The sequence below is a fragment of the Pectinophora gossypiella genome, chromosome 9, assembly GCF_024362695.1.
Source record: "Pectinophora gossypiella chromosome 9, ilPecGoss1.1, whole genome shotgun sequence".
NCBI lineage: Eukaryota > Metazoa > Arthropoda > Insecta > Lepidoptera > Gelechiidae > Pectinophora > Pectinophora gossypiella.
Window position 1 is genome coordinate 8,995,212 of NC_065412.1, and position 1,153,433 is coordinate 10,148,644.

At 36.6% G+C, this 1,153,433-nt stretch overlaps 23 protein-coding genes, 6 long non-coding RNA genes and 1 other non-coding gene across 47 annotated transcripts; 16 read left to right on the top strand and 14 right to left on the bottom strand.

The window, feature by feature from the left end:
* The first annotated feature begins 678 nt into the window (after positions 1 to 678).
* On the top strand, positions 679 to 37,958 carry LOC126369464 (V-type proton ATPase 116 kDa subunit a 1-like). The gene is made up of 15 exons (XM_050013873.1): positions 679 to 834; positions 5,628 to 5,757; positions 22,741 to 22,908; positions 25,199 to 25,357; positions 26,172 to 26,333; positions 28,383 to 28,559; positions 28,980 to 29,192; positions 29,739 to 29,889; positions 30,284 to 30,657; positions 30,750 to 30,859; positions 30,953 to 31,080; positions 31,728 to 31,945; positions 33,036 to 33,210; positions 33,496 to 33,664; positions 36,194 to 37,958. Exons 2-15 carry the CDS (start codon positions 5,641 to 5,643, stop codon positions 36,318 to 36,320), a joined length of 2,448 nt encoding a protein of 815 aa, XP_049869830.1. The 5' UTR covers positions 679 to 834; positions 5,628 to 5,640; the 3' UTR covers positions 36,321 to 37,958.
* Positions 37,491 to 51,366, bottom strand: LOC126369468 (katanin p60 ATPase-containing subunit A1-like). Its single transcript, XM_050013881.1, has 8 exons — positions 50,909 to 51,366; positions 41,981 to 42,207; positions 41,137 to 41,618; positions 40,538 to 40,717; positions 40,133 to 40,275; positions 39,328 to 39,437; positions 38,855 to 38,981; positions 37,491 to 38,606 (listed from the first exon to the last, which is right to left on the bottom strand). Exons 1-8 carry the CDS (start codon positions 51,064 to 51,066, stop codon positions 38,408 to 38,410), a joined length of 1,626 nt encoding a protein of 541 aa, XP_049869838.1. The 5' UTR covers positions 51,067 to 51,366; the 3' UTR covers positions 37,491 to 38,407.
* Positions 51,367 to 51,815: 449 nt separating this feature from the next.
* LOC126369803 (uncharacterized) lies at positions 51,816 to 60,988 on the bottom strand. Its single transcript, XM_050014367.1, has 11 exons — positions 60,869 to 60,988; positions 60,260 to 60,412; positions 59,598 to 59,694; positions 59,049 to 59,178; positions 54,968 to 55,061; positions 54,416 to 54,578; positions 53,705 to 54,148; positions 53,488 to 53,652; positions 53,229 to 53,417; positions 52,808 to 52,890; positions 51,816 to 52,136 (listed from the first exon to the last, which is right to left on the bottom strand). The coding sequence occupies exons 1-11, from the start codon at positions 60,986 to 60,988 to the stop codon at positions 51,852 to 51,854; spliced, it is 1,923 nt and encodes a 640-aa protein (XP_049870324.1). The 3' UTR covers positions 51,816 to 51,851.
* Positions 60,989 to 63,045: 2,057 nt separating this feature from the next.
* Positions 63,046 to 76,647, bottom strand: LOC126369467 (sphingosine-1-phosphate lyase). 4 transcript variants are annotated; one of them, XM_050013879.1, is made up of 11 exons: positions 76,411 to 76,647; positions 74,838 to 74,975; positions 74,091 to 74,306; positions 73,072 to 73,280; positions 69,674 to 69,907; positions 68,810 to 69,019; positions 66,650 to 66,770; positions 65,918 to 66,035; positions 64,947 to 65,093; positions 63,744 to 63,864; positions 63,046 to 63,404 (listed from the first exon to the last, which is right to left on the bottom strand). In XM_050013879.1, the coding sequence occupies exons 2-11, from the start codon at positions 74,971 to 74,973 to the stop codon at positions 63,291 to 63,293; spliced, it is 1,626 nt and encodes a 541-aa protein (XP_049869836.1). In that variant the 5' UTR covers positions 74,974 to 74,975; positions 76,411 to 76,647; the 3' UTR covers positions 63,046 to 63,290. The 4 variants fall into 4 exon arrangements, with proteins under 4 accessions (XP_049869836.1, XP_049869835.1, XP_049869837.1 ...); XM_050013878.1 differs by having other exon boundaries at positions 76,176 to 76,647; XM_050013880.1 differs by lacking the exon at positions 76,411 to 76,647 and adding an exon at positions 76,062 to 76,127.
* A 952-nt stretch (positions 76,648 to 77,599) lies between these two features.
* LOC126369482 (uncharacterized) lies at positions 77,600 to 88,756 on the bottom strand. Of its 2 annotated transcripts, none has more exons than XR_007566718.1 (3): positions 88,639 to 88,756; positions 78,977 to 79,016; positions 77,600 to 78,808 (listed from the first exon to the last, which is right to left on the bottom strand). It is a non-coding gene; the product is annotated as an uncharacterized LOC126369482 (long non-coding RNA). The 2 variants fall into 2 exon arrangements; XR_007566717.1 differs by lacking the exon at positions 78,977 to 79,016 and adding an exon at positions 83,526 to 83,565.
* A 364-nt stretch (positions 88,757 to 89,120) lies between these two features.
* Positions 89,121 to 118,219, top strand: LOC126369466 (pre-mRNA-processing factor 17). Its single transcript, XM_050013875.1, has 13 exons — positions 89,121 to 89,129; positions 89,554 to 89,602; positions 89,687 to 89,845; positions 90,128 to 90,398; positions 91,008 to 91,167; positions 91,687 to 91,802; positions 92,089 to 92,192; positions 92,714 to 92,821; positions 93,301 to 93,409; positions 94,182 to 94,336; positions 94,971 to 95,104; positions 96,241 to 96,462; positions 118,023 to 118,219. The coding sequence occupies exons 2-13, from the start codon at positions 89,576 to 89,578 to the stop codon at positions 118,198 to 118,200; spliced, it is 1,743 nt and encodes a 580-aa protein (XP_049869832.1). The 5' UTR covers positions 89,121 to 89,129; positions 89,554 to 89,575; the 3' UTR covers positions 118,201 to 118,219.
* Positions 118,215 to 120,080, bottom strand: LOC126369473 (5-aminolevulinate synthase, erythroid-specific, mitochondrial). Its single transcript, XM_050013888.1, has one exon. The coding sequence runs from the start codon at positions 119,894 to 119,896 to the stop codon at positions 118,376 to 118,378; it is 1,521 nt and encodes a 506-aa protein (XP_049869845.1). The 5' UTR covers positions 119,897 to 120,080; the 3' UTR covers positions 118,215 to 118,375.
* Positions 120,081 to 120,975: 895 nt separating this feature from the next.
* On the top strand, positions 120,976 to 122,250 carry LOC126369480 (phosphatidylinositol-glycan biosynthesis class F protein). The gene has a single exon (XM_050013902.1). The coding sequence runs from the start codon at positions 121,443 to 121,445 to the stop codon at positions 122,154 to 122,156; it is 714 nt and encodes a 237-aa protein (XP_049869859.1). The 5' UTR covers positions 120,976 to 121,442; the 3' UTR covers positions 122,157 to 122,250.
* A 4,559-nt stretch (positions 122,251 to 126,809) lies between these two features.
* Positions 126,810 to 219,816, bottom strand: LOC126369477 (protein GDAP2 homolog). Of its 2 annotated transcripts, none has more exons than XM_050013899.1 (12): positions 219,672 to 219,816; positions 182,782 to 182,956; positions 181,339 to 181,481; positions 178,697 to 178,829; positions 177,954 to 178,063; positions 177,066 to 177,272; positions 168,176 to 168,323; positions 138,011 to 138,164; positions 136,641 to 136,780; positions 131,902 to 131,956; positions 130,862 to 131,005; positions 126,810 to 130,294 (listed from the first exon to the last, which is right to left on the bottom strand). In XM_050013899.1, the coding sequence occupies exons 2-12, from the start codon at positions 182,943 to 182,945 to the stop codon at positions 130,250 to 130,252; spliced, it is 1,443 nt and encodes a 480-aa protein (XP_049869856.1). In that variant the 5' UTR covers positions 182,946 to 182,956; positions 219,672 to 219,816; the 3' UTR covers positions 126,810 to 130,249. The 2 variants fall into 2 exon arrangements, with proteins under 2 accessions (XP_049869856.1, XP_049869854.1); XM_050013897.1 differs by lacking the exon at positions 219,672 to 219,816 and adding an exon at positions 212,761 to 212,933.
* On the top strand, positions 182,844 to 227,487 carry LOC126369481 (uncharacterized). 5 transcript variants are annotated; one of them, XR_007566715.1, is made up of 5 exons: positions 185,448 to 185,559; positions 222,023 to 222,166; positions 222,677 to 224,602; positions 224,684 to 226,785; positions 227,179 to 227,487. It is a non-coding gene; the product is annotated as an uncharacterized LOC126369481 (long non-coding RNA). The 5 variants fall into 5 exon arrangements; XR_007566716.1 differs by having other exon boundaries at positions 224,684 to 225,754; positions 226,614 to 227,487; XR_007566713.1 differs by having other exon boundaries at positions 222,677 to 222,786; positions 224,314 to 224,602; positions 224,684 to 227,476.
* Positions 227,488 to 228,350: 863 nt separating this feature from the next.
* Positions 228,351 to 230,595, top strand: LOC126369479 (uncharacterized). Its single transcript, XM_050013901.1, has 3 exons — positions 228,351 to 228,504; positions 229,204 to 229,375; positions 229,756 to 230,595. Exons 2-3 carry the CDS (start codon positions 229,246 to 229,248, stop codon positions 230,532 to 230,534), a joined length of 909 nt encoding a protein of 302 aa, XP_049869858.1. The 5' UTR covers positions 228,351 to 228,504; positions 229,204 to 229,245; the 3' UTR covers positions 230,535 to 230,595.
* A 10,989-nt stretch (positions 230,596 to 241,584) lies between these two features.
* Positions 241,585 to 518,842, bottom strand: LOC126369469 (terminal nucleotidyltransferase 5C). 3 transcript variants are annotated; one of them, XM_050013883.1, is made up of 4 exons: positions 518,752 to 518,842; positions 483,025 to 483,456; positions 246,761 to 247,704; positions 241,585 to 246,537 (listed from the first exon to the last, which is right to left on the bottom strand). In XM_050013883.1, exons 2-4 carry the CDS (start codon positions 483,385 to 483,387, stop codon positions 246,246 to 246,248), a joined length of 1,599 nt encoding a protein of 532 aa, XP_049869840.1. In that variant the 5' UTR covers positions 483,388 to 483,456; positions 518,752 to 518,842; the 3' UTR covers positions 241,585 to 246,245. The 3 variants fall into 3 exon arrangements, with proteins under 3 accessions (XP_049869840.1, XP_049869839.1, XP_049869841.1); XM_050013882.1 differs by having other exon boundaries at positions 518,641 to 518,836; XM_050013884.1 differs by lacking the exons at positions 483,025 to 483,456; positions 518,752 to 518,842 and adding an exon at positions 268,690 to 268,965.
* Positions 518,843 to 536,311: 17,469 nt separating this feature from the next.
* LOC126369478 (2-oxoisovalerate dehydrogenase subunit beta, mitochondrial) lies at positions 536,312 to 541,003 on the top strand. Its single transcript, XM_050013900.1, has 8 exons — positions 536,312 to 536,616; positions 537,054 to 537,190; positions 537,476 to 537,619; positions 537,978 to 538,133; positions 538,741 to 538,912; positions 539,310 to 539,455; positions 539,870 to 539,956; positions 540,352 to 541,003. The coding sequence occupies exons 1-8, from the start codon at positions 536,493 to 536,495 to the stop codon at positions 540,490 to 540,492; spliced, it is 1,107 nt and encodes a 368-aa protein (XP_049869857.1). The 5' UTR covers positions 536,312 to 536,492; the 3' UTR covers positions 540,493 to 541,003.
* A 322-nt stretch (positions 541,004 to 541,325) lies between these two features.
* On the bottom strand, positions 541,326 to 544,871 carry LOC126369465 (inner nuclear membrane protein Man1-like). The gene is made up of 2 exons (XM_050013874.1): positions 544,739 to 544,871; positions 541,326 to 544,660 (listed from the first exon to the last, which is right to left on the bottom strand). Exon 2 carries the CDS (start codon positions 544,650 to 544,652, stop codon positions 542,334 to 542,336), a length of 2,319 nt encoding a protein of 772 aa, XP_049869831.1. The 5' UTR covers positions 544,653 to 544,660; positions 544,739 to 544,871; the 3' UTR covers positions 541,326 to 542,333.
* A 963-nt stretch (positions 544,872 to 545,834) lies between these two features.
* On the bottom strand, positions 545,835 to 576,904 carry LOC126369470 (fatty-acid amide hydrolase 2-B-like). Of its 2 annotated transcripts, XM_050013885.1 has the most exons (12): positions 576,631 to 576,904; positions 576,463 to 576,513; positions 564,728 to 564,896; positions 560,861 to 561,086; positions 553,092 to 553,309; positions 549,674 to 549,785; positions 548,787 to 548,965; positions 547,754 to 547,876; positions 547,576 to 547,677; positions 547,202 to 547,369; positions 546,768 to 546,947; positions 545,835 to 546,596 (listed from the first exon to the last, which is right to left on the bottom strand). In XM_050013885.1, the coding sequence occupies exons 3-12, from the start codon at positions 564,893 to 564,895 to the stop codon at positions 546,507 to 546,509; spliced, it is 1,566 nt and encodes a 521-aa protein (XP_049869842.1). In that variant the 5' UTR covers position 564,896; positions 576,463 to 576,513; positions 576,631 to 576,904; the 3' UTR covers positions 545,835 to 546,506. The 2 variants fall into 2 exon arrangements, with proteins under 2 accessions (XP_049869842.1, XP_049869843.1); XM_050013886.1 differs by lacking the exons at positions 576,463 to 576,513; positions 576,631 to 576,904 and adding an exon at positions 574,101 to 574,209.
* An 810-nt stretch (positions 576,905 to 577,714) lies between these two features.
* LOC126369476 (myc box-dependent-interacting protein 1) lies at positions 577,715 to 620,948 on the bottom strand. Of its 4 annotated transcripts, none has more exons than XM_050013894.1 (10): positions 620,722 to 620,948; positions 586,461 to 586,596; positions 585,911 to 586,101; positions 585,111 to 585,215; positions 584,404 to 584,574; positions 583,739 to 583,889; positions 582,696 to 582,875; positions 581,616 to 581,834; positions 580,114 to 580,256; positions 577,715 to 579,882 (listed from the first exon to the last, which is right to left on the bottom strand). In XM_050013894.1, exons 1-10 carry the CDS (start codon positions 620,788 to 620,790, stop codon positions 579,802 to 579,804), a joined length of 1,446 nt encoding a protein of 481 aa, XP_049869851.1. In that variant the 5' UTR covers positions 620,791 to 620,948; the 3' UTR covers positions 577,715 to 579,801. The 4 variants fall into 4 exon arrangements, with proteins under 4 accessions (XP_049869851.1, XP_049869850.1, XP_049869852.1 ...); XM_050013893.1 differs by having other exon boundaries at positions 581,616 to 581,864; XM_050013895.1 differs by lacking the exon at positions 582,696 to 582,875.
* Positions 620,949 to 621,343: 395 nt separating this feature from the next.
* On the top strand, positions 621,344 to 627,095 carry LOC126369475 (meiosis-specific nuclear structural protein 1-like). The gene is made up of 9 exons (XM_050013892.1): positions 621,344 to 621,606; positions 621,696 to 621,872; positions 622,173 to 622,403; positions 622,695 to 622,924; positions 623,431 to 623,595; positions 624,465 to 624,543; positions 624,904 to 625,107; positions 625,805 to 625,989; positions 626,315 to 627,095. The coding sequence occupies exons 1-9, from the start codon at positions 621,604 to 621,606 to the stop codon at positions 626,544 to 626,546; spliced, it is 1,506 nt and encodes a 501-aa protein (XP_049869849.1). The 5' UTR covers positions 621,344 to 621,603; the 3' UTR covers positions 626,547 to 627,095.
* Positions 627,096 to 630,265: 3,170 nt separating this feature from the next.
* Positions 630,266 to 642,623, bottom strand: LOC126369805 (IQ and AAA domain-containing protein 1-like). Its single transcript, XM_050014368.1, has 19 exons — positions 642,540 to 642,623; positions 641,453 to 641,619; positions 640,892 to 641,091; positions 640,240 to 640,441; positions 639,755 to 639,889; positions 639,281 to 639,392; positions 638,754 to 638,905; positions 638,304 to 638,463; positions 637,963 to 638,130; positions 637,577 to 637,725; positions 637,225 to 637,378; positions 637,045 to 637,148; positions 633,694 to 633,839; positions 632,935 to 633,089; positions 632,681 to 632,783; positions 632,328 to 632,448; positions 631,314 to 631,433; positions 630,625 to 630,697; positions 630,266 to 630,463 (listed from the first exon to the last, which is right to left on the bottom strand). Exons 1-19 carry the CDS (start codon positions 642,621 to 642,623, stop codon positions 630,266 to 630,268), a joined length of 2,703 nt encoding a protein of 900 aa, XP_049870325.1.
* Positions 642,624 to 690,482: 47,859 nt separating this feature from the next.
* On the top strand, positions 690,483 to 692,758 carry LOC126369474 (solute carrier family 22 member 16-like). Of its 2 annotated transcripts, XM_050013890.1 has the most exons (4): positions 690,483 to 691,087; positions 691,315 to 691,722; positions 691,797 to 692,043; positions 692,269 to 692,758. In XM_050013890.1, the coding sequence occupies exons 1-4, from the start codon at positions 690,648 to 690,650 to the stop codon at positions 692,680 to 692,682; spliced, it is 1,509 nt and encodes a 502-aa protein (XP_049869847.1). In that variant the 5' UTR covers positions 690,483 to 690,647; the 3' UTR covers positions 692,683 to 692,758. The 2 variants fall into 2 exon arrangements, with proteins under 2 accessions (XP_049869847.1, XP_049869848.1); XM_050013891.1 differs by lacking the exon at positions 691,315 to 691,722.
* A 28,826-nt stretch (positions 692,759 to 721,584) lies between these two features.
* LOC126369806 (uncharacterized) lies at positions 721,585 to 727,458 on the bottom strand. Its single transcript, XM_050014369.1, has 3 exons — positions 726,398 to 727,458; positions 725,761 to 725,884; positions 721,585 to 721,623 (listed from the first exon to the last, which is right to left on the bottom strand). Exons 1-3 carry the CDS (start codon positions 727,456 to 727,458, stop codon positions 721,585 to 721,587), a joined length of 1,224 nt encoding a protein of 407 aa, XP_049870326.1.
* A 12,429-nt stretch (positions 727,459 to 739,887) lies between these two features.
* On the top strand, positions 739,888 to 752,501 carry LOC126369472 (cytochrome P450 4c21-like). The gene is made up of 10 exons (XM_050013887.1): positions 739,888 to 740,178; positions 740,580 to 740,669; positions 748,491 to 748,601; positions 749,336 to 749,518; positions 750,128 to 750,324; positions 750,572 to 750,638; positions 750,902 to 751,094; positions 751,393 to 751,544; positions 751,739 to 751,918; positions 752,267 to 752,501. The coding sequence occupies exons 1-10, from the start codon at positions 740,019 to 740,021 to the stop codon at positions 752,464 to 752,466; spliced, it is 1,533 nt and encodes a 510-aa protein (XP_049869844.1). The 5' UTR covers positions 739,888 to 740,018; the 3' UTR covers positions 752,467 to 752,501.
* A 35,685-nt stretch (positions 752,502 to 788,186) lies between these two features.
* Positions 788,187 to 789,418, top strand: LOC126369751 (uncharacterized). The gene is made up of 2 exons (XR_007566764.1): positions 788,187 to 788,532; positions 789,116 to 789,418. It is a non-coding gene; the product is annotated as an uncharacterized LOC126369751 (long non-coding RNA).
* A 672-nt stretch (positions 789,419 to 790,090) lies between these two features.
* LOC126369760 (uncharacterized) lies at positions 790,091 to 792,089 on the top strand. Its single transcript, XR_007566772.1, has 2 exons — positions 790,091 to 791,203; positions 791,787 to 792,089. It is a non-coding gene; the product is annotated as an uncharacterized LOC126369760 (long non-coding RNA).
* Positions 792,090 to 792,435: 346 nt separating this feature from the next.
* On the bottom strand, positions 792,436 to 796,490 carry LOC126369666 (zinc finger protein Elbow). Its single transcript, XM_050014225.1, has 2 exons — positions 796,229 to 796,490; positions 792,436 to 794,184 (listed from the first exon to the last, which is right to left on the bottom strand). Exons 1-2 carry the CDS (start codon positions 796,286 to 796,288, stop codon positions 792,997 to 792,999), a joined length of 1,248 nt encoding a protein of 415 aa, XP_049870182.1. The 5' UTR covers positions 796,289 to 796,490; the 3' UTR covers positions 792,436 to 792,996.
* Positions 796,491 to 815,477: 18,987 nt separating this feature from the next.
* LOC126369757 (uncharacterized) lies at positions 815,478 to 816,648 on the top strand. The gene is made up of 2 exons (XR_007566770.1): positions 815,478 to 815,599; positions 816,475 to 816,648. It is a non-coding gene; the product is annotated as an uncharacterized LOC126369757 (long non-coding RNA).
* A 37,641-nt stretch (positions 816,649 to 854,289) lies between these two features.
* Positions 854,290 to 867,611, top strand: LOC126369636 (pickpocket protein 28-like). Of its 2 annotated transcripts, none has more exons than XM_050014163.1 (14): positions 854,290 to 854,414; positions 860,263 to 860,436; positions 860,725 to 860,854; positions 861,280 to 861,383; positions 861,875 to 862,010; positions 863,896 to 864,038; positions 864,308 to 864,416; positions 864,722 to 864,814; positions 865,106 to 865,245; positions 865,754 to 865,884; positions 866,034 to 866,096; positions 866,336 to 866,516; positions 866,615 to 866,788; positions 867,446 to 867,611. In XM_050014163.1, the coding sequence occupies exons 3-14, from the start codon at positions 860,762 to 860,764 to the stop codon at positions 867,513 to 867,515; spliced, it is 1,437 nt and encodes a 478-aa protein (XP_049870120.1). In that variant the 5' UTR covers positions 854,290 to 854,414; positions 860,263 to 860,436; positions 860,725 to 860,761; the 3' UTR covers positions 867,516 to 867,611. The 2 variants fall into 2 exon arrangements, with proteins under 2 accessions (XP_049870120.1, XP_049870119.1); XM_050014162.1 differs by lacking the exon at positions 854,290 to 854,414 and adding an exon at positions 859,279 to 859,332.
* An 84,393-nt stretch (positions 867,612 to 952,004) lies between these two features.
* On the top strand, positions 952,005 to 1,038,381 carry LOC126369756 (uncharacterized). The gene is made up of 3 exons (XR_007566769.1): positions 952,005 to 952,172; positions 1,007,778 to 1,007,873; positions 1,038,143 to 1,038,381. It is a non-coding gene; the product is annotated as an uncharacterized LOC126369756 (long non-coding RNA).
* Trnae-cuc (transfer RNA glutamic acid (anticodon CUC)) lies at positions 1,011,845 to 1,011,916 on the bottom strand. The gene has a single exon. It is a non-coding gene; the product is annotated as a tRNA-Glu (tRNA).
* On the top strand, positions 1,026,016 to 1,028,163 carry LOC126369659 (zinc finger protein Noc). The gene is made up of 2 exons (XM_050014212.1): positions 1,026,016 to 1,026,486; positions 1,026,608 to 1,028,163. Exons 1-2 carry the CDS (start codon positions 1,026,400 to 1,026,402, stop codon positions 1,027,856 to 1,027,858), a joined length of 1,338 nt encoding a protein of 445 aa, XP_049870169.1. The 5' UTR covers positions 1,026,016 to 1,026,399; the 3' UTR covers positions 1,027,859 to 1,028,163.
* A 93,426-nt stretch (positions 1,038,382 to 1,131,807) lies between the features above and the next one.
* Positions 1,131,808 to 1,146,055, top strand: LOC126369673 (uncharacterized). Its single transcript, XM_050014233.1, has 7 exons — positions 1,131,808 to 1,131,920; positions 1,132,614 to 1,132,825; positions 1,137,521 to 1,137,717; positions 1,141,591 to 1,141,839; positions 1,143,055 to 1,143,238; positions 1,145,101 to 1,145,273; positions 1,145,494 to 1,146,055. The coding sequence occupies exons 2-7, from the start codon at positions 1,132,615 to 1,132,617 to the stop codon at positions 1,145,668 to 1,145,670; spliced, it is 1,191 nt and encodes a 396-aa protein (XP_049870190.1). The 5' UTR covers positions 1,131,808 to 1,131,920; position 1,132,614; the 3' UTR covers positions 1,145,671 to 1,146,055.
* Positions 1,146,056 to 1,153,433: the final 7,378 nt, after the last annotated feature.

The following is a 1,153,433-nucleotide window of genomic DNA, read 5'->3' on the forward strand; positions in this document are numbered from 1 at the left end:
AGATGTAGGTGTACCTATATCATAGCAAATATAAATCCTCCCTACTTGTTAAGGAAGCAGGCGAAATGCTATTATGTCTTCGAAAAAATATCTGAAATTCGTCTGAAAACAAACTTGTGGCCACATAAAAATGCATATAACTTATAATAGAGTCATAGAACCACGTCGCAGCTTAGTTGACGTTTGAAGATAAATACAATTCATGAATTCTCTACATCTTTCTAAAAGTTGTAAGTATTTGTTTAAAATTATTCACAATCAATTCGGTACAAAAGTACTCATAGTAAATAACTAAGAGGGGTCAAAAATTCACAATTTAAATGCGATTTATGACGTCCCCATTCGCCTATATTAGTTGGTTACTGATAATACTTAAGTTATCAACATAAAGCTTATCTACTGAGACTGTAACCTCTGTGTCTTACGTACAGATAAAACATTTACTAAATTTATTTCGCTACCAACAGATTTATAGTTTGTATGGCATCTTTATTAAACCTATATGACAGATTTTCGGAAACCATTTCATAGACGGAACAGACCGCATTTCCGAATTCGCTGATAAGGTCAGAACTTTTTGAATTTCTTTCGATATCGAGATGCCTACAGAAAAGCGACTGGCCTATTCTAATAATTTATTGACAGCAGACAGACAGTCATTTCTTAATATTAGTACAAATTAAAAGCACGCGAGTGTAAATGCGGCAGTTGCTGAGAAACCCGCGCGCGAGTCGCACGCACGTCGTCCGCGCCGCCTAGTGATGCGCGACAAAACACCCAAACTAGACTCTCTCCCATCACAATAGTGTTTATTTCATAACCCCACCGCTCTAAGTAAGTATTTTGATTTTATTTTAAATGTTTAGTGATATAAAACTTTGTTTGGCCGGCCCGACACATTGTTATCGGCGGTTACGGTGCCGCTCTAATCAAAACACCACGTAAGTAAATTTTCAATATAAGAAATAATGAACACAAATAAGAAAACTAAAGATAACGACCTAATGTGTTTAAAAAAAAATAATTTCATGCATTGAATTATAATGAGTGGAGCATAACCGACAATCGAGAAGCCAGATGTTTACTCACAGAATGGGCCCAAAAATAAATATGAGAAAATAGTATCACAGTGTATTGGGATTGCGACATAGTTAACTGGAACTAGTTCATCAATGGATCGACTAATATTTTTGATAAACCACTAAGAGTACTATTTGGATGCGGTCCAGGTACAAAAATACAATGCCTAGCGTCGTCTCGTTGCAACTCTGCCCGGGCCGGGCTAATTCACGCATCCGGAGGCGTTGATAAGAGTAAAAATAAGATTATATTACAATAGATGTTAACTGGATTATCTTCCTATGGCTGAGATGCCTTCGACGATGAGACCCAGGGGAACCCAGCAGCTACGAGTAAATATAGAGCAGCGTCCCACTAAACGACAACAATACAGATGTTTTGGCAGACTGATAAAGATAAAACGAGAACGCGTTAATGTCAAGAATGTCTAACGGAAAATGACCAATATTTTAAAGCAAAGTCCATTATTTCAGTTTTTTATTATTATTATTATTTATTTAATTTTAAGATAACATAGATCCAATTGGTTAGTAACATGGAATAAAACTTAAAAGATAATGTTAGTAACATAGGTGGTAGAAAAAAAAAACATCATAAAATTTCGTTTCTTTTTACAACTATGTAATCTATATAATTATTTAATCGAGACACTTTTTGCTTAACCATTATATTTAGTAAATAATAGCACCAAATGAAAATACAAAAAAATTTTTTACTTTCTATTACAATTTTACATATACTTACAAATACAAATATACTTTATTGCACCAAATTAAAAATAAATAATTACAAAAGACTCTTAACTAGGTACATGACAAATAGCTGCCTTATCGCTTAAAGCGATTTCTTTCAGACAACCATAAGGTGAGAAAAAATGTAAAAATTGAAATTGAAAGATTGCGGGTACAAATTATAAGTACAACTTACCAATTAATACTTGCAAATAAATATATAACATAAATACAAATATATAGTACACACAAAACTCATCTCTTCCTTGAATGTTATTAGTATTAGTACCTAGTAAAAGAAAAATAGACTTAAATATTGACCATATGAAATATAACATAGTCCACGCCTGTATCCCCGAAGCAGCAGATGAAATATACAAAAAAATATTGTAAGTATTCCAAATTTATTACCGCGTGTTCAAAACGGCATTTGTATTTAAATTGTTTGTTGACTGGTTGACAAAAAGAAGCTATGGCGATGGCACAAAATATTCGATGAGGTCATTGATCTCACAACCCACAGAAGAAATAGAATTGTTTTTCGTGCTATACTTCTTCGTCTTCTTCGGCAAGATGATTGGACACTTAATAAGATACGAGGAATTTATTAAAAACATCATAGAAGGGAAGCTATAAGGAAAGAGACGAAGGGGAAGACTAAGAAGAGCTTACGTAGAACAGATTAAAGAGAAGGCGAACGTCGTGTCTTATAAGGAAGTGAAGGAATTGGTCTTTGATAGACAAGAATAGAGAATGCCACACCGGCAAGAGCGTGGCTCTTCAATTAGGGATGACTTCTTCTTCTATCGTGTGGATTGTGAGGTGGATTAACCATCAACTCTGGTGCCAGAGTTATTACTGAGCCGCCATAAGCCCCTGACATGACTCATGTAACGACTACGTACTTACATTAGTAAGTAACAACCGGGACCAACGGCTTAACGTGCCTTCCGAAGCACGGATCATCTTACTTTTGTCAATCAGGTGATCAGCCTGTAATGTCCTAATCAAACTAGGGATCACAAAGTGATTTTTGTGATTTGTCCCCACCGGGATTCGAATCCGGGACCTCGGACGATCTCGGACGATTGTGAGCACAACGCTCAACCACTAGACCACGGAGGCCGTTCCGTGCTATACTTAAAATGTATTTTTTTAAAACGAAAGTAGGAACTAACGAAATTACTGGGTTGACGTGTAATCATGTTATTAAGTGTACATTTATATTATACTTAACATGCAATAGGCGACACCCCCCTCGGTCTAAATATTGCTGTCAACAGCTCGTGTCAACAGTGAACAGTGTGCATGAGGACTTTATTTTGAGGGTATTTGGGTGTCCTATAGTATGCTTCGATCTAAGCGGCGAAAAGTATGATCATCTGTTGATAGATACGTAAAATACCTACCAGGACAACAGTATTCGTCAAGTCGCAAGTGTTGAATGACTAATTGATCCTTAAAACAGACCTGTTTCTTCATCGAAAACAACGCTCTTGTGTTGAAAAGGATCAAACTACACACAGACATCTATACATATGAATAAACTACAGTACTTTCTTCTTCAAAAACGGAAATTCCCTGTTACCATAGTACCTAATACTGAACATTTAAGTTTAACCTTTCTATGGCCTTTAGAAAAGAGAAAAACCTACAAAAAAATATGAAAATGTTGAGAGTTTTTATTTGATAGATGACTGATTAGGTAGGTACCCTTAATTAAGTTTAAGTGACCTTTACATTAACCTCAGGCTTTTATCACAGGTCACGACTTTTTTGTAGAGAGCGTAAAATTATAAATCATGCGGTATTTCTCCATTGAAATTCAATAAAAAAGCCTGTAAGTAATTGTATATAAAACCTATCATTCTATACTAGAACATACGTAAGCATATTTTCATATAATCTATAAATACTCTTCTTCTATCGTACGTGTGAATTGTGAGGTGGATTACCAACCCCATCAACCTAAAAAAACAATATAAAAAGAAAAATATGTAAAACCAATATAATAATCTATTCTATTTGCTTATATATTTTTATTTATACTATCAATTATGATTTATTTAACCCCTTGGCATACTACTGATTTTCATTTAGTACTTTGTTAACCTTACCTTTGTTTTTTGTTTTGTTGTTATATATTTTTTTCCGTTTAAACAATTCACGGCACGGTTTTTTGTTGGCACGTTCAATTCATTTATTACTAATTATAAGCGTAATATGGGTACTGGCAGAATATCAGTGTTGGTGAGAGTGGGCATTCGTACCATACTCTTAGCAACAATATGCTGAGTCAGTCCCATTTCCCTGGGCAGTGTTAGCTACTAGTCATACATTGTTAAACTTAATTTATGTAAATGCTTTTGTAACCCTCACTGTTTTGGGAATAAAGTTATTCTATTCTATTCTATTATATTCTATTCTTAAAAAAGAAATAAAAAAAACAATAAGTATAGTGTAAAAGTGTGTATATAAGTGTAGTGTAGTGTAGTAGTGTCTAATAAATTTTATTTATAAAAAAGAATAAGTTTAAAACTAAAATTCGACTACGGAAAAGTGTTGGGTCTTCGTTTTTAAACATATTTTTATTTATATTATTTTGAGGTTTTATTTATTAAGAAAACATCCCCAACATGAGTGACGAAGTGACTAAGATGTTTTCTTTGATGAGTCAATGTGATATTTATCACAGAGAGTACCTACAACTCATCATTTTATTAAGTAAGTACCTACTCTAAAGTGTTTGACTTTATAACACTTTTGATAACTGCACATACCTCTGAACGTCATCACCATTTGTTTTTTATTACATAATATATAATTTTCCGTCACTGAATAGTTATGACAAGAATTACTTGTGATATTTAAAATTGAAAAAAATAATAAAAGAAATAGTAATAAATAAATAATAGTGGTATAGTTTTTATATTGATTTATTTTATCTAAGTATTGCATAGTAGTAAAGTGGGCAAAGACTAAGAAATTCCATTGTCTAGGTACAATTTTGACACACTTCATTCCTCTCAGACGACGCCCTGAGCCGAGGTTCGCGCCCAACTGGGCACCCTCAGGCCTGTTGTTTAAACGTTGTACCGGGTGAGAGCCTTTAGCGCTCCCCATTTGTCCGGCCAAGTAGTTAATGCCATCTGCGGCAAATCTACAATAAGTCACGTCAAAAAAAATGACACACTTCATCCACTTTCTTACTTTGCGTTTGAATCTTCCGTGACACTGCGTTGATGGAACAAAGTTATAGAACGTTTGACGGCCTTTGTGGTCTAGTCGTTACGCATTAGGCTCATGATCTGGAGGTCCCGAGTTCGAATCCCGGTGGAGAAATGTCACAAAAAATACTTTATGACCCCTAGTCCGGGAGGGAACATATCACAAAAATCACTTTGTGATCCCTAGTTTGGTTAGGACATTCCAGGCTGATCACTTGATTGTCCGAAAGTAAGATGATCTCGCTCTAGCTTAAGCCTCGTCAATGCCTTCGGGCAAGTCTGGGGCCAAGAGCAAACCCATCAAAGATAAAAAATAAGGAACATTCAATGGAAGTATATTTGATTTGATTTAATTTGATTTGAAGACGGAATGGAGAATCACATAAGCTCACAATTATATCCCAATCACATAGGGGGTAGTCAGCGGTACATACGTCACAAGATTAACTAAACTACCCTTACCGACTTCTCTATTGGACAAACGTGGTAGATGGCGAACCGTATCTCCACCTATAATGGTCAAGCCAACTGTTACTGAAAACTTCAATGCAAAGGATCGACTGCTACAAATGGTATACTTTTTGAACAGGAAAGCAGCCAAGATGGGGACTATGTTTCGGAGTGAGGAGATGGTGCTGTGCCAGCTGTTTGTGCAACCTGAAGCAGCATACATTTCCATGTACGAGCTGGGAGAGGCCGGTGTAGCGCAGTTCCGAGATGTAAGTATACCCAGTAGCTTTATTTTTGTCAGTTTAACTATGGAGTGAGTAGTCGTTACATGAGCCATGTCAGGGGCCTTTGGCGACTCAATAATAACCCTATAGATTTATAAGGTAGCGATATGGCTTTCTTTTGTCTTGTTCTTCTCATTTTGTGTCTTATTTTATTACAATATGGAATTATATCACCAAAAGTGAACTTCGTTTTTAGCTTCTAACCTGACCAGGCGGGTTAAAATGACGCATTTCATCTAAGAAAGCAATATTGCTATTTGACATTTGTTTGCATTTCATTACTTTTATATGCGCAAATGTCAAATTGCAATATTGCTTTCTTAGATGAATTACTTCGACGTGGGCATTTTAACCCCCCAGCGCACGTTTCCGCTGAACTCTACAACTCTTCGAGGGGATCACTTCCTGAACAACTCGTACCCAGTTCTTGATTACTTGTATCACTAACGCTGGGCATGAGCTGATTTGATTAGCTCTCCCCTTAGACCAACAGCCGCTCTCATTTAACATGGCCCTGATGCTTTGCTTATCCTTATAAGGATGTGGCAGCGTGATTGTAATTTAAAGCTAGAATTCTACCAATATTTTATATAAACAGATACGAGTAGAGCCCAGCTGGTAGAGCGCTTGCCACTCATTTTATGGTCGCAGGTTCGAAGCACACGCCTAAACCAATGATTGTCGAATTTGTTTTAGAATTCATGTTTGGATCATAAATGATTATCACATGCTGAGCGGTGAAGGAAAACATCGTAAGGCACGTTCCCCAGAAATGCATTTTCGGAGGTATGTGACCTAACCTGTATTGGGCTGGTTTTTCCTTCGCGGGCTGGAAGGATAGACAGGCAGTCGCTTCTGTAAAAACCGGACCTGGGAAATCTTCAGGTTAGGTAAGCGGACCCTGTGAAAAAGGGGATAATGCTAGGAAAATGATGAGAAATACGACTAGAGCCATGTCATTTCCATTATGATAGTCTTATACGTAATACCAAGTTTTATTGTTATTTTATTATATTTTGTTAACGTTTCATATTATCTTTTTTATTATGTTTGAATGTCCAGCAAAACAATAGATGCTTGTGTTTAAGTTTCTATAAAGACAACTTAAATGATCAAGTACGTACTTGACTTTCAACGTCGCATTAAGCTACCACAATCGTTTTTAAAACAAATTAACAAATATAAACTAAGTATAATAAGTTACAAGTAGTTAGTGTTAGCAGAACGTAGTGGGTAGCTCACTGGGACGGGCTAACTTATAAAATGCTACTTAGGTTCTATGACGATCTTGTGACGTAGCGAGTAGGCGCCGCTACTTCAAAAGCGCACCCCTGATGCCGGGCAGCAGCGGTATCAGTACTGGTTGGAGGCTGAGGAAATGGATTCTGGTAGGGCTCTAGTTGGAACATCACCGATTGAGAAATTGGTCGGTGTACTGAGGAACGGAAGGCGATTGGGGCAACCACCGTTCTACACGCCCTATCTATGGAGTAATACCGATTACTCCACCGACAAGAGCGCAGCTCTTAAATAAAGAGAGATAATAAGTTATCATAATAAATAACTATGTGCCTTTAAGCAGAAAGCAGACCAGCAAGGCTAGCATGCGCAACGCGATAAAATTATCGATCGATTAAATAAATTTTGTCGAAATCGATAAGCTTGTCCTTTTCCCTAACATGCGTGGTACGTGATTTTGTTCGTATTTTGACAGGATGACATGATTTATTGGGGTTTGTTGGGGTACACCAGTCGACAAAACGACATAATTATATCGTCAGAATCGATAAAATGACCGTGACAAAATTTTATCACGTTGCGCATGTTAGCCCTATTAGAGCAGGATTCTTCTGCATTGTACGCGCTGTGTGGGTTTCCTCACGATTTTTTCCTTCACCACTGAGCACTTCTCTTCTCTTATCATGTGGGTTATGAAGTGGAATACCAGCCTCATCAACTCTGGTGTCAGAGTTATGATTAAGCCGCCAAAGACCCCTGATATGGCTCATCTAACGATTACTCACTTACAAAATAGTAACCGGGACCAACGGCTTAACATGCCCTCCGAAGCACGGATCATCTTACTTCCGGACAATCAGGTGATCAGCCTGTAATGTCCTAACCAAACTAGGGATCACAAAGTGATTTTTGTGATATGTCCCCTCCCGGATTCGAACCCGCGGCCTCCGGATTGTGAGTCCAACGCTCAACCACTGGACCACAGAGGCCGTTTAGAGGCTGAGTACGTGATAATCATTTAATGACAACTAATGTCCGTATATGGTATTAGGACCAATGTTTACTTTCTTCACTGCTGTTTCCTTTTTGACTTGACTTATTATAGAATTATTTTCCTTTACAGGCGTTCGCTATTTGCCTACAGAGCTTGCATCGTGTTAATTATCAGTATAAAATTGTACTAAGTGACGGATAAAGTGCCCGTCAGAATCGCCGGTCACTCGTTAAGATTGTTAGTCATTGCAAACATAAATATGTGTTTATTTGCCTTCACCTTCCTATCGCTCTGTAAAATGCTTACTTTAGATAAAAATGTATAAAAATACTTAATACTTTAGCTTACCGTCGGCGATAAACTTTAGTTGATATCTATAATTCTACTCCTGGAGGGTTAAGATGGCCACAACGAAACAATTCATCTAAGAAAGCAATATTGTTATTTGACATTTGTTTGCATTGTGCACTTACTTTTATATGCGCAAATGTCAAATTGCAACATTGCTTTCTTAGATGAATTGCTTCGATGTGGCCATTTTAACCCCCGTGTTCATTGTTCAACTTATTTTCATCCTAGAAAAAAATGTCATCTCCTAGCATTATCCCATGTTCATATCAGAGTCCACTTACCTAACCTAATGATTTCACAAGTCCTGTTTTTTACAGAAGCAACTGTCTGACAGACCTTCCAACTCGCAAAATGACAATCAGCCCGTTACAGGTTTTGGCACATACCTCCGAAACGCATTTCTCACGACTCTTTATGTCCCAAACGAATGTATTAGGTATTAAATTATAAACCCTCCCCGCCTTTGGCCGCTCAATAGTAACCCTGACACCAGAGTTGATGAGGTTGGTATTCCACCTCACAACCCACACGATAGAAGGAGAATTATATAATAACATAAGTCATATGATTTTTGATCCTGGTGTTCTTTTTTTTTGGTTTCTGTCCTGTGTTGAATGTAATGTACCTGTCTGTCTGTGTCTGTGGGGTCCGGGAGTAATAAATCTTTCTTTCTTGCTAATATTTATATGTACCTAATATGTGTTTGTGGTCTAATAGCAGATATTCTAGTAGCCCAATCGTTCTGGTTTGACTTAAACATCCGTTGTAATCTGATTTTATACAATTCAAAATAGTGCCTACTGTTTTAGAAGTTGATATTTATATTACATAGTAATACGATCTTGTAGCCAGACATCGCAAACTTGAATTTTAAATAACCCTAAGTCCGTGACGTAGTTTTGCGTGTAACTATTATTCACTAAGCTTATTTAGCATAGCGACCTTGCCGCAACGGGAATGAAAAAAACAATCGTCGATCGAACTTTCTGTGTGAGTTCGTAAACAACATTATTATTTAACGGTTCTTCCGATTCAATCGATTCAACCCAATATTGGAGCCTGTACTAACAAAGCTTAAGAAACAAGTGCACATCGCCATAAACGTTCCATCATTGTGTATGAATGTGTTTTATCTTTTTAATTACTCTGTCATCATCTCCCTAGCATTATCCCGTTTTTCACGGGGTCCGCTTACCTAATCTTAAGGTTTGACAGGTCCGGTTTTTCACAGAAGCGACTGCCTGTCTGACCTTCTAACCCGCGAAGGGAAAACCAGCCCAATACAGGTTAGGTTACATATATCCGAAAATGCATTTCTCGAGAATGTGGGTTTCCTCAGATGTTTTCCTTCTTCAGATCTGAATAATTACCCGATCTAATTTTCAAATAGGACTAATAGGCAAAGAGACGCTCAAAAGAGTTATTTCCTCATTTATAATAGGTATTCTTCTTCTATCGTGTGGGTTGTGAGGTGGATTATAATATTAGTATGAATTTACACAACGACTATAAATGTCTTAGTCATATTGCTACCTAAATAATTTGAGAGCAACCCTGCGTTTCCTTAGCGATGTAATAGAAAAAGTAACAGATCACGTGATTACCACGAGTCACGAGGAACGAGACAAGTGCCTTACACAGGACGATTGAGATAAAACGGTGAACAATTGCAATAGCGGACATAGTTCGTCTACACCGCGCAGTGTTACCAACTAATCTGAATTATACTACAGTATAATGTTGGCAACTAACACAGACACGGTAACATTACGCGATATAGACGAACAATGTCGTGAAGACGTATGTGCAGTGTTACATCACTCTCAAACAAATATTACCCGTTTTTGTACATATTATTTATTTTTATTTATTAAATCTTAATACTAAAAATACAATTTATCTAAAATCACGACAAATACAATTTACAAAAAACTAAAGTATTAATTTTATCAAAAGCGCAAAGTGAGACAATTGGGTACTTGACTGGGTCAAAGATAATTTATAAAATGCTAATCTGCAAGTAGAAGCCAGTCTAAGATGATCATAAATCAATCTCATTTTATTTTTCGACTTATTTTTGAATTTTATTCATGAATTAAATAATAATGAGTACGACGTTTGACCGCTTTTATTGATGACGTCACAGTACAGTATTTCCATACAAACTCCAAACAAAATTTTCGTTTTGACATTTCGTAAGAAGTATCTCATTTGACCAGGGGCCTATTTAATAAAACTTACAACTGTAAATTACAACGACAATTTAGTGTTCATTACGTAGCTAATATGAAACTGCAAAATATGTGTGATCACAAACTCCGCAATGTACGTCAAATTGTCATTGTAATTTACAATTGTAAGTTTTATTAAACAGGCCCTAGGTCGTCAAGTAGCCAATTACAATGATAAGACGTTCTTATTTTCTACTTTATATCTGCCATCTATTGACCCAAAAAGAAGTAAACATAATAGAGAGAAGTAATTGTAATCGACAAATAAAAATCGCAGATGAATTAAAAAGCGCAAACTTCAAGCGTAAAAAAATATCAAATCTTTCAATTGCATAAATCAAAAAAAATTGCTCTGCTAAAATCAAAAATTCTAAAGAAAGCAATATGTAATGTTCAATTTACCTTCACTGTACGTTCCCAGCCACTTCGCTACTTTTATGCAACACTGCATCCATCTTGTACTACGTCTACTTAGACCTGTTAATGATACATTTTCTCCATAGCTGATATTTCATAGCCTCACCTTTACCTTGCCAACTATTTGCCCCATGTGCTAGCGTCTGTTGTTTAGATGAATGAGTAAGTACTTACTATGCTCATGCGTAATTCCAGGTGTTGCAACAAATCCGTAGTCTTAAACTAGATCCACATACATACATACATAAACTCACGCCTATTTCCCACCGGGGTAAGCAGAGACTAAGGAATTCCATTTGCTTCGTTCCTGACACACTTCTCTTGCTTCCTCTACATTCGTCACTCGTTTCATACACGCACGCCGGTACAGAGTAGAGATCGTACTATTTAAAGGACTTCTAAGAACATCTCCAATTTCCAAACACGCTCACAAGTCGAAAAAAAAGAAGTAAGTAAGTAAATCTAAAGTAGGTATGGATTTAGGTCAACAGAAATTAATTTATTTGTTTTATCAGTTCCAGAGAATTTACAACTTTCTACAAAGCCGCTATCAAATCTCTCTCCCCTCTCCTTTCTTCCTCATTCCTTCCATCCCTATCTTACTCGCCAAACACGCAAGGATCGTCCCAAATTCATCTATAGCTACACTTTTAACTCGGATGGACAGCTATTCTGCCTCCAATGTGACCGGGTTTTCAGAACAAAGTTTGGCTTTACCAGTCACATTCGAGCGCACGAGAAGAGACTGAGGTCGCCGTTGTCGGATACAACAAGGAGGACTATACATATATATATATATATATACTTCTCTCAATCTACTTAACTTAATTTGTGTTCTGTACTCTAATAACTCTGAACTACTCACGACCCTCGTCTACTTTTCACACAATCAACTCACTTATTACTCACTCAATCACATGCAAACTAATGTAAACATACTTCATGAGCTTACACAAACATACGTCTCCAGATTCCTATAATCCGAAAACATTCCCGATTAATAAATACCACGAATAGTTAAGTTATAGTATCGTATATACTACAGCACCCGACAGATAGGACGGCCTATTAGTTTGTTTAAGTTATCGGTCAAACATTAAATTATCTACGCGGCTATTTGTTCAATATTATACAAATCGTAAGTTAGCATTTCCAAATGCATGTGCATTCTCAATCGACTACGTTTTCAATAACTTTACTGTAAGCGTATTTTGTTATATTTACTATTCTCCACCAACCGCATTGGAGCAGCGTGGTGGAGTATGCTCCATACCCCCTCCGGTTGATTGAGTGGAGGCCTGTGACGTTTATAGGCTGTTTACGTATGTGTATGTACTATTGATAAACAAAATAAATATCCTGTACCTGTAGATAATAATACCTACATATATGTACTATATTATGTACCACAACCGGTGAGCATTTTGTTTTTTGTCGTGACTAATTTATTGTTGCCCCGTGGATGCCATCTTGATCGAGGCCTGGACGAGATTTTCCTTATTACGTACTTCTGTATCTTCACCTTATAATGAAGATCAAATAAGCGCTTTTTCCATGAAAAATCACACTCTTATGTGAATATCTTCAGCAAAACCTCAATTACTTTTAATTAATTTCATTCCGGGTAAAAAATAGATCAGAATTTACTACTAAAAGCTTACTTGCTTATATGTTGCTTGTCTATTTATATTTCAGGTCAAATAGGTAAATCTATCTAGTCCCTAAGGAGTGAGCAGGTGATAAAAATAGGCTTGATAAATAGAGCATTTCAATAACCAGTGGACCCAAACGCTTCAAGTGGCAGCTCATTTGTTAACTAATAAATGGTTTAGAAGTTAGGAGGGAAAAGACAGGTATATACAGGTAAAGGTATAGGTATATATAGCGACCTTACTCATCATCTTGAAAATCTCCCCCTGATGTGTTTAACCATGTATAAATACAATTACCCATCCATATAGGAGGCCATTCCAATCGATATGTACAGATGTATTCAATACGGACTCTACTAACACTTATTATACACATATGAGCAACATTAAGTTACGAACAATAGAACATTACAGTAATTCTATTTATAAAGCGTTGTTTTACTAGTATTATTATTATTATTATACCTGTCAGTCACCATATGGTTCATCATAATAAAATTATCCATCTTCAGACTTCGTGTCAATAATTGCAAGTTCAAGTTGTCTTCTGATTAAAGTAATAGACTAGTTTCCATCTAGTCAAATCAGTTACTTTTTACTAAAGGTCAACACACGAAATTACTATGGAATTTTGTATGAAAAAGCACACTTTGACGTCATAGAAAAACATAATATCGTACTTATTATTACGTTTTCTTGATGAAAATTCATAAATAAGTTAAATAGAAAAAAGGTTATGTATTTCGTTTTGTTTTCACATTGCAAATATACCTAGCGTTTTGTATTTGGAATTGCGATGATTAAAAGAAAATAGAATTAGGTCGTGTAATAGGTTCAAGATAAATTATGAAATTCTGATTATTAAATAAACACAGATCTAAAACTAAGTTTACAGTTTAAGTTTATTTACAATGTGAAAACAAAATCGAAATTCGTTGAAAAATGGAACAATTATAGCCATCCGATATCAAGGAGCTAGAAAATGACAATAGGAACGAGTGACGTCACAGGTTCCTAGTGCCACTAGTAATGGCGATATCAGGGATCGCTGCAAGTTATCTTGTTCTATCTGCGACTTTTTGTATGTATGTACGTGGTATTTTATTATGCCCCGTCTGGCCGCGAGTTAAATACAATAATTGCCTGACATGTATGCCGTCTGATGTCATACATATATTCCAGTATCCTGTCCCATTAATATGACCGTCGACTACACTACGATTCGTATCCAAATGCTGGTCTAGTTTTTATATTTTCGTATTATAAGGCGAGTGTGTCAATGTATATTAGGCGAAAAAATTGGGTTTGACAGCTCAATAGTAAACCTGACACCAGGTTTGGTGAGGTCAGTCATTGATACACAGCCCGCACATAGATACACATAGCATGGTTATTGTATAGTCTACTTTGTAGTACTTACTGAGGGTTTTGTGCGATTTTCTTCGGGACTTATGTAGGTAGGTAGTTATCTACTGGGTGTCTTTTTAACACTCTACAAATTATTATGAATCCGTTTTTTGTCATTGAAGATTGCAGGTTGAATAATACCGGACCTTTTTCCTTTATTTCTTTTGTAAAATAAATAGAAAAATACGTGAATAAGCATTTGCTACGTAAGCGTTATCCACCCTAGACCACAGCGTCACTTACCATCAGGTGAGATTGTAGTCAAACGCAAGCTTATTTTATTTAAAAATAAAACATCTTTTTATAACTTCACCACTAAAGTCCGCCCAAATTGTACGATATTCATGTGTTATGTCTGATTGGGAAATTTAGTTCTGTGCAATAAAATATGTTTGATTTGATTTGATTTTGATTCGAAAGTCACCAGGAAACACGAGAAAATAATATTCTACATTACTTATTACCTACTGCATAGCATCATTTAACGTGACGTGTGTGTTACTAGGGTAAGGAACCAGACAATCAATCGACTAAAATTAAATTAAAATTGCTTTATTTCAGATTACAATGATCCATAATTTACATAATAAAATCAAATCAAATAACACTAAAGCATATCATACATTTCAAAAACTTAAATACAAATTCCTTCTTCGCGATGTTTTCATGTGGTACCAACATAAAGGCGTGCTGTATCGACCCGAAGGTAAAATATTCCTGTTGGCCTGGATAACTATAACTCCATGTGCATGTTGGGTTCACAAATAGCCTATTATTTATACGAGGGCGGCTTCCCCTGATTTCGCGTGCCTCCATAATGCAGGGAGTGTCGGTTTCGTGACTTAACTGTCCTATCGAAGGTATACCTCCGCCGTGCCTCAGTTTCAACTGAAATTAAAACGCCTAAACGAGACAAACACAGGATTTTTTTGACGAATAATTTACTTGGATATCTTTTAAAGCTCTACCAATATCATGACTCCGATATTTTTGTTGTCAGTACCTACTTGTTTTAGCTTGTATGGCCAAAACGCTTTTTAAAATCCAAAACCAGCTGTTGAACTAATTGTGTCTGGAAATCCGAGGCCTTACGAGTTTAACTGATTTTTGGTGCACTGCATGATATTATCCTGTGGCATGTCATAAATCATGAACCACTAACGGAAACAAAAACTGAAGCACAAACGATCAATTCATTCATAAAAATATAAAACATAAACGGCCTAAGTATATACGTCCCACTGCTGGGCACAGGCGTCCTCTCTATCAACCGGAGGCGGTCTGGAGCATCTCCACCACGCTGCTCCATTGCGGGTTGGTGGAGGCATTTGGGCTAGTAGCCCGGGAATAACGGCTTAACGTGCCTTCCGAAACACGGAATCATTTTACTTTTTCGGACAACCAGGTGATTCAGCCTGCAATGTCCTTGCCAAACAAAAACCAGTCTCACAAAAAAATCAAGATAATTAATTCATATTACCTATTATTTATTCTTTCAATTGTTACCCCAGTATATCATGCGACTAACACAATGACGCCTGCGCATAGTAAATGTTTCGAGCGATAGAATTAGGCCGGGTCGTATTTAATTCAGAGATCAGCGAGGCGAGGCTCACACCAATAAATTGATCGTTACGACCAAGGTGGAGCACGATTTCTATTCTTTATTCACCCTCAAAGACAGACTGTATTATAAGTATTACTAGGTGACTAGAATAGAGTAGTTTCCAACTAGTCAAATCAGTTACTTTTTACTAAACCGAAATTACTATGGTTTTGTATGAAAAATCAAAGAAAAACGTGACGAATTGTCGCACTTTTTATTACATTTTTCTTTATTAAAATTCATAAATAAGTTCAATAGAAGAAAGAAAACATTATTTGACACCTTTAGATCTATTTTTATTTAGTAATCAGATTTTCATAATTTATCTTTGACCTTGGATACTACCCAGTTCTATAATAATAACTATAAGCTACGCTGTCAATCAATTGTGGGTAACCATCATAAACGAACTCAAAACCAACCAGTGTATAGACACACAGATACGTACAGCTGTGAGCAAAAAAAAATATTTTTTAAGTATACTAATCTTATATATATTATGATCAACGGGGCAAGCAACTTACCAGCCTACTGCTGGTGTGGTACTGTAAAGGTTAAAAAACCACATCGAAGCAATTCATTTAAAAAATCAATATTGCAATTTTGACATTTGCGCATAACAGTAAGTGCGCAATGCAAATAAATGTCAAATAGCAATATTTCTTTTTTAAATGAATTGCTTCAATGTGGCCTTTTTAACCCCCCTGGTGTAGATTCTAAGTACAATATAATGTCATTATTAAAAGCGAAACTTTGTGTTCGTCTATTTCCATGATATAGCCTTAGCTAAGTTGTAAACGGTTACGAAAACTGGCCAAGTACCTTATTGATATCGAATATTTTGTGAATATTAAAAGTACCTTACGGAGTCTTAGTAATAGGGTCCTGTTTTATTACCCTTTGATTGGATTGGATGCCACCTTATGTATTACACTCTGGTTTTTCGTAAATGTTGACTAAGGTCCCAGAATAATATTTCATAAGCGTCATAAAACATTTGAAATAACCAAGCGTAGTAAAACTAGTAAGTTTCACAGAGTACAAGTTGTATGTGAAAAATATTTACTTTATTCCTATAAGTAGCCAGTATAGTTAGATAAACATTATATTTTTACTTGCGTGCCCTTTAGGCGTGCCGTTCGACCTTACCTTACCTATCCAATATTATAAAAGCATGAATGTCGTGTCAACATATATAAACCCCTTTTTTACTAGATTACATTGTTTATTGAAATTGTCACTTTATTATATTAAACTTCCAAATAACAAAGACAGTTAATAAACTTGAAAATCCAGTAAATTACTCGACGCCTCGAAAAAATCTTTATATTTAAACATTTATTACGCTTCAAGGTTTAAACCAAAAACTGTGCATTACGGCTCTATCTGACTAGGACACCGTGGTGGCGCCACCGCAGTCGCGCCATCAACAAAATGTACGCATTTTTTTTTTATTAATTCATTTCCCTACTCAATCGTCTAAATGTCAGTGAACCAAGGCGAATTATGAATTATACCAATCCATCCAAATGTCAAAATTGACCTGACTTAGGGCAACAGTAACTGTTAGTAGTATTCAGAGGCAGAGGACAGGAGTCCTAGTACGGCTTTGAAATAGACTACTCTGGGCGCCATCCCACTCACGTCAGACAGAGTACTGCGGAGCGGTTAAGGCAAGAGGGAAACCACAGCCCTATTTTTCCCTAAAAAAGGAAACACCGACAAGAGCATGGCTCTTAAATTAGTGAGGAAGAATATAAAAATTGCTGAAAAGTTTTGATGGGTGTACCATTCTCCATTCTTGTCTAACTAAGGCTAATTCTTTGACTTTTCTATACGATATTCGCCTTCTCTTTAATTTGTTCCATGTAAGCTCTTTTTGGTCTTCCCCTTCCTCTCTAACTTTCTATCTTCTATTCCATGATGTTTTTAATAAATCCTAAATAGTAACCGAAAACAAAAAACTTTTCTTATCTTGCATTAGCCTATCTATAGCAACATTAGTCAATTGTCAAAAAATACTATATTCCTCTTAAAAAAGAGATGGCAACCCTAGACGAAACTATAATATAGTATCCCAGTGAAATAGAGCCCTTCAAGCTACACCACAATTCATGATAGTTAGCTGGCATATCATAACTGATTCATTTGATGTTTCGAGGTAGGTGTAGTTGGCCCAATGTTCTTATAAATTAGTACCAAATTGGCATAATGCTATAATATATGAATAAAGGAATTTCAACGCTCTGTCTTCTATATTTTCGGGATAATCCCGAACTATTGAGCGATTTTTACTGTTGAGATTTTCATGTCACCTAAAAGCCTATACCACACCCCGGACACTTCATACAAACAACCTCATTTTACACAACACTACACATTTACATTATAGTACACGCGCATCTGTGTGTGTGACATCAGACACCATACGATTCAAGTCTAAACTATGTCCGAAGGCGGGTGAGGTAAACCTAGCTCAGACGCTGGTGGGGAGCGAAGAGTTGCCGTTCTATACGTAGTATTATTCCTTATTCTATGACTATAGGGAAAAAATGTAATGTAAATTGTATTTTTGTTATAAATATTCCAGTGCCTAGTACTTAATAAATAAAATCAAAGAAGAGTAACCTGCAATGGTAAATTCTTTTTAGATTTTTATTGGTACCTAGCTATATACGTATATGATCATAAAATCATGAAATGCATGTCTTCTATCATTGTTGTGTTATGGGGCAGATTACCAACCTATCAACCCTGATCTCGGTTATTATTGGACTCTAACATGCTTATGTAACAACTACGTACTTACATCGGCTTAACGTGCTTTCCAATGCACGGATCTATCTATCCTAACGAAACCGGGGTTCACAAAGTGATTTTTGTGAAATCTCCCCACAGGGATTCGAACCCGGTACCTCCGGATCACGAGCGCAATTCTCAACCACTGGACCACGGAGGCCATTATGCGTCAGTTTAAAATGTTAATGCACGATATCACTCGGTAGCAGAGCTGGCCCACCGTCTATTGAGGCCACCTTGACCTGCAGAGCTCTCATATATCATACAGTTGTTCTGACGGCTAGTCGAGAGACCACGCCCACTATAAAACGGAATCAGACACAATTTTTCCCGCTTGCATATAGTTGAACATTGTCGTTGTCGCAGAGATGATTAATTTCTACATTTCGACCAAGGATTTTTCGTTCTTTTACCACACTCCTTTTTTGTTTTTATTTGAAGATTTTCTTTTTATCTGGCACATTGGTAACAGAAATTCGATTGGGATTTTGTTTAATGCCGATCTCTTTGTATTCCATCAATAATAAAAATACAAAATCGAAGTATGTTACGATGGATACCATATTTTAAAAATGTAGAAGAAATACGCCCTAAAAAGTATCCCTAAAAATCGCTTAATCAAAAAAGTTTTTATATTTGTATTATGCACAAGTGTTACTGCAATCGGAGCCCTGACATGACTCTTATTATCATGTAGCGACGTACTTACACCAGTAAGTAGTAACCGGAACCTACTTATCCAAATATAGTGATAAGATATCTACATATAATGTCCATAACATTAGACGGAAAAAATGTTTCTTACAGCGTCGGGTTGCCTTATAGAGAAAGCATCTTTTTGTAAAATACTTAACATTCTGATGTAATTTTTGTCAACGAAAACTCGTAAGATAGTTGCAATGCAGATAAAATTTGTAGTGTCACTTTTTTCGTTTTCGTTTCAGATTTTTTTTTTTGAAGAAAATTCCATCAGAATGTGTATTAAAGGCGCTTATGTGTCACTACCTATAAAGCAACTGCTAATAATAAATAATGTTCTGAGGAAGACAAGTACCTGAAATGATCATGGAAATATTTTACATTTAGGATTAAAAACACCACACTTAAATTGTATCTAATCATCGTCATCGACCTAGAAAAATTAGTCCGGCTCCATTGCGTTTGTTAAACATTATTTGTTTTAATTGAAGCGACAATGACACATCTTGAAGTGCAGTCGTTTAATTTTTATCACGCGACAGAGAGCGTGTATGAAAAACTTTAGTTATTTTAATAACAAATATCTCCTCAGACAAAAATATTTTCAATTATACAATTTGCCTTTATACTGTGACGTGACGCAAGCGCTGGTCATAAATTAAGTAAGAATAAGTACTCACATATTTTTTCTTTCATCGTAACATTTCGTTACATATTTTTACAATGATGTCCTTGAACATTAAAATAAATAACTCTGACAACAAGTCTATCTTTCTGAAACTTTTGTACGCCTAACATTAAAAAAACAACGTGGTACTTTCCAGAAAAGTACTTAGAACTGATTTTTCAATAAACTTATTTTGGCAAAGCAAAATTTTATATGTAAAAAAAATATACGGTCGAATTGAGAACCTCCTCCTTTTTTGAAGTCGGTAAAAAGGAAATTTGGAAGACTTAATTCTACGAATGGACACTAATTGACTATTGAGAAATCGGCCCTTTAAAATAAATACTAAACGAGATGAGTCCACACGGGAATATAAGCTAGTTTTAAATAATGTGTCCTTAAACGTCGATATTTCACTACATAAATAAAAAAAAATGTTGGCTCACGTCAGAAACGCAGATAATATCTGATATGTGATCTAGAAGATATAAAAAACAAGAGTCTATAAAACAGAAGGAGCTTGTTACAATTATAGCGATCATCAGTTATTTCGGGAGAAGGAGCGCCGCCATGAAAATGAAATAAACCGGTTTTTATTGCCGCCAGTGCTTATCAATTTCGATATACGATACATTCTGCCTCTGCATCCAAGCGCACGATGTCTACGTAGACGCGACAAAGTAACGCGGACTTGGACCAATAGCGCATTATAATTGTTGAAAACTTTTTTTCTACTATATAAGCCATGCATGCATAACTTTCATGTTTTAAAATTAATACCTAGTAATTTTTCAAGCACTTCCTGTGCGTAATTCCTGCAAATACCTACTAGGTACTTCTGGAAAATTGGTGACACAGTCATCTTATGGCACAATTGAGTTAGTAATAGTGTAGTTTAGTTGTATGATGGAGAGTGAAGGTAGAGACATATCACAGTAGGTAGACAATAGTACGGAATTATATACTTTGATGGTATCTATGGTCTGATAAGTCAAGGGAACTCTTTAAGGAAACTTCATCGAGTTTTAATATTTACTTAAGTGTTTTATTACTTTTAATAGATAATTTGCACGCCCTATTAGATGCGACCTCAATATAACTGGTGACAAGTGGGTGTATAATGTATATGTCGTGGCCATATCGTAAAATTGATCATTTCATGATGTGTTGTGGCCAACTTAAGTTGACCATATCGTTGAAACGTCAACGTTTTATGATATATATCAATCAACGTTTGGCCATATCGTTAATGTAGGCGGTGTCCATGTTATGTGGTGTAATAAAATTGCGAATAGTCGGTTAATTTCTTAGGATCAAAATTATGTACATATTAGATATGGAAAATTTAACAATTACATTGATTCATCGATTATAATATCAATCAAGTTTTAAATATAATCGACACCAGCGCCACTACCGGTGGATAATGTTACTAATTTTACGATATGATTGCCAACGTTTGGCCATATCATGAAGTTATCAGCCATTTAGTTGATCATTATCGTTAAACGTTTTGTGTTCATTGATCTGGCCAAACTACATCATGATGTGGCCAACGAATGATATTCTATTTCATGAAATATGACCATTTCATTACATGATCGAGCACATCATGAAATGATCATTTCTATGATCTGGCCACGACATATATATAACTATATAATATATCTACCCCTTCTATAATACAGGCGTAATGTTATGTTATGTATTAATACACAAATACGCTACGTTAATTGCTCGAAATTATTTGTCGTGTCTACGCAGATAGCGAGCGCCATGACGCGGGTGCTGTCAGTAGGAAGTAAAGGGTCGTCCCCACTAGGAGACATTTGCCGAGCGACATATGTCATCTTGATAATATAGTTGGTGAGTTAGTCGTTGAAAGAATTATGGCGACGTCGTCTGATATCGCCCGATATGTCCGGGATCATAATGTCGCTCGACAAATGTCCTCTAGTGGGAACGAGCCATAACCTTGACTGTGTCAATTGAACCTATTTCCCACAGGCCTTTCCTAGTGAGTATAAATTAATGACGTTCGATTAAATTCGCAGTCGCTAAATGCGAATTCTAGAAAGAACTACACTTGTATGGGACTCAGCAAAAACGAAAAATTGTATTATTTTGAGCAGCGTTGTTGTACAAATGTATCGGAATTGGGATACTCGTACTCGTACGTATGGTTTAGTTTTCCAAAACATATTATCACACACGTAAAATTACAGTAAAAGTCGGCTCGGCTATTATAAGGCGATACATCTCACCCACCACATCACGTTGGCCTAACAAAAAGCTTGGTGACTTATAGGTACTTTGTTCATCTTGCAATTGGGATACATTAGTGAGCTTATGTTATGTTATAAGTTGACCGTCTTCTGTCGGGGTTGTGTGGTCGATTAACGACGTTACTTATAATTATAAGTGATGGGTGGATCTTCTTCTTCTTCTGTCGTGTGGGTTGTGAGGTGGAGTGCCAACGTCATCAACCCTGGTGCCAGGGTTACAGTTGAGCCGCCAAAGGCCTCTGACATGGCTCATGTAACGACTACTTACTTACGTCAGTAAGTAATAACCGGGACCAACGGCTTAACGTGCCTTCCGAAGCACGGATCTTTTTACTTTTTAGACAATCAGGTGATCAGCCTGTAATGTCCTAACCAAACTAGGGATCACAAAGGGATTTTTGTGATATGTCCACCACCGGGATTCGAACCCGGGACCTCCGGATCGTGAGCCCAACGCTCAACCACTGGGCCACGGAGGCCGGTGGATCACTTCTCGACATTCATTAATTTTATATAATTTTAGGACTTCGTATCAAGAGTGGGTGCAAGTTATCTAGTGGCTCTGTTTACCTACGTATGTATCATAAAATAATGTATTAAAGTTGCTCTTCGTTCTTCCAGTTGAACCCTCACGTGAACGACTTCCAGCGTCGCTACGTGAGCGAGGTCCGACGATGCAGCGAGATGGAACGCAAGCTGCGCTGGGTGGGGGGCGAGCTGCCGGACCCCCTACCGCCCCCCAAACCCTCTCCCCATAGTCTCAGCCCCAGAGAGATCAACATACTAGAGGTATGTAAATAATAGTGGTATATCGTTGAGGTCTTTCTTATTAATAATTTACCTCAAAAAAAAATCTAAATTGTATTATTTTGAGCAGCGTTGTTGTACAATACTGCTGTGAATAGTTTTGGCGAAAGCGGATCTTCTTGTCTAGTACCTTTCTGTATTATTAATATATTTAGACCGGGATGGTTTTGGTATAAGAATAAACGGGAGGAACTTGAATTGACCTTAGATTTGTCGATGCTCTTATGTTGTTTGTAGCAGACCCAATAACACTTCAGACTAAGTTGCAACGACTGTAACATACGAAAGCAAAGAAGCTGGGTTATCAATGAATTCAACGAAGATCAAAGTGATAACAAATATGTCCAAGGAAAACAGTTGCAGAAAATGTAATCGAGTATGTTGAAGAATATATATAATATTTGGGTCACGTAATTACAGTGAAAGACCAAAGATTACAGTGAATAATCAAAAGAAATAGAAGAATTACGAATAGCTGGAAACGTTTATAGTCGCTCAATGAATCTATGCAAAGCAAAAACAAATTATACAACACATGTTGTGTTCTCTCTTGTCTCACGTACGGGTGTCAAACTTGGGCCCAAATCCTACCCTCCTCTCTCTTAGCCCTAAGGATCTTCTTAATTATGCTGATCTCAGCATACCAGAGGTTTTGCATCGTCTGCTTACCCTCGTACCAGGAGAATCGACTATCAGTATTTTGGTTAGATTAGGTTAGGTTCGCTGTTTATGCGGCGATATGGAACGCAGTCTAACTCGCTGTCTATCCTCAAAACTTTCCCACAGACTCAGAAGTAGAGAGATCAACATACTATGTAGATTAGTATGTAAGCAATAGTGGAAGTAGTACCTCGATTTGATACTGGCCAGACCCATAATCATCATATCCTTAGCGTTATCCTGTTTCAGGGTCCGCTTACCTAACCTAAAGATTTGACAGGTCCGGTTATACTAGTCAGACTATTAAGAATAAAATATATGCTCCACTTTGCTGGCTTCTGAGGCAGATAAATCCGGAACTAGCAGGAATAACCATACAAATGCTTAGCTACTTACACCAGCTCTGGCCTTAATTGATGGTACACTTTAATGAGTCTTCAGCTACGCGCACGTTTTAAGTTACAGAGGGTGTAAGTGACATCGTCTCGAATACTGAGATGGATAATTCAGCTCATTATTCTGAGTTAATATCAAGTGGAATTTTCCATCGCAAAAGTATAGAATTGAAAATAATAAAAAACAAAAAAGGAACATGAATTTTGCCATGGATAATTCCACTTGATATCAACTCAGAATCACGGTCTAATCTTCCTCCTCAGTATTCGTTTCGATATCACTAACACCGTGTATACCTACTTACATACCTATCTATAGCGTCTACAATTTTCTCCTTTATCATATATAACTAAGTATATTTATTCGTAAATAAACATAATTGAATATTCATAACTAGACTTGTGTGTCTACGGAATTGTTATTACAGAAACACTATAACCGATGAGTTATTTAATAGGGTGAGGAATCAATATCAATATAGATTATTATATAATAACCTACAATGATACTAACGACATTTGAATCTTTTCCACGCACAGAGTCGCCTAGGCGTTACCACGGAGATTCTAACCATGGAGCGGAAAGTCGTACGACATAATTTTCTCGACTGTGAAAGTCCCCCTCTGTTTGTATGTAGCTTAAGACTTGAACTCGGTACCTCTACTTTGATGAAACTACAACAGAACTCAATTATTTACGTTTTACTATTGTGCGTACTTTTTATGAACAAAATTGGTGAAGATTGGAACGATTTAATGTGTTTGATTTTAAATAACATCAAATCCAACTTGGCCTTGGCAAACAAGTTGGCAAATAAGAAGTCTTCTTCTTCTATCGTGTGGGTTGTGAGGCGGATTACCAACCTCATCAACCCTGGTGTCAGGGTAATTATTGAGCCGCCAAATGTGCCTGTCATGACTCATGTAATGTACCATGTAATAATCTGAATGAATCATATAATATACTTACATCAGTAAGTAATAACCGGACCCAACGGCTTAACGTGCCTTCCGAAGCACGGATCATCTTACTTAACAAGAAGTGAAACGCTTCGTTGACAGTGATTGACACCACAAATGATAACAGGATAGAAATATATAGTACAGCTAAGTGCTTACCGAGATATTATAGAGATATTATATGCCCCATACTGTAATGATTATGGAGCGAATGTTTGATAAGTCAATGTTTAATACCATCTCTCTTGTTGTTCCAGGAACGTATAGATTACATAGAGTCTGAAATTCAAGAGATCACCCGAAATGCTCGCAACCTGAAGGCAGACTACCTCTCACTGAAAGAACTGAAGCTGCTCATAGAAAAGACACAGACCTTCTTTCAGGACCACAGCGCTCAAAGGAAGATTTCAGCTTCGGTATATTGTAATAACAATTCTGTTTAACTCACCATAGAGAGCTTTCTTCAATACGTAGATAATGTGTTAATACCATAATAATTGTTATCGTAATTTTTTTTTGTCCACTCCATGATAAAAAATTTCTACTTTACCATTTTGTAGCGACGGTTTGCTCTTCTGTTGATCATGACACATGTTTTTACAAAAGAATCATTCAATTATTAAGATCCTTTGAAATCTTTCGTCATGTTACTCCATAACTCATGACGCCCGTAATCCCTAATGTAACCAGAAGGCAACTTGCAGCCACTGTCAATACTAAACCCTAAGACAGATAATGTTATGTCATAGAATAAAGAATAATACTTCGTACAGAACGGTAACCCTCCGCCCCGCACTTTAGTCTTAAATGTATGTGGGATAGGGCATGAAGGAAATGATTATTATTTATTTAACTTTACTTATTTAAAAACGTTTATAGTCTTCTACGTTTTCTCTTATTTAAACAACCGTCCGCCATTTCCCTGTCATTCTGCAATCCTCTCCTCTCTTTCGCTCACTCGTCGCTCTCTCTTTCACACACCTTTGCGTTACGTTTCATTCGGCCTACCATTCCTACATGTAAGCCGCTAAGGAGTGAGGGGGAAAGTGCGCGGACGGTGTCTCGGTCACACTTGCGCTTTTGTATAGTATGGTTATGATTAACAGTAGTGACAGCATATCATCCCATGGCCCATAATTATGTTCCATCATGTTGGAAATGATACATTCGCTCCGGTAAAAGACCAATCTTTTAAGCTGTCTGTCTCATAGTGAAATGTCCGTTTGCCAGGTATACAACAACGAAGCGGTGATAGCCCATCTAGGGTTCATTGCGGGTGTCGTGGCCACGGCTCGAGTAGCCTCCTTCGAGAAGATGCTTTGGCGCATATCTCATGGGAACATTTTCTTCAAACAATCGCAGATCAATGTGCCCCTGACGGATCCTGTTACGGTAAATATTATAATCGCATACAATTACTTCATTGTACTTAAAATTAGGTAGCTACATGTGTCGCTATCTTATGTTATTTCTATTGACTGTACTTACGACACGACTATATCCGAATTGGGGTAGTAGAGGTACATCCATCGCAACATGAACTAATTACCCACACCTCACCGAGATTTCTGTACTTATATCGAAACTAATCTCCCTTTCAATTGCACGAATTCATTTCTTAATCTTTTTAAAAAGAAAACATGATTCTTTTGAAAAAAGAATAGCATTATCCCGTTTTTCACAGAGTCCAAAAGCGACTGCCTGTCTGACCTTTCAACCCGCGAAGGGAATACCAACCCAATACAGGTTAGGTCACATACCTCCGAAAATACACTTCTACGATGTTTTCCTTCACCGCTGAGCACGTGATAATCATTTATGATCCAAACATGAATTCTAAAACAAATTTGACAATAATTGGTTTAGGGCTGTGTTGAATGTAAAACTGTAAAAATAAAATAATTCGAACCTGCGACCTCAAAGAGGCAAAAGCTATACCAACTGCCCAGTTGCGCTATACCACGGCTCCCAACGAAAATACCATCATAACGATAGTGTGATACCACGTGAAAGAGCAGTGAAATATAAAAGTCTTGTCATTATTTGTCGATTCCCGCTAAAAGCGACGTTGTAACACGAAGAGTGATCATTATTATTAAAATCAAATCAGAGCTGAAAACGAGTAGGAATATGTAATTACACTTACGACACAAAAAATACAGGACGTCTACCACTTTGACATTGAATTCATACTTACACCTAATTTAGTTTTTCAATGTTTCGTGCTAACTCGAAATTCTGGAAATAGTCTTAAAATCCATGTAGGCGATTTACACTGTACTCAGTTGCAATTAAAAGCTGAAAACGTGCGGAATTTTCATTGTAATATAATTTTATGTTATCGCTAACATGCGCGTGGGAAATACTTCCGAAAGTAGACGGTATTTACACTTTACTTAGTTTTTTCTGTAAGCAAACGTAACTTCGTTTGAATACTAGTTAAAGCCATGTTTATGGGTTAACTTAAGTTAGATTATGAAAGTTAGGTTTTTTATAAAAAGTAGGTATAAAAACTGATACATTTTTTCGTACTTCACTCGGTAATCTGCAGTTTAGATAGGTACCTACCTACTTAATATTCTGCTGGCTTTCGCACGTAAGCGGTAACAATGCCTACATAATAAAAATGCTGACAATAATAAGTTACACCCAATTTTATAAACATACAAAGATCGAGCATTAGACTAAATATAATACGCATAGCCGCTGAAGCTAACAACGACATTTAAACGTAAGGTCTTTCGTGTCCCTTATCGTTCGATCTACGATGACCGTGTCATGTGAATGACTCCGTTGCGGCCCTGTGTCACAGGTACAAAAATAATTTCCACCCCTCGCTGAATTATTATGAGAAACAAGCAAGTGTGGACGGTCATCAACCCCATTATATCGATTTTCTACTTGTTAACCGCAGTGGCGCGGTTTAGTTTTGCGTATACCTGCTATTAGATTTAAAGGTTAAACACGCGTTCCGCAATGGGTTCAAGACGGCCCAAATACGATTGACACAAAAGAAGTGAGTCAATTTTCAAAGGTCATCGGTAATGTGTTTGTATAAACTGACTAGAGGTGACAGAACATTACTGCAGTGGCAGGTAAATCAGGGACGGATCAATTGATATGAGAAACTACGCCGAGGTGTAGCCAAGATTGAACTCCGGACCAAGAGATGAATTCCGACAAATAGTTCCGACATTATAGTAATAAAATACCTGGATAGATATAGCTTTATATAATAAATAACATTGCCGCATAAGCGGTTCCTTTAAAGTATCTCAAAACAAAGTAACATTATATTTCTAATATTCTTTTGTTCCAACCATAACCAACTGAAACCGCAAATCAAATTATAATACGCCTCTATACATCGACTTATTTACCTACATTCTTTACTTAAAAGTAATAAGCTCTGAACAAAATTCGTAAATTTTGTACTTTCAGGGTCACGAGCTCCAGAAGACAGTGTTCATAGTGTTCTTCCATGGGGAACAAATCAAGATGCGTGTGAAGAAGGTCTGTCACGGATTCAAGGCAACCCTCTACCCCTGCCCCGCCACCTACAAGGAACAACAAGAAATGCTGGCTGGAGTCGTCACCAGGATAAAGGATCTGGAAATGGTGAGACAAATATCAAACGTAATATAGAAAACCTACCGACTAGGGGGGTTAAAAAACCCACATCGAAAGAAATATTGCAATTGACATTTGCGCATATTAAAAGTAAGTGCGGAATGATGAGCTGTCCCTACCCCTGCGGAATTAATTACGCATCGCGCTACGCGACCAATATTACGTATATGTTACTACGGAAACGGGTAGGGCGGAAGGCAAGAGGGAAACCACTGCCCTATTTTTCCCTAAAAAAGTGGCATGGAGAATGCTACACCGACAAGAGCGTGGCTCTTAAATTAATGATAACTACGAGAACATGTGTCGTTTTGCAACCCGCTGCAAATGGGGATTATGCAAAACTAAATGCAGTGAAATACACATTTTCTTACGTACAATAAAGATTAATTATCAATTTCCTCTTTTCAGGTCCTGGAACAAACAGAACAGCACAGACGGTTGGTCCTCGCTAACATTGCAAAGGACTTTAACACTTGGATGGTAGCAGTGAGGAAAGAGAAAGCCATCTACCACACCCTGAATATGTTCAGCATGGACATTGTGAAGAAATGCCTCATAGCAGAGTGCTGGGTGCCCAAGACAGACTTGCACATCGTTTCTAAAGCATTGGATAATGGGGTGGTAAGTTCAGTAATTACTAATTCTTTAAAAAATACTATGTTTACGAAGTATACAACGTTATTTCATTCATTTCAAAAACAAAAACAAAAGAAAGGACAGATTTTTTTTTGACGTGACTTATTGTAGATTTGCCGCAGATGGCATTAACTACCTGGCCGGACAAATGGGGAGCGCTGAAGGTGCTCACCCGGTAGAAAGAACAGAAAATATATTGATCTAATAAAATAATCGCCTGTAACTAGATTTGTGTCTAATCTAAGGCAAAACGTTTTTCATAAAATCAATTTATGGATATCTAAAAATATAATTATATTTTTTCAATAAAATAATAACTATCCATATTTTGGTTCAATATTTTCGCAAACTAAGAAACATGAGTGATTGTGGTGTAGTAGTGAATCACTTCGCGACAGTGACACAAATCGTCTGAAACAAACGTTTGAGGCGTATGATAATAATGATCATGGTGATATGACAATAGCACCCTCAACTACTGTCCTATCACCAGCAAAGAACTTGTTACTAAATCAAATAATGCATTTCCAGAAAGCTAGCGGCAGCCCGATCCCGTCGTTCCTTCACTACGTGCCTACGCGAGAGACACCACCGACCTTCAACAGAACCAACAAGTTCACCAGGGGCTTCCAGAACCTCATTGATTCCTATGGAATCGCCAGCTATAGAGAAGTTAATCCAGGTATCAAATTTTTAAAACAGCTATTTTCTCTTAGTGATTATTTTTATTTGTAAACGTGTGTTTGGGTTTGTTTAGTTAGTCGTTTAATCTTAAAAAATATTTTTAAAGAGTCAATTGCTGAATTATTAGCTGATTATTTATGCGGGCAGCGCAGGACCGATCGTCGTGGAGATCCTTGGGGGAGGCCTATGCCCAGCAGTGGGCGTCGTATGGCTGATGATATTTATATAATTTATATCCTGCTTAATTTTTATTTTTGGTCATTATATTATATTTGATTAACATTTGAACAGTAATAGAGATATAAAAATTAAATTGTTTCACTCAGCACCGCTAATACTGTAATTTATCTAGGAATCGTTCATTATTTTATACCCTTTTATTTTGTTTTCAGCTTTATATACGATCATTACATTCCCATTCTTGTTTGCGGTGATGTTCGGCGACGTGGGCCACGGCCTTATCATGACTATATTCGCTGCCATCATCGTGATCTTCGAAAAGAAACTCTCCAAACAAAGGAGTGACAACGAAATATGGAACATCTTCTTCGGAGGCCGCTACATCATACTTCTCATGGGAATATTTTCAATCTACACTGGTCTAATATACAACGATATGTTCTCAAAATCTCTGAACATATTCGGAAGTAGATGGAAAAACGTATATGATAATAAGACGTTGGCCGGTAAAAAGTTTTTTGATTTGGATCCCGCTGCTGCATACACTCAAGAACCTTATCCTTTTGGATTAGACCCGGCATGGCAGGTAAAGAATTATTGAACAACTTCTACGAATAGAACATCTTCTTTGAAAAATCGAAATTAGCATAATACTTAAATATTTTATTCGACTTTCAGTTCGCAGCCAACAACATAATATTCCTCAATTCATTCAAGATGAAAATGTCGATTATATTTGGAGTGATACACATGGCCTTCGGTGTGACAATGAGTGTGGTAAACTTCAAGTAATTACTAAATTCATAGAATTAGACTACGTAGTACCGATATTTATTTTATGTGTGCTGAGACTTCAGTCTAATGTTTTGTGTCATTTGCAGCTACCTCAAGAAGCGAGAGATGATTTATCTTCAATACATCCCACAAATATTGTTCCTGCTGTTGCTGTTTTGGTACCTTTGCATTCTTATGTTTATGAAGTGGATCTCATATTCAGCTCTGTCTCAAGGTAAGACAATTCTAGATAATTATTTTAAAAATGTTATGTGTCTATCTTCTATCGTGTTGTGAGATCATAGATCAACCTTAGCAATCCTTGGATTATGAAAAAAATATTGAATTACTGAATTAATTGTTAGAAAAATTATAAGAATTATTGCCTATTTTCTCTTTCCTTTCATTCTGTATATAGTTATTATTCCTCTTGACTCGAGTAATATTCCTGGTACTGTTTAACCAACGAAAAAGTTTCTCAATTTTACTTTTTGTTATTATTAGTTTTTACTACGCGAATATAATTATTTTACTACCTATTTTAGGGGTTGGAGGAGCTCGGTGGCGCAGCAGTAAATGCGCTCGGTCTTCGATTGTTGCAGTTAAGCAACTTTCGCAAAGGCCGGTCATAGGATGAGTGACCACAAAAAAAAAAAACTTTTCATCTCGAGCTCCTCCGTGCTTCGGAAGGCACGTTAAGCCGTTGGTCCCGGCTGCATTAGCAGTCGTTAATAACCATCAATCCGCACTGGGCCCGCGTGATGGTTTAAGGCCCGATCTCCCTATCCATCCATAGGGAAGGCCCGTGCCCCAGCAGTGGGGACGTAATGGGCTGATGATGATGATGACCTATTTTAAATTCATGACAATATTTGTCAACAGACCCTGCATATGGCACCTCATGCGCCCCGTCGGTGTTGATAATCTTCATCAACATGATGCTGATGAAGGCGACTGAGGCCAAAGAGCCGTGCTTGTCGTTCATGTACCCCGGTCAAGAAGCCCTGCAGAAGACATTCCTGGCCTTCGCCTTCCTATGTATACCCGTCATGCTCTTCGGGAAGCCAGTCTATAAGATGTTAGCAGATAGAAAACGAAAGGTGAAATTAAAAAAAAAAGTTCTCTTTGTCAGTAAAGATTCATTTTAAAAAACGCAGTGCAGTTCAGGGGCAGTCGGGTAAAAAGGAGGATTATAAGATTCGTACAGATTTTGAAAGTAGTTTTAAACAGAATGGACCAGATTACCCATTAAAACTTTGCCTAAAGGGATAAGGGATCTGCCATTGTAACTTCTTCACCACGCTACAACGCTCCAATGCGAGCTTGTGATGCAGTCCCATATTTTTCAAAAACTTTTTCACGCACTTGATTATATGGATATATTGTTCGGTGTAATCCATTAGGATGGATCCATTGAGATTCGACCCTGGGTCAAGGACTGTAGATACCCATTAATGTGTATGCGGTCAATAACCCACGTAACTGGACAGTCATTTGATTGTATTAGACACAATGAGTGTTAATTGGTTTAATTAACTCCACAGTGTACACTGGCTAAAATTGATAGATTAATATCATCCGTTAGATAAAGTTAGATCATCATTGTTTTAAAGAATTTTTGTTTTATAACACTCACTCGTCCTTAGTTAGGAAGGATCAACCTCTCTGTCGAACTTTACGACAGGTAATAATAATAAGTTGCGAGTGGCGAGTCACCGCCAGTTCATTGTATCCATGTTTACCAACATTGTTTGAGTAGGCGCCATAGTGCCCCATAGCCCCAGTATCCCGATCCACTAACCCTCAACCCAATAGCCCAGTTTCCTTTGTTTCCCTAATCTGCAATAGTCCTACACGAACCGGAGATTGTCTTTGGGTGCACTCCCATAGGGCATACATGGATAATCGCCGGTTGGTGTCACACCACATTTAGATTAAATTGTCATAAAGGGCCTCTACGTGTTGGCTTCGGCCCCACGCATGCCTTCCAAAAGTCCGGATCTCCATAGACCCCAGATATGGAAATGACATAGATACAAATATTAATAATACGTATTGTCTAAAGTGCCAAGCACGCCTTCTAAAAGTCCGTACCCGGTAATAGACGTTGTTTATTTGATCCCAGACAAGCACTCCAGCACAGAAGCAATAGCAGTCACAAAGATAAGTAACGAGAGTTTTCATTTACAGAAGTACCAGCAAGGAGTAGAGAGTGGAGACACAACAGAAGTAGCCGAACACGAGGGTGAAGGTATGGGTGAGATGATGATCACCCAGGCTATTCACACCATAGAATACGTCCTGGGCACTGTATCGCATACCGCGTCCTACTTGCGACTTTGGGCTTTGTCCCTTGCTCATGCTCGTAAGTATTATAATTATCTACAAGGATATTATAATGTTTTATCCCCTTTTTGTTCTGTGATCAATATAAATGATCAAGAAGCTTATAATTCTGATCAACATTGTTTGAGAAATCATGAAATTATATTATTTCAATGAAGGGCGTTTATAAGTTTTTAAATTTTTGCATGTTTTGTTTTATGAATATACATTTTTATTATTTACTCAGCAATATTTACTTCAACAACGTTAAAATCTGCCTCTTCAGTGTAGAATATAAACTAAAAAACATAATGTCCTTTTACAGAATTGTCTGCAGTGTTGTGGCAACGAGTACTAAAGATTGGATTCGGAATGGGCCTTCATAACTCCGTGAAGCTCTATATTATCTTCGCTATCTGGGCGTTCTTCACACTGGCCATTCTCGTCCTGATGGAGGGATTGTCTGCCTTCCTGCACACGCTCAGATTGCATTGGTACTGTGCCTAATTCTTTAGATGATTTTATTCGGTCATAACAGTAAATGCAATAAGCACTCTATTTATATACTTTCGCCTCCCTAACTTTATCACTTCTAGCAAACACGACATTATTTTCTGACCTTCCAACCCGCGAAGGGAAAACCAGCCCAATACAGGTTAGGTCACATACCTCCGAAAATGCATTTCTCGGGAATGTGGGTTTCCTCACGATGATTTCCTTCGCCGCTGGGCACGTGATAATCATTTATGATTCAAACATAAATTCGAAAACAAATTCTACAATCTTTGGTTTAGGCCTGTGCTGGGTTCGAACCTATGGACTCAAATATATTTTATTGCACCAAAATAAAAGAAAATAATATAATATATAATTAAGGGGTCCGTTAGTGCCTAATGTAAGGACGTCACTATTTTTCGCTTTCAAAGCACTTCCAAACGTAATGCAAAAAAAATGTCTGCCAGAAATTGCAGCATAGCAATAAGGCGGCGTACTTCTGCTCTCATTTTGTAATTGTCCTTTATGTTGTGTGCAATAAAACATGACGTGATGACTTCATGTGTAAACGACATTGCCATACCAGATGTTTTATAATAAATGGGACAGGATGTCGAGGTCGAGTAGTGGACGCGTCGCCGGCGTCTAGTATATTGAACAATTGCCTCTACAGGATGCTATGAGTTGCCTGTGTCCACGACAACGGATATATATACTGCACAAGATCTTGCCTATCACTGCAAGGATGAAGTCGAATATTTCCCAACCGACCCATAGTCACACCTAGTTACCACACCGATGTGACTATGGACCAATAAAATGATCCTCAATCACACCATAAGGATATTTTATCCAACTAAGCGGCGTTATACTGTGTGAGTTTTATATTGTTATAGTGAGAACTGAAAAAAAAATGAAGGGAGAAACTTATATTTTACCGATGGAAAAAATAATATTCAGACAAACGTAGAAATGCAAAATTATTTATTTATAACGCCGCCTATTCCATGACTCAACTAACTCGGTAACTCGGTGTGACTATGGGTCGGTTGGGGAATATTTCAGTGGTATTTTGTTATGTGTGGCGTTAGATATAACTCTTAATGTAAGTACGTAGTCGTTACATGAGCCACGTCAGGGGCCTATGCCGGCTCAATAATAACCCTGACACCAGAGTTTCTGGGTTGGTCACAATAGATTTCGCTCAGTCGCAGTGGCCATTCGGGCTGCATCAGTTCGAGTCCTCTCAAACTCAAATAATAATAACCAAACCAGAGTTTCTGATGGTTATCGGCCTCACAACCCACATGAGAGGACAAGATTAAAATATCATCAAACATTTTAAACTTCATATCTCGATCTCTATAAACACCAATGTGCATTGTTTCAGAGTACCTACCACACGACATGATCTTTGCACTTTGTGTATTCTACCGTTGTCAGGAAGATAGTTATCACAAGACAAATTAAACTGTAGTATCTATTATTGTTTCACATTATACGGTTCATTATTATGTGTTATACTATAAATATAGAGATGTCCCAATCGTCAACTGATAACAAGCGACATCGACGCATTCCTGTGCGTAATGTGGACGTATTTAGCTCGGCAATTGTATCTTGAACTATTTCTGTTCAAATTGACGCCCAGCTGCTATAAATAACTGAAAATGCCGTCAAGTGTCCATTCAGGTTTATACGACTTAGTTTATTGAATGTCAGGGCCAATTCTCTGCGAAATAATCGTTCGGGACAATAACCCCATATACCATACCGGAAATACCTATCTTGAACCAACATGAGCCTACGTGACTACAAACGTTGTACCGGGTGAGAGCCTTCAGCGCTCCCCATTTGTCCGGCCAAGTAGTTAATGCCATCGGGTTGGACTCGCGTGGGCGCACGTCGCTGCGGCTCGCTGTGGCTCCCGTGAGCTCGTGTGATTGAAGGTATTTTGATGTGTTTTTGCTGTTTCCTGGCGAATTCTATTACACGGTATTTGTATATCATTGTCCGACTGTCGCCCGGTTTTCGTAACTCATTGTAATCACTACTTTACAAATGTAATGGTACATCTGTTCCCACCTACATAATGTCGCAAATCCTGATGTTAATTTGACTAGCATACAGGCTAAATCCTTCCATTTCCACTAATAAATATGATCCCGGCTAAAAGTTTTTGAAGAGTGTACGTACTCATTAAACGATGTTAACTTTCTTTGTATAGTACTACTAGGACCTTAATTTTATTTACACTGGTATTGTACTATGTATATTAATTATGCCAATAAAGATATTTTGAAATTGAAATTGAATTGAGTTAATGCCATCTGCGGCAAATCTACAATAAGTCACGTCAAAAAAAAATACTACGTGATTACACACTAACCCTCAGATGCAGGCATTATTTTAAATTTTGACACTGTCTACTGGTGATGTCCAACTGTCATACTGTTAAAATGAAAGGATAATGACCCCAGCTTAGTATCTTTGAAAGTGTTAAGGAAAGTATGCATTTTTTCTTCCAGGGTGGAATTCATGAGCAAATTCTACGACGGTCAGGGATACGCATTTGTGCCGTTCTCCTTTGCCGCCATCTTGGAAAATGATGACGAGGATGTCAAGCCGCAGACGAACGGCTCACCCCCCGAGTGACATTGGGACCCCACGGAGCCTACGGAGCCGGGGGGGTCCGGGAGGGGCCTCGGACCCGAAGGCTCGCGTGATGACACCTCTGTGTACAGGGTGTGGACTATAACCAAGTGAAAGTTCAAATTAAACCTACCACTTTGTAGTCGGTAGTTCTACACAAAGTAGAGAGGAGACATTTACAAACAAATTAATTATTATTAAAAAAATATATCTTGCTCAGAAGCAATTTTATTGTAATGCTCTTAGTAAAATTTTAAACTGTAGTAAAACGATAACTTCTAATAGCATATTTTATCTTGTTAGTATGATGAGTGAATTGATAATGTAACAAAATTAAGATTAATGTAATTTTTGTTTAGTCATGTTGTAAGTATGAGAAATGTTTTATAGTATTAAAACTGTAAAATGTGATATTATTTTTTCACGATGTTCAGGTAATTCACGTTTACTGTTATGTTTAATTTGAAGAGATTCTCTATTACGTAATATTTAATCAAAATGGATTATTCCTTATCTTTAACATTGTATCCCTGTAGAATTTGGCTTATACTTTGTAAGATTTAAATGTTCCTTTGAAGCATTCTATACATAGAATGCTAAGTAAAAAAATTAAAAGATCGCAAAAGGTGTAAAAAGTTGCCCAAAACTGAAATTAAAAATCACCCGGTCCTGGTCTCCATTAATGTAAATATCTGATATTTAATAATGCAAAAATAACAGCTCTAAATTCCATGAATAAGAATTTGTTTTGTCTTGAAAAGTTTCTTGTAGCCGTTCATATCGATAACTGTTTTTTTTTTTGCATAAGTACTTGCAACCGACCAGGGTCTATTTTGGGCCAACTCCTCATTATTGTAATTCGTTATTAGTTTAGTGAGTTCAAAATTAAGAAAGACATTAAGAAAAAATATTTCTCTTGGAGTATAGTTAAAGATCATTTCGTAATTATGGACTTCGTTAAAATTATATCAGCGTGTTAAAATAAAGCACGATAGTGTTATTTATAAATAATTTAAGGACCAAACTGTGGCCTTATAAAACTTGTATAAGACATAAAACATATCCTTTGAAAAATAAGTCTTTTGTACTAAATCCTAAACCTTTATTAAACTTTTTTATCTACATAGTCCAACAGCACATTCACTAACACTGAAATATTTCATTTGAGACCAAAACAATAATGATTACAAAACACTTACATATTTTACACTGTTCCTCAATAAACAAATCTTACCCGAATATGAGTGCTATTTTTGAATAACACTCGAGTCAAAATAACCTAACCCTAACTTACTAAACATATTCGATAACTCACAATTTTCTTTGACGTAGAAAATAGTCGTCCTAAAGTATACCGGAAATATCGTGATTAACTCTGAAATGATTACAAAACAAATAATTTCTAAGCCAAAGAACAAAAGTCCAAAAGCTTGATTACAACCATTATTACTAGGTACATGCCTAAAAGCCAATTAGGACATAATTTGTGATAAAACGTATCAAATATATAGGTAACTATTTACAAAATATGTGCAATAAATTGTGCATTAGCTCACCTATCTAGTGCAGTTCTCATCGATGTTTACAATTTTTTTAAGTTTAAAATATCAGTTAATAAAAACCTATAAAAAATTGTGTCTAGTCTATAAGTTTCACTTCGCACTAAATGTCCTCCACTCTGTTAACATTTCCTAGTCAAAAAATACGTTCTTATAAAATTCAGAGGGTTCTTTCCAATAAAGAACAAATCACACTTGCATGTACCCGACCAGATGATCAAAGATATGGCTCTACAAAGATCGACGTCGCGGATACGTTTATCTAAACTGCGTTTACATTAAAAACGTTGCGAATAATACAGATCGTGTATTTGTTGTCTAGCTTTTAAATTACATTGTTTTGATCAGTTCATTTCACAATTTAAGTTCTTTCAAGTCCACCTACACCAGCACTGCTGACGATCACATTTTAGTTCTTGACTTCACAGAATGTTGCATGTAGTTGAACCTTCCGACCGTATCGATCGGTGCGTACGCGCCTCAGGAATCGCGCATACGCTGGAGGAGCGCCTGGAGCGCCGTGGCGCGCCGCTAGGAACACCCATGGCGTTGCATCCAGCTAGAGTACTTGGCGACATCGGCTGGTGTCACCGTGCGTCTGGTCTTCTCAACGGCCGCGTCCAGGTCGTCTTTGCTGATCGGAGCCTCGAGCTCTGATCGTTTTATCTGTCGGATTTGCTCAGGATTCTTTCCAGCTATCTTCCGTCGCATCGTCATCATTGCTGCGTCTCTGTGAGAAAGACATGTAGTTTAGTCCCGTTCCTTGATTATTCTATATTAATCATAATAGATTACGGTTTTGAAATTTTCTAATCATTTTCATACATATATTATTTATTAGAAACACAAACCTGTGACCCGTGGTGAGCAGAACTACAACCAATATAGACCATTCCAGTCACTTTGATATTATTATCTTATTTTCATTAATTATAAACAATGACATCTTTGTAAAGTAATTAAATTAACAATAGTTACCTGCAAAGGTTGCAGATGTCGGAGCCACTGTAACCTTCTAGACGTTCCGCTAGCTGTGCAAGGTCAACGTTTTCAGCCATCACTACATCACGAAGACATAGCTTTAGAAGTCGCACCCGCGTGGACTCTGTCAAATAAAGAAAATATTCAAATCAAAGATTTGACTTTGCATAAAGACATGTTGCTACACCGACAAGAATGAAGAAAAATATTACGTTGAGTAGGTACTTTTTTTGAGGAAATTATTTTACTAATAGTAGTCATCGCAAACCACATGACAATGTTCTGTTTGAAGCGTAAGTTCGCCAATATGAAAGAAGGAAAACATATAAAAAGGTAAGATTAGGTAAAATGCTTCTAAGTAATTACTACTTACACCGGCAACAGGCTTCACTAGAAAGTACAATCTACTTAAAAATATAGTAACGCATGAAGCAGAATTTAAAATTTTAAGAAAATTTCAAATAGAGTACCATCTGGAAGACCAATGTAGATTCTCTTCTCAAATCTTCTTCTGAAAGCTTCATCTATATCCCACGGATGATTTGTAGCTGCCAGCACCATAATAATTTTGTCCTTATTACTGAAAATTCAATAACGTAGCGTTACAAACATGTCCTTCTCAGTAGCTCACGTTTTAAACATAAATATTTCAAGAAGTCTTAGTAACTTTTATGGGCCAAATTGATGATCGTGAATAAATGGACTATGGCAAGCTAAATGCCAACCTTTATGTTAAAATGTGTGTGGATTGATTATTTCACCACTCGCAGACTGTATTAAAGGAAACGCTGATTGTTTTGCCACTTCGCATATAATTCGGTTTTATTAGTTAATTACAAAGGTTACAAACACGTCCGACAATAAGAGAAGTTCGATGAATACAAAATTAATTTAAAAATAGTAAAGAATTAATATTTTTTTTAACCTTTTTTTAAAAGGTATTTTTATGTTGCAATTGTCAACATGCTACTTGAAAAGACATCCGGAAAAGAAGACTTGCAGCAGGCTTAGGACGCTAGCTAGGATATATTTTGACTTTTAAACATACATATATTATTTCGCGCATAGTACCCACCGGAGTAAGCAAAGAGAATTCGATTTTCGTCGATCTTGACATACTTCTCTTGCTTGACTCACATTGATTTATCTCTTCATACACGCGCGCCTATTCAGATTAGACCATCATCTTTTTAAGATTTCCCCAGTTTGATCAATGTATATCTTTTTAAGTCTCTGGCAGCACTTCCAAATATAATGGTAAAGTAAAAAACTTACAAGGCAGCAGCTAGACCATCCATTTGTATGAGCAGCTCGGCCTTGAAACGACGCGACGCCTCGTGCTCAGAGTCCGCACCACGGACTGCGCAGAGGGAGTCTACCTCGTCGAGGAATATCGTACTTGGTGCATAAAACGCCGCCTAAAAAAAGAAAGATTTGTATAACACGGCATCCTGATAATTTCTACTTATGCTACTCCCTCTCTAGCCTATGACTAACTTAAAAGTTAATCTCATTTTTTTTTTTTGAAACCAAGAAACTAAGTATTTTCTCTTAATTTTCTTTTTGGTGTTAACTGTCTAATAGTAAGTATACTATAAATTAACTCTAATATTTTATTCACGCCTAAAAACTGATTTTATGTGATCTGAAATTCTGAGAGAGGTGTTTCAAACGACTTACCATGTCGAATAGCAATCTGACGAGCTTTTCGGAATCGCCTCGGTACTTAGACGTGAGCGTTGCTGAGGATACATTGAAGAAAGTAGTCCGGCACTCCGTGGCCACTGCTCTGGCCAACAAAGTCTTGCCTGTGCCTGGTGGACCAGTCAACAAAACGCCCTTCCATGGCCTTCTAATACCCTACATACAAAAACATATGTAAAGTATAGGTGTTATTAATTACAGAATTTAAAAAATATAAATTCTTGTCTCGATGTTAGCTAAGTCACGCAACCCACGAAAATACGGAATTCGTATCAATTTCCGCATTTTATACCTACTTATGTTACCGCAAAACTAAATGTGTTGGATAAAATTCTTCAATTAAGTAAATAGTGTACGTTGACCCAATTTCTTTATTTAGCAAACAAAGAAACACTATACCTAATGCAATCACAAAAATTACAGTCGATTTTGAATGACCAAAGGCTAAGCAACAGGGCGATAAAATCTCTCACGCAAATCGCCAATTTAAAGTAGGTAGGTAGGGTAAGTCGACTTTGGCCTGGCGTTCAAGTAATTATTACGCTAGTAGGGAACTATTATAATCAAACAATCACCTTAAAATAATCAGGCATGACAAGCGGTAATACAACGGCTTCCTGTAAAACTGATTTTGCGTCGTCTAAACCCACGACATCCTTCCAACGAACGTCTGGATTCTTCTGGACTATATCTCTCTCTAAAGTCTCAACTAAATGCAACTCATATCCAGTTGCATCGAACACTTTTTCATCTTTTTCTAAAAGTCTGACATCATTTCCTTCTGAGGGAACATCTTTTCTGACTGTGGGCTTGATTGGTGCCAGTTGTCGTGTTTTAGGCTTCACGGCTCTATCGATTGATCTAGCTTTCCTACCACTGCCAACAGAACACGTTGATGAAGATGTTTTCCTCGGGACGATTGAAGGCAACGTCGGGTGGATGTCAGAGTTTCGTTTTCTTAATGTTGTCGCCCATTTCTCTGTTGTTGGGTCAGTCGCTTGCTTCCCCTGGTCTGCTGGCTGACCTTGGAATCCAACATTTGGTGTTGGGCGAACAACTGAAACACAATTATGAATATTTATAAGCAACTTCTAGAAACTATTTAATGTTTTTATGTTAATTTGGCTCCTACAATAAACTGGCGGGAGAGAGAAAATTATTATGCTCCGCATCTCGTAACATATGAGAATTTTAATATGAAGCTGACAATAAATACATATTTATCTACTTATATATATTACAAATAAATAGGTACCTAGTCGTCCAAAAATAAATTTTCTCTTTCTAGTGCCTACAAAACAAACAATAATTATTAAGAAAGGTATGTAACAATTGGTCCACCTAAGTAAATTAAGCTTTTAATTATAATTATCTTTAATTCTTCTCACATAACATCAACAATTAAATTAACAAAGAAACCTTGAGTCTGTGGATGTCTAGTTCCGTTGGCAGCATGAGTGTCGTTCTTGGCTCGTTGTCTCCGAGCATCGCTCCTTTCCGTGCGGAGTCCGTCTCTCGGCGGTTCCTTGGAAGACTCGTTACCAGTGTGTCGTTTGGTCATCCTCGCAAAACTGCAGAACGGCTGGAGGCTCTCGGTCATCATGCGGTCCATCATCCTTGCCATGTGGTGGAAGCCTGTCGATGGGCTGTAACAAAAATATAGTAGGATGTAGGACATGAAGGGATGTGCGAGTATTTCACCTGTCAAAGTGAAATCTACTGACAGTTTTACTTTGATAATGTCCGTGTGTATTACAAAGTATATCTACATTCTATTCTATGGAAGTTATAGAGCTCGTGGTGAATGGTACGTAGACAGTCGAGAGTCGCTTTCAAAAGCTTTTGAATCGTAATATTAAGAATCATCATCATCGTCAGCCGTACGACGCCCACTGCTGGGCATAGGCCTCCCCCAATATTAAGAATCCACTGCTGGACATAGAGATGACAAACCTTGTTATTTACCTCTTCCAATGCGATCTACTCGTTGTAGTTGCTACAAAGTGCTGTCATCAATATATTCTATACGAAATGGTAAGGATGTGATATGAACGTATATATAAGACACAATGGTGCTAATTCCTGTAAATACCATCTAATTTTATTTTAAGTTATATCTGTCATTTTCTTATCCGCCGAAAAGGAAAGGGACGGGTAATCGACAAGCATTAAATTTATGGAACACACGTCAATTTTAAGCACAAATCTAAACTAACCGTCTAAAAATTTTACACCCGTCAATAACCCGACACTGTTAAGTAGACAGAACGTCAAACGGATTGCATACCAGCGACGTACCTTTTGATTCGCCCGGGTTATTCATTCATTTACTCATTCTTCCTAAAATTAAGAGCTGTGAATCATCCGTCCCTTTCCTTTTCAACGGATATGAAAATGACGGATATAACTTAAAATAAAATTAGGCGGTGTCTGCAGGAATCGGGGCCAATGTCTATCTATCGACACGATAAGAAGACAGCTACACTACGAAGATAACGTAGTCTTGCCACTATATTGCAGAACAATCTAGAGGCTTAGATAATCTTAATTACGCAAGAGACACGAATGTTGTAGTAGAACTGCCTTGAACCTGAAAATCATGAATATTTAGGGCGTGTTTCGTTACTTGTTGGTAAACTGTCTGCCAGACATAGTAATGTCTGATAGACAACTGATACTAGTACCTAACTATCAGTTGATAAACTTCTGCACAGACAACCAAACTTCTATCAGCAAGTAATAAACAGCCCCTTACGATTTTCAACTCGAATGTAACACAAATGTTACGTACCGAGAAAACTGATCATTCTCGAAAAATGGTCGTAACCCCGAAATGTTAGGGTACAGAAAGTCTCCAATTCCGAAATCCATCTTTCTCCTCAAAGCTCTGGGTATACTTGATAAGAACATAAGTGTTTTCTTCAAAGTAACATTTAAATGGAGGCCACTGTGCGTCACGAAAACATAATTTCTCAGCTATAGAAGTATGGAAACTGTGTCATTACTTTTGTTGGACGGGTTTGAAAAAATACGTGTGCTATTTGACAGGATTGTTTGGGTACGGTTGTCATGGTTACGTTTGCGGAAACTGACCACAGATTGACTGCGGTCGCCTTACAACCTTTTTGGCGTTTCATGAAATGATAATCAGTGGATTTGACACTTTACTGCTATATGGTTAGGCTGATAGAGAATGTTCAAAAAGTTATAATTGTTACGAATGTGTTATTTCACGTTGAAGTCTGTCATTATTACTGTCGAAATTAAACTTTCGTACGCAAATGAGCAAACGTGTTTTAATAATAATTAATGATGTTGTAGGGGTCCTTGACTGTTCTAGTTTCCGTCGAACCCTAATCTATCACTTTTGATCCACATAAGGCGGATAACAATAGTTTTCCAAACTTTATGACCGTATCCATCCATGAACCGTAATCTGAATCATTACGATTATTATCACTTTATGAATCATAATAACATGGGGTCAAATGTAAAAACTATACCTTTTGGAACGTGAAAAAATCTAGAAGCTGAAATGTAATGTGGGAGAAATAGGCAGATTTTGTTTTCATTGCTACCTAAAGAATTATTTTGACTAATTATTTTGAACCTAAGGTGACTGGATCAACTACAACCTTTCCCATCTTTATTGGATAAATAATTTATTGGTAAGGTATAATAACAAATTACCGGTTGAATTACATGGAACTCTTCGAATATCAGTAGGAGAATAATTGTTTCTACTTTTGTAAAATAAATTATCAGTTCTGATTCTGAACATTTAAGTAATAAAATATTTGACTAACAATTGCAGTAGCGAATTTAAATAAAATGATGCGAGAATTTTGAATTTAAGTACTCACCCTATTTCATGTATCTTCATTAAATACCTGGGGTGTTAGCCAAGTTGCAAGCGATTTAGAAAACCGACAGTGACAGTGATAATGTCCATACAAGTCACCTTGTTACCTATGTATACGTGCCACATAAGTAAGGACATCTCTATTTCATATACTAAAGTCCCTGATAAAAAAGAAAACAAGTAAACTCGAACGACTTTTAACACTTTACTTAATCGTCAAATAGAGAACAGATAAGCGTTCTAGGTCAATAAACCGATTTGTACATGATTGATTGTCAAGAACCGAAGTTAAAGGATTCTTTAACCTCTGACCTACATCTGGCTGTAAAAGGTTCGAAAGTTCAAAAAGCTCAATCGACACTTTGATTGAATGTAAACAAGTTAAACATAGCGTGCTGCGCATCTTTCCTTACATTAACTGCGTTTTAGCTGTCTGGAAGCAATATTTGCTGTAACAGGGTTGGTTTATTTTATTCACAGCTCTTCTCCCCACCAGAAGGCCCTAATTTATAGCCCTTACACGTATGAGACAAAAAAATAAACAAGTACTTACCTACTTCTTCTCTTCTTATCGTGTGGGTTGTGAGGTGGAATACCAACCTCATCAACCCTGGTGTCAGGGTTATACTGAACCTCCAAAGGCCCATGGGTCATCTACTTACATCAGTAAGTAGTAACCAGGACCAACTGCTTAACGTACCTTCCAAAGCACGGATCATCTTACTTTTCGACAATCAGATGATCAGCGTGTAATGTCTTAACCAAACTAGGGATCGCTAAGTGATTTTTGTAATATATCCCCACCGGGATTCGAACCCGGGGCCTCCGGATCGTGAGCCCAACGCTCAACCACTGGACCACGGAGGCCTTAACTACCATAGAGCTTTCTCTAGATAAGGATTTGGCTGAGAGGAGTATCAATGTATTGGTCATCAGAAAGTGTTTTTTTATATCAACATTTTGAACTTTAAGGAAAAACTAATTACCTATTTGTATATATTTTTTGCCATTTTTTTCCTCCGCCAACCCGCAGTGGAGCAGCATGGTGGAGTATGCTCCATACCCCCTCCGGTTGATTGAGGGGAGGCCTGTGCCCAGCAGTGGGACGTATATAGGCTGTTTATGTATGTATATTTTTTGCCATGTAAAAAACTTTTCCAATAATCGCCTCGCCTTGCAACGTTGCAAGGGGTAATCGAACGCGATGTTTACCCGGAAAGAGGGTAAACTTGACGGCCATTGTGACTATGTATGCCGGTCATTGACCGTATGCCTGGCGGGTCGATGACTTCGCCGGTATTCCATTCATTCTTAATACAATCGATGACGATACCATACTGATCTGTCGCATAGGTAAGGTTGAAGGAATACATAGATACATGACACACACAACCTCACTGCCTACATCCGCAGGTACGTAACACGTACTTTTTTGAGTGTTTCAGCATTAAAATCGCTACCAATGTCCAAAAAAGTAAATTAAAACAATTTCTAATTCACCATTCCTTTTACTCTGATGAATGAATATGTGAATTGAAGCTCACGATTCAATTGTTTTTATAACTTGTTGGTACTTATAGGATTTATGTTGTTGATTTTATGTTAGATTTTATTAGTGTTTTATTTTATTAGTTATTTTGATTTAGTTATTTTATTACACTACATGGTTGAGTGAAGGACTTTTATTGTGCAATGCATTATAATATTTTCATTAGATCTGTATATATACGAATAAATTCATTCATAATTTCATTTCATTTGTAGACCGTGCTTTTTTGACATGACTTATTGAAGATTTGCTAGGAGTGCTGAGGGCTCTCATCCGGTACAGGCTTGTGTCTTATTTTGTGTTTTATTAGTATTTGCAAGAATTAATCGACACTGGTGGGCTCTGGCCCACCACGGTCAGCGAAGGTCCGTGTTGCTCTATGGGCCCACCCAATAACGTCAATGTTTATGTATGATTTTTTCGCTTTGCTCGAAATTGTAAGGCTGATTGTATTGTTGTTTGACAGACAGTCACTTCTGTAGAAAACCGGACCTGTCAAATCTTCAGGTTAGATAAGCGGACCCTGTAAAAACGAAATAATGCTAGGGAGACGCGCGAGATTGTACGCACTCAACGTTTTATTTTTCTTTTTTAAACTTCACGTCACAATACAATACTTATATTTATTTTATAATATTGCTTATGTAGACCATCGATCAGTTAAATAAGGTTACTGTAAACATCATGTTACAATCGATACATACGTCACCTGTGTGATATGAATCATCACGGCAATTCAGTGAAGAAATTGAAACATTAATTATGAAATTAGTTCAGCCTACTTCTCGGAAGTATGATGAATTGATTGAACGATAAAACTGACCTCAATAATGACACAAAGACCTGACCGTTCAGGATTTGAAAGTTTTCATTTTGTCTTATAATCCATTTTAATAAACAAGCTTAAATTGCTTTAAATAAAAAAATCCACCTCTGGCTTTGAGTTTACATTCATGTTTGGATCGTAGATACCTGATATGACTTGGTTTCCAGGATTTGTGCCCTGTTAATAGCAATAGGCTCGGACATTACATGGGTTTTAAACATTGCTGGCGAGGAGTGGATGTATATATACTATACATCTCTGCCTCCTACCCCTGGATACAGGCATGTTATGTTAGTAAAAAATCGCTACTTCTCGATATTAGATTGCAGGACACATAAATTCACGCCCGTAGTTTCTATTGGATTAGATGAAGCCACAAACCCAAGCTATAGCCAATATTAGTACTGGTATTCATAAACGGTGAATTAAGCAATGAGAAATTAGAACATATAAGTATCTCAATAATTAAAACACATAATAACGGGTTCTTACCGAGTCTCATATCCCCATTTAAACGCGGTAAGAACCCGTTATTATGTGTTTTAATTATGATAATAACCGCGTAAACTTAAAACAATGTATATAAGTATCTCAACATAGTATTATCAACATACAAACAAACTTTTATGTAGTGTTAAATAATGTAGGTAAGTACTGTACTAACTCAATCAATTTGTGTCAATGACTGTCTTGTAGATTTCAAGTGGATAATGAGGTGTCTACATGGGCAAACGTCTGTAACGTAATTAGGGCTGTCAAGAATAAATTGGGAATATAAATACATAGCTGTACATAAATACTGTTTTGGCTATAATCCGGTGAAATAAAGAGGCAACAAAGCAGTCAGAATTATAAGTGAGTCAGTAATTAGTTCCTAAGATCGAAATGATGAAAATGACAGATGATTTGCCCATAGTCCAATAATGTTACATAATGTTCGATTAGAGACGTCTACTAAGGGTGACGACCCTTAGTAGACTTTCATGACAATCCCGAGATGATAAAACAACAAGAAACCAATCTTCTAAAATAATGTCTCTAAACCTTAAAATCTTATTACTTATTTTTAGAAGGAATATTAAATCCATTTTTTCTATAGCAATCACCCGTACTTAGAGAAACTCACAAAGAGAACATTAAATCGAAAAAGCCAACCTCGGATTGGACTCTTACAGACTTTCCATTTATTTTCTATTTTATTTCTAAAGGTTTTTTTCTATAAACCATTGATATATTCATTGCTAAAAACAATATCACCCTTATATCGTTGCTGATATCGCTAACTGACGTATCTGCAATTATTGGCAAAACTGATTTGCACCTCTTACAATTGTTAATAAGTCATAAATCACTTTCACAAAAAAATACAGATAGGTACCTGTATTTGTTTTTTTTTGTATTTTTTTTTTTGCTAACGCAAAGTCAGTCACGATACGAGTCCTATTCATAGTCTTTTTTTCGAGTTCATTTTATCTATATTATGAATATAAACGTTTAGATATGCCGAATCATCTTGTAAATCAGCACTTCCGAACCCTACACCTACAACCAAGTTTGCTAAATTGAAATCACTGTGTAGGCGAAATCCTTGCCACAGTCACATCTGAATAATATTGACAAAGGAAATGACCACGAAGGCCAGGTTAATACTGCAATGACTTTACGACCATTTGTCAACGTCGTTTGTAATCTAAATGGCAATAAAATTTAATAGCCATTTTGTGCTTTAATCAGATTTCAAGATGAGTTTATTTTTAGGTTTCAAATGTTAGGTTCTACATAAATAAACTCCCGCGTATTTCCCACTGAAATAAGGGTGGTTATCCCACTATCATCCTAAAATTTCATTCAAGTCAATCGTTTATACATTATATTACACACATACATTAAGGTTTTAAGTCAAATATTGTTTAGTTTCCTGTTATCTAAAACATATTTTTAACTTAACACTTCTATAATACGTACCTACGTATTATAGAAGTGTTAAGACAGTACGTACCTAATCTCAGGGCTAATCTCACGCCTACAACCTCTTTGGTGGCTTTTTTTACAAGACTCTGAGAGAATGAAGGACCTACGAGTTCAGTGCCTTTCCTGGCTTTACGTTTATATTTTGTTCTTGCATTATGATCTGTTTTTTACAGAATGGCTGCTTGTCTGATCTTTCAACCTGTAAAGGGAAAACCAGACCAATACAGATTATGTAGGTATCTCTAAAACACATTTCTCCAAAATAAAGTGGGTATCCTCATGTTTTCTGTCACCGATGAGCGAGTGATACCCGTAACCAACCATTTAAGTTCTAAAAATTAAAAAAATAGAAGTCCTACACAAACTATACACTCGACTACTATGGGGAACATCCCACTCGCGTCAGAGTACTGCGGGGCGGAAGGCAAGAGGGAAACCACTATTTTTCCCTAAAAAGTAGCAAGAAGAATGCTACACCGACAACAGCGTGGCTCTTAAATTAGTGATGACAAATCCTAAACATAAATCGGCACTATTGTGTAGTTGCAGCTTAGATATATATTGATTAGTACCTACGGATGACTGGACAGTCCGTCTAGACTTTGTTTCCAATATAATACATATGTAGCACCTTCCATTACTCATGGGGGAACGAAACACGCAACAACATTTCCTCTTATCTGATATGAATTTTATGTTCATTTCCACTATTTAGCAGTATTATATTACCTTGGCCCTTGCACATTGTATAGTGCCGCCACTTGAAAAGGTCAAGAAAAAATATTTGTTACGTAACACTGAGAATAAAAACAGCCTATTTCTACCATCAGGTGTCGCTACTGTTGAGTGTTCTTAAGTTTTGACACTTTCCCATACTAATGTGAGTAAACAAACATATAGCTTTGGTTATACTTTTACACTCTACTTCTACAACCTTTTGCGCAGCGTTTGACTGCAAAATCATAGTGTTATATTTTTTCCCTAAAGATCGGAAAGACGAAAAGTTAGAAAAACTTATTTTCAATCGGAACTGCCTTTTTCAAACTGATGGCTACTTGTCGGTTTCATAACTCATCCTTCACACGGGATACACTCTACGTTGCTCCACATTTTATAGCAATTTATCACGAGTTTTAGATGGACAGTATGGAGAAATGTCAAAATCTAGGAACACTCAACAGTGCTGCCGCCTACATTTGAGCTTCTAGTTTTTATCCTCATTTCACTCAGCGTCGGTTTAGAAATAGTGTTCTTAGTTTACTATCTGCGTCAGAAATTTGATAAATATAAACTACAAAACATAGGTAAGTATTTTTTTTCTAGGCCCCAGAACAAGAAAGTATTGTAACTTCTTTTAAAAGCAGCACAGGATCAACTAGTAAGTAATAACAGGTTATCAGCAGTCTACATCAACGGGGCTTGACGTGCGAATCGGGTCACGAAGTCTTATGTGGGGTTCTAAATTATACCCTTTGAGTACCCGATGCAAATTACTCGAAAATAAATATTCATTCTTTGCTTGCAATTTAGCCGTGGTAGCCTAGTTGGCAAAACGCTTGACTCTCAATTTGAAGTCGCAGGTTCTAATCCCAGCACAGGCAATGATATTCGAATTTGTTTTTAGATTCCTGCCTGGATCATAAATGATTATCACGTGAAGAAAAACATCGTGAGAAAACCCACATTCCCGAGAAATGTATTTCGAAGGTACCTATGTGATGTGACCTAACCTATATTAGGTTGGAAGGTTAGACTGGCGCTTCTATAAAAAACTGACCCTGTCAGATTTTTAGGTTAGGTAAGCCTGTGAAAAACGGGATAACGCTAGGGAGACGATGTTCATGATGCTAGCAATTACTTAGGACGATGATTGGATGTTCGGTATTCGGGTTTTCCTATTAAGTACATAATTATTACCTATTATATAGTATATTATTAGGACACGTTTTACGCTGGAGAAGTAAAACTATAAAATACAATCTTGTGAACAAACTGCTGTCGTTCTTCATCTTTACCTTGACTATCCCAGTAGTTTCGGTCATCACGCTCGCCGGCTTGTTGGGTCTTCCTAGGTCGTCCGTTTATCTTACGTGAAGTCCGGTCGATTACTGAACCGCTTTTTTATATATGAATACTTACTACCCAATATCCCAGGCGGAGTGGAAGGCTGGATGAGCAGACATAGATCCGAGAGGCACCCCAAATCCGAACTCTATCTTGACGTCATCAGACCGTCGCGGCCAGGACCCGCGCGGCTCCCGTGCTTCTGCACCACCACCCTTCGAATCGTTCGTCATCTCAACCGCTAACCGCTTTTCCCTTGGAGTATAATCTTATTCCGATATATTTTTGAGAGAACACTTTAATTTGAATATTTCAACTAATTTGAAAGTTTTAGGTGCAGATTTAATATCGTTATTGCTAATTGAGTCATTAAAAAACTGATTTATTGTTCTAAAATATAAATAATAATAAAAGTCGGCCAATAACTGCTGCGTGATTTTTTGTGCTAATTGCTACGCTTCCGTAGCTGGTCTACGACGTTCGTAGCACAGCGGCTACGCGACTGACCACGCGGGCTACTCGAATCGTACTAACTAGCGGCGTCGGCGACGCGTCGCGGCCGATGACCGACAGTTACTCATTACCATTTCAGCGTGCCCCCGAAAACACTGGCCTTAACTAGCTAACAGGGCCACACACTCAACCTCGAATCGAAAAGTACGTGAAGTATATTCGTTCTTTATAATGCCATCATAAAAGAACACCTATATAATAATAAAGTCCATTTTCCACTGCGATCAATTAAACGAATCGACTAGTTAAGCAGAATGTAAGTTGTTTTAAGTTTACAACACACGGATGACTCACAGTCATCCCGTGATCATGGCACTTGCAACAGTGTCGAAATATCGGGAGTCTCATATCCCTGCTTTAAACGCGTAAGAACCCGTTATTATGTGTTTTAATGTACGGGTGTAACTTTCGTATAAACGTAAAAAACGAACAAAAACGTAATCATAAAGTTTATTACACACCGAAAATTATTAAAACAAAACTGTAATACAACATAAACGTAAACCTAATACAAAACATTAATTATAAAGGATGTTAATATTAACATAAAATTATAGACCGCTGTTGTTAATTTTTGTGATCTGTTCACTGCACTATTCATGAAGCCTTGTTTGTAGTTCTTCAAATAGGGCATATATTTCATAACCATGTTGAGCATGGGGTTTCGTTCCATGGATCTGTTCCTTTCTTCTTCTGCCAACAAGTCTGACAACTGCTGAAGTTGACTATTGTTCCGGAAATCTTGAAAATTTTCCAATCCTGGCGGGAGATCTCTTAAATCACGCCGCACCTATTGGAAATTTTGCATAACATAAGCTCGCGATTATATTCTGAATTGCGCGGTCTGATGTACCTACATCCACCGCAACATGAACTGAGTATCCACGCTTCACCCGAGCTTTATGTTAGACCAACGTGCCAGGTGGTGAGCCGCATCGCTGCCGTCTATATATCGCACATCTAGTTCTTAAAAGTCATAAATGTCAAAAAATCGGAAACTGATTTAACTTAGTAATTAACGTAGGTATGGCAAAACAAAAATCGTTAAAGCGCTCTACTGTAAAATTTTAAAAATTACATTTTTTTTTTATTTATTCGGGTTGCTCATTAAAAGAAAGCTGGTGACACTAACGAACATCATGACTTGAAAAAATATATTGTTGATACATAAACGTCCTATATACGTTCCACTGCTGGGCACAGGCCTCTCCTCAATCTACCGGAGGGGGTATGGAGCATACTCCACCACGATGCTCCAATGCGGGTTGATGGAGGTGTTTTTATGGCTAATAGCCGGGACCAACGGCTAAAAAATGCGGCTTGCGGGTTGTTGATAATAAATTAATAATAAAAGAGTATAGTTGATAATAAAAGAGCTATAGGTATATTACCTTCCACTGCTTGACCGATTGGAATTTTTAAGGCAAATCTTGCTAAAGAAACTAAAAAAGGTCTATTTACCTTATCAGACCGCGTAGTCATTGTAGATGAAACCGCTTTCTCCATTCGATCCAACTCTTCTTGAAGTTGTCGCACTGTTTCCGCTGTAGATACAAATAATATGTTTTATCAACAAATCCTACCAATTAACTCTTGTGTGTTAGTGTTACATAAAAAGAAAAGCATTGCCACAATCTTAATGTTTCTTGAAACGTACTTTCGTTTTAAATTTTTCTTCACCACAATAAATATAGGAACACAATTACATGGAAATAGACAACACAAAGAGGAAAAAGTATATCTTATGATTGGTGCGATATTTAGGTAATAATTTATTATAAACTTGTGCAAATGTAATCTGGGAATAAGTGTATGATTAGTGCTACGGTCTTTAAGTATCCATCTGAAATTCTTCCTAAAGGGGTTTTCAACCATCACTTACGATCGGAAAGGTACTCGTCTAGGACGGCATCGGTGTCATTTGACCTTGCGTAATAATGGTTAAATTCCTCATCTGGGTCTAAAGGCTTTTGAGTTGCCCCTGGAGTATAAGAGTCGATATTTTCCTTTCTTGTAGTATCTTCATCATCTTCTTTTAAATCCTTATACTCTTTTGTTGACGAAATATGTTCTGTAACGTTTACATTATTTTAATAAGTCACTTCCACGCTTTCAATTTTGTTGTAAATGTTAGTACACACCGTATTCAGAAGTAGAGACCATAGCTCTTGTGGGGTCTTCGTTGGTGGATGACACAACTTCGTCAGAATGTTCAACAAATTCGTAATCGACATCAAAATGTTTGTCTCTGTTCGGAAGATCCTGCATTTGCAAGTTAGAATCTGCAACATAGGCGATAGAAACATCTTAGTTCATTATTTCTTCTAACTAGTTTATTCATTCATATTCAACACTTACTCTCATTTCTTGTGTCCTTTTCATCCTCTGTTAAATCTTGCATGTTATACGACTTCGGTCTACCAATTAAATTGACTTTTCCTTTTTTCGGTCGGATGAAATATTTTTTAGCTTTACCAATAGGCGAATAAAAATTGTTAGTCTTTATTTCTGACATTGAGGTTGAAAATTCCATGATGTCATCCATACCATCCAAAATATTGAGTGTTGACGATGACATATTAAAATCATTATTGATGTCGCGTTTTTGCATAGAACTTTCATCGGTGGAAATTATATCTGGAGATATGGTGGCAATAGCAATCTTTGTCAGAAAAATTTCATCGATGCTTCCCACGTAATTTAGCGACTCGTTTTTTTCAATTTCAAATAATGTGTCCAAAAGGACATGTTCTTCAAGTGACCACAAATTATCCTGGTCATCTGATTCGTCCAATTCGCGCTCTGCAATTAGTTTATTCATTTTTCTTTTGTGTTTCGTATTTTTGGACAATATTACTACAGCTTTTGTTAGGAACGAACATAAGATTCATAAGTGACTCCTAATATCCAATGAATCTTTTTTTAAATTGAATGAACCAGGAATGTACTGTAGTTGTTCAGTGGGTAAAGTTACGATTATTCAGCCATGCAATTATAATTATATTCAGCATTTTAATTGTGATCGTGACGACGAGGTTACTCAATAAAATTAAAAAGTCGATAACTAACGGATAGCACAGAGAGAAGGTAAGGAGTAATCCGCGATGGACCGTGGAGGGCAGGCAGTGGCAGGAGGGGCCATGGTCCACAGAGGGCGCCCTGCATTTGGGCCGCGCGGCGCGAAGTTGCAGACCAGGCGCTCGACGCTGCGCACGCGACCGCGCATTGTAGTCTGGAACACACATACTACATAAACCCGCGCCCATCGTCTCTAATGCAAAGCGACCAGTAATCAAAAGACACTTTACAGTCCAAAGATTTACATTCTTATGACGAACCGTATAGTGATAGGAATGGATAATGGTTCAAGAAGTTAGGAACCACTCTCTCGTGGCGGTCTTTATGTCATGCCCGGGGAGATAAGAAGTGATGTTTGTAAACACTGTTATAATATATCTAGGGATCGTCACTGTTCGCTTGGACTACTCATTATACCTACCTACCCATTGGAACACACCTTTTAGGTACAACAAACACAAGATGATAAGCAGCTGAAGAAATTACACATGTTTTTTTGTTTACTTCCAATACAATATTAGATCTTCTAAACTCCAGACGTACCATAAACCTGCTTCGTCCACATCCCACTAGATACGACTTAGCATAGATCAACTGCGCGAAATCGGCGTAGTTGCCAGAAGACGATTCCGTTGGACTGAAATTATTAAATGAAACACGTTAAACATTAAAACACGTTAAGCAGTCATCGTTTCAGGCTACTAATTAATTAATTATGTACATAAGGTAAACGCTCCTATTAACGCCACCCAAAAATCGACATCGTTTACCGCCACCTTTTTTAAATTGCGGATATTTTGAATTGTGTCCGAGATAGAAAATTGATTCAAATGTCAAAAGATACATGTATTAATTGACTATGAAACGAACATACCCCTGAGCGTGGGCAACAACAGTCTAATTTGTGATTGGTCTGTAAGTGTGCAGTGTCCGCGCAAGCAACGCGCTCCATACAAGCCACTACTGAAATGCATAAGCATACAACATTTTTTTCTTAAGGTTTTGTGTCCGATGAAACATAATTTTTCTTCATTTTAGTAATTATAACTACTTGTTAATACGTTTAAGAACTGAGAAAGCATGCTATATTTGATATTTGTGTTAGTTTTAAATGATTAATTTGAGTTTTAAAATGTGGCGGTGATAGAAGCATACATTTGCAGTTTGGTTACTATTACCGCCACCTATGGCGGCGATCGATATTTGTATGATATTTGTATTTTTTAATTATTTAAGGTAACATGCCCAATCATTCATAATGTTATCATCTTATTTTATAGTATGGTTCATGAACTATATTAAAATCTATTAACGCCACACATTTGGTGGAATTCAAGTATCCTGTGCTGCATATAAGTTAATGTATTTTTTTAAGAAATGTATGAACAAGTATTTGAAGTAATTATGAATTTCTAATTTAAATACTTTAGATATTTATTAAAATATGCTTTGAAACTGGTAATTACATACGTAGCTCTCATTTTGAATATTTATTTGTTTTCTTAAGGCTAATTTTTATGTGGCGGAAATTGAAACACAGAAATTACATACATGTTTCTATTACCGCCACCATAGATTCCCTCTTATGATTTATAGACAGGGTGATGCATTATTCTTCGGACTGACAGAGACGGACGGACAGACCGAAACGGACGGTCAGATAGAGACAGACGGACGGACAGACCGAAACGAACGGACAGATAGAGACAGAAGAACAGACAGAGACAGAAGGACAGGCAGAGACAGACGGACGGACAGAGACAGACGGATAGACAGAGACAGAAGGACAGACAGAGACAGGCGGACGGACAGAGACAGACGGACGGACAGAGACAGACGGACGGACAGAGATAGACGGATGGACAGACGGACGGACAGAGACAGACGGATAGACAGAGACAGACGGACCGGCAGAGACAGACGGATGGACAGACGGACGGACAGAGACAGACGGATGGACAGAGACAGACGTCAATTATGTATATAAATCTATGAAACCAAAAGATTTTTCTGTAGTTTATGTCATAATTCATTTAATAAAAAAATAACAATAATAATAAAGTTTATTGAAAACTCCTCATACAGAATCATTTCGTCGACTCCCGAAATCCTGAGGGAGATTGGGAGTTTCTATAGACAGCTATATTCCACGAAAACATCAGGCGAAAGCATGGCTCGAGACCCTCAAGCCAAGCTTACCCGACACTACACTGAAGATATCCCGGACGTCAGCCTGTACGAGATTAGGATGGCCCTCAAACAGCTCAAAAACAGCAAAGCGGCAGGAGATGACAGAATCACAGCAGAACTTCTGAGAGCGGGCGGAACGCCAATACTCAAAGCCCTCCAGAGGCTCTTCAATTCCGTCATATTTCAGGGCAAAACGCAGAGGGCATAGAGCGGAAGCGAGGTGGTCCTGTTCTTCAAGAAAGGTGATACAGCCCTACTGAAGAACTACAGACCTATCTCGCTTCTGAGCCATGTCTACAAGTTGTTTTCGAGGGTCATTACGAATCGTCTCGCTTGCAGATTTGACGACTTCCCGAACAAGCCGGTTTCCGAAAAGGCTTTATCACCATAGACCACATCCATACGCTGCGGCAGGTTATACAGAAGACCGAAGAGTATAATCTGCCACTTTGCTTGGCGTTTGTGGACTATGAGAAAGCCTTTGATTTGATCGAGACCTGAGCGGTGTTGCAGTCTCTTCAGAGGTGCCAAGTGGACCATAGGTATATCGAAAAGCTAAGGGACCTCTACCAAAATGCCACTATGTCAGTTCGAGTACAGAACCAGAGCTCTAATCCGATCCAACTGCAGCGAGGAGTGAGACAGGGAGATGTCATCTCTCCGAAACTGTTCACTGCTGCATTGGAGGATATTTTTAAGCTTCTGGACTGGAAAGGATTTGGCAACAACATCAACGGTGAGTTCCCGACGAATCCCGACGCACCTTCGATTTGCCGATGATATAGTCCTAATGGCTGAGACCCTGGAAGAACTGAACACCATGCTCGAGCATCTCAGTAACGCATCCCAACGAGTGGGTCTTAGCATGAACATGGCAAAAACAAAAATTATGTCCAACGACCATGTCGCACCCACTCCAGTTCAGGTTGGGAACGTTACACTCGAGGTTGTAGACCAGTACATTTACCTAGGACAAATAATCCAGTTAGGTAAGTCCAACTTCGAGAAAGAGATCTTTCGTCGGATCCAACTCGGATGGGCAGCGTTCGGGAAGCTGCGGAACATCTTCTCGTCCAAAATACCAGTGTCTCAAGACGAAAGTCTTTGACCAGCGCGTGTTGCCAGTGATGATCTACGGCAGTGAGACGTGGCCGCATACTATGGGTCTCGTGAGGAGGCTCGGTGTCGCTCAGTGGGCAATGGAGAGAGTTATGCTCGGTATTTCCCTGCTTGATCGAATCAGAAATGAGGAGATCCGCAGGAGAACTAAAGTCACCGACATAGCTCGGAGAATTGCAAAACTCAAGTGGCACTGGGCAGGACACATAGCGAGGAGAACCGATGGCCGCTGGGGCGGAAAGGTTCTGGAGTGGCGACCACGTGTCGGACGACGCTCAGTGGGTAGGCCCGCTACAAGGTGGACCGACGATCTGGTGAAGGTGGCGGGAAGCCGCTGGATGCGGGCAGCGCAGGACCGATCGTTGTGGAGATCCTTGGGGGAGGCCTATGCCCAGCAGTGGGCGTCATACGGCTGTTGATGATGATGATTATTGAAAACAATTCGTTTACAGTTTTTGTTGGAACGCTGTCTTTCAAACTAGGTGAACCTGTATTTTAAGAGACAGTGCCTTCCCAATTTATGTATCTATTAACTACATTAACAGTGGTAAAAACAACTTTTTTTTTAAATAAAGTATTTTATTGTACCTGAATAGTTGGTTAGATATCTCGTTGGCGGTATTCGATGCAGCAAAGGCGGTAATAGAAAAAACCGCAATTTATGTGGCGGTAATAGAGGAAAGTGAGTTTTCGGACATAAAAATATTTTTTATCCAAAATATTCACTCAAAATTAAAAATTCTTGATGTATTTAGCAGAAGACAGTCATAACAATACAAATAAAATAAATAAGCTGCACTAGCAAATACAGAAGTACTTAATTTCTGAGCGGTAATCAGAGCATAGCTTAACCTGGCGGTAATAGGAGCGTTTACCTTATTTGTTACATGACCCATGTTAGGGTGTCTGGCGGTTCAAAAATAACTGACCATTGATAAGGTCGGTCATCGGCCCACAACCCACTTGAGGGAAGAAGAAAAGAGTACATTATATCGTTACCCTAATCCTAATTGAGACTCTCTTAAATATAGGGTGTAAGTGTATCATCATCAAGTAATATAAGTGTAGCAACATAGTAACAAATACTGAGGGGGATGATTCAGATGGTCTGAGTCATCCCTCAAAGTTTTCTTTACGATGTCACTAACACCCTGTATAACTAAAAGAAATACTTATGCAGGTTTGTCTTGAAACGGCTATGATATTACGGATAATTAATTGTAAGAAATATTTCTTGAGATGGAAGTACACGGCTAACCATAGCACAATCTCAGTCTATGGGGCTAACGCCTAACGCTAACATAAAATATCTTACGATTCATAGGAGGTGATGTTGCCCTTATAGTGCATGCTCTGCATGTACCAGAGGTCGACCATGGACTCTGGCCGCAGTCCGGGTGCCTCGCCCACCACCGACGCCACGCACTGACCGACTGACACCGAATCTGAACATGGTACATTACATTGGCGCTCATTCTGACGAATAAGTTCGGCTGTGTAAATAATTTTACGTCTTTCTGAAGAAGAATGACCAATGATGTGTAACCTGTTACCTGGTACGATCTTTTTCTTATCGTGTAGATGGCAAACTAAATAGTAGCGCCCAAAACTTAGCAACAAGTGTGGCGCTATCTACAACGCTCATCAGATCCTCCTGCATGCAGGTGTTCGGGCACTCTGGACACGATGTAAGATGTTCGATCGTTTGGGGAACAGTGACGCACTTGCACTTTAAGTCTGAGCCATCCGAGAAACCCCACCTGAACAAATTGTCTTTATTTCGGCCCACCTGAGTCCAAAGTCTAAGCCTGATAATGACAGGCGGAAATGATGATGATTATAAAAAAAATGCTTTAGTCCTTACACAGATCGCGGCAGGCGTCATTCGCCTCAGGGTTACGAGGCGGCTCACACTGATCTGCCCATACTTGTGCCTCCCGCGCCAGTTCGTCTATCCACATCTGAAATAATGTATCAAGATGTAGAGTCCGGGTCGCCATATCTTAGGACTGCATTACCAGCCGCAGCACTCACTCGGGACTCACACTGTCTAACCCAAATAAACGACATGACATGTAGTTGTGAATCCCATAGGCACATTTTCTGTACATAATTATGTAACTTCGTTTTTGTTCGGCTAAGCGTTTCGATAAAGCGCTAGTGGCTAAGCCGTTGCAATTTGGCTAGGCCCAACATTACGCAGCAGCAGGTGTAGCTGTAAACTGGGCATTACAGGATTTTACATCAATTATTAAATTTGGTCCACCGAACAGCAATTAACAGCCTCCGTGGTCGAGTGGTTAGAGCGTTGGGCTCACGACTCCACCAACCCACAGGGGAGCTCCCTCCAGTGTTCAGAGCAGTGCAAGTTTTGTAGTAGGTATTAATCAGTTTGAGCATGTTCTCAGCAACAGCGGGGAACTCTTGCGACGACCACTCGCATCTTCTCCTCGCCGGGTAGGGGTGCCTCTATGCAGCCTATGTAAGTATAATCAATTATGTACTTATAGAACTATAAAATGTCACCAGTTTAAGCATGTTCCCAGCAGCGGGGAACCCTCGCAGGCGACCGCTGGCAGCTGCGGCACGTCGCAAGTTCAGACGCGCTACCACTCGCATCTTCTCCTCGCTGGATAGAGGCGCCTCCATGTAGCCTATGCACTGAGGGCCGGGAGTCACCTGCGACGAAACACTATCATGCATTGTCTATGAAATGATTGATTGTCTATTTGTGTCAGGAATTGATAACCAGTCGCAAAGTGATTTAGGTATATCCACCTCAGAACGAATTGGTATCCTGAAATACCTACCCGTACCACGGCACTCGCCGTATCGTTATTTTGCTCGCAACGAGATAATTAAACCGCTTCGTTTTTTCTACGATATACGATATCGTAGATATATATCGCGTGATCTACAATATACTTACTTACATTTTTTATTGATGACCTGTAGATCAAAAGTAGGTCAGTGCGCGGGATTTTGTTTACCTACATTTGACAATTTCATACAAAATACACGCTCCGCCCTAGGACCCTCTTTTCCCGCCTTTCCAATTTTGTGTACAGCAAGCAAGTATATATTATACCAATTATACATCAATGCAATATACTGATTGAAGGGAAATTCACTCACTGTAAATTGACAGAAGGTATGGGCATTTGTGTGGCTGCACATTTTCGAACCACAATAGTTCACTTTGCCCGAAGCTAACATGGACAAATTACATAAAAATACTACTATAACGAACCGCATTTTACTGACATAACTAACACGAAACCTAATTTTGTTGACCATATTTTAATTATTTTACTTTCTCCTGAAATTTTGACGCAGTTGTCATTATGAAAATTCTGGCAGAAGTAAAGAGGAATGTTACTTATTAGGAGAGATCCACAGCTCTCTAGGTCCGTGTTGCTTTATGGAAGAGATAGAAAATTCCCTCCTTCGTTAATGGTCCTATGAATCGTAAGGAACCAAGAAAAATCAAAACCTCTTTTTTTCTTCCAAGACCCTTCATGCCGTGACTCGGTATTGTAACGTTCAAGAGACTGCAAAGGTGCGTGTTGCTCTATGATCGACAGATAAATAAAATGATGTACAGCATATTTTTACGTGTGCGACAGATCACCAAATAAGTACGTCACCAAGGAATCTGAAAACTTTACTTAGGACTCGTACACCTGTGCTTCATTAGAAAGCAAATCACGGTTCTTAGAGGAAAAATCAAAATGTTTGTGATAAATGAAAAACGCAGATATTAAACAACAATTTAATAAAAACTTCATCACCAAAAATATAACATACAACGGATGATCTACAAATATAATTGTGGTACATAATTACAATTTATACAAAGTAATATTTAATTATTTTCTACTTTAAAAAGTTCTGGAGTATCATCATGACATAAATTGTGTACTTACAACTAAATATGTGACTTTTTGCATAGGAAAGTATGACCATTTTACAACATTTTCGTTGTACATTCGGGTAAAAAAGCTCTCACTACTAAAGTATTAAAACTGGAAAACTTGTACTAGGAAATGCTGCCAAAATTTGCAACAATAAAATATAAAAATGAAAAATACATCTCATCAAAAAAATCGAAACAACTCGCAAATTGTTTCATAACGATTATCAGAAAAACAATTAATAAATACGAGTAATAAGAACAAAAATAAATAATAGCTTTTAGTTCATTGAGAATTCAATGCTCCAAATTCAAATTTAAAATTCGTGTTTTATGGAATATAAATTCGGAATTTAATCGATTTTTTGATGAGAAATTATTATACCGTTAACTTCTGGTAATACTACGGTCTGCTAGGTATATCAATGAATCGGTCGAAAGATACATTTCGTTACATTACATGATAACTAACACTTTTATTTCCTCGAAAATAATAAGGTAAAAGTAATTAAATATTAAATTAGTGATCTGATTTCCCGTTTCATTAAATCGATTACCATTATGATAATTTTGACACTGGCTCTAAATTGGCCACAGACAACAGTTACATATCGAAATCCCGATAATTCATTTTAGCATTTATAATTATAAGTATATATATTTACTAGCTAAATCTACCGAAAGTCATGACTTATAGCCAAAGACATTCATAGCAAAATTGTAACTATGCATCTACAAGAACTTTCTGGGGCGTGGATGACATTGGCAAGAGGGCGCTGGTGTCTCCATATATTATCCATGTATAAAAACTATTGATAAAATTTATGTTAAGATCCTAGCGTTATCCCGTTTTCACCGGGTCCACTTACCTAACCTGAAGACTTGACTGGTCCGGTTTTTTACAGAAGCAACTGCCTCACCTTGAATCCGCGAAGGGAAAACCAGTCCTAATACAGGTTAGGTCCCAAATACCTCTGAAAAGCATTTCGCAGGAATGTTAAACCTGTCAAAAATTACGTTTTGTTAGTATTCGTTCGCCACGCGCCAAAACTTTCTTGTCGATCTTTATAATATAAATAGTGACGTTATGACGTAGCGTATCTGGCGATTATAATCAAATCATTTATGATTACGGCACACCCGGACAGTCCTTACAAACATCGCATTTTTCCCGTGTGCCGACTAACGTATAAGTTCGAGCGAGACAGATATCATACGCGCGCGCTCCCTCTTACTCCTTAGACGGCCATAGACTAAGACCGAGACTGTAAGACCCATGGGAGTGAGGTAAATCTAACTACAAATTGGTGCGGGGCGAAGAGTTACCGTTCTATACGTAGTATTATTCTTTATTCTATGATTACGATTAAACCAGATTTTTAAAACCAGAATTTAAATTGACTCGGGTTGAGTTTCTTCATCGACACGCAGTTGGGCAGTGATGGATCAACGATGTCTATACCCAGTAATAGAATCTTCTAGGCTTTTATAGAGCGTTTGTGTTTTATATATGTAATGTCATATCTAAAAATATGTATATACTTCAAAACCATGTCGCATTTACTCTTTGACAAAATGAAACAAAGAAAGATCTACATATTTTTAGACATACCATATAATTATAAGTACTTATATGAAGACAGTTTATTCCTTATCATCGGGTTTAGGTAAGTAGTACATGGAGTCGATGAAATGCTTGGTAATGTCAGAGACTAGACTGCGGTCAGATATCTCTTGCGCTACGCCGTATATCGCCATCTGAAAGGATAAGTTTCATTTATTTTTGTACACAGAACATAAAAACAAATTGATCACAAACAATTCATCTCATTTCTAGACGAAACTCTGTCAACATACTGGGTAATAGACACATTTAAACTAGAAACTAGAGGGTAGATATACCTTATTGCTCCTCAGCAATATTTTCCAAGTAATCAGCCCCCCTATATCTCTTCGCCCATTGTTCCCCTACCTCCGCCTCTCTCTCTCTCTTTCTTTCTCTCTCTCTCTCTCTCTCTCTCTCTCTCTCAGGACGTGACTTTTAGATAAGTAGTATAGTAACGCATTCAAAACTTTTAATAAAAAAAAGATACTAACCTTTCCCTGTACAGGGGCAGCGCCTCCCTTCAAGCATTCTGCAGCTACTGCGCGCACGTCGGCCACGAAGCGCTCCGCCACGCCTGGCTGCGTGTGCGCGTGCGTCACACACATGTGCACGCTGCGGACATAAGGAAAGGGTACATTAGGCCAGTTAAACCAGACGTTGACATTGCGAGTGAGACAGACAGTCCAGAAGAAGGTTGAGTGTACTTTCGTTTTACTCTTAATATTTGCGAATAAGTTTGAGATTCCACGGAAGCAGAGCGGAGCTAATGTGTAGCCTGTCACAGCGTGGGAGAGTGAGAGGGGGAATTAGTAGACTCCTGCCACATCCCCGCTTGTTTCTGCTTCAATCAAAACCCACCCGTAGTCCCATACTCTTTTTAATAAATATGTTAATAGAGTAACATGGTCAGAGTACAGTCTGGGAGGGTTAAAAAGAGCCACATTGACTCAACTCATCTACAAAAGCAATATTGCTATTTGACATTCGTAGACTTTGCATAGACTTTGCTTTGGGGGAGGCCTATGCCCAGCAGTGGGCGTCGTACGGCTGATGATGATGAGACTTTGCACTTTTATATGCGCAAATCTCAAATTGCAGTATTGCTTTTTAGGTGAATTGCAAAGGCTTGGCCTTTTTAGACCCCCAGATTACCATACTCGGCAAAATAAGATAATAATATATAAAATTGCTATATATACAGGGTGTCAGTGACATCGTAACGAAAACTTTGAGGGGTGATTCAGGCCATGATTCTGAGTTGATATCAAGTGGAATTTTCTGTCGCAAAAGTATGAAATGGGAAATAATTTAAAAAAACACAAAAATTTTCATGAATTTTCCGACAGGAAATTCCACTTAATATCAACTCAGAATCATGGTCTGAATCATCTCCCTCAGTATTCGTTACGGTGTCACTAACACTCTACCTACTTGTATGGCTACCATGTACTGGTACGGGGTGTAAGTTACATCGTAACGAATACTGAGGGGACTGATTTAGCTCATTATTCTGAGTTAATATCAAGTGGAATTTTCGATCGCAAAAGTATAGAATTGAAAATAATAAAAAAATCATGAATTTTGCGACGGAAAATTCCACTTGATTTTAACTCAGAATCATGGTCTGAATCATCCCCCTCAGTATTCGTTACGATGTCACTAACACCCAGTATGTATATATACAAAAACGTTACCCAGAAGGATACTGCAACGCGTTCAAGGACCAGCCCTTCTTATGCAGCAGTTCGGCCATCTTGAATATGTCGAAGTGATTCGAGCCCCACGCGATCACCGTAGTCGCTGGCTTACCGAATACGAAGATACCCTCAATACTTCGCATTCTGGCAAGGAAGAGATTATGGATTAGGATAAAAGGTAGATTAAAGACTGTCACCGCTGGCTGATAAGAGCCTGATAGCTTGTCTAGAACCTATCTGGTAGATAGTAGTTGCTATCGACAGCTTATCAACAACAGTGTCACAGTGGTAACACACGGTCAGCTCCCTAATATAAGTAGCATTAAATTATACCTGTCATTTTTTTAATCACCGAAAAGGAAAAGGAGTCTGTAATTGTGTATATTTATCGTATAGAGAGTATTGACTGTCCTATTTTCAGGTAGAATAAGTACTCTTTCTATTTATCTTTTGTTTTGTGCATGTAATGTGCAATAACGTATTTGTTGTGTTTGTTATGGTACGAAGGGCATAGAAGAGTCCCAGGTAGTTTTCTTCTTAGATTTTTATCAGATTTCTTCTTCTATCGTGTGTTCGTATTTTCTTCTAAAAATCTACGACGTGATAGGATTAACAGCCTCTGTGGTCTAGTGGTTAGAGCGTTAGGTTCACAATCTGGCGGTCCGGGCTCGATTCCCGATGGAGACATTGTCGAAATCACTTTGTGAGACTGTCCTTTGTTTGGTAAGGACTTTTCAGGCTTGAATCACCTGATTGTCCGAAAAATTAAGATGATTCCGTGCTTCGGAGGGGACGTTAAGCCGTTGGTCCCGGCTATTAGCCGTAAAAACACCTCCACCAACCCGCATTGGAGCAGCGTGGTGGAGTATGCTCCATACCCCCTCCGGTTGAATGAGGCGAGGCCTGTGCCCAGCAGTGGGACGTATATAGGCTGTTTATGTATGTTATGTGATAGGATCAATACATACTCGCCCTCGATGTATCTGGTGATTGTGAGTATCTCCTCGGCCATCTTGACGTAACGGTCCTTGCCCACAAACATCATGGTGGCCCAGGTGGCAGCTATCAAACCACCCGCACGGCTGCCTGCACAATTACAACATTCACTTTATTTCGACGGATATATATATTTTTTTTAATTTAACCTCCCGTTCCATAAACATTCCGTAATCGTGGTAGTTCCAGTTGAAATAATAATCATCAGCCAACACGCGTGGCTCAATTTATATCGAGGGCTTTGACAAATAGCCGTTCGACATGTATCTGCGTAGATAACATTCGCTGCCTATTTTTATTTTATTTTTTTTATTAGGGTCAACAAACAGTGTTCACAATAAAAACTTAAGTAAAAGAGTTGATTAACAGGAGATAATAATTGTGTCACCAGCACCGTTAACCTTTTTTTTTCTTTTTTTTTTTTTGACGTGACTTATTGTAGATTTGCCGCAGATGGCATTAACTACTTGGCCGGAAACCGTTAACCACAAATTAGTAAAGGATACACTATTGAATAGAATGGTGGTGTACAGTTAAAGTGAGGGATTTGACATGCTTAAATATGAATAAGTGGATAAAACAGAAGAGAAAAGAGTACAAAAAAGGTAGAAAGAAACTAGAAACTATTAGTAAAATATATTATATATAAGATATTAATATGTGTCAGTGGGTATCCTATTGTAATTGTACGTATGTTTACGTACCATTAACAGTGGGAGAGCCGTAGACTCCGCCGGGCCATTCTGTGGTGACGGTGTACTGGCAATGTCTGTACTCCGGACGTCTGTACATAATCACCGATGTACCCTTAGGCGCGTACCCGTACTGAAAAACATATAACATAAGCTCAAGGCTATATCCCAATTGGGTCGTGTACTAGGTTAAAGATAAATTACGAAATTCTTATTACTAAATAAAGACAGATACAAAAATTAACGAAAAAAAAATATTTTTTCTATTTAACTTATTAATGATTTTTTATCAATAAAAAAGTAATAATAAGTCCGACATTTTATCACTTTTTTCTATGACGTCACAGTGGCTTTTTCATACAAATTCCATAGTAATTTCGTGTTTTGACGTTTAGTAAAAAATAACTATTTTGACTAGTTAGAAACTGGCCCATTGGGATAGTCAGAGGTACATCCATCGCAAGATAAACTAAGTACCAACACTTCACCGAGCTTTCTGTTACATCAACGTGATAGGTGGTGGCTGAGTCATCATCAATTTAAGAGCCACGCTCTTGTCGGTGTAGCATTTTCCATTCCTGGTGGCTGAGTAGGGGGTTTAAAAGACCACATCGAAGAAATTCATCTAACAAAGCAATATTGCAATTTAACATTTGCGCATATAAAATTAAGTGCGCAATACAAACAATATTGCGATCTTAGATAAATTGCTTCGATGTGGCCATTTTAACCCCCAGTACTGAAAAATACCTATACAATTCTTAATACGTTTGTGGCAAATTGTTCTGTCGTATGGCTTGTGAGGTGGATGTTGAGTAACACCAATTCACGGTGTTAATAGTAATACGGTAGATAACTGGGTCGTTCAAAAATTATAAAATGCTAATTTGAAAGTAGAAGCTAGTCCAAGATGATCTAAAATCAACCTTGTTTGACTTAGTTACGATATTTTATAATGACTTAGTAACGGTAGGCATACCGCGGTTGGGCTCACAGACACTAAGCGAAGGATATATATTTTTTTTTTCACGTGACTTATTGTAGATGGCGTTTATCTACCTATTCAATATAAAAGGGCTAGACAAAAAATAAAAGGCTCACTCCACTCACGTTTTGCCCCGGGAGCGAGGCACTTCAATCCAGGGTATTATTGTCACAATTAACACAAGAACAGTAATTTTCTTCAATTAATCAGCGGGAGCGCGAACCGCGGCCGGCGATAGTTTTTTCCAAGCTGACGGTGGCGACGCGTTGCGGCGGATTTGAGAACCGCGCGGCTCCCGCGTCAGGTGCGCGAAATTTGAATGGTAATTTCACGCGTTGAAGGAGGGAGGAGCTTGTAGTTAGATTATTAGCCCAAAACCCAACAGTAGATTTGCCGCAGATGGCATTAACTACTTGGCCGGACAAATGGGGAGCGCTGAAGGCTCTCACCCGGTACAACGTTTAAGACAACAGGCCTGAGGGTGCCCAGTTGGGCGCGAACCTCGGCTCAGGGCGTCGTCTGAGAGGATAAATATTTGAAAGAATTAATCCACCCTAGTGGGTCGATAGCGATAAGCGCTGACTGAGGGAAATCGTCGACCACGCCGGCGGGGTCGGTCTCGGGGTCCTAAAGGATATAATACTTGAACCTTTTTTTGTATCGAAAAAAAGTATCTTATGTGACTTGATTGTCATTTATCAGAACAATGTTGTTAAGCCGCATAAGGACCCGGATATGCGTTATAAATGTAAAAAAAAAGGATTAATGCTTTTTGTAATGTTTGGCAAGAGCTGCAGATTCGAATATCGTCAGTCAGTAAAAATCAATCTAATATTATTTTTGTAAGTTTGCCCTATTGATGAGTTTGAGGAGCTCGGTGGCGCAGCGGTAAACGCGCTCGGTCTGCGATTGTTCAAGTTAAGCAACTTTCGCAAAGGCCGGTCATAGGATGGGTGACCACAAAAAAAAAACATCTCGAACTCCTCCGTGTTTCGGAAGGCACGTTAAGCCGTTGGTCCCGGCTGCATTAGTAGTCGTTAATAACCACCAATCCGCACTGGGCCCGCGTGGTGGTTTAAGGCCCGATCTCCCTATCCATCCATAGGAAAGGCCCGTGCCCCAGCAGTGGGGACGTTAATGGGCTGGTGATGATGAAGTTTGGCCTAGTACTACATAAAGTTACACACCTTATGAGTATCAGCAGATATACTAGAAACGCCTGGCAGTCGGAAGTCGAACACCGGCACGGGGAACCCTGCCGCCGGCATGAAAGCAGCAATGAAGCCCCCGAGACAGGCGTCTACGTGTAACGGAACGTCATACTCAAGGGCTATGTCGGACAACGCGTTGATGTCGTCCATGGTTCCGTACGGGAAGTTCGGGGCTGAACCTACTATCTGTAATTAAGATCGGAGGAATATTATTTTACAGGGTGTTAGTGACATCGTAACGAATATTCAGGGGATGATTCAAACCAGGATTCTGAGTTGATATCAAGTGGATTTTTCTTTTCCGTCCCATACTTTTGCGATGGAAAATTCCACTTGATATCAACTCAGAATCATGGCCTGAATCATCCCTCAAAGTTTTTGTAACGATGTCATTAAGACCCTGTATATAAAAATAGATTCAGAGTAAAGTCAATGTTTGTAATGATTATTTTATTGCAGATTTGAATGAGAGCTTCGTCGTTTCGTGCGGATTGTTGGAATAGCCACAAGGAATGTGTGAAATGTCTGCCGACGACGTTTGCTCTGCTCTTTTTCTTTCATGTGGGTTGTCAGGGACCGACGTTATCCACTCTGGTATCAGGGTTTCCATTGAGCCGCCAAGAACCCCATGTAACGATTACTTACCGACTGCAAAACATACCCTCGGAACGCGGATCAACTTGCTTCCGGACACTCGGGTGATCAGCCTGCAATGTCCTAACCAAACAAGGGGTCACAACTTTGTGATAATCACTTGATTATTGTTTGTCCGGGACCTCAGGAACGCTCAACTACTGGACCACGGAGGTTTGGTCTACTAAAAAGAACTTAAAAGCTTACCAAGCACGTTCGTCTGCCAATAGCCTTCTTAACAGCTTCGACATCCACTGTCATCGTGTCTGGGTTCACCGGGATAGTCTTCACAGACAAGCCCAGGTATTGCGCGGCTTTGTCGAAGGCCGAATGCACGGTGGAAGGAACTACTATCTGAGGATTGGTTATGCCCTTGTTGTAAGCCAAATCTCGGAAGGCCTTGCACGCCATTATGATTGATTCTGTGCCTCCTGTTGTAACCTGCAATTATGTACTTTTTTAAATTCGTCGACCATTACAGACGCCGATACGGCTCACCACCTACCGCTATCAGAAAGCACGGTGAGGTGTGGGTACTTAGTTCACCTTGCGATGGATGTACCTCTGACTACTGCATTGGGATATAGCTGAGAGCTTATGTTATTTAAAAGAGTCCTGGGTTTAGGCTTTTCGAAGAAGATTTATATACAATGCGGATGTAAGTGGTAGAATTGCAAGAGGATGTTTTAAAGAAACGGTAGTTCAAGAGTTCTTTAACACTTTCACGGACTCAACGTCTACAGGCGATGTCCCGTTCCCAAATATCTACTATTATGAATTAAAGATAATTGACCGGTGTTCAGTGTTCGTGAAAGTGTTAAACTGGCGAGCATGTATGAATACTTAGAAAGTAACATATTAAGTGATTGTTTATGTACATTTTACAACAAATTAGGTACAACATAATACTAGTAATAGTATTTGAAAGAAGTCCCTAAATTTAAAAATCCTCCTCTAAACCGATCCGTTCTATGAGATCCAGCACCATTGGGAAAAAGCTCCATAATCTCCTGGGGGTGCATTTTACGACTCCCAGTGTTCAGCTTCTACTATGTATAAAGACATCTGCACGACAGGTGTAATGGCGTCTGAATGAAGAATCTGCATAAAAAGGTCTCGGTCAGCTCCATTCTATGCAGGTGCTTGTTGAGTCTGCAATGCCCTTATTATTATGCCCTATTATTCTATGTTCATAAGCAACTCAACATAAGCAAACAACACGTGTAAATAAAGATACCTACTAAAGATTATGTATATTTGCTCTAAGTAATAGAACAACAGAGCTATTCTTAATAATACCTAAGTATTATTGTAATGAAGATAAGCAAACCTAAAAGAATGATAAGTCACGTATTGTGCATTGCTCTCGCAACAATTGGCTACTTGACAGTTTTCAAATAAGTATTTTAAAAATTATAATTGCATATTTTATACCTCTTAAAATATTTAATTTTCTTGAAGAAAATTTGTTTGGGCGTGAGTTTAGCGAGTATGTTTAGCAGTTGGTAGCAATTTGTACGAGTGTTAGGACCAAACTGTTATCAGTTAATAAACCTTGAGTGGCAATTAACATTTATTTCTACATGCACTGTACAATGTTCATACATGCATGTTGGCCGTGTATAGTATGTAAACAAACACGACAACCAGTATGGACGGATAGCTAAGCAAATTGAGACGAATGTTATCTGAGTGACATGAATATTATCTCAACTGATAGGTTATCATGATTAAAATGCTACATAAAATAAATGCTTATAATTACGATACAAAAGTTATGCAGAATGTCGTAATCCCACAGACGTACCGACGCTTCACTTCTTTTAAATCATTATCATCATCAGCCCATTGCAGTCCACTGCTGGACATAGGCGACTCCCAAGGCGCCCCACTAAGCCCTATCTGACGATGTAATTACCTACGTCGTTTTGTCGATTGGTGCTAATATGTGAACACTAATAAATCATGTCGTTCTGTCAAAATACGAACAAAATCACGTGACACGCATGTTAGGGGAAAAGGCAAACTTATCGACTTCGACAAAATGTATTTAATCGATCGATAATTATATTAGCCCAGCAGAACACGCTTGCGCCAGCGGTTGTCGGTTCTCCGACAAATGTGGCCAGCCCACTGCCACTTCAGTTTGCTAACTTTCAGAGCTATGTCGGTAACTTTGGTTTTCTGTCGGATCACTTCATTTCGGAATCTATCTGAGAGAAACTCAAAGCATAGCTCTTTCAATAGCACGCTGAGCGACTTTTAACTGGCGGATTAGCCCCACTGTTAGTGTCCATGTGGGAAAAACAATACTTTTAAGACGTACTAAATACTTCACCAAATCTCGTAAAACTAATTAAGTTCGGACGTCATGTTATAGTATTCAACATCGAGGTCCGTCGATAATGGTTAATTAGCTACATTTACTAGCACAAATCAATTTGAACATACCTACCGACACAGATTTCCCCTTTGTTCTCTAAAGTGGAACGAGTCAGACGCAACAACAGAGTTAGAATTTATTTATTAACGTAATCTACATAATATTGCTAATATTATAAATGTGAAAATTAGGAGAATGTGCAAGATAGCACATCTTTTTATAGAGTTTTACCTCTTTTATATAGTTTATTCTTTTATTGTCTTTGCATAAAATATTGTTTCAAAATCAGCCAAGACCGGACCACACTGGCCCTGGATCTACAGGGTAGTAACTAGATTGGGCACACTTGCCCTGTGAACTAGACCTCTTAGCGGCCACATAAAACTCGTAGTATTTATTGTATTATGTACTGTATTATGTGGGGCGCCACTATGAGAGCTCCACCACCTAAATATTTTGCTAGGGCCGCCTCTGTTGCCACGGAAAAGAAAAAATCCCTAACGCACATTTTGTATGAGAGCCGCTATGGCCAGTTCATCTCCACTCTCTTTTACTACAACTTGTATGGCACGCGTTTTGCGCTCACTTAGCCCTTCTCTTTCATCTATTCTGTTCGTTGTCTTAAATGACTTGCGTTCTGGCCCTACCTACCCCAATATGGGTATAGGTTGGATTTTATGTATTTGTCTATCAAATTCAGAGGGCACTTCAAGAGTCCCTCAGTTTTCTAAACGGCATATCGAAGAAGCGAAAGTGGTGTGAGTATCAGGATCCCTTGGTGTCTACCCGTGTCGTGATATTATGTATGTATGTTATGTATTGTATGTACAGGGTGACTTTTTGATCGCTGCACAAAATGTAACATGTGACTCTTAGACGAAAATTATATGTAGATTGGTTGGGGTTTTTTTGTCAGAAGTGGAATCATGCTCTCTCTCTTTATTTAAGAGCTGCGCTCTTGTCGGTGGAGTAATCGCCATTGCTCCATAGATAGGGCGTGTAAAACGGTGGTTGCCCCAATCGCCTTCCGTTCCGCAGTACACTGACCAATTTCTCAATCGGTGATGTTTCCAGCTAGAGCCCTTCTAGAATCCATTTCTTCGGTCTCCAACCAGTACTGATACCGCTGCTGCCCGGCATCAGGGGAGCACTTTTGAAATAGCGGCGGAATCATGCAGTGGTAAAAAAAATCACAAGGTACGTAAGCATGGAAGAAACTCACCGTCCCACAGCACTCGTCATCCCCATGGAATAGATTGATGGCACATCTGACGACTTCGGCTTCCATTTTGTTGATACCAGGGAAAACGTCGGCGTGCAAAGGATTCGTATACGCTGTGAGCGAGTACGCGTCACACGCGACCTGCGTTATATCCTCATTCACGTGATATACAGCTCCGGAAAGACTGCCGCTTTTCCAGTCGTATACACCTGACAAAACAATGGAGACGTGAGCTTTATATTTTGATGAAATATATTAGATCTAATAATATTAGGTCTAATAAGAAGATGATTGAATATGCTTAACTCTAGACACAGTGTTGGCGCGGGGGGACTTTCCAGGCGCTGAACAAACTTGCCTTCGTTAAACCTTCTAATTTCATGGATAACAGACATGCATCTTTTATCTTTGTTGTTGGATATAAATGATGACCTTTTTTATTACACCCAGGCACAATTACATCTTTCAGTTATCATACAATCATCTGATCAAAATAAAGAGAAGCAATATAGGTAGCAACACAATTCCGTACATAATGTGACCCAAATATCAAGGAAACGATTATTTTTATAATATATGCCTCTTCCATTGCATTACATTTCTGAATAATTATGTACCCGAGCAATGAGAAAATAGGTAATTATCACGTTAAATCTGTACAGCGCCATCTACATTTTTTTTGGGAACGTAGCCTGGAAAGACGCATCGAATGCTATCTACGTAGATAGACGTTGTACGGTTATTGGCCAAAGCCCTCGATATAATTAGCGCCCCGCGCGGCGCGGTTGTCGTGCCGCGAGCGCATGAATTAGCATGAGCATGAGCGATTTTATTTTCGCGAAATGGGTAACGGACTCTGTGAGAAATCATGAAGGACTTAACAGTTCTTAACAATATCACACCGAGAAACTCTTCGGTTTACCTAAGAACTAAGTGACGATAGGATTTCAAGGAATTAAAACCTCGAGTTTTGACTTAAATCGCGTATATGTAACAAATACAAATAAATTAATCCTCACCCAAATTAAGATGATCCCTGACTTCTTCGGCTATCTGTTCAGCAGTGAGACCCGACTCTGGCAACCGATGGCGCACAGTAACGCCCGCAAGTCTCTTGGAGACATCCTTCCGGAAATCAGAAGTAATTTCTGTCATTTTTTCCTCAATCTTCCTCCGCACCATAGGTACCGAACGAAGCCATCGGAAGAACTCTTTGCGCAGGCGGCTTGATACAGCTAGATTTAAAAATAAAATCTTCAATGTGCAAATTCTCAATTGAAGAAATAATACTTTAATTGTTCTTCTGTCATGTAGGTTTTGAGGTTGATAACCGCCCTTATCAAAGGTCAGGCTTAATATTTAATAAATACAAGCTCTTACGTTTTGCACAATAATTTAGCATAAATAATGCACAAACCATATCTTGTCTTGAACAGAAAAACAATGAGTATGAATATTTAAAATTATAAACACAAAGAACTCAAACATTTGCATATCATTTAAATAAACAATCAACATTATCTGTGTTATGTGTGCAATGATGTGTTATTATTATTAACATTATAGGTATACCCAAGAAACTATACCAACTTTTTGGAGACAAACACACAAGTCACAAGGGTTTCAGACAACTTAATTAACTTATACATTTGGGTTTATTGACCTTTATAACAAAAAGACACTAAAATCTAGGATAAAATTAACCCTTTTTACTTATAATTCCGTCTTTTTCTTTTTGCACTAGCATATTATTAAACATTACTCACTCTCTTTGTGATTGTAAAGACTGTGTGCCCATACTATTGCCAGCACAGAGGAGGCAGTCATTGTGACGATCTGCCATGGCTCCTTGCCTTCGAACAGACGGTTGATGGCTTTCAACGGTTGCGGTCTCTCACTCATGGCTAAAATAGTACACATACTATAGTTATTGCACATTAGTAAGTTAGGCTATGGCAGTGAAGCATAATTTAATGAACAATGCAGCAAGAAAAACTGACACAAATTTCCTTAATAAGGAGGAAGGAATAAAGAATGTTACATAATGATTATATTGTTGAAAAGTGACAGGTAATCAACAGGCATAAAATTTATGGAACACATGTCCAGTTTAGTCAGAAATTTAAAAAACCCTCCCATGATTTATTTTTTATATTGGCCAATAACGCAACAGAATTAAATTGAGAGCACATGTCAAATAGGTTGCATACAGCAAGATGCTTGTTTTGGCCAGCAGGGTTATTCATTCATTTATTTTAAAATTAACAGTTATCAATCATCTGTCCCTTACCTTTTCAGTGGATAAGAAAATGACAGGTTAACTTAAAATAAAATTAGGTGTCTGTGGGAATCGAGGCCATTATTTGTCTAAAATTTGTATGAAGTACATAAAATCCTCTTAAAATTCAAATTCCTTTTGTTTAACTATTGTGGGCACTGAGAATAATGAGTATTTTGCCACAAAATTGAAAATACGGTTAGTGTATAATTCATCTAGCAAGATTAAACTATCAAAGAAAATAGCTCACAACCCCAAGAAAAAATATTTCAAGCACTGTCTTATTTACACAAACTATTGAAATGATACTCAAACACCAATTAAATTATTGAAGGCCAATAATCAATAGAGAATAGACATTATATTGATAGATGATGGAGTATAGGCTATGCCAAATGTTACCAGATCTCAGGAATACCACGAAAACACTCCAATGCATTATGAAAATGAGAGCTATTGCACTTTTGCCTATCCATTTGTAGGTCTCTATACTACTAAATGAGTAGAAATTCTTCATGATAATGATCTTCAAGTATTTCCAGCAATAATGGAAGTTTAAAACAGTGTGTACTTGTTTCCCTGCCTGTGTCTTCACTGACCAACTGAACTGGACTACACTACATGTTTCCAGTTACAAACTTGAAAGGTCCATTGTCTACTAGACACTAATGTTCCAAGGCATCAAACCAATTCCTGGTATTAGAAACATTACCTTACAAACACGATATCCCTCACCAAACGATCAATAAGCCGGTAACCACGCTAAGTATTACGACATTGCCATGGTAAGTAAAGTTGAGTATCAAGTTAATATAAAAGTACTCACCTAACAATCAAAGTCGTGGAATTCAACAAGAGCCTTATCAAAAAAATCCTCAGTTCTCAATCTTTGTTGTCAACAAGCACATAATCATGAATAGATAACTCGCTCACAGATAAAATTAATTCGACACTACCTAATCGTGAGATCGGGCAATGAGATTATAGTGCGTAAAATGAAGCAAAAGGCTAACGACCACAAAACATAATAATTAATGAAAAAACATCGAACGAATATGTACCTATGATTATGAGATGAATATTCGAATTTATACTTGTACTATCAGTACTTTATCAGTACTGTGTATATATTATTAACAACGGCTGTACAGCTATATTATTGAGTTCGGTAGGTAACTTTTCTATTATTTCTTCTTATTAGAATAATATTTTAAAGCAGATTTATGTCAGAAACTCGGATATATCTCGTAAAAAAGCAATAATACAACTACAACCACCAAATGTTTTTCTGACAGCTGTCAAAATTTATCTTTATAATTTTAAAGACCATTCTTCCACGCCTTTTTATATGACTAAAAAAAGAATGAATGTAAAGTGAGTCAAAAAATATTGATGCGTGTATCCGAATATAAATTAGAATGGGTTGCCAGTATGAAGGGAATTCTGGAAAATGCACAGAAGCAGGGAATGAAGGACTTTCCAGGCTACGTTTCCCAAAAATAATTATATATAGATGGCACCGTTCAGATTTAACGTGATAATTTACCTACTTTGTCATTACTCGGATACATAATTATTCAAAACAACTTTCGCAAAGGCCGGTCATAGGATGGGTGACCACAAAAATCTTCCGTGCTTCGGAAGGCACGTTAAGCCGTTGGTCCCGGCTGCATTAGCAGTCGTTGATAACCATTAATCCGCACTGGGTCCGCGTGGTGGTTTAAGGCCCGATCTCCCTATCTATCCATAGGGAAGGACCGTGCCCCAGCAGTGGGGACGTTAATGAGCTGATGATGATGATCCTTTATCATAAAATTATAAGGTTAAGCTAAGGCAAATTTTTCATACGTCATCTGACTGACTATTTTTCATAAATTTTATTAAAAAATAAAATAACTAAATTTGACATGGTTAAATTACTTATTTATTTATTATTTAAATCATAGCGCAGCTTGCATTGCATGGTTAGAGCGTTGGGCTCACAATCTGGTGGACATGATACCATGCTTCGGAAGGCACATTAAGCAGTTGTTGGTCCCAGTTATCTTGCCTCAGAACATCTTCACCAATCTTAACTAGATTAATGATTGGTGAAACTTGTTAAGAATTTTAAGGACAATTTGCGTGGAATCTATAGATTATTATTGGAATTTTTACATAGATTATTGGGGATTTTGACAAGTTGCCATTGGCAACCCTGAAATGTCAGTCCATGTGTCAGTCAAATTGTCGGTCAAGCCTCAGAACCTCAGAACAATAACTAAAGCATAGAAGGAAGGCTAAAATAGCAACAGAACTCTATAATTCTGCTCTACTTTATCTTACGGAACCGGCGTAATGTTAGACAAAGACGCATATACAAAAATTGTTTCGTAATTTCGTAGGTTGTCACAAGTTTTTCATTGCCTAGTGTTGGGTTTCACTTTAGTAATATGTCGATAAAATTAAATTTACTTACAATTAATGTCGATAATTTTTTTTTACAAGATTTCTTTTTGTAGGATGCAATTATCTTCTTCTTGATGAAAGGAGACTCTGTCTCTGATAGGTAAGTATCTAACCATTTTTGGATTATATTGTCTGGTTTATATTAGTTTGGAGCTGCAGCTCACATTCAGGAAGGAAAAAAAATAGCCAACTGTTATCGTTTCATCGGTAAGTATTTTGTAATATTCGAATTTATTTATGATGTCATCCGCCGTGCACTGGTGTCGATCGACGTGCCGTGCAAATTGGAACCGCCGCCGCCGCCGCGCCGGGTCTAAGCCGCACAGACGGTAAGAGGCCCGATGGGGTCACGCCATAGACATAGAAAAGAGTATGGACTGGAAATACCTACAGAAAAAACGTGCCACTCTGTAAACATAAAATGGCGGTCTTTACTAGGGCTACAAGCTGTTTCAATACTAGGATTACCATACTCGCACCTACTAGATATAGCATTATACTTAAAAAAATACGGCATACAAGTATTCATAAGAGAACAGAAAGGGAAAGTAAAAGGTAGGTAGGTGGTGTACTGTATCTTTCGTGTAAAACTTGTAAGTATTGTATGTTGTGTGCAATAAAGTATATTTGTATTTGTAAAGGAAGGTTTAGTCAAGATTTATCTAAGTCGCTTACACAAATCTATAACATTCATTACATTCTTTATTGGGCGCAGTTCGTATCAACCTGGAGTGTTGGAGTAGGAGTAAATAAGAACAGGAGGTAAAATGAAATATAAATTAGATCGTAAATCTGTTCATTAGCAAGTATTTATTTCACACGTTATTAATTATGTACATTATATTTACAATAAATACAAATTTATTAATTTCTAAACAGTGTCAATTTGCTTAGAAACTGTCTTTGTGACACCCTGTCACATTGTTTTTTTTTTTCATTAAGTCGTTTGATCTTGGGGCGGGACTTGTTCAGCTTTTCTTTTAAATTTTTCATCTCGTCTTCTTGAACTGACTGAAATAAAGTTTAATAATAATGTTAAAATAGTATATGTACAAAATAATCTATAAAAATAAAAGTAAAATATATCTGATTTAAGTGCATTGTGCAGCTGGTTGAATTATACACTCTATATATGTATATCATGTTAAAAATATAAAAAAAGAAAATTATTTGATATACCTTTTCATGTAAATCCAGTCGACACTTTTGGATTTAATATCTGAAATCAAAGATAATAATAATTTACTTATATAAAACGTGTACAACTCATAATTGTTTAGACATAAAACAACTACAGACTTAGTATATACTAAGTTTATTAAGTACATAATAATATGTAGTTGAATGATAGATAGTATAAACGTGTTGTGATAACATGATACAAATATCTTATCTATCTATCCAGCAGTGAGATGATGCAGGCTAGGCTGAAATTTAAATTTAAACACCATTTCATCTGTCTGATCTATAATGTTCAATGTAGGAATAGCATCGTCTCGAAGACGCCTCCACTTTGAATTAGGAACACACATAAATGAATCCGCAGTAAAATGTTTCGAGCAAATACGGCTGTACTTATTTGGAATCCAATTTCGTCTATTAATGCGAATTATCCATTCTTTCTCTTTGTTATCGTCTACAGGAAATCTAAAAATTAAAAGTATCGATAATTTTAGTACATCACTATGGACAATCAACATAACCTCAAATCAATTCCGTATTCATCGATGAAACGTATAATATAATGGATATCTCAAATATTTTATGCTACAAATCTATTCAGCAAAACATATTACTTTCCTAAAATTGTTCAGCAGTTCACATTTCACTAGAAAATTACAAAAAACTTACCGATGAAACGACCGAAGTTGTTGGCTATTTTCTTTTCTTCCTGAATGTGAGCTGCAGCCCCATACCACACAAGACATAATGTCACACAGTCGAGACACTCAATTATTTGATATAAATAAAAGTTTCTTTCCATTTATTTGGAAAAATATTGTTAAATTATCACTTAAAACAATCTGAACACAAGACACTCGTAAACACAGTTGACGCGACCGTGTCAAATAGTTCGGTAAATATAAGTAAAATCTTCTTATGTATGTTACTATGTATTTGGCCGAGTTAAAATGAGTCCAATAGGTCCAAATGACATTTCATGTTGTGACAACCTCGGAAAAAATGAAGCAAAGAGCGAATCATTTGTCCTTTTCTCACTCATAGTTTGTGTCGTAAGCTAGAAGAGAGCCGGTTTATAGTTTCTGAATTCTTATTTTAGCCTTCCTTCTATGCTTTAGTTATTGTTCTGAGCTCAGAACCAAAGACCTTGTATAGAATAGACGGAGCATATTTAAGACGAAAGAAAAACATAGGTTTTGTCTTTCGCACTCATGTGAGCCGTCATAAGTTAAAAAGAGATAAATATACTATCGTCGTAACGTCTTTTGTACTCGTGTAGCGGGTTTGTTATAGAAACGTACCTATAGTATATGTTTTTGTATCAGAACCACTAGTGCCGTTCCATGTCTTTATCGACATTATTATTGGCTAAATATTTCATGTTAGTCCAAGATCTAAAAAAATATACATTACAAATTGAATGATTAATTAAATACAGAAATAACGACCTAGTATCCATACCTGGGTGGGTAGAACCGCAAGTAAATTAGTTAAAACGATACCTATTTGTACCCTGATAGAAAGATACCTAAGAAGAACCGTACGTTGCGGTGACAGATTCAGAACCACTTATTCAACGTAATTATCATGGACAAACTTGTTAAAGGTCAATTTATCATTTTTGAATCTATGTCATTTCGCAAGGTGTTATGGCCGAGGAGGTCGAGGACGGTCCATCTAGTCCACATATACTATAGTATCATTTTAATACGACATTGCGGCCACCCTTTGGTTGCTATAAATCACATACCTACCCTTTTATAAAAATTAAATACACGTTTTTCATTGACTTGACCGGAAATCGAATCGGCTCTCGATACAAGAAGTAGACGACCTTCTAGTATATTTCGGGGATTATCTCAATGCCATTAAAGAATAAAAGCAAATACTTCTTTATAAGATTTTTATTCAATATAGTTAGAATACAATGACTACGAAGCACTGAACAATTCCGACTTTTGGTGATAAAAAAAATATTTCCTCTTGTTCACTTTCTTTAGAAGTGTATAGTGTCGGCTCTGGTCGTTATAACTTTACCTGCAAGAATGGCACATATTAACGTGGAGCACACAAATACACAAGCATTGCATGTTTACACATTGCACATAGAAGGAATAATCACAGGTAATTACCAAAATAGTTATTCATACTAATTATTTTGTGCAATAGAGAATATTTGTATTGTATTGAAATATTTTTTCCATGCTAATGTAGAATACAAAAACGAAATAGCTGCAAATTTATCTATAAACTTATAACTAAACTTAAACTCACCTTATGTGAGATATGTGAGTGAATATTGTTGGTACTGCATCTCTATGTAATATTTTTGTTTGGTATACTGCTCGATAGAAAGCAAGATACATCGAAATGTAATTAGCACAGGCTTAATTAAGGAGAAGGCGTCCTTCAGAAGAGAGAATTATCTCGTTTCATGGTCTGAATCTAATTGTTTCTTAATTTCTTGTTTCGTAAATTAGGATATTTAGGAAATCTGGAAAATACAATATCTTTATGTAATCTTCATCCAAATCGGAAACAGGTCCAAAAATAAATTAAACGTGAATAGAATAACGCAACATGTAGATGTTACATTCAAACATAATATTATGTTATCGATATCAAAGGACAACACTACTTATAATACTTTGGGTACATGATCTGTCAAAGCTGATTAACGTAAAATGTGAAATCAATTATTTGTACAAATGTGACGGCTTTGCTGATAATATGCGTCTGCATCGTGTTTAGGGCGCAATAAACTTTACAAAAACCAGACCAGGTAATGTATTTCTTGCACACAAACATGTATTATGTGGTCGATAACTTACCCATGCTGAGACATTGTTTGATCGTTCTCCATTATAACACCCATTCTACTCTCACAACCAATAGCTACGCAAGCCATGGTTCATAATGAATAACTATTTCACAGATTGTTTATATAAAAAGTTAAAATAATGTCCCAAAGCACCAAAAAACTAACGGCAGGTTTGGTATCCAGCTGACTACCACAACATCTCAAAACGGTAAACACTGACGTTCTAGACAGCGGTGTTTGTCTATGTTTGTTTCTTTTTTCCACAGAGATTGTTGCCATAGGGAAGAAAGAGAGCTGTGATAGTTTGATCGTCACTCTAAAATATTATCCGTCTATTCTATACAAGGTCTTTGCTCAGAACAATAACTAAAGCATAGAAGGAAGGCTAAAATAGCAACAGAACTCTATAATTCTGCTCTACTTTATCTTACGGAACCGGCGTAATGTTAGACAAAGACGCATATACAAAAATTGTTTCGTAATTTCGTAGGTTGTCACAAGTTTTTCATTGCCTAGTGTTGGGTTTCACTTTAGTAATATGTCGATAAAATTAAATTTACTTACAATTAATGTCGATAATTTTTTTTTACAAGATTTCTTTTTGTAGGATGCAATTATCTTCTTCTTGATGAAAGGAGACTCTGTCTCTGATAGGTAAGTATCTAACCATTTTTGGATTATATTGTCTGGTTTATATTAGTTTGGAGCTGCAGCTCACATTCAGGAAGGAAAGAAAATAGCCAACTGTTATAGTTTCATCGGTAAGTATTTTGTAATATTCGAATTTATTTATGATGTCATCCGCCGTGCACTGGTGTCGATCGACGTGCCGTGCAAATTGGAACCGCCGCCGCCGGGTCTAAGCCGCACAGACGGTAAGAGGCCCGATGGGGTCACGCCATAGACATAGAAAAGAGTATGGACTGGAAATACCTACAGAAAAAACGTGCCACTCTGTAAACATAAAATGGCGGTCTTTACTAGGGCTACAAGCTGTTTCAATACTAGGATTACCATACTCGCACGTACTAGATATAGCATTATACTTAAAAAAATACGGCATACAAGTATTCATAAGAGAACAGAAAGGGAAAGTAAAAGGTAGGTAGGTGGTGTACTGTATCTTTCGTGCAAAACTTGTAAGTATTGTGTGTTGCGTGCAATAAAGTATATTTGTATTTGTAAAGGAAGGTTTAGTCAAGATTTATCTAAGTCGCTTACACAAATCTATAACATTCATTACATTCTTTATTGGGCGCAGTTCGTATCAACCTGGAGTGTTGGAGTAGGAGTAAATAAGAAAAGGAGGTAAAATGAAATATAAATTAGATCGTAAATCTGTTCATTAGCAAGTATTTATTTCACACGTTATTAATTATGTACATTATATTTACAATAAATACAAATTTATTAATTTCTAAACAGTGTCAATTTGCTTAGAAACTGTCTTTGTGACACCCTGTCACATTGTTTTTTTTTTTCATTAAGTCGTTTGATCTTGAGGCGGGACTTGTTCAGCTTTTCTTTTAAATTTTTTATCTCGTCTTCTTGAACTGACTGAAATAAAGTTTAATAATAATGTTAAAATAGTATATGTACAAAATAATCTATAAAAATAAAAGTAAAATATATCTGATTTAAGTGCATTGTGCAGCTGGTTGAATTATACACTCTATATATGTATATCATGTTAAAAATATAAAAAAAGAAAATTATTTGATATACCTTTTCATGTAAATCCAGTCGACACTTTTGGATTTAATATCTGAAATCAAAGATAATAATAATTTACTTATATAAAACGTGTACAACTCATAATTGTTTAGACATAAAACAACTACAGACTTAGTATATATACTAAGTTTATTAAGTACATAATAATATGTAGTTGAATGATAGATAGTATAAACGTGTTGTGATCAGTGTTCCTCCGGTTAGGGTTAATAACAGAAATAATTCGGTTATTAACCGAAATAAATATGTGTTAACAGTACAGGCGTATACCGAAACATTTCGGTATTCTTTATCAAGGGGGTTAATGCGAACACTGTTAACAGAAATTAAAGGTTAACAGGAATGATAGGTTAACCGCTTTACAAACGGTTATTTTGCATGTTGCCATTCCGTCGTGCGAAACGAATGCTGGCAACGCTGCGCCAAGCAACCTGCAGGCACTTGTCGGCGTCGTTTAATCGTTCCACGCGCTTTGTTTTTTACTATTTCGACGTTTACTTTTTAACCAGCGACGCTACGCGGAAATTTCGTAACGTAGTTGCAGAACGCATGATCCGATTTGGTTACGTTTTTTTTTGTTTGATAGGTGATAATTACGAGAAGATTTGTAGACATGACGGAAGGATCCAGGGTCTGATGATGACCAGGTTATATTATTATATATACTCGACAAAAAAATTACACAAGATCGCCGAGATCGTTGAGTTTGTTTGACTTGTCTTGATGGACACTCTGACCCTAGGTGGTTGTTGGTGGTTAATACTCAGGGTGTGATGATAACCAGGTGGTTATAAGGATAGGAGCTCGATATTAAAATAACGCTAGACCTCCCGAGTTTGGGCTTGTTTGATTTGTCTTGATGAGCCTTCTAGCTATACTTGGCTTTGGTGGTTGGTATTCAGTGTCTGATGATGACCAGGTGGTCATAAGTTAGGAAAAGGATATTAAAATAACGCGTAACCTTCGAGTTTGGGCTTGTTTGAATTGTCTTGATGAGAACTTTATTGGTGGTTGGCATTTAGGATTGGATGATAACCAAAAGGTAGGAACTCGAAATTTAAATGACGCAAGACCTCCAAGTTTGGGTTTGTTTGATTTGTCTTGATGAGAACTCTGACTCTAGGTGGTTGTTGCTGGTTGATACTCAGGGTGTGATGATGACCAGGTGGTAATTTGTATTGTCAACTTAGAAACTCGATGTTAAAATAATTTGCTTTGACGAGCATTCTAGCTCTGGTTAGTATTCAAGATCTGATGGTAACCAGGTGGTTATAGGAACTCCATTTTAAAATGACGCAAGATGTGGTTACTAGTATGAAGTCGGAAGGTAGTCGTCATGGAATCTAGACAATATAATAACGCTCTCTAACTCACTTGTTTGAGTGATCTTGAATATTACTCTGATCTGAGATGGAATTGGGATGCATCTTAATATGTAGCCATAGGATGAAGTCCGTATCGCATGGTTTAGGCGTATGGTACGTTACGGTTTTGTATGATGCGTATATTAATTTAAAGACTTGAATCGAGTCTATTTTTTAGTCGAGGAATCGACTGGATTCGACTAGAATCGATTAAAATGGACTGGATTTGACAAGCACCTAGAATCGTCACAAAGCTTGAATGGACTTAACTGACACAAATAACTTGAATCCACTCCACTAGACTGGATTCCACAAAATCGCCTGGAAACGACTAAAATCGACAGTTTTTTATTAATAATATAGGCTCACGTTTGACCGCGTTTGAAAACCGCGTCAGTCTCACCTGGTGGTATGGGACGATGTGGTCTAGGGTGAATCACGCTTACCTAGTAAATGCCTATTCACCCTAGCCTTGAAGAATGCCAAATTATAACGAGTTGGAAATGCAGACGACAGTTCCAGTCCTTTGCTATTCGCATCAAAAAGGAAGAGGCAAAACGTTTAGTGCGGATATCTACAACATGAAATGTCTGCCGACGACTAGTTGTTCGAAGATGGAATAGTGTGGGTGGAATTAACTCATGAAGTTCTTGCACACACTGAACCGCACACCGAAGTGTATCCTATAAAAAACCGCTACCCTTCGTCTGTGTTTTAGACTTTGGAGTCGAGTCTTCACTAACGACTCATTGTCTACGAGCTTTAATGCTCAACGCTTCACCAAGTCGAGAGCGGCCAACCGAGAGCTGGCAGAGCCTTGCCAAAGGTGACAGCAGTACTCCATACAACAACGAACCTGTGCTGTGTATAGATCGAGCAACGGCTCTGAGGGGAAGTATCATCTGACTTTAGAAAGGATGTCTGATTTTTGGCTGCAATTTTGTTATCGACTCGGTGTGGCAGCCGAAGTTTAGGTTGGCAATTAGGTCCATACCATAGAGCTCGAGATAGTTGGTAATTGACGTGGATATTAGTGATGGTGTAACGAATGTAAATTTTTATACATTCGCGAATGCGTATACGAATATCTGCATAAAATATTCGCGAATGCTAATATTCGTTACATCACTAATGGGTACACTCCGGAACATTGGAGCCAGATTCGTTTCGCGGTGAACAGACATGCCTGGGTTTTGGAAGGGTTGAATTCGACCAAGTTGTTGTTACCCCGTTCTGAGACGGACTTAAGGGTCAAATTCACACGATTCATAAGATTCTGATAACAAGTTCTGATAACGCTGACATCCCTGGTGCTTGTTCTCCGTCACTGTGCTATCGTCTGCATACCCATAGGACATAAATCAGCAGATAATTGATCTGGAGCAGGAAGATAGTGGGAGAGAGAACAGATCCCTGAGGGACTCCGGCACTAATATCATGTAAATCAGACGAGCACCCATCGACGACTTCTCGAATCCGTCTATTCCTCCGGAAGTCAGATATCCAATTACAGAGGCTAGAAGGGATCCCATATGCCGGAAGCTTTCCAATAAGCCTATGGCTATATTTCCAATAAGACTCTCCCAAACTCTATCAAAAACCTTTGTGATATCAAAGGACACGGCAAGAGCCTCGCAAGTGTGTAGCGTACACAAGAGGATCGCCAGTTGACCTATTAGGGCGGAAACCAAATTGGCGGTCACTAAAAAGATCGTTGGTGAAGGTACGCTAGAAAGGAATTGTTCAAGTTCGCTGAGATGGGGCGGTAGTTAGCAGGGTCGGCACGGCACGACTACCTTTTTTGGACACAGGCTCCACATAGGCAAGCTTACATGGGTTCGGGACTAGTCCTGAACCCACAGAGAGCCGGTAGAGCCGTGTCAGTACTGGAGACGACTCAAGTGCACAGTTCTGCTGTACGATTGCTGGAATACCATCTGGACCACGGAACTCATTCACGTCTAGAATGTGAAGCATTTTTAGGACCTCATGTTGCCGGATACAGATCTCTGCCATTCTTCTTCTTCTTGTGGTTTCGATGGCATTTAAATTTTTTTCAGCCCAGTATTGCCATTGCCAGATCACAAGGAGGTACACTAGGTGGAATATTGTTCTCAGCATCTAGATGAGAGTCGCAGGTGAGGAGATAAATAAATTTGCCTTCTCGTGCGCGGTATAGGTCAGCGATCCATCAGGTTTTAGAAATTAGCTAGATAAATACCAGTTGGGTACTAAGCCAGTTTCGCACCGATTTGGCCTACTTATATGGTCGAAACGAGCTCCGCGTATTGTCCTCTTGCAAGACTTGGCGGCGTTATTCGGAGTTTTCTTCAGAGTTAGGAGCTTTGCAGGTATATTCTTCAGCCCACACCCGGTATGCGGGTCTGCGCAGCTCGTCGGGTCTTCTGAAGAAAAGCATACCTCACTCCAAGGATACCGCGAAGAAGTGCCGCATCTCATCCCAGTCTGCTAACTTGTATCGTCATATTTGCCTGGATTCTCTGCGGTTAAGATCAGATGGGGGATAGACAGATAGAGATCTCACCAAACAATGGCCGGAAGTTCCTAAAGGAAAGTCACTGATACTTGATATCGGTCCGGATCAGTTGTCGGCAGAAGGTCCAAGCAGTTGGCGGTATGGTTGGCAACGTCAGGTACCCTTGCAGCGCAATTTACCAGCTGTGAGAAACTTAGTGACAAGGCAAAAGCCTGCACCTCTTTGTCAGCCTTTGTCAGCATGGTCGGTCTTCTGGAACGGGTACAAACACTTTTGATGGTAGGCGTTGAAGTCTCCCAGAAGAAAAAGTTGCGTTGAGGGATACTATACTCCGCATTACCAACTCCACTTTGCCAACTCCGATGTGTCATTAAGGTAGGTGAATAACCTGGAATCCAGTCGAGTGAAGTGGAATCTAGCCATCCTTATCGATTCCAATCAATTTTGTAAATTTTACTCGAACCCAGACGATTTTAGCCGATTTTTAACGATTCCCTTCAATTTTGTCGAATATAGCCGATCCTTCAAAAACGCTTGTTTCCCGTTTATACCCATCTTTCTCTTTCCAGCTGAGTTTGTTTTAATATTTTACTCTTCGTTAGTAATAACCTATAAAAAACCGAGGTTAACCCTTGATATGTGTTAACAGGTTTCAATAGGTTAACAGATTAACGTGTTACCGTAATAAAAGGATACCGATTGAATCTGTTAACCTTTTATATCGGTTAACTTTTTAAATGGGTTTTCCGAACACTGGTTGTGATAACATGATACAAATATCTTATCTATCTATCCAGCAGTGAGATGATGCAGGCTAGGCTGAAATTTAAATTTAAACACCATTTCATCTGTCTGATCTATAATGTTCAATGTAGGAATAGCATCGTCTCGAAGACGCCTCCACTTTGAATTAGGAACACACATAAATGAATCCGCAGTAAAATGTTTCGAGCAAATACGGCTGTACTTATTTGGAATCCAATTTCGTCTATTAATGCCAATTATCCATTCTTTCTCTTTGTTATCGTCTACAGGAAATCTAAAAATTAAAAGTATCGATAATTTTAGTACATCACTATGGACAATCAACATAACCTCAAATCAATTCCGTATTCATCGATGAAACGTATAATATAATGGATATCTCAAATATTTTATGCTACAAATCTATTCAGCAAAACATATTACTTTCCTAAAATTGTTCAGCAGTTCACATTTCACTAGAAAATTACAAAAAACTTACCGATGAAACGACAGAAGTTGTTGGCTATTTTCTTTTCTTCCTGAATGTGAGCTGCAGCCCCATACCACACAAGACATAATGTCACACAGTCGAGACACTCAATTATTTGATATAAATAAAAGTTTCTTTCCATTTCTTTGGAAAAATATTGTTAAATTATCACTTAAAACAATCTGAACACAAGACACTCGTAAACACAGTTGACGCGACCGTGTCAAATAGTTCGGTAAATATAAGTAAAATCTTCTTATGTATGTTACTATGTATTTGGCCGAGTTAAAATGAGTCCAATAGGTCCAAATGACATTTCATGTTGTGACAACCTCGGAAAAAATGAAGCAAAGAGCGAATCATTTGTCCTTTTCTCACTCATAGTTTGTGTCGTAAGCTAGAAGAGAGCCGGTTTATAGTTTCTGAATTCTTATTTTAGCCTTCCTTCTATGCTTTAATTGCTTTAGTTATTGTTCTGAGGGTCAAGCACAGCACACAGAGGCTTTTCGGCGGGAAACGGGAACGGGACAGTTGCTTTCTTCATTGAGTAATCTAAATAATTAATACGAAGTGGTGTTTTGTGGTTAATGATCGCATTAAGTTAGTCAGAAGACATTCGCGAGTGTTATTATATTGGAGTATTCAATAAACAAAGTGTATCTGCCTATTTTCGCTTCGTGTCGGGAAGCCGCTTCATAACTCAAAAGTTTATGCGGACTTTTGAGTTAATTCGTTTGGGGTTCGGAGTAGGAGTCTACTCCGAGGGTGGGGGCTTAGGTTTCATCATCATCATTCATCACCTTTCATCATTTCATTAATCATCAAGAAAAAAAAATACGTAAGACATGGCTGTATGGGCATAGTTCCCTTTGCCTTACCCTTCAGGGTAAACCAAAACAAAAAAAAAAAAAAAACAGCACACAGCAGACACTACAAGTTGTTTGTTATGAAATATGATTTAGAATATTTATTTGTGAGTGCAGATAGTTTAAGATAGAACAACAAATTACTTAAATAAACTTATATTAAGTAGTTATTAATCATGCTAAATATACAGAATTACGGCAGTAGTTCAGAAGACGAAGGGGACAATGATTCAGAGGCGACGAAACAACACAGCAATGAGGCATTATTAACTCATTTAAAACCTGTTGATCCTAGTTTATCCTTGGTTAAAAAGATGGAAATATGCGCTGCACCCGTCGTAATGCCTACGGTAAGTTGACTTTTGTTTATTTATTGGTGGGTAACCTCAAAATTCTGGTAATTTTAAGACATACAAAAAAATGTGATATTTGACTATTTAAGTATATTACATTAAGCTACTATTTACATAATGTAATGTAATCATAAAACTAGATTTCTTAAAACGAAGTGGGAAGTACAGAAAGCTTACATACTTTTTGTATGTTTTGTACAATGTTAAATTCAATTGGTTGTAATGTGTATATCCAAGTTAATATAATGAGATATTAAACCCCATTCTCTATTGTTTCAGAACAACGATGATACAAGAGTTTTAATACCAAACAATCAAGAGCTAACACATAACCCAAAATATGAAGAACTTTTTGCCCCAACTTACGGACCAGAAAATCCTTTTCAAACACAGCAGATGAAAGCAAGTAGAAATATGCTGTCTGGATATGTAGAAAAGGCTCATATTAGTGATTTCCAGTTTGAAAATCAGAGACGGACATTTACAAGTTACGGTTATGCCATGGATCCTTCAGTAAATACTGAAGAGGGAACAAGTGATACTATTGTAGGCAAGTATTTGAAATCAAATCAGATCAAATATACTAGGTCTTAGTAACATTGTACCGAATAATGAGGGGGATGATTCAGATCATAATTCTGAGTGCTATAATCACAGGTGGAATTTCCTTTTGGAAAAATCATGTCAATTTAGTATTTTTTTAAATTTATTTTCAGTTCCATACTTTGGCAACAGACAATTCCACTTGATATCAACTCAGAATTATCATCTGAATCACCCATAGAACATCAAAAGTGTAGTTACATGAAGATTTGATTCAAATAATAGTTTTTCAGTACTGAATTAAATTCTCATAACGTAATAGTAGTCGATGGCTTATACTTTTATTGATCTGTTACTTGCATTTAAATTTCTGGACTCATCATATTTCTGCTCTAAGGAATACCGACTCTATGAAAAATATTTCTGTATATATGGTATCTGCATACTTCATTTGGAAATGAGTGTGATTTTCAGTTTGTTTTTATGTATTTCAGTACCTATATTCGGAATGAAAATATCAGTCCCTTTTAAGTTATCTTTTCAAGTTTATTAAGTTAGTTTTAGCAGTACATATTATGTATATTTAAAAATATATTTATGTTTAAAATATCCCCAGTGTCAGCAATGATAGCGCCATTAGAGGAAGCTGAAGGCAAGACAGTGTTTGAAAACATAAAAAAACGGCCGCTAGACAAGAAGAAACGGAACAAAAACGACAACCCGGAAGATATTACTGGATTCCTGGGGCCTTGGGGAGGTTATGAGGGAGAGAAAAGGTATATTATATTAATTGTTAGGTTACAATTACTGAGTGTCTCATATAAATACATTAATCATCACACTGATGGACTTCTTCATTAGCTGATTAGGTAATATACAATTGGGTAGTTTCCTAGGTCAAAGAAAAATTATGAAATTCTGATTATATTTAGTAATCAGGTGTCTTTATTTAAAAGACAGACCTAAAGGTGACAATAAATGTTTTCTTTTTCTTATAAAAAAAAAAAAATTCTTTTTTTAAAAAATTCACGTCATGATGTTTCTGTAATAGTTTCGTGTTTTAACATTTAGTAAAAAGTAACTGATTTGATTAGTTGGAAATTAGCTTATTCATGAAGACTTTTTGATAGTCTTCTTTTTGATGGCAATGTATCTTAAATTAATTTTATTGTTGTCACTATATTCGGACTGTTTGATGCTATTGGGTATTTTGACAATTAATAAATTTATTTTCCATCAATGGCAAAATAAAATATACTGTCTAATAAACCATATTATTATGTTGCGTATTTCAGAGTAATGAGGCCAGAAGGTGATGTGGCGAAGGAATTGGAAGAGATAGTTGCCAAGAGACAAAAGAAGGGCAAGGTGGATGATGACAAACCACTTGAAGAGAAATCTGTATTCCATAGTAAGTATTCAAATCTGAGTAATGACTCCACAGTGACTAGTTTTGTGCAAAAATGTATTATTAAAGCACAAACTCTGATCATCATCACAAATTTAAAAGCCACGCTCGTCAGTGTAGCATTTTCCATGCTACTTTTTAGGGAAAAATAGGGCAGTGGGTTGCTCTTGCCTTCTTGAAAAGTAAGTATTTATAGACGCCACAAATAAATGTTGGCCATCAATGAGATTATAAATCTAAAACAATATAAAAGTGTATAATTTCTCATTAATTTATGTGTTGTTTGCAGTTGACCAAGAAACGGACTACCAAGGCAGGTCGTGGCTGGAAGTGCCGCGATCAGAAACACAGTTGCGGTCAGAGACACCACCTGACAAATGTTTCTTGCCCAAGGTAATACATGACGCTGTTAACTAAACAAAGGGCGAGAAAGCGAGACGGAAGACGTTCTATCTCTTTCTAGCTTGCTGAGTTTCGTTGATTCCAGCATGTCTCTCATCTCCAGTTGTCTCCATTTCTGTCGGACGGAACACATTCTCAGGACGCTAATTTTAAGGCTTTATTACATTATTACGAAACATATTCTATTCTATTATGTGATTTATCGCGCACGATGCGTCGCCATTTTTCTTTGTTTTTAGACGTAGATTGTAGATTTGCCGCATATGGCATTAACTACTTTGCCGGACCAATGGGGAGTGCTGAGGGCTCTCACCCGGTACAAAATTTAAGACAACAGCCTTTTTGGGCGCGAACCCTGGAACAGAGCGTCGTTTAGAGGATTGTATTTGATAGGAGTAACCGACTCTCGTGGGACTGTGCGCCATGTATATTAAGTGTATGGCGAAGTCTTGATTCCGACGCATCGTGTAATTTAATAGGGCCTTTTCTTTAAATCTTTATTCTATCTACAGGCACACATCCACACATGGAAGGGCCATACAAAGGGCATCGCTGCGGCGCGATGGTTCCCAAAGACTGCGCATCTGGTGCTATCTGCTGGCATGGACTGTAGAGTTAAGGTACCGTCATTTATTTTTTGGTTTATGGTTCATTGCTTCTTAACTGAGATGTTAAACCGCCACATCGAAGCAATTCATCTAAAGAGCAATGTTGCTTTTTGACATTTGCGCATATAAAAATAAGTGCGCAATGTCAACAAATTCAATGTCAAATAGCAACATTGCTTTTTTAGATAAATTGCTTCGATGTGGCCTTTTTAACCCGCCTGGTCTGTAGTTGCTGCTACAGACCAGGCGGCATGTTCTGACATGCCTTTGGCGGTTAAAAAGTAACCCGTCACCAAGGTTAATTTGACCTGACAATACAACCCACATGAGAAAAGACGAATAGTTGTCTCTGGGAGTAAAGAAAACGTGTTAAAATGCGTTTAGCTGTCGTTAGTCTTTTTTCCTGTCATTTTCTAATTCGCCTAAAAGGAAAGCGACTGCTATTGTTGTGTGAACCTGGCTTTGAGACATTTATTATGTGTGTGTTTCAGATCTGGGAGGTGTATGGCGAGCGTCGCTGCGTGCGCACATACTTTGGCCACCGGCAGGCGGTGAGGGATGTCAACTTCAACAACAGCGGGAAACAGTTCTTGTCTGCTGGTCAGTTACAACATAACATTAAAAAATCATACTTTCTGTGAGGAACATATAATTTGTTCAACTACTTATTCAAAGCATGTCGTAAAAATCGCCGAGTGGATTATGTAGTCTTGAGTCGCGCGACAGTTAATATTATTGAAAAATATCATCCATCTCCCTATACCTGGGAATCCGTTTACCTACCCTGAGGATATCCACAGTTCTTGTTATTTACAGAAGTGTATTCTTGTGGGTGTTTCCCGTACGTACGATTGGTCGGTCGGTGAATCGGCCGAACGGGATTTCTATTATTATGGTTTATTTCTTTTATTTATTATGGACTAGTATGGTAAACAAGAAAAACTCAATCTCACTGGATCCATCGGTCGGGCGAACGGGAAACAAACTTTCCCATTTACTAGATTATTATAGTGAAAAGAGTAAAGTCTCACTAGATCGATTGACCAATCAGACCAATGGAAAACACCCTTTCTCATTTGTTAGATGGTCTCATTGGATAGATTGACCACGATCGGGCGAACGGGAAACATCCCTGCTTATAACTCTGACATACCTCTGAAACTTAGACGTGATCAATTCATCCGAGCTACGAAAATACATTTTCTCGGGCTTATGGATTTTTCTCGATTTTTGACTATAATAAGGTAGTTATATAGCCCCCCCCCCCTTTGATTGAGGGGAGGCCTGTGCCCAGCAGTGGGACGTATATAGGTTGTGTGTGTGTGTGTGTGTGTCTAATTAGTATAGAATTTTTGTGTTTTATTTATTTCAGCGTACGACCGCTACATCAAGCTGTGGGACACGGAGACGGGTGCGTGCGTGTCCAGGTTTACGTCTCGGAAGGTCCCGTACTGCACCAAGTTCCACCCTGATGAGGACAAGCAGCATCTCTTCGTGGCCGGCACTAGCGATAAGAAGATTATTTGCGTAAGTTCTGCTTTGTTCTTGTTATGGGTTTACGTGTTTTAGTCGTATGTGACGTCATCGACCGCCCTTTAAAAGAAAACAAATTGGAGAGCGTGATAGCGCCTTCTCTCTCGCTCGCTTCCACTATGTCATCCGCTGCTCTCTGTAGGTAGAGATGATTAGGCAGTCGTGAGCAATATCATATACCGACGTTAGAACCCTGTCGCATTAACATATTTGTCAGTTAATGAGACTTACAGTTCAATTTGTCAAAAGTAATGTGACATGGTACTAAAGTGTATACATATACATTATATGTTTGTTTTAAGTCTAGGGCTTCTTGCACTTACTTTTCCTCGGCTATACAGGTTGTGAGAAGCTGCATTAGTTTTAGACGGATGAGACTTCGACATAAAATATTATATTTATGTAAAAAATTATGATTCAAAGTGTGACCGTGTTACCCAATGAATAGAGATATTTTTGAGTTTGAATGCTCGTGACTTGGCTTAACGACCATTATTAACACGACCGACGATGCTACGAAATTAAAGCTACTAAAAACTCTCAAAAGGTCAATGACTCGATATTGCCTAACATTATCGCTTAGTATCCTCAATCATTCTCTTCTGAAGCCCCTTTGTTTCTCCACTAGTGGGACTCCCGCAGCGGCGAGGTCGTGCAGGAGTACGACCGGCACCTGGGCGCCGTCAACTCCATCACCTTCGTCGACGACAACCGCCGCTTCGTCACCACTTCTGACGACAAGAGTCTACGCGTTTGGGAGTGGTATGTCATTTATCTAGTTATTAAAGTCAATTTGGATGTTGTCAACGGGTTGTAAATCTATTAAGCTATACTGAGGGGTTAAAAAATAATTCTCCAAATCGGTCCAGGCGTCTTCGAGTACTCGGGGAACATACATAAAAAAATGATCCTGAAGAATTGAGAACCTCCTCCTTTTTTGAAATCGGTTAAAAAAGGCTCCATCGACCCAATCTAAAAAGCAATATTACTATTTGGCATTTATTGATGTTGCGCACTTATTTTTTATCTGTGCAAATGTTATATGTTTAGCCCCTCTGTATTTCGTATTGCTAGAAAGTTTAGAAAAACCTCAATAGTTGGTTTGGAATAGAATTGGCTACACAAATATTCAAGAGTACCAATCACATAGCAAAACATATAAAACATAAGTTCACGAATAATCCTAAATTGGTGTACAGTCATGAGCAATGTCATGTACGCACTTTAGGACCCTGTCGCACTATCATATTTGACATTTAATGAGACTTACGGTTTAATTTGTCAAAAAAGTTAATGTGACATGGTTTCAAAGTGTATACATATTAGTACTCGTAACCGTAGTCAGAGGTACATCAACATTGGACTGGTCAGAGTACCAATCATCCGTTATTTTTGTATGAATTAACATGCGTGAGTCTCCATTCTTGTACGTTATTATCAGACTGTTTTATCAACGCTCTTCAGTAACATGGTTGCTAAGACCTACGTCATTTTATATATCATTGTAGTGAAAACAACGCGTCATGGTTGTTAATAGTTAGTTTAGCAGTCGTTAGATGGCGTTACTTGTTACTATCTTTCATATTGTTCAACAGAAAATGTAATTAGATTTTCCTTGTTCTGTTTTTTGTGTATATTAAATCAAATCAAATATAGTTTAACATTTTTAAAACATGTAGCTACAGTAAAAATGGGCTGCCCTATTGCTCTGCAGCAATTTCTTCCAGGCAACCACTACCAGGAATTAATAAAGTGTTTATTATATTAATAAAAATAGATACGTCCCATTGCTATGCACGAGCCAGCCCTTGTAGACGGTAGCATACTACGCTACGCTGCTCCGATGCGGGTTGTAAAAATAGACGATGTAATGAACACCTTATCTGCCTTCTTCCCAGGGACATACCAGTCGACATGAAGTACATAGCGGACCCGTCGATGCACTCTCTACCGTCGGTCACCCTATCACCCAATGGCAAGTGGTTGGCGTGCCAATCCATGGACAACAAGGTGGTTGTCTTCTCTGCCCTCAACCGGTTCAAGATGAACCGCCGGAAGACCTTCACTGGACATATGGTTGCTGGTTACGCGTGTTCGCTGGACTACTCGCCTGATATGAGGTAAGAGGGGCTTTTTATGGTACAATATACTTTATATGACCCCCCCAACACTTCACCCATAAATCTCTTTCCTACCATGTGCTACCTAACATGTAAGTGCGAGGGAGTCAGGCAATCGGCGCACGCTTCCCACTCCTTTTGTAGCTTACTGCCAATTACACTAAATTGAGACCCAGCGGGGGTGAGGTAAATCCAGCTCGGCACCAATACGAATTAGTGCGGGGCGGAGAGTGTCCGTCCTATACGCAGTATGGTTCTTTTTCTATGCTGTAGGTATAACAGATTTTCATTGCCTTCAATAAATTTAAAGTAGGGGTTTAAAATTCATACTGTATATTTTTACATTATAAATTCGGCGGACGGAAAAAAACAGATCTGATCATACATGTTTTATTTATAATCATAGCTTATTTTGCATTTTATTATACTTTAACCCAAGATAATATCAATCCTGGTTGTACAGTTATGAGCAATATCATGTACCCACTTTAGAACCCTGTGGCACTATCATATTTGACACTTAATCAGAGTCACGGTTTCATTTGTCAAAAAAGTTAATGTGACATGGTTTCAAAGTGTATACATATTAGTACTCGTGACCGTACAAGTAAAAGTCAAATATTACCATGGGACGCATGATAACGACCCGGATGAGAGTCCTCAGCGTTCCCCATTTGTCCAGTCAGGTTGTTAACGTCATCTGAAACAAATCTATAATAAGTAAAAATACACTGAAAAGACTATGAGTTTGAACCAATTTATGTTACGTAGATTTGCGCACGGTTAATACGAATAGGCTCGCCCCCTTATTATTTCAGTCTGTCCACCCTATTGTATATAATATTGGATATACCATGCCTTCTTGTTAGTTTAAAATTCAAGCTTCTAGCTTTATCCAGAATGAAATTACACGGGGTTGAAAATACCGTGAATGGCTTCAAGAAAAGGATGGTATGACGTGCTGTTATTTTTGCTCGATTTCGGGGACACTGCCGTGTCAATATTCAATATTCTTTATTTGCATACTATGATGGTGTACAAGTTACAACGTTACATACGAGTTTCACATCACACGACCCTTTCGGGCACAAGAAAATTTAAGTCCGTCAGATAGTACAGTTATGAGCAATATAATGTACCCACTTTAGGACTCTGTCGCACTGATATATTTGACATTTAGTGAGACTTACAGTTCAATTTGTCAAGAAAGTTAATGTGACATGGTACCAAAGTGTATACATATTAATGCTCGTGACCGTACTATGCGTAGTTATCACGCAAGTAACGCAAGTAAGTACTGCACTTCGGAGAGTGTGCCCGCGATATACACGAGCTCATTCCACCATTCCCCTTTTATCTTCGGACTTCCAGACCCATCCAGGCAGGATTCCATCCCTATTTGGTGGATATCCCAACTATTCGCACAAAGCGCTACGCATCATCCTTCATTACGCGCACTGCTAGGGAGTGGAATTCTTTGCCGTCTTCAGTATTTCCGAATGCATATAACTCCGGTGAATAGGCACCTTTTGGGCGAGTTCGCTCCATCTTAGGCCTCGTCAATGCCTTCGGGCAAGTCTGGGGCCAAGAGCAAAGGTAAAAAAAAGTAACAGTGTATCGTCACACAGTCAAGATTTGCGCAATTCTTTTAATTTGTTCAAGTGGTTTTGACCGTATGACACTTATTTGAATTATTGCATTACCACGGTATAATCACTACCTAATCATTACCATATAGAAAGTTTCCTATCTGTACGTGTTGTTATTGCTGAAATGAGTAGTAAAAAGTGTAAAATAAAATAAAAAAGAATATAGATGGCGTTGATTTAACGCAATAATTACCTATTTTCTCATTACTCGGGTACATAATTATGAGGGAAATATTTAATATGTTGCTTTGTATTTGGATCAAATATGTATAGAATTGTGCCTACCCATAAATAATTACTTCGTTTATTTTGATCAGAATATGGGTGGAATATATATTGTGCCTGGGTGTAATAACAAGGGTCATCATTTATACCCAAAAACAAAGATAAAATATGCATATTATTATCTCAGTTATCTATGAAATTAAAAGGTTAAGCCAAAGCAAGTCTGTACAGCATCATCTTTTTTTTGGTGGTGAGGTGGAATGCCAACCTCAGCAACCCTGGTATCAGGGTTATTATTGAGCCGCCAAAGGCCCCTGACATGGCTCATGTAACGATTACTTACTTACATCAGTAAGTAGTAACGGGACCGCTTAACGTGCCTTCCGGAGCACGGATCATCTTACTTTCGGTCAATCAGGTGATCAGTCTGTAATGTCCTAACCAAACTAGGGATCACAAAGTGATTTTTGTGGTGTGCCCCCACCGGGATTCGATCCCGAGACTTCAGGATCGCGAGCCCAGCGCTCAACCACTGGACCACAGAAGCCGTTGCTCGTTATTACATGTGACTTAAACAGATCTGGCAAAAAATAGATGGGTGTATTACTTAACAGCTCTGCTACCTTGGGGAATATAAACGTGATGCTTATGTTGTTATATTTAACTACTTTCGCGACAACAGAACTTGCGCGTGTAATTAATTATTGCAATTCAGTATTGTCCATACCATGATATCGTGATCGCTGTTTCACGGGTCGTGACATTGATGTTTATGTATTTACAGATTTATTATTTGCAGTTCAAAACATTATCCATATTTTTTCTTATTTTTCTTTATATTCCTCAAACAATGAGTGATACCTTATGTGCGGTCCTTTCCATACATTTTCTTTTACAATCTTCTTTGTGATATTTTATTAGTAAATAAACGCCCAAATATTCAAATTCAAATATATCAGTAGGTAACAATAGTTACACTTTGAATCGTCAATTTTTACATAGGTAAGGAACGTCTCATCCGCCTAGAAACTACTGCAGCTTCTCACAACCTGTATAGCCGGGGAAAAGAAGCTGCAAGAAAAATCTCGGCACAGGTTCTTGGTCCATCACATCGCTCATTATAAGATAATCCATTATATTGGAGACGCGAAATAAAAATGGTTACCGCACTTAATAAATCAATAATAAAATGAATATCATTTTGCTTCATTTTGTTTGTAAATGTGGCGTCCAATATGGAAATAGATATTTTCTTTCTTTCTTTCTTTCTTTCTTTCTTTCTTTCTTTCTTTATTTCTCTCTTTCTTTCTTACTTTCTTGCTTTCTTTCTTTATTTCGTTCTTTCTTTCTTTCTTCCTAAACGGGGAGCGCGGTTCGAACCCCGGTACCGGACTTGCGCCGATGAGTTATTAATTTGTCTTAAGTGCAGTTTTCACTAACACAGTTGGCTCGACCATTATAGACCGTGATACTGATCACCGCTTATCACGTTGGTCTATCAGAAAGCTCGGTGAGGTGAAGTACTAATATGTAGTGTATACATATTAGTACTCGGTCACGCACGAGTACTAATATGTATACACTTTAAACCATGTCACATTAACCTTTTTGACAAATTAAACCGTAAGTCTTATTAAATGTCAAATATGATAGTGCGACAGGGTTCTTTAGAACCCTAGCCAATTTAGTAAGTATTATGTTGTTATCATTAAGTGAATGATAGTAATTATAATTTCATTCATTATCATTGCTCGTTGACTTGTATAATCTGTGATCTTTAGTCATTTAGTAAATCCGGGTAAATAGCACTATAATCTTATCGCACGTGCCAGCAACATACAACATTGTCTATGCTCCATGTGTCTATAAATCACAAAATCGACACTAAAACATCAATATTCCGTCATCATGTAATATTTTATCGCGATATGACAAATGGAATGATAAGCGAATGTTAAGTAGTTTAGGAATTGTTCTACTTTACTTGCATGTCTAAAGTCACACTACGGACACTTCATACAAGAAATAGTTCTTACTGTGTTTTGACCCAGTATTAGCACTTTGAAGGTATCAACTTCCGTTCTCTAAGCTACAGTTGTCTGAAAATCTCTCTCTCTCTTTATTTAAGAGCTGCGCTCTTGTCGGTGGAGTAATCGCCTTCAATACTCCTTAGATAGCGCGTGTAGAACGGTGGTTGCCCCAATCGCCTTCCGTTCCGCAGTACACCGACCAATTTCTTAATCGGTGATATTCTAGCTAGAGCCCTACCAGAATCCATTTCCTCGGCCTCCAACCAGTACTGATACCGCTGCTGCCTGGCATCAGGGGTGCGCTTTTGAAGTAGCGGTAGTAACAAAAATCTTACTTAAAGAAATTCTTACTTTATAATAATAGAATTCGCATTGTATTGTACATGAGATATTTAGTACCAAATGTGTATCCAGTATATCTCTTCCTGACACAGTCTAAGATAATAGACACCTAATATTGTAACTGCGATCAGCATTCTTCTTCTATCGTGTGGGTTGTGAGGTGGATGACTAACCGCATCAACCCTGGTGTCAGGGTTATAATTGAGCCGCCACATACACACATAAAATCAGTAAGTAGTAACCGGGATTAACGACTTAACGTGCGTTCCGAAGCATGGATCATCTTACTGTCGGACAATCGGGTGATCAGCATGTCCAGTCCTAACCAAAATAGCGATCAAAAGTGTTTTTAGTGATATTTCCCCACCGTGATTCGAACCCGGGACTTCCATATCGTGAGCCCAACGCTCAACCACTGAACCACAGAGATTGTATGCATGCCAATAATAACAGATGATAAGCAGATTTACGAGTCATTGTAAGATGTGTTAGATTGTAACCGATTGATTACTGGTTATAACCAGTGTTATCTATAACAACATTGTTTACTTGCTTCTGTGTGGCATGACATGTGTATTCGTATAATGAACTATGATACTTTGTTAGTTAAGTAGAAATTAAGTAATTGGCTGGCATTAAAACCATCACGGTTCGGCACTAGAAAAAAGAATAAAGAAGAATAAAGAAGCACTAGATAAAGAACGGCAACTCTTCGCCCCGCACCTATTTAATTTCGTATCGGGCGCCGACTTCTCTGGGTCAAGGGGTGGTATTTAATAAACTAATCTCAGTTTCGAGTCTGCCCTCCAGATTGTGTCAATGAGACATTCTTTATAAAAACAGGGACTTGAGCATGATCTTGAGGGCAGTCTCAGCTGAGATTAGTTTATTAATACCACCCTAAGTCACTTTTTTCTTAAATGGCCGTCAGCCACTAAGGAGTAAAAGGGAACGCGCAGACTATCTGTCTCGCTTGCACGTACGCGTAAGTACACACAACAAGAATAAGATTTTTGTATATTAGTCGAAAGGGTTTAATTTTTCGGGTTAAGATAAATAAATACATATACCTACTTGATTGAGCACAAAAGACACCAGGCGGCCTTATTGCTCATGCAGCAATTTCTTTCAGACTACCTTTAGGTCCATCGAAATAGCATACAAAAATTAAAAAATATAGCTTAATACTTAACATTTTCCTGTACCCAAAGGTCGTCTGGAATAAATTGTTGCATGAGCAATAAGGCCGCTTGTTGTACCTTTCTGTATCTGTTGTCTTTATTTATGTATCTTGTGTCGATTGTGCTAAATAAGGTATTTTATCTATCTATCTATTATTTATAAAATGATTTTTTTGGTTCCGTATCATTATGGCAAAAAGTGACTAAATGCTATCGACTTGTGGAATAGTTTTACGTAGGTACGAATTGGCTGTTTGCGTCAATCGTTGGAAGTTTCCAAGAGAAATCAATTAGGATTTAATTCATGTCCGGTATTCGAAAATAGAATACCAAAACTAATAATTATCGGTATCGCAGCATCGGTGACTCGGGCCTGTCCCATGTAGCTTGTTATTATGTTGTCCTCTTTCAAACCTTTTTACTAATACTGAGATTTTTACTTTTACTAAGGTTTATGTTACTAACATAATATGGACTAGTTTCCGAAATAATTATTTTTGAATTAATAAATAAGTAGAGCCGAGAATTGCGGTAGCCCAGTTGGTAGAACGTTTACCTCTCACTTTGAGGTCGCAGGTTCGAATCTAGTGATTGTCGAATTTGTTTTCGAATTCATGGTTGGATTATAAATTATTATCACGTGCTCAGCGGTGAAGGAAAACATCGTGAGGGATCCCACATTCCCGAGAAATGCATTTTCGGAGGTATGTGACCTAACTTAACCTGTATTGGGCTGGTTTTCCCTTCGCGGGTTGGAAGTTCAGATAGGCAGTCGCTTCTGTAAGAAACCGGACCTGTCAAACCTTCAGGTTAGGTAAGCGGACCCTGGGGAAAACGGGATAATGCTAAGGGGGTGATGAAAAAGTAACAAATAGATCGCAAGTGTACTGATGCCAGGAACCTCGTATGTTTTTACTGACACAGACAGAGACGAGACAATCACGATGATTGTTTTAAGTTTACGCGGTTATTATCATAATTAAAGCACATAATAACGGGTTCTTACCGCGTTTAAATGGCCCTATCTGCCCGTAGAAAATTATGGATCTACCTACTCCACTCCAATCTCATCAGTCATCCCGTGATCATGGCACTTGCAACAGTGTCGAAATATCGGGAGTCTCATATCCCCATTTAAACGCGGTAAGAACCCGTTATTATGTGCTTTAATTAATCACGATGATTGTGACAGAATCGTTTAAAGGAGGTTGTTTTTAATAAAACATGTCCGTAATTTCGTACAGTAGCCTACAAAACATATCTGCTTCAACGGATCAAAGGTCATTATTTAGCAATACTTGTGTTTGTATTTATAAAAGTTGAATAACCTTGAAGTTTGGCCTCAAACAGGACAGATTGCAAAGAGGAAATGTAACGAGTACTTGCTTACTAGTGACGTACTGTGACGTAATAGCTCATCATGTGATCACATCATTGATTATGAGGCGCCGATGACGCTGTGATGGGCGGAGCGGGTAGCGGGTTTAGTATACCAGTTTGATTTTAGTAATATGAGTGAGAATTATGGTTTTAATTTTAATCAATGCACAGATTCAATTTTAGTATGATATTCTTACGTTTTAAATGTTAATTTATTTTGCCGCTTATATCCTCGTAGTTAGTATACTGACTACTGGCAAGTTGCATCGATAACAACTGTCTTATTTTTTTTTTACGAAATAAGTACCAAAAATCATCATCATGAATTAACTTCAATAACTATGAGTCATTTATATAAATAATAAAGATCGCGGTTGACGTAGATAAGAATATGGCTCTACGTACTTGAAGTTTTGTTTTATTACTATTGTTTTATATATTATTGATGGGGGATCATCGTCGTAGCCTATGGCCATTTGCTATACCAGAACTGTTGCCATATGTTGCCAGTCTAACGCGAATGAAATACTTCTACTACATAACGAGGACACATTCCTTATTCTTAATAACCGCTCTCTTGTACACTGTGTTCACTCACAGTCTTACCTCACATACAAAATAACTTTCTCTCACGGAGCCACAGTCATTACGATAATGATGTACTTAAATATGTTTGAATACTCTACTAGTAATATATATGTAAAGCGGCCTATTAACTTACGACGCGTTCAGCCAATGGTTACTTAACGGATCAAATAAACCAAATGTATCAAAATTGTACCAAAACATCACAAGTCCACGACGTTTTTAAAACAGTAATAATTGTTATCTATAAGTATGACATCTGTGTACCCGAACACCTGCACGCAGGAGGATCTGATGAGCGCTGCAGATAGCGCCATACTTGTTGCCAAGTTTTGGTCCGATACTATTTAGTTTGCTATCGACACGATAAGAAGAAGAGTATGACATCATCAAGACACAGCTTTTTCCCAGTAAGTGATTCCAATCAAAATAGGCTTTAATAACGAGTGTATAGGTTTTTACTTTTTGACCAAAGTCATATTTAATATTAAATATATTTATTTTTTAAACATTACAATATATCCCGCTATCCGCGACCGCGTCTACTAAGCTCTTACCGGCCCACCTCGTGATTACCCACACAATGCGTCCCCGTATTGAAGCAACTTTCTCTTACAGTTCGCGGCCTCACTCAATGAGATTGATGTTTACATCTGACTTGGCTCGGCCTAACTTAGCTGGTTATTGTATTACATCACTCACATCATGCTGTATAAGGCATCTAAAGAGCTAAGAATTACGGAGTTCAATACTTAGAGTGAATATAGTCTAATACCCTAGTAAAATGTTTGCTAAATATTCAGATATCTAAGTACATTTGAAAATACGTCATTATTTTTACCTAATAATTAATCATTTTGACCCTCCAAAACTGCATTGTCTTTGATTAAAAGGGTTCTGTAGGTACATAATTTAGTTTCATATGTATATATTACATTTCACATACCCAATTTACTACACCTCTGATGGTTGAACTAAATTCATTACATTGTTCACACATGCTTTGTAATTTAAGCAATTTTAAAGTGTGTAGGTTGTTTTGTCGAAGATAAACTTTAAAATAAGATTCTATCTAAGAATAGTTCAATGTTGCCTGAACTTATCAAAGTTCAATCTACGTGCCGTAGAAATAGGTTATAGATTTAGATTATTTGTAGACTTGCATTAAAAACATTTCTTACGACATGACCTTATTATTACAGCGTAACTGTATAATATCAAGTAATACCAATTATATACGACCTTGATGGTTTCCTGCACTTGTAATAAGTATTTTATCTACTTCCAGGTGTAAAACAACCGTCAATTTTACATTACTTAATTATAATAGTATTATCGGTGCAATGATTTACTTAATTTTACACCCAGACGCAGCCCGGACACTTCATTTAAAAATCTTGTTATTACCGTCTCGTTTTACCCCATGCATGGGAACGAGACAGGCAAACTGCGCGCACTCCCTTACTTTTAAATAGACTATAGTGGCCATCCGAGGAGGTGGGGTAAATCAAACTCACTCCAAACTCATATTGGTACGGAGCGGAGAGTGTCCCTTCTATTATTGTTTATTCTATGACCTAGATATAGTTCTAATACAAGATTGGTTGATATCATAAATGAACATCGAATTTACTGAATATGTAAGTAATTAATTAAACCAGCCAAACCCTTATCAGACTCGTAAATGATAGGGTTTGTTAGTTGAACTAGGTTGGAAATAAATAAAATTATAAAGGTTTAAATATTTCGAAACTAAACCGTTCAACGTGAATATGTCACAATCTTTTATTTTGAAACACATACTCAACGATAAACCTAGCCAATTAAGCATTAATCAGAAATAATTTAATTAAAAAATATTTTTTTATGAAAAAATAATTATAATATTTTTATTATGGCCTTTTTTTAACACGCGAGTATAAAATCAGAGACATACAGACATTTAATTATGAAGAAATTACTTAAGGTAGGTTGGCTGGTTGGCTACAGAACCCTGAAAATAATACATAGTTGAGGTTTTGTGTTCCAAGATAACATGTGAACAGCTCAAACCAGATAAAGGTCAATCGAATTAAACGCTGAACTCGGTATGCTTGATTAAAATTACACAATGTTAAATAGGTAACTAAACCACAGTATGTTATGATAATTAAGTAAAACTTCGTATCAGAAGTGGCAAGGCTCTGCCCACCTCTTTAGGGATTACGGGCGCACTACAGTTTGCAGATCTAATGAGATAGATTCAATGCAATATCTATATTAATCTCTATTATTTATGTAACATTATTTTCTTAGCATATTTTTATTTATTCTTAATCTTTGCCCCGTTTATATTTTTTTCTAAAACAAAGCAAAACAAAGTTATAAAACTTTGGTTTTTAACAGACTTCTTTCAAATTCAAAAATATCTTTATTCAGTAGGTAACATAGTTACACTTTGAATCGTCGTTTTCAACATAACGAACGTCTCCGCCTAAAACTGCTGCTGCTTCTCACAACCTGTACAGCCGGGGAAAAGAAGCTGCAAGAAAAACCCCGGGACAGAGCCCTAACGTTCTTTAGAAAAAATACTGTTATACAATTTAGTAATTTGGCTGTCTTATATTAGTTCCCAGACAGTTATTCATGCATTCATGTCTTCTTCTAATCACTAATCTTAAAATAACCTTTTTTACAAAGTTTCTGTTACTGTTTTAAAAATGTTCAAAGGCAAATTCTGAAGGTCAATGGGAATATTATTGTAAAAAGTTTAAATTGCCCCTTAAAAAATAGTGATTGTATGCAGTCGACTGACATGTAAGGCAAGTTTATGCTTATTCAATCAATCAAACCAATGAAATATACTTTATTGCACACAAGATATAAAAACACAAATGGACGAAAGATACAGCACAATCTGGCGGACTTATTGCTAAGCAGCAATTTCTTCCAGGCAACCAGTGTAAAGGAAACATTTATTACAAAAAAAAACAAACAAACTACAAACTTATTCTGGACATTAACAATGTGTCGATCACTATATTTTTCAAACTATATACGTATATGTTTTTTTAAGTATTTCGTTCTCGTTACATGTTTACAACGTCAGTTGTGGCCACGTGATTCTAACCTGCTCTTGACACTTATCGTCTGACGCTTGCGTAAAAATTTACATTCTGAAACGCTTTGTCACTTTGTTTTTGTAGTCTACAATACGTACACATAGTCCGCCCGCATCCCTATCGGGGTGGATAGCAAGTCACCTCATCAATAAGATAACCTGCAGCCTACTCCTGATATTCGTCGGAGACATCTCAAGATTTTATTGAACCATATAGGTTATCAGCCTATCACTAAAATAAATACCGCATCACCCAAACATTGCAGTTTCTCTACCAACTTGAAGATACACACATACATAAACTCAGCGCCCCGATCTCTAGAGGGATAGACAGAGCCACAAGTAGCCAGAAGACAAATAGCACATACACTTTTGACATAGAATAAAGAATAATACTACGTACAGAACGGACACTCCTCGCCCGCATCAATTCGTAGTACTTAGTTAGATTTCCCCTCACTTGTCTTCCTCATGATACTCGTATTGGTACTGAGCAAAATTTCTCCCGTCTCTTTTATTATGAATTAACCTTACCCTTATTTTAATAGTAAGACATCTTTGTCGCGCTTAGGACTAAACGAAGTGTGATACCATTTTAGAAACCCCATAAAATGTACAAGTTTTTAATGCAATGCAACAGTCTACAATCGATATTTTTTTGTCGTAGGAAAGTTTAAAGTTCAGCTATTTCACGAGAAAAAACTGAATTATATATTCGAGCTGGTGCTGTGAAGATAAATTAAAACTTTAGCAGCAAACAATTTACTGTATCGGATACTTACATTATTCTAGAATAATTCTCAAAAAAACTGATGAAAATAATATCATCAATTGTAGTTACAGCATCTATAGAAAGGTCTAAAAAAATCTTAAAAATGAAAATGTGTAAAAAAGCTTGGCCCGCTTGTAGATTTTTTTAATTCTTATCATATTAGGTGAGCTATCTTCCACTACCGTTTGAGCCGTTATTTACGGAACATCCCGTAGGTACTCGTATGTAATATAATTGTTAATAGGCAATATTCTTTTGTCACGCCATTTTCACGTTTAACGTTGGTAGATGACATGCTATAACATTATCATAAATTGCATATAGATCTGCATTATGTTGGCTCGTGTTTACATACACGTGCTCTTCAATTTCGAACCAAAGTACATTTTTTTTTAAATATTTATGTTCTATACCTATATCTTTATAGTTATACCCACGGAATAGAACAAGGAGGTAGGAATGGCCCTCTCTCGTCGCCGCTGTCTCGGTTCAACCCCACTCTTTTTTACTACTACTCCTGCTAACAGATAACTACTATACTACTACTACTACTTCTCAAATTCCACAGCTACTTTACCGACGATGTAAATTTTATGTGATAGACTGCAATTTTATCATTGCTTTTCGTAAGATACTGCATACAAGTGTTATTTTGATAAAAAGCCGATCATACTTTCCTTTGATAAGGAGGGATATCCTTACATGATAGTCGTTATTTGACTTATTGCACTGCAGGTTGTTATTACACAAGACAACCTTTTAATATATTCTATAATTTGCGGACGGAGTGCAAAGTTGAAGTATGAACTATTTGCTCATACCATTATTTCGCGCCTCGCGCACACTTGGTCCTTCCAATCTCTTTCATCTTCATAAATAGCCTATATACGTCCCACTGCTGGGCACAGGCCTCCCCTCAATCAACCGCAGGTGGTATGGAGCATACTCCACCACGCTGCTCCACTGCGGGTTGGTGGAGGTATTTTTACGGCTAATAGCCGGGACCAACGGCTTAACGTGCCTTCCGAAGCACGTAATCTATTTTTTAGACCATCAGGTGATTCACGCCCTTACCAAACAAAGGACAGTCTCACAAAGTGATTTCGACAATGTCCCCATCGGGAATCGAACCCGGACCTTCAGATCGTGAGCCTAACGCTCTAACCACTAGACAACTGAGGCTCTTTCTTCTATTCCGTGGGTATACCCAATACGACATTGGAACATAGATGCGATTAATTTTACTTAAGTAAGTAGTGTAGTCGTTTTATGTGCCGTGCCAGGTTCCTTTAACGGCTCAATAGTAACCCTGACACCAGACTACACGACAGAAGATCTGTAGTATTACTAATAACAACAGTCATAGTTCCATTAACTATTACTGCATGGATATAATTATAATTAATTAGACTCATGTCATGATTCTGTTTTACCTTTTTCCGTATTGTAGAAGGATCCTTGTTTTTATAATATTTTTGCCATACTTACACCAACAACATAAACAGCTTCTGCCTAGATCTAATTACTTCATGATCCTACTACTTTGGTTAGATTACATTACAGGCTGATCACCCGATCGTCCGAAAGTAAGGTTATCTGTTTGTGTAAAGCAAGTGGGTCCGGCTACTATTTACCTAAGCATGTAGTCGTTACATAAGCCATGTTAGAGGCCTTTGGCGGTTCAATAGTAATCCTGACAGCAAGGTTGATGAAGTCGGTGACTCAACCCACACAAGAGAAGAAGACGGGTGTACCTATGTTTATTTCGGCGCCTTATCGTGAAAACCACGTAATTGTCTTTTTGAAGAATCACATTCGGTAAAAATTGAGACCACAAATTTACCCGGAAGAACTCAAGATTTTGTTGCAGAAAATCACATCAGAATTATTTTTTTCAAAGATGCGCTTACGTGGTTTTATTAGCTATAACGATAACGATGTACAGTCATGAGCAATATAATGTACCCACTTTAGGACTCTGTCGCACTAACATATTTGACATTTAGTGAGACTTACAGTTCAATTTGTCAAAAAAGTTAATGTGACATGGTACCAAAGTGTATACATATTAATGCTCGTGACCGTAGATGTGTTAGGAGAGTAAGAGATTGTTTCTCGACAGACTGTAGACCGAAGCCCGTACAATAACTTCGTGACGTATACAAAGTTGATCAAACATTAGCCGGCAATAGCTAGTCAGATAGACTAAACTAACCTCACTCAACATGACAAGACAATAGGCTAGATTCCAACTAGTCAAATCAATTACTTTTTACTAAACGTCATAACAAGAAATGACTATGGAAATTATATGAAAAAGCACACTGTGACGTCATAGAAAATGTGATAAAATATCGGACTTATTATTTCGTTTTGCTCATTTTTCTTGATTAAAATTCATAAATAAGTTAAATGGAAAAAAGAAAATGTTTTTCGTCTGTTTTACGTCTGTATTTATTTTTTAATCAGAATTTCATAATTTATCTTTGCGCTAGGATACTACCCAATTGGGTCGTGTACTAGGTTCACGTAATAATAAGTCCGACATTTATCACGTTTTTCTATGACGTCACAGTGTGCTTTTTCATACAAATACCATAGTCATTGCGTGTTTTGAAATTTAGTAAAAAGTAAGTGATTTGACTGGTTGGAAGCCTATTGTATGTATTATTTATGATGATTTTTGTCTAAAGTATCAAAAGAAGTTAGCTTGAGCTGAATAGCTAGGTAACTAATGAGGCAGTCGTTGTTTTGGTTTAAAATTTGGAGTGTCAACACGTATTGAAAGTGATTTTCACGTGACTGTACGTGTGCTACTTCCATGTATAAATTGAGAACAGAGAACTGTCAGGGCGACGGGTTTCGCAGTTAAAGTGATATAGTATTTGTGTAGAGTTCTTATTTCCGCATCCGTTCAAAAATGAGGGGAGACCAATGTCAAATACATAAACATTGCACTCGTAAAGGTGTTCAGGTATTACCGGGTGAGAGCCCTCAAATGAGGAGCGCATTTGTCCGGCCTAGTATTTAATGCCATATGCGGCAAATCTAAAATAAATCAGATTCTTTTTGTTTTGTTTAGGGGTAGTTATAAAATTACAAGTGCATTTGCCCGTCGTATAGCAAGGTTGCCATAGGGCTTTAAAAAGGCCACATTGAAACAATTTGACTAAAAAGCAATATTGCAATTTGACATTTGCGCATATAAAAGTAAATGCGCAATCTCAACAAATCTCAAATAGCGATATTGCTTCCTTGGGTGAATCGTTTTAATGTGGCGTTTTTAAACCCCCCGAGTAAGAAAAGAATCACGTCTTAAACTCTTCGAAAACTGACACATGTTGGGTAACTTGTATTCGTGACAAAAGTAGGGACAATAATTAGCGTCTCACACGGTACGTAAAAGAAACCTTAAAACATTCTTGCGAAGGAATGTCGCGAACTTTAAGAACAGTTTTAAGACTTGATATTTTTAATTTTTCTACTTACCATTTCAGCCTAAAATATGGGAAATCCATGATTTTATAACTATGGTTGTTTAGATTTGCGTTTTTCCCAATGTGCAAAACCATGAATGGAGTTCTACGTCTGTTTAGAATTTCAGGCAGGATATTGACATTTTGTCGTTAGGGTTATTCAATGTGTACGCTAAGTAACTACTGAATAACAGACATAGGGAAAATTACCTACAAAAACCTAATACCTATACATAAACAACCTCACTCCCGTGATGTATGATTATGGTAGGAACGTCACAAATCACTGTACCTCTAACTTGATTAATCGTTACAGCCAGTGTAGACTGGTCTTCATTCGACCATTCTTTACAATTTTTCTTTTATTCCACAAAATCACCAGGGTGGCTGTCGCCAAATCTTTGTCGTTAGACGTGCTGCTCGCACGAAAATATTGATCAGACTGCTTTGTCAATATTATTGAACGTTAGCAATCTTACACGATAAAAAGATTGTGCAATATTATTATGAGATTAAACGAACTTACAGACCTGTAAGTGAAGTTCTATCTCAATTATACGAAGCTCCTTGTTCTATACGATGCTAGAGCATAAGACGTAGACTACATTGTTTTAACCTCTCGAACAAGGAGCGAGTATAATTGTAGGTGTACGGGGCGCCATAGAGCAACAAGCACATCCGCGCACTGCCGGAGTCCCGTGTTGCTCTATGGTTACAGCAGATAAGTTCATACTAATGTGTATTATCTATGCAATCGTGTCCGTGACATGGCTTATCCGAATAGAGCAAATCCTTGAAAATCTTGTCTGTTTATTGTAAGATGTGTTGCATAATTCGCACAAAACACAAGATTAAATCGGAAAATATTGCTTTCAATATTCCAATCTCAATATGTCTTTATTCCGACTGTTCCGTACTTCGAAAAGCACTTTAAGATGGTTCTGGCTACAAGTATGCTACTTAGGTACTTAAACTGAAGTTGGTTTTCGGGTTGGAAAGTTAGATTGACAGTCGCTTCTGTACGTAATCGACTTTTCCGTAACCAAATGCGGTAACTGGTTTCTAGAATAAAACGGGATTCATGCTAGCGGGATGATAAACATGACTGAGATATTTTCGACCGCTGGAGTCTTGTTTATTGGCATATTTTATTTTATTAATTTGACGCGTGTTTTGACAAAAGTTCGTAACGTGTTTATAAAATAATCATTGTGTGTGTCAAAATTTGTGAATGCATTAACTGCTTTCTTTCGCTGACAAAATTAAATGTTTGATTTTTCCATGTTGAAAATATATAAGATATATTTTATCATTTCTGATAAGTCAATGAGTCGAACAATTTTCCTTTTTTTGAGTGGGATAGAGGTTTGGGAACATCCAATCGTTTCATGTATGATCTACAAAAAAGAATACCTACCTTTGTTCAAATTTAGTCTGCTTCTCTTCGTGTCGATGGCAGACGTAAATAGTACCATTCCAGTGTTTGGCTATAGATATGGCATTGTCAGTAGCCTGCTTAGTAATGGAATAGAATACTTAAGGAATAATACTTACTACGTATAAAATGACAACACTCCGCTCCCCACCAGCGTCTGAGCTAGGTTTACCTCACTCCCCTCGAACATAGTTTAGACTTGAATCGTATAGCGTCAAACGTCACACACAGTTGCATGTTGATAACGTCAATGTGTGGTGTCTGTGTAAAACGAGGATGTTTGTATTAAGTGTCCGGGGTGTGGTAAGGGCTATTCCGGCCAAGTAGTTAATGCCATCTGCGCCAAATCTACAATAAGTCACGTCAAAAAAAAAGGTAAGGGCTAGATCTTCGAACACCAGTGGTCATTCTCGTTACGGTTAACGCAATAATATTTATTTATTTTTGGTTAGAACTTAAGTTTTAACTGGATATTTGCAACACGACGAAAGATTCTAGGACATTTTTGCGTTCACGCTTATGATATTGACTTCCGGTGTTTTAAGAAGTACCCTAATAGTAATTATTACTATAGATACTTAACTATATAATTGTCCAAATTGCATGGCGTGGTCGGATGTTATGAGTTGGTGTTTGTGCGTGTGTCCTCGACCTAAGTTAATTCCATATAGTTCTAGGTCTAGGTTTGCATAACGTTGATCGTGCATTCGATCTGTTTGAAGTCCTCGGTATTGTTGGTACTGACCTATCTATCTGCTTATTACACAACGTGTTAATCTAATGCGACCTACTTATCGAACATTAGGTACAATCTGTGTACGGTCACGAGCATTAATTACACTTTGGTACCATGTCACACTAACTTTTTTGACAAATTGAACTGTAAGTCTCACTAAATGTCAAATATGTTAGTGCGACAGAGTCCTAAAGTGGGTACATTATATTGCTCATGACTGTACTTACTTACAAAAAAATATACCACAAATTAGGCCACTTTTAGGGAATATGACTTTTGTTAGAGAAAGAAATTATTATTTATTATAGATAAATCACAGATAGCTGTTCATTTTTATTTATTTTTGTGAATTTGTACAGTTATTTGTAAGTGTTGTTTATATTTATTTATCTTTGTTTCTAAGTATAGAAAAAAAACTGATATATTATTACTTAGGATGTGTTTTTATACAATGGCTACAAGTATGTTGTTTTGTATAGCTATGTACGTGCGACTGACGTATATTATCATGATGCTACGCATAGGTTACGTAGTCAAGTATGCCGTTCACTCATTAGGGCATACAGACACTTGTTGTAATACAAATGTTAATACTTTATTGAGTACAAGGACTAACATAGGATAAAAAGGTTGTGTAACATAAAAATTGTATGAATTAACCTTTTTGCCTATGAAGATACCTTCATACTAAGGGTCTGTTGTTTGAAAGTGACCACTGGATTGATAAGGTCAGTCATTGATCTCAGAACTCACACGAGAGAAGAATCAACGATTAAGATGATACATATGTCTCATACGAAGAGTAACATTTGTTATTCTTTTTCTCCTGTCATAGTGTCCACAGAGTCCGCTTACCCAACTTGAAGATTTGACAGGTCCGGTTTTTGTACAGAAGCGATTGCCTGTCTGATCTTCCAATCTGTGAAGGGAAACCTACCATATTAGGTCATATACCGCCGAAAATACATTTCTCGGGAATGTGGGTTTCCTCTCGATGTTTTCCTTCACCGTGGAGCATGTGATAATCATTTTATGATCCAAACATGAATTCGAAAACAAATTCGATAATCGTTGGTGTAGGTCTGTGCTGGATTCGAATCTGGGACCTCAGAGTGAGAGGCAAGCGTTTTAGCAACTGGGCTACCAAGGCTTCGGTTTGGGTTTAGGGTTTCGGATTCTTTTCCTGTGTCAGGGTTATTATTGGGCTGCCAGAGGCCTCTGATGTATGTCATGACAATTAAGGAGTATAACTTCACTAAAATGTGTGCTAGACTCTATTTTAGCAAAAAATGTTAGTAATACAAGACAAAAAGAAAAGAAAATATGTATAAAGAGACGGTGGGGCCCTGTAAGTACTGGAGGATTTTTCTTGCTAGATATTTCCCCAAAAAATGTGGGTGACCACAAAAAAAAGTTTTCATCTCGAGCTCCTCCGTGCTTCGGAAGGCACGTTAAGTCGTTGGTCCCGGCTGCATTAGCAGTCGTTAATAACCATCAATCCGCACCGGGCCTGCGTGATGGTTTAAGGCCCGATCTCCCTATCCATCCATAGGGAAGGCCCGTGCCCTAGCAGTGGGGACCTTAATGGGCTGGGATGATGATATTTCCCCGGCCATTCAGGTTCCAAAGTGCCAAACTACCACTTCGGAATAGCCGTGACAGCCTAATCAAAAGAGATACTTTTTACGAAACGTGAAAACGAAAGTTTTCTTTGGATTTTGTATGCAAATACTGTCCTGTGACGTCATCAATACAATCAGTCAAACGTCATACTCATCGTCACTTAATTCATAAATAAAATTCGAAAAAAACGATAGATTTTTATCTTCTACTATTTCTTAATTAGCATTTTATAATTTATCTTTGACCCCACTCAAGTACTTTAAGAATTTGACGTTCAAAAAGTGTTAACTCTGTAAGCCAATTTTAATATAATTATTTTAACAAACGATGATTTTACAACTCACTGAGTGTCATATCATGAAGTACCTAGGTACCTAAATTGAGCACGTTTTTATTACGTGCTCGTTTTAGAATTCCCACTTGAATGTAACAGCTGTAGTATTCCAAAGTAGTCGTAATACATAGATTACAAATATAATACGGATGTTGCTTATTTGATATTTTATTAGTAGGTCATAAACAGCTTATATACTTCCCACTGCTGGGCACAGGCCTCCCCTCAATCAACCGGAGGAGGTATGGAGCATACTTCACCACGTTGCTCCACTGCGGGTTGAGGAGGTGATTTTACGGCTAATAGCCGGGACCAACGGCTTAACGTGCCCTCCGAAGCACGGAATCATCTTATTATCAGACAATAAGGTGATTCAAGCCTGAATATCCTTACCATACAAAAGACGGTCTCACAAAGTGATATCGACAATGTCCCCGTCGGGAATCGAACCCAGACCTCCAGATCGTGAGGTTAACGCTCTAACCACTAGACCACTGAGGCTGTTATTAGTAGGTTATTAGTAGGCTGTTATTGTAGAGCTCTTTAAGGCAAATTATGTAATAAATAACAATGTTTTTTTTTCGCAGTAATTAACTACCCACCTAACTAGGTACGTCGCCGTCGATAGTTGGCATGGCTAAGTTTTTTTTTTTTGCTTTTATTTTAAAATAATTTAAAAATACACTCGACCACTGGTTTGGTTATTTTCCTCGACTCGAACAAAACAAGTTGATTATTTTTATATGAGAGTCGAATGAACGTGATAAGTTCTGTAAAATTGTTGCTATCGTCACTTCAGTAGGGATTATGGCTCGAATATAGGTATGTACTTAGTTGCAATGACCTATAATAATAGTTGCAAGGGTAACCGAGCCCCTAGGAACAAGCCAATTGTACCATTTGGTTGTTGTATCAACTAACACTTCCCGTATCCGGCATAAAGTCATACAGATACCTACATATTAATTATATCTGGTAGGTAGGTATCCACAGATTTTGTTATCATTTTTTACTGAAAGAGGATTACTTATAACAGTAATTAAATATCTCTTTGTTTCGATTAGTGAAAAGTTTGTCTTGACAAATGACAGCTAACGTATTCTTAGTACATATTTAGGTATTAGTAGTGTAGGCATAGAATAAATATTATGTATAGAACGGTAACTCACCGCTCCCAACCCACCAGCGTCTGAGCTAGGTTTACCTCACACCCATCGGTCTTACTTTAGTCTTCAATCGTATAGCGTCAGACGTCACACACACAGATGCGCGTGTACGATAACGTCAATGAGTACCTAGTGTATGTGTAAAACGAGGTGTTTTATATGAAGTGTCCACGGTGTGGTGTAGGTGTTGTGCGGGTACCTGGTACTTACCCACTCAAAGGAGTTCAAACTCATGTATTATAGCCGAAATTAGTAAAAGCCAATGTTTTGTCCGGCCAATTAGGTAAGTAAGGTAGTCAATACCATCTGAGGCAAACTTACAAAAAACAAAGATCAATTAACTGGATATTATTGTTTGTATCATTTTTATGCATTGATATGAGAGTCCGTTCTAAACATCGTGAGGACACCACACCCACATTCCCGAGAAATGCATTTTCGGAGGTATGTGACCTTCGCGGGTTGGAAGGTCAGACAGGCAGTCGCTTCTGTAAAAAACCGGACCTGTCAAATCTTCAGGTTATAACCTATAGGGTATAGGGTAACAGGCGGATCCTGTGAGAAGGGGATGATCTGAGAGTCCGTTCTTTTACCGTGTAGGTACAACACCCGAAAAGATAAATTTCTTATCCCAATCACTATCCGCTCTACCTTCCCTGTAGTACCTATAGACTCATCAAAATCCATGAGGGTCCCAAACTATTTGCAAACTTTGTACTCTACCTATAGATATAGAAAACTACATGTGAACATACTAATATATCGTTACTGAAATCCGCCTTTACGTAATCTTTGTCTGTAGATTAAATAAAGTAAGAGATAGATGACTATTCGAATATTATACCTATTTTTAGCTTTATGTAAGCATAGAATTTACCATTATACGGTGATTTTTGTTTTTATAGCACTCACCTATGCTTAAGGAAAATCTGAATTGTTTCGATTTTATTTTTCCTTTGCTTTTATACGGTAATAGATCTATATTAATCTTAAATGAAATCTGAAAACAATACGCTTTCTATTACAGTATAAGATGCTTGCGATAAGATGTGTGACCTTTATCAGTGTATCGTCTGGTAAGCTATTTTTATCCAATGTCTGCCCAACTCCGCGAGGCCAATACTACTACACTGTAGATGTCATTAATGAATTTACTATGATGTAACATTTGAAGAAGCTGTCGTCATGTGAGATTTCGTCCCGAGAAGATTAGGTGTTTAGGGTATCGAAGTTCTACTTTGTGACCTTAGTCGGATCAAACATGTTTATAAATAGAATATCTATCTACCTAAAATTACAGCATTCTGCCATATTGAAGGTCAAACGGGGAGTTAAAGGTTAACCACAAGTAGGTTTCGCATAAAACATTTTGAGATAGGTAAATACTACATGCTACGTAAGAAGCTACTTTATAGATACTATGACAGTGTTCAAGACTCGACATTTCGCCTTCCTAATTAACAGTGACCTCAATGCCATTATGTAGGTCGTTCATTCGGTTCATTAACCTCATGTCGTGTTTTCAGGTATCTGGTATCCGGAGACGCGGACGGCAAGTGCTACATTTGGGACTGGAAGACGACCAAGTTGTACAAGAAGTGGAAAGCACACGACGGTGTCTGCATCGCCGCGCTGTGGCACCCGCACGAGCCGAGCAAGGTGCTCACCGCCGGCTGGGACGGACTCCTCAAGTACTGGGACTAATAAAACCACACAAATCTCATACCACGTCTTTAATTTCCCCTAACCATCAACCATAAATAATAAAATAATCCAAATAAACTATACGACATCGCTTAACATTTTTTTGTCATTTTCATTGCATTCATAAAAACAGTTAACTAGGATCGAGGCAGTGGTCGGTTCGGAAAGAAGGCGACTACGCGACGCGCATGGGATGTTTCATGAGCTCCTCGAACGGAGACTCCATCTTGTACTCCATGCTGCATTCGCGGCAGGTGCCGTTCTTCATGAACTGGTTGAACTCGATGTCGTTTTCGTGGAAAGCGTCCGTGAGCGCCGCCACCAGATCATCGATCATCTGCGGCGTGTGGAAGGGCCCTGGGGCGAACCGTAGGCGCTCCGTGCCGCGCGCCACCGTAGGGTAGTTGATGGCTTGCACGTAGTGGCCGCGCTGCATGAGGCTGTCGGCCACCGCCGCCACGCGGTCCGCGCCACGCACCGGCACTGGCACAATGTGGCTGACGGACGGCAGCTGCGGCAGCCCCGCCACCAACAGCGACAGCTTGAGATAGCGCACCATAGCCTGGTGACGCGCGCGTAGCGTCTGGCCTTCCTCACTGGCCAGCAGTCGGATGGAAGCCAGCGACCCCGCGAGCACGGGCGGTGGCAGCGCCGTCGTGAAGATGAACCCGGGCGCCAGTGACCGCACCGTGTCCACCAGCAGCGCGGACCCGGCTATATAGCCCCCAACATTCCCGTACGCCTTCCCGAGTGTCCCAGATACTATATCTATCTTGTCCTGTAGACCTCTCTCCTCCCCGATACCTGCACCATGTTTCCCATACAACCCTACAGCATGAACCTCGTCCACGAAAGTTAAAGCTCCATACTCATGTGCTATATTGCACATCTCTTCTAAGGGAGCAATTGCTCCACTCATGGAATGAACAGTCTCAAATATGACTAGCTTCGGTGTGCCAACAGGCGATTCGGAGAGTAGTTTCCGCAAGTGCGACGGATCATTGTGCCTGAATATATGTTTCGGTGCTCGACTATTCCGTATCCCTTGAATCATTGAGGCATGATTACCAGCATCCGAGTAAACAACACAGCCCGGTAGAATTCTCGCTAAAGTAGAGAGAGTAGCATCATTTGCTACAAAGCAGGAACTGAACACTAGTGCTGCTGGTTTGTTATGGAGTTTGGCTATCTCGGCCTCCAGTTGCTCAGTCATCTGTGAGTTCCCTGCGATGTTCCTGGTTCCACCAGCGCCGGTGCCATAAGCCTGTATGGCGGAAATGGCGGCGCTCTGCACGACGGGGTGGCGAGAGGTGCCGAGGTAATCATTGGCGCACCACACTGTGACCCGTCGGTTATCCGCGCCCTCCAACGCAGAGGGGTAGGCGCCCTCAGCCGCCAGGCGCGATACTTTTCTGAACACACGGTACGAGTAATCCCTCTTCTTCGCGCTAATCTGATCGTGGAAGAAGTTGTCGTACTGGTACGGCGAACGGTCCACGATGTCCTCGCTCATCTCCTTGGGCGCTTCGGATACGATGGAGTTTTCCTGGATGAAGGGGCATTTTGTCTCGTCATTGCCGAGAGAACGGAATCCGCGAGACATTATCGGGCAGTAGCTCCCATACTGCTTCAGTAGAGTCGCTCCGTAGTTCCTTACGAAGGCTTGGCTGAGTGACCCCACGAACGGACAGGGCATTTTTATATAATCACTGACACTACTTGCGCGAAACTAACTGTTTACTACAAATACTCGATGTTTTATTGAGGTCAACGTTGGCCCACACTGAAGCCGAACGTTTCACAAATGCGAAGTTCAACTGGTGGTTCGGACAACGGCACCTTTCATTTATAAAGCTGGTGTCGTCATATCGATTACGTTGAGCACGGACAGCACGATACAATTTATATTTTGATTTCACGAAACTGATGTTGTCAGAACAAAATAATAAGTTTGCCATATATTTTACAAATACTTCCTATTTTTAGTAGACACTTTACTGTTTTGAAAAAGAACATTTTTTTATGTTATACAATGTATATACGCAATTGTAAGCAAACAAAATTTACAAAGAATTACAAGGTTCCATTTTATAATTAAAAGATAGATAGGCACACGCACGGACTGTACAGTTTTACCGTAGAAGTTTTTGCTAGATTAAAATCGCAACACTAGAACAGTTATTTGACAGTAATTGGGTATGTTCGTTTTTCAATTATTCTTTTTTCAGTTTATTTAAAATTTCATGGACTAGCTTGAGGGTGGGAGTTTAAGCACTACTCAGTAGGATTATTATTATTATTATTTATTATAAATATAACAAGGAAAAATTCCGTGTAAATGCAGTGTAAAAGATGGTATAATTATGTAGGGTTTCCATTTCGGTCTTATTTAAGAATCTTACAAAGAATGTTGTTTTTGACAAGAAAAGCCTTTATTTATTTATTGTAAACAGAGACAAAGACATAAAGACAAGTTTATTACATATAAACGTTTCGGATATTGAGTAAAGCAGACAACAAACAAAATGTATTGTACGTAGGTATCTCTAATAATCATCAAGAAAACGTTACTGTATTCCGTCCCTATTTTTGATTTTTGAATTTCAGTCCTTTCAGTCCATCTATTCGACTTTCGCGCAAGAAAAGTCGAAATCGGTACGGAAATCTTGTCTGATGAAACCAAGCAAACCAAGAAACGAATAGAGAATTGGACTGTCACTTCGACATTGACATTTTGATGACAATCTGACTTTCTCAGTCCGTAAATTTTCAAGTCGAATTTGATAAGTTCTCGGCTTTTCGGCGGGAAACGGGAACGGGACAGTTGCTTTCTTCATTGAGTAATCTAAATAATTAATACGAAGTGGTGTTTTGTGGTTAATGATCGCATTAAGTTAGTCAGAAGACATTCGCGAGTGTTATTATATTGGAGTATTCAATAAACAAAGTGTATCTGCCTATTTTCGCTTCGTGCCGGGAAGCCGCTTCATAACTCAAAAGTTTATGCGGACTTTTGAGTTAATTCGTTTGGGGTTCGGAGTAGGAGTCTACTCCGAGGGTGGGGGCTTAGGTTTCATCATTATCACCTTTCATCATTTCATTAATCATCAAGAAAAAAAATACGTAAGACATGGCTGTATGGGCATAGTTCCCTTTGCCTTACCCTTCGGGGAAAAACAAAACAAAAAAAAAAAAAAAATTGATAAGTTCTCGATAATTTCCAAAAAAGGACACATTTTACGATGTTTTCGCTAAATAATCAATTGGAACTGCGACAAGTGACTGTTTCTAGTTTATTAACATGTATTTATTTGCCCAGTATAGTTACTGTTGTGTCATACAAAGGTTTACTTTATTCTGTCGGAAAAGGGTCTTCCTTATACATTTTAGTCCTGATATTTCTCGCTGAGCTATTAAAATCTTTCTACTTGAGTTCGTCTAATGACATCCAAGGGAAGAAATCAAAGGCGAGCAAGAACAGAGCGAGGGACATAGCAAAGTCTGTCATGGTGCTTTTGTGTGTAATGTTCTGCTTTTTCGTCGGAATAATACTTTTCGGAGCTCCATTTCTGGATTGTCATGAAGAGACATTGATGTTGTCGGCTTTGCTGACGCTTTTAACCGTGTTTCCAATGATTGCCCATGCAGGCGTTGAACCATCGATGCAATTGGTCTTTGGTCTGAAGGGTTATGGAAAGGACACAATTGTGGAGATGTTGGTGAATAATGCCATGCTGACAGTGTGCGGAGCGTGGCTGGGCGCAGTTGTTATCCCTCTAGATTGGAACACTCCATGGCAGCAATGGCCTATCCCTTGCTACCTCGGTGCTATTGGGGGATACCTTCTTTCAAATGTACTGACTGTCTTAAAGGTATCACTGATGACCGCCGCATACAAATATCCAAGTCTAAATTTCCTAGTCAATATGCTAAATAAAATTCGTGTTTCAAAATAACTAGTGTAATAATAATAAGTTATTACTAAGGTATCAGTATTGTTGCATTTTAATGTATTTATTTTACCAAATATTAAAGAATTGTGGGCAGATATAGAGCTTTTTATTTTATAATATCTACCACACACAAATACACATTCATTTCAAGATGTTTCACAGCACCTACTACACCTTACCATACTATATCGAGGGTTGAAAGGCAAATGGGTTTAAGCGACATTTTGTGAACTTTACAGGAGAGCCATTTAAAGTTTTATTTTTTCGAAAAAAATTCATATAAAAAAAACTACTGAATCAAAAGTGTTCAAAATGCTAAGAATTATTTTAAATTAAACGTTGCACAATTCTGTATTTATTTCGTTCGAAAAACACATCAGTTATAGATTTTAGAAGTCGCTTAATACAAAATGCCTCAATTGAACTAAATTACAGTTGAAGGAAAAACGGTTGATATCCACTAGAGCCAAATATTGGCTAAAAGCAAAATGCTTTAAGAGACCTCTCACTTATTAGTTTGACTAAAGCTAAATGAGTTAAACGACTTCTTAAAAAAAGAAGACTAGATGCAAATCAGCTTAACCTCCATAAAAGGTTATATGACAGGGAAGGAAAATATCTTAAGTGACCATCCGCTACTAATTTCAATTGTATGAAATCCAAATATTAGTAAGATCGGAAATAAAGTCGGTCCTTAAGCCGTTTTTCCTGGGAGAGATTTTAGTCGGGCAAGGCATTTACAGATATTTGTACCTTACAATATTAGGAAAAATCACGGCGGATATAATGAGTAAATCGATTTCATTAAGAAACAGGATCTAGAATATAACCATAAAGATTGTTACACATGCTTAATTCGACTTTTAAGTATATGGTAAACCGCGTATGATGGCGGATGACAGATGACTGTCACCAACTGAATGCGGGCAATAAAAGAAACAAATAGCTTTGAAAAAGTCTTAATATGCTTATACTCTGTGCTGAGTTTAATCTCACTATCACAACCTGTTTCCGATTTACTGAAAAATTTAAGACCACGTGGCTGGATGCAAGTTCCAAGCACTGGCTCCTACTAGATGGTACGCGGTACTAGGACAGACTGCAGTGAAGTACTGATTGCTCTCATATTAAGAGGCGGCCAGGGGTGGATAGATCAGCGACTTGTTTGATCAAAATTTCTGTTACATTTGCGCCTAAGACCTCCACTTCGAGCTGGCCATAAGATACCGTCGAAGTTGACAAACAATAACAGAACTCGATCATGCTTTTAAAGCCGAGATACGTCGGACATCGCAGCAGACACATCTGTCGATGAGCTAATATAGATGATAATAATGATAAATTACACCATCACCATCTGGTGTTCCTTTACCGAGCATTTTTATAGCTGTGCTCTGCTCTACCGAAGTTATTGGTTGGTAAACCAGACCGCAAAACTAAGATTGGTGCGATGGTTCTAACGTGAAAATCAGCTCGTGGGGAACTACAGGCGGGCTTTTCTGTCACCATATGTCTCAAAAACAAATGCCAGGTGGAATAAGCTTGTGAAATTCAGCTCTATGCTGATTCCTATCAATCCAGTTCCGGTAGATTTTCGACAGCCTCAAGACTGTTTTCGGCCACAAACTTTGAAGAGAGTTTCAATCTACAACAAGGAAAAGACCCAACGCCTCACTGATCAGAAAGACTTATTAGCAGCGCTTTGGACACATTTTAACGATGTCTTAAATCCCAATAGTAATACCAGTGACTTGTTTGTTACAACATATCGGCCGAGTTTGTTACAACAAGGTCGGGGGTTTCGCTTAAGATCTAGCGGCACCTCCAACCTTTGAAGAACTTCTTACCGCGCTAAGAAGGATGACGAATACCAACACATTAAAAATACCATCTGAACTGTATAATATGCCTAGACATTAATAACTGGTGATACAAACTCATCCTGACGATATGTGAGTCAGCTGCTGGAATGATTTTAGCCTTCTTCCTCTTTGCGAGTCGATGGCGATCGATATTAAATTTTAGCCTTAACGTTATTCTATCCCGTGATGCAGAAAAGGTACTTCCGGAAACCCAATGATGATTTTGTCCGGACAGAGATATGGGGGTACGGTTTTGTTATTAAACAGATTCAGGCCAAAAGGCCTTTGTTATGTGCTGCGTGAGGCTTCACGCGGTTTGTGAATTGCTCTAAAGAAAACAGATTGTCCTGAAAAGTTATGACTTATCCTGATACGACAATACTCGTATCATGACGACATGATGACGACAGTTTGATTTAGAAGTAACTTTTCAGAGCTATTCGTCGTTACCTACGGCGCGAAACAAGGCTATGTCATAACACATGGAGCCATGGTTCCTAGTCTATTTTCTTTATATATCGCTTCTGTATCACGCATAAGTGGGATACTCTGTGGAATTGTTATTTATAGCTTAATTGAAATTAAGGATAAAATGAATAAGATCATTTTTGATCTCTCACGTCTCACATCTATGCGTCAGTTAACCAAACTTGCCGAGGAATGTCCGATTCAATTAAGTCACACACCAGAATATTTATAGTTTTGTGCAAAACCCTTTTAAAATAACCATCCAGAGGATGCTCCGGGAATGTAGCTTCTTCCAATGTTGCTTTAAAGGGCGCTGAGCTGGAGGAAGTTTCAAAATTAAAATATTTGGGTTCTCAAATATGAAATGACTCCAAAGTCATCGGAGTTGCCAGCCCGGATAACAGGTGCGGTGGCAGCCTTTGGAAAACTTAAAATATTAGTGTACAAAGTCTCAGCGGCGTACTTGATACGTAACACTTTAAATGTCTAAGGTCCATCTTTCGCATAAAGCGGCAAGATGGTTTTCCAATAACAGAAGTATTACGTCGTTCTGGCATATTCGGAATAGAAGCTCTCATCATAAAACATCACCTACGATGGTGCGGACAGAAAGGTTTTCTATTTCGAGGTGTCTAGAAGGAACTGTAAACAAGATGGATAATACCTGCGGTACAAAGATGTACTCAAGCGCAACCATGTGGCTTTCAACATGCCAACTGATAGTTGGGATGAGTGTGTCTGAACCTGGAATAGCGCGTGATATAGTCCTCGAAAATCTTAGTCCAAGACGCCAAATACGGAAAACTCAAAGGAAACCTTCCTACAATTACACGGTAAACTCGTCTGGCCAGATTGATTGTATGCCGTGTGACCAGATCTTCAATTCGAAGTTCGGTTCCGCTAGCCACGTCAAAGTCTACCTCAACAACGACTTGGGATAGACACAAATAGAAGTCACCATCAACGGATACGGCTTGGGTGACATGATGACACGCACACTCCCGGTCTTCCCAATCGTAATTTTTAGCTGTGTGAACCGCCCAACCAGGACCTGCCCATACTTATTTTGATATGTTGAAGTGATGCGGGCACAAGGTTTCATACAAAATTGCGATGACTGAAATGTTAACATTATTTCTTTTTTGTTTTGGAAAAACGTTTTAAGTCCTTTCAAAAGAAAATGATAGTTGTTTTATACGACAAAAAAATTAAAAAAATGTAGCATAAATAGCTGAAGTCAAATTCTATGAATATTTTCGGTAAAGGCAAAACAGTTCAAGTGCCAAATTTACTTTTAAACTGTCGAAGGCAAAACGGTTGAAGCGACAATATTTATAAAATCTGGGTTAAAGCAAAAAGATTTAAGCGCCAAATCTAGTTTCGTTTCGTCTAAGGACAAATGATTTAACCGACTTATCTATAACAAAACACTGTCAGGGAAAACGCTTTAACAGACTTCGAATCATGAAAATGAAAAGACATAACAGCTTATGTGACCGACTCATATTCCGGAATACGACTGATATGCCACCCGCCCACAATTTTGTGCATTTTTTTGTCGGTTAAAACACGGGTTTTTAAAAATGTACCCGAAGTGCTAATTGGTTGAAGCGCCAAAAAGTAGCTTCGATTGATCTGAAACCAAGATCAGTCGACGCGGAAAAAATCGCTGATTCCGAATATATATATAAGTCAATTTCGCCCAAAATGTCGCTTAAACCCATTTGCCTTTCAACCCTCGATATGTATGTTTAATTTGTATTTATTGAAGATATACTAAAGGCAACTAAACCTTTTTTCTGCCTTGCTTAACTTACTTATACTTTGTGTTGTCATACTGTCTGCCTATTCTATCACTACAAATAAAATCTTTATTGCCCCAAAAATAAATTACAGAGGTTAAGAGAGGTTTATTAAAAGTTGTTGACTTTGACCACTATCATTGATAGGTACCTAGATCTTGTAGATCAATGCTTCTTATACATCTCTTCGGCCAAGTAGTTAATGCCCTTTACTATAATAAATCATGTCAAAATATATTATACATTTAAATTAAATTTAAATATATATGCTACATTCCTCCTGCTTTTGTGTATAGCTTGGAAATATGGCTCTATATACCTATTAAGCCTCTGCACAAGTTACTTATATTTTTAAACCCACACTTCATTGTCATTATTGGTGTCTTAGACAAAAAATATTATCAGTAGATAAAACTTTTGTTGAGCAAAGTAAACAATAAAAAATACTACCTATTAAATAATCAAGATAATATACCTACCTACTTACTACCTGAAAAAAATGGGTATGACAACAAAAAAACAGGTTTAGTAAATTAATAAGTTTATTTTTTATTTGTTAAATATTTACATGCTTATTTAATAGTCTATTTTATATCAATAAAATATGAAACCTACCCAACATTTGCTTGATCACAATTTTCACATAGTCTCTAATATTTACTTATAATAGTGTTATGACTCCATTGCTCGTCTATACTTCAACAGCGATAAACTTTGCAACGCAAATACGAAAGTAACAATAATAAACGTATAATTGTATTAAGGCCTTGCTATATTCTTCTCCCTCGATTATCAACATCATACCTAATTTTCGGGACTACTTTTAATGCATTTTAAATACACTTCAAAAAAGGAGGTTGGCAACACTGCACAAGATTTTTTATTGAACGCGACATTTTTGTTATATCCACATGTAATAGCATTTCTATCTTTATTAATACATGTTAAAGTAAGTATTCAGATATTAATCTGAAAGAACAAGTTTAAGTACTTTACGTACATTATACATATATGATTCAATTATAAGTAAGTATATTTCTAAAGCTGTTGGTATTCAACCTCTACAAAATTGATAAAATTAGCACGCAATTTCCACAGAAAACAAAAAAAAATACATCTTAAAATTCTGGGGTTTAATAAACACTATATTAACAACACTTCAATACAACTGCTTAAATTGTATAATTTTCAAGATTATTTTCACCATAGCAACCTTACAATAACGTAACTGTTTAAAAATTACAACTTTTATTTACAAGAATATGCCGCGATTTGCATTTATTACATCTATAACAAATCTATAGTTCACACATATTGCAATGTTCTACTTACTACTGAAAATATTAAAAGGTGGCACATTTGATGTAGAAAAAAATAACATTTTCTTTGCACACTAGGGTACTATTACTATATTGACAGTTCATACGATTTACAATCTCAGGTGCACAAGATTTAACATTGACGACTGTACATAATGTTGCAACACTATTGAACAATATAAAAATATGGGGATATTCTTTACTGGTGTTATTTAAATAATTGTTCTGTATTTCATTAAATCTATTAATCAAGCGATATACGCACCATTTGTTATAAAGGACTACTGTTCTCACAATGGCACACGGATCTACGGCCCGCATTCGATGCATAGATCAGATGTGAATTCATGTCTATTTCTCTTCTTTTATATTATAGTGGGTAAATTATAGACAATTCATTTACAACATTCTTCTTGTATCCACCGAACACCGCGATAATAAATGTTTTAATATCTATGCATCGAGTTAGTTGTGGCAGTGTTTTTATTTCTCACTTGGCAATACTTAAACACTCTACGACCCGCAATATGTTAGGCTCAACTTCAATCGATATGTGCTGATGGCCTCATCCACCGAGACCGGTCACAATGCGACACGTGACACCCAGTCTTCACAGAACTGATATTGCTTCGTTTCTAGAAAAGCCACGCTGGCTATTCCTACTTCTACTTGCTTTAGCCGATATCATGTTCACATATTAGGGTCCCATAATAAACACTACAAATCGCAGTGCTACTCTAGTAATGGGTGTAAAATATTGCAAAATCTCAACAGCGTATTTACAATGTCAACTTCAAGCTTACCCTAATGTTACAAAATTAAAGTAGCATTCACCCGTCGAAGCACCTTCGTAAAACATACTTTGTAAATATATTTATCTAAGTACAGAAGGGCGACGCTCCGCAACCCCTACAACTATGTATATTTCAAAACAATTTATTCAAACAAAGCGTCTATACGCGCTAAATAAATACCCTGTCGCAGGATCAACTTTCAGGAAACTTGAAGCTAATAAGTGGAAATAATTAGCACTAATGGGAAACCATCTAACTGAAATAATTTAATTAGCACAGAGCAAATTCGCGCCATAATAAAGGATGTAAGAAATCTACCGAAATAGCGACACCTAAAGACATAAACTAAACCTTGTTCACATTCAAACATAGTTGTCACCATTTTGTAGGTGCGAGAGCGAAAATACAGACTTATGATAAAGAACATCGAAAGACTGGTAATATTATCATTAAATATAAAAAAATGCACCACTAATACTAGTTACTTGATATACTTTCAACAATAGCATTTTTAATGGGATTTTTCCCAGCCCTATCTTTTTTCTGAATAACCATTTGAAACTTAACCAATCATAAATATCCGATTTTTAGGAATGTGGATCGCATTGATGATCTGTATTTCAATTTCAAATTGTAATGAGTTTGAGAAAACATTTGGCTGTATAAGTATTTAAATAATTAGAATTTAGATCATTCATTTGGAGGAAAGTAGTTGAATAAAAATCCCATTAAATCTAAGTATAAATAACAGCGGCCTTACGCTTTCGAAGGCAATTTACAAATTCATACAATGACAATGCGTTTTAGCTTGATTGTTATTGGTTAAAATTTATAAAGAGCCGTTACATATCGAATTTAACTGTCGACCATGACTCTGTAGCTAACACTCATGTGATAATGGAATATAACTGCCGCGTGTGTCGCGTGACATACTTACAGGCTGTTAAGTGACATCGTAACGAAAATTTTGAGGGATGATACATACCATGATTCTGAATTGATATCAAGAGGAATTTTCCGTCGCAAAAGCATGGAAATGAAAATAATTAAAAAAAAACTCTAGAATTGTCATGAATTGTCGGCAGAAAATTTCCCTTGATATCAACTCAGAATCATAATCTGAACCAATCCCCTCAGTATTTGTTACGGTGTCACTAAAACCCCTACGTACTCGTATGGCTACCTGTACGTACTTGTACGGGTATAAGTAACATTGTAACGCTTACTAAGGGAGATGATTCAGCTCATTATTCTGAGTTAATACCAAAATAATTTTTCCATCGCCAATGTATAGAATTGAAGTTAATTAAAAAAAAAGTCATGAATATAGCGACGGAAAATTCCGCTTGATATTAACTCGGCATCATGAGCTGAATCATCCCCCTCAGTTTTCGTTACGATGACATTAACAGCCTGTATTATATTTGTAACTTGTATACTGTATATTTAGTGCAAATTGTCTTGTTACCAACTGTAGTTTCACCGGTAGTGTCTGTTTATGCACATACCTACTACTTATTTGTAGCCACATTTTACTAAACCGCGTTTTACGGCTGAGATAGGTGTACTCGTATGTACCTTACGAATAGCATTCACTTAAAAAAATGGTTTATCGGTTCATTGGCGGTTCTTCTTTACATAAGTTTGTTCGAGGTTTTTTTTTTACTTATTAGGTATATTTTCGAAATTGTGAAGGAACTTAATAGGTGTATGCGATGGTAATACGAACATTATTATTTACTTATTTATAGGTAACGATTACAAATATTTTGTTCTGTATAATTGTAGATACAAAGTCACGAAGACAGTTGGCCGATTGAACATCAACAACTAACAGGGGACGATGTCCGCTTACGTGTTGTTCGTGTCAGGCTGGAAGTAATGCAGACCGTTTATCTGAAAAAAAATAAATAATAATACAGCCAGTGATAATGCAGCGTAGGTACTATGTAGCCTAGAAAAATTGTGGCTCTAGGCACCTCACGATGGGGCCGCGTTTAGGGTTAATGGGCCCCTCTGCTACACATATGGCGGGGCCATCTACGTAGTATCTTAGTCTGTGGGCGGGGGCCCCATTTTCACGTATTTGTTTTCAGTACTAAGTATATGGCTGTCCCGAGCCGATTGGCTGCTTCTGTGGCTAGAGTAAACAGGTCGTCAGGGTTTTATGCTACATTTTACACGTTTTGTACTTTTAAACCGCATTTTTTTGGTAGTCGGGTTTTAATTTTGAAACTTATAGAATAAGGAATAATACTGTGTATAGAACGACAACTCTCCGCTCCCCACCAGCGGCCGAGCTAGATTTATCTCAACCCCTCGGTCTTACTTAAGTCTTCAATGGAATGGGCGTCAGACGTCACACACAGATGCGCGTGTACGATAAAGTCAATGTGTAGTGTTTTGTATGAAGTGTACGGGGTGTAGTTTTGAATAATACAGGTTAGAGGAAGTGCAACGTACCGTCATGTCGTACTCGGTGACGAAGGCGGGTACCTCGAGCTGGTCGCGCGCCATCACGGAATAGAGGAACTCGACGCCGGGCAGCGTGTGCACCTTCGCCTTGATCGCTGGCGCCATGAATGTCGTGAACCACCACGTCATCATCTGCAAACAGGTCACGGTACATTAATAACACTTCAATCAGCCAGCTCGAACCCCTGTGCCGGATTTGCACCAATGAGTTATTAATTTACCTTAAGCGCAGTTTTTCACTAACACAATTGGCTCGACAATTATAGACGGCGAGACCAGTCATGTTGGTCTAACAGAAAGCTCGGTAAGGTGTGGGTTTAGTTCATCTTGTGATGGATGTACCTCTGACTACCCCATTTGGGATATAATTATATTATGCATTCAGTTATTCCGTGCTTAAATTCTACTTCGGATTTGAAATCGCAGCTCTAACCAAGCCGAGACGAACGATTTAGGGCAGCGCAGATCGAGAGCAGTGACAAGGCGAGAACTTTTTATTTATACAAATAACTTATTTTGCCATTCACCAAGTATTTCTCGACAAAGACAAGCTGCTCACGTGGTCTGCGAACTGTTAATTGGGTAGTTTCCTAGGTCAAAGATAAATTATGAAATTCAGATTACTTACTAACTAAAATTACTTTTTTCTATTTAACTTATTTATGAATTTTAACAAAGGAAAATGTAATAATACCTAAGCGCGACATTTTGTCACGTTTTTCTATGACATCATAGATTGCTTTTTCATACACATTCCTTAGTTATATTTGTGTTTTGACGTTTAGTAAAGAGTAACTCATATAATTGGTAGAGAGATTTTTGGTCTTATGGGAATGGTATTCTTCTATTCTATTCTACTCCGGATTTCATGATAAATATGTCATAAATACTTACCGCAACTATGTATTGCCGCAAACCATTACCGTATTACCGCAAATAAGTTGTTTCTGTGTTTGAAAATTAACAGACTGGAAATACAAAATACCTATCTAAGAGTTTGTTTATGTTTAAATTTAATGTATACTCACTTTTGTCCAAAACGTGGGGTGAACGATGTAAAACGCTTTTAGGTTCTTCTTATATCTGAAAAAAAAAATAGTAGTCACGTTAAGAAAATCATCACGAGACGGATAAAAGAAGTGTAGATGTGGCAGAAATGCGAAGGCGGCCAATCAGCTCGCGACAACAAACACTTCAGGACCCCGATACCGAGTCCGCCGGCGTGGTCGACGATTTCCCTCATTCAGCGCTTATCGCTATCGATCCAATAGGGACGATTAATTCTTTCAAATATTTTCCTCTCAGATGACGCCCTGAGTCGAGGTTCGCGCCAAACTAGGCACCCACAGGCCTGTTGTCTAAAATTTTGTACCGGGTGAGATTTCTCAGCGCTCCCCATTTGTCTGGGTAAGTAGTTAACGCCATTTGCGGGAAATCTCATCACGTCAAACAAAAAACAGAAATGCGAATGTTTAGATGTGGTGCTGTTGTGTGTGACTAGAATGGACAAGATTAGGAACTAATGTAAACTATCGTCAGTCACTAAAAAATTGAGGAGCAAGAGGTTACAACAGGGCATGCAAAGAGGAGGGTGGAAAAGCATAAAACGAGAAAAGTGATGAAAATTAATGTGGATGGATATAGCTGTAGGCGTGTGGCTGAGTGAGTGACAGGTGAGTTGAGATGATTGTGTGAGAAGTAGACGAGTAACATGAGTAGTACAGAAGGTATAGAGTATAGAAGGGATGCATAGAGAAATGATAGATTGAGTGAAGGAGTGTGAATGAGTGAGAGTGATGGAAGGAGGGAGAAGGGAAGGCTAGATAGCGGATGGCGGACGAAAACGATGGTGGTGTAATTACGCGGAGGTTAAAAATAAAAATAAGTGTTTGAACCGTACTTGACTGTTTAATTGAGCAAACCCAAAATCCCACATTTTGGGGGCTCGTCCGGGATGGGTGCTCATTAATTGGACAGGATACGGTGGGACAACGACGTTCGCAGACGGCGAAAATTTTCACGACGGACACGAGGCGCAGACGGCACCGAGTGGCTAGTTAGACGACGACGAAGACGCGAAATTATCGATCAGACGGCTCGATTAATTTCGATTATCATGACGACGGAAAATATGAAGGGCGGAAGACGTGGACAACCAGATCCAGAATCGGTACCGGTTGTACCAAATTACTCGATGATGTACGACGGCATCATACCTAAATTCTCGGGAAATGACAAGATGTATACTGTGTCACGATGGGTGGAAGAAATTGAAGATAATGGCGAGATCTTCAACTGGACGCCTATACAAAAGCTTATTATAGCGAGGCGATCATTGTGTTCGACGGCGGAGCTATGGCTGAAGTCGGAGCGTGTTTTCAAGACGTTTGAGGATTTGAAAACCGCGATTATGAAGGAATTTTCTGATACAATTAACCAAAAAGAATTACACGAAATCCTAAGTACGAAGAAGAAGACGAATAACGAAACATGCTACGAGTACATGTTAGCTATGAAGGAGCTCGGCAGAAGAGGAAAATTACCTGATTACATTACTATACAGTATATTGTAGACGGTATACAAGATTATGAAAACAACAAGATTATGTTGTATGGCGTATCGACGTTTGGAGACCTGAAAGAGAAGCTTAAAATCTATGAACATGTGTGTAAAAGTGTGAAGCAACGACATAATGCGACGAGAGAACAGGATAATAATACAGCAAGACGAAGACAGGAAGATAGACGTGTGAAGTGTTATAATTGCGGCGAAGAAAATCATGTTTCATCACAGTGCCCACATCGTGGAAAAGGATTAAGATGTTTCCAGTGCGGATTGTTCGGCCATATTGCATTGCATTGCCCGAAAAATCCAATGGTGATAGCAGCGACAGCGACATCTGGCGGTTCGGCGAAACCCCTGTCGCAATGCGACATGTCGGCAAAGCAAGTGAGTGAACGAAGACCGGTCCAGTCGGCGAAACAATGGTGCATTAAAGTGTCAGAAAATGGTAGGAATTTAGATACGAATACTGGCAACACTGAGATGAACGAGAATGACGTGAAGAATGGAGTTGAGTTTGACAGATCACATACCGGTGCATATTCGCAAGTTATGATGATAAACGAAGAAGTTAATGGAAGAAATCGGCCGTTAAAATCTGTACAAGTTAATGGAAAAACGGTCTGCGCGCTTATTGATACGGGAAGTGAAGCGAACTTAATGTCTGCGACGTGTTATGAGAAGTTAAACATCGATAAACCAGAGAAGTGTGACGTGATATTATCGGGATTCGGCGCAAGCGACGTGCGATCGTGTGATTGTTTTGTTACTGTTGTGACAATAGACGGTAAATATTTTACGGACGTAAAGTTTAATATTGTGCCAATTCATGTAATGCCGTACGATATGATTATTGGTCAACAATTACTGCAGAAAACTGTCATGTTACTGGATCACAACAAAGTCACCTTTTTGCCTTCTTTTGACGATTCGTGGTCAACAAAAATCAAACATTTTCCTGCTGAGGTTGACTTTTTAGGTTGTGAAGTGAAGAGCAATTCCATACAATACAAAGTTGAGTCCTTGGACACTTCCTATACCCCGACGAAGACGAGAGTATCTCCTACAGAAATGCCTGTTCCCCGGCGACTTAGACGTTTGACAGTCATGGAGCAAGAAGAGGTTGAGTTAGAAAGACTGGAGTGGCTTGGAGAAGAAGGTGTTAAAGTCAGTACCTCCAATGATGCTAACCCGTTAGTGCTACTCAGGAGGAAAAGCAGCACCAATTTATGGTTATTAAGAGAAGAAAACCAAAATTACATGTACAATAGAGAAAAATTGAAACGAAAAGTCAAGAAGTTGAAAAGAAAAGAAGAAAATAAGAAGAATTATGATAGGATTAGAAAGGAAAGTACACAGGAAAGAGAGAGAGCAGCTAAAAGGACTCAGTTTAGGAGCAGTATGAAATTAATGCCAAAATTATTAGAACCCTGTAAGTCTATTAAAGTCAGATGGAGAGATTGTGGTGACGTTGAGAAGATGAAGAAGTCCGATGCTAGTGCAGACTTCATGCAGGTGTACCCTTATGGCATTGGCTAGAGAGGCTTGAAGAGGTTTATTTTTACTATTTCATTATTTCACATCACTTTTAATTAGTATTTTCTTTAAAATTATACTGAGGTTCAGACCCAGTAACCATGCTTTGTTTTTGCTTGAGTTGTTATGTAAAAGTTAGGGTGTAAATTTTTACATGTCATAAGTAAGATAATGAATATTAAGACTGTTTATTGAAATAATTAAGACTGTTGGTTAAGAAATTCATTTATTGTGTTTACAGTTTCCCTGATAAGACTTACTTGTACTGAATTTTATAGTTAGTTTGTTATTACAACATATGAGAACTTTATCTAGTTTTGTTTGATATTTAGATGTTTAGATTGTTGTCGAAGTACACAAGCTGTATTGTTTAAATAAAATTGAAGGAAATAGTTTTGTTTTAGATGTTCTTTTATAAAAAATATATTTGAAGGTGTTTCAGTTTAAACATAAGTTGTAGTAGGTATGTCTTGTTTCTTAGACGAGTTTTAGTGTGGAATGGAACTTTTTTTGCATTAAAATATTTTGAGAATATCTAGGGTGGATAAGACTTAGTATTGTGTAACAGTGTTTAATACCTATTGACTTGCTTATAGAGTTTTTGTATTTTTTTTAAGATTTATAATTGTAACAAGAATTTTAGGAGGTGTGATAGTGTATGAATGAGTTGTTATACGAGAATGTTTTGTTTATGTAATAGAGTCATTGTCATAGAGTCATTGTCATAGAGTCATTGTCATAGAGTCATTGTCATAGAGTCAATGTAGTAGAGTCATTGTAATAGAGTCATTGTAATAGAGTCATTGTAATAGAGTCATTGTAATAGAGTCATTGATGTTTTGGTGTAGAGCCATTTGTAAAGCTTGAGGGCAAGCTTTATGTCAGGACAGCCGAGTGTAGGCGTGTGGCTGAGTGAGTGACAGGTGAGTTGAGATGATTGTGTGAGAAGTAGACGAGTAACATGAGTAGTACAGAAGGTATAGAGTATAGAAGGGATGCATAGAGAAATGATAGATTGAGTGAAGGAGTGTGAATGAGTGAGAGTGATGGAAGGAGGGAGAAGGGAAGGCTAGATAGCGGATGGCGGACGAAAACGATGGTGGTGTAATTACGCGGAGGTTAAAAATAAAAATAAGTGTTTGAACCGTACTTGACTGTTTAATTGAGCAAACCCAAAATCCCACATAGCGATAGGGAGTGAGCCAAGGAAGTGTGTATGGATGGAGTGTATGAAGAATGTCATGATTTTAAACAAATCAAACATATTTTGTAACACTTGTCACATTATCAGTTATTAATCTATGCTTTAACAATGGTATTTAGTTATTTATTATTCTGCGGTATTTAGTCTATGATTAACAGTGGCGCCATCTGTAGGGATATTAACTGCGGAGGTAGCATGCGATTAGTGAGTAACATTCCCGCGCAAATATAAGAACGTAAAATGTGACGGAGGCGGGAAGAAAATACTCCCTCCAGGATTTGGGAAATTGAGACATCCATTCTGATGGTAGACACGAGCAAGGCAAGACACAACAAGAAGGAATCATTATAAGAAGGATATGTGTTTGAAAGGTTTTCGTATGGAAAAGATTGACAGAGATGAATGGAAGAGGAATCCATGTTAGAGTGGGATAACGGTAGGAGGATGATGAGTGATAAACGTACTTGTAAGGCAGCACGGTGTAGACCTCCTTGAGCCAGGAGAAGGGCGGGTGGTTGGCTGAGGAGGCGAGTGTGTGGAAGTATGCGATCACGTAGTCGCCGCGCACTATCGGGTCCAGCAGCTTTATCAGGTACAATAACGCCTGGAAGAGGAAGATATTGAGCTGGTGTATTTATTTATTTATATTATGGACAACTTACAAGCTACACTCTGCACATGCAAAGTTACAGACAATAAAAAAAAGATTAAGACCTAGCTCAATTACAAGTAGTCACAGTATGCACAATCAAGTGAACAAGAAAAACAAGATATAAACTTTATTAAAAAAAAATAACAAAAAGTGTATTAGACAATTGGGTAGTTACCTAGGTCGAAGATAAATTATAAAATTCTGATTAAGTACTAAATAAAATAAAGACAAAGCATAAGATGACAAAAACGTTTTCTTTTTTCTATTTAACTTATTTATATGAATTTTAACAAAGGAAATGTTAATAAGTGCTACATTTTGTCTCGTTTTTCTATGACGTCACAACTTGCTTTTTCATACAAATTCTATGGTAACTTAGTGTTTTGAACCGGGTGAGAGCCTTGAGCGCTCCCCATTTGTCCGTCCAAGTAGTTAATGCCAAAATAAATCTACAATAAGTCACGTCAAAAAAATAACGCGTAAAAAGTAACTGATTTGACTAGTTGGAAACTACCCTATTCAAACAAGATAGGTGTCTTCTAACGTGATGGAAAAGAATAATATATATTGCGTTGTACAGATTTAATGTGAAAATTACATATTTTCTCATTTCTCGGGTACATCATTATTCAAAAACATAAAATAACGGCAGAAGCATATATAAACATATTGCTTGATATTTGGATCAGAATAATAATGGCTGGAAGAAGTATTGTGCCTGGATGCAATAACAAGGGTCATCATTTATACTCAAAAACAAAGATAAATAAGAAGGCTAAACGTAGGCAACTTAGCTCTCGAGAATTTTATCTGCTATCTACGGTATAATTAATAATACCTATATATACCTATATTGTTATGTATATATAGAACGATAAGTCACCGCCCCGCACCAATTCGTATCGGGCACCAACTTCACCCCTTCTGGGTTTTACTTTAGTCTTAAGTGACCGTAAGCCGCTAAAGAGTATCTAAAGGGTAGAGCGAGAGGACTGGTTCTCGCTCGCACTTAAGCGTTATGCGGTAAGAATGAGATTTTTATATGGATTGTCCGGTCTGTGATACTACACTCCACTACCTACACGTGTATAAGTAGCTTTGATACTATAATGCAGGTCTATCCGTTCGGGTCCTTTGTAGAAAATAAAGATTATGTACTTAAAATATACAATTCAAACGTACCTTATCCAAATCGATATCTCCAATAGGGAACCATTTGCCAATGAACACGACGACGGGCCGGCCGAGCCTGTCCACCCCGCTCTGGTACAGGCACCCGATGCCGGAGATCTCGCTAAGATCCTCGCTGCGCGCGCGCCGCAGTAGACGCTCGTACCTGCAGACAAGCAGAAAAACAGTGTTAAGTGATTTGTTTATTAGATTTATTTATTTATTTATTTATTTATATATAGACATTTGCAACATTACAGTATAAACCATTGCGTTACAAACAAGATTCTTATGGGCCTAAAACATATAGATAGATAGATAGAATCTTTATTTAGGTTTAAGACGTTACATAAATTTCTTAATATTAAAATTTGAACATACTTATATGAAATGTAATACTTAAAACTAAAAAGGGTACTAGCTCTGCGGCTAATGTCGTATCGACCCACGTGAGGGGCAATACGACGCCGATTTTCAGCCAGACCCCTAAAATATTACAAGAAATGCCTATACTATACAGATAGAAACATTTTTAGGTAAACGGACCCCGGAATAAAAACGCGATGATCGTTAGGGGGATGATGATGATGTTGATGATACAGAAAAAAACATTCTTCCACTATTGTGGTTGCGGAACTTATTGATATTGGCTACTAGACAGTTATCGGAAAAGTATTTTTTTTACAATTATAAAAAGAAATACTTACTCGAAAAAGATTTATATAATAGAGTAAACATATTTTTTCAATTATTTTAAATTTCGCGCGAAAGCGGTTGGTCACATGACATTTTGCCCAGTGACGTCACTGTTCAACAAACAAAGAAACTGTCAAACAGTAGCACTTGAAACCTGACAGGTAGTTTTTGTTTATTTTGTGAAATGTGACGTCACACGAAGCTCAATCATGGCCGCCCGTGTTTCGGGTTTTGTAATACACAGATAAAAAACGCGTTCTTATTTTGTAAAAACAAAATATTAAAACATGATGTTAATAAAATAATGAATAGTTAGCGTTAAATGATAAACTGTCATATCCAACATGACAAATTCAAGTTTAATTTGATATCAATTTGACAGATCTAAGACCTAGATGCTTCACATGTGTGACTAGCACCCAGCTAATGCTGTCACTATATTTTAATTTACCTTCTAGGTAGTTAGTTTTTAAACAATTAATTTAGGTTGTCACGATATTTTTTATCCGACTGCGACAAAGCAAAAAGAAGGGTTATTTGCAGGTCATAGCGTAGATCTCGTCATCTGAGCGTTCAGTTTCGCAGTGCCCACTTGTTTGTGGGATTCAAATACACATACACAGTACACCTAATTATCTACAACTTCTTATAATTCAATCACAACTGTTATAAATCTTACAAGAACGCAATCGAGAAAGTTACATTACATTAAAAGATACTTTCAGAAATTGATCTCGAAGTTATTGCTTTATTATGGTTCGTAAACTTGGACAGTAGGTAATTCATTTACGTCATTGTCTAGTCTCGGGATTACGTTTTAATGGCGCCTTGACCCATTTGTCGCCTAGGGTTGTCCCCTATTTTTAAAAGGAAGTATACTTAGTATTTTTTGACAGCCTTAATTTTCGAAATTGCAGGAAAATAAAAAGTACTCCCTACTTATTTTCTTTAGATTATACCTATTTGACATTAGAATGTATTGTGTTCAAAACACATAACATTCATTCCATAAAGGCGTTGATCTACATTCAGGCGATTCAGTGGAAAAAATTAATCAGCGATAAAATTATAGTACTTTTGCGCACCTATTGTTTTTGTAAAATATATAAGATAACTTATTCAAATACAGTACGGTACTGTAATAGTACTAGTGGCAACCCTATTGTTGCCTCGCCCCGCGCCGACATACGTCCAGACTTGAAAGTGCACTCTTGACCTAAATACTGACGATGACGACTAGACCTATAACGCGTATAATGACGTCATAACGATTCAGACGAGAGCATAACCTGCTTGCGTGACTATAATTGGAACTAGGAAGAAAGAATGTGTATTTACTTTTGTTTGTTTATTAAATTGCTTCGAAGAATAATTTAACATCTGGATTATGTTAGGGTGTTCCGGCATAAACGGTTCTTATTTACAAATTGACGCATTGATATTTGTACATGGTTTAGTTTATTTAAGTATAGAACGGCGGAGGTGGAACATGTGGAAGTTTCATTCTAATGCGTTGTCGGAATACGTAGTATGGTGAACGTTCAGAGAATGTCGTCAGTCCGTAGGCGCAACGCAAATAATACTATCTGTACAACCCTGAGTACACGATTTTATTTAGTCAGCCAACGTTGCAATTGTCACCTCCCCGGTGGCATAGAATAAACAATACCTAACTCGTAGTGCACCCCGGACACTTCATACAAACAACCTCGATACAGACACTACATATTGACATTATCGTACACGCGTACCTGCGTGTGTGACGTCTGACACCATACGATTTAAGTCTAAACTATGTTCGAGGGGGGGGGGGGGGGGAGGTAAACCTAGCTCGGACTCTGGTGGGGAGCGGAGAGTTGCCGTTCTATACGTAGTATTATTCCTTATTCTATGCTCGTAGGTAACTCTGGTAAGCAAACTCTTAGGACAGAATACTTTATGCATAATTTCGAATAGTAGAAGTCACGCCCTCTTAGCAAGCCAAATGGTTTCCCTTCCCCATTTAGAATCTCTTCGCTCGAAAGTATCCGATGACGCACGTCAGTGAACAACCTGTGACGGCGTGACCTTCCGATATTTTGGGCAGTGGAACCGGAACGGAACTGCTTTATATATGAACGCGCGGAAATAACTCAAACACCAGAAACACGTGTTTTTTCTAACTGACAAATGAACCAGATGAGACGCGAAGTCACGAATATTTCATAATTTGATATTGGCCCCGATTCCTGCAGCCACCTCCTAATTTTATTTTAAGTTATAACCGTCATTTTCTTATCCGCTGAAAAGGAAAGGGACGAATGATTGACAACTGTTAATTTTAAAATGAATGAATAAACCGGGCGAATAAAATAGGCATCTCGCTGGTATGCAACCCGTTCGACGTGTGCTGTCGACTTAATTCTGTCGGGTTGTTGGCCATTATATAAATTTGGGAGGGTTTTTAAAATTCCTGCTTAAAATTGACGTGTGTTCCATAGATGTTATGCCTGTCGATTATCCGTCCCCTTCCTTTTCGGCGGATAAGAAAAAGACAGGTTTAACTTAAAATTAGACGGCGTGTACTGGAATCACACCATTATTATGTTTCCCAAATAAAAAAACTGTAACAAAAACCTAACAACATTTCGCAAAATGAGGATGAATGGGAGGTTGTGGATAGAGGTATTAATTACACCATAGGCTTCAATACATTACGCGATTTATCGGACTCGATGCGTCGAGTGTAAACATAAAATGTATGGCGAAATCGTAGTCTACTTATTATTACACTGCCTGATCCTGACGCTACGGGCCCGATGGGCCAGTAATAAGTTGTTAGAAAAACGTAGAGTTACATACCTAATATACGTTTAACAATTAATTGTTGATAGAGTTTATTTCAATTAGTAAACTTGAACTTAGTAAAACTGCTTAGTGCTAAAATACTGCTAGATAGTATAAGTGCACTAAACGCGAGATACCTACATTCTAGTAGGACTAGTATTAAACAAAATAATTATAAATATTAATTTGAGTTGGAGCAGTTTTTAAATACAAAAAAGAGTGATTGAATTCGCTGAACTGAACGGACCTCGCAAGCGATAAGTGATTGTGGGCAGTACCACTTCCACTAAACCCTCTTATCGACCCATTCACTGTAACTGCTCCTTATGCACTTACTGCCGTGTGGTCTGGCTCAATTGTTCATTTTGTATATTGTAATCATTAGTAACAGATGTATTCACACAGAAGCGGAGCGGTGTACAGAGAGAAAGCACTCTATCACCTGCCTATCGTATCTAGAGGACGTACTTTTATAAAAGTCTAAGCTTCTATCATGTGGGTTGTTAGGTGGAGTACCAACCTCATCAACCCTGGTGTCAGGGTTATTATTGAGCCGCCAAAGGCCCCTGACATGGCTCATGTAACGACTACCTACTTACATCTACTGAGTAAAAAGTCTAATCTCAAAATTTCTTTCAGAGGTATGTAGGTAAGTCCGGTTACCGTTTCAACTATCTATGTTAATATAATAAAGGCTAGATTTTTATAAAGGAGATTTTCCACTGTCCTACAAATCGGGAACATACCTCCTACTAACGACAATGTGAAACTTTGATGATCTCCAACTAAGGTGTTATATGGCTTGTTAATGAACTTAAATAGGCTAGTTAATTAGTGGATAAAAAGCTGCACTTTCTTTGAGGCGAACCTAAATGAAACGCTAATGAACTCCGTGGAAACAGAGCACTGGCATAGATGTCTACTTTGCCATCGCACTTTTACCATAGAATAAATAATACCATAGAATGGTAACTCTTCGCCCCGATGTTAAGAAGATCCGTCGGGAGGCATGTTAAGCCGTTGGTCCCGGTTACTACTTACTGATGTAAGTAGTCGTTATTTGGCGGCTCAATAGTAACCCTGACAAGGGAACGCGTATACTATCGTCTCGCTCGCTCTTATGCGTTAGGCGGCTGATGGCAAAATTAAGATTTTTGTATGGAGTGTCGCTTTTACATGGTATATAAGTAGATACATAAGATCACACTCGTTTCCCTTAGCTGTAATAAGGATATCCGCTTGCATCACACCTCTATCATCTAAGCGATATCCAAAAACAGTGACCTTTGATTTCATCACCATTAAATACCAAGATCTTGAAAATTTTCTTCAAGATTTTTATAAAAAGAGGTAAGTTTTATAATTTTGTTCGTAGAAGGTAGTTTCAGAAACTACTGAACCGATTTTGAAAATTCTTTCACCAGTAGAAAGCTACGTTAGTCCCGAGCTCTATTTGATAACCGAAGTCCACGCGGACGGAGCCGCGGGTGGAAGCTAGTCGCAGATAACGCTGAAGCAATTTCTGTATCTAATATTCGAAATAAAATGATGGTAATAACGAAATAAAATTGTAACGTAGCAACGAATAAAGATATTTGCTTGTCACCGCCAGACGTGCACTAGGCGTCCCACTGAGTGGGGGATAGGAATGTTTTTATCTAAGTATGGGGTTAAGTATTTAAGTTATAAATGTCGGAATATAGGTAGGTACGAAAATTATATATATAATAAAAACAGGGATAGTATATAGCCTAAGAGTATTATAGCAAAAGGCAGATAGATAAAAGAGAAAAAGTATCTATAATAATTGAATACTGTAGGCGTTTATGTCTGATGGATTGGCACATGGAAACCTGACAGATTTAGGTGCTATAAACCACTCAGCCGCAATCAGTCTAGTACGATAGTGATACAGAATTCCATAAATTCCAATTAAAATGTCCAACATATTACTCTTCTAACTTTCTTTCTTATCATAAATAAGTTCTCCGAAAATAGCAGGAAATTAGACGTTTAGTAATTCAGACAGGTCAGTCTCGTACTAAAAATAGCACTCGTACAGTCGTTTGTCTGTAAATAGCCTTTGAATTATATCCTATTCCTGAATAAGTAAACCAGTGATCCGTAGTAAACCTTGCGGCCTTGATCCAAAAACTTATTTACCATCGAAATATCCTCGATCCATCAATGACGTCTTTCTTACGGGGTCTGAGTCCAAGGCGACTAGAATGTCACGTAAGGGTTGGAACACACTTGCCCGCACAGTACCGCACCGTACCCATAGTGAAATCATGTAGCCTGTGCGACCGAATGAAAATGTTACCGGGCTTTACTAAAGAATCAAGATTTATACAAATCTAAACGATGGGTACTTATTTATTATTTTAATCGGGTGCAGAACCGTGTGTACCCGCGCCGCACGACGGTTGCGATATTCAGATTTTTAGCCGACTGCGGCGAAGCAAAAAGAAGGGTCTGTTGCTTATACTTACAAATAGCATGAAACAAGAGAATAGGTGTGTCTCTGAAATTCTTCCGAATAGTGATGTTTCAAGGGCATACGACCATAACTATCTACTAAACATCACGGAAGAATTTCAGAGAAACATATCTATTTTCTTGTTTCATACTTTTTAGAGCGTGATTTTTCCGTAGTCGGGTTTTTAGTATTAGTGGCGGGCCTGAGCGGTGGTACGCCGTAATCTCTATCGCGATGTAAGTGGGGACCAACCCTAATGTGTATAGTCACATGAGCTCAAGCAAACAGACTATTTCAAGCTTCAATATCAATCATTTGCGATGTCCTTGTGGCTGTTAATTGTGAGTAATGTATGGTGATGGAAAATTATACGCTGTTTCCTATTACTGCGGACAACTTTACTTCATTGGATATTTTCAAGTGTATTAAATATGAATGTCGAAATGTCATGTCAATATAATATTTACTCAAATCTGTCCTTGTGCAGGCCATAACTGACTTTTAATGGCGCGTGATGTTATTACTGCTCAATTGCAGTAATGCCGTACCTAAAACTTTATATTGCAATGTGGATTCTAGCGTGCTAGTATTAAGGATATATTTGGCCTGTGTAATAAGATACCACGGAGCCTGGTTTTGGAAATTAAACATAATAAAAATGTGGCATAACAAATAGTTGTTAAGCGCCGAGATTCATCATGTAAATATTTAAAAAGTTTTATTTGTTTTACGTTCTGTATCATGCGTACGTTCTGTTATCGCAATGTGGTATGAGCGTTTTTTAGATTTACTACTTTTAATTGTTGTTTGTTTCCTTTGTTCTGTTAACAGAACTGGGTAATGGGATTTTTGTCCCATTTTTTGCTTTTAGAAGAAAGAAGCCAGACGGCGCCAACGGCTCGGATAATATCAGACGCATAGTCATAAACAAGTAATCTAAAGTTTGTGTTCGTTAGTTTTGCTAACTACCACGGACCAAAGATATACCTACTTTCATACTGCCTTAAAACTTCTTGCTTCTAAATAAAACTAAAAACTGCTTAACCCATTGATTGACAATATGAATGACAATACTATACAGATTAGGTTATCTTCTTCTATCGTGTAGATTGTGAGGTGGATTGCCAACCCCATCAACTCTGGTGTCAGGGTTATTACTGAGCCGCCATAGGCCCCTGACATTAGTAAGTAATAGCCGGGACCAACGGCTTAATGTGCCTTCCGAAGTACGGATCTTCTTACTTTTGGACAATCAGGTGATCAGCCTATAATGTCCTAACCAAACTAGAGATCACAAAGTGATTTTTGTGATTTGTCCCCACCGGGATTCGAACCCGGGACCTCCGGATCGTGAGCACAGCTCTCAACTATTGGACCACGGAGGCCGATTAGTTGATAGTTTCTACGTAATCACAACTACAGATGGAGAAAATCTACTCAATCGGGCGCGCCGCCACGTCATACAAAAGAACAATAAAGCTTCACTCATGGTACTCCAGCCTACATATACACGTCCCACTAGGCACAGGTCTCTCACTAAAGAGAAAGAGTAATAATTATGCGTTTTAATTACCATTCGACGCGGTTCATTCAACCGTCGTTGTTGCACAATGGAGCGCAGTAATTGGCAGTGCACGGGTTACATAAGTGCATAACGCATATAGGAATAAGCGCATACCTACTGCCCTCACGTTTCTTGGCACATTCGTCGATGTCGCATGCTAGGTCAGGGGTATTACTATATTATTTCTATGTTTACATTGTTTATTATTATTGTAATAGGTAGGTAATGTCGTGACCGCCTAGCGCTTCGTTTTAACCCTTGTTTGCTGTCGCCAAAGAGAATTACGAGATGGGATTAGAATTAAGTACCTATAGTATTTACACCTACTAAACGTCCTCCGAAGTCCAGACTCACGATTCGGAGGTACCTGATATATCATAAGAAACACATCACAGGGTGATCGCCTGATTGTCCGAAAGTAAGATGATCCGCGATTCGGAAGCCACGTTAAGTAGTTACTACTTACTGGTGTAAGTATTTAGTTGTTATATGATCCATAGGCCCCTGAGGTCAATAATAACCCTGACACCAGGGTTGATAAGGCAGCACTTTACAACACCCACATCCCACACAAGAGGAGACCGACTAAAAATTCAGCTCTAAAACCATCATCAGTATAATCATAATAGTTCAAAGTATTATAATGATTTCTCAAGACAATTGTCTTGTTAAGTGGGTAAGCCCTGGTCGAGTGGAAATCTCCACCACGCCTAGAAGTGACGTCACCAGCAATGGGCGGGGGTGGTCAGACAGACAATATATTATACTTACATATACATTTGCAACACGTAAGAGAAACCAATCAGTTTACCACTTTAGATGGCATTTTTATGCGAATGTTTTCAAATGAAACATAAGATTTAGTACGAATGAAATCTTATTAAGATTTAGTCTTCTTCTGTAGTGTGGGTTGTAAGATCAATGACCGACCTTATCAACTCTGGTCAGGTCTGGGCTCTGGTCAGGGTTACCTACTATTGAGCCGTGGCAACGGCCCACATGTGGCTAATGATAAGATTTAATAGTAAGTACTTTTATACAAGGCAAGACATAAAGGACATACTCATCAGCTCTAGCGTTAATCCCGTCTTCACGGGGTCTGCCTACCTGACCTGAAAGTAGACAGGTCCGGTTTTTACCGTTTGTGCCGTACGACGCCAATACAGATCTCAAATAGTTTTATATGGCTTCATATCGAATATTTTTTTAGTAAATTATAGTAAATAGTCGTTTTTATTTGAACCAGCAAATCCATAGAACAGTTCGTGCGGTATTACAGTCCCGTACACACTTCCTCGTTTTTACTCGTCCACCACATGCAGATTTCACACCAGAACGGGGAGCCGACGGTTAATAAGAAACAGCGCCGCTATTGCGTAGACATGCCTAGATTTTTATGTCTAGGTACTTTGCATCTCGAACATTAATAAAAAGTCTTTACAAAACACAATGTAACCATAATAAAATACGTGCAAAATATAAAAAGCAGTTCAAAACAATGTTTTAATAATATCTGTACGGAAAACAGGAGTGGATTCACCACGCTGGATGTGTGGTGAATGTCATTGTTTGACACAATGCTGATACGGCCGCGATTTGTCACGGTACATCTGCGCATGTCACATTTGTTTTTTTTGTATAAAACATTAAGCTTAACTTGTATTTTATTATAAGCACTAGAAATAATAAGTGTAACATTTTGGTTCTATTTGAAAATAAACTAAGACTAAAATCACGTACTGAACTAAAGGAAAATTGAAGAAAGAACGTTTAAATTCACCGCTATGCTCGATTTTAAAAAAAAGGCAAAGAGGAACAAGTAATAATCTGCAGCGCAGAAACCGCTCGGATGAAAATGGAACCAACATTTTGTCATCCAACTTGGCATCATTCAAGATGCAGCGTTTTAGCATTTACAATTGAATCAGGTTTGTACCCATGCGGTGTAGTGTTGTCTAGATGGCTATATAGTCCAGGACAAAAGGATTATGCTTACGGTCATCGCATACTATATCAACTCGACCTTTGAGTGAGCCTGAATAATAATCCTGGATGAGGTTGGTGATTGGCTTAACGACCCACCTAAAGTAATGAATTCTGTGCTTTGACAGCTGTGTTGTTTTCTAGCGGCTAGTGACTCGGTCCACTCTAAGCACACTCTATACAAATAAATAACTCGTACCTTTTGCCGCCTAAAGCGTAAGTATGAGCAAGACAGGACAGTCCGCGCGCGCTCCCTTACTTCTTAACGGCTGACGGCCATTTAGAGCATAGGAATAATACTACATATAGAACGGCAACTCTCCGCTCCAGCGTCATACCGACCCCGCCGGCGTGGTCGACGATTTCCCTCAATCAGCGCTTATCACTATCGACCCACTAGGGTCGATTAATTCTTTCAAATATTTTTCCTCTCAGACCACGCCCTGCCGAGGTTCGTGCCCGACTGGGTACCCTCAGGCCTGTTGTCTTAAACGTTGTACCGGGTGACAGCCTTCAACGCTCCCTATTTGTCCGGCCAAGTAGTTACTGCCATCTGCGGCAAATCTACAATAAGTCACGTCAAAAAAAAGCGTTCCAGCCTCTATGCTAGGTTTACCTCACCCCCCCTCGAACATAGTTTAGATTTGAATCGTATGGTGTCAGACGTCACACACACAGATGCGCGTGTACGATAATATCAATGTGTAGTGTCTGTGTAAAACGAGGTTATTTGTATGAAGTGTCCGGGGTGTGATTTAGAGTAAAGTGAGACCCAAAGGGGTGAGGTAAATCGGTAGGTAAAAAAGGGCGGAGTGTCCGTTCTATACGTAGTATTATTCTTTAGTCTATGCATATAGGGATGACGAGCGTCAGTTTATGTATGTTATGTACGTTTATATAACAGGAGCAAAAGGTTGTAATTTGGTATATATGGATCTAGAAGCTCCTATTGTGTATTGAGCCTTATGCGTTACGACTCTACAAAGCTTAGTGGCAATAAAATAGTGACTTGCTGATAATACGTCAAAGTTACGTAACTCCCCTCGAACTCTATAACATTTCGAAGCCAATGAAAAATAAATAAATAAGTACCTATAATTTGAATTCAGAAGATTAATGACTTTTTTTTCTGACTTCCGCAGTTAGCGATGCGCCAATGACAAAGCTTCAGAGTGATCTTGGCTGTTTAGCAAGAACTCAAGATTCTGCCATTTTTAAATTATTGTTCTGCAATAATCAGTTTTTGTTTCGTATTGCAATCGAAACAAAACATCGTATTTCTTCTGACGTTACCAGTATGTACAGTCATTATAAGTACCTTTGAATTCTAATTGAAGAGCAAAAACTAAATAATTAGTAAACGAGTTCCCACGCCCGAGCAAGCAGCGCGACTCATTGAAACATGTCCTTAACTTAATTACGTGTAGTAAGGTCCTTACGAGCTGTCAGTTAGCATTGACCTACAGCCACCAGCCAGCGACTGGAACTAAATGGAAGTGATCTATAAACCACGCGTGTAGGGTGGCCAGACACCAAATATCACAACAAAAGGAAAAAAAAAACGACAAATAATAGTATTCCTTTTTAAAAATGTAACGACAAATAAACAAAGGTTTTTGGTTTATTTTTAGCTGGGCAACATTTTACATTACCTTCTGTGTTTTATCAGTGATCACTGAGTATTTATTATGTGTGAATCATACATCCGTTAAAGTGTAACATTAATTCACTGATAAAAATAAGTTTCATACGTGTTCGGAAGGCCGGTCCTGTGCCTATTAAAATTTTACAAAAAATGGGCAAATAAAAATACGTAGAAAAAGCGATCGTGTGGCAACCCTACGAGAGTGACACTTTTCATGATTAACAATCGTTTAATATTGGACACTATAATGAAATAGAGGGCTAAACGCGCCTTTAGCATGTCATGTTTCACAGTTTTATTCGTTTTGTTTGTGAGTTATAATGATGATTACAAACATACACACACACACATATATATATATATCACCCCCCCCCCACGCCCCTTCACGCCTGTAATCCCTAATGGGCTGGGCAGAGCTGCAAGTAATTAAGAACAACTTGCAGCCACTGCTGCTACTGAGCCCTAAGGTGGATATTTATGAATTGATAGATTACTAATATAGGTATAGGTACTCGAAGGAAAAAAAAGGATAAATTGATTTGATTGATTGATTGATTGAAGGACCAGTAAGCGTTAGGTTAGTCGGAAACGACACGCGTAAAATTTTAATGGTATTATTTCTATTACTAGCCCACATCTCACCACTGCTCCCTTTCCTTCAGTCGTCCCGATATTGGACTCTCTCTTTCCAAGACTTAAACATAAAGACTTCGACTTGAAGAATGAAATATAAAAGTACTTACTGGTATCTTTTTGAAATGTTATACTAATCACCTGAGCAAATATTATAAGAGCGAATAATAAAATCTACTAAAACCGATCAAAACTAAGTTAATATTATAACAAATAGAATATTGTTATAAATAGAGCCAATTTTTCCATGATTCACGAAAACAGAAATAGCCAGGACCTAATATAAAAGGTTTATAAAAACAATGTTATAATTCAAAAGATATATACAAATTAATTCTGTCGTAATTACAAATACCAAAGTCATTCAGTTATCCTTGAAATGCAAACATATTTACGTTTTAGTTTACTAAATGCTAAATTACATTAATGATTAAAGTGGAAGGGAAAAAATAGGTGGCCGCTGTAAGTTAATTTTTTCATCGTTTTAAGAGATTGTAATGAAATAGACATTAGTTATTATTGTTACCGATAAAACACAGACTAAGCAGAAACCTACTTTTACTAGAATAAGTGATGTTTTTTAAATAACCTAAAACATTTTACCTTATTTAATACCTTTAGTGACCTTTTTCTTAGACTGGATAATATTATAACCTAATAATTAAAGGGAACCTATGAAATCACTTGCGATTCAACCATTTAATATTCAAACAACATTTTTTTTCCTTTAATAATATTATCAATCAAAGGTATGCAAATTGTAGGCGGTGGCGTAAGCAAAAACTAGTTTAAAAAAAAGGTTAGGAATGTGTACCAAGTTTTTAATTAGTGGTCGTTTAAGAAGCAAAATAAGTTTTCGTATATTCCGGGGTTCTGAAAATAGATGAGATAGCAGGATTCCAATTAGTATGGAACTTCCTATTTCCTATCCTGGTGGAAAGAAGACAATGTGTTTATCAGACTTGCAATGAATAATTTCTAAGTCTCTTGCATAAGCCTAAAGCATAGAATAAGGAATAATACTACGTATAGAACGGTAACTCCGTTCCCCACTAGTGTCTGAGCTGGGTTTACCTCAACCGGACATAGTTTAGACTTGAATCGTATGGCGTCAGACGTCACACACACAGATGAGCGTGTACAATAACGACAATGTGTGGTGTCTGTGTAAAACAAGGTTGTTTGTATGAAGTGTCCGGGGTGTGCCTAAAGTCTGGACTCGACTAATGCAATGATGTGATGGGTAAGTGTATACGTAATGACGTGCCAAATACACTTGGTCATTTGAATCACAATACCATGTCCTCTCCTCATAACGAATCTCAGCATTGGTGGAGTCCGAGCCTAAAGGGTAAGTACATAATGAAATTCAAATAATGCATGCGCCAGTTCGTGTTCAGTCAGTAATTAGTATACTGACATAGGAATGTAACTATTTTGCAATAATCACCACGTACGGTGGAGTTTTTTAGTTTTTTATTGTGTGATTGATCCAAAACGTATCCGATAGAAAGTAGTAAAAGAAAGAAAGAAAGATTTCTAGGATAAGATAGAAGACCACACAAACAGTACCATACAGGCACACAAAATCAACAGAAAACTATATAGTGCAGCTGTTAAGACAAGTATCTAGTAGATCGGCTATCAGAAAGTGTATCAGTACCAAAGTACATGTGCTTTGTCTTATCTCTTGCTAATTCATAAACATAATAACAGTCCCATTCTGCCACGGAAAAGTTCAAGCTGTAAATATCTAGCACTAAACAGTTGCCTAGGGATAAATCAACTAATTTATGGATGACAAAACTACTAACACTTAAATAAGTACCTTTTCAAACAAGCAAACCTGTAGATAATTTGAAACTTTATGTGGCATGTACTACTGTACAATTTTGTTTAATCGTCGTCGTAAAACTACACGTGTGTACGTAATATTTACTACTAGCGACCCGTATTAGAATTCCTGAATTCGTTTGGTTCCACTGAGAATACCTATGAGAGTATAATATATACGAATGCATGACATTTATTTATAGGCTGTGATTTATTAATTGTAATTTTAACGCCACCAACTATTTTGATCGCCCAAAGATTTACGCAGAGTATACTTGGCCGAGAGCAGCGAATCAGATAGTTGACGGGTAGGTATATAAAGATGGATGGTCATGACCTAAATATCGTAGTTTCTAGCGAATATTACATTTCAATAATTAGATGGTGCAAAGACAAAGCAGAGCGCACGAACGGCATGCCACGCGATGACAACTTGAATCGTGATTCAAGGCAAAAAGGGATTTCACAATTTACTTTCAGATTTGTATCTCTCTGTTCTAGGTAAAATTCGCAAAACAACGATCCTGCTTCTAAATAATCCAACATGGACTCTTTATCTGTGGTGATCAAAATGATTGAATGGAAAGGAATTCGCCAGAGAGCAGTGCTACATTTTGTATAAAAGCAAAGTTGTTATCAGCTATTGCTTTAATAGAATATAGTTTTTAAAGTTAACAGAATAGCCGCTGATGCACGATATTTACTTTTTTTCTCAGAACAGTATGTTCGATCATTAATAACACGAGAATAATCTGGAAGTACCGAGAATCTTTTGCGTCTGAAAGGATCCTCCGCGATTATACTAAATTGTTTATAACATAAATCACTGGTACCTGATCATATCTAACCAAATCCATGTAATGTGTAATTATATAATTTATGTTACTTACTTTTCTTCTGGCGTCTCCTCCATAGGTACAGGCGGTGCTAGAGTATTCAAGTCTGGCAGCTCAACTGACATAGTATCCATAGCCATTTTGCACTGTCTTTATTCCACTAAGTTCCTAAACACATCTAATATTGTCACTGACAAAGTGTTCTTATTAGGATTCTGAGGATTTTATAATTTGTTTTCACTAGTTAAGCCTGTGTAGATAAAATTACAAGCATCAATAAGGAGAGCTGATTTATTCAAAGAGCTTCGTGGTTTATAAGGAAATTTAAACAATCTAATGGTTTGTAAGATATAAATTTAGACTTGTGGAGGAACACTAAGCACGTTCAGCCGGGATAGGAGCAAACAAATATGTGGGAAGCGGAAATAAAATAACGCGTAGTTTCGAACTCTTAAAGAATATTTTGATCAAAACATGTTGTGAAGTTTACTCTTGATTGATGCCGGTGCGTGCTATATTACGTCCATATTTACTTTATAAAACGAAGGCTAAGCCCTAACCAGGAATACTTTTCTCTCAACAGTTGAACACGAATGAAGCCACAAAGAATGTAGATTCGTACAAAACTTTAGTGTTGGTAAACAATTCGGCGTTTTCATTTTTGGTGGGAGTGTTTGCACAAACAGCGTTTTGGCAGGAATCCAGGTGAACGTGTACGCTTGATCGCAATCCATACGTCTTGCCCTCACACGCGTGGAAACCGTAAAAGATTAGAAACGTGACTTCGAAGCGTATTATGTAGCCGCCATGCTTGTGTTGCTTCGTGAATTACTCAACAAAGATGTTTGAAAACTAAAAACGATTAAATTCTCCCGCGTGAACGTAGAACGGTTTGAAGAAGGTTAGGTCGAAAAGACTGGTATTTACTGGCGTGAGAATGAAAAGGGTAAGGAACTTGCTAAGAATAAATGTGGCGTCGTAAATGAAAATACGGTTGTGATTTTTCTTTGAATGTCGTTTTAGAAACTAAAGAATACGCTCATATATCCACAGGATACTTCACATCACATTTTTTATTATTATGCTTTAGGGTTCTATAAAATAATTCATTAAATATTTTAGTTGAATTCTTAATAGATGTGTGTCAAATACGTGAGTAAGTTTCATAAGAACGATAATCCTTTGGAGCAACGTTGCATGAATCGTCAAACTTAATAAAGACATTACTACTTGCATAATTGCTACAAGCCGACAATTTTTTATCGTCGGTTATATTACTACAGGTGGATTAACAAAAAACGAAATGATTGCAACATTCATCTAGAAGTATAATAACAACTTCATTCCACGCGTAGTACGGTCACGAGTACTGTATACACTTTGAAACCATGTCACATTAACTTTTTTGACAAATAAAACCGTAAGTCTCATTAAATGTCAAATAAGATAGTACGACAGGGTTCTAAAGTGGGTACATGATATTGCTCATGACTGTACCTATTTTGTTTTCCAGAATCTAGATAATATCTAGTTATAATTTGTCATACAAACTCAGATGTAACCCTATTGCCCGTAAAAGCCATCCATCAAGTAAGACACTATGAAAATCGTTAGTCGATGGCTGCGACATGCCCGGGATAAAATAACTTTTTTAAGCCTTTTCTTTGGACTGACACGTAGTTTCCAGAATGTTTCGAAAAAAACAAAGTTTTTCTTTTGCACTTTGCAGGAAAAATCGGTTTTAACATTGAATTACTTCTTTAGTCTAAAACATTTTCTTTCAAGAATAGGCCTAACATAAATGTGTCCCAAGGTTGTATTCTAGGACCAACAATTTTACTAGTACGATTCAAGAGTATACTAGGTTGTTAATTCTGCCACAATGTTATCAGCTCATCTTCACATGATTACATCTGTTTGCCGGTAGCTGAAGTGTAATATAACAATGTTTGTTTACGTAAGACAGGAAGAGATCTGTCTTGAATTCTTGATGGAATATTTACAACGATTGCGGCTGTTAAGGATATCTAACTTTACTACTTTAGAACAAAATATATACCTCGGAAATTCACCTCACCCACCAACCACCAACTCTGCACATATATAAATATTTGAGTGATACTATTATCAATGTTAATCTGTTATTTTATGTTCCGCATTTTATTTGCACTTACTCTTATATTGGCATTTCAAACATTTTGCGTCACGTATAGAAAATATTTCAACATTTCCGGATTCAGTTGTGATATTTAGTAATCATTCTTGTGTCTATTATTACTAATAGAGTGAGTAATATTGTCGCTGGTATTACGCAGTGCAAAACGTAATAACATACTCAAGTACCAATATGTTAAATGTGTATGAGCTCTGCATGAATCAGCTTTCATATTGCTATCGATTGTATTGTACTAATCTACTTTAAAACTGTTAAAGACGAACTACCTACCACAAATTATTTTTTCTATTGTTTATCTTGGCAGCATCTGATAAACTTTGCGGTTTATATTACTGAATCACTCAGTAAAATGCATAATATAACTGTTAAGCAAAGTATACGAATGGAAATAACGATAAAAATGTTGTACCTATACTTGAGCTAATGTTACTATGTTACAAAAATTTGAGTCATAATATAAAATTCATTTGAACTTATAACGTCTAGAGTGTAGTCAAATTTTGATAAAACTTTTTTGACTGATAGAAAGCTTAAATAGATAAAATGGAATTTTGTAGCGCACCTAACTGATATTTGTGGTGCAGTGATCATTTTAACATCTCGTGAGAAAAGATAAATGTGGATTTATCATATTGTAGATAAAGACAGATATTACAGATGAGAATTATACAATTGATAAATCATAACATGACGTAGTGAAAACCCTAGATTGATTTTATATGAAAAATGTAAATTTGAAGATTTTTTAGACTCGATATCAGGTGTGAAAACTTATTTCGTTGAATAATATATCATACTCTATACTCTACTCATACTCATACTCTACTCCTACACTAGATTGAACTTCCGCAGATCGAAAACATGGTTATAGAACTGATATTGATTGCTAGCCCTTGAACCTTAGTAACACGAGACATACCATTATACTTACCTACATTTTTATTACTATCTGTAGGTACTAACACCGTAGCTAGTTAGAAAGAAAAGATCAATGCGTAATGTTAAATCAAAATACGAAAACTGTGAGCCCTTTTTAATTTTTTACATATACGTTTCGAAGGTAAGCCTTAAGTTTACAATTCCGTCGGGGAAATTTCAATACCAAACTAGCACATCTAGATATGTTATAAAATTGAGAGAGAAAATACAAAAAGCGTCAATTAGTACCTACTTGCTGTAACGAGGCTCATTATGTGTGCCTACGGTTTTCATTACAAGTAAACTTATAGCCAGTTGTAAACTTAGACCTAAGAAAATATACCTGATATTTACTTAAGGTATTGCGAACACCAGAGAATACGAACACTTTTTAATGCACATTCCCTGCACTAAACGTAATAAGCGTTCAATAACATCACTTTGACGTAATCAAAGGACACTTGCAATATTTAGACAGCTGTTCATCCGAATAGCGTCAATACCATATCTAATTGTACATCTCTCAGTGAGACTTACAACTCGGACATTATTATAAGTCGATCATTACACATAAGTTCGTAAATACAATATTTTTATATAAGGTGCAAAATTGACTGCAGGATTTTTATGAATCATTATTGACGGTAAATTTTTTAACCTTAAAATGTAATATTTACCTTCAACCTGCAAAGGCATTCATTTTAACATTTTGTTTTTGTTGACTTTGGAATTGGAATGTTTGACTTTAACTTTAAATACAAAAAATATATTAAAATCAAGAAAAATAATATATATATATAAATAATATATAAAAATAAAATAGTTCATTAATCGGGTTATTTAGACCATCACAAGAAATTCTAACCGTCAAAAATGCACCTAACCTATTCCTTAATACCAGGCGTGTTTGGTTAGTGTTTGAACTTTATCATGAGTAGATTCAATCATTCAAGCTTCTCAGTTACACCATTTCATATTTTTAATTTGGCCTTTTACTTGTTTTGCTGAATTCATTTGCATATTATTCCTCGTTCCTCCAGTATTATTGTCGGCAAAGAAAAGAATGTTAAAAGACGGATGATTAATTCTTGTGACATAAATGCCGGAACATTTTCCGAAAAGTTAATTTATGGCTTTGCTATATGAAATATATCCCAAATAAGTTTATTACTTACGGTAGCAAAATCTATAAAATTTTCGTCAAATCACTCGTTTGATATGACGATCAAAACAAGCGACAATTTTTATAACGGATTTCATGTTACGTTTGGTGAGCTATGAAATTATTGTAAAAAACGCACCGGTATCAATCATAGAGTTAATTTTAATTAATTAGAACGTTGTGTACACTATCACTGATTAATCACTGGTATTTTAGTTGAAATAGGGGGTTTGAGACCGACAGGCGCGAGGCGTGTGGCGTACGCAGCGGCTACAGAGCGACTGAAGCGGCTCGCGTCGACTGACATGCGCATTTCACTTGCCGTTACCCTATTATTGGGGTATTTTTCACGCGTCGTGAAAAAGAATTTCTACTATGTTCGGCGTGATTTTTGTTGCGAGATGATAGACTGTTTTCGATTTAAGACAGGTCTTTCTCGTTTAAAGTGGGTCAAGAAGTACGCATTTATAGCGAAATTACAGTTTAAAAAAATGTACGATTGCCATTTTCCTATTGAACTTATTGGGCAACGAAACTAAAAGTGTGTGTGTAAAAATATCTATACTCATAAATTTTTAACTTTTCCACTAATAATAGGGTTGAACTCCTTTCATACTGTTTGCATATATGTTTACAGAATTAGTACCTGCTAACAAAAGCTTCGATCGGATAAAAATCATTCAATCATAATAACTTTCTAAATGTTTCAAATACTTTACTACTACTTCAGGTTACGTAGGTAAGCGGTCCCCGTGAAAATGGGATAACACTAGGAAGAAACCGATATAAAAGTATGGCAACCCCCAAGAACTAGGAGCGATGCTTACGTCTTCGTGGCGGGGAACCGGCGGCAACCCGTCGCCCACGCGACCCGGATCGATCCGGTGACCGGTCTACACTCTATCGTCTGCCGGATAACTCGACTACTACAAGTGGATGCCCTGATCTTGCTACGTCAGGTCCCGGCTGTTGTGCATGAACGTTTGGATTTGTGTTCATGTTGTTTTGTTTATGGTTAAAAAGCAGAAAATGTTAATTGTCTGCGCACTGACATGTTTTGATTGCTCGCTTGAAAGGCAAAGGACATTATTTTTAGAAATAGACAAATTAGACAAAAAACACTTGTGATAATTTTAAATCAACAGGTTTGTTTGTCTTTTGTCAACTTTTTTAAAATCAATTGGACTTTTCTCCCCAAATTATGCTAACTAGAGATTTTGCATCTAAAATTTTCACGATAAAGTTTCATACCGACTCATCTAACTTACTCAAGATGATCAATTTATTCGTGTCGAGTTACACGGATAAGCTGGGGAGAGTCGATGTCAGGTAATTATAACAACAACTCTCACAGTTCTCCGCTGTTATTGTTGTTATGTTAAATGTACCTAATTGGCGTAATTGCCTAACAAATGTTACATGAATTTTCTGTGTGGTTCGAGCAATTCAGTTAGTTGTAGTTTGGGTCACCTCGAATAGGTGCAGTAACGGCTTCTGTGGTCTAGTAAGCACGTTTGCCTCACGATCTGGAGGTCCCAAGTTCGATTCCCGGGGAACATATTACAAAAATCACTTTTGGATTCCTTTTCAGCGGAGAAGGAAAATATCGTGACGAAACCCACATTTCTGAGAAACGCATTTTTGGAGGTATATGATCTAACGTGTATTGGGCTGGTTTTCTCTTCGCCGGTTGGAAGGTCAGTCAGGCAGTCGCTTTTGTAAAAAACCGGACTCACCGGAAAAACACCTAATCCTCAGGTTAGGTAACCGGACTCTGTGAAAAACGGGACAATGCTATGGAGATGATTCCTTTTTGGGTAGGACCTTTTATTTATTAAGTATACACAACAGGTTACAGACTTAAGATTAGGTAATGCGGTTTAGGCTCAGATTATAACATCATCATCATCATCATCAGCGGTAGGACGCCCACTGCTGGGCATAGGCCTCCCCCAAGGATCTCCACGACGATCGGTCCTGCGCTGCCCGCATCCAGCGGCTTCCCGCGACCTTCACCAGATCGTCGGTCCACCTTGTAGCGGGCCTACCCACTGAGCGTCGTCCGACACGTGGTCGCCATTCCAAAACCTTTCCGCCCCATCGGCCATCGGTTCTCCGCTATGTGCAGATTATAACCCAACAAATGTATTCCACACGAAAGAAGTCCAAAGTCATTATAACAATGAGTTTAAAAAAAAAAGTTGAAACTTTCTTAAATAAAGTACCATGTGCCACCTACCTATCACAACTTAAGAACACAACAGGCGAAGTTAAACAATAACGATTCAAACTCTTCAAACCCTGGAAGACATGACATGAAAGCATTTGTCCCTGTCAAGCCTTATACGTCTACCCGACGTATGCCCTACTTCGGAGCTCGCTTTCAGGGAACCCATTGTCCATTACGAACGTTCTAGAACGTAGAGATGTGAGTGACACATTTAGGGGTGAAGCCAATGTGATGTGCTGTAGCGGAAGGTATTTTAAGTTGGCTACTTGACAATTTTCGGATAAATATTTAAAAAATTACAAACACTTATTGTATCTCTTAAAATATTTTATCACTTCGAAAAAGCTTTATATAATAGAAAAAGAAATATGTTCCATAATTAAATTCAAATTTCGCGCGAAAACGGTCGTTCACGTGACATTTTGCTCAGTGACGTCACATTTCAATAAGCAAAGAAATTGTCAAACAATATAACTTGAAACCTGACAGATAGATTTTGTTTATTTTGTGAAATGTGACGTCACACGAAGCTCAATCATGGACGCCCGTGTTTCGGGTCTGGTAATACACAGATAAAATATCGCATTTTTATTTTGTAAAAATAAAATATTTAATCTTTTTTGATTTTAATAAAAAAAACAGCTATTGGATAATTATCGTTAAATGATAAAGTACCATATTCTACACATTTCATATTTTATTGTTACAACTGTCAAGTAGCCAATATTGTATAATGTTACTTGATAATTTGCGAGTATTCTTTAAAACTACACTATTGCTAAGATAAATTAATAACTCTTTGGTGCAAGTCCGGTACTGGTGATGGGCCTGGCGCTCCTCGTTCGAGAAGCAAGCAGAAAAAAGAAGAAGCGATGTCACACAGGACCACAGTGACTTTATAACAGAATAGTAATTACGGAAATTCGCGCTGTTTTCCCCGTAAGCCCCGGTTCACGTTTGAGTAATGTATAAATAAGTCATGCATTACAGTGACAGCAATACCTATGGATGGAAGTTGTGGTGTGACTGGTTCATTTCCCGTTGATTTCCCGCTCTCGCCAGTGTTGCCAACAAACACTTCTGTCTGTGTTGCCATTGCTAGCAAACAAACGAGCGGCTGTCTTCAGATCGGAGGAGAACTAATTAAAACTGTCGGCACAACCACTCGGTTTTTAATTAACCAACCCCATTGTGTGAAAAATAGGTCGGGTGGGCGCATATCGGTAGGTATATAAAAAACAAGTAAATAAAAAGATAATAATAGGTTATTTGTGGAAATGCATCGTCACCATCAAGAGTGTTCAACTGCTATCCTATTTCAAATACTTAGTAACATAACATAAGCACATGACTATATACCAACTACCTAGTCAGAGGTACATCCATCGCAAGATGTATCCCAACTACCCAGTAAGTCGTATATCCATCGCAAGATGAACTAAGTACCCACACCTCACTGAGCTTTATGTTACTGTTGTCTGTGTTGTGTTACTTAAAAATGCTTTTGATTTAGGCTTTGTCACTTAAAGCGAGCGCGAGAAGAATATCATTAAAAAGAATTACAATGAAAAAGACGAACAAATAGAAAATTATATTACCGCCTTACGGAAGGTCGGAGAGGCTATTTCTGTTGTCTGGATGGTAACCCTAAGTCTACTTAGCTATTATCATAACTACCACACACAAACTCACACACACAAACACACATACACACGCACGCGCGCGCGCACACGCACACAGTATTTTTTATTTTATTTTTGTCATATTGTTTCCGTTTTTTTATTATTTACTTTCTTTGTAATACTCTCTAATTCTCTATAGACTGATAATGTTATAAATGACCGTAATCCTGGAGTTGGAGGCCTGGAGATCTATAACACAGGGTATCCTAGTTTAGGCTCCAGCCTCTACAAATATTAATAATTGTTATAAATCATTATGAATAAGAATAACATTAATGTTATTTGTAGAGTAAATAAATAATTAAAATAGGTAAATAAGTAACCTATTTTTTAATACAGCAAGTCACGTAACGGCTTCAGAATGTTTATGTAAAAATAATATGTCTTCTGAGATTGATGGATATTACCGAAAAAATCATACATAACCTGTGTTAAACTAAACATGGGCTAAATGAGCTTAAGTTAGCTTATCCAGATAATCTTATGTCAATGTAGTTATATTCATAGTGCCTCTAATTTTTAACCTTTGGCATTATTAAGGTTTAAGTCATTGCCCTTTTTTGTGTGAAATGCTATTGGAGATTAAGAAGAAACTAGGAAGGGTCCGCAATGCGAAAGGAGTTCAGGAATCGTGAACTCAATTAGTATCCGTGAAAACTAGATTAGTTTATAATGTAATAATAGTCAATATCAGTTTAATAAAATATCAAATGCTATCAGGTAAAAGTGATTATTTCTTCGTTGCGTTTCTTTTTTGATAGTAAGAAAACGTTAAGTATTAAGATTATTTTTCATTTTTTTTAATCTGCTCTGACAACTTGACTCTTATGTAAATATCGCAGTGAGATATAAGAATGACAATTTAAATAAACAAATGTGAAATGAATGACGAAATAAGGTCGAAAATGATATTGAAATATAAATTAAGAATAGAATAGAATAATAATTTATGACACACAAGTGGTGGACAATGTTATATAATGTTTATGTGAACATTTAATGTAGGTACAGTTGATGATAAGACGCCAAAAAATTGGTACTTAGTTATGTTTTAATAAAATAATTTAATCAAATACCTATGGCATAGATTCGGGCAACTTTACCAACTTGCCCAAACGTCCTTAATTGCAATTTTGCTATTTAAGATAAATTGCTTCAATGTAGCCATTTTAGACACTCTGATCACTAACAACTTCGCGTAGTGGTCGCAAATTGTCTTCTGATAACATGTGACTCTGCCAACCAATTACGGATTGGTTGTGGTGAAACGTGGTAAATGTATAAGAATTAACGCACATTGCTGTTATAGCGGCAACAGTGTATCTACTAATATATTATGATCAGAGACTTGGGGATTCAAAAGACGGACGACAAACATATTATGCTCACGACTATACCCTAATTGGGGTAGCCAGAGGTACGTCCTTCACAAGCTGAACTACTCGTAAGTAAGTACCCTCACCTCAGTTAGATTCTTACTCATTAGTCCAACGTGATAGGTGGACACTACATACACACATACATAAACTCACGCCTAATTTCTACCGGGGTAAGCAGAGGCTATGGAATTCCATTTGCTTCGATCCTGACACACTTCTCATGCTTCCTCCACATTCATCAATCGCTTCATACACGCACGCCGGTTCAGAGTAGATTGTGCTAAACGTTTCCTAAAACATCTCCAATCTCAAGTGCGCCAACGCCAAGTCATAATAGTATTTATGATATTTAAGTAAATAGGGAGGTATGGTATAATATTTTATACGCACTGATTTCTCTGCGACAGCCCTAACATCTCGTGACGTCTAGACAAAGACATGATGATAACATTATTTGTTCGTCACTCTCACTGACATGTTTGAACAAGAACACGCAAACAAACGAAACAAAGTGAGCACTGACACTTAGAAAACAAAGAATTGAGACGAGGGGTACTGCCGTGATACTTAACTCTATATGAATATATGAAACATGTGGGCACTATATAATTATGTTTATAGATCAACTCGGGATCCGAGAACCTGGACGTTATTCAATTTCGAATATTCTGGGAATAAGTTTCGACAATTCCGGGATTTGAATGCATATTTTGTTGCAATATTGCAAACTAAATTATATATTTAATTAATAATTTGATCTTTGAAAGTGAAACTTGTTAAGTTTACAATAATAGTTTACCTGAAATCTAAAAGTCCCGGAATTTTCAATATGAAATCAGAAAAAAGTCTCGGGATTGAAATCTCTAATTATGTTGTACTTTGTTTCCACTCTGCTATTGTTAGTACTTAAGTAAATATTTTTCCAGACTATTAATACAATAATTTATAATAATTATTAATCATGTTTGTTTGGCAGACGTAGAATGCATTTGCTCAAAAGATATTTACTTCGTGGTTATACTATTAGATACCTTCCTATCAGTGCGGTGTGGTAAAAAAGGGGTTGGACGAATGTGATGGCTGTTGTTGTAGTCATCTCCGCTACGCCGTAGCTGCTACGTAGCAAGAGTTATACTGAATGGTTACCTGTGATACTTCTCAGTAGTCTAAAAAAAAGGTTCTTTTTGTACAAGTTACGTTTGAGTTTTCAACGGATTTTAGATTTATATTTGATTTAAGGTACTTCGCTAATGTTATTAAGATGGGATCTAAGTTTCTCTGTAACCGACTCAATACGGACTTATGTCTGAAATAAAAATCTATTACTATTATCTTTATTATTATTTTTATATTTTTTCAAAGGGATGCGATAATTGTTAATAGAGAGGTAAAACCATTAGTTTAGGTCCATGTTGGACTTGAACCTGCAGGTTACAGTAAGAGTCAAGCGTTCTTCTAACTACGCTACCACGGCTCAACAAATATAAAGTTGAAATATACGCAGATTCTAAGAAAACTATAAATTTTTCGCCGACATAATGATCAAAGTTGAACGCAATTTTCGCTGAAGAGTGAAAACCTTTTACAACAATTTTCGTTTATTTCGAAAAGGAACTTTAAACTCAGCTAACTGTTAGATCAAAATACTTTACGGCGTTGTTCTTTTCACGACTTTACAAATGATTTCATAACGTTCTCATGTAATATTCCATTATGATATTGATACACATTGCACTAAAATGCAAATATGTTTTTGTTTGAAGACTATTTTTACTGGCATTATTTCGATACGGTACGGTACGAAACGTCATCGATAGCAATATTTGTGTTATTTCAGCTTTTGCAATTAGCAATACATATACCCTACACCAAACATCAATGTTATATACAGGCAAAACTGGTTAATTAAATGTAATGAGGTACTTTCCAGGCTACGTTCCCCAAAAGCAATATAGATGGCGTTATGCAGATTTAACATGATAATTACCTATATTTTCATTGCTCGTGTACAGTCCTGAGCAATATCATATACCCACTTTAGAACCCTGTCTCACTATCATATTTGACAATTAATGACACTTACGGTTTAATTTGATAAAAAAGTTAATGTGACATGGTTTCGAAGTGTATACATATTAGTACTTGTGACCGTACATAAATATTCAAAAATATAATGTAACGGCAGAGGCATAATAAAAAATAATTGTTGCTTGATATTGGGATCAGATACTTATAGAACTATGTTGCTATCTATATTGCTTCTCTTTATTTTGATCAGAATAATATTGGGTGGTAGATGTGTTCTGCTTGTGCCTGCGTGTAATAACAAGGGTCATCATTTATACCAACATAACAAAGATAAAAGATGCATATGTCGGTTAAACGAAGGCAAATCTGTACACTGCTATATGTATTTTTTTTAGGGAACTTCGCCTGGATAGTCTCCCATTGGGTTAAAGACGCAGATCAATTTGATTATATTTATTTATCAGGAAATATTATAGGGGTATTACAATCCAATAAAACATCAAGATATTTTTTTATGAAATAGAATGAAACCTTTTTAAACTGCCATGTCAGATTTGCCGAATCCTTCCGTCATATTCCAAAATATTCTCACCCGTTTATTTATATGTAGGTAAGAGTATATAAATTCACACTGTAACATATACCAAGGTTATTTTATATTAATTCAGCAATGTACTTGTACAAAAAGAAAAACTTGTTCATACTTATTCACTGTGTCTGAGACTTCTGTGTAGGTTACACTAACAACGTGTGCAGTTGCAATGTCCCTTTGTTTCATACAAATATGTTTACTGCTCATAATTCGTGGAAGTGCATCTTTTCTCTTGCTACCAAGTATTCATCCAGAGCAGAAGAACTTGTTTGAAGATGCTCGGCTCAATTTCACCGGTCTGTCAATCAAGTATGGACATCCCGCGGAACAACACCAAATAACCACTGAAGATGGCTATCTGCTTACTGTCTACCATATACGGGACGGCTGCCCTGTTCTCCTGGTTCACGGTGTTATAGACTCTTCTGACACATTCATCATAAGTGGAAATGACTCTATGGCTATTACTTTAGCCAACGCAGGCTACGATGTCTGGCTTGCCAACATGAGAGGTAATAAACATTCTCGACGCCACATCCGTCTTAATCCTGATACTGATAAGGAATTTTGGAATTTTGGTGTCCATGAATTAGGCTACTACGATTTGCCGTCGACTATAGACTTTGTATTGAAGAAAACGGGGCGAAAGCAGCTTATGGCCATTGGACATTCGCAAGGTACTGCTGTATTCTACGTAATGGGATCTTCGAGGCCTAAATATAACGATAAGGTCAAAGTTTTGATATCTTTAGCACCAATATGCTTCTTGAACCACATAAGACCACCGGTGAATACTGTGGCTAGGTTTGGACCTGTAATTAATGATCTACTTCTGCTTGCGGGGGTAGAAGAACTATTGAACGACCATGCGGCAATAAAAACTCTATTGAAAATAATTTGTCCTGTCATACCGATTAATCGGGAACTTTGTGCCGCAGGTTATCAATTAGTGTCAGGGTGGGATCCTAAGGAATTTGATTCTGATTTCATAGACGTGATAATCACGCACCACCCTACCAGCGTTTCTAGGAAGAATGCCCTTCATCTTTCTCAAATATATATAGCCAAAAAGTTCCAGCAATTCGACTACGGCGTCATGGGTAATCTTAAAGAATACAAGTCTAAAACCCCTCCAGAATACGACTTGAGCAAAGTTACTATGCATGTGGAGTTGTTTACTGGTAATAACGACAAGTTGTCAACGGTAGAAGACGTACAACTACTGAGGGAGAAATTACCTAATAATAACTATCGGTTGATTGATAATAAAAAGATGAATCACATGGATTTCGTTTGGGGTAGAAACATGAAGGAATACTTGTATCCTCTAGTTTTTGAAGTGCTCGAAACAAATTGCAAGGTACTTGATTAATTGTGCATTTTACACATGTTACATACAAAAAGTTCCGTGCTTCGGAGGGCACGTTAAGCCGTTGGTCCCGGCTATTAGCCGTAAAAACACCTCCACCAACCCGCAGTGGAGCAGCGTGGTGGAGTATGCTCCATACCCCCTCCGGTTGATTGAGGGGAGGCCTGTGCCCAGCAGTGGGACGTATATAGGCAGTTTATGTTACATACAAAAAGATTAGAGATATCTAAGTGTTTTTATGCTAGCTGTTTAATTATTGTTAATTAACATTGAAATTTACAACATTAAATATAGTGTTAGATTTTTAACCCTCATATTTTTTTTGTCACGTAAATAAAGAAAATAAACTTTTTATTTATTTATTTATTTATAAAAAAGGTACACCAACAGCTTATATAATAAAACATTAAATAAAATAAAAGAACTATATAACTTTATAACTTTTGAATTATTTTGTATTTTTTGTTCGCTTCACATTTTTTCCACATCTCCAAATTAAGAAAACCTTCAAATCACGATTATTATTTTTCGTTTTTGTATGCTGTAATCGAGTAAAAAAATATGTACCTAAACATGAGCTCAATTTACTTACTTTGTTTGATTATGGATCTAAAGCTACGAATAAATAATAGATCTAAAGTTTATAAAAAAACTAACGGCTTATACTACGGAATTTATCTACTGCATGACCATTGATAAAGGCAATTATGGTATCCATCTTTTATCAACTTTATTTCTCTGATTAACACTAATACTACAAGTGTCTCTACACAAAGGCCACGATGACGTGTCAAGTAATCTATCACTCACCAACAATTAACACTTTTACATACGTAAATTTGCACTATTACCATAGAATAAGGAATAATACTACGTATAGAACGGCAACTCTCCGTTCCCCACCGCAAGCGGCTGAGTTAAGTTTACCTCACCCCTCCTCGGTCTTACTTTAGTCTTCAATCGCATGGGTGATAGATATGTGTACGATAACGTCAATGTGTAGTGTATGTGTAAAACGAGGTTTTTCGTATGAAGTGTTCGGGGTGTGCTATTATTACCCTCAATAAAGGTACCTTCCCTCGTAGAGTAAATAGGTAAGTATATAGAGCTCAGGTAGGTTAATCATTTTTTTTTGTTTTTTTTTACTTGCTGTAATCATTACAGTTAAAAGTTATAATTTTTAGTGACAACGCGTCATCAGTATACTAACCTATCCAAACTTTTATATCGTTTTAACTAAAAAAATGTACTAGTTAAAATAAAATTTTATCAAAAACTACTTTTATACGGAAAATGCGTATCAACCAAAAACGTTTTCGGTAACTTTATTTTTGTTTGTAATACTTGTAAAGTGTGACCTTCAAACACAGGTGTATTTAAAATTATAAGTGTAACAATATTTAAAATTAGTATATCTATTTGTAGATAAAGTAAATTCGTACCTCAATATGTTTCGTTTACTTTTCATTTAACTGACACCAACGTGAATAATTTAGACGTATTACTATGCATATATGCAAGGTAATTTTAATGATTAAAGTACTTACTTATCGGTGCGGCAAAGTCGTCGTCTAGCGAAGAAATGAAGTCATTTTTTAGATCTGGATCCAGGATTCAATCGCGCGTTCTCATAAATATATATCTATACTTTCTAACTGGTAATGAAGCTAAATGTTAGCAATAAAATAAGGATTCCCTACCTGCGGGACGTGACGAGCATTTCCAGGTATATAACCAGTTAATAACAAATCATACTTGCTGTTCTCACTAATTGTAAGTATGTAATACTTTTGTTACTTACTAGATTTGATTAAAGATGAACCAAGTTTCATTGGTAGAAATATAAAGACGCCTCTTTTCTTTGAATAAATATTTCTATCGTTTATTTACATTTTTGTCGCTGTCGGTCGGGACAGGGGGGGGGGGGGAGGGAGCTGAGTAAGTCGTAATTATCGACGTCATCAACCCTGGTATCTCTCTCTTCGTTGCGTCTTTATTATCTACTTCGCTATCAGACGTGTCGTATGCGGCCTCAACAACCTTGGTGTCAGGGTTATTTATTGAGGCGCCGAAGGCCCGCATGGATAGGGTAAATGTTGGAAATATGGCTCTGCCACCTTTGCAATGGAATGGTGAAGGTACTCACTGGTCGGTGTCGACGATGGTGCGGCGGCGCGGCTCGTGCGGCGCGCTGTGCGGCAGCAGGCGCTGCGTGTCGGGGGCAGCGGCCCGTGCGAACAACGCCGCCGCCTCCACCGCCGCCTCCTCGTCGCATAGAGACGTGTCGTCTTCCGCTGAGGACGAAATTGTTGCCTTCAATAACATGTGAGTGTAGTCTAAGTACAGTAGAAGGGAGTATTGTACTGTATAAAAGGAACATCTCAAATATCACGAAATCAGTCTTCTTCTATCGTGTGGGTTGTGAGATGAATTACCAACCTCATCAACCCTGGTGTCAGGATTATTATTGAGCCGCCAAAGGCCCCTGACATGACTCATATATATCATATCAGTAAGTAGTAACCGGGACCAACGGCTTAACGTTCCTTCCGAAACACGGATCGTCTTACTTTCGGACAATTAGGTGATCAGCCTGTAATGTCCTAACCAAACTAGGGACCACAAAGTAATTTTTGTGATATGTCCCCACCGGGAATCGAACCCAGAAATCAGTTAGGTATATATCTTAGAATTCAATGAGTGCATTAATTCTCTCCAGCCCCTCTACATTGCATGCGAACGTTAGAGCCTGTCCAGATGAGGCGTTTTACGCGCGTTGTCAAACTACAGAGTACTTAATTTCGTAACGATACAGACGCACATCTCCAAGCATGCAGGAATCTATAAAGTAATCAAATTACTCTGTGGTATGAAAACGCGAGTAAATAGCGCCTTCTGAACAAGGTCTTTCACTATTATCAAGGACAGGGGCTCGCGGAGGTAATATATGCCTGTAAGTTTGTATCCGCCACAAATCTCATCATACGTTCTGTATGATAAGGTTAGTGGACCCATGGGAAGTTTGTGGGTATTTGTAATATTTTCTCAGTACTACAGACGCGAACATTAGTCATACATTTCGTCGTCATTTACACAATAAATTGTTATCTATTCTAAGATAAACTATCATTTTTACAACAATAACCATTGTCTTATTATTATTTACTTATATTTAATTCAAAAAGTAACATAATATTTAGTCAGTGTGTGCGCAGTTCCGCGTTAATTTCATCTCGTGACATTCGCAATGCGCAACGTTTCATATCACTTTTTAGATAACACTTATCTACGTTTGAGGGAGTTACTCTAATTAGGTATCTAAATTTAACAGATTATTATCTAATGAAGCGGCTTCCATCTACAGCCTCCGTGGTGCAGTGGTTGAGCGTTAGGCTCACGATTCGGAGGACCCGGGTTCGAATCCCGGTGGGGAAATATCACAAAAATTACTTTGTGATTCATAGCTATTTTGGTCTCTTCTTTTATCGTGTGGGTTCCGAGTTCCTCCTCAGAATGAGAAAGTTGCAATATATTACAACCTCATCAAACCTGATGATGCCAATGGCCCCTGACATTATGGCTCATGTAACGACTCCTAAATAAATAGTAGTATTTATTTACCATTAATACTACTAACAAAACCACCAAACCAAGCCAAGGCGAGCAAAGCGAAGCGCAAGGGCAGGGCACTACCTCCCTGTTCTCGAAACGTTTCGTCGATTTTTTGGACTGTCATAATTCTGGTTTTAATTATACCAAATAAACCAAATTGTAATATAGGGCAAGCCCCATATTTTACTTAACGTGTAGAGTTTGGGAACTTAGCGTTTTGGCAAAATACTACATACTACATGTAACGGAAGAAACATGCGGAATCAGCATCATCGTTTAACAGAATTACCTTTACAAGAATGTACAAACACATCCTTTAATAATCTGACGCCATCTATTATCGTATAAGAGAACTAATGTTGAGTTCCGTTAGACAAAAATTATAAACGATTGTTTAGGTACATATATCGACATTAATTTAAATAGTGTGTCTCCTCCACACACTATTGTGAAGGTTCGGTTGTTTGACCGGACGGATTTACTCTCACCATAAAGGTATCTCTTTATCATTTTGGTATGGAACCCGGCACTCTGAAAATGTTACAATGCTGATTTTGATTTCACCCGAGCCCTAAACACAACATAGCATATGCTCACGACTACATCCCAATTGGGGTAAGTAGTCATACAACTATCGCAAGATGAACTTGTATCCACGGCTTTTTGTTTGACCACCGTGATAGGTGGTGAGCCGTATCGACGTCTATAATGGTAGAGTCCGTTAGTGCTAGTCCGGTACCGGGGTTCGAACCGACGCTCCCCGTTTAAGAAGCCGGTGCCACATAGGACCACAACTAGTCCTAATAACAAAATATACCAATCTTATTTAAAATAGCGGAACATAAATACAAATTGAAAAAAGCGAGTAACAAAATTATTTGATGCATATCATAATAGTATCAAAGTCGTTTCTTGAAGATAGACAACTATGATTGTAGGTATTCTCGTGTATACAGTGATGGGTATCATAAATTCTATTTAAAACAAATAACTTACGATCAAACACAAACGCCGGATTCAGCATGTCTATCAGTTGGACAGTTCGTAAGTTTCCCCAAACATGTCACGTTTAAAACACGTTTACACGTCCAGAACATATCTAACATGTAACTGAAAGCTTTTGAAGCATTTCTGTAGAAAATATTTTAACTAACGCAGTAGATACAGCTGAGTTTATATAAGTTTTTTTACTTAGCACTTTACTGATACAATTGAGGTTTTCTCGCAAGGTAATTGTTTAAAATCATTAATATAATATCATAACCATAAGATTGAAATTATGAATATGAATATTTATGTTTTCTGTATAGTGTTTTTGCAATCTGAATATCAACCTATTCACACTGTTTCACGCCAAATAATAATCATAAGTTTGGAAAACGAATAAGACTTTCTGTCATGTATATTTATTTCACTAAACATCGTCTTTTCTTTTACGTTATAAAATTAGCACATAAACACATCACTATCACTGAGCTACGTTGCTAACACAATTGTCACTATTATTATGTTTTTTTTTACGTTTCATAGCACAAGATTTTACATCACAGCATTATTTTGAAGTAGGTATACAATGTCGGTGAAAAAGAGCGGGAATCTGTTATGAAAATTGATGTCAACGGACTCAGCTGTGCTCGTGGAATGATTGTTCTTAAGAGGAGTGTAGACGCGCGCAGGACTCTACTACAATACATAGTGGTTTAAGAGGCGAGTTTTGAATTCGTTCTTGAGTTTTAAATATCTTAACTAAGAATATATCCACGAGGTCATTGTATGGTGGGAAAAGTCTTGAAAAATTGGTGAAACCTAATCAAAACTAACGGTACAAGATGGCACAGTAAAGTTATGGCATTTTGACTCACAATCAAAACGCAAAAAAATTAAGACGGGAGGAAGTAAATTACAAATTGCGTGCGCTGTATGTTTGTGAATACTTTTCGGTGATTTACTATAAGTATTATGTTTAATTCGTCGATTCAAACTATGAAAAACGGCACTTATAATATCTAAAATTACTTGCCTATCAGAAAATATACACAAAACAGTGATACGTATACGAATAACTGGGAGGTTACTGTTCAGTTAAATAAAGTATGATAATACTTTTCAAGAAATTACGCAAGGCAAATTCTCGTTAGTTAGCTCTTGGCCTATCAGGCACTAAAGAGTGGCTCACGGTAGTTATATTAAATTAGCATTATCTGACGTAACACTATCGAGGAATCTCATTGACCTACTAGTCACTCTTAAATAAGTACCTGGTCTCATGATTGTTTTACTAATACCGTGATTCTAAGAAAATGTTTTAGAATATTGTTACAGCTGAATAAATTATGATATCTATAAAGAACTTGTAAGAAATAATAATTTTCTTCTCTGGCTTAGGTGAAAGGTAGGTAAATCTCACGTCAAAAATGTATTTTTTTCTCAAGTCACGAGACGTTCTTTTGACCCTGTTCATATCTGATAAGGAAGGCCTGTATCAGCCGTATCTAGGAGTTTTGAAAGAACTAATAATCCAAGCTCGAAATGCATTTGCCAAATGTTTTAGCTAGGTAAAAAATACTTGATGTAATTTTTGGGAGTTTCTGTTCTTTGAATCCATCATAGTATAAGAAAACCAGGTATGTTCAAAACTGACAGCTAACATTTCAAGGTTATCCCAGCTGACGTCATCCCGCCCTGCATTGCCATTTCGTAATAAATAAATTACCCACGACCAATGTTAATACAATTTAGGTCCTTGGAACGTTGTAGTTACCAATTTAATGGTAAACATTTACGTCATCAATGGGCTAGCAATGGCGTCTTGTCACCTATGACAAGAATCCAATCCTAATTGAGCATATCTGGTCTTCTTATACCATGAAAGTTCATTATAATATTGTATATAACATGTGCACTACGCTTTAAATGAATGTGCTTAATGTTAGTTCTAGATAAGAGAGATTATATTACTTAAATGAAAAAGATAGCGAGTTAAAGCCAGTGGAGTAGAGTATAAAAGGGAATATAATAATAATAATAAGTTTTATTCCGGACATAATCCATAAAAGTTAGTGACAATGGTTTTAAACCTAATGTGTGTGTGTCTAGAGTGTGGCATGTGTGAACATATCAGTTTGACTACTAAGTTTAACGGGAAGAAATACTTTACTTATTTTATTTGTTGTGCCGTCTTGTGTTGGGGCCTTTGGCGGCTCAATAATAACCCTGACACCAGGGTTGCTGAAGTTGGTAATCCACCTCACAACCCACTCGAGAGAAGAAGATTATACTTGTATACTTATCTACATTAACGCATGCGTTCCTGAAGTATACAAAGCCACAAGTCAGAAGACATACTTGATATTTACAGGCACTTTGTAAAACATATTCTGGCATGGGAAATCCTTCAAACAAGAAAATATATCTGTGAAATTCTTCCGAATAATAATGTTAAAGGAGATAGCCGTGGTCGAATGCCAATCTGTCTTATAAGTTTGCATACTACGGTATATAATATATATGGGTGGTATTAATAAATTAATCTCAGCTTTGAGACTGCGCTCAAGATCATGTCAATGTGACAGTTCTTATATAAAAACAGAGACTTGAGCATGATCTTGAGGGCAGCCTCAGCTGAGATTCGTTTATTAATATCACCCTTAGTCTCACTTTACGAAAGAATTTCAGAGATATAATACAATACAATACAAAAACTCTTTATTGCACTTAAATCACATAAAAAATAGTATATTACCCTGTTTCATTTAGGAATTTAGACTCTAAGGTGCATTATGCGTGCTGTTGTTAACTACCTAAGCGCAGTTTCTTTAAGGACTTTTATCCGTTCCTCGCGCTGCCGTGTCCACAGAAATAGGGACTGACCTCTCGCTGCCGGCCATGGTTAGGGCCATGAGCGGCAGCGAGCAGGCCTGGAGAGCGGTCGCCACCTTCGCGGACATAGTCATGTCCGCGAAGGAAGCGGCGGAGAGGGAGCGGGAAGACTCTGTCGACTCGCTCCCGATTCGCCGCAGGCGACCGGGAAGGCCGCGACGGGCGTACTTGGTCGCAATCGACCAAGCGTCGCCTTGACGGGGACCTGTGGACGGTAGTCGGGGGACCGCCGTCCACAACATAGGTCCCGTGCTGTAGGGCTCCCCAAGTGTTCCGGGCAGCCCTCGGCGGTGGGGGAGTCGCTTGACGCGCTCCCATGGGCGCTGGGCCCCAAAGGGCATCCGCCGGCGGGGACGCGGTTGTGTGCAATTGCGTTCCCGTATCCCCGCCATAGGGCGGCAAGGAGGAACACCGTTGGGTTTTAGTGGGTATACCGGGTGGCGACACCCGGGGAGTCCCACATAACCACGTCGCCCCCCCTCGGGCGACTTTTATCCGTCATCAATAACACATACAATTCAATAATACATACTACAGGCATGAGCAATATCATATACCCATTTTAGAACCCTGTCGCACTATCGTATTTGACATTTAATGAGACTTACGGTTTAATTTGTAAAAAAAGTTAATGTGACATGGTTTCAAAGTGTATAAGTACATATAAGTACTCGTGACCGTGTGTAAGAATAAACAATAATGGACACTACGTAGTATATAGAAGGGATACTCTCCAGCCCCGCATCAATACAAGCTTGGAGCGAAATTTACCTTAAACCCTCCTACATTACAACATTATTGCGATGTGTTTTCAAGCAATTGCATTAATCGTATTAACGATCAATAGATAAGAGGCTACTGTCTCTTATACAGCGATATCACTTCATATAAAGTAGATATTATAAAAAGGAAAATAAAGTACTTACATTATTGCGTAGCAATTGAGAACACAAAGACATAACATTGTTTTGGTGTAAGTTTATTTAACGTATTTATGTACTTACAAGGATAAATAGGCATGAATGATTCACATTTATAAATTACATTTTCTCATAAAAGCTCTCTAGACATGGAATGGTGTATTTTTCTTGCATTATTTTACATATATTAAATATACGTAACTCTACTTCCCGCGATAGCGTAACCGTGCAAATCCCACTAGTGCCTAACCTATCCCATATTGGACACAAGCCTCCCCTTAACTATTGGATTGGAAGTGGAGTATGCTCCATAGAGTATGCTCCATAGAGCATACTCCACCACACTGCTCTCATTATGTTGGTGATGGAACACGTTGGCTAGAGTCAATTTACAAAAGTTCATTTCCTAAATTGTCCCGAGCAGCAATCGAACCCGGGATTTTGGATTTGATAATTGTGAAAAGGATGTAAAAACGAGGAATGTTAAGGACATAGTGCTATTCCTATTTTTAAGCCCGCCATACCACACACATGGTGTCATTGATCGATCAAGATTTTCCTCTGTCTTTACTTTACTTCCTGTTTAATAGAACAAGTGATTCACAACACAATACCATTTATGCCTTTTTATAGAAATATTTTTATTTAAATTGACAGGACTTCCTACACCATCAAGAGCATACAGTCCTTGGAACAAGCACTGAATGCCGATGCCGGGCCAGTGAAGACTTAGAAATTAAATGAATACGTATATAATATATAATAATAGTATGATATTATATTCTACATAGGCAAACTGAGAAATATAAACAGATATACCTACCAGTGGGTCTGGGTTTCAGTTCTATATCGATAATTGCACTTGCCACTTCCATTATGTTGCACAGACAATAAACACTTCACACCAAAAAAAAACTATTACAAAGACTTTGTCCGTTTAGGTACTCAGTTCCACAGAAATATGTATTATTTTCTGTATTTCACTGCATGCAACACGTCTAAAACTTCCCTATGCTCAGTTCGGAATACCACAGACGATATGTAGATAGATTTTCCTTAATAAGTCAGGTTTATTTAATACACAAGTGTGTCAAACGTTGTAGTTGGTATGAGTAAGTGTTATTTACTTGTAAGGTATAGGTAGTAGGGCCGATATCAGCAATGCGTCAATACGCGATAACCTGCTAACGCGCCATCCGAGAGATAAGCTGAATTCTATAGACGCGTTATACGGGTTCGCTGCATATTTATGTTTTTTTAATGAGTTTTCATTTAAAATAATAATATTATAAAAAGGTAAAGTTTGTAAGTTTTTTTTTAATGTAATATCAGAAACTACTGAACCGATTTTGAAATTCTTTTACTGTTAGAAAGCTGCATATGTGGGACAGCTTCGCGGGCGGTAAGCTAGTTCAAAATCATAATAATGCGCCGTAGACTATCCTGTCACCAGAAAATATTATGTTCATGTCATATTCATCTTAGGAATTCGTATCAAAAAATCTACAATAAGTTCCGTCAAAAATAGTACTAAAAGATATAGAGAGAAGAGAAGACTATATATACCTACAATATGTATATATATTTATATATTAAATCTTGTATAATGTTAAGAGTTTTCATCGTAGAAGTAGATTACGACAGTAAATCTTCTCTCCAAAATGATGGATATGGGATTGAGTTGCGTAGTTGTGTCCATCTGTCTGATACGTTTAGAGAGACCATATAAACTGCCAGATATACAATGTATATTTCCCGTTCGTCCGATTAGTGCACTGGTCAATCGGTCCGATGGGGTTTCTTTGTCGCTTTTAACTGACAGGTGTTATATTAGTATAGCGAACGATAAAAAAAGTCTCAATCGACCGACTGATCGGTCGAACGGGAAACATCCGATACAATGAGCCGGAAGCCCGTGTTGCATAATAGGTACCTACATAAAACTACTGTGTACTTGTAACTATTTATGATAGACAAACAAGCCAATATATACACGATATAATTATTCATAACAATCTGATTCGACTGTGTAGCATAGTATAGTAGGACGATCAATAAGTAGATAAGAGAACTTTATCGATACATTATTTATAAATCCGGCACAATTATGAACAAGAATTAGATAAAAGGTCCTTGTATTATTGCCCATCCTATTCTATTATATGCTGGAATTCGCAATGCTATGTCCACGTTATATTAGATATCCTGATTAGATTTATATTTTGCCGTGTTTGTGACCCATTTTGTTAGGACGTAGCAAAAACCCAGAGTAGGTAGATGCATGTCTTATTCTCAGTCTATCATTTTATTTAAAAAATATATACTTACTTCGTGCATAACAAAGTTCTAAAGATGTTGAAATGATCGCACTTTAATGAAACTTGTTATAAAAAATGGTCGATTATCCAATCGGCCAATGGTGCCAATTCGGGAGAGACACACACTCAACCTAATTTTAGTTTGAGAGCTCTTAAATTATTGCCATTCTTCACTTACAATACGTGCAAAATAGAGATGCAGCTATTTTTAGTTCTATCAAATTAAGTTAAAATTAAGTTGTTTGTTGTCCGAATCACCATTGCCCAATTAGTACTGACACTTTTTATTTTTTATAAAGTAACTCACCGCTATCCGAGTTATGCGAGTGCGGGTTGTGTATGATGCGTATCCTGCGCTCGTTGTGTGCGGGCTCGTGCGCGGGCGGCGCATGCGCGCTGCGCGGGAAGTAGAGCGGCGCCAGCGCCGTGTACAGCGCCGCATCGCCCGCGGTCGACGCCGCTATTACCACCACCTGCGGCCGGCTCGACTGCTCTAGGTAGCGGCGGATCGTGCCTGAAATATCATTTGTATTTTATGTTAACCTCCTAAGGCTGAGATTTAAACACAATGAGTGTCTGTAGGATGTCTCCTGACATATCGATCTTCCCTGACTTCACTTACGGGCATGTGTTTACGTGTTTACATTATGTACGAACTGAATACAATAACTGTTTACGCACTATGTATCACGTTGGTATAAGAGAAAGCTCGGTGAGTTGTGGGTACTTAGGTCATCTTGCAATGGGTACCTCTGTCTACCCCAACTGGGATATAATCGTGAGCTTATGTTATGAATATAATTCTTATAAGTACTATATAATTATTATACTATATAAGTTAGTGATTATCTAGAAGATATGAATGCATGGGATTAACTGTCTGAGAACTGATATTAGGCAGCTAAATTACTCAATTGTAGAAAAATATTTTATATTTTTTTTAAAGAACGTCTAGGGCCCTGTGCCGAGGTTTTTCTTGCAGCTTCTTTTGCCCGGCTATACTGGTTGTGAGAAGCTGCAGTAGTTTTAGGTTTTGATGAGACGTTCGTTATGTTAAAAATTGACGATTCAAAGTGTAACTATGTTACCTACTGAATAAAGATATTTTTGAATTTGAATTTATATAGCTACAAACCCATGTACTGACTGACTGGCTGACTCACTGACTAGTTCTTTATCTAAATGCACAACTCACGCAGTGCGATGTGCGCGGCGACGTCGGGCGGGAAATTCCGTCGCGGGGTGTTGATGACACACAACGCCAGCGAGCGAGCGCCCACCGACGCCGCCGTATGCAGCACATTCCTGAAAACATACAACATTTTTTTTAATTTTAGATCGAGTAAGGTGGTGGTGACCCACCACCCACCTCGACCACCAGGTCGAGGTGGGTGGTGGGTAATATGATTCCGTGATTAGGAGAGCACGTTAAGCCGTTGGTCCTGGCTATTAGCCGTAAAATCACCTCTACCAAACCGGAGTGGAACAGCGTGAAAATAAACAAAGCTGATAAAAAATAAAAACAACGGTCCGCGCGCAGCCTTCACGATTCAAGACCGTATGACTGCGGGGGGTGACTGGTAAGGTAAACCTAGCTCAGACGCTGGTGGAGAACGGAGAGTTGCCGTTCTATGCGTAGTATTATTTCTTATTCTATGGTTATATTCTGGTTTCATTATGATATTCTTTATTACAATGATATTACGCTACGTTTTATTCAGTATGTGAATGTATTTATTTACTTTTAAGTAAATTTTACTTTTTTGTAAAATAACGTGTAAAATGTGATTTTTATCAATATGCCCAGCAGTGGGATGTACGTATATAGACTGCTAGTATATTATGTTATTGTAAATTATGTTTGTCAGCTTTCACGTCAAACGTCATCGCCTTTGAGAACAGCAGCCCTTATCTTCTTGTTTATGAGAGTCGACTTACTTGTAGCAATTGTGGAGGGCAGTCTCGGCGGCTGTGTGGTACTTGGGCACGTATTTAGGGCAGACCGTGTGTATGATGTGTCGACAGCGGAGCGCGAATCCTGACGTCGCTGTCGCCTCGCCTGTTCGACATTCTGAAATCACGAGGGTTTTGTATATTAGTAACATAACATAGCACCACGCCTGTATCCCCAGAGAAGTAGGCAGAAATCAGAAATCAGAATCATTTATTCAACGTAATTATCATGGATAAACTTGTTGAAGGTCAATGTAACATTTTTGAATTTACGTCATTTCGCAAGGTGTTATGGCTGAGGAGAAGAAATGACAAGAAACTGCAACAGTAACACATCTTTTAAAAACCAATGAGGATATACATTACAAGTTATTTAATAACTAGAGGAACACATTCAATACCAGACATTTTTATCATTTAGGTAGTCATTAATCTTATAATAAGCTTTTTTACATAAAGTAAGCTTCACGTGAGCTTTAAATTTATTTTCTGACAAATTTAAAATATTATCTGGTATTTTATTGTAAAAACGTATACATAACCCCAAAAAAGATGAATTTAATTTACTTAATCTAGAATTTTGAATAGCAATTTTATGTTTATTTCTTGTATTGTAAGTATGCCTTTCACAGTTTCTCGGAAGGAGAGATAAGTTTTTACGTACATACATAATGTTTTCATATATATATTGACTTGCGACCGTCAGTATATTTATTTCTTTAAACAGCTCCCTCAAAGAGTCCCGACAACGCAGCTTATAAATAGCGCGAACTGCTCTTTTTTGAATGATGAAAATAGTTTTTACATCAGCGGCTCGACCCCACAGCAAAATACCGTAAGACATTATGCCGTGGAAGTAGCTGAAGTAGACAAGTCTAGCAGTGGGTACATCTGTGAGTTGTCGGATCCTTTTGACGGCATATGCTGCTGAACTTAGCTTGCCCGCTAGTGATACAATATGTGGGCCCCATTGAAGTTTTGAATCTACAGTAATTCCTAAATGTTGGGTTTTGGGCTAATAATCTAACTACAAGCTCCTCCCTCCTTCAACGCGTGAAATTACCATTCAAATTTCGCGCACCTGACGCGGGAGCCGCGCGGTTCTCAAATCTGCCGCAACGCGTCGCCACCGTCAGCTTGGAAAAAACTATCGCCGGCCGCGGTTCGCGCTCCCGCTGATTAATTGAAGAAAATTACTGTTCTCGTGTTAATTGTGACAATAATACCCTGGATTGAAGTGCCTCGCTCCCGGGACAAAACGTGAGTGGAGTGAGCATTTTATTTTTTGTCTAGCCCTTTTATATTGAATAGGCAGATAAACGCCACTAAGAAAACTGTGTGTTCAACAAAATCTAGTTTCTCGTCGTTAATTTTAATGTTATTATTTACTTTCTTTACGTTTGGTAGAACAAATTTAATACACTTCGTTTTCTTAGCATTTAGAACTAGGTTATTTACTGTAAACCAACTTAGAACCTGAGACACAGCGCTGTTTGCTTCGTCAAATTCCTCTAACTTTCTGTCGATTTTAAATATAAGAGAAGTGTCATCCGCGAACAGCACAATGTCAGCTTGGTTCTGTACTACATAAGGTAAATCATTTATGTACACTAAAAAAAGAAACGGACCCAAAATGGATCCTTGAGGAACTCCCATTTGAACATGAGAGCCCGAAGAAGTTGTACTATTGATTTGGCATGGCAGAGGTACTAAACCCTCGCCAGCTTTGTTTAAGTCCCATCTAATGGGGGTGGCTTCTTGTTTATTAACCGGGCACACGTCCTGGAAACTACGTGATACCAATTATGACCCAAACATGAATTCAAACCCATAAAGTCTAATTCCGTGGTTTAGAGCCCGTGCCGGGATTCGAACTGGCATCGGGATTCGGGATTTGTATGTTAGCATTTTCATATATTATAATCTGTATAGTGTATATACTTATATGTAATACCAAGAGAAGTCTTTGAAACGAGCGAAACATCCTTGGCATAAAAAGGACTGATCACATCAGAAATACCGAAATTCATTTTAAGAACTGGGGTTAAATCTCATAGCTGTAAGTTGATTATATATTAGTAACTGATATTATTAAACGAACTCCACTCCCACAGTCAAATTGAGTAAATTTAACTTGAGTGAAAATCTTTAAAAAAACAGACTTCTATTCAAAAAGTCAGTTTGTTAATAATTTGCAGAACGTACTCGGACAGGAGGGACAACGCGTTGAAGAAATGGATACTTAAAGATAGACGTCGCAGCAGAGGCAGTTGCCTCTAAAGGAAAGGAGAGACGATCTGCATGCCTTGAAGGGGATTGGCAAAACTGGATAAGAAACAGTTGTGTTAAGGAAGAAGATAAGGGAGCCCTTGCTCTCCAGCTTAGAATAACAATAAGAATAATAGAACAGCAATTCTCTGCTCTCCACCAGCGGCTGAGCTAGGTTTGCCGCACCTCCACCCCGGATCTTACTTTAGTTGTACATCCTATAGGCGTCACACACACAGATGCGCGTCTTCGATAAAACGAGGTATTTTTGTATGAAGTGTCCGGGGTGTGGTCCAGAGTGTCTCCTGTGAGAAGACACAATAGGCTAGAGAAAAAAATATAAAAGAATACTCTCTTACCAAGAGCGCGTGTAATGATCTCCTCCTTGAGCTCAGGGCCAGCTCCCTGCAGTATCCGTTCGCTGACTGTGTCGCACTCCATCAGGGTCTCATCTGTGGTGTTCGTTATAGCATCCACCTCCAGGGTTGTAATGTCGCCTTGCCTGGAAATACACAACACGGATTCTTAGATTTATTTTTATTGAACTTCCATTTATCGTCAAAGATGCCTTGAGAACATCTCATACTGCTAACAACTCTAAGTGTATCGTAGAATTCGATTTTTTTTTCTCCAACGGATATCAGTTGCAGGCAAAGTGGAGGCGCATCACTTATTATGAAGCCGTTAGACTGCTCTTAGACATTAGCCGCAGAAAATAATTAAGTGTATACTTACATTAAGACATTGGATTACACATTGTTTTAAGTTTACGCGGTTATTATCATAATTAAAACACATAATAACGGGTTCTTGCCACATTTAAAAACGCGGTAAGAACCCGTTAGACATTGGATTTATCTCGACTCTCGAAGGTCAAATAAATATAAAACGGAAACAACTTATTTAGCGACATCAGTTATAGGCCTTTGAATATTCGCTCACAACTCACTGGAAATTATATTGTTCCTGTTACTAGATTCCTGTTATTGTTCCTGGTATACTGGCGGTCGCAAGTACATAAACCTTACGGTTCATCATCGGGTTTCAATTGTACTACGTTACGCTGCTTCATCGTAGTGAACTTACGACCAACCCTTAGGTTGGTGATGATTTTTTTAACTTTTCGGGCATGCGGGTTTCATCACGAGTTCGACTTGTTATAATAAAATTCTTACATGAATTTGAAAATCCACACAAAAATAGAACATGAAGTCTTCAGATGCAGAATTCGTGTTCTATTGGCTCTTGAAGCTAACGAGTGATTATTTAGCATAATTACATTTTGCCATAATAAGTGTAGGTTTCCTTTGACTAGTTGGTTTTGCATCAAAGATCAAAGGGATCACGAAACTATATAACCTATTTTGCTGTGTATTAGGTCAGTTAAAGCTGCGCATCCACTTGAATGGAATTGGAGCGGACAGATCGTATGTCGGCCATTTCTAATTGCTATGAATTTTCATAGGTCCGGCGAGGATATGACGTTCTCGCAATTGTATATAAATCAATTCAAACCCTTTACTGCACAGGTAAATCTGATCCAAAATAATGGTAGTTGTGATATTCTGGTACACTCTAAATTTTGTTATGAATCTCTTTAAGTCTTCTGATAACTTCAGCAACCTAATAAGACTACGGACTACAATTCTAATTGAATATTTGAAAAAAATATGGATAGAAAGCTCGGTGAAGTGTAGGAACTTAGTTCATCTTGCGTTGGACGTACCTCAGACTACCCCAATTGGGATATACTCGTGAGGTTATGAGGAATAGCTAATGCTAAGAATAGCATATCCACCTACCATATAGCGAACCGCTGGTTAATTGCAGGCATGTAGAGAAACGGCGCGGGCGCATGCGGTGCGGCCACGTCCGCTTCGCCGCCTGCGCCCCACGCCGCCACGCCCGTCACGCCCGCCACGCCCGCTACGCTCGCCGCGGCCGGGTGAGCCGCCGGCGCGCGCATCACGCACGCCTCTGCAACAATAATGGCAATTGACCATTGGTTACTCTAAATATGATACATACTTATGTATGTGTATTACGGCTCATCATATTCATTTTACACATATTATACATACATAAACTCACGTCTATTTCCCACCGGGGTAAGCAGAGACTATGGAATTCCATTCATTTAACAAATAATGAAGAAATTCATTGTAGGACTACGTATCGTGTAAAGTGCGTGAAAGTTGTCTTTTGATGAGGTTCAAGGTTCTGCACATCCCATTGAGGGCTACGATTGTGAGTATAAACTCAATTGTGTAATTAATTTTACCTCCAGATACATAGGACGAATTTTCATTTTTTGAAGAATCTATGTAATTTAGCCTGACATGACGTATTCGTTCATATATGCGAAAGACATTGGGATTTCGCAGACCAAGTTAAAAACTAAGAGTTAGAAGCTGTAAAAATTTTCAAAATTTCTACCAAATTACTTAGGTATCGTAATCGTAAACTGATGCGAATGAAATATAAATAAGTACATCCAATTAGTTACATTCTTGACAAACCGCGCAGCTGTGCACACACGAATATTGAATATTGTTATGAGAAGACACATTAATGAACGGGACAGGTCAACGATTAGTTATTTAAAGAAAATCAATCGATACGCCACTTTCAATATCAGCGAAACAACATCTTGGAGATTTTAGCTTGAAATCAGTAAAAGTGTATAAATCAGCAAATTATTGCTAAACCTTTAACCTACGGCAGTTTTATTGAAGCTAACCCCCCTACAAAATAATTCCGCCACAATGGAGGCTATTATTATGGAGGCTAGTAGGCATATTATATTAATTACCCTAAGGTCTTAGTAGTGAACAATGGAAGGGCCTTGCACATAATTTACGGGTATGGAGTAGTGCTCTTCCGTGCGCAAACGGGTCGCCCAATTTCACTAAACTATCATCATCTCCCTACCGTTATCCCGTTTTTCACAGGGTCCCCTTATTTAGCCTGAATATTTGACCAGTCTGGTTTTAAACAGAAGCCTGTCTGACCCGCGAAGAGAAAACCCAGCCTAATGCAGGTTAAGACATATGTATATCTACAAAACTCTCGGGAATGTGGGTTTCCACACGAATACACGTTAGGTTACATACTTTCGGAACGAATTTCTCTGAATCTGTCTTGTCCCTACATTTAATACTTAAGATCACGACAATATCCCAATTGGGGTAGTCAGAGGCACATTCATCACAAGAAGACATAAGTACCCACACCTCACCGAGCTTTAGCCGTTTCGCCGTCTAGGTCGAGCCAACTGTGTTAGTGAAAACTGCACTCAAGAAAAATGAATCTCATTGGTGCAAGTCTGGTACGGGGGCCAGGGTTCGAACCGCAGGCTCACAATGACTACGCTTACATACCATAATATATATTTTATATAGAAACTTTATCAGTGGTTAGTGGTATCAGTGGCAAACTTATTGACGGTAAGGTCAAACGTAGCAGAATTTCCTAGCGTGCGCGCATGATGAGGTTTGACGACATTAGATATAATGCGATAAAATTGTGCACCGCTCGCGACGACTGGTGATCGGTAGGCACTTGGCAAACCTCTCTTTTTCCAAGCGGCATCGAATAAAGATATAAATATTCATTCTTTATAACCCGGTCTTACTAGGTTAAATAAAGCAAATTATAGATAGAATAAACGCATAAAGGCTTTAGAATGAGGCCTCCTAAAACATACACACATGTTCTTGCTGGACTCATATACTACACTTTATATACTAGACGCGTTGAAAACAAAACCAGAGACCCCGCGTTCGCTTTCGGCTCGGTTCAATTGAAGCGTATAAATTTATCAAAAAACGCTAGAATACCTATACCAAAAGCACTGCTATTACGTAGACGCGTATACCAAGTTATTAAGGTATCTATTTACCTACAGTTCTTGCGTAACGCAACCCTTACATACAATAAACCTTGAGCAGTTTGAGCCCTCTCTGTGCGTTACAGAACAAAAAGTCAGTTGGTAGTGGATCTAGCTATTTATTACTTATATTGTCAACTGCATTACAAAATTACATGTTTATGCCCTGACACCATCGTGGACCTAGTCCCCGAGATTATCCCGTTTTTTCACAGGTCCGCTTACCTAACCTGAAGATTTGACAGGTCCGGTTTTTTACAAAAGCAATGCCTGTCTGACGCTTCAACCCGCTAAGGGAAAACCAGCCCAATACAGGACAGGTCACATAATTAGATGTTTTCCTTCACCGTTGAGCACGTGATCCAAACATGAATTCGAAAACAAATTCGACAATCATTGGTTTAGGCCTGTGCTGGATTCGAACCTGCGAACTCAAAGTGAGAGGTAAGCGTTCTATCAATTGGGCTACCACAGCTTGGCATTTATAATACAATAGCGTTTATATCATATTTGTATTGAACACTCTGTACGCTAAAGTAATTTAAACTACATATTATATATAGTGAATATTTTACCTTTTCAGCATTATTAGTATTAATAGATTCATAAATATTGCCAGCATTGAGAGCCAACGTGCGTTTGCCGCAATACGAGTACCACTCCAATTCGGGATTAGCGACGACCCCGGAAGGTAGGTATTACAATGTTATAAATATTCACCAATATTACGGTATGCTAAATTATACCAACAGTGTTACCTGTTATACAGACTTGGAATATATTTAAACAGGAACCATTATTGAATTTCTGGTTGCCCTGTAATGGATGGATACCTAATTAATGTAGGTCAAAATCTATTTCGGGGAAGGTCTCAGAAGTTAGTATTTAGGAGAAGTTGCTGGAATATTCTTTCGTCTTACTCTCAATTAATCTACCTACTCTCTACTAGTTCGTCAACCCTTCTGTGCAAAAAAAAAAAACAATGCAAGAAACTCGAAATGAAATGAAATGAAATTTATTCGCTCTAGAGTGGTACAAAAGATCTTAAATATAAATTATATCAATAAAAGTCCATCACTCAACCATACAGCGTGCGAATATTAATATTAAATTATTTATAATTAAAGGAACATTTAATAAATCTGTCTTAAAAAAAATTAATTAACAATAGATATTTTAAATACACAAAAAACAATTAATTTTAATTTAAATAAACGGCTGTGACTTTAAATTTAAATATACTTTCACTGAATAAAAGGTATGGTGTATAAGAAATTTTTTTAATTTACTTTTAAATATTGGAAATGGTAACTCCTTTATAGTAAATGGTAAGGCATTATAAATTTTAATTCACATACAATATACATTATTATTGGTTAGAGTTAAATTAGTTCTTGGCATATACAATAAGTTCTCATACCTTTTACTGAAACAGTCCATGTCTTTCCTAGTTTTAAATAAGTGTGGATTCTTTTTTACAAATAAACAAATCTCTTCTATGTATATACATGGCACTGGCAGTATGCTGAACTTTTTATACAAAGGCTTGCACGAATCTCTGAATTTAGCTTTATTTAAGGTTCTTAAACATTTCTTTTGAGTTAGCAGAACTCTTTCAGCGTCTACTGAATTACCCCATAATATAATTCCATACCGGATTATAGATCCTACATAACCATGGTACACATGTAACGCTGCTTCAACAGAAACAATATCTCTAATGCGTTTAATTGCAAACAGAAATTTATTTATCCTATTACACACTTGTTCAACATGATTTTTCCAACTGCAATTTTTATCTACTATTATTCCAAGAAACTTTGTAAATGCTACTTCTTCTATGCTCTCTCCCATGTATGATACATCAAGATCTATTTGTCGTGAGTTAAAAGTCTGAAATCTTATCGATACAAATGGATTTTAACTATAATATAAACTTCAAGAGATATGAAAACATTTTCAACGATAATACTTAATATTGAAAGAAATAGGTCACGACATTAAATTACAGCAACAATTTCTTTAAGTTAATAGGTACCTTTCAAGAGACAAGCTTATACAAAATTCATGCTTCCACCGATGTGCATCGTGAACTAAATGTCAACATATTTGCTTGCCTGTAATTTACTTTATCGATCACAGCACCAATCAGCACTTACAATATTATGATTATGATCCATGCAATTATGTTGCCCCACAATGTCTCCAATTTGTCAGATTGTATAGCAAGCATGTCACTTTATTACTGAATCAGTAAACATTTCACGCGCGCCATGGTGAAAACAACAATAAAATATTAACTCCGATCGACATAACCAATCTGCAACTAGAACTTACTCTACTTACGTATTTCCTAAACTCAACATGCGATCATGACTGATGAAGAACGCAAGGCAAGAAAATAAATCAAATAATAATTTCCCTTTGTATACCTGGCTTCTCTTGCCGTTCAGCCTCAAGGTCATTTACATATTTGCCTTACGTAATATAATATCGGAAGACACCAAAAGCGTTAAATAACTACGTGCACAAGCTAACGTAAATTCTTACCTATGATAGTCATTCCCGGCAGAAGGAGCGGTTATCACAATTAGAAATCAAAAATTTTGGTTATTTTCGGTAGTATGCACGTTCGCGTCAGTCGGGGTTCGAGAAGCATGTGATGTGAGTGCGGCGCGGCTCGGCAGCGGCACAGCACACACACCCCGGGTGGTGACGCGCCGGGGGTGGGGACGTGACGTCACGCGGTCAGCGACCTCGGAAACTGGGTCACGAGACCGGCCTGCCCGATCCGCCACCAGGAATAAAGCCTTTTGTTTAATGCTGCCATAATTCTCTTATCTAATTCTTGAGACAATACGCGGGACTCTAGAGGAAGACGTTAATGATCTGAATTTTCTCGAGTTCCCACCTTGAATAGATTATTCAATGTGGGAAAGGAGAACTCGATGAAACTGAAAATTATGCATAAATATGAATCTTCTTCTTCTATCGTGTGGGTTGTGAGGCGAATTACCAACCTCATCAACCCTGGTGTCAGGGTTACTATTGAGCCACCAAAGGCCCCTGACATGACTCATTTATAACGAATACGTACTTACACAGTAAGTAGTAAATATGAATAACTAAGTATGTCGCCAATTACGAGTTTGGCAACACAAATATTACAGGAAGGAACCAAAGAGAGAATAAACTAAGTCACAAACATGAATATCTCACAGGGTCCAACTAGTTCGAATTCTAAGGAAATAGACGTACCTATTCAAGAAGCAACGTCCAAGGTTGCATAAACTACTTACTATCGTGTTCGAACTTGAATATTTCATTTCAAGTCCAACCGACAATAGTGAATCAGTCGGGCAGAAAAGATGGTCCAACAGCTACCAACTTGTATTGTCGTTTCCAGGGACTTCACAATACGGATCAACTTACTTTTCCTATTTAACTTCTCGATTTCTCTCCAAGTTTTACGAAGCTGTGCTGCAAGTTAGCGCTTGCATTCAAGACTCGCTATTGTTGTTTCTAACAAATGTAAGCTGTTATATGATGTCACTTGGATTTGAATATGATGTCATAAACGCGCATTTTTAGAATAATCACAACATCGGAATTGTCTTTAGAACTGTATATGGGTATATGTTACGCTGTTTAGTTGAATTGTCAAGTTATTTAAAATATTAGCAGCAATCACTAAACGTGTCAAAATGTGTTTAAAAATGTCAAGTGCCCATGAAAACATTACAATAAGTACTTATATAAGAATAATTGGAAACGTTTTGGTTAGTCAATAGCGATTACACAATAGATCCTGCGTTTAAATGCTGTTGTCATATAAAGTTCGTGTAAAATCGGACGGAAAACTAAATGACGATTTATGTGTCTATGCCAACACATAAAACGGTGAAGAGGAATCAGAATATCGTAGTTGAAATTAATAGAAATCAATACAAAACGTACCTACGTATTACACTTTTAATATTTTTTAATTCTCACCAGATAGTCATAGACGACTACAGGACGCAGACCTGAACTTGGTGATTACCAAGAACAAACCAAGATAAAAGATATGACAACATTAAATAAACACTAATATCATCTTGTCTGACTCAAACATGATCAAAAAACCATCATAAACGTAATTATTAGCAGTTACTCGATAAAAAAATGGCTATCAACCGAGAAACGGGCAAAAACGTGTTGGACGACCGTTCATTACAGAAAATTTTGATGTGAAGCTGAACGAAGAAATGTGCTCAATTTTCGTTTTTAGAAAATATTGTGCAAGAGAGGAAAAAAGGAAAATAAGGTATTTTAAGTTAGATAGTTTTTAGTATGTACTTAGCTTTTGCACAATTTATAAGACAACAGTTTCGAAAAGTAACATGTACTTCGGTAACGCACTGTAACCACATGGCAACCATTTTACATAGTACCTAACAATTTGTTATACATTTTTTCAAATTAGTTATTGTTATTCTTCTATTTCTACATATTTTAGCGCCTCATAAGCGTGGGTTTTGTTTCTCTACGAGACAGTCGTTGGAGACCTATCTCTGGACAGTGGGTAAACCTTAAGGAAAATATTTTTTCCTCATTACTCCCCACGGTACTATGTGAATGCCGGACCACCGTTGTTTCGATAACATCAGGGATGCGTGGCGGGAAATCATCTGATAACTCCGACTTTTTCCAGGACTGGGGTTTAGTTCAGAGGATTGGGAATTATTTATACCCCAAAATGGCAGTGGAAGCAATAAGATCATAATTTTTTTTTTGTTTTGACGTGACTTATTGTAGATTTGCCGCAGATGGCATTAACTACTTGGCCGGATAAATGGGGAGCGCTGAAGGCTCTCACCCGGTACAACGTTTAAGACAGGCCTGAGGGTGCCCAGTTGGGCGCGAACCTCGGCTCAGGGCGTCGTCTGAGAGGAAAAATATTTGAAAGAATTAATCGACCCTAGTGGGTCGATAGCGATAAGCGCTGAATGAGGGAAATCGTCGACCACGCCGGCGGGGTCGGTATCGGGGTCCTGAAGTAAGATCATCATAATTCAATGTGAAAAATAGCTTCACAGAATATATGATTTGATCTGAAGTGAATAAAATTTTAGCAGTCTAGCATCGACGACACGTATGAGACGAAAGACGTATGAGATCTTACGATAATGATGATTCTAAGATTTTTTAGCAGGGGAAGTCACAAATCCAAGACTAAATGCACAAGAGTAATTTATACGAACAGACATCAAAATGTAAATAGAGTGCTAATGGTAGGAATCCGCAGTAAATCCTGGTGTCCGCAAAATAACTAGCCTTATCGCTAGTAAATTAGGACAAGTCCGGGAAAACCCGAACACCAGGTGTAATAAAGATGTATTAGAGCAAATTTATTGTAATAGTCCTTTGAGATATCAGCCATTGCAATTCTGGCGTATCTTCGCGACCTCGTTTGCTTCATTACCTCAGATGCAAACAGACAATAAAACTTATTGGTGTAAGCGGATAACAAAGGATAAGCAAGATTAACTGTGTGGCAACGTTCCATTGTTCACGAGATAAAATGTCGTAAATATATTTGCTGAATTTACAACGCCTCGTTGAAAATAGGATACCTAACGCTAATGACTTCATAGCAGCGTTAGCAGCAACGTAAGCATGTGATATTCGCACAGCATGGCAAAGACTAGTCAGATCACTCGTACGTTTCATGTAATATAAAATATAAAGCGAATTACGTTTGATTTTCTGTCGGAAACTCACATTATAAATACTATAGTTTTACTACAGTAGACTAGGCAATCTCCTCAGTCACTGCTTAAATCGTCTTCATGATGAGATTAGACATTATGAATCTTAGCGTGGATGGCTGAGCTCCTAAAGTTATTCATATTCTGCGTAAAGCGCAGTCAATTTTGTCTACCTCGTTACCTTTATCTTGAATTTTAAAATCCTGACAGCAGATAAAGCCTACTTTACATATTTAAGCTTCATAGGTATGTAAAACCGATACTAGCGTAGGAAAAAGGTATGCATATTTATGCAATGGCTCGTGTTTATTCATGATGTTTACGACTAGTTAGTGCAACGTTGGGTAGCAAAAGCAATCATGGTGTGAGAATAAGCCATTACGAACATGATCGATGATGACTGTTGATCACTGATCAGGCTTCAATCATGCTTGATTGGCCGTTGAGACACACTTATAGCGGGCTTGCTGCACATCGATAATAATAATAAAAATACAGTACTTACATTCGATATTTTCCGGGGCTAATATTTTTATAAATAAATAATAAGTCTGTTTGTTTTCTTTATATTACACGTCTAGTTTTATAATTTATTAGAATATTTAAATTGAACTTCATATTTTAGACGACTAGCTCAGTCTTGTGCCTATAGTTTTAGAAAGGGTACTTTAGATGTGTGTGTTACCTGTAATACTAGTATCTTCTGCTGTCTTACCTACTTTGTAAAAATAATAAGCAAATTCGGTTATTATGTAATATTTGGCAAGTGCTTTGGTCCTAGATTCGGGATATAGAGAAGTTTTATCGATTGCACTAGATTCTAGCCTAACAACTGAATAACTTAGACAGGGAAATAAATAACTTCAAGAAGATGCCAAATGGTAATGGCTCTTTCCTTAAATTCATTGTTGAGTGAGTCATGGACATGAGTGTGATCTTAATACTTGCTTCAATAAACAGACAGGTTTATAGCAAACAAACAGATTAAAATCATACTGAAAAAATAAAGAGATTAAGTTATCCTGTTTACACTTGAAAGGTGAATAACAAAAAGTGATGACAAATATATCCTGTTTTGAAACATGAAGAATATATTATTCATGAATGTAGAAATTAAATAAAGGTCGTCAAAATGCTTATTTGAATAGGTATACCAAACAGCACCACAACTTGATCTAAAATCGAATGTGAAAGTATAACAATTGGTTAGAAACATTAGACGAAGAAATAACAAAAACACAAAGAAATAACAGAAAACCGCTGCAATATTCTTCGAAATCTACTCAAACTACCACAATAACTACTTTTAGTGAGCTTAGACTAATGTAACCTTGTAAGGCTTAAAAAATAATCTCATTAGGTATATTGTTGTACCCAACATATTCACATACAAGTGCTTTAGTGCATAACTAAAGAGGCCATGTGGGTTAATTGTAATGCTCGAGTTAGTTATACATACACGCATATTGTAATGAAAACAAAGCATTATGCAAATGAAGGTTTTGAGCAAAACAAATGCTTTTTACGAGGGGATAATGCGCAAGAGTGAGTTTAGCTGCGGGTCCACTGAGTGTTCCTACCTAGCGCAAAGGTTCCTGGCCCTGGCTTTACATTGATTCCTATAGAACTACGTTCGGTAGAAGTATAGAATGGCAATCCGCGCCGGACGTCTTAATTAACAATTCGTAAATGCCAATGTTTAAATAAAAAGTATATTAGTAGTTTGCAGAAATATTTGTATATTAATGAATATAAAATGTATTTATAGAATGTAAATAAATCTTAACGAATCTTACTTATCAAAAGCTGATTTTTGAGATTAAAATCTTTCCGTATTAGATGAGTAGATATGCTTAAAAATAACTCGCCATCATTATCACCTTTTTCCGAAGACCGAACAATGCATTAGTAATCATGGTTATACACATCTGAAACATTTGAAATTGGGCTAACTGTCCCCTAAAAGACAATGACAATATTGTACAGCTATTGTCTGAAGCCACTATTGTGTTGACGACAATAATCGAATACATTATCAATTTTTGTATTCAGCCGTTTGACCCAATCATTAGAATATCGGAAAAGCTGCGTAATACAATAAATAATGTAAAAATATACAACAAAAACATTGAGAAATCGAAATCCCTGGAATTTTTCCATTCTTGTAGAAACAGGCACGGAAGTTGTTGCAACTCTCAACCTTCTTGTTTCTGTTTGTTTCTTTAAATGTCCAACTTTTTTTCTTTCATAATTCAACAATTGCCGAAATAATGAAACCTTACCGTGTAAAAGTTTTATTTACTTACAAAAATTGCAGACATAAAGGAGACAAAGGCTGAAGCAGTAAAATTCCAAGAGTTTGTTTGTTAGAACTGGAAATATCTGAGAATTAATTCTCTTATCTGCTTTATTTAAACTTGCTCACAGTATAAATGTTATGTCTGGATCTGCGTGCAAGTGGTTTGCTGACTGCGGTTCGTTGCCCGTTGCTTGGAGGTTACAGTTACTGGCATGACCCTGTTCATAACTGCATATCGACGATTAAGTAAAATACGACACGCAAACACATTCGCTTTTCGGAGAAAGTTCGACTTTTCGGCATCCAATTGCAAAGCCAAAATACAAACACAATTCGTAAATTCCGACACTCTGTTTAAATATGAAGTAGCTAAATTTTTTTACAAAGCAAATATAGCATTTATTTACAAATAAGATATAGGGGAATCTCCGTGATGATACCAACAAACTTCGTGTTAACTTTTCCTTTTGTTTTCTCAAGGTCAAAACTTTTTATTGGATAGTGTTTAGGTAACTAGATTTGGGTAGAGATGGGGGGGGGGGGGTAAAAATGCCACTTATAAGCAGTTCATCTAAAAAGCAATATTGCAAGTTGTGAGTAGTTAAGAAATGTCAAATAGCAATATTGCTTTCTTCGATGAATTGCTTCGATGTGGCATTTTTAACCTCCAGCAGAAATCAGAAATAAACTTGTTGAAGGTCAATGTAACATTTTTGAATTTACGTCATTTGGCAAGGTGGCTGGCTAGGAGGCTGAGGAGAAGAAATGACAAGAAACTACACATGTTTTAAATCAATGAGTTATTTAATAACTAGAGGAACACATTTAATACCACACATTTTTGTCATTTAGGTAATCATTTATTTATTTAATTATTTATTATGGACAACTTACAAGCTACACTCTGCACATGCAAAGTTACAGAATCATGAATCTATCTATAATAAGCTTTTTTACATAAAGTAAGCTTCACATGAGCTTTAAATTTATTTTCTAACAGATTCAAAATATTATCTGGTATTTTATTGGAAAAACGTATACATAACCCCAAAAAAGATGAAACTACGGCATTTGCTCCAACGGTGGGATAACACGGTACTGTTTCTTATATGATTTACCATTTCTTGACGTCGATAACCATATCTTTGGTATCAAACAGGCTCCCTTCGAATAGCGTGAGGGTAAACACTTTGGGTATTGGAAAACCACAAGGCCAAACTTTTACAAAGGCTCGGATTCATAAATCTAAAGTCACTGCTGCATAAAACAAAACATTGGTACACGCAAATGCGCAATAGAATATACCCAAAATCTATTCAGACAAAAACCCTTTGACGACTCTATTTTCACATCGAAGCAAACCATATATTATTTTCTTTGTTTTTCTCCTGCAGAGGAAATGAGAACACTGCATTGCATATGTTAAAGGCGATATTGCTAGCCTTGGTCCCAAAGATATTGCCAATTTTGCTCAAGAGAATTCTTGAGACAAACAGAACCCTCCTATTTCGATGAAAAATAAGCTAACCACAATGCAATTCTAAACTATCTTATTTATTGTGCATAAACTGAAAAATAAAAATATACATATTCTGTACTTGTTTATACAATAATGTGTCCGCTCTATAGGAAACCAATTTTGAATAGGAATGCAGATTTCTCAACCATAAACAGGTTTTGACGTCCAGCAGTAACCGAGCCTTAATACTTATGTATTTACCTGTTTATTAAACAAGTTCTAATAATAGTAGGTATATGAGCGAATGAACAATTTTTCACTTAGTTTGTTGTTGTCCAAGGGAATTAAGTGTGTATGATACCGACAGAAAACGAGACATTAATGAACAGGACTTACTTGAGTACCTACATATTACCGAAATCTGTTTGTATTTAAATTTCTTGTTTCTTATCAAAGTATGAAAAGAAAAGCCATTTAAAGCAAGCGTTTCATTAACCAGAAGCAATAAGCGAGAATAATCATTTAGTAGCTGACAATAATAATTTTATTGTAGACACAGGAGACTGCGTCCATAAATATGCAACAAGACTTGGCCAACCTTGAGCATTATGATAAAAGCCTATTTATATAAAACAAGAATCCATTAAACAACATAGAACAGGTAAATTGCTAAAGTAATGATCTCTTTGAAGGAAAATTAAGTAAATATATGGAACCAAAGAACAGAGGAACTAACAGCAATGACAGTGAAATCTTGCAAGTATTAGGTATTGAGAATATATTAGTAAAGACGATCGAATCGGTACTTTTACTTTGTATAAGACATTATTGTATTATGTCGTGGGCTGATCGTTAAATTGAGCCGATCGAGCAAATATAACCGGGCTAGTCGTCAAACGTTATGCTTTAGACGATATGGCGGGTATTAGACGGGCAAATCACAAAATGCCGGTAGATCATTATTTGCCCAAGCAGATCTCGATCGATCCAGCCTGCCATTGATTCACTAATTTACTATTAAATACGGTTGTACTAAAACTGGTGCCTGGTACGATACTAAATGAATCGTTAATATTGTTTATACTAAAACAACTTTCATCATCCATCGTCTTCAGACATAGCCTAGTTTGTTTTTTGTGGTTATTTGGTCAACGCCTGCGCTTATAAAGAATGCATTGCGTACGTAGGCGGCAGGCAATTGAGGTTAATTTACTAATGTTAGTACTTCAGTTGGACTCAATCAAGAAATTAGAAACAATTAAAATCAGTGGAACAACCAAAGACATTGCATAATTATAATACTCGTAACATGCATTATAGATTGTCTTGAAGGATTTGTGTAAAACTGCATATACACAACATAAATAAACAAAAAAATTGCGAAATAAACATTTATCTCTCTCTCTGTTTCTAAACAGAGTGGAATGAACAGGTACGAGTAGGTAAGGTCATTGGTGTATAATGCCAGCAGCATTTCCTAATTTTATTTTAAGTTATACCTGTCATTTTCTTATCCGCCGAAAGGAAGGAGACGGACGATTGACAGCTGTTAATTTTTAAATGAATGAGTGTATGAATGAATAAACCCGGCGAATCAAATACACATCTCGCTAGTATGCAACCCGTTAGACGTGTGCTGTGAACTTAATTCAGTCGGGTTATTGGCCAATGTAAAATTTCTGCTCAAAATTGTTTCGTAAATTTTACGTTTGTCGATTACCCGTCCCTTATCTTTAAGGCGGATAAGAAAATGACAGGTATAACTTAAAATACAATTAGATGGTGTTTTGGGCATGGTACTCAATACAACTTTCATTCGCTTTTATTCGCTTAGTGCAAGTAACACACAGGCTACTTCTCTTTCCTTATCAAAATAATAAATCGATTATTTAAACTTTATTAAGCAAGCTCACGCTTTATATGCATTCCTTTCGGTACATACGCACGATGTATTTTAGAGTACTTAGGTATTCTCAAAGCTATCGTTTCATGTAGGTTTTTCGAAAGTATGGAAAAATATTTATCATTATTCAGACTTTTAGATAGATCTTCGTCTATCGTGTAGGTTATGAGGCGGATTACCAACCACAGCAACTCTGGAAAAAAACTAAATATATAGTAAGTAGCTTCATAAATCCATCCGATCCATTTTTATGCAACGGATTCAGCTGTACTATCTTTAGCCAAGAGTTCCGAAATAAAAGCATTAGTGTATTGGGTTATTTGCTCAATGTTGACTGACCTTGTCGGTTTGTACTTAGGACAATGACATCACACCTAGCAAGTAGCTTAAGGTAGCTTTTAAACGCAATTCTTTTGAAGTATTTTTTGTTGTGTGACTCAGTGGTCAATTATTGTGCTGTTCAACTTTAAATGTGGTTTTATAAAACTAGCAACATTTTTATTAGTTTCAATAAGATTTGTTTTGGAAAGTCTCATCATTCTACGTATAGTTTTTATATCATTTATAATACGGGGCCCTCTTCTTCTCTTCTCTCCTCTTCTCTTCTTCTTATTTTTTTTTACAGATGCGACTGCCATTGTGACCTTCCATCTCAAAGGTATACGTATACAGATATGCATTACTTACATATCTCACATACAGGTTAGCTACAATGAATTCCTGATTGCTGTAATTTTGACCTAGTTGTCAAAATTGTATGTCGTTTCGTCCCGTTAAATTATTAATTTCGTACTTGCGCGATGTAAATCTAGAGGAAGAATTATAATGCCACTAACTAGACACCTAAAACTATTATAATCACTAATAAATTCAATGAATTTTTAAACAAATACAAAAGGAAAATAAACAAATGCGATTCCATAGTCTCTGATTGCCTCAGTGGGAATAAGGGGTTTATGTATGTATGTATTTTCTAAACAATAGACTTTTTAAACATGATAAACACAATGTTTGTTATGCTGTCACTGACGTTTGTATTCTCTTTTGCTACAATAGATGAGAATGACGTGTGTGGATCTGTGTGCATTTAATAAATTACTACGAAAAATACACACATACATCATCATCATTCATCATAATAATATTATACACTAACTTACATAGCCATATTAGCAGTCTTACTACTGGACACAGTCAATCAACTGGGAGCAACTAATCTTCGTCTCATCTCCTTACTATTATTGTCAACGGCCTCTGTGGTCCAGTGACCAGTGGTTGTGCGTTGGACTCACGATCTGGAGGCCCCGGGTTCGAATGCCGGTGGGGACACATCGCAAAAATCACTTTGTTATCCCTAGTTTGGTTAGGATATTACAGGCTGATCACCTGATTGTCCGAAAGGAAAATGTCAGGGGCCTTTGGCGGCTCAATCATAACCCTGACACCAGGGTTAATGAGGCTGGTATTCCACCTCGCAACCCACACGATAGAAGAACTATTATTTTTCATCTGCAAGTAAATATAAAGAACGATTGTCTACTCACGTCAAACATTACGTTATTATCACAAATAACAATATCAGTCACAGAGATCGTGACTTGAAATACCTGTTAAATAATATAATTCACACGTCTATGACCAATACGAAGGCAAATAATAAACATACACAAGAAAATTATTTACGGTAACTGTAAGACTTTGCAGACGAGACGGTACAAATAATCTGTTATCTATGCTAAGCGTTGCATCAATAGAGATATTTTATTGAATTTGAGAATAATACGCAAACATGAACCGGTAATGCCTAAATTAACTTGGATCTGAATATTTCTCCTTCCACCCAGTGTACCTATCAAAGCTAGGCCTAGGCTCAGCAACGAGCAGTGGTTTTTGATAACTTGTTTCTGTTTATACAGGGTGTTACTGTTAGTGACATAGTAACGAAAATTTTGAGGGATGATTCAGATCATTCTGAGTTGACATCAACTGGAATTGTCCATCGCAAAAGTATAGAATTGAAAATAATTTTAATAACTAAAAAAAATTCATGAATTTCGCGACGAAAAATTCCACTTTTATTAATTAAGAATCATGGTCAGAATCATCCCCTTCAGTATTCGTTACAATGTCACTAACACCCTGCATAACATAACTTAGCTCTCGACTATAATCCCAATTGGGATAGTCAGAGGTACATTAATTTATCGCACGCTTCACCGAGCTTTCTTTTACACTAACGTGATAGGTGATGAGACATAAGAAGGGTATCGCCCGTCTATAATGGTCGAGGCAACTATGTTAGTGAAAATTGCACTTACGATAAGTTCATAACTTATTGGTTCAAGCTTGGTATCGGGGATCGAACCTTCGCTCCCTGTTTAAGAAGCAACACATAGGACCATAATGAACACATCATCTTTCAACAGAATGTTCAAGTAAACATATTGAACTCGAACGCTTCAGCTGAGGTAGCTATTAGTGTAGGTATGTTTATCAAGACGTTTTGTGTGAAATGCAAAAGACTAAGCTATCTAAATACCTAAACAGATAACAATCTCATTGTGACTCAAGTCACACACAAATGTTTCCACGTTTTAAGTTTAAATAATTAGCAATGTTATGAGAAAATATATCTGTGCGACTACTGAGTTCCACAACGCGTCGAAGTAAGAAGTTGTGGTAAGTAATAAAACCACAGGATAGCATCTTGTTGATCGTACCAGATACGATTGCAATGAACACCGATGTCATTAAATTCATTGGTTAAGTATATTGAAACGCATCAAATTCTGGTCTTGGTAACCTTGAAATAGTAGATAAATCCTCATCTAACTCTTAGATAAACGTTTTTATATTAGCTAAAGGAACCCCTTTTACCAACTAGTCAAATCAGTTATTTTTTACTATACATTAAAACTCGAAATTACTATGGAATTTGTATGAAAACACAACCTGGGATGGCATAGAAAAACGTGACAAAATGTTGCACTTATTACATTTTGCTTTATTAAAATTCATAAATAAGTTAGATAGAAAAAAGAAATCGTTTTTGTCACCTTTAGATTTGTCTTTATTTAGTAAACAGAATTTCGTAATTTATCTTTGACCTCATCAATCATCATCAATTTAAGAGCCACGATCTTGTCGGTGCAGCGTTTCCCATCTTCTTCTATCGTGTGGGTTGTGAGGTGGAGTGCCAACCTCATCAACCCTGGTGTCAGGGTTACTATTGAGCCGCCAAAGGCCTCTGACATGGCTCGTTACATGAGCATTTCCCATGCTTTTGACCTACTACTACACTACCACTACTTCCCCCCCCCCTGTCTCTTACTACTTTTGCTACTTTTACCTTTGACCTAGGATACCCACCTGACCACATATTTTATTCGTAGTTTAAGTTGAGTGAGTACTATAGTATTGATTCATGCTAGCCAAGGTTTGCGTACGCAAGACTTACATTGTGTTGTTACCGATTCCATTTCCGGTTCGAGCTTTAAACCACTGAATTCGACTTTGTGAGTTTGAATTCATGTTTGGATCACAAATAATTGATATCATGGGGTTTTCCCGTATTCGTGCCCGGTTCATAATAATAAAAAAATATAATAAAAATAATAATAATAATATAATAAAATAATAATAAAAAGAAGTTTATTCAACCACAATATTTACTGACTTTTTCTTAAATTAATTTACTTGTCTTATTTATTTATTTATTGACTTTATAAGTTTGAATTATCATGTTTGGATCATGGATAATTGATATCACGTGGTTTCCAGGATTGGTGTTCGGTTAATGGTAATAGGCTCGCTTCTATGGGACTTAAAAATAGCTAGCGAGGAGTGGGTGTACCTATATAGTAAACACTTCTGCCTGCCTCTTTTGGGATACAGGCGCGAGGCAATGTGTTACAGTAAGTACTGAAACTGTCAGCAATATCGGATCATGTCGCTGTGGCGCGAGGCAAACAGTAATCTCATTAATACGATATCGTGGTTAGTGGTCGCCGCACTTAGCCGGCTTCTCACGAAACCTCACTCAAGTCCACCACTATCCTATTTCTACTACAAGAGGTAAGGTAAATGTAAGTGGATATGATGCTATAAATAGTAAGCGTATTAATAGATAGAAAGTTATGACGCATCCGGAACTGAGGTGAGGTCGAGTATCGATGAAGATAACATGATATAGCATCACGCCTGTACCCCCAAAGGGGTAGGCAGAGGGGTGATAGTATGACACACCCGCTCCTCTCAAACTATGCTTAAGTATTTTTGGAGGATACCTAATTACTCCAGAGGTGCTAAAACATCTCACCCCTTTCCGCCTTTCTTTTACTTTCTTATCCGCCTAAAAGGAGAGGGATGGATGATTGACAACTGTTAATTTTAAAATTAATGAATAACCCGGGCGAATAAAATAGGCATCTCGCTCATATGCAACCCGTTTGACGTGTGCTGACAACTAAATTCTGTCGGGTTATTGGCAAATGTAAAATTTTAGTAGGGTTTTTTTAAATTTCTGCCTAAAATTGTCGTGTGTTCCATTTTTTTTGCCTGTCGAGTACCCGTCTCTTTCTTTTTCAGCGGATAACAGCGGACAGGTATAACTCGAATCATAGATGATAGGGTTGGGTTTAGAGGTCAACTGTAGCACAAGGCGGCGATCACAATCTTACAGGTCGCTGTGATACAGGGCATGAAATAAAGCCTGCATAGCCCCCAGTTTTTAAAAAAAAGGATGCTAAGTGGATATGTAGAAATGGCTTTGATTTTTCGACTGGCTCCCATTGTTATACGGCCAAAAAATTGTGAAAATAGCCCGTCAGCCAGTCACGAATGGAGTAACAAATACGTTTCGTTCTAGTCAGACTTTACTGACGGGTCATTCAATGTTTCACGTAACGGAACTATGCAGTTCACGGGCCAGTGACTGCGCACAACTGCACTAATTCCACTCCATTGTCGATGCACAACGTGGGAAACGGCGAATATTAAATAGGTATATACCTATAGGTCGCCTTATAGCGAAAACCACGTAAGCGCCTTTTAAAAAAGTCACATTCGGACCTGATTTCCTTTAATAGAACTTCATCATCTCCCTAGCATTATCTCGTTTTCTACAGGGTCCGCTTACCTAAACTAAAAATTGACAGGTCCGGTTATTTATACAGAAGCGACTGCCTGTCTGACTTTCCAACCCGCGAAGGGAAAACCAGCCCAATACAGTTTAGGTCACATACCTCCGGAAATACATTTCTTCGGAGCGCTGGTTTTCTCACGATATTTTCCTTCACCGCTGAGCATGTGATAATCATTCATGATCCAAACGTGAATTCGAAAACAAATTCGACACTCATTGGTTTAGGCCTCAAAATGAGAGGCAAGCGTTCTACTAACTGGGCTATCACGGCTTTTATAATAGCACCTCGATTTCTTTCAGTTAATTTCAATCCGGGTAATAATTTATACTACATTTTTTTGTCTAGACTGAAACTAGCTTGTCTATTATTAACAAAACTCACATCCCAAATGTGCTTTTTAAATGAGGCGTAAACATGGTTTTTATTATAATGCGACTCTATGTAAGTATGTAATTTTCGCAGTTTTTGCCTTTTAGTTTACTGTAAGTTGTCAAATATACAGTACCAAACCATTATCTATAACATTTATCACTACACGCAACGAATACAATCATCATTTATCTCTTGAGTATCATATTTAACTTAGTGAATGACATTTGCATTGGTACTGCGTATTTTGTGATAGACATCACGTTTTAGGAATGACAAAATATGACGGAAATTTCTTGGTGTGCGCTGAGTAACTTATTTAAACACTGTTATAGATAAAATAAACATCACATTAATAATTCTCGCTGAATTACATTTGCTAAATAAACATTTTGTCCTATATTTTACAGTGCCTACGTATGATAAATCAAACCTAGAATTATGCCCTTAAAGCCTTCCGTTATGGAAATGACACAGGTGTAAAGCAGAACGTAAATTAATAATTTTATATGAACACTGGCTGGTAATAATAGTTATACAATATAGGTAACCTACAATTCAAGGACATTTGACTCGTGACAACGCAGTATAGAGTATAAATTTAATTATATTTGGGTTCATAAAGTTTTCTGTGGTTGTTTTTCTAGCAGCACGAAGGTCTGGGTTTAAATCAGATAACATTTGTGATTTCAGACGTTTTATTAGTTACGAATATTAAGTTTTCGCAAGGCATCGATTACCCTTACGGTTTAAGAAATTTATTTCTCCTAAAGAATACAATTCACTTAACTAGAGAAATACAATTAAAATTATGTTAGTGAGTAACGGATGGACGCGTAAATACTATTAGTGGTAAATAATTATTAAGTTTACAATAACTCAGAAAATCACTATGAGAAAAACGAAATGTGCTAAAATAAACAACATTCTAGTATTTTATAATAAAGTTAACAATTTCTAATGTCGGTAGTTCCTAAACTAGGCGGTTACTATAAATTATCTACTGGCTGGGCTGCATAGCAACAAGAATTAAGTATTGACTTTGACGATAGCAAACGATAGTAATCCCCTTAACTATTACAACTACGAACTCTATCCATTATTCCATCAAACCGTATAGTTGCTAACAACTAAACTAGCAGATCTAAAACTGCTTTTTCTTATAATCACGTTGAGAAACCCGTTAGTAATATATAGGCAAAGAATCTTTATTTTATCACATAAAAGTGAACGGAGCACTCTCAGTGGTACAGCGTGGTGAAGTATGCTCCACAATATCTCCTCCGGGTGGGGAGGCCTGTGCCCAGCATTGGTACGTTATAGGCTGTTTTGTAAAAGTGAAGGGATCGCGTCGCGGAGATACCATGTTGGGTATATAATTATATAGATACCAATATACTTTATCGATACTACACATCAGAACCAAATAGATGTCTTTTGGTTCGTTCTAAACTAAATAGGGCTAATCCACACTAATACAGTGAAACTTGGTTAAGTGGGACCTGGATAAGTGAGAAACCTCCATAACTGGAACTCATGCTGAGGTCCCAACACTTTGGCACTGAATTACCTCTGTTAGTGGGACGAGGTAAGCCTCTATATCTGGGATTCGTTCTTTCGATTTATCATCATAGTTACCTCTATAACTGAGACAGCGAGTAAATTTTTTATTCATAAACCTTTGTAACTGAGATAACATTGTTTGTTTACTCATTCTTATTCTACCCACAAATTCAACACGTAATTCCAAGTACGTAAGTACAAATTTTGAGCTTCAATTACCTTCATTTTTAGTTTCGCTTTACTATCATACAGATGTTTATTTGAAAAATGCCAAAACGAAAGCTACAATCGTTATCTGGGTAAGTGGAATCGAGACACTGGGTAAGTGGAATATCTCTATAAGTGAAACGACATTGCAGGTCCCTTGATGTCTCACTTAACCAGGTTTCACTGTATTACAAATGCGAAAGTAATTCTGTCTGTCACCTTTTCTCGCTTGAACCACTGAAACCACCTGGAAGATAACAGGCAACTAAACCCAGAGAGGCATTTGCAAGTGCTTTAGCACGTGATATGTAAGTAATAAGGTGTAGACAGACGTACTGCCATCAGATCAGATTATAAAGAAAGGCCAGGTCAAGAGTAATCTTAACCGACGAGCATGCATGAAGTCTTTGATGTGAGTGGAAGAAGCGAAAGTGGTGTGGCAGGATCGTAGTAAATAGGAATGTTCTTATGTATGTGCATGTAAGATAGAGAGTTTTTTCTATAGTGTGGCGTGTGAGGTGGATGACCAACTTCAGCAACCTAAATGTAGAGCTGCTAACCGCGATATAAACAAAAGACACGAAGATGTGGGCGACAGCTATAGCGTATTTTTTATAATATAATATGTCATCTTCTTTCGGACCTCTAGTAGTATATTTATGTGTCATCTAGAGGCTCTAAACTAGTAGGTAACTGCTACCGGCGAGCATGCTTGAAGTATTTGATGTGAGAAGAGGAAGAAGAGAAAGTTATGTGTCAGGATCGTAGTAAATAGGCATGTTCATAAGAACATGTAATATAGAGTGTTTTTTCTATATTGTGGCGTGTAAGGTGGATGACCAACCTCAGCAACCTAAATGTAGAGCTGCTAACCGCGATATAAACAAAAGACACGCGGACAAAAATGTAGGTGACAGCTATAGGATATTTTTTACATGTCATCTTCTTTTGAGCCTCTAGTAGTATATTTATGTGTCATCTAGAGGCTCTAAACTAGTAGGTAACTTAAAGCAGTGAATATAGAGTTGCTGTACATATTTGTTTAGTGGTTGTTCATACCTTGACCTAGTTGCTCACAGGTTGACAGTCGACGGATCGAAGCGCACTCAACAATGTCATTCTAACAAATGGAAACAATAGAAATCTTTCTGACTGAGGTATATTTAATTCATTAATAGAATACAGGTATGATAGGAGAGTAATTAACCTAGGTCTCCCAACCAGTGGCTTAAATTACCTTCAATGCGTTCGGCACCACCCAGATCCTGTGGGATTGGGGCTTCCGAATACACCCCGCTTAGGGACGGTACTGAAAAGTATCGGCGTCCGAAGGATGTAATATATGATCCCGACAACTCGATTACTCTAGTCATAGAGGCGGCCAAAGCTCACCACAACTAAAGCCTAGGTTACACAGTGCGAGCTAACATGCGAGCTGACCGAGTCAATTATTGAGGTGCAGCTACTACGCACGTGTGACCGCATCATACGAGTTACTGTCATGTGCGAGTGAGACAGCTGCTCGCGTTCGAGTTACTTCAACATTTTTTGTTTTTACTCGCTACTTGCCTTCCCCCACCACACAACTCGCACGCCGCTCGGTCGTCAACTCGCATGATTTTGCGAAATGACGGCGTTTCTTGTTTGGGCATAGTGTGACCGTGCGAGGCGAGTCGAGCTACTGTCATACGAGTACACAGGCACAGTAGCTGTCTATTGTCACATCAGCTGCTCGCACTGTGTAACCTAACCTTTACATTCAGGACCCCGATACCGACCCCGCCGACGTGGTCGACGATTTCCCTCTTTCAGCGCTTATCGCTTAATTCTTTATTGTTTCAAATATTATCTTCTCAGACGACACTCTGAGCCGAGGTTCGCGCCCAACTGGGCACCCTCAGACCTGTTGTCTTAAATTTTGTACCGGGTGAGAGCCCTCAGCGCTCTCCATTTGCCCAGCCAAGCAGTTAAATCTACCATAAGTCAGTTAAAAAAAAATATAGGAGAGTAATAGTTTCAGCGTCGAAGCCACTTAACTTTTCGGTAGTAAGTAAAGTTTAGATACGTAAAGTGAAAAACCAACCCGTGAAGTGAAAAGTGTTAATAAATAAAAATGCAACAAATATTAACAGAAAAAAAAAAACACATGAGTAACACAGTCATAGATAAGGTTGTGTAACGAAACATACAATGGTGAATTCAACCCCACTCCTTTATCCTAAACATATAACATAACAAAGCTTACGACTATATCCCAATTGGGTTAGTCAGAGGTACATCCATCGCAAGATGAACTAAGTATCCACACCTTACCGAGCTTTCTGTTAGGCTATGGTCGATGGTTGATTCTAAATATACTGGGCAAAAAAATGAAATACATAATATAATATCAATAATATTTATCAATTTGTGGCCTACTGATACAGGTGTTTTCTCACTTAATAGAGGGTCACAACAACTACATATTGCAACAATGTACCAACTTTGTTAATGAATAATATTTTTTATTTTCATTTTCAAAAAATTGTGTATTGTTTGAAAATTTTAATCAAACACAGGTTCGATCTCTATTATGATCCTGCGGTGAATTTCAAATAAATACTTCTGGACTTGCAAGCTTGGAAGGCGAGCATGGCTAAGAGCTGAACAACGTATCTACAAGCCTCAGCTCAGCTTCAAGAGCCCTTCAGGTGACCTTACCTCTAAACGAGGCTTCAAATCCTCGGCTTTATATCGAGAGGACGAGTTTGACGTATTGCGGATTAGTAAGTGTTGGATTGTAAGATTTGTGAAGCACATTTCTAAGGCCTACCTTACCTATACATCATGTTAACTATTTTCCATATTAACATTTGATTAAGAGTAAACGTAAATAAATAATTTATTATATTTTTTATCGGTGTTCGGAAGAATTTCAGAGAATTTAAGAGAATATTTTCTTGTTTCATATTTTTTAGAGCGTGATTTTTCCGTAGTCGGGTTTTAGTTTTTAAACTTATATTTTTATTGATATCATTTTGGGGTCTTATTTATAAAGGTAACGTGCTTCGATCAAGTATTTATGTTGGATTTGGAGATAAAACCAATCCGTAACATGTCTATAGAGTGGTTTCACTAACACAGTTGGCTCGACCATTATAGACGGCGATACAGCTCGCCACCTATCACGTTGATCTAACAGAAAGCTCGGTGAGATGGGGTTAGTTTATCTTGCGATAGATGTATCGACTACTGCCCCAATTGGTAGGTATATAATCGCGAGCTTATGTATTGATGATGAAATGTAATTATCAAGTAAATACGACCAAACATATTTGTAAATGTACATATTTATATTTTTGTAGATGTACATATTTGTAATGTATAAATTTAACACTTTCATTTGATACCCAACACAATACAATCGAAAGATACAATTTTTTTTTCGTCCCCAGTCTCGTCCTCCTTGTCACCACGCGTCCTCTTGTCAGAGGGTGCCATATTAAATTTAGTGTGACGTCACATAGCCCATAACCACCGGATAATTAAGACGCTTCCAGTGACGTCTCATTTGTAAAATTCAGATAAGTGGTTTAGAAGTTAGGTAGTGACAGATGTGCATTCACGCATACGTACATAGCGGTCAAACATAACCCTACTTTTTGTTTCACCTCAGTTGGATAAAAAACTAAATTTAATGTGTCATTTAGCTATAGTTCCACACTCTATACGACAGATAGCATGCTTCTCTAAATGCGAGTTTCCGGTTTGGCACTGTTGTAGCGTTTATCGGTTTCCACTCACCTATGCTACTCGTATTATCGTCGTTATTAAAATAGGCATACCCAAACATAGAATCCTAGCCTTAATATTTGATTGCGACCGCAATACTCGTAGTCGTATCAACACGCGAAGATTGTTATATATTGTTATACTTTTGTACTTTATGTAACACTTTGATAATCACTCAGTGGGACGTAATGTAGAGTATATGATGTTAAAATGGCACTTATTATTATGTATGTTATTTCCATGTCTCGGGCCTATGGTGTCCCGGACTTTTGGAAGGCGTGCGTGGGGCCGAAGCCTTATTATTATTATTAAAAATAAGTACAGTACTTAATACAGTTTTTACAGATGACGGTGCAACAAAAACCAACGTTGGTTTGTCCGTACACCGCATTCACCATCACCATTTATGAATTTACAAACACCCCCTTCTTTCACGTGCTCAAACTGGGTAGTCAAAGTAATTTGTCCAAAAGGAATAATTTCTCCCGATGGTCAAACTTTTTCGGACAATGAAAAATACAGTCCAGCACAAAATTAATTTATATTATAAAACAGAACAAACGCCTCATACAATTATTAATACAACGCAGCGCTGCCATCATGAGTACATACATCAGCTCAGGATTACATCCCAATTGGGTAGGAGATACATCCATCGCAAGATGAACTAACCCCACCTCACCGAGCTTTGCCGAGGTGAGCCGTATCGCCGTCTATAATGGTCGAGCCACGTGTTAGTGAAACCTGCAGTTATGATAAATTAATAAATCATTGGCGCAAGTCCGACACTGGGGATCCATCCTGCGCTCCGATTGAGAAGCAAGTCGGTGTACCACAGACCACAGTAACTACTTACATTTACTCGTAATCATTGGGTATATTGTTGCTTATATGTTGGACTGGAAGCAAATAAAAAAACAGAGCGCGTTCAGCTACTTATCTTCCACGCTGTTCCCGGACATGGCTACACATTGGTGCAAGTCCGGGACCAGGGCTTTCATCGTCTACCTCATATTTGGTGCTCTCTCTATTATGCTACTCCACATGGGCTCGTGGAGTATTAAGAAAAAACTATAGAAGCTCCAAAATAAAAATGCTTATCTTCCAAGATGGCTTCCAGATTACAGTCTACGACACTAAGTACATAACAAACTCTGCTAATTCTCTATTACCGCGAAAAAAACCTCTTAGCTACATACTTTTGTAAGCAAGTCATGCGCATTCGCCGACCTATATACGTAGAGTGCAAGAAAGAAACCGCAGGCAGATGGGATGGGTAATGTCATCAATATTCACGCTATGATCTAATAGTCGCCTATTAACTCTGACCACGTCTCTGATTGGCTCCGGACGGCCCAGCGAGTTCACTGACTACTAACCACGTTGCCAGTACTAAATACCTTGCGGTGAATACCAATACCACCATACAGTATAGGCCATCGACCATCACCGACGGATCGCTATCCGTGTAGTAGCACTAGCTGGATGTGATATGTAATAACTTAGTAGGTAATGGAAGTGACGAACGCAGCAACAAATACCGTCATTGTAGTAATATAAGTATCAAATGTAAATGTGTAGTATGTATGTGTGTTAGTGTGAAAAATATGTTGTTTTAAGTTTACGCGGTTATTATCCGGTATATATATACCGATAGTGTCGAAATATCGGGAGTCTCATATCCCTGCTTTAAACGCGGTAAGAACCCATTATTATGTGTTTTATTTGTGTAAAATATGTGTTACAAATAAATAAAAAAGGAGTAACATCAAACCGATCAAACCGCTCAATTGGGTTGTTTCCTAGGTCAAAGATGAATTATGACATTAATATTATTAAATATTATTAAATAAATAAAGACAGATCTAAAGGTGACATAAAACGTTTTCTTGTTTCTATTTAACTTATTTGTGAATTAAAAAAAAGAAAAATGTAATAATACGTGCGACATTTTTTCATGTTTTTCTATGACGTCACATGTTGCTTTTTCATACAAATTCCATAGCAATTTCGTGTTTTGACGTTTAGTAAAATGTAACTGATTTGACTAGTTGTAAACTACGCCATTAAACCCATTTTTAAAGAACGTATACTATAAGTTGTTTATGTGGATTTTACCAGTACTAGAATACCGATTTGACTCTACATCGAAACTTATTTTTTTTTGACGTATTTATTTTGTTTGTTTGATAATGAATATCCATAGTTTTTTTTTTAATAAAAAAGCATGTTAAGTTTTTTCCTTAGTGCACCATAAGCTCTTTTTAGAGCTTAAAGTTCACAAAAGGTAAGCATAAGGTTTATTTATTTATTTGTACACAATAGAACAGACAAAAGAAACATACAAAGAAAACAGACAGTACAGGTATATCTCTAAGAAAGAGATTTCTTCCAGCTGATCTACACGTGACAAGAAGACATACAGTGTATACTAAAGATAGACATACCTACAAATTTTATGAAATTATATGAACAAATATAACTACTAATATAAAACTAAGACAAAATCATGAATAAAATATAAACTATAAATTAAAATATACTGTAATATAATATATACTTACATATGTTTATAATAATACATACAACTAGTGCAACTCAGATCAAAACTTAAATAATTAATGGTTCTTTAAACTTTTAAGCGTAAGTTTTTATTCCTTAATAGGTACCTTATTAATTTGTTAGTTCCGTAAAGTTTCAAAAAGAACATTTTAATCGAATCATAATCAATCATGAAAAAGTAAAGTTCGGTAAAGTTGTACTCAAATAAACCAACACTCAACTAAACATTAAATATACGTAGAGTATGAAGTATCTACTTTTGCATTTAATTTTGCACGTAGGCACTGAAGCGTAGTTTTCAGGCGATTTTATGTGTGCAATTTTATTGACAAGCAAGAAACTATTACCCGACTAATGTTGTATAGATCCACAAGGGTGAGTCATAGAACAAATTGCAAGGCAATTTTAGCGATTGTCTAAGTGTTTGTTGTCGTTATACATAATGGCGGGTTTCTAGTTAGGGCGATTTAAATAACGGATTATAATATTCTTTTATGTTAGATTCATACCTATCAAAGATCTATCCTATAATAGCTGAATATGTATTACGATATCTAAAAACTTTATATCCAGTAATTTAGCTAGGAATCTATTATTATTTAGTAATTCTTTTTTATACACATTATTGCACTTAACAACTAGGACGTTTACAAGGAAGGACTTATGTCTAAGAGATCTCTTCCAGCCAACCCAGAGGTAGTATAAGAATAGCTGCGGGAGAATAAAATGAGGTGCAATATACGAAATACATTATCATAATTATATCTACACGACATAATAATAACTACGGATATAAATAAACCGTGCTTCGGAAGGCACGTTAAGCCGTTGGTCCCGGCTGCATTAGCAGTCGTTAATAACCATCAATCCGCACTGGGCCCGCGTGATGGTTTAAGGCCCGATCTCCGTATCCATCCATAGGGAAGGCCCGTGCCCCAGCAGTGGGGACGTTAATGGGCTGATGATGATATAAATAAACAGACTATGGGAACAAAAATACATGCCTAAGTCTCTATAAATATATACAAATATAAATATAATATAGTTTACCTATGTACATACATGCCTATTATTTATATAACTATATACTTTGGTGTCGAAATTGTTGAACTATCACAAACATTTGTGAAACATAAACGATTAACTATTCAATTACTTAGGTACGTATCTGGGAACGACGACCTTTGGGCCACTCTTTACTAACTTTTGTCTTTTGACATTTTGTATTTTTAAATTAGGTTTCCTTCCAATGTTAAAAAGTAAAAAAAAGTGGAAACAATGCATGTTCATACACTTTTTCTTGGCGCATTTAGCGGGTATAAAAATGTATACACCTTTTCTTTCCGCTTATTTGTATGACAGTAATATCGGACATTCCACCCCCTTTTCAAAAAAGGAAGAAGGCAATTGTCGGGTAGGTAGGTGTAGTGTTGGTGGTGTGTACGGTCACGAGCATTAATATGTATACTCTTTGGTACCATGTCACATTAACTTTTTGACAAATTGAACTGTAAGTCTCACTAAATGTCAAATATGTTAGTGCGACAGAGTCCTAAAGTGGGTACATTATATTGCTCATGACTGTACGTATATATTACATTCAAAGTCCAGCAAAGAATCATGTGCTAGTTTACAACTAACTGGTAATATGCATCAGCTGCCAGGAATTTGGCTTGTAAGTTTGGTTTGTTGTTTATGTTACTTGATGCCTATCCATCTACCGTTGTTTCTGTTGGTAACCGCTCAACCTGAACAAGCCACGAGTAACGACATCATACCATTCTTTATTCATCCAACAATTTGATTAACGACCCTGTTGTTAGCTTTTCCCATTTAAAAATTTCTTTATTTACCATATTCCACTGATGTCTCAACAAAGAAACATTTTGAGACGACTCGTGCACGTGTGGGATGATTGAATTTTTTATTGCAACTAAAACTGAACTTTATAAGACTATAGTAATCTAATGAAATGTGTTGTTAGAAAAAGAACAGAAGCTCACGATTATATCCACTATACAAGTTGGGTTAGGTTAGGTTAGGTCAGAAGTACATCCATCGTAAGATAAACTAAGTGTCCATACTTCACCGAGCTTTATGTCAGACCCATCTATAATGGTCGAGAAAAACTGCACTAAAAATAAATTAATAACTCATTAGTGCAAGTCCAAACCACCAACGTCCGAACCCGCGTTCCCCGTTTGAGAAGCAAGCCGGTGACCCACAGGACTACAGTAACTATTTAACGGAAACGTAAAAAGAAAGAATACATTTATTTAGAACGTGATATATCAAAACTTTTTTCTTTCCCATTCAAGGAATTTCTAAAGTTCGTGTGGTACAATGAGGAAAAGTAATAAGCAGTTTAGAAACTTCACTCTGAGGACTGCGATGCCTTTTACGGAACGAACCGTCATCAAAATGCGCCGTCCGTGGTACGATGTACCGGAACCAGATTGCCCACTGAATACTAATGAACTTAATCTCATTCATTACTTTGATTCCAAATTCCAACTACTTCTACACTCGGCAGACATTTACGAATTTACGAGTCATACTTATATACAGAGAAAACTATTCAACTAAGTAGGTAGGTATATACCTAACTATATTTTACAAACTTTTATACCTACAACACTATTATTAAATAAGTACTGTAATACAAACACTAAAGAAATGTTATAAAGAATAGTTGAATTAATTATAATTATATTAGAATTTATAAACAAATAATAAATGTATATAAGCAATATTACGGAAATATCAAAACACAAGACATCAGTAACTATTGTTGAGAAAAATATATATCACGCCGTACCTATAAACTAATGAGTCAAAGTAAAACTAGATAAGGAAATGGCATACCATCGAATTGGAAATCCAGTGTGGAAGATTACAAGGAACTTGGTAGAGAAACACTGCTTCACTGCACAATACACAAAGCAACAAAGAGCAAGAACACTTTTAAAAGTTTATCGACACGGAATAGGTACTTTGAGTGGATGTACAGACACGTCCGTCCCCTACGTAGCCTCATCGAGTACTGATGACGAATTGACGATCATGAACTCTGATGTACAGTGCAGCCTCCAGGTGGAACCGAAGCCAGTTTTATTGTAAACGAATAGCGTCCACGTTAGTGTGACTTCAACTCGCGTGGGTCTTTGTACCGGTTTCGAAATACCCGTGCCTTGCCCACGGCTTACCTTATCCGCGTTTAAGTTTGCGAGTTTCTATTTATTTTTACTACTGAACTGCAAGTCAGTTGGAACTTGGAAGTCGCTAAACTCGTTTTGCTACAAACAAAGTGAGTTCAGTCATTCTTTTGTTAAATATAAAAATACATAATATAATTATAGTAATATAATATAAGCTTGAACATCCTAAGCTGGGTCATATGTTCAGCATAATAGGGTCAGAGTTAGTCGATGTAGCCTATTCACCGGTTACATTATAATTCAGATTACGGTCTAACGTCGGCAGGTTAACTACCCTCGATTACGACCGATTATTCCTGGCAGACAGGGAAATGAACGTTACATCAAGTTAATTCGAGCTATAATCTCGATCGTTAGGAGTGAAGGATATTAGAAAATGATACTTCCTTTCCTGATAATAGAGCGTGTTGACAGCAACCATTGCTCCATAGTTTTAGCTGCCTCAATATGTGTCCAAACCAAAAACTAGATTCGTCCGTGTAAGTTTTCCATTCCCATCAACTACTTCGATAAAATTGGAATGTTATTTTTGAAAAAGTATTTATTATCGACGAAAATGTATGTATCGTCAATATAAATACATTGAATAAAACACTAAAACCATGTCATCTTTGCGAAACAGAGATTTCAAAGTTTTCAGATATATTTATGAAGTATTTTATCTATGTTAGTTCAGCATTTACCTACAATCGTAGGATTTTCAAGCTAACAACCACCACTCATCTTCAGAATGAGGAATAATATATTTATTTCGTTTTTGGACTAACTGGCAGAACCAGTTGCTAAACATACGATCATCACTAATTTAAGAGCCACGCGCTTGTCGGTGTAGCATTCTCCATACTACTTTTTTACGGTAAATTAGGGCAGTGGTTTCCCTCTTGCCTTCCGCCCCGCAGTACTCTGTCTGACTCGTGTGGGATGGCGCCCAGAGTAGTCTATTTCAAAGCCGTACTAAGACTCCTGTCTTCCGCCTCTGAATAGTACTGACAGTTACCTCTATCAAGCTGCTGGTTACACACCCTGTGACTTGCCCCTTCCGTCCTGCATTGCCGAAACATAAGATCCTCAACTTAAATTATCAATATCAGATAAATTGTATAAACAATATTTAACATGAAGAGCTATATATCTCTAGTTTTTATCCACCCAGACGCTGCTTACGTCACCTTAACTTATTAACGGGTCTGGTTTTATAGAAACAATTCTAATAATTAATTAATTAACAATTGCAATTTAACAAATGAGGCAATTCGAAAACTCGTTAATAATAAGGCTTTGTACACATAAATTATTGTAATATTTAATATAAGCTGTTGATTACAAAATACATATAAACTAATAAAAATAATAAAAAAGAGAGTTTTGTCAAAGAGTAAGTTTGGCAATTCAGACAGGCAATGCTGCCAGCTTGTTGGGCACCTGCCTGGATGTGACGTATTGGAGATGTTTTAAGTTTTGTGTTTGTATTGTTTTTAATTATTGTATGACATAAGTCTTTATTAGGAAGTATAAAGATTTTCCTAAATGTTTCAAAATAAAGCTTACTGTGAAGAGAACCATGAACAATTTTTGAAGTAATTTCTGGAACAGGTAACTCATTTGTCTAAGCTTAAGCTAAGTTTAAACCTGTTTGGTTATCGTGCGTTTCAAAACATAGAATCTCCTTACTTTTCCATCCAGGTGATTTACAGACTGCAATTCTTTAAACAAACATGGGACTGTATCAGAAAGTGATTTGGGCAATGTTCTCATCGGGAATCAAACAAGAAAGGCACCTTCAAACCAAAATACTTAAATAAAACGAATGACAAACCGAAAATCCTATTCAAAACCAAGGTGACAAAGCGCGTATCCTTGAACTGTTCGATGACGTAATTTATCTCAATTCCACAGATGTGCAAAGACAAATAACATACCAAAGGCACGATTTGATAAACAGAAGGGCAAGCAAAGGTTTTAAACACCCCTTTTGCGGCAAAAATAGCAATTCATGCATTCGCTTCAATGAATGAAGTAGTGATCTAAAAATAGGCCTCTGCTTGCAGGGATTAAAGCTGAATGGGAACCCCCTGCCCCCCCCCCCCTGCCCTGGTAAATAGGGCACTGTGTCAGCCGTGACGTCACGAGCTACGTCACAGCGCATCCAGGTGAATCCAGGGAATGAGGTCACAGGAGCATTTGGTTTTTCTGAAGGCAAATTGCGTTTGCGATGATGGGTTTCGACGAGGCTAAGTCGATTTCTTTTGGGAATATCGTCTTATTACGTTTATCATGTTTATTTTTGGGTCGCGACACTCCAATGGGATGTTTTAAAAACAAACAATTTCGTTGCCTTGCAGTTAGTTTTTATGGGGATTCATTATTTCGCTAGTAATAAAGGGATGATTAAAGTTCAGTTAAATAAAATACCTAATACTTAGTGTGTCCCAGATATTATCAAAAAGATCTTTGTGTGGCGGAAATTGTACGTACTTACCCAATCTGAATATTAATTTACGCTTAGCTCCATTATCCGTAAAGATTTTATACTTAAATACAAAGACGAACTTCAATGTTTCATACTGCGGTGATTCCGATTCCTACTGACGACTTAATTGCGGAAAATTACTGTTTTTATACAGTTATTATATTAATAAGTAAATTGCAGTTTTTATACAGTTTTCTTCCCCCTTCAAATTTTCGATATAGCGATGATTCTAAACAACACTAAGATTACTACTTAGCAATAAGACTTATTGTACTATTTCTATTTTGTATTGTATTTTTGTGTATTTCCTGTGTGTGCAATAAAGTACTTACTTATTTGTTATGTTACGTTCTGTTATAGGTGTACCAGAATCTGATGGCAAATGGGGAAATAAAATTTCTATAGTAAGCAACACTCGGGTAATTGGATGAAAACGTCTTGATACTTTTTATTTTTTACCTATTGACGGACAATATGGACATTATATAAAGTACTTATTGTATGCAATACAGTATTGCTTTCGTTCTATTTTTTGCCCTGTCGTGTCCAGTATTGTCCGCCCGGTCGTCTTGTGAACGCTAACGCCTGAATGTGAGTTTGTCTGTTTATCCACTCATCACGTCAAAACTAAGCAACGGATCGACTTGAGATTTTGTATGGAGATAAATGGAATGGAACATACGCTATTTTTTATCCCGGGAAAATAATTGCGGGATTTCTGAAAAACCTCTAGATTCCAACAGTTGCTTGAAGCGATAGATGTCGCTAGCGAAGCTGCGGGCAAAATCTAGCTAGTGTAGGTAGGTATATATAAAAAAAAACAAAATATTTATGAAAAGATCACTTATATTATGCTATTTCCAAATCAAAACTCTCCTGGTTATTTGTTTTCTTTCCACCTCTCTTCTTTTTACCGGGTGCACTAAATACACTTCCATTCGGTCTACCTTCAGCAATTATTCGTCGTATGGTAGTGCTAGGAACTCCTATAAACAGGTCACAGGTTAGTAACTAATAATATAGGAAAAATATATTCAAGTATTAAGACTAGTTAGTCCTACTTACCGGTCAACTTTGGACGCGATTTAAAATCGAAGATTGCGGTTGATCTCCAACTGCTTCTTCACTAATTTTACAATAAACAATGTAAACAATCTTTCTTGCTTGTGATCGAAGTGGTTTTTTTCGACATTCTTATGAAATTCAGAATAGTTTCAAGGAATCTTTGGAAAATCTCAGTATTGTTGACAAAACATGTACTTCGACATGACAGGAGACAGTTTAATATTACCATAGGAAAATCAATATTTTTTTTACTTTTTTTATGCCATCAGATGCTGGTAGACCTATAAGAGACCACAACTCTGTACCTTTAGTGAAAAAGAAATACAACTCAACTTGTATCATTATTGTGTTTTTAATCCACATCCACAAAAACCCCCTTTCTTTGTATCTAATTATTCTCGTAACTGTTGCAATTATAAATAAGGATATAATTTTTATGATTATCAAAAAGGCCACATCGAAGCAATTCATCTAAATAAACACAATATTGCAATTTGACATTTGCGCATATAAAAGTAAGTGCGCAATGCAAACAAATGCCAAAAGAATATTGCTTTCTTAGACGATTTGCAAGAATGTGACCGTTTTAGACCTCCAGTATGTGAATGAATTTCCGCTGACAAGACTCGTGTAACATTATTCATCGACCTGTGCAAACGGCTTCTTGAGCAATATTTATAAATAAAAAATAGTCCTGCATGTTTGAATTACAATGTTTAAATTACGACGTAAAATTTAACAGCACATGAAAACTACTTCAGCTTTATACACATTCATGGTACGATGAAGAATTGAGGAGTCATTTCTCACGCTCCAAATAAAAAACCGTCGGAAACTAAAAGTGGAGCACGTATGAAAAGTCGGAGTAAAAAATGGATGAGCAAGGTAAGAGGGTTGCAAAAGGGTGGTTTCAAGTCGGTGTTTGCATTCAGAGATGAGCACGCCGGGATGAGCTACGGAAAGACAAAGACACTAAACACTGCGGAAAGATTAAGTAGAGTTTACAAGAGATGACTTTCCTATAGTTTATATCTTGTGTCTTATCGCCTGCGAAATCTACTGGTTAGATTTGGGCGTTCGGTCCGCTATCTGGAAGCCCGGCATTCTATTTTTTAACCCCCGACGCAAAAACGACGGGGTGTTATAAGTTTGACGTGTCTGTGTAAATGTGTATGTGTCTGTCTGTGGCATCGTAGCTCCCAAACGGATGATCCGATTTTATTGCGTTTTTTTTTGTTTGAAAGGTATATCAGTCGAGAGCTATGTTTCGTGGAAATCGGTTCAGGTCTCTTGTTAAGTGTGATAGGAATGTTACAAGCTCAGTTTGCTTGCAAGCATAATTATGTGAGATAAGTTAATTTTTGCTTTTTATATGGTTTAGCATTTTTAACCTTTTGTCATAATAATTGAGTACTGTTTTTTTGGTCGGGGGTTTTTAAATTTTTAATTTAATTTTTACCTCATCAAAAATGGTCAATACCTTAGCCAGCGCCACGGGGTCCGCATCGCGCGCGGATTGTACCTACTATATTGAGGTTTTCGACCAATAGCTATACGACGTTTATCCATGTAGATAGTATTCGCTGCGTCTATTGGTCGCGGCATGGATCCCGAACCGCCCGCGAGAAGTTCATGGATTTTGTCCTCCATAAAATTTAAATTATTGAGATTAATTTTAGAGTAGACAAACTTTATAAGAAAAAAGTAAGAAAGGAAGAGAGGCGTCTGCCCTGCAGTGGGATGGTGTAGGTTAGTCATAATAAAAACTTATATAGGTAGAGATAGGCAGAGTTACAAGTTATCGGGAGACATCTTGAAACCACACTTGGTATTTCAAGTCCCCAAATAAAAATAGTCAATCATGTTATGTTAGAGAAGGATTTACCTAATCTAATTTGTTGTTTAATAATGTGCTGTAATCTCATAATGATTTCTTATACAACCCCTTTTAATCTCTTTTGATCAAAACTAATAAACGTTTTTTAAATGTCTAAGGGTCTCAACCAATGTGTATTCAGCTTAAGTCTAGAACTGGAACCACAAAATGTCTCGTGGAGAGTTACATAAGTATGAATCTCACATGAGATTCCATTCAACCTTGACCTATTTACAAGTTTTTCATATTATTTATATAGGTACCTTCTTGTTTTTTTGATACTGAAAAATCATAGTTTTTTAATAGTATACACAGTTGCAAGCTTTATCAATTAGAGTTCTTAGGTTTTTGTTTTATTAATTAAAATTTAAAATTGTGTTGCAAGTCAGTTATCACATTGCCTTTGCCCCTTTAAATTAAGGCAATAATTCTTTATGCTTCAAAACTAGGTACCTAAGCAATTATCTTTTCATTGTAAGTACCAATCTAGGGAGCTATAGGTAGGTACATTTATTGAGGAAAATAACTAAGCATATAATATTCAGTTTTAATAGCATGCGGCAGAACCAACCAATAAAAAATGATTGAATTATTTGCATTAATAGCAGTTCAAGTTGATTACCTATGCCAGTTAATTACTACGACTTTAGTAATTACTGATTGGTAAAAAATATAGCTACACCCAAGCAACTGCTTACCAACAAATATTCATTGCGTGAACTGATTAAAAAGTTATAGTGCGTAGGTAACCTCTAAGAAGTTCTTCTGAAAAAATAAGTTTTGTATTTATCTATCTTTTTTTTTAATTCTCAGTAAATAAGCTCTAATCGATCGTAGTAAGAGCAACATATTACTTGTGCAGATATAAGCCCATTTTAATTAAAAACAGCATTTGATAAATACTTTTTAAGCCATTCTACACCGCATCAATTAGGTTCGGTCACACGTTGAATTGTCGAATCTTATCACTAATTATTTGCATACTAGTGCACATGTGCACACAGCCTCCTCTAGCCTACCTAGATTCTGGCTAGACCTATATACCTCTCGAATACGTTCCCTTTTCACGGTGACATTGGCCTTCCTCGCGTAGAATCAATACAAAATGTAAAGCACGATTTATAAGGAAAACAAAGCGAATACTCACGATATGTGACAGGAAAGTTGAAGAAACAGACACAAGCACTAATAAACTACGTGGCGAATCAAAAACACGGGTGTATTACACTAAATTATTAGGAAAAACACTACAGTAACAGATCGTACAATTTCCCTATCGGCCGCCCATTTTGTTTCTGTCAGTTTTCTAGTTGCCAGAGTGAAAAATTTGGGAAATTCTGCGTGGTTTCTACCAAAATGGATTCCGGGACCTGAAGAAAATACATTCTTACCGTTTATTTTCTTAAATGTAAGAGATTTTACTACATTTTTTTTATTCAAACGATTTTTCACTTTGTTGGCATAAAAACTATGAAAGCTAGAGAGCTGTATTTGCAGTATTGTAGACATTGTAGAGCCTTTGTAGAGCAAGTTACAAAAAATAAAGATAGTAGCTCTATCTAGTGTCAATTTTGAAAACCAAAGAAAAACGCTTTTCCAAACATTTCTATTGTGATACATTTTGCGCTGAAGCCTTCTTGGTTTACGTTCTTTTACACAGATGGCGCGTTGCTACCTTTCCTATAAAGTTCTCAACTTTTCTAATAGATGGCCTGGATTTGGCGCCAATAAGAAGTTGCTGAGACTGCCGTCAAGTCCTGTTTTTTATAATAAGAAATGTCGCATTCTTGTCGCACCCTGCTCAAGTCCCTGTTTTTATATAAGAACTGTCGCACTGACATGATCTTGAGGGCAGTCTCGATGCTGAGATTATTTATACCAGACTACATTGATTCGTAGATATCAGGCTATGTTAAAGTAATTGGGTCACGTAAGTAGGTATCTTGCGTTACCAAAACGAAGCAGTGGCCAGGAGCACTTAAATAAAACTATATATATGTATACATACCCACAACCCACTTTTATTTCATTCTCCATAACCTTTTCGTTGCCATCATTACCTAATTCTATCAATATCCACATCGATCTTAATTTGAGATGTCGATAATCTTTATAGAACTTAAAATTATATGGCAAATTGTGAAGTAGTTAGTGTTAAGTAGTAGTTTAGAATTATTTTTACTACACAGAAAATAAACTGTTAGGTCATATAAACAAAAATTAAAATCGGAAAATAAATTGTAACTACTTAATATTGAACAAGTTAGTCAAATAGAACAAAAACAATATAATATTGCTCCCTATTTGTCCGGCCAAGTAGTTAATGCCATCTGCGGCAAATTCACAATAAGTCACGTCAAAAGAATAAAAAAGAATAAATGTATCGCTACAGAGGTAGGCAAAGGTTTATAATATAAACTTACACACACTCCTTGCCAGTTATTAGTTACTACGTAGTTTTAATAATTGCATGTTATGGGAGCCTATTGTCATTAACCGGGCACGAATCCTGCAAACTAGTAGTCAAATAAACATTGCAAAAAGTGATATTCAGAACACACCATCTAAGTTTATTTTAAGTTATACCTGACATTTTCTTACCCACCATCGACAGGCAATCGACAGGTATAACATTTATGGAACACACGTCAATTTTAGACAGAAATAGACTTCCAAAATTGCATATTGGCCAATAACCGGACAGAATTAAGACAGCACACGTTAAACGGATTGCATATGAGCGAGATGCCTATTTTATTCGCCCGGGTTATTCTTGCCAATTATCCGACCCTGTGTCTGCAGGAATCGGGGCCATAGTCTTTTTTGTTTATTACTTAACGATTTACCTAGTGTTACAAATTCGATAATTAATTCAATTAAACAAACATGCAATATACTCCATCTTTGGCAAGAGTGGTTACCAATTAGCGGTAAGAAGGCCTACCCCAGAAATACGTAAACTCGCTTGACAAAGCGTCAATCTCTCGGTTAGACGACATGGTGGTATTAATAAACGAATCTCAACTTCGAGACTGCTCTCAAGGCCATGTTAATGTGACAGTTCTTACTCATACAAAACAGGGACTTGAGCATTATCTTGAGGGAAGTCTCAGTTGAGATTAGCTTATTAATACTACCCTGAGACTTCTATAATTTCTGTTGCAAGGGGTACTAATGCGAGTTTGAAAATTGGATACACAGGGAAAACGAATTGGGAACAATTTTTCGACGTCTAATGTGAAGCTGATGGCTTAGTATCCCACGGAGCTTGAATCTTCATGGTGATATTGGCATCAGGAAATATATAGAGCTTGGTGAAATCGTAGTTGCGATTGCAGAATGCATCGTATCGGTCGAAGGCGAGTCTCGTGGCGACGAAAGCGGAGACGAACACAAAGACAAGAAGTAACGCACACATGGCTGGACCGAGTATAGCGTTAATCTTGTACGAACCGTTGCGTTCTGAGCCCCCTTCTGATTCTACATCTTTATTTTCAGATCCCTTAGTCATTACTGCAAGAGAAAACAGTGATTTTAAGATATACGAAAGATACAATAAAACAGCGCAAAACGCTTATGCATTAGTAAACTTGTGGATTAAAAATGACACAGATTGATCGAAACTCAGAAAAGATACATAAGGTAAGTACAGTTTATTAAGTAAGAACTGTCATGTTGGATCATGATGTATAGAACAAATAATAAACAGGTGGAAGCACTTTATCGAGCTTCTTCACTTTGTTATTAATACATAAATAAAATCACGGTTGAAACGGAAATACGTATGAAATGCAGGGTGTTAGTGACATCGTAACGAATACTGCGGGGGATAATTTAGACCATCATTCTGACTTAACATCAAGCTGAATTTTTCGTCGCAAAACTTATGTTTTTTGGTGTTATTATTACCGTAATAAATACGTTACGATGTCACTTATACCCCGTTTAAGTACTTACACCTATAAGTACTTAAACGGTGGGGTATTGGTTGGCTACCTAGCCATGGGTGTTAGTGACAACATAGCGAATACTGAGGGGGATGATTCAGTTTATTTCAGATCATGATTCTGGGTTGATATAAAGTAGAATTTCCTTGTCGGAAAATCCATGTAAATGTTATGTTTTTTTAATTATTTTCAATTTCATTTTCAGTCACAGATGATGTAACACAGATGATGTCATCACAGTACCTACTTTCCAAGGATTTAGATAAATTCACAGGAAACCCACTTACCCCGCTAAGGGAAGTTCAACGGAAACAGGTAATACCTACTTACGTATACTTACTCTCATACCAAACCTCACACCCTTATATTAAATACCTTGCAGCCACTTTGGTTGTTATGTCTAAAGGTTCTGTAGTAATTTACGATTGCATTGTTTTTTTTTTATTTATTATTGTTCACTTGAGGAAGAGTCTGTTAAGACTTCCAGAATATTATTATGTCCGGGAAAATACAAACAGATTCCAAACCAGACAAAAGTAGGTGTTGTAAATATAGGTACTTACTATAAAGAACAGCATAATATCAAAAACTTACCGGACTATTTACTAACAAAAAATCAATAAAAACAATATATTTAGGTAATTCAAATTCGTGTAAAAGTAAAAGTAATATAAAATTGTAACCTTAAACTTGTTTACATGTTATTTTAGTTGACGTTTTGTCACAAGAGAGCATTTAGTTATCTGTGCTCAAAGCTCAAAGAAAGTCTAAAGAGGTATTTTCGTTTACTTACTGAAAAAAATGCGACTAAACTGACGCCAACCCATACCTCGCCCTCACATCCCTAATTTAAGAGCCACGCTATTAGCCACGCTCTAGTCGACGTAGTATTATCCATGCTATTTTTTTAGGGAAAATAGGGCAGTGGTCTCCCTCTTGCCTTCCGCCCCGTAGTACTCTGTCTGACTTCGCCCTACTAACTTGAATCAATACAAGTAGGCAGTAGACGAACCTTTCCATTATTTTCACTATTCATTAGTAAAGCAAAAGCAAAGCAGAAAAGCAGACTACGGTCTGCTTTTATGGAAGAAGCAGATAGAAAATAAAGGCTGTCTAGCTTCGACCCTCTTGTCTTGTAAATTCTCGTTTAAAATACAACAGCAAAAAGAATATAATTCACTACGTACAACAGCAGAATGTCAATCACTTGTCAATTGTATGCAAAATTAACACGAAAATATAAATAAAAAAAAATAGTTATGATATTATCCTAATGGAAAATGTTTACTTTAGGTCCACATAAACTAAACAAATTCATGTATGAAGTCAAAGTATGGGCGAAAGTGCTAGGATTTCACGTCGTTCATTCTTTAAATTAAGACTAGTTGTGGCATCAGTTTCAATTTGCTTAATTGCGCTGTTTTGTTTAATGTTTTATCTTTTATGGAACATAAATGTAGACCGCAAGGTAAATGCCACACTTGTGGCAGTTTCGATGTCGTTAGAGAATAATGGTTCAATGAAAAACTACGAAAAACGTCTACCTAAGGAAATTGTTAAGACCCATTTGGTAAGGACTTGTTAAGACTATTTTCTTATTTTAACTACGAAAACCTGTAACCTACCTCCGCAGGGAATTCATAAACAAAAATCGATAAATGATTCCAAAGCGAATTTAGAGGTGTGAACACATCGGACACCATAATTGATACTGCGTTATAGATCTCGTTAAACATTTTCGATGATGTAGGTACTTCCTTTTCATCTATTATGACTCCAAGCTATTTGCAAGTAAACGAATAGCCGCTGCTGTTCACAAAAAATCTCTCGTTTTGATTACAGATGCGGCTACGCAACAAATTATTTGATAAAGTGAAAAAATCAACGACGCAAGAAGTTTTAGAAACGGAAGAATTCTTAGAAAACTCTACAATAAGTACTATGTTCACCGATCCATATACCCAAATATTTACCGCACATACTGCAAATTCATCTAAAGTAATGAAAACAATTACGAATGAAATATTGCAATCAACTGTATTGCTCGACACTACTGCGTCAGTAATAACTAGGCACCCACATGAGATCAAAGGGAACCTCAATAAGATGCAAGCTCCTGTTTATCGTAAAGGTAACGGAAAATAAGAACTAATATGGTTGGAAATTTTGAATAGGTATACCTACCTACTCATAATGGATATTTTCTTTGCAGTTGGCTTCAAAAGATCTGTTGATATTAAAGACAAACTGAAAGAAGTGGAAAGCAGTGACGCAGGCGACACTGATGATGACGATGATACTGGTAGAAGAAAAAGAGATGTAGATACTTGAATAATATAATGCAAGAATAACATAAAGAAGGAATTTACACTTGAAGAACCTGAAGACTTTGCTACTCTTCAGTTCAATTAACCGCTTTGTTGCAGTTGTAACATAAATGAATATTTGTATAAAAGTAATGATTTTGTGACGTACCTAGCGCAAAAAATGTGGACCTAACTATATAAAAATCAGTATGTTGACAAAATTATTCAAAATATTGAAACGTGAAAGATATTTATTGTGTAAATTGTTGTTGTCTTAGAAATATATTTAAGTAGGTACTTTGCCGAAATGAGTTTTCCTTCCATCGCGAATACTACGCATCGAACCAAATGAGATGTGGTTTTTTAAGTTTGATATCTCTAGGAACGACACGCTGGTATTTCTCAAGTAATACAGATTAATGACAGCCTGAGGAGCCTGAGGAGGCTATTGAAATATGAGAAAAGTGGAGAGACTATGCACCAGTGGAAAAGTATATTTCTTGCACCAGTGGAACAATGTTGACTGACAATAGTACCTATGTAGTTATTATAGTGATATACTATTGGTGGTATCAATGCTTAAATCGCTTGCACTGGAACTTTACGAACTACTAGGATCTTTTCTATTATTTCAGTTCATTATTTCAGTTCAACCATAGAACAACACAAGAGGGAGTAGCTATACGTAGATGTTCCCCTGTGTGAACCTATATTTCCCCTAGGACAGGTAGTTCAGGTCCATGTTGCTCTACGAGTTCAACCGATTTCAACGAATGCAACACGTAACTTCGTTCTATCAAGTTTTTATTATTGCGTATGACAGACAAAAATAAAATATCCTGCGTGGATCATATATCCAGCTGAAGCACCCCTAACCAAGTCTCTGCCGAATCCATCACACAGTGCAGCTCAGCTATGCCACCTGGGAACCGGTGCAGAGGGCACTCGTTCACTATGTGAGATATGGTTTAATCCAGGTATGGCGACTCCTTTAAGCCCCATTTATGTTCTATCAGGTGTTAAAAGTTTTTATCTACCATAGAGAAGTTCTGTCATTGTACCAATCTGAGGTACCAATAAATAAATTGAAAATTGTCGGCGGTCCTAGGTATTGTCTAGGAAACAGCATTGTTGTTTATTTATGTTTTCTTACATCTGTCATCTTGGTCAAGTGTGCGTTGATTGTTATGTATTATCTTGAAGATTTTATTCTGGACTTTTTTCCCCTTTCCTTGTACGTATTGTTCTTTTGCTATCATCTTTATTTGTGTGCTTATGCATTATGTATGTGTGTATTTCTGAATGATATGAAAATATGTAGATTTTTGCGAATGAAGTGTTTTACTTACTGTAGTGACAAACTGGAGGTGAATGACCGCGTGAGTTACCGAGCAAGGCATTCTCTGCCTTTGGCGCACACTTACCACGTTGTTGATTTTTTTACTTATTTAAGATTGACATTCACTACATGACCGAACAAAGGGGTAGACTAAGTAGATAAGGTCCCTTAATACGAGAATGAAGAACGAAAAGTTGCATGGTATGTCTTGCGGACTAAATATGAAATTATCGTTAGTGTTCAAGTAAAATGCAGTTGCAACTATTTTATAGAAGCAAACCAACCTTGGATAACGCCTGATATATTCATGTGAACACAAGTCAAATGTGTGATTGCTAACTCAAATTCATCAGGCAAAAGTAAAATATAAGTTATATCTATTACTTCATTGTACGAAATCTCAGTAATCAGCACCGCGGTTTCGTACGATTTGCCGTTCCCCCTCGTACCGCATCTGTGTTCAATGAGCTTAATATTAATTATAAAAGCTTTTCCAGGTTCGAATATCACGATATGAGGCTAGCGGTGTATCTGACGGCATTTTCCATCGCTGCCTGCGTATTGTTTATGGTGTTTACGTATATGCTGACATTGGCTGATAAGGGACTGGGGGTATTGTGGAAGCTCACCCACAATAAGACACCAGACCCTGACGATAGCACTTTACTTGTAAGAAGATTATTTTAGCAAGTTACTAAGTTGTTCAGTTCAGATGAGTATAGGATCCTAAATTGAATTGTGTTAAAAATTCACAACCCGATTTGAATGAACGTCAGCTCGCGATTTAGAATATTGACTTTATGTCATGTTTGATTGAATCCTAAAGTAAATCGCAATAGAGTTCATATAGTAAGACTTATGGAACACTGAATATTGTACAATCGCGATCCTCCAGTTTTTTAACTCCTCTAAGCAGTTTAATTACCAATTTAGGTCAATGTGAATAAAAACTAGAAGCTTCAATGTAGGCGGCAGCACTGTTGAGTGTTCCTATTTTGATTTTGAGTCATGAGCAAGCTTATGTTATGTTGTATGTAACTAGTTATACATATTTTATTTCAGCCACCTGAAGACTATATAGATTTCAAAGCTTACTTAGCGAACAAGTCATCCGATTATAATATGAACCTTGTATGAAACCAGCGGATACCTATAAATAATTAAGATCTGTACAAATAAAAGAACCATGTATTAGTCTACTGTTATTCTATACTTAGTAAATATAATTAATTGTAATTTAAAAATTTGTTTATCTTGACGTATGTACAGGATGTTAGTAACAACGTAACGTAAACTATGTGAGATGAATCAGACCATAATTCTGAGTTGATATCAAGTGGAATTTTCTGTCGCTAAAGTATGGTACTAAACATAATTAAAAAAAAAACACAAAAAATTCTCAGACAGGAAATTGCAGTTGATATCAACTCAAAATCATAGTCTGAATCATGCCCCAAAGTTTTTGTTACGGTGTCACTAACACCCATACCTACCCGTATGGCTATTTACACATAGGTATATAATTGAAAATAATTAAAAAAGAAACCTAAGAAAAAGTATTGAATTTGCGACGGTAAATTCCAATTGATATTAACTCAGAATCAAAAAAAAAGAAACCTAAGAAAAAGTATTGAATTTGCGACGGTAAATTCCAATTGATATTAACTCAGAATCGTGAGCTGTACCCTCAGTAGGTATTGGGTACGACGTTACGAGTACTAACACACTGTATACAGTACAGTCAGTGTTCTAGCATAAGCGCTACTTGTACAAAAGGTAAGTACAAATAAATTATGCTAAGTGTACCCGTAGAGCGACTCGGACCTCCGGCGGACCTAAGACTGTACCAAGTCACGCCAACATAAGTCACAGGCCTACCGGACCGAAGGGCCGAAATACAAGTCGCAGGTATACATTCATTTAAGAGAGATTTAAAAGTTTCTTCTCAGCCATAATACATTGCGAAATTACATTAGATTCAAAAATGTCTTTTTAACATTTTTCAATAATGTAAATGTCCACAAAAATTTTGTACCTACATAAAGCCGAGGGTTTAGGTACTATAAAGTTTGTGAAGCCCTGTCACGTTGGTGCAAAAAGAAAGAAAACAGTTTTAAGTGTCACTTGGCTGAAGCCGAATTTTTGAATTGGCAATTTTATTCCTAATATATACAACTTTGTCAATTATCATAAATGGGCAAAGCAATTATATTCATTGTTGTATATTCCTTGTTTCTAATCGGTTTGTTTTTTATATTTTTATATTTATTGAGCACTGTGAATCCTCGCAATGTTTCTCAAAATGGAACGGAGGTTTTAGATGAGGATGAATTATTTGGTCCTACTACGATCACTTCCGAAGAAACTGGGGAAATTATTGTCGGAGAGGTAAGTACCTATTCAAATGAGGGATTTTCCAGGGTACGTTCCTCAAAATCAATATAGATGGCGCTGTACAGTTTTTTATTCGTTTAACCTTCGACATTCATCGATAACAGACATATGCATCTTTCATCTTTGTTTTTGGGTATAAATGCTGACCCTTTTTATTACACCCAGTCACAATTACATCTGCCACCCATTATTATTCTGATCAAAATAAGGAGAAGCAATATAGGTATCAAGATAATTCAATACATAATGTGATCCAAATATCAAGCAACAATTATTTTTATATTATGTATTTATATTGTATTTTGGAATAATTATGTACTAGAGTAATGAAAAAAAAGGTAATTATCACGTTAAAACTGAACAGCGCCATCTGTATGGATTTAGATAAACGTACCCTGGAAAGTACCTCATTATCAGTTCCATTTAGAATAAAGACTCTTTTTCAGTCAAACCCTCTCAATGTAGAGTAACCTTCTGTCCTATCTACTCAGTCTTAAGCCCTGCCTACAAGTTCTTTTTACAATAGACATATTTCTTTTTTCTTCTTTGATTTTTACAATATTTCCTCACCGAAAATCAAATCCTGGACCTTCACATCTAGAACGATCTAACCATTAGACCACAGAGGCCATGCATTGCGTTAGAAAAATCACAATCAAATTTTTGTTACTTTAGTTTAAATTTTATTTCCAGGCAGGAAATGTTGGTATTATAACTAATACAATTACTACTGTAATGAAGACCGCGGTGGTATTAAAGCCAACTTACATCACACAAAGTAGTACAGAGAGCACATCCAGAATTTACAGAGAAATAGAACCAAGGAACGATATTAAAAGATTGCTTTCTGACCCTCATTTTGAAGGTAAGCAAATCCACTAATTAAATTTTAAATTACAGATAAAAACGAGAAGCATGGAATAAATAGGTACACTTTTAAGTGTGACTCTTTTATTTTTTTCTTTTTCCTGTTGCACAAATCTATAATTTTGTCGCCCTGAGTTGGGTTAACGTTTATATTATATTAATAAAGTTTCTTTCATGGGGTAAAGTAACTACCTAAAGTGACTACTCCACTACAAGTTTGCCTTCTGTCTACTTCTGGTTCTAACTATTTTTATACGGATTATACCTAAGCAAGAGAGGAGGGCAAAATTAGTTTTTTTTTTATCATTTTCTATTTTATTATGTTTATAATTTAATGAAAATATTTTAGGAGAAGATTCTAACTAGTTATTTTAAAAGGTTTCAGAAAATCGGGCTCCGATGTGCAGCTTCAACCGAGCGGCAATCAAAGTATAATATTTAAAATTTTAGACAACGATGGATCATCCAGGGTTGAAATAAAAATCAACAACAAGAAGAAACGAAAGAAAACGAGGAATCTAAGAGACAATAGTAGACAAAGATTTCCCCGAAACGATACAAATGTTCGAGAATTAAGTAATTTAACAAAAGATACTGTACTTATATTGCTACCCAACAATACGTTGGTATATGAGGTGAAAGAACCTGATACTCTTATTAAAATTGAAGCAGAAAGTGACGTTACAATGATTAAAGAGTACTTAAGAGAAAATCCACTATTACTTACTAAGGGTTTAGAGGTACCAAATTCTTCTAAATTAGTTGAAGAAATAACTATAAGTGACTCCTTATATGTCACGTTAGAGACGCGGACTGAAAACGCTACTACGTTGGTAGAAGATGTCACAGAAGTAATAGAGCCTATTATGGCAGCGCAAGATCCCGTGATTCTAGCAGAAGCATTGCCAGCAGAAGATCCCGTAATGTCAGCAGAAGATAACATGATGCCTATAGAAGACGCAACACTACAGGCTGAACGTACTCAGACGCTAGTAAAAGACATCAAAACCCTTAATAAACTAGACTTAGAAAGAGCAAATGAAATATTACTTGACAATTCATTGGGTAAAGCAGAGCTAGAGCGTTATTTAGGATCAATACCAACTTTAACTTCTAAAACAACCCACGATTCATATCAAATGTCACACGAAGAATGACAGTTCTTAAATAAAATAAGCAATGTAAGGTCAGTTAGTTGTTAGAAGAAATTCAAAAGCATTGTAGGCATTTTCTATTACTTAGTCCTGACTAGACTTGATTAGGTACTCGGAATTCAAGCCTTAAAGTATAGTTATTGAATAGTTCAAAGTTTCAAATATTAATTTACTCTGTTTACGTAATAAATATACATATCTACTGTTTAATTATTGTGTTTTTATTGTTTTGTAATTATCATTCCTAGCTATTTACAACAGGAAAAAATACCTATCTAGCAGCCCTTTTACTTTCCGGTTTCGTAAATATTATTTTCGTAAAAAATAATTATCAACTAAAATAAAGTCTAAACCCTTTTACGGAAATGACTTCTAAAATGCTCATCACAAACTTTGTAACAAATTCTAAATGTGTGGTAAAATAAAATTACATTTTAAAAATGCTTCCGAGCAAAGAAACGTGGTTGGTTCTGTTATTTTCCACTGCATTTTTTACTTATAACTTATACTACAATCGCTAAAATACGGTGCATGCAAAATTGTAAAGTCGATTGCATAAACTACGCAGAACTTCAATGTGAGACTGGGAGCAGTAGACAAAAAATCATTATCCTCTCGGGCATAGCATAAAAATCAAAATGTGATTCATTTTAATCCATCTTTAGATTCACATACTGTGTGTGAATATAAATTGTGAAATGCATCACTAATATTTTCTACTATTATTTCTTTAACATTTAAATCAGGAGTCGGCAGCCACCATTCCCAGATCGTTAGTCTGAAAATGACCTTAAACTTCCCAGAATATTTCGACTAATAAGTAATGACTAAAAAAAATTAACTACGACAGCCAAAACCTCCAGCGAACAAAGACAAAACCGCACAAAACCTGCACGTTAATAGAACGTAGGTGCAACAACAACAATGTAAACCGAGCGACCGGCAAGGCCGTTCAAGGCAGGCCGGCGCGGGCGCACGTGGGAACGCCACTCTCTCGCCGATTTCAGCATTTAGCAACTGCCCCCCTCCATATCCTGGAGCCTCGGGCTATAATACCGGTAGACTAGTTGCGGACTAACTGATTCGGTTGGTCTGTTGTTCTCTCTGATTACAAGGACAAAGGAATTCTTAGAGAATGATAATATTGACCATTGTTTTTTTTTTTGTAAAATGTATACTGTAAGTAATTAATGTGCTTTACTTAGGTAGGTATTTATTTTATAATTATTATAATGTTGAGCGATAATCTTAGGAAACTTTAGGAAGAATTCTAGATTATATTTGCCAGAAATTTGTCAACTAAAGCGTTGAAAACAGATAGTCATTTTATTAGGTAACCTGTTTTTACGAACAAAGAACTCCGCTCCTAAACAAATATATCAGAGGTAGGTATTTACTAGAAAGTTCTTAATTCAGAAAAGGATATTTAAAAATGTGGGTTTAGTTATATTAAAATTACTTTCTTCCCAAATCTAAAGCTAAGCGATGACTCTTGGGGAATACCCGTTTTTGCTCAAAGTAATAGTCCAGAAAAGGTTTAGTACGATCTACTCTGAACCGGCACGTGTTTATGAATCGATTGATAAAATGAGGAAGCAAAAGACACTTCTCTTGCTTGTGTCAGGATCGCAGCAAATGGAATTCCATAGTCTCTGCTTACCCAGGTGGGAGATGTGAGTTTATGTATGTATGTTTGTGGTACGATTGACTGCAGATAATACTAAAAGATTTCCGTTTTATTTGACAATTTTATCAGTGCTAGTGTATATACCTACCCACTACTCTTCTTTAAGAATTCAACGAGTTCCCCTCTAAGAGAGCAATATGAACGTTACTGGTAGAGCAATGCACAATGCTCTGTTTTGTTGACATGTTGGTAGTGTCAAATCAAAGGAATTGAAACGCTGTTGCCGATGCCGCTTCAACCCAGCTCTCTTGGACAAAAAACTTTTAAAAGTGAACGTAATAAGTATTCACTATGTGATTCTAAAACTACTTCTTGTAATTGAAATTTTATCCTTGAATTATGTTACTTATTTTAAATTGCTTATAGGTACCTATTCAAAATTCCAATGACTCAATCTGAAGTCAAATTTCGTTCTAATAGGAAATAAGTTAGTAAATTGAATAAAATTGAATAATCAACGAGGGACTTACCAGGCTGCGTTCCTTAAAAACAATATAGATGGCGATGTAAAGATATTTCTTCGTTTAACCTTCAAATTTTCATGGATGACAGAAATGCATCTTTTATCTTTGTTTATAGATATAAATGATGACCCTTTTTATTACACCCAGGCACAATTTCATCTTCCACCCATTATTATTCTAATCAAATTAAAAAGAAGCAATATAGGTAGCAACATAATTCTACTCATAATATGATCCAAATATCAAGCAGCAATTATATCGAAATATGCTTATGCCATTACATTGTATTTTTTGAATAATTATTAATTGGAGATGTCCTTAGAAAAGGTTTAATACGATCTACTCTGAACCGGCGTGCGTGTACGAAACGATTAATGAATGTGGAGGAAGCAAGAGAAGTATTTCAGGATCGAAGCAAATGGAATTCTATAGTCTCCGCTTACCCCGGTGGGGAATAGGCGTGAGTTTATGTATGTATGTTGGATAATTATGTACCAGAATAATTAAAAAAAAGTAATTACAAAAAATAAAATTAACACTTTAAATCTGGGCAGCGCCATCTATAACATTTTTGGGGAACGTAGCCTGGATAATCCCTCATTCAACTTCAGTTTGAAATAAATAGTGTTAATCATTCGCGTCGACCTTCGTTGGACAACTTTGTGTGGTAGCCGTCAGAAATCGTTGCACGCTTATTTCTACCGGCTATGTCATTTCTATAGGTTTTCTTATTCTTAAGTTATTTTACATACATACAAACATAAAGTCACGCCTATTTCCCACCGGGGTAAGCAGAGACTATAGAATATATGCTTAAGTTATTTTCATTTTGAAATCGATTGTATGCGATTCATTTTCCAAATTTTAGATATTTATAAACGCTTTGCTGCCTGCGCTGGCTGAATCAACACTATCCTCTTCTTCGGCTTGTCTCTATCGACGCACTTTGGGCAGGTATACAGGATGTTAGTGACATCGTAACGAATATTGAGGGAGGTGTTTCAGACCATAATTCTGGGTTAATATCAAGTGCAATTTTACGTCGCATAATTTATTCATGTTTCATTTTTAGTTTTTTTTTTAATTATTTTCAATTCTATACTTTTGCAATAGGAAATACCACTTGATATCAACTCAGAATCATGGACTAAATCATCCCCCTCAGTATTCGTTACGGTATCACTAACACCCATATTTACTTGTATGGCTACTTCATAGATAACAGACATAATAATGCATTTTTTATCTTTGTTTTTCGGTATAAATGATGACCCTTTTCATTACACCCAGGAACAATTACCTCTTCCATCCATTATTATTCTGATCAAAATAAAGACAACAATACAGGTAGCAACATATTTCTATACACAATGTGATCCAAATATCAAACAACAATTACTTATTTTTATATAAATTGTAGGGGCCCTATTTTTCCCTAAAAAAAGTAGCACGGAGAGAAAATGCTACACCGACAAGAGCGTGGCTCTTAAATTGATGATGATGATGAAATTGTAGGGAGCGCTGGTAATTTTAATAAAACCCCACACAAACAATTGAATGAACTGTATTACTTAGGATATTAATTTAATTACTTACTTACTGATGTAAGTAAGTAGTCGTTACATGAGTCATGTCAGGGGCCTTTGGCAGCCCAATAGTAACCCTGACACCAGGGTTGATGAGGTTGGTACGTCACCTCACAACCCACACGATAAGAAGAAGAAGATTACAAGATCCAAACATTGAGGAGCGTTGGCTTGCTCGCGCTAGAGATGTGACTGACCATAAATGGTAGACTATTAGGTATGTCCCATACAAAATTGCCATTACATTGTATTTTAAAATAATTATGTACCCGAATAATGAAAAAAATAGGTAATTATCACGTACAACGCCATCTATATTGATTTTGAGGAACGTAAACTGGAAAGTTCCTCATTTTCGATTGTAACTTGGTCTAAAATATAAAACGTTATATGTAAGTACTATTTCATTTCTTTGTACAAACATTTAATTTAAACAGTTGGTGATTTCTTGGTATTTTTGGGTATATTAAATTTGTGCGTTAACCTCCGCCTACCTAGGGAATTCATGAAATAAATTTTCGCTTAGTTTATTTTAATAAATCTCATCTGAATATGGAATATTATTTTTTAATACAATGGAACCTTAGTGAAAAATTGGCTGGTATTAAAAAACAAACACGCTAGCTATATTTAGCTGAAAGTATTTTTGTGTTTGTTTTTTTAATACCAGTCAATTTTTCACTTCCATCGTTGTCGACAAAGAGGACAGAATACATCATTAGATATTTATGACGATGGTCGAACGAATATCATGGTCCAATGGTTGTGCGTTTGGCTCACAATCTAAAGGCCCTGGGTTCGAATCCCGATGGGGACATAACAAAAATCACTTCCATCACATTGTCCGAAAGTAACTAAAACGGTTTGTGCTTCGGAGGGCACGTTAAGCAGTCGGTTCCGGATACCATATTAGTGCGTAGGGCTCACGATCCAAAGATCCCAATCCCGAATCCCGATGGGGACATCACAAAAATCATTTCTATCACCTGATTGTCAGAAAGTAAGTAAAACGATCCGTGTTGGCACGTAGAACAGTCGGTCCCGGTTACTATATTTATTACCTAAGTTGTAAGTACGTTATCGTTACGAGGCATGTCAGGAGCCTATGTCAGTTCAATAGCAACCCTGGCGCCAGGGTTAATGAGGTCGGACATTGACCTCACAACACGAGAGAAGAAGACTGACTCACCTTTGCCCTGTCTTACCTTTATCATCCGACCTGTCGGTATAAAGCGAAGGAAGGGTTATTGAAAACCGCCAAGTACTAGTAGGTATGAATTATACAGCGGTGGACTCCAGCTGCTAACTTTTTCAATTTCCCGTAGGACCAGTCTGGGGACTATTACCTATGGCACAGCTGCAAAACAAACCACACATTTTCGATATATGTATTTGTACCATTATTTCTCTATTTCTGTACTGTAAAGTAACTTTTGTACCATTTTCACTAATAGTCACTTTAAAAGATTCACGTAGTTACTTTTTTATGTATGATGATTCCGTGCTTCGTTAAGCCGTTGGTCCCGGCTCTTAGTCGGACAAAACACCTCTACCAACCCGCAGGGAAGTAGCGTGGTGCAGTATGCTCCATATCATACCCCTCCTGTTGATTGAGAGGAGGCCTGTGCCTGTGGCACGTATAAAGGCTGTTTATACTTTATTGGCCTTACAAATGGCCTTACTGAGGAGCTCGGTGGCGCAGCGGTTAACGCGCTCGGTCTGCGATTGTTGAAGTAAAGCAACTTTCGCAAAGGCCGGTCATTAGATGGGTGACCACAAAAAAAGTTTTCATCTCGAGCTCCTCCGTGCTTCGGAAGGCACGTTAAGCCGTTGGTCCCGGCTGCATTAGCAGTCGTTAATAACCACCAATTCGCACTGGGCCCGCGTGATGGTTTAAGGCCCGATCTCCCTACCCATCCATAGGGAAGGCTCGTGCCCCAGCAGTGGGGACGTTAATGGGCTGATGATGATGGCCTTACAAATAAAAAATCCTTCCTTATTCAAGATTATACTAGGAATAGTTAAACCTGGTATAGATAATTTAAAAAATCCGAGAAGAAACCAACAAAAATCACATTTACAGATTATTCTGAACTTAAACTAGGGTGAGGGTTAGTTTAGCGAGAGTATTAGACGTTACATCAAGGTATAAGTTATTTAGAGTTTATGTGTAGATTGTGTTAATTATTAGGTTATGATCGGTATGAAAAGTTACACCAGGTTTATTTGTAAGGCAGTATAATAATATACTTTATTTACACAAAAAAGTGATAAAAACATCTAATAAGATAAAACGCAATTACCTTACTTATTCTTTTATTTCTCGTGATGTCGTCCGTCGTGTTGCTTACTGTGGATACAGGATGACTGGCGAGTAGTGTTGCTCTTTAATCGACTGTATAATCGATCAATAGTCGATTATTTTCCAAGACCCTAAATAATCTAAATATCTATACGTCTATCGATAGTATCGATTAAATCGGTGCTATCGATTTAAAAATTATATCGATTATAATCTAATTTGTAAGATATAATCATTATATCGAGATATTGGTTAAGATAGTATTATTCACCTAAATTATGTAACAATACTATCTTAACCAATACACTTAACGATATAATCGATAGTATCGATATCGATATAAACCTAATATTTTTTTTTTTTTAGATTATATCGATTAAACGATTAAATCGAAAAACAAAGGAAATTTTAATATAGAAGTAAAAAATTCAATAACGGTAGTATCGAAGGCATATTGATATTTAGATTATTTAAGGGGTCCATAATCGATTAATCGGTAATCCGACAACACTACTGGCGAGGCGAGTGATTATTACTATGAAGGTGTCACTACCCTCACTTTACTATTGTTATTATTACATGAGAAATGTTAAGCCGTTGCTCCCGGCTATTACTTACTGATGTACTTAAGTAAATAGTCGTTACATGAGCCATGTCAGAGGCCTTTGGCAGCTCAGTAATAATCTTCAGTTTGGGTTGATGAGGTAATCCTCCACACAACCTAGACGTTAGAAATGGGCATTCGACCGTGGTCACCATAACGGAACAAAACGTCGGAAAAAAATATTGTTTTTTTTTTACAAATTTAATAGAGTAAACTATTTGATAGCTCAATAAGTTCAATTTGTAATGAAGTATCCTGATATTCTAGACAAATGCATAATTTATTTTATAGATAATTAGCTCGCATTTTCGGCTGCAAATCTCACACACTTACAAGCAAATCAGTCTAGCCTTAAAATCCCCAGGTATATAAGTAATGACAAATAAAAGCAGCATGATTCCTTGCTTTTGATTTCCATAGAAAAATAAAATATTATTTGAAACGTCTTAGTTTGAGAATAGCTCCCGGCTTCAAGTAATTTCATGCAACGCCTTCTGAACTTCAGCGTATCAGCGATAAACTTGTAATATTTATCGGTTCGGCCTGTCTTCGTGCTTGAGGAAAATATATAATACACACGCATACATAAACTCACGCCTATTTCCCAGTGGGGTAAGCAGATACTATATAGACCCTTTTGGTTAGATCCTGGCACACCTCTCATCCTTCCATTCATCAATCGATTCAAATACGCACGCTGGTTCAGAGTAAATCGTGCTAAGTTTATTTTAAGGACATCCCAAAATAGGAAAATACTTACCTACGTCTTTTTAGGTCTTCATCTGCCAACTACAACAATTGACTTCCGATTTATTTAAAACTATTCCAATATTTGAGTAATAACGTTTTTTTACTCTGTAAGTAGATGGTATTTGTAGAAAGGGTATGGGGTCACTACGGCCCATTCTCATAAACACAGACAAAAAATATAAAAATAACTTACATGTAAGTTAAAAACTTTATATTTTATATAAGTTTTTATTTTTCCCCCTACAAGGACGTCGATGTCGCAGCCCATGAGGACGATGAAGGGACGAGATAGACGCTAGAAGAAGGGGAAAGAAGCGGGAGGTCTTTGCCCAGAAGTACGATATAAATTAGGCTACAGAAAAAATAGCTTTTGTTATCTATATAATACATAAACTCACTGAAGTAAGCAGAGACTCTGAACGAAGCAGAAGTTTGTTATTAGGCTTTTATTGCATGTTTTTTTTAAAATTAGGTATTAACACCATGCATACACCATGTATAACGTTTCGGCCTTCGTGATCCAGTGGTTTGAGCGTTGGGCTCAAGATCCGGAAGTCTCTGGTTCAAAACCCGGTAGAGACATAATAATATCACAAAAATAATTTTCTGATCGCTAGTTTGGATGTCCTAACCAACTACCCTACTGGCTGATCACCTGGTCCGAAAGTAAGATGATTCGTGCGTCGGAAGGCACATTAAGCCGTTGGTCCCGGTTACAACTTACTGATGTAAGTTGTCAGGTGCCTTTGGCGGCTCAATAGGAACCCTGAGACCAGGGTTGATGAGGTTGGTAATCTACCTCACAACCCACACGATACAAGAGAAGAACACCATGCATGACAACACGTAGTATATCATCAACATGTACGTATAAATCCGGGGTCAGTTGTTATGACGTCAAAGAATAGAATATACAACAGAACAGCGGGACTTCGGCCTAGATACAAATATCAGTTTGCATCTGTTATCTACGCGTGTAAGCTTAATCGTGACGGCTGCGACTATTAAAACGCAATATTCAATTTTACCTTATACCTCAAATACCCACCCGTACAGTAGTATAGCCCTCTATAGATGTAAAACTTGGACACTGACACAGAAAGACAGAGGCCTTTGAAATATAGTGTTGGAGGAGGATGCAAAGAATAAGTTGGACTAAAAAGGTTACTAAAGAGGAAGTGCTAGTAGGAGTAAGGGAAAAGAGGCAAATATTGAAAGTTATTGCAGACAGATGAGGCAAGATAATTGGACACTTAATAAGACTTGACGAATTTATCGAACACATCGAAGGAAAGCTACAAGGAAAGAGAGGAAGGGGACGACCAGAAAAAGCTTACATGGAACAGATTAAAGAGTAGGTGAACGTCGTGTGGTGAACAAATCATTTGTTTAGGTCCGTGCTGGGATGTGAACCTGCGACCTTATAATGAGAGTCAAGCGTTCTTCCAACTGGGCTACGACGACTCACTATTATATTACGTATTCTTAAGTATCCCAGATACACAAATCAGTTTATTTTCATGGAGAACATTGAACCTGATCCAGAAATCACGCGCCACATAAAAGTAGCATTTTATATAAAGGTTCAGTATATTTTTAAGAAATATTAATTTTGACCGCTTTATGTACTTATGGTTTTGTATAACAAGTTATGTAGATAGTGATGTGTGTAATTTTGGTTGTAAGGTTTTATCGTGTACGGTCATGAGTACTAATATGCATACACTTTGAAACCATGTCACATTAACTTTTTTGACAAATTAAACCGTAAGTCTGATTAAATGTCAAATATGATAATGCGACAGGGTTCTAAAGTGGGTACATACTAAAAATTAAAATTAGTACTTATCTAAAAATTTACTACGTTATAATTAGGACCTGCTCAGATGAAATAAGAGTCCGTATTATATTGCAATCTACATTGTTTTAAGTTTACGCGGTTATTATCATAATTAAAACATATAATAACGGGTTCTTACCGCGTTTAAAATGGGGATATGAGACTTTAAAACGCGGCAAGAACATTGAACCTTAAATATAAGAACAAGGGAACAAACTTTTCGCACCTGACGCACCTCAGAAGACAAATCAATAGCCCGAATAGGGTACATGTGTGTTAGATAGGAACTTATACTTATTAATTGTCATCCTTGGGTTATCCCGTTATTTAAAAAAAAAGGTCCAGTTCGTTACAGAAGCCACAACCAATCCGACATTCCAGCCTGAAAGAGAATGTCTACCTACTTATATTTATACATATAACATAATATATGCTCACGAGTAAATTTCCAATTAGGCTAGTCAGAGATATATCCATCGCAAGATGAACTAAGTACCCACGCTTCACCGATCTTTCTGTTAGACCAAAGTTATAGATGAGCCGTATCGCCGTTTTGGGCCAACTATGTTAGTGAAAACTGCAGTAATGATAAATTTATAAATCATTGGTGCAAGTCCGGCAATGGAGATCCATCCTGCGCTCCTATTGAGAAGCAAGTCGGTGTACCACAGACCACAGGGACTACTTACATTTACTCGTATTCATTAAATATATACCTCCACCAACCGGCAGTGGAGTGGAGTATGCTCCATACCCCCTCCGGTAGATTGAGGGGAGGCCTGTGCCCACCAGTGGGACGTATATAGGCTGTTTGTTTATGTATGTATGTATTAAGTATATTGTTGCTTATATGTTCGACTGGTAGCGAATAAACAACAGAGCGCGTTCAGCTACTTATGTTGCCAGACATGGCTACAAAAATCTCGTAAAGTATGAAAACTTGAGGTAGTAGTAACGATCTGGTTTTCCCTACAGTAGACATCATTTTTAGACGGATCTCTAAAATGAGCTCATAGATTTATGGCATAAATATTCTCATTCAGAAATGGTGACAACCTCTCGAACATGTACCTCCTGTTGATTTTATTTATAAAACAACATTCACTTAGGCTTTTTTCAGTTGAGTATACGTACTACATAAAATGAGGAGCTCGGTGGCGCAGCGATAAACGCGCTCGGTCTGCGATTTTTGAAGTTAAGCAACTTTCGCAAAGGCCGGTCATAGGATGGGTGACCACAAAAAAAAAGTTTTCATCTCGAGCTCCTCCGTGCTTCGGAAGGCACGTTAAACCTATGGTCCCGGCTGCATTAGCAGTCGTTAATAACCATCAATCCGCACTGGGCCCGCGTGATGATTTAAGACCCGATCTCTCTATTCATCCATAGGGAAGGCCCGTACCCCAGCAGTGGGGAAGTTAATGGGCTGGTAATGATGATGACTACATAAATCATATAGATATTTTAAAGTGTTCATTTGCAAAATGGTTGTTATCTGCTCTTAATCATAGATTACAATTGCTATATTTATTTCCATCATCCAGGTGTTGAAGTCTCAGTATATATTCAGTTCTGGTATTTATTCCCGACACATACCTACGAAGATCAGGCCTATTGATGAAGAAAACGTCAACTTAGGTACTTCGTGATGGTAAAAATGTTCGCCTAGGCTTTCCTCTTCTGACTCTACTTACTTCTTACATCCGCTCTTTATGTTGTGCACTTAGCTCTGTCTTTTGGGAATTATTGTTGTGGGTTTCATCTATACCAAGTTTATATATTAAACACTGGTCTACATGGGGATAAAAAATAAAAGACGCAGATTCACTGTTTATATCACTTTTTTATAATTTATTTTTCACAACATTTTTATTTAATTTTCTGTAAAATTTACAATAGCTTAAAACTCCTCACAAATTTATAGTTAATTTCTCGTAACACCAGCGCTCTAGCGCTCCGTCCACGAAACAGGCAACTCGGAAGAGGAAATAAAAACTATGATGTAAATATATTTGATAAAACCTAACAATATGCTTATACAAAGTAAGGCTTTATGAGCTAGCAACCCCTAAACTAGAGAGTCTGTATGCCACGCGCTCGCTTGGAACATATGAGCGTGCGCGCGACAGGGCGCCGCCGGCTGCGGGCGCGGACGCGGCGGCTGGGTGGCGGGCCCGCAACAGCCACTCCGCGGGCCCGCCACGCCGCCTCGCTGCGGCCCGGCCTTGCCTCAAGCTTCACAAAGCAGCGCTCAACATATCGACGCTTGCGTGCTTCACACTTCTCTACAAATTAAATACTATTATGACTTCACGGCAAAGCTACTCCCCCGCGCAGGGTACACTTTAAGTAAACCGGCTGGCAAGACAAATTGCTACATTTAAATTTATCTTACGACTAGCGGCCGTCCCCCGAGAAGAAGTAACTTTACAACTTACGGATAAATTGTGTTGATCTTTTAAAATTTCCATAACCATTTCGTAGTAGATAAGTAAATGCTTTGAATATCCGTAAATTTCATTTCACACTGCTTCACACTACTTGCAATGCATAAAACGTTTCGCTTATGCATTCAACTTGCATTTCGTTACTTATGCAATACGCCTTGATACTACGAGTATGTCATCTACATAAATAAACACACAGCGTACTAACATTGCTTAAATACAGTTCCAGTACAAACTTAAATTAATACATTTTGAGTTTCACTTGTAACTTTTAAATTATACACTCACAAAACGTGACAAATAACGAAACTTTAAAAAAAATACAACTTTCTTTTTTATAAGACATAAACCCCACAGATAACAAAACATTGTACGTGACAGTAGCGCCACTTGTATGTATAAAATAGGCGGACAAATTATCAAACTTTCGACAGTTCCTAGTGGCGTAATTTATACATTATTAGTGGCACTACGAACAAATGCAGTATATTTTACCATCAGTCGGTTTTATGTTTTAACATTGAGACGTTAGAATTCATTTACTAATAACAAGACATACCATCTATCTAAATTGAAATACTGTAGAAATTTAATAATTGGAAGAAACATAACAAAAGGCAATTTAAGATAACATTTGACTAGGCATGTGTGTTCAGTTGACGAGTAAGTAGTATCAAAACTTATAGAATAACAGAAACATATTGTAACTTGATGGGTGCATGACATGCAGCTGTCGGTAATTCCCTGGTTAGTTTCGCCCATTGCTGGAAAAAAAAACCAGTGCGATGACGTCAAACCATTTTGTAGTTTATAAGGGAACAATTTACGATGTGATTCGTCACGTCTGACACGAGTTACAACACCTTCGTGACACAGTTGCATAAGTTTCATTATGTTTGCTTCGAGCTATCCCTTAAAATGTAATGGAAAACATTGAACTTTCTCACTCAAGTAAACTTAAATCCTTTTAGTTATTAAGATAACTTTCCAATTTACACTTTTCTAATAAATTCTTCGACACCAAAACACTTTCTGATGTCCGATTGATACTTTTGAAAAGGTATCTTAACGTTAGAAAACATAACGTTCATCTGCTACTCCTACAATATATACATATAGAATACAAACAAACAACCACAGCACACAAGCGCCTTGACCAGTGCACAAATATAGTAAATTAATTATAATATAAAATAAGGCTAGCTGAAAACTGATGGTAACTATAGAAAAAATAAAACCTAAGCTACATTGCAATGTCTCTCTGTTTCGTTTCCAAACATTTTGTATCGATTTTATTATATTTAGACCGTAATTGGAAGCAACAGTTTATAAAATTAGAATGGAGTTTCATTCAAGCGCGGGGCGCGTCATGTTTTGCAAGATTACAAGCCAGTAGGCGGCAAGCGATGACACGGCCCGACAACAGAGGTTAAGTAGACAAGCCCTAACTCCTTAAAGCCCCCACTTCAATACCAACACGAACAATATGCTTACACATTTGTCTACTCTCAGTCTATGTAAGTTCCCATCGAAGAGATAAATCACAAAATAGGTAAATAGCTACACATTTGTAATAGCGAACTCTTGTTGACGCGAGGAGGTAGAAGTTAACTGATTTTGCCGATAGCTGATCTATAGTTTAACAATCACAGTTTATTAATAGTCAAGATAAAGAGGTGACATTAAAATACCTGTCGAAAACACTACAATCACAACGTAGATGCCTGTGTCAATAGTAAGTATACCTCTAGTGATAATTTACTTACACTCATATACAATGGAATATAGTTAAGATCAGTTAGCTACATTATGTACTTCTTTATTTCTAAGTACAGACGATTGCGAAATATAATTTTATGTCTAATTACGTCTAATCTTTCTGCGGTTTACGCCTCGTTCCGTTTATAATGGCCACTAAGTGATTTAATAAAAGATCGAGTGAAAACGGAATTCGCGGAGACAATCGAGATTTCTTTAACTGATTTACGTAGGTACCTAATTTTGCGATTTTAAACATTTTGATATTCGATTCGGATGTGAAACCTATTATAAACAGAACGAAGCATTAACAAATGAACTACGCAACCGGTACATAAGTCGCTAAGGACTTGGAAAATTTCGTATCAGTAACAAGAGTAAGCAACAGTCCACACTGAGAGGTGTCAAGCGAACATCTCGACACGACTACAGGATAATGTTATTTAACTGTAGAAAATTGGAGCTCCAATTCCATATTAGCTTTGAAGCTTATCAGAAAAAGGTATCCTATCGGAATAAGAATTGGGGCGCTAATTTTATAAAGTTAATTATCAATATTGTGCACCGCCTAGTGAGACTGTCTCTAAACCTGCTTAGACGAAACCTTTCGAGGGAATTAGTAAAAAAATGAGATCTCAAATTTTGGTTCGACAGTGAGCAAGTTGGTAATTCGTTCATTTAAAATCGTTCATCGTTCCGAAGTATAAGAATTACGCTAGAAGCGGATTGTACTTGATCATCCCGGACGTCTCTACTCCAAAATATACATTTAATATATAACAAACACTGCTTAGTTAAAGCCCTACTAAGAATTCCATGCAATACGTTTGTATACATATATTTATTCGAATATGCATTGGCAATTATCTATAACATGCACATTTTGGCCGGAGACTTTTACACCGTCGTTCATATAACTATATCTCGTTAAAATACAACAGTATTAATATATTTCTCTAACAGATGTAATCTACATAATAATGTTATGTAAGTATATAATATTCTTCGACAACAGGTTAATTCTACAACAATTAAATCACATTTTTTCATACGATCTACTGCTTTAATACAAACTGTAATTGATGCGACGTTAAAAGTAAAAAAAAAGTTCATAAGTACTCTGTTACTAAATGACTCTGCTACATGTAAATGTTCTTAAAATATTTATATATGGTTTTATCATTAAGAGTGGACTTTAATATTGTACACACCTTAGTTATAATATTTTTTTTTGGTTTTTTGTATTTTTTGTTTAATATTTAATCTTAGTTTGTTACTCGTACGCCAAGCCGTATACAATACTAGAGCAATCACGAAAGGGGAAGATTGTATACATACATTTTACTTTATAATTTGATAAAATACATAGGTAGTAAAATATTTTTTTATACGTACGCAGCGAGGATATTCGCGGCGCGAGCGCAACCGTAATAAAAACTATAAAAGAACGGAATTTCTCGCGTAAAGGCCATCGGACAAGGCCGGAGTTGGTTCATCTACTTTCTAAAGTTTCCTGCACGCTGCAACATCACTCCAATTGCAGTCGCCGCTGATCCTAGCCTGAGAGACATGCTTATTTATGGAGACAATTTTATACATAAAAGCTTACACGTAACTAACTAGTCTTTTTTATAGGCAGACCATCGACTCGGACTTACTTCCTAACCTTTTCTATACGTGATCATAATTTTCGTACTGCTAACATATTAAGTGATCAACACGCAAGGAGTACGATTAGAAATTACCCCACGCACGGCTCGCGGCGTCGGCGTCGCTTGCGTCGCGTTCCTTATAGCTCTAGTTAACATTATTTAACATATAAGTAATTGTCAAAAAATCCAGAGGCTTTTTGAAAATTCAGGTTACCGTAGCGCCCCAGCATGGGTGACGCGTCGACGTCCGGTACGTCGTGTGCTCGCGGCCTTGGAAGGTGCCGCTGTGCCGCGTGACAATTGACGTGCGAAATTGATCTGTCTGTAGTGAGCAACTCGAATTGACACAGGAAATTGTCTCCACATCGTGTGCGGCGGCAAAACACAGTCGCCTAATAGTCTACCGACCTGACGTTTTCGACGATTCCCATTTTATCTTTTTTTTTTGTCGATTAAAAATATATATATCAAGATCCAGCCAAGAATACGAAGCATATCACGAATTATATACAATCACGCTTAGGATAGCGATTCATACATATACATATATTTTTTATCCGTATTATATACATTTGGCACTAAATTCATCGATCGATAAAAGAGGGTCTCTGGGGCGGGAGGGTCGCGTCACGCGGCGCAGTGGTGGTGCGGCGGCGGCAGCGGCGGCGGTGCACGGCAGCAGTCACAGCAGGCTGCACAGGCTACACAGGCGGCGCAAGCGGCGCACGCGGGGCACACGCACACGTAGTACTGCGGCGCGGCCGGCAGCGGTGCCTGCATCGGTGCCAGCAGCAGCGGCGCGCGCGCACACAGCTCGCGGCACGCCAGCGCCTCGATCAGCGCCAGCGTCTGCCGCCGCTCGTGCCCCATCAGGCACACCGTTGACTCGCGCACCACGCCGTGCAGGAGCGTCAGATACCTGATAAGCAACATTTATATTAACTTTCTGTACGTAGTTGTAAACTTTACACCCGAGATGATGGCTTAGTGCTTTCATTTGAGATCATTTTTCTGTTAAAAGTTCCGATTTTAATTTAGCTTTTGCAGTTGGTCAACTAACAAAAATTTTGACATCAAACGGTTAAATATCTCAAGCGAGGGGTGAGCTTTGAAAGGAAAAATGTTTGCGTCATACATCTTACCTATGCTTGAGCGCCTCCTCTTCATGACCGACGAAGTGGTTGCGCAGGTAGGCCTCGAGCTTGGCGCGCTGTTGGCCAAGCTCGGGGAAGTCGATGAAGAAGCGCGAGCACATGTAGCGCTCGAGAGTCTTGATCTTGTCGGGGCGCGCTGGCCGGTATGCCTTGGCCAGCAGGGCACAATACTTGAGGAGCCCACCCCCACGGATCTCCTCCGGCTGCCGCGTCGCGATCAGCTTCTCAGAAAGGTGTAGCAGCGCTTCATGGAAGTCGCCGTAGACCGACTCTCCAACGACAGTCGGATAGAAGTTCTCGCCGATCGGCAGCTGAGCGCACTCGTGGAAAGCAAGCAGGGAATCCAGCGCGATCTGGAATGAGTCAACCGAGAACTCGAACTGGCGGCGCATCGTGTCGACGAACTTCAGTTCGACCGTCTTGTGGCCGCGGGAGTTGCCGAGAGAGATCAGGGACCAGCGGTCGCCGTCGGAGTTGACGCGGACCATCTTGGAGACGTAGGCTTCCTTGATGCCGGCAGGCGTGGCGCGGCGGCGCGGTGTAGCCGGCGGCAGCAGCGTAGCCAGGTGGCTGAGTACGGCAGTCTTGATGCGGTCGCAGTGGCGCGCCGTGGGCAGATCGGCCGTGAAGATGAGGTCGATGTCGGAGTAGGGCTGCGGACGGTCGGCAAGCACGTGGCTGGCGGCGCCGCCGTTGAGGCGCACGTCACGCACGTTGATACCGGCGCCGCCTGCGCTCACGCAGGTCTCGAGGCGCGCGCGCACGCCCGCCACCAGCTCGCGCAGGCGCACGTGTAGCGTGGGGAAGTTGCCGCGCCCATTGATTGCCACCACCTCATCCATCACGTCGTTGAGCCGCCGCACTTGCTCATAGCTCAGTACAGCGTGACGTTCGCCGCATCCATCTTCCGACGGGCTGTAGCTCGACTCGCTCTGTAACAAATTAACGTTGACTGTTAGATGGAGCTGTCAATGAAAAATTACATTGAGTTTTCTGTGGTTTACAGCGCCTTTCTTCATAAATACAAACAACCAATAAGTACATTTGTATATTGGACACTGAGCGCCACTGAATCAACGAGCGGGGGGGTATCGAGCATAATCAACCACGCTATTCCAATACGGATATGTCGAGGTAGGTATTTGGGCCAGCCAGTTTGCCAGCCTTCCTAATTATTTTACTTCTGTTTATTCCAGTGAAATAAATCAGACTATAAGTGACTTATACCCGAAGAAAATAGTTTGAAAAAATATGTCGCGAAGTCGCGACGCTCGAAGCGTTAAGTGGGTTCGTCATTCGGATTTCCACAGCGTAACATGAAAACAATAGTCAGTGACCAGACAGATCGACACTGCATTGTTATGGCATAAAAAATGAAGTTTAAAGTTAAAGATTTATTTAACAAAGACCATCTATTGTAGAGTTCCACGAACCTGCCCACCTCCCCACCAACCTGCTCCACTCCAATCTCATCAGTCATCCCATGATCATGGCACTTGCAACAGTGTCGAAATATCGGGAGTCTCATATCCCCATTTAAACGCGGTAAGAACGGGTTCTTTACTCATAATTAAAACACATAATAACGGGTTATTATGTGTTTTAATTATGAGTTCCACGAAGTGATGATGTTTAAACACGTTTGTTTGAGTATGTGAAGTCATACGATTCAAACTGAAGTCCATCGTATAATCGAGGTAATGCATTATTATTTTTAAGCTTTAAGCTATTTGTTTAGCAAATTCTCCAGCCTAACCTTGGTAACAGTCATAACTTTGATAAATAGGACAGAAAATGAAATATCAGAGTTCAATGGTCGATGTTACAACAATCTAATGGCAGCAAATTGATTCACAATGAACAAATCGTCGCGCTGATGAATCTAATGTAATAAATTTCATTTAGCTTGTCGCCTCATGTCACTGTGATAATGATAAGTGAAGGCAATAAAACGGGCGACTAGGCTAAAAGCTTGTACACTACCCGATCGATCAGGCCCGACCTGATTCATCGGGTGTACGTAGGTAGATGGAAAAAATACCGATGTTCTATAGGCCGATTCAGTCGCATCGATGGATTGTGCGATGGGCCTTATGATCAAAATCAATAAAAATGTTTCCATTAAATCATTATAATATAGTCATATAAATTAAATATATGGTAATAATAAAAGAATAAGTAAGACACAAATTAATTTACAACCTATAAATCTACGAAACTACATCAAAGGTCACTTCAAACTAGATGTTTTTGTTATAATAATAAGAGAAACTAAAGAATTCATTGACAGACTGCGCTATTCGACTTCAAGTGTTCTCTACTTGAAACTATTTCTTACAATTTTATCCAATCAGACGTTTCTAACGCTCATGACGTGATCGTAATTAGTCAATTCGAACTCTATCTATGTCATAACCATTAAAGAGTCAGGAGCAACGATTTAACGCATGTTGACAAAATTATCGCCAAGTAGGACACCAGGACACATTTGACCTTGTCAAACAAAGACTTACTATTTAACCGGACCGGACTTGCTAAGTACTCGTTTAATACTGGCTCCTGTATCTACAACTTGTTGACCTTTTATCGAGGCTGTTTATATAGTGCACCAGTGCTTGTGTAGTTCTCATAAAATAACACGATAAGTGTCAATTTTTTCATTGCCAGTGATACGCCCACGAATTCTACTTTTTTTTCTTTAAAATCCGGTTTTGTCATATGATAAATTCAACTCACAAGTAGGTGATCACAAATCCCTATACGAACTCCTAAGATGATTTTGAGTGAATGTTTTGTATATATACTTAGGCTAGATGTATTTGGTATATTATCTATAGTAGTAACGGTAACCTTACCACACTATAAGCAGCTTTCTATTAATGTCATATCCTCATTTACCCTACCTAAGAAAAGCATTTTGAAAATGTGTCTCTTCCTTAGGTCAGGGAAATGATATCAGTATAGGCTAGTTTCCAACTAGTCAAATCAGTTACTTTTTACTAAACGTCAAAACACGAAATTACTATGGAATTTGTATGAAAAAGCACTCTGTGACGTCATAGAAAAACGTGACAAAATGTCGGACTTATTATTACGTTTTTCTTGATTAAAATTCATAAATAAGTTTAATAGAAAAAAGAAAATGTTTGTCTGTCTTTATTTAGTAATCAGAATTTCATAATTTATTTTGAACCTAGTACACGACCCAATTAGATGCTATTAATCAATTTGTCATTTTGACACAAACAAGCTACAAAACAACCTTACAGGACGCATGGAGTTTTTCAACTGAAAGGGCTATTAACTATATTATTAAAAAAAGTTGGGAAGTCACTGTAGTTCTGTGTGTCACTGGCTTGCTTTTCGAACGGGGAGCGCCTATCCAATCGTCGGTACCGTACTTGCACCAATGAGTTATAAACTAACGCAGTTGGCAAGAAGCATCCTATTACGTTGGTGTAATTAAGAGCTCGGTGCAGCGTGGACACTCAGTTCATCTTGCGATATATGTAGTATGTACCTCTGACTAGCCTAACTGGAATATAGTCGTCAGCTTATATTATGTAAAAGTTGGGTTGGGCCGAACTACAAGTCCAACAACAGCAAGCACCAACAGCAGCCTATGTATTTGAAGATCTAAGATGGATAATCTGAAGCGTAGTACTTGTGAAACCTTTCACCTATAGGTATAAAAACTACATCGTGTTAAAGAGGACATAACTTTGCCATAACAGTTAAATAAAGCAACATGTTCTTTAACCAACTTTATACGCTTATTCCCCAGTCTAGCAGAGAAGTATGATGCTACTACAAACTTTTTTGAATGTTAAGATTTTAAGCCTTATTTTTTTCCTTGAAAAACTCCTGTAAATATATGTGCAATACAGTATTTATTAGTTCACTCTTCTTAACCCTTAAAATATACTGTTAAAAATAAATTTAAAAAGCAGTGTCATTGTCACGGCACCGGCGCTCGGCTGAGCGATGTGACCTCGTCGCGGCGCGCGTTTAACCAAAACTATTGTTTTTCCTCGACGATTCGAAATCACCCGGTCACTCTTTGAGGTCGATCGTGCAATCGCAGCCGAGTGCCTCACTAAGGAATTCTCAAGCCGCCGCTACAAAGACACTTCACTTCTTCAGATGTAGAAATCAGCTGATCAGAAGGTCATGACTACATCTTGTTATGCGGAAAATAATTCAACAGAGTAGCCGACTATTTTGGAAGTAGTAATGATCCATTTCAGTTTAGAGTTCTTGAAATAGAATGTCGTAATTAAGGTGATTCGTTTTCCATACAAAAGTTGATGCAGTGCTACAGGAAAACGGATAGAGGAATATTGTTATAAAACCGATAAATAGTAATATTTTGGTGTATTATTTTCGCAAACTAACAAAAATTTAGGGTCCGAATACGAGAAGTACCATATTTCAGACCCTCAATTTTGATCAATTCTACATTTGTAGTGGTGCAGATTACAGTGTATTTGCTGAGCGTGTAGTGGTGTCAATGTTAGTTTGTGTGCGTGATAGTTTTTTTTTTCTCTAAAGGCTTTGACTACTTGACAAGTGTAATAGAATGTCAGTGACAATTTATAAAGAGATTTTGTATGAATAAATAAAAAACTAAAAATACTACAATCTGAGAAAAGGAATATTGGAAAAATATTTTTGTTTTAACGCATATTATTTAAACATTTTTAAATAATGGGTAAGTACCGTGTTTTAAAAGAGGACATATATTATAATAAAAAATCAATACATAAAATGAAATGGCTGTATGGGCATAGTTCCCTTTGCCTTACCCTTCGGGGAAAACCAAATCAAAAAAAAAGTTGTTGCATTTGCCGGCCTAAATAGTAGTCATTTATAATGAATTGTTTTTCCATCCAACATACAGACTTATTTATATTCTCTTTGCCGCGGAATTTTTGGTGGGACCGGGAACGGGAAGGTTGCTTTCTTCATTGAATAATCTAAATAATCAATACGAAGTGGTGGTTTGCGGTTAATGATCACATTAAGTTAGTCGGAAAACATTCCCGATAGTATTAGATATTAAATCGGAATATTCAATAAACAAAGTGTACCTATCTATTTTCGCTTTGCGCCAACAAGCCGCTTACTTCGTTTGGGGTTCGGAGTAGGAGTCTGCTCCGATGGTGGGGGCTTAGGTTTCATCATTTTATTAATCATCACCAAGAAAAAAAAACACAAGACATGGCTGTATGGGCATAGTTCCCTTTGCCTTGCCCTTTGGGAAAAAAAAATAAGATAAATTTTGAAATTCTTATGTATAATAAACAAACATCACAGACATCATGACAGATCTAAAACTAACGAAAATCTTTTTTCTTTTTTCTATTTGACTTATTTATGAATTTTAATCAAGAAAACGTGATAATAAGTTCGACAGCAACCAGTTCAGGTCCCCGAAACAGCCCGTTTCAGGCCGCGTATATATGGAAATACTACTTCAATACGTCTCAGCCTCGTCTTTTTTTAACGTCCTCGTTAAAAAAAGACGTCCTAACCTGAACTAACTAACCTAACAATAAACACCACGCGTAAATATAAGTCCAGAAATGCAATGCAAGTCGTCTGGACTGGGCGCGAAAACAACATAGAATTCGATTAGCTGCTAAGTGTCCCGCATGCTATCACCAGCTGTCACTGACATACGTATGAAGTCCCGCGGATTTTATTGGAACTAAATGACAAGTCATAATAATTATATGCGGATACTGCGACATCAGCGCCGTGCTTGCGGGACGTCCTGAAGCGCTATTACATCTTTCAAACGCGATGCGTCAAAGTTTGAACCGACGCAATTTAGGAAAAATCTACCTTATTATTACTGTACTGTGATCGTTATTTGTAAAATCATACAATACATATACACAATTCTTTATACACAATATAACTATTATGACATATTGTGGACTTTTCGGTAGACCTACAAAAAAGGAACAATTCAACCATACGTTGTTTTGTTATATCTCAATGGGCTCAGGCAGCGTTTTCGCCGAAAGCTCCAAGTCGGCTATATTTGTAACGATAATTATGTTTGACATTTTATACAAAAAAAAAATACTTGTATAAATTATATACCCTAAAGCACGCCCATGAATCACTCTACTCATTGGTGAAAACCGTATGAAAATCCGTTCAGTAGTTTTTTAGTTAGCCGCATGTTCACTGATGCGATTAATGCCTGTTAGAATTTTACAAAATAAAAAATACGAAAATTACGGAAGGTACTTTAGTGCAAAGTACATTATTGTATAATTATAATATTATTGGTAAAAGTGAAACTTTTTGAAAATTCCGTAACAAATAGACGGGTTCGCCAAATTCAATTGTAAAAAAAAAATACAAAAAGAAAAAACAATTAAAACATGCACTTGGGTTTGAACCGTGAAACTTAAGAATGGCGGCGACTGCTTTACCAAATGCGCCATTTAGAAGTTAGAAGCAGACTTCAAATTATGCATCTCTTTTAATAGCTAACCTAGTTCGCATGTGTGTGTGACAGCTTCGTGTTTGTACACAAATTGAAATGACACCAACTTTTGATGCAATGTTTTAATATGATATCTGCAGTAAATACTTCAAAATTGTAGCTTAACTTAAAGATAATGTATGTAAGATTTCGCCACCTAACATTTCACTGGGTCAGAACTCAACACTAAACGAATAAATGGAAAAAAATACGAAAACTGCAGAAGTAACGCCATCTGCTGACGCAGCGTTACCTAGCTGAGTGAAACGTATCACCTTAACGACGTTGTTTTATTTGTAATAAAAACGCTATAAACATTAGTGTGCTATATTTAGATTGCAATAAAGATTATTAGATTAGAAAAGTACTTAACGAAAATATTCAATGTTGTTAATGATTCAGCGTGTACTGAGTAAACCGTGTCGTGTTCGGAAAACTGGTTTTCAGTTTTCTCTCTGGAACTTAAGTAACATCCATATTAAAATACAAATTAATCTTAATAATTCATAATTAACATCTATAAATAGGTTTTTATTTAGGGTTTGGTTAGAATAGAATAGAATCTTTATTTGCTTGAGTGAGAGAGTGAGTTGACAACAATATCATTACCTACCTATACAATCGGTCATCATCAATATTTTCGTTTTGTTTTAAAATAACGCGTCGCGAGTGCGCACTTACTCTTATTTTATTTTGTTTAGTTATACTTTATTCTATGATACCCTGTCAATAATTTGCGAAAAACATGAAAAAACTTTATCGAACGTATTTTTAAACTAAGTACCATGTCGCGATTGTGATTGAACGATGGCAACTAGAAGTCAGCTGGGCAAATAGGTACATCGGATCATTTAAATAACAATTTGTTGTAGAAATGCGTCACATCACTTTACAGTCTTGTAAACAGTGCGCACGTTGCTACTTAAACTTGTAAATCACTATGAAATTGACAAAAACCATACATTATGGATGACTACTCAAATTATATGCTTGTGAGTTGTTACTTCATCACAACAAAATATTGGAAAGATTACCTACGCATTTTGAGTTTATAACAAGGTCATTTTAGAGTGAATTACGATAGGTAGGTAGCTACTGTTTACGTGTAGAAATAAAACAAATAGTGGAGAACTTGACATGGCACTTATTCTCTACAGCTGTATAAACCCGAAAAGGTAGCAAAGAAGAAGGATTATTAACGTAGCTAAAATAAAACCATTTACGTTCAATAATTAAAAAAGTTTGTTTGAATTATGGGAACAAAACGAACAAGACAATCATTGCAGATGTGGCAATGAGCCAAAAAAACGTATTTCAGATAACACGCGGTCGTCCGTTAGATAATAATAGTGTTAACATCAAATAACTAATAACTGTAAAATTATATTACAATTCTCACAAACGTATTGTTATCTGCCATGTAGGTATGTCAAGCACACGGTTTTATTATCAATGTAACGACAATAAAAACAGGAATGCGTTACTTTATTTATATGTTTAATATATTTTGAAGGAAAAGGATGTTTAGAAACATTCAACCGCCGGAAAGCCGATGGATATGCTACAATTGCATATGTGCTATTAAGGAATTTCCCTCTCAACGAGTGCTGCCATTATCTACATCGTTATCTTGGTAAACAGCTGTTTTATCAGCGGAAATGTAGGCGAAGGAGGTTTATAAAAACGCAGGGGAAGCGTTACAGTTTGACGTCAGAGTCTAACATGACAATGACTAACGTCACGACATATTGTTGGATATTCTTGAGCTAGACTCGCGGTTGCGATGAACACAAACAGAGGACCAACAATGGCCACCGCTATCTGCCGTCACGCTTTTCGCTTTTCTCGGTCATTATCATCTCGTCTAAACACGTACTTATTTCATATTATGACGTTAATACCATACGAGTACATTGTGTCGAGTGCAAAATACACTTATTTAACATGCGAAAGAAAATTGAACTGTATAAAGTGACTATCAAAAGGCGTTTTGACATGCATGAATGAAAGCCATAACATTCAAGAGTAGACTCATTTGAAACAAACTATCTCTATTTTACAATGGATATGCAAACGATAGAATTTATTAATGAATATTCATGTTAAATCGAGCGATCGCGTCACGCTCCACGAATCGTATGGGCACTAATTCGAAACGATCGACATTCCTCAGGAATTGCCAAAATGGCGTCTCCTCCGCAGCGACCTTGCGCGACCGATGGCGCGAACGTGATCACGCGATTAAAACTAAACAAACGATAAAAAATAAACCTTATGCAATAAACTTAACTCGGAAATCCGCAATTAGGTATCTAAATGTTCGTTTATGTTTCGCGCTGTAGTAATATACGGACTACATTGTACGATGTTTTCGATTTCAACATTGATTAAGAACATTAGCATTCGATCCATGATTGCCTGCTGTCTGGAATATCGATGAGAAAGGTCAGTTTCTTATTCATCAATATTTTTCGAAGCCCAATAGTTACAATAATTAAATAATAATCTATTCTACGTCTATTTGTCAATAGCACAAGTGACATTTAAAACTTGCAACATTTTTTTCCAGACTTAATAAAAAGCGAGCAAAAGAATGCGCTGACTGATTTCTAAATAGGATGCGGAGTTGCGTTCCTTTGTGCGATCGCAACCCACATCTAGACGATCGCGAGCGAATTACTTTCGATTTCGTGAGGCTAGTAATTAGCATGGCCTCGGCGTACGTGCGCTGCGTAACACGGAACGGAACCAAGCGCGTTCCACTAGCGACTACGAGGATCGTCGCCGGGCGATTTCTGAACGCGCCATAGCGACGCGGGAAGGAAGCCATTTTCACTTTCTTTTAAATTATTTGAGCTTCGTTCTAAATTCGAATCGGCTGATTAATATTACGGACAGTACCGTTCTTGCGTCAATAGAGAGACTATAGAAAACGAATTAGACAGAATCGATCGTAGTTTGCATGCCATTAGAACATAAGTGGAATAAGGTAGGGTTAATTAAGTAATCAGTTTAGTTTTTATAAAAGGTTAATATAGTGCGTTAATCGTGTTTCCGCTTCGGCGATCATTAAGGATGCATTGAGTTTACATCATGATTTTAGAACTTAACAAAGGTTAATTACTTAGTTATTCCTTAACTCAAGCAAGAGTAGCAAGTGCCTATCCTGTAATAGATGATGATTGTGTTATTATGTTTTAAAATTGTAATTTTTTTGCCAGTAACTACTTTCTTGGCTTTTAAAAACATGGCTCCAATTTGCTCGGTTGCTGAGCAACCAAGATTTTTAAACTGGTGACAAAACGGCTTTACACGGTACCTATTAAAAACATGTCTCACATTTTTTTATATCTTTGTTTATTAATACACGTTCTTAGTGAAATAAAAACATTTTAAATACACCGGTTAGCCTTATGAGATATGTCATTATGTACTATGTGATTGCATTTAATTGGAGTATTCAATAACTTATCGATAAGTAGATTGATTTAACTCAATTAAATTGTCACCTATAACTACTTACACATTTTTGTGTCTCCTTTTTTGTAATAAACTTAATGGTTGAGGAGGTATTTAACTTTTGAATTTTTTTTTTTGTAATTGGAACGTAGATATTATGAAATATACATTCTAACATTGAATTTCCACGCAGGAAACGTGTTACGACGCTTATCTTTCATTATAAATTCATTTTGAGTTCAAAAATACTGTTTGATTCACGTGTCAATGTCAGTAACCCGCCTTCGTGCGTGCAATTTGCATTTAAATTGATAATCCTGTGTTAGCCACAATGACGATGGCGACCGATCGCTATCGTTCAGATTTGACCGATAGTTACGTAATGACACAGACGTTATTCCAGGAAATTGCTTTTGACGGCAATGTTTTAAATGAATTGTTATATTTATATTTTTCTTTTTTGGTTTTTATTGTTTCGGATTTTTAAAGGACGTCATTAAGTCAAATTAGGTATTGTTACGTGTGCGGTAGGTACGTTTTACTATAACCATCATTCCGCCCATGATTTCCTCCGTGTAGACTTCGGTTATCATGACAACTACACTTTTTCTTTATTCCGGGAAGTACTCTTACATTAGTGCTGATTCCGGTACACATCATCTGCGTTTATCGAAAAGGAAAGCGACGGGTAAACAACAGGCATAAAACTTATGAAACACACGTCAATTTAAGGCAGATATAAAAAATCCCTTCAATTTTATACTGGCCAATAACCGGACAGCATTAAGTTGACAGCACACGTCAAACTGATTGCATATGAGCGAGATGCCTATTTTATTCGCCCGAGTTATTCTTTCATTCTAAAATTAACAGTTGTCAATCATCCGTCCCTTTACTTTTCAGCGAATAAGTAAATGACGGGTATAAAATAAAATTAGGAGGTGTCTGCAGGAATCGGGGCCATTGTCTAGTTTATCTGTAAAATTATGCTGGGACATGACTACTTCGTCCATGTTGGTGCAGCTATTAAATTGGAAAATATCACATACATACATACGTAAATATTGCCCGTAATCCCTAATGGGGAAGGCAGAACAAGTAATCTGAAGACAACTTGCAACCACCGTTGATACGAAATCCTAAGATGGATATTATGAACCTTATGATGATAAGGGATCAGCCTATCGCCCGTAACAATTGTTCATTATGTCTCACCCCGGACACTTCATACAAACAACCTCGTTTTACACAGACACTATACATTGACGTTATCGTACACGCGCATCTGTGTGTGTGACGGCTGACGCCATACTATTCAAGTCTAAACTATGTCCGAGGGGGGAGGTAAACCTAGCTCAGACGCTGGTGGGGAGTGGCGAGGTGCCGTTCTATACGTAGTATTATTCTTTATTCTATGATTATGTTAAGACTTAAGACACAGCCCTATGGTGGATTTTTATAACAGATTGTCTAATGACAAAAGGTAACCAGCTCATCGTCTGTTTAATTAGTCAATCACGTAAGAATTATCTCTATATGTTTTTTAATTAGATAAACCTATCAGGCGCAATTAACATAAAAGATAAAACAGAAAGATAAAAAACTAATAAAATAAATACGTAACATTATCGGTCCATTTCATTTTATCTTTATTTTTCAGTCCTATTAACAAGTACAAAGAGTACTTTTGTATTTTTCACGTGTAAGTTAAAATGTTAGAATACAATCATGATAAATATTTCTTATAGATAGATATCACTATATATAATCTTGATCTACATACATACATATATAATACGCCTTTTTCCCACCGGGTACGGTAAGCAGAGACAATAGAATTCCATTTGTTTCGATCCTGACACACTTCTCTTGCAACCTCCACATTCATCAATCGCTTCACACACCTATATCTTGATCTAATATTTAACCAATACAATAATAACTCCCAATAACTGATATTATTGGTAATTTTTGTCTAATATTTTTCGTATATATTAATACTCTTATCTCACAAAGAAAAAGGTAAGCGTGATCCACCCTAGACCACATCGTCATTTACCATCAGGTGAGATTAGGGACAAACGTGAGCTAACTATTTTTTTTTTAAAGAAAATTAAATCGAAAGAAGTTCTGACTCGTACGGGTCTTGAACCCGCAGCTCTTGTCAAGACGGAATGAATATGTTAACCATTGCATCACAGGGTCGTACACCTGTCCATAATATGAATTTCTTCGGCCTATGTATCACGGCTCAACACGGGTGAGTGCTATAAAACAAAAATACTCATAAGTATAGTATACTCATACTTATAAATACTACTATCTTTTATTATACGTATTATCAAGTGTCCTATCTGATATTTAAGAATACTACTTATTATTATATTTTGCTTTCTTCTGTCAATGTTAGCCTTTATTTATCGATTTTTATTTACTTATGTAGGGAAGAAAGATAGGTGTAGTGTAGTGTCCGGTTCGAATTTTGTCCAAGTCATGAATTCGATTTTTTTTTCTTTGGTTATATCCTAATTACCCTACTGCGGCGAAGCAAAACGAGGGTTATGTATTTGACGGCTATTTATGTATGCCGAATACCAATCTGTTCTAAGAGTTTGCTTAATATGTCAAACGACTACGGCTATTTCCTAAACATCACTATCCGGGAGAATTTAAGAGAAATATTTAATTGTTTTTTAATTTTTTTGAGCGTGATTTTCCGTAATCGGGTTTTATTTTTAAACTCATATTAATTCTTCTTGATTAGTATAATTTCCAGTATTGTTCTTGAAATGTCGGTAAAACCGAGATCCAACTGCCAAGTTGCACAAGGGGGTGGTCTAGGACGCCGTTAGTATGCGCGGGCGCACGTCATCCTTGCGCGTGTAGATCAATGTGGTCGATAGTTTTCCTCACGAAGCGGCCCTTGATCTACAATCGAAGCATTGGGAATTGTACGTCGGCATTTTAGTTAATGACAGAAGAGTTCATAATGTGTGAGAAATTATAAGGTCAAAAGATACAGGGAAAAGTGTACCACTACCTATTTATATTGCAATCATAGAACATCAAATCATCTACAATGCAACATTGCAGCTTCACGTTTGCGCATATATTCAACAGTAGGAAAATGCGTAATGTTGACAAAATGTAAAATAGCAAAGTGCTTTTTTTTAGATGAAGCCAGCCAAAATTTAGATAAGGCCAGGCGCGCACTACGAGATTTTCGCCGCGCGGCAGAAAAAAGCAGCGGTTTCATGTCGCATTGTAATTCTGTACCAAACAGTTTTAAATTATTTTAGTATTGCGCGCACTTGACGGCAGAGCCACCACAGCGACGCAGTATTACAGTGCGACATTATGCCGCTGCTTTTTTCTGCCGCGCAGTGAAAAACTCGTAGTGCGCGCCTGGCCTAAGACACGCAGTAGTATTGCGCATAGAATTCAATGTTTATTTAAATCTGTTTAAAGTTTCGTTGATAAGGCAACAATAAATACGCACGCACACATACAAAACTGAATTATGAAAAGTTATTATCATCGGGCTATAACAAAGACATAAAACTAGCAAGGAATAAATAATTATAGGTACATAATTGTAAGTCGAAAATCGCTTGCAAGCCATCAGAAAACACTACAGCCACTTTTATTCTTCTTATCACAGGCCTTTTTTTAATGATAGGTTCCCAGCACTTCGCCTATAATTAAATAAACATCAATCACGTAAGATGAAAAGGGAAATAAAAGAAATTAAAGTTAATTAATAGTTACACAAACAAAAAACAAGTTTACACCTAGTAATTTGTTTAAAAAGTTGAAATACGATCTTAAAGCCTGGAAAAGTACCTAGGGTAAGCACAAAAGATGGCCGAACTGGTTTTAACCAGAGCAGGTTAGTACACTTAAGTATTTCGTTGCTTTATTTTATTGAAAACTTGTATCTTTATGTGCCTATATATAACAAGGTCTGCCAAGGTATATGCACAATGGATAAAAGATTTGAAAGGGGAAGCTGGTTAAAGAAAAGCATGATGAGGTTAGACTCGTCTACTCGCCTCGGCCTAAAGCCATTGCACTACTTCTATTTAGCGTGATCTTGTGTTATGTTTACCAGTAAAAAAAATATATTTTTTTCTCCAGTATTTTACATTATCAAAATTGTGGACCTCCCAGTAAGCAATTTAATATGCTCGTATCGGGAGTGACCACGCTGCTTCCGAGGGTTACAATATATATAAAACTTTCTTTTTCTTTTTTTTTAATAAACTAAAAAGAAAAACAAAAACTGAAATGAAAACCAACATTTGGATGCATTATCAGCTATTTCAAACGTGTGAATTATAACATGAATGTGTGTATTATGCTCGAAGAAACACCTTTCCAAAGCTCACTTGTAGACTCGTGATTTATTAATCCACGAATGACATGCAATTTTATGAATGAACTCCCGCTGATAACGACTCATAATATTGCAACACAGATTTGTTTTACAGACTGCACATGGTTCACTCTTTATGTGGATATTCGACGTTCATATCGTGATCGACTTTTACGATTTCTTTTTATAAGTTTTCCTAACTACGGGTGCTATAAATACAAAAAATAAATAGCTTTATCGAATCTAGAATCCTTCAGTATGTGGTCATGAAACACTTTGTTTTTGCGTTAAGAATTAACTTACTAAGTATCTTTGCAAGATAGATGGATCCGCTACATTTAGGTAGTCGATATATAGACCTTGATTTAGGGAACAACTGCTCAAGCGAAAATAAGGTTGCTATCCATTTTGGTTCTGCAGCCATAAAACTTCAGTGTCGTGCAAAGAGCACGTTCTAATTAGCTGCTTCCTGAATTAAAAGATGGCTAGAAGAGATCTCTTTCAGCCAATATTGCACTGATAAGAAGTCTTTGGCCTACTTCAGCTCTTAAAATTTTGTGAGAAATAAAGTGTTAAACTATTTATCACCTTTCCCAAAGCAAGAACGTATTTCAAACCAATAACTAAGTCTCTAGAGCCACAATACAATGATAGTGTTATGGTCAAATCCACACCGCAGTTGCACATGTGCACTTATCGAATGTAACGCGATAACAAATGTTCACCAAATTTATGTATTGTTGTCGTAGCGCTCGGTGACAGTCACAAATAAAATAAGTACACACACACACACACACACACACACACACACACACACACACACACACACACACACAGACACACACACTCACCAACCCACACACGCACATACACACATACAACAACACAACACATATATAAATTATACACTATTGTGTAATATTGCCACATTTGCGAATGTCTAAATGTGATAACGTTTATAAAGTTATCTTACTACTAAATAAAATAAATAAGTATGTATATTTCCTTTAAAAAGATTTAACTACTGAGCACATTGATTTATAATACGTTACTAAATATTATAACATGGGTCACATAATGAATCAAATCAAGCCTCTCAAACAACACGAAAAGAGGATGAACCAATGCTACTTTGTATATTTCATTTTAATTTGGCACTAATGATTAATTTGTCAAAAATATCTGTGATTACCAAAGCAATCGACGACAGAATACCTACGTTAGAATTATCAAATACAACAAACAGTATTTTAATGCTAAAAGATATTAAGAGGCTTTTATACTCGATAAATATTTACGTGGTTGATAGATAAGTCCTGTAAGTAAGTAAGTATTTTCACCAAAAAAACCCAATGAAGTGTCGTATCATTTGGAATTAGTGACAAACCCATCAATATGAAGCTGGGTTTTCCCCGCAATTTTTTATGAATTTCCCCATTGAGCCTCTTTTCCAAAAGCTGACCAAAAGCTGGGTAAAGGTCAGTGCCACTAGTTGTCCTAAAGGTGTTGATTTATGACCTGGTATATTGTGTCCATCTTATCTTATCCATCTTTAAACCGTGATACGCGTACTTACCTTCAATATTGTTTATCTCAAATGTTTTTAATATTTTTTTTCTTTGTTCAGGTCACGGTAGGGCGAGTCAGTTCAAACAAGTCAAAATATTCGAGAGATACTTGGCAAACTGCAAAATATTGACTAAAGTATAAAAGTATTATAAAGTCATTTACTCAGAAATTACTTTAAAGTAGCTTTATCGCTCTTTGATTCGGTATAAGAAAAACTTATCATGATTATCGCACATGTACAACCTTGAGTAAACATATGTTTGAGTTGAAGTGATTGAAGTAATTTTGTTTAAACTAGGCCGATAGACAGAGCGACATTGAGGTGGTTTCCAAACACAGTTCTTTGCGTCTGCGCATACTACAGAATTAGAAAACGGTACACTTGTTAATATCAAGGATAAAAGTCTCACGATTCGGGTGACGTGGTGTACAGCAGGTAGACTTGACGTTTTGTTGAAGGATTATCACGTTGTTGTTGATAGCTTAGAGATAAGACTGCATTTGGCACTGCCATGTGATCTTCGAATCTATTCGGATTGCGTAATGATTTTGAAACTACATACAAGTATTTATCTAATAATCGTACAAGATGACTAAGGTCGATCGATAAGTTCGAATAATTGATCTGGGTTTGCGATTACGCCATTTTCAGAACGCTTATTATTTTATATGAAATCTCCAATTGACTGAAGTTTTGACTTTGTACCAATACTCAACTATTTATTGCATTCCATATACTTAGTACAATAATGGTGTTGCATAGGCATAAGCACTAAATCATGGACGAAGAGAGAGAGCGTGTATTAAAACTTATCATTTAAAAAATCTTCTACAGTGTAATAGCTCTTTTTAATCAACGTTGTTTTTAGATTTTTTTTATAAATAAATTAGTTTTAGTTTCATCTTTTCGGTACTTTTGAAGCTTAAATTATATATTTTATTGGACATTGCTAGTGGGCTCATAAACTTTGATATAACGATCAATATCAACCGGTAGCAGAGATTTTTAAGCGATGACGGACACTGCATTAATAGAAACTAAACATTAGCAATCCTAATTATAATAGTAAAGACACTTAGAAAATTAACACCGTAGGGGTCACGCACATATACACCGCGCAAAGCCTTGAGTCAATTAGAAAAGTAATCGAGATAAAAAATATAATATAATATAGCACACAAATGAACGGAGAACAAAGGCCTTAATTGTCTATAACACAATGGAATTAAAAACAAATAACAGTTGAAATGTTTGATGGCTATCTAAAACAAGAATTTCAATGCCAAGCTTCCTAATTCACAAAATAAGACATCGTGAACTTGTTATAAATAATGCATGCGTTTCCGGATCGTATTCAGGTTATACGAATTGGGAATTGAGAAAACAATCAAAGATAAATTGGAACTGCTTGATGATCGTGACATAGAAGTAAAACAAACAATATTGTAGATCCGCTATTAGTTCCTAGTTCATACTGCATTTTAGGAGCACATCTACGTAAATCATTGTCATTGGTAACAAAATTAAGTTTAGAAAAGAAACTAATTTGATTGTTATTTTTATTTATGTATGATTGTTACAATTTAATAATTTATGGATGACTAAATTAATGAGGGACTTTTCAGGCTACGCTCCTCAAAAATAATACAGATGGTGCTGTACATATTTTTTCTTCGTTTAACCTTCTAATTTCATGGATAACAGACATATGCATCTTTTATCTTTGTTTTTGGGTTTAAATGTTGAGCCTTTTTATTACACCCAGCCACGATCATCATACATTTTCCACCCATTATTATTCTGATCGAAGTAAAGGTATTATTATAAATGCTTCTGCCATTAAATTATATTTTGGAATAATTTATATACCCGAGTAATGAGAAAATAGATAATTATCACGTTAAAATTTGTTGATTACTTAATATTTTAATAACTCAATAAGTAATACGTATATTCTCAAGAAAATGGGAATTGAATTGAACACATCCAATTTTCCATTCACATTTTAATAGTCTTTACCAGTAGGTACTGGAGTAAGTATGCAGAATAATTTCGGTCACGATACGATGCTTCTGTCTGTCGTAACATGACAAGGCCAATTCGAAACAGTTTGCTCTTCCTATCTTTATTTAATCAATGCCGTAGGTATCTGATATAACAAAGCTCTTATTTTGTGCTGGAGCATATTAAGTAAGATAAAAACCTTTTATTCTATTTAATTGAATAGGTATTCCAGAACAGGGACATTTTGTTTCCTTTAAAGGGAACAATGTAAACAGGTCTCTATCCATAATACGAATATTCGGGAAATTTTGCTACACTATAATACGTCATGTTTACATTGTTAGTCATCTGATTGTTACGCGCCTTGTACTCTGTGGGTTGTGACAGTGTAGGTACATACTCTATTTCTGCTGTTCGTACAACTAGATCAGTGTGTATACTGCGCAGATGCGCAGCGACCCACGTGAGATTATAAAACAGCGTGGTCACGTGTATTCTATTGGTAATTTGGGAATGGACTAGTACTTAAAATGATTGCTCCATTCACAGAGTGGAACGAGCCGAAAAATTTGGAATGTCACATGACGTTTATCAAGTCGTTTTTATAAGTTCTAACCTAACATAACCAAACCAAACCAATGGATTATGGTTTTGATACAAATCCTGTCTTTTATTAAACTAATGAATCTATGCCAACAAAGACTGATAGAACTAATCTGTCACTCAGACAGCTAGATTCAGGATCAAATATAAATTTAACGAAAGAGACTTGTCTCTTGCAGTAGGATAAGCTGTCGAAAATGATGATGAAAGCGTGCATCAATTTATGACACCAAATGTAAAACACGACGGAATTGATAGTGTTTAGATCAAAGCGCATCTTGACACTGACATTTAAACAGCACACGACTTATCAGGGCCAACGAGCTATTACACGTTGCTTATCAGTGACATTGCGTTCAATTCACAAATTACAATGTGTTAGCGTTACATTCTTAGCTTTAAGTTGCATTCAAGCTGTTTACCGAAATTATTTAAAACTTAGGTCAGTCTTTCACTCATCAGGTATAGAATTCAATTATCATTGCATTTGGCCGTATTACTTAGCTTACTGACTTGTTTGATTGAATAAATGCAAGGATTGTTATCATCAATCAAATTACCTACTTTGTAACAAACTGCAAATACATTTAAAAATGGCGCGTCTAGCTTTCCTTGTATTAAAAACGTTACAATAACATAATATATGCCGTTGTATCAACATTAAATTACGCCGAGGATTCCTTCTTTGGCGCATGCGCGTTGAACGTGTGGCTCGGCGAAAAGGTTGCGTGCGCACTGGCGGCGCTGGCATTTATTTATTCGCCGCGAATCGTTCACTGGGCACGGCAATCTGCTGGCAATGTTGGCACCACGCACCGTTCGCTTCCACTAACGTGCAAACCGTTCCACTAGCCGGCTTCAAAGTCACGACGAAATTGTTCATGTAACTTTAAGATCTAAGTGCAAGTCATAACGACCTTGCATACAGAAACCTGTCTCTGGGACCACTGAAGATACTAATTGTTATTATTAATAAGTATGACGTTATACAGGTATAGGTCAGTACAGATGTTGTGGGTATTTGTGTTTTGTAATCAAAAATATTGTCAATATTTTGGTATATTTGTCGCGGTCGGATTGCACAATACGCGCGTCTAGCCGTTTTCAAAACAGGGCGATTTTGTTTTGAGGCGGGTCAACAATTAGCCGGATTGTAGTTGCAATACGTTCTACAATATAGCGGACTACGTTAAGTTACATTTATAATATCATCATAGAATAAAGAAAAACGTTAGTTTCAATCACAATAAAAATCACTAAGATTTTGCTTGGTTGAAAATGACAACTCCTGTCATTTATTGAAGTTTCAGCACGTCAGAGGACAGGTTCTATTTGCCAACGTGAGTGTGAGTTATACGTACATCCCCAAGGTCCTCCACAAAATAAATCGACAAGTTATCTAACCACCTACACGCCTCTTGGATCAGTCTTGTGTGCTCAAAGAAAGATTCTGATGTTAATACTTTATTATATACATGCGAAGGGCCTTATACATCTATATTTAAACACGAAGTTCATTACCATCGATCGACTATGGAAGTAGGACAATTCTCAACCGTAAAAACCCCCGTTACAATTTTGATTCTGGTGATTTCTTTGTGTGCAGGGTTAATGACCAAAAATGTATCGAGCCGAAACCAAATCACTTGAACGTATTCCAAACAGGCGTGTGCATTATAAAGTTTATCTGTCAAGGACGTTACTAGTCTCCACATGCGTTGCTCCCTTTCATATTTGTAACTTTGGCACCTTTATTCTCAGATGCTTCAAGGTAAGTAGCAATAGGCATTTTGAGACGCATCTTTATCATCACTAATCTTAATTTACCTCTTCCTTATCCACAAATTCAGCATACGTGTCAAATGACACGAATTTGTTTGACAATATTCACTTTAGTAGCACATTTGGCACTTCTGCATTTAAAAAGTGGGCCGGTGTGTTGGTACAACACAGTACTCAGTATTTCGAACGATTTAGAACTTATAAATGCAATACTTTGGCTATAAAACGCTACATACCTTAATTAAAACATCTACTGAAATAATCAGCTGAATCTATGAATAATAATATTTTATCCTTTGTTTTTGCTATTGCTGTGTGATTTAAAAACAAAGTACAGGTACTATCGGAAAGGCAAAAAGATTTGAATACATAGTTGGCACACGATTTTGTACAATGAAAGCGTGGACAAACATGTGAGTTATAATCTTGACCAGATATGGCATAGGTATTAGTAAGTAATTATCATCTGAAGTTTGATTGGAGATATCCTGCTGAAACATTTTTTCAGAATCAATCTACCAAACCAAAACACTGCACGAGTCTTACGATCACGAGATTGATTTTATCGCTCGAACATGATATCGTCAGAGCTGGTGTGAGTACGTTTTTACTGAATCATAACAAATTTACGATGTTGCGTCACAGAAGCGTCTTATGTGAGGCACAAGATTCAGCGTCGCACAACAAGATGTAATATCTTGAATGCTATGAGTCACTCCTAAACGTGAGAATCGTCTGCAATAAACGCTCCATATATATCTTATTTTCGGATTATCTATCAATTATCGTTGGACATCAGCTATCAGTCCTATCGCTCACATTTGAAGTCTAGCCTTCTGATAACTGCATTACTATCGTGGTATATTGGTGTGAACGCTCTCACGTCACGCACGCGTTCTTGGCGTTGCAATCGTGTCACAAACAACTGATAAGGACACCGCTTCCGTTGACCGGACTGCGGTGGTTTTCACCAGGGACCAATTTGGCTGTCCAACAATGGTGTTTTGTAGTTTAATTGAACCGTAATCTAATTCCTACAGCTTCTGTTACTCAGAGTTGAGAATAAGTGGTAGTAGAGTTTTGATGATCTCTTCAGAGAAGAGAACTGATAGGTAATTCAGACAAGTTGCAATTCAAGGTTATAAAAGTGAAAGTTTTAAAGGTTACCCAAGTGGGTCAGGTCCAAGATCATACTGTGGGGTATGATTATAAAAACCAAGAATAAAATATATTACAATATTAAATATTATAAAATATACGATTTAAAAGATTCAAACTTCGAGCTGAAGCAATACCAGTATGTTAATTTCGGGTGACACTCGCGAATATTTCATTAGAAATTATGTTGAATATTTTGCGAGAAAGTCTAATAGCAAAACCCAGTTAGTGAGTCCCTGGTTTTCACTGGCGAGAAGCATGCGGACATGCGGCGCCGGCGCAATTGAATGCCACCGCGGAAAAGCGCATAGCGTTAAAGAACCGCGAAATCCGCGCGCGAACGCAAGAATAGACAACCGCCCACGCGAACCCAACGTCGAACTTTTTCACTAATACGGAACTGAAATACTACTATCCGTTTGGATCGTCGCCATCGCCTCACATGACTTCCATCTGTGGCTTACCTTCATGTCGTCGAGTACATCGCAAGCCGAGATGAGTTCAGCAGTGTCTGCCACTCTAATGACGCCCATGGTGAACTTTGTGGGTCTCGACCCTTGAACGGTGGAAGGATCGAGGTTATCGGAACGAGCACACGAAGGACCGAGTGGACCGTTTGCGTGTGTCAAAGTTCCTGAGGAAAGTTGTTGCGGCGCGAGAGTCGCGAGTTCGTTTGAGAGCGTAGCGCGCGGTACGTGCGCACGCCTTGGTCGAGCCGCGCGGACTGCTGCCACTCACACTCGCCGCGCTCAGTGAAAGGCTGCTGACGTCACGTACGATAGCGCCCCCCTCCTCTGCGCTCGCAGCTACTTGTTGCTACATATACCGTCCTTCTCCCACCTGCGACCTCGCCTATCACCGTCCCGCTCTCTAATGACATGACACCGGCTTGAACGTATTCGTGCCCCCCGAATACGCGCGTTTCGCGTTATCGTTTTGCACACAACTCAACACGATTTCAATTTTTATTCTGCTTCTGCACAAAGACACGGCCTAGAAATACCTGCATAGTGCACTTCGTGGGTTGGTAGGGTAGAGCTAATCACGTTGCGCGCTGCAAGCGCAACGACCAGCTTTGAGAGGGTTAACAGATAAGTGTTACAATAACAATTCATACCTACACGTACAGTTCTATCTAGTTATTCTTTTCATATATGCTGGAATAACTTTCAAAATAGATTTTTTATCTTATCTTCTGCTAGTTATTATACTTAAATGCTCTTTACGGGGCGTTATTAACCAATTATACGTAAGTAGGTGCATTTTTAAAAACAGCTTTTAAAGAACTATTTCGATTTGTTACACGTGTGTTTATTTTGTTCGAATAATAACGTAAAACGAACAAACCCTCATTTTCTGGCATTTATCGTGCGATATCTATGTAACAGATTTTAGACAGACACTTAATAACTTATTCAAAATTAAAGAAGAATGATTTTTTTACTTCAAAGCCAAAATACATTTACTTTACAGCGAAATAACAGACTATATTGGACCTAAATAGTGGGCGTTAGAGTAACAAAGATAATGTTCGTCGTTTGCGATGGGCTAGAGACGCAAGGAGGAGGCGTTTCGTAGAGGGGGTGTTACGAATGACGTAGTAGCGTCCCTACGGGCGCGTTACGTGCGTAGCCGGTACGTAGCGCGTTGCTACGCAACGGGGAGCGCAAAAGGCATCTTCAACTAGAAGATAAACAAATCCCTAAGTTAAATTATTATGGAAATTGAAACACCTTTGAAGAATATTATTAGAAAAAAAATAATATTTATAACGGAGAGGAAGAGGATACGATTTTAAACACAAAAGGTTTTAGTCAAGTTTCTTCTTTAAAACAGTAAATCTTTTTTCCGTGTATGTATAATAATGTTGTCCATTTGCTAAAACAGTCAATCAGTCAGTAAAGTAAGAATATTTCGTGTTTCGGAAGGCACGTTAAACCGTTGGTGCTGTTTACTATTTACTGGTAAGTACGTAGTCGTACATGAGCCATGTCAGGGGCCTTTGGCGACTCGATAATAACCCTGATACAAGGGTTGCTGAGGTTGGTAATCCACCTCTTACACACACGATAGAAGAAGTGATTTAGTAGAATTGCGTAAGTACTTCAAGAAAGATTTAGGTTGCAGAGTTACCTTCTCCCGTGTGGGTCGTGGGATCAATGACCAACGTCATCAACCCTGGTGTTGGGTTACTTTTCAGCCGCCAATGGCTCATGTAACGATTATATACTTACTTAAGTAAATAGTAGCCGCGACTGTCGTGCATTACGAAGCACGGATGATCTACTTTCGAACAATGGGGTGATCAGTATGTAATGCTCTAACCAAACTAGGGCTCACAAAGTTTTTTTTTTTTAATTAGAACCCGGGACCTCTGGTTCGTGAGTTCAACGCTCAACCACTGGAGACGGGGCTGTTATGAGCTGATAACCTGGCACCAAATCGGTACATCGTGTTCTTAGGACTTCAATGCCATGTGGCTGAAATTGTCCCATGATGACTGGCTCTGCCACCCCTATAGGGATTACAGGATGAAGTTGAGTCTGTCTGCCCGCGGTCCGCTCATCCGACCTTCACCTCTCAGAGGTCACACGGGTCCGCGAGTCCGCGTCGCGATCCATACCCATTTAAATTTTTCACTTGCGTAACGTAGAGATGGCAACAGCGGTACTATTTGTAACAACAACAAATATTACAACACAATATACCTAATACAAGTATATTTTACCACCGATACAAGGAAAAAGTTACAATTAAACTTATCTGTAGGAACATGACTATTGGCGGTTTTAATATTCTTTAGTAGGGAAACACAAAACAGAACCATAGTAACAAAAACAAATAAAGCAAAGAAGCATAGCAACTTATAACTTCGAAGCAACTTATACGAGTAGATTGAATAAGAATCATTACAAAACTTTTAAACTTTGTCAACCTTAGCAATTAAGTATTTTATGTTGATATTTTTTTTATTTTATTTTTTGTAACGTGACTTATTGTAGGTTTGCCTCAAATAGAATTAACCACTCACTCGGTATAAAAGTTTAAGGCAACAGTCTTCTGGGGTGCCTAGTTGGGCGCAAGCGGTCAGAATTGGGGTAAGTACTGAAGTATTTGTCGCCGCGTCAACGTTACAGTAATCGGGTCGCCAGGATCGTATAATCGTACAACGTGACTGCATTCATAATGTTAAATGTGTTTTAATTTAGACCGTAGTTCAAGAAACAGTATAAAGCACTCACAAAGTAACACATTTAATCCCAAAGGATTCTTTCTACTCTGTAGTTTATCAAATTAACTAAATAATACTTTATGCTACTGCAGTATTCTATTTTTTGGTAAGATAAATATTTTCATAATGAATATATTATGATGTGAATAGTATTCAATTTAAAGGTATGGATGGAATGCGACTCAAATTAGGTTAAGTGGTTGCTGAAGAGTGAAAATGGATTTATCATCATTTTTTAGTTTTAATGTAAGTACTAGTTACTTTAACTTGTTACTATGACAACGGGACAGCACTAAGCCATTTTATTTTCGTCTTGGTGACAGGTCATCTTCAAGAATGATTGATGGTGGAATTTCAACAGTTATCCCCGAAATGGCAGGTGTTTACACAACGCGGCAGAATTGATTATTTTTCTTTTGTCAACACAAACATTTTACTTATGCATTGAAAGAAAATGAGTTTTGCTCTGATGTCAAGGATGAATTGGTTAATTTTAGGGCTAATTGGCATAAACAATTAATGATGCATATTGTATATTCCTAAGCTGTCATTCACTTCTTAGGTACTTACAGAAGTCTTTATCAAATATCCTTCTTCTCCACCATCATCCTCCACATCAGTCCTTCGGCATTCATCGCACCGAATAAAAACTCATTAACCGTTTGTTTGTAAAGTTTGTTTTCGGAAATACGATAATTGGGTAGTTTCCTAGGTCAAAGATAAATTATGAAATTCTTATTACTAAATAAAGGCAGATCTAACAAAACCCGTTTTCTTTTTTCTATTTAACTTATTAGTGAATTTTATTCTTAAAGAAAAATGTAATAATAAGTGCGACATTTTGTCACGTTTTTCTATCACGTCACAGGTTACTTATTCATACCAATTCCATAGTCATTTCGTGAAAGTGATTTGACTAGTTGGGAACTACCCTATTACCGAGACACGTTAGGAAAATAGCATTGATGTATAATAAATTAATGTTACTAAATCTTATTGTAAAATAGAAGCATTGTAACTCTACTATGTTAAAACAGACACGTGACCCGCCAGATTTCGGTCTAGAAAAAAAAAACAAAGGATAAAAGTCTAAAAGTGGAGAATAGGTGGACTTGTCTAGACAGGTCCGACTATAGGAACCGGATCTCATACACAAGGTCGCCAAACAGGAATACTATATGAGATAAAATATTTCCTAGAGTTTTGAGAAGTAGATGAATTTCATGTTTGTAACCTGTTTGTTGCATGTACCTAACCCTATAATTTAGAAAAAAAAGTAGATAACGTTATTTTGTTATCATACTCAGCATCACTCGATGATTTGGACACTACAAAGACAAGTCCATTACCACCACATATATAACATTAAGTAGGTTCCTATAATACCTACCTACCTATAATATTGTATAAGTATCTATTGCGTAGTTTGGACTATACTAATATAATGATATATACTGTTTGTGTATATAATTTAAAATTGTCGATAAATACCAGATAATTATCAACGAGTAGTCAGAAATCGATTCTTATCGATACTTATTTGACATAGCATTAAATTGTGGCGATGTTTGAACTTGAATATTTTGTAAAAGGAATATACATATGTACCTATTTGATGTCTTTGTATTCGTATTTGAGCATATAAATTATCGACCAGTATTTTTCTGGATCATTTCATTATTATACCAAATTCCTATGAGTAAAAATCGTCAAATAATGATATAGACTGGTGTTATAATTGACCTTAAATATATCCTTTTCTTTATAAATACAATAATTATTCAAATTAATTATCGAATGTGTAAATAATTATAAATTCGTCGATATTTTAAGATACGCCATTGTAACCTGTCGATTTGAGCGCGTAAAATCGAAAGTAAAAATGGTGGATTATGAGAAGTAGGCCATTGTCAAGTCGAGGTAAGGCGTTATTCTGACGTTTAATGCCGCTCACCCAATGCGGTACACAAATACGCTATGCACGTCTAAATGCGCTTCTGCGTATGAAAATGTAAGAGTGATCACTTACTGTGACACACGATCACACAGACGGTCTTTTTTACGTGTCTTATAGTATTTTGGCTCAGATGGCACACATTGCTTGTTCGGAGAAACGGGAAATGGTCCTCACCATTTCTGTCCCGCTTAAAAATTACAAGATATCCACGCGAGCAACCTTTTGGGAGGATCTGAATAATGTACATTAAGTATATACGTAATGCATAACATAATTGAGGAACTCGGTGGCGCAGCGGTAAACGCGCTCGGTCTGCGATTGTTGAAGTTAAGCAACTTTCGCAAAGGCCGGTCATAGGATGGGTGACCACAAAAAAAAAGTTTTCATCTCGAGCTCCTCCGTGCTTCGGAAGACACGTTAAGCCGTTGGTCCCAGCTGCATTAGCAGTCGTTAATAACCATCAATCCGCACTGGGCCCGCGTGATGGTTTAAGGCCCGATCTCCCTATCCATCCATAGGGAAGGCCCGTGATACGTAATGCCTTGATCGGAGGCGGGTGACAGCCCTCATTGTTTTTACCTGGGCGTGTCTCCGACATAAAGCCTTGAGCAGACATTCATAGAGTCTATAGCGATAAGCGCTTAAAGAGGAAAAACGTTAACCATGCTGGCGGAGTCGGTATCGAGAATCGGAGCGCTGCCGGTTGTTATGATAATGTATGGTTTGCCTCTTCCTTTTTCATACGAACAGCGAAGGATTGGAACTGTCTGTTTTCCCAGCTCGTTATAATCTGAGAGTCTTCAAGGCTATAGTGAATAATATGCATTTGGTAGGTGAGCGTAATCCACTCATAGACCAAATCGTCACTTACCATCAGGTGAGATTGTGGTCAAACGCGAAACTATGTTATTTAAAAAAAAAGATATATACGCTTCTTCTGTCGTGTGGGTTATGCGATGGAATTTCTACCTGATTAATAATGTAACTACTACGTACTTACATCAGTAACTAGCAACCGAGACCAACGACTCACGCCTTTCGAAGCACGGATTATCTTCCTTTCGGACAATGGGGTGATTAACCTGCATTGCCCTAACCAAACGAGGGCCTCACAAAGTGATTTTTGTGACATTGGGGACATATCAGGATTTGATCCCGGGACGTTGTAAGCTCAACGCTCAACCACTGGACCACGGAGGCCGTATGATAAGTCAACTTCTGTGCATGCGCAACGGGTGAGCGAGCAGCCTTACGCAAAGTTTACGAGTATATCGTGCTTGAGCGTATACGTTGTGGTATTATGGGCCAAACGTGATCATTCCTGCATTAAAGACCTTTAGAGATGCGTTTGCGAAGGTTACGTCTATAATGCTTTCACACGATTAGGAAGCTGGTTCATCGATTGCTGTCTTTGATTGAAATGGCCTTTCGTACTTATGTTGTAATTATTTCAAACGTATTTTATAAAATCTTAATGTAAGTATAAGTCAAAGCAGAATATTAGAGCATCTGAAATGTTTATTCTTGAATAGTAGATGTGAAACTTTAATTAATGAAGATCTCTATGTCTGCAAAGAAGAATAGGCTTCCGTGGTCCAGTGGTTAAGCGTTGGACTTACGATCCGGAGGTCCAGGTTTGAATCCCAGTGGGGACATATCACAAAAGTCACTTTGTGAGACCCTGGTTTGGTTAGGACATTGTAGACTGATCACCTAATAGTCCGAAAGTAAGATGATCCGTGCTTCGGAAGGCACGTTAAACCGTTGCCCCGGTTACTACTTACTTACGTATGAACGTCATCAAACCTGACACCACAACTCACGATAGAAGAAGTAAATTAGTAGAATTACGTAGGTCCTTTCAGACATCAAATGGGATCTAAAATTGAAGCTTCTTAGATTAATGTACCTACTCCTTCATCATCGCCCTAGCATTACCCCTTTTTCACAGGGTCCGCTTAGCTAACCTGAAGATTTGACAGGTCCGGTTTATTATAGAAGCGACTGCCTATCTGACCTTCCAACCCGCGTAGGGAAAACCATGTCAGATTAATGTACCTACTCCTTATTATTACAATATACCGACACCACAGTACGTAATTTACGTACTGCAATTTGCATAAGATGGGAAATCGAGTGCTATCGACACGAAAAAAGTAGCAGAAACAAACAATCGTTAGCCATATGATTGAAATTGACGGATTTGTTTATCAGAATAATCAGTGGGGAATTTCGTTGAAATAAATCAACGTACGGACGTAAATGAATCAGCCATTGTCTTTCATAATAAACGTGGATGGAATTTTACGGAAGAATTGTGAAAATAATATAACAAATGTAAGCGTGGAAAAATAGGAGTTGCGTTTCTCCACAACCTCTTCCACAGCGCTGTAGAGCAAATTATGCTCCATAATTGTTCGAACGATATCTGTTTTTCAGCTCGTTATAATCTGGGAGTCTTCAAGGCTAGAGTGAATAGGTATTTCCTAGGTAAGCGTGATCCACCCTAGACCACATCGTCACTTACCATCAGGTGAGATTGTGGTCAAAAGCGAGCCTATATTATTATACAAAAACAAAACAAAATAAGAATGCTTGCTGTGTCTATCACTTGGATAGGCTATGTATATATCCTCGTAACGCCCGGATTTCCAGACACAATAGGTAAACAATGGGATTTGGATTTTAAAAGGCAATTGGGCCTTACGACCATATACAATTTATACATACATAAATTAGCCTACCTATATATAACTACGAACAGCTCCCTCCGTCGGATGCGGTATGAAGCATATTGTTTTATTTAAAACGAGTTGGCGGAGGTGTTTGGCCTACTAGCCAACCCTTTCGGATGCTTTGTAGGTTGCGGAAAATCGACTTCGACGGTTGCTGTAAAATATATTAGGTAAGTACCTTAATAATATAATTATTATTGCTCTACAAGAGTGGTGACGAAAATGCCTTGTCTATAAAAAGAAATTACGAAATGTTGTAAGTAAACCTGATAGAACATGTATATATTACTATTAAAAAGTATAGCAATAAGAAGGACGGTCGCATTCCACAACCTTAATTGGGCAAGGCAACGTATGTACATACATACATTCTACAATTACTGTCCAAGGAAATCTATGCCGCGTTTTGTTATGCAAAATTGTTCAAAAACTGCTTATTTACTTACGTATAATTTGAATTGTACCGAGATGTAGGATTTGGAACAAGGTAAGAATTACTTTGTTATTCAATCCTATACCATAGCATTGCGTGATCAAAGGTTAAAAACAGTTACCGTCGCATCTACAGCATTTATAATGCGACTAAATTGAACTGTTAATTTCAGTTCAGAAAGAACCGTTTTTCATTACCTATTTATCTTAGGTCTTCTAAAAGTGGCTTGAATTTGTTACCGGAATACAATTTTCAGCCTGATTTAGTATAGAAGTTTCAAGATGGACAAATTAGAAAACCGTGTGGTAATAGGTTACAATTACAGGCCTGTTGTAGTTGAATTTTATCACACAATTAGATACTCGAGATGATAAGACCTGAAACCAAACAAAATTAACCGTAACTCCACCCGAATTCTACACTGAATACTACTATTGTAATAGGTTAATTCTGCAATTCTGCATTCTGTTGGGGCGGCGCCTCAGGAATAGTGGTCCCCGCTCAGAATCGTACCTGGTGCAACGCATGTTGCTGGCTATTTAACGCGGAAACGCAGCCAGCATTATGGGCACATTTCCGCCAGGTACGATTGGAGGTGGGGTTTTTGTACGGTTTAGTTTAAAGGTTAATTGTGTATAATTTGATTTATTTTGAGTTTATGGTGTAAATAAAGTGTAAGATTCTGCAATATCTATTTCTATTCTATTTTATATAATATATTTATGTATATACCTAATAATGTATCTAACTGAATTGAAAGTGGTGGCCCCGCGACAGAGCAATACACATGATACCGCTTTCCTCTGCCTCAGTGGGAACGCACCTTAATTCAGAAGGAAAGGATAATGGACAGCACACAAATAACATACCAATAAATTATATAAGTAAGTACATCAATATATTTAACGTTAAGTGGAGCCCTTCACGGATGTGGCGTGCCCTTGTAATGGGCTTGCCCTGCGCCGCGCGGCTATTTCGGTTCAAGCTCGCGGATATGGGGCACAAAAACTAGTTTTTGAGTATCGGACCGTAAAAAAAACAAAGATTTATTTGGTATGACAGATGACAATGTCGATCGAATGCCAAGCATCAATTAATATCGTTTGCTAGTGTTAGATTCGTCATACATTAAAACTAGGTTATACGCCGCGCTATAACTTGGTAACATAACATGAGAAAAACCAGCATAAAATTATATTTCCCGTTCCTTTTACCACCGTATTGTTCTAAGATTTTCAGTATTCGTTATCCCTTTTGAACCTTAAGTATTAAGATCTGGAGAAAGATATACGTATAATTGAAGAATCTAATATAACGAATAAATCTTTATAGCATAATATAGCGTAATGCCTGCATACTGTAGTTTATACACTCTTCCCCAGCTTATTTAAGTCCCGTGTAATACGAATAGGTGACGAGCCTATTGCTATTAAGTGCGAGGACAAATCCTGAGAACCAAGTAAATCAATATTTGGGTAATAACAATATTATTAGGTAATCTATAAACCACTTCCATCAAAATCATTACGATTATATTAAATAAATTAGATCGTTTTTTTTATTCGAGTGGTACAAGAAAAATAAACATTTTGTTCCGTATGCCCTTAACATAACCGTACGCTAAGTAATACAAAAACCGCCATTGTGATGGCAAGGTCGTCCCGATTAAACAATAACAAACAAACATGCGTACGCGCTTGTAGTGTCAGCAACAGTAGGTGGTAAACATTGGCTCTATGTTCTGTGTTGCAGGTCTGTTTCTGTCGTGCTGTAGGTCTGATTATTCAATAAGGATTTTTGAAATTACATTATATTTATTTATTTAGATAGGTATACCAACAGTACACATATTGTAAAGTTATAAAATACAAGTCTTAAATTAGTTTTTGTATATGTGCTCCAATTACAGGTACACACAACATTCGTAATTACAACAACAAACTTATATATCTAAGTGTATATATATTTATATATAATTAAATATATATAAAACTTAAACAGAAATTAACTTCTAAATTAAAACAGCCATAAATCTTCTTAGAAAACATAAGAGTTAAAACTATAACATATACATAGGTATACAACAAAATTAAGTATTGTTGGAAACAAATGAATTAAAATTAAAAATACAAATGGGAAAATGTACGTTATGAATTTATGATGATACAGAGTTTGTAACATGCCTCAGTATCTTATTTATTATAATATGTATTATAACATAGGCACATAATTTTTATAGCAAGAGATTTTTTTTTAAAATCAGCAGTCGTTGTCGTTGATAGTCGCTGCTACCAGTACCAATTCTGATCATGGTTGCCTCAAAAATAACATGTGTTGTAATTGTTACTACAATCATTACCTATCTATAATATTAATAAAATGAATAGGTTCATCAACAGCCTATATACGTCCCACTGCTGGGCACAGGCCTCCCCTCAATCAACCGGAGGGGGTATGGAGCATACTCCACCACGCTGCTCCATTGCGGGTTGGTGGAGATGTTTTTACGGCTAATAGCCGGGACCAACCGCTTAACGTGCCCTCCGAAGCACGGAATCATCTTACTTTTTCGGACAATCAGGTGATTCAAGCCTGAAAAGTCCTTACCAAACAAAGGACAGTCTCACAAAGTGATTTCGACAATGTCCCCATCGGGAATCGAACCCGGACCTCCAGATCGTGAGCCTAACGCTCTAACCACTAGACCACGGAGGCTGTTCATTCTTCCTTTATCGTATGGGTGCAGTGAGGCCAATGACCGAGTTTACCAACCCTGACGTCAGGGTTATTATTGAGCAGCCAAAGGCCTTTGACATGGCTCATGCAATGACTGCGTACTTAATTAAGTAACTTGGTTCAACAGCTAACATGCCTTCTGAAGCACTGATCGTCTTACTTAGAGGAATATTGCTAGATAACGACGTTTATGATATTTTTACTACGAGTATGTATTACAAATACAAATATACTTTATTGCACCAAAATAAAAATAAATTGTTACAAAATACTCTTGACTAGGTACAGACAACCATAATCGAGGAAAAATGTAAAAATTGAACTTGAAAGATTGCGGGTACAAACTATAAGTACAACTTACCAATAAATAAATGCACAACATATTATATACAAAAATAAATAATTCAATAATACAAATCATTACTAGTAAAATAACTTATTTCCAGAAATTACCACCTACCTTATTATTACCTTAATTATGTGAGTAAGTACTTATAATGCTTAAATCATACGGGAGGTAAAGTTGTATACTTTAGTGTTGCTAGTGTATTATTATGAAATGTAATTTTATGTATAAATTCAAAGAATGCAATCAGCACGTCATGATATATGCAGTATAATGTGGGGCAGTTATCTCAAACATTGTTCCATAGTTCCATACTCGTATGTGTTTCCCTATAATTATAGTTTTGACATCCCCACCATGTGGGCTTTGTCCTTGACACTATTATGTCATCATTAGTATGCGATAAGGCTGCTTTGAAATTACCTAATAATTACAAGCCATTGCAAAACACATAATTAATTACAATTTTTAATTCAAAATGCAGATTTCTGATGAAAGTGTTTGTTTCACTATTCGTGTTTGATTGCACACGAGTTGATACTTTACTGTATTTTTTTTTGGACGTGACTTTTCCGCTTTGACTACTTGGCCGGAAGTGGAACATGCAAAAATTTGTTAAAACTTATAACGAATTGTTAATTGATTTCAGAGCTCAGAAAACAATAAACAAATTGACTGAAACCCTAGGAAACGACGACACAAAAACGAAGTAGTCAATGCCAAGTGAAGTCATAGAATAAAGAATTATATAGAAAGGTAACTTTCCGTCCCGCACCAATTCGTATCGGGCGATCCCTCTGGGTCTTACTTTAGTGTAAATAGTCGTGAGCCACAAATCATTTCGGGGATTTTAAGGTACCTATTGTTATTGAATTTTAATTCTTAGTGACTTATTTTAGTACCTTTTTGGACCTATAATTTTCATTTTGCTTCTCCCTAGGAAACCATGGTACGCGGGCGCCACCGAAATGTATACAGTTGTATAAAGAGTATTTCACCTGGAGTCAGCTTGGTTGCGCAATGAAGGCGCCGATAACCGAATCACCATTTGGTGGCGCACCCATGGTGTCCTAGTAAAATAGAACCCTTAAAAGAGGTTTTAGAAAATCTTTTCCCTAGCGTTCTTGCGCACATGAAGTCGCGAACAACAGGTAGACACATACATACATACATAAACTCACACATATATCCCACCGGGGTAAGCAGAGACTATGGAATTCTCCTAACATACCTCTCTTGCTTCCCCCGCATTCATCAATCGTTTCATACACGCAAGCCGGTTCAGAGTAGATTGCACTGTATTTTTTCTAAGAACAGCTCCAATTTGGTCAATGTACGTCCTTCTGGGTCTTCTTCTGCAAGCCCTGCCATCAACCTTTGCTTTATACACTGCTTTCGTAATCTTATTATCCTTCATCTGCTCTATGTGTTCAACAGGCAGAAAATATATATTTTTTCACTTTCATAAATAACAATCAGGACTTGTTATCGCTCCCAGTGGGATCCAAGTTATCAGAGTAACGCGGTTTTTTTATCATCGCCTTATCGACATGTGCTAAAGTCATGGCCGCTACCACACACCGCCTTTTGTTGAAATTTTTAATACGAACAATGTTATTATATATATATATAATATGATAACAATCATTTATTGGGAGGGCTTCCTTGTTCTTTGCTTTCCAAAAATCAATGACTTCTGCGGGCACGTTAACAATCGGTCCCCGGCTACTACTTACTTAAGTATGTAGTCGTTATGAGTTATGTAAGGTGCATTTGGCGGCTCTATAGTAATTCTGGAACCAGGGTTAATGGGGTTGGTAATCCACCTCACAACCCACACGGTAGAAGAAGAACTTTTAATATATCTGACGTTGAGAGGAGATATTGAAAAATGGATTTCAGGTCTGTCTTCATCAAGAACACGGCAGCAGATTAATGAAATAAAAAATAAAAATAAATAACTACTCGAGTCATGTAAGGTGCATTTGGCGGCTCAATAGTAACACTGGCACCAGGGTTGATGTGGTCGATTGCATTTGTCTCACAATCCACACGAGAGAAGAACCTCACTTTATGAATAGGGATACCCTTAACTTTAATTGTCAGCGTGATTCAAGAAATTCAGGTTAGAATCATGTAGTAGCCCATTTAATTTTCCATCGTCGCAAAAGGCTATAATTGAATAGGTATAAAGTGTAAACATACGTGCACTTACTTTATCTTTTGATTCGATTTATTTGTATATTTAGTGTGATGACTATCAGTACTTAATTATGATAACATTGTTTATGGACAAAAGTCATTATGAGGCAAGTCAAAGTTTCAAAGAATACAATACTTACATACTATCAACACACGAACTTTAGGTGAGTTTATTGGGTAATTATTTATTTATATTTTTTATTCCATTAATTTGCTGAAGTGGTCTTGATGAAGACAGACCTGTTATCCATTTTGCAATTCCTCCTCTAAACGCTAGATATAATCAAAGTTCTTCTACCGTGTGAGTTGTGAGTTGGATTACCAACCCCATCAAACCTGGTGTCAGGGTTATTATTGAGCCCCCAAAGGCCCCTGACATGGCTCCTAACTTACTGTAAGTTGTAAGCGGGACCAACGGCTTAATGTGCCTACCAAAGCACGGATCATCTTACTTTCAGACAAAGTAGTATTAAAAGTTCTATGACAGTGGGTGCTACGTTCCGTTTTAGCTCAATATATAAGGGTATATGTATAGTATATATGTAACTATTCATTGTTTTAAGGCTCGTTAAGCTGTTGGTCCCGGTCACTACTTACTGATCTAAGTATGTAGTCGATACATGAGCCATGTCAGGGGTCTTTAGCGGCTCAATAATAACCCTCACACCAGGGTTGATGAGGTTTTGGTAATCCACCTCAGAACCCACACGATGAGAAGAAGATTGTTTTACAGATATAAACTCACTATTTCTTGAGCATTAATACAACTTTGAAAATTACCTACTGCACAGAGTGGCTCTTGAAATTTTATGTCATCCAATCTCGGTGCGGTACCTATATCATGTAATATCGAATAACAGTGTCAGCTTATTTGTCTATGATAACGGAAGAACCTCTAGAAAAGTAGTTTGTATACAAGCGATATATCAACTTTTAACATTTTTTTCCGTTAAAATGCATTGTGGTACTTACTCCAAGCTCTAGTTGACTTACAAATTACGACTAAGGGGGGCTTTAAATTTGTCGCGATGCTGCAGTGTTACATCTGCCGTGACTATCGCACTGCAAGATAAATCCATACAAATTGTGCCGTGGTGTATGGTATTGTCTTCTTATTTCTTCTAATCCTATTATTATCGTTTTCCCCTGCTGGGATGTAGAGCTCGAACAACACGTTTCCACTCCTCGCGATCTATTGCAGCCTCCGTAGCTTGCTCCCATAGCACGCCGATAGATTTTCTCGGTATTATAGCCAAACAAATATCTGTCATCATCATCTCCCTAGCATTATCCCGTTTTTCACAGGGTCCGCTTACCTAACCTGAAGATATGACAGGTCCGGTTTTTTACAGAAGCGACTGCCTGTCTGATCTTCCAACCGGCGCAGGAAAAACCAGCCCAATACAGTTTAGGTCATATATATCCGAAAATGTATTTCTCGGGATTATGGGTTTCCTCGCGATGTTTTCCTTCACCGCTGAGCACGTGAAAATTATTTATAATCCAGACATGAATTCGAAAATATTCGACAATCATTGGTTTCGGCCTGAGCTGGATTCGAACCTGCGACCTCAAATTGAGAGGCAAGCGTTTTGCCAACTGGGCTACAACGGCTCTTGCAAACAAATATCTGACAAAATGTGAATATTTTATCCAATGATATGGAACTACAGCAAAAACATATTTTATACCATTGCGTATGGGTGGCCAGTTATCGTAATTATCTGGCACTTGAATGTAAGTAAGTAGTTCAATGTTGTTTGTTGTGCTGCACCAAACATACTCCAGTAATGTTGTTGTTATCGATAAACTGAGTTCAATGTCACGCAGTCTACAGGTGGTAGATAGATTGAAGTGATACGAGTGATATAGAGCTTATTCGTTTGATATCTATCTGCCCGCGACGTCGGGTATCACGGTATCTATCTATGTAGGTAGGTGGAGTTAAAATTAAAATGACTTGTAATATATAAAGTTTTTTTTTTTTCAAAACTAATATTAATACAGAGCCCATCCTCGCTTCTAATAATCTAACCGCCGCCATCTTCCTTCTTCTTCCTCTCTCTCCCTCTCACACCCCCTCAGGGCACGTTCATAAACTGCACCTCATACACTTCACGTTCATAATAATCTGTCCTACATCTATGTAGCGTCCATTCATCTAAGTCTTTAGATTAGCTGGCAAGAAGCGGGTATATATCCTCTTAAGACCGAGATTTCCAGACACAATAGTTAAACAATGGGGTTTGGATTTATAAAGAACATTCGGCCTTAGGAGGATATACTAAACGCATCCGCCTACACCTTTGGGGATATAGGTGTGATGTTATGTTATGTTATCAATCGATTCAGAATCACTGTTTAAAACTGTCCTGTAATAAAGATAACACTGCAGGTGAACAAAACCGAATACCTTTTTTTGGCGTGATTTAGGTATTGTAAATATGCCTCAGATGGGAGTGGCTACATGGCCGGCCAAATGGGAAGCGCTGAAAGCTCTCACCCGGTATAAAATTTTTGAAAACCTAGTTTCTCATCTCCAACCGCGAAAAGATAGATTGTGACGTCTTGTTTACGATTTGTCTCACACACTAAAGGCAATACTAAGGTCACATCGACAAACGACAACTCTTCGAGATATATTGAATGACAAATTGGTCCGTAATCGTTGTTTTTCGCACTATCATACACTGACTGCTAGGTTAATTGATGTAGGTACTTAATAGGTATTGTTTTTTGATAAAATGTCAGTAGTTTTATCTAGTTGCTAAGTGCAATATGCCCTAGTAGTGAAAGCCGTTTGAGGTTTTATTTATAACAAGTTACGTTATATAATACAAACTAGACTTAAAAAAGAAACGAAAACATGAAACAGTAGGAGTAAGGCCCTGTGTTGGGAGGTTTTCTGGCCACGTCTTTCCCTCAGCGATACAGCTTTCAATGTGCTAGTAGTTTTACAGCTAGTTATATAATATGTAATTTAATGTTTGACCTTCAAAAAGCGCTATGTAAGCCAATTTTGAAGAATAAATATTTTATTTACGTCAAAAAAAAATACAAAATCCCACTGCAATATGTTGGACTATATCTCTATACACATATATAACGCTGATCCCTTGTCACCATAAGGTTCACCATATCCATCTTAGGACTCCATACCAGTGGCCGCAACTTGTCTCGTGGCTCTGCCCACTCTATTAGGGATTATAACGACCTCAGTGGTCCAGTGGTTGAGCGTTGGGCTCACGATCCGGAGGTCCCGGGTTCGATTCCCGGTGGGGACATATCACAAAAATTACTTTGTGGTCCCTAGTTTGGTTAGGACATTACTGGCTGATCACCAGATTGTCCGAAAGTAAGATGATCCGTGCTTCGGAAGGCACGTTAAGCCGTTGGCCCCGGTTACTACTTACTGATGTAAATAAGTAGTCGTTACCATGAGCCATGTCAGGGGCCTTTGGCGGCTCAATAGTAACCCTGACACTAGGGGTGATGAGGTTGGTACTCCACCTCACAACCCACACGATAGAAGAAGATTAGGGATTATGGACGTGAGTTGATATAATAGGCGTCGGGTTAATTGATTGTATTTTTTTGTTATCTATACAGCAACAATCTTCCCAATTCCGAGTGAACCATTGGTCTACTCAATGCTGACATTATCATCGTTGTAATGTATTTTCATTTCTCATCAAAAGTATGGCAAAAGTAAGCTATCCGATCATGTAATGATGTATGTTAATAGCACATCTTTATCTAATCTACACGTGGGGTGGTAAAGACAAGACAAACATCAGGTTAATGCACCCTTACTTGCAGTTATTTAGGGGTGCCAACTTCGATTTATATATATATATATATATATTTATTCAAAGTAATAATAAACATTTTACAATCAAAAACGGTGTCTCATAAACATATCAAAAAATAACTTAAAAAAAAACTTTATTAAAAAATAGCAATTTTTATATATTTTTTTATAATTAAAAATAACTTTATTATAACAGTTTTCTGTTTTCTCTAAACTGGCGTGCGTTTATGAAACTCCCTAAGGTTGCCTGGCAGAAATTGCTGTTTAGCAATAAGGCCGCCTATTGTGCTTATTTTTATTCGTAAGTTAATGTCCTTTGTATATGTCGTTGTGCAATAAACTATTGATTGATTGAAACGATTGAAGAATGTGGAGGAAGCTTAGCAACAAATCCAAAACAAAACAAAAACAAATGTCTATTTACAAATATTACAAAACAATTATGATAATTAACAGTACATAGTTATGTGGTCATACTGTTTTTAAAAATAAAAAACTTCTTCTGAATACTCTTTTCAGTAAGTTTTTAATCATATTCTAATGACGCGTGGATTGACCCTAGTAACTGAAGCATTTATTTTTACTTGTTATTATATCTCGTCTCGTATAAGACCGAAAGTGGCCACCCTAATATGACCCTGATAGCTGTACTATAGTATAGTAATCCCAGTACGTTTTTCGTCTGACAACCCTATACAATGTATTATTGGGTAACATTGATGTTAACACCCGATCGATGATAATTATGGCACGTTTCAAGTAAATATACATTTGCTGTCTATTTGTTAGACTTTGACCTCATGCACATTCGTAGGCTTATGATTATGACAAACGTCGTATTTCCTTATTAAAGATAGTAATTTATTGGTTAATAAGCTTAGTGTAATAGTTATTTATAGATATTGGGTAAGATAGGCGGAGAGAGCAAAATTGCAAGATATGCTAAAACTATCTAAGTACCTACAACCTTTTTTGTTATTGTATCTGTACATAACAGAGGGATTGCGTCCTTTCAAATAGACCCGCACCCATGTTACTCTTTACTAAACGTCAAAACACGAAATTACTATGGAATTGGTGACGTCATAGAAAAACGTGACAAAATGTCGCACTTACTATCACAACATTTATTTATTCAAATTCATAAATTATAAGTTAATTAGAAAAAAGAAAAGGTTGTCCATTGCCCAGAGAAGTGCAGGGAAACAATTGCTAAATTGAGCCGACTAGCAGTCAAACCCAAGACATCTAGTTCAGTGGTAGGTCTACACTAGTCATTACACCACTTCTAAAAGAAAGACACCCGTAATACCATGAATGATGGATGTATACCATGTGGCAGTAGTTTATATAAATAAACAAACACAAAAAATACTTGTATATTTTGTAGATTAATATGTTACAATTCCCTTATTTACGAAAATAAATCCACATACCCATAAGTATAAGTAGCCGCGAAAGTATAGGCAGTATAATGTGTTGACCTTGGTCAATGTTGCCATGTGAAAGTTGACGCCAGGCCTTGACTCCGTGGTAACGGGAAAAGGACAATGGTAAGTCGATACTTTGGGAGAGGCCCTTCTGGGCCCGGATTGAAACAAAACTAAAAGGACCTCAGGGCCAACAGAGTAAAAGTCGTTTAATCTACCTAGGGTTACAACGCGTGGTATTGCAACATCGAAATATTCCACCAACTTAATTTTAAATTTATTTGACAGAACAAAATCTAGCACCATCTATATATATATATATATATATATATATATATATTGTAAATGAAGGACAGCATTAGTTCAAGAACTGTAAAACTAAAATTAGGTTAAGTTTGTGTCCGCCCGAATTGGCAGCGATGTTTCTTTTCTTCATATTTCAATCACTATTGAACCTACAAGTTGTGTTTGTTTCGACATTCCATGGACTCTTCACCTGTAACCATACGGTTCATCTCCTCCAATTGGGTATGTATGGTATATTTGAAGGTTTTTTGTACATTTTTAAATGAAACGTTATGCTAAGTATTATTAAGAAAATAGTTTAAATATTTTTACTTTTCATACAGTTGTTATTTTTTTACAATTTAAAAAATATATATATTTTTCTTATACCTTTGCCTTTGGTTAGTCTGTATTAAAATTTTAGTATTGTCATTTTGTTAGGGTAATGTGTAGAAATCTATGAGCGGTCCCTAAGATTACAGAGATTTTTTTTGTCAATTTTTCATTTTTTTTAATTAAGTTTGAATACCTTGTTTATGATGATCTACAAACTACCAACATTTAGAACTTATGTCGTTTTGATTCCCGCACGAACAAAATTGCAATTCAGTAAGTAATAGTTGTGAATTCCAATTCTGATATACGATAAATCTAATAATTGATGAACATGGAAATTAGCATTCGTTTGTATTCGGAAATGCGATGATTGCCAAGAACTAAAAAAAAATACTAAAAATTAGAAGCACTTTATATAGGTAAGTTAAATAAACACGATCGTGATGTAAGCAAGCCTAAAATATTATTTATTTACTCGGCTAAGAGACACTTATCAGCTGTTGATAACAGTTATAAATGTTTTTATTACTGTGCCAGTCCAATTAAAGGGGGATCTAAACAAGACATTAAATCAGCTGTAATAACATGTATGAAGATAATGAATGTGAAAATAAAAAGAAGAATGAAGGGAATCATTATATTTAAAGCCACCTAGAAAATATTGGTGCTGATTCCTGTACACAACCATTTAATTTTATTTTAAGTTATATCTGTCATTTTGTTATCTAGCCAGGCATGAAATTTCGTCACACATACGTCAATTTTAGGCAGAAATTTAAAATACCATTCAAAACTTTTATATTGACCAATACCCGACAGAATTAAGTTGACGGGTTGCATATGAGGGAGATGCCCATTTTATTCGCCTGGGTTATTCATTCATTTTAAAATTAACAGTTGTCAATCGTCTGTCCCTTTTCTTTTCGGCGGATAAGAAAATGACAGGTATAACTTAAAATAAAATTAGGATGTGTCTGCAGGAATCGGGGCCATAGTAGAAGTAAAAAGTTGGCTGAAATTTATTAAAATAAAACTTAAAAGTCGCTGCCGGGACATAAGAATTTTAAATAAAGAAAAATAGCGAGAAGACGGGAAATCTATTATGCATTTATTTATGATCACACATTGCCTTTTCCTAGAAGAACCGGGTTTCTTGGGCTTTAGTATACCACCAACCTTTGAAAGTATAATGAACTTGGTTTTTTAATTAACACTGACTTTTCAGAAGAGGAAACATTGAGAGAAATTCTTAAATAATATGCAAAGAAGCGCTTGAATTACGGCGATTGTCGGGTAGTCAAGTTATCTATACATACATAACATAAACTGCACATATAGGTACCGCCTACTGCTGGGCACAGGCATCCCCTCAATTAACCGGAGGAGGTATGGAGCATACTCCACCACGCTGCTGCACTGCTGGTTGGTTTATTATTATATGGCTAATAGTCGGCAACAACAACTCAATGTGCCCTCCGAAGTACGGAATCATCTCACCTTTTCGCACAATCAGGTGATTCAAGCCTGTAATGTCCTTATAAAACAAATGACAGTCTCACAAAGTGAAATATTCTATTTCAGATCTACATCAATATTTCAGATCCGACTTTATTCCAATCGGTACCCCAATCAGTAAATCCATCGTAAGATGAGCTAAGTGTCTACTCCTCTCCGAGTTTTCTTTTAGACCAACGTGGTAGGTGGTGAGCTGTATCGCCGTCTATAATGGTCGAGGCAAGTGTGTAAATCGTTTATCATAGGTTAATAACGTGAGAATGAATGCTATCAATGTTATCATGGTGCAGAGCATGCAAACTTGACCGTAGCGATGTCATTGGCAACTTTCAGGCACTGGACATTGACCTCAGTCAGATAAACAACATCTTTATGACGTGACCACTACTTATTAAGCAATTCTCGTCACCTTTTTGAGCACGTGTTCGAAGACAACACATGTAAATACTTTGTAATTTTACATTGTAATTTTCAAGAATTAAATAGGTACCTATACTTCCCCACAAAAAAATAAATACATTTTAAATTTGAATTTGGAACAACACAAAATAAGTGCAATAACATTCTTGAAATATAGTATGATAAATTATATTTTATCACTGACTAATTATTAAGTAGGTATGTTGTCCTCTATCAATTGTAGTGCCCTTACTGGGCCCATTTTGATACCATAATACTTAAGTACTTCTGTATTTTTATAACACCATATTTTGTAACGAACACATGGTCACAATAAAATATTTCTATAAGTACAAATGAAAACTTAAAAACTTCAAAATAACTTTGAAAAGATTTTTTGTTTCTAATAGGTATTTTTTTTATATTTTTCTGATAATCCTTACGAAACATAAAAATGCGAGGTCTTTGATTTATTTGTTCAGAAGTGTATTACTTGGTGCGAAATACTACTGATATTCGTCTTATAGATTGATAATAATATAATGAACCGCACGGTTACAGCTTATCAGTCTATATCTTATCGCCCAAAGACAGAGTACATTTTGGATGGACATTACAGTGCATCATAATTTGTAATGACCAAGAGGTCCGCGTTTCTCTATGGTGAAGACGTACTTTGAGTTGAGTATATTGTTTTATTTTTACATATTATGTATTTATTTACTGTAGTTTTCGTAATAATGGGTATTTACGTGTCTGTATTTGTCATTTATGAAACAAATAAAAGAAAAGGTGCAGGTCGTGTCGTATCAGGAGGTAAAGGATTTGGCGGGAAGAAGAGAGGAATGGCGATTACTCCACCGACAAGAGAGCAGCTCTTAAATAAAGAGAGAGATTTGTGTAAAACATAATTAGTCATGTAATTTTATCACTGATGATGATTTGTCACTTTTTTATTCATAAAAGCAAATGATTACTGCGCCACCAATGAATTGCTCGCTCTACTTGCATTGTTTCCATAACTACTTATTGTTTTTTTTTTTCTAGAAATTATATTTGATACAATGACAGAATTTCCCTATAAAAACAGAACAATAATGGCGATGCAGGTTAAGGTTGTATTGAAATTAATGGATCAACAATATAATCGTGGAATTAGGTGGTATCGTGACCACCATGGGATTATGGAAATATTAACCCAAGGTTCTGTTTAGCTGTGAGGCTTGGTAACCTGCGGCTTTGAAAGTGGAGGTAGTGGAATTCTTAGCCGTCTTCTGTATTTCCAAATGCATATAACCCGAGTGCTTTCAAGGTCATGGTGAACAGGCACCTTCTGGGCGAGCTCGCTCCACCTTAGGCCTCGTCAATGCCTTCGGGCAAGTCTGGGGCCAAGAGCAAACCCATCAAAGGTAAAAAAATAAGTTTTAGATTCGACTGCCATGAGTAGGTACAGATATTATGTGTATACCCTCATTTAACAGCAAGATTAAAGCGACATATCTCTCGTCTCTTTCGCACTAGTCGATGTACTATAATATCTCTATCCTGTTGTCATTCTAATCATACTTTAAATAAGATAACATAAACAGATGATAACGTAAACCTCCGTTATACCACCCTTTGCTATGGGTTCTGCGGTACTACGGGTTCGTGGAAGAACCATATCTATTATCACCTAGCGTTATCCCGTTTTTCATGGGGTTCGCTTATCTAACCTGAAGATTTGACAGGTCCGGTTTTTTACAGAAGCGACTGCCTGTTTGACCTTCCAACTCACGAGGGGAACACCGAGCCAATACAGGTTAGGACTATTTCCCAATTGGGGTAATCAGAAGTACATCCAATGCAAAATGAACTAACTAACCACACCTCATCGAGCTTCCTGTTAGACCAGCGTGATAAGTGGAGAGTCGTATCGTCGGTTAGGTCACATACCTTCGAAATGCAATTCTTGGGAATGTATAATGTTAATGTTTCTTCACAATGTTTTCCTTCGCCGCTGTGCAAAACATCCACAGGCGACTAAAGGAAGCTTCCAGGGGGCAAGAGGGAAACCACTGCCCTATTTTTCTCTAAAAAGTAGCATGGAGAATGCTACACTGTTAGGATGTTGTATTAGTGATGATGATGATGTATATTTAGATTTATTTATTAGGCACTATAAATAGGTTTCAATTAGGGACCAAGGGCGTAAGTTTACGTAAGTATTATGTAATTACCGTAATTAATTAAAAGCTACCTTTAATCTTAAAATGTATCGTAAATCCGTTTAGTAGACGTAGTCGTTTATCTTCAAACTTACTTTTGCTCCTAATTGTATTAGCTTGCTGGATACCTTACCTGTAAAGAAAAAGAAAAATTGGTAAGTAAAAATATTTCATAGTAAGTATAGACGGAGCTCGGTAGCGCAGCGGTAAACGCGCTCGGTCTGCGATTGTTGAAGTTAAGCAACTTTTGCAAAGGCCGGTCATAGGATGGGTGACCACAAAAAAAAAGTTTTCATCTCAAGCTCCTCCGTGCTTCGGAAGGCACGTTAAGCCATTGGTCCCGGCTGCATTAGCAGTCGTTTATAACCCGCCCGGGCCCGCGTGATGGTTTAAGGCCCGATCTCCCTATCCATCCATAGGGAAGGCCCTACGATGATGAAGTATAGCCGACAACATATAATAATTGCCACCTAAGTTAAGATCGCTTGTACTGCTTTTCTGTAATATATAATGTCTGTTATCCATGAAATTAGAAGGTTAAACGAAGACAAAACTTTACAGCGCCATTTACAGTGTTTTTGGGGAACATAGCATAGAAAGTTCCTCATTATATGTAAGCAAATATCAATATACTCGCGAATGTCCGAAAGGCCGCAGGTTGCCGTAACATAATTTCTAAGTTGAACCCTGATAATGTGATTACCATTGCAAATTAAATAAAGCATTTGGCCCTACCCTGGGCAAAATAATTTACCTAACGAAATTCGGATGAAGGTTAACTAATATAAGGTCCTATAATAATCTCGTCCAAGTAAGAAAATACTACCCAATTTGTATGTTTTCTCCCAAACTTGGAAGAACTCAGCCAAATTAAATTTTACAAGGAAAAAGCGCGTAGATAATAAAACTTATCCGCGTCTTTCATTTTATTAGGTTAGTTGTAAAAACTCTGCTCAGGTTTCGTCTAACTAAATAAATTGCTGCTACTCAATTAGTAGGTTAAGGGGCTTAGAAAATTTGGAGTAACAAGTTTTACTAATAAATACTTGCCTAAATCCAAGCGATTCAGAGAAAACGGTTAGATAATTTACACTAAGGCACAACCTATCCCATACGAGGTATGCCAGAAGGCAGTCTACGAAAAACGCGAAAAATTAAAAAAATATGTAAGTCAGTGGTCGACACCATGGTGCTTGGTTTTCGATATTTATCCAATACCCAAGGCCTGACTGACTGGAAGTTATGGCTACTTAATAACAAATCTTACTAAGTAAAAATCTGTCTTTATTTCTGCATCATTGTTTTTCTGTGTAAGCAAACACTCACACAAAGTATTTTTGTATTGGTCTGTAAATATTCGAGTTAATGATTTTACGTTTTGTAAAAGATTTTGAGTAAGTAAGAAGGTGAAAACGCATGGGCAATTGTGAATTTTTAATTCTTTATGAATGAATTCCTTTCAACGTTGTTTTAATTTCCGTACGAATAATACTTTTTAAGTAAGTAACTCTTAATCCAAGCTAGGATGTTGATTTTTAAAGTAAATACATGTTAATCACAAAGAGCTGATAAAAACACAAACACATTCACACACAAACACAAAACACATTCAAACACACACACATTTAAACACATTCTGAATATGTTCAGTGGAGTAGCAAGTAATTTGTCTATATTCTCAATATCTTCTTTCTACACTAGGTAATGAGATCCTGAGGTATACTAGTTCATAACCTGTAATAAACCACTTAAAAGGAATGGACATACCCCCTAGCCCTTAGTCGACTTTAAAGACTTGCCCGGAATGATACCCAATCAATCAATCCCGCAATCTTTGTATTTTTACATATTTCCTCGCCTTATGGTTGTCTGGAAGAAATCGCTTTAAACGATAAGGCCGCCACTTGCAAAGTACCTAGGTACTTTACTAGTTAAGTCTCTTTTGTAAATATTTTCTTTTATTTTGACGCAATAAAGAATATTTTGTGTTGTATGATTCTCGTAAGCAGCAAAACGCCACCAAAAAAGTAACACACTATTTGATTGGATAGACGGTGCTGGCGTCGGCATAAGGACGAAATAGGGAGAAAAATTCGCTTGGACAGGATGAAAACCCGGTGGTTAACACAGCTGTGGCCACATGGTTCGATGTTTTGTCCTACCAATCGAATACCCACACGCTAATCCGGGCTTGAAAAGTTCAAAATCCCATAAACTAATCAAAAACTGTTACTAAAATGAGAGCTTTTATTTATCAATTTGATTTATTAATTACTAACCAACGACACGACAGCCACTTTTAATTAAGGAAAAATCCCAAGCGATAATAACAGAATAATGCTTAAAAGATCAAAACAGATTTCTGAGAAATCTCACTTCTGAAGTGATCACGATTCAAAACCTTACTGAAGTAAACAACCCATTCATTAAATTAAAATATAAAAATAAACCGCCGGCTGTAATTAAAACATCATAATTGAGGAGCAATTTCGTCATTGAATGAAATACCTTAGCAACTTGACGAAATGAAAGAAAAGAGAAACGGCAAAGAAAAGTATAATTGCGGGTATTACGACACTTTTCCTAATATCCCGAAGGTGCACTTCGACTTAAGTAATACTTCTAACTTAGTACAGTTTACTCCTAACATATCTCACCCAGATTGAAAATGTTTGCACCACGATAGAAAGTAATAAATAAATAATGTAGTAATTAGTATCAACAGGATAAAGAAGTTTGTTTATTTTTTATTCAATTCAATACAATTCTACACAAATACTCCTTTGAAAATTCAAAACTAAATTTTCTGCTAAAACTTGAATCTCCTTCGTGTAAATTGTAGTTAAAATCTGAATACCTCTAATTCCCTTCACAACTGTGCTTAAAGCATTAAGTTTACAGCAATTAACATGCCAAATAACGTCATCAATACCTACATACATACAAAACCATTACAGTCTTACTGACTTTGAAATAGAGTCTATATTTCAAGCTGTTGTTTAATTGTGAATGTTTGACAGTTCTATATTCAAAACGGGTGGGTAATGGGGGTGGGGTTGCCACCCCTACTCGTACTATGAAATCGCGGTGTGTTAAATAATATCGTATCGTATTTGATGCTAAATATAAAACAATTTTCTAAAAATAAACCTAACAATGATGGCAAATATGACTTATTTTGATTAGAATAAATACGTACATTAATAGATATAGCAATTTATGCTAAGACGAGTAAGGAAAAATTTAAAACACAATCTAATGTATGTATGGGAGTAAGATTTTGCTGTTAATTTTATTATTGCATAATTTTCTCTTTTGTAACAAAAAAGCAAGAAGCTTATTTTAAAAAAGGTTTAATACGATCCACAAAAACATAATAGTCACGAAAGTATTTTTACTATCAACAAAACAATATATAAAACAATAACCAAACAAACAATTTACTTTTCTAAATCACTGAACCCTAACCAACTCAACAACAAATCAACTACGTAATGCGCGCAACTGAACAGTTTGTGAACTTATCGTGTGTTAAAAGTGAAAGTGACGTCACAGGGTACAGGGCCCATTCGACCTTTGGTATTTTGGGCCGCGTGGGCGCGCACGGTCGAGGTCAAAGGTCAAGGTCGCTGCAAGCGCAGTGTTGTTCTTCCGTGCACAGGTATTGATTTCCGCAAGCGTCGTAGTAGGTATGTGGGCGTTCTCAGAAACTCTACGTTGGCTAACTTTTTGTGCAACAGGGAGCTGTTTTTGGCACTCTTTTCTAAGTGTGTTTTTGACATTAATGATGAACTGACATTAATGAGAAAGAGATGACAACGTATGGTAATAAGCTATTTAATTATGTGTGGATTATATGGTGCGATTCAAATCACATACCTACTTATAGCAAGCAAACACTGTCGAGTAAAAATGAGCATACATAATGTATGGAATTATTCTTGAGTTTCTTTCAGGTGCCAGATTCTGCTGGTTAAAAAGATTTTTCTAAAGGGATTCAATTTTTTAAACATAAACGTCTATACCTACCCCTTCGGGTATGCAGGCGTGATGCTATGATATGATGATGTTTGGTTATGTATTTAAACTTTTTAAAGATATATTTTCTTGGTACAGGTCTTTTTAACTTCAACATCCAATCGTCAAATTGTTGTTTACTTTTTGACAATACCTATATACTTTACATGCCATGCCAGGTAAGGGGTGAGGGGAGGATTTGACTTAAAAATAACCTTCACACCAGTGTTGATGAGATTGGTAATCCACGTCACAACTCACACGATAGAAGAAGGAGAAACTTTACAAAACGTACCTATTACTAATGGTTTTCAAATAATATTTGTATTGATATTGTGAACCGCAAGTGACAACGATAATGATGGTAATTTGTGTAGTCAAGTAATGTCGTATTTACAATACATACTTTTTATCTATTCATAGCCTCTTTTATATTAGTCTTCCTTTTCATAAATTCATGTAGACGAATAAGACTACGTCTGACCTTTACTAAGCTGAGCATTAACCTGAAAGCAGATCATTTTTTTTCCGCAACGTGCTCGCTGGCAGAATTTTCTGTTTTATATTGTTCACCCGATAAAGTCAATTTTTTATGTTAATTTGGGAAATTCTGATGACGTTATCAGAAGAATAAAAACAAAGAAGAAGAGTAGTGGAATTAGGCGTGTACTGTCATTGGACGGCATTAGAATTTTTCAAATTATCAAAACAATTGATGATGCGTGCTTCGGAAAACACGGTAAGCCGTTGGGCCCGGTTACTACTTACTGATGTAAGTTAGTAGTCGTTACATGAGCCATGTCAGGGGCTTTGAAAAGCTGAATAGCAACTCTGACACCAGGATTGATGTGGTTGATAATCCACACGATAAAAGAAGATTTCATACAAAACATTCTTTCATAAAATAATTCTGACAGTTCATACGGTTTGGAGAACCCTGATGCGCTTTCAGCTTTAATCCCCTATTATAGTTACCTTATTATAGTTACGCTCGTATTCGCATCCTCGAATCTGCGTGTTAGAAGTAAGTAAGTAAGTAAAATATTTATTTCCCCTACAAATAACATTGTTCTTATACTAATTTACAATCATTTTATAACATGAACATTAATAATATTTGGCTAAAGCTGGAGCCTAAATTAGGATACCCTGTGTTATAGGTCTCCAGGCCTCCACTCAATCATGTCATTTCTATAAGTCAAACTAAAACAAAGGACAAATCTGAATTAGAATCTAACTAATTGAATTTACGCAATGGAATCGAAAACAATTAATTTATAGCATAGTATCAAAGGCACAGGTGCTAAGTCGTATAGGCTACCCAAATTAGGATCTAACGAGTTTAAACTGGATTAAACCGGTTTTGGATGTAAATGAGACAATTGCGAACATTTACATAATGACGCATCCTGTAATTTATTCTGGCTGTTTCGTCTAATTCCCTCTAAATATGTAAATTATTTAATTAATTTTCAGGGCGCTGTGGCGTCATGAAAAATGATCCCGTTTTGACCTTTGAAATTCTGACGTTAGGATGAAATATGGAATTCGTAACTTAAACGAAAGAGATGGCATATTGATAAATCATTGGCGCGGCCAACGAGATTTGTTTCGTGGCTAAATGAAGGGACTGCGGTGGAATCAATTATGCTTTCTTACTATAAACCTTTGGATATCGTGTGGATATCCTTCTCAGTTTACCATGAGCGAAAATTTACTGAATAGGTATACTTTCCCTTTTCATACCACAAAAATAAAATAAATGAATAAGTAACTATTCAATTTCATGGATAAAAATTGTATACTTTAACCAAACCAGCCGATCGGATTAACTTGGACGGACACCAATTCCATTTATCAAATCCGTACGGCAATGTTTAACCAAATATATCTTACCAAAATCATTTGTTATGAAAAGCATATTTGGCATAACAATATATAATCTTTTTTTTAATCGTAATCCATAACTGTGAAATTAATCGTAAATCCGCGGTGATAAATAATTGCAGTAGTCGATTATACTGGGGACATCCCTATCGGTACAGTCGTTTCTGAATGGGGACGAGCGTGGGCGTCAATGGTTGCGTGGGCGAGGAGCCGGGGAGGTATAAACATACTACGTACTAGGGTTGGTGAATGTTGGCCTACGTTGGCCGGCGGATATTGGCCAAACATTGGACATTGGTGGAGGCTCTTTGTTTTCAAACTGAAATATGTAAACAGACTTGACTTTCTTTTGTTTTCGTTGCATATGAATGAGGAAATGGCATATGAATGTACTGAACAATCCGACGGATTTAAAGAGCGTGGGGCTTATCTACGTCGTTTCAGTTACGCCATGTATTTACTTACGCTATCGTCAATCGTCCTCATTTCACCCTATTACAGGCCTTCGACGTCACAATTAATCTTACTTACTAAAAATAAAAAAATATCCCCAACTCCTCTTTTATAAATTGTACCACGAATATGAACACTAATGGCGAGTACCATTATTATTTTAAACGGGAACGGAAATTAGCGGGAAAATCCTTTTGTATGAAAAATCTAAACCGCTTAAGTTAGACGCTTGAAATTTGGCATGCAGGTACCTTAGTTAACTTAAAGCTTAGTTGCAACAGGTTATTGCAAAATTCCCACGGAAACGGGAGTTAGCGGGAAAAAAACATTTGTATGAAAAAATCGAAACCGCGTAAGATAGATGTTTTCAATTCAATTAAATTATTTATTGCATTCCATGTAGTACAATGGGGTGTTACATAGGCATAGGAACTAAAACATGGACCCTGTAGGGCACAGCATAGTTGAAGGGAAGAGAGGAAGTGTGTATTAAAATTAAAACTCAATGAACAATCAATTAAAAAAAAAATCAATTCAATCAATTAATTCAATCTAGCATGCATGCATACCTTAGTAAATATAAAGTTTATTTTTGGCTGTAATATTTTGAAAAATGGGAGTTATTAGGAAAAAAATTGTATGAAAAAATCTAAACTGCATAAGTATGCACTCCCACACACACAAAGATCTCTCTCTTATATAACACGCCACGCGGACGAAGTCGCGGGCAAAAGCTAGTACTTAATAAGTCTTTAAACGGGAGAGGATTTCAGAACAAAAGCTTGACGCTGCCATTTCAATATACAATTGCAGCCCACTAGAGTAAACACAAACTATGGAATTCCATTTTGATTCGACCCTAACATACATATGTTGGTTCCTCCACATTCATCAGTGGTTTCATAAATATTTGCGCCTGTTCAGAGTAGATTGAAATAAAAAAGAAATGTGTGATAAATATTCATTCAATAAATAATCTTGATTTGAATGAAAGAATTAATATTGGTCAATTCTGATAATGAATTAGAGTAATTATTTATGAAATGTATTCATAGCTCAAACTCAAACACCGACGTAGCTAGTTTAACAATACCCGTTAAAAAGGCAAACAAATTCACCATTGACATTAGCTGGGTAGGCTATGTTTGGCGATGTTGGGCCAACTTGTGGGAGTCGCAACAGGGTGGCTATGGAGGTATTGGGCGGACGCCTACACTTTTCACTCAATGGGTGACGCAGGAGACTGTTGCTTCGTCTTTCGTTTACATCGCGTTTTTCACTACACAGCCGGGAGATTTGTTTAGAATTGAATTTCCACGATTAAAAAGCTATTTCATGCCAAATAACTCATGTCTATTATCAGCCAGAAAGGACTTTATCGTAAACCGCCTGTATTTTCTTTGAATAGAAATGTCTTCATAAATGAAGTTTTCTAAACATAGAACATTGATGAGCAGCGAAACGAGTGCTTTTAGCTGCAACTTCTTAAGGGATTTTAGATTTCATTTGGTAAGTACTTTGAAAGATTAGATACTGTACCTACTATAGTTGTAGGTATAAAATGACTGCTAATATAATTCTCAAGGAAAAGTAACAAAATAAAATAAAACCGTTTTAAGCTGTCAACTACAATTTCATATTCATGGAATTGTTTTATAAATTGGCGGTAATACTAAATACCATTTGCGATTTGTACTGAATCTGGCATTTAAGTGACCTTTCCAAATAGGGGCGAACTGCGCCCAAACCAAGAGGAACGGCGGATTTGAACCTTTTTCTGAAACTTTACGTTAAGCCATTTTTTTGTTAACAAAGCCGTAGTATAAAGGGTGTAAACTCTTTTGTACACAACTTTATAACTTAGTAGCAATTTTTGTATTAATGAAAGCTCATTATTTTTTATTCTTCATTCATTTAAGTACGTGTTCGGAAGTGGGAAAAGTTTGCGGTGAAGGTTACGCGAGGAGAATGCACGCAATACAGTATAATTTAAATTAATCAAACAGTATATTTAACACCGGTTGTGTTTACAAATTAGAATACGGTTTCTGATCCCATTATGTCGCACAACAACAGTACACTAAAGAAATCAATGCGTAATGGCCAGTCAGTCTAGTGCGCCACACTTTGACCACAACAGTCCTGTAATCTTCACAAAATGCGTCACCAAAGTCCTAAACAGTCGCTCTCGGTTAGCTGTTTGATATTTCAGACCCTTTGTTGGTAGCTGGACTACTACTGGACTAGTATTAACTAGTTCGGTGATTTCATTGACGTCCGATTTCCTCTTTAAAAGTTTTTGGGAATAAGTTATTTATAGCACCCACGCTGGTACCTACTCGGGCGGACACAGTTTTCGTTTGACAATTATTAAACTAACCGTCCTTCACTTACAAAAAATGTAAGAAAGAAATAGAGCTAGTTTTAGACCTGTCAAATTAAAACTATATTTTTGTAACTAAAGGAATATAACAGAGAACGAGAACTCTAGCGATAGGTTACTAGCCCGTCGCCTATAATAAGACCATCACGAATCCCATTGTTTCTTTGTCCACGTATTGCCCTCTATAGGTAGACCGTCTAAATCAGACTTCACCTGCGCGGTGCAGGGGCGCGGGGGTATGGCGACAGCGGGGACCGAGAGAGGTGCGGGCGGCAGGCGCATTTTTGTTTCTTCTTTCTTTCTGGTTTTTCTTTCTTTATTTAGTTTTTCTTGGAGAATTAAAGTACTAGTAGTCGTTGATCTGTCACTTATAAGTAACACATTTCTGATATAAGTAAATTGCTCAGGTTGATACGTGATAAATTGATAAAATACTTTATCAAGTTTCCTCTGTATAATGTTTCTATGTGTATTTTTAAGAGTGACCATGTCTGATGATGATATTTTTTTACTGCCTACAAAACTTTTTTTTTAAGTATATAGGCACACGTTTGACCACAGTCTCACCTGATAGTAAGTGACGATGTGGTCCAGTGTGGATCACGCTTACCTAGCAAATGACTATTCACTCTAACCTTGAAAACTCCCGGATTATAACGAGTTGTAAAAACAGACGACGGCAGATAGTCCCAGTCCTATGCTATTCGTATCAAAAAGGAAGACACATACTAACATATTTATTTTTTAGTCCCTGACTATCTTCGTACCGATTAAATTGTTTGACAATTTGCTATTTCATTTCCTCAGGCACAAACAATATAGTACGACTATCACTTAAGTATTATTATAAGTATATTCTATATTTGTATGAGCGTATTTACGGGTGGTATGAGTATTATCAGTAAACATCTGTGTTCGACATTAATATCGTGTTTACGATCGATAGTCGCAAGGATTCTGTAGTATTGGGACGTAAATACTTTTGGAAATACAATGCTCATTTTTAAAACTTTAAAAAGAGAATAAAGTAATATGAGTTGTAATTAAAGGGATATTACAAAGTGAGAGAAAACCTAAAACTACGTATACTTACATCAGACATTTTATAAATAAACGTAAGTCAAAGTAAGAAACTCTCCTGATTTTTTTTTTATAATGTACAGTCATGAGCAATATCATGTACCCACTTTAGGACTCTGTCGCACTAACATATTTGACATTTAGTAAAACTTACAGTTCAATTTGTCAAAAAGTTAATGTGACATGGTACCAAAGTGTATAAATATTAATGCTCGTGACCGTAAACGCTTATTTCGGGTTATTTTTATTATCAGTAATCTAAAATAAATTACAGTGATGCAGCCGGTGGCGGATTTTTGTTGACAAAACCTTGCAATAGACAATCTAGTTTCAATCCAGTTAGAAAATGAGAAATTAATTAATTAAAATTGTGTTGAAGGAAATCTTGTTTGCTTGTTGCTTTCCACCATAAGCCGACGAAATGGTATTATAATCTCAGTGTTCTGTATTGTCCTTACGTCACAAGGAAAAAAAGTAAACCATTATTATAATTATTATGTGCCCTTATTATATAGGATTAAGTACTTTGTTCTCCGTCTGTTTGTCTATCGAGGTTCTTTTCCCCAGCTACCAAACGGGAACAGGTATCAAATTTAACAATCAAAAAACAGTAGTTATTTAAAAATATTGAGCAAAGAAAAAGCAACAGCGCAATTTTACTTTTTTAATCAAAACTCAAAAACTGATAATCCAGCCAGTATTTTAAAACTTGCCACTCTTATCCTATGGAACGAGTTATTTATGGACTTAAATTTGGTTTTAAAATTTTCCAATTTTGAAGCGTTAATTAAGCTGGGAACAAGGAAATAAGGTCCTGCGCAAACACGCAAACAACCTGAACGATAAAACGTGCCTTAACTCCGTTCATTAACGAATTCGCTGGAAGCTTTGTAGGAACAATTAATCTTTTTATCTGTAATAGGTTGCCCGCGCTGTCTACGCATATGTTTGTAAAATCTAATACTTCAGACCTGTTTGAGCCGTCAGTGCGTTGCATTTAGGATACTTACTTTTATTATTATTTTGGTTTGTTTTTCTTGGATTTTTTGGATTTTTTTTCTGTGTATTGATTTCCGTGTGGTTTCTGTCCTGTGTTGAATGTAATGTACCTGTCTGTCTGTGTCTGGTGTCCGAAAGTAATAAATGTTTCTTTCTTTCTTTCTTTCTTTCTTGAGATTGTGTTTTTTTAAGGAATTTACACACACACACGCAAAAATCACGCCTGTGTTATATAATGCAGTAGACAGTGTCAGATATAAATCGAAAGACTTCAACTTCAACTTTATGTTTGTATGTATAGTGGAATATGCTCCGTATTCCTTCCAATCGGTCAGGGGAGGAAGCTGCTCAGCAGTGGAATGTTGGCACCTACTATAAGTTTATTTCCGGCCAAGTAGTTAATGCGGCAAATCTACAATAAGTCACGTCAAAAAAAAAAGTTGATTATAGTATATTTTAAAACAAAAATTAAATAGCAACAAAAGGAATCTTTGACAACAGTTAAATTTTACGTCATTTTACAATTCAACTTAGATATTTACGAGTTTGGCATTGAAATAGGTAATTTGTTCCCAAAGTCGGAATTATTACCATAATGTTTATGTAAATGCGCTGAAAATACTGAAATTATTCGGAAGCTCAATTTTCCTTCTTTTCCTCGTTATTTCAAAGGCAAACAATAAGCCATTTCGGAAATGCAATGTTTTCTCTTTGCGCTTGGGGAACATTCTAGAAAAGAACAATGTAGGTATTTTTTACTCCATACCCCTTCGGTTGATTGAGGGGAGGCCTGTGCCCAGCAGTGGGCCGTATATAGGCTGTTTATGGTGTATTATGTTAGGTATATATTAAATGAAATCTCTTCTCAAAGGTAAGTAAAGCAACAAGTATATTTCCTTACCTAGTCAGAAGACATCATGCAGAAACACTTATATTGGCATAATAATTAAAACACAAAATACCGGGTTCTTACCGCATTATTATCAGGGATACGAGACTCCCGATATTTCAACCCTGTTGCAAGTACCATGATCACGGGACGACTAATGAAATTGGAGTAGAGGAGAAAGACCCATAATTTACTAAGGGCAAACATGTCTGTCTACTCTCTTCTACCCGAACCCGGACCCGGAGAACCCGTAACCCGGTGTTATGTGTTTTAATAGTGATAATAACCGCGTAAACTTTAAACAACTTATATCGGCGTCTGAAGATAGTAACGAAGTGACAGCTGCTTCTTCTTCTATCGTGTGGGGTGAGACGGTGGATTACCAACCTCATCAACCCTGGTGTCAGGGTTACTATTGAGCCGCCAAAGGCCCCTGACATGGCCACTTACATCAGTAAGTAGTAACCGGGACCAACGGCTTAACGTGTCTTCCGAAGCACGGATCATCTTTCTTTCGGACAATCAGGTGATCAGCCCGTATTGTCAAAACAAACTAGGGATCACAAAGTGATTTTCGTGGTGCGTCCCCACCGGGTTTTGAATCCGCGACCTCCGGATCGTGAGCCCAACGCTCGAACCACTGGACCACCGAGGCCGTTAGCTGCTTATACTGAAGTAAGGATAAACCCATCATGATACCCTGACATGATAGACATGATGCCTTATCCTCGATGTACATGCAAACCCGAAAAATCGGGACTAGCTAGCCGGAGCGTTGGAGGATTCGTGTATGTGTGTGTGTTATAAAGAATATTTGATTAGATTTTGTTTGTTGGTTGACTATGCTCATGCATGACTATACTTCCTATAATAATTTGTAAACCATTGTTAAACCAGTCAGTTTTTTTTATTTTTATAGTTACATCATGGCTATGTCCCATTGGGGTAGGCAGAGACCACGGAATTCCACTTAGATACTACGATCCTGCCACAGCTCTTTTGCTTCGTCCCCTCTCATGCATGCTCGCCGGTTGAGAATACACTTGACCTTAACCTCTTACTTTCTATATTTCTGTGTAAATCTTAAGCAGTTGACGATAGCAGTTGATCATAAATCTTAAGGCGAAAAATAAACTCCAAAGTCTTGTATTTAAGTCGGTAATCCTTCGATGAATGAGTGGATTATGCTCAACTTTTAGCTGTATAATTAATACAGTAAGTATAAGGAGACAAGATTCTCTCGAAATATCATAATATACCTCGTATTCATAGTAATATTTTTTGTTAAAGTTATTATCGCTTTTAAAAGAACATTTATTATGTAATTATCTTCAACTTATTTTAGAGCTGTTAACAAAATTGTAACTTAGTAGTTTTTTTATGATGAATTAAAGTGTTCTGAAAAGATACGGCTGGCCACATTCTTGAAGAAACAAATTATAAATAAATACGTTTGTTGTACCGTTTTCAAATACTATATAACTATCGTACTTATTGAATATTGACGTGACCAGACGACGAAAGACAGCAATACAACAATAGTTTTATTTTGCAATCCATCCATCCATATATCCATTTTTACTATCCAGAGAACTCCATTCAGTAGCGACGTGTTTGTTCAAATTACCAACGCAAAGTGGTATTTAAAACCACTAATATATTGACCGATTTAGAGGAATTCTTGGCACAAATTCAAAGTAAATTGCAGGAGTTAGTTACAACGAATAGTATTTTTATCTAGAACAAGGAGTACGTTGACATTATTACCGCATAGTGATTCATTTTTCTAAATATAGTGGTGTAATATGCTGGCGTTATCACCACTATCGCGGTTTTGTTTCAATATGCAATTGGGTCAAGTATTTTTTGTATGTTATTTCCTCATTTTTTATTGCTTTTACGTTTGCTTTGATATATCATTTTTTAAATAAGCTGTTTACACATTTGTTACGCACCCTTAACGTATGCACATCGCTGTATAAGCATCGTCCTCAATTTCAATATGCACAAGTAAACTGCTGACGCGTGGGAACGTGTCCCGTCAACGTGCCACATGACGACAGCAATCGCCACATCGAATTTCATTCCTCGTGTTCTGACATTCTTGTACCTAATATCGGACAATTATCACGTCTATTGTATTGTAATTCTTTTATAATTAAATTTATTAAATAAAGTTTGCTTTTTTTTGAATCCTCCGTTGTGACCACGCATAATTGGCGCAGTCGGTAGGATATTCGGGATCGGTTCGCGCTTCTTAGAAGATTTCCGAACATCGAAACCTGTGCTGCGTGCGACCGTTCCTGTGGCTATCAAGTCGCCGAAGCGAATATCCTGAATCTACGCGTGGCTCCAGCTGAGGTGAATCCAGACATCGATTCGTCAGAAGAAAGAAACTTGAAGAATGCTGTAAGTGTCTTGAATCTTTCAATTCCTTGCTTTCCTTAGTCCTATATAATTTTTATTTAGTTTTATTCTAATTCTTCTTTCTTATATTTTATACTGTGTGTGTTTTACATTCTCTGTATTATAGATATATATTTATGTGTAACCGATATAATAATTAATCGTAAAAATTTTTCATCCGAGAGAATCACGTAACGTTAGGGTAGGGGATAATAATAGATTATCCAGTAGGAATAATTGTATGGACGAACAAAGAGGTTTAGAAAGCACGATGGCTCACGACGACGTTGATGTCATTTACAAGTCACTCAGAATGTTGCCCGAGTTTGACGGCAACCCCCACATTTTAACCCGCTTCATTAACTTGTGTGATCAAATTGTTCTGGCTCATTTTAGGGTAGGACCGGGGCATGAATTAGCTAATCAAGCTCTTATAAATGGCATACTAAATAAAGTCACAGGGCACGCGGCTAGGTTGATCAATTCTAATGGGCTACCAGAGAACTGGAACGGGATACGGAGCGCGTTAATCAATAACTTCGCCGATCATCGCGACGAGACCGCTTTATATAATGATTTGTCTCTACAGACTCAAGGATCAAATACCCCGCAAGAGTTTTACGAGCGTTGTCGATCTTTGCTTAGCACTATAATGACGTATATTAGTCTTCATGAAACTGTCACTACCACCGTTGAGGCAAAACGCACTCTATACCAAAAGCTAACTCTGCAAGCGTACTTACGCGGTTTGAAAGATCCCCTTGGGTCTAAAATTCGTTGTATGCGTCCCTCCACGCTGGAACAGGCGCTAGTGTACGTTCAAGATGAGCTGAATACCCTGTATATGCAACAGCGTAACGAAGGGGTTAGTAGGAACGGGTGGAAGGAACAAACTTTCAATGCTAATACCAACCTACCCCTAAATAACTTCGCGCAAAAATTACCTGCTTTCGGTACGCCTGGTCCATCAAGGCAGCCGATATTTAACTTACCTGGCCCCTCGCGACAACCGCCTATACAATTGCAACCTTTTCAAGCCTGGAAACCTAATATACCACCCCAATTGCAACTACCACGCGGTCCTTCTCGCACACAAATGATGTTCCGCGCCCCTCCGCCGAATTACAACCCCCAAAACAACACGTTCAGGATGCCGCCTAGGCCACAACCGCAGCAATTCTCTAACTTTAATGCTGCGCGCCCGATGAGCGGTGTTAGTCATTACACCCCTAAGGTTTTACCCCCTACGGGTGCTGGCGGACATGACTGGAGGAAATTCGGTAACCCGCCTCCGAGCAATTATTTCAAGACGCGTGAGATGAATTTTAACGAGATGTGTGATTATGGCTATGAAGCTCATTACGACTACGACTACAACTATGACTATCCTGAGTACTACCAACAAGATTATTCGAACCATGAACAGTACCCAGTTTATTACTACGACAATGAACAGTATCCTCATGCAGACACCCAAGTAGTTGAGAGTGTAGCTCCAAATTCCTCCTGCAAGGATGAAAATTTTCAGGAGAGTGCCAAATCAGAAAAGCCAAAATAGAGGTCAACTTTCATATTCAGAGGCAACTCGGCTACATACAAATTAGCAATCCCCCTTTAAAATTTCTAATCGATACAGGAGCTAATCAGTCATTCATTAGTCCACAAGCCGTTGAAAAATATTTTAATCACATACCCCTAAATTACGACCCTTTCGAAGTGACAAATGTACACGCAACAAGTAAGAATGACTACTCTATAACTCTACCATGCTTTCCTGAGTTTAAGGAACAGGGTGACATCACCCTATTCGTATATAATTTCCATAACTATTTTGACGGCCTTCTAGGATTTGATTTACTTGACATATGGGACTCTAATATAGATCTTAAAAGCAAAATGTTAACAACCCGCAACTCTAAAATCCCAATACAAATGTACGATTCCCGAAACACTAATTTATATGAAGAAATAATTCCTGCTCAATCATCTAAATTAGCTAGACTGCCTATAAATAGTCAAAACGGGGATGTATTAATTACCAGCCAAACAATATGCAACTGCCTCATCTCAGAGTGCCTAACTGAAGTAAAAAATAATCGTGGTTGGGTAGAGGTTACAAATACCTCATCTAATGACGTCATATTTTCTATGGATCGTCCGGTTTCAGCTGAAATATTCAACACAGAATGTGAAACTACTGAAATCTGCTCAGATCGCGTTGAAAAAGTATTGTCACGACTTCGTACTGAACATCTTAACGCGGAAGAAGTCGCTAACCTACGTAACCTTTGTGCACAGTACGCTGATGTGTTTTATCTTGATGGCGAACATTTAACATTCACCAATAAGATAAAACATAAAATAAAAACGACAGATGAAATTCCAGTGCACACGAAAACCTACAGATATCCCTATATCCATAGACAGGAAGTCAGAGATCAGATAGGGAAAATGCTTGATCAGAACATTATAAGACCTTCAGATTCTGCCTGGAGCTCTCCTATTTGGATAGTACCCAAAAAGGCTGACGCTTCCGGTAAAGTGAAATGGCGCCTTGTTGTGGATTTTAGGAAGGTTAACGAGAAAACTATCGACGATAAATATCCGATACCCAATATCTCAGACGTACTAGACAAACTCGGCAAGTGTCAATACTTCACCACCCTTGACCTAGCAAGTGGCTTTTACCAGGTGGAGATGGACCCCAACGACATCCACAAAACCGGATTCAATGTCGAAAATGGGCATTATGAGTTTCTCAGAATGCCCATGGGCCTAAAAAACTCACCATCAACCTTTCAAAGGGTAATGGACAATGTTTTAAAAGATCTCCAAAACGAAGTATGCCTAGTATATCTCGACGATATAATCGTTTTCAGTACCTCCCTTCAGGAGCATATAATAAACTTGGAAAAGGTGTTTAAGAAATTACGAGAATCTAACTTCAAAATCCAGATGGATAAGTCTGAATTTTTGAAGTTGGAAACCGAATTCTTAGGTCATGTCATCTGTGGAGATGGTGTTAAACCAAATCCTAACAAAATTACAGCCATTAAAAACTACCCCCTTCCCAAGACACCAACCGAAATAAAACGTTTCCTTGGATTACTGGGATATTATAGGAAATTCATCCCTGATTTTGCACGCCTCACAAAACCACTTACTCAGTGCCTAAAGAAAGGATCTAAAATAACTCTAGATCAACCCTATATCAACTGTTTCGAACACTGTAAGACATTGCTTACCAATGATTCCGTACTGCAATACCCGGATTTCACAAAGGAATTTCTATTAACAACGGACGCGTCTAATGTGGCCATAGGAGCAGTATTGTCACAGGGTGCAATAGGGTCCGACAAACCAATTGCATATGCCTCCAGGACTCTTAATTCCAGCGAATCAAATTACAGTACCATCGAGAAGGAGCTCTTAGCCATTGTATGGGCTACCAAATACTTTAGACCGTATTTGTTTGGTCGTAAGTTTAAGATCATTACAGACCACAAGCCACTACAATGGATAATGAACCTTAAAGAGCCCAACTCACGGCTTACTAGGTGGCGCCTAAAGCTTAGCGAATACGACTACACTGTAGTATATAAGCAAGGCAAATGCAATACTAATGCAGACGCCTTGTCTCGTATTGAGATTAATAACGATGAGCTAAGTTCTATCATAGTTAATCCATCGGAAAAACCACCTTCTTTAAATGACTCTAGAACTCTAACCGCTCCAAATTCTGCGGGTGAATCCAGGACTATGACTGTTCATACCGACAATGAAAACCCCATATTAGAGGTTCCGATTACGGATGAACCCCTAAATAAATTTACTAAACAAATCATACTTACCGTAGTAGGCGACATTAAAGGGAGAACCACTGTAACGAAACCATTCGAGACTCATACGCGGACGTCTATTCAATTGTCACAATCTAACCTCGAGGATGACGTCATTAGTGCGATTAAAGAGTACGTTCACCCAAAAATTAAGACAGGTCTAATAATTAATCCACCCGAAGAAATGTATAAAATAATTCCCATAATACAGGGCGCATTCAAAAACTCGGCGATGAATTTATGGTTAACCAAAAATGAACTAGAAAATGTTAGGGAATACTTAAGACAGCAAGAGATCATTAACAAATACCACGACGGTAAAACCAACCATCGTGGTATCACCGAATGCTACCTGGCTTTGTCTCACAAGTACTATTGGCCGAAAATGCGCGAGCATATCACAAAATTTATAAATGAATGTACAATCTGTGGTCAGGCGAAGTATGATCGGAACCCTATAAAACAAAAATTTCAATTAGTTCCACCCGCTAGCAAACCTTTTGAATTAGTCCACTTAGATCTTCTTACCATACAGTGTGAAAAATATTTAACGATTGTAGACGCTTTTTCAAAGTATGCTCAAGCTTATTATTTAAGGGACGGAACAGCAATCAGCGTAGTTCAGGCACTACTTAAGTTTTGTACACATCATGGTATACCTATAACTATAGTGACTGATAACGGTCCTGAATTTAGTAACCAACTCTTTGCAGAATTTACAAGGCTCCACAAGATACAGCACCATAGAGTAGCACCCCATACACCCAATGAAAATGGCATTGTTGAGAGGTTCCACTCAACAATACTGGAACACCTTAGAATTCTAAAACTCGAACAAAAAAATAATTCCGTAGTCAATTTAATGTCTTATGCAATACTAGCCTATAACAATACCATACATAGTTTTACGAAGTGTAAACCGATTGAAGTAGTTACAGGACATTTCGACCCTCGTGACCCCTTCGACATAGATCTCTCCACGCACCTGTTACAGCAGTACATGACAGACCACAAGCTTAGAATGATTAAAGCTTACGATTTAATTCAGGATTCATGCACGACCCTACGTAAAGACTTGACAGATTCCCGAAATAAGAATAGACAGACCGAAGTGGAGTATTCACCCGAGCAACAGATTTTCATACGTAATCCAGTCGCTACCCGACAAAAAATAGCCCCAAGGACATAGTAATGGCGGATCTCCCGATTCACATATATACAAGGAAAAAGAAAGGCCCAATAGCGAAATCCCGTCTAAAAAGAGTTCCTAAAAGTACCCAATTGTTGCAGGACTCTCCTGGTACTTCATCTACTTCTGCAGCCGGCGTTAATGCAGGAAATAATCCTTGAAAACCTTAGCAATGGTCCAGGTGTATTACCCTTCAATTTAGGCCCCACTAGAATCATTTCCCACTATCACTCTTTTGTGCAACATATAAACTTACAGGACCTTCAAAGTAAAATTTATGAAATAATTAACCAAATAGATAATTTCAGCCCCGAGCTTAATAATAGAACTTCATCCCTATTCGAACCCCACATAGCCTACCTAGAACTTAAACTCCATAAAGTACTTGAGCATTTACAAACTTTTGAATCGAATCGTATAAAAAGAGGTCTCGTGGATGGTCTAGGCTCGGTAATAAAGAGTATAACCGGCAATCTTGATTACGCGGATGCCTTACATTATGATAGAGCTATAAAATCGTTACAAAATAAAGAAAATGAGTTAATAACTGAATTCAACAGCCATGTTAGTTTAACTAAAAATTGGACGTCTCAGTATTCAAAAATAATCGATAGTGTTGTAGCCAATCAGAATCAAATTCAAACATTAATGAACAAAATTAGTCAAAGTATAGCAACCAAAGAAAATGATCTGGTAAAATACGCACATCTTGCACAAGCACTCGTTATTTTAGGTGATAACGTAGATTCTATATCATCAGAAATAACAAAATTACAAAACATATTAGCTTTTATTAAAACTTCAACCACTCACCATTCCGTTATAGGTATAAAAGAAATAAAGTCTATGATTAACAAGCTACATAACTTATACGGCAAACAAAGTATAATCGATCTAGATATCAGAGAGTATTACGATATTATGAAATTAGGCTCTTATTACTCAAAGGATGAGATTGTTATAATATATAAATTCCCGATTATTCTATCTCAAGTATATAATCTTTATAAATTATCTATCGTACCCAATAAAGACCATGAAATCCTTATACCCCGCTCTCCATTCCTTGCAATATACCTGAAAGATTTCAAGTACCTACAAGCGGAATGCCCGAGGACAAGCAAGGGATACCTGTGTGAAGAGGATAGGAAACTGCAACGCCGCACACCTCAGGACTGTATTCACCAACTCATCACTATCCAGCAAATAACTGTAACATGCATACCGACCACAGTCTCACTAGAAAATTCAGCATTCGAGAAACTTGACGACAAACATTATACTGCCAACTTCCCTACCTCAACAAATGTGCACCTATCCTGCGGACAAGATTTACACAAGACACTTCAGGGCAGCTATCTCATCATCATCCCTCATCGATGTTACGTCGAGACAACAGAATTTGTGATTTCAAATACCAAGGATCGTCTGAAAGGTCAAGCAATGCAAATTATGGACCTGCCTAAAGAAACCACGGGGACGCAACAAACCCCATCATTCAAGTTAAAATCAATCAACCTGGACCAATTACATAAAGTCAACTCCAAAATAACTCAGCAACCACTTGTGAAACCCTACAGGGACAACGGTTACAGCCTTTATCACACTACTTTACCAATGTACGTTGTGATAATAAGTGCATGCGCACTCATTAGCTGCTTAACATATCGCAAGTACCATCTGAAACAAGACAAAAGCAAGCAAGAAAACTTTGAAGAAATCGAACTGCAGCCGCAACCAATTTACGCCATCCCAAGGGTTGGCTCGGATCATCCCCCAGCTCAATTTACGACGAAAGTCTTCAATACTCGCTGTTCTACGGGGGGAGGTGTTACGCACCCTTAACGTATGCACATCGCTGTATAAGCATCGTCCTCAATTTCAATATGCACAAGTAAACTGCTGACGCGTGGGAACGTGTCCCGTCAACGTGCCACATGACGACAGCAATCGCCACATCGAATTTCATTCCTCGTGTTCTGACATTCTTGTACCTAATATCGGACAATTATCACGTCTATTGTATTGTAATTCTTTTATAATTAAATTTATTAAATAAAGTTTGCTTTTTTTTGAATCCTCCGTTGTGACCACGCATAATTCATTCAAATGTGTTGTTTATCAACAATATAGACACCGATCATGTTGTTACCTGGAAGGAATTCAGTTCAATTTAACAAAGCGTAAAGCCGCCCAGTAATCTTTATTTATTTTTATTTTAATAATATTGTTCCCAAGATAACACAGAAACACAATACAACACGAAAAGAGACAAAAGGCACAACTTATTTCTAACAGAAATTTCTTCCAGTTGGCCTGTAAGAGTGAAAGATTAACAAGGAGAGGGCAAATAGCGTATACAAGCATATTATATTTTTATACTACACTAATAAAAAATAAATATACACTAATTACAATACTTAATAAGTATAATAGACTTACGTACCTACCTACGACGTCCATCCACCAAGTTCAGCACGATCTACTCGGAACTGAAACGATTGATGAATGTGGAGGAAGCAAGAGAAGTGTGTCAGGATCGAACCAAATGGAATTCCATAGTCTCTGCTTATCCCGGTGGGAAATAGGCTCACGCCTTTATGCATATAATACATAATATATATAGTAGATTTATTTATACTTACTTTATTCATTTTTGTATAAGTTTTTGTATGAACATATTATGTGTAATAACGTTACCTCAATGTGACCACATTGACCAGGGCCCGGGAGTTAGCTACGTAGCTTAATCTCCAATAAGTAAGTCACGTACGAAAGCAACAATGCATATGATTAGAGGTGGTTACATTTTATTCAGTTATACTTACCTAATAAAAGTAATTATCATATCTCTAGTGTTATCCCTGAAGACGTGACAGGTCTGTTTTTTTACAGAGGTAGGTGCTTGTCACATAAATATAATATAAATAATGTACCTACTTATAGATTTGTTTCCTATCCGTAATCTGTGAAAATCCTGTAAACCTAACTAAACTAAGTTTGCGAGTTAGGTCATAATACTCCCATAGAGCTTAAGACTTGCGCCTTACTTTGTCAACTTTTGCGCCTGTTTCGTCTGTAAATACTTTTAAAGTTATAAATGCCATCCGAGAATCAAAACCAACTTAGTTCAAATATAAAATGATTACAAAAGTTATCAAATAAATTCAGCATTTACCCCAACCACAATACAGAATAAATTCCCTTACTTAAACAAGGGCTATTTATCAACCCTTTGTAGCAGCTGTTAATTAAAACAAACGACGATCCGACTCGGCAAGAATCCATCAGGATAAAAGCTTACCCTTTTCACACAGATAGCAATTGACAGTACTTATTATTAAGGTTTATCACATTCTATCAAATTGAAAGGAGGGATAAGAAAGAGTTCGGGAATAATGTGGATCACAACTCACAACACCCACTGCCTACTACTTGTCACTTTATTGCACTAAGAAAAAACAAATGAAATTACCAATGTTTGTAGCTATCTAACATGCAATTGGCCTTCTGATGGAATAGTGTAGTGACTGAAAGCACGGAATTTGTATGGTTTAGACATATAGAACAAATGAAATAAATTGTTTAAACATCAAAGGTAAGTGATATAATTGACTAATTAAATGCGGTTCTATTATACATATTTTATTTATAGTTATTTATATTATTTTATTTATTTATAGTTATTTATATTATTTTATTTATTTTATTTATAGTTATAGTTATTAATAGTGAGATTTTAGCTGTTAAGAAGTTAGTCTCAACAGAATAGATGTTGTTTTCTTTTTATGGTGAATGTTGTGTTCACTTGTAATATGCTTACACATAAGTACTGTTTTACTTTGTTTAATTATGTTCTAACTAAATGTTATAATGTGCATAGCTGTAAGTGATCCATAAATAAATAAATAAATAAACAGATCCATACATACATGAACTCACGCCTATTTCCCACCGAAGTAAGCAGAGACTATGGAATTCCATTTGCTTCGATCCTGACACACTTCTCTTGCTTCTTTCACATTCATCAATGAAATAATAAAAAAATGGTAATTATATTTCAATTATAGCTACGAAAGAAATTAGGAAACCATTTAAAAGTTAAAATATATTTCTGAGAATTTCGCAGAAAACTTTTGCACAAATAACAACTTAACAACAGAGAAGAATCGTTTTTCTGGTTGTTTGTTCCTTTTCTACTACTTTTTACTAGGTATCATTAACGAATCGCAGAGAACTTGCAGCGTACAGGGTGTAAATCGAACAACGCGAATTCGCAAAACTACGACTATTCGCGTTTTAAGTGTTTTGATTGTCAATTATTAAGTGTGACTGTGGGAGCATGATGTCTTATTGAAAAAGGACCCTTACACGTGGAATTAAAAGAAATCGGAACATCAGTCGACGCTAGTCCATAATATACGGTCGATATTTTCCGTTTCTAATACAATTGGATATCAGACACGTGGACTGAAGACAAAGATCCTCCGTGCGATAACCTAGAATTGATGGCAACGTGTTCTAGAAACAAGTAACGTTTCACAGCGGCACATACTGAACTCTGTTAGTATATAAATACGTAATATACATATTACCTACTCACGCCGTAATAGAACGGGAAATCTAAAAATAAAAAAAACTTATTAGAAATAATCCCGACACCATACACGAAAAATAAAGATAGTCTGTCTACCTTTGCAGGCTGATCACCCGATGGTAAGTAAGATGATCCGTGCTTCGAAGGGTAAGTTAAGTAGTCGGTCTCGGTCACAATTGTATAATATAGTCCTTGTGTAAGTCATGTCAGGGGCCTTTGGCAACTCAATAATAACCCTGAAACCGGGGTTAATGAGAGCGGACACACCCACACGAGAGAAAAACCCCCAAAACACGCTTTCATTTCACGTTACAACTTAAAGTTAATAGTCTTCACTTATTTATTTACATTCATTCATTTCTTTTTCATTTATACGTAAAACCATGCGACGTTTCTTTAATATACAGAGAGTCCTTGTATGATGAGAAATAACCTTTGATATGTATTTGAAAAGTTATCTTTTCTTTTTAGAAAAATGAAATGAACATTTTATTCATGTGGAGCTCTTCAACCTGTCCAAGAAAATATAAATCGTATCTCTTGTCGGTTCTGTATAAATAAGTTTTTTGGCGCTGCCAAAGGATATTTTCGGGGTACAGAACTTTAGTACCCCGCTAGCCACAAGTTGGTAGTGTGATTAGGGATCGACGAATCCAACGAACGAACTTCACTTACGAAGTTCGTTTGATCATTTATTTTGAGAATCAGTCCAGTCACGAATCACTTGCCATTTTGAGAATAGGGCCTTTTGTGATTAAACCGAATGACAAATAAATGGTTTAATATTTTTTTTATAAAGAACCCCGTTGTCAACGGATCACTAAAGCAAGCAACAATAAACTTGGATCCGTAGCTTATTATTTTTGATGTTCATTCCGTTCTAGCCCGGTGAGTTCGTCTTTATTGAGACGAACTTTAGTGACTCCGCGCGGTTTGTTTTCAGAGTTCTTTAAGCTTTGCTGAAATATTAGCTTTGTGAATAAAGAATTTTGTTAACCTACCAGGTTTAGGAACGGTGCTCTGAGAAAGAATGTGTGATGCTCTGTCGCGGGGCCACCACCTCCAATTCAGTTGAAAACGATATAGATTACTGTACGTACCATGTACATAGTGTACGTGAAAAGATTTTATGTGTACGTGCTATAATTAGAAAGAAAACAACAAATTAAAGTGGCTTCGCTGGAGAGCATACTCCCCAGCGGAGCCACTCAGTTTGCATACTTCGAGATGTTTTCTTCCTGTAAATTGAAGTATAGTTTGATGTACGTACTACGTACATAGTGTACGTGAAAAGATTTTATGTGTACGTGCTATAATTAGAAAGAAAACAACAAATTAAAGTGGCTTCGCTGGAGAGCATACTCCCCAGCGGAGCCACTCAGTTTGCATACTTCGAGATGTTTTCTTCCTGTAAATTGTAGTATAGTTTGATGTACGTACTACGTACATAGTGTACGTGAAAAGATTTTATGTGTACGTGCTATAATTAGAAAGAAAACAACAAATTAAAGTGTATATGACGGCATGAACAAAACGTGAAGCGCTGAAGATTTTAAGAAACAATCTCTTTGCGAGAACTTTTTATCTATGCACAAACTACTAAGAGAACCTATTTCAGACGAACGTCTCTCATACAAAACAAAGAGCCTCAGAATTTAGAGTATGACACTTGATTTGACATATAAAATTATATTGCCACACGCAAAAATAATTGTGGGGTTGCCATAGTAATGATATGGCACGGCGTGGCAGTAGTGATAGCTTTAAATTATTTAGATTACTTTAAATTTTGATGACAAGGTTTATAAAAAAAAAGACTGCAGTTGTATAACATTTTATTTTTTAATTTTGTTTTATATTTTATGGATTTTTTTTCTGAAATAGAGCTTTCTTATTATTATTTTAAATATGCCTTTTTGCATTAATGGCAAACTTTCCTCTAAACTCTCTAATCTAGAGACATCTGTACCCTTTAATGTTTTGTTTATAATAACACTGCTAATCTTGAGAGACCCGGATAGTTTTTAATAAAAATGTCTTTGTGCAATCCGCATGGCAAACACAATTGTTCCCAGTAGTCCTAAGCCTTCGCAAATTGTCATCACACAAACACTGTAACTTCTGCACTTCTAGAGTTCTTCCTAGCTCACTTTTAGGAAACTGGTGAAATATAGCGTCTTTTCGTCTTTTCGCTTACTTATCTTACACTCATACTGTAGATATCACAGTTTTCTAGTTGAGAGGCTAACTACGGAATTTATTCAACGCAAATTTCACTCGATCACTTACATTTATAAAACTACAATGAAACAATGATTGATTTTGGATTTTGTTTGGTTAGGACGCCGGGCGGGCAGCGCTTGCCCTTGTGTCTATGTTTATATCCTAACCTAAGATTGTCCCAAGATGGCGGAAGATCGCAGAGGGGTGAAATGAAGTAGGAGAGGGGTGAAGTAGCTGTCATTTTCTAAACTCGATACATTTGCGCTATGGTACAATTTTTTTGTATGAACGTTTCCGGCCAAGTATCTATGACAGATTTGACATAAATTGTCAGTGCCGTACCGATCCGTCACTAAACCTTGTCATCAAAATTTAAAGTAATCTAAATAATTTAAAGCTATCACTACTGCCACGCCGTGCCATATCATTACTATGGCAACCCCACAATTATTTTTGCGTGTCGCAATATCATTTTATATGTCAAATCAAGTGTCATACTCTAAATTCTGAGGCTCTTTGTTTTGTATGAGAGACGTTCGTCTGAAATAGGTTCTCTTAGTAGTTTGTGCATAGATAAAAAGTTCTCGCAAGGAGATTGTTTCTTAAAATCTTCAGCGCTTCACGTTTTGTTCATGCCGTCATATACACTTTAATTTGTTGATTTCTTTCTAATTATAGCACGTACACATAAAATCTTTTCACGTACACTATGTACGTAGTACGTACATCAAACTATACTACAATTTACAGGAAGAAAACATCTCGAAGTATGCAAACTGAGTGGCTCCGCTGGGGAGTATGCTCTCCAGCGAAGCCACTTTAATTTGTTGTTTTCTTTCTAATTATAGCACGTACACATAAAATCTTTTCACGTACACTATGTACGTAGTACGTACATCAAACTATACTTCAATTTACAGGAAGAAAACATCTCGAAGTATGCAAACTGAGTGGCTCCGCTGGGGAGTATGCTCTCCAGCGAAGCCACTTTAATTTGTTGTTTTCTTTCTAATTATAGCACGTACACATAAAATCTTTTCACGTACACTATGTACGTAGTACGTACATCAAACTATACTTCAATTTACAGGAAGAAAACATCTCGAAGTATGCAAACTGAGTGGCTCCGCTGGGGAGTATGCTCTCCAGCGAAGCCACTTTAATTTGTTGTTTTCTTTCTAATTATAGCACGTACACATAAAATCTTTTCACGTACACTATGTACATGGTACGTACAGTAATCTATATCGTTTTCAACTGAATTGGAGGTGGTGGCTCCGCGACAGAGCATCACACGAAAGAATACATTTTTGCTACAATTATTATGTTTTAGCGACATCGAAACACCAATACATAACTAAATACTTATATTTTATTAAGAAACTTGCTAAAAAACTTTGATAACTACTAGGTCGTCTGATGCTTTTGGACGTACAATAAAGACTTTTCCACAAAAGAAAATTTCGACATACAAAACTACAACTGAAATTGTCTACAATCACTACACTAAAAAGAACAATACAAGAAACAAAGCAAAACAATCACAACAATTTTCAGTCCATGAAAACTTAAGTTATTACACATCGACAAGTTCTCACGGACGATTACACGTCCTCCCCTCCCCAGTAGGAGGGTGAGGTTCTATTTTTGGCCCTCTCGATGGCCTACGCCGTATTCTTTGACCCTCTCTCCCTGAAACTGGGCTATTCAAGTCCCTCCGAGACAAACGTAATGCTTTGTACAAGCTTTTGTGGAACAGATTGTAAATAAATCTGTTGAGCGGGGTTCTGGGTTGTGCCGCGGTTTTTTTATGGCACTGAGATTTTTTTACTTTAAGAAATCTGTTTTTTCTTCAAGGATTTGAACGACCTCAATATTCAGGTAAACACAAAAATGAAGAAAAAAGAAGAATGAAAACGCACGCATAAGCAGCATAACAAAATTCATGTTTTACATTCAGTCCAAAAGATTACAAACGCCATTTTAAATAATATTATATAAAACAAAGCAATATTGCTTTAGCCATTGCTCACTTACTTTTCTAGGCGCGAATATCACGATGCAATGTTGCTTTTTTAGACGAATTGCTACAACTCGACCTTTTTAGACCTTCAATTTTATCATTTATATTTATTTCTTCTAAAACAGTCATACAAACGAGTATCATAATATAAACGTATGACCTTCTCTTCAAATAAAAATAAAACACTTTTCGAGAATGGTGGGAATAAAAGAAATAATATTATATGCTCATGAACAGCTAAGAAAAGCTTATTTTTACTTCGCGTGGAATATATATTTTATCTCTTATTTTCACATAATATTGTTACTTTCATCTGTATTTTCAATATCTACTTCAGAATTTAAATTAAAAATGTTGGAAGCGAATTCAATAGGCGCTTTTTGTTCAAAATTTTCGAATTTTCTGTACTATTATATTTTCGAAAAAATAAATATAAATGTTATTTAAACAGCCATAATACAAGATATATTTTTTAAATCTTCAAAATGGCGCTTCTTAAAGTAGGAATAATAACATCATAATTAAGAGAGCGGGCATTTGCCCTTGGATAAATGTTCTATTTTTAACATCCGATACTCCAAAATGTCACTTCATCGTTGGTAAAAATACTACAAAATAAACATTGTTCTTTTGCTTACACATGTTCTTGTATTTTGTTTGAAATTTACTCACAGGTAATGAGAGTCCCATACAAATCCCTATACTTATATAAGAACAAGAATTATTTATTGAAGCACGTCTTACACTAGCAACAGTAAATGACGTCGAGAAAAAATAACACTTACGCAAAATTACACAATTATAAAAGATAATAATCATGGTGGTGGTAGATGTCTCGAATAAAAGGACCTCACTCACCATAAGCCGCGGGATGACCCACGACCATCGATATACGACGTAAAAGAACAGAACTGTAACAAAAGGCTTACACTTTTTCTTATCGGCCGCGTAAATTATAAGTTCAGCGGAGCAATCTTAGGATTTATGATAACACGAAATCTTTCTGCACGGAAAATGCGTCTTTACATTCTAGCGTCTGGCGTCACGGGGGGGAGGTCTATTCTGGGCACGCGTGGGCGAATCTACCACCCACACCCCCGCTCAGAGGGGTTAGCCCACGGCCTTAGATGGGCGATTCGTATGTATGCATGGCAATCGGTAGAGTTTCCAGGGAGCTGTTAAGCATCAGTTTTCTGTTCAAATTTCACTTAGCGGCTCCAAATCGTGTTATAATTAAAGCCAATACGTTGTAGGAGGATGTTATCCGTGTGGGTAGAGGTAGGTCGTCAATAGATAACTAATTATGGTAACGATAACGTTAGAGTACTCGTTGCCATACTTGGCGTTGGAGTCTTATGAAGCAGAAGCGTGTGGCGGGAAATAGCATTCAACCGCCTTTTTGAAACAAATACGCCTTACGTAGATGAACTAAAATGTAAGTGAATCTAGCAGGGAACATTACCCTACTTTAAATGTAGTCAGAATGTGTTGTTTAATATGAGCACAGTTCTCAAGAAAACAACTCGCGAACAAATTTTTATTAAAACAAAATACAATTTAATGCAGTGAATCTGCAAGTCTCGTGCTCAGAACATTTGCAGTTCTTGTTCAAAGTTTAAAAGTTAGTGCTCTCATCGCTATTTTATGCTGAAAACTTCTTTCAAACGAGCATAAATATCAGTTAGAGACTAAATACTTATACTGTCGAATGGCAGAGATAAGCTAAGAGGATTGTACCATCTTTATAATATATAATGCTGAGTATTTCTTGGCGTTTTTTCACATACAATTTTAATTTTCTGTTACGTATTCTATCCTTCCGCGGGAAGCCTCTTACATGTGACAAAACCTAACATAATCCTTTCCAACAGTGAATATCGAAAAATAGGTGCTTTCGGTGTAATCACCGGAAAAATCCTTTTCTCTTTAAATATGAGTTCAGGTTTCAGTATATAAAACGGAATATCAACATTCAACATTATTAATTCAACTTAATTTGGCGGTTGAACAAAGCTGCGTCAGCGGTGCGGCACGTTCAAAATTAAAAGTTGCGAATTTCCTGGAATGCTTAATTTAATCAACTTTCCCGTAATAAAGTACCTGTTTCAAATAGGTACAAATTACTTTCCTTTCACGTCTCCTGGGAATGATAAACAACGTAGAATATACAAAACTTTTGTTGCACATGGGATAGAACATAGAAAAAAATATGCTTATTTCTGGGGTGTTAAAAAGGCCGCATTATAGCAGTTCATCTAAAAAAGCAATATTGCTATTCGATATTTGTTGACATAGCACATTTACTTTTATATGCGCAAATGTAAAATTGCTGTAATATGGCCTTTTTAATCCCCTCCCCCCTGTACTACTACGTGTCCTGTGTGTTCAATAAACTATATTTATTAAGTACCTACCTAACTCTTTCCAAGATTTTTTTCGACTCTAACCATTGGTACAAGTGAAAAACGTCCTTACATTTTAAAGCTATCCAAAACTAACCTACTAAGTACAAGACTTACATAATCAAATATGTACTTACATGTCACAATATAAGAAGAGACAATAATGAAGTTTAATTATTTATGTCCTCGAGAATGTACAAATGATCTCAAATCTAGTCAAACTTGAGATTTGAAATTTATTGTTTTTATAATATCAAGGTCACATAGTTCAAATGAATACATAAGTTTTTTTTTTGTTTTGAGCTTTAGTAGGTTGTTAGTAAATGTATCAAAACAATTGAATCCAGAACTAATCCGACAGATAGTAGTACAAGCAGAAAGGATATTAGATAGTTTTTCAGTAAGTGAGGAAACACGACTTGGGATTGTAGTGAAAATTAATTATTACATCACAACAACATAACCTAACATCACGCATGTATCCCCAAAAGGGTAGGCAGAGATGTATAATTGTATACACTCGCTCCTCCCCAGTTACCCTAAGTCCTATGTTATAGGGGGCGAGCCTATTGCCTATTGTAATCGATTATTAAATTAAGTGTTTTTATTACATTCTGTCCAGACGATGGACTGTTAACATTAGCTAGCCTAGTAAGGTTATTTATTTTTTTATACACAATAGACGCAAGGAACAAAGAAAGAAAACAGTACAGGTAAGCTTATTACCGCCTAATATCACATAGCATAACATGACACGGAATGACGCTTATTTAAGTCCCATATCGTTCATCATAATGCATTTTATGACGGTTGGTACGTCTGCAAGGTTCTGGTCTGACGACTTGTGGCGCTGCTTTCCCCGATAGCGACAATGGGCGTGACTGTGCCTGTCTGTTTGTTTTTTTTTTACGTTTGGTCAAGGCCATCAGTCACACGGAAGCAAATAAACAAAGGCACGTTATTAATTCTGGTTAGGCTCACCATGGGGCGCTGAGCGAAGCCATTACTCTTTCTCCCCTTATTAGCCTCCGAGTTCATACAGGCAAGTATTTGTTAAAGGCTTTTCAGATTGAGATATATTGGCTTAGATTACTGTGTGTAAACCACGGAATAGAAAAAAAAGAGCTTGGAAGGGCCAAGTGAGCGCGAAACGCGCGCCATATAAATATGAGCAAATAGTTCATATTTCAACTTTGCACTCCAATCGTCCTCAAACTTTGCAACGCATCTACGATAGCATGTAAAAAGGTCGTCATTAGCATTATAACCTGCAGGACAAAAAAAAACAAATGTCGACTATCATGTAAGGAGATCCCTCCTTATCACAGGAAGGCTAAAAACTTTACTTATTTATTAAAAACTTACTTTTGTATGCAGTATCTTACGAAAACTAATGATAAAATTGCAGCCCAGCGCACAAAATATAATATTGCCGGTAAAGTGTCTATGGAATTGGAGAAGCAGTAGAGCTATCGTAGTTACTTGTTTGCACTAGTTGAAAAGAGTGGGGTAAATAAGTGGGCGTTAGGGCCTTTCCAACCTCTTTCTTCTGTTCCGTAGAGTAAACACAGAATGCGTTTAGCCGCTTATGAACCCGGGAATGTTTTAAATACCGAATCCTGCTCCATAGACGTGTATTAAACAGTAATACCTACACTACCTACGTATAGAAGGAACACTCTTCGCCCCGCGCACTGATACGAGCTTGGTTTACCTCACCCCTCAGCAGGAAAGGTGCGTTACGACAGAAACTTGTCACTTTAAATACAATCAAGACTTCAACACCAAGCTTTTTGAGGGGACAGGAGATTGCTACTTAAGCAATAAGGTCGTCTATATTCGTACTCTTTCTGTTTTTCTTATTTATTGTGACTTTATTTCCTCTGTGTGTAGGTATTTGTTATGTTATGGTTGCTTCATGACATTAATTACTTGGCTGGACCAGCGTAGCGCTAATTACCTATGTATCGTCTGGTAACTCATCATTCCATTCACCCGACCTTATATTACAATTACATCTACATCTAACGAATCTTGGAAGAAGCTTGCTAATCAGAGATCGGACTGGCGATCTGCTGTCAAATCGAGATTAAAAAACTTAGAACGAGTCCGTCTTGAAGATTTTGACGCCAAACGCCAGATCCGAAAAACTCGACCCAAGACCACTACATTTATAACTCAAGTGGGACTCTCTACTGTGCTTCTTGCAATAGGACTTACAAAACCAAATTAGGTTTTAGTAGTCACGCTCGCGCCCATGCAAGAGCCCAAGCTATCACGGTGTCGCCGTCGACGGATGCGTCTGTGAGGACATCATATTATAAGTAAAAACTTACATTTAAAGCCTGCCATCGTTATACAGCATTTCAGTACATACCTGAAACAACAATAAAATATTAATAATTTTGTAACGAGATGACAATGGATGGTATGTGATATCGAGGCAGACCACGAGGCCGGTGGTCGGATGACATTGTGAGGTACGTCGGAAAGCAATGGATGAGACTTGCACAGGACCGGAAAGGATGGCATGAAAGAGAGGAGGCCTATACCCAGCAGTGGGCCGATACAGGTTGAGTAGATAGATAGATAGCACGAGATGACCTGTGTGATACGTTATGGATACACATTGACCCGGGTTCAGTTCTCGGTCGGGACAATTTGACGAACTTCTCCAAATTGTTACAGGCTCCGTAGCATGCTGCATGCATATCGCTTGGCTATGCATGCTACGCTTGGCGATAAATAAAGCAATTCTGTTGGTTCAACTGGCGGACGGTACTACGGCGGGATTATTTTAAAACTATAATTATTCAAATTGAATTAGATTTATAACTCGTCTCTTATAAATTTACATATACCTATATAAAATTATTTAAAATTAAATATCGAACGACAGACAGCTTAATGATATTACTTATTGAACTGACAGAGTATCTGTTATTAAAGAAATAACAAAGGTAAGGTTAGGTTTGGTAAGGTAAAAGATAGTTGAAATATATTGACGTATGAGTATGCCTTAATAAGGTAGGGAGGTCCAGAAGTCACAACGGCTACTTTTAAATATAAACACCTGCGTCCTTACACTGCAGTTACGCATCGCATACACTTCAATGGGGTGCACCTAAACGATCAATCAAATGTACTCGTACTTAGGTAAGCTGAAACTTTATTTTGTTAATCCTTTCGTGTTTAATCCCGTAATTAGTACGAGAGTCACTTTGAAGACGGTAAATACCAGAACAGCTCTCCCATAAGCCAGTTTAAGTACATAATCTTTTCGCAGCTCCAACTCTATTGAGAAGAAGTGAACTGAACATAATTCCCTTCTGATTAAGCCGAAAGTATTTCGTAAATGGCGTGTACAACAAAAAGGCGTCGTGACTGAGAACCATGGACTTCAGTAACAACTTCAGACATAATCGAATAAGCTTGAGCCGACCGGGTGGTGTTACACACCCAAATCTTTGAATAAAACTAATTATACAACGCTTATAAAATGTTCTTTTATCGTCTTTTATTGAGAAATAGGTATACACATTCAAGACAATATTCGAGATGGGGGTTGCCGCTCCATACCGTTATGATTCAGACTGTCAAATTTTGAATGCCACGACGTCGTTACGGAGCGCTAAAGCATCGTGCGGCAAATCGTTGTAGTTTAAATGTTTACCCAGAAGGCGTACGTATCGCGGATTCAGTATAAAACGTATATAAATTAGTCTTTTTATCATTTATAATTATTTCTGAGACTTCATTAAATTATTGATTATATATACATTCCCATAGAAATGTATTTACTAAGTTTCTGCATTTTGTGTTACAAATAAACGTAAAATAATCCTTTACAAAACTTTTTTTATATTTTATGTAGTTTCTAATAATAAGTAATAAGCAGAACATTTAAATAGGAGGTTGTTAATATCTTCAGATCCAGAGTAAACCTGAAGAAAATAGGAAGGGTTTATAATATTTTTTATTTTTTGTACATTCTTTAGATCTTCAAGTAGTGGCAAAAAGTTGTAGAGCTCATTTAGCTTAGTTTACCTACGAAAAATATTTCGATTACGGAATAGTGTGGCTACACTTCTGCCATCTATTGTCGCCGAAAATTATGTAGCGAGGGTCCGAATACCCTTAATAGATAAGAAATAACAAAACATCGCAAGGAATTTGCAGCTATTTCTATAATAACATAGCTAGTATTTAGTCAAGCGCTGGTTGTAATAAAGGGAACGCTTTAAAGAAATAAACACTGCAGTGGGAAAATCCGTAAAATAAACAACACAAGAAACAAATGTACAACGAGGATTAAGACTTAAGGTGCAATGTATTTGTGTAAGTATTCTAACCTTTGTTCTTAAGGTAGAATCTTTAAGGAAAAAGTAGACAATCTACAGGTTTATTATTAGGAGAGGCTTTTAGCTAATTGTGAAGACTGGTAACCAGGAATGGGAAGTTAAGTCCATTTTTTTCTTAGCTTTTTCTTTTATGATCATAAACCGACGTAGTTTTTCCATTTGGCTCAGACTTTAGCACTCTTTTATGCAAACTAGAAAAGATATATTTTTTTTTGTTCTCAACTAGAACTTAATTAAACTCCAAAGGCACTTTGGCATCGTAAAATATAAAAAAAATGTTTTCGCGTCATTCCTACTCTTTTTCGGCGAGTGAGTTTGATTCTAGTTGCTTATTGTATGATGATTTTGATTGCATAAACCTGTTCATTTAGAGCTTGCCTTTTCAGCGGATTTATATTTTTTATCCATGGCAACACTTTCTCTTCCTTCAAACCTTAATTGTAACAGTGTGCTTCTCTAAATAAAAATTCAATTAAAAATACAAATCCGTTTAATTTAAAACAAACACAGTGACAAAATTAGTGTCATTAACATTGGTGCCGAAACGTTCAGTTATTTCTCCCGAAGATTGAGTATATTTTGTGCAAAAGTGAATTAAATATAGTTGTAGTCGGCTTTGGATCGTCGCCATTTTTTCTTCTTTTACATGACAGCGCGTGCAGCATGTTCTCGTTGCGCGCTGCAAGTTGGGGGTGCAAACGAGTGTTGAATACACCACCACCTTCGATTATCGATTAATAAATTACAACGATGTGCATCGAAAACACACTCATCTATTGTCAAGTTTGACTTTGACAGTTCGAAGAAAAATAAACAATAAGCCGCCTATCGTGTTTATTAGAAATTTTCATGAACAATTCCAACATTTACGCTTTGTTTTATAGTGAATCCGATTCCGAATATAGCACAGACTCGGAGCGAGACTACTGCGAAATGTCTGAAGAAAAACGTAAAAGATACAATGCCCTAAAGGGACAATGCAAGTCATCTTTTACTCGTTTAGAGAAGTTTTTAGCCAATGGTCAACCATCGGTATATACATTAGAAACGCTTGAAGTGCGTAAGCAAAACTTAACAGAAACCTACAAGAAATACACAGAGATAGTTCTCGAGTTGCAATTGTTAGGCGAGCCTGAGGAGACTGCTGATGAGGAAGCGTCAGTAGAAGAGCGCTATTTGCAATTGCTAGCCTCCATCGAACGCCTCATCAAATTATGCGGACCCCAGAATCGTTCAAGGGATACTTCAAACGTTGTCAAGCTGCCAGCATTAGATATACCGACATTCGATGGAAAGGATGTATCATCATACAAGCCTTTTATAGAACTGTTCAACGCAGTAGTTGACAGCGATCAAGGTATTACAGATATACAACGTCTTTGTTTCCTCAAGAAGTACCTGAAGGGAGAGCCATTACAAATTATTGATAACTTACCCATCGCCGGTAAGTCCTACAAGTCTGCGCTGGATCTGCTAAAAAAGAGGTATGACAATGCTGCTCTTATTATAAATAGCCATGTTACAAGTTTACTCGACTTACCATTGCTACATCGTACAAGTGCTCATCAGCTTCGTGACTTTGTGGCCACTGTCAGGCAACATATGAGTGCATTAGAAAATTTAGACCAACCGGTTTCTCAATGGGACGCGTTGCTTTCGTGTGTGTTAATGCGTAAAGTCGATCCGTTAACAGTGCGGTTATTTCATTCGGAGCGGAGTGCCACACAGGCCACACAGGTTGTAACTGTTACTGATTTATTAAGTTTTCTGGACAAACGTGCAGTGTCACTAGAGGCTAGTCCCTCAACAAATGAAAAACCACCTAGCAAACAAAAATCTTATGTAAATTTCACTAAGGTTACTGAAACTAGTCAATGTAATATGTGTGCCCAAGGTCATAAATTATTCAAATGTCCAGCCTTTATTGCTTTAACACCACAACAGCGAGCTGAATTTGTTACAAAAAATAAATTGTGCAAAATTTGCCTTGCCTATCATTCACAAAAATGTCGATACAAGTTCAAATGCTTTGAGTGTCATTCAGGCACACATAATACATTAATACATACTGCAGAAAACCGACCTGAGGCAAAGCCAGACACAGACAAGCCTAATCCACAAGTTAATTTGCATTCTTTCCAGCCTGTAACTGAAGGTGTCTTATTACCAACAGCCAAAATTTTAGCCAGGGGAGCCAACAATAAAAAGTTTATTGTAAGAGCACTCCTTGACTGTAGTAGCCAAACTTCATTTTGCACCACAGCTTTAGCTAAACAATTGGGGTTACCATTGATCAATTTACAGAAAAATATTGGCACTTTGGGTGACAATTGCAACAATTATACAAACAAGGCTGTTGATTTAAGCATAGAGTCATTAGTGAAGGATTTTAAATTGGATGTAACTTGCTCAGTCATTGATAAGATTACATCAAAGCTTCCACAAAGTCCAATCAATTTAAATTCATTCCAGTTTCCAAAGCATGTTTCACTGGCTGATAATGAGTTCAATATTCCTGGCGAAATATCACTTTTGCTTGCCAGTGATGTTTTCTTCAAAATTATTTTAGATGGCAAAATTGAAGGTGGTCACAATGATCCCATATTATTGAACACTCAGCTGGGATACATAGTGTCTTATGCAGGTTGTATAAATTCATATAATACAGTAGCTATGCATACAGTTCTTAATCCTGATCTTGAGCACTGCGTTAATCGATTTTGGGAGGCAGAAAAGGTACCAGATTTATATCATGAGTCTCTGTCTGAGAACGAGTATAGCGAAAAGGTTTTCCAAGAATCTGTATCTTTACAAGATAATACATTTCAAGTCAAATATCCGCTCAAAGTTGAATTGCAGGAAATTGACCCTTCCAATTCATATGCAATCGCATTACAAAGATTGTACAATTTAGAAAAGCGATTTCTAAAAGATGCTAATTACAAAGATTTATATGCAGGTTTTATAAACGAGTACATTGAACTAGGACACGCCAAAATAATTGCTACAAAAAATTGTGATCCAAAAGATGAACCGTTATTTTACCTTCCTCATCATGGGGTAGTTCGAAATGATAAACCTACAAATAAACTCAGAGTTGTTTTTGATGGGAGCGCAAAAACCAAAGGTGGTCTAAGCCTAAACGATCTTATGTGTAACGGTGCAGTTGTACAGCGTTCTCTTTTTGATATACTATTGTTATTTCGAATATTTAAATATACAATACAATGTGATATTCGTCACATGTATCGAATGATAGAAGTGCACCCTGACCATAGATGTTTGCAAAACATCTTGTGGAGAGAAAATGGAATTATACAGACTTTACAGTTACAAACAATTACATATGGACTGACTAGTTCCGCTTTCTTGGCCACAAGGTGTCTTGTGGAGCTAGCCAACATATATAAAGAAAAGTACCCATTAGCAAGTGCAGCAATTTTGAACAATTCATATGTTGATGATATCCAGACAGGTGCAAACACTCTTCAAGAAGCCTTTCAAGTAAAAGATGAGCTCATTTCGATAATGAAGCATGCCAATTTTTCTTTACACAAATGGGTTTCTAATAGTACAGAGCTGCTTAAAGACATGACAAACTTAGGTTCAGGTTACAAAGAGCTGGATCAGGACAAGTCTATTACTAAAATATTAGGCATATCGTATGATGCAGGACAAGATGTATTCCGGTTGAGTGGTCGGGTCATAACCCCCACTGCTAAGGCAACTAAAAGATCTGTGCTCAGTTCAGTGAGTAGGTTATATGATCCCATGGGATTTGCTGGGCCGGTAACTATGAAAGCCAAACTGTTTTTACAACAACTGTGGCAGTGCAATCTAGATTGGGATTCACCTTTGCCTATTGAGTTAGACAAAGGCTGGAATGAATTTTATAAGAGCCTTACGGAAATGCCGGATATTATTATTCCACGTTATGTACAAAGCTCTGGTGCAAGTGATGTTGAGCTTTTAGGTTTTTGTGACGCTTCATCAACTGGTTATGGCTGTTGTATTTACATAAAGACAAAAATTGATGGCAAGGTTTACTGTCACTTGCTTTGCTCCAGGTCAAGGTTGAATGGTATTAATTCAAAATTAACAATACCTAAATTAGAGCTCAATGGCTCCCTACTGTTAGCCAAATTGATTTTTCATGTGTCGTCGCTTTTAAAAATAACAAATATTCATTTATTTTGTGACTCTAAAATTGTCCTTGGGTGGCTAGACACATTACCTATCAAGGTTCCTGCTTACATAGGTAACCGCATAAAAGAAATCCAAAAACTTACCAAAGATGCCTCCTGGCATTTTACGCCTGGTTTATTAAATCCAGCCGATATTTTATCTAGAGGATCAGATCCTAAGGACATATGTGAGAATACACTCTGGAAGCATGGGCCTGACTATTTAAGGGACTGTCAAAATTACTCATTTTATTTGTCTCATATAGAGAAACCATTCCATATAGAGTCTTATAATTCCAGTGACAATTTATGTAATCTAAATTTAGATAATAACACTATACATCCTTTCTTTGAGAGATTTTCAAGTTTGTATAAATCAGTACGAGTTATGGCGTACACCTTGAAGTTTATTAACAAATGCAAACGCAAAATTGTCAGTTGCAGAGGAATTACTGTAGGAGAGTTCAGAGAAGCTTTAAAAACCATAATTAAAGGAGTGCAGAGGCACTACTTTGCCGAAGAGTTCAAATGTATGTCTGAAAACAAGGAAATAAAAACTTCTCTGAAGTCTCTACATCCTTTCTTGGACGATGATGGCATTTGTAGAGTCGGTGGTAGGCTGCACAATGCCAACATTAATTTTTCCAAAAAGTTTCCAATAATTTTACCAAAACATTGTCACATTACTAAACTGATAATTAGACAAGAGCATTTGTCATTAATGCATGGAGGTTTAAAGCTGGTATTGAGCAACTTATCACAAAAATATTACATTATTAACGCTGTAAGAGAAATCAAAGGCATAATACACAAATGTGTTGTATGCTGTAGATATAGAGCTGATACATGTAAACAGCTTATGGGCTCTTTACCCAAGGATCGTGTTAATCCTTCACGAGTATTTGAAAAGGTAGGCACAGATTATTGTGGGCCTTTTGAAATTAAACAGTCTTCAAAGCGAAATAGTATTGTTAGTAAAGGTTATGTTGTCTTGTTTGTGTGCTTTGCTTCCAAGGCCATTCACATTGAGGTTGTTTCGGACATGTCAACAGACGCATTTTTAGCAGCTTTCAAGAGATTCATTTCCCGCCGGGGAATTCCATCAGACGTCTCTAGTGACAATGCCACTACCTATAAAGGTGCAAATAATCAGCTTCAGGACTTATACAAATTACACAGTACTAAAGAGTTTCAAGAAGCTGTTTGTAGTTATGCTCTACAGAAAGAAATTAAATTTCATTTTATTCCAAAATACAGTCCGAATCATGGCGGTCTCTGGGAAGCGGCTGTCAAATCATTAAAATTTAATTTAAAGCGAATTTCATCTTTTCGTCTATTTACCTATGAACAATTTAGTACCATTATGGCTGAAATAGAATGCATTTTAAATTCACGACCACTGCTATCTAATACTTATCAGGATCATTCAGATTTCTCATGTCTGACCCCCGGACATTTTATAGTGGGTGGTCCACTGACAGCTATTCCCCAGCCGGATTTAACAAATATTCCTTCCAATCGACTACGCTTCTGGAGGCATTGTGAACAGATAAGGCAGCATTTTTGGAAGGCCTGGTCCAAGGACTATTTGGCGTCTCTCAATCAAAGAACTAAATGGAGAAAAGACTTTCCTAATACTAAGGTAGGTGATGTTGTTTTGTTGTTAAACTCTAATGTCCCACCTCTCCATTGGCCCTTAGGCAAAATCACTAAGGTGTTTTATGGAAATGATAATAAGGTTAGAGTAGTTGAAGTTCAAACCGCTAATCATAAGTTACACACTCGAGCTGTATCAAAAATTGTAATTCTTCCAATAGAATAACATGTTTTGATATTAATTTGTGTAATAATATTTTTCTTTAGTTAAAATTGAGTTCACCTTACTTTATAATTTGCCTAGCATTTAAACATAATGTTTAGTATTTAACTAAAATTAGTTCATAATTAAGTATTAAGTATTACCAAGCAAATTTTTCTTTGACCAAGAAGCTTCTTTACTAAGTGGTCACTTTCAAAACTTAAAAAATATATAAAAATAGAAATTATTTTAAATTTAGGTTCCACTGTAAAATTTTCCTACTTTCAGTGTAACTTGTAGTGTGCGTCTCTTAATCAACTCTACATTTAAAAATTAAAGAAACTTCTTGGCCATTATTCATATTCTTGCATATTGTATTTGTTGCCCCCCCTAGATATGTTTAAGACATAAATAGACCTATATTTTTTATCCATGGCAACACTTTCTCTTCCTTCAAACCTTAATTGTAACAGTGTGCTTCTCTAAATAAAAATTCAATTAAAAATACAAATCCGTTTAATTTAAAACAAACACAGTGACAAAATTAGTGTCATTAACAATGTTGGTGAAGTAAAACCGTCAGTGAGATTGTATCCTTACTAACATAATGAACCGTATTATAGACAATGTGCTGATTGACTGATTGACTCATAATATCGATCTTATAAAACTTCGTACAAAAAGCTGCAAGATGCCGCTAAATGTGAGAGTTTAAGTAGATAATTATGGAGATACTTATACGGCGGAAAATTCCATTTGATATCAGCTCAGAATCATGGTCTGAATCCTCAAAGTTTTCGTTACAATGATAGTAACACCCTGTATCGTGTGTATGTCGTCAAGGCGCAGCCTTCATAACAGGAAAGATCGGAAGAAGGCTTTACATAACTTTAAGCAGTAAAGTTTTCTGTTTACAGTCTACAACTTGAGATTACTATACAGTGGTGGTGACTTTCGGGAAACTGTCATTTTAAAGGCGCAGTAAAGTGTTTTGTGTTTGTAAACTTACGGAACAGTTACTTCGCTTCGTGACCTTTCAGAGTGAAAGTGTTCCAACCACCAAACACTGGCTGATGTTGTTCTTTATTTTAGTTTAAAGGGTATGTTTGAACAATAACTCTTTTGGCTCTCTGGGCTCTTTTTCATTCTTACTTGAAACTAAAAAATCAATCTACTGATTAAGACCTTAACTCACTAGGACACCATGGTTGCATAACCACTGTCGAGCCACCAAAATGTTCCATCCCTATTTGGTGGATATCCCAACTATTCGCACAAAACGCTTCGCATCGTCCTTCATTATGCGCACTGCTAGGGAGTGGAATTCTTTGCCGTCTTCTGTATTTCCGAATGGATATAACCCGGGTGCTTTCAAGGCCAGAGTGAAAAGGCACCTTCTGGGCGAGCTCGATCCATCTTAGGCCTCGTTAATGCCTTCGGCCAAATAAAAATGTATGCAGTTGTATAAACGTTACCTCGCCTCAACTGGATTATGTTGTGTCCTACTGAGATATGTCCCTTATTCTGAACAACATTAAGTACCTAATAAAATCTTAATTACTTGAAGAATATTATAACAGGACACCACAAACAATAACAACACAAAAACACCAGACATAAAAAACATAAAAAAGAACAAAAACAATGACACTGGTCGCAATGAATTTCCGTGCTTTTTTTTAAGAATTATGCCGATTTGAAAATTCAATTTGCTGACAAAAAATCATAACAGAATATTGTACGAGTGAGAAAGGCTGTCACAAGATAGTAGGTCTAAAACAAAACATAAAAAATATGCCCTGGTTCTTAGAAAGAGGAAACGTCATAGCCAACACAGCGAACTTCGTTACTTCATTGTTACCAGTTTCCGGGAAAATAAAAAAAAACCTCCTTAGGTTAGGTTCAATATTGGCGCCACCTTTGTGGAGAGAGAAAGACTGTTTTCCCACTTTTGCGAGTAAACTAGCGTGTAAAAAAGCTGTTATCACGAAGTTCTTATTACTTAGAGAGATGCCGCGGGAGCATAACTGGTGAAACCGATATATGCTCAAAACATAATGTTTTACTGAGGCTACGATCGTATTCGTGTTCGTTTTGAGAAGTGTGTCCGGATCGAAGCAAAAGGAATTCTATAGTCTCTGCTTACCCCGGTATGTATATAATGTATATGTACGATCGTATTATAAAAGTTATCACGTCATTTATCGCTTCCCTGGTATCGCGCAACCACAACTAGTGCTTGTGTCACTAATTTCTATTCTTTGTTTTTCTATTCTATTCATTCAGAATTTGCCTTTAAACTGTTTTAAGACAGTAGTTAAACAAAAACTTCACAAAAAAGGTTATAAAGTTAGTGATTATTTAGAAGATATGAATGCATTGGATTAACTGTCAGAGAACTGATATTAGGCAGCTAAATTACTCAATTGTATACCAATATTTTATGTTTATTTTTTATTTTTTTTAAAGAACGTCTAGGGCCCTGTGCCGAGGTTTCTCTTGCAGCTTCTTTTCCCCGGCTATACAGGTTTTGAGAAGCTGCAGTAGTTTTAGGCGGATGAGACGTTCGTTATGTAAAATTGACGATTCAAAGTGTAACTATGTTACTTACTGAATAAAGATATTTTTGAATTTAAATTTGAATAATGAATTGCGGGTAAATAGATGTTGCGGTCCAACCAGATATGTCTTAATGCCTTCACACGCCGACGTAAGTTAACAGGCGACATGCGGACTGGTGTAATTCAGTGCTGAGGACATATCTATTATTTCATCATCCTTACTTCTCGGATCTATGCCTGTTTCTCTACTTAACCAGGGTCATGTTATTTATAAATTATGTTCCTAGACTCAACACGGACGACGAAACACATGGACAACTCGGCAGTTCCAAATGATAATAATCCTTATCAAGAATTTTCAATCTTATATTATCTAGCCTAAAGTGTCCCACTGCTGGGCAAAGGCCTCCCTATTTTCAAAGTACGAATAAATTGGTATTTATTGGAAGGCACGTTAAGTCGTTGGTCCCGGTTATTACTTACTGATGTAAGTACGTAGTCGTTACATGAGTCATGTCAGGGGTATATGGCGGCTCAGTAATAACCCTGACACCAGGGTTGATCGGGTTGGTAATTCACCTCACAATCCACTCGATAGAAGAAGAATTGGTATTTATAAGGTAAGCGTGTCCCATGTTAAGTTGCATCGTCACTTAGGATGGTATTAATAAACGAATCTCAGCTGAGACTGCCCTCAAGATCATGCTCAAGTCTCTTTTTGTATATGAGATCTGTCAAATTGACATACTAAGACTAAGAGGTGATACTATGGTCAAACGCGATAACAATAACGTCGCGGACAGCAGCTATAACAGGTAGTTATAGCTGCCGTTATATGACGCTAAAAGCTCAACATAATAATTCGAATGTTATATATTAATTAATACCGAACTGAATTTTCTTGTATACCTACCTACTGATATATAGATAAAGAGCATCGTACCGATACATCACACATACGACAATCGACCGTGTAAATATACTTTAGTGAGGTAAGTAAAAAAAATAAATATATACGGTCGAATTGAGAACCTAGCCTTTTTTGAAGTCGGTAAAAACCAGTCGACTTATACATGCCTACATTTCGTTCATGAATGGTTTCTTAAACTTGACAACTGATACTATCAGTGTTATTACAGAACGAAAACTAAAAGATAAATCAGGTTTAAAATAAAGTGTAACAAGGGCGCTAACGAAAGAAATCCCGCGGCCTCAGCGCTACTGTCGCAGATTCTGGATAGAATTAGTAATATGACCTCTCAATTAGTTCCATTAAAATCCGTAGACTTCTTTCGTGACGTGGATTATTATTTTAAAGCTAGTTTATCTTTTGTTTCCTTTGTAATACGGCGGTAAGAATGCACAGACGCTAGACAACGATGGGCCGGACAATTTGTCAGCGATAATCGAGCACCAGAATAGCAAACTTTTTGTCTGGGGAAGTTTGTTTTAGTTAACTTGTGCATTTTATAAAATATTTGAATAGATTTAAAAAAATAATAATGTAGCAGGCATCTAGCCTATTTTGAAGTGAGTTATTCGGTATAAAGCCGTGCTAAAAACCTGTTCTGTGCAGGGTGCTCCTATGATCACCAGCCACCGATAACTAAGTGTCTTTCCGTTTGCAAGGTATAAAAATCGAACCAGGTCAAGTTTGGATTGATAGATAGATAGACAGATAAAATACTGCTGTTTGGATTGTTCTATCTAAAAACACTTTTTGTATTAGTGAGAAGCTAAAAAGTAGCATGAAGAATGCTACACTGACAAGAGCGTGGCTCTTAAATTAGTCATAGCTATTAGCTAAGCTGCTAGGAAGCGGTGGAAAAACGAGCGATGGTTTGAGACAAAGTGATGAGAGATCGCTCAGGTCATCAGGGACAATTGGAAGCTCTAAAAAGCAGAATCAAAGCAGGCTAGGAAAAATTAAGCTACCGCACTGCATGAAGACATCTATTCTATCCATTATGCCGGCGCGCTCATCGTAAATGTCATAATGTTGCATTCACAATCCGGATACGTCGCACCTGCTGTTTTTACAGCATTATAAACCTTAAATCTTTATTATATACGATGTAATATATTGTCATTATTCCGACGAGACGTTAAGACGTTTTTGTATTGAGTGTCTTAAGGTATCTGAATGAATGTCAAGGATAATAAATACTGTCTTAGATTGTTGTCGCTATAGATAGACTAGTTAAGATGGATGGACGGTGAATTATGGATGCGCGTAAGTTAATTATATTACTTTTTAAATATGATGATGACAAAACAGTTTTTAGATTCTAATTTAAAACATGATTTATATTGTAATACAAGGAGTATTACATTGGTTTATTGTGGTTTTAACTTAAAAGTTTTTCAGAAATTAAAGATGAAGATTCCATAGTTAATATTGGCTTTGAAGATATTTAGAAGAAATGTAAACTCGTCATGCTTTACTTCACAATAGTCTTATATGTTCGTGTGGCATAGGTTTTAATGCTCACGAACGAAAGCTCCCTGTGAATGCGCCTTTAATAGTGGTAAGTATATTAATAGTACTATACATCACAGCCAGTTTGCCTATACAATTATATACCAGTCAATCAAACTGTACAATTTGTCGGCGTTCACCACAGTTTATTATAACAGTTACATTAACCCTATTAAATCCAGGGCCATTGATTTAGGTCCCGATATAAATTTAATGTTCATACCTAAAAGGGCTAAATAATGATTGTTATTTGTATGGAATAGAATGGCCAGCTTAGACGTTTCTTTGTGAGGTAGATATGTTTCAGTGTATTGAACATGTTGGCCTATTTCTTTTGTTGGACTTATTTTGACTACTAATGCCCGTATACTAAGTAAGAGTTCTTTTTGTATTAAGTTACTTATGGGCTGATGACATTTGAAAGATGAACACTAAAATGGAGCTCTGTACGGCGTCTTGGCGGAGGTCTGCCCAACAATTGTACAGATATTAAATTATGATGATAAGAAGGCATAGGGTTGGCAATATGAGAAATCAGCTAATAAAGCCAGAGCTTCCTAACTAACTTGCCGAACCAAAAAAAATACCATTATCTTGTATTAACTGTATAATAATACACATAAGCGTCAGTCTTGGATCAGAAATTAAAAAAGTTCAAAAATAGATAGGGATCTTGAATTTGTTTTTGCACGGGTATAATTATAGTAAGTGGGTATTGTACGAGAAGTCGTGTGGTATCTTACGAAGTTGTGATTGGCTCAGCCAAGCAGATTTCCCTCGGGACCTCGCCTAATTGCCAGTGTCTTGTGGATGACCCCTAATTGCTTTCTCATTGTTTGGAATTTCTTTTCAATTTACTTAACAAATGTTTGTGTACGAGCCCTGAGGCTTTTCTTGGGTAAAATAATAAGTATTTGATGAAGTTTGGTTCTTCGATTTCTTTGTTTATTACCGGTCAAGTTGTCCAACTTTAAATCTCCCGATATATTATAAAAAATAACCCTAGAAGTTTACGTATAATTTAACAAATTCTGTTAAAACAAACAAGCACATACACTTTGTCCTTTTACTAGAGCGAATCCCGATGGGGTAATCATAAAAAAAAAACCATAGTTTGATTACGACATTGCGACTCAATAGTGACCCTAAAACCAGGATTGATGAAGGTTAAAAAACCATCATTATGTCTTGTCTCACAGAACACTTTACAGACAGAGAGAAGCCTTCCTCACTGGTGGAGTGATAAGCTCGCAAATGCGTTTTCCTCGTATTCGTATGACGCATCTCCAGGTGCAATTCAGTTCATTAACCCTGGGTGAACGAGTATTATGGTCAGTTGCATATAACGTAAGTGCGACAGGTTTCTCGACTTATTTAAATTACGTCATCTCTGTATGTCTTTTTGCCTGGAGATGATTCAAATTGAAATGCGACTCTCAGCATGTGGCGAGTTCGAAATGAACTCGCGTGTTACTTTTTTGCTGTTTTGTGTTATTTTCATTGTTTACGAACTTCTCCACATTAGTTCACGTTTTTCCTACCGGGTGAGAGCCTTCAGCGCTCCCCATTTGTCCGGCCAAGTAGTTAATGCCATCTGCGGCAAATCTACAATAAGTCACGTCAAAAAAAAAAAATCACGTTTTTCCTTGTAATGTTGACAGTAGATACAGATTCTTCCGAATACCGCAGACAAAATTACATCAGTTTTATTTCAAAATAAAGTTCGATCTTATCTGTTCTGTAATAACTGAAAATTCTGACAGTGCGTACAATTTCGAAGAATCTGTATTTGCTTTCTGCATTACAAGGAAAAAACTTGTAGTAATGTGAAGAAGTTTGTAGACCCATTAAAACACCACAAAACAGCAAAGAACAATTAAAGTTATGTCTTGACAGCGCGTACGATTCTGAAGAATCCTGATGTGCTTTCAGTTTATACATATAACACGTAAATGTGTGCACAAAGTGTTAAATCATTCATTCATAAATAAAAAGCATAGTATGTGTTCAACTACTGCTCATGACGAGCATGCGTAAAAGGCGCCTAGGGTATTATGCCCTCTCTAACAAGATAGCCAGCTTTGGGTAATATACTGATACTTAGTAGGTACCAATACAAGATAATATAGAATAAACTTTTTATGTAGGTATGCGATGCGCACGCACGTACACGCACGTATACACACACACACACAGAGAGAGAGAGAGAGAGAGAAAGAGAAGGAGGGAGACGGCGATACGGCTCACCACCTATCATCATCATCATCAGCCCATTAACGTCCCCACTGCTGGGGCACGGGCCTTCCCTATGGATGGATAGAGAGATCGGGCCTTAAACCATCACGCGGGCCCAGTGCGGACAGATGGTTATTAACGACTGCTAATGCAGCCGGGACCAACGGCTTAACGTGCCTTCCGAAGCACGGAGGAGCTCGAGATGAAAACTTTTTTTTTTGTGGTCACCCATCCTATGACCGGCCTTTGCGAAAGTTGCTTAACTTCAACAATCGCAGACCGAGCGCGTTTACCGCTGCGCCACCGAGCTCCTCGGTGGTTGTATATTTTGTATGCTAATATGTGAACCCAAATAAATCATGTTCGATGGTCTAATAGAAAGCTCGGTGATTAGTGGGTAATTATTAATTCTGACTGCCCCAATTGGAATATAGTCGTGAGTTTATTTCATCATCGACCAATTGGTAATTTTCCCTCAGTAAAAATGGCGGTAAAACGCGAATAAAGTCCGAATTAAATTAATTAAACATGTTTGCACCATTTATAAATAAACCAAAATAATGGTCGATCAAGACCGGTTGCTCATTTTGTGTCATTTGTACCTAATAAGTCGTTAAGTGCCCAACCAAATACAAAAGGCCTTATTAACCCAAATATGCGACTGTATTGGAAAAACCTACTTTCGACTATCAGGGTCGCCTGGCGATTTGACCAACAGCTCAGTATCTACTAGTGATGGAGCATTTTATAAGAACTTATGATAAAATACCATAATTGAAAGTACCATGTAATTCACAGTTGGTGTTTAAGGTCCTAACACGAGTAGGTATTATTAAACAGAACGGCCAGTTCAATACAATTATTGATTATATTTTAATATAGATAACATTTTAGAATCATCTCAATGCGCGGCAATAATTAGATCTGTCAAAAGTCTGTCAGCTAATGTTGTGACGTTCATTAGCACAGTGATGTATCTAAAGCAGTCGAATGATTCTTTTCTATCTAACATTATATACCTATTTTTTTTATGTTTAATCATATTGGTTTTCATGGTTTTATCATTGGTTTTGCTGGAGAGAATAAGATAGATAAATTGGTATATGAATGTTCAGGGTTGAAGAGGTTGACATCCACCTTACAGCGCACACGTTAGAAATTAGAAGAGCGCACTTAAGTTCGTCTCTAGAAAGTATATTTCTATTTTAGTTACTGACTTTCCAATATGTAACAAAATACTGAAAATGTCTGTATCTGTAGTATCTGTGTCTGATATTTTCGATATGGTTTGTTGTATTAGTATTTCCCAACACTAGTACGTACGTACGCGTTATCAGTGCCGCAGGTCGTTTATCAGTCGCCACTAATACTTCGGTTCTTGTGCTTGCTCAACCGGCACAGTGGAAAAGCTTTTAGCGGTCTGTGGTTCGAGTACCCGCTTAGGATTACATTTTTTAAGGTAATAAAACGAATACAACTAAAACGTGTAACGAAAGGTGAGCTTATAGTTAGGTGTCTCTAAAGATATATAATTATGAAAGCACATGTTTTATAAATACCTTTTTAAGCGGTTGTTATTTTCCGCAAAATACGGCCTTAATCTGTATAGAGATGAATAGAAAACAACTTGCTACTACGCTTCATATTAAAGTTCTGCAATAGTGCCAACCATTGCCCAATGGCTCACATAACTTTCAAAACGTTATTTCGATTCTGCTTCGCATCACCCAAATCCGCTGGTAGTTGCGTCTTCCTAATACATCCCGTTTAAGAACGGTACAGAAAAGTATGGGCATCCAAAGGACGTTATAACGATCCTGACGACCCGATCACTCTAGCTATATAGGACCCCGATACCGACCCCGACGGCGTGGTCGACGATTTCCCTCATTTGGCGCTTACCGCTATCGACCGACCCACTAGGGTCGATTAGTTCTTTCAATAGTACTCTCAAACTACGCCCTGAACCGAGGTTCGCGCCCAACTGGGCACCCTCAGGCCTCTTGTCTTAAAATTTTGTACCGAGTGAAAGCCCTCAGCAGTCCCTATTTGTCCGGCCAAGTAGTTAATGTCATCTGCGGCAAATCTACAATAAGTCACGTCATTAAAAAAGCTCCACAATAGACAGATTAGAGGATAGATTCATCGTGTATCATTTTGACGAATAAATCAATTGGGAAATTAATTTTCGAATCATTGGTTGCGAAGTGAAAAACTGCCTTAATTTTTCGCCGAAAACATAGAGAATGAAGTCTAACGTTTACCACTCTCATATTTATAACTTAAGTCGTTAATATTAGCATAAACGTTATTGTCAGCAAACTGCATTCAATAAATCATAAGTAATTCTAATTTAATCTCTATTGTATTGAAATATGTGCGGTTATAACAAAATAAATCTTGTAACACGCTGATGGAAAGTGTAAATTTGCAAAGTGAATACGAGTTATGACAGGTTTTAGATATAAAGTTATTTTAATATTGAAAGCAGAAAATGTTAAATAGAGGTTATTAATTTATTTTAAGGGTAATTTTCACGGACACAGTTGGCTCGACCATTTTAAATGGCGATATGCCTCCTCTTCACGATGGTCTAACAGAAAGCTCGGTGAAGCGTCGGTAAGCAGTTAATGTTGCGGTAGATGTACTTACGTGTTACTATTTCAATTGAAAAAAAAAAATAGTCCTGTAGGGCTATGTTAGCCCAACGGTATCAAATTTTGTCACGGTCATTATATTATTATGTGACATGACAATATAATTATGTCGTTTTGTATGCTAATCATCATCATCACCAGCCCATTAACGTCCCCACTGCTGGGACACGGGCCTTCCCTATGAATGGATAGGGAGATCGGGCCTTAAACCACCACGCGAGCCCAGTGCGGATTGGTGGTTATTAACGACTGCTAATGCAACCGGGACCAACGGCTTAACATGCCTTCCGAAGCGCGGAAGAGCTCGAGATGAAAACTTTTTTTTGTGGTCACCCATCCTATGACCGCCCTTTGCGAAAGTTGCTTAATTTCAACAATCGCAGACCGAGCGCGTTTACCGCTGCGCCACCGAGCTCCTCGGTGGTTGTATGTTTTGTATGCTAATATGTGAACCCAAATAACTCATGTTCTGTCGAAATCACGTGCCACGCATGTTAGGGGGAAAAAAACATCGATTTTGAAAAAAATATTGAATTATACATTGTTTTAAGTTTACGCGGTTATTATCATAATTAAAACACATAATAACGGGTTCTTACCGCGTTTAAATGGGGATATGAGACTCCCGATATTTCGACACTCATCCCGTGATCATGGCACTTGCAACAGTGTCGAAATATCGGGAGTCTCATATCCCCATTTGAACGCGGTAAGAACCCGTTATTATGTGTTTTAATTAAAATGTTGAATTGGTCGATTATTTCATCACGTTACACATGTTAGCCATGCTGAGTTTATGTTAGTGTAAAGCAGAAAGTAATAAAAAATAAAGGAAGCAACATATTACATTTTCTTATATCTAAGTAATTTTAATTTGGCTTTTTTCGATCACTGTGTGCGAGGTCCTTTATTATCTTGCCGATATTTTTATGCGTATAATAAATTGGCAGCTAAGAGAAAATATTGTAAAGATCGCATAAATTTATTATTTATCGTCACTCAGCTTTAATGTATGATATACGTACTTTGGTTTACGAGCCAACTTTTGATCAGAGGTGGACTAAGGTCTTTTTAAATAAACACATTTCTTAAAATGTTATTGTAACAGTAAACAAACTTTGTTCCTCATTTTCAAAATCGTTTGTTCTTTATCGTCGATTTAATTTTTCGAACATTAATTGTTGTCGACCTATGTATTATACCGTTACGTTGGGCAATATGTCATCATCACTAATTCAAGAGCCACGCTCTTGTCGGTGCAGCATTCTCCATTCTTGTCTATCAAAGGCCGATTCTTTCAGTTCCTTATAAGACACGACGTTCACCTTCTCTTTAATCTGTTCCATGTAAGCTCTTCTAAGCCCTTCCTCCCTTTCCTTGTAGCTTTCTATGATGTTTTTAATAAATTCATCGTATCTTTTAAGTGTCCAATCATCTTACCTCTTCTGTTCTTAACTTAACTCTCAATATTGGCGACATCTAACAGACACTTAATTACTTGTAGGTATTGTTTAACCAGAAGAGACTTTACCTACTGCAATTCCATTCTTCCGTATTTTATACCTATTTGAGTAAATGGACCATGTTTTCCAATTGCATCTCTGGGCTACTACATCAATAAGCTTTTATTAAACTGTGCACTTTATTGTTGTTGGTAATAAAAATAACGTTGAAATGTATAAAAATCTTACTGTAACTAATTACACGTTCTCATTTTTTTTAATTTACAACTTATAATAGGGTGAATTTCAACAAGTCTCATTTTTTTATCATTTCGGTGAGATTTTTTATTTTAATACTTTTCTTCACATATTTGACGACAAATAAAACTTTAACCTATTTTGAATTATGTGCGTGAGTGGGCATCAAATACGATCGAAACTTACTGAGATATTTAAAATTGAATTTTTATGAGTCCACTGAAATGATAAGTACCCACTGAAATGATATAAATGTACACCGAAATGATAATGAGTCCACTGAAATGAAATTAACCCACGGAAATGATACAGTCAAGAAAAATTGTGCTGCTTAGCTAGGGTTCCGTACAAAGTGAAGTTCGATTTATACATAAATAGCCTATATACGTCCCACTGCTGGGCACAGGCCTACTCTCAATTAACCGGGGGGGCGGGGGGGGGGAGGGTATGGAGCATACTCCATCACGCTGCTCCACTGCGGGTTGGTGGAGATCGATTTATACATTCTTAGATAAATAGTTCAATACTTACTAAATAAAAAATAGTTTAATACTATTTACTAATAGTAATAGATTGTTGTTCGTTTCTTTCATCGAGCAATAAAAAATGCATTTAGTTGTTGTCAATATGTAGAGCCGTGGTAGCCTAGTTGGTAGAACGCTTGCCTCTCACTTTGAGGGCGCAGGTTCGAATCTAGCACAGGCCTAAACCATGCTCAGCGGTGAAGAAAAACATCGTGAGGAAACCCACATTCCCGAAAATTCCATTTTCGGAGGTATGTGACCTAATGTGTATTGGGCTGGTTTCCCTTTCGTTGGTTGGAAGGTGAGACAGGCAGTCGCTTCTGTAAAATACTGGACCTGTCAAATCTTCAAGTTAGGTAAGCGGACCCTGTGAAAAATCGGGATAATGCTAGGGGGATGATGCTTATTGTCAATATGTCTTTTTTGTGGCTATTGTCATTGTTACTTACCTACATTTTTTTTAAATAATATAGGTTCACGTAGGACCACAATCTCACCTGATGGTAAATGACGATGTGGTCTAGGGTGGATCACACTTACCTAGCAAATGCCTATTCACCCTAGTCTTGAAGTCTCCTAGATTATAACGAGTTGGAAGTTACATCCATACCCAAGAGCTCGAGATGGTTGGTAATTCACTCCGGAAAGTCCCAGTCAGGAGGAAAGGACTCCGTTTTCCGGTGAACAGATACGCCTGGGTCATGGAAGCGTTGAGTCTAACCTACTTGTTGTCACCCCAGTCTGAGACGGACTTAAGGGGCAGTTTCACACGATTCACAAGATCCTCTCTGAGGGCACTATCATCTCTGGTGCTTACGCGTGCATTGGACATGTATCTCTCCGTCACTGTGCTATCGTCTGCATGCCTAAAGATACCGGGCATAATCAGAAGATCATTGATAGAAAAAACGTGACGGAGAGAACAGATCCCTGAGGGAGTCCGGCATTAATAGCATGTAGATCAGACAAGCACCCATAAACTACTACCCGAATCAATCTATCCCTATCTATCCAATTACATAGGCTAGAAGGGATCCTGATATATATATCAAGGGACACAACAAGATCCTCGCCTTGATTCTAGATTGCCTCACTCCATAAGCGTGTAGCATACACAAGAAGAACATCAGTTGATCTATCTCTGAGTAAATTGTTGGCTTCAAGGTACGCCAGGAGGCGGTTGTTCAGGATTAGCGGCGGTTGTACCGAGATGGGGCGGTAGTTAGCAGGGTTGGTACGAGTGCCTTTTTTGGGCATACACTGCACATTGGCAAGGTTCCATGGTTTCGGGAATTGTCCTGAACCCAGAGAGAGCAGGTAGAGGCGTGTCAGTAGGAGACTATTCAGGTGCACAGTTCCGCAGTACTATTGCTGGGATATCATCAGGACTACTTACCTTATTCACGTCTAGCTCTCACGAAGCATTTTTATACGGCAGAAGTTTGCTTCGACCGATTTGACTAGCGGCTAAAAGGTTTTACTACCAGCTCAGTCAGTTTGGCATCATTTTGGCCAATATTGTCGAAACGTGCCCTGCGCATTGTCTTCTTGCAAGACTTTGCAGCGGTATTCAGGGATTTTTTTCAGAGCCCGCATGTTAGCACTAGCATACTCCGCGATGTACCATGAGCGAGCCTTATCGTCAGATGATATGTCAGAAAATGGGATAGAGTATTCCATTGCCTGACAACTAATATGGCATCTCCGCAGCTCGTCGAGTCTTCTGAAGAAAAGCAAATCTCACGCCAAGGATAGGATGCGAAGAAGTGCCGCATCTCATCCCAATCTGCTAGCGTGTGTCACCATATTTGCCTCGATCCTCTGGGGCTAGAATCAGATGGGGAATAGACAGACACATATCTCACCAGACAATGGTCGGATGTTCCCAAGGAGGAAGTCACTGATAGAGATTGATATTGGTCCGGATCAGTTATCAGCAAAAGGTCCAAGCAGTTGGCGCTATAGTTAGCAACGTCATGTATCTTTGTAACGCAATTCACCAGATGTGAGAGATTTTGCCACACATGGCAAAAGCTTGCGCCCCTTTGCCAGCATGGTTGGTCTTCTGGAATGGGAACAACCACTCTTGCTGGTGGGCGTTGGAGTCCCGGAGAAGATCAAGTTGCGCTGAGAGATACCTCCGCTGTGCCAACTCCACTTTCCTACTGAGGTAGGTGAATAACCTGCTTGTCTCAGAGTTACCGCTGTGCGATCGGTAGACACTGGTGTAAACTATTTTATCCAGGCCAGTGTCCACCAGGATCTAAAGAATGGATAAGTCTGGGTATTCAAGGTTACCGAAAAAAGCAGAAAGAGGAGTTTGATAGAAGGTTATATGACGTTTTCCAATCACCCAAAATGGTTTTGGAAAACCATGAGATCATCTCGAGGAAAAATAAAATAGCTCCACAGAACTGTTAAAAAGGCCCTTAAAACAATACCTAATTCGAAACTAAAATTTAACACACGGATCTCTAAAACTTAACGGTTTTATCATTTCAGTGTTACTTATCATTCCCATGGACTGTTATTGGCATTTCAGTCCACCGAATCCACCGGAATGATTACACCGAGATGATAAAAAACAGGTTATTTTTGTATAAACTGTGAATTTAAATAACTATCGAAAAATCGACACTTCTCAAACAAAACAGTACTTGCAGCCGATTTAACACATCAATATGAAATAAATTGAACTAATCTAACACGAGTTATAATGGCTACCGAAATGATTTTTTACTGATTTTTTTTTGTCCCCCTATCACCGAAATGATAAATTTCTTTTTTTGGCGGGAAACCATTACACGCTGTGACGGGTATATTCACGTCTAGCGGTCGAGCCGAACCAATGCGAGGTGTTGGCAGGTAAGGAGGTGTCATAGACGCAATGTTGACGGAGTTATTCTACCAAAACTTACTGTCCTCTGAAATGATAACTTTTTTTCGGACAAAATTTAACTGCCTGTCAAATGTATGAGAAGGAAGGTAAACAGACAGAAATAGTTTTTGTTGTTAGATTATTTATTAATTTAACGAAATTCTATCAATTTAAATCCCAATAATAGAAAATAATTGTAGAGCAAGACATTTTATAAGCGATAATGTGTTACGGACAAGCTACCGAAATGATAAAATGACACTTTAAAAAATTTTTTCAGCGTGTTACAGTTGCTGAAACTGAATGATTTTTTTTGCCAAGGTAGAGGACTACTTACTTTACCCAGAAAAAATATTCAAAATCATTTAGCAGAACTTTGCACTACCGTTCTCAGCCAAGACAAGTTTTTTTTTCGCTTTTGCAATTCACCCAAATAACGGATAAACAATAACGTACAAAAGATACAAATGAAACAAAACTAAAGGGCTTTGTTTGACACAAAGGCAATATTTTTATGGCCATGATTGCTGAATCAAGCTTGCAACGTCCTAATCAAACCTGAGATTGTTTTTTTTTGTCAGACTTATAGAATCGAACACAGACCCTACGTGTCGTGAGCCACTGGACCACGGAGGCCGTTAACCACTACTAATACCTTACTATAGCCTTACAAGGTCAGATAGCAAAATCAAGAATCGACATCAGAATATCTGGAGCAAGTAAATTCGGCTGGCCGATTCCGCCCACTTCCATGTACCTATATTTGTTGCGTACTGTTGCGTACAAAATTATTTATACATCACTAAGTCGCCAAGTCGTCGCCTACTAGCTCCTATACCATCTCACAATTGAACAGACAAAACACACAATTTAAAAATGTCATAATCATAAGCCGTACGACGCCCAATGCTGGGCATAAGCCTCCCCCAAGGATCCCCACGACTATCGGTCCTGCGCTGCCCGCATCCAGCGTCTTCCCGCGACCTTCACCAGGTCGTCGTGACTATTTAAAAATGTAATAAGCCTAAATGCATTCACACGCAAAACAAGTCCTTGACTACGGCGAAATAAATAATAGCACCTTTAAAGTTGCGGAACTCCAATCATTCTACCATGCCAAACTGAAACTACTACAAAAAAGCACAACGTAACAGAAACTCAAGACTATATCCTGATTGGGATAGTCAGAGCTACACCCATTGCAAGATGAACTAAGCACCCACACCTCACTGAGCTTTCTGTTAGACCAACGTGGTGAGCCGTATCGCCGGCGTAATATACGGCGATACGGCTATATCTATACGGCGTATATAATGTTCGAGCCAACTGTGTAAGTGAAAACTGCACTTAAGATAAATAAATAACTCTTTGGTGCAACTCGGGTACCGAGGTATGAATCAGCGCTACCTGATTGAGAAGCAAATCGGCGTATAACTATTAATATAATTATACAGGGTGTTAGTGACATTGTAACTTATTATTATTATTAAATTCTTTATTCAAGTTACTAGGACTCATAATTTATACTCATAGGTTGTATTTTTGTAACGAAAACTTTGAGGGATGATTCAGGCCATGATTCTGAGTTGATATCAAGTGGAATTTTCCATCGCAAAAGTATGAAACGAAAAATAATTTAAAAAAACATAAAAACATTCATGCATCTCAACTCAGAATCATGGTCTGAATCATCCCCTTCAGTATTCGTTACGATGTCACTACACACCTGGTTGCAGGATTAAGGATACATGCACTGTTTTACTCAGAACCTTTTTGCAAATAAATGATTGATTATGATTATTGTGATTACCATAGAACCACATTGGTGCTAATTCCTGTAAATACCATCTAATTTTATTTTAAGTTATATCTGTCATTTTCTTATCCGCCGAAAAGGAAAGGGACGGGTAATCGACAAGCATAAAATTTATGGAACACACGTCAATTTTAAGCACAAATCTAAAACAACCGTCTAAAAATTTTACATCAGTCAATAACCCGACACAGTTAAGTAGACAGCACGTCAAACGGATTGCATACCAGCGACATACCTTTTTGATTCGCCCAGGTTATTCATTCATTTACTCAGTCTTCCTAAAATTAAGAGCTGTGAATCATCCGTCCCTTTCCGTTTCGACGGATATGAAAATGACGGATATAACTTAAAATAAAATTAGACGGTGTCTGCAGGAATCGGGGCCAGTAACTACATAAAAAAAGCAATTGATGAAAAATATTTTTGTTTTACTTTAAATCTTTAAAATATTGATAGCTTTTTTCGGTATTTTTATATCAGGTCCAACGAACGATTAGTTTAATAATGATAGACTACCAGACATGGCGTCGTTCCTTCGTTCTTTTATAATTTTTCAGGATGATAAATTACTAGGAACATTAAATGTTTTTTCGTCATCAGCCATAATAATGCACGGAACGTTATAAACTATAATAATAGATGTAAAAGATAATCGTATATCGAAATAGTTTATAATAAAAGCTAATTAGTTTTCGATATCGGCAGTCCAGTTTATATCTCGACAAATAAGGTATGTGTACCAACGGACCAAGGCCGAATGCGAATGCTAATCGTTGTTTAGTCGGCAAATAGAAAAAATAAACAGTGGTCCGAATTAGAGTCCTTTATTGAAAAGAGCATTATATTGCTATCCTTTTTTAAGCGTATGGAATAAAATGAGTAAAGAAACAATTCATAAGTCGTACGATAAAACTAACCTCCATGTTGTGCTTAAACTTTGTTTCATGTCACTTTGCAGGAATCATTGGAATTTTTATCTCATTTTATGTATACCAACATAAAATAAGATAAAAATCGCGATAAAGAAAATAATATAAATGCCATCAGTTGTGTTCGTAAGTATTTAAGTGAAAAGGGATTTGCTAAATAAATATTTCTCTCTATCTCTCTCTCTCTCAAAATAATTAAAATTAAAAAATATCAACGAGAACAAATTGTGGTAAAACGCGATTAAAAACTGTTTCTAAGACCATTTTAATAAGTACTTTATGCTTAATTTTTAACTCAATAATGTTTATACTTAGTTCAGTGTTAAATATCTGTTCTTGACGTCACATCATCAATAAGAAGTTATTTAATCAAAAACAAACAAGTTCGAAAGATATCAACAACAAATTATCTTATTTTCAAGTTAAATTGCAATTTCAAATTTGAAGGTTTGAAGGAAACCGGGAGTGGGAGTAGGAACTTAAAATCCGCCCAAATAGACGCTTAATATCTTCTTTTTTGGACTTTACAAGAATAATTGTGACTGCAATAAACGTTCCATGCATGCCTGGATCAAAATAAAAAGAAAAAAGAAGAGGTTTAATTTTCTGGGCTTAACAGTATTATCACATATCTTAATAAAATCCCTATCCATCCATAGGGAAGGCGCGTGCCCCAGCAGTGGGGACGTTAATGGGCTGATGATGATAATGATGAATAAAATGTATGTAGAAAAATTGTACGAATTTTGTGCTGAAATTTACTAAGACTATGAACATTTGTACTTAAAAGCTTTGAGTGCTAAATGGTATGTCCGTCCGTCCGGCAGAAGTGTTCAAGGAAGATCAGCAGGCAGACAACAGCCCGGGCCCAGATGACATCATTGTGACGGCGGGAAAGCTAAAGATGGGAGTCTCATATGCCTATTTTAAACGCGGTTAGAACCCGTTATTATGTGTTTTAATTAAGCTATAGATGAGGTTAGCGAAGTAACGGAAAGGATACCAGACAGTATTTTAATTTTTTCAGAAAAGAAATTTAAGTTAATGGTCTATACCTTACTCTATAGTAAGTATTGAGATGACGACTGGCAGAATTAATAAAAGAAGAATACATATAGTGCCAACCCTACTTAGAGTGAGATAAGGGTAGGAGGATTGTGATAATAATGAGGAATTCTTAAAAGTGTCTCCAAGATGTCTATGATTACTTTTGATTTTAAGTACCTATGTATACAAGTTGTGTGTTTCTTCATAAAGTGCCGTATGTTGATCTAACTTCTCTGTTACTTGATGTAACTTAAATGCAATCTTCTTCCGAGGCAAGTCAGAAAATTGCATCAAGCTAACTTGTTATATGTAACTTACTTGATTACTGAGTTCTGTACCACTAGACTTGAAATCAAGGAAATAGGAAAGTTTCCAACTAGGCAAATCAGTAAATTTTAGTAAACTTCAAAACACGAAATTACTATGGAATTTGTATGAAAAAGCAACTTGTGCAGTCATAGAAAAACGTGACAAAATGTCGCACTTATTATTACATTTTTCGTTATTAAAATTCATAAATGAAACAAACCGAAAAAAGAAACCGTTTTTGTACACATTTAGGTTTTTTTTTAATCAGAATTTCATAATTTGTCTTTGACATAGGAAACTCTTTTGTCTTTGACATACACATACATAAGATCACGCCTATTTCCTGGTGGGGTAGGCAGAGACAACGGAATTCCACTGACTACAATACTGAGTCACCATTTCCATTCTCATCACAGACTTCGTGAATTTTTAGGGTACTCTTGACCTGGCATTTCTTAAAAGAATTAGATTTTATTGCATAAAAAGAGACAAAGTAATCCCCCCTCTCTCTTCCATCGTGTGGGTTGTGAGGTGAATTACCAACCCAGGGTTGATGAACCCTGGTGTGAGGGTTACTATTAAGCCGCCAAAGGCTTCAGACATGGCTTATGTAACGACTACTTATTTACATCAGTAAGTAGTAAACGGAACCAACGGCTTAACGGGTGTGGCAAAGTGATAAAAATGTAAGAATCATAACGCTTCCAGATATCTCATTAACTCTGACGAGATTTAGAAGTTAGGTGGCAACAGACGCACATACACAACACATATACAATATATACGTATACATGCATAGCGGTCAAACACACAACCATTTTTTTTTGCTTCGCCGTTGTCGGCTTAACAAAATGTGGACATCAAAAGTACCAGTGCGTACTGAGGTGATTCAGGTAAACCTAGTCAATTCATATCTGTTCACTCTAGCTAACAGCTTTTTGACACAATATAATGAAAAAGTAGGGTAACCATTCCAAATTAAAGTTCCTGACTAAAAAACATATATATTTCAATAAAAGCTCGGATACGTTAGTCGCAAAATATAATAATAAAATGCACGAACAAGCAAACATGCACGAATTAACATTATAAATAAAATATACCTATAACGTTTAGGAGTATTTAGTAGACAATATAATTAAAGTTCGAGTAGGTACACTCACGAGTACTAATGTGTATACTCTTTGAAACCATGTCACATTAACTTTTTTGACAAATTAAACCGTAAGTCTCATTAAATGTCAAATATGATAGTGCGACAGGGTTCTAAAGTAGGTACATGATGTTGCTCATGACCGTACATCATACGAAATGTCACCAACTTATATCTTTTTTTATATGGCATTACGTGACTATATAAATAAATAATCACAAAAACTACTACGATAATGGGTCGAATGAACAATCCTTTTAATTTATCATTTACCAGCGTAGGATCGGCAACAAAACTCAAAACAAATGTGTCTGAATGACGATATATAGATGGAAAGAATTTTGTATGGATGTGGTAGTGTTATGGTTAACATGCTCGTCCCGGCTAGAGAAGGGTTTAAGTTCCGTCCGAGTCCGAAATTTTTTTGATTTAAATTTTGTCTTCGTGAAAATTCTGCGATATTTATTAATACACTTATCGTTAATTGTAGAACCACGCTCTTGTCGGTGTAGCATTCTCCATGCTACTTTTATAACGCTACTACACTACACTATTTTTTTTACTTTAGCAATATACCTATAACATTAATAATTATAAATGTTATATAATGTGTCTTTATTTGGTATTATCCCTGCTCTACCCCTGCTGTGTTTTAGTAAAACATATTATTTTATGTGTCTTCAAATAGCGATAGACCTGTGATAGTACTCACAATTAAATATTTTTAGTTTAATACCTATTCTATGGTTCTGTTGTTCTTGCTGACCATCTTGTAAGCTACACTAACACCTACTATGCATATGACGCGTGATATAAATCACATTGTATGCAAATGTTCTGATCAATTGGGTTTTCCTAAATGCTTAGGTTTTCACCATTGAGACATTCATAAAAACTTTTTGTATTAGGAAGCAGGATTTGATGAGCAGATATGATTGTTGAGTTGAGCTGAGGAGCAGAGCCGAAAAAGCGTATAGTAGCTCCAAATGGCTACTGAACGCTTTTTTGGCTCAGCTTTGGGTCAGCTCAGCTGGATTCTTCAATAGTAGGGTGATGTTAGGTCAGTGTGGAGGTTTTCATTGCGAAGAACCAAGGGGCTCCCGCTTTCTTACATGAATCAATTTTATATGACCCTTTAGGTGATAGAGGTAAACCCGCGTCGCTGGGAAGTCGAAGATGACCCTTTTCTAATGCTAAAAGCTTCGCATCATCCAGTATGTGGTGTTTGATAATAAGCACAGAATTTTGCAAAAAAAGTCGATCTTATCTATCGTGTCATAATAATTATAATTCCATACAAATATTACTATCACACAGAGAAGGTCGATGTTATTTTGTTAATTTGAAAAAATCTTATACCACTGGACGTTATGCGTCGATTTCTTCGGCACCAGATTTTTCAAAAAATCGACTTTTATGTTCTGTAATAGTGATTAAGTATAATAAGTTTACATAAAACTGAAAATTTTACAGCGTGTTCCATGCGGAACAATAAAGGGTTACTTTCATCATAAGTCGCTATTTGGACTGTATTTTGACTCTTATGCCATAGAAGTAGTTCACATGTTTCATCTGTAACTTTCCAATGTACAGTCATGAGCAATATAATGTACTTACCCACTTCAGTACTCTGTCGCACTAACATATTTGACATTTAGTGAGACTTACAGTTCAATTTGTCAAAAAAGTTAATGTGACATGGTACCAAAGTGTATACATATTAATGCTCGTGACCGTACTGGCTTCTGCTCAACTATGAAAACATTAGGTTGTAATATCTTTGGAGTGGTAGACTGGTAAACAAAACAAGCGTACAGCGGGCACTCTCACTGCCCACGTGCATATACCGATATACTGCCATAATCGCCGGCCCGTAATACATAAAACATAACACATTGTATAGGGTCACCATGAATATGATAAATTATGAGACACATTATGTGTCTACCTACCTACTCCAGAGCGTAGGTTTAGTGATAATCAGAGCCAGATGTAGAACACTGATCTTGACTGTATGTTTTGTTCTCAAAAGAGGTCGTCACGTAATAAAATTCGAGTATACCACATCGCAAACTCGTAATAGTAAACTCACCTACAATCAGCTAAAGTATTGGGTGAAATAACCACTAATAATCTGAAAAGCTGGCAACTCACCCACTGGGTCAGTTTACAGTGGGTGATTTACCACCTAAGCCATATTATTAATTCGTCAATTAGGACACCAATACCAATAGTGATAGGTTACTATCCTCTCAAAGCTAGCCCTCAGGGTTGTCACCCGCAGCAAGCCTAAGGGTGCCCAGCAGGGCGCGAACCGCCTAGCGCCTGAGAGGATTATATTTGAAAAAAAAAAAAACAATCGAATTGGAAAAAGACGAGCCACCATCAGTATTCGGGTCCTGAAGAATATGTTGTTGCGATCTGAGTGGCCGCCTCTATGGCTGTTACTTACCACCGCAACCTTCACTGTACTCCTCTTAGGAGTTAATTACTGCTCACTGCGAGTTATGTTTGTATGTCTGTTTGTCTTAAGTTCAAAGCACTATTATTGTAGTATTGCGAACGTTCCAGGTAATTGTTATGTTCAAGTTTGTATGCCCTCGTTTCCACAGATTTTCCGACATCGTTGTCACTCTACCGAGTCTGAGTGGTAGTAGAGCGGCCGGCGCGGGCGGCGGTCAGCGGTCGGCCTTGCCACGCCCTGCTCTTGCGCAACCACTACGTACACTCAATGCATTTTATCTCCACTAGACGGGTAAGGTCATAATGTGAAATAATTTCAAACTATTTGATAGCAGTTTTTCTTATTTATTTATTTAAGTGTAATCTTGTTTATAATGACAGTCATTTGGTAATGTTCTAAGAAGTGTTGAGGGCCGATTAAGATATTAAGCTATAGTGATTGTGAAGTTTGCAATGTATTAAAGAATCAAATTAATATAAATTCTCAATTTTTCTTTGTATTTTCTGCGTATCTAGTGAAAATCTTGAGTCTCGGAACGAACTAATGAACACTTCAACATTACTTATTGGTGGAAAATCTGTAGTATGCCCACAGGATTCTTATTATAACACAGTAAAACATCCTGTAGTCTGCCTGCCTCGAAGAAAATAAAATTAAATAAAAAATCCTTATTTCCCGGCTCATTGTCTTCCCTAGCCGTCTAAAGCATGTCTTTTATTATGAAAAGGAGGACGCGCGCAGTACTTATACTTAAGTGAAATACGCGTTTTATATTTTAAAATTCATAAGACGTCACACGTCCTGGAGATGTCCTTAGAAAAGGTTTAGTACGATGTGCTCTGAACCGGCATGCGTGTATGAAACGATTGATAAATGTAGAGGAATCTCTTACTTAAGTTGCTTGCTTGCTTGAAGTGTGTCAGGATCGAAGCAAATGGAATTCCATAGTCTCTGCTTACCCCGGTGGGAAGTAGGCGTGAGTTTATGTATGTACTTACGTCACACGTTTATCCTACTACAGACTACACCGACCCCAACCGAGACTTCTTCTTCTATCGTGGGGGTTCTGAGACTTACCGACCTCATCAACCCTAGTGTCAGGGTTATCAATTGAGCTGCCAAAGGCAAGACATGGCTCATATAACGACTACTTACTTATCAGTAAGTAGTAACCGGGACCTACGGCTTAACGTGCCTTCCGAAGCACGGATCATCTTACTTTTTGGACAATCAGGTGATCAGCTTGTAATGTTCTATCCAAACTAGGGATCACAAAGTGATTTTTGTGATATGTACCCACCGGGATTCGAACGCCCAACTACTGGACCACCGAGGCCGTTTACGCAACCGAGACGAGTATGATCAACGGGTCGGTAAGGTCCCCCCTCCACACCTTCATCACCCGTCCTTGAACTCCTCTCAAAAACTTAGTATCAAAAGTGGCTGCAAGTTTTATTCCAATTACTTGTGGCTTTGCGGAGTACAGACGTGAGTATTTATATTAAGAAATAAAAAATAATATAATACAGAACGGTAATTCCCCGCCCCGCACCAATTCGTATCGGGCGCCGACCTCACCCCATCTGCAACTTACATTACTCTTAAATGGCCGTAAGCTGCTAAAGAGTAACGGAGATAGCGAGCGCACTGTGTCTTGCTCGATCTTAAGTGTTCGGAGGTTTAGCGACTCAAGGTGACAGTGAGATTTTTCAATGAAGTGTCCAAGGCGGGGAAATAGTAAAACTAGTACAAAATAGCCCAACCGCCAAAAATAGCTGCATAGCTAACATAGCTAGGATGATTGTGTATACCTACTATTCACCTCTGCCTACCCTTTCGCGGATATGTTATATATTACGTTGTTAGACGAACTACCATCAAACGTAACTGTATAGTAAAAGGCACAATAGAGCAAACTTACAACGCTTTATAAACTCTACAAATACTGTACGTTTCATCTCTGTCGCATTCGGAGTGAACTAAATTGGACACACGAGAACCCTGGTACATGTTTCGCTTACATTAACTCTGTAATACAGGTTAGTAAAGTCTGTTCAAGAATGATCTTCATAAAAGGTAAACAAACCTGTTACTACAAAGAATGTTCGAATTTCACCTAAACTACGCAAAGTGTCCTTCTAATAACATCCGTAGTACTCAATAGATGTATGATTTTTAGCTCAGTGCGAAATTCACGTAAAATAATTATTAAAAACACATTTTTTCTAATTTTTAAATACAAAAATCAAACATAACCTCACAAAAAAGTTGACATCATAAATTATTGTTAATCTGTGGCTTGCTGTCAATTTGACGTATTAGTTATGGGACATTTCATTCAGGTCAGGAAAACGAGTCAGTTCCGTAAATAACTTAAGTGAGTGTACTGTACTTAATAAGCCGACTTGCGCAGAAAAAATGACTTTCAAGTGAGATAGTGTAACCACAAACAAACATACAATATATCTTTTAATATTATTATACATAAGATTCAAACAACCCAAGAGAGTCAGTTCATTTTGATACAATAATTTGAGTTAAAATCTGAATTGATTTTAGCTCATTGCACTTCACTAGTGTGCAGTTTGACACAGATAAAAAATATCGGCAGCCATATTTGTTTACCTTTTATGAAGATCATTCTTGAACGCACTTTAAATAGTAGGTATATTAAAATACGAAACAATACAATAGGTAGTATCAAAGATAATGACCAGTTCAGTACAATTAATTAATATATTTCAATAAAATAACGTTTTACAATCGTCTCAATGCGCGGTATCTAAGTATAAGATCTGTCAAATTACGTTATGCTAGTGTTGTGACGTTTATGAGCATAGTGATATATATCAGTCGATATTAGGGCGATCGATTCTTTTCTGTCTAACAGTAGATAGTCACAAAGTACGTAATAGTATTAATTACTTGTCTACGAGACTAGAAGGGTTTCAGCTACATATTATTATTTATTTTTTCCTTGGCAGTCTAGTGGTTTGGGCTGATTTTCCCTTTGGGTTGGAAGGTCAGGCAGGCAGTCTTGCTTCAGGCTTGTGTAAAAAACCGGACCTACCGAATCATCAGGTTAGGTATACGGACCCTGTGGAAACGGGATAACGCTAGGAAGATGATGGTCTAGTGGTTAGCGCGATTGTCTCTCGATCTCTCGACCCGGGTTCGATTTCCGTGGGGACATAATCACAAAAATCTCTTTGTTGTTGATCACCTGTTTGTCTTCGGAGGGCACAACAAGCAGTTGGATATTTTTTTTTTTTTGTAAGAAATGGAGGAATTCCAAAATACGTGTCTGGCAAGTCTGAATGGATGCAAAAAGTTCTGCCCGCCCTGGTAGGGATTCCGGCCTTAGGTTATGTAGTAAATAGGTACAGTTAATAAGTAAGTATTCATACAGTATAGCAGCGTGTATTATTTCATAGTCTCTGCTTACCGGTGGGGAATAAGCGTGAGTTTAAGCACGTATATACCTATGTGTATGATATTCATAGAACTCCATGGAAAGTGTAAAAACGAATAGTTTGATAAGTGGAGTGGACAATGTTAGCATTTTCAAAGTAAAACGTTTATCTCCCCGGTCGTCGCTCAGTGCTTACATATTATATCACATGACATGATATTACTATGTAATGTATGTATGAATGTGTGGTATTATTACATTTCACACATTGCGTGACAGTTGTAGCGTATGACACGCCCTACATTTGTGCAAAATGCAATTTGTGGACACTTGCCGACAGAATGATGTGTGTTTTTACGGCTAATAGAACGGAATCGGTTTTTCGGACAATCGGCTGAAGCCCGCATTGTCCTTACCAAATAAAGGACAGTCTCACAAAGTGCCTTCGGCAATGTCCCCATCGGGTATCGTACCCGGACCTCCAGATCGTGAGCCTAACGCTCCATACCCCCTCCGGTTGATTGAGGGGAGGCCTGTGCCCAGCAGTGGGTCGTATACAGGTGTTAGTGACATCGTATATATTATAATTCTGATGTAAATCACAGTTACGGGGTACATAACTTACATAGGAAAATATCTTAAGTTTCTGGTTTGGGTTTCTGCCTGTACATGTTACATAATTTTGATTTTTTTTTGTAGGTATATATTTATATAATTATTCCTAGTGGGCTCTGAGATATTCCTCTTGGCGTGATAAGGTAAAAATTCGAATTATAACTGCTGCTAATCACCTATCCATACAGTTAAAAACTACCCGTATAACCCGCTTACAAGTATATTTCTATTTTACATGCTGACTGTACCGCCCACAGGGTATTCCCAGATTGGAGCATGCAAATTGTAGGCTACTGCGTACACTCAGCGGTAATTACTGATAAGCCAGGCCGAGTGTATGTTATGAAAGGTAATATTATAATACCTGTTTATCTGTACTCGAATGCAACAAGGTTGTACGTACCTGTAAAACAAAATGACATTGAGTTACACACTTTTGTATGGAATTGTTTTTTTTTCTGTACACCGATTAACTTGTCTGTTTGACTGCCTGAATAAAATAGAAAGATGTATTTAGTTTATGGCATGTGTGTGCTTTATTCTGAGTACGATTGCAAGTTGTCTCGTATTGGCTTATGGCTGTGCCTACCCCTATACATATAGGATATGAATAGATTACTTATCATGCTGTATGACGTCATCAATAAAAGCGGTCAAACGTAAGACACACTGTTACTTAATACGTAATCTAAATTCGAAAATAAATCAAAAAGAAAATTAAGATAAATTTTTGATCATGTTATACTGGTTTCTACTTCTAGATTGGCATTTTATAATTTATCTTCGATTCAGCCAAATGCCCAATTGTGAAACAGCTAAACGAATTATTTATTATTTGATTACTTGCCCAGTCCAGCAGTTGCTTGGGAAGAAAATGATATTATCTTCAAATATTATTATTATTAATAAATATTACCTTTAGTAAGTAATGTTTAAATCACCACAAAAATGGGGAAATACGTAAAAGCTGCGTACAAAAAAGTAAACACTTCAGTGGCTCAATAGTGTCAAATGGATTATAAAAATCCAATATAGCCCATTCTTCTTCGGTATCAAGCGTTGCACACGCGTAAAAATGGGAAACTGGGGTAAACAAGATGCTTCCCATTTTGTTACAGGGTTACCAGATTAAAAAAAAAACATGATAGAAAAAGAACATCGTACAAATATTTTTGAGAAGTTAATTGAAGTTAATGAAGGACGTTGTTTGTAGTTTGATATGGGTAACTGTGGAAAAATACAGTGAAAATAATCTAGTATAGTTATTTTTCTGTGATGTGAGTGGATTGGAGTCAAAGGTCTGACATGTCTGCTCTGAAATGTAACATCTGCGTATTTAGGTACTTCAGTAAGTAGCCGGGGACAACGGCGCATGTAATTCTCTTATTTTTCGGACAATCGGATAATTTAATAATTTAGGAAAGTACCCTATTTTCTAGACAATTCTGGTTTCTAGGCAACCCTAGATTATAATCTGCTACGTTGTTCTATTTTCTGATTTCGATTAACGAAACCTCGAGCTTTTGGTTTTCAATGTTCATTTGTTATTATAGGCGCTTTGTCGGCCTTGTTTGTTATTGGTCTATTGTTTTATTTTTCTTTTACTTTATATTTAATGGTAACAACATTATATTGGTGGATGTATGAATAATGAACAAAAGGATGAAGAAGTTAATGGTGGCGGTTGCCTTCGGTCAAGTCTGGGACCGGGTGAGAGCCTTCAGCGCTCCCCATTTGTCAGGCCAAGTAGTTAATGCAATCTGCGGCAAATCTACAATAAGTCACGTCAAAAAAACGTCAAGTCTGGGGCCAAGAGCAAACCCATCAAAGGTAAAAAAAAAAAAAAAATGGTTACTGAAGGATCTATTCTAGATTTACAATCATAGTTCATAAAATGGTAGAGAATGGCCGAGGATGCTCAGCACCTGATGTAGGGAAGCCGATGCGGGTGGAGGTTACTCTCTTCAAGGCCTACAAGATTTAGATCTTTCAAGCTTCGTGTCTCCACCACACTCGCTGCCGCTCTGCTTCAGGCGCACTTCTGGCCAGAGGGAATGGTGTTACAATAAATTACCAAAATACTTTATTATAATTATAACATTATAATAATATTATGTATTCTTAGGTTAAGGTATATATTGTATGAGCCTTAGTTGCCTGAATCAAATAAATAAAATATCCCATTGTCGATTTTTACGCTATGCCCAGGATGAATGCAGATGAGCGAATTCTATTATCTTTTTCACTTATCTATTCCCGGTCTAGGACACAGTACGAAACGTAAATAGACATCACTAAAATACGTAAATAAAATAAAAATAAATAAACTTTAATTTTCTTGTAAACAGTGATTTTATAAAAAACACTCCGCGAAGTCTGTTGGCAGAATCAAACCTTGCTTGGTATACGTATTACTTTGTCCTTTAGTACTGAGATGACGATTGACAGAGATGAATAGAAGAGGAATACATGTTGTGCCGACCCCGACTTATTCAGTCTAGCAGAAAAGTAACGTAGCTACAATATATACCTACACACATTGCGCAAATCGTTCAAAAACAGCAACTACGCATAACATATTTTTTCAATTTGCGATATCATTTCTGAACGTGTATAAAATACACTTTGGGAGGGAAAATTGGCTGTTCTGGAAACCAATTGGTTGGAACGAAACTCCCCTGGGAGATACACAACACCAACGCGAAAATACTAGATTTACGACTTTCTGTTAATGATACCCGTGCGTGGGCGAGATTTATTGAAACAGTATTTGATTTCACATATGAAAATGTAGGTTACACGTTTATGCATACATTTAATACATCCATACAAATATAAACGCGAAATTAGTAACAGTCTTGAAATGATGTTTAATAGAAATATCTATCAATATACAGGGTGGTATCGTAACGAAAACTTTGAGGGATAATTCAGACCATGATTCTGAGTTGATATCAAGTGGAATTTTCCGACACAAAAGTATGGAACTGCAAATAATTTAAAAAAAACATGAATTTTGAGACGGAAAATTCTACTTGATATTAACTCAGAATCGTGGTCTGAATCATCCCCTTCATTATTCGGTATGATGTCACTAATACCCTGTATAGTAGTGTATAAGTCAGTACCTATATCGTTTGCAATATGTATAGGTACTTACCTATACTGGGTGTTAGTGACATCGTAACGAATACTGAGAGGGATGATTCAGACCATGATTCTGAGTTAATATCTAGTGGAATTTTCCGTCGCAAAATTCATGAAATTTTGAGTTTTGTTTTTAATTATTTTCAATTCCATATTGTGCTTTTAGCTGCATAGAACCCAAATTTCAATAAAAAAAACAATAATGACAAATTATCGAAAATTTTCGATGTAATGGAGACAACAGCTGCTCGAACGGGTCAACGGCCACACGCACCGCGCGCCGCGCGCCCCGCTCCGCACGCCCCGCTCCGCGCGCCCCGCGCCGCACGCCGGCGGCGGCGCGGCGGCGGCGCGGCCTACAAAGTAGGCACTACGAACCGATCCTATTTCTTTCTCTGTCTATCGTAAATTATAAATTTATTTTATTCTTATTCTTAAATGGACGGATAATCAACAGGCATAAAATTTATGGAATACACGTCAATTTTAAGCAGAAATCTAAAACAACCGACAGAATTAAGTTGACAGCACACGTCAAACGGTTTGCATACCAGCGAGATACCTTTTTGATTCGACCGGGTTATTCATTCATTTACTCATAGGAATCGGGGCCATTATCTACCTAAAACAGTTGAAACAGTAAATAATTGTATTCTTTGTTGTCATTAGAATAACTAACAACCAACTAACACAACCACCACAGATTAGATAATTAGTTACCTACTATGTCAACCATCCACCAACTTAGTATGTAAGTACCTACGCAAAACCTCGCTACACAAAAATCGAGCGAGATCGCGTCTAGAATTGGGCGGACACTCCGCCAGAGTGTTGCCTATCGATATTCTATCGATACCTAGTTAAAAAAAAACCAATAGTAGGTACCTATCGATAGATCTTTTAGATCAATACCCATTATTGTTACAAAGCAAGACCTATCGGTACTATCGCTAGTATCGATCTAAATGTACTATCACTACTTTCGATAGTTTAGACAATTTTCAAGTTCAACAATTGATAATCTACCTATCGATAGTTCGGCAACTCCGCCGCGTAGGCAATGTCGGCATGTTCAAAGAAAAAAATTGTCCGAGAGAAGTGATCTTATTTTTCTTGTTACATGTTGGTACCGAGGTACTAAGTACATACTAAGTTATTCGTGTTTTAAATCTCATTGTTAAATCATCAGTAAAGAACTAATTAAACCTATCCTGTTCTGTGTACAATATTCATGTAACGGCTACGTGCTTACATAAGTACCTAGTAGACGGGAGCAACGACTTAACGTACCTTCCGAAGCACGGGTCATTTTACTTTCGGACAATCAGGTGATCAGCCTGTAACGTCCCAACCAAAGGCCTTATAAACAGATTTTTGTGATATGTCCCCACCGGAATACGAACCCGGACCCTCCGCATCCCATCGCTCAACCACTGGACCACATAGGCCAAGAAGGTTCTAAGACATAATTAAAGGATCCTGGGACGCAAGACCTCCGGGTTAGGGCTTGTTTGATCTGTCTTGATGGATACTCGGACGTGAATAGCCTCACGGATCAAGGGCAACGCGCGCCAATAAAGTAGGCATTACGAACAGATACTACTTAGGTATTTCTTTGAGTTGATAGGTATCAAGTGAAGTTTCCTGTCGCAAAATTCATAAAAAAATTAGATTTTTTTCAGTCCCATATTGTGTTTTAAGCTGCATAGAACGCACATTTAAAATAAACAAATAAAAATTACTAATTATTAAATTTTATCAATGTCATCAATAATAATAATAACGTATCTACAACTTCAGCTATGCGCAGGTGAATAGCCGGCGCACGGGTCAAGGGCAACGCTCGCCAATAAAGTAGGCATACGAACAGATACTATTTCTTTCTCTGTCACTTGCACCATAAACATACTTCTCACTCTCTGTCTAGTCGTCGGCTCGACTCGGCCGCGGCCGGCGCGTCGTCGGCGCGCCTTTGATGCTTTGCGCTAACGCCGCCGCGCGCTTCCGCTCAGTCGAATACTGAGCTTGGCCCGAATCGCGTGATGTTTTTCGAGGATATTTTTTTCGTGTTTGTGAGTGTTATGTGTTTGTTTTATTCTGTAAATGAGTAGTGTCGACTATGATGATAGATCATAGACCATCTACTGCGCAAAAGTATGGAAGATTGTTGATGTTTATTAAAGAGCAAGGTGTTGTGTTTGTGAGTGCGTGTGATACCTACCTACCGCGGAGGAAACGCGATGTTGCACCTACGTGACGTGACATGTTCTAGGGTAACCTACCTAGGTACTTCATCCGAAGGAATAACAATTAAGGTAAGGCAAGAGTAGAGTTTTTATTGTTAATAAGTTAGGAACGTTTTATTAACTGGTAGGTAGGTACCGTGCGTGAAAAATCGTGGCTAGGTGTTCTACTTCAACAAACTCAACATTTTAAAACGTTGAACCACTAAGCATCTAAATACAAGAGAATGAAATCTTCTACCTAGATATCAACATCGTAGGTATCACGCACGCGTAACGTAGCCGCGCGGGCGCGTAGGTTTAGCGTCTGTGTGGCGCGTTGTTCGACTTACATTGCGGCACAGTAAAAATTCAAAATCTTAATTAAACATTTGCGACAAGAAAAACACCCACCATCGTTTTTAGTACAATCAAATAGGCGTTCCATTTTTTTTTTCGTTACGATGTCCCTAACACCCTGTATATATCTCGTCAGGCAATAAAAAGGGGTGACTCATAATGGATATTAGTGAATTTTTTATTATTTGGTCGCCGTAGCTTTACTGGCTGGGTTTTGTCATACCTATTATCTTTTTCATAAATTCAATTAAAATTGGCGCCCTTGTCATCGGGAAAAAGGCGTGACTTAATGTGTATGTATTCATGAAATTGCGTAGTACAGATTATTATCCACCTTATTACTATCGCCAAAAAACTGTAAACACTCCTAATAGTTTTTAATATAATTATACACTTAAGGATAACCACTCATCTTGGGTCCGGTGTGCTCAATAAAGTATTTATTTATCTATCCATTTTATCTTGCGAACATCTTGTCAAGTTAAGTCGTTAAATAAAAATGTTGAGGTAAACAAGATTCTGCAGAATGTCGGGTTCAAAGGGATGCTAATCACAAGAGGTGTAAAGGGCACGACTTGAATACCAATCATTTCGTTACCTGCTCACATAAGGCTGTATACAGGTAGCCGAGCAACCAAGCCTTGAGTCGGTAAAAAGGTTTTGCTTCCTCCTTCCAGGTTCCTGATACGAACGAGTAAGGTATCAAATTCCCTGCCCGCAAATCTGTTTCCCGAAAAATCATAACTTGAGTCTCTTCAAAGCAAGAATGAATAAGCACTGGCCCCGATTCGTACAGATACCTCCTAATTTTATTATAAGTTTTACCCTTAATTTTCTAATCCGCCGAAAAGAAAAGTGACGGATGATTAACATCTGTTAATTTTAAAAGAAAGCTCATATGCAATCCGTTTGACGTGTGCTGTGAACTTAATTCTGTCGGGTCGGTCAATATTACATTTTGGAAGGGTTGTTTGAACTTCTGCCTAAAATTGACATAAATTTTATGCCTGTGATTACCCGTCCCCTTCCTTTTTTGGCGGATTAGAAAAAGACAGGTATGACTTAAAATAAAATTAGATTGTGTGTACTGGAATCAGCACCAATATCTAGGTAATCGTCTTTTTGATGTGATTTTCTTCAACAAAACTTCGATCGTTCAATTACATGGCTTTCAGGTTTTATTTACAAAGTACTCGGATGTATATGTGATTATTTAAAAAAGCGTTTGCGTGGTTTTCACTATAAGACACATCGATATCACATCGTCGACTAAATCGTCACTTACCATCATAGCAGGATTGTGGTCAAATACGTATTTTCAAAAGCGTGTTATTTTATTTTATTTTATTCGGGTAGCTTACAGCCTCTTTTACAAAGTAGATATTTATTTTTGTGTTATTGACCTTCAACATTGGCATTACGTTGAGTAAATGATTCTGATTTTGAAAAGCATGCTAAAAGATAGTTTAAAATAAGTCAAGTCATAAGAGCAATTAACGTAGAAATTACTTTATGAATATTTATAACTTCTTAGTTCTGTCCGTTTGACCTGTTGCGTTACTATGTAAATCGTTTCTTTGAAATTGATGACAATGGATGGTAATGAGATATTCTTCAATAATTGAAATTACAAGCAGTTATTGTATGCACCTACTACAATCTTCTTCTTCTATTGTGTGGGTTGTGAGGTGATTACCAACCCAATCAACCCTGATGTCAGGGTTATTATTGAGCCGCCATAGGCCCCTGACATGACTCATGTAACGACTATGTACATACATCAGTAAGTAAGTAGTAACCGGGACCAACGGCTTAACGTACCATCCGAAGCACGGGTCATCTTACTTTTGGACAATCACGTGATCAGCCTGTAATGTACTAACCAAACTAGGGATCACAAAGTGATTTTCGTAATTTGTCTCTACCGGGAATAGAACCCGGGACCTCCGGATCGTGAGCACATCGCTCAACCACTGGACCACAGAGGCCGTCCGACCTTGTACAAAAAAAGAAGTTGAAATGATAAAAAAACCGCAGTGCGGTCCACCTTTGGCCATTCTTCACTATCGATTGAGATGACAGCGATACGGCTCATCATTTACCACGTTAGTCTAAGAGAAAGCTCAGGTGAAGTGTGGGTACTCAATTCATCTAAGAAAGCAATATTGCAATTTGACATTTGCGCATATAAAAGTAAGTGCGCAATGCAAACATGTCCATGTGTGGCCATTTTAACCCCCCAGTTCATCTTGCGATAGATGTACGGTTATGAGCACTAATATGTATACACTTTGAAACCATGTCACATTAACTTTTTTGACAAATAAAACCGTAAGTCTCATTAAATGTCAAATATGATAGTGCGACAGGGTTCTAAAGTGGGTACATGATATTGCTCATGACTGTACCTCTCACATAGTCGTAAGCTTACGTTATGTGGTCAAATACGAAGCAATTCGCAGGAAAAAAGAACCGGATGTAATCGCATACAGAATCCATAATCATTAATGAGAATCGCAAACATTGTAAACAAACATGAGGCACGAACGATAATTATAACACCATATATAATCACACGTGAATTATAGAGGGTCAGTAAATATTATGTACTTATCCATCATGAGCGAATTCAAACTAAATACATACTAAAAAGGGAAAAAACCGTGTACTTATCTACTTACATTGTATCGTGGATGACTAGAAAAAATAATACCAACAGTAACAGTGAATAAGCATTTACTAGGTAAGTGAATCCTTAACCATATCGTTACGAACTATATAATTACATTATAGTACCTAGTTCACTTAGTACAGCTCCCAAGTTTAGTTTTAGGTCCAGCCTACATACCAAAAAAAAAAGAAAAAGAAAAGTGACTTATAGGGAAGTTAAGGAATTGGTCTTTGATAGACTTGAATGGAAAATGCTACACCGACAGGAGCGTGGTCTTAAATTGATGATGAGCCTACATACCTAAACTATGGTCGATTAATCTGCTCTTTTTCTGTCGTGTGGGTTGTGAGGTGGATTACCAACCCCTTTAACCCTGGTGTCGGGGTTACTATTGAGCTGCCAAAGGCCCTTGAAATGGCTCATGTGTGTAAGAAAGTGAGAATACTATGGAAGGATAATGAATGGGAATTTGATTGTTTATGGTATGAAAGGAGAATGGTTAATGAATGGGACGTAAGGCAGTCTTTTTTAAAAGTAAGAGAGGCGAGTCGATGGCGCAATGATTTGTGTAAAATATAAGGAGTAAAGACATTTAAAATATACCGTGTTATTTCTATATCCCACATGTAACGACTACTAACTTACCTAAATCAGTAAGTAGCAACCGGGACCAACGGCTTAACGCGCCTTCCCAAGCACGGATCATCTTACTTTCGGACAATCAGGTGGTCGACTAATAGTATGCAGGAAACAAATAATTTCCATTAAACATGTTAATATAATTGAATTTTCTATGACTACCAACAACGCTTCACACCGCACCCTAGATGTCGCTACACCGACCTACAGAGTTCATCGCCCCTGCGCTCTGGCAATAGTAATTAGTACATTAACACCAAAACGATTTGATCACTTAATTTGTGCGCAACATCAAAATTAGCATGCCTAATCAAAATGCAACATAATCACGTTTACGCACCAGCGGGTAAGGCAGCAACGATGACCCAACTGCAAGTTAATAGGCCCAATGTGTAACGGTTTGCAACACTACTGTTGCTAAGCTATAATGTTGCTGTTGGTCATATAATTTAATTACTTAGTCCGTAATTTAATTAGCGATTTACTTAATAATGGACATAGGTCAGGGAAGTTTGCGGTTAAAGGAATTTTATCATCGTCCGCTTATCGGTGCAGACTGTTGTTTGTTTTTTGGCGAATAGACTACTCAACTAGACTGTTGACACAGTAAGTAGCAACGGTTTAACGCGCCTTCCCAAGCACGGATCATCTTACTTTCGGACAATCAGGTGATAAGTCTGTAATGTCCTTACCAATCTAGAGACCACAAAGTATTTTCGTGATATGTCCCCACCGGAAATCGAACCCACTCAAGCACTGGACCACGCGAAATAGGCGTTATCTTATGTATGTATGTGTGTGAATACATCTAATGACACCTAGTACAGAAGGGTGAACTACACAGTTCAGGTAACCAATCAGATACGATTCAGTAATGTCAATCAAATTCTAATTATCATCCCACACGCTCGAGTTACAAGGGACGATTGCAACGCAATCTATTATCTAATATAATCGCTTTAGTCAATCGATTTAATTTGGTCCCTTAATCCACATTAATTATTGTATTACTTTGGTCAATAGGATCTCTATTGTCGTACAAATGGGCATCTACGTGATTCCCGCTTCTGTAATGAGCAGCAAATTATGTAGACAGGTCATATTTGATTAGGTTAACCTGATTTTCTACCTACGTGCTTTGGCACGTAGTTGCACCCGCCGAGAGTTGCAACGCCGCAATTAATTTGAGAGGTAATTTAGTTCAATCAAAAATCTCAATAGATTATAATATCTGAGGTATAATTACGTTAATTTACATTCGTATAATCGATTGATTAAAGGTCTTTATTAAGATACGGTTGAAATAAATAATCTAAAGTAATTTATTCAACAAACGAAAATTATTTATATGCAGATTTCTGCTAAAATGACTAATATCCTATAGGTGCAAAATGTTGTGTTCGGAAACAAACACTTAATTAAAAAATTGAATGCGTTTTAAAATGATTAGTAAATTACGTCATTACAATTGCTAATTGCGCTCGAATTTTGCATTTTACGACATGAATACACAATAAGTTTTCGGCGTTATGCAGATGTACTTTGTACTGATGGACGTGTGTGTTTGTAGGCAGAAAAACCGGAAATTAGATGGTTTGACGAGTCTATTTCGTTGCGTAATCTGATGCATCCCGTAAACTGGCTAGTTCTTAATTATCCGCAAACACAATTGGTAATTGGTGTATTATGCGATTGACGGATCGAGGCCGGATGGGAAAGCGAAGGTCGCTTACTAATGCAGCAGTCTACTCAGATACTACTAGGTAGTCTTATATGGACGATGTACGATACAAACATGTCCGGTACGGCACGGGTTCTTTTTTCTTTAATGAACTTAGATGGTTGATGTTCCACCAGAATGATCCTTTGGAGTTTGGCAAAAGATAGACAAGTATTTTAGAAAATTTGTGAGTGTTTACATTGACCAAATTGGAGATATCCTTAGAAAAGGTTTAATATGACCTACTCTGAAGCGTGTATGAAGCGATAGATGAATGTGGAGGAAGCAAGAGTGTCAGGATCGAAGCAAATGGAATTCTATGGTCTCTGCTTACCCCGGTGGGAAATAGGCGTGAATTTATGTATGTATGTTGTGAGTGCCCTGATTATAGGAGGAGGGGACAATACATGAGACCCCCAGAGAAGTAAACCCGAGTGAGCTCTACCGGTATCACCGCAGGAGCCACTACCACCACCACCATCTGGCACCACTTCCATCTGGCATCAGTTGGCGCTGCCCATGGCGTGTTCCACAGACGGGCCTTACAGCCCAGCCAGCTAGGTCGCGGAGGCATGCTTCGGCAATAACCTATAACATCTTGCTTTTATAGCTGGTAGGAGTCCGGGTTCACCTCGTCGATCCCCAGCCCAGATATCCATGAGGAATTCCTCAAGTAGAAAAAAAAAGAAAAAGAAAATTATTGAGTTTTGAGACTTCTAACTTAACACTCTGTAATGGTCTTCCATATCCATCTTAGGACTTCTAGAATACCAAGCGTAGCTGTAAAAACTGCTGCGTGTGCAATAAGGTCATCCGTTGTGCCTTTCTGCATAAGTATTTGTTTGTACTTATTTCTGCATCTTATACAGGGTCATCATAACCAAAACTTTGAGGGATGATTATACCATGATTCTGAGTTGATATCAAGTGGAATTTTTCGTCACAATAGTATGGAACTGAAAATAATTTAAAAAGAAAGTCCTGAATTTTCCGACCTAAAATTCCACTTGATATCAACTCAGAATCATAGTCTGAACCATCCCCCTCAGTATTCGTTACGGTGTCACCTACACCCATATCTACTTGTATGACTACCTGTCTGTACTTACTTAATATTAAGTCAGAATAATGAGCTGAATCATCCCTCTCAGTATTCTTTACGATGTCACTAACACCTGTATATTATGTCATTTGTGCTCAATAAAGTATTATCTTATCTTTGGTAAACATGAGTTAAGTTCTAGTAAGTTTTCGGGCATACGGCTGGCTCTTAGCGCCATAACTAACATGGTAATAACATAGGCCCGTGTCATATGAATAATGCATAAGCTCAGCGCCTGATGAATATTTATAGCAACATTTAATGTACGGTGTATTAATGATAGTTTTAATAGCAGCTTACTTCTGTGACACTAATTAAAATGTCTCAGTTGCAATAAGGTCTTAAAGTGCGTTTAGTAATTAGTAGCTATTTCCATGCATAGTCTAGGACTTAAAATGTAAAATGTTGCATTAGTTGCATAGGAATATGTTTAAAATATCACTGATGATTCGTCTATACACCATTCCAGGATGTCATGCAACTTCTCCTCGGCTCTAACACGCTCTGAAGCAAGTTCTGGTTGTAAATTATAACATAACATTAGCTCTCAACTGCATTCCCAATAGGGATAGTCAGAGGTAAGTACATCCATCGCAAGATGAGCGATGAGTGAGGCACATCATATTTGATTCAATGTTGCTTGACAAATGTCGAGTAGTGGAAATGAGGCTTTTTGATCAGTGTCCCAAAATAGGAAGTATCTACATTGTTCAAGTTTTATGCGTTTATTGTTACCGGGTTCTTACCGCGTTATTATCAGGGATATGGTCTATCTCCTCCACTCCAATTTCGTCAGTCGTCCCGTGATCATGGCACTTGCAACAGTGTTAAGAACCCGGTATTATGTGTTTTAATTAGGAATGTTCCTGTTGTAAAAACTCGGTAAGGAGATTGCTTTCTTACTTCTCAAATTTCTCTTTCTTGTACTCTGATCCTATCTGCCTAAAGACTACGTAATAAAAACTGTAATAAAGATATTTTCACATAACTTTTGCCCCTATTTAAAATATTTTCCCAAAGCGAGACTGATCTCGGAAACGGCACATAATTGTTTATGATGGGTTGTCGCTTAAAACATGGCAAATGTAATGGAAAAATTCCTTTCACTATCGTGGAGACCTCGGGTCTTACACGTACTACTCGTTCCACTTTCAACGCACCTGACATTTCATACGATGTGAAGTAACACGTAAAATACACAAATAGGTATCCTTGCGCAACCGAAGACGAAATCGTTACTTTTGATTTATTACTCGGACTAAAGTTCAATCTTGTTACCGACATCTCTAATTTGTGACATAGTAGTACTTAAAACAATTTTTGTTATTGATTAGATTGACTATTCAATTTTTCGTTACCTATTCCGCGTGTTGCGGAGTGATTGTGTTCAATCAAATATGGACATTCGCCTAATACACCAATTACATGGACATAAATACGAGCGATAACCTGGTCACCTCTCACCGTACGCTTTATAAAAAACGATTTTAGAGATTCGCAACAAAAAGGGGTGGTGTTTTGATTCGCTCGTATGAATAGTGGTGTCGCATGGGACTCAAGTCACAGTCAATGTCCAATTCCTTTTGAATCATTTGCCATCAGTGTTGAAATTATTTTTCCTTTCAAGTGTGTAATCCATGGTCGACCTTTCGAGGGTGTAAAGTTGATCATGGATCACACCAACCTGAAGTTATCTCATGGAATATAATTGTACAGAAATCCTAAATGATTCGATTTTTGTAAATAAATACAACATCTGTCTCATATCTCCGCAATGTAGTAAATGTTCAATAGGATATTGTTTCCAGTTTATTTCTCAAATGGATGGCAAGCACGAACTTCATCTGCAACACTCCAACGAATCCAACGAAATAGTCCAACAATTCTTATTACGAAACTAGAAATGTACTATCCTAAAAGTAGAAAACTCCAACAATAAGTGTATCTTAGTAAGTAATATAGTAACTAGAGATGGATGATGATGAATGAAAAATAAATTAAACTATTTCGAATTTTTGTTTAACAAAACACGAATTTAATTTTAAATTTGGAACATTAACATTCAGAATTCAAAACCTTAAAATACTTACGTACAATGACTTTAAATTATTTTTTTATTCTTAATACTCGTTAATATTTAATAATTTCTGACGCACTTATCTTATTCTTATGAAACATAAACTTGCAAGGTGTTTAGATTTTTTTTGATGAGAAGTTTTCGTTTCTGGTCTTTTACGTCTTATGGTAACCTGTCACCATACAGTTCATCACATTTGTCTTGGAACTGTAATAAGAAGTGCGGCTGATAAGTGTCTGATGAGCTGTCGAGTTCATTGTATTTAGGACCATGTGTGTTTTTGTCTATAAGTTTGTAAATAAATATGCTAGTTGAGGTATGAGTATGACAGGTTATATTATGATTTTCATATAAGTATGTGGAAATTTTAGCATTTAGTTTCATAGAGTGTTATACATTTGTGCTATTTTGCTGTTAATCTCCCTAAAAATAAATAAATAAGTAAATTTCTCGAAGAACTGATAGGCATGATTGAGTAGTTAAGTGTGATGTCATAGGGGAATTGATAGCATATTCGGTCAGTGTATCTTGCGAGACGGCCGCAAGCAAGCATCAAATACCTCACATAACTCAAGACACAATTAGTGTGGCATATGTATGGCTAGACGCTAGGATTTGCATAGCTTTCCCATATTGTTAGCTCTAACCATAAGTTCCCGATTGTAGTTAATAAAGTAAAAAAATACTTTTCTATAAGTATTGTCAATAGTGAAGTGCAGACAGTCATATTTATCGACACTTTTCAATCAGTAGTCACTTACTACTTACTTCAACTACTAGCTCTAAATCCAAAAACTTATAGATGCTAATCGCATTTGGTTACATTAAAATAAATCGTCACTTTACGGCACTTGTATTTTCTGCGAAACAAAAAACAAAATTGACGATTATAATATGCCTTCAAACATTTTGGAGTATCTACATAGTGACAGCCGATACTTCATCATATCCAAATTAGTCTTGATCTTCATGTCCAAAGTGGCTTCTGATTACTTGTAGCTCTGCTTACCCCATTACGGACGTGAGTGTAAATGCATATGTTAAAAGAAAAGACTTTACTTAGCCTTCTAGAAACCTTCGACATCTCACAGTACGGGACATTTGCAAATCGCGTAAATGTTGAATATGTAATGAGATTATGAAGATAGGTACGAACATTAGGCTCGGTGTACATTGCGAAGCCAATCACCAATATCGACTTTGTTCCTTTGTCACGAGAACCATCCAAAAGACCGATAATATTGAAGCATATTCAAATTCAAATTTAAATTCAAAAATATCTTTATTCAGTAGGTAGTTACACTTTGAATGGTCAATTTTTACATAACGAACGTCTCATCCGCCTAAAACTACTGCAGTTTCTCACAACCTGTATAGCCGGGGAAAAGAAGCTGCATATATAGATTAATAAAATTATGTATGTATATTTATATAATATGTATTAAATGTGATGTGTTCGCTATAAGACGGTGGAATGTACAGAGTATTTGACATGTTGCAAGAAGACTTACTGATGGTTAACTGTTTTTTTTTGTAAAAGTACATTACTTCATAGCGCTTCAGGTTACTCTGTATTTTGTATGTTCCTTTGTATAAAATAAATAAATGTATAAGTAGGTATATAAGTTTGGACGAAATTGCGCCGTAACAGGCTTTGGTTTAGCTGTCTATTGACATCTGAAATTGACGATAAATTGAGTTCACAGGAACTTCACCAACTTCTGTAATTTCACACTGTATTGGATGGTGTGCTCATAAATCTGCTGGCTTCGGTAAAGTTAGCTGTATTTTAGGCATTCTATCATGGACTAATAAGTATTAGGTAAATATGAGCGATAGACTCGTAACCTGTCGATACAAAGTTCCATCTCCTAACTGTAGCGAGTGTAATACCATAGAAGATGCTTATCGTGTAATAATGGAGTGCGTTCGGAATGAGGCTAAAAGATACAATTTTTTTATGTTAATCGATTACAACTGCGAGGTTGGTATATGTAATAGTGTCTTGGCCTCTCCTACTTCGGACGACGCTAAGGCACTTTATAAGTTATTTAAGGTGGCAGAGAAACGTAGGTTAAACCTATAATATTGTAAGAACTATGAGGGTGGCATATTCTGTATAGAAAAAACCCTCTATAAAATAAAAGAAAAAAAAACCTGTCGATACCTAAATCATGCCTTAGGGTAAATTATGACAATCGTAACAGGGGTAAAAATATATGGCAATAACAGAAGGATTGACATCACGTTTGGATGTCCGAAAGTGTAGACAGAGGTAGGTAGATCTATGTTGTAAGAGATGGCTTGTCACCTTGCGTCAATCCCATAAATTATTACCACTGTAAGTATCTGTCCGTTGTCATAATCGTTGGCAAGTAGGTTAACCCCCCAATAGAACATGTGGCGAATTACGCTCACGATTTATTTAGGTTTTTATCTTTCGTAATAATTTTAATTATTATTAAGTTCTTTTTAATGACATAATGGCCCCGATTCCTGCAGACACCGCCTAATTTTATTTTAAGTTATATCCGTCATTTTCATATCCGTCGAAAAGGAAAGGGACGGATGATTCACAGCTCTTAATTTTAGGAAGAATGAGTAAATGAATGAATAACCCGGGCGAATCAAAAAGGTATGTCGCTGGTATGCAATCCGTTTGACGTGCTGTCTACTTACCTGTGTCGGGTTATTGACTGAAGTAAAATTTTTAGACGGTTGTTTTAGATATGTCCTTAAAATTGACGTGTGTTCCATAAATTTTATGCTTGTCGATTACCCGTCCTTTTCCTTTTCGGCAGATAAGAAAATGACAGATATAACTTAAAATAAAATTAGATGGTATTTACAGGAATTAGCACCAATAATAATATTATTTAGTTCTTTTCTGAACGTTCCCCGTTTGACATTAAATTTAGAGATTTGTGAACGCGCACGCAACGTGTTGAAACTTGTCCGCTGTACCATGTCTTTTGTTTTTATTTAACAATTTATAAGAAAATATAATTACTTTACACCAAGCCGTTTGCTGTTTGAATCTGGGCCAGAATCATCACTCAATGCCTTTGAGAACACCATCCAGAACATCAAGAATGCGATTCCCAATACATGAAAAACATAAAACTCAAATTGCGTTTCTAAAAGACTTAGAGTGAATTAATAAAATAAAACAGACATAATACTTACTTCTCACAAAGTAAATTTGTTCTACAACAGCAAAGGATGTTCGATCGCGCAAAAATGTCCGCTTGCGCAAACGCAAGTCAAATCGCTCACGGCTACGGCGCGGCAACTCAGGCGCATTGTTCCGCGCTGATTTATTGACATTTGGCACTCGCGCGGCGCAGTCTAGACGCGCCAATTATGCGCACGATTCGTACTGAGGATTACGAATTCAATGAACTGCTGGGTATAGCAAGCTAGATTTACAACATTGAAGGGATAAGTGAAAGTAGTGATCGGCAGTTAGGTATAGGAATGCGAGTTTTTAGCTTATAACGCCGAAGATATTGTAGGAAATGCCTATCTGTTATAACCAGCCCGTCTGCTATCGACGTGCAAAGAATCCATACTTCTTATATAAGTAGTATAGGTTGTGGGTTAGATGACCAACCTCGGCAACCCTGGTCAGAGTTATTATTGAGCCACCAAAGGCCCTGACACCTCATGTAACTACGTACATAGGTACATCAATGAGTAAGTAATCAGGACCAACGGCTTACCGTGCCTTCCAAAACACGAGCTCATCTTATTTTTCGATTAATCAATCAATCAATCAATAATCAATTTTTTTTTATTGCATAAATCATACACTTAGAACATTTACAAACGAATAAAATTAGCCCAATACGCGGCCTTATTGCTAAGCAGCAATTAATAAGGCGATTTTAGTCTGAAGTGTCTTTGTAAAACTAGGAACTGTCTCACAAAGTGATATATGTTTGTTATATCGGGAATCGAACACGGGATCTCCAAGTTATGAGCCCGACGCTCAGCCACTAGAGCCGTTGGTATGATACTAAAATTATTAATGCAAAGCTTTGTCAATCTCGAATTGACTCTTAAACCGCTGGACTGATTTAGATTAAAATTGGCACATATTATTTAGACAAGTCAAAACCTACGGGTAGCTATCGGGTACTTTCCAGATATCGGATACACTTAGTCATCACCATCTCCCTAGTAATTATCCCGTTTCTAACAGGGTCCGCTTACCTAACCTGAAGATTTGACAGGTCCGATTTTTAACAGAAGCGACTGCCTCGACCTTCCAACCCGCGAAGGGAAAACCAGTCCAATACAGGTTAGGTCACATCACATAAAATTGCATTTCTCGGGTATGAGGGTTTTTTCACAATGTTTGTTTGACGGACGCACTTACTATACTAGTATTTTTTTTATTTTCTTCAGTACTCATATCATGTTAATTCATCTTAGGTGTAAGTTTCTTGTACCCTTCTCTAGGTATAATCATAACACGTTTCGGAAACAGTAGGTATCATAGAATAAACAATACTACTTCCTTCGAAGAGACCCTCCCCGCCCTACACGTATAATCTACTTTTTCAAAGTGATTAAATAAATCAAATTAAATATACTTTATTGCACATACAATAACATAACATACAAACATTTAGAAACAATACAAATAGGTGGCCATAATGCTTATAAATGTGTAGGTCGGTATTGAAAATTTGAAACGCTAGTTTCAGTAAAACTTAAATGTTATTTTCAACAGCGCTTGCTGGTGAACAGCTAATTTCACGCAGACAGTTTTGGACATGTCCCAAATACCGTGAATCAGCAACAAAAGCAGTTGTCACAATCTTGCCTTCGCTTTTTGTCTCACTTCCGATTTCTATTCTTGAAAATGTATTACTTAATTAGTTTTACACTCCGCCGTGGCTTAGAGAGTCACCAGTAAAAAAACGTTCAAGTGTGACTAAGTTTTGTACATTGAAGGTTCCGTGCCGCCGCATAGTATATTTGTATTGACTTGGTAAAGCCTTAGTCAAGTTGTAAGCGATTATGAAAATCTTCAGTCGTATTAATAAAAATGTATGGGATTTACTTGCCGTGAGATTTCTTCGATACTTTTGAGCTTCCTGTATTACCTAACTCCTGACTTAGTTGATAAAATCTTCATAAAATTTACGTTTTTTTTTCAGATTACGGCATTAAATAAACCAAGAGAACCTTAAAATAATGTCAAGTTTTATTTATAAAATGTTAAGCGTTGGAAAAATAGGCTGATGGGATTATAGGCGTCTCCAAGAGAGGGACAAGGGGTCGACAACAAGAAAACATCATTATGGATTCAACTCACACCTACGCTGTCAATTCTGCACAATGATTTTTATTGACGACGGGTGACCGAGGGAGAAAGATTTATAAACAACAAATTGCTCTAACTTTAGGCCGTTTTTTGATTAAACGTATATCGTTTATTTATTTTTACTCATTAGGAAAAGTTGTGGCCAAAGGCGGCATTTATTTTAATATTTAATTTAGAGTTTATTTCGGGATCTAAAGAGGCCTGTGTACTAGTAAACAGACTACTACGGACAAGCTTTTTCCAATATATATTTTTTTATTTTTAATCTATGTTATTTTTATAACACGTACTTAAATAACATATACATTCAATAACACCTTCATATATGTGTAAATAGGTACCTACTACATTCTTCTCTTCTTCTATCATGTGGGTTGTGAGGTGGATTACCAACCCCATCAACCCTGGTGTCAGGGTTACTATTGAGCCGCCAAAGGTCCCTGAATATGGCTCATGTAACGACTACTAACTACCTACACACCTACCCACTACATTTAGAAAGAGTTAGAGATCTTTAAGAATATTAAAAACCGGATATCGATTGCGTATGTGTATGTGACCCATCTTAACAAAGCAAGAAGAAAGGCGATCCTTCTTCGCTCGGCGAGGTCGCTTGCATCCACTTGGTATTTGCATTAACCTTGTATGCGATTTTAGAGCGCAACCAAACCTTCACATTCCGTCGCGCTGCAGCCGCGCGGCTCACTGCATATAGATTTATCAAAACGCACGATTGTCGCGCGGCACCCGCGCTGCAGCAACGCGACTAATTTGAAGACGCCCTTACTCCCGACTCCATAAGAAAAGTTCGTATTCGTAGAGTTGAATATAACTTAAGCTCACGACTATATTCTAATTGGGGTAATCAGAGGTACATCCATCGCAAGATGAACTGAGTACCCACACCTCTCCGTGCCTTCTGTTAGACCAATGTGATAGGTAGTGAACCGTATCGCTGTCTATAATGATTGAAAACTGTTCTTGAGATAAATTGTGTTTTTTTTTGACGTGACTTATTGTTGATTTGCCGCAGATTGCATTAACTACTTGACCGGACAAATAGGGAGCGCTGAGGACTCTCACCCGGTACAAAATTTAAGACAACAGGCCTGAAGGTGCCCAGTTGGGCGCGAACCTCGGCTCAGGGCGTCGTCTGAGAGGAAGAATATTTGAAAAAATTTATTGACCCTAGTGGGTCGATAGCGATAAGCGCTGAATGAGGGAAATCGTCAGCCACGCCAGCGGGGCCGGTATCGAGGTTCTGAAGTGTTTGGTGTAACGAGTTGATGGACCGCCTCTATGGCTAGAGTAATCGGATCGTCGGGAATAAATTGTGTTAATACCTAAATCAGTGGTGCAAGTTCGGTATCGGGGTTCATACCGGCGCTTTAGAAAAAACCTTCCTCTGCAAAACCTTCGTTTAAGGCACATAACACGTAATAATACAATATTATAGAATTCTACTATAGTTTATTTGTATGAGGTCCTGCGGGAAATCAGTGTTCGAACGTGCCCTGCGCGGTCGAGCATACAGAATGTTCTGATAAATTGTAACTAGTTTGGTTTAATACGTGCTGAAGGAAACTTATTGGATCCCCCGTCTTCTAGCCACTTGTACCCATTCTTGGAAGTCATAATTTCCTTAACAGTCTCCGTGGTGTAGTGGTATGGGCGTTAGGCTCACGATCTAAGTTGGTTTTTGTTGTACCGTCAATTGTAAACAAATGTATTAAGTACTGTACTTATTTTTAATAAAAATAAATAAATAATAATAATCTGGAGGTCCAGGTTCGATTTTCAATGGGGACATTGTCGAAACCACTTAGTTGAGTTGACCCTTCATCATAGCATGACCAAATGTCATGCTCTGACAGTTAGCCGTGCTGCTCTATGTTACCAACCGTTAACTGTCTTACCTGTAACAAAAGAAAACTCATTATTAGATGCAGTCGCGTACATCAACAAAAAAAAAATATTGTTCTAAGTAAGTGTTGGCGTTAATGGAATAATGATAGGTAAACTATCACAGATCAATTTTTGACCATCCTCATACATTTTTTGTTATTCAAAGCATCAATAAACATTTGACAATAAAAAAATATGGCGTCTCATAAACCTATCGACAAGTTTTTCTGTACACCATAACTCATCGTCTATCCCTACATTTTGTACACATTTATATCTTGTACAGTCATAAGCAATATAATGTACCCACTATAGGACTCTGTCGCACTAACATATTTGACATTTAGTGAGACTTACAGTTCAATTTGTCAAAAAAGTTAATGTGACATGGTACCAAAGTTTATGCATATTAATGCTCGTGACCGTACATATACAAAATAATATAAAATATATATATACTTCAAGGAATATATTCTTCAAGGACCATTGTGCCAATCTTTGTAAACAACAGATTGAAAGGTTACTTTTATATGAAAGACCGATGTTCTTTTCTTAAAAAGACCGGTTTTTTTCTTAAATTGTTTTTTTTTTAATAGTCAATTAGTCACTGTGGTCTCGTAGTACACCGGCTTGCTTCTCTCCGGGGAGCACCCGTTCGAACCCGGGTTCCGGATGCAAGTTGGTGCAAACCAAAGAGATATTAATTTATTTTAAGTGCAGTTTTCACTAACACAGTAGACGGCGATACGGCTCACCATCAGAATCACGTCACGTTGGAGTAACAAACGTCGGTGAGGTGTGGGTACTTAGTTCACCTTGCGATAGATGTACGTCTGACTATCCCAATCGGGATATAGCCGTGAGCTTATATTATATCGCCTTTGGAAAGGCACAATTACATAAGCGTCAAAAAATCCTAAAATAGCTCCATGTTATAACATAATATGTATTGCTAGATATAGAAAATGAAAAACAATGTAAACTTACGTTGAAGTCATCTTAATTGGATAAATAGGTAAAAAAAGTTATCATAAAATCAGAAAAAAAAAATTTTTTTTTCTTGAAATTGATTTTGGCGCTTACGTAATTTTGCCTTTTCAGTGACGATGTTATGTTTCTTATTTAGGAAAATGTTTATCAGAAACATTGACACAAGGAACCGTGCTACTATGGCTTATAAAATATACTGTAGGTATACGTGAAAAAGGCTTACAGAATTAAAATATCATTGAATACCGTAATATTTTCTGTAGCGTAATTCACTGCGGAAAATAAACGAAGGATTGAATGACCCGGCCAAACAATTTCGCGGTTGAGAAAGCACGTGTTAAGGGTTAAACGATTATACGTACATACATACCAGGGCACGTGCCGACTGTATTGCTCAAAAAATATATTATTATTATAATAATAACAATATTTTTATTATTTAAAGACAACAATGGTCCAGCAAATGTGTTAGCACAATGAGTCTTAAAATTATGTTAGCAAATTAATATAAATAAGTTTAATTGAAATTATAGTATTTATTATTCAAAAAATAAAAATTAAAAATTATTATTGTTATTAAGTATATAACTTTAATTAAGAATATTGTAAATGAATAAGATTAATCTATTTAGTTGGAAGGCAGGAAGGATATATAAAAGTTCAGTACCTACATCCCGGAAGGGGTAAGCAAAGGTGTATAGTACCTATTTACACCCACTCCTCGCCAGCTAGCTATGTTTAAGTAAGGGTCGAACATAATGTGTGGGGGAATGGAACCGGGGGAGTCGGAGTAAATGTTTAAAATTGAATATATAACAAATAAAACATGTGTAACAAATGTTTAATTTATATATCACCTAGCGTCCACTCTATTAAGAAAAAAATATAAATAAAGATATACCGGGTGTTAGTGACATCGTAACGAATACTGAAAGGGATGATTCAGACCATGATTCTGAGTTAATATCTAGTGGAATTTTCCGTCGCAAAATTCATGAAATTTTGAGTTTTGTTTTTAATTATTTTCAATTCCATATTGTGCTTTTAGCTGCATAGAACCCAAATTTCAATAAAAAAAACAATAATGACAAATTATCGAAAATTTTCGATGTAATGGAGACAACAGCTGCTCGAACGGGTCAACGGCCACACGCACCGCGCCGCGCGCCCCGCTCCGCACGCCCCGCTCCGCGCGCCCCGCTCCGCGCGCCCCGCGCCGCACGCCGGCGGCGCGGCGGCGCAGCCTACAAAGTAGGCACTATGAACCGATCCTATTTCTTTCTCTGTCTATCGTAAATTATAAATTTATTTTATTCTTATTCTTAAATGGACGGATAATCAACAGGCATAAAATTTATGGAATACACGTCAATTTTAAGCAGAAATCTAAAACAACCGACAGAATTAAGTTACCAGCGAGATACCTTTTTGATTCGACCGGGTTATTCATTCATTTACTCATAGGAATCAGGGCCATTGGTGCTAATTCCTGTAAACACCATCTAATTTTATTTTAAGTTATATCTGTCACTTTCTTATCCGCCGAAAAGGAAAGGGACGGGTAATCGACAAGCATAAAATTTATGGAACACACGTCAATTTTAAGCACAAATCTAAAACAACCGTCTAAAAATTCGCCCGGGTTATTCATTTATTTACTCATTCTTCCTAAAATTAAGAGCTGTCAATCATCCGTCCCTTTCCTTTTCGGCGGATAAGAAAATGACAGGTATAACTTAAAGTAAAATTAAGAGATGTCTGCAGGAATCGGGGCCATTATCTACCTAAAACAGTTGAAACAGTAAATAATTGTATTCTTTGTTGTCATTAGAATAACTAACAACCAACTAACACAACCACCACAGATTAGGTAATTAGTTACCTACTATGTCAACCATCCACCAACTTAGTATGTAAGTACCTACGCAAAACCTCGCTACACAAAAATCGAAAATAAATAAATAAATAAATCTTTTAGATCAATACCCATTATTGTTACAAAGCAAGACCTATCGGTACTATCGCTAGTATCGATCTAAATGTACTATCACTATTTTCGATAGTTTAGACAATTTTCAAGTTCAACAATTGATAATCTACCTATCGATAGTTCGGCAACTCCGCCGCGTAGGCAATGTCGGCATGTTCAAAGAAAAAAATTGTCCGAGTGGAGTGATCTTATTTTTCTTGTTACATGTTGGTACCGTACCGAGGTATTAAGTACTAAGTTATTCGTAGTTTTAAATCTCATTGTTAAATCATCAGTAAAGAACTAATTAAACCTATCCTGTTCTGTGTACAATATTCATGTAACGGCTACGTGCTTACATAAGTACCTAGTAGACGGGAGCAACGACTTAACGTACCTTCCGAAGCACGGATCATTTTACTTTCGGACAATCAGGTGATCAGCCTGTAACGTCCCAACCAAAGGCCTTATAAACAGATTTTTGTGATATGTCCCCACCGGAATACGAACCCGGACCCTCCGCATCCCATCGCTCAACCACTGGACCACATAGGCCAAGAAGGTTCTAAGACATAATTAAAGGATCCTGGGACGCAAGACCTCCGAGTTAGGGCTTGTTTGATCTGTCTTGATGGATACTCGGACGTGAATAGCCTCACGGATCAAGGGCAACGCGCGCCAATAAAGTAGGCATTACGAACAGATACTAGGTATTTCTTTGAGTTGATAGGTATCAAGTGAAGTTTCCTGTCGCCAAATTCATAAAAAAATAGATTTTTTTCAGTCCCATATTGTGTTTTAAGCTGCATAGAACGCACATTTAAAACAAACAAATAAAAATTACTAATTATTAAATTTTATCAATGTCATCAATAATAATAATAACGTATCTACAACTTCAGCTATGCGCAGGTGAATAGCCGGCGCACGGGTCAAGGGCAACGCTCGCCAATAAAGTAGGCATACGAACAGATACTATTTCTTTCTCTGTCACTTGCACCATAAACATACTCTCTCTCTCTCTCTAGTCGTCGGCTCGACTCGGCCGCGGCCGGTGCGTCGTCGGCGCCCTTAGTCGGCGCCTTTGATGCTTTGCGCTAACGCCGCCGCCGCGCGCTTCCGCTCAGTCGAATACCAAGCTTGACCCGAATCGCGTGATGTTTTTCGAGGATATTTTTTTCGTGTTTGTGAGTGTTTGTTTCATTCTGTAAATGAGTAGTGTCGACTATGATGAGATCATAGACCATTTACTGCGCAAAAGTATGGAAGATTGTTGATGTTTATTAAAGAGCAAGGTGTTGTGTTTGTGAGTGCGTGTGATACCTACCTACCGCGGAGGAAACGCGATGTTGCATACCTACGTGACGTGACATGTTCTAGGGTACCTACCTAGGTACTTCATCCGAAGGAATAACAATTAAGGTAAGGCAAGAGTAGAGTTTTTATTGTTAATAAGTTAGGAACGTTTTAATAACTGGTAGGTAGGTACCGTGCGTGAAAAATCGTGGCAGTAGGTGTTCTACTTCAACAAACAACATTTTTAAACGTTGAACCACTACTAAGCATCTAAATACAAGAGAATGAAAACTCCTACCTAGATATCAACATCGTATCTCACACGCGTAACGTAGCCGCGCGTAAGTTTAGCGTCTGTGTGGCGCGTTGTTCGACTTACATTGCGGCACAGTAAAAATTGAAAATCTTAATTAAACATTTGCGACAAGAAAAACACCCACCATCGTTTTTAGTACAATAAAATAGGCGTTCCATTTTTTTTTTCGTTACGATGTCACTAACACCCTGTATACACGTAAAAAATGTTCCACTTTTGAATCAAATTTTCCGGGCACATCATAATTTTACTTAAGTAAATAATCACATGCCTAAACCAAGGTTTTCGTACTTGTTTTCGTATTCATGTTTGCATCATAAATGATTTATCACATACTCAACGATAAAGGAAAACATTGTGAGGATACCCAAATTCCCGAAAGTGCGTTTTAGAGGTAAGTGGTCCAACCTGTATTAGGCTGATTTTCCTTTCGGATTGGAAGGTGAGACAGGCAGTCGCTTTTGTAAAAAACCGGACCTGTCAAATTTTCAGGTTGGGTATGCGGAGCCTGTTGAGATAACACTAGGGAGATGATGATAAGCAAACAAGAAACCTACATAAATAGTTTACTGGAACACTGTAATAAACGTTCATATACCCCTGTGGGTGGTCTGTAGTGGAAAACAACAAGTTATTAACGGATGATTGAATTGTTTTATACTCACGATGTTATATTAACTTGGGCTGTAAAGTACTTATGTGTTTTATACATAATGTTAGTGATAACGAAAACTGAGGGCGATGATTCAAACCATGATTCTGAGTTGATATCAAGTGGATTTTCCTGTCGGAAAATTCATGGAAATTTTAGTGTCTGTTTAAATTATTTTCCGTTCCTTACTTTTGCGACGAAAAATTCCACTTGATATCAACTCAGAATCATGGACTCAATCATCCCTCAAAGTTTTCGTTACGATATCACTAACAACCTGTATATTTACACCATCATCACCTTAGCGTTTTCCCGTTTTCACAGGATCCGCTTACCTAACCTGAATATATGACTGATCTAGTCTTTTAGAGAAGCGACTGCCTGTGTGACCTTCCATCCCGCGAAGGGAAAACCTTCCACACAATGTTTTCCTTCACGGCTGAGCACTTGATAATCATTTATGTTCCAAACATGAATTTTAAAACATTTAAAAATAACTGCTTCTGCTGCTGCTTCTATGCTGTTCTGGGAGCAAATAAAAAACATAGAAAACGTTCAGCTGCTTGTCTTCCCGGGCATGTCGTAAAAACCGACAGAGGGATTGTGTCATCTAACATGATGGACTAATGTTATGGGCGATAGGCTGATCCCTTATCACCATAAGGTTCATCACATCCAGCTTACGACATCGTATCAACAGTGGCTGCAAGTTGTCTTTGATTACTTGTGGCTCTGCCCACCCCATTAGGGATTACGGGCGTGAGTTTATGTATGTATGTATGTTAAAAATAACTGGTTTAAGGCTGTTCTAGGATTCGACCCGAAGCACTGCGATGTAAGCCGCGCGTAATTCAAGTTAGAAGAAATTCTAATTTTCAATAGAGCTAAGCTTAGAATACCTTAAATTGTTTGTTTTATCCCAGCTTTGTTTGCAGGCTTTATTTATAAAACAACACGGTGGAATCTAATTTGTTTCAGTACGAACAAACACGCGCTGTATTATTTTTATAAATATCATTTATAAATACTCGTAGGTTATCTTCACCTTATACTTAAAACCGCATAATCGCCTTATTGATGACTTTTGTGTCTATGTTGGCTTCTAAAAAGAAATTGGAAGAAAGATTATATCCTTTTAGACATGATGAACTATTTTCGAGGGGCTGATAAATTATGTCACCATGTGTTTCATATTATCCAGGTCTGGAATTCGTCTTGAAAGTTGTCTTCTGATTACTTATGTTACCCCATTAGAAATAACAGATGCGAGTATTGTATATATGTTGTGGCCAGATCTTGATCACTTCATGATGTGTTGGATTATTTCATGAAATGGTCATATTTCCACATCAACGTCGTATTTCCGTCAACGTTTAATGATATTTCAATCATCGTTTGGCCATATCGTTAATGTAGGCGGTGTGCATGCTATGAGGTGTAATAAATACCTATGCGAATAGTCGATTAATTTCTTAGTTTCAAAATTATTTACCGATATTTATCGATATTGAAAATTGTACAATTTCATTGATTCATCGATTAAAATATCAATCGTGTTTTAAATATAATCGTCACCAGCGCCACTTCCGGTGGATAAAATTACTAATTTATGATATATGATACCCGTACCCCGTTTATGATATGATTGCCAACGTTTGACCACATCATGAAGTAATCATGCATTTAGTTGCTCATATCGTTAAACGTTTTGTGTTCATTGATTTGGCCAAACTACATCATGATGTGGCCAACGCGTGATATTCTATTTCATGAAATTATCGAGCACATAATGAAATGAAATTGAAATTGAAATTCTGAGATCTGACCACGACATAATATATTTGTATATTCTTGCTTAAGTGGCATCTAAAGATAGCAATAGGAATAGAAATTCAATATTCTCTACACGCACGACACATCAGAACGTGTTACCCCGATGCAATAAAGTGAACTTATGCGGGTGTCTTTATATCGTCCCGTTGGACTCGTAAAATAGATTTTATCTTTATTTTACAATTTATTTATGTAAAAATTCTGGTATGTGATAATGATAAGACTATTCTATACATATACCACTCACCACTCTTCCAACATACCAGGTACTGTATTGGGTGTACACCCAACACAATACCTAAATGGAACACTCAGACATTAATGGCGCACCGCCCAAATCGGTGCGACTACAACCTTACAGCTTTATAAACAACCTAGAAAATACCTAAAACGAAAACTCAGACATTAATGGCGCACCTCCCAAACCGGTGCAACTAGAAACTTACAACTTTATAACCAACCAAAATAATACCTAAAAAGAAAACTCAGGCATTAATGGCGCACCGCCCAAATCGGTGCGACTTAGACACTTATAACTTTACGCAACTTTGCGTAAACATTCTTTTCATAGCATATGCTTCCACTAGGAATGTTTTTTTAGGGTTAAAGAGATTCTACACTATGGGGCCGCAATTTACTTGTGAGAGAAACAACACATACACACAACACAACGAAAGGGTAGGCAGTATAGTAGTACACCGACTCCTCGCCAGCTATGTTTAAGTCCCATGTAAGAGAGGGCTGGTTAAGAGTAGATCGTACTGAACATTTTAAGAACATCCCCAAAGTCAATGTACGTTCTTCTAGATCTTCCTCTGCGAGTTATACCAACAACCTTCACCTTATATACCACTTTCGTAATCCTATTGATTGATTGTCCGAAAGTAAAATGATCCGTGCTTCGGAAGGTATGTTAAGCCGTTGGTTCCAGTTACTACTTACTCGTTATAAGTACGTAGTCGTTACATGAGCCATGTCAGGGGCCTTTGGCGGCTCAATAATAACCCTGAAACCAGGGTTGATGAGGTTGGTAATCCACCTCACAATTCACACGATAGAAGAAGAATCCTATTAACCTTCATCTGCTCCACGTGACCAAACCATCTTGACCACGACTCGTTAGTGAAGACTTGACTCCAAAGACTAGAACACAGACGAAACCCTTCCTTGTCTGTCGATCTTTTATAGGATACACTTTGGTCAGTGTGCGCAGAAACTTCACGAGTTAATTCCACCCGCTCCATGCATTCCTCTTCCATTCATCTCTTTCAGTCCTATTCTCCGTACTCACACGTTTCACACACATATTCTTCTTCATACAATCCATCCGCACTTTCTTAACAACTAAACTAAGTATCTTGTTTTTAACCAAACCATCTTAAATCCTCAAATATCTAATGACGCAATCAGCCTCACAGACAGCGGCAGCGGCGGTTCGGATTACGTGAAGTTTCTCAGTCCAGCCACGTTTCAAGCCACCAGGCGTTCAAACTGTCGATACCACGTGTCTGCATCCCTGTTGCGAGCTACCGGCTTGACAGGCGCAAGAGGACTTTCATTCTACAGCTACTTATACTGTTTGGACTTGTTACATAACGTTAGTTTCATGAAGAGCAACTAAATGGAAACGTGGACTGCATTTGAACTTATTGTTATTCCCTTGTCTCATCCCTAGCTAACACCTAACGACCAGGTGGTGCAGTGATTGAGCGTTGGGGTCGTGATCTAAATGTCCTGGGTATGATTCCCCGTGGAGACACGTCTTATCGAAAATTCTATTTATTTATAATTATAAGTACCGTTTACGATGATGTATGGCGAATTTATCGCCAAATTGGGAGACAGTTTTTAGGCGAAGTCATCGATTTATATATACTTATAATTAATTTTACTCAAGTAGTAGTTACGTAATAAACCTTCAAACCTAAACACAGCAAAAACATGAGAAGACATCTTAAAAATCTCTCCCACAATCACTTTAAAAGACGTACTTGTCAAGCACACTTGTATTGTGACAACCCACGCCGGTTATGTGGCTGACAGTCTGTTAAATTTCTTAACAGGAAAATACATCATAATAAATACGTAATATACTGTGAAACCTTCATAGTGCTGTGATATTTAGGATGAATTGTTTATTAACAACAACTTACCAGAAACTCGAGCCCAAGCCTACAATCACTACGTAACGTTAGACTCGACGTAATTACGTCACTTGACTTATACGAAAGCAGCTTTTTTGAGATGGCATTAACTACTTCACCGAAGAAATGGGTAGTTTCAAGGGCTCTCACTAGGTTCAAAATTAATAAAAATATAAGTTTAAAAACTAATACCCTTCGGAAAAATCACGCTCTAAAAAGTATGAAACAAGAAAATAGGTGTACATATTCCTTGGAAATTTCTCCGAATAGTGATGTTTAGTAGACAGCCGTGGTCTTATGCCATGGTAAGCAAACTCTCAGATTGGCATTCGACTATGACAATCTGCTAAAGCGTAATAGCTATTCGGAAGTACACCTATATTCAGTTTCATACTTTTTAGAGCGTGATTTTTCCGAAGTCGGGTTTTAGTTTTTAAACTTATTTTTTTATAAAAAGAATAGGCAGGTCCAGTATTGTATATAAATACAGTATAAAGGAACAGTATGTCCATTTCATTATCAAGTTTTTAGTTTCGATGACGCAGCATTTTTTTAAACCAGTTATTTTCAGGAAGACTTGTTACATGGCCACAAATGTCATTTGCCAGACGAAATGGGACGCGCCGGGGTAATCCGGTAATATATATTTAGGACACTGTGCCTGAGGGTGCTCCAAAGCTCCTGTCAGAATATGCTTCGTCCAAAGGCTTTGCATCGTTTTATAACAGGATATTGCTTCGCAAACGGAGAGCGCCAGTTCGAACCCCCGGTACCGAAATGGCACTAATGAGTTATTAATTTATCTTAAGTGCAGTTTTCACTAACACGTTTGTCTCGACGATTGCAGACATTGCGATACCATGAAATGGAAGAAAGAGTTTGGAAGGGCCGAGTGAGCGCGAAACGCGCGGCATACCAGTAATGAGCACATAGTTCATACTTCAACTTTGCACTCCACTCGTCCGCATATAAAAACGACGTACGGAGCTCCGCGATAGTATTTATATTAAAAGGTCGTCTTGTACATAATAACCTGCAGGGCAAAAAATCAAATATCGGCTATCAAGCAAGGAGATCCCTCTTTATCACAGAAAAGCTAAAAACCTTAGTAGGATCGGCTATTTATCAAAAAAATAGATTTTTATGTCTTACGAAAAGTAATTATAAAATTGCAGCCTATCACATAAAGAATATATTGCAGGTATAGTGGCTATGGAATTTGAGAAACAGCAGAGCTATCGTAGTTATCTGTTTGCAAGAGTAATAGTAAAAGAGAGTGTGGTTGAACCAGCGACAGCGGTTCTCATACAAAATACGCGTTAGGGCCTTTCCATCATCTTTCTTCTATTCCGTGGTGCGATACGTATCACCACTTTTCACGTTCCATAATACTACCTTGGTCTAACAGAAGACTCGGTCTCTAGCCATAGAAGCAGCCAATCAGCTCGCGAGACCAAACACTTCAGGACCCCGATACCGACCCCGCTGGCGTGGTCGACGATTTCCTTCAATCAGCGCTTATCGCTATCGACCCACTAGGTTCGACTAACTCTTTCAAATATTTTTTCCTCTCAGACGACGCCCTGAGCCGAGGTTCGCGCCCAACTGGGCACCCTCAGGCCTGTTATCTTAAACGTTGTACCGGGTGAGAGCCTACAGCGCTCCCCATTTGTCCGGCCAAGTAGTTAATGCCATCTGCGGGAAATCTACAATAAGTCACGTCAAAAAAAGAAAACTCGGTGAGGTGTGGGTAATTAGTTCTTATCTTTTGTTTTTTAGTTTCTGCGTGTTTTTCTAATGCGCTTTTTGTGTTTGTTTTGTAGTTAATGTCTTTTTTTTTAAAGCGTTTTTTTGATTTAATTACAATATCGAATTTACTTAAATTATATTTTTTGAATTATGTTATTAGGGTATTTTACGAAAGATATAATGAAGCGTAAGTAGTACTTAAATATAAAAATACTAGAATTAGTAAGATTAAACTTGGCTCTTCGTGAGATATCCTATAACATTAGAAGAGCGCAGGAATTGATATAAGTAACTTTAATTTGTGGTATTAAACTATTAATAATTTGCCTTAATATGAAGCTGAACGGAGTGAACTTAGTAATACAGTCACGAGCATTAATATGTATACACTTTGGTACCATGTCACATTAACTTTTTTGACAAATTGAACTGTAAGTCTCACTAAATGGCAAATATGTTAGTGCGACAGAGTCCTAAAGTGGGTACATTATATTGCTCAGGACTGTACATAGTAGGTGTTAGTAACCCGGGGTCAGTGACCGGATATACAGGCCGTGTTAGCCTCCCGCAGCGCAGTAGTGATGGGACACCGCAACCATCGAGGTATACTTGTCTTAGGTAGTTATCGATAACATTATTAATGTACAGAGTAGCATATAAAAAAATCCCCATATAAAACATTTCAACAACAACACTTTACTGCACTAATGTGACAGTAACATGTCACAACATAAAGGAAAATTACAAAAGGGCAGCAGAAGGAATTGGCGGCCTTATTTTCTAAACAACAATTTCGTCCAGACAACTTTAGGGTGTAAGGATAAGATATGACTGAAATACGGGACAGAGATTTCCACTATGAAAAATAGTTTCATAATTGGCATGTTATTTGTCCTGCTTTGTTTGTTTGTTATTTTGAATGTGGAAGAAGCAAGAGAAGTGTGTAAGAATCGAAGCGAATTCTATAGTCTCTGCTTACCCCTTTGGAAAATACCTACCTTTTAAAGTATATAAGAAGGCCTTTTATATGTATAGATTAATAGTTAATTCAGACTGGCATTTGATATTTCCCAATTTAATAAATTGAACGTGAATAAGAGCTATTAATGTCAACTTTATAATCTCTAAAGGCCTTAACCACATCACACAGCTCAAAATAACATCAATTCGAAATTCGTCTTTGCCACTCAGATATTTCTCATTCACTGTTATCGATATTTATCTCGTATCTCACGAGAGACGATCAGAAAATGTAGCTAAATTACGTTTGGTGGCGTCACCATGGAAAATTGCTTCAATTCCATAACCTGTTACCCTACTTCGTTAATTGATATGAAAATGATTACTTCCTATGTTGGAGACTTGCGGAAGTGTGAGAAAAGGCGATCACGCCTTATCGAGAAACTGAAGTGGCGACGAAAATTGTTCCGGTATGCATTTATGGATCATTCGTGCTATGTTAACTTGGATTATTGACATAATATAAAAGGATGTGGAGAAAGCAAAAGAAATGTGTCAGGATCGAAGCAAATGGAATTCTATAGTCTCTGCTTACGTGATTTATGTATTGTATGTATAAAAGGACGAAAACTAATAATAATAATAATAAATAGTTTATTGTCAACAGTTACAGTAAACTAAATGACATTTAACCGCAAAACAAATAAATAATTCACAAAGAGAAAATGTATTTATTTATTTGTACACAACAAAACAGATACAAGGAATACAGATAGTAGAGGTAAGCAGGAAAATTTAGCCCACAGTTTTTTTGTTATTTCATTTATTTTAAGTACGGGAAAGTGCTATACAGAAGTCATTTAATAAATAATTTTAAAAAAATAAACCAACTTCAAAGATAACAAATTAAAAGTAAGAAATAACAATTTGTTTATTTTTTATTTAAATACAATGTTAGACTAAATTGTGAAGAGTGTCGTAATACACTAGGTAGTTTCTGCTGATCGGCATTTGCCAAGAAGACAACAAGGTACACAAACGAAGCGGATTCGAACCGTTACGTATATAAGTTATAGTAATCTAAGAACTGTGGCGTTGAAAGGATATAAATTATGGTGATATTAAGCGTAAACTTTTATGCTCTGGACATTTTTTCTATTAACGTAAACCGCCATGTCTCTGTCATGAAAAAACAATAATGGTTTTATAATTGCAGAATTATCCGCTATTATGAACTCGTCGCTTTAATTACCCTCTTAATATGACAAGGACAATCGATTTATTAAAACGTGATTAAAAGGAGATAAACAATGGTGCCGATTATGGAAAACACAAACTTACTTATAATTTAGTTTAGACTTTCCTTCTTTCTTTCTAGAAGTTCATGTTGTAGATATGAATGTTAAGAGGGGTATGTGATGTGACCAGAACGGACAAGGCTATGAACGAATATATAAGAGAAAGTCTGAAAGTAGCGAGAAGAGCAACAGGGTAGTGGGGTATGGTGGTGTTATGTGATGAGGAGGGATGAAAGGCATATTACGAGAAAAGTGTGGAGTATGAATGTGGAAGGTTATAGAGGTAAGAGACGCCAAACGAAAGCGTGGATACATTTTGTGAAGGTGGATATGTGTGCCAAAGATGTGAGTATAGTGACAACGACCAATAAATAGAGGCTGTTAGTGACATCGTAACGAATACTAAGGGGGATGATTTAGACCATGATTCTGAGTTAATATCAAAATTCATGTTTTTTTAGTATTTTTCTATTCTATACCTTTGCGATAGAAAGTTCCACTTGATATTATCTCAGAATAATGAGCTGAGGTTTTCCTCTCAGTGTGCGTTACGATGTCACTTACACCCGTACAAGTACATACATGTAGCCATACAAATAGGTATGGGTGTTAGTGACACCATAACGAATACTGAAAGGGTTGATTCAGACCACGGTTCTGAGTGATTCAGTTACATACTTGCGACGGAAAATTCCACTTGATTGTGTGTACTACCTAACTGATTATAATTGTTTATTTTTAGTGGAATAAAGATTTTTTTGTATTGTATAAAAATAACATATTGCGTAATGCGTAATAATAATAGTTGCCCTAGATACAAATGTTTTCATTAATAGTTACCTATTAAGTAACACTTTGGAATGCATTCTGTAATTTTCCCGTCGTTTCTACGCGGCTAATGCGACGATTAATCTATCAATGTAATAACCAGACACTTGCACGTGCCTATCGTTGTCATGATCCAGTTATCTTAAGTATAATCAGCAATTTACACCTAACTAGAGTGATAAATAGACCACAGATAGACAGACATTCTCTCAGCAGAGTTTCCTGGAAATATAGTTAAAATATACTGAGCGTTCCGTCCTCACATAGCTAATAAATATGCCGGTAAATGTGACTATACCATACGGCTTCATTATTCTCCTGCCGTCGGCACAACGCGTATTTCTCTTCCATTCATACAGAGTCTTAGTAACACAGTAACGAAAACTTTGTAGGATGATTCAGACCATGATTTTGAGTTGATATCAAGTGAAATTTTCCATCGCAAAAGTATAGAATTGAAAATAATTTTAAAAAATCCTGAATTTTGCGACGGAAAATTCCACTTGATATTAACTCAGAATCATGGTCTGAATCATCCCCCGCAGTATTCGTTACGATGTCACTAACACCCTGTATATATAGCGAGCGAGTTTATATTTTAAGTTTTTTTCGTTTTATTCTTGGGATAAGTAATTAATGTTGTTATAATGTTTAAGTAAATTTATATGTGTTTTGTGGTTTGTCCGAAAAATAATCATTTTTATTATTATTATGTATATAATATCTGACAGGCGCAGGACCGATCGTCGTGGAGATCCTTGGGGGAGGCCTATGCCCAGCAGTGGGCGTCATACGGCTGATGATGATGATATAATATCTCGGGCCTGTGGAGCCCCGGACACGTAGAGGCCCCAAGATTATTTAATCTAAATGTGGTGTATGCACTATGAAAGTGCACCCAAAGACAATCCCTGGTTCGTGTAGGACTATAGCTGATTATGGGAATAAAGGGAATTGGGCTATTGGATGGAGGTTATTGGTCCGGGATACTGGGGCTAAAGGGGACTATGGCGCCTGCTCGACCAATGCTAATAACAAAGATACAATGAGCAGGCGGACTCGCCACTTACTGGATAAGCCACCTATGTAGACGACGCGGCTGGACGGCAAGGCACTAACATGGTTATTATTATTATGTCGTTTCCATATCTCGGGCCTATGGAGCCCCGGAGTTTTGGAAGGCGTGGGTGGGGCCGAAGCCAACACTATTATTAATAGGTGTCGTCTGAACAAAGGTGGTTGTCGTACGCTTCTGCCACTGTCAAAATGTAGCAGCAGCGCGCGACAGCCACCAGTGGCTGTGGCTTGTTTTCTTATAAAAACAATGTTACAAACACTGGAATACAGACATCGGTAAAACCCATTTGCGCCGCGCCTTATGGTCTTTCTATATGAATAGATAAGATTCGAAATATTGCATGTACCTGGTATTTGCCAATAGCTGATCAAATTGACAGTCAAGCTGAGAAATTAGGACTGCGGTATTAATACATAATCTAACGACATATTATATCGAGCGTAAATTGGCGTGTATCAAACCTAAATATAATGCTATAATTCGTATTTCAAATACCAATCCTTCCCGTCCTTTAACCTAAATAAATATCTCGGGTTTCCCAACTACGTATTTACTCCGAAGAGGATTAATTGTCCGTGGAGCAGAATAAGCTGATTACGAGTTATTGATGTTCATACAAACATCAATGATATTGACAAAAATAGCAGCTGAATACTCATACGTTAGTATCCTATACAAAGGGAGGAAAATATTTCCGTACTTATTTATTTATTTTCATCCTTACTTTTGCGTTCGACTCATGCCTTATTGAGGTCCCTAAGGATACCTACTTATATAATGTCACAGTAAGCCATTTAAGTATTAGTCACGGCCTTCGTGGTCCAGTGGTTGAGCGTTGGGCTCACGATGCGGAGGTCCCTGGTACGATTCCCGGTGGGGACAATGGGGACATATCACAAAAATATACTTTGTGATCCCTAGTTTGGTGAGGACATTACAGACTGATCACCTGATTGTCCGAAAGTAAGATGATCCGTGCTTCGGAAGGCACGTTAAGCCGTTGGTCCCGGTTACTACTTACTGATGTAAGTAAGTAATCGTTACATGAGCCATGTCAGGGCCCTTTGACGGCTCAATAATAACCCTGCTAGCAGGGTTGATGAGGTTGGTACTCCACCTCACAACCTACACGATAGAAGAAGAAGATTTAAGTATTAGCATAGAATAAGGAATAATACTACGTATAGAACGGCAACTCTTCACTCCCCACCAGCGTCTGAGGTAGGTTTACCTCACCTCCCCCCCCCCCCCCTCGAACCAAGTTTAGACTTGAATTGTATGGTGTCAGACACATAGATGTTTCTGATGGCTGTGTAAAACGAGGTTGTTTGTATGAAGTGTCCGGAGTGTGGTATTAGTAGACAATGAAGTAGCAGTAAGTTATGATATTTAGTGTTCAATCAAAATTAATACTAGTACGAGTACGTCCATCCATAAATAACTTTTTATATCACCTGTAAAAAATATGCACCTAGATAGATTTTGATGAATACTGTGGCATAAATAAATATCTAGTTTGAATTTAAGTGAAGTTAAAGTACTTTCGAGCGATATCTGAAGGGCACGTGGATCATGTGCAGTTTTGTATAAAATCCCAAGTTATACTAGTGTCACGAGCTCTACAACAATTCTCTTACCTTTTTTTGAAAGGAATGACATAATTGTAATTGGTAACCTGATAGTGACACTGCATAAAGTTTCCAAAAGTACGGAATTCGTTATTTGGCGAAATTTCTTTGATAACTTTCTTGTTTGTTAAGTAATTATCGTATCATTTGGAATAACGGAAAACAAGTTTGGTATTACCAATTGTTTTATACGTTTTCTTGCCTAAATTGAAGTAAAACGATATTGTTATTAAGCTAGGCCGTATTGACAATAATAATTATGGGCCCTGCAGACATCTCCTAATTTTATTTTAAGTTATACCCGTCATTTTCTTATCCACCGCTAAGGAAAGGGACGGGAGATTGACAACTGTTAGTTTTAAAATGAATGAATAACCCGGGCGAATTATATAAGCATCTCGCTTATATGCAACCCGTTTCACGTGTGCTGTCAATTTAATTCTGTTGATTTATTGGCCAATAAAAAAAATTGTGAGGTTTTTTTTTAAATTTCTGGCTAAAATTGTCGTGTTTCATAATTTTTATGTCTATCGATTACCCGTCTCTTTCCTTTTCTGCGGATAAGAAAATTACAGGTACTTATAACTTAAAATAAAATTAGATGACGTCAGCACCATTAGCAGCCGCGTTTTTTGACTTTATTGTGTTATAAATAGACTCGATTGTTTATTCTTTCCTCTCGCTAAGATTTACTACGTACCTAAATACACAATATTATGTTAACAAATCCGAAGACCCACTGAGAAGTCATATTAAAAGTACAAACAAGGAACACTGGGTATAAATATAAATCCGAACTTCCACAATGAAAGATGAAATCCCCATAATACGAACTATATTTTATCATTATCAAAGTATTCTGCGTAATATGTTCCATTTTGCCCTACATCCTAGTACCTCCGGGATTAAGCTTCCATTTGCCGTCAGTCAACGTACTTATTTGTTTTATATGATTATGTAATGTTTGTTTTTTAGATATCAATGAATGTTTTATTGCTATATGTAAGTAGGTTTATTATTAAATATTCTAAAACTTAACAATTTCTTACAAATAATTAAAACTAAGAATAAGGTACATAACTACAGGCTCTATTGAAAATGCTCCCTTTTACCACCTCTCGACCGAATGTGCCCATCACGCTCGCAGCGTTACCCCGTTGGATGGCGAGGTCAATATGCTGCGCGAGGTAATGCCCGGACCGGGAGTCGCCGCCTTACTTCTTCTATCGTGTATTGTTAGATGGATTACCAACTTCATCAACCCTGGTGTCAAGGTTATTATTAAGCCGCCAAAGGCCCCTGTCATGGCTCATTTAACGACTACTTACTTACATCAGTAAGTAGTAAACAGGACCAACGGCTTAACGTGCCTTCCGAAGCATGGATCATCTTACTATTTGGACAATCAGGTGATCAGCCTGTAATGTCCTAACCAAACTAGGGATCACAAAGTAATTTTCGTGATTAATCCCCACCGGGATTCGAACCCGGAACCTCTGGATCGTGAGCACAACACTCAACTACTGGACCACGGAGGCCGCCACCTTGCTCTCTTACCTCGCTGATAAAGCGCTTCGCTTCAGAGTCCCAAGACCCCACCGTTTCGACGGCTTTAAAATCAAATCAAATCAAATATACTTTATTGCACAGAACTACATTTAAACAATCGGACATAACACATGAATACAGTACAATTTGGGCGGCCAATTTTGGGGCAATTTGGTTTTGGTTGGCTTTATGTAACATTTACATTTAGAATATGACTATGAGGTGGGCAGAACCACAAATTGTCAGAAGATGATAAGGCATCTTGGTATGGCTGAAAGCAGCCAATTGCGAAATTTCGTTATCTCTCACCGTAAACTAATTAAAACACAAGAGGTTAAAAACCCAATAAAACGAACTGCATGTCGCGCTAGGTAATACGAAATACCTACTCTTTATCTAAATTACGACTGTCTACACAAAACTGTGTGATGATAACGCTTCTTTACGATCTGCCGAGTAAACGAATTTGGAGTTTTGTGTATTTTTCTGTAGAAACTGGTCTTGTTGTTGATAATTAAAAAGAAAATTGATATTATTTTTTAATGTACTTAAGTATTTCTCACTAAATGTCAATGAGTGTCACTCGGAAACAGCCATCGAATATACCTATAGCATAGAGGTAGAATAAGGGATAATACTACGTATAGAACGTCAACTCTCCGCTCCCCACCAGCGTCTGAGCTAGGTTTACCTCACCCGCCCTCGATCATAGTTTAGACTTGAATCGTATGCTGTAAGACGTCACACACACAGATGCGCATGTGCGATAATGTCGATACTCTAGCCATAGAGGCAGCCAATCATCTCGCGATACCAAACACTTCAGGACCCCGATACCGACCCCGCAGGCGTGGTCGACGATTTCCCTCATTCAGCGCTTATCGCTATCGACCCACTAGGGTCGATTAATACTTTCAAATATTTTTCCTCTCAGACGACGCCCTGAGCCGAGGTTCGCGCCCAACTGGGCACCCTCAGGCCTGTTGTCTTAAACGTTGTACCGGGTGAGAGCCTTCAGCGCTCCCCATTTGTCCGGCCAAGTAGTTCATGCCATCTGCGGCAAATCTACAATAAGTCACGTCAAAAAAAAAGTTAATGTCGATGTGTAGTGTCTGTGTAAAACGAGGTTGTTTGTATGAAGTGTCATGTAGGTAAACAAAGGGCAGGTGTAACACTCCACTGTGCCTGCTCCACTACTGGTTGGCGGACACTTAAAATACTCATTGACATTTAAACAACCTTCGACATCCGCGGTCATCAGTAATTAGTTAGTATTACATAGGATATAACAATGTGCTATAAATCACAAGTATTCCCTGTACATTCACTGTTGCCCAATTCATTGAAACTGGATACTGGCTACTTATACGTTCATTGTTATTAAAATACAAGCTATCAGTCCGCGACATCGACCGAATGAATTTCGGCTCATCATCATCAGCCCATTAACGTCCCCACTGCTGGGGCACGGGCCTTCTCTATGGATGGATAGGGAGATCGGGCCTTAAACCATCACGCGGCCCCAGTGCGGATTGATGCCTTGCCTTGAGAAGCACGGAGGAGCTCGAGGTGGCAACTTTTTTTTTGTGGTCACCCATCCTATGACCGGCATTTGCTAAAGTTGCTTTACTTCAACAATCGCAGACCGAGCGCGTTTACCGCTGCGCCACCGAGCTCCCGTATTGGCTTTCGGCTCTTGCAATTAAATTTACGAATACAGGAAAGTTAAATGTTAATGTTCACTAATCAACGCTCTTGTCAGCCATTCTTGTCTATCAAAGGCCAATCTTTCAAAAATCTTTCACTTCCTTATAAAACACGACGTTCTGTTTAATCTGTTCGAGGTCAGTTCTTCTTCCCCTTCCTCTCTTTCCTTGTAGCTTCCCCTCGATGATTATTTTTAATAAATTCGTCGTGTCTTATTAAGTGTCTTATCACCATGCCTCTTCTGTCCTCAATAACTCTCAATATTTACCTGTTTTCCCTTACACTTACTAGTGTATAAATTCCTACCTACATGTTCTTTATTTATTGTACTATTTGTTCGAACATGATATTATATTGCAAATTGGAAGCGACGATGGTGAATGTCGGTGTACGGACAAACCAAAGTTGGTTTTGTTGCACCGTCAATTGTAAAAAAAATGTATTAAGTAAGTACTGTACTTATTTTTAATAAATAAAATAAATAAAAACAATAATATTTGACTTTAAAATAAATTAGATCAATGAGCACTTCCTCATTAGTAGTAATGTGTGCATGACCGCATTAAAGTCACGCTCGCTTCCCCTATAGGGGTAGGTAGAGCCTCACACAATCAATAAGGCAACCCTCCACCCCTCATGTTCGTTCCGAGAAATCCATATCTATATAAATGGATATGCTGAACCTACGTATATAGGTTATGCAAAAATATAGGTCATGTGTACACATTCGCGCGTCACAGGGACTGTAACCTGGAACCTGACAGAGGGCAGCAGTAACTGTCAGTACTATTCAGAGGCGGAGGACAGGAGTCCTCGTACGGCTTTAAGACAGACTACTTTGGGCGCCATCCTACTCACGTCAGACAGACTACTGCGAGGCGGAAGGCAAGAGGGAAACCACAGCCCTATTTTTCCCTAATAAGTAGCATGGAGAATGCTACACCGACAAGAGCGTGGCTCTTAAATTAGTAATGATGAGGTACTAATGAGCAATGTCATTATTAGTGGAATCTATTGTTGTTAGATGAAACAGTCATATTCTGGGGTTTTGGGTGTCCATAAGTTATTTCACTAACTTTTGATGAGAATGGAATACAACAACAACAGGATGAGGATGTCTACAATAGTAGAACAGCAACTTCACAGCCTTAAATGTGTGTATACTAACATAGTTTTTAAGTTCAGATTCTTACTAACATATATTATATTTTGTGGGTAGGTATGTACCTACTTACTAGATATAACTGGCTAGAAAAGCATTGGACATACGTAATTATGAACCGGGTAATTTAGCATAACACGAACATATTTCAACTGATTATTATGATTGCAATACTGGGCTTACGTGTGTAAGCTGATAGGAATCTTATTATTGTAAATAAAAATGATTTTTTTTAATAACATAAGCTCACGATTATATCCTAATGTTACGGGGTAGTCAGGGATACATCGCAAGATGAATTGAGTAAGTACCCACGATTCACCGAGCTTTTTATTAGACCAACGTGATAGGTGAGCCATATCGCCGTCTATAATGGTCGAGTCAACTGTGTTTTGTGATAACTGTAAAACTCATTGGTACAAATTCGGTACCGGGGTTCTAACTGGCGCTCCAAGTTTAAAAAGCAAGCCCTTGAACTCAGGACCACAGTGACCAATTTGACCAATTCAGTCTTTATTATTTTTGAAATAACGACTAAAATAATGATCTCGTTCCCATGCATCCAGTCAAAAATGGAAAATTCTTTATTATTTCAAAAACCATAGTGAGAATTGAGCGTATTTAGTAAGCTGTTCATTATAAAGATAATTTCCATGCCAACGCTGGTACAATATATTTATCTATATAAGTAGGTATCTATGTAAATTATTCTACAACATTACATAAAGTTACACTTAGATCTATATTGTAGGTCATAGGAAAAATTAAGTCGCCAGCTTCAACTAGTTAATCAATTTGCCCTCTACCTACAATCTAGCGCCGGTAGCCCGACCGAGGTTAACGGCTAACCGTAGTTAATTACACTTTACATATGTCTGTTTTTATGTCAACTAAATTGCTGGGTTTATGACAAGCGTGCTTGATTTATAAGACGTGATTCCACTGCTTATTTGCAAAGGACGAAATAAATATTGCGTTTTATTACCAGAAAGTGACATCAATGAAATTACTAATCATCATAAATTTATTTCGAAGCGCAAACAAAAGTACCTAAGTTAGGTTTAAGAATATTAAGTTAAGAAATTAAACATGATACGAGTACGCGCTATACACGTTAGCTATACTTAGTGAAGGGTTAGAACTTCTGTACTATTTTCTCATAATTATGATTTCAATCATAGAATAAGGAATAATAATACGTATAGAACGGCAACTCTCTGCTCCCCACCAGCGGCTGAGCTAGGTTTACCTCACTCCCCCTCGCTTTTACTTTAGTTTTAAATCGTATGGGCATTAGACGTTACACACACATATGCGCGTGTATGATAACGTCAATGTGTAGAGTCTGTGTAAATCGAGGGGTTTTAAATGTCCGGGGTGTACCTCAACTGAAGTCACGATTCCGATACAAAAGACGACGCTGTTTCATGACAGCACCGACGTGGTTAGGACCTTAAGGTGCTGGAGTCATCATCTCCCTAGCGCTATCCCCTTTTCACAGGGTTCACTTACCTAACCTAAAGATTTGACAGTTCCGGTTTTTTACAGAAGCGACTGCCTGTCTGACATTCCAATCTGCGAAGGGAAAACCAGCCTAATACAGGTTAGGTCACATACCTCCGAAAAGCATTTCTTGGATATGTGGGTTTTCTCACGATGTTTTCATGCACCACTGACCATCTGATAATCATTTATGATCCAAACATGAATTCTAAATCATTGGTTTAGGCCTGTGCTGGATTCGAACCTGCGACCTCTAAGTGAGAGGCAAGCGTTCTACCAACTGGGCTACCACGGATGCTGGAGTAAGAACGGTTATTATTTGTCGAAAGGTGCAAATTTGTGCAAAAGATAATTGAATTAAATACGATTGCTTCACTGTCGATTTTGTCTTTTGATATTAAGTTAATATGAAATACGTTTCTCTTGCGCAAAGAAATAATTATATCCCCTAAATAAAACTTTTAAACATCAGTACTACACTGTAGTAAAGATTGGCAACTAACCGGGTCACTTACTAAAACCACACATGACATTTGATTCCGTTATAAAATATATTTTCGCGTTCTATGTAATAGTTCATTACATACATAAACTGCCTATATACGTCCCACTGCTGGGCACAGGCCTCCCCTCAATCAACCGGAGGGGGTATGGAGCATACTCCACCACGCTGCTCCACTGCGGGTTGGTTATAGTTCATTATTCGAATTAAATTTATGAATGGAAGAATCTGCCGCTCCAGAATTGGCTTACACAGTCATGAAAAAAGTACACCACTTTAAGACAATGATGTCATATATTCATACGTTTGAGGCCTATGATGATAAATTTGCGTAAAATTAAAATTACAAGGGTACAAATCCATAATTAATCTATGTAATGGGTCGTCCAAACAAACTGGCAGCAATTAAACGCCACACGACTTACTCCATTACCCAGCGTCGAACGTTAATAAATATTAAATGGTTTGACGCCAACAGCGACAGGCTAACGTGAAAGTGGGAGGCCGGATTTACGTCGCATGCATACATAAACTCACGCCTATTTCCCACCGGGGTAATCAGAGACAATGGAATTCCATGTGCTTCGAACCTGCCACATATTGATCAATCGTCGCATATTATATTAAAAACCATAACCTCATGACTATATCCTAACTGGGCCAGTCAGAAATCCATTGCAAGATAAGCTTTTTATTAGACCTACAAGATAGGTTAGCCGCATCGCCGTCTATAACGGTCGGATCCAAGTGTTTCGGTCTTCTTCTTCTATCATGTGGGTTGTGAGGTGAATTACTAACCTCATCAACCCTGGTGTCAGGGTTATTATTGAGCCTCCAAAGGCCCCTGACATGGCTCATGTAACGACTACTTACTTACATCAGTAAGTAGTAACCGAGACCAACGGCTAAACGTGGCTTCCGAAGCACGGATCATCTTACTTTTTGGACAAACAGGTGATAAGCCTGTAATGTCCTAACCAATCTAGGGCTCACAAACTGATTTTTATAACATGAGCCCGGGACCTCCGGAATGTGATCTCGTGAAAAATTCGTGTCGGTATAAAACTTAGGACTTCCATATCGAAAGCTGAAAACTATAACAGCTACTGAGGTCGGGAGTGTTGTGTTTGTATGACAAATGTACGTGTCGCCAATTAACATGAACTATAATGCTGTAACATAATCTACCATAAATTACACTCTCTTACGCTCTGCTACGAAGTCCTACGTCCGTAGCAAGTCGTAGCAGGTCTACAACATTCGTGCTACAATCGTGAATAATTTTGAAGATTACGAAACATATTTTTTTTTACAAATCCAGCCGGTCGTAGACTAAATTAGATAAAATTATATTTGTTTTCTTTTTTATGTTAAAATATAGATAATTACTATTATGATGATGAAATAAAGATATATTATTTTTATACTCATATAGAGCTCGTTAACAAAATTTCGCTGCTCCATTTAATAATAATAAAATTTGAATAATAATTTTAAAGGGTCTAACGCCTACCAAAAAGGTTATTTAAAATTGTTTAACGAAATACTAGTGGGATTATTTAAACTTGCAAAACGGGTTTCGATTCGCAAAGCGTGCCCATAACTAGGAATTTTCTTGGCTAAAGGTATTAACTATTTAAAGTCCTTTTGTAATACGAATATTTGAAAACCTCTTGACATTCTCCAATAAGAATATTTTAGATATTCCAATTTATATATAAGACTATTTCTCTGTTAGACTGAAAGTAAGGAGGTTATATCTCTTTCGTCATTCAAAACGGGGTTTAAAATGCCACGTCGAAGCAATTCATCTAAAACAGCAATATTGCTTTTTGACATTTTTATTGGCATTGCGCACTTATTTTTATTTGTGCAAATGTCAAACTGCAATATTGCATGAGTTGCTTCAATGTGGCCTTATTAACCCCTGTAGAGTAGTGAACTGTGGCTGTAGTGATAATAAATCCTTAACATTGTTACAATAAACGATCTCTGTTTACAATTTATCAGGAAAGGACATTATTCATGTTCGATATGATAGATAATTATTGACATAAAAGTGTCTCCAGTAAGGCAATGTAATTTACTTACGTATATTCGCCATCATCTTCTATAGATACGTACGCGACGTAGATAATGTTACTGTAAATACTCGAAAGACGGTAAATCTTAGTAAATCCTAAGATTTTAATTTTAAACCCGTAATAAACGATTATTGAAGAACTATTCGGGCTTTTAGAATCATCAGCTTTAAGAATCAACTGGTAATTTATAACTCATTCGATTGACAAGCATAGGTTTTGGTCTAGTATTTGGTGGAGTATATACATATAGATGTAATTTGTGATGACTATGTATATATGAAATAAATAAATAAATAAATAATTCAGGTACGAACGAAGGCAGTCTCACACTCTTATATTATTGGGTTACGCACATGTATTTTTTTTGTGGTTGAACGCGAGCATATTTTATTGAAAAAAAAAATTAAGCCGATAAAGAGTATGTAGTCTGTTTCGCTCGCACGCACATGGTATAAGATTAATAGAACAAGATTTTCATATGAGGTGTCCGCGCTGTAGTCGTATCTTAAAATAACATTACTAGTGTACCTTTATTCAATATCTGTGTGGGTTTTACAGTTTTACACGCGCCGAAGGGTGGATCCATGATCAGTGTATTTTAACTTCTAGTCAATTATTAAACGTTTGGACTCGGCACGTGTGTTCCCGGTCTAATAACTTTAGCTGAAACGTATCGTTGTACTTTACAAACAGTAATTTAGACTAATTATAGAAAAAAACTGAACATTAAATTGTCATGATGATGCAGACAGTTCGAATTTCAAGTGATTGTGCAAAGGTCGCCAGATCCGATTGTCCATTTCCGGAACATGGTGCAAAAACCTAACGAGTATCACGGGTTTTTATTTCGTGCATCGATGTTTTAGAGGACGATAGCTGACGCGATTGTAAAAAATGTGTAGTTTGTAACGCGCAAAGCTTTAATTGGAACGGACTAAGTTTAATTGGAATGGAATAAAACAAAGGGATTGTGTCCTTTTCTAACGTGCTAGACCATTAATTACGGCCTCCGTGGTCCAGTGGTTGAGCATCGGGCTCACGATCCGGAGGTCCCGGGTTCGAAACCGGTGGGGACATATCACAAAAATCACTTTGTAATCCCTAGTTTGGTTAGGACATTACAGGCTGATCACATGATTGTCCAAAAAGTAAAAAGATCCCTGATTCCAAAGGCACGTTAAGCCGTTGGTCCCGGTTACTACTTACTGATGTAAACGTTACTACGTTACATGAGTCATGTCAGGGCCCTTTGGCGGCTCAATAATAACCCTGACACCAGGGTTGACGAGGTTGGTAATTCAACTCACAACCCACACGATAGAAGAAGATTAATTATATATAAAAACTTTTAGTTACTGGGTGAGTTTATGTCCCTTAACAAACATAACATAAATAACAGCCTATATACGTCCCAGTGTTGGGCAAAAACCTCCCCTCAGTCAAACGGAGCGACTATAGAGCAAACTCTTTTAAAGTTAAATTAGATTTTTATTTTACACACTGCATGTACAAAATTAGAAACAATAACAGAAAAATTAAGAGCTAGTTCAGTCACAATCAGATGAACAACAAAAAAAACTACGTATAATACATATTAATACAAATATTTTAACAAATAACCACCAGTTCTATATTTTGATATAAATTTATGGGCATAATAATATCAGGGACATGATATCTGCACTGGAGCAGCGAGGTGGAGTATGCTCCATACCGTATATTGATTGGGGGGAGGGTTGTGTCCAACAGTGGGACGTATATAGGTTATGTTATGATATCTGGCCAACACATTATTAAGTTCACAAAGGCCGGAAATAGCAGATGCTGGTGTATGCTGGTGTGGTGTGTGTGGTGTAATATCTGGATGTTTCCACAGTTTAGGCAATCTAGGTTGTATTCCAGTTGCTAGGCCGAGACGAGCGTGTAGCAGCGGGGAGCGTCGTCACATTAATTGGTGTCGCAGCCTGTAATCAAACGAGCGCCGCGCCGGCGCCGCCGCCAGCCCGAACCGCCTACATTCTCACACCGCCTTTATTCGGCAGCTTTTGTTAAAATACCGTCTGATCTGAATATATAAATAGGCAAACAGATCGCTGTTTAGCTACACGTGGAAAGAAAGCCAAATTCCTAGAAGGAACATTTAAAACAGAAACAAAATTCGAACTCAGTGCTTACATGTTTCAAATATAATAATCATAAAACACTTTAATGCACACAAATTTACAAGACATTTACAGGAGAAACTTATTCTAAGGTGAGCAAACGGCCTTATCGCTAAGAGCGAGCTCTTCCAGACAACCTTCACCAGAGAATATAGCACACTTGTACAGCTGCAGTGTAGGGCGTAAAAATGTAAAATAAAATAAAAAGTAAAAATAAAAAAGACAAATAAATATTTCAGAGGAACTCAAACTCTATCTATACTCTAATCCTAATAGGGGTGGGTAAAAGCCATAATTTGTCAGAAGACAGCATGAAGATAAACTTGATACTAAAATCTTAAGATGGATATGAATAATAAACCATGCGGTAGCAGTGGCAGTTTACCAGACCTTGGGCCTTAGCCAAATTGCAAACGATTACGAATAACGACAGTGTAATCGAATAAAAGGTATGAGAATGATATGTCACCTTACGCCGAGGAGCTCGGTGGCGCAGCGGTAAACGTGCTCGGTCTGCGATTGTTGAAGTTAAGCAACTTTCGCAAAGGCCGGTCATAGGATGGGTGACCACAAAAAAAATGTTTTCATCTCGAGCTCCTCCGTGCTTCGGAAGGCACGTTAGAGCGTTGGCTGCATTAGCAGTCGTTAATAACCATCAATCCGCACTGGGCCCGCGTGATGGTTTAAGGCCCGATCTCCCCATCCATCCATAGGGAAGGCCCGTGCCCCAGCAGTGGGGACGTTAATGGGCTGGTGATGATGATGACACTGTCGTTTTCTAACATAGCTAAGGCCCCTTTTGCCAAGGTCTACCTATCTCTCCGAATTACTGTTATATTTTTTGTCTACGGCCCTACGCAGACCTAATTAATTCAAATTCACATGACGATGTCTGCTCCAGTTACCCTGTTGTCGATTTACGCAAATGCGTACAATGTACGCGCCATTTACCTTTTATCGGGCGACTTCTATGTGGAAGTAAATGGCGTTTTTATGGCCTTGCTTATAGTGTGGGGTTTAATCTATAGTTTAGATCTAATAGGTGCGTTAAATAAAATAAAAGTAACGGAAATGGCAAGTAAAACTGCACACGTCTAAGCGTAGTGCATGGGACAAGTTCTCGATAAATCATACGAACACATACCGTGCATTATTTACTAGTCATTTTTGACTTCTCTTAACCGAACCATAATTTCATTTTATTGAAATTTCAATGATATTTCTAACCAAAACATCGAGTATTTTATATTTATTTTTTTAAAGAACGTCTAGGGCCTTGTGCCGAGGTTTTTCTTGCAGCTTCTTTTCCCCGGCTATACAGGTTGTGAGAAGCTGCAGTAGTTTTAGGCGGATGAGACGTTCATTATATAAAAATTGACGATACAAAGTGTAACTATGTTACCTACTGAATAAAAATATTTTTGAATTTGAATTTGAATTTGAGTGAACGTAGTTTCCTTCTTGCTGTGCGTAAGGATTATGGAAAGCAGAATTCGGTAATCCCTGTCTATCCAAACAAACAGACGTGAGTTTACATGTATAATATAACATAGCTCAGGACTATATCCCAATTGGGGTAATCAGAGGTAAATCCAAGGCAAGATGAACTAAGTACCTACACCTGACCGAGTTATTTAACCAACGTGGTGAGCCGTTTGGCCGTCTATAATGATCGAGCCAACTGTGTCAGTGAAAACTACACTTAAGATACATTAATAACTCATTGGTGCAAGTCCAGTACCGGGATTCGAACTGGCACTCCCCTTTTGGGAAGCAAGCTGGTGAACTACAGGACTACAGTGCCTCTCAGTGATGTATATGAGTATGAAATTAAATATCACCTCCTAATTCTGAAGTATGTCATATAAAGTACAGTATAAAAAACCGTCGCACGTGAGAGGAAGGCCGGTACATTTGTCTGACGTAACGCAGACATATGGCGCGAAGATTAGTTGCCGCACTCCACTGAAATGATGCTGTTTACTCTACTCTTATTCTAGATTATGATGAGACGTATGTACGGAAATATATTACTATGATATTCCTTATGGAGTGCTAAGGATAATAAGTTGGTAGTGGTTTGGAGGGAGTGGTAAAATGTATTTATGCTTTTCTCCGCCTCCGTGGCTAGAGCGTTGTGCTCACGATCTATAAGTGCAGGTCAGATTCCCGATGAAGACACTATCGAAATCACCTTTCGCTAGGACTTTACTGGCTGAATCACCTGATCATTCTGTGCTACAGGTATGCTGAACAATATTACGCATGAGACTCAATTGTGGTTTTTATTTTCTTTTGTGAACTTTGTGACCTCACCACCCCGATGTCAGGGTTACTATTGAGCCGCCAAAGGCCCCTGACACGGCTCATGTAACAACTACATCCTTACTTAAATAAATAATAGCGCGACCGACTGCTTAACGTGCGCCCCAAATATGGTTACAACTTTTTTTTTATGAAAAATAAAGTTATTTATCAAGTGTTTATCATTTCACATTTCCCGTGATATCAGTGAGCCAATGAGGAGTGGGTGTGTGACGTCACTATCAGGTCAAGTGTTGCTGACGTCATCACAGCGTGAAGCCTGAGTGTTGATGGAACAATCAATTGGCCGCCCACGATTGGCGATATGCTTATTGTGTCATGGCATGTTTATTAGTGTGTTGGGTGGTTTCAAGTGGGTGTTTTTTTTATTTTTTTAAAATCACTCATATAGTAAGCCCTCATATAATAAGCCCTGGATTGGAATAGCCACGAGTCACAAGGTAATAGCTACAAATCAACTTGCAGCATAACGAACTCCGTGGTTCAGTGGTTGAGCGCGGGGCCCACAATCTGTAGTCCCTGGGTTCTTTTCCCGGTGGGTTTTCCTTTACACTTATAACAGAGAATCACTTTGTAAGACTATCTAGTTTAGTCGGGACATTACAGGCTGTAATCATCTTATTGTCCAGAAGAATAAGATGATTACGTACTTCAGAGGTGTAGGCAACATCAATATTTTAGTTCTTTTAATAATTATTTAAGTATGGCAAAACTGTAAGAATACCTTTTCTATTTTGGTGAACAATACACGCGTTTCCTAATACTCCGGGCTTTTATCTTATTTAACCAGCAGCACCCTATCGAAAGTTAAAGAGGGCACGTTAAACTGTCGGTCCTGGCTACTTCTTACTTAAGTAAGTATGTAGTCGTTACATGTCAGGGGCCATTGATGAGGTCGGTCATTCATCTCACAACCCACACGACAGAAGAAGAACATCAATTGAGTCCCATGCGCAATACTTTTATGAAGTCATTCGTTTGATTTTCGAGGTTATTCGATTTAGGTATTTGATTATTATAATAAACATAAGTAGATAAACAAACGGTCACAATTGATTTTATATATTCGCATAAACCCAGAAGAAATATCGAAAAGTCACCTTGGATTTACAATATGCTAAAGTGCGCAATCGCTAACAAATATTTATGTTTATTCAAGTGGGGATATCGTGCATAAACTGATTAACGCTAAAATAACAAACCTACTAATATAATGTGCATAATATAGTATGTTTTGTAGTAACATTGTCTTTCTATAGTTATCATCATCTATGTTGGAATCTTCAACACCACCTTGGGCCATATCTTCATTCCATAAATAGCGGCCTCCCTAATCCAGTGGTTCAGAGTTGGGCTCACTACCCGAGGTAGAGAGTTTGAATCCCGGTGGGAACTTATCACAAAAATCACTTTGTTACCTAAGTAAGTATCTAGACGTGATTTGAGCCGTGTCAGAGGTCTCTGGCGGCTCAATAGTAACCCTGATTCCGAGGTTGATGGGGGTCTTTGATATCACGACTCACAAGAAAGAAGGAATAAAAATTGAATTCAATTAGGTACAATATAGTAATACCTAGTTTTTCTTCTCTACTTACTATTTCTCATCTTATACCTAACTACATCGCAATAAGTTTAATTTATTAATTATTCGGTTTTCTGGTGGACTGAAAGTAATTGAAAACAAAGCGTTTATCTAATTGTCGTTCTGAGCATTGCATATAAAATCCCTAAAACCCCTCCTGGAATCGAACCCGGGACCTCCGGATAGTGAGCCCAACGCTCTACCACTGGACCACGGAGGTCGTTAAAAAAGCATTAAAAAATGTAGGTACGAAGGAAAAGCCGTGTCGTTGTCACCCGCTCTATGATCTAGATAGAATACAGGACAGTCCTGACACACCTGACACCCAGACAGATATCTCATTTCTCTTGTGGACAGCAACACTGATAAGATTTCATATCTTCAGAATAATTTTAACTAAACACTAAGTAATTATTTCATTCTTCTAATCATATTAGGAACATTTGTCCGCTCAATAATAACGGCGCAGCTGAGGCTGGTTATCCACCTCACAGCCCACACGTTAGTGGGTTCTTCTAATCTTTTGCCTTTGACTTGGCTTATTGTAGATTTTCCGCATATGGCATTTACTACATAGCCAGATAAAAAGGAAGCGCAGACGGATCTCACCCGGTACAAAATTTAAGACAACAGGCCTAAGGGTGCTCAGTTCTATCCAGTAGCATTGAATTATAAAAACTATTGTAGATAAGCATAGAAAGGATAATGACGACTTAGATATAGTGTATTAGGGTTATTATTGAGCCGCCACAGGCCCCTGACTTGACTCATGTAACGACTATGTACTTACATCAGTAATAAGTAATAACCGGGACTAACGACTTAACGTGTCTTCCGAAGCACGGATCATTTTACTTTTGGACAATCAGGTGATTAGCCTATAATGTCCTAACCAAACTAGGGATCACAATGTGTTTTTTGTGATTGTCCCTACCGGAATTCGAGCCCAAGACCTCCACAATGCTCAATCACTGGACCACGTAGACCGTCAAAGGGTTGCTAAAAGCCACCCTTACCTTAAATAAGCAAAGATCAACTTGAATCTAAGTAAAATCAATCGAAAGAACTTGTTCTACCCTACCGACCTACACACGCCTACGTCACTGCCTACACTGGAGGACCCTAGAGGGGTTTATCAAACACTAGACAAGACCAGAATCTTCGCCCTTGTCCTCTGAGCTTCTGACTACAGATCGGACGGAATGGAATATAAACATTTGCCATTGTACTTCGGAAATGTAAAGTCCATCCTTTACTTTGAACGCTTATTTACTTTTCGCGTTAAGAGCGAATAGTCAATTTGAATAAATGTAAGCACCCAATGTAAGGTTTTATCCCCGGCCAAGCAGTTAATGCAATCAGAGACAAAACACGTCAAAAAATATCATATAACTTTGGGACACGTAATTGGCAACGACAATATTGCGTTAGTCTAGTATAACCTATGTCACGTCAATATCGTCTCCTTATTGAGAAAAACCTCGCAAGCGTTTTTTTTTTTAAAAATACATCGTCTTGGCGGGGGCACTCCCGTGCCCCCAGATTATGATGTGATTTTTGTTAACAAAACCTCGCAATAGACAGGCTAGTTTCAATCCAGGTAAGAATTTGTAGTCTTAGTTTTTACCTGGAACGTACCTAGTGTTAGTTTCGAGATTTTGTTAAAGAAATACGTCAAAATGTACCTATTTCGTCATCATTGTTTTATATTATAATTGATTTTATTTGTTTTATCTGATTTTATTTTATTTTATTTATAATTTTAATTTATTTGAATGTTTTATTATGTAAATTATGGATCATTGTATTTTTTTTAATGTGAATTTTCACTAAAGCGAATCCTTTGCGTACTTTTTATTTTTACCGTTTATTCTATAATACAAACGAGTGTCGTGAAGCGTCTACAGGTCCTTCCATTTCCTTCAATACTTTAGTTATGTTGACTTTTTCTGGTTGACAGCCTTACGACAAAACAAAGATGAGAAAGACATAGTCTGTGTTGGCAACATCCAACAAATTATTATTTTTTACTTTTTAATACATAAAAATGTCAATACTTTTTTCTTCTGCTATCAACAAACTGTAAAATAACGTATAATTGTGTGTGAATTATTTAATAATATAACGTGGTCATCTCAAAGTCGCTGTATTTTTTACCATCCTCTTCCCACCAGGCAGAGCATAACAACATCTGTGTGCGACAGTCTGTGTGGCTGTTTTCTCTATCATCCGAATTAATCTACACAAGCCAACCCCCGAGCAATATCCTCAAGTGTATTTTGAACATTTAAACCTATTTTATAAAGAAATACCTCCGTAATATTCCACTTGTAGAACTTAAAATACTTTAAAACAGCACATGGAATGGTATTCCCTAAGGCTGTGACAGGGTTGTTAAAAGCATTATGTCCACATAATTTTTCCTTAGTAATATTCATTTAAAATGTAGCGGTAACTGAATATCCACAAGCCTGGACACTCTATACTAATATCTATTTTTTACCGTGTGTCACCTAACGCGTAAGTGCGAGTGAGACAGAGAGACCGTGTTCTCTCCCTTACTCCTTAGCAGCTTACAATCATTTAAGACTAAAGTGAGACCCAAAGGGTGACGTAAATCCAGCTGGCATTGATAAATTCATGGTATAGGAAGACCAGGTATGCTCAATCCTATGACAAGCCGCCATTACTAGCCCATTGATGACGTAAGTGTTACCATTAAATTGGTATCTCCAACATTCCAATTATTGAAAATTAAGCGAATTACTGAATAATGTATTTAATTATTATTACTTGTCACATATACGAGTATAAAAAAAAACATTAAAAGTGTAAGTAAATTTATTACTAGAAGTTCAAAATTTCCTTGCAAAGTAAATATAAAACATTGGTCGTGGGTAATTTATTTATTACGAAATGGCAATACAGGGCGGGATGACGTCAGCTGGGCTAACCTTGAAATGTTAGCTGTCAGTTTTGAGCATACCTGGTTTTCTTATACCATAGATAAATTGTTTATTAAAACACGCTATTTATGAATTAGACATACAAAAACGTTTCTGTAAACAGTAAAAGTTTTAAGATCTTATCTACGTATGAAGATTGGATCTCATGTAACACGAAATATAACGAATGAATGAAAACGCCAATCTGGTATTTTAATAACACATTATATGCACGGTAGCATAATTATATTCTTAGTGATGTGTCAGAATCGTAGTAAACGAAGTGGTCTTTGCCTACCCTAACGGAAAATAGGCGTAGTTTTAGTACTATACAGGATGTTAGTGACATCGTAACGACAACTTTGAGGGATGATTCAGACCATGATTCTGAGTTGATATCAAGTGGAATTTTCCATCTCAAAAGTATACAACTGCAAATAATGATAAAAACTAAAATTTTCATGATTTTTCCCACAGGAAATTCCATTTGATATCAACTCAGAATCATGGTCTGAATCATCCCTCAAAGTTTTCGTTACGGTGTCACTAACACCCGTACGTACAGGGTATAAGTGACACCGTAACATATACTGAGGGGATGATTCAACTCATTATTCTGAGTTAATATCAAACATGGTCTGAAACATCCCCTGCAGTATTCGTTATGATGTCACTAACACCCTGTATGTAGGTGATAGAGTTGAAAACGAGCCCCGAACGTCGATCCCGCTACGGTGAGTCTCTTTGACGTGGGTTGACGTCGCATTTCTCTACGATGCGTTTGCTTTATATAATGTGGCTTTTTATTCGCTCTAAATACCATAAAAAGTTTACATTGTACTTAATATTTGTTTAAGTGCCTATTCTACGCGAATGAAAGGTAACCCAGTACCTATGTCAAAATCGTTTTTAAGTCAAAATCTTAGCTAAGGTCCCAGAGCCGTTTAAAAAACTACCTTATAGTGAATCGATCAATCAATACAGGTCGTCCAAAATAAATCGATCAATGTACGTTACAATTGTTATTTACGGAAAGAAAACAACCACAAACGTTTACTAGACTAAACATCGGACAGTAAAATGTAACATTCAACTGAGACCTCAATTTATTTTCATTTGCACATGCCTTGAATTAAGGGAAACCTTCCGTCAATCCGGAATAAATGAAAAAACGGATGACGAAGTGCGATTGTAACTCGAGCACCGAAGGTTCCGTTCCATCGGTACAAATAATTTTTGACGTTGACAGCGCGCTCCCGATCGTCGGATCGAATGAATTTGTGTATACCTGGCTCGGGCGCCAAACCGCTGATTTCGACATCTATGGATTTTATTTCATGTTTTGTTTGTTTGTGTTGTTGTTTTGTGTGTATATTGTCGAGCCGTGTCGTGTGTAGTTATTTTTTTTATCGTTCTATTACTAACACTAGATTAAGTTGTTTATTGCTTGTTACTAACCTCTATGGAACATGTCTGAAATAAACTCTTTTTATTTTATTTATTTATTTATTTAGATTGTATATAATTGACATCACGTGGTTTCCAGGATTTGAGGCCGATTAATGGCAATAAGCCGATATCAGCAATAAGCAACGTAAGAACGTTGGACTTCATACGCCCGGCCGATTGGAACAGCTTTTTTTATTTATTATTGTTGTTTTACTTTAGAGATGGCACCACAATCAGATTAAGTTTCTTTATTTTATTTATTTATTACAGTCTGTGTTAACAACATGTAGAGCAAAATTCAAAATAAAGATTTCTACCTTTGATTACAGAACCCTAAAAAGGAATGACTCTCTTATGGGTCCTTAAAGAAATAAAATTTGTTCATGGTTGGAAACGTAAATATTCATAAATTCACATTCTTAATCCATATTGGGGTGGGTAGAGCTATAAGTCGTTTGATGTGTAAGTACTTTTTTTGAACAGTCGATGAATAGGCTAAGCTAATTTGGAACATAATTTGAATAGGGTGTTAAAGTCTAGGTTTCAATTTTCATTACACGGAAACTACGAGTCTCCCATGGTAAATTGTATGAGTAGATTTTGTATCTACTCACTCAAGTGAGTACTGCAGAAGGACTCGCCGGAATTATGACCTGCACGGATCAAACAATAGAATTCGTGTAAATTTCGAACCTATTGTAAAGGTGGTCACGCAGACATTTGACAGGGAGACAGAACGTTAGAACTTCGACATTATTTCATCCCATTAAACTCCATTTCAACTTGTGTTAAATAGCCGTTTAGTTTAGTAAACTTTCGTCCAATTCATAGCATATTTAGAAGCGATGGCGATGACTTTGTACTTGAACTTTTATCCCGTCCACTTCTTGTAGAATGTAGAATCTCAGGGGACATGGCGCTTCATTTATTCAGGGCCTGCCAAGTTAGGAGTTTACAAGTTAAATTGCTTTGACGAAGCGACGTCGGGACAACCCTTTCTTGGTATTTTAAAGCTATTTGATAGTAAGTAATTATTCATTTATCGTTATTACCTAGAGTGTCGCTTCCAAATTCAAAATTACAGCTATATTTAAATCCTACTTATATTCTGTTACTACTCTAGCAACTAACGCGTCTAAGGTACACGTAGTGCGGATGCAAGATGGCGGAACGACTTTTTTTGTAGATTTGCCGCAGATGGCATTAACTACTTGGCCGGACAAATGGGGAGCGCTGAAGGCTCTCACCCGACGACTTGCAGAAGGTGGTTGGAAGTGACTGGATTGGTAAAGCTGAGCATAGAGCTTTGTGGCGCGCTCTCCGTAGGCGCGCCACATAGGCCTCTGCCTATGTTCAGCGCTTACATATAACTAATAACAAAAGTATAACAAAGACACAATTCGATAGAACGACTAGATCAGTACAATTAGTGATTATATTTCAATATAGACTATGACTATGGACTATGTATCAAAAGTGGCTGCAAATAGTTTCTTGATTATTTGTAATTCTGCCCACCCCTTCGGGGAATACGGGCGTGAGTTTATGTATGTATGTATTTCAATATAGATAACATTTTACAATAGCTTTAATGCGCGGTACGAGAAAGATCTATCTCGTGATAGATCTGTCAAAGTACAGAAGCCAGTGTTGTGACGTTCATTAGCATAGTGATGTATCAGTAGAAATGAGGCCGATCGATTGTTTTCTATTTTCTTCTGGGGTAAGCATATGGAATTCCAATTGCTTCCATTCTGAAATATTTCTCTTACTTCCTCCACAATCATCAATCGTTTCATACAAAGTATAAATTCTAATTTATGAACGGAAAGTAATAAGATTAAATTTTAAACTTCTACCATCAATCATTATTTCCTCGACTAAACAATGCGTCGGTATTTTCCTGTCAACTTGTTTAAAGGGACGTGGAAAACTTTCCCCGAAATATAGCGCGCACATCCCTGACTTCATATTATATAACAATTCATCGATGAAACCTTTAAAAGTCTAAGGAAATTAATTCTTGTTAGAAAAAGACATTTCTATCAATTGAGTATATAGAAGCAGGTAGACAAAATCTTTGACAAACTATGTAGGTACATTATTATTTTTCATTTAAAAAAGTTTCATGTTTGACTACAATATCGCGGAGTGACGGTGAATGTAGATAAAATTTATTAGATTAATATGTCACCTTATGTCACTGTTGAGTCCGAGTAGGGACCCAGACCTACGGGGTATAACGTAGAACCGTTGCCCGGGGATACAGGTGAAGACCCCAACGGCTGCAGAGGCGGAGAGCCATCTGTAACTGTAACCTGGAACCTGACAGAGGGCAGCAGTAACTGTCAGTACTATTCAGAGGCGAAGGACAGGAGTCCTAGTACGGCATTGAAATAGACTATTCTGGGCGCCATCACACTAGCGTCAGACAGAGTTCTGCGGAGCGGAAGGTAAGAAGGAAACTTCTGCCCTATTTGTCCCTAAAAAGTAGCATTAAGAATGCTACACCGACAAGAGCGTGGCTCATAAATTAGTGATGCTGATGATATCACTGTCGATTGTCATAGGTATTCATTTGCAACTTGGCTAAGGCCCCTTGTAACGTTTGTTTTGTAAAGACTTTAATAACTTTAATGCAAATCACGCTAATGATATCTACTTATTGTTTTAACTAAGAAATAAAAAATATTTTTTGAGTAGGATTGTTAGTACTCTTGTTCTTTTGTCCTATTGCACTTTTTCTATTTCTCTTTTGTTTTGTATTCTGTATTTCCTGTTTGTGCAATAAAGTATTTATTATGTTATGTTATGTATTATTTCTAAACGATTAACTGATAAATGGGAGACTAAAGTGATGACTATGCTGGCTTTTTCTTCAATCAAGAAACGCCAACGCAAGCCTATTTCTTGCCCCGAGTAAAAGCCAAAACTATTTATCATAGAGAGGATAAATTTAGCGAGATAGGCGGAAAAACCATTACCACATTATCCATTGACGCGACAGTAACGAGGTTACAGTGTCGGTAGTAGAACGGACAGCAATGAATAGGAACATCGAGCGTGGGCGCACTGAAAAGCGCCTACTTATAATATTAAGCCTTTTCACGGCTGGAAAATTAGTTTTTTATTCCTATCTCCTTTACAAGCTATTTATAAAATAGGCCGTTATAATTATGTTATAGGTAAATTAATAACTTATCTTTCAGCTTATTCATTTTAGCTTTACAATTATTAAGTCTAATTATTATCTTTCTTTCTTTGTTTCCAAGATTCTGTGAATAGATAAGTTAGTAGTTACTTAACATTAACAATACCTGTAGTATTTTTACGCCTGGAATTGAGATGGGTAGAGCCAAAAAATTTAAAACATAACTACTTACTGCAACTCGCTAGTCAATTTACAAAAGTTAAAACCTAACAATCAAGTTTATTTCCTCAAATGTTCAGGAGGATTCAAACACAGGACTTCTGGTTTAGGAATCGTAGCAGCAGCGTAAAAACAAGATGACCGATTGATTGACTGATTTTATTACTTTTTATTGTTAGGCTGATCCCTTGTCACCATAAGGTTCTTCATTGATTACTGTGGCTCTGCCCACTCCGCTAGTTGTTAGGGTCATGGAGGTATGTACGTTATACAGTTGTATATCGTACATACATACAATAAATATGTTACATACATGATATTAGTATTAGTATAACTGTACTCGAGTAAGTATAAAGTATTTTCGAGAAGTAAGTGTTTTTCGAGTGTGTTACTCGAAAATAAAACATTATAGAAGGAAAAATTAAAGGGAAGAGAGGAAGGGGTAGACCTAGGATAACATTTATGAAACAAATAAAAGAGAAGGTGCAGGTCGTGTCGTATCGGGAGGTGAAGGTTTTGGCGGGAAGAAGAGAGGAATGGCGGTTACTCCACCGACAAGAGCGCAGCTCTTAAATAGAGAGAGAGACTCGAAAATAACGAGTTGTCCTTTTCTAAGCTAGCCTAGAAAGAGACAGCGATGTGTATTGTGGTGTTGAGTTCAACCATTAATTACGAACATCGTCATTCCAAACACGCCTCTGACAAATGACCATAAGGAGCCTGGCTGAAATGTAATTATTTGGCAATAACATTGTGGCCAGGACATCAGCGTTGCTACAATCCCTAATCGCAATAAGGGCGGACAGACTTAGAAATACTCAGAAGACAATTTGCATGTATAATGATGATTCTTTGTGATAATAGGGTAGAAACTCGCCTATAGATAGATAATGAAAATTATATTTTAGTTTCTTAGCCAACTCATGTTACATAAATCTGACTCCTTAATATCTTTATCAAATGATTTGAAAGGCGTTTTTGAAGACGCGTTTGGAAAGAATGAGTATATTATTTTATTTATAGAATAAAGCCAGGTTCTGTCACTTAACATAAGCTCACAAATATATTCCAATCGGGGTTGTCAGAGCTACATACATCACCTCCCCAACGCGATAGCCGTATTGCCACCTATAAATGGTCGAGACAACAGTGTTAGTGAAAATGCAATTAAGATAAATTAATAACTCATTGGTGCAAGACCGCGGTGCCGGGGTTTGGACCGGCGTTCCTCGATTGCAAACCGCAAACAAACCGGTGTACTAGAGGACCAGAGTGACTCTTATTCTTATCGTGTGGGTTGAGAGGTGGATGACCAACCTCATCAACCCTGGTGTCAGGATTATTATTGCGCCGCCAAAGGCCCCTGACGTGACTCAAATAACGACTACGTACTTACATCAGTAAGTAGAAACCGGGACCAACGGCTTAACGGAGCCCGGAGGCCGAAGCACGGATCATCTTACTTCCGGACAATCAGGTGATCAGCCTGCAATGTCCTAACCAAACGGCCTCCGTGGTCTAGTGGTTGAGCGTTGTGCTCACGATCCGGAAGTCCCGGGTTCGAATCCCGGTGGGACAAAATCACAAAAATCTCTTTGTGATACCTAGTTTGGGTGACCACCGTAACTAAAGTAAAGAAGTGTTTTGAGGTAAGCTTGTGCTACATCAGCTTCCGTGTTCCGTCCGTTTCGTGGCCCGACCCTCTAGGGATGTCGCTTGACGCTCTTGTTACGTCCTGTCATCTTTTTGTCCACGAAATCCGCGGAGATGACACATGGGACGCGGTGACTGACGTGATTCCACATCAAGGTGAAATACTTCGTAAATAATAAAAAGAAACTTGTAACCTTTGTTATGACAGAGAGTTTCTGGCCAAAAAGCGTGGTGTGCGCCGATACATCGCGTTTAAAGTTATATTAAGTACATACTACTATTACTATACATACATAAACTGCCTATATACGTCCCACTGCTGGGCACAGGCCTCCCCTCAATCAACCGGAGGGGGTATGGAGCATACTCCACCACGCTGCTCCACTGCGGGTTGGTGGAGGTGTTTTTACGGCTAATAGCCGGGACCAACGGCTTAACGTGCCCTCCGAAGCACGGAATTACTATTACTATACACACACATATTATATTACTATTATTATTTATCTCAAATGCAGTTTTCGCTAACACAGTTGGCTCGACCATTATAGACGGCGATGCGGCTCACCAACTATCCCGTTGGTCTAACAGAAAGCTTGGTAAGATGTGGGTAAGTACTTAGTTCATCTTGCGAAGGTTGTACCTCCGACTACCTCAATTGGGATATAATCGTGAAGTTATGTTATTAAGTACATTAGGTAAAAGACCTTTTAAATCAGGTTCCTCGCTAAAAATAATAAAACCTATAACAAAACAAAGTAAAATTTGCATTCAGGAAAATTACTAGACGAAGGTATACCATACCTATAAACAATTCGGACCATTGTTACCATTATAACTTCTTGTTGCTAGTTGAAACAGATGGTGCATACCTGAAACAAAACAAATATATTTTAGTACATTATACTATTAAAATGATTAACATGTTCATTTTATTGTACAGCAAGACAATTAGAATTGAAAGAAATCATCATCAGCATTAATTTAAGAGCGACGCTCTTGTCGGTGTAGCATTCTCCATGTTACTTTTTTTAGGGAAAAATAGGGCAGTGGGTTCCCTCTCGCCTTCCGCCCATAGAAGAATAATTTACTATTATTTTTCTACTCCTCTACTTTAATCTGGCATTTAAATAACCAAAAAGTCTAATATAAGTACATACATAATTAAACTCTTTGAAAAAGTGTACGCTCCATAGAGCGTACACTTAATAGGCCATAGCCTATTAAAGCATTGTTTACAAAGTGTAACTGTACTATAATGTCGCCAAAAAAGCATTGTTGTTGTTTTTTTTTTTGACCTGGAAACTGGCACCTTTACTTTGTTTGGTGCCATAGATATACTATAAAAAAAAAGTATACATTTGCCGCCATTTTCCCGCGCGTTGGAAAATAAATTGGAAAATTTTTGTGTTTCGTTTAAAATTACGTCGTCGTAGAAAAAGTATTGTATGCAACGTTGTATAACTAGGTCAAAAAATGCTCGTGGCGTCTCTTATTGCGATGTTCGCCAAGGCTCACATCGCAACTCACGCCACTCGCATTTTTTTACCCTTCTTATACAACTGTTGCATAAAATACTATTTTTAATTTGTAACTGACATGGATATAAAATGTTCGAAATAAAATAGGTATAAGCTCATGACTTTATCCCAACTGTTAGGCAGAGGCACATCCATCGCGAGACGAATAAGTATGTATGTAATAAGTACATCACCGATCTTTCTGTTATACCAACATGATAGGCGGTTAATGATCGAGCCAACTGTGTACTAGAAAACTGCACTTTTCGAACCGGCACCGGGGCTCCCAGTTTGAGAAGCAAGCCTGTGTCCAGTGTTTGCGCGTTGGGGTCACGATCCGGAGGTCCCTGGTTCGAATCCCGGTGGGGACATATCACAAAAATCACTTTGTGATCCGTAGTTTGGTTAGGACATTACAGGCTGATCACCTGATTGACCGAAAGTAAGACGATCCGTGTTTCGGAAGGCACGTTAAGCCGTTGGTCCCGGTTACTACTTACTGATGTAAGTAAGTAGTCGTTACATAAGTCATGTCAGGAGCCTTTGGCGGCTTAATAGCAACTCTGACACCAGGGTTGATGAGGTTGGTACTCCACCTCATAACCCACATGATAGACGAGAAGAAGTGACTCTAACCTATCTAGTGGGATTTATAAAATCAAAGATCGGTTACTTACCTATGTATCACTATTAATACAAAGTAAAGCCCAATCAGTGCACGGTTTGTAAATTAATATGTCATGATAAATATTTCATCGAGAGGTGTTGGGTTGTGCGACCGCAAACCGCATGTTGACAGTTCACTTGGTAACCGTAATATCGCGCGGTTATGGAAATTGGTCCCTCGCTTGTTGTCGCGCGACAGGTGATAATGATTTTATACCATCTATCATACATAGATAAACTCACGCGTATTTCCGTAAGCAAAGACTATGGAATTCCATTTGCTTCGATCCTGACACACTTCTCTTGCTTCCTCCATATTCATCAATCGTTTCGTACACGAACGCCGGTTCGTAGTAGGTCGTACTGAACCTTTTCTAAGGACATCTCCAATTTAGTCAATGTACGCCCTTCTAGATCTTCATCTGCCACCCCACCACCAACTTTCGCTTTATACTCGTATACTGCTTTCGTAATCCTACTATCCTTTATCCGTTCTACGTGACCAAACTAACTACAATCTTCAACCAACCTTCTATCAACTGTAACATAAACAGCCTATATACATCCCACTGCTGGGCACGGGCCTCTCCTTTATCAACCGGAGAGGGTACGGACAAAGTCAAAATAATGGATCACAAATAAAAACAGTAAAAAAAATACATTGTTCGTTAGTGACTCTATTTTAGTTCCAAATTCAAATGTGAGGATTCGATTTAATCATCATATGAGCCAACAATAAAATCCTGACTTGTTAGTGAAAAGTGCCTAGGAAAAAGTAACACATTTTTTTTTTACTCACAATCCAGTAAAGAAATATAAAATCACAGACAACCAGACAACTTTATTTGCAAACGAATGTCAACGGTATGACGTAACCTATTATTATTTATACATAAAAAACAGCATATATGTAGTTCACTTTTTATTTTTGATTTACTCACTTGTAATATCTGACCCCTAAATCTAGCACAAAAACAAAAGTTGGAAACAAACTAGTTTCAGAAACAAGATGCATTAGTTTGACACAGTTCTAAATTACGAGGAACTGAAGTGAATGGACTTTATTTCGAGGAACTAAGAGTCAATAGCATGCACTAAAAAGCTTGTAAACAATATGGAACCTGTTCTTAGAGATGTGATGTTTTAATAAATACTACGGTACGCTATATTTGGTAATAGGTATACTTAGTAAGTACTTGACAATTACAAATATTTTTACGTTGATTTATTCAAAGTTTTAGGAAACTATATGTAGATATCCATATACCTACACTTAAATACTTATTAAATACTTTTTGCGGAATCTCACCAGTACAGTACCTGTTAATAGTCATACAGCAGTTGTGCTTAAACATAAAACTATAGTAGCTCTTGCGCGGCTTGTTCTCCTTACACGATTTATTTTCCACAGCAGAAATAAAATGTATGTCAGTACTTATAAGAAAATAATTTATGATAAATATATATTTTTTTTTATCTCAAAGTATTTTTGTCACAGTTTTTCAAATACCTACCCTTAATTACTAAGGCCGTGAAAGATGCCACGCGGACTAACTCGCTCAATCAACAAGTTAAAAGCAATTTGTCACTTATAAATTAAAATTACGATTAATTAAAACATTTTAAATTATTACACCAACACTGCAGGTCAGTCTATAATACCGCCCCTCTCGTACCTGGTTCAAGTAAAAAGTAACAGGTAGAAAGTAACATCAACATTAGCAAAGTACATCACTAGAGAAAATTAATAATAACGAGATTGCGTAAGCGCAAAGTAAGGCAGGAGGACACAAGTTTTCGATAACGGATGCGCTAATACTAATGCCGAGTGAAAAAATAATATATACCTCGCTCATCTCCATATGAATGGTCGAGTTAGCATAACCGGTTGGTCGTGCCATCCGAGAGACTCGAATTAGTAGGTAACGGACAGAGCTTTTTAAAAGCTTTAGTTATTTTTACACCTATACACATATACAAGATCGAGCCTATTTCCCGTTGGGGTACCTACCCCAACGAGTCGAATTGAACAACGATTGGAATTCCGTGGTTTCTACCTAGAAACCACCTACCCAGAAACCACGGAATTCCAATTACTACGATCCTGACACACCTCTTTCGCTTCTTCCACTTTCTTCAAAGTTTACATGCATGCTCATCGGCTTAGAATTAGTTATTTTTTTCTCTTGCTAAAATCGAGCAAGAATGTTTTCAAAATTAGAACGTCTACCTAGTCAAAAGCATTGGACAATTCCATTCTTACAAATCGTAACAAAAGACATAAGTATCAACTTATCAATGCACTGCCAAGATTACAGGACACACCTCGTCACAATCGCATTAAATCTAGAACTTTCAACGTACGTTGTAGACTGGTGTTGCCTGCAGCGAATTATTGTAACAAAAGACAGGGGAATAAAATTGACTAGAAATAAACTGAAAAGAAATTGACAATTATTATTAATTTAAATAGAAAGAAGCAATCATCGAAGCCATTCATCTAAAATACAATATTGCAATTTGACATTTGCGCATATAATTTGACATAAAAGTAAGTGCACAATGCCAACAAATATAAAAAAAAAATGTTTTTAGTTGAAAAACTTTGATGTGGCTTTTTCTAACCCTCCTAGATCACGAGTACTTTAAACTGTGTCAATAAAGACTAAATTTGAAAATTTGCATCGCGATGCTATTTAAAAAGTTATACATACGTAAACTCATGCCTATTTCCCATACATTCATCAATCATTTCATTGTACTAAACTTTTCTAACATCCCCAATTAAAAAATATACCTTACGTATATTATGACTAATGGGGACATTCAAGAGAGCCATAGGGGTGGCGGAGGTGGCTCTTAGCAACCCTGAAAATGAGGGCAGCTGACAACACTACAGCTTACAAAAAGACTGAACAAAGTTTTGCTTTGCAAAGGTCGGGGCTTGCGGCATTTTGTGGTATTATCTGCTTGTGCGGCGTACGACATACAACATATAACAGAAAATTCTATTTTAGGAGTTCATTGTGCAAACGTTTTATAAGATGCAGCTTTCTACGAGTATAAACTCTTTGAAACAAATGCCAGGAGTTGTAATATATTCCGCGTTCTTATCGGTGAAGATATTGGAGTAGATGAAAGACAGATGCCAGCCAGAAAGCAGGTTTAGGTCTATGCTGGATTCGAACCCGCGACCTCAAAGTGAGAGGCAAGCGAGCTACCATGGCTAAATCGTCACATTAAACATAGAGAAGAAATATGAGACATGAATTACGTAAATTTTTAGACGTAATTATAAGTTCAAATATAATAATAATATGATTACCGTATGCTTATAGTGCAAATTAACGGCAAGACAGGTAGGTACTTATAAACAACCATGGGTCGAATAGAGACATAACCGTATCTACACCGGATTTTGAGTCAGCGCCGTTTCTTCGATTTGCATACGTATGATCTATCAAAAGGCTTAATTCGTAAGCCTGTTGTGTTGATTATAGGCTGCTGGTAATGTTATCTGTTTCTCTTTGTCAAGCAGTATCCAATTTCACATTATTAAATTAAGAATTCTTAATTTGACGTCATCATTTTTAATTTTACGTACACAAATAGGAAAGAAACACAACTCATCAATTGAATATACTTAACATCTTGCAGCTAATATAAACAGCGAGTCACAGAGTCGAGATATGAATATGATGATTGTATATATACCGTATTACGAAAGGGTGTTAACATGTTTTTATAATGGCATTTGTTTGTAAAAAGTATGAATATTTTGTAAAAGAAAGCCTCCTACCTAAACACAATAAAATATTAGAGAGGACACAAACCATCTAGCCTCTGTGGTCCAATGGTTGAGCGTTTTGCTCACGGAGGTCCCGGGTTCGAATCCCGGTGGGGACAAAATCACAAAAATCATTTTGTGATCCTAGTTTGATTGTCCGAGAGTAAGACGATCCGTGCTTCAGAAGGCATGTTAAACCGTTGGTCCCGGTTACTACTTCCTGATGTAAGTAATCGTTTCATGAGCCATATCAGGGGCCTTTGGCGGCTCAATAGTAATCCTGACACCTGGGTTGATGAGATTGGTAATCCACCTCACTACCCACACGATAGAAGAATCTGGCGGTTTTTACTTCATGTCCAATAAGCAACTGAAGCTGTGTTTTTATTGTGTCCCAGTCTAGTACAAAAGCTAATATATAACTATCAATACTATGTCTGTTGTATACAATATCTTTAGAGTAAAGAGTGGTATATAATATGCAATAAACTCGACCCATCTGTCTCTCGCCTCGGCCCGAGATTGGCGACAAATTCAAACGGAACCTTCACGGATGTTTGCCAATGTAATTGCCACCAACTTCCTTGGCTCAGAGGAGCATAATAGAAACTTAGATAATAGTGGTTCAAGTTTGCATAAACCTAATGTACTTGAATATTTCAGTGCTATTGAATTTGAACATTTTGAACTTTACAAACAAGCACGTGAATATTAATTACGTCTGTATAAAATTCTCAGGAATTTAGAACGTCATTCAGGTCAAGCTTGTATTTCAACGAGATATAATAACTTATATAAAACTAAAATAAACATAATTGAACTATAATGGAATCTTTTTGTTCGAACTACTATTTGTTTATACTATACTAACCTTTATTAATAGTAAACTTTTTTATATCTTCGTAGGTAGAGGTAAAACCAATGATAATCGTAAAAACAATAGCTTCTGTGAAATAAATTACACCGTACCTACCTGTTTACGCCACAAGGTCATTATTAAATACAGAATTTCTCGGTAAACTGTATAGGCATGATAATTTAAATTATTCTTAGAATCCTTCATTTCGTGATTTAAAAACCCCGATGTTTTCCTTTACTGAAAAAAAAAACAGAAGCGCAGTAAACAACAATGGACGTAACTAATCGCTTCCCATTTACGTTACAGCGTACACGTTCAAATAGCGGATGTGAATCACGCTACCAATGGCAGTTAAAAACGCACAATCAAATAAATAACATCACCCGAGTTGCGCCTTAATTTTTAAACTGTACCGAGCATAAACTCACGAGTAATATAACTAATATAATAATATGATCGTGATTACCCCATTACCTTAGCCAGCCATTATCTCGAGACAGCAAATTCAGGGCATATCTTTCTTTCTTGTCGTTGCCTCACTGCTGATCAGTGTGATTATATGTGATCTTCCTCCACTGGGTTCAGTCCTGTGCCACATGTATAGGGCCCCCTGCCACCCGCTTGACCTGCCACCTAATCCGTGCTCTTCCTCCAGCACGCTTACCCTCAATCTGGCCCAGAATAATGTGGGATCGCATTATATGCCCAAAGAAACTCAGCGCATTTAGCTACACTGAACAAAAATATTTACCAAAACTTTCACAATTATTCACAAAACAGTAACTAAATAACATTTTATTTCTAAGTAAGAAAATGTTTTCAACTTATATTATAATTTATTATACTAGCCGTTAATATTATTTTACGTAAATAAACCCTATTTCTGAAAAATAAATAAAATTGTATTTGTAATACATTTACGGTGTTGAAAAATGGATGTTTTATTACGTTTGACAGTGTGATCTCCTTTGCGTAATAAGAGGTAATAAATATTTCCTTCCCACAACAGAGCAAGGCTTCTAAGAGTATTTACGAAGAAAAATAAAGAAGTTATTATTAGGCTTCATATACCTTTGAACTTACCAACCTGATGTTATTGGAAAATTCATTGGTAAACTACTTAGTGTTCAACAGAACAACTTAAAATAGAAATATTGGAGGCGAAAATACGTCAAAATGCGTGTATTTTAGCGTTTGTATTTTGACCAGGTAAGACCTTTGTCATAATAGAAAGAATTTCAAAGTGTTATTCTAGTTATTTGATAAAATACAACGATCGACTTTCCAAATACCACTAATAGATGGTAAAAATTCTTATTATAATGATTCTGAACGTCCTCCGTAGTCCAGAGATTGAGCGATCCGAAAGTCCCTGGTTCGAATACTGCTGAGGATATCTCACAAAAACCACTTTGTGATCCCTAGTTTGGCTAAGACGTTACTGACTGATCACCCGATTTTATTTTTATTTTAAGTATTTATTTATTTCTCTCTCTACAAAGGATCACTTAATAACTAATGGGTACATTTAATGTTTTGACAGAATACCTTTGAGAGAGCTGGAGTCTGTACTGGGCTCGAAACCCGTATTACAGTTCACCAGGCTCCCCCCCTCTGAACTATGAACATTGGTATAGACCAATTAATTAGGTGCATTATAGTACGTAGTATGTTACACATGATACATAACAACTCAAAAGAAAGGATAGATTGTCCGAAGCCACGTGAGGTCCAGGCTACTACATACTGATGTAGGTACGTAGTCGGTACATGAGCCAGGGCAGAGGGTTTTTGTGGGTTCAATAATAACTCTGACACCATAGAAGAAACATAATCTGAATACATCCAATTATAAGGCGTTCCAGAAGAAAGGTGCCCTTCTGCACAACATTACCTAAGAAACTACAATAAAAAATTATATTTATTATTGTTTTTAACTTTTTTATGACTCGTTTGCTCTTATTATATATATCTCATGCGGAACCCTGCAGAATACCACTTACTAATAATTCCTACTGGCACGCGCCAATACCTGTTTTGAAATGCCACTCAAGACAAAGTATGCAATATAAAGAAAAATAATTAAATTAAAAATGTTTAAAGGATGTCACGGCATTTTAAGGCGTAAAGAAACGATAATATATTTTTACTTAGTTTTGTACGTCAGGCTATAAGTTCACGGAGAAATATGATGGCAGGCATAAAACATTAATTTATACATTTTGCCATAACTTACCTTGGCAAAATAACGATATTTACGAATCTGAAAATACGAATAAATTAAAGGGTACCTACTAGTATAGGCAGCATAATATAGGGGGATATTCGTAATGCTAACATACTATATTACTAGCTATTATTTATTGAAGGAACTCAACTACAAGTAAATAATTATTTAAGTACTATGCATTTAAACAGCATTTAACATGAATTTTACGACGGAAAATTCCATTTGATATTAACTAATTAACTAATTAACTCAGACTCATAGTTTGAATCATCCCCCTTAGTATTCGTTACTATGTCAATAACATCCTGTATAAGCGTATACCTAGACATAATTATCTCTTAACCACTCATAGTATTCGAATATGATTATATGACACATGTCAATACAACATAATATGTAGCAGGTCGTACAAAGAAGCTCAATGCACGCATGCGCTGTGAACACGCACAATGACCGCGCCGGCGCCGCGCCGCGCTACTTGCGTCTGCGCAAGTGTCCGGTGACATGCTTCCGAACGTCCTCTTTCTACCACTTGGTGAGGGAAATCTCGTAGAAGTGTGGTGTGTGTGTGTGTGTATTTGTATAGATACATTTCAAACGGTCGTATCAGTTCAATACTACCTATAACCCTGCAGAAATAAATGAAATACGTTTGTAATGTAGTTTAAGTTATGTTATTCAGTAAGTAGAGAAAAGTAATTTAAAAGAAAACGATTCCGAATCTTTCCAATAATAGATTTTTTCTTTTTTTTTTTTGATAGAATTATTTATTAATTCTGAAGTAGGCGCAATCATGCAAACTATACCTATTAAAGGCAATTAAAAATAGTACTTGACTAGATATTCTAAATAAACGATAAAAAGGAGAGGCATAGACTTCAGGAGGGACCAAATAAAAAGAAAACCTTCTACATCCAGTAAAGGATACTTAATCATGACATATTTCCGAGAAAAATGCCGCAAACAATTAAAAAAGGATATTTCCAGAAGCCAACCTTTTCACCTAATTAGTCGTCTATTTATAGGTAGTTAAGTACATGGTTCATTCAAATAAGCTTCATCTTATAAAAGTCTGTGTTTTAAAAAGAGCTAATGTTTTATAAAAAGCGGTGACTGAAGTAGTTCTATGATAATAGCTATTTATATTAAAGATCCTTGAAAGACACGCGTAGTGGTATGATGAGTTTTCCCTTTCCTCTCGTGTCTCAGTAATTGAAAAGTATCGAATGAAAATTTCTAATTAAACGACAGGGCTTCCGACTAGCCCGAAGGCAGTTTCTCCTATTACTTTGACGCTTTTATAAAAACCACATTATACGTTTCATCACGGAGATGATATTTTATACAATTTCTAGGAACATGAATGAATGAATGAATGAATGTGGTGGAAGCTAAAGAAGTTGTGTCAGGTTCGAAGCAAATGGAATTCCATAGTCTCTAACCCCGGTGGGAAATAGGCGTGAGTTTATGTATGTAAGTTCTAGGAAAATTGTTTTAGAAGTATATTGTTTTAGAAGAATAATCATATTCGGATGAGATTTTTGTTAAGGAAACCTCATAATAGACAAGCTAGGTTCAATCGAGGTAAAAATTGTGGCCTATTGAAAGAACTCTAGGTTTTGTTCAACAAAAATGACATCAGTAAGTATGAAAGACAATTATTTACACTAGATACTAATACGACGATATTGCTCACTCCAATAACTAGAATTAGGACACGGACGTGTCAAATCAAACCTAAAACAGGATCAGTCGCCAAAACCCTTGAAATTTGTACACTCAAAGAAAACTACGAGCATTTTTGTAGGCAACCAGAATTCTGGTTGTTAATTTGCCTGCACTACTTCATATCATACTTACAATGAATGTAAGTTCATGTCACACAAATTATATTTTTGTGAAAATAGATGAATACATTTCATCTACTAGTATCTATGCACAAAAAACACAAGAAAAAGCGAGGAACTCACACAGAGAGGTGCAATCTAAATAAAATTTTCTTTTTTCTTTTTAAAATTTTTGTCGACAACTTCCTTTGCTGTTTTTGATAGAAAATAAAACCAAAACCTACGTAAATTACTTTTCGAATTTCAGTCGTCATATTGTACCTATGTATCCTACATAATTTCGGCTACAGAAGAGCACGTATTCTAGGGTGAGTATCTAGTTGCTTAGACCAATTATAATATGCTAATCAAGAAATGTAAATATGTCTATATGCCAACCCTTTATTTTTTTACTTGTTAAGGTAGGTTTAATAAAACGTTGGTAAGTACCGCAATGGACTAACTTAGTCAAGTAACTCGGCCTTTGACCAAAATGTTGTATTACCTACTGCGAAATACGTATCACAAAATATTGTAGATAAATAAAATGAAAAATATGGAACAAATGAAATAAGAACGATTTTTAAAAAGCGGATAGAATATTGCTTTTAGCGGAAGGGATTCGTATAAACGAGACGTCGTAGGAAGGAAATCCAATTTTAAATGAAACATGGCAACTAAGGATTGCGGCATTCATTTGTTTTCTGCGTAGCATCCCCAATACTGTTACCACTATAAATATTTCTGCGCCATTTGTTATTCTGAATAGAGACCTATTTTTAATATTGTGTTCGGTCAAATATTTCCTTATTTAGTAGCATTTTTTTATTATACTTTTGTTTTAAAATTATCATTGTTGTTCGCCTGCCCCATTTTCGAAACAAAACATCATAACAACCCAATTCCTTGTCCGACTATAAAACTAATGAAGTCACATTACAAAGTATCTCGTGGCATCTCGTGTCATTGACCCAAATAGAATCATATTGGACATACAGACAAACAGACGCGACGAATCCGCAAACGATGCCCCGCGAAGACAATGCAGATTGGCTCTCGTTACATCTATCACAAATACATTAGCGCAAACGTGATCGATTGCCCACACCAATTCCCAGTCTGATCATACACTTTGAATGATAGACGGTCTTGTCGCCAATCTAGATATAACACGGCTACATATCGCTCACGTTATTCAAAACCGTGTTAAATATCTCGGATATTTCGTATTTTGAGTTGTACAGTCATGAGCAATATAATGTATCTACTTTAGGACTCTGTCGCACTAACATATTATTTGACATTTAGTGAGACTTACAGTTCAATTTGTCAAAAAAGTTAATGTGACATGGTACCAAAGTGTATACATATTAATGCTCGTGACCGTACGTACTTGTGATTACAAAATGCTTTTTTTATATATGTATTTTTTGTGCAGAAGACTCAATGGACTTTCTACTAGACTATAGCTGTTCCAACTTTAAAATCATTTAAATTAAATTTCATTTGCATACTATACCTATGTATAAGAGAGAGAGATATTCCTACAGAGTGTACATTTTTAACGAAAACCGTATTTTTAATCAGTTTAAGGTTAGTCATAACATATGTCGATAATTCGATAAAGGTTTCCTTGAAAGCAACATTACTAATTTATCTCCTCTACTTAAACTCGTTAACTTATTAGCAGTAGCCAGGCCTAAACTTTGACCCTCCGATCTGTTGGTCCCGAGGTCCAAACAAGCTTTTAACTGGGCTTATCAAACTATGCTTCAAAGTTTATTTAAGCATAACATCCATTAATGCCTCACACTCATATTATTATTGTTAACTCCATCGAAATGAGTAGAGATAATTCGTAGTCATCATCATCGTATCCCTAGAGCGTTATCCCATTCTTCACAGGGTTCACTCCTAACCTGATGATTTGACAGATCCGATTTTTTACAAAAGCGACTGCCTATCCTTCCAACCAGAAGGGATAACCGGCCCAATCGTAAATTAGATCACCTACAAACTAATATAAACATATTAAACATAGAGTTTTAGGTAAATTTTCGTTAAAAAATAATTTGTGGTCCCACTTACTTAGTGTTGGAGTCCTAACTTAACCGAAACTATAACACTAAGTGAGTATAAAAGCTTGTTTCGTAAAATCGCTCGATCTTTTTATTAATCGAAAATGGTATTTTAAAAGCCACACGACGACGCGTTAAAACCATTTTAATTAAATGTCCCACAGTTATAAAACAGGAAGTAGGAAACGGTATAAAAAAAATCTCGACTAAATTGAAAATGGAACTAATACGTTCATGGCGACTTCCTAATGCTTTTTTTAATTATTATAAAGCCAGAACAACATTCTAATTGGTGGAGGTTTAAATGATAAATTGTGGCTTTTAACTTAGTCAGGAATTAATAAAAATACACTTACATATTTATGTATACGTTTTATTTACGAATTTATAATTATAGTAGAGTGTCAGTCGTTTGTGATATAAATACAAGTACTTAATTATGCATGACAGCAGCCTGTTAATCTATTATTGGGGTATTAGGAACTAGAAGAGTGCTAGCTAATTTTACCGTTTTACCGTGACTGTTTTACCGTGTTAACACACATTTGCCTCTAAAGATACAGATGAAAATATTCAACGAATTTAGACTCACTCTCTACGAGTCTATCGTACGTACGACACCTCATCTGTGTTGAAAAATCTGCTAAATATAATCGTCGTGAGAACCTTACAACCATACCATACATACAAATGCTTGAAATATATAATATCCACCCAATAACTTCCTATCAATAGTGGTTGCAAGTTGATTCTGACTCCTTATAGCCCTACCGACTTCATTACAGATCCAAGCGCAAAGGAATTATACTTAAGTATAATAAATGGCTGACAAAATCATGGCTTCCCCCTTTTTAATTTCGGTCATTTGAAAATAGTGTGGTCACGCTCTTTGTTGACCCCAGTCACACCCCAGACACTTCATACAAACAACCACACTTACACAGATACCACACTTTGACGTTATCGTACACGCGCGTCTGTATGTGTGACGATACTACACTATACGATTCAATAAGCTATTTCCGAGGGGGGTGAGGTAAACCTAGCTCAGACGCTAGTGGGGAGCGGAGAGTTGCCGTTCTATACGCAGTATTATTCCTTATTCTATGCCCCAGTATAAACATGGAATGAAGAGGGCAGTTTACTAGACTTTGCACTGCCTGTCTGCGAAGCTGGCGTCTGCGGCGCGAGTTTGCAAAACGAAGTTACGACACTGCATTCCACAGCCGGCGGTAATACGAACTGCAGTGATAGTGCGAAAAAGTGCCAGCTACTATATTTGCAACGTAAATAATAACAATATGATAACATGACTTATCTTCTGCAATAACATATCATACACATGTACATAAGATCACGTATATTTCCCTACTTTCGCTTCTTCCACTCTCATCAAAGAGTATCTTATCATTTTTTTTTCTTAGGTTTTGGCTTCGCGCGGCTTCCGCATTTGCCACAGACAATGATAGGGAAACGGATTCGTAGAAAAAACAAGGAACGGAATTTGGAAAGGATCAGAAAGGTGGAGGATAAAATAAATATAAGGAATTCTATATAAATAATTAGAATAAAATAATGCAGATATTTATAGTTTAAGGTCATTATTGTATCTTATTTTATCCAGCCTAAAGTGTCCCCTGGGCAAAGCTAAGACCTCTTTCCAACTCTTCCAGGACTCTCTCTCCAGTGCTTCAAAGACTAATAACATAACATATATTTTATTTCACACACATGTAATACAAAATTATAGGCGGCGTTATTGCTAAGTAGCAATCTCTTGCAACTATAACTGCAACATTTATTTGTAACTAACTGTACCTATATTTACTCACAATAAAAATCTTTATCTATTTATTTTTCTTCCTGGAATAAACATACATAGAATGCTTTTAGAAGCGTATCGTAAAACTATCGGCAGATATGGAGTCATAGGTACATCTTCTGTACAATAGATTCATAATATTCGTTTTAAGCCTGCAATTTCCAAGAGTATCTGCGAGCTGTCTGGTGGCTTATGACATATAACTTTGCCTACTTGTGTTATAGACATATTTCTGCCTGTCATATCATATAATCTTTATACATAGGTAGGTATAAACTCAAGTCTTACCCACAGAGGGCAGATAACCTAAAATAGATTTGATATTTATTATTATTATTGACAGCCTCCGTGGTCTAGTGGTTAGAGCGTTAGGCTCACGATCTGGAGGTCCGGGTTCGATTCCCGATGGGGACATTGTCGAAATCACTTTGTGAGACAGTCCTTTGTTTGGTAAGGACTTTTCAGGCTTTTCACCTGATTGTCCCAAAAAGTAAGATGATTCCGTGCTTCGGAGGGCATGTTAAGCCGTTGGTCCCGACTATTAGCCGTAAAAACACCGCCACCAACCCGCATTGGAACAGCGTGGTGGAGTATGCTCCATACCCCCTCCGGCTGCCCAGCAGTGGGACGTATATAGGCTACTGTTTATGTTATGTTTATGTTATTTATTATTATCATCATCATCATCATCAGCCGTATGACGCCCACTGCTGGGCATAGGCCTCCCCCAAGGATCTCCACGACGATCGGTCCTGCGCTGCCCGCATCCAGCGGCTTCCCGCGACCTTCACCAGATCGTCGGTCCACCTTGTAGCGGGCCTACCCACTGAGCGTCGTCCGACACGTGGTCGCCACTCCAGAACCTTTCCGCCCCATCGGCCATCGGTTCTCCTCGCTATGTGTCCTGCCCACTGCCACTTCAGCTTTGCAATTCTCCGAGCTATGTCGGTGACTTTAGTTCTCCTGCGGATCTCCTCATTTCTGATTCGATCCAGCAGGGAAATACCGAGCATAGCTCTCTCCATTGCCCGCTGAGCGACACCGAGCCTCCTCACGAGACCCATAGTAAGCGGCCACGTCTCACTGCCGTAGGTCATCACTGGCAACACGCACTGGTCAAAGACTTTCGTCTTGAGACACTGAGGTATTCTGGACGAGAAGATATTCCGCAGCTTCCCGAACGCTGCCCATCCGAGTTGGATCCGACGAGAGATCTCTTTCTCGAAGTTGGACTTACCTAACTGGATTATTTGTCCTAGGTAAATGTACTGGTCTACAACTTCGAGTGTAACGTTCCCAACCTGAACTGGAGTGGGTGCGACATGGTCGTTGGACATAATTTTTGTCTTTGCCATGTTTATTATTATATTACTTACTATTAACCAAAATTGAATACATCACGTTAGACAGGAAGTAATTTAAACCTTTGAACTTACATTTTACATGATTCTAAATATAGAGCAGATTTTGTATTATGGTGTATCAGGATCGTAGTACCTAAGTGGAATTCAGTGGTTTCTGCCTAACCCGGTGGGAAATAGGCGTCATCTTATGTACGTATGTAGGAAAGTGAGCAGAACGGAACGTAAGATTGATAAGAAAGTAAGAGAGAATAAAGAGAAGGATAGCGCATGGGGATTTGGTTGTTTATGGTATGAATTTAGAATGATTGATGAATGGGACGGAAGGAACCATTTTTGTTTTAAAAATATAAAGGGTTGTCTATTATTATTGGGGTCGGAGTGTAAAGGTGATGGAGTGAAGATAAATACAATATTCCTTTTAATTCTATAACCCACATGTATGTTAAACATCGTCCGTTCTATACTTTAAGTAATTATTAAAACCGACCCGCCGTTGAATTAGAAAGTAAGTCTAACAACTGCGCCACATAGTAAATATTGCGCAAGAGTACCTACCTGTAGTACCTACTCATTATCACGCCTCGATGCTAGTTATTTGCAGTCAATGTTGCGATCAAAGCTAATTTCCTATATTTGCATGACAATGCCACTTTAGACACAAGTAGGTAGCTCAGGTTACAGGAAGAAAGGAACCTTCACGTCCTTAAGTAACATACTTACTAAGTAATGGTGATAATTCCTGTAGGCGCCATTTAATTTAATTTTAATTAATACCTGTCACTTTGTTATCCCCCGAAAAGGAAAAAAGCGATGATTGATAGCTGTTGATTTAAAAATGAATGACTGACTGAATAATTAACCCGGTTGGCTTAAATAGGCATGTCGCTGATATGCAACTCGTTTGATGGGTGCTGTCAACTTAATTCTGTCGGGTTATTGGCGAATGTTAAATTTTGAGAGCGTTGTTTTATCTGCCTAAAATGGACTTGTGTTCCTTAAATTGTATGCCAGTCGATAACCCGTCCCTTTCCTTATCGGCGGATAAGAAAATGACAGGTATAACTTAAAATAAAATAAGATGGTGTATACCGGAATCAGCACTATTAGACAAGAAAGAAACATTCATATCCATGGGTGACGTACTAAATATATAATAATACCCGCGAAGGGAAAACCAGCCTAATACAAGTAAAGTCACATACCTCCGAAAATGCATTTTTTTTCTCGGGAATGTAGGTTTCCCCTCGATGTTTTCCTTCACCGCTGAGCACATCATAATCATTCATGATCCACACATGAATTCGAAAACAAATACGACAATCATTGGTTTAGGCCTGTGCTGCGACCTCAAAGTGAGAGGCAAGCGTTGTACGGTCATGGGCATTAATATGTTTACACTTTGGTACCACGTCACATTAACTTTTTTGACAAATGGAACTCTCACTAAATGTCAAAAATGTTAGTGCGACAGAGTCCTAAAGTGGGTACATTATATTGCTCATGACTGTACTAAATGGGCTACCACGGCTCTGCGGGAAGAAACCTATAAACCATTAAATTCAAACATCAATACAAATTCATAAAGTTGCATTCAGTGGTTGGTGGAAGCAGATATGATATCATCATCAATTTAAGAGCCACGCTCTTGTCGGTGTAGCATTCTCCATCCTTGTCTATCAAGGGTCAATTCTTTGAATTCCTCATAAGACACAACGTTCGCTTTCTCGTTAATTTGTTCGTTGTAAGGTCTTCTTGGTCTTCCCCTTCCTCTCTTTCATTGTATCTTCCTTTTTATGATGTTTTTAATAAATTCGTCGTCTCTTATTAAGTGTCTCTTCTGTCCTCAATAACTGTCAACCTATGCACGATCCTATGTAATCTATTTCAAGAAGGAGGAACTCTCAATTCATATGATATGATTTATCACCCACGTATAAATAGGACGACTTTCGGCGCTTTATCCTGTATATCTGAAGGAGAAAGTATAACATTTTCCTTTATTTACATATCACTTTGGCTTTGCATAATGTGTTTCGCCGATGTATTTATTTCCATAGTTTAGGCTTCTATTCTTACGCACTGTCCACCTACGCACTATACACAGCGCTGGATTAAGTGTTTTAGATGTCCTAGGCCATGGTACGCTCAATAAAACAAGGTATGCGAGGGTACTTTTTTTTATTTATTGTTGAAAACATTTTACAATGATACAATTGACTTAGTTCATCTTGCGATGGATGTACCTCCGACTACCTCAATTGGGATGTAGCCGTGAGCTTATGTTTCTATTCCTTATTGCTGAAGGGTACTTCTTAAAAATTGTGGAATGCCTCATTAGATACATAGCGCTTAATTATACAATAAAGACCAAACCATAGATAATAGTTACTATTACTAAACGCACTGGCTTTCTTGTTATGTTACGTTCTTGTTACGTACGTATTTTTATTCAGAATTCGAATTTAATACAAACATTTTCCACCTTGCCCGACCAAAGGTAGGATGTAGTGATGTCCCAGGGCGTGAAGTCCTAAATAAATTCGTATGTTGGTTAAAGGTAAATCCGGCACTGTACGCAAACAAATTTATTAATGCTGCTATGCAAATCGCTATTACAAACAAAAACAGTGTAAGTAATAAACACGTGACGGCAAACGTAACTTTGTTAACTGTCTCCCTTGAAGCTAGGTACACCTTCGTTCATGTAGAGATAATATTATGCAGTGCGCTTGAATGAACCGTGGAAAAAACCTAGCAAACCAAAATAAGACTATGAATAATATTTGTACTAGAAATAATGTATACATTTACCAAAATCCATATATTTTATCGGTTAAGATAGTGACAGAATCCACTTGCGGATATGTTAGTGTATGTAGATAAAATATGATCAGCGTATAGTAACCGAATACCTACATTAAAAATAAAGAAGAAAATATAATAATGGATTTTTGGTGCTAATGCTGATTCCTACAGTGAATTTACACACTACAGTTTTAAAACTAGCTTTGTCTCTGTCTTGCAGTCGTTGTAAGTGAAAGACGACACTACTATTATTCAAGTATTTTTATGTTATGTTAATCATATATATATATAGGTAGGCGAACGTTGTGTCTTATAAGGAAATTAAAGAATTGGCCTTTGATAGACAAGAATGGAGAATGCTACACCGACAAGAGCGTGGCCCTTAAATTAGTGATGAATCGAATAGATATTATACAGAAGGGAGGATTGAGCCCTTGATTCTAAGTTGATATCCAGTGGAATTTTCAATCGCAAAAGTATGGCATTTAATATAATTTCAAAAATACACAAAAAAGACATGAATTTTACGTCGGAAATTCTACTTGATATTAATTCAGAATCATGGTCTGAATCATCCCCCTCAGTATTCGTTACGATGTCACTAACACCATATGTGTGTTTTTCATCACATTAGATGCGCCGTGATCCCTTATTTTTGATATAGGGTTAATATCCATTTCTTCTTATTTTTCACAGAGGTTAACTGTCAGAAAAAAAATTGCCCCATTACTTGTAACTTGTATATTATTATATAAATAGTAAAGACCATTAGTCGCTGTACGGCATGAATCTTAACGCATGACTCACGTATTGTTGTCGTAGGACGTGTGTATGAAGTCTTACATAATGAGGGGTGAATGGGGGCGGGGGTGACACCCGGTGTCGCGGGGATGAAGCGGGGTGACGTGAAGAACTAACAAGTTTAGTAGAGACCTTGGCCGCCTCACGTGTGCTCTTTGAATTACCAATCTTTGTTGACGTGAACGCGTCTATATGGATTCATTGACTCAGTTGTCGAGTTTGTTTAATAACTCAGTACAGATCATGCATAGGTACGTAAACAAAATGGTTGCATTATATCCCACTAGTCATTAGTCAGTCTGTCATTTGCCCTAACCCTTACTGGGCACACAGTTCTCTTACATTTTGTAGCGAGTGAGCGCCCCGCCTTCAGCGCTCCCCATTTGTCAAAGCTATTGAGGGAAATCTACAATAAGTCAAGTCAAAAAACTAAAAGAAAAACAAATACCGGCCAAGTGCGAGTCGGAGTTGCGCGAGGGGTTACAATTGACTGGTTAAACAACAGTAGGTGCATAAATTTAATAACCTGTTTGTTGTATGGGAGCCCCCCTTAAATATTTATTTTATTTTGTTTTTAGTATTTGTTGTTATAGCGGTAATAGAAATACATCATCTGTAAAAATTTCAACTATCTGACTGTCACGGTTCATGAGATACAGCTTGGAGACAGACGGACGGACGGACAGCGGAGTCTTAGTAATAGGGTCCCGTTTTTTTACCTTTGGGTCATCATCATCAATTTAAGACCCACGCTCTTGCTTGTGTAGCATTCTCCATTCTTATCCATCGAAGGCCAGGTCTTTCACTTCCTTGTAAACACGACGTTCACCTTCTCTTTAATCTGTTCCATGTAAGCTTTTCTTGATCTTTCCCTTCCTCTCTTTCCTTGTAGATTCCCTTCTATGATATTTTTAATAAATACGTCGTGTCTTACCCTATCCTTAACCATTGGATACGGAAACCTAATAAGGAGCTTTCCTCAATGGGCTACAGAATTGATTTTCAAATAGTGGTACATATAGTGTACCCTACGGGACGAAAGGTTGGGTGAAGGGGTAAGCGGTCAATTGCCTACCTATCTTTTAACCTTAAATGGGTTTGCTCTTGGCCCCAGACCTCTCAATCAAATGTGCCGATACGAAACGGCTACATGATTCGACTGATATGTATAATATGATATTCTCCAGGTACAACCCTGGAACACCATGACATGATTTGCGAACTACGTTCCACTACTACTACGTTCTACGTTCTCGTTCGTTAGAAAAATATAGATATCTATTTAGTAATCTGGGGTTGCAATAACGAGATTGAAAAATTTCCCCTATTTCCATGCAAATTGGACGGCGGACGGTCTATGGTCCACGCATTTTATACCTACAGTAAAACATAAAATACATATTGCTGCAATGTTCCAAAATTCTACTTTCCCATTTTATTTGACATATTTTGTTAGCATAGTATCGATATATTCAAAAATATACGCTTCACTGAGCGACGCTAAAACCTTAAATAACATTTCACAAATTATTGGATAGATTGAACTTTTACTAGCTCCTGATTCACTCAGAACCTCAAAGTTCCACATGGAGGACGTGGTCCCTCAATGGGTACGTACATTATTCTTTCTATTTGATGGTTGTATCTTCTGCCTTGAGCCGTGGTAGCCCAGTTGGTAGAACGCTTACCTCTTTGAGGTAGCAGATTCGAATCCCAGCACAGGCCTAAACCAATGTATGTCGAATTTGTTTTCGAATCACGTGCTCAGCGGTGAAGGAAAACATCGTGAGGAAACCCACATTCCCGAGAAATGCATTTTCGGAGGTATGTGACCTAACCTGTATTGAGCTGGTTTTCGCTTCGCGGGTTGGTAGGTCAGACAGGCAGTCGCTTCTATAAATAACAGGTCCTGTCAAATCTTCAGGTTAGGTAAGCGAACTCTGTAAAAAACGGGACAATGCTAAGGAGATGATGATGATGATCTTGTACTAAGAGAGCCACTGAAAACACAATGAGCACATCTGGTTAAAACTAGCCGTCTTAACTCCTGGAAATGAAATGGAGCGTTCTAAAACAAAATATTATCTGCCACATCGCATGTGTTCGTTGACACATTATTTTTACAACATTTGCCTATCGTGTATTCAGTGGCCCTCTGGGCCGAGCACATCGATGGGTTAAGACACAGGGTTAAGACCACCATCGCTCTCACGCCTATCGTTATCCCGTTTTCCACAGCGCCAGAGCCAGAACCTGAATGTTTGACAGGTCCGGTTTTTTTACAGAAGCGACTGCCATCTCATAGGTTAACACGATAACAAATAATTATTACATTTATTTGACATTATAATATTATTAAAGGTGCGCGACTGCTTTTGACCAACACTTGCAGTAACAACGCAAACAATGCGGACTTTAGCAAGAGATTACTTAGATAAAGCTTTCACTTCGATGCGTAAATGGAATACGAACATTGTATTGAAATAGCAAAATGCTAAACGGTAGATATCTCATCATGACGTAATAGATAGTGAGGTCAAATGTACTATTGTCCAACACGCATTTGAGAAAAGAACCATAATGTCTGGTGTAAATATCACACTAATGCCTTCAATTGCTTAGTCGATACATTTGTTAAGACTTTGAAACGCCAATGACTGCAAGTTTCTTCTAATTAAGTACATATGGCTTTTCACCACTTCATAAGGAATTATGCACATGAGGTTTTACGTACCTATGTTATTTCTGCTGTGTTGGATCATCGCTTAGCGGTAAGACCTTTCCCTGGTAGTAAGATATTTTTAATACATCACTTATTGTAGATTTGAATTGAATGATTATCTCGTGCTCAGCGGTGAAGGAAAAAATCGTGAGGAAACCCACATTCCCGATAAATGCATTTTCAGAGGTATGTGACCTAAATTGTATTGGGCTGGTTTTCCCTTCGCGGGTTGGAAGGTCAGACAGGCATTCGCTTCTGTAAAAAACCGGACCTGTCAAATCTGCAGGTTAGGTAAGCGGACCCTGTGATAAACGGGATAATGCTAGGGAGATGATGACTTATTGTAGATTTGCCGCAAATAGCATTAACTATTTACTTGGCCTGAGCCCTGAAGCCGAGGCTCTCACAAACTATAAGAAGAGCAAATGAGACGGTTGCTTTTCACTCAGTGCACTCTGTAGCATAACAATGATTAAAAGAACCTTTTTTTAAGACAATTTAATCATATTCTTTATTTATTTGGCACACCTACAGTTACTACAATACATTCATTCATGCATCATATACATTTAAATCATTATATCTAATTGCGTAACTAATTAAAGGTGAGCACCGCGTGCAAAAGAACAAAGGAAAATAAAAAAGAAAGAGTTTACAAAACTGCTAACATACAAAAATGCCTGCCAAAAATGCCAACACCTGCTAAAAATGCTATTCTTGACGTATCTTATTGTAGGGTTCCCTCGGGTGGCTTTGATTACTTGGTACGATAAAGTACGTGATGTGAATTCGTTTGTGTAAAATTATTCCGCTCAATTATGAATGTCAACAAGCCATTACCATGTTGATAACTGTAAAGCAATATCCGAAAACGAGCACGCTACACTGTTGCATGGTAACCAAGTGATATCAAGTTTCGCAACATAGATGACTTAAACGTAAGTTAGCTACTCCTACTAAAGAAATACTACACTGGCATTTAAGTGGGTATGTTTTGGAAATTTATACCACTTGTACAAGGCTACAGTTATAAGTAGGTAATAAACTATTCTTCATCCTACCAGGGATTAGTCTTAACCCATAAACTTGTTGATGAAGATAGACAGATGTATTTAATCTCTACTGCAGGTGTTGGGGCACTTGATACTTTTCACGCACATCTAACACGTACTAAATTCAATTAAAAATATTTAAGAATTTCAGACCTTTAAGTCCATAGGTTAGTAATTAAATTAAAACTTGATTGATTGTAACTTTTAATTTTAAATTGACATTATATAATTGTCATTTGTATACCTTACAATACGGTTACTTACCCGAAATAAATGCATTTTTTTTAAAACTACTTGAATAAGATGATGAATGTAAAAGAATATGGAAAGTCCTACCTATCAGCGAACACACTGAACAGGATGGTTTTGGTCACCACTAACGCCATAGACGCCGCGGAGAGGGGTGGTTCTTCGAACACCTGAAGTCGATAATATAATTAACGCAAATGCAAAAATATCCTACTATATTTTGTCGTATTGCAAATATCCGGTTAGAACGGATAATATGCATGTCGCCAACTAAAGTAAGTTCTAACTGGATATTTGCAAAAAGGCCAAAGACTCTAGGATAATGGTAATGAGTTTGACCACCGGTGTTCGAAGATAATCAGTCATTGAGTATTGTGAGTGAATAATAACAATCCTATTATTATGAGATATACTCGGGAAGATCTTGTACCCCAAGAAGCCGCGGTAGGAATCGATATTTTTCTTCGATCGAGTCTACCTTTCTATTGATATCCAATTTGAGGTAACTGTTTTCTTAGACACAAATGAATACTGTAATTGTTGGTCTAATAATGCCTTTAAGCGTCACACACTTATCATTAAGACCGCCTATTGTACTCTTTCTATTTCTTGTTTGTCTTGTATTTTGTATTTCCTGTTTGTGCTATGTTATGTTATATGAGCATCGCAACACAACGCCGAACACTTGACCAAAAATCTGCCATTCACTTTTGTAGAATAGGTCACCATAAAACACTACCTACACAAGTTTTGTTCATGAAAATGTTCTAGCATTATGATAATAGCCCTAGTTATGCAAATGTATAGAATTTGTCATGTTCTCGGCAAAATGTCACTTGCTTAGGCACATGTACGATGGGAAATAAATGCGCAGAACTCAGTACGCAAAATTTCCGTATAAATCGTCATTTTGGCCCGCCACTAATGTGTTTGAAGGTGTCTGGTAAAGGTTACGCTATTCTAGTTTAGGTTTTTAATATTCAACAATCTGGGCATTTAATTGCCATTTTAGCATATTTTAATTTAGCATAAAATCATAATGATTAACATTTGTATTATTCCAAAGCTTTGTGTTATTCGAAAATATTGCGTGATTCCATAATGCATTGTCTAGAAAAGTATTCTATTAAGTATTTTTAGTCTATCGCTTTATTTTAAACACGGTAAGGTTAAAATTGTTAGAATTTATGTCCAACATGTACATAGAGAGAGCAATGATGGAGGCAGTAAGAGAAAACGATAGGATCATGTAGGGATGTTTATTGGACTTGCCACTGTACACTATTGGTACTTCAGTATAAGCTCAATAAATCATTATAATAAGCTAAACAAAGATTAAACATCATCCCCCTAGCGTTATCCCGTTTCACACAGGGTGCGCTTGCCTAACTTGAAGATTTGACAGGTCCGGATTTCTTACAAAAGCGAAATCTTACAAAAGGGTCAGACAGGCCCTTCATTCCGAAGGGAAAACCCACCCAATTATCTACGAAAACGCATTTCTCGGGTACCTACCTACCCGAGTACCTACCTACCCGGGTTTCCTTACGATGTTTTCCTTCGCTGCTAATCATTAAAAATCCATTCATGAATTCGAAATAAATTCGAAAATCATTGATTTAGACCCGTGCTGAATTTGAACGCGCGATTTCACAATGTTTTTCTAACTGGGCTCTTTCTCCTTGTCTCATTCAAAATCCACAGTGATCTATCGTTGGCTTCATTACTCTACCTACTGTACATTTCAAAGGATTTTAAAGTAAATAGTCATGCGTTAAGCACAATATCATCTGACAGTAAGTGAAGATCCGGCCTAATGTGAACAAAACAAAAGAAAAGGTAGCTAGGTACTTACCTATGAGTTGGTAGAAGACAATCAGTCAAAAAAGACAATTGTTTCCTTAACAATTGTAGATATTACCTTAATTACTATCATGAGGCAGTTTACACGTGTACCTGAGTGAAAAAAACATAATAGCAGCTCATCACGACATTTGATAAGAAGACAATAATTACATTACCATTATACTGTTATTTTCATCAAAATTATTTTTATACATTTTATGTAATACGTTATGGACTTAACCTGAAAATTTGACAGGTCCGGTTTTTTACAGAAGCGACTGTCTGTCTAACCTTCAAACCCGCGACGGGAAAACTAAAAAGTTTTAAAAATAAAACAATCCTTTAATAAATATTAAATGTTTCTTTCATTAATTACGATAAGTGCAAAGAAGAGACGCAGCTCTCCTTGGACCTGTCACACTAAAACATTTTACCGAGAAACAGTATATTTTGCATTTCTAAGACGATGGATTATACGAGACGGTTCGCTGACCACCTATCATCATCAGTTCATCATAATTCACATTAGGTCTGCGTATCAATTCAAGAGTGATTGCATTTATGTACGGTACAGTAGTGCACGGCGGGCCTTGCAGTGGGGCGCGATTGCGGCGCCGGCGCACGCTTTCACGACACGTGCACACGACGCGTTTCAACACCACACAACACGAACGTTTCCATGGAATCTATGTTCTCATTTAACACCTCACTCTGCTATCTAGATAGATTGTAGGTCTGTAAGCAGACATCTGTACGTAGGGAATTAACCGGATTGATTGTAACCCGTTGTTTTAGATGGATGAAATTGGAACTTGGAAATTGGAGCTGGCATTCTTGTGGGCTATAATATATGCGCATGCCACATGTAGTTGCCGACTGCGGCTAAGCAAAACGGAGGGTTATATGTGTGACCGCCATTATGTACGTATGTGTGTATGCACGTCTGTTTCCGCCTAACTTCTATCTAAACGACCTCTCAGAATTTAACAAATGAGGTGTCACTAGAAGCGTCTTGATTTTCCGGTGATTATACGCTGACGTCACGCTAAATTAAATGTGGCGCCCTCTATATGACATAAATTGAGAACGAAATTATTATTTTTTCTCAATGGTATTGCGTTGGGTATCAAATGAAATGGCTTAATTTGCACATATCAAATATGTATAAATTATTAGCTTTTACCCGCGGGTTTGTAATTGATAACATAACTGCTCAAAGATCTTCCAGATAGGTTTTATCTCCATTTAAAACACATAATGGAAGCATCATCTTTATAAATAAGACCCCAAAATAATATAAATAAAAATATAAGTATAAAAACTAAAACTCGTCTACGGCTAAAATTATGCTCTAAAAAGTATGAAACAAGAAAATATTTCTTTTAAATTCTTCCGAACGGTGATGTTCAAAATATATAGGTTGAGATGTCTACTAATTATGAGTCAATTTGTCACTCGAAATATAGGTTATTCATTCATTCAAAGCGAAATGGAAAATTAAACAAGAAGCCTTAACCCTTATTTAGACAAAGAGCTCCTATAAATATCAATTACATAAGGAATTCGAATATCCACATTATATATTTCACATATTGAAATAACTTCTAACACAAGCAATTGCCCTCTGACTTTTCTGTTGTATTATATATAACACGTTCTAAAGCACATACTTAGATATAAAATAGATTCTTGACTTGCAAATGTTTTTTTTCTTCTATCGTGAAGATGACCAACCCCAGCATTCTCAGCAACTGGTATCAGAGTTATTGTTGAGCGGCCAAAGGCTCCCTACATAATTCAGTAACTACTACATACTTAAGTAAATTGTAGCCTTTCAATTAAGAATTCTGTAATGTTCCTGCATTCGAAGTATACGATTTTGACTTTTATACAAGTTACATAAAAGGGTTATAAATAGCTCATGTGCCGAAGTTTGAACGATTACACTCTTAATAGGGAATCGAGTACGTCAGTTATGAGAGCCAGAAAAGGATAGAAGCATTTATCGAGCGATGTTATATGGCCAGATGTAGTTCATAACAGAAGTTCCGTTACTATTCTTTATTCTATGGTTGAGGTTACAAGTACTTATGTAGGCTACGACAACTGTCTACTACAACGTCTAATCAAAAAGAGACAAAGGCAAAATAATGGAAAACACATCACCCAGTGGCATATTTCAACATTAATCAGCAGGCTGCTCTTATTCATATAAATGATTCATAACATACATAAAAACAACCTTAGCACCACAACTATAAAATCTAAAATCAACCAGTAGGATTCCCAGATAAGATACCATGCGACGGTAAAGAAAAACCGAGCTAGATGTGATAAGAATAAGACGGGTTGTTGTCTGGAGAACGGACTCGAGGTTAGTGGAATACATCTTCCCTACCCTCAATAAACGCACGGGCGCGATAAAATAAAACTGCTCAGTTAGTACAAAACCGCGCGAACATAATCAAGCTTCATTTGTGGAGAAGCGGCGCGATATTTTTTATACCTAACTAGCTTTTGCCCGCGACTTCGTCCGCGTGGCGTTTTATAAGGTATAATTTATGCATGTCAAATTTCAAGCATCTAATTTATGCAGTTTAGATTTTTTCATACAATATTTTTTTCCCGCTAACTCCCATTTTTCAAAATACAGCCATAACTAAACTTTATATTTACTAAGGTATCCATGCATGCTAGATTGAAAACATCTATCTTACGCGGTTTAGATTTTTTCATACAAATGATTTTTCCCGCGAACTCCCGTTCCCGTGGGAATTTTGCAATATCCTGTTGCAACTAAGCTTTAAGTTTACTAAGGTACCTCCATGCCTAATTTCAAGCGTTTAACATAAGCGGTTTAGATTTTTCATACAAAAGGATTTTCCCACTAATTCCCGCTTCCGTGGGAATTTCGGGAATTCCTTTCTTAGTGCATCTCTACGGTACCTAATCTACGTCCCTTCCAAATTTCAAGTGCCTATGTTTAGCCGTTTAGGCTGTGCGTTGATATGTCAGTCAGTCAGTTTCTCCTTTTATATATTTAGATAAATAAAGAATATTTATAAGAAATGTTGCTGTTACAAGATGGGCGGATGTGGTCAAAAAGGACCTATGCGTGTGCAATGTCTCCGAGAACGACACGTCTGATAGAGCAAAGTGGACGAAAAGTACAAAGAAGGCAGACCCCACCATCAGATGGGAATGATAAATGCCAAGGAGAGAGAGAGAGAGAGATAAGAAATGTTGCTATTTTACGATGTACGAGTGGGTCCCGCGCTAAAAATCTTCCAAATACCGACCCCGCTTCGCGCCCGCACTTATATTGTTTTCTTGAAGCCAATATCGAATGTAATATAACATACTATACATCAATGGCAACAGATTTGCGTCTGACGCCATCTGTCGGGAGAAATAACAATCCAAGTTTGAATCCCGAAGTTGGAAACGTTAGGAACTTCAGCGCATCTTAGTTTCTGATTGTAACAAGTTATATGCAAGTTGTATCTTTTAGTAATTATGGTAAAATGCCTCGGCTACACCTCTATGTAAAATTGTGGAGAGAAATTGAGGAACGGCGTTGCTGTGTTTTATAACTTCTGAGGCCATGAATCATATTGCATGAAGTGACAAATGCGTGGGCAAATGATAGACCCCAGAAACGCTCGTTGATAAAGCTCGATCAATAAAATTAAGCATGTCGCGCCTATACGTACTGCACGTGCTATAGAGTAGCTTACTTTGGTGGAATATGCCCTTATGGTTGAAAAGGGAAGTAAAATTATACCCCTAGTAATGTTACGTTAATTTGCAATTAAACCAACAAATATTTTTGTAGGAATAAGAGCCGTGGTAGTCAAGTTGAAAGAACACTCGAAATAATTCTAATATCTTTAGTTTTAGTAGAGTAGTTAAGTAGTTTCTAATGTATACCCGAAATCTGTATACATTAGAATCCTGACGACCTCCGTGGTCCAGTGGTTGAGCGTTGGGCTCACTATCCGGAGTTTCCGGGTTCCAATCCCGGTGGGGACATACCACAAAAAGTACTTTGTGATCCCTAGTTTAGTTAGGACACTACAGACTGATCACCTGATTGTCCGAAAGTAAGATGACCCGTGTTTCGGAAGGCACGTGAAGCCGTTAGGCCCGGTTACTACTTACTGATGTACTTATGTAACTAGTTGTTACACGACCCATGTCAGAGGCCTTTGGCGGCTCAATAACAACGTTGACACCAGGGTTGATGAGGTTTGGTAATCCACCTCACAACCCACTCGATAGAAGAGGACCCGAAATCTAAGTATTCTAAGTTCTTTGTACATTCAAGAACATGCAAAAACCCAGAAAAAGTGGGTAGGTAACTAACGTGTTCCTATAACACTTAGTAACTACTTGAATAGACAACTTTTTATCCTAAAGATTTGAACCGTCGTTTGGAGAACGGAGATAACTGGAAATAAAGGTAAATCGTTATTTCCTATCTAAGAAAACCCGTGACTCATAACAAAGTGTGAAATAGGATATTTAAAAGAGTGAACACTGGAAGAGGGTAGTGTTACGGAGGACTTTCAACGGAATTTTCTAGAAACCGTAGAACCGTTTTATATTGTTGAACGTCTTTCTGTGTGCTTTATAAGATATCGAATCTCATGTGAAGACAGCGGCGAGAAATGTTGTAATAGTTTTCTATTGCAACTTCTCAATACACAAAGCTCGACAGTTTATTGCATTCCATGTAGTACAATGGGGTGTTACTTAGGTATAAGAACTAAAATATGGGTCTGGCCAGCAACTTAGAAGGGAAGAGAAGAAGTGTGTATTAAAACTTATCATTAAAAAAAAAATCATCTACAGTCATCATAGACCTCATACATCTGTTTCAAACGATTCATGACTATCCTTGTCGCAGAGTCACTTTTTTCATGGCTGTGCAAGCTGCAGGAGAATTCTACAGTCTTCTATAGTGTCTCCTTCTTCTCCCTAGCATTATCCCGCTTTTTACAGGGTCTGCTAACCTAACCAGAAGATTTATCAGTTGTCCGGTTTTTTACAGAAGCGACCGTCTGTCTAACCTTTAACCCTCGAAGGGAAAACCAACCCAATACAGGTTAGGTCACATACCTCCGAAAATGCATTTCTCGGGAATGTGAGTTTCCTCACGATGTTTTCCTTCACCGCTGAGCACGTGATAATTATTTATGATCCATTCATTTGTGAGAGGCAAACGTTCTGCCAACTGAGCTCACATCTTCAGTGTAATAAATTATAATAATAGTTTTTTTTACTTCAATTCTTTTTAGGTTACTGTTGTTGCACTTACTCTTATTGTTATCTTTAAAGATTCCTTAATCCTTTATTTTTTTTAGGATTCCGAACCATAAAGGGATAATAAATACAAAAACTAAAACTCGACTATGAAAAAAATTGCGCTCTAAAAAGTATGAAACAAAACCATAAATGAGCTAGATTTCGTAGCCATCCAATAAGCTGCAAAATCGTTTATTTTTATGAGTTTGGTGTTATTAATACATCTGCAATCTGTCTAGTACATAATACCTATTTAAAAATGTTGTTTACAAAATGTAGCCATGTCTAGCAAATAACTCACTCATAAAAGTTACATTGTAATGTCTAGCCGAGTCAATTTTATCACTTTATTTCCAAATATTTTTAACCATTATTATGTGGCCTAATATCAACAAGATTGTGGAATTTAAGTACCTAGTAGATATAAAATTTAAATGGACAAATTAAGGCTTCTTTTCTTTTGTACAAATCAAATATTCTACTTTGAAAAGTAAAGGCAGAAAGGTAAGGTAATGAGATGTCCGATTGTCGTAACTTAAAATAGATTTGCCTCCACCAATTGGACAAATTGGAAATGCTGAAGGCTCTCGCATAGACGAACCGGCGAAAAAAGTGCCAAAACATTTAGGCACATAACAACTAATCCCCCCTAAATATTATTTTAATAACATGTTGAACATAATAACAGACAAACTGGAAAAACAAAAACTCAAACTAGAAATTGTTATACAAATATAATAATGTCACTCCAAAGCGTTGATTAGAGCAGAATTAACTAAATATAATGTTTGTCACGTATATAATTCTATCTAGCAACTACAAAGGCGAACAAAATTGTGAATCCAACTAATATGAGTAATTTTATTCCATGTAAAATAACTGAAAGGCCTTTCACAAATGTAATAGAAACTTTTTGATTAGACTATTCTACGGACAAAATATAGATGTGTTCAACTGCTTATTATCCCGGGCAAGAAATTACGGTCCTCTTCAACGTGATGAGCAAACTGTATAAATAGGCTGATGATAGTAGTAACGAGTATCATAAAGTACATCAATTTAGTGAATGAAAATCCTTATGTGGATGCAAGTTGACTTCTGGCGACCTATAGTTCTTCTGACCGCCATAGGGATAACGGGCGCCATAGAGAGACAGAATATGTCTATAACATATAAACACAGGGTGGACACCCCATACATTCGACTCACTTGCGCTTTTACACGGCCGTTTGTGTGAGTGATCTACTAGGATTTACGCGAAATTGATATTCACCTATCAATCAAATTATTTTATATCTAAGAAGACAGATATATTCAGAAATAGGTACATCTGTAGTATCTACAATTTTTCATATTTAGACACCATACAAACAGAATCTTTATTTTTTTTATAACTAATAATATCATAACCCTCTCCGGTTGATTGAGAGGAGGCCTGTGCCCAGCAGTGGGACGTATATAGGCTATTTATATTAATATCATAACACTGTCAATACATCTTAAACACTCACTATCACTCATACCATATTATATTTTATTTCATTTTTAGCTATAAGAACTTGTAATAATAATAATAAATAAATAAATAAATAAATAAATAAATAAATAAAGATGACGAATACAATTTCCTGACAAGACATCCAAGGCTAAAGAGCCAGTAGCAGTTAGCGGGCGGGGACTGCTGCGGTATCGCCATTATCATTAGGTACGGGGAGGTGAGTGTCCTTACTGTACTGTATTATGTGCTATAGTATAGATGCAAGATTACTTCGTCCAAAAAGCTGTTATTAAACTTCAATGAAGTAGGTATAATAAATCTACAAAGACCCCGATTGAAGCGAATGATCCTTTCTATTTTCCCTTCAAGGAAAAACGTAACAATATACGTATTTACTTTGCTCAAAAGAACTGAACAAATACAAATATATTGTTGTATAGAGTCAACAAACGTCCAAAAAGAGATCCTATTATAAGTATGATGGTTCGGCAAACATGACATTTAGCACGTCACGAGCGATTCGAGATTATTTGCGCAAATGATTGTGTTCACTCGAAATAATAACGCTTACTACATACTAAATGTTATGTAGAGATTCCTCCATGAAAAGTCACACGATTTCATTCTCTTTTATTTTTATACTATCAAAACTTTTTGAGTGCATTTAGACCACGATTCAGCCTGGTCTTAAGCACCGATGAAGCACGCAAATTCCAATAGTACGAAATACAGACGTCCTGATTTAAGACTTGGACATAGCTAGCGAGAAGTGGATGTATACTATACACCTCTGCCTACCCCTTCGGGGATACAGGCGTGAAGCTATATTATGCGTTAGACTATGCTGATTTAGGAATATACATGTACTTTTTTTCGCTTAAAAAATCACCCTACAATGTCCTACCCAAACACGACCCTTAGCTAGACAAAATAAGGGTTAGAGAAGGTATTTGGGCTAGTAGTAGCCCGAGATCTTACTTTTTAGCCACACAAAGGATTGTCTCTCCCACAAAGTGATTTTCGACAATGACACCGGGAATCGATCCCGAACCTCCAGATCGTGTGCCTAACGCTTTAACCACCAGAACAAAGAAGCTGTTGAGAGTTGAGACACAGGATAAACAGAACACATTCTATCTTGACCATGCACAACATTTATGTAAAACATAAATTCAAATGCATAATACAACGAAACGCTCACAGAAAAAGTTCTACACTTCTACAACTAGAATGTAATCATATTAAACTTGTACCGTGTAGTATTTTATCTCGTTAAAGAAATCAACAAGACATAAATCAAATGAAGAATGGAATTAGCTCAGTCTGTCAGATTCTATTTATGTACTGATGTAAACAAACAGACGGACAGCGGAACAGGAAAAAACTGTCAAGTACGTATCTTTTTAACAGAGTTCCGTATAAAATCAAGTCAAAAAGTGACCTAGGCATAAAATAACTGAAATTGTTTAGTTAGATACTTCACAAATTTTACTTATACATTTCAATGATTCTTTCAATTTATATTGTGCAATAAACCAGCCCACGTGTTTATGTGCGTATGTTAAGTTGACATTAAAATAATCATTTATATGTCTTCTGATTATTTTGTTGAGTATGATTGTTTGTTTGTTCTTAAACCCTAATCGTGATTTTATGCACGTATGTGCGTTTTCGATACAATAAAAGGTATATTATTATTATTATTGTAAGGAACCTTAAAAAAGAAAACGCGGCGTGTGTCGCACGACCTTGGCAGCCGTCACGGCCGCGAGCACGGTAATAGCGCTACAGCCTGCGCCTGCGCACCGCACTGTCATACTACGCACCTCAAACTATGTACTCATTGGTTTTACTTTCATCATATTGCCTTTATAACTTTGCTGTTTATTTTTTTGCTTCGTGTATTGAGTGTAGTATTCAGTAGTGGTAGTATATTGTCAGGGGCAGCTTATTAATAACCCTGACAGATTGAGATGAGATTGCTAATCCACCTCACAACCCACACAATAGAAGGAGAGTATATTTGAAAGATGTTAAAGCAATTACTCAAGATAGAGATGAATGGGAGAGAGCCACTTTTTCTTTCGTGTGGATTATAAGGTCGTTAAAAGACTTCACCAACTCTGGACCTTCTCGTGATTGGTTGCCACTGGTCGTGATGTGTTTTGTTTTTGGCGTTACTTCATTGTTGATGGGGCTGCCGCACTACTGTAGAGCCGCCGCAATGTTCGCGGAGGCGCGCACGGATGTTTACCGCCATCATGCGCAAGCGCATGGACACATGGAAATGTTGCGCGGAACGCGCGACAGCCTCCAACACCATCTTGCGCGCGCTGGCGGACCGGTGGGGTTCACGGTTACTGGCCCGATGGATACAACTGCACGCAGTCGAATAAACATAGTCTGCCGCCATCTGAGGTTCAACCGGTCTCGCTTACACTTTAGCCTTTTTCTGATGTCTCTGTTACTAAGATTAAATCTAAGTTTGTAATGTTATTAACGAATATGGATATTTTTATAAGCCTGAAATAAGTTTTTCTTATTATTATAGACTTGCGTAGAATACTCGTAGCATTAATTACGTGACAGGATGACAGACAAGGCTAGTAGTAAATAATAATAATGTAAGTATTATCAGCAGAGACAATCTTACACGCCTTTTTATCTCGATATGACGCACATTTACATCCAAGCTTAGCGTTCAAGTGACAAGTGACAATTAGACAACATCATTGTATTCATTGATGCTCTCCACGCCTCCACACAACACAAAATATACGCACTAGCTCACTACACATTTTTAAAAGGTATTAAGAATTTAAAACTACAATTCTTGTCAGTCCGGTACTTCACATGCCCGCCGGTAAACATAGTTTTGTTAAGCAAACATTTTTACTACAGAAACGCTCTGTAGTAAAAAGGCCACATCGAAGCAATTCTTCTAAAAAAGCAATATTGCAATCTGACATTTGCGCAGAATTGCGCATATAAAAGCAAGTGCGCAATGAAAACAAATGTCAAATAGCAATATTGCTCTTATAGATGAATTACTTCGATGTGGCGTTTTTAAGCCCCCAGGACAGTGTAAAGAAAGAGTTCCGCTGTTTATCATTCCGTCCCGCGTCCAAGTTTTTTCTTATGGCTGATTCCTGGTAGAGGTAGCCTGTCAGAAATTGCTACAGAGCAATAGGGCCGCCCATTTCTACTGTACCTAAATGTTTGTATGTTTTGTTTGTATGCAATAAAGTACGAGTATATTTGATTACAAACACCAATATTCGTGTTCCAGTGATAAATCTGGAAGTCTGAATTCGATTCCCGACAGATACATCGTCGAGATCACTTTGTGAGACTGTCCGTTGTACTTTGTACGTATTTATCTGTCTTACATAGAAGTTTTTTAACTGTCCACCCTTATAGAGACTATGGACAGGAGGTGTATCAGTTCGTAAATTGGTTAGAATATACAATTATTATCGTGCAGTTATTCGTTCTGCGTGGTCTAAGCTGGTGCGTTCGCGCAGTGACCTTCCGCGGTTCCGTGAAAGGTGATTGGTCGGACCGTGCCTATTGCAACTTATCACGTTACAAAACTCTATACCTATCAAAATGTTAAGCATAGTTCCGAAATTAGAATGTGTAGTGTTTTAAGATTTTAGCATGTCTATAAGAGGCTTTGTCGAAATGTCAATGTGGAAAATATTTAATCAAATATTTATTATACTATATTGCACACATTAATACTTAATAATTTATTGCACACACATATTTATACGAAACAATTTTAAAACTTACCCAAAGAAGACTACAGCACAATTGGCGGCCTTATTGCTCTAAAGCAATTTCTAGCAGGCGACCAGAAACACTTATGCCAGTGTAGTCTAATGACATAAATAATTTCTAAACGTCCCACTGCCGGACACAGTTCTCCCCTTAATCAACCGGAGGAGATATGGAGCACGCTGCTCCACTGCATGTTAGTGAAGGTGTTTCGACTAGTATACTTACATAGTAGGTAACGTGCCTTCTGAAGCTTGCCTTCTTACCTTTCGGAATGATCAGGTGATTCAAGCAACGTCGCAGCCAAACAAAAAAAAAGTGATTTCGACACTATTGGAAATTGACCCGGACCTCCAGATCGAGAATAAAAAAAATAAAAATAAATACGAAACTCCCGTCGCGTCCCCCAGCACCGCCTGTGCGGTTCCTGTGTGCATTGAACTTCACCCAGCGTAGGTCATCGCAGGTTCTGCAGCGGAACCATAAAAAAATGCCAAGTTTGAACGTCCTTGTCCATTGTGCCGTGTCGTCACATCCGGCGGTCATCAACTCATCAACATCTGATGACTGTCATTACACATCCGCGCATAATAAGAGCATGTCTGTCTGTCCGTACGCGGTATGGTATCAAACCCAGATAAATATGAAGAAGTTTGAGTGACAAGTACATGTTTTGAAATTACACGGTTCGGGTCCGTTGGTTGCGTGCACGATACATCTTTAGACAAAGTCTTCTCTGTTATAACGTTGCATCACGCCAGTAACCCCAATGGGGTTGGCAAAGGTGTATACTATATAGATAAAATAAGTGGATTTTGGCATCTATTTACAGAAACTGCTTTTTCCATTGCTTTGAAGTAAACTCGACAGCTCACCTCGATGTCAACTATTTCTTGTAAGTAGTTTGTATGCTTTATTATTTATCAACTGTTTTTCACGACTCTGGATTGGCGTAGTAAAATCCACTTATGACATTTCTAATTCTTCTATCGTGTGGGTTGTGAGGTGAAGTACCAACCTCATCAACCCTGGTGTCAGGGTTACTATTGAGCCGCCAAAGACCCCTGACATGGCTCATGTAACGACTACTTACTTACATCAGTAACTAATAGCCGAGACCAACGGCTTAACGTGCCTTCCAAAACACGGATCATCTCACTTTCGGACATTGGAGTGATCAGCCTGTAATGTCCACAAAGTAATTTTTGTGATATGTCCCCACCGGGAATTGAACCCAGGACCTCCGAATCGTGACCCCAACGCTCAACTACTGGACCACGGAGGTTACATTTCCACTGGAGGAGTAAAAGTTAATTTAACCCAACTCCAGAGTCGTGGTGAAAAACAGTTGAAAAATAATAAAAGATAAAACTTCTTATAAGAAATAGAGTTGACATCGAGGTGAGCTTTCGAGTTCTTTAAATCTGACCCATATTACGATGGATCTTGATCTATCAGACGTAAAAGTAGGTAAAGGACTGTCACTCAAAGTTTCATGACCAATTTTCCACTTACTAGTACAATCTTCAGACATCCAAAGAAAAATCTTAGCTTTCATCCTTTTTTAGTCTGGCAGCTTTGAGATGTTAACCTATACATGTAGTACATACGAGCACATTAGATTACATTTATTTAGGAGGATATCTGGCCCAAGGGCGCCGTGTCGTGTGTCGACTAAAACGTCGAAAACTTCAATTTTGCGACACAAAAAGGGCCAAACACAGGGACAGTCTTCTAAAGTGATTTCGATAGTGTCCCCATGGGGAATCGAAGCCGGATCTCCAGATCGTGACCAGAACGCTCTAACCAATAATGACTAGCCTGTTCTAGACGGTATAAATAAATAAATAATATTTTAATATTGAATGAATTCGGTGACTGAGCCGTTGGTCCTGGCTATTAACCGTAAAACATCTCCATGAACCCGCAGTGGAGCAGCATGGTGGTATGCTACATATCCCCAGGTTGATAGAGGGGAGGCCTGTGCCCAGCAGTGGAACGTTTATAAGGTGTTTATGTAATATTATTGAATAAAATAATTATCATTTTTTTATTGCATTCTTCTTCTATCCTGGTGTCAGGGTGTTACTATTGAGCCGCCAAAGGCCCCTGACATGGCTCATGTAACGACTATTAACTTACATCACTAAGTAGTAACCGGGACCAACGGCTTAACGTGCCTTCCGAAGCACGGATCATCTTTCTTTCGCCCAATCAGGTGATCAGCCTGTAATGTCCTATAACGAAACTAGGGATCACAAAGAGATTTTCGTGATGTATCGGGATTTGAACCCGGGACCTCCGGATCGTGAGCCTAACGCTCAAACCACTGGACCACAGAGGCCGTTATTTTATTGCATTGACATTACATCAATGTATGTATGGATGTTTTAAAAATGGGTCAGTTCAAGCCATGCTTGAAGTTTTTGATGACAGTGAAAGAAGCGAAAGTGGTGTACCAAGATCGTAGTAAGTGCAATTCCGTGGTCTCTGCCTACCCCAACAGGGAACAGGCGTGATCTTATGTTGTTACATAGATAAATGCGTGTAATGTCCAAGTCGATCGATCACCTTTGCTGTGATCACAACAGAAGCGGGATATAAATAGGTGCAGTTAATGCAGGTGTGTCATGCGGTAGTTGGGAACCGAACTGGAAGTGAGCCAAACATTGTGCAAGCCCATACCAATGGCCACTTTGCCCTAGAATCACTTGTTCAAATAGTATTTCTCAAAAGCATATGGAATTTTGATCTGATTTTTTTGCTGGAAACCGTGGTAGCCCAGTTGGTAGAACGCTTGCCTCTCACTTTGAGGTCGCAGGTTCGAAGCCATTACAAGCGTAAAACAATGATCGTTGAATTTATTTTCGAATTCATGTTTGGATCATAAATGAGTATCACGTGCTCAGCGGTGAAGGAAAACATCATGAACACATTCACGAGAAATCCATTTTCGGAGGTATGTGACCTAACCAGTATCGGGCTGGTTTTCCCTTCGCAGGTTGGAAGGTCAGAGAGGCAGTCGCTTCTGTGAAAAACCGGACCTGTCAAATCTTTAGGTTAGGTAAGCGGACCCTGTGAAAAACGGGATAATGCTAGGAAGATGATTTCGTTAAGTCGTAATGAACATTGTTCTTTTAAAACACAAACGCCATTTGTTTAACTATTTTGTCTGGAAAGCCGAGTCTTACGAGATTAAAATAAGTAGATTAGAACTTTGAGCTGAGGTAGAAATCGGAGTCGGAGGGCCCTTGACGTGGTACTGTAACGACTACGGGTGTACGTAGTTACTTACCTACTCAAGTAAATAGGTGTCTTCCGAAGCAGGACATCATCTTACTTTTGGACATATTCAGGCAACATAATCAGCCTCCGTTATTCCAAGGAAACCTTCATAGAGTAATTTTGACATGCCCCCGACAGGAATCAAATCCAGGATCACCAGATCCTGAGCCGAATCCTGTAACGGTTAAATTGTAACTTAACCTTGTAACTATAAATTACAAAGGAAGAGTGAATGAATCGATGATAGATGTAAGAAGTGCTATGAATCCATGATAGATGTAAGAAGCTTGCTCAATAACAAAGATCAGTCACAATAGGGTCGCGAAGTCATAGGTGCTGCCTTTTAGAATAATAAGTATACGTGTACGAGCGGTTATAAGTAATAAAATAAACGTATAGTATGACTCACGCGCAGAGCATTATGTCCATCTGTTGTCGTGATCGGCGGGATTGCAATAATGAGGAACCAACGTGATGGAATATCTGAAATGGGCGTTAGGCTGATCACCTGGCACCATACCCTACAACTCTGAGTACTCCGTATCAAAAGTCGCTGCAACTTGTCTTCAGTGACTTGTAATTGTTACTCTGCTGATCGTACAACGGATTACAAGCGTGAGTTCATGTGTATCGCCTCCTTAACCTCGTAAGGCTCAGATTTCCAGACACAAAAACTATGGAGTTTGGATTTTAAAAGGAAACTATGCCTTACGTCTTTATAGTGATAAATCCACGTAAGCGTTAATTTTTGAAAACTTACATTCTGATGTGATTTTTAATTACATAACCTCCTAGAGGACATGTGGCGGACCCAACGATTTGGCCAGCTAGTTCCGCCCACGTGCAACAGATGGCGTCACCATGCAATAATGCAGTCCTGAAACGCGCTATCAAAGTTTACACGACGTGACGTATATATTATACAACTTCTAACATAACATTGTTAGATCGTTGATCCCTAGTCACACTACCAACTTGTGGCTAGCGGGGTACAAAGCTCAGTTCAGTACCCCGAATTAATATCCTTTGGCAGCAGCACACCCACGCCGTCAAAGACACGCTAGTTACAATTTTCACCCGGAATAAAATGAATTGAATGACATCTAGGTATTACATTATATATACAACACATTACAATATGATGATGATGCACATATACAACCTTATGTGTGTACTTATATTTAACCAGAGCATCGCCTTCCATCTTGAATTACGCAAGAAAATAAAAAGCAAATCTAAAGTCCGCATTCTTCAGACTCATCACGATGACCTACTATGTAAGGCGCCTTTCTAGTCAAAAAGAAAAAAACGTGGAGTATTGTTACGTCAAGTAGCTTTTAGTGTTAGAATAGACACGTACTTACGTACTGTGAAATGATTAGACCATTGTTGTTTAATATGAGGATAAAAATCACAATTTCTAAAAACGAATGCGAATCCATTCGATGTTTGTCGAGATTACCGAAAATGTTCGGTACCGAATATTAAATTTGAACTTTTTTTTATTTGTCCGGCAAAGTAGTTAATGCCATCTCAGGCAAATCATATCTAAAAATAAAAAAATATTGATATAAAAAAAATAACTAGCTTTATTGTATCTCCTTAAGCCTTAGTAGACGTCTAATTATTGACCTTTGACAAGTTATTCAAGATATTTCTGATTTCTAATTCATCCAATGGCTTTTAGTATTTGCTTATAAATTGCTATTTATCTCAAAATGTGAATATTGGAAAACAAAAAAAAATAGCCCAATAGGTATTCTGTTCTAGTTACCACACAGTGCTAACTACAGAAATAATATAAATTAGAATTTAATAATGTCGGTATATCCGTGCAATGCTCTAAGTGATGATGTTAAAATAAAAACGAATGTTTGAAGATAATTTGCATATAACGAAACGTAACTTGTATATATTACGGTATTGGATGTCAATCCATTGCCCATCAGAAATGATAAGAACACTTCAATATATTCTGATGTATTTATTCGAAGAACAAAAATGAAAAGCTGTAAGACAGCAAGCTTTACAAAGCGGACAGCTTCCGTTAAAGTCATTATTTAATCATCCTCCATTCGGTTCAAAGACTTTCAGTATAACTCGAGACTTGTATTTACCTACTTAGAGGTTGAAAACCTTCGAATCTTATTAGAATAAAATGTTTGAAATAAAATTGGCACAAGGGTAAAATTCTTTTTTTTACAGTATTGTCGTCCGTACCAGCTGGAGAATTTACTTTTTGAAAGAGAGGTTCCAATGTATTCAATACCGAAGCGACGAGCTTGTAACCAGTTGCCATATCATTGACATTAATAAATAATAATACTACGTAGAGCAGGGACACGTACACTACACTTATACCTTTAAAACAATAAAAAATATATTTTGGATACCGTATTGGCTAATTAAATAAGTAGCTAAGTAAGTTTTGAGTAGTTCATGAGTAGTTCGGAGAAGATCCTTTTTTGTCTCCCAAAAAACTTATAATCGCAGCCAGGACTTTGTTTCCTTTAACTTTTTGCGGCGCCACCGCCACTTGCCAAAGACATCGAATCTTGTCAAGGTCACCTGAACTGAGCACTAATGCCATACTTAATTACTCCAACTGGCTTGTCGGTACGTCTTTTACAAACCATTAAACGACGTAACAAACTTTATTTTGCAGTACATTCTGCTTCTTAACGTTTATAAATTAGAGTTCGTTTTACCGCGATGATAGTGCGCTGTTATGTCAGGTGGGATGTACTATGACGGGCAGTGAAGCCGTATTGTCGACGAATCTATGTACTTAAGTGGGAAAATCGATATGTGCGTTGGCGGATGTCGGTACTCAAGGGCGAAAGCAAGTATGTACCCTCGATTTGACGCACGATTTACATAATTTTCTAACGAGAACACCTCTCCTACAGTCTTGTTTTACGATCTAGTTTACGTCTTCTGTAAAATAGTAAAAGAGGTTAACCTCTTTAACTAGTTTAAACTAGTTTGTCGGAAACTATCTGCTTCCTAATATAATTAATAATCATAATTTATAGTAGCTACTACACATTAAATCAAATCGTAGTAGGAAAAGATTAAGTAACGGAAAGGCTCGATATGGACTGGTCAAATCTTTTTATGCTAGTCATTTTCCTACGTACCTACGTATGAAGGGCGAATAACAACACAACAAATTCGATACCTAATCTTAAATCTCAACCCTGTCCACTTTAGGATAGTTCAGTATCAAAAGTGGCTGCAACTTCTCTTTTCATTACCTGTGTGTGTGTGTGTGTTTGTACCCAACCTATTACGGATTGCGGTCTCGAAATGACGTGTGTATATATGTATGAACACCCTATAAAGCTTTGACATTTTTTATGTATTGATGGGATTTTTTAGATACTTTCACCGCAATACGTCTTTGAGAAGTTGAACATTAGGTAAGTAAACGTGCCATAGTCATTTGTCATCAGTCTCAAGCACACCCACTGCCGGAAATAGGCGTCTTTTAAAGACATTTGACATTATAAGATAAGCAATTTGCCATAATCGCCCCAGAAGACGAGTGGGCGGGGCGCAATGTGATGAAACTCACTTCATTTTCTCACTTAGACTATAGTCCTTATCAACACGCTTTTATTAGCTTCACTTGTAATTAAGAAACTAAAGGGTTATAAAAACTTAAAAGTAAATTTTATACTACTTGTAAATATTCACACACTCATGCTCATAATTCGTAATGGAGTGGACAGGGCCACAAGTAGTCAAAACTTGCAGCCACTGTTGATACTATGTCCTAAGATAGACATGATAATTAAAAAAGTAAAAATAATAAAAAAATAAATAATATAATTGTAAATATTTAGTCTTATATAACTAAAAAACGCGTGTGTCACAAAGGCAGCGTGATTTTTAGAGTTTCTACACAATATAAGTATAAACAAGAATGTAAATATTTTTTAAATAGACTTGTATGGTCTTCTAAAAACTTGTCAATACCAATAATGGAGAATACGGTACTTGAATATAATATGTGTGTATGAGTGCGTATATGTGAAATATATAGCTAGGTCCATTATCTACCAGAATCAAGTGCCAACCGTAGATATCAATTAAGGCTAATATAAAGCGAAATAGCTTTATTAAGTAACTATTTATTAAGCAGTTCGTGATTCTGCGGTTAAAAGCCGGATTCGATTGTTTCTTCGAACTAGCTTATTGTAAACAGTTCAAGCAGTAGTATGAAGGTCTAATACTGAACACGTTAGTTTCATTAATCATGCGTTAACGGTGTTGATTCCAGTACAGTCATGAGCAATATCATGTACCCACTTTAGAACCCTATCGCACTATCATATTTGACATTTGATGAGGCTTACGGTTTAATTTGTCAAAAAAGTTAATGTGACATGGTTGCAAAGTGTAGGCATATTAGTACTCGTGACCGTACACACTATCTAATTTAGTTTGTTTGGTAATCCACCTCACTACCCAAACGATAAGAAGAAGACCATCTAATTTTATTCTAAGTTATACCTTTCATTTTCTTATCCACCGAAAAGGAAAGGGACGGGAAATCGACAGGCATAAATTTAATGGAACACACGTCAACTTTAGACGTAAAATAAAACCCTCCCGAAATTTTATATTGACAAATAACCCGACAGAATTAAGTTGACAGCATGATTAAACGTGTTGCATATCAGCGAGATTCACCCGGATTATTCATTCATTTTAAAAATCGTCATACGTGCTTAACTTATCTATATCTATACTAAAGGTCTAAAGATTTGTATCTTTATTTATATTGACTAAACGCAAAAAGTACTGGACCGATTTCAAAAACTCATGTACAATTAGAATGCATCATAACCCCTGGGCCCTGTACATAGGCTATATTTATTACTAAAAAATATAAGGATCCCCATTAAAATTTACACTTAGCCCTGAAGCCGTGAACGGGCCACTAGTGACGTCATAAATTGAAAAGTTTATTGATAGCGAATTGAATCAATTTAGATTTTCAATAAGGTACATTTTTTAATTTCAAGTCCCTTACTACTACCCTGACACGCCACTTTCGCATCTTCCCCTCTCATCAAATAAAAACATTATTTTATTATCGGGCAATCCTATCAATTATTTAGTCTAGCAATACTATAGTCATTAGACTGGCATTTGAATTATTACATTCAGTCTTTATTTTTGACGAAAAAACATCAATTTAACTTCTCCCTTTTTTGTTTCCGGATGTTTCTTGTGTAAGTGCTTGATAAAACAAAAAGTTTACTGACTTATTAATTTTAATAAATTCAATGGCGCGTAAATAAAATACACATTCAATTTAATACGCATCGCTTCAACAATAAAAAAGTATAATTCCATGAGGATATAAAAACTTTTTTGTGTTTCGGGATATAAGTATTTAGAGTATAATGTGTTTAAAAGGCCCCATTGAAGCAGTTCATCTAAAAAAATCAATATTGCAATTTGACATTTGCGTATTATTAAACAGAAATGACTAGTTCAGTACAATTATTGATTATATTTCAATAAGATAACAAATTACAATAGTCTCAATGCACGGTAAGAATTAGATTTGTCAAAGTACGTAAGCTAGTGTTGTGACGTTCATGAGCATAGTGACGTATCAGTCGATATTACATCGATCTTTTCTTTTTTTCTAACAGTATATAAACGTAAGTGCGCAATGTCAAGAAATGTCAAATAGTGATATTGCTTTCTTAGATGAATTGCTTCGATGTGTCCGTTTGAACCCCAAGTGCGGTAGCGCTGTTAAGATAGAACGAGATGTTTGTATGGAGTGTCATGTTCATGCTAGAAGCAGCTGAAGGCATCCTACATGTTTATTTTAGTCACACCCAATGACGGACTTTCCAGGCTACGATCTCAAAAAAAAAATAGACTGTGCTGTCCAAAGGAGAATGGGCGAATCTGGTCCAAGAACCTCCACTGATGAGACTTATATGTAATGAAAGCTTATGCTTTCTCTATGAATCTGGCAAAGTCCTATCAGATTCTGTCCCGGGGTTCTTTTTTTACGGCCATGTTTGTCCTGGCTAAAAATGTGATAAAATACAGTGGGAGCTAAAATCGACTCAAGATTTGTTGCTGGATAACTAAGTCTACATAAATAATTATGTATCATATTGTATATCATTTTAAAGAGGATCTTTTCCAGAATCCGAAACATAAAAAAAAAAACAAAAAAAATCTTTTTGTAAGCGAATTATAGTCAATTTATATCTGCAGCGCCATTGTTTCTCGGTAGCTAAGTTCAAGTTTCATGCCTTTTACCCATTCCAAAAGTATCTTACCGATTTTTTTTATATTGCTTCCGGAATTTGATCTGAGTGATAATAACAAGAAAAATAAATAAACACCTCTCCGATAGAGACCGACTAAGCTATTGCCTATTGCAAGAAATCGTCATCATTAGCAAGTCATTACGGTATTGCATATTATAAGCTTATCAGCAACTTGGAACTTGGTCCAAGAACCTCCACTGATGAGACTTGCATGTAATGATAGCTTATACTTGTCCTATGATTCTGGCAAAGTTCTATCAAACTCTGTCCTAGGGTTTTTTTTACGGCCATGTTTGTCCTGAGTGTACAGTAGTGGACTGCAAAATCACCTCAGGATTTGTTGTCGAAAAACTATTTAACTAAGTCTATATACATAATTATATATCATAATGTATATCAATTTTAAAGGGGAAGGTTATCAGAATCAGAAACACAAATAAAAAAATGCATTATGTAAACGACTTTTAGCCAACTCACGTCCGTAGCACCATTTTTCTCAGCAGCTACGTACGAGTTTCGCGCCTTCCAACCTTTCCAAAGGAGCCCAATCATTTTTTCCTTCTTCTGATATTGCATTCTTAACCTGACAAGTGACAACAAAGAAAAAAAAAAAAACAAATAGATACCATTCCGATAGAGGCCGCGTAAGCTATGGACCTATTGCAAGATAACGTACTCAAAGGCTAGTCATTATAATCCAACAGACGTAACATGATTAGAATGCGGCGGGACGGAAATGTAGTACATCGCCTTATGCGAAAGAGACGAAATATGTGTCTCTTTAACACTAACAGCAATACAACCATACAGCTTAGTACGAGAGAAACAAGAAATAAGTCATTCTAATCAAGATGCAATACAATGACTCTATTGTATACAAAAGAAACACATTTATTAAACAAGTTCAGGCAATAACTGGTGCAAAAGGCGGCTTTATTGCCAAGGTAGCAATTACTACCAGGCAACCTTACGTTTACGATACGTTTGCCATTCGGCATTGTTTATAAGACAAGATATAAGCCTGGATTAATAAAACAAGATTGTGGTGAAAGAAAACATACTACATTTGCGTCCTCCCGCATTCTAATCATGTTACGTCTGTTGGATTATAATGACTAGCCTTTGAGTACGTTATCTTGCAATAGGTCCATAGCTTACGCGGCCTCTATCGGAATGGTATCTATTTGTTTTTTTTTTTTTTTTCTTTGTTGTCACTTGTCAGGTTAAGAATGCAATATCAGAAGAAGGAAAAAATGATTGGGCTCCTTTGGAAAGGTTGGAAGGCGCGAAACTCGTACGTAGCTGCTGAGAAAAATGGTGCTACGGACGTGAGTTGGCTAAAAGTCGTTTACATAATGCATTTTTTTTATTTGTGTTTCTGATTCTGATAACCTTCCCCTTTAAAATTGATATACATTATGATATATAATTATGTATATAGACTTAGTTAAATAGTTTTTCGACAACAAATCCTGAGGTGATTTTGCAGTCCACTACTGTACACTCAGGACAAACATGGCCGTAAAAAAAACCCTAGGACAGAGTTTGATAGAACTTTGCCAGAATCATAGGACAAGTATAAGCTATCATTACATGCAAGTCTCACCAGTGGAGGTTCTTGGACCAATTTCCAAGTTGCTGATAAGCTTATAATATGCAATACCGTAATGACTTGCTAATGATGACGATTTCTTGCAATAGGCAATAGCTTAGCCGGTCTCTATCGGAGAGGTGTTTATTTATTTTTCTTGTTATTATCACTCAGATCAAATTCTGGAAGCAATATAAAAAAAAAATCGGTAAGATACTTTTGGAAGGGGTATAAAAGGCATGAAACTTGAACTTAGCTACCGAGAAACAATGGCGCTGCAGATATAAATTGACTATAATTCGCTTACAAAAAGATTTTTTTTGTTTTTTTTTTTATGTTTCGGATTCTGGAAAAGATCCTCTTTAAAATGATATACAATATGATACATAATTATTTATGTAGACTTAGTTATCCAGCAACAAATCTTGAGTCGATTTTAGCTCCCACTGTATTTTATCACATTTTTAGCCAGGACAAACATGGCCGTAAAAAAAGAACCCCGGGACAGAATCTGATAGGACTTTGCCAGAATCATAGGGGAAGCATAAGCTTTCATTACATATAAGTCTCATCAGTGGAGGTTCTTGGACCAAGTTTCATACAAAAGTGCCCATTGTCATTTGCCTTCGTTTAACCTTCTAATATCATGGATAACAGACATACGCATCATTTATCTTTTTTGGATATAATGATGACCCTTGTTATTACACCGAAGTATAATACATCTCTGATCAAAATAAAGAGAATCAATATAGGAAGCAACATAATTGTTTAAATATCTGATCCAAATATTAAACAACAATTATCTTTATATATGCCTCAGCCATTACATTATATTTTTGATTAATTATGTATATGCAATGAGAAAATAGGTAATTATGATGTTAAATCTGGACAGCGCCATCTATATTTTTTTTGGGAGATCTGGGAGATTTGGGAGGTAACCTGGACAGTCCCTCATTTAACAGACTAGTACTGACGTCACATTTCAAATTTGCTCATTTGGTGAAAACCCTCAAGCGAAGTGTTAGGGCCTTGACGCAATGACTGTCACGCCGAGATTATAACTGACGGCCAGTTAATCAAGACCCTCGGTACACAAACAATTAGGTACTTTGTTCAAAACTATGCGTAATCATGGTGACATTTCGGTGCCTCAAACGCTTAAAAGTCGTCACAGCTTCCTTAAAGAGGTGGCTCCACTGGATTCCGAACCTAGCCAAGTCCGCTTAAATCTTTGGCGGCGGAAGTGCTCTCCCACCCCTTTTATCGCACCATCGGAAAGTCTCCCGCCTTGAAGCAATCTAGCGTGGCCCACATGGAAGTCTTTAAATAAGCTCCGGTCACAGGTTGGCCGCTGCAAGGATAATCTCTGCAGGTGGGGATACCTGGTTGATGGTTGCGATGATTGCGAGTGTGGAGTATCACCACAAACTATGGCTCACCTTTTGTGCTGTCCTAAGTGCCCTAACACCTGCACTATTAAAGACCTTTACGAAGCCACTGACAATGCCGTAGGCGTGGCCAATTATTGGTCAACAAAAATTTAGTATCGATCGCCATCGACTCGCAAAGAAGAAGATGGAATTGGAAACTAGATTGCAAGAAGGGAGTCTCAAACGTATGTGACCGTTAGGTAGAATCCGAGTCGTTTTTGTTAGCATAAATTGTGTTTACTACCTACTATTTTTAATATTAGGAGATCAGTGCTAACATATCACAGATCACAATGTGAGACACACGTACGTACGTGACCGCAAGCAATTTTTGGCGATTTGTGGCTCTTCCCAGGCGTAACTTTATGTGCCAATAAGTAGGTATTTTAGAATTATTTTTAGCGCGGTAAATTAAAACATAATGTTGATGTATAAAAGCGTTTAGGGGGAAGCGTTTTTAGGTGCGTCTTGATATGTCATATCAAACAAGTCCATTACCTTCATTATTATATTATAGCATGATTCACAAGTCTTCTTCTTCTATCGTGTAAGTTGTGAGGAGGAGTACTAACCTCATCAACCCTGGTGTCAGAGTTACTATTGAGCCGCCAAAGGCCCCTGACATGGCTCATGTAACGACTACGTAGTAACCGGGATCAACGGCTTAACGTGCTTTCCGCAGCACGAAAATTAAAACTGGCTTGTGTGGATTCACACGTGGAAAAATTAAGATACAGTTCCTAATGTCTTTTTTAATGTGACCTCACACAATATTTCTGATTCATATTCTCTCCTTGATTCTGTGTCCAGTGTCGAAGGTCTAATTAAAATTGCTGCGTTTAGAGGAGGCACGTGTTCTGTAATGGGATTATGGACCGTATTTCGGTCCTACAACCTTGACTCGGGGTTGAAGGGAAGTTGAAGGAAAAATAATGGCAGAATGCCAATTCCACTCGTATTTGACCAATTTGTTATACTTAATGAGTACATAGTTCTTTGTAAATATAAGGCTGTGAGCTTTGAAATAAATATATATATACAGGTTTAGGAAAGAGGAAGAGGGAGAGGAAGACCAAGAAGGACTTACATTGACCAAATTGGAGATGTCCTTAGAAAAGGTTTAATACGATCTACTCTGAACCGGCGCGGCGGCGTGCGTGTATGAAGCGATTGATGAATGAGGAGGAAGCAAGAGAATTGTGTCAGGATCGAAGCAAATGGAATTCCATAGACTCTGCTTACCCCGGCGGGAAATAGGCGTGAGTTTATGTATGTATGTATGTATACAGGTTTAAGAGATGTCGATAAGATTTGATCGCGAACATAAGGATAAAAGTAAAATGATGTCGAATGGAGTGAATCAATGTAAGTAATTGAGACTTCAACTTCGTGTTACATACATGCATACATACAGTCATAACATCACGCCCATTTTGGGGTAGGCAGAGGCCACGGAATTACACTTACTACAATCCTGACACATTTTCACTTCTACTGTCATCAAAGTCTTCATGCACGCCCGCAGGATTAGAGTATTCTTGATCTGGTCTTTTGGATTTGACTTTGTGTTAATAATGTTTTAGTGCAAATAACAACACTTAATATTTTTTCGCTTCACACGACACGATTCATTTATAACAAACATTATAGAAGGAAAAATTGAAGGGAAGAGAGGAAGGGGTAGACCTAGGATAACATTTATGAAACAAATCAAAGAGAAGGTGCAGGTCGTGTCGTATCAGGAGGTGAAGGTTTTGGCGGGAAGAAGAGAGGAATGGCGATTACTCCACCGACCAGAGCGTAGCTCTTAAATAGAGAGAGAGAGAATATTTTTTATTGACAATATTAACAAAATTAATGATTGATTATGGTTATGATTACGAAGAATAAATATAACGACTATTAAAGATTGATAAATGTGGAATGTGGAGCAAGAAAGAGAACTGTGTCAGGATCGAAGCAAATGGAATTCCATAGTCTCTGCTTACCCCGGTGGGAAATAGGCGTGAGTTTACGTATGTATGTATATGTACAATCATCATCATCAGCCCATTAACGTCCCCACTGCTGGGGCAAGGGCTTTCCCTATGGATGGATAGGGAGATCGGGCCTTAAACCATCACGCGGGCCCAGTGCGGATTGATGGTAATATTAACGACTGCTAATGCAGCCGGGACCAATGGCTTAACGTGCCTTCCAAAGCACGGAGGAGCTCGGAATGAAAAATTTTTTTTTGTGGTCACCCATCCTATGACCGGCCTTTGCGAAAGTTGCTTAACTTCAACAATCGCAGACCGAGCGCGTTTACCGCTGCGCCACCGAGCTCCTCAAATAATCCAACACCCACTATAAATCTAATAACGAAGTCGACAATAAATGGCGGTCAATATTCCTGTTAATCTAAGTTGGACAAACTTCGCCAAATTAATAAAGATAAACGGTTCTCCTTGACGAGAAAACGGCAGCGATTTATCTTGGTAAATGCTTTCCTGCAATCTGCCTATATAGACTTAGGCCTATACGTATATATTATTCTATTTATATTTATGTTTCTGCCTATAAATATATTTCCTTGTCTCCTATATCCATAAGTTGCCTGGCAGAAATCGCTATATTTGCCATAGCAAAAAGTCCGCTTTTTACAAAATACATATTCTCGTTGTTGTATCTTAGATACGCAAACTCGCGCGTCAAACCGCTATAGGGGTGGGCAGAGCCACAAGTTATCAGAAGACGAATGTAGCCAACTGTGATACGTAGCCTGGAAAGTTCCTCATTTTCTATGAATGCAAATTGTTTTATACGCTCCCAGTCGAGCACATAAATAGTGTTGTAACATACCTAAGTATTATTGCAAAGCACCAATCAATCCTTATACTTTATGAACATCTTTAAAACAGCGCAGTAGTGCTGACCCGAGCGTAATAGGATTCTGATATTAGATTAAAAGATAATATTGCCTTCGGTACTGCGTAAATGCCTGAGTAGTAAGTAATAGGATGTTTTGTAACCATGTTTTATGCACATATTCCTTAAATACCTAGCTTTTTTATGCTGCAATGTCCCGCCGTAAAACTAATACTTAAATAAAATTAATAACATAACATAATAAGAAGAGGTGTTTAGTAATTATTAATAATAAATAAAAATAATGAAATATTTAAAATAACACACGCAAAGCAACGTGTTTTTTGTTTATTTATAAATGGTCTTAAGAACCAGTCCTTTTAAAATCCAAACTCTATTGTTCAACTATTGTATCTGGAAATCTGGGCTCTAAGAGATGGCAAAGCCAAGGTATTTTAGGCCTACAGGCATTATATCCAACACCAAAATCGGAGTCAGGGAAGTCTTCTGGCTTGTAACTGGTAAAGGGTAGATACCCTTAATAGGGATTAAGAATGATCGGGAGTTTACGTAAGTATGTAAGTACTCTTTAAACCTTTCTCCATACTCTTTAATACATAATTAGCATTCTCAACACACGAGGCAAAACGCACTAACATAATATACCGATTACGGTAACAGATACCAATTAACAGTTCCTTGAAAGTAACAGGTCTCGATAAATAAGTTTGATTGGCACAGGCACAATGCGGCACTGACATTACCGTTGTGAAATAAGACGAGTAGCCGAGACTTGGAGTACTTAATACTAGTGATGTTACCAGTAACAGTTTAATACGAAACTTACTAGAGTAGTTACGGTCACGAGCATCAATATGTATACACTTTGGTACCATGTCACATTAACTTTTTTGACAGATTGAACTGTAAGTCTCACTAAATATCAAATATGTTAGTACGACAGAGTCCTAAAATGGGTACATTATATTGCTTCATGACTGTACATGTAGATACCGTTCCGTTCGTTTGGTCCCCTATTACTATCTTAAAGGCTTTTGGTACTGAAAAATATTGTGACCCGAAACACTAAATAAACGGTCCTGACGACCCGATTACTCTAGCTATAGTCGCGGCCAATCAGCTTGAGACAACAAACACTTCAAGACCCCGATATCGACCCCGTCGGCGGCGTCGTCGACATTTTTCCTCATTCGGCACACATCGCTGCTCACTAGGGTAGATTGTTTCTTTCAAATATAAAGAAGTCTTACAACACCCTCAGGCCTGTTGTCTTACGCGTCAGGCACCACTCGGTAACAATGGGGTTTTAGCATTTTTAGAATGAGAGCCGTACCTTTTTTTTTCCAGGGGAAATGCCTACCGCATACCCTCCCACCGCGGGGGCAGCGACAGGGTTATATCAAGCTTACACCGACTAAAACCCCCGGTGTCCGTATCACCGCCGTTATGCCAAGCTACGGGGAGGCTTTCGCATTCTTCCGCGGATGAGAGCTGTGCTTAAGTTGTCTTCTTCTTCGTCACACGACAGGATCCACATAATACCAGCGTCGTGGTTCACGCCGCGACTTGTGCTGAGTGAGGCCCTTTTATCTCAGGACGTCCACCACCACCGTATGATCAATCTAATGAACATCCTCCTATGCTTTTTGTAATTTTTTTGTGAAAAAATTTAAGTGTTGTTATTGTCTTGTCTTTGTGTGTGGCGTCCTTTTATAATAAACAATTTCTATTCTATTCTAATCTTCAAACAACTTGCAGCGCTTGCTACTCCATAATATTCGTATACAACACTATAGCACCAAAGAACATCACTAATAAAAACTGCCCTAGTGAAATGAAGAGTGCTTACGTAAGATACTCTCAACGTACATGTTACCTCACGTAGCGAATTGATTTTATGTAAATACTTAAATGTACTAATACAAATACGAGGTCGAAAAGTTGGTCATTCACTTGTCTGATTGAACAGAAAAGTCTATTAAAGAATGTAGCACTTTCAGTGAAATGTGTTGGTAGTATCCGTACTGTTAATAAAATGGAACGACGAAATACTGTTGATAGTTTGTTATTTATAATAAAAATAGCACGTTTAACCACAATCTCGCCTGCTGGTAAATATGTACGAGATTTAAATGCTTGAATCACTTCCCGCCTAAAGTGAAAAAGCATCCGTGCTTGAAGGTAGTGAATCGAGGTGTTAATATAATATTTTTAAATTATCTTAAATTTCGACAAACATCCGTCTTGCTTTTTTGTAATTGTTTTAGTGGAAATTTGTTATGATGTTGTTGTCTTTCTTTTGTGTGTGGCGCCCTTTTATAATAAACTACATACATATAAACTGTCTAAATACGTCCCACTGCTGGGCACAGGCCTCCCCTCAATCAACCGGAGGGGGTATGGAGCATACTCCACCACGCTGCTCCACTGTGGGTTGGTGGAGGTGTTTTTACGGCTAACAGCCGGGACCAACGGCTTAACGTGCCCTCCGAAGCACTATAATAAACTATTTCTATTCTATTCTACTCTAAATACAGTTCAATCTCAATACAGTACAATCTCTACAGGTAGATGAAATTCCTAAATAGTTTCGTCTTCAACGACTAAGGAAATATTTTAAACTTATTGCTTAACAAGAACACCTTTCACCAACACCATGTTCAATGTAATGTATAATTAATTGTCCACAGGATTATACGATAAAACGTGCCAAAGGAAGTATTTATACGAAACTATTGCATAAATCATAACTTTGTTGCAAATGCCAGGGCCTTTCTCCTAACGACTAAGTAATAAATTGTTGAAGTATTTATGGAAGCTCATTAAATACTTGAAGATCATATTATTATGTCATTGTACATTCAAACTAGAGCATTGTATCTCGCGATATCTGCCTTAATATGTTATGTTTGCCCCCCTCTAGGCAATTTGCGAAAACATTCGCCACTTTGCCAAACGCGTATTGGCGAATCCCTTCACCAAGATTGTGAGTCAAATTACAAAGGATATTGACATAGAAGGCCACGCCAGGCTTACAAAATCTCTATAAATAAGTACATTAAACTATTCTACTTAGTACCAAATGTCGATAACTCGAAGATTCCAATCTTACATATTTCCAAAGCACAAGAGCTAAGTTGCCGATTACTTCGAACCAATAATTAGGGAGTCTAAGTGAAAGGAAATATTAGCAATCTGGTTTGCTAACGCTTTGTGAGATAAGCGAATGCCTTAGACGGTAATTTGGCAATTTTTGACAGCTAAAATTGCAGAAGATTTAACACAGAAACCTGTCCAAATAGAACTTGTAATGTAACATTGAAATATTGTTTTTATGTCTCTGAGGTTTTGCAGTTCATCGGCTTGCTTCTCAAATGGAGAGTACCGGTTCGATAGGCGGTTCCAGACTTGCACCAATGAGTTAATTTACCTTAAGAGCAATTTTTACTAACACAGTTAGCTCGACTATTATAGACAGCTCAGAAAGCTCAGTTCATCTTGCGATATGTACCTCTGACTAGTCATGTATATAATAAGTATAGTCATGAACATATCGTCACTGGAAAGGCAAAATTACGTAAGCGCCAAAAGGCCATTTCGAGAAAAAGCCGTTTAAAGTTTCATTTTTTCGTTTTTTTATCATAACTTTTTACCCAATTATCCAATTTAGATGATGTCAAGGTAAGGTTACATTGTTTTTTAATTTTCTATGTCCAGCAATACATATTATAACTGTTGGATTGCTATTTTAGGATATAGTGGCGCTTACGTAAAAATGACTTCAGTTTACAGTAAAGCAAATTTACTTAACCGCCATCTGGTTAAAATATTATTTGGAAGCAAAATTACTTACAGCTCTTAAGACCATGCATACGAGAACGACAATATTTCTTTAAATATAATAATACTGTAATGTTAGCGGAGTAAAAGTTACTGTAACGACTTTTACACATCTGTTCTCATTATGTAAAAATTGCCTAAAAAGTGATCGATTGATTATGTCAGTTCACCAAAAATTCTTTAAAGTAAGTTTTTGTAATATCTTACATGGGTAAAAAGACGTAAGAGACAAATAATTATTCTTAATACCTCCTTAAACTACTTATTACTTCAATTGATTTATAAAAATGGCTATTAAAATACTGAAGTGCCAGAAATAAAGTTTCATAAAATATAAATAATAGCGTACAACCCGTTATCTGTTTGTAAAAGTTTCTTTTTAACACTTTCAAAGACAGAACGTATACGGACGTTCCAATTCCAAGGTGCCATACTACCTATTATGAACCACCAATGACCCATGGTCTCTGTCCGTGAAAGGGTTAAACGGTTTTATTTAGCTAAACCCGTACGGTATATTTGTATCAAAATTAGATATTGCAATTTAAGTACCTTCCTGTTGTCAGATTGATCTGAAATTTGGTACGCACCTTTAATTCCGATGTCAATACAATATAATAAAATCAATAACATTATAAATCTAAGATGGCAGCCGGTACATAATGGGGGATTACATATTTTTCCAAACCCCCTCAATATGGGTATCAAATGAAATAGCTACACAAGTAGAATACTGTGATTATGTCAAAATTTAAAATCCAAGATGGCCGCCGTTCCAAAATAGCGGACTAGGTACATATTTTTCCACAACCCCCTCAATATGGGTATCAAAGATAGGACTACACTAGTAGAATACTGTCATTATGTCAAAATTTCAAATCCAAGATGGACGATATTACAAAATGACTGAAAGAAGGATGTTGCCCTTAATTTTGTCATTGTCATCCACCGTCCATAATATGCAGGGCAGCACAGTGGATCGCTGGGTGGGGTCGCTCCGCGAAGCCTGTGAAATCCCCAGGAGGCTTCTGAGCTTCTGGAAGGAGATAGGTTGGCTTACGTAGTCAACAATTACACGCATAATGGGCCACCTTAGAGTCTAAATGCGGAAAACAGAGCCCACTAACATAACATAACATATGCAGGGCAGCACAGTCGACCATGCAGTAGTATATTTGGGCTCAAAATTGTTTGAATTAGGACAAGCATACGTGGCTCTAAGTCGAGTCAAGTCTCTGGAAGGGTCAAGTCTTTTTAATTTATTTATTTATTTATTTATTTTATTATTAAATCTTAATGCTAAAAATACAAATATCAATGCCCTGCAAAACTGTTTAAACAGTTTGTCTGCAGGAAAAGAGTCTCTACTAATAATATGAACTTATATCTAATAGTCAATTAATAACATACAATAAGTTAGCTAGGACACGAGTCTAGAAGGTGTTGTTTAAGTAATTTTTTATATTTACTTTTATTTGGTTCTAGACGGATGTTCTCAGGCAAACCATTAAGCAAATAGGGAAGTCTCTTTTTTAGAGTTCTATCGCCATAGTAATTATTAACTCTAGGGACTTCGAATTTGCCCGCGCACACCGACCTCGTGCCATAGCTATGGCTTGCTAAAGATAGTTGGTCATGCTCTTGATTGCCATGGTGGTTAATAGCCAAAAGGTATTTATGTTTTAAATGTACGGGAAGAATTTTACAAATTTTGAATAATTTACTGTAGTCTCCTTTGCAATTATTTTTAGTCTTTTTATTTACCAGTAACTTTAGAAATCTGATTTGTATTGCTTCTAATTTGTCAATATAGGTTTTGAATGTAAGGCCATAGCAATCAAGGGCATAACCCAAGATTGAGTCTACTAATGCAAAGTATATACATTTTAACGTGCTAAGAGGAACTTTGAAACTTAAGTGGTAAAATTTACTAAGCAACAATCTTAATTTATTGATAATATAGTCTATATGAGCTGACCAAGAAAAGTTACAATCTACTTTAACTCCAAGGTAAGTTACACAGTTTACTTTTTCTATAGGTTTACATTCGCAATTGATGAAGTTATTATGTATACAGTTAAAGCTATGAGTGAATAAAGAAGGAGGTGAATCAGAGAGATACAAAAAAGGTGAATGAATGATGAGTAGTTTAGTTTTTTCGGAGTTTAATACAATGCCATTGTCATGGGACCATTTCACAACTGCGTCTACATCTTCTTGCACCAAGCGGCACGTATCCTTGAGGTTGGTACCAGCAAGGAGTGTACAGAGATCGTCAGCAAACATATGGGCTGAGCAATGGCGTAGGACGCCACATAGGCTGTTGACGTGCATGAGATAGCACACTGGCCCACAGATTGACCCTTGTGGTACCCCGCAATTCACTTTACTCTCGTCGCTAAGTGTGTCGCCCAGTTTAACACGATAAGAGCGCGATGAGAGATAATCACGAAACCAATCGTTCAACGGTTTGCTCACACCGCATTCGTCCATTCCATTCAAAAGGGTATTCGTCTCGAGTGTATCAAACGCCTTTTTAAAATCGTAGAATATAGCAACAACAAACTTCTTATCTTCTAAGTATGTATTTATTTCATCTGTGAAATTTGACAATAACGTATTTGTACTTTTGTTTTTTTGAAAACCATGCTGACTTCTATTTAATATACTATTTTTTTGTAGAAAAGATGCGACCTGATTGACAACACATTTTTCAAATATTTTGTCAATACTTGATAATATTGCTATAGGTCTATAATTGTTAAAATTCTTACGATCACCCTCAAAAAAATTCCTCAATAATTCCCCTTATTGTTTTTAAGAGTATTTACCACGAAGTTTAATACACTTTTCCATTCGCTCGAACCAGGTGTTATTTAACATTTATTCCACTCCAAAGTAGAAGTGTTCAAAATGGCTGACTTGAAAGCGTTGGCCGCTTCTTCACCGCACTGGAACCTTTGACCGCGAAGAGTTTCTTTTTTAATTTTAGGAAATGTAAAGAAATCATTGGAGCTTAGGTCAGGACTATATGGAGGATGGTCAAGAATTTCTACGTTTTCCTGCTTCAAATAATCGTTTGACGAGCGGTGTGTGAGCTTGCGTTGTCATGGTGCAGCATCCTGCACTCCTGCGCATCATCATGCGTCGCTTTGGGTTAGATTTTCGAAGTTCGGCGATGACTTGTGGTATACCAATCTGCATTAACCGTCCTACGATCTTCAAGTGCAATTGTCGCAACATGACCGATTTTCTCCACGAAGGTAGCCACCATCTTCTTTGAAGTGCTTCGAGAGCGAACAACTTTAGTCGGCTTTGACTCGTTTTGGAAGACCCAAACTGTGGATTGTTGTTTGGAATCAGGATAATAGCATAAATCCAAGATTCGTCACCAGATTTTAACTGTTTGAAACACTGAAGTCGCAGTAGGCCTCTTCGAAAGTTATAGAAAATTTTTCTTTGTAAGATTCATTTTCGGACATGATCTGACAGATTCAAACCAACGCTGTGACTAAACAATTGCATTAATCCTAATGCTTTCAATTGTTTTGATATTCGAAATTCCAACAAATTTGAATTTTGAGTTCTCAATTCAAACTTGGCGCTAAATATGCAAACGACAGAACTTAAAAAGTATAACAAAGTCGCTTTTTCTGTCCCTATATCCCTATGTACGCTTAAATCTTTAAAATTGCGCAACGGATTTTGATGCAACTTTCTTTAGTAGATAGAGTGATTCAAGAGGAAAGTTTATAGGTATGTATAATAACATCCAATAAATAGTGTAGAAATACTGTTATTTTTGAGGATTTTAATGTGATGTCGTAAATAATTTCATTTTTCCTCAGCATTGCATCCGAGCGAAGCCGGGTCGCTAATAAATTATAAAATCAATTCTAAAATAGTTTTACTTTTAGATCTATTGTTAAAAAATAACTTCCTGGGAAACTTACTGCTAGCCCACAAACTTGCTTAATAACAGCATAAAAATGCGAAGGCAAATTTACGTACACGCCTTACTTATTCTAAATACTGTAAGTCAAAATTACTTATACGCCATTCACTGCATAAACATGCTAAGACATTTTTTTCTTATACGCCTTACTTATTTTAAAAGCTGTAAATAAAAATGACTTACATAGTCTATTTTTTATTTTCAGTAGTCCAAAATTACTAATAGAATTATACTTTTCAAACTATAGAATGCCAAATTTACTTAAAGTTAATATGTAGTTATTATATAGGACCACAATATTACTTATACACCAGTCACGAAAAAAACACCAAAATCTTGTCGTTTAAGAAACTGGAATTGAAAAAAGTCAACTATTTTCAAATTTACGTAAGCGCCAAAAAAGTGCTCGTATCGCAATGCTACCCAGACAGATCGACGCAGAATGAAACGCTGATTCCGAATATATAAAAAACCCAAAATACCTATTTTGGCGCTTACGTAATTTTGCCTTTCCAGTGACGATATGTTATATAAGTACTTTATGAAAAAAGTTTTAGGTTTTGACAGGTAACTGCTACGCACCCGTGATGACTTCAAATCCGAAGATTGCGGAGATTGGAATCCAAGTTTCGGCTTTATACCACTGAATCCGAGCACTTTGGTATACATAATAAGTTCAAGTTCCGCATTCGTTTGAACCTTTGTCAAGACATTTTTGTCTGACTTTTCCTGTTTATTTGGTCTGACCGTTCCACATTGTATTACGGTCCCAAATTGATTTACTATTTTGTTACCTCTGGCAACATTTTCTTAGTGCAAAAACTGTAACAAATCTTCACTATTTGTATCTATGACAGCGTTGTAGTACAAGACAATCAGCAATAAATAATTGCCATTCTCGTATCGTAAATGGAAACAATTCATTACCTATAATGATTACTAATCATAAGTACTGATTTTAACGTTACTTGACTCTTAAATTTAAACAAAGATCATTAAAATATTATGTTCCAAAGACGTATCTTTTTTTTATTTTTGACGTGACTTATTGTAGATTTGCCGCAGATGGCATTAACTACTTGGCCGGACAAATGGGGAGCGCTGAAGGCTCTCACCCGGTACAACGTTTAAGACAACAGGCCTGAGGGTGCCCAGTTGGGCGCGAACCTCGGCTCAGGGCGTCGTCTGAGAGGAAAAATATTTGAAAGAATTAATCGACCCTAGTGGGTCGATAGCGATAAGCGCTGAATGAGGGAAAAAGACGTATCTACATGCCTACAAATTATTGTATATATTGTCATTTTTGGAACTTAAATCGTGCCGTTATTTTCAAAACAAAGTCTAGGGGATCAATCGTATTCAATCTGTGAAAATGTGTTTGCTCAGCAATATTGATTTTCCAAGTATACTTACTGTACATTTGTCACATCATCGAAACGTTATAATATTTCTTTTATGTACCTACAACCTCGAAAGCCGCAAATAGTGACAGATAAACGACATGGGTCACTTCAAATGCAGGTTTATAACAACGGAAATAACCACTATTATATTTATTTTTATTCTACATAAGTACATAAAACAACATTCTTTACTGAATATTGAGAATATTATTTTAATATGTTTGTTGTTTTATGTATTATTTATGATTAATTATTACTATATTTAATAGTTTTGTTACTGTGGAACACCCACTACATCAGAGGAATTATAACGTGTTTTAACTAACTCTTACTACTTACTGCTCTCAAACAAATGGGGATTCTTCTTCTTTGCGAGTCGATGGCGATCGAAACTAAATTTTTGCTGACCAATAATTGGCCACGCTTACGGGGATTAATTGTTACTAAATAGTAAATAATCACACGTTGCATTCATGTCTTACAAAATAAGGACAAAATAATCTTTAAAAATTCGCCCTTAATGCACACTCAACCAAAAAAGCGGGACAAGCCGGTCAAACCGCTATCATAAAACACAAAATTCATACAAAATCATAGAATAAAGAATAATACTGTGTATAGAACAGTAATTTTCCACCCCGCACCAATTCGCATCGAGCGCCGAGTTTGATTTACCTCACCCCCTCTGGGTCTTATACTTTAGTCTAAATGGCCGCTGCTAAGGAGTAAGGGGGAGCGCGCGCAGACTGTCTGTCTTTATAAGATTTTTGTATAGAGAATCCGGGATGTGGCCCTAGCCCGTAAGTCCCGTCCTTTCAGCTCTATCTGCATTTTAAAAGTGAAGAGGTAAAGACTCACCTGAGTTAAAGTGTTCAATGCCAGCCGCTCGATGTCCACGTTGTAGAAGTTGAGCTGCGGCGCGTGCCGCCGGCGGGGTCGGATGTCATCATAGTACGCCACCACGTCGTTGATCGACACCACGGGGCAGTCGTCCGCCGTACTGCACCCGCTGCTCACCCCGTCAACACCGTCCACCCCGCTGTCAGAATCCCCCTCGAACCCCTCCTTACTATCCCGTCGCTCCCCATAACTCTGCTCCGATCCCTCCTGGTACCCGGACTCGTTCATCTCATCCGGCGTCACTATCTCCGGTATCTTCGTCGTGTCGTATTCGTAGCCGACGTCGTCGTCGACCGTCGTGTCGTCGATGAAATCCGCCATCTTTTTGCTTTTTAAAAATACCGCTTTTGTATCCTCACTGTCCACTAGCCACTACATACTGTTGTATTCCTGTGAACAAAAATGTTACGTTATCTATATGTTTCGATTAGACTGATAAAAGTTGTGTTGTTATACTAACATTAACATTTGGTATGTTACTAACAGGTTAGTGATATGCCGAGGAGATTTGTTAGAAGTGTCCACCTAAAATTGTAATTAAATTCCCAACTTACTAAACTTAGGATTTTCAGAAAATAAATATTTAGGGTGTAAAAATGTAATTGAGAAATTCCGTAAGGGAAAAGGTAAGGAGAAAACATTCAAGAAGTGTTAACAATTAAGTAAGTATAGTCATCATTGTAAGCGCTGTATCGTTTTCAAAACAGTTTTATTTGCATACGATTGAAAGACGAACAAAGATCATAGACAAAACAGTGTAAGTACTTGGACTATTATGTTTTAAGAATAATAATTTTATACAACCTCCTAACGACATCCTTGTGGAGATATTTATTTTAATGTTTTAAATGAATAGAATTTTATTATGATATTTGAAAGAATTTAGACCGGTATCACAGACCGGTAGATACAGATTATTTCTTTTTGCATTAGCAATGGTTAGATTCAAAATAATGTAGTGGCAATAATCAAGAAAGGAAGATATACACTTCCTCTTCACACTAACATAAGCACACGAAGATAAGTAAAAGTAAACACTATACTTGTTACTAAACACACATCACTTTAAGATAAGATACATTACAATAATACATACTTACACTTCACACTAGCGAAGACAACTAGACAAGTGTACCGATATCCTCTATAACACCACTCTCGATTTCAATGTAGGAGCGCCGAAGCGAGGCGAAATGGAGTTGAGACGTAGTAAAATAGGAACAGTAGGTTAAAATACAACCACCAGACTTGCTAGCCAAAGCGCATTGATAATGCTATATCTGAACTCTCGACAGCATAACATGAGTAACAGGTGTACATCCACCTGCGTGGTAGCGGCCCCTCATGGATTAGAGGAGGTACGGTGTATACTTCACTACGCTGAGCCACTGATATTAATTTAAGAAGCACCCACACCTAGTCAGAAAAAGGTCGCTACCATAGAACTCGTAGCTTCTTCCGTCGGCAATCCATGTCCTTAGATGAGGATTTTGAGCATTTAGATATAGCAAACCGCTGATAGATATCGAATCTTTCGGTCTCGCTCTCTGTCTATCTCGCTTGCATTCAGTAGACTTATAGCGCAATAGTGACGTGAGTAATGGTAGCACGGGTCAGTTCGTAACGGCTGTGTTATAGAGAGCGTTCGCGATGTTTTTTTTTAAGATAACCTACTGATATATTTCAACTGTGGTGAAGACGAGTCGCGGGACTTTCGCCGTCGATGCAACAAGTCGACCTAGTGACACCTCGACCTTGTCATCGTCTAACTTTTATATCGAACACACATTCGAACACCTACTTACTAATAGTATTTTTTGAAGATTGCCGAACGTTAAAAATGTTGAAAAGTCATTAATAAGTTTAGACATTATTACCTTAATATATTAATACCACGTAAATACTTACTTACTTTTTTTACTTATACTTATATCTTTCTAATTTCTAATATTTAAGTTTGTTGTGTAATTTTAATTTTACTTTATTTTTAAATACTTAAGTACCCTTAATTGTATAAGTTATGTACGCCGTAATTGTCATATATATTCGTCATAATACCGTAACCTTATATGTAAAATGTTTTAATATAATAATATGTGATGTGGTTGTACTTTATAAATAAATAAATAAATATTGCAGTATTTATACTAGCTTTCCGCCCGCGACTTTGTCCGCGTAGACATCGGTTATCGAGCGCAGCACGTTCTGTCATCCCGGATTTCTGGGATAAAAACTATCCTGTTACAATATCTCCATACGTCAACTAAGTCTTCAGCGGTTTAAACATGAAAAAGCAACAGAGAGACAAACAAGAGTTAAGTATTTCCTCATTTAAAGCACATAAATAAATTTAAATCCCTATTTAAACGCGGTAAGAACCCGTTATTGGGTGCTTTAATTATGATAATAACCGCGTAAACTTAAAACAATGTATTTCCTCATTTATAATAATATTAGTGTGGACGTGGATATCCGGCCAAGTATTTCATTGCATATGCGGCAAATCTTCAATAAGTCATGTCTAAAAAAAGGTATGATGAACGTTGTGGTGACAGGCTATCGACCGTATAGATAGGCCATCATATTGAAAAGGATAAAACCAAAACCCCTCAGAGGGAACCAGACATTGTGAAGTTACTTGTAAATATGTCCAAAAAGTCCTGAAACCATAATTCCAGATAAACATTGTGTTGTAATATAGCTGACAACGGGATAACGCTAGGGAAATGATGATTATCCACTGAACACCAGTGATAAAAACTATTTACTCTCAACCCCTTCTTACTACGGAATGTCGTGACCTAAAAACCCCTAAGGGTCTGAAATAACGAGAAAGCTGTTGATATTTATTGACGTTTTCATTGACTTTCAACAGAAGGAAAATAGGGAGTATTTTCTAAGTAAAAATATATGTAAAAGTTAGATTAAACTTAGCCTTGAGTGTCATACACTCAATGAACCGGTAACAGCTTTCATACATAAATAATCTTGCTGTTATGCTTAGCGACTTATTCTAAGAATACTGAATAATTAATGTAATTTGAGTTTACAAAAGTGAAATTATACTTTAAACACCACACATACGTCGTACATTTTAATTCACACCGGAATCAAATTAGAAAAGTTCGAGTTTCTAAATTCACCCGATAGCAAAACTTGACACAGGAAAAATCCTTTTTTTGACACAACTTTATGGTATTAATACCATCAGAGGTAAAGTCACAAAGTATTTAACCCGGTACAAATATAAGGCCTGAATTCCCTGTTAGACGCAAACCTAGGCTCAGGCCGTTATCTGAGAGATAAAAATATCCGATACATAAAATAAGATACCAACACAAAAAAGTAACGAATCCCTAACAATTTGTACAAGCAATTCCCAATTCTTAAGATTTCTCATCATTCCAATTTCCCATTGTTTGTTAGTCAATCAATACCTTCGATGGGACTTTTCCCCTTGCCGCCGGGATTCGACTCCCATCCTAGTTGCTCAACAGGTGTCAGGTCAAGGGCATCGCAACAAGTGAAGGTGACCTTCAGCCCCGGTTATCCCCATTCGCTTCCTTCGATTTTTACGACCCTTCATTTGGGTGAATATCAAAATGTGTCAAGTTTGGTGGCGAACTGTCATACAATTTTTTCGTGAAAAATTGGGGAAATTGGGAAAATTGGGAATCGAAAAATTCCTTTTTCATGTCGGAACCGAGCATCCTTTTGGATCTTTTTCATGTCGGAACCCAATTTTTCATGAAAAAGCAATATGCAATTTCGCCACCAAACTTGAAATTTTGAGATTCACCCATTTCACTTATAGCGTATGTTGTACAGTCATGAGCAATATCATGTACCCACTTTAGGACTCTGTCGCACTAACGCATTTTGACATTTAGTGAGACTTACAGTTCAATTTGTCAAAAAAGTTAATGTGACATGATACAAAGTGTATACATATTAATCCTCGTGACCGTACGATATGCCGTTTCCGTTGAATGGGATTTTACCTGACTTTCTATTGGGGATATTTAGTTGAAACTTTATACATGCAATAGGCTAGTTTCCAACTAATCAAATCAGTTACTTTTTACCAAACGTCAATACACGAAATGACTACCTATGGAATTTGTATGAAAAAGCACACTGACGTCAAAGAACGTGATAAGTGGCGGACTTATTATTACGTTTTTCTTGATTAAAAATCATAAACAAATTAAATAGAAAAAAAATAGTTTTATTGTTATTATTATTTAATTTTCTTACCTATCATTATTAATCCTGTTAAGTTCAATTGCGAAACCATCTCCAGATAATAATTAACCTGGTTTAAAAATATTTTTTTTATATTTTGGTTGGTTGATATATGTAAATCATATATTAATACAATATGTATTGTATTAAGAATTTTAAATGACTTTGACAATTTGCGGCTACACATTATTCACTTTAATGAATTCGTCACAAAATATTATATTACCGAACGCGACATGGGCCGCTCATAAAAAACTTCACAAAGACGATAAGCTTTTTAAATTAAATTACATTTAATTCCAATAAATAAAAAAGTCGAACTAAAGATAAAAATGAGTTATGCTTTAATTCAGTGTGCAAAATTGTGTGTTGAATAACCATTGCATAATATAAAAACATGTTCGAGCATGCCAGTTGTATGTGTGACGTGGCTAGTCTAAGATGAACCGCGACAGATCTTTCGACCTGCGTCAAGTTTTAGTATGGCAGGAAAAAATTATATGAATGAAGCGATAAAACATTTAAACGAATGTCTGTCGTCATATGAATGTACGTGTAAAATTAAGTTTTATGTCCATTGTGTTGTAGGATACAAGTTATCTTTTTGTAAATCATTACAAAGGGATTAAATTTGCATACCTACCTACATACATAACTTGAATGAGACTAAATTCAGTCACATAAAAATGTAATCACTATCAGTAGATACTTCGGTGGCATAAATATGCCGCACTTAGTAAATCCCAAACTTGATGGTAGTCCATAATACAGAGTGGATATTACCGGTCACCGCCTTACCAGACTTCTTAAAATCGCAATAATTTTATTCGTTACCAGGACAATAAAATGCTTACTTAATATAGCTGTTTCGAATATTTGCATAACACTAATTAAATCTTATTTCAATATGTTATTGCTGGTGTATAATTTCGAAATAGTAATAAATAAAATTTTTGAATGCACATTAAAATGCATTACAGCGCGTTACGAAAGTAGATGTAGGTATGTTAGCCAAAAACGATTACGATCACAAAACACACACATTCAGAACATAACGAACAAAAACACAACAGACGAAAAGACGAATAAAAAACTATAAGGCATAAATAAGGCGGTGAGTGGTAAAACCAACTCTATATTATGGTCTACCGTCAAGTTTAGATAAATGTTCCACCGAATTTTCGACCTATAGTAATAAATCACATACATATCAAACTGTCTAAACAAACAATAATAACCACTGCTCACTTGTCACGAGTCTCCCAGTGCCGGTGCAATGTTGGCAATGCCAAGCAAGCAGAGATATAAACATTCTTCATTCAACCAGAGCAACGAACTTTGAGTGACTTTCATACTGAAACACATGAACTGTGGCAAGGCCGTTGCATGTCTTTCCACACATTGTTTAGACAAGTAAGCGCTGAAATTCACCTGCGAAATGTACTGCATAGAAAAGTGATAACTGAATGTAATTAATTCGACTATACTCGGAAAACACACACAGTTGGATCGACCATCATAGCCGGCGAACGGCTCACCACCTATCACGTTGTTCTAACAGGAGGATCGGTGAGGTGTGGATGTACCTCTGACTACCTCAATTGGGATATAGTTGTGAGCCTATATTATGTACTCGGTAAACTTAGGATTTAGAGACACAATGGCCCCGATTCCTGGAGACACCGCCTAATTTTATTTTCCGTATCCGTCGTATCTGTCATTTTCATATCCGTCGAAAAGGAAAGGGACGGATGATTCACAGCTCTTAATTTTAGGAAGAATGAGTAAATTAATGTGTCGGGTTATTGACTGATGTAAAATTTTTAGACGGTTGGTTTAGATTTGTGCTTAAAATTGACGTGTGTTCTATAAATTTTATGCTTGTCGATTACCCGTCCCTTTCCTTTTCGGCGGATAAGAAAATGACAGATATAACTTAAAATAAAATTAGATGGTACTTACAGGAATTAGCACCAATAGTTTAACAATGCGGATTTAATTAAGAAGAATTCAAGTAGGTAAATGTAGGTAACTAAAGATAATGACGATAATAATTATACAACCTCCATTACATCCGGCGCAACCTGAACAATTTGGGTCTCATGCTCAAAACGCCACAATGAACCAATTATCTAATAAATCAAAGTTGCAAATTGACGTTTACTCATTATAAAAGTAAGTGCGCAATGCCACCAAATGACAAAAAGCAATATTGCTTTTTTTAGATTAATTGATTCAATGTGGCCTTTTCGACCCCTGTGGTCTAAAGATACATGAAGTATTTTACACTAGATGACATATCTGATATATACATAGAGCAACAGGGATCTCCTGCAAACCGTGATATGAGATTGGTAATTTACTAAATTATATTACCTAATTAATTAAAAAGTCTATTAATCATCTACCGTTTTATCAATATATTGCGCTGAGTTGTTGCTAACAATAATAGCTGAACATGGTCAAATTACAGTTGACAATTGTATTTTTTGTATGTCATTGAGTAAACCAAAGTTGCATATCTATGAGATACGTTGTCGATTCGAAAACAATTTTCTAATTGCAGACCTTCTTCTAAATTAAACTTTATAGCATGGACATAAGGGGACATAGTGCGCATTTCCATTTCCGATTCTAAATCACAAAACAACCGGGGAAGAACGAAACAATTAATACTAGTCACCAAGACCAGAGAATAGAAGCCCCGGGTTCGATATCCGGTTAGGTCAACAGTATTATAATAGACACCTATTTTCCAAAATATATCGAATCTTGAGCGAATCCACCAAATCGCATGTGGCAGCAATTTTTGTTTACAATTTGCTTTATTATAATCGGAAAAAACCAGAAACAGTTCTCAACCATAGATAATTTTAGTGGTACTTATTCGCGCTGATTGCATTGAGAATGGGTACAATTCAAATAAGTACAATTATTAGTACATGAAAGATAGATCTAAATAAAACATTAATATTATGAGCACCTGAACCTGCCTTTAGGCCAGGCGCGCACTACGAGTTTTTCGCCGCGCGGCAAAAAAAAGCAGCGGCATAATGTCGCACTGTAATACTGTACCAAACAGTTTTAAATTGTAATGCGCGCACTTGACGGCAGAGCCACCGCAGCGGCGCAGTATTACAGTGCGACATTATGCCGCTGCTCTTTTCTGCCGCGCGGCGAAAAACTCATAGTGCACGCCTGGCCTAGAGATGTCAGAGCTAAATTAAGAATCGTAATACCTATTTTATGTAATGTAGTAATATTTCCCGCTAACATGATTATGACTTCGGATTAAAGTGGAAACAAGCAATCACGGTTCGTTTGAGCAAACAGTACGCAGCCAATTTGGCCTGGCGCCATTTCTATCTATTTAAGAAGTACTACCGTATAACATACACTAAGACACCAGGGAACTAAACTATTTAAGAATAATTAATTTCAGTAAAAACTAAACTTAGTAGTAGGGATCCCGGCTAGGAACAATTTTTCATTTCATAATTTTCATTTTTTGACATATTGTACGAATATTCAAAGTTTGCGGTTTTTATAGCAAAGTTGTATTTGTTTTATTATCTTCAGTAAAATCTAATATTATGGTTCTTGTGGTTCTGCATACCACCACAGGGATTACGAGTGTTACGTCGATCTGTATATAAAAAGAACTTACTAATCCTCTAAACCGACGGGCATGTATGAAGAGTGCAAGAAGCGAAAGAGGTGTGTCAAGATCGTATGGAAATCCGTGTGCTCTGCCTACCCCAACGGGAAATAGGCGTGATCTTAATGTAGGTCTGCACCTTCCTATTAACAATTATTCGAATACAAAATACCTAGGATTCATCCCTCATCCGAGTTCATTGTGTCGAGATGTGTTACTCGCTAACGTATTTCTAAAGATATTCCATTCTGCTGAACTCTTAATTAAAAATAAATATAGCGAAACATTAAAATGAAACAAAGGCGATATAATTAAAAGTGTGCGTAAAATGCATATTAATAAGATATACCGGCTTTTTCTTGTAAAAATATGTCACTAATTTAACATTTTGATGATGGCAAACCACATTTAACAAGAATCATGTTTTTTTTTACAGAAAGCAACACCCCTCGCTGAACCGAACCCCTTACAAAATTCATATTTTATGCAAGTTTAGTAACACTTATGCAAAACTAGTTTGCCGTCAAAAAGCAATGGTAAACAAGAGAGACTATTCAGAAATTATAATATTTTTCGAATATGATGGATCTACATTATGGGCGTTGAGCTGACTGGTAACTTGTTACCGTAAGTACAATTTAAGGCTTCAATCAATGAGCAATGGCTTGGAGTTTGTCTATTTGTGACTATCTACCCGTGTCAATAGGGAATGTGACTATCAGTATCTAGCTCCCTTACTTAACCTGAAGATGTGACAGGTCCGGTTTTTTACATAAGCGACTGCCTGTCTGACCTCCCAACCCGCGAAGGGAAGACTCATGTAAGGTCACATACCACCGAAACGCATTACTCGAGAATATGGGTTTCCTCTGGATGTTTTTATTTACCACTGAGCACATGATTTATGATTGAAACCTGAATCCGAAACTTGAAAATCATTGGTTTAGGCGGAAGCTAGGATTTGAGACTGCGACCTCATAGTGATAGTCAAACGTTCTTCCAACTAAGCGACCGCAGCAAAAAATCTCAAGTGACTTTTAGATACCAAGACAGTTTACCTAGTATCTCTATGTTTACATTCCATCGGAACATGACATGAATGCTCCATAACCCTAATATCGTTTGGCCTTAAACTTGAGTAATAAAGTCCGGAAGGTCACTTGTTGCTGTTGGCAGGTTTCCAGCAACCCGACTTCATTCACCGACCCGTGACCTATTCACTACATTGCCAATAAACCAGGGAGAACATTTTTCTAAGTGAATGAAACGCCTTTCTTTTATAAGGAACTTATAGGTAAGTACTTTGGTTTATTGAAAAGAACGTGTTGAGGATCGAAAATACAGGATGTTAGTGACATCGTAACGAAAACGTTGAAGGATGATTCAGACTATGATTCTGAGTTGATATCAAGTGGAATTTTCCGTCGCAAAAGCATAGAACAGAAAATAATTAAAAAAAACACAAAAACATTAATGAATATGGTATTAACTTAGAATCGTGGTCCGAATCATCCCCCTCAGTATTGGTTACGATGTCACTAACACCCTGTATACAAAGCGCTAGTTAGAGTAACAACTTAGGTTGGTATTTGTAAACTAATCTCAGGTGAGATTGCCCTTAAGATCATACTCAAGCCCCTATCTTTATATAACAACTGTCACATTGACATGATCTTGATGGCAGTCTCGAAGCTGAGATTACTTTATAAATACCACCTTCAGAGTATTCGCACATACATTGGATTACACTTACCTACGTAAAATTTTATTATGTGGATTATAATATGGAATGGTATTGAGTACCTAGTTCCCTAGCCCAAAGATAAATTATGAATACTAAATAAAGACAGATCTAAGGTGACAAAAAACGTTTTTTTTTTTTCAATTTAACTTACTATGAATTTTAATATAGAAAAAAAAAATAAGTGCGACGTCACAGGTTGCTTTTTCATACAAATTCCATGGTAATTTCGAGTTTTGATGTTAAATGTCAAATTGCAATATTGCTTGTTAAAGGTATTGCTATAGACACTGGCAGAATGGTCGTACTCCTAAGCGACTCATTGCCATAACTTATAAAAAAAGAAATTGCTACAATGCGACCATTTTAGACCCCCTGGTCACATCCAGTAGACTAAGACTAAGGTCTGTACACGATATTTCATGGCTATTCCAGTTTACTTATAAACACAACCAGAATTGACGGTACGCTATAAATAATTATGTATTGTGCATTGGTAACCATTTATATCCCAGACCATACATAAAACAGTATTATAAAGTCTGCAGCAAACGAGCTATATAAAGTAAAAAGTCATAAAAAAGAGGCACATTAGAGAGAACACGCAATGTATTTGCCTGTGCGCAATTTAATTTTGTTCGCGTCTAAGCAAATATGAATGGAGTCTCAAGGGTGAACTTTATACATAGTACGGTCAAAACAGCAGGCTATCTACATGTTTAAAACCGAAAGCGATTTGTATACGTGCGCTTGCTATATACACGTGATACTTCTCATTGGTGGAACAGCTCTCGTCGACTGAGACATTGAAGTTATTTGTCTATGTACGAGAGGTGCACACACACAAACCGCTTCTGCAGCCCTTCATGAAGAAAACTCACCGTTCCCATTTTCAGTATACTACGCCTTAGTCCTTCTACTTGAAGAAGTGCTCGTTACGTGACGAAAGTAACCTTTGTAAAGACTCCATTTTAGTGTCGAGAGTTTGAAGCACTGAAATATCTGCTCAATTTGAAATATTGGATTTTTTTATCTGACCAGTATGAAGCCGTTATAGCCCAGATGGTAGAACGCTTGCCTTTCACTTTGAGGTCGCAGGTTCGAATCCAGCTCAGGTCTAAACCAATGATTGTCGAATTTGTTTTCGATTTCAATCGATCATAAATGATTGTCACTTAATCAGCGGTGAAGAAAAATATGGTGAGGAAAACCCACATTCCCGACAAATTCATTTTTGGAGGTATGTGACCTAACCTGTATTGGGCTGGTTTTCCCTTCGCAGGCAGTCGCTTCTGTAAAAAACCGGACCTATCAAATCTTCAGGTTAGGTAAGCGGACCCTGTGAAAAATGGGATAATGCTAGGGAGATGATGATGATGACCAGTATGAAGTTCGGTTGGTTTAAATAAACATAAGATTAGTAAAATATTTTTTTGTTTTCAAAAGTAGCATTCGCTTTGGGTCTTGGAAAACAGGGCGTTGTAAACACATTTAAGTAGATAGGTACAATCGTCATTACTAAAATGTTATACGGGTATCTGTGATTCTCAACAACAGCGCTTCTTTTTTTTAATATTACTGAAATGCTTTAGGGATTTTCCTCTATCCACAAGAGTTGGATATCAGGCAAAATTAAAGCAGTATTTGGTGAAAAATACAACAACATTATTATAACTTCACCCAAAAAAACAACATCCACTCTACTTCACAAAGATCAACTTACTTCAGAAGTATTCTGAATTATTATTCACCCATTTTCCTATAAAAAACATACCTATTAAATAAAATAAATGTCAATAAAATTTAACATGCTCCGAAGAAAATTGTTAGGTTGGTTTTCCACCAAATCAAATCAAATATTATTATATACTTACATATACAATTTTACAGTAAGTAAATAAAGATAAAAAACCGGCCAAGTGCGAGTCGGACTCGCCAATGAAGGGTTCCGTAGGGCAAAATCCGAAAAAATCATCTCCCCATACAAACCGTATCAGCCTATCGGGCATTTAGTATGGGAGACCAAATTTTATTTTACTTTTATAATTCTCTTATTTTTCGAGATACAGGGGGGAACACATTTTACCACTTTGAAAGAATCTCTCGCGCAAAGAAAAAAATATACTAGAAACCTCAATATCATTTTTGAAGATCTATCCATAGATACCAAACACGTAATGGTTTGATGGAAAAAAAAATTGAGTTTCAGTTCTAAATATGGGCAACCCCCAAAATTTATTGTTTTTTTTTTTCTATTTTTGTGTTTAAATGTTAATGCGGTTCACAGAATACATCTACTTACCAAGTTTCAACAGTATAGCTCTTATTTTTTTTACGTGATTTATAGCTCTTATAGTTTCGGAAAAAGTGGCTGTGACATACGGACGAACAGACAAACGGACGGCCAGACAGACATGTCGAATCCATAAGGGTTCCGTTTTTGCCATTTGACTACGAAACCCTAACAATAAAATTTGTCAAATAATCAGAAACATACGTATCCGTCACATCAAATTAGACGCTTAAGTGCTCTGAGTCTGGGTACCTATGTCACAAATATTTTTTTTAGCTCTAAAGCTCTTTAAGTAACCACGAAACTGGTCAGAGAGCGATAGAAAACATTTTTTCTTATTAAAACTATTATTTGACAGAATTGGCTACGGAATTGATGTTCGACATGTGTGCATATTGCATCACGAGTCAGAGATATGTAACTTTTTAAATAGAAAAAATAACTGGCCACTATTCGTGGAGGCGGCTGTGGATTTTTTATTTCCGCTCGTATTCTCGCTCAGTTGTGGTGGAAACCCAACCTTAAGGGGCAAAACATGCTCCGTAAAACCCATTTCCCTCAAATCTGGTTTCTAATGCCCGTTAGCCCACATCTTAGTAATAAGATTTGCTAAGCTTTTTGTCGTTTGCGGGATTACAATAATTTAATAACTCCTTTAATAATCCCTTTGGATTTTGGTTTATATTATAAAGCGGGAGTAAACAAAAGATGTCAGTTTTAATAATTAACATCATTAATTAAATACGTCGTTATTCTTGATGAGGATACATAACCACCGTAGCGTTATCTTGTTTTCACGGGATCCACTTACCTAACCTGAAGATTTATTTATTAATTAGGTCAACAGACTAAAACACTTTTACATGTAACTTAACCTATATACAAAGATTTGAAAGATTCAGTTTAAATTCGAATACCTGTGTGAGCTTCCAACCCGCTAAGAGAGAAAAAACCTTAATACAGGTTAGGTCATATAACTCCGAAACACATTTATCAGGAACGTGGGTTTCCTCGCGATGTTTTCCTTCACTGAGTTGAATTGCTTCAATTTAACCAATATTCAATATTCTTTATTTGCATACCGAGATGGTGTAGAAGTTAGTAAGTTACATATGAGTTTCACATCACAAACCCTTTCGGGCACAACAAAATAGAAGTTTAAAAGAGAGAAAAAGGTTTTCAAATTGTAACATCAGCATCATTTAGGTATTCACTAGTGCTGTAGTAACATTTATTAATAAGATGTTCTTTAGTTTTTTTAATAAAGATTTTGTCACTTTTTTCTTATTTTAATATGTTATTTTATTATACATTTTGATAGACGTCACATATGGGCTAGAAGAATGTAGGACCAGTCTAGTGATAGGTAAATTTAATCTTTTTCCATGACGTAATGTGTATTTTACAGGGACTACCTTCGCGGCGTTTAAACTTAATTTTAAGCATCATAGGAAAAACCATGTCATTGAGTGCAGTATGGGCCTGATCCTCTCGGTCAAGGCACGTGTGAATTCGTCACACATCACGCTTCAACTCCGCTATCTTTAATCAAGCACCATTTTGTAAACATTATGTGACGCGTATCACCCGATAACGTTACGTTATAATTTAAAACATAACCCCTTAAAATGTTAGTTAAGGTATGCCTCCACATGAAGTTTAAAAACATAATTATACTATATAAATATTACAACCTATTATAACCGATTAAGCAGTCCATAATTCGTTGTAATAAGTTGCCTGTAGCAGATTGCTACGTCATCAATAAGACAAAGTATTCTAATTGTGTACTTTAATTAACATCTTTACATGCAATAAAGTGACTGTACTTACACTGAATTTGACTTGATCTCAAGCACCAAACTATTATAAACGCGATAAGCATAATGCGTTAAAATTGTTCGGTTCCCCTTGGCAACGTCGCAAGAAGAAGAAAATACGAAAGTGTCGGTACAATTTGCATTATTCGAGACGCTTCATAAGAAATCATCATAAATGATTTTTTGCAAAGTAACTATTATTTTTATTACGTAATAATATTTGTTTCGCGTTTGACCACATTCTCTATAGTTAGGAAATAACAAAGATGTGGCCTAACTCTCACGTTGCAAATTCCTACCTGATGTATTTAGGAAGAAACACGCTTAGTTAGTAACATACGACGTGAAGTTGATACATGTGTTTTGCCGATACAAGCGAATTAGATTAGTTTTTTTTATCTCACTTAAGGATAGTAAAGTCGCAGTGGTACAGTGCACGAAAATATAAGGCCATTATCTGCATAGCACTCAGCGTCAAAATAAAAAAAGATTGTATTTGGAATCAAACAATCGACGTAAGATTTCGAAAAGGTAGACGGTGCCCTGCCCTTGCGCTTCGCTTACGGGCACTACCGTGCCCCCAGATTAATTATGAGCAAATCGAGAAAAGTAATAATGGTCCTTGATAGGAAAGGCGTTTTAATTTCCCCAAAATTAAATTCCAGAATTCCGCACTACAAAGGGGAAACTCGAAAATATTTCATAAGTACCTAAGTAATAACGCCTTGTGAGGATAACCTTTGATATATAGGTAAGTAGGTAACTCTCTGATGTCGCAGCCATCAATATTAGAAATATCGTTTGATACCCGATACGATACATTCACGACGGGTGTCCGAATAATATTCAACGTTGACACACTTCTGGAAATATTCCTTGTATTGCTCCAATCTACAAGAACGATGCAGTTACCTACTTTGAGAAACAAATGTTATTTTGATGCGCTGTTAGGATAGAGGCTTCCTCGCCTCAAGTCACAAAATAGCAAATTCTTAGGGTCTCAATAAGACCAATTCTAAAAATGTACAAGGCTTAGACGTCCAGATTAATTTCAATCACACAGCTTTTCTAACAATGTTTCTTTTTCTCAACGTTAATCAATCACTCACGAATTCGATAACTTTTCTTTAAAATAATATAGGCTCACGTTTGACCACAATCTTACCTGATGGTGACGATGTGGTGTAAGGTGAATCACGCTTACCTAGCAAATGCCCATTCACTCTAGCCGTACATGATAAGGAGGCTCACGGTAAAAATGATACCCAGGGTGTGCTTTCGTAACATGTAATAAAGTGTGTGATGCTCTGTCGCGGTGCCACCACTTCCGATTGAGTTGAAAACGATATAGTTCAATGTACGTACATAGTGTACGTGAAAATATTGTATATGTACGTGCTACAGTAACAAAGAAAACAAAGAATTTAAATGGCCCCGCGACAGAGCATCACACAATAAAGTGATTCTACAATGCAAATACGACGTATACTTTCAGTTTTTTGCTATCAGCTCAGCAGAGAAGGATATCCTTAAACCTTTGTGAATCATTTCCTATTACCGTAGTACTAAATAAATTCTGTACTATTAAATAACAATGACGGCTACACAGTGCGCTCGTCTAGGCATAATTTACTGAACATGAGTCTATAGCTCTAAGCTATAGAACATTTACAAGTGGAAAAGCCAATGACATAATGTCAATGATGATTTTAAATGCACAGAAGTGACTGGTTGTGGAGCTCGGTGGCGCAGCAGTAAATGCCCTCGGTCTGTGATTGTTGAAGTTAAGCAACTTTCGCAAAGGCCGGTCATAGGATGGGTGACCACAAAAAAAAAGTTTTCATCTCGAGCTCCTCCGTGCTTCGTGCATTAGCAGTCGTTATTAACCATCAATCCGCACTGGGCCCGCGTGATGGTATAAGGTCCGATCTCCCTATCCATCCATAGGGAAGGTCCGTGCCCCAGCAGTGGGGACGTTAATGGGCTGATGATGATGAATTGACAACCTAGTCAAATGAGATACTTTTTACGAAACGTCAAAACGATTCTATTTCTTTTTCTTTTTCTAGATTAGCATTTTATAATTTATATTTCACCCAGTCAAATACCCTATTATGAATTACTTAACAAAGATATTGCTATACTATTACGGGTGTGATTTTTTTTTAAGTTATGTAGGCATATTTTTGTACCTAAGTATATCATAAAGCTAAAATTATTACACTGCTTTTGTTGCCGTCTTTACTTACGTATAAAGCAGCCACAAGCTGCCATTATAATAAACATACTGATTCATAGCTCGCATCGTACAATTGTCTGTAAAACGAGGAATCATCGTGATACAAAGTAATGAAGTAATTCCCGTCGGTACTACAATGTATGAAAACTATGGGTATGTATGTAACCATTTCTAACATTGAAATGGCGTGACAAAAAGATTTTACGAAAAAGTTCGCGTACTTTATTTTAGTCACAAAATGGTGCCGACACATCAACTAATTTTATTTTAAGTTATACCTGTCATTTTCTTATCCGCCGAAAAGGAAAGGGACGGGTTATCGACGTAAATTTTTGGGCAGGAATTTTAAAAACCCTCCTAAATTTTTATATTGGCCAATAACCCGACAGAATTAAGTTGACAGCACACGTCAAACGGGTTGCATACCAGCGAGATGCATATTTTATTCGACCGGGTCAATCACCCGTCCCTTTCCTTTTCAGCGGATAAGAAAATGACAGATATAACTTAAAATAAAATTAGTCTGCAGGAATCGAGGCCATTAATTATATAAAATGACACGCTCAGCGCGCGTTTATAAGTAGGTGCACATACCTATGGCAAACGCCATGCACACATGGTTCACGGATGCGAGGATGTTTTTCCACACATCCAACAAGCCACACCTATCCGGGCAAATCCGCCATGCTCCAATAATACAACACCTTTTCTTCTCAAGAGTCGTCAAGATGTTAAAATCCGTAAACAGACAATTGATGTTTTCATCTAAATATTGTGGTCTATGTGAGTGAAACATTTCCAACCTACCACCTAATATAAATCTTCTCCAGTTTAAGTAATTAACGAGCATGTGCTATTGCAAGTATTTCTCTTTATCCCCGACAAATGCATGGCGTAGGTGCGCAGTAATTCTATATTCAAACTAACGTGATGGTAACAAAACACTTAATAAGTACTAAAATGGTACTTAAGTGACCATTACGACCTAAAGGTGCGACACGCCTACCAAGTAAATGCCTATTCAGTGTAGCTTAGAGTGAATAGCCAGGAAGAGGACAGTGGGGCCAGGTGTCCCATACAATTTATTACACAAGTTCAGTCTTCAGAGTTTTTTCTTTGTGACTTGACTTTTTAAATACATTCATAAACTCACACCCGTTATCCCTAATGAGGTGGACCCATAAGTAATCAAAGAAAACTTGCAGTCATTCTTGATACGAAGTCAATCAGAGTCATTATCCCTTCGGAAATATAGACGTGGTTGATGTGATAAGTTTGAATCTAATCTACCTGCAACCTGTGGGTCAAATTCAAATTCAAAAATGTCTTTATTCAGTAGGTAACATAATTACACTTTGAATCGACGTTTTTTAGATAACGGACGTTTGATCCGTCTAAAACTATTGCAGCTTCTCACAACGTGTATAGCCAGGGAGAAGAGGGAAGAAGCTGCAAGAAAAACCTCTATTTTTCATTAACCCCCTTTTACCAAGAAGCAAACCTATCAATTTTAAAATCTATAGATATCCTTTTTTACACAATTCAAACAAAATCATTTGATTCAAACGATATGATATTGTTAGTTGCGGTGATAGCACTTGTACAAAGACCGATTTATCGATCGTCTATTGAGAAAATTGTTGATTTTTACTTTAAAATAAACTAAGAATTAAAAAGAACCTGATGTTTTATTTTTCTTAGCTGATCATGCATGAGCTGCAAGAAATGCATTGAAATAATTGCAGTTTTCTTACTCAGTAATAAAAGCATCAAATAAGCTAAACGCATGCGACATGGGTATGACCTATGCCGAGATCAAAACAACTTTGATAGCAAAAGTAGTACGAGAGACGCGACGCGTCATATAACGTAAGCTAAGAACTTCCACCCGTAGACAAAACAACATAATACTGTCTATTACACACTAAGACAGCACAGTACCCACACGGTGCATCTTTTAGTTCAAGCGCGAGTCGCGCCTACCATGCTACAGCTATTTGTTCTATTTATACAGCTTATAATAACACAAAGTTTGCAAAAAACCTGTTGAAGCGACATTTGAAGTTCACAAACAAACAAGTTGGTAAGTTTAGTCTGCATCGTAGGTACACGTACGTTTTATACTTAATCAAATTAATCTATACTTACAGGGTGTTAGTGACATCGTAACGAATACCGAGGGAGTTGATTCAGCTCATAATTCTTAGTTAATATCAAGTAGAATTTTCATTTTTTTTTATTATATGCTTTTGCGATGGAAATATCCACTTGATATTAACTCACAATAATGAGCAGAATCATCGCCTTTAGCAATCGTTACGATGCATGTTACACCCCGTACAAGTACGTACAGGTAGCCATACAAGTACGTATGGGTGTTAGTGACACCGTAACAAATACTGAGGGGGATAATTCAGACCATGATTCTGAGTTGATATCAAGTGGATTTTCTGTCGAAAAATTCGTGAAAATATTAGTGTATTTTTTTAATTATTTTTAGTTACTTTGCGACGGTAAATTCCACTTGGTATCAATTCAGAATCATAGTCTGAATCAGTATCGGAAAAGTGTTCGTTACGATGTCACTAACATCCTGTATAATTATAAAGTGCCTAAAACTTTGCAATAGCTAGTTGAATAGGCAATAATAGAATTTAAAGCCTTGTCATAGAATAAATAATAATACTATGTATAGAACGGTAACTCTCACTAGCACGCATGCACCAATTCGCGTACGCGCCAACCTCACTCCCTCTGGGGCTTACTAGTCTTAAATCATAGAATAAGGAATAATACTACGTATAGACACAGCCTCCGTGGTCTAGTGGTTAGAGCGTAAGGCACACGATCTGGAGGTCCGGGTTCGATTCCCGATGGGGACATTGTCGAAATCACTGTGTGAGACTGTCCTTTGTTTGGTAAGGACTTTTCAGGCTTGAATCACCTGATTGTCCGTAAAAGTAAGATAATTCCGTGCTTCGGAGGGCACGTTAAGCCGTTGGTCCCGGCTATTAGCCGTAAAAATCACCTCCACCAACCCGCATTGGAGCAGCGTGGTGGAGTATGCTCCATACCCCCTCCGGTTGATTGAGGGGAGGCCTGTGCCCAGCAGTGGGACGTATATAGGCTGTTTACGTACTACGTATAGAACGGCAACTCTCCACTCCCCACCAGCGTCTGAGCTAGGTTTACGTGACACCCTCTCGAACATAGTTTAGACTTGAATCGTGTGGTGTCAGACGTCACACACACAGATGAGCGTGTACGATAATGTCAATGTGTAGTGTTTTTATAAAACGAGATTGTTTGTATGAAGTGTCCGGGGTATGCTTAAATGGCCGTAAGCCATGGTGCAAGGGTGAGATTGCGCGTACTGTCTGTCTCATTCGCACTCGGTAAGAGTGAATTTTCTTTTTCGCGTGCGGGGTATGGGCTCGTACACACAAACTCTGAATACAATTGAGGAATTCGTTTTTTTAACTTAACATAATTATTGTAGATTTGCCTCGAGCAGCATTGACTATTGGACTAGATATTTTCAATCATGCAGACTAGACACCTTTAAAAGCTAACCTAGATTTTACGGAGCAAGCAGATTCCAATCCCAACGAAATGTTAGTAACATTGTAAGGTGTTTACAACTACGACTTAATAAAATTATACATTATGAAATTGCATACCATAATTATATAGAATATAAACCAGATACATAATTGTATCACTTTATTATATTAATGTATTCATTTACCAATGACCGGTGTCAGTAATAATAGCACTTAATGCTTATGTAAATAAAGTCATAATATGTCAATGCTTATGTGACAGAATAAAATATTTATCTTGTCTATTTAATTACTTACATGGAATATACGTACATTTTAATATTGACAAAATAGTTTAAAATGTTATCAACTACTCAATCGGTGCAACCTTGATCTTTGATAATAATGTTTTTATTTTATTTAAGTATTTTATGTGCAATAAGCAACGTGCCACACCTATGATGATCTAAACTTTAGTTACTGTGTAAATGTCATTAACTGATCAAAATTAAATTAGCATCTGGGTGATTTTATTTAAGAATTTTTTTTTTAATATAACTAATTTTTCGATTCATGTACCTACATTGTAACCACATTTCCTTACCTAAAATAAAACAGGTAACTAGCGTTTGGAAAAATCACAGTTTGATGTGATTTTTTTCAACAAAACATCGAATTCAATTAATGTCATTTTTGATAAAAATTGAGACTACAATTTATTTACATTGTTTTAAGTTTACGCGGTTATTATAATTAAAGCACATAATAACGGGTTCTTACCGCGTTTAAAGTAGGGATACGAAAATAATAATATAATAATATCGGGAGTCTCATATCCCTACTTTAAACGCGGTAAGAACCCGTTATTATGTGTTTTAATTATCACTTTTTTTTTCCTAGATAGTCTATTACGAGATTTTGTTAATAAAAATCATATCTGAATATAATAACTTCATAATGGCGCTTACTTGGTTTTCACTATAAGGCAACGATATAATAATTTAGTAAAACAAATACCTCTGTAAGTAAGTATATAAAATAGATGACAAACATACCTATTTCATAACATACATTCGGCAATCCGCTCTACAGCACATCAACGTAAACATCTAAATTACTTATCTCCTATCGCATATAGCATACAGTATATAGAACAAACCATTATTTCCTCCAGTTTACTTAGCAAGCATGTTATTATCCCTACACCCGAGACATTTTATAAAACAGTGCAGTTATACTCGTAAATCAAGCGGTCGTTGCAAGGAAAGCAAGTTGCTTATAAGGCAACACTACAACAAAAACTAGACGAAGCCACAAACATAAGTTATACATTTCTAACCTGTATTTGTATCATATCGTAAAGAATGTTTTAGATCGCCGCAATATTTCCAACAAGACCGGTGTTGCTAGTGGAAAGAAAATGTTGCTAATTGATCATTAAAATAACTCGACAGGATGCGATCCCGAGAACACACAATAACATTACATAAGATAGCTATCTTATTGAATATTGTAGAAAGGTAAAGCATTAAATACAATATTATAAGTAAGTAGGTAAGCAGTATCTTTAAGTTTAGATCAAGAGGAATAAAGGATACTAAATTTTGTTTCGACGATTTTAACACATCGAATATATTAAGTTCGCCTTTGAATAAAGCAAATAAATTAGGAGTGCTAATAAATTGAAATAATACTGATTCCGATTTCTAACTCTTCTAAATGAGTTCTAAAGTTCCCAATAAACCTAGTTGTTTGAAATACCTACCTACCAAACTGACGGAATAATTATGTTTTTGGTTGTTTGTACATTTCGTTCCATTTTATGGTTGACTGTGTACCTATTACATACATCTACCTAAGTATTTATCCGCATAAAGGTTCACTTAACATTCTATTCCTAGTCGATCTCGTCGTATATTCCGACTGAATGCTCGTGCGCAGTAATCTACGGCTAAGATATAGCAACACCGAGAGTGGCCGATGGCGTGAGTACCGGTCAACCTTGGACACTCACTTTTGTATGACCGTTTATTTATTGTGCATAGTAATTTGTGGAACAGTTTCCACTCGATGCAAGCCCTGCTGATAAGAAATTAAAATTTTCTAGACACAAGTATCTGTAGGCAGTAAATACAAAATGTGCAATTACTGCAGAATAGACGCAATTGACCCACATTTAGTTCTGATATTAGAACAAACTACAGCAATAAGGTAAGGTCTTAAGTACTGCGATATTAGTAGAACGATTTGTTCTGTCTGTTTTTAAAATGGTCTATCTATCTGTAGTGAGAATGGAGTGGTGTCTAATCTGCGTACTTTCGCTTAAGAATCAATAAAGTCTTTAAAGCGGCATCCATATAACCCCTTCCTTGACTGATCCCTTGTCGCCATAAGGTCCATCATTATCCACCTTAGTACTTCGTATCGATAGTGGCTGCTGTGAGTTTATTTATGTATGTGTCTTTGCAAATAAATATCACTTTGTACTCATCAGTAGGTTACCTAAGTTGGTATCGGCATGGTATTTTCATGCTTGGGCCGAGTTGTGGCAAATGGCATCATTATAAGTAAATTGAAACCAGAATCCAAAAAATAGTTTGGAAAAACTTAAGTTTCGAGTGCCTGATCATCATCATCATAAGCCGGAAATCGTCCACTGCTGGACAAAGGCGTCCCTCAAGCCTCGCCACAATAACCGATCTTCTGATGCGTGCATCCAACGGTTTCTCGCAACTTTCAGGATGTCATCGGTCTACCTTATGGAGGGCCTACCTAGGCTACGCCAGTGGTTAGATCTTCGAACACCAATAGTCAAACTCATTACCAGTAGGATAAACTTGTCCTAGAAGCTTTGGTCTTTACGCATGTTGGCGACATACATAATTTTAAGTGAATATCTGCAAAAATACAATAGATACAGTGTGTTAGCGACTTCCTAACGAAAAATGTAAGGGATGATTCAGACCAAGATTCCGAGTTGATATCAAGGGGATTTTTTCGTCGCAAAAGTATGGAACTGAAAATAATTTAAAAAATCAAGAAAATTTTCATAAATTTTCCAAAAATTCCACTTCATATCAACTCTGAATCAAATATCAAGTGGAATTTTCCATCGCTAACGAAAGAATTGAAAATAATAAAACCTTAAAAAATTCATGAATTTTGCGTCGGAAAATTCAACTTGGTATCAACTCAGAAACATGGTCTGAATCATCCCCCTTAGTATTCGTTACGATGTCACTAAGACCCTGTATATGTAACATACATAAACAGCCTATATCTGTCCCACTGCTCGGCACAACCCACCCCTCAATCAACCAGAGGGGGTATATATGATATTTTGTGTTCACGGTAATGACATTGACTTCTGGTATTCGTAGAACTACCCCAGTGGCTAATATAGGAAGCTAAGTAGGACGATAATCAAATTTCATGCAAACGAAGTCGCCGGTGTAAAATTAGTGTTGAATAATCTCAACAAATAAAACAAAATGCCTGTATATGAAAGTGGTGCCACAGTACCACTGTCGGTTTTCCTCCAACAAATGAGTGAACTAATTGAAGTTGACAGACAAAAGGCACAAGATAATTATGTTCGGTCTGTGAATTCGTTCTTCTGAAAATGATTTTACCTACCTACTTCACGCCTCTGTATCTACTTTATTGTTTAATGAAAAACATTGCTTACTTTTTATTTATTTTGTTATTTGGTCGACTTCCAAAGGTTGGCCGGGATGATAGGCAGCTGAAAATATTTCTTTTCCTTCTAGGTAGTCAAACAGATAAATAATACCTTTATAAATTGCGCATTTGTGTCCACTATCTTCTCGAACAATCTTAAAATAGAAATGAGAATAAAAATACGTCGTCATAGTTCATTCATCGTCTCTATTGTAATCCTATTAAGTACCTTTCCGTTAGACAGCGTGAAGAATTGATTCGATACAAACGTAGCCATAGTACACTACTCAGGTTTTGTCTCAATTCTGTACTTCGGAGGCACGTTAGCACGCTAAGCACGCTTAGCAAACAACTCCACCAACCTGAACTGGAGCAACGTGGCGGAATACGCTCCGTACCCCTTCCGATTGATTGAGCGAAAGTTTCTGCCCAGCAATGGGACGTTACATAGATCAGTATTTCTCAAGGTTTCGGCCCCAAGTGTCTAAATTGTCTTCTACTGTTGTTGTTGACGGTGCTCCCCATCTCGTAAGAATTACGGTCGTGACTGGTTAAATTAAACACTATTACTAGGATATCAAGGTTGCGCCACCAACAACGTATGCAGTTGTATAAAGGATATCTCACATTGCTGCGCAAACAATTTGTTGCCGAAAACGAATCCCGAATAATTTCCCGCTGATAACGCTACTATGGTGTCCTAGTGAGATATACTTTAAGTCCTAAGACCAAATATCCTTTTTGTCTGGAAATCTCGGCCGTAGAAGGATAAAGGTGTTTATAAGTCTACTAGAAAGTAGCATCAAGCACACAGCCCTACCGCGTCCGAGCCACATAACCTAAACACTCATAACTTTTACTGTCCCCAGTGTCCACCTATAAGCGATAGTCTGTATCTGTATAAAGATAAACCAGTTAACCTGGTTATGTATATTTAGATACGAGTATGTCTCAAGCACAGTTTGGTAAGACAGACACAAATCATGCCTCTTCTGGGTGAGCTAAAGCGAAAGTAACTACCAGCCACGCCTGATAATAAAGTTCTAAGATGGTTGAGACCTTATATGTAGGGGAAGACATAATCCTTAAGGAAGCTTGCTGATGCATGACGCAATTCGATATTGTATGGATGTGAGATTTCAGGGTTAAGAGACCAGTAATAGACGTTTAACCATTTTTGACGACGTCATGACTATAATTCGTTATTTCATAAAAGTTTCATCTACCCTGTTCTGAAATCGTCATTTGTTTGGATATCGCGCGAATTGCACCCGCATAACTTTTCCGACATCCCCTTTATGATAATCTGCTAAATATATAACTTTATCTTGTTTATTTATTCCTAGTCCATCAGAGAAGTTGCACTGTTTGAGATCTGGATGGGAGAAAATCTTACAACATGCACCACACTGTTTATAAGACATGTCGTAGAAGTCAACTAGGAGTCACGTCTTCGTAATCTATCGTAGTGAACGTTCAACGTACTAAATACGTTGGCGGGCTGTCATAATGTTTACTTCTAACATGGTTGTCAATGTTGTCTTCGAACTCGTTTCAGGATTCGTCATATATAAGTTAGAAGTTCCGGTACACCAGGGGCCACGTTGAAGCAATTCACAAAAAATCAAATTTGCTATTTGACATTTGTTGACATTGCGCATGCGCACTTACTTTTATATGCGCGAATTTCAAATTGCTTTTTAGACGAATTGCTTTAATGTGGCATTTTGAGACCCAAAGTCCGCACTTTTCCTCATTCGATTTGAAATAAATGTACAATAAGTCACGTTAAAAAATCTGAGCCTTTTACAGCAAAGGAATTCACTATATCATAGGTACAACCAGTGCAGTTTCATAAGGTAATTCTATCAGCCGTAAACTTAACAGTACTAACACCAAACGTAGTTTAATTCGAACAAGTTAGCTCTGCCTACCCCAATAGATATGACTGCGTAAGTCTATGTAAACTACTTAACCAGGTAACGAAAGGCCCGTTCCCAATCGTCGGGTTCAACGAACAAAAGCTCCCGATAAGCGTTACGTCATGCGTTCGCGCAGTGAAAGTGCGGCCAGCGATTGGTCTAACTCGGACAGCCCTCTGCCACTCATGGTAAAAAAATATGTAACTCCGCGTCGTTAGGAGTTCAGTTACGTCATTAGTTTCCTATAAGTACCTACTAATGAGAGGTAAAATTATTACGCATCTCAGGAAAAATAGGGCTCTATATTGAATTTAGTGTGGCGCTGTGACGTCACATCACCTGAAAATAATGAAGGGCATTTTTTGCCGCATTTCTTTCCTGCTAGTTGCTAACAGTTGACAAGGTGAAATATTTTATTATAGGTATTATTCTTTTAATAATCAACTTCACGACTGGATTAGATGAAACGGCGTTAATTAATTTGAAATGGTTTATTTTATTTTAGTATATTATATTTTTCCTTTAACTTTCGTTGATTAAAATTAATACGCAACGACGATAATCCGTTGAAATATTTAATTATCATACTGTTATAATTATAATTAAACACAGACTTTAAACTTAAATATATTTCCCAAAGCTATATTCCGTCAGTAAAATATTACCCTAAAATCTGTCTATCTTTGAAAGCTAAATACTAATTGGTTAAAGTAGGTATAAAGTTGTCTGAAGTCTTCTACTTTTGTGAAGTAGATTTGGACTACTTACGTATCTCAATATCGATCAATAAAATGACAGTAGATTATAATAAAAGGAATAGTAAGCATTTAAATTGTAAATACTTATATTACTTACTCGCAATTCGTTTCAATTTCGGAAGCACTAGGGCACATATTCGAAAATCCAATAAAACTCCACAGCGATTTTTAAATAAAGTTTCGTTTCAATAAAAATCGTTGCAATATGCAATAAAGATTGAATAAATGTAGTTAAAGATTGTATAAATATCTCATTTCTTGCGCAGTGACGCATCCGCGGTATTTCCATGCGTTTCTGCACAATGCCGAGACGCTTTCCATTTCATTAGCATAGCGCTGGTCGTATAGTACAGTGTACGTTGAAACGTACAGTAGTACACTTTGTACAACAGTATGTACTCAATGTGTACTAGTACAAACACTCAAGTTGATTGAAATTCCAACGGACTTCATTCACTGTTGCTATAGAGCGTTATGATTGTGCTTGTGCATAACTATTACCTTCATTGTTTTCGAAATCCTAATTAAGTATATTTGAATCGCTATTGCCCACGACTTTCGTCCATGTGAATTGTCCTTCACCTCCTTAGGAGCTGAATTTCAAAAAATCCCTTTTGTGGTTACCATGTACAAGAAAGCATTGTGCATAATTGCAACATTTTAGGCCCAGTGGTTTGGACCGTGCGATAGTCAAACAGTTTCCACTTTTGTGTTTTGTTTTCATTTGTTACTTTCGTGTAGTATTTCCGTCCTTATTTTAGTTTGAAAAGATTATTTTTTGTTATTTTTCTCCAAAAATTCGAACCGAATCCAAAAATTCGAACCGAATTTGTACCCGTGACTCTTGTCAGTGTTGTGAGCCCACAAAGCGCAGCGCTGACCTCAACAAATGCGACGCTGAAGTTGCTTTAAGAGAAGAACATAGCAAATTAAGGCATACAGTCTCTTTCGCTCTTTCGGATCTCCTTCTCTCCGTGCCATTTATTATCCCCATCTGATTTTGAAGAAAGGCCAGGTCACTCTAAATTAGCGAACATGCATGAAGACTTTGATAAGATTGGAAGAAGTGAAAGTGGTGTGTCAGGACCGCAGCAAGTCAAATTCCTACCCAACAAAAATAGGCGTGATTTTTTTTTGTATGTATTGTGTCTGGTGTTGAGCTCTTCCTTCTTCGTTCTTCGCTCTATCAAATCGCGCTCGGAGGCATTACAAAAACACAGAACCTTCTTGACCTAATACACGGTTCACCCATCTTGTTTCCAGAGCAGGATTTTCTCTCTGGGCAACTTAATGTGTGATATTGAAGGTGATTTTAGTTTAAAAAGAGCAACCAATTAAAACCGGCTTGAAACACACCGCTACTGCCACGCTCGCATTATCAGCCGATAATGCGCGTGTATCAATCGATTGTGCGCCGCGTGACCCTCGCGTTTGTTCAATACACCGTACACCAAGGTCGTATAGAGATCGTATTGGTGAAATTTTATTTAAGTACGTGAAATGTAGACATTTCAGCGTCCAATAGTACCCCATAGTAGGTATTGGACGCTGCAGCAAAGATAACATGGATGCATTAGAGACGACACCACAGAACAGAAAGTTCAGTAGTAGAATAGTAAAGCCGTTGACCGACCTCATCAACAATTCAGTGGCTCGTTAAACAATACCTAAATAGTGCGGAAAACCAGATGATTTCAGTAAAAATCAATACTGAGTAACTGCCCTAAATGCGAATATCTAATCTGAACGAGGCTTCACCCACGCAGATTCGTGTTAAAAGTGTACAGGGCTGCCAACGAATGGAAAAGATTAATGATACCTGCACACAGAGCCTGAAAAGCGGGTCGGGGAACTAAAATAAACGCAACAACTTTTGTTACTAGAATGAAAATTTTTGAACTGCACCGTACTTTTCTGTATCTACCTATTCTTGACTTTCAAAAGTCAAACGAATGCGCAAAATACCTGTGGTTTATACAAAACTTGCTCGCATACTGTATTGTTACTAAAGGAACAACTTTTGTTTTCTACAAACATACTTTTCTATTTGAGAAGCACTGATTCTCCTTGTCTTTTGTTCCGTGTGTCCTTATTGTGTTTTTCTCTTTGTATTTTGTTCGTTTTAGGGATGATCTTTAATAATAACGATGCTTTCACATTATAAGGTATTGTTCCCGGAAAACAAAAAACCTTTTAAATTAAGATGAAGATTTAATAATCTTTATATTAACAAAATATTTCTCATCAAATACAGGAACAATTTGTTTGTCATCTTATTTTTAGGCTATCTGATCCTATTTCTAAGGCCCCTTGATCCTTCCACTTTCCTCTGCGGCATTATTAATGATAATAAAAAAAGGCGAATCACAAAAAGCTCTAATAATACTGGTTATTCATTCACTCACTCATTCATTTCAAAATTAACGGTTGTCAATCATCCGCCATTTTCCTTTTCGGCGGATAAGAAAACAACAGATAAATTGAAATAAAAATAGAAAGTGTCTGCAGGAATCAACACCATTACGTTTACCTACCGAATAAGCGATTTTCTTCTACATGCCCGACCAAGTAAGCTACCTCAAAATATACATTCTCTTAAAATACAAGCAACTAAAGAGAATTCGCATTAGCATGAAGAATTATCTTCACCAACCGCTATGACCAAGCACAAAAATAAAAATAATACAAAACTCGCCAAAAAACATAATGTTTTAAATGAAAGAGAATGTCCATGTCCAAGTTTGCTACATTTACGGCGAAATAATTGCAAGCTTGCATAAAATACGCTTTTTAGGTAACATTCGTAAAGGACTAACTGTACGTATTTGCATGTAGTTACGTCGCGTACCTCCCACAACCTGCAATTGAGATTGACGAGATAATTCTTTAGCAACTTTATTAGCAAAATTATGTGAAATTTTGAAGTTCTTTTTAACATGTCCAAAATTATTGTTAGCAATGACCATAAATTGACGGCAATTGTGTACACAGGAAGGAGTAAAGGATTTGTGTTTCATTGCTCCCGATGATTTATCATAGATCTCATCCATTTTTTTAATGGCCACCGTAGTCCAATGGTTCAGCGTTGGGCTCACGATCCGGAGTTCAAGTTCCGGTTCGGTGGGGATATATCACAAAAATCACTTTGTGATCCTTAAATGATCAGGACATTGCAAGCTAATCACCCGATACCCTGACACCAGGGGCGCTGAGGTCGCTCATTGAGCTCAACCCACACAAGATTTATTTATTTATCAGTCAATGCTTACACTTACAGTATATACCAATCATGCAAACAATTTCAACTTCATTAAGATGCTTAATTTAAAAATGTGCAAAAAAAATTTATGCACCTTTAAACGGGAGCAGAACTTCCGAGCGCCTTAGACTCCAAGTAACGGCTAGCAACTGCCAGGAAACGCGACTCTGTATCAAAGAACACGTCCACCGAGTGGTCCAGACCGAGAAAAAGATCCATCTTTTCCAGATAATTTATAGGTATAGTCTCTTGGAGGTGTTTTCTTTTTACGGCTTAATATAAGCCAATCCGAGAGCGGCAAGGTCTAACTGCATCCTCTCTGACAAGTCCCGATAATTACTTTTTTAAAAAGCTGTCAAGTCATACTTGGCTCAACACAACCCATTTTGCTTTAACCCAGTCTACCCGACTTCAACAAACAAGTTATTACTGCATACGTTTTCTTCTTTAATCTTTACAATTTTTTTAATTACTAGATACTTACATACATAAATAAACTTATGCCCGTAATCCCTATAGGGGTGGGTACAGCTAGAAGCAATCAAAGACAAACTGCAGCCACTGTTAATACTTTACTTATATACTAATTATGATTTAGAAATTCAACACAAAACACTATGACAGGCTAGATATAAATCAAAATCTAATCAAAATTGGCCTAATTAACTAATAAAGTGTAGGGGAACTACACTTTTACTGAAAAAAACCCTGTTATCTTCATCGTATCTTATCTTATTTGAATAATAATAAATTGAAAGATCAAAATATTTATCATTTTATTTTAAGATGATTATCTAAGTAACCAAAATTGCAAAAGAAGTTTGCTAGGATCGAAGCAAATATAGAATATCTAATATTGCTTAGGTACTTATAGAATGGTAACACTCCGCCCCGCACCATTTCATAACGGACGCTGAGCTGGGTTTACCTCACCCCCTCTGTATCTTACTTTCTAAAAGGCCTTAAGTGCTAAGGTGTAAGAGGGAGCGCGCAAGAATTGTCTGTCTCGTGTGAAGAATGAGATTTTGTATGGAGTGGCCGGGCTGAGCCAGTAGTGAATATAGAAGGAACAAAAGGTGGATGTGGAGGCAATGAAGCATTTTTTTTGTATGGAGACCCCAACATATTTTTCCAAAATTCGCTTTTTCCTCTAGGAATATTTTTTGGGTATTTCAAATTTTATTTACATGGATACTCCTGACGAAGTAAATTTTGATTGAGAATTTTTTCCGAAGAAAGATATAAACGATTTATGAATTTAGGAAAAATACCTAACATCCGGTATCTTTTTTTATATTTAGAAAGTATGTCTGTTTCACAATACTTTATCATACTGCAAAGGTTCGTCGCCTGAGAAATTAATGTTGGGGTCCACTACCTTCCTTTACTCCACTGCTATACTTACGTGCGTAGCACATATCTCGCCACGAATATAAGGTACACACATTGCGAAAGAAAGGCTTGCGGCGTACGGCGTACATGCGTCGCAATGTTTGTATCCCCCTTAAGTAATTCTAGAATGCACTGAAACAAATGAACCTACTTCTAAACAGGTGCAGCGACATAATTACCACAAGACAATAACTGGGTACCACAGAACTAACAACGCCTTGAGAAGTTTTTACACAAGCCACTCCATAGAAAACAAATGACCTTGGCATTCTCGATTAGAATTGCCGTTTTATCGTACTTTAGTACTTACAATGCAACTGGACATATTAATACGTGCGTACGGATAATTATGTTTTGTCCTGACAAACGTCATTGGAATCAGAGTTCGTGTAGCTGTGGCTTATTCCAACTTTATCTGCGTTTAGTTAGTTATATCGCGTTAAGCACTCTAAAGTCCGTCTCTGGTTTTCCACCTAACTATGTGAAATGTGCTTAGCGTCCAACAGAATTAACCGTGAAACGGTAACAGAGAAAGACAAAGTTACTTTCGCATTTAAAAAATAAGTAGGTAAATTAATTTTTGCCTAGGACGGCATTTACTTGCATAAATGTGCCTACTCGGCCGATGCGAAGGTGTTTAATTAAAATTCGCACTTGGTAGGTTGTTGCGTTAGACTTTGACATCGAATGGAAATATTTCGACATGCAATATTAATGTGAAAATGTGATTAAAACGCATTTAAATAAGTTGACGTGAGGCGATTGCGATAATTTAAACTGTTTCACTTATACTGCCTAGGCAACTTGAAGCTGAAACTTTTTATTTATTTTCAGGTAGTCTGGGCGGAAACTCTTTAAGCGATAAAACCACCAATTTATTTTTATATTCATAGTAAGATGGAAGCCATATTTTGATGCTTGTTCTTGAGATGGTTTACAATCATTTTTAAGTTTTTCTTCTAGTGAAGCGGAGACCTGTGCCGTGCCCAGAGTGGGTCGTATATAATGCAATTTATCTCTCTCACGGGCTCAAGGAAACACAGAACTCCATTCAAGTGCCTTGCTCGACATGAATAGAAGTGAAAAATTTTCAACGTTTACGCCACATTCCTAGCGGGTGAAATAGAAATGAGTGATTGAAGGAGAATGCAACTGGTCAATCTGCACCTACACACAAAATAGCTGGTTTAATCACCAAATATTGTAAGATCAGAGAAATTCCAACTTAGTTTTAAAAAGTCATACTTTAAGTTTGAACTGAGAGTGTATGAAATCAGAATGTATAGAATCTTTGGCTAAGACGGGTGGGTAAGCAACAGAAACCAATTTCATGACGTCATGTCATACCTAAGTAAGTTTTGAGAACATTTTATCAAAAACCGTTCTACGCATTCACGAATTAGTAAAGCGACACTATGTAATGTAATGTGCGACGGCCAACGAAAGAGTTCAATACATAAATACTCAAAACCGTGGCCAATCTCATTTGCTTTGTATTAAATTGCACTGTGTGAATGATCGCAACTTGAAAGAACGGCAACTTTTAATTTTAAGAATCGGGGCAAACTTTTTTTTCGCAGGTCTTATCTTAGTTAACTACCTGTCCGAATAGACAGCCGAAACGAAGATGAGGACTATGGCTAACACATCACAGCCGGCCCGGGTTTAGTTCGGTCAACACCGAAGCCATAGGCCGTTCGACGGCAGCCTAATCTAACGTAAACCACCGGTCAGGGGTTAGGCCGACGAAGATGTCTACTACGTGGTACGCTATGACGCATGACGCATTTGACCTTCCGAAGTAGCAACTTGGCCAATGAAATCGAGTAACAAGCTCGAAGGATTTAACATAAGCTCACGACTATATCCCTTTTTCGGGTATTGGGGTCGCAAGATGGACTAAGTACACACACCTCACCGAGCTTTCTGTTAGACCAACGTGATAGGTGGTGAGCCGTATCGCCGTCTTTAATGCTCCAGCCAACTGTGTTAGTGAAAACTTAATAACTCATTGGTGCAAGTCCAGCACCGGAGTGCGAGACGGCGCGCTCCGTTTCAAAAGCAAACCGGTGCATCACAGGACCACAGTGGCTTAAAGTGGATTTAATAAAAGTAATACATCTTTTTCAGTTCAGTAAGATGATCCGTGCTTCGGAAGGCACGTTAAGCCGTTGGTCCCGGTTACTACTTACTGATGTAAGTAGTCGTTACATGAGCCATATCAGGGGCTTTTAGCGGCTCAATAGTAACCCTGATACCAGGGTTTATGAGGTTGGTAATTCACCTCGCAACCCACACGACAGAAGAGGTTCAATAAAGCATGAGACTCGCAGCCAATCTTCTCGAATATGTCAACAACTAAATCGGACATGTTCTGTTGATTGTTTAAATAAACGAAATAATCATATTGAAAATCTAATAGGTAATTTGTAAAACAATGTTTTACCCACTTTTCGTGAGATGGCGATCTATAAGAATCCATAACCTCCTGTTTCACACCGATTGGCAAATTCCTTCGCCAAGTTGGCATATGTGAAGTTCCAAATAAATCATTATCTCCCTTTATGACTTCATTCAGTTCCATTGGAACATTATGGGTGATGTCGCAAATGGATGAAGTCCCACATAGGTTTGCAGGACATGTTTAAGCTTTTGCTCATGTATCATGGAAAATTAAAGTGGTAAAACACCCCTTGGCCACGTGGTCCGACTCCTCTGTCTTACTGATCAGACAACACGACCTTACGCCGTTTAGGTAATACTTCACATAACTGCAAGTTTGTACTTTTTGTTAAATTCCATTTACTAAGAGTTTCGGTTGCAGAGTTGGCACTGAAAACTGGGTTGGTAACAGAAAAGTAAAATTAAAATCTACCTATACATTCGCATATAAGCCGAAATAATCGCTGCTTGACTATAATCAAGGGCTCTAAATAAGATTTCAAAGATCCAATGTTATAAAGGGCCACTTTTTTAGTCTCTAAGAGCAAATAAAGAAATTTATAATGTTACTAAAAAGCTCGCAATTATTTTTGTACCTGTTGTTACTTTAATTTCGGATATCTATTCCAAATCCGATTTCCCACCGCCAAGAAACACTAAAGCTTCCATTTATTTAATGACGGTCCCTTTTAAATTTGTTGTTATCTCTCCAACGGTTCTATTTCATCCAGTTTTATTACTAGCACTTTTCCATATAGGTACTTTAGTATCATACAACTATTATATAAAGGCGTCTACTTAATATGCAAGTGAAATTATTAATAACTAGTTTTAAAATTATGTAAACTCCGAAAGACACTTGGCAAAGCTTAAGTCCCAAGGGAACATTTACTCCTTAATTATTCGTGTAACTTGAAACCAAATTAGTTTGGGAGAAAGCAAAGTTTAAGGATGGTTGTTGGAGTACCGTACCCTCCTCTTCTTGAAACGTAGTGGAAATCTCAAAACAAGCAGCAGGATATCGATATAATACCATCGGCTAAGAAAACATCACGTCCCTAATGAATCTAATAAGAGAAGTCGACGTCAAAAGAACCCATTATGTGGGTTGTACAATTATTCTTGTAATGTAATGAAAACATTGTCACGGAGAAAGAATAACATCCATCTTTAAATGGTACGCTTGTACGATACGAATCTCGCAAAAGGGTTAATAAAGTCGTGAATGTTTTAAACATACACACAAATGGACGAGCGGTGGAGAGTAATATCTCAAAATTAAGAGTGATGAGCTTCACAGGGACCTGTGGACGCCTGGCTATACAATCGTTCAAAACCATTCGTCCAGTTCGCTCTGCAGCATTTTTCCTCCTAAAATTCCTATGATCTTTTGTCTCTTTGAAGAAAAAGCCTTTTGAATTTCCAACAACCCCGGGAATTTTGCTTGTAGGTCGCTTGTATAGAACAGCAGGTACAAAACTTTTATAAAATCACAATACCTACACTTATGTATTTTGAAAGTAATTTAAGTTTGTATTACAGAAATCGACATCACCAATACGAGAACAATGATAGTATTGTACAAAATTGTCCTTTCACGAGCGCCATTAAAGGGTGCATTACCTTAAAATTCCCATTAACCTAACGAGACCAGGAAATCAACAACAATTTGGAAACCGCATCAAGTAAACAGATTACCTAAGAGGATACTAAAACTTGTGTAATGGAAATTGCAAGCGAAGGTTAATAAATCTGATGTAACTTGCAGTTGGATTGGAACACGGGCCCGACGGCGGCTTTCAAACGTTTTCTCGCGTCGTTATGCATTAATTTAGATTCCTTGAATAGCGTCTTCTAGCTTGTCCGATCTTTGAAAGCCAGAAGCACTACAACAAACTTATATTGCAGTTTTCAATTGCCGTCGCATCTCTGCACGTCGCAATACTAACGTGTTCGGATTTTCTCCACCGCATACCTTGCACCGTTCATCAATATTGATTCAACAGCTATCTTTGTAACGACTATCGTCATCAGTAGATGTTTTTGATAAGTCTGCAAAATATCGAGTGCGTTGAGCGGCCTGACGTTTGCTAAACCAAATGTAGGGTACTTGTAAGTTGTACCTTGCGATCTATTGTGGCGCGGAGAATATTTCAACATCGGTTGTTCTTATTCCTACTGTTACAAACTTGTAGCTTAGAAAGTTAGAATGGAGAGTCAGTTTCATTGTTTCCGAGTATTTAAGTTCATTTATATTATTATTATTACAAGTACCTACCTACGTTACGTTTTTTGGAAAAAGAAACTGCGTAGTTGGGATTGTTATTGGTGGGTTAGGATTTATCGAGGGTTTTGTACGTGGCTGGTACTGCGATCGGCCGAACCAGTCTGAAGCAACAAGTGCAGCGCGACTCGCGCCGCGTCCAAACAAGCTCCGGCGAAAACACTCCCGCTCGTAAACAAAGCAACACTCGAGTGGAATTCTCAAGACGGAGGCAACGATCGTGAAAACTGGGCCGGACATGTGTGCCGCGGCCGTGACCGAGTTACAATCACTTTTCAATTAATAAAGAACCAAGCACCTGCAGAATGCAACCGAGTCTGCAACGAGCGCGGGGCGCACGGTGCGACGCCGCTGCTCAATCACTGGAGGCAGCACTTGCAACACTGGCTAGTTAGTGGTGTTTACGTACTTTTAGAAGTTTAACACAGGGCACAGGTACACAGAGAGCGCGTGTCGCGAGCATGGGTGTCACAAAACGTGCGGTTCGCGCGACGGTCGACGCAGCACTGACGTTGACGGAGCGAGACCGCGCTCGCCGAGTCGCGCCGCGGCGAGCGGACAATTCGCAACTCAGAATACGTAACGTAACTTAACTCCATAATATTTTATAGTTTCGTAACTCGATTACTGTACGTTGTTCGCGTCTAATCGATGTCACGATTTCGGGAGCGGTCCTTGGAGCTTCGAAAGCTCGTGATGCGGAGTTCCTCCACTTGCGCGACCTCCGCTGTCAATAGAATGAGGTGACGGCAAATGACGACTTATCAGGTTATGAATATTCATTTTTGTGATAATGAAAAGTCGTTCCATATTTCGCCCGTTTCCATTAATCCGGGAGCCGACGGCTTAAACATCTGGCTAACTGGTTTCAACCGGTTCTGGGATCGGATTGACGTCAGGAGCCCTCCTCGAAGTTTCTGGAATTAATTTTACACTTAATGGCTATACAAGTTATAAATCATAAGTTTAGAAGTCGAAAGTACAACCTGTCCTAGGGATTGTGGCCCACGTTAAGTATATTTCGACCGTGTTTCTTTTGGGTTAAATCCTGTGGAAAATGACAAACTTTGGAACGTTCCTAAGCGTAATAAATGTCAAAATGGTCTTAATTAATCATCGTGTAGGTTTATAAAGGCATACTCTCGACAGGCAGGTTTTAGGGAGGATATTAACCTTGTTGGCAGTAACAATAAAAGGTTACAGCGATGTTAAGCGATAAGTAGGTAGGTTAGTACCTATAACTACAACGAAGAGCGCGACAACGTACATAACTGCCCAACGGCTAATGGGAGATGAAAAGAACAAAATGGGAAAAATAGGAAGAAATGTGTAGATCTTCTCTTCTTCTATCGTGTGGATTGAGAGGTACATTACCAACCTCATCAACCCTGGTGTCAGGGTTATTATTGAGCCGCCAAAGGCCCCTGACATGGCTCATGTAACGACTATTTACTTACATCATTAAGTAGTAACCGGGACCAACGGCTTAACGTGCCTTCCCAAGCACGGATCATCTTACTTTTTGGACAATCAGGTGATCAGCCTGTAATGTCCTAACCAAACTAGGGATCACAAAGTGATTTTTGTGATATGTCCCCACCGGGATTCGAACCCGGGACCTCCGGATCGTGAGCCCAACGCTCAACCACTGGACCACGGAGGTCGTCGATAAATGTGTAGATAAATTAATGCGACGAATGTGTAGATAAATTAATTGTAACATGACCAAAAACTAAGTCAGAAATAGGTGAAGTGTTTACTTAGTTATCTACTCCTAAAGCTACCTATGCCGATTCCAATAAAATATTTAAAAGTAAGTACCTAGTTTAAATTATGTGTTTAGACCTCTGTATTTTTTTGAACATGAGTTATTGTAGCTTTGCATCAGATTAGATAGCATTAACTACCTACTTCGCTGGAATTAGAACTGTGTAGGTATCAGGTAGGTAGTTCAAGAAATCATAAAACATGTATTTTGCAGACTTGACGGTTATAAACTTTTTATGAGATAAACTTAAATATCAAAAAGTACAAACTAGTGTGTGAAAAACATGTGGAATTCAGTTTACCAGCTGCAGTTGCCTCTGTCAATATCTGCAGAGGCCTTGGCGATATCTGCAGTTGCTTCTGTCGATATTTCGATATTTATAGTTGCCTCAGTCGACATCTGCAGTTACCTCAGTAAACGTCTGCAGTTGCCTCAGTCGATATCTGCAGTTGCCCCTGTCGATATCTGCAGTTGCCCCTGTCGACATCAAAGTGCTGCTCTCGTGTAAGAGGGTTAATGTTCTGGGGCACTACACAAAACCACTCGTACATGGGCGATATTTACCATCGGAAATGTACTCTACCCTATTAACGGAATGACCAAAAGCTTTTCCGATACAAAAGTTATATGAAAGGAATTTTCTTACCGAACCATACGTGTACTTAATTCGATGCTTTACTTAACCGCTTTCTGTGGGTGTAAATGTTAGCATATACATAAATTCACGGTCGTGATCCCTATACTATTTGAGCTAAAGCTCAATATCGCTGCCTTATATTGTAAACCTCGTAAGAGCCTATTTGAAAAATCGTACAAAATTCCACTTGATATAGGCTCAGAATCATCATCATCCTGCTCAGTATTGAGTAGGTACGGTGTCACTAACATCGCAAAAACAAAACTATTGACTGGAATATACAGACTTCAGCCACCTAAAGTAAATCCCAACAGATTTTTTTGTGACTGGTCACTTCAGGAACATCCTTACCTTAGCTCGTTAATTAGTTTTTTTTTCCCACGATGACCTTTTCAGTAACGAATTCTATGCACGTAAACCCAAGGATACTGTTGACTGGCAATTAAGAGAGGTAAACAAAAAGTGAGAATTTCGCCCAGTAGTTATGAATTTTATCTTTACACTTACTTACTTAAGTATTTGAATAAGTTCGTACATACATACATAAACTCACGCCTATTTCCCACCGGGGTAAGCAGAGACTATAGAATTCCATTTGCTTCGATCCTGACACACTTGAATAAGTTCGTCTTTTTTTCTAATTTGATTGTTGTCCCCGAATGAAGTAAATACTCCTTTGGCCTAAACTCTATGGTCCAGTCCTTTCAAAAGATACATAATAGCGGACATTTTTAAGAAGAAATGAAGACAGTTGACGATCGGGAGCGAAAAGGGTTAGTCATGGTTGATCTAATTAGTCGTATTGAATAAATACTGGTAATTGGTGGATAATCGAAACATAAGCACCTAAGTGTATAATAATGAATGTTCCATGTAAATATCAATGTGTCTGAACTAATATGGTTTTTCTTTAATATGATTCAGAATACTGATGGAATTAACTGCTTGGTCGGACAAATGGAGAATACTGTGGAACAATGGAAATTTATTACTTGGCCGGACAAAAAGGGTTTGAGAGTTTGAGTGAACCTTGGCTCACAGCGTCTTCTGGTGTGTCTCACCCCTAGTGAGATGATAATGGGTAAGCGCTGAAGGCTTGTAAGAGGGAAAATATTTTGCCGGCGAGGTCAGTGCCGGGTTCCTGAATTGATTGCTGTCACGAGCTGATATTGGGCGCCTCTGTGGCGTTTATCAACCAACGAAATCAGTGCTGTGGCACTCCCTTAATGTTGGAATATCACAACATTTTGCTGAGCTGATGTCCCTTTTTAGAGACAAGGTTGGAATTTATTATTTTTTTCACTCTTCTATACCATGTACCTCATCATCATCAGCCCATTAACGTCCCCACTGCTGGGGCACGGGCCTTCCCTATGGATGGATAGGGAGATCGGGCCTTAAACCATCACGCGGGCCCAGTGCGGATTGATGGTTATTAACGACTGCTAATGCAGCCGGGACCAACGGCTTAACGTGTCTTCCGAAGCACAGAGGAGCTCGAGATGAAAACATTTTTTTTTGTGGTCACCCATCCTATGACTGGCCTTTGCCGAAGTTGCTTAACTTCAACAATCGCAGACCGAACGCATTAACCGCTGCGCCACCGAGCTCCTCAACCATGTACCTACTTATATCTAAAATAAGTGATTTGTATCTTTTTTTTGCTTGCTACCCAAACGGGGAGCGCCGGTTCGAATCCTGGTATCGAACTTGCAACAATGAGTTATTAATTTATCTTAAGTGCAGTTTTCACTAACACATTTGGCTCGAGCATTATAGATGACGATACGGCGCGTCACCTATCATGTCTAACAGAAAGCTCGGTCAGGTACTTAGTTCATCTTGCGATAGATGTACCTCTGACTACCCCAATTAGGATATAGTCGTAAGCTTATGTTATGTTATGTTTCTTTCTTTCTTTCAAAAAGTTGAGCACAGCTTGCTTGATGGCAGATGTGCTCCGTGCGGTGCGTAAGCACATAGAGCCCAGCTTATATTTGATTTCTTCCATGAAATTATTTTAGATACTCAATAATTATTAATAGACAATCAGGGACGTTCCTGGCTTACGTTCCTCAAAAAACAATATAGATAGCGCTGTAAAGATTTTCCTTCGTTTAACCGTCTTATTTCGTGAATAACCGATATATGCATATTTTATCTTTGTTTTTGGGTATAAATGATGACCTTTTTATTACACCCAGGCACAATTACATATTTTACCCATTATTATTCTGATCAAAACAAAGACAAGCAATATGGGTAGCAACATAATTCTTACATAATGTGATCCAAATAACAAGCAACAAGTATTTTTATATATATATGCTTCTGCCAATACGAGTTAATTCCACCCACTCCATTCCATCTAAGGACAACTAGATATACCACCAATCCGCACTAAACGTGTTGCCCATGATCGGATCTACCTATGGGCTGATTGGGCTGCAGCCCAGGGCCCCGGGGTTACAAGGGGCCTCCAGATCCCGCTAAAAAATAGACCATAATTTGAAAAAAAAAATGTCTGTTAAAATATTTTTTGCTATTAGTTGAGTACTAAGATAGGCCCCCAAGTAATTTCAGCCCAGGGCCCCACAAATTCACGATCCGGCCATGGTGTTGCCTCTTCCTTTTTGATGCGAACAGCAAAGGACTGGATGACTGGAACTAACTGCCGTCGTCTGTTTTTCCAACTCGTTATAATCTGAGAGCCTTCAAAGCTGGGAGTGAAGGCATTTGCTAGGTAAGCGTGATCTACCTTCGACCATATCGTCACTTACCATCAGGTGAGATTGTAGTTAAGTAAAACGCGAGCCTATATTATTTAAAAAGAAACACATTGTATTTTTGAATAATTACGAACTTAATGCTACCTTAATGAGAAAATAGGTAATTATCATGTTAAATCTCGACAGCGCCACTTTAGGGAACGTTCTAGTAGTTCTAACCTACCTGAACCCTTTTTAAAGTCAAGTGAAGTGAAATCCAAATGAAGTTAGCTACCTGTCTTCAAGTTGAACAAGAAATTCACCCAACTAATAGCTGCGTACATTCTTAGTAGCTTCAACTACTAACTTTGTTCAAAGTTACCAAACACTTTGTATGCGAAGCTTGGAACAATATAATTTTTATAATCGGTAAGCAGAAGTTTGTATTTGGAAACATATCATTAAAAAATAAAATAAATAATTAGATTTTAAATTAACAATACTAACATAGTTTATTAAGCACAATTGTTATTAACCTACTAATAATCTATGGACTGTTATACATATTTGTGTTAGTCTGAAATAAACGTTATATTATTATTATTATAGTAAAATAGTGTGTTACTTAAAACAGGGATTTTACTTCAAACTTATGAGAAACTTACTTCTCTATTGAATTAAGAGTAAGAAAACAATATACAAGGTGTTATCACTAACACAGTATTCTGTACTGTGGTGACACAGTATGACTGACCTCTGAGTTATAATATAAAACACTCATAGCCGTTGGTCCCGGTTACTACTTACCGATGCAAATTAGTAGTCGTTACATGAGCCATGTCAGAGGTCTTTAGCGGCTCAAAAGTAACCCTGACACCAGGGTTGATGGGGTTGGTAATCCACCTCACAACCCACACGATAGAAGAAGAAGTTCTTGAAAGGGATTGCAACATTCGATATAATATAACATAGTACACATTCACTGCATTTTCGATGTAAAGACCTTTCGATGCAGCGTTATCGATCTTGCGGTATTTCATGTTAGGAAAAACCTTCGAGATTAAAGTCTGGACCCCTTCTTTCACAAATAGTATAATATTTCTCATTATTCGGGCTCTTCCACTTCCTCTTCATAGTACCTAAACATACTCTCTCATTCTATCAATTATTTAGAATGAGAGAGTATGTTCAAAATTCATCTCTAATACTATTATATTTAGCTACATAATAATACTAGCATATAATAGTTTTCCGCAGTTACGCCTGTTTCTATTAAGTAATATTAAGTTATCTGGAACACTTTCAGAAAATAAAAGGTCTACCTAACCCAGTAAGACAAGATAACAACATCACTTACAGACAGATAGATATCAGTACAATCACCTCAACTCTCTGGCCAATTCACATTCTGTTTGCAGGTACTAATTTAATTGCTTACATTTAATTGGATGTTACTAGTTACTATCCTGGAACCTAATAGGGCAACAGTAACTGACAGTATTATTCACAGGCCGAGGACAGGAGTCCTAGTCAGGCTTTGAAATAGACTACTCTGGGCGCCATCCCACTCGCTTCAGACACAGTATTGCGGGGCGGAACGCAAGAGGAAAACTACTGCCCTATTTATCCCTAAAAAAAGCAGCATGGAGAATGCTACACCAACAAAAGCGTGGTCCTTAAATTAATGACGATGGTGAGTTACAATCCTGGTCTGAGAGCGAATAAAAACACAAGTAGTACTCATTCAGCTATCTGTCTTCCCGGGCATGTCGTAAAATTCGACAGAGGGATTGTATCCTTTTCACAACTGACGACGGACAACTGACAACTGTTATGGGCGATATGCTGATCCCCTGTTACCATAAAAGTTCTCGATCTAAGGACTTCGTATTAAGAGACTTCGTAACGTGGCTTCGTATCCATAGGTCATGGGGACTACGGGATTACAGAGTGTCTAAAAAGACCGCATTGAAGCAATTTATCTAAAAATCTATTTTGCAATTTGACATTTACGCATATAAAAGTAAGTGCGCATTGCCAAGATAATGTCAAATGGCAATGTGGATTTTCTAGATGAATTGCTGATTGAGTGGTATCTCGATATATAGAAGATTAATAAAGTAACGGAATGAGAATTGGCGTTCAAACCGTGACCGGTAGGTGGTTATTGCAAAAGCGTGTCTAGTGCTGTGACACGGTACCGCCATATGCAAAATGCTTGCCCCACTGCCTAGCGCCCCACAACTCCATCGCCCCACTCATAGCGCCCCAGGGCGCACCAAAACCTCTTAAATTAATAATAAAAATTCTCACATTATCCCTAAGTAGCATTATTGTTCCTTGGGTATCAGAATTATACTAGAAACTAAGTACTCAAAGCGTAAACGTCTACCCTAAATCAAATTCAGTCCTGGTTAGAAGAGAACAACTTAGAACTCAATCTCAAAAAAACAAAAATCATCCAATTTAAGCCTGCACAAAAGACACCGTTACAACTGCCATCCTACACGTATAAAAATACAAATCTTGAATTGGTTGAAAGTGCTACCCTGTTAGGGATCGAGCTAGATACTAACTTGACCTGGAAACCCCACCTGCAATCCCTAAAAAAGAAACTATCATCTGTAACTTATGCTCTCCTGCAGCTAAAACGAGCAACAGACTTCAATACGGCCTTGACAGCCTACTATGCGTATGCATACTCGCGTCTCGCATATGGAATTATTGTTTGGGGAAATTGCTGTGAGGTAGATGATATTTTTATTGTCCAGAAAAAAATTGTGAGAATAATAACTAATATTAAACAAACAGAGTCGTGTAGGGCGCATTTTAGAAAACATAAAATATTGACCCTTACATGTATTTATATATTAGAATGTAGTAAATTCATAAATAAACACCCCGAACTATATTCGTTTATGGAGAATGATAGTAAAAGAAATAACCGGAATGAAAATAAAATAATAAAACCTTTTACCAAGATGAAGTTGGTAGCGACAAGCCCCCATCATATGGTGATCAAAATATATAATCATCTACCGAAATACATAAAAAATATAAAAAATCCTTCTTTATTTATCAAAAAATTAAAACAATTCCTAGAAAATAAGTGTTATTATACGATTTCAGAATTTTTTAATGATAAAGAAAATATGTAAAGTTCCTATTGTTGATTAATTGTAGAGAAAAATATATATATTATAGATAATAAGTACTAACTAACATATTAACACTATATAAATAATTTACTAACATAGAATAGAACACTAATATCATTTATTTTTTATTGTATCTAGTAGCCTCTCTACACTTTAAATTGCTGTGCCCTTGCAGGGTGTCACTTGTACTTTATTAATTATGTAACACCTTTTATAATAACCTGTGGCTTTGCAATAAATAAATAAATAAATAAATAAATAAACAAATTATCCTGCATTCGCTAGTTTTCAGCAAAATGAGGTTAAAAAGTACTAGTATGATTTTTAAGCTTCTGGACTGGAAAGGATTTGGCATCAACATCAACGGCGAGTACCTGACGCACCTTCGATTTGCCGATGATATAGTCCTAATGGCTGAGACCCTGGAAGACCTGAACACCATGCTCGAGCATCTCAGTAACGCATCCCAACGAGTGGGTCTTAGCATGAACATGGCAAAGACAAAAATTATGTCCAACGACCATGTCGCACCCACTCCAGTTCAGGTTGGGAACGTTACACTCGAAGTTGTAGACCAGTACATTTACCTAGGACAAATAATCCAGTTAGGTAAGTCCAACTTCGAGAAAGAGATCTCTCGTCGGATCCAACTCGGATGGGCAGCGTTCGGGAAGCTGCGGAATATCTTCTCGTCCAAAATACCTCAGTGTCTCAAGACGAAAGTCTTTGACCAGTGCGTGTTGCCAGTGATGACCTACGGCAGTGAGACGTGGCCGCTTACTATGGGTCTCGTGAGGAGGCTCGGTGTCGCTCAGCGGGCAATGGAGAGAGCTATGCTCGGTATTTCCCTGCTCGATCGAATCAGAAATGAGGAGATCCGCAGGAGAACTAAAGTCACCGACATAGCTCGAAGAATTGCAAAGCTGAAGTGGCAGTGGGCAGGACACATAGCGAGGAGAACCGATGGCCGATGGGGCGGAAAGGTTCTGGAATGGCGACCACGTGTCGGACGACGCTCAGTGGGTAGGCCCGCTACAAGGTGGACCGACGATCTGGTGAAGGTCGCGGGAAGCCGCTGGATGCGGGCAGCGCAGGACCGATCGTCGTGGAGATCCTTGGGGGAGGCCTATGCCCAGCAGTGGGCGTCATACGGCTGATGATGATGATGATGATGAGTATGATTATGATAAATGAGCGGTGTGGCACACTGTGCTGGGAGGTTTTCTGGCCACGTCTTTCCCTCAGCGTTACATATTCCGATGTGGTAGTAGTTTTACAGCTAGTTACATAATATGTAAGTAATTGAATTTTTGACGTTCAAAAAGCGCTGACTATGTAAGCCGATTTTGAAAAAATATTTTTTGATTTTTTTAACACCTCCGACGCTGCATACAAAAATTTTAATCTTACCGCGTGACAGTTCACGCTCTGCCCTTTACTCCTTAGCGGCGTACGGCTATTTAAGACTAAAGTTTTTTTACCATTTAACTAGAGGCGGTAACGTCGGCGCTCGATACGAATGAAGGACTTTCCAGTTCCAAGCTACGTTCACCAAAAACAATATAGATGGCGTTGTACAGCTTTAATGTGATAATTACCTATTTTCTCATTACTCGGTTTCATAATTATTCCAAAATACAATGTAATGGCAGAAGCATGTATAATTGTTACTTGATATTTGGATCATATGAGGTATAGAATTATGTTGCTATACTCATCATCATCAGCCTATTAACGTCCCCACTGCTGGGGCACGGGCCTTCCCTATGGATGGATAGGGAGATCGGGCCTTAAACCATCACGCGGGCCCAGTGAGGATTGATGGTTATTAACGACTGCTAATGCATCCGGGACCAACGGCTTCACGTGCCTTCCGAAGCACGGAGGAGCTCGAGATGAAAACTTTTTTTGTGGTCACCCATCCTATGACCGGCCTTTGCGAAAGTTGCTTAACTTCAGCAATCGCAGACCGAGCGCGTTTACCGCTGCGCCACCGAGCTCCTCATTGTTGCTATATTCGCTTCCCTTTATTTTGATCAGAATAATAATGGGTAGAAGATGTAATTATATCTGAGTGTAATAAAAAGATTAAAAAGGGTTATCATTTATACACAAAAACAAAGATAAAAGATGCATATGTCTATTATCCATGAAATTAGAAGGTTAAACGAAGGAAAATCTGTACAGCGCCATCTATATTGTCTTTGAGGAACATAGCCTGGAATGTCCCTCATTGGTGCGAGGAGTTTTTTTTTTTTGACGCGACTTATTGTACTTTTGCCGCAGATGGCATTAACTACTTGGCCGGACAAATGGGGAGCGCTGAAGGCTCTCACCCGGTGCGGCGAGGAGTCCTAATGTTCTACAACTACAACAACAAAATAATTATTAACAACAATATTGCTTTAAAGCACATAATAACGGGTTCTTACCGCGTTTAAATGGGGATATGAGACTCCCGATATTAAAAACCCGCAACGCGGTAAGAACCCGTTATTATGTGCTTTAATTATGATAATAACCGCGTAAACTTAAAACAACAATATTGCTTTTTATGATGAAATGCTCAATGTGGTTTACTTAGACCCCCGAGTGCATTCTATGTTTATCTAACTCCCATTCCAGTTTATAACGACCTCCGCGGTCTAGTGGTTGAGCGTTGTGCTTACGATCCGGAGCTCTCGGGTTCGAATCCCGGTGGGGACAAATCACAAAAATCACTTTGTGATCCCTAGTTTGGTTAGGACATCACAGGATGATCACCTGATTGTCCAAAAGTAAGATGATCCGTGCTTCGGAAGGCACGTTAAGCCGTTGGTCGCGGTTAGTACTTACTGATGTACGTACGTAGTCGTTACATGAGTTATATCAGGGGCCTATGGCGGCTCAGTAATAACCCTGACACCAAGGTTGATGGGGTTGGTAATCCACAGGATAGAGGAAGAAGACTCCAGTTTATTATTTTCCAAATATCCGTTATTATCATATTATCATTTCTTTATTCCGTATTGTAAATTTTTCAAATTTAACCCGGGATCACCGGATTTACGGGACGTCCTTGGCCCATTTACGATCGTTTGTATAGAAGGACAAACCGGGCTGAAATATTAGAGGCAATGAGAAATATCCTGCCAAATCTCATCTTTGATGTCGTAACACTGAATATTAATTAGTTTTCCTTACAGACAATACCAGGTTGTGCAGAGTCTGAAATTAGATTTTTTTTTATTTGTTCATGTAATGTACAGTACAGTGCAATACAATGTTTCATAGGCTAATATCATATTTACAATAGGTAAGGTATAAGCCTCTGCAGCCAAACTAGGTGAAACCTGTATCTCAGCATGCAGCGCCTGTTCCCAACGGATAATAACAACTTAGCCAAATAAATTGTCGTTATTTAGTTCATACTTGTTTAGGTATATAACAATAAAAGTGAAAGGCACAGAACTAACAATGTAGCTGAAGCTGGAATTCAGTCCTAAACAAGGAAGTCAAAAATGTTACTATAATAAAATTGCTGAATTTTCTCGAAAAGGCTACACGGCTGTTACCTTTTCGAGAAAATTTATCGGCATTAAGATGTTCCGACAGCACGACGTCGAGAGGATCTCGTCACCGATACATTGATTATGAATACACAAATGTCTCTTACATGACGATATTAATGTCAAGACATTAAAAAAGTACCAAGGTACTTTTTTGGAAATGCTTCGATGAATTTGTAAAATTTTGATTTCAGTAAATTACATTATTAAGCTTATAATTGTACTTATTCCAAAAGAAAAAAAAAGCATCATCAGTAGGAGCGCCCAGTAGGAGTAGATGGAAACTGGGGTTCTATACGTAGTAAGTATTATTCTTCATTCTATGACCAAGGTTTGAAGATAGGCGATAATAAATGAACCATTTTAGATAGCTCATCATGTTACAGTTATTTCAATCGAGTTTAACAACAAACCCGGGATGACATGATTTTCTTTATCCGCCCAGCAGAAAAGCAAATAAGTTTTTTTTGTAGGTTATTTTTGTAGGTGTTTTTGTAGGTAAGTTTATTTTATCATCTTAAACATTTTTCTTTATGAACTGTGTCCTAAAACAAATATTGATCTCAAAATAGTATTAGGCACTTTCTATGCTACGTTCCTCAAAAACAGTATAGATGGCGCTGTGCAGCTTTTCCTTCTTACTTATTTAGACCTATAAAATTAGAAATATAATATTTTATTTTATGAAAACGCTTTGCTTTATATAACGAAATTCAAATAACGCTCACAATCATAAGAAAATGCTTAGCGAACATGTCATTTTTTTGAGTTTTCTTGAGTATTTTTCATGTATTTAGAGCGGTTCCCTTTTCTTACTTGGGATGGGAGGATATTACAAGCTGGAGGTTAGAAGGAAAGTAGCATTAACTACGTATATTTTTAAGGTAAGTATTTCGAAGGGTCCTGCATAACCCTGCGATCCTACAAGCTATCGGGCTGCAGGTCCCAAATCTACGGTTGAGGCATAGTCCGCGGAATCAAATTTTATATATACCCAAGAGTCGCACTAATATAATGAGGCAAGATCCCGTTACCACCGCTCTAAATATATTAAATGAGGTTGCCAAGGAAATAGACCTGTTCAATTGTTCATTGGCGAAGTTCGCAGAGGCTATAAGTAATTAAAATTTTATATGATAATAGGTAAGATATTTGATAAGTTTAGTAACTAGGTATATAGGTACAATACTGTAAATATTGAAGTAATAATTTAAGTTTATATTAACTTGTGTGTCTAAGTTACCGCCTTAGGCATATACCTGTATGGTAACTTATAGTTGTAATTATTAAATAAATAAATATAGATATATATCAATATATAAATAGATTTTTGTCTGAATAAGATTATTATTAAATCTATTATCTCGTTTAAAAATAAAATGAAGACATTTGTAATTAATATACAGTTTCAACATTCTGACAAAAATGCGTTAGGCTCACGATCGGGTGTTCGAATCCCAATGGGAACTAACGCAGTAGACCATGGAGGTCGTTAGTGGCGCCTAATGTAATAATTAATTCTTGTTTACGAATTGACAGATAGATAGTCAGACACCGCGCTCCCGCCCGTAAAACCTGTCGTGGTGAGTAGTGCCATGAGTCACCTCAGGACAACCATACTTGATGAATCGTGACATTTATGACAGGTTAGGAACGTAAATACAAGCGGGAACGTCCTCTCCAACATGATGGACTAATTATGACAAAGCAGCAGATAAGTAAATGTTAAATAGTACCATAGAATAAAGAATAATACTACGTATAGAACGGACACTCTCCACCCCGCACCAATTCGTATCGGTGCCTGCCCAGATTTACCTCACCCCCGCAGGGTTTCACTTTACCCTAAATGGCCGTAAGCTGTTAAGGAGTAAGGGAGCGTACGCGGACTCTCTATCTCGCTCGTACTTACGCGTTAGGCAGAATTTTTGTATGAAGTGTCCGATCTGTGATAGTTACAGTCGTTATGAATTGACTGAGGCTTCATCATCGAATGTCACTGCCGTTTAAGTATGACCCGACGAGACAACTCAGTTTACAACAGTATACAATGACATATCTACATCTAAGTATCACTTCGTAGCTAACCAACCGCTCTAATACAATCTGTGTCACTCGCTCGGGAGTACCTACAGCGGCCACTTTTACTTTCGATCACGAGAGCGCGGGCGCACGGTTGCACGGCCGATGACTCCGGCGCATAAAGCATACGGGAGCATGCTACAATAGTGTCGCCCATGGTGAAATTCAATGCACTTTTAACTACCAAATGCGTTCTAATACATATCCATACATACATTGAACCACGCACTTAAAATAAACTTCTGTTACTTAGCGCCTGTATAAAATTAGGTACAGTGGCGTTAGCCAAGTCGCAAACGATTACGCAAATCGACAATGACAGTAATAAAAAACATAATAATATAGGATTGATATGTCCCCTCATGTCCGTTCCATACATTTTAATAGCTGTCACTTTTCGAAATAATTTACAACTTTACGGCTCTTTACGACTCAAACTTCCAAACCTAAAAGCCCCATCTTAGTACGGTTTTCTCGTTTTTCTTTTTATCTCCTAACATAATACGTAGTGACATAACATGGTATTACACTATCATTATAACGGCCTCCCCGCGCCAGTTATATTTAAGTCCCTTAAACCTAACTACGAAGTACCTAATTGGGGGCGGGCCAGATCCATCGGGACCGATGCGTCTGGTGTGGGAATAAATGTGGCGAAATCGTGACCCCGAACACAACGACGCAAAAGTTATGTAAAAAGAGCTTCATTACCTAGGGTGGTATTAATAAACTAATCTCAGCTGAGACTGCCCTTAAGACCATGCTCAAGTCCCTGTTTTTATATAAGAACTGTCACATTAACATGATCTTGAGAGCAGTCTCAAAGCTGAGATTAGTTTATTAATACCAGCCCTAGCCTCTTGAAACAAATTGAAAACAGTAAACAGCCAGTGTCTTTACTATTAAAGAGATTTACCAACAGGAACATTCCCACTCTGGGAACATTACCGGGAACAGCACATCACTGGGGGGTTAAAATGGCCACATCGAAGCAATTCATCTAAGAAAGTAATATTGCAATTTGACATTTTCGCATATAAAAGTAAGTGCGCAATGCAAACAAATGTCAAATAGCAATATTGCTTTTTTACATGAATTGCTTCTGTGGCCCCTGGTACTTTTTACACTGCCCGATCTCCGCGACGCAACGGGCCCTATCGATTGGGTAGTGGGGAAACAAGAATTACTTTTTCAAACAGAATTAAAATAGATACCTACTTAATGCAGTTTATATAAACCGAGTCCCTATTCACAGCTGGAGATTGTGACAGACAGACGGACAGGCAATACGACTCCACTAATTGGACGGGCTTCTTCACGAAACGTTGGGTAACAATGCTTCAACAAAATACATGCTTTATTTCGATTTGCTCAGCTTTAAGTGGGCAATGTTTGGGCAACACTGAGTGGTTATTATTTATTTTTAAATTGGATAGAAATGAGGTAGAAACGAAGAAAATTGCGAAACTTATCATATTTATCCGGATTCGGAAAACGCCTCTAATACCTTTTGAAACCTTAATCAACCGCCGTTTTACGCCTACCTTAAGTTAAAAACAAAAAAACAAGCTTTATTCCGAATTGCTCAGCTTTAAATGGGTACCTGGCAACACCAAGTGATTATTATTTATTTTTATTTTTAAATTGGATAAAGGTGAAGTCGATTCTAACAATGAAATTTGTTATTTCGAAACTAAGTACTTTGCCAGTAGTTACTTACTTATAGGTATTTAATTATAGCCGCGATCAGATCTGGACGTTTTAAAAAAGGCCGCACAAGAAGGCGCATCCATGAAGTATTTGACAAGAGTGGAAGAAGCGATGTGTCAGGATCGTAATAAATGGAATTTCGTGGTCTCTGCCTATCCCCACGGGATATAGGCGTGATCTTATGTTTGTATGTTCAATTATAACAGCCAAACGCAATTCACACTCTTTATCAAATAGACTAGTTGCAGCAACAATATTTTTATGGCGACAGGTTGTGACAGGTTACTAACCTATAATAAATAAGGTATCCTTCCCGAGATCACAACCAACTGAACAAATTCTATGATTAATCATTTCTCCAGGACATAATCTGAGAAAACAGACCAGATAGACCCGACGCCATATCTGACCGCTCGAATGATCAATCTATATTTACTTACAACATAATAACCTACCTATATCCTTTATTAACATTAAGTTCTTATATTTATTTTGAGGTGGATTACCAACCCCAGCAACCCTGGTGTCAGGGTTACTATTGAGCCGCCAAAGGCCCCTGACATGGCTCATGGGCTACTAACCACCCACCCACCCGACTTATAAAATGAAGGAACAGACCTGCTTATTGTCATCGGACCGATTGCAAGTGGACGCAAAAAAAAACAAAGTGTATGTCATTTTGTCAAAATTGCACAATACTTATTCGTATAAATATTAGTCAATGTGGGCTTTAAAAGACGTGTAAGTACCAGTAATGTAAGTACGTTTGACCACTCATCTCTCTAAAACTACTACTCGTACTTATTTCAATAATATTTTTTTTATTGAATGAAGTCTCCAACTTAGATGAAAGTGCAAGTTAAATCGGCTAAGTATTTAAAATTGTAAATATTATTATACAACAAAATGATCTCGTTGATGTCTTTTGTATGAAGGAAGCCCATCAGTGTAGTAGGTCTGTTTAGTGTGCTGCTAGGGGGCTGGTACTTGTGCGGATGCGCGAGGGAAGGGTGGGTTGGTGACTTGGCTTAGTGTAAAAGCTATTTACTGTACTTTGTGCTAAATATATATTATTTATCTTATCTTTGGGAGTGGGGGGGGGTTGGGAGTTTCTGGTGAGTAGGGGGGAGGCGGGGTTTAGGGGTGTTATATTCGATTGTTTTGGTAACGTAGGGACCTGGTTAGTGGTATGTACTTATTTTATTTATACAATATACCTACTTACTAAAAGCCACACGTACCACGCAATAATATTACCTAAATATTATCAACAGAACGGACATTATAGTTTTTTGCTCGTATATTTATAACTATCGAAACATATTTCAAAACCAAATTAAATAAATAAAACATTAAAATACTGGTACCCACTCCCACAATACAGGTTTCTGCTTATTTGTGCAATCTACCCGTAAAACCAGGAGCAGGTGTTGTAACCGCAAGGGTTTCAACTCTTTTTCTTCAACTGTAGGGATTAATTTACATTAATCATGTTTGTTTGTCTCCCACTTTTTTGTTTTCGTACCTAGTTTGAGACGAAAATAACGTCTGGAAATATCCCACGCTGCCTATTTATCACTCTGAGCACGTCAAGTGGAATCGAACTTCTAAGTTTTGTCTTTTTGTTTCTTATGTAGGTATGATGTATGAACTTGAAATAATAAGGGTTTATTTTTGAACTACTTAAGTACAGTAGGTACTAAGTACTTACTAATTAAACAGCCTCTGAGGTCCGTGTTATTCTATACAGCCTTTATGTGTGGTCTGCCACTCGTCTTGAATTTGATTCGAGATTGTCAAAGAACAAGATGACTTAGTAGGTAGGTACTTTGGAAGGAACGACATTTGCGCAAAAAATAAGATAAGTAATTTAATAGCAATTACCTAAAGAAGTAAATACTTTCCTAAGTAGGTAAGTATATTAAGTAAATGTACCTATCAAACGTAAGCAAAAAATAGGTAGGAAGGATAAAAAAAGAAAAAAATATAAGGTCACTGCTACTATACATAATATAATCCCTACTGGGGTAGTCAGAAGTAAGTACCTTACCTTCTTTATTATTTCTCTCTCCTTCATTTGTTTAAAAAAGTTAGGCGACCGACACACTATTGTTTTATAGTCGTCAGTTAGACCGACACAAATATTATATTTTAGATGTATTTTAAAATGGTGACAACACAAATAAACACAAACATAACACGCCTGTATCCTTGAGGGGGTAGGCAGAGGTGTAGGTACCTACCTATACGAAAACAAATATTTTTTTCAGAACTTTCAGCTGAAATCATCTGAAAAATATTGAAAAACAAAACGCGCCAAATTGACATTGACAATAACAAGACAAAAAAGAATGAAGTTGGTGACGTGTGGACATGACAACTGACGACAAACCGAAAGTTTTATATTTATTTTCGTCATTCTTTATCAGTTAAGTCGTAATCAAACCGCAGCTAATTACACTTGCAGATAAGATGTGTTATTCAATTCAAGTTATTCATTCCTCATCGGATCGCGGGGGTTTACGGACCTTATGTAAAAATGACGAGTTTAGTGACGAAAAACAGTGGTTTATTCATAAAATTAGTGAAAAATGTTACCAATTGCACGAAGAGACTGTCTTCCCACTTTACTTACTTCCCCGACGATGATAAACCCGTTGATGGTAAGTAATTACTTACAATTTAAAGGTTAACTTTGTTAACTTTTTTGTTGAATATTCTATTTCTAACGTTCTATTGATTGAATTACAAACTATGCTTGTTTTAGAAAGTAAAATAATGAGGATAGTTACTCGTATAACAACAATGAAGTAGTAGTATAACCACAATAAAATTGTTTTGTAAATTACTTATTTTTACTTAGATCATTTGTGTTAGCTTAAATAAATACCTAGGTTTTATCTACTTAAATTACATGATGGTAAGATATATTATGATGGTACTTAAGATATATTTTTGAGTTCGAATAATTAGAATCAACCTTGGCTTTATTGCCTTAGCCTGGATCTTCCGATTATCCGGTCAATTAGTATTATCTGAGGCAAATCTATAAAAAGTTAAATTCACTTTCACTTTTTACCTTTATATTGTATGCTTGCAGGCGAGACAACAAAGATGAACATGATGCAAGCCATCAATAATGCAATGGACCTCACACTCAAGAATGATCCAACGGCACTGTTATTTGGTGAAGATGTAGCTTTTGGAGGAGTCTTCAGGTGTGCACTTGGATTACAAGTAAGTTGTCCTTATAATGATACCAAAACAAACATGAAAAAAATATAAAATAAAAAGTGAACCAATGTATTTTGATATTGTCATTTTTATAAAATTTTATGAGGCTGTGAACACACTCTTGCATCATGCCAACGTACCTATCCCTTAGGCAAAGATATCCTTCATATTGAGATATTCTGACATTGTTGCCAATATTTGTACAGTTTTGTACTATATCATTTGACTTCCATCTTTGTGGAAGAAGCTGGTCAATGTAATTCGCACACAATCTTATCTATATTCCAGGAGAAGTATGGCAAGGACAGAGTGTTCAACACGCCTCTCTGCGAGCAGGGCATTGCAGGCTTTGGCATCGGGCTGGCCACTGCTGGAGCGACTGCCATAGCTGAGATACAGTTTGCTGACTACATCTTTCCTGCTTTTGACCAGGTTATTTCTTTCCCCACAATATCACTAAACAGAATGTGTACAGAATATCATTGTATCAGAATCTTCATCTTTACTCCCAGTCTTATAGAGAAACTTGGTGAGTTGATGGACTTTGGGTTAATTGGGGCCTATTATTAATCAAATGAGATACTTTTCATGAAATATTAAAATAAATACAAAAACATGACATCATTAATAAGCAGAGTGGTTATTAGAAGGTATTCAACATCAATCTAAGACATGTTTGTAAATAAATAGTAAAATGTGATTGTTTCTTGATCATTTTAATGCAGTTAGCTACCTAATTATATAGGCTTATTTTCATCATTTATTAATACCATCCATCCTATATCTCCAGATAGTAAATGAAGCGGCCAAAGCGCGGTACCGCTCCGGAGGCCAGTTTGACTGCGGCGGCCTCACCATCCGGACTCCATGCAGCGCGGTCGGCCACGGCGGCCTCTACCACTCGCAGAGCCCAGAGGCTTTCTTTGCCCATGTGCCTGGCTTGAGGGTGAGTTTGATAGATAGATAGAACACTTTAATCCTCACAATAGATAAGAGCGCAAAAGATAATTTTAAATAACACTACTAAAGTGGGCAAAGGCGGCGCGGGGCGCGGATTATTGGGTTATTGATTTTTGTATATAAATGAGAAAGCCATCTTTTTTCAAACCGCATACAAATCCAAGCTGGGGCCTTTGCTGAGCTGTAACCATTTTGGCATTTATTATTATTAGTCCCACCATGTTTGAGAAAGCACAATACAATAAACTGACAATAAACTGATGGAAATTCTAAAAAATACTTTTTTAAATAAAAAGTCCACCAAATGACTGTTCACACTAGCGATTTTTCAGCGATTTCACGGTGAGGCGAGATCGCGGCGTACACGCGGCGAGCACGCCGCAATTTCGGCGCGATTATTTTTAGTAGCAAACTACCCACATTTTAATCGTCTTCTAAGTAAGACAGCTAGAAGTATCTCCTCGTCGAAGTCCATTTTGTGAATGAAGAAAGCCCGTGACGGCAAGTTCTCGGTGTGCACGCGGCGATCTCGCCTCGCCGTGAAATCGCTGAAAAATCGCTAGTGTGAACAGGCTCTTACTCTACAATTTTAGGTAGTAGTCCCTCGTGGGCCGATCACAGCAAAAGGCCTGTTGTTGTCATGTATCCGTGAGCGTGACCCGTGCGTGTTTCTCGAGCCAAAGATACTGTACCGCTCAGCTGCCGAAGAGGTGCCCGTGGAAGACTACACACTCCCATTAGGAAAGGCACAAGTGCTCAGAGAAGGTAATTGCATGTTCATGTCCCTTCCATACATTTTAGATTGAGTACCAACGCTCACCACCGGCGTTTTATTTTTGTAGTACCTATAGGTAGGGACCGTAGTATAGTGTATTGTTATGTGGTTGTTACTCTATTTTCCTTTGGAGTAACTAGATTTCGCTAACCATATAAGTTTACATGATTGAAATAAATGTTTTCTACATACGATGTGTCGCATCATTATGACCATTTTGATAGTTAATACAAATGCTGGCCACTGACACTCCTTTTTCTTTTGTTAATTTATAAATATTACCAGATGTAGTACCTAATTATTATTTTTTATTTTAAGTTTTGGAAATTATAATGTTTAGTAAATGTATTTTGAATTGATAATATTTAAAATAAATGTTACGTACAGGAGATGCAGCCACCCTGGTAGGCTGGGGCACGCAGGTGCATGTGCTGCTGGAAGTGGCGCAGATGGCGGCGGACCAGCTGGGCGTGCGCTGTGACGTCATCGACCTGCAGTCCATACTGCCCTGGGACGAGGACACTGTTTGCAATGTGAGCACCCTTCAATCAATCTTATATAGTTTTTTTACTCTATAATGTGGTTAACTATCATTCGTTTCACGAAAACTCTAAAGTAGTGCCCCTAATTATAAATATAATGGACTGGAATATAACTATTTCACGAGAACCACAAAAATAAAATATTTTTATTGGGAAAGATGTCCAGTATCTATACAATTTTAGAATATAGAAAACAGCGGTCGAACCATCAAACCATCATTATCTTAAGAATAAATAAAATTCTACGTGAAAATTGTGGATATGACAATTATAATATTTATATACCCCCTACAACGTTAGCTCATTACAGTAGCGGTTCATAATTAGCTGAGGAAGTTGCAGTTTATAATATTTAAATTAATAACAAACACTTTACATAAACAAATTGTGCACTTTCCTTTTTAGTCGGTGAAAAAAACAGGCCGCTGTCTAGTGGCACATGAGGCACCGCTTACTTCAGGATTTGGAGCTGAAATCGCTGCCACCATACAGGTATGACATATCGTTTGCGTACTGTATAAAAAATTCGCAGGTACAAAAAAATATATTTTATAATTTAATTTGGCTGGAAATCCTCGAGAGTCGAATCAAAAAGTCAATGTAAAAACAATACTCCTAGTGCCATCTATGGCTTCCGTGAAATGAAGCTGGTAAATGATGTAAGTAATACAGATTTCTAGCACACCAACTTACTACTACTACTGATTTATACAAATCCACTGAAAGATTATATCCACCCCACTTTACCTATATCTCTAATAACATCTGTGAGTCGACAGAAAATAATGTCATTAAGACGATATGAAACAGCCCCAACATGAATCCCTAGTCCTCCCAAAATGGACATTTATTGTCACACAGAATAAAGGAGTATGTTCCATTCTCAGGAGGAATGCTTCCTGCACCTGGAGGCGCCGGTGGCCCGTGTCGCGGGCTGGGACGCTCCCTTCCCGCATGTGTTCGAGCCCTTCTACCTGCCCGACAAGTGGCGTTGCTACCAGGCCCTTAACGACCTGGTCAACTACTAAACACTTAATACTACCCTGCGGGCTTAGCACCGTACGTCACCTGTCACTCTCTCACAGTACTGCACAGAAAGAGACTGATGATCTCTGTCGCGGCGAGAAAGAGTATCGTGCTTACGGTGCTAAGCCCGCTGGTATAATACAAGATTATAGAAATAGGGTAAACTACTAAAGGATGAGCAATATAAGGGTCAATCCACATCTGTCAGCTCATCATCGCTCTTTCCTATGCACTTGACTGAAACGACGAAGCGATGGCGTGCGTATGAGGTGCTGACAGATGTGGTTCAACCCTACATATACCTTGTCATTCATAGCAAAGCCACAAAGCAACTTTAGAAATCAGCTTTTGGAACTCCACTCTTCAGGTCCACTAACGGTCATCACTGTACATTTCTCATTTAGATTATGTTTAAGTGGAAATAACTGAGTTACCTATAATTAAATACATTATTTTATGTCGTCTGTATTAACAAATTATATTATTACAGGAATAAACTTTATTTTACGTGAATAGTGTTTTCTTCTGGGACATATGGGATAACATACAGTAGCACCTTAATGAAGGCAGCCTTCTAATGAGGGGGCCTGTCCTGCATGTTAATAAAACCAAACCATCAAAACTGCTTATGGTCAGTCGACCGATCGCACGTTTGGGCACAAAAATGAAAAAAAAGTGTTTTCTTCTAAATCTGTCACGTGGTAATCTTTACTATATTAGTAACATAAGCTCACGACTATATCCCAATTGGGGTAGTCAGAGGTATATTAGTAAAATCAGTAGTAGTTAGGTTTTACATTAGGTAAAATGGGATAAAAATAAAAGAGTCAACACATTTCTTATACCAATTTATTATAAAAGAAAATCAATCCATAAAAATAATGCTAGAAATTAAGAACAGTTAGTAGGTACTATAATTAACGTCAATGTCAATCTTATGAAATTAAAAACACACTTATATTGTATCAAATAAGTTGTGCCAAAATATATGAAAATAACTAAAGCAAACATATGTATGAATGGGATATAACCTACAAACGAAACCTACCCTACTTATAGCTACAGTTAAAACAATTTGTTTCAAAAATCTATCATGTGTTCAGTAGCCATTAATGACTTATTGAATTCGAGACTATTTGTGATGTCAAATATTTACAAAAGCATGTCAAAATGTGCAAGTTTAATTAATCCAATGTAAAAAAGCAAGTCCTAAAGATACACATTAACACATTTTATATGCCCATGTCCAATATGAATCATATTATAATTATATTGTTCATGAAAATCTAAGTTAACAAAATGCATAACCATCTTAATTGACAAATGCAAAATTGGAACACATAGCTTTGCTTGATATTAAAATTGTTTAATTTATCTAACAAACTTTTTGAGGTGTAACAATATGATAAGACCACTTTTTTATAAAATAACAGCTCCAAAGAAGAGATAAGAATTTTATGTCCACATCAGGTTAGTTTGAAAACTATTATGCAAAACTCTTATTATGAATATAAAGGCAAAAAGGATAGATAGATTCTGTTGAAATAACACCTGTTACTGTATTAATATTTTACCATTACTATTTCACTATTTATAAATAAAACAGAATCTATCCTTGGACAAGAAGACAGTTTACTCCTAAAATTAAAGTTTCTTATTTTAGTAACCACAAATGACTAACAAATAACATTAATTAATATAATATGACCAAAATAAGTCAATGTTTACATGCATCAGTGTTAACTTGGCAATAAATAAATCCACAAGCATGTTGTACCCATGTTTGAAACAATGTTAAGAATTAGGACAGAACAGAAACAGTGCAGATGTGTAGCACCATAAGTTACTCATCCCAGGAGCGTCGCTGGTGAGATGGTTTCAAAAAGGGGCCCACAGTGGGTGAATTGGGAAACCTTTGCATGTAACGTTCCAAGCGTAGGTACTTCACGGTAATAAGGTGCCCTTCATACCACCAGCCGTGTAAGCTGCGGTACACGACACCAGCGTCCGCCTGTGTCGCACATTTCACATAGACACAGCAAGAATTACGCTCAATGTCAATATGCAAGATGTTGCACCTGTCACCACATTTTTCCAAAATTGCATCCTGAATTACAGTGCGAAGGTTCGGATTAGAGTCATTTTTATCGAACATGTGACGGATTTTCAAGCAAGGGGTAGGGGAAACAGTCAAGTTGTTAACAGATCCTTCCTGGGTTTCAAAAGCTTGTCCCTGCCAAGCAGCACTACGTTTTGGGCTGCTGTGCGCTGAAATCCATCTCCAAACCCTGCAATCTTCTCCATCAACAGACTGCACCTCCATCCTTACTCTGCTCTCATTTCTTTGGATGAACTTGACAGCAGCATCCCAAACTGAAGCCATTTTCTCTCTGTTTTGTGGGGAAATCAAAGTGTCTCTCACATGATCTACTGATATGTAGGGTTCACCACTGTCCTCAGTTTCCTGGGAGATTACATCAATGATCTGTTCAACCATGGAGTAGATCTCTTCACTTTTCTTTTTCTTGTAGTCAACATAGTATGCATAAAATCTTTGTGCAGCCAAAATCAAGACAGAGAGGAGGCCAATGACAACTGCTGTAGATCCAGCTGAATATAAAGTGTTTATAATGAGACAAGTAAAAGGAGTTGATGGGTCAGACAAGGTTATGGCGACACTACCTTTGTTACGTTTTTGAACAACCACATCAGTTGAAGTCAATAGTGCAAAATCAACATCCTTTGAATATAAACTTTTCAATTCAACAACACTCAGGCCCCATCTTGGGTTGTTTACCAAAAGCACTTCCAGATTATTTAAGTCTGTGCGACACTGGCTGACGTCTACGGTATCAGCCCTAGCACTTGCAATATCTATTATTTCCCTTTCAGTCAAGTATGGTACAATACCAGGCTTACCACATTTAAAAGCTGCTGCTCTCGATGTTAATTCTGGATGTATTACTTTTAGCAGATCTTTAGCATAAGTGACCTGTTCCTTGGGTACACAGTTGATTCCAGGTCTATTTCCAGGAATGTTCAACTGGCATATAGGTATGAGACTGTTTTGATCATCCACCACTGATGTGATATCATTTTTCTTAACTATATACATGAAAAATAGACAAAAAAAAAAAAGAATAACTAGACCAACCAGGGCAAGTGATACCACATTATTTTTCAAGAATTTCCTGTCATTTGCTGTTTTGTAATCCACTACGTCAGATCTGGATACTCCACTTATGTATGACCTGCGAGGCAAGCCAGTGCTACCGTTGTTCGTGTCAGAACGATCTAGGTAAGTAGCTGGTTTTGGATCTGCTTTTAGTGCAGAGAGACGTCTTGTGAAGTTGCTCAGGTAAGGAGATTCAATCTCGTCCACTGTTGATGTTGATGGCTGGTAAGTACTAGCAGCAAACTTAGAAGTATAGTTACTCACAGATGGTCTGTCTCCCAATGTTGATGTTAGTCCAAGTCGTGAGCGTATAGAATTAAGGTGATCAGAAGAAGATATGGATGATGGGTAGCTAGTTGTACCAAGGGAAGGCCTTGAGAAAATAGAACTCCTGGGAGGACTAGTGGACGCGTCAGTTGCAGGTAAAGTACTGGATATGTAATCACTAGACCGAGAAATGCTTCTTGGTGGAGGTGAACTCTTCTTGTCAGCATCTACATCACTGTCAGAGCCTGTTTCATAGTCATCTTGATCATTAGCAGCGTATGTACGTGTCACTCGACGTGTAGTCACCGTTTCCACCTCTTCGTGAGTGCGAACGGGTGATTTTGTCTCCTCCTCCGACTCGGATCCCTTGTCAGAATCACGTTTTGCAGGGGAGTCTTTTTTGAGCGGTGTGCGGCGCGTTTTGCTGCTTGCCGGCGGCAACATAGCGCCGCCGGTAGTGGCGCGACGATTGCGTTTCTCTTTAGCATTATTTGTATCTAAATCTGACTCCTCACCACTCGAATACCGGGCGAGTGAACGTCTGTTTTCTGCTTTGCTGTCAACACTGTTTCGCGGTTTGCTCTTGTTGTCCAACACAAGTTTAAGCTTTTTCACCAACAACTTTCTCGTGGACGCTGTTATCGGCATCACAGGAAAGCCATGCTCGGCCAATTTGGTCCGAAGCTCGGCATCTGACATTGAGTCAACTTGATCGGCCATTGTGAAACCTACAAGCAATATACAGGTTATTCAGTTGTTTACACACAAAATACACAATATATCCACATAAATTGAAAGCTTCTCACCTTATTTTCTTTTTATGCACAGAAAAATTACGTCAAAACTATAAAAAATCACCGGCGCGTCATGTCGCACGCACTCTCGCAAGAACGTCGTTATATTCAGTGTTGCCATAACATAATTCAAAATATCACCTTTTATTTTCATTACGTCAGTATTTGCATTTGCGTCAGATTATGAAATTCGGGTTGTAAATTGTGTAATTAAATGGTCCTTGTCACTTGTCCCACCTTTGTTCTTATTATTATATTCATCAAAAAAGCTGACTCGTAGTACCCGCTAACGATAATGTACTGAAAATGTAACATTTTACTCGTGTTTTAGGTCGATCACTCAACAGAAACCATACCATCTTTCAAATGCTAATAGGAGCAGTTAATACAGAAATATTTCGAATTTAAAGTTAGATTTTTCTATGAAGACTTAAGTTTTCTTTCAATAGCAAAAACTCAAGATTATGTATAAGTTAGCTTTTACTATTACATTTACATACTTCAATATTCGTTCGATTTTGTTAACAGGCAAGAATATCTGGAATTTTAGCCAACTTTGCCCACATTTTTATTTTAATGCAACTATTTAAAATATCAAATGTGGGCAACTGTGTATGTGTAACACCGTGCAAGAATTTAGATACCCTTCAAGTTTTCTCTATGAATGTAAATCATCACGGTTTGAATTGGAAAAGTTTATTACTAATGGCAAATGGGCAATATGTTACCCTAAATTTTACCTGAACTTAAGCCCGCGAAAAATCATCCTGCATTCAAGAAGCTCCTGTTTTTTTACTCTAGGTACGTAGATACACAGTACACAGTGATGTCACATACCTTTCTATCAGTGTTCTAGTCAAAGACCAATGACGGATGGAAATAAAAAAGGGTACCTAGGTACTTGGATGCTTTGCTTGTGGTTGTGGTGTGACTTGGATGGAACAGTGTTGCCAAGCGTCTCTCTTTTTTCGGCATAATCCAATTTTTATGGTGTAAACAGAAACTGGAGTTATGTACTTAAATAGATGGGTCTAAAATACTTAATAAAAAATATGGACACTATCTATTTTACTCTAATTTTGAACATAGGTAATAAAATCACCAGCAATGTTTTATACTTCATTTTATTATATTTTATAGTAAAGTTACTGCCTAAAGAGCGTGTATACAAATAATATTTCTAGTCGACACAAAAAATAAGATAAGTAATATAGAATAGAATACAAACATTTCCAAAAGTTCTGAAGTGACACAGGTATACACATTTACATTCACAGCACTTTTAATTGTTAAATACTCTGACATAAATATAACAAGTGCACATAATATCAATATCTATACTATCACTAGTATTTTTTGTGCATTACATTCATAGTAGTCGAATACATAATTCAATTTTAATATTAAAATTTTACAACAAAATAGGTAGGTACAAAATAAAATTACAATAAATTATTTTGTTTTTATAAAATAACAATTGCTATAAAACTCTTTTCACAATTGTCAACTCATAAAAGCGATGATAGAAATACAATCTAACACAAAATAGTTCTGTGCAATCTATATACATACACCAGGGTTACTTGTCCTTATAAATAACACCAATTTCATTGGTCTAACTTTAATATCGACATATAAAATAGATGAAACGGTTAAAATTCACGTGTTCTAACATACGAAACTTCCCCCAGTAAAAAACAACCACGCCATACATGTGGTTTATTGACTTCAGAAACTTATTTTTAGCCTATTTCCTATTTTGCGAGTCCATCAATTAGAATTACTGTGGAGGTCGCCAACCGCCGAATCCCTTTTCAAGTTGTTTTGCTACTGCTAAGCATAATCTATCCTGATTCGGTGCTGCTACGACCTGTAAAAAGTGATAACTTTGAGACTCCCGTACTACGAAACTCATAAAAATCACTTTGTGAGTTACATAAGTAAGGAAGAAGTAGGGTAAAAAATTGTGGGAATTTATTAATCTACTTTAAAACTAAAGTAAAAAAATCTACATAATTAACCATATAATTAATTAAATTACCTGTATTCCGATAGGCAAGCCTTGGTATAAACCCATTGGCACTGTAGTGGCGGGCATACCAAGAATATTGAACACCATGGTGTACATGACGCCAGACGCACGCAGGAACACTTGGGAATGGTAGTGGGCCAGACCATTACATACGGGGTATAGAAGAACGCCATTATCTCCAAGAGTTTTCTAAAAATAATAAAAATAATCTATTATTTCAATATTCGCATCCATTTAATTAAGAAAATTTTACTATAGTGCAGATTCTGATTCTGGCAGTCAAAAACTTAATTTTAAATTAGTTCGACAGTTTTATCACTAGATGTCTCTTTCTTGCACCAATCATAAGAGAAGAACGGCAGAACTTTTAGAGTTGTTATATTACAATAAAATTAAAATAATATCTGCCGGAATCGTCACAAATAAATATTTAAACATATTACGATCATTTGCTCCCGAAGTTCTTTCGCCTTTGTCCTGTAGTATCCACGCCGAGATTTAGGAATAAAAAGGTGACTTTTGTTTATCATTGTAAATCCTAAAACCTGTAGCGAACGTGTTCCACTTCCGAAAATGCTTTTCAATAGTTCGCCAAACAGGCTCTTGTCCCTCTGTAACCAGACAAAATATTATATTACCTAAAATGTGGGTATTTTTTAAAGCGGCAACACTGATAAAAACGCGCGGCAAACGAATTCTAGAGATACCAGTCGCCGCACCTAAAAATAACAAGTGCGTTTCGTTTCAAGCAGATTTTTTGAAGAATATATTGAAGAGCAAAATAATATTATTTCATACGTCCGTGAGCTGAACTTACTTTGGGATTTGCCGGATCTTGTAACATATTAGGAATATCTTTCATAGAAAAGAAAACCGACACTGATATTTCCACGGAATCTTCTAAATCCTTGAATTTCTCCTGAAAAAATAAAATAAACGTAAGTTTTTGGTTTGGATTCAAGTATTTTAAGCTAGATGAGATAATATTTCCTTACATTACTGATGGTGGAACCGCATTCCCTTTCGAGGTATTTGGCAGCGTTTATTATCATGTCGCTAATACTCCGATGGACACGAATGAGTGCCAACGATATCCCCGCCTCGGTCATGTAGTGTACCTGATGGAAAGTACACAATTAGTAAGGCCACAAGCTCTCCCAATGATTTCCTTTGAGCTTTTTTCTAAATTCAATGGTAAAAAGGAAGCCTTATACTATACACCTGGCGTGACTCTGCCTGTCCCTCGTTGGTCAGATTAATTGGATTACCTAAGTATCATAATGAATGGTATTGGTATGATTTGCGGGCCGTTTTCCCCAATTCGACGTCGGCCCGCTATTTTGCCTGTAATGACTATGTAAATTGTGAATAAATAAATAAATATGTGATATCTGAAACGGCTGGATCACTCCGGCTCTCCCAGACAGCCTAATTCCCCAAAGTATCATATGAAAGGGCATTGTCATCATCTAAAACAGCTTTTTATGCCGCATACTACGGCCGGATAGCTTTCGAGTTATGAACATGATGTGTAATGTCGATAAATATAAAGCCAGCTTGTTTTGTGCAGGTGTATGAATGAGAACATTAGGAACTTAGCTATATCTCTGATTAGGCAATACAGCGTAGAATAAACAATACTAATAAACAAGTACGTATAGAAGGGACATTCTCCGCCCCGCACCGATTTGAGTTTGGAGCGAGCTTACTTTCCCTCACCCCCCGGGCCACTTTAGTCTATTTAAGGCTATAATAAAATACCATAATATTAATGATTTAAGCCATAAGCCGTTAAGGTGAACTAAATTGTTTGTCTCACTCGCACGCACGGAGAAGGAACGAGATTCTTGTGATAGTAGTCCGAAAAGACCCATTGAAAAGGAGCAGTTTGGCGCGAAACGACCCTCAGTTAATTACACATAACACTAACAGTACTAACACCTGCCTACCCCTTCGGGTGTATACCCGTATAGTATAGTAGGACCCACACCTCGCCAGCTATGTTTTAGTCCCATGTGTGTGTTATACCTTAAGTTTCCTCAAGTCGACAGGCTGGTCGAGTTTGAACTTGTCCTTCTTGTCTCCCGCCATGATGTCCATCAACAGGGGCAAGTCCTCGGCCCGGCGAGCCATCGGGCCCACCGCCAGGAACCGCGGGAACAACTCGTCGTTTAACATCGGGATGTGTCCTTCTATGGAGATTATACCTGGAAAGAATAATATGTAAAAATAATTCTCCTAAAATATAACGTCGCTGTATTTACGCAAATGTTTAACTATTATGTCTAGGTTTTACCTGGATTGGAACTTGCGAGGTTTTGTTAAAAAAGAACCATGTCCGTATTTTTAAAAAATAAGTATGAAAATATAAATCTTTTTACAACTTTTTTTTTGTATAAAATCTTTTTATTTTGAATATTTTATACGATATTGTTTTTCTATCTGACTTTTCTGACATGTGAAAGGTGGAAATTACATGATAAACTGAAAAATTGCTGAATTATTTCTCTACATAACACAAAAACGTAAACTCAGTAAAAATTGTAAACTTACACTAATAATTTGTAATGCTGATTATGTAAAAAAAATTGTACCTTTTTTCTGAATAAATATTATTATTATTCGTTTCCATATCTCGGGCCTATGGAGACCCGGACTTTAGGAAGGTGAGTGTGGCGCCGAAGCCAACACGTAGAGGCCCCTTAAGACAATTTAATCTAAATGTGGTGTGACACCAACCGGCGATTATCCCTGTATGCACTATGGGGGTGCACCCAAAGACAATCCCCGGTTCGTGTAGGACTATTGCAGATCATAATCTGCAAAGGGAACTGGGCTATTGAGTTGAGGGTTAGCGGACCGGGATACTGGGATAGGGGGGACTATGGCGACCTTATTATTATTAATATATTTACCTGGGGTAGGTTTATGTCCGAAGACCCCACAGAAGGCGGCTGGCACGCGGATGGATCCTGCCACATCAGATGCCACGCTGAAAGCGCTCGCGCCGCATGCCAGTAGAGCGCCCTGTAGATCAAATATAAATATAGTCAATACTAGCCACTGGCGCGAGGTAAACCTAGAACAGTCGCTGGTGCCTTTCTAGATATACGTGGTATTAATCCTAATTCTATGTTAATACCCGGGTAAGTAAATAAAACCGACAGACGGATTGTGTCCTTTCTAACACAGTAAACCACTATGGTCTGTGTGCAGATCACCGGTTTTGTTCTTGTGGCTGAGTTGTAATCATCATTGTTAGAACCTAGTTAAAACCATGTTCTGAATACAAATCTCTATTTAATCAGAGTCATGTTCTCAAGCATGCAAATAGGTACCTAAAGATTGGGTAGTTTCCTAGGTCAAAGATAAATGAAATTCTGATTACTAAATAAAGACAGATCTAAAGGTGGTAAACTTATTTATGAATTTTAATAAAGAAAAATGTAATAAGAAGTGCGACATTTTATCACGTTTTTCTATGACGTCATAGGTTGCTTTTTCATACAAATTCCATAGTAATTTAGTGCTTTGACGTTTAATAAAATGTAACTGATTTGACTAGTTGGAAACTAGCCTATTATTTACGTATATTCGCATTTTAGAGAAAACCCGGAACCCTTTTTACCCGCAATGAGATTAATTGACAGAAATGTTGAAAAAGATCACATCAGAATGTTATTTTTCAAAATAAGCACTTACCTGGTTTCTTTAAAATGAGAATATACGTAAATAATAGGCTAGTTTCCAACTAGTCAAATCAGTTACATTTTTTAAACGTCAAAACACGAAATTACTATGGAATTTGTATGAAAAAGCAACCTATGACGTCATAGAAAAACGTGATAAAATGTAGCACTTCTTATTACATTTTTCTTTAATAAAATTCATAAATAAGTTTACCACATTAGTTCTGTCTTTATTTAGTTGAAGTAGAAAAACTTGACCTTCATCCCAAGTAAGTTACAAGTATCGTCGAAATAGCCTTATTGACCGATTTAATTAACATATCTATTATGTAAGTCGTAACAAACAAGGTTGTAAGTCGTAACTCTGTTAATGGAAAAGGAACTCCGTATTATGTCACGCGCGTATGTATGTTAATATGGAGGTACCGGGGCGGGGGAGCCAGGACGGCTCCATGCATTTATTTGAAAAAAAAAAGCATAGTTTTTGGTAAAAAATCTGATTGCGATTATTTCGGTAATACCATCATCAGTGTCGTGCCGTTCCCGAGAATATTCCCAGTGTGGGAATGTTTCCGTTGTAAAAATTCTTTAATAGTAAAGACACTGGCTGCTTTTCGTTTTAAAATTATTTTTTCTTCTACACTAGTCTTATCTGCCTGACAGTTAGGAAATATAGCTTTTTTTACATAAGTTTTACGCCTTTTCACTGCTGGGAACGTTCCCAAAGTGGGAATATTCCCGAGAAAGGCACACCACTTATCACCATCCCAAAACAGTTATAATGAATGGCCTAAGAAGTCTATTAAGCGAAATAAAAGCTAAGTCTGGTGTTTGAATCTCTGTGCTCAAGAAATACTTTGCATACATAATTCTCGTTTACTCGCGATGAAATACTGTATTGTTGTTATAGTGTGGATCGCAAACATCGCAATAAGAGTTCAAGTTAGGCCTCTTGGGTGTTTCGGTATAGAAAACTGGGATCGCATGAGAGGTTCATATGTGACAATTGCGCCAGAGAAATTGATAGGTAAGTAAGTTCGAATCGAAATCAGATGTAGTAACACCCTAAGGTACTTTACGAACAAGGCGCGAGGTAAAACACAATTGAGCGTAGAACGACGTGCTACGAATAACGATGATAAAATCTATACCTACGTCATTGTCTATCTACTACTATAATAGCTTATTACTGTAACGGTATTGTTGTGGCAATCATTGGAAGATTACGACGGGGACGAACCACATAGGCCTAGTGAAGTGCTCAGAAATACAATAGGTATTATATTCTACTTTTGATTAACTATTTTTTTTAATTTTCTCACGCCGCACAGTGGTCCGGATTTTAAAAACCCTGGACTTAGGAACAAAAGTCATCATTCCGCTTAAAAAAAATGCGTGCGATATGAAATTAGGAAAATGAATAAACAAACACTACACGCAGTTTCACAAACACGTTTGAGTCAAAATATTGTTTACTTAGTGGAACTTTATTAAAGGTGTTTGTTTATGAAAAAAGCTAAAGAAACAGTCTGATTTGAAAGGTCCAAGTAAATCTTGATACTCGGATCACTTTTTATGTGGTATTGGACATTAAAGTCTACCTATTACGGTTTATCGAAAGACCTAATATGTATGGGAAAAGATACACAGTCAATCAAGTAAATAAAAGAACGATCTGGCACCAAGTATACTATGTCGTATGCGACATTTTAAGCACTCTGAGAAGTCCAAGTTGACCGAAGCGAGGTCGGGCCGCTTGATACCTACATAACAAACAGCAAATTTAATTACCCGACTAATTTCATGAGGTACTGACGTGGCATTTGTGACGTATTCTATTGCCGTTTTGCCGGATGGTACTTACTAGGTCGGACAAGGGGACTAGTTGGGGGCTCTCATCGCTAAATTTAAGACAACAGGCCTTGTGCCGAGGAGGGCGCGAACTTCAGTTCGAGGCATCGTATGAGAGAATTACGTTTGAAAAACAGAAAACGCCGTTCGGTATTGGGGTCCAGAAGTGTTTGCTGTGGCGAGTTGATTGGCCGCCTTCACGACGAGTCGTCAGAATCGACCTTGGGCTTTCTAGTCGTCTTCTCCCTAGCATTATCCCGGTTTGTATGTATTATATTTGTTTGTATTATATTTGACAGGTCCGGTTTGAAGCGACTGCCTGTCTGACCGTCCAACCCGCGAAGGGAAACCAGTCCTTGGGCTTTCCAGTATTCTTCAATATTTACAAGGTAATTCAAGTCTCACACTATTTATAATAAATATGTCTTTCTAAAAGTTTAAGTATAGAGAAGCCGGTAACTCACCTCTCCCCCAGAAGAACTACCACCCACGACCTATTCAAACAGTAAGAGTCGTTCGACGTGCCCCACAGTAAATTCGTGGTCTTCCTCACGATATATTCTTCAGGAGTTGCATTGCGATATCACTGGCGGCTCTCATTTACTTATTAAATTATATACAAAAATAAACAGCCTATATACGTCCCACTACTGGGCACAGGCCTCCCCTCAATCAACTGGGGTATGGAGCATACTCCACCACGCTGCTCCAATGCGGGTTGGTGGAATTAAATTATATAGCGCCCTATAAAATGAACATGTGTTTTCAAAATAGAAGCAATCAAGCAACCCACCTCTCCCCCAGAAGAACCACCAGGCGTCCTATTCAAGCAGTAAGGGTTGTTCGTCGCCCCCCGCAGTAGATTCGTCGTTTCCCACCCAAGACACAGCTCAGGAGTGTTTGACACCAACAGTGGTATGGCACCAGCGGCTCTTACCAGCCGAACCACTTCACCGTCCGCAGTAGCTCGGCGCCCGGCGTTCTCTAAGCATCCCATTGAGTTGGATAGACCTGCAACAACTCATTTGGGTTACTAATAGGGTACGGTCACGAGCATTAATATGTATATGTCACCGTAAAATTGTAAATAGCGTTAGTTTATGATCTATCTCGTGAGATTGTGAACTGTCGAAAGATTATGAATCGTAACATATTGCATACAATTTAACGCATTATTTTTCGGTAGATTATAATTTATCGAACTGAAACCGTCAAATTGTGAAACGAAACGCACCTCACGCGCTGATTGGTTGAACGGCATGTGCTCCGCGCCGCCATGTTTGTTTCTTAATTCGTTTATTGTCGACTGTAACCAAACTGTAACGGTCTACTGTAAGGCCGACCAATCAGAGACAGCCTTCGGACAGTTGACAATTGTAAGATTGTGATTTAACAGTTTCACTTCGATAGATTATGATCTGACGAATAATAATACGTTAAATTGTAAGCAGTATGTTACGGTTCACAATTTTTCAACTTTGGTACCATGTCACATTAACTACATATTTTAACAAATTGAACTGTAAGTCTCACTAAATGTCAAATATGTTAGTGCGACAGAGTCCTTAACATTATATTGCTCATGACTGTACATATTAGAACGCCGGTTTTAAACATTGGCAATAAATAGGTATACAACACAAACTAAAGGCTTAGGTACTAAGTACGTATATGGCGAGGGTTTTAGATGGCTTGATTTTAAGACTTCCTTCGTCTCGTGTATAAAAGAATCCAAGTTAGAATTTGACCCGAAATGTTGCCAAAAACATTTTTTTTACGCAATGGCAACATCGTACGTGATAAAAAGTTCAACGTGACAGAAATTTTATCGATCGTAACACAATGTTAGGGAAAATGGCAAACTTATAGATTTCGACAAAATTTATCGACTCAGGTTTGACATTAGGTTTCATCCTAGTTTTAACTAGTCCGGGTTTAAACCTAAGTATTTTTTTGTAATAAAACAGCACATGTCTTTAATATATTAAAGTAAAAGCTTCAATATTTTACACAATTTGTAAACGACGTATTTTTAATATTTGGTGTGGATTTCTTCCGTATACTGCGTACAAATCAATATTGTGGCATACCTGTCTACCTATATGTACGTATAATAGCTAGGTTTATTGCGTTGCCATATTGCGTTGGTAAAATTCCGCTGTATAACAACGGAATGCCTTTGACAAACGAATTGAGACTGATCCAGGGTCGTTGTTTGGTGGACCATCCCCGATGTATTTCCCAGTAATTAATTTTCCGGGAAAGCTAGCTAGCTTAGCTTGTGTGATATGAAGAATGACTCGGTGTACTTTTCATTTATTTATACTAACGCCTTAGTGAGAGACGCGTGCCTTTATTTTGTTTAGCTACACTAGTATGCATACTTTCAGAGGGTCTCATACTTATACATTGTTTGAGGTTTACGCGGTTATTATCACACTTAAAACACATAATACCTGGTTCTTACCGCGTTATTGTTAGGGTTATGAGACTCCAGATATTTCAACACAGTTGTCCCGTGATCATAGCACTTGCAACAGTTATGAAATATCGGGAGTCTTATATCCCTGGTAATAACGCGGTAAGAACCCGGTATTATGTGTTTTAATTATGGTCTCATACTTACCCACCTAAACGAAGACACTAACTATTACGCATTACTATCATCTTCTTCTTTCGTGTGGGTTGTGAGATCAATGATCAACGTCAACAATACTGCAGGCTAAGATGCGCAACGTGATAAAATTATCGATCGATTGAATAAATTTTGTCGAAATCGATAAGTTTGTTTTTTTCCCTAACATGCGTGGTACGAGATTTTGTTCGTATTTTGACAGAACAACATGACTTAGTTGGGTTCATATTAGCACCAATCGACAAAACTAATACAATCAATTGTATGGTTAGAATCGATAAAATGACCGTGACAATTAATGTGACATCATTAATTGTCACTCGTGACTATTGTCTCATGAAACGACTACATAATTATTTACTTAGGTAAATACAAGTAGTAGCTGGGACCGACTGTTTAACGTGCCCTCCCACACGCGGATCATCTTACTTTTGGACAATCGGGTGATCAGCCTGCAATGTCCTATACTAGCGATCAGAAAGTACTACTAGGTACTAGTTGTAGTAGATTTATTATCGTGGACGCCGCATTACAAAGAAACACATAAGACAAAAATAACCAAGAGTGGTGCAAGTTAATCTAATAACCTTTGGCCGCCTAGCCTAGCCCGCTAACTCCTGAAAAACTACGGCGATTAGGCCGGGTTTCCACTGACACGGAGATGGGCGGAGATGAGCGGAGATGTGCGAAATTGACCAATCACAGCGTTCGAGAGAGCGAAAACCGAAGACGCTCTGTCACTCTCTTCCCTCGGTGATTGGTCGATTCCTGCACATCTCCGCACAGCTCCGCGTCAATGAAACGCAGCCTTAATTTATGTGTGTAAATTTTATAATGCCACACAATAATGTGTAGAACTTAGAAAAACCTTCGATTTTCTATTTTAAGCCAATGCTAAATAATATAACAGTCACATTCGTTAAAAATGATGTAGGTATGTGTTAGTAAACCAATACCAATACCGTACCTTACCTAATACGTATCCACTGGTAGCGATTTGTATTCAAACCTTGAATAAGCCTATTACCATAACAACAAGAGATTTTTATTCCCTTATGCCCAAATTGTAATCTATTAAAATTTATTCTCAACGCTTAGCCAAACACGGTGAAAGTTCCTTACTTTTAGTACTTATCTTTCGGGGAATTATTAGCATTTTCATAATAATTTCAAATTAATTTATGAGATACTGCCCGAATTAAAATTTTATGACTTTTCTGTCCGTTTGGAATAACAAAACTGCTGTTTTGTTTATTTGCTGCAGGAATTACGGGCGAAAGTTTATACTTTATATCATCGTCATGGGGTCGTCTTTGCGAAATTTTATCACAATTGAACCAAATAATTATGATTCAGGATTCAAGCAGTGTTTTGTCCATCATAACATACCTAAATAAAATAGCCCTATATACTCCTACTGCTGAGCACAGGTCTATGCTCAATTGACTGGAGGAGGAGCATACTCCACCAAGCTACTCCACAGCGGGTTGATGAAGATGTTTCGGCTAATGTAAAAAAGCTTAACTGATAAAAATGTCTGGTATTGAATGTGTTCCTCTAGTTATTAAATAACTTGTAATGTATACCCTCATTGGTTTTTAAAAGATGTGTTGCTGTTGCAGTTTCTTGTCATTTCTTCTCCTCAGCCATAACACCTTGCGAAATGACATAAATTCAAAAATGTTACATTGACCTTCAACAAGTTTATCCATGATAATTACGTTGAATAAATGATTCTGATTTCTAATAGCCACTTCGACTGAAAGAGGCGAATGGGTATTCGCTATAGTTTGTAAGTCACCCAAAGGGCTCGAAAGTTTTGTCTATATTGGGGGTGCTTATATTTATAATAAAACACACTTCACAAAGAGTATTAAGTTGTTTATTTTCCTTTCTTGGCACGATTTGACAGAGCTTCCACTAAGACTAGTGTTTTGTGGTCGAAAGGTTAAAGCGAACTGCCCCTCTTGGCCAAGTGCAACCCTTTATAATGACTTGCCGACTATCAGTGTTGCCATTTTATTATTATAGTTTTACCGAAACAAGCGAATGAACGAATAATCAACTTGTTAAGAATGTTAAAATACTCAAATTAAACCCTACATATTATAGGCATATAGGTGGTGTGTGAGGATAAGTGGTAAGTGTAGTGGTAGTCGTAGTAGGTAAGTGGAATTTATTTGTCTTCGCATAAATACTCTTATATGTGTGTGTGTATTTATGTTTATATAAAATGTGAAGAATAATTCAAAAGCGGCCCTTATCTAGCGCTCCGGGCCGTCGAAAAACGTAGATAAAACGACCTTATTATCTCTACGATGTGATATAAAATGTCAGGGGAAATGTCGGCCAAAATTAAAGAAGCTTGGCCATGGTCTATTCGAGCTAGGAAGCAACGTTAACTACTTATTGCTTCTGGAACTATTCTTCTCGTCTTCTATCGTGTGGGTTGGTGAGCTGGATTACCGACGTCATCAACCACGGTGTCAGGGTTATTATTGAGACGCCAAAGTCCCCTAAGGTGACTCTTGTAACGAATACATTTTATCAGTAAGTAGTAACCGGGACTAACGGCTTAACGTGCATCCGAAGTACGAATCATCTTACTTTTTAGACTATTATATACTTATATATTTTTTAAACAAGATTATTTGTTTCTATAAGTAGGCTTAGTTTGTGAATATGAATTTTTGTATGGTTTTTGAGAGCTGCTGGTCTCTCAAATATTAAATAAATAAAAGTATTCTGGACTGGGATCGAATGAAATAACGAACGCGTTATTTTGCTTATCTTCCCGGGAATGTCATAAATATCGACAGAAGGATGTTTCTTAACATAATGGACCATTATAAGGGCGATGGACTCATCAACATCCATAAAATATCCATCTTAGGAATTCAACGACAGTTTGTTGGGGACGATCAACAAATTGCCCAAATAGTTTAAAATTTTTAAGGTATTTATTGGTGCTAATTCCTGTAAACACCATCTAATTTTATTTTAAGTTAATGTTTTAATTATTCGTAATTTTAATTTTAAGTGTTTTAAGTTACATCTATCATTTTCTTCCTCCACTGAAAAGGAAAAGGACGGGTAATCGACAGGCATTATGAAATTTTCTTATGCCTAAGATACAGATTCACAAAGAATAATTTTGTATCTTATATATCTTTTTTATTTTTACTGAAAATAGATTATTCTTATACTCTATATATAAAAAGCAGCAGCAGGTAATGTTCTGATTACTTCGAGCTCTGTCCACTCCGTAGGAATTACAGGCGTGAGTTTATATGTGTACAATTTAGTAAGATAAAACCAGCCATTGCGTTTTGCTTAGCTCGTCTTGGAATTCAAGTCGTTTATAGGTAGCGATAGGGTAGCGAGACAATTTAATTTGTCTGGCTGGCCAGGCGTATGCGAAAGAGGAAAGATTTTTTTTATTTTGCCGTTCCCTATCGTATCGTCAGTTTTCATCTGACAGACGGAACAAAAAATAAAGAAAAATACACGACAAGTACGATACTGTGCCAATGCATACGACAGTCGTTCCCTCGACTCCAATAAGCTGGTAGCTATCTAAAATTAAAAACTTTATACCTATTATAATATACGCAGGGACCCTAGCCAATTCGCAAACAATTATGATAATCGACAGGGACAGTTTTAAAAAGGTATGGAATGAGCATAAAACTAGAAGCTTAAATGTAGGTGGCAGCACTGTTGAGTGTTCCTAAATTTTGACAGTTCTCCATACTGTCCAGCTAAAATTCGTGATAAATTGCTATAAAATATGGCATCGTGGGGTGTATCCCGTTTGAAGGATGAGTTACGAAAAAAAAGCCATTAGTTGTAAAAAGGCAGTTTTGATTGAAAATAAAGTTTTTCAAGTTTTCTTCTTTCACATCTTTAGGGAATAAATATAACACTATGATTTTGCAATTAAACGTTGCGCAAAGGGTTATAGTGTGAAAAATAACAAAAAAAAAATGTTTGTTTACTCAAATAGTATGGAGAATTGTCAAAGAATACTTAACAGTAGCGACACCTGATGGGAGAAATATGCGGTTTTTTCTCATTGACATAATATTATTTTCATCACTGTCTCTGTTTCTGTCGATTGTCATAACCGTTTGCGACTTGGCTGAGGCCCGTCTTATAATTTATGACGTCATAATGATTCATTGTTCAGCTATCGGAAAACTCGAAAGGAAATCTGCATTGTTATCTAGGAGTATGCTGTATATTCTCCAGTTAATGAACGTAGTCTGTTCCTTTTAACAACATAAACATAACATAAGTTTACGACATATCCCAATGGAGTAGTCGGAGGTACATTGCAAGAACTAATTACCCACACCTCACCGAGCTTTCTGTTAGACCAACGTGGTAGGTGGTGAGCCGTATTGCCGTCTATAATGGTCGAGTCAACTGTGTTAATGAAAAACTGCACTTAAAATAAATTAATAACTCATTGGTGCCTTGGTGTGATCCACAGGACCATAGTGAGAGAAGGCAGTAGAGCGAGGTGAAATACATTCACACTACCCACATTACTCTCTCAGAATGTCTAGACATCATCATTAGGCACCCTACTGAACAACTGTACCTACCTTAGACCTACCTATATTTTTTACGTTTTAAGAGATCTTCACACAAAATGTAACCTACATAATAGTTTTTTTTTTTTAAATATAATGAAATAGGCAGAAGGCAAAGCACTACACTGGAACTGGAGCAGCGTGGTATGCTCCCTCCGTCTCCAGTTGATTGAGGGGGTGACGTACCTACATAGGCTATTTATGTTATGTCAAAATACTGGGCTGAAAAAATCTGAATGCCATCGAAACGACAAGAAGAAGAAGTATATTTTATCGAAAATGTATTAAGTAAATAGGTATTCAAATTGGTTCCGTGGGCCGCGGACAAAAAGGTAAAAGCTCTTGTAACAACGTAATTTTCTTCTATTTAGAGCTAGTCAAGGCACGACTTATCCGAAGTCATTTATGAGAAGCTAACTAGGTACCAACACACAATCGATTCTCGTCGCTTAGAAACTAGTACAATCACCCCTCAATATTCCAGTTCGCTTAGCTTTCTCTATTATTTATAACACTATGCATTTGAGCATAAACGCCTGTGAAAGTCTATATAGGTTGTAATATTGATCAATTCAAGCCTGCAATGTCTTTAACAAACAAATGCCAGTCTCACAAACTGATTTCGACAAAGCCCCTATCGGGAATCGATCCCGGACCTCTAGATCGTGAACCTAACGCCTTAACTACTAGACCACCGAGGCTGTATTTTATATCAAAAGTGGCTGTAACTTATCTTCTGATTATTGTGATATATTGGTGATGCTATGTGGTTGTTATGTATATTATGTAAGGAAAAGGAATCGTAATCGTCAAGTATACTAGTAGCACAGCCCGGACACTTCATACAAAAATCTCGTTTTTACCATGTGCCATCTAACGCCTAAGTGCAAGCGAGACAGATTCTTACCCCTTAACGATTTACGGCCATTTAGATTAAAGTAATCCTAGCGGGGGTGAGGTAAATCTAGCTCAGTGTCGATACGAATTGGCGCGGGGCGGAGTGTCCGTTCTAAACTTATTATTATTCTTTAGTCTATGCTAGTAGGTATGTAGGTACTTGTTGCAGAAACCAGCAGCAATACAAGCGTAGACTTTCACCAGCTCTCATCCAAACCAGTATTTAGACCAGCCACATATATTAAATTATTAAATGCACTAATCTTATCTCAAAAGCTCTTAAGCTTACTTTGTTGCCGAAGGTAAGCATTTTATAGCTGTGTAAATAAAGCCACTTTCAAATCACGATAATACGCAATGAGTATTAGGTATTATTTATGAAGAATTTTTTCAACATGATGGGAACAATGGAAGATTTAAATTCGAACTCACCAGCAAGCGAACAGCTCTCCTTGACACTGAACGGCACTCCCAACAGTGGTTTAGTCTTCACCAGCTCATTCAACTTGCCGTTCTTCCTCGCCTCCGATATCTGCCTGTCCACCTCCTTAGCGTCTTCTACTGCAGCGCGATACCGCTCGTCCACTACAGCATTCAGATACGGGTTGACTTCTTTTACCCGGTCGATGTAGATTGACACTAAGTTCTCGCTTGTGATCTGTGGAAAATTCAAGTCGATATTTAAAAAAAAAATAAGTATACCTAGCTTTCTGCCTGTGACTCCATCCGTGTAGACTTTGGTTAGCACACTTAACGTGTTTGTTTCCATCCTTAACACGTTGACATTCCAGTGATCTATATATGGGCCATGACGGACTAGCTCCATAAGTGACCCATACTTGTTCAGAGCCCTGAGTGCGGCCTTTGAAAGTTCTATTTTTTTCATGATTGTAAGAGATTTGGTTTACTTCCTATTGTACTCAATAGATATTGTGAAGTGTTTAGAATACATTTACTTATTATCATTTCCGTTTTTAACAGGACGTATAAAAAATAAGGTAATTTGCGGGACTTACAAGGAAGTCAAAACATTTTGTCTGGGGGCTGTCAACGTGTTAAGGGATGATTTCCCTTGGGATAAAGACAGGATACGAGTAGCCTGTTCTTCCTTGAGCCTCAAACTATCACCGTACCTCAGCTAAGACGGTTCAGCGGTTTAATAGTGAAGAGGTAACAGACTTTATGATATTAGTATGGATGCATTTAGCAATAACACCGCCTGTTGTATTTATTACTTTTTATTTTGGTAATTTGATTTGATTAAGTTTTTTGTATTGTATTATCTAATGACATTTATGACATTGTGAGGAAACCCACGTTCCATTGCATTTTCGGAGGTATGTGACCTAACCTGTATTGGGCTGGTTTTCCCTTCGCGGGTTGGAAGGTCAGACGCCTGTCTGACCTCTACGGTTACGGCTACTCTAGGCAGTCGCTTCTGTAAAAAACCGGACCTGTCAAATCTTCAGGCTAGGTAAACGGACGTACGGTCTCTGTGGTCCAGTGGTTGAGCGTTGGGCTTACGATCCGGAGGTCCCGGGTTCGAATCCCGGTGGGACATATCACAAACAAGACGAGAACAAATCTTAGGCCCCAATTTCGATCCTTATTGATAAATTGACAGATAACTGGTCTGCCGGATAAGTGATACATTTCACTTGAGATCGGGTAACCATACAAAACATAACATAAATAGCCTATATATGTTCCACTGCTGGGCACAGGCCTCCCCTCAATCAACCGGAGGGGGTATGGAGCATACTCCACCACGCTGCTGCATTGCGGGTTGGTGGAGAATATCGGGTAACCAGAAGATGATAATTCTAGCATGTTTTTCTGTATATACCTAGTCCTGTTCGGAGAACGTGTGACTTTCTAATGTCGTAGTTTCACGGGTTCGAATCCCGGCTTGGGGTCTAAAAGTATTTTTTTTTTAATGTAATTATATTATAGGGGCGACCACAATCTCACCATAGTAAGTAACGATGTGGCCTAGCTGGAGCACACTCCAGTAAAAGCCTATTCCATTTCATGAGCTCGAATTCACGTTTGGATCATAGATGAATGATATCACGTGGTTTCCAGGATTTGTGCCCCATTAATGACAATAGGCTCATCCCCTATTATATGGAACTTAAACATAGGTGGCGAGGAGTACTAGGTAAACATAGGTATAGGCATAGGTTTACTAGGTGTATGTAGGATGTTAGTGACATCGTAATGAAGACTTTGATGGGTCATTCAGACCATGATTCTGAGTTGATATTAAGCGGAATTTTCCATCGCAAACGTATGGAACTAAAAATAATAAAAAAGTCATGAATTTTGCGATGGAAAATTCCACTTGATATTAACTCAGAATCATTGTCTGAATCATCACCAACAGTATTCGGTAAGATGTCACTAACATCTGTATACTGTCCACTTCTGCCTACCCCTTCGGGGATACAGGCGTGTTGGTACGTTGTGAAATTAATAATGTTTCTCCGCTCTACTTACCCGCTGAACAGAAATGAAACATGTACCAAGCGCAAGCAGTGCAAATTTAAGAAACTTCGTAAGTCTATTCTAGCATGCAGTAAATAATTACACTTTGAAGTACAAGAGAAACATCGTTCTATTTATTGGAAGAGGACATGTATTTATTGATACGTTAAACATTTGCAGTCTAGCTTACATTACCTATTTATACGTACTTAGATGCACATTTATAAAATTAGAATGGACCCACAGGCCATGGAGCGCGCCATGTTAGGCATCCATGAACTGACACTTCCAATGGGAATCGGCTTCAGACGCTGAACTTCGATTTCTTAGCCGGTACCGATTAAGTGTCAAAAGTACTGAAATCATTCGTTCAATCGGCTTGCCGAACTTCATGTGACGTCACGAATCGGGAATCGCCATCTTGGCTGCTTACGCGGTACGACAGAAACAAATTGATGTTCGATTTGCTCCAATCTTAATCGGCTTCGTCTTAGCCGGTAGGGTAGCCCTGGTAGATCGTATACCAAACGTCGAAATTCGGCAACGCACTTAAGTCGAAGATGTAGGTATACTAATCGTTAAGTTTAGGTGGAGATGGACAGGACACTTGGCAAGACGGGAAGAGAACAGTTAGACTAAGGCGACTGAATGGTGGCCAAGGGATGCCCGATGGTGGGATTACATTGTGAAGTACGTCGGAAAGCAATGGATGAGACTTGCACAGGACCGGAAAGGATGCCGTATAAGAGGCCTATACTCAGCAGTGGGTGGATACAGGCTGAGTAGATAGATGCAGATATACATTTAAAGAATACTGTTTTATTTTCAAAAACCTAGGTGAGTCGTGGTTACTTAGTTCATCTTGCGATGGATGTACCTTTGACTGGCCCAATTGAGAATAGTTGAGGTTATGTTATGTTTATTTTCAAAACACTTAGCAAAAATAGAGTGTTGTCAGAGACAATATTTTACCTGAATATCTAAGTTACGTAAACTTGATCAGACGTGACCAAGAGCTTGTCTTAAACATTTAGAAGCACTCATTTAACTGTGATTTGACAAAGCCCATTTTAACCAAAAACCTACCTCTAGTTACCTATACAGAGCGAAATTCCCTTTCCTATTTACAACTATACTTATCAGATGTTTAACCATTATATTATTGGTCCATACATATAGATTGTTACACTGGACACAAACACAGTAAAGGCTTTTACAGAATACACTACACCAGTACACTATTCCCCTGAGCTTTTAAAGAGCATTAATTAAATGCGCGTGTTTGCAGTGAAGATGAAGGCAACTTATTTACTTAACACTCGTCAACTTCGGAATATTTAATTGAACTCGATCTTCTGAGACTGAGCATTAAGGTCAGAGTCTTCCGAGCTTATGTACAAAGACAGATTTCCAATAGAGTTTATGTTGAAATGACATTTACGGGCTGCTGCCGTTAGCAAAGGCAAATTGTTTTTTAACAGTTTTGGGCTTAAATCAAATTATTACGGTCTAAGTGGTCAGTAAAAAATAGGCATAATAAATAATAATTAAAGTATAACCTTTGTTTACAATAGGCCGAACATTTTTGAAAGAAGTCCGGACATTTGAGAGGAGTAGAGACTGAAAGTCGATGCGATTTTAAAGGGATAGCAGGCACCCGCGCCTCCGCGATCGGCACGGGAGATTATCATTAAGTACATTTTTACAACGAAATTCAAAGTAGTCACGAAGTTCACAGAACGATAATTCAAGAAGAATAACCCTCTGTGAAATGTTTGTTGTCAATGAACTTAAAAAAACAACAACACTTACCTCTCCATCCCTGATGTTGGCAGCAAGTTCGACAGCACTCTTCAAGAGTATGGCGGCAGGTGGGGGCGGTACTCTGCGGCGGTGGCGCCCCTTTAGCCAGAACAGGGGCGATAGTAGAAGGTTCAGGATACGAAGCACTACGCCAATTAACCGGACGCCCACCTCCATCCTACGAAATGAAGATAATGAAGGAAATTTATTATTAATGGGGTGCTCTTAAAACAGCGATTATTGTACAGCATTATTGTAGTCTAAAAAAACTACCCTGTAGTGTAGTCTAAAATGCACATTCAAAAATACTATACTAGTCACTATTTAAGCCACTGTAAATCTGAGCATGGCAGTTATTTTTTAGCATCTAAATTTGTATCTAACGTAGGTTCAAACAGTAAGCTTCTAAAATATTTTTACATGACACCAGAAAATCTATTTTTTTTTAACTCAGTACCTACGTGTTTGTAATACTTTGTAATAAAAGCTAGAGCTATATTTTTCGAGGAACATAATTTGAGGCTCGTTGTGTAAATCGTGAAAAGTTGGTGATTCGTCCGTGGCTAAGTTAATAAATTATGCGGCGATGTATTAATCAGTAGGAATCTAGGAATAGTTCTTTATTTCCTGCTTTTGGAATATTTAGGTGGCGTTATAAAGAACACTTAGTTTACTTTCCCTTGCTTAGCTATAAATTAAAAAAAAATGTAGCTTGGATTATTAATTCCCTGGAGATAAACATTTTGGATAGAGCGCGGTCGGCATTCTGTCACTGGGAGATATAAATGCCTGATTACAAAAAGGGTTTAGACGGACGAAGTTAATAAATAGTACCTAATTTGTTTTTTTCTGTGACACTGATTGTTCTGCATAGATATTCATTGACCTGCAGGAAAATTGACAATTAAATGAATACGTTGGTATTAAAACTTATTTCAACATTTCAGGGGCGGCAATCGAAGGTTTAAATGAAAACATTCAAAGCATTGAAGTACCTACCTATAATTTCGTGCTGCTTGCACATCAGTTAATGAGATATGGTTTCATGTAAAATGTCGGATTTGTTTCTATGGATTGTCGTCACGAAATAAAAAAGTGACCCAGTAAATCTGTCTTTAAGATCGTTATCGGATCTACTCTTTGAATGAAATCAGTATAAACTTGGTATATTTATTTTCTTTATTATCAAAGTCTTTGTCACGTTGGAGTTTAATGGAATAAAGGGAAGTGAACATACACCAACAGCTACAAACGCCTAATGAGGATCGACCTTACCCGCTTGCCTTTCAGTCGATATTGGAAGAAAATTTAACATTAGAAGAACCTTGGCATAATTTGTTAGGTCATTTCACTCGTTCATTATTCGTTTCTAGTGCCTCCGTGGTCTAGTGGTTAGAGCGTTAGGCTCACGATCTGGAGGTCCGGGTTAGATTCCGGATGAGGACTCTTGAAACTATTGTGTTAGTAAGCTTTCATTACTAGATTCCATACTCTAGGCAGCGATTCCCAAAGTGGGTTCCGTGGAGCCTAGGGGTTCCGCGAAATATCATTCTTGTTTTTCCTTTACAATATTTCTAATAATTATTTCATATGTTGTTCCATAAAAAGAGGGGTATTTGGTGGATATTTTGTATCTTAAAAGTTTGTTGACCCCGGGTGAAAGAGGTTAGACTGATAGTCATACTCGTGTATAAACTTGGCCGATTACAACCAGATTTTTAAAGCGAGAAGAAATATAAGCTTGGATAATTGTTGATGTTGTTGTTAGTCGATGAGTCAGATATTTTTTCTTTTGTGCTAGTTTGGAAATTGGGTGTTGCTAGCCTGATTTAAATACAGTCAATGTTTTCGAACTTAGGATAGATACTAATTAAGTTGATTGACGTACTATAGTGACATTCGTACATCAAGGACGTAAGAGAATTTACAAAAAGTTTAATTTGCATGGCATAAATTTAAATATAATCCAAGTTCAAAATTCGAGGCTATCTAATTGTTTAATAGCTAACTTACGGTCTTCGTGGTAAAGTAGTAGAGCGCTGGGCTCACGATCCGCAGGTCCCGGGTTCGAATCCCAGTGGGGACATGTCACAAAATTCGCTTTGTGCCTTCTAGTTTGTTTTAGGACATTACAGGCTGATCACCTGATTGTCCGAAAGTAAGACGATCCGTGCTTTGGAAGGCACGTTAAGCGATTGGTCCCGGTTACTACTTACTGATGTAAGTACGTAGTCGTTACATGAGTCATGTCAGGGGCCTTTGACGGCTCAATATCAATAGTAACCCTGACACCACGGTTGATGAGGTTGGTAATCCACCTCACAACCCACACGATAGAATAGAAGAAGATAGCTATTTTTTGTACATTTTAGAAGTCTGTTGTTATTGCGATATGCATTTTCTTTTCTTTATAATGTGACACATTGGTAAAATTATTCAAAGGTCTATATGGAACTTTATCAAGTACTTAGGTAGGTAGTGGTTGCCTCTAAAATTCTCAACGCTACTGAACTACCTGGTGTAATATTTCTAGAAAGTACTATTGCTATGTATTAATACGAGTAAGTAGGTACATCCACTCATACCTAAGTACCTACCTACTCTCTGACACCTACCTACTCAACGAATAAAAAACGTAGAACGCATTCAGCTGCTTATCTTCACGGGTATGTCGTGAAAACGACAGTGGGGCTGTATGCTTTTTAATCTTCTAAATAATAAAAGGAGAAACTGACTGACTGACATATCAACGCACAGCCTTAACGGCTAAACGTAGGCACTTGAAATTTGAAAGGGACGTAGCTTAGGTACCGTAGAGGTGCACTAAGAAAGGAATTCCCGAAATTCCCACGGGAACGGGAATTAGCGGGAAAATCCTTTTGTATAAAAAATCTAAACCACTTAAGTTAGACGCTTGAAATTTGGCATGCAGGTACCTTAGTAAACTTAAAGCTTAGTTGCAATAGGATATTGCAAAATTCCCACGGAAACGGGAGTTAGCAGGAAAAATATGTTGTATCAAAAAAATCTAAACTGCATAAGTTAGATGCTTGAAATTTGACATGCACTCCCACACACACAAAGATCTCTATTTTATAACACGCCACGCGGACGAAGTCGCGGGCAAAAGCTAGTTTATCATAAAGGACATCATATCAAAAGTGGCCACAAGTTGTCTTTTGATTACTTGTGGCTCTGTTGATACCTTTGGGGATTACGAACGTGAGTTTATGTATGTCGTCAAATGCTAAAGTAAATTACCTAAGCTCTTGTCCCGTGCAGCTCAAGGTTACTGTTAGCAAAATCGTATGTTCACTACGTACGTGAGAAAGATGCTTATAGACGTATTACCCTACTAAACTATACTCGTTTAGTTAAGTACATACACATGTACTATACGTATATACGTCTTCTTCACGCCCACATTCCAAGAGGTGCGCAGAGCCACGCACAGTGGGATGGTGTGGACTGATGATAATAATAATATCATCTCGTATCTACCGATCATCAAAGAAGCGCACGTTGCATACTTTTATTAACTATTTAGCAAATCCCCGCTATACAGTAAAATGGAATTTCGTAATGAATACAGAAAACTCCTAACATTACAACGCTTGACCCCACTCTGTTGATATTATGGAGATTCCATGTTACCCCATTATACGTAATGCTCGTTATATTAAACAAGGCTATGACCTTATCGTAGTAAATACCGTTTCTGTTATTATTTATGGTATTGTTTACCGAAGGTATTTTCCATAATATTAGCTCACGGCTTTATGTTACTATCCTTATACTTTATCCAGAAAATGCAATTTCTACCCAACTGTAATCTACAGTAGAGCAGCGTGGTGGAATATCATCTGTAACCCTTATACGATTACTGTTCACTGTGCCATAGAATAAGGAATAATATACTACGAATAGAACGGCAACTCTCCGCTCCCCACCAGCGTCTGAGCTAGGTTTACCTCACCCCCCTCGATCATAGTTTAGACTAGAATTTCAGTCTAAACTATGATCGAGTATACTCCGTTTCACTACTATGATTCGTTTCAGGTACCACGCAAAATAGGCGCAGACCTCGAGATGCGGAAAACGGCACGCGAATACCATTACCAATACCAAACCCCTATACGATTGAGGCGAATAGGTACTGTTGCCGAAATATCGACGATAGTTAGACTATCGATTATTGGTCTTGAAAATCATCTATACTATCGATACTACTTATCGATAGTACTTGCAATTATCAGAAGCCTGGTGTAACGAAGTATTGATCTAAATGAGCTATCGATATTTTCGTTAACCTATCGATAGTGGCCTATCGATAGTCAACACTAGTAGGAACACCCGTGGTCAGCAACATAGATTAAATTATAGTACTAACATCCAGCAGCGCAACGTACGTAAGTATATCGGATGTTCATGATTTTCATACACCACCATCTTCATCTAAGAACTAATTACCCTTACCTATTCTGAATTAGGACTCGTAAGGCGCTATAATCTGTGCACCATCACATTAAAGAAAGTGATTTCCGACTGTTTAAGTAGGTTTTCCTTGAACGGTTACATTAAAAGTTTAATTAAAATTAGGGAGATCGTATTCTAAACATTTTTTAGAAATGTGTCTTGGAATACAGCAAGTAGGTGTACAAGTAAAAATAAGAATCAGTAAGAGTATAAATTAAGTGGAAACACGGAAAAATTAAATCAATATACTGTATGAGATCGAAGGAATTCTCTTTGATCGAACGTATCAAATGTAATTTCGGATTTTCATTTCAAGCAAGAATTCTATCGGTTCAATATTTATTTTTCCTGCCGCCGACAGTAATTTTGTTCCATTTCTGGTCTGAAATAAAATGAAAAACGTAGTGTGGTGTAGTTTAATACCTAGTTTTCCTATGGGGAAATTGTAGAACTCTAACGGATCTTTGTATCTATTACTGGTTAGTAAACTGTCACAAAGTATACAGGGTGTTAGAAACATCGTAACGAATACTGAAGGGAATGATTGAGACCATGATTCTGAGTTAATATCACGTGGAATTTTCGTTACGATGTCACTTACACCCGTACAAGTACATACAGTCATGAGCAATATAACGTACCCACTTTAGAACCCTGTCGCAATTTTACCTTTAATGGGACTTAAGGTTTAATTTGTCAAACAAGTTAATGTGACATGGTTTCAAAGTGTATACATATTAGTACTCGTGACCGTACAAGGAGCCATACAAGTGCGTATGGGTGTTATTGACACCACAACGAATACTGGGGACTAATTCAGACCAAAATTCTGAGACAACGGATAAAAATCTCAAGATATGTCTTCTTACAATTTAAATTAAGTAGTTAATGCTATTTGCGGCTAATCCACAATAAGTCCTGAAAAAGAAATGTTCATGGATGCAGAAATCTACTATACCCACCTATATAATAACCACCTATATGTATAAGTAGATAGATAGTAAGTGTAGCGATAAATAAAGGATACACAAAAATCAAAAGTTCATGTCCTATTTTATCCAGTTAAATCTGGTGTTATGCGGAAAATACATTGTTATCTCGTTGGTTTTGACCAATACAAGCGATATGCAAATAAGAAGATTGCTTATACCTTTGTCATCTACTTGATGTAATAAAATGGTTTTTGTACGTGAAGTCTGATAGGAACGAGGCCCGAATTTCCAGACACAAAAGGGTTTTAAATTTTAAAAGGCATATTTGGGATTTAAGGCCAAAAAATAAAAGCATGAAAAAACAAGGAAAATATTACCCGTTACTACGGGAAAAGTAACGGTAATCCATTCCAAGCATTGGAGATGTCACCGTAAAATTGTAAATAACGTTAGATTATAATCTATCTCGCGAGATTGTGAACTGTCGAAACATTGTGAAACGTAATATACTGCTTACAATTTAACGTATTATTATTCGTCAGATTATAATCTATCGAAGTAAAACTGTTAAATCACAATCTTACAATTGTCAAATTGTCAACTGTCCGACGGCTGTCCCTGATTGGTCGGCCTTACAGTAGACCGTTCTGTGTCCATAGAGTTAGGAATAAAACACAGGTGTCAGTCAAATAAAATAAATGCTCTTCAAGATTGTGAAATCAAGTACGTATTTATTAATTATTTAGTAAGTAATCAATAATTCTGACATCACATGGTAAGAAAAAATGTATCAAAATTAAAAAATCTGAAACGTATCATTCAGTATACTTTTCGTGTGTAAGATAAACATGTTGGCGGCATAGGGGTGGCCCAAGGGCCACCCCCGCCGCACCCTAACCTACTGTTATGCCTTGTAAAAATTATGACAAAACACTATTATTCTAAAAAAGAATTATGGATATCTATTTATTAATCCCAAAAATAAGTTATACCTAACAAACCAGTATTCCTAGATGTTATTATGGGAAAGTAAAACTATTATGCTAAAAAACGTTATGCAAAAAGGATTATGATAATTAAAATTATGACAAAAACATTTATGCATTTTAAGAGAATCCCAAATTAACATTATGCTCACTCTAATAGTTTTGTAACTCTATGGTATAGCACGCGAGGTGCGTTTCGTATCACAATTTGACGGTTTCACTTCGATAAATTATAATCTACCGAAAAATAATACGTTAAATTGTAAGCAATATGATACGATTCATAATTATTCGACAGTTCACAATCTCGCGAGATTCAAATCGATAGATTATAATCTAACGTTATTTACAATTTTACGGTGACAGAGACATTACAGGAAAATATATTATGACAATCGTTAAATAGGTACCTATATACTCCTGGAAATATCCTTGTGTGAACATAACCAACTTTTACCTTGATTAGAGACGGTTGGAAAACACACGAACGAACTCACTGTGTAATTAATTACTAGAGTTGGTTGTATTCCAACTTCCAACTATGTACCTATGCATTTTTAATTTTAAAGTTTCTTTCACTAGGAAACTGGTGGATCGCTGGCTATTAATAAATGAAACTATACTCGGTACTGGCTACCGGCTATAAAGTTACGCTACCGGTATAAAATTACGGTACCGATTTGATTGAACACAACATAACACAAGCTCATGACTATAATTCCCAATTGGCCTAATCATGTACATCAATCACAAGATGAAGTGAGTATTCACGCTTCACTTGGTGTAAGGTGGTCATTGGTGGTGCCGGTACCTCTATTTATCAATAGCTAAAAAAATAAAGACTATACTGAAATTTAAAATTTCGGCCAAAAATCGATGAATAAGTAATTAAGCGGTATCGTTATTTTGAGGAGCTCGGTGGCGCAGCGGTAAACGCGCTCGGTCTGCGATTGTTGAAGTTAAGCAACTTTCGCAAAGGCCGGTTATAGAATGGGTGACCACAAAAAAAATTTCATCTCGAGCTCCTCCGTGCTTCGGAAGGCACGTTAAGCCGTTGGTCCCGGCTGCATTAGCAGTCGTTAATAACCACCAATCCGCACTGGGCCCGCGTGGTGGTTTTAGGACCGATCTCCCTATCCATCCATAGGGAAGGCCCGTGCCCCAGCAGCAACTGATATTTTTCGGTTATCCAAGACCTGCTAGCTATAATGTAGTGGATCTAGGTGCCTACTAATAGCTCAAAATCAATCAATGTAGAGATGCGGGGTGGATAGATACCTATAGTAACTAATCATATCATAATACGACATCCGGGTAATATGGGTTATCTCTATCAATACTCGCCTTTAATGCCTTTACTGCGTACCTACTAGGTATTTATCATTAAATAATGAAAGCTTAGCCGAGCTTGGAACTAAATAGTGTCAATAATCATGAAGCTTTATATTGCCCTGTGTTTTGTTTACGTTCGTATCCACGACCGGTGGCAATTTAATTAAAAAGTTTTGGTAAACTTATTCCTCTTTACCGCAAGCACGACAACATATAGCATGTGTGCTGTAGCATAATTTAATTAAAAAGGTCTTATATTTTCCAGAATGAGTTTAAAACAAAACACGCGTTATGCGAATGATAAGAGAGTTGTCTATAACAACAACATAAGGCCTTACGAGAGGTACATCCATCGCAATATGAACTAAGTACCCCCACCTCACCGAGCTTTCTGTTAGACTAACGTGATAGGTGATGAGCCGTATCGCCGTCTATAATGATCGAGCAACGGTGTTAGTGAAAACTGCACTAAAGATAAATTGATAACTATTGGTGCAAATTAACAAAACGGTGCGGATCCAATCACACAAAAGAAAAAAATATAGGTAGGTACCTACAAAACTTCCCAGAATTATGTCTCAGTTTCGGAAAAACGGTATCGAAAGAAAAGTCACAGAGAGACCAAATCAATAAAGGGTCGTCATCCCAGCCAGACAACTTCAGTCACCTGAAAGCCAACACGGGAGCAATACCCTAGCTGGTCTTTGTTTGTTCAACAAAGAGCCATTGCACAAACCTACCGAACAAATAAAGGGTGTTTCTTCTTTATAATTAGTGCGATTTTCCAATATTAGTATTTGCTTGGAATCGGAAGAGGTTTTGAATCGGATTCAGTTTATAATGCGGTCAGTTCCAGTACGTCCCTACCTATTACCTATAGCATTTATAACAAAATCTATATTTGTTTTAATATAGATACCTGCTTCTTTTTTGTTTACAAAATTAGAACAAAACGTATCTTCGGCAAGCAACTTTCAAAGATAGGTACTTCATAGAAACATACGTACGGCCCCATAAACCACAAGATGACCTACCTATGTAGGCCAAAAAGATTTTGAAAACCATTCGAAAGAAGTATTTAAAACTAAACAACAGTTTATAACTTGCATTAAATATTTATTCAAGCTTTCTGACTATACCGTGCAGACGGAGTAAAAAGCCAACTGAAAGAATAATGAAATAAATGTCAATTCCCTGGGGAGCGGGGATTTAATAACATTCCGTAGTCATATTCAGGTCAGACCACAGAGTCAGGTAGTTTAATGCAATACCTACTCTACTAGATTGACACTACAGTCATATTGCATGATGGCTGGAATAGTGTAGACACTTTAATATTAAATCATTCGATCGAACATCTTGAAACTTTGAAACGTTGTGAATTTCGCGACGTAGGACCTACCTTACCTACCTACCTAGATTTACGATAATTTCAGATTTATAGGTACCTATAGGTAGGTAAGTGCTTTAAATGTATGTAGAGTTCTTATAGATAATTAGTAAGGCAAAACACTACGCATTTTTTAATCTTTGAAGACACAAATTAGGTACCGACTAATAAATTACCTATTTAAACTTTTTCAGGTTCTTTTAATATTCGATTAGTACCTACTACAAATATAAACAATTTCAAACAACAAAAAAACAAATACCTACCTAATGATTGATTCCGAGAAAAAGGCGCGATGTATAAAAAAATATTGAAGTGGCACTAGCACTCGAGCTACTCAGCCCGTGGCACGCGGCAGACTAGCGCCCGCTAGACTGCTTATCAGGTTCGCCCGTGCCTCTCACAGCAGTGAAAAGAGGAAAAATAATGGTATCGGAGAAAATAATGAAAGCTCGCGTAGCCTTCTCGTGTTGTATCGTGTCTAGTGTCGAAACGTAGTGTACTACATATAGGTAGGTACTTGGATATATTAGAAGCATTGTTTCGTATAGATATACCTATACCTTATTCATGTGAAGAAATATAGAAACAATATATAGAAGTTTAATAAATCAGATCGGAAGTCTAAGTTTAGTATAGATAGTTGTAAAAACAAATTATCTACAGTTTTCCAGTTTCGTATAAACTTGAAGGTAAGTAGGTAGGTACCAATTTTTTTTGTTACCCTCAAGACCAGGGGTTGCCTGACAGAGATTGCTGCCAGTCTGTTTATAAAACCACCTTTTGTAACTATGTTTTCCATATGTTTTTGACTGTAAGTAGGTATAGTATAATCAATTGTAGTAACACAAATACTTAAAAATTATGAAATTTATGAATTACCTATAAATAGTTTTTTTTTGTAGGTCTCAAACCAGACCAAAAAAATAAACTATTTTTTTTTGTAAACTCTACTGTACCTACCTACTCTACTGATCAATACTTTTCATAGAATTATTTAGGTACTCCAGAAACTAAACTAAAACCCCAAGGAAAGAAAAATGGGAAAATAAAAAATACATCTCTTTAAAAAACAACTTGCTCAAGACTTTCCTACGTGAACTCTTTTCATATACCTACCTAATGTTAGAGAGGAATAAGATGTGTCAGAAAGTTAGGCAAATCTCTTCCTACTTAACATAAAATTGGATTCTCACCGTGAACACAGCTGCTATAAAAGAAATATTCACTCTTCCTTCTAGTATAATACAGTTGTGTCATATACATTGGATATTTTACATTTCATTTTAAAGAACATACATAAAAAACATCCCAATGAATTGAAAATAAAATTGAACTTCTACCAAATTCAAATTCAAGAATATCTTTATTCAGTAGGTAACATAGTTACATTTTGAATCGTCAATTTTTACATAACAAATGTCTCATACCTTTCTTTGAAGTCGGTTAAAAAGGTAATGTAACGATTATTAGCTCTGAAGAAACAAGTAGTTAACAGCAAAATACTTGGACCAATCTAGTCTACCTACCTACACGGAAAAAGAACATTCATTGAATAAATGAATTAATTTTTTTATGTATAATATAGAGTTCAATAATGTCAAATATTTTAATAAACATTAATGCCTGACATTTTAATAAAATACCTACCTATTCCAAAAGTGAATCTTACTCTTACTTATAATCTATTTTATTGTACAGGTAGGTACCTATTTTACTTTTATAATTACTATGGTAACTAGATATTTTAACATTGTTATTATTCACAGTGCATTGTTTTCAATTAGTCACTATAAAATTATGGATACACACACACGCACATTGAATTTGTATGCAGATAGTACTCTTAGTTGGTCTTAAATAATTACCACACAAATTGTGAACTTGGTTTAATTTCTGACTTTACAGGATTGGGATTTTGCCTGAGCAGTGTTGCCAGGCATCTGGATAAAATAGGATATAATTAGACTATTTTAACTATTCAAAATGAGCATGGGCCAAATCAAACAGAGCCCTTCTTTTGTTAGGCTTTTTAAATTTAACCAGTTATATGGTAGAGTGAGTGATGCAGTTCATTAATGAATAATTCATAATAAAGAAGACTTTGTCATTCCATTTTATTTTTACTTCATTTTAATTCACCAAGATTTTGAAAAATGATCATAAAATCTTGGTATTACATTTTTTTTGTGTTCATATACTAAGACACATAATCCTTAAAGAAATAGGATGTAACTTACAGCATTTTACCCAAATGCCCGGCCAAACTGACTGGTCTGTCCGGTATTTGGTTTGATGATCAGAGTAGGTACCCTATGTCTGAGGATACATAATTAAGTTTAAAGTGCCAGTAGCAAGGACAAATTTGCATATGTTTTGCCTGTTCACAATAGCTATTATAATATTAAATTTAATGTCACAAAATCTGGATTTGTTCACAAGCACATTGACTGATTTCCAAAGATATTAATTGTTATCTTATAAGATTGTATGCTAACATTGTTGGATTAGGTTAAGTGCGTATTATGATGTTTAAATAAATACTTGGTCGGATCTGAGGATACTGGTGACCCCTAAGTATGACCTATCCTTGTCCTTTATCAAACTACTAAAAAATAAAAAACTTACAAAGCAAAGGTACTTCATGATTGCCATTGGGTTTTCCAGCACTCTAATAGCCTAAACAAACAAAACAAAAAATAAAATAAATTCAACACAATTCACAAAAGGTACATAAATACTAAGCCAAACAAACCAACATTTTTATAAATAAATGTTAGTTATTATAGTACTTACATTCAATATTTCTGCAGATTTATATTTATAATTCTGTTGGATAAAATAAAGATAAATTTATTTACTGTTCACTTTTTAAACACTCCGATACGTAACAGGTACTTTTCACACACGCACATAATATTATTTATACAAATATAGTGTTTTTTCGCGTATATCGCACATATTCAGGAACACAAAAGAACGGTTTTAAATATTACCATGATGTTTTATGTCTATAAATGTGTTATAACTGTTAATAAATTAAATTCTAGTAAAATCGCGCAACTTCCCCAACAAATCAATCAAAATTCTACGTTCCGTTTCACTTTCGAACTTGTCGAATTATATGGCCGAAAAAGTAATCAAAGTTGAAACTGTTAGGAGTTCGCGTGAATAGGAATGTTTTTGACAATTACGCTTTCGTTCAGTAATTTATTTATTCTTAGATTCACCCAGCGCGCAAAATTTAAAATATGACTATGGAGAAAGAGATAAACCTAATATTAAATTAAAAGGGATCATTTATGAAACACAGTCACAGATTAAACAGAACAGAAATAATGTTCCCGTGATATTCTATCCTACGATTCCTGCCTACTTTGTCGTACCGCAGTACACCGTAGTCATCATTTTTTACCCCGTAGTCATCATTTTTTTGTTAATGATAAAAGATGCACGTCTGTTGTCCATGAACGAAGGAAAATCTTTACAGCGCCATCTATATTGTTTTTGAGGAACGTCCCTCATTAAAACTAAATTATTATTATTAGAGATAGAGCATGGTCAAGTATAGTCAAGTAATAAAATTCCCACCTAGACTGTCGACTACCCGTCCCTTTCCTTTTCGGTGGATAAGTGTAGTAATTGAAAGGTGTCGACTGGAATCAGCACCAATGTATAGTAAAACCTAGTAATACGTACTTTTGAATAGATACCTACTCATGCAGTCTCTGTACTTTTGAATAGATACCTACTCATGCAGTCAAATAACACTGTTGATTGATAATTAATTATGGGAGGAGTGTATTTTTTTGTATTCTGTTTTAAAATTATGTATGGTATGGTAGATACAAGTAGGTCTGGCAAAATAAAAGGAATCAAATTGTGAGAAACATTTTATTTGCAGTTGTAAAAACTGTACAAGTCCTAACAAACTTATAAATTAATCTATTATGGACCTTCGCATGGCACTGCTGATATAAAGCCACAACTCTCCAATGTACGGCCGGCAACACAGCTACATACACCATCCACTGGACAGCCAGTAGCGTTGGCGTAACTAGCAGTGTTCGCGTGTGTACTCCTAGGCTACGTTGCAACTTACTTTCTCAACATTTTCTATAAAACATCAGTCGATTTATATTTTTTCTTTAGAAAATGTTAGTAGATGTTCCTAAAAACAATGTTTCTTCTACTGATTGTAGGGAACTATTACGAAAATATGGCTTTTTATTCCATTGATAATGTTACTGATGCCATACAAAATATATGAGTAGGATTCTTATCATTAGTGATAGATAAAACAGAAAATGTTGGAAACTCGTATGACTTCAATAATTCAACACACGTTTCACTCGCTCCTTATCACTAAACATGGGGCAAAATGTATAAAGTATATATGTACACTTTCTAAGCACCGTTTTTGACACAGGCAATTGTATTGTAATATCAATTATTTTCTGGGCATTGTCCGATTAATTATACTAGTCGTTTCTCAATACCACTATAATAAAAAATCTGTATAGTTTGATACCATTATCTTCTAAAGATCATTTTAATATAACCACTGAAAAACGACTAATATTTAACAGTTAATCAAAGCATTCTTATTCTAAAGATAATTGAAGTTAGTCAGTTCACTATTACGGTTAAATTGATTTAACAAAACATAAACCTACTTAAATAAAAGTTTACCGACTCGAGAATAAGAAGACATGATATATTCGAATTAATCACTACATTAAAATCGTAACAATAAGATAAAGGGTCAACAAAAACTCTAAAATCAATTTTATATACATCTAAATTTCTGATTTCATAAAATGATCTGAGTTTAAAGACATAATTTGAATATGTAATTCAGACTATAGAAAGTAATATGAAAATGTTGATGTGATTTTGGGGGCGTTTAATACCTTAACTTACAATATAAATTAACTCACACGCGTGAAATCGAGCTTTAGCTAAAGAAGAAAATAATGGGTTCTGTGAGGTTCTGACCTATATTCGACGGATGCGGACTTTCAAAAAAGCTGACATCTAAAACTATAGACAATCAATATTATATTTTCAAATGCAACCCAACACTTTCATTATAAAATGCAATGTGTGAATGGAAATAATCAGAATACAGGCGTAGAATAAGACTACCGCAGTTGACATAGATAGCCCGGCACTATTATGATTTAATACTGAAAATGGAAATCATGATGAGAAAACGTTGTTCGTAAAATATGTATAAAACAGTATTGTTCGTCGGCTTACCCAACTCACGTTAAGGTCACTTCCCATTTACATTATTTATATAAACATGAGCATTTTTATTAAAATTTATACGCAATTCGATATTTATGTGCCGATTATTGTCAAAACGATTATAAAGTAAACAAGTCAAAAACATTAATTTCAATACAAAATATCTTTAAGCATCATATTGTTGTTAATCATAAAATTAATCTAGTAATTTCAATTATAATACATATTGGACGTTTAACCCTACACCATACTGATAGTGACTAAAATGATCTTAGAATACAAATGGTATATACAGATTGTTACAAATCATTATAATCGTTAAATAAAGTAAACGGGTAATGTATTAAATCATAATTCGTTGTAATACAACACAAGTAATAAATAATAGATATCTATTAACATTCAACAACTAAAATCTAAAGTTATAAACAATTATAGCGAAGTGTTCCGGGCATTCGCGACGTTCCAAAATTTTGAATTTGAAACGTTTGGAATGCGCAGAACACTTCGTCTAAGACAGGTTCGTTCCCAACTGTACCGATGAGTTTCGACCGTTCACTCACACATGTAAAGAAACTCATGGGTATTGCGTTGAAGGTGAGCCCGACGGGTACGGTGTACCAGTTGGGTTCAGCTCGTGCCGCACTACCCCAGCGTCCTTGGCGTGCTAAGTGCGGTGTAGCCGGCGGAAGCTACACCGATAGCCGCGACACCTCATATTGGCCGCGTAAAATTCGCGGGGAACATGCCCTTTTCATTGGTCGATTCCTTTATGCCCATCAACCAGCCTTCCTCCTGTAAACAGAAAATAGATTAATAATCATTTTCTCCTCGGAGCGCATAATATTATTATAATATAAATTCGGTGTGAAAAAAAAAACGCAACAGGTGATCATTAAAATACCACCAAAGGGGTTAGGGCGTAACGCGCTACACAGCAATCGCGTCTCCTGTGTCACCAGAGCACTCATTAACAAATATTATAGTGCAATACCCAATACCTACTAATCATATACACTAACTAACCTGTTCTTCAGGGTCATCATATTCGACGACGCGAATGATGTCGCCGACTTCGAAGGACAACTCGTCGCTGTCTTCACGCGTGTAGCGGTACGTAGCACGCACGCGGTACAGCGTGCCCGGGGGCAGGCCCGCGAGTGTCGCCCCTGCAAACGATACGTTTCAATTTCAAGGGAATAGCGGGACGTACGAAATAGTGCGAATGGGAATATACTATATCCTTTTCATATTGCACAACACGATAACGAATAATCTCAAACCTCACCGTTCTCTGTATCACTGGTCGGATATTCTCTTTCATATAATTTATTTAAGAGTTCGATAATAATACAGTATTGTGTAATGTGAAACGGGTAGTCCTCGAAGTAACAGTTAAAGACAGTCTCTGGTTCGACAATAATCGTAAGGGAAATACCAGTTCAATAATTTAACAGGTAGAGATAACAATTCCAAAAATTTTACTATTTCTTCTGATCAAAACTAGCCATACATATACATAGGGAAATCGATAACTTTTTGAGTCGAAGTAGGACAAGGTATATCGAAAAATAAGTGGTTTATTTTTTATTTAGTGTCATTTGTGTGGGTTTTAATTACAATATTTTTCCATAGGTTTTTTTACGAATAATATATTAAGACAAAAATATATAAATAACTGCGTGTTATTAAAAGCAGAAGCACACACAATATTAATAAGCCATACGTAAAATACATAAATAGAGAAAATAATACAATATTTACACATACATACCGAATATAAAAGTCACCTGATCAAGATGAATTAGAATATGAACACAAGATATTAACATTCCGTATGGAATAAATAAATTCTGAAGTTATTTAAGAGCCGCCACCGATGTTTTTTTTTACAGTGAAGATCAAGGATTGTTCACATTCGTACAGAAATTATTTAAAAATAATTATTTAAAACAGAAATCATTTATAGATTTTGAATTTTAAAAGCTTCTATTAAAAACCGGACTTGAAGTAGGTTAGGTAAGCGGACCCTGTAAAAAACGGGACAACGCTGAGATATGATGAGATTTTGAAATCAAAACATCAATGTAGTCCAGAAAGACAAGAAAAATACTATTGTGCTTAAAAATACTTATTGAAAAAAGGACACACAGATAATAAAACATACTACAAGCATAATTGCTGGTGGTAGACGCAGTTTTCCATAATGTTTGTGAAGTTTGCAGTATGCACCCAAATATGGAACGTCAATGGAAGGAGATGAAGCGTCAGCTATGCGAGCTAAGCCTAAACTAAATTAGCTCGCGGTCTGCAAATTATGCTTAATTGATATACTCGTAACAAGCAACTTTTGACAGGCTACTCGCATATTTGTGTATTTTTTATAATCTGTAGGTTTTATGTCCAATATTTTAAGAATAACTGCTACTAATTCTATCGTTTTACAAACTTTCGTTTTATTTATATCTCTCTCGCCGCTATCTAAGTAGTAGGAACAGTGAACGATCCTCCATCCCTTTCCAACTCACCGACAGGTATATCGTAAACGTCGTCTCCTTTGCTCTCCTCTTTCTGCGGACTCTCCTTTGCTACATCTACTTCTTTTTCTTGTACCTCTTTTTCCACTGCGTTACTATTCTTGTCTTGTGCGTTAATGTTCTTTTCTTGTGCGTTAATAGTCTTGTCCTTTTCGATACTGTTTGCCTTCTCCGCGTTAGCGATCGGTTTCTCCTGGGCAGGCGTGGACCCTGGGAGAACGGTTGCGTTGCCTACATCATCTGAACGATTTGTAGGCAATGTTACCTATATTGTCTTGCGTACTTAACTAGCATACCCAACTAAGGCCTAGCTTAGGGACTTATTTACAGAAAATATTGAAAATAAAAGATATATTTTATTATGTGAGTGATATGAAGAGTGCAGTCAAATAAAAATAACATGACATGCGACTAACTACGTACAACATCTATAGGCGTTACCTTGCCTTGTAGTCGTTGGCTTTATCTGTAACTTACTCTGATGAAGATTGGTATGATCTATTCATACAACAATCTTACTGTGAATTGAACTGTTCACCTTATGATTTTAGGGTGCTCCTATTTTACATCATAATTATGTATTCAATTGGTATTCCGAATTAAGCTAATCTATTTAAGATGTTAAAAGTGATAGATAGATAGCCGTAGATTAAGATGTAGTTTGTTTTAGATTGTCAATCATGGAACATTTTTTTCTGTTAGTGTCTCATGAATTGATAAGTTACCTATTACGCTGTCATGGCGTGTCATACACTAAAGTCAAAATAATTGTAAACCTCTTATAACGTAGCATGATTAGAATGACAGCAGAACAGAGATATGTAGTACATCGCCCAGCGCGAAAGAGACGAGAGATATGTCTCTTTCACACGAAACACTGGACGGATACATAGTATCGTTAGGTTAGGTTACATTGAGTAATGTTGCCAAAGATGCTAAATGTAAACATCGTAGTGGAAACCAGCTTTATTTATTATCGGTAGACCCCAATAGCTTAGCCTAATTCGGAACCCTACCTCACTTGTAGAACCAAATCACCGTGTAAAAAAGTAATAGGCTGACATAACTTACCGGCAGGTATGTCGTAGAGCTCTTCAACCTTCTTGTCGTTTTGTTCGCCGTTGTTGTTGGTCTCGGCGCCGGCGGGCGAGTCCGGCGGGGAGGGCGGGGAGGGCGAGGTGCGCGGTGGAGTGCGCGGGGAGCGCGGCGCGGGCGGGGAGGGGGACGAGTCGCCGTTGAGCGCGGCCGGCGCTACACGCACACACACGTCACACATCACATGCGGCACACTTACTTAGTTAGGACGCATCGTTATGCTCACCTGGTACTTCTTTTCAGCGAATATTGCAATTTATTTCTTCAAGGATAATCAGAAATACAAAAACTTTCGGAATTTTCATCACCAAACCAAAAGTCCGAGAGTCGGTTCCCGATTGGAAGAATTCAGATGGGTAATCAACCGTTTTAAGTTTACTATAATCAATTTATAAGAATCCAGCGAGATAACTAACATGCGTCCTACAAAACGTTTACCAAACTTGTCAAGACGAAACATGAAGCATTTTACAAAAGTTAGATTCTTAAATTGTATAAATCATTTAATAAGTTAATTTCAAATGCTTAATGCTTCAAGTTCCGTTGTAAATGCTCAAAATAAAAACAATACCACATGATTATTCTATGTTAGTCAATTCAAATGGACAGATCAAGGCATTGCTGTCATATCAACAACATCACACAAGCCAAAATTTCGTTTAGTTTGCAAATCTAGCATCTAACCTAATTCAATTCCTAGGATAACCCCTTAGATAATAATCATAAATGTGTTATGTGTGTGATGCTTAACAAAATGGCAGATACATTTTTGGTTGTCTTTGGCTTGTTCTTTGACTTTTAATTTTAATTTTGTACATCTAAATAAAGTTTCTCTAATTCGGGGTTTCCCAGTGGCGCGAATTTACGCAAAGAGTGAAAGTTACCCATAGTGCCGAAAATACACTGAGTCCTAGAGTGGTAAAGCCTGAACTGAAATCTTCTTCAAATCCAATTCCTATTTTAAAAATAGTGTGTGACCTTACTGGTTAAAGTTACCCCCGGTATTATTCTCTACTCACTCTGCACAGTGTTGGTGGGGGACGCAGCGTTGCCGTTATGCGCTGGAGAGATGACCGGGGAGACGTTGTTGGCGATCGCCTTCTTGCTGTACGATCCGCGTTGACATTCGTTTGCTAGCTTGTCTGTGATGGCTTCCAGTTCGTTGAATACCTGTAGATTGGTAGGAGGGGTTTGATAATTACAAAAAGAACACGAAAATAAAGGTAGGAACCTCTTCAGATGTGACTTTTGTACAAGTGTTACTATAAGAGGATCGTTATGAATTGAGTTATGTCATAAGCGTCAGTATGACCTGATGACTGAGTTTACAATGTTCATACCGACAGTCGGTCTAACGTTTGTTTTTATATTATTTATTCGGTTGAATTTCGTGCGCTTAAGGCCTAATTCCTAAGGAGAGAGAAAAATGCGTTAATAGTAACAATAAAATGTATCGTTATTTTTCGGAGAAGAAAGACACAGTCGTATTGGAAAGAAACTCCTAAATAATAAGAGCAATAGGAGCAGTAAAATAGTGGCTAATCGTGGGCCTTTGCACGTGTGCCGACTAAATCCAATTGAAACTATGCCTTATCCATCTTAGCTTTGGTGGAAACTTGCATTAAAAGCAATAGACACAATATTTCGCAGTTTTAAAAACTTCAACACTAATCTTAGGCCTCACCTTAGAGCTCTCAGAGTGGAAAAGTTGTTCGGCGGAGAAAAGAGTTTGCAAATTGTTGACGTAGAAGAGGACGCGGGAGTCGTATAGAGCGGGCAGTTCGTCGTGGAGTTCAGAGTTCAGTACTTCGTATGTGCGTTTGGCTTCTTCCAGTTGTTCCCTTCCTTTTGTCACCTGGAAAATTAATTTCGTTCGGATAAGTTCATTGGACTTTTCGAAAGTTGTTCTGGAATGCAATAAACCTAAGAACGAAAAATAATACACAGACTAAACAGAAACATACATATAGAATCAAAAATCTTATCCCCCCCTGGGTCTTGATTTAGTCTAAAATGGCCGTAAGGACAAAGAGGGGAAGGCGCGCGCGGACTGTCCGTCTCGATATGGTAAAAATGAGACTTGTATGGAGAATTCGGAGTATAACAAAATAGAAAAAGAATGATAGAAAAATGATTTGCAGAGTCCCTGGTATTACAAATTCTTCTGAAAATTTCTTGTAGTCTTCTTCCATTCAGTCAAGTACATTTAAAACAGCGTTGGTGAAACATTTATACGTAATAAAACTAATCATACCTTAACATTCGATCCATGCATTGTCTAAGAGAAAAAGACAATTTTCAGTCAAACTATTGCGAATACTAATCATTTAATCATTTACGAACTTGTAGAAGTCTATCGACTATTATACGATACTACGAAAATATGTATACCTTAACATCATCCCTTCTCTTAGCAGCGTTGGCCTGTAGGTTCTGGAAGCTATGTCTTTGGCTGTCGTAGTCCACCAACTTGCGCCCTCGTTTTTCAATCTTTTTCTGAAAATACCAAAATTATATTGAATAAATAAGTCTTTCGATTTTTATTTGTTTTCAACTCACAATTAGCCCTGACTGAATAATATTTTTGAGACTTGCTCACTCCCAATCAATCTTTATTTAATAAACATTATGAAAAAATGCATATTTCTAGCCAAGAATATTCAGTAGGTTGACGTTCTGCTTTGTTTATAGACTTCTTATAAGGCTCACCTATTATTGTGTACACTACCTTGTTGTAATACAGGTTCATTTCATGCATAAGTATGTTTTTAACTTATGCCCTGTACTGTTAGATAGAAAAGAATCGCTCGGCCAAATACCTATCGACTGATACATCACTATGCTAATGAATGTCACAATGTATCATAATTTATGTACTGAACTGGGTCATTCTGTTTAATAGTACCTATATGTAGTAAATTTATAATTTCAATTCCTCCTTTTTGCTTCTTCGCAGTAGGGTAAAAAGACCAAAATAAGAATGTAAAAAAAAAGTTCCTCCTCCTCCGTGCTTCGGAAGGCACGTTAAGCCGTTAGTCCCGGCTGCATTAGCAGTCGTTAATAACCATCAATCCGCACTGGGCCCGCGTGATGGTTTAAGGCCCGATCTCCCTATCCATCCATAGGGGAGGCCCGTGCCCCAGCAGTGGGGACGTTAATGGGCTGATGATGATGAAGAATGTTCAACTTACCCTGACCTCCGGGAATTGGTTGGTATACGTGTTGAGAGGGATCAACACCTGGTCTCCCAGCTTGTGAGAGAAATCCTGCCACAGCATCTCCATATTTTGCGCCTGCACATACAATAGGTCATGGCCCGACCACCCGCTCTCGTACGCCTCTGTGATCGCTTCCATCAGCGACTTGGATGCTGTTTGGACCGCTGGAATTTTACGATTGATAATCAGTACTGTTTAAAAGTAAATACAAATATTTTTGTTCTGATAGTGGACTTCCCAGGAGGTGCTTAACATTTAGATAGGGTGGGTAAGAAAAAGAGATCCATTTACGTCGATCTTTGCAAACCATTTTCGCTTCTTTCACTCATGTCCAAAATCTACATACATGCTCGGCGGTGTAGACTGGTGGTCTTGGCGGTCAAACAGGCCACTTTTAAAAGAATTGGTTTCCGAATGCTGCTTTTCACATGAATTGAATTTCGAGCTTATCTGCTTCATTCAGGTATATCTATACCACACATAACATTTGTCTTTAAAATAGTTGTAATAAGTAAAATGTTACCTCGTATACATCTGATGTAGTTGTTGAACTCCTTTTGCAGCCTCGTGGCCTGCTGGTGCTGCCGGTTGAAGTTCTGCAGGTGCTCCTCGAAGATGTCGTCGAGGGTGCGGTCCACCTTGCCCAGATTCTGCAGCAACTGGAGGCAAAAGACAACGGGCTGTTAAGGTTGGAGGTTCTGAGAAATTTGCGAAAAAGCTAAGAAAGAGGACACCTAAAAAAGGAAAAAATAAACATTGATGGTCATATCGGGAGCGGTTAGGGATTGGAATGGTGACTGTTTAGTAGATTTAAGGCTATTACGACATATTTATTGTCAAGTAGGAAGCCTTCGGACTTAAATAAGATATATTTTTAAATGTGTGGCCATTTGTATAAAACCAGAGTACAAAATGATAGCGATATTTGGTAAAGCGCAACAGACAACTTACATGTAGCGGTAATTGCTGAGAATAGTACATGGTTTCATCACACCAAATGCTCGTAGTCCCTGACTTTAATGTCTTACGTTTACGAAAAACAAATCAAATGCGTGTCATGCAATTTTGTACTATATGAACCATGGTTGATGTATGAAACTTTATTTATTTTAAAACATGCCTAATGGTTGAAGGTGAAAATTATCTAATCTTACACGTCAAAATCTTTTGACAGTATCAAACTACCCAATCAAATTAATTAAAAGTGCGAAATCCCAAATCACGCTCATTACGCCTTCTCATATGATAATTTGTGACGAAATCTGTCGCATAGCGCATGCGTAATGCCATACATGGGCTCTGTAGGTGCAGACTTGCGAAAGGCAGAGGCAGACATTTTACGATAGTTGTCACACCCACTGGCACATTGCACGGATTGAAACTACGCAACTTGCTAGAACAGTGGAATGTCATACTTGCATACTACGAGTAAAGATGTTTATATTATGTTCTCGTTAAAATATAATAATGATAAAGAGGTAGATAATGGAAGACCTGTGTCTAGCAGTAAATCAATTGCTGGTACTTAATAATAATGAAGAAACTCAGTATGAAATCTGTTTAACTAGTTACATACTAAATCTGCCAACAACGAACGAGCTGGTAGGAATGAAAACGAAACTGAGTATTTTAAATACAATGGTTAGAAAGTGAGTCACAATGGTCAGACAGGTTGATTTTGTTAAATATACTTGCGTAATTATGATAAGTTATGGATTATTAATAATATTGGATGACATCATGAGACGATGGCGTGAGAAGGAGACGAGTAGGTTGTAAATAAGGATAATAAGAAAATCTAATTAAAGGAAGAAAATATATAGCGAGTTAACGAAAGTTAATAAATATAATAATAAAAAATTGTTTGATGTCGTTAATAGGGAAACTTCAAGCCATTCAAGCGCCACCATTCAAGGATAGAATTGTCAACAGAGAAGTTTTCTGGACAGAATTTAAAGATTTTCTGTAAATATTCAGATCTAAGTTGTAAATCATAAACTAGTAAATTATCTTCAAGCTGCTTATCTAACAGAAGATATAACATTAACAGGTGCTAACAAGTTAAACGTTCACGCGGGTAGTTTGCAAACAATGGGCCTTGTAGAGATTGTCGTCGCAAGGTCGTCTGTCGCGATGACTGATTGCTTGTGTGCTGGTTTGAGGACGAACGCTAGAGCAAACTGGTTCCATTCAAATCTATCAAGAGGTTTGTTCCGTACAGCTAGGAATACTAAACTTCAGGTATGGTTTGAAAGTTTTGAAGACTCGGTGCGTATTTCACGTTTCGTTATGTGTACTTAGTAGAACTTAATTTTCTTCACAAAATAAAAAGTAGGTTTTTTTTACCCAGGGTGTGTCAAGAGAGTTATTGAGGACAGTAGAGGTAAGATGATTGGACACTTAATAAGACATGACATTTAAAAAAAAACATATAAGGGAAGGTGGAATGAAAGAGAGGACGGGGAAGATCCAGAAGAGCTTACATGGAACAAATTCAAGAGAAGGCGATCGTTGTGTGTTATAAGGAAATCAAAGAATTGGCCTTTGATAGAAAAGAGTGGAGAATATTACATCGACATACACGTGGTTCTTAAATTCATAATGATGAGGGTGTTAAAAGTCTATCCTATACTTGTTTTCTCAATGTAAGTGATTATTCTGTTCACTGATATTGCATTATCAAACGTGAAAGCTTGCGCGGTGTGTAAACGAGTATTATACGACAATAACGGAATGAAAATGACTACTTACTAATGCTAATTTGCTTTTATGTCATCGACCGGCCACCAGGCTTCCATTGTTCAACCATAGATGCCTAGATACGCCCGTATGATTCAGTCATAGATTACAATTCAAATGTTTTATGTAGATATACATGCACATTTGTTATTTTGTAACTGGTTGGATTTGATTTCATAAATTCCTGACACTTTTTTACTGTTGTCTATGGTTCAATCGATGATTTCGCTTTAGTTTTAAGATTATCGAGGTTTTTTCGAAACGGCCGCGTTTGAATGTATGTTTTACTAACATTAAAGTTTCAGTAATGTCTGTAGTTGTTTTTACAACACCTATAGGTAGGAAATGGATTGTGCGTTTTGCAACTGTAATTAGAAGCTGAAAATACATTTATACGTCGTTTAGTCACGTTGACCCATTGAACACATGCAAAATGTTAATGACAAATTGCATTATGCTGTATTTGCTACATTACAAAATGTGTTAATTCGGGATTCAGTGTTGCGCGTATTTCCCGACAAAATTTGGAAACATTTTCTTTTGGACAAACCAATTAATTTCATCGTTTTTGTAAGTTCTATAGTTATCTTCATTCGGTCATAGTTGCATCAAAGCCATACATGCTGTACTACTACTGCCCCCAATCGACGGAAACATCTTAGTTACCAAGTCGTATAAATCAACAAATATTTTTGTGAGTGCGGGCGCGTATGCTCCTGACAGTGGCTATACGTCCGCCATGACTTCACATCCGCCGTGGCTTCCTTTCCTTTCGTTTTCTGTTGTCGTTGACCGAGGCCTCCGATTGCAGCTATTGTCTCACAAATCCAGAGAAGTCAGCAACTTTGTTTTACTAAAGTAAACCAACTAATTAAATAAATTCCCTCGTTTCGTCGATAATTAGCTAGGGTTGAGAATCCCTGACCTTTTTTCGGTGGATTACGGCAACGATGCAAGTAAGTAAATGTGTGTCGTAGTTTGTCCGAAATAAATGTTTTTGTTGTTACCTTTGAGTATTTTTTTCTTTTTTCAGAATAAATAGACTCGGGTATCATTTTCAAATCTTGTCCATTGCTGGTAAAGTATGAGTTAAATCGATTATTTATTGTGATTTATAAAGTAAACATGAATAATTTTGGATAACTGTTAGATGTTCATGGCTGTCGGTTCTGGTCGAGTGATTCACTTAAGAGGCTAAGGTCGTGGTAAGAAAACAAACTACTTTTAAAGGTACACTGTATCTACACAGCTGTTATCTATCAGCTGATGCAAATTATACAACCTACTATGTTTCTTTATTTCATTGCACAATGAAAATATGTTATAAAGTCGACAGTGGAGAAAAACACAACCGTTTATAGCCATAATATATTATAGAAGAAAGATTAATGTTCGAAAACATAACAGATTCTAATTTCAGATCATCTGGACTAAAATTATCCTCATTCACTAGATCAAGGTGAATGAGTTTTTCTAGCAAATATCAGGGTTCAGATTGATATAGCCAATCGTAATTTACCATAAATAAATCAATAATTACGACCGATGATGGTCACGGCCACGCTTCTGAAAGCAATAACAAATCTTCACTTCCATCAATCTTCGTTCAAATGAGCGGAAACTTTCCAAAATCCAATCGGAAGTACCAATCAGAGATGCGGCTAGGGCTGTTGGTTAATATCCGTTTAAAGTTAATAATCCGTGTAACCGCGTATTAGTGGCTAGATTCTGACCCCGAGTTTACTGTAGAGGCAGACTGCCATAGTAATAAAATGGCATACCATAATAAAATCGGATTAGGTTGAATATTGCAGCTTTTGTTTCATTTTGGCGTACCTGTAGTCAATTAGGTCCGAAAATAATTCTGCCCAGTTATAGTTAGATTACAAACGCAGTGTTGCAAGTACGATTCTTTCACAAGGCGAACGTCGCAGTTACAAATGCAGACGTGTCAGTCTTCATTTGTTTAAGAAGGATGTACGATTCAGGTGAAATTGATAAGGTCTTGTTGTGTAAAGTCCGCTCAAAAACTTTTGAACGTAGTTGTTTGCAAACAGTCATGATTATATCCAATAGTTCCTATTTTAGCAGAATCACGCCATAACATTGCCAACAATTATAAGAGTTTAATTTAAGTATGTTTTTGGGATTTACCACGGATTTGTAAGCGAGCCGCAAATTCGTATAAATCAAATGTAGCGGCTAGAAGCACCGAGAAATCTGTGCTGAATAAATTGCGTTCCGCAATTTGATGCCTTCCTTCCTAAGTTTCGAAAATGGGGTTTCGCCAATGTTTAAACAGAGAAACTGACACACAGAGACTGCCATTACAGAAAACATGATTTCAAAGTGTGGATTTTGAATAGTGTTTGGTCATGGTAATTTTGATGTTGCTTACACATGCAATGATTTCAGGGAAGTCAGGAGCAAAATCTTTAAAGAGACTTATACTGCTAGGGTGGGGATACTCTATTAGACTTCTATATTCATCATTGTGAAGTGTTCCTTGCGTCTGTAAGACATACATTTTCTATTAATGCAACAGTGAAAGTATTACATAATACGACTTCCAGAGAATACTCTTTTTTCACATTAACTTTCTCTCTTTTTAGCCGTGTAGGTGCAGACAAATTTCGTAGGTCAGGAAGCTACATGACGTCGCTTTTGGACCACCAATCAAGTTGGGTGTGACTATGAGATAAAAGATTTGAATAACAAACCATGCTGATCAAAGGCGTGGTAAAATATTTGACAAGCTGTAAAGTATTTTATTTGAGTAGATAATAAAGGCAAATGCCATCAGACAGTACTAACATTGACACTTATTTTACGCAACAGTAATAGTCACTGCGTTGATGCTTAAAAATGTAACCTTTAAGCGTTCTACAAAGACGATCGTACTAGAATAGACAGACTGGATGACATAAATACTACTTGACACTTTCGTGAGTGCAGTAGTAGAAAGACGATCCGATAAAATATGCACAGGATAGTTAGTTTGCCTTGGCGCACCCAAACCATGTGGTGGTTAAAAATAGCATCGATAACTCGCTTTGTTTGCTAGCTATGTTTGTTTAAGTCGAAAGTACTGAGTTGTGAAATCTTACCAACGGTTTTCCACGAAGTATAACATTATCCTTTGAGGAAGTTTATCTGTTATTACACAACTGCATTTTGAGCAAGATATTTTAGGCTTATTTATCCTTAGTACAGAATAAAATGACTTATTTGTTTCGTTAGTATGAGTCATTTGGCTTGCTCAATGAAAGTTAAACAATGCTGCAAGAGAGTAGTTTTATACATAGCCATAATAATATTACCTCATAATAATATAATAAGTATAACCACTGGGGTCAATTTATATGTGACTATCCCTATTGAAATAGATGCTCTATTTTTGGCAACGAAAAATGCTTTTCAACGAGAGGACAATGCGATGCAGATGTATTGCATAAAGGTATGAATATCAAATAAGGAAGCGGCAATAGACCGTTCAGCCGTACAATGAATGGATAAAGACCTATTCAAATACGTAACTCGCCCTATTGTGCATGTTGTATTTCAGTTGATGCGAACTGCGCTGGTCATTGGATTGGATGATAGTTATCACTGTTGACAGTAGCAATTGCTTCCGACCAATCTGAGATTTTCATCATCGCTTCAAAAGTTTAAAGAGGAAACCTCTGTAGTGTAAGGGTTGAAGTGTTATAAGCAAGAAACGAAAATCCTTTTAAATGCGGACGTGCTTCCATTTTCTCTATTCAATTGTTGGTTTTGTATTTTTGACTGATTATAATGTACGCAATATCGAAAGCGGCTAGGCTTTACTATAATCTCTTCCTTCTTCATGTTAATCTCTAATTACGATAATCAGCATGATTGTTAATGAGTTAATTGTAATGGGAAGGAACAAGTATTCATGGAAGAATTAGGTGTGAAATCGATTCGAGGATAGAATCGAATAATTCGTATTTCCTTAAGTCAAGGTTTTACGCTTTCTCATTAAGCAGATAGATCCATTATCTACGATTTGTATTTCCCATGTAAATATCCACCCAAATTCCTAAAACTAAATAGTGTGTGGCGATTTATTTACGCGATATTCGTATTTACACAATTTCCATAGCGATGTCACCTAGAAATATTATTCAATGTCCTTGGTCAGCATCATCAAACACTTGGACATTCAATGAAGACTGACATGTAATGCAGGTAAATCACACACTTGAGTGATCATGCATGCGCTGGAGTACAGTTTCTACGTAGTATATTCACGATTGCACTCGAAGGAGCACCCGAATGAAACATTCTGAAGTATCTTGAAGCTGGAGGAGTTTGATACAAAGGCAATTTTAAAGTATTAGTAGAGGGAAATAAGATTTAAAGCCAAGACACTTTGTTTTAGAATAGGAAATGAAAAAGCTTTTCTCTAAATGTGTCAGGACAGCAGCATACATTCCAAAACAACGTATGGCTCTTGACTTTCTATTAACAGAGTCAAAGGCACAGAGAGAGCTAAATGCTGTTTCGGTTGCGGTACACGTGTTGAGTTTACGGTCATACTTGTTGTTCTTGACACGGCTCTTAAAATAACAAACAGCGTTGATAGTTACACGCTTTTCGAGACATTTAACAATACGGTTGGCGACATTGTAGAACTGATAGGAAGGCCCACTATAAATAACTTTATCCTTTGCAATCATAAAAAGCCTCTGAGTACAATGCTGCGGTCTCTTCCTGGTGACTAGGTTTTTAGTGTTCCATTATCGTATTGAAGTGCATGGGTCAGTCTTTGCGTCGTAATGCAAAATGATCTTTGAGACATCACTCTGTCAATTGACTATCCCAGCGACTGTTTCCGGTAACATACTCGTACAATTGTTTATTTAAGAAATCAGAAGTAAATAACTTGGGTGTTAATAGTTTGACAAGCTTTATCTTATCATCAAACTCAGCAATATTTTTAGTGGAAATTGGTTATTCAATAAAATAACTTAATAAGTAAATAACTTGACAAGGGATCACACTTGTCACCATATAGATCAACATATTTATCTTAGGACTGCGCATCAACAGTGGCTGCAAGTTGTCTTTTTTACTTGTGGCTGACCCTATTTGAGATTACGGGCGTGAGTATGTATGTGTATGTATTTTATTAACTTGCAAAAAAGGAGTAGTTCTAATGAAATATTGTAACTTTGATAGTATAGGATTCATTACTACTGTGCTCAACAGAAAAATAAAATTTCCATTTGAGATTAGTAAAGTTATAGGAAGTGTCGTCTAACTAGAAAACGTCATCATTATCTTAGAGACATTAATACTGTTTACTGTAAGAGATTACTAACTGATGTGCGATGTTGTACGTCTAGGGTCAAATGACACATACCATTTCTCAACATTTATTATTTCCTGGAATGAGAAATCTCATTTGGCTGCGATATTTTCTCAGCGCAATGGAAACTTGCTTTAATAGACATGCTTTATCGTATCTTTGTGACCCGTTAGTTTCCCAAATACATTGTTACAATCAAAATCTGAAGTCTGTAACAATTTGTACTTCACAGACTATCACGTTCGACGGTTTACTATTTAACGTTACACAAATAAACCGCAAGTCGAGAATAATATTAAGTGGAAACCAAACGTGACCGCGGCCTGGTTGCGTTTCACAACAAAGACCAGATTATTTCCAGATCCCAGGATACAAGTGTAACCGCAGGTACACTGAGATTGCTACAGCTGTATTTTAATATCCATAGATCTGTTAACTGTACTATTGCAACTATACATAATATAGAAAACTTTTGAACAGGATAGAAACCTCATTTCTTGCAAATCAGAAACATTTAGCCTATTTGTTTCAGTCCCTTTATGAACCAAACAATAGTAACCTATAGATAAATGAGGCTTGCATCATTTTAGTATACTGAATTGAACTCTCAATTAAATTTTTAAATCCTTTGTCGTTCCAAGGCCATCTGGCCGAACGAAAATATTTGGGTGATGAATAGTCTATTGGAAGTAGTCTGCGCCAGCCAATGGTTTATCCTTTGAAAATGTTCTTCAGATAGATCGGAATAATCAAAGGCACTTGACAGATAATCTGGTGCCGGCGGACGAGGAATCTGGTCGACTCGGAACTTTGCCAATATTGCGATCCTCATAATCTTGCCGATGTTGCTCTCAGACGTTGGCTTCCTAGCAACTAGTTTGATCAACTACTTTCGTTCGTCGGCAACTCAGTTGTGTTGAGTGTGTGTACGTACATTCGTAACGAAATCGTCTTAGATTTAATGTTACTAGGAGTCTTTTCCCTTTGGGATTTCGGTTTACAAATAGTAAAACGAAACTAAACCAGATAATGAATGTAATTTTTCAACGATCTAGGATTTACATGCATTCAGATAACGTCAGATATTTTATGTGCACAGATTTTTTGTATATTATTCAAGACTTGCTTGAAACGGCTTTACAATCTGATGTCCTTGTAGATGCAACTACGTCTCGGACTTTGCATCGTTACTGTATGCATTTAATTTTATGGTCTTCACGTTTTTAGTTTAGTGTTGTGCTTTTTATCGTTAAGAGACAATTTTCATCAACCAATTTTTATATAAATTAGAGTTTTTTTAATAGATAAATTCTGTACACCAACTAGAAAATCAATGATATAAATAGGTTACAAAATGGAGATTTTAAGGAATGGTATTATACAAATATAAAAAAAAAAAAAACGTTAAGGTTTGGTAACCTTAACCTATTTTCCATAAACACAAAATATTCTCTTAAGCAATTTCATTTACGTCTACATACTGTTTGTGTATTAGATACACGTGTGGAGACGATAAGCTAAATCGTCATATTTGGTCGTGTTATTGGTCTGAAAACAAACTTTCCGTCGTTTTCACAATTCTGACTAGTTTCCACTAAAGCCAGTCCAAGGGTTTTCATGTGCCCTTCGCTGGCCGTTGTTTACTGAATTACTGGTAATTAGCACTTCCCAAGCCTGCAAGGTTGAACATCCATGCGTCACTATTACACCGTATTACGGTGTTTGAAGACCATGACTCGTAATTTAGGGTAATGTTCTACATTAAACCTGGGGTCGATTCTCCGTTAAAGGTAAGTATATCTGATAAGATCTAAACGTTTTTGTCAAGTTATTTGAACTACTCAAGTGTGAAAGTAATGATATCATTGACGTGACTAAACGGGACTGTCAGACAGAGAGCAATAGAGGATTAGATCTTATAAAATAATAGGAACTTACATGCTAATAAAATAATTAGCTAGCATTGTATTTGACCTTTTCATATACTGAGATCATCAAAAACCATAAGTAGACGTGTTTCTGGTTTGAAATCTAGAAGTAGTCGATATTTAAGTACATTACATAAATCAATAACTATATTTGCAGTTTCAAGTACTATTACATAAGATAATAAATCTAATTGAAATACTAAGTCAAAACGTTGAAACAGGAACCTGTCCAAGTGAAACCGCATGAGTAATGCCGTGGTAATCCTTTAAGACAAACACATGAAAGGTGAAAGTTTTAGAGATAAAAGGCTATATCTGTCTCAGTGCTTTCAGCGAATGTTTCTTGCTAATGTTGTCCAACTGTTACTGTCATCTTGTCTCTAGACTCGAAACAATGAGGCGTAAATACTTAAAGTAGCTGTTTGTTTCATAGGTAAGTAAGTACTTGTCAATTTTGTAAATAGTACTCGTAGTAATGATATTATAGGACTTTTAAGCGTCGAGTAACATCCTAATTCAAATTCTAAGTAACACGAATTTGAAATAGATCCTGGAACTTTACTTTTAATTACTAGTAATTTTATCAATATAAAATATATGTAATAGAATAATCAAAGAAGCATACAAATCATAATGAGACGATCACAGTTACTTCAGTAGATCTTGTATCTTGTAACAAGTGAAGTTGCAAATAGTAGTGAGATATTTACCACAACACTATGACAGTCCGCTGGAACGGACGCCGGGTCTATTGTTACACCTGACAATACACACATCCATCAGGCCTTTAAAGAACCTACTTGGACGTGAATGCGGCACTTAAATAAGCATACAGCGACATATGGTCTAGAACAATTGATGACTTCGCTATTACAAAGTTTTGTCACTTATGTATGTACTAACTTGATTTGCCACGACAATAAAAGATTAAACACAGGGTAGGGATTTTTAAGGTTGTATATATTAAATGGTACTTTGTTGCTATTAAATCAAAACTACTTACTAAGATCGTGTCATCATATGCCATAAGCGTTAGGATATTTAAAATAATATTATCTGTGGATGAAATATAATATACTGAACATATCTACTGAAAGTATTAATAAGTAACTCCACTTCATTGTAATTTCGTGGTGAAGATCGCAACAACAGCTTGGTGTTCATGTAAATCGCCGTTTTTCTGGCCACGACCAAACGTATTCACCTCATATAGTGTTTGTGTAGGTAAGTAGGTCGTTCACCCGAGGTTTGGTTGTGGAAGAAATGAATAATTCTCATAGTCCGTACTTAATGCACATCAGTCAAGGTTAATACGAATAACATGTAAATTGCCAGCTACTAGCAATTCGCTTTCACTGGGTATGATGTATTTTTGAAATTAGGCGTATGAAGCTCACGATTTGCAGATTGTAGTGTTTTATTATAAGTACACGATGATGCTATGATAGCTTCATTCGGATTCATAATTCTATTGCGTGTATGAGGTTCTTTCATAATAATAATACTCATACCATCAATAAGACCAGTTGGTTGTGCTGTGCACCTGGTAGCTTGAATATGCCATTCCTATTGACTGTGTATATTCCTCTACATTTGTTAAAAACATAATATTTCTATCTCCTCTTGGCATTACTTGGCTTTTTTTTGCCGAAAACACAGAGGATCGTAATGCAAGTTATTTTACAAGAAATGAATTATATTATTTTATCTTTTTATATGAAAAAACACGTCTGTAGGCAGTTTGTATGTAGCGCATCTGCAAGAGAAAACTTGACCCTTTAGAAGCATTAACATGCATTTCCATATCCAGCCAAACTAGTTATAAAGAGAACAACAATAAAATAAATGAAATATGTGAATGAGAAACATATTGAACCCGTGTTCTTGAGGGTCAAACCGAAAATTGCTGTTTGAGAGGAAAAACCGGAATCCTCACTGTTTTTGTAAATTAACAGTGTTGATTGTAAATAAATAACAAGTCTATTACCACAAAGAACTTAAAAAAAACTCCACATTAATGCTACCTACCGAATGTTAATAAACTAATGTTTTGAAATTGAAACGTAAAACAGCGGTTTCCTTTATCTATATCTTCCTTTGTTTTTGTTCATATTGTTAATCTTAGCTGACTGGATCGTGATGAAGGACAAATGTAGATTAAACCATGGATTGAAAAGATCAGGTCATCAGGTGTGCTTTTCTGAATATTACAATTTCCTTTTATAGGTATTCAGATTATGTTATTAACTGTTTCGCACATCAGTGTTTTAACGAAGTTTGTGTTTCATCGAGTTACAATTGAAAAATCAGTTAATGAAACTCTAGGCCCTTATTCATTCTTGATTAGTGTACATTCTGCTACGATACGACATGCATCTCTTCACATGTAGCGTACAAAACGTCAAATTACACAGTCGTCTGCGACGCATGTCAAGTTGGCAAGGTATAATTTGTTACACGTCGTCGTCGGCAACATAATACCATCATCGCAGAGCCAGGGTAATTACCCTTGGTAGCGTCATGTGAGAGAATCCCTAGCAATGCTAGCTGTAATGCATTGCAGAACCGATTGCATACTTTGCACACCGCATTGTCGGTGAGCGCGTTAGCAGAGTTGATTGACACAGATAATGATGTAAATGTTTCTGATTACAAAGACGTCCATGATTTAAGAACATAGAGAATTAAGAATTTTACGAAAATTGCTTCGATATCACACATTTCATTCCTGATAGATGCTGAACATTACAAATTGAAGACCCACAGAAAACATCCTACCGCATATTCACAATGATACCCTTTCTTTTTTCCTTATTTTGTCATTCCACTTAACCATTAGTCACTTTCTTAAACTTTAGATGAATTCCAATACAAAATGAACGGCCTCAATAATACAACACGTATTTTATCGAGTCACGAGTTTCAGTGTCAAGTTCAACAGGCTTACTTAAATAATTTGCCTTTGGAAATCTTTCTAATTGACAATAACACTTTCAATCAATTAGACGTATTGTTGAATTCAACACGTCTTTATTTTGATAAAGTGAAATTATAGATGGTGACTGGATGAATGGATGGATGGGTGACCACAAAAAAAAATTCGCCTCCGTGCTTCGGAAGGCACGTTAAGCCGTTGGTTCCGGCTGCATTAGCAGTCGTTAATAACCATCAATCCGCACTGGGCCCGCGTGATGGTTTAAAGGCCCGATCTCCCTATCCATCCATAGGGAAGGCCCGTGCCCCAGCAGTGGGGACGTTAATGGGCTGATGATGATGATGAATGACGGAAATATAGGTAAGTAAGGCAAGTGCGGTGTAGTGAGAAAATGAGTCTTGTAACATCCCTACTCATATTCATTATAGTTACCTATGTTTATTAACAGTGTTGTTATTATTGTGAGTAGGAAATCTTTACACGTGTTACGTTTGAAAATAATAATAATGGTCAACATCTCTACTGCAGATCAAAAGGTGGCTACTTTGTTATATTTAACCTATTTTTAAAATCATTACGCACATTAACCACGTGTGTAGTCGGATGACCGAAATATTACTGAAGCTAGTATTGCAACATTATACTTACATACTGATAGTGATGAAGATATATACAAATATTTACTATATTGAGCATAACAGATTTGCCGTTGTTTGTGACAATGTAAAATAAGTCATTATTATAAAGACCTACATACTATAAATAGAAGAACTACGACATTTTTATTTTTATTACAATCGAGATCTTGGGATTTTTGTTGTAAAAATGTAAGCGTTAAGAACAACACCTCTGTTGAAATACGTAACATTTCAATATCTATTTAAAGAATCACACAAGCGAACTTGTAAGACCCGGTTTATTTACTTACCTCATAATAATTTCTAATAGATGGTATCAGAAAAGTAGTTTTCGTAAGGTTACGAATGATGTTACTGGCACTAGTAGCATATGACCTGTTTGTTTCTAGTAGATATTATCGAACTGAAGTTGTGTAATAGTTTGCTGAAATCGAATAATTGTTTCAAGTATTGCACATTGGTTTAGCCATTATGAAATGGCTAGAACGCTGTTAACATTTTATGTTAGTTTCATGATGTTACGCAGGTTTAGAATTGGGCTACGTAAAATTGAAATTTTCTTGGTGCAACCATCTATTTTGACACGCTACGTGCACCATATTTTCCTTCCTTGTTTAACTTACACAGTAGCTTGTAATATATTTCACACGTCTCTCCGCAATTGTAAGTATACTACTCTGATATGTTGAGGATATCCTTAACAGGATTTAGTTTTGAAATGGCATCAATTTGTCCTATGTGGTTAGATCCAGATGCATTCCAATCTCGGAGGGCAAATATGTAGGGCACGCTGCTACGACCTTTCCCAATTGGACGAGGCCGTTTCGCTTCGAAGACCGTACGAGCGATGTCAGATTGAATTACTAAAGGTTTTGGAGTATTGGATAAGAGAGATATTTTGTTGGATAAGATTACAATAGGGTTTGTTGACAAAACAATAATAAAAAGTATGGCAAAATAAAATTTGACATCAGTTTATGTAATGTTTATAATAGAATTAAGCCCCTTTATACTTTCGATCCGAATGACAATCGAACTGTAACAGGTACAATGGAAGTGGCCGGCCTTCGAAAGGCAAACCCGATTAGTTACACTCTATTGAACCTTATTCACTGTGTTTACTTTTTTCAAATCTACAAAATGTATTATTTACTACAAAATATTGAGTATATTGTTAAACCACTTTTTTTAATTCTATATTGAACTTAATCACTGCCCTTAATAGAAAAAAAAATGAAAAGTCAATTGGAAGGCGAGATATTAAGATCAGTAAAAATGATTTTTTACAAGGCGTAAAACACAACAAATGAAACATACGTATCAAAACTTTACGATATTGTTTGTACTAAAATCAAAAAACTCACACACAAACATAAGAAAATGATAGAGTTAGTATAATATTAAGATATTGAAAGTATTACATGTGTCGAAAGTGATAACTCATGCGTCATCTAGGGAAAAGAGAACAATGGATTAGCATGTGAAAATGAATATAGTGAAAACACTTAAAACAATGCTTAGCCGTAAACTTGAGCTTGATAAAAAATCACGAAATTGCTCAAGCAAAAGCGTAAGTATGTCGTGTTGTACTTAATAAGTTTTTGTGTCAGTTACTAAGTAATTACGAAGAATTGTAACATAATAAATACACCGATGTATCTAAAAACTATTTAGAATATGTACTAAACACATTAAAAAGAAGTACAAAAATATTTTAAGACGTAGGTTTCATATAAAAATAATCTTGTACAAGAAACTCACACAGACAAATGAACCGGCGAAAATAGAAAGCAATGGACGGAAGACGAGAGATGTATGTCGCGACACAGGTGGACTTGCGGGGAGGGGGGAAAGGGAAAGAGACGTAGCACACATATGTTGTTAAGATGAAAAGGGAAGGATGACAGCGCCCAGTTTAACAACTTCCATAGAAACATCTGGCTTTCGAAGATAGTATTGATGGCTCAAGTAATTAGGAACTTGATACGACTGATGTACAAATGAGGTGTTAATTGAAGAAGAAATCACGGGATGTAAATTGAGATACATTGACAAGATCTAGATGGAAACGTATGTATGGTGTATTTATAAACAAACAGTACATAACACTATTGAATACAGCCGGAATAAATCGAGATATAAACATATAAAGCCTGTTTAAGTCCCATTACGGGGTACAGGCCTCTCCTCAATCAACCGAAGAGGGTATGGAGCATACTCCACCACGCTGCTCCACTGCGGGTTCATAGAGGCTTTTTTACGCTAATAGCTGTGACCAACGAGATTAACGTGCCCTCCGAAGCACGGAATCATAAGTGATTCAGGTCTGGAATGTCCTTGTCCTTACCAAACATAGGACAGTCTCATAAAGTGATTTCGAGAATCGAACCAGGATCTCCAGATCGTGAGCCCAACGCTCTAACCTCTAGACCACGGGATGCTGTTTAATACTACTATTGATAGATAATTAGGCGCAATAAGCACAACCATGTGTGTGGTGACTCACACGGTATCATTGATAAATTAACTGCAAAAATAGCTGCAACGTGCGTTTTAATTTTAAAGTTGCTCAAAACAGATATTCGTTTTGTTGATCATTTCAGACATAGTGCAAACACATCATTTTTGTTCAACAGTAATTAAGTGCATTTCACATTGTGGCCCTATAATTAAGCACTTTCTGTTACATTAGAAGCTGAATGGAAAAGGTTAAATCGAATAGTTCCGTGGTTATTTCGTTATTCCATAGCCCACACAATGGAAACATAAGTCGTTACACAAGAACAAATTACGGAGCTATTACAAAATCAAGCTAATAGCGAGCGAAGGGTAAATATTGCCACAGGTGATCATAGGAACTACTCAAATATCGTGAGAAATTCATGAATCTACTCTACATAATTCATTGGACCCATGAAATTCCATGTAATATTTAAAACGAAGGAACTGTTTGCTTTTTAATAGAGATTTATAATTATATTCCGAATACGAATATAGATTCGGAAACTGCACTGCAGTTTGGCGACATATTTAGCTTTAAGTAAATTTTTGTACAATTTTTTTACTTTGAATAAAAAAAAAAAAAAAAAGATATTACGAATAATCTGATAACGTCGTTAGCAAACAACAACAAACATCCAAGCTAGTTTCGGTTTCGAAAGACATTTCTTCTGAATTAAACGGAAGACAAATAACTAGATACTTTCTCGATGTTATAGTGAAGAAACAACAACAATCACTTTACTTTTTTGAATACTAGGAGAGTAAGGCTAGAATTTCGCCACAGTGTCTGTGGGATCACGCTTTTGCCTCCGTGACATTTGGCCGCATAGCGCCAGCGCAGGCTCGGATGAGGGCGACGTTCCGACGTTCACTTGCCGCATTCCGGCGCTCGTTGCGAAAATCTCACCAACAGGCCCCGTGATAAATGATAAGGAATGCGCTTGTTCTGCCTACATTTATAGCCTTCCGAACACGGTAAAGAGATCACAATCTTGTTAGTATTAATGGTAGAGCCTTTGAAGAAGCTGGTGAAATAAATAATGCGTCAACAAACACGAGAAAGAGAAAACGGCTCAGAATATAAAAAAAAAACATTATAAAAATATATAAATCCTAATATGCGAAACATTATCCGTCTATTATTTTGCAAAAGAACCCGCAAATCAAACGTAAAAAAGTTGTTTACATCAAGACACAATAAGTACCATTTACGAGTTTCATAGACATGATTATTACAAAACAATTAGAGTAATCGCATGTCAACGACACCAGTGATAGATAAATTAATTGATGATTCAGTCATTGTTTACTTTTGTGCGAAGAACTAAACGTTCTATTTAAGTGAGTGGAAAATCGATACTTTTACATACAATAATGTGGAAAATTAAAAATCTAAATAATGAGGCCACTATTTGTGTACGTCATATGCTTAGTAGTCAAGTCTGAGTAAACAAGTCACACCATAAACAAGCATTACAGTGAACACGGATCATTTGTTTACATTTCTCGTCATACAAAATATGCAGATTTTATTTGACATCGATCACTAAGAAACTAACCCGAAATAACGACGAATAGCTCTTGAGTCTTGACCTCATTTCTTTTTCGGAACATGACTAATGTTATAGCACAGTCAAATGCTAAAATTATTCTGGTCAGACAGTACAGACAGATATAAGCTGTGATTTTTAAAGGAGACGCTAATTGATCAAGATTTGCAATTAATACAAAATAAAACTTCGATAGCAGCTCTAGTCAGTCTAAGGAAGAAAAAAATATCGATGAATTACTTCCTGTAAATTGTGAGTGAACTCCGTAGAGATAAAAAATAATGTAGTGATTACAATACAATAGAAGTCACAGCCTTGGTTTAATGTTTAGTAGTTTTTGAAGGTCTTAGTGAAATCAAGTTTCTTTGGGTCCTCCTCTTTAATGTTTTTATATAATTAACGGTTTGTTTTCATCAAGACATAAGATCAATGCTTCACAAAATATAGATGAACAAATGAAGAAGCAAGTACTGATCTAGTAAAATAAAAATAGAATGTCTCTGGGCGTGTAATATCCTCAATCCAAATATCCAGCCGGCGCGGCGCGGCGACCTTGTTTTCATTTTCGTTGGGTCCATGCGATGCGAATGTTCCATCGATAATTTATTGGTGACATTATAACATCATAAATTTGAATATAAGTGTAAAATAAAATAATACTTTAATGATTCGATAACCCTACATATGTATTTTCATACATACATACATACATAAACTCACGCCCGTAATCCCTAATGGGGTGGGCAGAGCCACAAGTAATTAAAGACAACTTGCAGCCACTGCAAGCCACTGTATTTTCATGTATGTTTTTTTTTAAATAACACGAATGATTGGTCTAATTATCATTAATTAGACCAATCATTCGTGTGTATCAGTTCATACTGATACAGGCTACTATCAGTTCGAAATAGATAGGAATTAACTGTACCCAGGAATGGGGAGCAAAAATATCAACTCTGATTCTAATAATTTCGCAAAATGTGACGTTAGAAAACAGCGAGTTATACATGAAAAATATTGCTTATCTTTGATAAACAAATAACGTAGGCATTTGTAATTTGCACAATCACTTAGCTTTCTGAAAACATAATTATAGGTAATAACAACATAATAACAACATAAAAGATACTTGTGTTGGAGAAATGAGGTTTAACCGCAACATAGAAAAGGCGGATAGGAGCCAATAAAATCTGGGTACGAACTACACCATATTGAAATCGAAGAGCCATAAGCGTTGCCAATTTATACGGTAGATTAAAAGACCGATATGAAATAGAAATACTACGCAGAGCGAGACGCCAGGCTAGTTCGTAAAAAGTAAAAAAATATTTCAGCAACGAAAAAAGATTCACGTCTGTATTAAATAGTTCACTTGAAAGTAAGTTTTTATAACATACATTAGACGCAACAGACGTTTTAAAACGCAGAAATATCTTGGTAATGAACATTTCATTCTGATAATAAAGTATGTTGATGTGCCAAGGGAATAAATTGGGCACATAATACCAGACTCCACATACCGGATTCCATCAACCCAGTCGGTTAGAATGTATTGGAAAACTCTCTACAAATGCTAGTGGACATTATAGCTACGTATAGTAAACCCGCTTGGTTAGCTCAGGTACGCCGTTGACTTTGAACATAGACTGGTTATGGTAGGGTTACCAGGTCCTTAAATAGTGTCTCCTACAGTATTCAAAAGATTTTTTTAAGTCAATTAGAGATACTAAATGTAGAACTATTTACCGGAAAGCCTTTAATTTTCTGCTCGTTCGAGAAACATACGTTTCATTACATATTCGTGTTCTATCAAACGTTTTAAATCTATTTGCTGGTGTTAAGTAACATTAAATACATATTTTTTTAAAGAAAATTGTCATGCAATTCCTCCAGAATTGCCTTTGTAGAGTCGTATATGAAATTAACATGGAAAGACAGCAGCCCTAACCGATGGTGGTTTTTGTCGGCCCGTGATAGCAATATCAATAAACGTGTTTATCTTGAGAAAGGTAGAGAGCTTCGGCCTTTAATGGCGCTCAAACCATTAAAACGATTGTCGGGGCTGACAAGCTTACCGGTGAATTTATTGCTTCAATAGATTAATAGTTAACTGAGCTAAGAGAACTGTTTATAATTATAATTGTTACAAGAAATTGAATTCACTCTTGATTTTAGTACCAACAGCTATCAATAGATGTTGACAGAAAGAAAAAGTAAAATTTAAAACATGTGGATAATGCAATAATAGGGCACAGATCCAATGTGCGGTCGAAATATGTATAATACCAGTAGTAAATATCTTGAATACTTTTGATTTTTTGAAAGCATTTGCGATGCGAGCTATGAGTTGCGATGGCATTTGAATGATTTTGATTTAATGCTATTCCGCCTCGTTGAGTCTATATTGTTGATGTTTTCCATCTAAAATGGAAAGGAGTGAAAACAATTTGCGTTTAACCACCGCGATTAATTGAAAGCACAGGAAACTAACACTATCTATATAAGATAGGTACTAAAATAATTTAAAAATATCGATGAACTGCAATCATATAGGTAATTCATTGCATTTTAAGAGCGGTGCCAATTGTAATCAAAACAAAACCATATGCGGATCGAGTCGGATCAATTATAAAGAATCGTAATCGAGCCAAATATCGGACAATGACGCATCGACATGGATACAATATGGATGCAACCGAAATAATTCTAGACGATTGACATGACAATGACGAGTGCTGCGCGCGTGATTGATACGTGACAGGAATTGCAAAGCTAGAAGTGCAAATATTAAGTACCTTATAGATTTAATGGTAATTATTATTCACATTGTATGACTGAACTTGTATTTTACTGACCAAACCCATAAAGACAACGTGAGTATAAACTACGAAGAGCAAGAGTAAAGAAAATTAGAGTTGTTAGTATAATTCTGGCATTCAGACTGCCAAGTCTACAACCTTGTATTCTCTACATGAATTTGGGACACTTGAAAACATTCCACAGTCTGCCAAACCAACGACACATCGGTTTCCTAACGATGTCTATAAAAAGTGTGCAGTGGGAGTTTTCCGACATGATTACGAAGGCATTTAGCACATATCTAAGCAGGCTTCCGCTTTAAAAAAGAAAATGGCGCCAGAATTGAATGACACGTGGCAAAAAGAAGTCAGCGCGCAATCGGATACAGTATCCAGCTAACCAGACGGGAATAGTCACATCATGTCCCGGCCTGGCTTGCGTCCATAACAACAGCCGACTCAAAACGCCCCAACGCCACCCACCAATCAAACTAATCTACACCTTACAGTATATACTCTTAAAACTAATTTTCTCTGCTCTAGTTGGCGAGTTACAACGGCTAGTCTACCCCAGGACGGATATAAGCTGCGTCTGCGCCGGTCCTTACGTAATTTTTCGTTGACGATGAACTCAATACGTCACGTAAACGCTTCCGGATGACAAATGACCGATTTTATAATGTAAATTCAGAGAGCACAATAAGATGCAAGGTTAAGAATGTGGAGCTAAAAATAGGAAGCCATTAGGGAATCTATTAAAGTGATAAATCGGATTATTTAAAGTTCAATGTTGGTTTTGTGACTGCTTTCGGCAACAGGATGGTGTATTAAAAAGATATAAAGAAAGATTTGTCATGAATTTGTTTTTCATGAAAATACAGAGTTATTTTAGTGTTGAAAGATTAACATTCATTAGGAAATATACTTTCCGGTCCGTTTAGAGCTGTGTGTTGATATTCCAATGACCTATTTTCAAAACTTAACGTTATTTTCTGAATTACATGGGTTTCAATATTGAACTAAATGGAAAATACTTAAAATCGTTTCCGAAAAGAGTAAGAACAAAAATTACATGGAATCCAAGTAAAAAACACTTTACTATACTTAATTAAAATTGCCATGATAGAAAGTACACAATGACGGATTAGATAAAAAAAACATCACTAACTTAAATTAGTGTTTTTTTTCTTGAGCCATGCTCTAGTCGGTGTAGCAATTCATGCTACCTTTTGGGGTGTGGATATATAATAGGGCAGTGGATTAGGTGGAGTAAGTAAGAGGTATCCCTCTTACCTTCCTCCCCCTCCCCCCCCAATAAATAGAAAAGATTCATCTATGTATGCTATAAAACATGTTAGCGTTTAAACGACGTTAGCGTCAATTTTATGTGACTTTAGTACGTTTCGCAACTTATGATTAACAGGGGCCAGCTAACCATGTCCTTTTTCGTGAGCTAACCAATCGTGATCACTTTATTAGGAGATTTCAACATAGGCCATCCGATTTGGTAATACGATGGAAACCACTATTATGTATCATCAGCAGAATTTAGATTTACTGATCATATTAACTCTAATAAACGAGGACTGATTTTACCCCTGATAGACTTGGATCTAGACTAAAGTTATTTTGCCAGCCAGCTAAGGTGCATGATGAGTGAATTAACGTCCAACAAATGTAAGAATAACCTGTATTCCATGAGAGTTCACCTGATGTACGACGGTATTTCATTTGACGGGTAGAGACAACATTTACTAGGTAACCGATAACTTGCTAGTGCTGCCTATTTAATTGTTAAAAGTGCCATCAAGTTGATCTTCAAGCTATTTGCTTAAAAATGTGTGCACTGAAATACATTGTGCAAGATCGTGCAAATGATCGCAAGCAAAATGTCGTTCACAAATTGTAAACATCATTACCGAAGAATCTTTGACCGAAGACCACGACAGATATGCAAATAATTTATCGTACTTTGCCACTACATACGAAAGAGAAAAATACGCAGGAGATCATAAAGATATCTATGACGATGCGATACCAACTACTTCGACTAAAAAAGATATTTCACAATTAGTATAGATAAAAATTCACATCGTTAAACATGTTGATAAGAAAGGTAACTCTGAAGCAGTAAATCCTTTTATAAGCATGGAAATCATTTGCAACCAACAGGCTAGAAAAACTATTATATGTAATAGTACTGATCCAATCTACAAGAACTCACGGGCGATAAAGCGTTTGGTCCCTGATCTTGAACCAGTATGAGCAATAATGACCATATTAGTAGAAACAGCGTGTTAAATCGTAAAGTGAAGTATACACGAGGCAGTATGAGACTAGCGAGAGGTCGGATCTCGTCTCATTATTGAAATGAAATAGCCGCTGCTTAGATCTCTCTCATCACTTCCATGGGATTTTAATGCTTATGAGGCATTAAGCTGAACAACTGAATAATGTTAATCACAAACTTAAGCCTTCTCTAAGTACTAAGTGGTCAAGTATTAGAGTTTTTGTCTTCGATGGAAATTGAAATTGCAATGTGGCAGGTAAGGCAAGACGATTAAAATACGTTAACAGCAAAAATAAAACCATTGTGAAACCCATATGTCTACTTTGATACTGAGATTCTACAGTGAATAGAAGGTCAAAGCCAACATATTTCAAAAAGGAAATCTCTAACTCGCGTGGGTATTCAGGTAGGCCATTCACCTGCGGAACCCTGACTAATGATTTTGGACCTTTTCCAAAAACGGCGACGGTGTTTTGCCATATAATCTTATTGGACGGCACAAATGCGATTTTGTTGATTTAGACTTTGATATATTAATTATTAGAACCTCAACTTTACGTTGAATCAATTTTGCTTTAAAACATAATATGCTTGTTTTTCTTGATATTGAATAAGGAAAATATAGAAATAGAATCCACTCTATTACTTATTAATACGCAAATCAAGAAACATTCAATCTGTTCATCTGTTGCTGGATATAGGCACTGCTCGCGTTTTTTTCAGTGAAAGGCTCCGTAGTCAACACTATACGAGGTATAAAATCTAATTCAGCCGTCTCATGTTGACCTAACAAAACTGGAAATTACAATATAAGGTCTCAAATATATTCCCAATTGATCTAACGAGAGGATACATCCATCGCTAGATAAACTGAGTACCCACGCTATCTAGAAAAAACGCACTTGTAAGAATGTCGATAACGTAATCGAACTTTATTCAATTGTGGAGAATGCAGTAATTAATGTGAAGCACAAAATCATACCATCAAGCATGGAAACAGTAAGAACAATGCGAAATATTATCACGTCGATAGCAAAACAAAGCAAACAATACGCAAACATGAAAACTGAACCAGAACACAATGGTTATGTATGTTACGATACCACAGATAATGTTATCGGAGAATGCATGTATTTGGTTATTTGGATATCATTTTGTTTTTCAATAAAACAAAGCTATCGTAAAATTGCTTCCCGCTACCTTATCTAACATATAAAGCAAAGCTAAAGACCTTTTAAAGGGGATTTAGAACGGTTCTTATCCCAAAAGTCTTTGGTGGCCTAATAGGGATTTTCAAAGCAGTCCGTATTGACTTTTATGCTCAGCAAGAAAGGTCCAACCAGATTGCAAATTCAGTTTCAGAATTTCAAATTTATTCAGACAGTTCGGTACTTTCAGTCGCTAGAAGGTTCTAGCGACGAGTAGTAGTTGTTCTGTGGAGGTCCACAGGGCTATTAGGAGGGATGACTGGATGAGTATATTTTATTTCTGTCATTGGTTTTAAACGAACCATTTGTATGTCAACCTTTATCTATGTAATTTCTGTGTGAGTTCCAAGGATTATTTAAGACTAAGCTTAAAGTTCACGTGCCGACCGATACACCTACATTTTCTTCAAGTTGAATTTCAAGTTGTCTAGCTAAATCATCTGTTAGAGGCAGGAAAACAGTAATCACTTTAAGTACGCCATTCGTAATGATACAGTCGCCGCAACCTTGTAGCGAGGCTCATCATTGAGATGTCACGTCAATCTTATCAGATAACGGATCACAAGGAAAAATTGTATAGAACAACCAGTATAGTTGGACCCTTGAAAAATTTAGACTCTCAGAAAGAGATGCGAAAGGATAATGTAATTTAGCTGATTACGCGTCATTTGATGACGATAGGTGCTGCGACGGCGATATCATCTATCCATCATTTTATCCTATCATTTTTTATTATTTTTATTTATATTTCGCTTTAAGCGATAATGCCGCTATTTGCCATGTACTTAGTTAAGTCTCTTTTGTAAGTATTTTATTTATTTTGGTGCTATATTTGTATTTTACCTGCTTTTTATAGGATTAAAATCAAAGTTTTTTTGCACATAATTTAAGTACAATAATCAATATATCTTTGTATATTTTATGTACCATTTACGAGGTATGAAAGGATGTCAGAGCTCCGTCAAATCTTGTAAAGTACCTACCTATAAGATTCTTGTAATATACGTCATAACAGTAAACTAATATAAATAAGATAGTACAGCAGAGAAAAAGATATACCTATTATGTTACCTGATATGCAGTAACAGAAACGCGTTTTGAAGACATACCTGAAACGATGAAAACATTATATTTTATTTTTAAATAAAATGCTTGTTAATAATAAGTAAGTAAGCACTTTTTAGTAAATAGGTTTTAAATTATTTCAAGTCAGCAATATTTTGTGCATTTGATTTCTCGATCCTGATTTCTTCTTGTAGGTTCTAGAACATTCGAAAACAGGTGGGCACACATAATATATGTATGGTAACCGCCGTTCCCAAGTCGCGAGAAAGTACAAGTTGGCGAGAAGAAAGTGCGTGGACGCAAAAACACGCCCGTCCGCCAATCGGAAAGGAATTTAGCGCGAGCGTGCGCCGGAGCAGCGTCGTCGTGTGAACAGATGTTGAATCTTTCTTTTACGCTTATTTGTATGGTTTTGGTAATTGATACTTAAAGGTCATAGTTTTCTCTCTCGTCTCGTGAAATGCTTACATCAATTGATGTAAAACGGTAATGTTTCTGACATTTCTTGAAGTTCCCATAAGAATGCCGATTCGTAGGGTTTTGGATGTAAGAACTAGTGGTATTTTCCAGACTACCTCAACTAACGACGGACTTTAAAAAATATAGTAACATAAAGCTGTTAACACGCCTTCCATCTCAAATACGGATCTAGCAGCCTCCCTGATCACTGGCCCTTGAATATTTAATGTAAAAGCGAGCAATTTGCTCTAGAAGGCCTGTTATTAAAACTGTGTACATGGGCCGTTAAGTGTAATGTAAAATATAAACTATCTTTGAAAGTATGCCGTCCGGTCCGCAAGATCAAATGCTTTTACAAGTTTAGGGTCTACTAAGAAATACTCGGCGACTGTAAAGGACTAACATAAATATTTCTAGACAACACAAGTAGTACAAATAAATAGTAGTGTGTACGTATTTTAATGACCATTGTCGGTTTAGAAGTGACCGTACTACGTTTTAATAATACAGTAATGAAACGCACGAAAGCATATTAAAATACAATAAAACCATGTCACCGCTTTGTAGTAGGCACATTGATTTTACAAGTTAAAGAAATTTAAATTTCGTTAAGGAAAATACATGTCGACACCTAATCATTTTCAATGCAGTCCAATTACACGTAGAAAAGAGAAAAGAATTGGCTAACGGTAGAACCTCGCAATCATAGTAGCAGTTTTTTAATATGTTTTACAATACTAGACCCGAACGACATACATTTAAGTGATACATATAAACTCTATCACAGAGTAGTACAGATCATATTGGTTGTACGTAGTCGGACCAATAGGTAACTGACATGAGAAGTACATGCTATAATGGTAACGAAACGTAATACTATAGAGTGTTGACACAGATGTTACTGAAATTGATAGTTTATTACCAATGAGATTTTAATATGAACCCCACGTTATATGCTTGCTTAATTGAATCCAAGGCTTTATTATCATAAGTAGGCATTTAAAATTTGTAATGGCTACAAAGTAACAAAACAAATCCTAGAAACCATTGATGTATTATGTTACTAAATCATTGATAGAAACTTAGGTATTATTTATTCCATGAATGATCTGCAATAAAAAAGGTATATTAAAGGATGCACTAAGATATTTATCGTCCTAGAGTCCTACCTAGACATAACTATAACGATAAGGCAATACCTGAGCAATGCCTAGGCCTTAACCTCAATTATTCACCTATTTATATTTTACTCAAGTTCCAGAAATCTGCAGAAAACCACATGGAAAATGTGAAGGTAGAGCTAAGAAGTTAACGGTTTAAAAAGAAAAATGTACAGATAATAAAGATTCAAAAGCTAACAATAAATATCTACAATAACCTTGCTGATTTCAAGATTCACGGTGAAAGATAAGATATCGTATCTCATCTTAAAGCTACGGCGGACGTGAAATAAAATGGAAGAATTGTGAAAAAAATAAGAGTTAAAGAGAATTGGTAACATTTATTAGAAATTGTTTTGTAATAACTGAAAAAATCTGCACTTGCAAGCAGTTACTGCATTGATCGATCACTAACAATGATGGAGCAGACGATTAAGGTTCAAGGATGCGATTTTGAAAGTTGGGAGAAAATGACTATAAAATGTCTTATGAAGATAAGCAACACATAATAACAGGTACTAACTAGCTTCTATAAGTGGTCGTAAGTGCCGGCATAGAAACGGCGAAACATCCTACTATCTTCACTTTCTCTGGCAATATTTTAACTACTATAAATGATAGTGTTATATATCTAGCATATTATGGCCATCATAATGCGGACTATCGTTTTCTCAATGCATTTGCGAGGTTAAGCAACGTTGGACGAAAGTGCTTCCATAATGTGCAGTAGGCGTAGCGTGGGATAGAACGAAGTTACTTCATTGCACAACTAGTTTAAATTGAGACACGACAAAAATGGGCGAAATTCAAATCTAAACGCTTTCGGATTGCATAGTTCTGGAATAGCGTTGGACTTGATTGGAATTGACATTTAATTAATAACTATTAATACGACCGACGAAGAAGTTCCAAATGCTACTAAATATGATTAAACCTACCGCCAAGATTACAAGAATAATTTAATTTTATGATCGTTACCAATCGATGGACGCAAAGCTAACGCAAATAGGTTAAGCCTGCTCAGGCATAATTATGTTGCGAAAATAATATTAAAATGAAACTTTAGACGGAAACTAAGACGAAATGTTCACAAGATGATAATTAATAGACGTTAAGTAATTGCTAAACGTAAATTGTTATTAGCAAATTAATGCGGTGCGTTATAACAGTTTGGAAATAAGATTTTAAAATTGCTTTTAAAAAACCATAATCATGTATATTAAAAAGTAATTGTAAGAGGTAAGGTGGGGTGAGGGATCTGTAGGTCTTGATAGTTTGGTAGATGATGTGGGTGCCAATCAAGGACATACGACACCTACACAAGCAGGTAACGATACGTAATATCAAAAATTGGCAAAACTGGAGACGCTGATGTCACCGGTCGTAGACCTTTGGAATGCCGCTTGCCAAGAATTGCAGGACGCTGCATTTGTAGGGCTGACGCTAGCTTTTCACGTTTATTTTATTAAACATCCGGTTTTGAAGAGGTCAGAGTCGACGTTTTTTGCACGGAAATTATTGCATTTAAGTTAAAATAAAAAAAAAAACAGTAAATAATAATTATTGTTAGTAAATAGTGTCAGCTTACTGCGAACCTACCTACCTACTAGTGAACCCAGACTTTTATGTTTAACATTAAATACTTACTTACTTCTGAGAACCAGAGCTGAGTGTCTTGCATGCATGTAACTAGTATAGTGCGTGCGCAGTGTCTGAAATAGCAGGATAGTTCTAATTTGACCGTTGGCGACGTTATTTGCATCCTGCTTCTATTGTCCTTAATTTTGCTTTTTCAGCGTTTATAATTTTAACGAATTGTTCATTAGGTTTTGATTTTATCATAGCAAAAGTTGGGGATACGCAAATATATTTGAAGCGCAACCCTTATAACATTATCATCAATATTTGCTAAATTTAATAAGGCAAAATAACCGGTTTGCCACTGCTGACGAAAATAATACACAAATTGCTTACAAAGTCAAGGGTTTTGCTGTCGCCAACATAATCGCCAACATATTATAAGACAGACGTCATTAGAAATGAATGAACGTACAAATAAACTCCCAAATTACGAATGCTTCGTGACTATCTGTGTCTGAATAAACTTTGTAGTACTACTAAGGACTCTATTAGGTAGTACTTTATAGTCCTGTATAGAACTTTAGTCATAAGCATAGAATAATACTATGTATAGAGTTACCGAACTTTCCGCGAGGATTGTCTGTTTCGAGCGAAACACTTACGGTAAGAATGAGATTTTTGTATGGAATGTCCAGGGTGTGTCATGGTCATAAAGTAGTAGAAGCCATAGGGAAAATCTTCGCTAAGACATGAAATCAAATAAAGAATCCTAAACAGTAGTACAAATTGTCCGTGGCAATCCAGCGCGGTAACGCTGCTAGTGTCATGGGCACTTTTGGGCCAGGTTTGACACGGAGTGGGTTCTAGGTTAAGTAATTTTAAGTTAGGTTATTTGACTTTTTGTAATTTGAAACTTTTCTACTTATTTATGATTTTTTTATTTTTAAAATAAAATACAGATAAAGTTTTGTAGTACAATCTTCTTCTTTGCGAGTCGATGGCGATCGATACTAAATTTTTGCTGACCAATAATTACTTTTATGATGTAATATCTAGTCATCCAGCTAGAACATCCAATCAGACATTCCCGTTCGATTACCAGTGAGTAGAATTAAGGAATCCAACATTTGCATTTTGCGACTCTCGCTGCTTCCACCAAACCGCTACACCGCAGCTTCGTACAACTATATAACTATGTCTATCAGTGGGTCTTATATGCTGTAAACTATCTAAATAAGTAAGTAATAAAAGAGTGAGGTAAAAGAATGTCGTAAAACATAATATTATTGTTATTAAGGCGATATAAAGCAATTTGAAAAGCCACAAAGGTTCCCGATGTTCGATAACTCTGCCCACTTATAGAGTTACGAAATCCATAAATAATGATGTGTATGGGTCAATAGAGAAAACATTAATCGCCACTGGGCACACTTAAGACGTCTGTTCATAGTACGCAACACCCAGTGATCAGTTTCCATATAAGTAGTTTAGCAGTTTAGCATTCAGTGTACCCAACGAGGCCGTAGAAAGTTTCATCTGGACAAAGCGTTAAACCACCAACTTGGATTTGCATCACAAATGTAAGCAGATACTTTACGAGTAGCTTTCGACAATTCGAGACATCTTGACATACATTAAAAACAAATAGGAAGTCATTATCTATAAGCCTAGGTACACATCGAAAATCAATGGCTAGACCGGCAGGTTGAGATTGAAGGAAAATAGGATCGCACAAGACCCTTAGTTGCACTCTTACTTAACAATTAAAAACGAACAATGCAAAACGACTCCATGCGCTTAAAAATTCATATCGCCCATTACTTTCTACCTGTGGTATTTCATTATTCATCAACTTTTGTCCAGACAGAACAAAACCAGACAATTTCGCAAAACAAACAAAGCTCTCTTGCTTTCATTCACAAGCGTTCCCATGACGGCACAGTTGTACTAACTGTCGTGTCATTGTCATATATCGACCCATGCAGAATCATCTTGCAGACATGTCCTTTGAATTTGGACTCTGTTGCATTGTATTTCAAGAGTATCTACAGTCACAAGAGATTCATGCACGGTTCAAGTAATAGGAATGCATGAACGTCTATTTCCCGATACTTTTCTTTGATATCAATTCACCCTCTAATAAGACGGCTTTGTGATTAAATGTTCGCGGCACTTTTTGCTTTCTGTCATTGAAGATTCAAGAATTCTGAACGAGTTATACAAAGTTATCGGAAACAATTTTCCAGGGGAAATATTACAGAGGTGGTATTATAGAATTCTTATAATCAGATAAGTTATTGCAATAACTTAGTCACGATTTCCATGTCACGTCTCAAGAGGGGTTTTTTGGACGATGTTTTCTAAGTTTGACCAGTCTATCAGATTGCAAAACCAAGATTTAGGTCACGCTTTAGTTCGGTAATCTTGTTAAAATTTCGCCCTCCTATCTTGTTGATTAAAGTGAACTCTCTGCTCGGCAAAGTTATATGTATCTATGAAAGTATTTATAGGGCAAGACGCTTAGTTTATTTTAGTTTTACTATCTAAAACGGCACACGGTTCCGTCATATATGCGTGATTGAAGGCAAGTAAACAAACCGTCGCTGGTTTAAGATTAGTTTTACGAGTTTGAGCAATCCTATTTTATATCTAATGTATAAGGGAAATATTGATTATATGTTTACATTGCTTTCTATGCTTTACTGATTTTCTGGGTGTACCCACAAGAATGTAAAATAACAAACCTGTTTCCCAAAAAGGTAAAGAAACAGCATTTGGTATTTTAAGTGCTGGGTCTTACGATCACCAATAAAAGGTTGGATCGACGAAAGTACACATTTTTATGTTTAAAAACCTCCTTCGCAAAGCGATGAAATTGACATGATAAAAATAACAAACTCAATAGTTTCTCAAAAAGTGAAAGTATGTACCTGATCACACCTTGAAATACCTGATCGTCCAACAAAAATATTAAATGCATGTTTATGTTGAATGGCTCTCTTATAATTGAAATCTGTTATTCATTTCGCTTGGCATTCGAGGAAATGGATTAAATTATGCCAGTGATTAATTAAGGAGGATTGGCCCGTCATCAGGCCATGTCAGTAAAGTTCATGATATTGATTATTTTGTCCGTATTTGTTGTGAAATAACGGCGTGAAATTAAAATTATGTACTATACTGGGTGTTAGTGACATCGTAACGAATACTGAGGTGGTTGATTCAGACCATGATTCTGAGTTAAAATCAAGTGGAATTTTCCGTCGCAAAATTCATGATTTTTTTTAGTTTTTTAAAATTATTTTCAATTCTATACTTTTGCGATGGAAAATTGCACTTGATATTAACTCAGAATAATCAGATGAATCATCCCTCTCAGTATTCGTTACGATGACACTTACACCCCGTATTTATCCGAAAAATTACTATATCTCTTATTATCGTTTATTCTTTGCTCTTGGTATCATTATACTTGCTAAAGTAATAGTGAATAAAACTCGTCTCCACTAGGCGACATTTGTTGACATGGTTTCAGTGATGACCTCTAAAGTGTTGATTTTTATGTTCCAATTGGTTTCCACTGAATGTTATATATATGATAGATAATATATTACCTATGTTGTAATTTTATTATGAATGTAATGAATTTCTTCGTAATACTGATCGTGAAAAAGTGAACAATATAATCCGTGATTAAATAAACTACCGCCTACGCTGATTAAAATATCAAGAGTTATTTATATTCGCCACAACAAAAAAGATGGATAAAAAAGAAACTTTTTTCGGTTATAATCTAGTGAAATTCTTTTTTTCAACTTTGTGTCGCACAAATTATCAGATCAACCATCGTTGATACAGCTGCCATAAAGACTATTTTAAAGTAGGTATTTCGCTGCAAAGATTATGGATATAAGCTAAAAATGCTAAAAGTATATTTCCTCCAACAGGAGGAGGGTTCGGTGTAACTGTAAACTATACTGTATCTCTATGGACGATCGAATGCTATACTTTTCTCTATGTTTAGATGTATAGTATGTAGGTACTCATACCGTCAAGAGGCGGAAGTTTTTGTTGAGATGTTGAGACTCATCTATCTATGGCAAAAAATCTAAGTTAGATGGCGCACTTGGCAAAAGTGTAACTTTTGATATGAAGCATAAAAGATCAGGAGAAAAAGTTAAATGCTTCGGTCCAAAAAGTAATTCGATAATAATATTCTTTGCTGAAAAAGATCGCTCGTTTCGCTGTAAATAAATGTAGATGGGTAGATATAGATGAATTCGGATATACGATCGTTCATTGAATACTGAATGAGGCAAATCAGAGTAGATTAAATTTTACCAACCTCATCAACCCTGCTGTCAGGGTTACTATTGAGCTGCCAAAGGCCCATGACATGACTCACGTAACGAATACTTACTGACATCAATAAGTAGTAACCGGGACCAACGGCTTAACGTGCCTTCCGAAGCACAGATCATCTTTCTTTTGGACAATCAGGTGAACAGCCTGTAATGTTCTATAACCAAACTAGCGATCACAAAGTGATTTTCACGGAAATTAGCATTTAGTGTTTTCGGAAATGCGATGATTACCGAGCCGAGAAAAATGAGCACTATACGCTGTATGTGGTTTTTATGTTTCTTTTCTAAATCCCACATGACCTTAGTGTGCGAAAGGCAAGTGTTGGAAATAGTGTCAGTCGTGTAAACGTGATCGGCGATTTCGCGGTTATTAGGCGTTTTGTTAGCATGTTTAGATTACGTGTGTTAGCGCTAAAGCGGCGTGGATTTTCTTTGTAATAGTTGAAGCTGGGTCTCAGGAATCTTGAAAGGATAACTCTACATATAATAACTTCCATAATTCCTAATGAGGCGGGCTAGTCACAAGCAAGCAGAAGACAACTTGCGGCAAATTTTGATACAAAGTTCTACAATGGTAAAGATGATTGCTATGCTTAAGCAGAGCTTATTTACACTGCGTTATGTGACATGATTTTCATTGGTTGCTATTGATCAAAATACTAGCTTCCATACACGCGTGTCTTTCTTATTGGGTTTCTTAGGGGCAAAAAATGATTATTTCGAAGTTTCGTAAAAAGTATCTCTCGTGACTAAGTTGTCGACAGCCTATTATTAGTATTTCTTTAACTACAGTCTCTCTTTCCCTCTCTCTCTCTTCTACCTAAGAGGCTATATCTAAGGCTGGGTACCTACTTAGTTTGTTTTAAGGCCTTGATTGGCCTCGGTTCTAACATAAATTTCTCATGTGACAGTATTGTGATGAACAGAAGTGCCGTGAACATGGAGAAATCATTATTTCATGATCATTCATGATGAAGACCATAAATATTATGATGTAAGAGCATAATGTTTAGTGCTTAAAAAAATCATAACTTACAAAAATATAATTGACTTTTGACAACAATAATTCTTTAAAATGAGAAAATTATATTTAATTCTCTGAAACTTAGCTGAGTCCACTAACAAGGTAAATATTTTTTGTACATGAGGGAATTATTAATAAACTATTCTAATAAATACAGTATTGTAAATTTTAATAATATCCGTCATCAAGGACGATATATTCATAATTTTATAGACTGAAATTTTATTCAAAACTTTTACAATCTCAACTACCTACCAATTACCCATAAAATTGCCCCAATATTATGCTCTGTGGGTTGGCAATAAGCGGACATTTTTGAGGATTGGGCTGTCTGCCAGAACAGGTCAACATCCCATATTGTTCACTTGCAATACATTGTAAATCCACATTATTACTACAATATGATGGCACATCATTGCTGATTAAAAATAAACCAATAGCCCTATTAAAGGGAGAGCAGTCAACTAGTTGAGGGAAATAGGGCAGACGATATGTTTAAATATAAATAGGGTAAAGGGTTTTATTTTATACAAAAGTTATAAGGAAACATAAAAGTCAAATCAAGTCATCCCTATATAAAAGTTAATAGCTCGATGTGATGAAATCCACAATTCAAATAAATACATATGTAACAGACTTCACATTAAAAATAGAGTGGAAATAATATTATTTCTGCGAAACTAGCACAGTCGCCGGTCTGTCCCTGTCTACATCTCACTGCTGCTAGTGTTATTTTTAAATTGGTTCACTTCTAGCATGCTTCACGTAATATCGTATTATTTGTTCCCCTTCGGAAATTAGTAGGTACTGGCGTGACCTCACTGCAATTTAATAATGCTTTACAACTTTTCAGTGACCGGTCAATCCAAATTTATCTCATCTGGTCCAGCCTATAAATAGGTGTCAGTATTGCCCTGGAAATTGATAAGACGGCGCCGGTACGAGATAGCGGCGTGCACTCGGCACTCGGCTGAGGTCTGCACGGTCTACTATAATGTAAACAATTCGTAGCACTGCACCTGCACCGGTGCAACAGGTGAAATTAGTATGCGGTCGAAACCGGCCAAAGATCGCCGCCAGGCCGGCCTGGCGCGCCACAAATCCCGTCCAGAACCCACTTTCACACCATAAGCCTGTTAAATTCTTCAAAACACCATCACCCCATCGCAAGAATACATAACACGCAAGGTAACATAAACGATAAATACCTTTTCCTTCGCCCGTCCTGCATGTTTTTGCACTGTTTTCGCAATTAACGCACCTTTACTTTCAGCCATTTTTATCACTTTCTCATAACCGATCGTTTTTATTTAGATACACTATCAATTTGCAACCTATTTTGGTTGCAGTTCTATTCTACGCTGTCACACGTCAAAATCCAAATGCGTTGCTGTTGCCGGACCACACTGGCGCGAGTGAGAGAGAAAAATGTCACCCTAGCGCCCTTGCGCTTCTGCGGCTGAAGCCAGAAACGAATCGTGATTTCTTTTTCTCTAGTTTCACTAGATGGCGTTTAGAAGTTACTATTTTACTTAGTAGATGTCGCTAATAAAATAGATTGAGTGTATAGATATTTCGCATATTTCGTAGCAAAAAACATTTTGGTGCTGCACGTTTTGTATATGTCGATGATGTGCGTGTATCTAGAAAGTCAAAAAACAATGAACATTCTCAAAGAAAACTTGAGGAAAATTACTTGTGGTGCCATCTAGTTACTATAATGATAATAAACTTAGCTACTTTTAACTTTAGTGCTGGTGTCACAGATGGCAGTAATAAAATAATAGGAATAGCAATATTTTCTTACAGAATCTTTCATTTTCATTGTGGCGGTGGTGGTGGTGTTGTCATTCACAATATAATGTAATGATTATAATTGGTAAAATATTAAAAAAAAACTTGGTTATAACGTTCTAACCTTGTTCTAACCAAATAATTTAGTTTTAAAATTTTTGACGTTTGTTTGACTTTGACTTGTTTGTGTACGATTTTCAAATTAATGTAATGATTTCGTAGGTCCAACCTTTACATTCCGTGTTTTTTTAAACTATTTTGTTCAGTGATTGAAGCAAATATACACAAAGCCTATCATGGTAAATAAAATTTTGCTACAAATTTCAGTCACACTCAGTGTACGGATTTTTTTTCAATTTCATGTTATTTTGTTTGTCGTTGATTTTAGGAGGTAAAAACAGAGTTACAGAAGAATGCTATTGCGTTAGCTCGTCGTAAGGAGCTAGAGATATTCCAGCGGGCTTTAGATGTGCAATGGATGAACAATCGCATGGAAGACGGCCGTATGGGCCGCTGCTTGGCGCTTATACGGCGGGAAGCCGATATGGAGAAAAACTTCCAAGAGGTAATGTAATGTTTAAATTTTTTTCACTGGTATTCAAGTTTACTTACCTTATATCTTTACTGTTGTTCTTGTAGTCTTCACAATAAATATATGAAGGTGCCTTACAATTAGCCTGTTAGTCGTCATACTGTAATAATTTAACTCTATAATAATGTATATGCTGTGCTGTGTTTTTCTCATGTTTAAGTTGTGTTTGTGAGAGTAATAAAATGTATCTTATCTGTTAAAGAAATAAGCTCAAGCAATTTTCTGTGTACTCTATGAACTATATAATAATTAAAAATTGTGTCTATCATACAGAGAACAGACCATGCAGCGATAGTAAACACAAAAGCAGCAAGAGAAACAGCTCTGGGTATGGAGATAGCAAAAGTGCAACGTGAAGAGACATGTAAATACATGCGTCGTCACTACCTTAGGGAAAGAGATCCCTCATTACGGCATCTTGCTACAAAATTGCAAGCCGGGTATGTTTGCAGAGATTTGCAACAACAGATATTGCATAATGAATACCGAAGGCTGCAAGAAAAGGTTGGTTTTGTACATAATTGGTAATAAAACATCTTATCTAAATGATACATACACAGTTATATGCAATGTTATATGGGACTTAAACATCTATTATACCTCTGCTATGTTATTCTATTTGTTAAATAAAATAGTAGGCTAATACAGTATTTTTTTTTATAATATTCCATCTTATCTAATAAAAAAAAGGCTTGTGAGTCTTATAACCAACATAACACTGGGAAGCATATCTATATTATCTATGTACACTGTTTATGTTATTTTAGTTGGTACATTGTAAAACATATTTTCCAGGCTGAAGAGAAACGAGCGAATGATGTTCTCCGTGCATCCTTATACTCGGACATAGAGAATGAAGAGATAGAAGACCGCTTGAAGGCAGAGCAATGCAGCAAATATGGCCAGGAGTTGATGCAGCAACTGGTCTCAAGACAGAGACAGAAGCAATGCCAGTATGAGGATACTCTGATTGAAAAGAAGATGCTTGATGAGATCTTGAGGACCATTGCTGATGAAGATAAGAGGTATAAAAGTTACTATTCTTGCTTTTTCCTGAATCATCATTTCGCCAATGAAATTGTTGTTTGTCATTGAGAGAGGGAGCACAAAAACAAAGGACCCTGAGTTTGAAAACCAAACGCTGAACACATTTTTTTTGTCCTACAAAGAGAACATTAATTCGATGGAATTCTAAATCAGATAGGACTAGAACCTGCAGGTGTTGTCAAGTGGGGACGAACATGTTAACCATTACATCATTAGAATAATATTATTGCAAGATAAAAGTTATTAATTTGATTGTATAATATGTTGCTATCTGTAACCTCACTAGTAGGATAGAACTATGATAATAATCTTGGCTTTCAAGAATGGTACATTGAAAGTAAATAATTTTGGTGAGGTGTGGGTACTTAGTTCATCAGGATGTACCTCTGATTACCCCAATGGGGATGTAGTCGTGAGCTTATGTGTGTGTGTGTGTGAGAGAGAGAGTAAACAATATTTAATTTTGATTTGATATTCTCCACAGAGAATTCGAACAAAAGCGCGAATTGATGAAGAAAACGCGTGAAGAGATGGTAACGTTCAAGAAAGCTCAGGACGCGTGGCGCGCGAAGCAGAAACAAATGGTCATTCTAGAAGAGAAGGAGATTGAACGACAGAAGCAGGCCATGTCGGATCGCGACGAAGCTGTGTGAGTTGTCGGTTCACATCTTATTTATTTAAAGTGCATGTTTTAAAAAAGAAAACAGGTACATTTATCCAGCAATAAATGCTTTTTTTAACTAGGTATATAATGATGTTTGTGATGGCGGGCGACCGCCGGGATACCTAAGGCTGACGATAGGGCTTTGGGGCGCGCATTGGGAGAGGCCTATGTCCAGCAGTGGGTTGCAATGGGCTGATGATGATGATGAGGCTTGAGCTCAATAATAACGTTGACATCATGATTGCTGATGAGGTTGTTCATCATTCATGAAAATGACAGAAGTTTAATTTTAAGAAATGACAGCCACTTTAGGACATTATAGGATGACATTGTTGTCTGATATATTATACATAATTGTTATTGAGTACCTTTCTGTGATAGCTCAGTTGAAAGAATGCTTGACTCTCACTGTAAGGTTGCATGTTCGAAATCGTCCTTCGAATTCTTGTTTCGATCATAAATGATTATCACGTGCTTAGCGGTGACGAAAAAATCGTGAGGAAACCCGAGAAATGCGTTTCGGAGCTATGTGACCTAACCTGTATTGGGCTGGCTTTTACTTCGCGGATTGGAAGGACAGACAGGTAGTCGTTTCTGTAAAGGACCTGTCAAATCTTCAGGTTAGGTAAACAGACCCTGTGAAAACGGGATAACGCTAGGGAGATGATAATGTTATTGAATTTTCCTTTCCGCCCTTGACTTTGTCCGCGTGAAATTAGTTTATATCTCTTACTAAGTTCTTACTACGTTCCGGAAATGGGACTGCTCGTTTCGGGGTTTCAACTTATGCAGATGCTTAGTTTAAAACATCTTCTTTTGTTTCAGTTGAGCTAATATATATTTTTTTATTATAGAGTTGCAGCCAGGCAGCGTCGTTTAGCGGAAAAAGAGGCAATAAATGCGAAAATCGCTGCAAAACTATTAGCTGATGAGGTAATTTCTATAATATACAGATTTAAAATTGTGCTTTTAAAGAGTAATATTTATCAGTTTGTTGTCGGTTCGGTAATAGAGTAGTATCCTACCCAGGTCAAAGATAAATTCTTCAATTCTGATTTAAAACTGATAAAATTATTTTTTTTCTATTTACCTTAAATGTGAATTTTAATCAAGAAATTATAATATTTGGTTCCTGACCTTGCAAACATCAAGAAAAACGTTCGACATTTTATCACGTTTTTCTAAGATGTCACAGTGTGCTGTTCAAATAAATTGCATAGTAGTTTTGTGTTTTGACGTTTACTAAAGTAACAGTTACAAACTAGCCTATTGATAGTAATTATATAATTACAGGATGCCCGTCAAGAACGCGACAACATAATCAAACTGCTGCAAGAACAAGAGTATTTGGAGAAGAATATTAACGATGAGATAGCAGAGAATGAGAAGACGGACAGAGTGAAGCAAGAGACTAAAGAAGCGCTCACCAAACAGATAGAGGAGAAGAAGAGACTTGCGCAAGAACAACGGGCTAGGGAGGTCGACTTTCGAAGACAGGTAAGGGATACATTGTATCTACAAGTTTATTAGTTTCCTATAGACGGACATGGGCGCGCTTCTCTTTAGTCCTTGGCGGCTTACGGTCATATAAGACTAAAGTAAAATCCAGAGGAGGTGAGGTAAAATTAGCTACGAATTGGTGCGGGGCGGAAACTTGGTTGGTTGGTTGAGACCTAGTGAAGAGCATAGGATAGTTTTTATTCCAGAAATTGTTCCTTTTTTTTTGACGTCGGGAAATGCGTTACGCATACCACGCCCCCGTCCCACATAACCACGCATATAATAAACGTGGTATTACATTTTATGCCATGGTGTAGATGTGATAGGTAACAGACAGACAGGCAATAGGCAATTAGACTCGATAATGAATTTAAAAATATCATATTTTTTACCACCACATTGCTCCAGTGCGTTGAATGAGTTGATTCAGCCCGCAATGTCTTAGCCAAACAAAGGACAATCTCACAAAAGCGATTTCGGTTGGTTGACGGGAGGCCTGGCTGTGCCTAGCTGTGGAGACGTATACATACAGGCTATTTATGTTCATGTTATGTTATATTGGAGATTTCCTTCGAAAACGTTTAGTGAATGTGGAGGAAGCCAGAGAATGTCAGGATCGAAGCAAATGGAATTCTATAGTTTCTGTTTACCCCGATGAGAGATAGACGTGAGTTTATTGATGTATGTTTTACAGACTGAAGCAAAAATTCGGGCCGACGAAGAGAAGGAGCGAGAGAAACAGCGTCGCATCCGCGAGAAGAATAAAAAACATTGCGCGGAGTTGCTGGTTCAAGCCGAGGCGCATCGACAACTCATTCGCAACGCCAGTGAAGATGAGGCGAACCGCGCGCGCGCTGTGAAGGAGTATGAACGCAAATGGTTAGTTATCTACTTACGCGTACTGTTGCAGAAAACCTTAAAAGATATCAATACGGTAGTATTAGTGTGTATTGATATTATCGACAGTATCCATACTATCGATAGGCTATCGATAGTGGCTATCAATAGGCAACAACTGTGCTCAGCAGTGGCGTATATATGCGTGTTTATTTGCGTCTATGTTTAATATTGGCCTTAAAAATGTTGCTGTCCGATAAGTAAAAAAAAGTAAAAAGATTTAGCTGGTTTTAGAATTGAAACTAAAATAAAGTTTGTGTCGGCCACAGTCGCCACTTTTACTTACCAACGACATTTCTCTTACCAGGGAAGAAGAAGTAGCAGAAGAGCGCAAGAAGATAGTAAGGGAACACGTGCCACACTTACTAGGCTACTTGCAAGCCGGCGTGATCAAAAAGACTGACTTACCGCAAGTACGGGAAGGCGCTAACAAACACCCAGAGTTGGCAAACTTGAACATAGAGGCGCTCACACAGTCGCAAAGACCGAAGAGGTTTGCTAAGTGTAACGCGCAGTGTTTTATACTCAGAGAGTATTAATTACGGAATTCAATTACGATAATGTCGAAAGTAACATCAGGGTCATTTATAAAACTCCAATTGGGGTAGTCAGAGGTACATCCATCGCAAAGTACCCGCGTTTCACCGAACCTTTCTTTCATTTATGAATACATACATTATTAAATCATAGATACCAATTTGACGACTTGGACGCTTGCCGGAGGAGGAGGGGTTCAAATTTATATAAAAAAGCAATATTGATATTTGACATTTATTGGCATTGTGTACTTACTTTTATAATACAAATGTCAAATTGAAATAGTGCTTGTAAGATAATTGCCTAAATATGGCCTTTTTAGACCCCCTGGTATTAAGATTTTCATAATTAGACGGAAAAGTTCATTAATCAATTCGAAAGCATGGAATGTATTAATATGGCATGTTTTGTTGCAACATAAATAAATAAGTTAAATACATAATACTAAATAAAATAAATGTGTTTAAAAAATGTGATAGCTTCATGCATGACGCATACATATGTGAAACATACTTTATGCATTCGACATTGTTAATGGATTGCCAACATTGCCATTAATAATATGATTCCGGAATGTTGTAAAATCAATCAGAGGGACTAAGAAGCACACATTAAAGCATTTCATGTAAAAAAAGCAATATTGCAATTTGACACTTGTGCAGTAAGAGTAAGCACGCAAAATCAACGCAAATTTTGAACTTAACCGCATTAAGTTATTGTTTTGATTCGTAAATAAGCATATATGATTTAACAAATGGTTTATCGCATTTAGCGCGTGGTGCAAGAGGGAAATATTTTACAGTTAAACAGAATTTTATAACATAACAAATATTTTATAGCACAAACAGAAAAAAACAAAAGAGAAATAGAATGAGTACAATAGGCGGCCTTATTGCTAAGTACTAATTTCTTCCAGGCAACCTTTAAGTATAGATTATACACATATCATCACTCCGCCTGCATCCCTGAAGGGACGTGTATAGTAATAATAATAAAAAAGTTTATTTAGGTATAGTACACCCATTCATCGCCAGCTCTGTTTAAGTCCCATGTTATTAGGTGGCGAACCTATTATAAAAATAATGTAGGTTATATTTAGAACTAAAGATGGACAAATCGAAGCAAATGGAATTCTATTATCTCTGCTTACCCCGGTGGGAAAAAAGCCTGAGTTTATGCATGAACGTATGTAAAGATCGATACTAATGGTTACTCTCGATATTAACGATACTCTTTACACTAATGTATTTAATATTTATCGACAATCAACTGCGATTGTCACCCGGATATTTTGTAATATTAAGTATTTTTGATAATTTATAGCAATTTGTATTACTATTTAATAACTAAAGAGACTGAAATTGATTGTGATAAATCCGTCCTCTTATTAATTTTGTGATCCAAACATTAAATTAAATAAAATTTATTGAATAGTATTTATGGTTTCATTATAATTGCGCCAAGATCTATCTGCTTGTTTGGTCTCTTAAGGGAAATATGCGTAAATTTGTATTATTACATGGATGTAATATTAAATGGATCTTATTCATTCATTGCATATGAAACATTCCTGTCCAAACTGAAGTATGCTTCAGTAAAGTCAACAATAATTATCCTGCTTGGGTGAGCTCACGAAAAATATTTAAACAGTCGAAATTAATGCCAAATACCCGACTGAAATATTAAAAGGGTGGAGTAGGGTAACTATGGAGGTAGTCATTTATGGAATTGCGACTTCTTTGTAGGACTGGCAGTGAAGAAAAACATACTGATTTTAGGCTACAAGTTACGCGTAGTCGTCTACGAAGTACGCGTAGTTGCCTACGACGTACGCGTAGTCGGCTACGGTTCTTTGCCCGTGGTCCTACTAATATTTATATTACAGTCCTACTGATAGAACCACGGGCAAAAAAAAATCCCATGGTACTATAGTAGGGCCACGGGCAAAGAAGGTCGGCTACGAGTATCGCGGAGTCGAATACGCTTGTTCAGCCGGGCTAACATGCACACGGTGATAAAATTATCGATCGATTCAATAAATTTTGTTGAAATCGATAAGTTTGTTTTATTTCCTAAGATGCGTGCCACGTGTTTTTGTTCGTGTTTTGACAGATCGACATGAGTTATTTGGGTTCAAACTATTCCTAGGGTTCAAATATTAGCACCAATCGACATAATTATATCGTCACAGTCGATAAAATGACCGTGACAATTTTTTATCACGTTGTGCATGTTAGCCCTACTGGAACGAACGTACAGTACGATAGGATTGACGGTCGGGTCATCAGTTATTATGTACTTACTCGGAATCTAGCAAAGAAGTTACAGAGTTCTTTTTCATAAGAATACCTACAAATAGAATGGATATTTTCAAATGTAGAGTTTTTTAGTAGGTTTTGCGTCAGGTGGCATTTACTAACTATCTGGGCGCGGAGAAATGATTGAGTCTTTAATTTCTTTGTAGAATGGTCACTCAACGCCGAGTTGAATTTTTTTCGCAATAAAGAAATAAAGCTGCCGTGTCAGTACCCGCACGTTAGCCATTATGATAAAATCTCGGCACATCATACCACCACCCCTTTCAGAATCGACAATCCCAACGGTTATTTGCTTGTCCGCGACCCTGTAGCTTATCTGTTCTGAACAGCATACAATTCTTTTTTTTTGTGTACCTAAGTCTCCTAAGTATTATAATAGGTACTTATTCGTAAGAGGTTATTATATGGTACTTACCTAAGTCACTTAATCTACTTTTCACTATTATTTTACTATGCTTTTTTACCTACCGCCAGACTTTTATTACAAGATTCTTTTTTGTAACCACAGTTATAAGAATTAAAGTTTTTTCAGGGTACCAGCACAAACCTGTATATCCTCCATACCTATTCCCTGTCTGGAAGAGAATCGTGCGTGTGCGTGCCTAAGGATGGTAGTAATAAACTAATCTCAGTTTCGAGACTGCCCTCAAGATCATTAATTATCAATGGGACAGTTTTTATATAAAAACAGGAACTTGAGCATGGTCTTGAGCGCAGTTTCAGCTGAGATTAGTTTATTAATACCAACTTTAGTCTCGCAAAAGCTCGAAAATGGCTCGACTGATTTTAGATACCATTGTGTTTGCATGGGTGATCTCTGGATATTCACAATTTCAATTCTGGACACCATGTATTACCTTTCTTGTTGTATTACCTTACCATGTGCCGCCTTACCGAGTAATGTTGCCAGCTTGGCTTTTTAGTCCTTAGCGGATAACGGCCATTTAGACTAAAGTAAGACCCAGAGGGAGTGAGGGCTATCTCTATGAATTGGTGTGAGGCAGAAAGGTACCGTTCTATACGTAGCATTATTCTTTAATTAAAAACAATAACGGGTTCTTACCGCGTTTAAAGCAGGGATATGAGGCTTCCGATATTTCGACACTGTTGCAAGTGCCATGATCACGGAAGAAGAAAGAGGGTAGACAAATATGTCTGCCCGTAGAAAATTATGGATCTACCTATTCCACTCCAATCTCATCAGTCATCCCGTGATCATGGCACTTGCAACAGTGTCGAAATATCGGGAGTCTCATATCCCTGCTTTAAGTTTTAATTATGATAATAACCGCGTAAACTTAAAACAATGCATTATTCTTTGTTCTGTGACATCGGGCTGGACGGTGTCTGCCATATCAAATAAAAAGTCAATAATTCATAAAGTTTTTACTGATAATAAGTATTTATTGCCGGCTGGGTGGCAGAGTACTATAGCTACTAGCAGCACTGCTAGCCGTCGACTGGGTTTTCTTCTTCTTCTTTGCCTTCTCTTCATATTTCTTCGATATGGCCTGAAACTCCAACTGTTCTTCCAGATGGTGCTTCTCTTTCTTACCCCATGGAGTTTTCTGAGAATACCACTCTAGGTATTTGTCGTATTCCTGTGATAAAATCGACATATTTCAGTTTTTAAGAAAGAAGAAAGAATGAAGCACTTCGGAGCATTTGTTTTTAGAAATATAAATTTTGGACTGGTATGGTAATTGTATGTGTCCTGTAAATAATACCTACCTAAGTAACAGAAAAACGGAAACAGACTTACCACTTTTGTAGCCTCTTCGTCTTGGATTACGAAATCATAAATTTCTGGAGGAAACAGACCATAGGCAGCTATCCTAATAAAAATATAAATAGAATTGGTAAAATGAGAACTATATTGTCCCTTATGCCTACTTAGTTAACATCTACAGCATAGTCTATAATATACCCCGTGACAAAAGTTACCTATCATTATGTAACTTGGTACTTTGTCAAGAAAGTTGCGTAGTTGCATCGTGTAACAGTCATCATCATCATCTCCCTAGCGATATTCCGTTTTTCACGTAAATCTATGCGGGGTCCGCTTACATAACCTGAATATTTGACAGGTCTGGTATTTTTACAGAAGCGACTGCCTGTCTGGCCTTCTAAATCGCGATGGGAAATCCAGCCCAATATAGGTTAGGTCATATACCTCCTCCTTCTCGGGAATGTGGGTTTCCTCACGATGTTTTCATTCACCACTGAGCATGTGATAATCATTTATGATCCAAACATGAATTCGAAAACAAATTCGAAAATCATTGGTTTATTGGATTCGAACCTGCGACCTTAAATTGAGAGTGTAACAGTACCCTAACATAACACTTGCATTACATACCAGTAGTGCTTTACTAAGCCCTTAGGTTAGTGCACTCTGACTGTACTAGCTAAATGTCTAGTCATTTTAGACAGGTTAGAAATACATCTCACTTTGCAATCCTGTCTGCTGATAGGAAGATTTCCAACATCCTTTTAAGATAGCCAAAGGTGTATCCTTGAAGCACATGAGCCAAACAGCTTACATCGAAGTCGGCAGGAATCATTCTGTTGCTGAAAACAAAACCAGCAGGTGTATCTAGACAGCAGGATTTGATTCGGAATGAGCGACTTTTTTATAGAGTTTTTTTTTAATTAAGATGGGTTTGCTCTTGACTTCGTTCTTCCACGGGAAGAAGAAGAAATCGACGGCGGAACGAGCTTACCCTGAAAGGCACTGGTACTCTCACACACGCGACGGAACTCAGCAACCTACTTGGCCCCGGATTTTAGTGAGAGGGTGGTCGCAAGCCAGGCGGTGCCTTACGGGCCCTACTACTCTGGCTGGGGAGTCAGGTGATTGCCGTTGCCCAGGGTGGACCACTAGGAGGTAGATCCCCTTCTACTCTAGGTAAACTTCGGCAATTGCATAACATAACACAGCATCACGCCTGTATCCCAGAGGTATATAGTTTAAACCCCCAATCCTCGCCAGCTACGCTTAAGTCCCATGTAATAGGGAGCGAGCCTATTGCCATCAACCGGGCACAAATCCTGGCAACCACGTATTTTCTACTATGATCCAAACATGAATTCAAACTATAAACTTGAATCAATTGATTTAGCCGAGTTGGGATTCAAATCCGTGACATTAAAATGTAAGTCGCGCGTTCTCCGAACATTGCTATCAAGGATTCTCCAAATAAATTATTGATGTGAAAAGAAGAAACTCGTGATCTGGTATGACGTCAGCGTAAGTTATTTCAGGGGAAAGAGTTTAGTACGTTAATATTGAGGCATTCTTCCATCTGTCTCTTTCTTCCTTTTTTACTGGTAAAAGCGTGGTGGAAGCAGGAACAGAAAGCGAAACAACAAAGCCCGTTCTCTAGATCTTCTAAAAAATATGTATCTCTAGGTGCTATCGAAAGGAGATTATCTAGATGAAATACAGGTGCTAATTGATCGTACTTGATAACCCATTCTGCGAGGAATAATCTTGTGGTAGTATACGTTGTATTTGGCATCATTATGATTGTCGGAAATTGTTTTAGCAATCGGTTATTAGTTAACCAGGGGTCCACGCAACTTCCTGAAACATTACTGGGATATAAAAGTCGAAATAAATATGGTAAATAGATCATAATCATTAATTTAGGAGCCACGCATCACGCACGCATTCCTCTCCATGCTTCTTTAAAATACCCTATTTAAAAAACAAAATAAATACCTAAAAATAAATAGATACCTAAGAAAATAATAATTGAGTAAGTACGTCCTTAAAAATAATTACGATTAAACTCTGAGCAATTAATTAGACTCACCTATAATAGTAACTTTATCTGATTTATTAAACCTTTTGCATAGCTTCTTGACGAGAAAGGTCCTCAATAAGTCCACATTTAATTCAGGCTCGTAAGTTGGCCACTAAAATAACCCAAAGGATTATTAATTAATTAGTTTTCTGTGAATATGTATGATCCAACTAATATGTTAAAAGCGTAAAATTCACTGCAGACACTAGCACAAATGATACTGCTTTATTTAGTCTTGTAAGTAACAAGCCAAAATCTTGTACCTTCTTATAGAACAGCAGTTGGATATGTCTGATATAAATTATAGCAGGCTGGACCGCTTTAGCGCTGGATATTATATTCTTAATCAGGTCCTGCAGTACTGTAGTCGTTGTATACTCGTCAAATTGTCGGGGGTGTATTTCGAACAGAACCGCATCTGTTAAAGATAATTTGTTACAATAAGCAATTTTAAATGCTATAATCGTCGCTTATGCCACAGTGAATTAATTGTTCATTTTGGAACAGTGGTAGCCCAGTTGGTAGAACGCTTGCTTCTCACATTCAGGTCGCAGATTCGAATCCAGCATAGGCCTAAACCAATGATTGTCGAATTTATTTTCGAATTCATGTTTGGATCATAAATGATTATTACGTGCTCAGCGGTGAAGGAAAACATCGTGAGGAAACCCACATTCCCGAGAAATGTATTTTCGAAGGTGTGTGACCTAACCTGTATTGGGTTGGTTTTCCCTTCGCGGGTTGGAAGGTCAGACAGGCAGTCGCATCTGTAAAAAACCGGACCTGTCAAAGATCTTCAGGTTAGGTAGGCCAACCCTGTGAAAACCTGGATAATGCTAGGGGGATGCTGATAATTGTCGCTTTTGGTCTGCCCTCTATGACGTCTTGTTTGATAGAATCGACAACATTGGTGATCTTTGATTCTCTACTTATTACCTACATGAAACGGCTATGTACTTACTTTTCGTGTCAATGTGTGTCTATTGACTTTGACCTTTCATTGACCTTATCATATAACTTACTATTAGCAGTAGCCATCACATGCACTAAGACAGTCTTTCCGCTTCCTGTGGGTCCTACCAACAGTATTTTTCGGAAACCATTGCCGACTTCTCTGCAATTTTCCCACCATAGATTCCTAGTTTCACCTCCATATGGTAAAGCGCGACTAGAACAGGTGGAAGCGTTCCATTGTTTAAACTGTTAGTACTTATTAATATTTAGTTAATAATAATTATAATCATATAAATATGGCGGCTTTTGTTCTGTGAAATATTCACACCGAGCGAAAAGTTCTTCTCTTTTATGTCTTTGAGTTGCTTAACTTGCTATACAGTTGGCGAATATTCGATTGCTGCTGCGTACCTAACACCCTTTTATTTCAGGACGTCTACCTACCACCTTATACATATAATCGTTTCAACGAACGTTATTGTCTTGTTTATACGTGTGGTGTCTTTTTATAAGAAATAATTTCGATTCTATTATATTTGTAATGTACTTACTCGTATCGAGCAAATATTTTTGTATAGTAGTTTACTGACTGTGTGATGCTCTGTCGCGGAGCCACCACCTCCAATTCAGTTGAAAACGATATAGATTACTGTACGTACCATGTACATAGTGTACGTGAAAAGATTTTATGTGTACGTGCTATAATTAGAAAGAAAACAACAAATTAAAGTGGCTTCGCTGGAGAGCATACTCCCCAGCGGAGCCACTCAGTTTGCATACTTCGAGATGTTTTCTTCCTGTAAATTGAAGTATAGTTTGATGTACGTACTATGTACATAGTGTACGTGAACAGATTTTATGTGTACGTGCTATAATTAGAAAGAAAACAACAAATTAAAGTGGCTTCGCTGGAGAGCATACTCCCCAGCGGAGCCACTCAGTTTGCATACTTCGAGATGTTTTCTTCCTGTAAATTGTAGTATAGTTTGATGTACGTACTACGTACATAGTGTACGTGAAAAGATTTTATGTGTACGTGCTATAATTAGAAAGAAAACAACAAATTAAAGTGTATATGACCGCATGAACAAAACGTGAAGCGCTGAAGATTTTAAGAAACAATCTCCTTGCGAGAACTTTTTATCTATGCACAAACTACTAAGAGAACCTATTTCAGACGAACGTCTCTCATACAAAACAAAGAGCCTCAGAATTTAGAGTATGACACTTGATTTGACATATAAAATTATATTGCCACACGCAAAAATAATTGTGGGGTTGCCATAGTAATGATATGGCACGGCGTGGCAGTAGTGATAGCTTTAAATTATTTAGATTACTTTAAATTTTGATGACAAGGTTTATAAAAAAAGACTGCAGTTTACTTGTATAACATTTTATTTTTTAATTTTGTTTTATATTTTATGGATTTTTTTTCTGAAATAGAGCTTTATTATTATTATTTTAAATATGCCTTTTTGCATTAATGGCAAACTTTCCTCTAAACTCTCTAATCTAGAGACATCTGTACCCTTTAATATTTTGTTTATAATAACACTGCTAATCTTGAGAGACCCGGAAAGTTTTTAATAAAAATATCTTTGTGCAATCCGCATGGCAAACACAATTGTTCCCAGTAGTCCTAAGCCTTCGCAAATTGTCATCACACAAACACTGTAACTTCTGCACTTCTAGAGTTCTTCCTAGCTCACTTTTAGGAAACTGGTGAAATATAGCGTCTTTTCGCTTACTTATCTTACACTCATACTGTATGGATATCACAGTTTTCTAATTTCACTCGATCACTTACATTTATAAAACTACAATGAAACAATGATTGATTTTGGATTTTGTTTGGTTAGGACGCCGGGCGGGCAGCGCTTGCCCTTGTGTCTATGTTTATATCCTAACCTAAGATTGTCCCAAGATGGCGGAAGATCGCAGAGGGGTAAAATGAAGTAGGAGAGGGGTGAAGTAGCTGTCATTTTCTAAACTCGGTACATTTGCGCTATGGTACAATTTTTTTGTATGAACATTTCCGGCCGTGTATCTATGACAGATTTGACATAAATTGTCAGTGCCGTACCGATCCGTCACGGTAACCACAATTAGTGATGGGCAAATATGAATTATAAATAAATGATCATTCAAATAACCGGATATTCAAATTCGATTGTAGGGAAAAGCTATTTGAATGATTAAATCATATAATATTTTTTGAACTGGATTTACAAAAAACTTTGTCAGACATTGACAGACATCAGACATCGTTTTTTTTTGGTTGAATTGTTGCCACCAGACAAGTTTTTTGTTTCCGGTCAAGTAGTTAATGCCATCTGCGGCATTTTTTTTTGGATTAGGAGCAGTAGTAAAGTTTGTTGGGAACAAATCAGAAGGATTAGGTCATTATGTAACTCAGCACTGCCGCCGCCGTAATGCAAAGTGGGAATGTTATGACGACATGACCCTCAAAGTTTCTTGCGGCAAGCAAGACATTGTCATTCCGTCCCATTTAATAATATATGTTCACTCGTTATTTTTTATATAAGTAATTGTTAATTTTAAAAATAAACATAAAATAATGTTTTTTATTAGCTTGAGTAACAATGATTTTATTACTTACTGATGACAATATTTATGTTACAGTTTCTCATAACCGATCACAGATCAAAACCAGTGTTAAATATTTTTTTGCAGTCAAAAGTGAAAAGTAACATAATACATGCTTATCCAGGAAATGCGTATATACTCTAGTTTTATTTAAGATTGTAATGATTCCTAGAAATATCCTTCTTTTATTAATATAATTCTGTACATATGCGACGACACCCAAATAGCATACTGAATATTCAATTTTGGTACCGGATATCAAATACCAACCGAACATTCGGCGCATCACTATTTAAACAAGAATATAGGATCCAGAGTTATAACGAAGATTATAACGAAATCATGAGACTATTTACTATTATTTCTAAACGTACACCCAAAGCAGCGTCCGTACATCAATTTGTATTTAAAATTAGAGAGAGAAATCATCTAGAAGTACTCATACTGAGTGGCTCCGCTGGGGAGTATGCTCTGCAGCGAAGCCACTTTAATTTGTTGTTTTCTTTCTAATTATAGCACGTACACATAAAATCTTTTCACGTACACTATCTACGTAGTACGTACATCAAACTATACTACAATTTACAGGAAGAAAACATCTCGAAGTATGCAAACTGAGTGGCTCCGCTAGGGAGTATGCTCTCCAGCGAAGCCACTTTAATTTGTTGTTTTCTTTCTAATTATAGCACGTACACATAAAATCTTTTCACGTACACTATGTACATGGTACGTACAGTAATCTATATCGTTTTCAACTGAATTGGAGGTGGTGGCCCCGCGACAGAGCATCACACTACTGACTTACTTACATTAAATTACAGCGCAGATCATCACCGGCGAAGTTGGGTTCTCCTTTAAAGTCCTTCAACTTGGTAGGAGGGTATTCTTTCAAAAAACCTTTTAGCGCTAAATCCTACAAAAAACATAATGCTGTGAAGCTAAAATATACACGAATAGTTAAAAAAAAAACAACATTCGAATAGGCTTACCACCATTTGTTCAGATACATTTTTACCAATTTTGACTTTGTTTATCTTAGGATTTTTAATTTTGGGAAAATTTTGGGGCACGTTCATCGGCATTTCCTCTTCAAACGTCTCGTATTCGTCAATCAAGGCCGTTTTTAGCTTTTTCTGCTCAATTCTGTTAAAATAGAATGAAGTTTTTTACTTTAAATTTAAATTTGTTATCCTACTATTATAAACATAATTATTTATTGTGTACTTTTACTAAGTTCACTATGTTATTTTATCTATGTATATCATCAAAACAATTGTATTATCGCCAAGTATCGCGATTGACGGCTTTGGTAAATTAATCTTCAATTAACGGTCGTAGTACCTCATGTCATCATCTACCGCCGGCCTAAGAAATGTTTTGACTTCAGCGTATACGTTTTCCATGTCTATTTCCTTTATGAATCCTTTCTTCACATCTAAAGTCTCAAGTTTATCATATTGGTCCCATATTGTATGGTATTTTTGTAATGCCTGTTAAATATTAAAACGATTATTAGAAGACTCTCCCAGATCTCTATAATTTTCTAATAATTAAAATGCATTTGCCTCTTTGTCCAAATTTCTAGCATCTAACTACTTATTTGTTTGCTGATATACGAACTTTATGATTAACTGAATCAATGCAAAGTGGTTGCTTGTTTAGTTTGTCACCTGACTATTAGTAATTATAAATTAGGTATAGTATGATTATTAAATTAATGTTTTTACATCTAAAACACGATTAGTTTCCTTAGAGATTGGATATTTGAATCCAGGGTGCATTTTTGGATTCTTCATCATTTTCTTCAGAATGTGTGCTTCCATTCTTTTTTTTATATTCTCTTGTTCTTTCAGTCTTTTCTTTTCTAGTTTTTCCGCCATTTTTTCTTGCTTCAGCTATAAAAGACAGTTACTTCTGCAGTATAATATTAGTCCGGTCAGCCCCTTAAACTTAAGCAATCACGTGCATACCCTAATAATCTATGTCATGTATCATGTGTGTAGTCGTGTAAGTTTGTTACTAATGTTATTTAGTGCATTAACTTTACATATGGATGCATTAAATTTACCTGTTCTGAGGTTTTCTTCTTATTAGCGATCATCATCTGCTCGTATAGTACGTAGTCTTCTAACCACTGCTCTGGTGTCGGCGTTTCTCCTTTTAATATAAGAGCTGAACCTCCACAATTATCTTTGGGTATATCGTAAAAGTACCACGCTTTATCATACCTGACAATATGAATTATACGTTTTTTTTTTAAATAAAATAGCCAATGGGATCGCGGTTTACCACAATCTTACCTAATGCCTATTCACTCTAGCCTTGAAGACCCCCAGATTATAACGAGTTGGAAAAACAGACGACGGCTGACAGTTCCAGTCCTTTGCTGTTCGCATCAAAAAGAAAGAGCCAAAACGTTTAGTGCGGATTGGAGGGATATCCAGCACAACGTGTTTGAAAGTTTTTAAGTCTTTCTATTTTTAGATTTCTTAATATTATTTTTGTATCATTATCTTACCAGTCCCTAAACCAGCCCCTGATTTCATCTCTATAGTCTTCCTTAATTTCGTCACCTTTCATATGTAAAAAAAAAGTTTTCGTAGTTTCATAGAACTTTTTTTGTTCAGTATCGTATTTGTTAAAACGTTCAATATGTTTTAAACTTATTGTCTGTAAGAAAATTTTGTACATTAAAGTATTTTGTAATTTGTTGGCAACACCCACCAAAATATTTTTTTTTAGTGTGTTAATTTTTTATTCTGTCACTTTCTCTCGCTCTGTGTAACAAGCAGTATACGCATTGCCAATAAATCGAATTTTCTCCAGTTGGGCGTTTATTTCCTCAACAACAGCGAAGTTAAAATTCAAGCACAAACTGTATTAGTTACTACTATAGCAAGAGTTGTGAACTTTTGCCCTTTATACATTTTTTTGAAGTAACTACTACTACATATGGATTTGTCGCATATGGCATAAACTACTTGACCGGAGTTATATTACTTGTAATCGATATTAACAAGAGATTAAATAGGATTCTTGCCATACCTCCTCGGTTTGGTATCTTATTTTGTCACGTAATCCACCACATATTCTAAGGCCTAGTAATTCATCCCTCTTACAATCTTTGAACTTTGTTCTTTTCAATAGAAAATACGCTCTGTAAATAAATAGCAGATAATTGCACAGGAGATTGTAAAGCAAAACAGGTGTTAGTTGTAGAGACGCACTCCATGCGTGTATTGTGTACTTGTCTAACATAACATAAACAGCCTATATACGTCCCATTACTGGGCACAGACCTTCCATCAATCAACCGGAGCGGGTATGGAGCATATTCCCCCACGCTACTCCACTGCGGGTTGGTGGAGGTGTTTTTACGGCTTATTAACGTGCCCTCCGAAGCAAGGAATCATCTTACTTTTTCCCGGACCTCGAGATCGTGAGTTCAACGCTCTAACCACTAGATCACGGAGGCGGAGGCTGTGTACTTGTCTAGCTACACTATTATTTACTTCTTACCTTAAGAATTTTTGTATAAGCGCTGCACCTCTATTTCGTACATCAATCCTTGCTTGTGGTCGAGCTGTGCCTAACAGCTCCTTCTCCCACATTGCCCTTTTCTGTATCTGACATTTCTTCCATTTGGTCACTTGCCTGCAAGTTACGTAAATCGTTAACTGCAATTTTTATATTGTTGTTTTTCATAGATTTGTGAAATTTAATACGAAATCTAACTAATTTCAAAACTTTAACTTGGAAGGTAATTTTGTCGATTCATCCGCACGTAATGAAAAGGATTCAGAAAAAAACTCTTTGCAGATATACTAAATCAACGAAATAGTAAAAGTAAACGAATTCATTTTTTTGATCTCGTAAAACATTAAAAAAATACACTGGTAAAGTAAGAAAATTCTTGAAATTAGAATTATTCTTTATATCGGAGTTCTGTGTTTCTTATAATATGTTGTGTTTATGATGGTTGTGTTATTGCATCAATTACAAACCTGCACTTCTCTTGTGCAGCTATCAAATTAAGCATTTGTGTTCGTAGCAGTTGTTCTTCATCAATATTTTCTTGTTTCTCCTCAATTTCCTCAGAGAATCGGTCTTGGGGCTCTACGTAGCCTTCATTCCACCAGTCTGACTGTCCTGATGCCCTTAACTCTTGTGCTTGCTCTTCTAATAATCTTTTCTTTTCTTCTTCCTCTGAAATAATTTCATTAAACGTTATGTGAACTCATAAGTTTTGATAATTTTGTTGTTATATAGACGTGTCGTTTCGTTCGTCTGCCAAAACTTTCAAGTTCTCTTGAGTATCATTTTGAAATATAAAATAGTCATATAAATGCTAAATTGGGAGTAGCAATTGATAATTTACATATTGAATTGTGTCATTAAAATAATGAGTGAATCATGAAGTCAAAATCTCGATTAGATCTGAACAGAAGAGAATAGAAAGAGCGTCATGATCACAAAAATAAAGATATTTTGCTACCTTAGCAATAAGGTCGCCTTTTGTACATTTGTGTAATTTGTATTCCTGTGTAATATGTTCCTTTTGTGTAATAAAGAATTGTGTATTGTATAGTATATTTTAAAAGTATTTCATGACGAATATTGTGACTTAGAAATTTTAAAGAGCCATAGCATTTTTACCAGCTTTCTGTTTCTGTTCTTCAACTTTCTTCCACACCTCGTCAATGATGGCTTGTGCCTCTGGGGCTCTTACTGGTTTCATAGGAATGTCGCGAAACTCAATATCAGCAGTCGTTAGCTTATTATCAGTTAGTCCACGACTTATGAATTGATAGTTGCTGTTCTCTCGTTTTGATAATTGGTGTTTTAATTCTAAGATCCTATAAAGATTGATAGAATATAAAATTATAGCTGCTTTGAACTACACCTTGGATCGGAAGTCAAAGCTCTTCATAATTTGATTTAATTTATTGATAATACGTAGTAAAATATTGATCTTAGTTATAAAAGCTAAAGAAGTTCGATGGAATCTATTTACTTAATTGTTTCCATATATTTATATCTACCTAAATAAATATCTCGGGTCATGGACTCGTGTCTGTCAGAATCGTATATTATTAGGGCTATTAGGTTGAAATGGTGCCCAATAATAAAATTGCTGCCCACTAGACAATTTGGAAGCAATTCTAGAAGAAGTCGAAGAAGAAGAAGACTTAGAAGTAAGCTAATGTAGGCGTGTACCTTTTCGTAACTGTAGCGATGATATCCTGGATGTATGGAATCTTCTGGACCTGTAGATTGTATTCGAGGTTTTCCTTAGCAGCATTGTAGATTGCTATATAGCCGCCTAGTACACCTGACAGATGCTGAACCGTTACGCATAGTGTCTTGTCCCGTACTTTGTTTTCCTGAAAAATATTTCAAGGGGTAAGCAGAGGTGCACAGTATACACATCCACTCTTCACCAGTTATGTTTAAGTCTCATGTGATAGAGGGCGAGCCTATTGCCAATAACCGGGTACATATCGTGGAATCCATGTGATATAAAGAAAGAAATATCTTTCTTAAGAAACATTTATTACTTCCGGACACCACAGATACAGACAGACAGGTACATTACATTTAACACAGGACAGAAACCACACTGAAATCAATACACAGAAAAAAAAAAAACGAAAAGAAAACCAAGATCAAAAATCATTAACAAAAAAAAAAGAAAAACAAACCAAAATCATAAAAATAATAATAAAAGTAAGTGTCTTAAATGCAACGCACTGACGGTCCGATCATCATCTGCATCTGCGGTGGCGTCCGGAATAAAAGGACCTCGCTCGGCATGAGGAAGTCGCGGCGTGAGCCACGACGCTGGTATTCTGTGGGCCCTGCCGAGTGAGGCCACGGATATCAATTATCTATGATCTAAACATAAATTCAAACTCATAAAGTCGAATCCAATGGTTTAGAACCAGAGCCGGGATTCCAACTCATGACACAACGTTGAAGGTCACGCGTAATCATCTTTGGTTTACTGACACAACTGCACTGAAACTGTAGTTGAAAAGTTGGATTTAATTTTGCAATTTCGTCGCCGCTATTTATGCCAACTGCAAGAAAACTGCATCCTAGCTCCAAATTATTGCAGTTCAAGTTCAATTGAAGCATGTTTATGATAGACATAAATATTTTTATAGCCCTAATCAGCGCTATCCGTGTTTAGGGAAACTCACAAACTTTATCGATATTTTCTTTTGGTATCATAACTATTATATTGAGTATTGTGCTATTATTTTTCACTGCTTTATGACAAGTAGAGATAAACAAAATTCACCTGATATTCAATATCTAGTTCAGCTAATGCTTGGAGACGCCCAAGTATGTGTTTCCACTGAATAAAATAATAATCACTGGACATTTTCACAAATAATTATAAAATAAATAAACTGCCATTAAAAACTTACAATATATTTATATTGAAAATCGCTATGGCTTTGGAACTGTGGTGAAAATGCAAATACATACTTTATTACAGTTTACTAAGCACTATACGTTAAATTCAATAATTAAAAAATGCACTTACAAACACAAGCGAAGTGTTCCCGTTGTCTTACAATCGTTTAGTTTGTACTCTACAAAAATAAATGAAGAAGAATACAAACTTAATTGTCACTCGCCGGTGGTTTTTTTTACCTGATCGTCGTAATATTTTTACTCAAACGGTGCTTTCTTTCGTCGCTATTATGTATAATTAATACATTTCTCGAAAACTTAAGAGAGCCTTGTGGGATTCGAACCCGCTTCTTAAAGTGTAAGCCACGCTTTTTTACACTGATCCACCACAAGAACATTTACAGAAACACAAATCGTCAAACGTTGCTACGTAAAACCCTTTACGTCTCAGCAATTCCACACTTCAGACAAACTGCTACCCATTAAATTTTAAAATAAATTCGTCCCTAACCATTTCAATTCCGCGCCCTTTTCCACTGTGGCCGTATCGCAGTCGTTTGCCTAAAAAGCCGATTGCCATTACACGTTATCATTGACAGGAAAACTTTACATCAAGCCTCGATGAGGGAAATAACCCATCTTCGGTGACGGCTCTACCGTTTTCATTTACAACACGAAAGGGCTTTTTTCACTACAGGATGACATTCAAAATTGAACCTTAAAGGAACGGAATCTATCTGATGTTAAACCACGCAGATACTTCTTTTGAAGACCATTGCTGCTCTCATAAGAGTTGATTGAAACAAGCGTAAAACAAAAGTGGCAGTGTACGACAAAACGACATTCATATAGTCTGGTTCTTCGCTCTGTGTTTAAGGTAGAAATTCGCATGGGTGAATCAAAGATTGTAACCGTTTCGACAGGAGCGTTATCTCGTCGCCACAGTTTCCGGTAGCGCTGAATGCCGGCCATCTTGTCACCGGAAGTAGTAAAGCCTTCCGCGGCGGCTGTTGGCGCGCCCGAAATGTGGCGGTTGTGTTCATGTCGACTTTCTTTTATTTTCCCGGCTGGGTTATACTGGTAGACACGGCAGAGGTGTTTTAAAATTGTTGTTTTCACAATTTGTGTTGGATAAAGGAAGTTACCGGATGAAATTATATGAGATGAAACCTTAGAGAAATACGAGTTATTTCCACCTACTCCATTCCATCTTTGGATAACTAGACGTCGGCAGGCATTTCATCCTTATGTTGCGGATAAACCACCAAACTGCATTAAACGGATCCGCACTAGACGGAAGGATGGGAACTGCCTGCCGTCGTGCGTTTTTCCAACTCGTTATAATCTGGGAGTCTTCAAGGCTAGAGTGAATAGGCGTTTGCTAGGTAAGCGTGATCCACCCTAGACCACATCACACTACATCGTCATTTACCATCAGGTGAGATTGTGGTCAAACGCGAGCTTATATTATTTAAAAAAATGCATTTATATTTTTTCTACAAAACTCATCAAAAAAAGACTCGGTTAAATATTTCACTGAAAATATAAAATTTATTTCTATTTAGAATTATAGAAAGGGCACATTTTAAAATAAATATAACTATTAAGTATATAAAATAATACTGATCGTTGCAAATAAAGAGTTCTAAATAAAATAATTGGGCAGATATCATTTTCCTACCAATGCAATGTATATGGTCTATAAATAGGTATCATCTACGCAGAATTTTCTCTTTAAAAATTCTTTAAAAAACGTCTCCCTAATCCCTGTAGAGTAGAAACTGACACTCTAATGGATTTTGTCGAGTACTTTCGAGAGGTGCCTTATAAAAATTCGATACACTCACGGGGAGACAAAGAAAAATCTATTTTACATCAAACGGCTTCAGAAAAAGGCGAATTGACGGGCGACAGGTATTATTAGGGTACGAAAAGATAACACCACATTCACTTCAGATACCAATAGTCAACATATTTTAGCTCTTAAACATAGGGGAGTAAAATTGAGTATCTTTTAGACGACGTAGCGAAGAAGGGAAGAAAATTTGGAATACATTGAACGCAAATGAGATCATATGTGATAGGATTGGGCAGGAAATTATTCAAAAATAAATACATTGGATCGTATGATCTTGTTTGCTTACTGTGTATTAAATATATCAATGTGTTTTTATTGTGGTAAGAAGGCGTATGTAGTAAACATTTTGGGGTAGCACGTGTAGTGTAAAAACCAGGGTTGTTAAAATACTTAAGTTCTTACTTCAACTTCAATTTAAGTATACGAAGGTAGTTTAGAAATATTTAATCGTTTTATGGTTTTTATGGTGAAGGTTTCAAGTCTGCTAGCCAAATTACAAAGTGTAGGTATATATACCTCCGAAAATTATATACATCTTTCAGTAATTTCTATAATATCCACCCATTACAAGTCAAATTCCAAAGGATATGATTGATATTCGTCTTGAAAAAGACTAATGTTCCGTACTACTAGCAAGTACAAGGACTCAATAAAAAAAAAACAAGTTATATATTTACACTTTCAAACTAGACGGTAGGAAAGTGCCAAAAATCAACTGCCAACTCCCAGAAGTGGTGTCGACGCGATGTTTGGCAGACGGTACATTACGAGCTCTCTGGAGAGCCCGGCAATTCGATACACGCTCTCTAGCTCTCAATGACGTCACAGATGCAGAGGTGACAGGCTAGCTTCTGGAACATTCTGGGAGAAAAATGAAGCTGAACAGAAATAGGATCTTTACCCAAGGCATTAAAATACTTTTTTTTATTAACAACTAATTTATTTTGCATACTTGCTTATGCACCATGCGGGGTTTGCTGGAATAGATCTATTTTAGAGGTAAGTCGGGTTAAAATGGCCACATCAAAGCAATTCATCTAAGAAAGATATATTGCAATTTAACATTTGCGCATAGTAAGTGCGCAATGCAAACGTAAGCAATATTGCTTTCGTAGATGAATTGCTTCGATTTTAACCCCCAAGTTTACCTTTTGCACCTATTTTTCGTCATTATTTACTATTAATGTATACTTACAATGAAGAGATTAATAAACTCTTGGTCCCCATCAAGCGCCATATAGTCCTAAGCCACCGACCCGCCGACATTTGTCGGCAACATTTTGTCGGCGACCTTGCCGACAGCTTTCAGGCATTGCAAGTCGGAAAATTTTAATGTCGGCAGACATGTCCACAAAATGTCGGGAGGTTCATGTTGCCGATATGATTCTTTTCTTATGTCGGCGACAGTTGGCGGCTTTGGTCTGTGTTGCGGTGAAGAAGTGGTGAGTATGAGCATCAGAATGGTTGATCACTCGGCGTATTTAAAGGTGATAGAGTATTTAATCATTGCTTCCATATTAGTGCCTACCAAAAGTAATTTGCTTCCAACGTCATCATCATTATCTCCCTAGCGTTATTCCGTATTTCACAGGGTCCGCTTACCTAACCTGAAGATTTGACAGGTCCGGTTTTTTACAGAAGTGACTGCCTGTCTGACCTTCCAACCCGCGAAGGGAAAAGCAGCCCTAGCTAGCAGCTGGATTAGGTCACATACCTCCGAAATACATTTCTCGGCTTCCACGTCTACATTTGCTTTGCCTAAATTACATTTAAAGGTAACCAGCAGGTTGTCAGCCAGCTCTAAAAATATTGACGTCCTTCATAAAGCTAGTTTTAAAACTTTCAAATAAAATTATAGTTAAGTTGTTGTCTGCCAGAATTGGCAACTATTATTATATAAATATAGGTAGATTAAAACATTTAAAACCTACGGCAAACGTACCTAGTCTTTAAATAAGCTTCAACTTGCTGCTCTCCTTGGCAGGTTAAATTAACACCATTGATTTTTGATTTAGTTAAAACCTGGGTTAAAACAAAGGTAGCGTGATGACGTCATCATAGTAAACAAAGTGATTGTGCGCTTATAAACAAGCAAGCCCCGCCATTTTCCCTAATTTATTGGGCACGCGAACAACTTGCAAATTGGCCCGTAGAAGCGACGTTTTCGCTAAATACCTATAAAAATGTCTGCTCTCTGTGAAATATTGTAACTAACATTTTGGTGCAACGTAGATGAGAGAGCGTTTTTAGAAGGTCATAATAACAATAAGGCCATGTGGTGATAGTACAGATTTGCAAACGGAGGATACAAATGAAATAAATAATAAAATACAAAAAACGTAAATAGACATCTTCAGGGAGTTGCCTAACAACGAGGTGTCTGCTGATTTCGGAAAAGTCATTTACTTACGTTTTATCTGTAAAAGTGTCGTTAATTAAAGTGCTGTATAAACCCATTACAGAGTTACAGAATTGTACCTGCTACTATTCGATATAATCTATTTACGTCGTTAATTGACGAATCGGATTTTTTGGCGAATCTAATTTGCACCTTTTGCTACTGTAAATATCACAGAAATTATTTTAGTTAAAAATTGCAGACACGTCAGTCTCCAAAGGCACGAACGATATTACCTATAGATATGATATAGAATCATACAACTGCTTCACCCTAACCCGCGGATATCTTACGCCTCAGTCCGCGGCAATATAAAATGTAAGTGAGGACTCGGTATAAATTGTAGCACTCGGGCGTCCGAATGGCTCATTTTGCTCATTTTGGCCGATTTGCCCGCTCGAGATGTTTTACGGCAGCTAGAATGTAAAATATCTCCCACCGTTATCTGCTTTATTAACCGTGAACATTCTGTGCCCAAAGAACGTCGTAATTCTCCCCAACATTGTAAGATTTGGCGTGAATCAACCCTCTATCAGAGAAGGTAATGTGGTATGGAATTAAAATTATTGGGTATTTTCTTAATTTTTCTCTGTAACCGACTCCAGCAAAGGAGGGTAGCATATAAGCCTACGTGTGTAGTTATGTTTGTTCTTATGTAGAGCTGCAGTGATCAGGCGCGTGGGCAGATTTTTTCTTTTACCACTTGTTAATAACTCTTATCCTACAATCATAGTACCGCTATCAGACTTATATCCGGCACATAAATTATCAACAAGTGGTGAATCATCCACTCAGCCGCTAGAAGTTTGACGTTAGCTTACAGCCACTTTTGAAGTGGTAAGTGACAGGTGATCAACCAATTTCCCTTTACCGTCGTTTTATAGTGAAAACCTCGTAAGAGCTTGTTTGAAAAATCACGTTCTGATGAGATTCTTGGTAACAAAAACTCATAACAGACACGTTGTAGTCGTAGTTTTTACCTGGTATTAAGGTTGCGTGTCCGTTTAGACGTTTTGTTGATGCAACATTGCCGTCAGATTGTTATTTTTCAAAAAGGCGCTTACGGGGATTCCACTATCTGCTTACGTTAGTGTCCGTCAGGATTGGGTCACTAATTGCTGTCCACTTAGTGCCGCCTAATGCCTATCACTAGACAATTGCCTCCAACGTATTTTTGATTTTAGCAATAAAATAGTTTTTTTTTTGACGTGACTTATTGTAGTTTTGGCGCAATTGGCATTAACTACTTGGCCGGAATATTTAATAAAATACGAGTGACCGGTGATTCTGACGGACACTATTTTATGTGTTGATGTGTCAAAATAACGCCTGGATGCAACTTCCTAGTATTCATTATGTATGACCTAAGTGTTCCAGCATAAGATCTCGCTCTACTACTTTTCTCGCAGTTAGCTGCCGGTAATATTTCAAACCCCGGGAACAAAGATAAGTAATTCTGTGAAACTTGCATACATATATCATTGCGGAAAAACTTGGGGCCGCGGGTGTACGTGTTTTATGGTTTATGACTGTAAGATATTGTAAGTAGACGTTATTTGTCTTATCTTTTAGTTATGTATGGCGCTTTAGTAACCTGGTTTCTAGGAACTTTCTAGGATAAAGGTTTGGTGAAAGAAATGAGTGGCTTATTAACAAGTCTGAATTTTGTTGCACCTGCCCTATTTTTATCATTGGTGTATAATAATCAACTTACCTTAAAAGCCGTGGTAGCTCATTTGTAAGACTCTCACTGTGAGGTCGGAGGTTCGAATCCTTTGAGTTTTCGAATTCATGTTTCGATCATAAAAGATTATCACGTGCACAGCTGTGAAGAAACTCACATTGTTAGGGTGTTAAAGGTATGCGCTCTAACCTGTATGGAGCTGGTTCTTCCTTGGAAGTTGAGCAGCAAGCGCTTCTCTGTAAAAAACCGGATCTCTCAAATCTTCAGGTTAGGTAAGACTCCCGCCCTAGCGTTATCTCGATTTCACAGGGCCGCATTTCCATAGAAATGATGAGATGATCGATATATGTAGTCCATGCGATAGTCAACGAATTGCGTTCCATGTTTTTCCATCGCTTCAAACTAAGAAGGAACCCATTACTAACCTCAAGCCTAAAATAACGAGCCAAGCACCTTTATCTGAAGCAATACAACGTTCATACCACCACTGGCTTCTAAAAGACTAATTATCCTTTCAATAGATTACAACTAAAAGGCCCCAATTGCAAAGACGGTACTAAAACACGAAAACCAAGGATTAATTTAAATGCAGGGGCAGTAACAAAGGGCCGATAAATCACTAAAACAACTGCATTAGTGTGAGGTTAAATCGCGCACTCTTAATCGCGCTGTGCAATCGTATATTTCTTGATTAAGAGCTCGTAAAAGCGTCGTCTCTTTCTGATTTACGAGGTTGGAACGGGAGAGGAGATTAACCAGCATACTGTGGTGATGGATGGTGATGGATACGGTCCGGAGGCTGTAGAGTCAGGAGTTGGGAGGTTAGGTCCCGTGAGGTACTTGTCCTATTGTCGACGAATCAAGAAACGATTTGGTGAAATAAGGCTGCAGTCTCCGCAAAATGGTGAGATTTTGGTCATAATTATTTTCCTTTTATAAGTATTTTTAAATATACATGATATAAGTATTAGACGCGTATTTTTTTAAAGTACATTTTGCTTAATTGCATTTAATTATACCGTACAAAAATTTTCCATAGCAAGAAATAATTTTACATTCAATTCCAGACCCTATTTTGCGAGTATTAAGGTTACTTTTGCTTCTTTCATTGCCGAATGTTTGGAGTAGTAAAGTAAAGCAACTTCATGTAGAGGGGGTCCTCCCCGAGAGGGGTGAACATATTCAAATTCTGAGTTCTGCAACCGGAGACCGGGCCCTTAAGGTTTCCATGTCCATTTTTTTATATTATTGTAGATGAAATAATCAACCCATCTTAGAACTTCTGCAAGATACTTTCTGATTGTTTTCAAAGTTACTCATCAGTCTTAATGACCCTTTTCCAAACTTCACAGTGGGTGTCCAAGTAGTCTTTATGGGTACCTAGTAGTTATATTAGCTTTTTCGCTTCATGCAGTTACTCCTAGTGAAATATGTACCTGCGCTACTGCGCTAGCGTGTATCCACACTGGCAAATGAATGCGCCGATGGGAAACATTGAAAACTTTAACCGGGGACCTATTTAATAATAAAAAAGGTAATAAAATAAAATAAAAATATTTATTTGCATTAACAAAAGGATACATTTAGAACTAGTAGCTGGAGTTTCCTTTTGAGCATACAATGCCTGTGCCAGGAGACTCCGCTCCTTCATAGCAGAGTTTATACAAATAAAAGAAAGAAAAAAGACACTAAGTATAACAATATAATAATTATTTTTAGCGGGAGTAGTAGTGTGAGAGCATATACGTGCGTCTGCGTTTGCTTTAATAAAACTTACTATTGTAAATTACAACGACTACGATAATTTCTAAGTTTTATTAAATAGGGCCCTGGTACAGGGGAGTGGCTGGGAGAGAACAGGATTATTATTTTCCATGTGTAGGGTTTGCTGTAAAAGTAGACTAACAGATTAATCCTCTTCATCATGATCATGATAACTTATTATTCACAAATCATGTAGTATATTCAGCGTCTGTGATCGACATTCTAATGTGGTATGACGATACGGAATTATCTACTAACACATCACTAGTGCTTCAGAAATCTTCAAAAGCAGGGCCAAGAAGCGAAGTGCACTGTACTATTTTTATGAGTTTTGTGTAAATTACACCAGGTAGCCGTGTTAGCCCAGCTGGAAGAACGCTAGTCTCTTTGTAAGGTTAATCCAGCACGGGCCTAAACCTATGATATTCGGAATCGTTTTTTTCAACTCATGTGTGGATTATAAATGATTATCATGTGCTCAGTGGTGACGGAAAACATCGTGAGGAAACCCACATTCTCGAGAAATTAGTTTCTGTCGCTACTGTAAAAACCGGACCTGTCAAATCTTCAGGTTAGGGAAGCGGACCCTGTGAAAACGGCATAAAGCTAGGGAGATGATGAAGTGTAAGTTACACCAAAGAGACGCCAAATTCTAACAGTAATCGCCAATGTGGATACACCTTTATGGAAGAATTTATTAATGTCCGCAGTTCTCTTTCTTCGCATTGGATTTTTGTTTTAAAAGACATAGTTGCAAAGTTAGATGGTTGGTTGTAGATTTATGTGGATGTTGTCATTGTTTATAATTAATTCAACTGCTAAGAAGAACAAGAAGTTGTATCAGATTTTCAATTGAATAAGTACCTAACAATATTTTCTTAGAACAATATGGAATTGCTTTAGTAGGTACAGTCACGAGTACTAATATGTATACACTTTGGAACCATATCACATTAACTTTAATGACAAATTGAACCGCAAGTCTTATTAAATGTCAAATATGTTAGTACGACAGGGTTCTGAAGTAGGTACATGATATTGCTCATGCATGACTGTAGGTATTCTACTCTATAGTAACTTTTGTGCCAAACTGTTTTTATTGAAGCCTTAGTACAATAGTCATCAGAATGGTAAGATTAGTAAATGTACTCAAATCAGACATGTAAAATACTTTCAAACGAACTACATAATTGAATGAATTGTTCGTTGTTTACAAAAGCCAAAATATTATGTTACGAGAATACAAAAAATATGCAGTGTAACAAACAAACAGTTCAAAATGTATCAAATACAAATACAAATCTTTATTGGTAACGTAAGCTACATGTCATTGGTAAGTACATTAATTAAGTGTATACATTATTATAGCAAAGAAATTCATTACATTCATAGAATATGTTCTTAAATAACTTGTGTAACACTCGCTCCCGTCACAAATTGTCCGTCTTCTAGAATTTAAAAAGCCACGATCCATCATCATCAGGCAGAAGAATGAATTTGTCTGTGAGGTGATTCTGCGTGAATGATGGCGCTCCGCCCCGCATATTTCAGACCCACCCTCGGGCCCACGATTTATATCCTCCCAGGGAAAAAATGTGGACTCTCCTAAGGAAATTTCACTGGTTTTTATTCGGACAGTATATTTTATTCGGAGGAAATGATGCCGGGTCGATGACTGCCTGATTTATCAACGTACGTGGAGTTCGTATGTGTTTAATGTTTTGAAGGGCTTTTGGTCTGTACTTATAGTAGGTACCTATATAGATTAGGCATTTTTACTCAATTACCCGGCGAAGAAAAAAGGAGGGTTATGTGTATTTTAGACTATAATTCCATATCAATTTTAAGATGCATCAAATACTTACCCCCTTCGGTTGATTAAAGGGAGGCCTGTGCCCAGCATTGGGACGTATATAAACTGTTTATGTTATGTTTGTTTTATCAGATATGTATTTATCCGTTAGACATTTGTTTATTCATCTGGTTTTCGTGTTTTATTTACAATGTAATCATTAGAATCATATTGTTTTCAAGATACGAATCGCTCCGCCTCTTCCTTTTTAACGTGAACAGCGAAGGTGAAGAATGCCTTACAAAACATTATAATTTTGGAGTTTACAAGGCAAAGTATGAATAGAATATGCATAAGCGTGTCCCACCGTAGGCCACATCGTTGTTGACGTCGCTAATCGACATTATCTGATTCGCACCTTTTGCAATTGTCAATAATTATTTTAGCAAAAAATGCAGATACGTCAGTTTGTAAAGTCAACCACGACATGGTCGCTTATCACGAAGTAAAATTGTGAACAAACACGAACCTATAGTAGGTAACTTAACATAAAATGGGTACGCCTTCTAGCTATGTTAGAAGGTGAGCCTGTAATAGGTACCTAAATAAAAAACCTTTTTAACATGATAAAACATAACCATAGTACATAGCTCAGTAACTGGTCACTATATAGAACGGCGGTGGTGTCAACACATGTTTCACGTCGGAAGTTGTTCATCACGATGGGTCGTCCGACTCCCCAGGGTACTGCAACTTGCTCAATAATTGTGGATTTTTTTACACAAACACTACTTTTCATTTTAGTTATGTTATGTTATGCTCAAGTTCTGGAGGTTCGGGTTCGATTCCTGATGGGGACATTGTCGAAATCACTTTGTGAGACTGTCCTTTGTTCCGAAAAAGTAAGATGATTCCGTGCTTCGGAGGGCACGTTAAGCTGTTGGTACCGGCTATTAGCCGTAAAAACACCTCCACCAACCCGCAGTGGAGCAGCGTGGTGAAGTATGCTCCTTACCCCCTCCGGTTGATTGAGGGGAGGCCTGTGCCCAGCAGTGGGACGTATATAGGCTGTTTATGTTATGGAAGTTATTGGCAACCACAGTCGCGCCACCAACAAAATGTATGCGATTGTATATAAACGCTTGTTGGTTGCATATATTTTGTTGATGGCGCCACCATGGTGAGATCCTAGAGGTATAATATGGCTCTTACGCTGAATTTTGGCTAGCGGACCAAGGTTCGGAGGTCCTGGGTTCGTTTCACGAAAGGGACTGTCCCTAGTTTCGTAAGGATATTGCAGGCTGAGTCACCAATAAAGTATCCCATTCTTAAGCAAAACATGTCTAGCTTATGATAGTAGCTTCTGGCTTTCAGGTAAGATTCGATCAGTGGCAACAGAAGAATTGTAAGAAGACAGTCAAACGATATTAGCCCAGTATTGTTTTTCTTTAATTTATTTGAACCATAAAATTAAACATTTTTGCACATAACATTCTCTCGCCAAACTGACACGAGTTTGTTGGCGAGTACGCTCTTGCAATGTTTGATTATACTATGTACATAAATACCATATTTTATCTCTTGGTTACAACATATGTATCAAACTTTACGATGACATTTTAAATTCAAGCAGTGCTTTTACTTATATTGATTTAATTGCTTGTTTTGGCAGTTTGGGTATTTTCCTAAGAATAGGTAGCTCATTAAAGATTCGAGGTACTATATATTTATTTAGACGTCGTCCATAGTAATTTGTCGCACTAGGTTGGTTTAGTTTATTTCTCGTACTCTTTTCGTTCGATATTTTTATTGGTTATACGAAACGGCGAATGGAATGCCACAAATACGGAACCTCACAGTACGTGTTCCAGTGATATATTACAGGGCGGACATGGAAGAATCACGAGCTGACAAATTCATTCTCCACTTGACACGTGCTGTCCCGGCCTTGTAGGGGGAGGGGGACAAGAAGAAGGGGGAGGCGAAAAGGAAGGGAGGGGGCTGGTACGTGTTGTTAATCTCTTACACTATTTTACTTTCCCCATTTACCGAATGGCCATGAAAAAAATTAAAGGCATTTTGTATGGGTCATCGGTCTTCTTCCTTGTGTGATACATGAAGCATCCTCCATCACGCTGTTTCAGTACGGGTTGGTGAAATGTTTGGTCTAGTAGCCGGGATCAACGGCTTAAGGCGCCTTCCGTAGCATGGAATCATTGTATTTTTTCGGACAATCAGATGATTATCAGCCTTCAATATCCTTGCCAAACAAAGGGCAGTCTCACAAAGTGCTTCCTGCAATGTCCTTATCTTAGCGAGGTCTTCCAGATCATGAACTTACCATCTAATCATTAAACCCTGGAGGTCGTTTGAGTTGTTCCCCGTTTGTCCAACTAACTGAAGGAAAATCTAGAATTTGGATCTTGGAATTCCGGAGCAAACACAGCATAAGTGGAGCATTAACGCACCAAGTTGATATAGCTGTAATCCTTGTTCGGGTGACGTATGGCCGCCTCGACCCGACCTGCCCCGACTTCTGACCTATCCGCCCGTTATTTTGGCAAGACCATGGATATATTTTTGGGGTAGACTTTTTTCTGTTGAGTTTAGATGTTGCTTTGCACTGTTATTTAATTTTTGGAGTAAGGAATCTATGCGTTCGGCCCTAGAGCAATTTCGATCTACCAAGTGAGGTGAAAGCCCTCTGCGCTTCCCATTTTGTTCGTCTACTCGAGGCAAATCCAAAATAATTTGACCGAAAATAACGGTGCGAAAATCTCAACATTGGAATTTGAACCACAGAATTCCGGAGTGCAAAAGCGGAACATTAACACGCCAAGTGGATGTAGCTGTAATCCTTGTCCGGTGACGTATCGCCGCCGCGACCCGACCTAGCCCGACTCCTGACCTCCGCCTGTAACTTTGGCTAGTCCACTAATATATCTTTTGGGTAGACTATTTTTGCAGTTACGAATCATTATATATGTGTGTACATCGATACAATACAATACAAATACACTTTATTGCACCAAAATAAAAAGAAATAATTACAAAAAGAATCTTAACTAAGTACATGGCAAATGGCGGCCTTATCGCTTCAAGCGAACAACATTGAATGTTTCATTTTTGGAATTAGATGATTGGAGCGATCTGAGAATTAAATTAATAGTTTGTGGGTTCCGACCCTGCAGTAACTTCGGTTAGATTGAGTATTGGTGGTGGTGTACCACGGATTTAAAGGTAGACATTAAAAAAATATAGTAGGTAGTGAATTTTTAGAGCCAATGTGTGAATTTTTCACACCACTTACCGTACTTATAGTATGGCACGTAGTACTTGTCCGGCTAATATGTGGCATCAACATCAATATATCAAGTGCCTGCACATAGAAGGAAAAATGTACGTATACCATGTAATGAAAATCTATTCAAATCTTCGCATAGGTCGTTAAATAAGAAAGAAAATGCCCTCAAATCAATGGGGAATCTTTCTAATATCTTCGATAAAAAAGAAAGCAATTGGTCTAGCTGAAGGCACCCTTGCGTCCGGAATGTTTTATGAGCTGATGAAACCTACCGTTTCGCCGAGACCGTGGTAAATCCGCGGAAGACTGGAGGCTTCTCCTTCACTGGATCTCTCCTCACCTTTAAACTGATCTAGTAACTGAAGAATAATATTATGTTGCTTATCATCCCAGCTATGTGTTGAATTGTCCATGATTAGTAAGCGCCTGACAAAATAATATAGCAATTATGCGCTGCTGCGCATTTGCTAACAAACATAGGACTTTTTTGCATCGTACCTACCTATTCATTAACTATGGTTTATTAGCTACTTATAGATAAATTGTATTGTTTCTGATATAGTTATGAAACTATATATAATATAATATTATAGTTGTAAAAGTTGTGAAACTGTGTATTACGAAAATACTGTCAGATTGTGTATGCGGTGAGCGGTGGCGCGGCGGCGTAGTAAAAACGGGAGCTATCATATTCTAGGTAGGTTCGATATTTTTCGCTCCAAGCGATTCGTAGAACATAAATATCTACAATTATTTTCTAGAACAAACCGATATAGTATTTAATATCGAAACATTTAATTGAGACATAATGCTACGGAAATTATTGCATTTGACATTCAAATTACAGCTGTCGAAACGAGGTCGACTTGTCATTAATATCAATCGATATTTATTGGAACTAGACTCGTTATTTATAGCATTATTATACGTAGAAACTGATGTTCACTAAAATCTCCTGAGTCACCATCAAGCGCTTAGTTGGGGACAGAGTAGAGTACCTACTATTGAGTAGAACATAGAGTTCAGTACCTATCCACGATAAACGTTTATATTTATTTATTTATATAGGTATGTAGAAACTTGTGACATTAACATTTGCGATGTTATGTGTTTCTGCAGGCCTTAGCCAAGTTGCAATCGATTACCTACGAAAAACAACAGTGTTAGCAAATAAAATGCGTGTTTGGCAGATGGAGCCTGTAGAGTACCTATTTAAAATTGCTTTTTACCCTTTCACGGACAGAGATTATGGGTCATAATAGGTAGTATGAGAGTATGACAACTTGGAATCGGAACGTCATTAGACGTTCTGTCCTTGAAAGTGTTAACTGAGGAAGCATTTTGTGCAGATTGGTCTTGTTTCTCCTAAACGATTTGACGGAGTACGAAGCATACTCTACCACGTTCTTTCACTGCGGGTTGATGGAGAAAAACCACTTCAATTAAGAGGTCCGTTCCCTTCTCTAGTTTGGTTGTCAAGGTGTCAAAATAAGTTCGCCATTCCATTATTACATAAGCCGTCATGGCGTCATGAATAAATAGATAAAGATAATTCCAGTTTTTTATTTCTTTCATTTTATTGCGCGTCTAGTATGGAAGGTCTGCGTCTATCGATTTTATGATTACGCCCAGTTCGCCTATAAATCAATACGGGTTGATTAGACGTGATAATTTAAAACTAGACAATAGAACGACTTGTGTCGTTAGGGGGAATATAGACGAAGCTGATAAAATATACTTCACTAGTATATTAAAAGACAAGAACGGAAATATTATACTTTGAGTTTTATCAGGTCCACAAATAAGGCGCATTCTTACCGATTCTGGCAGACATAAACTTACATACCTACATAAGATCATGTCTATTTCCCGTTGGGGTAGACAGAGCTGACCTTCGCTTCATGCATGACATAAACTTAATTTTAATTTAGTGTGACAGTTTTAAATCTAACTCTATCTCTTTCATGCACTCATCATAAGTAAAGAATAGCATTATTTTTAGAACTATCAGACTAAAATAAAATTAAGTTATGCGCTCTTCAGTGAAATCTTGTTTCTACAAACGACACTTGTTGACGTCGACGGCAGCGATGCCACACGTCAGTGTCTTAGAGAAGCACAGCACGGGCGGCACGGGTAGTGATGGGCAGGGAAAGAAAAAATTGGGTGGGAAAGAAAAAATATCGGGAAAATATGGGAAAATAAAATAAACACCCGAAAAATTCCCGAATCATGGGAAAATATTTTTTATTTAATTATTTTTAATCTTATTATTATTTGTATGTCGTTTCCATGTCTCGGGTCGGGTCTGTCATGGAGTCCCGGACTTTTGGAAGGCGTGCGTGGGGCCGAAGCCAACACGTGGAGTCCCCTTAAGACAATTTACTCTAAATGTGTTGTGACATCAACCGGCGATTATCCCTGTATGCACTATGGGAGTGCACCCAAAGACAATCCCTGCTTCGTGTAGGACTATTGCAGATTATGGGAACAAAAGGAACGGGGCTATTGGGTTGGGGGTTAGTGAACCGGGATACTGGGGCTATGGGGGACTATGGCGCCTGCTCGACCAATTTTAATAACAGAGACACATTGGGCAGGCGGTGACTCGTCACTAACTGGTTGGGTCACCTATCTAGCCGACGCGACTGGACGGCAAGGCAACAACATGGTTGTGAGCATCTCAGGATGTCAAGAGGTGTACACCGCTTTCTGCGAGGCGGTTTACCCGCCTTACCAACTCGCGACTTATGCATCTTTCACTTCCACCCTGCGAGCGTATAGCTCTAACGCCCCACTCTGGCTGGCCAATGAAGGGAAGCCAGAGGTGAGAGTCCTGCGGCCCCCGCTAAGGTCCACTCCGGCCAGCCAGTACTGTCACCATCTTTGTTGCTCTTCTTTGGACTCTCTCGAGTAAAGAGAGATCTCTCTCTAGTAGAGTCCTTCCGATAGTAAAGTCTCCATATTTGAAACCCATGTTCTAACAGCGGTCTGACGTAAGTAAGTTTTGTAAAGCCTAAGAAACAATTCCGTATCTATATGATAAAAAGCTTTTCTAATTATGTATAAGAGGGAGTTATCCTTATTAGTGATTCCAATAATGTGTTCGTCCCACTTTAGATTATGTGTTATCGTTATTATCTGAACATTTTTTACTATGACACCAGAGGTGTATGACCATTAATTTGGCTTTAATTGGATTTTAAAAATCTCGATTTTTCATACATTTTGTAAAAAATAATATTATGTCCGTTGGGAAAAAGAGGTATACAAGCGTATTACAAAGGACCGTTAGAACATTTATTAGTATGGCGCCAAACTTCTATGACCATTATTGGACTTTCAGTTTTGGTTAATATGTTAAAATACCGGCCATCGAAAAAAATATGTCGAATCTGTCTAATAGTTGCTTCTCAATATTTTTAATAACACCAAACATCTATGACCATTATTTTGACTTTTATTGGAATTTACGTTTTAGTTCGAATGTGAAAAATGCTGACCAGCAAAAATATCATGTTGAGAGTATCGAGTAGATGCCTGTTATATTTTTTTTCTATAGCGCCAAACTTGTATGACCATTAGTTTGGCTTTTAGTGTATTTTAAAAATCTTGATTTCTTATTTATTTTGTATGAAAATAAAGTGCTTTGGGTAAAAAATGCGGTACGGCGGATTACAAAGGACCTTTAGAACATTTAATAATCCGGCGCAAAACATTTTTGACCGTTATGTTGACTTTTTATTCATCTCTCTTTCCGTTTTGGTTCAAATGGGAAAATGTCAGCCAGCGAAACAAATAAGTCAAATCTTTTGGTAAACGACTTGAAACGTATTTTTACGATACTACCAAATGTCGACTTTGGCTTTTATTTGACTTTAAAAAAAACTTGTTTTATACATTTTAACAATGACAACAAGCAGAGCTTTCCCAATGACTAGTTATTAGTCAGATAAATACTTTGTGTTTTTGTTTTGTGTGTTGTTAGGTGAACTTCTATATTAATACTATCTGATTTTAGATATGACGTTGACTGTAGTTTTTGCATTCGACTCAACGTTACGGCCTAAGTTTAGGTTGAATTATGGTATTGATTCACCTTGACCGTAAATGGTTATCACCCTCCAAAGATAAGCTTGCCATCTAGTGACGAAACTCGTATTTTGGCATGACGCCTGAAGTATCTGTTAGGGAAAACAGGAGTCGGGTAGTTGTACTTATAATAAACTTTTTCTATTCTATTCTACTTTGCAAGTATGCCTATCACAATGTCCTGGTGCTACTCGGCCGATAACATAGTACTTACCTCTATCACCCCGCTGTTTATTCCTTGTATACACTTTTCTTTAAAAAAGTAGCTTCTTAAGCGTGTATCACCATCAGGTAAGGTAGTGGTCAAACGTAAACCTATTTTTCAAAAGACGACCACCATATTACGCCTTTAGCAAGATAGTTCCATTATCACTAGATAAAACTTTTTTTTGATTTTTGAAAAATCGAATTAAGTTCAAAATATTGGTCATAGTCGTTTAATGCCATAGTAATAAACATTCTGACGATCCTTTAAATAACGCGCCTGTTGTATTTTATTTTTATACAAAATGAATCAAAAATCAAGTTTTTTTTAAATCCCACAAAAGCCAAACTAATTAATGGTCATACACGTTTTTGTCATAGTTAATAATGTCTCGATAGCTTTGACATGTGTTTTTTGCTGACCGGCACTTTTCACATAGAAACTACAACGTAAAGTCCAACAAAAGTCAAAATAATGGTCATAGACGTTTGGTGCCCTAATAATAAATGGTCAAATGGATAAGTTCTAACGGGATATACAAATATTGTTTCATGGCCGGCACTTCACATTTTCACCAAAAATGTATGAAAATTCAGTTTTTTTTAATTCGAATAAAACCGAAAATATTGACCCTACAGCTTTGGTGCCATAGTAATAAATGCTCAGACAGATAAGTTCTAAGAATAATACCATTATTGTTACTTGGCCGGCACTTTACATTTTCACCAAAAATGTATGAAAAATACAGTTTTTTAAAATCGAATAAAACCGAAGATATTGACCCTACAGCTTTGGTGCCATAGTAATAAATGCTCATACGGATAAGATCTAACGGAATATAGCAAAATTATTTTTTGGCCGGCACTTTGACTTCTGGGCCGAAATCCGATGATCTCCTTTAGATAAGTTTTTTAAGAGTTCATACGACACTACGACAGAAAATAAATTGGGCATAAGTAGGCATACATTATATTTAAATGGTCTTTGTTGGAAATCCTTACTTTTAATACAAATATATGCGATAAAAAATATTTTCCCTTGAAATGGGAATTTTTCGGGTTTTTTCCCTCAGAATTGGGAAAATTCCCAAAACGCGGGAATTTTCCGGGTAAGAACCCAACACTAGGCACGGGTTACGCGCGGCGCGAATTATATCGACGACTTCGACCAATAGACGTGGCGAATGCTATCTACGTCGATAAACGTTGTACGTTTTGCTCAAAACCCTCGATGTAATTCGAGACCCGCACTCTGTGTTTATTATGCTGAGCATCCACTACTTGACCGGACAAATGGGGAGTACTAAGAGTTTTCTTAAATTATTTTTTTTACAAAACAGTAAACAACGTGTTCGACGACTTTTATAATTACTGACAAATTATATTCCACTTTGACTTCTGTCTATTTCTAAGTAATTGATGAATAATTACAGCTTTTCTTCTTTTCTTTGAACGCAGAGGTAGAATTAGTCTAAATGGTTGATCAATTTTTCCCCATTAATTAATATCTACGTTGGAAATGTATGGGAATAATTTTGTATAATTTCCTTGTTCGATGATTACTGGATATACCTAACTAATTTTAAAATGAAAAATATATTGTTAAACCTATCATTAAACACTCATGGTACTGCTCATTGCTACCAAAGCAATAAGGCCGCTTTTTGTGCGTTTGTTTAATTTTTATTCCTATGTTATAATGTTCCTTTTGTACAATAATGAGCAACAGTCTCTGTGGTCGAGTGGTTAGATCATTAGGCTTACCATCTGGAGGTCCGGGCTCAATTCCCTTTGTCAATTGACTTTGTGAGACCGTCCTTTGTTTGACAAGGACTTTGCAGTCTTGAATCATTTGATTGTCCGAAAAAGTTAAGCCGTTGGTCCAGGCTATTAGCCGTAAAAACATCCATACCAACCAGTCGTGGAGCAGTCTGGTGGAGTACGCTCCATACCCCTCCGGTTGATTGAGGGAAGGTCTGTGCCCAGCAATGGGACGGATACTAAGCTGTTTATGTTATGTTATATACCTACTGTAAAATTATATTTTAGCCAACTATATTGGCGTTATAGATAGAATATAATAGAATATTGATACAACTTTATAATCATAACAGAATAAATGTGTTGTGGTATATAGAGCAATGCAACCACAAGAATTTTCAACCAGAATTTAGATATTTTGTGTACAATAACTGGATTTTAACATGAAAACGGAACACCAACCCCATCAACCCTGGTGTCAGGGTTACTATTGAGCCCCCAAAGGCCCCTGATATGACTCATTTAACGACTACTAACTAAAACACTTGTATGTGATCTATCTCAATATATCTTTGAGAGCCTGTAATTTATGCGAACTTTTCACACTTGATTGCAATATTTAATCTGTTTAACAATGCTATTTGTCAAAGCAAGTGAGAAACACTTAACACGAAAACGTTATTCGAAGTAATGACCAACTTAATTCAGCATGTAAATGTTTCTTTCATAATGTTTATTGAATAGGATGTTTGTAATGTCGACTTGTAATGCATCACAGACTTCGCGAATGTTAAACGTCAATAAAACAGATTTATTGCTAATTTATACGATCGAAATGTCCGTTTGTTCGTCTATTTGTGCGGCGCATTTTCCATATGCTTACAGGTAATTTGGATTCCGATGTCAGTGGTTATAATTGACATACTCAGATATTTACAACGTGGGTTGTATGGAAACTAGGTGCTTATTTAGATCGCCTTGGCGTGATTAATTAGGAGGTTGTATGAGTGTGATTTTTAAGGACATTGTAATTTTGTAAATTCTACGTAGAACATTGTGGGGTATTAGGAAAACCCTTATCGATGCAATCTGGTACCTGAATTTAGAAAGAAAGAAAGAAACGTTTATTATAAAGGGACACCACAGTAACAAATATAAAATATATAACAAATATTATAATATAAAACACGGAGTAACACATAACTTAAAATCAAACACAAAATAAAAAATAAAAAGACAACATACACGAGAAATACAAATAATTCCCATGTCTGCGGGGCCCAATTGGGAACCCTCAGGCTTGTTTTGCCCAAATGTTGTCTTAAATTTTGTACCAGGTGAGACCCCTCAACGCTCTTAATGGAATTCTACTCGGATATCCAAGGACTGAACTCACACTTGACACCTTATCTTCGTGTTCAATGCGCATTGAGCCTTCTCAAATTATTTATACAAAAAAAAAAATACAAAGTGAAATAAATCCTATACCCTCATACGGCCAATACACACAATAATTACCAGCCCACGTAACCTTAAAAAAAACAATTTCACGCTACTGCATTAAGTTCCATTCACATCGGATTGAGCCCAACCCTAATCCCCATTGAATTCTGATGGACATTTCAACGGAATCTCGGCTTTATTACTCGGCAATAAGGCGACTGACAGCTGTCAAATTGGCTTGGGCAATAATAATCCGCCTATTGTCCGATGTTTGCTCGCTGTAAACCGAAACCTTGTTATCCTATTGTCATTTTGACAGGTCGATAAGATCGCTACTTGTACTATTGGGTGCGAAAGTACTCGCGTTTGCATGTGTTACACGTTTGTGTGGAAAAGACGCAAGATATTTAAAATAGGTAAGTTGGTATTTCTCTTAATCAAAATGCAAGCATCTGATAGTACTAGTAACTTACTTTAATTGAGTTATAAATATATAAAAAAGCACCAGTTTCGAAACCGATTCTGAAACAAAAAATACTACTTAATTTAAAAACTTCGACTTTGGTGCCGATAAAACCATCTCCATTCCTTATTCGAAGTTCTCTAACCTCAAAATTTCACATTTTCCCCTTTAGATATAGACATCAATAATAAGGTGTTTATATAACCAAGAAGTAAATGACATCTTAGTTGATCTAAGGCGATATGAACCAAGTAACATAAAAAAAAACTTTCGCCCCCGATTGCCCATCACCGCTGCTGGTTCTGAAAGGGCAGGAAATATAAAATGTCACATTGTGTAGAGGCAGATAATGTGACAAGTATGTCGGTTAATAACAGCCCGACATTAGATCGGACTAGCTGATGTTCCTGGCTTTGTTTGCCTGTAATTCGTTCTTTAGTGCTAGAGTATGGAGTGTTTCTGGGGTAATATTACAATTTTATGCAGACAGTTCAGAATGTATTTTTTCTGTGTGTACGTCTAGGGCTCTGTGCCGAGGTTTTTATTGCAGCTTCTTTTTCCCGGCTATGCGGATGAGACGTTTCTTATGTAAAAAAATGACGATTCAAAGTGTAACCAGGTTACCTACTGCATAAAGATATTTTTGAGTTTGAATTTGAATCTGAACTGCCTGGAAGCGTTTAAGACATTTGAAGACTTATGACCTGGAAGCGTTTAAAATATTTGAAGCCTTTTGATTTGTGTTGGTGTTACTGCAATTCCCAAATCAAAAGGCTCTTTATCGCGGCTGGCGCTAACGCTATTTGGTCTTCTATTTAAAAATCATGTAAGCGCCTACTGCGCTAACAGCCCTTTTGATTTGGGTTATCATTTATAATGTAAATTATTTTAAGATATTGAAATGAAAAAATACTTTATCAGGATCGTAACAAGTGTGATTCTCGTAGCTGCTGTTTACACCTACAAGAAAAAGACGGTGTTCTTATGTATCTGTGGATGGGTGGATGACCTTGACCATCCTCGATTCCTCACGTTTGCTATTATTACACTTTTCTCCATTTAACTGTAACCTCAAAAGTAACATACCTTCCATGTACTGACTACTTGAAAAGGTCACACTGTATTATACGGCCAATTCAAAATGGAGTCAATAAAAACCGCGGATTACGGTGGTCATTCACTATGTCATTGTCATGACAAGAGCTGTTGCCGTGACGATGCTAATTGCTGCGTGAAAGCCGCCTTTTGACAGCTCGACGCATGGTGGTAGTACAGTCGGCAAAAAAAGTTACAACGCCTTGCATTAAAAACATTGGTATTACTTAATACAAAAAAAAAATCTTTTCAACATCATCATCGTCTTTACGCTATCTTTCTATAAAAAGAAAATTATATAAAAATATTCATCATTATAAATTTAAGAGCCACGGTCTTGTCGGTGAAGCATTTTCCATTCCAGTCTATCAAAGGCCAATTTCTTGACTTCCCTATAAGACACGACGTTAACCTTTTCTTTAATCTGTTCCATGTGAGCTCTTCTTGGTTTTCCCGTCCTCTTTTTCCTTCTAGCTTTCCTTCTATGATGTTTTTAATAAATTCGTCGTGTCTTATTAGGTGTCCAATCATCTTGCCTCTTCTGTCCTCAATAATTCTCAGTATTTGTCTCTTTTCCCTTACTCTTACTAGCACTAAACTTCCTCATTTGTAACCCTTTCTGTCCAACTTATTCTTTCCATCCTCCTCCAACACCACATTTCAAAGGCCTCGAATCTCTCTCTGTCCTTCTGTGTCAGTGTTCAAGATTCACATCCATAGAGGGTTATACTCTATGGATATATAAAAATATTATGTTTTTTAAAAAATGATTGAAAAGGGAATATAGAAAGAAAGGTACTTGGTAGAGCTATTGATGTACATTGGTACTGGTAGCTTTACTTTCAGAACAAATCATCAAGCCGAAGATGACTTGCGATCTTGTCGCGTATGCATGCATAGTTGTCATGTGTCTAGTTTAAAAAGATGGATTGGGTTCGTGTAGGTTATAAATATGCCACTTTCCAATCTAAGAGATTTAGATATGGTGCAGATTTATAGATAGAGAGTTCTTAAGTTGTACAACTCCCAGATCCCATTCCCATTCATTATACCTATAAGAGCACTACCTTGAACTATTGTAAATTAAACATGATATAATATCACAGAGAGAAAATTTTAATCGAAAAAAAAATCTGACTCGGAATCTCGGGACTTGAACCCGCAGATCTTGTCAAGTCGTATTCAAGTTTAAATTTTCTCTTTGTGAGTTTCCCTAAGCACGAGTAAGTGCTATAAACACAAAAAACATGATATACTTAATATTATAGACGGTGATACGGTTCACTTATCATATTGGTCTATCAGAAAGCTTGGAGAACCATGGGTAATTAGTTCATTTTGCGATGGACGTGCCTCTGACTACCTCAATTGGGATCCAACTATAATTGTGAGCGTATATTATGTCATAATATTGCACGTTAAACTAGCCATAGAGGCAGCCAATCAGCTCGCGACACCAAACACTTCAGGAAACGAACACGAAACGAAAAAAAATGTACGTTAAATACAGGATGTTAGTGACATCGTAACGAGTACTGAGGGGGATGATTCAGACCATAATTCTGAGTAAATATCAAGTGGAATTTTCCGTCGCAAAATTCATGATTTTTTTTAGGATATTTTAAATTATTTTCAATTCTATACTTTTGCAATGGAAAATTCCACTTGATATTATCTCAGAATCATGGCCTGAATCATCCCTCAAAGTTTTCGTTACGATGTCACTAACACTCTGTATAAAACAGTAGGTAGTAAAAATATATAATAAAATAATCGGTTAACATTCCTAACAGTAACAAGCCGAATAATTCAGTAACCACTCCGTTGACTCTGTAATTTCAAATGTCGGATTATTATAATTATGAAAGCAAGTATGTTTATCGGCCCCAATTTTACCCACAGAATGCCACAGATGCAATCTTGATTCAATCGTCAGCTTTTATGTTACTTTTTATGGGAACATTTTTGTATGGAATTATGATTATAGTTAGGGTTGCATGTTTACTCAATGTTATTGTTGTTTGAAGGACCTTTTTAGGGTTCCGTAGCCTAATGGCAAAAAACCGAACCCTTATAGATTCATAATTAAAGCACATAATAACGGGTTCTTACCGCGTTTAAATGGGGATATGAGACTCCCGATATTTCGACACTGTTGCAAGTGCCTTATAGATTCGTCGTGTCTGTCCATCCGTCCTTATATCACAGCCACTTTTCTACGAAACTATAATAGCTATACTGTTGAATCTTGATAAATATGTGTATTCTGTGAACCGAATTAAAATTTTTACGCAATGATAGAAAAAGAAAACAATAAATTTTGGGGGTCCCCATACATAGAACTGAAACTCAAAAAAATTTTTTCATCAAACCCATACGTGTGGGGTATCTATGGATAGGTCTTCCAAAATGGTATTGAGGTTTCTAATATCATTTTTTTTTTGTAGTGTATACTTGCCGTTACGGAACCCTTCATGGGCGAGTCCGACTCGCACTTGGCCGCTTTTTTTATTATAATGAAAACTTGTGCGCTACCCCAGCAGAATTTCCAGCGTAGAGATGTAGAATTATTTAAACTTTATGAATGAGAGCGCCTAAATACGAATATCGATTATGTATTCCTAAATGTAGAATAATTGTAGCTAGTTATATAATAAGAAAAAAAAAACATTTGTTTATATAACACTATGCACATAAGAGATATGAGGCTACATAATAAATTAGTATCAACGTAACTTATCAAAAAGAAAAATACTTTACCATAATGTTATAAATTATAAAATCACACTCTTACACTTTAAATCCCGTTGGACTTTCGAGATAAAATGCATCCTAAGACACTCCCGCGATGAAGACAAATATAACGATACCTCATACATCAAAATCCATCAAGCCCTTTAGGCTAAGAACGCCACAAAGAAACAGACATAACGTACATACAATGCACTCGAAAAATATCACTCTCCTCAGCAGTCGGGTAAAAAGGAATCAAATGACATAGTATAATAGTAACATAATAATAATTATACAATCAATGACATAGAATGTCGCCTGTCAGGAGGATTAGCGTGATGACAAAATAGGGTGCGCTAGTGAGTGGATATATTAGTTTGTAAGAGTATTGACGTTGACTAAAAGCTTTTGATATATAGTTACTTATTAGGGTTGCATTGCTTGCTTACAATATAGGTCTTAAATTATCTAGCCTAAAGTTTCCCACTGATGGGCAAAGGCCTCCCTCCATTTCTTCTAGGACTCTCTCCAGCGCTTCCTCCAGCCAGCCTTCCAGGAAAGCATCCAAGTCTTCGCGCCATTTCCGCCTCGGTCTGCCACGCCTGCGTCTGTCTCTATTCGGAGACCATTCTGTGGTGATCTTAGCCCACAGGTCGTTCGGCATCCGAAAGACGTGAGAATATCATAATATATGTATTTTATTATTATTAGCAATTGCCATTAATGAGGCTTTGCTTTATTCAATAGGAATATGGCCCACATTTCCGAGAAATGCATTTTCGGAGTATGTGATCTAACCTGTATGGGGCTGGTTTTCCCTTCGCGGGTAGGAAGGTCAGACAGACAGTCTCCTCTGTAAAAAACCGAACCTGTCAAATCATCAGTTTAGGTAAGCGGACCCTGTGAAAAACGGGATAATGCTAGGGAGATAATGAATTGGAATTATGGCCATGAGTTGTAAAGGGTGGCCCAAAGGTCGACGTTCAGAACAAAAAAATAGATAAAGGGATTTATATTAGTTACCAGAAACTTTATTTGGGGTCTCACTCACTTTCTTTAGAAAATAGTTGGAGAGTAAATTAAAATAATGATTGGGAAAGAGATAGCGGCAAAATAACGATTTCTGAAGTATGGTAGAAAATCTTGTAAAAAGTACGAAATGGGTCACATCTCCTAAACCGTAAATAATCGCTAAACATACTAGGGGTGTTTCTGGTAGCCAATGAATCCCCAATTTTTCGTTTTGAATGTCAACCTTCATATTGAAAAGGGGTGCTAGTGTAATCCTACCTAACCGGATGTTTGGTAGCGTCGCTTTGTGTCTCGGATTGAATAGAAATGTGTCAAAATTGCTTGTATGAATCGGTTTGCGGTAACAATGCATGAGAGGTGTCGAAATTCAAGAGCAATTCGAACATATTTAGGGAGATAAAATACTTAATAAAGTACCTAATAATAACGTACTCACCTTTTGACAATTATTATTATCTCGAAACTATGGAGTCCCGGACTTTTGGAAGGCGTAGGTGGGGCCGAATTATTATTTTATTTTTATTATTTAGCAGGCAGGCAGTTGTAAACAACTGGTAATTGTCTGTATCCTACTCATCTCTACTTATAATGGTCTTTCTATTGTTCATAATATTTGTCAAGTCTATTTTTGAACTGATTGACGTTTAATTTGATTTGATTGATTTGATGCCGACACTACTTCTTCCGGCAGTCTGTTCCATAGTTTCACGACTTGGTTTGTCAGGAAATGTTTGTGTGGGTTGTTATTTGAGAAGTAAGCTTCAAGCTCAGGTGGTGTCCTCGCCGTTTTATGCATTTCGTACAGTTTTTCGAAATTTTGAATGTCGTAATGCCCATTCAGAATCTTATTCGCTTCGCTCTCTACGTTTTTTCAATGTAGTCAGATTGAGTATGTCCAGTCTTTCCTCATATTGTCGTGTTCTTAGTTGTCTAGGTAATTATTAGTATCTAATTTAGAAAAAGGAATATAGAGTGCTTGTTCTTGACCTATATGATTAATATTTAGGTTACCATAAAAACAGTACCCAAAACACTAACATAACCACTTTCTTGTTAAAAACTAAGGTCTTTAGCTATTATTATACCCTAAAAGAACATGATTCTATGGCCGATGATTGATCCCAATCAAAAGGCAATTATGACCTCAAAGAAGAACATCAATGTAACAAGCTACCTTGTATCCATGCGACCCAGTTATGACTACAAACCATCGCCATTATGGAGAACTGTTGTAACTCATGCTTAGCTTATGCACTTTTAAAAGTATTTATTTTGTCATAATAATTTAAAGGAGATTGATCAAAAGTCGTTCAATTGTCACTAACGCAGTTGGCTCGACCCTTATAGACGGCGATACGGCTCATCAACTATCACGTTGGTCTAACAGAAAGCTGAGCAAAGGCCTCAATAAATAATGTAAAAAAGTTTTATTTATATTTCATAAATTAGAAAAATCTAGACTCACCGGCTCTCGTGGAGTCGATTTTCAAACCCTCCCTTAAAATCGAATTTCGCTACTTACACAACTTCGTAGTCTGTGTCTCGAAATTATTGGGCAGATTAGTGGTTACCGCATAGTATTTTAGGCTCGTTTAATTGAGCCTAATATGCCGTTTACAAATAATAGCTTGTGGTTGTTTGACGTGAAGAGGTCCCTAATGATAGGCTTCGAAAGCTACGGTTTACTCGGTTGGATCATTAACCATAGGCAACCTTCCCTAACGCAACCTTGCCTGAGGTAGCACTTACACTTTACCTATTTGGGTGGGAAATTATTCAAACGGGCCGTAATTTTTTTTTAAAATAAGTACAGTACTTAATTGTTATAAAAATTGGCTAAAATAGATAAGTAGTGGGTTCTGTCACCTAGCCTACCTAACCTATTTTATACCTCTATAAAGAGATAAACTGTTGTAATCATTAGACAGGAGTTATGAGTTTCATCTGGATGTTGATAAACGTACAATATTTTTAGGTAGGTATTACCTGAGCAAAAACCGCAGAAGGAAGGCGACACCACTACAGATAAAGACATTATATATAATCTACGTATACACTTATTAAAATTCTATTTTAAAGTGTCGAGGAGTTTCCAAAAGGTTCTTAACAAACACAATACAGTACAAAGGTAGGTATGGCAACTTGAAGCCACAGAGTAAACAACAATGTTGAAGCTCTCGACACAAAGTCAGCGTGACGGGGCGCCGCGCCGTCACCTATGTAAGCGCCCACATTGTGACGTATTCTACATTTGTACAACTCACTGATATAACTACTGTGCTACGCCAGCAGTGTGGTGAGAGCTTTATACAAACAAATTGCAAATTACCTCAGTATCAAGTATCACTGAACAAGCAGTATCCGTTCAAACCATCAACTTTTTAACCTGTGGCTAATTATTCGAGGGCATGATTAAAATTAATACCCAATCAGGGCAGAGGGCGCCGGGAGGACTTTTTGCAAGTCAAATAGGTTCGCTGTTAGAACCCAGTGATTTTATGCTAATTCCCTACGTTTATTATGCAGAATGAGAGACTAGGGCTGGGAACTTCACGGGTTGCTGATAATAGCTAACGAATTATTTATTAGACATCAGCTATCAGTTGTGCTGTTTTCTTTTAGGTTCTGCGTAGATTGGTGAAGTATGTTTTATTTGTATGAAATTAAACTTTGATGCTAAACAATATTGTTTTTCGTGTTGTTTACTCTTATTTGACGACAAGTCGATTATTATGCAGTACCCGTTTTACTGTAAAGGAATTCCAGTTTTTTGTCGTAGTGTCCTTACATAGACCCACACACTTACTGCTTGAAAACTGTGCCCCTTTGAGTGTGGGCACACCCCGGACACTTCATACAAAAAACCTCGGTTTACACATTGACGTTATCGTACACGCGCATCTGTGTGTGTGACGTCTGACGCACATACAATTGATTTTTTTTTGTTTTGGTTTTCCCCGAAGGGTAAGGCAAAGGGAACTATGCCCATACAGCCATGTCTGACGTATTTTTTTTCTTGATGATTAATGAAATGATGAAAGGTGATGATGATGAAACCTAAGCCCCCACCCTCGGAGTAGACTCCTACTCCGAACCCCAAACGAATTAACTCAAAAGTCCGCATAAACTTTTGAGTTATGAAGCGGCTTCCCGGCACGAAGCGAAAATAGGCAGATACACTTTGTTTATTGAATACTCCAATATAATAACACTCGCGAATGTCTTCCGACTAACTTAATGCGATCATTAACCACAAAACACCACTTCGTATTAATTATTTAGATTACTCAATGAAGAAAGCAACTGTCCCGTTCCCGTTTCCCGCCGAAAAGCCACATACAATTGAAGACTGAAGTTAGACCGATTGCGGAGAGTTTCCGTTCTATACGTAATATTCATTATATTTTAAGGTGTGAGTAAAAAATTACGCTGTCATCAGCATTTCAAACATAGCCGCGACAATTCATAAAATTCAAACTGAGAATCATGTTATGGCGGATTTCCCAAATATTTGCGGATATTATGTGCCACGTCATTTGGCGGTCCCAGCCCTATGCTGCCGGTACTGGGGTTGCGGCCACCAATTTGCGTTTTAATTAAGTATTCGTATAACAGGTTTGTTTTTGTTGCAAATTGTTTTTGGAGCCTGCGGTGTCCCGTCGACAATTTATAATTGAATTGCGTTACATTCGATTATCGGATATTAAACGTCGATAAACATATTAAGGAATGTACAAATATACATTGAATCTGAAGGTAAGTAATGTAAAGTTTTAAAATATTGCTGGGATAAAGAAAAAAAATATATGCAAATAAGGATGTATATAATATTCTTTTTCTTTTTTTATCGTGTGGGTTGTGAGGTCAGTAACTGACCTCATTAACCCTGGTGTCAGGGTTCTTATTGAGCCGCTAAAGGCCCCTGGCCTCTGACATGGTTCATGTAATACTTAAGTAAATAATGGGCGAATTTCTATTTTTAAGGTACTTTTTAAAGTTGTCCAGAACGGTAATTTACTAGGTACTTTTCGATCGTTTTATGAACATGTAAACATTCTTTGTTATCTTCATTTCCGTTTAAGAATCTTTGATATAAGTATACATTTCACAACAATAGGTTATTTGACGCTTTCTTGAGGAACTGATCAAAGGAGAGGTCTCTTTATCATTTATTTATTTCCTAAAGTATTCAATACAGTACATTGTTGGCGTCAGATCTGGCAACCCCCGTTGGCTAGGTATTGATATGGCGCTTAGCAACGGGGTGTAAAGTAAGGATTTTTACATTATTATAATTATGATCTTTTACTCTTTATTATACGTTAATACCGAGTCATTTTTGATTTCGCTCGCTAATACACATAGTCAATTTAGGTGTAAACAATACATTTATTTCTGTAATATATATAAACATAACAATCTTTTTTCTTTATAAATGACAGTCTGTAAATCATTAATACAACTAAAAACGCAGTGGGAATAAGGTGTAAGTGTGTTTGTTATAAAATCGTCATTATAAAATATCTCTTTGAAATCTGATGTAAAAAAAACGAGAAATCCACGTAACAAAAATTCATATTGGCCTGAAAGTTATTATAAAAGGATGCAAATTCAAATATTGTTCAGCGGTTCTTTTACGGCGCCGTAAAGAATTAAAAATATTTAAACACATTCAAAATGTCACGCAAATGAATAAATTCGGCAAACACCCCAATATTACACCAACTCTATGAATATTAAATAAACAGCCCTTTCTGCCGTAAGCACATTTTATAAAACATTTTACAAAATTTCAGTTTAGGGTTCCACTTTGAAGTGAAACCCTTCAAATATTCACATGTCTTTTACAAATTCAAAGCTTGTTATTTTTTTTAATATACCCAGTATTTTAGAAAAAGTTACCTTTTAGACCATCCATGTGTGTGTCATAATAACAGTGGCTACAAGTTGTCTTTGACTACTTGTGGCTCTGCCCATCCCATTACGAATTACAGGCATTACTATATACAATGATGTATATAATTCTCTATTAAAAAAAGGAAATGTTCTTTACTTTGACACTTATTAATTTTATCATCCCTAAATGAACATAATTAATATAACGTACTTGTTAGAACTTATATAAAAGTGTGTTTTTTTATTTGTATATTTCATTTAGTACGAATAGGTACGTCAAAAACCTGTGACGTCATAAAATAATGTAAAAAAAATGTCGCATTTTTTATTACACCGTTCTTTACTAAAATTTATAAATAAGTTAAATGGAAAAATAAAACGTTTTTTGTCACCTTTATATCTGTTTTTATTTAGTAAAAATAAGAATTTCATAATATATCTTTGATCTAGAAAACTACCCAATTATAATCACAATATTTGCCAGCTAATCTGCCGTTAGCCGTCCGGCGTCCCTGAATAGAAAAACCATGGCAGCGCGATTTATTTCTACAACGTGGTTAAAGTTTCTTCTTTTATTACAAATATTTAATGGGGTTAAGTTTTGCGGCTGGCATGTGCAAAGTGTATAATGATTGTGTATTTAATAGAAATTTTAGCAAGGGGGTGAATGGGATGTTTTGGCAGCAATTTTTTCTCGACTCTACAGATTGTGAAACTGCAGTAGCTTTATACAGATGAGATTATAAACAAAAAAATATGTGATTAAATATATTTTCGAGTTTGGGTTTAAATCAATATTCTTATGTACGGAACCCGCAAATATCTGACAGCAAATAAACTCCTGACTTTAAAACTGCGCTGAGCCGCGTGGGAGTCCATTTTGTGAAAATGGAATGAGTCTGGACATTCAGTGTTCGTAAATTGTGAGTTACGGTCGCGTCGCCTTCTAATTTAGAACCAGGAAGGGTGCTAGGAAAACAAACATCAGGGATTTTTTTACCTGGTATTGTAGTAGATTTGCCTCGGAAGCTTCTTGTTGATCCCTTATAAGGCAACATGAACCCACTTACTTATGCATAGGGTACGGTCACGAGTACTAATATGCATACACTTTGAAACCGTGTCACATTAACTTTTTTGACAAATTAAACCGTAAGTCTCATTAAATGTCTAATATGATAGTGCGACAGGGTACTAAAGTGGGTATATGATATTGCTCGTGACTGTACACACTCGTTGCTTTCTAGCATGGCGATCATGATAGCAGGACAGACAGAATAACTTACTGCATAGTGTGAAAGTTTAAAGGACACATACACATAGCCTATATCCGCCTATAGCCTCCCCTCAATCAACCGGAGGGGGTATGGAGCATACTTCACCACGCTGCTCCACTGTTGGTGGAGATATTTTTACGGCTAATAGCCGGGACCAACGGCTTAACGTGCCCTCCGAAGCACGGAATCAACTTATTTTTTCTGACAATCAGGTGATTCAAGCCTGTAAAGATTATTTAAAAAGTAGTTTTATTTAAATAAGAATGACGACCTGCGCATCTTCATATCACAATAGATACAAAGTCAGACACATACCTATTCTATTTACATATTAAATGAAAAGTAAATTTTAGGTACCTAACATACAACCCGGCGACTGAAGTTTGTCTGGGAAGGTCAGGTCAGGTCTCGTCGGATATTTTATTCAGTGTTGGCTGTTCGCACTCACAACTGAAAGCCTTTTGATAGTGAAAGGATGTAGTGATGTTACGGAATATTCGTATAGAATTGAAAATAAATTAAAAAAAAACGAATTTTGCGACGGAGTTTCCACTTGATATTAACTCAGAATCATGGTCTGAATCATCGCCCTCAATATTGATTACGATGTCACTAACACCCTGTATAATATCGCATATGAAATCCAATAATGGAACAACTCAAAAACGTTTGAAGAAAATGCGATTTGATCGTTTGACAGTTCATAGTGTAGTCGAGACTACGAGACTTCTCGCGCAACTATTTCTATATTGTATCAAAAAATATCACGGTCTTAGTAGCCGTGACTAGTATTTTGTAAGTATATTACAATATTTTTTGAGTTGTCACAGTATTGGATTTCATGTGCAAAGCCTTAACATTTTTTCAATTAATTTTGATTAACGCAGCATTAAAATGTCTGAGTTTGGTCACTTCCGAAATTATATTTAAACTAGAAAGGTACAGAGAAACCGTCAAAAATGTGAGGTGTGTTTTTTTTTATATTTATGTCCTCCAAAGCAAATCGTAGAAATGTATTATGATTTGTGCTCTATTCACGCCCAGAGTGTCTACTCCATACAAAAATCACTTACCATGTGCCGCCTTACCCGATGCGTGCGAGGAAGACAGACAGTCTGCACGCGCTCTCTTACTCCTTAACTACTTAATAAATAGATTAAAGTTACCCCTATCAAATGGCAGAGAATGTCCCTTCTACACGTAATGCCTATTATTGTTTATTCTATTAGTGTCGACGAAAAACTAGAGAATGATATAGGTATGAGTATACGTATATAGTTATCACAATGTATGAGTATCATCCATTGCATTAGGTTTTTGCATAACCATAGCTTGTAATTTTAACGGGACATTAATAGGGTTTTAACGGATTTTTATGGGACATCTAATGGGTTTATGGGAAGGCAGGAAAAGGGGATGATAGATGATCAAGAGTTACTGCTGAAATTGTCCTTTTTTGTATTGCCAAAATGTAAGTGTAATTTTAAACATGGTTTTCGTAAATGACGAGGGAGTATCAATATGATTTTATTTTATTTTGTGCGATATATATGCGCGATGGATCGGTAGTCTCTATTATACCTACTATACACCTCTGCCTACCTTACATGGTCACGGGTTCGAATCCTGGCTTAGGTCTAACATCTTCACTAGTGAACTCGACTTTTGAGTTTCAATTCATATTTGGATAATAGATAATTGTTATCATGTGGTGTCTGGGAATTGTTCCCATCGTGTTATAATAATAATAACAAAAACTATTTCCACAAAAAGCTATTTTACATCAATTTTGATGTTAAAAAATTAGTAAGGAGCAAGTTACAAAATAATCATGTTCCCAAATTATGTCCGCGTATTACATGGAATTAAATATAGCTGGCGAGAACTGGGTGTATGTACTATTACACCTCTGCCTACCCCTTTGGAGATATGGGCGTGATGCTACGTCATGTTATAAATGACACAGATATAAATGAGTCATTGGTTTAGCGAATGTTCCAATATATCAAGTTTCATGGCGGCCCTGCGTGGCAATAAGTTACAAAAACCTCCCCATTTAACGTGAAATACTGTGGCCAGAACAGCTTCCGCGCTGCGCTCGCGACCATTTGTTATTACATTTATTATACTTGTCGCTTTATTTATTGTAGATCTTTATAATATATTAGAACTGTGAAAATGGAAAGAGGAGGGGGGAGGGGGGGTCTTTTTCCCAGCAGTGGGATCTTGTAGGTTAGATTAGATTTATAATACATCAATCTCTGTGATGTAATGTCTGTCTAAACCTGATCTAGAAGCTGATCAGAAGTTGTCTAACTTGACCACCAAACCAGATGTCCCAGGTTTGAATCTCCATCGAGTGAATTTAGATATTTTTGTAGGTTGATAAATGGTGTTTCAGTGTCCCTAGTAGGAGCAGTCTGGTGGATGTGCGCATCGTGTTCCCTCTGATTGATGAAGGGAGTCCTGGGTCGTGTAACATTATCCATCTTCCATCATCAGCCCATTAACGTCCCCACTGCTGGGGCACGGGCCAATCATCCCCACCAATCCGCACAGGGCCCGCATGATGGTTTAAAGCCCGATCTCCCTATCCATCCATAGGGAAGGCCCGTGTAACATTATAATATCATATATTATTAATGTTTTAAGAACTAATCAGCGCCACCTAGCGACGAAAGGCGCCAATAAAATGCCCTTATTTGACCCAAATTATTTCTCAAGCGAAGCCACATCTCCAGTTTACTTTGAAAGACCTTTTTGGCTTACTTTTATGAAATCTGTCCTTTCGGGTCGTAAGTCAAGTTAAATGGCCCGCCTGCGCGATATTCCTGAATTATGACCCGCGAATGTACTCGATGAAATATGACCCTGCTCGGGACTTGATAAAAAATTGATTGAGCGCTAGTTGCGAAGCCTCTTGGAATGTTTTCCTTGGATTGGAAAAGAGATGGACGATTTAGTGAACCATTTCTTCGCCAAAATGTATTCGATAATCTATTATGACAAGTCTAATAGTGTAGTATCATAATACCGTCTTAAAATCACATAATGTATTATGGTGTTTCGGCAAACAACGCAACGAGTTATGGAATCTAAAACTTTGCAGGAAGGCAAGTTTTGAATAAATATTTTTGGCTCGATGTTTTTTGGTTTGATTATTATTTTCTTTCTTTGTCAATAAGTAAAATATAATGAAAAGATAAACAAAATAATGAATATAATAGTATTCTTCTTGAATTTTGGTCTAATATAAACACCAGGTTAACGTATGTGGACTACGATTACAATGCGTAAGATAAGCGGCATAATTCGGCGGGGGGTATTCAAAATCTACTTATAATATGTTCTTTTTTACTTACACACACATATAACACTAATCACGCTAAAGAAATGAATATTTATCTACCTATTTATCTAACTCCACTTATTTTATCGTCGGCCATAAATCTCACGTTATCTTAAAGTTTCAATATATCGTCAAGTGAGAAGTTACGCTATTTTATCGCTCAAAGTTATAGCTCAGTGGACAGACTAATAAAATGTTCCCGTCCGTCTGTTTATCTTTGTAAATAGTAAATTATGCGATGATATGTGAGGTTGTTTGTCAAAAGTTATCGGAATTAATGTGCTTGTATTCTGTTATATTTACTTGTCTATTGCGTCTTGGATTTATGTAAGAGAAAATTGAAATGAGTCCATGTATTTTTGGATGTTTCAATTATATACAGGATGTTAGTGATATCGTAACGAATATTGAGGGGGATGATTCAGACCATGATTCTGAGTTAACATCAAGTGAAATTTCGTCGCAAAAATCATGTATTTTTAGATTTTTAATTTATTTGCATTTCTATACTTTTGTGATGTAAAATTCTCATTTTAGTTTTAGTTTATGTTATGTTTATTACAAGAGTGGATCCTTCGGTTCAGTAGGGATTGCCATCTGAAGCAAACCTACAGTAAGTATAACCTAAGGTAAAAAGTGTTTGCTGCAAATTATCTTGTGATTCCAACAACCACAAAATGGATTGCAGACACCTATATGTCGCAGTTGGATTGTATAAATCACCGTAAATCATTACGGCTGGCCGTTTTCAAAAACAGAATCATTTTGTAAAGCGGCGGGTCAACTATTTTAGCCGGGTTGTAAACGGCTGTATGAAAGATCGCCGGAATGTGATCGGCATCCTTTATAATAAACTATTTCTATTCTATTCTATCTTATGTTCTTCAACACGGCGCAAAACTGAGCTATTGATATGTCTATGATGATAATTGTCAATCTTAGTTATCTAGAGGTAACGGCCTCCGTGGTCCTGTGTTTTGAGCGTTGGGCTCACGATCCGGAGGTCCCGGGTTCGAATCCTGGTGGAGACATACCACAAAAATAATTTTGTGATCCCTAGTTTGGTTAGGACATTACAGGCTGATCAACCGATTGTCCGAAAGTAAGATGATTCGTTCGGAAGGCACGTCAAGCCGTTGCTCCTGGTTACAACTTACTGATGTAAGTTAGTAGTCGTTACATGAGCCATTTCAGGGGCGTTTGGTGGTTCAGTAGTAACCCTGACACCAAGGTTGATGGGGTTGGTAATCCACCTCACAACCCACACGACAGAAGAGGAATCTAGAGGTAAAGTACCTACGCCTTGTTTATTCATGACCTACGCCTTGTGTATTCACCCTACCTTCTAAGTTTCCAAAGTCACCAAAAGTAAACCCCTATTACCCACTACAAATAAAGTACCCGCACTAAATCACACTTACCAGCCCCCAGGCTTGCCAACGTGATTCTACCCACGTCGACAAACAGCTGTTAAACGTATAATGTCTTTACATTTTTTCAGCTTAATGTCTTCAATTAATCAGTGTTTATTTACGTTAAGGCACCCTTGTTAATTTGGCCAGGATGAAAAGTTAAGCAATAAGCTGTATTCCTCGCAGACGGTTTTTTCACGAGGACTCTTAATCTTATACGGTGAGGGTGGCCATGCTTTCTCTGTGACTTGGACAGGGTTGATTATAGCTATGAGTTCGAAAATCAATTAGGCCAAAATAATTAGAATTGAAAGCTTTATGTAGAAGTTACAGAGTTGTCGGCGATAAAGGTATTATTACATTTACATTACATTATATTTTGACTTTCATACCGTTCATACATTATCTGTATTAATAATAAATGATTGATTTTGCAGTCAAAGAAAAATAAATACGATTTACTCAAATATTTTAAATGAATATAACATATTTATAAGTTGCCTGTTTATTCCTGAGTGGATATTGGAACCAAGGTAAACCCAGCAAAATATATCGTCGCCATCTTGATGCCTATCGGAAGGATTGATAGCATTTCACCTGAAACCGAGAAGAGTGTACAGATGAAAGGGAAGCCTTTGATAATATTAAATGTGTTCCTCTAGTTATTGAATAACTTGTAATGTAAACTTTCATTGATTTAAAAGATGGGTTGCTGTTGCAGTTTCTTGTCATTTCTTCTCCTCAGTCATAACACCTTGCGTAAATTTAAAAATGTTACATTGACTTTAAACAAATTTATCCATGATAATTACGTTGAATAAATGATTCTAATTATTATGTAAAAGGCTAAACTAAAAATGTTTTCTAAGTAGCATTATTATTATTACATGTGGTCAAGTCCATAATTTTAACGAAGATATAGCTACAATGCTTTCACTGGTCGAGATAAATCGGCAGCCCTTAAGAATTAATTTGGAAGAATACCTCCCAACAGCTCGTTTTTCTTTGTCATAACGTTTTTTCCCTCCGAAAATATCATTTCATTTTTAATTAGCTTTTGATGTTTGGAACCCAGCGTTTTAATATTCCTTATGATTAATTGTTTTTCATGAGAGCTTGTGACAAATTGACTGCTTGAAGTTTGACGAATCGTCTTTGTAATGTTTTAATTTATATATTTTTTAATAAGCTTTTATTTTGTTTATAAATATTTGAATTTGAAATAGAGAGAAGATTTACAAGATCTTTGGCTTTTGATGTATTAATTTGAGAAAGCATGTTTTGATTAGGCCGCACTTTGATAATAGAAACTTAAAAGTCTAACGAATTCATTTATTTGTCTTTTTAATATGTTTTACTAAATAGGTTTCAGATGAAAAGAAAATCTTGGAATATTCGGGTTGGTTAACCCAGCTGTCACTATTATGCTTATTGTATAAGTTCTTATTATGAAATAACTCGTTAGTCTGAAGGTTTAAGATATGAATGGTACACTTATATTTTTATAAGAATCGCTTTTATCTTTTGTTAAATCAAAAGTGTCAGACACTCAGTACAAAACAATCGCGGTTCTAATAAGTAATCATGATTAGAAACTTGTCAACACAGACCCAAGACACAGACAGAGTTATTTGTCACTATAACAGTGACAAGTAACTATTATCTCGTGACCTGTTATCGGTACAGGCTGTCAATTTACGACGGAGCAGACACCTTGTCCTTCCATTTAACGGTTATGTCGCTGTGAATATAACTGTTATTGTAACGTTAAAATTAACGATTATTGTCAGACAGTGCTCGGCTGATAAGTTGAGATAAGAGAGGTGGAGTCATGAATAGGGGAGGTGACATTTTTGTTTTAAAGAGTTTGAATTTAGAATATAATTTTGAAATAGTTGTGTTTTATTCGTTGCTAAAGTCTCACCTATCCTCATAGGCGTTTCGCTATTAATTCAAACATTATGGCATCCAAGAAGTCGTTCAAAATGTGCTTTGAAAGTAGGTAATCCGTCAGAGTAGAATGAGTATTCGCTTGTGTGGGTAATATGAACGCGATGGCCGGTTTGGGACAGTTCAGAAGTAAAAAGAAGTCAAAATATTTTATTTAATTCTTAACACTATTAACAACACTCTACACTGTACCCCTCTAGAGGTGTCCTGGTCAACAGGATTGACACGACTGACGCGATTGACAACAATTTATGAGTGTACACATGTACATTATACATTTATACATCATACATTATACATAAGACCACCATATCTATTTTAATACATACTCTTACTTTGATCAATGAATGTGTAAAGAAGATTTATTCTCGCGTTGTTGTAGGAAGATCTCAAAGGGACGCACTACCTAGATATTTGATAAGGAAGATTTATGGTCACAACTACATCGCATTCACTGTGAGATATTTACACTTGTTTTATCGATTTGTTGATACATAAAATAGCTTAATTATTGGGGATTTTTTTGTACAAACGGAGTATAGCGTAAACTCGCGGCCCTAATCCCTAATGGGGTGGACAGAGCCAGAAGTCATCAATGACAGCTTGTAGCCCTGTTGATATGAAGTCTTAAGATGGATATGATGAACCATAAGGTTACAACAGATCAGCCTATCGCCCATAATAATAGTCTACTATGTTATAAATGACACAATCCTACTGTCAGATCCTGACCTGCACAGAAATTTACAGTTATTCAATATCCCAATAGCTTAAAGATGGATTTTATATGGAAGGCGCAACGAAATTTCTGTGAGAAAGCACAGTCTGTCGGAACACAATATCAATTTGAAATTATAAAAAACTCACTCGAAATGTTCTTGGTACTATTACCAAGAACATTTCGAGTGAGTGAGTTTATCCGTGACATAGGTCATAGGTCCGTGACATAGGTCCGTGTGCATGGGCTTTATACTTCCTTAAACGTAACCTGCCTGCTTACCACCTCCCTCTATGGATCAGTAAAGTAAATAAGTTCAGAAAATAAGCGTCTTAATTTCTACCTACATCCCATTAATTGTGGGTCGTCAGTCATACGTCGTGACGTCACAGCCGTCGTCATTTGTAAAACTCAATTACTCCCCCTCCCCCACTCCAGTCACGTCTCAACTAATAATGATAATTGATGAGAAAATTTGCGCGCTTTTTGCGGCGGAACGACGACGTTAATATTTCTTCATTGTTACGCGTTCACGTTGTCATACGGCACGTTATTGTGAAAGGTTTTATGTTATTTTACGGAACCTTTAAACTTACTGTTATCAAGTACGTACAATATACATGCAGTCATATTAGTAAGTTTTTTTGATGTGACTTATTGGAAGTTTGCCGCAAATGACATTTAACTACTTGGCCGAAAATTCGTATGACAACTCGGTGTGTAGTATTAAAATCGATCTAAGATAAAAAGGCCATGGCGTAATCTGATCATTACCGTGGTGTCCCTAATGCTAATAATATTCATATTTATTATGTTTAGACGTTAAAATGAATGAAGATGTCATTAGTATTTAGTTATTATCTACTTACCCTGGTGGGAAATAGGCGTGAGGATATGTATGTATTGTATGTATTATCTACTATTACCCTAGAAAACTTAAAACAGTTACGACAGATCATAATATAACTTAAAAACATATAGCGTTATTGCTGCCTTTCAAAACAATTTTGTATAAATCAAAACAGTACTACAATGGGAACACTTACCTACACCATTCTCGCTATATTTCTTAATAACACCGCCCCTGTTTAATTTGTAAATCGCTTGACGACTGATTAAAAACTCTTTTGAAATATTTACGAGACGGCAAGAAGAGGGGGTCCTTCGCATCGTTCGAAACTGGCTGGCTAGAAAAAATATAAAAGAAAAGGGAAAAATCTCCCGATCAATTTGGAAACGGAACGCAAATTAAAAAATATGCTCTCACCCACAGATTCGCTTTGTTGTTGATGAGTGAAAATTATAATTGAGTGGGATGGAGTCGAGTTATTTAGGATTTATTTAGGCTGTGATTTTGATCGACTTTAAGAGTTAACTTGATTCCAAGTATTAGGTAAGTAAGTAACTATAATATCAAAATATTATGTTCCTTCATATTCATTTTATTTCGTACCTAAGTAAATAATTTACCGATATACAATATCTCATCATCACTAATTTTAGAGGCACGCGCTTGTCGGTGTAGCATTCTCCATGCTACTTTTTAGGGAAAAATAGGGCAGTGGTTTCCCTCTTGCCTTCCATCCCGCAGTACTCTGTCTGACGCGAGTGGGATGGCGCCCAGAGTAGACTATTTCAAAACTGTACTAGGACCTGTCCTCCGTCTCTGAATAGTACTAACAGTTGCTGCTGCCCTCTATCAGGTTCCAGGTTACAGTCCCTGTGGCTGTGACGCATCCCTTCCCTCCTGCATTGCCGTACCGATGGCAATACAATATCTAACCATCTTAAAAAATGGATAGGAACCTAACTGTTTAGGTTTAAATTTTGAAACTACTTTTGTATTTTGACGTATATTTTTTGAAACTACTTTTGTTTTTGGCTAGGCCTACAGTAAGCTATAAGTACATAAATATCAACTCATATCAAGAAAGCCAGCAGGCAATGTTACCTACCAACTTTTTTCCGCCAAACTACAAGATTATTATTTTTACGCAAGATGAAACAGGACCAACAAATCAAATCAGATAAAGGCTGCAATCTGTCGAGTCCGAAATTACTCGGACAAGCCGTCCGCGCCGGCAAATCATCGTAATAGCTGGCTGAACATTGCTTCGGGGGGAAATAAATCTGTAGCTAAGGCGCTCCTAACGCGGGGATAGTATAGTAGTAGACAAGTAAGTCAGCAAGTACAAGTAGTCAGGCAAGTTACTCCTACAAACGCTCTTATTGTTCTTTCTTGATATATTTACATACACACATCGCCTGTAATCCCAAGAAAGTTGGGGCACAAGTGAAAATCAGCGTTGTGGCACTCCCTCAATGTCGGAGTGTCACAACATATTGCTGAGCTGACGTCCCTTTTTAAAAATAAGGTTTAATTACTATGTTCACTCCTACTGTGTACCAATACCTACTTATATCTAAAATAAATGATTTCTATTCTATTCTACAAGTAATTAGAAGTCATCTTGCAACCAACTATTGTTCGAAGCCCCAAAGTTCGGGAACATTGTTTCTCCTCGATCTGCAGCATCGCGGTACTCCGCTCGATCGATGGAAGGAGATCTGTCCATAATTGGGACGTATCTAGACCGTTTACTTTTATGAAGTAGGTAGAGCGTTGGGCTTACGATCTGGAATTTCTCGAAATCACTTTTTGAGACTGTCTTTTGCAGGCTGAATCACCGGATCGGCCGAAAAAAATAGATAATTTCGTGCTTCGGAAGGTACGTTAAGCCGTTGGACCCGGGCTACTAGCCCAAACCTCCAACCTGCAGTGGAGTATGCTCCATTCCTCCTCCGGTTGATCAAAGGGAGGCCTGTGTCCAGCAGTGTGACTTATACGAGTATAGGCTATTCATGATGTTATATATGTATGTCTATTCTATATATATGTAGTGTCGAATTCAGTGTAGTATTTTTTCATAAAAGTTACTGTCCAAGTCTAAGCCAAGCCTAAATATATAAGGGCGGCGATATGGACGATTAGCCTCCCTCTTCGTCTCGCCACGTCTCAAAATTATAGGTGAAAACTTAGTCTTGCTTATGATTGCAGTTAGGGCCTGAGATTTAGTTGGTCTTCGGTTATGACGTCATAAATCGCTTAGCATTGTATTTCACAAAGTAACTCGGGGAAAGTAACTCAGGCGTATCAGGTAAGTACACTTAGTGCGTCAGCCTGTGATAGAGATGTCGTCCCTAGAGATGTATCCCTTTGGATTGGAAGATCAGATTGCCAGTCGTTTCTGTAAAAACCGGATTTGTCAATAAACTAATTGGGTCGTGTACCAGGTTCAAGATAAATTATGAAATTCTAATTACTTCATAAAGACACATCTAAAACTAACGAAAAACATTTTCTTTTTTCTATTTAACTCATTTGTGAATTCTAAACAAGAAAAACGTAATAATATGTCCGACATTTTATCATATTTTTTTTGAATTGTAGCGTGGACAGCGATTCCCGGAACGGCGACTGCTTGACATCACATCTGTCATTTACAAGTACAGTTCAAAACACAATTTTAATCACGCTACATACAATATTTTTTTCCACTGAAATAATTGCATTTTTGGTTCATTTTTGTTTCATAATATTGAAAACCTTCCAGCCTGTTTTATAAATGCAGTAATCTTATGGGATTAAATATGTGATACAAAGCTACTAGGTATATATACTTACATCTTATCTCGATATTTTTTTTAATATATACTTATATCTTTTCGGATGGCTGGTTACTGGCACCTACTCTCAATTATCAATACAATCTTGTCTAATATAGCCTACAAGATCCGACTGCTGAGCAAAGGCCTCCTCTTCCTCTTCCCATCATCGCGATCCTGAGCGCATTCTAGCCAGTCCCTCCGGCAAGCGTCCATGTCGTTGCGCCATCATAAGACACAACGCGTGACGATCCGTGCGTACCGCTCAGCGTGCATGCGACAAGCATGTCCGGCCCAACCTCATTTAAGTCTGTCATCAATACAATACAAAGTGCTTATTGGATACTGAAGAAACACATTATTTAAACAATCTCAGAGTAATAGTTGTTACAAAAGCGGCCTTATTGCGTAGCTAGAACTTTATGCTGTTAGGTATAGGATATAATTAAGTTTATCAATTAATATATAAATGATAGTTTTAGTAGCAGCAATGATGGATGATGATGTGATAACTTTTAAGAACCGATGTGGAGAGGTTTAAATTAATAAAACACATTGTCATCAATAGACTCTTATTTATATATATAACGTTTATATTTTTAAAATTCTAGAACAGGCGCACACACATAAGCTTCGACGTCCTTTCGTGTTCTTCTCGTACACTGTGTGGCGTATTCTCATTATCTCTCTAGTACTCGAAGAACCTATGAACTCTGCAGCGGGTTCGCTGGGAGAGCATCACCTCGTCAATTACTTATAAACGTAAAAATAGATGAATCCCACCTGATGTACTTTCAAGCAGCCGTAGCTTTACCGTACTTGTTAGGCGCTTGCTGCTATAGGTCCACTCCGGCCTGCTATCGCTTCAACATCATCCTGCGCCCACGTGGTTACTCTCAGGCATTGCCTAAATTCTTATCCCGGACTAAGACTTTTCACCTCATCACCTCAGCATACAAGTAAGTTCGCACTCAGTTGGATCATGAGCAATCTTGGTGGCTTTTAACAGATCAATAGCAACTTCTGTTCCCAGGGAAGAGTGACACTCTTTATGATACATAACGATGATAAGCAGCAATGATTCGATTATTTCGATTATTCGAGTATTTTTATGTAAAAATAAATAAAGTGGATACCTAGGTATTTACATATATTTTAATAGCAAAGGTAAGTATAGCCGAATTAACTTATTGACAAACCTTTCCTTCAACTCTGAAATTGGTAAACGGATGCATTCGTTGTCTTCCAACTTTTTGAAAAACTGGTGACTTTCACATCAGAGAGTAACGTTCAATGAATTTCGTCCAACCTTAGCATATAGGTAACTCGACCAGTCCAGTATCGACCATTCTTTTTCTTGATTATTTGGCAAAATTTATCAACGAATAATTCCAAACACTGATAACCACACAATAGGAGTACTTTGTTTCATCCTTGTTTCACAATTTTTTGATACTGTTATTGAATTTTTACAATGAAATTGAAATTTATTCTATAAAAATAACAATAGACATGACAAACGCTTGACATGACAGGAACATTATTTATTATTTGTAATTTTATTACTTATAATATACTAAACAGTCAAAACATACATACCAAAAACTGTAAATTAGATTGAAAGAAGATTACATGCTATGATAATTTATTAAAATTGTTCAATTATATTTGATCCTAACTAATAAATAGAACATAATAAATTCGAATGTGAGTTTGATTGTGTGTTACGTTACAGCACAGCAATAACTAATAAAATAGTACTACCTATAGAAAACACTCTCCACGCGTTTGGAGCCAGGGACAAATATTTTAGGTACTTATTAGGTATTACTTATCTAAATCAAAATTCATTTTATATTATTCAGGCAACGGGTTTAATGATTATAATCATGGTACCTACTTAAACATAATAGTTATGTTTGGTATTCTTGTAACACCTGTTTTTAGACTTCCGACAAGGCTGAATCGCATGCGAGTTTTTTTTTTTGACGTGACTTATTGTAGATTTGCCGCAGATGGCATTAACTACATGGCCGGACAAATGGGGAGCGCTGAAGGCTCTCACCCGGTAATCGCATGCGAGTGTGTGCCTCCGCGCTTGGAAAAAGTTGTGTCAAATTAACATTTATCGAATGACGATGGCAACTTAAAAAAGATTAAGATGACCAAAGACTAGGCTGTATGGGTTAAGCTCCCTTTGCATGCCTTATTTTTAAAGGGGTGTGCCACGTCAATGATGTTAAAATCTTTTGGTGAGTTTTTTTGTGATTATTATCTCTGAACTTTGGCTAAAATAAGTTCCACATGTCCATGACAACGGCTTAATCTCACTATCTTTCTTTCAGTGTAAAACCCTCAGAATAATAAAAACCACCTAAAAATCATTGGCTTAGTACATTGACTATCGATTATGCTGTTATACCGTCACACGTAATGTGGTTTACCTATGTTTCCGCGTCTTAACGGGGTAGGCAGACCTGTAATATGTCGTTTTGTTGCAGGGTTCAAAGTCCAACTTGGATGTCTATCTTCAAGGGCTACCTGGGGAGTTCCCCATTAAGATAATGTTGTACTTACACTCGGAGTAATTGTCTTCTACATCTACATCATGCTTTTCGTATAGGACCTGCTATCCAGCGGTTTGCTTCATGATTTTGCCTAAGACCTGCCGTCCAGGCACTTAATATATCACTTTTTGGGTGAAACTTTAGCGTTTAAGTGGTTTGACTAAGCTTTGCTTGATTGTAATAACAGGATTATTCCTAAATTTGTGTTATCATGAAATAACCTAGACATGCTAGCTAAACTCTTTGCTGTATAAGAAGAAGTAATGTTAATATACATTTTTTAAAAGTGAAATTTTTAATTCCATCCTCTTTGCTTTGCTTGCAATAGGAGAGTATCATGTTCAAGGCGCCCAATCCTACTCTCTATTTTTTTGCACTCTATTAAGATCCCTTTTATTCTCTGAGTTCGGCAACTAACACCTATGCCCTGGGACCAACCCTTTCTCAATGCCCTGCCGACGGCGTCCTAGAGGTAGGGTGGGCTCATCCCCACACAGAGGCTACGCAGGAAGTTTCATCCTTCGAAATATCCATTACAAGATTTTTAAAGCAGAATTTAACTTAACGAGGTCTATGTTTGCGCCAGCCTGTATTTACATGATAACGACCTGGGATAGACATTTAGGAGTCGCCGTCGCCGGACACGGCTTGGATGATGAAGAAGACATGATAAATGTACTTAATTTTTTTTTTTCAATATTCTACCCCTTCGAGGATACAGACGTGATGCTATGTTATGTCCTTTATTCCCTGTAGTTCTAACTGATCAGTTCTACCGTAGAACTATTGTATTATTTCACAATATAAAGAAGGTATAGGTCTTTTTAAAACAATGTTTATAAAAATATATTATTATATCAAAATGGAGTTTCATTAGTTGCAGCCATTTTCTCCACATAAGTACCTATAATTATTATGTTTCTTAAAAGGTAAGTAGCTAGGAAAATAATACGAGGAAAATTAATTGTAAGTATTTGTCTATTTAAACCAAATCATAAATAAAAAGAATAGGTCTAATACTACTACTTATATAAAAACAACGAACTGAAAAGTATAAGAAAACAGCAAAACAGTTTTTACCATAACTGTACAATAACGTCAAAACTCGCTCGACGTAAAGGGAAAATAAGGCCACTCGCCGTAAAGAGAGTCGCCGTAGCGCGGGTCGCCGTTCGGAAAGTCGCTGTCAACGCTACAATTCTTTTTTTTCTGTGATAATTTCGTGTTTTGACGTTTAGTAAAAAGTGACTGATTTGACTAGTTGGAAACTAGCTTATTACAATCTGGTGAAATCTTTGATGAAAGTGGAAGAAGTGAAAGAGGTGTATCGGGGTCGTAGTAAGTGGAATTCAGTGGTCACTGCCTACCCCAACGGGAAATAAGCGTGATCTTTGTAGAGCTAGAGGCTTCTATTTAAATTTACTTTGTCTATCTCCATAATACGTTATCGCAGTAAAAAACCTTGGCAATTCATTCATAACTGTCAGGTAAAGTGCTGCATTTAGCGGCATCGTGATTGAGTGCGCAAGAGTACCTCAAATTATAGTCTAAGGGCCACGGGATATTACAGACCCCATGTTCCACGTAACAAGCTTCGGACCTTAAATATACCATTACCTCACAATGATGGTCGGTTGCCCTAAGTTTTTCAAGATCGATTGACCTGAAGATTCATCGTTTAGTGTGTTGTATAAGTTATGCTGGGTTATACGGCTTGGTATTCAACAATACTGGTAAGTATATAAACTATTTTAGGGGTTATATATATTTTTAGAGTTATTTTATATATATTTGATAACGAGAAGTTGAAAAAACTCACTTTGGGTCTCAAATATAACATATTTACAAACAACTTATATAAACAAGATATATAAATGTCAGTATTACAATGCGTCCACACAGGAGCAACTTCTGTTACGTATTTACCTAATATTATTCGTATGCTAAGAGTGTGTTTCCCACGGCATGCGACCACGCCTATCTACTAAATATCACTATTTGGAAGAATTTCAGAGAAATATAACTATTTTCTTGTTACATACCTTCTAGAATTATTTTTCCATAGTCGACTTCTAGTTTTTAAACTTATATTTTTATTTAATCATTTTATTGTACAGCAAAATGTATGACGTAGAAATATACATGAGACAAAACAGTAAAATTGATATTCGGGACAATAAAAGTTATGAATAATGACTATTCTTTACTCAGTAAAAACGACGTTAGTATTGGTGACTGTTTATGAATAATGTTTTTGTAAAGAATTTTTTTATGGACTACGTGGCACGAACAGCAATAAAAATTAAAAAATATGTATGATATGAACTTGGGCATTCGTTATTAAGATATAAAATAATAATGTAAGAGTTTTTCTTTAGTAAGAATATGTACGTCAAGTCACGCACGACGTAGAACTAAAATTATTTACCATAATAATCGTTTGAAAACTCACAGCAGATAACAACGCCAGAGTAAAGCATTTGTGTAAACGCAACATTGATAGTTAAGTCAGTGAAGCAAGCGATACGAAAATGAAAACTCTCTGGAAAATAATATTAAGAAAAGGAAGCAAAATGGAAGTGTCTGAAGAAAGTAATGATGAAAATACGCGAGAAAAAGATTACGTTGTAAAGAGCATGGGATCTTTTGGAGTGTATCAAGCTGTAGTCTGTATAGTGGCTGGTGTTGCGAGATTTATACCGATATGGAATTTATTATCAATCATATTCATAACACCTACTACTGAATTTATTTGCAAGGAGTTTAAAAATAACGTGACAAAAGAAGTTGATCATTCGATATGTTATGAAGATTGTGTAGAATATGAATATGATGAAATGGTATTTAAGAGAAGTGTGGTGTCCAGTTATGGGTTGGTTTGTGAAAAGGCCTGGATGAACAATTTTATAAATACTGTGATGATATTGGGTGTGCTAATCGGATCCTTATTATATGGCTGGGTTTCGGACAGGTATTAAATTATAAATACTTATAACATTGAAATATAAAAGCAGGTCAATGTTACATGATTAGAATTCAGTAAAGCAAATTACTGGGTTCGTATATTTTGGCTTTATTTTTTGGGTGTTACGTAACTGATTATTTAAACAAGAACTGGCGATGAGATAATTATCTTTTTTTTTTCAACATTCTTAATATTTTGGAGTAATATTAAACTTATATTTTTTTTAATTATAGACATGGACGTCGCAATGCCTTTCGGTTATCAACATTTTTCAGTATCAACTTCATGTTTGTAATTCTCTTCTCTCCCAATATTTGGACCTTCACAGTCTTTCGAGCAATAATTGGCACCACTTCCGGAGGTATTTTAGTCATCAGTATAGTTTACATTATGGAAGTCATTGGATCTAAATATAGAGAAAGTGCTGTATGTTGGATAATATCATCTGATAGTATAGCTGCAGCGTTGCTTTCTGTTTTCGCATATTACACTACTACATGGGATATATTTCTCTTTTACTGCGAAATAGCATCGATATTTATTTTTGCTCTCGTTCTGGGGCTGCCAGAAACACCACAATGGTTAGTAACCAATGCGAAAACAGATAAAGCTATTCAAATTGTAGCTAGTGCAGCTAAATGGTGAGTAGAGGTATCAACATTCAGAAGATTGATCTTTTCAAATTCGATTAATTTAACAAACATTATTTACTCAGGAACAAACTGGAGACTATAGACATAAAAGAAAATATTAAAAAATATGTCGAAGAGTTTAACATAGAAGAAAAGAAAATGGAAACTAATTATATACATCTCTTCAGAAATAGAGATCTTACTTTTAAAACTATCTGTATATTCTTACTATTTACTCAAGCTGGAATTGCGTCATGTGGTTTGAATGACTATGTTCAGTTTGTAGAGCCAGATATTTATATGTCTTTGGTAATACATGGTTTGATGCAAGTAAGTTTAAATCACATTTTTAATGTTTAAGATTTATTTCGATTTACAATTTAATACTGAAAAAAAATAAATAAAGATATTCTTTTTATCTAATGGTAAAAGTAGCTTCAGAATCTATAAAATTCATTCTCAACATAATATTATCATTATGCAATCAATAGTTACGAATTATTTCGAATTATATATTTATTATAAAGCCTATAAAATGTAAATTACTTTTTTCAGGTATTAATCAGTATTTTAGCTGTCGTCTCCAACAACATCTCAACCAGGAAAACTCTCATCGTGATTCTCCTGTTTACTACCAGTTTATCCATGGCATCAGCGACCATCTTACCTGAGGATTATTGGATAACTGCAATCTGTAGCACTATAGGATGGAGTGCCACCATTATTTTATTGGCAGTTCTCTTTATGTACACCGTTGAATTATATCCAACTTCATTAAGAAATATGGCGGTTGGTCTAGGTACGTCAGGATTGCTATTAGGAGCTCTCGTGACGTCGTCTATAGCTGGAGTAACGCCGCCATGGGTGGCACCATTCATTTCAACAGCATTGTCAAGTTTGGCTGCATTTTTTTGTGTATTCCTTCCTGAAACAAAAGGATATGTTTTGAAAAATACAGTTGATTGGTGAAATAATTTCGTTTTAATTGAAAAGTAAAATCAAGACTGTTAATGAAATGTGAGACGTGAGCATGTTTAAGACATTGTTGATTATTGTTTCCAAAAAAATCTTCATAATTATTATTTTTTTCTAACTGACTACCACGCTTACCATGCAAATGTCATCTTTTATTTTATTTTATCAAAGTAGGTATATTATATTTATCATGTCAATTGGACAAAAGAAAAACATCATAAATGTTCTTTAATTTTATCAGTGATTTACGTAGTGTTTTTAAGATTTCTAATGGGATGACGATAAGCGAAAGGTTAAAAGTTAATACTTTATTTTCTTTTATATTTTCAAAAACCCATTCATCTGTCAAATTGTAGATATATATTTTTTAATTTGTTGAAAGAAGATTAATAATTGGTATTTCCCTATAAACTTTGTTTTTAAGTGAATCATTTATAACGAATTATTGGCGTCAGATATTTTTAAGTGATACAATATTAATCAGAATTCTGAATCATTTGTTCAACGTAATTTAGTAAAGATCATGTCATGTTAGGTACATGACTTGTAAATAAAATTAAAAATGACTTAGTAAAATCTTTTGTCAGAAAATCAGTAATAATAAAAATACCAATAAGATGTTTGGTTCCTCGGACTGTCTCAATGATCATAAAAATCAAAGTAATTGAAACCAATTTATGAGACACTGAAGTTGTTTGTATAAATTTGGTGAGTAAGGTAACATTTGGCTCTATCGATTTCAATGATAATTTGGTTCTTATCGTGGACTTTCTAACCTTACGTAATCAAACCCAAAACATATCTTCAAAGTGATCTAGAACACTAAACAAAGATAATTTACCTGATCTTCTTCTTCTATCGTGTGGGTTGTAAGGTGGAGTACCAACCTCATCAACCCTGGTGTCAGGGTTACTATTGAGTCGCCAAAGGCCCTTGACATGGCTCATGTAACGACTACTTACTTACATCAGTAAGTAGTAAACGGGACCAATGGCTTAACGTGCCTTCCGAAGCAGGGATCATCTTACTTTCGGACAATCTGGTGTCTGGAATCTGGAGTAATGTTCAAACCAAACTAGAGACCACAAATAAATGTTTGTGATATGCCCCACCGGGAATCGAACCCGGGACCTCCGGATCGTGAGCTCAACGTTCAACCACTGGACCACGGAGGTCGGCATTTACCTGATGATAACGTTATTTTTTTTAAAAGCTTGAAAAAAAGTGACTCCCGCATCGAAGTAGGTACTTATGTAAACGAAAAATAATAATGTGTTTTCGTAAAGTTTTAAATTTGACTATGATAACGCAAATACATAATAATGGACAGCCTATATACGTTCCACTGCGGGTCACAGGCGTCCCTTCAATCAATTGAAGGGGGATGGAGGAGACTCCATCGCGCTGCCCCACTACGGGTTGGTGGATTAGGATGATTCCGTATCTTGGAAAGCACGATAAACCGTTGGTCTCCCAGCCTAATTTATATTGTACTTAATTATAAAATTAAAGTGTTTCTCGTAACCTTAAAAACCTTAAAGCGTATTTACAAAAGATTCACGTTTGACCATATTCTGGTCAAAAGTTGGTTCACTTGCCGTATATATTACACCTAAAGCGCAGATAACTGTAACAGTGCCAAAAATCTGACTATATGTATAAGGCTAATAGTAGTAGCACTTAAGTTACGTCACTGCTGATATATCCTTATTCCGGCCATGTGTTGATTGTCACTAACCACATCAAAAACACCGCCCCTCATCCGAAACGTTCCCTCTATCGCCACCGACGCACATCAAAGGATGCCGACGACCGATCGCTTAAACTTGGTGATATTTTAATAGACACTTCAATTTATGGGACGTAAAACTGTATACGAATTATTTTGGTATGAGATGCATCGATGTATGGAGGATGCGGGAGGACGTACCGTAACGTAGTGTTGCCCAACTATCCATAGTTGTAGAGTCGATAGTTTTCATGTATAAAAAGATAGTCAAAGAGAGAGAGAGAGAGAGAGAAGGAGAGAGAGGGAGAGAGAGGGAGAGAGAGGGAGAGAGAGGGAGAGAGAGGGAGAGAGAGGGAGAGAGAGGGAGAGAGAGGGAGAGTTTTTTTTCTCAACTTTATGTCGATCAGCAACACTACCGTAAAGTTAGGCAGACAACGTTCCACAAAAAAATATGGGGCTGTTCAGTGCTACCTTCGTTCAACATTCTAATTTTATTGATATAACAGACATATGCATATGTCTGTTATATCTTTTATACTTGTTTTTGGCTATAAATGATGACCCTTGTTATTAGACCCAGGCACAATTTCCTTTTCCTCCCATTATGATTCTGATCAAAATAAAACGAAGAAATATAGGTAGTAACATTATTATATACATATTGTTAACCAAATATCAAGCAACGATTATTATTATTATTATTATTATTAGCCTATATGATCCCACTGCTGTGCAAAGGCCTCCCCCATATTCCCCTCTCTCCCATAAACGATTATTTTCATATAATGCTTCTACCATGACATTGTATTTTTGAATAAAAATGTGCCTGACTATTTCCTAATAGGTAATTATTGCGTTACTCAGGTACATAATTATTCAATAATTATCACGTTAAATCTCGACAGCCATCTACATTATTTTTGGAAAGTCCCTCATAGAACCATAGGTAATTTTATACGTATCTCATCCAGATATCAAGCAACAATTGGAGTACTTAAGTTGACACCGTTTTGGCGTTAGTGAAAAGTGTGTGTTACCCAGTTACCCTTTTTATTAACAATATGACATTATCGTTTCATGTATGATCTGGAAAATGAACTGGAAAATGAACATTGTAATCTGTTCCAGACGGACTACCGTAGTCTGTTTAGTAATCTGTGCCGTAGTGATGTAAAAAGAATGTTCAATTTATAACAAACACAGTAGCGTGTGCCGCAAATCCGTGTCATTCACAAACGACGTTCTTGTTGTAAATTGTTATATCTCACATATTATTTGTCGCGTCAAAGCTGCGCACAGACTCGTGAACAGCACTGAAATCAGGCTCTGAAAAGGTGTCATTATTACATTGACACCTTGGTTCTTAAGAACCATTATCTGTTACACTATAATTCTCCTGAGGCCATATCAAAATACCGCCATCTACATCACAATATTCACAATGTACTTACTCCTAGCGTTTTATCCCCTATAAAATAAAGCAACAAATTTAGGACGTAGCAATTTTCTTAGGAACGTGTTATTTTCGATGTTCCAGCACTGTGGTTAGATCCCAAGAGATATTCCGCGATGATAGATTACATGTTGAAGGGCATAAAAATTACCACCCAGTTGATGTTACTCGTATAAGGTAATGAAAGGGGAACGTTTTGAAACCGTGAGATTGCGCCGCTTTGGATGATTTTTAGCACAGAGTTACATTCTGGATTATAGATTTTATTGTAGATTCACTCGCTGGTTAGTCCCGCGGAGTTATAAAGGACATCACAAATCTACGTTCCAAGATAACAAACATGAAGTAAGTACATAAAGATAAGTCACAAAATGTACGAGTATGAAATCGATGCTATCGTTTAGCTGCATCTCAATATGTAGTCTTTTTATGACTTGTGGTGATCAATAAGGACTGAAGCATGATTTGAACTACAGCCCAACGCAAAGGACTGTGGAAAACCCAAGAATATTCATTTCGGCACCTTCGTATGTTTTGTACGTCCAGCTAGGTTTTATAAAATAATGTTCTAGTCTACAGTCTTGTCATGTCTTGTCAGCTGACCATAAACATCCATCGCCATGATCGATAGGTTCGATTGGAATGCCGTGGGCGGGCAATCGCTTCATCCGGTACCTTATGGTCCTCAGTTTTATCACCTATTGTTTCTCTGGTCTTGATTTATAAGGCCTAACTATAGATATTAGCTTGTTGAAGATTGTCAGTTACAAGCGGGTCTGGTGTTCTTTATATTACTATGATTTAAACAACAGGGTTTACAAGAGTGTAAGGTAGGAAATTGGTACTAAAGAAAGCGTACTTACTTTGTAAATCAGATTGTGCATTGAACAATAAAGTTACATAATATAAATAAAATGTACTCAAACAACCTTTTTTCGATAATATACGACACAAGCTACTGTCCAACTGGGCACCTTCAGGCCTGGTGTCTTTTGTATCAGGTAAGATCCTTCAGTACTCCCCATTTGTTCGGTCAAGTAGTCAATGCCATTTACGGCAAACCTACAATAAGCCACACCAAAATAAGGCAAGGATTACTCTCGTTCAGCAGATTGAACGTCTACATGAGGGCATAATATGACAAATTGCTGCTCAATTTATAATAGGCTAATTTCCAACTAGTCAAATCAGTTATTTTTTACTAAATGTCAAAACATAAAATTACTATGAATTAGAATTTGTATGAAAAACGTCGGCTCACGTCATAGAAAAATGTCGGACTTATTATTACGTTTACTTGATTAAAATTTATAAATAAGTTAAATAGAAAAAATATTTTCATTAGTCTTAGATCTGTCTTTATTTGGTAATCAGAATTTCATAATTTATCTTTAAGCTAGTATACGACCCAATTATGGTTGATGTATCAGACCGCTCAATTATCCACAAATAAAGTTATTATAATACACGTCATAAGTTCACTCTTATTTCCGGTTGGTTTGGGTTGTATTATAATATAATCAATACTTTATATTAATACTTTATATCTAACTCCAAAGCCCACAGCAACACGTGATAAATAAATAAAGAATTATGGTGTGGCAGACCACACGCAACTCACGCGCAGCATTCAGGATGCAGATCGAATAGATACGCAACCTTTAGGGAATTAATGACGTGGGTGAACATCATAATGTGTTATGTAATAAATTCACGCTAGTAATGGCTAACATGATGGGATGACACTTTTAAAGATTCACGCATTTTATACATAGTAAATTATTAAATAAGGTTACAATCAATATAGGTAACAATGTAGGTATTATATTTTACCTTATTAAATAAATAACTTAATTACTTACCCTATTAAACATTTGATCACGTATCGACCCGTTAAAAATACATTATTATGGTGGGTAGAGCTGCAAGCAAAACTTAGGATCTTAGGATTCGAGAGGAAGAGCCAATCACTTCATGCTCATTTTCCATTGGGGTTGGAAGGTCATATTAACAGTCGCTTCTATGTAAACACCGAACCTGTTAGTACTTCCAGGTTAGGTAAGCGGACTCCGGAATAAAACAGGGGAGGTAATGATGTGAAGTTACGAAAATATGCCGATACAGATATACTTGCAAAAAGAATATATTTACAACAGAGACTTAACTAGGTACTTACATGGCAAATCGTGGCCTTAACGCTTAAAGCGATTTCTTACAGACCATAAGGCGAGAAAGTATGTAAAAAAATAAATTAAAAATTAAAATGTCCCCCGACCAAAAAAAGTACTCAATTATTATAACAAAAGGTTAAAAATGCTAAACCCCGTAAAAAGCAAAAAATAACTTATCCCACATATGCTTGCAAGCAAACTGAGCGTGTAACATTCCTATCACACTTAACAAACGACCCGATGACCTTGAAGACCTGAACCGATTTCCACCAAACATAGCTAAGAACACTTTCGACTGATATATCTTTCAAACAAAAACAAAACCGCATTAAAATCGGATCATCCGTTTGGGAGCTACGATGCCACAGACAGAGACATACACATTTACACACACACATGACACGTCAAACTTATAACACCCCGTCGTTTTTGCGTCGGGGGTTAAAAATAAAAGATTTCAAATCAAATCAAATCAAATATACTTTATTGCACAGAACTAGAATTTCAACAATCAGACATAACACATGAATACAGTACAATTTGGATTTTTTTAGATTTCGGGTGCAAACTAAATACAACTTATCAATAATAAAATGAATAATATACCTATATAAATAATACACACAAAATACCGAAAACAAACTTATCTCGTTGCCTATTATTTTCTTCTTCAAATAATTACGCCACAACTTGTTCACAGTTAACAATTAATTCTACAACCTCGTTGCAAAATGAAAATGCGTTTTTTTATCGCTGGCATCCATTATAATTGTGATCCGTGTGGTTTGCGAGTTGCATAGTAATGTGGACCACCGTGCAATGTGCACATAGTGAATGTTAATCGTTCCTTGTTGGCACCTACAGCGATGTTGGTAACATCACATAACAAGTAACCCCGAAAGGGCAGGTAGATATGTATAGAGAGAGAGAGAGAGAGAGAAAAAAAAAATGTTTATTCAACAAATTGTGACACATTACATACAAATAGTATAGTATAGATGTCCACTCCTCGCGGGCTATGTTTAAGAGCTACGTAATAGGGGGCCTATTGGGTTCGATTCCCGATGGGGACATTGTCGAAATCACTTTGTGAGACTGTCCTTTGTTTGGTAAGGACTTTTCAGGCTTGAATCACCTGATTTTCCGAAAAAGTAAGATGATTCCGTGCTTCGGAGGGCACGTTAAGTCGTTGGTCCCGGCTATTAGCCGTAAAAATACCTCCACCAACCCGCATTGGAGCAGCGTGGTGGAGTATGCTCCATACCCCCTCCGGTTGATTGAGGGGAGGCCTGTGCCCAGCAGTGGGACGTATATAGGCTGTTTATGTGTATAAGTGTATATTGCCTAACATGTTTGTTGATATGATCGTTTTGAAGTACTGGGGGGATATTATGGCCACATCACAGCAATTCATCTAAGAAAGCAATATTGCAATTTGGCATTTGTTTGCATTGCGCACTTCCTTTTATATGCGCAAATGTCAAATTGCAATATTGCTTTCTTAGATGAACTGCTTCGATGTGGCCATTTTAACCCCCCCGTAGAGCAGCGTTTGTCAAGAGGACATACATTACGAGTTTGTGGTAGGGATCTAAATTAAAAACTCAAAAAAATTGTTTCTCGTATTACGGTTATATTTTGACAAAACAAAAAGAATATAAACATAAATAAATCTAGAGTCGTAGTAAAGAGAACGAAGTTAATGAAGCCATTCCATAATATTGATAACGTTTGTAAGTTTTGTATTTTCAGTAGATACGAGCATAATTATATTAATTGTTGATTAGCCATCGGGGGATAAGAATCCGGTGGTACGGTCACGAGCATTATTATGTATACACTTTGGTACCATGTCACTTTAACTTTTTTGACAAATTGAACTGTAAGTCTCACTAAATGTCAAATATGTTAGTGCGACAGAGTCCTAAAGTGGGTACATTATATGACTATACAACCAGTTGTACCAAGTGTTTGTACCACGAGTCACAAAGGGTATTAAGGCACTTAAACCAAGACAGTAGGCCTGGTCAACTTACTAATTACGTAATCACTGAGACCAGCTCATCAATGGAAACTACAGCGGCCTTCCTTTCCCAACCTTTAGCTAATTCACCAGTTGTGATTCCACGCATGCGCCAAATCCGATAATCGCCTATTTCAATCTTCTAGCTCGTACTGTTCACAACACTTGAATTTATACTGCCTGATATCTCAACACGACTTATTTCCTAAGCAAACATGTAACGATTTCTAATTAGTACTTTTATTTGACAAGTTTACGATTGTTTTTAATTCTACGCAGTTTAAGAACTAGTTTTGAATGAGTTTATGGAGACGTGATGGAACGTAAAATTGGCTTTTGTGTAAAATAACTACTTAGAATAGAACGATGGACAATTGGGTAGTTTTCTAGGTCAAAGATAAATTATAAAATTCTGATTACTAAATGAAGACAAATTTCATCATCATCACAGGCCTTTACATCTTTATCAGATGATTCAAACAGCGACAAATCTAAAGGTGACTAAAACGTTTTCCATTTTCAATTTAACTTATTTATGTATTTGAATGAAGAAAAACGTAACAATACAATAAACGTGACATTTTGTCACGTTTTTCTATGACGTCACAAGTTGCTTATTTATACAAATTAAAGTAAAAAGGAACTGAGTTAACTAGTTGAAAACTACCCTATTGTGACAGGCCAAGTCAGTGAGGTATAAGTAGATAACATAATATACATTAATGGGTCAAGTAGTTAATGCTATACATTAAAAAAAAAACAATCAACTTATTTAATTGTATACAGTTTTCGATTCGCAGCCTATTGAAGATAACATACATTCAAAATTTATGCAGTTGTATACACGCCACCTCACCAGCTCTGCGCGGCGCGGTTTGCCGTGCAGAGTCTGCTGGTGCCTTTATGTTGGTTACGCAACCAACAAGTTAGTAGATATCAATTGCATACATTTTGTTGTCCTAGTCACAGTGTTCTACGATTCGATCTTGACATACTTCTCATCCTTCTTCTATAGATAGATAGATAGATAGATAAAATACAAATATATAATAAAAATAATATATATAATATATATTCATCAATCGTTTCAAACACGCAAAAAAAAAAAAAGGTTCTGAGTAGACCGTATTGAACTTTTTAGTTAGTACATCGCTTATAAATAATAAAATCAGTTAAAATATGCACCAATATTTTTATTATTTTTTTTTTTGACGTGACTTATTGTAGATTTGCTGCAGATGGCATTAACTACTTGGCTGGACAAATGGGGAGCGCTGAAGGCTTTCACCCGGTACAACGTTTAAGACAACAGGCCTGAGGGTGCCCAGTTGGGCGCGAACCTCGGCTCAGGGCGTCGTCTGAGAGGAAAAATATTTGAAAGAATTAATCGACCCTAGTGGGTCGACAGCGATAAACGCTGAATGAGGGAAATCGTCGACCACGCCGGCGAGGTCGGTATCGGGGACCTGAAGTGTTTGGTGTCGCGAGCTGATTGGCTGCCTCTATGGCTAGAGTAATCGGGTCGTCGGGATCGTATATTACGTCCTTCGGACGCCGATACTTTTCAGTACCGTCCCTAAGCGGAATGTACTCGGAAGCCGCAACTACCAGGGGATTTGGGTGGTGCGGAGCAGAATCGAAAAAACGTTTGGAAGCTAATTTGAGCCATTGGGCAATGGTTGGCAGACCTAGGTCAATGTGCAGATTTTCATTGCGAAGGAACCACGGAGCTCCCGTGGCTTTCCGCATGAAACGATTTTGTATTACCTGTAGACGGTGAACACCAATATTATGTCTAAAGATGATTGTATGTACACAGTTAAGTAATATTTTTTCTAAATAAAAATAGTGGACGTAAGCAAAAAAGCTGCAAAGTTAAAGAGGGAGGGGGCCGGTCATGTTTGCAGAATGCAACATGATAGGTGGGCAAAAGCTATCACGGAGTAGACACCTCTTGGACACAGACGTAAAGGCAGACCCAGGATGTGATGGAAAGACGACTTGGACGCGTTTGTGACGGATTGCAGAAAGATGAGGACATGTAAAAGTGGAAGCTCAGAGGTGAGGCTTTTACCAGCAGTTGGACAATCCACCTACATACCAGGACATACCCAGGTTTTCCCTTGTCAGCCCTAGGAACAACCTTTTTACCGCTTTCGTAATAATATTATTTTTCATCAGCTCCACATGCATTATAATACAAACAGTATTATAGAACATTATGAGAAATCTATTTATGCATTATTTTATATAATTTTAAAATTTCTATACCAACAAGACACGCCAGGAAACGCTGCAGCAATTAATTCAAATCAAGCTGGATGATGTAAACAGCTGTAAATTACGGCTTTAAACGTCTATAAAATAAATTAACGCCGGCCGATTGACGCTTTTATAGCCATGATAAAACTGTTGTATGTGTTTCTTGACGCAACGTCGTTTGATTGATACAAGAAGTAACATTTCTTGTTTAAAAACAGACAGACAGATACAACATGTCTGTATGTGTACACCATCGCTATCGATACCAATGGCCTGGCTTGTCGCTCACTAGAAGATAATTTGCAGTCGCACTAACCGTTCTAAGGTGGATATTGTCCCCGATTCCTGCAGACACCTCCTAATTTTATCTTAAGTTATACCCGTCATTTTCTTATCCGCCGAAAAGGAAAGGGTTGGATGATTGTCAACAAATTAATTTTAAAACCAATGAATAACCCGGGCGATTAAAATAGGCACCTCGCTGGTATGCAATCCGTTTGACGTGCTGTCTACTTAACTCGGTCGGGTTATTGGCCGATGTAAAATTTTTAGACGGTTGTTTTAGATTTCTGCTTAAAATTGACGTGTTTTACATAAATTTTATGCCTGTCAATTACCCGTCCCTTTCTTTTTCAGCGAATAAGAAAATGACAGGTGTAACTGAAAATAAAATTAGATGGCGTCTGCAGGAATTAGCACCAATAACTACTAAAATATGTTAACTTCTTGGCCGGAAAAATAGGGAGCGTTGAGGGCTTACCGTACAAAATTAAAGACAGAAAACAATCGCGTCCCACACAAGACATTGTGTAGATAAAAGATTTAGGACTGAAGAATAAAGTAGACGTCCATTAAATGTTTATATCGGGTGTAAAAATCTTCAGTTTAAATGCACTTTTATGAACTTCTTGTCTTGATGTTGGGTAGGATTACACAGTGGCCACACTGAAGGGTTTATCGTTCTATCTATTCCCTCTGCGAGTACGCCAGGGCATGATAATTTGATAACAGTACCTTTATTTTTCGGTAGCACAAAATAGCGTTGTAAGCGTCGTTATTTTTAGGTAGCAGAATAATTTGATAACAGTACCTACCTTTATTTTTCGGTAGCTCAAAATAGGGTAAGTATTGTTATTTTTAGGTAGCAGAAAATAGCGGTCATTATTTTAAGATATCGTAATTTAAAAATATGATGTCATTATGAGTCATTTTAAATATAATTCGTGATTTAAGCCATGGTCCACGGTCCACGCATTATCAGTGTCATTTCCCATTCCTTTCCCATATTATGGACTATCGTCGGCCATATTTTGGCCTGTTATCGTATAGTTACATCGTACTGCTTTCAGTCAAGCTGTCATCCCACCACACTGTCCAAAATTACATCTATAAGTTTGTTTTTTTCCTTTAAACTGTAAGCTAACAATTTATATGTATCAGATGGGCATCACATCATCTCTTCAAAAGATAAAAGTGTTGAATGTAATTGTATGAAAGGTCATTCAGGGTGTTTATCTGATGGTTATCATTTAAATTAGAGGTGTTGACGTTATTTTATCGGAAGATACCGGTAGCTTTCCAAAGAAATATGTGTAGTAGGTATATTTGTAATCTTATCATATCATCAGAGTGGGAAACACATTTTTACTTTAACCAAGTTAAATAAAAGTACTTTTTACCAGCCCACACCACCCAATACAAGACAAGGTCTTTCTCCCTTTCCTCCATATCAACTTTCTCTTTCGAAGATTTCGAGTGTGCATCCAACAGCACACCATTTGTTTCGCGTTTGGCCACGACACCTCAAGCTTGACATTTGGCGCCAAGTATATGGTCTTCTTTGCCCATAGTGCTTTCGGCATCCGGATGCAGGACCCCGATACCGACCCCGCCGGCGTGCTCGACGATTTCCCTCAATCAGCGCTTATCGCTATCGACCCTCTAGGGTCGATTAATTCTTTCAAATATTTTTCCTCTCAGACGATGCCCTGAGCCGAGGTTCGCGCCAACTGGGCACCCTCAGGCCTGTTGTCTTAAACGTTGTACCGGGTGAGAGCCTTCAGCGCTCCCAATTTGTCCGGCCAAGTTGTTAATGCCATCTGCGGCAAATCTACAATAAGTCATGTCAAAAAAAAGAAAAATAAAAAGACATCCGGATAACATGGCCAATTCTATCCTACTTCAGACCACCAGTCTTCTGAGCAACGTCAGTGATCTTCGTTATGAAATTACTCACTTATTATTTAATGTTACTGTACTTATTATTATTTAGTATTTTTTCTGCTTTTGAATTGTATGTTATTGACAAGTCCAGATTTTTGTAGAATTGACTGACTTTTTAATTCGTTCGAAAAACAACCCAAATACTTTTTTTTTGGGTTTATATTTACAAGTGGTCCTTTATCAATTTATGACCCTTTAAAAATGACCTTTTAGGCATATTAGGCTTCCAAGGTATGGGGTTCGATTCGAACTTGAAAATGGAGTTGTTGGCTCTGAAAAATGTTTCTAAACACGTAGAACTCCTTTTCAATACCTATTTCATTTCCCTTGTTCCCACGTCTCGTCAAAGGTCTCACATAGTTCGTTGCTGTATAATTTTCACATCCAATTGGACGTGCTGTCGTCAGCCTATAGGCATTTGAAGGTTTCCATGTCGTATCTCTTGTTCTATTTTCGTTTCTATGCTGCGTATGTTTGATTTAAGTTAATGTAAATATATAGGGCTCCTCTCTATCAACCGGAAGGGGTATGTTATACTCCATCACACTGCTCCACTGCAGGTTGGTGGAGGTTTTTGGTCTTGTAGTGCCTAACGCCTTGTAACGCCTTGTTGTGCTTTCTCTTGTGCCTTTCGAAGCACGGAATCGTCTTATTTTTTCGGAAAGTCAGGTAATTCAGCCTTCAATATCCTAGCCAAAGAAAGGACAATCTCTCACAAGTGATTTGGACTATGTCTCCAATGGGAATTGAACCATCACATCGGGAGCTCAACGCTCTAACCACAGAGGTTGTTATATAAAGAACTTTTATTGAGTTTAAATGAGCTAAGTAAGCAAAATAAAATAGGAAGAAAGAAAGTTTGAAAAAGTAACTTGAACAAGACCCATTTTTACATCGACTTCTGTAAACTAACCTTCACAAATTTCTCCATTCAGACTCAAATCACGACTGTATCAAGCTATAGCATGTCCCCGCTTCACAATACGAGTTTAATCAACAGATTAACTTGCAAAGCCGCGCGGTGTCGTTCACTTTATTTCTTTATTTATTCGCGGCCAATAAGGCCTACATTCAAATAGTTCATTAGTGAACGTACGACACAACTGGCCCTTTATATGCGCGGTCGGTTAGCGTGCTTTATTTGACTGCCGGTTGATGAAAATGTTTGAGGTATACAGCCCTATGAGGTGACGAGCAAACACTGTGCATGTAAACACTGTATTTTCTTACTGTACTTTGTGCAAGTACATACCTAGTTTGTCAAAAAATCTGAGTACACTCTACTATGTTACTGCAGATTGAACTGCAGATTGGTAAAAGCTTTTGAGTTACCTAATGGCTAAGGAAATTGACTAATGTCAATCTAGACTTGTTTTTTTTATAACTAAGTTCCAGAATTTACCTTTACAATTAATAAAAGGCGAGTGACGTTATTGCTTTAGATTATAGAAACACAAATGCCACCAAACGATAACTCATACAGGAGTTGATCGATCGCGGTATTTTAATTGATATTTATAAATTTCAGCTGCAAATTTTCAAAAAGTGAACAAATACATATATTTTAGGCCATCTTTCAAGTTCAACCAATATATCTATGGACTGCAATTTAACGTCTCTTTCTTATTAAGTCAATACTACAAGCACTTAAAAGTTTGATGCACTTCCTAGCAGTGTGTATGTATGTTTGGACAGCAAATCACTGCGTGACGTGGTTATATACGAGCGTTCGCAATGGGAACGGAAAATAGTTTTACAATTTCGTGAGCTGCAAGGTTTCGTTTTACACTAGCACCGTTCTACGAGTTGACTTGGAAAAACTATTGAAATATTTTGTTGGGTTTAAAGTTACAATTTTCAAGTGGATGTGTAATTCTTGCCCAAATATGGACAACAGCTCAAACTAATATATCAATTAAAAATATTCTGAAGTGAATACGTATAGTTACGGATATCCAGAGGGATGGTTATGCTTTTCGCTTTCCTTAGCCCTATAAAATGGGATTTACATATTAGGTGATTAAAACAGAGAAGGCATTTCCCCGATACCGACCCCGCCGGCGTGGTCGACGATTTCCCTCATTCAGCGCTTATCGCTATCGACCCACTAGGGTCGATTAATTCTTTCAAATATTTTTCCTCTCAGACGACGCCCTGAGCCGAGGTTCGCGCCCAACTGGGCACCCTCAGGCCTGTTGTCTTAAACGTTGTACCGGGTGAGAGCCTTCAGCGCTCCCCATTTGTCCGGCCAAGTAGTTAATGCCATCTGCGGCAAATCTACAATAAGTCACGTCAAAAAATAAAAAAAAAATAATAAAAAAAAAATAAAAAAAAAGAGAAGGCATTTCATTAGCATAAGGTAACGGGATTGGCGTTTTATTTACCGAAGCGAAAAACATTTTGGCTAAGTCGTTTAGATTATGTTGGTCAGGCCTCCAGTATATTATATTTTTCTACGCATACAACCCGACGAACCAACCCACTCAACCTTAATCTACACAATCAAGCAATATACATTCTAATCACACACCGTAGTAGTGCCATGTAGTTACATCCACGAGCGATAAATCTATCTATTAAATGTTATTCGTCACACAGCATGACAAAACTGATATATCGCGGCCATTATAGACATTATCTACGTGATGGTTATTGTAAAACGATATAAATAGAAGTATTATATCGGATAGACTTCCGTGATTAAATAATGAATGTTTTGATTCTAACTATTTTTGTATTGCCTTAAAATAATTTGATAGTACGTGTACCAAATTGTAATATGTGAAGACAGTGTGATGGACAAATAGTTCTTAAGTACATAATATGTATTTATAGATTAGAATTAATTGTGTTTGATAGTGTGTTGATAAAGGTTGCTTATTTTGGCATAATAAACACATCTTATGTTAGGCAATTCTTACATGACACATATCTATACGAGATCCGCCTTGTTGCGCGGTGCACAGCTACCAAATCCGTGTAGTATGAGAATCGCCTAAACTCAGCGTTCCAAGACCAAGTACATAACGCTATACTAGGCAAAACTCTTCCAAAAAATCTCTTTGACTTTCCAGGCTACGTTCCCTAAAAATAATATAGGGTGTTAGTGAGATCGCAACGAAAACTGAAGAACGATTTAAACCATGATTCTGAGTCGATATTAAGGGTGGTATTGTAAGTGCAAGACGGCACTCATTTAAGAGCTGTCGAACTAAAATTGGGTTAAGTTTGTGTGCACCCGAACGGGCACCAATGTATTTAATTTCATTTTTATTAATAATATTAATTTTATTTTATTTATTAGGACATTGATAATTTTATTTTTTGTTGATTTTATATAGTTTAATTTCACTTTAATTTTAATAATGGAATCTAATCTAATGTACTTATAATTAGGGATGAATATTAATAACCTAATCTCAGCTGAGACTGCCCCAAAGATCATGCTTAAGTCCCTGTTTTTATATAAGAACTGTCACATCGACATTATCTTGAGGGCAGTCTCGAAGCTGAGATTAGTTTATTAATACCACCGTAAGTGGAAATATTGTTAAGTACCTATATTCCTTCTCTTTATTTTGTAATTGTAATTGTGCCTGGGTTTAATAAAACGAGTCATCATTTATACCCAAAACAAAGATCCATGAAATTAGAAGGTTAAACGAAGGAAAATCTTTACAGCGCCTCTATATTGTTTTTGAGGAACGCAGCTTGGAAAGTCCCTCCAAACCCAATCCTAAATTGCAAGCAAACCGAAATAAATCAGCAATGTGCATAGCGATAAATAAGTATAGCTACGGAACGGCGCACAAGTCAGTCACTCACTAGTGATGGGTTGCGTTAAAAATAATGTCGATAAATTCTACCGAGATCAAAGCGCGGACAAATCGCCGGGGCGCGACCGCCCAGAGTATGAAGCAAACGCTTTATTGGATGTGGTAAATAGCCCGTTAATGATTTACTCTTTCGAAGACAATAAAAAACGGGTTTTTGTAGACTATTATTTGGTTTTTAAGTAATTACCATTACTAAGTAGATTTTTTTAGTGAAAATAGTTTAGGCAGCCTAGTTTCATGATGTTAGCCTGTCCCTTAAATGGGCGAAAGAAAAATCGTATTATTGAAATGTATCGTATTATTGTAATATTTATGCCTACCTGTTCAGTGTCTCGAGATATTCCTCCAAAATTGTGTGTGCATATAATAAGTTCTAGGTGGAAAAGTACCATTCAATCATCAAAAATCTCTTCTTAAAGTGAAACTGAATGATGTGATGCTTAGGTGTGTGGTTCACAAGATTTGTTATTTTGGTGTACTTAAACTGATTCCTTTCGGAATCTTTGCGGATATCGTGGAGCCGTCCACATCTCACTGAGGAATTCATGTCCAAAATGGAACATCCACCATTTGCGTATCTTCAAACATCTGTCCACGTGATTTACTCGCCGCGGCGCGAGGGCGGGAGGCACTCGACTAATAAAAAACACCCCGTCGCCTCCTGACTGATGCGACAATTAATTTAATCCCATTTCTCTGCGTCTTCCCGGCGCTCAGGGCTGTCGTTGGGAAGATTTCTGAGTGATGGAATTTTTTAAAGGTTGGCAAATCAAATACCTATCCTCTTCGTCATATCTATCTTTTTTATTTATTTATTTATTAATTAATCACTTACAGCTATGCAAATTATAACATTTAGTTAGGACATAATTAGACAAAAGTAAAACAGTACTTATGTGTAGGCCAATTACAAGTGAACATAACATTCATCATAAAAAAACAACAACATCTAGTCTGTTGAGACTAACTTCTCAGCAGCTAAAAATTCACTATTAATTACATTACTATATTGTATTATTGCACTAGTTGGTACAAAAAACAAATAAACTATACTAATCTAACATTTCGATGATATAGGTGCAAATTATATTATATTCTATGGTTTAATTTGCTATTCTGGTGAAAGTATTGACGATATTGCACCGGATAATTCTCTATATCCTTGATGAATAATATGAGTATTTTAGCAATTGTCTCATTCCTCATTGGTTACAAAACGTGGACTTTAACTTTTTTGTTCAAAATCAAACGGAATGAAACGAAATACATAAAGTGTCGTACCTATAAAACAAAATAATTTCTACGATTGTAAGTTATTCAAATTTAAATTGCTTTTATATTTCGGCTTTGAGTGGGTTTACTATACACCTCTGCCTACCCCTTTGAGGATACAGGCGTGATGTATGTTATGTTATGATACTTCTTATATTCAGCATGTTCTAACTTTATTACTTATAATAACTTCTGAAAGAACTTCAAACCACCCACGCACATTCAACGACAAAAAAAATCCAATGATGAATCCCCGCCATATTCTTGCGACAGCCCTTGGAGGCGCGAGAAGCAGACATCAGCACGGCAGGCGGCTATTAAACAAGACTAATTGAGCGATAAATTCACAGGACGGGAGAGCCGATGTAAAAACGAATGAGAGAAAAATCCTAGTTGAAGGAATATTGAAAGCGCACTGCGTGGAATTGATTACTGTCAATTAGGACTGCCACTCACTCTACGCCAGATGCTAACTCGATAGGTATCGAGCCGTTTGCTAGGGGATGTTTTCTACGTGTTTGTACTGATAAGTCGTCTTCTGTATATTTGGAGATAGCTTTTGAGGTTTAATAGGGTGGCGTGTACGATTTTGTTGGGGTCTTGTCGGCATTTTTAATTAAATGCTCTGACAAGAAGTTGTTCGATACACATCATAGTAGCGTATGCAAATAATCCAGAATTGATTTTGAGTTAATATCTGTCAATATTAACTCAAATAATATATTGAATATTTAATCCTTTAGACTAACAACAAGAGAATCAAGGTCCTACACTGTATTTCATTCTTTGTAGAATGTTACTTTGTTTTATTTTTCAAGCCGTAAGCTAGAGCGATAGGATAGTCCTTACAAAGTAACTACTTTGACCATTTGTAACCTATATAAGACTTCGTAGTTGAGAGCAGACATAAACTGCAGCTTGAGAAATAAATTTAGACTGCAACTTAGTTGTTACTCCATAAAGTAACCTAACCAGTTCAGCCAACTTATCATCTTCAAGCAAAAATAGCCGACCATTTTTATTTCATTACTCATTCGCGTCTCATTAGAGTGTTCAAAGCCACGTCCCATTACACTTATTAGACTCGACACAGACTTATTTCCACAAATAATTCCTCCCGGCGAACATATTACCCGGGTCGTTATACACTACAAAGCGACAATACCTTTTCAACCTTTCCGTATGAACATGACTGATTGCTTTTTGAGGCCAACAAAGAGCAGTGAACACAAACATTCTGCACAATAATTTGTCTTCTCACCCGCATCGCTGGCTAACAAACCTAACATTTCATGATCCATTCCCTTCTTTCTTCGAACGTGGAGGCAAGACATCTTTATTTTGCCGGCATTGGAATTTCAGCTAAGCGATGTGGTAATGTGAGCAAGACTAGTGTGAACTATAGTGGTGTCCGCCTCGTGTCGCCGGGAGCCTTGTCGATTAATAACGTTTACAAGACGAAAGCCGCTGAGCTGTCGCGATGCGTTCCAGAAATAAAAAGCTCAAACGATAACTCAGCTGGGGATTCTATGTTGGCCATGCTTTCAAGATTTGTTGTCTTTCTTTGCGTTGAAGTTATGATGTTTGGTATGTGAGAACAAACCCTATCGAGTTTATGGTAGATAAGTATTTCACTAGTAAGCATTGTTTATTGCGACGATTATTTAATATTTTAGCATTTCCAAATGATATTATTTTTTTAGGCAGTCTCTAAATGACGTGTTCTTTTTTAAATTTATTTCGAAAACAACTCTGATTTTCATGGCAACTTGATTTAGTAACGGTTTAAGTAAAATTATTCATAGAGGATACATAAGTATGTATCCTCTATGATATTTTTTTTGACTATTCTAATCTGACATCTAAGTAGATGTCAGATTAGAATAGTCAAAAAAAATATCATAATAAGAAAAAAACAGTCTTTCATAGTGTACGTCTATTCATAGTTCACATAATTTGTACATCGTGGCCACATTATCCGGCCGCGTGAAATATACAGCGTACGACTAATAGGCGGGACGGCGTTAAGGAGCACATAAATTAGGTGTGTTGTGACGCGCCGGACGCACCGCCATCTGTTTGTCGATATGTCATGGCGCAGCACTAGTGAGGGAGGAACTCTACTGAGTTGATAATACATTTTTTACCTGAAAAAAAAAAAAAAAAACAAAACAAGCGTTTGTAAACCAATTGCCCTTACTTAAGTTTATGCATTTGCATAATATTTTCAGTCTTCTTTTCGTGTGGGTGACCAACTTCATCATTGTCTGAAGCGAAAACAGGCTACATTAACCTTTGTAGATATTACTAAACTAGATCTGGTGTTGGTGACGGTAAATACATTGAATCGAAGTTGTATTTGTAATTATATCTCTAATTGTCTATAAAGTCAATAATAATGATTTAAAGACGGCTCTACTACTACGTTCAAATCAGGGATATGAGATTCCCGATATACTTGCAATAATGTTGAAATATCGGGAGTCTCGTAACTATCCCTATGTAAAAACTCGGTATTATGTGTTTTAATTATGATAATAACCAAGTAAACCTCAATAAATAATAAATTAATAATGATTTAGACGTTCATCAGTTTCAAGACAACTTTAAACCAGTCTTGAAACTAACCCCAGTTCAACAGCTCTAGATACATAATTTCTTTAAAAGAATTGTTATTTTCGATTCCAAAGCCCCCTCGACGATAAGTTCGCGACATTTGCTCCTACAGACGTTACAGTTTTTTCAGTGTCTTAATTGCCTCTATATATCTTGTCCCGCGGTTTGTCCCGCACTATTCCAAAACATGTTGAAAGAGACGAAGAAGCGATTAAAATAATAGCTCGGCTGAGCCTGAAAAATAGCTCAGTGGAAACGATAAAAACGTAACTTTATGTTGTGTGGAGTCATAAATAAAGATTCTCTCCGTTGGTTAATCGTGCTCGGCGCGCCTTCTATATGTTATTGTCAAATAATTTAAGAAATAGAGGATTAATTTAATTTAAACACTTTGTTACGAGCTTTACCGTCGAACGGCCGTTTATTTCGGGACCTATTATTCTTTCGAACGTATTCATTTTGTCTCGTGTTGATTTTACAAAATTTACGTAAACTGTCTGGTTTCAACGAGTTTTACGAGGTTCTTTTGTTGACAGAATTTATTGTGCAGTTTATTAAAATAGGTAACAAAGTGAGGGAAATAAGTTTATATTTAAACGTGCGTTTCGTTCGTGATCAAATCGATTGAATTTAATAACTGACTTTTTGTTCTTACATAAACTTTCATACGATTTCAATTTTGCATTTTACTCACATCATATTACATAACATAAGCTCATGACTATAGCCCAATTGGGGTACTCAGAGATACAAGTGCCTATACCTCAGCGAGCTTATTAGACCAACGTGATACTTACCACTGCCCTATTTTTCCCTAAAAAGTAGCATGGAGAGTATTTTACAGAAATGCTGCACCGACAAGAGCGTGGCTCTTAAATTGATGATGATGATACTTACATCAAATCAAATATACTTTATTGCACACAACATATAAAACAAATTTACACAAATGGACGAAAGATACAGCACAATATGGTACATCATAATACGGTGGTGGGTTACATCACATAATTATAACAATTTGTATCTGGCAATCAGGAAAAAACTGCACAACACGATTATTGTAATGGTTAATCAATCATTATTGTCTACGTCGCCTTTTATCTGAAAAGTGTCCAAAACAAACAGGGTGGTGGTATTACTTCTACCTTCAGGAAAAGCGAAACAAATTACCAAACGTCGGTACTATTACAACCCACATGCTTTTATAATTAGACCTTACAAATCACAGATCCATTAGCAATGTGTTCAGGCGACAAGACAAACGACTCGTCGACGGAGAGGTAACAATTATCCTCAATCCCGGAGAAGGTCCCGGAACGTCCCAGAACGACGTCCCGGAGTGACGTCCCGGAGTTTACGGGAGACGGATGGTCCGCACTAGATCGATGTGGGGAAACCGTTTGATGTGGTGTTCTGAATTTAAAATGTTTATTTTATTATTACTATTAGTTCGAAATTGAATTGCGAGAATAAAGTTGTTGATAGTTTTGATGTAGCCTCTGAAGTGGTGTGAGTGGTACGGATGGTGTTTTCATAATTCTTGGTACTTTTTCTATACATATAGCACCTAATCGTGTAGGTAGTTCGTATACATATACGTAAGTTTACTTCATAGAAATAATATCTTCGCCAGTACCTACCTATTTATACAAACTTTAGAGGTGGAATTTTCAGTTTAGATTGTTCAGGCATAGTCAACGTAAAGGACGCAAAAGCTATAATTTTGAAAGTCCTTGGTCTACATCCCGCGGACCTACACCAAGAATAGATACGTATTAAAAATACAAAGCTTAAGACAACTAAGTAACTATTTTCTACACTCCAACCCAGGATGACCTTTCAATAACTGAAAACAGCTGTCAACGCTAACTTACAAACACATTTACCGTCCAAATTGACTGCGACAAAAGATTATAGCTCTTATGTATTCGCTTTACGGCCATCTGTCAGCAGGGGTGACGTTGTCAAATACTGCAATAAAGTTGGCAGTAGGATCGTATGTCACAGCGAGAGACAGGGAGCGATTCTGGTACAAGTATTTAGTATACACATTGAGGATCAATTGAGTAGTATCCTAGGTCAAAAATAAAGTCTGAAATTCTGATTACTAAATGAAAACAGACCTAAAACTGACAAAAAATGTTTCTATTGTATTTATTTCATGAATTTAAATCAGATAAACGCCGTGTTGCTCTATCGATAGGACAAAAGTCCTATCCTGTCCTGTTCTGTCCTTTGTCCTGTGCTTTCTTCATTGAATAATCTAAATAATTAATACGAAGTTAATTCATCATTTCATTACTCATCATCGAGAAAAAAAGTACATAAGACATGGTTGTATGGGCATAGAGTCTTTGCCTTGTCGGGGAAACCCAAAAAACAAAAAAAAGGTCTATGGAAAATCGTTATAATAAGTCCGACATTTTATCTCGTTTTCGATGACGTTACAGTGTGCTTTTTATACTTTGTAACAGTAATTTCGTATTTTGACGTTATTGTGTTTGTAGTGTGTACCTCCACACCTATGTTATATACATATCTGTGTTATGTCATATCCAACGATAGACAATAAACGACCGTCTTAGAAAACACACGTCTCTTATTTAACTCCACAACTCCGGCGTCCCACAGTGCATGTTGTAAATGTAGCACTGTCTCGTTTGATATTTCAGCCCGTGAAAAAACAGTCCGGAACAGAATCACGTCCGCGGGGGCTGCCAATTGTAATGAAACTGTAAAATGTTGCGGAGTACAGCCGCTGTCACTCGCGGGATCAACAAAAAATAATTAATGGACCGACTAATGAATACGCCGTCTGTTTACCGCCACTTCATACCGAGTGCACACAAAGTCTGGATGGATTTTGAAATGTCTTTAAATTTGACATAAGCTCACGATTACAATCCCAATTAGGGTAGTCAGAATTGGGTTTAAAATGGCCACATCGAAGCAATTTATCTAAGAAAGTAATATTGCAATTTGACATTTTCGCACATAAAAGTAAGTGCGCAATGCAAACAAATGTCAAATAGCAATATTGTTATTTTAACCCCCCCTGTATTATAATTATACTATCATTATGTTTTATGTAGATCGTTATAAGTTATATTGCATTATTTACTTATACCTGTATTGCACCGTCCCTGACTCCAGTATGTAGCACGTTGCTTCACCCTAAGGTTGCCTGGAAGAAATTGCTATTTAGCAATATGGCTGCCGATTGTGCTTTTCTTGTCATTTTTGTAATAGTTTTTAGCGATGTGTGCAATAAAGCGTTTTTGTATTGTATTGTAATATCCTTACAGTGCGGTAAAAAGTAAAATTATCTATGGCTTTCGACTGCAGGAACCTTGTTTTGTGTACAAATGAGTCACAACATTACGTATAATGGCATAGCTGGTAACTAAAAGTGACGTGGGCGTCGCCGCATCGGTGCGATATCGCAGCGGGTAGCCTTTGTACTGAATAACACGATCTATGTGCCATCGCATCGACAAACTCATCGTGTGGCTTTGAAACAATTTATTTAGAAGACAGTTTATCTATTATGGAGGAGGTAGTCTCTAACCGACTGAGTAAATGAAGCTTGCCGCTGTCTGTGTTTCTCCTTCGTTATAACCTTGGAATCTTCAAGCCAGTGGTAGCTTTTTTTTGACGTGACTTTTCCTAAGATGGCATTAACTACTTGGCCGGAGCCTGTGGTAGCAAACACACTAATTTGTTACGTATACTAAACATAAGCGAGATTGTGGTCAAATGTGTATTTATTCTTCGTACGCGCTCAATATCTATGGCAATGGGGGACTTTTCAGGCTACGCTACGTTCCCAAAAAATATAGATGGCGCTGTTCAGATTGATCGTAATAATTAGATATTTTCTCATTATTCCGGGTACAAATTATTCAAAATTTCTTGGGGAACGTAGCCTGGAAAGTAGAACGTAGTCCATCATTTCAACAAAAATAAAGACCTTCAAAAAATACGAACTTTTCTGCAGACGCTACTAGTCTCCCGGGTAGAGTTAGCCCTGATTTATTCGGCCCATTTCCGCCCGTTGTTTAGCGTCGCCGAATTAACCGACGATTCACGTTACCAACATAACCGACTCACTCATTAGTGCTGCCAACATAACAATGTTGAATGTTAGGGCTGGTACTGTCGTTCTGACACTTGGGGATGTTAGATCCACGACGCCTGACATGAAGAGAATAGATAAATTCTTAGGTGGTCTTAAACAATATCCTGCTTATAATATACATAATATTCAGTTTATTATTACTTATTTGTCATAAAATTAATATTATAAATAGGTGAATCTTGCGTTCCACGATTAGGTACAACATTCGCATTAGCAAGACTATCATTAACTAATTAACTTAGACTATCCATAAACTTTGACTATCGAGAAACTCGACCGCATTAATAAATTAGTCTTTGTTTGTTTTCTAAATTTTAGCCTTCTAAGACATCTGTAAGTGGGTAACCTTATAATTATGATGATCATTAGTGAGTCAGAGTCAGTCACTGAGTGTCAAAATCGGGATATTTTACATATCAGTATAATCTAAAGTATAGTACCTAGCTTTGCATTTGCTAGGTACTATACTTTAACTTTATATGGTTAATAAGCCTACTACTGACAACATATCCCGAGAATTTGGTTTATCTGGTATATTCCAAACCGGAGTTATGAGGGTTTAAAAAACAACGAAAGGTTTCGAGAAAAGGTAGGCAGTGCCCCTTGCGCTTCGCTTTGTTCGTCTTGGCGGGGGCACTCCCGTGCCCTCATATTGTAAAACTATTTGTCATAAACTAGCTAGCTTTCCAACTGCACACAGTGTAATGTTATAATACTGAAGCTCATTTATAAACTAATGCATTTGATAAATTCCAAAATTTATGATACATTATTAGTAATAATGAACACATGAGCTCGCGGACTAAGCTCTCGCGTGAAGCCAAACTTCCTCTGATTAAGCTTATAATAATAAACTACATCCTAAAGCTCTACACAAATAATTTTGTGTTTTAGATACAGTGGTGTAAGAGTCATATTCAATAGTGACAATGATTTGGCACCGCAATGAGTTAGATACTCTACATACAGCCCAATTTTGTTTTATTGGATTATGACAGTGATGTTTTATTTAAATATTCTGGTAAAGCAGACAATTTTGAGATAGGTATAAAAGCTACGAATCAGATGATGCGTTCTCACAGCGGTGAAAGGATTAAAAGAGAAGATGTTATATGTTTTACTATTTTGTTTCCCTTGTTTTATTTCTTCTCCTTCTTCAACCAAACTTGTGGCGCAGACCTCTATTATTTAACAACAGCGCATTGGGCCATACTGTAATGTTGTATGTACGTTAAAAATAAATAAATAGATACAGACTTTCCTATTGAGTTGTAACCAGTTTGTTTTTATTATATTAACCAGTGATTTGTATCCATTTCATCCGGTATCTTCTCTTCTCATCTGGCTAAGAGGATCAGGTGTTTTTGAATTAATATTCTAGTTCTGAACACCACGAACTTATCAGTGCTTATATACCTAATATTGATCTTCTTTTGCCAATTGTTCCCCTTTCGTTAGTGCTTTTGAAAGTACATTAAACTACCTCCACTAATCCGCAGTAATGGCATTCGTGGTCCAGTGGTTGAGCGTAGGGCTCACGATCCGGAGGTCCTGGGTTCGAATCCCGGTGGGGACGTATCACAAAAATCACTTTGTGATCCCTAGTTTGGTTAGTGCATTACAGGCTGATCACCTGATTGTCTGAAAGTAAACCGATCCGTGCTTTGGAACGCACGTTAAGCCGTTGGTCCCGGTTATTACTTACTGATGTAAGTACGTAGTCGTTACATGAGTCATGTCAGCGGACTTTGGCGGCTCAATAGTAACCCAGGGTTGATGAAGTTGGTAATGCAACTCACATCCCACACGATAGAAGAAGATTCGCAGTAGAGTACCCTCTCTTTGATTGAGGGGAAGCCTGTGCCCAGCAGTGGAATATTATGGGCTGATTATGTTACTGGTGTTGCCAGAGTCAGGTCAGACAGTATGTCCCGTTAGTATGATATGTTAGTTTTGCGTAGGGAACCCTAATTTGTGTGGCAGTTAGTGGCGGGCTTCAGTTGTTTGTTCAGGCAGTTTACGGCTTGTTAGTGCGGATTGGCTCACGATTTATACGCGGGTTGGAGGCCTCTGTCACTTGGATATATCCTTTTAGGTTTTATCTGTTGAGTTGTTGACTATTGCTTGTATACCTACAAGTTTTGGTAAGCGTCTTTATGTCCAGGCGTGTGGATTGAGTTTTCTTTGCAATGGATATTTTATTTGCATTAGAGATGCAAAGAAGTCAAAGAAATTGAGTCTCAGTATCAATGTCATTTGACGGTACTTTGTGCAGTCATGAGTAATATCATGTACCCACTTTAGAACCCTGTCGCACTATCTATTTGACATTTAATGAGACTTACGGTTTAATCATTCAAACAAGTTAATGTGACATGGTTTCAAAGTGCTGAACACCTTGTAACGTGATACACATCTTTACGATTGTTATTTCACATCGTCACAGTACTTACATCAGCATCAGCAAATGGCTTCACATGCCTTCCAACGAACGGATCATTTTACTTTCTTACAATCGGGTGATCAGCCTGCAATGCCCTAACCAAACTAGTGATCCTAAAGAGAATTTTGTGATATATTGTTGTGGGTATCGAACGGGGTTTCCTGATTGAAAGACCAATGCTCTAATCACTGAGCCACCGAGGCTGTTTATATCTTGGTTTAACACTAAAATGAACAATGGTAAAATAATAACATAATAACGTCTAGCATTCACAAATCAGGTATGTTCTATAGGTGCCAAACATAAACGCTGTACACAGACAGACCAATCGTTGCATTCAGGTACATTTCCCCTCCCGTCACTATTCATTCTTGTCACCTGTCCCTCTGAGGTCTGGCCCTCTCGCCCTGGTCTGGCCCGTGGTCTGTCAATTAGCTCCCTCGCTGAATTGTACTTGGTTATTTTTTATTTACCGGCCTTCAGAGTTATTGACAGAGACATCGGCCGGTGAAATTATGTTGTTATAATTATAGAAATGGAATGTACCTACGTATGTAGTTAACATTATGTATAAAAATCCGTACCAAATATTATCTGCAGTACCTATACGATCCTTAAGAAGTAGGTAAGTGGCATTCATCTCTCGAGGTAGTACTTAGTACCTACATACTACATAGTACTTAGTGTACTGACTGTTCCTACTCAGATCATCATCATTTAAGAGCCACGCTCTTGTCGGTGCAGCATTTTCCATTCTACTTGCTTGCTACTCAGATACTTACTTAAAAAGTAAAATTATTAATCAATGGTGCTGATTCCTGTACACGTCATCTAATTTTCTTTTAAGTTATACCTGTCATTTTCTTATCCGCTGAAAAAGAAATGGACGGGTAAACTACAGGCAAAAAATTATGGAACACACGTCAATTTTATGCAGAAATTTAAATAACTGTTCCTAATACATTGGTCAATAATCCAACAGACTTATGATGACAGCACACGTGAAACGGGTTGCATATGAGCGCGATGCCTACTTTATTCGCCCGGGTTGTTCATTCATTCAATCATCCGTCGCTTTTCTTTTAGGCGGAAAAGAAAATGACAGGTATGACTGAAAATAAAATTAGGATATGTCTGCAGGAATTGGGACCATAATTATTATTATTTTAAACATCTTGTAAACATGAAATACTTAAAATAAATGACAACATTGATTAACTGACCCCTGTATACGCCTACACCTATGACGGTTGTAAACTCATTGTGCCCTATTACTAAAAGAAGACTAAAGAAAATTAATAATAAGTTGGTGAGGCGGGTAAACCGCCTCGCAGAAAGCGGTGTACACCTCTCGACACCCTGAGCTGCTCACAGCCATGTTGCTGCCTTGCCGTCCAGTTGCGTCGGCTAGATAGGTGGCCCATCCAGTGAGTGGCGAGTCACCGCCTGCTCATTTATCCATGTTTACCAACATTGATGGAGCAGGCGCCATAGTCCCCCATAGCTCCAGTATCCCGGTCCACTAACCCCCAACCCAATAGCCCAGTTCCCTTTGTTCCCATAATTTGCAGTAGTCCTACACGAACCGGGGATTGTCTTTGGGTGCACTCCCATAGTGCATACAGGGATAATCGCCGGTTGGTGTCACACCACATTTAGATTAAACTGTCTTAAGGGGCCTCTACGTGTTGGCTTCGGCCCCACGCACGCCTTCCAAAAGTCCGGGCCTCCATAGGCCCGAGATATGAAAAAGACATACAATAATAATAATAATAAGGTAATAAGTTGTATCCTATAGTTTCGTGTTATAATAAGAATTGTGCCTTCTGAAAACAATCCCAGACAGACTGGACTGCCCGTTTCAGAATCATTGGGTGAGACTTGTAATAGGTTGAACAAATTCGAATTCATAAATGCTATTGTGTTTGGATTTTATAATAATTTATTTTGTATGTTTGAATTGAATATTGTTGATTTTATGTATAAGTTTTGATAATAACGACATAGCACATAGTTAATTTGGAAGCTTAACTAACAAATTATTATTATGGACATGGTATGACATAAAAAAAATAAAAAAAAGCTGTCAGTTTCGTGGGCAATGTCATAGATTAAGAAATAATACTACGTATAGAACGGCAACTCTCCGCTTTCCCACTAACGGCTGAGCTAGGTTTACCTCACCCCCTTCGGTCTTACTTTAGTCTTCAATCGTATGGGCGTCAGAAGTGTCACACACAGATGCGCGTGTACGATAACGTCAATGTGTAGGTAGTGTCTGCGTAAAACGAGTTTTTTTGTATGAACTGTCCGGGGTGTGGTTATGTTATGGCTGGTGATAAAAATAAATACTTAAATAAATAAAATATTCATTTCAAATACACAGGCAGCTAAAAATAAATTTAACAATGTGTGGCTGTTTCAATTTTTCACAAGGTAATTAAATAAATAAAATATTCATTTCAAATACACAGGCAGCTAAAAATAAATTTAACAATGTGTGGCTGTTTCAATTTTTTACAAGGTAATGACCTCTGAACTTCCAAATTAGAGTGAATCTGTATTATGGGAGTCAGTATTCTTCCGTGCAGGTATAACAATTGTACAACCATTTACAAGGACTCTGTTGTAACTGAGAGTAATTGGCTACAAGATCAGCAATTTGACATTAAAAAAAATAACCCAGTATAAAAAACAGTAATAAAAAGTAAACAAATAGTAATAGCCTCACTGGTGCGGCGGGTGCGGGGCAGCGGCAGCGTCCTCCTGAATAGCATTACGGATAGGGTTGACTGCCCTATGGGTAGGCACTGCATGAAGGCACTAATAATGCCTGATTCTGGTGCCTATGATAAATAATGATAGTGTGTTATACATATATAGGTGTTGTACTACTAACATAGAATTAAGTTTCATTGTTACTAACATTAATATTTAATTTGATTGTTAACTAACCTAGTAAGTAAGTGCATTGTTACTAACAAATTATGGATGTATGTATACGTATTATCCGAAATAAATTGTTTTGAATTGAATTATAATTTCATTTAAAGTCTATCAAACTCCCTACTCGACTGCTAATAAAAGCAAACGTGTTCCCAAGTGGCCACTGTACATTTTTTGCGTTCCCAGCCTCAGCGGGGCCTCATAAAATTAGTTAAGACAGTAAAACGCCATTAATTTGCCACTGAACATGTTTATTTATTACTTCCTCGCAGATACAGATAAGTGAGGAAGTCGACACTTGAGCGTTTAAACTGTGTTCAAACTAAATAAAGTGAAGATGTGTCAATATGGTGATTAATTGGTATGAAATGAAACATTCCATCATGCCTGTATCCCTGAAGGGGTAGGCTGAAGTGTATAGCATATACCCACCCACTACTCGCCAGCTATGTTCTAAGTGTTAGAAATTGACCGTGTATGCATCACCCTTATAAGACCATAGATTAATAATAAAGTTTTTTATGTAGACGTATTGTCTTTGCCCACTACTGTTATTCCTTCCTTCTTTCCTCAATGTCTGAACTCACTAGTCGACTCTTACGCCAATTTTGTTTACCAAAATATATCGTACAAATATTATTGTAATCTCCAGTCATCAGCATATTTGTATTTTTATTTCATCGAACCAATCGCCGGTCCACGGTCTACCTCGCCACACTAAATGCCATATGCCGACCCTGTTGTTATAAACCAGGCACAAATCTTGCAAACCCGGTGGTATCAATTATGAATAAATTAACATTAATTATTGAAAATAATTTATACTTACGCTTTGTACTTAATTATTGTATATTGTAACATTTTAATAAATATTTTTAAACAGATTTTTGATAATCCATACGTTATCAAATGTATCGTTGTACTTGGCTGGTAGTGATAATAAAACTCGTCAAAGGTGATATAGTTTAGGTTACTACTTACTGAAAGTGAGTGGTTACATGACCCATGTCAGGCGGCTCCATAATAACCCTAACACCAGGGTTGCTGAAGTTGGTAATTCACCTCACAACTCACATGATAGAAGAAATTTTAAAAAATAAGTACTTAATTATTAATAGGTTCCTATATGTTACTTATTTTCATAAAAGAATTAGCAAATTCATATTAAGTTTACAAATGTATCATTGTATATGTAAAGTTGTAAAAAAAAAGAACATAATTTACCCACCTACATAACGATCTCAAGCCAAGAGACAATGGCCCCGATTCCTGCAGACATCTCTTAATTTTACTTTAAGTTATACCTGTCATTTTCTTATCCGCCGAAAAGGAAAGGGACGGATGATTGACAGCTCTTAATTTTAGGAAGAATGAGTAAATAAATGAATAACCCGGGCGAATTTTTAGACGGTTGTTTTAGATTTGTGCTTAAAATTGACGTGTGTTCCATAAATTTTATGCTTGTCGATTACCCGTCCCTTTCCTTTTCGGCGGATAAGAAAATGACAGATATAACCTAAAATAAAATTAGATGGTATTTACAGGAATTAGCACCAATATTGTTTTAATACCAAAAGCTGTTAGCACTTCCTGGTTTCTCAGAAAATAAGTGCACAGTGGTACTTCACTAACATCTGGAAGTTTTTGTCCTAATAAAATATTTATTGCTGTGCGACCCACTGTGCACTCTGTTCCAAGCTTAAGCGCCACTATGTCCGGCGTCGTGTTTCAAAATGTTTTTTTATTTTTATTTTATTTTAAGGATTGGATCCATCATTTTGTATCAAACAGTCAATAGTCTAACGTGATGGGTGAATGAATGGATAAATAAAAATTCACCATGTGAAGTTTATTATTTTATTTTTTTAGTGAGGTAGTCCTTTCAGGGTAGTTAGCTGATGAGATGCATGAAATATTCAAGAATTAGTATTGTCCGATGTTCCTAATTGATTAATTTAGTAATTACCTACTTGTTTGTATGTGATATCAGATAGATATTGGCATCACACACTCCCGCAATCTCTATAGGGGTAGCTACGCAAAGCAACAACAATAATAATAATAAAAAAAAACAAAAATTGTAGGTTTGCCTCATGTAGTATAACTACTTACTTGCCCGGACAAATTACCATGGCAGTCTTTCCAACATTCCTTGTAGGTATCCTCAAATGAAGCTGCTTTTATATCAATCGAACTTACCTTGGAAAGTTCGTTTGATCATAATATACTTAAAGAACTCCATAGTAACACCACAATTTTTAAACACTATGTCACAATCCCTCTACTAAGGCCTTAATTTCACCACGTAACGTTCAAACCGAAAAGTTCCACCAACTTTGTTCTCCGCTCGAGTTTAAAAAACAGTCATTAATAACCTTAAAAAGCTGTCTTCTATGCAAATAAGAGAGCACATAATAAATAATTTATAGTCGAGTTCGAAACTTGTAAAGAGGCGTGAGTCAGCCACTTCGCACAAAGAATGAAAAATGACGTAGCAAGTAAACCCTGTCAGATCGGATCTTTTGTATTACGTTAAAGTTAACCTCATTCTGTGACAGTATTCGGTGGACAATTTTAATCTTTTTGGATCATATTTATTATTCTCTTGCGTGTAAATTATTTTAGTATTATTTTACTTTCATGTAGATATTGCCCGATGTGGTCAAGAAGGACCTGTGTTTATGCAATGTCTTAGAAAATGAGAGCGAAGTGGATGAGAAATATAAAGAAGGCCGACTGTCGCACACAGATGTAGTTGTGCTCTGCCTGGTGTAGAAGACGTTAAAGAATACAGCGACTTTAGAGTTGACCACGTAGTTTTATTAGATAATTAATTAAGCACACACAATTTGCGTTATTAGGTACACAGTTGATCGTAGAAGAAGAAGAAGGTATTGCCATTTTTTGAATTAAAAAGTAAAAAATAATAATTTTGTTGGATGTTGCCAACATGCTGCGGCCTAACAAGACAAAGTATAAAATTATTGTTAAGTCTTATATTATTACAATTATATATTTTTTATACTTATTATAATTTACAATAGACACTTATTACTACTATGTCCTTATGTTATAGCTTATACTGAAACTCTATGGTAACGGTAATACACATATGCCCGAAAGCGAGCGAGTGAACGTCTTTCCATTCGGAGTGCGGACTTGTAAGGCCCGCACCTTTCCATCGCCGCCTGGAAAGACCTTCACTACTCTGGCCATAGGCCAATATAAGGAAGGTGAGCTTGGCTCCCTCATTATCACCAAAGTGCCTACAGCTATGTTCGGTTGGGCATCGCGCCACTTGGGCCTGCATTGCAAGGTATTTAAGTAATACGTATGCCATACCTTCCAAAATCGCTGCTTCATATTTTCGACTGTTTGCCAAAAATTGAGTCTATTTGATGGAATATCTGTGATGTCTGGCTCAGGGTAGGAGGTAAGCGGACCCCCTGCTATAAAGTGACCCGGAGTCAGATAACTAAAATCTGCAGTGTCTGTGGAAGATAATGGCATAAGCGGCCTAGAATTCAATACTGCTTCTATCTGACACAAAACAGTATTTAATTGTTCATATGTAAGTACATTTTTTTCTATGGTTCTCTTTAAATGATACTTCATACTCTTAACGGCAGCTTCGGCTAATCCAGCAAATACAGGCGAATAACTAGGTATGAAATGAAATTTTACGCCTAAGCTATTGGAATAATTTTGCACCTGTGACTGATGGTCTTTACATTTATTAAGCTTGTACAACTCAGCTAAGTGGTTCCTTGCGCCTACGAAGGCAGTTCCATTGTCGCAAAAGACTTCAGTGGGCAGTGATCTCCGCGATATGAAACGCTTGAAACAAGCTAGAAAGGTGTTTGTAGATAGGTCTGAGGCTAGTTCAAAGTGAACTGCCTTTGTCACGAAACAGACGAATATGCAGACATATCCCTTTCCAATTAAGGCTCGTCTTACTCTGGAGTTTTTAACTTGCACTGGCCCAGCGAAGTCCAAGCCGACTACCTGGAATGCCCTGGAAGCTGTGACTCGCTGCTGCGGTAGGGAACCCATTAGCTGCTTTGCAGTATTTGCTTTGATTCTGAAACATGTTAGACATTTATGTGTTATCTTTTTTACCTGTCTAATACCATTTATAAGCCAGTATTTTTGATTTAATTGCGATACTAACAATTTTGGACCTGCGTGAAGTAATCGTAAATGCTCATGACGTATTATAAGTTCAGTTATTCTTGAATGTTTTGGCAAGATAATTGGGTGTTTTTGTGAATAAGGAAGGCTAGAATTTTGTAATCGACCCCCTACTCTCAATAGTCCCTTATCATCGATAAATGGATGCAAAGGCTTAAGATGGCCCTTAACATTCTCGTTGCTTTTTAACGACTGAAACTCGTCCTTGAAATACGTATTTTGTTCATGTTTTATTATAAGTAATCTAGCTTGTTGAAGCTCCACGCTAGACAGATAATTTGTATTTATTTTAGTATTTTTATTTTTGGGTTTACTATTATGCAAAAACCTCATCATATACGCAATGACACGCGTCATTTTATTGAAATCCGAATACTTTCCTAATATATGAGAAAGATTATACGGTTGTGTAGTTACAAGCACTACGTCACTGGAGGAGACGGAGCTGGTCTTCATTTCAGGTAAGTCATCAGGCAACTGTATATTGTTATTAAATGTATACTCCCTGTCTTTCAGAAACGCCGGCCCGTGCCACCACATTGAGCAGGAAGCAATTTCATGCGGACTCAGCCCTCTGCTAATATAATCTGCAGGGTTTTCTCGTGTATTCACGTACAGCCAGCGCCATTTATTGGTCAATTGTTGAATTACCCTTACCCTGTTCGACACGTAGGCTTGCAATCGCGTAACTTCCGTATTTATCCATGCCAATGCGACTTGTGAATCGGTGAATAAGAATACATTATCCACTTTTATTTTTATTGTTAAAGTATTATATACTTTCATCATCAATTGTGCTAAAAGCAAGTTGGCGTTGAGCTCGAGCCGGGGAATGGTCAAGGGCTTCGTGCGTGGATTAATTCTCGACTTGGAACAGAGTAAGGATAATTCAACCTTACCTGTTGCGTGTATCACGCGCAGATATATGCAACACCCGTAGCCGGTCGAGCTGGATGCGTCTGCGAACCCAATTAACTGCACTGCCTCGGCATTGGCGGGCACCTGGATATTTCTGTTAAAATGTATAGGCTCCATAGAAGATAAGCTGTCAGCAAACTGCACCCATTCATCCTGCACGTCTTGCGGTGGCTTGGCGTCCCAGTCGACTTTCTCAAGCCATAATCTTTGCATGATGACCTTAGCTTTTACTACGATAGGGCTTACAAACCCTAATGGATCATAGAATTTTGATATTTGGCTCAGAATTTCCCTTTTCGTTGAGGACGGAGCATTTATTGTCTCAGGAGATTTAATTATAAAACAATCGTTTTTTGCATCAATGGTTAGGCCTAATGCCTTTATACTGTAATTTTCCTTTTCAAGGTCTATCTCGTCTAATTGTTGCTGATTACTAGGAACGTCTAGCAAAACGTCACTGCAATTTGACGACCATTTGTGTAGTTCAAAGCCTCCCAGTTTAAGTAATTTGTTAATCTGTGCTTTAGCTTCAAGCAGTTCATGCATATCAGAATTAGAATATAAAACATCGTCAACATAAGTGCAATTTTTTTATATAAATGAAGCTAATGGAAACTCATCTTTATATATGTTTGCTAGTTCAATTAAACACCGTGTCGCGAGGTAGCTAGAACACTTCAAGCCGTAGGTAACCGTATCCAAGCGGATGCATTTGATAGGCTGGTCAGCCTGTTCTCGCCATATGGGAATAACAAATGCCATAGAAAGTGAGAATGTATGCCATTTAAGTACCAATACATTAAAAACAAGTAGAAAGATTAGTAGTATTAGTGGAGTAGTTGGGTAGTAGTAGTGTTGTCGTGTAAATAGGTATATAAAAAAAATATTACTGGAGTAGAGTAGGTATATTAAAGTAATGCAAACTGAGGCACACCTACAATAAGTCATGTCAAAAAAAGAAGAAGCTTAATCAATATTTTTGACATTTGGAATCCATTTTGATTTAATTTACGCTTAATAAAAGGTTGCCTGGAATCAATTGCTGCATTAGCAACAAGGCCGCCTGTTGTGCCTTTCTACTATATCTGTTGTCCTCATTTCTGTATCTTGTGTACATTGTGCTCAATAAAGTATTTTATCTATCTATCTACTACTTAAATGCAGTTCCATATTTAATTTAATAAACATATTATTATATTCGCGTATAATCTAGTTTTAAAATTACAAAAAGTAATACATACAAAATTGTATGATATAACTACGTACCTAAATAGGACTCTCGTTCAGTGAAAAGGGTTGAGCAAAATGCGACTATCATGTGATGCCACGACACCATTGCGACACTAAATATTGACGACACTCCAGAAGAGTGTCAATGGCCATTGTGCTTGTTATTAGTATAGATATCTACCTACATTTTCAGGAATGTTCAGGTAACAAGTTGAGAGAGCAAATTAAACTCTAACATAACATAAGCTCACGGCTATATTCCCGATTGGGCTAGTCAGAGATACATCTTTCAAAATTTGAACTAAGTACCCGTGCTTCACCGAATTTTCTGTAGACCAACGTGATAAAACTGTATTAGGTACTGAACATTTCATTTTAATAACTTCTTCAATAATAATAAACAATCTATGTAGGATCATACTGGAATTCCATTTGAATTGGAGCCCTAAACTGAAACTAAAGAGGAACTATACAGTAAAAACATTGTACTCAACAATGTATTTAAATCAGACTTAATCTAATTATTCTAATTTTCCACCTGAGCCAATTGCAAACCGCCCAGTGTGCGCTTCCCGCGCTACCGGGGAAAAACTGTGACACTTGTCAGCAAAGCGTGTCGCAATTGGGCACGCACGGCCATCGCTCGCGTCAGTGTCAGCGAGCGGCTGACAGCCACCGACCACAACGCTGATTAATGTACTGCCCCAACCGAATGCAAAACGGTTCTGTTTTTAAATGTTTGCACTGAACAGAATTTTTAATGGCCAACCCGTTTACTTTTTTTGTAAAAGGGTTATGTATGCTGAACGGTTGGTTATATTCAAAAAATAAAAATTACAATGCGATTTTGGAAAGTTGCTCATACAATTAAGTACTTCCAATTTAATATAAATTGTATGCCGCTTTAACAATTTCCATTATTGACACTGTTAACATAACAAATGTAATATGAGCCCACATTTCAACACGAACTAAACATCAGACAAAATGAGCACGGCAGATATAAAAAAAAAAACTTAAAATTTATGCTAAATTTACGACGGGCCGGGCACTTTCGGCCCTAAAGTGACTCGTTTCCGCCAAATTCACTCTGGACATAACCGTTTCCCTTTCGCGAATATAAAAATTTAGCACCGCACAGTGGGCCATGCGGCTGAGTTATTGGGCCATGCTCTTTCGGGAACGTGTTTCGCCCGGTTTATTTTGTTACTCGATCGTTTGTAATGAGAATTTATCGTATGATGGATAAAGGTTAGTGAAACGTTTGTAGGTTTTATTTTGGGGTCGCCCTTTTATCGAATGCCGAGGAATTTTATTTTCTGCAGCGGAATGCTTTAGGGCGAGTTTTAATAAAAACTTTTGGTATTATTCACTTGTCATAATGTAATTTTTAAGTATACTTAAGTAGTTTCTTTATTTAAAATGTTGTATTTTATGATGAAGTAAGTACATATATTAACACTCGTTGTGGAGTGATATAGTTACAAGTGAACAGAAGATAACTTGCGGCCAGTATGACACATAAAAAATAATTATGTCTATGTATGTTTGTCTACATTTCGCAGCACATCAACTTTTTTTGACGTGACTTGTTGTAGATATAATATGCCGCAGATGGCATTAACTACTTGGTTTGAGTCACGTCTACGTAATCAATCTTAATAAGCCAAACAAATAAGTCACGTTTTGACTTCGCCCACAAATAAATAATATAAAAACTGCCACTCAAATTTTGATTTATATTAAATTGCACCAAAACGTTTTGACATAATAAGCTTGGCCATAATTCAAAAGCCACTCCATAATCGGGGTGTTATTAAATCGAGCTAAGTTATTATAGTCATAACGTAAAACAACCCTAAACAATTACTGCAGCCGACTTGGGCCGTAACATAAAGCGGTAAGTGGTATATTAATACAAGAGCTAAGGTTCGGGTTAAGAGGCAGTTATTTGATACTGAGTAATACGGCGCTCGATCTTATCGACTTTATTGAAATATCCAAAAAGTTTTAAATTAAAAGTGTATCACAAGTACAAACAATTTTATATGGACGAGCAGCAAACCCAAGATAAAGAAGTATCAACAACCATGCGTAGAGTATGGAATTCATAGTATATTTGATGCGGAATGTGATTTTTTTTAATATGTATTTTGGTGAACCTTTTGCTGTAGTAATTATTGTTACTTTCAGAAGTATCTTTCAAATTTGTAGTAATTTAAATAGTATTTCAAAATTCTCTCTTGCTTTCCCTTAACGCGGTGAAGGGTAGGGTTAATACACGGTCGCATTAACGGGCCCCTATCAGCCGTATTAATAGCACATCATCGAGATAGCTGAACGTACCGCGGCGTACTAGGCAAGTCGTTTGGCTTTTATAGGCGAGAAAAGAGGAGTGATAAATTCTATAGCCAGCGCTTAAGTTTTTATATATAGACGCGATTGATTGCAAACTAATTGTGAGAAAACAGTTCCTGGTTTCGAAATCTCGGTTATTAATCAAATTGTTATTTTAATGGTGCCAAAAATATTAATCTCTCCTCGTAAAAACATGTTGTGTATTTTAGCGACTTGGATGCAAATGAGAGCACGCCATAAATCAAAGTCACAATAAAAATCGACCTGGATGACTTCAACCAATAAATAATTTCCATTATTACCGTAGATATTTACAGCTTAATAATAAATGAGTCACATCAAACCAGAAGCCAATAACGCAGTTACAACGGCCACTTTTAATTGTCACTTACCACTTTTATGTAAATCGGCGTCGCCCGGTGGGTGTCGGCGCAACTGACAGCTGACAACTCTGACAGCTTGACACGGTGACAAGTGACAGCCCGAGCTCGCCGGGCAATTTGCGAGCGCTTGCATCGGGAAAATATTATTTTACTTTTTTGTCCCCGTCAATTTTGCGTGAGATCACTGTGCATTCGATTTTTACTGTTTAATTAGGATTTCATACCAAAATGGAAAGGAACCCGGTGGCTTCGTCTGGTACGGCCGTCTGTCACAGTTTTCGATAACGATACTTAGGTACTTTTATAAAAAAAAAAACATAAAACAAGCTCAGCTGTCACGTTCTTATCACGCGAATCAAATAGGTTGTACTTACTAGGGTAAATAAAACGGTATATAGAAATAAAACCAAGTTTATTGACATTAAATCCCTAGCAAGTACATAGATCGGATCTCTGGGTCGCAGGTAATTTGATACTGGCTGAGCACCCTTGGTGCAGTAGGAAAACTACCACTTCCCTGTAACTCTTCCCACGACGACACGGGGTACACCGGCGCGCGCAGCAGGGCAGCAGAAACGGTGGGGTAAGTACAGGACCGAAAGTGGATCCAGCGGGTTGTAGAACCCGAAAGGTGAAGCGGTAGAGGTAAGTACAGGACCGGTAGTGGGTCCTGCGGTTGTAGAACTCGAAGGGTGAAACGGTGCAGGTAAGTACAGGACCGGTAGTGGGTCCAGCGGTTGCTGAACTCGAAGGGTGAACCCTGGAACCCGGAATTAGTCATTTCAAGAATTGTCCGAATTCCCAGTCTGACTGCCACATGCCGATTCCTTAGCTTGATTGAAGATGGGAAGTGGATAGCAAGCAAGCTTAGCAATCTAAGATGTGGCTGTCAGCAAATTACACACAATAAAAGTGAATTTAGCAAAATAAATTTAGAAAAAGAACAAAGAACAAGATAAATTTATGGTAGGTAGTTGTTTTAAAAAACTATCTAACAAAATAGTAAAATTGAATATTTTAAGCTGAATAATTTTAATAGTAACGATATTAAACGTATTTTGTACATTATTATTGTTCCATTTAAGAATTATTTAAACAAGGAAAGTACTTAGGTACAAAGATAACTTTACGTTGGTTAAGTAGAATTAATTTAGAAAAATTGACAATTTAAATGTTGTTTTGAACATAAAAGATTGCTAATTATGATATAAAATAAGCACTAAAGCGTGAAAATACATTTACCCGATGATTATGAAAAATGACAGTCATGCAATGAACAAAGAAAGCATGTACTAGTCTACGTTGATATTTAAACTAATAAAAATAGTAATTGCTACACTTACCCAATTAATGGGGATAACACAATACTATAAATTATTATATCGTAGACAAAATTAGTAAAAAAAAGTACCTATTTAAAAAATATACGAGTAATCGAGGTGTTCTCGCTACAAAGGCAGAAGGATTGTGTCGAACATCCGATCGGAAGAGTAGCGGCTCGGCTGTGGAATGTAGGTACGGCTACCTACGCAATGTGATAATTATTAAAGTCGTACAATATTAACGGAATTATTTTGTAAATAGCTATGTTTTGTTAAATTAATTAGTATAAGTTTATTTATGTAATAATATTTTAGTTTTAAGCAGTAGTTTTTAAGTGTTTTCAATGATAACTTTTTGATAGTTCCTAACAGAAAAACAAGAGCAATTACACTCAGTAGTAAAACGCGGCAGGCGTTACATACCCCCCTTTTTTGGGTAGGATTTTCGCTAAGAAAATCCGCTGACTAAAATGTAACCTAGTCTGTCCTTCTTACTATTGACCATTCTAAAAATTACGTGGTACACATTCATTTCAACCCTTCCATTCACCCCCCTACTTTCTTTCATCCCTTTCACACACAAACAGTTATCTTATTTCGTTTTAAGTGACTGCGTCCTTTCCAAAAAGAGTACTAGACTTTTAACCGCAGCTTAGTACTCACACGTAATCAATAGGAGATTTAAGGTAACCGTTTTTTTTTTCTTTTTATAGTATAATTTTTTTATCTTCGGGGTAGGGCCGAAGATAAAATAATTAGAATGTCCTAGGGGTAGGGCCTGGAGATTCAATATTTTTTTTTGTAAAAAAGAAAAATTAGAAATACTATATATAAGTAAATATATTTAAGACGGTAGGTAGTTTTAGTAAGTAAGACATTGGTTTAGGCTAGTTTTGGATTTTTTAGTATGAGTTTTGGTAGTTTTAGTAAGTGTAGTTTTTGTTTTTTGTTTTTTTTTTTTATAAAGTAGTATTTAAGGTATTTTTAGAGAATATTAGAAGATATTAGAAGACGCATGCCATGCTCAAGATTTAAGTTTTTGGCAGGCCTAAGGCGTTAGATGGTATTACACATCAATCTCTTGACTGACTCTTACAGTCTGCTCGAGAATTAGTAAGCAGCTGGGGGATTCTATGTTTTTCTCTCACTTCCATCCCAGCAAGGAAGTTTTGTAAATATAGAAAGTTTTATTTTAGTTAGGTAAAAGTTTAGATATAATTATTTAGAATAGTTTGTAAGTTTAATATCCTTGACATGCCATGTACCTCTTCATAAAGGAGTTCATCTTTCTGAAGTGATAAATATTTAATTGGACGAGACATCTCTATTACTTTATGTTTAAATTGTAATTAGTTTAGTTGAATAGTTATTTTTTGAGTAAGTGTTGCAAGTACCTGAAGTCTTAATAACTAAAACACAACAAACGGCAGAAGGAAAATAACAAGAAAACAAATGCTACTATCAAAAGTACACAACAATTAAAACACAGGGATAGACAGAGGTTGGCAGTGCAAAATCAAAGTTTTCCTTCTGTGCGATGTGGTAGGTTCGATTTTGAGTTTTTAATTGTATGCAATCACCTTGAAAGAGAAATAGTAAGGTATTCCCACAAAGCAACCACAGCACACAAAAGTTGCAGTTACAATTCACTTAGAGCTAGACAAAATATTCAGACCAACACCAAAGATGACCAAAAATGCCAAAACCAGCAAAAAGGATACTCAGCTCAGTATTTCCTTAGTTGGGCGCCATTGTCACGTTCTTATCACGCGAATCAAATAGGTTGTACTTACTAGGGTAAATAAAACGGTATATAGAAATAAAACCAAGTTTATTGACATTAAATCCCTAGCAAGTACATAGATCGGATCTCTGGGTCGCAGGTAATTTGATACTGGCTGAGCACCCTTGGTGCAGTAGGAAAACTACCACTTCCCTGTAACTCTTCCCACGACGACACGGGGTACACCGGCGCGCGCAGCAGGGCAGCAGAAACGGTGGGGTAAGTACAGGACCGAAAGTGGATCCAGCGGGTTGTAGAACCCGAAAGGTGAAGCGGTAGAGGTAAGTACAGGACCGGTAGTGGGTCCTGCGGTTGTAGAACTCGAAGGGTGAAACGGTGCAGGTAAGTACAGGACCGGTAGTGGGTCCAGCGGTTGCTGAACTCGAAGGGTGAACCCTGGAACCCGGAATTAGTCATTTCAAGAATTGTCCGAATTCCCAGTCTGACTGCCACATGCCGATTCCTTAGCTTGATTGAAGATGGGAAGTGGATAGCAAGCAAGCTTAGCAATCTAAGATGTGGCTGTCAGCAAATTACACACAATAAAAGTGAATTTAGCAAAATAAATTTAGAAAAAGAACAAAGAACAAGATAAATTTATGGTAGGTAGTTGTTTTAAAAAACTATCTAACAAAATAGTAAAATTGAATATTTTAAGCTGAATAATTTTAATAGTAACGATATTAAACGTATTTTGTACATTATTATTGTTCCATTTAAGAATTATTTAAACAAGGAAAGTACTTAGGTACAAAGATAACTTTACGTTGGTTAAGTAGAATTAATTTAGAAAAATTGACAATTTAAATGTTGTTTTGAACATAAAAGATTGCTAATTATGATATAAAATAAGCACTAAAGCGTGAAAATACATTTACCCGATGATTATGAAAAATGACAGTCATGCAATGAACAAAGAAAGCATGTACTAGTCTACGTTGATATTTAAACTAATAAAAATAGTAATTGCTACACTTACCCAATTAATGGGGATAACACAATACTATAAATTATTATATCGTAGACAAAATTAGTAAAAAAAAGTACCTATTTAAAAAATATACGAGTAATCGAGGTGTTCTCGCTACAAAGGCAGAAGGATTGTGTCGAACATCCGATCGGAAGAGTAGCGGCTCGGCTGTGGAATGTAGGTACGGCTACCTACGCAATGTGATAATTATTAAAGTCGTACAATATTAACGGAATTATTTTGTAAATAGCTATGTTTTGTTAAATTAATTAGTATAAGTTTATTTATGTAATAATATTTTAGTTTTAAGCAGTAGTTTTTAAGTGTTTTCAATGATAACTTTTTGATAGTTCCTAACAGAAAAACAAGAGCAATTACACTCAGTAGTAAAACGCGGCAGGCGTTACACAGCTACATTATTTACATTAACAACATAAGGTTATGACTATAGTCTCAATTGGGTTAGTCAGATGTAATATAAGATGTGTACTAAGTACCCACTCTTTACCAAGCTTTCTGTTAGACCAACGTGATAAATGGTCGAGCCAACTGTGATAGTAAAAAATTCTATTATTGAGATTATATAAAATAAATGGGTATTATTTAAATTATAATATAACAATATGTCTCCTCATACATTAAAATAAATAGTGACTTGTTAATTTATCGCCAAAACATACACAGCAGCTTTTATACTTACCTATGAAAAATATAGCTCAAAAGTGTGTCTAAACGTGGTAATGTACAACTGAAAGTAAGTTGACATAGACATAGACATGAGACCCTAAATAAAATTATAGTGGGCTCTCACACAAGAGTTTTCGTGTTTCGCGTATCGCCGCGACGCCCGTTTGCGGCGTAACGACCGCGTCTTTCATATTTTGAATACTTACTCGAGTTATAAGAATTTACGCGTCACTTAGCCCCGCGTAATGGGCCGCATAAAATCTTATGGCCACTCAGCTCTTATGTATTGACTTTTACTGCGCCGCCTTTTCATGTTGTATTTTAAGATGGAAATTTCAATTCGCTTTCGCTGCAAATATTATGGTCGGCGCATTTTAGTATTAGAATTACTTACATTAAATTTTTTTCTTGCAGATAGGGTTATAAAAGCTGCTGCCTTCGTTTTTTTTGTCCTACTGCTGGGCAAAGACCTCCCCTCTGAACTTCCACTTCTGCTACTTCAGAGTAATATACCTTTGTTTTATTATGTAAAAAAAGAATTATCAAAATCGGTTCATAAACGACGAAGTTATCCCTGAACAAACATAAAAAAAATATACGGTCGAATTGAGTACCTCCTCCTTTTTTGAAGTCGGTAACAAGTGTTTAGTCTTTTCTGGTCTTGTATTGATATCCTAAGATTTATAATAATGAACGACATGGTAACCATTTACCATAGATTACGTATATTTATAATAATCATAAACTGCCAATATACGTCCCACTGCTGGGCACACGCCTCCCCTCAATCAACCGGAGGGGGTATGGAGCATACTCCACCACGCTGCTCCACTGCGAGTTGGTGGAGATATAATATTTATAAGAGAGGATAATAATTCGGAGTGTTAACTAACCACATGCTTATTAACATTTAAATGACATGAAGTCTAAAAAGTAAAAGTGACAATAACAATCAGTCAACGCAACACAAGATTTTCTCAGCCGGGTGTGAAATTAACAGTGATGGAAACAACTAACAGTTCAATATAATTACCTTGAATCATCACAGCTGTCGACTAGTGAATGGTAAATGATGATAGATGACGCATTCAATAGAAAATGAATGAGGCAGCCACAAAGGAGTGTACGACGCGGGAAAAACGTGTCAAATGTGATAGATTGCCTGTTTATAGTTCTACTGTAAATGGTTCCTAGGTTCCTAGAATCGTGGGAGGCAATAGTCGACGTCGTTTGTCATGTCGACGTTGTCTACGGTGTCCTACAATTAGGTAATAGGTAACCTTTAGGCAACAATTTCCACGCAGTAACAAAGACGTTTTTAACCGACTTCGAACAAGTAGCAAGTTATCCTTATTTGTATACCATGTTGCTACTTAATTCATTTTCATTTTGTACGGCCTCTGTGGTGCAGTGGTTGAGCGTTGTGCTCACAATCCGGAGGTCCCAGGTTGAACCCCGGCGGGGACAAATCACAAAAGTCACTTAATGATCTCTAGTTTGATTAGGATATTACAGGCTGATCACCTGATTGTCCAAAAGTAAGATGATCCGTGCTTGGGAAGGCACGTTAAGCCGTTGGTCCCGGTTATTAATTACTGATGTAAGTACGTAGTCGTTACATGAGTCATGTCAGGGGCCTATGGCGGCTCAATAATAACCCTGACACCAGGATCCTTGGGGTTGGTAATACACCTCACAACCCACACGATAGAAGAAGATTTTGTATGAACATTACACGTATAGGTAATTGGAAAAATATTACGAACTTAGCATAACATATCTGCAAAGTCGTTTGGCTGTAAATCTTCACACTTTCGCACGCACGACGCACTATGCATGTTTAAAAATTAGTCGTGCCTAATCAAATCACATTTTAGGTCAACAAATTAGAATTAAATAACTTATTTTAGCTTTCAGACAGTGTAATAAACATAATTTGCCTTCTGAACCTAATGCAAGCTAAATAATATTCCAATATTAAGTATTATTTGGACTCTAGAAAATAATTGGACAGGGCCCTTATTGGACCCACTCCAGACGCACGTTCAACAACAACAAATCAATGCACAATAATGAATTTACGACATTCCAATCACTTCGCCGACACGAACCGGCAATAACAGAGGAACAATAAAATAAAGTAACGTCAGGGAATCTATTAACAATATATCAATGTCGCGTTAGAATGCGATTGAGCAATAAATAGTACTTAATAAATAATACTGTGAGTTTAAAGACACAAATCGTTGATGCCAATTATTATTAGGTGAGTTTGGCGTTTTCATAATGTTGTATACACATTGATACACATATAAGTACATCCGCGCCAATGCTTAGGTCAATATTTAAATTAATGAAAAAAATGCCTCCTAGGCACTGTATAACTTATCTGCAAAAGATATACATATATAATGAAGCCTGATGATGATGATATAAGTACATGTGTACGGTCACGAGCATTAATATGTATACACTTTGGTACCATGTCACATTAACTTTTTTGACAAATTGAACTGTAAGTCTCACTAAATGTCAAATATGTTAGTGTGACAGAGTCCTAAAGTGGGTACATTATATTGCTCATGACTGTAGATGATATGGCGACAATAAATATATGTAGATGCGGCGTTGAGACGTGGAACATCTATGTTATTCTCTTAAAACTTTCGCAGCTTATCGCTGACTCTTTGATAGTTGTCAGCCAGCATGATACAGAAGGTGCATTAACGTGCGTTCGTCGACAAAATCGTGTATTTGACCGCAGCATGGACAGATAAAGCGTCATAAAAACAGCACAGCACAGAATAAAGATGTTCTTTTTAATTCATGCAGAGTCAAATATGACCGACTGGACGTGCTGCAGCCATGTTCATGGATGATAAACAGCTGGTTGACTGGCGTGTTCTATGATTTTTGTTTAACCCCAATCTAGCGGAGAAGTAAATGTAGAGGTATATGTCATCAGCATCCCCTACCAATTATCCCGTTATTATTCCGGACTCCGCTGAACTAACCTGAAGGTCTACAGGTCTGATTTTTACAGAAGCGACTACCAGTCTGACCTTCCGACCCAAAGGACAAACCATCCCAATTACTGTTGAGGTTTGAGAAGTAAATACATGTTTAAGCTGTTAGCTTTATGTGTATTTGCAATAATACAACTGATAGTAATATGTTTATAGTGATAATGACGTCATTTTGGTCACGCACCAGTAGGCACCAGTAGACATGGTCAATATTTGGTTTGTATGCCAAAATGTGTGTATGTGTGCGTGTATGTGTCTATCTTTCCCGACTAAACATCTCTACTAACCTTTTTTTACATAAACTGTACGTATATGTTACTTCACTAAGACGACCGTCAGCAGCACCTACTATAGTTTCTCTATTGCTATAAATATGAGTGAAATGTATTTCTTGCTTTGAGTGTACATTTAGAAATTTCATTAGTAAATACATAGTTCATCTATTATCTTAATTACTTATTTATCCCACTTAGGTGTATTATACAACTTGTGTTGAACTTTAGTGCTGTATTTATTTTCCGATTCATAGGTGTACGTGAAATGATTTATCAAATCTCTATCGTATGTCAAAACGCAGATCTCTACCAGACACATTATAATAATATTATTATAAGCTCACGACTATATCACAATTGGGGCAGTCAGAGGTGCATCCATCGCGAGACGAACTAAGTATCCACGCCTCTCTCAGCTTTCTATTAGACCAACGTGATATAAGGTGAGCCGTATCACCGTCTATAATGCTCGAGTTAACTGTGTTAGTGAAAATTGCTCATAAGATAATAACTCATCGGTGCAAATACCGGGATTCGTACCTGTGTTCCTCGTTTGAGAAGCAAACCGGTAACCACAGGACCACTGTGACGTTTATATTTTATATGCCCAAAATATAAATATCTTTATATATTGTCCTTAAAAACCTATGGGTATATTTACTATTTACGTGTGTGGTGTTGATTACTTGTCCAGCCAAGTACTGAATTTAAGTACTTAAGTCATAATTATATTCACTTACTTATAAAGAGAACCTTCAAAGAACCTTCGTTGTTGGTGCCTAAAGTTAGCTCAGGTTTGTTTTTTTTTTACTTAGTCAAGGTACTTGCATACTCAAATAAAAGAAATCACACGTTTTTATTTGCTTTAAGTGTTTGTAAGAGGTAAGGACCTATATATGAGATTTGTAACGTTTATGGAAGTCATTTTACAAAGTGAAGCGCACTGCGTACATAATTATTACGGTTTATTTGTTAATTAGTTACGTACTTTATTTTAATAACAATATTATTTTATATATTACTGATTTATTATTAATAATTATAAGTAATAAGTTTTATTATCCATATCAAAATGTTGTCGAGTTGTCTAATAATATTAGTTGTGATATTATTTTGTTACCATCGTTGGAAAAATGAGAAATTTGTGTCGTTATATAACCAGTTGACTGCAGGGAGTTACAAGCCAATGCCAATAATAGGACATGCGTATCTGTTATGTGGGAATAATGAAGGTAAGCCAAAATTATAAATATACTATAATATAAAAAAAATTGTCATTGAATAACCTGCCCCTGACTGTTCCCGGTGCTAAGATGCCCATAACGCTCGCCGCATTACCGCGCTGAATAGCGATGGCCAACCTTTGCCTTAAGAACGAACTGGAGCGGGAGTCACCTGTTTTTTCCCGGAGCCCGTGACCTAACTCAGAAATGAGGATTCCGGTGTCTGCCCCCTAGCTTTATATTATCATTCAAATAACGCACTTTTTATCGTTTCACATTTCAGATTTTTTTAATTTGAAATTAGAAAACAAAAGGATTGATTCTTGTCGAGTATTGTTACTGCTGACAAAAATAATGTGTGAATAATTGGTAGGTACTTGAATTTATAGTGGATAATTACTTAATTTCAGACCGTATGAAAGGAATGCAGATAATAGGACGGATAGGTCTTGATTTGGGAGGACTTGGAGCAGGGTGGTTTGCCAACAAGCTTTATACATGTAAGTTAAGTTTCAAAATTTGGGGAAACCCACATTCCCGAGAAATGCATTTTCGGAAGTATGTGACATAACCTGTGTTGGGCTGGTTTTCCCTTCGCGGGTTGGAAGGTCAGATAGGCAGTCGCTTCTGTAAAAGCCGGACCTGTCAAATCTTCAGGTTAGGTAAGCGGACCCTGTGAAAAACGGAACCTCTCTAGGAGATGGTGATGTTTATACACTTTTAATGCTTGATGATCAAAACAATAAAAACAAAGTGAAGTTGGACTACTTACCACAGAGGATATTAAAGAGCTACATGCCAGCTACTTACTAAAATTCTTCCAAACCAATAGAGATGAGATGACATGGATAACATAACATAAACTCACGACTATATCCCAATTGGGTAGTCAGAGGTACATCATTTTTTTTTTAACGTTGGGAATTGCGTTACGCATACCACGCCGCCCGGGGGGACGACGTGGTTATGTGGGACTCCCCGGGTGTCGCCACCCGGTATATCCACTATTAACCCAACGGTGTTCCTCCTTGCCGTCGTGTGGCGGGGATACGGGAACGCAATTGCACACAACCGCGTCCCCGCCGGCGGATGCCCTTGCGGGCCCAGCGCCCATGGGAGCGCGTCAAGCGCCTCCCCCTCCGCCGAGGGCTGCCCGGAACACTGGGCAGCCCTAAGTCAGAGGTACATCTATCGCAAGATAAACTAAGTAACCACACCTCACCGAGCTTTCTGTTAGATCAACGTGATAGGTGGGCGTAGTGACAATATATCTTGGAAATATTATTTATTGGTTAGGTACCTCTAGGAACAATCTTTCCCAATTAAAGTTATGTCGTCTTACGGTATGTTCTATGTACAGTTCATTAGGTACATTTTAGGTTACGTTGTGAAAACTAAAGTACAAGATGCCAGGTGATGTCTTCGTTTAAGATCATCGGTGACTGCAAACATCAGTAGGTAAATGTGCAAATTAGAATTTTGTAAATATTATCATCAGCTGTGATGTTTACCCAGACGTGGAAATTGAATAAGAGGACGGCGTGCTGACGCATATGGCAGCTTGATTTTTTGCTATTCTATACCTACTACGAACGTATTTATCCTCAGGACGCTAACAGAGTGAGTAGAGCGAATAAAAATGTCAAAGCGCACTTGTCAATTTGACGACCTTAAGTTCCTCGTTCATGTATCGACTTTCTCGCGATTTGAATATGAAAAGTGTGTCACACAAATGACTTCAAAACTATCATTTTTTTAATTTCTCATGGAAATAGGTATATTATGTTTTTTCATGGCTCTTCTAGAAGCAATATACATACATAACATAAACAGCTTATATATCCCACTGCTGGGCACAGGCCTCCCCTCAATCAACCGGAGGGGCATACTCCACCACGCTGCTCCAATGCGGGTTGGTGGAAGTGTTTTTACGGCTAATAGCCGGGACCAACGGCTTAACGTGCCCTCCGAAGCACGGAATCATCTTACTTTTTCGGACAATCAGGTGATAAAAGCCTGAAAACTCCTTACCAAACAAAGGACAGTCTCACAAAGTAATTTCGACAATGCCCCCATCAGGAATCGAACCCGGACTTCCAGATCGTGAGCCTAACGCTCTAACCACTAGACCACGGAGGCTGTTGGCTGTTGTGTGAAGCAATATACTAATAAGAAATTTCCTTTGGTGTGTGACGTCTTGAAAACATCGCGGATGTCCAGGTAGTCGCGTGTACCAAGGACCTTATCTTATTCCGCGTCGCGTCGCGCTTACATAGCGTGCTAGGTCTGCTGGCCCGTTGTCATAAACTTTGTACTCAGCGCTCCCCATTTGTCCGGCCGAGTAGTCAATGTCATTTGCAATAAAAATATAATAAGTCATGTTATTAAGAAATCTCCACCAACCCGCATTGGAGCAGCGTGGTGGAGTATGCTCCATACCCCCTCCGGTTGATTGAGGGGAGGCCTGTGCCCAGCAGTGAGACGTATATAGGCTGTTTATGTTTATGTTATTAAGAAATAGGTTTATCACGACTAATAAAAGTGGTTGAGCATGTAACAATCATGAATGTCCAAAAAATGAAAATCAATTCTAATCCATCATTATGGCGAGCTAGCCACAGTAAGACGCTATTCCGTTTACTCCGTGTTTTTATTTTTTTAATCCAGTAAAAACCTTACTTTTCCGTGTGTATAAGTAATCATTCTAAAGACAAAAACCAGTGCGAACTAATGGTGCATTCGATTAAGTGATTTGTGCAGTGTCAACTAATTAAAAAGCAAAAAATCATATTGTAAACAGCCGGGAATCGCAATTCTTAACCTTGAAAACGCGAGCGCGGTTTCGCGCCACGCAGTGTCGTTGCCCCGCCTCCCGCTACCCGCCAATCTGGACATCGCGCTGCGTTACCGTCGCTACAAATCTCGTCGCTATTTAAGTTGCATTATAACTCTATTTTCCGCAATACGCTTAATGTGTTACTTGCAAAATGCCTACTGACTGCGCTGGGTGTGGTAAGAAGATTAATAATACCAATTCTATGAAATGCTCTAAATGTAAAAAGTCATATGACTTAAAGTGTCTTAAAATTACTGATAAAAAAATTAAGACCTATTCTGCCGGGTTTAAAGCGACTTGGCTGTGCTCTGCTTGCTGTACGATAACTCCAACTACTCCTTCGAGTGGAAATAACTCTCCTTTAGCTACTCCTGGTACTAACAGTGAAAATAGTATGACCCGCAACAGTCCTGACCAACGTAATACTAGCGAATGTTGGAACATAGCCGACTTAATTTCAGATATTCGAGACATAAAACTTGAACTAAAAGAAATATCACAGAAAAGTTCGGAGATTCAACTGCTTAAACAAGCCGTCCAAGATTTAAAAGATGAGCTCACCTCAGTGTCGCAATCGCTAAACGAGAAGATTAATAAATATGAGACAAAAATTAAGGAGCAGGATTATGAAATAACAAACCTGAAAACTTCACTTCAAATCCTTCAGCAGTCTGTCAGTGACGATCAACAAAATACTCTCAGAAACGAACTAGAGATAGCCGGTGTTCCTGAAGCTGACAACGAAAACTTGCACCACATCGTCATGCTTACTTCTAAAAAGATGGGGGTGGACTTGACTGATAACGACCTTGACAACATCTATCGCGCAGGTCCTCCAAAAGGGAAAATTCCACAAAAGTCTGATTTCAAACTACCACGGCCAATTGTTGTCAAACTTACGCGTAGAGTGAAGCGCGATGAATTATTGAAAGCTTCAAAACACAGACATAATGTCACGTCAGAAAATATTGTTACAGGAGTCCCTAACAAATTATACTTTAATGAAAGATTGACTAAAGAAAGACGTCTATTATTTCGGGATGCAAGAAAAAGGGCGAATCAACATGCCTTTCAATTCTGCTGGACTCGAAACGGATCCATCTACGTTCGCAAACGGGATAAAATGCCCGCCATTCATATTCGAGACACCCAGGACTTGGACTTGCGAGTGGGCCCCCCGACAGTCGACGTCTCTACAGTTGAAAACTATAAGATTCAAAATAACTAATTTCTTGCTTTGTATTATGTTTTTTCTAGCAATTCTATTTTTCACTTCACTCATCACACTCAACACATTCATTATTCATTCAAAACACCTCGCCCCTATACATCACACCATAGATCACCCTATAGCACATCTCGTCTCCACAAAAATACATACCGCTGTCACTAATCAGTCGAGATATCTACAATTGAATACTATGAGATACAGAACAACATACTTTCTGCTTAGCATTAACCGCTTTTTATCTAACTTGTTTGTAATTCCATACGTCCTTCTCATTCTCCTCGGATGCGGTTCATGTACAAAACATTTAAAACCTATTCAAATAGTACACTCCTCCCATATAAAAGTACATACTGCAGCATTTAATCCGATAGCCCTATTTAAACGACTTAAACAAACTATACGCCTAGCACCAACTCAAACACCTTCCACGAGTGTATTACACTCTTCTAATAATCTCCCGAATATATTGTTATATAGTTTTAACTTAATCTTCCCACTGAGTCACCTGACATTCATTGAAACGCGTGTCCTATACTCCGACTACATTAATAATAACATTAAAAATGACCCCTTTAAACAACGATTTTTTAACCAATATTGACAATCATGTTTCAATTGAATGTCAGCTCACTGACTCACTAGAAAACTGCTCGAAACTCTTGACAGATAATCAAAATTTCAGAGTGTTATCTTTCAACATTCGTAGTATCCAGTGCAACTTCAACCTATTTGAAGTTGCGCTTCATCGTTTGAACCTATCATTTGACGTGATTATTCTGACTGAATGTTGGCTAGCACGAGGGGCTATCATTGGACAACTTCCGGGATACAAGTCCTATAGTACAAATTTCAACCTTAACAAAAACGGTGGAATAGTAGTGTACGTTAAAAACGAATGGAGTGCCACTGTGTCCGAACCAGTGTTTCAAGAAGCAGAATGCCTGTGCATTGAACTCTCAGACTCAATAACTATAATAGCTATTTATCGCTCACCCTCGTTTAAACAAACAAATCAATTTATACAATCCCTTGACAATATATTAAACCAGAATAAAAATAAAAGAATAATCCTGACAGGAGATTTAAATTTAAACATCTTGAATACTACCAACGTATCTATCTCTGAATATATCTGTCTTTTAGCCGAATTTGGGTTAATGCCTGCAATCACTGTTCCGACAAGATCCTCTTCTTGTCTCGATCATATTTTCGTTAAAGACTCTTTCCAAGAACCATTAGGGATAGTTTGTAGGACGGACATTACTGACCACTACTTCGTTATGATGGCTACATCCATCACAAAAAGCAAACACGTAAATCCTAGGAGTACAGTTCGCAAGTTAAACTATGAAAAAATTGCGGCCGAACTTAAAACGAGTGACTGGACTACTGTTACAACAACCGAAGATGTAAACGAAGCACTAAACGTGTTTTACGACATTCTAAAAAAAACTATAGATCATAATTCCACCACTCATCAAATTAGTAAAAAAAAAGTCATTTTAAAAGCCTGGATCACTCCAGGTTTAGTTAGATGCATGAGACACAGAGATAAACTACACCTTGAAGTAAAAAAACACCCTAATGACGAAGTCCGTAAACTGGTTTACAAGAGATACCGAAACTTTTTAACAGATCTTCTCCATAGATTAAAAAGTGAATACGAAAGCAGAGAGCTCGAACGTAATAAGAATAACCCAAAAGGCCTGTGGAAAGTTATAACAGATATAAGTCAGCGTCCACCAAAAGATTCCACTCCCACAGACCTTATACGTGCCAAACCTAGCTCAAGAGATTCCCTAAATCATTGCAATGAATACTTTTCAAATATTGGTAAGAACCTGGCCAACAAACTTTTAGACAAACTGAACAGAGTCCAACCAGTGGTAAACTTAACCAACTCCGCATATAACGCCAGTGACTCATGTTTCTTCCAACCTACAGACGAATGTGAAATTGAAAACCTCATACTAGGGCTAAAGAATGACAGTGCTCCTGGAGCGGATGGTATTGGTCCTGCATTAATCAAAGAGGTTCGGGAATATATAATTCCACCGTTAACCCACATCTTTAACCTTAGCATTTCCTCAGGAGTCTTTCCAGAACAATGGAAACTGGCCACTGTTGTTCCCATATATAAAAATGGTCCTAAGAACTCTCCGTCAAATTATCGACCGATATCACTATTAAGTATTTTCTCCAAACTTCTCGAGAAAATTGTTAATAAACGAACAGTCACCTTTTTAGATAAACATAATTTGATTTCCGATTCACAGTACGGGTTTCGGCACAATAAGTCAACTGAGGACGCTGTAGAAGCTTTGGTCAGATTGATATCTCAATATCTAGACGAAGGACAAAAATGCGCAGGGGTCTTCTTAGACTTAGCCAAAGCCTTCGACACTGTATCAGTACCAATACTCCTAGGAAAACTCGAAAAGCTAGGTATTAGAGGTCACTCTCTGTTATGGTTTGAAAGCTATTTAGCTAACCGACGCCAGTGTGTTAAGATAAATAACGAGTTAAGTGACGAACTCCCAATCGAATACGGTGTACCACAAGGCAGTGTATTAGGGCCGACACTCTTTTTAGCGTATATTAACGACATCCACGCAAACGCTCCTGCTAACACAGATGTTATCTGCTATGCTGATGACACAGTCTTGCTTTTTCACAATAGAACGTGGTCTGATACTCTTGATAATGCAACGCGTGGCTTACAAAATACTAACAACTGGCTAGAAAATAATCTTCTTACATTAAATACTCAAAAAACTAAACTCATCTGTTTCCACAAAACCCTGGCTTCAGCTCCAGTTTCACAGTGTAATATTAAGCTTCACTCTTCATGCTCAAATTCTATCCACTGCACATGTCAGGAAATTGAACGCGTTGATTGCATTAAATACCTAGGTACTAATATTGACCAAAATTTATCTTTTAACCAGCACATCTCACACTTAATATGTAGAGTCAGAAAACAAATATATGTTATGAAGTTACTTAGAAACTCCGCAAACGTCAAAATTCTTACAATGGTTTACCAGTCCCTCTGTGAATCTATCATAACATACTGCAACAGCGTATGGGGAGGGAAAGGTGTCACGATTATGCTAGAATTGGAAAGAGCACAACGGTCCGTACTCAAAGTCATGCTAAAAAAACCATTCTTATATTCTACCAGTGCACTATACGCTGATGCTAAAGTTCTCACCGTGAGACAATTATACTTATTAAAATCGACCCTGCTAATGCATAGTAAGGTACGTAGATCACAAGACTTTGAGGATCTTTTAAAAAAACGTACGTTTAGAGTCATACTCCCTCAAGTTAATACATCATTTGCCCGTCAATTACCAGAATTCATGCAGCCTTACATTTATAACCAGGTAGCCAAATACTGCAATATTCAACGCTGCAACCAACGTGAGGCTAAGACTAAAATTAAAAATTGGCTGTCTAAGCTATCGTATGACGATACGGAAAACATAATTAAGTCTCTATCGTAACACTTTATACGTACTATAACTCACACACACACACACACTCACACACACACACACACACACACACACACACACACATACACACAAACATTCATCCACATTCTCACAATCACGCACACTGACACCTCACATCACAAGACACTCATTTCATTACTATTTTCTATTATGTTCTATTAACTAGTTTTTTAAGTTTTCAGTTCTTTTTTTTTTATTGCACTTTTATCTTCTTCTTTGTCGTGAAATGTGCCATATAAAATGTAAGTCTTTTATTGTTTTCTATTACTTACTTTTGTTTATTCTAAATTGTATATTAATATCTTATAATAGTACTGTTATGAAAGGCTAGCTCGCCGGTTTATTTAAATATGTTTGGTAATAACAAATGTTCAGGACCTCCGCGATACAGGGTTTCCCTAGTGCGGGGTCCGCCAGTAATGTATACATGTTTAAGTTTTTTGATAAATAAACATATTCTATTCTATTCTATTCTATTCTAATTACCTTTTGTTTCGTCAATATTGACTGTTAACTACAAGGCTATTATTCATTTACTAGGTAAGCGTGTTGCGTTTAAAGCGACGCGACAAGTTGGGTGAGCTTGTGGTCAAACGCAAATTGTAAATATTGAACTTCACAAATAATGGGACTTGACATGCTGTTCTAAAAAAACCCAAATTAAGTAATGATTAAACAGATATTTCACAAATGGTTGCATATTACATAATAAAATGTATGTATTGTTTTTCAGTGGTATCAGATCCAGTTCTGGCCGAAGTAATTCTGAAAAATTGTTCTGAAAAAGACTACACCATGAAATTTCTGCGATATCTACTTGGTAATGCATCTATTATAGCACCAGGTAAGGGGATTCATTATTTATCTGAAAAAGAAATAACATCTTAATGGAACTTCTTCACAGCGCGATTGGATATCGCATCGATATGCGATTTTAGGGTAATGTTGCCAGTATTAGGCCACGTGCAATAAAAAGTTCAATGTTTGACCATTTTTGTCATAACTCATTACTTCATAGGGTGTCTAGGTTGTCATGTACTTCTAATCAAATCGTCATTTGTTTCAATATCACACGAAATTCGTTTATTGACTCGGCTTTTGGCACACGGTTATTTTGGCAACGAGTTATTTGTAGCGCAATATTGATAAACAGCCTGTACATCCCAACTGCTGGACTCAATCAACCAAAGGGGGTATGGAGCGTACTCTTCCACGTTGCTCCACTACGAGTTGCCTGGTGAAAGATCTCTCTCCTTCGTTTTCGTCGTTTTTTATCCTAAGCGATCTCTCTTCAATCCTCTTAAAAAGTACCCAGGGCATCTCTCCAACGGTTTTGTGCCAGCTTCCATCAAGAAGCTGATTGAAATAAAATTTTAAAGGACGAATGATTGAATATCACCACCATTATAGACGGCGATACGGCTCATCACTCATCACACAAGTCTAACAGAAAGTTCAGTGAGAGTGGGTACTTAGTTCATCTTGCGTTGGAGGTACCTTTGACTACGCCAATTGGGATATAGTCCTATTATGTCATGTTATGTATTAATAATTGAATATAATGTTTTTTTTTAACAGTTCCACTATGGCGACCACGTCGGAAGATCATGAACCCAAGCTTCAGCAAAAAGCACCTGGATGCCTACATGGGCGTCTGCGCTCGTCATTCTAAGATTACCGAGGCCAAATTTCTGGAAGCAGGCTCAGGGTATATACCTGTCTCCAAATATTACATCCGTTGTACTATGGATATTGCGTACGGTAAGTCGGTTTATTTGAAGCCTCAATTTATAACCCGTGCCAATTAACAAGACTCGCGTCAAGGGAGCTGCACACCAGGGGAGTGTCTAATTGATTCGCAGGAGTTATATCAAAGTCTTTCGGTATACGATCTTCTATCGTGTGAATTGTGAGATAGATTACCAACCTCATCAATTCAGGTGTCAGGGTTATTATTAAGCCCCCAGAGGCCCCTGACATGGGTCACGTAACGACTACATACTTACATCAGTAAGTGGTAACCAGGAACAACAGCTCACCATGCCTTCCGAAGCACGGATCATCTTATTTTTGGACAATTAGGTGATCAGCATGTAATTTTCTAACCAAACTAGGGATCACAAAGTGTTTTTTGTAAATGTCCCCATCGGGATTCGAACCAGGGACTTCCAGTGAGCCCAACGCTCCACAGGACTACAGAGACCGTTGATATATGGTGAACATGACCAAAGAAAATGTTGTTAGTGGATGTAATAGGTTCCCAGAGTCAGTGAACTTTTATTGTGCTCATTGACGAATAAAATTGTTATTTATAGCTAAAAACGAAATTCTAGCGAAGAGTTTATAATTTTTGCTTACTTATTCTTACAGAATCCGTTCTCGGAATTCAAGTCAACACTCAAAACGATCCAGATAGCCTCGTAGTGAAGTATTGGGATGAATTTCGAGAGGTGGTAACGGGACGCATGTGTCGACCCTGGTTGCACTTTGACTTTATTTACAAACTGCTACCAAGCTATTCAAAGCTTCAAACACACAAACAATATCTAGAAAATCTCTCGAGTGAGGTAGGAGACCTAGAACTATTATGTATTATATTCTGTGGCAAGACTCCGATAGTACATGCGTGTAAGCAACCTCTTTGGTGCAAAATTAAGGTTCAAGTGAAGACATCAAATTCAGATTAGTGTAATTTAATGTAAAAAACAGTTTTATTTTTATAAAATTACTCAAATCTATAAGGTTTATTAACCGAATTTTTTCACGACGTAGTGGACATAGTAAGAAACTTGATTAAAATGTCTTTTTTTACAGGCTATAAGTAAGAAATTTCAAGAACTAAAAGAAGCTGATGCATCAAACCGTAATGTTACAGAAGCAAGTGAGTGAAGTATGATGTATTTTTTTAAATATCAGAATGAAATATCCACGAGTTAAGTAATATTATAATTTATTAAGGATAACATAACATAACAAATACGTACTTTATTGCACAAACAGGAAAAAACAAAATACAAAACAAAAGAGAAATAAAATGAGTACAATAGACGGCCTTATTGCTAAGTAGCAATCTCTTCCAGGCAACCTTTAAGTATGGATGTGTGCAAGTTAAAAATATATTATCTGGTAATAATACTATTTCAGATGCTGAATACAAAACTTTTTTGGAGACGTTGATAGAGTCATCCAAGAGTGAGGGAGGGTACACCAATCTCGAACTACAAGAGGAAACCTTAACTTTGATATTCGCAACTTCAGACAGCACAACAGTTGCCTGTTCTTTCACAACTCTCATGCTTGCAAAACACCAGGAAGTTCAAGAAAAAGTCTTCAAAGAGTAAGTGTACCAATTGAAAATTCTACATGATAAAAGTTAAACGCAAGCATTGATTCATTTTATGCTCAGAAATGATCAAGAACAGATTTGACTGATTTTATTAAGCTCATAAATCAATAGGGGTAAAGAAAACTACGCTTCCTTGAATTACATAAACCCAACCTACCTTAAATCGTGTATTGTAACTTCACATCACACTTCATATTCGTCTATTTCTAGATTTAATAGAAAGCACGACACATTGAATCTATGTCACGGTTATAAAATGACTGTAATTTTCACATTTTCCTTATACCAGGTTACAGCAAGTATTTGGAGGTTCAACGAGATTGGTGACAGCTGAGGATCTAGGGAAAATGAAGTATCTTGAGGCGGTAATCAAAGAATCTTTGCGGTTGTACCCGCCGGTACCAATCCTTGCCAGAGAGCTGCAGAAAGATATCATGCTGCGTACGTTTTAGTAACAATTTATTTGCGAAGATAATTCATGCTGGATTAGTCCATATGACATAAAGTTTTAGATGATGTCTTTGTGCATGTAAAAAAATGATAAATAAACACAGTTTGTTAACTTGAAAATGTAGAGATAGAAATAATGGATACAAGTAAAATGATTATAAATTCAATTTTCTATTGCTCTACAGCTACAGGAGTAAATTTGCTAGAAGGCACTAGCAGTGTCATCAACGTCTGGGCGATACACCGCAACCCTCGATATTGGGGCCCTGATGCTGAGATCTTCAGACCTGAAAGGTTTTTGGACATCAAGTTTGAACACCCAGCGCAGTTCATGCCCTTCAGCTACGGGCCCAGAAATTGTGCTGGTAAGTGTACCCCAATTTAAAGAGGCTTTAAAAATATAGTTCTTGAGTAATAAATAACGAATTAAAAATACAGGTCGGTTTAATATATTTATATGGTTTATATTCACTTCACCAGCTATCTTGTTGGTCTAACAAGAAGTTCCGTGAAACGTGGGCATTCAATTCATCGTGCAATGGATGTATCTATGACTACCCCAATCCGTAATTTTAAGGTCGTGAGATTAAGTCTGAAAATTCTATCATTCGGAAAGGAAATAAGTTTATTACTTTATTCAGAATTTATTATGAATTAATGTAAATTGGAAGTGAAAGTATCTGCAAATTCATAATTGTATATTTTTGTTCTAGGTTATAAGTTCGCAATGTTGATAATAAAAACATTGATGGCAACAGTTGTACGACGGTTTCGTATTCTACCACGCACTGACGATCCAAACTTCTTTAACAAAATAGAAGATTTGCCAGTCAAATACGATATTACTATGAAAGACGTGAAAGACTTCTTAGTGAAATTAGAAGATAGACATTCAGTGAATTGTATAGCTTAACTTGAAGTAAAATTCAATAGTTAATATTTTATTGCTAAGGTAGTAAGGTAGGTAAGGGTTGATTGTATCTCATTGCAAGATTTGGGTCAGAAAAAACTTTGCATTGGAAAAGATTATAAAAAGTAAAATATAATTAAGTATTTAATTTACACTTTTGTCCATAGTAACACTCTTAAAATAGGTTTGTTAATGTCGAATCAAATTCAATTATCAAGATTATGATTATGCAATCATGCTGCTACTTAAAGTTGAATAAGTATTTTGTGCATGAGATATTTTTGTATTCAATCACAACGCTTTACGCCTCAATCACATATTTAGAACCATTGATGATAAAAGTAGGAGAATATAAAAAAAATAGTCTATTTCGCCAAGACCGATGACATGTCATTAGAAATGTCTTTCTACGTAGAGTAATTGTCTCTCTTGTGGCTCTCCTAGAAGAGCTGTATTTTATAAGATATTCATTTTAAATCGTTATCTATTCGCTTTATTGTAGCTAATTTGCAATACCTTATACAGTCATAATAACGTCTTCCCCATCTATCATAATTACCGACGTGGGCCTTTGCAAAGAAGAAATAAGTATGTAATTGTTTGATCGACCCAATTGCTTCTATCGCTTTTCTATGACCAATATGCCACGGCTATTTACAATGTGTTAAGTAGATATTTTATGAGCATTCTTTTGTTATTTATGTCAATCGGCCAGTGATGTTTCGTAATATCTTAGCATCAAGAAATACTTCCTGGCTTACTCAATCTCTAGCTACCCGGTTGTCTTTAATTAAAATTTCAAAAAATACTGTATGCCTAAGTACATTAAAAAATCTTTTTCTGTATCTCTGTGTGTCTTTTATTATAATTTATGATTTAATTAACGCACAATGCAATTATTTTTCATAATTGGCACGACAATAAAATATAGTAATGAAAAACGATGCGAGTAATTAAAAATTGCAATAAATAAAATTCATTATTATTATTTGTATAATTTATTATTGTTGATGGAACGCAGTTTGACACGCTATTGCTGGGAAGAAAACGGTCGATTTTTTATACCACACGCATATACGTTGATTTATAGGCTAAGTTCATTAAGAAATAAATAATATATAAAGTGCATTTACTCAGCTACATTTTATACTGTTGATTAAACGGTGGTTTTCATTTTTATTTTTTCTGTACGATTTATGCGTTATAATATTTTCTCTGGGTTTGCACCGAAACTGTCTCTGTACTGTATGTTATAATATAAATTAGATGAAGTGGAATTGATCTTCACTGTTTTATTTAACTTTTCAACAACTTCTCATATCTACCCTTCAAATCAGCTTCACCTGATTGATATCTTAGAAGTAAATATCTAAATCCAAACCATGGGAATAAAGCTTAGAGCAAAAACTTGTTTAACCAACTCACCATAAATTGTATATTTATTGATTCACAAAGCAAATTTATTGTTATTTCCATCGATTTATTGTTATTCTCCGCGTAACAGGAGTTATGGCGTTGATCTTTGATTCATCGTTATTCTGGCCTAAAATAAGCGCTGTTTCTAGTCTAATCCTTTAAAGATTGATGTTACAGATTGCTGGAGAAGTTGTGGCCTAGGAAGTTTGTAATTGAGAGGTCATTAAGATTAGTCAGTTAATGGTATTGAATGCGCAGATTTCAAAAACTGATGCTCCATTTGTTTTAACCTAATCATAAAATGTATAATCACTAACCTAATTATACATGCTAGCATTTATCTAGTACATCAATGTATGCTAGTGCGAATATTGGTATGGAGTAGAAAAAAAGAACAGTAATTAGGTGTTATGTGCAATTATTCAAATAACCATTTTGAGCACTACCTGACTGAGTCGTAAGATCCCTATATGATTAGGAAACCGTTGTGGCACCTGATTAAATGTTTTTTTTTTTGGTTGGCACTACTTACTACCTTTTCCGGTGTCGCCATATTTCTTTCTCTTCCTAGTCTGTGTTTGTGTACACCGGGTATTTTAATAGTTTTATCTTGTCAAATCTAGTTCTAAAACCTTTTGAAAGTAAACAATGATCATAAAATCGTATTAGTTTAATTTCTGTCTAACACATTCAACCTAAACTGTGGTGTTTTTTTGACGTGATTTATCGTAGATTTGCCATATATGGTATTGACTACTTGGCCGGAATGGCCAAGGCTTTTCTGTCCTGAGGCCAAGGCCATGGTGGCCCAATCATGTATTTGTATAAACGCTACCTCACCTAGTGTCTAGTTGGATGCACAACCAACAAGAAACCTTGTCAACTGCATACATTTTGTTGGTGGTGCTACTGTGGTAGTGAGATATGGCCCTTAATCTTTATTATATTGCTAGATCTTAGTCAATCAACAATCGTACATAAACTATGAGTTACCTGAGGACTAAATCCTCTAATTATAAAGATACCTATGCATATTTAGAGAAACCTAAATCCAGTTTTCAGACCAAAAGTTTTCTCTAAAAATCAACTAAAGTACAACTCCTTGCCAAGCTCATTAATTCAGTAGCCGTCAAGCGCTGAATATTAAATTTTCAACTGTCACCAACCACTGACACTGTCAAACTTTTTCTATTAACTTTTTCATTAGGATTTGACAGGACATTCATAATGCTCAGACATTGATGAATGGAGACGAGTAGAGCGGGTGTGAAACCGCGGCTTGGGGGAAGAATGGCTCGGTGGTGTTGGCAAAACGTGGAGGCTTACACATTCACTACATAGCAGGACAGAAAAATAGTCAGCACGTCTAGTACGAAAGTGATACCTAATATTAAGAAAATGAATTGTTCTGATCGCTGTCATTTTAATCAAGCTACTTAACTTTAACGGTGTACGCTTTAAAGGTGTATAAGTAAGCGTGTCCATATAATTATAATAATATGGAAATAATATTATCATGAAATTGAAATAAACAAGAATATTTATTTTTTTAAACGTCGTTGCTCACACAACAATAATAATATAAAATGATTCTTTATTTTCTGATTAAGTGACAAGTGCTTATCATTTGAGAGACTTTCCGTAACTAGATTTTCTTTAACGTAAATATATTTTAATGCGGCCAACGCGAGTTTATTATATTTCTATAAAAAGCGTCTTTATTACCAACCGATTCAACCATTTTTCTAGTTTTAGCTTAATTTCACTCAAATTAGGATTCCAAGTATGATTTAGAATTGGAATTTGAATTTAAATAAGCGAATGTTTTTAACAAGTTTAACTATAAACAATGGGTTTAATTAAACAATGGGTCTTAACTGTGTTTGGAAATTTGAGCCTTACGAGGTTATAAACAATTTTGATAATTGTCTATAATTGACAGTTAATTTTGATCACAATATATTTAGAAGTTAAAGTTCTACAACCTACAACTACGCTGATACTTACAAAAAAAAACATACAGTATTGTAATAATAATAAAGTATCATACCATAAATGATGTTATAGAAAGATGTTACAAATTCAGAAATCTATCATCACCACCAATTTAAGAGCCATGCTCTTGTCGGCATTGTCCATGCTACTTTTTAGGAAAAAATAGGGCCGTGGTTTCCCTCTTGCCTTCCGCCCCGGAGTACTCTATCTGACGCGAGTCACAAATCTATAATATGCTTGCTAACATTTCAGCATACAAAATGCGTTTGCTAAACTATTACAGTAGGCGTTAGAAGCTTAAAAACAATAATTTTGTCATCCTAACTAATGCTTAAAGAACGGTATGTATGTGTAATGTGTATACCTACTACAGTGATAGGATTATGACACCCGGTGTAATTCAAAAATATCTTTATTCAGCAGGATTATTCAATACGATTAAATGTAACTATGATAACATTTAATCGTAATTTTTTACATTACGAACGCCTCTTTCGCCTAAACCTATTGCAACTTCTCACAACCTGTATAACCGGGGAAAAGAAGCTGCAAGAAAAACCTCGGCACAGGGCCATAGACGTTCTTTTAAAAAAATAACATAAAATATTGTTATACAATTTATTAATTTGGCTGCCTAATATCAGTTCCCAGACAGTTAATCCCATGCATTCAGAATCTTCTAAATAATCACTAACCTTATAATAACCGACTTATCATACTAGTATGACTGACTGACTTATGAATTATAGTGCACAATACCATATAGTACATTACATTAGTATACATTTTGTAAAATAGGTAAGTACCCACACTTTGCTGTTTCTTATTCTAATTTATTTTTATCCCGACATTATCATTAAAAGAAAACCCAATCGGAATTGTCCTCTCATGCTTCGTTTGCACTTGACTCCAGTAATCGCCGAGTTACACACTACACAACGACTGCTACAAATAACTGTGATATACGTTTATGGTTGTTGGTGTGTGGCTTTAGTTTGGGAGAGCAAAGTTACTTGCTTATTTGGTTTTTTTTAGTCAAGTAAGTTATTAATGTAAACGGATGAAGTACCAAGTGTGTTTATTTTAATTTAAGGATAAATGAGCACTGAAGCGGTAAGTGAGCGTTCCGGATTGGATAGCGGGAGTTTACAAGAGATTTCAGTGTGATTTACAACATCGAACATTATATAATTTGTATTTTTTATACTTCTGGTATCACCTTTGTGTGCGAGCTTTATAGTTATCTGAATATTTCGATATATTACCTATCACGTTGGTCTAACAGAAAGCATGGTGAGGTGTGGGTACTTAGTTCATCTTGCGATGGATGACTGGAATCTAGTGTCTAGATATATCGTATTGCAAGAGAGCATGTCGGATGTGTCGATACAACTGAGCTACTAAGATTTTTTTAATGATATATGTAAGGAAACTATAGGTTATGAATTTAGAATTAAAATTTGAACTGTGATATGAATTATAATTATAGGTGACATCTAAGCTCTAAGTAATGACATCAATCGTTGTTTATACTTACGGCGAAGTGATATAACGATAACAGTAGGAAACAGTACACAAATATTTTTTCTATTGTCTCATGCTCGAACTATTTACAATTAACAATAATTTCACTCGCTAGTTGCGAACTGTTTAGCAACTTGTCACAAGTTCTCGTGACTTGCACCGTTCTGAAACCGAAGGCGCATTCGCGACGTCCAAAATAAACACCAATATTTTCTCTATAATTGTATGAAATGCGACTTTATCGTTTGTCTGGATTCACTTTGTTCCGTATGTGCTTGTTGCGAAGAAGTGACCTCGGATTCTTTTTGTCTTTGTCGGATTCAATGTGTTCTCTCTCTCTCTCTTTATTTAAGAGCTGCGCTCTTGTCGGTGGAGGAACCGCCATTCCTCTCTTCTTCCCGCCAAATCCTTCACCTCCTGATACGACACGACCTGCACCTTAACTTTTATTTGTTTCATAAATGTTCTTGTTTCATAAACTTTTTTTTAAGATATTTCGTTTTACTTTCGTCTGTCTGTTGGTCCTAGTGTTTAACCTATGCCTCTTGATGCGTTTTTAACTGGGCACCCTCAGGCCTGTTGTCTTAAACGTTGTACCGGGTGAGAGCCTTCAGCGCTCCCCATTTGTCCGGCCAAGTAGTTAATGCCATCTGCGGCCAATCTACAATAAGTCACGTCAAAAAAAAAAATGATGCGTTTTTGGATTTTACATTTTACATACCGAAACTCATGAATGTGCATCACTAGTACAGAGCCAAAAGAGCACAAGTATTCAAAAGACGACATTTATTATTGTTGTCTATAGAATAAGTATTAATTTGAAAACTTTGGTTCATTTTGTGCTGCTACGAAATGAACCAAAATTACAATTTAGTCAACTTTTAGTCGAAGTGTCAACGCATGTGTTCGTTAAGTAACATTTATAACGTGTTTTATTAGAATTTTGAATTTGAATAACAGTTATGAAATAATCCATGCGATCTTGATTTTAAATGACTTTCCAGGCTACGTTCTTCAAAAACAATATAGATAGCGCTGTAAAGTTAATCGTTCTTATTTCATGAAAAACCGACATATGCATCTTTTATCTTTGTTTTTGGGTATAAATGATGACCCTTTTTACCGACTTCAAAAAAGGAGGAGGTTCTCAATTCGACCGTATATTTTTTTTTTTTTTTTTTTTATGTTTGTTCGGGCATATCTTCGTCGTATATGAACCGATTTTGATAATTCTTTTTTTGTTTGAAAGGAGATATACCCAAGGGGGTCCCATGTCAAGGAAGTCAGGATCTGATGATGGAAGACCAGAGAAATCGAGGGGAATTTTCAAAAATCGTAGGAGCGACTAGTGCGTTTGTAAAGTCATATTGATCGGATCGATCTTTAGGCTTCGGGAAAACTTCCCGGCCTTCGAAAACTGGTCAGCATCAGGGAGATACCCTATGGCCTGGCAAAACTATACAACCTGGAGCAATTTTTCTTTCACGAAACGTATTTAAATCTTGATCAAATCCAATCGCCGGTGCAAAAAAACAAAATGGCGGAAAAAAAAGATGGCCGCCATACAAAATTTTGTCGATTTTGGAAGAAGCCCGTTTGGGTAAAAATAATGTATGGGGCGCTTACTCAAAACGTCATGTAGAGTACGGAAATACTTTCTGATCACCAAAAACTGCTCCGCATCAGAGAGATACTCTACGGCCTGGCAAAACTATCGCACGTGAACCAATATTTCTTTGAGAGCACTTATTTAAATCTTGGTCAAATTCCATAGCGCGTAAAAAAAAAACAAAATGGCGGAAAAACAAGATGGCCGCCATACACAATTTTGTTTTTTCAGAAAATGTCTCGGGATATAAAATATATATCGGGGTTGTGGTCGGATCGTCATGTTAAGTATGGAAATACTTCCCGATTTTCGAAAACTGCTCCGCATCAGGGTGACACCCTACGGCCTGGCGAAACTATCACACCTGAACCAATTTTTCTTTCACGAAACCTATTTAAATCTTGGTCGAATTTAATGGCCGGTGAAAAAAATACAAAATGGCGAAAACACAAGATGGCCGCCATACAAAATTTTGTTTTTCCAAAAAATGTCTTGGGGGTAAAAATGATGTATAGGCGTGTGATCGGAACGTCATCTTTGAAAACTGCTCCCAATCAGGGAGACATCCTACGGCCTGGCAAACCTATTGCACCTGGATTTTGTTTGTTTCCACGACACCCATTTTAATCTTGGTCAAATTCTGTTGCCGGTGAAAAAGAACAAAGTGGCGGAAAAACAAGATGGCCGCCATACGAAGAGGGACAGTTTCGAATAAACAGGACACGCGAGCTGCTTTAGCAGCGAGCGAACCACGCGAAATCTACTGTATCTATATGTATGCGTGAGTGTGTATGATAGCAGCTTCCACTGACAACCACATGTGTGTATGTACACATACACAAGTGTGTGTGTGTGCGTGTGTGTGCGCGCGCGTGTGTGTGTGTGTGTGTGTGTGTGTGTGTGCGTGTGTCTGTGTGTGTGCGTGTGTACGTGCGCGTGTGCTCGTGTGCGTTAGCGCGTGCGTGAGTGTGTGTGTGTAAACATGTTCATCAATAATAATTGTGATCACTACTAATAATATATTATATTATTATATATGAATATAAATCAGAAAATCTGTCTGTCTGCATCCTTGCTCGGTCTAACCATCACTTAAAATCGTAAAATAAAATAAAATTTTTAACAAAAAAAAAACCGACTTCAAACGCAAAACTAAAAAGCAATAAATAAATTTACTTCGCACAAAGTAATTAGTACGTATTTTCAATTAGTTAATTATTTTATAATTCTGAAGTCGGTGCCAAGTAAATGCTACAACAACCCTACTACAATATCAAATTACTATGTACACACAATATTGTTTAATACCTATATCAAAGCAATTACAAAACAATGTCAAACAAAAAATTACAAAACAATCAGTATTGAAAAATATATGAATCGGTACTTCGTTGTAGCATTTCCTTGGCACCGGCTTCAGATTTATAAAATAATTAACTAATTGAAAATACGTACTAATTACTTTGTGCGAAGTAAATTTATTTATTGCTTTTTAGTTTTGCGTTTGACGTCGGTTTTTTTTTTGTTAAAAATTTTATTTTTATTACACCTAGGCACAATTACATCTTCCATTCATTATTATTCTGATCAAAATAAAGAGGAGCAATAAAGGTATTTTACTATGCATAATGTGATCCAAATACCAAAAAACAATTACTTTTTCAAATGTATTTTTGAATAATTATATAACCGAGTAATGAGAAAATAGGTAATTATCACGTTAAATCTCGACAGCGCCATCTATGTTATTTTTGGGGAACATACTCTGGAAAGTCCCTCATTGTACGTATATACGTGTCGCGGTGTTTTCTTACGGGTACATATTATATACAGGGTGTTAGTGACATCGTAACGAATACTCAGAGGGATGATTCAGACCATGATTCTGAGTTAATATCAAGTGGAATTTTCCGTCGCAAAATTCATGTTATTTTTTTAGTTTTTTTAAATTATTTTCAATTCTATACTTTTGCGATGGAAAATTCCACTTGATATTAACTCAGAATAATCAGCTGAATCATCCCTCTCAGTATTTGTTACGATGTCACTTACACCCCATACAAGTACATACAGTAGCCATACAAGTAGGTATGGGTGTATGTGACACTGTAACGAATACTGAAGGGGATGATTCAGACCATGATTCTGAGACGATATCAAGTGGAATTTCCTGTCGGAGAAGTCATTTTAGACCTTTTTTATATTATTTTCCGTTCCATACTTTTGCGACGGAAAATTCCACTTGATATCAACTCAGAATCATGGCCTGAATCATCCCTCAAAGTTTTCGTTACGATGTCACTAACACCCTGTATAGGTACAGTCATAAGCAATATAATGTACCCACTTTAGGACTCTGTCGCACTAACATATTTGACATTTAGTGAGACTTACAGTTCAATTTGAAAAAAAGCTAATGTGACATGGTACCAACGTGTATACATAGTAAAGCTCGTGACCGTACCCTATATAGGGACACTTTTAACGTACTATTTAACAACATCTTTCGTGTAGATTTACTGTCTTGTACATTCTTGTAGGCAAACATTTTATGTTAACAACTGTATCAGTACCATGAAACCATTCAATTATGACATAAATATTTATATACACGAATTGCTCGTATCGACGTAGGTTGAAACAACTAGGGCTGTTAAACACGAATTTATTTTTATTGACACAAGAATAAAAACCCCACAGCGCGTACAATAAAAATTTATCGCCTCCTGTTCCCAAGATATCGAGTTACGGACAATCAAACAAACAGTTTTTATTACTAGATCATTAACTGGTTGGTATAAACAGTGCTGTCTTTACGCTTTATAATTCACGGCAGTGTAAACATGGTTTAAAAAAATTATAAACATACGTGTGATGACTGCGGGATTATCGCATGTAGAACACACGACTTTTGTTACAGCATAAATATTTTTTTTAGTGAAGAATTTGTTCATAACCTAACTTTGCTCGAAAAGGTTGGTGTCAAGGCATTGTAAGCGTAATTCGGTGTATTGGAAAAGTCGAGAATCGAAATTGTTGTTATATAAAAGACCGAAATAAGAAGATCGGTAAGCGCCATTTGCCATGTACCTAGTTAAGAGTCTTTTGTAATTATTTCTTTTTATTTTGGTGCAATAAAGTATATTTGTATTTGCAAAAGACATCACAACGCGCCTTATCAAGGCAACTGGTGATCTATGGGGTGACAGCTTTTTCGTCCAACGCAACGCAGCGAAGCAATGTTGCCACCCTTTTGAGAACGTTGCCTCGATGGTGTTCGAAGAAATTTCAATGAGGTGCTTTCTAGGCTACATTCCTCAAAATCAATGTAGATGGCGCTGTATATAGTGTGTATAGTTTTTTCTTCGTTTAACCTTCTAATTTCATGGCTAACAGTCATACTTATGCATCTTTCATCTTTGTTTATGGGTATACTTAAACACTTTTTATTACACCCACGCACAATTACATCTTCCACCCATTATTATTTTGATCAAAATAAAAACAAGCTATACATAATGCTATACATAATGTGATTTATATTGTATTTTGAAATAATTATGTACCAGAGTAATATGAAAATAAGTAATTATCACGTTTAAACTGAACAACGCCATCTATATTGTTTTTGGTGAACTTAGGCTGCCTGTCCATTGAAGCGGAGCGAGCTTGCGGAGCGGTGAAACGTATAAATATTAACCAATAGGATTGCATAAAATCTCCGCTCAGCTGCAGTGGACAGAGATTGGTTAATCCTATTGGTTAATATTTATCCGTTTCACCGCTCCGCAAGCTCGCTCCGCTTCAATGGACAGACAGCCTTAGCCTGGAAAGGCCCTTATTTATACTTAAGCGCGTTTTGTTCTAGGCAATTATTTGTAATGTTAGAGTATGAAAAACAAGATGTAGCTGAGCGCTATCGATATTTTATCAAGCCCATCGGACAACAGAATCCACATTAGCCATTCCACGTCTTACTCGCTGTCCTTTTCTATCACGTCAATAAATTAGTCTGAAAGGGGTGTCTATAATTCAATCGGCACTGTCCTTACAGGCGATATTTTCGTCATCGTCTCGTAAAGATGTCGTCATCACGACATCGGCACGTTAACGTCGCCACGACAGCTGTGACGACTGTTGCTATAAACCAACAGATAGTGATGTTTATAAACAGTGTTGCGGCTGAAAATAATGTCACATTACTGTCTTAAAACACTCACCCTTTTAGCTTAAGTATGTTAGTAGCAGTGCATTTGGAGTTAGGTCTGATTCATACTGACATGTGCTGGGTAAAGCCAGAAGAACAGAACAGAGAAATTTATGCAGTTGTCTAAAGGGTCGGTAACAGCCTTCGTGAGGCCTCCGTAGTTTAGTGGTTAGATCTGGAGGTTCGGGTTCAATAAAGTAGTTTCCAACTAATCACGTCAAACACGAAATTACTATGGAATTCGTATGAAAAAGCAACTTGTGACGTCATAGAAAAACGAGACAAAATGTCGCTCTTATTATTAAATTTTTCTTTATTAAAATTAATAAATAAGTTAAATAGAAAAAGCAAGCGTATTTTTTTTTTTTTTTTTTTTTTGACGTGACTTATTGTAGATTTGCCGCAGATGGCATTAACTACTTGGCCGGACAAATGGGGAGCGAAAGCGTATTTTGTTACCTTTAGATCTGTCGTTATTTAGCAATCAGAATATAATTTATCTTTGTCCTAGGAAACTACCCAATTCCCGATGGGAACATTGTCGAAATCACCTCGTAAAGATTTTGCAGGCTTGAGTCACTTGATTCACCCTAAGGTTGCCTGGCAGAAATTGCTGTTTAGCAATATGGCCGCCTATTGTGCTTATGTTTTATTCGTATGTTTATGTCCTTTATATATGTTGTTGTGCAATAAAGTATTATTGATTGATTGATTGTTCGAAAAAGTAAGAAATTTCCGTGCTTCGGAGGGCACGTTGGTTCCGGCTGTTAGCCGTAAAAATGCCTACATCAACCCGCAGTAGAGCAACTTGGTGAAGTATACTCCTTACCCCTTCCGGTTGATTGAGGGGATACGTGTGACCAGCAGTGAGACGTATATAGGCTACTTATGTAAAGTTAAGTATGTATAAATTATTGTATCTTATTTGGTGTTATGTAATCAACAAGACACCGGCGCAACGGTGATAGCGCCATCATGGTGTAGTGAGATATGGCCCTAAAATACACTATAGACAATAGTTTTCAGAGAAAAATATGATGAATTGAACATGAACTGAATTATCTCTCTTCATATACACATACATACATACATAAACTCACGCCCGTAATCCCTAATGGGGTGGGCAGAACCACAAGTAATCAAAGACAACTTGCAGCTTGCTTGCCACTTTTGATACGAAACCCATAATAAATCCCTCTTCATATAATTCTACTATATTGCCAAGGCGATATAGTTACTACAAATATCACTGGACGATGGTGTAAAGGAAACTCCAGGAATTACTGAATCGAACGTAAGTGCATCAGCTTAGAAGGTCTATCAAGCAATATAATCCTTAAGCTGAGATTTCGAGACACAATACTTAAACAATGGGGTTTGGATTTTAAAAGGACATTCGGTGTTACGACTTAAAATATACCTTTAATTCTCAGCCCACACTGATGATAGCACCTAAATACCGACTTGCAAAATGTCTATTAGAACTTTTCATACACATTATCCGCGTGTAAAGTACTAGGTATTGACAATTCCATCGCATACAAGCATCAGCCGCTAAGCTGCGCAGACGTGGCTTGTCAATCATCAGGTGCGCGCAACATGCGTCTGCGAGCGACAGCCGACACTTGTTACTGCACCTAACAAGCTTCAGTTGTACGACAAAGCAATATTATGGAGACGACTTCTTCTTTATATTGAACAAACTATCTGTTCGCGACACCGTTAGGGTGTGGACCCAGGGTATAACAGTTGGTGGCACGATACATACGTACACATAAACTCACGCCTGTAATCTTTAATAGGGCAGACAGACCTACCAAGTATAAGGTAAATCTAGCTCAGCCGCTGGTGGGGAGCGGAGAGTTGCTGTTCTATACGATTATTTCTTATTTTATGACAAAACTGTAGACAGATTATAGCTTTATGATCGTTAATTTAAAAGCCACGCTCTTGTCAGTGTAGCATTCTCCGTTCTTATCTATCAAAGGCCAATTATTTTTATTTATTTATCAGTTTATCACACATAATGTTCAGCATGTTAGATATACAATATACAATGCCAGTGTTGGTATTTATGTTAAACGGAGAAGATAAGCAAGGAACGGAGTCTCCGCACTATTGTAGCCCATGCGACTAAGACGCTTGTTACGCGGGTTTGCATTCAATCCAGTGGGATCACCCCCACCCCATCCTCCGGGCAGTGGGAGGGGGGGATTTGTACCCTGACACCTGGTAATAGGATAATGCTTGTCGACGTGACCAGACGTGTTGTTATATTGATTGATGTGTTGTCTTAGTATTAGAGTGCGATGTGTTCGAAGGATCTTTTTGTTTATTGGTGATATAATAATGATTCTAAATATTTAGGACTGTTTCTTTTTAGGAAAAAGCTTAACGGTATCCTGTAGCTGTCTTCCCGTGTGAGATCTCCGCTTACACCACATAACATTGCCTGAAAGAGATATTTTATACACCTTTTTATTATCCACCTTATATTCCACCACTTTATATTTTTCGTCATTTCATATGTGTACAATAACTTCTTCTGAAATATTTGGAAAGCTTTTTTTAAAATCTTCGAAAAGTCCCTAAAATTTCCCTCTCTCTTAGAAGGAGTTGGAATAGATTTCCGAAAAAAAAATGATGCACGTTTTTTTTGTCACAAATAGTCCACATACCAATTTTTAGCTTTCTACCTTGAAAATTTCGGTATGCTCCATTTTAGGAAAGTGGGGGTTTAGAAAGAGAAAAAGTAGCCTATGTCATGTGTCTTCATCCCTTCAGCTATCTCCACTTAAAAAACACGTCAATTTGTCGCTCTCGTTTGCCGCGAAAGACGGACACACAATACACATTCACATTTATTTACCTATAAGTATGGATTACAAGTCTTTCAATAATGTACTTAGAATTAATAATAAACAGGATTGTAGTTGGTTCGATTATTACGATTATTATTGGATTAACAGAAAGCTCGGTGAGACGTGTGTACGGTCACGAGCATTAATATGTATACACTTTGGTACCATGTCACATTTACTTTTTTGACAAATTGAACTGTAAGTCTCACTAAATGTCAAATATGTTAGTGCGACAGAGTCCTAATGTGGGTACATTATATTTCTCATGTCTGTACTTAATTCATCATGCGTTGAATGTACCTCTGTCTAACCTAATCGGGGATAGTCGTGAGTTTATTTTATGATATAGATTGTAATAAAGCTATCTTTTCTACTATTTATTTTATTACCTAAGTATGTTGTTTGTGTTGTATATGCAATCAAGTATTACTCTTATAAACTGAACATCACGGTCTTTATTGCACGACCTGTTATAAATAATGTATCCATAATGTACGTCGACTGTATTCAATAGGTAAATTGAATCTTATTACATTTAAATTATAGCAATAAAATAGAACAATCATGATAACTGCAATGCGTTAATGTAAAGGTGTAAATACACACGGCAAAAGTAATGGAATATATTTCAAACATTTTGCTCAGTGATCTTCTTCTATCGTATGGGTTGTGAGGTGAATTACCAACCTTATAGAGCCGCCAAAGGCCCCTGAAATGGCTCATGTAACAACTATGTACTTACATCAGTAAGTAGTAACCGGGACCAACGGTTTAACGTGCCTTCGGAAGCACGGATTATCTTACTTTCGGACAATCAGGTGATCAGCCTGTAATGTCCTAACCAAACTACGGATCACAAAGTGATTTTTGTGATATGTCCCCAACGGGATTCAAACCCGGAACCTCCGGATCGTGAGCCCATTGTTTCCCATGTCTCCCTTTACAAATAACTTGGATCTTTAATTAATATGTAAAATAATTATTAGTAGTCCATCATTGCGCATAATATAATGGTATATCATGTTAGAAAGTACATAACCCCACAATTACAAGTCTATAAGTGTCTTTAACAAATGCAAATCTTGTAGACCATAAAACTATTACCTCACAATTACTCCACTAAACTAATGGCATAGTAAATATTCTCACGATCCAGCGTGTAATACTGAACGGCTTGAACCTTGTATACAAATATTAACACTGCAATCATTTTGATATACCTACTTAAGAACTGAATTTAATACAAGGGTGATTCTAAAAAACTTTTTGATTTGAAAGTTTTTTTCCTTGCCAAACTTTTCTTTTAGAGTTTTAAAGATTATTAAGTACATAAAAACCTGCTACTACTACACTACTACTACTGTACTATTCAGAGGTGGAGGACAGGAGTCTGAATATGGGTTTGAAATACACTACTCTGGGCGCCATCCCAATCGCGTCAGACAGAGCAGGCAGGGCGGAAGGCAAGAGGGAAACCACTGCCCTATTTTTCCCTAAAAAGTAGCATGGAGAATGTGACACCGACAAGAGCGTGGCTATTAAAAGGTGATGATGAAAAAACTAAATCTTCTCAGAGTAATTATCGGATAATTTTCGTCTCGTGGAATGATTAGCACACCATTGCACAATATATAGGCAAACAAATTCGCGTTCGTAACTTCTCATGGTGTGGGCCACAAGTCATCAGAAGACCGCTTGTATGAGCCTTCAAAGATTTACCCATAACTTCTATGCTGGTTTGGGAATCAAAGTCAAGCTTTTCTTCTTCTCTTAAGCGACGTTTTGACTCTCAAATTGCATATTACGTGTGCTTTTTTAAATTAAAAATACTGGTGTCATTTGCAGTAAAATTCTCAAATGCAGAGAGCAAGGAAAAAAGATATAAAACATAAGCATACCATTTTGGCCGTGTTATAAAAGTTGACTAAGGATTATATTTTACCCAACATGAGTACCTATTTTACGGGCACTGTTGAAAACCGCGGAAACAAACTAACCATAAATGAACAACAAAAACCTCCTAACTCTATTTCCATAAACTAATAATATTATTATAATTCCAACATTTAAACGTATTACATCCACTTTGTGCATGCGAGTTTATACAGGATTAGTATGTAAAACATTGCAACTTGCACAAGAACTGAGAGTAATAAAATGCTATCACACGGCGAACCAAGAAAGTTGTTCAGTGGAAAAAATAAGGAACAGCTTTTATATGAAAGTTGGCAAAGATTAGATAAAAAAAACACTATCTGAAGTTAGGCACATACGTATTACTATACTTAGTAATAAGTCGGACTACACTTATCACGTATTTTTTTTCTATCGATGTTTTTTGACATGACATGATTATTATAGCATTAACTACTTGCCCGGATAAAAATGTAGTATAAATGTTAAACATTTATAATTTTTGTGAAGTTGCCTTGGACTGCATCTCTTCTTGGCCGGACAGATGGGGAGCGCTGATGGTTTTCTTCCGGCGAAGTAATTAATATCATCTGGCGTGTCAAAAATACGTGGGTTGTAATGTGACTGCATTTGTTTTCTGGTGTATTATATTTCTGTTCACTTCGATTGGGATTACAAGCGTGTGTTGAGTTGTGTGCCAATCGGATTATTTATACGAGTAAAATGAGGTTAGCGTGCTTCGAATATGTAAAATAAATCACAACTATTGTACCCTGAAACTATTTAATTTAACAGTTTTAATCATTCACATGAAATGATTGTGCTTACTAATAAGCCTCATTACATTTTAGTTGTTTATCCTCGTGTAACAATGGACTAATAAACAGAACTAGAACAAAAAATAAAACAAAGACGAATATTATTTCATCCAAAAGTAATTTGAAATAAGTAACTCTCTGCTCAACATTATTTTGTAAGAATTTATCAAACAGAACGACAGTCGCGCGATTGCAGCGCTGCTGTAGCAGCACGGATATCATTAAGGAATTTGCTACATCTTTCGAGTGCAAAAATACACTTGTACCATAAACACGCAGAAAACATTGCACAAACGATCAAGTAACCAGTCTTACCCAATAATCTTTGCTCCCGGCAAGACAGCCGCAATGCCATTCGCTTAGATTTACAACACGCCTGACGTTTTAACGATAATACGTATTTACGAGTGTTTATACACATTTATATGTATTTACACATATTTACGGCTAGCGAGAAAGCCCGGGTTAATTGTCGAATAAAATTGAATTTACTGACGGTGAGTTAGTGGAGGCGATACGTGCGTTTATGGGTTACAGAACAGGAGTCGTGTTCTGAGCTGAATGTATTATGGTGTAGGATTTACTATTGTAACGTCACGCGAGAGTGGAGTTAGTGTTGAGAGGTAAGCTAGTAGTGGAGAATTCAATAGAAACTAGTAAGATAAGACTGACAGCCTAATCGTCATTAAGTGATTTGCCACAGATATCAGCGTCGTAAATGCAAACTAAGTTGCGTTCGTTTCTATAGCAGCTCTAAATTGTGGAACATGGTACACTTTAGTACTTCTGTTTTCGTCTGTAAGTAGTGTGTGACGTCACTTATATATAGGCTTCATATTGAGATGTCTTGTAAAGCTTACCTTTACATAATATTATAGAGTTCTGTTCAACTAAAAGTTGTATAATTATCGTCATCTTCATTGTTGCTCCCTTAATGACGTGACCCAATTTCTTCATCCAGGTTTCTCAATCGCACCATCGGAATCGATTGCTGCATGTTTTCCTTGTTTATCCATTTTTCATCTTCTTTTTTGACGTGACTTATAATAGGTTTTTCGCAAATAGCATTAACTACTTAGCTGGACAAATGGGGAGCGCTTAGGGCTCTCACCCGGTACAAAATTTAAGACAACATACTTAAGGGTGCCCAGTTGAGCGTTGATATTCGTTCTCTGGGACTTTTCCTCCGTAGTCGGTCCATAACCAGCAGTTTCTCTACGTTATGTCTTATCGTATCCCGTACCTATAGTTGCTATGCATGCTATGTATGTATTTTATTGGTGTTCAATGCTGTGTACGTATATTTTTTAACAATACAGTCTATACCTCTAAGGAATCGTTATAGGTAGATTAGATACGTCATTATTATTATGCCATGAGACTTTATGTTCATTAAGCTGCAAATTCGCTTACAGCTTTATACCATGGCATCATAGTACCCACGTGATATCCTAGTATTATTAAATCTGTCGCTATTTGGTGACTCTGTATTATAGTGACTATATTTACTGTCATACATTGTATTTATTTCTAGTACTTTGTATATATGTATGTATATATTGAAGTCAAAAATAAATTGTTGTAATAAATTGTAGGTTTCATTGCTGGAGTTAATAGGTAGGTACTGAAGATGTAAAATTCTTGATTAAGTTTAACGTCAGGCAGCCATAAATAAATAGACACGCCATATAAAATCATATAATATATTTATAATTTAGTACGTATATAAAATTAAATTTATCGTTTAACTATAAAGCGGAAACAGAAGCGAGTCGCCTAATACAAATACCATAGATAATATAAATTTGACGTTTATTTTATAGTGAATTTATGACTGAAATGACTTTTACGGCCTTCGCTTTGAAGTTAATGTCACATTTTATGTTATGCTATAGGAGCGAAATATATTTTATTTCCATTCTTGCAAATCTTGAAATAGACTTTAAAACTGCAGTGGGAATACCTATTATCTTTACATTATTTGCTTTCCGGACCAAATAACTGTGCAGTAGGTAAGTACTTTGATTCTGAACTAGTTTATAAAAGCTTAATGGGGAGCTGATATTACTTTTATCATTGTTTATTACGTATGAGGTAATAAAATACAGGTTCCACTTCTGCTTATACATTTTCTTAATTATTATGGTCTTAATGATAAAGTTTATTAAGTCTCTAATGTTCATCGTCAATATAAATCTATATTGATGACAGGTGAATTTGTCTCTTTACTAGTTCTTGTTCTTTAAGTAAGTAGATTTATCAGTAGTTCCCGAAAAATCTACAGTGACAAAAAAAGAGACAAAAACAAAGCGCTAATGCAGTTGACGTTGAAAAAATGTCCGAACATAAAACTGACGGTACTTATCCGTCAGAATGCGACGTCTCGCCGGGGCATGTTATAATTATCATTTAAATTGTGCCCACCGCGTTACGGGTGACACTTGACAAATGTAATGGCGATAGAGGGCGCTGACAGCGCTTCAAGAATTTTTATGTGCTCATATCCAGTGTTTTATATGAGCGTAGTAGCTCCCCTTTAACGCTTCTACAATGTTATTTACATCACCACAAGTGGGCGCTATTTGTTTCTCAACAACTTTAGCGTTCAAGATATAGAGTTGAAATCGTAAATGTCAATTTTGACGCGTCTGAATTATTATCTTTGTCAGGTCGTGTAGGAAGACAACATTATGTTTCTGCTCTGTGAATTCTAGGTGACTTTTGAGCTTTAGTTATAGAGTTTCATTTGAAAGTATTTTCAGAAATTGAAAAGGAATTTTATGTTTGTTTATTTGTACAGACGTAGTCAATGTTTTGCTCGTAAAACAGAACTGATAATTGCGTTTATAGATGGTGTTCTATTTAGTTTCCATTTGATTGGGCGGTAATTTCCTACTGGTTCCTTCGGCGTTGACGTTTTTATTATTATGAATTGTGCGGTGTCGTGGCAATTTTTTCCAATGAACACGACGTTTGACTTTGAAGTGGAGCGGACTGGATATGTCGTAGGTTTTATGGGGACATGTTGTAGACACGATAGTGATTTTTTTGTGGCGATAACAAGATCGTTTGCAAGTTATGTATAAATGTGTTTATCATTAGCGCATCTTCATGGTAAAGGCTAATTTTAAGAGGAGTTTATTGATTTTGAAATGTGTGGAGTATAGTTATTTAGCTTTAAGGACATGCGTGACAAAAAAATAATGCATAATAAACATCCACGAAATGGTAAACTTTGACAATTAATTAGAATTAAAATGTAATATTGGATTCTTGACAAAATGGTATGCAGGTTGAAATATTCGAATTTAATTTGCCATACATATAAATGGGCAGATTTGTGTTGAAAACGTCGCTTTTAAGGTTTTATCTTCAACAATCAACTATTAAGACCGGAAAACAAACACATTAAATATATTAAATCAACATATTATAACCAATAATCATCCATTCATTGATTTAAAAATGGATAAAAATTCTATTCATGGGAGTTTTTATGTGTAACCTCTAGACTCTATTATCAATTTATCGATACATTCCTAATTTTACGGCTACCGATATTCTCGACTCTATTTCTTTGAATTTATCGATAATTCAATCGTTATCTTGCCTACGCAGTCGTATCGATGTTAATTCTGTCGCTATAAAATTCTCCAAAACTAATAGAAATTCTGTCATGTAATTCGACACCTTACTGTAAAGGCTTGGACTCACTGGGACTTATCGTGAATTTTGATGCAACTTTTTGATATTAAATTGGTTATTATTCTATTGCGATTGCCATCTTAATCCTTATGCATTGATTTGTATAGTTTGGACTTCGGTGAGTTTTCGAAATTGGTTTTAACTTTGGTTGGTCACTACAAAGTGACACGATGCGTCGTCGTGTTTTTAGTTTTCGTCATTATTTTAGTTTTTACTTCCAGCGCACATAAGGAGTTTTTAGACGCAAATTATAATAGTGACAAGACTCACAAGTATAATGAACATAATAGGTACATTTTTGTTATCAAGCTATTCTTACTCGGTGTGTCCACGAGTGTGGCTGACAACCGACAAACGAGTGTCGAAGGCGATAGTGATCAACGCTCGCCGCGTAAATATCTCCCGATCGCCGATACTGCTACCGCTACCCGTTTATATGTGTTTTATGTTCGAGATCGCGATTATACGACGATTTATCGTGCGCGCCCGCTAGTTGAGATTATAAGGCTACTTGAGATGTTTTCGAACGATTAGCTGGGGTTACGTCTATTGCTGCTCTGAGATTTGCGTTGTCTCTGTGAGGTTCATGCTTTGGTGGGAATTTTTTAAGTGTGTCATTATTTACAATATTGACCAACTAGTGCTCTGTATTTACGGTTTTTTCATATATTACTTATTTACTGTTCGGGCCATGTCTGATATGTATGATTGATTAATTACAAGCTATGAGTTGCGAACTTTTCACTACGTATTTCAATCTATCTATCATGTTATTCAGGACGTGATTCCATGTCTGTTTCCATAGTATGCGTACCACTTACCTAACTTCTAATTTAAAAATACTACTCTTTGACACTGACTATCTTGAAAAATTTGTCTGTGAAGCTCGAATGGAAATAGACTCTTGATATACGGTGGCCGATGTTCGTAAACTCCTGGTAACATTTAACTGAGATTTATGTACAACCGCTGGTTAGTTAGTGAATGAAAACATTGTTAAACTTATATAAACCCCGCAGACTATAGCGTCGTAAAATATTCCGTTTTATGACATATTATCGTTATTTCAAGAAAAATGTTTTGTTTTCTTTAAATTATTATCTGTTTCTACTGTTTGGGTACGTGTGTTGTGAAATTTAGGTTGTTACCTTTGCCAAGAAATTTTAAAAATTATGATCTATTCAAACTATATGAAACCGTGTGGGAACGTTTAGTTTTTAGTTCTAGTAAGTATCTATATGTGATTGTTTTTAAATAACACTTGTTTTCTATTTTGTAATGCAGAAAGAATAAAATCAATTTTTATGAAATAACCTAAACTTTTGGCATGTTAGCTACATAAAATAAAATACAAATATGAACGTATTTGTTCTTTTTTCCTGCTTTAAGAATAATACTTACAGTAAACATACATACATATATAAACTCACGCCTATTTCCCACCGGGGTAAGCAGAGACTATAGAATTCCATCACAGACTTACAGTAAAACGTAACAATAAATATCTTAAAATAATAAGTATGTAATTTTCTACAATTGTAGGTATTCAAACAATCTAGTAAACGTTGTGCGTGGTTTACGAAACTGCTTTAGATTTTTAAAAAATATTGTTTTCTTAGGTTGAGAATGTGGAAATTGTTTTTAGTTTCTAATAATACGTAAAATCAGGATCGTGTTTAAAAATGATATAATGTGCATACCTACTTACAATATTTTTGGAAAACCATAAATACTCTTACATCAAACTTCAGATCTTTTCAAACATCCGTCTAAATTCTAAATCCACGCACTCTAGTCTAGAAAAAAATAGACTAAGTAAATAAAGCAGCGTCAGTCACAATCCATTACATTAAATCGTTGGTTCATCCGGCGTTTGTTTGTGTGTCTGTCTGTCATCGTGTCGTGTCATCATCAAAGTTCAGAGCGGTGGCGCCATCTGTCAATCAAGAAGCTAATGTATTTGCTGAAAGAAATTGGAGCGTCTGTCTTGGATGAATATATATATATATATATATATATATATATATATATATATATATATATATATATATATATATATATATTTATTTATAAAGTACAGCCACATCACATACATTAAACATTTTTAAATTCAGAAGGTTACGGTATAATGACTAATATATATGACAATTACGGCGTACATCACATAAACACACACACACACACACACACTCACCATTTATACATTTAAGAGATTTATATCCGTGGCTTTAAGAATTATTATTGAATAAAATTGCAGTAACTTGTCATCCACCATTCACACACAGTTCATCATGATGTATATCTAAGTATAGTGGTAGCAAGTTATTTTTTGTCAATTTGTAGCTCCATCTACTCCAATACGGATTACGAGACCTAGCATGTATGTGTAAAGAAAGTGTCAGTAAGTAAACGCAAAAATGTATTTACTTATGTCAAGAAAAAGTTCCAACATTTGTCAAATGCGGTCACAGTCCGTCAACAAAGTTGTAACTTTGTAAGACAAAGCATAACAAGTGTAGAATCAACCATAACCCATCTCATTCCTGTCATCACACACTGTTTACGATTACCGTCACATGCGTGTATTTCGTCAACAAGCTGTGCTCACTTCATTAAACGCATAGATTACTTTGTGTTTTGTTTTGTAGAGAGAACAAACATTTCAAATTAAGAAAGCGGATAAAAAAAAACTTACCCAGTCGGTAACTATGATTTCCATAATATTCGAATTAAGTTGTATTACTTACAGGATAAAGATGGTGTGACCACGAAAATAAATAGTTCATTTTACTATTTATCTCATTTTCTTTCTTCTTGGCTTTAGCGATATCACGTTCACTCTGGAATCCCGCAATTAGTCTTTAGGACATATGTCTCATCTGTTCATATTCCTTAATCTCTGTCATGAATACACGCCAACACAGTGTTTGTTTTAAATACTATGTTTATGGCACCAATTAGGGGCATAGTCTATTAAGTGTGAGATGAATTTATGTTACACATAACGGATTTCGGCTTATTTTATTTACTTCTTACGGATATTTTTAACTAAAGGGTAAAACTTTTAAAGTTCCTTGAATTTTAAGTTTAACACTCCCTAACACTCTTGTAAATCAACGATGTATATAGTTCTGTCTGTTAGCTTTGAAGAATATAAACAAAACAAGTGATGTTTTATATAATATTATTTTGTTTAATGCTATATGTTATGTTTTATCGTCGATTCTGGATGAAGCCAGAAATGTTATAAATTTAGTTGAAAAGCCCGTTTAGTTTTTCGGGTGAAAAAAATAATGAGTTGGGTACTAAGATGCTTTATCAAAAATACGAAGTAATAGAATATTTAAAATATGTAATCTATGTAATCCATACTTATAATGTTGGAGGAATCGTTATTTTGCACCAAATCATAATGAATATTACCTGAGTTCTTGTCACTGTTCATCGCACGCAATAGTCTAAAAGTAATGTTCACTGTGCCGAACACTGAACATTGGGAGCACGACATTAATGACAGGAAAAAAAGCGCAAACACATCACCATAAAAAAATCTCGGCACAAAAAATGCAGAACAAAAGCGGCACAAAGTGGTAGTTACACAGGATGAGGTGGAGGAAGTCGGAAGTCCCATAAACATCCCTGTTTACGAGGTGGGCGATAAGGAACACCCTTTATAGTGAGCGGATCTGATAGCGACGGGACTGACGTAAAGGGGGACTGAGGGCGGGGGATAATTATTGGTAAATGGCCAAATTATTGTATTTAATTATTATTGGGTTCAAATGGCCCTCCATTTTGGTGGACAGTAAATTGCATTAGATTAAGGTTGTTATTTTTATTTAATAAAAGAAAAAAAAAAAAAATATAGGGTTCCTGCATGTTGGTGCTGAAACATCCGAATGTAAGGAAGTTTTGAAAAGTTTGCTTCTTCAAATTGAAGCGTTTGCCGATTGACTCAGGTCTGAGTGTTAGTTCATCATTGAGAGTGAACTGGTGCCTAGCTTTTGCATGTATCTATATCATCATCAGCAGCCCATTAACGTCCCCACTGCAGGGGCACGGGCCTTCCCTATGGATGGAACATGTGTATAAGAAGTTAAATATATGCACCAACTTTGCCAAGTTTCTAAAGCGTTCATTTTTATAAAGTATTTAAAAGCTTCGGTTCGATCGAGTACTGTTGACAACATTTTATTTGACGACTCTTATTATATAGGTAAGATGATCCGTGCTTCGAAAGGCACGTTAAGCCGTTGGTCCCGGTTACTATTTACTGATGTAAGTGAGTAATCGCTACATGAGCCATGTCTCCCTAACATGGCTCATGTAGCGATTACTACCTTTGGCGGCTCAATAATAAACAGGGTTGTTGAGGCTGGTATTCCAACTCACAACCCACACGATAAGAAGAAGATATAGGTTTGCCTCAGAAGGCAGTAACTAGTAACAGTGATGAAGGCTCATACTGTTCGCAATATAAACTACTATTTTCTATAGGAAAGCAGTACCAGTGCCAGAGCTAATATTTTCATGAAGTGAATGAAAAATAATAATAAATGTTTACGCTCACAGAAACATCCGTCGTCCAATTTGTTTGTCAGTCTGTCTGTCTACATTAAAGCTCACGTCTTCATCTAATGGATTTTAGCGTAAAATGTTTACTTAAGGATCGCTGACGCGTTTTTCAGCGTTGAATTAATTTGTAGTGTTTGACATTTATAAACTCAAGTTGTTTGTTTTGGGGAGCAGTTGAGTGTTTTGAGGTTTTTTGATGCTAGCTTGTGTCCGTGGCATTGCCTATTTATGTAACTAGTATGTCTGTGTGTTTATCTTTTTGTTCTTAGCAGTAAGTAGCAAGTGTTAATTTGTGTGTTAAATATAATTTGCAATACATGAACGTTGAGTTTGATTGGAGTTGGTTATTAGTTTGATATCGCGGGAGCACGGCAGAGCCCCCGCCAAGTCGAGCGCGAAGCAAACACTGCCGTACCATCTTTTATCTACTAGAACCATTTCGCCGCATTTTCAGGCCCCTATTTGAGAACCTCTGGATAAGACCAGAACGCAGAAATTTGAATTTGAGTAATAACTTTTTAAATATAAACAAGCAGCTTCATAGAGACTTGGCTAGTTTTTTTACAGAATGTTTTTGGTAGGATTTAGTTTCCCTAGCAAAGCTCATCTTTGGTACTAAGTCTGCCGATGTGTGTGATATCTATGATTATAATATTTACATATTTATTGAAAATCAAGTTCTCAACAAAGACCCTGATTAAGTTACCACGAGTTTAAAAGTCACTCTATATCGAAAAAAGTAACGTCAGCTAAATAAAAACATTCAAGCCGGTCCGCCAGTAGCACTAATTCGAGTCGACGACGCGTACACTACGCTTCAAAGCGGCGGCGGCAGCGCGGGCGGCGCGGGCGGCGCGGGCGACGCGCTACGTTAATCACTCTTCCACTCGACTGTGCGATGCTTATCTGCTTGTACTGCGCTTCACATTTTATTGACTGCGACTGTACCCGTCTAACATTACGGCGGCGTGTCGGGTTACGAACGTTTGACTGATGGTTTTGGTGGTTTATTTTTTGTGCTTTCGGATGCTCGTGTGTTAACGCTTTCACGATGTGCAGATCAATGAATGAAACTTGAATCATTATGGTTTACTGTGTTTTGTGTCACTTTTTTTTATGTCTCTACACATGAAGTTCTTTTATAAAATTATGTGGAATTTCAAAATTCACGTGAATTAAATTATAAGTGCGCGTGTTAAGAATAAATTTATATATAGGGTATATAAGTATACATAGTGTGTATAGTACCTATAAGATAAGCTAATTCTTAAAACTGCTTCCTTTCATTTTATATAAAGGGCGTATTAGAAGTGATTTTAGAAACCCAAGTAGCTACTACAAACTTTTGACATAACCATTGAATCACTTCAGCGTAGAAAAATAATAACTCGTGCGGTCAACCACAACCAACCGTGCGAAACCTTATTTTGCCATTTTCTGACAAATTGATTAGCTTCTATGTAAAACGTGTAAACTGTTTTCGTAACATTATTTTATTCAATGAAAAAGCTAAATATAAAGAACTATGTAAAAGGAACATTTACTCATCATACATCGTTATGGTTGTCGGGAAGAAATTGTTTGGTTTAAAAAATAAGGCTGTCTATTGTCTGTCATGTATTTCTGCTGTATTAGCATTTTCACTTAATTTTGTAATTGCTTCCTTTTGGAGCAAAGAAGTGAGAGTGTAGGAGTAGTATTTATATTTGTTATATCAAAATATCGCGAGTTGTTTGTGACTTTGGCACCACTAGTACTGCCGCCGGGCGTGACCGCCGGCTAGTCACGCGTCAACCCAGACAAATGGCAAGTCGTGCGGTCAACCGGCTTAACCGTGCAAAAAGTTACGCTCTTTGAACAACGGTGCTTGTGATTTTTGGCTGACAGAGAGAATTGCAATTTTGTGTCGCGACGAATCTCTGCTTGCTGGACTGGAATTCAATAAAAAATATAACATAACGCAAGTTTACGAGACATTCCCAATTGGGGTAGTCAGAGGTACATTAATTACACGATGAACTAAGTACCCACACTTCACCGAGCTTTCTGTAAGACTAACGTGATAGGTGGTGAGCCGTATGGCCGTCTATAATGACTCCCTACTGTCGATTGTCATAATCGTTTACATTGATCAACCCACACGAGAGAATAAGAAGAAGCTTGTCCTACCGGAATTTGTGCTTTCTAACATAATGGACAACTATACAGGGTGTTGGTAACATCGTATCGAATACTGAGGGGGATGATTCAGACCATGATTTTGAGTTGGTATCAAGTGGAATTTCCTGTCGCAAAATTCTAGGTTCTAGGCCTAAAATCTGTCGCCATACAGTTCATCATATTCATCTTAGGACTTCATACATTAACATGCTGCCCATTCTATGAAGAATTACTGGTGCGAATTTATCAGTATACCTATGTATGCACGAATTTCGTTGATTATAATGTTACGTACGCGATAAATGGTGGATAAGTAATGTGGTGGCTTGATAATTCCGGGTTCATCAAGGGTGAGTCAATTTAGAAAAGATTTATGATTTGGGTATGCTTGACCGCCAGTTCCATAGAACTAGAGGTTCCCGGTTCGAGTCAATTTAAGAAATTAATGTTAGAAGGCAATTGATTTCGGATTTGTGTTTCTCCACCGGTCTACAATAGAGTAGTTAGTCTGTCCCATTTACGAGAGAAAATGTATACTTCGCAGTAGGACGTAGGTATAAGGCTGTTTACACCTAATATATTGCAAAGTAAATATTCTTCAAGGATTAATTAGGCACGAAAAAACACACATACAAGCTTCTCTACTCGTCAATTTTTTTACATATTAGCGCTATGTGAAGACAAAGTCATCAATCACTTCAATAGCTTATCGACCCTCAATTACTCTAAACTCGTCTATTTCTCACCCTAACCACATTTCAAAATGGCGCATTTTTCCACACGACAGTACGAAGTGTCATGGCATCGGCGGCGAGATCAAAGTCGGCGGCTCCTTTGAAGTTGGATATCAGCTGGAACGCGGCGTAAACTACACGTAGCCACTTCGCATGAGTTACCAGTGCACAGTGAGCCGGTAGTTGAGTTATATCGCCTGTCAAATTAATGCACACTGATTGGACTATTGAGTTGGAAAAGTTTAAATATTATAATTGGATATTTAATTTGTCACGACCACCTGCGTTCTTCGTCTTGATTCAATAATTTTATTGTGGTTATTGAGTTTAATAAGAAAAATAGTACGTTTATTTGTTGAGAAGTTTCAGAAGATATTGTATATTTGTCGTTCAGTGACAGTGTAGAGCATACTTACACTACGCTACGTGACACATACAGAGTGTTAGTGACATCGTAACGAGGGGTAATTCAGGTCATAGTTCCGAGTTGATATCGAGTGGAATTTTAAATTTTCATGATGTTTCTTGTGTTTTGATATCATCTCAGAATCATCCCCCTCAGTATTTGTTATGTTGTCACTAACACCCTGTATAATGTGTCATGTTTATCATACCCCGTCTATTATTATGGGGTAAACTAAATGTCACTCGTCGTTGAATAGAAATTATTGTGACGCCACTACATTCGTGACACCAACAAAATGATGCAGTTGACATCTGGGGGGTTAAAATGGCCACATCGAAGCAATTCATCTAAGAAAGCAATATTGCTATTTGACATTTGTTTACATTGCGCACTTACTTTTATATGCGCAAATGTCAAATTGCAATATTGTTTCCTTAGATGAATAATGATTCGATGTGGCCATTTTAACCCCCTGGTGTCTTGTTAGTTGCTTAGGTGAGGTAGCGTTCAAATTCGTTAAAGCATACATTTTGTTAATGGTGCGACTGTGGTGGTGCCATCATAATGTTCTAGTGAGTTAGAACCCTTATTATAACTTCATTATATGACTATAACTTCGAAGTTCGAACTTCTAACGGCTTCATAAATGTAAAGTCGCTGCTAATAGCCTTCATCTTTATTACTTGTTTTTCTAACCAACAGAAAGTACTCTATACGTAACACAAGACGTAAGTAAGGACCAATAAGATACTAAACAAAACTTATTACTACACTGTCTTCTTAACCCTTTCAAGGACACAGACAATGGGTCATTGGTGGTTCATAATAGGTAGTATGACACCTTGGAATCGGAATGTCCGTAGACGTTTTGTCCTTGAAAGTGTTAATTAGCGTTTCTGGAACCTTCTTACTGAATCCTAACTTGACAGGCACCGGTTATAAACAGATACAGAAGCTGTAGTATTTATATCTACTGTCATCTGACCTACCATAGGTAGTGAAAACACAGCCAATTACAACTAGAACTATGTATATAGTATATCTACATTATTTATTACTCAGTCTCATATAAATTTAAATAATCCATTACTAACCCGCCCACAGCCTCTATAAGATATATCACAGTACAATATTTAACTCAATCCTATCCATTATTAGCCAACCACTTAATATTTACTAATGTTAATGCGTTCAATAAATTAAGATTAAGTAATTAATTTTTGCATAATTTGAATCACGAGTTGGTGTTTCAACATGTTATTAATTCAATAATATCAACATGTCATAAATTCGTGTCAGTTTTACGCCAAATGCAAATATTTATGTATGAGGTAAACAGGATCTACATTGGTTAGCTGAATAAATTTGTTGAATTTCTTATTAAAATTATGCAGGTGTCTAATGCCAAATAAGGTACGTGGTATTAAATTGATTATGACAAAAAATAAACAGTCTGTATATATGTTACACTGTTGGGCACTGGTCTCTCTTCGTTGAAGGGGGAATGGAGCATACTCCACCAGGTTGCTATACTTCAAATTGGCGACAAACCCCTCGGGATGTAGTCACTTCAGGAGATTTAAATTCCTAAATCGAATCGAAACCAGGTCCTCTGGTTTGGTGGCGAAAGTGCTAGACGATTAAAGAGAGTAGGACAAAATGTATATAGCTGTAGATGGTTGCGCAACCAACGAGACACGAGGTGAGGTAGCACTTTTTTCTATGGGTTGTGAGGTGGATCACCAACCTCAGCAACCCTGGTGTCAGGATTATTGAGCCGTCAAAGGCCTATAACATGTAGCGGTATTGTGGTTGTGTCACCATTGTGTCCTAGTGAGGTTGGGCCCTTATTATATTTTATACGATATTTAAATACGTAAAAACCTTAAGAGGTAATAAAGTATTTAATAGTACTTACTTATGTAAAGAATTTCCTTGGACTTCTGTTTTCAATTCAAAAGCGCAGTAAGCTACAAAGTCCTAAAGCATTAACCATTAAGTTGCAGAATTTCAATAGGTCGTTTGGACTTCTACAGAGTATGACTCATCCTATTTACCTACTTAATAAAACAGACACAACTTGCTAACTAAGACATACTCTAAGATTTAACGATCGTAAATAATAACTAGCTGTTCTATGAATTCATGACATCCTCTACACATTATAACTGATATTTTATTCCTTTTAGTTTTGACATAAGCACCGGTATTATCATTTGATTTACAACTCAATCGTTTATGAAACTGTTTAATTTACAAGATCATGAATATTGATATAAATGACGAGCGCAGTTTGAATTCCCTTCAATATAAATGGCGCATAATAATTAGTATTTATGGTGTTTTCTTGTAACAATTTTTGTATGGGTTTTTAATGGAGTTAGCTATAGCTACTAGTTTTCCACTAACTCAATCACCTCTAGTAATAGATGGGTATACCTACCGTACCCTTTATTTAGCTATTGCGACCTATTCCATCGCATTCTTTTTCATCATCTTGTAAGCGTGAGCGTGATCCTAGCTTGCTAAGTCCTTACCATAATTTCGGTTACCTACCACCAAGAATAGGGTAATAGTGTATGTTAGTCACGTTATTGTGCGTAATAACGGTAAGTAACGTGTTGAAGATGTCGCGATATGAAGAGGCGGCGACAAATGGTACGGCTACCCTAACATCGCTCATATTGCAGGGCTGGCACTATATCAAATAATTTATTTTTGTTATAAGTTTCTTCAAATATAACATTTAATTGGACATATACCTATTATTATTATGGTTCTTTAATATCAAAAGTGGTTGTCTACAAATCATGAGGAGATATAAGTCACCAAGAGACGACATATTTGTAAGTATTTGACAAATGCGACTATCTGTACTCTAAGGCTAAGTATTAAACACATTGCAAATTAAATTGCGATACCTACTTTACATATATTTACCTCATATATTTATGACAAGATCCGGGTGATTCTACAATCTGGTGCAGCTGGCATCCCTGATGATAATATTTCAACGCTGGTAACTGCACGCCGCGTGATGTATGGTGACACACAGACAGATAAATTGCTTATAATTTATTGTGGTGGAAGCCGCGATGCTCCTAATTACGACGGACTGCACGCCTCAGAGCCGCATCTAGTTTCCATTCGCGTGCGTCATGCGTCAAAAGTGTTAGTTTATATGCACTTAGTGATTTATCTGTAGTATCACTTTATCTCCCTTTCATGACTTCAAATTGTTTTCGGTGTGTATAAAAAAGCAATATTTTCATTTGTTGACATTGTAACTTGTTTATTAGCAAATGATTTTTTTTTGATAAATTGATTTAATGTGGCTGTTTTAGACCTGCTCAGGTGAGAGTCTATCTTTTATTAATGCTTTTCTTTATTACAAAACGCACAATCTATTGCGTTTCAAATTGTTTCATTATTTATAGCGTTTCATTGAACAAGTTATTTCCACTCATCCGTGCAAAAGAATAATGTTGGCCGATTGGATGGATGAACGGATCTTTAATGTCGTTTTATGCCTCGTTACTTATTATTTATTTTGCCATTCTCATAGATCAAATGACGTATGTGCATGGGCGTCCTAATCGTAAAAGACAATGGACAAACGCTTTATGCGCGGAGAAAAAATATTATGTTTTTTATGGTCGACAGTGAGACGGTTGATAAATATTGATGTAAGTAATAGACAAGTTTAAAGTCCAAACAGGCATCAAAACTGTATCCCATCTAATACATTTGAATGTCTTTGGTAATAAAGAATTTGGATCAAGCGTAAAATCCTCACTTATTATTCGCAATATAGCTTAATAATGTCTGATATTTATTTTGTGATTGATTTGATTATGACTTATGTTATCAATTGAATAAATAAATTTAAGGTCATGTATCATAATGCATTATATTGTATAAAAACAATATTAAAATTTGATATTTGCGCACACATACGTAAAAGTAAACTAAGTGCGAAATGTCAATATTGCTTCTTAGATGAATTGCTTTGATGTGGCCTTTCTAACCTCTCTCGTCAAAAGTCAATTCTGGTATCTATGTATTTAATAAAATATAATTAGATTTCCCTAACATTTGTACTAGGAGTCCACAAATTAAAGTCACAAAGAAATTAAATATTTACGTATATTTTTTGTTTAAGTTCTTTATAACAACAAATCTTTACGTCAACAGACTTCGCAAACATACAGTGTTCAGAATGTAGTTCTCACTGTTCGCTTACACGTTTACTGTTATCATTACATTTATTATGTGGCCAAGTATAACATTAACTATGTCACAAAAAATAGAGTGCCAGTTTTGCAAGCTCCTCCCAAGTAGCAATCAAGAATTGTGATTAAGTCACATATGTCTAAACTTTAGCTAAAGTGAGATTTATCCAAATCAAATAGGACTTATTAGGACTTCATAAATTCATTTCCTTCTTTAATACTATATAGTTTTCAAAAAATCCTACTTTAGATAATTTAGAATACACAAAACCAAGTTAAGTATTCACAAAACTATTTAGTCTTATCTCAGCCTACTGTTAAGTCTACAAGTATTCTTTTACTTTACTCAGATTATTTAAAGGCTCACTTAACACTAAATTGATTTAGTGAAGTATCAGTTTAGTCTTGTAAAGTAAAAATTGATTGCCTAGATATACTTAAGGCAATTTTTATTATTTGTTGCTCCTATACAAGACTGTTTTATTCGTTTTTGACTACAATAAGTAAAACATAAGAAAAGTCTATTCAATGGACGATAAAATCGAAATAGAAGCAAGCAGAAAGATGGATGAAGTCCAAATAATAAAAGGATCTGGTGGTTTTCGAAGGCAGAATATTAAATACAGAAAACTAACCTGTGATAATGCACATCCCACTGTTTTTGTTAGCGATGCGATATCTTCTTCATTGCCATAATTTTTTTTATATCGATTGGTATAACACAATCATTTAATTTTGGCAAAAAAATCGTAAGTTCCTGTTTTTCAAATCCGATCCAGCGCGTGGCGGCACAGGTACCTACGTCTCGCACAAATCTTCTAAAAAATGACTAAGCTAGTCTAACCTAGTCTAAGCGCACGGCAACACTACACTATGAAAAATCGAGTTTTATATTAAAACCTGCTAAGTTCAAATATAAAATTAGGTACCTATTAGTCTAATAATAAATAAATCCAATCAAAAACATAGACGTGAAATGAGAGCCAAGTTCAATATTATGCAATGCTTTGGTTGTTGACTTCAACGACAAAAGAAGTGAGATCTAAATGGGTGCCAAGTTCAATGGTCAGTCCTGAAATTTATTTATAAGTAACAGTATAACATATCATATCTTCTTATAACATAAGATAATATATTGTAGCCTAAGATCTGTCTTATTGTAGGTAAGTACATATCTTCGTAACGCGTGGGTCCTTTTAAAAAGACAAATTCAAAACTAAAAGTCGACTTTATAGCTAAAATAATATGCCAGTAAAATGGATGAGAGTTGTGTTGTATCGTGGGCGAAAAGCTGACAACCTATCACTGCTAAACACATGTTCCAACTTGCTTACCTACCCTTAAAGTACTTGTCAAATGTGGCATCAAGTGGTTTTATGATCACTTAGTGCTCTGCCGGGCATGTCGTAAAAACCGACAGAGGGATTGTGTCCTCTAACATGATGGACTAATGTTATGGGCGATAGGCTGATCATTTATCACCATAAGGTTCATCATATCCAGCTAACGATATCGTATCAACAGTGGCTGCAAGTTGTCTTTGATTACTTGTGGCTCTGCCCACCCCATTAGGGATTACGGGCGTGAGTTTATGTATGTATGTATGTAGTGCTCTGCCTGAGTTAATCAACATACCTACCACAAAAAGACCGGCTGTCATGAGTTTTGATTACTTACTGATTCTTACATCTATAGTTAGGTACAGGCACTAATTAGGTATTTATGTTAAGCGTTCATGATAGAATCTAATTATTAAAAAGTTGCCAGTTTTTTTTATTTTTTCCTTTATATTCATCTAATTACCTATCTGCATACCAAATTTTAACTCTCTAGGTCATCTGGAACTGGGTTAGAGTTTTGATAAAAATGAGTCAGTCAGTCAGTCAAAAAATGAGGATTTTGGACATTAATATCTAAATAACCGTTTGAGATAAGCTTATGAAATTTAGAACACTTATATGTATCTCACAAGTCTCAATATATGAGCCAAATTTGATACGTTTATGTGAAATAGTTTTTGATTTATGAGGGGGTCAAAAGTGGCTCCAAATGGTTCGTGTAATAATACACACGGTGCGGCTCGCCAGTTCTATTTCTTGAACTTGGCTTGACACGCTACCGCGTGTCTAGATACTTTTCTTTCTTCTTTCATTCTTTCTTTTAATAATTTTAAAAATGTACCTATTTTTAACTAAGCTTTATTCACAATCATAAACAAAACATATCTATTTTAAGTTTTGTGTATGGTTAAATGCATTTAAAGTGGGCATTAGATTTGATTCCTTTATTTTTTAGCTTGATAAAGACATCGGGAATTTGGCCGCCTTTTTTAACAATAATGTTTTAGGTGGGATTAGAAACTACCGCGCACACACACGACGTTAATCAAATTGCAAGGGTTCTTCGTATATACAATATTCAACGGATACTCGTTAATAATCACATTGTTTCCGTTGGCAATTAGAAGCGCGGTGATCGTACCTACTTTGCGTCAGCGAACCATGTAGGTACCTATGAGAATGTATGCACGGAGACTCATTAGCAAATTGAGTTTATGTTTGTTAGTTCCAATTGTGATAAATATTAAATAATTAAGTAAATCACATTCCTATCCAAGTAAGAACTCAGCATAACAATATTTTTTTATCTTCCACGAGTCGAAAAACTTACCTCTCAAACAAACATACTTTCCATAGGTTTTAAGCTTGTTCGATTTTAATTGTTACTTGTTACATAGATGATTCTGGCACAGAATAAACAAACATGATTTTACGACATTACTTTACTAAATCAAAATAGAGGATCACTTTAGATATAAGAGTTTTAAGTAGGAATTCACTAAATACTTTTTGTCTTAAGTTGGTATACGCCTAGACAATTGAAGTAAAATTTATCTTAACTAGTACTTGACTTTACTTTTCTAAACTGATTCTTACGAAATCAATTGTTTCTAAAGTCTTACTTCATTTAGAAAAATATTACTTAACGCCATTTTGCACTTACAGGAAGAAAACATGTAATATTTTTTTGACAATATTATCGTCAAAAACTGAAGTAAATTAATATATATTCCTGTTGTAGTAACAATTACTGCGTTCAGCTGTCACATATTAATAGAAAATGAATTTCTCTATACTATATGTCACCATTTTTTTTATTTGCTGAATAATCAATCCAAATTTTATTATTATTTTTCTGATATATTAAAGGCCCTTCTGTTTTTTAACACTTTCTATCGATTTTACACGAGAAACAATCATGCGTTTATAATTTCCTGTATGTGAAACGGCAGAATAACCTTTTGTTAAAACAACTTAACAAATATTTTAGACGCCATTTTCTTACAGTCTTCATTTCTTGTGTTAATATAAATGTTCGCCATTATATTCTAAAATAAAGATGCGTGAAGTAAAAATCGTTTTAGTATGGTCTGAAGTTTTACTTCGTTAAGTTACAATTCACTCAGTGCAATTCAATCCTATAGTCTTAACTAAGTATTGTAGATATCTTCAAGTATATGTAACGCCTGCCGCGTTTTACTACTGAGTGTAATTGCTCTTGTTTTTCTGTTAGGAACTATCAAAAAGTTATCATTGAAAACACTTAAAAACTACTGCTTAAAACTAAAATATTATTACATAAATAAACATATACTAATTAATTTAACAAAACATATCTATTTACAAAATAATTCCGTTAATATTGTACGACTTTAATAATTATCACATTGCGTAGGTAGCCGTACCTACATTCCACAGCCGAGCCGTTACTCTTCCGGTCGGATGTTCGACACAATCCTTCTGCCTTTGTAGCGAGAACACCTCGATTACTCGTATATTTTTTAAATACGTTTTTTTACTAATTTTGTCTACGATATAATAATTTATAGTGTTGTGTTATCCCCATTAATTGGGTAAGTGTAGCAATTACTATTTTTATTAGTTTAAATATCAACGTAGACTAGTACATGCTTTCTTTGTTCATTGCATGACTGTCATTTTTCATAATCATCGTGTAAATGTATTTTCACGCTTTAGTGCTTATTTTATATCATAATTAGCAATCTTTTATGTTCAAAACAACATTTAAATTGTCAATTTTTCTTAATTAATTCTACTTAACCAACTTAAAGTTATCTTTGTACCTAAGTACTTTCCTTGTTTAAATAATTCTTAAATGGAACAATAATAATGTACAAAATACGTTTAATATCGTTACTATTAAAATTATTCAGCTTAAAATATTCAATTTTACTATTTTGTTAGATAGTTTTTTAAAACAACTACCTACCATAAATTTATCTTGTTCTTTGTTCTTTTTCTAAATTTATTTTGCTAAATTCACTTTTATTGTGTGTAATTTGCTGACAGCCACATCTTAGATTGCTAAGCTTGCTTGCTATCCACTTCCCATCTTCAATCAAGCTAAGGAATCGGCATGTGGCAGTCAGACTGGGAATTCGGACAATTCTTGAAATGACTAATTCCGGGTTCCAGGTTTCACCCTTCGAGTTCAGCAACCGCTGGACCCACTACCGGTCCTGTACTTACCTGCACCGTTTCACCTTTCGGGTTCTACAACCCGCTGGATCCACTTTCGGTCCTATACTTACCCCACCGCTTCTGCTGCCCTGCTGCGCGCGCCGGTGTACCCCGTGTCGTCGTGGGAAGAGTTACAGGGAAGTGGTAGTTTTCCTACTGCACCAAGGGTGCTCAGCCAGTATCAAATTACCTGCGACCCAGAGATCCGATCTATGTACTTGCTAGGGATTTAATGAAATAAACTTGGTTTAATTTCTATATACCGTTTTATTTACCCTAGTAAGTACAACCTATTTGATTCGCGTGATAAGAACGCGACAATGGCGCCCAACTAAGGAAATACTGAGCTGAGTATCCTTTTTGCTGGTTTTGGCATTTTTGGTCATCTTTGGTGTTGGTCTGATTATTTTGTCTAGCTCTAAGTGAATTGTAACTGCAACTTTTGTGTGCTGTGGTTGCTTTGTGGGAATACCTTACTATTTCTCTTTCAAGGTTATTGCATACAATTAAAAACTCAAAATCGAACCTACCACATCGCACAGAAGGAAAACTTTGATTTTGCACTGCCAACCTCTGTCTACCCCTGTGTTTTAATTGTTGTGTACTTTTGATAGTAGCATTTGTTTTCTTGTTATTTTCCTTCTGCCGTTTGTTGTGTTTTAGTTATTAAGACTTCAGGTACTTGCAACACTTACTCAAAAAATAACTATTCAACTAAACTAATTACAATTTGAACATAAAGTAATAGAGATGTCTCGTCCAATTAAATATTTATCACTTCAGAAAGATGAACTCCTTTATGAAGAGGTACATGGCATGTCAAGGATATTAAACTTACAAACTATTCTAAATAATTATATCTAAACTTTTACCTAACTAAAATAAAACTTTCTATATTTAAAAAACTTCCTTGCTGGGATGGAAGTGAGAGAAAAACATAGAATCCCCCAGCTGCTTACTAATTCTCGAGCAGACTGTAAGAGTCAGTCAAGAGATTGATGTGTAATACCATCTAACGCCTTAGGCCTGCCAAAAACTTAAATCTTGAGCATGGCATGCGTCTTCTAATATCTTCTAATATTCTCTAAAAATACCTTAAATACTACTTTATAAAAAAAAAAACAAAAAACAAAAACTACACTTACTAAAACTACCAAAACTTATACTAAAAAATCCAAAACTAGCCTAAAACAATGTCTTATTTACTAAAACTACCTACCGTCTTAAATATATTTACTTATATATAGTATTTCTAATTTTTCTTTTTTACAAAAAAAATATTGAATCTCCAGGCCCTACCCCTAGGACATTCTAATTATTTTATCTTCGGCCCTACCCCGAAGATAAGAAAATTATACTATAAAAGGAAAAAAAACGGTTACCTTAAATCTCCTATTGATTACGTGTGAGTACTAAGCTGCGGTTAAAAGTCTAGTACTCTTTTTGGAAAGGACGCAGTCACTTAAAACTAAATAAGATAACTGTTTGTGTGTGAAAGAGATGAAAGAAAGTAGGGGGGTGAATGGAAGGGTTGAAATGAATGTGTACCACGTAATTTTTAGAATGGTCAATAGTAAGAAGGACAGACTAGGTTACATTTTAGTCAGCGGATTTTCTTAGCGAAAATCCTACCCAAAAAAGGGGGGTATGTAACGCCTGCCGCGTTTTACTACTGAGTGTAATTGCTCTTGTTTTTCTGTTAGGAACTATCAAAAAGTTATCATTGAAAACACTTAAAAACTACTGCTTAAAACTAAAATATTATTACATAAATAAACATATACTAATTAATTTAACAAAACATATCTATTTACAAAATAATTCCGTTAATATTGTACGACTTTAATAATTATCACATTGCGTAGGTAGCCGTACCTACATTCCACAGCCGAGCCGTTACTCTTCCGGTCGGATGTTCGACACAATCCTTCTGCCTTTGTAGCGAGAACACCTCGATTACTCGTATATTTTTTAAATACGTTTTTTTACTAATTTTGTCTACGATATAATAATTTATAGTGTTGTGTTATCCCCATTAATTGGGTAAGTGTAGCAATTACTATTTTTATTAGTTTAAATATCAACGTAGACTAGTACATGCTTTCTTTGTTCATTGCATGACTGTCATTTTTCATAATCATCGTGTAAATGTATTTTCACGCTTTAGTGCTTATTTTATATCATAATTAGCAATCTTTTATGTTCAAAACAACATTTAAATTGTCAATTTTTCTTAATTAATTCTACTTAACCAACTTAAAGTTATCTTTGTACCTAAGTACTTTCCTTGTTTAAATAATTCTTAAATGGAACAATAATAATGTACAAAATACGTTTAATATCGTTACTATTAAAATTATTCAGCTTAAAATATTCAATTTTACTATTTTGTTAGATAGTTTTTTAAAACAACTACCTACCATAAATTTATCTTGTTCTTTGTTCTTTTTCTAAATTTATTTTGCTAAATTCACTTTTATTGTGTGTAATTTGCTGACAGCCACATCTTAGATTGCTAAGCTTGCTTGCTATCCACTTCCCATCTTCAATCAAGCTAAGGAATCGGCATGTGGCAGTCAGACTGGGAATTCGGACAATTCTTGAAATGACTAATTCCGGGTTCCAGGTTTCACCCTTCGAGTTCAGCAACCGCTGGACCCACTACCGGTCCTGTACTTACCTGCACCGTTTCACCTTTCGGGTTCTACAACCCGCTGGATCCACTTTCGGTCCTATACTTACCCCACCGCTTCTGCTGCCCTGCTGCGCGCGCCGGTGTACCCCGTGTCGTCGTGGGAAGAGTTACAGGGAAGTGGTAGTTTTCCTACTGCACCAAGGGTGCTCAGCCAGTATCAAATTACCTGCGACCCAGAGATCCGATCTATGTACTTGCTAGGGATTTAATGAAATAAACTTGGTTTAATTTCTATATACCGTTTTATTTACCCTAGTAAGTACAACCTATTTGATTCGCGTGATAAGAACGCGACATATACATTCTTGGTATTAAGTGATACTACAAGAATTCTAAGTTTAGAATATGCAAGAACATTGTCTAAAGTAGGGTTTAAGTCTGACTTAGCGTTGTCTTAAGTCTGTCTTGTATAAGAGTTAAAGTATGTGCCGACTTTTACTAAACTGTATCTTCAAGATATCTTGAGGGATATCTTGGAGACATATAAGACTTATCCAAGACAAGGGTTTGATTTAGTCTACTTGCCTTCAAGATATCTACAATTCTCTTTTAAGACAATCGGTTGCTACTTGGGCTAAGTTTAAACAAACATTATAGTGTCTGAGATTCTGCTAGAGATATTATCATTTGAAACATGAAAAAGTTGCAATCATAACCGGTAACATGCCTGCAGCTCACTTATGTGACTACACACACATTCAGTCATCTCATCTTAATTTAAAATACAGATATGTGATCCATCAATGTCACGAAAGAATACTCAAATTATTTAAAAATACAAACACAATTAACAATCCTCACTTATTATTTGCAACAACTTAAATTACAATCAAATTAAATTACATCTACAGATTTGGTACATAAAAATTTCGTTAATCTAACTAGAAAAGTAAATCTATCGCGGACGATAGTCCAAGCGGGGAGGCGTCTCCCTTCGGTGCACTATAACATACATTACAAGTTAGAGATCACAGCTTCGCAGCCCTCGCGGGCGCCCTCATGTCCGTCGATGATATGAGCCGACTAGAAACCCGAAGAGCACTAACATATATTTACACAGTCTTCAGTTCCAAATGTCCATTTGGCATGGGCGTTAGCGATCGGCGCCCCCTTTCTTGTTCACATGGAGCGCCGACGGTCCTCAAGGATGCAGAGGCCGTGGTCCGAATAATGGGTACGAGGGGAAGTATGCCGCCAGAGACGGGTGTGGCGGGAGCGGGAACGGCAGCGGCGGTGACGACACCAGGTGCGACGGCTTGCTGTACGGGTGGAACCGCGGCGTAAGCGGCGACAGCGGCGGCGTGGGGTACGTCCGCTGCAGCAGAGGATGTGTCGCACTCAGCATTGACAAACTTGGGCTAGACTCCCCAGTTGCAGTGTGCGACCTCAGATGCTGTAGTAACTCCTCAGAAGTTCCAAACCTTTTGCCACAGTAAGCAGAATCTCCAGCCATCCAACTGCAGACAAAAGGCAGCTGTGAAGCCGCGGCTAAAGCAGCTAGCTGCGCATGAGCATATGCAGCAGCAGCCGGGTGACCGGTCGGTAGTGAGAACGGCGTCTTAGCGTGGTCGCACTGTGCGCACCCAGCGGGACAAACCGCAGATTTGAGCAAATGTGAACTAAGGGAACAACCCGTGCAGTATGGGTCCCGGCAAATTCCCAAATCACTTCCCGGTGCTTTCATTCTTGCGTAAGCTAGGTATGGATTTAGTCCATTTTTCAACGCGTGATGCTGGGCTGCCATCAAACTACTTGTCATAAGGTCCATATGTAGCGGAAATCCAGTTGGAGGTATACCTCCTAAGAAGCTAGATGAGCTGACAGGTACACTGGGTTTGAAACTGGAGGGTTCTTTGGTATCTGAACTGGACGATAAACTGGTCGGTGTAAACGGTAACTTAGAGGCAGAAGAACTGCTGGTTGAATCAGAGTTAGATTTCGCCGGGGTCGGTGAGTCGTGCAGCGGACTAGACCTCTCATCGGATTTTTCCGAAGGCGTCTTACGGTGCGCTGGGGGCGGTGATCGCTGCGATGAAGATGACTGATTGCTGCCACACCGAGCTTGCACTGGGGTAGTAGATGCACTACCCTTCGAAGAGGGAGTTTTTGCATTGACAGAGGCTCTATCTTCGGGCGTCCTAGTCTTTTCTCTCGTGAGGCACGATTCGTAAGGCTTGAAACTTGGCTTGTTGTCTACATGAGCGGGTTTATCGTCGTATTTCTTGCTGGCTTTCTCTGCGGCGGAGATGAGTTTGGGGTTCGGCGAGTCAGCACCGATCGCGCTGCATGTCTGCGCTAGAAGGGCCAGCGGGCTCTTTTTCGCGTCGAGCTGCAACAAAGAGAGGTTTATGAAATGAAACGTCAGGTCGAGGTTGGCAGTGACGGGCGCACAAAGGGACCGCGGGGGGCGGGGCGGGCAGGAAGGGGAGTCCAATCACGCGGCCGACGCGCCATTATCCGCGCGCTGGCAGACGTCGGCTCGGCTTGACATTTCACTTCGCTCCCGCATGATGTAATCTCGCAGTGAAAAGGGCAATTTGTGCCGCTGAATTTGCGGCGCGCTTGAACTCGCGACGTCACGACTATTGTCACCGCGAGTGTTGGGGAACGTTTTAGCAATCGCGTGATTTATTGACAATCAAATTGGTTAACATAAATAAATAATTCTTATTATAGTCTAATCCGAACATCTGGTTTCAGTTATACGAAGACTATTGTTATATAACATAATTATCATGCTTGTATGGTAGGCAGCGGTATATAATGTATACATCCATTCCTCGTCAGCTATGTTTAAGTCCCATTTATACTACTTTACAGGAAATAATATTTTATGTGGGAAGAAACTAAATTAAATTAAGGTATACGAACTAAATAAAATATTATGAATTCAGAAATGTCCCATTAGAATTAATTTGTTTACTTTAAATGATTCTCTTGATATTACTTTATTATTATAATACTCATTAATTTGTATATTAATTAGGATTACGCAAGTCAATTAATACTAACTTTCTAACTTTCCACTTATTATTTTCGAAATATCAATATTCATAAACATTGAGTAAGTACCTAGAGTCATTTAAAAATGCACTAAAAATTATATTGTTTAATTAGTTTCATCTAAAGTAAGCTCTTATTAAATAATAAGTTTATAGTCGATAAATGTTTATATTGCATTGCAGTCGTATAACTGTACAATATTCGCGTTCATTTTTGTTATTAACTATGTTTTATACTTCTTCTATTTGCGTGCATGATTCGTTATTCTATGACGAAATAATTAAAAAATAATAATAATAATAAAGTTAAATAAAAATAAATGCTTATCTTTGTGAATTTATGTTTATAAAGCTTATGTTTGAGAAATTGGTCTACCGACGAATGCAGATCCTGTGTCTTTTTGTTAAGCTGGTTAAAGAGCGATGAAGATAGAAAAAGCTTTTTCGACGTTAACAAAAAAAATGATCATGTAGGTATGTTAATGGTCCAGAATTTTTGAATATAAGTATCACTTTTGTTTAACTCAATCAAGTGTCCTCCGCACGTTTGGAAAATATTCAGATTCCAAAATTTTTGACAAAAAACAGACATCTGTCAAATAAAAACATTGGTAGAGTAATTTCGGAAACTTTTTCCGACTCAATAAGCTTTTTATTGAAATGTTTTTGGCATGCTATACCTGCCTAATGAAACATTTTCTTAACACGAATAGAAGTAGACTAGGTAACTACAAGAGATTATAAATAAGTATCTACAAAGTTAAAGATTAGTTAGATCTAATTATGTTAAAAGTAAAAGAGCAGCAAGTTTAGTTTTAAGCTTTGTTGTAATTCTCATGATTGATTGGTTTGTGTCATCCTGAATTAACGTAAGGATTGAATAAAATTTAAAAATCCTTATCGCATTGTTTTTTGAATCACGTGAAACAATCGAAGACTTTTTTGTTGCCAATGAATTTGTTTAAGTCATTAAATACTTCGTATCGACTACAATTTTGTTTATTATCAGCCATTTATCAAGTTTCCACGATGTTATAAATTGTACATGTCGTAATCTTTGATCTAGGTTTATGTATCGGGTGTTTAATTTATTTGTTCCGTCTAAAGCTACTGATTTATATCTAGTTGTTAAACTTGCTCGAACTGCAAGATTAGGTTTTGGCATGTTTGCCAGTTCATTCTTATTTTTAAAGACTAAACTGGTTGGAAAATAAAGTTTTAGGCACATTCTGGTATTTAAAGACGTGCTTTCTATTGTGTTCTTCATATTCATCGCCTATTTCAAATATAAAAACTTCAAACGTTCCGCAGAAAGATGTATGTTTTCCGCGAAAACTAATTTTCTCTGAAGTTTGTCATCACTCAACTCACCGTGGTGGGAAGCGGCGACAGGTAATCCGGCCGCAAATACTGGTTGCTTGACGTGAGCATATTGCTCCACAATCCAAAATCCTTTTCCAGCTTAAACAACACTGAACACTTCACTGATACAAGGCTTTGTCAGCACATAATCACAAGTCACTTCGCGGGGCACGAGCTGGCTAAGCACACGTGCAGCACACTCGACGGACGGCGTGAGACTGAAGGCGACAAGCTCCCTCCCCCCTCCTGACACCTTGTCACTCGTCGCCGCGCCATTTTTGCATTCTGTGTACTTTGCGGGAGCTTTGCCGTCTTATCCCCACCGCTGTTTGACACCCCGTTTGTCGCCGCTTCCGTCTCTCTCTCACTCGAGAAAAATTATAAAGCGCTTTCCTCGAGCGCGGCGTTTTGATGAAAGGATTATATAAAATATGCATCGCGCAGTCAAAGGAGTCGGCGATGCGGCGACAGAGATGCATAGCCCGGGAAATTGAATAGCTGCGAGCTGGTAAACGGGCGGCTTAGTAATAATTTAGTTTCGCCGTCAACTGTATTTCGCCGCGTGGGCGCTCCATTCTAAATTGACTTTTTATTCGTAGCTTAATGTGGGCCGCGTCATTTTTCATTGCAATTTGTTGTATTGTCGTTGTAATTTGTTTCGTACGTTGACAGTTTAATGAATCATTTGCGTTTGTATATTTTTCTTTGATGGTTTCTTAGAATTGCGTAACGTCAGGTACTTTCCTAAATCGGGTACTTTCTTAAACCCCTCTTTCTAGCATTATTGTCGGACCACCGACTAAGTTTGTTATTTCTAAAAAATGCCCTTTTATTATTTGCTTGTCATAAACAAATGGCTTAGTCATCGCAATTTCCATAATCCTTCGAAAAGCTTTTGTAGTTGTTAAGTAAATACTGTTTGGATGATTTTTAACATTTACTTACTCCTTTGTGTTTTTTTCGACAATGGGGCATTAGATGCTGATCTTTTTGTGAACTTATCTTTATCTTCATCGCGAGTAAGCAGTAAATCTTCGCGTTTCTAAAAAATGATCTTGCTAACATTGTTGTCTGCGTGGATTTGTTGACTTCAATATTTTTTGTTAGGGAAACGATATTTTTTAGCTTTTGTTATTATTTCATTCAGAAAGTTGAAATAAAAAATAGCTATACGTACCTACCTACTTCGGTAATCCTAATAATCCGCGCTGTCGCCAGAGGGATAAATATTCCGAAGAATTTTAATAAAAGACGGACATAATTTCCTGTAGAGCTCACTCTTAGCATAGCCTAGTAAAAGGAGATTACGATTAATGCGATTAAGGAGGCAATGCTTTTTTTATGAAAAAATACAAAGTTTTGAAAAAGATACTAATTTTATGGAGGCCCTTTATTATTAATGAATTGTAAAACACAGTTTTTTTTTTATAATTTACAATTGTAATCCTTACTCTTGCTGATTTCTACGAAACTACAAGCCACAAAAACTACAACAGATTTTTGGGAAAATTTTGAGTAATGCAAAATACAACAAGACGTATGTATACTATTGCAGTTTTCCAAATAAATTACGGTACATGTCTATATATCCATCATTGTGTTTATTATTTTGAGCTTCGTCTTTAAATGTATCATCAGGATGATTTTTTGCTTGATTTTTTCTTAAATAACTGTAAACTAATCAATATTATTATTTTTTCTTCACCGTTGATACAAATCTGTAACATAATTTTGTATCTAATTCAAGTTGTGCATTTAGCTCCCAGTAGGATAACGAATGGCGATGACGTGGTCATATTCTAATAACCTCAGATCAAGGGTCGAAAATAATGGATTGGGTTGGCCCCTACTTCACAATGACTGAGCAACTCCATGTTTGGGCAAGGAGTATTAAAGTTTAGTTACTGTTGCCGAGTATGAAAAATGTTTTGATGGAACTTGTAATCGATAGGAAAATGGAGACTTTGATGAATGGATTGATATCAGTAATGATTAAGTGAGTTCAGGTTGGGGTAATTGCGGTGTGCTTCATGACAAAGTATCCGAGCAGTAAGAGAAATGGATATTTAGTTTTCAAATAGGCTGTAGAAGATTAAGGTTATTGCACTTGTAATTTGAGACAATGGCTAGATTAAGAAGTTAAAATAAAACAATTTAAAAATATGTAACAGTAAGGTTATTATTTCTGTCGTTCTTTTACATAACATGCTCACTGTCCACATATCACACAATAATTATTTACAGAAGTTGCTCCATAAAGCCTAAAATAGAAATTCTTAAACTTTATGGAGTGCCTCGTAACTTTGGCTTCACAATATTTGTCTTTTCTTGACATCAGCAGCCGTCTTTATTTCCTTGAAACCAAATTAACCTTTTCATACCCGTTACAGGTCGTTTAATGCCTGAACTCCTCTTATTGATGAAACAAGTACTTGCAGCAATGACTGGTCAGTTCGGGCCGTCAATCGGTATCAATTTAACTCACACGCACGCGTACTTAGCTCGGTCGCCACGGTAGCGGGGCTGGCGTGACAGCGCAAAGCGGCAGAGCTTTGATCTTCTAGGGTTGAAAAACATTAGGATGTTAAGGTTTTGATATTGGTTTGTAAAGTAGTAGTATATCACTGTTGTTGATACCGGCCTCCGTGGTCCAGTGGTTGAGCGTTAGACTCACGTTCCGGAGGTCCCGGGTTCGAATCCCGGTGGGAAAATATCACAAAAAATACTTTGTGATTCCTAGTTTGGACATTACAGGCTGATCACCTGATTGTCCCAAAGTAAGATGATCCGTGCTTCGGAAGGCACGTTAAGCCGTTGGTCCTGGTTACTACTTACTGACGTAAGTAAGTAGTCGTGACATGAGTCTTGCCAGGGGCTTTTGGCGGCTCAATAGTAACCCTGACATCAGGGTTGATGAGGTTTGTAATCCACCACACAACCCACACGAGAAAAGAAGACTGTTTTTGATATTTTAACATAATTGCTTTTCCACGTTACTGAAGAATGATCTCTATTTTGTCATTTTACTGTCATGCTAACATTTGCGATGCCAAGCGAGTCTTAGCAATGATTGGCAAAATCTTTGTACCAAATCCAAGTCTGAGGATATGAATGCCGAAGATGAACTCTTATTCAACAGATGAGCTAACTAGAATTAGTTAATTAACACTGAACTTACTGAGAATGTTGTTTACCTTAGCTGTTACTTTAGTACAATTGTCTTCGACCGGTGGTCTACTTACGTTTTTTTCATCTTCAATACAGTCAATAGTATAGTCTAGTGCGTTCAAATATTTCCTCAATATTTTGTAGAGTTTACTATTATAGACTATTTTATCCGAAGTGTGAGCCCTGTCTGCGTCGACGGCGCGGAACGCTCCCCCACTGTTCCGAGCATCCGATCGGCTTTTTGATGATTTCACATGTCACGACGACACGCTGCGGTCTATTAGGCGGGAAACTACTGACGGTGTCAGCAAACAACATTACTTAAACCATTACATTCCTAGACATACCGCCACTTATTACTTTACGGAGAACTGACTAAGGTTCAAAAGCTTGAAATGAGTAGCAGATGTCAACGATTGTTAAATCTTCTACTGGCGAAAAGTACCTAATTGGATTTTTTAACCTAATAAATTTCAGACCTCTTTCGATGGTAAGAATGTAAAAGGCTAATCATCGTTATGAGTGTCTTTATTTACAAGTTTCTACATTATAGTATTCCGTATACTTATTAGATAACCTAACCTAACAGTAAAGTTACATAATCCTATAAAAACAAACCCAGCAATTTTATTATATCCAAAGACCACTTTACACGTTTTGGCTGCAAAAAGTGGTGCTAGAAACTCAACTAAAGCAAAGAAGTTAGTGCAATATTATAGACTTAATCCAGTCGTAATTACATATTAATTTTGGCACGTATCAAGTTGCGGGAAGCCAAAGCGAGCTAGACTAATCCTGACACTAGACTTTAGACCAAGATAAGAACGTCACTTGCATAACATTAGCTTTTAAGGAATAGTTGGAGGGGTATTTGTTGAAACTAGCGAAGCTACTGCGGATTTGTGTGCAGTGGTTTGTGTTGGAGTGCTTACTTCAGTAACGTGAATCAATAAATGTATGTAAGTACATAATTATTTTGTTGGATGCAAATTTTCAGTACACTGACCACCCATTTAAAAAAAAATCTGTCGAAATCTAAGAGCCGAGATAGACTATGCTCTAGCAGTGTAGACAGTCCTTCTACAGTTTAGTGCCAGTGTGTAAGTAAACAATCTGGAAGGCTGTACTGAATCCATAGTGTGCCGACCATCTACTTAATATAGGTGTCTACCGAAAATACATTTTTTTATGTAACCTTACCCGTCTCCTGATCGATTACATAGTTCTCGTTGACAAATATATACCTACTATACGTACCTACATAAATTTCTTATTATATTTTGCCATGTTATCTGAATAAAATAGCACAACAGAAACGATAAGTACAATGTTACATTTGTGGTCGTTGAAAACTTGAAGCTTCGAGTAAATTTATCGAGTGTCGCCCTGTTGGTAGTGTAAACTAATTTTATCGACTTGTCCGACTATTTGGCGGTGTTAATTTATTCTCTGTCTGTAGCTTGATCGGTTCAGTGTCTGGCTAGTTTATCGTGTTGTGCTTAGAGGTGTTAACAAAGGTGTTAGACGACATTTTGGTCTGGAATACAAATTAATCTGAGAGAAGTGTGGTTTGAATTATATTATTTTTATGAATAGATAGACATCGATTTATGATATAAGTAAGGGAATATGCCTGTGAATAACACCAAATGATTGGTCATAAAGTTTAGAATACAAAAAACCTTTTACAAAAAATCGAAAAATAATCGCAACATTCACGTTATTTTACTAAACATTCAGAATCGGCCTAAATAGTACCTAACTATTGAATTATTCTCAATAGAAACTTCAAAATTATAAAAGGTTATATTTTTTGTTCTCTGGCGGCTCCCATTACTTCACAGTGAAGTCTTCTTCTTCTATCGTGTGGGTTGTGAGGTGGATTACCAACCCCATCAACCCTGGTGTCAGGGTTATTATTGAGCCGCCATAGGCCCCTGACATGACTCATGTAACGACTACGTACTTACATCAGTAAGTAATAACCTGGACTAACGGCTTAACGTGCCTTCCGAAGCACGGATCATCTTACTTTCGGACAATCAGGTGATCAGCCTGTAATGTCAAAAATTTAAAAAACATCTTAACCAAACTAGGGATCACAAAGTGATTTTTTTTTGTGATTTGTCCCCACCGGGATTCGAACCCGGAACCTCCGGATCGTGAGCACGACGCTCAACCACTGGACCACGGAGGCCGTTACAGTGAAGTAATATTTAGAGAGAAGTCTTCTGTCGGTCATTTATGAGTCGCTGACAAGTTCTAATATCCGACCCATTTGGAGAAGAGATGTCAAGGAAGTCCCAGTATCAGACAAAGTAGGTGACTGTTTGTGTCAAGGAAGCACTCCTACTCCTATCTACGGAAGTCGCACTGACTTGCTTTCAGAGATCTCTTACTAGCTTAGAGCTAGACTGTTACTAGACTTGACGAGAGTCGTGGCGCTTTTGTTTCAATGAAATAGACTCTTGTACTTTGGTTTATTATAGATAAAGTTAGTCAATAATATACGTATAGGATACGTTTTGATGCTTTTATTTTACTGACTTGTATTTTTTAATTAAACAATGAAGAGACGCCCATCTCGTATCATCGTAAAAAAATTGTAAAAAAAAAATAATACACAATGCAGCCCCTAAGTCGTTTTCATGGAGATGAGAACTCAGTAAGTAAGCAATACAGGATCACTTAGTACGTACGAATAGTCGGAAAGGTCTAAAAACATTTACACCAGCGTCTTCTCTTTCGGATTCCGAACTCTGCAGCAGCGCTTCTCAATTCACAATGCAGCCACTAAGTGGTTGTCGTGGTGATGGCGCTTACAGCGCTGTACACTGCTGTATTTGTTTAGTGAACCGTTGCTATCGCGTGTTGCGCTGGCATCTGAGCTATCTTGTTTACCGGGGGATACAATTTGTTGGATTTACATGTGTCGGTACTGAATATAATATATATATATATATATATAAAAACTTGAAGAGATTGGCGTAAACAGTATTATAATGATCTGTGGCGTAAACTATCCATAACAGGTGTGTAAAAACTTTCTCTCACCCTAATATTTCAGGTAAGTATATCTTCAAAATATTTCTTTGTAAAATATTTGTATTTACGTAAAATATAAACTCACATGATATGCAATCAGAAAATAACATTCAGACACTTTTACATCATCACAAGATGGACAACAGAAATGATAAATGGGTGTATCTCATGTCCACGTATTAGTTCCGTATGGTGGTGTAGACATAATCTCTCTGTCAGTTTTTACGACATATTCTAGAAGAGAAGAGTTGAACGCATTTTAAGTTAAAGTATTTATACTGACATTCAGTTTTATTTTAAAACTAATTCTCAAGATCAAAATCAGTAAGAAAATCTCAGTCCACATATTGATTTTTTCCTTCTACAAAGGGCTAACTCATGTACTTAATTCCAAGCTCACTATAGTGTGTTGAGGCCATAATATGTTTATATTGGCGCTCGTTTCCTAGCTGATGATGGATGGCCCGTGGTGATTTATTCTTGCCATCAACCACCCTATTTATGCACTTATTGTGGGGGAAGCGATCATAATTCATAATGGTGGAAGCCCAAGTTATGAGAGGAAATTATGAGGCGTTGGAAATTTTCTCGGGGAAAGTAATTTATGTGTGTAGGTAACACATATTCAAAATTGGAAGTTTGTTTTATTTAAACGCTGTTACCGATTTTTTTCTTATAAATTAACATGAAAGATTCTTTTAAGATGATGACAAGCGAGTAATATTATTTGAAGTACTTCATGTAAGTATGTAGGTATAATTCTATTTATATAGTTAATTTAGTTTGTTATAATACCTTTAGTTTTTATTTCTGTAGAAAAGCACGTTTCTATTTTCAAATAAATTATTTATTCGTAAACAACATACCATACAGATGAACAATTAATTATTAGTACTTCACACAAAAATTCAACTTCTAATTTTTATTTTAGAGGTATAAGCAAGTGTCGTTTGGTAGTTATTCTAATCAATATTTAATGATAATCGATATCTATGACAAGCTTTTTTTATTAAAAATATGTACTATCTATTGATACTATTAAACAGAACCAACAGTTTAGTACAATTTATTAGTGATTATATTTCTATAAAGATAACATTTTACCATAGCTTCAATGCGCGGTAAGCATTAGATCAGTCAAAGTATGTAAGCTAATGTTGTGACGTTTATTAGCATAGTGATGTATCAGTCGATATTAGGTCGATCGATTTTTTTCTATGTAACAATATTAATAACACTATCGCTATCTGTTTAACACTTGTAACAAACTGGTGAGACGAGTTCGAAGCTCATTAGCCGAAAAGATAATCAATCATGAAGAATTAACGCCAAAAGGTTGCCACAGAAAACTTACTATAATACACTTCCAAACCCCGTACCTATTATGTGCGTAGTTTTATTGATGTGTGTTTGTATTTTCCAACACAGGTCGTATTAAGTTATAAAATAAAGTGACTTGCAAGGTCTTTCATGAATCGTGTACGAACAAGGTTCGTTGTAGTAACAACAAAGTCTTTTATGAAAGTAAGTGTGGAATAAGTTCAAATATTTCAAATTCAAATCAAAAAATGTTTTATCATAGACTTCAAAGTGATGGAATCAACATGAAAAACAGTGCATGATTATCATTGGAGTTGGAGTATGAGGCCTATGAATGAATGAATGATGGATATGCGATAGATATTTCATCATATCTATCAGGATTCCAATATACCAAATGTGGCTGTGCCTTATCTCTTTACGGCTTGTACCGCTGCTCATCTTGATAGTGAAAATTGAAGTCATGATTGTCAAACAAGGTAGGTAATTTATCACCCATAATACATTTTCAACAACATGTAATAGATACAATTGACATCCTAATCAAAATCTGCCTATCACCCCTTAAGACATAATTCGGTCAGCCCCCCTTATAGGCGCCCTAAACAAAGATATTGCGACCCTAATAAGCAATTAGGGGACCCACACACCAACGATATTAAAGCTAGCGGGTGTAATGAAAGAACGGATGGTATGTCTGTCGCTTTAGCGACCAAATTGTGAATCTTTGTCAGCTAACGCGTGCGTTGAATTGCTGGGGTTTGTTACGTGTGAAGGAAACTAGTTGCTATTTGGGTTCTGATATTTTAATAAAATAGGAATTAGAGTTTCCCTGAAGTGTGCGGGTACGGATATGCGCTGAAGTCGCATGGAATATTTTACTTACAAGGGGTTTGGTGGCAATTACGGAGTTTTGAGGCATATGTGATTTGTGATAATTGTGAGAGATATGTGATCATGAACATAGAAAATAAAGTCGTTGAAAAAAAGAAAAGGATACAAAATTAAAGCGATCATTTAATGCGGCATACTATGCTGGATATGTGGTGTCTCTTGGTGTTCTTCACATTGTCGGTCGGAATTTTGACTTAGTAGTGGGACCTGTGTCCTTGAAAATTATATTTGCATGCTGCAGAAAGTAAAATAAACTCTAAACATAGAAATATTGATAATGATAGCATTATATTTTGTCCTATTTTCTATATCCATATTTCTAGGAAACATCCCAGACTTAGTAAACATTAAGTGTAAAACAGTAAACCTGCAGTTACCTATAATAAAGGTCCGTTCATTAGTGACATTGGGATCCGCAACAAGCAGGAAATCTACAAAAATAATCTCAATAAAAAAACCAATGTCACTCCTACGAGATGGCAATAGCAAAGACAAACACAAAAAACAAAACACCTAACAAGGCAGAGAGAAATAAGCAAGTGGACAAAATGTTGGTCTTAACGCGATGGTCACGAGATATGAGCGAGGAAATTAAAACAGACGCCACTGTTCCACATTCACCACGCCAGAAATGTTGACATTACTAAACTCAGGACCTTAAAGCTTATAACAATAAAGAATTATCTACTACTTACTACATTTAATTATCATCATCATGAAATAATGAACACAAACACATACAACACAAGAGCTGACTGACAAGATGTCAGAGTAATCGGAAGAATTCTGAAAAAGAATATAAATAACACAGTAAGAATACATAATGCCGATAAGAAGATCCATTACACGTAGTAGTTTTAAAAGAACCACGGTAGTTCAAATTACATTTCTGTTTGGGAATAAATTATCTTTATTTCAAGGTTTCTCAACAGTCGATTATTTTAAGAAGATTGATGGGTTTAAGCATCACTAACTCCCAATGCAACCGTTAATTGCATCAAAAATACCAACTAGAATTTGTCAAACTATAACAATTCATCATCCAGTTCTAAAATTTGAATTCATTGTAACGTTACATCAATCAAAACTTCGTCACAAAACTTGATTTAGGCATCATTCGTATAACGTTTCACGCTCTATGCAAATTAGGGTTGAAACGATTAAGTCTTTGTCTGTATAAAGGAGTCTTTATTTGTTAGGGGTGTCTGTTAGGGGTGGAATAAAAACTAGATCCTTTCGTGACAATTGAAGCGGTAAAAGGAGTCATCCGTCTTATGTCTTGCTGCTATAATGGAGTAGTTGGGGTTGTGAGTCGTGGTAACGCATGTTTTGTTGACAAGTAAGCACTTCTTTGTTGAACGGTGTTTTGTAATTCTTGCGTGTGTAAGGGAATGGTATAGTTTTTAGTTTTAATATTGTAATATACATTAATTTATCACAAATTAATATTTTTCATAAATTTTATGAATTTATACAATACCTACATGCAATTTAGTAAACAAGTCCACTACTTTCCCTTACTCTGTTACCCACAGTACACCTTTTTATTGGTCCCGTCACAAAACAAGACATTATGTTATTCAAAATACGCAGCGAGCCGACCGTAAAATGATATGTTTTCACAAACAAATTACTCGCATTGAAGTCTTGATGGATTATACGCATTACGCTTCATGCGCTGAGGCCAGGGGGTTTGTATGGAACTATTATGAAGAAAGGTATTCATTTACAATCGTATGAGACTTGTGTTAACGGTTCTTTTTGTTGCGGAGAATTAATAGTAGTTGCTGTTTTAAAGCGTAATAAATGCTTTTACACACGAAGTTAACGCTCTAAAACTTGGAAAGTTTAATTAAGTCCTGACTAATTTAAATAATTAGCAAAGCGAAATGGAATCGTCGCAATATTCGATACGCGTCATTTTAGAAAAGGTTCACTTATTTCATATTTCCGAACCAATTCAAGAATTATTACGTGGTTTTCAGGATTGGTGCCCGGACAAGGGCAATAGGTTCGCTACCTATTACATGGGATATAAAACAAAGCTGGTGAGGAGGGGGTGTATATACAACACCTCTGCCTAACGTTTCGGGGATACAGGTGTTATGTTGTCAAGAATGGTGGACTTGCAAGTGACGACGTGAAACTCCCCAAATTGTATCAAAGTTGGGGCACCTAAAATTCTTCAAGCATTAAGATGTTAAGCAAACAAACATTTTCACTTATGGCGAGGGGTGATAAGAGTAATCCTGAGGACATGGCTTTAGTCACGCATCACGTCTTTTCTGGTTTTATAGTGGTGGATCAACATTCTTTGACGGAATGTATAGTGATGAATAAGACTTACCGAAAGAGGAAGTTGTTAAAGTTCATGATTGTGGAGTGATTGACTGACACCGAAGGGAGAATTGAGGATATATTTATTTAATGTAACGGAGGACAACTGGTCGTTATTGTTCGATCTCGAGTCAATCACATCGTTGTAATTAGTAGTCATGATTAGTAAGTACTTTTGAGATAATTGTCTCAGTTAAAACATTTTTACTTACATAACTAAACTAACTAACAGCAACCAATCTTTTTGCTTTGAAGCTTTGTGTCTGATCGGTAAGTCCATTTAGGACCCCGATAGCGACCCCGCCGGCATGGTCAACAACTCCGCCCCTCAGCGCTTATCGCTATCGGCTCACTAGGTACTTATTACCAATATAACCCTTTCAGACGATGCCTTCAGCCGAGGTTCAGGTTCAACAGGGCCACGCCTGTTGGCTAAAATTTTAGTACCAGATGAGAGCCTTCGGCGCTCCCCATTTGTCCGGCCAAGTAGATACTGCCATCTGCGGCAAATCTACAATAAATTACGTCAAAAAAAGATCGGTAAATCCAACTAAGGTATTCAAGAGTCCTAAAAAAACTCATGTAGAAAGAACAAGGCTTTTTCAAATAAAACGAAGCGATCGCAAAGACAATAGTCATTGCGATCGGTTCCTCTACGGCAATCAAAGTGGGACGTGATTGGTGAACGTGACTCCGTGGTCAGAGATTTTATGGTGGGAAGAGGATGTGCATTTTATTGGAAGTGGTAACCGAGCGGCTCTTGCAAGGTTTCGCTAATTGGTTTTGGAAATTGACGTAGCTCTTTGTTATGTTAATAGTGAATTGTACAATTTCCAGAGGAATATTTCTTGATCATTCATCATCTGAAGGATATCACAGGCACTATTTTTAGTACTTACTAAAAATATTTCTGTATAATTCAAATTCAATTTATAAAAAATCAAATTTAAATATTTATATTTAAATAAATATTGAATGAAAATTGGTCTAATAATTTATAACACAGTCTATTGAGCATTGTTTTTAGAAACCCTTTGCGAGTTTTTTTTCTCGAACTAACTATATAAATGGCTTTGTTTCCGAATTCAAGCTCCTTGGATATTTTCTTTTTAATATTTATTGAGCGATAGTTAGCCCTCTGGTGGTAAGCTGCCAGTAGCTATATATCAAACAGAGTCGTTTGCGCAGTCCCCTTACTTGTGTCACTTGCCCCTGGCTACGACGGGGCTTGAGTATTGTGGAGTTTTGGACCTGTGACGTATTATTTGGGGTTAAATATGCAATTTTTGAAGTCTTGTCATTATTGTTTTCGAGCTTTCGAACTTTAGTACATTTGGTTCTGTCTCTTTAAAAAATTTAATTAATTAATAATTTTTTTTTATTTAATTAATTAAAAAAATAATTAAATAAAAAAAAAATTCCATAAAAAAAGTAAATGGTAATATTTGTTCCATCTTTTTCCATAATAAGTGATAAATACAAATAAATATACAATTACAAATATATATATAACATACGTCTTATTCTTGAATATTATAATAAATATGTATAACGTCGGGTATTTTTGTGGTATACTTGACTATTAACAATTATTTTAGCTCGAGCGTTGCTTTCTTTGATGTTATAAATTAAGGAAGCTCCTAAAAATTCCCCAACTCCTGAACCCACTCACCGGAGATGGTTGATAAATGACTATTTTACAATTTATAACAGTTTTAAGATTGAATTATTTATTTTCGCCCGCGGCAAAGGGCACGGAATGAAAAATTGTGGTGCTTGTAGAAACCCCTGTGGGGATTTTTGGGGTATCCTAGTAAGGGGTTTTGTTTTGGGGGTTAGGGATCACCAGGGATTATGCTACGAGAGGCAATTTCCGAGCCCCGGGCGATGGGCGAAATCGCTGGAACGAACTGTGCTTTGTATATTAACCCGTCGCTTTGACAGGGCTAATTTCATTTTATATTGAAATTGCGGAGACTGCATGGTGTTGTTGAATATACACTGGTGTTGTTCAGTATATACTGGAGTTACTCTCTTAAATATTGTATTATGATTAACAATATAATAATATGATTAGTATAATATGTAAAATCGGGTTGGAGAATGCACGACTTAGGTACATCGTAGAGTCACGCTTTATGAGTATGAATTCATGTTCGAATAATAGGGTCGTGTACTAGGTTCAAGATAAATTATGAAATTCTGATTACTAAATAAAGACACATCTAAAACTAACGAAAAACATTTTCTTTTTTCTATTAAACTTATTTATGAATTTTAATCAAGAAAAACGTAATAATAAGTCCGACATTTTGTCACGTTTTTCTATGACGTCACAGAGTGCTTTTTCATACAAATTCCATAGTAATTTCGTGTTTTGACGTTTAGTAAAAAGTAACTGATTTGACTAGTTGGAAACTAGCCTATTGTTATCATGTGGTTTCCATGATTTGTGCCACGTTAATAGCAATAGACTCGGTACCTATCTATATGCTTATCATTAAACATATAGCATGTAGAATCACTCAACTTGTCAACCAATCTAATAATTTGCTTTAATATAAGACTGTAACAGAATATCTAACCAGTTTTATACAAAAGAAGCAACCAAGTAACATTTACATAAACCATAATTTACACGCATCACCATACCCGAATGTCTTTCTTAAAGTAAATATTCGATAGAATATTGAATAAAAGTGGATAGTAAATTCAAGTGAGTTATATTCAGAACTCGTTTATGGAGAAATGGAGTCTTTAAATAAACATGTAACAATACGTCTAAACACGTCACACTTTAACTGTTTGATCACGAACTTGTAAAGAACGTTAAGGGGTATATATTATATGGAAATTAGTAAATTTGAGCAGGTTAGGTAGGACACACACATTTTTTAAAAACATATTTCGGTGTCTGAAAGAGTTGTAAAGTTTTCCAGCTTAGTCACTCTCCATGAAATAATATTAATAGCGTGTTTCACTCACAATATTTATAATGAATTTCTTCTGTCATAAAGAAAGTCAATAAGGTACCTACGCAGATTTTTTTATAAAAAATCTATATGTAAATTGCCAGGCTATGCAAGCTATAAGACAAATTTTAAGATGTGCTTAGCTGGTTATACTCTTAACAGGTTCACGAATTTTAAAACCGTGTAGGCCTTCTAAACGTCGTCGGCGGCGATGGTACATTCACACACGCGGTCGACACGCCGGCCGCCGCCGCGACCCCCGTAATGATCTCACGTCCCGCGTGCGTGGCCCGATAAAGGGTTAAGTACACACTAACAACCTGACGTGAGTCACAAATCCACCATTATTATGTTATTGTGGGAGCCGTGTCGCGGCGGCCCCACATTTACATACAATTTAACATGAAATGTGGGCAATACTTCAACTCGCTTGTTGCGTTATTATTTCTATTATTAAGTGTTCAACCTGACGTTTTTCATGTCGGCCTATGGCGTGTTCACCTTTTTCAAAAAAACGCTTTTCGGTTATGTGTTAACGGCCTCCCATTTAAGTCCAGTTTCTTATCTCGCTTCGTGAATAATGACTTCTGTTTTGCATGAAAATCGAAACGAAATGTGAACACGAATGGTCTAGTTAACCCGAATAAACGTCCCGCATTAATATTCTCAGCCCATTAAGACTTTCAAAACAAATTAATCTAGCTTCGTACAGTCAGCTCAGCAATGTTCATTGCACATGCTCAAAATATGTCGAACAAAACAAAACCCTTTCAATACCGCGATCAACGACAAATCGACAGGGAGCATTATCTACGCGCGGCTTAACTCGAATTCAAATGAAGGCATTCTGTTTAAAATATTAATCGATGTGAGAAGCTTATTGAATATTTTTACCACAATTTATGCCCAATTAGCGGCTGTTGCGTGAATTGAATTGTTTGTGCCCGAAATCTGAATAAATACCACAATATTTACGATAATGTCCGGTGGGTGAATAGGCGGCTCCGTGCGCGCCGCGGGAGACGCGCGGCCGCACTTTATTATGCGGCCGCGGCGAAGGGTTAACTCTTTGTATGACGTTTTCATGTTAATTTACGCTCTAGCTGACAAGGTGGTCCGCCCGGATTTAACGACGCAAGATTTTAAAAATGATATTTTAGTGTTAATAAGATAGCTGAATGGGCTTTCTCGCTCAATTTATTTGAGAATTAAGGGAATGTTTAGTAGTCAGGACGCTAAACTTGTTATTAAATATCAGGTTTTATGTGAACATCTGAGTTTGAAACAGGTTTTATCTGCTATGACTGGCTTCAGTGTTAATAATTTCTTATTTGAAGCTGGCGCATTAACGGCTTTAGGTTCTATCTTGGTGGATGATCAGAAATGTCTCGAAATGTACACATTTAACTAACACTTTACTGACCTTACTCAACACCTGTATTACTCTCATTCTAGTACGAACTAGGTACCTCCTTTGATAGTTAAGTTATATAGGTAAGTTACCAACAACTATCTACCTAACTAAGAACTGAGAGCTTTAAATTCGACATCGTTATACTTTACCACGTTATTTGGTATATTTATTTTGTAAGTAGGTACCCCAAAAATTAGGCACTTTTAAACTACCATCCCAAATACTACCTCCCTATTTGTCCGGCCAAGTACTTAATGCCATATGCGGCAAATCTGCGACAAGTCACGTGAAAATGGATCATTACTATCTATGGTTGTTCTTCTAGGCATCTTCTAAGTCAGTTTTAATTTAAAAAAAACTGCAATACACATCTAAAACTTAGCACTTAGGTATAGTAGTAATGTGTGTAATGATACGAACATCAATGGCTAAAACACTGAAACCAAAATACGTTCCGTCGGCTTCCAAATTCAAATCTAAAACAAATGTATTCCCAAAAGCTTTTTGCTCGTTCATCCAAAAGCCTACATTAGAAAGACGTGCTTATTCGGTTCAGTGACCACTTCCGAATGGCTAGACTTCTCATAACGCCGCATTATTACCTGTAATTAATAACAACTCGTGCGCATGTCTAATTAGTAAGGTGATGATCAAAGCTTTGTGGACGCGATCGTTTGGATAAAAGGTCTCGAATAATGTGCGGTTGCCTGAAATAGTTTTTGTGATTGGGCTGGATGACTAGGTGTGTATTCATATTCATATTCATTAATTCATTGAAATGTCACAAGCAGTTAGGTATTACATACATTGTATTAGGTACATGTGACGCCCTGCAAGGGCACAGCAACGTAAGAGGTGACAGCAGGTTCATTATAACAATATTAGTAAGTAACATAGTTAATTATGAATTAAACAAGTTAAAGGTAACAAAATTATTATATACCTATTATTAGTTAAGGAATTAAGTTAACTAAAATTGGTATAGAAATGTGCATGACCTGTTATAATCAATTATCCATGTTAGGTATTTGTTAGCCGGTGGTGCTATCTGAGAAAAACCTACATATGTCATGTCAAAAAAATAATTCGTAACGGTACCTCTAATGTTATTCATCAAGCGATGAAGCATTTGATGTCGAAGCAAATCTTCGGCCAAAATCATTTAAAAAGTTAGCTGTCGACACGAAAAGAAGAAGCAGCTATCTGGCAACACTAGCAGACTCTTTCCCCTGTTTATAAATCAGTACCGTTCACATAAAAGCATTGAAATCAAAGCGTTGCGTCGTCTAAGTGCAATAACAATCACTCACTCAGTCAATCCCGTTCATTATGCGCTATTTTCAGTCTAATTACAGCTGCAAAGGTTATTATAAATCATAAATGATATTGCGATGTTGCCAGGTAAACGGTCAGTTATTATTTATAAATAAGTGTAGGTAAGTTGTATTTATTTTATGAGTGAGGTTAGGCGGTTAGCGCTTAAGGCGACATTATACTCGTAATTATTAACAAACGTGGTCGGCGGCCGGTGTGTTTGTAAATAAAAGCATGAAGTATACAGGCTGTTAGTGAAATCGTAACGTAAACTATAAGGGTGATTCAGACAGAAATACATTTTTTAAGTATTATTTAAAAATTTTTTAGACTTATTTAGTCTTTGAAAGACAATAATAAGTAGTTTTGAGAAGTATGCCAGGATCCAAGCAAATGGAATTCCATAGTCTCTGCTTACCCCGGTGGGAAATAGGCGTGAGTTTATATATGTATGTATGTTTAATTATTTCTTTAATTTTTATTGTTATGTATTATTATGTAATAATAGACCACGTTTTTATACCTACTTACATTACGTATGTTAACATTTATTTTTAGGTAAGTATAAGGAAAAAATATTTATATAGCATTAAGTATTTTCTTTAAAAAAAATAAGAACTTTTACGTTTAAAGTCAAATTTTCTTATCTTCTCTGACAACCAACCTAAAAAAAAAATGTTGAAATTGATTTTGAATTAAAAATGCCGGTTGAGTAGACACATTATTAATAACAGGAATTTAATAACAGCAACATTAAAATTATGGTCATGGACCATAAACTTCATGGTCACAAATCTCTTTATGGTTATACTTTTAATACTGTCTGATAACGCAAATGGCACGCAAACATGCAAAATGTGCATTGAAAAGTTTGCATAAATAGATTTATATCTAGTCGTCCATTAGTTAGGAATGATTTATTGCCTATACGCACGCATAAGTGAAGGCTTGTGTGGCGAATTATGTATCGCACCCCCCGTGGAAAAACGCAGTAAGTGGACTAGCGACATTTTTTTTTATTGCACCATTCAATTCAGCGTACACGAATACACCTTCTCACAAATTTTCATTACGATATCAGTAAAAATGAAGAAATTATTACAAAAATAATGAAATTGTGCAACATTGATAAAAATATTTTTCCCCCATAATAAGAAAGTAAGTATAAATACATGATTTTTTTTTCTAATTTTCCCATATAGTAAAGTCATAATAACACTTACGTCGATTTTACACGAAAGTTTTTTAGGATGGTCGAGTGGTAAGTAAACGTACTGACATGTTTCACGACATTATACGACACGACAGTGGTTGTATGTGTAGTTACTTCGTTATTCCACGAATCTTGTAGCGTTACTATTTGGTGTAACTCCAGCTACTTGCCTATTCTGCGAATCTTTTAGCGTAACGGTTTGGTGTAACTATAATCACGTACTTTTTTCCAAGCAAGGTTTGATATTACTATTACGTTATTTCATTTAACTTCAATTTTTGATGACATATTTTACACTATACTCTTCGTAAATATGAATACAACTCTTTTAAAGGCAATAATTTGAATCATTTGTCGTGTTATTCTAATTACCTACAAATATATACTACTTATTAATGTCCTAAATAAATATACTTACTTATCACTAGCATAAATCGATTTATTTTTTATTATTATTTTTTATTTTATTTACGTTTTATTTGGTTACTGTACTTACGCCGCGCCGGCGGCGGCGGTCTGCATACTCAAAGAGAGGTTTTAGAAAGATATTAGAGAGGTATTACATCTATCCACCAATTTTTTGTCAATCTCGACTTTTTATTCAACCAAAAATCGACCCTATTATTACTGTACTGTGATCGTTATTTGTAGGGTCGTATGCTGATCGTGGTTTAACCACGGTATTCCGTCAGTCAGCATACGACCCTACAAATAACGATCGCATTGTAGTAATAATAAGGTCGATTTTTGTTAGAATAAAAAGTCATGATTGACGAATGTTGGATAGATGTAATAATTATCTCTCTATTTAATTTGTTCATGGTGGCTACTCGAAGCGTGCATATCTTTGTGTGGAAGTAAAAAACCCAAGGATTATACGTATGCTCAACTTGGACAAAATCAAAGATATTGAGTAATTTACTTATAAATAGACTAACTAGATTTTAGGTAAGTACCTATTACCTTACCTACTTAGTATATTACTATTTATTAGACTATTAATATTATAAATATTTTGTTTTGTAAGGTTTACACAGAAGCAGATACCTACCTACTTGACGTAAGTTGGTTTGGTTGATGCGTGATGATGATTGCACTTCTCTGTACTAATTATTAAAGTTAAACTAAGCATGCCTTTGTGCCTATTCGGTGATTTTAATCTATAAACTAACTACCTATTTAAATTGGGGTGTGTCGTTTTTGTACATTCGCTATCACCTGGCACAACACCTGGTAAATTAATAAAATAAAGATATTTTAACAATAATCTGTTACGTGATCAACTGTAGTATTTCGGCGTGGTTGTGAATAATCTACCTAGTTATATACGTATAAGTTAACTTTTGCAAAAACACCCTTGATTTTATTGTTATTTGTTCGCTTGAGTTTGATATACATACATTTTATTATTAACGCATTGGTACTAACCTTCTATTTAATACCTAAATAACGATACAATATTTAGGTTTGTGTCTAATTATTAGGGTGATTTCGTAATGGGTCCTTTTTATTTCTTAACGTCCATTATGTACCTACCTACAAACAATGTATTTCAACCATTGTTACAATTAACAGATTCCACTAATACTGCAACCCAATCCAGTACAACCCAGTGGAAGAATGACCAGAAAAGCAAAAATATTTTAAGAAACTATGGGATATTTTCTCGTCGTAGTCAACATGAGACACATTCTCTTCTTAAGGTTTGTATGTACCTATTCGTATCCTACTAAAGTCGAGTAAACTTCTCCTTCTCTCGTGTGGGTTGAGACAATTGACTGACCTCATCTACCCTGGTATCAGGGTTACTACTGAGCCGCCATAGGTCCTTGTAATGCCTCATGTAACGACGACACACCTGCATACTTATTTAAGCCGCAACCGACTGCCTAACATGCCCTCCGACGCACAGATCATCTTACTTTTGGCAATTCGGTAACCAGACTGCAATGTCCTAGTGATCTCGCCGCTTGGCTGCGTTATGGGTATCACTTTGAGTACTTATGTATGTCGGTAATTAAGAAATAGTACTAATAATAAAATTAATATTAGTACCATTTCTGATTTACGACTTGGCCGGGAAGATAAGCAGCTGAAAACGTTCCATGTTTTGTATGCCGAAATATCCTTTCAGTATTTTTATTCTAGATTGATATAGGTATTTAACTACTAACCTGGAAGCGGCGCGTGGTAAAGTTTCCCTGAAATAGTCGATGCCTGTGTATTTGTGGTATAATTATTCTGTTATTTTCCTCTTATCATAACAACCACAAATATTTTTGATTTGCTTAATGTAGTTTTTTCTAGAGTTATCTCTTATGCAAACCAACTAGCTTTTATGGGGTTTTAGCCAAGTTGCAAACGATAAGTACGTAAAACGACAGTGACAGTGATTTGAGAGATTGACATGTAACCTTACGTCAATCACATACATTTTTATCACTGACACTGTCGCTTTTTTGGATACGTTGGAAAATTGGCTCATCTCTAAGCTTACTATAATAGGTATTAATGGTTATTTTTCTTTTTAGTAATTTATTATCATACTTAATAGTATTTTATATTTTGTCATTTGCAGGTTCTACCGAAAAGCAAAGAGGGGGTGATCGGAAAGGACCAAAATGTTCAAGAAAACTCTTAATGACTAACTAAAAATGAAGGTTTTTCTAATAAAGGCAAGTGCCAAAATGTACCGTATAAATATATTTTGTGATTATGCATGTAATAATTAATAAACGTTTTAAAATTCAAAGTTAGATTTTAATTACAAATAAAAACAACTCCCTGAAAACTGAAAACCCATGCGGGTCAAACGGCTTTCGGCACAGCTAGTAAATAAATATTCATTTTTTTAAAACAAATTAGAATAAACACTTAACACTGTTTTTATTTATTTCAATATACAGGCCCAAAAATTCACGTTCAAAATGAAAAATTTGATAGAGGGGCTCATTCTATCTTACTTCAGAAATCATCATTTTGTCGCTATCCCTTTCTTAATAATTCATTTTTTTTCTGTCTAATTTCTAATTATTTTGCTTCATAACTATGCCTAAGGATGTGTATCGCTAGGTGAAAAAATTAAAACAGTCGAATGAAAGATAAAAAGTCATTGGAAGTCGGAATTCAAAGTGAGAATTCGTCTAAAATTGTTACAGTTGTTAAAACTTCGCCGAAGAATAATAAACACATGAGATTGTCATGAACCCTGAAAGTGTTTTTAAAAACTGTTCCATTTAATAGGCTTTTAGACACATCCAAAAAAGTACCCTTAATAGGGGCATCATCATCAGCCGTATGACGCCCACTGCTGGGCATAGGCCTCTCCCAAGGATCTCCACGACGATCGGTCCTGCGCTGCCCGCATCCAGCGGCTTCCCGCGACCTCCCGGGCATAAAACTAAGTAGTTAGCCCTCAAAGATTTTAAGACAGAAAGATTTTATTTTAGTATCTCATAGTATGTATGTAGTAACGGTTTGGGGATAACTTTTTCCTTCATTACAATATGAATACCAAAAGTGACTGCAAGTTTTGTCTTCAGACTGTTGCTATGTCTACCCTGTTAGCGATTATGAGCGTGATTTTTTATTGAAAATGTGTCTTTGAGCACCTTTAACAACGTTAGAAAGAAGCAGCTACCTACATTGTATGAGAATGTAATTTTTCCTTCAAATCTGTCTATCTTGCAATCTTTGAGGTCTAATTACTTAGTTTTTTGCTTCTATTAAGGGTACTTTTTTTGGATGTATCTAAAAGCCTATTAAATGGAGCAGTTTTTCAGAGATACTTACTTTCAGCGTCCATGCCAATCTCATGTGTTAATTATTCTTCGGCGAAGTTTTAACAACAGTGACAATTTTGGTCCAATTCTCACTTTGACTTCCAATAACTTTTTTTTATCTTTGATTTGACTGTTTTTATTTTTTTACCTAGCGGTATATATCTGTAGACATAGTTATGCAGAATAATAAGATAATTATGAAGTAAGGGATAGCGACAAAATGATGATTACTGCAGTAAGCTAGAAAATCTAGAAAAAGGTACAAAATAGGTCATATCTCCTAAACTATAAATAATGGCTAAACATATATGGGGGTGTTTGTAGTAGCTAATGAGCCACTCTATCTAATTTTTCATTTTGAACTTGAAGTTCTGGTCCACCCTTTATAATGTATGAGCATACATACTTCTACATTCTAGACTAACCCCTTGAACAAACAAGTATTTAAAGAGACATACAATTATTTTGAGATATTTCCTTATTAAAAAAGCAATTTCTATAGTTACACTATCAAAGATCATTTACTTTCACGTGGAACAAATAGGTTTCTCAACTTACGCAAAACATTTTGTTAAAATTTTTCGTGTAAGAACGAAGTAACTAATACTTACAACATCCGAGTAAGATGAAATCGGAAGGTGAACAACGTTGTAGGTAAAGTTACAACTGTCGATGTTGTTTGCACTACGTAATAATAAAGCAGTATCTGTACTTACAACGGAACGTTTGATTATAGTTTCGTGGAATATCTACGCAATCGTGTTTTTTCAATTGTTTTTCAAATATACACAATTAATTAAAAATTAATAAATGTGGGTCAATCCGGGCTACATTTTGCTATTATTTTCTCTTTGAAGGTTATTTCCAGGACTTATAACTAGTAGGACAGTTTTTTTTAGCTCCTGAAAAGTTGATAAAATCAACTTACTGCGTTTTTCCACGAAGGGTGCGGTATGGCAGTGGGGAAGTTCACGCGGTTGCGTAAGGTCGAAATAAACAGCTTAAGGCCTTATTACATTACGCGATCCATCGGGCAGTGTAATACAACGCATCGGGTGTCATGCCATAGAATAAGGCATAAACTAGTCTTGAATCGTGAGGCTGCGCGCTAATTATTGTGTTTTTTATAAGTGTGCTACTTACTTTCCTTCAATCATTTGCAGAAGGTACGAAACCGTTAGGAATGCAATAGAAATAAATTCAGTAAATCTTCTCTCTTATTTTTTTCTTTTTATCTTATGCAAAAGATCTCTTAGCTATAAGTTAACTGTGAGGATTTTAAAACATAACATTTTTAAGCGAACTCCACTCCCACAGACAAACCGAGGAATTGGTTGAATTTTCCATCACACAATTCATGTATATTTTTTTGTCTTTTAAAATATTTTCCGTTCCATACTTTTGCGACGGAAAATACCACTTGATATGAACTCAGAAACATGGCCTGAATGATCCCTCAAAGTTTTCGTTACGATGTCACTAACATCCTGTATAAACTCATAAAGTCGAGTTCAGGGATTTGAACCAGTGACACTACGGTGAAAGTCACGCCTTCTCCGAACATGAACATCACGAATACCTGCTTTAGTATACTGTTTTGTGTACTGGAACCTGACAGAAGGCAGCAGTAACTGTCAATACTATTCAGAGGCGGAGGACAGGAGTCCTAGTATGGCTTTGTAATAGACTACTCTGGGCGCCACCCCACTTGCGTCAGACAGAGTACTGCGGGCGGAAGTCAGGAGGGAAACCACTGCCCTGCTTTTCCCTAAAAAGTAGCATGGAGAAAACGCTGCACCGACAAGAGCGTGGCTTCTTAAATTGATGATGATGACCTACTTTAGTATTTTTTACATATTTTAGTCACTTAATTAACCACATCAAAGCACTATATACAATTCTAACACTAATGATTAAATAATTCATTATGATTTGTCGACAGACTTGTCAGGCTGCGGTTCCCACGTATCATTACGGACATGACAGGGACGTGAGGGTAATGACGGCGCGACCGCATGGTGATGGGGGAATGACGCGACGACACGCGATGTTTGACGTTTAAATTGATATATTTCATACCAAGACAGCGTTTAGATGACGTGAAAACTTTCGCGCGTCCGCTGGTTGTCGTCACAGCCTTGTCTCTATTTAAAAGTTATTAAAATAACATTCCCGTACGATCCTGACGATCCGATTAAGTACTAGGGAATGCAATCACGACTTGAGATCACAAATTCGAGATCCCGCGGGATTGGAAATATCATTCCCCGAGATCCCGAATTCGTCCGGATCTCGTCTAGTTCAATAAAAAAATGTAAAGTTAGGATAGCTGAAAACGATGAAAACTGCTTATTGTGATAATGAGGTTAATTAAAACAAAATATTTTTTGAAACTAATCAAAAACCTTTATTCTTCAATATTACTAACTAAAAATATACTATAATCGGGAGTCTCATATCCCTGATGTAAACGCAGTAAGAACCCGTTATTATGTGTTTTAATTACTACCTAAATATTATGTTTTTTTCTTTGGAAAACAGCATAATCAAAACAAAAGTTTAACTCAAGGAAATTCGCCCAATCCCGTCAATCTCGAATCTCGTCATATTATGCTTCGGAATTGATCCCGAAAAATTAGACGAGATCTCCCGAGATCGGGATTGCATTCCCTAGTACCTACACGTTGAAGTCGGTCATTGATCTCACTCCGTCATTGAAATATGTTTTTTGTAAATATTGTACCTAACCCGGCTCGATTTCTTTAGGCACCTAACCTATACCCACTGACCATTTGTAAAGGAAATTGAATCCTGCCCCTTCAGTTGCAACTACTAAAGGAAACTAAACAGTGCCGTTTACGAAAACCAAACAGCGTATGTCAATTCTACTGACGCGCTCCAATCAGCCGTTCCTTCACAGAGGCTTGCCGCAGACGTCTCTCGATTCAATCTAAACTGCAACTGCATTTCCAGTTGCCAGGCCTTTGATACGTCCATCTCTTGTCTGTCCAAACGATTGTACGACACGACCAGATTCCTCAGGCCCCCCACACCACTGCCTTTTACCGCTCCACCTGTACACGGCCAAGAAGCCCGCGCGCCGGGGGAGCTCAAACTGCAATGGACACGTTCCCGTCTCCTTTGAATTCAGAATACACCATCATTTCAATTGTCAAGCCCTAACTCGTAAACATGGGGAGGTGATAAATTAATGCACTAGTACATTAGACGGTTGTGATAATAAAACACGCATTAAAATGTAATTGCTGACAAGCGTGCCACCCTTGCCAAAAATTGGAAAGGCCTGACGTACATTTCTGTTTGGGCTGCTGTGGTGTACGTAAACATGAGGATTTACGCAGCGATGGTGTGGAAATATTTCGATGTAACAGTTGGGAGAGTAGGGTAAATGTCGGCAATGTTGGGCATCTAACAGCAAAACTCACTCTGGAGGGTAATCGCGCACGAAAGCGTCTAGTAATAAAAGCGCTCGTAAAATTGTAACGTTACGACCTGCTAGACGGTAGAGTGCACTTGGATGGCACACTGATACGTTTTTGGGGCTCAGTCGGACTACCTACTTTGTAATATAGTTGATTTATGCATTGGTTTTTGGAATTGACAAGGGAATAGTGTGCTTCGGGGTGTATGAGACAAATGCTTGCAGGAAGTTTTAAATTGAATTTGTCTGTAACAATATCGGCGTCATGGGCACCGTCAGTATCGGATACACTCTTTTTGGTGTTTTTGTTTATTTTTAAATGCGACACGGTGACTGCCAGAGATTTCAGTACTGATCTCTAAAAAGCGCACTTGAAATATTATTCACTCGCATGTTATCCTACAAAGAATATCATATCCTTTCAAATTGCTTATTGATGTAGGTATTTGTTTTAAGAATATTCTTTTAAAACCATTTTTCAACCGTGATAAAGGTTACTTTGCAACTCGGAGCGAAGCCAAAGTACAAAGTGGCTTTTCAACTTTTCACCACCCGGTAATGACTAACCCAATATTTAGGTTTGACCTCTGTTCCCGTTAGTAGGTTCCTCAAACCAGTATGTTTTACTAAAAGGATTAAGGGGAGGGAGAGTTCTTTTATGCTGGTTGAGGCTAAAAATGTTTTTAATTTATGGCTCACTGTGGTGCATTTTTCGAGCATCTTTCATGAAATATGGTCCGTGGAGCGTTGTGTTGTAAATGCGCAAAAATATTGTTGGGCTAAAACAAAGTTTGCGACGTATTGTCGGGTACAGTCTGAAATGTTGTTCAATAAGAAGCTTCTTCTTAGCCTTTGCTCATACTTAGGGTAATTATCATTACTTAGCGAGTGCTTTTACAAATATTTAAATAGGTAGTACGACGTTCAGTTTGTTCTGTAACAAAAGTATTTAAACGAATTATAATTTCTGAATTTTAGTGCTTAGAAAAAATTGCTTCATTTATATAAAATTATACTTAATAAACGAAATTTATAATATTGTTCACGTAGCATTAATACGGTAACTGGCTCAAAAATCCAAAAGGGTCGTCAGATTGCATTATGAAATGCGTCATTCACGCGTCTAAATGTCAAAACAGTGAAAAATGTTCGCAGAAACTGACCATTAATGCGACATCTGTATGAGCGATGAGCAGAATATAAAAGTGTTGAAAAGCGAGGCCCTTTCACGTAATGTTATTGAGAGTAACGCCTTTCCAAGCTTGGAGCGACAGCGGTAATGATGCGTAAGAGATTGATCGCAGTATTCGCAATGGCCTTGAAGCGGCGGCCAAAATTATTCCTTCATAAAGTATTTTAACTAGACGTTTTGTTGGACGATTTATTGCGGTGTTATGCTTCATGTTATTTTTGAGATAACCTCCATTATAAAGTGTGCGCGGACGCAATACACGTGTGGGATTGTCTTGCTTGTTTTTATAAAAGGAGTTGTTCCTCAGATGCTTCAGCGGTAAACAATTACTGACTTTGATTTATTGCTTTTGATTCGAAAAAGGTTTTTGTGTCGATTTACTAACGCGACAAAGCTCTCATTAAACATAAAGATTACAGATAATTGGTCATTGATCATTGATATTGACAGGATTGACACTATAAATCATTGTAGTCACGCGAGGGCGACAATTGTCGTGACACGGACGGACACTCAAATGTTACAGTCACGCGAAGTTAATCCTTGTACTGTGTAACTCACGAAAATACGCGTCGAATATATTAATTTTATAGTGACATAAATCGAGCGGGATCCGGCCGTCAACAAATTACAGTGCAAACGCTTTGAATCATTTCACGATTTGTGTGCCAATATTTCACGACGGGGAACCGAGAAGCAAAATTGTCCAAATAATTGTGGATATGACGAGATTTTGGAAATTCATATTTAGAATAAACGGCATTTTCTGTACGTACTACAATAAGTCTGTCTAGAGATATTAGATCGTGTACTAAGTGTACCTATAAAAGAATTAAGAGAGCTAAATTCACTGCAAATTTCACCATTATTACAGATACTGACTATCTACAAATAAGGATAGGAAAATGTTTTAGCATTTGGAAACAAAACCTGTTGCGTAAGTTGTCTTTTTACAAAGAATGAATTTCGTTATTTTTAAACTTATAAAATAAACAAACTTAGATTAGGATCTTTAGTGCAGACGTTCTTGCCACCCTAGTTTTTATCCACGATTGACATTTCGCGGCTTAGAGTGCAAAGTTTCAAGAATTCATTTCATACTTCAGGGTTAATTATAGAATTCTTCAAAGTCCAATTGCTTTAAACGAAGGAGTGGAACGTCAAGTAATTCGAAACACGTACATGTCACACTGTGGCTAATTAGCCGGGTAATGACGGGGGCAAAAACTGATGGCTGTGCGGTTCAAGGTGTCCGGATAAGCGATTGGCGGCTTTAAAAATACGCCACTTACACTTTATTACGTTGGTTTGAAGACTGTAAATTGATTGTTTTATTTGAAGTGCCTAATGGTCAAATCGATATAATCGAGTTATAATAGGTACATATTTTCAAGTAGGTAATAATTTTTTTCATTTGTAACAGATATACAGGGTGTTAGTGACATCGTAACGAATACTGAGGGGGATGATTCAGACCATGATTCTGAGTTAATATCAAGTGGAATTTTCCGTCGCATAATTCATGCTTTTTTTAAATTATTTTTAATTCTATACTTTTGCGATCGAAAATTTCACTTGATATTAACTCAGAATACTGAGCTAAATCAGCCCCCTCAGTATTCGTTACGATGTCACTTACACCCCTTACCAGTATTACAGGTAGCCATACAAGTAGGTATGGGTGTTAGTGACACCGTAACGAATACCGAGGGGGATGATTCAGACCATGATTCTGAGTTGATAATAAGTGGAATTTCCTGTCGGAAAATTTATGATTTTTTTTATGTTTTTTTAAATTATTTTCCGTTCCATACTTTTACGACGGAAAAATTCACTTGATATCAACTCAGAATCATGGCCTGAATCATCCCTCAAAGTTTTCGTTACGATGTCACTAATACCCTGTATATTATGCATGTAATTAGTATGTAAGTGAGAACTTTTTAAGCTAGTATATTACATAGGTATATACATTGAAAGTTAATAAAATAAAAGGGATGCCACATGCTGGGATGCCACATTACGGACCCCTAAGATGCCAGAGGTTTCATTTCAATTTCAGGACAATTTTGTAAACCAGAGTTTGTTACCACTCCAAAAAAACGGGGCGAAAAAAAGAAAATTCAACCTAGCTACCGCAAAAAGGCATAGCTTCCTCTCAGCATTTGACGTGAAATAACGCCGAGCCACTTAGTTCCCCTCATTTAGGTGCGGGTAAAAAGCTGACGGTTTAACGACCGAGGGCCGCGTCAACGCGTAATTATGACGCGTCAGAACCGCGCCGTAATTGCGGTACGGGAGACGCCGGGGAATGACGCGGTACCCGGATTTTGAAGAAGGTTTTGTAAAAGTTATCTCAATACAATACAAAACACTCTATTGCACAAAGATAATCATAACAAATAGGAGAAATACATATGAGACAGAAGATGTATAATGTTCGATAGTAAGTATGTCTAAGCTAAACTGATGAGACTACGATTCTCGATTGAAAGGAGTGCGGAGCATATTTTACTGCAACAGTTCCTAATTTTGATAACAGAATCCACACCTAACACTTAGTATTTTATGGAATTCCATATCAAATGGTTATAAATAAAAGCATGCCGCGGCGGTCAAGAGACGTGAGTTTATATTTCTTGTGTGTGCAGTTAAGTAAATTTGTATTTTGTATTTGTAAAAATTAAAAATAAATAAAAATTCGAGCAATTCCGGTTACTTTGCCACGGAATCCCTAGGTTATGAGGAACCCAATTTGGGAAACGCTGCTCTACTGCGCTGCTCAACTGTGGGTCGGTGGAGAAACACGCAGATCCGAAAAGGCCCAAACCGTAAGTTCACATTTCCTAGAAACAATACATTTCTTCTATTTTTTTCACCCAGATTTCGCAACTGGGTCGATTAGTAATAATCAACGCAAAACTGTAAAAAAACTAATCCATATAACCTTAAATTTATCATTTGTTGCAAAGAATTATGCCAACAACATATTTATCTATTATTTAAATTGAAACGCAGAATAAAGTCGTGAAAAATATTTGACTCCCACATAAATAGCTTACACAACGTTATTTATCGTTATTTAAAACGTCGCAAACAAACGACTCGACAAAATTGGACAAGTGTGTCTCGAAATTTATGAAAAGAGTTCTGTATAAAATATATTTTTAATATTTTGGAAAATGCAGGACGAACAGTTGGTCCTCTGCGACTCATTTACAAAAATATATTTATTTATTATTATTATTTCTTTATTATAAGGTTTTTAATTCTTAATAATAATATCTTGATGTACCAAAATTAAAACCTTATTAAACTCGTGTTTTGAAGAGAAATATTATGTTCTGTGCCCGAACTAAAATGCTACCAGAGATTTTATACGGACCCCTGAAAACATACTACTGTGTATGTTTGGCACTTCGATAAATTGCTATTTAGCCAAGGTTAGAGTTAATCCAGATATATGTCGTTGAAAATTATCTTGACTATAATGATCTACTTGATATATTTGCTAAATTAATTTTAAAACCAAGGTTTCGTGTTTAAATTACTTTATGAGAAATGGATGTTTATTTTTTGACAATTACGTATTCTATACATTCAAACAAACCTACAGATAACAAAGATATATAGATAGATTGTGTGGAGATTGTTGGCAACCCCAACCGTAAATTTATATTTTTATTATAATGACAACTTTTGTCGCGTCATTTCCGATTTTTCTTGGGCTCCATTGAACTACTGTATCCTACTGTTTGTACGTGTTTTGGTACTCTGGACGTTTTCATCTGACATCCTCATCCTCAGAGAACCAGTCCTCTGCAGGAACATCACTAGGAACATCATACCTTAATCCTGACAGAGATATTATTTCGCAAGTCTCGGTACGCGAGTCCGAATCGCTATTGGCCGGTTTTTAATTACATTAAGCTCAAAAATAAACATACTTATCATGAATATAGGTATCTAATGTGTAGTATAAGTCATTAATTTACGGAAAGAAATTAATTAAAATGCCTTAACTCAACAGAAATAGCTTTTCCACAATACAAATACGCGTCGAACTTATAATAAGATTAATAATTAACCTTTGTCACAAATGAAATACATACTGTTAATATAAAAATAATACGTAAAATGTAATTTTTGTGTCAAGGATTAAACACGCGGTAAACTGTTGACAATTATGTACTTTGAATACATTATAATATATGCAACTTTAAAAATAAGGTAGTAAGAGGTAGAAAACACGTTTAGTACAATCACCTATTAAAATTAAAACACGATTTCTTCAACTTCAACTTTATGGTTGTATGGCAACCGATCATCTAACACAGCATAACTTTTACAACAACTTATATGCGGGCGGGAAGATACTAGAACTGTCAAAGTCAAAATTAGTGATGTGACATTAGCATGTGATGTTCGTAGTCGATCGATTTCGCTCTTTAACAGTAGATTATTTTGTAAGAATTTATGTTATAATAAAAAAGAGGATAAAATAAACAAAGTGACATGATATTAGAAATCAGTGAATATCAAGAATATTTACTTTTTTTTTTTTTATTATTATAAACAATTGCAAAGTACATTATCATGTATCACTTAAGTAATATAGATTTAGATTTTGTAGTTGTCACGAGAATCAGTGTTAGACGCCTTTGGCGGTTCAATAGTAGTTGATGTAGTAACAGTAATAGTAGTTGATGAGATCGGTGGTCTGGGTACAAACGACTTCACTATGTATTTGTATGTTAAAACTATAAATAACGGTTTTTGTCGGCACTTTGACGTAGGACATAAATTCGAGGCCGCCACTATTTATCAGTTTAAAATACAATAGCTTTTGTCTAACTTTTTGACCATTAATTTTGGTTAGGGACAGTGTTGCTAAGTTGTGGTTTTAGGACTGTATAAATTGTGTGCTAAAAGTATAAGATGCACCGCTGTAATACCTGGTGAGGTAGGTAGAACTATCAAGTAACTTTACTTGTACCTTTAAAGGCGTAAATTATACTTCTTATCAAAAAAACGAAACACTTCCGTATTTTGGTTCACAAAACACGAGTTTCAGAATTTGGAATATTAATAAGGATTTATTATCCTTATAAATAATAGCTACTATAAAATGTTATTTAATTTTTATTCCCAATATTTGTATATAATATTTTTCTGATTATCTTTACGAGACATAAACTTGCAAGGTATATCGATTTTTTGATAATTGTATTTCAATTTCAAAATTTCAAAAGGATTGTAATTCCTAGTAACATCGTTTCTAGTAGTGCATATAAATGGACTTGGAAATCAATAGTGCACGCATTAGATAATACTGGCTGGTAACCTGTCATCTGACCAAATAGTTAATAGGTACCATCTGAGGGAAACCTCGTGATTGGGTTCTGCCCACCCTAATAGTTTTTAGGTAGTCTGGTACATCATCATCATCTCCTTAGCATTACCCCGTTTTCCACAGGGTCCTCTTACATAACCTGAAGATTTGACAGGTTCGGTTTTATACAGACGCGACTGACTGTAGTTTGGTAGATAATCCCAAATATATTTTCTTACAATAAATATGAACGTAATCTATACAAATTCTCTTACCGACTTACCTAATGTGTTTGTTCAGGCTATATTGACACAGATGTCAGCAAATAGCCACTTATGTCAGACACTTTAAATAGACGGAAGCTAAATATTGATTTATTTGGCAATATATTAACAAAACGTTTTTATTATACCTCTAATTGCGAACGTGACGTGTTTATTTTTATGCCAATTTTCATATAAATAGTTCTACGCTTTTTGCCTGTCTTTATTTGATTGCTTAGAGCGAATACAAAAGAATTTGTGATTGCAAAAATTGTTACGATGGGGCTGACACTGTCATAATATAATCATAGAATAAACAATAACATTAGGTACATCTAGAATGGACACTTTTCACTCCGCTACGAGCTTGGAAATAGCTTGATATACCTCACCCCCCGCCGTAAGCCGCTAACGTGTAAGGGAGCGAGCGCGAACCGTCTCTGTCTCGCTTGCATGCACGGTATAGAGCGGCCTTCGGCAAGAATGACATTTTTCTATGAAGTGACCGTGCTGTGACATCAATTGTGAAAAATAGAACGTAGAGCTATTATCTGCCATCTTACATGAATATGTATCAAAAATGTGTTACTGGAATAAGTATTTATTCTATTTAACACTTTATAGTAGTATTTAATCTTTAGATGCTAAACATGGAACGGTTAACGTATCTAGCTATTACATTGATGTCGTCATTTATAATAGCACTTACGATTTCTAACATACCGAAACATTCACTTATGTTAACTGCTACATTATTTTTTTATTCAAAACTTTTTTCACTCCTGCGACATATTTTACGGCTTGGAGCTTCTGTTAATGGTTTTGAAGTATTGGCATTATGTAGCACCTCTCCCCAGGGCTTTGTGTCGCGATATTTATGTGGCGTGCCCATTTATACTCATTATGCCAGCTGCTGACTATAACTGGGTCGCGCACCCTATCACAGAGTAAATAATACAATTTGAATCTTTATGACTTGTCTTTTGGTGGACGTTTTGAAAGGTTTCAATTATTTTTAATAAATACATTATTTTAAATAATAAAAAGTTTGAAGAAAGCAGATACGAATAAAAGTTTTGGTTCAAATCACGAACGAGTTTTTTTAGCGTTATTCTGTCTGATGTTAGGAGTCTTAGATTTGGCATATCTGTCGGTTCTTCTATTTGTCATCACTCATCACGTACATAAGTCCGTGTTGTTCTATGCGTACATTACAATAATATTGTTTGTTATAGTACAAAGTGCTACTAGTTTTTAGATTCATCGTGTATCAGAATTTGAATTTAGAACTAAGAGGTGCTTAGGTACTTTAATATTGTTTTAAATTTGTGTAGTTCTAAATTTAAATTCTGATTCACGATTTTAATAATTAATTAATAGATATAATATACATTTTGAATAACGATGTTATTATTATTACCGAGGGATATTAAAAAAATAATATTTTACTCAAAAACTAAAAAAAAATATTTTTTTTCATTGTCTTGCAACAAAACAAAACTGCCAGCTTCTTCAAAAATTGTGCCAATATTTGAAGTATTTGAGCATCTTTATTTATTTAGTCTGTGGCACAGGGTAAAGGTGTTAGTTAATGGACGGCAGCTATTTTGTAAAAGCCGGCTTTGTTGCACAAAGTGGTGTTCAGGCGTGAGTGATGCTCCCTTTTGTGGCTCCATATGTTCTGGTCTTGGAATACGTTGTATGGTGCGTCGCAATGTGACTTTGTAGGACCTGCGGTTCCTTAACTTAAAAAGTACATATAGTTGGTATGTCCCATATTAGGAAGATTTCTGTTTTATTGATTATTTGTTTTCTTTTCTCGCGGCGATGACTTACGTATTCTACCAGCAATAGCATGTTTTAAAGCGATCTCTCTCTCTCTATTTACTCAGCCTGTGTCCACTGCTGGGTACAGGCCTCCTCTCTTTCACGCCATCCTTTCCGGTCCTGTGCAAGTTGCATCCATTGCTTTCTGGCGTATCTCCCAATGTCATCTGACCTCCGGGCTGGTGGTCTGCCTCGATCGCATATCATCCCTTGGCTACCATTTAAGTGGTACCTAGTAAATAATGGATATGGTAGATTTACAATGGAGTAGGTACATGTTTATGTTATGCTCTAACATGAAATCCAAATTATACTTTAGGATTACTTAGTGGTGGTTTTTAAAATAGTATAAATAATAATATTAATAGCCTTAGTTAATGTACATTTTTATATTGATAGTTTTTTTGTAAAGCATGGGTGAGTAACCTGACCTATTATTTAGATTTAAATCAGAAATTTTACGCCAAATGCGTTACTAAATAACCGCAACTAAAATATGATGAATTTATTAGCACTAGAAGGTAATGATTTACACGTAGAAGCCTGTTTTGCATAAGTTATTACTTTGTTAGTGTTACGCGTGGGAATGATTTATTTCAACTGCATATGGTTGCTTAGTATGAAACTCAAATAGGTACTAGATACATAAATAAAACTAATCGCGTCACATTTTTTTAAAATTTCAGCATAGATTGGAATAGGTTTTTCTTAAAATTAGTGCTCTCGATATACTTTTTGTATATCGCAATAGTTTTTATAGTAAATGTTCACTTAACTTCTGAGAGATAGGTACTCTCTTCTTCTTATCATGTGGGTTATGAGATGGATTACCAACCTTATCAACCCTAGTGTCAAGGTTATTATTGAGCCGCTAAAGGCCTCTGACATGGCTCATATAACGACTACCGGAGATAGGTACTTGGATACCAGAAGAGATATGATCAGAAGATACATAATAAATAAATAGTTTCTTGTCAACAGTTACAGTAACAATGTTTAGTACATTGAGCTTATTTTTAACTGGAACATGGTACAAAGCATGGTCCACTGACTTCCAAACTAAGTGGAAAACTAGTGACTTGGAAGGCAGGGTACCTTCGTACATATTTGTGGAAACGGTAATATTATAATCTAACTGTAACAATTACAAAAATCAAAGAAATTAAGGTTATATTTATATAAATAAATAAACAATGAGTGTGTGCGTGTGCGTGTGTGTATGTGTGCGAAAACATGATCCATACAAATTATGAAAATACATAAAATAATACTAAATTGAGTCAATCAAGTCAAAGTCAATCCTTCCTGACCGTATTCGGCCACAGCGACTCGACAACTAATGAGAGCGTCGTTCGTGTGCTCTCATGTGACTGACATATCCGATCTTAATTATCAGAAGCCGAGCCATTTAATACTAAATTGAAATAAGTAAATGGACTGAGAACAGGCAGTATAATATGACGTAGGTGAACAAGGTGTGAGCCGTAATTACACAACACAGGTTGACATAATTCAAACAATACTACTTTAAAGTACCTCGTTAACATCAACTACTTTAACAATACTCTGAATTCTGATCCGAGCAAAATTTGAGCAGCGTCAAATAAGGCGGCCGCAGCGTCACACATAATCGTCACAAATAAATCAGCCATTATCTCGGCTCTCGAAGGCAACAGAACAAAACGGTGACACCAACAAATGACCGCCATTTTTCTCCGGCATCCGTAGCCGAGGACTCTGTCAATATATCCGTGAATAGCCCGGTTTATGTTATTAGCGGAAGCGAGTACCAGGCAATGGAGGGATTATATTAAAATGATGTGCGCGAATTAAACTAGCATGATCGTAGAGTTATATAGGTAATAGAGGGCAGTCATAATGAACATAAGTTGCTTAACAGCTTAATTCTATCCGTATATTTGTCTCATTCAGCTAAAGATACATTGAAATTTGCATTTTTTTTATTGTGAAAAATATTTCATTTGTAAATTGTTTGAGGTTTACGCGGTTATTATTATAATTAAAACACATAATACCGGGTTCTTACCGCGTTATTATCAGGCATATAAGACTGCCATATAAAAGTCTCATATCCCTGATAACGCAGTTCTTTTCGATTTTTAAATAAATTGAAACCCTGAAAAATATCAGTATTTGTAAACAGGAATCTATTGAGAATCTATCTAACCTTAGTGTTGTCTATGTCTGAGAACATGTCTATTTGCAAACCACGAAACAGCTCTAACTTATCCCACACTACTCTCCTCTCGCCCCATCTGCCGCCCCTAACCACGGTTATATTTTATTTGCGCGATAAATTACGTTTTATTACACATATTTTGTCGTGTTATAATAACTAATGTACCCGATCTCAATTCGCATGTAACACCCCGGAACGTTCTGTCTTTTTTTTATTATTTATTTGTCTTTTTATTGCATTTCACCCTCCTATTTTCAAGGATAAGTTTTTAATTCGATGATAAAGCGATTTCGTGTATGTATAATGATAATTTATTAGCGAAGCGAATAATAAAAATGTTTTATTTTAGAATAGATGGTGAAAATTCGGAGATTTACTTGATTTATTTATATTTGGGTTTGGTGTATGACAATTTGAATATTTGAACTATATCCATTATACAACCGTTTTGTTCCATTTTATTAAACACATTACGTATATTTTTATTCAATTTCAAGTAAACAATGAAGGAGTTTCGAGACTACGTTTTTCAAAAACAATACAGCTTTAACGTGATAATTACATATTTTCTCATAAATAAAATTATGTACCAGAGTACATAATTATTCCAAAATACAATACAATGGCTGAAGCATGTAAAAAATATTGTTAATCATATGAATCATAATATTATGTGAATCAAGAATTATGTTGCTACCTATATTGCTTCTTTTTATTTTGATCAGAATAATAATGGGTGGAAGATGTACTTGGGTGCAATAACAAGTGTCATCATTTATACCCAAAAACAAAGATAAAACATAATTAAAGCATATAATCTTAATATCGGGAGTCTCATATCCCCATTTAAACGCGGTAAGAACCCGTTATTATGTGCTTTAATTATGATAATAACCGCGTAAACTTAAAATAATGTATAAAGATAAAATAGGCACATGTCTGTTATCCATAAAATTCGAAGGTTAAACGAAGGGAAATCTGTACAGCGCCATCTATTTTGTTTTTGAGGAACGTAGCCTGGAGACTTCCTCGTTACAAGTTAATTCTCAAATATTAGACACAATAATCAGGGAACACTGCACTCGTGGTATCTATTCGACAACATTAAGCTGACACCACACGTCGCGACAGCACTGAGAAATCTCGCACCCACTGAGATTTACGGGAACTATTACACTGACAGACTGCACAAATCCCTTAGAAAACCACACTGCTTCCGAGTAGAGATTCAGATAACTCCTAGAATAGATAACAAATCTTTATAGATAGCTTTGCTTAGACATACGTGTTTGGAAAAAAGTACAATGTCTTTCGCTTCTAAAGCTTCTAATTAAGTTACAGAGTGAAAAGATGATACGAACACAGTCAAATACAGATTTTTTCTTTTTCATTTTAATTACTTATCTTCTTGACTGGAGTTAGAGAAGAAAATATAATGGGGTTAACTGATTATGGCTTCTTATAAGTTTTTGAATTAAAATCCTATGCAATACATGACGTAGGTATACTCTATATTGATGATGCACTAGTAGGTAATCTGTTGCTTTTATGACCTATCATAATGCAGCTTATACCTTCCATACCAAGTTATACCGAGACTTGTTTTCTGGGTCAAATCAGGAGTATGAAAGAGATTTTAATGTTCCAGCTCTGTAGCAAATAATAGTCATGTAATGATAATATATTAAACAATTAAGTACTTTAGAAATATATGAACTAAATACGTTCTTCTAGCTACTAAATTCTTGGCAAATTTCAACTAAATATCACTCATATACAAAATTCACTTAATCTATGTCGAAAAGTGAAGTAGTATATAAAGTCCTCACTCAGTTCCATTGATAAATAGCTATGTTTTCACAGCACAGTGTTGACGTGAAAAATAATTGCGAATATTTCTATCGGTTGAAATGCTGTTTTTTTATTGTTTATTCAATCGTAGGTACAGGGGATTTTTTTTCTGGCCAACGATTATTCGTATAATTATGGTATTATCTAAGTGATACTTTATCTAATTGTGATTTTGTGAGATATTGAAAGAAACGAAAAAGATAATTATAAAGTTTATAAATAACAACAGTTAGTTATTTTAGTTCATCTCGCGGTGGATGTGTTACTTAGGGTAGTCAGAGGTACATCCATCGCAAACAAAGAGGTACACGACTATGTTTCGGAGCTTATGTTATGTTATAAATAAACAGTTCCAACGTTTCTGTAGTTACAATTCGCATTTTCTTGAATAGAAATTATAATTTTATTAGTACGGATTTTTACTAGTCTTTTTATACCACAAAATTATGTGCATAATATCAAAAGAGTATATCTACAGTCCAAAACCTGAACCATGTTACATACCTTTTTTTTTTTTTGAATTGACTACTTGGCCGGACAAATGGGGAGCGCTGAAGGCTCTCACCCGGTACAACGTATGTTACATACCGATGTAACGAACACTGTTCTGCAAACAACCATTTTAGATTACAGACGTCGTCATATTCATATAGCCACAGACAAACAGAATTCTCAATAAAGCGCAGCTAGCAACATAATGAATCAGAGCTAATATCATTTGAACGTACCGCGAACGCTAACGGGAGGGACATGTGCAGACGCACGATATATCTCGCGGATTTATCGCGTCCGCTGCGGTAAATAACGATAATAACCGAAATAAAAACAGCTTGTAGCCAGAAACAGTTGATTTGTAGCTAGCCTGTTGGGGAGATGGTTAGACTGAAGTTGTGCGGTGGAAAATCTGGTTCACTTTTGCAAAAAATGAGTTGTTGTTTTTTTTTTAAATAAAAAGATTTAGCTTGGCCAACGAGTGTGTTATATTATTGGTGTGAATATATATGTAAAACGTGTAAAATATGTAATAAATTATGTTCGATACATTTTTGAGTACCAGTGGTCAAATAACATGCTAAAACTACACTTTAAATGGTTAATAAAAACACGTGTTCGTATGACGTAAACGAGTTGTTTGTTCACTGGTATAAAAGCGGCCGATTGTCATGTCTCGAGTTAGTATTGTGTCAGACTTTGACGGAGACGAAACTCTGCCCGACCAAGTTAAGTATAAGTTTTAATATTATGCTGGCTATTTTATATTTATAATAATTATTTATTCTGCTGTTTTATGATTATTTTGCTTTGCTTCTTTATGCTGATAATTATTATCAATATAATGTTGAATTTTACTTATTAAAGTACTTTCCAATCGTTCCCTTATTTTTAATATGTATCTACATTAGTTTGAAGTTTAAGTTTAATAAATAATAAGTGTTAATGTTGCTTTTTTTATATATGATGGGTAATTACAATAAATAGTAATCCTTACAGTTGAGTTGATTTATTATATTATATTATATATATATATTCCCTTTTCTCTAGTACACCCTATGTAGCTTATGTTATTGCTTAATAGCTTATAATTAACGTGATATAACTATTAACTGGAGTGATATTAGTTTCATGATTTGGTTTAGCTATTTAAATATCATCACTATAATCTATAAATAGGTACTATCAGCACTTGGCTTAATATAAACATCTGAGAAATATTTATGAATAGATATGATTATTAATATATTTATAGAATCTTAAAATCTAACAAGTGCGTATACTGAGTTACTTAAGGTAAGTGTTTTGCGTATTATTCCTCCGATCTATGGCTTTATATAAGAAACTTTGCATTTGCTAAAGTACGACTTTGATCTTCTTTCGCCCTAAGGTTGCCTTGCATAAATTGCTGTTTAGCAATAAGGCCGCCTATTGTGTTTATGTTTTTATACGATGTTTATATCCTTTGTATATGCCGTTGTGCAATAAAGTATTATTGATTGATTAATTGATTGACTTTGTAACGGATTGAGATATAATTATTATGACAAAACATAGTCTAAATTTCTATTTAAGAAACATTGAAATAATCTTGACATTGACATAATTGGCGACATTACAGTAAGGTGTCGAAAAGCACACGGAATAGTATGAAGAGCTACACCAGTCCCTCAAAAGTTCGTCCGGTTCCCCCACTCGTTAATCTTTATTTATATTACAACTATTTTTCTCTGTCCAACATAAAAGCAGTGGCTGACAAACACTTTCCACGACATAAACCGAGTATAGCTAGGGTGACATGACGGATGGGACAGAGATAATTGGTCGCCCCCACATTAATGAATCGCGAGTAATGAAAAATGATTGCGCTAGTCTCCCCGATGCATGGTCACACTACTTCGCGTAATGGATGACAATGCAAATGGCCACAGATAGTTCTGGTGGGGCTGGTTGCAGACGTTTAATGATTAAGTTATTACGAAATAAATATCAAAGGATGTGTCATATAAATCAGAATATTACCTAATTAAATTGCTTTCACATGACTAAATATATCGTTTCAATTTCGTTTAACAATTAAAGTGTTTAAAAATGTAGAACTTTAGTGATAGCGATCTAAACTTACAACATGTCATAAACAAGCAGCACAGATGTGGGCCACAGTTACGATTACATATAAATCTCGTTAGCTTATAGCATGACAGTAAATATAATAATATAAATTACTTATCGTTTATTGCCCAAATCGTTATCCGTCAAATAACTCATACATTCTGTTAAAATTTCAACTACCACGGGGGGAGTCTAATTTATTTACGACCAACGTATCGATGTGTATCGCTTTCAATCGAATACGGTCGATTAATTTCATCGATACATTTTATAAATGCAAAAGCCCATCTGTCGTGTCAATAAAATAGTGTGGTCTATTTCGGTCCTACTTGCTTCTAATGATCCTCAAATATATAAGTTGTTAGCCACATTTATTCAAGTAAATAATATTAAATTATAGTTAAATATAATGTTTATTTTATACCTATTTATATGTGTAAGTATATTGATATTCCTTACCTTACCTTATGATCCTTTATTTCAAAATTTCGTTCCTATCCAAATTCCTTTCTCCATAAACGTTTCCTAAGTCTTTATCCTCTACAGTCAAATCTACATTTAATGGCAAATATGCAAGTCGCATGACGCCAAAAAGAAAAAAAAATAATAATAAAATAGTGTGGTGCGAAAAGGTTCGAAATATGAATTTTGAATTGATGATAATGGCTGAAGTTATTAAAGTTTGAATTGAAATCGATTGGTAAGTTTTATTTGTTAATTTTATTTCTGACATTATATACAAAATTAGTGTGTTCCACAGTGTTTGCTTACCCCAATGAAAACCCTGGCGGTGGTGGTTTCCCGGTGGAGTTGTTAAATGTTATATATAGTATGTAAGTAATTAGAGGTATTTATGGTACATTATTGATTGATGATAGTCTCGTGCGCTGTGTAAAATAAGACGAGCTTACAATGTTAAGTTCAGACTAAAATCCACGATATTCTACCTATTGTAGCGGTGGGTACTATTATCGCTCAAAAAGTTTTGATTGAAGCAGGAAGGGAAAATATCTCGAATAATCCCAACTACCTACATTAAACGAATTAAAACAAACTGAATAAAACGACACATCACATCCTGTTAAAAATAGCATCAAAGACAGCTTATTCATTGCGCATCCTTAATGACTAATTACATCGCAACGTCGCGTTAATGAGGTATGACGTAAAATCTGTCATCCAACGTCAAGACGTCGGTGTGCCCGACAGTAGGGTAAACGACTTGTTGACGGCAGCCGAGGAGTGATGGATGGCGAGATTAAGATAGATTATGCTGTATACATGGGAGATGTACCAGTATAAGTAGGGGATAGATAAAGATGAAGAAAGAATGTTGATGATTTCCTCATAGCACTTCCGTTCGGAGTTGTTATGGTTTAAACGTCACGCATTTGGGATTTAAATAAACACAGTGCAGGAGTCGTATTTCCCACATGCCGTTTGATAATAAATACAGATAGGTTAATAACAAGTTTTATGCATGATTAAATAGGCACAAGGAAAAACATTTCGTTGTATGTTATAAAAAGAATTAGAAGCTAGGGCCTAGCTAAGTTGAAAACGATTAAATAACTAAATAATTTTTACAATAAATTTTACTCGATTAAATTGTAATTCTTCATAATCGTTTGCAACTTGACTAAAGCTCCAGTTTGCAATTAACATAACATAAGCTCAGGATTATATTCTAATAAGGTACTCAAAGGTACATCCATCGCAAGATGAACTAAGTACCCACATCTCACTGAGCTGAGGTCACCGAGCTGTTTGCAATTAATTCCAATTCATTAACACTTTTTGTATTTGTCACCTTTTTAAGGCATTTAATTTACATATCACAGTTAACATATACATAATTATTGATGCAGTTTATGTAGGGTCACATTTCGTTAAAAGAGTCATAGCACGCCACCCCAAAAACTTTCAAAACAAACTCTTTCATTTGAGTAATTCAAATCCAATCACATAAAAAATCTATTCGTCACAATACGTAATCACATAAAAAGATCACTCATGTACCAAATGGCTCATTCGTCGCGAACAATACTTTTAACGAAGCTGGTAAAGACCCGGTAACAAAAACTGAGTGAAAATCTTATTATCACTGTCAGCTACTAAATTATATTAAGACTATCCCTCCATCCTCCACATAATATATCAAACTTGTCAACAAAAAGCTAATTCCAACAAGAATTGACATAACAAAATCCGAAAGCAGAAAATTCAAATTGGATCACGTCATTTATTTGAAGTAGCAAATGCTAATAGCCACCTGTCTCTTTCATTCTCACATGTAACTGAATTACGGATAGTGATGGGGTTGGGATTTTTTATTATGACCTGATAATATTGATAGTATAAAGTAAGGGTGATATTTCGTACTATTTGCGTCTAAAATATTGGGAGCCTCAGAGACAATACGACACGATCGACAAAAAGGTGCAATGCGCAATTACTTACTTTTTTACCATTCAAGAACTACTTTGGTGGGGGAAAATCTTACCGACTATTATTTTCTTTATATAGAACATTAATCAGTAATTGTAGGTACCTGACTATTATTGCTTCAATATATTGAATACCGGAAACTTTTTTTAATTAAGCTTACAAAAACGTTTTAAAGCAGTAAATGAAAAAAATCTACCTCAGTTATTCTGCGCTCAAACTTCTGCACTAAAATCATTTTTATCCACAACGAATAAAAATGTGCGTTTCATTATTTCTGCAATATAAAACTCATTTGCTAAATACGTAGGTATTACTACTCTATATTACCAGATTATTTCATACCAGGTTCTCACTACGCACGTAGAAACATCTCTAGCAAGACTTTTAACAGTAGAGTGTGATGTGATTATTACATTTGACAGGGTAATTCGGCTGGCTGTGTCACGCCAATCTTATTATGGATGTAAATGAATATGGAATGAATCCATTATTTCGCAAACAAGCTCGGGGCGATAATATTTTAGAAAACGGGCGTGCACACGTTTATTGGAACGTCTAGAGCTGATGTAACCGTCAATGTCTGTTTTTTAATACAAAATAACAAGTACTTACATACATACATAAGCAGACAATATGACATTCCTTTTTTTCGATCCTGACACACTCCTCTTGCTTCCTCCACATTCATCAATCGTTTCATACACGCAATAACTTTTGTATCGTATATAAGGCTGGATTTCATTGGAAAATTAATCATCTTGGATGTCAGATGGGTTTATTTAATATTAAGAAGTTTCGTTTACAGCAGTGCAGCAGATATTTCACAATGATAATTTTATTAATCACATAATACAAATGTGTCCAGAGATGATAACCAAAGTTATGCTATAGGCATTTTACTTAATTAATAACGTATTCTAAAAGAAAACAAACAAAATTATAATAAGTAATGTATTGACTCAAGGAATTATAATACACTAATAAAATAGCCTTACCAATAAAAAATGAACAAGTGGTGAACACGCGTTTTAAGTATTTGCAGACATGCAAAATCGAATCCAATTATCAAATAATTTTGTTGAACTTTGCTTGGATGTTTAACTACAAGAAACTTTAACAAATTAATAGCTGGTGAATTGTAAATGTCATAAGAATGATCACATTGAACTTTGATTTGTCCACAGTAAATAATTTTACGAAGCAGAAAAGTAGTAATTAATTGTCACTGTCACTCTCTCTCGCCTTGGCATTTATTATTCCCATCTGATGGTGGGGTCTGCCTTTCGTACTTCTCTTCCACTTCGCTCTATCTGACGTGTCGTTCTCGGAGACATTGCACGTACACAGGTTCTTTTTGACCACATCCGCCCATCTTGTTTAAAGTAATTGTCACTGTATTACATACAAAATGAGGTCATTTTAATTTACTGTAGGCTCAATAACATAACAAAATACCGACGTAAAATACACTCGGCCCAATGTAAAGTATTTTTAAAGAATAATTTCGCAAATTGGATAATTTCCTCATAAAACTCACAGTTTATATTCATGTTTTATGGAACGTTAAATTATGGACTTAATATGATTTAATTTACAGTATAATTAAAATTTCGGTGTTGCAACACTGACGTTCATAAGCATGCCAACACGGTTCTAAAGGTAAAAGTATTTCCGTTTAAAGTCAAGTAGCGGACAGGTTAATTCTTACATATATGTACTACCTTTATTTATTTATTATTATTATTTTATTATTTTATCTTATTATTTATTATTTTTTTTTTATTTATTTTTTTTATCTTTGCCTTTTCTTTATATACATAGATATTTTAGAAAATGTGTAAAAAAGTCGTAATTTACGCGTTTATAAACCTCGAACTACTTCTTTTAAGTTGAACACTCCTCTTACAGCTAGTTAGGTAGGAGAAGCTTCATACGTATCTAATCCACATCTGCATATGTACTATATAAGTAATGGTGCTAATTCCTGTAGACACGATATAATTTTATTTTAAGTAGTACCTGTTATTTTCTTATCCACCGAAAAGGAAAGGGACAGATGATTAAATGCTATTAATTTTAATAAAGAATGAGCGAATGTATTTATAACCCGGGCATATGAAATAGGTATCTCGCTGGTATGCAAGCCGTTTGATGTGTGCTGTCAACTTAATTCTGTGGGGTTATTGACCAATGTAAAATTTTGGAGTGTTATTTTAGATTTATGCCTACTTTTCTGGTTACCCGTCCCATTATTTTTCGATGTATAAGAAAATGGCAGATATAACTTGAAATAAAGTTCGATGGTAAAGTATAGTTTATTCTTTAGTGGCTTAAGATTAAATGTAAGTAAGTACATTATGTGTGACGTTAAAAATAATTATAATAATATTTAAATATGAGGATAAAACAAATAAAAGTCAAGGCCAATACTTACGTAAAATGCTAACTACATTATTTATACCAAGTTATTACGAATGTAACTTGAAAGCGTTTACTGTGCATAAAGAAATGCAATTAAAAAATATTTTCTGTGTGCCGCAATTTACGTAATATGGTTGAATTGACAAATATTACCTACGCCTTTTTACTATTTTTGGGATGGACGAACCTCTCTGAGTTCATTATTATCATTAGGAGCGGATACAGTTCATTATTGCCGGGGTGGAGGGGGGGTGTCAGACAGCTTACCTATCTTCGTAGAGAATTAGACAATAATGCAGTGGCCCCCTTGATTATTATACTATCTTTAAGTTTGTTTGCAACAAAGGCATTCCAACTTCCCACCCAAAAGTTTTAAGTACCTAAATTAATCTTCTTTTAATATTTATATATCATAACATTTAACATTATTTGTCATAACATTTGTACGTAAAGAAGATCCTTATTCAACAGTATGGACAATTACAGCCTAAGTTTTTATGAAATCTTCAGTCTTGTGTGAAGTGTTTATCAAAACTGTTTTTGCCTTATCAATGCAGTGTGAATATAATTAAGCATCTATTTTATAAAGCAGCTCTATACAATTACTCCCAGCCGCACCCATTACCCCTTGGATGCGGCATAATAAATGTGTTACCATATTTTCGTCCTATCACTCGGGGTGTATTTATTGGCTTAAAATTGTAGTCATCGCATGCATTATGTATGACGGTAATTATCACCGTTCGTTCCTTAGGTAGTCCGTAATATGATACTTGTGGTAAATTTTTAAATTACTGTATTTTTCGAAGCGAAAAAGTTAAGTGAGCCGGGAATGACGCGTATGAGGTATACGGTAATGAGTATGTTTAATACGTCTTGTGAGTGGGTTACATCATCATTATTTCTCGGCCAAAGAACTCAGAGGCCTAAGCAAAGTTGCAAACGATTTAAAAATGTATAAGATTGACATAAGGTGACATGTCAATCTAATATATTTTGTCATTCTCACTGTTGCTTTTCGAAAATGTTTACAACTTTGGCAAACCCTTAGATTATAATTGTCTTCAATGCAAAATGTTCCGTATAAAAACTTTTGTCTAAATAGTAACATTGGTTTTGGGTCTGGGCTGATTTGTTTGATGTTTGTCTTTCTGTAGGTTTCTGGACCAACACTATGCAGAGAATACTAGTTTTGGATATTCTTGAAAATAAATTTAAGAACCGCCACAGAAGAAATGCGGATAATGATGATAATACACACAAAACATAGTCTTACGATAAAAGCACTTGATTGCACATTAAGAATCGATAAAACAATGACCGAAAAAAAGTAGCTACAACCAGCTATGTTATTGCTAAGCAACACGATTTTTTCTTTGCAACCTTAGGATGATTTTTTATATGAAATGGTGAAAGAAGTTGTTGTATAATTAACATTAATTCCATGGCGGTACCATAATAACCTTAACATCAGGAATGTTGAGTTCGGGTATTGGCCTTATAATGTATAACGTGTTCACAAGAGAAGAAGAATTGACAAGACAGCAAGTAACTAGTAGAGCAAAGCAAGAGTTTTTTAAGGAATCTGTTAGGTAATAATTAATAAATGTGCTTATTTTTTTTATTCAATCATTGTTAGCTATGGATTTATAGGAAAGTGATATGTCTTTTTTATATTCTTGTCATTTTCTGTGTCTTTTTATCACAATATTTTTCACTAAAGGTGAACTTCATTTTTTTGACACTCCTGACCAGCGCTCCTTAAAAATAATCATTATTATTTTTATTCTCCGTTCTTGACTATGTTGTAGTGTCTTGACAGGATTCCTGTTTGTACTTTCCTCTACCTTTAAGACCTTTGTAATAAAATCAGGGAGGCTAAAAAATCCACATTGAAGCAATTCATTCAAAAAAGCAATATTGCAATTTGACATTGCGCATATAAAATTAAGTGCGCAATGCAAACAAATGTTAATATCAAAATTGCTTTCTTAGATGAATTACATCGATGTGGCTATTTTAAACCCCTAGGAATGCAATTAATATCTTATCTTATCTTAATATAAAAATGAATAATGCAAGATTACCTAAAAAGCTGGTCCCTCACTGTGAACATTTCCTATCTCGATGACACTTCACTTTGTTGAAGGGTGAACGATTAATTCTCATCGATGGGACCCCAGCCATAATGAACCAATAATGTATTCGCCATGTTATTCATAGTAGCACTTATTTATCGATGAAAAATGGTTTTAATAAACTTCCAACCCAAAATGGTGACAGGACACTTGTTTTGCAAACATTGTTTATGTAAAACCGAGATACTTCACTGCGTAAGGTAACGACACTGTTATTATTTATTTTGAATTTAAAAACTGGATTTTTATCGCATGCTACCTTGTAAATTAACGCCTTTTTGGTTATCAACGAACCGTAGAAAATGAACGGCTTATTATTGCAATAACGATTTATAAAGGGAAACTCCAGCTATAATGTTTTAATAATGCATTTATTTAAAGTGACTGTGTTCTGTTTTTAGGGGTGTACAAAATTACATTGATTGAGCTAGGCAGAAGATAGCACGAAAGAAATACTTCTTATTATCACAATAATGTGATAGCAGTTTATTTGGGGATTACCTTGTATATAGCGTAGGTATCTAGAATATAGACTTCTTCTATCGTGTGGGTTGTGAGGTGAATAACCAACTTCATCAACCCTGGAATATAGTAATCGTGCAATTTAAAATAATCTCCATCCGTAAGAAAGCAGCAATAAACCCGAAATTGTAGCTACAACTTAACAAGCACCGCACTGCGATTACTCTAACCATTAACCCATCGCTACACCGTTTAATTCAATTAACGCTTTATGGTTGTCTCTTTTTATCAACCGTTATTCTCTATATGCCTGTCTCGCTCTAGCTGTAATCTGGCAACCGCCTTGCGGCGACCCGAGCAGTTAACATGCTGGCCATTGTTTCGAGGTTTCGCCGGAAACTTGTCAGATTAGTACATTTGTTGCTGGGTGAGGGTGGAAAATTAATGAAGGGATCCTATTGAGTATTTCATGTGGAGGAAGTGGTTCGTTGAAGAATGTTTGAGGTTTGCCTTTGGATAGTTAAAGTTGCAATAGTGAGATCATAATTATTTTGTTGTTCGAAAACTGAATTTAAAACAATAACAGTAAAAAAATATTAGTTGTTAGTTTAGGTGTTTGAGTTTCATTCAAATGCGGTGGGTGACAGAATTGGCTAATCTGTAAATATTGCAATGTTTTCTTAGGTTGGTAAAATGGTGTCGGATGTCAATATGTATTAGTTTATAGCACTCACGTAGTAGGATATTATTTTGCAGTCCATAAGTTACTCTATACTTATTATGCAAAAGTAAGTTTTATAAAACTCAATTTGCATAGTTCTTTAAGCACTCTTCCTTTCTCAGTTTTTTTAATACCCAACAATGACTTCATTCCAGGTACGAAATCCTTTAAAAGCGGTACGGTACCAACACTAACTTAGCGGGATCCCGGCAAATCTCCGGCTAATACCACTGCCTTGTAATTCAGTCCCGTGATTCCACTGTCGGGATGTCCTGCCCTTAAATTGCGGTCCGCAATAATATTGGGGGCACATTTAATGGGCGCAGCCGAAGTGTTAAGAGATGCCAGGGTAACAGATGAGGCATTTGTTTGATAAAATGAAGGTAATTATCTAAGCATTGTGTTTGTTTGTCAAATGAGATTGATCAGTGATTTCACAACTCACACGATAGAAAAGAAAAGAATATATCTTGCTAATAATAAGCTAAATGTAACATTGTATAAAATAAGTTTTCTCAGTTTAAATACACCTTTGATTAAGCTTCTGAAAATACGTACATAAAAGTTTTTTGCTAATGCTCAATTTGTGCAAAAATCCTTTTTGTTGAATATAAATTTACCTGTAAGTACTGTTTTTTGTGTCTATGTTACTTTATTTTTATTTTTTATTTATCGTTTATTTCAGGTACTAGTCCCATAGCATTACAAATTACATTTCAATACAATAAAAAATACAATAAAACAAAATAAAATACCATGCATAAAAATAAATTAAATTAAATGGTTGGTAAATAAATTAAATTAAAAACTTTAGTCTGTCCTCCTGTGTAAAAAACAATAACATTTTTTCTGTCCTACCACCAAATTTCTAAGCGTACAAAACTAGTTACCTTCATACATCCCCGTCCCCCCAGTCACTAATGCTGGTCAAATATAAAAGCAGTTAAAGGCCTGCAGTCCTTTAATTTAGTCCTCGGCGCTGATAAATGGCGGCCCGTCGACCATACCGTCGGCTATTGCCACGATAAATCTAGCCTGGGACTCTATTGGCTTTCCTACGAAATTAGAGGGTTTTAGATGACACATTGCTCAGCTAACTGTGCTGAATCATTCCTGGATATTTTTCTGCGTAATTGTAAAATAAAATACGACAATTCTGGTAATAAAATTCTGATTTCTACAATTTTGGTTCTTCTGTACCCCTTTAGACTTAAGTTTTGGTAATGTTTTCTAGACAATGTCTAAGTAAGTATCCTATGATCGGTATCAATGTAGTTCTTTCTCGTTTATATTCGCCGACTGTATCTCAAATGAAACATTGCATGACTCTGTTGGGTGAAATTTCGATGAAGAGGAATGCTTATGCAGTCAATTTGTAATACTTAATCCTTAGGCACTTTAGGTAAAAATAACTTAAACCGCAGAATTAAAGCGGACAATGATGGATTCTGACTTTACAAAATATGCTTTGATTAAATTTACTATAGTAACATATTACGTAGTCGGTCCCAAAGTTCTGTCACAGGCACATTATTTTTAAATTTCGAACATGCTTTTAGAAAAATTTTATGGCGTTCCATTTTTGAATGTTTGACAATTATTTTAAAACAAAAAATGATCATTTGCCGTGATTTATTACGATGGAGTGGACCTTGAAAGAAAACCGAATCGCAATTTTAGCGTTGCATCGCTGTGGACACTCGCCGAGTACCATTTTCAAGTTGCTCAAAAATTTGAAAATAACACTTAGGTTTGTGTATCGTACCATAAATAGGTATAATGAAGTCTCAGTGATGGTATGTTTAAGGTTTCATATTTGTATATCTAATTATTTTGCTCTTAGCCTTAAGCTCTTTGTTGTACAGTTACGAGTTATTTGCATAATGTATAATCGCCTATTTCTATTCGCCCATTCATTATATTTCACTAAAGTCATTACCTTCCGAACTGCCACTAAGCCAGACTATCTCATATCATTACCATACAAATAGCTTGGTTTTTCAAACTCAGTGATGAGTTTGTGGGCAGTTTTATAGAGGATCATCGGCTTAAGCCGTTTGTTTTGGAAGAGAATGAAAAATGGGTTGTTTAGCCTGGTTACGGCTTTAGCGTATGATAATGATGTTATACGATTATTGCTGGTTTGGTTACTGAAATTGAATGAATAGGATTTTCTTATACAACAAGCTACATTTAATGTTCTGTATAACATAAATGGTTAAAGCTACTACATAATACTTATGGATTGCATTTGAAACAAGGAGATGACAATGTACAGTGAAGTAATGTTTGAACTGTGGCAACCATAGGAGATGGAAATTTGAATTTCTACTGAACTTGAATAAATTAGAATTATTAGAATGAATTTTTTTTTCGTCATAAAATTACATGAAAGACAGATAAAGATTTGTCTAGATATTTATTCTTATCGTTTACACAATGTGAAGATCATTCATTATGTTTTAGTGATACCCTTCCAAGGACACTTACCACAGAAAATTACGAGGACCATAAAAATTCAGAACACACGTACCCAAGTAGTTTAACAGTAAAAAATACACTGTTGGAAATGGGGTCAGTAAAAATGTGTCTGCGCAGCGCCATTCCTATGTAAATGTTATTGAGGCATCCGTTTAATCCAGCGCTTTTCCCGCTCCCAACGACCGTGTATCCGCTTTAAACCAGATTAGGGCTGCTAAGACTAGAATTGGGGTTGCTAGGTTACGTAAAAGTGGGTTTTAATCAGTTTCCGAGGTATCTTTAGAAAATGTTTATGTGCAAAAAGACAATATAATTTTATCGTTTTTAATTCATATCAAGGTATGTAATGCCTGAAGAGTCTAACGGATTTTACTTTTATTTCCTAGTATTAATATCATTTTTAGACAATCTATGCAAATGTTAGCATCTGAAGTGTGTAATAGTAGTAGTGTACTGATATTACAACTTGCCGATATAACATTACCTATATGTTATAAACTAGAATGAATATAGTATTCAAAAAATAAGTAATAAAGTGCATAGAGCGGAACCCTACGAAAAAGGAAGCTTAGGAGCAATGTTTAAAAATATAGGACACATAATTTAAGACTAGCAACCCTACAATGCAAATCCTTATCTGATAGTTTGGCAAGACCGTTCTTTGTTTCGGCGATGTTAGTTTGTTCCATTTAAAGCTGTATGCCTGCTTAAGTTACAAATTGTGAACAAGTCCTTGAGCCAAGCTCTCAGCTTGTTCAAGAGAAGGTTCTAGAATTCGTTCTCATAATATGTTTCGTTATCATGTAAAAAAAAATGCGGCTTACCCTTATGAGATTACTCTAGCGTGTATATTCAATACTACTACTTATACGTAATTTTATTTATCATGTTCATCCTTGTTCATGTGTATGTAGATATTCAATACACACCTTCAAGATTCATTACACATCTGCAAGATGACTTTTGTCTATGTCTTGCCCCTCAGTCTATCTAGGTAACCTTTATATTTTTTTTCATCTTTAATAGTACCTATATAGTACCACTACTACTTACTAGTGCGTACTAGTTATATTATCACAGCTTATTGCAATAAAAGAACACGATGCCTTTATTAGATGATTTACGTAAAAAGACCGCATTTGCCTTTTTCTTTTGCTTTAATTGCTTGTTAAACTTCTTCCTTTCCAGATAGCGAGGCATTCAAAGCTCCTGATGCAATTGCAAAAAATTACCGCGCTCCCCGACTTCATTTAAAATCCCTTGTAAGGATATCTTTCTTGACAATCGATATACGATTCTAACGATTTCAATTTTATCTCGATGCAACCTATTCTATATTTGATTCGAAATGGCCATGTTGATAGCAACACAGTTTGAATATGAAACAGACTTTCCACGGTTATTGCCACAGGGTTCCAATTTGCTATCCACCTTTGAATCTTTTACAACTTTGTCTAAGTTACGTCACTCCATTTCTTTGCTATCGCTTCAAAGTAGACTCTAGAGTTAGTGCGAGAGGGTTTTATTCCGGGGCCCATTTTGTAGGACCTTAGAACTTTAGTGCAAAGTAAAGGTGGGAAGATAGTGTTGGCACAATATCCCATTATCGATAAAGATAAGGTTCTAAGGTGGCGTTAGAGCGAATAAGGCTCTATTAAGTTGTTCCGCGTACGTTTACGATAAAGTTATGTTATCTTTGCTATTCTTATCTTTGGATGGTAATTTGGTTTGCTGTGGGGTCAGCTAAATATATGTAGAAAATATAAAAAAAGTATCCTGCCGTGCAAGGAAGATAAGGCCAATTTGGGCGTAAAGCTCGTTGCTAACCTGTTACCATACAGTTCATCATGTTCATCTTAAAGTGACTTGTGGCTTTGCCCACGTCGGATATGGATTGCGGTTTGAGTTATTTAAGAAGTAGATACTATAGATCACAAGGATGATAATCCCCACAGTGGACAGCGTGGGAACGATAATAAAACGTGAACAGCTACTGCACATAACAATGCGTTAGTACGAGCTGGTAATACGTTAGATGTTGTTTGCGATAGTCAAATAACGCGGAACGTAAATCCAAGACAACCTAGTTAAGACTGACAGTGGCCCTTTGTGTGGTCTTGAGGTAAAAGAACTTAGCGTTTTATAGTGTTATTATACTTACAGTTAATTCTGGTTATATACAGTTTACAACTATAATTGTCGGCATGTAATATCGTGAGTCGTGTAAATACATGGCAGCCGAATTGAACCGGCTGGACTGCCAGAATTTGTATTACAATGAAGCAAAAATTCGAAATTTGAAAAAAGAAACAACATCTGAATTTGAAAATTCGATTCTTCGACTAGCCAGTGTAGTGCGTACCCAGTTTAAACAGGTCGAGAAGGTGTGGTGCATAATTCAACATGCTGCTCTACTGGTTGGTACAATTATAATTGTCTGATGAAAAGTGGTTCGCTTAAGTTTGTTCCTCGAGGCACCTCTGGTTTCTTGTCACGCAAGCGCTGCAGCGCGTGTAAGTAAGCGCTAACTAACGCAAGGAAGACGTCGAGATATTTGCACCGTCAGCACTTAGAGCGCTTATCGGCGGAATAAATCGGTGCAAGCGCTTATTTGTAGAGCGATGCATTGCGACAGTAATCCTATGACTGGAACAAATGACAATTTATGGTCAATAGCTAGCGTAAGGAGATTGCTAAGATTACTTTGAAAATAAAATCAGATAAGCATGGGTACAAAATTAGCACGGTTTATGTACCTTTAGGTATTTTCTTGTTTGAATTCAAAAATAAATGTATTAGAATACAATTTACAAATAATATTTACCATAATACAAAATAGTGTAACTTTCTTATAAAATTAATCTACAAAACATAAACTAGTAATGTATCAAAATCTATTTTCATCACCGAACTTCGACGTTCCATTTTTAAAAATGTCTTGTAAGTACATTGCAATAAATATTTCAATAATGTTTTATTATGAAATAACTCGTGTGATTCACAAGACATTGCAAACTATCCTGAAGTAAAATAATAATATCGTTATTTTACAGTGTGGAAGTCGTATTTTCGTTCATAAAACTTAACAGTTATAACAACAGATTAGCTCAAGCATTTACTCGACGGAAAGGCAGCTGTAAAGGGTAAGTTATGTCTAAGTTACGAGTATGTTAAGCTAAGTTATGGCTTGCGTGGATTATGAGGCGCGTCGAGTTATGATGCTAGGTTTATGGGAGACAAATTTAGTGTCTACGCTGTGAAAGAGTTTGTAGGGTTTGGTAGAGTCATTATGGTGCCTCCTGCCATTAGAGGCAAACCTACACCATAGGTTACGTCAAAAAAAGGTGAAACTTGGGATAGTTGGAGTTAATAATTAAAGTATACTTTTAATTGTGGACGACTAGAGATGGCTAAGCATACTGACTCCAAAACTAAAAGTCCCGGGTTCAATTCTCGGTCGAATACCTATAGAAAACAAACCTTTCTCAATTGTGTCAAGACCTGGAGTTAGTGTTGATTTTTATAACTGCGCAGTGGAGCAACGTGGTAAAGTATCATTCGCTAAGGGCCCTAAAATGTTGCTATTCTTAAAAAGACACGTCAAGGCTACTATGACAACAACTTTTCCGCAAACTATATCCGTAAGAATAACGTGGATGAGACAAGCTCAAAGCCACAGATCTTCCGCGGCTAATATAGCACCTGTCTCCAGGAGCTACTTTTTGTCCGTCTGCCACCTCGCAGACAGCCTTGATCTATGCTCCTTGCCTCCACATTTTTATCTTACAAAGTGCTCGGATAGACACAGCAAGAACTTTGCAGAAAATTCATACCCAACACACAATAACAATGCGATAAGTTCATGTTATTCTTTACTTGACGTTGAGCTTTACGTGTTGGTTCTAAGGTAGGTTTTGAGTTGAGGCGGCAAATGGAAGGTGGTGTCAAAATGGAACTCGCTTGTTGAACACAAGAGCGGGTATAAATGTATGAAGGAACATTAATCCAAACAGACGCATGCCTTTGTGGGGGCAGAGTTGAAATGGCGTGAAAATATGAGCTGTTATTTATGTCTCCCGTCAGTCGGCCGAGATGAAATTTTGGCCCCTTTGTTTTATAATGCTCGCCCGATTTGCGTAATAAATAGGACGATTTGTGGGGACGTATTGCTTCATTGATAGCGTCGATTTTGAATTAGAATTGCTATTTTTCTGGAACATTTTGTGTATATATTAAGGGCATATATTTCAGTAGATACAATACAAATGAAAAAAAAGAAAACAAACAATAAGAAATTGTAATATTAATACCTCTATAATAACAAAGTACCTATACGTAATTATTACCTACTGAATTGGTTTCTTCTGAAACTAACCCCTTTGCGGGAACTTGATAACTGTTCATTTTTTGTTTCTTTAGGTATTCTTAAGTTAAAATTCATTATGTGAAAGCTTCCATTTAAGTGATCCCTTGCGTTATTTAACGCACGGTAAATTAAAAGTAACTTAGCGCAAAAACAGCTAATTTGCGCTTCAAGCGTCGCCTTCAACTCGCGAGTTTACGGCGTCATTCCACTACGTGAGAGCTCTAACGCGCTACAGCGCTTTTTACGCTGTTTTTCGCAAAATTTATTTGACAGTTATTAAAGTTTCTGCATTTAGGAAACTTTCAAGAGCTCGAAGTGCTGTTTAGTTTAATAGGACGTTGTTTATGTGGTATAACGGTTTGGGGTGGGTTTATTTATAATTATGACTTGATATAATATAATATGGTTAAGATACACGTACAAGAGAAAAATGAAAGTAAGTAGTTCTGTACGAAAATGGTTACGAGAAAGAAAGAAATGCACTCCTGAATCCTACAATGAGAGCGTGCACCAAATGTTCCCCTAAAGAAAGAAGATTCGTTTTTTATTTATTAGACAATTATTAAGGAGGGATCCGGGCGAGACATAATAACCTCGTGTTTTTCTTAGCCGTTTTCAGCTGTAACTCGGAATACACTCCGACACGTGCTAACTATTAGCTTCCCGACGCCAGATTAGAAAATAATTCAGCACTGAATGTTATTATGGAGGCAAGCCAGATTTATTTTATTGCCGCCTAAGATATATGCCAGTCTTGCGCAGGGCTACCGGTCGAGAACGAGAAATTAATAAAAAAAAATGGAAAACTTCGATTAGCTTTTGTTCAAGTTCTTGAGGAAATATTTGCTGAAATAACGATAGATATTAAAACAGTTTGATTATTGATAAACTACTTCGTTCAAGGCTTGCATAAACAGCGATTTCGAGCATTCAGTCACAATACTGTGATGGTTTGACGCACTTATCATTATCCATGTGAATTCGCCTTTGTAATGTTACAAACTGGTAGCTAACCACTAACCACCATCACGATATCAGTACAAACCGCTCGAAGATTTGCCGTGCTTTACACGTCCAGGAAGACAAGCAGCTGAATGCATTGTATGTTTTTTTTTTGACTGACTTATTATAGATTTGTGGCAAATGGCATTAAATACTTGGCCGGGCTCTCATCCGGTACAAAATCTAAGACAACAGGCCTGAGGTTGCCCAGTTGGGCGCATAAATGTGTTGTTATTATTTAGGTCCTACAAGTAAGCGAGATACCACACGATGGTTGCCGCTTCGCTTCGTCTTCGAAACGGGTTGTTTCAATACCGATGTCGACTTCGCATGCCATGTCGTTGTAATTTGTATACAAAACTGATGCTCCGTCGTCGCAACGGAGCTACAACGCGTCGTGAGCAATCGTTCAAACGCGGTTTTTTATCCCAAGTCTCCCTCGACATCCCTATTTCCGTTCCTCTGTTTATACGAAATGGGGCTTAAGATAAACGTGTGTTGCGAATTTTATAGTCTGGGGGACTCCACTTCGGCTCACTGTTTCCGCGTAAATCTTCTTTATGTCCCGTAATTATTGCTTTATTCGCTTCACTTACTCCCGTCCTAGATGTTATTGAATGTTCCTATAAAATATTATTGATCGCCGTACTAAAATGTGCTTTATGGTAGACGCTTTTTTATTCCGCGGCCGTAACGGCTTAAGTCGTAATTCACAAGTTATGTTTGTTTGTTATTAAGTTCTATTTCAGAATTGTAGAATTGGATCGATGTTATTTCGTTCAACAGTTTATTATGCACTAGACAAAATATAGATACGTAAGTGTTGTAATACAGATCTAATGACTCTATCTCACTAGTACACCATGATATCGCGACCAACTAAATGTATGCAGTTGTACAAACGCTATGTCTCTTGTTGTCTCTTGCGTTGCGCAACCAACAAGACCCCAGGGGGTTAAAATGGCCACATCAGAGCAATTCATCTAAGAAAACAATATTGCTATTTGACATTGTTTGCATTGTGCACTAACTTTTATATGCGCAAATGTCAAATTGCCATATTGCTTTCTCAGACGAATTGCTTCGATGTGGCCATTTTAACCCCCTCAGGTGTCAACTGCGTACATTTTGTTGGTGTCGCGATTTTGTTGTAGGTGGTGGTGAGTTTAGGCTAGGAGCCCTAGCCAAGTTGCGAACGATTATGACCTTATTTCAATCCTATGCATTTTTATAACTGTTATATTATTCTTTTCTACGTGGCGATATAAACTTGTGTGCCCTTTTTTCCGCCCAAGTACTGAAAATCCTATATCCTATCCTAGCCTAGTGTGCTTATGTTTTTATTCGTATGCGTATGTCCTTTGTATATGTCGTTGTGCAATAAAGTAAGCCGCCAGAAATCACGACAAAAGAAAAACAAGTTGTCTTCTGTGAACTATTCGAAGACACGCTCTATCTACCAGTTTCTAAACTCAACTAATGTAACAGACTGCGGGTCTAAGTCCATGTATGTGTCTTTTAAATACATAAAGAATCTCCCTGACATACCGGAATCGTAAGTAACCATACTCTTTTACCTTTTAGAAAATAAAGTGACTGACACTGCGCAGTCAACTTTCAACAAAGGATGGTTTATACACGTCACAAGTCCGTCTTGCTTCGAGTTTTAAATTGAATAAGAAATAAATCTTGTCCCTGCTTAAGGGTATATTGATGGCGTCTCCTTGTCGGTTGTCGTCGACTGTTTTATATCGGAAAGGATGGAGTTGCCTATAAATAGAATGATGGAAGATTATTTCTTGCAGACGTTGGGCGATGGAAAACTGTTGAAACGAAAAGATGGATGTAGCGTGATCAAGGGTACCAACATACAGTGTCAAAGTATCATATAATGACTGACCTTATCAGTCCTTGTGTCAGGATTATTATTAGAGCTGCCAAAGGCCCTAGACATGGCCATCTAACCACTACATAAATAGTACTTAAGTAAGTCCTTACTGATGTAAATATTAGCCGGGATCGATTGCCGAACGCAATTTACAAATTTTTGTAGTTAAAAATTGTTAAGTAGTAACCAATTTTCAAAAATTAGTAGTTTTTGTCTAATCAGAAAAGTTAGATACTTTGAAATTTATTTAGTAAGTTTGAATACAATGAAAAAATAAATATAAAAATGTGATGAAGCGTTTTTCGAGAAACGTCTATGTAACGTCGTTTTCATTAATTTAAATAAATAGTTTTGAATAGCCAGCTGCGTTCAAAACTAATGGCGTACAACTCCAAACTTCACTTTCAATGGGTATACAAAGCCCTAACACGAGCTATCCAATTACGTAGTCCAATAATCGATGGACACAAAGAACGAAGCATCGATTTCTTTTATCTGTCAATCAAACACATCGATCGATTGTCCCGATCCGATCGACTTGCCCACCAAGTTTATTTACTTTAATAAATACATTCCATGATTCTTATTACTAACCATATAAAGTAGGATTTTAACGTGCTCACTGCAGAAAGATTGGTTGAATAAACTTGCGCGCACGCATTGACGCGTAGAGATTGATTGACGGTCAATCTAGATAGTACAAGCTTTGTGGTCGGACGGCTACCGGCGTGATAGGGTTGGCGTTTTTTATTTTTACTTTCGAATTATTGTTTTTAATAAGGTTTACTGTCGGCTAATATTATAATCAGAGTTTTTCTATATCTACCATGAGGAATGAATAAAGGCATTGTTGGCTTTTCATGACTCGAGACACTGTTCAGTACAAAAGGGAATAGTGGTCTAAACAATGAATAATTTTAAGTCATCAATTCATAATAATAGGTACTTACGCAAAATGTAGTGGTATATTTGGGGCACATTGCCACATTTTTCATGTGTTAATCAAAAGCTTTGCATCAGCATCATTATCGTTAGCGTCATCAGCATTATCATCATCAAATACACTTTAATCATCAATCACACCATTCACCACTAAGAGAAAAGGTCCTCTCACGCTTGTCACGGTTCGATTTTTTCAAATTGACACATAAAAAGAAGTTTATCATTTGGGTCGATAAAAGCGTCAATTTATTATGTTCATTACGACAGACGGCGCGGCGGTCGCGGTCATTCGTTAAGTATTATCCGGTAGCTGAGTTTGTATCTCTTTCGTTTTATAGTTTCAAGTACAGACGGCAGAATTTCTTTGGTGTTAAGTTTTGTATATAATATTTCTTGAGATTGAATTGTCTTATTAATTGAAACGCAGAGTACTTCGATATGCACTGTATTTTCCAAAATATCAAATTAACAATTAGTGAAAGCTTGCGCGTGACAGTGACAATCACGTTTAGAAATTTAGTTACAAAACTAAATATTTGGAGTACATATTAATCTTATTATCATTAAAGTAATATGATTCTCCACAAAGCTGATGTATTGCAGATTATGTTTTCAAATCAAACCTTGGACTTCTGATTTGGTGGTTAAGGCGTCTAGCCATTACACCATTGAGATCAGGATTAAGATGTTTCTTTAGTACAATATTTCTCGTAATATATACGTTAAAAAACTTAAGTTCAAACAACTTCTAGCCTAGAAGTGGTGACACTTTTTGTCACACGTAGTAGGTACAGTACTATTTTTTATGAAGAGAAATTTTGTTACATTAAATCCACTTTATCAGTCTTCTATACTTAAAAATTTATTGCTATCGTTACATATTTAATATCACTGGATCGGAATCCAATGACTTGCCGCCATTGATAAACATTGGACAGCTGCAGATATGTCGGTCAAGATAATATTGACAACCGGTAGTCTCAGTACAAAGGTTTTGATAAAAAAGTTAATGTAATCCCAGTGGAAGCTGATGAGGGGTTAGATGAGCTTAAGGATAATTTGCTTTTGAAATCTTTAGGCCATTTACCGGTTTAAAGAAGTAAATACTTAAGGCGTTATTTTATTCAATTTTAACGACGGTATAATTATGTTGTGTTCGAAGTTTAAGGACGGTGGTAGAAGCTAATAGAGGAATGCCTGCATAAATAGTGTGATAAATAATTTGACTGAGAAAGACGACTTTTACGATCTTCCAGTTTGAGTTTCCAGTAAGATGACCCGAGCTTCGGTAGGCATATTTAGCCGTTGGTCCCGGTTACTACTTACTGATGTAAGTACCATAGTCATTACATGAGTCATGCCAGAGGCTTTTGGCTGCTCAACCCTGACACTAGGGTTGTTGAATCCACTTCACAACCCCCACGATAGAAAAAGTTTGATAACGTAGCTAAATGCGTTATATTGTTTCTCTCCATTCTCAATCCAGCAGATAAGTTTAACAACTAGGACCCTATCTCACTAGGACACCATGGGTGCGTTACTAGTGAAAAATTATTTGGTAGGTATTTGGTTGCAGGCAACAATTGGTTGCTCAACCAGATGAGGTACCCTTTTGACAGTTGTAAGCATTTTGTTGGTGTCCTAGTAGAATCTAAAGCAAAACCGACAAACGGTGTAAATAAATAACCAAACAGACATAAATACAATATTAGTCAAGAGCCACTCAAATCACTTTATTCGCACGTCGCGTCGGCTACATTCACAAGTCGTGTTCAATCTCAAGTCAAGAGGGCTATGGCTCGAATTATCTTTTAACAAGTGCTTTGCACTTCCTGTGCGCGCCTTTGATCTTATAATGTTTTTCGTTCAGTGTTGGATTGGTTCATGAGGATAACGATTTCGGCATTAGTGTTACTTGAAGGTTTGAGAGGGATGTTATCCAACGGTCGATTTGAGAAATGATGCTATAAATAATACCACGGATTTGCACTTACTACGATCCACCACATTTCCTTCTTCCACTCACATCAAAGACTTCATGCATTCTCGTCGGCGTAGAGTACTCTTGACCAAAAACAATAAATAATAGGCGAAAACTTATAAATCATTAATCAAGTTCATAATCTATGTGTGCATATTAATCATGAAGAACATACTTTGTAAGTATTGTTTTAAGGTACAATCAAAGAGCAAAAGTGCAGTCACTGAGCCCAGCGAATTATTTGTAAACAGTAGTGAAATTATGAACCATTAGTTGTCATAATTATAAAATTTATGTTTTTGTTGTATGTGTTTTTGGTCTATTACAGAAGAAACATGTAACCAGCCGGGTCTGAATGACAACCACGCCGCGCTCGGCGCGAATTATATCGAGCGCTTGAACCAATACACGATACGAATGCTATCTATGTAGATGGACGTCAAAAGGCTATTGGTCGAAGTGCTCAAAATAATTCGCGACACTCGCGGCTGTCATGCAAACCCGGCAGGAGGTCTTAAGTGCAACCAGATAATTTATTACTTTGCAAGAAACTGATTGGACTTTGGACCTTATGGCACCTGCTCATCTAATAATTTTCCAATGTCTAGTATGAGCTGACTTTCTATCAATAATTCTTTATTGCATATACATATAGCATTTTCCGCCAGGCAACCTTGGGGGCTTTTCATATGAGTCATATTTATAATATATCGTACAAGGTACAATAACTTTTTCAATGTTACATTTTATTAAGGTGAACCGCAACGCCGTCTGTAAAGCTCAATAGTTAACTGTGTTAGTGAAAGTTGATCTTAAATGTTAACTCATTAGTGCAAGTCCGGTACCGGGAATCGAACCGGCACCCCCTTAAAAGGCAAGCCGATGAACAGGACCAATGTGCACGCGAATTATGACTTCTTATTTTTTTTTACGGGGCTTATTGTAAATTTGCCGCAGATGGCATTACTTGGCCGGACAAATATATCTCTTATAAAATAACTTCAAGTATAATATATGAAAATAAGGAGAAAACGAGGTATATTTTTGAAATGATCCTCTTGGGATATGTTTTGCCACGTGTGTTCGTTAGTGCGCTATATTTCACAGTAATCCGTGCCCGCATAAATCACTGCTTTGATCCGATGCGCAGGAGTCTAAGTTTAGCGGAATACCACTTACAGTTTCCTTTTAAAATGCGTCTGTATTCTATAATACTCGTATTGATATTCTGGGCACCCTCAGGCCTGTTGTCTTAAACATTGTACCGGGTGAGAGCCTTCAGCGCTCCCCATTTGTCCGGCCAAGTAGTTAATGCCATCTGCGGCAAATCTACAATAAGTCACGAAAAAAAAAAACGTATCGATAGATGCTACAGTATTTTCTTATGGCCTTTGGCAATCATCGCATTTCCGAAATCAAATGCTAATTCCTATGTATCAGGATTTCAATTCAAAACTAAGAAGTTTATTGTTGTTTTGTTTTGATTCTCTCGTGAACAAGCCAACAATAAAGTGCTTACTTCTGATTGTCGAAAAAAGGTTGTGTTCGAATTTAGAAAGAAACCTGTCACAGCTGTGAAAGGTATACAAGTTAACGAGTAATCGACCAAATAAACATTCCATTTCCATTAAAAAATACTTAGATAAAGTTGCGGCCTGTCAAATCTTCAAACAAGGAAAACGGACCATTGAGAGATGACGATGAAGTTTTTAGTTACATAACACAGATTAAAATCTCCTTGCTTTTCTCTCGCATATTATAATATCCTTTATAAAGGATAGCTCCGGAACCCTACACTGCGCGTGGACCGATTTGCACTTGGCCAATGTTAATTATTTGCATAGTGGCTAATAAGTCTCCACACCCGCTTACATGACATAATTTTACTGTAATCGGTTTTAATAGAATAATGTAAAATGTCCCATAAGGCTTCCTTGTTCGTTAGTCCAAATTAAGGTAATTTATAACAATGAACAACGTACCATTAGCCTAATTAAATAGAAATACATTTCCTCAATGTTCAAAACTGGCAGTTGCGAATTGTCTTCAGTAGTGACTAGTGTGCTTTAACTGAAGAAAACTTAGAAAATGGGGTAAGCAATAATTATCATGGAATAACTAATAAACAGTATATTTGTCCTTTTAAATTTGATTTAAATTAGTATGGTATATTAGTACAGTCACTTCGTCGTCAGCTGTGTTCAAGTCCCATGTAATAGAGGCGAGCTTATTAAGAGCACCAATCTTGAAAACCACGTAATATTAACGACGAGTGCACTTACAGATTAGCTTTGTTGTATACTTAATACATTAAATATTACTTACATAATTATGAGAACAAAAATTGGTTGTACATAAAAAAAACGTTTCAAAAAACGAATTATAGAATCTTCAAAATAAATAATTAAATTAGGGACCTTTAAAAGGATTTATGTTGTTTTCTGATTTCTTGTGATCCTGCCCAACCCATTAGTGAATAGGTGTGAGCTTATGTAGGTTTGTATTGTAACTAATACAAAATTATTCAAAAAAATTAAAATAAAAGATTTTATGAGAAAACTCTCCGTGTTCCATAACATGAATTTTGTATTTAATAAAATAATGACTCAGACTTATAAAATAAATATAATATATGTTAGGAATATTATAAACTTATAACTAGTATTAGCAATAAAAGTTTATGTTTATTAACTATTAAATATATTTTAAGTATTGTAGATAGGATTTTAGAGCAAAAAAATATGCCTAAGGACGGAGTACTAGAAAATAGAACTTACGAATCTTGAAGATGGTGGTATTGAAAAAGAAAATTTGACTGAACTTGTAATTAACAGAATTTGTTCTTTTTTATCATATCCTTCTCTCTTGTGGGTTTTGAGGTGAATTACCGAAATCATCAACCCTGGGGTCAGGGTTATTATGCAGCTGCTAAAGGTCCCTATCGAGGCTTATTGTAAGGACTAGGTACTCTACCTCTTTCCTCTATTTGAGGTCCATACTCTCAACTTCCACTTATTTTCCAGTGACGTCAAATCACCTGAAGATGGAGCAAAAGTTTATGGCGAGGTGTGTACGCGAAAGCAGAGGAGAAAGCGTCAAAAATTGTTACTTATCGAGCTTTTATATGAATACGCTAAGAATTCCACACTCCATGGTCTTCGGTATATCGTGGAAAGATCCTTTCACCTCATTGAAAAGTAAGTATCCCAGTTTTCTTTTATTATAAAAGAAATAATTCATTTAGTGCACCCTTTATAGGAGTAAAATATACTTTGTTAATATCAGTATGTGAGAATTTTTCTTTTGTCAAGAATTCTTTCGTCATGTTGAAGATTGTTATATGATAATTATTATAATTATTTGGAAGAAGCAAGCATTACCTATATTGTATAGCAAATAATTCTTCTTTCCCCATTTCTTGATGTGTAAGTAAGTACCGTATCTTATGACCGATATTATCATAGGTACCTGCTAATTTGTTACAGAACATTTTGGCTGCTGACTTTTCTGGCGAGTGTGGGAATGTGCTTCTATTTAATTAGCAACGTTTGGATCAAGTGGAAGACCAGCCCTGTCATCGTCAGTTTTAGTGAAAGGGTCGTTCCTGTAGGAGACGTAAGTTAAACGTTATTTATTTCAAAGATAGGTACTTTTTAAATTCAATTTATTTACCTGAGTAATGACACAATTTATTTTAAGAGGTTGCAAAAAGGAAGAAAGGCATTTCTTTTATCTAGATTAATTTTACAATACAATACAAATACACTTTATTGCACCAAAATAAAAAGAAATAATTAATTTTGTGGTCTAGGGGTCTTTAAAGGCCACATAAAAGCAATTCATCTAAAAAGACTGTACCTATTTCAATTTGACGCACATAAAAGTAAACAAACAAATGTCACTTAACAATTTGCTTTTTTTAACATTCGAATATCTGTAGCTTGTACAATGTTCGTGGGATGCCAATCGTTCGTTTAAACGTTGATACAAAAAAAGAAAAATGCACTTACCTAGTTACTTAATCGTATTCTTTATTGCAGGTCCCTTTTCCGGCTGTCACTATTTGTCCTCAGTTGAAGGCTAAGGCTTCGATCTTCAATTTTTCCGATGAATATCAAAAATATTTGAAGTTAAAAGAAAATGGGTAAGTTACATGCAGCTATTTCTACTTTGATGGGGAAACGTTGATTTATGTAAGTGAAGTGTATTTAATTTACAACCTAAACGAACTTTAAAAAGAATCAGCTAATCTACAATCTACAATGTATGAGATTTTTTTTTGTCAAATCTGTCTAGATGCCCTTATAATCTTTGTTGAGTGCTTTTTGGGTGATGAATGGTCGTGTCGAACGACGTTCCAGTGTTGACTTGAGAATAGCCACAGATATATATAATTTTTTTTGACGTCACTTATTGTAGATTTGCCGCAAATGGCATTAACTACTTGGCCGGAAGAGACAGATTGATACTTACGCATTATATACCTCTTTTTATAATGATAAATAATATCCCATAATACGTGGGCTTTTCATTAGTTTAGTTTAGCTATCATTTGAAGTAATAATACTAAAGAAAAGAAAGAAAGAAATATTTAGTTTTTTTTTTAATACTCAAAGCTAAGCTATTCGGTTTCAGGACAGATCCGACACCGAGCCAATGGGAGTCTTGGATAAAACTAGACGATGTTGACATGTTATGTGGCAAAGATGTTGCTGAGATTGACCTTACTCGAGATCTAGGCAACAGTTCCATGATCGAAAATTTTCTTGAAGTAAGTTATGATTGGTAACTATTTAGAGCTCTTGAACGTGATCTCTACCGGAATACCTTATGACGTTGCTCCATGTAAGCGGAGACTATAACCAGGTAAACCGAGGTGATAACGAATCGGTGGCCAAGAGGTTGGTGCCTAACTTCGAGGCAAACTACAAATTGTCTGATGACATTGTTAACCTGTACGAAAAGGAATGAATGAGACTGATTTTTGCACTTTTATTTTGGAATTTTGATGATACAGATAGATAAAGACTGTGATGATGATGACGACCTACCATATAATTTGGCCATGGTGATCACTTCGAATCCTTGTTGGCATGACACACGGTGGGCTTAAAATCGGCTTTCCTTCGTTTATAATTCCTTAGTTTTCGTGCAGAAATATCTCAGGTTTCATTTTTGTGTATAGTAATAGTTAATAGAAGCAATATCCGTCAGAAAAACCGATTTTCAGCCCACCGTGGGACGCTGTTATGTGGCCTAATTGAGGAGACGTGAGCATTGAGCAGACCGTGAGCGTCGAAGTCTGCAATCCGCTGTATATGCACACTGATACAGACTGTATAGATAGATTGATCAGATTCATCTTCATCAATTTAAGAGCCACGCTCATGTCGGTTCAGTATTCTCCATTCTTGACTATCAAAGGCCAATTCTTTAACTTCCTTATAAAACACGACGTTTACCTTTTTACCCACGACGGAACGGAGCAGGTATATGCGTTTAGGGTGAGAGATGTTTGTGTGTGCGTTTGTGCAAAGAAATGTTATTAATTATCTTCTAAACTAATAATCCGATTTTGATGCGGTTTTCAATAACGGGTTTGTGTTTGATGAGTTCATGTTATTAGACAAGTGTCATGTCTGTAACTCACTAGGGGGCGCCACAATATTAGTGTTTAGAATAAATATTATCCGAAACGCCTCTTCAATTTATAAAAGCAATTTATTTGCAATAGTTTTTATTAACATAACATAACATAAACTGCCTATATACGTCCCACTGCTGGGCACAGGCCTCCCCTCAATCAACCGGAGGGGGTAGGGGGGGGGGGGGTAGATTTTATTAGTTAATTGTTTTTGACAGGCGTTTTTTTTTTCGGTTCCATTGATTACACGTAATTACGTCGATTAAGTAATTACGTTTCCTAACGTGTCTGTTTCTCGAAAATATACTTAAATGTAGCGATAATAATTTTACCATAATACATAACCGAGGAATATCCGTCGGGGGCTGCCTTTTCTATATGAAATTTCAACAAAAATTTAATCATACTCATAAGTGTATTTTATGTCGTCGTTAAACATCTACAATTCTTCAATAATTGTATTCACGTCACTAGAAAAACTTTAGCTGGGTTAATGGCAGCCCCCGACGGATATTCCTCGGTTATGTATTATGGAAAAATTATTATCGCTACATTTAAGTATATTTTCGAGAAACAGACACGTTAGGAAAAAACTGTAAACATCCATATTCATTGTTTAGGTACTTAAGTATATCTATTACCGATGTCTCGAGATAATAACTCTTTTTAGAAAGTATTTTTAAGTCTAATATAATATTTCGTTACATAATAATTGGGTTAAGTCGGGGGTTTTGAGTTATTTTATTCTTTTTCGATGAGATTTTTACCGTCGTGGGTTTTTTCAAAATTTTTAATTTTGCTTAATTTTTCTTTAATTTGTTTCATATAAGCTCTCCTTGGTCTTCCCCTTCCTCTCTTTCCTTGTAGCTTCCCATCTATGATGTTTGTAATAAATTCGTTGAGTCTTATTAAGTGTTCAATCATCTTGCCTCTGCTGTCTTCAATAACTCTCAATATTTGCCTCAGATTAATATATATATATACCTAAAATGTACTTAAATCGATATTGCAGGTTGCCCCAACTGAAGAAGACGTAATCATTGGATGTGTGTTTCGAGGAGAACCGTGTAATTCTTTCGAAAGAGTAATAACCAGTGATGGCGTTTGTTACACATTTAACGCATTAGCAGCAAGTGAAATATTACGGCAAGAAAAGTAATAACGCTCATTTTGATAATTTTACTTATTGTTATTTAAAATATTTCATAAGCTCGGCCTCTATTACATGGTAGTGAAACATAGCTGGCAAGGAGTGGGTGTATATACTTTATATCTCTAACTACCCCTTCGGAGATACACGCCTGATGATATGTAGTACTTGTAACATAAATCGAATAAAAATATATTTAATAATTGTAATATCCGTAAAATTAAATTTGTATTTTTTTACCTTATGACGTTTGATGATGATGATGATGTTTTAGTGTACAACAAGATTACCATTATCTAGAATCAACAAGAGAGAGCAAAAATTGGTCAATAGAAGGTGGATACACAGGCTATAGTAGTGACACATATCCTAGGCGAGGAAGGGTGAGTTGAAAAAAAACTATGTTATAATGATTTATGTAAAAGTATACTGACTACTAAACGTTGTTCACCAAACGCCACGCTATCGGTGGCGACTAGTAATATTTTGCGAACCAACATGAAAACGTTTTGCCTTTTGGAATTTTTAAATTAAGTCTCTACTGATGTTAACAAAAAATAAAAAGTAAAATAGCGGGAGGTACACATTTTCTTCCAGCTTATTTGTTTGGTAGTAACACCGTTCTTTTTACCTCCTTTCCAAAAAAAGGATAAAGACAAATTCATTATCAAATTACGTTGCTTTTCAGGAAAATATCGCCGACCCTGACTTAATGGTATACCTAGCAGAAAATCCATTGGATCGTGATGGATTATGTAACGCTATTGGGAGTGGATATAAGGTCTTAATCATCATATTTACAATAGTTTAATTTTTATTCCTTAAAAAATTGTGTGAATTGGGTGAAAAATGTCAATAACTGGGCCGAGTAATAATAGTTAAAAAACATATTTCATTAACCAATCTATAATAATTAGCACATTATCAAATTTCGCAGGTATGGGTGTTGTATGGGAGTTAATTGAATGTCTTCAATAAACTGAACTAGTTGGTTCTATATTATCCATGAATGTTGCATGCATATTCCTGTTGTGCTCAATAAAGTATTTATCTATATATCTTTTGTTCACAGATATACATTCAACACCCGGCCGATCTTCCTCAAGCCTCATTGTACTATTATGCAGCGTTACCAGGCCAAGTTTCTTCAATAGCCCTCAAATTTAGTATGGTGATGACATCAGATAGCTTGGAAGGATACTCACCAGATATGTATGAAGAAATGCCTTTCTTAAATATAAGAATCGTCTTTTTTATATACTCCGTTAGTTTCTGTCAAAAAATATATAAGAATATTGCGACTTGTTGTATTTGCAAACAAGTGTTTTTCTCGCACTGAAATTCTAACAGTAAGACTTAAATACTTTACTTAAAGACTTTTAGCTTTCATTTTCAGCAATTTTCTGTTGTAAGCAAATATACTTATCTACTTTAAAACTATCGTTGCTCTTAAATATGAATAAGATTTATTTAGACGGACACGAACTTAATTTTAATTTAGTATCTATCTCTTTTTCTACTTATCCCAAATAAATGCCAGCACTATGTTTAAAACACCACACTATGTCTATGTTTATTTTTATGTTTAAAACGGTCAAACTAAATTAAAATTAACTTTTGTTCGCCAGAATCAGCACCATTTTTAAAATCAACAACAACATCATTGTTAACTTTATTTGTTGTTGTTGTGTTGTTGTCATTGCATCATCTGTAATTTCAGACGTCAGTGCTATTTTCCGTCGGACCGGCAACTACGATACTTTCGAATATACACCCCAAATAACTGTAGATTGGAATGTCGGTCTAATCACACTTTCTCAAAATGTAATTGTGTTTGGTACCACATGCCACGTAAGTAAGATATTTGTGTTGATTTTGAGAAATTCAGCAGATAATCGTAAACTACGTTATATTTAATGGTTGCAAAACCACATGCATTGATTTCTGTAATGTTTGTACATAATATATTAATAATATTAAAAAAAAACTTTATCTTTCAGATAACGATAGTCGACAGATATGTGTAAGCGATTGGGATACATCCTGCATGAAGCAATCGCTTGGTAACTACCTTTGCTTCTTAAACAGACAGTCCTTCTATGAGAAAATCATTTAAGTATTTACTATTATATTTCACTAAGTAATTAACACAGCTCGACGGCGATACGGCTCACCACCTATCACGTTGCTCTAACAGAAAGAACGGTGATGTGGGTACTTAGTTCATCTTGCGATAAATATACCTCTCCCTTTGGGATAAAGTCGAGCTTATATTATGTTATTATAGATATTTTGTTTTCAGATGAGTTATCGGTAGCAGAATTAGAAGCAAATGTAGACGGGATCAATGCCAGTGCATGTCAGTGTTTGCCCTCTTGTGACAGTGTGCAATACGATGCTGAAATTCTGAAGACGGATTTTAAAATACAAAGTTTATTAAAAAACATGGAGGCTATTCACAATACCAGTACTTACTACTCATCGTAAGTTTAAATGAAGAAAAAAGTACCGTGAAATTGTTACATTTTGTTATCAAATTTCCTTTATGTTGCTAATATATTCAATTTGTCATTTGATGCAGGTTAAACATATCAAAAATCGAGTTATATTTCAAGGAGCCTCGTTTCGTCTCTATGCGTCGATCGGAGCTGTTCGGCGTGACAGACTTCCTCGCCAACTGTGGTGGCCTGCTTGGTCTTTTCCTCGGCTTCTCCATCCTCAGTGCGGTGGAGATCTTTTACTTCCTTACTTTCAGGTTAGTCACGTTACAGGTCTTCTGCCTTTTAAACGTAACATTGTAAATTTGCCGCATTTGGCATTCAGTACTTGGCCGGAACAATGGGGAGCACGGAGGTCTCTCGCTGGATACAAAATTTAAGACAACTCGCCTGAGGGTACCCAGTTGAGTGCAAACCTTGGCTCACGGCGTCCTCTGAGGGGGTCGAGGTCGTCGACCACACCGGCGTGGTCGGTTTCTGGGTCCCGAAGTGAGTCCACTACCGCAGTTACAAAATATCAATTATATTGCATTATTGTGTCAGCTTAGTAGTAGAATAACGTTGACAAATTATAAGTGTTCTGGGGGAGTGTGTTTTGTATACAACAGTGCTAAGTTAATCCTGTTGTTGATTTGGCAAATGAATTAACCATTAACCATGCATTTCATTTGTGTCTGTGGTGTCTTAAATTATTTCTTTCTTTCTGTCTTTCTTTCTTTCTTTCCTTCTTTCTTTCTTTATTTCTTTCCTTCTTTCCTTTCTTCTTTCTTTATTTCTTTCTTTAGTAGATGCGACAATAAATGAACCCATCCTTACTGACTACGCGTTTGTTATTTTTTGTTTGTATAAAAGTAATTATAAATTCATACACTTTCAATCCTTGATGACACTAATATTTAAATTATTTATTTCAGATTATGCTTCATCTTAAAACGAGACTTGCGAGAAGAAAAAGTGAATAGAGAAAGAGAGAAGGAAAACTAAACTTTTCACATAATGTTCCTGTTTGTAAAGTGTCTGTTTTTGAGGTTTGGATTTCTGTTTGAGTGCTGTTCAAAAATAAAAGTTATCTTTAAATAATTATTTTTAATTATTTTTTATGAATTTTACGAATAATATGTTTAAGTACTTACTTACTGAAGAGAAGTTTATGACATCATTCGAGTAGTTTTTTCTTTTGCGTTGAGACAATTATGCCTGCATAAAAAACTTCAATTTATTTTTTCCCTTGACCACAAACTGAACGCCAAAGTAAAATTACAGTGACGGAAAGTTAACACGTCCGTTTGCGTAATAAATAAAGGCAAAATTATCTGAACCCTTTCATTATGATGATCAATGCACATCAATCATCGCCTCAATCCAGACTGAAACGATTTCCATTGAATCGGGGCAAAAACGTGAGGTAAACGATATAAGGCAGACCACTAAACTACGCTGAGAGTAAAGAGTAGATTAAAACTTGAATATCGAAGAAATATAAAACATTTTCATCAATATTTTCAAACATTGTCATAAATATAAAACATTGTCACCAACGGAGGCCGAATCGAACGACCTCCAGATCGTGAGCCCAATGCTCTTACTACTAGACCACGGAGGCTGTTTCTCTAACAAATGCGAACTAAACTTACTAAACTTTCTCTCAAATAAATCTAAGGTCGTGACCGTGAATCTAAGGTCACGACCTTAGATTTATTTTCAATAACATCAGTCATGGAACAAACCTTAACAACTTAGGAAGCTAAGAACAAAGAACTTGGATATTATCGGTTGTTGATCATCCATTAACTCATCAAATAACGACATAATTGACAAAATCATCCGTTGAATGACCACTAATGTCAGGGTCCGTAAAGCCGACAATCGCAGGCCCCTTTCAAGCTTAGTATTAAAGATTTTCAAGTTATGATTTATTGAATTCGTCAGATACCCTTCAGGGCAGGTAAATAATTTCATTCTTACGTAGTCTGTTTTGAGTTTCTTTGTTGAGTACAATAATTATGATCATTGATGTATAATACTTTAGTTACTTTCAGTGATAGTCTTTTTAATATGGACGACAATTTTCAGTACTTACCTCAGTTCTTGAGATTTGTATGTATAAATATAACAAACATAAGCAGCTCATATTCATCCCATTGCTGGGCACAGGCCTCCCCTCAATCAACCGGAGGAGGTATAGAGCATACTCCACCACGCTACTCCACTGCGGGTTTGTGGAGGTGTATTACAGCTAATAGCCGGGACTAAAGGCTTAACGTACCCTCCGAAGCACGGATTCATGTTACTTTTTCGGACTATCAGGTGATTTAAGCATCTACTACTTGGGGTAGCCCTTAACTGTGTCACCATGGTTGATAAATATCAGTTGCTAGTTTGACGTAGACTAGATTTGGTCAGCGAGTATACGTCACTACATCCTTCGTACGCTGACGTCACCGACTCCGCGACGAGGGAAGCGCGGATTTTGCTTGTTAAGAACAGTTTTTCAAACTTTTGATAACACCCCAGACACTGCGTACAAAAATCTCATTCTTGGCGTGTGCCGCATAATTCGTAAGTGCAAGCGAGGCATGGTCAGCGCTCTACCCTTTACTCCTTAAGGGCTTACGGCCATTTAAGACCCAGACCCAGAAGTAAGATCCAGAGGGGGTGAGGTGAGCGTCCGAAACGAATTGGTGCAGGGCGAAGAGTTGCCGTTCTATACGTAAGTAAGTAAAATGTTTATTTTTCATAAAAAATACAGAAAATATCCCACAAAACGTATTCCTCGGTTTATCTATGGGAGTGGAGTTCGCTTAAAGTTATTATGTTTTAAAATACTTACAGATAACTTACAGCTAAGAGATCTTGTGCATAAGATGTTTAAAAGGTAGTAATTCTTTCAACATATCCAAACACAGATTAGCTCAGCATATTTCATAAAATAAGCGAATGGCTCTGTTGTTTTTGTGATGTTTTGGCGCGGTGGTTTCTGGTCTAAGCTGTTATATTGAGCGATATCTATTGAGTATGGCGGTGCGTACGACACTGCATAAGTTAGTTATAAAGTTAAATTATAAGTTATTTTCTCATGTAAGTGACTGTACGTCTTTTTTGAGAATAAAGTATATTTAAACCGAAATCGATTTACTGAATTTATTTATATTGCACTCTTGATGTCGACCAGGGGGCTTAAAATGGCCACATCGAAGCAATTCATCTAAGAAAGCAATATTGTTATTTGACACTTGTTTGCATTGCGCACTTACTTTTATATGCGCAAATAACATAACATAACATAACATAACAAATACTTTATTGCACAAACAGGAAAAAACAAAATACAAAACAAAATAGAAACATAATTAGTACAATAGGCAGCCTTATTGCTAAGTAGCAATCTCTTCCAGGCAACCTTTAAGTATAGGAGATATTGAATATTATGTAATATAGCGGGATAGTGCAGCATGGGAATACTTGTACATATAAAAATAAATACACTTTCGACTACATAAACTACATAATAATAATACACATATTATAATTGTTATAATAAATAAATATCACTACTTAAACTACTACATATACTTACTATGCAAATGTCAAATTAGAATATTGCATTCTTAGATGAATTGCTTCGATGTGGCTATTTTAATCCCCCAGCAGCATGTTGTACAGTCATGAGCAATATAATGTACCCATTTTAGGACTTTGTCGCACTAACATATTTGACATTTAGTGAGACTTACAGTTAAATTTGTCAAAAAAGTTAATGTGACATGGTACCAAAGTGTATGTATACATATTAATGCTCGTGACCGTACAGAAACGGTACTCGTTCACGGAGTGTTCGTTTAAGTAGCACAATTCTTTATTCTATGCTTTGCTGAGGGTAGGGCCTGTACTAAGTAATGTTAGAATGAGACATATACCTTCATATGTATAAAATGTAACAATAATTCATTTGCAACTGCTACAAAAGAAACACTACAAGCTCACCGACAGGGCAATTTTCTTAGTAATAACGTCAGGATAATCACAAAACGTGCTTTATAATGGGTAGCTGTGCTGCGGTTTCAATACTAAATTATACGTTGGAACCGCCTAAAGGTAGGACTGTCTGGTCGTCTTTTATTACCTACTTCGTTGTTGATTTTTTACAATGATGGCTAGTAATAAGAGGCTGATTGATGGGTACGCTTAGACAAAGAGATGCGTCAGTTTATGTAAAACTAGCTCTTTCCCGCCCCTTCGCTTGCGTTAAATTCGGGGTAACACAGTTCCCTTTTTCTAATGCACCAATTTTTAGCTTCCTACCTTGAAATATGCGAAAAGTCCCATATAAAATTTCACCCCCTCTTTGAAGGGGTAGCGGGCAAATTTACAATAAGAAATTATACACGATTTTTTTGATAGTCACAAATAGTCCGCATACCAATTTTTAGCTGGCTACCTATCTGCTCTCATTTTTAGGAAGTGGGGGGTTAGAAAGAGACAAAAAGTAATTTATGTCACTCTCCATACCTTCAACTATATCTATTTAAAAAATCACGTCAATTCATCGCTCCCTTTTGGCCGTGAAAGACGGACAAACAAACAGACAGGTGTCTGTCTGTCTGTGTGTGTACACATACACTTTCCCATGTATAATATTAGTATGGATTTTGTGTACTAAATTAAGTCAGTCAGATAATCTGAGAGCCGTGATCGTCTAGTATATAGAGTCAAGTAAGTTGTTTTATACAAGTAGTTAATGACATCTGAAGCAAACAATTAGGTCACGTCATAATAAAAATTAAGTGGACAACTTAATAATTTTTTTATTAATTATTAAATTATTATTTTAATTATTTAAGTGGACAAATTATGTAATAATAATGATATTATGGGTGGGTGTATTAACTGTGTTGTATAATTAATATTATTGCCTGAAATAAACAATTTTTATTTTTATTTATTTTTTATTTAAAAAAAAAAGAATTTCTTATTTTTGCTCTACCTACACTAAAATACGATAATATAATAATACTACGTCAAACAATAAGTAATAAAAACATGCCAAGTTTCAGTCGGGCATGACGATCCCAAACTGAAACATACCAAAAAATATTAAAAACCTAAGTAAATAATAGCATAGTGTGTGTCAAAGTCACTACTTACAGTACTTAATAAACATTTTTTCTTGACTAGTTTAGGAAGAAATGAAAAATAATGTGATAAGTTATGTGTTCTGACGACTTTTAGCTTTACCCAACCCAATTAAGATTAAAGGCGTGGATATAGGAAAATAACCTATATTTTTTTAACAAATAACTGTCATGTTATATTAATTGGACCTTTCAACAAGCCTAAACGACAATGGATCCTTGGAGACTTATTTGCTGCTGAAAATGAGTTAGTACTTAGTTATAATTAGTATTTCTGTGACAAATTATTTATTATCACGAAAACAGTATTCTTGCTACTGACAGTAAGCCATAATTAAGTGATATTTACATTACTTAACTCGATATTATTAAAGTAACAACACTAATTTGGTAATTTACATTAAAAAGTGCCAAAATTAAAGGTGCCTTTAAGTTAAGTTAAGCGTGATGGAGTCGCATGGCACAATTTATATGGTCTGTCCTACAGCGCAACAGTCTCGCATAATCACAATAAGCCCAAATGGGGTGGGCAGTACCTTCTTTGTGGTACTTGAATACGCACCTAAGTGCCGAAGTCCTGGGGTGGATATGAGGAACCGTATGATGACACTTACTAACATCATCAGATGAGAAAGTACACGATTTCTCTGCCCGGAAAAGCTGTATTCGTTTTGCTTTTTGTTTCCTAGTTTAATATAAAAACAAAGTTATAATAATAAAAAATCATATAAAAAACAGGACGTAAGCACCTATATTCAAAATCTTTAATTATTACGTCGACACTATTTCAACGTTGGACACTTAACGTGGCGTGTTTACACTGAAGGCGAGTACTTGCGCCAGTCACTTGCCGAGCACGGTAGCGAGTGTTTTGTTTGGCTGCTGATCAAACAAGTAAAGTGCAACGGGATAATTGTACAGCGACGTTCAAGTGGACAGGCTAGTGATGGGTCGCGTGTATTTATATGGGTTTATATCGATGGGTGTTTATGTTTAATTATATGTGGAATTTATTCACTATATGCGCCTCAATTTATTGAAAATTGTTTTATAAATGGATGTAAAAATTTTCTTTCTTAGTGTGGATTGTGGATGACCAGCCGCAATAGTATTAGTGTTAGAATTATAATTTCCCTATGATAATCCTGTGAAGAATGTCACTAGATTTTTTTGCACATTGCTAAATGTAAATGTATGAAACTGTTATTATTTATTTAGCACATATTTATTTAATTAGTACCTAGGTTTTAATACGCATATCCTCTTAAGACCGAGATTTCCAGACACAATAGTTAAACAGTGGGGTTTGGATTTATAAAGAACATTCGGTCTTAGGAGGATATACGTCCCACTGCTCAGCACAGGCCACGCTGCTGCACTGCGGGTTGGTAGAAGTGTTTTTACAGTTAATAGTCGGGACTAACGGCTTAACGTGCCCTCCGAAGCACAGAAAATAAACAATAAAAACATAGAGTAACATAATGTGTAAAAATAATTATTTCTGTATATAATTTAAGATTCATTCAAAATGCATGCCCGGCTCTACGTTCCCTAAAACAAACACTCCTTACAAAGTGTTTCGTATGATCGATGATCAGAACGAGCCTCACGAGTTAATCGTATTTACTTAGTTAACACTCGACACCGACGTCTAGAAAAAATAAAAAAGGAAAAATAAAAACGTACGGGTGGCCAGCTACTGTTTGCTTTCCGTACCTCTATATGATTTGAACGCTCCTTTGAAATTCAAACACTTGTCTAATTCTACCGATTCTTTTTCAAAATTGGTCAAGCTCTATTTATACTTATAAAGCTACGGATTCTGTATTAAATAGCGTGGTTTCTTTACATAGTTGTGAAGTACTACCTAAGTGGGTAAAAAGTAGTAGGAAAGTTGTTTGTGACATCAGCAGTATTCAGTGCACTTTGGTATATATTTCAAGAAGCCTTAGTATTGAAAGCTGTAGTAATTTGTAAATCAATGATGAAGAAAGGCTGGATGTAGAGTGTATTAAATGTAGAATGTACGAAAATTTTGATGAGTGTAGAAGAAGCAAAAGTGACATATCGGCATCGCAGGGCAGGGATTTATGTTGTATTTGCCTACCTCAATGAAAAATAGTCTTCATTTTATATATGTACTATTTAAGTAAAATTAAAGTTAATGGTTATAAGTGTCTGTTGAGAAAGGTAATACTGTTTTCAAAATTAAAAACGTCTACAACAAGAAGGATATGGTTGGTTAATGAGAAGCAAGAAAATCAAATAATAATGTGGATATTGTAGATAATATTAAACAACGACGGTTTATGTATTTCATAAGAAGACCCCTAAAATGAACAATCGAAGAAAACAAAAAAGAATTGAGATGAATTTTGGTGGTCAGAAATGTTAAGTATTTTCCTTGAAGTGAAAGGTAAAATTCCATGTTTGATAAAACAATATGTTAAATAAATAATTTAACAAGTATTTGGTGTATAAATAAAAATGCGAAATAGGAAATAAGTACCTAAATGAAATAATATATAACATAATTCTACGATTATATCCCAATTGGGGTAGTCAGAGGTACATCCATCGCAAGATGAATAAGTACCCACACTTCACCGAGCTTTCTGTTACCCCAACGTGATAATGTAGTGAGCTATGTCGCTATCTAGTATAATAGTCGAGCCAACTATGTTAGTGAAAACTCTAATGGATTATAGGTAAAGAAAACCAGGATTATAGGAGTTAAGACTGATTTTATTTAGAGAAAGAAAGAAAAAACATACTACGCAATTGGAATGTCAAATCAAAGAGTGAGTTATAACATAATGTTGCTAACAAAGAAATAAATTTAGACAGTTTCGTTTACAAACTTAAGTCCTATTCTAACAAACTGCACTTAAAAAATAATAATAACTCATTGGTGTAAGTCCGGTAGCGGGATTCGAACTGGCCCTCCCCGTTTGAGAAGCAAGCCTGTGTATTTCAGACCACAGTGACTATAGAAGAAAGAACACTTCTTTGTATACTTATACTTATATGCCAGATAAGGTGTTTAACAGCTGTGATATCTACCGGATAAGATAGGTTGTCTCACTTATTGCTAAGGGGCCATTTCAGTTGGCGATACGTCTCACCACCTATCACGTTGGTCGGTTGTGTGCGGGTTAATGTTACGATGGATGTACCTCTGTCTACCACAATGGGGATAGTCGTGAGCTTATGTTATGCTATGAAGTCTTCTATCTATCGTGTGGGTTGTGAAGATTACCAACCCCATCAACCCTGGTGTCAGGGTTTTTATTATTTATAACCGCCTTGGGCCCCTGACATGACTCATGTAACGATTACGTACTTACATCAGTTGGTATTAACCGGAACCAACGGCTTAACGTGCCTTCCGAAGCACAGATCATCTTACTTTTGGACAATCAGGTGATCGGCCTGTAATGTCCTAACCAAACTAAGGATTACAAAGTGATTTTTATGATTTGTCCCACCGGGATTCGAACCCGGGACCTCCGGATCGTGAGCACAACGCTCAACCACTGGACCACGGACGCCGTTACGTGCTATGAAGTGAAATTGGCGCTTACTTATTTTAATATACCAAATTATCATATCCACTCTACCTTAAGTTTTGTGTTATGGTTTCGATTAAGACTAAAACATTTAAGATAACTGGAGGAAGATAAAACTGATTAAGTCACATTACCATAAAAACAGAAAGGCGCCGCATCTTATCAGTTAACCGTAAGTTAGGTTTTATCGATATGCCGACACATGGCTCAGAGGCGGCTCTTTGACGGTTATTTGTGTTCGTATCTTTTATTTAAAATAAAGATTTCGTATTTTTTTAGGGTTCCCGACCACAAACAGAACTCTTAGGTGGAACGTTTTTTTCTAATAAAAGATTATGCATTGGTTTAGGGCGATGGATAAATTATTATTGTATAAAAACAGATTCGTTGTCATATTTTAATTTTATATATTCGTAACATTTTAAGAAAAGTTCTATCTATTATTTCCAGACGCTGTATTTAAAATGGAGTCTATATTTTATCCAATTATATGGTATTGTTATTATTTTTCTTTACATATAAATTATATATATTTTGTTACTATATTTATGTGTCGAAAATTACTGTGAATTATTATTGGGCTGATGGTATTTGTGTAATTTCTGATTGCCAAAAGAGAAAGATTAAGAAAGTGAACTGTTGGTACATCGGTCAGACTAATCAACCGTAGATTTTATGATAGATAGTAGAGTAGAGTACCCGAAATCCCGAGAATTTCCGGGATTAGCTTAGTGTAAATTCCGGGAATCCCGGGATTTTATGAATTGTAACACGTAGGCGTCTAAATTCCGCGTACATCTTCAAACAAGTTTAAAGCTTTAAACCATTAATAAAAATCGTTCAGTAAATAAGACTGAAATATAGTAAATTAAAAATATAATTGTTATGTAGTCCAAAATATTATAGATAGATAAATAGAGCCCACCTCACAATGCTAGCGCGTTGTCTGTACAAGCCCTTACCACCACCATACATCATCGTCACAGATGATTGATATCACATTTTCTTTGCCAATCGTGTGCCTAAGTACTTTGCTCTGCTAACGTAGACTACACCTTATATTTATGTCAATAAAGACAATTTCTCTTTACACTCTGCTTAAGCTTTTCTTCGCCTTCTATTCTAAGCGATTTGTGATGTAACAGAGAGGTTTAAGGTAGATTTTAGTACGGTATATAAGTTGTAAAGGAACCATTCATGATATTTGCACACAATGAAAAGAAATGATTGAAGTTTTTGCAGCTTGTGATGGATATCATGCGAGTGTTAATTCCATATTGATAGGGCGACATTTGAAGATATTTCTGTTGGTATTTCTTTAGAGTTTTGGTGACAATTATCTTTTTATTGGACAGAATGTAAATATGTATGATTATACGTAAGCGAATGAAAAGGAATGTAATAATGTAATGCCATGTTACTGGCATGTCTGCCAGAGGAATTATAATTGGTTGAAGATGATTTTATGGTATAATTACAAAAGTTTTTGTTTTACAGAGTTATATTGTAGACATTTAAGGTATAAGTAATCCAACCCATGTATTGGTAACTTTTTAATATACTTATTTTTGTACTGGTCGGCCTCCGTGGTTCAGTGGTTAAGCGATGGGTTCACGATCCAGAGGTGCTGAGTTCATATCTCGGTAGGGACATATTAGGTATTATTATAAAATAATTATAATTGTTAAATTAAAAAGTCAGGTAAGAAGGTGAACGGTAATATCAGACATACATTGTTTTAGGTTTACGCGGTTATTATCATAATTAAAACACATAATAACGGGTTCTTATCGCGTTTAAATCAAGGATGTGAGACTTCCGATATTAAAAAAATATAATAAAAAAACTTAAATGAATGATAGAAATTTATGGATCTACCTACTCCACTCCAATCTCATCTGTCATCAACAGTGTCGAAATATCGGGAGTCTCATATCCCTGATTTAAATGCGGTAAGAACTCGTTATTATTTGTTTTAATATCATACATACATACTTACATAAACTCACGCCTAATTCTCACCGGGGTAAGCAGAGACTATGGTATTTCATTTAGACTTCTTTTGCTTCCGCCACATTCATCAACCGTTTCTACCACCCACGCCGGTTCAGAGTAGATCGTAGTGAACATTTTCTAAGTACATCTCCAATTCATGTAATATCAACTCGACGTATATTATGTACCATTAAGTTTAGGTAAATTAGCCATCGGATTTCCGATGTAACATAATTATAATTTTACTCGTGAACAAGTTGGGGAGGTTTTCACGGCAAGTAGATACACTACATTTCCGTCTCTAGAATGCACCCTATGTCTTATACTGTAGATAACTTTATCAACATAATCTTTTGTAAATAAACTATGTAAGTAGGCAGCAGCTGGAACCATCAGCATCTAAGCGTGTGCCATTATGGTGTTTTCTAGCATTAAGTACCTATTTTGAATCCTTTTGTTTTGTTTCATTTAGTTAATATGGTTGTAAAATTTACAGAAATAAAGTACTTATATTTTATTTTATTTTTTGATTTAGGTAGTTCTTTTAATTATTTATATGTTAGAATGCACTAACCCGCTACCACTATTATATTTGTACATTTTTAATTTTCTTTACCCAATAGTACATGTATGTATGTACTATTGGGTAAAGAAAATTAAAAATTGTATGTATGTACATGTATGTATGTACCCAATAGACGCCTGAAAGATATAGCTGCATGAGCAATAACACCTGTTTTGCCTTTCTGTATTCGTTGTCCTTATTTCTGTAACTTGTGTACATTGACTTTTCAGGCTTGAATCGCCTGATTGTCCGAAAAAGTAAGATGATTCCGTGCTTCGGAGGGCACGTTAAGCCGTTGGTCCTGGCTATTAGCCGTAAAAACACCTCCACCAACCCGCATTAGAGCAGCGTGGTGGAGTATGCTCCATACACCCTCCACTTGATTGAGGGGAGGAATGTGCCCAGTAGTGCTAGTGGGACGTATATAGGATGGTTATGTTATGTTATGTGTACATTGTGCTCAATAATGTATTTTATCTATCTATCTATCTATATAAGTAAAACAGTTGAGTACCTAGAATGTAACACAAACAAATTTTTAAAATTAAATCCTGGAGATTTATCTTCTAACAAACTAGTTTGAGTACCCACCTTATCTTAACCATAATAGAATATTGTATTGTATACTGCTATCATACAACTGATCAATAATCAATTAAAAATGTATCCTTTCGATTTATAAACGTCAACCGGCGGCGGCGGCGCTGTTTGACTCATAGTAATTATGTCCAAAATAATCCAATATAAAATCGAATAGAGGTACCGAATATGGAAGATCTGCCGCCGCAGGAGTCGACGTGAACAATAAATTTAATTATCTGTGGTGGCAGGACAAGGGGGCTTTATCATTCAGCCTTCAAACCCACGCCCTATGCAGCTCTATTCGGTTCTTGAAAACATCTTGCGAGGAGAACACATGGGGTAGAATTGGAATTATTTCTATTTTTTTTCTTATCTTTGTCTATGTGTGTACATCATTTTTTTTTATTTTATCATGAAGTTAAATAAAGATAAAACACTGGTGTTTAGTAGCGGCAACATAACATAACATAACATAAATAGCCTATATACGTCCCACTGCTGGGCACAGGCCTCCTCTCAATCAACCGGAGAGGGCTTGGAGCATACTCCACCACGCTGCTCCACTGCGGGTTGGTGGAGTAGCGGCAAAGATCATCTAATCTAATATGTATAAGTAGGTAGGTGCCTAAGTACCTAATTATACATTCACTACTTAGTTACACACATAGTCTGTCAAATAATCTGATGTAAATAAGTATTAAAAAGGCAAGAAAGTAAAGTAAATAATGTACACGTACGTACAAATTTCCATATAACTTCAAAAAAATAAAATAATAAAGAAGTTTATTTAGGTAAAACCTACGACACACATACACGTTAAAAACAGATTATTGCAAATATTCCTATAGTGTAACTTCTCTTTTATATCTATTAGATCAACCTTGTGTATCCGCCTTAAGCTAAACGTCTTCGAACGATTTGAATTTCAAACGAATGTTCTAAAATCAAAAGCGCCGCGAGTCGTGACTCTGCCGATCAGCGCTTGCGTCGCTTTTTACGCGACAGCCGTCCAATTATCTCTGATTGAAATAATAATAGAGCGTGCTTGCTGAAAGCGCTTGCAGCATACGAAATTAGACCGAGGGCTGTCAAAAGGAGGCGATTATCAAATTTTCAACGCTTCGTGTGTGAACTGTTACTTACCTGCACTGTAATTTTTTATGGTTGTAATTTTTTAAATTGTCATGCAGAGGCATTTTATTTTGTTGTTAAGTTAAAGTAAAGCTTTTATTTTCTTTTAAGTGCAATGAACTGATATTATATGTGAAAAAAATGCTACAAGGATACAAATGTTAAGGCTTAGATACTTATAGTGCTATGAATATTTTAGAATAATAATTAATAACATAATCAATTATGGCGTCTCTATGGCACTGTGACAATTGACGGTTATTTTAAAAACAGTAAGTACTTTAATTGAAAAATAAGATTCGAGTTCAGTACCTATGTACTATGTTGGCCTTATTAGGTTGGCAGTTTTTGAACTATAGAATACTTTTACCTAATGAATACCTGAATCACTTTTAAGGAAAGGCAGGTAACAGTAGCTGCGTATATCATTCGAGTTCGAATTGACGAATGCAGCCAGTTACGTAGTAGGACCCCAAACGTTAGGAATGCTAGTTTTTGCGTCTCCCACCCGTGAAGCGTTAGAGGTGCTTTTGAAGAGTCGAGACATTTTTGGCCGCGGCTTCGATCGTTTAGGAATTCACCAACTGCGTATCTTCGACGTGTTTTGTCCCATATTTATTCAGCGGCACTTCTTTACGTTGCAATTCTATGGAATTAGGGATGGAAATTGGAGGGCTGGGATGTTTCGAGGCATGCAGTGGTATGGACCGCCCGCGCCTCGAATTTCGACGGTCTTGGTCCCTTTTAAATGTTTTCGAAGTTTGAAAAGTCCTATAAAAATAATTAGTTCTAGTTAGTTTTCGAGTATTTGAATATCTATAACATATTTAGACATTTTTGTGCGTGACAAAATCTTATTGGAAACTCGTGTAACAATAATTAATTGATTACGTTTAAAAACTGTTTGACTTACTTAGTAATTTTATAAACCGGTTCATTCATTAATTTGGATAAATTGTAATTATTTTTCGATCATAATTTTATGGCCACGATGTAAGTACAACATCGTATTACCACCCAGGTACAACTAATACCTCTTTACATAAAACTTGGCTTCCCGTCAATCCATAACAAAGAGATTTATATCGGTAAGATCATTATTCTGTTCTGATCGCATGGTATTACCATGGGTCGTCGTTTGCAAAACTTTGCATGCATATTTCATACGTCGTGCATTGACTGTAATTAGTGTGGACCGCCCACCGAGATGAGGAATTCAATGTTTTCTTTAAGTTTCTTTATCATTCGGAATGGCACGTAACGTATTTGGTAGGTAAAACAAGTGTGGAATAAATATGTGGAGCTGGTTTGTTAATGCGTTCTTGAAATGTTACGTGATGTTGGTACGAGACACGAGCAGTTCTTGTTGGAAAAGTACCTGACTATTATTAAACAGAACGACCAGGAGGGTTAAAATGGCCACACCGAAACAATTCATCCAAGAAAGCAATATTGCTATTTGACATTTGATTGCATTGCGCACTTACTTTTATATGCGCAAATGTCAAATTGCAATATTGCTTTTTTAGTGATTATATTTCAATATAAATAACATTTTACAATACGTAGCCTCGATGCTCGCTAAAAATTGGATCTGTCAAAATACGTAATCTAGTGTTGTGACGTTCATATTAATATATTGATGTATCAGTCGAGATTAGGCCAGTTGATTCTTTTGCAACACTATTTTATTACACTATTATGTAACTACATTGTAAAGAAAATATATTTTAAGCCTCAATACGGACAAAGATATTTGAATTACCCAGTTCTAGGGTAGATAACAAATAATTATATAGAAAGTTTTAATAGATAAGAAAATAAAATAAACTTTAGAATGTTTTAATAAATAGCAAATAAACAGTTTGTTGTTACTTATATTTATGCCATTGTGTAATTAAGGAAAATAGTTTTGTATTTGTCCTATTAGTGGCGGTACCTACAATAAAAGGGATTTATCGCGTAGTATAAGTTTCAAAACGTAAGATAAGCAGGAGTGTATACATCTCTATTAGATGGATGGACTATACTATACAGTCCATCCATCTAGTCTATGTCATTGCAATAAGTACTATTTTTGATTGCAACTTATCGTAATTTTTTCTCCTTCCATTCCTTTTGCATTTCCTTTTTTACAAAAGTGAAATAAAATTAGCCAACATAAAACTATATTGCACGTTTTTATTACAACAACAATAGTAAATATTGTAACACTGCTTTTACCACCTTAAATTGTTACGAACATCTTTTCACCGACCATTATTTAAAAAGTCATTGACTAGCGAAATAACAGCCCGAACCATTCATCGTGCCCACCCAGGAAGTATACTAAAACACTTAATTTTTTTCTAACTAAAGATACAAAGGGCCAGGTAAAGTAATTACTTGCTTTAAAGTTGTTAAATAATTTTGTGGCGCCATAGTTTCCGATATTTGGCGCCGTTGGTCCATACGTCAAATGTTTGACAAGGGAATTGGCAAATTTGCGCTTAATTCGGTGTAATGGATGGGTGTGCACACGTCATTCTGGACTGATTAAACGTGCCGTCATTAACTGTGTCTATAATTATGGATACTGTGCCGATTGCGTAGTGATGGGCCTATACAACTTGGCTTCTTTTACTTTAAAATGTAAGGACCAATACACATGGTCTGATCAGTTGAAGGGAGCGAAACAATAATGTTATGGACAGGAATCATGGAAACGGTTCGCGCGCATCCATATACTTACTATCGAAACTAGGTCCTCAATTATGAAGAAACGTCTATAGAAAGTAGGTAGCTACTGAGCCCTCACGTCCTGTTCAACTTGGTGAACTGATCATAGGCGACAAGATAGTAATAAATAATTCATAATTCGTTTATTCGCTTTTAAAATGGTAGGTACAGTTTGTAGGCATGGTGGTGTTGGTGGCTGGGTGGGTTTGATGGTGGTAACCCATCCCTAATGTACAGTATCATACGGCCTATTAGCCATGTCAGGGGCATTTGACTGCTCAATAGTAACCCTGACATCAGGGATAATAAAGTTATTAATCCATCTCACGACCCACACTGTAGAAGGAGTATCATAAATGTTTTAGTTTTAAAGCCGAAAGTTCGAAAGTTTGATTTGTGGTACTAAGTAGGTATAGCTACTGTATTAGGTACAGTGTACCATGCCAATTTGATCATTCGCTGGCGAACCCTTAGACTTCTTTGTAGGTAAAATAATTCGAAAATATTTTTTATCGTGAATTAACATAGGCACTTAGTTTAAATATATATACTTGAATAACAACATCTCGATAAATTCCTGAGAACTGACCCATCACTACTCCATCCGAAAAATCGGTTCGAATCCTTAATTCACTGGAAATAGCAGAATGATTGTCGGTCTGTGGTTTGAGCAAATTACATATCATTTTGTAGACGGACGCCGAAAGTGGAGTGTTGGCGCCTTGTTCGGAACGCTCATTACGATATTGAGAGGTATGTCCAATCATGTCTTGCTCGGGGACGGACTTAGGAGGCGGTTCTTCGGTGCCACAAGTGGAGTTTTAGTGCATCTTTAAATGAGCCGCTTAACACTAGAATGGAAAATTAACTTTTCATCAAATGTAACACAAAAAGTAGAAACACAAAGCAGCTGATTTGAAGACATCTTTAGTAGACGGAAATGTAATACTCTTATTGAAAACATTAGTTCATAGTTACATTGCCTGCGAGCCTTTATAGTTATAATTAATTGAAAGTGGTGGGAAATTAAATGCTGGACTAGAAGGGACAGAAATGGAACGAGTCTAGCTGCTCGTAAGTTAAGATCTACTTATCATTTTGACCATGGGGTGAATGTCGAAGTCGACTAAGGGATTTTGTCTTCTTCAAATTGATACACTATCTATTTAGGCATTGGGCTGTTATGCCAGGCGTTTGGCGGTTTAATAATAACTCTGCCGCCAGGTTTGATAAGGTTGGCACCTCACAACCCACACAATAGAAGAAGATAAAAGTTTTTATCGCATAACTCTTTTTATTCCATAAGTGTAGGTAATTAATGATCTTCAACTCTTGACATCTCATTATAGTCTACCTCTCGAGAGGTCAATAATTAATTACTTATAATTAATTATGAATTATCCAAAGCAGCTTAAGTAAGTAGCAAATGTGACCGCAAGTATAAAATAGAGAATAACATTGTGTACTTCTGAAATGGAATGAACTCGCCACCCCGTACTAATTAGTATAGGGCGCCGAGCTAGATTTAAGTACTGTGAAGTACTCCATTCTGAGTCTTACTTTAGTCGCACACAGCCCAAACACTTCATGACACTACACATTGACGTTATCATACACGTGTGTGTGTGACGTCTGACGCCATATTATGATTGAAGACTAAAGTACGACCGAGGCGCGGTGGGGGGTGATGTAGGTAAATCTAGCTCAACCGCTGGTGGGGAGCGGAGAGTTGCCGTTCTATACATAGTATTATTTCTTAGTCTATGCTTTAGTCTAAATGGCCGTAAGCCGCAAAGAAGTAAGGAGAGCCGCGGACTGTCTGTATCGCTCACTCTTACGGGGTAAGGCGGCACATAGTAAAAATGTGATTTATGTATGAAGTGTCCTGGGGGTGACTAGGTGTAATAAGAAACATCATGAACTGAACGAAGGTTAATGATAACCTTTGTAACCTAAGTTGGTATGAACCAACTTCATAAAAGTCCAAATCCACCTCTGTATTCAATCGAGTAATCCGTAATAACTAGAATTACGTGATTAGAGTCCGTGCTGTGGTGAAGTTAAGTATTTTTACTTAAGACCTCAGTGGAACCCTAATACCCATTACTTAACTTGGAATTGCACATAAGTATGGAGGAGGTAAGTATAGCCTTCGGTTCCCGCCGGTCCTATTATACGATTTAAGTCCGATTTAGTCCATGACTTGTGTCAATCACTCATTTTTTATTACAGTTCGAGATATCGTGATTATGGTGCTCGATTTTTGTGGTTAGTCTACTTTTGTATTGTGGGTAGTGAGTGCTCTAGATAAAATAAGAAAATGTATTTTTTTTAATAAACATACAAAGTTCGCTTTACACAACATAACAAATATTTTATTGCACAAACAGAAAAATACAAAACAAAAGAGAAATAGCAAGAGTACATAAGCGGCATTATTGCTAAGTAGCAATCTCTTCCAGGCAACCTTTGAGTATAGAAGACATTTAATATTATAATAATATAGCGGGATAGTCCAGCATGGGAATACTTACCAGGTTTACTTACTGGGTTTACCTTAAATGAGGAAGAAATTAAAGAAATAATTAACACTTATATCATTACTTAGTACTTTAAAAAAAGTCAAAAAGCGATAGACACCTTAGAATAGGATAGGTACAGTACGTAAATACGCCATATCTACAGTTGGATAGGATAGGATGCAACTTGCAAGTTATTTTCTGGCGTGTTGCGGCTCTACGCACCCGGTTAGTGATAACAGGCGTGAAATGTAACTGTCTCATCATTATTATTCACGTTGATATGAAAATATAATATCTTAATTAAAACTAAAATCAATATCATTAATAGTATTAAATGACATGGGACATGTAGGTAGGTACAATTATTCTATTTCTATATAAATTTTAATGAAGTATTTAAAGTGTTTTTTTTTTTTTGCAATTTATGTAAAATAGTCACAATTTTTTCGTTGTATTATTATTTTATTTGAAATAGGTAAATTAAATCATTATTAGTTTCATACAAGACTATGGAAAAAACCGTCTGCTTATAACAATCGCTTTTCAATTCACCTACCAGTGTATTCAAACGCACCTTTATTCAAACCAAGCACTGAAAGGACATTCTTCCAATAAATCAAACATATTTAAAAGTTCTCATAAAGAATCGCATCGTGTGCAGTTGCAAGTGCAGTGCATCTCTTTGCGGTCGGCCATGTTGTCTGGTGACGTCAGTGGGAGGGCCAAGCGAGACCACGCCTAGCGCCCGCCCCGCGCTCCACGCGGCTTTTTTTAAACTTTCAAAAGTTTCACAAGTTGAAACTGATGTTTATTTCACTTTATGACTTTGAAATTAAGTTCCAACTTTCATTTTAGAATGGTGGTATCAATATTTTATTCGCGGAAAGGTGTTAAGACACGAAATCAAATTTTAGTTCTGTGATATTTTTTAATAGTAAATTATTACTTAAGCACATTATTTATTGTATTTCATACATTTAATACCTATTTAAGATACATCTTAAAATAACTCAACACTACAGTGTTGAGTTATTTTTATTATAATTTCTTATCGATCTACGTAATACTCGTATTAAAAGATACCTGTACAGTATGATTTGATTCAATTCAAATATGAAAAGGCAAGCCGTAAGCCGTGGTAGTTGGAAAAACGCTTGATTCTCACAGACAGGCTGCAGGTTTGAACCCCAGATGGACCTAAACACACAATTTTGAAATTTGTTTTTAAATTCGTGATTCGTGAAGGAAAACAACGTGAAGAAACCCATATTCCCGAGAAATGCGTTCCGTGAATTGGAAGGTCAGACAGGCAGTCGCTTCTATAAAACAATGGACCTGTCAAATCTTTTGGTTAGGTATCCTGACTCTGTGGAAAACGGGATAGCGCTAGGGAGTTGATGAGTTCAAGAATGCAAAGGAAACATCAGTATAATATTCACCTTTAACATTTATCCATGATAATTACGTTGAATAAATGAATCAGATTTCTGATATCTAGTGATGAGCGTTACGCTGGAAGTGCTGGAACACAAATTACGTAATTGCATGAGTTTTGATTGAGATTGGATCTCAAAATCTCTATGGCAAGATTATGAAGTGTGCATCAGAATATTGACGAGCTCAATGTGACGTATGTTTATATAATCGTTGGTGTAAGCGTTGGCAGCGGTTGTACAGATGGGAAACTCGGCCCTGCTGTCCTAACCGGGTGGGCAGAACCGCAAATCACCATAGAAAAATGAAAAATATTTAGCACAACATTAGTTATTGGAGTGACTATATAACTTTTAATTTTAAAGTGACATAATTGTATCTTACAATATGGGTACCTAACCGAAATAAATGCATTTTTATAACTATGTATTAGTGAGTAACGTAGTGTTAGGTTTTTTTTTACAAAGTTTAGTTTTTATTTGTAATTAAACAGTTATGTTACTTAATCTATCCTCTCATGTGGGTTGTGAGGTGAATTACCAACCTTACCAACCTTGGTCAGGGCAATATCCTGAAGAAACTCTTTTTGTTTCCCCACCTGGAATCGAACCCAGGATTCTTCGGACTTTACCCTTAAAATTAAATCATTCTAATAAGCTCCCCTCAATCGCGCACTCCACCTTACGCCAATTACCAAAACAATAGGGTAGTTTCTAACTAGTCAAATCACTTACTTTTTACTAAACGTCAAAACACTAGATGCTTACGGAATTTGTATGATAAAGCAACCTGTGACGTCACAGAAAAACGTGACAAAATGTCACACTTATTTTTCTTTAATAAAATTCATAAATAAGTTAAAAAGAAAATAGAAAATGTTTTTGTCACCTTTAGACGTGTCTTTATTAGTAATCTGGGGGGTTAAAAAGGCCACATCGAAGCAATTCATCTAAAAAAAACATTTATTGCAATTTAATATTTGCGCATATAAAAGTAAGTGTGTAATGTAAACAAATGTCAAATTGCAATATTGCTTTTTGAGATGAATTGCTTGGATGTGGCGATTTTAACCCCCAGAATTTAATAATTTATCTTTCACCTAGGAAACTACCCAATTACATCTGACGACGAAAAAATAATCAATTTTGTCAGGTGACGTAATAAATTCGGCGTAACGGCGTAACACCGACAGCAGTCGCATCTCGTCAACGACTTTGAAACGTCGGCTATAACTCAGCGGAGGGCAAAAAGCCGGCGGCGAGATCAAAGGCGGGTACACAGACGCCGATGAAATGACTTGTTTCTCAGTCAGCTTAGTGTAAACACGCCGGTACATCAAAGGAGGCGCTAGTGATGGCCTGTTGCGGTTTCCGTTTAGTTCAGTTTATCAAATAGGTCGGTGGTGATGATGAGCCCTCAGCGCTCCGCATTTGTCCGGCCAAGCAGTTAATACCATTTGCGGCAAATTCACAATAAGTTACATTTAAAAAAATCGGGTCTTCGAGTAGATGCAATTACTAGGATAAAAACTAAATTGAATTTTGAATTTAACAGAGTTCTTTATGTCCCAGCACTTTGAGAAAGCTATGAAAATAAACATCTATTTATATCAAGGCAACACCTTTCAGCACTATGGCAACACAGTAACTCAAACTCCAAAAGGCATGATCATTGATGTATAAAGTTACTATGACGTCGTCGCGTCAATACAAAAGAGACCATCTCGATATCTGCTTAACATCCCCACACTATTCACGTGAAACGGACATGGCGGCTTGGCGGCTAACCTTTTTATGGCGTCTTCCGTTAATTTGTCAGAAATACAATATTTATACAACGCCGGGGGGCGATGCTAGTGATTATTTTAATGAGTGCTCCTAAAACTATCAATTAACCGGCGCCTGCGTTTACCAAAAGCACCGACTAGATGATTAGAGCTGGACCGTGTCGATTGTTACTGGTACGTGGTAATAGTTTTTATGTGTTTAGAGTATAGTTGGTCTCCTTTCTTTATAAAGTTTCTTCTTAACTAGTCTATATTGTCTCGCTGCTGGGCGAAGGCCCCCCTCTGAGTTTCCACTTCTGCCTGTCCTGAGCGATCTCTCTCCAATCCGTCTCAAACGCGTCCAGTCGCCTTTCCATCGCTTCCTGGGTCTGCCTCTGCGTCCAAGAGTCCACTCTGTGACAGCTTTTTCCCACCTATCATGTTGTTAGACTTTCTTTATGATTGAATTATTCGCCCTGATAATTCTCGCCAAACAAAGGACAATCCCACAAAGTGATTTCGATGTCCCCATCGGGCCAATGCTCTCACCACTAGACCACTGAGGCCCGGCTATTGGCCGTAAACATTTCCACCAACCTGAATTGGAATTGTGTAGTGGAGTATGCTCTATATTCTCTCCGGTTGGTTGTGGAGAGGACAGCGCCCAGCAGTGGGACGTATATACTCTGTTCATATTATGTTTATGAGATAGATATAGCAGTATGGTTAGGTAATCTGATTCTTAATCAGTATCATACCTAAATACCTTAATTATGTTCTTATTTAGATTGTTTTCAGAATTCTTCCGTCTATTTTCAACAGCATGAAATTATTTTTACCAGAGACAGAAAACCTTTCTGCTATTATTTCAAATCAGAATTTGATTTAATGATGCAGATACCAATCATCTACTATTTTATCAATAATTTATCACCAATATTTTCTTAGCACTTAAAAAAACTATAAGTAAATTAAAAAAAGACATACTTAGTTGTGGTAACAAGTATTCAGACGAGCGTTGATCCCAGCTCTACCATTAAAAATTTCTGTAATGTTATGATGAATGTGAGTTTTTGATGTTCTTCGCCACACGTCGGCGAGACTAATGTTCTTAATGAGACCGTCTGGACTTTAACCATTTTCAAAGTCTTTAATAGACAACACGCCTTTAGACTGATTTTACGCCTAAAGGTTCTTCGGTAAAACGCCGATTTCCGGCAATTTTTTTCCGAGCAAATTGCAGCGAAAATTGGTAGGTTGGTGAACATTATGATTGATGCGTAGATTTGGTAGTTTTTTCTGTTTGTTGTGGTTGCTAGTAGTAGTAGTAGTGTAGTTTATTATTAAGTATATACTTATTTAATGCATACATACATACATAAATAGCCTATCTATGTCCCACTGCTGGGCACAAACCTCCCCTCAATAAACTGGAGGGGGTATGGAGCATACTCCACCACGCTGCTCCACTGTGGGTTGGTGGAGGTATTTTTACGGCTAAGAGCCGGGACCAAAGACTTAAGGACAGTCTTACAAAGTGATTACGACAGTGTCCCCATCGGGAATCGAATCCGGACCTGAGCCTAACGCTCTAACCACTAGACCACGGTGGCTGTTACTGTTACTTATTTAATGCATTATGTTATTTTTTTCTTATTATGTTTTCGTCTAAGTGAATTTGTATAAAATCTAAAAGTGGTCTCACTTTGAAATTTTCTTTTGTTTTTTCAATAAATATAATAAATTATTTCGACAGTTTAAAATGGTGCTTTATGCGTGACACCAAGGTCAGTTAACCCTTCGTGTCACGCGACATGCTGAGCATCGCGTGCGCACCGCACATAATGCGTGCGAATGCAAACGCATGCGTCCGTCATCCGCTGATAAACTTGACGTATCGCCTTAAATGCGATGTTATTTAGATGTTTCGCCTTGTAAATTATAGCTGTTCACTTGAGGTGTGACACGAAAAATTTGTTGTGTTCGCGATTGTTAAAGTAATGAATTTCGTGCTATGAAATTTAGAGGTATTTTACCCCATGTAATTAAGTAGTTTGATATACCGAAAGATATAAGTACTAACTTAGCCATTAACAAGTGGTAATATTTATTACGAAAACTTTTTTCAGCGGAATCGCAGCAGGTATTATTGGAAGACAGAGTGTAAAGTGTTAAAACTTATTGAAATATAATATCACCTTATAAATGTTAATATTAAGAAATCTAAATATTTAAATTAGTTATTGTACATGTGATTATAATACATTTTAATATTATATATAATTGTAATAAAATTAATATCGGCTTGACAACACTAATACAATATATTTATCAAAATTACAGCTAGTGATATGAATATTGTTATTTCTATAAGCTTAATAATAGTAAAGCGACGTATTATCAACCACTTTTAAGCTGTCTAATCTTTTTCTTCTACCATGTAGGTTGTGATAAGAATTACCAACCTTATCAACCCTGGTTTCGGGCTTATTATTGAGCTGCCAAAGGCCCCTGACATGGCTCATGTGACGACTACTTACATCAGTAAGTAGTAACCGGGACCAACGACTTAGCTGTCTAATTATAGTGAGGATAATCAACAAGTCACTCAGAATATCACGTGACAGGGCCATTACCGGGAACTGTAACCCATCAACCTTCAAACCATCAAACACGTAGTGATGTTGAGATCACACGATTCATAATATACAAGCAGTGTCGCTACTTGATGTAATAGAAACTTGACGTAATTCTATAGTGCCTTGATTTTACAGTCTTCAGTTATTTAGTCGTCATTTAGGCGTCAGTTATATATTATAATATATAATGCTGATCCCAATACACACTATCTAATTTTATTTGAAGTAACACCTGTCTTTTTCATCCGACGAAAAAGAAAAGGACGGGTAACCGACAGGCATAACATGTATGAAACACACGTTAATTTTAAGCAGAAATTTAAAGAAGCTTCTCAACATTTTTACATTGGCCAATAAGCCGACAGTATTAAGTCGACAACACAAGTCAAACACGTATTTCATTCACTTCTCTCAGTCTCTTTCCTTTTCGACGGATATCAAAATGACAGATGTAACTTAAAATAAAATTAAGAGGTGTCTGCAGGCAAAGGCAACGATGAGAATCTCCTAACGCAAAACCCGTTTTTTAAGTATTTTTATGAAGCCATTAATATAATGTCTACCTGGTTTTCCTTATTGTAGTTTTCTTTGTACGGAATTCACTGCTTGGCCAAAGCCGTCACTATGAAACTATAACACTGTTTGTATATTATCAGTAGTGTCGAGATCAAAGATGGCGCAATTGGGTCGATGCAACACGATACGGCTTCAAAGGTGTTACGACTAATTTCTTTCTTCGCGGACGGATCACGTCAAACCCTTTTAAAGTCGAGATGCGTACCACCCGCAGCGGTAGGGTTAACAGATTTCGTTGAGATTGTTCCCCAGGGCTTTGAGAATTGGTTTAAGTCTGTAATATCTACATAGACATAAATTACCTTTGTACGTTCCACTGCTAGACACAAGCCTCTCTTCAATCAACCGGAGACGGTTTGGAGCATAGACCACCACGCCGCTCCATCTTAAAATCTTGCGCTGGATGTAACTCTGATTAGGCCAATTGGGAATACATTTGTAGATGATGGTGGCTAAAGTCGATACTTTTTCACAAGGTCCGCTTAGCTAACCTGAAGGTTTGACAGGTCCGGTTTTTTACAGAAGCGACTGCCTGCCTGACCTACCAACCTGCGAAGGGAAAACCAGTTAAATACAGGTTACGTTACATACCTGTGAAAATGCATTTCACGGGAATGTGGGTTACCTCACGATGTTTTCCTTCATCGCTGAGCACGTGATACTTTAGCCACCAAACTTCTATTTATAAAAGTAACACCAAAAATGTCACGATGGGCAACCCTAAGCTCAAAATTGACATAAAGCTTGCCGCTCCGCCACCATGAAAATGCACCTAATTAAAAAGCGCGCCGCGATCACCGCACAATGCTCTTGCGTACTTCAGACCGTGATGGAAGGAATCTTAATTACAAAGACAGCGCTTCACTTTTTCAACGTCATCACACTTTGTTAGTCTACATACCTCTCCCACAAAATATCCCTGAATTTGGACTAAAAAACGCCTTCATCAAAAATGTTCATTTTAAGCTTCTACATTCACATATAACATACCGAATGAAAAAAACTACGTTCAAATTGTATCATCCGTTCTGAAGCTACGTTGGCGCAGACACAGACAGACAAAGGGATGAAAGTTATAACACCCCTCTTCGCGCAGCGTCGGGGTTTAAATATAAACAGCCTATTTGTGTCCCACTGCTGGGCACAGACATACTTAACGGGGTCTTAACAAAATTTTATACATTTCATTTTTAAGTACGTATAATTATAATGCAATGAAGCCGCCGGGGCCCGTGTTGCTCTGTATATGTACGTATATAGCTCTATGCTAGTAAAATAAGTAATATTATTAAACTGTAACAAAACAAAACCTTTTTATGGGTTATTTATAGACAGTTTTGAACTGTGACGATTCCAATTCGAAACACAAAATTCAAGTCAAACGTCAGTGTCAAGCCAAGTTGTGTTTTTTTCTTGCGGAATTTATAAACAAATTGTGTTCATTGTACTTGTACTGGATATTTTTTGTCTGAATAATGTATTTAGCAAGAACGATTATGAACGTTGCTCAAATATGTACCCGTAGGGGTATCTCTACGAGTGTTGTGATGCGTGACAATAGGAGTTTGATGAAGTTGAAGAATCTGCAAGCTCACTATCAATGCGAAGATGGACGACCGATATTCCTGAAGGCGGGGCTCCGAGATAGGGTCCTGTACTCCTTGACCCTGGTCCTGTGTGCTGTTGGAGTACTTGGAGTACTGAACACTCTTTTCCAGAACGCGAAGCCGTCTTCTTGGAAAACTGACGCCGCTTGCTAAACTGTGTTCTACGGTTTGGTTTTAAAAATTTGAAATGCGAATTTGAATTTATATTTTAAATTATTTAAAAACCTTAAAAAATATTGGTGGAATATAAAATTTATTTACATCTTTAATATCTTTCTGTTTTCATTTTTTCAAATTATTTTGATTTAATCCTTTAATCTGATATAACAGCATAGATATAAAAATTATAACATCATACATACATCATTATACATCATAGATATTAATAAGAAAATTAGAACAAGTTCGCATAGTGCGATAAGTTGTATGAAATTTTTTAAAAGGTCGGCATTCAGCGATATCTAGTACTTAAATTAGGAAAAAGTTGGCGTAGTGCGATAAGTTGTATCAAGATTTATATTAGTAGACATTTTGCAGAAAGTCTGCATTCAGCTATTAGACCATCCTGACACCTGTTCATGGGGTTGGTAATCCACCTGACAACCCACACGATACAAGTAGAATTATCTATGATTCAAACTCATAAAGCCGAATTCAGTGGTTTGGAGCCCGAGCCGGTAGGTATCCGAGTAGGTACTTTGATATTGATATAATAAAGTGACAACATAGTACTTGCAAGTTTTTTTTATATTGTAGGCGAACTCTCTCATTATTAGTCCAAACTTAAATAAAATTAGCTTTGCACTTGCTAATGGGTCGACCCAACGTAATGATGTTAAGGACAAGATTCTTGGACTCCCACAGCGTAATGCTTTGTAAATAATTGTTTTCACAAAAACCAAATTAAACTTTGCGTGTCATATAAATTGTGCGCACAATTTCATGTACGGTCCATGACAGAAGGTTTATTACCGGTATAAATTAATAAAAAAAGCGTTTTAAAGATAATTAAAAATAAACAACCCCCCAGCGAGAATCATCTTGCTGATGTCTTTTGTATGAAACCGTCAGAGAACGCTAGACACGGGTGCTGGTTTGGATGGGGGGGGGGTTGTTTATTTTTAATTATCTTTAAAAAGCTTTTTTTATTAATTCAAGTTTCAAGTTTATGTCATGACCCAGTGACGGGGTCATCCCGTGATCATGGAACTTGCAACAGTGTCGAAATATCGGGAGTCTCATATCACTAATTAAAGCACATAATAACGGGTTCTTACCGCGTTTAAATGGGGATATGAGACTCCCATATCACTATTTTAAACGCGGTAAGAACCCGTTATTATGTATTTTAATTATGATAATAACCGCGTCAACTTAATACAATGTAGTAACTAGTAAATTGTACCAATTACCTTACCAAACACGAAAAATACACCGACACCAAAATTCATTTAGCCATTACATCAATAAAATCTTAATAATCAAAAGCGTAGAATTAGGAATAATACTACGTTTCAGTAACTCATTTGGCTGACCATTACAGACGGCGATAGGGCTCTCGTATCACGTTGGTCTAACAGAAAGCTCGGTGAGGGTACTTAGTTTACCTAGCGATGGATGTAAATACCCTGATTACAACAATTAGGATATAGTCGTGAGCTTATGTTAAATATTAATAATAAATAAATATTTTCTTCCATTTCTGTCGTGGACTGTACTGTCATATCCAGTAGCAGTCAAAATATGAATTGACGGGCGGTGCAATTTTAATTGGCGGGTTCTTGATACGTTGCTATGTGATGCCAGGGCCAGCCCGCCCATTTCTGTCTCAAAAAAATTGGCTAAGTATGATTTCATTCACATTGAGTGTTCCGTAGATATTTTATATGACCGGTCGCGCTTTGGACGTGTTTCCTTTCGTATGAATTCAACTCATGTGAAAATTATTTTGCAGCCATTTTGCGCACCCTGTTTTTTTATGTATACATATTTTATATTATTGTAAAGTACGCATGAATGCATAAACCGAATTCATGCGTCAAAATATGCAAAGATTGTGACAGAACATACTTTAGTAAGTAGACAACGACGTCTAAGGTAATTCTATAAAAAGTCACGTTAGAGAAGAACTGATGAGTATAAACAGTCGTGATTATAAAAGGGAAGGTTACTAAATCTATCACGAGGAACCCTAATAAATAATAATTACGAAGAATGTCGAGTCATTAGCTCGAGTTTTTAGCGTCACTTTGTTAATCGCCCTTTCCAGTACATTACAATTGAATGATCTTTTTTCGTCCCAAGATAGCGTGAAACATAAATTATTTACTCCATATTTGGAGAACTGATATGGTGTTGTTAGCATTTATGAATTGCTAGTATGACTTCTTTGTTTATTGTATGCTGTTCTTACGATGTTGATTGTATCTTCATAATAGTTGATGCATTTCACCTGTCGTATTGTAAACGTTCATAGTTTTTGCTTCTGAGTGCATGTATTATAGGTTGGGTATTGTAGTTGGCGACTGGAAATGAGTAAGAAAATTAACAATATAAACTCGCGACTGTATGCCAATTGGGTGGTCAGAGGTACATCCATCGCAAGATGAACTAAGTACGGCCACGAGCATTAATATGTATACATTTTGGTACCATGTCACATTAACTTTTTTGACAAATTGAACTGTAAGTGTCACTCAAATATGTTAGTGCGACAGAGTCCTAAAGTGGGTACATTATATTGCTCATGACTATACCTACATTTCACCGGGCTTTCGGTTAGACACGTGATACGTGAAAATGTGGAGAGTAACGAAATTATGCAACTTATTAAAAGTGTTGACTGTTTAGAAGTGAACTGAAGTTTCTTCGCACTCCCATTTGCATCGTATACTTGATCGAAGAATGTCATTAGTTCTGAACTGTGTAAGTTGACGCTCTTTTACGCCACTGCCATTGCATATTGAATTGCTGCGTTCATGAATTCTCTTGTTGGAATGTTATAATACAAATAATTACTTATAAGAAGTTTCACCTGAAGTTGAAGAGCCGTGGTAGCCCTGTTGGTAGAACGCTTGCCTCTCACTTTGAGCTCGCAGGTTCGAATCCAGCACAGGCCTAAACCAATGAATTCATTTTTAGATCATAAATGATTATCACGTGCTCAGCGGTGAAGGAAAACATCGTAAGGAAACCCACATTCCCGAGAAATAAGAGTACGTATATCATCCACTTAAGTAGAAAATTACTTATATTACTTATAACTGACTTGTCTTTTTAAAAACGTCTAACGCCTTGTGTCGAGGTAATTTTTGCAGTTACTTTACCTCAGATATACAGGTTGTGAGAAGCTGCAGTAGTTTTAGGTGGATGAGAATTTCAACAAAAGATATATTATTATTTATGTAAAAGTTACCTACCTATTTAATAAATATATTTTTGAGTTTGCGCTTGAGACTGAGGGAAATAGATACCAACATCGCTATGTCCTCTGGCTAATGCTTCAATAATATTGTGTCAACATGCGATTCATTATATTTTTTTAATATACCTATCTAATAAATAGTAGCTGCAAATTCTCTTGGGTCTCGGCCCACCTTAGGGATATGAGAGTGACATTACGTACATATTTTTTGTTCTATTTGGAATTTTATCGACATGTAGTGTCCCTTCACTAGCACAAGCTTTGTCAGCTTATCTCTCTGACCTCTAACAAGACCGGGGATTTGTAACGACACGATACTTTGACACGATTACTCTTCTTTTTTGTTTGCGGTCTTTTAAGTTGGGGTCTTTAATGAGGACGTCCCTTTGTGTTTTTGTTAAGGGTAAATTAAAATCTGTTTAAAAATTATTAAGATAGGTTTAAGTAAGTAAATCGGTTTTTGTTTTAATGATAAGAATTTTATCATTTCTTTTTTACGTGTGGGTACCGAGATGATGACTGACAGAAATGAATGGAAGAGGTATTCATGTTGGGCAGGAAGGTGATGATGATGATGATAAGAATTTTATCATAATTATTGGATCCAGGTTTTATAACTTTAGTACACTCCACTTGAGTTTGCTCATTTACAGTTACCGTACCTCTTATTTATAAACTTAACCAGCAAACATGCCGTATATGTATACAAACACATATATATTATATGTATATATGATATATGTATGTGTGTGTATAAACAAATCAATACAAAAAATCAGCATTTATCCTTTTGAAAGAATAATTCTTGCCTATAATGGTTTAATAAGAATGTAGTTCGTGGTTTATGTACAAAAGATATCTTTTATTAAAATTATTGCTTCTAATCAAAGGTACCAAAAGTGACAGCCCAATAGGGATCACGGATATTAGAACAGATTAGTGAGATCTTGACAAAATAATATGAATATGAATGCTGTAGATGCTTTACCTACTCAAATTCTGATGGTTCCAGAATTATAAAAAAACATATAGGTATGTTTAAATAAAACTCAAAAACACGAAACATGAATACCTTCAAATATAAAAGTAAAAGAGTTTTCCATTTTTAAACAAGTCAAAAGAACGTTTGAATATTGACAACAAAAAACATTGTTTCAGAACGACACCCGAAAACGCCATCAAAGGGAGCTGGCGACAAAGCGCGTTCGAAACCCAAAAAACAAGGACGATTTAATGCGGCTCCTTTATTGCGGCGGTTACCGGGGAAAACAAATCGCAAAGTTCATTTGCAGGCTATTGTGATACACACAGGTGGGCACAAATTCGTATGCTCGTGAATTATTAACACATTCCGGACAGAGCGTATAGAGACGAGCATGAAACCGGACGTGATGTGACAATTTTTTTTTCTTCGTATACATATGGATACAACACTAATATCTTATACTAGTACATTTTCCATTGCGATTGCCCGCTCTTAAACGCTGTGACAAATATTCAAGCTCTTAAGTCTCTCAACGATCTGGCCCGAAACGTGTTAAGCGTTGATCATTCGTATCACAAGTAGGTGTAAGTTGTCTTTGACTTTTCCCATCCCAAAAAAATAATGAACGTACCTAGTGATCAGCTCATTAAATCGAAATTTCGTTTTGGCTGAGAGATTTTGAAATATAGGTACTTATAAATGTATATGTCACATATACAAGGCATATGGAGAAAGGCAGTTTTTTTTGAAAATACGTTTTTCTACGCTTTCTTCTTTCCGATCTTTAGGGAATAATATAACTCTATGATATTGCAGTTAAACGCTGTGCAAAAAATATAGTGTAAAAAGATAACCAATACAATATATTTGTTTAGTCAAATAATATGGGGAACTGTCAAAATATAAGAACGGAGCGATAGCTGATGAGAGAAATAGGCAGTACTAGCCTCATTTAAAAAAAAATCCAAATTAAAAAGTCCATTGCGAACTGTGTGTAAGACGTCCTTCGGCCGGCGGCGACACCGTCGTTTCCGGCGTGCACCGGAAGCCGACAGAGGGCGCTTGCAAACACGAGCCCCATTTCCGGCGAGGAAGAGTGCGATGGCGGCGCGTCCGGCCGACGACTGATTGGGTCTTTATTAAAAACTGACACCTGAGGCGATGTGGGGAGAGTTGCCTCAGACAGATTTTGTTTTGTTTTTGGGGAAAAATGTTTTGCAATCTCTGCGATGCCGTGCCGTAATTGAAAGGGTTTAACAAATATTTGGTTTTGAGCAGTTTATGTGCCTTGACAACTTAGTTGGTCGCTGCGAAAATAGTCAATGCTGTCCAAGGTAAAGTCTACAATAAGTCACGTCAATAAAAGTTATTCTACCGTTGTGTGTATGTGGTAGAGAAACAGCAGTAAGCCAGCAGAGGTGGACATCTGTCGGACTAGTTTATGATTTATGTAGTCGGTGTATCATTTACCATATTACTTAGTGACCGTAGGAAGGCGAGTTCTTTTTAGACATTTTATGTCATTTGCAGATGCCTATCTAGGCGGTAAGAACAGGATGCCAATCGATGTTTCTTTTCCTTCCATTTAAACAATTCAAACATAGCTATATTAGTAGTAAATAAATCTGTATTTCGAATTAGGAAAAGTTTTAAAATTAATATAAATTAAAAAGAACACTGTAAATTGACAGATACATTAATTTCTAATTAACTAACACGTCTATAGCTGTGACATAAACTAATACCTATCAGTTAAGATAATCAAAAAGATACTCAGTCGAACCAGTTTTACAATTATAAATTATGTTTCCTATGCATATTTGCGACTCTCAGTCTTATCTCCTTACTTAGTGGTGATTATAATAAATTCAACATAAAATTAGTAGCCACATTATAAATAGTAAATTATGAACCGTAAAAGTTTTGCCGCTCCTCGAATTTAATACTGCTTAGGGTTACCACGTTAGACTTACGTATATAACATAAGTTTAAACATCTTTTTAAGGGTTATTTATTTTCTTAATTATGATAGTGTAGGTTTTCATTTATTATAATATTAAGCGAATACAATGTTGATTCAACACAGTTCGGACGTATAAAAGACATTATAAGAGATAGGTGTAATAAATTATAAATGTAGCATTATTTTCCACGTTAAGATTACCTACTTAATTATTATGCAGAGATCAATCTAACCAATGACAATGTGAAACACTTTAAAATATTATAGGATTATTCGCCTGAGTATGGAAGTAATAAAAAATGCTCTTTTTGTTCAAATAAAAGTACTTTATTAATTTATTAACTTAACACAGTTTTTGACTATTTAAGTAGGTATTAGCTCATAACGAAAACATTAATGTATCATTAGTCTTAGATTGAAAATATAATCGTGGCAACCCTGCTACTTATTGACAGGTATCGATAAAATATCAATTTGAGAGCTGTTACTCTGTGACACCATCGTAAAATTTTATAACTCGTAAAATGCAAATAGACTACTCCTAATGATAGGCCGGCCATTAATAAATTTGGATTAAATCGGATTATCGATGCAAATAACGTGGGTGACGCTTTGGTTAAGGAAAAAATTTAAACAGATGTGGGGAAATACTTAGCTTGAATGGTTTTGTGGTCAGAAAGTGTGCTTTCAACTCAGAAGGATGCGGGTTCAAACCCCGAGATTGTACACCTACTTTTGGATTCACATTAAACTGACATCATGCGCGATTAAAACGTCTTAAAGATATAAGTACCACAAAAACAAAAAAGCTAGATTTTTAATTTCATTTCAATTTCATACCCTTTTATAAAAATAAAATAATTTCTGTTTATTTTTACATTACACAAAATAAAACACAATATTTTTAACATAATGGTAAATTAGAGTATCACTAATAATATACACGAAAAAAGGATTGTAAAAAATCATGTTAACACATTAATAGTCATGCATTTTTTTCACTGCAACATCAATATTCAAAGGTTAACATTAGAATTTTAAATGCAATTATGTCCGTATACATTCTTAAGAGGCATAATAAATAATTACGCAATGTCATATTTTTTGGTTCATTTTGTAGATGGGCTACCTAACTATCAGCATTAACCCACGCTGCATGGCGTACTTTATCGACGTACACGCAGCAAATAGGACGCCACTCATTGCATCCACGCTGTCTATTCAGTCTTCTTCTTGAATAAAAATAAATATACAGGTTTTTGGTATGTAAGTATGTGCCATCATAGGGTACATCTTCGCTAACCATTATTGATCAAAAAATGATTACTCTATCTACGTATAACTTCAACACTGCGATGTCCGTTTAACAGAGTAGTTGATGTCAATCAGCTTCGTCTTGTACAGAAGACCCATTCACTTGCGTTCGTCAACCAAAATCTCTGGCCAAATAGTCAATGGCATATGCCGCAAATATACAATAAAACACGTAAAATAAACGTTTCTTTCTTTCTTTTTTAAAAAGAAGTCGACCGAATTATTGTCAAGCGACTGAACTGACGATCTTCAACGCTGATATCGGTTCTGCTTATAATTAGTGTTCCAGTACAATATATACAAAAATATACACAAAAATTTACACAAAAATATAATGAGCAGAATCCTCTATCTCCGCTGCAACGCATTTCCTTCTCCATATTTTTTATAATTATACAACTCACCTTTCAATGAACGATGATGTTTCGTTTTAAACAAGGCAATACGTCACAATTAAATTGTTGGTTGATACTTCTACTTTTATAATATTATTACGAAATCTCTGGTTTTCATAATTAAACCAGACATAAAAAAGTCTGCCGGAGAAACCAAAATAAGTAATGTCAAAAAAAAAAACAGCACCTATTGATTTATTTGTTTACCCTTATATTATTGTAGGCTTACTTTATTATAACTATACTTACGTCATATTATCCAAAACAAATCTTTATAACCCAATAGCAAACATCAATAAAGTCCGTAAAACTAACAGCTTCCTGAATAAAACAATAAATGTTTATAACATTAAATTATTATACTTTATTATAAAGGTCGTTAGATGGAAAAACAAGCATAATTATTAGCTTATAAATCAGTATAGCGTTGAATTACTATGCTACTGAATCACATTACATTGTATAAGGTACCTTCCCATATAAAACTTTTTATAAAAGAGTACTATGCTGGACAGAAAGAAGTATAAAAAATAATATTGCAAAGCGTGTCTTATAATGTAATTCTCTAGCTTAATTTATTTGTAAGTAGTATCCCGTCAAATAGCTTTAAATAAAAATATATTGAATTTTAGGACACGTGCCGTGATAACTTAAATAGACCATAAGAAGACTACATCCTTTCCAATTGAATCCTAATACTTACCAAACAAAAATACTTTATTGCATTAAAAAATACAGAGATGAGAAAGCCTTATGTAATAGGTACTCTACTACTTCGAACGCGATCTCCACTAATAATTAGGTAAATTATTACATAAATTACATAATAAGCAATATAATCATAACATTCTTCACTGATTATCCTCCTAATACACAGTCAAACATATTCTATAATCACATGTGTTATTATAGTATAGACAGATTATATGTAATTATCATTATTTCAAGACACGCGTTGTTCAAATTTATATACTTAATTCAGTTATTTTATGGACACCATCAAATTATTTACAAGCTCCATAGAGAAACTAAGATGAAGGTTAAAAACATAATCACTCTCCGAAACAAATACGGCAGGTTATAATAATTATGCACATAAAATGTTTGTTGTCAACCTTGTCAACGCAATATTTAACATAAAAAACGTTATAAATAATGTAATTTACTATATTCTTTATGGCATTGCGTGATATTCACCTAAGTGAGTAAATTAGAATGGTATTGAATATTAGTAGAATATTTTATGAACATAAAAGTCAGAGGTCGGTTTTAATAGACCAAAATTGGTTATTAAAAGCTATGAATTTATATTTATGTGAATTAAAAATAAGTTTGTGTATCAATAAATTTTAGTAATTAGTGACCAATGAAGGCAGCATTTCTAAAAATTTGGTGTTTTAGAAATGTTGCTTATTTCATTTATTATGAAATGCAGTCGGCTGTTGTTGTTTGTTTTTCTCAAGTTTAATTGTAGCCTATCCTCGACAGCATAATCGTTTTCCATCCAGGTAAAATGTCAGACTATTTGGAATAAAAACGCAATTTTATAATAACATCCAGAAGCTTCCAAACAATTCCATCGACTCGATGTCGACGGGTGTTCATAATAAAAATACACTCACGCATTTTACAAGCACGTAAGTACAATAAAACGCCAAAATTAAACTTCAATAATATTTAAAGTTGCACAATAATCGTAAATTATGGTGTTACGATCGTAAGAATCGTTAAATAAGGAAACGAGAATCGGGTTACCGTACCTAGCTACTAAAAGGGATTATCGTAAACTTCGAAGGATATCGGACTGACACCCTGTGGTGTTACGCGGATCTTTCTATCAGAATCTAAATGACTTTTACTGTTACTCAGGAGCCTTTTACTACATAGTACCTAACTGCTTTTAGCACGTTACTAAAACTGCTGGTAAGTATATTGATGAAGTCAGATAAAGTGAGAAAGGAAAACCCGCTACCTAGTATTTCAACGCAGCTGCACTAGAACATAATTATTATATATAAAAATAGGTTTTAAACTCTGTATCTGTACCTACAATGAGATAATTTTGTTTTGAAACAATACAATATATTCGATTAATAATAATTGAATGAAATTATTAATTAAAAGAGAATACATAATAATTGAATTGAATTACCAGCAATTGTGTTTTAAGTCAGTAATAAACATCAAAACGGATACTTAATCCTTTTTCTAACACACTTAAAAATCACGTCGATAAATTAGATTACCAAGAGCCTCAAAGTACAAAAAAAACACGTCTTTAAAAATCACCACGTCTTTAGTAGTTTTGCAGAATTACTTCTGACGTCACAGTGCCCATCACAACCCTAGATGAAAAAGGATTATCGGTTATAGCAGTTGTAATTGCTACTTAAGGCGGGTGAGATTGAGATAAAGGGCGAATGCGAACGAGGCTCTTACAGGCGTAAATGGAGTCACAACTTCGCTTAACATTTTTATGTCGACATTTATTTTATTTTTATGTGTCGAGTTTTTACTGGAACTCGCGTCTGCGTGGTGTTGCGAGGTCCACGTGTAGAGGAATTTAGTTTAGTTAGCATTTTATCAGATGATTTTAACTTATGTCAAAGCTTTATGTAATGAAACATTTTAAGAAACTGTTTTATTTTTATTTATTAATTATATTTTTTTATATTATAGTAGCCAAAGATGGAACACATTTTCGATGTAGTTCTGAAGATTCTAAATTAGACCTCCAATGAGGGAGAATCACAAATTGAGTCAAGTCTTTTCATCCCCTTAGGGGACGACTTCCGAAATAAATACCATGTTCTTCCCTAAGTGTGAAAATATTTCCATACAAAATTTCATCTAAATCGATTATGGTAACAGAGATAAAGAGTTTCTTTCATATTTGTAATACTCATTTATAATGTGGATAAGATAACTTGTGAACCGCATAATATTTATCCGTTTAGAGAAAATGTATGCACACACACGTATTCAAAGAATACCGAAGATTTTACGGTTTTTAAATAACCTTTCTTTAGAAATTGCAATCGTGCACAAAATGGCTCGACTAAATATGCCTTTTACGATATTAGTTTACATTTTTAAACCATTATATTTTTTCTAATAAGAGTTGTTATCCATTTAATAAGATTATTCCGGTTCCGTACCAAAATGGCAAAAAGGAATCCTTATAATACAGTGCGACTTTGTCTGTCTGTCACAGCAGGTTACCTAATACTATCGAGTTCAAAATAATAAAAGCTTTTCATTTTATACGTAACGTTTGTTCTTTAAACCGCATAGTTTTAGACTTAAAAAAAAATACGAATAATATTGTACTTACGTTTCGTGTTTCAGAACCAAACTCTTCCAATACTTACTTGCCAGGTATGCTATAAGTAGAGCGCAGTTAGAATTTTAAAGTTTTCACGGAATTCTCGGTGCGCAAATCCGATTCACACTTGGCCGGATTTTTTCTTCGAAAATTGTTAAGTTATTCATTACGAAAGACATTTATTGTAATACCAGTCCGGATGTATCCGTCTAGACTAGAAGTATAAAAACCTCATAAGATTTTATAGCCGATTATTTATTTCTAAGTGAAGTATTTATTTATTTATAAACTGCAGGTGTTAAAACGTGATGAAGTATGTAACACTTAGCATTAATTTCTTTTTGGTAAGTATTAAATAGTATTAAAATAATGTAGGTAATGCACTTAAGTATATTAGGTTAGTTAAGTGTATTGAAGTTAGTGATGTTCTCGAATTTTGCACGAATTGCAAAGGTATACAATAATACAATACATACCTATGTACCGTCGCTACATGAATTAGTGCTACACATATACGCACAAAATGTGAAGTATATGAGGTTAGTTAAGTGTAGTAAAGTGCTAGTAGTAGTAGGGGAAAAGAGGAAAATATTGAGAGTTATTGAGGACAGACAAGGCAAGATGATTGGACACTTAATAAGACATGATAAATTTATTAAAAACATCATAGGAGGAAAGCTACAAGGAAAGAGAGGAAGGGAAAGATCAAGAAGAGCTTACATGGAGCAGATTAAAGAGAAGGTGAACGGTTTGTCTTATAAAGAAGACAAAGACTTGGCCATTGATAGACAAGAATGGAGAATGCTACACCGCCAAGAGCTCTTAAATTAGTGATGTGAAGTGTTTAGTTTCAATTGTCTCAATATTTTTAAATATTTTTTCAAGTGATTCCCAATTGGACTAGTGAAAGGTACATCCATCGCAAGATGAACTAAGTACCCACACCTCACCGATGTCGACCTGTTAAACCAACGTGATAAGTAGTGAGCCGTATCGCCGTCTATAATGGTTGAGCCAACTGTGTTATTGACTATTCTACATGTAGATTAGTTCATTCTTAGTCATCACAAATATATATTAAAATATTGTACATAAAAAATCCTTCCTCTGTCTAGAGACCAGATTAGGCTAGTAGTCACAAAACACCTGGTAGCAAAGTCACGAGGCAAATCGTTGCACTTATACCTAGCCAGCCAAAATCTAGTCAAGAATTAATGGGGCACTTGACAAATATTTTCGACTGCACCCCTGTCATCAGAGGGAATAATTTCGCATAATGTAGACACCCAGACGCATTATTACTGAATTTGCAACTCAATATAGTCGATACGAATGGTAATTTTATTACAGCCGATGAAAAAACTACAGATTTATTGACATCGATGCTCATGAAAGATTCAAGTGTCCGACACAATGCAACTCATGACTGATGAAACTGGGAATTGTTTGGGCGTAGCAACAGACATCGGGATTTGGGAGGAAAAAAATAAGTAGCAATAAGATTGGTCACGACTTGAAGAAGCTATTGCACGTCAAAGAGATACCTACAGAGATTATTTTACGTATTTAAATATTTTTTCAATCAACATAGTTCTGTACTACGTCATGCAGATGAGATTTTTATTTATTTATTTATTATTATTTTTTAAAATTGAATTATGATGGTCTATGAGAATCGAAGCGAATGGAATTTCATAATCTCGGCTTACCTTGGTGGGAAATAGAGGTATATCTATAAATTATGGTAGATATGCCTCTAATTTGAAAACCGATTCACAACCTGGCCGAAAAAGTACTTGAAAATGGAATTATCTAATTAGAATGGGTCAACGTGGAAAACGGTTGATATAATTGTTTGAAATATTTTATACTATATACAGTAATACTTTAACCTTTAATATTTTACTGTGGCACTATGTAGCATTTCATTTTATATTCACTTCACACATTCCCATGATTAATTTTAATTTTGCTTCAACTCTTAATGTTTTTATTACTCTATGTGACCGCCCTTGAAAAAGCTATTTAAGGAAACGCCTAACATTGAGGTCTTCAGTTTATTGATGGAAAAATTATACCCAGCATCATTATAGAGGCAACTAACCAAAAACCCAATGTAAGATTCATGAATGACACCAATATCGATGTCTTGTCGACGCACTGACAAATAGCTTTGTGATTTCATTACAATATGCAGTTGTCTGCAGCTTTTGTCACGTATAATTTGAACATTTGAACGTCCAGGTCGTTACTGCATAAACAGGCACAGACAGTGAGCATTGAATAAATTGACCTTCGTTGCTGTCAAATTTAGATGCACATAGGCTATGATCTACAACATTTTTTTTCTTTCATCTTTGTCTGAGTATCTATTTCCATGTTTTATTGTTTGTGTGCTTTCGCGTATGTATGTGATAAAATACTTTTCTCTACATTTTGCCGTGATTTTTATCTACTGTCAAAAGTTTTATTCTCATTTACAACACCAACAAAATCCAATTCTGCAACACCAAATGAATTATATATTTTTTTCGATACTTTATTAATTTTTATTATAAATTATTTCGCCGCATTGTCCTGTCTCTATTTCGTTCATTTAAAAACGTTAACACCAAATGAAATCAGCACGTAAATCTTGACGAATGTTCTAGACGTTTATCTGCAGTTTTTGCACATAAACCAGAATAATATCTTCGTCTCGACTCCAGGTCACCGCTGCATAATGCAATAGCATTTTCATTTGCATCAGCTTGAATAGATACATTTGTATTTCCTTTTTAGTCGGCGTTAAATTTTAAATCATCGAATAAATAAATATTTTATATCTCTTTCTTTTATTTTATTTAACTAAGAGACCCGGGATAACTAAGTGCAAAAGCATTTGCTACGGTGTCTAATCATAAACCTCCAGAAAGTAGGTATAATCAAAATTTGAGTATTAAAACTGATAAAAGTATCAACGAACCAGCTAACTGCTGTCAATATTTTATGAATCTGAATGTATTATTATTATAGTCCTAATTTTTTCCCGTGTTTTCACAGGGTCTGCTTTCTAATCTGCAGTTTTGATACATCCTGTTTTTTATTTAAACGACTGCTTATCTGACGCAACTCAAGTCAACTTTACATAGGTATGTTTTTTCATTTCATAATCGATACTTAAATACGTAATCATCTGTCCAAACTTCACCGTAATTACTCTTGAAATTATGGCCCTCTTTAAGTCATTACCTCTCAAACAATTTCAGGTGTTACACAACCAATTTCTTCAGCGTGGTGTTCATTTGTCGATCTGGGAAGGCCGGTCCATCCATCACTTTCCATACGACGACTTGACTTGTCAAAAGATGCTTTTACCAAAGGTTTTGGCAAGGTTTTTCTCGCGCAACCATATCGCTTGAACCAGTACATTGCTGCTCAGAAGTGATCTAGTATTTTGGTAACTTTACCTCAAAAAGCAATGGATGAAGTGCTAACAGCTAATGTAGTCTTAGTTTTGGAAAAATATCTTTAGCTTAACGACTCAGGTCGACATCATTTCTCTTGGCCCAAATTTTTTACACTTCGTCAGCTGTTTGATTGATGACCGAAAGGTGTTCGTTAATTAGTTGGACAATTAGTGACGCCGTTGCTTTTTTATTATTATTTCGGCGCCAAATATCACATTAACCGTTTTTGTTTAAACGGGTATTTTAGTTCCGTCGTTTTTATTAACTTTCGTGAGCTCTGTGAGGTTATTTTTTCAAGTAATTTGTAAATCTAAAACACTCGCGTAAAAAAACCCATAAAATGTAGTTCTTATAGTGCCTATCAACAAAAGAAAGGTGTTCATTTTGTACGCATTTTATCCATTGAAGCATATTTTTAACGGCAGAGACTTTTTAATCGTGTTCTTGTCGGTTGAATGAACTTCAAGAACTGATCAAGCGATTTGACTCTTCTATAAAACCTATTTCTAGAAAGAAGAAAATTAAAAGTTTGCCCATAAACATCTCTGCATCCAAAAAGCATTAAACCATTATATAAATATTACCTGCACGTACATTTAGATGCAAATTGTCGGTGATTTGCGTTTCTCTGACAGCGCTAACACGGCAATGTTGTTGGTAACCGTTTACCATGTCAGTCAAGTTGACATCTTAATTACTGTAATGTATGCCTCTGGAAGTGTGTCGACTGTGTCGAACTGGCCGAAGCTTTACAACACGACACGTCAGGTATTTCTTGGTAAGTGTAAGTAGTAAGCACATGCAATGTGTGAAATTAAGAAATATTGATTGCTGTTTACTGATTTCATTTTAGTACAGTTTCAATCGAATGTATAGGTATCGAGTTAATTTAAATAATAAATATTATATAATAAAAAGTACTACAAAAACCTCTAAAGTTCAGATGATCTATCAAAAACTTGTGGTAAAGTTGTAAAAACAAACTGATTGTACTTTCAAAGTAACTTTGCAGGCACTATGTATAAAATGAGTTTTAGTTAAGAAAATAAATGTAAAGATAGTTAAATGTTTATTGATGTATACTATAGTAGCCACAGTGACACAACTGATGTGTAATAAATATGTTACTATGATTGTAAATACATTATTATCAATGCACCAAAACAGTTCAGTTAGTCAACGAATAAATATTTTCATAGCGAAGAAATATTGAGGCAAAACAAAAAGCTCATAAGTGTTAGACTATTTTTTTACGAATCTTTTTTGTAGAATTATCGCAATCCTCGGTGGTTGAACAATTCAACTCAGAGCGTTGACTGAATTATGTTGGCGCAAAACAGGCTGAATTGGGCCCATAGCGATAATCCCTGATGGAAGAAAATCATCTGTGCTACGGTCGAGGTAGGTATCGAGGAACTAGTGTTTTTTTTTTAAGTTTGGTCATCCCTGGCTATATCTAGCTAGAGTAATGTCGAGTAGAGTTGAGTCAGGGATGCTGAGGTGTCCCTCGAGATGGTGCCCATGTATGGGTAATCGTCGCAAGAATGCGAAAGTGGGGAAGGAATGTGGGAGGCATTTCCCCTCGAAGAAAAAAAAGAAAGAAAGCTAGTTTTGGCACCATAGCGGTGATACGGACACCCAAGGGCTTTAGTCGGTGCAAGCTGCCCCCCCGCCCCCGAGGCATACAGAAGGCATTTCACTCATAAGAAAAAGAGTTTTCTGATGTTGGTAATACACCTCACAATCCACACGATAGAAGACTAGCTAGAGTGATCGGATCGAACTCCCACTGAACTTGTATCTACTTCCACTACAAGCTCTTGCGTCAGTTTTTTATTTACAGCAGTAACGCGTTCCAAAGCTGCGACAAAGTAAATATAAGATCACGCATATTTCCAGTTGGCGTAGGCAGAGACCTGGACCTGTAAAATCTTCAGGTTAGGTAAGCGGACCCTGTGAAAAACAGGATAATGCTAGGCAGACCACGGAACTCCACTTACTACGATCCTGACACGTCACATTCGCCCCTTCCACACGCACCTTATGTATGCTAGCTGGTTTAGAAAACTATTGACCTGGCCTTTCTTTCTTTTATACTTACATGCTGAAATCCTCATCGTAAAGTAAAACATCAACTAAATCGTATTTTGAGGAAAGAAAGATATCCGTACGCCTAAAGACAGTCTTGACTATAATGTGTGCAGAATCTAAAACAAACTCGTAACATCGTGCCGAACAAAAACATAGTAACTTACAAACCGACGCCGTAGGACAAGCCTCTTCATGAATTATGCAACCTCACGACACAGACCATAAATAACGATTATAATTTCATCGCGATTGCAATAAATCGCCCTATTCAATGCGTCTGCGCACAGCAAGTAGGTGTTGGTAATTTTCCTTTTGTAATCGTGACATACGATCGCTGTTGATGTCAAACAGGATAAGGTGACGTTGAAAGTGTTTTTTATGTTCACAACTTTAACCCTTTTACGGACAGGGACCATGGGTCATCGATGGTTCATAATAGGTAGTAGTATGACACCTTGGAATCGGAACGTCATTAGACGTTCTGTCCTTGAACGTGTTAAAAACGAAATTCTCAATTTGACTCTGTTTTTCAAAATTTTGCCTCAGATGTCATTAACATTGGTCGGACAAATCTACCCCATGTTTCCGGCCAAGTAGAGCTTTTTGAGGGCTGGTACACAATTTAAGAAAACAAGCCTGCTGCGTAGGCCATCTAGGTAACGAATAGGAACTAGACATGATTGTGGGGAAGCCTGTGCCTTGCAGTGGGACGTATATAGGCTATTTATGTATATGTATGTTCATGGGGAATAACTTATTATACGTTTGTTTAGGAGATAAATTTGACCCGTATACATTTTATGTACTTACTATAAATTCCGTCGCTGTTTTTAAAGCAGCTTAACAATTGAGTAAGCTTTTCCTTTGGCCTAGACATTGGAGCATTTTTGTATTATTTTCAAGGAGGTTCCTACCGAGAATCCTATAGTATTCTAATAGGTATTGTTTGTTAGTCATCATCATCATCATCAGCCGAACGACGCCCACTGCTGAGCATAGGTCTCCCCCATCACCACTGCCTGCGCTGCCCGCATCCAGCATGTTTGTTAGTAAAACATAGAAATTATTATAGATAATTACATCGCGTATTATACATAAATACATCCTAACCCTTTACTATCTAGACGTTTCTTGAGATTTCAGAAGTTACTTTTTAAAAAGTTTCTCGTTTTCTATAGGTCGTAAATAGAAACGATTCTTGCTAAACAACATTTTTACGATAACTGCATGTAATAATGGCTATAAAGAATGTTGTATGACAGAATTTATTATCTATGTGTCTATAGTTCTGCGCCATTGCGTAAAGATTTACGATGTGAAGTTGTAGATTTATGAGTGACAAGACAAAACAGCCAATGTTTACGCTAATATGCGGTTATGAAACTCAGTTATGCGTTTTTTTCATGTGAATAAATGGAAAATAGCGTGTAATTTATTACGGAGGTGGCTACACGCATTTTTAATTTAGATATAAGTACTTATTCATGCAGAAAGTAATTCCTGTAACCGAAGACAACATGCAATTACTTTGGTAATAGTGTTGTAAAATATTCCTGAGGAACTCGGTGGCTCAGCGGTGAACGCGCTGGGTCTGCGATTGTTGAAGTTAAGCAACTTTCGCAAAGGCCGGTCATAGGATGGGTGACCACAAAAAAAAAAGTTTTCATGTCGAGCTCCTCCGTGCTTCGGAAGGCACGTTAAGCCGTTGGTCACGGCTGCATTAGCAGTCGTTAATAACCATCAATCCGCACTGATGTCCGCGTGATGGTTTAAGGCCCGATCTCCCTATCCATCGATAGGGAAGGCCCGTGCCCCAGCAGTGGGGACGTTAATGGGCTGATGATGATGATATTTATTCCATCACCAGCAAGACAGTATGTAGGACATTTTCTTTTTTGGACCTGACTTATTCTAGATAGGAAGGAACTCAACCTCAAACCCAAATCACCATGTTGATGTACGTAATAGCTATTTGAAACGAGGGAAAACCTCAACTTATGCGCGATTCAACAGTGCCATAACTTATCTATCATAGACCCAAATCGTTTATAGTTGGAGTAGGACAAAGATTTCTCTCTGAAGACATCTTCCACATCGTCAGCGAAGAAATATTGTTAAAAGTACCCGGGTTTCTCGTAAAACGTGTTTTATTTCCACCGGTCAATGCAGTGAGTCCCTTGGCGATAGTTAAAGGTGATGTTCAGATAGGGATACCGATTGTAAAGGATTTTATCGATTGTGTGGTGAACGTATGGCTGCAACGTAATATTATCTACTTGTGAATCTGGCTGCCTCATTAATCCAATGCGTTTATTTATGCATAATTATAATGTTTCCTAATACATCATATAATATGTATATAATCTGTAGATGTGATTACCATTAAACAATCTGACTCCACTGCTAGACATTAGGTATCGGGAAAGACAACCTCCTTCGAGTATATTCCATCAAACCTTTGTCTATTGCTGAGGCTTTCTCGTATTGATGAGCTACTTATAATTCAGTTATTAAAAACCCTTAAAGAATTTGTAATTAAGTTTATGCCAAATAAATATTATTGACTTTTTTTTTCTTTCTTATTGGCCGATTGGGTGAGAATTCGTCTTAAAAGATGTGTCAATGAATATGTATGCTGCTTGCATGCTATCTTATTTTTCTCAGGTTAAAATCCTTTTTTTTTTTATATAATAAGCATTTAAACTTGCTTAAAACTCAAAATAAAATTTGATTCTTATTTTGAAGCCTGGAGAGAAGAATCGGGAAGAATATTTTTCTTTTTAAATAAAAGTCGTCTTCAAGTGAAAGTCGCCATATAAAAATATAGATGACCAGCATCGTATTTATGATGTGAACAAATTGTTCAGTGGAAGTGGCAAAGTTTAATCGGTTTTGTCTTTTCCCGCGCCGCCTTCAATACTTGCGATGTTTCTGCCTGTGGGACCGATTTACGATTAACTGCTCTGAATTCAGTTTATTATAGTGAAATTTAAAATAAAAACAACATTACAATATTTACTTTGAATATGAGGACTATTCACCGACTAAAATGTATCAAATAGGTAATATTTAAGTACCTAGTTACTTTCAAAAGCTCATCATATTTAGGTATATTTTTAATACTTATATTTGTTTCTTTTCTTCGTTGATCTTGTGATGGATGTATACGAGCCTATATAATATATTAGGTTATTACGTTGTATTATTTCTTCTATGAATATATTTTTGTAATAAAAATTACTTGTACGTTATTAAATAACATTCTGAAGAATTTCTATATTGACGTAAAATACACAAAGAACAAAAATGGTAGCTACTAACAAAACAACCCCTTTCCACAGAATTGTAATAAAAATTAGAACGTTCGAAAATAAATATTTATTTTCTTTTGCGCGCCGCGACCGACGCCTTTAGCGGGACCACGTTAAAATCACGCGCGCCCTCTGTCTGTCGTTCCCAGAAGGACGTTGTCAGTATTAGGGTTGTTAGTTTGAGAATTGACCACTACAATATTTTTCGAGACAATTTTATGGACACTTATAAGAAAAGTCATCATCTTCTTGCTCACACACATAGCTGTTTACACATATCTATAGATTTTTAAACAATGACAAGTTTTAAGAAAACATCTTTTATATGCATTTAGGTATCCGTGTCAAACTAGGCCCAATTAGTTTGCATTGTATTGTTGTAAGGTGTACAATGATCGTCTTGACTACTACGCATAGAATGAAAGAATTTCAGAATTATTTATTATCAGTTGGCACTATGAAAACTAAGAATAACCTTCATTATTTATACTTAATTCACCATGACGAATGTTTCACCATTCAAAAGTACTTAAATGAAAAGTTGATTCCTTATTCCATATTTTTAAATTATTGTTCCAGTTTCATTCTTACACCTCACAACCCTAGACACGACGTTCTAAATATGAAAAACGTTCGAATTTCAAATTTGTTGAGCAAACTATTTGTCATCAGAATGTCACGAAGCGAAGGGGCGTTATTATTGGTCCGTTTCATATTGGCTCGCTAATTGGTCCAGATAAAGGAGCCGACGACGGTGTTTGATTTGTGGTTAGCCTGTTTGGGTGACATTTTGTTTAGTATATGTAATTTTTAGTACTTAACCCTTTTTGTGAAACTTTAAATTGCTTTAATCGACTTTTGCCGATTTATTAAAGCAGATCCTTTTACCTGTTTGTTGAGCACACAACATTTACGTAATTATTGTAAATTTTATAATACAAGTTTTAATGATTTTAAACCCAAATACCTAAGCTTACGACTTATCAGTCGAAGGGATTACGAAACGTAATCCCACCCTACTGTAACATACTCCTTACATATTACATATTAGGAGTTTTGTTTTCGTCATTTTTTGTCATTTTTTATCCCACAAAGGACTACGGATTTATTTCACCGACTAAAGTTCAAGGAATGTCAAACTTCCTCCTCAATTTCAAGGAGAATCGTTCTGAAATCTCGACATAAACTTTGCCCTGACATTTTTCCTTACATTTTCGATCCTCGAAAGAGGATGACGAGTAAATTGGATCGACATCGGACGCCTATCGCGGGATTACCTCGCTCGTTACTACTACGTTAATGTTCGGACACTCTGATTGTGTCTTCACTCTATGTGCACAGTGAGTCTGTTCACTTTTCAGTTATGGAAAAAATGCTGGTTAATATTATTTTTTTCTAAAAGAGTTAGAAAATGACTAACAAACAAGGTGCTGTCCCTAATATTTGATACTAAAATACGCAAGAGTAGCAGAGCGTAAATGCCTACTTAGGGAGTGAGCTCCCTTGCGTATTGCATTTTTTATAATAGGTACTTACATAATAGCCTCACAACACTACTAAAAATAACATTACATATTACTCTAAGTATACATGTTTAATCTATATTTCAAGTTGCATGTGTATTTGAAAAAGAAAAGTTATGTTGTTTCTTCTATAACATGGGTAATTTATATTACTAACTGGATAGAAATTCAAGACAATAGCACAAGAAAATATAATTACAACAATAAAAAGAAAAAATACATGAAAATACATTTTGGTCCCAATTTCATATCAATAGGGCCCACAGTGCACCCCGCCCACGAGCTCAAAGCTTATCGTCGCACGATCGCCATAGCTTGTAACGACACTCGGACGAAGATCCGCTGAAGACAGGTCTGAACGTTTTTATTTCTATGGCCACCTGAGGACGTGTTCCGGCTTTCAGAATGCGAGATTCTCTTATTTGTAAACTATGTTCGAAAATTCTTATCTCATTATCAGTCAGATCTTTTTAAAAAGGGAAACATAATAATGTCCATGTGTCGTGAGCGTTAGGCTCACGATCTGGAGGTCCGGGTTCGATTCCCGATGGGGACATTGTCGAAATCACTTTGTGAGACTGTCCTTTGTTTGGTAAGGACTTTTCAGGCTTGAATCACCTTATTGTCCGAAAAAGTAAGATGATCCGTGCTTCGGAGGGCACGTTAAGCCGTTGGTCCCGGCTATTAGCCGTAAAAACACCTCCACCAACCCGCAGTGGAGCAGCGTGGTGGAGTATGCTCCATACCCCCTCCGGTTGATTGAGGGGAGGCCTGTGCCCAGCAGTGGGACGTATAAGCAGTTTATGTAATAATGTCTATGACTGAGTACCTATTTTAAAATGTATTTTATTTTTACGATATCACGTAAACAGAGTTAGTAGAAGTGTTTTGGCAATAAATAAAAAAGAATGACTACACACAGATGCTCTGCAGGATCGTTGGGCTATAAAAATAGATTTCCATGCTTCTCGATCTTTTGCAGCCTCAGTAGCTTGCTTCTATGACATACCGAAAGTTTTCGGCCAACACTTAAGCATTTTAAGCGCGCACAGCAGGTTAGAGCTCGTCGAGACGGGTCTTCTATAGGTCTTCTAGCGACGTGAACAATCTACCGCCATTTTAGCTTAAAACTCTACACTACCCGGAAAGACTCTGGAATCATCAAGTCATGACACGAAAATTAACGCCAATTTCACATAAACATACCTATTTACTTTTCTCACTTCAACATGACTTCATACAAGTGAGGTCCAAGAGAAATTCTAAAGCTCATTATCACAATTACAACTTTAAACATGGCATACAGGTGATAATGCGGCCAAATTGAAATAACTATTGTTGGTATGAACTCTTCAAATAGTGAAGGCACGAGCAACGAGTGGGTTAATATTGCTAATTGATTTGGCAAATTATCCTAACTACGCCTTGCTTGGGAGTAAACATTTGGATGTGTTTGTGAATAGTTTTGTTCGTTAAATGACCTGAGTACTGATTGGTCGAATATTCTGTTGAATTATTTGAATATTTTATTACAACATAACATAACATAACATAACAACAGACCTGTATCCTGTAGGTACTAGCCCATAGTTATTTCAAAAAGCAACAACAAATTCACTCGATTATGACTGTGAAAACCTGGCAAGTTCAAATGATTACTATTTTTGTTTTTGAATTTGGCGTAATTAGGACCTTCAAGAAAAGACGCTTCTATCTATTCTCTTCTGAAAGGCTGCGATAGCGCACTCGTGACCTTTTTAGTGTTGCGGAAGTCTATGAGCGATGGTAATCGCTTACCTACCATAAACCCGTAATCCGTCTCCTTGTTTTCCCCTAATGTTACAAAAATAATTACGCAATTGTTTTACAATATAATACAAATATACTTTATTGCACTAAAGTAAAATACTATACTTTATATATTACCTATATACTTTATTACGTTTATATACGGCCTCCGTGGTCTGATGGTTGAGCATTGTGCTCACGATCCGGAGGTCCCGGGTTCAAATCTCGGCGGGGACAAATCACAAAAATCACTTTGTGATCCCTTGTTTGGTTAGGACATTACAGGCTGATCACCTGATTGTCCAAAAGTAAGAAGATCCGTGCTTCGGAAGGCACGTTCAGCCGCTGGTCCCGGCAAGAACGTAGTCGTTACATGAGTCATGTCAGGGGTCTTTGGCAGCTCAATAGTCAACCTAACACCAGGGTTGATGAGGTTGGTCATCCACCTCACAACCCGCATGATAGAAGAATTGATTTTATCTTGGTAGGTACCTGCTTTAATAAATTCTACAATTTGTAATATTTTATTAGATGTTGGCTCTAAGACAACTTATCAAAGATTAATTATTATGGTGCTAGATCTAAATAATTAAATAGAGTAGCGCTACTGAAAATTATTCTGCTCACCATACTCGTTAATCAAAATGCCTTTAACTAAATTAGCGGCAATTAACGCGGCGTCGTTCAAACTGTTATCATATTTGATGGTCTGTTTGTTTGCATGTTAGCGGGTTTCTAGGTGGCTTCACTTAGTACATTTAAAAGCAAATTTGAGCTGAAACGGAGATATTTTTCTTAGAAACTTATATTTAGCAATATACGTTATTGATGTTAGGAAAATATACTAAAAGTGCTAAACAAATAAATATTATAAGTAAAGCTTTGATTTAGCAATGAATAGGAAACGTGTCGCATTTTTTAGTGTTAAAGTGTAAAAGTTTGTAACTCTTACTTTTGTATATTTATTATAATATATATTTTTATGTATTATTTGTCTACTACATTTACACTAGAAGTATGTCAATAAGTTAAAAAACTCAGCCCAGTTGAGAACCTTCTCTTTTTAAGTCGTTTGAAAAGCAGCCCGAACCTCTCTCCACTGACAGCTTCTCCAGATATTATGCCGGAACTCGAGTTACATCGTTTGGCAGTCACACTTTGTCTGGAGGGTGGTAACCAGCCACGACCTTTTTTATGTTTTTTTTGACGTGACTTATTGTAGGTTTGCTACAAACGTCATTAACAACATGGACGGAAAAGCCACGATCGAAGCCTGAAGTCCAAAGAAGTGTGTCGCTCGATTAGCACGTTAGTATTATTATGATCTGTGGCACTACCTACTCAGGGGTCACGTGTTAACGGCCTATGGGTTCCAGCGGTTGAGTTTTAGGCTCACCATCCGAAGGTCCCGAGTTTGAATCACGGTGGAGATGTTACAAAAAAACTTTGTGATCCCCAGTTTGATAAGGACATTCGAAACGACGCAACTCGAGTTAAGTGAGTATGTAAGTAGTCATTATTTGAAATATGGCTGACCCTAGCACCAGGGTTGATGAGGTCGGTTATTGACGTCATAAGCCACAAGAACATGTAGAGTACAACGTGAGCGACTCCAAACTCCAAAACATTATACGACATTTCTTTACTTCCGGTCTAGTAGGTAAGTACCAACCTAACAATTTATTACATAAGGAAAAATGACATAAATAATCTGTGAAATGACGATCAACGAATACCCCTATGTTATTGTAAATACCGAAACGTCCACATAAATAAATGTTGCTTTTGAAAAATATTGCGGTGCTTTTACACATTCGTATACTAAAGTTTAAAATGTTCATAATAATGATTATTTGAAAGGGAATACATGGCTATAAGTAGCTATATCGAATAATCACTAGCAATAGACTTTGTTAGCTGATTTATCTACATAGATTTTTAAAAGGTAAATTTTAATATTTCTATTAAGTACAGTAACCAATACTTAGGAGAATGATTCAGACTATGATTCTGAGTTAATATCAAGTGAAATTATCCGTCGCAAATATCATGATTTTTTAAAATTATTTACAATTCTATACTCTTGCGATATTATTCTTTTATGAAATACATTCACGCGTATGTAAAAACTCTAGATAGGTATGAAACCCGCTTTTGCTCAGTAGCCTAACACTGTACACGCATGAACAGATTCGAAAAATCCCGTCGAATCGAATAGATGAAAAATGGCCAACCTGCCAATTATACTAAAAAACGTCCATAGGCTCCAATTAAAATGATTTACATATCAATAAATCGTCCGTATAACCGGGGGCCGAATCGGTTTTATATCGAGATATCAGCTTACTGATCGATGTTATAGCCAGTTTATTGAATGTACTATTGAATTATGGAGTATTGTTTAAAGAAGTAATAAATAATAAGGTATAATAATAATATTTTGAATGGAGAGAAAAGGTTGAGTGTGCGTGGGTTGTTAGTATTGAGGTCAACTGTAGAAATAACATCTGAAGTTTTAGTACCTACATTCTGCGTCGTCATTTTATTATGCTGGCGAAAATAATATGGCGTTTAATAATCTAAGTGACTATAGTCTTAAAATTTTATGGCAGTAATAATAATTACTGCATAATAATGCAAATTTAATAAATTAAAACATGGCCGTTATCCCTACATCAGTGATAGGCACTTACTGAGATATACTAGCAAAGGTGTTTTAAAACTGATCGCTGTGTAAAATTGTACAGAAAAAAGCATTTCTGGCTATGTTTTTTTTAATTTAAATTTATTAAATTCTAAATCTAAGTACACAGAGGTTTGTCTCGACATCTATTCGTCGCATTAAAACAGAAAAAGAATAAACATTAGGAGGACCAGCTTTTAGCCCGCGGCGTTGTCCGCTTGGACTACGGTTATCGCGCGCGACAAGTTCTTTTTTTGACGTGACTTGTAGTAGACTTGCCGCAGATGCCATTAACTACTTGGCCGGACTAATGGGGAGCGCTCAAGGCTGTTACCCGGTACAACGTTCAAGACAACAGGCCTAAGGGTGCCCAGTTGGGCGCGATCCTCGGCTGGCAGGGCATCGTCTGAGAGGAGAAATATTTGAAAGAATTAATCGACCCTAGCGGGTCGATAGCGATAAGTGCTGATTGAGGGAAATCGGTATCGGGATCCTGAAGTAGTATACAAGAAGCACTGCAATGTAATATATGAGAACCACACTTGAATGTAATCAGTAATCTTTCACAGCGACAGGGGAATGGCTCTACGTCTCCAGAGATCTTTTGCGCTAAATCTCGAGTGACTTCAATTCTTTATATTAATTTACCCAGTGCATGCTCCAACGCAGTTTACGAGTGAATCGCATGTCAGACCCCCATTAAAACACCATGAAGACACAGTGGAGATAGATGCCCCTGGGCATATGCGCCTCTAATTGTAACATAGGGGATATACTTACTTATTTACACCATGAGTAATGTTTCAGTGTGGTGAGAATGAGTAATTAGTAAGTTGAATTAGGGTAATGACGTATGAAATTACGAGCTATTTTATAAAAGGACTGCCTTCTCACTTGTGGGTTGTGAGAACAATGACCGACCTTATCAACCAGAATCACTTTTGAGACTTCATATTTACTTAAGTAAACAGAAGCCGGGACCGACTGTTTAACTTGCACTTTGAAGCACGGATCATATTACTTTCGGACCATCGGCTGAATAGCCTGCTATATCCTAACCAAACTTGGGATCACACAGTGATTTTTGTGATATGTCCCCACCGGGATTCGAACCCGGGACCTTCGGATCGTGAAGCCAACGCTCAACGCTCAACCATGAAAGCCGTTGTAAAGGGACTAAGGACTTTGTTTATAGCTTAGTTTAAAGTGTTTGGTATTCAAATTCTCTATCTTTTTGGCATCGTAAAAGCATCTTAAAAATACACTGTTGGGACTATAAATTAGTTGTCAACGTGAAGTTGATAGACATCTTTAAAACTCGTAAACTTATCAATCAAAAATAAAAATAGAATTGTACAAAAAGCCGCCAAACCAAATACGCGTGTCGCTCTAGTACAACAAAAAAAATTAAACGATCGATCAATTAAAGTAAAGCAACTTATCATTCTACCAAAAACGTAAAAAAAGACTAAAAACCTCCACGAATCCATTATACAAGGGCATTAACAAACAAATGTTCACACTTAACCTTTCTTTGGGTCCGATATACATCTTTCGACGAACGCTCATTATTATACATGAACCAAGTTAAGTCATTCCCCTAGAGTATTCCATCACTCTCTTGCTGCTTTTAACATAAGGTGTACATTGAAGCGATTAGACGGTAAAGGTACAGCAAAGTAAAAAAATGGAAGTTTTTAAAACAGGGTGGTATCAAGGTGTGGTGGAAAACTTAATTTATGTTAAACTCGTCTGCACCGCGATTATTTAACTGGCGGCGATGGGCCGATAAGGATGATTAATCGACTCCGCCTCTGGACAAATAGGGATGTGCCGTCCAGTCTGGAATTGCTTTCGGATATTTTGTTTACGGATAAAATCTTTGAATGGAAACATAATAAGCCATGACACACTCCGGATACATCATACAAACAATTTTACACAGATACTAGACACATTGACGTTATCGTACACTCGCATCTGTGTGTGTGACATCTGATGCCGATACGTTTGAAGACTAAAGTAATACCGTGGGGATGAGGTAAACTTAGGACTAGGACAGACCCTGGTGGGGACCGGAGAGTTGCCGTTCTATACGTAGTTATTATTCCTCATTCTATGACTAAAGTAAGCTCGAGGAGGGGTGAGGTAAACCTAGCTCAGGCGCTGGCGGGGAGCGGAAAGTGGCAATCTATACGTATAATTATTCCGTATTCTATCAAAGCTAAGAGTACATAATCTGACCCGGCGAGCTTATATAATGATTTTGATGAGATTGGAAGAAACGAAAGTCATGTACAGGATTGTAGTTATTAGCAAGACCGTAGACTTTTCTTTTCATAATACAGGATAAAAAAAAAAACTAAATTAGCAATCAACCTTATGTAACTAACTTTTTTATTTTATTTTATATAACAATTTATTTTGTTTTTTTTATAATTGTTTTATTATTAATGCAACGCTGTTAAAAAAAGTCATATCCCTATGGACGTTACTTCTTTCAAATATACTTTATAGCACACAAACAAAAAAAAATTAAAACATTAAGCAACAGTGCATATGAGCGGTTTTATTGCTCTGAAGCAATTTCTACCAGGCAACCACTACTAGTGATCAGCCATAAAAAATGTTTGGGGACAAGCAACCAGTGTGGTACTGTCTACCGAAATAACGATGTGGTAAAGAATGGGGGTACAAAGTATTTTTTAACAGATACAAGATGACGTGTTTTTGGGATTCCTTGTAAATCTTTTTAAGGGTATTTGAAATAAAAATATTTATATCTTACGCTTAAAGTTAATTATAGTGTTGAATATCATTGTCACATCTTCATTTTTTGTTTGATAACAACATTAATATATTCCTCTGCTGGGCTAAAGATATAATCGGTTCTTCACTGCATGTTGGTAAAAAACTCCCAGATTGGATTTTTTTTTCTAAATTGACCGACCGGAAATCGAATCTAGGACATCTGGTTTGATAATAATAATGCGATGACCCGTTTAACCATATTCTAACTTTACTATTCCATTGCCTTTATGTCAATCGCTATATGATTCCACTTTCCAAGAATTGTCTGAGGCAATAAATAATTTTGTTACAGGTTATGTATACACCTACACTCTAAGGTGGCTAGATGTACGAACGATGCAGTTTATGTATGTATGTACGTAATAATGTATCAAACAGTCAACTTTCCTTTCTTACTTAACTTTGTTAATCATCATCATCATAAATTTAAGAGCCACGCTCTTGTCGGTGTAGCATTCTCTATTCTTGTCTATCAAAGGCCAATTCTTTGACTTCCTTATAAGACACGACGTTCGCCTTCTCTTTAATTTGTTCCATGTAAGGTCTTCTTGGTCTTTCCCTTCCTCTCTTTCTTTCTATCTTAACTTCTATGAAAGTGTTGGCATAACGAAATAATTTATCCACACTACTTTGACGAAAGACTGCACAAGAAACGTAGACATTTTGTAATTGCATTCGACAAAGGAAAAAACTAGTAAGTACTTGTAACAATGTAACTGACAACTCAAATTTTACCTAATGACTGTCTTTTCTGTCAAAGCGTTGCATGTTATTGTGCAATAAAAATGATTGTCATTATTTTTTTTATAACTCCATCTGCGCTACAATACATTATAGACTCTACAACTAAAGTTACTAGAAGTTAAGTTCGTTCGCAACAGTGATTAAACGTATGACGTTTGTGGTACAGTTGGGGTATAAAGTCATATAATTAAAGGCAATGTAGATATATTATCGTGACGCGGCACGACGACATAATAAACTATTAATGCGGTCATTGTAACGGCTAATGATAGATGCTTTATGGTGTTTATTATAAATGAGTTTCTTCTGTCATGTCCACTGATTTATATTTTCGTGTGTGTTTGTTTTATAAGCATAATAATGTTGATAGTCTATTTACCTGCCATATTCGTACCATTACATACGTCAGCACTTACCAACCTTCCTTTTTAGAATAAAGCTTTCTGTGTTGCAATGGACAAATCGTTAAAAGAAAGGTCCTCAATATTAGAGTTTTAAAAGGAAATGACCTACTAATTGTGACTAAAAGGATTCCAATGCATCATTTATAAATTTATAAATCATGATAGATAGGTCATGATCCTTTCGGTGACGACTTCTAGTATCCCGAAATGATTATCCCTTATACGACAAGAACTTTTTTTGGCGTGAGTTATTGTAGATTTGCCGCAGATGGCATTAACTACCTGGCCGGAACGACACGATCGTACATACATAAACTCACGCCTATTTCTCACTAGGGTTAGAAAATACTATGGAATTCCATTTGCTTCGATCCTGGCGCATTGGGAGACCACAAAAAGAGACGATAGTGGGACATTTTGCAATTGTATTTTAATTGTAAACTATTTCCATCTACTATGTACTAGCTGGAAGCCCAGCGATTTACACATAGCACCAGTTTATTGATACACCATTTAACACAAATCACTTGTTGATTGAACGTGCGTGCGATATACGTAGCGGAATTAATTGCGCATCGCAACGTGTTTACATGACTTTGCACGCTAGTGTACTCTGCATACTTCAATTTATGTGCTAGGCGCGACGTTTTTATGCCGATCATTTATTTGTTTGGTTTATAATTTATCGTGGCCCGCGGTGTATTTTAATTGATACCCATTTGTTTTGCACTTTCATTGCTCCCTGGGGTGTAGGTCGTGTTTCTGATAATTAATGTGACGTGTGTCTTGGTAGTCGTTAAGCAGATACAGAAGCCTTCGGGCTAGAATATTATTGTGAAACGTCTATCCAATACTTCTTTACTGAACTGGGAGTAAAGAAAAACTATAATATTATATAAAATAACATGCACTCAGATAATTTGATCGCGCGTAAGGTAAATGTCGATTTAGGGATTTTTTCCACGTTGTCACTTTAAAGGGGGTTGCTCACTTCTCACCATACAGGTAATTAGAATATTTTTAGACTTCGTACTATAAAATGGGCTGCATTGTTTTCTGGTGGTATAGTTCTGCTCAGTCCATTAGGGAACACAGGCTTAAGAAAACATGCAATAACAAGCACAGGTAATTTTTGTATTTGAAATACACACCCAATTAGCGACTGGGTCCCGAAAATTTATCTATTAAAATACAAGACTAAATGATGGCCTTATTATAATGCAATTCAGTATACCAATATGTGCATATTGCGTAGTATAAGAGTAGGGTTTATTAAGTGAAAACATTGAAGGGAACTAACTAGTTAACTTACGCAACGAATTCAAAATGCATTATGAGTCCCCAGCGTTCTGCCATGGACCATCCATCATGGTAATAAACAAACTACTTATTAAAAACATCATCAAACTTTAAAATCACTAACATGTTTAAGAAACACATATATCTTAAACGACCGCGAATAAATTTAACATAAATTACAAGCGAAATCTATAGTTAATTAAAACCAAACATATTTTTATATCGATGCCATCAATAAATTTATTGCAAGACTAATTTATGAAGGCATAACTTTTTATGCTTCTCCGAATGTTAATAGCAAATAATTTATCAACACTTTTGGCTTGAATTGCCGATTTTAAAAGGTTGTTCGAATGTGGGATTTATTTAATTATTTTAGTCTAATATAGTGATGATTTTTTGACACATTTATTGTTTTTTTAAGTGCTTATAAAATGTTATTGTGAAAATATTTTAATGAGCTGATTAGGTTGCATTTTGAGCATTATAAAAAAAAATCTTGTAACCATGAGTGACCCAGGTCGGATCAACAAGAAAATGAACTTTTTTAAGAATCCGATCTGGGTCGTTTTACTTTACAGATCCATAGTGAAACAGCGTAAAAACATTTTATATTTTACGAGTATTAATTCATTTTTTATTTAGAGGAGGAGTGAGGTGTATATACTGTGCAACACTGCCTACCCCTTCGGAGATAAGGGCGTGATGTTATGTGTGTTATCAAACTTTCGTACTCCAAAAACATGTGTATTATAAATAATGAGCACTTAAAAATAAAGGTACTTAATTATATTACTTTTACAAAATTTCATATGCATAAGGCGTGACGCATACTCGAAACGATTTCATTAGAAATCACGTTCACAAAATAATTAACTACACATTTAAAATCTCTATTATTACACAGGTTTGAAATAAGCCAATTTGCAGACAGACACATAATAAATCTATCAAACTTAATTAATCCTTTCATTTTAATTGCATTTGTTATTTTTCTTGGATTTTACGGTCTATAACTGAAGCGATATCATAAAATGTTAAAAAAAGTTATTCAGTCTATTATTAGTGTTAGTCTGGGTTGATGAGGTTGGTAATTCACCTCACAACCCACACGATAAAAGAAGCAGTCTTATTACATTTACCTACCGCTATGATGTTTCTTGACGTGTGTGTCAAAGTGTAACTATGTTACCTACTGAATAAAGATATTTTTGAATTTGAATTATTGTTATTTAGTTACTTACTAATTACCTGCATTACTCTACATTCTAGAGCTTTATAAAAAGTAACATTGATTAGTCGAGTTTGCATCTGCTAATATTTTGATAGACTGTACATGCAGCAGATCATTATGGAGAAGATCCATCCTAGTTGAGGTCGACTCTGTCAGAATGTGTTTAGGGCAAGATAAGCAGAAAATCCTAGATAGAAACATCTGGAATAAAACTGCAGGAGATATCGACAAACTCACCTAGAATACCGGTTCATTGCTTTTTTGATAGATAACATTTACATAAGAAGAAGAATTGTTCCGAAAAGAGCTTACATGGAACAGATTAAAGAGAAGGCGAACGTAGTGTCTTATAAGGAAGTGTAGACAACAATAGAGAATGCTAAATTAATGCCGACAAGAGAGTGGCTCCTAAATTAGTGATGTGATCTTCTATCGTGTGGGTTGTGAGGTGGATTACCAACCTCAGCAATCCTTGTGTCAAGGTGATAAGGCTCATGTAACGAATACTCACTTACATCAGTAAATAGTAACCGGGACCAACGGCTTAACGTGCCTTCCGAAGAACGGATCATCTTACTTTCAGACAATCAGGTGATCAGCGTGTAATGTCCTAACCAAACTAGGGATCACAAAGTGATTTTTGTGATATGTCTCCACTGGGATTCGAACCCGGGACCTCCGGATCGTGAGCCCAACGCCCAACCAACCAGCCGTCAGTGATGTGATGAAGCATACCTAATGACAGATTTTATTTACAGGAAAACAAAATTACCTTCTTAACACTGAACTTGTGTCAGACAACCATTGGTATCAATTCTAGCCAATTTGAATCCACCGCACTTAAGATATCATCACGAAAACACACATTTCACGATCCTTAATCTTGCCACAACTGTACCTCATTTGTTTTGAGATGTAATCGGTTTAAGGCCTTAAGGCGGTTTCCTGTGGCATTAACAGATAGTCACAGACTACACATTGTATGTAAATAGACATGACACTCAGAGATTGCTTCGATAAGATATTTAAATGTGTTTTAGAGATACTGTAAGTGTGCAGGTGACGCGCCTAAAGTGTTGAATAGTTCAATGGTTGGATGGACAATTTCATTACGCTGGAAAATAAATTTTAGTCTTTAACTACTATTGCATTACATTGTCAGTTGTATATTTATTTTTTTAACTAGACTGCTATAGACGATCAATTGTTTATTATGCTACAAGGTGGTGATAAACAAATTATAATACTGATTTTACAACATTGTAGTAAATTACAAACTAACATATTCTATTCACTTCTAATTAGACAAATAACAAGCAAGATTATGATAATTCAAAATAAATAATTTCTCTGCCAATTATTTGAAAAATATTGCACGCGCGACGTTTCTCGTCTGCTCTGTTTAATCTGTGGAGCATCCAGATCCGGCATTAAGCTGTCAAAACACGCGTCTGCGCAGATTTACCGGCCGTCATCGTGCAGACACGGATTACCACTGGCAAGTGTGACGAATCAGCCGGCAGAAATCATGATTTGAATTTGAAATTCTAAGATTTTATCTCGCTTAAAACCTTCGAGTGGAAAAAGTTTTGTACAGTTTAGATTCGAAATCAGACATATATTTTTTTTATTGAAATTGGATGCAAATAGATTATTTGCATACTGACCTTTATCGATTTATTATTAAAATACCTATTAAAGACTAAACTTTTTCAAATCAAGAAACATAAATTACATCAAAAACATAAATAATGTTCTAACCATCATTTATGTTATCATAATATTATATAATATTTATTTATATTTTTTTAATACTGTGTTATTCTTTCTCATTTGGTACACAAATATTTTTGATAATTTATAGGAATGCATCTATAATGAACTGAAAAATAAATAGAATTCAAAAATAAATTTCACCAAAAATGTCAACGACGACATAAAATCAAATCAACATGTTGTATATTTTAGAAAATTAAGTTCATTAGATAAAATGAGCGATAAATATTTGAATAATGTATGCAGTAGAAAGCGTGAAAACGATAAAAATATTAATGTTAAAATGTGCAGAACCGTCAGTTATTAGATATAAGTACTATCATAGAGTCATAATTAAAGCACATAATAACGGGTTCTTACCGCGTTTAAATGGGGATATGAAGTCTCATATCCCGATCCCGATATTTCGACACTGTTGCAAGTGCCATGATCACGGGATGACTGATGAGATTGGAGTGGAGTAGGTAGATCCATAATTTTCTACGGGCAATCCCCATTTAAACGCGGTAAGAACCCGTTATTATGTGCTTTAATTATGATAATAATCGCGTAAACTTAAAACAATGTATCATAGAGTCTTCTTCTTCTTCTTCTACCCAACCCACACGGGTTGTGAGGCAAATTACCAACCAGGGTTGATGATGTCAGGGTTATTATTAAGCCGCCAAAGGCCGCTAACATGGCTCATGTACCGACTACTTACTTACATCATTAAGTAGTAACCGGGACCAACGGCTTAACGTGCCTTCCGAAGCACGGATTATCTTACTTTTTTGGCAATCAGGTGAAAAAATTTTTGAAAGAATTAATCGACCCTAGTGGGTCGATAGCGATAAGCGCTGAATGAGGGAAATCGTCGACCACACCGGCGGGGTCGGTATCGGGGTCCTGAAGTGTTTGGTGTCGCGAGCTGATTGGCTGCCTCTATGGCTAGAGTAATCGGGTTGTCGGGATCGTAGATTACGTCCTTCGGACGCCGATACTTTTCAGTACCGTCCCTAAGCGGAATGTACTGGGAAGCCGCAACTACCAGGGGATTTGGGTGGTGCGGAGCAGAATCGAAAAAACGTTTGGAAGCTAATTTGAGCCATTGGGCAATGGTTGGCAGACCTAGGTCATGATCGGACGGATGCAAGTCGTGTAGATTTTCACCTTATTCCTAAGGGACAATTTACTTCGCTTATTAAGGAGACAATGAAGACGGTCCATTACAAACGCGGCGCAATCGCGCACACGTTTGATATGGGCCTTGAAAGTAAGACGTCTATCTAAGACTACGCCGAGATATTTGACTTGCTCCTCCCAAGGGATCGGCTTGCCAAACATCGTGATGACTTTAAGTTGACGGCGTGACCGTGGCGTGTTATAATAGCCATTTGAAAAGTACACCGCTGACATTTTAGGACAATGTCGTAAAACTATTTACCAAAAACAGATAAAGTAGTAATATAAAATAAAGCAGGCACATAAAATGTTTATTAAACGACTTTTAATAATAGATAAAATATACATTTAAAACATATATATTTTATGGGTATAAATTACCATATACAACGTAACAGGACGTAAGTAATTGCTAGTTTGATTTGCAGCCGTTTTACGTCGAACAGTATAGTAAAGACTGTCTGTGTTTAATTGCAAATGAATTATTAATATTTGCCGAGTGTCGCTTTGATGGCAAAAGCCTTTGTGGACAGAGTCAGGTACTGAAGCGAATTTTGACTTGAAGACAACATAATAACTGGTTTGCACTAGTTGGTAGTTATGTCGCCAAAATATTATCCATAAATAAATCATGTTGACAAAACATAATAAATACTTTATTACATACACAAGAAATTCTAAATATATAACAAAAGACAAATAGAAAGCAATCTCTTCCATGCAACTTTTGAGTATAGGCTATATTTTATTTTTATTTTAGTCGGTTTATTTTATTTTTATTTATAGCGGGATAGTACAGCATTGGAATACCAACATAACATAAATTAGTCTATATACGTCCCACTGGTGGGTACAGGCCTCCCTACAAACAACCAGAGGGCGGTCGAATAATTACTTAGTAGGACAAATAGTAAAAAGAAGCCCAAAAAACTGTGCAGGCATTATAAAAATATATATATTATTTTTTCAATTTTGATGTCTCCTTCTGGGATATAGGATTTCCAAAGCGTCATGATATGTCCAGAGTTTGGAATTATGAAATCTTAAGCGTGCTCCTTTTTTGCGTTTTAAACGTGCACCATATAAATTCTAACAGTCCGTCCGCTTCGATTTGACTGCAATGAGCGATTAACTTTAAATCCGCTACAGTCTCCTCACTTACGCCATCCCCATCCACGGTTCCGCTCACCTCGATCCGTCTCCCGAACACGCCCGTGACCAATATTTATTGATTCCGCATTGAAGCCGATTGTAAATGTCAATTAGCACCGTTGATCTATGTATTCATTTATAGCTGGAAGGATTTATTAGCCTGCCCGAGCCTTGCTAATTGTGCCACTGTTGGCGAGCTGGCGATTACCTTCGACACTCGTTTTGCTGAAAAAGAAAAATAATAATACTTGCAGATAAAAATGAAACACATAGAAGATACACAACTGAGTAATACGCAGTATAGGCAATACGATTCAAGATTATAAAGTGACAACTTTCAAAGGCGAAAGGCTCAGGACAAGTATTGTGATGACACAGGCAGTTTAAGCACTCTAGAAACTTCATACAAAAAACCTAGCTTTACACAGACACTACACATTGACGTTATCGTACACACACATCTTGTGACGGCTGAAGGCCATACGATTAGAGACTAAAGTAATATTGCGAGGGGGGGGGGGGGTTTAGAGTAAACCTAGCATAGACCCTGGTGAAGAGCGGAGAGTTGCAGTTCTATACGTAGTTTTATTCCTTATTCTATGACTAAAGTAAGACTGAGGAGGGGTGAGGTAAACCTAGCTCAGGCGCTGGTGTGGAGCGGAAATTGGCCCTTTTAAACGTAGTATTACGTATTCTATGGTTTAAGGGAAAGCCAGGTCAAGAGAGGTCTGATCTGGCGAGTATATTATAATGCATTTGATGAGATTAGAAGACGCGAAAGTCATGTAACAGGATTGTTGTAAGTAAAATTTATTGGTTGATACTCTATTAAGAAAATAGACGTAGTATCTTATATGTATGTGAATTCAACAAGAACTTATGTATCAATTATTATGGGCACAAAATCGTTATTCGCTTCTAGTCTACATTCGGACCGATACCTTATATCGTGGGCCGATGTGGTAAGGATATAGGTGTAAGTCGAGAGTTGGCTGATATGTCAATGTGAATTGCAGATTATGTGTCGAGATTGTTTTGGTATTGAATGTATTGATTTGCATTTGATACCTATTTAGTGTGGGTCAATAGAATGATGAAGTTACAAGAAATTTGTAGGTGTCCCTGTCCCTGCAATCTGACAGAGAACAGCGGTAACAGTCTATATTATTCAGAGGCGGAGGACAGGAGACCTAGTACGGCTTTGAAATAGACTACTCTGGGCGCCATCCCACTCGCGTCAGACAGAGTACCTACTGCGGGGTGGAAGGCAAGACGGAAACCACTGCCCTATTTTTCCCTAAAAAAGTAGCATGGAGAATGCTACACCGACAAAATCTTAAATTAAAAATTAATAAATTTGGCCTTTAAATAAGTGATGATTTTTTATTAAAATAATTGTAGTGCAACTTTCAAGGTCCTAATTAATAATAAGTAAATAAGCTAGGTACCTACTTATCCAGACCATCTTGGGCAAAAAAAAAAAATTCAAAAATATTTATTTTTCAAAATTGGCTTACAAAGTTAGCGCTTTTTGAACGTCAAACATAATTAAATTACATATTATGTAACTAGCTGTAAAACTACTACCACATCGGAATCTGTAACGCTGAGGGAAAGACGTGGCCAGAAAACCTCCCAGCACAGGGCCCTAGTCCTACTGTTTCATGTTTTCCTTTCTTTTCTTTTAATCCAGTTTGTATTACATAATTTATAGACTTAAATACAATGGTATTCCAATTACAGTCGGTGGAAGGAAAGTGAAACATAAAGAGTAAGGCCTCACCGCAGTTCCTACCCGACTCTCTTCGACTCTCCTGTCTCTCGCTTAAAAATAAATAAATTAAAAGTTTCCATTTTTCATACATCAGCATTGCGTCCATATGCAGGCACTTTATAGGTAGGCACATAGTATGAAAAAAAGGAAAGTTGTTTGATCTTTATAAAAAATGAGTAAGATAACAATAAGATTCCAACATACTACAATACGACTTCCAGATCTATTCAACGCGTTCGTTGCTATTCTACGAACTTGAAAATACCAACTATCTTTTTATATATGTAGTGGAACCAATCAACCGGTAACAATTAATATTTCTTAGTAAACACATAGGCATTCGCTCGTGTTCGCACATATGCGTCGTGCCTTGCAAGAAAAATGTAATTATAGTTAATTAACTCGGCTATAAAATGATTTAAATGATTTACACACGTACACAACTTGGTAAAAAATGTGGCAAGCGGAGGTGAATGAAAAACTAGAGCATGCAGTAAAGTGTGTTAAGAAATTAAGGTTCCGTATGTTGTTAACTTTTCGTTTTCTGTTACAAGTCTTCTTTTTGCCATTCACCAATGAGCTACGTGACAACCTAGTCAAATGAAATACTTTTTACGAAACGTCAAAACGAATGTTATCTTTGAAGTTTGTATGAAAATACTAATCTGTGACGTCATCAATAAAAGCGCTCAAACGTCGAACTCATTGTCACTTAATTCATGATTAAAATTCGAAACTAAGTCGAAAAGTAAAGTGCGATTGATTTTTGATTATCTTAGACTACCTTATATTTCTAGATTAGCTTTCTATAATTTATCTTTGACACAGTCAAATAACCTATTCGATGTATGTATGTTATGTTAAAGAGTTTCTATCGGCAATCCCTAGCTTTTCATTTACGAATTTTCTAAATTTTCTGTTACTATTTTCTGATTGAAATTAATATTAATAATTATTGGCATAGCTACTTATTCAAATGCAATATGTTTCGAAGGATTTAGAATTTTTGCATTGAATCCTAAATATTGATAAGATTCCATACAAGATTCTAGACAGTATTGTTGTGCTAATACATAATTAGTACTTGAAAGTAATTAATAGCATAACTTAGTGCCTGTGTTTTTAGCGCTTCATTATGTCGATTGTCGCGATAAAAAGTAGGTGTACCTATTTTGATCACTCAGCGCGTTCTTATAAGGTTTAAATTTCGTCGAAAAATAATGATTTGTGTTAATGGGTATCTTTCGTCTTTTGTAGCTATATTTATGCTTGCTGTAAATTAAATTACCGGCACGCTTTGTTAGCCGTTTTGACATAAATAATAAAGTACAGTTCGCTTCTTAGAAAATGAATACGAAACTTGGTGAACACATTAAATTACAGATATTTGTTCTTTTAACGTAGTTATTAATTAATACGAAACTTGGTGAGTGCCGCTAATTTAAATTTCGTCTAACGTATAATGGATGAGTACCATTGGCGATGGCTTACCTACCCATACTTACTAATATTATAAATGCCAAAGTGTATGGGTGTGTCTGTGTGACGAATTTAAAGTGGAGATAGTTGAAATGATCGAGCTATTTTTTGTCTATTTCTAATCCCCCATAAAATGAGTGGTGAAAGAATGTATGAAGAATTCCGCAATTTTCAAGATACAGCTAAAATTAGTATGCGGAATATTTGTAACTAACAAATAATCATGCATCATTTTTTTTTGAAATCTGCCCCAATTCATTCAAAGAGGGGATGAAATTTTATATGGGACTTTTCGCACTTTTCAAGTTAGGAAACTAAAAATTGGTAGGTACATTAGAAAAAGGGAACCGTGTTACCCCGAATTTAAAGCGAGCGAACCCACGGGCAAAAGGTAGTCTGTTATAAAAAGAAATAACTTGATATCTATGTTAGGGCACGAATTCCTAGAACAGCAACAGGTAGTTATTGGATGTCTGACCGTAAAGTACAATTAGTTTCAAGAACTTTCTCATGATAGACATGTACACGCATACCATAGTCATCACAAAGGGCTTTTTTAATTCACTTTTCTGTAATTTTCTTTACAAAATAAATTATTTCTATCACGTAAAGAAAACGCTCGCAGGGAATGTATGTACGCCAATGTTTTAATAGAACAAGTAGGTAATAAGCAATATAAATTCTACGTGGCCCATATTAGAAAACCAACAGCAATTTTAACATGTACCATGGAATGCTTAATTGGAGCAAAAAAGCTTTAAACATCACCAAAAAAGTAAATGCGATCGTCTGTGAACACGCAACGATACCATTTTATTTGTAAGTCAGAATAAGAACGCGGTACGTGGAATCATGTTGTTCGAAAGGTTCTTGCGCGTATTTATTTAAATGGGTTTTTTAAGACTTTGAGTATCTTAACTAACATATAATTAATTTTGTCACGCTTAACTTGGGGGCAAAATGAACGGGTGTAGAAAGAACTGAAGGCATATCAATAATTCGTTAGGCTATACGGTAATAACTACCCAATATTCTTTTACGCAAGTTTAGTTGAGTATTCGTGTGTACACGGGCGTCCGGTAGTCAGTGCTATTTTTCGATTTCAATAGAAATATAACACTATCGCTTGGTGACGAGATCAGTTGCTAGGGCACAAACTAGTACCATCGTACCCCATCACACGGACTCTGCCAAAGTACGCCTGCGTATGACTATTTCTTTCTCCGTGTTGCTCTTAGGTTTTAGTTTTTTTAAGTATTGAGGTAAGTACTATAATAATTCCTTGCATTACCCATACAATTTTCAAAATATTCTTTTTTATTTTTCGGAAATACCGCACTATTACAATAAAGTTATGGGTGACATATTAATTCGAAATTCAAATTGTTTGTTTTTATTTGCCTTCAAAGTTACAACTTCTAAATGTTTTTTTTAAATTAAATTATCCAACGGCATGAGCAATATCCATCCACATTTCTACACCCGACATCACTTACCGCGTTATCGAATAATTTAAAACCAATAAAGAGGAGCAATAACAGTTATACCTTAAACGTACGTAATGGTAGCGCTCGCGCACCGCGTCACATAGTGCGGATACCAGCCGCATGTTGATACACTCGCTTGATGGCTTGTAACCGTTTATTGGATTAGGGATGGGATATAAGGTAAGCAAGTAGGTAATATTTATGTACCATAATCATTTCAAATATTTTTTATTTTATTTATAATTGAATTTTTCATGCTGGTATACGAGTATTCCTTTTTAGTTGGTTGAGTGGTCTGTGTCTTGAAGCGGGACCTTGATAGATGGGTTGTTTATGCTTAGGTTTGCAACTTTTCTCGAACTGAATTTGACTTCATGAGTTTGGATTTCATGTATTGACTGCGAACTGTCAATACCACATCAAGTATCTGGTAGGTATATCTGTCTGTTTACACATATCAGGTATTGACAGAAAAGGGAGTTGTAAGAGAGTACTCGTATATACCAGCTTGCAAAATTCAATTAAGTATACATATATATACATATACATAACGTTTATAACATTTCTTTACATTAGATAAATCAAGTCAAATCAAATATACTTTATTGCACACAACATATCAAACAAATTTACACAAATGGATGAAAGATACAGTACAATGGCGGCCTTATTGCTAAGCAGAAATTTCTTCCAGGCAACCAGTGGAAAGGAAACATTTACTAAATCATATAATTTTTTCTTATAAATCAGAGGAAACGCTAGAAAGATGATGACATTTTGTTTATTTCTTTCTGCTTGGTTATCATGGCAAGCCTATCGTAATGCGTTCACATTTTACCGCTCTATAAATGCTTATTCTGTACCTACATATCTATTCACTGTCATTATAATATATATTTTTTAAGTAATACGAAAACAACAGAATGCTGCCATAATAGTATTAAGTTACTTATATAGAACTATTACCAAATACCAGTTACAGCAAGTTCATTTTTACAAATATCGTTAAAGTATTAATACTAGTGCCATCAAAAGGCCTGCTCTTACATAGTATTAGCTTGAAAGCTAATAGTGAAACTTGATGGCTTTATACGGGTGAGAAATGAGAAGAACCTACTAGAAATAATTTACTATTGCTATTGCTCTTATATGGCCTAGAGTTGGCATTTTACTAGTTTCTCTTTACTACTCGGGGTAAAAAAGAAAACGATAAGAAGCAGTTTTTATTAGGCTTCACATTATGGTACTGGTAAATACTAGAAAATAACGTTTTTATAACGTATTATACGTAAAAAAAAAAGAGTTTATTTCGGACATGTTCCATAGTGGTTAGTAACAAGCAATAAACAACTTAATCTAGTGTTAGTAATAGAACGATAAAAATAAAATAAAATAACATATAACCAAATAAATAACCTATTATATTATCTTAGCTAGCCTATTCGATCCCCCTGTTGGGCAAAAGCCTCTTGATTTTTCCACTCCTCTTGACTTTGCGCGATCTCCGGCCAATCCCTCCGATAAGCATTGAGGTCATCATTCCACCTTTTACGCGGTCTGCTTCGACTACAACAAACAAATAAATACAATAAATATGATAACAAAATGCCCCACCGAATCATCATCATCTCTTTAGCGTCATGAGCGTCATCCCGGTCTTTACGGGGTCCACTTACCTAACCTGAAGATTTGCCAGATCTGGGGCCCTATTACGTTCGAACCAGAACCTATATCACTCATACCTCTGACCTTCACCGCTAAGCACATGATAATTACTTTCATGGTTCATATTATATGAATTCGAAAATAATTTCTAAAATGGAGCTGAAAGTATTATTTTTACTCTCAGTCGAGTAAAGCTGAAATCTTAAAGTAAAAGAAATAAAATACATCTATTTTATAAACAGCCTACATACGTCCAGGCACAAGCATCTCCTTAATCTACCGAAGGGGGTATGGAGCATACTCGATCACTTATTTTTTCATAGCCAAAACCAACTGCTTAACGTGCCGTCTGAAGCACGGATCATTTTAATTTTTCGGACAATCAGGAGATTCAAGCCTGCAATGACCCAATCAAACAAAATGATTTCGACAATGTCCCCATCGGGAATCGAACCCCGATCCCCGGATCGTGAGCCCAATGCTTTAACCACTAGACCACGGGGGCTATTACATCTATTCTTCTTTTCTATAAATATTATTAAAAATACTGCTCACATTTAATTTCATTTCATTTGGTGAACTAAGAGCCGTTTACATTTGTGTTAAAAGTATGATTCACATTTCTGAGTGCTAACTTAACATAGCAAGTAGGTAGTTAAACATTGCAATTTTATTTTTATTGCAAGTCGTCGAGTACATTTAAAGTACAATTGAATGTAAATGAGGTTACAGTAAGTATTTATTTGCGACGAAATTAGGTACTTCACAAACCACTTTAGAAGTCTTAAAACAACAGTCAAAATGAAACGATACTCAATGACTCGTACAGGGTAAAAGGTTTTGTATTAGTCAGTTCTCAATATATTCTCAATAAAAAAAAAATATTAATGAACATAATACGTGGAACGTGAAATAAATAATTTTGCCAATATTTAATGTATTTTACATCACATCATATCTCCCTCATTCAGCGTTTATCCCCACTAGGGTCGATTAATTCTTTCAAATATTTTTCCTCTCAGACGACGCCCTTAGCCGAAGTTCGCGCCCAACTGGGCACCTTCAAGCCTGTTGTTTTAAACGTTGTACCGGGTGAGAGCCTTCAGCGCTCCTCATTTGTCCGGCCGAGAAGTTAATGTCATCTGCTGCAAATCTACAATAAGTCACGTAAAAAAGAAACATTACATCATATATAAAGAATCCACCGCTCCAACCATGCAATCAACCAGCTGCTCTAAACCAGCGAGCATGCATGAACACTTTAACAAGAAAGGAAGCAGCGTGAGGGGTGTGTTAGGATTGTAGTAAGTGGAATTTCGTGATCTGTGCACATCCCAAAGGGAAATAGACGTGATCTTAAGTATGTATGTAGACAACGTATATCATTCATCATCATCTCCCTAGCATTATCCCGTTTTTCTCAGGGTCTGCTTACCTAAACCAAAGATTTGACAGGCCCGACTTTTTACAGAAGCAACTCCATATCTGACCTTCCAACCCGCGAAGGGAAAACCAGGCCAATACAGGTTAGGTCACATACCTCCGAAAATGCATTTCTCGGGAATGTGGGTTTCCTCACGATGTTCTCCTTCACCGCTGAGCACGTGATAATCATTTATGATCTAAACATGAATTCGAAAACAAATCGACAATCATTGGTTTAGGCCTGTACTGGATTCGAACCTGCGACCTCAAAGTGAGAGGCAAGCGTTCCACCAACTGGGTCACCACGGCTCTTCACATCGTATATCATTCATTAATCATATTATTTGCTAAACTAGAATACTTACCTATGTAACTTTCCCTTTTATTCAAGCTTAAAGACGACTATAACAAACCCGTGTACCCCGCCGATTTCATTCTATTAGGGTATCGTAAAAAGTCGGCTTAAGCCTTAACGAACTGGCCATAACATTTTTGTATAGCTGTAATAATAATACTAGATTTTTCATGTTCTCACATTTATTTCTGTATTTTCATACAGTTTGGTGCTGTGTTAAAACCACTACCACCATTTTTTTTGTTGTTTTTCTTGTGTGTACAATAAAGAGTGTTATAATGAATAAAATGTAACCGACTACATGGTAATCAAGTAAAATAGTTTTGTATTAATACTTAAGTTACGTACTTTAATTTTCTTAGTTTGACTTTTGTAGGTGTAATTGTACATGCATAAATTCATACTAATATAAATGGGAAAGTGTGTGTGTCTGTTTGTTTGTCCGTCCTTCACGGCAAATCGGAAAGGAAACGGCAACGAATTGATTATTATTTTTAAATAGAGATAGTTGAAGGGACGGAGAGTGATATAGGCTACTTCTTGTCTCTTTCTAACGCCCCAATCACCTAAAATTGGTGGAAGTTCAGGTTAAAGAAATTTAGATTTCACTTCATGAGAACTTATAAACTAACTTAATGTAAACAAAATATAAACGGTGAGCGTGCATGAGTTGTAATAGGCTAGTTTGTATGGAGGATTCCGCAATTTTCAAAGTAGAAATCTAAAAATTCGTTTATCATCTTTTTTTTGAAAATCTGCTCGCAATCCCTTCAAATAGGGGATAACACTCACACACACTCACAAATTTTATATGGGACCTTTCGCATTTTTCAAGGTAAGAAGCTAAAAATTTATAAATAAGGAAAGGGGAACCGTGTTACCCCGAATTTAACGCGAGCGAAGCCGCGGGCAAGACCTAGTTAACCATCAAAGAGAATAGAAAACTTCAAAAACATTTACGTCAACGTAAACTATTATTGTGCTTTTATTCAAAATGACTTTCACTAATAAAACTGTCATGAGAGGAGAGAAAAAAGCATATCGGCCAAACTTAGTACCGTAAACAAAATAATTGATTTCCATATTGTAGATTTGTATCTCTACATTTTATTATACACATTGGCGATAAATATCTGTTTTATAGCTTTATTCGTCACTCATTAAGGTTTTATATTAGAATTATGCAGTATTAATTTTAGAAAACGGCTGTTAAATTTATGGTTTGACTCGGTTGCCAGTTTACAACTTGTTTTTAGAAGCTGTAAACGAAATAGGAACATAAATGGTATGGATACGCCTTTGCCTGTGTTCTATCACAAACATTGAAGACTGATAATAATATGTACATAACTTACAATAAAGATTTTGTTTAAACATTATATGAATAAATATTTTTAATTAACAAAATAAAGATTAGGGACCTTAGGGGATTTTACTTAAAATAAGTGTTTTCAAAATCTTCCTGATGAAATAAGTCACAGTAATAAGCGAGAAAGCAATAAAGCAAGTTGGTAGTCCAGGCATGGTAAAAGGCAAAATCAAGTTAAATACTAGGACTTACGATATTTCTGTAATCTTGTAGCTTTAATGATTACTTAAGGTTTATTACAGACTATTATTTAGACTTAGGCATTCCGCGGCTCCGTCCGCATGAAATTCGAATATCAAATATGACTTTTAACACTTAGGGATCAAGTAGCGTTCGTTTGGTGATTTCTTTTTTCTTAATCGGTTCAATACATTCCAGAAATTTCCCCCTACAAACAAAACACTCACAAACTTTACGTATTTATTAAATCAGTATAGAAAACGCTCTCGTTATTTTATTTAGTATCCCAAACTTCACCGACAAAATGCTTATTTAATTCGCCATATGGGCAAAAAAGTGGCTTATCCTCAAGAATCGTAAAGCTAAAAGCGTGGGTTGAAGCACGGCCAAACTATAATTTATAGAGACATTATATATAGGAATTAAAAATGTAAATCGCGTGTTATGAAGCAGAAATATATTGATAACCAGCAATAATGTATTCTGCCACCTACTTACACGGATTTACGAGCGGGTTAATTGGATGGTTTTGCTCGTAAGGTCGACTGTGATGAATCTTTTTAGATTTTTTTGGGATCCGCAGATAAGAGAGAAGATAAACACAACCTGTAAAATCCCATTGACGATGATTCTATAATATTTAATATAACGATTACTTCACGTTAAACTTGAGAACGTGTGCAAAAGTATTATCTGATAATCATGATGTTGTTTCACCCTTGTTTTGAAAACAAAAATGTATTTAAGTTCTATATCTTTTCGATTAAGGATTTTTTTTAATAGTTCCACAGTATATAACAGCGGGGTTATAAAGGCCACATCAAAGCAAATCATCTAAAAAAATGCTATTTATATTGCTATTTGACATTTTGTTTGTACTGCGCACTTAATTATGCGCCAATGTCAAATTGCAATATTGCTTTTTAGATGAATTGCTTCGATGTAGCTCACTCACTTACGGATTATGTCATGTTTGAACAAGCGTGTAAATTTTACTAAATGCGCGCAATTAATTAAATTTTAAAGATTGCGATTTTTTTATTTGGTAATACATCTGTTAATATAATTATATGCTTATAGACATATTACATTTAGCAGGTATTTTAATAAATGTAGTTTTGGTACGGAATCAGTATAATTATATATATTCATATAAGCTGATCAGCGCTACTGCTCATATTGGTAGAAAAAAAGAGGTTAAATAAATTAAATTACAAAGTAAGCAATTATTTATGCTTTATTTGTAAAGAAACAAGTTTGGCGTAAATTATCAAGCATAATATTTATAAAATGAAGTAACTTACACAGCCACCAATTGTGAGGTTAACCTACCACGCAAAAAGCAATAAAAATTACGTCATTACAGTAAATTAATATAATTGAAGCAATAACTTCGCCTTACACGTCTATATTTATGATTGTTTTAATCGATCGATTACTTATTCGATTATGGATCGATACTGAATGTCTCGATGTTTATTCATGAGCCAATGCAATTATTGTTTCTCAATTCCCTTTGCAATTCATGTGTATACATATATTACACATTGTAATTGAAGGAAATCGTCTGTCAGTCTGTCAATAGTAATATCGTGTTAATTTTTTATTGTTCCCGGCCGGTGTTCGAGCTGTCGATATGAATCATACATTTTTACATACAAGTCCATACAAAGTAGGTACATGCATTTATTAATTAATGCATTCGCATCTTTACGCTGAACGCCTTTTGCGGTAGGAAGAAGGGAACGGTCACCAAACTGCCTCGATTGATGCTTTTTTATCGTCGCAATTTCGAATTTAATATTAACATTCATTACATTAAAACACCTAAAAAAAGTAAAATAAAGTTATTAAAGTTTTATCAAGTCAAATCTCGGACAAAAGGTATATAAAATATAGATATAACATGAATACAGAGTTCAACATCACACATTGTTATTGGTAACACACACACACACACATACACACATAGAATCAGGTCTGTATCCCCGAAAGGATAGGCAGAGATGTATACACCCACTCCTCGACAGCTATGTTAATCTCCCTTGTGTGTTTAAATTACATAACGCACAACATTACTTAAATTCTAACTGGGCTATGATATGAAAAAGTACCACGCTTCACCAAGCATAATAATACAAGAAAATTATTTTTTTGCTCACAATAGAGTCACTATTCGGATACACTATAATAAAATATACTATCTCACTATACAATAACTGTATGTCTAGTGTCACTATGATGCAAATCGTTAACGAAACAAAAGCCGAGATTGCATCCGGGCTGCTTCTTATAAATATTATTAAAATAAATATTATATATTAATTTTACTATTCATGTACGTTTTAAAATATACATCTCATATATCACAAATCTACTAAAGAACTCAAAGACATAAACAATACACCCTTAATAAATTCAAGTAGGTGCCAAGTAGATAAGTTATTCAAAATATTAAAATTACAATGAGCTTGTACCAAATGATGAATAATCATTATACAATGCCTCATCCGTGACGACCAACTTCCATTTACAGTTGACTTTCAAAAACTCCATACATGTTTATATGAATAAACTTGTTACGAGACTGTATTAATAATTTGGTTTCTATGACCAGTCACTGTCACATATAATAGTTTTTATGAATACAAGGCAATTAATAATGAATGAAGAAATATAAAAGCTGTTGATTATAATAATGTTAATAACTTGTACGGACGACGTGCGTAATTGAAGGTAGACTTTGAAACTCTGACATGAGTAATTGAAATGAGTATCTATTTTTATCGAATATAATATTTAAAAGTTTAAATAAGGAGTTTTGTTTCCAGGTAGCAAGTAGTCTTCGACCTTATGGTTCTGCTTATTCCAACAATGATATAGAGCGTATATATCTGGCGTTCTCATCTTATGGGATAGTATTATTACCTATAGTACAACTCAAATCTAATCAATAAAAGTTAGCAATAAATAATACAAATCAATAAAATTTATCAAACGCTGCAATTAAATATCTCGTTTTTGGAAATTAAATAATCAAAACATGATATATAATGCGTTTAATCTTTTGACGCTATCCAATCGAGCGGATAAATGATTACGTTTTAAAATCGGACACGCCTAAAACAACCGTCTCAATTAATCCATGGCAAGATGGCCGATGTATTTTTTGTCAAAGATTAGGTACACTGATGAGGTAGGGTTTGTTAAGGTTTTTTATTTTCTTGATATATACAGACAGACTTACCCTCGTGATTGCACACAAAAAGTAATTAAGTCCTAAGCTGGATATGATGTAAGTACCGTAATTTAGCAAATACTGTCCGCAATCATAAACAGGTGCACTTTTTTCTAATTGTCTACAAGAGTCAAGTGGAAGTTCTGTGCTTCTTGATAGAGATTACTGGCGTGAGCTCTGCCTAATTAAGATTTTTATTTGACAAAACTGGCTGAAGATTAACAGGAATTATATGAAAGTTTATATCTAGTCGACATAAGCACTAAAAAGCAAAAGTACAGTCAGAGACGACCCTAGTCTCATAAGTAGGAGAGAGTGAGCCAAGAACAAAACAGCTTTGAAATATATGTATGTCCAGGACTAGGTACTTGGTATCCATAAAATCTGCATCATTGGGCTGTCTCGGCTGGATCTCGTTGGAGTTGCTCTATGTGGGTAATATTTCAACGGGTTCGGTAGCAAGCACCTGCAGGCGGCATCCCGGCTGATTTATCACGCCGTTTGTCTCCCACCCCTCTCCCCAGTACTTGATCTATTTCGTTTTTTAAATCCACCTCACTGAGGTTTTGGTTGACATTTTGAGATTTCAGAAACTTTTTAATAGGTAGCTGGGGGTGGTGTGCGTTGTTTATGTCGTTCATATTATGCCATGTACATTAGGCACAGGCCTCCTGGAAGGGTTAAACATTGAGATGCATATGTCCTGCACGCCATGCGCCACACACCTTGCAAGTGTGTATCTTCATATTCGTGGCGAGGCATATGCTACGCAGGTATAACACAAACTAGCATAGCAAGGCGTGATCCGCCTTTACGGTATTTTCTGCGCCTGCATGTTGGAGCTGCTACATCCAGATCCTAGTCAATTTTGGGAAGTTGATGTCTTCTATTAGCTACGCCAAGAAATTGACCTGGGTCCTCTAGTATGATGACAGAAGAGTCAGACGGTATTGGCGGAATTTTCCACTTTGTGCCTATTTCATAATAGACCAAAATAGCGTGTTTACTGTTCATAATTTATAAAAACAAGGTTTTTATGGAGTTAGCTGATAACGTAACAATAAGATGAACTGACTGTTAGCACGGCACTTAATATTTATTAGAACTAGAAAATTATGATATTTAAGTAAGTAAAACTAATAATATTTATCTCGTTACTGATGACCCTATGACGGGCGTGAGTTTGCGCATGTCAGTAGATTGAATATTCAAAAACAGCACTTTTTCATTACACCTTGTAATATGACCATTAATTAGCTACTTCACCTACTTCTGTCGTAAATAATAGTAACATTTATTACGTTCCACAATACTTATAACAACAATAGGTACATGTAACGGTGTAGATTTCTAACACTTAATAAGATCAGAGATAACAGTGATTTATATTTACTAATTATGACTTCCCTTAATTAAAAAGATAAAAGTGTTATTCCATTGCTAAAACTTGTAACTATAATTTTCAAAGAAATTGTTTTGGAACGCTTATAGTATGAAGGATATTTTGATATGTATTTATTTTATATTGTACTAGCAATTTACGCAGTGGGTTAAAACTTGTCACCATGCACTTCGTCGCATCCGAGGTATCAATGGTTGCCAGTGAATGATAATAATATGGGGGTCCCATAACTATCAGAAGAGACAAAGCCGTGACTTGTCTTGTTCATTTGAAAAAATAGGTTTCAATAAATATTCTTAAGACGTCTCCAGAAATTTTCAAATTAACAAAAGAAATCGTGAACGTCAAGATCGCTTATGTAGCATCGCATAATTCAGAAAGATTTATATAAAAAAAGTATTATAAAAGTAATTTATAAAAAAGTAGCATTTTGTTTTGTAAAAGTAATAACCATAATATTCTAGATAAATGGCGTCGGCTTAAAGATGATACATAGATCGAAAGAATTTCGCATGGACAGGAGCACCATCACCATCATAGTATGCAAATAAAGAATATTGAATATATATATTGAATATTGAGGACCCTGTGATAAAATGGTTAACACGCTCGTCCCGGCTTGACAAGAGCTGCGGATTCAAGTCCCGGTCGGGGTCAGAACACACAACACTTTCCATTTTTTTGACGCCACACGAAGTCATTCATAATACTACATGATTTATTTTCTTAAATGAGTTTTATGATAAATCATAAAATACATAAAATCACAATAATACCTGTAATTTAGACAAGTTAAATTGCCATAAAAAGAGACTGTAAAATTGTTATCACCGGATTCGTTAATGTAAATTTCACAATACTTTACATATTATTTTTTCCTTTCACACCAGGTTTAACTACAAAATATTGTAATAATTATAATATTTTTTGCATAAACCTAGTTTTCTTAATTTTATATCTTTTTATGTTTCGCAGCAGAATATTCATTACCTCGATTAAGGCTAAGATAATGCCAATTAAAAATAAAATATTATATTACTAACGCGAAGCAGATGATAAAATTGAATAATAACATCTTTTTACCCGACTGCGGCTAAGCAAAACAAAAGGGTTATGTTTAAAATATTTTATGTCTTAAAGCTTTTAAAGCCTCATACAAATTACAATACAGTTTTGTAACGTGAAACTTGAAAATACATAAATGATAAAGTTTCATATAAGATAAAGGTAACATACAAAGAAAAATTCCCTATATACTGCTGGGTGTAGTAATACTAGTAAGCAATGGAGAGATAGGATGGATATTTCTATGGTCAGTTATGTGGTTACCTATATTAACACCTCCCTCGTTGTCTCTACTTGAATTTTATTACTTACAAACTGGGGATTATAAGCAGCAATTGTTACAGCATGTCACGTCCTTTTAGATTAGGTTAGGTTATATACTATACTTTTTTACTATACTTTCTTTCTTTCGATTATGTTTTAGTCTAGTGGTGAAACAATGTGTAAATTGATCTATCAAATTTAAAAATTCGCCTATATTTAGTGGTACGTGTAATCGAGCGATTACCCGCCTAATTAGAAGTATTTCATGATTTCCTTTCCAAATTCTACAGCTTCTTTCAGATAAAAGTCAAATAAAAAAAATATTATTATTTAAGATAGTACTGACTCTTAAATAAATTAAGCTACATAATAGTCTTCATGCTTATTCGTCGTGTCTAATAAAATATCGTCGGATTTTAGATCAGATCTTAAAAGATTTATTATTCAATAAGATTATAGCAATAGAAAATGTTGAAAACATTTATATGCAAGATCCTGTAGACTCTATTAAGCTATAGATTAAAATAGAACACGTTGCAGACATGGCAAACATATAATTATTATTATAATAATATAACACTTTATGGCACACAAAATAAATCAAAACAATTAATTAAATGAGTCAGTCATAAGTTTATATAAAAAAACACGTTATAAGATTTTTTTTTAAAGTCCAGGATGACAAAGTGGTAATTATGATTAAAAAAAGGAAATAATTATTTTAGCAGTGAGAAAACATGAAACATTTTCAATTAGGGTAGAGTCACACAATAATAAATATACAATAAGCAACGTCAAAAAAGGAAGTGTCACAAGGCCATTGCTAATTGCTTCAATAAATTAGATAGCGCACGATGTAACCTCTGCATATAACCTCTTATTCGACTGCCTGGATATGCTCAAGATAACAAGTAACATACTTATACATTAACGGAACATAGTAGGTTATTTTTTATGTCCCTGGACACAATATCATTATAAATCGTATATTACCTACTAGCTTACTTATAACAAAGTTTTTTACCTACTTCCACTTCTGTCTACTGCATCATCAATCTCTGTAGATCCAACTGAAGTTTTATTACCAAGAATTCTTCCATTAAAATGCAAGTGGCGGCTATTTAATAAAGTACAATTATGAATCGTAAAACCGTTCTCGCCGTTGCGTTTATGAGTGGTGGCTTGTTATCGCCTACATCTTGATTTATGTGACGTGTGCAAGAGTTGTGAAGCGAGCGGTATGGATACGGTGGTGTGTACCTATTGTTCTTTCTGATTTTACTTAAGCATGGAATGGATACTCTTTGTTATTTTTGTTGTAAAGTATGTGGAAAGCGGCTGTCAAATGCCGTCATTGGAAAAGAGAAAACTAATTAGGTTTTTAGAATTAACATGCTGTAGATAACTGGGTACCGTAGATACATTCAGTGAGAAATACTTTGCTAGCCTAGATAGTAGTAAGTAAGGACTAAAACATAAGTTTATACCTCTATAATTTAAAAAAGCTGCAGAGTTAATTAAAGCCATACACCATGCTATTTTCTTATGTACAATAAAATAAATTAATATGTATTTTTACGACTACAAAAAACTGCAATTATTGTTAACTACAGTCTGTTGCTATCTTAGAATCTGGAAATTGTTACCTAATTAAGATGTTATATCGTGTCTATCGAACATCCGTGAATTTGTTAATTTTCTTAGTATCTTGGAAAATCATCTCTTGTTCTTGATGAGTGGCTTTGATAGCAACGAGCGTTGCGTAAAAAATGATTTGTTATGACTGACACGCTTCGCTCACTTAATTCCTTACAACTTTATTATACCCAGTTACTTATTAAGTTTATTCTTTACATACATATTACCTATTCATAAGCTTACCTACGTCTGAGGTGTAGAGCTATTGAAAATGATTATCATTAGAGATATACAGTAAATAGGTCTGTAATAACGTTGCGTATCGATAAACCTTTATCGATAGTTTAAAAAAACAATAGTATTGATAATTCTTGCAATGGTCAGAAGCATTATTATCGATATTGGTGTTGATTCCAGTACATGCCGTCTAATTTTATTTTAAGTAAAATGACAGGTTTTGTCATTTTCTTATCCGTCGAAAAGGAATGGGACGGGTAATCAACAGGCATAAAATTTATGGAACACGCGTCAATTTTATGCGGAAATTTCAACAACCTTCTTAACATTTTACATTGGCCAATAGGCTGACAGAATTAAGTTGATAGCACAAGTCAAACGGGTTGCATATCAGCGAAATGCCTTTTTGATTCGCCCAGGTTATTTATTGATATTAAAATTCATTTTAAAATTAACATCTGTCAATTGTCTGTCCCGTTCCTTTTCGGCGGATAAGAAAATACAGGTATAACTTAAAATTAAATTAGGAGGTGTCTGCAGGAATCGGGGCCATTATTGATCGAAATGAGCTACCGATTATATCGATATTTTGGCAACACAGTAGTCTGTCACTGTACCAGTGTACTACAATGTACTAAAATTATTACATTATGTACAGAAGAAAGAGACAAAACATGACAAACATGTGATAATAAGGTTTCGTCTTGAGATAGTGGGTTTTTTAAAGTCTAACCACCAAATGGATCTAAGCTACACAGAAACCACATAGAGGTTTCTTTGTCAATGCTTTAAGCTTTACGCCGAGACTTCTTGATACGATAGTTAAACAATGGGTTTGGATTTTCTAAGAACATTCGGTATTACGACATTAAATAAGCCATATCCACATTTAGCCATCTCCTATGTCCAGGCAGTGGCGTCGTGTCGGCGATATGCTGCTACCGCTGGCTGCCGACTTTACTCGCGGACCCGACGTGATTCAATCAATGAATTACAATGTAACTGAGTCAAGTGGCTTTGAATTTTAGTGTTAACTGCGTTGCAGTTCCCGATAGCAGCTTCGAGTCTTCGCTTGAACATAAACATTTCATCTTGATAATAATACTTATATGTAACTGCAGTGCCCAAAAAAAGGAAAAGCGTAATCGTTTTTTAAATAAGTGAAATTTCGTGACTCTAAAGTTATTTATATATGTATTAAACAGGTAAATAAACTACAAAAATGATTTTATGTAGTGTAACTACACTACTTATTTAAGTAGTTTTGGTTATATAGGTACATACATATACAAGATACACATACATACATAGGATGCCTAACGACCTGTGGGCTAAGATCACCACAGAATGGTCTCCGAATAGAGACAGACGCAGGCGTGGCAGACCGAGGCGGAGATGGCGCGACGACTTGGATGCTTTCCTGGAAGGCTGGCCGGTGGAAGCACCGGAGAGAGAGTCCTGGAAGAATGGAGGGAGGCCTTTGCCCAGCAGTGGGACACTTTAGGGTAGATAGGATAATACATACATAAGATCACGCTTATTCCCACAGAATTCTACTACAACCTACGCACTATCACCTACTACCTACAACCTGTTTACCTGTTACCTGCATATTTTTCCATTTAATAGCTCAATTACCTATTAAGTGCTAACAAATTAAATAAAATATTAAGTGAGAGACAAGTGGTACGCTGACACTGAAAGTGGTATGGAGTAAAATTATTTTTATTCTACAGCTGCTAACTGGCCAGCAACATAATGACTGCCCAAGTAGCATTCGGGGTTCTATATAAGATGTCTAGTCGTTCACATGTACTCTACAAGCTGTGTATGTCAGCTGTATATGAGCTGTATAGCTTGCTATAATGCTTTTATTGAACCAGTTTGGGCACAAATTAGACAGCCTTAAGTTCACTATGGCTGTACATTAGAAGTATAATAGCATTATAATAGCAGTTTAAGTAGTAACATCGGACTTAAGGCTGACTTACGGCACTATATGGAACGCAGTGTGAACCATACAACGTACATGAGTGTAATAAAGAGTAATAAGTGGCTAAATACACAGCCTTTACAGTTAAAATCGGACAAAAGTACTCCAGTAAGCTACCTTAAATTCACTTGTGTCCTAAATTATTTCCACATTTTAATATATTAGTTTGACAATTGTACGGAGTGCACGGATTCGGGGCAAACTAACTCCGGCGGATTATTATTATAATATAACACGCGATTAGTACCTGTTTTATATACCATATCATGTTAATGCCATGGGAATGCAACTTTATCGTGAAATGTATACATATTGACAACTAAAAATTTCACGCGCCTCTGTAAAAACGCTTTATTCATTTTGAAATATTTAAAACTGGCTGAGAGGAAAATTTACATTTTCAGTTTTTGATATTTTATTGGAATTATAATTATACTACGGTAATTAATTTTAACATGAAACCAAAACTCATTCGCTCTATCTGCGTATTTTGTGATAAATCTGCATTAATCTTGTAGATTTATTTGGTAAATATTTTAGGTTACGTAGAACAAAATGGTGGAAATGAAATACGGCTATGTGAACTGTTATAACTCCTATTTAATGCGGTGAGCGTATATTAGGTTCACATGTGTTCTGTTAGAATGCTGTTATCTATATGAAGTCCCACATTTGTACCACTACAGCGCCAATGCCAATTAATTTATTCTAATGTGAACTTATGTACAGCTTTAAGATGTAGTTCAGGACAATTGTGTATCTTTAATTCTTTCTTCAAATACTGAAATTTTAGAGATCCGCAATAAAAATTATTAATGGCCGTTAAATGCCCAGTTAAAAATACCCAGTTACTTATAGTCAAGTATGAATACCTAAAGTACAAATTTTGTAACAAACTAACAAAAATCACCTTTTCGTGTGAGACACACAGTTGGCGTCAGAGTATTTACATTACAAAAACACTACTCTGTTCAAGGAGGTATTTAAAATAATGTAAAAAAACTAGATAAACAGGGACAACATTATGCCCTGCGACAGAAAAGGACAGAAAATAATTTGTTTGCAATCACCATTATTTTGAAGGGAACTTTCAGGTTCAGGCATAATATTTTCCTCTGCATCATGTACGGAACCACCAACAACGGTTGCAATGGCGCTTGGGAAAAAGTGTAATAGAATATCACATTTACATTCATGTTCAGCTTACAGCAAATAAGAGTAGTACTTGTGGACAAATAAACTGCTATTGATGTTAATGGACAACACATATGGTCTTTCTAACAGCCTAGAGTCCACATGTGAATCATTTAAACACTTCTGTACAGATAGTAAAAAAAGGTTATTTTAAGTATCACAAACAAGTCCTAATACAGCTACTGGCTGTATAACAGTCTAAAACAAGTAAACATAACAGCCTTTGGCTTTATAAATGTCCACAAGTGTTATATTAAAATGCTAGCTCTATAACATCGAACTAGTAGGCCGTTAAACAGCGGTTGCCGTATCTCTACCCTCCTATAATGCTCTTAGTCAGAAAGCTGACTAAAGGATAGTTGTTAGAGTATTATAACACCCATAATCGTATAAAAGTATTACTCTACACTCCTATACGTCCCTTAGACAGGTATAGGTGTAATTAATTGCAATAATGCAGCTAATACATCACGAGTGAACTGTAGTAATGCTTTAAGTTCACCTTGGAACTAAATGTGTACTCTTAAATGGAACAAAATGCTACTTGGGTGCCCTACAAAAGAAATAAAAAGACCAAATTCATTATACTTATAACACATAAAGAAAAAAAAATCGATCTGTCACTCATTTTGACAGCCGGACAGCTACCTGTAATACCTAATTACCGGCCAGACAAGTAGGGCAAATGAATGAAACACATTCTGCCAATGACAAGTGGTTAGCCTCTATGTCATATCGGTCGCATTTCCTTTTCACACTCAAATGTGACTTGTGATATTTGTTGTTGGTTACTTAATTTTGGGTTTCCTTAAAAAATTGGGACAGTAAGACATAATAAAATTTAATTTATTATGAAAGACGAAATTACATTTTTAATGATAAAATTAATTATAATTTTTTGATTTTGTGTTTGAACATTTATAATTTAATTATCTGTGTAGTCATTCAATAATGACGTCTGATGTTTAATTTAAGAACGATAAACTCGATAAATGTGAAAGAAGATTGACGAAATAGGCTTACTCATAAAGAAATGTATAAAGATATAAGGATATGTTATACATAATTATATAGCCAGAAATGACAGCGACCGCAATGCAATCAGCATTGTTTTAAATCAATCTAAGTCATAAGTTTAGATTACAGTTGTAATCGAATCTGCTACTGAATAAACAACAATTTATTTAAGTACAAAAACATGAGAGTGAAAGATTTGAAAGTGGCGTGTCACTTACTGCCTCCTACTTACGTCTTACGTTTACTACACTTCAGTCACTCATTGGCCTTATACGTCTGTACATTGTTTTAGGTTTACGCGGTTATTATCATAATTAAAACACATAATAACGGGTTCTTACCGCGTACCCGATATGGTAACATGTTGCATGTTGCATTTGCAACATTGTCGAAATATCGGGAGTCTCATATCCCTGATTTAAACGCGGTAAGAACTCGTTATTATGTGTCTTATACGTCTGTTTCAGATGAAATGCACTTTCTTTCATAGCTGTGCAAGCCAATCCTACACACATACTACACACACAACACACACACATACAACAACACACAACATACTATACTTATGTGTATTTATATAAGGCTGGTAATAAGTCGCGGGCAGCTAGTTAGTTATTTATATTTTAGCTCCCCAGTTGAGCTAGTCATGTCATGACGCCACCACCTCAAGAGTGTTGTCAGGCGGCGCATTTATCGCCTCGGCTAATTACATGAGAACACGGCTTCCCGTCAGCCCTGTCGCCGATAACTGCACTTACTTGCAGGGTTGCTATATTGAGATTTAAAAAGGTAAATAAAGTTCGACTTGTTTTTTGTTCCAAGTAGATTTAGAGTAGGTTCGACCATCACCTGACAGCAACTGTTTATGTAGGCAATTGCCTAATTATGTCACATTGTTATCTCTACTTGGCTCGACCATTATAGACGGCGATACGGCTCACCACCTATCACGTTGGTCTAACAGAATCGCAAATTGGAATGTAGTCGTCAGCTTATGATATTCCTATAGAGTCAACCTCTGATTTTGAATGAAGATACATACCATACATATATTTCGCTCTCGCCTGTAATCCATAAATCAAATCAAATCAATTTATTTGCGAGAATACAAAAATCGTGGTAAAATAATTCAAATAACAATGTTGTGATGTGTTCGGCCTGCAAGCAGGCGTACAAATATACATAAAATAAATAATATTTTTTTTTTTTAATAAAGAAATGGTACATTGAAAAGAAAATGGAATAAAACAAAAACACAATGGATAATGGAATGGGCAGCTCCAAATAATTATAACTAAACTAACCTATGTAGCTTTCCGCCCGCGACATTGTCCGCGTGAACTTCTTTTTCCATTTTTAATTTTTCCATCTTCTTAGGGGGTGATTTTCGAGATGAAAATTATCCCAGGTACATTATTGACTGTCTTTATATCAATATAAATTTATTAAATTTAAGAGTGACAAGGTAACAGACAAAGATATTTTCGCATGTATAATATTAGTGTGGATTTAATGACAACTTGACGGCTACTTTATACAAATTCCTATGATAGAAGTAGTAATAACTGAAGATACGTATAGTAAACTGAAATATATCTTGAAATACCTCAAAAAACATAAAAAAGAATACATTTCTTAAAGACATACGTGATACGCTATTATTCTATGGCATTAAATTCTTACCTAATTGTAATTATACCCGAGCTATTCATAATAAAACGATAAATTATGAAGGAAATGGCATACTTAATAGTTATAATATTTTTCTTGCTAATAGGTACGTAACTACTGCATTGGAGGTTCTTGCTAATTTGACGTAATGTTTAATGTGCAGGAAATCCTTACTGTAGTAATTAATGTAGGTAATTATAGTAACTAATACTAAAAATGTAGGTAATACGTAAAGAGATAATTTAAAAATTGTAGACTATGTAAAAAAAATAATTAAATGAAATTACATTTACAACTTTTTGTTTTATTATCATACAAGTATTAAAAGCAACATTTTTAGCCGACTTAATAAAGGATGTTTCGTTTCGATTCGTATGTATTTATGTTTTTTTAATGAACGACTCAACAAGGCGTGCAATCAAAAAATACCAAGCACAAAAATATCTGTTATACCTTCATCTACAACAAAAATCAACAAAATTATACATTTTGCGTAAACACATCGGGTAATTTCGCAATCTTAACATAACTGGGCGAGATCTTTTTACGCGATATCAAAAAATAACAACCATAAAATTTATGCGCATCATAATTTTACGATTTGCATCTGGCAACCCTAAATACCGGCGGATAATCTATGCGTATGGGATATCTTAATTACGTCGCTCCTTGCTTGCCGACGGTAAGAAATAAAAATTTTAATTGAGTTAAAACGTTATCCGTTTGATTACTTGACAAATGTACCTTGTCCTCCCACTCTCTTGTAATTTAGATAAAGCAATACCTTTATTTATCACCACCTTTTCCCCAATAGCTACTTGTAAGAGACATCGCTTGATATATGACGGCGCGTTTTTATCTTTGCTGGCTGTAATCAATCTAAATCATGTGAATGGCCCGTTAAAGTCGTTTTAAGCATTAATGACACGATTACGTTCCTCTGCGGAGGTTGCGTAAATCATTGTAAGAATAATGGGCACACAAAAAGAGCAATTAGTGTTGCGCCGACGTCGATAGTTTCGCGGATGTCGATAGCATTCCGCGCAGCGCGACGTGACTGCGCACTGAAATGCGGCCACGTTACGTTTGCGGCTGAATTCACAAAAACATCGTAAAGTTCCTCTGTGAAAGTGCAAACACGAACGAAACTATATTTTTGCACGTCCAAAGAGACGTGAGTTCGATTAAAAAATGTGATTTGTGGCCGGCACTCGCGCGTGTTTTATTTTGCGAGCGGTGTACGTGACAGACTCGTCAAGTGTACCGCAAAAAGCCGCATGTCGTTAGAATGGCGCTTTTGAAACACCCAAGATGGTTTAGCTTCTGAATATTTAGGAACTTTTTAAGATTAAATAAGTTCCAAGTTATGTGACTTCAAAGAGTCGGCAAGTAGTCTACCTGCTTTATATCCAGAAGTAATTCTCTGCGATATACCAGGGACTGATAATAAAATACTATTATCGAACTAAATAAAGCACAAGAAAGATAAAGTCTCACCTTATTTTATGGGCTGTATTTGTCGACACAGATTAGCCTATCTATTAAGACTAAACAAAACAATCTTTAGTCATTTGAATGGACTATTATTATGTATAAATTATATTCTATTAAGCAAATACTTATTAAATATTGAATGATTCATTTAATCTATAACTGCATATCTCCTACGTCGTTAAATAAGAGTCTAGAATGGTCATTCGAGGTTATATCACAGAATTATATAGGTACAAATATTTGTACATATTGGTAAAGGTCACAATGAAGATTTGTGAAAGTAGTCATAAAAAATTTTGTTCTAACGTACATTTGTCTATTTTAATAACAGTAAGCACCTACCATGAATGAATATGTTTGAATATTTAGCCCACACAACTTAATTACACTAAAGCTCAACTTAGCCCAAAACACTTTCAAAAGCTAACCAATGTTTGTCTTACCATAATGGAAAAATAAACGCTTTTGAAACTAACAAAAACAGGGCGATTAGCTTCAAAGAGGTTGAAATAACACGCGAAACCTCTTTGGTTGGCAGTCGGCGTCTAGCTGGCATCATTCACACCTGTCAGTTGAAACAGGCAGGACAGGCGGAGACGGGCCACGACTAGTCGACGGCGATTTGTATGGCGCGAGTAAATCACTTTTGAAGTAATTTATGTCGGAGCTGTGCTAGTGACGTGCCCTCTCTGGCTGTTATCGATGATTTTTTCATAATCAATTGTGGTTGGATGTTTATGTAAATGGATTTTAAGGTAACTAACCGATTGAATAAACCAATTATTTGTAGTAGTTATTGTTGTAACATGCATCAGCAGCCATCTATTTCTTTTAATAAGTTTATTGTAACAATAAAAACGACTAATGCGAAACATTACGCAAAAGAAAATAAAATATAATGCCTAAGCAAATACATTAAATCCTATTTAAGTATTCCTTTTGTGTCCGCAAAAAAGCTAAAAGGATCAGCGTGAAAAACGCAGAAAAAACTTGACTGTGTATTTCAACACTTGTAATCATAGAACTCAAACGGCAGTCAGAGTCCATTTTCAAAAAAACTTGTACACGACAAAAAACAACAAAACGCTATTTCTATCGACACGACGACACGCGTGTCACCCGTCCTATTCAGCCTCCATGTTTGACAGCTTTTGTGTTGACAAAAAGAGCGACAAGAAAAAAGGCGGGAATAATCAGCGCGACTATTTATCATAGCACTGTCGCTGTGACAGTGACGTCTAATGACAGTTGCCTCTTTGAACTGTCAGGCGGCGAGTTAATGAGTGGACACAAAGGCTTCCTTTAAGATGGATTGATGTGGTGATTAACCTCAGCCCGGCTTTTATGTCGCTGATGATATATCGAAGACGTTTCACGGCGTAGACGTAATTATAGTAAATTGCGGGTGAAAATCTTGGCGGTAAGGATTGCAGCTAATTTAGTCGGGTAATCAATTTTGTTATTTCTATCCTTCGCGTCTGTTTCTAAACTAAAAGGCAAAGTGCACGATGTGTAATTTATATAACGCGTAGAAGTGTTTTGTTGTCGATTCTAAACGTAACATTTACTTTTCTACAAATAATCAAAATGTATGACTTCAATAATGGCAATTATAGGTTTTAGCAGTTGTTTTAATTGGGTCATATACTAGGTTAAAGATAAATTATGAAATTCTCATAAAACTAACGAAAAACATTTTATTTTTTCTATTTATGTTATTTATCAATTTCAATCAAGAAAAAATATAAGAATAAGCCCGACATTTTATCACGTTTTTGTATGAAATTCCATAGTGTTTTGACATTTAGTAAAGTAAGTTGGAAACTAGCCTATTGTTTGGAAGGATATTACTCACTCGCATTTTACAAGACTTTCTAGAATGTTAAGCAGATAAATAAACCTTTACCTGTATACAGATTGTGTAGGTACCAAGACTAGTTGGTATTTAAAAAATATATTACCTTTAAAAAGTTTGCCAATTTGCCCTTCCATTCATGTATAAAAGAGCAAGTTCTAACCACCAAGTGAAATGCCGTGTTTGCTTTTCAACAATGTACCTATAAACTCACGATAGCGTAGGTGGAAGTTGTTCAAAGAGGGGCGGTAAATCTTCAATACAAGTTACATTGATCGTTTTGTTCTAGTAATTGATTGCTGCGCTTGCACATGATTTGTAGCCGCCTTGTCGCTGTCAGCCTGATTAATCGGAGGGTTTCTATTAAGTGAACACTATTTGTCTTTGATAGATTTTACTAGTTTGTTGTAGATTTACTTAAGTATGTTTATTATGCGCAGGAGCAGGACGCTTATTTTGTTAATATTTAGAAATCCATATTGTTGGAAATTACAACCTTGTCGCGCTTATACTTATATGTAATGATAATAATAATTATTGTGATTCAGTAAGGAAGCCTACTCAATTTTTAGTACCTACCCACTTACCACTTAACTTTTTTTTACGCTCAAATTCAAATTCGGTAGTGCAGGTAGTGGTGAAATAAACATAGAGTTGTTAATCTCTAGTTAGGCGTCTGCATGATTCCAATAGACTTATGGAATCATCCAGAGTGAAATTGAAATCGATTTGTAAATTGATTCATTCATTTTAATACCCGATGGAATAAAAGAAAAGCAGAATTTTATTATTTTTTTAATTTTTTTTTTTTCTTTGGACTTCGTATCAACAGTGGCTGCAAGTTGTCTTTGAGTACTTGTGGCTCTGCCCACCCCATTAGGGTTTACGGGCATGAGTTTATGTATGTAGAATTTTATTACCAGCGGCAAATCTGTGTTCTTCTGAAACGGACCATAAAATTAATATGCGCTTGCGCCGAACCGCGAAGTCCATATGCAGTAAACCTTCGTGAGATGCAATGGTGCGATGATTTCGTTATGCGTTTTTCTTAATTGTGCATCAAAAGAAGTACCTATTTTTAGGTTTTGATGTGCTTACTTTTGTTGCTGAAGCTAAGATTAAGCATTCCTTCTTCACTTTATTACTCTAAAACGAGACTTCAAATAACTTATTAAACATTAGTTTTTAGTATTAGGTCTGTTAAACAGGATCTCTAACTTACTTACGTACAGCCATGCAATATACGTAATGTACTTTAGGACTCTATCGCATTAAGATATTTGACGTTTATTGAGACTTACAGTGCAATTTGTCAAAAAATATCACTGACATGGTACCAAAGTGTATGCATGCTCGTGACCGTACGTCCCACTGCTGGGCACAGGCCTCCTCTCAATCAACGGCAGTAGATATGTAGCATACTCCACCACTCTACTTTACTGCGGGTTGGTGTAGGTTTTTAGGCCTAGAAGCCTGGGACCACCGGCTTAACGTGCTTTCCAAAGCACAGAATCATCTTACTTTTAAGGAAAATGATGCGATTCAGCTTATAATGTGGCTGCCAAATAAAGGACAGCCTCACAAAATTCAGTACAATTAGTGATTATCTTTTAATATATTTACATAAAGTACAATAGCTTCAATGCGCGGTACGGGTTAGATCTGTCAAAGTACAGAAGCCAGTGAAGTGACGTTCACTAGTATAGTGATGTGTAACACACAGTATATCACATACAGTTGAGGTTAGGCGGATTCATTCTGTTCTGTCTAACAATACATAATACATATAAGTATGTCGTAGCAGTGGGTCGTAACATCATCAGAATGGGTGGGCGTTAGAAGACAATAATGGCCGTCAATAGTATCACAATAATTTTATTTACTTCCACATAGTTTTTGTATCACGATTAGATAAAGTCACAGCATAAGGTACACACTCACGGCAACGTCACGGTATTTGTAACGGTTACACAGTCTCTCGAAATCTAGCGCGCCTAAGGACGTTAGCGCGAAGGGTCCCTCCACCACCCATGGTTCCAACATTCGGACCGAATCATCGGGACATGTGAACGTACTTGCTAGGTGCTCTTTTCCGATCACACTTCCTTGACGTCCCTACAAGTTATAGGTGAGCGACTAGCACTCCTCGTAATTATTCGACACGTCCGCTCATGACGATGGTTCGCGGTAGACAGCCCGACTAGAACGGCAGTGCACGTCCGCTCGACACGACGACTCTGTGGTGACTCCCGACTTCACTCCGCTCTGCTCGTACGCCACCTTTCGTCAGAGCGTTGCAACTTCATGACGGAAGTGATGTAACTTCATTTTATTTTCCGATTTGATCAATTTCTCTTCTTAATTCATAACTAACTCCGACAAGTACATTAACATGTTATTAGCAATTATAGAGCGAATGACAAAAATACACAACATCTTATACCTTTGTACTTCTTTGTTCATGTTAAAATACAATTATTATGTTCTATATTGCAGCCCTTCAAATTGACTATGCTCTCTGTTAATACAATTGTCAGTAGGTAAATTAAACAATCTATTTTTCCGTTATCTTGCCACTTTTTTATAGTATCATAAAAAGAGTAATGGACTGGGTTTTTTATTGCATCAATCTACTCAAGTGAACTTGCTGAAAATAGATCTAAAATCCATTTTTGAATATCTCATCCAACACCGGAGCTTTTCTTGGTTAAAGGCAATAATGGGGGAGGCGGATTCTAAAAAAAAAACTACTTTAATAGGTAGATTGTATGGCACTATTGACACTAGCAAAATCTAATGTCACGAGTTCCTATCGAAATTTCTTTAGAATCTGTTTTCACATTTGACTACTTACCTATTTATGCCTATTTTATAACATTTAACTCATTGCTTTATTTCATTTCTGTTACACAGCTTAAACATTGATATTTTTTATTAAACAGATACAATAAAACCTTCAGTATAATTGGTTATCAAGTCTATATATGATGAAAGTCTATTTGTCTACCACTACGTTCACCAAAATAGACACTTAGATTCAAAAACTCCAGCACAGTTACATGATTGTTGAACAATCAAATGGTCCCCGAGATTGCTGTTATAACGATAAAATTAGTAAAAAACGCATTAATTTTGATACTTGTAAAAACCCTATTATAAAGTTTGATATACTTCTGATGCTGTTTATAAAGGCACAAACTTTTTTAGACCATTTTACAAAATTGTTTATTGTGTATAGATTTATGCGAAGTCACGTAAATATAGCATAAAAAGCCCAAGGCGGAGCGAGCCAGGGAAAAACAATAGTACTACTGACTTCTGGTAAAGTGTTTGTCAGAGGAGATGTTCGATTTTGTGATTAAATATATTAAATATATATATTATTCAACGAATTTATTGTAGATAAGTTCTAGGTCTAAGTTTTTTTACTTACATACATAAGATTACGATGGGGAAAGAAGAGGACATTTACTTTATTCTACAAGCCTTGAGTGACTTAAACTTTAATTGAATGTATTTTGAGCATCAGCTTTTTAATTTGATATTTCATAACGAACCGTGCAGGCAGCGGGTGAATAATAGGTACCTATAATAACATCATTAAATATAGCTTGATTAGAATGACAGCTGCTAGAACAGTAAATTGTCCGATATGACTGTCTTCTTTACGATTGGCTGTAAAGTCATGAGCAATATCATGTATCCACTTTAGAACCCTGTCGCACTATCACATTTGACATTTAACGAGACTTACGGTTTAATTTGTCACAAAAGATAATGTGACATGGTTTCAAAGTGTATACATATTAATACTCGTGACCGTACACTTATTTCTGTCCTGATGAAATTCTAATCAAGTTATATGCAATAACGTGTAAATAAAAGCCCAGGGCCGTGGTAGTCCAGTTGCTAGAACGCTTGACTCTGAATTTCCTCACACCAATTGTTAATGACAATAATACGTCCTTCTCGTCGGCGACCGGGCAGGCGGCGCCCGCGCCGGTAAACAAAGCGCAAAATATTATTATGTTTAGTGACGAAATTGGCAAAACAATGGGTTTACAACTTAGCCATTTCTTGAGGCGGGCAGTAATTAATAATTGTATGCCGGGTGCCTCCTATTTAGACATTTTAAAAAGAATAATTTCTTATAAATTCTCGAAAAATAGTACAATCATAATCTTGGCCGGTAGGAGAGGTAACGCGAACAAAGAACTACTTTCCCATTATATTTCCTTACTTAACAGCCTACCGAATGTAGAACAAGTGATTTTGTTTGCATTGCCTTTCAGCCAAAGTCAGCTTAATTCCGAAAATAAGTTTAGGCATGATCTAAACCTGACATTGCATACTTTAGTATGCGTTTATTATAATAAATTTCAGTTCATTGATACGAATTCCTATGTTAGGAATTTTTATTTGACCAAAGGTAGATATTACTATCTATCTAACTTTTACAAAAGACAAATAGCGAAGTCGCTATCCTTTTTTTTTACATTAGAATCAGCCAATTCGTTGGCTTTTAACGCGTCTGCTCCTATTGAGCAGCGTATTTTTATTTCTGACATTTGTAATTTAAATTAAATTTAATGACAACAGAGAAAAACTTTGGCTGTAGTAAGTTAAATGACGACATATTAAATATAAAATGCAATAAGAAAAATACAAATGTAATCAACCTGGTACACCAAAACATACAAGGAATATTGGGCAAGGAACTTGAAATTGAAATTTTTTTAAACAGTAATTGTGTTGATATTATGTGCGTAACTGAACATTGGCTAAAAAAACATGAGTTCGTTTGCTTCAATAATCACCAGGTTGCCAGCTCGTACAGCAGGGAGACGGCTATCCGTGGCGGTTCATTAATATTAGTACGAAATTGTTTAAAATATAAGGAACGAACGGATATTGTAAGTCTCTCAGTTGAGCGAACTGTTGAGCTAGCCTGTATTGAACTCAGCCGGCTTATTGTATTGAGCGTATACAGACCCCCCGCTTCATCTTATGATCTATTTGAGAAAGTTATTGATGAAGCTTTATGCAAATTATGTAATAAAAGCAAACATGTTATCGTCTGCGGTGATTTTAATATTGATATTCTGGAAAATTGCTCATTAAGTACTACATTCAAATCCTTATTTCTGTGTTATAATCTTGTAAATCTTTTTTCAGAACCAACCCGAATCACGTCACAGTCCGCGAAATGTATCGATAATATTTTTAGTAACTTAGAACCTTGTGATAAATTAATAATTAATAAATTAAAGTCAGATCACTGTGGTCAACAAATATCTTTCAACTTATTTGTTGACCGCTCACTGAAAAAGGATGTTACATGCAATCCCATATCAAGTAGTCGTTTAGAACAATTCAAAGATAATATGTCAAACAAATTACCAGAACTTCCTTACTGTGATGACCCAAATTTGTTATATAACTCCCTATTTAATTTAACAAAATCGGAATTTAATAAAGTATTTAAGGCAAAAACAATTAAGAAAGCAGACACACCAATTTTTAGTGACTGGGCGACGGTAGGAATTTATAAGAGTAGAAACAGGTTGTATGAACTTTACGAAGAAAGAACATACAATCATAGCGTAGCTTTTCACGACTATGTAAAACAGTATTCAAAAGTTTTCAAACGTGTTTGCGTTACCGCGAAGGCAATGTTTATTAGCAGTAAAATTAAAGGTAGCTCAGATATTATTAAAATGACTTGGAAAGTTATTAATAGCGAAACTGGGAAAGTCAAAGCACGCGATCTCGAGTATCAATTACAAATTGACGGTAAACTACTCACAAATGATAAGCAAGTTGCTGAAGCTTTTGAAAAATTCTTTACTGACATTCCATTTTCGACTACCAAGGACTTGAAGTCATCTCCTGCACTCGCTCAATCACTTGTAAGGGAGCACATAGATACGTCCAAAGTAGATAAACTAACATTTACACACGTGAGTCCTAGGGACGTCTTAAGAGCTTTTAAATCTTTAGAAATCAAAAAGACTGCAGATCTTCATGGTCTCTCTGTTAAAGTCATTAACTCCGTGATTGATTGCATAGCTCCCTATCTATCATGTATATTTAATAAATGTGTAGACAATGGTGTGTTTCCAGATTTAATGAAGCACAGTAAAGTCATTCCATTGTTTAAAGCTGGTAGTACTTCTGACCCTACTAATTTTAGACCAATATCTATACTACCCACGCTTAGTAAAATATTTGAAAAAATTGTATTACTGCAATTACTTCAACATTTCAATTTAAACAATTTAATGTCTAATAAACAATTTGGTTTCACAAAGGGTCGCTCAACAACCGATGCTGGTGTCGAGTTAATAAATCATGTTTTTCAGGCTTGGGAGGAGTCCAAAGATGCTATTGGTGTCTTTTGCGACCTTTCCAAAGCCTTCGATTGCGTTTGTCATGATATCTTGATCGCGAAACTTCGTCACTATGGAATAACTGATAATGCCATCGCTCTTTTGGAGTCGTACCTTAGTGGCCGCGTTCAGAGGGTTGATGTGCATGGCTCCAGATCGTGTGGATCTAACGTCACTATAGGCGTCCCGCAGGGCTCAATTCTAGGTCCATTTCTATTCCTAGTTTACATAAACGACCTACCTAGTCTTGTAAAACACGAGGTGGTGCTGTTTGCAGATGATACCTCCTTACTTTTTAAAGTAAAGAGACGACAAGATTCCTTTGACGATGTAAACAACGCCATTTCAGAGGTAGTGGATTGGTTTACTGTAAACAACCTGCTACTTAATGAAAATAAAACAAAATATGTTTATTTTACGTTATCGAATGTTAGTAGGCCCCTCGATTCTATTATTGTAAAAAATAAGGAATTGGACCTCACGGATACTGCTGTATTTTTGGGAATTACTTTGGACGCTAAGTTGCAATGGAGTCCTCATATTGATAAGTTGTCCAAAAGGCTCAGCTCAGCAGCATTCGCGGTCAAAAAAATTCGTTTAATAACCGATGTAGAAACCGCGCGATTAGTTTATTTTGCCTATTTCCACAGTCTAATGTCGTACGGCATCTTGCTGTGGGGTCATGCTGCAGATATGAACAGCATTTTTGTTCTGCAAAAGCGAGCCATTCGGGCGATTTACAAATTGGGACCCAAGATGTCACTTAGAAATAAATTTAAAGAAATTAATTTAACTTTGGCATCACAATATATCTTTGAAAACTTAATATATGTAAAAAAACATATAGGATTATTTGCGAAAAATAGCGATCGGCACATTGTTAATACCAGGAATAAAAATAAACTTGCTTTACAAGTCAGTCGATTACATAAGATTACTAAATCTTTTAAGGGGCAATGTATACGTTTTTACAATAAGATTCCCATTGACATTCAGAATTTGCCTTTCAACTGTTTTAAGACAGTAGTTAAACAAAAACTTTACAAAAAAGGTTATTATAAAGTTAGTGATTATTTAGAAGATATGAATGCATGGGATTAACTGTCTGAGAATCGATATTAGGCAGCTAAATTACTCAATTGTATACCAATATTTTATGTTTTATGTTTATTTTTTTAAAGAACGTCTAGGGCCCTGTGCCGAGGTTTTTCTTGCAGCTTCTTTTCCCCGGCTATACAGGTTGTGAGAAGCTGCAGTAGTTTTAGGCGGATGAGACGTTCGTTATGTAAAATTGACGATTTAAAGTGTAACTATGTTACCTACTGAATAAAGATATTTTTGAATTTGAATTTTGAATTTTCAAGTCGCAGGTTCGTATCCCAGAATAGGCCAATGATTTTCGAATTTGTCTTCGAATTCATGTTTGAATCATAAATGATTATCACGTGCTCTGCGGTGAAGGAAAACATCGTCAGAAAACCCACATTCCTGAGAAATGCATTTTCGGAGTTATGTGACCTAACCTGTATTGGGCTGGTTTTCCCTTCGCGGGTTGGTAGGTCAGACAGGCAGTCGCTTCTGGATCTGTCAAACCTTCAGGTTAGGTAAGGCGAACCCGGGAAAAACGGGATAACGCTAGGAAGATGATGAAGTAAATAGTTACGAGTATATGGGAGAGCTGGAGAGGGTCGGGGGGTTGCTCTACATTACAAAGAGGTTTCTCAAGTAGTACCTACACATTTGTTTGAAACACGTTTTTTCCACCTATCTCCTGTACCTTGCACCATCTCCAAACACAATAGGCCAAAGGGGTTTTGATTTTGTTCGTCTGCGGTTGAAGGATGTACGTCAAACCAGTCGATGTCTGGGAATTGCCTCCGTTTTGTTGTGGATTTTGAGAGAGCCTAAATTAAAATGGATTTTTGTAACGACTCCCTCTAAATATGGTTTTGGATAGTCTTGAAAAGTTGTTCGCTGATAAGTAGTCGAAACAATGATGGTATTTTATATATTTATATATTTTATTTTATACTATGAGGTTATGAGGGTTGAAACATATTAATCAAACTATCATCTTCTCTCGTGTGGATTGCTATACGAACAAGGGATATCATTTATATCTAAAAACATAGATAAAAATTTATGCATAATGTCTGTTATCCATGAAGTTAGAAGTTTAAACTTATGCAAATTTGTACAGCGCCATCTATATTTATTTTGGGGAACGTACACTGGAAAGTCCCTCATTCCGACTTGCTTCAGATAAATCATATTGATTCTCCTAAAATCAATCAACTAATCTATTAGTTGTTCTCAATGAAAACGTCGCTTCCTTAATCGTACGAAAAACAACCGCGTTCATATATAACAAGCCAAGTCGGACCTTAGGCTACAATGTATTATTTTAAGTTAAAAGAAGAAATTATATTTTATGTTGTTATAAATAAATTTCAGGACTGTCACCCATTTAGATCTCACTTCTTTTGTCGTTGAAGTCAACATACCAAAGCATAGGTATATCATAATATTGAACTTGGTCCTCATTTCACATTTGTTTTTGATGGGATTCATTTATGATCTATAAATAATCGCTCTAAGATTTAAAGACACTGGACACCTACATTACCACTGTCTTAACATTTAATTTAAATACCAAATATGGTGCCAGTAGTTTTTGATGACTAAACTAATTGCGGTCCTATTTAGTCTGTTTTAAAAAATATTTTACTTACATCGTTTTTTTGAGTAAAGGAAAAAAACACCGACTATTAATCACCAGCAGACGTACAACAAGCTTCCGAATTAAAAGAATGACTGTCGCCACAATAAATTAAATGTAATCATAAATAACTTCATTTCCCCTCGCATGACTCGAGGTAAACGTTAAAATACAAAGGGACCCCAAAAAATAATACATCAAAATGAATATTTATGTTAAAAAGGACATGCTTTATCATTATAATGACTACATGGTGATTCATGAATGGCGTAATACGTTGTCATAGAATAAGGAATACGAAATTTACGTATACGAGCCCATTAGCAATGTCCATTAATAGTATTTTATGCAACAGTTGTATAAGAAGGGTCAAAAAATGCGAGTGGCGTGAGTTGCGATGTGAGCCTTGGCGAACATCGCAATAAGAGACGCCACGAGCATTTTTTGACCTAGTTATACAACGTTGCATACAATACTTTTTCTACGACGACGTCATTTTTCCTTTTTATTTTATACTTTTTAGTGTTTTGAAACGAAACACAAAAATTTTCCAATTTATTTATGGGAAAATGGCGGCAAATGTATACTTTTTTTTATAGTATATCTATGGCACCAAACAAAGTAAAGGCGCCAGTTTCCAGGTCAAAAAAAAAAAACAACAACAATGCTTTTTTGGCGACATTATAGTACAGTTACACTTTGTAAACAATGCTTTTATAGGCCATAGAGCGTACACTTTTTCAAAGAGTTTAATTATGTATGTACTTATATTAGACTTTTTGGTTATTTAAATGCCAGATTAAAGTAGAGGAGTAGAAAAAATATATAATAAGCTCCCAAAGTACTCAAAAAGATGAAACTTAAACTAATTTATTTATAAAAAATATAAAAACAATGCTAATTAAAAAGAGCTATTGTACTGTAGACGAATTTATAAATGATAGGTTTTAATTTTAATACACACTTCCTCTCTTCCCTTCAACGTTGCTGTGCCCTACAGGGTCAATGTTTTAGTTCCTGTGAGGGTTGGGCGCGAACCTCAGCTTAGGGCTTCGTCAGAAAGGAAAATATTTGAAAGAATTAACCCACCCACTACCCACTAGCCTCACTAGGACCCACTAGGGTCCAACCCACTAGGGTTCCAACTAAAGGCAAAGTCAAACACAAGAACGACGTCTTAGAAAAAAGGTAATTAGGAGTTTGAAGTGTTCTAAACAATTTAGTTTTAACTTTAAGTTCGTTGTCTGCTCTGTAAAGAATATCGAGAGAATAATAATAATTGAACAAATTACAAAAAATACAGTTACTTTTCAATCTCATTTTCTTTAAAGAAACTTGTATAGGTAATACTTAGTATAAACAACTCTCACACTAACCTACTACACACCAACATTCTTATAGGTACAATAGTCAGATTTCAAAGATATCAATTACATAATAATTCAAAATTTGAATACAATTAAACCTTCACAGGAGCCAGCACTTAACACGCCAAGTTAAAATATTAAGCAATCTACATAATAAAGTTTTTCGAGGGGTTTATTAAAATAATTTCTGACACTACGAGCTGTTGAAACAATGTGAGCCCACTATTTTATGTTAGATGAATAGATAACATTGAGGCCCGTTGGAAAGTGTGAAGCTGAAATTTGTGTGTGGATTCCGCATAATATAAAATATTATTAAAAAAATAAAATTTATTGACTGAAAAAAGAAGCAAGAGCGCCAGAATCGTAAATGTTAAATAATCATCCTATGTATGTATTTTAATGATTAGGTAATCATCCTTTGAGATAACGTAAATACTTAATAATACAATGTGCCACAGTCAAGGAAGATATTGCATTTAATGATAGGTACCTACTAAAGGTAATAAATTGAAACAGTCAAATGCGTGCTTCGGAAGGCACGTTAAGCCGTTGGTCCCGGTTACTACTTACTGATGTAAGTAAGTAGTCGTTATATGAGTCATGTCAAGGGCCTTTGGCGGGTCAATAATAATTCTGACACCAGGGTTAATGAGGTTGGTAATCCACCACACAACCCATACGAGAGAAGAAGATAGTCAAATCATATTTAAAGAAATATTGTCGTTCTCGTATGCATTCTCGTAAGAGCTGTAAGTAATTTTGCTTCCAAATAATATTTTAACCAGATGGCGGTTAACTAAATTTGCTTTACTGTAAACTGAAGTCATTTTTACGTAAGCGCCGCTATATCCTAAAATAGCAATCCAACAGTTATGATATGTATTGCCGAACATAGAAAATTAAAAAACAATGTAACCTTACATTGACGTCATCTAAATTGGATAATTGGGTAAAAAGTTATGATAAAAAAACGAAAAAATGAAACTTTAAACGGCTTTTTCTCGAAATGGCCTTTTGGCGCTTACGTAATGTTGCCTTTCCAGTGACGATATTCAAAAGACAATATTTTTGGTTTATAAAATAATTTAATCATTGCTTCTCATTTTATATTTTTAGGTGTTTTACTAGGTATACTTTTAAAAAAATATTTTATATTTTTCGTTATTGACGTTACGGGACCCTAAAACCAAAAAGTGGGGAAAGTGAACCGCTGACGTTTTTTGTCACTAATTACAATTGTCTATATTAATAAATTCATGATGCGCCGGAAAATTGTAATGCTGTCATGATGGCACCTTTCATAGATGGAATTAACTGACCAAATCCGGGGAATTGTTTAATTAAAATACTAAATTTTAATTTACAATATTAGTTTAAATATAATGCTTACGTAGAGGTGACGTAGTTTGGGATGAAAATAAAGTTAAATGTGACTAAGATGTATCTTTACTTTATATAGGTAGGTACCTAAGAACCCTACCTGTAACCTGTAATCTACCTGTAACATGTATACCTGTGTAACGTTGATAAATGAAAAGGTGAAAATAGATTTTGAAAAGAAAAGTTTCTGCTGCTCTTTTCTACGGGAAACATGTACTGGATAAATTTAACTGATGCTTCTTTGTTTTTATCTTCGGAATCACCAGTCACAAAACTTCGAAGTAGCGATGCAATGAACTTATCTTTCTAATAGCTTGTAGCTCTACTGTCTGTCTTATTATTCACTTACATACATATGTGTAAAATGTAATTAAACAAAATACGTACGCTGCCGTTATGCATTTAAAGAAAACAATTGTTAAAACAAATTAAAGTGTTTGCATTTAATTATGATTATTCCCACTACACCGTAATGGTTATAAAAATTATAGCGTTCACTGCAATGAAAATATTCCACGAATAACCTTCTGAAGTACAAATGTAATTAAAAGCAAATTCAAATAATGAATGCGGACTCAGTAATTATGAGTAATAAAGTAAGCTATAAACTAAATAATACCTCGTAAACTTGCCTTATTTACAACCTGTCACAACTTTAATTCCGTACCTAATAGTCCTTGTTATCTCTGTTACATGTAAATGTATTCGTATTGTGTTATGAGAAGGTTATTATTTCGTATTTTAAGTTTTAAAATGAATTGAACTATAAAAAAATGTATGCAACTACTGGCTTTCAAATAGAATTGAGTCATGCAGTTGGCGCTTACATGGTAATGCATTTTAAATGTAATTTGTAGGTTATGAAGAATAAGAAAATGTTACATTTACTTTGGTCGAAAGTAACGCTTTTGGTTTTTGCTGCATAGAAAATCAAGAGTTAATAAGTAGCTTTAAGGCAATAAATAAAATTAGTTTGGGCGGTTACATTCAATAGGAATAGTATGTAACAAATTAAGCAACTACTATACAGTAGATTGGTATTGTTTTTCTTTAAGACTAACACGTTCATAACATACATAATCTGACCGGTTAAAGCAGTGGGCTTGCCCCATATTACCCCACCATTACCACCATTGTTGACCATTCCATACACTCATTTACAATTTGCCAAAATGTTTACTATTTATATATGCATTATCTTGTGTAAGTTGTTTATATTCCGTGTTTTGATTGTAAGTTATGTGATATTCCGAGTTTTGTTTTATACTTGTTACTGTGGTGTCTCTATATAATAATCGTTTCTTTCTTTCTTTCTATTACAAGAAACGTAAACAAAGCTGGCGGCGAGTGGCGTCATATTGCTATACACCAACTCCTACTTATTACTACTGCCTCTGCCTACCCCTGAGACAGGCGTGATGCTATATTATATGTTAAAAAGTCGACCCCTTGCTTTAATCTTAGCATATACACCATTTTTAAGTACAGTAACGTAAAGATTACACGGTTTTAGACGACACAGGTAAAATTCTACCTACTTATGCAGTAAGACGTCAAATTGACAGTTTGCAAATAAGTGTGCGGAGTATAATCGGGTTTTGACAGACATAAGCTCTGCATTGACAGGCTCTCGTGACACCTGTCACTTGACAATCGTGACAATAGACACATTGACGCTGCGACATTGTTGTCACAACACTCGCACACGATTTTAGTGATGCGACAGATGGTAGATTTACGGATAAAAGTTTTATTTTTATTACGATTTTCTTTTGTTTTCGTGATTTGTAAGATCGAAACAGGTTTTGTATTATTGCAGTGTACATTTTGTTAGGTATTTTTTATACATACTAGCCTACATTCGAATACTTATAATATCTTTTACACGCACAACGCCTCTCAGCTGCGGGCCTGGGCCCAACAGTGGGGAGTATGCAAAATGTTGTTTGTTTATGTAGGTATACATGAACATACACACATATAATGCACACTCCTATGGGCTCTATCCAGGATACCGAAACTGCTCCACCAGCAGGAAATTATTTGGGATTCGGTTGCCGGCCACTAATAGGTTGCGCAACCACGTCAGGTAACGTTTTATGCATACATTTGTTGCATGCGCCGTGTTGGCGCCACTAACCATGGTGTCCTATTGAGATGGAGACCTATAAATGTCTAAAACAACTTACATACCTACCCATATTACGATGACGATATTAACATGCCTATTTGCTATAAGGTAGACAAGGCAAAGAGTCTAATTCAACTTGCCATCATATCATAATACACCTATTTACGTAACAAATTGATTGGGATCCTGATAGAGGCAACAAGGCAGATGGAATGTTCTGTATTTTTCCCCTCAAAGATGAAAAGACAAATCGTGATGACAAAGATTTTGTATCTATACAGATTATCGGATCCTTCATACATATAGAAATCCCTAATGTCGAATAGCGCATTATGACGTGTTATTTGTCGAAGGGTCGTGAGTGGAGAGTGGCGAATCGTTCAATACATTCAATGAGTCTTTGATAAAATGGAGTCGATATTATGTTTACTTTGTGCGTATATGGGCTATTGACATGTCGCTGGTCGTTAAGCTTCGTAGAAGGTCTTAAAGCTGCTTAACATAAGTACCAAAATTACTTATTTTGCCATGCTATAAAATACCATGTACTTAAATCTCAAAATATTGAGTGTAAACAAAATCAAAATCAGAGAACTACTTAAATGAAAATTTACCAAAAAACTTTAATGTTCAATAACTATATTGAACATTTACCAAAAAACTTTAATGTTCAATAACTATATTGAACATTAAAGTTTTTTGATAAATTTTCATTTAAGTAGTTCTCACAATACTAATTGTGAGAACACTTTTATTAAAAGTTATTTTTATTCTATTCTTCTTCTTGTTGTGAGGTGGAATACCAACTTCATCAACCCTTGAGTCAGGGTTATTACTGAGCCGCCAAAACTCCCTGACATGGCTCATGGAACGTCTACATACTGACATCAGTAAGTAGTAACCGGGACCAACTGCTTAACGTGCCTTCCGAAGCACGGATCGTCTTACTTTCGGACCATCAGGTGATCAGCCTGTAATATCCTAACCAAACTAAGGATCACAAAGTGATTTTTGTGATATGTCCCCACCGGGATTCGAACCCGGGACGTCCGGACCGTTATTCTATTACAACATGTTTTTATTCAGTTGGTCTTAAAACCTGAGACCCTTTTGCGACCACTGACTAAGTTATCAACGGTTAGTTATTACTTATTTACTTATTAACTGGACGTTGATAAAATTACAGACCGCAAAGACAGGCCTTCATTATTTTCCCTCGATTATATTGTCAATAATGAAATATTATTGTTTCACCTTCTTTTATTACGTCTTATTCTGAAGTTTTTATTGTTATGTTGTATTTATGTTACGTTGTTAGTGTATCCTAGGTATAAATACTATAGTAGATACGTGCTTTTGAACACTACAGAATATTTTTTTAACAAATCAAATTCTTTACGATAAATAAGATTTGAAAAGTCGTAGTAGATACTGAAGATTTGACTATAATGACATCCACTATTTTATCAGATAGAAAAAATAACCAAAATAATTCGAGTAGACTTATTTAGTGTTAGATGTGATCAAAATTTTCTATATGTAGTATTTAAACTACTTAGACTACTACATCACTACTTAGTATAAATAAATGATAAGCTCCATTACACGGTAAATTTGAAATTCCAAGCACTTAGTAATTTTTGATAATTCCATACAATGTTGTCGTCGTATCCCCTTAATGATACACGATAATAGTGGCTTTATGAGTGTGTGTATGATAATTATGTGTGTATGTATGTGTAGGATATAAAGTCATACAAACTAACATAGTTTATTGGTCATTAAAACTACGCTAGTGTTAGTATTTTTTATTAGTCCACATAAGTGAATGGCGCCTGTATTGTGTATTGTCTGTTCGGTTAACTTAGGTGCACTGTTTAGTGTTATTTCTCATCATCAATTAACTCTGCTATATAATAATGGAATTGATATATTGGTAATCGCTTCTTCAATACTCTCCTCTTTAAATGCATCGGAAGAGAGTCACATTTAGTTGATCTATGCAAATTGCAGTATTTAAATATATCATTAATAATTTAAAAACTATTAACAAAAAAAATATATATCTAAAAACACAACACAATTGAGTAAATATCGAAAAACACTATACGTATATATGACACTAAACGCAAACGATACACTAACCCCTTCTCTAAATAAAATAATACTAATGTTTAATTTATTAGCGTCCCTACGCTATGTCCATATATAGGTATCGTGGCTGAGTTTGCTAACTATCGTACTTATCTGTAATTTTTTTCTTAAGTGATTTGTCTTATTGACAATTGCGAAACGTGCAAATCAGTTTCGGCAAAAAATGTAGGTACGTCAGTTTGCGACTATATACACATATGTACATAAGATTACGCCTATTTCCCATTGGAGTAGGCAAAGATCACGGAATTCCACCTACCACGATCCTGGCACACCATTTTCGCTTCCAAAAACTCTCTCTCGCTGTCTCCTCCTTTTTTTTTGCTATTAATTTATTGCTCTTATGCATAACGCTTTCTACATCTTCTTAAAATATTTTGTTTATTATGTAAATATTAAGCCAGTAAAAGTTGCCCCCAAATTTAGCGTATGCGTCGCATGCGAACGTAAAACAGTAGTTAGTACGAAACGCCAATAAAGTGAATTGGGCTTAATTCCAGGGCTAATATACAGTTGGCCATTAACTACATTACCGCTTGTATTTTAAATTTACTGCACTCTCTTGGAGCCGAGGGAACAGCTGTCGATCTTAATGAACTGAGTTTTAGTATGTATAGTTATTGGATATGTGCTTTTTGGATACAAAGTTTATCTTTTTCTCTTACCGACATAGAGCGAACACAAAACAGGTGGATATGATGAGTGGTGAAGAACAATATCGTGTGGAAACCAACATTCCCAAGAAATGCGTTTCGGAGTCATGTGACATAACCTGTGTCGGTCTGGTTTTGCCTTTGGGCAGAAATGTCAAACAGGCTAAGATGTGACGGACTGTACGGTGGCAGGGGATCATAATTTATCAGGAAAGACCATCCCTCTGACAATTTTCACGATATTGTGGCTGGGAAGATAAGCAGGTTAAACACCTTAGGCATACGAGTAGGTCTGTGTCCACTCCTCGCCAACTATGCGTATTAAATAATAGTAGAATATATTAATACTTATGTAATAATAATTATGATACCCGTCGTGGGAACCGTGGTAGCCCAGTTGGTAAAACGCTTCCCTCTCACTTTGAGGTCCCAGGTTCAAATCCAGCACAGGTCTAGACTAATGCCTATCGAAGTTGTTTTCAAATGCAGGTTTGGATTATAAATGATTATCTCGTACACAGCGGTGAAGGAAAACAATGCATTTTCGGAGGTATGTGACCTAACCTGTATTGGGCTGGTTTTCCCAGGCAGTCGCTTATGTAAAAGATCGGACTTGTCAAATCGTCAGGTAAGTGGACCCTGTGTGTGTGTGTGTGGACCATTTTTATTGCAAATAAATGATTATGAATTAGGAATTAAAGGGGTAATGCTAGGGGGGATCGACAATAATATTTACGACACCGTTCGATCAACAATACCGTAAACTTAACAACATTGTTTCAAATAATTACGAGAGCTGTTCTATAGATGCATAATAAACGATCAATTTTCTTTTTATCTTTAATTTATTGTTCAGTAATTAGCCAATTAACATTTATAACACTGAAAGGTCACAGTTGTATTTATAAATAATCATTATTACTTGTATAATTTGAGGCCTGTCAAATGGGCACTAGACAGTCAAGTGCCGTAAGACGAAAGATATATGCGTTGCTGACGTTTGGGCATAAATCACTGTTTGTGGTTGTACTTGTAGCGATTTCAGTTACTGAGGTATGTTATTTAATAAATTAAGGAATTCTGATTCAGTTAGAAGACCATAAAATTATTTTTGTCTAAGGCTAAAACTGATAAGCCGAGTACTAGGCGTCATGTAAGCTAAACAAAATCGGTAATCTGTGTCAGATTTACGCAGATTTTTCAAAATGCGCATATCAATTGATAATAACAAATTATTGGACGAAACTCTGTAATTGCACTCCATACCTTCGTAACATTCGTAACTTCGTTAAACCCGGTTTTTCAGCCATATTAGTTAGACAATGCAATCTACTATATTTGCTTTTTTAGATGAATTGCTTCGATGTGGCCATTTTAACCCCCCCTGGTTTCCTTTCAATTCACTTAAATACATATAAAATTACGCCTATTTAACGTTGAGGTAGGCAGAAACCACGGAATTCCATTTACTACTATCCCAAGCATTCGATTTAATTATGATAATATATTTTTTTTAACTATTGATGGAGGGATACGAATTATTTCCTCCAGCTTACTCGCTCGCGAAGCAACCGCACCTTTACTGGGAAATGTTGTCTGTGTATTTAATGACACCGATTAATGTTTTAATTCGTGTTCGCAATAATTTAATACGACCAGCCCACATCAATTTAATACTCTCTCATGGACTGTGTCAATAATTATTCTTTTATAACTGACACTTTGACATTTATCTTGCGGGTGATATTATCGAAATATTTTGTATGTTTTTGCTTCCTGTTGTGAATGTGAATGTTGCCTAATTGGCAAGCTTTGGCATGATTGTATGAATTGTTTAATACTTATGTAATTTAAACGTCGGTGTTTTAAATCACTGATAAATTCTGTATTATATAGACTTGTTTCTAGGTTGCAAATAAAAATTCTACAAATAACAGGAGCCTCTTACTTCAGTAGAGATGGTGGCTGAGTTCGGATAAGAACCTAGACCTACGGGGTATAACGTAAAACTCTTCTCTACGACGAATAGGGCAAGTCACAGGGATTGTAACCTAGAACCCTACAGACGGCAGCAGTAACTTTAGTACTTTTAAGAGGCGGAGTACAGGAGTCCTAGTACGGCTTTGAAGTAAACTACTCTGGTAAACATCCCACTCGCGTCAGATAGAGTACTGCGGGGCGAAAGGCAAGAGGGAAACCATTGCCCTTTTTTCTTAAAAAGTAGCAGTGTGGCTCTTAAATTATTGATGATGAGCCTAGTGACAACAATCAATACTGTAGGTTTTCGATCAGAGGGCTAGCCCAGTTGCAAATGATGATGAAAAGTGACAGTGATTCAAATGTATGGGATTGGCATAAGGTGTCATAAGGGATATCAATCCCATATATTTTGTACGAGCATCGTTATTAACAATATTACGTAAAGGGCGGCTAAGACAAATACACTTAACGATAACCTTTATAAACAATAAACATTTGAACATTTAAGTGATAGTTTGGTGTTAACTATTATAACAACCATCCTCCAAGAAGTGAGGTCCGACGAGTGACCCCAACATATTTTAAATATTGTCACTGTCGTTTTCCGAAATTGTCTGCAACTTTGGCTAATACCCGTGATCTGTATATTTGATCGTAATAATAGATAAACATGACAATTACAAAAAAAAATGTTAATTTAGTTTATGGAGGTATACTTATTTTATTTATTTTATTTTTACTTTTATTTTGCACTGTCTGTCCCGCTAAGTCTTTATTAAGAGTTTGTGAAGTGAAGAGTTTGCTACCTTCGCCATAAGGCGCCTGTGGTACTATCGTACTAATTGCAATTGTTTATATTTAATATTAATTTTAAGTGCAATAAAGATTTTTTGTATTGTACGAGTATTGTACTGTAATTATTTATTAAAACAAAATGACAACCTGTACAGCCATTTGCAACCCACACAGCGTACAACCTTGATTGTGCGTATTAAATTCATAAATGTATAACTGTGCTTTGAAGACTAATAAGGAATACAATTATTTATAGTTGTTTGCAAGTTGTCATTATTTGGTATTTATGAACAAACAATAATTGTTATTTTGCTTCGTAAATGGTGCGGGGTAAAGTTGAATTTTGTATAATTTACCCTAAATAATAAGCAAATGACGAAAAAAATTAATTAACAAAAACAACAGCAACAGGTGACGATTCAAATTAAAACTTAAAATTACTTACTCTGTTTTACTTTTTATATCAAACAATTTACTCGGCGTAATTATTAATTATACTTTGTCAAGGGACTTTTTAACGGTTTTTTCTTAGTTAGGCAGCGCTGCAGATATCCACATTTACGCTAAGGAACACATTTTAAAAAGATTGAAGAATATTTGTTATTGACAAAGAAAACAACGCGCGTTTCTATCAGTATAGGTAGGTACTTACAACAATTATTTTTTTCGCTTCACTAACTTGCATTTACATGATTGCTTACTTAAAATACCAAACAACAATTTAAAAAAAATACTTTAACTTGTGTTAAGTTCTAAGTATTGCTTGTCAACTGACTCGCATGCTAGGTAGAGGTTCGGTAGGAGTATTTTTAGTGCGTTCACAAAAAAAAAATAGCTTCAAAAGAATAGTAAGTATATTCACACACATATTAATAGCCTATATACGTCCCATTGCTGTGCACAGGGTTCCCCTCAATCATCCGTAGGTGACATGACCCGTGCTTCGGAAGGCACGTTAGGCTGTTGGTCCCGGTTATTACTTACTAATGCAAGTACGCCAGGAGCCTTTGGCAGCACAATAGTAGCCCTGACACCAGGGATGATGAGGTTGATGATCCGCCTCACAACCCACACGATAGAAGAACGGGAGGAAGTAGGCATTAGGTAGTATAACCGAATCTAATAAAAAGCAGCTTGTAAAGCTTTGTTCACATTACAATTGTATACAACGTAACTATCCACAAATATTTGTATGTCGCTGTAGTTTGCGGCACTACTTCATCATCATCATCATCAGCCCATTAACATCCTCACTGCTGGGGCACGGGCCTTCCCTCTACTTACCCCGTTCTAAATTGTTGTAGTGAGTTTATTATTGTACCTAATTTAAGTTATTCTTTATGCAAAACAAATATACATTTTGTCTTGTTAATGAAATAAACAGCATTGTAATTAGTATGCACTTACGAGTATACATTAAAAAACTTGTCATTAGCAGACACTATAAAATTTTAATGCAAATATTGTATTAATTACAGGAAGTTTTAATAACTTCAATTATAATTAAGATGGGGTTTATTGTTTTAATATTTTTTGTGCTATTAAAATTGCAATGTAATTATGTCCTATGGTTGTATAAAGGTTTTCAAACCTATTTTCACCAGCGATGCACGTTATTCACGGCAAAAGAGCTCACTAATTTCGATTAAAGGTAAAAATACCTTTAATTTTGGAAAGTCACAACACTATCAATTCGATACATTTAATTGATTCGCTTCGATTGGTTTTATGTGAGCCGTATTTTTATTTTAGCGACTGCATTTGACTTTACACCACAGTTCTTCAGTAACTGGGTGTTCTTAATTTTAAAAACATTCGAATTTTAAACAAAAATATACAATGAAGTCGTCAAAACTGTTACTAGCAATAAAAGTATTTAATTCTTATTCAAAAATTATTTTACGTTTTTTTTGTGTACTTGATTTGATTTTACTTGTTTGGTTGTTAATTGAGACCTGTTCAATAACTGAGCACAATTTATTGAACCTCAATTGCAACATACCACCTCACTTTGCTTCTGACATCTACGTCATCTACGATTATTGGTAAGATTTATATCGCCAATTGGTATTCAATGGCTGGTAATTATAGAATCGTGTGTAACATATTAATTATGAATGCCTTATTCACGCCCACATTTACAGATAGGCAATTCCAGTTATACTTAAGTCTTTATTCAGTGTAGATAATCAATTTGTATACGTGATTTCGACACGTTTTGTATAAATCATGGTAAATTGTTGATTGTGTTTTTAAGGAAAATGATCGACGTTGTTGTATTGTGTGGGAGAAATATTTTGATAGATGATTAGGTAAAAGTAAAGTATTGCCAAAGTTGAAACACGAGATATGGTTTAGAATTCGGAAAAACAAGAAAGAAATTAATGAAATCCTAAAACATAGCACCAATCCCAACATGTCTTTCGCTACTTAAAACACGATGCTTTCCCACTTACTGTCAATAGTTTCATGTCTAACCCATCACAAAAATAACATAATACTATATTGGTACCTTACAACCGCCAATTTGAGTGCATCATACCTGTGATTAGGTGTCTGGTAGAACGCACTGTACTATTAAGAGTTGTTAGGTGCATATTACATTATTATTATAGGCCTCGAAGGCGGTACGAACTTGCTTTTTCTTCAACTTATTGCTGAGATAAATTGGTTTTTGAAAGCTACTTACTACATGATAGAACTTATAGAGCTGTTTTGTTAACAAAAATATGTTAAATTATTCTCTAAGTTCAGTTACTTTGGTCCTTTTAAAATATCTATCATAATAAAGTGATTTTCATTGCCTTCCTTACCTGAAATGTTCCGCTACTAATTATTTAGAAAAAAAAGGATGGAAATAAATCCAATTTCGCTTATTGGTAATTGAAGACGATGTGGCCTCCTAATCGTCATTCCGTTTCCACAGGGTCAGCTTACCTAATCTGAAGATTTGAAAGGTTAGATTTTTCACAAAAGCAACTGCCTATACCTGTTTGAATTGAAGAAATGAAAGCAAAACCCAATGATGACAAGGAATTCAATCAGTAAGTATCTAAAAAGCAATATCTACTTCAATACCGCGCAAAAAGTGATGGAAAAAGAGAGTGTAAAGTTACTTGCCTTCGAGCATTTGTCAGTTCTTCAATCAAACAACGCGTTGTCTTAAACATGTTCGAAAACGCCAATTGTTTTTGAGACAGACGGAGGTATAAATAAACATAAGGTCCAAACCACTGATTATCCTGAGGTAGAAGATTACAGGCCCGCAAATTATACACTTCTCCATATAATAGATGGTCTGCCTGACATTACTTGGAACATTTAACGCGTACGTGAGACTAAAAAATGCGTTTTGACTTGTAAAACTTATGCTTTTTAAATTGCTTCTTGTTTCGTATAGCATATACTTATCTCCACGCAATGTTCTTTTCTGGAGATGAATTTAACTATTCTGTTTTGTTCGTAAAGTGGATGCACTACTTCACAGTGGACCTCTTTTTTATATTTTGGATTGCCAATATAAAAGTTGTTACGATTTTATATTCTGTTCCTTCCTTTCTCTTAATAAAATTTGTACCCACGTGTATATAATTAATAAAGATGTGTGTACCTACACGTGTAAGATACTAAGCGATTAATTTTGTCTTGGCATTGACGTAAAGATCGCGAATTTTGACACGTGTAACTATAATTAAAAAATAAAATTAGCCAAGTTATATAACGATTTACTTTATTTAATTAAGTAGGTACTTTCTTTCAAATTATTTAACTCGACTAAAATTAAGACGTAGACACTTTTCAGTATAGGTTCGTGCATTAAAGTGTCGGACCATTTCAACTGTTTCTACTGTAGATTTAAGGGCTTACTTTATAAAAAAATTAACCAAGCAAGCCGTTATATTTTTTTTTTTATTTAAGATTCTTCTCTTATAATAACTTTTTCAAGTATTATGAATAGTTACGTCTCTTGACAGAGTAAATTTTAGTGTAGTTCACTACCTATCTGATATATTTTCTTTTAATAATCGAGCCATATTAAAACAACCTTTGGCGGTTCGATAATAACCCTGAAACAGGGTTACTGAGATTGGTAATCCACCTCACAACCCACACTATACAAGAAGATAAGAACAACACTTTTAGCACCAAACTTGCTACAAACTTGCTAAACAACGGCTTGGATAACATGATGATAATGCTAAACAAGAACAAAAAGTGAGGTCTGCTTCTTTTACATCAATGTTTTTTTTTAAACAACGAATAATAGAATTTACTTGAATCAATAGAATAACGAATGTTTTCCATTGTTCCGGAAGATTTTAATGAGCGGTTTAAATACGCATAAATAAATATTGATAAATCATTGTTCGTAAATATTTGACTTCAAAGTTAATCGCACGGAAATTCATTCAAATATATTTTGTGCCATTTGATTGACTTAGGTATTATTTAATACTAATGAGCTTTATACGAATGAAGTTTTTTTGTATTGTAAGTTTCAAAGGCACAAATGAGGTATTAGCATTTTGATTAATCACAATGCCGTCATTGGATCATTTGTTTCCAGTTATTTTACATATTTCAAAATATTTTGCGACAACACCATTAACTATCGTATCGATTGTGTCACAATCATTGTTAATACAAGTAGAATCTCCGCAGTGGAGTGGCAATGACGTATATGCATATATAGGCATTTTTTTCTATTTGCATAAATAAAATTGATTATGATGGTATCGATAACTTACAGAGATTTTTAAAATTTGGCTGCCAATAATGATATATCCTAATCCAAGTATTAAAGAACGTTATTTACAATCCCTAATCGCCCCGCATTTATCCAACGTTTCTTTATTTTCTTCCCAAATGAAACCCCATTATTCCTTTTAAAACGATTCCCGAAAAACCTGGCTTTTATTGTCGACTCATTAACATGTCTTCTCGTTAACGTAATTGGTTACGTTTTTGGCAGCTGTCAGTTTTGCAGTCATTTCGAAGGGAACAATGGAACTATAACACCTTGGGCAGAATGAGTGGCATTACGGTGTTTGGCAGTCGATGGCATAACGCCGCAGCTTTTTGTGAAAGAATTAATTTCATCGGCATTTCTGAGAATACCCCTATTGGTCAGTTTGGTATTTTTGCATGCGCTCGGATTTTGAGAGCGTTCTTGTTGAGTTGCTGCCATTTTTGGAGCACAATATTTTCATTCCTTTATTTTTTTAGGTACTCAGTATTCCTATTATTTCATTTTACTTAAGATAAGCAATGCTCAGTGATACAGCATGGAATGTTTTTTTTTTAAAAGCAGCTAATAGATACTATTTTTATTAAAATTAAGAAGAGGACTAGAAGTTCAGTAGCGTGGTTAATTCCATCCGAAGTGAAGAATCGTAAAACTATTGTATTACAGGCAAAATCTATTAACTGTGTTGGTCCACTAAAGTTGTATGCCAATAACAAAAGAACAAACATAACCACAACATATATAGAAACAGAAGCAACGAAAAGCGTGACTAAATAAAACACTAATGGTAATTACAACACGTATGGCCGTTGTCACAACCCGCTGACAGGAACCGGACAGTATGACGGCTGTAATCGCTTTATTCTGTCACGACATGACACATAGATCCGCAGTGGGGGAATACTAAAGTAGACGTAATTAGAAGTGGCAAATGTGGTATTTATTCATTTATTATAATTATACTACGTGCTTATTTAATATGTGAGTCAATTCTATGTTTAGGAAGGATATAGAGTGAATTGGGCCATCTACTACTACGCTTATTCTTTCATGTGGAAGATTAAATTTTCATGTTCTATATACTACGTACCATTTACAAGTATTTTAATAGTATACACACAGTAAAGCTTCAAAGAAATACCATTTTGATGGAGTTTACCCGAATGTCGAGAATATATTAAAGTATCTTATTTGGAAATGTAGCGTTTTTTATTGTTCGATGAAGAAGAATAAGTACCACAAAGGTATTTGTAGGTAGGTACAAAATAATCAATGACTAGCCGCTACCACATCACCACCATTGCAGCCCTAACCTCATAAATCAAAGCAGATCGCAGATGGTATAATCACTGAAATCCATAACTCAGAAATGTTCAAAGGGCGGTGACTAACAGTCGGTGCAAATAAATGTTTCCTGTTTTCGTGATAACTCATTCATTTGTGGTGGTGTTGAAAACCTTTCTAGTATTTCAAAAGGCAGTAGGATTGTTTGTATAAGCGTCTCTAATTCCATCATATTCCTTTTGAGGTCTTTTATGTAAAGTGCGTAATACAGGGAGGTTGCTGTACTTATCACAAGTAAGAAATTTGAAATAGGTATGCTATCGATATCAAAGCCAACTGTACGTACAATACAAACGTACTATATTTTCTCTACCCTTTGCTTTTATCAATCCACAAGAGACGTATCATTTGTTATTCACAAAGTAACATTGTCAAATATATATCGAATCATATCAAAAGGAAGTGCGGTATTATTATGAACTGTATTGGGACAGATTACCTATCTCTCTCTAAAACATTTTTTTTTAATAAAGATGAGAATATCATTTAGTCACAATGTAACCTGTACAAATTAAATAAACACTTTGCGGCAAAGAGGTGTCTATACCTACATTACGAGGTAGGTGTTTATCAAATTCAATCGGGTCATACTTAGCAATTTCTAGAAACAAAAAAAATTGTCGCTACGGTAGGCCGTCTGGTAAGACAGAAACGGATAAGGATATTAATGACACATTCGATTAAAAAATTCATCTTAAGTATTTGCAAACATATTTGGTAAGCATTATTAATTCATTTGCAAATTCCTCAATCTTCTTTGGTACATACATACATACATAAACTCACGCCCGTAATCCCTAATGGGGTGGGCAGAGCCACAAGTAATCAAAGACAACTTGCAGCCACTGTTGATACGAAGTCCAAAGATGGATCTTCTTTGGTGTTAGTGAAATATTCGCTTAACCTTTTACGATTATTTCATGAAGAATAAATTTTACCAAAGCTATACGATCATATCCGATACATTACAATTTCTTTGATGTCATTTTTCTTGAACATAAATTTTTCAGCGTAACATAAAGAGAGCTCCACGCGTTATTAGACATGGAAATTGTTTGGGGATACACGGACCAGTAAACCAGACAGACCATCTTTTATTGTGAAACACTCAATATTAAAAGCAGCTGATATAAGCGAAAACGATTTTTCATAAAGATATAAAAATGAACACTAACCTGGTAGAAGTGTTTCACTGCTGTTATAATTTTACTATAACAATTTTATTATTATGAACGTTTTGTAACCGTCGTAATCATGTTTTAACTTTTTGCAGTACTCGTAAACAGTTATTGTATGGACACAAATTAATAAAAACTAAAAAGAAACATCCTTAAACGCGAAGTCATTCCAAAAACACACTCTTCTTATATTTTAACGGCCTCCGTGGTCCAGTCAAGCGTGAGGTCCCGGGTTCGAAACCCTAATTTGATTAGAACATTCCAGGCTGATCAGCCGACTGCTCGAAAGTAAGATAATCCGTGCTTCAGTTGGCATGTTAAGGTCCTGGTTACTGTTCACTTACGTAGGTAATAATGTAGTCGTTAGATGAGCCTTATCAGGGGGCTTTGGCAACATAACAGTAACCCTTACGCCAGTGTTGATTAGGTCGGTATTTGATCTCACAGCCCACATGATACAAGAAGATTCACCAATTTAACATTACTAATACCAATAATGTAACAGCTGTCAAGACAAATTACAGTACTCCATCAAATGAGATATTAATTTGCTTACAAACATGCTCGAGGCACTTTCCGTCCGTATGTGCCCGCGGCTTCACACGTCGTCTTTTCGTATAAATCAGCCTTTACAACGGCATAAATTTGTCGATGGAGCGATTTTCGTATCCGGTCCAACTTTATTCGCTCCGTATCCTGTTTGCTTTGCGCTGTATGGTTCTAGGAAACTCCTCAATGATAAATAAGTAAAGTTAGTAAAGACTGGAAACAGTTTTGTTTGTATTAAATTATTTTTGAGTTTCATTTTTGTTAGAGATACTATTGATGCCTTTGCTTATAATAATGTTGAGATGATGGTGTATGTATGAAAAAAAAATTACCTTACTCATCCTGAATACACACACTAACCAGTAGAACATAATCATGAATAAGCAACTACATATTCAATCAAAATAATCCCTTACCGCATCACAACCAAATCTAAAAGTCGAAGTAATTCATTACATCCCTGACAAAGTCACTTGAAGAATCCTTGTAACATTCAAAGCCTTTGAACCCCTGACGTTAGGGAGCAAAAGCTGGCACTAATCCTATTAGTTCTGACGTTGATCGCCTATCCATCATAGACCGTGTGTTGTGAAAGTGATCCTATTAAGACAGGAAGGTGGTGGTAAATAATAAAGAAAGGGAAACAGAATGGCGAAAATAATTGATGGAGACAGAGTATTTCAAGTGGTTCAGTCTAAACATAGATACATAAATAAACTCACGCCTATTTCCCACCGGGGTAAGCAGAGACTATAGAATTCTATTTGCTTCGATCCTGACACACCTCTCTTGCTTCCTCCACATTTTTCAAGGCAAAGAAGGTAAAGTAAAGGCAATATAAATAAAACACGTGTTAAATAATAATTTATTATTATTATAAAATAAGTAAAAAGTCGTTACATGAGCCATGTCAGGGGCCTTTGGCGGCTCAATATTAACCCTGAGGTTGGTACTCTACCTCACAATCCACACTATAGAAGATTATTATAAAATCCAAAATAAGTAATCTATAATTCTGTAGGCCTATATTGATTATAATTATATTATTAAACTAAATCGCTTTCTTGAGTCAAGTGAAAAAGTAATTCAAATTTTAAAAATATACTAAAGTAAATGATAAATATTTTTTATTGATTTTCACATAACAGATTATTTTTTGTAAGCCAGTTAGCATGTCTATATACACGAAATTAGATAGTTGCTTTATCTGAATTTGCGCTATCATATTGTATGTCCCCGTCACTATAGCCCTCTTAGTGATCTGTTTCCATTGCATCAATATAATATATTTTTTTAGTTAATATTATATTTTTCCTTATCAATATTTAAACTTTTAATTGCCGCAGCATTATTCCCACCTTCCACCGTTACCTTGGCGTCGTAGACATTTTTTGATTAACGATCTGTCTCGGGTCAGATCTCCATTGTGCTCCCTTTGAAATTCCGACACTCATTTATCAAGCTTACTGTTCTGCTCTGAAAATTAACAGAGTGGTGCAAGTGACTGGCTAAAGAGATAAATCATGATATATATGAATTAACAGGGGCAGATCTGACAAGATGGATTGAATGAGCGCTATCTGCGAGTTCTATACTAAACAGGATTTGATTTACTAGAAGCGGTTGGAAATAAAATTATAAAGGTAGTTTGGATTGTTAATAACAGACGCAACAGGAATACAATTTCAAAACCCCAAAATTCGTCCATTTCGCGTTGCATTTTTGAACTATTATTTTTATCGGATTAGAATATGTCTCTTAAAAAATATATTGATTCTAGTTCATTAATTATTATGTATAAGATCCTTTGAAATATTGTCTCTTCTACGGACATCTTCGCTTGACATTTGCTAGTCAGCCGCTTTCGCTCGTTACTTCTAAAACGGAATAGTGTGCGGTAGCGGGCAAAATTTACGCGAACACTGATTTTGACATATCGCTTTCGAAGCCGCTTGAAAAATGGCTCAGCCCTAGAGGAAAGCGTGTTCATCGTTTCTGAAGGTTTCTAAATAAATTCTAAGGTAACTAGATCTGTAAGAGTAAATATAATATATGCTGACAAGCTGTATACTTACCTGTATGTTACTGAACAAGCTATAACTACACTAAATCTTGAATTTTCTGGTAAAACTTAAGATTTACCATTTGATGTCGGTAAAACCCCGAATCATTCTTCAATAACCGTTAATATCAGACTTTTACTGACAGGCGTAATTAAAAAATTAAAAGCAGGTTACTAGACAAAACAACGTTTGAAGAAGTAACATTTAATCCACTTTTTTATTTAAGCATTCTTGAGGAAATAAACTCATCGAAATTCTTTTATTCTTGCTTCTTATGTACCTAGATATTACAATACAAGACATACACAAATATCTAAAGACGCTCAGAATTAATCTTGCCTTGCTCAGGCGACTGTACACTTTGTCACCTGAGTGTAAGTGCCAGATTGTCATTTGTCACGATACACGATAGACTCACTATTGTTCCCCAGGTACACCTCAAGACACTCCCCATGGGAAATACATATATAAATGAAATAGTAAAGTAACGTATAGACGAGCGAAGCGAAATCGTTGGTATGTTCGAACATGGAATCGGCAGGAGACAACTTGTAAAAGATAAATTTTGATGTACTTTATAAGGATAGTAAGTGTGTTGTTATAATTAATCATCAAAATTTATACATTTAAACGTAAATTGCCTATTTACCTTTCGCTGCTGGGCACAGGCCTATCCTCAATAAACTGGAGTAAGGAGCATAATGTTGGGCTAGTAGTCTTGGGACAAGGAGTTAAGGTGCATTCGGAAACACGGAAGACCTTACTTTTTCGGATAATTAGTTTTAAGGATAGCCACTTAAAGACATTTTGACAATATCTTCATCGAGAATTGAACCCGGGCCTCAAAATCGTAAGCCCATCGCTCTAATTGTGACCTGCTGAATGAGGCTGTCTGACCATCGAAATAACTCGTTATAACTAAAGCTGACATCAAAATCAAGACAATCGTTCTAAAATTAGATCATCGAGCCACCAATCAAATAGCACCCGCACTCGGTGATAATGATAATTAACCAACAATGACTACACTGAAAGTTCCCCAAGTATTCACTGCACAGAAATTAACCGAACGATATTAATCACACTCACAAGTCAAAGCGCCCCTAGAACCGCTGACTACACCAATGATATATGCGATATTTGATGATAAACAATCGGGGTCATTTATTATCTGTCCGTTATTTGACAGGCGGCAGGCAGATGTCATTTGTCATTTTCCTGGAGCAGGTCCCTTCGTTACGCCGCCTACAGTCGCCTCGACAGTGGTTTGCTACCAACCGACGAACCCTCACCGCATATTCGAAACTAAACCCCATGATCCAACGTTAGAGTCGAAATTCCCTCGAAAAAAGAATCAATCTTGATTGTTTTCAGCATGAACGATTATGATAGATGAAAGAGTTAGCGCTCGCTCAAAGCCGAGGAGATGATATCGATTATTAGACTCTGTGGTCCCGTGAATAGGGTTCAGGTTGGTTTTTCTGTGAGCACCGAGGCTGCCTCAGCGGAACGTGTTATTGAAGATGAAACTGTAATGGATGGGATAGGGAATGCGTGAACGCTGTCGGAGATGTATTGTTATCGCCGCTGTTTATCAGAATACGCCGATCGTTTTCTGTAAATAATTACCTTTTCAAAGCAACATACCGTCCGTGCTACCGGTAATATATTCATTATATCTGACATCTTACAAAGCGCCATTAAAATAAATAAAAGTATTTTATAGCTCGATAAAATCCGAAGCTTGTTTTTGACGAGGACGCGGTCAGAATATGAACTCAATCATTAACGTGACTCATTTCGGAGTATTTAATTTGTTCCCGAAATGATTTTAAATGTTATGGCTTCGGCCCACGCTTGTGTTTCGCGTAAAGACCAATTAAGTTTAAAAATAAAGTGTTAAAGTTTTAAAAGGCTGCGTAAAAAAGTCTGTTTAAGTACTTACGAGGAATCCGGTGGTTAATAAGTCTGTGGACTTGAAATGCGAAATGCGTGTAGTACATATTTAAAGTCAAATGTATGTGAATGTTCCATGCTTTTGCTTTTTTTAAAGGGGCGTTCCCACGAGGCGTCACGTCGCATTGTACGGATGTGTGTACTAAATCAAATGTTTAATTTCCCGGGGAAACAACGAGCATTGTGCCCTTTAGGATGTGGGGGAAAATTATATTCGTGCACGGCACCACGTAGCAGCAAGTAAAAGTTTTTATTTTATATGTAGGTATAGGTAGCAAAGTGTTGAAAATATAATACTTGACTTTTTTTGCAAATAACATAAAAGTTACATCAACAGAGAGTTAATACATAAAAATAATTATTCCAATTTCAAATAAAATAACGTATCTTAACCGCCTATACGAGTATACGTCCCACTGCTGGCCACAGACCTCCCCTCGATCAATTGGAAGGTATAAAAGAAAATAAGAACAATTAATATAGAAATGGATGATAACAATGAAATTACCTTAGAATAAGTTACAGACTCACTGATGGCACATAAACAGAAAACACAAAAAAATAAACTAACTTAACTACTATTTTTTGGTAGAACATGCAATATTGAATCCAGACCTCGCGTTTAAAATATTCAAACGTAAGCCTCTGTCAAACACATTCCTTGCTTCATTACTCTTCCGACACCAAGTTAATCTTTCATTGTAAATATTAAAGGAATCTAGCCGTTTTTGTGTGAGATTTAGGATAGCGCATATGAAATATATGAAATTTTGTAATCTTTTGACATTAATTGAACGTGTCATAGATACTTCAATAGATTTGCTAACTTATGTTTACTTATCTTCTGAACTGGGAGTAAGAAAAAGACATAATATAAAAGTAACTTAGGTATTATGGTTATCTTCAACACAGTGGCTATACAACTCTGATACTCTAATTTCAGGTCACTTCAACTCTGCACTATAATGTACAGAATCCATTGCATCATTTATAAATAAACGTATTATTGATAATAACATCCAATAAACCGAAGCCCACACAACCACAAACACCATTGCCTATCACTCATGTTCATTAAAATTTAAACTGCAATGAAAATATTCACTCGCAGACCTAGTACAAAATGAATCCAATAAATTGTTATTGTGGCAGCCCTGTTGCGGCTGTCAGTTCCCCCCCTCCCTGTGGCGGCAGGTTGAAAGAGTCGCTTCTGATTGATGACCCACGTCCCACCCATGAAGTGTTAGTGTTGGATAGAAGTGACGGTTTAACTAGTTTATTAATTTGAATCGACTGCAGTCTTCTTCTACTCTCGTGTGGGTTGTAATGATCAAAATCACAACCCTTCTATCAGGATTACTATTGAGCCGCCAAAGGCCCCAGATATGCCTCATGTTACGATTATACAGTTACTTAAGTCATCATTAATTTAAGATCCACGCTCTTGTCCGTGTAGTATTGCCCATGCTACTTTTTTAGAGAAAAATAAGGCAGTGGTAACAAAATTATAATAATTTGTCATAAATTCTAAAGTGACTAAAAGCGGTCTTCTGAAAAATGTGACCGGTTTCATCATTTGGTTATCAGTACTCTGCCAGATAAGATCTGGATAAAAACATGCCCATAGGTCCTTACCTGGTTAGGACTCTGGTCATTCCTAATTCTAAAGTTTGGGCTTGAGCTCACTGTGAAAAAACAAGAAGGCATTAACAGCACCAAGGTTTATGTGAGCATAAACATTTTGTAAAGTGCAGTTGCATAAACAGTACTAACTAATAACATGAAAATAATTTCTTACCGTGTCTGTAGAATTCATATTCTATATCAACACCCTTATAAAAACAGTGCCGTGACTCGCATGTTTTGTGTCAAATCATCGCATAATGAAAAATATGAATTTGTAGACGCATTAATCTCCTCTTGTCCACATTCAACTCATTTCCAGACATTTAAATACAAAGCTCGATAGAGTGATAAATTATGAATGGAACAACAATTCCGATTCAATACCACGACTCGTGTTTGGTTCTATAACAAAAAACGCCTTGTGTCTACAACAATAGACTTATAAATATGGGTTTCTGTAATACTCTTTTTATCTGCTTTGTGTTTGCCTCTTTCTTCTGCTACAATCGCTTCTTCAAAACCATTGTTGAAGATATTAATTGTTGCGTGTATAGAAACAGCCCTAAGTGAAATTTTACCGGCAGCAATAATTTATGCATTTGAAACAGGCTCGCCGTCAGCGATAGACCAGTCCACTTCCATATCTCTAAATGCATCTGACACAGTTAATCCATATAAAGTTATTATTGCCTCGCCTTTCAACTGACTTAATTGGCTGCTACCGACTAGTGTAAACTCATATGTTAGCGATAAAGTAACTGAATAAATTTAGCTTTTTAAAACGGTTCACGTTGGTTGCACTCGAATGCGAATTGCGCGCTCTCCTGCTCTTTATTGTCCTCTTGTTTACCTAAACGATTTTTTCTCCGCTGCAGTTGTAAATGCAGAATACAAAAGGCAACCGTTCTTTGCTATCTTGATGTGATTGTTTTCAGGTAATGCATTTCTTGTGTTGAAGTTTTAATTTGTTAGGTTTGAGTGTGTAATCTTCTTAGCTTGATACTGGCGGGCCCGAATTAGCTCCGTGAGGCGCGTCGTAGATTAAGTCGGATCTCGTCGGCTGTTGCCAACGTCTCAATAAGCCGCTCCACATTTTTACTGCCCCTATATCCGTTTCGCTGCGTAAATACACTTAATGACCGACATTTCGTGAACGCTTTTATTGTGAAGTTTTTATTATCAAGAAAATCATTTGTTTAGTCTACGTACGGTTATTGCGAGGCAACTCAGTACGTTTTGGGGTTTATTAGGGGTACTTTATTACCCCTTTATATGCCGTCTTTTAATGCAGAAACATTGCCTGCGAGCTTAAAAACGTCTCACAGGCCGGATGGTGATAATTAAATTTGATTTTAATCGGCGAATATGATTACGCGTGCCGTTATTACGTTGCAATCTTAAAAGCATTTTTTTATGAAACTTGAAATTACCAAATCTTGAAAGTTGATCTTTATTTTCTTAAAAATATAGATAAGAGTCGTTTTATTTTATAGCTGATGGTATAAAGGTGTTAAGTAAATGCAAGTAGCCAGAAGCGAGTCCCCGAGCGGTATGCGTGATGCAAAATAGCTGTAATTTAATGTTTTGGAATTTCCGTCCAACTCTAAAATTAGTCGTTTGTACAAAAAGTCAACACCATAATCTTCCTCACCCATAAAACGGCGTCAGACCACTGTAATAATTTTGAAACAGTCTATTAAGTGAATCTTTATGATAATGGCGGAACAGAAGTCGCGGCCGCGAACGAACGGCCTGTTATTTTGATACATTATCATATTTAAACAATTCAGATGATAATAGACACGTCGGGCGAAACCCTTTGGTAATATAAATGGTTGTATTATTATTTATTTATGGGTTTCCTTCCTTCGGGCCGGGGGCGATGTAGCATATTTCATTGAGCGAAAAAAATGGCTGGAAGTCGTGAGTTTATACTGAGCCAGATCCGGTTGGAGTACCTGAAACGGCGGGGTATAAGCTTGTTGCGGCAATAATAAAGATTTATACGACATTCGGTGGTAGCGTGTTTTGTTCTCTGTTACGAGCCGATTCGCTTTCTGCAAGATCAATAGCGCTCTTTATTGTGTGCCCTGAGTTATTGTCGCTGGTCGCCTCGACGATAAATTCGAGCTTCCTTCAATTTCTTATTATCGCCTTTTACATCTTCGCTGTCGAAATCAGCTTTCTCGATGTCTTTTACAGTTATTTCTTCAATAAAAAATGTTGTTGAAATGGTTTTTTTGTAATAATAAGGCTAAAATTGCAATGTTAACAGTAATGCAATAATGTACCTTCCTTAGATTTTTGCAGCAATAAATACGTTTACAATTATTATTGTTGCTTAATCCAAATTCACCTTTGATTTTCTCACACAGTTTTTTGATAAATTCTGCCTTTTTTATTGACATATTTATTGTTTATCCTAAGTGACCCGCATTTATACTTACAATTATGCCGTAAATGTATTTCAAAGGATGTCATTTGATAGTTTGCCTTTACTTGTCCCAATAGTAATTACAGGTGCAACATGTAGTAATACATATTACGCACATACGACACCCTGAAATGAGAAATAGTTACTTAAGAACTTCAAAATTTCGAATTCTCAAACTTTACAAACAAAACTCAAAATCTTTATAAACTCTGCTTTAATTCACAAATCAACCATCTAAAAGGATTGTCTGTTTAACAAAGTAACAGTTACGAACATCCGCGGTAGCTGTCAGCATGTCGTGTCATCGTTCTCATAACGCCGACAAGAACGTCTGAGAACAAGCTGTGTGCAATTTTTTCAAGTAATCTCATTATTACTGAGCACAGCACGGTGATTAAGTAGTTGATTTATGGCATGTGCAATTTGCATCACAACTGATGCTATATCAGAGAGTGATGGAGCCAGTAACTGGTAACGTAACTAGTACCATGTAACAGTTACTGAGTTGTTAAAGCTGAAAAAAAAAATGGGTACCTACGTTATTTTCTAATGTTATAGACGTGAGTTTCAAATGAAATATTACAAAAAAATCAATCTGATTATAAAATTGTAAAACCAAGTTTTGTAGCGTTCCATAATCTTCACTTGCTGGATTTTGATCTTTGATTATATCATATTCAACTTTAGTTTTAGATCTCAACTATTTTAACAAGCCTATTTTTTTAAGCAACTGCTAGTGGCCTGTTAACAGATTTTTGCATACTTAGTATTATTTTGGACATCCTAGTAGCAGTATCGTTATTTGATTGTACTTAGTATGACGCATGACTACGCCATAGCTTTTTGCACGCAGCCGATGATTATCGTCCGTATCGTGTCGGGCTTAATGATAGTTATTTCATGACTCGCCGAGCTTGCCATCGGGGACTTTTCATTAAACTCCTTTACATACATTACTTCGACGAATGCGTCTGATTATGTTAATATACTCCTTACAAGGCAACCCATATCTTCTTCTACGACCGTTAATGAATTGTTTACCGATTCATTTGGTATTTTATCGTTTTTCTTTGCGTTTTAATCGGCCATGTTTATGCATGACGTAGATTGTGTAATGACTGTCCCGGTGGTACTATTGTCGAGGTGTTCATTACGCAAAAAAATACTGTTGTGGCTTTGTGTTGACACCTGAATCCGTCACGGCCTGTCAGGTCCTGTCGTATACATGTTCAATGCTTTTGTGTGCGTGTAAATAGATAATATCGTGCATAAAACTAAACGGGCGCGCCGCAAAATTTATGAATCGGCTACGAAGCTGCCTTCCACACAAAAGTTGTTTATTGCCTCTCTCGCAGGGTTGCTGATATTTTATTTTAGTGCCACACAACGAACATCATAATTTTCTCTCTTTATTATTTTTAGTGCGAGAACGTTAATAGCTCGATATATCATGTAAGAAAAGCGCCCCGTCGCGAGTAAAGTTAATTTGATTCCATTATCTATATTGTTTATCGCTGTTATAGATTTTATCGTCGTACCAGCGTCATTTATTGAAATTAACCATCATTTATTTGAAAATGTAGTTATTACATCACAAAGTCAGAAACAAGCAGATAAAATTGACAAAATATAACATCTTTGTTTTCACATTTGTCAAAATCAACCGCAGTCATATTCGTATTCTAATTGTATTTTTATGGATTTATGTAAATTATTTGTGATACAGAAAATGGACAATAATAATTGGCCAAATTCACAAATGTGGCTTTTCACTATTGTTCTTATTAAAATAATTCAAATCCTTGTTTGTTTTAGTCGAATTGGATTTTACTGTAAAGGCTGAATATAAAACTGTAAAAATAAATAATTCAAGACTTTAATTACTTCCTTAGTACATTTATTAGACCATGTTAAAATAACGAACCATCACACACAAATCCTGATTAATCACCCATTATTGACTACAAAAAGTTTCTAATTCTTATAAAACGTGACTGGCGATTACACTAGATGATGTATGAGGTATTTTGGCTATAAGGTGATCGATCATAAGTAAACAATATTAATGGTACATGTCTTGAGTATAGAATCAATCATGTTTCATACAGTCACGCTAAGGTCTTGTGATGTGGGTTTGATTAATTATGAGTTAGATTATAATGATCTTTCGATAATCTTGGGTGTACATCGTAGTGCAAAGGACATGGTAGATCGGCGGAGATAAAAAAGTATCTAGGTACTTTCTTTCGTGTCTAATTTTCAGATGTTTTTAAATACCAATCGTCTGATCATATTTTAAATAGAGTAATAAAAAAAAGGATAAACCAGCAATATAAAAACAGGTTAGTATAGAAAATTAAGAAGTTGTATTTCAAGATTTTAAGAACCAACCAACGAATTTTTTTAAAAGTTTCTATATTTTTCCAATATATAAAGGTTTACCTCGACGAGTATTTCTTGTTTCGATTGATTTTTGAGGTTATGCCTAGACGTTTTTGTAGATACTTATTACTCAAATTAAACATCTTTTAAGCTACATGCTGATTTTATATTCTTAAAGATACAGTTTTATAACCCATTATTATACAGAAAACATTAGCAAAAATATTGACTTTTGCATAATTAACTTTTAAATTTCAACAAAAATGTATGTAAATAGTCAATTATGTAAATACAAGAAGATATAAAACTCCGAGATTTCGTATTAAAAATTAAGAAGGCTTCAGAATGATGAATTATGAACGATATATCTTTTTACTGACATTGAAATATTATCAAGTCAAAAATTAATTACAGCTTTAAAAATGAAATCTAATTTAAATATTTTATTACATAAATATAATAAAATCTTTGTTACATGTTATAATTTAGTGTATTACGAAACGTATTTATACTTTGTTTATCATCTTTTAATATTGGTCATAAAATTTACGTACCCATACGTATGTATGTTTTTACTTCTTAAAATGTTAATATTGACCGATCCCTGCATCATACTGCATACTCTTTACTATTAATTACTTTAATACGAGAATTTTCATTCGCCTAACAACTTTTGTAGGTGGTATACGTACCTAAAACCATTTCTCCACCTTCCACCACGTTTCAGAAACCCTTTAATATAGCAAAATTATACGTAACCTCAGCCCTAACTGGCGAGGCATTAATACAACTTGAAATATGACCCACTAAAGACTGTATAACGCAAAATTTACAATTCATAAACGCGAATGATATATGCGGTGGTAGATTGCCACAGCAAGACACTTAGTGCCAGTCCTTAGGATAAAATTATTGAGGATTGACAGCTTGAGATAAAGAAGGATTATGCTGATTAAGTTATATCCAATTTGTGTTCTGTTTGTAAGGAAAGGAATTAACACTTGGCCGTAATAGTTACTTATACCAGCTTATATTAGCTTACCTGGTTGATTACGTCAGTCATTTATTTTATAAACCACACCAGAAAAAAAGAAGCGTATGATATTTACCTACAATATTGGTAAATGACAATTTTGTTTTGTTATTTGATGTCTTTGTCTGGTAGTGCATGTTTCTGAAGGATTATTTATTACAGTAGAGCGATTGATAACTAGTAAGATGATCCGTGCTTCGGAAGGCACGTTAAGCCGTTGACCCCGGTTACTACTTACTGATGTAAGTAGTCGTTACATGAGCCATGTCAGGGGCCTTTGGCGGCTTAATAGTAACCCTGAGACCAGGGTTGATGAGGTTGGTATTCTACCTCACAACCCACACGATAGAAAAAGTCGATAACTTACGATTTCATTGGCAATATAATAAGGTAATATATTCCTAATTCCGTTCTGCGTCTTATCCGCATTTTGTCATTAGGTGAAACTGTGATGAAGCACGACCCAATTTTACATTTCAAATACGAAGAAGGTACTTTGTAATATTGTTACAAATGCAGAATTCGTCATGTTGTAAACCATGAAGAATACAGAAGCAACCTTTTAAGAGCAACACATAGAAATAGGAACATAACAAGAAACAGTGAGTGAGCAGCAAGACTCGACACATACAACACCTGAGTACTGGTAGCAACGGGAATTAATGCTACATGTGGTAGAGACAGAAGAAACGGAATAAGAGACAGTTTTATATGATTTTTTAAAGAGCCTAACACTATGTGTGAAGCTATGATGAACTGAAATTTTGATATTGCCGGGTAATAAGAAAAACGTGTGATTAAATATTTTTTTGACGTTAAGTATTTTGGTTTGCGTCGGAAATGCTACTTGGCTGGAGACGACTGTTTATATAGTCATTTGGGTAACAAGCAACAAAAATCATATTTTTCCTCCAATTCCATATAAAACCGACTAAAACTTACAAGTTTCGAATAAAAAGTCCGATCTAACCTGCAAACCATACAAGCTAGGGGGGTGTCGGGTCGGAAGTAATAAATCAGGAGGCAACGTCGACACGGCGCGCCATCACTCATACGACCCGACAGCCACCCGTCAGCCGGCGGGACTGGCTAAGTAACTGATCTTTTGAGCTTCTACTTTGACTCGTCTTCTGGATCTAAGCTTCTGGTGGAATGCCTTATATCTTACTACCAGGCACTGATCTGTTTCTTCTTATTATAATTATTATACCGTCGACACGAAGTTGAGAAATAATGTCTGTTGATGGACTTGAAATTGCATTACAATTACTACACAGATGTATAAACTGACTGAAGAACCAGTACTTCCTTGCTATCTGGCGAAAAAAATCTGACAATTACCAGCAGGTGATGAAATACATATATTGCACTTTATATATGTCCTCGAGGCACCAGAATAAAGTACCCTGCAAAATTAGAGAGGGCTAAAAGCGTCCAAATAGAGCAAAGCAGGGCGCAAATCCCCGAAAATGAACTGCCAACGTCAAACCCCAGCGGGCTAGATCCACGCCTGTCACGACGACACATCGCGCGCGTCACACACGACGCATGACATCGCGTGTCATACGTTACCCTGACACGCATCATGTCGCGAATCGCGTGACACGCGTTTCGGCAGCGAAATAATTCAACGCGTGCAAACGAGTCCCGTAATTGGCGCCATTTGTTAAGGCGCGGTATAAACCCAAATTAGCGTATTTATATTTGGTGACACCTATAATTTACACGTTCCTGTATCTAATTTACATACATAAAATGTCTGTTTAATTTATAACGGACAGGTGGAGTATGAAGATAATTAAGTGCCTGTTTCTTGCGTAGGCTTTAGTGAAAGGACTAGTCTAGACGGGGATTATTTATACTGCGCAGTCATAACTACGAATACATTACTTATTTATATTAGTAATTTGTATTTTTATGGAGGAATTGAAGCCGATAGGATAGATAAAAGGTGTTCTTAATTGTGATATCTAAATATCGTGAATTCGTGATCATTTGTGTTTACTCTACCTACACCTATCGGGATTAGAGTCCTGATTATAAAACGAGTGTATTTATTATACCTACTTGCTAACCACCGCGCATGAACTGTGTTCATTGTTTATTCAGTAAGTAAGCTACATCAGCTGTCTTGCCGTGTCAGTGTACCGATAATAATCTCAGTACGGTCTATTAATGTGAATTCTATCTGATACCCACGGCATATACAAATTAATCCATCAGGCATATAATCCGAGCACGGTGAGCGCCGGACTTGTCAGCCAACTTGTCAGACCACTTGTCAGGTGACGGCCGCCTGTCGGACGAGCTGTCAAAATTATGACGCATGACCGAACCCACCGCGATGTCGGCGGCTTTACGTTCTTTTTTAATTGTGTGTTTTTTTTTTACGATTCGTAATCCGTGAAAGTGGAAACGAGTTCGTTATCGCTTTGTGGGAGCGTTTCGACCTGGGGTGTTGACGTTTCTACGTCACGTTGTAGTGGGTAAATATGATTTTTATCTATTACATTGCAGTTAGCTATATTAGCTATATTCTTAGGTACTGTTCTCATCGGCAAAATAAAGAAAATATTATGGAAATTGGCGAAATTCCCTTTACTCTCCTATATAGGCTAGCTCAGAGGTTCACGTCTTGAAAATCTTGAAAGGTACAAAATGGGCCATATCTCCTAAACTAAATAAACGCTGAAGGTACATGGGGGTGTTTCTGGTAACCAATGAGCCCCTCTATCTAATTTTTCATTTTGAAACTGAACTTTTCGGCTACCCTGTATAATTATAATATAATTATTTTATATATAAACTTCAATAATATCACCTTCAATAGCATTGGAACGTATTATTAAAGTCAAGTTGTCATCTATATTAAAAATTGTTAAAAGTAGAAAAGTTTTTGTTTGTATAATGACAACTTTTTGTGGCACCACCTGTCTCGTGGATGTGTTTTTGTCATAAAAAATAATTAAAGGTTCCAATATCTTGAACTTTGCAATTGTGAAGGAAACTTCGCGAAACAGTTACTTAATAAATTGGTGACATATTTGACATCATCTGTAATCAATTATTTTTTTCGAATATGTTATAAAGAAGGCCTTGAACCCAGAAGAAGAGGAAGATTTTCATGTTGAAAAGAGAAGAGAATATAAAACGTGACAAAAGCGACAACCCAGGACAGAACAACCTCGAGCCAACGTACGCTGAGGCGCGAACCCAGGAGAACTGAGAACAGGACAGAAGAAGGTAGAAACTTTCAACTCCTGTCATTTCACTGTAAATTTAGCCAATCACAGGATAGGATACTATCTGTCAAGATAGAAACTGAGTTAAACACCCCTCTGGAAGCCCCCTGGTTTGGATGATGGCATAACGTGTCCAAAACAACGGCCTTACAATTAGGTTAATGAATCACAGAATAAAACTGATAAACACATTTAGAACACACAGATTATTATTACGTTTTTTTATAGTTCCACAAACAATCAAGTTTCATATTACATGACGTCACTATGGGAAGCTTTTATCATATCGTCTATTACACGATAATGTGACATAAGCCGACCGCAATCTGTCAGAAGACTGTCACGCGACTTGTCATCTGTCCGCCGGCAAGGAGGGGTTATGTGAGGTGGTGTCGACCCGATATTGAAATAACATCTTGATAATTATATTTTTTCTTATAAACTGACTTGTACTTGCTGGTGTGTAGGTGGTTGATTTAGGAAAACGCAAAGCACCAAAAAAATGTCTCTTAACTCCTTTGTCATTTATGTCCAAAAGTGAACCATAAATTTTAGAAAAGTATTTTTTTCTAATTTGACTTGAGCCTGGGTCTTTGGTAATCCGCAGAGGAGAAGCGTGGTAGATTCTGCTCAATACCACGTCGACAAGATAAGACATTACAGACTGTTTATAATATTCGTATAGCCAAATGCGATACGTTTTACAGGACGTGTAGATTTTATGCAAAATATATTTTTCGAAGGCAGATTTAAGGACAGATTAAGATAATTATATTTACGGTTTCCTTCACACGTTTTGTAAGTACGAGTAAGAGGTTAAAACTGTTAATGTGTAATTATATAAAGTTGTTCTTTAATGTAACTTTTGCTCATGAATTTTAATGTCAATAAGTGGTTAAGTGACTTGATTGTGACTCTAGAGGTCATTTTGCTTAAACACTATATAAAGCAGGTCATTTCTATGCATATAATGTGGTTTAAGTACTAGTTTTAATAATAATGCAGGTATTTTTCTTAGTGTTTCGTGCAGGGGTACGCTTATGGCCAATTCAATACTTGCTAATCAAACGACATGCCATGTAGCAGTACTAGTAATTGCTAGATATATTCCTAGATAGGCTGTCAGTTAGTGGTGAAACAGCATACGCTACAATTTTATTTTAAGCTGTACTTGTCATTTTCTAATCCGTCGAAAAGGGAAGGGACGGGTAATCATCGACAAACATGTTTAAGAATCTCACGTTTCAGCCAGAGCACTTAACTATATATGTATGTGTGTGTATGTGGAGATTTAATAGAGACATACAAAATCTTTAACAGTTACTATGACCTGAACAACTTTGAAGCATTATACTTGTTCAATCAAATCACCAATCTAAGAGGTCATACGTTCAAACTCCGCAAAAGAATTTCAAACAACAACCCCCATAAGCACTTCCTGTCTAACAGAGTAGTGGCAGCGTGGAACGGGCTACTTCAGGACGTGGTCTCCGCTTCTAGCGTCAACACCTTTAAAAACAAATTGGACAATTACCATAAAACAGAGAAAGAAAAATACAACTACTAAATAGTCGAATACAGGCACTTAAGGCATTTATCAATGAAAACTGCCTGCCTGGGTTAATAATAATAATAGTAATATATTTCTCAAAATTTTACATTGGCCAATAACTCGGCAGAGCTAAGTTGACAGCACACAAATGAGTTGCATACATGCGAGATGACTATTTGATTCTCCCGCGTTATTTCTTTCAGTTTAAAATTGACCGTTGTCAATGATCCATCCGTTTCCTTTTCCTATAATTACCTAAAAATAATTTCCAAATATTTTCGACTACCCCAACGGAAAGTAGATGTGATCGTATATAGTTAATGTATTAAATTATGTATTATTGGTAATGTACGGCAAGATGTTGCAAGCTGCTGTATGTATACTTGTACCTCTTTTTACCCCAATAAAACGGTAATTTTGTATTTTTTTAATCATCATCATCAATTTAAGGGACACACTCTTGTCGGTATAGCATTTTCTATTCCAGTCTATCAAAGGCCAATTCCTTGACTTCCCTATAAGACACGACGTTAATCTTTTCTTTAATCTGTTCCATGTAAGCTCTTCTTGGTCTTCCTCTTCCGTTCTTTCCTTCTATGATGTTTTTAATAAATTCAATAATAATTAAATTAATTTAATATTTTTTTAATGCAAGACTTTAATAAACACTTCCTTTAAGATTTCGTAATCATTTTCTCCACTCGATCAAGTTTGATAAGTGGGTTTATCTAAACTTAATCACCAACCTTATCACACGGCTTCAGTGATTCATTAGCAAGATTACAATGATTAATTATCTAAAGGCTTACGAAACCTGTTAATTGGCAATCATAATGAAGCTGTTTATAATAGTCTGTAGTATTTATTATGCGTTACACAACGTTTAGCGCTACACTGAAAAATTGACACGCGATTTCATGGATGATTAATTTACTAGGTAATCAGGTCAAAACTTTGTTTATTATGTGCTAGTCTTAATTTAAGCTTATGTTTTTTTATTTAGGTTTACTCAGTTAACAGCGTGGTCCGTGGTCTAGTGGTTAGAGCGTTTTGCTCACGATCTGGAGGTCCGGGTTCGATTCCCCATGGGGACATTGTCGAAATCACTTTGTGAGTCTGTCCTTTGTTTACTAACGACTTTGTAGGCTTGAATCACCTGCTTGTCCGAAAAAGTAAGATGATTCCGTGCTTCGGAAGGCACGTTAAGCCGTTGGTTCCGGCTATTAGCCGTAAAATATACCTCCACCAACCCGCAGTGGAGCAGCGTGGTAGAGTATGCTTCATGCCCCCTCCGGTTGATTGAGGGGAGGCATGTGCCCAGCAGTGGGAAGTTGGCTGTTTGTTATGTAAGTAGCTTAGTTTAGATTCTACTTTACTGTTGAACCGGGAGCCTAAACAAAGTTTTTTTGTTGGTAGGTTTGAATTAACTCAGTTGGCATTAACTACTTACTTGGTGGACAAATGGAAAGCACAAGGGTTTCTAACCCGATACAAATATTTCAGACAACAGATCTGAGGGTGTCCAGTTGGCTCAGCTCGGATCAGCTATGCTAACCGAATGAAAAAAATACCTACATACGTAGCTCGTCTGGAAAAGATCGCTCTTTGCCTTTGCTCACCTAAGTATAAATAATTGCTGTAAATTTGCCGTTGGTCCCGGTTAATACTTACTGATGTAAATTAGTAGTCGTTACACGAGCCATGTCAGGGGCCTTTGGCGGCTCAATAGTAACCCTGACACCAGGGTGATGGGGTTGGTAATCCACCTCACAGCGCACATGATAGAAGAAGAAGGAGAAGAATATTCATACCATCCAGGGAAAAGTTCATTAAATTTTGCTTAGTGGTAATTGTTCTTTAACAGTGTCTAGTAGTAAACGCCGTTTTGTCATGAAACTGTTATTATAAAGGCGTATGCAAATCCATCTGTCGATAATTACGATGGCAATTCGTTCCGCTAGTAACATTGTCGAGAATCCAAGGCGAGTTGAATGCTTAGCAAATAAATGAAGTCATAAAAACTGACTAGTGATATATTGGCAATTGTCTTTCATTGCCGTTTATTATGACTATAAAGTTGCTGTTCCACAGGATGAGCCGAGATGGGCGAGGCAGAGCGAGACCTAAAATAATGTGATCATAACGTTTATTCGTCTACCGTCCACCGTATTTGTTGAAAGGATTTAAAGTCATTTTTTGTCCTTTTCTTCTGAACCAAGAGTGAAGATCTTGTCTTAAAAGATTTAAGAATGACTATGCGCCTATGTTACAAACTATCTTATTTTGCTTTTCGATAGAAACGCTGCCTAAGCTTGTATAATGGTCGACTATCAAAAGCCTACGCTCAGTACCGTGACAGATACAAATGTACAGTGAACAATAAAGGCTTAGCTGTTGTGCCGTAATACGAATTGTATCAGTAGTATAGGTATTGGGTTTGATATAAAATTTCTTCGATTTCCATACATAGGCAGGGATGGAGCACTGCATATCATCCAGAATGTTTCGTAGAAGACGGTTGCCTGAAAACTTATATAAGCACGCAGATGGGTTACATTTGATTTGTTACTTATCTACTTTGTGTTCCAAACACGTTAGGCAAAAAAACCGATTTTCTGTTTTAAGACACTCGTGCTCTTAGATAGAATAAATATATCTACACCACGTAACTCTTTCCGCCCCGCACCTATTCGTAGCCATATTTACCTCACCTCCCCTGGGTGTTACTTTAGTCTTAAATGGCCGAGAGCCGCTAAGGAGTACATTTGATCTTCCTCTCGTTAATACATGCGTGTTCGCAGCACCGATGAGAACGAGATTTTTGAAAAAAAAAAACAACCGTGGTGACTTTAAACTCCAACAAAACTATTATTTTTTCATATATCAAAGGATCCACTTTTATCAAATTACTGAGCAAAAAAGAAAGTATGCACGAGTTATACCTCTTGTCACTTGCAGCATGATAGAAATCAATATTATCCATCAAACTCGCCGACGACTGATTGGAAGTGGATTATTTCCGCAACTGTGGGAAACTAATTGGACGATAACCGACAACTTTTATCGATGACTAACTAGTGTATTGTGAACCGATTTGAGTGGCGAGCCGAATCGAGAACCAAGAATCGATTAGGAGAAAGAAACGGTGGATGAATAATGGATACGTCTCTGCATTGGAATCCGGTCGCGGTTTTCAAACGATTCTATTCTAAATTGGAATTTTAAAACCCGCGCAAGACAGTGGGTATCATTTTGTGTCAGTGTTGGTCCATTGAATTGTCCTTCATGCGTTGGGTTCACCGCTTAATTATGATGATGTATGAATAGATACATTGCTCACAACACTTATCGGTTAATTGCTAACTATAAACTTCTTAATTACATTTTTTATGACTTATTGCTGCTTTAATGACCAATAGAAACAAAATGACATCATAAGTAATACCATTTATAATAAGTGTATACACTTTTTTCTCGTTGCATACGTAATGTGCATCGAGAACGGATATAAAACCAATAACGAAGAAATCAAACCACCGAACCAGTTTTGCAGAAGAAATAAATCTAAGTCGGTACGTAACGCAGGAAGCTGCGTCCTTACTTTAAACCCGACAGCCATAAAACCGACCCCGCCGGTTCCGCAACAAGATTTACTATTTATTATATTAAACAAAATGAATCGACCATAAATTTTTACATCATAAATGTTGCCGATAAAATATATTACGCTATTTTGAATACGAGAACAGTTTTATTTCTCAATTCCCTTTTTCTTTTCTGTTTCGCTATCGTAAATTTTACGACGGCCGACATTAAACATGTGCCCACATAAATCCGAGACCGATTTCCGACGGAGAAAATTAAAACGCCCGAGAAGACAAGAAATGTGCGAATTAAAGTTAAATGCGCGTGAAATGACAGGCGGACATAAAAATTTCTCCTTGTAAAACGCGGCTTTGACTTCGGCGTTCTCACCTTGAGCGAGTTCACTTTATTGAGCGACTCGATTAAACTGTGGCGAATCGGTCTGTTAAACTACCGTCAACATTCATAACAATAACAACTTTTATGCCAAATTATATCCAACCTATAGTCAACTTTCAGAATCATAAAATAGAGTTGAATCTCCTGACATGCAGTAAGTTGTCAAAAGCTTTTCCAGATTCAAAGTTGTCTCGCCGCTTGGGTGAGCATTTTGTACGTTGATTGGCATTTAGCCGCGCGAAAAGCAACACCTTTGCGGCCCTGACATGTCGTCTGATTGATTGTATAATTAATTTTGTTTTAAATTCAAACCTGACGCTGTCAGTTGTATGAGCTGTCAATTAATTGGACAACTCTTGAAGAGGGTGACATGCTTGTTTGTGGCGTTTTTTCTTGAGTTATTAAAACTAGCTGTCGCAGAACTAAGGTGACAGCTGACATGTGCGAATGTTTGTTTTTAATTAAATTCTTTTAACTTTTTTCCTGTAATAAATAATGCATCAAACGGATAAAGATAAAGAAGCATTAATCAACATATTTGCTGTGAAGTCTAACTTTCATTAAGATGAAAGTATAATTGATGGTGATGTGATGATGGATGCGAGAGGAAGTGAGACGTAATGAGAAATAAGAAAAAAATGCAATGCATTAGCTTATGGTAAGCGAGCGAATAAACATTGGGCAAGTGGGCATTTATGTTACAATAATACTACGTATAGAACGGCAACTCTCCGCTCTCAACCAGCGGCTGAGCTAGGTTTACCTCACCCCCTCGAACCGTGTGGGCATCCGACGTCACACTTGTGAGTACTTGGGGATCCGCGTGTACATTTTAATGTAGTGTCTGTGTAAAACGAGATTTTTGTAGGGTGTGTTTATGTTAATTTTTCACTTTGTTGAAAGTCCAAAAGAGAAATAATTATAGTTTTTTACCACAATTAAAAATCATGAATTCGAGTTTCAAAATGAGCTATCTGAAAAGTAATCGACACAAAAATAAATATATTTTAAATAAATTAAATAAAATCGATCCAAGTATACTTCCTTGCGGCACCCAGCTTGTTGCCAACCGACGTTCATATAACTCAAAATATCATTACGCCTTATATCGTTCTATTTACAGGCTCCACACTCGGCAAAACAAAGGCCTGGCGTGATGAATGGCCCCCAACCGCCATACATCATCTACCACCCGGCGATGGCCGCTAATGATGAATAATTAGCATCGTTTGTTCCAGCTATCTCCGCCTTTTGTTCTCTTACGACACTCCTGAATGATGTCTTGAGGATATTGTGTACAGGCTACAATTTGTGAATTCACTGTTTTCGTAATTATTCGGCGTTATTCTTATTTTTTTATTTGAGCTGAAAAATATTATTTGTGTCACCCACAATACAAGTAACATGACTTGCATTGTAATGTATGATAGAGTAGAATATGTGTTGTAAGGTTGGGCGCCTTCAAATTACGAGTAGTAGCGGTGCCTGCAACGCTGTTGTCATGTGTTTACATTTGAATTTTGGCATTGGCAGCGATTCTCGCTACGGTGAGCCTCTTCTAATTTAATTTTAAGTTATACTTAGCTGTATTTTTTTATCCACCGAAGAGAAAAAGGACAATGATTGACAGCTGTTAATGTTAAAGAAATGAAACGATAATCTCGACGAATCAAATAGGCAACAAACAGGTACGTAACCCGTATAAAGTGTGTTGTCAACTTAATTATCGGGCATACGCCAACGGTCCTCCAACATAAAATTTTGAAAGAGTTGTTTAAAATTTCTGCCTAAATCAACGTGTTTTCCGTGAAATTTTAGGCTGTTAATTACCCGTCAATTTCGGAGAAAAAAAATTACAGGTAACTTAAATAAAATCAGGAGGTATCTCCCGGAATCAGCACCAGTGTCCTTAATTATTCTACTTCAATACTATATAGAGAGTAAATGCTACTAAAATATCACATTCACAGCAACATAGAGAAAACTAATTACAATATTATATCGAAAGCATCAGAAATATAATTAAGTGTACAGTTATTAAGCGAATGACGTTAAATTTTAATATTGACTTTTACAGTTACACCCAGATCGTAATATTTAGTATTTACAACACAATAATCGGATATCATATCGTAAACTTTATGGTCTCTATTAATTTGTAATTTCACAGCGCCGTTATTAATGGCTGTATACCTAAACATCTTGTTTTACGTCCCACTACTGGTCTCTGGTCTCCTTTTATGAAACAAACCAACCTACAAGGTTGGCTTATGGATATTTCTTAAACAAATGCATACTGCAGATGACGAAGGTCACCACACATACTTATCTGACAATTATTTATAATAAAATGCAACTGGTTACTCATCCAATGAATAAGGTCAAAAGTTGCTTAAGTTATTTGATCATTATCCTAACTGAAACATAGCATAATTTATGGTCTATTATATCGTGGGTGACTTTGCAAACTGACGTATTTGCATTGTTTGCTTATAATTTGTGTCTTATTAACAATAGCAAAGGGTGGATATAGTAGATAGCGACTTTAGCGACGATATTAGTCTCTGCATTAAATTGAAATAAAAGAATTTCAGTTACTTACATTTCATTAAGTATTTATTCGGTTATTTTAAAATTAAGAAATTTATGCATAATGAATCGCTTTTTTAATAAAATTCCCTCTTTGTTTAAAAGACATATAATATATTATAATATTATAATACCATCCATCAAATATGAATGATCTTTCTTATTTTTCAGCAGTATCAGACAAAAACTTTCGTAATGCCTAAAGTGCCTGTATCATTTACAGATTACTTTATGATAATTATTATTATGTTAAGGTTTCTTTTTTTATTTTTAGGTTTCAAAAGGTATATGATTACGTTATATATATAAATAGTAAATGCTACGTATCACAAAAGTTTACACAATAATAATCTGGTATCCCATTGCCAACACCGAATCGTCAGGACAAAGTATTCTTATCCAAAATAATATTTCAGACAATTTGTCTTCTCTGCCTCAAAATATTTCTTCTCGTCTGTGAATAATATTCTTAATAAATTTTAACACTCAAATACCTTGGGGCGGTATTGCAATTTTCTTTTGTTTAACTTGTTTATTCATACCATTCATAACCTTGAGCTCTTTAATTTGAATAGTATTATTTCAAAACTTTAATTTGAAATGCATTTGTGTTCTTTAATATCTTCAGTCATACATTTTTTAATAATTAGGTATTATAAAGAACCGAACATAATATTACGGTAAAATAGGTAATTGTGATGATTTTAAAAAACCTAAAGATATCTCCGTGGTATTAGTCATTGTATTAGTAAAGTAACCATTTATATACTCGTTGGTTACATTGGTCAGTTTCATTGGTTACATAAAATATTAGATTACTTGTCATGAAACCCAAAGATTACAGACAGACATTTCGTGCAGGCTGTATGACCAACAGCAACGAACCACAATAATTGAATGACTCAACAACACTAAGCCCCAAAACCATCACATCATGGCTATAAAAGTCCTGATTATGATTAAAACCGAATAGACGCGAGTAATGAATAAGTGGATGATATTCAAGAATGGCCGGGCGGCGCCGAAGCAGACTCTACAAAATTATGTTTGCAGTCAACCGAATGAAAATAACTTAGGATTGAATGGGAACTGAAGGTTGGATGAAGGTAAAAATATGTTTGCAGGTCTGCAAGCGGAGCCGACAGCCGTCAATCAGAAGCTAAAAACCGGTAGCTGCCAGCTCAAACATTAAAGAATAAAAAAGTAGTGGAGTGGCGTTTGTAAGTGTACTGTTATTTGACATAGGTATAGGTACATACCTAGCTGGAATATAGAGAAAAGGGAACTGTAGTTTTAACGTACATACAATTTATGTCTTAGGATACAAGACCATATTATGGATATCGACGATAATTATACTTCAAATCAAAAGTGTCAATAAACAGAATGTCTACTTTTACATTTTGATTTATATAGATTAATAAAAACATATTTATACATATAACATGAAATAGAGGACCAAAAATGCAAGATACGAATATTAACAGAAAATGAATTAAAAATAACAAAATATTCGCAATTTTAAAGTCTTAGTGCGAATTTGTTATTTAAAACACGCCACGTCGAGTGCAGGAAACATTTAATTTATCGTTATTAACTGCATGACATGCAAATATAAAATGCTTGCTATGACATGTTTTATTAATGGATCTTAATAAATAAAACATGACAATTTATAGGCATTAGTGCAGCAAACTTGTATGTCTGAGTTAATATTTAAACACAAACAGATGTCAGTTGAATATATTACTTTGAAGTCATTATTATTAATAAATGATATAAGTGAACAGATGGAGCGATATGTTTTTAAACCTAATGATACATAATCTTGATTAGAGAAAACCGTCTAATATAAAAACAGTAAATAGTTAATAAAATAAATTGCTCTATACACGGGTACCTATTACATTAGTCATAAACGAGAACTCAAAATTCATGAAATGTAGATGGAAAGATATAATAAAGATATCAGATTGATCAACTCGCCAGATATGTCATACAAACAGAATCGTATAGAAGCTGTAATACCTGACAGACGTATACAGATTTATTATTGATAGTCTCCAAAGATTCCAGTAGCCGACGTTTTTATTCCCATAACGCTGGCTGACAAGGGAGGATTAGTTTAAGGCCAAGAGACAAGCGATATGATAGATATGGTATTAGAAAAATCACAGGCGATATAATAAAGTCTCTACAGTAATAATATATACGCACAGCACCCATTCATAATAATATTCTAGACTTATTAACAGCAAGGAGAAAAGAACTATTTGCACTGACGAGTTTGCAAAGAAGAAGCAAAAACAATAGAAGAAGAAAAACAATTATTATTATCATTGTAACAGATACAACAATAATGCTGTAATTGTTATATTTCACACAATAAAGCAATAACAAATGAGTAGTCGGTGAAAATTGTGTTCTTTTTTCGCGTTAGTTACATAGTTACGCGTTTTACATTTATCTCGCTTGAGGGGAAAATATACTATTTGCAACAATTCCCAAAAGTACCTAATCCAAAATCAAAATACGTATTTCCTACTTAAAGCAGATTAGTGCAACTCGCCGTCTTCCTAACTCCGCTTAAGTATTTCAAAATAGAAAAAGGACTCAAATAAATGACGGCGAAGAACAAACAAAAAAGACTGCCACACCTCAAAGATAGAATAACAATAACATGGATTCCGACTTCGGGGGCTTAAGAAAAAAAACACAAAGGCTCAAAGACGCCGCTCGGTTGAAATTTGACCATGCTGTGTATACGCAAGATGAAGAGGTGTATTTTCTACTTTACCATGGTTGTTATTGGAAATAGATGAATCTGTTGTTGTCTGTAGTAAATTATTTGGAAACATATTTAATTCTTCGTACATTTTATAGTCAGAAGTAAGTAATAAATCAGATGGGGTCATAACAAATAATAAGGTATGAAGAAGGTTCTAAGAGAATATCTTCGGTTCAAGTGAGTAACTGTTTAATGGTTTATTTGAATAGGTACTACATACACACACATACATAAACTCACGCCCGTAATCCCTAATGGGGCCGTAATCCTTAATAGGTACTATTGCTTACATTATCTGTTTCTGAATTACTTATTTTATTTTTTCACAAAAAGTATATTATTTATTTTAATTCCTCTGTACCTACTAACCGGTAGTTAAAACTTGACAGATTCATAGATCCAAAATATATGCAAAGGAGAATATTTAAATCACGTACTTAATTACATAAAAAAGTTAAATGCTTATTACGGGTTATATTTTTTATACCTACTAATCACTTAGTAATATATAATAATGTAAATTATATTCATCCTATAATTACATGTAACAAGCCTAATATAGTTGGGCAATAAATTCATAAACAAGAGAATTCAAGTTTTACAACCATGTCGTGACTAAAACTAAATTAATTAAATTCGGAACGCATTATATTATTTCCTTTTGAATTAATTACTTTAAAATGTATTATGCTATTGATTTATAAAGCAGTTGAGGAAGAACTATAAATCATGTTTTTCTGATAACTAATTATTTTAAATAAATGTATTATATAAAGTTCTGCGGATTAATTATATTTTCACTCCAATTATGAGAAGTGATTTGCTAGCATCAATAACGAACTACGAGTAACGAGATGTAGGTATTTCGCATTGGAATTTTTGCTACAACGAAGTGATCGGATCGGTTGGATACCGAAGTCACTTACACACATAGGTTACTAGAAGAATTAGTATTGCATGGTTAGCTGAATAAACGAGAACTATTGGTTTAAAAGTGTTCCTGAACGAAGACTAGGTAATAATTGACCTCTACTATGTACTCAATCCTAATTAATTAATAATTACAATGAAATGTTGCTTTCGTTAAATGGCTTTGACTCTTGGTAGGGACATGTCACAACTTTATGAGACTGTTTGGTTAAGACACTGCAAGCTTTACTATGAAATTTCAATACGTTTATTGAAATGTATCCACGTGCATTCTGTACTCATTAAAAAGTCAAAATCCAAATACCAATGCACGCATTTTCAACCAGACAACTACCTATATACCAGCTACGAGATTGAATCTCAAAGCATTCTCACAATTGAATGACAGTCGCCTGTCAATACAATCTACATAAAATAATCAGCTTTCATCATTCCACTGTATTTCAAACGGATGGACAGACTGAGACAATTATACCAACGTTATAAATCCCAATGTCTCTTTACCATATCTGTATTTAGAAATTCTGCCGAGGCCCACCCAAAATTGAATCATTCTAGAGTACAGAGAAGGGTCAAGTTTGAACAGTAGCAGAGCGTTCAAAAAGGATTTAAGTCCGGAATTAGCGGGTATCTGTGAGCGACTGACGTGTATCAATACCCTATCAGGTTGCTGGATTCAAATGATATGTCTGATGCATCAGAATTGTAGAATACCTTGGACGAGTTGAAATTGTTCTCGTGTAGATGCACTGATGAAGTTGCTTGTTGTACTGATGAAATTGGGCTTACTTAAGAAAAGTATTAAGATGTTTTGTTTACACATATACTCAACAGTTAATCTACGATGAATACAAATGCCAGATAAATAGTCATCTACAGATGATATTATAGACAAACGCGAATCCATAAAAAAGTACAACTACGAGATTAGCAAGGGAAGGACGTGTATTAAAAGGAAAAATATTTAATATATTACACTCGTGTGGGTAAAACCCTAATAAATAACACACGTACTATAATAAAACTGATAGTCAATAAATTGCCATCTTGTATTTAATTAATAATGCTATTAAATAGTGTTGCAATAGCTGTACGGCGAGTTAGCAGCCAATTAGTTAGGAAAGACAAGACCTTTTGTTTAATGACTTAAGTACCGTGTCCGCTTAATTTATTACTCAACTGTGTAAATTGGTTTTCAAATAAATGTCCTATTTTTGTACATTTTAATTTATTAACGTAGCCATGATGTATTTTTTTATTTTATATGTTAGGCCTGGTTCTGGTAAGATGATTTCATTGTAATTAATTACAAACTTTATTTTTCATCTGAATCTTCTAAATGTTGAACTAGAGACTCAAACAGAATTGCGGATGCGATGACTGTGTGTGACGTTTATGGCATATATTCAGCAGATAGTTGCGATAGTAAAACCTTTTCATTGAAAACAAAATTTAAAAAAGTCAAAATGATTATTCCGGTACCGGGAATCGAACCCGAGCCTCCTGGGTGAGAGCCAGGTATCCTAGCCACTAGACCATACCGGATACGAAAGCTCTTCTGAAATGTCACAATACTGCACTCAATCTGATCAACGAAAATGCTGAAAAAATGGAACAGAGTTCTATTTATATGATATTAGATATTTGAAGTCCAATTTTTAACTCGAGCCATTAAAATTAGTGCCGTATCACATGAATAGTTCGGTGTAGACTCGACCATTATTTAGACAGCGTTACGGCTCACCACCTATCATGTTGATCTGCCAGAAAGTTCGGCAAAGCTTAACTTCTCAGTTCACTTTGCGTTTGATGTACCTCTGTCGAGCCTATCAGAAAATATAGATAGTCGTGTGCTTTCGTTATGTTACATATTAGATTATAGAGCATTTTTCTTTAATTTTAATATAATTCGTAAAAAATATAACTTTAAACATTGTGATTTGAGGATATTCGATTATGCTTTTACACTGCGAACGGATGGAGAAGTACCTAGATTGAGTGAAGACAGTAAGAAGAGAGTATCTCATTGGTGTAATAGTACCTAGTTAGACAAAATACCATGACGGCCAAAACAAAGGTCCCTGGTTTGATCTCCACATAATTTAAATAAACATCTTTAATAATGAAATCTTTTAAAATAGCCCTATTCGACTCAGTACTGATGTGAAATTCAAATGGGGCATTTTGTTAATACGCGACTTATTATATGGTAAACAGCGCCATTAGCATGTCTGCGTTCGCCGACGTTTCGCCGACATTCTTGTCGCTGTCGGCCGTCGGTTGTCGATCAATGTCAGTCAATCGGCGTCGGCATTTGCCGACTTACGCCGACGTTTCGTCGACATTTGACGATCGGGCAGAATCCCGATGTTTATCCTCTTCGGACCTTTGTCTGCCCTTAAACGGCAGATGGAATGAATAGCCTTTGTGATGGGACACAGTTTTTTCTTGAAAGGGCATTAATTATCATAAGTAACATGTGGTTAGCTGGCTCATTGCTTTGCCGGCCGGCTTTAAATCTTGTTACAAACAAATATGCTAATGGACTACAATCATTTACAATTTGAAAGGTTGCATTATACTAACGTATAATAACATTTTAATAACATTGTTTGGAAATAGATGTGTATCCTGACTTATACTCGAATATCCTGACTTAAAAAAAAACATGTTATTTAGTGAGAAAGAATCGTTATGACATGCGAAAAAGAACATCTCATATCTGAAAAGCTAGGTAAACATTGTTTTAGGTTTACGCGGTTATTATCATAATCAAAACACATAACACCGGGTTTTTACTGCGTTAAAATCAGAGATATGTGACTCCCGATATTTTAACACTGTTGCAAGTGATCATATTTAAAATTTATCCCACATTTTATGATCAAAACGGATTGACTTGAACTCACACTAAGAGTACCAATATTCGTAATAATCAGTTATACCTTACAATTCTCATCGCCAAAGCACACAAGCAACGAGTCTGTTACCTGTTGCCTGAAGATCACCAGCAGAAATAATTCCTCGAAGAAAATCAACCAACAGAATCACATAACACTTCTTCACTTCGCCTCTTCTCAAACGTCAACCAGCACACACCACATCACGCTGTCACTGGAAGCGCTTGGTATGCGTGCACGCATACCGCATTGCACGCGCACGCGAATTTTTATTGCGCACTTTGGGTTCTTCGAAACGCGCATGGCATACCGCTTGGGTGGTCAGCTGATATTGTCGATTGAATCGGTCGAAAGTTCGAAAGAAAGAAAATCGGTAGGAGTTAAGACCGTTATTTTAATGAATTAAGGGTACTTAAGACTAAAGCATCAATTTGCGATCTTAATAAGGGTTGGTATTGGATGTAATTGATGTAACTATACAATTGGCCAAGAAAAAATAACCAAGTCTGCTGATGACAAAATAAAATGTTATTTGAAAGGCATACCTACGACATAATGCAAGGTATCTTCGTAAATAATGAAAGTTACGAGGGGAACCAGTGCGTTTAGTATAATAAATGGATGTGACAGAGTTCTTAAAACATTATTTCTTACCATTCTTTTTTTCTTATTAGTTGCACATATTTAACTTCCGTATAGCAATATTAATTGAAAGAATATTCTAAACGTTTAATGCTTATAGTCCATTGTATAATAGTCTTTGTAACAGTCTTCTTAAGCACAGAAAGATTATTTTCTACGGAAATATAGACCCTAAATTCTATGAAAGAGATAGATGTAAAGCCCTGATCATTTTGCCTTTCAGAAAAGATCCTCTAAATTCCGAAATGAATAAGCAACGTTTCGCCAGAAACATCAAAAACCTTAACTGCATTAGAATCAGTAATCTCTACAAAGCGTTGAAAGGATAAAGAATTAAGTTTAGCTAGAACCGCATATTCTATACATCCCGCAATTCAATTACTCGTTTCAAGAATTATAAGCCCACGATGAGGGGCTACGAATAGCACTCCTGCTAATCTCTTGGTCGACACAATAGCACGATTTATACTAAACCCCATTGTCACAGCCAACAAAGATCTTGTCAATTATAATCTCGTCGGAATCTTTCACGAACGTCAAACGGTAGCGCACAGTGGGACGGTCGCTTGCACAAAAAACTTTTTAATAAATTATTTGCGAAACTTGTTTAGAACCCTTCTCAAAGCGCGTCGGGAAGCGAAACCGATTGCTCGTGACGTGACGGCTTTTGTGACCGTCAAGTATTATGTTGTCAAAATACACGGGGATTTTGTTATTATTTTTATGTTTGCGAGCACACTTAGCACCCTTTTGTGTGCGGTCCTTCCCAGAAGAGGGGATGTGTGAGCCATAAAGTAACGTCGTAACTACAATCTTTCCTTGAAAAGGCATGTGAATGGAATAGTAATCGCGGCCATCGGTTTAGCAGCTGAAGGAAACAATGCTAAGTCTTTACTTAAAGTTAATCTCAACTTGCGTTCTTTAAAAAATGATATCTTTTCTTTTAAAGTTTTTGTTAATGTAATAATAGAGCTTTATGAGATAAAAATAAAGAACTTACATTTCTAAGAAAAACTCATTTTGTGCTTTTAATAAAAGTAGTCAAAGCAAATATTAACGATTCTAAAAATATAAATAGTTCTCAGAACTACAAGAGCACTCAAAGCTGTTAAAGTTTATTTTTTATCGAAGAACAACTCTGTACCACAATAATCCTAGTAATCTTCTCTATTCTATATAAAACAACATTATTATCAGTTTAACAAATTCGATGTGAAGTTTACCTTAACCTACACGGGCACCAATCTACGCGTGAAAATCCTTATACACGAGCTGGTAAACCAATAAACCACGCAAAGCAGTCATCTGTCCCACGTCAATTACATGTCATACAAGATCTTAAAAACTTAATGACATTTTTGCTTACCGCCCTGTCAGGTTACATTAGATGTGACTGCCAAATTACGTTGTCGTATCGTATAAGCATGCGTGGATGATCCCGCGTTTTGTCGTGTCACCCGCATGGGACCCTCTTTGATAAGGTCCATGTAAACGGATAGATTTGGTTCGGTCTGTGGAGGGAGAAGGAACAAGTCGGAAAAGCTTCGAAAACTATAGAATTTAAAAAAAATAGGTTTTACTACTATTCTTGCTTCGTATATAGTTGTAAATGTCAAACTCTACTACTTGAGGCTTAGTAGGTACTCATAATTATAATGGTTAGTATTCATACGAAAGAAGACTCTTTATTTCTAGAGTATTCTCAAAAGTACTTTTCATGTCATCAACCTGATAATGAATAATATATTGTTTTATGTTCTATAAACATTCATTTTAGTGATATATGCAATACATGTGATATAAATATAGAGATATACCCAAATTGGCAATTTCCTGTCCTAAAGTTTATCGTTAGATGCATGAAGCATGAGAACTGCGTGATATACTATATTATGCATTCAATCATCTGTACAGTCATGAGCAATATAATGTACCCACTTAAGGATACTGTCGCACTAACATATTTGACATTTAGTGAGACCTAGAGTTCAATTTGTCAAACAAGTTAATGTGAGATGGTACCAAAGTGTATACATATTAATGCTCGTGACCGTACACGTAATAGATAATCTTGCTTCACTTTGCTTATATGTATGTTTGTCATCCTTATTAGTTTTTAATATAATTTTGAAAAGAAGAGGGTAAACAAACATATTCAGCGATATATCAACCATGAAACGAGATAAGTCAGTCATCAGTCTATTATGTCCGCTCTAACAGGATTGACAAAATTCTGATAAAAGTCGTCGAGAAAATCTGTTACGGCATGCATATGAACCATGCATATTCCATCATATACGTCTTTGTACTTTATTCAGAAATTATTAAGAAAGGTACTTATCTACGTGTATTCTATTAGTTACATTATGACACTTACTTCTTTAGTCTTTGTACTACCTACCATACTTATGGCTATAAGTATTATTCTGTTCCTTTTTTGAATGTTGATTTTACCAAATCCCATAGTATGCGCTGCAATATTTATTCAAATTATTATTCCTCGACGCCCTCTTGTTTTGCTCGGGATGAATTTTTCATGCACACGACTTTGAGACCCGGTAATTTCACTTTGAGTTTGCTCGACACAAAAGGAAATGAGTTTATGTTATGTAAATTGTGTATGTGTATATAATTTTCCTTACCACATCAAAATTACGATTGTACGTTAGTAGTTAATAAAACGTGTATTTATGTACAGGTTATAATGAAATATATTTTTTGATTGATAATTTGATTTATATTAAGTAATACTTTTTCTATTGCCATCTCCTATTTTAACGCTATAAATTCTGTGAAGTGTGACCTTGTAAGAAAATGCCTAAAATCCACTATTTGTACTGTTTATACTTTATCAATAGCAGTGCGAGTACAACAAGTTGTTGTATGAAGAGTTTATTGAATGGTGTCAAGTTATTGAAGTCAATATTTGTAGTATTTAAACTGTTCTGGAAAATACCACTATCAGTTTTGTGGTCGTTTTCCGGGTTATTGGAACTTAAATATTATAAGAATATATGAGGTACTTACTTTTAAGCCTTTGCGCAAGTTATCTATTTCTTCAATATTTCTATAATAATGTATTTTTACCTACACCGAGCATTTTTCACGATCGCGATTCGCGGGTGCAATTCTGTGCAAAATCAATTTGACTTGAGTCACGAATCTTGCTCGCTTATTGGTGACTAATATTGCTAACCCGGCACTGTAAGAAAAAGTAGCTTAGCAATATTTTTGAAAATTAACTATGCCTACTTACTTACTTTGAATAATTTATTAATACTAAATGCAAAAGTACCTACTAAGGTACCGTTACTCGCACTAACTCGTTAGTACATCATTATAATTATCTACGTAAAATATTAGGATGTGAAGACCTTCCTTGAAATATTTTTACCACTTCCCCGTCTACAATGAAAAATAAGTCTGCATAATCCTGTTTCTAATTCCAACTGTATGTGAAGCCTTGATGATGTTGATACATCATTAATCATTCAAACAAAACATCCTCGCATTTTTATGATCATTTTATCCCTCACATATACTTAATTTCTCTCAGTTGTTTCAATTTGTTCATCTTCATTTACAACATTATCGTCCGTTTACATTGCTATTGCTGCTATAGTAGCACCAAGTATTCAATTAGCAGCTACAAAATTGTCAGTGTATTCTATGGTAATTGTTAATGTAAGAGCCTTATAGTATGTGGGTGTTGAGGATAATAAATTTTGGCATGTTGACATAAAGTTGACAGTCGTGAGGCAAGTGACAATATTTGTCGTTATTATTACACAGCAAACAGAACTATCGCAGGCTAAATGTTATTTATTTAGTCTAGATAACAGTATTTAATTACTACAATTTGTGTGTTTATTCATAGGGTGTTGCTATAACATATACCAGACAACATTATTTATGAGCCTGTTAGTTTTGAAAAGTAATCTGTGGTAAGAATCCTCGATTGAATTCATGGGCGAATTTTTTTTTCGTTAAAGTGTACATTTATTATTGTGTCGTAAATATATTTAGCGATTGTATAACTATAAATAAAAACTATTGAAAACACTTTGTTTATCGGTTGACTAAATCGTGAACCGGTTAATTAATCGTAATTTTAACATTGTAAGTACTAAAACATTTTGATAAACTACAATAATGTCCCTTGAAGTCGTCTAGGTATTTTAAACTTCTGTATTCTATAGATTCTCATCTTTTACCTTCAGAAAAAATATTCTGGTGTTGCCTTTGGGCTACCTTTACACTAAATACATTTTTTTGCCACTTTTTGGCGGAGGTGAGGCACACAACAATTCACTGCCGCACTTTCATATAAAAATCAATGTCTCTAAAAACGCATACTAAAACAAAACCATCACACAATAAAACATGAACCGATCGTTGATGTACTTCGGCAGAGGGGGACCCGTGGGCTTGGAAAGTCTCGCCTATAATTTTTCTGATTCTTTTACCTCAACCTGTATTTTTAAGTGCTTCATATATTTGGTCAAGAAAGTGGTAATAAATAAGTAATTTAAACGTCCTTTGATAAAAGGCTTTTTTATGTAGGACACAAACAAGGAACCGATGAAATATGACGTAATTAAATCCTTCCTTATTTAGACAGAATAATAATTATTCATTTTGGCATTTACTTTGTCCTTTAGAGGTTCGTAATTACTTTAGTATTGTTTAATTATATTATTTGCAGATATAAGGAATATGAAATGTCTGGCTGTTTATTATTCTTTTGTGACGTAGAGTCAACCAAAATTTATGTTTTGTCTATTTTGTAATCGACTACATTCTTACTTGTGAAATCTTCACCATTCACGTCATCATCTCAAATCTTCTTAATTTTATTTTCGTTTTAAATATTATATGGTCGTAAGCCCCAGATGCCTTTTAAAATCCAAATCCCATTGTTTAACTATTGTGTCTGGAAATCCAGGCGTTACGAGGTTATATAATATATTATATATTAAATAACTCCTGAACACTCTACATAACACTTTCCTCTGTATTATTATTAGTTATGTGCTGACATTAATAGCTTAGTGTATCTTTATAGTATCCGTTGGAACAACTCTATGAATGTCACTAGCTATCTTGTAATTTAGAGCTCCATTTATTACAACTGCAGTCATAACTGTCATTTGACAGTTTGTCAGTCGTATCTCATCGACCCCCCATACACCACCCACCCCACCCAATGTAAATATAGCCCTTTTATCTGTCTTTAACAATTTCGTAAACTCGCACTAAACCGTCAGTGGAATATAAATTACATAAATACCAAATTATTATTACCGTTACCAAAATCGCCAACTCAAAATTTCGAACTCTACTCCGAGTGAATAAGAGTGAAGTAAAGGTTATTTTAGTCAGGTAGGTAAGCAGTATTTGGTTGGTAAAGGGAGCAGAATACATCGTCTCAAATTGCCCTTGCCAATAAAAAAGGGGAAGGTACAGGGCTAAATTTTGTTTATCGCTATCTTTATGGTGGGCCACCATTTATTTATACAGTGTTCATGCGTGTACAACTGGTAATATAATACGGTTTGGAATAATAAACTTTTGAGTTGAAAAAATTGGGTTTTAAGACAATATGTCATGAATAGGGGTGCATGGGAAGTGGGAAGTGAATTGATAAGTGGTGATATTTACATAACTATTCAGAGCACGTTATAATGGATGACGGTAAGGTAAAATAATTCAAAACCTGTATATTTCATAGCTTGTGTTGTAAAATTCTGATGATATTATTTGAAAAATGTGTGTAGCTACTCTTTGTACCGTAGGTTTGTACTCAATGTACTGGTTTGAACTAGATACTGACATTTCATCAGTTACTGACGTCACGCTGGTATTCGATATAATCAAATTAAATACCTATTTAATACAATACACTAAATTAATTAGCTATAATTTTACTTCCAAATAAGTGTCTTAAAGTTAAAACATTGAATTTACGTAGGTAGACGTGTTGTTTAAGCTACATTACATTTTAAGGGTTCAGTTTGAGGTCAATCTTATTGTAAAATTTCTATGTAAAAGTTAGTTAGGGGTTTGCCAGAAGAAGACGAAAATTATGTCTTAATTAGTACTGTAATACAATACTGTATTCGTGTAGTAGTGTTTTTTGAAGTTTGTGTTCTGTTTGCAGATATTGGACACTTTACAACTGCAGTTAGACATTATTTTGCAGTCAAAAGTACGGGATAGCGAATAATCAATAAAGTTTTAGGAACAAGTAGGTATTTTTGTGCCATAAGTTCTTGTATTGTGTTTCAAATGAGATTCAACCTTATTGTAGTATTTCACTTGCCTTACAATACTAATGGAGTTAGTCTGTAAACAATTTTACATTTCTTAGAATGTGTTAAAAGTGAATATTTATTGCGCGCAAGAGTTTACATATTACGTGTGTTTGTTATTCGTAACAGCTACCGTTCCTTTGTAAGCGAGTATTTATAATAGTTATTTACGTATTCCGCCGGCGATTTTGTTTGATTTTTATCGCTTTGTGAGGTCCTTTGCTGTGTCAGTTTTTGACAATTTATGTCAACTATGTGTTTATTATATGAATGAGTGTGTTTTAAAAGTTTCTGGTCAGGTTTAGGAAGGGTGGCATGACGATTATATAACATGTATCTATCAATACTAGAAGTAATTGAAAAAAAAAGCGATATACAAAATTAGGTGTTCCTCGCACTTATTATGAAATTAAATTATATCTTTTTTATAGTAAATGTGATTATACATTGTGATGGAAGTAAGTATTATGGCAGCACATTTAGTCATATTATGAAATAAAATATTTGTTATAAATCTTACTTTAAATTAACTAGTTACCTATATTGCAATCCAATTCCCACTTAACAGATAAGTTAAACAGGCGATGGTAACTAAAACAAATGTTTTGAATTTGAATACCAAAAATTCAACCGGGAAAAACCCATGGCGGTATCTTCAAAGAATTTCGAGAATTTTTGAAACTATGAAGCCATTTTGCTCTTGCGCTTGTAAATCATAAGTTAAAAATGGATAGTAGCGCCAGCTTTCAAACAAGGAGTAGGTACAATGGTGAACTGACAGTCAAGTTCTACAATGTTCACTCATTATAACAGTCATTAAGTATTGTCTTGTCACCTTTTAAGTTCCGCCGACGGAAGTGGGCCAGAAAATATGCGACAAAAAAACGAAATCGTGTAGGTAGAAATATGTATACCTATGAATAACTAACACACTTCACACTACACTTCAACTGTTTCTAGTGGGATACCAGTTTGGCAGTAAGGGTGTACTGTCACCAAACATGAATCTACCTATATGCTTGAAATATCTTCTTAATTTTCTGAAATAATTACAATGTATACAATAATGCTAATATACAATTTATAACTAACCTAACCTATCTATCAAAAACATAAAACTTTAAATTATATATAGTGCCTTGATAAATTGTCTCATATGCTTACATTTATACAATAAAATTGAAAAATATGTAGTGCAAATTGTGCTTTAAAAACTTATAGTGCGCACCTCGCAATTTGATATCTATATGGCATTAAAGTTACACAATACAAAGTCACACAGTGGTTACTGTAATCATCATAGGTTAACATATAAGTAAGAATTTACAATTATAAATCGCCCAATGCAAAGTACTTTTTTGTATACCTAACATATTCTAATGACGTATGTATCAGAATAAACATTATTGAAATGATTAATAATTTTAATTAAAAAACTCTTACCTACTTAGTCTTCGTTAAAAGAAGGTTAGTAAGTGAATAAATTATTATAAACACTTAGGTACCTACCTAATTACGTATTGACCTAGGTAAAATGAAAATGAATGAAATGAACGAATGAATAATGCCATTCAATAGCTCCAACAGCAATGATATTGAAATAGAACAGTTAATAAAAGCAAAAATGTTTTTTTTTTAATTAGAAAGCTAGATCAGTCCATCTAAAAAAACTCTTTTCTCTCAAACACGCTTACCAGAATTCACAAACTCGCTTACCGCTTCCTCCTATGAATCTTCTTGTCTTTTGGCCTATTTTCCAAGTGTTACAAGGCGAATGGTTCACAGTGAAATTATTTACGACGCGCGGCGTCTTACAAAGCCTGACCGTGTTTATTGCGACCATAAATACTAATACAACTCAAGGGAAATTTATTTTGCCTCACCTTTTTATTTATCGTTTTAGTGCATCGCCCTGGATTTTACATGTGCCACATTTTTTTGACAGACCCCTGTTGACTTCTTAGACTGTTTCACTAGTTGCTGATAAATAACCGATAGCCTATCCAGAACTTATTCGGCTGGCTGGCTTATATATACCAGCCGAATAAGTTCTAAGAGCCGAATAAGTAAGTAAGGGTATATATATATATATATATGTGTGTGTGTGTGTGTGTGTTAATTGGAAAGGCCTGTTTCAACCTTAGAATTTTCGATTCAAGGGCTATTATGTTTCAACTATAGCTATTTAGGTAAGTAGTGATGAATCTTTTATATCAATTCCATTAATGGCTAAATAGCTAAAGGTTACTTTAATTAACAAAACTCTATTTAACTACACGGCCAAAAGCAACACTTACTTACCTAATCATTTGGACTTATAAAATAATAATATTACGTTTTATCATTGTATAGTTGAATGTAGCTTTCATAAAACCTTAATTTAGAATATTGTCATACCTACAAAATACATAACGTACAAAATATTTCTGCAAAAACTTGAGCAATACTTATCTGATGATGTAAGACGGTGACAAATAGACTCTAAATATTTTACAGACAGTACTATTTCCGATATCAATAACGGTAATCTTCCAAGGAAGGTAGGTAACAAGAACACTGACAAATTTTATTGCACCGATAATGCACAAAGCAGATTCATTCTATCTGCTGTTAATCTTATAGATAAATTTTACGAGGCCGTAAATTTTACAATGGAAGAAAGAAATGAATAGAGCCAAATGAAGATAGTACAAAAGTTTTACAAGACAATACTATAGAAGTTAAAGGTGTTTAAAGAATAATGTCTGCTGTTGTCATTGTAAAAGCCGCCAAGCAAAGTATTAGAATTACAAAATTGGCTAAGATTACAGTAACAAGGTAATCATGGAAATATTTATTGACATACCTACTTACTTTTGCAACCAAAATCGAACTTTACTTCCTTTAGTCAAAAAACTTCTAATAAAATATGACCTGGAATAACTACTGAATTCAAATTCGGAACATAAAAACACAAAATAACTACTTCAGGATTATCCTCTTAAAATTTTTGACAACAAAATGAAATTGGAAAAGTTATAGTGACTATTATGTTCAATAAAGTTAATTATGTTTTGCTATTTGGTTCATATAGAAAAGCAATAAAACCTGAGTAAGTCTATTTCACAAAAAAAAAACATTGATAACATTTTATTCCTTGAATTATCTGTTATCAATCGGAAGTAATTATTATTGTAGTAAACGAAATTATCCATGCTATAAACCAACTAAAGATGGTCATTAAGTACTTTGATAGATTTATATAAGGTAAAACACACAATAAATTGTCAATTTCAAAGTCAATAAACAAAATAAGGACTAATCTGCCTAGTTTTATAATATTTGCTGTTCCCGTGTTTACCGACCGATATTTTCTGTTCTTTGCTTCACTACAGGTATAATCTGTTTCATTTTCCATTAAACTGCGTCGTTGTCATAAAAGTTCTTTTAAAAGCAAACTGTTTTAGAAAATTACGATACAGCTTAACCCCTTCAGCATTAATCATTTCTCACATCACAAAAGCTACAGATTTAATTCCTCAAGACTTGGAATTGACCACTAATTCATTAACGAGCAGCTAATGGATAACAGAATACATCAAAGCTGTCAGCCTCACAAACACTGAGAGTGGTGTCTGTCAAGTTTTTTACCACCGTCTGTAAACAGTAATTTGGTACCGTCTTGGTCATAGAGTAGGAGTAAAAATGAATACTTACCGAAGATTAATATATTCTAACAAAAAGTTAGTATCGGAATTAGTTTTAACTGACAGCGTCAAAGTTTATAATTTGTTTATTTGTTGAATAGCATTAACACGGTGATTTGTAAATAGACATTGAGACAAATACTAAGTAATAAAATAGGAATAAATGAATAATTGCAATGTGTACGGACTAAAGATATCAGAACAGTATTTACGACAATTAAATTGCTTATATTAAATACATTTTACCAAAGTAGCTACTTAGCTATAACTTTTGATAATATTGCTTTTAATACATTGCTTACCTCAATCGCTTCGCCATTAACTAAAGTTGCACCATCTGACCTCAGGATATTGAAACTCAAGGCAAGGGGAGGCTTATCTGTCCCGACATCGCTTACTAATCTTTGCCGTCGGTGTCGGCTTTTCGGTATCGTTTCATCTTGCCGCATCCGCTGCTCACAATGCCGGTCTATCAGCCTTCGGTACCAGGGTTCCATTATTTTCTTTTTATTCCCTTTTTTGCGTCAGTTTTTATAACAGTCGTGTCGTAATAATTGTGGTTGTTTACACGTGAACAAATTCAGTTATAGGCGTCTAATTGGGTTCGGAAATTGTGTTTCGTAAACCCATTATGTTCGGTCATGCGTTCAAATGACTCGATCTTAGTTTTTAATGCGATGTTTAAAAATAGACTGCGTACATAATACTGGAAACAGTCACTAAGTGTGTTTTTACAGTGTATTTTTTATATTTATATAAAAGACCTGTAGATGTGTATGTAGTTAACACAGTTATAGTGGAATAGTTGGTACCTACTACACTACCTTTTACACTGGTTGCTACTGAAGCAGAAAAAAAAGAAAAAATCATTATTTTTCTAAGAATTCAACTTTTGTACAAGTCAAGCTATAATTTAAAAGTTATTTGCACTTTCAACAGTACCGACTTTTACAGGTAAAACTGTTGAATGTCTACTTTATTTTATAGCTTCTGCAAATTCAACACGGCAAAGCAAACATAAATGATTTTGCTTCACGACTTCACAAGTTTCCAACTATTCAATTGTCCTGCCAAGTGATAGGTAACAGTCTGTTCACGTACAGATTCTGTGCCACTTGTTTACTTTGTGCCAAAGTTCCGCTGTAACACAAGCACTTGACTTTGTTCCTAATTTACAAGACAACTACTTCGGTCGTCAGCTGTTACTTGTTGTTGGCGTGAATTTGTTTGGCAATCTGTCTCTTAAATTTCAAATATCAAACCATCAATCATAATACCAACTTTCTCTATAACAACACATCATTTAATATGGTCAAAACTTACACAGGTCATAATCAACTCTTTATTACGATAGAACGTTAGAATGACAAGTGATATGTTGAAGGTAGTTGCAGTTCTGACGTATTAACTAACAACGAATAGCCTTTGCATTTATAATGTTAGTAAGGTTGTCGGGTGTGTAAAGCCCGAGTCGCAATAAACATGTTTTTTGTTTCGCGTGTCCGCGCGCTGTCAAATATATTACAACCCGCCGCGTTATTTACGACCCCTCTCGTCCGCCCATACGTTATACTTAGTATCTTTGTTTGGACACAATAAGCAATATTTCTAAAGGGCCGCCGTCGCTCGCAGCTGTTGATATGGGTTCCCAAATTGACATATTTAATTTGATCGCTACAGAGGGGCCAGGGTCGTGTTTGACAGGTTTTAGTGTCGGATTAACATTAACGTTATGGACTCAACTCTGTCAATAAACCGTTCCTGTTTATCGATAGCTTTACGATTTCTCAACTACAAAGTTGAAAACACGTGTTGACACATCAAACGGTTTAAGCTTAGTCTTCGCGTGGAACGTATCAATTTTACCTCTTTGAACTGCGATGCAACGGGACAAAAGCGCGGTCGTAAAAGTGTAAGTAGTTTCGAATGTGTCAGCAGTAAAGTGCCGATGACGCCAGCAAAAGAAAGAAGCTACGTCGTCGGGGGCGTAATAAAAGTGGCGTGAAACAAAAAGTGCTTTGGAGTGTAGTGGTGCGGGCGCATGGTCAGGTAGACGCGCAGTCACGCTCGCGGCGCGGCTCAAAGCGAGCCGTCATGGGTGGCGCGCCACCAACACCATCGCACGTCTCAATCCGCACCCGGCTGCCGTCCATACCGCCTTTCCTTTTTCCCCTACCGCAATGCAGCTATGTGTCGTTTCCGCTTTATTTTTTATAGCCAACCGCTGCAGCGGAGACGTATAATGCTCTCACTCTAACAAAAACATTCTATAGCGTTGTCCTTGTCAGTCCGGCCGCGGGGTGAAGGGGCTGAGGCACGTCGGCGGCTGGTGGGGTCCGGTCGCTCACAGTTCTCCCGGCCGCCGTCTACGACGCACGCGTTCTATCTTACTCAGTATTCCGCGACTGTGACACAGAGTAGTTGTGTTGACAGTGTGTTTCGTGACTGCGCTGTGTAAAGTTTACAAGTGATCGTAAAGTTATCTCCAAATGGTGGTGCTTGAAGACGGAGGAATGATGACTACTAATCCCAACCAATATCTACAGCCTGATTATTTATCGCCACTTCCATCATCTGTAAGTATTTTAATAGTTCAATTTAAATAACTTTTATATATTTTTTGTTTTAAACTCTTAGTTTAAATAATATTTTTTATTCTTTGTATACGATACTTATGTTCCATTCCTTTTGTTGCAGTTGGATTCAAAGAAAAGCCCTCTTGCGCTTTTAGCGCAAACTTGCAGTCAAATCGGTGCCGACACCACACCGACCAAACCGCTGCTGCCGCCGCTTGATAAAAAGAAACCAGTGAACAGTGTTAGTGATATGAGCCGTTCTTCGCCTAGTAACGCGAAACCGGATAAACCTCGTTCGTCGCCGGAAAGCAAACATCTCGCGTTCAAGCCTTACGAAGCAAATGTTGTTTCGAAGAGGCCCGAAGAAACCCGTCCATCGTCTAAAGCCAGTTCAGACAGTTCTGATGATAAGAAATCTGGAAAAAGCACTCCTGGCCGTAAATCCACGCCTCCCTCTACAGAAACTGGAAAGAGCAGCCCCAATGAACAGAAATCTTCTCCAGCGGGATCTTCCGGAACTAGCCCCATCATTCGCTCGGGCTTGGAGGTGTTAGGACACGGAAAGGATCACCTTGGTGCTTTTAAGAATTTACCTGGACTGCCTGGATTCAATCCGCTTGCCGGACTCTGCTGTCCGCCTGGAATGGAACAACATGCTAACCCAGCATTCAGACCCCCATACGCCGGCGCCCCATTTAGTGCTCACCATGCGGCTATGCTAGCCGCTGCCGCTGGTTTCCCAGGGTCATCACCTAACCCCTACCTTGGATATGCTCGTGTTAAAACTCCCGCCGGAGGCGAAACGCTCGTGCCAGTGTGCAAAGACCCTTATTGCACCGGTTGCCAATTTTCAGTCAACAACCACCATTTACTAATGAGCAATGGATCGTGCCCGGCGGGTTGCACCCAGTGCGAGCATCAGAAATACAATCTGGCGATGGCAATGGCACTCTCACAGCAAGGTGCCGCCGCCGGGGGCCTGCCGTACCCCCAACTAAGTCGCCCGTACGTTTGCAATTGGATCGTCGGGGAGTCGTATTGTGGGAAGCGTTTTGGGAATTCTGAAGAGCTTCTACAGCACTTGAGAAGTCACACGACTGATGGCTCTACACCTTCGACAGCCGCCTCTACACAGGCGTCGTTGTTGAGCCCGCTGAATCCCCTATTCACGACTGCGGGACTTCGCAGCGCGTACCCGACGGCACCACTCAGCCCGCTCTCCGCGAGTCGGTACCATCCTTACTCCAAAGCTGGCCTTCCCGCTGGTTTGGGAGCTTCACCTTACGGTGCCTTTAACCCCGCACTAGGACCGTTTTACTCGCCCTACGCCATGTACGGACAGAGACTCGGAGCAGCCGCTGTTCACCAATAAACTAGTGTAGTGCAACCGAACTGATTGGACTGATGTAATTTAACGTTGTAATGTCCAATTTTCTTCTGTGATATTGATAGACTCTAACTAATGTTCTGCGGGGATCCGCTTTGACAAATTTAGTGATTAGTGCAATTTAGGATAGTTATTTATGTAAGCAAACTTGCCGACGGAGCAGCTTCTAAGCGAGTGACGTTTAAACATTGTGACGACATGTACAGCCAAAATGTTTCGTGTAAATAACAATCTCTATGTTTACTATTACAGAATTATTTCAAATATAATATCTACATACCAATGAAAAACTTTGTTTTAATTTTTTACTTACACAAATAAATTGTTTACGATTTAAGGGCGTCGTTACACTGAATATTGGTACATACGCATAATGTTGAAAACAAAAAAAACTTTATGCGTTTTAAAAAAGATATTCTAAGCAGCAACAGACCCATGTCTGTTGAAATTAATCTGATAAATGAAAAATTCAAAGAAACAGACACTGGCGTCTTTCCCAATGCTATTAGAAAGCTTTACAAAACACGTCCAACGGATACTATAAATAAATTATAAGCTATCAACATGAAGAGTACTTTCCTCTCGTACAGACAGTAATAAACGGGCTGGGATGATTGATTAATATACCTCTAACACACATTAGAGCTGTCAGTCAGGGATCGTAGTAATAAAACAAGATGCCTCACACGCAAGCCACCCACCCGACAGAAAATAATTTATTTCATTGAAAAGCAGAAAAAAAACCGACATTGAGCGTCATTAATAACATTGCCGTGAGCTGTCAGCTTTGTTCACGTCAAGTTTTTTTTAATAAATGCTATTTTGATTAGGCCCATGTCATGTCGAAAATTCAACTGTCAAAAGCATAATTGGTCGCGCGATGAGAAGACAGGTGGTTGGCAAAGATAAGGATAATCTTTAGTGAACCGGATTGTTTAGTTTTAAACTTGATATTTTAAAAGTTGGGCGTCAAATATACAGAAGCCTTACAAACATTGCTTTTATTAGAGTTGATTTAAAATATGAATAAGGATTTGGATTTAAAACACTTTTAACGTCAGACAGTAATTTTTGTTAGCTTTTTAATAGGACCTACGCTATTTTTTCTTCACTTGACATTATTTTTATTACCAAGGTAGGTATTACAAAAACCTTATACAATTAGTTTTCCTCTCTGATACACACAATATACTTACATAGAGTAAAATATGAAGTCATACAATTATGTTAGGTACTTTCATTTAACATATCAGTCAAAGTCAAGCCAAATCGCAATTCAAATTGAACGATCTAAAAAGACAATTTATAACTATAATAATTACAGAGTAATGAAATACGAGCATTCGCAGCAATAAATGGCAACATTTAAATTTTATAAAAGGAGAAATAAAATTTAATATTGCTTTTAATAACTTGTTATTGGCATTTGTATTGAATTATTATGATAGTGACTACTTATTTCAATAGTCCATTAGGGTCGTAATGTGTTTTCATTAATAACTCATAAATATTAATGAGTCTACGATGTCCTAGCATTTTTTTTAGAATTCTTATTAATTGTTATGGGACTGGTTTTAATTAATGCTATAAAATAGATAACTAAATTATAGCTTGTTCTACCACTTGTATACACAATTGACTATAAAAATTCTATAGGTAATTGATACATTTCTATTTGAAATTCTATTGGATAAGTAGGCACATAACCTTTTACGGGTAAAGACAGGTGAGATTGCAGCATGATACGTCGGCCATCTTGCATTAATTGAATCTTTATAGTTCTCGAATATACCTACTTACTTAAATTATTATATTAAATAAAACAAAGTATTTTATGCAGCCTTAATAATGGCAATGGACTTTATTTTCCGAATTTAAGACTCTTTTTGGTTGTGTTTTTGGAGTGGGTGTATACCGTACACCATTGTTATTGTTATGTTACAGCTGTGTTGTTATGTTAGTTGGTTCTTTAGATTTCCCCAAATAACTTTTATTTATAAAGATAGTTACAACAATTTTCGAATGTATTTCAGTATTTGCCTACTCTTTGTTTTTTTCCTTTGCTCCCAATTCTGTTTTATTCTCGTATATAATAATAAATTATTAACATATTAATCGCATATCCGTAATAAGGTGCCTCGTCAATTAAGCCGATAATAAAAACAGCTCATGATCTAACCCTATCTGGGTTAAGATAATTTTGTAACGAATATAAATTACAGTGATTGTTATGATTGATTTATATTTGCGCTATATATTATTGTAATAAATCATTGATACTATAAAATCGCCGATCAAGATAATAAATGACACGGCTTTGACATACATCTAGAGTCGGTTGAGTCAAATAAAGTGTTGCTAGCGCCATCTAGAGGTAGCGTTGTGAACTAACAGCGCTTCTGTGCAAGTGTAAAGATTATGAATTGACTGTTGACCGTGATGTTACTTACGTTGTTGCATTTTTATCTTTCCTTTTATTTTACAGTCAAGAAAATATTTCTTTTATAGGTATCATACAATTTGTACATTTTTAAGTAGGTATTTTATTTCTTGATAAGTATTTTAATTAAGAATTCTATTCACTTTCGATTCTAGTAATATTAATTATTATACCCTGAGTCTTGTAACTTTAATATTAATTTGTGATCTATGTATATGTCCCTGGACAACAGTCTCGCTTCCTCTTTCGTAATTGTATTGAGATTTTGTGGAGTAATACCAAACCTAATAAGTACCTAGTTAAGTTCGTTTCTCAAATTATCTTTACCCCCGGTAATAGTGCGTTTCCCGAATGGAGTCAAACTTCTGGTTTTTCGGCCACAGTTTTAAGCCATTACATCCATTTTTTTTTTAGTCTACTGTACTTATTATTGCGTAATTTTTCTCCATCCATCATACGACCACATGTTTTTAACAATGAACTGGGCAAGCTGACGCGACATTTAATTAACCTACGTGTAAATGTCATAAGCCTCGATATAAAACGTTATAATTTATTACTTTCAACGTACGGACAGACTTCCAATCAAGCGGAAATTGTATGAAAAAGCCACATTTTGACAACTCTGACTAATGAATTTAATGATATGGTCATAATATTTTTTAAATCTTAAAAAGATAATAGTTATAGTTGCGTAATAAAATCATATTAATATACCTCTTAAAACGTAGCATGATTAGACGCATCGAACCATCGGTGCTGAAGCTAAGATGGCTCAAACAGACAGACAAAGGGATATTTATAAAACTTATACATACCGCCCCGTGGCGTTGGGGATAAAAAAGTATCATTTAAATTCATTAAGGACTCCCATACTATTTATATTTTATCTTCCAATGACCTTATTTTTCACAACACCACATCACTAATTTAAGAGCCACGCTCTTGTCAGTGTAGCATTCTTCATGCTACTTTTTAGGGAAAAATAGGGTAGTGGTTTCTCTGTTGCCTTCTACTCCGAAGTACTCTGCCTGACGTGAGTGGCATGGCGCCCAGAGTAGCCGTACTAGGACTCCTCCGCCTCTGAATAATACAGCTGACCTCTGTCAGGTTCCAGGTTACAGACCCTGTGACTTGCCCCTTCCATCCTGCATTGCCGTACCGATGGCTCCCATCTGCGCCTCTGCAACCGTTGAGGTCTTCACTTGTTTCCCTGGACAGGGGCTCTACGTTATACCCCGTAGCTCTGGGTCCATTTTTCCCACAAAAATAAAAAAACTACCTATTCTTTTGTCACGATATCGTGTCTATTTTAGTTTTCTCTCTTTTTTCACATAAAAACATCACTAGTGACATTTAAGCGCGCATTCATAGCCCTTAAACGATGTTTTTACATACTCAATGATTAATTATCACATTAAAAAGCTAAAGGGGACGCATAAATCTTAAGATATTAATTGAGATAATAAGGTATATTTTATTAATACCACGCCTGCCTTGAAATGTCGGCTATACAGGTGGTTGTTGTAATGTGTCCGACGTTAAAAATCTGTCGGCTTTCTCTGCTTATTATTCTCTGCTCATTTTATTACTTTATTTTTATTGATGACCTATGCGGTAGGCCCGTAGACACCATGACAACCCACCAAAATGGAAATGCCAGGTTTGTTTTCTAATCGGGATAATTGTAAAATGGTGGTTCTATATTTTGTGTGTCTCTCCTACAATCCACAGAGGAGTTTCTTCTTAAGTTTTTTGATCATTGGTTTTACTTTAACAAAGCAGTGGGATACCTAAGTACATAATGTTTACACAAAAGAAAAAGTATTAATTCACCGGAAGTCTTCTGTCGTGTGGGTTGTGGGGTGGATTACCAACCTCATCAACCCTGGTGTCAGGGTTACTATTGAGCCGCTTAAGGCCCCTGACATGACTCATGTAACGACTACGTACTTACATCAGTAATTAGTAACCGGGAGCAGCAACTTAACGTGCCTTCCGAAGCACGGATCGTCTTAATTTCGGACAATCAGGGGATCAGCTTGTAATGTCCTAATCAAACTAGGGATCACAAAGTGATTTTTGTGATATGTCCCCACCAGGATTCGTGAGCCCAATGCTCAACCACTGGACCACGGAGGCCGTTCACCGGAAGTAATCATAATAGAAAGCCATTCAAATGTAACACTTCCTTTCAGACCACCCTATTTCCAATCCCGCGTGTCAACGACAATCATCCTGTATACAAAACTATCTCTCACAGATTAACTTTGACAGATGCGTTCGGAAGATCGACGCGGAGTTGTAATCTGTGCCGAGAAATAACCAATTACTATTAGCATAAACATAACGTGAGGTGGATTAACATATTATCGGTTGAATTATGCAGTCTGAATGTAAAGGGTGAGAAGAATTTTCAGTGAGGTTCCTTCTACGGTGATTTATTTGTTAAATTAGATGAGCCCCTAATATTTTGAGTTCTGAACTGATTTGACTCGTTAATCGTATAGTGGTACCAGCATCAACCCATTGTCTATTATATTGATCTATTATTTTAGGATAGCTACAATCCCTTAGTCAATTTTTATAACATGTTCGGGACGTGTATTATTGTACATTTGGTGCAAATCGCAGTCACTTCTTGGTCGATACTCGGAATGATAAGCAGGAGAATCATGATCTGAATCATCCTCCTCAGTATTTGTTACGATGTCACTTACAACCTGTATTATGGAATCGATACCATCACTGCTTGGTGGAGGTGTGAACTGAAATTACTGTATAGGTCATATCTCAAAACCATTTTGTTATCTCTAGTTTGGTTATGACATTGCAAGCCGATGACGAGTTTGTCATGGACGATTGACAGTGATTGAGTTACTTTTAGAAAATCGCAAACCGAAAAAATGTTAAACAAAGTATTGAATCACCCCTTTTACTAAGGGTATTACTAACCGACATGTCAAATGAGGGTTATGTTACCCTTCGAAATGTATTGTTGTCAAATCAGTGTTCCACGATGAGTGTGTTATATGCTAATTTCCCTGTACCTGGGATTTGCTTATGAATAATGCACATTTGAAAGCAGATTAGGTTTTTGTACGCACTTATTGTATATTTTGAAATTCTATCGCACGATTTATTTATATGTTTAGTTGTACAACCCTCAAATGAAGCGGAAGATGGCTTTGTTAGGCAGGTAGAACGAAATATCACGAATCACTTAATGTGAAAAGCTTAACAGGCTTGTACGCTTCAATACTCATTAATTTATATAATTTATTCGCCAAAACACAACAGCTGTGTATACATTTTGGTTGTAAATACTTTATTACAAAGGTTGAGAAGCTGCAGTAGGCGGATGACTCGTTTAGACATAAAAAATACGTTTTAAACTGAGACTATGTTACGTACTGAATAAAGATATTTTTGAGTTTCAATTTGATTAAAAAAGAAATAGTTTGTATGTTTGTGGTATTATGGATTTATGAATGTTCTTTTTTATAGTTGGGTTGTTAGAAATGCAGTGATTTAATAATTGTTTACCTCTACAATCTAATTATTACAGAAAAGAAAACTCGTCGCTCTTTAGTTGTGTATTTGTTATTTTATGTACATTATTGTACAATGTACATTATTTATGTTTTATTAGGTGAAGATGTTTTTATAATTCATAGTGCTTTTAAGATTAAGCCTTTAAGTAACAAACAAAAAAACAACTGACAGCATATTTTTTAATTAATCACGTACTTAATAATTTATGTTTTAAAATCGCATATCATTATGACGTACTTCTTTTGATAATAATGATCATACGTATTATTAAATAATTCTTTAACCCGCATCACTTCACTAACTGTCGGGGACGCCATGTTTGTTTCCTAAAATGTTCAACCTTGAAATCTTATTTGGTAATTGATTGAACTTTCATCAGAGCAAATATTTGCCCATCTTCATATTGCTATGAAATAGCAAATTCAAACGGTATGAATCAAACAAAAGAACAGCTGAACTAAGTGAGTGAGTCAAATATTATCGTAGTTTGCCCATCTATCATACCACCCTCAGGGCGGAACGGAGCTCAACTTATTATACTTACGGAATAATGTTGTAAGCAAATACTTAAACGAGAAAAGTTTTGAAGAAGGCTTGCTTTAAATAAACTAGAATACTCTGCACTTTAAATACTTTTACCGTTAGTTATTATTAAGGTGGGGTAAGGAGTAATACTTCCTTATAAACATAAAGACAAAATATGTTACATATACAGTTTTACTTATGCATAAAACGCATGTTATGGTCTAAATCTTATATCACTGACACGCATAAAAAATATTTCATTAAAATAAATGATTATTATGGAATTCCTTTTACTTTTCTAGCTAATCAATCCGTTCTATATTTATAATAAACCTATTATATATTTCTTAACTTAATTAAAGATTCGTGAAACATATTTAAGACATGGATACACAAGTTTTTAAGTAAGTAGGTTGTATAGTTGCACTTTTGACTGCCAAAAAAGGAAGGAAGGTTTACTCTACATAATTCTTATTATAGAGAGATGCTGCAGAAGCATAGCCGGTGGGACCGAAATATGTTCAAAACGAGCACATAATATGAAGCAACGATCGTTTTATAAAACTTTACATATCGTTCTTTGCTTCTTTGGTATCGCGTAAACAGAACAAGCGCTTGTGTTACTGCGCAATGAAAGACGCGTAAGTCGATGTAGCGGTCCAGCTAGAAATGTCTTGATGCGGCTTCACACGCCGACGTTAGTTACTGTTAAGGGCTTATTACACTTACCTGTACGATAGACTATACGCGTCATTGTCAATATAGTTGCTATGGTTACTCCCCACCAAGTCCCGTTTCCCGATCAGATCGTGTGGTCTAATAGCAGATCGGCGGGTCGTAACCATGGAAACCATGATCACGAGTCAGTTGGTGGGGAATAACCATGGTAACCATCTAGCCCGTCGCATCTAGCCTGTCGGACATGTAGGTGTAATATGCTCTTTAAGAGGCGACATGGGGTCGATTAATTTAGTACTAAGGGCATATCTCTCTTGTTTATATGAACTGTAGTATACTGTATTATATTCAATCGTGGCAATTGGGATTACCGGACGTGACTTGAAGGTTTTATTTCCAGCTGACCTTGTAATTTTACGTAGTGTAATGTGCATTAGTGCAAACCTTTTTGATATATTCAATTTGCTATCCGCGAGGAACTATAAACGGCTTTCTGTATTTACCGTAAGATGCTACTATGTTAATTATAGCTGCCGTTTCTCCGAACATTAAATAAATAAATAAATCTATAAGCAGCACAATAATCCATGTTGGTTAGCTTTATTTATGTATCTACTTCAATAACAGTAATTTAATTAGGTAGGTAAGCCTTTATTAAAAATGTTTTAAATTATAGCGTGACTTGGGGTATAGAAATACACGGTTATTCACGGTAGATATTAAGGATAAGAAATTTGATATAAAAAGGCAGAAATTATTACTGAGTGCACATTCGTAACTTGCGAAAATGAAGTTTACTTGCGTCTTTCTAACTTTTGCATATTTAGTGGTTTTGGCCGCAGGATATTTTAGTAAGTTGAAACAAAAGTTGCTTTTATTAATTTAAGGGTCCATACTTTAAAAAAACTCTTATAGGATCACTTTGTTGTCCATCCGTCTACCTGTCCGTCAAGACCCCTATTCTCTCATTTTCTATCGTTTTGCAGGGGAATCCAAAATATATGTATAGGGTACTTCCACAGGGTACTTCCCACAGAATTGACTCCCATAGAACTCTCTTAACATGAAAGAAAGTCTTACAAATCCTAATCGGCAAACGTTACAAGCCCGTCGCATCGCGCACTGAGCAAGGATGGACACTGCACGGCATGGTGCCGCGGAGCTAGTACCGAGGTAAGGGTCAGTTAGTCCTCCATGTACACGCCTGAACGAAAAAGGACAGAAGGAACTTCGCTAACGAAGATGAGGAATTGAACGCGCTCATCAAAACGCACTACGATGTCGACGCACTCGAGGAATCGCCTTGATAACTAAACCGAAGAAGGCCGAACGGCCGCTAGGTCGAGAGGAAAGACTGAACGATCACCTCCTAGATGGACCCGACTTACTGCGAGCGTTACCGGGAATTTTCTATCGCTTCCCAGAAAAAGACGTCGCCGTCATCGCCGACATACGTGAAATGTTTTTACAAGTGAAGATTCGCCCTGAAGATGGACCGGCTCAGACATTCCCACAGAATACGTCATGACATCGATGATATGCGGCGCTGGAAGCTCACCATTTTTAGCGCACAGTGTGCGCGACCTTAACGCACGCGCGCACGCTGATACAATACGCCAGCGTTCCGAGCGATAACAGAGAGTCACTATATGGACGACTTCGTGGAAAAGCTATGCGACCGAGGCGGAAGAAAGACGAGCAGTACGCGAAGTCACATGCACGCTCAAGCCGGATTCATACTAGCCGGCTGGAACTCGAACAAAGATGACGTATTATGAGACGTGCTCCCGGACCGCCGCGCGTAGAAACCAAAGGAAATGGGAACCGCTGGTCATCCAGGTAAGACTCTAGGTCTGATATGGGAAGAATGAACTGATGTTCAACACCGCGCTGCATAGGGTACCTGAGGAGGTCAAGACGTCAGCGCGCCTGGCAATCAAACTGGAAGCGCCGTCATGTCGAACTTCGACTCGCTTGAACTGCTAAGCCATCTCACCATAACGGCAAAGATCCTGCTGCAAGACTTATGGAGACAGCAGAGGATAGGATGGGACTAAGTGCCGGAAGAAACTACCGAGTAGTTCACTAAAAGGATACGAGGCGACGACAGCGTGCGAGAACTTAGACTGCCCCGATGCTGTGCCCCAACGAGGGGAGTCCTGGAACGTCAGCTACACGTATTCAACGACGCGAGTGACAGAGCTAACGCTACAGTGGAGTATTGGAGAATCAATTACGAAAACGGAAAAATTGTCATCACGCTCGCCGGTGCGAAAGCTAAAGTAACGCCGGTGAAAGCATAGAGTATACCGCGATTGAAACTGCAAGCCAGTCTGAAAGGCAAGACTCGTCCACAGTAACTAACTACGAGGTGCCCGGCGTGCCTCCGCGAAGATGAAGAAAGGTGGCCATTGGAACGCACCGAAGAACAGGAAAACGATGACGGACAAGATGTGATCGTCTGCGCGACGGACATCAGGGAGTGGCCGGCCTACCTACCAGACATAAGTCGGTTCTCCTCCTACGAAAGACTCCTCCATGCGGCAGCCTACGTCTTGCTAGTCGTCGATAATAATGAAAGAACGCATTGAAAAGAACGATATTCCGCCGACCTCTATGTCGTCTCGCTGTTCTCCAGGTGACAGAAGGCTCCGAGGATCTACGCCGAGGGGAGGATGTTACGGGCAGCGGAGAAAATGATGCGCACGACCGCCACTAGTTGCGAGGTACAATCTGCGCGGGTCGCAGCGGGGGTGGCGCGGGGAGCGACGCGAGGAACGGCGACGTAGCGCGATGATCACGAGTATTCGCGAGTGGCCGAGTTAATGCGTGAGATAACTCGCAAATTCCAATAAGAATCCGTCTGGAAACGGCATACGATACATCTTCTCATTTTACTTTTGTGTGTTTACTTGATTTTTATTGTATTTTATTAAGTCTTTTTTACTATAAATAGTTGACCAATAAAGGGAATAAACCAATTCTTTACTTGAACCGCGGGTTTTTTTCAGTCCCAGCAAAAATATCTGCGTAAACAACAAAGAGATTAATAGTTCTGTTTTTTTTCTTAGATGCTCCATGCAAAACGGACTTCGACTGTCTGGTGCGATTTGACTACGCATGCAACGTGTATACGCAAAACCCAGCATGTTTATACACAATGGATGGGGGTGGATGTGGTTGCGTATGGAAGCTAGGTTCACAGCGGCGGGCCTAGAACACGGTTAGCTGGAAGAGATATAGAGATATTTACGAGTGTGTCCTCCCTTAGGACATTTCTCGTCTCATAACAACGTCACCTCTTCGCCAGTGACCACAATAAAATAAAATAAAAATAAAAATGCTTAGTTTTATTTCTTAAAACAGAAGCGAAATTCGTTGACGCGACATCCCAGTAAGTAACTAAAGTACTTGTTTTGTATTTACAAAACAAGTACTTGCGAGTTATTTAACTCGCAAGATTTAGTAAAGTTTTTACCTAGGTAATTAAAATTTTCAAGCTCGATATAAATAATAGACAATAAATAAAAAAATAATTTCATTATTTTATTTATTTTTACATATTATTTATTACCTACTAACTTCATAATATTCATGAGGTATTTTATTGTTTTAATTTCTTTTTTGAAATGTTATGTTAACATGATAAAATAACTACATATCCCAATATGATCGTAACTATGCAAAACAGCCATTACTGTAGTACACCACCATTAAATATCTCAAGTATTTAGATACAATGTTCTATTCAAAGTAGAATTTCTAAGGTTCTGCACCTTAAAATTAAATACAAAACGCTTAACGACCACAGATATATGCGTATCTATATCCAATTAGTGACACAACAAAACGGTTACAGCAATCATCGTATTCCAAATGACAATGGCATTTAAAAAGCAATCAAAATAAACCTTTTCAATTAGTTTTACAAAGCAATCAATTACATTGACAATCTATCTAATAATTGCCGTACGCTAATTTCCGGTTTTTTACATCGCCACATAATAAGATCATTATCAAGAAACAAAAGGTAAGTCTAAATAATGACAACGACATGTGACAGTTGTGATAGGGGACAAATTACAAGGCTACTTGTTAATATATGGGCGGTGCAAGTGAAGTACTTATAGCGACAGTAGAGAAAAGACTTCCGGATAATAAACAATGCCAAATGAGACAAATCTCATATAAAACAAGTCACACAAATTAAATAGAAAGTAAAACTGAAAAAAAAACTGTATTTCGAAAAAGAAACGAAGTAAAAAGCGGGCCGAAGGAGACTAGGAAGTGAAGGAGAGATAGCGTGAGGAATAAAACTCCTTCAGTAGGTTCAGAAACGACGGTTTAAAGGATTTGCCATAGCTAACTATGTTATGAATGTAGGACAAGCGACTATTTATAAAAAATATTTGATATAATTGTTACTATTACTAAAACTAAATGATAACCAAATATCAAATATCTATTCTAGTGAATTACGTATTTTTTTTTTTTCATACAACTATAATACAGTGTGTACCTTGAACCAAACCACCAAATGATAGTTTAATTACGACACGTCACCCGCAGCCGAAGGTCGCCGATACAACGACAAAGAAAGCAATAACAATTATAAACTTTCAATAGCTGCCTCTTATTGACACAAGATAATTAAAACTTTGTATAGGGAATTATTTTAATAGCACAATACTTTTCTCAAATTATCCTCGACATATGTCACAAAGTCACAGGCGATAATTTTCGAAATCGAAATGACGTTGTTAAAATTTTACGTGACCAATTAGAGCAATTGAATAATGGGAATTTTGATACGACAAGAGATAGAGACTATAATTTAGTATTTATGGTAATTAACCATAATTTCTTTAAAATATATACTATCGAAATATCGATATGAAATCGATATAAACACACAGAACATCAACGTATAATGTATGAACTGTAACTATGAAGATATATGATAGTTATAATTTATAATAGTAAAGGGTAATAATACGTAATCGTAATATTATGTAATTTTATATACGTATAATAAAATAATGAAAAGATCTAATTACCTCGTTCCCATCACAAAGACATCTACCCACAAAACTACTACTGCAATTTCTTCATCTGACATTTCACACGATGCATTTACAAAGATTAATGGGGCATTAGAGGCAGCACAATTTGAACTGTGGCTCCCGGTCGGTCGCAGGATACAATATTTTACGTTGACAGACATAACAGCGTTTATACGAGCGCTTATTCTTTGTGTCTCGTATTTTATTCGCTTTATGACGGTTGGCCACCACTCACACTTTATCACTTTGTAAAACACCCTCCGCTGTATTTGCTACTCTATGCAGTGTCTGATAGAGACTTGATTTCCATCTGATGGCAGCAAATATAAATTGGTTTAGTTGTAATAGTCGTGGATGCCAGTTGTACGTTTGTTAGTATTTTATTTCGGGGCGTTCTCGCGTCATAAAATAATGGCGTAATGCAGTGTTGTAAATCAATTTTCCTTTTGAACGATGACGTTTATAATGAGAGTCGGTAGTTTTAAATTAGTATATTTTTGTGGAACAACCGTGTGATTATTATTATCGTTATAAATTACGCTAACTAAATTATTAAATTTCTTCTATCGTTTGAATTACATATTGTTTTCGGGATTAATTTTATAAAGAAAAATTTATTGAGTATTGGTTAATTTGATGATATTTGATATCTTTGAAAGTTTTAAGTGATTTTTAGTGATGAATGCCATAATAACAACTTTATTATTAAGCACATTTAAAACTTGTCACATAATATTACTTGCTACATACAAAGTTATTCGGCTCATACAAGATTTACTTATGGCACCCCAAAAAGTACTACTAAATGTAAATTGAATACAAACACAAATGCTTTACCAAACAGTTGATAAATAAAACAGTGTCAAGCGTACAACAAGAGGGTTCAAACGACGGCTTGAAAGCTAGTTTTCACTGAACCCATGATGCGGCTTATACCACCGGCATTAATATAAAATGAGGCCTCAAGCCCCTACCATCAGAGTATACATTTAGTGGAGGTGACAGCGAAAATATTGCTAGTCATTATTTAGATTTCGTAGACAAAGAACGACGGTTGAGTTTAAGAGATGGATGGCCCTCTATGCCATTGGACACTTGCTGTTATAAATGAACTGTTACTTTAGCACATTTGCTCTTCGTGAGGATTGTGATGGTGAAAAATTGGTGATGATAAATAATAATTTCGTGCGCAAAATGTTTTTGTTTACTTTGTTGTTAGGCTATTTCATACAATATTGAATATTGTACCTATCCGTTGACAATGAATTTTACGTTGGATATAAACAATATAATTATGGTTCTCTTCAGCCTAAAACGTCTTAAACTGCAGAACGGGAAACTCAAAAACTTCATACAAATTATTGTCGTTGGAAAATGCAAACATATGTGACTGAACCGTAGTACCGGCTGTTAATAAATCTTCATTGCGTCCCGATGACATGCCACGACACGTCTGTGCTACCGCGCTACTAACGCCACTGTCTTTTATAACGTCACATGTCACCCTTGCATCGTCACCCTTTTCTGAATCAAAACCCTCAGCAACAAGGTCCAAAATTGCACCATCCCGAAAATCAGGAACACTGTCTCATTTCTATACAGTATAACGTTTTCAAAGACCTTTGGATTCACTGAATTCTGCGGCTTTGGTTAAAGCTTTAAGGTCTGTATTGAGTTGCGCAACTGGATTTAGAACTTTGTTCTTTTCGTTAGATTTGTGGCCATTTTAGGCGAGAATGTTGTTTGCGACAATAGTTTGGTAAAAAAGAAGAGTACTTTAAGCTTCAGGAGTAAGGTTGAGAATGAGATGAATGGCCTTAGAGAGTGTGGCAACAACATTATCCCTCTGTGACAAGTAACGTCAGCCTGTCGATCATTATAATATATGTGCCGCGCTGTCAACTGTCTTAACGCTTGAATGATTCACTCCGTGATAAATTTTAGCTTATGATTACCTTTCAGACTTGTCAATGTGTCGGTTTACGTAATTACAAACTCTATACTTGAAGGCTTTCAGACTGTTTTATGATGAAACACAGGAGCTGGCTCGTTCATTATTTTGACGTATGGACGTTGTTGTGAATGGAGCTGATTTATTACTGTAACGTTCTAAAATGATAAATCAAATTCATTTATGGCTTTGATACGAAAGTGAACGTGCGTTTATTAACATTGCTATTGATTACTTTCTATGATTGATTTTGAATGCAAAGTGTACGTTTTCTCGTTGAACTTTCTGAATGAGATATATTCTTAGTTCTGTTCATACTTCATTAGGATATATCAAGATGATTTATTGAACTCAAACAATGTTCAATCTATACATCTGACAGAATTTTGGCACGGGCTCACATTCAATACAAACCCAAAACGCTCGAAGTCTTTTCTAGGGCGAAACATTTCCAACTAGGTCTAGCCGTGACTCAGTCACTTTGTATTAATTTGTAACGAATTGAATTAACTCTGGAACTTTCCCGAGTAGTTTTTAATTAAGAAATTAAATCTAGCACTTCTAAATTAAATGAAACGTGCAATTTTAATTAATCAACTTCGAGCGAGCCAACTCTATCAGTTGATGGTAACGAAGCTTGAAGCAAAATCTGTTCTGATTCGATACAACGTGACAGATAACGCTCGACACACTTATGTTTGGAACTCTACGCATAGAAACTGGGATAATTATAGGATGACGAAAAGTTTCATCGTATCAATTTGTAATGTTAAATTTGTGTAACTACCTATAACCCAGAGAACTTAAGCAAAAAAACTACAAGTATTGAAAGTAGACTAGTGGTATCCATTTTTACGTTAGCAAACAAACCGTGACATAGATAGTATTCTTAACAGTATTCCATAAAATAAATAATAATCACTGCGTATGTGCATTCAGATTAAATATGTTGTAATTTTAACTATACGTTTTAATATTAATTATATTAAGGCTAATAAATAAAAAAACACCTTTCCTTTTTAAATAAATAAAAGTCATAAATACTCGATGACGCAGAAACTTAATTACTACCAATTCAGCGACAACATAAATTATCATACAGAAAATACACACACCTCACAATTATGCAAGGAAATGCTAATGAATTGCGAAAAACATGTCACTTACAAGAACTAGTTCCAACTGGAATGATCAAGTTTGAACAGGTTTACACTAAAGACACCGACATCGTATTTATTGAAACGGGTGCAAACGTCAATCTGATGGGCAACGCGCATACATCAAAGTCAACGTCCTTATCTGAACGTCTACGGCTCACTTTACATAGGGAAGAATAGGAAATTATAGAAGGCTCCAAACACATACTACATAATACTTTTTTATATAACAGTCTCCATGGTCTATTAGTCAGAGCGTTAGGCTCACGATCTGGAGGTCCTGCTTCGATTCTTGGGACATTGTTTAAATTTCTTTGACTGTTCCTTGTTTGGTAAGGATTTTGCGAAAAAGTTAGATGATTACGTGCTTTGGAGGGCACATTATGCCGTTGGTCCCGGTTATTAGCCGTAAAAACACTTCTATCAACTCGCAGTGGAGCAGCGTGGTGCAGTATGTTCCATACCCCCTCTGGTTGATTGAGCGGACGCAGCAGTGGGAAGTATATAGGCTGGTAATGTTATGTTTATGTAATACAATATATTATTTAATAAGAGATTTTGTACCACTCTAGACTGAATAAATTTATTTCATTTTATAAATTTTATTCACAATATAACGTTTTGTAGGCAAAAAGCACACATAATTTTTATAACATTTACATTCTTAAAGCATGTGTTGATGTTTTAACGATGCTTTCATAAATGTATTTTAAATAAAACTGACAAATAAATTGTCAGGTTGGTACGAAAAAGAAAGATGGTGGAGCTTTATAATTTTAACTGGCAATGTCCTCAAATGGGTCTCATGTATTTTTCACTTCACGAGTAAATTTATCGGATTCGAAAGTCGTTGGCCTTTAATAAGTGATATTGCTTCTGAATTTAATAAAATAATAATTAAAACCAATTTACATTATTTAGTCTCTGATGAGGTTAATAGGCCGTTAACAATCGTTAATAAAGGATACACATGACGAAACTTAATGAGATGATAATAAGCAGTAATAGCCAGTCTAATAATTCCTAAGTTACTAACTAACGCTTATCGTCGTACTTATTTTACCTAAGTCGATTTCTAGTTTTCCCAGGTGATAAATCCTGTGATAAATCATCTGATTATATTATATAAACATTTCTTTATCTTAACACATGAAGGACGTCTAAAACAAATTATACCGAACATTCGCTAGTTCGCTTGAGTGTAAAACCTGTTCTAGGAAACCGCGGGAGCTGAGATGAGGAATGCGATATAATGTGATGTGAGCATTGTCTGAACCCCGCTACCGATCACAGATGGTTGCAGACTTTTATCAACGTCAGCCAACCCATGCTACCGCAAAAAAAGAAGCTGCTCAGAATAGTAAAACAGACGCAATGACAGTTGTAAATGTTTCTACTATTGTTGAAATGGAAACTTGTTAAACATCGCAGGCATTAGTCGGTAATGAAAGGAATTTGTTACAAAAATAAACTTTAACTTTACACAGAGATTGAAGTACCGTCTTAATAACGCCATAAAGAAAGCGTGTGCCAACAAATATCTCGATACTCAAAGGTTAAAGCATCGCACAAATCAACGCGACATAACAAATGTACCGATCACGGGACAAATGATGCCGATATAAAATAGTATCCCAATTATTTGGGACAATTCATTAGAGGGGCTGTCCGACGCTTCCCGATTGCCGCGATCCGTCACACCGCTAGCGACAGATGGGGATCCATCCCGTATGGAGTGCCGGGAAGAAATGGGCTCACTAAATCAACCGACGGCCGACAATCCCGCGCAGTCGCCGTCGATACATCAAGTGTAATGCCTCGGATACCGCAGCCAGATAATCGAATGTGAGCATCGACTCGTTACGCTGGAAATAAGATGAGGTTTGCGACTCCCCGCGGCCTCAAACGACGTAAGTGATATAAAATTTGACGACATTATCTTTGTTATTGACTGTCATATCAATTTCGACGTGGCCAAACTAATCGAGTTTATTCCAGTCGGGAGTGATTGAATTATTACTGGATGCAGCGTTGTTTGTAAGGTTGAATTTTGTATGAACATGACGCTCAGTTGTCGCCGGGTAGCGGGAGCTGATAGATCTGTAAAGTTTGCCGCGGACAGGAATATATCGAGTGGTTGCCTCCGTTCGGCTTTATTTATACATAACATCTGTTTGAAGTTGAATCTACCGGCGCGGACGGGGAGCGCATTACCGGAGATTTATTCCGCGTCTTAATTGTGAATCGATGGGTTAATGAAGATAAAACCCGCGGCTGTGTTGTAAATTAGCTCGCGTGTCGACTCGTGGCTCCGATAAAGGCCTTCTTTATTGCTTTGTTTGTTTTCTCTGCCCGTACTTCAAAGGAAACGGAGATAAATTTTATATATGCGAACGTGGTCATTGCTAAATAAAACATGAGTTTTGCTTTTTAAATCCTCATTGTAACTCAACGTTTGTTCTAATAGAAAGCTCGCAGCTTGACAGTGAAGAGATAAATGAGCGGCGAAGGGAAATTAACGATGCGTCGACGCCCGATGTAATTAAGTAGGCTACTTATAAATCAGCTGTAACCTCAGCCGTCGGTAACAATAGCCGCAAAGTAAGATAAATCGATAGGACAGCTTCGCTCATACTCACTCGATATTGACAAGTGCGGTGTTCCCTTAACTCTTGCTCGGATTCGTTTATTGTCCAAAACTTTGTTGGTCACAGAGTAGAAACAATTCATTTCATTTATTTCTACTCTGGTTTTGGAAGTGAGTTTAGTTTGTGCTGATTTTAGTCTGTGGTTTTGAGGCAGCTGATTCTGGACTCGGCTTAACCCCTCGCGGTCACACACTCGCGTCTAATGGCCGTGATTCGACAAGTACAAATGGCCCTTGTGACAAATGGCTTGCGGACGACCCTGTGGCCATCGTGCGGCGTAAGTTCAACACACAGACAACCCAATGTAGGACTTACTGATTTGCTTTTGAATATTTCATTTGCCTTTGCAATAGTTTTGACGCAAATGAGCCTGTTGCTATTCAAATATAATTTGTAGTTTTTTGATAACAAACTAATAAAACTTCTACAAGTTATCAAAATTTCATGTAAAAACTTTATTTGAAAGAATTTGTAATACGAAATAATGAAAAGTCCATAAGGTCGAAGTTTGAGTGTCGTGAGTATAGTGTAAGCGACTAAAACGACAAATGATAAGTGAATGTAGAAAGTGTCGATCGCTTCTCGGTTCACCCTCTGATACCGATCAAAGGTTTTATCCGGTGCGAATTCATAAAAAAGATCTAAGGCTATGTTTTCATCTAATATTCTTAGCGTCATTTGAGCCTGCGATAAAGCTAATTAATACTTAAAGTTTATGTATCTATTTATCTGTATTTATTTTTTTATTTAAATATCGCTTATCGAAAATTCTCTTTATGCTAATTTTATATTTGTAATCTATTCAATTGTAACAATCCGTTACAGCAACACTAGTAGGAATTTAGCTTATAGGGATTTATTTTAAGTTACATCGAATTTTCAAAATCCAATTGAGAATTGTCCAATGAATTTTTAGCACATGTCCTTATGTAAGAGGAAACGGCAAATGTTTTTCGAGTAGCGATTTCCCTTCATGTAGTGTCAGGTCCGGTGGGGACCTCTTGCTTATGAGACTCATGATTTATGTCTCCCATTGCTTTCCGGGACCCCGTATAACAATATGGACTTTGAAAAACGATGTACCAATGACGATCTCGCTTACGTTATTGGTTTTGTGAAATATGATTGTCATTGTCGATATTTTTTGTCGAGTCAGAAATGAGTGGATTTATTCTGCTATGATGGATTGCGTTTTATTTACAAATGTTCACATTTCATAGAAGTAAGACTTAAGGCCACCATAGACACTTTTTTGTGTAATCTTCACTCCCAAGGCAGAAATGCTTTTCCCGAGGGCGTTAATAAATAAGTGAATGATTAGGTTGCAAAGTGCAAACACAACGTGTTATTTATCTCTGCCTCTTTTAGGTTGTTGACGCCTGGCTACTAGTCCAAAGACCTTCACCAACCGAGCAGCGTGGAGGAGTGTGCTTAACAGTGCGACGTATATAGGTTATTAATGTTATGGATGAAATATATGATGCCTCGTCTATTTTAGCTGTACAGACGTTCGATTCAAAACAAAGAATAATATGTATGTATGCAAAATCTGTAGATTCACAAAACACAAACGTTGAATATAATAGCAAAAATACGAGCAAGAAAGGAAATATATTATCGAAACAAGACCTCTTAGAAAAAATAGGAACAATAGGTGAACTATCGAAAGACCATTAAGAGGTCGGCGAGTATAAATCTCTTACCGGCGCAGACGCAGCCGATCCGTCTTCTAATGAAGAAAAGTGCGCCCCCAGGATGGTTTATCGTCGATCTGTGTAATTAAAACGTTACCCGAAGGAAATGCGAGCAATAACAATAAATCTAGGGAGCGAGTCGCGTCGAGCCACTACGTTAGTAATTGCGCCATTGGAGAATTGTAGGTGGGGAATGGAACGGAGAAGGGAATTATGATAAATATTATTGCCCGCTTGGAGGTGTAAGGTTTTAGAGATTGTTTATGACTGATACAATTTGTCAGAGTGTTACTAGAAAGAAAGAAAGAAAGAAAGAAAGAAACATTTATTATTTTCGGACATCACAGACACAGACAGACAGGTACATTACATTTAACACAGGAAAGAAACCACACGGAAATCAAAGTACACAGACAAAAAAAAAAACCTTAAAAAAAAAATACCAAAACAAAAAGAAAAACAAGCCAAATTCATAAAAAATAATAATAATAAAACAAAGCATTCTAAATGTAACGCACTGACGGCCCGATCATCTGCGGTGGAGTCCGGAATAAAAGGACCTCGCTCAGCATAAGTCGCGGCGTGAGCCACGACGCTGGTATTCTGCGGGCCCTGCCGAGTGAGGCCACGGACATCACGGTATATATATGTACATAGATACATACTACTTAAACTTACTTACTTACTTACATATAATTATTTAGTATTACAAAATTATAACAATTACAATAAATACACATTAATACGATTTACCATAAACATAAAAATATCATAAAATAATACGAACAAATAGATATGGGTCATCAGTAAATAAATAGGTGTGTGTATGTGAGTGTGTTCGTGCGTTGCACCGGTCGGCCGCAGGAAACAGACACTAAAGTGACTGAGCTTATTTTTGAGTCATTGGTAAACAGATTGGATGACCAAATTGGAGATGTCCTTAGAAAAGGTTTAGGACGTTCTACTCTGGGCCGTTGTACATATATGAGACGATTGATGTGGGAGAAGCAAGAGACTTGTGTCAGGATCGAAGCAAATGGAATTCCATAGTCAAGAAGAGACTCCGGTGGCAAATGGTCGTGAGTTTATGTATGATAGACAATGGTGCAATACTCCCCCATAGTCCCTGTTAAGGCGCGAAGAATTACAAAGACATACTTGCTGCCACTCTTGATACTCATAGTGTAACGTCAAAGAGAATTAAAAGGCAAATCTAAAGCGGTAGATACGTACAGAATTAGATTAAAATTACAATACATTTTTGATTTATACAGAGGTCAAAAGAAGAGGGAAGTCTTATATTTATAATCGTAACATGGACCTAGAGTAAAGTTTTCAACAACTCTGATCCCTGATATAATTCCAAACCCTCGTTACATTAGACCCTAAATGGCAGATGTGGCATGTTGCTGAATATTTGATGAACTCTCAATGAATCAACAGACCCTTTCTTACTGTGTGGAAACCAATGTTATCAATCTTAAGTACTGAATGATGTCGGTTGTGAGTATTATTTTTTAATTTTAGGTTCAATCCTAATTTTATTATGGAAATTTCTTTCTGGATTTGGATTAGGTTAAGCAGGGCTCCGTACTATACGGGGGCAACGCTAAGTTTTACGTATTGTAGGTATATTTCCTTCAATATGGGGTTGCTATTCCTGTGTCTTTGTTATTATGCTTTAGGGAACCATATTTTATTTGTTTGTGTTGCCGTGATTTTTTGTATGTTGGCCCCAGATGCCATTAATTACCAGACAAATATTAACCGTAGTGAATATTATACCTATGACTACAACTTTTACTTCGCATGCTTTTCAAGGCGTGTCAAACCATCAAAGTAATACAGTATGCAAAATCAATAGATGAAATTATACAACAGCTTAGCGTTCTGTTAACAAACAAAGGTGGGACCCCACACGAGTGATTGACAGAAATGACAGCTATTGAACGCTTGACAAACAAACACATGTATTGACGGCTTTTTTGTCCGCCAATGCGTACAATTATGAAGATTTCACAACTCACATTGTAATGCTAATATGACACATAAAAACCCATTTACGTAATGTGTACAGAATATACGTTTTGTGTTTAGACAACCGTCGCAAATTGCTTGCAATAACAGCCGTAATTAAGTTAAGTGGAAAAATTTGGTAGATCGTCTTATTTGCTTACTAGCGTACCCGTTTTTCTTAAAATAAGTACCAAGGTACCTACTCTATTTATTGTTAAGAATTTTAACGAACTTCTAAAAACATAAATAATTATCGAAACATATACTTGCTGAGTACAATCATAGATTCATTCATTCATTCATTTCATTATTGGTAAACTAAATAATATTTTTTTGTGTACTTTCAAATAGGTACCCAATAAGCAAAATTAATCAATTTCATAGTATCTCTTGTTGTAAGCTAAAATCAAATAGAGCTTCCTCAACACTCTCTCAATAACAAAGATAAATCTTATCACAAATTACGTCACTCAGCACACAAACACTCAGCCAAAAATTACCATCTTTCTACCACATTTGGTAGAAATCATAGTTCTCCCCTCGCCCCACTCCTAGCTCGTTAATCATTCTGGCAACCGTTGAAATATGCGAGCTGTCCGCAGATAAATTATACTAGCAATTAATAGAGACGCCACCAGTAGGGGTTAGTCCCGGATTTTGACAGAGATCCATGGGGTAAACAAATTTCAGCAGAAAAATGGGAGTTATAAATGATGATATTTGTCTAGAATTTGAGGATAGTAGATTGAGGAAATTTATTTAAGGTTTTGTATTTTTCTTCAAAATTGTGCAATTTAAAATTATAGGTACTCGGAAGGTTTAGTTTTAATGTGATAGAGTGTTGGAAGGGACAATCATAAAGTTTAATTTACGATGTTGTACTCACATATGCCCACATTATCCTCGACGGTTTAATGGTTAGAGCATTGCGCTCACGATTTCGAGGTCCTGGTTCGATTCCCGATAGAAACACTGTCAAATCTTGTTGATAAGACTGTCCTTTGTTTGGCTAGGCCATTACAGGCTGAATCACCTAATTGTCCATAAAACTAAGATAAGTCCGTATTTAACAAGACACGTTAAGCCGTTCGTCCCGGGCTACTAGCCCAAACGCCACCAACAACCCGCACTGGTGCAGCCTGGTAGATCCGTACCTCCTCCGCTTGATTGGTTGTAAATAAGCTGTTTAATTATGTATGTATATGTTATCTACTTACACATTAAACTTAAATTAAATTCACAGGGTCCGCTTCCCCAACCAGAAGATTTGAGAGGTCCTGTTTTTTACAGAAGCGACTGCTTGTCTGACCTTCCAACCCGCCAAGGGAAAACCAGCCCAATACAGGTTAGGTTACATACCTTTGAAAATGAATTTTTAGGGAACGTGAGTTTCCTCACGATGTATTCCTTCACCGCTGAGCACGTGATAATAATTTATGATCCAAAAATGGATTTAAAAACAAATTCCACAATCATTGGTTTAGGCCTATAGTAGATTCGAACCTGCGACCTTAAAGTGAGAGGCAAGCGTTCTACCAACTGGGCTACCACGGCTCTTCTGCTGAAATTTTAAAAAATCACTGATATGAGTATAAATAATTAGCCACCTAAATCAAACACTGATATATTATGGTTATTATTATTTCTATTCGTAGGTTTAATATGTATACACTTTGGTATTATGTCACATTAACTTTTTTGACAAATTGAACTGTAAGTCTCACTAAATGTCAAATATGTTAGTGCGACAGAGCCCTAAAGTGGGTACATTGTATTGCTCATGACTGTACCTAGATCAACAGGGTCAAGTAGCAAAGTAAAAATGATTATATAAAAACTATTAATGACTACCACCATATCTGAGCATTAATATTGAAATTGCTGGTTGCCAGACACTTATCTCCGACAGAAAAACTCGTACGGCCATAAATTTCTGACACAGCGACCAATAAACACAGATAAACAGAAACAGGCGTATTTCCACCCGTTATAAATTTCAACAAACATTATCTATGATCATTTAATAACCCCTCCTCTAGGGATTGTGCGGTGTTAATAGCAGGATTTCATAACATAATACTACGTACATAGTGATAGCTACAAGTTTATAATGTTATTGACTATCGGATTAACGAGCCGCAGTTGTAAACGTTCGATTTATTGTCCAAACCAATTGTCGAATTTGTTTTCGAATTCATCTTTGGGTCATAAATTATTATCACGTGCTCAGCGATGAAGGAAAACATCGTGAGGGAACCCACATTCCCGAGACGAGAGATAACATGTATTGGACTGGTTTTCCCTTCGCGGGATGGAAGGTCAGACAGGCAGTCGCTTCTGTAAAAAACCATACCCTGTGAAAAACGGGATATTGCTAGGGAGATGATGAAACCGTTGGCCAAATATACCGAAACAGGAAACTTCGAGGTTCAATTTCATTTTTGACCAAATATACAAAATTATTAAAGAGATAAGTAAGTAAATATTTAAACAGTACGATGACAGCCCAGAATCATATTGCCCGTTATAGACAACCTATTATGTGAAAAAAAAATGCCTAAGACGACTTTTAGGTGAAAGACTATTTTGGTATGATAAGCAACCGAATGCATTCTGTTTTGTCTTTTCTCCGGAAGGATGCTAAGTTAAACAGTCGGTTTAGGCTAGCGGGATGTTGGTGTAGGCGTTAGATGAGCCATGTCACATCATGGGCGCTTGGCGATTCAACAGTAATCCTGACACCAGGGTTGATGGGGTCGGTCGTTGAGCTAATACCCCGCACGACAGAAGAAAAATCTTCTACCCTCAAATACCTAATAAATTTCACAAGCTGCAGTTTTCACCACCTGGTTCGCAACTCGTTAGAGGTAAAGTCTCCCTCCACCCGTGGCACATAGGTTTCACACTAACTAAAAAGTAATATCGCGAGACTTAGCTGCGTGTCACATTTATCCTACACAATAGTGTTGCTTGTTTCTTTGCCATTTTCGTACTTTGTAGCACTAGACCGAGGTTACAAATACCTTTACGCTTCTTGTGTGGTAATACATAAAAATCTCGTATATTTCAGCAGTTTATAGTATCGGTCATCATCAGCCCATTAACGTCCCCACTGCTGGGGCACGGGTCTTCCCTATGGATGGATAGGGAGATCGGGCCTTAAACCATCACACGGGCCCAGTGCGGATTGATGGTTATTAACGACTGCTAATGCAGCCGGGGCCAACGGCTTAACGTGCCTTTGAAGCACGGAGGAGCTCAAGATGAAAACTTTTTTTTTGTGGTCACCCATCCTATGACCGGCCTTCGGTAAAGCAAAGAAGTCTAAATGAACTAATTATAAGCAATAATCTGGTAAACTTTTATAGTCTTAAATAAATATGTAGGTGTGTGTTTTATTTTCTTTCGACGACTTGTGGCTCTGGGTAATCAGAACATGATCCTTCAGTCGACTCTAAGTCTAAATATTAAAAGGGTTTCCTAGCCTAGGCCTTAAGTGTGCTATCATTTTCTTGGCAAGTGACAATGTAATCGAACACCTTTGCCCGACACATACATTATTCACACCCACTTCAGAGGGAATCCAGTTGTAACCGAATCTGACGAAGGAATATACTCCGTCTATACCTCAAGTTACCGTTTGCGAATCTCCATAGGGCCCATCAATCTCCTCCAATGCTCCGCGCACCATAACAAAGATGTCGTTCACCTCACCACGGCCATCTATTCAGGAAAGTACCACTAAACTAGGCACATAAATTATTTTGTCTGCTCCGCCAAGTGTAAGGAACTCCTTGGGAATTTATCACGCATGTCAGTTGGTGAGTTGTGAGCGGACGCGGGTTGCCAAGGTTGTACTTGTAATAGGTGTACTGGTTAGTTGGAAGTATGGTTCTTGGTGAGCGATAACCGGACGAATGGAGAGCGCTGAGGGCTCTCATCTGGTTTAAGGGCACGAGCCCTTATCATAATCATGCATACTCATAGTTCCCGACGTTACCGTGACTACAAGCGCTCTTGTTGGGTTGTGTGTGGATTGTTAATTGTAACTTTAGATACAATTATTTTATTATATTTATATAATAAAATAATTCAAAAAGATTAAATTGTCTAAAACGTAATCAAATTGTTGAATAATAATACTTTTGTTTTTTTTTACTTTACATATTTCAAAATCAAAAAATGTAGACCAAATGTTAAATGCTGACCAACTACTGCAAACTGTACCATTTTTATTGCAAATAAATGAATAATGATGTTAATTTGGTGAGATGAACGATTAGGTAGTAGTAAGATGATATTTTTTTGTTAAGATTGCAGATCTCGCCTCTGTGTAAGTTTCATTGGTTTACTGTCTGCGAAGATTAAATATTTCGAAGAAAAGGACTGATATTGAGAAAAATTTGAACCCCATCGGTGCGGTCTTTTTCGGGATTACCTAACATCGTTACGAAACCATTGAAAGTCAAAAATAAAAAAACAAAACTTTGCAGTCGCGAACACAGAAAATTCATGACCTTCTCAGAGGCATCGCTGCATTCTCCTACTCTACACCAAACACTTTTAGGAAAAATAGTAGCGAGTGCCGACAGCCATTTTGTATGAAGGGGGATGGTTTAAAATATTATGCTCCGTAAGGAAATGTATTTTTTTATGTCGAGGTGCTAGCCGAGTTTGTTTGGAATGACTTGTCTAATATTTTGCTTCCCATTACTTATGTACATTATACATGTTGGCACGAGTAAGTTGCTTTTCTTTTTGAAGTCAAAGGGACATCTTCGATGAAGTAAGGTGTATATAACATAAATAGCCTATATACGTCCCACTGCTGGGCCTCCTCTCAATCAACCGGAGAGGGTATGGAGCATACTCCACCACGCTGCTCCACTGCGGGTTGGTGGAGGTGTTTTTACGGCTAATAGCCGGAACCAACGGCTTAACGTGCCCTCCGAAGCACGGAATCAACTTACTTTTTCGGACAATCAGGTGATTCAAGCCTGAAAAGTCCTTACCAAACAAAGGACAGTCTAACAAAGTGATTTCGACAATGTCCCCATCGGGAATTGAACCCGGACCTCCAGATCGTGAGCCTAACGCTCTTACCACTAGACCACGGAGGCTGTTAGACCACGGAGGCAGTAAGGTGTATACTTACCATTATGATAATAATGTGTACCTACAAGACTTACAGCAGGTACATATTATGATCTACTACGTAGTTACGTATTCATTCTTACTCTTATCCCCACAACAAGGTATATTTATTAGGGTGATCCAAGCTGGTTATTTTGATTGACTGTCTGTTTATCTGTAGGTATATGTTTGATTATCTCTGTGTAGTCCCTACCTCCGAATCATTGAGGAAAAGGCTAAGACCGGCAGTGGGACATATTTTTTTAAATGACTATTGACTTCAAATAGGCAATCGCTTCGGTAAAAACAGGACCTGTCAAATCTTTTACTTAGGTAAATGCATACTGGGAAAAACGGGATAACCCTAGGGTGATGATGATGATGCTATTTACTTATAAGTAACATGGTATGGTGATAACTGGTCACTAGTTACAGTTACAGGTAAAACAGGCCTTACATTATTATTATCGACGCTTGTTTCTTGATTTGCTTATTTCTTGATCTTATATGAATGAAAGAAAAAATCTATTATCAAGAAAAAAATGTTTTGTTTTTTTTATTATTATATTTTTTTTCAAAATAGTGTATCTAAACAATTTTTACCACAGGCTTTGTTTTAGAATTCAAGTCAAGACACTTAAAATCCGGCCCGAGATTACTTCAGAAAGACTAAAACAATGAAAAATCAGCTCTTTCCAGTATGACAAGTTTTCAACGGCCCGCGTGGGCCGGCCATAAATCACGTGGTCGCATAAATATCGCGCGGCAGCGGAATCACTTTGGCGTAGATAAGGTGAAGCCAGACTGCGCCGCCTTGGCTTCGCTATGACGTGGTTCATGGATACCGGCTTTTTGATGTTTGAGAAAATAATGCTTTTGTCTTGTAAGTATGTTCTATTATATATAATTAAATAAGTATTTTATTGAAATTATTGTTATTTAAATATTTTTTTCATAAAAAGAAAAATAAAAAGAAAACAAATTATTATAACATTAGTAGGTATACTCACATACAGAAAGCTTAGAAAAATGCAAAAAATATTGTGTCAGAACGATTAAAATCTCAGTGAACTATGTTATAATACTTATATAATATTTTTATAATACTTTTGATCTCCATAACAAAAAAAGACTTACCTATCAAACATAACATGATAAATTAAAAAACCAAAAAACAATCGAAAAACCACGAACAAATTCTGGTCACAAACCTTTCACAGCGAACACATTTTCAATCCTATCTCTGGCGTTCCACAATTCTCGCGCCGCGTAGCCCATATCTCTGAGTTATTTCCCTCAGATGAAATATGTGGCAATTTCTTTGAATAATACATGGCCCATATTTCAGTCGTAGCGCCTGGCTACGCGGCCTACGGCGTAGCACCGGCACGAAATATTCGTAGCGGAAGTGTTGGTGATGTTTCAGCGTGTTTTATAAGCGAAATCTGCAGTTTTGTACGGCTTTTTGATGTGGAATAGCGTTTGTCTTTTTGTTTAGTTGGGGTTCGGTTGGTTTTAGAAAAGTCTATAGACTTTTCAACCTAATAAGGTTGAAGTAGTAATAGAGAAAATAGAGAAAGATATATAACACGTTGATGGACATTGCACTTACTTAAGGTCTTTTTATTCAATCCAAAAGCTTATAGCTTATAAGTGATAACTTCTCCGTGAGTGAATATAATGTATAGGTGCATATAAATAAATAAATAAATACAATCATTAAAGAAAAATGTTGTGCAAAATGTAATTAATACGCGCTTAAATAATTAAAAAAAAATACTATATATATATATTTATTTTTTACATCAACCAACCTATTTAATAAAAACGTATAATAACGAAGCACTCTAACAGCAAATAATAACAGCAATCACCCAAAAACACTTTATAATTAAAATTCAGCTACATGCAACTATAGCAAGAATAGTACAAAAAAAGTACACGCCCAACATCTAACAAACACGCCTGTCGATCCCATGTCACGCGCATCCATTGTCAAAAGAAAAAAAAAACATAATTGGTATGACAAGTCGGCCGAAAGGTGCAGATGTTTGACACGACATGTACTCTGTATTGTTATGAAGAGTTGGCGGCGTCTTGGATTGTTCCTGATGCCAGAAATGTTTGGATGAGGTACGTTATTTAGGGAAAAAAAGAAAATGTGACTTGTGACGGAACTAAAGATAATACAGGCAGTCACCTACTAAGTTACGCCCGTTATTCATATAATAAAGGTAATAATAATAATAACGCGTCGGCTAGATAGGTGGCCCATCCAGTGAGTGGCGAGTCACCGCCTGCGCATTGTATCCATGTTATCAACATTGGTCGAGCAGGCACCGTAATCCCCCATAGCTCCAGTATCCCGGTCCACTAACTCCCCAACCCAATAGCCCAGTTCCCTTTGTTCCCATAATCTGCAATAGTCCTACGCGAACCGGGGATTGTCTTTGGGTGCACTCCCATAGTGCATACAGGGATAACCGCCGCCGGTTGGTGTCACACCACATTTAGATTAAACTGTCATAAAGGGCCTCTACGTGTTGGCTTCGGCCCCAACCACGCCTTCCAAAAAAAGTCCGGGACTCTATAGGCCTGAGATATGGAAACGACATACAAAAAAAGGAAATAATAATCGTTTATATATAAAATTAAAAAGAATATAGGCCAAATTATATATAAAACATACAGAGTTACATAACAATAAGAAAACGGATTGCGGCGGTCACTGCTCTAAGCGCAACTTGTATCGCAGGGGCCAGGATACGATTTGTTATACTCGGTTCGAATGGATATACGTAATTACATAATGCACCATTTTTATATACCATGTAATAAACCACTTACTATCTAAAGTATTCACATACTTAAGCCAATTCTTTTTCAGCAGTTCGATTGTATGGTATGCCTTATCCATTAAGTTTATAAACTCCATAGGACGCGTCATGTGGTAGCAACAACCACAGTAATTGACAGCACGGTTGTCACGAAATTAACTTTTTTTCTGGTGTGCCGTCACGTTTTGCGGTTTGGATGGAAAAATTTTGATCATTGAGCTTAAATATGGTTTGTGGTACCGCTGGTAGATTATTTCATATAAACTTTGTTTTGATCTATGTATTTGTTCATTCATATAATATAAACAGCTCGAATATGCATCAATCGGAGTAAACACGGAGTACTCTACCACTCCCAGTCAATTTAGAAAAAAAAACAAGTCCATCTTATTTACTAGGAAATCGCACCGGGACTGGTTTGACAGCCAAGATGTCCAGCAATCACACAGCTTTTAGAGTCAGTAATATAAAGACCCTTATGGGGAACCGTGATAATAAATTTATTTATCTATGCATTTTCTACACATCAACATCCTTTACAAGTTTCCTTTCAATTAGTCCACCACAACGTTCCTATTTAAACCACTTTTGCAACACAATGAATCCACTCTATATTCCCTTCAAAAGATAAACCAGCAAGAACCGGTTTCCTGGGAATATTCTTTGTAAGCAGCTTAGTGCAGGATCTAAGGGGATCCAATATAGAAGCTTGACTGACTTACTTTGAGATAATATCAACTTGCTTCGGTTGTCACGGCTTAGCATAACATTTCCATATGTTTTGGTGGCAAGGTAAAACTTATTATCTTTGTTGATATCATTTTGATTCAATTTAATATCTACAATAATAATGTAAATTACAGGTACATTATCAAAGTCAGATACCGGAGTAATCCCTTAACAACTTGGTAAACTGTTTTAACAGTGTCAACTTTATTGGTTGACATCCTCCTTTTACAAATTCACATTCTGGCTGATTACAGTTTGGACTTTATTCTTAATTTAAATCATCATCTGTTCCATTCCACACGCTGCCTCGGCGTTTACGTGGTTTTATTTTCTGATAAGTATCCAAAAAGTAGTCAGAGCGACGTCGGTTTGCTATGTTTTATCACTATCAAATCATTCCATATCAGTGACCAAAATATTATAAGGTCCTATTTATATCACTGTTTTTGCTTTTTATTTGTGATTAACAACAAATTCCATACCACGTTTTTCAAGAAGAAAAGAGATAACACCATCATGGTGTAGCTGCCTATCCGGGCAATCGATTGCTACCATCTCAGGGGTTCAATACTAGATTCAGTGACAGGTAAAAAGTGCCGCGGTCACGGCGCTAGTGTTGTACCTAGATATTATACTACTTATTTAAAACCCGCAGAACTTCTTTCATGGCGCGTACATTAAGTGTAGTTGCAAGTTATCTACTAGTGACTTGTGACTCTGGTTACCCCTATAACATTACGCACAAGAGTTGCGTCAATAAGAATAAATTAATATCTATACATATATTTTATGTTCTTTGTCCAAGGCTAACTGTTATTTCCATATCAAAATACAGCAAAGATTTATAGAGAAGACTCGAAATGATAGAGTCATAAAATTATATTTTATTAAATGATTGACGACTCGGCTATTGAGGAAAATAAACATCATCTTCGCTTTTTAACGACACAATAAGTCACAAATTAAAGAACGAGTCTCTCGAGCATAAAAAACAGACGTATTGAAAAAAAGGCAAACTATTATCAAAATACAAACCTCATATCTCAGTATCAATTGGCGATCATTCGGCCATTATAAATTAACACGCGTCTGACAAAAAATATTTGAAAAAATAATGACAACCGTGTATTGCGACTAAATCCAGAGGGTTCCGAAGTTTAAAGTGAAAGTGTGTAACTTTAAAACGATAGTTTTGTATAATTAGGTACATCTATTTAAAAAAATCATGAAACGTAAAACCTACCCTGTTATATTTTTATTTAAATAAATTATTGTACACGCAACAAAAAGAAATATTTTTTTAATTTTAATTAAAAAGTCACACCTGAAGCTTTACGAATCCTGAACGCTTAAGTTCGCTAACTATAAAGGCATAATTCAGATATTCGTGCAAGCGACGAACGAGTAGGTACAATATCTACTTTTGTTAAGCATTCAAGACACGGTACCCTAAAAAGAGGCAGGTGGTCGTGTGCTATATGTGCCAGTGTTCTGGCGACAAAGCGTTGCCATTGCCAACCATTGGCATGCCAATTTATCACAACTTGGCCTTTTAAGCAGATAATATATAGCGACATTAGAACATAATAGATGATCCGACATATCGTAAATCATTCCTTACTTCTACAATCTTTTATTAGCACCGGTCGGCTATCAGAAACATTTAAAGTATTTTTTTCTTTGCTTTTTGCGGGAATTTATAAATTTTACGCAGTGTCAAAGGGAATATGTGCGTCTATAAATTGTGTTCTTAAAGTTGAATGGCATTGTTGGTAGATTTTGTATGGAAAAGGTGTAACGAGTCAAAAAAGAGTCAAGTCATTAGTTGGTTATTATGAAGCGCTCATTCAGTGACATGTGTCGCTGTAAATCGACAATTTATCGTCGCTTTATACTTAGCGGAAACTTCGTTAGTAACTTTTTAAAAATCACATTGGAATGTGATTTTTATGAATATAACCTTCCAATGGACACGTTAGTTTCAATATAAGTGAAAAATTTAGTTTTAATCGAGGTTTTATTAAAGAAAATCACATCACAGTGTGATTTAAAAAAAACTCTGACGTGTTTTTTACTATAAGGCGACATTATGGTCATGTATGTTATGAGATGAATCGTCCCTTCGTCCAACAAGAGTGACTTACCGAAATACTTTAATAGACTAGTTTTAGTTTATTACTATTGCCTCGTTAGGTTAGTTCCAGTTAAAGGTAGGTTAGTTAGCCATCCGAGGCGAATAATAATAATAAAACACTTTATTGCTCACAAATTTACAAAACATTTACAGGACAAACTTATTCTAAGGTGGGCAAAGGCAGCCTTATCGCTAAGAGCGATCTCTTCCAGACAACCTTCGGCAGAGGATATAGTACATTTATACAGCTGCAGTGTAGCGCGCAAATCTGTAAAATAAAATATAGACACTTTATATATATTATATGTATACATACTTATTATGAATAAGTTAAAATATTTTTTCCCGCTCTTGATCCTATTTTTGTATTATTTAGGTATTTGTAAATGTAGATGAAAAAAACAAAAACATTACATGCCATCATAACTTAGTCCCATTCTAGTCTCTTGTTTTTGCACTCAAAGCGTCACGCACATTTACCTACATTACCAACTACAGAGCACGGAACATATTGCACTCGGCTGCTATCAAGAATAGCAATACAAGTCAGAGTTTTTTATCTGTAACCCGGGTGGCTGGTTCAACTTCACGTTCCAGGCAGAAAGAAAAATCCTGACGTACCTATTCTGTAAAATCATATTAATTATGAAACAATGCAACTTTCAATAAGGAATGTCAAGCAGCCATCGCATCGTCATTCACTACTCACTACATTCTTGAAAGAGACCTTGGCACATAAAATCTCATGATATTCTTGTATCTATTTGACGTCTTGCAACTACGACGTCTCCTCCTATCACACTCTTCTGAGATGTAAGTAAATATTTCCTGTAAAAGCCGTGTCTAGTAACGACCGAGCGTTACATTCAGTAGTCTGTGTCACCAACATTACAATGTCTCTTAAAACCGGGAAAAGGCGTCGTAAGTTTGAGTTACAGCTCATTCCACACCGTTATGGCTTCACACGGGCATCCGTAATGAATATAGCCAGTATATTTCAATTTGCCGGAGTGTTATGTTGTGTACGAATACGTTTTTATGTACATGTGACGTATGTGAGTGATGCTGTTTTGTTTTGTATAAATGAGTATGATAAAGACGTACGTAAACAGTGTGTGTACGGTCACGAGCATTAATATGTATACACTTTGATACCATGTCACATTAACTTTTTTGACAAATTGAACTGTAATCTCACTAAATGTCAAATATGTTAGTGCGACAGAGTCCTAAAGTGGGTACATTATATTGCTCATGACTGTTCAGCTTATAAGCTTTAAGCTATCTGTTCTGTCCTCGTTAAACTATGACTCTCTCAGGGCCTTAGCCAAGTTGCCGACTATGACAATCGGCAGTAAGATTGATGAAAAAATATTATAACCTTATTTTCAAGCAGGACTAACATGCACAATTGATTCAATAAACTTTGTCGAAATCGATAATTTTGTATTTCCCCTAACATGCGTGCCACGTGATTTTGTTAGTATTTTGACAGAACGACATGACTTATTTGGGTTCACATATTCGCACCAATCGACAAAACGACATAATTATGATGTCAGAATCGATAAAATTACGGTAACAAATTTTATCACGTTGCGCATGTTAGCCCTAAAGGCGTAGTTTTCTTGAAAATGATGTCTTGAAGTTGATAGAAGCATCAAAAACTGTGTGTGTACATACTTAGGTATTTAACAGCCTCTGTGGTCTAGTGGTTAGAGCGTTAGGCTCACGATCTGGAGGTCCGGGTTCGATTCCCGATGGGGACATTGTCGAAATTTTGTGAGACTGTCCTTTGTTTGGTAAGGACTTTTCAGGCTTGAATCACCTGATTGTCCGAAAAAGTAAGATGATTCCGTGCTTCGGAGGGCACGTTAAGCCGTTGGTCCCGGCTATTAGCCGTAAAAACACCTCCACCAACCCGCAGTGAAGCAGCGTGGTGGAGTATGCTCCATACCCCCTCCGGTTGATTGAGGGGAGGCCTGTGCCCAGCAGTGGGACGTATATAGGCAGTTTATGTATGTACCTACTTAGGTAGAAATACTTTTAACCAGTTTACCCGGATATTTCCACATCGCAAGCAGTTTTCATAAACATAATAAAAGAAATATGAAAATATAAAGTTATTACTATGTCAGTAACAGAATTGTCTTTCAGTCAACTCTTTGATTTTACCGTCTATTTTTAAACACCCACGTTTTATTTCTCGAAACAATAGCAACATAGAATACTTCTAATCATTCATCATTATCTCCTTAGCATCATCCCGTTTCTCACGGGGTCTGTTAGCCATCCTGAAGATTTGATGGAAGGTTTTTTACAGACCTTTCATCCCGCGAAGGGAAAATCAGTCCAATATAGGTTAGGTCATATACCTCCAAAATGCATTTCTCGGGAATGTGGGTTTCTAATCCAAACATGAATTCAAAAATAAATTCGGAAATCATTGGTACCTATAGGCCTGTGCTGGGATTCGAACTAGCGACCTCAAATTGAGAGTCAAGCGTTCTACCTACTGGGCTACCACAACTCTCTGCCCGCGAACCTGTTTTAACATAACATAACATAACAAATACTTTATTGCACAAACAGGAAAAAACAAAATACAAAACAAAAGAGAAATAGAATTAGCACAATAGGCGGCCTTATTGCTAAGTAGCAATCTCTTCCAGGCAACCTTTAAGTATAGGAGATATTGAATATTATGTAATATAGCGGGACCTACCTGTTTTCCGAAGTGAACAATCCGGACCTCTTCAAGGAAAGAGATGAGTGAATAGACACTTCTTGGTAAGCATTTCCCATCTTCGGTCACATCATCAGGTGAGATTATAGCTTGCCTATTTTCCATAAAAAAAATATGATTTGATTTGGTCCTTCATTTGCAAGTACAAATATTGTGTCTTGTGTTTGTGTATCCGTACCTGTGTCTCTATGTGTTTGTTTCACCGACTGTTTGTAGAGAGAGAGGTATCCTTCTAGCTAGATACGTTTTAATTCTTTCATCATGTTTAATATGATTCCCGTTTATTCCCTCGCCCGCTAAAAGGACACATACTAACGAAAACAAGTAATAAAAAAGAATTCAGTACTAATTCTTCCAGGCCATTTGGCGTGGTGAAATTGTGACACACAGGGTGTTTCATTACACGGCGCGGTAACTGGTCGTAATTCAAAATTATGGACACTTTGCGCCGGCGACATCCCTGCGGGTGCGTCGTTTTATGTTTCATGTTCTTGGGTGTTGCGCTATTTTTGTTTGTAATTTTGCGTTGGAGTGCGAGTGGAGTATTTTGGGTGTTATGAGCAGACTGGTTGAGGGTTGTGAAAATGTTTGTAATAGGAATTTATTGTTTGCTAAAATGAGATTTTTTTTTTGTAAGACGTTTATTATTCCTTATTCTAGTTACAAGAAAAAGAGTGACTTACTTAATTATTATTTCCGTTGCCAGTTTTTGTTTAATTATTTATATTGAACCAACGCTGAACGTTGAAAAAATTCGAACTTTAGGTGAAGATACTTTTTGAGCTTTAAAATCAACAAGCAATAAATACAATTATATTTAAATAGGTAAGGTAGTAGGTATCTATAGTGCGTTTTTATAGGAAGTTATCGACTGCACATTGAATCTTCTAATAAAATAAAACGCATCTTTCATAATGTTTACTAGCAAAATAAATCGTGGAACAATTTACAAAAGCTCTATGCTCGATTAAACTAAATGTATCCGAAGTGATAGTTTTACAATATTTATTTCCAGCAATAAATTTCTCCTCGCTAAATCCACCATATCTGGTCCCCCAGACCGAACAAAAGAACGCGTACATCATCACTACAAAAAAACAAACACACCACGACACCGCTTATTTATTTATGAGCTCAATTCAGGCTAAACCCTCAAGCATAATATTGAGCGATCGATATCGGCTCATTTTGTTGTACACGACAAAGGGACGTGTCAAAAAAACCAGCCCAAGTGTCATCTTTCTTGTGACAGTCGACAGCTGTGGGGAGTCGCACAATACGAGCCATATCGATTCATCAAACCGACGACAATGGGGTGCCTATCCTACGGTCCGCGCCACAGTCTAAACCCGTCCCAAACTTTACTTTTACAAACTGATTGTTTACCTATCTAGCTGGTCGGAATGTAGCTGCTCTATAACAACGTGGTGACATGAGTCGACCCTGTTAGACAGGCGTAGTAAATCGACAATAGTAGTGATTTAAAAGGGAAATAAATAGAGTAAGAGCCGTGAAGAGCCCTATGACAAACACGCATTTCACGCTCCGAAATTCGCTGAGGTTTGGCAAATTTGGTACGGGTATCCGGTTGTAGGGGCTTCGTGAATAGATTTAATAGGATTCTATTGTTGCCTTCGACGTATCTTGATAAAGTGGATATTTAGAGATAACGGATGATTAACGCGCAGTTTTATTAATATTATTGAACGATTTGTTGGGTAATACATACATAAACTCACACTTATTTCCCACCGGGGTAAGCAGAGACAATGGAATTCCATTTGCTTTGATCCTGACACAATTCTCTTGCTGCTTCCATATACATCAATCGTTTCACACACGCACGCCGGTTCAGAGTAGATTGTACTGAACCTTTTCTAGGGATATCTCCAATTTAGTCAATGTACATCCTTCTAGGTCTTCCTCTGCCAGCCCTACCACCAACTATATACTGCTTTCGTAATCCTATCCGTATATTTCTTATGCTTCATCCGCTCTACGTGTCAAAATCAACTTAACATTCCATTCTCAACCTTAGTCACTATATCGTCTTTTAGACCACATCTCTCTCTTATTCTCACTCTATCACTGAATTTAACACCGCTGGTGCTCCACAACGACCTCATTTCTACGGCATTAATCCTACTTTCATGCTTCTTCTGCCATATCTTCGGTAATAATACCTCATCTTTTCCTAGGAAAGGTAGGTATTCCCTGTTCATATTTTTTTATGAAGAGTTTTAGTGATTTTGCTGTCGAGTTTATTTAAATCGTTTATTGCTAAAAGTTTTGTTTGTAACTTTTTTGTGAAACAATTTCCACTTCTTAGCAAAAAAAAATTGAAAAGAGGATTAAAGCCGATTATAAGACGCAAATCAGGTGTAAACCTTTGAGGTTATTATAACCTGACGGCTACATCAATCAAACCACATTTACGATTGAACCAGTGCCCAGCTGTTTACCTCACACGGTGTTTATCTATCTATATATGTTATGTTAACAGGGACGTAACTAGGAAAAAAAATGGTATTTTAAGACTATAAATGAGTGAGTTATAGAAAACAAAAATCCTTCTCGTTTCTTTCTTTCTTTCAAATACTCATCATGTCATAAACAATGTAAAAAAATAACTTTTACTTATATACCTAGTACTTTAATTCAAATAACAATCTAGAGATGATTCCACAACTGCAACCGTTTTCAGGTAGGTTTTTGTAGGTATTCTTTTTCTATTGGGTGGGTTGTGATGTGGATTACCAACCTCATCAACCCTGGTGTCAAGGTTACTATTGAGCCGCCAAAAGCCCCTGACATGGCTCATGTAACGACTACTTACTTTTGTAGGTATTTACAACGTGTCAACAACTAGAAATATTTAGAAGGTTGCGTGTGTAACTATAATAAATATTATGTATAAAAGTAATAACTATTAACATTACTATTATTTTCCACAATATGGTGAATAAGACAAAAAAAATAGGAATACTTATCAAGCATGTCGCATCTACATTATTGCTGCAATTCTTATATAAAATTTATTATTAGGCCAAGATTTCTAGACGCAATGGTAAAAAAATGAGGTTTGGATTCTAAAAAACTTTCAACTACTTAAACTAAAAAAAACCCTAAGTTCTACCCAACACTACTTTTAGTTTTGGGGTGTAAGATTCCTAATGGCTGTAAGGGTTGGTTATCTGAGGCTAAGGCTGAGATTAAAACGTCCAGAAGAATGCAAAACTCACTGAAATTAATTAAAATTCGTATAAAAATGTTTACATTACAGTTGTTAAATGGAGAGCAAGAACGGAAGTGAAGAGACAAAATGTTGTCACACTAATGAAAATATAAATTTAATGTTGGGGTTGCCAACACTACCCATACCCAACTCCGTCTCTGCCTTCAGACGTGTCGCGTCCATTGTCGTGTTCAATCGTGACAGACAAACAGACAACGTGAGGTCCAGGCTTCCTGCGCTTTCAAAACGACGGAATTCAGTAAACACTACCGTATACTCGTCTATACTAGTCATTTCTTCCATGTGCAAAATGTAACAACTCATTTTAAACTTCACGCGACTACCGACCTTATACGAACATAACTTTAGAGTTAGTTTTGGTTATTATAATTTTGTATTTCAGTGTATAAAAGTTGGCCAAGGTATGTGTGCAAGTAATGGATTGGTCGATTGTGACAAGAGTGCTTGCGGGTGGTCATTTCACGTCGGCAGCTTTATAAAGTTAGTGCGAATTAAAAATGTTGTCTTTTCTCGTAAAGGAAACCATTTAACGTGAATAGGTCTTGATTTATTATGGAAGAAACAAACTGAAGACGAGCTGTGTGGTATGATTTAAGAGCTGTATGGATACTTATTATTTGTGAGTTTTGAGAAAGTAGTGAATAAGTACGAATATCATTTTATTTGGCGGTTGTGTTATAGTATTTTATGCAACAGTTGTATAAGAAGGGTCAAAAAATGCGAGTGGCGTGAGTTGCGATGTGAGCCTTGGCGAACATCGCAATAAGAGACGCCACGAGCATTTTTTGACCTAGTTATACAACGTTGCATACAATACTTTTTCTACGACGACGTCATTTTTCCTTTTTATTTTATACTTTTTAGTGTTTTGAAACGAAACACAAAAATTTTCCAATTTATTTTCCAACGCGCGGGAAAATGGCGGCAAATGTATACTTTTTTTTTATAGTATATCTATGGCACCAAACAAAGTAAAGGTGCCAGTTTCCAGGTCAAAAAAAAAAAACAACAACAATGCTTTTTTGGCGACATTATAGTACAGTTACACTTTGTAAACAATGCTTTTATAGGCCATAGAGCGTAGACTTTTTCAAAGAGTTTAATTATGTATGTACTTATATTAGACTTTTTGGTTATTTAAATGCCAGATTAAAGTAGAGGAGTAGAAAAAGTATTTTTTCAAACGCTTCTTTTCTGCAAATGTAACTTTAAATACGTACTATTAATTATGGTCATCTAAATCATAAATATAATATAACATCAGCTGAAACTATTTTCTCTTTTTAGAAATTCTTATTATTTTATTTCCTATGTGTTCAAAAGCTAGTCAGGTACTAGCTTTTACTTGAATTGATATGAATTGATTTTAACTTAAAAATATGGTGGTTAATAAATTTACGTAATAAAATTGTGTATTTTTAATTTCAAAGACTTGATATTATTATAATTATATCACAAAGAAAGTTAAGAATTGAAAATAACCAGTAAATTGTAAAACAAATTCATTCGAATTACACCGACTTTTTTCTTTAAGATAACGTGGTTTTTAATTACATTTTGTAATAAACCGTCCACAATTACTTCAACATAAAAAGTTTATGTGCCGCATTTTAATTTGTTTCTTGAATAAAAGTTGCGTAATAAAACTCTATGCACTTAATACTGTTTTATGTCTCGGAATACAAATACCTAAATAACTTTAATATTGAGCTCTGTGTAATTACAAATACTTACGTAAGGACAACGAATCGCAAGTAAATAAAGTATGAAATACATCGTAAAAAATAACATTTGTAGCTACAACAAAATTAATTAATCTCTTATTGCGATCTACTTTAGGTCGTGACATCGGTGTTTGCTACATAAAAACATTGAATTTTATAGAAACTGAGTAGGCATACTGAGCTTGCTATCAGGAGTGGTAGGCCCCCGTTAAAGTACTTAAATCAAATGAGCTCTTAACTGATATAACGTGGTTACTTTAGCTCAAAAAATAATATTTACTCATTACGAACAAATTTCACTACACACGTATAAAATCCTTTTAACAATTTCATAAGATCATTATCTTTTTTATTTACACTGAAAGTACCGCATCAAAAATAACAGTTAAGTCAGTATTTACATAAACACTCTGAGAGAACATAAAATGTGTCGACAACAAATTTATTTATTTTATGTTCTGCCATCTCACATTTATACCCACCATTTATCGGTACACTTAAGGGGAATATACTACTACGAAAGTCATTATGGAATTGCCACCGAGTACCCAGTGCCAATAAAAATAAAATATGCTTATCTCGCCGACAACAGGGCCTTAACGCGTTGTGTTTGAACAGGAATGTGTGACAAATAAAAGCGTTGATAGGACTTCGAGCTGTATATTTATTTTCTGGTTTTAATACAGGTTCTTTCGCCCGGCGACTGTCGGTAATTTTAATTTCTTCAACTCATAAGAATCATAATGTGTTTTATTATCACTTTCTGGGTTTTTTATACATTGACAAGAGTTTCATGAAAAATAATTTTATAAATTTATAACGTTCTTAAACTCGCGACTTTCGTTTCGGTAATGTTGATTAGACAGTGCTACACGTTGTTAGAAACCACCTTGCAGCCTTTCTTGACTTAGGCACTCTTTTTTTTATGTGGTTACCTGTTCATTATTCGTAAATAAGACTAAAGACATTATTCTTTGGTCCACATCTGCGACACGACCGAGAGAAGTACCGCGGAACATAAAAAAAATATTTCATATTCATTTATTTATTGCTAAGTCACGAACAGTTAATGTGTTACATGGTAGTAATATATCAACATAATGGCATCAGCTAACAACGCAATAACAATACAATAATTTAGAATAATAACAAATTAATTAAATTAAGAAAAAAGTAATAAAAGTCTTTTTTTGCAAGCTTCTCTGACTTATGCAAAGTTTATGTAAAATTAGTATTCCTACAAACAGACAAATTAAAGGACCCAACATTTTCTCTACGTAGAGATTTAAAATATGGCTGCCGCTGTACCCAGCTGTCATTCCATTATCTTCCCTCGTATTTCAATGTTTATTCTTTTTATTTGTTTTTACAACAAGTCGGTCAGACTTTATCATTTATGAGTAGTAAATTGAGGTGTAAGCCGTCATAGCCGAGATGGCTTTTTCAAGTTTTCTAGCTACCGTGCTTACGTTTGAGAGAAGTTATCTATTAAAATAACCAGGGTAATAATAGTGTACTTGAGGAAATAAGATTATTGAATTACATGTAGTACTTCGTGCTAATAATTACTGACATCCGTAATAGATATGTCATACAAAACCAAACAATATTTTATGACATTATAACATAAGTACATGACCTCACGCCTATTTTCACATGACACTATAACATAATGTACATGACCTCACGCCTATTTCCATATGACACTATAACATAAGTACATGACCTCATGCCTACTTCCACATGACATTATAACATACGTACATGACCTCACGCCTATTTCCACCGGAAAAACATATTATGGGATTCCATTTGCTTCGATTCTGACATACTTCTCTCAATTCCTCTACATTCATCAATCCTCTTCAAGAACCTGCATTTTGTTTGAAGGGGGTTTCTAAATATACACTCATAAAATTATAATTAACCTTTCCCGCTGTCGGGATATCTGAATACCCTATATTCTGATGACTTGTGGCTTCATAACCCCCAAAGAACAAATTGCAGCCTCTCTTGGTATTAGAGTCCTTCTTCTTCTTATCGTGTGGGTTATGAGGTGGATTACCAACCTCATCAACGTTGGAATTATAATTAGAGATGTGGTACAGATAAAATACAAATCCAATCGTAATGAAATAAACCACTTAAACTTTATCGAACAGTGGCAAGTGACTCCCGCGCGTTCAAATATCGAGTAATTCAAATATTTGGTCAGCCCTCATCGATCACTTAGGATGATGGATGGATCCTTCCAACGCACCAATATTCAAACGACACATCCACCTAATAATTTACACTTCAATCTCAACTTTCAATCGACGTAACACAAAACATACTTCATTACAGCACGCACTGAAATAGGATAGGATTTGGAAGCAGACTGGCCCTAATAACCGGTAGGCCATACAATTGTAAAGGGGCAAGCAATGTTTGGCGATCGACATCGTCGTTTATGTTTCACTTAGCCATAATTTATTGATGTCCAAGTCGTCGGATTAGATAAATGTGTAATTGATGGGCCCTGGGCGCGCACAACTCGCATTTGATTTATTATGTGCGATAAGATATTTCTTACAATGTACAAAAAAATAAATAACGTACTACATTACTGGCGTCGCGTCGTAAAATATTAGTTGAGAGTAAGTGTTGATATATTTCAATTTTTATTTGTACATTTCAAAGTTGATACTTATTGTGATTTGCATTGTATATTTTTAGCGTCAGCAAAAACTAATATAATAGATATAACACGTCATAGTTTTTTAATCAACCTGTCATACTAATTTCTTAAGTTCACACGTAATGTACTTGTTTGAGCCACTTTCAGTTCTCCTTTTATCGTTTGGTTGTTCAAATAACTGGCGTTCATACATTACACTTCAATGGAAGTGACATTTTATCACCGAAATCATATTTCAGTGTCACGAAAAGCAAATAGTGTGGCTAATCGCTACCACCTTACTGTTGAAGGTAAACATGGGAGTGTTCGTAAATACGCATCCATCATACCGACAATATTTGCTTGCATTTGCTTGGGATTAAAGTAAAATCTTGTTGACTTTTTATATTTGCGTTATGAGCGATGTTGTTATGAAATTATGCGGTGTTGTGACGCGATGGTATTTAAGGTATATTTGGAAAACTACATGAGATCCTTTACCTTATAGTCTGTATATTCCTTTTAATGTTGCATTTATAGCTTTTTCTTTCTTTCATTTTTCTTTCTTTTTTTTGTGCCGAGTCTGTTTGTTTATCCACCAATTCCAGGAACAGTGCGATGAATTACATTCCTCTGCCTTATAGTAGCTGAGGAGTTTATAATGATAACCATCAATTAAAGAAAAACAATTTATTTCAACCGCCTTCGAAAATTTTCAAAACAGCTTCCGTCACTCAACATTAGCGGAGACGAGTCATCCGACCTCCTGCCATCCTTTACAGCTGTCTTACGAAGGGCCTCACCCTCTGCCGAGCCCTCCTGAACCTCCCGCGGCCCTCCCCGGTCCTCCCACAGTGACGATGAATGATGACCCGCCGCCGCAGTGATTAACGACCCCGCCATTCATCATATTGCCAACAGAAACGGTTCTAGGCACTGAGCTGTTTAAAATGACATAATTTCATTGCGGTTTTTTTCCATATGGTACTATTTTGTAATTAAAACACATAATAACGGGTTCTTGCCGCGTTTAAATCACACAGAGGACACAGTGAGTGCGGTTTGTCGTAGTGAGTTTGGTGCGAGTTCAGATGGTTCCGAACATTCCGAATTCAGATATCAAATACATAAACAAGCGGCAAAGAAAGAAGGTAGACAGATATGTCTGCCCGTAGAAAATTATGGATCTACTTACTCCACTCCAATCTCATCAGTCATCCCGTGATCATGGCACTTGCAACAGTGTCGAAATATCGGTAGTCTCCTACTAGGGAGTTTCATAAACCCTTATTTAAACGCAGTAAGAACCCGTTTTTATGTGTTTTAATTATGATAATAACCGCGTAAACCTAAAACACTATTTTGTAAGTTCGCTGTGACTTGTGGAACGGTTTTGGCTCTAAAAAATACACAAACATATTTCTTTTCTCAGGAGTTATTGTAGATTTATTTATATAGCCGGACGAATAGACAGCGCTGAGAACTCTTACCTAGTATACAATTATGAAATGGTTGAATCATATGAAAAATAACATCCATTTTTTATTGTGCACTTAGTCTTCAAAACTTCATACTAGCAACAAACCTACCACATTACAAATAATGAAACGAACCATTCATAACTACTACTCCCTTTAGATAATTAAGCACCTCTTACTATGTTACCATTCATAATTATCTTTTTTCTGTCTATAATACCTTACAGAAGTTATTAACCTAAAACCGGCCCTCTGAACATCTATTTCACTTGAAGCATCGCAACTTAACCCTTGAGGCGCAGTTAAAGGAAATGAACCGATGTATTGAAATAACAGCTTTTGACGTCCAAAGATTTCCCCTAATTATTTCAATATGACCACAGTATTTCACAATATTTCAGATTATGAAATACTGAGATTTTATGATGTTCATCGTCCATGTGTCTGTTATTGGTGTCCATTAATAAAATAATTTAAGAAACTTTAGACAAGTGTAAGTAATTTCTACCAGAAGATAAATTACTTAGTTATTTCAGTATTGAATTTTTCCATGTGATATAATTTAACACAAATTAATTTTCGGATGAGAAAACGTGAAGAGCTGGATCGTTTTCTGGAACGGCGGCAGGAAAATGCTGCGAAAAGTGAAGAGAAGAAACCTAATAAAAAAAAGAAGAAAAGAAGAGATGCCTTAGCCCTGCGTGGTGCAGTATATACCTACATAAACATAAACAGCCTGTATATGTCCCACTGCTGGGCACAGGCCTCCCCTATACAACCGGAGGGGGTATGGAGCATACTCCACTACGCTGCTCCACTGCGGGTTGGTGGAGGTGTTTTTACGGCTACTAGCCAGGACCAACGGCTTAAGGTACCCTCCGAAGCACGAAATAAAGTCCTTACCAAACAAAGAACAGTCTCACAAAGTGATTTCGACAATAAGGTACAGATGCAGTATATAATAAAATATTTTTTTTTTATCACCTGGAGGTTTATTTTTACATAATATTGTTATTTTCCTTCTCAGACAACAGAATATCCTTCACAAATACTTCGCCTTGTTAAGTTACTATCAAAATATCCACTTTCAACGCGTCATCATCTCAGTGTAATTTCGTAATCAGTGTCTCTAATCACTTCATTCCTTACAAATTAAATTACATCCCCCCCTCATGGAGTGGGCGAGGGTAATGATTAACGAGCTCATCCATCATCAGACGCCGCGTCGACAGCTGACTGACGCGGTTTTATTGTACTTTAAGTAGGTCACCACCAGGTTTCATTCTGATGAATTTGTCAGTACAAATAATGTTGTTTTAGAATAAATAAAAAATTGGGTACTTTTCCGGCATTTAGTAAAATTGTTAGGGATTTCGTCTTGAAATGGGCGAGTGCAGAAATAACTCTATATTTATTTATTTAATAGTTTATTTGAACAAGTAAAATTATTATTTCAAAAGTACAAAAAATCTAAACAAAACTTCTTCTATGGTGTGGGTTGTGAGGTGAATTACCAAGGTTATTATTGAGATGCCAAAGGCCCTTGACATGGCTCATGTAACGACTACTTACTTACATCAGTAAGTAGTACCCGAAACCAACGGCTTAACGTGCCTTCCGAAACACGGATCATCTTACTTTTTGGACAATCAAGTGATCAGTGATGTCCTAACCAAACTACGGATCACAAAGTGAGTTTTGTGATATGTCCCCACCGGCATTCGAACCCGGAACCTCCGGAACGTAAGCCCAACGCTCAACCACTAGACCACGGAGGCCGTCAACAAATTACTGAGTCACTATTACATTATTATCGTGTCGTTCGATTATGAGTATTCCTTCTATCAATTTCGAAAAAGTCTTGTTTCATTATTCATTACACAGCAAATTCTAAGAATATCGAAATTGTTGACATTTCGACACAATTTCCCTTATCGATAACTTATTGTAATATCAGATGACAATAATTATGTTATTAACACATTATTGCGTTATTTAATACTGGAATAATTTCCATTTTTTTCAATAACTATCAAAATAATCCTACCTGTACTGATATTTATCGCACAGAGACATGTTTTATTTATCGAAAGCTCATTTAGATCCATATCCTTTCCTATATGCACTTTTATCTTCTTCTAATAGTGTTTTGACTTATTTCATTCCCTTTTTATCAGTCTATCTCGCCAATTTATCTGTTAGATAACTAGAATGAGATATCACATTAATTGTCCAATTAATTTCATTGATACCATCAGCATGGCGTTCTCTATAATTTATAGAATGCGAAGGATAATTGCTTTGCCCGGTATATGTTGTCGATTCACATCTGTAGAACAATCTAAGTGTGATAGTTACATTATTAGTCCAGTGGATTGTACATATACATAATATGTACTTATACATAATTCACGCCCGTTATCACTGTCGGTGTGGGCAGAGCTACAAACCGTCAAAAAACAATTTGCAAGCCATATTTCGTATTGAATTTATTACATAGATGGGATTATAACCCCTGTGGTGACTGGTTATCTACAACATACCTACCTTGGATGATAAGCAACTTTTAGTCTACATGATAAATGTGTTCGTATTTCCACATAAAATTAGTAAAATGCCAACCAGTAATTTGCCGATTTTGTTTACCTACTTCTAACACGTCAACGTTATGACTTTCAGACATTTTTGGCGGAACAATAGAATGTCAAGAGTCACCACACAAACTTGAGTTCATGACACCTTCTCAACATAATATGATGTGACGAACAACAAACCTTTTTGGAAACAAAAGGATCCGACACTTGGGTTATCTTGTCTCTTACATAATTCATGAATATTATGTAAAGTATATATTTTGAGATAAGATGAAAGGTGACAGAAAATGCTATGCGTCGTGTAGGTGGAGGAGCTGACATTGATGATAATGTAATTTTGATTATAGGGATAAAAGTATAAGATGATTATAACACAAGTCGCTGCTAAGCTGCTACTTGATCTTGCTAAGAAGTTTTATGAGACATAATTTACTAAGGATAAGACAATACACAAACATTTTCTTTTCTTTTTATTAATTGTAATATCTGATGCAAGAGTCTCGTAACTGAATCGTAAACCATCACAAGTTATTGTAAGGAATGACACAAACTTACAATCAGCGATAATAAAGTTGAACGCTAGTTCACTCCCACTTTGTATCTAGATTCATATCAAAAACTGTCACCTTATGTTGGTCTGTGCAGATATGCTGAGCGTGTAACAAAATATGAAGTGCTTCTTGCATTAGATATTCTTGTTAAAATAAAGATATTTGCATAATAATTATACGTTGGCTGATTTCAGAGTATGCAGTTCCATATTACTTTAAGAGACAGTGACAAATTATTGCGGCAATCACTGTCGATTTTTTATTCAAATTTGATAATATATAAACAAACAATAAATATTTTTGCTATAACCATTAAAGCTAAAATTGCTTGATTCGAAGTTTTTTACTGTATTTTCTAAGAAAATTATATTAAAATACGAATTATAGCACTAAAACATAATGGAATACCGCATTATATTGTGAATCATCAATAAGAACCAATAGATAAAAAAACTATAATATGTTTATTATAGACATATAACTTTGATTTACTCATTTTGCTTCAACCGACTATTCCGAATTGATATAGTCTGCTATTAAACTGCAACATACACTACGTACATACAGAACAGCCTGTCGTATCAGCCACACGTCCGACTAGCTGGTCGTTAGTCGCAGGTCGCGTGCAGTCGCGGCGGCAGTCGCGCGGAGTCTTGACAGCCGCTGTCATTGCTTCCGTCTTGTTTTCCGCTGTCAGCGACTCGTAATGTGCACTGCTGAGGGATGTGTAGATATCAAGAACATCGAGTATGATACTTTATAATACGATTTTATTCCAACCATCACTTAACAGATATCGGCGTAACCTCATGGGGGTCAAATTGTTTAGAATGGGAATAATTCTTAATCTAAGACGTATTTAACTATAACCTACATATCCCAGCAGAATAGCTTATTGTATCAGTCTCGTCTTCCGCTGTCTCGTGAAGTGAACTATTGTGGGCTGTATCGATATGAGAAGTACGTAACGAGTAAGTAAAATAGAATTTCAGCAGATGTTTATTAATTCAACTTTTTTACTAATAACACGAATATTGAGGATGGGAATTCTTAGTTTATTAATTCTGTTATAGCCTATTGTAAGAATTTTCCTTACTTATCATCAAAAAACGGATATAAAGATGAATCGTATATTGACAGGTGGTCAGCCATTCGGTGTTCTAGTGAATACAATTTCAAAGTCTTTTACAAGCTGCTCAGGATGAAAAACAGCTGACAGTATGCTACTGCCAGTCTGGCAAAGATATAACTCCCATGAAGAAACTACGAATATTTTCCATCGATACCCAAGCATTCCCCATCCCCAGAATTTCCGCTGCCGCCAACCGTGTCAATTAGGGTTCGTGCAAGCTGCGGTATCTCGCCGGGAGTCTGCATTGAAACGAAACGTCACTGTAATGTGACGTCACCGAGTTTTGTGGTATCAGCTGTTTTGAGCTCCATGTTAATAGTTTTGAGTACCATGATTGAAACAGTGTGATTCCCTGAGGACTGACGTTTGTTCGCGTTGCGGTCAGCGCCGACAAACATCTTGCAAATTTAGTAAGCAAGTAATTGTCTGGTGATTTATGACTCTGACAATTTATGTAGGTATGTATTACTGATACAGAAAAACACGGTATCAATTATCATTTCTAAGTAAACATTCACACATGACATGACATGAACAGAACAAACATGCACTTGCATAAATAACTATCAAAAAAATATTTCAGAATGTAACTGATGCATGTAATTGTAGTATGACATGGATCAATTAATTGACATTCATTGACAGCGATTGTCATCGGTCAATGAAATTGACTGCGCTCACGCACGATGAATTAACAAGAATGACTATCATACAAGTGACCAAATATAGTGATTTTATTATGACATTAAGATAAATATCATATTGTATAAGACTTGTTACCATAAAGTAGCTCTAAATTAAATCAATCTGCTGACATTACTTTTGTACCATCAAAAACGTGTAAGGATACAAATAAGCTAAATTAGGTACTTACTAAGTAGTTCTATCACTTTTATGGAGATATAGAGGCTTTATTCGAATTACAAATTCTAACAACGTAAGTGTAAAAAATGTGTCTTCTGTTATAAAACATTTTATATTTATATACGACCTACGGAATGATAAGGAAAGTAAATTGTAATGTCCCATGCTACTTATCATCCAGACTTTGTCGCATTCATCACTTAAATATCAAGTTCTCTCTATCGAACTTACCACAATGGATCGATGAGCCGTGACGTGGAACTTTTTCATAATAACTATGGTATTTTTCGCTACTAGTACGGTGTTATATTTCATTTTACAATACAATTATACTTTATTACACAATATACAAAACAAGTCTCACACACATACATGGACTTTCTTCCAGGCAACCAGTGGCAAGAAAACATTATCACAATATGGTGCGAGACGGTGCAACATCTTGTATAAAATAAATACTTAGAAAAAGGAAACCTCCTACCTCTTTAGATTACTTGTCTACATTATTAAGTCTGGGTAGGTATATATAATAAGCTAAAATATAGTGTTGGAACTACAAAAAAATACGTCCCACTTCAAACCTAGCATCATTCATCTCAACGATGTGACAAAAAATGTTTCTGAAAATAAACCCATCATTATGCGACGTTAGAACAGAAAATAGAAAGAACTCGAAAGAGTCATATTCGCAACCGTGCATGTCACGTCAGCCATGTCGCCGTCTCATTCATGTCACTCACGCGTCGACAATGGACGGCGTCGAAAAGTTATGTCAGACCGCGTCCGACACGCGTCATATCGCTGACAACGTGTCGATAGGGCTGGCTTCGATGTAATAGGTACCTGGCACTGACACTGTACTACGTTCAGGTACTAGAATATTTTGGAAGCTAAATACAGCCAAATAAAAGTGTGTTACGTATTCGATTTTCAATAGTAAATCAAATCAAATTACATATACTTTATTGTATAACACATGAATACAGTACAATTTGGGCGGCCATATTGCTCTAGAGTAACGGCAAGAGTATTTTTATCATGATCCGACAGAAATTTGTTTAACAATATTATTAAGATTAGTTTTATTTAACTTCTATTACTTTTATTATTGCGTATATTACGAAAGTGGTATAATAAAGCGAAGGTTGATGGTAAGGCTGGCAGAGGAAGACCTAGAAGAACGTACATTGACCAAATTGGTAATGTAATTTCAGAAACATTATCTACTCTGCACCGGCTTGCGTGTATCAAACGATTACGAGTAATGAACGTGGAAGAAGCAAGAGAAGTGTGTCAGGATCACAGCGAATGGATTTCGATAGTCTCTGCTTACCCCGGTGGGAAAATAGGCGTGAGTTTGTATATGTATGTGTATTAAATTTAACTCAAAATTGACTTTTATTTCTTATACGTGACATAATTATTATTATCAATAAAATGTTGTATTAATTTAGACAGAACAACAAGCCTGTCCAGTCTAATAAATACTAGCGTTACTTTTCAACTGTTACCTACTACTGCACCTGTTACTATTTACCCGATATGACTAATAGCATCATCCCATCCCTTACATCACACCATGTCACGCTTGCGACCACATCATTAGCTAATTGCCACATCGCCACCCTTTATTTTACCATCCACATGACCTGTTTTGTCAACTGCACAAAGCTTACTATCCTCTAACTGACAGCCTGTCTAGGCCGACATAATTGTCGGCTCATTACATTATTAATAGGACAGTATATTGACGGGTATCGTGACGGCGATTAGGCTTGGGAAATCAAAAGTTTATGATATAAATTACACAAATTAATTTTATTTATATACTTTCAGTTAAAAAAAAAAACTATTGCGTAGTGGCTTGTTGTAACCTTTACAATACGTTTTATATTTCTTTAAACTGTAATGCAAGTAGAAGGATATAGATGAAAGATAACCTTGACAGGATAACCTGGCTTGCACGAGACGACTTTAAAGATCATCAACATGAAGTTTCATCTTCAAGCAGCATTCAGATGGTGTAGTTAAATAATAATAATAATAAATTGATTTATTTTATAAAATTGATTTGTACAATTAGGTTTACACATGATTGCACAAATTAATTGTTAAACCCTGAGTCCCAAACTAAGCTTAAATACTCCATAGGTACATGTTTGTTTAAATTTTAGGGTAGTAATGCTTATCTGTGATAAAATATCACAAAGATTTAATATTTTAAACGCATACATTTCACTGTAATTAACAAACAATTCTTTCCCTGGATTGGTATTGAATCATGTCTCGTGAACGCAAACATAAATAAATTTTAACAAAATTACATATTGAGCTGTAGAAGCTATTAACATAATAAACAAACTAAAAAGAAATACGAAAGAAGTAAACGAAGCATCACAAAGAAGTATAAATATGAGGTATTCTATGCAAAGATAGCGATTATCATAATTAATGAGCTAAAACTAAAATGCGATTAGACAAATAACCTATCAGGCTGTCATCACTTAATACAGTGCTGTCAGAATGCAATGTGTCGTGCGGTTTGCGTATGCGCATACGTTGGCGTAGTGCCGAGCGACAATGGACGTTCATGCGATTTAGGACGAGTATGAGCCACTTTCTGTTTTTAACCTTCTTCTTTTTTCTAAAACGGAGCCACTACGTATTTGTTCTGGGTTCGATTTCCGGTGGGTGACGTTTAACAAAAAGTCACTTTGAGAGACAGAACCTGGTTTCGTCAGGACATGGCAGGCTGATATCACCTGATTATCAGAAAAATTAGATGATTTCGTGCTACGGACACGTTAAGTAGTCGGTTCTGGCTACTTTCTTTAATTATCAAGAAGTTGTTACTTGAGCTACGTCAGGAGTGTTTGGCGGCTCAATAATATAATAACCCTAACACCAGACCAGAGTTGATGTGGTTGGTATGGTTATTGATCTCACAACCGATATGAGAGAAGAAAACTAGTATTTGTTTGGTAAAATAAAATAAATCTTCTTCGTGTAGATGATATAGTTGAAAGGACAATAGTATTCCTCTCTTGCACCCCAAAGTCGTAACAAATATAATATTATATTTAGGAAGATACCAATGCCTTAGTCATTAAACATTTGAAAGAAGTTCTGAACATTGGATTTAAAAAAAAGAAACGTTTATTATTGAATGATGCCACACAACATAAAGCACAATATCATAGACACACAGAAAATTAGGTACATAACATAAACAAAATATACAACAAAAAGCAACAATCTAAGGATATTAATTTACAAAGATATCGGCTACAGAAACTTTTGCTACGGATATGAATGCGAGGCAAGTACCTACTACTTAACATCTTCTCTGTCCGAAGCAGATCTTGACCAGGCACAATGTAAAATCAATTGTGACTAATATTTTGACAGATGAGAAATTATGTCACGTTCTCTGCCGTGTTGCTGTAATGTTGCTGCGGTACATCTGTATGGATTTAACAAAAAAACGCAACAGTCGCACGGCAACAGCATGACTAATTCAAAGGTCTCATTCACAATTCGAAATAGCTCATTCGTTCAGAGATGTGTTCATTTCGTATCTTTCATCAGTACCAGTACCCCGCTAACAATAATGCTTGGAATATGATAATCGGCTAATTTCGGCTTTTCTGGATAAATACTTCTCATTAAAAAAAAAAACAAAAACACTTCCGAAGTTTAGTTTCGCAAAAGTTTATTTTTTGAATTTGGAACATTAACAACCTAATAATACCCATTGTAAAGCTACATTTATAGTTATTCCTAATTAGTCTCGCATTTAATATTTTTCTGATCCATACGAACTATTATATATTTGCGAAATGTGCCGATTTTTTGTTGGGAATTGTACTTATTGTGTGCATTATTTTTCGCGCGCTGTGCATTGTATAATGTACTCTTGGCATTGACATCTAATTCATTGACACGTAATGTATATTGTTCTATTAATAATTCGCCAATATGATGTAATGGTGCCAAGATATACGTTATGTTATATTATTAGGTCAAGGTAACAATAAACACAGGCAAAACAATAAAAACTTACTTGAAACGCCCGTCGTCCGTCCATCGTTGTCGTTCCGTTTAATAATAGGTGTAATTATACATATAATATGATGATGATGATGATAATATAATATATTACTCTTTATATATATATTTTACTATTTTTACAGTTTTGTTCTATACAGTCGACAACAAAATTAGATTACCGATTTGTAACATTGAAGCAATGTTATCAAGGTCAAAAGTGTTCAAGAACTTGCGGTCTCGACCGTACATTCTAGATTTTTTTTGTATCCCAGACCACGCATAACAGATTATATTTTCTTCTGTAGTAATTTACCATAATCACTACTTTAGCTCCATAAATCAGCTCCACGATTCCGCTATCTCCCTCCTAGATCATTAAATAACGCCATGAAAATTACAAGCCAAGAAAAAACAGAGAGTAAATAACATAATTGCATGTCTAATTACTACAATTGTATCTCAATAGTGTTATAAATCTTATGAACCATCGCGTGACGACCGTAATGAAGATTGTAAAGTAATAACGTACTTAAAAGTACACATGGAAGAATGCATTTTAAATATTATGAGATTAATTTACCTACCACAGTATAAAATAGTACGAACCAGAGCAACTTCGAGGTAAGCGTTTCCCAGTCCAAGGATGCGAGCGAGACAGACAATGCACGGGTTTTACTAGTCATTACCGGCTTACGGTTCAAATAGACAAAAGTGTGTGTGTGTGGGTGGGGGAGAGTAAGATAAACCAAGCACGCTCCAAGCTTGTATTGGTGCGGGGCAGAAAATGTCCCTTCTATAGCTACGCAGCACGTATTATTGTCAATTCTATGACAAGGCTACAAACAAGTAACAAGAGCATTCCGGCCAGATCCACAAGTAATCAGAAGAGATGCAGACAGTTTTAATATAAAGTCCTAAGATGGATATTGTGTTTAAGCATATCATGATGACGTACATCGTGTTAGAAAGGACGCAGTTCATATACGAGAAGCTATGCAATTTAATAAAGCATGCTAATCAAATGCCGTACATTATACAAGTACTTATATGCCTATTAATATAGTAATTTACGTACTGATATTAAATCAAAGTGCGTGGGATGTGTTTCAAGTAGTTTTATATGATTAAATATATGACATAATTATCTAACACATTAAAGTCAAGATTGCTACGGTGTTGCAATTTCCTTCATTTACAACAAACATTTACTTCCAATGTTGGCCATGGTTTGATGTTGCACTAACTAATACCTGTTATATTTTCATGTAGCTGGTTGTGAGTCCACTTATGGGTTAAAGCTTCTGTGTAGAGTGTAGACAATAGTTAGCAAAAAATGATGATGTTGGTAATAGATAGCATTACTTCTGAGGATTTGTGAAACAAACGGTTATACAACTAACATAAATATTAAAACAGGAAATTATGGAGTTCAAATTCATTTTTGACCAAATAAGTATTTAAACAGTACGATGACAGCTTACCATCCTATGGCCTAAAAAACATAATGCCTAAGACGACTTTTAGGTTAATTACTACTTTGGTATGATAAGCAGCTGAATGCATTCTGTTTTGTCTTTTCTCCTAGTTCAGCAGAAAAATATCTATAGGTAATCTACGTATCTTATTACAAACACGTCCAAACATTGGCACCAACATTGGTCGGGATCGAGCGTTAGAACGACGGCAACGCAACGCGAATCGTCAATCATCTGCACGCATTAATCTTGTGTAGACAACTTGATAGATCATCGCGTTGTTGGAAACAGAGAGTACGAAGAGATCTAGGCGAGTGCGCACTTTGGATGAGTCATGGTAAAACCAGCCCTCGTCATACAAATGAATAGGATTTCTTATTTCAGTGGTAGCTTATGTTTTTTACATGATTTCTGACTAATTTACAAAAAAATGGGTAACGCAATATAGGTACTACCTATTAAGATAGATTAACACTTTATTGTTTAAAATTCATCATCATCATCATCACCAGCCCATTACCGTCCCCACTGCTGGGGCACGGGCCTTCCCTATGGATGGAGCGGGCCCAGTGCGGATTGGTGGTTATTAACGACTGCTAATGCAGCCGGGACCAACGGCTTAACGTGCCTTCCGAAGCACGGAGGAGTTCGAGATGAAAACTTTTTTTTTTGTGGTCACCCATCCTATGACCGGCCTTTGCGAAAGTTGCTTAACTTCAACAATCGCAGACCGAGCGCGTTAACCGCTGCGCCACCGAGCTCCTCTGTTTAAAATTACATATAAAAAAATAATCAATAGGTAACAAAGGCGAACAAAATAGTGTTACCGCTAAAAGCTACAAAGTACAAACGATGCAAAGTAGCAGTTACTACCTATTTAAACGTACAAAATTGTCCATTGTCACTGTCATATTGTCAGCCAAAGGCCACTGTTCATGTCTTGCACGACTACCTGTCAATTACAATGGCATATTTATTAGTTACGTTTTGCATAATGATCAATAAAATACCGCAAGTGTATAATTTGATCTGTTTATGATATTGATATTCCTAGAATCTATGAACTTCTCATAAAAACTGATTTATTTATCTACGTCTTATGACATTTAGAAATAATAATAAATTGATCACGTACTTTTTCGTTTCGAAGAGATTGATTATATTATCGACTTTGTTAACATTCTTTGTAATTTATTCCATGTCACCTTTATTTTCAATTCAAAGATTTATAGGAGTATTTTACTTACCTACAAAATATATTTTCACGTCTTTGTAACTTTCAATTACAATTACAAATGAGTCAATTATCACTGACCTTTCAATTAGAGTAGAAATATGTTTCAGTAGCAAAATACGAGAACTTGAAGTCTTAATTGCTTATTTGATAGGATGCATGTTGTTGGCCAATTTACATAATTCTGTATGGTAAAATACTGGTTGTTTAAACTTCATTTGTTGTTAATTGGTCTTGTTGGATGTCTTCATCAGGTCTGTATAAAATAAATACAAATATTTAAATTAAATTTTGTTTTGTCACTACTAACATAGTTTTTAAGTTTTTGTAATACTAAGGGCATCTGTCTGAAATAAAATTATTTTATTTTTTATTTTTGTATAATATATTTTCCGTTTTAAAAGTTATTTTTGCATCTTTCACCAAGTTACCCTGAGTTTGTAGAGATTTTTACAAAATATTCTACTTGCGACTTGTTTTGAACATATTTGTTACTATCTTAATTTTAGATACTTAAATCGAATCAAGTCACAAGATTCAATAGTGGAGCACGTAAACATCATTTGAAAAAATAATGAAACTATTTATTTTCTGTTTTCCGTGACAACATGAATGAATGCGTTAAGAACTTAGTAATTAGCACTTCATCATGTTTAATTGCAGGTTGTCTTCCAATGTATAATGTGCCGACAACAATGATGCTTTTTTCGAACTCAGCGTAGAATTCAGTCACTCATAACGATAGAAACAGTGTTACTTGTATTAATCTGTTCTTTTTGGCTGGGTTATATTATACTATAAATTATGTACCTTGATCTATTAGAACATTATAAATTGTTTCTGTTTATTAATTTATTATGTACAATTGGCTAGATGACAACCTATTCAAATGAGGTACTACGATAAACTGTTCATTTTAACGGCATTTGTATGAGATTACAAAACGGTGACGTCATCAATAATCATGGACAACGTGCTGTTTTTACGTCATTCATCATTAAAATTCCTAAATCAGTCAAAACAGAAAATGACGTTGGTTTTAATCAGCTTATATTTCAAGATAAGCATTTTATAATTTATCTGTGATCTAGTAATGTACTCTATTATATTTCTTTTAAATGCTTATTTTCGGCTAAGGAGTGTGTACCATCCAAAACAACTCTACAATACCTCCTACCAATATTATATCTTCAATACCATATATTAATCATATATTAATTTATCATTCATCAATTAATCAATCATTTATTTATCATATATTATAATCAATAATAAAACAATAATAAATAAAAAATAAATATAATCAATAAACCATTTATTAATCATATACGTATTATATACCATCAACATAATTTTTTGATATTGAGTATTAGATGGGTGCGCCGAATGTAAATGTACATACATTCAAAGATTGTACAAGAAAATAATGGTGCTGATTCCGGTATACACCATCTAAGTTTATTTTAAATATACCTGTAATTTTTTTATCCGCCAAACAGGGAAGGCCCGGGTAAACGACAGGCAAAATAAATATCGCATACAAATCAATTTTATGCTGAAATTTAAAAACCCTTCCAAAATTTTATATTGGCCTATAACCCGACAGAATTAAGTTAACAGCACACGTCAAACGGATAGCATATGAGCGAGATGCCTATTTTATTCGCCCGGGTTATTCTTTCATATTAAAATTAACAGTTGTCAATCATCCGTCCCTTTCCTTAAATGACAGGTATCACTTAAAATAAAATTAGGAGATGTGTGCAGGAATCGTGGCCAACGTTATTTTAATTTAGTTTATTATTTTTGTGTAGTCACCTCCGAAACCTTTCTTACTCCTCACTGCGGACGTACGAGCCCTCTTGCCGTCGGCTCGCAGGTAATAAATCGTGTTAAACAAGTAGGTTGAGCCGTTTTATCAAAGTCAATCGGTATCACGCCGCCTGAGTAATTACTCAGCTCTACCGGCTTAGCTCGCACTGATGTGGCTTCGCTAATCAACACTGTCTGTTGTTTGGGCTCTTCTCTGTCCTTCGTTTGAAATAGCCGTTTCTTGTCACGGTTTTGGCAAAGTTAGATCAATATAGTGACATTCATAATACTGAAGAGATTCCGTTACCTTGGGCTTTAGCCAAGTTGCAAATGTCTATGACAATCGACAGATTTTATTTTTTATTATTTTTGACGTGACTTATTGATGATTTGCCGCAAATGGTATTAACTACTTGGCCGGAATACAATCGACAGTGACAGTGATAAAAACCACCTAATCCCAATCCCATGATTGACATAAGGAGAAATGCTAACGCAACGCTTTCACTATGAAAATTACAGCAGTATGTTGCTTTCTATCTGTCTAATTCATTTGATATATTGTTCAACCGAACAATTGCATCATTTTTATACTAAGAAATTTAAAATAGATTAAACATTTACATGTAAATTACATTTAAATGTTGTTCACTACCTTAATAAATATCAACTTCTTGCGCAAAGGCTACTATTATTGGTAATTATTAGAGTATTATCCGACTCAAACAGGAAAGAAAATTAAACATCAACGTTTAATTCGAAGTCAAGCATTAATCTATGTAATTTGACATGAAAATATGACGCTGTAACATTTGACGTTGAGATTAATTACACATAATGTTAATTAACAGCGTTATAAATTACGTACAACGAGTATTTATTAATTAGGTTACCATGTCAGATGGATGTAGACATGGCTATGAGTAGAAAGAGTCTTTTATCATTCACTGCGTGAGTGCAAGTGGAGAAGTTTCTAATACTTAGCTATGAGTACCTACTCACTTTTTCTCATTTTCCGTGTCTAACTCTTGTTCCTTTCTTTTATAGTTAGGTTCATCCATCATTCACTGATTAATATTAAACTGTGAGGTCTCTCGTTTCAGCTCGGTATTGAAACGTTATTTGTACTGTATCTACTTTGAAGTGAATATATTTTTGGTAAAAAGCTGGCACTTCATTGACAGCAGGTCTGAAAGCCACAGTTTTCTTTTTGACATGAATCATTGTAGGTTTGCCTCAGAATTACATTAACTACATGGCTCCTCTCCCGGTACAAAATTTAAGACAACAGCCCTGAGGGTGCCATTGAAGAAAGATACAGTGTACACAGTATACAGTCTAGTGTGAAAGATACATTATCAGGAAAATGTACTTACTGTTCTGGTACTTGGTGTACTTGCTGTCAAATGAATAAAGCTACTGAGCATTTTTTTATTATTGGTCATTTTACATTGAGATGTGCTTTATGATCACATTAAGTTAGAGGCTTGTAGGGTAAAGCCGGGGTAGATGGCCATAGTTTTTTTGAAGCCTAATAAAAATTAAACTACAATATGCATTATGATAATCAGTACTTTTAATTAAACTCTGAACATTTAACTTATGGAAGTGACATATAATATTGATATTTTTTAAAGAGTTCAACCTTAAAACTAACTTTAAAAAAAAAACAACTCTGGCCATCTCTCCCGTATACTAAGGGTGAGATGGCCATAGTAGGACGGGTAAGATGGCCAGTACTAAATCTCACTTTTTTATTTTTAACACAGCTTTACTTTGTGTCATCTGACTTTTTTTGCATCGACCGCATTTAGAGCACACGGTATCAAATTCTGTGCAATTCACATTGAAAACAAATGGCACATTGAATCCAATCTTCGATTAGCTGTGTTTGTTAATATTTTTTTCCACAGCCTACACAATTGTTTTCTTCTTTCATATCGCTCTTTTCATCTGTATCATTTAAAACTATCTCTTCTTCTTCGTCATCGCTGCTTTTAGATATTTTCCTAGTCGATTTTCTTTTAAGAGGTAATTTATTTTTTGGTTTGTCAGTCATTTTATTGCTATCATCAGTCTTTTCTACTTTCTTAGTCTTGATCCTTCCTTCCTTTAATTGTATTTTTTATTACTTTCTTGTTCCTTCTTAATCTTTTTTTCTGTTCCTTGAGCAGTCGAGCCTCTTCTTTAGACTTTCTTACATGAATATGATTCTCAGAAGTGAGAACTTTGCCAACTTGCTTCGCCCGATTGCGTACCTCTTCTAACCATTCAGGAATCGGAGAAAGTTTTTTTTAAATTTGTGTTGGAGTTATATGCGTTCATTCTTTGACGAAATAAATTTAAAAAAATAACGATCACAAAAAAATATTAAAATTTATCCCCTACAATCATATGACCATCTGTCACTGACAAACCAAGGCCATCTCTCCTAATCATCCGGGAGAGATGGCCATACCATCCAAGTGAAAAAAAACGCAAAACCATGCCGTAGTTTTGAGCTTATTATGTAGCACGGTTCATTATCTGGTAAAAATACTAAAAAAAACATGTTATTTTTGAAAACTAATATGACCACAACTTCGTACGTAAACTCTTAAAAAAGAATTAGCATTAGTCAAATCAAAACATTAGGTTTTTAATAACATTTTCATTTTTTTTCGCGGAACTTTTGGCGTACGTTTGTTCTTACGCACCTCGGAAAGCAACCTGAGTACGTGGTTATGCCATCTAGCGATTCTTTGTACAATTTTTAGGCACTGGCCAACTCTCCCGTACGGCCGTCTACCCGGAATTACCCTATATAGTGTGTCAGGATCAAAGCAAATGGAATTCTATAGTCTCTGCTTACCCTGGCGTGTGTTTATGAATGTGTATGTATGTTGTATGTACTACTGTTTTTCCCCATTTGGGTTAGTCAGAGGTACATCCATCGCAAGATGAAGTGAGTACACGGGCGCTTTACCTGAGGTTTCTGTTTAATTAATTTAGTTTATGTGGAGATCCTTGGGGGAGGCCTATGCCCAGCAGTGGGCGTCGTACAGCTGATGATGATGTTTTTTCCTTATACATACATAAACTCACTCCTTTTGCTTCCATCCTGACATACTTCCCTTGCTTCCTTCACATTTATTAATCGTTTCATACACGCACGCCGGTTCAGTGTACCTTTAGATCATACTGAACCTTTTCTAAGGACATCTCCAATTTGTTCAATGTACGTCCTTCTTAGACTCTTCGAGGGTTCTTTTTTCTTAGATGTGATATCGAATGTTTCATTTTTGGTACCGTTTTGTATTAGGAAAATAAAGAAAAACAAACAATTTGTCATAAAAATATGAATTGATGACCAAAATGTTTTACTAACATTAGGTATCCTGATCTTTATAAATTGAATACACAAGGCCATTCCTCATTTTTATTAAATCATCAATCAAGTCGTAATCATACGTCCACTCGAAAACTCGCTATTAGACTACAAAAAACCGACGTACAAATAAATAGTCTACAAACACATTATGCAATAGACCGACCATCATTCTAACTGCCTCGGTTGATCGATGACTGCTACAATCATGAATACCAGCCGGCCAGAATGCAAGAGCTGTTTCAATCTTTCATTTTCCCCTTTAACGACCCTTGTATGTGTAATATAAGAGAGGTGGCAGAGGTCACGACAGACTGGTCTCGCGAAACGGTGATAAATGAGCCTCCGGATAAACATGGCTACTTTATTACAGGGAACGGTTATGATTTATTCATGCTCTTGTCAGATTTGAAAGGTTGCACTCAGTGTTTGAGATATGGCCCTTTGTATGTTAAAAAAAAAAACAAATTATAATGATTTCGCATGGATAATTGCGGTCTTACAAATTTGACATTACCTTGTTAAGTTCATTTGGTGTGATTAACCAGGTTTTTTAAAATTAAAGCAACTTTAAATGACAAAGATGTAATAATATACCGTCATTCCTATTCTGTTCGATTCGCGTTTTGACGAAAAGATCGCAAAAGTCATGCCATTCAAATTGTTGTAAATGTCAAACGGTCAATTTAATAACTTATGATTACAATTTTATAGTTTTGTTTTGACACTTCAATCTTGGTACTCGATCACTGTCATCAGTGTGGTTTTGATCAGATGGTAATTTTTAACAAGATATAAGGCTATCAAAATTGCACTGTCAAATTTCTGACGGTTATTCTGACAAGTTAGACAGGAGAATTAAAGTGACATTAAGTAAGTATTCAAATCGCTTGCAAGCTTGAAGTGTTTCGTGTCCTATTCGCCGACCTCAGGTTGTTTTACCATAAAAGCTATAGAGTACAGAAACTTATTTCGTATTTCTGATATTAAATAATATTTGAATACTACTGACTGGATCTCATAACACACACAGACTATATACGCCCCGCTGCTGGGCACAGGCCTATCCTCAATCAACCGGAGGGGGTATGCTGCTCCACTGCAGGTTGGTGGAGGTATTTTTACGGCTAATAGCCGGAACCAACGTGCCCTCTGAAGCACGGAATGATACAACTTTTTTAGAAAATCAGGTGATTCAAGTTACCAAACAAAGGACAGTCTCACATAGTGATTTCTAAAATATCCCCATGATGAATCGTACCCGGACTTCCAGATCGTGCGCCTAACGCTCTAACCACTACACCACGGAGGCTATAATATGATATGTACTGTTAGTTGGAAAAGAATCGATCGACCTAATATCGTCTGATACATCACTACGCTACTGAACGTCACACTAGCTTTATGAACTTTAACGATCTAATTCTACGATTTTAAAATGTTATCTATATTCATACATACCAATAGCTACAAATGTTATCTTATTGAAATATAATCAATAATTGTACTGAACTGGTCGTTCTGTTTAATAGTACCTAAGTGTGTAAATACTAACACTGTCCTTGAATAATGTAACTTTATGGCTCTCACCCAGCACCTGTTGAATCTATTGTGTAGATACTCAATTCTCAATTTATTCATCAGAAGCTATTGCATATATATTTCATATAAAATGAATTCTTGTACTAATATTTAAACACTACTACTAATATGTATAATGTACTCATATGTATTAACTTTTTTGACAAATGAAACCGTAACCGTCTTATTAAATGTCTAATATGGTGCGACAGGATTCTAAAGTGGGTACATGATATTGTTCGTGACTGTACATAATATTGAGATTATTAATAAAAATATTTGTAGCTACCTCAGGTACCTTTACTCTATATTTAAATATTCATATACAAATCCGAGTCAATTAAGAAAAGTTCGCTTCTTCAGTTTTTGATGATTGGTGAAAAGATTTCATTATCGAGGTGTCTGTTATTTACACAGGTACCAGAAAGTCAAAATAACTTTGAAACCTAAATTTAACAGACATAAAAACGCTCAAAATTATATTTCAAGTGCCAACTTACTCGTCTCCTCCGTTTTCGTGGTTACTGAGGCATTAACAAGCATGCCCGCGGCGCCCTCTGCCGACGAATTTGTCAACGTCAAAACTCATTTTTACTGTAACCAAGTTGTCAAGTTTGTCGGCTCCCCTTATTTCTTTTTAATGACATGTTATTTTAGAACAATTTTGATGGGTTTGTGGCAACGCCTTTCGAGAAAATGGGTTTTGATATACTCGGGTATTGGGATAATTTAGTGAGATAGGAAATTAAAAAAAATATTTTAGTTCTTGTTCTGAATAAAGAGCACAAATTTCAATGGGTGGCCGTATTACAAAATTAGCAGTCTATTGTAGGCAACCTAAGCATACCTGACAGTGCTCAACACAGCACATAGGCTAGTAAAATCGACGGTTCATTGACACCTCACGTTATCTTCCTACTTATATAGGTGGCACTTAAAAGTAAAAGTGCCATCTCCTTCATATCCTTAGGAAAAGTAAACAAGGCTAGTATGTTCAACATATTTATTTACCTAACACTAATGCATTAACGATAAGTCCTCTTATCTAAACATGTCATCCGTTTTCTGCACCAATCAATATCTGTCACACTATCTACCCTAAGCTGATTATTAGGTATTAAGTAGTGATTTATATTTGACATTATGTCCAATAAATAATTTATTGTAGAATTTCCCCCAGATCTACTTTATCTGGTAACAACATAATTTTGATAGCTTAAATTTTGATCGATGGAATTCTGGTTGATTCTTAGACGATGAATAATTATGATAAAAATTTGGTTGACAACATTACGACACATATTTCACACTACACTTGCTTAATAATATTATGGATAACTTACCAGGGAAGGCGCAAGGTATATCTTTTTCTTTAAGACTATAATCTTCTTTTGACTAGTTTTTCTGCCCACGTCTATAGGATTCCAGACGTGTGTTGAGTCTTTTTATCTGATAAATAGGTTCGTATAAATAGGTTGATAAAACTGAATTATTTTTTACTAACTTTTTTATAATAACCTAAAATCAGGTGATATCCTCTTCATGCTTCAAATAAAAATATATACTTATTATCTTTAATTCCAACCCAACTCGTTACCTCAACAATTTCCACAATGTTATGGTCTATTACATTATCATTAGATTCTATAACTTGCGTAACGTTCGCCCTAAGTGCCCTCATAGTCGCAGGCGCAAGTTACAACCGCACCATAACATTATAACGTAGTTACCCACCATTATACGAGCGAGCTCTATAATTTCACAGTGCTCCACCTTTGACAAATAACCGTTTTAAATTGTCAGTAATAAGGCGACAGACTTTATGAACGTTCCGAACAAACGTGAGGGTTTGAAAGGGGTTTGAGGAGAAATTGAATCGCTTTTACGTTTTTAGACTGGAGGTAATGGGAAAGTAATATAATCACGATTGATAATAAGCTATTTTTACATTTTTGATGGTTTACTGATGCTACAAAATAAATTGATAGGTGTAGTAACATTATTATCTTTTTTGGTTTCCAATCATGCATCAATTTCTCGTTTTTAATTTACTTAAATTAATAACAAGTTTCTGCGTGTCTATTTAAATATATCTATTATATTGATATACATGACAAAGAATAATTAATTATGCTCTGATGATGACCTATGTGACTGATGTTTGGTGTTGATATTGACCGCACGTGTGATTACCACTGATCACCATTTCTGACCTTCGTAGTTGGTAATTGAAAAAAATAATCGAAAAACGTGTGAAATAAATGATTCCCAAGTGTCTGTTCTTCAGTTTTCTCTTTTATTTGATAAACTGAAACCATTGTTGAAACAATCCTAAGATGTCTTAGTATCTATACGTACAACTTGATCGCCATAAACCTACAGTTCACCCTACCCGCTTATTATTTCTCAAGATTCTAAACACTAAATATCGATTGACAGTTCAACAACAGTACCCTGTATTTGTATGACGTTTTGTGAAAATAATAGCTTTTGATTATAAGGAAACGTGTCAGTGGATAAGGTGTAATGACAGAAAATTATAGTGGATTGGTTTTGTTACTACTTTTAATGATAGGATTCGTATAGAACGTTTTGCGACAGGCTAGCAGCTGTCAAAAGCTGTCGAAACTATTAATGGAAACAAATGTTTTGCTGAGGATAATTTTGTTAAGATTAGATGCGACAAACTGAGAAGTGTGTCAATAAATTACTATAATTTTCCCAAAAAAGTCAAACAAATTTAAATATTTAGGTAGTTGTGAAATACACGCACTGTATGTAAAGTGGTAATCGTAAGCATTTGTATTTAAAACAGCAATAGTATTTGTTTTTGATAACACCTTGTTAACATCCAAGAGTTCATACAAATTGTAAAAGTTAGAGCAACTTTATTTTAATATGACCACTAAACAACATTTATTAAATCAATAAAGTACAATGACTTAACTAAAGACTAACCATAATAGGCTTTGACAATTTAGTCAAATGAGACACTTTTTATGAAACGTCAAAACGAAAATTGAATTTGTTATCAATAAAAACGGTCAAATGTCTTACTCATAGTTACTTAAAATTAAATAATTTCATAATTAGTACATAAAAATAATCAAAGAAAAACAATAATTTGATCTTTGGACATCTCAAACTGGCTTCTATTTCTAGACTAACATTTTAATTTTATCTTTGACCTAGACACTAACTAAAGACTACCCAATTAGAATAACAAACTCAAAGAAAAGTAAACAAGTAGATAAAATTAACAAAGAAACGATCAATCTCCTTCAAAATCCTGAGTAATGTTTGCAATTAAAGGCACCACAAAAATACTAAGGTAATGGTTGGCAAGTCGCAGAGCGGAAGGTTGGAGGGCGACAGAATGATGGATGCACCACTCGTGTTAATGACGCCTCGACAAGGACTGAACGGGAAACAAATGGAGGCAAAGGAAAGGTGAAGACACTTTTTTGAGAAAACGATGTTTGACGTGCTGTTTGAATCTGGGTGCTTTGTTAAATCACCTCTAGACCTGCTGATTTCTGTTCGGAACGATACCGAAGAAAAAAGGCTAATCAAAATCTTCATGTCCCCTCATCCTTGTTCATTATCTACTTACACAGCTAGATAAAAGTTCAGAATGATTATTATTTGTGTCAAAACATTTCAAACTAAACTCAACATGTGCATTCTCTGTGCATTATTTCAATTTGCTGCAAAGTTTGAGAATTGACTAATAACAAAGTAGATTATTCTAACATTGGTTTAAGATTTTCCTCTTGTTCTGTTTTGTCTTGTTGATTGTTTCTTGTCCTCAGCGCTCCCAGTTTATTCGGCCGAATTGTTAATGCCACCTGAGATAAAACTACAATAATTTACGTCAATTGATTTAAAAGTCTATATTAGTAGTTTTTTGTTAATTTCTAAATTAACAAAAAACTACAAATAACTGATTTTTATTTGCTTCACCGTAATAGGGTAAAAGTACGTATTTATATGCCTACACATTAAATATTATTTGAGCGGGGGGAAAGCACGACATGGTATAAAAGCTATTAATCACTGGCTTATAAATTATTTTATTATTTAGGCCTATAGGTAAAAACAATTTTATTAATGATGTGATGACAATGAAAGATTTCGAATTTAGTGAAAATTGATCTTCGACTTTTGCCCTTTTCGCTATCTATTGACGTCATTGATTCGTTGTTTTTTTATAGAGACGTGAAAATGTTACAAGTTTAGGCTTTTAATGTAGCGACATTAATCGAAAGTCACGGTTAAGAACCATAGGGTTATCGTCTGTAATAAATAATTACGTTTACGTTGGCCCAAAAACAAACTAGATTATTATAACCACACAAGCATAAATAACATCTGCTAATTAAATTACTGATATACTATGTTTACAGCTACATTGTGTTAGTGTACTAAATTAAGTATAGTTTTTTCCTTATTTATATCAATTTTTATTTTAATGAAAACTTTAACTTAAAACATTACACCTATAAACCACTTATAGGTATCTCACGCTTGTAAATCATAATTCTGCTAATTTAATCACTGAAGTACAATGTTCATCGACTTACTAACAATTATCAGTAAATCAACAATGCTAATCAACGTTTCAATAATTCATTCAATCACCACCGAGTAATTAGTTTTCACCTGTAATTATTTTCTTAGACAGGTAATAATTCCACGTACTAACATTAACTCGCAACAAAACTAAGCAAACCACGTATGTGGCCTTCTATTCTTAGCAGTACTTCTCGTAGAATTTCCCGATGATGGAAACACGAGCCCGAGGGGCACATAAAGCTTGTCTGTGCTCATAATTTATTATGAACATTAAAGTTACCAACATGTTTAACGCGGCTCCGTGAACGCAGTGGGACGCCTCATTATAGTCTCACTACTGAAACGCTAATGCTCAAGATTGATAAACGACTCTCGATAAAATATTTACTGCATTTTCGATATGAATTCAGAAAACGTAAAATGTTTGTGGTTGCAATTTACAAGAATTAAAGATGTGAATCTCAATTTGTAGGTTTTAAGATATTTTATTATGACCTAGCTAAGTATAAATACATTTAATAAGAATGGTGAAATGAGTTGACAACAGCCCAACCGATATAACAATTTACGTATATATTGAGTCCGAATCTGAATCAGGACCCATATCTTAAATCATAACGTGAAATTCGTGCTTACATTTTAAATGGGAAAAGACAAAATGCTGGAGTTATCGTCAAACAATTTAAAACAGACCACGAAAAACGAGGCTCCTGCTTATTCCATTTGCCACGTCCACGATTTATCTCGACAGGACGCCCCTCTATCGCTTTCGCCCGACAAATAATTTATGTGTGTTGTCGGACGACGAACGCTGTCGATTATTCATATTTATGCCGGGCTAGTGTGGGCCCGTGAAATATTGAGCGAAGGAAATTACTTTGCACGCCCGAGGTGCTCCGATGTACGGCAACCGATGAATTGTTTTGTAAAGCTGTTGCTTTGAAAGCATTGGCAATAAACTTGTGAACGGAGTCGGGAAATTATTTCTGAGAGTCACGGAAGTTGTTAACGTGTTCGGTTAGGACAATGAAAGAGGAAAATATTTGAATATGTTTAAGCCAGCACTTTGAATAGGTAATACGTTCTTGGAACGCTTTCACCAGAAACTATTACTTACTGAAAATATTATCTTGCAAAATGTTTCCCACTAAAACCTTTTGAAGTTCAGTCATCTTATATCTCTCTTCTTCCTGGATCATTCCTATCTCACTTTATGCGATATATATAATTTGTTTTCTTCTCTCAATTTTATTATCTATAGATCCGTTTGAAGTTTAATTTCATTTTCTGCAACGAAAATAACGTATACAAAACCATTAATTACATGCGACTCCAATAATTCGATGATATATCAATCACGAGCGATAACGCAACTTAATGTGGGGGTCTCGCTATTGTTCCGGACCACACAGGACGCGTGTCTATTTAAACTGGAAGCATTAATCTTCTGCTTTGTGCGGCGGCTCATCGATTTTGTGAAACAGTAGTAATGTACTAAATGTTCGAGCTTGTTAATATTTCGTTGTGTGGGCGAAAGCGCCGTCTCTTTGATTTTGAATTACTGATCCGATTGTATTTAAAATGCATTTGTTGGGAGAGCTCTTACTCAGCAAACGAATATAACTACTAGCGCAGTAATCACTGTTACATTCAAAACTGTACTTTCAGCTTCTAAGATTAGATTCATTGTCACAAGTTTCAGCTGAAGTCTTGTTCTAGTGGATCTAAAACAGGCTGTAATACTAGGTACTGGAGTTGGAATTTGAATAGAAGATGACTGACGAGTAGAAGATGAAAGGCTGCATTTGTCATCGGTTTCACGATCCGATCGAGACGCGAAGACAGGCGAGTGAGTGACGAACGACAACCGATGTTAAAACGAACACTCTGCCAATGGATTTATGATTCATTCTGCCACATTCGAAATTAGGCTGGAAAATGATGGGAAATCGGCAGATGGTGTTATGATTCGTAGAAAAGTGTAAATTTGGTTAATGTGATTAATTTTAATGAAAATATACCTACTAGATATTTATATAAATTGTATAGGTAATTGGACAGCCTCCGTGGTCTAGTGGTTAGAGCGTTAGGCTCACGATTGGAGGTCCGGGTTCGATTCCCGATGGGGACATTGTCGAAATCACTTTGTGAGACTGTCCTTTGTTTGGTAAGGACTTTTCAGGCTTGAATCACCTGATTGTCCGAAAAAGTAAGATGATTCGTGCTTCGGAGGGCACGTTAAGCCGTTGGTCCGGCTATTAGCCGTAAAAAACACCTCCACCAACCCGCAGTGGAGCAGCGTGGTGGAGTCTGCTCCATACCCCCTCCAGTTTATGTTTATGTTTTATGTATAGGTACATTGCTGTGTATTTTTAAGCCTTATCTAATAAGTCATATTGTTAAATTTTAACAAATCTTTGGTGGTAGTAAAAACACCGTGGTGCCCTTTGATAGGTTTTTAAAGTCGTCAACTATTCTTATTATGAACATTTTGTATGCAGTCTTAAACGGAATTTAAAATTAGAATTCATTTGATGGCACTAAACGCGCTCTTTGAATATAAGCAACGAACGAATGAGTGATTGCTTTCATATCGCGCTTATTAAAACTTGCCGAGTGAATTTCAAATATTCCCTCTCCACTTTCATTTGCGGCTACAAAATTAAAACCGCCTATTAAAATACTAGATGCAACCGCCCCCTCAACTGCAAATGTAACTTTGTTATCTTTAGCCAACTTCATTTGCTTTTGCATTAATAAACCTACTTAACAGAATATTGGAATGATGCACATTTTTAACTGCGAGTTGAACATTGGTATCACATTTTTATTGTGTCTATAATCTTTGTAGTTTTATAATGATGAAACTATGATGGACAGTGATGTTTTATTACTTTTATCAATGCTTTACAAAGTTATTAGCAGTAAAGAATTTAGCAGCATTATTTATTAGATATGCATAAGCACATAATTATGGTGCTAGTTGGCATCCTAAGTACAAGTTTTACTTAATACTTGAATTTAATAAGAGAAAAATATTTATTATTTATCCTTTTAATAGGATACTTACTCAAGTTTTATCATCATCTTCGTCTTTTGCAAATCTTTCAAAATCAGTAATTTCTCTTTTGTAACTCTCTAGTATATTTTGTAACATCATTTGGCTCCTGTGCAAGTTTCGGTATCATATAACTACATCATTCTGTAATCAAACGTGCACTTTTTATGAGTGTACAGGCCAATTTACCTTCAGTTCATTTGTTGTCTGAAGCACGTACAAAATACAAACTCAAACGACAGTAAAACCATTCTATCTCAATAACAGAACACTCCATTCTATCACAGAGATACCGCCGACATACATTACCGCACGAAACGTCACCGTATCTGTTGTATCCGTCGCGACGAATACAGTATCCTGTTGTATCTGTCGCGACGAACTAACACGTCCTTAAGTTAAGGCCCCCACACACGCTCAGTTGCCGGCGCGGCATAAATCGGACCGTAATCGTGCACGATCTGACAGCACAGCCTGTTGAAATGAATATTCGTGATAAATCACTGTTTAGCGGCCACCGTGCACGAGCTGGACAGCGGCGTTAATGGAGCAGCTAGCATATACTATTTTTTGTTTTGGTAGTCAATTTACTTTAGTAGTACTCCCATCAAATATCTACAAAGAAATTCTTCTAACAAGATTGACTAATTATTATTGATGATGATAATTGCTACGCTGTCTAAAAGGTCTATTTTAGGCGTAGCATAGTAATACTGAGCCTTAGTAGGTTATTCATAAGATTAAATAATAATTGTATGTATTTACGTATGTATCATTATCGTTGTAGAGTATTAAATCAGTGCCTTTCATGACATGCCAAGTCTAACACCCCCTAAGTGATCAACGAAAGCATATAAAGGAATTCACACGTAAAAAATAACTTATTATTCTTGCTTGTTCAAGTCGACTCCACGGCGTTCTAAAATCCACTCTTGCAGGATTTAATAACGATCTTCTGAACGTTTCACGTCGCTTATTATGTCGCGTCCATTACGATTTTATTATGCTAATACCGACGCAGAGGGACTTATCAGGTTATCATCAATTAGTTATTTGTGTTCCACTGGGAGATCTATGTGGACGTCAGAAGCGGAGACACGAGGCCGGGACTGAGTGTTGCATCTGTTTTAAATGATAAGTCTGAGTTATAAAATGACATTTGGTTTTTAGCATTAAAATAGTTCATAATAAGAAAAACGAGAGAGACTCTTCATGGTATCGGAGGAAGTATAAAAACAGTTTTTATCAATCCAATTTTCTTTACATAATGATTGCCGTTTGTTTGTCGCCCAAAAAGTTGAAAATGGCCCGAAAAAATTTGATTGCGTTTTTGTGTATGTTTGAATAGGTCATTGAATAGTTGACATTCACAGTTGGACCCAATAGCGCTGCGATTCAGTAATTATAATTATACGCTGTTTGTTCATAATTAATTTATCAGCAGTAGTGACCTCAATGACTGCTTTGGTCCACCGACGATCCTCTTGTCAAGCCAAGTGTCCGGCACATTTCCACTTCAGTCTCGTGACTTACCCACGTCACCGACTTTGTATCTTATCCTATAATAAAATAATAAAGACTATGTATAATAAATATTTATTATGTCATAAATGTGGAAAACCCAAGTACGTAATCCTTACTGTAATAATTTTGATGAATGAATAAGATGAATAATGGAATTATTCATGCTGATGACTTACTTAGTTCCTTTTACTAGGCTGCTTTACTAAATTGTTTGTAAATATTGAGATTTTAATAATGAATTGACATGTTTTATTGAATAGAATTGAATCTGATTTGCGAATTTTTGTAAGTTTACAAAAACATTTTTTTCTATACCTAATCAATTTATTCTTCAAACTTGGATGGCGATAATTTAAACTTTTTTTGTAAACTCTTTTATATTAAAAATTGCATTTAGGTATTTCTTGATAACAGTGGAGCATCTCATCCCATCTGTTTTTGTATCCTTATTTGCTATTATATTATGTACGTATTTGTTCGCCTTCATAAACTGTAACAGTGAAGCTTATAATAATATACGCAAATGGATATATTATTATACGGTGAACCCGCAATGGAGCAACGTGGTTGAGAATTCTTCTTACCCTTTCCGGTTGATAGATGAAGGCCTGTGGGAAGCGGTGGGTCGTATTTAGGTTGCCTGTGTAGGTACGTATTATGATGAGCTGTATAGCTCTAAATCTAAACAAAGGTATTATAAATCCATTATCACAGTACAGTCACGCTAAACAGAATGTAACGATTCCTTAGTCATGTGTTCGTGATGATAAGCAAATTGGAATCGTATAAATAACTAATAAAAACAATGCAATATTCATTTCCTGTAACAATAAAGCCATCACATGTACTTTATGATACTCGTAGTAATATACTAATAATACATATTCATTGATATACTAACTCGGAAAAATTCTCGAAATAAATATTTTTTATAATAAGCGACATGATATCTAACAACCATATTTCTTTGAAAGATAAGATTTGTGTTAGTACCATTGAATAATTGTAAAATTTATTACGATAGATATTAACGTAGATAATGAACGTGGGAAATTCCTTGTTTAGCACAACTAGGTACCAAGGTATATAAAATATTACGATAATACATGAATAGTTTGTAATCTACGTGTTTCATAAGACTATTTATTAATGAGGAAAACGAGGAAATAAAAAAATAGCATCGACGAGTTCCAAGTTAATAAATATCACACAAACATAATAAATAATAACAACATAAACCCAGACAAATAATATTAACTTAATAGTTAATGATTACAAAAGAGATTTGTTCCCATCAGATTGTTGGAAGGATCAAAGCAGGGTTGAATAATGCTATCTGTGAAATATCACGACATTTTTGAGAAAACTTTGCTACTAAATGATGCGAATCATAAAAAAATCATTAGGCGATTGTAGTATGAAATCAAATTATGCTTGGTGTAAGATATTAAACACATTTCTACTGTAATTTGTGAAGCTAGAAAGGTGAGTGACGTACCGCATTCTCCCAATAGCTAATCTGCAAATAATTAAGTACAACACGAACAAGATATGCCATCAACAACAAAATATTAAGAATTGTTTAGTTACCGTAATTTAGATGCAAAGAAAAGGACGCATAAGATTTTTTTTCTTTTTTTTTACGTGACTTATTGTAGATTTACCGCAGATGGCATTAACTACTTGGCCGGACAAATGGGGAGCGCTGAAGGCTCTCACCCGGTACAACGTTTAAGACAACAGGCCTGAGGGTGCCCAGTTGGGCGCGAACCTCGGCTCAGGGCGTCGTCTGAGAGGAAAAATATTTGAAAGAATTAATCGACCCTAGTGGGTCGATAGCGATAAGCGCTTAATGAGGGAAATCGTCGACCACGCCGGCGAGACGCATAAGACGTTATACATGAACTTATAGTCAAATATCATTTATGCTCTTGCAATTCACTCGACGAGAATATGCCTGTGCCCAGTAGTGGAACGCATATAAGCTATTATTTTTTAATACAAAAGAGAAATAAAACAACAAAGTTTACCACACGTTTCTGCTAACCGTACCACCATAACTCCATCAATAAGTCAAATGAAGCGGTAATCTTAGCTTGCTTAACTGCTCATTGTGTAGCTTTTGATTTATTTTACGACCGTACTTTCACTGCATTGGCAATCACCGCGCTCGATTGTATTTCTGACCGTACGAGGGAAGAGCAAGAGACACAGTTCAATGATCAAATCTTTGTGTTGAACTCGTTTTTCATCAAATGTTTGCACTTGATAAGTCTTCTTTTTTCCTATGTCTGATAACTGTCTTGTTACAAATGTCTAATTTGATTATAAATAAAATAATATCTCTTGCATTATCTAGCTAAGCGAGTAAATATATAGGATCTTCCTCAATTAAAGACAGTGACTTCACTGTGGTATCAATATTTTTATCCGGTTGCTGCTTTACATACCAATAGTTTTCTTATTTTTGGTCACCTGTGACATCGTAACGAAAACTTCGAGTATGGAACTGAAAATAATTAAAAAAAAACTAAAAAAATCGTGAATTTTGCGACGGAAAATTCCACGTGATATTAAGTACAAGTACATACTGATAGCCATAGAAGTAGGTATGGGTGTTAGTGACTAAGTAACGAATACGGAGGGGAATGGTTCAGACCATTTTTCTGAGTTGATATCAAGTGGAATTTCCTGTCGGAAAATACATGATTTTTTTTAATTATTTTCAGTTCTATACTTTTGCGATCGAAAATTCCACTTGATATTAACTCAGAATAATAGTCTAAATCATCCCTCTTAGTATTCGTTACGATGTCACTAACACCCTATATATCTAAATTCAAAGTGACTAAATAGTGATTTTGAGTTTTATGTTGCATTTCAGGAACAAAATTCTGATGGTATTCATATAGGTCAAGGCATTTGTCTTAGTCTGTCGGTGAGCTTACTCGTCACGAATCAAATGAATCACTTTAATCCCACCACTAGTACTAAGTGCACATTACGACCGATTGTTTACGATTTGAAAATTGCCAGTTTAATGAAAGATTTGTGGCGGTCGCCGTTTCGTGACCAGCGCTTACCCCCAGGTGCGTCGTGCGATCAAATGTTTATTACTGATTGCCCCAACTCTGGCATTATCACGATGAAAGACGCTGATTTTATGATAGAGAGAGATTTTATGATAGATGCTGCTGTTGTTGCGTTTGGGAAGTTACCTGTTTATTTATTCATATTACATCGTCGTATAAGTGGTTGTTGCCATTAACATTTGTCTGCGTCAATGAAAAAATATTCTTCTTCAAGAAATTCAACAAAATGCCTAATGTTTAGATCTATTTCTAAATGTAGCTAGCAAATGATATCTGAAACGATGCCACTATGAGTAAAAGGTACATTTTGTAGTAAGCTAAAATAATGCGGAAGAATAGAAGAGTACTGCAAAACCTATCTATCTAAGTCAATTTTCTAATGTCAGTTCTGATCGAGTAATGACTACTCTACTATGTGGTCATGAGTAGAAAAATGTTACTCGTATAAATTAATTAGGCACCTCGGAAAAAACACAGGAGATAATAATATTATAAATGAAATTACACGAGATTATTCGCATTTTTTATGTATTAGAAACCTTGTTGCAAGCAATTTTCTAGACAACCAATTTGTTAATGATACCCCATACAAAATAAGTTGGTTCAACCAAACGAATAATAAAGAGAACAACTTTAAACTAATTAAATACCGATCAATATAATTTCCTATCTAAACTTTATTACTGGTCAATTTGCGTAATTGCGTCTACAGCGCCAACCGCCACTTACACTGCTCCTTAGTTTTTAATTTGACGTGACTCAATACAAATTAACCCTTGAACAGGGTCCAATTCAGCGTTAACTATAAATAAAAATGAATTGCAGCTTATTATGCCGTCGGTGTAGCCACAACCAATGATTACCGGCAATATATTGTGCGGGAAACGGCTAAGAGTAAGTTATGGTCGAAACAATGACCGCAGCGGTCAATTAACAGCTGTTTAAGGTAGCTGTTTGACTGCTGGCGGTTACAAAATCAGGAAATAATTAATGATAAATATCGCATTGTTAAAGACAAAAAAATATGTTTCAGTGAAAGCCCAAGGCAATCTAAGTGCACAAAAATGGCGACCCTAAGTATATAAAAATTCTATAAATAAAGATTTTTTTTTCCGGCACACTTGGCAGAGCGATGCCCAAGACAGGGAGGGTTGGAGAAAGAAGGGGGAGGCCTTTGCCCAGCAGTGGGACACTAACTAGGCTACAGAAAAAAAAAGATTTTAAAAATGTATGTACATTTTTTCGAGAGAGGAAGAAACGAAAGAGGTTTGTCGTGATTATGGAGTAGATATCTGTTTTTTTAGCATCTGCCTTCCCCTGCGCAATGACAAAAACACAAGTATTGACCACGTCGTAGAAGAAGACTCGACGGAAGATTGTGTCGGACATTGAAGGAGGAAGTATAAGGTTGTGGCGAACACAAAAACGTACCATACGCGAAGTTTACAGGAAGTCTTTAAATCGTGGACCATTAACTTAAAAAAAGCAAAAAGTGTTTACTAAAATCATGGTCTAAACATCCATAGGTATAAGAAATAGGTTTCGCGTTATTCGAATAACGTGTAGGGCAATGTGTACCTACATCTCTTAGGTATATTTTACAATATTTTTATGCTCATCGCTGTTATGCTTGCAGTAGGACAGTACGTTTAGTATGCTAAGTTGCTGTAGACTGCAGCGTATATGCATAACCTAAGATGATTGTTTTACTTGTGTAGGAGCTTTTAACTTGTGGTTATTTTTGGTAAGTAAGTACATACCCACTTGTTTACGTGTTGTAACTTTGCGTGTTTATTATGAGCATGTGCCTATGGAATTTAGAAGCAATTGTGCAGTCATATCAACGCTTTGAAAATTCGCAACGTAAGTATAATTTGATTGATAACATTCATGTGTTCGTGCATAATCACATAATAATAATTCGTCAAATCTTTCATTTAAAGAAACATAAAATTATAATTTACTATCTTTAGGTTTCATCCTTTATCTTAGTTTCCTAAACCTGGAATGAAAAATAGAGTTTCGAAGATTGTTTTAACCTTAGTGAAACTCCAAAATTCTAGATGCTAAAGCGCAAATAAAAAATGAACTCTCACAAAGAGACGTATCGTTATTTAATACAAACACTTCTTGACTCGCTATAAACACTTGGAACTGACAATTCATACAAAGTGCCAACTGTAGCGATAAAGAAATATCACAAAATGACTCTTAAACAATAAAAAGTAATGTTTCGTAGATCAGGAAACAGTCGATAGGGGTGGTGCAAAATGTTATTTGGACTATTCTCGCGAAACATGATTACGGTTAGTTATGTAGTGGTGCTAATTCCTGAAAATACCATCTAATTTTATTTTAGGTTATATCTGTCATTTTCTTATCCGCCGAAAAGGAAAGGGACGGGTAATCGACAAGCATAAAATTTATGGAACACACGTCAATTTTAAGCACAAATCTAAAACAACCGTCTAAAAATTCGCCCGGGTTATTCATTTATTTACTCATTCTTCCTAAAATTAAGAGCTGTCAATCATCCGTCCCTTTCCTTTTCGGCGGATAAGAAAATGACAGGTATAACTTAAAGTAAAATTAAGAGATGTCTGCAGGAATCGGGGCCAGTAACTATGTAATCTGTCAAGTGTATGTGTGAAGTGTGTCAGGATAGAAGCAAATGGAATTCTTTAGTCTCTGCTTACCCCGGTGGGAAATAGGCATGAGGTTATGTATATATGTATGTAATCTGTCGTTGAACGCTATACCTAGTCGGAGCACCTACTGCACAGTTTTCCTTTTAGAAACTTTAACGTCTTAAAGCCTAATGTCCTTTTGACAAACTATCTCCATTGTTTACCTATTGTGTCTGGGAGTACGGGTCTTACGAGGTCTTCACCAAGTGTTTAATTGTGTCTTATGTTATGTGCAATAAATAATTATTTTGTATTGCATATGTGTTGTTGGATGCTATCTGCGGGTTCTTCTTCTGATGACTTGTTGTTTTGTTTCCCCTTCGCACTTAAGTATATCTATCAGTATATTATTATATTATTACTTCAAAAATCTTTATCTGTACAACCCTAAAACTTTTGCTCATACCTGTCCCTTGAAAATTGAACTGTATGATGTAGTTATAAAGTCAAAATCTATTTAATTCCCAGATACAATACAATGTAAGGTAATGTAGTCAATAGTACCCACGCTTAACAGAATTTATCGTCGTATTTATAAACGATAATCTGAATGATACTTCTAAACGATTTTGCAGACAAGTACTTGAATTGTACGTAATGTGTTGCGACAGTATCTATAATGTATTTGTTTTACTGCTTCTATGCTGGACTGGAAGCGAATAATAATTATACACTTTTTTACTAATCAAAACGTATTATTATTTATTCCACATCGTAGCTTTGTCCAAATTTTAGGTTTTTTAATGAAATTTTAAATACAAGTTTAGAAGAGATAAGGTCGATTTTTATTAAAAATTCGAATGACGTAATCTTTTTTTTATTTCAAATTAACGATACTAAAATCGTCCTTCACTCTTCTGTGATATTGATTATAATTCCGTTCAAAACTGGACCTCCTGACAAAGCGGACGATGCAGAAGAATGTTTCATCTTAAAACTACTATAATTCTTAGAGACAACTTACGTATACCCTTGGAAGTTCCCAATTAATTAACAATGAATTATTTATCAATATAAAAACGGCAATTATCTAACACGATTACTCATGTAAAATAACAAGCCGAACAGGATGCCATAAAAACTAGAAACGCGATAAATTATTCACAGTTTTATTTATAACATATTAATGCTATTATCAGGATTGTGAGCGTGCCACCATAAATATTATGACTACACTCCATCGATCTGTGGTAATAGAGACGCATAATACCGTAGCCGTCCTTCTACAGATTGGTAAATGATTATATTATCTTTATACTTTACTATAAAGACCTACTTAAATAAGTATAAAAAAACAATGTATGAAAATGGATAGGATATAAAAGCTAGACCGACTTTTACATGTCGCAATTGAAAAGCAGCTTAATAGGTACTTTTATTTTTTTACTTATTTACTCATAATCCAGCTGGGCAGATCTGAAGAGAGATTATTAGAAACTAGAAATTGGAAATCTAGTAGCACATACTTTTTACTATTGGTAATATTATATTTTTTTAAATATATTTGCTTCAAGCTATTGAGTAAGATGACGTACACATGGGCTACAAAGGATACGCATACATTACTATAAGTACATAATTTCAGACAGGGTATTACCAGTGTTACACTTTGCATTCTATGACAGCTTTACATAATGGCAGTATAGTGTCATTACGATTCATCTGATTTATACTCGCTTAAGCAAGACCCCGCAAAATAGAAAAAAAGGCAAATATTATTCTACTTAAGTAGAGAATCTTTAGAAGGGACAGTGATTACATGCAAACTACAGCAAAAACTAATTTGATAAATTGTGTAGTATATAAGTCGAGATGATAAAAGACGAGTATTTGGTCATTAAATCGATATACACAGAAGCAATTACAACCCCGACCACCAATAGTAATCTCATAGACGTTCCCAGTGTACCTACCAACGCAGTTGCCTCTCACGTACACGAATAATTTACCATGTTGGAGACTGTACAGCATTCATCATCGCAATAGATGGAGATCTTAATCGCAATGGTTACACGGAATATGGAAACAACGTGATTAATGTGACTATAACACGAGTGATGGCAACATTAAAAATACAATGTTTCTCAAACAATGTTATATTCAAATTAGTTCTTAAACAATGTAAAAAAGAATAATTAAGTCGGAACTTGTCCTAGTTTTCTGGCCTCACAGTCACGGATGATCCATAATAAGATGCTTTTTGTAAGTAATAGTGTTGAAATAAATTAGATAGTAGGTACCTAAATTATTCTGACAAAATAATTATAATAATTTGTAGAAGAAAAGAAGAGTCAACTCCATTACTTCCTATGTAAATAAAAGTTTTTTTCAGGACAAATGTGTAAATAAATTATAATATATCAATTCCAACGAAGCAGTCGGAGAATTGCATAGTTTATAATAAGTAGTGAATAGAATCACCTAAGCATTACTGGTTTATAAAGTGTTGGTCACATCCGCACAAATAACCAACCAAAACCCGTCAACAAATAAGAATATGCCCACAAACACATAATATACAGAAACCAACAAACAGCAGAACTTCAAAGAACAAACATGAGACCTAAATAAACAACACACAACATTCACGTTTAAGATTGTAAACGTCTCAGCCAGATTTCCAAGACCCTAACTTATCCACGTCTAATTTATACCAGCTCCGTCCAACCTGTAATTAGCCGTATCAATTCAGAGAAAAGCAAATAAATAACACTTAGAGGGTTTAAGATTAACACGGGGTCTAAATCATCTTGTGTAGCGTTGGAGGTTCCTTCGCACGTCTCAATCGTATATCTTTGAAAGGTACAATTAAATACGAAAGGCTGCAGGCTGGCTACATACATTATGATGTGAAGATAAGCTAGTGTTGCCACAAGATGGCAACACTATTACAAACAGATGGAAAATAAATTCCATCTAATTAATCCATAGATATTGGGAAAAAACATTTGACAGTCTGGTTCAGTATTAAAGTAATAATAAGGGCTGATGATACTGGCATAGAAAGTCGGATCTTTGGAAATTAACTTTTATGAATATCATGATTCATTTTGTTATTATAATTTTCAGTTGCTCTTATCAGGAAACTTTTACTCGCTTATTTTTGGAGCTAAAGTTTACTTTCTACTTTCTAAACCTTTACCGCGCTTTTTCTAAGACAACATACATATAAATTAATACATTTTAATACATTCTTGTTAGTCTTCTTTGAAAATAGTAATTAGACCTTTGTTTTAAAGAAGTATTTTAAAATATTTCACATTTAATTATCCATTTTTAGAATCTATTATCTATCATAAAGTAGAATTTTGGTGATAAATTATAAATTTTAAAGAAGTTATTGGCAACATTATAGTATCTAAGCTTGGCAACACAATCATTGGACAACGTCGGTATCTGTACATTCATATTGAGATCTAAGGGCGTGCCAGTTTGCAATTTACGTTGTAGCATGGCATAAATAACGAACAGCCATTAAATATGATAATCTTGCATCGGTTGAATGCTCTTTGTTTGAGGAGCTCGGTATTGCTGTACAGATTTGTGATAGCATTGTGATGTTAGTTGCTGGGTTCTTAAAAGCTGGTCTGGGGTTTTGAAACTATCCCGTTGTTGGTCTTGTAATTACTCTTCCTCTGTTTGAGGTAGCACTTTTGACCTTTTCAAATACTAACGCTTACGTCATAATGTAGGTACTCGAGCATTTATGATGCTAAGTCTATTATTTATGTGATTTTGGATGTTCGAAAATTGGCGAATATTAGACGTGCAAACTTGAACAAAAATTCTAAATAGAATCATACTCAAAGTAAATAACAACTCCTGCTGCTAGTCATGCATTTTTAAATGTTAGTATACTTTCATTGGTTAACACTTTTAATTATATTGTACTTTAAAACATCTTTTTTATAAGTCATTTTTAGTTCATCATGCGATGGATGTACCTCCTGGCTAACCTAATTGGGAATATAGTTGTCAGCTATGTATGTGTTCTAGAGATCAGATTTGGAGCAATATACTTAAGATTCATATTAAAAACAAGGTTAAACGTGGATTACACTGATCTAATATTTAATTAATCTTGAATGTTCTGCAGGCGACAATGCATCGAGTTGCACAAGTACACCAACAGTACTATCAGCAAGTAATTTATCGGCGGAGGAAGGCGTAAATCAACGCTCTGGCGCATACCCTCGTAAATCCAATAATATTATCCTGTGCTGTTCGGCGATAATTCCGCTGGTGCCGGCTTTGATGGCGAGGTTAGAAATTATTGCCGATTTATAAGGTACAGATAATAGATTCGTTATTGATTTGGTTTTGGCAGTCGTTTGAAGTTTGATTATATCTGCCATTCGATGAGGCGATGTTATTGTGAGGTTGATTTTTGTACTTGATTTTTGGTTCCAACAGGATTATTTAACATAAAAAAGAGAGATACCTGAGTATTGGTCGCTTTGATGGCTTGAAAAGTTAAAATGCAAAGTTTATGACTAAGTATAAACTCAATCAATGTGTGTCATTGACATTTAGAATTGTTAATTCTTACCTTTTGTTAAAGAACTTGTTATTAACTTACAACTTCTGCTCCAATCTTATCAAAGCCATGTTACCATACTCGTTTGGCCTTATGGATATGAAAATGGGTGTCATCAGTGCAGTATGCACCGATCTGTAGGCGTCTGAGTGCAGGCGAGGAGATAGCATATCGATATGGCTCTATTAGAATGGTGGGGAATGGCACAAGACGGTTTCTAGTAGGAAGTTGTGATGTCGTTTCCATGACATTTGTGGTTATTGCTTTGTTTCAAGATGGTCGGAGAGATGATGAGTTTATTTGTGGATGTATGACTACAAAACATAGTGTTTCGAAGCCGCTTACATAATTTAGAGTATTTGTAAATGACGTTGGTAAATTAAATATTGCTGTACACATTGATTCTTGACATACCGATAGACTGAATAGTTTGTCCAATATTTGGGAGATTTTTGTAATAATATTTATTCATTAATTTTCTGCGATATTTCTTAATTTTCACATTAAACCCTGCCACAATCTGTCTACAAATAAAGCTCATGTAAAGAAAATATGCAGTACAACAACAACCCTGAAATTCATTTCTACTGACAAAAGACGCAACGCATAGAATTGTCACAATAAAAAAAGATACACGACGCAACGAACAAAAAGTTGAGAACTTGCAACATAAAGGGGAGAATTATTACGCTTTCAACGCCACATTTAAGCAAAACATATTTCAAAAGTTTCAGCGTATTAAGCAACATTTATTTTGGCAGTCACTTGGCCATTAAGCGGGAATGGCGAGGAACTGTGACAAACGGGAAAGATACTAGTGTATCTAGAATACAAATTCACACTTTGCCTCATTAAATGTAGCAGTTCATCTCACTTCAAACAGATAACCAATCGGTTGTAAAGCTATACCGTCATCGACGTCTGTGCAAATTAAGGCTTTCAATTTGTTTAATTAAAATATGAGCTCCATCAAATGCTCATCCAGAATAAAATTGACGTATTATATTGTATGTATCACAAGTATACATACTATCATTCGAAAAATGTTTTTGAGAAAAGAGAAAATTTTACTTTAGTTAGCAACTTTTGTTAAAATAATATCCTTATAAAAAGTCGCGCCAGTATGTACATTAACAAGAACTAGGTTTTTTACGTAAATTGTACGAAAAAAAAAATATAACCATACCACTTAGTACTTGTATCCCAGTCATCAATAATAATAGTGATTAGTGACACCTAGAACTTCTCCAAACTCACTAGTTTCAGTTCTAAAACTCATAGTAGCTACGTCTTTACCATTCAGGGTGGTTGCCAGCTTTTTATTATTTACAACACCCGCCATATTCAGTACGACCATTCTAGAAACATGCGTGTTTATCTTCTTAAGTGACACACAAATTATTGGGACTTGGCTCCTGTTTATATGCAAGACATTTTCATCTTATAGCCTTGTGTTGTCGTAGTTTCTATTTGTTTGAAACTTATTGTATGTGATTTTAAGTTTGTGTTTGTTCCTACAATGGAAGAATATTATAATATATATAATAATTATTACTACCGTAGCCCTTTGTATGTTAGTGGTAGTATATAGATAGTAGCCAACCTACTTGGAAGATATTTGTCTATAGATGCAATCGATTGGCTTCAAGTATTATTATTAAGTATAATATTATATTATATAAAGCTACAAACCCACTGACTGACTGACTGACTGACTGACTGACTGACTCACTGACTCACTGACAGGGTTGTTCTCCCAGAAGGAGCGTCGGGGGGTAAAAATAATGTATGAGAAAAGTGATCGGGACCTCCCGGTGAGTATGGGAAAACTTCCAGATCTTGGAAAACTGCTCCGCATCAGGGAGACACCCTACGGCCTGGCAAAACTATAAAACCTAGAGCAATATTTTTTTCACGAAACCTATTTAAATCTTGGTCAAATTCAATCCCCGGTGAAAAAAAACCAAAATGGCGGAAAAACAAGATGGCCGCCATACGAAATTTTCGTTTTTCCCGAAAATGCCTCGGGGGTAAAAATGATGTATGAGGAATATGATCGAAACATCATGTTGAGTATGGAAATACTTTTCGATCTTCGAAAGCTGCTCCGCATCAGGGAGACACCCTACGGCCTGGCGAAAATATCGCACCTGGAATGATTCTTTTTTCACGAAATCTATTTAAATCTTGGTCAAATTCAATCACCAAAGTCAAAGTAAAACAAGATGGCCGCCATACAAAGCTTCGAACTAATACAGGACACGCGAGCAGCTTGCTGCGAGCGAACCACGCGACATCTAGTTATAATATATATAGCTGCAAACCCACTGACTGACTGACTGACTCACTGACTGACTGACTCACTGACAGGGTTGTTCTCCCAGAAGGAGTGTCGGGGGGTAAAAATGATGTATGGGGGGTGTGACCAAGATCTTCCGGTGAGTATGGGAAAACTTCCAGATCTTGGAAAACTGCTCCGCATCAGGGAGACACCCTACAGTCTGGCGAAACTATCACACCTGGAACGATTCTTTTTTCACGAAACCTATTTAAATCTTGGTCAAATTCTATTGTCGGTGAAAAAAAAATCAAAATGGCGGAAAAACAAGATGGCCGCCATACAAAATTTCGTTTTTTGAAAAAATGCCTCGTTGGTAAAAATTGTGTATGGGGTTGTAATCGGAACATCCCGTTGACTATGGAAAAACTGCTCGATCTTCGCAAACTGCTCCGCATCAGGGAGACACCCTACGGCCTGGCTAACCTATCGCACCTGGAACAATGATTTTTTCGCACAACGTATTTAAATCTTGGTCAAATCCAATCGCCGGTGAAAAAAAACCAAAATGGCGGAAAAACAAGATGGCCGCCATACATATTTTTCGTTTTTCCTGAAAATGCCTCGGGGGTAAAAACTGTGTATGGGGATGTCATTGGAACGTCGACTTCAATATAGAGTAACTTCTAGATCTTTGAAATCTGCTCCGCATCAGAGAGACACCCTACGGCCTGGCGCAACTATCGCACCTGGAACGATTCTTTTTTTCACAAAACCTATTTAAATCTTGGTCAAATTTTATTGTGGGTGAAAAAAAAACAAAATGGCGGAAAAACAAGATGGCCGCCATACAAATTTTTGTTTTTCTAGAAAATGTCTCAGGGGAAATAACTGTGTATAGGGTTGTAATCGGAACGTCTTGTGGAGTATAGAAATACTTCTCGATCTTTGAAAGCTGCTCCGCATCAGGGCGACACCCTACGGCCTGGCGAAACTATCGCATCTGGACCTTTTTTGTTTTCACAAAACCTATTTAAATCTTGGTCAAATTTTATTGCCGGTGAAAAAAAATAAAATGGCGGAAAAACAAGATGGCCGCCATACACATTTTTTAAGATAAGATAATTTTTCCTAGAAAATTCCTCAAGGTCAAAAAATATGTATAGGGGTGTGATCGGAACGTCATCTTGGAAAACTGCTCCGCATCAGGGAGACACCCCACGGCCTCGCAAACTAGAGCACCTAGAACTTTTTTGATTTCACGAGACCTATTTAAGTCTTGGTCAAATTTTATCGCCTGTGAAAAAAAAACAAAATGGCCGAAAAACAAGATGGCCGCCATACAAATTTTTGTTTTTCCAGAAAATGTCTCAGAGGTAAAATTGATGATCGGAACGTCATCTTGGAAAACTGCTCCGCATCAGGGAGACACCCTACGGCCTGGCAAAACTATAGCACCTAGAACTTTTTTGATTTCACGAGACCTATTTTAGTCTCGGTCAAATTCTATCGCGGTAAAAAAATGGCGGGAAAACAAGACACGCGAGCAGCTTGCTGCGAGCGAACCACGCGACATCTAGTTATAATATATATAGCTGGAGACCCACTGACTGACTGACTGACTCACTGACATAATTGTTCTCCCAGAAGGAGCGTCGGGGGGTAAAAATAATGTATGAGAAAAGTGATCGGGACCTCCCGGTGAGTATGGGAAAAATCCCAAATCTTGGAAAACTGCTCCGCATCAGGGAGACGCCCTACAGTCTGGCGCAACTATTATACCTGGATCAATTTTTTTTTCGCAAAACCTATTTAAATCTTGGTCAAATTCTATTGTGGGTGAAAAAAAATCAAAATGGCGGAAAAACAAGATGGCCGCCATAGAAAATTTTATTTTTCCAGAAAATGTCTCGTGGGTAAAAACTGTGTATAGGGTTGTAATCGGAACGACTTGTAGAGTATGAAGATGTTTCTCGATCTTTGAAAACTGCTCCGCATCAGGGAGACACCCTACGGCCTGGCAAAACTATAATACGTGGAGCAATATTTTTTTCACGGAACCTATTTAAATCTTAGTCAAATTTAGTTGCCGGTGAAAAAAATCAAAATGGCGGAAAATCAAAATGGCCGCCATACAAATTTTTCGTTTTTCCTGAAAATGCCTCGGGGGTAAAAATGATGTATAGGGATGTGATCGGATAGTCATGTTGAGTATTTCAATACTGCTCGATCTTGAAAAACTGCTCCGCATCAGGGAGACACGCTACGGCCTGGCAAAACTATAAAACCTGGAGCAATAAATTTTTCACGAAACCTATTTAAATCTTGGTCAAATTTTACTGCCGGTGAAAAAAAAACAAAATGGCCGAAAAACAAGATGGCCGCCATATAAATTTTTGTTTTTTCAGAAAATGTCTCGGGTGTAAAAATGATGTATAGGAGTGTGATCGAAACGTCATCTTGGAAAACTGCTCCGCATCAGGGAGACACCCTACTGCCTGGCAAAACTATAGCGCCTAGAACTTTTTTGATTTCACGAGACCTATTTAAGTCTTAGTCAAATTCTATCGCATACAAAGCTTCGAACTAATACAGGACACGCGAGCAGCTTGCTGCGAGCGAACCACGCGAAATCTAGTTATAATATATATAGCTGGAGACCCACTGACTGACTGACTGACTGACTGACTGACTGACTCACTGACATAATTGTTCTCCCAGAAGGAGCGTCGGGGGGTCAAAATGATGTATGGGGGGTGTGATCGGGACCTCCCGTTGAGTATGGGAAAAATCCCAAATCTTGGAAAACTGCTCCGCATCAGGGAGACGCCCTACGGCCTGGCGAAACTATCGCACCTGGAATGATTCTTTTTTCACAAAACCTACTTAAATCTTGGTCAAAATCAGTCGCCGGTGAAAAAAATCAAAATGGCGGGAAAACAAGATGGCCGCCATACAAAATTTTCGTTTTTCTCGAAAATGCCTCGGGGGTGAATATGATGTAAGAGAGATATGATCAAAATGTCATGTTGAGTATGAAAATACTTCCCGATCTTCAAAAACTGCTCCGCATCAGGAAGACACCCTACGGCCTGGCAAAACTATCGCACCTGGAACATTTTTAATTTCAAGAAACCTATTTAAAACTTGGTCAAATTCTATTGTGGGTGAAAAAAAATCAAAATGGCGGAAAAACAAGATGGCCGCCATACAAATTTTTCGTTTTTCCTGAAAATGCCTCGGGGGTAAAAATGATGTAAAGGGGTGTGATCGGAACGTCGTGTCAAGTATGAAAATACTGCTCGATCTTTGAAAACTGCTCCGCATCAGGGAGACACCCTGCGGCCTGGCGAAACTATCGCACCTGGAACTTTTTGGTTTTCACGAAATCTATTTAAATCTTGGTCAAATTTTATCGCCGGTGAAAAAAAAAAAACAAAATGGCCGAAAAACAAGATGGCCGCCATATAAATTTTAATTTTTCCAGAAAATGTCTCGGGGTGTAAAAATGATGTATTGGGGTGTGATCGGAACGTCATCTCGGAAAACTGCTCCGAATCAGGGAGACACCCTACGGCCTGGCAAAACTATAGCACCTAGAACTTTTTTGATTCCACGAGACCTATTTAAGTCTTGGTCAAATTCTATCGCGGTAAAAAAAATGGCGGAAAAACAAGATGGCCGCCATACATAGCTTCGAACTAATACAGGACACGCGAGCAGCTTGCTGCGAGCGAACCACGCGAAATCTAGTTATATTTATATGCATGAAAGAGCTCAAAACTAAAGCTCGAGTCATACACATATTCGACCGTGTCTTTAGTTTAGTTATTTATGTTGTTTTAGGTTTTTAACGAGACTTATTGTAGCTTTGCCCCATAGGGCATTAACTACGTGGGATTTAAAACAACATACTAAAGAACTAGGTAAATTATCCATACAAGTCTTCATTATGTTGTTTTGACACGCAATCGCTGTATATATAAAGGCACAACGACACCTCCTGTGGTTAATGTCGAATAATTCCTTTCATCTCAATTATACCCTTCGTTAATAAACCTCCCTAATCACACGATGTTTTCACTAAAGCCGACCAGAAAACAAAAATAATAGCATTTAACATGCAGTCAATTGAAAGACGAATACAATATATTGTGAAAACTTATGAATAGGGTAGTAGTTTATAATTTATTCTGGTCCTCCGAGCCGGATGGGCGGAGCGACACGCCTTGATTCCGCTACAGGGGGTCTTGTTAAGGGAAAGACATTATTTTTCTTCAATAACTTGACAAATGGGCGAGTCTTGAGTTTCAAAAGGTGTTGTGCAATTTGAAAGCCTTATTATGTAAATAAAAAATATGCCAAAGATAAAGTTGGTAGGTGTTTATGAAATAATAAGAAAATTGATAAAATCCTGGTCGCTTAATTAATTGTAAGGAATTTTATGGTTATAATTTCAGAACAGCTATTAGATTTCGTATTATGCTAGCAATTTGACATTTATCACCAATCACTGTACTCCCAAACCAAATAATAAAAGGACACTCTAAGTGTCCTGTTATTAGATTTTCATGTTCCTTGACAATATTTTTCAACACAAGTAAGTACATATTGCACAGATACACTTAAATCTTTCTTACCTAAATAATTGCTTCAATTTAAGCCTGTCTTCCTCCAATGCCCATTATCACATCTCTTTAACATCCATCTCTTAGTCACCAGCCACGCCCTTTCCTAATGAGATCCTTGAATGGCACTCCAAAATTGTAGACCCCTTAATGATTTGTCAGTTAGAGGCGTGAACGTTCATTTCAATTTTGCATTGTTATAAAATACCAAGTTGTGTTCCTGCTGTGAGTGGGTAAATACCTGTGTTTTGTTGGTCGAAGAATATGTTTAGGCGTAGGTTGACCCATTTTAGGTAGATACATAATTATTTCCGTAAAATATTGTTTAATCCATTTCCCTGTAAGTATACACAAATGGTTCTCATCATTAAAAACTATTTTAATTTCAATCATTCCGTGCATCGAAAGGCACGTTAAGCAGTTGGTTCCGGCTACTATTTACTTAAAAAAGTATGTAGTCGTTGCAAGAGTCATTGCCTTTGGCTGCTCATTTAGTATTTTGAATGAATTAACCCTGACACCAGGGTTGATAAGGTCGATCATGGGTCTCACAACCCACACGAGAGAAGAAGAAGAATTAAATCATTTCACATATTGAAGAATAGTCGCATCCCTGTCCCAATCCCATTATATCAGCAATTTCAACTTTCCAATTTGTCGTTCAAAACTCCTTGAGAATGGGCGGGGACTAAGATGTCAAATCGTACTTCAATATTCACTTGTTAATCACGTACCTTGGACTGAAGCAACTCCTGAATGGTACCTAAGTACGCGGAGGTAAATATACAATTGTGAATCCGAAAAAGAACGAAATTTCCAAGATGACAGATTATTTTGTCTAGAAAACGTTCCACAGAAAAATATATACCTACTAAGTAAACGTTGTTGTTAGCTTTGTGACTCGCTGCCCTCTGACACAAGAAAAGACAACATGCAATAAAATTAAGCAAAATTAAAAATTTTGAAAAAACCCACGACGGTAAAAATCTCATCGAAAAAGAATAAAATAACTCAAAACCCCCGACTTAACCCAATTATTATGTAACGAAATATTATATTAGACTTAAAAATACTTTCTAAAAAGAGTTGATATTTCGAGACATCGGTAATAGATATACTTAATTGTACCTAAACAATGAATATGGATGTTTACAGTTTTTTCCTAACGTGTCTGTTTCTCGAAGATATACTTAAATGTAGCGATAATAATTTTACCATAATACATAACCGAGGAATATCCGTCGGGGGCTGCCATTAACCCAGCTAAAGTTTTTCTAGTGACGTGAATACAATTATTGAAGAATTGTAGTGTAGATGTTTAACGACGACATAAAATACACTTATGAGTATGATTAAATTTTTGTTGAAATTTCATATAGAAAAAGCAGCCCCCGACGGATATTCCTCGGTTATGTATTATGGTAAAATTATTATCGCTACATTTAAGTATATCTTCGAGAAACAGACACGTTAGGAAAAAACTGTAAACATCCATATTCATTGTTTAGGTACTTAAGTATATCTATTACCGATGTCTCGAGATATCAACTCTTTTTAGAAATAATTTTTAAGTCTAATATAATATTTCGTTACATAATAATTGGGTTAAGTCGGGGGTTTTGAGTTATTTTATTCTTTTTCGATGAGATTTTTACCGTCGTGGGTTTTTTCAAAATTTTTAATTTTGCTTAATTTTATTTCAGACTTTTTAGAGAGCATAATATACGAATCATAATCTATATAATGTGTAGGTAAGATCTCGCAAAACAATAAGTGTGATTCATCCTACCACATAATATTAAGTCCCTTATTATATTATACAGTTGCTTTCTGTTTAAAGTTACCTCTATAACACTCATCTGAGAACATGCACCAATCACCCACGAACTCATTCCTGAAATCCGCATTGAAATTAAACAATACGTTTTAATTTTAATAATATTGCAATATAAACGTTTCACACTAATATAGCAGCGCCTCCTAGTGAGTTAATATCATAAGACTTATCTTAGACCATGCACCATTCAACTACGAACCCATTGCTGAAAACCGCATTGAAATCGGACAATTCGTTTTAATATTATTGCAATACTATTTTTCATTCACTAATATTGTAGCACCCTCTAGTGAGTTAAAGACGTAATTTTTATTATTTGGGAACATGCAATAAGCTACCACGTACACATTGCCGAAAACAGAATTGTAATCGGACATTTCGTTTTGATTATATTGCAACATTGTTTTGCACTAATATTGTGGCGCCCCTAGTGAGTTACAGCCATGACACCTGTCTAAGAACATGAATTCATCAAACACAAACCCGCTATTGAAAACCGCCTCAAAATCGGATCATTAGTTTAAAAGATAGGTGGTAACATTACTTTGCACAAACGCACACACAAACATCTCTCACCATAAACGCATATAAATGCTCCGTTCCGTCGTGGGTAATAAATGTAATTAAAATTATACTAACCGTAATTAACAACACTTTGCTTTACTTAATACATAACATACATAAACTGCCTATATACGTCCCACTGCTGGGCACAGGCCTCCCCTCAATCAACCGGAGGGGGTATGGAGCATACTCCATCACGCTGCTCCACTGCGGGTTGGTGGAGGTGTTTTTACGGCTAATAGCCGGGACCAACGGCTTAACGTGCCCTCCGAAGCACAGAATCATCTTACTTTTTCGGACAATCAGGTGATTCAAGCCTGAAAAGTCCTTACCAAACAAAGGACAGTCTCACAAAGTGATTTCGACAATGTCCCCATCGGGAATCGAACCCGGAACACCAGATCGTGAGCCTAACGCTCTAACCACTAGACCACGGAGGCTGTTTACTTAATACTACCTGATTATTGAGTGATGGGTTCAACTTTATGAATTAAATGAGGATTAATTGGATGAATTTGATTCACTTGACCACACAATCCACGTGCCACTTATAGTCGATCTTGATTTTTCTTTAATCTTCGCCAATCACTTCGTATTAATTTATCTACAATTTATTGATTGTGATCTGGGATCTTCTCTGAAATCTGGCTCGAAGGACCATGAATATGCCATCAGGCAAAAAGGTACATCAATGCCTTTTTACTGATTTTTAAGGGATTTAGGTAGCAATGAAACAGCACCGTGTTCGACGTAATTACGTGTAATCAATGGAACCGAAATAAAAAACGCCTGTCAAAAACAATTAACTAATAAAAACTATTGCAAATAAATTGCTATTATAAATTGAAGAGGCGTTTCGAATAATATTTATTCTAAACACTAATATTGTGGCGCCCCCTAGTGAGTTACAGACATGACACTTGTCTAATAACATGAACTCATCAAACACAAACCCGTTTTTGAAAACCGCATCAAAATCGGATTATTAGTTTAGAAGATAATTAATAACATTTCTTTGCACAAACGCACACACAAACATCTCTCACCCTAAACGCATATACCTGCTCCGTTCCGTCGTGGGTAAAAAATATGAATAACTTATGATATAGGTCACATTTTTTAACCTTTTTGACCGAAATATTTTATGGTAACATAATTTACGCAACAGGCAAGCACACATCAAAATAAAGTTATATCCATTAGCTTTATTTGATGTGTGCTTGCTAATCGAATTTTCTAAAACGGGATTTTTCATCTCTATCAGTTCCAAGCTCATATCTTTCTTACTTATATCATTACGACGCGACATAATCCAGCCATCTTATATATATTTTTCTTTTTTGTATTTATCAAGCAGAAAATCACATAGACAATTCATTCAAATGTCTCAAGAGCGTTGAATTGCCAGGTCTACGCTCATTACCGAATCTTCAAGTGTCGAAGCCATTTTCTAAACGATGATAAGGAGGCGTGGCCCACTTGACTTTGAATCAAGAGTTTATTACTAGATTAGAAGATATTGTTTTTCGTTTTATGTCTTATGATTCTCGTCTTCAGTAGTTGTCACTAAAGAGCAGTGTGGTGAGGGGTAGAAGAAGATGAGTATGATCTATTCTCTCCTAATTCTATTCCATGACAAGACAAATTAATTGTTTTTCGTCGTTCAATATTTGGCCGAACAAACATGGAAAGCTCTCATCCAGTTTCTTTAAGGCAACATGTCTCTCAGGCGGTCAAATACGATCATACTGAAGAGAATGATAATCGAAAAGAATCAGCCTAAAACCCGACAGTCGTAAGCCCTAAAGGGGAAAACGTCAAAAACGGGAAACTTCCTCTTCTAGAAAGTCGCAATCACAAGTCACCTAAGCAACAACGAGACACTATCAACCATTATCGGTGTGACCTTTCAAAGCACCTTTTACAACCACAAAGGACCGCTTGTAATAAGGGCCCCTACACACGTACGGATCCGCCGCGTGTACTCTCCGATAATCTGCGGTGCAGTAAATCATCCGGACGACCAAACGACCCCGGTATCTCGCATCGCGCCTACTGCAGTGAGGGTTGAACAGGGCAATATGGTTTATGGGTACTGTTATCTCTTGGTATTTGATGACGATAGTTTGCGTAAACCGTTTGTAAAGTGCTTGAAAAAAATGTCCAAGAAAGGAAAAGGATTTAAAATGTTGAGCGATCTTAAATAGCGAAGAAGCTGTCGATAGTGTTAAAAATATTTTCAATGAATGCACATACAACACACATTACGTCAACTCAACTCATGTCTAATCCTGCAAGTTGCTTTACCTACATTTATTTTATTACAATTTTTTTCACATACGATTAATGACTGTTCTCGTTGTCATATTTCAAATGCAGTTAACATTCTGAATGTTTCCTACTAACCTTTATATAGATCAAAATAGACGCTTAAAACTGTCCTATAATATAGTGGTCCTAAAGTTCTACAGTCGCCAACCCTATTCACCTGTGGGTCGTGGCGTTATTGAATTCTGCATATTCGTTCATATCGAAACATCTCCAGCTCCTGCATTGTTCCAACACCGCTATATTTTATGCAGCTCCCGTGTTCCAATGTTTAACTTTACATTGGATAAAAATAAATTAAATCATTCTTTAATCATTGAAGTGACCTCACTTGAATCGGAATTTCCGAGGTAACGGAGCAATTTTGGTAAAAATGAAAGGGCCAAATACTTTACAACATGAGTGTTGTCATGAGATCTTTATGCGTATAAACTTGTGCAAGTGTGATTAAAATATCAACCTAATAGAAAAACAAAGTGTTTGTAATAAATATTAAGAAGGTACAGAACATTTCTTAAACATTTGTCTATTACAAGTATCATGACAGTAGGTAACAGTCCAATTGCATTATTATCATGGACAAAAAGTTCACTCTCTAAACAATTATCAATTTCAGCCGAGACGCCTCGTATAGAAGATCATCAATTTTCTTTTCTCATAACTTAGGCAGCAACAGGAGCATTGAACAACCTGCAATGATCTTGGGACCACTAGTTCAGCTACTAACTACCAACCAGTCAGCGGCTCACGACTACAATATTTACGATCAAACCCGCCCGATATCGTATTATTTATGTCTCTGTTTCCTATTTTTGCTGTATAACGATATTTTGCCGGTTAGATGTTGTACGAAAGCGGTTCTGAAAGGTTTCTATTTCTATTGCATTGCCAACGTTTATCTCAGTAGACAATATTGCTTTGTTGCAATTGTCTTTATGAGGTTTTGTTTTCAGTTTATTGTATATATTGATTTATGTTCTGTTTTGTTCAACATAGTGTCATCTTTTTATTACAGATCTGACAATAATAAGTATGAGTCAACTATATGAAACTGATTTTACAAATAAATCTATTGTTTGCCAAATCTCTAATGAATTTTGTTTCTACTTATATAGATTTGCTCGCAATGAAGAAGAACAAAGTAGCTTATTTTATGTAAAAAAGGTTATTATAAAGGTTATTATGAAATGTGTTCCTCTAGTTATTAAATAACTTGTAATGTATACTCTCATTGATTTAAAAGATGTGTTGCTCTTGCAGGTTCTTGTCATTTCTTCTTCTAAGCCATAACACCTTGCGAAATGACGTAAATTCAAAAATGTATCATTGACCTTCAACAAGTTTATCCATGATAATTACGGTGAATAGATTATTCTGATTTCTGATTTTGCAATGAACTAGGTATTGAATTATCTACTGAAATACCTCCTTTACCAAATTTTAAGTTACAAACGAGATCCTAGAATGGGATTCCTAAATATCTAGACCGTAACGAAATCTTCGGAGTTTGAAGGAAGTACAACACCCACTTGGTATTTTCTAAAAACATATTTGCTAGGTATCAATGTTACAACGTGATAATTAGTAAGATAATTCTATTTGTATCGCCATCGCTATCTAATAGCGATACTACACAAGTATACAAGAAATAAAAGATCGGCACACACGATCCCTTTCAATCTACCGGCCGCATCGCTGGCTTAAAAGTAGTCACGTCTTATGCAAACTTGCTAAACCTCATTTCAAATTACGTTCTGTCTCTTTCTCACTTACAGTGTTAGAGAGAGACGAAGGTAGTTGTTGAAGCGATTATTTAAAGCTTCTTTTTAACATGCCACGGCGGGTATCTTCGCTAATATATTCTTTAGCACGTCAGGGCAGCACTTAAGGGGGTGCGCCCGACGTCATTCGAAACGTCCACATGTGCGCCATAATACATTTATATAATTTGTGGATGGAAACACAGCGAGAGGAAGCTATTTTTTTTTTGATATTATATTTAGTTCTTTGATAACATTTGGCTTCAATTGCTCTTTAATAATATGGACAATATGTTCAACGTTAGAGTGCAATAGAATCAATCGTCGTTCACATCTGTGACAAAATCTTATCACACTTATTTTGTGAAGAACAGTTTTACAAAACATAATAACATATACGTTTCGGTTTTGTCTACGCAAGGCACCGAAGTTACAAGTCTACATCACTCCGATCCTTACACCTTATATCATAGGCATATTCTATTGTCACCGCTATCAGAGTTATGATTATCATCTTCTTAGCGTTATCCCGTTTATTCAACTTGAATTAGAAAAACTGAGTTATGATAAAGCAAAATTTCACTTTCAACGCATCACAGGTCTTGGTGTGTCTCGTTGGGATGCGTCGACCGCCTGCCCGCAACGCCTCTTCCATGTCCCGCATCCGATACGCGCCGATTTATCGCCACCCGCCTTAATTGCGCCGATCTGCGTTCCTCCACAGCACAATCAAAACAGCAAACTATCTTTCATACCGAATGAGCCTTCTATGTGTGTGCGTTTTGCAGTGTAGTGTGATTGTAAGGTGCAGTTATATGCGAAGCCGTCTTTGGTTCATAAATAAAAATTTAGACTTTCTACGAAGAAAATTGACAAACTATATGTGAACTGCTACTACTGTGTGTTTGTTTCATCTAGTGTCGATTGCTCATACCAGCGTCCCAGCGTATGCCATGTGAAGCCATTTTATAAAGGACACCACAACCATTGATGACCAGTCCATACAATCAATTATTATTATAATTACTTCTGTATTTTTTATTACTGCCTATTTATATATATTTGTACTTTCTTGTGTAAAGTGTCACTAGTAGTTTCTTGTGTAACTAGTACGTGTTTAATTTTATATTTGTTACTGTGGTATCCTTATAATATAATAAACGTTTCTTTCTTTCTTTCTAAAATTAATATCTGACTGCAGACCACAATGACTGATCACTCCTTCAACTCGTATTCAGCACCTAAGTTAGCCCACTGGTCTGCTTGTACTATGGTCCCTCTCACCACAATCACCATTTCAATTTGTTATTACGGAACCTTAATATTATGTTTCTCAATATTACAGCCCCAGGAAAAGTGGGAAATTACGACGGATAAAGATTGTTGTCGCTGATTGATACGTTGACTTATAAGGATGCGATGGCTGTTGGAATCACTTGGGAGCCTATGGTTATCTCTACTTCGTCATATTACCTGCAAAAGTTATAACGATAAACTGTGGGTTGTGTAAAGACACCTAGAATTAATTTGTCTGGATAAACGGGTAGCTCGTAAGGTATTAATACTTTATTAGGTGTTATTTTGATACAGACGGAATCAGGTTTTGATCTTATGGCTATAAAAGATATGACTGTCCTTTCACTATCCGAGTCAGCTTTATCGTTTAGATTGCGACAACGTAATTAAAAAATAATATTTTGATAAATTCACCGTTTCGACTATTTGTGATGTCTGCCCATCAAAATTTCGACCAAAACATCTCTACGTTTGTAGCCCTCTGGCTGCAGCTGAAATTCGTAGCAAACATAACATAGCGTCGCGCCTGTATACTCGAAGGCATAGCATATGTGTATACTACATATTATATAAGTACACCCACTCTTCGCCAGCTATGTTTAAGTCCGATGTAGTAGGGGTTCAGGAACAAATATCATAGTTAACCCTTGTGCAAAACTATAAGTTACATTCCATGAAGATTACAACTAACATAACTAAAGAATAAGTTGCTTTCTCATATCTTCAAACCGAGACGCATTTCCTAAACTGGAGAGCTAAACGATACAAGTTCAAATGAGTTCCTTCTTAAAATATTCACAAACAAACACAAACCATTGGTAAGCATCGAAACCGCAATTTGTGTTCAGGGTACAGAACGCCACTCCGATAAACCGGACGATTGCAGATAACGCCGTGTCGGTGCGATGTTTATGTCACGGACGAGCTTGTTTATTTTGCAGCATAAGATATAAAGAAATGAAAGGTAAGGATTGAGGAGGTAGAAAAGAATACGTGGCAGATGTTGATAAACAATGACTTGTGAGATATCGATTGTTTTCAGTCTTTCTGCAAAACTTAATGTGAAATATTATTATTGGACCATTTATTTCTAACGAAGTGTATTGAGGACCTAGTAAAGGTCATCATCACTAATTTGAGAGCCACGCTCTTGACGGTGTAGCATTCTCCATGCTACTTTTTAGGGACAAATAGGGCAGTGGTTTCCCTCTTGCTTTCCGCCCCGCAGTACTCTGTTTGACGCGAGCGTGATGGCGCCCAGAATAGTCTATTTCAATGCCGTACTTGGACTCCTGTCCTCCACCTCTGAATATTACTGACAATTACTGCTGCCCTTTGTCAGGTTCCAGGTTACAGTCCCTGTGACTCGCCTCTTCCGTCGTCTGGAAAAAGTAATGAAATAATAATCTATCACGACGTTAGGTTAGGGCAGTGTAAAATTTTGAGCGGATTATTTAAGATTTCTGCCAATAATTGACGTCTGTTCCATAAATTTTATGCCTGTTGATTATTCGTCCCTTTCCATTTTGGCCGATCTTAAAAATGACAAGTATAACTTATACTAAAATTAGATGGTATCAGCAGGAATCAGCACCAATATTGTGATTTTTTTGAAGCTATAGGTAAGTACTCAACTGTCAACTAAGGGTCTGAGACGTTCAACATAATAGTTACGTATTTTCCTGTGGAGTAATTTCTTACACTATGACAGTTATTATCTACAATGACGCCCTCCGTCGTCACTACTGCAGTCATGAAATCTCCTAAGCCCCTATAAAAACCATCAAGAACCACAACACAAGGATATGAAATAATAAAACCTTTATAAATTTCTGTAGTACAGCCGTTGAATCCGACTGCGGCAACATTCTTCTTCTTTATGACGTCGATTCACCCTCGGCTCGCTATTTTTACGGGCGCGGGTCATCCCTTAAATTCTTTTTATTGCTGCCCTTGTAAATCATTGCGTAATGCTCCACTGCATTATCCGTGGAGGAAACTTCATTATGGCCGGTTTAATGGTTCGAAGGAGCGATAAAATCTAGCTAGAGGCCGGACGAACGTCGTAACGTGGTGCCTATTTGTTTGTGGGGATCGGGACTGTCACTGGATATTTGTGGTTGTTTAGCGGATATTGTCTGTTTGATGACCTGGGGGACTATTTTTAGTTCGGTTGTTATAATTCTTTGACACAAATGGGTCGTTTAGCTTAATGCGTCACAGTGTGTGAACGTGTCACGCGTTGTATTAGCAATTGAACCGTTAATTACTGTAACCGTGGCCGATCCATGTCAAATACATTCAAAATGACTACTGACTAGTATCTAATTTATCGTTTGTATATACCTAGTTAAAAAAAAATTTAAACATCTGCTACAAAATCCATGTACGTACAATCTATCCGATCAAGCTAAGACCTCCCAAAGATTTCCCCCAGCACCTCAAAAACATGGCCGCCTCAATAACGGCCAGTGATATATCACGACCAATTTGTAACGATAGCGTAGCGATAGGTGCTCGCGAGCGAGGCCAGATTGTACTTTATTGCTCTATAAAACAGTATGTGTGTCTGCCTTCCCGACGGCTGCTAATGTTCTGGATAAGGATTAGATTAAATGGTTTATACGGCTGTGGGTAATTGACTTCTTGGCAGATTTAAGGGGCTGAAATACTCGCAAGGCTTTGGTGTTGCTACATTGAGATGGTAAATATGGACATAATTTTATTAAATGAAGATCTTAATAGTGGAGTGCCTATTGGCTAGTAAGATAAGAGGGAAGAATGAAGCTTATTATCACAGCCGCTGGTCTAATCATGGTTTTATCTGGGTAAGTTTGGTGGCGCAATCATGGTGTACTAGTGATTTAGGGCAAGTATATTTTTATATGTAAGTTGGGCATTTATATATATCAACGATTTGGAAGTTATCCCTTTATGTCCTGATGTATTACCATTTTACTGTATTATACTAAATAGATTAAGCATTTTTGCTATTCCATTCATTACATTCCAAGATTTCACTTCTTTTAATTTTAAAATACGCGTTCAAAATATAAAATTAATTTACCCCAGACATCACGGGGGATAACTCCCGCGGGTTTCAAATATACGAAATCATCAAAATAATTCAATAGGTAGTCTCAATTTGAATGAGAAAGCAGCTAAAAAACTTAATAACTATTGATTGAAACCAAATTTTGTATCAGTTTCAAAATGCGGTAGGATTATTTGCCCCCCGCTGTCAAAGGGGCTTTTGTATTTGCTCAGTACCCTGAAGCTCTAATATATAATTATATATCAAAGAATATCCCAGAAGACGTGACATGTGTTTTATTTGCAACGTAGTTTGTACCTAACATCAGTTGAACACAGATAGCAAACATTTAATTTGAAAACTATAAAGCTTACACTGACTCTGTAAGTACTCGATTTTTTGCGTAGCTAAATGAGGGACTGCGTGTTTCAAATTTCATAGATAACAGATGCATCTTTTATCTTTATTTTTAGGTATAAATGATGACTCTTGTTATTGCACCATTTGATAAAAATAAAGTAAAGCAAAGCAATATAATTCTATATGTATCTGATCCAAATATCAAGCTACAATCATTTTTATATAGATTCCTCTGTCATCAGATTTTTGAATAATTATGTTAGTACTCCGATCAATGAGAAAGTATGTATTATGTTTCTATCTTTCTTTATAATTATTAGTTAGCAGCAGTGTATTATGATTATTCATAATCTGTGTTAAATAATTACAATCTCTGATCATACATCATTACATCATTACCGTCAAGTACAAACCTCAGCATTTTTGACATAAATGTTTAAAATGAATCTTAACAATTATTTAATCTATGCCAGTAATCCCTGGACCCCCGGGAAGTACCAGCGGGAATCGAACGCGTTACCCACCATTATTCTACAATACGCAGCTTAACATTAAGCGCAGTGATGAGGCACTTTGTGTAACTGATTACTTAGCGGGTGATCAGGGAGTCTTGGTTATTATTTGAATGATTTTTCATAATTTTTTAATCTACTTTTCTTTGTGTTTTGTACAGCATGTGGTGGTAGTAGCGGCAGGTCTATACCTTTACCAATCTATACCTTTATGTAAAAATGTGTTGTAAATTCAGAAAATAAATTATTTATCTCTCTGTTATGTGAGGTGAAATTTAGAGGAGGTGAGGTCGGCACCCGATGTGGATTGGTGCGAGGGGAAGAGTTACCGTTCAATAACTTCGTAGACAATAATTATTGAGCTCGGTGACGCAGCGGTAAACGCGCTCGGTCTGCGATTGTTGAAGTTAAGCAACTCTCGCAAAGGCCGGTCATAGGATGGGTGACCACAAAAAAAAAATTTTGATCTCGAGCTCCTCCGTGCTTCGGAAGGCACGTTAAGCCGTTGGTCCCGGCTGCATTAGCAGTCGTTAATAACCATCAATCCGACTGGCTCCGCGTGATGGTTTAAGGCCCGATCTCCCTATCCATCCATAGGGAAGGCCCGTGCCCCAGCAGTGGGAACGTTAATGGGTGGGATGATGAAATATAGATAAGATTTTAGAATGACTTCTATGCGCGGAAAGAGTTAGATCTGTCAAAGAACAGAAGCCAATGTTGTGACGTTCATTAGCATAGTGATGTCGAAATCAGTAGGTAGGTAACGGCCTCAGTGGTCCAGTGGTTGAACGTTGGGCTCACGATCCGGAGGTCCCGGGTTCGAATCCCGGTGGGAACATATCACAAAAATCACCTTGTGGACCCTAGTTTGGTTAGGACATTACAGGCTGATCACTTGATTGTCCGAAAGTAAGATGATCCGGGCTTCTACTGATGTAAGTATGTAGTCGTTATTATGAGCCATGTCAGGGGCCTTCTGGTATTCCACCTCACAACCCACACGATAAGAAGTCGCGATCAGTGTTGTGCCCTTTCCGGGAGTTTCCGTTGTAAAAACTCTTTAATAGTAATGACACTGGATGCTATTCGTTTTCAAATTGTTCTTTCTTGTACCCTGGTGTCGTCTGCCTGAAGGTTAGGTAATAGAGCTCTTACATAATTTTCGGCATATCACTGGTCGAGATATGGCAGATCGATTCTGTCCTATCCATAAGTAGTATATTCTATGCCACAATACAAGGAACTAGTACAGTCATGAGCAATATCATGTACCCACTTTAGAACCTTGTCGCACTATCATATTTGACAAAAATTTAATGAGACATGGTTTCAAAGTGTATACATATTAGTACTCGTGATTGTACACAGGTTCAATAAATAAAAATCACTTACTCCTGAGCCTGTAATAATTTACCGGCAAAATCAACTGCAGTTGCGTGATATACCACCATTAGTCGGTTGCCAAATCAATGGTCTATTGTACACGGTAACATTAAATTTGTTACCGCCATAACTTAAGGGGACGGGGCCATAATTTTGAGTACAAAGGACCACCTAGAGTGTGTTTGATTAATGTTAGCCACCTATAATAGCTCTGGGAAATGAGATGTTGCGGCCTGTGGTGTTTATGGCTAAGAACAAGTTAGTGCCTAAAAAAAGTTGTAAATAGGCTCAAGGTGCAAGTTGTCTTCGAGTGCTTGTGGCTCTGCCCACCCCGTTAGGATTACGGGCGAGAGTTTATGTGTGTATAAATAGGCATCTTACATCAAACACATACAAGGTAAGTCCCTGTAAGTTTATTTCAGTTATTAAAGTTAGGAAAAAAAAATATAAGTTACCTACCTACTTACTCAATTATGAAACGAAATCCCTACTAATAACTTCTCGCCTTGCTCTTGCATAATATTAAACCAAAAAAAAAAAATTAAAGAAAAAATAATAAATATAGAATTACTATTGTAATAAGTGCCTAAGGATCAAAACAATTAAATAGAATTTGAGGTTTAAAAACAAAAATAATAATCGAGATTTTTTACGACATTCGTTTAGCGCCATCTGTTTGTTATCTCTTGAACTACGTAAGCAAGCGACAAACTAAGTGCTTAGAACGAACGTCGTGCAGGTAGTTTCATTACACTACCGACATAATCCGCTAGATGGCGCTTAATCGTATAGGACATCACGTTGTTTTAAAGTTACATTTGAGTGGCCACAGATGGCGTTAACAATAATATTATTTTTTAAATTCTAAAGTTTGATTCTAATAAAATAATTATAATTATGATTTGATTCGATCACACTAGGGAAATTGCAATTTCATTGTTATGTCTGAGACACAAAAACAGTGATTACGTTACATGTAGGCTATAAAAAACAATTAGGTACCATTCGTTATCTTTATTAGGGTAGGCAGAAATGCCCGAGACGAAAAGCAATGTAAACACCCTTACGGTTTTTCCTACCTATTCTGTCAACAGTAATATGTAAATATCTAGCTATGATGGAATTTCACAAAATAATGCAAATAACACCTACCTTTGTATACAAAGTCTGTAGTAGATGTCTAAGGATAAGTTTACTTTGTATTTGCCATTGCCAGCGCACTCCCATAAGGAATACGGGTAGGTAGGCAATTAGCTACTTATACCTAACTGTTTCCAACCTTATGTCAATTATCAGATCATCTTTTCACGTGGTTATTGTTGTCCAGCAGTTCGATAAAATTGTAATCTTAATATGTAGATTATTTTTATTTATTACATAGATATTATCAGAGGAATTTGGCTAATTAGTACGTAATTTACCATCAGCCATTTGTGGGAGGAAATTGGTGCAAAAAAGACGTGTGTTTGTGTTTTGTAATTTAAATGTGTATGATAAATATTTCTTAGAAGGTAAGTTCTTTTAACAGTAGTACTAATAGATTAATAACATTGGCATATATTTTTTGAAGTACTTACCATCAAACGTTGCCTCATATAAAATATTTACCGCGCAAACGTAGGTAATAGCCAATCTAATGTGTTCTTTACTTCTCTTTGTTGATGTACTTATCATTAATTTCCCGTGTGGGCAATAAAATATTCCTTATTTGACATAACATGAACAGGCTAGGTATACACGTGCTATTGCTGGGCACAAGCCTCCTTTCAATCAACCGGAGGGGGTATGTTTTACGCCACCCCCGCTGCTTCGGTGCATTTGTTACTCATTATCCCGTTTTTCACAGGGTCCGCTTACCTAACCTGAAAATTTGACAGTTCCGGTTTTCTACAGAAGCGACTTTCTGACGTTCCAACCCGCGAAGGGAACTCCAGCCCAATACAGGTTAAGTCACACACCTCCGAAAATACATTTCTCGGAATGTGGGTTTCTACACGATGTTTTCTTTCATCGCTGAGCGCGTGATAGTCATTTATGATCCAAACATGAATTCGAAAACAAATTCGACAATCATTGGTTTAGGTCTGTGCTGGATGCGAACCTGCGACCTCAAAGTGGTAGGTGCCCAGTCCTACCAACTGGGCTATCACGGTCCATAATTAATAATGTTTATAATTTGTTATGTTATTTATCTTAAATTCCAGAATGCCATCTGCAGCGAAAAAGACGAGCGCCAAAAATGGGACCACGACGAAAGGTGAAGAGAAATCCAGACAGTGGGACCCTCTCATAGATGGAGTCAAGTGGATAGAGAGATACTCCGGGTCTTTGGAGAAGTTCTTTCACCGTCTTCCAGAGTTCTTGGGCACATTTATCGCTACCTTCGCCATATTTACTTTTGGAGCTACGTTAAGAGGTAAAGCTTCTAATGATAATCTATCACTCAAAGCACACGGGGATTAAAATGGTCAAAGCAATGTTGCAATTTGACATTTGCGCATATAAAACTAAGTGCGCAATGCAAACAAATGTCAAATAGCAATATTGCTTTCTTTGATGAATTGCTTCGATGTGGCCCCCCATTTTAAACCCCCAGATCTTAGAACCAATTCTCACCATATCACGAGAGTGCCCACGCCTCCCCGAACTTTCTATTAGAGCAACGTGATAGTTGGTGAGCCGTATCGCCATCTATACGTATATGGTCATATCTCAATCAAAATGTATGCAGTTTTATAAAGCCTACCCGTTTGGGGATACCGACGCGATGACATGTTATGTTATGTTGTGTTGTTGGTTACCTCAAGTAACCTACCTCACCTGTTGCCTAGGTAACCAGTTTGTTGCTGATAACCGTATCCCGAATAATAACGCGCTGGTGGCGCAACCATATTGTCCTACATAGTGAGATAGGGCCCATGTTATGGTTTATACACGATGTTAGCGACATCGTAACGAATACTTTCAGGGATGGTTCAGACTATGATTCTGAGCTGATATCAAGTAGGTTTTTCCAACGCAAAAGTATGGAACTAAAAATAATAAAAAAAAAACACTAAAACTCATGAATTTTGCGACGGAAAACTCCACTGTCTTGATATTATTAACTCAGAATCATGGTCTGAATCATCCCCGACAGTATTCGTTACGATGTCACTAACATCCTGTATACCATCATTAACTCTCTTATAGGATTACCATACCAAGTATGATTACAAGTAGTATACTTACTTATTATGTAATACATAAATACCATCATGCAATTAGTTCTCAAAGCATATTGATCAATTTAATTATCACATTATTACTACAACATTGCACTTGAATTAGTTCATGAAAACATATTATAATTGAATCACTGATTATGTACACACAAAATGTAATTAAGTAGGTACACAAATACAAAATTGATCTTGATCGATTGAGCACAATCAGATTTAGCGGATAATAATTACAGATTGCAGATTAGATACATTTATATTTGTGTAGGTGTAAGTGCAATAGGTACAATCTGAGTACATTCCTAACCTAACCTAACGGCAATCTATACAGGATGTTAGTGATATCGTAACGAATACTGAGGGGGATAATTCAGACCATGATCCTGAGTTAATATCAAGTTGAATTTTCCAAAAACGTCGCATAATTCATGTTTTTTTTTTAATTATTTTCAATTTTATACTTGCGTACGTACAGGTAGACATACGGGTACGTATGGGTGTTAGTGACACCGTAACGAATACTAACAAGGATGATTCAGCCCATGATTCTGAATTGATAGGTATCAAGTGTATTTTCGCCTCGGAAAATTCATAAAAACGTTATATATTATGTTCGGTTCCATACTTTTGCGACGGAAAATTCCACTTGATATCAACTCAGAAACTCAGCATTAATACCCTCTACCTATATCAATATCTATCTAAAAATATAAAAGCGATGGGTTACTGTCTGACTTACTCATCACGAAGTTTCAGAAATTACAAATACTAGAGGCCTCAAATTTTGCACGAGGATTCCTTTTAGGACGTAGGTGCTTACTAAGGCGGGTGTTTTGGAAATTCATACCCCAAGGGGCTAAAAGAGGGATTGAAAAATTGTATAAATTGGATTCTATATTTTAATAATGGCGTATCCATCTAAAGTTTTACGCAAACGTAGTTGCGGGTATCAGCTAGTTAATAACAATAATTGTTATAGTCTCTCCATTTTATTTTAGGAAGCAGTTACAGACCACTTTACGTGATCAATTTTACTGTCACCAATTAAAAGTTTCCTTGCATGTCTACCAAATTCGTCTCAATTATAAACTTTGTCATACAAACTTACAATATGAAGTACAATAATACAAGTCGAAGCCACCCATTGGAATATTACTTGTGATCCCGGTGAAAGGATTTGCCAATCTACGCAAGATTTTTTTTTTTTGAATTCTCCAGGTTTACCCGAAAGTACAAATAAGAGACATGTAGAGGTACATTCTTCTCTTGTGTAGGTAGGTAGAGAGTTCAATGGTCAACCTTACTGAACCTGGTGTCAGTATTATTATAGAGAAATGTACAAAAACCATAAACTCACGCTTAATACCACCGGGGTAAACAGAGACTATAGAATTCTATTTCCTTCGATCCTGACACACTTCTCTTGCTTCGTCCACATTCATCAATCGTTTTATATACACACGCCGCGGCACGGCGCGCCGGTTCAGAGTAGATCGTACTAAACTTTTTCTAAGGACATCTCCAATTTGGTCGAAGTACGGCTCTTTGGTACCATGTCACATTAACTTTTTTGACAAATTGAACTGTAAATCTCACTAAATGTCAAATATGTTAGTGCGACAGAGTCCTAAAGTGGGTACATTATATTGCTCATGACTGTACGCACGCATGTAGCTACATGGTACTCAAGTAAATAATAACAGGGATCGACTTCTTAACGCGCCCTACGAAGGACTTTCGGACATCGGGTTATCAGCCCTTTGTGTTACGTCTCCACCGGGATTCGAAGCCGGGACCTTCTAGTCGAGCCCAACGCTCAACCACTAGACCACGGAGGCCGTTAAGGCATTATTATTGCGTATGACAAACAAAAATAAAATATCCTTCGTGGATCATATATCCAGCTTAATCTCCCTTAACCAAGTCTCCGCCGCATCTGTCACACGATGCAGCTCGGCTATGCCACCTGGGAACCGGTGGCGGTATAAACGGCATAAGGCATTTAAACGTAGGTACGGTCACGAGCATTAATATGTATACACTTTAGTACCATGTCACATTAACTTTTTTGTCAAATTGAACAGTAAGTCTCACTAAAAGACTTCACTTTATGTCAAATATGTTAGTGCGACAGAGTCCTAAAGTGGGTACATTATATTGCTCATGACTGTACATAATGTCACGTCCGTGATTCCTAGTGATCAGTGCCATATGTAATTAGAGGATCACTTGCAGACACTATTGATACAAAGTCTAAGTAATGTATGAGAGATAATATGTGTCTATAGGCAAAATACGTCGCTTCTGGGGGACCCCTTCTAGAAAGAATGTCGTTTTAAGCGTCTGAAAACACCTCGAGAAACAACTATTCTAAAATCTAGGTAAACATTGTTAAAAGCATTTGTTCAACAATGAATACCAAATACTATTCCGAGACTATTTAAACAATGTTATTTCTAAAGTGTCCTTTCTTTCTTTTAAGTGCAATGAACTTATTTGTCTATCAGGATTAGATCACCACAATTAAGATAACTCAATGTCGAATGTGTTGCTAATCACGTAATACATTTTGATAAGAAAACTTATTAAAAAAATCGATGGCAACTGTTGTTATCAATACGTTGCACATTTATAACAGTTGATGGCATACTAATTAACAAAGTGTGGATGGATTGCGTACCGGATGAGGGCCCTCGGCGCTCTCCATTTGTCTGGATAAGTAGTGAATGCCATTCACGGCAAATAAAATAAAAAAAAATATTGTTTATTTCTCTCACTAGCTTAGAATTTAAATACAATATCCAATGTATACGGGTACAGATTAATGAAGCAGGCGAGAGACTGGTGTCTGTGATAGGCGTAGGCCTGTGTTACAGATCACCAGGCCCCAACCTTCGGACATTACGGAATAGATAATATGCTTATACAGCGAGCTATTACTTCAAACCACCCTTTAATCTACAATAAATCTGTTTAAAAAAGGATGTGTGTGAAAGTGTAAGTACAGAGATGAACTAATTACCCACACCTCACCGACTGTCTGTTGGTCTGTTAGACCAACGTGATAGGTGGTGAACCGTATCGCCGTCTATAATGGTTGAGATAACTAACTATGTTAGTCAAAACTGCATTGAGATTTCAATCTGCCTAATGTGTTCTTCAACCAAATCAGTCCAGCAGTAATTTAGGCGTGAAACCATACAGTCTACTTGTTGAAGTTTAGTTTTAATTCTTGTGTCCTTGTGTAAAAAACTAATGAGTTATCGGCAGTATTCCATCCCCTTAAAGCTACTAATCAAACTGCAAAAACCGATTAGCTTCTTAATTACGTGGACACCTAAGCGTGTTCTTATCTTAGGTGAGATGGCGGGCGACATCAATCTTATCGTAATAAAAACAAAAAAATATATATAATCACTTACTACTTTATCAATCATCACGTACACTACAAATATTTTTGTAAGGTCACAATGTACTGAAAAAAGAAAAACAATGACGCGGTGTTCAATACGGATATATATATATTTTTTATAAAAAGTATAATAATTACGTATAACGGCTAATACAAAAACTTGCTTTTTTGTGAGTTACATTTGTCGGACTCTGGACATGATACTGACAGGATATCAAATTAAAAAATCGTTTATTTTCGATGTACTCAATGAGAAAATTGACACCCTTTGAAATAATTTTAGTTCTTTTCTACAATCTTATAATTTACAACCACTTTGGTAGGTGTTATGGGTGAGGATAAAATCCTCAAAATAACTATTCAGATCAAGTATAACCTACCATGAACATTGGAATTGAAGCAGTCACCGTAGTCGAAACCGCCTGGATCATAATATCATCATCGACGACCTTTTTAAAGTAAACCCTTAATTTTTCAGGAGAATGGGTAGTCATCCTTGTATCAGCGTTGAAGCAGATCACAGGCCAGACCCAGGCCAATAGCAACATGACAACAGAAGAAATCTTCAAGCTGTTCACGTCTGCCAACTTAAAGATGGAAAACTTTGGCTTTATCTTTATCGCCGCACACGCTGTGTCCTTTTCAATGTACTTTCTTATTGGAGGATTTCTACATGTAAGTTTAGATTTGTTCTATGACTATATCTATCTTCAGGTATGATTTGTTATTCCACCAACTTGCTCTAAAAGAACTGCTAAGATATGAAATGCCTACCTATAGTGTAAAAACTATAATGATATTGTTTCTTTTTTACGACAGGCGTCAAAAGATTATTTGTAGGATAGATAATTATATTCTCGGTTAACTCCATCTTATTAGGACACCCCATACAAAGATCTCATTTTCACAGTTTGCCACCTAACGCGTAAGTGCGAGCGAAACACAGTCCGCGCTTTCTCTCTTACTCCTTAGTGGCTTACGGTCATTCAAGACTAAGTAATCCAGTGGGCTCTGCACGAAAATCGCGCCGAGCGCAGCGCGAATTATATCGAAGCCTTCAACCAATAGCCGTTTGACGTCCATCTACGTAGATAGCATTCGTGTCGTTTATTGGTCGAAGCACTCGATATAATTGGCGCGACGCGCGGCGCGATTACCATGCAGACCCGGCTGAGGGGGTCAGGTCGGCGCCCAATACGAATTGGTGCGCGCGGAGATTGACCGTTCTATACATAGTAATATTCTTTATTCTATGGTCAGGAGAAAGGCGATCTTTACACCTGTCTAACTTTTTTTAAAGTGGTGTATTATCAGAGTAACTGAGAGTAGGTATCCTAAAGACCCGAACTGAGCTAGCTACACAGTACACACCCATATCAGCAACAGCCAAATGAAGTTAGAAGCTTTTGTGGGGATTTTGTAACTCGGAAAACTGGATAGGCTTTTAGCGTGGCGTCCGCTAACCCACAGCGCATTGACGTGGTAGAGCAGCTACAAAATGACTTATACTACGCTTCTAATAATTTCCATACATACATCATATCAGTCACATGTCCATGTCAGCTCCTTCAGGGAGTCTAAGAATGCCACATCGAAGCAATTCATCTAGAAAAGCAACATTAGTATTTGAACATTTGTTTGCATTGCGCACTTACGCACAAAAAGTCAACTATGCATTTTTAGATGAATTGGTTCAATGTGGTGTTGCTTTTTAACCTCCCAGTAATGGGCCTAAACGGATACGATAAATAAGAAGGCTGTAGTTGATCAGGGATTCTATACATATAGACCACATTGAAGCTGAAAAAGCTATATTGCTATTTGACATTTGTTTGCATTGTGCACTTTACTTTTATAACTATCAATTTCAAACTCCAATATTGCTTAGTTCATATTTTGGAAAGAATCAATCGTGACCGCACTTTAGTTGAAGTGCTAAGATAGATTGGATCTTTCCTTTTCCACAACAATAGTAATCTCAAAGCTCAAAGCAGACAGAAGCATCTCAGCCAGTTTAATTTGGTTTAGTTTGATCAAAGACGTATCGAACGGAGTATCTGCATTCGTGTTACCAATGCTATGTGAGCTCACAACGCATACTATTGTAATGTAATATAATATAATGTAATTTATGCCGTTGCACTACTTTAAATTAAATTCAACTGAGGTATTAACATTTAAACAAATCCCTCAATGGTTATAACATTTTATTTCACGTCTGAAGTGCGAGTAGTTACCTTCTCAATTGTGATGCTTTGTCGTCTTCTAAATAAATAATGAATACCAATCGAATTTTGACTTCAGAACTCGATACCTACATAGAAAACGACTTATCACGTTGGTTGTTCACCTTAACACAAAATTCATTGAACGTTTACATGCAATTTTATTCACGATCCTGACGACCCGATTACTCTTTTACCGCCGTAGACACGGCAAATCAGCTCGTGACAATAAACACCCCGATACCGACCCCGCCAGGGTGGTCGACGATTTCCCTCATTCAGCGCTTACCGCTATCGGTCCATTATAGTAGATCAATTGCGGCAAATCTACAATAAGTCACGTCAAAAAGAAAGGAAAATTTTCTTTTCCAAGACTTCGTTTGCAGAAAGGGGATTATTCACTGTACGGATTATCTATTATGTATGCTTTAACACCCAACTGTTAGGCACAAGGCAATTTCTCCAGTTCAACCCCGCGGGAGAATTTACTATGCGGGCTGACTTACATTATTCACGGTTTCGATGGAAATTCTACGTACCCAAGTGTTCTTCCATTGTATTGCATTGTTCACTATCGACTCATTGAAACTTTTGTATTTGTATTGGTTAGTTTCATTTTTATGTTCGATTGCTTCATTTTCTGAATCATTCAACGTGCAAGTCGTTTCCTATGTTGCTCGTGGCGGACACTCCAGAGAACTTTGCCAAGTTGCAAACGATTGTGTAAAACAACAGTGTAATCTAATATACAATAAATACTCGATCACACTGTCGTTTTTGAAAATTGTTTGCAACTTCTTTTGTGACATAAGTATTTCTGGATTCCTATGTATCGTTGATTTGGGGTTTCGAGAAAAAATATTTGAATTCTCCGGACAATTAAAGGATGTTATATTAATTATGCGACCTTGAGGACCCGATTGCACCATTTCTGGAAATAGCGGATGTTTAGTACTTATACCTAAAGTTTGAATAGTTAGAAACCCCGCACACGCATTCAGTTGGACTTGATCGGACTCCTAATCGAATTCATCAATCTTAACAGATTTTAATTGCAGATTACCTTAACCTTGATTTATTTTTTGCTTAGATATAATTACATGAGTGCCTACTTATAACGAGAAAACATTCGGTAGCAATAAAAATAAATTAATAATTACTTACACGCACAAATTTTAATAAAACAATAACGTACTATCGCGAATTCCTTGCGGCTTTACGATTCTGTATTTATTTAGCGAAATAAATTCCCGTCGAGACGGTAAGAGCCACATTAATTATGATCCAATTTAATTGCTACCAGAAAGCGATCTCTGCTCAAATGTAATCAGTGTTACACAGTGGTTTCACGACATTAGGATTTTTTTTTAAATTTACCTCCACTTAACAGTAAAGTTTTATTTTTCAAGATCAAACGTTTCGTATAATTGTTCTTTTCTTTGAGTGGTTTGATAGTGATAACCAACAATGAGCTTTAGGACCGCGCTTGCAACGCCAGTTTAGCAAAGATTTCTCGTGCATTCGTTGACTCGTGTGACCAAAAGCGCTAAAGTGCTTGTAATTTTTATATGCAAGAGTTTTGTATCACCTGAAGAGATTAGGCCCATTTTGATCTAATTTCAACTAAATACAATACTTGGAAATGTTCTCTGACGTTTCATCTCAATTATTTGTGTCTAGGATTTCAATTAGACTTTCGAATTTGACATTGAGCAAATATCTAATTAAAGTCTACCTATCACATATTAACTTTTAAATACGATTAGATAAAAGATTGTTATGTCTACTTTGAAATCATGCTTTAGGTCACGTCATATTTTTTTACAGTTTATGTAGAGAAACATTTAGAATCATAAAAATATTTTTATTCATAAAAGATAAACTACACACGGTCCCACTGCTGGACAAAGGCCTCCCTTCAATGAATCGGAGGTGGTACGGAGCATACGACCACGCTGCTTCACTGCGGATTGGTGGAGATGTTGAAAATATTTTAGTAAACATAATATGAATTAGGTGTTAGAACCGTCCCTTTTGATAGGTGTTGGTCAGAGCTATCACAGACGGCCATAGAATGCGGTTAATGAGGTTCTATTGCAGCCGGTTTGCAATTTCGACGCTGTTATGCTAACCGCACAAAAACATCCTAGTTGCAAATTAAGTGCTAACTTTCCCTTTTCATAAGTGTTGGTCTAGGTTGTTACAGTCAACCGTATTATAATGCATTTGAAATGCGGTCGGCTTTCTCGATACTTGCAATACAAATGAAATCCATCTAAAGCTCTAACCTAGAGAAGAACTGATGAATGTTTTTTTTTTCCAGTGGTACTTCTACGTTCGTCAACGTGACCGTGCAGAAGAGTGGAAGGTGCAGCCAAACAAATGGCTGACTCCAGAGTTAGAGCGAGATGAAATCCTTATGGGAACTATCGCTCTCTCTGTCACCGGGACATTCTCTGCGTTCCTCGCTTGCTACATCCTCAATGGAAACCCTTCAACAGTATACTACCAGTTCGATGAGTACGGCTGGCTTTGGTTCTTCTTACAGTTTCCCGTCATCTTCATTTATGCGGTTAGTACACAATTATATCTCGCCGCTTTGAAACTTCTCTACGTACTTTAACTCAAAATTAGCGCCAAAAATCATTAGCTGGTATCTGTCCACGACATTACTCTGTACGTATGACTGTTTACTTATAAATACCAGCAAAATGTGAAATTGCAACTAAGCTGCAATTATACAGCTGGAATTTCAAATGAAGTCTGTCTATAATGACCCTAAGATAGAACATGATTCTTCTGAAGACTTCACCACGAAGATAAGGAACATAACAATTCTAAGTACATATTTCTGTTTGTTGCTGACCAGATATGGAAATCTAGCAGAAAAACATCATTATAATCTTAAAGTATCTCTTAGAAATTTCAATCGTACTATAGCAAACGGTAACAAAACATTTTCCCGTCGTCTCTTTCTAAATGAAGAAATTATTTTCAACTTAATTAACTAACTACTTTCTTCTCTCTACTGTTATTTTCCTTTTAGTATTCTTGAGATTTTAAAATAAATACTTCATTAGAAAAGAAAATCTTTAGAAAAACAATTTTAAGGCTAATTAGTTTTCCTTCCATTATATATTTATAGAACTCATTTATTATTAAAGTTTTCCTTTCAAGTGGATTTGTGTTAGCTAAAGACAATAAAATAGCTACTTTAAAATGTTGCTATTTATCATACCTGTAACGTTGTAGAAGTTTACGAAAGATCATTTTGTTCAATAATTTGGATGAAAATTTGCTCTTACATACATCGCGAAACCAGAGACGGACTTCAAAACTATTTAGGGATGAACTTACAATCCTTAGGCACCGCCGATAACCAAAATCCCCGCGGACGAATTTCCAGGCAAACAATCTTAAATTAGAAAAGCCAGGGTCTGCGACTAATTCAGGTTTTGGTGCAATAACTGTAAGGTCGCAGGTTCCAATCCAACACAGGCTTAAAACTGTTTGTCGTTTGTTTACGAATTCATGTTTGGATCATAAATGATTATCACGTGCTCAACGGTGAAGGAAAACATCGTGAGGAAACCCACATTCCCGAGAAATGCATTTTCGGAGGTATGTCACCTAACTTGTATTGGGCTGGTTTTCCCTTCGCGGATTTGAAGGTTAGACAGGCAGTAGCTTCTGTAAAAAGGGGACCTGTCATATATTCAAAAACAGGATAATGCTAGGGTGATGATGGTATTATAAGTGTATAAATTTAGTTATATACTAATTCCAGGACTACACTACTTACATAATGCATCGTATGTACCACACTCCGTGGTTGTACAAGAGGTTCCACAAACTCCATCACAAGTACAAGACTCCTACAGCATTCTCCGTGACTGCTATCCACCCTGTTGAGATCATGCATATCCAGCTGACGATGTGCCTGCCACTCTTCACGGTACCTGTACATTGGCGTAAGTACCTTCTGATTGATATCAGTATTATACACGCATAATCATAATAAGGTGAGGTGAAGTGGGATGAAGTGAGGTGACTTAGTTCTTATGATAGATGTACCTCTGACTACACTTACTACCTTACAAATAAAAAATTGAATCCAATTATCATACAATTCGCCTGAACATTGCTTGGCTGTCAAATACTTAATCCCACTTTCATCCCTGGTTTATTTTTTATTTGTAAGGTGGTTAGGATATAGTCGTGAGCTTATTTTTATGTAAGTAATCATGCACACCCTTGTAAAGAGAAAGGTTTTAAAAATTCTGACTAGGATGGGTTCGACCCGCAGCTCTTGATAAGTCCTGAGGAGACCATCACCACAGTCCAGACACTCCATACAAAAATCTCATCCTGTCTCACTACTTTTTTAGTGTGGAACATGTCAAATTAATAAATAAATAATAATAAATGTTTTCAGTACATAGTGTTCAGGAGCCCCCATTTCAATCCGGCGTGGTCGACGATTTCCCTCACTCAGCGCTTATCGCTATCGACCCACTAGGGTCGATTAATTCTTTCAAATATTTTTCCTCTCAGACGACGCCCTGAGCCGAGGTTCGCGCTCAACTGGGCACCCTCAGGCCTGTTGTCTTAAACGTTGTACCGGGTGAGAGCCTTCAGCGCTCCCCACTTGTCCGGCCAAGTAGTTAATGCCATCCGCGGCAAATCTTCAATAAGTCACGTCAAAAAAAAAAAAACCCCATTTCAATCTGCACATTCCACAGTTTGTTCTATTGCACTCAGTCAAAGGCTTTTGTGTAGTCTATAAAGCATAGGACCACAATTGTCGAATTCCCTGCTCTTTTCGTTGATTTGTCGGTCCCTTAACAAAACCATTCTGCTCTTCATATATAACAATACAGGATGTTTGTGACATCGTAACGTAGACTTTGAGGGATGATTGAGACCATGTTTCTGAGTTGATATCAAATGGGATTTTCCGTCACAAAAGTATGGAACTGAAAAAAAAAACATGAATTTTGCAACAGAAAAATTCCACTTGATATTAACTCAGAATCATGATCTAAATCATCCCCGTGGGTATTCGTTACGATGTCGCTAACACCCTGTATATAAATAATATTAAAGTTAATTGATTCATTTTATTTATATCTTTAATAAAATTAATCTCGCTCCTTATCACACTACAGGTGTACAAAATCATGAAAGTGTCATAATTTGTATGTGATTAGATAATCATTATAAACTTGACACGTGTTATAAGTAGTTCCGCCATTCAACAGTGAAGTAATGATTCCTGCGGTTTCACTTGTAATTAATATTAAGGACGCTGCTGGATATAGATTAGATATGTTCACATGCTTATCATGTTCATGTTATTATCGCAGATATTTAATTTCTTAAGAAGCTATAATGTTAATTAATAACTTGTAACATAAAATTGCATGTAATCATGCCTGTATCCCCGAGTAGTAGATGGACGTTTATAATAGGTATTTGCTAGGTAAGCCTGATCCACCGTAGACCACATCAACACTTACCATCATCATCATCATCATCAGCCGTACGACGCCCACTGCTGGGCATAGGCCTCCCCCAAGGATCTCCACGGCGATCGGTCCCAACACTTACCATCAGGTGTGATTGTAGTCAAACGTAAGACTATATTTAAAAAAAAATAATATATAGTCTACACAACCACTCCTTGCTAGTTATGTTTGATAGTCGCGACCCCTTAATCGGGAACAAATCCTGGAAACTACGTGCGCATAGCAATACCTTGATAACAATAATTACCCATGTATTGTTAGTTCACCTCTTTAGATATTTCCTAACTTAACCGTTTTGTTTCCAGTTCCGTTCTACGCAGTGGCTATTTATAACTACTACCATGGTATCATCGACCATTCAGGGATCAACTTTAAGGCTCTGTGGTGGCAGCCTTGGCAACCCGATGTGGACTTCCATGATAAGCATCATGAATTCTTCCACTGCAACTACGGATTCAACATGGATCTTTGGGACAAGGTAACTTATAGAAGTAGCATATTTTAAAACTGTGACGTAATCTGTATTTTGGTACTTGCTAATGAGGTACATGAAAACGTCTAAGTTAGATTTATTAATTACTGACCAGTTCGTTCGTATGTTATCCTTTACATACTCTGAATAACTGGATTTAATTTTTACCTTATTTTTAAAAGCCAACTGAAACGTTATTCGGAATTATATTTTTCTTTTTTTCCAGTTACACGGTACAATGAGAAAGGAAAATAAACTATATACCGAAGACACCTTCTATGGTGAAGCACCAAACATTGACTCAGAGGAGGCAAAGGCTTTAGCCGAAAAGGACCCAGACGCCAAAGAGAATCTAATATCTGCCAAAGAATTACTAAAAGCCAAAAAAATAAAGTCGAAGTAATTGTTTTACCCAAACATCGGCGATTAACTTTGCTACGATATACCTAAGGACTTGGATCTTTTACTCCGCCACACTCGGATGTCTTCTTCTATGAAATGAAATTAACTGTCCTGAAAAATAAAAATAAAAACCATTAAGTTGTGATATTATTATATTTTTTTCATTAAAACAGACACGTTGTGTTTTTTGTGCCAATGAAAAAATACATTGTAAATATGCGATCGGAAGTTGTATATATTATTATATTTCTTTTATACAATTGTAATTATTATTGGTTAAGGTGTTCATAAAACGATATTATCATTCTTCCTTAACATCTTTTTAATATTATATAGTTCTAAGTCAAAAACACTTGTACCGTGACTATTAAAGAACTATTTATGAATATATTATATTATTAAAGAGTTTCTCTATGAGTTGGACAAAAAAAAAGTTAGTTCAAAATCAAGTTATTAAATAAATGTTTTTCAAGCCAATGTCTTGCTAATATAAGATACCTGCCTAATTAAATACAAAAGACAAGAAGGCAGAAAAAAGATCAAACTTCGTGTAAATTTTATTATTGAAGATGAAAAAAGAAAAAAATCTAACTAGGTCATGAAGATTTTGACGTTCTGAAACAATGCCTGGAATAATGAGAATTATCTTCAGGGGCGCTAGATTTTGACAGGCTTGTGGAAAAAATTATGTTATTCTCAAATATAAGGTTCATTCGAAGTTAGTATAGAACGAGGGATTATCTAATAGAAGTTTACAAAAACGTTTATAGTTTGATCTAGAATAGTAGATCATCTTAAAAATAGATTAAAATGTGGAAATTCTAAATGAGATGGAGCGACAACTGCACGACGAACTACCGCACGCGATAAAATTAGAGGGGCTTAATGTCATTAGATTGCATTAGATAATTAAATAACAAAATACAATAAGCTGTTTAAGAATAATAAATTTTGATCTGAAATTGAAAGGAAAAAGGGTAACGATACTTTGCAGTATCAATATAACAATTATAGAGCTACTATCTGATAATAGATAAACGTTTATGAAAAGTCTTATCGTGAGCATTCGATGGATACACAATAAAATCAATATATTTTAACCTTTGAAATGTACCTTGAATTTGTTGCTACAGACGCAATCGAGTGATCCTAAGAATAGGGGCTGTTCCGAAAAGAATTCTGCCTTTTCACGTCGACCATTTATCACTCTCGCGAGACGGAAAAAATTGCGTCGGCCTTAAGCAGTTGTTTGACTGAGAGCGAGAAATGAGCATTGATTGATAATAGAATAATTACATGTGTGAACTTACACACATAATACGCTTTGAGGGGAGATGCAAAACCATTGATGAAGTATATTAATAATTACTTAATCTCAATGGTCAATCAATGAAATAGGTTATTGCATCTGTCATAAATTATTAAATTAAATTAAATTTAAAAAAATAATTAATTTATTATTTAATTTGTTAATTTATTTTATTAATTTAATTTTTTTTTATTTTATTTAATTTAATTTTATTAAATTATTAAATTTATGACAAATGCAATAACCTATTTCATTGATTAAATTGAGTTGAAAAAAATATTAAATAACTGTGTGTGACGTCTGACGCCCATACGATTGAAGACTAAAGTAAGACCGGAGGTGAGGGCGTGAGGGGGGGACTGTTGCATCTTTTCTAATTACTTGGTCTATCTTAGCCTTGAATATGTACCACTTGTTATGGAAGGCTTGTTTTGCCCTTGCTATTCTGGTTTTAATGTCCATAGTACATACTGAGTCATTTGCTATTAAGCTACCTAGATATTTAAAGTTCTTTGCATTTTCATCGGGTTAATTATTTGCCAGTGTGTTTATGGTGTTTTAGAAATTGGTAGAATTTTGTTTTTTTTTTCTTATTCGACGCTTTTACGCTATCCGCTTGAAGTGAGCCAAATTCCTTAAGAGGTTGAGCGAAAATAATGTAGAAAGAGCTGCCTGTTTCATTTGATTTATTCTGTAGGTGCACTCTAATGGCCGTTTAAATTGTTTACGTTGTTAACCACGGGAGTCCTTCCCGTCGTGCCCCACGTTGGTAACTTTTTATTAAGTGTCTGAATCGAGGGAATCCTGTTCAACTTATGATGCGAAGAGAACATTTGCGGTTGGCACACAGAAGTGAAAAAGAGGAAAAAATATTTTTGAAAACGAATAAAGTAACGGTAATTCAGCTTCCTGTTACATTTGTAGAAGTGTATAAAAAACGAGCTAAAATATAATTGAGTTTTGAAAGGTGATATTATAAACCAAGCACAACATAATTCCTTTATAATTATTAAATTCAAGATTTTTTTTGTCGCTATTTGATTTGCATTAACAATAAATGATAGTAAGTTTGCCCAATAATTTATAAAAAAAACTCGTTTTAATCATAAGACAAAATTTTACTACTACAAATTGAGCACAAAATATTTTCCTTGCCCCGACAACGCCGGGTCATCTCCCTAGCATTATTCTGTTACTTACAGGGTTCGCTTACCTAACCTGAAGATTTGACAGGTCCGATATTTTACAGAAGCCTGTCTTCTTTTTTAATTTATTTATATACACATACCTCTGAAAATGCATTTCTCGGGAATGTGGGTTTCCTTACGATGTTTTCCTTCACCGCCGAGCACGTGATAATCATTTATGATCCAAACATGAATTCGAAAACAAATTCGACAATCATTGGTTTACGCCTGTGCTGGATTTGAGCCTGCGCCCTCAAAGTGAGAGGCAAGCGTTCTACCAACTGGGCTACCACGACGCCGGGTGGATCTCATTTATAAAATGTTATTACAATTATAATTACGAACAGTAATTACAGTTCAGTAAATAACACGACATGCGTCTCTGTAATTAAGGCCCAGCTTATAATATTATCAACCCTTTGTATTACTGCGACCCTAAAGATTTGGCCCAATTTAAACGAGAACATATGAATTGAAATGATTTAATCGTAAATTCTCATTTGAAGGTAGGGGAAGAAGTTTGTGCAAGCGCAGTAGTATGAGCAAGGTCTATGCTCTAACTGAAAATAACGAGTACCTTTAACGATTTATTTATAGATACCTCATTCTTATACCTTAATTTCCACGCAAATACTTATTATAAAAGTAACTCTATGTGCAACCTTTTTATGTCCAAACCACCTGCAGGGCCTGCATGAATGCTATCTACATAATATACATACACGTCCCACGGCTGTTGGTCGAGACCCTCGACATAATTAGCGCCTCGCGAGGCGTGGGTGCGCGAGGACTCGATTTTAGATTAAATATCGAAACCAAGGCTCAGACCTCAAGTACTTTTCGAAAAGGTAAATACGAAAAGTGCGACCGTGATAATTATAACCAGTTCTAACTATATAAGTATCTACACAGACAATGTCGCAGGTGAAAAGATACTCACCTATAGGTACCGTTAGAAAGTACCTACAGAATCAATCGCCCTAATCTCAAATAATGTTATATTATACTAATACAAAAGATGATGTTTATTAGAAATTGTCTGAATCTTCGTTTTAAATTGTAGAGTAGAACCGGGGGTTTAATAGGCCACATTGAAACAATTCAACGCAAAGCAGTTCAAAAAGCAATATTGCTTAAAACTGGGAGTCTCAAAAGGTCACATTGAGGCTTTATAGACTGCCAGTTTTATGCTTGTTGCACATAGAGCCAGAAAAGCGGTCTGGTCCGTAGGATATTGTATGGAGCCACGAACGAAATTCCGCGGTCCGGCCCTATTGTCCTGCGTACTCAGTTCTGTGTGCATCAGGCTTTAAATGAACTTAAAATTCAATCCCAGAATCCCACTTTAAAAACTCGAGGCCACTTGTGGCCGTACAAGCTAGGCTATTATATTGGAGTAAACTATTAGCACGTTTTAATTTACAAACTTATAGCGAACGTGGTATTATCAGAAATAAAATTAGTTTAAATAAAAAGAAAAAAAAATGCTTTCTCTTTGGTTCCCGCCAAAACCCTCTCCGCCACAAGTGTCAAAAAACAGTTGGGTTGAGGTACCGCAATCGCGCTTATATTTAAAAACGTAAAAGCGTATTAACCCTAATAATCTCGATCACACATTTCCTCCTGTAAGTATTCATTACGATGAGACACTACTCGGCTTTAATATCTCACAATATGACACTGTACGTCATGCTACCATATTTTATATTAGGGTTGCCCACTCATATGTATATTCAAGCTCAAACCCTATCGTTGACAGATGTTGTGTCACATCAAATTCGATTTCAATGCTCGTCCCGCGATGTTCTGTCCCGGAACGTGTTAAGGTAGCACTAGCATCAGCTCTTCCATAAATATGAATAAGTAATCCTTTACGTTGGAGACAATATGCTTCATAGGAAGAGTAATATATTTTTTCTCTTACACCAAACATCACACAGCGAAAGCCGAGCCAAACGGGCGTCGAAAAGCCTGCTGCATAATGCATTGTGACTGCAACGACCTTTGAGCCGCCGGATTATACGGCAGGTTTATTTCGAAAATTTTCTGCCATTTTTCAGATCTCCTACATTTTCTACTGCCTTTGACGTTTACTTTGTTCGCTCCTCCTCGGAATTGTTTGCCTTCGAAATTTCTGGAGTTTCTATAAAACAAAGTTGAGTCATTCTCATTCAAGAGATTTTTCTGGTGAGCAACTCAGCAGTGCTCACTATTCTAAAGGTTCTTACTTTGATTCACTTTGGTTAAATTATCTTCTTTTTATGGTTCCATCGTCTGATGGAGGTTACTTAACACGAGAGCTACTTTTCTGTGACACAATAATACGATATTACGTAAAGTTTAATTGTCGTAAATTTTCAAGAAATGACTCTCCCTGATATCTGTCTGTCCTTTATTACATACCATGATTTAATTAATTTAAAATTAACGAAGTTCCTTTTATATCCTCCAGCTTCTTTCGTCAAAATTCAAAAGGAAAGAAGCTTCAATTCATTTAACTTTACTCTCTCACGTTACTCTAAATAAATAAGTTTTGATTGTCAAGAAACTCCAAAGCGCCCGATAGGTTTTTATTGAGTAACTTCGGATCTTGTCAAATCCAATAGACGACGGCACTGTGAAATTCAACTCTGAAACTTGTATGTACTCGACACAAAGCATAGCTGTAGGAAAGATCTTATCTTAAGCTCAGATCGATGTCAATTGAATAGAGGCACTTCGGCGTCAAAGCTCACTGTTTTATTGTTTTGATATAGATACCTATTCAGAAGATTCAGCTGATTACTCGCTGCAGATGTTTTTAAGAGCAGTTTCAATTTTATTACAAGTGCGCTTTGTTCCATGATTCTAAAAAAATGTTCACTACGGAGGTAAAGTACCTTGAGCATTTTTTATTGAGTAGTTTTTAAAGTGTGTTTGTTATTGTTTCTTTATTCAAATTATAAATGAAAGAAAACAAAAAAAGAAAGAAAGTAAGAAAATATTTATTATCAGAAAACGCTACAGCAACAATATAATAAATTTGAAAAATAAACAAATACACAAAATAACATGACAGTAACAAAAAAGATATAAAATGACGTAGTGTGAAATGATTATTAGATATTAGCCCAGGGGGGTTAAAATGGCCATGTTAAAGCAATTCATCTAAGAAAGCAATATTGCTATTTGCCATTTGTTTGCATTGCGCACTTACTTTTATATGCGCAAATGTCAAATTGCTTCGATGTGGCCTTTTTAACCCCTCTGTTAAAAATACTTATTGAGAGCAACAGGAGTCTTTGGTAGACCGGAGGACAGCATATACTTATTTTTTTATTATTTATTTACTAAATGCAACTTTAAATATACAGTTTCGACGAGTGGCATTGCTAAACCAAGACTGGTTTGTCCTAATGCTAGGTTTCCTGGCATTCTTAGGTGTTTTTGCGGCGGTTTGTTTGCGGCGGGCGCTCCATTAAGTACAGAATTCAAGTGTACATTATAACTTTCTTAAAAATAATTTAGGTTATTCATTTAATAGTGTGATTTTTTTAATTTATTTGAACCATAAACTATAAATTTTTGCACATAACATTCTCTCGCCAAACTGACACCAGTTTGTTGGCGAGTACGCTATTGCAATGTTTGATTATACTATGTACCTAAATACCATTTATCATTAAATAAAATTATTTAAATATCATTATTAATTTATCTAAATATAATTGATTTAAAATGACTTGGCCGGATAAACCAAAAGCGCTTACCTAACCTTACCACCTGACTAGGTATCTACTAAAATATTAAAAGCACTAAAATTATTCCAAAATTACTACTATCAAAAATAATTACTAAACTATAATATTAATGTAAGTATCCTATCTAGTCGGAGCTAATGAAATGGTAAAGGGAGTTAGAGAAACTTATCTAATTTATCCTTAGCCAATAGGAGGGCTCGGTTCTTCAGATAACAGGTTAATTTGTGTAAAGATCTGATAGGCACGGACCTTCAGACCTTCGCATTATACGCTATTACTTGCGAAAGGTAGATAGGGATGACATAGATAACTAATACCGATACTAGTTACAGATAGTGCTTTGCACAAGCAAACCACGTTGGCCCATAGAGTATTCATTCACCTATTATCTGTAACTAATTATATAACGGCCTCCGTAGTCCAGTGGTTGAGCGTTAGGCTCATGATCCGGAGGCCCCGGGTTCGAATCCCGGTGGGGACATATCACAAAAATCACTTTGTGAGCCTTAGTTCGGTTAAGACATTACAGGCTGATCACCTGATTGTCCGAAAGTAAGATCCGTGCTTCGGAAGGCACGTTAAGCTGTTGGTCCCGGTTACTACTTAATGATGCAAGTATGCAGTCGTTATATGAGCCATGTCAGGGGCTTTTGGCGGCTCAGTAATAACCCTGACACCAGAGTTGATGAGGTTGGTATTCTACCTTACGACCCACACGATAAGAAGATCTATTATCTATGGTAATGGACAAATACTATCATTACAAGTCATCCCATCTGGGAGTGTCATAAAATCAGAGTACAGTCATGAGCAATATAATTTACCCACTTTAGGACTCTGTCGCATTAACATATTTGACATTTAGTGCGACTTACAGTTCAATTTATCAGAAAAGTTAATGTGACATGGTAGTAAAGTGTATACATATTAATGCTCGTGATCGTACATGTGTGGTAATAAATGTAACTTAAAGCTTTAAGAATCATAATTACTGAGAAACTGCTTGCATAAAGTTTAGGGCCCTGAATTAAAGATTTCTTCTATGGAAGGGGTTTCCCCATTATTATTTCAAGTTAGCTAGTATTGATAGCACACCCGGACACTTCATACAAGACACCTCATTATACACAGACTCTACACATTGACGTTATCGTACACGCGCGTCTGTGTGTGTGACGTCTGACGCCCACACGATTGTAGACTATAGATGACGGAGGTGGACGGAGGGGGTGGAGCGCTGTCGTCTATCATCATCAGCCGTACGACGCCCACTGCCGTGAAGGTGAAGGTCGCGGGAAGCCGCTGGATGCGGGCAGCGCAGGACCGATCGTCGTGGAGATCCTTGGGGGAGGCCTATGCCCAGCTGTCGTCTATACGTAGTATTATTCCTTATTTTATGGTAATAGGCCTGGCAGTCTCAGGCCTGTTGTCTTAAATTTTGTACCGGGTGAGAGCCCTCAGCGCTCCCCATTTGTCCGGCCAAGTAGTTAATGCCATCTGCGGTCTGCGGGAAATCTGCAATAAGTCA

Excerpts from the sequence above, each read along its gene's own strand:
- LOC126369480 (XM_050013902.1), top strand. The coding sequence starts at position 121,443 with ATGTTTTCGCTAAATAATCAATTGGAACTGCGACAAGTGACTGTTTCT.
- LOC126369478 (XM_050013900.1), top strand. The coding sequence starts at position 536,493 with ATGACGAGTTTAGTGACGAAAAACAGTGGTTTATTCATAAAATTAGTG. Across the intron at positions 537,191-537,475 it reads GGTGTGCACTTGGATTACAA|GAGAAGTATGGCAAGGACAG; the intron begins GTAAGTTGTCCT and ends TCTATATTCCAG. Across the intron at positions 539,456-539,869 it reads ACGAGGACACTGTTTGCAAT|TCGGTGAAAAAAACAGGCCG; the intron begins GTGAGCACCCTT and ends TTTCCTTTTTAG.
- LOC126369476 (XM_050013893.1), bottom strand. The coding sequence starts at position 620,790 with ATGGCTGAAAGTAAAGGTGCGTTAATTGCGAAAACAGTGCAAAAACAT. Across the intron at positions 582,876-583,738 it reads CCCCACCAACACTGTGCAGA|CGCCGGCCGCGCTCAACGGC; the intron begins GTGAGTAGAGAA and ends GTGTGCGTGTAG. Across the intron at positions 581,865-582,695 it reads GCTCTACGACATACCTGCCG|ATGATGTAGGCAACGCAACC; the intron begins GTAAGTTATGTC and ends CAAATCGTTCAG.
- LOC126369636 (XM_050014162.1), top strand. Across the intron at positions 862,011-863,895 it reads TGATCGAAAATTTTCTTGAA|GTTGCCCCAACTGAAGAAGA; the intron begins GTAAGTTATGAT and ends TCGATATTGCAG. Across the intron at positions 866,097-866,335 it reads CTGCATGAAGCAATCGCTTG|ATGAGTTATCGGTAGCAGAA; the intron begins GTAACTACCTTT and ends TTTTGTTTTCAG.
- LOC126369472 (XM_050013887.1), top strand. The coding sequence starts at position 740,019 with ATGTTGTCGAGTTGTCTAATAATATTAGTTGTGATATTATTTTGTTAC. Across the intron at positions 748,602-749,335 it reads TGCATCTATTATAGCACCAG|TTCCACTATGGCGACCACGT; the intron begins GTAAGGGGATTC and ends TTTTTTTAACAG. Across the intron at positions 751,095-751,392 it reads CAAGAAAAAGTCTTCAAAGA|GTTACAGCAAGTATTTGGAG; the intron begins GTAAGTGTACCA and ends TCCTTATACCAG.
- LOC126369673 (XM_050014233.1), top strand. The coding sequence starts at position 1,132,615 with ATGCCATCTGCAGCGAAAAAGACGAGCGCCAAAAATGGGACCACGACG. Across the intron at positions 1,137,718-1,141,590 it reads TTATTGGAGGATTTCTACAT|TGGTACTTCTACGTTCGTCA; the intron begins GTAAGTTTAGAT and ends TTTTTTTTCCAG. Across the intron at positions 1,143,239-1,145,100 it reads CACGGTACCTGTACATTGGC|TTCCGTTCTACGCAGTGGCT; the intron begins GTAAGTACCTTC and ends TTTTGTTTCCAG.
- LOC126369475 (XM_050013892.1), top strand. Across the intron at positions 622,925-623,430 it reads ATTGCTGATGAAGATAAGAG|AGAATTCGAACAAAAGCGCG; the intron begins GTATAAAAGTTA and ends TATTCTCCACAG. Across the intron at positions 624,544-624,903 it reads CAAAACTATTAGCTGATGAG|GATGCCCGTCAAGAACGCGA; the intron begins GTAATTTCTATA and ends ATATAATTACAG.
- LOC126369659 (XM_050014212.1), top strand. The coding sequence starts at position 1,026,400 with ATGGTGGTGCTTGAAGACGGAGGAATGATGACTACTAATCCCAACCAA. Across the intron at positions 1,026,487-1,026,607 it reads TATCGCCACTTCCATCATCT|TTGGATTCAAAGAAAAGCCC; the intron begins GTAAGTATTTTA and ends CTTTTGTTGCAG.
- LOC126369466 (XM_050013875.1), top strand. The coding sequence starts at position 89,576 with ATGAAATATGATTTAGAATATTTATTT. Across the intron at positions 91,168-91,686 it reads GGTTATGAGGGAGAGAAAAG|AGTAATGAGGCCAGAAGGTG; the intron begins GTATATTATATT and ends TGCGTATTTCAG. Across the intron at positions 95,105-96,240 it reads AGTCTACGCGTTTGGGAGTG|GGACATACCAGTCGACATGA; the intron begins GTATGTCATTTA and ends CCTTCTTCCCAG.
- LOC126369479 (XM_050013901.1), top strand. The coding sequence starts at position 229,246 with ATGAAGACCGCGGTGGTATTAAAGCCAACTTACATCACACAAAGTAGT. Across the intron at positions 229,376-229,755 it reads TTCTGACCCTCATTTTGAAG|GTTTCAGAAAATCGGGCTCC; the intron begins GTAAGCAAATCC and ends TTATTTTAAAAG.
- LOC126369666 (XM_050014225.1), bottom strand. The coding sequence starts at position 796,288 with ATGCTCACGTCAAGCAACCAGTATTTGCGGCCGGATTACCTGTCGCCG. Across the intron at positions 794,185-796,228 it reads TGTCGCCGCTTCCCACCACG|CTCGACGCGAAAAAGAGCCC; the intron begins GTGAGTTGAGTG and ends TCTTTGTTGCAG.
- LOC126369467 (XM_050013877.1), bottom strand. The coding sequence starts at position 75,866 with ATGAAGAATTTCTACTCATTTAGTAGTATAGAGACCTACAAATGGATA. Across the intron at positions 73,281-74,090 it reads CAGGGATCATCTTAATTTGG|GTGTATACGACTGGAAAAGC; the intron begins GTGAGGATTAAT and ends TTGTTTTGTCAG. Across the intron at positions 66,036-66,649 it reads CGGCTCTCCCACTGTTAATG|GCAGCCGTGCGGGTGGTTTG; the intron begins GTACGTAAACAT and ends GTAATTGTGCAG.
- LOC126369465 (XM_050013874.1), bottom strand. The coding sequence starts at position 544,652 with ATGGCCGATCAAGTTGACTCAATGTCAGATGCCGAGCTTCGGACCAAA.
- LOC126369470 (XM_050013885.1), bottom strand. The coding sequence starts at position 564,895 with ATGGAGGTGGGCGTCCGGTTAATTGGCGTAGTGCTTCGTATCCTGAAC. Across the intron at positions 561,087-564,727 it reads CCAACATCAGGGATGGAGAG|ATCACAAGCGAGAACTTAGT; the intron begins GTAAGTGTTGTT and ends AATTTTCCACAG. Across the intron at positions 547,678-547,753 it reads GCGGTTCCACCATCAGTAAT|GAGAAATTCAAGGATTTAGA; the intron begins GTAAGGAAATAT and ends TTATTTTTTCAG.
- LOC126369477 (XM_050013899.1), bottom strand. The coding sequence starts at position 182,945 with ATGCGCGCGCCGGCGGCTCACCCGGCCGCGGCGAGCGTAGCGGGCGTG. Across the intron at positions 131,957-136,640 it reads TACACCGTGCTGCCTTACAA|ATATAAGAAGAACCTAAAAG; the intron begins GTACGTTTATCA and ends TTTTTTTTTCAG. Across the intron at positions 131,006-131,901 it reads ACCCCACGTTTTGGACAAAA|ATGATGACGTGGTGGTTCAC; the intron begins GTGAGTATACAT and ends ACCTGTTTGCAG.
- LOC126369805 (XM_050014368.1), bottom strand. The coding sequence starts at position 642,623 with ATGTCCAGTGATTATTATTTTATTCAGTGGAAACACATACTTGGGCGT. Across the intron at positions 641,092-641,452 it reads ATCGCTACAGTTACGAAAAG|GATCTTAGAATTAAAACACC; the intron begins GTACACGCCTAC and ends CAATCTTTATAG. Across the intron at positions 640,442-640,891 it reads AGAACAGAAACAGAAAGCTG|AGGAAGAAGAAAAGAAAAGA; the intron begins GTAAAAATGCTA and ends AAATTATTTCAG.
- LOC126369464 (XM_050013873.1), top strand. The coding sequence starts at position 5,641 with ATGGGGACTATGTTTCGGAGTGAGGAGATGGTGCTGTGCCAGCTGTTT. Across the intron at positions 30,860-30,952 it reads ATGAGTGTGGTAAACTTCAA|CTACCTCAAGAAGCGAGAGA; the intron begins GTAATTACTAAA and ends TGTCATTTGCAG. Across the intron at positions 33,665-36,193 it reads CACACGCTCAGATTGCATTG|GGTGGAATTCATGAGCAAAT; the intron begins GTACTGTGCCTA and ends TTTTTCTTCCAG.
- LOC126369468 (XM_050013881.1), bottom strand. The coding sequence starts at position 51,066 with ATGACGAACGATTCGAAGGGTGGTGGTGCAGAAGCACGGGAGCCGCGC. Across the intron at positions 42,208-50,908 it reads TCCGCCTGGGATATTGGGTA|CCCATCGACAGGCTTCCACC; the intron begins GTAAGTATTCAT and ends TTTTTGTTACAG. Across the intron at positions 38,982-39,327 it reads CTACATTGGTCTTCCAGATG|AGTCCACGCGGGTGCGACTT; the intron begins GTACTCTATTTG and ends TTTATTTGACAG.
- LOC126369469 (XM_050013883.1), bottom strand. The coding sequence starts at position 483,387 with ATGGCGGATTTCATCGACGACACGACGGTCGACGACGACGTCGGCTAC. Across the intron at positions 247,705-483,024 it reads CATTGAACACTTTAACTCAG|AGCGAGTCGAGCTACAGCCC; the intron begins GTGAGTCTTTAC and ends AATTTGTTACAG. Across the intron at positions 246,538-246,760 it reads GAGGAGGCGCTCAAGCATAG|GTATCTGACGCTCCTGCACG; the intron begins GTAAGATGTATG and ends GTTGCTTATCAG.
- LOC126369474 (XM_050013890.1), top strand. The coding sequence starts at position 690,648 with ATGAAAACTCTCTGGAAAATAATATTAAGAAAAGGAAGCAAAATGGAA. Across the intron at positions 691,088-691,314 it reads TATGGCTGGGTTTCGGACAG|ACATGGACGTCGCAATGCCT; the intron begins GTATTAAATTAT and ends TTTTAATTATAG. Across the intron at positions 691,723-691,796 it reads GTAGCTAGTGCAGCTAAATG|GAACAAACTGGAGACTATAG; the intron begins GTGAGTAGAGGT and ends TTATTTACTCAG.
- LOC126369806 (XM_050014369.1), bottom strand. The coding sequence starts at position 727,458 with ATGCATGAACTGCTTGAAGCTAAAGCACAGATTAACAAATTACTTAAA. Across the intron at positions 725,885-726,397 it reads GTGCTTGTAACTACACAACC|AATCAAAGCAAATACTGCAA; the intron begins GTATAATCTTTC and ends AACATGTTTCAG. Across the intron at positions 721,624-725,760 it reads TGCAAGTTAAAAACTCCAGA|GAGGACGCTGCCGCTGCCCC; the intron begins GTAAGACGAGCC and ends AATGCTATTCAG.
- LOC126369803 (XM_050014367.1), bottom strand. The coding sequence starts at position 60,988 with ATGCGGTTCGTTATAGTAGTATTTTTATGTAATTTGTCCATGTTAGCT. Across the intron at positions 59,179-59,597 it reads TGACGCCTGCCGCGATCTGT|ATTCGGTGTCAGTCGGTCAG; the intron begins GTAAGGACTAAA and ends TACCATGTTCAG. Across the intron at positions 54,579-54,967 it reads GTGGACGAAGCAGGTTTATG|ACTACAATGCGCGGTCGCGT; the intron begins GTACGTCTGGAG and ends TGTGTGTTCCAG.
- LOC126369473 (XM_050013888.1), bottom strand. The coding sequence starts at position 119,896 with ATGCCCTGTCCGTTCGTGGGGTCACTCAGCCAAGCCTTCGTAAGGAAC.